The following is a 939,855-nucleotide window of genomic DNA, read 5'->3' as shown; positions in this document are numbered from 1 at the left end:
TCCATATAGAGCTGACACCTTTTTTTTTTAAAAAAGAATATTTATTCCAATTTTTCAATTACAAAAAAAAGAAAAAGTATATATAAAAAAAAAGAGACACAAACTACATACATCTTATAAAAAATAGACAATAAAAAAGAATAAGAAAAACAGAAAATCACAGTAAAAAAAGAAAAAAGGAAATAACAAAAAACATATTTGACCATTACAAACCATTTTCCCATTTGCTTATTTCCATGACTTCCTCTCACCTCCCTGCTTTGTATTCTAGTTTAAATCGTATCTCCAGCAAATCCTTCTAGCCTTCTTTTCTTTTACTTATTTTAACATTCGAAAGTATTTAATTCTCCTCTATCCTCATTTTACACTTCATATTTACTTATTCCATTATACCCTGTCTGCCAAGACGGTCTAGTATTCTTCTCCAACCTTTTTCTAACATTCTTTTATATTGCAGTGTTTCTGAAGATATATTTTAAATTTTTTCCAATCTTCTTCCATCAACCCTTCTTCCTGGTCTCGAATTCTGCCGGTCATCTCAGCCAGTTCCATATAGTCCATCACTTTCCTCTGCCATTCTTCTCGGGTAGGCAATTCTTGTGTCTTCCAGTATTTCCCAATGAGTATTCTTGCCGCTGCTGTCGCATGCATAAAAAAATTTCTGTCTTCCCTTCTCACCAATTGGCCGACCATGCCCAAGAGGAAAGCCTCTGGTTTCTTCACAAAAGTGTATTTCAATACCTTTTTTAATTCATTATATATTATTTCCCAGAAGGCCTTGATCTTTGGGCACGTCCACCAAAGGTGAAAAAACGTACCTTCATTTTCTTTACATTTCCAACATTTATTATCAGGCAAATGATAGATTTTTGCTAGCTTGACTGGGGTCAAGTACCACCTATATATCATTTTCATTATATTTTCTCTTAAGGCGTTACAAGCCGTAAATTTCATACCTGTGGTCCATAACCGTTCCCAGTCAGCAAACATAATATTATGCCCAACATCTTGTTGTTGGGAAAAAGCACCAAGGCAAAAGCCAGCTCCAGATGGCTGGAATGCAAAACAGTGCAGATGTACTGTTGGAGAAAAGGTGGAGCCTATTCTCTGTACTGAGCACCGGATGTTAGCTCAGTGTGTCATATGACCTGTGCTGGAAGTACAGGGGAGGAGTGTGTGACTCTTCTGATGGAGTCTGAAGGGAACAGTCACATTTCTATGTACTGTTGAATGACAGGAATAAAACATGTAGAGAGGACTCCTGTCTGTCTCATTTCCCCTCCCTGGGAGAATGCAGGGAGGGAGGAAGGAGGAGGGTGTGTCCTGCTCACGTTTGAGGAGGATCGCCGGTTTGTTTACCTAGCCTGCCGGGGGTCGCAGACGGACGGTAAACACACAGTATCTCGCTCAATTGCCTCGGGGGAGGCCAGGTACCTCTGCCTGTGGGCTGATGATACTGACATATGGTAGCAGAGGATGGTTGCGATTCATCGGACATCTGCATGAGAGGCTGGTGGATTGTCCTCCTCTGCTCCAAGGAGGAAGAGAAGTGTCTGAGAACAGCCAGAGGCTCAACAGACGGCTGGTGGAAAGAAGAGGTGTTTTCCAGAGCAACGGAGCTCAAGGTATGCTGCATTTCGGGCTAAAAGTGTGAACGCAGGAAGATTAATGCCCTGCAGCTTGAAGGCTGAAGCCTGCATTCCACAAATTTTTGTGGTAGATAAGATGTCCTATTGAAATGCATTGTTGCTAGGTAACGGTCCTGGAAAGTTACTGGCAAAGGGGCTGGCCTCTGCGTGTAAGCCTGGGAGAGCGAAACAAAACCAGAGAATGTTTTGGCTACAAGTTTACGTGCTCTTGGAAGGGACTTTTCAATAGCAGCCTGAGTTTAGCTGCCAGGTGCAAAGAGCGTAAACAATTTGCAGTTTGCTGCGTGAGAAAGGAAAAAGCAGCTGTTGGATTTTGCAGCTTGTTTGGAGGTGAGAGAGGCTTGGCTTCAAGATGGATGCCAAGAAAGGGGGAGGTTTGCCTTGCCCACCTCCCTTAACCAATGACAATTATTCATCTTGGTCTGTAAAGATGAAGGCCCTGCTGCAGAATCAGAGGCTTTTTGATGTAATTGAAAACCCCATCCCTGCAGCACCAACCAGAGGTTGGGCGTCACAGAATGTAAGGGCCAGGACTGCTATAATTCTGTGTGTCTCAGATGATCAGTTGGTGCATGTTCAGCATTTAGAAAATGCGAAAGAGGTATGGGACACGCTGCGTACAACGCATCAGAGAGATGCTGGTTCTTCAGCGTTGCTGTATTTTGAGAAATTGACCAATCTGAGACTTGCGCCTGATGGAGCTGTTCAAGCGCACCTGACAGAAATGAGGTTTCTGCGTCAACAGATGGTGGAACGCAATTTCCGTCTTCAGGAGGAAGTGTTTTGCTTCATGATGATAAACAGCCTTAGCCGCACCTACAAGGTTGTTGCCAGTCAGCTTGGTTCCCTACCGGCCGCGCAGCTGACCGCGGAGAGAGTTTGTGCTGTGGTCCTGAATGAACACGACAGACTTGCTGCACTGGAAGAAAAAGACAGGGGGAGGGAAGAACAGAGTTCTAATTCCCCCACTGCTGATGCTACTGGGGAGCATGGTGTAGCATTGAGTGCTGTCCGATGCTACAATTGTGGACAGACTGGGCATCTACAGCGAAACTGTAAGAAGCCGCGCCAGTCAAGAGGAGCAAAGAGCAGCTCTACGAAGCCTGAGGCGTCAGGCAAAAGCCGTACCAAGTGCCAGGTGAAACCTGCAATGGCTATGATGGCGAAAGGAACCACGCCAGATGTTGGGAACTCGTTCATAATTGACACGGGCGCAACGGTTCACATGTGCCCGCACAGAGGACTGTTTTCGACGTTGAAGAAGCAAAGCTTCACTGTGAAACAGGCCAACGGTCAGGAGTTGGAAGCGACTGGAATTGGGACTGTGTATCTTGAGAGTCTGAACTTGACTATAAGTGATGTTTACCTGGTTCCAGAACTGAGATTTAATCTGCTGAGCGTGTCGCAGATTGCAAAGAAAGGACTGAAACTGTCCTATGATGCTAAAAGCTGCAAGATCTACAAAGATGGAGAACTGTTTCTTACAGCCAAAGAGAAAGATGGACTGTATTTGTTGACTTTTGATCAAAGTGATTACATGAAATGTAATTCTTCTGTTTCTAACGAAATCTCTCTTGCAGGTGCGACCAGTGTGAGCACCAAGACCAAGAAGGTCGACAGAGCATTTCAGCGGGTGTATGCTGATGTGATTGGTCCTCTAGAACCATCTAGAGGCAGTGCAAAGTATTACCTTTTGTGTGTGGATTGTTTCACTAATTATTCTTGGGTTTATATGATGGAGAAACCGCAAGAAACTTTAGAAAAGTTTCAGGAATTTTGTGACAAGGTTAAAAGTATGCATGATGCTAACATTGATTGTCTTTTCACAGATGACAAACAAGTTTTTCTGTTACAGAAGTTTCAGAAGTTCCTGGATGGAAAAGGGATAGACCACAAAGTGGCAGTTTCGCAAGAAGCGTGGAACAGGGGGGTCTGTGTAAAAGTGAACAAAGAATTGCAAAAGGGAATGAATGCACAATTGCTGAGTTCACATTTGCCACATGAATATTGGGCGGAGTCTCTAGCGTCCTATCTTCATGTGTGGTTGAGAAAAGTCTCAACAGAGTTGGGATGTTCTCCTTTTGAGAAGCTGTTCAATAGAAAACCTTCTGTTGCCTATTTCAAGGTTTTCGGGTCTCATGTGAGAACAGAAGCTCCAGGTGGTGTAAAGAATGCCAGAGGCATTTTCGTAGGTTATGAAAAAGGTCTCTACAGAGTAATTTTGTCTGAATCTGGTCAGGTGATTCTCACAAAGTTTCTAGAGAGTGCTCCTGAACAGGAGAGGTTGATTGTTCACGCATTTCCCACAGAGGATTCTGATGATGAGTTTGATCTTATTGAGTTCAGTAGTACTGATGATGACAGCGATAGCTCAGACAGCTCAGTTGTCACAGTCATTGAGAGGAAATCTCACATAATGACTAGACCCTCAGAAGAGGAGGATGAACCATTGATTAAGCTTAGTACTGGTTCTCCAGAGAGTTCAGAGGCTGAACCAGAAAGCAGAGAAGAGCAGCAACTTTTACGTAGGTCTGAGAGAGCAACGAAGGGTGTACCACCCAAGAGGTATTCAAAGGAGTTTGCTAACTTAGCTGTTGCATGTGTTGCTATTGTTAACAACTCAAAGCAGGTTGAAGCAGTGTCTAAGTCAGAGACAAAGACACAACAGAGAGTAGCTAGCCAAGGTAATGCAGAAGCACTCATTCCTTGGAAGCCAGACAACCAGAGAGGTACACTGGTGAAACCAGTGGTGGGAAGTTCCAAGGGTGGAACTGAAACAACAGGGGACTGTTATATGTATAACAACTGTTTGTTTTCTTCTCTGGATCATGTTTTGCCAATTGATGCTTTTGGGGGAGGATGTTGGGAAAAAGCACCAAGGCAAAAGCCAGCTCCAGATGGCTGGAATGCAAAACAGTGCAGATGTACTGTTGGAGAAAAGGTGGAGCCTATTCTCTGTACTGAGCACCGGATGTTAGCTCAGTGTGTCATATGACCTGTGCTGGAAGTACAGGGGAGGAGTGTGTGACTCTTCTGATGGAGTCTGAAGGGAACAGTCACATTTCTATGTACTGTTGAATGACAGGAATAAAACATGTAGAGAGGACTCCTGTCTGTCTCATTTCCCCTCCCTGGGAGAATGCAGGGAGGGAGGAAGGAGGAGGGTGTGTCCTGCTCACGTTTGAGGAGGATCGCCGGTTTGTTTACCTAGCCTGCCGGGGGTCGCAGACGGACGGTAAACACACAGTATCTCGCTCAATTGCCTCGGGGGAGGCCAGGTACCTCTGCCTGTGGGCTGATGATACTGACACTTGTGCCCATTTAATCATCGCAGATTTAACCATTTCATCCTGTGTATTCCATTTCAACAGCAGATTATACATTCTTGACAGATTTTTAGTTTTAGGTTCTAACAATTCCGTTTCCAGTTTAGATTTTTCCTCCTGGAAACCAATCTTTTTGTCTAAGTTAAATACCTCCCTTATTTGATAGTAGTGAAGCCAGTCTCGAACTTTAGTTTTTAATTTATCAAAGCTCTGCAATTTTAATTTATCTCCAACTTGTTCTAAAATTTCACAATATTTTGGCCAGTTTGTCTCCATATTTGTTTTTTTCAATGCCGTTGCCTCCATTGGTGACAGCCACCTTGGTGTTTTACTTTCCAACAAATCCTTATATCTCACCCAGACATTAAACAATGCTTTCCTGACAATATGATTCTTAAAGGCCTTATGCGCTGACACCTTTTTGCCCAGCAAAAGCTCTGTGCCTTTTACATTTGCACAACAGGCCATAATCCAAGAAGTGTGAAGAAGAACAGCACAGTTTGAAGGTCTGCATTTTAGCACTCGAGCCTGCCTAGATGCTAAGACCAGCCTCTGCAGACCTGGTTTTAGGCCTCTCTGCTATTTGACAAAAGGCAGGCAGTAACTGCAGACCGGGTCTTCTCTATTCTGGTGCCTTGCTTCTGAAATTTGCACACACATCCCAAAAGGTTTGCCAGGCACCAACTTTCTCAGATGAAAAACTAATATTTTTTTGCCAAAGCCAGCATGCTTCTTGGGAAGCTCATAGAGAAACGGGTGAAAAAAAGCAGTTGGGATCACTGTGCAAATACACTTTATTGAGATACCCATACTAAGATGCAAAAATGTTTCCCCTCACCAGATTTCAGTTCACGCTACTTCAGTTACTCAAGGGAGAGGGGAGTAGTGGGAGAAACAAAAAACGAACTCTACTTGAGAACAATGACTCTAGAGAGCAGCCTTTCTCAACCTTCCTTAAAAGACAGCTGAAGGCAGCCCTGTTTAGGGAAGTTTTTAATATTTAATGCTGTATTGTTTTTAACACTCGATTGGGAGCCACCCAGAGTGGTTGGGGAAACTCAGCCAGATAGGTGGGGTATAAATAATAAATTATTATTATTACTATTCCATCCCCAGATGTTGTTGGACTACAACTCCCATCGTCCCCAACTATCAAGACCAGCGGTCAGGGATGATGGGAGTTGCAGTCCAACAACAGCTGGGGAGCCAAGGTTGAGAAAGGCTGCTATAAAGCAAGCCACGGTAGAAAGGATTTGGTTGACTTTTGGGGGGTAGTAGCATGTGCAACAGGGACGCGGGTGGCACTGTGGGTCAAACTTCAGAGCTTAGGACTTGCCGATCAGAAGGTTGGCGGTTCGAATCCCCGAGATGGAGTGAGCACCCGTTGCTCGGTCCCTGCTCCTGCCAACCTAGCACTTCGAAAGCACGTCAAAATGCAAGTAGATAAATAGGTACCGCTCCGGCGGGAAGGTAAACGGCATTTCCATGCGCTGCTCTGGTTCGCCAGAAGCAGCTTAGTCCTGCTGGCCACATGACCCGGAAGCTGTACGCCAGCTCCCTCGGCCAATAAAGCGAGATGAGCGCCGCAACCCCAGAGTCATCCGCGACTGGACCTAATGGTCAGGGGTCCCTTTACCTTTAGCATGTGCAACTGGGAGTGGACAAAATGTGTTTTTGAGCAAACATGCCCTTAGCAAACCTCTAGAAAGCATTGCGGCTGTACCCATGGAAATGTGCAAAGCTGTCTGGAAGTGAACCAACCCTAGGTTGTATCCAAACTAAATTCACGGTGCAAGGAAGGAAAGCAGAAGGCACTGTGGGGCACTGTATTGCAGACACATTCAGAGCTCCTCCTAAAACCACAACAGGATCAGAGAGTTGTACAGTTGGATGGGACTCAAACCCTTACAATGCAGAAATCACAGCTAAGCACAACAGCTTGCACAATACTGACAGAGGCAGCAAGTCAACACAATAGGACCATGTTGCCCATGCTATGCAAGTGTGGCTAGCCTGAGGCCCTCTAAAGCAGGCTTCCTCAAACTCAGCCCTCCAGATGGTTTTGGCCTTCAAATCCCATGACCCCTAGCTAGCAGGACCAGTGGTCAGCAATGATGGAAACTGTAGTCTCAAAACATCTGGATGGCAGAGTTGCATTACAACTCCCATCATTCCTACTATGCTGGTGAGAAGCCATGGGTGTTTAAAGTTGTGCATGCTCTGGTTATCTCCCGCTTGGACTACTGCAATGCACTCTACGTGGGGCTACCTTTGAAGGTGACCCGGAAACTGCAACTAATCCAGAATACGGCAGCTAGACTGGTGACTGGGAGCAGCCGCCGAGAGCATATAACACTGGTTTTGAAAGACCTACACTGGCTCCCAGTAAGTTTCCGGGCACAATTCAGTGTTGGTGATGCCCTTTAAAGCCCCAAACGGCCTCGGTCCAGTATATCTGAAAGAGCGTTTCCACCCCCATCGTTCTGCCCGGACACTGAGGTCCAGCGCCGAGGGCCTTCTGGCGGTTCCCTCCCTGCGAGAAGCAAAGCTACAGGGAACCAGGCAGAGGGCCTTCTCGGTAGTGGCGCCCGCCCTGTGGAACACCCTCCCACCAGATGTCAGAGAAAAACAACTACCATACTTTTAGAAGACATCTGAAGGCAGCCCTGTTTAGGGAAGCTTTTAATGTTTGATGCATTACTGTATTTTAATATTTTGTTGGAAGCTGCCCAGAGTGGCTGGGGAAGCCCAGCCATATGGGTGGGGTATAAATAATAATAAATAAGTTATTATTATTTCACGTGTCCCAGGCAGGTGCATACTTCTTATTGGGTTGTCTTTGTTTTATTTTTATTATGTATCTTTTATATTGTCATTTTATGTTGTGAACTGCCCTGAGATCTATAGGTACAGGGTGGTATGCAGATTTTAATAGTAAGAAGCTGTTCCAGCAGTGTAAAAGCCATGCTTAGTTTTGACCACCTCTACATACAAATTACCCACTCCAGCAACCTACTGTTTCTGTCACATGCAAACACAGGAAGCCGCCTGGTTAGACCATTGCTCTTTTTAGTTCAGGATTGTCCAGAGATTGACCGCAGCTCTCCAGGGCCTCAGACAGCAAAGTTTTCTCCAACCACACCTGGAGATATATCAGGGATTGAACTTGGGGACTCTTGCATGCATCACATGTGTTTTATCACTCAGCTACAGACCTTACTTTGGAAAGCACCAAACAGCCAGTTTAATGTGATCCTGGAAAACAAAGACTGACTGATATGGGGCATATTGTGCTTTCAAATATAGAAGGCAGCAGAAGCAATTCTGGCTTTATTAGTCATTAGTTTACCCCCATCCCACTCCACTCACTGCTTTAATGCAGCAACACTTCCAAGTCGTCTTCTGCGCATCCCATAGCATTGGTTCCTCATGCAGTCCACCGGCTTCCAAGAGGATTAAAAATGCAAACTGCATGCAATTTCAAATACGCAGTTTCCAAATTATATATTGTCAAGGGCTATTCTATTTTTTGTAACTGTGATGTTACCTCTCTCTCAAGCCTGCGTGTCAGTTCAAAGTCAGGTTTTTCCAGAAGCTTCTGAAAACTCTGCAAATCTCTCTCTCTCTGTGTGTGTGTGTCCATCACAGATGTACAGAGAAAGCTTTTGAGGAAATAAAAATACTTTGCTTTAGACTATCTGCCTAATAAACCATCTGTTTGGATTGAATAAGCATCTATTTGGACCCAAGCAGTGCAGTTTGCAAACCACCATCCGGAAATAAAGAGGTGCACCACCATCCCCTCAACAAGTTAAGCGTGGCAGCGGAAAAACTCGCACTTCAGACAAATCCACACATTTGATTTTATACACCACTCTTGAACATCAAATTAAAAAAGTTACAATTCACTGAACAGGTTGGTTGCAGCTTAGAACATTTCATTATCATTATATATATATGTATATTTTAGAAAAAGAGACAAAACAATATCCAGATGAAAGACTGTGACAAACAGCAAATCCTGTTGTAGGCAGCTTTGCAAAGATCAAGGTACCGTAGGAGAAAGGCACGTTAACCTCTGATTGGTCCTGTGTGCTGTCATTTGGATGAAAATTGTAGTGACATATAACCCTGAGACTGTGGGAGGCTATGAGCAAGAGTTGACCAGGTGCACAGGCCCATTTTTAAAAGTACAAGTTTAAGGAGGCTTAAGATCCAGCACCCAGATGACGACATTCATTTCACCTCAAGGGAATGGAAGGAAACGGCATTCTTTGTGAAAGGCTGGGAAGGACACTACAGTCTCCAAAGCTGCTGGGATTATGTCTCAGAGACACCCCACTCGGTTTGACTTACGAGCGGACTCACAATTTTCCCAGGGTATGTATCTAACAGTGTAGCTTACCTGACACTCAGGTATCCATCAGTGGAATTTAGGGGGCGGGGCCTCCCCTAAATCTGCTCTAGAGGAACCCTGACTGCTGTGCAACGGATTTAACAGGCATAGTGTAGGGTAGAAAGGGGAATTACAAAAACAAAACAAAACCCTGCTTCACTCCGTTCCACTGATAGATGTTTTACCACCAATTGAGCACCGCCACTGGACCCAACCCTATGTCTAAGATGTTGGAAGCAACTATGCCATACAGATGGCAGACCCTTTGCAAACTGGTATTATCGTATAGCTGTTAGCTGGGGGTCCAACCCTGGCTAAGACCTCCTATTGACCATGTTTCATTAGCAGGCCCATCTTTGCGACACATGATCTGTGAAACAGCCCTCAGTGTTTCCTGTGTGTCCAGGCACTTAAGAGTGGAAATGATTTTTTGGAAACTGTTTCATTTGGGGAAGGGGGGCAGTTATTCAACGAACTCTCATAAATGCATGAACAAAGGCCCTTGCAGCCATGTGCCTATAGAGAGTGTTTACATGTACACATGTAAAACTGTACCATTCATGTTTATGACGAAGGGACGCACGCCTAGGAGCTGGAGCTGACAGGCAGCACCACATTGTGTGTTGGGCTCACTGTGGGTTTTTGCTTTTCTTAAATTTTATTAATCTAGGTTTTCAAGATAGCCTGTGAAAGAGAACCACAAAACAAATATAAAACGGATCAAAAACATCGCTGTTAAAATGGCTGCCCTGGAATACATGATGCAGCCTCAATGTCTGGAGGCATAAGCTCTTCTTGCGGCCTCCGCTTTTCTCAATCGTAAGATGGAAGATGAAATAAGGACTTAACAAGGATCTCAACATTTGACACCACAGGTGCTTTTAGAAGTTCTCTCCCCCTTTTGTAGGAAAGAATCTCAGATCGTAAGTGGAATGAGAGAAGCTAATGTTACCATGAAATATGCTTTCTTCAGGATCCAGACCAAAGTCCAGGGGCAAATTGCATTTCCAAGGAACCCTTTAAGCTTGCACAGTACCAAAGCCGCAACTCAATGCCAGCTGCTGCCCCTTGCCAAAAAAGTATCACGGCAGTGGCTCTCTTTAGATCTCAGACCTCTGACAGCCAAAACCCATCATATAAATTAGAAATTGGAGGCATATTTCATCCATCTCTTTGCCCAACCCCAGAGGTAAAAGCAGGCTGACTTTTAGACTATGCCATTCAGAGAAAGGGCTTCCTTCAATGCTCAGAGGAGCACAGCTCCTTCTTCTGCATGAGTCTGTGTTCCACACAGGCCTCCATAACAAAGAAACCGAAGACACAGTTGACAACCACAGCCGAAGGCCAATACTCTTGCTCCTTCGTTACAATAGGAGAGGCAGAAAGCTCTGCACCAGGCCCAGTGCAGACATGGGGCTAACATTATACAGAATCAACAGAAGCTGCTTGGAAGAATGCCAGGCCAGAGCATTAAATCTCACAGAGGGACGCATCAGCCAGTCTCGCCTAAGATGTGGATTTCTTCAGCTGACTACTTATTTCCAGCACCACAAGTGCAGTTTCTTTGTGGCACAGCAGCAGCAGCATCCTTTGGCAAACTGGGCAGAAAACTGAACTCCAGCTGAGAAGAAGCAAAAGGGCTTAAAGCTCCGATTTTGTCTTGCGGTGTTGTTTCTTGTCTTGGCAGAGAGGAAGCAAACCAAGCATTTTGCCATAGCAACAAATGCCGAGCTGCAAGTGCATTTTCTTGGATGGTCCAATTTAGACGGGTTACGAATTACAGGGTGCAACTGCACCGGGGTCAGCAGCTGAACAGCCAGATGGGTCCCTGTGGGACTTCCATCGAGAAAGCCCCAAAGGCCAGGCACCGGCAAAAAGTCTCCGCTCGTGAGCAGTTAAGTCCAGAAAACCAGCCTATGACTCGTGCTGCTTCCTTGTGGGATCTTGGATTGCCTTGCTAATAAACCCAACGCAAGGCAGACATTGCCACTCCATGTCAAACAGAGCTATGTAGGGTTTAGGTTTTTAGTCACTATCCCTGCAGTGCTAAAAGACGTTTCAGTGTTTAATGAGCTGGGCCACACACAATTTTCAACGCTGGAGGCCATTAGGGGTAGTTATTTGGCAGATCTATGGGGCCAGTCTCAGAAAGCATCTCACCCAGCAGAACTAAAAATCTCACACAAGTGGACTGTGAAAACTGGCCATTTCTTCCTCCACCACCTCTTTCACAGAGCTCTCATGGACCACGAATTTCGCCCTGCAACCATCTATACACTCATATCCTTCCTGTGGATCTGTGGGAGGAGGAAAGGGGAAAAGAGAAGGCAAGACAGACCTAGAACACAGGTCACATGTTGGACCCAGTACAGCATCATTAAACTTGTACTTTTCAAAATAATGTGAAGCCAGGTGCAAGCTGGGCTCTGTGGATAAAGTATTAACGTATCTCATTATATAAATACTTTTTAATTTTTTTCCTTTTAATTACAAGAAGCTTTTATTCCAGGTAATGTGACTGACAAAGTACCAGCACGTACGTACATACACCCCAGCGCACACACACACTCGCACTCGTAGCCCCTGGGCTTTCACAGAAAGCTTGGCAGCAGCCGATCTAATGGAGGATTTCTACCTCACAGCAAAGTAAGGGGAGAAGGGGGCATGTAAGTTTGGTTAGCCTAAGCTCAGGGCAAAGACCCAGCCATTTTTAAGAAATGCAATAAAAAGAGAGGTTTATAAACCCCGTTGTAGAAAGATCAAAGGAGATTAAACCAAAACTAAAACTGTTCAAAAAATGTACAAAAAGTGTTGGGAGACGGGTGGAAGATGCTGCGCCCCTTCTGAAAAGAAAACAAAAGAAAAGGTTGACCCCAAGTTGCATCAAAACCAGAAGAGAACAGTGTAGTCGTCACACAATTCCTTTGTGTTTTAAAAAAGAAATGCAGAGGGGGAAATAATTTGCACGAAAGATATTTGTTTGGAAATTGTTCTTAGCTCCAGAGACCAGCATAATTCCCATGGAGTCCAGACGGAAGGGGACCTCCTGCCACAAAGAGTTTCGTGCCAGACGAGTCGTAGCAGTGGGTGTAAACAGCGTTTGGGAAGGAGCTGATGTCTGAAAAGTAATTCCGCCAGGTTTCATCATGATTCTGTCAAAGGAAAGGGCAACAACTGAGTCAGTCATGACCTTCCCCGCAACTGGCTGCAGCGCATCCCCAGAAGCACTCAAAGGGAACTGGGAAGCTGCCGACCAGCTCAGAAACCCAAGCTGTTTAACAAGATGGAGAACAGCAGCAAAATAAGAGCCACCAATTTAAGCTGAAGCTGGTTTTCAGCCTAATAATAATAATGATTACATTAATTATACCCCGCCCATCTGGCTGGGTTTCCCCAGCCACTCTGGGTGGCTTTCAACAGAATATTAAAATACATTAGTCTATTAAACATTAAAAGCTTCCCTAAACAGAGCTGCCTTCAGATGTCTTCTGAATGTCAGGTACTTGTTTTTCTCTTTGACATCTGGTGGGAGAGCGTTCCACAGGGCGGGCGCCACCACCGAGAATGCCCTCTGCCTGGTTCCCTGTAACTTGGCTTCTCGCAGCGAGGGAACCACCAGAAGGCCCTCGGAGCTGGACCTCAGTGTCCGGGCAGAACGATGGGGGTGGAGACGCTCCTTCAGGTATACTAGACCGAGGCCACCCCCACCCCCTTTTGATTAAGAGGCAAGTCCTTTTCATGAGGCAAGTGACTAAGGTGGCAGGTACAGGAAGGTGGCAAATTCACGCAGGCCTGCTGCCCACCAGGCGAGGCTTCCCCCATTCCTCCCTCTCCATCTAAGGAGAGCCTTTACACTTTGTACTGCAACTTTAAACGGCAGCAGCACTCTCACGTCCTCCTAGCACAGAATGCCTCACTGTGAGGAAGGACCTTCTTGGCCCTACCTAGACCAAGGCAGGATGGAGAGAGGAGGATGAAGAGCGCTGCCACCAGAAGGGAGAGGAAGGGATGGCAGCAGTGGAGGGAGAAGATGCAGAGAGGGCGTTGGCGCAATCTCTTGCGTCGGCTCTGCAGACCAAACTCTTACGGAAAGGAGAAGCAAGGGCGTCTAATAGCCTGGCATATCCATTCACTAGAAAGAGCAAACAACTTATTTCATCTGTATCTGGCAACACTGCCAGAAACAGAGCCCTCAGTCAGTGGAAGAGCCCTTAAAAAGTAGTCTTTGTGGCAAGGCTACCTCTCGTTCAAGCTGCAAGCTACTCACCAGCCAACCTTTGCCAGTCGACAACTTGAGAATTTCACTTCCTCCTAATTTTGTTCCGTAGCAACTGTGCGGCGGCTTCTCGTCCAGGAACCTCTGGGCTCGGATGTCATAGAACAGCAAGGAACCCTGCCCAGTCCCCACCGTGATAATGTGTTCGTAGAAGCTCACAGAGCGAATACCTGTCATGGAGGGAAGGTGATTAATGGCAAGAACTGTGCCCATGGTTTTCATCATCATCATCATCATCATCATCATCATTTCAGAATGCTGCCTTCATTTTTTCAAAAAATAAAAAAATCTTCAAAAGCATTTCACTCATTCTAAGAGAGAAAATATTGCCCAGGAGGATTTTCCTCCAGCATTTCTACAAATTTACAACTTTTACAAGGAAATGAGGCCTCAGCAAAAAAAAATGGGAAGAATATTTATTTCCTCCCATTTTGTTTGGTCCCCCCCCCCCAGCTCTACAGACAGCTGACTTGATGGCAGTTGGGCTGCTTATATCAAAGGACATGATGGAGTTGCTTCTCCCTCATTAATGCCAGTGTCAGTGTGGACAATTAGCCAGAACAGCTAGAAATGAAACCCCCACCTTTAGCAGCAGTGTACCTCTGCTTACTAGAAGGGACGCGGGTGGCGCTGTCGGTTAAACCACAGAGCCTAGGACTTGCCGATCAGAAGGTCGGCGGTTTGAATCCCCGCGACGGGGTGAGCTCCCGTTGCTCGGTCCCTGCTCCTGCCAACCTAGCAGTTCGAAAGCACGTCAAAGTGCAAGTAGATAAATAGGTACCGCTCTGGCGGGAAGGTAAACGGCGTTTCTGTGCACTGCTCTGGTTCGCCAGAAGCGGCTTAGTCATGCTGGCCACATGACCTGGAAGCTGTACGCCAGCTCCCTCGGCCAATAAAGCGAGATGAGTGCCGCGACCCCAATCGGTCACGACTGGACCTAATGGTCAGGGGCCCCATTACCATTACATTACCTCTGCTTACTAGGTGGTGGAGAAAGACAACATGGTGATCACCCTGCCAGGTTTGTGAGAAACCCACAGTTGGAGAAAAGGTCACAGACCCCCTTGATTTGTTCCAGTCTGTCACCGCCAATGTACTTTTCTTAACAGGAACCTGAATGTCAGCAACTGCTGTGGTTTATGTCTCATTAGTAGCAAAAAAATGCCCCTTTCCACATTACAAAATAAATGAAGGAGATAAACAATATGGCAATTAGCTGGGGCGGTGAAGGGGGGAGTATACCATTTTGAAATTTATGATACTTCAAAAACCAGTCTCAAAATTCTGAATGTTAAATGATTTAATGTCATGCACAGGCACAAATGGTACCTGGAGATAATGGGAAATCTTTTCTCGTGTGCACCCACTCTCTGAACTATTTTGGGCACGAACTTCTAGTCACAGAACCTTGCTGCTGCAGTTTAAGAACATGATGAATTACACTTCAATGCCGCAGTATACCAAACTGTGTTATTAAAAAAATCCAGACAGGAAAGAATTATTATCGCACAGCCCTGAGCCAGTGCAAGGTCTGCTTTGACTTCTTAACGTATATCAACCAACATGAGCAGCCAGATGACGTGGCCTATGCCATCAAGTGAGGCCCAAGATTTGGCTAAAAATAAGGCCTTGGCAATCATAAAAGATCAGCGAGGTTCTGGGAAGTATAACTGAACAAAGAGGAGAAAACCCAGGGATTTTGGACAAGTCAGCCTCATTTTGATGCCAGGAAAGATGTAGGAACGAAACAGAACAATTTCGATCCTTGAAAACATTAAAGTGGTGCTCAATAAAAGACACAGATTTAATGAATGCCGTGCCATATTTGATTTTTCTCTCTAAAAGTGTGGCACATCTTATTGATAAGCTAGAGCCAGTAGGTTAAGAGACCTACATTTTAAAAAGACCTTTAGACACGGTGTCTCACAAGACATGCTCATAAATCCAACCTGGAGTAGAGTTAGGAGGTTTATATAACTGCTTAGAAAACTGTGCAGAATCTGCCTGAGTAATAGAAGAACTGCAGTACTGATGTTCTATACTATCACAGCAATACAATAGTGACTTGGAGGCAAGAATTTCAAAAGACATCCAAATGGGAAACTGCAACTACTTCAGAAGATATGATCACAATTTAAAAATGAATTGATTATTGGGGAAAAGGGCAGAAATGGAGATGCTGGAATTAGTAATTGCAAAGACCTGTGCTTGGGCAACAAACGTCGCAAGAACCTGGGGAATGAAAGCAGTCGTAGCCGGCAAGTTGTTCATGAAAACAGAGCTCTCACCATATAACATTGTATTAAAAGGAATATTAAGAACAACCCATGGGGCAGGCTATTTCTATACTATTTGGCACAGAGGAGATCCTTGCAGGAGCACCAGTTTTCCTCCTTCCCACTTATAGAGGATGTACAACACCATCCCATTGCCAACATCATCCAGTGAAAGAACGCTGTAACAGAAAGAAAGAACAACTCCACTGCTCAGGTTTTCTCACGAAGAATCCTTACCACTGCCTCGCTCCCTGGAACAGACAGACTTGACATTGTGGGAAGGCTGCCTTGGGTCCAGAAAAGAGACATGTGCCTGAGATCCAACAGCGTACACAGACCACTCCTGACCATAGGTCAGACACACATTCTCCCTGCAGTACGGTAGCTTCGTTGACAGCAGCTGGGGGGGGGGGGAATGAAGACAGAAAACAACCCACATGAGAAGCAGTAGAGAGGACGATGAACAATAGGATGCAATGAAGTATCAAGAAAGTATACTTTCAAGAAAGCATACATTTTTCCCTACACTAGCAGGTTACCTTTGAAAGTGTGTATTCTGCTTTCCAGAGGTGGAAATATCCATCCAGGGACACTGCTCCCAGCTCCTAGAACAGAAAGAGCTTCATAATCCACTCGGCCACCGCAGAAGATCCATGTAGAGTACCAATCAGTATTAAAAGTCTGCCAATGTACAATGCTAAAACAACAGAGACCCCATCTCAGAATCTCAGCACTGACACAAACTCATCCGCCCGCCCCCATCTGCAATGTGGGGTCAACCACCATTGACCTAACATGGATGGTTTTTCCAAGGATTACCGAAGTAATTTAAAACAAAATGCTTTGGAAAAGGGATAGGGAAAGTGTAGCCCCCTCCAGGTGTTGCTGGACTCAAACTCCCTTCAGCCCCAGCCAGCACAGCACAGGCATGATGGGACTGCTTAGGGAAGTTTTTAATGTTTAAGGCTGTATTGTGTTTTTAATATTCGGTTGGGAGCCGCCAGGAGTGGATGGGGAAACCCAGCCAGATGGGCGGGGTATACTGTATTTTTTGCTCTATAAGACTCACTTTTTCCCTCCTAAAAAGTAAGGGGAAGTGTGTGTGCGTCTTATGGAGCGAATGCAGGCTGCGCAGCTATCCCAGAAGCCAGAACAGCAAGAGGGATTGCTGCTTTTGCTGCACAGCGATCCCTCTTGCTGTTCTGGCTTCTGGGATTCAGAATTTTTTTTTTCTTGTTTTCCTCCTCCAAAAACTAGGTGCGTCTTGTGGTCTGGTGCGTCTTATAGAGCGAAAAATATGGTAAATAAATACAACAACAACAACAATTATTATTAAGCAACATTAGCAGAACCACAGGTTGCGCACTATAATTTTTCAGTGGGTTCCTGCAAACCATTAAAACTCAGAAGCGTAGCATGAGAAGAAAGAACAGCACAAGCTTATATCCAAAAGTGGTCAAGAGAAGAACTGCATGCACCTCTAGGCTGCTGTGTGCAGCTCTTAAGAATCCAGAGTGCCCTAGTTTTTATTTTAAAATGAAGCACTCAGCAGTTTCTAGACCACAGAATCAAAGGCACAGGTTGCAAAAATCTGATGGCGAAAGCCAAGCAGGACTGGCAGATATCCCTTATTTTAAAAGCAAGTCCCTTATTTCACAACATCACTGCTCCACAGAGACCATGGGGCATGGCACCCTCAGTGCCTTTGCCATTTGCAGGACAAATAATTGCATCTGGCTTCCCCCCTTCAATTTCAGTGTCTGCGTCAGCAAACCAATGGGAAGCACAGCAGGCGCCTGCCTCAACGTCATCACAATTTTTAACATTTGTTTTATTTGCAACACCTGCAGAAATATGGGTGTTCTTCCGCCTCTCCCAGCATCAAGAATTTGCATTCTGGAGCAGGCCGGAATGATAGAATGGGTGAGAGGTGTTTAAGTAAAAATGCAAACGGGGGGGAGGGTATCCCAGCTGGGCGTTATTTGGGGAGGTATGTCCCACATGCGAATTCCTGGGAAACTCAAATATGCCTTTTTTTGTTTTGAGCTTTCAGCACACACTTTTTCAGTTACTTAATGTTTCAGCCAGAAAAGGAACCAAAGGATTGAGAGCTAGAAAGTGGGGGTGGGAGCAGAGTGCATAATAATAATAATAATAATAATAATAATAATAATAATTCCAACGCTGAAATTCTCAGGATCGTAGCTACTTTCAACATATTTCCAGCACTGGCAATGGGAAAGTTATGGTCAGATACCTTGAAACTTATTTATCTTACTGACCTTGTTCTTGTTGTTGAAAGCTAGTGCCCGAACCTTGCAGTTGTCCGGGTTGGTGTTCTCCTTGGGGATGTCCTTCAGAGCCCTGTGTGTTATGTGAGCATAGACGGGAACGCGAGACAAGTTGCGTCTTGCATCGCTCTTGGCTAGGACTTCATCCGTCACTTCCCAGAGCCCCATTGAACCATCTCGGGAGCCTGCATGGGACAGCAGACCCAAGGACACATTAAACACATGCCCTCCTAGTATTGTGCCGCTCTCTGGCTGCGATGGGGCACATGTCTAAATAGAGGCAAGCGCTACGTATTCAGTCACGCACCACTCATAACGCAGCTCTCTGCCTGCCACAGGCCAAGCCAGGAACACTGCACTGTCTATCTTGGCGCAGGATGTTCCAGGCAAGCAAGGAGAGCAGAACCCCCAGTTTACCGCAGAGAAAAGGTTGTGCACACAGAATGCATTCCAAAAGGGGCACACATCTGGAATTCTTTCAAGATTAATTGAACTCTGACAGCCTCCTGCAACCGTCTGTTTGGTTAGCACACTACAGAACAAACTGTGTAAACGCAGTCCTGCCGGGCAACCTGACAAAGGCACAACTGTAGTCTTTACAGAAGGTTGTAAACAAGAGCAAAAAATAAAGATCATGCCACAGCATCCTGGCAGTTCTCCACGGGATGTGTTACAGTGGGACAAAGTCCAGTCAGCGAGGGCTTTGGAGCTATGCTGAATGCTGTCAGCGTCACTCAGTACATCCTGTGGGCTGTTTCTCAGCTTGGCTGTAACACAGCGCAATTATAATCACTATGGAAGAGTGAAATCTGCCATGGTTCATTTGCTATTCTGAAGATATGCAAATGCTGCAACCATTATCACAGCATACGGTGACACAGGAAAAGCTCAGAAGCCCATTTTAGCTTCCAGGCGAGGAAGTGGCAATGCAGAACTGGGGCCAAGCATCCCAGCTTCTAAGAGCAGGTGTGTGGTTCAAGTATCAGTATTTCAGAACTTTAGGATACAATTGGAAGCAGTTTGGCAATTGGGGGGGGGGGGGTTATGAGATTTCCTCTGAAACCTCAAGCCTCTACCCTTTCTGGTTACAGAAAAAACACTATAATGTTCCATGTGTGGATCCACAATGAGGCTCAGAAACTAGAGGGAGCATGGTAGGTCTTTCAGAAGACTTCAGTGCTCTCTTCAGAGTTTCTTAGCCACTTTGCCATGGCTAAAAATTCACCTTTCTGCTAACTTGCAAGTGGCCACCTATCCTTCCATGCCTAAGTCCATGCCCTTTTGTTCTATGCCGAATTTTAGAATGGAATGCCAAAACTCTTGGGGGCAGGGAATCAGGCTCTTGGGTGCCAAAAATGTGAGATTCTATCATACAAGCCAAAACAAACTGCAAGGGGGTAGGAGGAACTGTGTGATATATACTTTGAGGAGGACACAGAGATGTTAGAGACATCTAACTCCTTGCAAAAAGTGCAATTTTCTTTTGGGTTGATGGGTAGGGGGAATATGGAAAAAGGAGCTGCCACAATCAGTTTAAGTACTTAAGACAGATATGATTAAAAATTCAAAAAGACACATTTGAAGCCTCAGGCATTCTACTCATGTGTAAAAGCAACGGGCATGCTAATCGCCATTGTCATAACACTCCACGACTTGGAAAGCAACTCCCTGAAGCAGGAATCTTCCCGGTTTTCACAGAGGCTTCCTAGGATGTGGAACCCTGGAAAAGGATGGAGACAGGGTGGGAGCTGAGTTTACCACTCACGTTCCCACTCCTGTTGGTTTTACACACGTGTACAATGCCTGAGGGGAGCTTGTGAGTTACAAGAGAAGCTACAGTCCGTTAGATGTTAGGGCGCACAGAAATAAAGCCATTAGCAGAAGTTACCAGAAACAGCCATGGTGTCACTGATCCATGCAATAGAAAATATCCAATCTTTGTGGCCATCCTAGAGAAAGAAAGGAAGAAAGAAATGAGGATGCGGGAGAATTCTTTCAAGGCAAAGGTTTCATATATCAAGGTAAAGGTTTCATGTATTTCCTTAAACATCAAATAAATGCAACTGCTTTTCTTGATAACAAGCATGCAAGGTTGTTCTCCAAAAAGGCAACCAGAGATGCCTGGTGAGAGGGGGCAGTTTTTGGATTTTTACACTAGAAGATTATAAACAAGTACACAAGACGTCAACCAAGTCCAATTCCCTGCAATCTCCCACTCAGCTTCACAATATTAAACATTCCAGTAATTTTTTTAAAAAATATTTTATTAAGGATTTTCTTGTTTTACAGAAGTAAGTGTAATGCCTCGTATTTTTTTCCCCCATGTAACATTTTTACAAATCCGTTTCATTTGTTGAGGCGTTAGGGGGAGAAGAAAAAAAGGAAAAAAGAAAGGGGGGGTGGAGAGAGGGAAGATGGATGGGGGTGGGGTCCGGTGGCGGTGTTTCTATTATGTTTAATGCATGTAGAGTTTGGTGTCAGCGTTGCTTGTGTTGTTCACTTGTGTTCCTTTGGTGGTGAGAGAGGTTGGGGTTGGCCTAGGGTGTGATTGTTTGCTTGTGATTGGCTGTGGTGATCTTTGTTTTTGTGTGTGAGTGAGGTGGGTGGGTGTTTTGGATCAGGTTAGCCATATTGATTTGTATGCTGTTGATGGATTATTGTCATTGTCCTGTTGGGCTGTGTATGTGATAAAGGGGAGCCATATCGGGGTGAAGGCGTCTTCTTCTGTTTGTCCCCATGTCAGTTTCAGTTTATTAGTTAATTTTTCTAGTAGGGCTGTTTCCCATACTATTTGGTACCATTGGTCCATGTTTACTCCTGACAGGTCTCTCCAGTGTCTGGTTATGGTGTTACTGGCTGCTGAAAGTAGGTGGGTTATGAGTTCTTTGTGGTGTAAATGGGCATTGTTGTCTTGGAAGATGTTAAACATTCCAGTTATGTAGAAATACATCAGCCCATCCAACTTCTGACAACATAAAGATGCCCTCTTTAATCTGCCCATCATCGAATGGACCCATCACTAGATTGAGACAGAATTTCCATGAAAATGAAATAAAACGTCTGAAGCATGTAGGGGCACTTACATCTCCCACGCAGACAGGATCAAGTGTAGGCAGGCGATAAATCGCAAGGCTGTTTGGGTTGTCACCTCCCGTAGCCAAGAGGGTCCTGGAAGGGTTCAGCTCAATGGCGTGAATTCCGCATCCCTGCTGGTTCACCATGTCTGGTTCTCGGTCCTTCAAAATTGGAATCTTGGTAATCTGACCCGTCTGGACATCGACCACAAACAACTGGAAGGAAGGAAGGAAGGAAGGAAGGAAGGATGACACACCTGTGGTCAGAAAGTGCCTGTGGCTCATTCCTAAACCTGAATCTGCACAGAGAACACTGTGATTATAGGACATTTTTAACCAAATGTGCTTTGCATGAAGAGAAGCAGCAGCCCATGCTTTTGTGGTAACATGCCCAAAAAAGGTGAACAAAGAACCAGGGAGTCACTGGTTCAATTCTTCTACCACCATTTACAATATAGGGACGGTGCTGGCCAACCACGCAGGGCTGTTGTCAGGATTTATGCAAGATAATGTGAAACAACGAACACTGAATTATTACTGTTAATAATATTTTTTTCTGCATCAGGTGAAGATGACTTTGGTGTTCCTTCCCCACAACAACTTTGGCACCACCAGCAGCTGGGATCTGACAGATCACTTGAGGGAATGCAATCCCACTATTGTCTCCATTCAAAGTGCAGGCTGGGAAGCTACTCAAGTATGCTCTAGCACAGGGGTCAGCAAACTTTTTCAGCAGGGGGCTGGTCCACTGTCCCTCAGACCTTGTGGGGGGCCGGACTATATTTTGGGGAGAAAAAAAAAAGATGAACGAATTCCTATGCCCCACAAATAACCCAGAGATGTATTTTAAATAAAAGCACATGTTCTATTCATGTAAAAACACCAGACAGGCCCCACAAATAACCCAGAGATGCATTTTTTAAAAAGGACACATTCTACTCATGTAAAAACACACTGATTCTCGGACCGTCCGCGGGCCAGATTCAGAAGGCGATTGGGCCGGATCCAGCCCCCAGGCCTTAGTTTACCTACCCATACTAGCACATGGGAGGCAGGAACCCAAGTAAGCACTTGTGTGCTCTGGAGACCCGAACGTAATAGAGAGAAGGGGAAATATGCAACCTACCAAACCACACTGCAGCACTGCTACCTTCACACAGATCTATCCTGCTTGGCTGCCTTTCCTCCAGATCTATTAAGGAAGAGTCAACAAGAGGTTGCTTGCAGAGCCTGGCGTGCTAACTTAGCAGGTTGCAGCTGCCTACAAAACAGATGCTTTGTTCTGCTCTAGGGGAACGCCGTGAAAAATACAATCAGGAAGCCAAATCACAGGGGCCCCTTTAAGACACCGCATTCAACCAACAAATATTTCTGCAAGGGAAAGGGCTGTAGCTCAGTCATTCCAGATTCGATCCCTGACCTCTCCGGACAGGTCTGGGAGAGGGGCTCCTGTCTGAAAACCTGGAGAGCCTCTGTCAGGCACTGACAACAATACTGAACTCTATCAATGGGCCCGGCTCTGTATATGGCAGCCTTCTATATACATATGGAGCATTTTTATGCTGCTTTTCAAACATACTGCTTTTCTGCACCCCTGAAGGCTAGAAATTCAGTTTAGACAATGAGGAGCTAGAGTTCTGAGGAGTAACAAAAGCCCATCAGCTACCCAGAACTCCCTCTGGGGTCTTCCACAGCCCAGCTCTGTCACAGGGCATGCAAGCCATTTTAAATCAAAGTTCCGTTTTTAGACTCAGGCAGAACAATCCAACAAATGCAGTATGTAGCACCACGGGCAGAAGCATAATATGCAAGTAATACTTTTTAAAAGGTCAAACAAGAAATCCTTAAACTGATGGCAAAGCAACTGTCCCCATTATGAAAACAAGAGGGAGCGTTTACATCATGGGGTGCAATTCTGCAGTAAACTACTGACTAATTTCAATTTAACCATGTAGTGTGCAGAAACCTGTATAAGCGGGGGAGAGGTTATCCAAGTCTTTCCAGGTTTGCTTTACTACTGGTCTTATTAGTGGATGAATGAACTCGTTTCATTATCCTAACTGTAGCTAGGAAGCCTAGCAAGTTGCTCACTCAAAGCCAAATCAATTCATGCATGAATCAGACACAGAATCCATTTTCAGATTTGATGTGCTCCTTGCAGAAAGGTTGGCAGCAGCAATACTGTAGACCTGGACTGGGAAATTTTCAGTCATCTGCTTCTTGCTCAGGCATGTAAAACGTTGCTCACCAGATACAAAACACTTTTCCACAAGGTCTCAAGGCCTATTTCGTGCTAGCTTAGGAACCCAAATTATACAGTTCAAATTTGAATTTAATCGAAACTGCTTAGTTTTGCTTCAGCTCATCTGTAAAACTCAAGCCAGCTGATGCAATTCCCCTACATATGCTAAGAAAACCTAAACACGTGTCTTCAAGACCATCTTCTGATACAATTCGTACCCTGACTTCTTCAATCAGCCTGACTATTCCAGTTCACCATGCATCTCTCCACTACATTACACAAACTAAAACCCAAATGAACCAAAAATGAACTTAGTCAAGAGTATCAAACAAGCAGGAAACCAATTTTTTGCATGTTCAATCGATGCGCAACCACTAAGCGCAGGTAGTTTTGAACCCAGAAGAGGACAGGCTTGTGCGTGCTCCGCCGACACGCACAAGGGCCAGGAACGCAACCCCATGATAATAGAGGGTTGCCTATATGTAAAAATTTCCCAATTAGAAGGATTGTCAGTGAAATGAAAACATGGATTTTAGTGCACCAAATTGAAGCTAACAGCTCAACAAAAGAACTGTGAGTCAAAAAGTGATCTGTGTGTGTTCTACAATGAAACTGGCATTCACACAATTTAAGAACACATGAAACAGTCCTATACGTAGCCAGATCAAGATTCTCTGCTCTGATTAAATGCAGCATTATTCCCCGCCTGATTAATTAAAACTGACAAATCACCAGGTCTGGAAGGCATCCACCCAAAAGTTTTTAAATGAGAAATGGCTGACCTCCTAACAAAAATAAGTAACTTGTCTCTATAATCAGCCTCCATAAATGAGGACTAGAAAATGACCAATGTAAAACCTATTTTGAAAAAATGGATCACATATAAGCTCATGGTATCAACTGGCAGCGATTGACCAGATCAAACAGACCTTGGGGTTGTAACTGGATTGTTCAATGATGCCAACACAGTGAGAGACAGCAGTGTAAAGGGTGAATTTTATGCTAGGAATCATTAGGAAAGGAAGTGAAAAAGAAACTTTCTTATCACGCTTTTATACAAAACTATGGTGCAACTGCGCTTCAAATACTGCCCACAGTACGGGTTGCCTCACCTCAAAAAGGGCAATGTACCACAGAGCATATACACAATAATGTAGCCTTAGATTTATGGTAGGTACAAGCAGGCTTGCAACAGGAAACCAGGAACTGCAGGCAGGCAAATAAATGGGCTGGCAGAGGAGGAAAGGTCTCTCGACCACACTAGTAAAAAGAAATTGCAGGCTAGGAGGTTCTAGCAGTTTATATACAAGGCTGAAATAATACAGTAATGAACTCACTTTCAATTAAAGACAAATGTTGCATAATAATTACTATACTGTATATTTATTCCTACCCAGTCTTTTCCCTTGAGAAGGACTCAAGGCAACTTATTACAGATAAAACTAAAAGGAAAAGTAGAAAGTGTGTATGAAAATGCAGCAAATGCTAAGAAAAAGCAGGCACGGTTTTAAATGGTCTCACCTTGGTCTTTTTCTGAACAGTTTGTGTAGCTACACAATATCCAGGAGTGGTTCTAGCTTAAGGAGATAGAGAGAGATTTGCACTTACTGTGTTGCATTTTGTCCCACACACCACTTGCCGGTGATTCAGCCACTGAGATGCAAACACTTTATTGAGGGTCCCAAGGTGAAACTCTCTTTCCTTCAGGAGACTGGGCAGTTGCTGGGCTGCATATCCATGCAGGAGTCGGTGGTAGCTGGACTCATCCTGCATCCGCACCTCTCTTCCTTTCAGGTAGCATACCAGTGACCTTTTAACTGGGGGGAACCGCTTCCTTTTGTGAGCTGAGTGGTCCCAGCCATACTGTGGGAAAAAACCAACAGTTCATGTAACTTATGACCTCGAAAGGATTCAGCCTTTCTGCCCCAGAGGGAAGATCCATTTCATGTAACATCAGAGACCCCTTAAGAATATGACACATCTTTCACTGGATCAGAGATATATTCTAGGATCTTGCTCTACTGAATAATAAATAATGATAATGACACGTCTTCATAAAGGAATCTGTCCGTTTCTCTTAAGACGTTCCCTGCCTTCAGAGGTTAGGTGAGTGGCAAACAAGTAAAGGACTTCATCTGTGGTGGCTCCCACTTTATGCAACACCCTCTTCTCCAGCAGTATTCACATGGCACTGATTTGTTTTACTTCAGGTGTCTTGTTAACACTTTTTATTGTCTTGTACATATGATATACATGCTTTTTGACAATCTATTGTAAAGTGATAAGCATTCGATTTTTAGCTCATTTTACATTTTATGGTTAATTCATTTCAAATTATGACCAGCCATTCCCTCACTTGTTTACCATCTAGCCCGAAGAGTTCTGGAGACCTGGAAAGGTTGCCCGTCATTTCGTGGCATATTGGTTTGCCTAATAAAGATATTGATTGCTCCAATGCGGATTTTGGAATTTTACTTACTAGCCAGTACAGCTACCTTTACTTTCTGAGGCATTATCGTGCCTAGACCTTGGGTTAAAATAGAAAATAATGAACCATCGGTACCATGAAGATGGACTACAATGTGGACGTTTGCAGAGGACCAAGATGTGTTCACATAAATTTACATTTTCAGCTCACCCAAACACCTAAAGTTTAATTTCCCCGAGACAATAAACTGCATCTAAATTGTAGGTTTTCGGGCAGCAGGGCCAACTCCTACTTACATCATAGAACGCTCCTCCAATACACAAAACTGAAAATGAAATCCCTGCACATGGGAAATTGGCAAGTCAGTCGGCTGCACCCAAGCTTCCAGATGGGCTGCTTTGTTGTTGTTGTTTTCACCTACAGGGATTTCCACTCCCTCCCTCTTTCTGTATGGAGAACTATTCAATCAGGCAAGTCTTAATAGTCTTTGCCAGCGGCTTCTGAAGGACTCTGCCCCAGCCAGCAAGTTCGTCGGGGCTACATTGGGAGCGAGGTTCGGGGAGATGGGGGCCTTGGCTTTTCGCTTACGCGGATGCCCAGCTTCCCTTTCTACTCCAGCCCCCGAAAACAAACCTGATGCGCCCTCCTCTGGCCAGCCAAGCCCCGCCTCCACCCCCTCCGTTTACACGCGGTCCGCAGCATCGGGAGCCCGGGCGGCGTTTGGGCGCTACTGGGTGCGGAGCAGCGGCCGGCGCGCCTGGTGCCCTCCTGGCGTTCGGGGCCGAGGCGGTTGCAAAGCTCCGAACGCCGAATCCGGGGCTCGGGCGCTCCCGAGAGCCGCTGGCTTCTCCTTCGGGCTGGAGGGAGAGAGGAGGGGAGCAGGTCTTTCCAGGGGGCGGCCGGGTAGCAGGCACCGATCAGCCCCCCCGGCGCTCTCCAGGGCGCAGCTGCGGTGCGCCCAGGCCCCCTCTCCAATTGGGCTCCGCGACCACCATCCCGGTCCAAGGACGCATCCAGCAACCCTCGCCACCGCCATTGCAGGTGGCAAGAAGGCTCCGGGGGTTGGGCAACCGGGAAGTGTCATCTGGCTGCGCCGGCACCGATCCGGGCGGATTCATCGCCCTTCCCAAACTCCACGCACCTGCCGCAGCTTGGAGAGATCAGAGCCAACCGGGAGGAGCGCGGTGGGAAGGAAATGGAGCCTGCATATTCAGGGGCAGCCTACCTCTGAACGCCGATAAAGCAAGCGGCGGGAGGAAAAAGGGTCCCCACGGCAGAAGAAGGGGATGGGGAGAAAAGGCGCTGCGACCCGCGGCTTGGAGCTAACGCGCGCAAACCCTCACTTGCTTTCTGGGGGTGGTGGGAGAGACGAGACTGGTTTTATTTGCCGATTTCATTGTTTGCGCTTTGAGGTGGGGGGCAGCTGCAAATAATGGAGACAATGGAACAGTCGGGCCCTCCGGCCTTTCTCTGTCATCCAAAGCAACACACTATCGTGTGGATCGATCGATCGGTTATAATATTAAAATTATTATGGGGGCGGTGTCGGGTACGGATCGAGGGAAGCGAAATATACAGTACTGCAAACTGCCTTAGGCACCTTGGCGGGAATCCGGTACCTACAGGAAATAGGTAACCCCACAGATCCGCGCAAACATGTATGCGCATTGTTTACTCCTTGCATTTACGCGCCGCCTTCCCGCTTTACCTTGTGTTTCGCTCCCGTCCGTTTCTCCCGCTCCCCGCCGCTGCCCCCACAATAACCTGCACGTTACCTTATATCATATATTGATTATGCACTGAACTATATTACTGATTGATCGGCAGGGAGCAGAGGACGCGCGTGTGTATTCACACGTATGTTTCACGTCTGCCTATAGCACATCTCCGTGTGTGTCCGGAGGCAGGCGGATGCCAACCCGACCTCGAAGCGCACGCCTATGTCCCCTGTTGTAAACAAAAATTGCCCTTTTCCCTTATGGGGTATCCAAGAGCCCATATAGAGTCCTTTGCAGGTTCTCCATCGGTCGGAGAAGATAACAGAGGCCAACCAGAGAATATTGAGAAGCAAAGCAGCTCGTAAGCCTGATCTTTATTGAACTGTTGCAACAGGGTGCTCCTCTTACACGCAGGAAAGGAGGAGGAAAATTCCTATCACACACCCCCCCCCGTACAAGAAAGAGCAGGCTCTGCCCATCTGGGGCGGAAGCCCCTCACCAGGCTGCTTGGTCCCGTCCTCCGACACGACCACCCCAAAACAAGCCCCCTCCTCCCCAACCAAGTCCCAAGGGCCAAATGCATTATTTGGGGGCCAGCCCCCCGCCTCCCCAAAACAAGCCCCCTCCTCGCCAACCAAGGGCCAAATGCATTATTTGGGGGCCAGCCCCCCACCTCCCCGCCTCCCCCAAACAAGCCCCCTCCTCCTCAACCAAGTCCCAAGGGCCAAATGCATTATTTGGGGGCCAGCCCCCCACCTCCCCAAAACAAGCCCCCTCCTCCCCAACCAAGGGCCAAATGCATTATTTGGGGGCCAGCCCCCCGCCTCCCCAAAACAAGCCCCCTCCTTCCCAACCAAGGGCCAAATGCATTATTTGGGGGCCAGCCCCCCACCTCCCCGCCTCCCCCAAACAAGCCCCCTCCTCCTCAACCAAGTCCCAAGGGCCAAATGCATTATTTGGGGGCCAGCCCCCCACCTCCCCGCCTGCCCCAAACAAGCCCCCTCCTCCTCAACCAAGTCCCAAGGGCCAAATGCATTATTTGGGGGCCAGCCCCCCGCCTCCCCAAAACAAGCCCCCTCCTTCCCAACCAAGGGCCAAATGCATTATTTGGGGGCCAGCCCCCCACCTCCCCAAAACAAGCCCCCTCCTCCCCAACCAAGTCCCAAGGGCCAAATGCATTATTTGGGGGCCAGCCCCCCACCTCCCCCTGGCCCCTCTCCGCCCTCCCCCCCCCGGCGGGCCTACCTGCTCTCCTCCGGGCCCCGCCGCGGGGGCCGCCGCCCTCCTCTTCCTGCTAACTGTCTTCCTGGCCATCTCCGGCGCGACCCCGGCCCGGGCCCCGCATGAAGGGGCAGGGGGAGGAAAGGGCCGCCCGCCGCCGACGGAGCATGGGACGGAGCCGGGTCGCCCCCTCCCCTTCCTCTCGGCCTGGCCTTGCCTCTCTCTTTCTCTCCCTCACCGAGCCAGCGAACGACCGACCGACCGACCGACCGCCCTCCACAGGCCCGCCCGCCCGCCCGGGCGCCGCTCACGGCATTTTGCGCCCGGGAAACGAGACGGGGAGGAGGGAGGGAGGGAAGCCGCTTTACGGCCCCGAGCGCGCTTTGCGGCGCGTCCGGCCAATGACGCGCCCGCCTGCGCAACAGCCGCGCGGGGTTGCCCGGCAACGGCAGCCTCGCCCCGCGGGAGCTTTTCCGAGGGGCGGTCCCTTCGGGGTGTTGCCGGGCAACTGGAGAGAGGGAGGGAGGCAGGCAGGCGGGCCAATGCCCTGCGTCGGGGACTCGCGTTGGATCCCACCCCCAGGGGCTCATTGGCCAAGGCGCGCGCTGAGGGTTGGTTATGGAGCCCCCTGGAGGGCAGCAGAGGAACGCGCGCCTGCTGCGTCCTCCCCCAACAACTTCCTTATTTAGTTTAAATTAAATACTGTAATAGGTTTAGTCGCCTTTTGTTATTTGTGGTTTTATATTTTGATTTGATTCTGTGAACCGCCCTGAGGCCTCCGGGTGTAGAGCGGAATATAAATTCTAATAATAATAATAATAATAATAATAATATATACAGTAGCTAGATATAGGCACTGGCTGGCGTGTTGTTTAGGGGGGGAGTTGTTAGGGTGGGTTGCTGATGTTAATTTTTGGTATTGTTATAGGAATTCTAAGGTCTTATATATAAAATAAATGTTCATAAATGTACAAGGCAAACACATACATAAGTATATAAACGACGTGTCTGAAATAGTACAGGAGAACAATCCTGAAGCCATTTTGACTCTCCCAAATGGACCTCAGATATTTCTCTGTAAGGGGGAAGGAAATGGGAAAAGCTTTCCAATGGTCTTTGGACTGTAGGGGTTTACACCTTCCTTTTCAAATACAGCCTGGCAAGTATCTGTTAAGCTGATCACACTATCAATATGCATAAGGGATTCAGGAACCAAGTATTTAGCATCTCAAAGGAATGGCCAGAAAAAGCAATCATTATCCGGTATCCTGGCAGACAAGAGAGAAGCTACTCTATAAGAGCTCTTGGATACCCTTGAGGGATAAAGGAGCAGTTTTATCTTATAATAGTATCTTTATTTTTATCTTATGAATGATGTGGACTTTATTCAATTTGTGCACGTTGTGATGCCTTGTTTATTACTACTTTTGATATGTTTGTTATAATCTATACATTGTAAGCCGCCTTATGCATAGTTTTAACTTTGAAAATGTGGCATATAAATAAAATAATTAAGATCATAATGTTGCAGGCCACCCCAATAGCTGCTGAGCCGTGCATGACATCCCAGGGGTCTTGGCCTTCAACCAGGGTCTGTGCTCCTTTGGAGAACTGAAGATAAGGCAAAAGCTTTAAAAATATTTATTCACATATTTAAACCTGAAATTAGATGGAGAGAGTCAGATCCTGCAGTACGGTCATCGCAAGAGGGGCTTCTTCCCCACAGCAGAGTGCAGTACTGGAGTCCAAGGCATCTCTCCCCACCCGCCACTAGCCAGCCAGCCAAGATCCTTCTGCCCCTTTCCCAAACTATTCCTTTGACATCACACCCCGTTACCCTGGAAACCTTTCAAATCCCTTGTCTCCATTCATACCTCAGGGCATGGGCAGAAGAACAGTTCTCTTGTACTGCTAATGTATGGCCCTCAATGGCCCTGTATTGTTTCTTAATGGTCCTAGTTTGGCCAGGTCATTTTGCATAGGCTAGCCCAGGAATTCCTCTGCAGGTGGTATTTTCACTTCCTATCACAAATAATGAAAATCCTACCATTTATTCATTTATAGGGTTTAGAGGGGACGCGGGTGGCGCTGTGGGTTAAACCACAGAGCCTAGGACTTGCCGATCAGAAGGTCAGCGGTTCCCCACCGGCAAATCCCCATGACGGGGTGAGCTCCCGTTACTCGGTCCCTGCTCCTGCCAACCTAGCAGTTCGAAAGCACATCAAAAGTGCAAGTAGATAAACAGGTACCGCTCCGGCGGGAAGGTAAACGGCGTTTCCGTGCACAGCTCTGGTTCGCCAGAAGCGGCTTAGTCATGCTGGCCACATGACCCGGAAGCTGTACGCAGGCTCCCTCGGCCAGTAAAGCAAGATGAGCGCCGCAACCCCAGAGTCAGCCACGACTGGACCTAATGGTCAGGGGTCCCTTTACCTTTACCTAGTGTTTAGGGAGATCCCTTCCTAAACCTATAGCAGTAATAAAAACCCTGCTAGATCAAGGTGGTCTAGTCCAGCATCCTGTTTTTGCAGTGACTGACCAGATGCCCCAAAGGGAAGGCCACAGGCAAGACCAGCATCCTTCATTATATATTTTATTAACAATGTCCCTTAACCCTGAAGCCATCCTCCATCCCATCCTTCTAATCCATGATACATGCATTTCCCTTCACATTATTCAGTGACCTACTCCCTCAAAGTTTGTTTTCCTGGAACATAAGCCTTAAAAACAGCCACCACTCTATTCTTTGTCTTTCTATTATGTATTTCAAGGCAGCAGCACTAAGCACACTTCAGGCTTTCCCCAAAGGGTGCTGAGAGCAGTTAGGAGACCCCTATTCCCCTTCCCAGAGCTACCATATTCCCAGGAGTGGGATTGATCCTTAAACCACCTTGGGAATTGTAGCTCTCTGAGGTAAAGATAAGAACTCTCAGCACTTATAAACTACAGTTCCCAGGATTCTTAGGGAGAAGCCATGACTGTTTAAAGTGGTATGATAGAAAGCACTGCTAATAACAAGGCCAGTGGAAGTGATGATATTCCAGCTGAACTATTTAAAATTTTAAAAGATGATGCTGTTAAGGTGCTACACTCAATATGCCAGCAAGTTTGGAAAACTCAGTGGCCAGAGGATTGGAGAAGATCAGTCTACATCCCAATCCCAAAGAAGCGCAGTGCCAAAGAATGCTCCAACTACCACACAATTGCGCTCATTTCACACACTAGCAAGGTTATGCTTAAAATTCTACAAGGCAGGCTTAAGCAGTATGTGGACCGAGAACTCCCAGAAGTGCAAGCTGGATTTCAAAGGGGCAGAGGAACCAGAGACCAAATTGCAAATGTGTGCTGGATTATGGAGAAAGCTAGAGAGTTCCAGAAAAACATCTACTTCTGCTTCATTGACTATGCAAAAGCATTTGACTGTGTCAACCACAGCAAACTATGGCAAGTTCTTAAAGAAATGGGAGTGTCGGATCACCTCTATGTGGGATAAGAAGCTGCAGCTAGTTCAAAATTGGGAAAGGAGTATGACAAAGCTTTATGTTGTCTTCCTGCTTATTTAACTTATATGCAGAATTCATCATGAGAAAGGCTGGGCTGGATGAATTCCAAGCCAGAATTAAGACTGCCGGAAGAAATATCAACAACCTCAGATATGCAGATGACCACAGAAAGTGAGGAGGAATTAAAGAACCTTTTAATGAGGGTGAAAGAGGAGAGCGCAAAATATGGTCTGAAGCTCAACATCAAAAAAACTAACATCATGGCCACTGGGCCCATCACCTCCTGGCAAATAGAAGGGGAAGAAATGGAGGCAGTGAGAGATTTTACTTTTTTGGGTTCCAGAATCACTGCAGATGGGGACAGCAGTCACGAAATTAAGACACACCTGCATCTTGGGAGAAAAGCAATGACAAACCTAGACAGCATCTTAAAAAGCAGAGACATCACGTTGCCGACAAAGGTCCGTATAGTTAAAGCTATGGTTTTCCCAGTAGTGATGTATGGAAGTGAGAGTATGGACCATAAAGAAGGCTGAATGCCAAAGAATTGATGCTTTTGAATTATGGTGCTGGAGGAGACTCTTGAGAGTCCCATGGACCGCAAGAAGATCAAATCTATCCATTCTTAAGGAAATCAGCCCTGAGTGCTCACTGGAAGGACAGATCCTGAAGCTGAGGCTCCAAGACTTTGGCCACCTCATGAGAAGAGAAGACTCCCTGGAAAAGACCCTGATGTTGGGAAAGATGGAGGGCACAAGGAGAAGGGGACGACAGAGGATGAGATGGTTGGACAGTGTTCTCGAAGCTACGAACATGAGTTTGACCAAACTGCGGGAGGCAGTAGAAGACAGGAGGGCCTGGCGTGCTCTGGTCCAGGGGGTCACGAAGAGTCGGACAGGACTAAACAACTAAACAACAACCACTTTACATGTAACATTATTATCATCAGCCATTATATCCCTTAACTCTTAGGTCCCAGGCTGGTTACAAGAATGAAAACACAACTTTAAAAACAACTTAAAACAACTTATAATCATGCAGTCTGGAGCTGGACTAATTCCTCTGAGCCAAACCTCCTACAGACCTTCTTCTTTTTTGGCAATCTTTGCCAGGATCTGATTACCTTACATTATCTTAATATATTGTCACTTGAGACAGTCGGATGCCAACAACTACTGGACATTAGCGACACCCCCAAGTTGGGTGGGGGGAGGAGTGTACTTTAATAAAAAGACTTGAGATCTCTGTATTGCAGGGGGTTGATGCTCGGGATCAGTTCCAAGTCTACAATTCTATGATTCTAGAACAGAAAAATGGTGGTGGGGCGAGTGTGCAGTGGAGTGTAAGGAAGTCTAACAAAGTTCTGTTCCCCCCCCCTTCCATGAGAAGTAGAGTACTTCACAAATATCAAATTATTGCTATGGTTATTTAAAATAAATTAGTAAATTGATGCCTGTGCTTTGCTGGTGCTTGATTGGGTAACTATTAATTAATAATAATAATGATACATAATAATCTATTCATTTCAAAAGAAACATCAAGGAGGTAACACAAGACAATAACCAGAACACAACAACAATCTTAATCCAGCACCAATGGCAGCACACACACCACTGGCAGGATTGACAACAACTAATGCATATGTATTATGCATATGTTAATATTTAACCTCTTCTTAATTGTGTTGCCTTACATGCCCATTCTATACTGGACTCCATGTAGCAATGTTTTATTTTCAAATCTCTAGTTTTCTGTTCATTGCTCTGAACGTGCACTTTATATTTGACTTTCTTCAGGAACATTTTGTTCTGGATTGTTTTATTTGAAGTTTTAATGTGCTGTAAACCGCTCTGAGATTTTTCTCCCTTTACAAATATAAAGCGGCGTATCTTGTGTTTGTTTAAAAAGCAATAAAAGTTTGTCTTTAAAAGGCAGTATGGAAATGAAATAATAATAATATGCTGTTGATGTAATGTTGTTGTTGTTGTTGTTGTTGTTGTTGTTATTATTTCCTCCCTTCCCGCTTATGGCAACGACAAGGGGCCGCATCCAGCAAACCGGAAGCGCCTCTCGAGCCCCTCGGCTCTCGCTCTCTTCCGCGTCGCGTCATCGGCGCCGTGACGCCACGCGTCGCTGCCGGCCGGAGAGGAGGGGGGGCGCGTGCGTGCGTGCGAGCTTGCGCGCGTGCGCGTTGGGCGGGGAGACAAGATGGCGTCGCGCTGTTGCCGAGGCGGGTACGGAGAGGGGAGGCGGCTCGTCGTCTTCGTCGTCGTGGTGGCCGCGGCCGGCGGGGACTTGTAGCTGGCAGAGCCGCGGGCGAGCGTGACGACTACGAGTAGCAGCCGCAGCAGCCGTTATCCGGGGTGAGTAGGCCGGAGGCGGCGTCGGAGGCCGCCCCTCAGGTAGGGGGCGAGTGTCGGTGGGGCGACGCGCCTCTCTCCTTGCCGCTAAGGGGTGTGTGCGCGCGCGCGCCCTTCTGCGCAGGCGCGCCTTGGCGGGCGGGGTTGGGGAAGGGAAAGACCCCCGCAGGTGGGGATGAGCCCAGGCTGCCTTCGCGGCGCCCCTCGGGCGAACCTCCGTCCCTGACAGGGACTCGGGGGCTTCGCTTCTCCGACCCCCTGGGAGGGAGGGAGGGCTCGGTGGTCGCGAGAGCCCCCCTGGTCTGGAAGGTCCCGAGTTCGAGTTCTGGTCGAAATCAAGATCGCTGCCCCCTCCCTCCCCGCCTCTGGGGTCTGAACGCCGGTGGCCCCAGCTCCACCCTCGCGGCCCGGTTGGTCATCCTCAGGTGGCCCTCACTGACGCTCAGTGTCTCTAACTAACTAACTATATAGGTATAGATTTAGATACTATATGTATATGTACACACACACACATATATATCTCTTTCTCTCTCTATATATATATACACACACAAACTCAGTACAGGGAAGAACTGTGTATATATATAAATATAATATGTGTGTATGTATGGGGGTACTCTCATTTTGACTCAAGGAAATCACCATTTTCTAGTTCAAATCAGGAAAAATAAATACAGGCAAAGGACAAAAGTACAAAGATTCACACAATGTTTAGGGTTATGCGTACCTCTGCAGCCTCCCAGAAAAAAGCACTGTGTGTGTCTGTGTATATGTGTGTATATATATATATATATTGTGTGTGTGTTTATGTCTTGCCTTTCTGGCCATTGTTGCCTCCGGTTGGCTAAAGAGGGAGAGACTGGGTCCTCTCCTGGCAACAGTGGTCGCAGAATTTGGTTGGTTTGTCTATTATTGTACTTGTACTCTTCATCTGTAGGTCTCAGGGCGGTTCACTGGAGGGATCAGTTATTCAAGGCCAAAGCAAAGTGGGGAGTTTTATGCATTTGTGTTCCGTTCCGTCCAGGCTGGCATTCCTTCTTGAATAGCAATAGGTGACTCATGTTCCTTTGGCTGACGGATGGGAATTGGATTCAATCGACTTCACAGGGCTGTTGTAAGGAATGAAATGCTCCTGATTAGTCAGAGGCCTTCATGTTGCACTATCCTGCTGTGATTAGAGCAGTCCTTGAGGTAAGCAGGACCTTCCAGCTCTTTGTTGTGTGAGCTGGAACAACTTGAGTGACAGTTGCTTCCCTAAGGTGCCCTAGTGTGTTTGTGGCAGAGGGATAGAAGCTAACTGGTGATTTCCTGATTTGTAGCTCAGACTCATCTTGGTGACTAGCATATTCCAGTTCTGGAAAAGATAGTGTGTTTTGAGTGCTTTGAACAGTGTAAGCTCTGTTTAAATGTGAGTCGTTGGCTGTTGCAGTACAAATAGCAACAGAAGTTCCCTGTTCTGAAATCTCACCCTTGTTGGTTCTTGATAAGTAGTTTAAAGGAAACAACTCATTGGCCTCTGACTTTCATTTTGAGGGAGATAATGAGGGTGTACTTTGTAAGGATATCGTAGAGATTACTGTTCTCAGAGCAGACCGTAGAACAGGTGATTAAGGCTGCTCAACAGAGGAGATGTTTATTTTATGGAGATATATTTGTCATATATATCCTGCCTTCTTCAAAATAGCTTAGAGCCTTAGACTAGTGTTTTAGCCCAACTACATTTCCTTGAGGTAGAGAGTTCAAGTCTCACTCCTTCTCTTTGCTGAGCTTAATGGCTGAATTGACTTGACTGTGTGGAACACAGCACTGTCACTGTTTAATGCAGAGTATCAGTATTTCAAAATGTACATTTCTCTTGAAGTGAGGAACTGCATCATTTGACAGGTAATAAATTTTTGGCTGGTTTGTTCAAAGCAAATATGTGTATTTAGTTAGCAGTATATGCTTCTGGCTGCTTGAAAGGGTAGAGGGATATCACTACTTAACTTGATTGGTGTTGGACTTAAAGAGCTTGTGTGTCTTGAGAAAAAAAAATCTCATTTTTGACTGGTAAGATCCCAAAGTATATAAGCATTCTGTCATTTTAATGTGGAGTCCTCTTCTCAAACATCCCATGTGGAGTAGCTTCCCATGTGAAAAATCTCTTGGGTCACATTATTTATTGGAAACCTTTATGAAAGGTTTGAAGAATAGGAGACTTTGTTTTGTATGTGATGTTCCCCAACTTTGATCCTCCAATGATCCCCTTATATCTTGAGTAGAGCCTAGCAGCACAGTTTTATTACGTGCGTGGGAATAAGCCCAGTTTAACATGAGGTCTCCATGTAAAACATGCATGGGATTGTGCAATACTAATACTACTATTTTCCACTCGCTTCCGAATTGGGAACATAGGTCACCACCTTTCTCAATACACTGTTGCAGGCTTTCATCCCAAAAGCCTTCCGTCTTGTCTTTGGAATAGAATAATGCTTTCACTGTTCTCTGTAGTAGTTTTGACAGTTGTGTTTACTAGGTATTCTGACTGGGAAGGGCAGCACAGAAAGGCCTTTTTCTGGCCTGGGGTGGATTCCAGTCAACTCAAAACACACACATACTGTAAGGGACATGGATCCCAGCGGAAGTAAATACCTTTTCTAATCAATGTCCATTATCAGTGAAACAGTGTAGTGGTTAAAGTGTTGGGCTAGAACAGGGGAAACCCAGTTTCAAATCCTTGTTCTGCCCTGAGCTCATCGAGAGGACCTGGCCAAGTCATACACTCTCAGCCATACCTACCACACATAGTTGTTGTGAGCATAACCTTTGGTGGGGGCACGTGTGCTATTGTGAGCTCCCTCAAAGAAGAGCAAGATTTAAAATTAAAAGACAAGAGAATTCAGGTGAGGAATGCTGTGCTCTGATTGGCTATAATAGGCTTTGTTCTTTTATTTCAATTTTTGAGTTTGCCTGAGGTGGGGAACTCTGTAGGTGATGACACCGTTAATTAGTGTGCAGTGCAACTTCCTTTTACTGAGTCACAGTTACTTCATTTGGCATGTTGTCTTCTCATGGGTTCCTTGCCAATCCTCCAGACATAACCTTTTAAAAAATTAGCAGAGGTGATGATGAATGGGACTTTGTTTGGCACAATTAACATATAATATTAAAAGGCTATATATCTACAGTATATTTAATTGATTGATTATTGCTGTTATATTCCATCTCTTACCAGAGGACCTCATGCTGACTTACATGGTACTTGCTCTCTCCATTTTATCCTCCCAACAACTCTGAGATAGATTAGGCAAAAAGTGACTTGCTTAAGGTCCCACAGTGAGCTGCAAGGCTGAATAGTGTTTTCAACCTTGTGCTCTGAATCCTAGCCCAACACTGTAAACACTAGAACACACTGGCTTTCCAAACTGTGGTTATTTGGAGCATAGTAAAGTCAGTGTTAGAAACTGGAATAGAAGAGGTAGGAGCTAAATGGCTTCTGGGACCTGGGTTGTGGGTACCAAAACAGGATATCTAGTCCCCACTGTGGGGGTCCGCAACACTTTTTATTTATTATTTTGATAAGCATGAGTTAATATGCAATTCACTTTTGCATTGACACAAAAGTGTCATTGGTAACATACTTCAGTTTTCAAAACACTCTACTCTTTATTGTTAAACTCCTTAACATATTGTCTATCCTTAACATATACTTTGAGGTTTCAAATCTCATGCATTTCAGTAATCCTTGAGTGTCAGCAAGGTTCCAATAAATGGCACCCAGACTTTTTGAAGTGTTCACAAATGGAGAATCTTTTGGCGCAAAATGTGCCTGGCTCCCTGCTAATTTCAAGCCCTGAGTAAAGTTGGAGAAATGAATCTTCTCTTAAAACTAAGGTAGCACTTAGACTTGATGATAATGTGTGCAGCAAGAATTAATTCATGGCCTGAATAACTTTTCACTTTACATTTATAGAAGTTAGCCGTGCAGCTGAAGGGGGATGAAACACACTTGGTGATTCCAGCTACCATATTTTTCGCCCCATAGGACGCACTTTTCCCCCTCCAAAAATGAAGGGGAAATGTGTGTGCGTCCTATGGGGCGAATGCAGGCTTTCGCTGAAGCCTGGAAAGCGAGAGGCATCGGTGCGCACCGACCCCTCTCGCTCTCCAGGCTTCAGGAAGCTATCTGCAAGCCTTGGAAGCCCGGCGGGAGTTCCCGCGGGCTCACAAGGCTTGCGGGCAGCAGCCTGCAGCCCCGACGAGTGTCCACAAGCCTTGCGCGCCCGGCGGGAGGTCCCGCCGGGCGCGCGAGGCTTGGGGCTGCAGCCTGCCGCCCGAAGCACATGGAGCCCTCCGGAGGGCTCCCCGTGCTTCGGCCGAGTGTCCGCAAGCCTTGCACGCCCGGCGGGAGGTCCCGCCGAGCGCGTGAGGCTTGGGGCGGCAGCCTGTCGCCCGAAGCACGGGGAGCCCTCTGGAGGGTGCCCCGTGCTTCGGGCAGGTGTGCGCAAGGCTTGGGGCGGCAGCTGCGGCGGGGGGGGAATAAATTTTTTAAATTCATTTCCCCCCCCAAAAAACGAGGTGCGTCCTATGGGCCGGTGCGCCCTATAGGACAAAAAATACGGTAAGTCACACCTAGAGTAGACACGTCTGTTGATTTCACTGGGTCTGTTCTGAGTATGACTGAGTTGAACATCACCCAATTTTATGCAAACATAAGATTCTTGCAAACTAAGCAATGTACACTGCTTGCTATGCTGTTGGAATTTGATCTTCTGTAGAAAGTTAGGGGAATGCCGAGTATTTTGGCTTCCATCCTAAGGCTGGCATAATAAATAGCAAGCAAAAAGTAATCTGAATCATGAGTGTTCTTTAACTTCAGATGTTAACATGTGTGCTGTCTTGTGACAGCTTTTAAAAGAAACATTTCGACTGAGGTTTTCAGATAGGCAAAATGCTCTCAGTGTTCTTCTGTGGGATGATACTTATTTTTAAAGATGTTGAGGAGCTTCAGGAATTAAAAGGATTCTGAACATTTTCAATCCTAACATTGTTTACCTGAAAGTAAGGTCTGTTGGTGTTCAGTACAGCTCACTTAATTCAAATGTGTTGAGAGTTGGAGATGTAAATCTCTGTGATACCCTGGCAGCTAAGGCCTTTCCAATTGTCCATGCGAGCAGTATTAAGTTGCATAGACATACAGCAGGACATTAGAAGCAGAGATGTAAAAATGTGTTCTTGTCGATGTTAAATCCTTGACCTGGTACAGAAAAAAACACATTGATTAAATGATTATTAAATGGCACAAGTCGCGCTCTGAAGTCAGTCGAACACTGGTAAGTACACATAAGAGTGTCTGCTATGTGGCATTGTGGGCTGCAAAAAGGTTCATTTTGCACCTCGCATTATGTTCTTTAGTAGCAGGCCAGTGGAGTTATCTTGGATAGTCTGGAGGTTACTGACTCCCCATGTAGGGGAGGGACCTCTGACGCCCCAGGAAAACCCACCGGATCCAACTAGCTACACATATTGAGGATGACTTCGGAGGAGCCTTGACTCTTTGCTTGTTGCAGCTCTGGTTGAAGTACCCAGTGCCACTATTGAGAACGGTTTGTGGTATCATTTTCACCTTAGGCCAGGGGTCGGCAAGGCTTACCAGGCATGGACCGGATCACTCCCGTTGGCCGGACCAGTGCAGTGCGACGCCAGAAATCGGGTCTGCGCATGTCCGCAGTGCTGGAAATTGCTTTTGCACATGCCCAGACGCCCAAAATTGCGCCTGTGCAGAAGCAATTTTTGGCGTCTGGGCATGCGCAGAAGTGATTTCCGGAGCCGCGGAAGAGAGTCCCTGTGCCCCGCTGCGCCAGTTTAGTGCAGCACGTGGGGATTCGCCGAGCGGGTGGCTCGGGTCAGAGGCAGCTCGTGGGCCGGCTAAACAGCCTCCGTGGACCACTTCCTGCATGACATAACAGACCCATAAATTTTATTCTTTGTTGAGAAAGAGCATGTCTTTGCAATAATTTTCACCATCAGAAACTTTTGATTCCATCGTGCCCTCACACTGAAAATTTAGGTTTTCTAAACCTCATTTTTCCACCAAAAACTACATTTATACATTTTTAAGGCATTTATAAAATCTTGTGAGTGCTGGTGTATTTTTTCCTGAAATCCTCATCATGTTATTGAGCGCTGTGTAAAATTTCAAAGAGATCTGATCATTGTTTATAGAGAAAAAATATAAAATGCACACAAGGCCGAGGATCTCAAGAGGAACAGAAACACAGATTTCATGAAACTTTGAAGTGCTATAAAATTAAAACCGCTTGAGATAGAGGGAAAAAATTTAAGGGGGTTTCTTTCAACCACAAGGGAAGGGTGTACACCAAGTTTCATTAAAATCCGAGACGGTGGGTGGCAAAACCCTTGTTTTTTGCATTGATTTGATGTGGAATGACCCCAGATGTTTAACTGATAATTGATGACAGTCAGTCCTAGTGATGTTAAATTCTCAAGAATAATCTTTTGGAGAATATTAATGAGAATATTAGAGATTTTCATTTAAAATAGGAGAATATTCATTTTAATGCATTGAAAATGATACCATTTTAATGCATTGAAAATGATATAATTAGTTAATATACATGTTTATTCATGGGTAAACTTGTTCAGATGGCAACCAAAAACTGTACAGATACTTTTATTCAATGGGGCAATGCCGCGAAGGTTTGATACAAGTAAATTCAGTAATAGGCTATCTTGTGCTTCTAATAGCTCTAACACTTAATAACTGTTTTGGTGACTAAAACACAGCTTGATAAACAAAACTATATGCATACATATAAAAAAGAAGCCATTAACATTAAATATATGATCATTATATGATCATATATTTCAGTATGTCAATCTCTGGCAAATGGCACCTTTTACCATTGAATGGCACTGCAAAACCCAGTTACTGGCATTAAATAAAAATATAGAAACTGTTTAAATCAAGGCCACCTCACATGCTGTTACACATAATTGTATAGGCCTAGGTAATTTAAGTGTATAAAGCATTAAAGTTACTTTCTGTAAAAAAATAAAAATAATCACAATGTATGTCCAAGGGTATAGAATTGCTAAGAATAAAATCACACCAAAATAGAAAAAAGGCTATTACATATAGTTGAAATACATACGAATCCAAATGTTCATCAAATTAAATGAATAACATTTTTAAAACTAAAAAAAAAAAAATGTTTTCTGTAGTTCACATTTCAGATCTGCCAGTGGTGAATGACACAATGCTCAGTAATGTAACTGGATCAAAAAAAAAAAAAAATCATTACTCATTACTTACACTGGCAATATCACAGCTTGACTTATTATTTACTAGATTTTTTTAATGTGGGTTGTAAAACTGGTTCTTACATTAGAATTTACAGTTTGTGGAGAACATTCTCCGGAGAATTTTCTAGCAGAGGATATTCTCACCTCACATCTCACCTCACTAGTCAGTCCATCAAAATGTCAACTAGACATTCCATTTTGGCGACTGTAACCTTGGTTCAAGTAGCTATAGGGTGCCTAGCTTATATATTTGAGTTTTCAACACTGGTTGTGGGATCAGTTTCAGCTTATTCTACCAGCTGAGCTTGATTCTTTCCTACATGGATTTTGTGCCATTTAGGTCATGACCCTTTGGGTGTAGCCTGTGTGTGTATTTTCTCAAGGTAATAATCTTGCACATACTTTGAGAATGAGTTACTGAACCCAATGACAGACAGCAGTTACTTATTATGGTAGAAGACTGTTCTACCCTGTAGCTGTGCTGTGTTAAAAATTGGACTTGCTTCAGCTGCCAGAAAATCAGCCTGGATGAAGGCTGCATGGTCCTCTGACCCTTGTCCTTGGGGGGTTTTTTTGTGCGGTGGGGAAGAAAGGCACAAATGTTCTTTGTGTACAGAGAGAAGGCAGTGGATTGATAGGCGAACATCCTGTCTGTTCAACACCATCCAATGAGTAATTTGTATGAATGGGCAAAACTACCTTTTAATGATCTGGAAAATCTTTGGATGAATGAGAAGATGGATATTATTGCAGACTATTTTGGAATAGTCTTAAGTGTGAAGTACCTTTTAATGTAACTCTTCGTTACAAGGGCAACACAAGAAGACCACAGCAGGGTTCGTTGTGCCTTTATTGCAAATCAAAATTCCAGCTGCCTTAAAAAAAGAGAGAGAAGCCTTTGCTGTTCTCATGTGTGGTCACTTCTTATCCTAAATTTTCTGTTCCAGATTTTTGTCGATCTTGGTTGGGTATGCTTGCAGTCACTATTAGACAGCAACAACTTTGACCAGAATCCCAAAAAAGGTCAACAAAAAAAAAAAAGCTCAACAACTTCCAACAACTGGGGTAGATCAGTTTTTGATTCTGTGAGTAGATCACAATCTCTTGGGAGTTGGACGTCCCTGTATTGACCATTCCAGTAAACTCTGGATATTATCATATTTGTCCAACAGGAGAATTGTTTTTTATTTAACAGATTTATAAACTGCTTCACAGCCAAAGCTATTGAAACACTGTACAATAAGATAAACTACAAGTAATTTAGATTTTTAAAACAATAAAAACCATTGGTTACAATTATAGAATTAATATTTCATTAAAAGACTCTTGTCACATTTCTGGGAAGGGCTTCTTAAACCAAAATATCTTCAGTAGGTGCCTAAACATCAAGATGTTAGGTGCTAGTCTAATTTTGGCTGGTAACTGATTCCAGAGGCCTGGAGCTGCAACAATAAAATCCCAGTTTATAGTGCAAACCAAGTGCACCCCTGAGGCATGTGGTATTCTCAGCAGTGCCCCATCTGACGATATAGGGGTCGAAGTCATTTAGGTAACCTGATGCCAAGTTCTTTGCCTTGCACCCTTCATTTATTTAGGAGTAGAAATCCACTTAGCCAAATGTCGTACTTGGTTACTCAGCCTTAAGGGAAATACTGTTATTATATCACTACTGAGAACTTTGGGGGCTTATCTACTATGTGAGAGGCAGCTGTGCCGCAGTGTTTTTTCTTATTCTGGTCACAAAATTCCTGTGGAGCAAACTTAAGAGTGGCTGGAACAGCACACCCCTTGGTTCTCTAAGAACTCCAGTTGTCTGCACGTGGCCATGAAGCATGGGATTTATTTTATGAAGTGAGCAGCCTTGGCTATGGCACACTGGGCGATTCAGTCAGATTGGAAATGTTCAGTGGACAGGGATGGGAAGGAGGTGGCATGCAAGAATGGGGAAAGTATTGGCATGCACTCATTGGCATCATTTTGGCTGTCAAAATGACCTTCCGCATGATGCCCACATCTTTTGTTTGTCCCTTTTGAAAAAAAGCTTATGCAAATTACTTTGTATAGCAATAATAAAAGAGCCCTATGTGTTGAGACCCAATGTTTATCTGGTCCTGCATTTTTTTTTTTTACAACACCAGTTACCCAGCTGTCATGCCTCTACGAAGCTTACAAGTCGGGCATGAAAGCCACAGATCTCCCATAGCATTTCTGTCTCCTGATATCTCCCTCTAGGTGGGTTACTGTTGCTTATTGGTGGATGAAATGTACCTAGGCCCAACTATCGAAAGTGTGATAAACAGGATCCTAGCCCTACTCAGCTCCATTTTGTAAATTGTTTGCATCTGATTTGTATTTCCATTGAAATACTAAGGGAAAGAGGGCTGGTTAATTTAAGGGAACCGAGCATTAGCTTGTGATGATGTGTGTTGTCTGCTTAATTCTTACTGATTTGCAAAAGCTACTATAGTATGAAAGATAAAGGCTGGCTTATTATATACACCTCATTGAGGCTGAAGGTGAAAGATGGTAATTAGTATGGAATTGCATAGTTGCATGAAGACAATAAAAATGTATGACTTAATGTTCCCTGAACGAAATCCAATTACAGGTTAAACGTATAACAGAGAAGCTGAAAATTAAATGCTCGATTTAATGTGCGAGAGAAATATGAGGCAAACCTATTTGGGACTGCATGTGAGCAGGGAGAGATATAGAAGTACTTAAGGGCAAAATGAGAACTTCAACAGCTGCAGGATTCCTCTCCCTGAATTTGCTTCCAGCATACAAAGCGGGGTGGGGGAAAGAGAAGTTGCAGACACATTACAGGTTAAAAGCCACTCTCTATCTGCCTCATTTCTCCCGGAGATCTCTTTCAGCCATTTAGGTCCACTTTGACCAGGAAACCAAGTACAGTGGTACCTCGGGTTACAGATGCTTCGGGTTACAGACTCCGCTAACCCAGAAATAGTATCTCGGGTTAAGAACTTTGATTCAGGATGAGAACAGAAACTGTGCGGTGGCGGCAGCGGCAGCGGGAGGCCCCATTAGCTAAAGTGGTACCTCAGGTTAAGAACAGTTTCAGGTTAAGAACGGACCTCCAGAATGAATTAAGTTCTTAACCCGAGGTACCACTGTATTGGAGCTATGCTAGAAGAATGCAACTGGGAGAAGAGTTACAGAAGGATACAGTAGTGGCAAGTGAGAAAAGGCTCAGAAGAAGGCTTCTCCTAATTAGGTTTAATGCTCTTTTTCATACAATAAAGCTACTTTTGCTTTATCTTTGTTGACCCAAGTCTTCAGTAGAAGTACCACCAGGTTGGCCACCCCTGATCTATTCATTAAAATTATATGGTTCATTTTCATTAGGTTTATCTTTATGAGATGAAGCCAGTTTACTCCCATGTACAGAACTGGGCTTTCCCATGGTCACGCAATGAGCTCATGGCAGAGGAAGGGCTTTTAAATCAGGGCTTGACCTGCTTTTAAGTCCTAACAAATCTACTTCAGGCATGCTGAAGTCACATTGTAGTCTAAAACATCTGGAGCAGGGGTAGGCAACCTAAGGCCCGGGGGCCAGATGTGGCCCAATCGCCTTCTCAATCCGGCTTGCAGACAGTCCAGGAATCAGCGTGTTTTTACATGAGTAGAATGTGTGCTTTTATTTAAAATGCATCTCTGGGTTATTTGTGGGGCATAGGAATTCATTCATACTTTTTTCCAAAATATAGTCTGGCCCCCCACAAGGTCTGCGGTTGCTGACCCCTGATCTGGAGAGCTGCAGATTGAGGAAGGCTGCTGTTCTTTCTAGACCATGCTGGCTGTCAAAAAATACTGTTTTGAATCAGGGTCCTAAGAGTAATGGTGAGGGATTTTGCATCATTAGGAAATGCTTCACAAAAGTTGCTTCTCTCCAACAGCATTATGTTCCATGTGACAAAGATAGAAAGATTTGCAAGCACTCCATTTTTATATACATGGATAGCTGCACCACTTGTCACAACAGATATATCAGTGTGTCTCTTCCAAGCTGCTTTTAAGAAACATTTCCCCCCCTCAACCTTCAGGTCAGTGGTCTATGAAGTACAGCAGTTGTGACAATAGTGTGGAATAACAGGTACAGTCAATGAAAGATCAGATCAGAAGAATCTTTATTTGCATCAGCTACTAGCCATAGCAGTAAAATTAAAAAAAAAAATGTACTGAAATAGTACAGAATATGTATACAAAATACATTTTGGAGGTTTACATCAATAATCAAATAATAGATCTTACTCTAATTGCCCCTGCTAATTTTTTTGCAGTTTTTGCTCTCACTTGAATGACAGTCAATGAAAGGTATTCTATAGTCCAAGTCCATGCTAAATTGGATCCGGTTTATAAGCAGTGCAGTTTGGGGGAAATGGGGAAACTTGCTCCCCACCCTGTCCTGATTCATTCAGAACTGCCCAATTTCAGAGGAGTCTCCTGTTGAATCACTGTATAAGAATAGGTGTGGACATACCTCTGTTTCAAACTTGAATCTGTTGAGTCCTTTATACCAGAGAGAGTACTGTGTGTAGATATGTTTGGGGTTTATCTGGTTTTTTAATCTTCATGTCCACTGTGGATTTATTTTAATTTATATTTATTAAATTTATATACCACCCTTTATCCAAAGATCAGAGGGCAGCTTACAGCATTAAAATTTCTTTTGATAAAAGTGAATGTCTTTTAAGTTTACATTTTTGTCACTTGGGATACCGTAGGATAAAAACTAAAGAGTATATTCTTCTTTGCGATAATACACAGAAAACAAAATGCCCAAAGGAATGCTGCGTCATTGTTCTGACACAGATTTCAATACAGTGATAATTTCACATGACTTCACGTTTTTCTTTCGGCTGAAGCCAAGTGGTTGTGCTTTGTTCAATATCCCCAAAGCCTTCATTTTTTTGAGGGAGAGACTCCTTTTTCATAATCCCTGTTCAGTTCTAGCCTGTGTCATGCCCCAGTAATGTCAGGGACTTAACTCATCCTTTGATTTATTTATGCCTCAAGTAATTGGGGGGAGGGTGTAGCCGTGTCCATGTCAAAAATACTCTTCAGAATACGGAACCTTGGATTGCCTTTAAGTGAAAGTGCCACCACCTCAGGTTTTCCGTTGCTGGTAAAGAATAGAAGCAGTTTTGTTGCAACAGAATCTCCTGCAGGTAAGGCCAGGCCTTGAGTTACACAGATGTGCATGTGTGGAAACACTTTTGGAATACCCAGCACATCTGTAAGATTAGATCAGTAGCATCCAGACTTGCAGATTTTGATCATACTGAAAGCAAAGCCTTTAGGCTTGAAGTTTCCTCCTGTCTGCCTAGTGTAAGCTGTGTTGTGGAACGAGTACATTTGTATCCCCTTGGACGTTAGATTGTTGAAGGGGCAACAGACAGACCCTTGCTTTGCTGATAATTGATACTGACATTTGACAGTTTATGGCGTAGAGGCTGTGCAGGGGAAAGGGCTGTTGGGTATAGATGGGGGGAGTCTTGATAAACTGACACTTCATGGTTTCTTGCAGTCATTTTTGCTGGAGAAGCTGTGGATTTCCTGATTGCACACTAAGAGTTGTGCTAACATGCATGCACAAATAGCATAATTGGGATCGCAATATTTTTGATGCAGAGTTTGGAGAGGACTGTAGTAAGGAATGGAGTAATAGCAATCTGAGCAGTCACAGTGGCAAGTTGTTTCACAAAACTTAGTGGCCAAAGGAGGCACATTCCCCGCTCCCCGCCCACATAAGGCCCTCTCCTCAGTTTTGTTTCTGATTCTCATAACCCTTCTGCACATTTTTAAAAAAAACAAAAACTATGATAAGTGGGATCTAAATTTTTGTGCCAGATCTCAGATGTGTAGAACACAGGGAACTCTGTTGATAAAGAAGGTTGTGTTACCTGTCACATTAAAAAAAGCTGAACTAATATTTATGGGATGACTCCACTGGATGGAGAGTATGTGTTGGAGGTGTGATGATGCAAGGTCACTAATGCTGTTTCAAAATGTCTTTCAGATTCTAAATGGCTGCTCCGAAGTCAAGGTCCGACTTTCATGGTAAGTGAAATGTGTGTCTTTTGTTTCAGGTGTGGCAAGGGGAGGCTGTCTTTTTAAAGATAGGTTAGGGTGTTCCTAAGCAATTGGATAGGGATGCAGGTGGCGCTGTGGGTTAAACCACAGAGCCTAGGGCTTGCCAATCCGAAGGTCACGGTTCGAATCCCTGCAACGGGGTGAGTTCCCATTGCTTGGTCCCTGCTCCTGTCAACCTAGCAGTTCGAAAGCATGAAGTGCAAGTAGATAAATAGGTACCGCTTCGGTGGGAAGGTAAATGGCATTTCCGTGCATTGCTCTGGTTCACCAGAAGTGGCTTAGTCATGCTAGCCACATGACCTGGAAACTGTACGCCGGCTCCCTCAGCCAGTAAAGCGAGATGAGCGCCGCAACCCCAGAGTCATCCGCAACTGGACCTAATGGTCAGGGGTCCCTTTACCTAAGCAATTGGATAAGAAATATTGTGAAGGTATTCATGGAAGAGCTGGCTTCATTGTTGTTTTTAAGCATTTACACACAACTTTTCAGGTACACGTTGTCTCAAAGTGGTGTACAGAATGTTGAAAATGAAACTGTGCCAGCAAATAGATTTATACAGCATTAAACAGAATAGCAGTGTGAAGCTAAGTAAAGCCATGTGTCAGAATGAAGCATCTTGAAAAGTAAAGTTTAACTGGGCACTGTAATGATAACTGATGGTGACAATTCAGCTTCACAGGGGGTGAGTTCCAGAGGTTTGGCACCACAGCAAACAAGGTCCTTTCCTGGGTCACCCCTACTTACAACAGAGTTGGGATCTGTAACCTGAGATGTGGTGAGGATCTCTGGTCCCAAAATAGTCGTATTGATTGGAAGGCATTCCCTTTTGACTAGTGACCTGACTATAGTAGGTTCCGTCTAGTGAGGGGTCAACCTAAAAATAAGCCATCTTCAGATAAGCAATTAGGCTAGCCTTTAATGGGCAGCCTTAACCTGGAAGAAGAAAATGCAGTAGGTTGGATGACAGAAGAGAAAAACATGCCGTGCTCCACTTTGTGGAGGAGGGGGGATGGTTGTGCATAGACACATAGCCCTTGTTGTGGTTTTCTATCCTGTGGCTCTTGCTGAACAGTGCCTTTCCCCCCCGATGTGATTTCAAGTTGACAATACAAAATTTCCACCTAAAGGAAGCTAATGATGACATAAGAGAGCTTTGCAGCAAGCACAGCTCTGGATAGTTCAAGCTGTGTCTCTGCATACAAAAGAAGAAGAGACTGCAAGCTGAACAGCACAGATATCTTCTTTCTTTTGTTCTGCTTGTACAACGTACTAAGCATTCGCTGAGATAAATATTTTCCCCTTCAGTCAAAACACACACCTCCCTCCCCGACTAATGTCTGTACTTTGCCTAATACCAGGTTTGAGTGACCGAATCTGCTAGCATTTTAGAACCACAAACCCATTCACTCTTCTTCCATAAATTGTTTGCTGTTTGATTTTAATCTGTTCGGTTACCCGAGACCCTTTTAAATTTCTGAGATTGAACATGGGGTCTTATTCTGCGAGCAGAGGACATGTTCTACCACTAATCTGTGCAAAAACTGGATTTATGAGCTGTAGGTCTCTTGTGATTGCCATCCAGTATCAGCTCTGTCAAGGGAAAAGTCATTGGTGGGGGATGACTGTAACTGGAAACACCCTGGGAAGAAGAAATACGGCACACGTGCCTTTTATTTCAGGGATTTCCTCACCAGTTGTGCATTGTCACCTAGATGCGTAATATTTGTGCAAGACTGTCTCAGCTGGCCTCTTTTGCACATAGAAAGAATCTGTACTAAGGTGATCACTATGTATAAAAGGGGTGTGGTGTAATTGACCAAGAAGAAGTAGAAAGGAGGAACTATTATTGTTCATTGTAGTGAAGTGCCTATAGTGCCAGATAGGTGTTTTGGGAAGTCTTTACACAAATGTTGCTCCTTTGTCCAAGAAGGTATTTCAGTTCTGAAGCGGGTTTTTTGTTTGTTTTGCAGCAATAAGCATTATTAGTTTGCACCTTTGAGACCTAGCTTTCTCCCTTTTTTGCATTCTCTTTGTTTTCTGTGCCTCCCTCCTCTGTTTTCCATAACTGACCAAGGCATACATTGTAAGTGCAGAGTACTGAGCAGTGCACGCTGGAGATATTGAGTGGCCGCATGGCTGTGGGGAAGCTGACTCTTGTGTTGGTTCTCCATCATGTGAGTTTATGCAGGATTACACTGGCCATTTAGATAGCAGCCGGTATGGGAGATTCCAAGATGCTCAGAGCAGTTCCCTCCTTGTTTTTCTTGTTTCAGACCTGGACTTTGAATTGGGAAGCAGCTGCTCTCAGAGAGTAGACAGGATAGTAGACAGGATGGGGGCCTAATGGACCAATGGTCTGGCTTGGTGCAAAGCAGCTTAATATATCCAACATTCATGCACCTTACAAGCTGCATAATAAGGCCTGCTGATCCCCTGAATCTGTTGCTCTCCCCTTTGGTTCCTGTTGGCTCTTCTTGCTTGCATAATACTATGAACTGTCCCTCCCCTGCCTGATAATATTGGACAGTGCAGCAATATGAAAAATAGACTTGGGATGCCAGCAGCTGTTGGAAGCAGGTGTGTGAGCTCAAGGTGCCTGGGAACCCCATTAAGCCCATCTCCCGTCTATGGAGGCTGTTTAACTGAAGACATCTGCTGCTGACTATTATATAGGTGCTGCTGACTATTATATAAGTTCATGTTTATATAAAACATGAACTTTCAAGCATAAAAATAGAAGGCGATTTCTAACTAAAACTGCTAGTGTGGTTATTTTTATCAGTGTTCGGGGAAATTGGGATGAAGCAGTTTTTGGAAGGCTTTTGCAGAGCCAGACACCGTGTCACATTTGAATTGAATATAAACCCCAACATTCATTTGCTTTTCTGTTGGTTTCAGACTTTTAAAGCCTTGCTGTTACTGGTGATTTGGCCTAGATGGGCGAAATGGGGTTGTATTGACTGACAAATGCAAAGTCACTGATGTGTTTCATTCCCTCTCCTTAGGGACCTTCAGTTACCTCGATGACGTCCCGTTCAAGATAGGAGACAAGTTCAGAGCACCAGCCAAAGTTGGCTTGCCCATTGGCTTTTGTTTGCCTGACTCTCCACAGCTTGTAAGGGAAGCCCAGGTGAGACTTACTTGTTTTGTACAGGGTTGCAATAGAAAGTCGTCTACAACTTGTGGAGGCTTCCTTCTGCATAAGCATACTCAGGACTGTGCCTTTAGGTAACAGATTATTCTGCATTAACCTACTATCCAAGATTAAAAGTGTTTCACTCTGAACAACTGAAGCAGGGCCCCTCTTTTGTTAACTGCACTGGAACGACTGCTTCTGGTCCCCTTAAAATAGATTTGGGTAGTTTGTCAACACCTGCCCTGTGCGTGCTTTAATCCATCTCAAAGCCAGATAAGGAGAAGTAGCTTCTGAAGCAAGCTCAAGTTATCAATGCAACATCCACCTTTGTTAACCAACAGCAGAAAATTCTTATTGAAGATAAGGAAAAAGAACCGCTTCCCTTGCTTGATTTAAGGGTGTTCTAAAAGTTGCTGGATAAAGGCTTTGTCTTCACAGCTGGTTGATATTGGCCTCACTTAACCTTTGCAAACTGTAAGATAATACATTTAAGGGTTTTAATCCTGTTCCAGGTGAATGTTATCCACTAACACAGGGGGAGTCTGCCTTATTATTTCTGTATAGTTTTTAAAAATAAATCCTTGCGTGCTCTCAAGAAGCAAACAGCAATTTCAGGTCATTTGGAACTGACAACTCTGAAAGACCCTCTAGGTTTTAAAAATAAATAAATCATGGAGTAGAAAAAGGTTTTTTAAAAAGGGAATTATTCCTATTTAATAACTTAATATTCGGTTAATATTTCATAAAAGAGAAGTATACAATATTGAGTATAATTCATGATGATTATAATAAATAAATCATTGCATTTACTGGCAACCAGACTACTGCAACATGGTCCTGCTTCATCTGGGCCTCACCTTTATCGTGTAAATGCACAAAGAAGAAAATCTGTGCTGATATCAGCAGCTCTTATTTTTTCTTTAATATATTTGACCACAAGGTTCCAATTACTTAGCACTTCTTTATCACCCTCCTCCTTTTCTCCTAACATTGCTGTAGTTTAATCATTCCCACTTGTCCCCATAATCTCATAATTAATTCTGTTTTAGTTGGGCTTTGGCTTTTCTTCCAGTACATGGCGTATAATATTCGGTTTGATTAGATTATTTAATTTCTGTGCCGTTCAATATATTAAAAATATATCTAAGCGATGAACAAACAGAAGCAACAACAAACAGCTTAACAAAATATTACAGAAATACAGTTGCATATAAAATAATACATTAATACAGTTACTAATACATATATAAATCAATATCAGTTCATTTTCCTTCTGACACACTCTTCCTCTCAGCCTCTGGGTTCTCACAAATTCTCAGCTCACCTATAAAAGTCTCACAACAAGAAGAGTTCCTGGAAACAGCAGTCATCACCCTAGTATCTGTTTGTTTGTTTGTTTGTTTGTTTTCTGTCCTTCACCCTAAGGCCATAGGGCAGGTTACAACATTAAAAGCACAACATTAAAAACAGTTTAAAACCATGTACAACCATTATTACTAGGCTATCTGTCAGTATACTATATATATATATATATATATGTATGTATTTATCATTCACTGATGTTCTGAAATTTGTTTTTAATGTTGTACACCCCCATGGGATATTTTTATATTTATTTGGTATATAAATGGAATGATGTAGGTCCTAAGAACCTAAACCTCAAGTGTAAAGAGGTGCCCTTTCAGCATTCTCCAAAAGCAGTATAATGAAGGCGCAGAAGCATCTCTGTATCTGGTAAACTTTCAGTCTTCTGTGCTTCATGTTGGCTCTTGGTTCTGTGCAGCGTATCTTGACATCTCACGGCCCCTAATAGGGATGGGCAACTGTGGTGATTCTTCTCTCCCACCCTGGCCAAGCTGCCATGTTAGCATAGGCTAAAAAATGTTTGGGACAAACTGGGGTGCTCATCCTCAGTTTGGTAGTAGGTCCCAAATTGCTTATACACTTAGCCATGTCATTAGAAGTACCCCCCCCCCCCACACACACATTCTTGAGAGAGTGTGACATTGCTAATTCTCCTTAGTGTCTCAGCAGCCTTTGGCATCATTGCTCACAGTATCCTTCTGAAAAGGTTCTTGAAATTGGAGGCATGGTTCCTCAGGAGTTCCATTCCTAATTTGGCAGGGGTTGATTTCCAAAGCAAGCTTTGGAAGAAGATGTGTTTGCCAGCATAGCTCCTGCAGCTCTTTCTTACCTTGTTGTCTTGCGTTTTCCTCTCCCCCCAGTATGACTTCTCCTTGGAAAAGAGGACTATTGAGTGGGCTGAGAACATTAAACGAATCCAGGCTGCCCAGCAAGAGGCTGAGCAGAGGGCTGAGGAGGCGCTAGCAAATAAAAAAGCAACCTTCGAGGAGCAGAGGCAAGCAGGCTTCCCGGACAGCGGCTGCCCAGAGAATGCCGTTCCGCCTCCCATCAACCCCATCATTGCTAGCCTGCATCACAACTACATCCTCATTCCTACCCCTGCCAACAGCAGCACCGCAAAGCAGAAAGTTCTGAGTCCGCCCCATGCAAAGGCTGATTTCAACCCAGCGGATTTCGAGTGCGAGGAAGACCCCTTTGACAAACTGGAATTAAAAACACTCGATGATAAAGAGGAGCTGAAGAACATTCTGCAGCTCCATGTTGGTACTCCGGGGCCAATCGTGGCCCAACTTCTAGACAGTAGCTTGCCCAAAGTAGCACCCGAGTCTGTATTACAAGACCAGGAGGTCTTGGCGTCCTTGGAAAGGGCCAGTTTGGACCTCAAGCCCCTTCACAAACCAAACGGTCTTATCGCTTTACCGCAGCTGGGGGGTTGTGAAAAGATGTCCCTGTCTTCCAAAGTGTCCCTCTCACCCGTGACGTCGGTGAGCAATATCAAGTCGCTCTCCTTCCCGAAGCTCGACTCGGACGAGGGCGACTTGCAGGCGGCAAAGCTGGCGAGCACGTTCCCCGGCACAGCCTGCCTTCGCAACGGCACTCTCCTCAGCTCGTTGCAGAGCAAAGCCAGCGAACTGAATGGGCACCACGTGGCTGGGCTCTCTGACCTCAGCGTGGACAGTGGCCCAGAGGCACAGACGTTGCCCCCCACGTCCAGACTGCCTTCCCTGCCCAGCTCAGTAGCATGTACAGATGAAATCCCAGCGCTCACCACAGCCACGGTGGTAAGTTCCTGCGCAACTGAAAACGTTGCTTTCGGATTGGAGACCTTGATGTGGACAGGGGAGGGAAAGGCTGGGTTGGGCTGCAGCTGGCTAAAATAACCCAAATCACATTTAGATGCCTTGCTGCCATGCTGTTGCTGTTGGGGTGATCTATGCGTTGTATTGCCTGGGGGTCTACGGCGAGTCTTCCTGCCTGCACCTAATGCCTACAGGTGCCCTTATGTTCAGTATTTTTGTGTTTTTATACTGTAAACTGCCCTGTGATCTTAGGATGAAGGGTGGTACAGTCATACCTCGGGTTACAGACGCTTCAGGTTGCACGTTTTCGGGTTGTGCACCGTGCCGAACCCAGAAGTACCAGAACGAGTTACTTCTGAGTTTCGGTGCATGCGCAGAAGCACCGAATTGTGACCTGCACGTGCGCAGACATGGCGCTGCGGGTTGCACGGATCATGTTTGCAACCTGGGTGTCCACTGTATATAAATACAATATACTGTATAATAAATTGATGAAAGCAAATGTTGGTTCTGCAGGGCATGCAAGTGTACACCCCTTCCCTCCATAGCAGCTATTCTGCCACTAATATTGCCTGGCTAGCTTAGTGTTTTTGCAGAACAAGCTAGTGAGGGTTGCTGTGGTTCAGATTTAGTTGGCATCGTGGCTGAATGTACAATCTGGTGCATTCCATGGCTTTCCCTGGGGATGGCTATGCAGTCTGTACCAGGGTGTGCAATGGAAACTAATTTCTAGAAAGCTGGGCACCTTTAAAGCCTTAAATACAGGCGTCACGTGGCCCCCAGTTATGCAGGGGTTACATTCCGGGCCCCCATATGCATAAGTGAAAATCGAGTCAGTGGGTAGCATCCTCTTAAAAGCCTCTAAACACCTGTTCCTGCTCTCCAGCTCTCTCACCATACAACTGTCCCTTAAACTAGAGTTGAAGCTCTGGGGCTGGTTGGAGGACATGCGGAAAAGCAGCTGCTGCTCCCATGCATGTGTCAGCTGCTAGCCAGGGAGGCTGAGCAGCCTTTAAAACGCCCCACTGCGCCTCAGGTTTCCTTGGGGGTTCCTCTGCCCTCACCGAAGTCCTCTTTGGGCTCTGGGGAGGGTGTCCTCACAAGCCACAAGGACTCTCTAGCTCTCGTATGCCATTTCCTGGTTTGAATCTATTTTTTATTCCCTGGCGTCGCACGTATACATGGTCATGCGTGATTCAATCATGCTGTTGTGGACTAGGGCCCTTTTCAATATGAGGTTGGTTCTAGCATACAAAAACTTATTATACCATAATAAAATTGGTTAGGCCTTAAGGTGCCACAAGACTTCTTTTCATGTAAAAACAAAAGCAACAAAACTCGGCCCCTTGGAGAGGGCGTTGTTAGCATTTGCCCAGCAAGCTGAAATGTTGCAGTGAGTTGAGTATATTTCCCAGTAGAGATTATCCTGATTCTTGGCCTGTGTGGATTAAGCATAATCCTATTGCGCATCCTGGAAGTTATTTTTACAAGGCTTCTTCCTATGACGAGTCTCTGAAATGTGAGTTCTGGCCGTGCAGGTATGAGAGTTCATTTGTAACTTTCCCTGCAGCAGAGTCTCTTGTTGGTTCTTGCCTTAGTTGTTACTTCTCCTCTGGGTTTTCTTGTTTTAGGAAATCCCTTTAAAGGGAATCCTCCTTTTTGCAGGACCTGCTTTTTCTCCAGCTGCTTATCTCCAGCGTGTAATTGATTCTGCCTGTCTTACTGATCTTGCTGGCATGGCAAAAGCTGGCAGTGTGCCTAGCTAAAGAGGGGCTTTGTCTAGTTTACACTGAACTGTGTTTGCCTTTAGGGAAATCTTGAAACAAGGCAGTCAGGTTGGGAGAGTACTTGGTCTCCATAAATGTATTCCCAGGCTAGTTCTTCTAGGTACGCTTACTACTTTTTTATGGGTTTCCTGGCAGGTAAATGGTAAACAGGCCAGCTCATTGGGTTTTTTGTTTTACATTGGCAGACTAAAGAGGGGCCCCGCTGCTCCCAAATGCTGTCATTCAAGGATGCATTGATTTCAAGAAAGCTGACTTTAATAGCTAAGGATTAAAAACAGCAATGCAATTTATTTATAGGTTCCCATTTTGAAAACTATATATTCCAACTAGTTGCTCTGCAACTAGAACATACTTGGAAACAGGGCTGGGCGATATATCAATATATCGTCCAAAACTGGTTTGAAGTTCACATTGTGATAACCGTTTTATAATATTTGACCTGGCAATATATCGTGAATTGCAATGTGTGTGAGGGCTGTTATCATCAGCTAAACATTGCAGTCTACCAGAATGTCTGAAATAAGGGTGGAACTATGCAGAGGCGAACAAGACAATGTCCTGGTAATTGCTACTACTTAGGGGTCTAAAACAGATAAATGATGATAGTATCAATCACCGTCACTGTAACTGTTGCCGCCTTCCGCCGCTGCCACGAGGCCTTGCAGACTGTCTCTCCTACTTTTTGTTTGTTTGTTTCTGTACTATCTGTCGCTCAATGTTTTAAATCCCCTGTCGCTTTAGTAACCCCCCCTTTCCCCCCCCTCTTTCTTTAAGTATTCGCCCAGGAAGATATCTACCTTTACCTCCCCACCCCCATTTCATGTTGTTATTTCAATGTATATCATGCTATGGCCACACGGCTAATGCAATAAAATCTATTGATTGACTGTCTCTCCTACTGCTGACACGTCCCATGGCAAGGCCTGCGAGGTCACCGCTGTTTCTGCCACCACCGCTTCTGCTGCCAAGCAGGCCTTCTGGTAGACCCAGATTATTTGTATTCACTATGACTCATCACTGTACTTTGGATTGTCCTGAATAACACAATTTGGTATCCAAGCCCAAAACCACGAGTCCTGTTTGGATGCATTTTGGCTTGCCTGCTGATGAAACTGTGTAGTGATTGATATCATCATTTATCCATTTTAGATCCCTAAGTAGTAGCAGTTGACAGGACATTATCCTGTTCGCCTCTGCGTAGTTCCTTCCTTATTCCAGATATCATGATATATCGCTGTATCACGATATTCAACTGGTGATTTATTGCGATACTGAAAACCAATATTGCACAGCCCTACTTGGAATTGGATTGTGTCTTAAAGTTAACACAAAGCAGCCTTGTATGCAAGTACTTGCCTGCTAGAGGCAGGTCACAAGGAATTCCATAGCAGCAAGCGAAGCCAACTCGCTTGGCTTCTGTGCTTGACATGGAAAAAAAGGAGCTTCCTTTCTCTGGCCTGCACGGAAATGCAACAGGCTTCTGTAGGGGGAAGGGGTAGGTGGCTTGATCCTTTATAGCAGCATATATCATTCTGTTCTAGTCACCACCAGGGACTTGTTTGCTATGCATTTGTCATTCTGGTTTGGCGAGGGTATGAAATCAAATGTTGCCGGGAGGGGCTGTCTTTCTTGGGCTCACCCCTTTCTGAAGTAATGAGTCTTGTTGTGACTTCCTGTCCAGTTATTAGCCAGGCCAAGATTAGCTTTAGACATGGAGGAACCTCTAGGGCTTTCATGTGGTTCTCGGAGGAGCTGTGCATGGAGCCCAAAAGTACTTACCTGTAACTCTCCACCTCCTGTTCTTGAGCTCTTTGCTATTATTTTGCCCACAGAGGAGGAGGGGATTGACCACAGATCAGTCACATTCTATTACAGTCATACCTTGGGTTACAGACGCTTCAGGTTGTGCGTTTTCGAGTTGCGCACTGTGCCGAACCTGGAAGTACTGGAACAAGTTACTTCTGGGTTTTGGTGCATGTGCAGAAACACTAAATCACACTTTGCGCATGCGCAGAAGCGGCACTGTGGGCTGCGAACGCTGCGGGTTGCAAACGTGCCTCCCGCACGGATCACATTCGCAACCCGAGCATCAACTGTATTGTCCAATGGCTATTAAGGGTTTATAGGAAGACTTTTGCACTGACTTACATTGAGACTGCAGCATCCCAATTTCTCTCTCTTCCTGAAAGAGGTTTGTTTCCCTCTTGTTCAACTAGGTAACTCACCAAAGTTTCCTGACGTCTCAAGTGCCCAATACCACCAGCTGTGCAAAACGGCCCAGCGGTTCCACGTATGTCAACATGCTGCAGGCCCTTTCCTCTAGTGAGCGGCAGTGCGTTGAAACTGTTGTCAACATGGGCTATTCCTACGAGGATGTCCTGAAAGCAATGAAGAAGAAGGGCCAGAACATAGAACAGGTAAGAGGAGCCTTTTCCCTGCTTAAGCAAGCCAGGAAAAGGAAGTGAGACTGGATGAAAGCCAACTTTGGCCTTAGTTTGGGTTTTGAATGGTAGATGCTCTACAATGTCTGAAAGGATGTGGGTTTTAGAGCCTTGCATCCTACACATCTCAGTAATGCTGGGCCCAAGAACCTATGGTGCTCCAGCAGGGGAAGGGGGTGCTTGGGGCAACAACTAGCCACAAAATATTTTCAGACCTTAAGATTATGGCCATATTAGTTTGCTTTCAATATGTCTGTGATAAGTGTTCCTTGTAGCCAATTGAACTTAAAACAATCTCTGAATTGTGGAGACTGTGAGAGGGCATTATAACTCGGTGGTAAAGCTCATGTTTTGCTTGTAGAAGGTCCCAGGTTTAGCATTTCAAGCCAAAGGAACGTGGGTGAAAGAGATTGGTAAAAAAACTATTATCTAAATCCTTGGGGAGCCGCTGTCAGCCAGAGTAGATTCTCCTGGGCTAGATGGAGCAGTGGTCTGACCTGGTATAGCTTCATCTCTTTGTACTCAAAAAATATCGATTTTGCATGGCCCAAGCAGGTTTGTTTGTGCAGCTTCTCCTTCCTCTTTAGCTTTTCATGTGGATAACCTGTCACTAAGATCCAGTGGCAGAAACACCCGATAAGCTTCAGATAATTGTTAGAAAAGGCTTGTTAGTGGGATCATGCTTGCGGAGCAACTGCCTCAGTTCCTCTCTGTCCTGTTCCTCCTTGTAGGTCCTTGACTACCTGTTTGTCCATGGGCAGCTCTGCGAGAAGGGCTTTGATCCACTCCTTGTAGAAGCTGCTCTTGAAATGTATCAGTGTTCAGAGGAGAAGGTGAGTTTTCAGCTGCTGGATGCGCAGTGGTGCTGTAGAACCACTCCCGTGATTCAGCTTAATCATGTGTGCTTGGCTTGCTAATCTTACTGGTGCTGCTCTTTGACTGTAGTGACTGTCAATTCTTCTGGCTTGTATTCTGAATATCAGGAGCAGTTGTCACAAATGTCTTGCACTTGTGACTCTTTCATTGTAATCAGCACCCCGCCAACTTCATCCCAGGCTCAGGGTGGAGCTAGGGTCTGGTGCCTTGCATGACAACATCTGAGGAAAGGAGCACCACAGTAGAAATCCTGTTCCCCATTTCAGAAACAGGTGTACCTTGTGCTCTAGGTGGAACTGAGAATAACCACTTCTCACCACCTGGGTCTTAAGTGTGACAGTGCTGGACCTACCTCTCTTTCAAATCTGAACCAGTGAAGGTCCTGTGTGTCTGGAGGCGGTTGGAGGATGGATGGCGGCCAACAGATTGAGGTTGAATCCTGACAAGACAGAAGTACTGTTCTTGGGGGACAGCGGGCGGGCGGGTGTGGGGGACTCCCTGGTCCTGAATGGGGTAACTGTGTCCCTGAAGGACCATGTGCGCAGCCTAAGAGTCATTCTGGACTCACAGCTGTCCATGGAGGCGCAGGTCAATTCTGTGTCCAGGGCAGCTGTCTGCCAGCTCCACCTGGTACACAGGCTGAGAACCTACCTGCCCGCGGACTGTCTCGCCAGAGTGGTGCATGCTCTAGTTATCTCTCGCTTGGACTACTGCAATGCGCTCTATGTGGGGCTACCTTTGAAGGTGACCCGGAAACTACAACTAATCCAGAATGAGGCAGCTAGACTAGTGACTGGGAACAGCCGCCGAGATCATATAACACTGGTCTTGAAAGACCTACACTGGCTCCCAGTAGGTTTCCGAGCACAATTCAAAGTGTTGGTGCTGGCCTTGAAAGTCCTAAACGGCCTCGGTCCAGTATACCTGAAGGAACGTCTCCACCTCCATTGTTCTGCCTGGACACTGAGGTCTAGCTCCGAGGGCCTTCTGGTGGTTCTCTCACTGCGAGAAGCCAAGTTACAGGGAACCAGGCAGAGGACCTTCTCGGTAGTGGCACCTGCCCTGTAGAACGCCCTCCCACCAGATGTCAAAGAGAAAAATAGCTACCAAACTTTTAGAAGACATCTGAAGGCAGCCCTGTTTAGGGAATCTTTTAATGTTTAATAGGTTATTGCATTTTAGCGTTCTTTTGGAAGCCGCCCAGAGTGGGTGGGGAAACCCAGCCAGGTGGGCAGGGTATAAATAAATTATTATTATTATTATTACCCCAGACCATAGTTCTGTTCCATATGAGGGAGTAAGACTCCATCAACAGGCATCACACCCCAATTCTTGGATATGAGAACCACCCACCAGGAGTTCTTCGGTCTTGTTAGGATGTAGCTTGAGTTTGTCCCCCTCATCCAGCCCATTGCTACCTCCAATCACTAGGTCATCTCCAATAGTGGTTTCATTTGGTTCAGATGGTATCCACTGGCTTCATATAATTTTATTTAGGTGTGTAATGCCCAGGTTGCTAAGAACTGACTAACTTAAGAGATCCGTCTGGCTCTTACTTAATGTAATTGTATTCTTAAGTGTCTTTTAATTGCTTGGATGCAAATTCTTAAATGTCATGTCTTGGAAGTTCTTGCATGGGGCTCTGTGCTTTTCCGTGGCTACTCCTTAATGATGGAAGACTGATCCAGAGATGCTCAGTAGGATATAAGTAATCTTCCTTCCAGATGGGGGTCTCTTCCTAGCATGCTCTTAAAGATGTCCTCTTCCTTTCCCCCCCTTTTTCATAGACAACAGAACTTCTCCAGCTAATGAGTAAATTTAAAGAAATGGGATTTGAATTGAAAGACATTAAAGAGGTTTTATTATTACACAACAATGACCAGAACAATGCACTGGAAGATCTAATGACCCGAGCAGGAGCCAGTTGAAGAATGCGGGACGGAGCACAGACATTGCCCTGCTCACCAGACCCTTTGCCGCCACCATCATGTGGCTCTCCCTGCAGGCATTGGAAGGAGGACAACACCGCAAGGATCCTGCCTTTCCCAGATGCCGAAGAGAGCTGGGGGAGCAGCTCCGTGGGCACGCATCACTCCAGGGTGCTATTCCCAGCGGAGAGACCCCAGCCCACGTTCTTCGATTAAAGTTTAAGTGTCCTTTCCTAAGTTTCCTTTTTTTGGCTCGGCCACGGAGAATCTTGACTGGAGTTGTACATAGTCAGACCAGGCTAGTTGTATTTCTCCCCATCCCCCTCCCACGTCTTGCACTGGACTCAGCCTGGCTCTGAAACGAACAATGCTTTGGCTCCTTGAAGCTGCTTTCATTTGTGCGTCTGCTTCTACTGAAAACATTTGACCCTTGGTCAAGATTAACACAAGTCCACCTTTAGTGCAATGGAATTTTGGTTTTATTTGGTGGAGGGGGGAGGCTTTGGTTGAAGGTTAGCGTGTAATTTAAGTGTGACACTGGTTCTGAAACTGCCTCTATGCATACAGAGAAGCTGCATTGCTTCCTTTTCTGGTGTTTTGGCCCTGGCTGTCTACACGCTCCGGCCAGTGTGTTTGAACAGATAAGTTCTCAGAACAGGTAAGCTGTGAAACCCCACCTGGACCCCTTGCCCACTGGCTGGTTTCTGAAGTCTGAGGAAGAGGCTTGAACCTCTTGGCTCTACTGTCCTCCCCAGACTGGTAGGTTTTATTATTATTATTATTATTTAAGCAGAGACCCATCTGGGAACTCGGCTACTCCATTAGTTTAAAATAAATACACAGTGTGAAATTGGAGGTCTGTCTTTCAAGCACTTTCTTTTTAATATTCACTGCATTGGTTCCTTTTTTTCCACACTGCTATAGTAATCATTAATCTATTAACATCTAGTAATAGAAATCAGACTTTTGATTTTGATAGTACAATAGTGTATTATGTTGTACATGGTTAAAAGATCTAAATACATAAAAAAATATAAGCAGTCTTGATATTTGGAGTAATTTGCTAAGTATTTTGGTTCTGCAGAAAGAGATACTAATAAAACCTTAAAATGTGGCTGGTGGTCTCCTGCTCTAGAGGTTTAGCGGTAGGGAAAAGAAACGGAATGAATCTGGAATGGTTATAAATCTCTGATATCTCTAGAACATCTTGTGTCTTGAGTTTGAGCTTTGGAAAAACGTTTCCAACTCTTCAGCGAACATCCCTGCAGTAATCTCTCTCTGCCCCCCTCCCCCCAGGTCACTACATAGACTTCAGCAAGTACAGTATGAAAACACTTTCAGCAACCTGGATCTTGGGGCCTGTCCCACATAACTGGGGCAACACCTCACTACCAAAGTTTTTCAATACCTGATTTGAGTTCAGTTAGGAGCCATTGATCTCGGTAGAAGCTGCCATCTCCACTACCATAAGGGATAATGGAAACAATAGTAGAATTTATCTGTGGAGCTCATAATTCAATATGGGGACATGCTGTATTGTCAGTGACCCAAACAGCAGTGACTCTGTGATTAGAATGTTGGAATTGGTTTTAGATGTATCAAGTCACTTTGAACAGAAAAGGAACTGTATCTCATGCATAAATTACCACCCCCAGGTATAGGTGGTGAGATCTGATAGTAAAGCCCTGATAGTGTGTCTGAATTTTTACTGTAAACAAGCGCTCGATGGATGAATCTGGAGCAGAGCCCTATGGCTGACACCTGAGTTATAATGTAAGCCCTTAATCTATCGCTTTCCTAATGACAGCAGCTTGGCTCTGGCTTTTCAAGGGAGGGAGCGAACAGCTTTCACAAGAGACGCTTCATTACTAAATGAGACACTGAAGGAAGAATGCTGCAACAGAATTTGAGGTGCAGGTTTTGGCGGCAGAACCAAAGCAAGTTGCTGCTGATCAAGTGCTCTGTCTGCATCTGTAAACTTAAAGAGTCATGTGTGGATCCTGCAGCCACCAACTGCTGCAATGGTCAGAGCACAGGGAAATGTGATTTGCTGCACTGTGTGTACTGGCAGAAAAGCCTTTCTACCATTTCCTCCCTTGAGGGAGACCTCTGCTGCTGGACAATTTACTTGAGTTGTGATCAGCATGTTGTCAGCCTCTCATATCTGCAGCCAAAAGCAGCTACTGATCCTGTTGCACATCAGTGTTTGTTTCTGAGCAGCACTATTTAGCACTTCTCCCATGCTGTGAATTACTTTTGCATTCAAACCAAATTACATTTATCAGAATACTGAATTTGACACAATTTAGACTTCTGTGCAAGTTTTGCTCAATTATCTTTTTACTTCAATTAAAAATTCAGTATAAAAGCAAAATGCATAATATTCTAAGTGAATTCACTTTAACCTACTGACTCTTAAAACAAAGAACTCTTAGAAACATGTCCATGTATTGTAGTACACAGCTCTCGTGTAATGTCACTCAGCTAGATTCTCGACCATTTTACTAATTGGTTAAGTTGTACCTGAAAAGCAGGAACTGTGTCCCTGCTGGGTTTATACCTGCCAAGGAACGTACCTGCACCAGGACTTAATGTGCACATGATTTCCTTTAGCAGTGGGAAAGGTCAGTCAAAGAGCTGCTTCTGCTGCTCTGAATGTGACGTGGTTAGTTGGTGCTTGGTATGTGGGAAAGGGAATGACCAATGTTGCTGTAAGGACAGTGCTGTGACCCCTGAACTGTTGTGTTGAAGTCACAAAGGTCAAGCCAGAATGGGGTGAGATGAGGTTGTGGCATCTATTGGCATGTGAATGCTGATGCTACTCTTGTGAAATAAGGGTACGCATGTAGTCTGGAGGCACCACCCAAGTGGAAAATATTGCTGCCTGACTGCTAAGCTTCCAACTTAGATGAACCTTGGGGTAGAACAACCCTGTTAATGGATACAAAGCCCATCTTTCATAAGCGATGGGCTTGACAGAGTAAATCTCAACTCCTGACTATGCTGTCTCCCTGACGCATGGAAAGAAACAAATTAAGAGCAGCTATTCTGATGTACAGCACTGTGTTCTCCAAGGCAGGCAAGGTTTTAAAGGATACTGGCTTTTGCTGCCCTATGCTCTTGTTTGGAGTTTCAAAACTTCCAGTTATCACTTTCTGTGAATCCTTTTAAATTTTGTTTCTCTCCACCATCTTGGAAAAGCCTCATTCACAAGATGAACTAGTATGCTGCAAAGCTATTGTCCATAATGCTTGCATCCTCTTTGGGGCTGCTGCCATAAAGCAAGTATTCACCTATTTTTGTACAAGTTGGATTGAGTTCTGTTCGTTCAGACTAGTGTTGATGGCTCGATAAAAGTGGCTTGGTTCTGTCAAAAGTTCCTGCTTAGAAATCCTGCCTAGCGAGACAAGAGAGCACCAATTTCACAGAGCTGTTAGGCACATTATGTTTATGACAGTCATGCAAAGGCTTCAGGCACCATGTCACTCTGCCTTCCCACTTGCAGTCTGACGGCTTGCTTCTTCTAACCCATCTTCACGAAGCTCTTGAAGGTCATGTGTGGAGCAAAGTGATGCCCACCCAGGCTTGACTGAAATCCGCTGTGGTTATTTAATTCAGTGCCTGCCCTTCACACTAAGGTCCCAGAATGGGTTACAACAATATAAAATACAACATCAAAAACAGTTTTAAAGCTTACAGTCAAAAAAAGATACAACCGTAAAAGAAAGTGAATCCTGAAAATAAAATGCAATTCTAAAAGGAAGGGCAAATCTGAAAATAAACCTTTTTAGTTAGCGTGGAAGCACCTGATGAGCAGATCGCCAAGGCACAAGTGTAGAATGCTTGGTAAATATGGCTGAGGGGAGAAGAGAGGGATAACTACAAGAATGTGAACTCTGCGTCTCTGATCTGTAATGCTGATAAGCAGGTCCACTGGCTCTCTTGATACTTAGCTGCCAAAGCAGCCTAGCCATACGGGGCTTTGGTAGTAACTAGTACCTCTTTTTCAAAGGCTACACTGCCTGAGAACAGGACTAGTTCTGATTGCCCATCTGGCTGGGTTTTCTATTGTTTTTTGTCAGTACGCAAAACTGCCATAAATGTAAAGTTGCCTGAGTGATGGCAGGAGAAAAGGGATCACTTTATCCACTTCTCAAAGTCTTGCCACAGTGGTCAAGTATTTAGATGAATGGCAGAGCACACAATCTGGACTTCCGCTGAGTTTATGCTGCTAAAGTTAAGCCTTAAGTCTTCAAGCACATGCCATGTAGAAGACCCAAACTTTTGGAAGTCCTCACTGTCTTGAGCTGCTGGTCACTGAAGGTCAAATGCCTCAGCGCAGTCCTCACCCATGCTGCTATTTCATAGGGAAGTTGTCTGGCGCCGTCCCACTTGCAGGAGCAGCTAGAATAGGCTGCAGCTGGCTTCGCAATCTTTGGATGCATTTGGATTTCAGCGCCAGGATTTCATCTAGCTGCGCCACAAAGTCCTCGAAATCCTAGCAGAGGGAAAATGTAAGGAATAAGGATGGGTGTGTTAAAAGATCTGATTTTAGAATCAGAGTTGCAAGTTGCTTGCCCTGTATTTTTCAATGTTTGCTGAAGGGGCTCGCCTTCACAACCCCAGCGGACGGCACACGGTATGCAGCGCATGCATCTCCAAATAACAAGAGATGATCCATGGAGAAATAAGCACGGCTGCGGGGGGGGGGGCACTTTAAAGAATATTCAAACACAACTCACCAGCTCTGACATCTTACTGATCAAGCCCTCTTCCTGGAAACACAGGGCTGCCATTTCATCCAGCTGTTCCTGATGGATTTGGAGCACAAACTGCCTATTGGGCACAATTAAAAATAAAAACCCTGGTAACAAAATCCTCAGTGTTGCCTCGCTGCAACGGTCAACTCTCAGATTTGGCCTGCGAAAGCTAAACCAGCTCGCCAGGCCCATTCTGCAGCCATCCTGACAAACCTTTTTCTGGAAAAGGGGAAAGCTGAGGATAGACAGTATGTAGCCTTTATTTAGTGTTTGAGCATTCAGAGCACGTCACTCCCATTCTCAGTAATTCTGACAGCCACCCAGAGTCTAATTGTCCCTCTACTGCAAATGACAGGTTGAGAGACCATGGTTTGCCTAATGCTGCCTGCAAGGTTTGAAGTGGGAGCTTCTCCCCAGCTCACTCATATTTTCATAGTTGTTGCACTAGAAACACGGGGTTATTGCTACAGAAATGGCCGTGGGTTTTGCTCTCTGCAAAGGACATAGCCCTCTGATCTACCCAGTGGCTAGGATGTTTTTCTACCAGCTGCCAACCACTGTAAATGGGGAGTGGGGTGGGGGATAGAATCCAGAAAACTCACCTTCCTAAAGCTTCCTTATACTGGAGTGAGCTTGGAGATAAATCCTGTGGGCTAGAAGAATTCAATGTGTTCTTGGAAGACCTGGTGTTCACCTCGTTGGAGACAACCCCTGAATCCTGTTCTGCATTGTCTGAAGGTGTGTGCATAAACACATTCTGAGAAAATTCGTTCTTAAGAAGCCCCATTTCGTCACTACTGAATGTCAATTTGAATGCTTCCTGCAAATGGCCAAGTTCCAGTTTCCCAAATGCCAAGCTGGGCTGTGGTGTGATGCTCTCCCCAGCGAATTCCTTCTTCCCTAAATCATTAGAGATGGAGAGTGCCTTTGAAATGGAGGTTTTCCTCCCTGTATCGGTATGTTTGAGCTGTGTCATGGACTTGGAGCCATCCTCTTCCCCCAGGCTGAATTGCCCTGAACAGCTCAACGAGGCAATCATGGTTGCTTCGGTGTCTGCATCATACTGTGGGCTGGTCACATACTCTCTGACCTGCAGGTTACTAAGGAGCAGGGTGCCCCCGCTGTCTCTGTGTGGGGAGAGTAGATCCACCAGGCCTCCATCTCTGGGCGAGTATCCACAAATACAACCATACAGTTCACTCAAGCCCAAGGGAGAAGAAACCTTTGGGCTCTGACAAGGCTGCGAAAGCCACTCAGTCTTGGCTTGCGGCGAAAGCACCAAGCCAACGTTTCTCCTCCAATTACCTGTTTCATATAGCCTGGGCGCAGGGGATGCTTTTTCCCCATGAAGGTGCCTGGTGCCCTCATCCAGTCTCTTTCTGGGGCCAAAGGGTTTCTTTTCGACCATCTCCTCCTCCTGTGGAGCCTTTCCTTGCTGCTGGTGGGAAGGGTTGTCTTCTGGATTGCGTGTTGTCAAAGCGTTGAGAAGGGTTACAGCCAAAGGGGTCATCTCTCTAGCAGCAACATCCACTGAAAAATCCAGAGTCCCACAAAGGCCTGTTCCTGTTTGGAGATGCTGTTTTCCTGTGGTTCCTGAAAGCGGACCATCTCTCCCTTTGAAAGAGTCTTCCATCAGGCCGCCTACATCACAGCTTGGGGATCCCAAGGTATGGGCCAAAGGTGGGCTTTGCATTGCCTTTTCTGGCCCAGGAAATTGTTCATCAGGGCAGCTTAGAGGTAGATCTGTGCATCTGAGCTCTTTTTGCCCCAGAAGCGATTCTTCGGTGCTTAGCCTGTCGCACACAGTGTTGTCTTGCGAGCAGTAAGGCTTCTCTGGCACGTCATTCTTTGGAGAATTGCCTGCCGAGGTGTCCTCTGTGCTCCAGTCCAGCAGACTGCTGTTGCCTTCCTCGCAGCTCATGCAGGCCTCCTCCGCCCCCGGCAAGGCTGTGCCTTTACTCTCAAGCTTGCATGGTTTGAAAAGCAGGTCTTGCCCACCCTGGACTTCCTGCCCTTCAGCGCATTCTCTCTGATGAAGGAAAAACGAACCCCCCTGGCTGCATTCCCTTCCGGCTTCTGCTTCTGGCTTCCTCCGGCTGGGACCGACGGAGAAGGAATCCTCGCTGAAGTCGCTGTCCTCCAGGTCCTCCAGCTGCATCGTCTCGTCCCGGCACTGGGGAGGAGATGCCAGAGCCTGGCAAGGGGGCTCCTGCTTCACCCGGATCTCCTGAGGCATGTACTGGGCCAAGAACTTCTCCAGGGGTTGGTAGTTCAGCTTCTGCTGCAGAATAGGAGGCTGCTGGAACTGCTGGTGGTAAAGGCGGAGGTGTTGCTCCCGGTCTTTCTGGTGGGGCGGGAGCCTTGTCCATGCTGCAGTGCACTGCTCTGCAAACACTCTCCCGCCTTCCTCTGTGCGGAAGGATGGTTGGTCCGTGTCAGCAAAGGAAAAATCAGCTCTGGAAATGAGCTGTTTCTGCACAGGTTGGGCTTTCAGGCACTTGGCTCGAGGTCTGTCTGCTTGGCCGCTTTCTCTCCTGGACCCAAAGTCCTTCCCAACGAGGCTGTTCCCAGGATGCAGCAGTGAGTCTTCCGTTGTCTTTTTGGCCGCTGGTCCTGCCCTCGGAACGCCTTTAACTGGGCTGGTGCGGCCGAGCCACAGGGCACCAAAATGACCTTTGCGGGCCTGTCCTTTCGGGGTGGAAGAGAAAGGAGGGTGCAGCGGGTGAAACCCCAAAGGTGAAGCCTTCACCTTGGAAGCTGTAGGTGTTGGGGGCTGCTGCAACCCCAGCTTCACTTTCTTAGGAGAGCTCTTTTCCCCGCCTTGCACGCAAAGAGAACTCTGAATGCGTTTGGGAGATACGCTGCCTGGCGTTCGCCGTCGCTGTGCAACAGGTGTACAAAATTTCATCCCTCTCTTCAACTCTTTCACCCTGGGAATGAAAAGATGGACATTAGGGAAAGAAAGGCTTTCAAGCCCAGATTTTATTATCACATAACGCCTAGAATGTCTCTAGTATTTACAAGTGTTCAGGGCCCTTCTGATACATTATCTCCTTGCAGGCCTTACAGCAACCATGCAATAAAGATCATAGCCCTCTCAACACAGCCACTTGCTCAGTTCTGAACTGGAGCCTCCCCAATTTGTAGTGGAGCCCATTAGCCACAGTACCAGATGAGCTCTTTCATAGAATCATAGAGTTGGAAGAGACCACAAGGGCCATCGAGTCCAACCCCCTGCCAAGCAGGAAACACCATCAGAGCACTCCTGACATATGGTTGTCTGTGGGCATATGGTTTCTGTGGGCAGTTTTAAGGAATACTTATCCTGCTGCAGTTCCATCAGAACCAATGGCTCTACGCTGGCAGGAGGGATTTCCACAAATCTTTCATATCAAGATACACGAAGGTGGAACCCAAATGCCCTTATTTAGTTTCTGCCCAATTTCTTCATCTGCTTATGAAACACATCTTCTGAGTTTCTTTCTTAGGGAGCTCTTCACAGGACGGAGAAAGAGTAGCAGGACCCGATATGGGGTAGAAGGGGGGATACTTTGCCAGGGGCTGGGGGTCTAGTCAGTGGGAGAGGGTCTCTTTGGTGGCAAGTCAGGGGGACAGGACAGAAATGAGACATAAGTTAGCAGTTGTGCTTGAGGATATTGATGCAAGTGTCCATTTCAGATGTTCAGATCTTGTAAGATCTGAGGCTGAGCAGAAACAGCAATCTTAATCTATACTGGTCCAGGCCCTCTGCTAGAGCAGGTCAAAAGCACATAGGAGAGGATTTCCATAGGTTTTGGGGTGAGGTAAAGTCACCCCTAATTGGACTCCCACACATTGGGGCTTGCAGGGTAAATGGAGATGTTGTCTTTGGTTGGGGCACAGATGCAGAGAGGAGGTAACAAGACTGACTTGCTAGGCACTTTCCACCTCGCTCCTGTCAAAAGTTATGTAAGGGAGAATATGCATATGCTTTGGGAAAATAAGAATCTGGGTGTGTGGTGAAGTTGTTTTAAAAAATAAACGCTGCTTCCCTCTGTTCCCAACTCTTCACTTGCCCTGAATATTGCCTCTCTTTGGGTCCTTTTGCTTCCTTCCCAGGTTCCAGTTCCCAGTTTTTGCTATGTGTTCCAAAGCCCTCTTAATTCACCAACCAACTCTTCTCTTTAAAATTCTTCAAGATCTAAGCTGCAGCAAAGCTTTTCCTGAATTCACCCAATTCTACTGCCACACTAGATCCCCACTGCTGACTGCACCTCATGTAAACCAGCCCCTTGCTACAGATTGTATCACTTCATTATTATTATTTTTTGGGGGGGTGTTGTCTTCTTTCTTTGGTGATCACTCGTAGCCGAGTAAGATGGTTTTCCATGAAAACAGTCTAAACAGTGAGTCCGTAAGTGACTGTGGAGGCCAGTGATCACAGTGAGGGTTTGCCAAACATGCCTTCCTCTTAGCACGTTCCTCCTTTTCATCCTGAGTTCGTGCTTCTTCAAAGTCCACAACACCTTTGGTAAAGGCTGTTCTCCAGTTGGAGCGCTCACAGGCCAGTGTTTCCCAATTATCAGTGTTTATGTTACATTTTTTTAGATTTGCCTTGGGAACATCTTTAAACTTATTTTGTTGTCCACTGGTATTTCACTTTCTATTCTTAAGTTGGGAATAGAGTAGTTGCTTTGGAAGACAATAATCAGGCATCCAAACAACATGATCTGTCCAACAAAGCTGATGCTGAAGAATCATTGCTTCAACACTGGTGATCTTTGCTTCTTCCAGTACACTGACATTTGTTCGCCTGTCTTCCCAAATGATGTGTAAAATTTTTCATAGACACTGTTGATGGAATCTTTCAAGGAGTTAAAGATGGCCTTTATAAGTGGTCCATGTTTCACAAGCATATCGTAAGGTTGGTAGTACAATAGCTTTGTAAACAAGCATTTTGGTTTCCCTGCGAATGTCCCCGTCCTCAAACACTCTGCACTTCAATCGGGAGAAAGCTGCACTAGCAGAGCTCAGGCGATGCTGGATTTTGGATCAATGTCAGCCGTTGTGGAAATATAACTGCCCAGGTAGGTAAAGTGGTTGACATTTTCTAATGTTAAACCATTAAGTTGGATTTGTGTTTCTTTGTATAGCAACCAGCACACTGTCTTTTGTCAACATAGGATTCTTCAGCTTTGCCCCCGCTGACACCCATTGCCAGTCTTGGGGGGGGGGGGGCAGGACGTAGACCTAGACAAGCATCCCCAATAGAATAGTGCCATTCAAGTAGGAACTCTGGAAGATTTCTAATAGTTATAGCCGGGAGGAATGGTGGGGTGCAAATTTAAACAAATGCATATACATTTATAACTATCTGTTAAAATCTCAAGAAATGTCTTTTCACTTGCTTCTTGCAATGGACCAAGCCACAGTTAAGCAAGTTAATTTGGCTAGAAATATTCACTCCACCAGTCATTTTAATCCACTAGCTAAATATAGATTCTAGCATCTAAAACAAGTTCAAGACACCAATAAATATCTGAGCTGCATTTCTGTTTATGTTTCTGGATGGCAGCCCAGCTTTACAGGAGTCTTTATCACTGTGCGATTCTTGGTAATTTCAGTGAAGCTTGCAGTGTAAAAAGTTCCCGATGGAATGTGCCATTCGTCTTGTTTCCCATAAAGAAAAGAAGCTGGCAGCGTAGCTCAGATCATGAACCAAGGCTGCTCATCAGTTTAAACCATGGATTGATGGTAAGGCCAGCAGCTTATTCCTTGGAACTGGAGGGACGGAAGAGCTCAATCTTCAACCCACTCTTGACAAGAAGTGACAGTTAAAGATAGGAACCAGCAACACATCACCTTATAAGTGAAGCTAGGCAACAAAAGGTAATATTTGCCTCACAACTGCACAATTTGGAATCTCACAGGGCCCAGGAGTGATTGCGGTGAGTCCATTTTGGTTCAGTGCCACCACTTACCTGTCTGCATAGCGCAAGGTGTTTAAGGTGTGCTCAGTCGCAATGTGGCTGGGGGAGACATTGGCTATCATGCAGGTCTTGGAATTGCCAACAAAAGAATCCTTCAGGACCTTGAAGGGAGAGGGACGGAAGGCACATCTTAAAGCGCTTTAGCCCAAACACATTTTCAAAGATTGTTGTTACCCACTCTGAACTAAATAAAACGGAACTAAATAAACAATGGTAACTGCTTTTCAAAAGTTTATATGCTTACATCCCACCCTTCCTCCAAGGACCTCAAGGTAGCATACGTTTATCTCCCTTTCCCATATTATTCTCACAGCAACCCTGTGAGGTAGGCTAGGCTGAGAGAACGTGCCATGAAGTGCACCTGAGTCTTAGCCTGATATGTACACTACTCCTGACCTCAACAGGATGCCTGGGATGTAAGCCAGCCAATCCAAGGTTTCCTCCCGCCATGGAAGTCCAAACTTTCTTGGGAAAACAGTTTAGATGGAATTTATTCCAGATATCCAAGGAAACTACATTGTATTTTGCAACTGTGGGGATCTGAGATTCTGTCAGGGACTGTACAGCATCCTCCCAAAACTACAATTCCCAGAGCTCACTGAGGAGGAAAAAGCCATTTGCAAGTTTAAAAACAAAGCAAGTTTAGAGCACAGAATGGTGCTGTTTTCCTGTAACTTAAACCCATTCGTTAACGTTGCTTTTCTTCCCATCGGCAAACCCTGGAGTAACGCTCGTTTAAAGCAGCCTTTGGGGAAAGTGTTCTGGTGTTGACCTGGGCCTTACCTGAGTGAGTTTGCTTTGCCTGAAGGGAGTGTGAGCATGTTCCTGATCCAGGGCGCGGATGCACTCTTTCAGCTAGAGAAAGACAACAACAGGTGGCCTCACACAGTGAGCGAGTATAAAAATGCCAGCACCCAGGGTTGTTTTTTCACAAGACCACACTTTGCTCTATAGCAGAGGCTCTCAAAGTACAGTCATACCTCGGGTTAAATATGCTTCAGGTTGAGCGTTTTCAGGTTACGCTCCGCGGCGACCCGGAAGTAACGGAGCACGTTACTTCCGGGTTTCGCGCTCACGCATGTGCAGACACTCAAAATGACATCTCATGCATGCGCGGAAGCGGCGAAACGCCACACGCACAGACACGTGTTACGTTCTACTCAGGATGCGAACGGGGCTCTGGAACGGATCCTGTTCGCATCCAGAGGTACCACTGTATTGGATGGGCCTTTGCAAGCAGAGGGATATTGTCAGTTCCTCCCTGGCTCTACTCAAGATTGCATTGCCTGGAGCAGGCATCAGAGTAGCAATCTTTAGGTTAGTCACCAGTGCTTGGGACCATGGAGCAACCATCTGTTGCTTTCCCCAGTGGTTTTTTTTGGGGGGGCAGCTTATGTTATACGCCCATTGCCCCTAAAAACCAAGGGCAAGAAGGAAGGTTGCAACCTTCCTTTTTCCGTGTTACATGCCTAGAGTGTCTTTCCTTGGCACAAAAAAGCCCACGAATACAGCATTTCAGGATTTCTGCTCTCTCTATAGACTATAGACCTCTGTTGGAATGAGGGCACTGCTTCATCTAGCCTAGTTTGGTCTCACTGACGGTGACTCTCTGAGGCAAAGGTTCCCCCCACCCATCTCCTCTTTCAGCAGGTTTATTTGCAGCTTCTAGGGCAAGACCCGGTTCATAATCAGGTTCTGAGTCTTCTTAGAAGGTTCAGGATTGGTCCTTTTGACTATGCAATGCAGCCAATGAGATTTGGTAAAGTGATAACACATTCTGAAGCCAAATCAACGTTAGGGCAATGCATTCTGTCCTCATTCTGGCACCACCTGTGTTATAAAAAAGGGAGAGAGAAAGTACCCAGCAGAAGCAAAGAGCATCACTACTTTATGTCCACGGTGGAGGATTTTTGCAAGCCGAAAACCGGATGTGAAGTTAGTGAGGGCCCGCTGTGGCTCAATCTTAATTGTCTCCTATTCCTGCACCAGCATCCAGATCTGGTACTCTATTAAACACAAGCAGCCCTGCGCAGAGTTCTCATCCCAGAGAAAATTCCATCTTCTAAAAAATCACTGTCAAATATTAGGAACTGTATTGCAAACTGTATTCAAATAATCTCAGAAAAAGCACAATTCACAGCAACTTACAGCCAGAAGACTTTGATTTATTTCTGCACCTTCCATTTTCGTCTGCCGGTCAGAGTCCCTGGCATCCGCAGCTCTCTCGCTGCCAGCCAGGTCAATGAAGGAGATCCTGGAAAACCAAAATCATTTTAGCACAACCTTATCCATCTTTTAGTTAATTACCGTATTTTTCACTCCATAAAACGCACCTTTTCCCTCCTAAAAAGTAAGGGGAAATGTGTGTGTGTCACTTATGGAGCGAATGCAGGCGGGAGGCTCTGCTTAGCGCTCCCAGAGCTCTTGGGGGCTTTTCCTCCTCGGGGAAAAGCCCCCAAGAGCCGCACACATGCTCCACGCGGCTCATGAAACGGAGCGCTACGCAGAGCCTGGGATGCATACAGGCTCAGCTCAGCGCTCCCTTTAAAGAATTTTTTTTTTCTTGCATTCCCCCTCTAAAACCTAGGTGCGTCTTATGGAGCGAAAAATTTTGTAATTCTTCCAGCAGGTCCAGAGTGAGGTTTTATCCTCAACACCTAGAGACGGGCTTGCTCGAAGCCATTTAAGCCAGCTTTTCCACCTTCACTGCTGCTGCCTTTGGGACTCCCTCCTATTGTCACTTAGCGACAGCCATTCCATCAGACTACCTGAGACATTTCCATCCCCAACCAGTCAACATAAGAACAGTAAGCCCTAAGTGGCTTATGCCCAAGAGAGCCTCCAGCACCAATCTGCCCAGTCAGCAGGATCTACGGTATGGGACCGAACCTTTTCCATGTTCCATCTGTAGCTGGGGGGTGACTACTCAGGAGAACAGAGGTCTTCCTGATGGCTGAACTTAAATGATGGAATACCTTGCCCACCGATCTGCATTCTGCTCCCTTGTTGTTCCTTTCTTTTTTGGCTGGCTGGTTGAAACTTTCCTACTTCGACAAGGAAATTGTCTTGCTAGGCTTAGAAGTAGACCCTCACCACCTCAGAACGTTTATGTTGTTTCATTTCTTTTATGGGATTTTCATTCTTGTTGTAAACCACCTTAAGTGATGCAAGTACACTGGAAGGGTTAAAGGGACCCCTGACCATTAGGTCCAGTCGTGACCGACTCTGGCGTTGCAGTGCTCATCTTGCTTTATTAGCCAAGGGAGCCGGCGTACAGCTTCCGGGTCATGTGGCCAGCATGACTAAGCCACTTCTGGTGAACCAGAGCAGCGCACGGAAATGCCATTTACCTTCCCGCCGGAGCAGTACCTATTTATCTACTTGCACTTGGAAGTGTTTTTGAACTGCTAGGTTGGCAGGAGCTGGGACCGAGCAACGGGAGCTCACCCCGTCGCGGGGATTCGAACCACCAACCTTCTGATCGGCAAGTCCTAGGCTCTGTGGTTTAACCCACAGCGCCACCCGCACCCCTACAGGAGGGGTTGGGTGTACATTTTTTAACAAGCTCTTCACCAGGAGTTTCCTATGAGCAGAGTACATACACTCTCCACATGGCAGCTGCATTCTGAGAAGAGGCCTGCAAGGCTCATTGCAAGGTCTTGGAGGCAGAATGGAACTTTTCCAGCTCTTTACTGCTCACCTTCCAAACACTCGGTTTGCTGGGTCCTTAATCTGAATCTGGATAATGGCATGGGAACGGGAGGAATCCGAGTTGACTCCAGTTGCCCCGGTACTGCGCTCTTTTCCTCCTTTCAAAATTACCTGGAATGAAGGAGCAAAACTAAGACTAGGACTCCCCACATAAACCCCACAGTGAAATTGCACATGTACTAGTACAGTCCAACCAGTCCCAGATGACTCAAGGGAGACCACGCCACTCATTCAGAGAGAGGCAAAACTCCAGCATCATTGGGCATTTGGGAACTTTATAGTCTTCACATTATATTAATTAGTCTTTTTCTTTTTATACTATAGGAACACAACATCTACTTATGCTATCTTTTGTAAATTACTTTATTTTGCTTATTATCTGTTTGATCCTTACTCTGTTTTGTTTTGTTTTGTTTTTTTGTTTTGTTATTCCATATTTGAGTTGTTTCATCTAGTGTTTTATGTTTTTACCTTTATATTAAAAAGCCCAATAAAAATTACTTTAAAAAAGAGAAATAGGAAATTCAATGTCCTTGCAACTTAAATGTCTGATGGCAGTTTGATGGCAGGTAATTCCCCCCCCCCCAAAAAAAAAAATTTCCTTCCATCATCACCAGAATTGCCACAAAATCAGGAGGCAGATATTTAAGCCCAGCAACTTGTGGAGTCCTCATCTCTGCCACAAGGTCCTTTCATATGGCCCATTTATCACTATCTGAAAAACTCATTGGAAATCCTACCCATGTGCAACAATCACTCACTGGAAATGAGCAAAGCAAAATGTATTTCGTTAAGGCTGGACATAAGCTGGACAGTTTCTCTTCTCACCCCCCTATCCAAAACTATACATTCCAAGCGTGCCAAAGGATTTAGTGAGCCAGAAAGTGAAGAGACACACAATCAGTTCAGTGCACTACGAAAGGCCAGCTTGCTCATCTGTCTCCATAGCCAACAGCAAAGAAATTACTGCCAAAGTAAACAGCTGGGCCACTGGTCCCATCACCTCCTGGCAAATAGAAGGGGAAGAAATGGAGGCAGTGAGAGATTTTACTTTCTTGGGCTCCATGATCACTGCAGATGGGGACAGCAGTCATGAAATTAAAAGACGCCTGCTTCTTGGGAGAAAAGCAATGACAAACCTAGACAGCATCTTAAAAAGCAGAGACATCACCTTGCCAACAAAGGTCCGTATAGTTAAAGCTATGGTTTTCCCAGTAGTGATGTATGGAAGTGAGAGCTGGACCATAAAGAAGGCTGATCGCCAAAGAATTGATGCTTTTGAATTATGGTACTGGAGGAGACTCTTGAGAGTCCCATGGACTGCAAGAAGATCAAACCGATCCATTCTGAAGGAAATCAGCCCTGAGTGCTCACGGGAAGGACAGATCCTAAAGCTGAGGCTCCAAGACTTTGGCCACCTCATGAGAAGACTCCCTGGAAAAGACCCTGATGTTGGGAAAGATGGAGGGCACAAGGAGAAGGGGATGACGGAGGACGAGATGGTGGGACAGTGTTCTCGAAGCTACCAGCATGAGTTTGACCAAACTGCGGGAGGCAGTGGAAGACAGGAGTGCATGGCATGCTCTGGTCCATGGGGTCACAAAGAATCGGACATGACTAAACAAAACAGCTGGGCAGGAGGGGGTGGGGGATGCACAGCAATTTCAATTTCTGGTCAATAGAACAAAAGAAGGAATTGGTGCCAGGGCTGAGACCCTCAGTGTTAAAATTTTGCAATATCATTTCTACATCTATTGCAATGCACAAAGTACTTTGAAGCTCCTATCAGCACAAAAATATTGGGGGGGTGGGAGGAGGGAGAGAACAACTGTGCGGTTTGAAAGCTGAAAGAACCAAGTTGTGGAAGTTGCTCAGCAATGAAAACTGTTTGTTGTTAGTTCAAGGCAGGATGGGAGGCACTGCAGAACAGGATGGCCCAAGTAAGTAAATAAAATCCTCAGAACTCTTAACCCCAAAGTGGAGAAAGAAATTCTTTAACGTCATTAACTGGGCTCAGAGGTGATGAGACCTAACTTTTGTTTTGGTTCCTTCTAGTACTTTTTTTTCAAGGGAAATCCGTTTTTTAAGAAAACCCGTGAGTCTTAAGAATCTAATGAGGAGAGAGAGAAGAAATAATCTAATGAGAGCCCAGGTATGTCCAGTATTTTCCTTAAGAAAACGCTTAATGAGAACAATTGGCCACATGCACTCTGTACACATCCTGAAACATCTAATGACCATTACGTGGGGCACAGTGGTATTTCCATGGTACCTGCACCCTCAAAGCTTAATAAAATATGCCCGTCTGGGTGGTCAGAATTACCTCTAGTAGCAGGCTGACGGTGTTCACTTGGACCTCACGCAACCCGACTATTTGCACAATATGCTTACTGTCTTCCCTTGCAAAAAGCCTGGAGAGGAAACCAAATAGATTAGTTGCAAAAGTGCTTGGGGAAAGGTTCAACAAATGCCCATTTTTAATTTTCAAAACATGAAATTTACTTTTAACCGCTACTTCCAAATAGAGCCGATTACAATAAGCACCCATTAAATAATTCAATGTAACAACAATCAGAAAAACAACAGAGTCCAAGGAAGGGACAGCGGAACAAAACTCAAACTACGGAAGACCATAATGCTAATTTTAACCATAAGCTGGCTCCTCAACAGTCACAGGATGGGTGCCATGTGAGTTCTCTTGGAAATCGTGTTTCAGAATCAAGCTGTCATTACAGGAAATACCCTATTCTAAAAGGCACAAGGAGCCTTGACCGATATTTGGACAATGATCTCTGTAAACGGACAGGTTCATATGACAGAAGTCATTGTCCTGGGCACAGGACATTTGGATCAGGGATGGGGAATCTGTGGCTCTCCAGATGTTGCTGAACCCCAACTCTGGCACAATGGCCGATTGTCAGAAATTATGGGAGTCATAGTCCAGCAGGTTCCCATCAATAACCTGGCTGTGATACTCCAAACCAGCTCCAGTTTCCAAGTAATCTTGAAAAGCGGAACCATGTTACCAAGTCCATCTCTTTCCAAGAAATGTTGCAACCATTGCACCAAAGTTGGTTAAAAGGTGCTTGATGCCACAGGCATCACTGTTCTATACACAATCAAAGAGAGCCAGTGCGGTGTAGTGATCAGTGTTGGACCTGGGAGCCCAGGGTTCAAATCCCCACTCAGCCATTAAGCTCCCTGGGTGACCCTAGGCCTGTCACTCACTCACAGCCTGATCGACCCCACAGGGTTTTCGTGGGGATAAAGCAGGGAGGAGGGGAACATCACCTTGAGCTCAGTGAAGGAAAAGTGGGATATAAATGCAATCAGTCAAGGCTGGATCTAACTGCAGGCTTTGAACTTGTCCCTCCATGAGTGCAACGCCATCAGTCACAGGATGAATACTTCCTTCCTGGCCAGCTGAGGCACCCACCAGCAGCACCTCCACCTTGCCTGGGTGGAGCTTCCATTTATTAGCTCTCACCCAACCCCTGACTAACTCCAGAAACTTGGGGCATCCCCTGAGACACTCAAATCAGACGAACACAAGAGCTGAGCGTCATCAGCATGCCGATAATTAAGATCCCAGCAAGATCGGACCAAAAGCCTATCTAGAGCAACATCCTGCTTCCTCAAGTGGCCTCAGCCAAAATTTATTGATGACCTCACTCACTGGTTGAAAAGCATGACCAAAGGACAGGAAGACACACAGCACCTGATCCAGCAACCCTTATGTGGAAATGGATCCCACCATGAACAATGGAAGGTAAGGCTCCACAATTTCACATCCGCATCCTCACGCAACCCTGCCAACAGTGGGATAGCACCAGCTGCCCTTGAAAGACACAGCCATTCACGGGAAATTGGTTTTATTTCAATGCACAGTCCACCCCATTCTGAAGCAGAATTGATAGCTGAAACTTCCCAGTGGGAGCTCCTCATTTCATTTCACACTTGAAATCGCAGGGGCAGCAGACACTGCTGAGTGTATCAGCTAGAACAATCAGGAGTGGGGGAATTAATTTATGTTGATATTTAAATTGTCATCTGCCTGTTGCAGAATTAATAACCCAGAGAGATGATTAAGTGTTTGCAGTCCTCCATCCCCACAGAGCCCCCACGAAACAGCGCTCTTGCCACCTCTCTGCTAGAAAGCACTCCCTGTGCCATGCAAACATCAACACATCCCTCAGGTCACCCTGTCAAAGGAAGGACAAAAGCTGACATGACTGAGCCACACGGGAGATGTCTCCATTCTGGAATTTACGGAAAAGATAAGATCGGGTTACAGCAGTTGCTAGAATGGTCACACACAAAAAGAGGGGTGGGCTTTTAATGCTTTTTACTGAACCAACTATATCAGCAACTAATTTTATGGGAAGGAGGGGTCAGGCTCCATCGCCCTTTCCCTCAGTATGGACTGACAGCAAGCCCTGCTGTGTAGCCCTGGCAACAGAAGGAGCAGTAGATACTTCTCTGGGGGCAGATTTGGCTCTGGGCATCTAGCTACCAACTCCTAAACTGCACACTTGTGAAACTACAAAATCAAAGCCTCCCTCCTCTTTTAGGCTGACTGAGCAAGCTGCACAGCTCTTGGGACAGGACTTTATTGTGCATCCCTTCACTAAAAAAACAACAATAATCCACTTGTCCCCAGATTTCTCTGTTCCAAGCAACTCTAATTCTGTTCAGCTATATGTGATTAACGGCCTTGGTTTCAAAAGCTGTACTCTCGGATTTTAAGCACCTCTTCCTTCCATTTAGCAGGTCATAAAGCTGTCCACAGTAGATCTCATAAAAGCTGATCCAGACTTGGAGGTCTTTTCTAGTCTGAGATGCTTCCAATTGCCTGAAGATATCGTTAGCAGCCAGGGCGTAGAGTCCTGGGTTTTGGTGAGTGCCAATCATAGTATAGGTCTTGCCAGCACCCGTCTGCCCATATGCAAAGCAGGTGGCGTTGCCGCTGTAACAAAAGAAAGAGAAGCATCTTTTAATATAACAGCTTCTATTAGCGTGTAAAAGACTATGGTAAAACACAGACACTGAATGCTTGCCCAAAACTACTTCTGTGGGATAATCAAATGTGGAGATATGGAAGCAGCCTCCAAGAGATCTCCTGATGTCCTCTCACATCCTGTTTAGATCTGTTGCACATAAGACATTCTCAAAAGGCTTGACTGTAGAGAAGGCAACAAAGCATATGGAAGAGGCATCAGTGGGGAACATCATGTACAGAGCTGCTACGTGAAGTTCAGTGGCTATACAAGAGAACCACCATAAGCTACAAGAGCTAAGCTTTTCTGCCTTCAATACTAATGCAGTCCTCCCCCTGGCGGGCTAACTGGGGCAAGGATGGCACCCTTTAAAACAGTCCCCTGGACCTGCTTGCCCTTCTTTTGATTCCTATCTTGCACGTTCCACAACACAATGGCTCCATTAGGAGCGGCTGTCACTCCAATAACAACCTTCCCAGCTGCCTCAAAAAGAACTCCTGCGTGATGCCTCTGTGGCTTGGGCACAGCATGGGGCACTCTCCATTAAGCTGGTGCCATAACTGATTATGTTCACATTATAATGTTGACAAAAATGTGGAGTTTAGTCTTTTGTGATATTCAGCTTGGCCCAATAGTCAGTTTAACTATTCAGAATAGCCAGGTGGAAGATGGAGTGAAGGTATTTGGTCTTTTTGCTTCCTTAAATATGAAAGCGTCTTGTGTCTGTGTGTATGTACAGTTGAATGGTAAAATATTGATATAGAAGTTGTGAGCAGTATTATATCTGACCTTTCTCAAGTTACACTCTGATTTAATATGGTTGCATCCTAAAAGTACCTTCATCTAGTTGACTTTGTCCCAAAAGTCACAAGGCTGAAAACAAAATGTAATTGTACTGGTGGGTTTTCCTTATGTAGCTGAATACCAGTTGTTGTTTTAAGTAGCAACATGAAAGATGCGAGGAGAGGGGACTACACTAAATTGGTATAGTTAAAGAAGCAGAGACCTATGGTACAAGACAATGACCTTGCAATAAATATTTCTTCTACTTACACCAAAGGAGATTGTCTCTGAAGTACCTTTATTTTATTTTGCAGTGCAATGCAGAGCAGCAAAAATCCAGATTTGAATCCCTGCTTAGTCATAATGGAGCCTTGCAAATCGGCACCATCAGTAGGGCACCATTTTTAATGTCCCTGGCCCAGCTTATCTATTGTAATCCACCCTGAACATTTGGGATATGGCAGGAAAGAAATTTTACGTGTGCCCCAGGTGCAATCCACAAAATGCTTATAACCCGGGTAGTATTACTCAAATCTCTGCTGACTTCTCTGGCATCAAAAATTAGTGGGCAGCGCCTCCAGCAGATGACACTCAAGTCTGACACTCCATACTGAGACTTAATTTGAAACAGCATCTGAAATCCTGAATGGCCACAAGAGGCTGCTCTTTTTCTAGCTGAGTGAGGTGGCATTAAAAGAAGCAAGCCTTAGTTTAACAAACAAATTGGGACCATCAGCACTGGTTTTCCAGCCCATGAGCTGATTTGATTCACAATAAAGCAGCAGTAACAACAACCACAAGTAGCTACTGGAATCTCTCAAAAGCAGAGTGGATATAGCCCATGAAAGTTCAGGCCATGATACAGAAAGGTAAAGGTAAAGGTACCCCTGACTGTTAAATCCAGTCGCAGACGACTCTGGGGTTGCACGCTCATCTCGGCCAAGGGAGCCAGCGTTTGTCCGCAGACAGCTTCCGGGTCATGTGGCCAGCATGACTAAGCCGCTTCTGACGAAACCAGAGCAGCGCACAGAAACGTCGTTTACCTTCCCAGCGGAGCGGTACCTATTTATCTACTTGCACTTGACGTGCTTTTGAACTGCTAGGTGGGCAGGAGCAGGGACCGAGCAACAGGAGCTCACCCCGTCGCGGGGATTCGAACCGCCGACCTTCTGATCGGCAAGCCCTAGGCTCTGTGGTTTAGACCACAGCATCACCCATATCCCTTGACACATACATTAGTGTTTAAAGCACCTTGGGACCCTGCTTTTTTTTTTAACTATTAAAATAAAAAAATTCTGATCGTTCATTGTTACAGAAGTAAATACAAGTCACCATTACTTTTCAAAAGCTACACATTTCCCTAGTGTGGTTGAGAACACTGGTGGGGAGGTGACACTCCTCCTAAGTCATGTGCCTGCTGCAGTGCTCCAAGATTTCTATACCGCCCTTCATCCAAGGAGCACAGTGTGGTTTACAATATAAAAACACAAAAATATGTAACATGGTAATGCAGAAGATCTGCGCTGCCAGCCTGAAAGTCAACCACCAACCCCATTATACTTTTGTGTGCTTATGCAGTTCCCCTTCATTCTGTGGGGCTTTGGCATGATGCCATTTTGGGTTTTATTGTTATTTACATTGTTAAGGAGATTTCTATTCCCCCCCCCCACACATGAAACACTTCATATGGGACTATCCTTGAAAGGGTGTTAAGAAGCAGCCCCTGGACTAGAATTGGTGCCTAGCTACTGGCTGCAAACAGTCACAGGATGTAAGAACATTCATAATGAAGAAGCACGGCTGGTTGCTGGTTGGTTTCCAGGCTCCATTCAAAGTACCAGTTTTGACCTTTAAAGTCCTAAGTCGTCCAGTGGAAAGCTTGCTTCTGCAGCTGCCAATGAAAACCCTACGTCAGACCCCCTTTACCACTGAATATCTGCTAGAATGGCATACCTTAGGTAATACTTTCCTAAATGGGTGCCCATCACAGCAATTCCATGGAAGTCTTCAAGACACCTATGAAAATGTTCTGGCTTTGGGGTTACGATGGTGGGAACAACTGAGTTATGCTACGCCTGTTGCTGATTTTATACCGGATGCCCTTTTTTACTACACATTTTGTTTTTCTTATTTGTTTTATGATTATTATATTTGATTATTCACCTTTTAAATTGTGAGCTACCTTGTCAAGTGGCAGGATATAAATCTAAATAAATAAAAAGGAAAACAATTTTTACTTTCCTTCTCTTATCTGCTCATTTATTTTAAAATGACACATAATTCAGATATAGGATAGTGTGTGTGTGTGTGTGTGCGCGCGCGTACCTTCACCAAAAGAAAAACAGAGGAAGAAAGGTGAGCACCATGAAAACTTCAATAAACATATATAAACAATGAAAATGTTCATAGGCACAGAGAGGGAAAGGATACAACAACACCCTACCCATTGAAAATGTGTTGAATGAGGGGGTGGGCAGTCTTCATGTACACATCCTGGTTGGAACAGGCCTCCCCAAAGACTTCATCAAAGTAAAACACATGCTGCAAAAAGAAAAGGGATATTTACACAAAAAGGAATTCCACTCCTTTCACCCACCCATGATGATAAGATACACAGCTGTGGATGTGAATCCCATTCAGAGTGAAACCAGGAAGCTCAGACCCCGCATAGCCAAATTCAGACATCATGCAATCACCATCAGCCAGAGCAAACTAATGGATTCAGCAACTGTACCAAGCAAGTGTCTCTGGAAACAAAGCTGTGAGCAGAGCTAAAATAAGAAAGGGAAGAGGGAGGGAGGGAGGCAGAAGAGAATACTTCATCTTGCCTTAAGCGAACAGGTATGCAATGATAACATGGAATGATGCAAAATAAAAGTTAAGGCCCAAAATCAAGCCGTGGATTCTTGCTGCTGAAAAGGAACTTCCACTACCAAATTCTGTTGTATTTTTGAGGCAAAGGAAACTAGAAACCTAGAAAGACATTTCACAGTTTCAGAAGTAAAACTTCCTGCACTTAAGGCGAATTCTTCCTCTTAAGCTGTTTGTGTCAGTAGGCACAATCTATGAGGACTTTATTTATTATTTGGCAAGAGCTCCACTGAACTGAAGCACCAGGGAGAGGAGGGGCATGTGTGTACATAACATGCTGCTCTGCAGACTGGTTACCTTCCTGCTGCTGTCAATCGGAATGAGAATTTGATCTAGGCAGCAGAAGGTACCTGGGACCAAGAGAGAGAAAAGATGCAAGACTATTAGCTGAAAAATCATTAACCACAGAGGGGAAGGAGGGTAGAGGAAGAGAGAGCATAGATCATTCAGCGAGAACTGGAGCACTGAAGGCCTGTGAGAACCTTGCTCTCTAGTACAATGGAAACCGGGGGAAAGGGAATTCACTAGGCTGGCAGCCCAGTTCTGTTGCCTTTGTTAAGCACAGGCGCCTCGGGCAGTAATTACAATATGCTCACTTTCCAACAGAAAAGAGACAAGACAATGCAAGGAAGAACATTTAATTGTTAGAAATACCCATTTCTCTTTTTGGTGGGAGAGTGTAAATCAGAGGCAAGTCCAACAAAATTACAGAAAACTTTCAAGCAAGAGATATTGTATGTTTATCACAGTCTAGATAAGTAAATGTTTGGATCATGTCATCCTTATAGCACCATTTGTAATGTTATTTGGGGAGTGTTCCAGTACTGGTCTGAGATGCCTCCCCTTGCCACCCGCCAATCACAGGTTGTGGCTCATATGTGGCAGGAATATCACCCTAGAGCACAATATGGCATCTGGAATATGGTCTTCTACTGTACCATAGGCATTCACACCAGAATGATTCGTGAAACACTGTCGTGCAATATGAGAATATAATACAGCAGCACTTAATTATTATGCAATCATTTTCTGGTAATGTCAAATTCCCTGCTGCTATAAATGTAACAGATATCTAAAAGGTAAAGGTAAAGTGCCCCTGGATGGTTAAGTCCAGTCAAAGGCGACTATGGGGTGCGGTGCTTTTCAGGCCGAGGGAGATAGCGTTTGTCCACAGACAGCTTTCCGGGTCATGTGGCCTGCATTACTAAACTGCTACTGGTGCACGGAGGACCATGACGAGTGCCAGAGTGCACGGAAACACCATTTACCTTCCTGCTGCGGCAGTACCTATTTATCTACTTGCACTGGTATGCTTTCAAACTGCTAGGTTGGCAGAAGCTGGGACAGAGCAATGGGAGCTCACCCCGTTGTGCGGATTCGAACTGCTGACCTTCCGATCGGCAAGCCCAAGAGGCTCAGTGGTTTAGACCACAGTGTCACTCATGTCCCAAAATATCTAAAATAAACAAAAGAGTATGGGGTCCATGGACCTTGGAGGACATCTGCCCCTTTGTTGGCCTACAATACACTGTAACATTCTCCTACAGTCTGCAGTGCTGTTGCAATGCTCCTTGCTTGCTGTCACTGCTGCAACTACGCTTGCTCCCTTTCACCTTCCAGGGGCAAATCAAGGTGTTGGCTTCAACTTTCAAATTCTAATTTCCTAGGCCCAAGAACAGTGTCATCCATTAAGAGAAGACCCCAGGGACTAAAGCAGTCCTTCAGATTTCTGGAGGAGATCCTTCTCCACCTGTCGGCAAGCCACTGCAAAAGCACAAAGATGCCCTCTCTCACAAGCAGCTTCCTCTCTCACCTTTCCTGTCTCTAAAGCCTTATCCACTGGGCCTATGGAAGTCCACGCAAAAGTTCTCATTTTCAAAAAAGGGCTTAATATTCAGTGGATAGGGTGTTGATGAATATTCTGGATTTAACCGTTTTTACTGTATTGTATGCTCAGATTTATTTTATTTTTTTACAAAATTTTAAGAATACAGATTAGTACTCCAAGTTCTGCTGTGGGAAGTTGTTGTTTTATCTCCTCTTTGATTGTAAATAGATCAGTTTGATACCATTACTTGAACACTTTAAGACATGATACAAGACGAAAGGAGCCAAAATACTGCAACCTGCAAAATGTACTGGCTGAGGTCAACAGCCTCCTTCTTCTCATGGAGCAGGAGGGTTTCTTTATCTTCTACTGTGATGATATTCACTTCCCCACGCCTCTCTTCTCTTAAGCCAAGGGGACGCTTTCGGACGCACACACGGATCTTGTCAGTCTCAGTCCACGGGGTCTCCTTCTCAGAAGCATTAGGTCTGCGAAACACAGGATGTCAAAAATGCTAAATTTGCAATTTCAAAGTCAGCCCACACTATAGAAATTTATACGTGCAAATTAAATGTATGCACAATGTATTCCTAAAAGAGTATGTAGGATAATTGGTTGCAGAATTTTATTTTATTTTGTAACTTTTAACTTCCCCCACATGTATGAAGGAGAAAATTACATTGTTCCATGTAAAGGAATATAGATAAATGGTTATTACCTGGTACAAGAATGAGGCACTCCATAATTATAACCTGAAATATGAGCTACTCTTTGTACAATGGGGGCTTCAGCATCCCCTAGGAGAGGAGCAATATCGTTAGATGAACTGATAGCTGGAATGCCCAGTTTATGTTCTGTCCATGTTGCAGCAGCATTCAAAGAGTCTTTCCTAGGTCTTTTGTATTCAGCTTCGTGGCTCAACACTGCAGCTAAATCATCTTTATCTTCATTTACAGAGCAATTGGATAAGGCACACGATTCAGGCTCAAGATGTTTTCTCCCTCCATCTCTTTCCTCCGAGAGGGAATCAAAGTGCAGTTGTCTTCGAGGGCCACATCTCGTTGCCTGAGGCCGGAGGTAGAGAGCACCTGTCTGAAAATGCTGTTTTTTCCTCATTGCTTCCTCTTCTGCCTGCAACATTTTGATTATTCGAATGAGCTGGAAGAGGCGCTTGCGGTCCTTCATGTTATGCACCCCCAGCTTGGTGTAATCTTTCATGGAGACCTTGGCAAGTTCATCAATCCTCTGAAAGCCAAGGGCACTAAAATGGGGAAAGTATTTCTCAAGCTCTGCTTCACAAAGGCAATCGTATAAACAGGAGGCCATCTTCTATTCAAGGTCTGCTAAATAAAGCAAAAAAGACAAAGCGAAACATGTCTGTATGAAACAGTAGCTTTTTTTAAAACATGGAAACTATCCATTAAGGGCAGCTGCAACAGAGCATCTGCTTCATGCTAAAGGGCTCACTGGGAACAGGGCAAAGATCCTGCAAAAAATGAATCGGGGTCTTGTAGCAGCAGCAGTGCTTACATGGCAGAGTTTATTGGTGGATAGTACCTCACCATTCAAAGTTTTATTCATATTTAAATTATTTCTAGACATGAAAATAAGACTGCCATTAGTACCAGCGGAAAAGGAAAACCCAAGTTCAGATCCCCATTCATCTGTGAAGCTGCCATTTCAGTAATCCTTACATCAGCTCTGTCAGGTAGGCCAGTAATATTACTATCCTATTACAGGAGGGAGCTGAAGAACAGTGGCTTAGCGAAACTCCCCAGTGAGCGAACAGCTGACGAGATTGGAAACAGAAGCCTTCTGGCTTGCATCTCATTTCCCTTTAGAAATGTGCACCTGCCAACGGGACAACAATTTGTGGTTCCAACAAAGTGGCCTCTACTCCACAAAAGCCGACACCACTGATATCTAGGAATCTACCTTATTCTAAGTGAGACTGCTAGTTCTAGTTCAGTATTGTCTGTACACTGACTGGGAGCAGGAGACATTCCCAGCCCTAACTGGAGGTGCCAGTAGCTCTGTTACTAAGCTACTGACACTTCCCATAAAAATTAGCATCTAAGGTCCCACAAGACTCTTTGCCATCTTACTCCAGCCCACTAAACATCAGCAGACACTCTGGAAATGGTACTGAACTGGCTACTTCAGTACATTTAACACATTAGGAATTACTAGGTTTGTTTCTGTTTGTTGTAAATGGGTTTGGTTCCCCTTTTTATTCTGATTGCTTATTAATTTTTAGATTTTTAATTGTTTTGTTGTTATTGCTGGATTACTGTTTTACCATATTATGATTTTTGTGTGTGCTTTGAGTAATTTAAAATAACAAATCAAAGGAAAATAAATTATTTTCTGGAGCTAAATAATACAGAAAACAGAGAAAGGAAACTCTGGATATCCAGGTATATCAGTGCTTTCATCAAAAGGTATTCAGCAATGCTTCTCATTGTGCTCACCTTGTCACTCTGACAAAATTAACAAACAAGTGACTTTAAAATCACAGCTGTAGAATACGAGTTTATGAGGAGAATGGAATCCTGAAGCCCCAAATCTACCCATTAAACTTATGAACCTAAGGCAGAACAGTGCCTACTTCAAACACAAATTGTATCATAATAAATATTGCTTCTTTTTCTCCAATGAACTGATAAGTAGATCTTCTTAAATTGTGACCCTCATTCAGGAGCCTTAAAAAGCACCTCTAACGAAGTATTGCAGTGTGTAAATGGAATCAGTCAATTAATCAAGTCAGACAGTTAGTCATACACAAATATTCACAGTATACAATAACACTACACTGAGAAGCACATACTAGAACATGCAATCACTTACTTGTGTCTCCCGGCTTCTTACACTTGCAAAGTATCTACAACTAATGCTACAAGCTGCAGAGATTGACTCTACCAGCTACAGAAAGCGATGTGCCTAAATTTAGATGTGCCTCTTCCAGGCCAACCATGTGTCCCAAAGGCTCCCCACAGCTAATGATCAAAAGGCAGTGAAATGGATATGGACAAATTCAAAAGGTCATCATGTCACAAAGACAAAGGGGTGCCTGCATGTATTAATATATATATAAGAGGTTCTGCTCCAATCTTAAGTGTGCTACTGCTGCTCTGGAAATCAAATAGTTTCACTCCAACCTAAGTGTATTTAAGATGAGCAACTATACACAATTTCAAGTTTATATTTCCTTTTTTTATTGCGCACCATTTGATTATTATTATTGAGAAAATCTTACAATCTTGATGCACTAAATAGGATTTTATTCATATTCATATTCACATTCAAGCTAATGACACTTCCCTCTACCTACATCCAGGATGCATTCTTATAAAATTATTTGATAGCAACTCACAAATCCCCAAACAAAACTTCCATTTGTTTCTTGGTGGAATTTCCCTTTTGATCAAACAAATGCTGAAAGCTTCATACGTGCTTTGTCAACCGATTATGATCTCAGTCACCAGCAATTCAGTGTTAAAGAAAGAAGACTTGCTGGAAGGAAAGCAAATTGTTAGCTGAATCTACTGAAATCAAATGCTCTATTGTTTATTTAAAATATTTTCAGGTCACCTTTCAGAGCAATCATTTTGAAGGCTTTTGGGGGGCAATTTTTACAATCAAGTGGTATATAAATTTTGTGCAATAAAAAAAGCCTCCTCAACGTGGGTTACAAGATAAAACAGAATACAGCAAAACATAATAAAAACAGCAACAATAAACAAAGCAACTAGCCCCAAAATGTCAAAATCCAATAACAAAGTAAGACTGAAGCAATTAAGCCAACAAGCGCACCTGAAAAGGTGCTTCTAATAATATCCTGTTCACTTGGGAGGCCAGAAACATGGGCAAAAGGATGATTAAACATTACTGGGGTGGTGGAACAAGTTATGAAGAATGAGGCTAAAACAACCACTGGCTCAACAACGTGTTTTAACTACCCAGAACCATTTGCTACATGGGAGGGATCTCTGGATAATGAGATGCAGAGAGCACTAGCCACATAATTTTTAGTTTGCATTTAGGAGAAATAAAAAATGCTAAGTAAGAAAATTCACCTGATCTACAAGAATACAGTGGTGCCCCGCAAGACGAATGCCTCGCAAGACGGAAAACCCGCTAGACGAAAGGGTTTTCCGTTTTGGAGGTGCTTCGCAAAACGAATTTCCTATGTGCTTGCTTCGCAAGACGAAAATGTCTTGCCAGTTCCTGCGGGGGTTTTTTTCCTTTTTCCCAAGCCGCTAAACCGCTTATCAGCTGCTGGCTAAGCCGCTTATCAGCTGATCTTTAAGCCGCTTAACAGCTGATGCTAAGCCGCTTATCAGCTGATCTTTAAGCCGCTTAACAGCTGATGCTAAGCCGCTTATCAGCTGATCGTTAAGCCGCTTATCAGCTCATCATTAAGCCTCTTATCAGCTGATCGTTAAGCCGCTTATCAGCTGATCTTTAAACCTAAGCCGCTAATACTGTAGCGCTAAGCCGCTAAACCTCTAATGGGCTTGCTTCGCAAGACGAAAAAACCCGCAAGACGAAGAGACTCGCGGAACGGATTCTTTTCGTCTTGCGAGGCACCACTGTACCAATTTTGGACGCACACAGTGGTTTTAAGACCTAGTACTAGGCATACAGAAATCAACGGGATCTGCTTCAAACAAAGCGTAAGAACAGGTTGTAAAAAAGGCTGTAAAAAAACAACCTTTTCCCATTCTCTACATGTTTATTTCACTTATTTATCTTGGTTATGCCCCGGTGCCTCGTGAAATAGACGTTTTAAAATGTTATGCTACATCTAGAAATTCAGCCGTTGAGTTTGAATGATCAAGCCACCACCTACCAGGGACATAGAGAATTAATTCTGAGCTACAAGCAGAATCAGGTCAATTTATTATGCAAAAAGCATGTTTAAGAAGCATTCTACCCTGAAGCCAATGGCAGGATTCCCATTGTTCACAATTCAGCTGGACTGCAGCCACTGGATTTTGTATTCTAGAGCAGCTAGCCATCATGGGTCAGGTTTACTCCAGCCTATTAATCCAAAGTGTTGCATTTTTATCCCACCCATCCTCCAGGGGCCCCAGAGCATTATACATGGGTCTCCTTCTCCCTCTATTCTATTCTATCTCCCATCTATTCTAACAACCACCCTGTAAGGTAGGCTAGGCACCACGGCCATTCAGCAAATTTCATGGCAGAAATGAATTACAATTTTTTGCCCAAACACTATCTGTTATACAGATAGTGTATAGTTTGAAAACATGGCCTGTGGCCTCATCTGTTTCCTAACTGTTGTGACCCCCACTTAAAAATGCAAAAAGCGTTTCTCAAAAGCAAGTATATATTTCCAGCTACACTGAGGAAAGAACAGGAGTTCTTTAAAATAATAATTGATAAAAGCTACATTCTTATCTTCAGTGCCACCTGCTGGTACAGAAGGGAAAAGCCACTTATCACATCACGTAAATACATTATTTGTCTACAGACCAGGGTCAGCAAACTTCTTCTGCAGGGGGCCGGTCCACTGTGCCTCAGACCTTGTGGGGGGCCGGACTATATTTTGGAAAAAAATAATAATGAATTCCTATGCCCCACAAATAACCCAGAGATGCATTTTAAATAAAAGCACACATTCTACTCATGTAAAAACACCAGGCAGGTCCCACGAATAACCCAGAGATGCAATTTAAATAAAAGGGCACAGTCTACTCATGTAAAAACACGCTGATTCCTGGACCGTCCACGGGCCAGATTTAGAAGGCGATTGGGCCGCATCCGGCCCCCAGGCCTTAGTTTGCCTACCCATGCTATAGACCCATGAGGCAATGATATCCACATAAGTACAAAAGAGAGAAAACCTTGGCCTCCAGAAAAAAATCACTTTAAATTTAATAATGCATGCTGAATATCATTTACACCTCCTGCCCTCATACATTTCCCACAGGAAATTCATTCACAGGAATAAATGGCACCAGGGTGAGGATCTGGGTTAGGGCGTGGGGAGGAATTTGCTGCTCAGATTTAAATTTCAGCTTCACAAGGGGCAGCTGTTGCTTTCTATTCTGCTCTATTTTACTCCAGTGCAAAGTGGCCACAGGGCACATAGTGGAACCACAAAGCCAAGCAGATTATTTTTCCTTGTTCAGACACAGTGAAATAGCTCCACCACATCCCCTTCATAAAGGAACTATATTTTGAATCTTCTGGTACTCTTGTCTAAATGACAGATTTGTAGACTGGGAGAGGGGGGAGGAAAAATGCCTGTGTACAAGTGGTATGCATGTGTGTGGACACCACTGGGCACAACCCTGGTTGACAGGAGCAGCCAAGAAGCTCTCCCTATATGAATTTTTCGTCTTGCGAAGCACGGTTTCCCATAGGAATGCATTGAAAATCCAAAAGGAAACAAACTTGCAAGACGTTTTCGTCTTGCGAAGCAAGCCCATAGGGAAATTCGTCTTGCGAAGCAACTCAAAAAACGAAAAACTCTTTCGTCTTGCGAGTTTTTCATCTTGCGAGGCATTCGTCTTGCGAGGTACCACTGTACTTAATTCGTTCCGGAGGTCTGTACTTAACCTGAAACTGTTCTTAACCTGAAGCACCACTTTAGCTAATGGTGCCTCCTGCTGCTGCTCCGCCGCCGGAGCACAATTTCTGTTCTCATCCTGAAGCAAAGTTCTTAACCTGAAGCACTATTTCTGGGTTAGCGGAGTCTGTAACCTGAAGCGTACGTAACCCGAGGTACCACTGTACAGTTTTATTGCCCATTTTCAACTGCACAGATGATCATAAACTGCTGCCCCTTGAAAGGTGGCAATGGAATCCACAAAGCAATATTGTTTGCTTACCCCTCCCTTAGCATATCAAATATTTTACACCCTTGGTGTGTGGATGTGTCTGCTTGTGCAAATCATAGCAACCCAGGATCTCTCTAATCCATTCATTTTTCATTTATTTTTAATCTCACAAACTCTAGTCTGTGCCTTTAAGTTCTTCATACTGCCGACATAAATAGTTCTGTAAAACTGAAAATGCTAATAAAAGTTTTATCAAATAAAAATGAAATCACTACCTACTTTGTAACTGTGGCTAAAAGCTAGCCAGTTAGCCTTACTCTTTCTCATCACTAATTTCAAATACAGCAGCCTGATCCATTTTCTGATCATTCTTTCACATTAATTTTAGCCTGATGACCTCAGTGAAAAAGCCTCTGCTCCACAGCCGATGTAGGACAACTGCTGTAGACAACAGCTGTTGTGGTTCCTGGAAACTTCTCATTTTCCTGGTACGTGAATAAAACAAGTCTGAGTTATAGTGGGCAGCTAATCATTTAAAAATTGCACGCGATTCTTTCCTGCAAGGAAAGCTTTCAGAAATCCAAGAATGCTTTCTTCATTATGTTTCTATATAAAAGGAAATCTGTCTTTACACAGTTGAAGCTATTATTGCTTCATTCCCTGTGCTTCAGTTGCCATGTTAATGGTTTCTGTTACATAGCAACCAGCTTCTTCCTTTCGAGTTATAGAAATGATAGGAGGGAGGAAAGCTGCCTATACTTTACTAAGTTCTTGTTTCAGCTCAGGGGGAAAAGACATTCCAAAGCTCTAACAGGGCTTTTAAGCTATGCTGCAATTTGTAGCTCATAACTAATGAACAACAGAGAGGGTACAAGGAACATTCTGCCTTTTACTGAGTTTTCCCACAGACAAAGGCAGCACTGAGTATTCAGCCTGTCGGGCAAGAGGTATGAAGGGCAAGCAAAATCCCCTCAGTGCACAAGTCTCACACAACATCCATTGGGATGAAAGGATTCATCTTATGGTCACTAGGTCCAAATCTCAGCACTGAAGCAGGATCCTCTCAAAGTTTGCCATATTTGTTGGCTGGGGACTCCTACTGCCACTCGCTCGGATCAATGTGGGTCTTCCCAACAATCAAGCTAAGGTGAAGGGAGGCCTGAATGCTTCAGGACAGAGAACGAGTCCTTTTGGCCTACAAAAAAGCATCCACTAAAGTAAACCTACTTGGGAGGATGTGTAGCAGTATACTGCTTGGAAGACTGAAGTGATGTGTTACTGTAATGCCAAAGGAAATTTAGAGGAGCACCGGGACACAATGTGAATCCCACCAGTGAACAAACAGAATGGGGAATTCATTCACCGCATACTGACCTTTCCTATTTCATGGAAAACACTGGTGGAGAAGCAGGGCACACCACACTCTGAAGCAGCACAGGGGTGGAGAGATCACTCCCTATCTTTCATTGGCTTTCCACCAAGGGTGCTATGATCCCACAGATTCTCTCCCTCTTATAGGGCAGCTCAGCACACTACAAAGCACAGCGATGGTGAGACTCCCAGCAAGAAGCAGGAATAGGCTTAGTATGGTATGCCAGTATAGCCAACTGTGCCACACAAAGAATTTGGCACTACAAAGTTTAACGCACATGTGCTTACAGCACTGCTTTCAAGTATCTGCAAGGCCCCTCCCCAAAGGCAGCTGCATTTCAGTAATTCCTGGGCATGTATAAGCACACAGAACCATAAACAGAATGACCCCAGCATAGAATCCACTCTCTATCTTTAGGCTGCAACACAGTACATAAGACTGCAGCCTAGAAGATGCTGAGGAGAAAGACTCAGCCTGTTTGCTTTTCCAAATAGGAATGCATTATCCGATACAAGCTGAGGTTACAAGAAGCAATGCCTCAGCCCTGTTCCTTTCCAATTATTGCACAAAGATTGCGTGCTCAAAATGAGGTCAGTCTCATAGAAGCAATGTCCCATCTACGACAAGGCAGCACCTGTTTACCCAGAATTCACGCATCTCCCCCACTAGCCCAATTTGCATAGTTGCAGTTGGTGCTAAGCAGCTGATGCTAGCAGAGCTTTCCCCATGCTAGAACCTTGCTCAGTGTTGAGAAATTCTGGAGGAAAAATGAATTGGGAAGAGACAAGGCAGTTATATCCTGCCATTTCTCTTAAAGGGTTGGTGAACCTATTGGCCAAGCCACACCCACCACATATGACATCAGGTGTGGGGCAGGTAAAGATGAAGAGTTTGGATTTGATATCCCGCTTTATCACTACCCGAAGGAGTCTCAAAGCGGCTAACATTCTCCTTTCCCTTCCTCCCCCCCAACAAACACTCTGTAAGGTGAGTGGGGCTGAGAGACTTCAAAGAAGTGTGACTAGCCCAAGGTCACCCAGCAGCTGCATGTGGAGGAGCGGAGATGCGATCCTGGTTCACGAGATTACGAGTCTACCGCTCTTACCCACTACACCACACCAAGCTGGGCTAAAGGGAATTTGCAGACCTGCGGGCACAGTGCTTTGCAAGCACCAACAACCAGCTGATCAGCAGAGCCTGGTGCTTTACAAACTCTGGTAATCAACTGATTATCTGCACGAGTGAAAACAGATTACCTGACATCATGGTGACTTTGCCCTGCCGGCCATATTCAGCTCCCTATCCCTGCTCCGGGTGGCAAAAGTGTTTCTCCCACGACTCAAATCCTGCTCTCAACAATGCTGTGTAGGTTAGAGAGGGAGTTGACCAGCTACAAAGTATACTTCATTGGGATCTGAACCTGGGTCTCTGTGACCCCTCTAACCACTCCCCACCACCACAAGGCAGATAATAGCTAAAGACCCAGGCATCATAAGGAGTGCTTTCTCCCACATGAACTTGCCCATGAATATAGGTTCTTTAAGACCTTATTTGTATCCAGTAGAAGCAGAGGTGACAAAGACAATGATAATGGCAGAGCCTTCTTTGTGGTGATGCTACCAGCTCTGCAATTCTTTCCCCATGGAGATCTGCCAGACAACAAGTTTGATACCTTTTTCTTCTTTTCTTTTTATATTCCCAGGTCTTTCAGAACTGCTGATTTTCATTCTCTTCCAAATTTTGTATTTTTCACACCATCCAGGCCAGACTCCACTTTCATCGTTATTTCAGATTTTCTGAGTTTATCGCTTTAGGCAAGCTCGGATTTCGCACAAACGGCTGCACAAAATCCTTCCTGAACTGAAGAGCGGGCTGCCAGACTCTAGGAATACAAGGAGACAAAAAACAAAAACAAACCTTAAATCAGGCTTTCACTGAAGATAAACGGCGGCACCAGAGATACGTGCAACGAGCATTACCTGCTGAAAATTGATGCCTCCAAAATCTTGCCAAACGTTATGTGAGGGGAAAAGCAAGGCGGCCTGTCAGTCCTTTCAGATCCGAGGTCGGTTCCTCCATGCCCCACTTTAAAAAATTTTAAACTGGTTTTAAAACAAGGCCTTTAAATAATGGCTCAAGGGCCAAGGAAATCCGAAAAGCGTATTATCCTAACAGGGTTGTACGAATATGCGGGTTCCGGCAGGTGCAGCGCAAAACCAGCGCCGGCCTCTCCTGACTTTCCTCAGAAACTTCTCACAAGCGGAGGCCCTGAACCGCCGCTAGGCCTCGTGAGGACGCTCCCGCTTCTAGGAGCCCGTCGCCATGGCAACAGGGCAGAGGTCGGAGCTAGCCGAGTGTGGGGCGGGGAACGGCTGCGGCTACTGGGCCTCTTTCTCCTCTGCCACGGCTCTCCCGCCGCGCGTCTCCCCCCCTCCCCAGATTTGTCCGACCACCGCTAAGGACTCCCTCAGGGTGCGCTAAGAGGGCTCCGTTCGCCCGGCTAGGCCGCGTCTCCATGGCGACGCCGCCAAGCCTACGTTTAAAGACTCGCGCCTATATGTCGCGCCGCAAGACGTCACCTCAAACCGCCCAATAGGACGTTGAGCAAAGGGGGGAAGCCTCGCTCTTCGCCAATTGGAGAGGCGACCAAAAAAAGGCGGGAAGCGGGTATCCTAGAGGCGGCACTCTTCCCGCGCGTCAGCATCTATTGGCTGTTCGCGCAGCATGAGACGGAAGCGGATGCTTCTTTGCTATTCGTCCGGCGCACGTCAATTGCGATAAAAAAAGTCCAATAGTGCTTCGACTTTGACGTATTGCACCGCCTCCCGATTTCTGATTGGATTCTGTGGTCACGGAGGCGGGCGCTGTTGCCAAGGGTCAGCACGTGACTTCCCTTCTGCCTCTACCTGCGTGTTGTGATTGGGCTGAGGCCGGCGGCGACTGAAAGATTGGCAGGCCTGTCGCCCAATGGGGAAGTCCATTTGAGTGCGCGCTCTGGTGAGGGAAATTTCCTTCCCATTCGGGCTGCCTCGAGGCGAGGGAAGCGGTCACGGTTGGGGCAGTTGGAGAAGCTCCAGTCAGCGCTCGCTAGGCCGGCCTGGAAGAGGCCGCGCGCCTGTCCCCGCTCCCCTGAGCTGCTCCTCTTCCTGCTTCACGTAATCAGAATATTCCTTCAATACCTTAAGAAATAATAATAACCTGATTTTTTAAGAATAAACAGTCCTAATAATTCTCCTCACAATCTGGTGAATTAATAGCAATAACTCATCAAGATCTCGTGCTTCATATCTCAATATCAACAACAGCACTGCATTCTCGTGTTTCATTAATTTGCAGTTATTCACCTAAAAGTCTGTTATTTGCTCACTATCTTAATAATAATCCTGTAAGGAGGTAATAGAAATCACTGGGTTAAAGTTAACCGAAAGTCCAGAGGTAGCATTATTATCAATTTACGATGGGGTGGAAGGTTCGCAGCCTATGAAGGACTTGCTCACAAATTTATTTCTAGCTAGGAAGAGGAAGGGGCAAGCAGAATATAAAATGAAAGAATGGTATAGAGAGGTATGGGATATAGCTGTTAATTATAGCTATTTAATTAATGTGCCATTAAGATAGGGAATATGCAGGAGAAAGGATTTTGAGGAGATATGGAGGGTGTTCATAGAATTTGTACTGTTAAAACGAAAAGGGGTCAAACCAATTGCAAGAGGTGTTGAAATTTTCGGAGGTTGGGTAGTTACAATGGAATGGTCTTGGGGTGGGGTGTACATTTTTATTCTTATTTATTTATGATTATCAAAATAATTCTGGTGCTGTACATAATTTGTTTACTTAGTTACTATTTGCTTCATATCTTAATGACTGCTTTTTTTGCTCCACACAATTTAGTTATATACTCAAATAATAGCAATGCTATTGTTAATGATGACAGCAATGTTGTTAATTGATATCTTAATTATGGTAATATTGTTGATCGTAGAATTATAGGGTTGGAAGGGACCACAAGGCCCTGGTCTTGGGAATAGTAATCAGTGATATCAGAGGTAAATGAAAATGCAGACCAGTGAAAAGTCAGTAAACAAATTAACAGTGAATGTCCAAGGTTAATAGTGCAATTATAATCCCCTGTACTTCTCTGGTTTTCATTTCCTTTTGACCCCACTTTGTAATTGCGCATACACAACCCTTCCAACAATGTAGATATGAATGCCTTCAACTCAGTATAACACTTCCTGGATCTGATTAAGTGAGCTGTTTATGCCATGTTAAAAGTTATTAATGTCTTCAAGGTGTCGCAAGACTGATGTTCTGGCTGCAGCAGACTCACTCGTCTACCCCTCTGATCTAATGTTATTCAGTAGTCATGATTTGCCATCATAGTTGTAATGCAGCTTGAGGTGGAAGCAGCATGGATTGATTGCGACCAAGGCAATTTAAAGCAGCAAAATGAAGGAGGGGGACCTACTTAAAATACATAAAAATACTGACTTTAAAAGACTATCTTTCCATTAGTACTTGGCCAGCCTGGTACCCAGAGAATGGTGCATGATATGCTAACTCACATGCTTGTTAGGGATAATACCTAAAAAACATTAATTGCAACTTTAAGACTGCCAATCTTGCCTAACATCCTATTTGCAGTTGGTATCTGTTCATTGTTGCTAATGAAGCCCAATCCAAATAAGACTGAGGCACTGTAAGTGGGTGGTTCCCTAGACTGGATTGATGGGAAATGGCCCATTCTTGAAGTAGTGGGTATGTAGCTTGGGGATGCTTCTGGATCCATTGCTGTCGCTTGAGGCTCATGACCTCAGTAGCAAGGAGTGCCTTCCATCAGCTTTGGCTAGTAGCCCAGCCGTGCCCCTACATGGACAGGGACAGCCTGTTATTTTTGCTCCGGTAATCTCTGGTTTAGATTACTGCAGCACGTTATAAGTGGGGCTGCCTCTGAAGATGGTTTGAAAATTTCAGTTCATTCAGATTTTGGCAACCAGGCTGTTCACCGGGACAAGATGGGTTTTTTTGCATCGATCCTGGCTCGGCTGCACTAGCTACCAATTAGCTGGTTTTGACACAAAGCCTTAAAACAGTTCAGGACTGTCTCTCGAGGACCGCCTCTCCCCATATGAACTGACCCAGACCCTGTGATCATCATCTGAGGCACTTCTTTGTGTGCCTCCCCCAAGAGAGGTGGAGGATGGCAACACTAGAATGGGGCTCCCCACTTGTGTAATGCTCTCCCCAAGATTATATATCTTTAGGCTCCAAGCAAAAACATTTCTCCATAACCAGGCCTTTGGCTGATTAACATTCTATGACCTATGTTTGTGAGAGGAGTGTTATTGGTTTGTTTTTCTTTTATAATGTATTTTGGGTTCTCATTTTGTATTTTTATGTTGTGAACCATCTATGGTACCCAAATATAATAAAAATCTTCCATGGAAACATAAAGCACTGGAAGGGTTTCCACCCCAGTGGAATAAATTATATTGGACTTGTGCGGGCACAACTGCCAACCACAGTGTCCCTGAGTACGCCAGATCCTCCTGCTCCAATCAGGACATTTCTGCATTTGAGCAGGAAGTTCTTTAGGAGGATTCTCAGAAGAACTTAGAAGCTCCCACCCCCAAATCAGGAACCCTGTGAAATTAGGAAGATTCTTAAGAACGATCAGCTAAACACTCAAAAGCAGACTTCCCCAACCTTGTGCCCTCCAGGTGTTTTGGACTACAACTCACATGGCTCATGGTCAGATATGGAGTTTCGCTGTGACCCACAGGTCTAGCCTCTCCAGTTCCGCCCAACCTTACTTTGGCCCACCACGAGTTTGCACTTACTAATACCTCTCATTTGTACTTGTTCTGGACAGGACAATCATGTCATTGAGAGCATGTGGCTTGATTATCTTCAGGAAGCTGCGTGAGACATCGTCTGCTTCTGCTGCTGGGAACAACATTGAGTACCTTCTCCTGCAGACATCCTATGGGTCTCATCACTGGACCCCTCCGAAAGGTGTGTCATAAGTTTTTATTGCATCTAGCAACTTCAGAGAGATTCTCAACAGGGCTGTCAACTGATCAAGGAATTAAATCAGGCATTGTCAAACTCGGCCCTCCAGATGTTTTGGGACTACAACTACCATGATCCGCACCTAACAAGACCAGTGGTCAGGGATGATGGGAATTGTAGTCCCCAAACATCTGGAGGACCGAGTTTGCCTATGGCTGAATTAAATCCATCTGTATTTTAAGACAAGTGCATGTTTTTCTTGTATTTTGCAAGTGAATAATAATAATGTTGACATAGTGTGATACATGCCGTTCTGCTGTGACTTCAGAAGTCCTTTCCCCTTGACTCTTGAGTCTTCTTTGGACTGTTGCTTCCTGGAAACTGCTCTTGGAGTCGCTGTGTTACAGATAAGACTCCTTGGCTGGCTGTTTATGATATTTCAGGGCAGGAGCTCTGGCCTAGGCTTTATTTATGTTGCCTTTGTTTTTCTTAGACCCCATGTGGCTTGCTGTGTTTATATTTCTGTCCGTAATATATCTGTGTGAAAGCAAAGGCTGACTTTTCTCAGGGAATGCTAAAGCTAGCTTGAAAACAGGCTATATTTATACCTGACTGAAAATGGGATCTTTGTGTTAGAAATAATGGTGTAGCTGGCAAGGATAGCCGCCTTCCCCAGATGTGCTTTTCCCCATGTTCAACTCACTTTTGGGGCCAGGCAATACTTAGTTTTCAACATCACGATATATCACAAGCTAAACATCACGACACCCCGATATATAACACTGTCTGAAATATGCATAAAGCTGTGCAGAGCCACTGGCTGACTTTACAGTTTCCCCCCATACAGTATTGTGATTTTTGCATAGCAATCCCACACATTCATGATATATCGCTAGGTAAAAAGTGATGAAACCAATATCATGATACGGACTTCAAACCAGTTTTGGATATATTGATAAATTGCCCAGCCCTACTCACTTTCCTCAAAATAACTTAAGTGTAGTATTTTCCTTTATTTTATGGCAGTGATACTCCTAGTTTTGCACTAGTGACCATTGCAAACCTTAAACTCAGGGGTGACTAATCTGTGGCCCTTCAGATGTTGCCAAATTACAACTCTCATCGTTCCTGACTCAAGATGGCTGCAGGTTGACCATCACTGCCTTACTATCTATCGATCTATCTAATCCATCAATCTCTCTATTTGTTAGTTGTTTTATCTTGCCCAGGGCAACCCAAAGTGACTTACAACCAAACAAGCAGACAAAGCATCCCACGTAAACACATTAAAACCAAGAGGAAAAGGAAATATATTAAAAACATCTCACCCACTTCTAAAAGGCCACAGCATATGTGCTGCTAGTTAATGTTTCAGTGAATAAATGGCTTAGATCTGACACACCTTAAATGCTGTCTCTTTACTTGTGACCCATTAGGCCTTTGCTGTGTCAGTTGCAGACAGCAAGCGTGTGAAAAGGAAATAGTGGGCCTGCAGAAAGCCCCTGTTCATCCTAGCCTCAATCCCAGAATCTCCCATTTCAAAAAAGCATCAGGTAACAAGTGCTGAGAAGGAGCCTGGAGAGCCATTTCTGACTATCAGGGTAGAAAAGAATTGAGCTGGATTTGCAGATAGTCTGGTTTGGCGCAAGGCAGCTTCCTCTGTTTAGACTGGCCTTTGGTGCTCAGATTTAAATCTGGAAAGTGTTGATTTAGAATGGTTCTGACTCGCTACCTGTCCAAAGCCCTGAGAATAAGGTGGTCTGTAAATATGTTGGAGACACATTAAATGCAGGCAGCTCTGCAGTAAAGCATGGTGATGTTTGGCGCCAACCACAAAAACACTTTCTTTTTCTGTGACAACATAAAAAGTACTCTAGAACCAAGTGTCAGGAGAAGATAAAAAGCAGAGCCCCTTGTTTTTGCTTTCCTGAAAATTCTGCTTTCCTTTCCTCGTGCCAGGCCATGTTGATCCTGGGGAAGATGACCTGCAGACCGCCCTCCGGGAGACGCAGGAGGAGGCTGGGCTGGACTCCACTCAGTTCACCATCATTGACGGGTTTAAAAAGGAGCTGAACTACACTGTGAATGGCAAAGCCAAAACCGTCATCTACTGGCTGGCTGAAATGAAGGACAACAACACGGAGGTCAAGCTCTCATCGGAGCACCAGGCCTTTTGCTGGCTGACCCTCAATGAGGCTTGCAGGCTTGCAGAGTTCAAGGACATGCAAGGCGCCTTTAGGGAAGCACACAACTTTCTCTGCTCCAAAGGCTGAATGCTCCAGGGGATGCAGGAATGGGGTTTTGTTTTGTTTTTTTTAGCTGAAAGTTTAACTGACGATTCCATAAAAATAAAAGCAGAGAATACTAGGGGGGAAATGCAAAAATCTTAAAGATGCACTTTAATTATGTCAAGCTACTTAAAGCATGGATGTTTCCCCCCCCCCCCCCGAATTCTTAGAGAGGGATGTTTAGCGCGAGCAGAATTCAAAACAGCCTCTATAAGTTATATGCTGAGCCTTTATACGGGGCATTGACAATTGGCGAAGCAGGGTGTGGATGCAACCTAAAGTTTGTGGCACTCAGTGATGTTCATGGAGGAGAGTTTTATCAAGGACTGTTAGCCACGCTAACCAAGTGGCAGGTTCAGAGGCAGGCAGCAAATAGTAGAGACAGACACACTCGTCGACGTTGTGGCTGCTTGTGAGCTTCCTAGAGGTATTTGTGTGTCATTGTTGGAAACAGAATGCTGGTCTAGATGGACCTTTGGTCTGATCCAGCAAGGCAGTGTCTTACGCATTTGTATAAACTTGTAGCAGCAGCGGGGACAAATTAGGCACATGTAAGAAACCCACCCTCTGCCCTCGCAGGCTGAAGTCCTGCAAGGGCCACAAGCAGTTTGCCCATATGTGATACAGAGGAGGTTCGCATAGACAAAGCCTAGTCATTCTCCTGACCCCAAAATCCTTGTCTTAACGCCTTTGTGGGCTTCCATCGTTGCCTTTGAGCCAGGACTGGTATCATGGCTGGAGTTTCCGGCTAGGGCCAGGGTTCAAATCATCACTCAGTCTTAAATCTTGCTGGGTGTGACGTTGGGCCACTCGCTGCATCTCAGCCTAACCTACCCTACAGGTATGTGGTGAGGATAAAATGGGAAAGGAGAGAACCGTGTACGTCACCTTGAGCTCCTTGGAGGGAAGAAGGCGGGATATAAAAATAATAAAATATGTGTCGACATGATCGCGCTGCTACACACACACCCCTTTCTGACAAAGCACAGAAGCTCAAGAGCTTGCTAATGTTCCTGTGTGTGGCACAGATGTCCTCTCTGCACCACTGCCGTCCCCAGTGCTACTGCAGTACTGCAATTTGGGCAGAAGTCCATCCATTCATCCCACAGGTCAAGTCAGGTCTTGCCTGTAGGCCACTGGACTCCACTTAGTTTACAGCGAGTTGAGGAAAATCCATGTCAGGAACAGGAAATCCCTTGTACAGTGATCGCACAAAACTAGCATGTCTCATGATCAATTCTCTGTGTGCGGATGTGTGCTTTTTGTTAAAAAATAAATAAATAATCCCCATTCAGGTTTAGTCCTTTATTTTGAGCCTGGTTTAAAACAAGCCGCTTGAGTGAAGGCAGAGGGTATCGGGCTGGAGTTAGTGACATCCAGAACAATCAAGCTGGGAGCAGCAGCATGCTCCAGTTAATATCTGCCAAGAGTGACTAGGAATGCGTGTCATGCACAGTAGAAGAATTCAGTTGCCTCTTCTTTTTTAAGGATGTCATTGTATCACTATGGTTTTAATACTGCACATTGCTTTCGGGAGCCACAGCTTGCCTTTGAAAACCGGACATGAGTAAAGCAAGCTACAGAGTCCTTAAGAACAGCTCACTCTCCCTTGTGCATCCTCTTGCCCAAGGGGCTGCTCATCACTCAGCTTTCCCTCAAACCTCTTTCTTTCTTGAGCAGTCTTCTCCAACCTGGTGCCCTCCTATAGGTTTTGAGCGCTATCTCCCAGCAGCCATGGCCAATAGTGAGTGATAATGGGAGGTGTGGCCCTAAGCATCAGGGTTAGAGAAGACCTGGAGAGTGAAAAACTTCCAAGCAAGGAACTAACATCTCTGCATCATTCTGTAATGCCTGGTATGTCCTTATTAGAAGCTAAGCCATAGCCAAGGAGACCGTATTTGTTAGCCTCCCAGAAAGGGCCGTGTTAGCTGAATGCAAATTTCTATATATAGCTGCATTCTAATGCTCCTTCACTGCTTACAAACAAGCCGCTCGCCCGGGGTGAGCAAAGATTGCCCCAAGGTGACCTTGCACAAAAAGCTGGTTCTTGTTTGTTGCTGCTGTCCTCCTCTTTTAGGTCTGACATGGGCACAGATATCCCAACCCTTTTCTCCGGTGTTGTCTCAGGCTCGCTACACCCAGTGTGGACTGGAAAAAACCCTTTGCAGTCATACAGTAAGAAGCACAAGGTCCTGAACTGCGACGCAAACAATCTCCATCGAGGTGGTCCTTTCAGAGGCTGATTTCATACTTGCATTTCTGAGGCTGACTGGTTCTAATGGGAGGACTGTACCACAGTAGCGTGAGATGGGAAGATGCCATCTTGACCTACCTGCCACCCGCATGGGGGTGGCAGATGTGCTTGACAACTAACCTGCCTGATCCAGAATTAGATATCATGCAAATACATCCCCTGTGCGAGGACTGTACCATCTCAGAGCAGCAAGCACAACCTAGCCTAGCCTCTCGGCTGTTTCTTAATGCAGGCAACCCTGGCTGTACATTTTGAGACAAAGCAAAGCTCTCTGCCTAGCTGCATAGCTGTGCAGTGCAGATATGATTGTTAAGAAAATTATCTTAAGTGACCTGCTTTCTTATCAGGACTGTTAATCTAATGAAATTGGCTGCATGGATCAAATGAACCCTACCAGAAACGCTTGCTTTGAGAGCAACAGAGTCAGCGCCCGTCACGTTCAGCATATTTGATAGTTCATGTTGTCGAAGAGCGGCGTGACTGTCCCATCTTTCCATTCAATCAGGATTTCGCCATGTTTCAGTGAAGGAGTGGGGGACGCTGGGATGATCTGCCCCTTGGGGCTGGGGCTAGGTGCCCTAGGTAAGGGTGGCCGCTCCTCGTGAACCACGCGGCAGCTCTTCAAAGGAGACAGCTTCTGCTTCCGCTTCTTCCTAAAGCAGGAAGCAGCAGCAGGTTATGCTTTGAAATTACTGAGAGACCCAGGATGGTATTTGCACAGTACCTGTGAGGCCTATTAGGCAAGTGGTGTCTTGAATATTCTGTGGGGCCAATTGAAGGCATCCACGAAGTTGAACTGATGAATCAGTTTTGATCCATTTGAAAGATGATAATAATTAAATTATTTGTACCCTGCCCATCTGACTGGGTTTCCCCAATCCTGATTATCAGGGCAGCAGGCTTGGTTATTTTCAAGGAAAGTACTTACTAAAAAATTAGAGCTCCTCTTAAACTCTTATGAAATGCCAGTAGAGAAGTGTCCTCACTGCAGTTACCACCAAACACTCAATTCTTTGCAACCTGGTGGTTTTGGTCACTAGAGTAAACTGCATTATTTTAATTTTATTCTATTTTCTAAAATGCATACACCGCTCGGCTGTTTTTAAAAGAAAAGCCCTCACAGCAGTTTGCAAAAAAAGAAAGAAAATTATCAAGAAGAATTAATAACGATTTAAGATTGTCAAATTGTTAAAAGAACAATAGTGTTAACTCGCATCTTACACAAGGGTTCAGTTCAGGGGGTCCACATGTATATGCAAAAATGTGTAGAGCCAGAGACCCTTGGAACTGGTCCCCCTGCGAGACTTTGGGAGGCAGCGTGAGGGCTCTGGGGTGAAACAAATAACAAGAGTGGGTTTCCTCCACTCTCCGTTTATTTATTCCCCCCACCTGCGCAAAACTGCGATCATGCAAGTAAAAAAGGTGAAAGATGTGAGTTACCTGTAGACTAAAGGCATTAAAACTTGCATCAACTTTCTGGGTAGTTTTGTCTAAACCATATTTTTAGCAGGTGCCGGAAAGAGTGCAGTGAAGGCGCCTGCCTGATGTCAAGAGGCAAGGAGTTCCAAAGTCCAACAGTAAGCGATCATTTTTCTTACAAATGCGGAATAGGTAATATGTGGCACATGTAATAGTGTCAGTTCCGCAGATCAAAGCGATCAAGCGGGCGCACCTAGAGTAAGGCGTTCTGGCTTGGTACTCCTATGGCGCTTTGGAGAGCTCAAGCACTCAACAGATAATATCTTCTTGCAATCTGTGCAACAGCCATGGGGGGTGGCTGGGTCAGCGTTATTTGCTCCCACATTGTAGCCTGAGGCCCCGGAAGAAGGGAGGGAACTTACAGCAGAGGAGGCAGAATCGGAAGCCAGGGCCTTTGTGATGGAGAGGAGAGAAAGCGGAGCAAAACAGAGACTTTGCTGGTGAGACAGTAACACTGTGGGATGAATGGGCCTCTTACCTGTTGTACCGGATATTGAGAATGAGGATTGTCACTCCCAGGATAAAGGCCAGCGGGCTCAGGACAAGTATGACCGTCTTCCAGTTGGTCCCTGAAAGTGCATTGCACCCTGTATGTTTAATTACATCATTCCTGTGCTCTGCCTACATCTCCTGTATTACCATCTTAAGGCGGTTTCCTCGTACATGTGGGTGGGTGGGGAATATTTGGGGAAACGGCCTGCCTCTCCTTCGCTGGAGGTTCTTAAAAAGAGGTTGGATTAGCCATCTTTAGCTGCGATTCCTGCATTGCATGGGGTTGGACTAGATGACCGCAGGGGGTCCTTCCAACAATTCTATGATCCTGTGAAATTGCCGCAGGGGTTGGGTAGTAGGGCTCCCAGACTGTTTCCCCTGCAAGCTGGATTGCTGGGATATGGGGAGGCAGGAGCGGAGAGTCAATGAATGGATGTGCATTACAGAGGAGAATGGGTGTATCTGAATGTGTGTGTAATTGAGACCCCGCCCACCACTGAAATACAGACCCCAGAAATTCAGCTATGAGGGCATGTGGCTCTTGCCACTGAACTCACTTTGTATTTCAGGGTACAATGCCTCTGCCCAGGGAGGCTCTACTAAGCTCCCTATTGAGTTCAGTTAATCCTAGCGCCATCCAGGCCAGTGGCTAATACCACATTTTGTGTTTGTGAATTTAACACAGGCTTTTATTTTTTATTTTTGTTTCAAAAGAATAATAATTACGGTGAATATTCCATTTTCCACTCGCTATCCATCATACCTGTCGATCGGGAAGCTGCACCCTTCCTCTGATGTTTCTTATGAGGCATGTGCCTTTCTGGCAAGGAGAGAAAGAGGGAGAATGAAACTAAAGGATTCTGAGCAAGAAGAGAAAATCTCGCGTTCTTCGCTCGCCTCTGCACCTTTGTTTCCAGGTCAGCTACACTCAGGATTTGTTGTCACTGCAGAGGTCAACCTCTGGGTGGGCTGCGGACCTGGCTTCTTCAGGGTGCTGCCAAAGGCATGCCCTCCTCCATAAAAAAATAAAAATATCCATGCACATAGAAAAACAGTGTGTCAGGGAAAAGTGTTCTTGGCATGCTAGTCTTCTGTGTGCAGGGATTTTTGTTTTGTTGTTGTTTTGTTTGGAGGAGTGTTCTCTCCTGTGAGATGCCACATGCAATTCACCGGGTGTAGATTGGCTATTTCAGCAAGAACAAGCCCGGGGAGCCCAGGCAGGTACTGTGAGGAGGAGGGCAAGAAATCACACTAGGGTGACCAGGACTCCTGCTCCTATAATAGTCTTCCTGAAGGAGGTTCAACTTTAATTGGCCCTGCAGTGAAAATAACCTACAAAAATGCATTATGTTAGGGGAAATCGCTTGCAGAAATATGTACGTCACTCAAAACTGCGTACAAAAATGTGCTTACTTGGAGAACTTTGCACTAAAACGCTGGTGAATTTTCACGAGGGTTTTTAAAATCACAGTTTGCTCCAGAAATGTGGAGAACTGAAATTAAAATTGGAAAGATAAGAAACGGAGAGAAATGCAAAGGGCAAGTTCTTCCATCCCTATTGCCTGCAAATGGCAATAATGTAGTAACTCTGAAGAAGCATTGCAGAGCAACGGAGAGAGCGAAATTATGTGTGGAAGGTCCAGTATAAATCCACAACGAATGCACTCTTGACGTGTTGGAGGACGCCCCTGTTAAAAAACATGATAGTCTAGGGCAGCCTACAGAACCCTATGTCCTGGTGCGCTAGGATTTTCACAAGCAGGGTGATATTGACAACACAATTGCACCTTAAATGCATGCAGCCTGCACGATTCCAACCATAGGTGGGTGAAGGCAGGCTGGTTGAAATTGGACATGTTAAATCCAAGCAAGGAGGACAGCTTAATAGCTCCTTTTCTGCCGGATTTTGTGCTGTGTACCTGAAAGAGCATCTCTACTCCCAGCATTTAGTCTGGAGACTGAGGTCTGGCTCCGAGGGCCTTCTGGAGGTTCCCTCACTGCAAGCAGTGAAGTTACAGAGGGCCTTCTCGGTGGTGGCGCCCTCCCTGTGGATTGCCCTCCCATCAAATGTCAAGGAGATGAATATTCAATATCTGAAGGCAGCCCTGTTTCGGGAAGCTTTTAATGTGTGAAGTTCTGCTGCGTTGTTTTATATTCTGTTGGAAGGCACCCAGAATTAATGCTTAATTCAGAAACATCTAATTCAGTGCTGGCCACTGGCTTGCATGGCTTTGAAAGAGGATTACACAAACCCATAGAAGAGCATGCGTCTATCCCTGGCAATTAACTGTGGTGGCTAAATAGAACCTCCAGGTTCAGAGGCAGTCTACCTCCGAATACCAGTTGCTGAGGAGAGCTGTTTCCTGCAAGCCCTGGAGGATAGTCCCCTGAGCCCTGCTGGAAACGGGAAGCTCTGGCTTGCTTGGGACCATTTGCTTTATCCTGCATGGGTAGCTCAGCTGACTAGAGCATGGTGCTGATGCCAAGACTGCAGGTTCGACAGCTGCATATTCCTGCATTGCAGGGGGTTAGACTAGATGACCCTCAGGTTCCCTCCCAACTCTGCAATCCTATGGCCCTTTGTGCTTCAGGCTGAAGTCCCCACCCTGCTTGTCGTACTCACCGTCATCTGCTTCCAGGATGACATCTTCGTTCTTTGGAAGATTGCTGGTGATATTAGGTTCATCAACGATGGCTGGAGATGTGAGTCTGGTGTCTATAGAGGAGGTACTGATCTCTGACAACGCAGTAGTTTTATCTGGAGGGGGGGGGGGAGAGAGGCATATGAGGGCAATCCATGTTCTTGGGGGACAGGAGGCGGGCAGATGCGGAGGACTCCCTGGTCCTGAATGGGGTAACTGTGCCCCTGAAGGTCCAGGTGCGCATCCTGGGAGCCATTTTGGACTTCCAGCTGTCCATGGAGGCGCAGGTCAAATCTGTGTCCAGGGCAGCTGTTTACCAGCTCCATCTGGTACGCAGGCTGAGACCCTACCTGCCTGTAGACTGTCTCACCAGAGTGGTGCATGCTCTGGTTATCTCCCGCTTAGACTACTGGAATGTGCTCTACGTGGGGCTACCTTTGAAGGTGACCCAGAAACTACAACTAATCCAGAATGCGGCGGCTAGACTGGTGACTGGGGCAGCCGGCGAGACCATATAACACCAGTCCTGAAAGACCTACATTGGCTCCTAGTACGTTTCTGAGCACAATTCAAAGTGTTGGTGCTGACCTTTAAAGCCCTAAACAGCCTTGGTCCAGTATACCTGAAGGAGCGTCTCCACCCCCATCGTTCTGCCCGGACACTGAGGTCCAGCACCGAGGGCCTTCTGGCGGTTCCCTCCCTGTGAGAAGCCAAGTTACAGGGAACCAGGCAGAGGGTCTTCTCGGTGGTGGCACCCGCCCTGTGAAATGTCCTCCCACCAGATGTCAAAGAGAAAAACAACTACCTGACATTTAGAAGACATCTGAAGACAGCCCTGTTCAGGGAAGTTTTTAATGTGTGACATTTTAATGTAGTTTTAATCTTTGTTGGAAGCCGCCCGGAGTGGCTGGAGAAACCCAGCCAGATGGGCGGGGTAAAAATAATATGTTGTTGTTGTTTATTAGGTGGAGCTGTCATATCACAAAACAATGCACATGCTTCCAACTCCTCCAGAGTTCTTTTTCAGGCCAGATAATAGGCAAAGCCAGGGGTGGGGGTTTCACGTGATATCCAAGGTTGTGCAAATGTGTCTCCCCTTCCTCTCTCCCCATGTAGCCCCTCTCAAATCTGCTTCAGGGGGTCCCCAAACCTCTGGAGCAAATTTGGTGGGTTTGCTGGCATTGGCGAGAGAGGAGGGTAATTTCATCCTCCTGCGAGGATTCTAACTGGAAATTTAATTACCTAATTAACTAAGTAAGTAATAATCATTGCTATCAAGCCACTTGCTTTAGAGATTAACAATCCTCTCCTCAGGGACTGGACTTTGTCAAATCCTGCCATATGAACATCATCATATGTGTTCTTCTACATGAAGCCTCTGGGAGAGATCATCAGGGGGTTTGGGCTGGGTATCCATCAATATGCGGATGATACCCAGCTCTAGGTAAAGGTACCCCTGCCCGTACGGGCCAGTCCTGACACAGACTCTAGGGTTGTGCGCTCATCTCATTCTAGAGGCCGGGAGCCGGCGCCGTCCGCAGACACTTCCGGGTCACGTGGTCAGCGTGACGAAGCTGCTCCGGCGAACCGGCACCACAGCAGCACACGGAACACCGTTTACCTTCCCACTATAAAGTGGTACCTATTTATCTACTTGCACTTAAGGGTGCTTTCGAACTGCTAGGTGGGCAGGAGCTGGGACCAAACGACAGGAGCTCACCCCGCCGCGGGGATTCGAACCGCCGACCATGCGATCGGCAAGTCCTAGGCGCTGAGGTTTTACCCACAGCGCCACCTGCGTCCCAGCTCTACCTCTCTTTTAAATCGGAACCATGAAGGCAGTGAAGGTCCTGTGTGAGTGTCTGGAGGCGGTTGGAGGATGGATGGCGGCTAACAGATTGAGGCTGAATCCTGACAAGACAGAAGTACTGTTTCTGGGGGACAGGGGGCAGGCAGGTGTGGAGGACTCCTTGGTCTTGAATGGGGTAACTGTGTCTCTAAAGGACCAGGTGCGCAGCCTGGGAGTCATTTTGGACTGACAGCTGTCCATGGAGGTGCAGGTCATATCTGTGTCCAGGGCAGCTGTTTACCAGCTCCATCTGGTACATAGGCTGAGACCCTACCTGCCCGTGGACTGTCTCACCAGAGTGGTGCATACTCTGGTTATCTCCCACTTGGACTTCTGTAAAGCGCTCTACATGCGCTCTACATGCACTTTCATGCGCCTTTGAAAGTGACCTGGAAACTACAACTAATCCAGAATGCAGCAGCTAGACTGGTGACTGGGAGCGGCCGCTGAGACCACATAACACCGGTTTTGAAAGACCTACATAGGCTCCCAGGACGTTTCCAAGCACAATTCAAAGTGCTGGTGTTGACCTTTAAAGCCCTAAACGCCCTCAGTCCTGTATACCTGAAGGAGCGTCTCCACCCCCATCATTCTGCCTGGACACTGAGGTCCAGCTCCAAGGGCCTACTGGCGGTTCCCTCACTGCAAGAAGTGAAGTTACAGGGAACCAGGCAGAGGGCCTTCTCGGTAGTGGCGCCTGCCCTGTGGAACACCCTCCCTTCAGATGTGAAGAAAATAAACAACAAACAGACTTTTAGAAGGCATCCGAAGGCAGTCCTGTTAGGGAAGCTTTTAACATTTGATGAACCATTGTATTTTAATATTCTGCTGGAAGCTGCCCAGAGTGGCTGGGGAAACCCAGCCAGATGGGTGGAGTATAAATAAATTATTATTATTATTATTATTATTATTATTATTATTATTATCATTCCTAGCTAGCTGCAGCAATGCAGCGCCGGTTCTAAGTGCAATAACCACATTCAGTGGCGAGGGGGAAAGAGAGCTCCTGGTTACGGATGGGAGCTGTTTTCTGCAAGCGAATCCTTTTTGCCTTACCTTCAGGGACCCACACCTGGGGTTCTACAAATTCCTCCACTGGGACGCTGAGCACAGGGGCCGCTGCCAGGTCTGCAGCGCAGATGATCTCCTCCATCTCCGTCTTCCACCTGCTGAACTTGTCCTTCTCTCGGGCCAAGAAGGCCTTGTGTCCCTCCTGCTTGGTGCTGAGGTGAAGCCCCAGGCCTTGCAACGTGAGGTGGCCTTTCCTGCTGCACACCCAGGCTTGGCGCGCCTTGTCTCCTCTGCAGGACTCCAGCTGAGCGGGTGCAAATGCCTGCGCCTCGGGGACCGTCAGGCACAGCCCGGTCTTCCAGTGGACGATGGCCCGGGTGGCGGCATCCCAGGTCCAGTGATATTGCACAGACTGGGGCTTGCAGTCGGCCAGACCAACCCTTCCGATTTCGTGGGACGAGGCGTGGATGCACTTTTGCAAACGGGCGTTCCTGATGAGGAAGCCATCACCTCCCGGCACTGGGGAAGAATACGATACGATACGATACGATAATCTTTATTGTCATTGTCCCATACAGAACAACGAAATTGAAAACATCTACATCAGACATTCAAAAACCAACAAACTCTGATACCCCATAACTGAATACACTATATTCCCACAGAGACTACCTTAAAGGTAATGGTAAAGGGACCCCTGACCATTAGGTCCAGTCGTGACCGACTCTGGGGTTGCGGCGCTCATCTCGCTTTACTGGCCAAGGGAGCCGGCGTACAGCTTCCGGGTCATGTGGCCAGCATGACTAAGCCGCTTCTGGCGAACCAGAGCAGCACACGGAAACACCATTTACCTTCCCGCCAGAGCGGTACCTATTTATCTACTTGCACTTTGACGTGGCTTTCGAACTGCTAGGTGGGCAGGAGCTGGGACCGAACAATAGGAGCTCACCCCGTCGCGGAGATTCGAACCGCCGACCTTCTGATCAGCAAGCCCTAGGCTCAGTGGTTTAACTCACAGCGCCACCCGCGTCCCAAAGACTACCTTACACTGCGTTTAAAACCAAAATCGCACTTGGATAGAAACTGTTTCTCAGGCGGCTAGTCCTAGTCTTAATAACCCTGTACCTTCTTCCAGAAGGCAGAAGCTGAAAGAGATCATTTCCGGGGTGCGCACTATCATGCGCTATCTCTGCATCTTTCTTGTGACACCTGGAAGCATAGATTTGATCCAAGGTGGGAAGAGTGCACCCAATTATTCTCTCCGTAGTCTTTACAACCCTGGACAGCATTGTTTTTTCCCTGACCGTGCAGCTCCCAAACCACACACACAGACCATAAATTAATACACTCTCAACAGTGCAATGGTAAAATGCCATCGACAGGTCGTTTGAGAGATAGTTTTTCCGGAGGATTCTCAGAAAATATAACCTCTGCTGTGCTCTCTTCATCAGGTCTTTACTGTTTTCTCCCCAGGTTAGGTCATCTCTCAACTCCATTCCCAGAAATCGAAACACCGAGACCTGTTCCACGCACTTCCCCTCAATAATAAGTGGCTGAATATTCAATTTACATTTCCTAAAGTCCACAATGATCTCTTTTGTTTTCTTTAAGTTAAGGAGTAAGTTGTTTTTCCTGTACCACTCCCCCAACTGCTCAGCTTCCTTCCCATAGGCCTCCTCCCCATCTCCAGCTGTGATTAAACCAACCACCGTTGTATCACCTGCAAACTTAATGATCTTATTACTGGGGTATTTGAGGGCACAGACAGCTGTATAGAGTATATATAAAAGCGGGCGCAACACGTACCCCTACGGCGTCCCCCTATTCATTATGAGATCCGCAGAGACGTGGGAACCCATCCTGACCCATTGGGAATGGTTTGATAGAAAATCTAATATCCACCTGCACAAACACGGTGGAAGTCCCAGGTCTAATAGTTTGGGCACCAATCTATGCGGAATAATTGTATTAAATGCAGAACTAAAGTCTACAAATAACAATATCGCAAAGTTCCCTTGCTTCTCCAAATGAGTACGGACAGCATGTAAAATCATAGAATCATTGAGTTGGAAGGGACTCCCAAAGGTCATCCAGCCGAACCCCCTGCAATGCAGGAATCTCAACTAAAGCATCCATGACAGATGGCCACCCAACCTCTGCTTAAAAACTTCCAGCGAAGCGAGAGTCCCGAGGGAGCCCGTTCCAAGCAACTGAATTGCATTTATACGCACTGCCACAGAATCGGGAGGATTGGAAGGGGTTCCCCAGTGGTCATCTAGTCCAACCCCCTGCCATGCGAGTCTGCTATATGTATTGGACTACAACTCCCATCAGCACAGCCGTGTTTGTTGAGGCTGATGGGAGTTGCACTCCAAAGCACCTGGAGGGCAGCAGGTTGGAAAAGGCTGCCGCCTGTGTTGTTTCTTAAACTTGAGTCCTGTCCCCCAGCTGTTGTTGGACTACAACTCCCAACTTCCCCTGCTAGCTAGGGATGATGGGGGGTGTAGTCCAACAACAGCTAGGGACCCAAGTTTGAGAAACCCTGTAGGCATATTGCATCAGTTGGAAGGGGATATTATTTGGCACAGCATCTTAGAAAGCAGAGACATCACCTTGCCGACAAAGGTCCGAATAGTTAAAGCTATGGTTTTCCCAGTAATGATATATGGAAGTGAGAGCTGGACCCTAAAGAAGGCTGATCGCCGAAGAATTGATGCTTTTGAATTATGGTGCTGGAGGAGACTCTTGAGAGTCCCATGGACTGCAAGAAGATCAAACCTATCCATTCTGAAGGAAATCAGCCCTGAGTGCTCACTGGAAGGACAGATCCTGAAGCTGAGGCTCCAGTACTTTGGCCATCTCATGAGAAGAGAAGACTCCCTGGAAAAGACCTTGATGTTGGGAAAGATGGAGGGCACAAGGAGAAGGGGACGACAGAGGACAAGATGGTTGGACAGTGTTCTCGAAGCTACCAGCATGAGTTTGACCAAACTGCAGGAGGCAGTGGAAGACAGGAGGGCCTGGCGTGCTCTGGTCCAGGGGGCCACGAAGAGTCGGACACGACTAAACAATTAAATGACAACAAATTTTTTGGCACCCTGCCCACTACCTCCAGGGGGGCACCCAGTGGGGGCAGGGCTGGGGTGGGGAGAAGTTTGCTACAGAGCAAACAGCAAGCCCTGCAGAATTTCCTGCCCTTTGCAAGAACAATCCCTTATGTGGAGATACCAGGGAAGGCCAAAACAACGGATCTGCAGTATAAACAGAATCCAGGTTGGGGAACAGCACACAATAGATTAAAGGATTGCTTTCTTAAAGGAAATCTGATGCGCCTGATATGCATTCCTCCCAGTTTTTGGATTTAGAAGGAAAAGAGGAGCTTTTTTTGCTGAGGGTTGACTGAGGTGATGTCTCAACCACCCACTGAAAATGGAGGAAGACCAGGCAGAGAAAGTGGTCCCATGTCATCTTCTAAAAATGTTTCCATACATTGGTGCCAGGAGCCTCTCCTGTTGGCCATCCTGTGAGGGCATGTCTAAAGCAGCCTTCCCCAAGCTTGTGCCCTCCAGATGTTTGGAATACACCTCCCCTCAGCTCCAGCCAGCAGCAGAATTGTGGTCCAAAACATCTGGAAGATGCCAGGGTTGGGAAGGTTGGCCTTAGGAATTTACAGCTGCTGATAGACAGCCCTGATAGCCCTGATTGCTGGCTAATATTTTGCTAATATTTCCTTGCTGAAGTACCGTATTTTTTGCTCTATAACACGCACCCGACCATAACACGCATGTAGTTTTTAGAGGAGGAAAATCCGTAGGCATGCCACCCGTAGGCATTCCCTCCATAACACGCACAGACATTTCCCCTTACTTTCTAGGAGGAAAAAAGTGAGTGTTATGGTGCAAAAAATACGGTATGTGCTTGCTAAAACGAGGGAAAGTAACCAAATGTAAGGCCAAACTGTTTGATGAGATTTGGGAGCGACAGGGGCATTAGTATAAAACTGGTTGCCTTGATGACACATTCACAAAAAATATTGCACAAGGAAATGAGATCCATCAGTAAGGTGTATGATAGGAAAGTTGAGATCAGATACCACAGAGAGCGCTGGGATACTATTGAAACATTGGAAGAAAATGAACATCTGCATCATCTAGCATGAAGAGATAATGCAATATATATATATATATGGTATACATATTTGTTTATAGATATACCATATATATGGTATATTTATGAGTGTTTTGTATGTTCTTAAATTAATTTTTGAATGATGATTGAACAGAACAAAATAAATAAATACATAAATTGCAGAAAAAGAGGGAGGATACTCCAGAAACATCTGAAGGGCTCCATCCATTGCAGATTCTGCTACATATTACGCCAACCTGGTATGCTCCAGATGTTTTGGATGACAACTTTTTCCAGCACCTTGTAGTTCAAAACATCTGGAGAACAGACTGCATCGCGGATTACTGTGCAGGATTGAAGCTAACACTAAGAATAAGCCAGCTCTCTCCTTGCCACCCAGAAAGCACCCAACATTTGTGCAATGCTTAAAACAGTTAAATATCCCAGATTCCCCCTTCCAAATTAGTAGAGCTAAAATATGCATTGGAGACAACCCGAAATATGAGTGCTTATTTATTATTTTATCACCTTCCTGCAAAGTCCTCGTGATTTCCCTAAGGCCACCCAGTGTTTCATGGAGGCTGAACTCACACAGATTTTAGGTGACCGCTCCCTGGTCCAGCTGCAACCTCCTATTGATTTTGTTGCGCAGGATCTCAAAAAATTAGGATGTGCGGTTTGCATATTCATGACTTGCCTAACAACATTTGTAGGTCCCAGAATTCCTGGAACAGTTTCGTTGCTCCTTTTCAAATAGCCTTCAATGGTCACCTAGCTGCACACACACAGAGAAGGGTACATTAAAAAAAAACCTCTCGTTGCCAGGAGAATCCGTTTCACAATCAAAACAAACACAGATCAGCCAGCGAAGGCGAACTGAAACACTGTCCATGCAGGGGAAGTATTTGTATGTAAAAATAATAATCTTACGGACAAGGAGAAAAAGGGGGTGCAAAGAGGGAGCAGCGAAAGCAAACTTACCCTGCAGCCAACGAAGGAAGAAAGTCCAACTCAAGCTCAGCTTGAAAAGCTTCATTGTCTCTCGGGAGAAAGAAATTGAGGGGGGTTATAGATGGGGAGAAGAGCCTTTGCAAAGGGCAAAGTGAATTGCGAAGTTGCTTTGCCTGCCTTTCATCCAAAGGGAGGAACAGGATGCGACAAAAGACGAAGATACAATTTAAGGCAGCAAGTTCTGTCTCTCCCGGCCAGCACCCTTTAGCACCCAAGATAGCAGCAGGGTGGTGATCCCAGGGGAAGTGCTGTGAGAAAGCCCATGTCCGAGGAAAATCACATCCTGGCTTTCCCAGGAAAAATTGCAAAAAGCACCGGCCTGCTTCTCAGCTAGCTCTTGCTGATGGAAGAGAAGGGAAGCTTTTGAGACGCGCAGAGTTCTTCTTCTTCTTCAAGCAGGGTGATGGCGGGTTTTGGGAAGAAGACCACCTTCCTGCCCGGGTGGGAAGTAGTGCCCTAAAAGGATATAAAAATCTATAGCGCAATAAATGCAGCAGCAATGTGGGGAGTGGGAAGGGAGAAGAAACAGAGCTGCTGGGCTCCGTTCTTTACAAGTTGTGATTCCTGAATAGGGACAGAGAATTCTAAAGAACTCGAGCTGTTGCTGGTGAGGTCGCTGCTGGGAACTGGAGGGGAGCCAGAACAGCCACTTCAGCCCACAAAGGCGAAGGGGAGGCCCCTGGGCTCCCAGATTAGGACGTTCCCTTTTGCTGCGGATCCTCTTTTCACACTTAGAAAGCCTGTGGCGTTTGCACGAGAACTTACGAAGCTGCCCGTATTGAAGTGTGGTGTGCTGGTCCCGGGGGGAGGTTACCGTGAGGCGTGGTCAGAGTCCGGTCCTGGGTCGAGTGTCTGGAGACTGTCCACCAAGGGTGAAGCGGGGTCCAAAGCAAGAAGCCGGGCGTGGTCAGGAACTCTGGAAGAGCAGGAGAGGGTGCTGGCAGAAACAGGTTTCCAGCGATGTTGCTCCCGCAACCTGGGACTGGGCTGACTGGCCTTTATCTCCTCTGGGGCCTAGGGCGGTCCTGGCCCACAGGTGACTCGCCTCTCCTGGCCTGGAGGCGAGCACTCCTCCTGTGAGAACTTAGTTCCCTCCGCCTCTCTGCCCTGAGCCTCTGCAGCTCAGGAGAGGCTGGAGGGTTACTGGACCCAGAGGCAGCCTCACCTTCCCCTGACTGGGCTGGAAGAGGAGCACCTGCAGAAAATGGGTCCTCAATCACCCCCGGAGCCAGAGTGGATTCATCTGGTGTCTGCTCCTGAGGATCTGGCACAGGTGTGGGCCCTTCAGATTCAAGGCCCTGCCCCGGCTCAGCCAGCCCTGGAGGCGGGGACTCCTGTGCAGGCTGGGATTCCTCCGGTTCAGCCTCTGAATCAGATTCCCAGGCCATCACATGTGGGTTCCCACGAGGCAAGACACAGTGATAACAGCAAGAACCTTTACTGAACTACAGTGGTACCTCTGGATGCAAACGGGATCCATTCCGGAGCCCCGTTTGCATCCAGAAGCGAACGCAACCTGCGTCCGCGTGTCTGCTCCTGCGCAGGTCGCGATTCACCGCTTCTGTGCATGCGCGTGACGTCATTTTGACCATCTGCACATGCGTGAGCGGTGAAACCCAGAAGTAACACACTCCGTTACTTCCGGGTCGCCGCAGCGCGCAACCCGAAAATACTTATTCCGAAGCTACTTCAACCCGAGGTATGACTGTACATAACTGGGAAAACAAGGGCAAAGCAACTGCTTATATACATTTCTGAAAGCCTGGGCCACTCCCACTCCCAGCATGATTGGTTGGCTAAACTTCCAAGCTGCGAATCACTACTCACGAGTTCAAGGGCCAATGGCAGAGGCCAAAATCCTGAAATGTTCTGGGATTGGACATCCTGTATCGAATCAGAACAAAGGAGCTTCAGACTCAAACTCAGGCAAACAGAGACCACTGAATACATAATGTGTATGCCAGGGGCCCATCCAGACTGGTCCTTAGGGCCATCGCTCAGCGGTAGAGAGCACCTGCTTTGCTGCAGAAGGTCCCTGGTGGCAGGGCTGGGAAGTCACCCTGCATGAAACCCCTGCTGTCGGCCATTGTAGACAATACTGAGCAGGATGGCTCTGTATGAGGCAGCTTCCTCCCCATGTTCCTATTGGAACCAGCATCTGTATTCAGAACAATGAGGACTAGAATCTTAGCTCATTTTTAAAGGAAAGGGCCATAGTGCAGGGGAAGAGCATAGCACAAATATGTACACACTTTCCACTTACAAATGCCTTTTCATATGCATCTTTTGGTTCACAAAACTCCAAGAAGTGCCATGTTTCAGTTTGTGTGTTGCAAATTAAGTAGGTTCACATTAAACCTCGAACCAAATATATCCTCCATCGCTAGCTGCAGCTGTAGGGAAATAGGAAATATACTGAGAAACCCTTTCCCCCAATGCAGAAAGCGAGACTTTTGAAAGATCCTTTGCTTTATTCCTCAGCGTCCTTGTATTGATCTCCCGCACCTGCCTTTGGCTAGCTGTGCTCTTTTTGCTGCAGAATGAAAGACGTTCTTTCCATTTATTAACTTTTTATATTAATATTCTGGTAGTGAATGCTGTAAATTAGATCAGAGCTGTGGCATCATGAGACCACAAGTGAGGATTCCAGGAGGAAACTTTGGGTCCTTCAAAACAGTCCATTTTCATGAGATCTGCCCTCCCCATGCATGCAAGTTTTGGGGTTTTTTTTTCCAGCTTTCACATACCATTATTGTCATCTGTAATGTATTTTTACCTCCCTCATTTAATCCAGATTTACCCTTTCCAGTAGAAATCCAGTAAGTTAAAAAAATAACAACTGTGTTGCCAACAACCCATTTGCAATATCTCAGCAACCCGCTTCTAGGAAGTATTCAGCCCCCTCCTGGAAGCATCCTTAAAAAGCACAAGGGGGGGGGGAAATAATCCTTCTCACAGGGGCTAATTAATTTGTACAGTGGTACCTTGGTTCTCGTAGGACGCGGGTGGCGCTGTGGGTTAAACCACAGAGCCTAGGACTTGCCGATCAGAAGGTTGGCGGTTCGAATCCCCGCGACGGGGTGAGCTCCTGTTGCTGGGTCCCTGCTCCTGCCAACCTACCAGTTTGAAAGCACGTCAAAGTGCAAGTAGATAAATAGGTCCCGCTCCTGCGGGAAGGTAAACGGCGTTTCTGTGCGCTGCTCTGGTTCGCCAGAAGCGGCTTAGTCATGCTGGCCACATGACCCGGAAGCTGTACGCAGGCTCCCTCGGCCAGTAAAGCAAGATGAGCGCCGCAACCCTAGAGTCGGCCACGACTGGACCTAATGGTCAGGGGTCACTTTACCTTTAACTTGGTTCTCAGACTTAATCCATTCTGGAAGTCCGTTCCAAAACCAAAGCGTTCCAAACCCAAGGTGCGCTTTCCCATAGAGAGTAATGCAAAACAAATGGAACCTCTACTCAAGACCACAATCGGTTCCAGAGGCCCGTCCTTATGGCGAAACAGGTCGCTGGGAGAGGTGCCATTGTGTGCAGGTACGGGTGGCGACTGACCACTTCTGCGCATGCGCAAACGGCGGCAAACCCGCCGGTTACTTCCAGGTTTGCCATGGTCGCAACTTGGAACGTCCACGAGTGGAGGTGGTTGTAAAGAGAGGCTCTACTGTAATCCATTCCAGACTTTTAAAAACCCCTAAAACAGCAATTTAACATGAATTTTACTCTCAATGACAAACCTAGACAGCATCTTAAAAAGTAGAGACATCACCTTGCCAACAAAGGTTCGTATTGTAAAAGCTATGGTTTTCCCAGTAGTGATGTATGGAAGTGAGAGCTGGACAGTAAAGAAGGCTGATCGCCAAAGAATTGATGCTTTTGAATTCTGGTGCTGGAGGAGACTCTTGAGAGTCCCATGGACTGCAAGAAGATCAAACCTCTCCATTCTTAAGGAAATCAGCCCTGAGTGCTCACTGGAAGGACAGATCCTGAAGCTGAGGCTCCAATCCTTTGGCCACCTCATGAGAAGAGAAGACTCCCTGGAAAAGACCCTGATGTTGGGAAAGATGGAGGGCACAAGGAGAAGGGGACGACAGAAGACGAGATGGTTGGATACTGTCTTCGAAGCTACCAGCATGAGTTTGACCAAACTGCGGGAGGCAGTGGAAGACAGGAGTGCCTGGCGTGCTCTGGTCCAGGGGGTTACAAAGAGTCGGACACGACTAAACAACAACAACGACGAGACTATTGATCCATAAAATGAAAGCAATAATCAATGTACTGTACTATAAAATAAATAAGATGGTATTGTAGATGATAAAGATTAAAATTATTTTTTCCCTCTTACCTGCACTGATGATAGTCATTGTTTGGATGGGGAGCTTTTATCCATTTCAGCAGTCGCACAATCAACCAATCAGCTTCCACACAGTCACAAAAACAAATTAACCGAAAAAGCTCAAAAACAAAAACGCTAAATAAATAGCAAAAGCAAAATTGCCAAACTTAATCCATTCCGGAAATCTGTTCGACTTCCGAAATGTTCAAAAACCAAGGTGCAGCTTCTGATTGGTGCAGGAAACAATAGCCGACAGTCACTTCGGACCTTCGGCTTCCGAAAAACGTTCGAAAACTGGAACACTTTCTTCCGGGTTTTTGGCGTTTGAGAACCAAGGCATTTGAGAACCAAGGTACCACTGTATAGGTTTCTTAGAACACAGTGGAGTCACAGAGCAGAGTTAAAAGGCAAGGGAGGACCTCTCCTCTCAAAAAACTATTGAATAAAAGAAGGGGTGAAATTAAACTGGATACAAATGATAAAACCAAAGATTAGCCTTTCTGGATCAGGGCAAAAGTGCATCCAGTCCCACTTTCTGCCCAAGATGATGAACTAGTTGGGCCATTGGCCGGATCCAGCAGGCAGTTCCTTAGGAGTGCTTCCTTTTGACTGACCTGTGTTATAAATTCAGCAGGCTGCCTTCAGACCAAGGCTGCAGCCCTATCCTATATACAATTATTAAGGACTTACACGCTTCAGCACAGTGGATTTTACCTGTGAGTAGATATGCCCAGGATTGCACCGAAACCTCATTGTGCTTGATTATCATTGAAATCAACGAGACTTGACTTTTCCGCACTGATTTATATGGGGCCAAATTCCAAGCCATTTCCTGGATCCAGCCCAATATATTTACACGCACAACTGCAAAGCAGCATTAACTATGCTGCATGCACTGTGGGTTAAACCACAGAGCCTAGGACTTGCCGATCAGAAGGTCGGCGGTTCAAATCCTCGCCACAGGGTGAGCTCCCGTTGCTCAGTCCCTGCTCCTGCCAACCTAGCAGTTCGAAAGCACGTCAAAGTGCCAGTAGATAAATAGGTACCGCTCCAGTGGGAAGGAAAACAGTGTTTCCGTGCGCTGCTCTGGTTCGCCAGAAGCGGCTTAGTTATGTTGGCCACATGACCCGGAAGCTGTACGCCGGCTCCCTCGGCCAGTAAAGCGAGATGAGCGCCACAACCCCAGAGTCGGCCACAACTGGACCTAATGGTCAGGGGTCCCTTTACTTTTACCTAGATATGCTCAGGATTGCACTCAAACTTCCTTGTGCTCGATTCTCATTGAAATCAACAGACGACTTTTCCACACTGATTTGTATGGGGCCAAATTCCAAGCCATTTCCTGGATCCAGCCCAATATATTTAAACGCACAACCGCAAAGCAGCATTAACTATGCTGCGTGTTGTGCAAGCAAGCAGACTCTTCCAAGAGTTTCAGGAAAATTCTGCGGTAGGAGATGGATTTCCACCCGGCTGCTCCAACCGTCAAGTCAGAACCTCCTTTGCAACACAGAATTTGCAGAAAGGTTCCAGCCTTTTATTCCCCTTGCAGAAAAATTAGATTGAAATGCATGGAGCTTAATAAACTTTAATCTTGTACATCAAGAGTTTCCTCTCTTGTTTTCGCCTTGGTGGCTTCATGCAGCCTTCACTCCCTTAATCTAAATTGCTTTTCCTCCGTTGCCACCTTCAGGAGCCAAGTTCAATTGCAGCCGGAAAACTTCAGAAACTTTTGTGACCGGGTGGTACAGTTTGTGCTCTGATTGTTATCCAAGGGCCCCTTCAGCCAATCTATTAATTGAGCATTCATCTCAATTTGCTCGCACAAAGTATACATGGAGGTTAGATTATATCTGGTCTTTATTTAGCGTTCATTCTTATCTGTTTTCAGGTCAGCAAGCATTCTTTCTGCATTCACCCTGATTTGCTTGTGGGGCGTTTACCAGACTTTGTGCAGCTTGAAATTTTTTAAAAATTTTATTAGGTAATTCAACAAAACATATTATCTTAAAACATACCATCCTTAATTTTCCCCCTCATTTCCCCCCTACCCCTTCCCTCCCATAAACAAACCCCCCTCCACACCCCACACCCTGACTTCCCTCAGTTCCAATCTCTGGTTTCTCTATAAATGCTATTCTCTGCATGTTACAGAATTGTATAAGTCCTTAATTTATCTAACTGATTATTATCAATAAAAAGTTTGTGAGTGTTTATTCAAAGCCTTGTAAAAGCTTCCCATTCCTCTTTAAAGTCACAGTTATCCTTGTCCCGTAGTTTATTTGTCAATTTTGCCAGTTCTGCATAGTCCATCAGTTTCTCTTGCCACAGTTCTTTAGTCGGGATTTCCTCAGTCTTCCATCCTTGTGCTATTAAGACTCTCACCACCGTTGTCGCATACATGAAGATGTTTTTCAACTTCTTTGGCAGGTCTTTTCCTACAATCCCTAACAAAAATGCTTCAGGTTTTTAAACAAATGTTAGATGGAACATTTTCTTCAATTGATTGTATATCATTTCTCAAAATTTCTTAATTTCATTACAATCCCATCACATGTGGTAAAATGTCCCCTCCTTTTTCTTACACTTCCAACATAAATTTGAGCTGGTTTTATACATTTTTCCTAACTGCACTGGTGTCATATACCCTCTATACATCATCTTCATATAATTTTCTTTCAGCAAAGAACAATCTGTAAATTTTAAATCAATTTTCCATAACCTTGGTTATGGAAAAGGTTATGGTAAGGTTAGGCAGCTTGGAAATTGACACGGTAACGCACTAAGAAATGTAAAATGCACAAATGACTAACAGGAAGGCAGGTAACCACTGTGCAGGCAAATCAGGATGAAGGCTCCTTAGGGTGAATGCTCAACCTAGCGGCCTCAAAAGTCTGTTTTTTAATAAATAAAAAAGTGGATTTGATGTGCTAGGGCAACAGAGCATTTTTATCATAGAATAATAGACTAGATTAGTTGCAAGGGCATCCAAGGGTCATCTAGTCCACCCCCTGCAATGCAGGAATCTCAACTAAAGCATCCATGACAGATGGCCATCCAACCTCTGATTAAAAACCTCCAAGGATCTTTTAATCAATTTTATTAAAGGTTTTCAACCTAATATAAAATTGAAACTAAAATATGGAGAATTTTTTTAAAAAATCAGAAAAGAAAAAAATATAAAAAATCTGAAAATACATTTATTGTTGTTGTTGTTGTTGTTGTTGTTGTTGTTGTTGTTGTTACTACCCCACCCATCTGGCTGGGCTTTCCATATAACAATCCTCATATGATCCTCATAAAACACAAAATTATAAATATATCTATGCCGCACTCAGTCAGCATTTTCTCTTAATCTTCACACATACAGAATAACAACAACAACAACAACAACAACAACAACAACAAATTATTTATATCCCGCCCTCCCCAGCCGAAGCCGGGCTCAGAGCGGCTAACAACAATAAAAGTGACACAGCATTCTAAAATCAATTCATTTTAAAAGTTTAATCTTCCCACCTCCCACCTGGGAGACCTTCCTCTTCCTCAGTCTCCCACCCTGAGAAAATCCACTCTGGCCTGGCTCTCATACCAGCTCCTTCCTCTTCTCTCTGTTAGCTCCTCGGACGTATCTCCATTTATCACAAATATAACTTTTCAGTGTGTTAAGGCATACATCTAGTAATATAACTAGAGAGCCATCAAAGGTCACACAAGAAACCCAATCCAAGAGAAAAGAAAGGGCGATCACTCCAAATCTTCAGAGTCATTCATGAAGCTGAACTGCCGCAGAGAAAATTATTGCCAGGGCAGGGAGCGGCGACGCTAAGACATCTCAAGGGCAGCTATCAAGATATGAGATGCAACCGCCAGAGGACTCCCCAGCCTTCAGAGAGGACGGCAGCCTGCTCCTGGGGCCTTTGCACACAGCTGTAGGTCTTTGTATCGCCTGGTTTCCTACTCCTGGGGCCTCTCATTCCGAAGCAATTTCTTTGCTCCCTCTCCCCATCCAGGAAAAAAAAAACCTGGCTGAGGCTTTGCAGGGAGTTGTGCCATCTCTCACTTGCGTAATAACCTTCCTCGGTCAGCTGATCGCCTCATCCAGTCGAGGAAAGCAGCAGGATGCTGGCTCCAGCAGAGGTTGCAGCGGCAGAGAAGTCTTGCTCCCGGTAACCAGGATTAATTTATTAGGCTCATTTATTAGCCTGGCTGAGATGTGTTTTGTCGCTGCATTCTGAAGGGTAGTGATCTGCGTTCCTGGATACAGCGAGTGAGAGAGAGGGCAGAGCTGTTTTTAAACACAGTCTTTATAAAGCTGAGAAAAACACTCGCCACCACGAGGGCCAAGCAACCACTGGCCACAGCTATTAGATCTCTGATATTATGGAAGCTCAGTTGTCCCGTCGCCAAGGAAAAGGAGAGAAGCGTCAGAGGGAAAATGGCTCCGGGACAAAACCAATTCTCCATTCCTCTCTGGAGTCTCAGACATCCCGGCAGAGTTATCTTGGAAGAGCTGCGCTACTGACAACAGGACTCATCATAGCTGTGGCCGTGTGCTGGCATTGCTACACGGTTCCTCCTATGAAGGCAGAGAGGGTAAAGATGAACCAGGCGGACCTGTGGCAGGGAGGCTTCACCATTGGAAACCGGGATGGAGAAGTGGTCTTCAGGATGGCCTTCCAATCAGGTGTCCTTGACCTGGAATCTTGTTCTAAGGAAGGGGGAGTTTTAAGCTGTACTGGTACAGAAAGGGGGATGTTCAGCTTCCTCATCCAGACTGTCAAACCCAACGAGGCGGTGACATGCTACATCATCCGCTGGGAAGAGTTTGAGGCAGACTCTGCAGTGGAACACAAAATGTTCTGGGGGGACGCCCACTGGTATGGAGGCTACGAGATGAGCAGACAGCAATGGCCAATCAGTCTACCTGGAAGCCAAGAACCTGCACCATTTGTGACTAGTGATGTCTATTCTTTCAGGAACAGCTTTGGGGGCATCTTGGAGAGGTATTGGTTGTCCTCCAAAGCAGCTGCCGTCAAGATAAGTGACTCTGTGCCCTTCCACCTTGGGTTCAACGCTTCAGAAAGGTCCCTCATATTCCAAGCCAGGTATAAAGATTCTCCATATGAGCCGTTGAACGAGCCCTTCCCACAGTTGAGTTACCATGTCTGCATAGGTTCAGACATTACCTCTGTCCACCGGTACATGGCCCAGGTCCATTTCAAGAAACCTTTGAAGATGCCTTCAGAAAGGATGTTCCAGTTTCCAATCTGGTCAACGTGGGCCATGTACAAGAAGGAAATTAACCAGGAGAAAGTTCTGGGATTTGCACAGATGATTAAAAAGCACGGTTTCAAATACAGCCACATTGAAATTGATGACATGTACACACAGAATTATGGTGATTTTGACTTTGACCCTTCGAAGTTCCCTCAGGCGACAGATATGTTCGAAAAGCTTAAGAAAGATGGCTTCAACGTCACCATCTGGATACACCCTTTTGTACATGAAAGTTCCCCAAACTTTGAGGTGGGAATAGAGAAGAAGCTTTTTGTCATGGAACCACAAGGGACACTCCCTGCCATGGTTGTGTGGTGGAACGGTGTGGGCGCCATATTGGATTTCACCAACCCTTCGGCTAGAAAATGGTTCCAGAGACACCTGAGGCAACTCCGCACTAAGTACGGTGTCTCGTCCTTCAAGTTTGATGCCGGTGAGACGTGCTACCTTCCCAAACAATTCCATACTTTCCACACCTTGGCAGATCCCAGCATTTGGTCCCGGCATTATGCGGAAATGGCCATTCCATTTCACGAGCTTGCAGAAGTCCGAGTCGGCTACCGATCCCAGCACATCTCTTGTTTTGTTCGTATCATTGACCGGGACTCAATTTGTGGGTATGAACTTGGGCTGAAGTCCTTGATACCAACGGTGCTGACCATTGGCCTCCTGGGATACCCTTTTGTACTGCCTGATATGATTGGCGGGAATTTTCTCCCTAACAAAACGGAAGGTGCTGTCGACATCCCAGATCGGGAGCTCTACATCCGATGGCTGGAGCTGTCGGCCTTCATGCCTTCCATGCAGTTCTCCATCCCACCGTGGCTTTACGACAGAGAGGTCATAGACATCGCCCTGAAGTTCACCAGGCTCCACGAGTCTTTGGTTGCCCCCCTCTTGCTGGAGCTGGCCGGGGAGATCACCGACACTGGGGACCCCATCATCCGGCCCATCTGGTGGATTTCTCCCCACGACGAGGCTGCACACAAGATCGATTCCCAGTTTCTGATTGGGGACACCCTGATGGTGGCTCCCGTCTTGGAGATGGGCAAGCAAGAGAGAGACATTTACATCCCAGCTGGCAAATGGCGCAGCTACAAAGGGGAGCTCTTTGAAAAAACACCCCTTCTTCTTAAGGACTACTCTGTCCCTTTGGACGAAGCGCCTTATTTTGTTTTGAATTCGTAAGCTGCCTTGGGGCCAGGGAAAGGCCTTGGAGCAACCTTGTCTCTAGCCCTCAAGGTGACTTTGACTTAATCAGTTTATCTTAAAAGAAAAGCTCTTTCTTCACAGAGGTTTTTTTTTTAATGCTAATGTATTCTCGTTACAGACCTCATCTGGCTTTTAGTTCTGCTGAATCTGTGCAGCTCGCAATCTTTTTATCTCACCCTTCCAGGATGGGGAAGGGCCGTTATCTCCCATGTTGCAGAAGGCGAAAGTCAGGACTAGGTTAACTCATTGATGTTTTGTGAGTATGGAGGGATGCTTTCGATATCACGGTCCAATTCCAACAGATGTGCGCGCACACACTGCAACAGGGGTCCTTTAGAATGATTCTCCACAGAGAACCATGCAGTGACAGCATCACGGAAAATAGATACGGGCATTGCAGAGAATGTTCTGTGAGCTGGACGCTTCTCGCTAGTCAAAGCAATTTCTGTTGTGAGCTGCAAAAGCGGGGGTTTCCTACGCCAAAAATTATCCAAATTATGCATCGTGGAATTTTTGTCTTTCAGAATAAATTAAGCATGCACTTTTGCACAATAATTAGCACCACTAGATGGAACTGAGGGCTCGTTCTGTTCTGCTTGTGCCATGAGGCTTTCCCCTTTCCTACTCTTTAGCAATAGATCAGAACAAATGTCAATCCAGGGAAAACCTGAACTGCCTTTCCTCCAGTTGAACTGCCTTTCCTCCACGCCCCCCACCAAGCCTGGTGGACGATGATGACGACGACGATGATGATGATGATAATTCATTATTTATACCCCACCCATCTGGCTGGGTTTCCCCAGCCACTCTGGGCGGCTCCCAACAGATTAAAAACAGAATAAAACTTCGAACATTAAAAACTTCCCTAAACAGGGCTGCCTTCAGATGTCTTCTAAAAGTCAGATAGTTATTTATTTCCTTGACATCTGCTGGGAGGGTTTCCACAGGGTGGGTGCCACTACCAAGAAGGCCCTCTGCCTGGTTCCCTGTAACCTTGCTTCTCACAGGGAGGGAACCACCAGAAGGCCCTCGGCGCTGGACCTCAGCGTCCGGGTAGTATGATGGAGGTGGCGACGCTCCTTCAGATATACTGGACAGAGGCCGTTTAGGGCTTTAAAGGTCAGCACCAACACTTTGAATTGTGCTCGGAAACGTCCTGGGAGCCAATGTAGGTCTTTCAGGACAAGAGAAAGAGTGATTTTCAGAATTCAGAAGAATCTAGCAAGGGCTGAGGTGGAGCCGAGCAATGGTTGTGGTTAAGTCTTGGGCTGGATAGTAGGCACAAGAGGCAGGAAGAGATGGGGCTTTGCATTACCTGCCGCTTGGCAAGAATAAATAAGGCTTTAGTAGTGTATGGTGAACCTGCAGCCCTCTAAGTATTGTTGGATTATGACTCCTGTCACCACCCCCTGACCATTGGGCATGCTGGCAGGGGCTGATGGATTTGAGTTCGACAAGGACTTTGCACGTTCTCCATCCTTGCCTTAAGTGTCCTTTGGCTGCTGAGACACCGGAAACCCTGCCTAGTTAATTGCAAAATGTTCTCAATGAGTTCTAGAAGCTTTCTCCTTTAAACTGAGCAAGACTGATGTTTTCCAAAAGCTACAGTCTGTGTTGTTATAAACAAAAAAACCCTGCCCTTTCCCCCTAATGGGGCATCCAAGAGTCCATATAGAGTCCTTATGTAGGTTCCCTATTGGTAGGAGAAAACAACAGAGGCCAACCAGAGAATGTTGAGAAGCAAAGCAGCTAGTAAGCCTGATGTTTATTGATCTGTTGCAACAGGGTCCTCACTCACCACACGCAGGAGAGAGGCCATACCTACATCACAGAAAGGGAGGTCTACAGCAGAAATCTGAGTGCGTTGTTTACCTCCTGTCTGCCAGGTTACCTGTTTAATGGTCACTTGATTGGATTGTCTGGGAAGCCTGGCCAGTCTTTTGTAATGATAAATACTTAATTCCTGAGCCAGGTCACAGCCTCACACCCTATTCATATTTTAAATGTGCCCTTAAGACAGGATTTGTGAAGGAAAAGACAGTGGGGAGGCTTTTCCATTTTCCTTTGACCTTGCAGAGAAAACATTTGCTCATTTTGGGAATCAAAATGGTTTCAGGTCGGTCTTCCTGTGCTGATCTATGTACGTGCTTGGTTGGTACACTTATGAACATTTAACATGTATCTAAGACCTCAACATTCCTATCACAATATCAGGGTCTGTATTTAATGGTCCAAGGGTGGGACAAATAGAGGTGTATCTACTAGAAAGAAAGGGAAAAAGGCCAACACAAATACAAAGTCGTTGCATGAGTGGCATGCTGACAGACATGTCTTGAAGGTAATGCTATTGCAAACAGTACAGAGGGCAGGGCCAGAAAAAGAGGTTTCTTGTTTTCCTGTGTGTAACAACCAAACCAAACCAGTCTGGCCTGCTGTGCAGTAGCTGCCTATGTTTCTGTTATCAGGGAATGTATCAAGATACAATAATAAAGTAAATAACTTACGGCGGAGTGGATTTCATTGCATAGTTTTAGCTACAACAAATTCATGTTACAAGTTTGACCAATTCATGGAGGAGAGGGCTACCAGCCAGGATGGAATATATATTAAAAAAAATTAAAAAATTGTCCTGTAGCACGTTAGAGACCAACTAAGTTTGTTCTTGGTATGAGCTTTCGTGTGCATGCACACTTCTTCAGATACACTGAAACAGAAGCCACCACACCCTTATATATAGTGAGAGGGTGGGGAGGGGGATTACTCAGAAGGGTGATGGGAATGGGTGATTGGCTGATAGGTGTGGTAAACCTGTTGACGACTGTTAACCACTGCAATTGGTCTTACAGGAAAAAGCAAGGGGTGAGATGGCCACAAATAGCTTTATCATGTATAATGAGATAAGAATCCAATGTCTCTATTCAGACCAGGTCTCTCCATGGTTTTAAGTCTGGTTGCTGTTGTTGTTGTTTAGGCGTTTAGTCGTGCCCGATGGAAGTGTTGGGGATGGAACTTCCAGATAGGTGGGAAACTCGACTTGCTCGATCTCATCATGAGGAAAATTCTCCCTTTTTCTCTGTACTAGAGATAGAGAGTAAGAACTCGATGCAAACACATCATTTTAAAAAGTGGTGGGTTGTTTTCTTAAATAACTGAAGACAGAGTGTTCTTTCTGCCATCTTCCCATTGGCTCTGAGGAGCTTCATTCTTCGTCTCAGAGGGTGAGAAGTGTGGGGTGTGTGTGCGGAAAGAACAGCGAAGTCTATTTCTAGTTTGAAGAGCAGATTGGAAGCACAACAAGACTTTCGCACAACGCCAGCCATCCTGGCTCCCCCATCTGGAAGTTTGTCTGCTCCATTCCCAGACTGCAAGCGGCAGCAAGATGATTGACGTAAATGTCAACTAAAGGCCCAGTCTCCTTGTTGCCAGCTTATTGCGTAAGCCCCACTGACATGAAGGGGGAGCTTTGCATTCGGGATAGATGCAGATATATGTTGTTGTTGTTTAGTCGTTTAGTCGTGTCCGACTCTTTGTGACCCCCTGGACCAGAGCACGCCAGGCACTCCTGTCTTCCACTGCCTCCCACAGTTTGGTCAAACTCATGCTGGTAGCTTGGAGAACACTGTCCCACCATCTCGTCCTCTGTCGTCCCCTTCTCCTTGTGCCCTCCATCTTTCCCAACATCAGGGTCTTTTCCAGGGAGTCTTCTTTTCTCATGAGGTGGCCAGAGTCTTGGAGCCTCAGCTTCACGATCTGTCCTTCCAGTGAGCACTCGGGGCTGATTTCCTTAAGAATGGATAGGTTTAATCTTCTTGCAGTCCATGGGACTCTCCAGAGTCTCCTCCAGCACCATAATTCAAAAGCATCAATTCTTCGGCGATCAGCCTTCTTTATGGTCCAGCTCTCACTTCCATACATCACTACTGGGAAAACCATGGTTTTAACTATACAGACCTTTGCTGGCAAGGTGATGTCTCTGCTTTTTAAGATGCTGTCTAGGTTTGTCATTGCCCTTCTCCCAAGAAGCAGGCGTCTTTTAATTTCGTGACTGCTGTCACCATCTGCAGTGATCATGGAGCCCAAGAAAGTAAAATCTCTCACTGCCTCCATTTCTTCCTCTTCTATTTGCCAGGAGGTGATGGGCCCAGTGACCATGATCTTAGTTTTTTTGATGTTGAGCTTCAGACCATAATGAAGATATATAGGCAATTCTTAAAGCTACCTTCACAGCTTGGGGCCTTCAGATGCACGCTATCCATTTAGAGCATATTCAATACAGATTTAAAGTGCATGACCACCTCTAAAGGATCCTGGGAGGTGTAGTTTATTCAGAGGCCTGAGATTTGCTAGGAGACTCCCATTCTCCTCAGAGAGCTACAGTTCCCAGAATTCCTGAGGAGGAAGGACTGCTTGGGAATTGTAGCTCTGTGAGGAGCATAGCAAATAGCAATAGCTGCTCCCTGTTTTTGAAAATGTAGTGCCTTGCTATTGTACCATAAGCTTTATATGTTTTAAATGTGGCGTAATGGTTAAAATAGGGACACGGGTGGTGCTGTGGGTTAAACCACAGAGCCTAGGACTTGCCAATCAGAAGGTCTGCGGTTTGAATCCCCGCAACGGGTTGAGCTCCTGTTGCTCGGTCCCTGCTCCTGCCAACCTAGCAGTTCGAAAGCACGTCCAAGTGCAAGTAGATACATAGGTACCACTCCGGCGGGAAGGTAAATGGCATTTCCGTGCGCTGCTCTGGTTCGTCAGAAGCAGCTTAGTCATGCTGGCCACATGACCCGGAAGCTGTATGCCGGCTCCCTCGGCCAATAAAGCGAGATGAGTGCCGCTACCCCAGTCGTCCATTACTGGACCTAATGGTCAGGGGTCCCTTTACCTTTACGAAATGGTTAAGGTGTCAGATTGTGACCTGGGAGAGACCAACCTACCTCACAGGGGTGTTGGGAGGATGAAATTGGGGGTGGGGAACCACTTTTAGCTGCTTGGAGGAGAGGTGATATATTGGTGTGTTGGTGTTGGGGTGTGTGTGTGTGTGTGTGTGTGTGTGTGTGTTTGACACCACTTAGGTGGAATCTGCCCACATATAAGAAACGCTGTGAAAATGTTTTTTTTTTTAAAAAGTTTTGAAAAAGCCATCAAATTTTGCATAGCTCACTATCGCCATCTTGTGTCACATGTGTACATTGCCCTTTACATTTAAAACATTTTATTTGCAGCTGTATAGCTGAGTCTTTAGTCATCGTTCCTGACTAGTATAGCAATGTTTGCACCAGAGCCTAGGAATTATTCAGGATTAAGATGAGGGTCCAGTTGGGTCCAGTCATCTCCCACATATCCTCCAACATGTCCCAGAGGAAAATGAGGGTGCACGTCTTTGGCGGGGGCCACAATCCTGTGCGAGTCATGTGAACCCCCAACGAGAGCATGGCCCCCCAAAACACGCGTCTTTCAGGGATCTCCTGATTAAATTGGGGCAGTTAAGGGGTCTGCTATCACATCTTGAAATGCTGTCTCTCTGTCAAAATTTGAACGCACTTTTACACAGTCAGTGTGAGGAGAGTTGAAATACCTATTCCTGCAACATTTTCTCCTTGGTCTGTTTCCCTTCTCTAGCCCAAAATAACCCCCAGAGATTTGGCCTTGGGTGTGTGTTGTAGCAGTAGGGCGGACGCTTGGGTAACTAGCTATATGTAAGGACCAGACTAGATTCAACATCAATTGTACAATTCCTTTGCTAACTCAATATATACAGAACTGTGATTCTTTGTGAGGATACAGAAGTAAATTATTAGCTTGCTGGTAGCTGCATGAGAAAAGAGAGCGAGTGAAACGAGAACCTTTTACTTGTCTAAACTTTTATTTGCTCTATAAAAATAACAATATTATTTAATTTAATAATAATTAAATTTAATTAAATTTAATAATAATTTTATTATTCTGTTCAAGTGCCAGTCCACTTGAACAGAATATTTTAAGATCGCTTTTTTCTAGACTACCCTTCACCCTCAGGCATCTGAGGGCAGTGCACAAAATACCATAAAAACAGCACATAAATACACAGAATCAGTAAAATCAATAGCTTTATTGGGACCAACAAATGCTCACAATGCCATGTGCAGACTTCTGAGCTATACAGAACTCAACCCCAGGCTGGATGCTGAAGATTTTGGTTTTTGTTTTTTTAAGGGAAAAGAGTTGCTTCTGAGAGAGGCTGTGGTGTTAACCGTTAAGCCACCCTCTGCAAATTGTTTCAGTCTTAAATTGTATTTTGCAGCCACGCAGCCTGATCCTTTGCATTTTTTACTTGGAAGTAAGTAGACCTGCTGGGTTCAATGGGACTCATACCCAAATAAGTATGCATAAGATGGCGGGTATTCATGGGTAGCAAACTCCTGTGAATTTGACTGCATTAATTCCAAGGAATCATGTGCAGATACTGGATCGATAAGATGGTAATGGAGGGGTGTCTGCAAGCCTTAACTTGGTTAAGAATAAGAAGCTGTTACTGAATTAACTTGGCCGCTGTGTCCAGATTACTTAACCCCAATAAAAAAGGCATTATTGCTCTTTGCTTAAGTTTGTAACCCCAGGCAACAGACCTCTTTAAGCCAGTTCTTTAAGTCTTGTTTACTACCTCCGATTTGCACGGCACTTTTGTGTATACACAGTACTTTACAGTTCATACCTCATTAATTAAAGAAACCCAAGGAATGAAAAGCTGAGCCTGAATGCAAAAAGCATGCTGCTCTTTTCCCATGATGCATTAAAAATAAATAAATTATTTTCTACAACAACCTGGCAGCAAAGATATGTTTTGCCGCTATCTGGGAGCAAGGAACACATTTTCGCATTCCGGATTAACGTTCCCCTTGGTGGTCTTCTATAATGAATGAGATGCAGATGACAAAAAGGCTTTGTGTGTGCAGAAATCCTGCGGGAATGCTAAATAATAAATACGGCTTTTAAGAGGACGGTTCCGGAAAGGCACACCCGTCGCTTTTGTCATCCTCGACCTTTTGCACCAAGTCAGTCTTTTGCACCAAGGCAACCTTTTGCACAAAGTCAGACATTGTTCCACCCAGCTCAGCATTAAGGTAAATGACCATTGGGTCCAGTCATGACCGACTTTGGGGTTGCGGCGCTCATCTCGCTTTACTGGCCGAGGGAGCCGGCGTACAGCTTCCGGGTCATGTGGCCAGCATGACTAAGCCGCTTCTGGCGAACCAGAGCAGCGCACAGAAATGACGTTTACCTTCTCGCCAGAGCAGTACCTATTTATCTACTTGCACTTTGACGTGCTTTTGAACTGCTAGGTTGACAGGAGCAGGGACCGAGCAAAGGGCGCTCACCCCGTCGTGGGGATTCAAACTGCCAACCTTCTGATAGGCAAGCCCTAGGCTCAGTGGTTTAGCCCACAGCGCCACCCGCATCCCATTGCCTGCACTGATTTCAGCAGATCGTGTCCTCCCTCAAAGAGGGCATGTGTTGCGGTGCGACCTGGCAACCAAACCTTGAGTTGTGGGTGGCTAAGATTGGATAGCCACAACACCCTATTGGTAGGTCCCTCGATGCTGGGTTTAATCAGGTCAATGGGACGCTAGCCAAATGGATCAAAGGACCTATATATGCCCATGCACGTGACCCAGAGCTTCCACTTTGGGCCAGTGCATCGGAACACCCACCCACCTCTCCCTATATTTAGGGCTTGTGCTTGACCTTGCTATGCCGTCGTCTGTCGTTGGGACAGGGGCACGGCAGGAATTTCCCCCACTTGGCTGAATGGCTGTTGCCATTTGGGTTAGCAAATTGTCACAACTTGTACAGTTGCAGATAGGCTCTGGTTCAGGTGATAGGGATGGGAGAACGCTCTCGCCATCCCTATGTGAAGGGTATTCCGTTAAGGGAATCCAGGGACTCAATGGTTTGGTCAACCCTGAGAGGGGTTCTGCCCGTGCCTGAGTCCAGGAGGACATCTGGGTGTTGGACTAGCCTGACCCCGGCTTTCCGCTGTTCCAGGTGTTCACCCTAGGCTGACCTATGCTGGTGCCCTGGGTCAGCGCTACCTGCCACAGTGCAGGGAGCTAGTCGAACCAGAGCCTATGCAACCACTCACTTGATGTAATCAATAAAGTTGTGGCTTAAATTCTGCCAAAAACCAAACCAAAATTTGAGTCTTGTCTGAATTTATTTAAGGGGGAGGTTAAAAGGTCTAAACACACAACTCTCCAGAATTTCAGACAGGACCTTTTCCTGCTTGGAGGTGCCTGGGATTTAGAGGAAAGGGCTGCAGCTCAGTGGTAGATTACAGGTCCCAAATTCAATCCCTGTGTTCTCTCAAGCTAGGGCTGGAAATGTACTGTGCCTGAAACTTCAGAGCCACTGCCAGTCAGTGCTTGACAGCTGCCCATTTCTTTCTCTTGAACTCAATGCCTGCTCTGCTGCTGAGCTATGGTAAAAGGTAAAGGTAAAGGATCCCTGGACGGTTAAGTCCAGTCAAAGGTGACTCTGGTGTTGCGGCGCTCATCTCACTTTCAGGCCGAGGGAGCCAGTGTTTGTCCACAGACAGCTTTCCGGGTCATCTGGCCAGCAGGACTAATAATAATAATAATAATAATAAAATTTATTTATATCCCGCCCTCCCCAGCCGAAGCCGGGCTCTCAGGGCGGCTAACAACAATAAAATAGTACAACATTGTAAAATCATTTCATTATAAAATTAATTCAAATCAAATTGATGGCAACTAAACCGCTTCTGGTGCAACGGAACACTGTGACGGAAACCAGAGTGCATGGAAACACTATTTACCTTCCCGCCGCAGCGGTACCTATTTATCTACTTGCGCTGGCGTGCTTTTGAACTGCTAGGTTGGCAGGAGCTGGGACAGAGCAATGGGAGTTCACCCCATTGCGGGGATTCGAACCTCTGATCTTCCAATCGGCAAGCCAAAGAGGCTCAGTGGTTTAAACCACAGCGCCACCTGCGTCCCTTGCTGAGCTGTGGAAAGCCCCCATATCCAGTAAAATTATATCCATGGAATGGGAGCAAGGAGGCTGAGAGAAATCTACCTTAAATTCAGTGCAAATCCTATTCCCATAGGATTTACAATGCTTGTAAGCGATGTGTAGGCTCAAGATGAGCAACCCCAACCCACTTAGAATGGAAAAACGAGCCTGGCCGCTGGATCAGGCCAAAGGGGTCTCATCTCTCCCAGCATCCTGTTCTTGTAGGCGCCAACCACATGCCTCTCTGGGAAGTCTGCAAGGAGCACCTGAGAGCCACAGGATTCTGCCCCCTTGTGCTCCTGGCAGTAGATGGTCAGAGTCAGACCAGTTGTGCCCACTACTGCTTTTGCCAAACCAGATGCCATGATGGGGATGAACGAGGCCACGTGGGTGTCTGATTTGGCCATCTTTTCCCCTTTGCGGACTTCCCACGTTAAGCACATTTTAAAAAAAAACTATTTTGTGCAGAACAGATTGTCAAACCAAATCTTAAAAAAATAAGACAAATAAAGAGCAAAGCAGAAAATCAACACTGCAGGAACATGATATGGAGCTACTGAAAACATTGAGTGCATTTGCCCATGGGGAACCTGCAAGCAGCGCCTGAGAACAAAAGCCCTCTCCCTATGGGACCACCTCTCCTGGTACGCCCTGCGGAGGATCTTAAGGTCCACAAATAACAACACTTTGGAGGTCCTGAGCCTCAACGAGGTTAGACAGGTCTCAACTAGAGCCAGGGCCTTTTCAGTACTGGCCCCGACTTGGTGGAATGCTCTGTCACAAGAGACGAGGGCCCTGCGGGACTTGACATCTTTCCGCAGGGCCTGCAAGATGGAGCTGTTCCGCCTGGCCTTTGGTTTGGACTCGGTCTGACCTTTATGTTTCCCTCCCCTTATGGTCTGGATTTATCGGCTCCTTTAAAATGAGGCTGCATTTTAAATTGCATTTTAACCTATATTTTAAATTGTTTCCCTCCCCTTTCCCTCCCCCCTTTCCCCCCTATTATGTTTTTACTGTGATTTTATTGGTGTTAGCCGCCCTGAGCCTGGCTCTGGCCGGGGAGGGCAGGGTATAAATAAATTTATTATTATTATTATTATTATTATTATTATTATTATTATTCCAGTGGTTTCAGGAAACTGTTATTCAGAAGCACATTGCCACCTCTGAACATGCAGGCAGAGCATCTTTGAAAGCCTTCTCCTCCATGAATTTGTCCTCTTTTAAAGCCATCTAGGTTGGTGGCCATCACTGCCTCCTGTGGCAATGAGTTCCGCAGTTTAACTCCGTGCCGCAGAGGACTTTCATCTGTCCTGAACTGTCCAACATTCAGCTTCATCAGATGACCATGTGTTCTAGTGTTAGGAGAGAGGGACAAAACCTTTTATCCTATCCCCTTGCGCCTTTTAAACTTTTGCATATTAATTTTAAAACTCCAGCACCGACTTCTTTCATGTATTCCTTAACGCATTCCCACTCTTTATTAATTTTTTTGGTTAGAGTAGCCTCTAATTGATGCTGTTAAGCATGCCATCTCTGTGATTTCAAGAAATTTAGTTCTCCATTCTAATAATTCTGGTACTGATAGTTTTCCAATTTTTTGCCACTACAATTCTGGCTGCTGCGTTTGCGTAAAGGAATACATTCCTTTTATCCTCAGGGATGTCACTTGATACCAAACCCAGCAAAAATGCCTCTGGTTTTTTTAAAGATTGAACTCCTAAATATCTTTTTAAGGTTCATGTATCATAATCTAGAATTGTTTCACCACTTTGCACCCCCAGCACATAGGATACATCATTTACACCTCTGTTTTACATCTTCCTGGGTCACTTTGTTCGCCCTTTGTGACCCTTTCCAAACTCTGCAAAATCCTTTTTGAGGTGAGGCAACTGCTGTTTTGCCTTTGCGCTGACTTTTAAAAAAATGCCCCTGAATAATTAATCTTGGCAGCACGTTATCCACAGCAGATCTGCTTATTAAAGCAGTTCAAATCTCTCCGCTAGGAAGGTGCTCCTTTTCGCAGTTCCCTTTCTGGAAATATATAGAGAAAAGCCTTGTCAGATGTTTCCCTGGGTACCTGAATCAGCAAGAGAGGCTTTTCCATGATAGCGAAACGTTGCATCATTATAGCTAGCAGAACCGTGGTGAAAATGGAGCCCTGAAATTCACCCCTTTGGCTTTCTTCTCTTCATAGAAGAGAAGAGCCAGTGTGGAGATGAGAGCCAGTGTGGTGTAGTGGTTAAGAGCGGTAGTCTTGTAATCTGGGGAACCGTGTTCGTGTTTCCGCTCCTCCACATGCAGCTGCTGGGTGACCTTGGGCTAGTCACACTTCTCTGAAGTCTCTCAGCCCCACTCACCTCACAGAGTGTTTGTTGTGGGGAAGGAAGGGAATGTTAGCCGCTTTGAGACTCCTTCGGGTAGTGATAAAGCGGGATATCAAATCCATACTCTTCTTCTTCTTCTTCTTCATCATAGCAACAGGCGGTTTAGCTGCCTTAGACCAAGCCAAACCATTTGTCTACATAGACCCAACATTGCCTGTTCTGGCTGGAAGTAGCTTTCATGGCAAACAGAGAGTAATCTACTGCCCAAGATCCTTCTTCGCCAGAGATGCAGGGGACAGGATGTGGGATCTTTGGGGGAAAAGATGCTCTGCCACTCGCTTCCAACCCAAATGTGGTGGTACCTTATGCTGGCAACTCATCAAGCCCCATATTTTCCACCAGGACTAGCAGAGGCACTTTGCTGTCTTAGTATTTCCCAAGCCTGCAATCAGACCCTCCAACTGTCTTGATTTTCCAGGGACAGTCCCAGAATTACAGAAGCCATTCCGGTTTCTGGTTTGATCCTGAAATGTCCCTCTTTTCCTTCACTGGAGAAATGCTGGAGGCAATGGAATTTCTTCTTGTTTAGTCGTTTAGTCGTGTCCGACTCTTCGTGACCCCATGGGCCAGACCACGCCAGGCACTCCTGTCTTCCACTGCCTCCCGCAGCTTGGTCAAACTCATGCTGGTAGCTTCGAGAACACTGTCCAACCACCTCGTCCTCTGTCGTCCCCTTCTCCTTGTGCCCTCCATCTTTCCCAACATCAGGGTCTTTTCCAGGGAGTCTTCTCTTCTCATGAGGTGGCCAAAGTATTGGAGCCTCGGCTTCAGGATCTGTCCTTCCAGTGCGCACTCAGGGCTGATTTCCTTCAGAATGGAGAGGTTTGTTCTTCTTGCAGTCCATGGGACTCTCAAGAGTCTCCTCCAGCACCATAATTCAAAAGCATCAATTTTTTTGTGCTCTGCCTTCTTTATGGTCCAGCTCTCACTTATAGGACGTTCCTATTTTCGTCGGAAAAATGCTGATGGTTGTGGAATAAGATGTGCCTATTTTCATTTGAGAAATGTTGGAGGGTATGCAATTTGAGAACCTTTGAAACCAGCCGTCCTTAACCTGCGTCAGCCCCAGCCAGGACTTCCTCCTTTGCCTTGCTCTGAACTTGACCTGCATTTGGAGGAGGCAGCTTTCATCTTAAAGGCACAATGAGATCGGGCAGAATCCTGTTTCCTGTAAGGAAAAAATGACAAGCCTTTTCTCCAGAGACGAGAGGGCAGTTCTCTGAGCAAAGGAGGCCTCTCACCTTGGCAGGGCGCAGAAGACACTGGAGAAATGATGGTGATCGTATGTGTTATGTACTGAAGTTCTCAACCTGGGCCAGCAGGGGGATACTGTAGATAGTTATGCAAATAAGGGATCGAAAGTGACGTTCAGGGATTGGATAGTTTTAGAAAATTGTTACAGTTACATTGTACTGGAGCTCGATATAAGCAGGCTGACTGAACCCTTCAGTTCAGTTCTGTTCTGGCCTGTGAATAAACAAGAGCTGTTTGAAGAATCGCTGTGTTGTCTGATATGTTCACCCACAACTTAACAGTGTGCAACTTTCAACAACAGGAGCCGGGAGCATTTTCCAGATCAGGGGCCACTTTCTTGTCTAGGCAACCTCCCAAGGGCCACATGGCAGTGGTGGGTGGAGCCAAAGGCAAGAGAGGGCAGAGCAATTGATGTAAATTTTTACCTACAGCAGACTGGTGTCCACGCACCTGCGCACGCCCCCTCCAGACAGCCAAGAGGCATGACCAGAGTTCAAGGCTAAAACCCAGGCAAAAACACTCAAGGAAGGTATGAAGTAAGAGCTGGAAAGGGCTGTGGCCTGAGAGGAGAGGGGTTGGCTGTGGAGAGTCCCAGGGCCAGATAAAGATCCGCATTTGGCCCCCAAGCCTGAGATCCCCTTCCCCTCTTCTGGAATCAACCACCTCCATTGTGAATCCAGGACCCTCTGGCTTGGTCGCAGCAGGTGGTGTGATGGGCCAGTCTGTGTGGCTGCTGACATGAAGGTTGGGGGTTCAAGCCCACCCAGGAGTAGCTGTGGGCAGGATTCCTGCAGTGCAGTGGGTGCTACTAGGTAACTGTTATGTACTGAGTTGAATAGGATCCAAAAGGCAGCAGTCTGATTGGTCCTAGAACAATAGGGTCCAGAATGCAGCAGTCTGATTGGTCCACAGGAGCTACCTAATCCAGCTCCAGGTGGAAGGGAATCCGCAACCAGATTGGCCTACAGGTGAATCCCGGAATTAGCCAATCACATGGGGCCCATTGTGTAAATAATGTATATAAAGCAGACATTCTGGGGGAACTTCCATTCCGCCTCACCACTATGAGCTGAATAAAGAGCGTGAAATCCACTCTCGACTCCGAGTATATTTCAGTAACCCTCTGGGTCCCTTCCAACTTACCATTCCGTGACTCGATGAAGGTTGTGTTTCCGATGGTTTGTGTGAAAAAGCTGTATCTCAAGCCTGTGAGTTGTGAAACAGCAGAAATGCAGACAACCACCCATACAGTTCAAACTCACTGCTTTAAACTGGATTGCCCTTATTTGGCAGTGACAGACTGTATGTTAACATGTTAATTTTTTTAAAAAATGAGCTCAGGTAAATCCCTTTTTGCCCTGGAGCTGAAATGAAACACAGTCGGGGCAGCCCAGGCAGCTTCCTAGCGACTCTGCAGTTCTGTTCGCAAAAGACACACATTTCTGTCCTTGGATGATCTATTGGGGTGGCGTAGGGGTTGAGGACATATATTCCAGCTCTGTGTGATTTATTTTTATTTTGAAGGGGCTGTCCTTCAACAGGGAAGTGTCAGCTACAGAGGCGTGTTTTGGGTGGGAACCTCTATGCAGCAAAGGCAAAACCATCACAATTGCAGAATTCGCAGAGCACTTTAAATGTTTGTGGCTTGCTTGCTTTCTTTAGGGGAAAAGCGAGCCATGACTCCATCAGCGAACATGTGTTGCTTTAAAACAAAATAACAGGCCACCTGCCCGACTTGCAAGAGATTGGGCTGAGATGCCTTTAAATGATGGCTCCTATAACTTCACAATCTGGCATCCTGTGGCTATCTGGTGGTCAGCATAAGATCAACCTATCACCTTCCCAGAACTGCATTATTCAGTTTTCAGAGACTGTCATCTGCAAATCAGTTGTTAGTTGATTCCTGCATTGCAGGGGGCTATGATTCCATACGACAATCATCTTTGGACCAACCCAGTCATGGTCACCATAATTTTGAATTATAGTGCTGGAGGAGACTCTTGAGAGTCCCATGGACTGCAAGAAGATCAAACCGATCCATTTTGAAGGAAATCAGCCCTGAGTGCTCACTGGAAGGACAGATCCTGAAGCTGAGACTCCAGTACTTTGGCCACCTCATGAGAAGAGAAGACTCCCTGGAAAAGACCCTGATGTTGGGAAAGATGGAGGGCACAAGGAGAAGGAGACGACAGAGGACGAGATGGTGGGACAGTGTTCTCGAAGTTACCAGCATGAGTTTGACCAAACTGCGGGAGACAGTGGAAGACAGGAGGGCCTGGCGTGCTCTGGTCCATGGGGTCACGAAGAGTCGGACACGACTAAACGACTAAACAACAACAAAGTCATGGTGGGAGAACAGGGAACACAGGAAGCTGGCTGATCCTGCGCCAGACCACTGGCCGACCTAGGGTCCAGTATTGCCCACTCAGACTGGCAGCAGCTCTTCAGGATTTCAGAGAGGCGACGATCCCAGCTGTACCGGGAGAGGCTGAAGTTCAAACCCGGGGCCTTCTACATGCAGAGTGGATGGTGCTCTGTCACTGAGCTACAGCTCTTAAGACACGGGACACTGCCTTATACAAAGGCAAAACCCTGGCCCATCTTGTTTAGTATTGTCTACACAGGCTGGCAGTGGCTCTCCGGGATTTCATGCAAGGGACATTTGCAGCCCAACCTGGAGACATCAGGCACTGAACTTGGGGCATTCAGATTCCAACGCAGATGCTCTTACAGCCCTTCCCCTAAACATGGACTCGCTATGTTTGCTTTTCATGTGTTCCCTATGTTCAAATCTTGGTCCTGAACAGGGTAACTGTGCCCCTGAAGGACCAGGTGCGCAGCCTGGGAGTCATTTTGGACTCACAGCTGACCATGAAGGTGCAGGTTAATTCTGTGTCCATGGTGGCTGTCTACCAGCTCCACCTGAGCTGAGACCCTACCTGCCTATGGACTGTCTTGCCAGAGTGGTGCCTGATCTAGTTATCTCCTGCTTGGACTACTGCCATGTGCTCTACGTGGGGCTACCTTTGAAGGTGACCCAGAAACTACAATTAATCCAGAATGCAGCAGCTAGACTGGTGACTGGGAGTGGCCGCCGGGACCACATAACACCGGTCCTGAAAGACCTAAATTGGCTCCCAGTACGTTTCTGAGCACAATTCAAAGTGTTGGTGCTGACCTTCAAAGCCCTAAATGGCCTCGGTCCTGTATACCTGAAGGAGCATCTCCACCCCCATCGTTCAGCCCAAACAGTGAGATCCAGCGCCGAGGGCCTTCTGGCGGTTCCCTGTGAGAAGTGAGGCTACAGGGAACCAGACAGAGGGCCTTCTCGGTGGTGGCGCCTGCCCTGTGGAATGCCCTCCCTTCAGATGAGAAGGAAATAAGCAGCTATCTTATCTTTAAAAGACATCTGAAGGCAGCCCTGTTTAGGGAGGTTTTAATATTTAATGCTGTATTGTTTTTAACACCCAATTTGAAGCCGCCCAGAGTGGCTGGGGAAACCCAGCCAGATGGGCGGGGTATAAATAATAAATTATGATGATGATGATGATGATTATCATCATCAACCGCTCCATCGATCAATCTATGAGATGGGGGATCTGTTTTTTTACCTGTGAAAGAGTGCTCAGGTGAGTGATCTGAGCCTCACCCCCTGCCTTCACCACGCACCTGCCCAGAAACGGAGTCAGAAACTGGGCAGAAACTTGCTGGAAGCAAAAGGCGTGAGGTGCAGGATCTGCTCCTCTCACCCACAAACACATCGTGTTGTAAATGTCAGGTTTCACCCCCTGCCTTGTATGCGAAGTGGGCAGCCCTGTGAATAAGCAAGCACAAGACCCAAAGACATCCAGGCTGGACCTTTAGCTTATGTCCGTTCTTCTTGTTGCATCAAGGAAGCTCCAAAGTTATCAGACCAAAGGGGACCCATCTAAGCCCAGCACCCTCTTTCTCACGTGTCCCAGGGGGAAGCCTGCAAGCAGAAAATGAGGATAACAGCCTTCCACCACACTGCTCATGTCCCAGCACCCGGAATTCAGAGGTACTCTGCCTGGACATAGAAGTTCCACTTAGCTGTCATGACTCATAGCCGCTGTTAGATCTGTCTGGCGTGAAAGTCTCATCTCTTTTAAAAGAGATCTAAGCTAGCGGTCAGCCCCTCCCCCCACCATGTGGCAGTGAGTTCCATAAACCAGAGCCAGGGCCTTTTCAACACTGGCCCCGGCCTCGTGGAACACTCTGTCTCATGAGACCAGGGCCCTGCCGGATCCGATTTCTTTCTGCAGGGCCTGTAAGACAGAGTTGTTCCGCCTGGCCTTTGGCTTGGGATCAACTTGATCCCTTCCCCCTCTTTCCTTTTTCCTTTCTCCTTCTGTGATGGAACTCCTATTTGGGGACTTCCCTGGCTTCTTTCTGGACCACATAGGACCAGTCTGGTAGTTGGCCTTGGTGAAGACTTGACGTTTTCATCCCCAAAAAAGTTTTTTATTTGAGTTCCTACTGAAATGAGGCTGCATTTTAATGCTGTATCTTAATCCTGTTTTTAAGCTGTATTTCAATCAATTGTTTTTATACTGGTGTTAGCCGCCCTGAGCCCAGTCTTGACTGGGGAGGGTGGGGTATAAATAAAATATAATAATAATAATAATAATAATAATAATAATAATAATAATAAACCCATACTTTCATAAGTGAAGGGTTTTCTTTACTGTTTATGCTGCCCTGAATACCCAGCTAATAGGTTCCCCTGCATTCTGTTTTGCTCCTGGGCGCCATTCCCCATGGTCCTCAGCAGCACAGAACATCTTTCCTCTTTTCAGGATTCTGAGCCCTTTTCCTTTTAAAAAGCAAAATACATAGCTTGGGAGGGCGTAAAAATGGGAGCGAAAGGTCCTTAAGATGTCTACCACTCAGGGAAGAGGGCACATCGTAATGTTGTTGTTGTTTAGTCATTTAGTCGTATCCACCTCTTTGTGACCCCATGGACCAGAGCACACCAGGCACTCCTGTCTTCCACTGCCTCCCGCAGTTTGGTCAAACTCATGTTCGTAGCTTCGAGAACACTGTCCAACCATCTCGTCCTCTGTCGTCCCCTTCTCCTTGTGCCCTCCATCTTTTGAATTCTGGTGCTGGAGGAGACTCTTGAGAGTCCCATGGACTGCAAGATCAAACCTCTCCATTCTGAAGGAAATCAGCCCTGAGTGCTCACTGGAAGGACAGATCCTGAAGCTGAGGCTCCAAGACTTTGGCCACCTCATGAGAAGAGAAGACTCCCTGGAAAAGACCCTGATGTTGGGAAAGATGGAGGGCACAAGGAGAAGGGGACAACAGAGGACGAGATGGTGGGACAGTGTTCTCAAGGCTACCAGCACATCGTAATACGGCCCGTCAATTTCCCCCCCATATTGGCAGTCACCATGATGCAACAGGGAGCTGAGTAGGAGCTTTTGGAGTGTAGATCTCCCACCCATTAAAAATTCCTTACTGCAGTTGACTATAAGTATAAGGATTCCCCTTCTCAAATCCTAATGAAAACAATGACACACCAGGTTGCATTAGCTTCAGTTTGCCTTCCAGAAGGAGAAACCACGAATCTGCCCATTTGGCGCAGCATCACTTGGGAGCAGGACGAACCATTTTTATTCCGGGTCCTATTAGTAAGTTAACAGTAGAGCTTTGATGCCCCTGCTCTCACCCTCCCCAGCTGCCTCTCTGAACACACAAGAGTCCCGTGGGCTGCCAACAAGAACTTGCCGTCTTGTCTGGAAGAGTCTGGCGATGCTCTTCTTCCTGGGAACCGTTGATGAGTTGAAAGTCAATCCTTTATTGGCAACACAGCTGCAAAGGCACCTTTGAAAATAACCCCAGAGGAGGCGCAGCAGCAACAACAGCAGCAGCAGCAGCAAGGAAGGGCTTTTGAGTCCCGATCCACACCTCTAAAACACACCTGTTTGCTGTGGGAGCAAGCATGCCACCCATATATCGGAGATTACCATCCTTTTTGCTAGCCAAAGATTGCCTTGGCAAGAAGGTGGCTGGCATCAGCGAGGGGAAAGCTGAGATGCCAGTCCTGTTCAAAAGCCCCAGAGCTGAGTAACCAGCCCAGCCTGGTAACTAAAGGCCTACACAACATGATAAGCCAGCCTCATCTAACACCAGACGAGGAATATATATATATGGGGGGGGGGTATCTGTGCCTGTAATAAACCGAAGTTATACTCTTTAGGAAAACCTCCCCAGTTATTTCAAATAATAGCTTACTGCACTGTAAAATGTAAGGCTAGTTGTGCTATAGCAACCCTGAACACCTCCCTACCTGGGGAAAGAACCCCTTTCCTAGAAGGGCAGGGATCTCTTGCTCATAGCTCAAGGTTTCCCCTTGGCTCATATTTGGAAAAGCTATAGGCAGGGAGCAGCTTCCCACAGCTTAAAAAAAGATCCATTCTGGACGGTCTGGCTAACAGCCTGCGACGTGCACCCAATCCGAGGCACCAGAGACACTACAGATGGGTTTGTAAATAATCGCAGCTGGCATTGCAAAGGCCCCCAAGACCCACATCGAAAAATGGAACAAATTTGCTTGGGGCTGAGATCCTGTGCAGTTATGGGCCTTGTGAGGGGAGACCGGAAAGACCGTTTCCTCGAATGTGCAAATCCCACACCACTGTGATCCAGCATTTTTCTAGATCACAAGAACGAAGCTAGATCTTTACAGCATATGCAAGGGACAAATATATAGCCATTTCCAGTCCCCACCCCCTTCTGCCTCCTTAACGGATTAGAATTATTTGTTGTTAATATTCCTAGAATAAGGCCTGGTTGACTTTCACTAAGCTTCAAAGCTGGTGGTGGCAGCAGTAGCTGAAGACGGTTAGGACACCCACACAAAATAAGCTACTTCATCCAAATCGACAGGATAATCCGTCACCAAGGTGGGTGTCTTTTCAAAGAGCTCCCCTTTGTAGCTGCGCCATTTGCCAGCTGGGATGTAAATGTCTCTCTCTTGCTTGCCCATCTCCAAGACGGGAGCCACCATCAGGGTGTCCCCAATCAGGAACTGGGAGTCGATCTTGTGTGCAGCCTCATCGTGGGGAGAAATCCACCAGATGGGCCGGATGATGGGGTCCCCAGTGTCGGTGATCTCCCCGGCCAGCTCCAGCAAGAGGGGGGCAACCAAAGACTCGTGGAGCCTGGTGAACTTCAGGGCGATGTCTATGACCTCTCTGTCGTAAAGCCACGGTGGGATGGAGAACTGCATGGAAGGCATGAAGGCCGACAGCTCCAGCCATCGGATGTAGAGCTCTTGGTCTGGGATTTCCACCGCCCCATCCGTCTTGTTGGGAAAGAAGTTCCCGCCAATCATGTCGGCCGATATGAAAGGGTATCCCAGCATACTGATGGTCAAGACAGTCGGTATCAACGACTTCAGCCCAAGCTCATAACCCCAGACAGAATCCCTGTCAATGATGCGGAAGAAGCAGGAGATGTTCTGAGACTGGTAGCCAACCCTGACTTCCGCTAGCTCGTAAAATGGGATGGCCATTTCCGTGTAGCGCCTGGACCAAATGCTGGGGTCCGACAAGGGGCGGAAGGTGCTGAACTGTTTGGGAAGATAGCTGGTCTCTCCAGCATCAAACTTGAAGGAAGAGATGCCATACTTACTCCGGAGTTGCCTCAGGTGGCTCTGGAACCAATCCCTGGCCGCAGGGTTGGTGAAATCCAATATGGCGCCAATTCCATTCCACCACTCGACCATAGCAGGAAGCCTCCCTGTCGGCTCCTTGATGAAAAGCTGTCTCTCTATTCCTACCCCAAAGTTGGAGGAATTGTAGTTTATGAATGGGTGCGTCCAGAGAGTGACCTGAAACCCGTCTTCTTTGAGTTTCTTGAACGTCTCCGTCACGTTCGGGAACTTGACCGGGTCGAAGTCGAAGTCCCCGTACGCTTGCGTGTAGGTGTCGTCTATCTCGATGTGGCTCCAGTTGAACTTGTACTTTTTGATCTTCTCAGCAAAGCGCAGCAGCTTGTCCTGGTCGATGTCATTTTTGTACAAGGCCCAGGTCGACCAGATCGGGTACTTGAAGGCGTTTTCCGAGGGAATCTTCGAAGGCTTGTAGAAATACTTCCTCACCATGTACTTGTGGATGGAGGTCACGTCGGAGCCGATACAGACACGGTAGCTCAGCTCTGGGAACGGCGGCTGCCCCAGCGGAGGCTTGTAGGGGGAATCTTTGTACCTGGCCTGGAAGACGAGGGACCTTTCGGAGGCGTTGAACCCGAGGTGGAAGGGCACAGAGTCGTTGATCTTGATGGCGGCTGCTTTGGAGGACAGCCAGTACCTCTCTAGGATGCCCCCAAAGCTGTTCCTGAAAGAGTACACGTCGCTGGTCACGAACGGCATGGGCTCCTGGTACCCAGGCAGCTTAATGGGCCAGTGCTGCACGCTCATCTCGCAGCCCCCATACCAGTGGGCGTCCCCCCAGAACATCTTGTGCTCCACCACGGTGTCTGCCACAAACTCCTCCCAGCGGACCCGGTAGCACATCACCGTGTCTTTTGGGGTGACAATCTTAATGAAGAAGTTGAGCTTCCCTTTGTCAGTCCTGGTGCAGGTTAGATTCGCACCCTCCCTGGAGCAAGACTCCAAGTCAAGGATACCTGACTGGAAGGCCAACCTGAAGACGATCTCCCCATCCTGGTTTTTGATGGTGAAGCCGTCCTGATGGAGGTCCATCTGCTCCGTCTTCAGCCTCTCCGCCTTCCGAAGGGATGACACGTAGTAGCACCAGGCCACCACGGCTGCGATGAGCAGGATGAGGCCGAGCACAATGGCCACTATCATGGGTTTCAACTCCTTGACCGGCTTCTGCTTCACGGGTGTGAAGTTCTCCGGCAGAAACGAGTACATGGCTGTGTCTTATCTGGAGGAGCTCTTTCCAAAACAGAGATCTTGTCACCTTATCTGCAAATATCTATCTTGTAGCAAAGGGCTCTCTGCCCTCCACTCCTTATGACCGGGTCTCTCTCATTGAAATAAGGGCATTTGTCTTCATTAGAATACACACCATTTTCTTTCCGGTCCAATTCAATGCCAGAATGCAATTATCTGGAAGGCAAAAAGGGAGAAAAGAGGGAGAATGAGGAAAGGAGGCCAGGAAAACGATGGAGCGAAAACAGGGGCCCCCAACCTTTAAGGACATATTTCAGAATCGAAGAACAAAATACAAATATCACTGAATTAAAACATGTTCAGAATCTCCCCCCACTCCCCACAACAGGCAAATCACATATATAAAAAAACAGAAAAACAGGCAATTCCCGAAACAACCCACCTCAAAAGTAAAAACAAAAAACATCCCTCAATTTACAACTAAATAAAAACTAAAAACTGGGAGGGGCCAGGAGCCTTGGTAGGTGCCAAGACCATGGTGCCCACGAGTGCCATGTTGGGGACCCCAGGCTTAAGAAGAAGAAGAAGAAGAAGAAGAGTTTGGATTTGATATCCCGCCTTTCACTCCCTTTAAGGAGTCTCAAAGCGGCTAACATTCTCCTTTCCCTTCCTCCCCCACAACAAACACTCTGTGAGGTGAGTGGGGCTGAGAGACTTCAGAGAAGTGTGACTGGCCCAAGGTCACCCAGCAGCTGCATGTGGAGGAGCGGAGACGCGAACCCGGTTCCCCAGATTACGAGTCCACCGCTCTTAACCACTACACCACACTGGCTTATAAACCTTAAAAGGTTTATATGTCCTTTACTTTAGTGTATCCGCTGGTGGCCTATTAAGTTGGCCTGGCTGTCTAACCACTGGGCTTTATGAATGCAAGGCCTCATAACCCAGTGGCTGCTTTTGCCAGCTGAAAATAGCTGGTGGTGCTTGGCGTGGGGGGGGGGGGGACACAACAGCAAGGGAGCCAATGGCACAGATTTGCTTCCATGTGGCTGGAATGCTATAACCCGCCCCCCCCCCCAGAACACACACACACACACACACACACACACACACACACACCCTGTGGTGGCAACTGTCCTGTTGCCTTTATGCCTGAATTTGGCACAACACATTGCCTTTCACGTAGGTACTGCAAATCCTAGAATGCCCTCCCCACCATATTTGCATTAGAGGACAAATACAGAATTGGGAAGTCTCCTGTTTGCCTGTATGAATGAGAACTGCTCCCTTGACTTTAGGAGACAGATTTCTTCCCGTCTCCAATAACAGGGATCCCGTAGTCCCTGGCCTTTAAATCCATTACAGGCCGTTCTGCACAAGGTTGCTTAAATGCACACACGCACAGCATTTAAATGGGGGCCCTCCAGGAACGCCCCCCCCCCTTTACTGTGCATTGCTGGTGATTTGTGGTCAGGATGGTGTCGGGGTGGTTACACACAAACCCACTTTCAATACTGTTTCAATACTGTTTGCTACAGGGATATAGTCAGTAGGTGGGAATTAGAGGGCGTCAGACTTCGGCTAAGCTCTAGGTAGAAGCTTGCCAATGGCAGCAAAGGAGCAGAGCTTTCTCAGGGAAAGAGGGCAGAGATATTGAAGCAGGGGTCGGATTGCACTGAGTTGGGGCTTGAACCTGGTGACTTCAGAGATCCCCCTCCCCTCTGCTCAGTGAAGTAAAAGGAGGTGGCCTTGAAACATCTGCTGCGATGAAGGCAGCTGCAGTGTTGTTTGTTAGCTCAGAGCCAAACCGCTGTTCTCAGCACCTCCATGAAGCCATGCTAATTAACATCTTACCAAGGGTGACGCTAAATAGGGATCACAAACCTGCAAAATCAGGTTTCACCTTTTGCTGGAAGAGGAACGCGTAACCCCGAGGGAAGTTTCAGGTTGCGGCTGGCATGGGGAGCGCCTCTCCCACTCCCGATGTTGTCATCGTATCCAAATGCCGCTGGTCAGAGAAGCAAGTTATTTTTTGCTAACAGACCCTGGGGCCTCTCTAGGGAATATTCCTAAGGGGCAGCCGTCCTCCTGCCTGCCTCCCCACACTTGCTGCTGCTGCTGCTGCTGCTTGGAATAGTAAAGGTAAAGGGACCCCTGACCATTAGGTCCAGTTGTGGCCGACTCTGGGGTTGCGGCACTCATCTCGCTTTCAGGCCGAGGGAGCCGGCGTACAGCTTCCGGGTCCTGTGGCCAGCATCACTAAGCCGCTTCTGGCGAACCAGAGCAGCGCACAGAAACGGAAACCTTCCCGCTGGAGTGGTACCTATTTATTTATTTAGTTATTTATTTATTTAAATGATATTTATTAAAGTTTCAAAGAATACAGAAACATAAAATAAAAATACAAGAAAATACAAAATACAGAAAAAAGAATAAAGTTTTTAAGATATAAAAAAAATAAAATAAAAGGAAACATACAAAATAGAAACAATTAAAAACACATCGTTAGTTTTCCATAACATATCTTCCTTTCACTTATTTCCCTGGACCTCCTCGTACCTCCCTTTTTTGTATTCCAGTTCAGTTTGTTAGTTCAGCAAGTCCTTACCATTAAGCTTTTACCCATTTATAAAACCTTTTTTCGTATCTCTTAAAGCATTACAGCTGGAAACCACTTAGTTTCTATCCAACATCCTTCTAAAATTCCTTAATTTTACAATATTTCTGTAAATAGTCTTTAAATTTCTTCCAGTCTTCTTTCACCGTCTCTTCTCCCTGGTCTCGGATTCTGCCAGTCATTTCCGCCAATTCCATGTAGTCAATCACCTTCATCTGCCATTCTTCCAGAGTGGGTAGATCTTGTGTCTTCCAATACTTTGCAATGAGTATTCTTGCTGCTGGTACCTATTTATCTACTTGCACTTTGACATGCTTTCGAACTGCTAGGTTGGCAGGAGCAGGGACCGAGCAATGGGAGCTCACCCCGTTGCGGGGATTTGAACCACCGACCTTCTGATCTGCAAGTCCTAGGCTCTGTGGTTTAACCCTTGGAACAGTATCAGCTGCCAAAAGATGGGCCTGCTAATCCCAGTTTCTGAGATGGCATATCCAGCCACAGCACATGGCTGTTTTTCCCTCGCTTTGGCCAAATGCAGATGGCATGGGACTAGGAAAGGGTCTACAATTCTGGCTCCAACGCAACATTTCTAGGCAGCAGGTGACTCACGAAGCAGGTCACTTGACTGGATACCTGAGTCAAAATGTAAGCCCCATCTACACTAAACATTTAAAGCAGTATTATCATCATAATCATCATCATTTTATTATTTATACCCCACCCATCTGGCTGGGTTTCCCCAGCCACTTTGGGTGGCTCCCAATAGAACACTAAAAACAGAATAAAACTTCAAACATTAAAAACTTTCCTAAACAGGGCTGCCTTCAGATGTCTTATAAAAGTCAGATAGTTGTTTATTTCCTTGACATCTGACGGGAGGGCGTTCCACAGGGTGGGCGCCACCACTGAGAAGGCCCTCTGCCTGGTTCCCTGTAACCTCACTTCTCGCAGGGAGGGAACCGCCAGAAGACCCTTGGAGCTGGATCTCAGTGCCCGGGCAGAACGATGGAGGTGGAGACGCTCCTTCAGGTATACTGGACTGAGGCCGTTTAGGGCTTTAAAGGTCAACACCAACACTTTGAATTGTGCTTGGAAACATCCTGGGAGCCAATGTAGGTCTTTCAAGACCGGTGTTATGTGGTCTCGGCGGCCGCTCCCAGTCCCCAGTCTAGCTACCGCATTCTGGATTAGTTGTAGTATCCGAATCACCTTCAAAGGTAGCCCCACGTGCAGCACATTGCAGTAGTCCAAGCAGAAGATAACTAGAGCGTGCACAACTTTAAACACTTGTGGCTTCCCCAAAGAACCCAGGAACTGTGGTTTGTTAAGCAGGCTGAGATTTGTTTGGAGACCCCCGTTCCCTGAACAGAGGTACAATTCCCCAGAGGGATGGGTTAATAGTCTGTTCCTCTCCCCAGGGAATTCTGGGAACTGTCCAGCAAAGTCACCAGTTAGCTGAAGCAGGGAGAGCAATCATAAATTTGGGAAAATGCAGGCTGGACCCGAAGATGATTTGATGAATGGCAGCCATACAAAAAAGTGCAGAAAAGTCGCTGCCCCATCAAGCTCACCCAGCAGCACAGACTAAATAAATCTTTTCATCCCTTTAACTCCTAGCTTTTCAGTTGTTTTCAATAATGGGATTATGGCGGCATTAGAAGAGATTAGCCACAGCAAGCGACAGATTTAACCAAAGGAAGCGTTCAGCTGCCAAGTCCCCGCACTAAGGGCGGGTTGAAGGCAGGAGGTCACTTTGCGACCCATTAAGGGCACTACCCAATTAAAGGCTTCAATTAATTATGTGAGAGTTTTCTCTCGGTTAAATATGCATAAATTGGCATAGGGCTATCTGGAGAAGCACTGGGCTGCATCCAAAGAACATGATGCTTCCGTAGTGGGATTTACTATTCTTACACGTTGGGACGTGGGTGGCGCTGTGGGTTAAACCACAGAGCCTAGGACTTGCCGATCAGAAGGTTGGCGGTTCAAATCCCCGCGACGGGGTGAGCTCCCGTTGCTCGGTCCCAGCTCCTGCAAACCTAGCAGTTCGAAAGCACGTCAAAGTGCAAGTAGATAAATAGGTACCTCTCCGGCGGGAAGGTAAACGGCGTTTCCGTGCGCTGCTCTGGTTCGCCAGAAGCGGCTTAGTCATGCTGGCCACATGACCCAGAAGCTGTACGCCGGCTCCCTCGGCCAGTAAAGCGAGATGAGTGCTGCAACCCCAGAGTCGGCCGTGACTGGACCTAATGGTCAGGGGTCCCTTTACCTTTACACGTTGTTCCAGCACAGGGTGTGAGTCTGGAAAGGCACCTTTGCATTCCACAAAACCACCCTGATGCTGCAGCTGGCCAGTGGTCCATTGAGTCCTCATCCTGTTCTCACAGTGGCCATCCAGACGCTGAAAGCAGATCCTACAAGCAGGATCTGGGCCCATCAGCACTTTCCCCTCCTGAGGTCTCCAGCCACTGGAATTCAGAAGCACACATCCCAAAACAGAGTTGTAACTCTTACTTGAAAGGCTGAAAAGCTCAGCAGATTATCATTCCAAGTCAAGATTCCAGGGTACACGAGGCAGGCAAGAGTTTCATGATCGAACGGAAGCTATAGAGATGTTCTGACGGTTGACACATCCCCTCCTATGAAGCTTTTAAAGACAGGGGAGAGTGAGCTCATTTGTGGGACTTTCTCACCCTTTGGGTTTGCTGCATTTGCTCACTCCATCTGGGTGGGCTCATTTAATCCCTGTGGGACATCCAGCCTCATATAACCAGCATGCTTAAATCTAATAAATGCATGAAGAGTAGAGGAAGCTGTCCTGCCAGGCTTAGCCAGGTCACTCCCCTTCACCTTGGCAGGAAGGGTTAATAATAATAATAATAATAATAATAATAATAATCTATTTCTTATACCCTGCCAATCTGACTTGGTTGCCCTTGCCTTTGTTCTTCCCATTCCACCATGTGGACCCCTACATCTTTGTGTTTCTATACAAATAATTTTGAAACATTTACCACTTTTGGAACCTAAGTTTCACCGCCTTTGTTTTTCTTGCTGCTGTATGGGAAAGCGCATGAATTTGATATTTGAAGGCTCTGTAAGTAAACCATTTTTTACGTATCAAATGTGCAACCGCAATCTGCCTATGCTAAGGGGAACGGGGAACTCTGGAAGCCGCTTAGAAGGGGCTATTTTAAAGGTCTGGCAGAAAATATTTCCAAGCTTTACTTTGCTGCATATTTTGTGACTTTAAGTATCTGCTGGGGCTCTCTCACCAAAGAGTACTACTACTACTACTACTACTACTACTAAAATAATAATAATAATAATAATAATAATAATAATAATAATAATAATTTATTTATACCCCACCCATTTGGCAGGGTCTCCCCAGCCACCCTGGGCGGCTTCCAACAAAGTATTAAAATACAGTGGTCTGTTAAACATTAAAAGCTTCTCTAAACAGGGCTGCCTTCAGATGTCTTCTAAAAGTCTGGTAGTTGTTTATCTCTTTGACAACTGATGGGAGGGCGTTCCACAGGGCGGGTGCCACCACCGAGAAGGCCCTCTGCCTGGTTCCCTGTAACTTGGCTTCTTGCAATGAGGGAACTGCCAGAAGGCCCTCGGCGCTGGACCTCAGTGTCCGGGCAGAACGATGGGGGTGGAGACGCTACTTCAGGTATACTGGACCAAGGCTGGACTTGCCCCAAACCTGGATCTAGGCATCCAGGGAATTCTCCTTTTCTATAGTCAAGTATTTTTCTTTTCACCAAATTACAGCAAAATACCAACAATCCTATCCACAAAGCTTGACAAGGAGTCCTTTGGCAATGAGACTGTGTCCTGCCCCTCTGCCTCCAGCTCCAATGACCCTCCTCCTGTTCAGCCTCACCTTCTGGCTGGTCCACATCCTTCCCCTCTCCCCGATGAGGCCAGAAGGCTTCCTTCCTCCTCTCTGACACCTAGAGACAGAAGGGAAGGCCTTCTTCCCCCCATCTCTGCTGGCTCCTCCATCTGTTCCTTCTGCTTCCTCCTCTAGAGTCTAGGGGTGCCAACTCACGCCAGTTTCTGCAGGAGCCAAAAGGCCCACGTCACATGCTGCCTTCGACAGTGGAGGCAGAACAGAGGCATCGTGGTTAGTGGCCACTGATAGACTTCTCCTTTCCCATCCATCGTATACTGTCTGGTGTGTGTGGTTTGGGAGCTGCACGGTCAGGGAAAAAACAATGCTGTCCAGGGTTGTAAAGACTGCGGAGAGAATAATTGGGGGTAATCTTCCCACCTTGGATCAAATCTACGCTTCCAGGTGCCATAAGAAAGCTGCAGAGATAGCGCAGGATAGTGCGCACCCCGGAAAATGATCTCTTTCAGCTTCTGCCTTCTGGAAGAAGGTACAGGGTTATAAAGAGTAGGACCAGCCACCTGGGAAACAGTTTCTATCCAAATGCGATTTTGGTTTTAAACGCAGTGTAAGGTAGCGGGTGGCGCTGTGGGTTAAACCACAGAGCCCAGGACTTGCCGAACAGAAGGTCGGCGGTTCGAATCCCCCCGACGGGGTGAGCTCCTGTTGCTCGGTCCCTGCTCCTGCCAACCTAGCAGTTCAAAAGCACATCAAAGTGCAAGTAGATAAATAGGTACTGCTCCGGCGGGAAGGTAAACGGCGTTTCCGTGCGCTGCTCTGGTTCGCCAGAAGCAGCTTAGTCATGCTGGCCACATGACCCGGAAGCTGTACGCCGGCTCTCAGCCGGCCCTCAGCCAATAAAGCGAGATGAGTGCCGCAACCCCAGAGTCGGCCACGACTGGACCTAATGGTCAGGGGTCCCTTTACCTTTATGGTAGTCTCTATGGGAGTATACTGTATTTAATTATGGGGTATCAGAGTTTTTAGGGGGCTCACCAGCTGGGATAACAGGCTTGTTAGTTTTTGAATGTCTGATGTAGATTTTTTCAATTTCGTTGTTCTGTATGGGACAATGACAATAAAGATTATCGTATCATATCGCATACTGGCCCATCAGCTGAACAACACAGAATTGCAGAGTTGGAAAAGACCCCCCGAAGGTCATTTATTCCAAACCCTGCAAAACATTGGATACGACCCAATTTTTTTCCAAAGCCAGCTGCCTGGTTAATAGGGAGCACCACTTTAAATGGACAAAAGATTCCACGGCTAATTAAAACCAGGGATGAAGAACCTTTAGATGTTGTTGGCCTCCCTGTTCAGATCAGTCCCAGCCAGCATGTCCAATGGTCAGAGAGGATGAGACTTGGTAGTCCAACGAGATCAGGGAGAGCCACAGATTCACACCCTCCCCTCCCCCGATTAAATGGATGGATCATCTAATATAGCATCCTCTTACTCATCGTCCTTGTCCCCCTCCACTCCTGTGCATCATTTCTCTTCTTCAGGAACGATAGATGCTTGAAAACAAATATGACAGCGATGCCCGGTGGGTTATTAATATATTTACGCCTCCACTGACAAAGTCTCTCACAGGCAGCTTCTTTTCAAGTCCATAAAAAAATTGCACATTCCCCCCCTTTCTTTTCTATGGCAGTGTATCCTGGGAGAAAAACAAGATTACTAAAAATATCATTTCCCTCCCGTTGCAGCCGAGCTTTTCCTGTTTCATCTAGAAATCGAAGTCACATTAAGCAAAAGAGGAAGGCTGGTTTTCTAGGGGGTGACACAAAAGCGTCGGTGCTGGGTCCTTGCAACCAGGGCAGGGAAGTCAAAACGTTTGGTTTTCATCCCATTGCAAGCAGTTCAAAAGGAGACGAGCTATGGAAGGTCTGAGCAGATGTAGGACAGGATTGAAGGTTAGAGAAAGGACACCAAACTTACCATATTTTTCACTCTATAGGATGCACCCGACCATAGGACACAACTTGTTTTAGAGGGGGAGAACAAGAACCCCCCCCCCGCTCAGCGCCCCTTCAGCGAAGCGGCAGGAGAAACGGAGCCCCTTCCATTTCTCCTCCCGCTTCACTGAAGGGGCGCTGCGCAGCTCTCGGCTTCAGAAAAGGAACCCAAAGCCTTCGGAGCGCAGCGCGAGGTCCCGCTGCACTCCAAAGGCTTCAGGCGGCTATCCCTGAAGCCTGGAGAGCGAGAGGGGTTGGTGCGCACCGACCCCTCTCACTCTCCAGGCTTCAGCGAAAGCAACGCGAAGCCTCCGGAGCACGGAGGGAGCGCTCCCTCTGCGCTTCGGAGGCTTTGCGTTACTATCGCTGAAGCCAAGGAGCCTGCATTCGCTTCATAGAACGCACACACATTTCCCCTTAATTTTTGGAGGGGGAAAAGTGCGTCCTATAGAGCGAAAAATCCAGTAAATCCAGCCCACTCTGCTCAAACTTATGAAAGCCAAAGTATAGGGTCTCCCCAGCAAGGAAGACCAGGCTCCATCGCCAGGCTGGACTATTCCTGTGGGCTTTTCAGAACTTTGTGTCTCTCTGGATTTGCCAAATATTGTTTTTAGTTTCTGGCCTCATTTAATACGGGTGCTTTACAGCGCCTGCTTGCTTCTACTGAATTTCTTGGGTGTATTTTTGTTTTTATCAAAGGCAGAAATATATTGCAATAATTAATAACCATAAGCAACAGCAATGATGATGCTGGCAAGAGAGTTGTCAGGCTGCAAGAATAGGGTTCCTAGCAAACTCACGGCCTGGGTAAGATTTCAAATATCAGAAGCGCTTCCCCATCAAAGAGGGAGCAAGCTTGTTTTCTGCCACCCCAGAGGGCAGGACCCAAACCAATAGATTCAAATTACGAGAAAGGAGATTCTGACTAAACATTAGGAAGAACACTCTGATGCTAAGAGCTGTTCAGCAGTGGAATGGACTCCCTTGGAAAGTGATGGACTCTCCTTCCTTGGAGGTTTTTAAACAGAGCGATTCTTTTGTGTCCCTTCCAACTCTACAGTTCTGTGATTTAATGAAGATTTGAATCCAGGACTTCTTCCCTGACACTCAAGCTACCATGTTACATTAACCCCCCCCCCCCGAGAAATGAGCTGTTATTCTGCACCTCTGGACTCAGTTAGATTGCTAATGAAAAAGCAATTTATATGTGTTGTATATGCGATATAACATTGTGCCACCAGATGGTGCTGTGGCGTCCTGTTTTTCTCTACCTGTTTTCCCTATTTAAATTTACCACACATTTCTCTGAAAATCTTTTTTGATATGTCTAGACCCAGCCTCTGGCTCGCTCTTCTCTCTCCACATTCTGCTCTGTTCGCATTGCTCAGAAATTAACTCCTCAAGTACTGTATGTTTGCAACAGTACATCAAGTCAGACAAGGAAGGCTGCAAAGGAGGCGGCAAGAGGATATTCCAGAATTTGTTTTGGGTGCAGACAGGTTTCTGGTCTGCCTCATCCTAGTCCTCAGGCCTCCAGCTACAAAGTTCCTTGCGCTGCCTTTGCCCTGTGCCAGCAACGCAACCGCCTCTGCCAGAAGCTCATGTGTTTCGTAACAAGAGCAACAAAGAATCTTGTGATTAGGAGAGGGAGCTGGAAGAATCCAAGAGGGACTTCTAACAGGCTGTAGCATCAGAAGCTGGCTGAGTTGGGCTGCAGGCTAGAATGCACTTAGGAGCAACTGAGTTTCCCGTATCCAAGGGCGAGAGACACAGTTTGACATGAGCTCTTGCCAGGGCTTTCCATACTAGTTTGCCACAATAAATGAGCTGTCATCAGAATCGGGCAGCTGCAGACAGACTGTGTTCTCTTGGCTGCATGAGATTCAGAAAATCCTCAACTCCATTTGCTGTCCATCATCCCCAGTGATAATACTGATCTTATAATTTATTTGTTTGCCGCCTTATAATTGATTTGCTCAACTAACTGTTGCCCAGGGATGGAGGACTAACTTGCCCTTTCCTCTTCATAATACCTGGTTCGAAGAAGGTCCTATTTATTGCAATATCCGAAAAACCCATTATTTACGAGTTTCCAAGTGCAAAGACAAACCTATGTAGCTACACGGTGGTCGTTCCAGATATATATCAAAAGACACGGTTGTCAGGTTCTTGCAAAGTATGGTTTTGCCTGGATTTGGCCGTATTCCAGGACTTATTATCGACTGCTCCATTGTGCTTCTGTGCAATCCCGATCTTACTATTCGTGGCATTGTTTTCAACCCCTCTGCTCTCCATCGTTTTCGTAAGTTGCGGCACAAATGATGTCAAACAGTCAAGCCCCTGTTCGTTTCTACATCTCTCAAACATTTGTATTCTTCTATATGTAATAAATTTTATATCTATATCTATACAGTGGTACCTCGGGTTAAGAACTTAATTCGTTCTGGAGGTCTGTTCTTAACCTGAAACTGTTCTTAACCTGAAGCACCACTTTAGATAATGGGGCCTCCCACTGCCACCGGAGCACAATTTCTGTTCTCATCCTGAAGCAAAGTTCTTCATCCGAGGTAATATTTCTGGGTTAGCAGAGTCTGTAACCTGAAGCGTCTGTAACCTGAAGTGTATGTAACCTGAGGTTCCTTTCCAGAACTGAAATTATACAGTCATACCTCGGGTTACAGATGCTTCGGGTTGTGTGATTTCGGGTTGTGCACCATGCCGAACCTGGAAGTACTGGAACAGTTACTTCTGGGTTTCCGTGCATGCGCAGAAGCGCTAAACCGCACTTTGCGCATGCACAGAAGTTCCGCAGGGCTTGCAAGACAGAGCTGTTCCACCAAGCCTTTGGCTAGGGCACAGCCTGACTCCCTCCTTTGGCAATCTTCACAGAACTCTAGCCCAATGGTTGCCATTAATTTGATTTGAATTAATTTTATAATGAAATGATTTTAGAATTTTGTATTATTTTATTGTTGTTAGCCGCCCTGAGCCCGGCTTCGGCTGGGGAGGGTGGGATATAAATAAAATTATTATTATTATTATTATTATTATTATTATTATTATTATTATTATATTGCAGTTTTAATAACAAAGCATTTATTTTCTATTGCACGGCAATTGTTGCCTGCTCAAATCTGGTTATCCGGGAAGGGGCCTTTGATTGGCTCTCCTTCTTGGTAGCTAATTATATGCTGTTTGGGGAAGCCGAGGCCTCATCCTGACCCCACTTGCATGTGCAGAGAGAGAGAGAGAGAGAGAGAGAGAGAGATCATCGCTCCTGCCTCCCAGCACGTCGATTTCAGTTAAAACAGCTGCAGGCAAATTTCTGCACCACGCTTGCCAGCTGGGCGATGTTTTCTTTGTGAGTGTGAAAGACCCAGAGCTCTGAAGGGAAGGCAACGGACAGGACAGGCTTTGCAAGCAAATTCAGCCTAAGACAGAGACTGGTGCCCCAGTGGAGTCTGGCATCGGCTGGCTTTGAAACTGCCAAGGATTTTGCTGTACAGAAGCCATTTCAGATTCCAGCAACAGGGAACATGCAGGGTGTCTGAGAAGGGGCTGGCTATTAAAATGATATATAATGAAAGCTGGACTATAAAGAAGGCTGATCGCCGAAGAATGGAAGCTTTTGAATTCTGGTGCTGGAGGAGACTCTTGAGAGTCCCATGGACTGCAAGAAGATCAAACCTCTCCATTCTGAAGGAAATCAGCCCTGAGCGCTCACTGGAAGGATAGATCCTGAAGCTGAGGCTCCAAGACTTTGGCCACCTCATGAGAAGAGAAGACTCCCTGGAAAAGACCCTGATGTTGGGAAAGATGGAGGGCACAAGGAGAAGGGGATGGCAGAGGATGAGATGGTTGGACAGTGTTCGTGAAGCTACCAGCATGAGTTTGACGAAACTGCGGGAGGCAGTGGAAGACAGGAGTGCCTGGCGTGCTCTGGTCCATGGGGTCATGAAGAGGCGGACACGACTAAACGACTAAACAACAACAACAACAACAACAACAACAACAACAACATTAAAACGAAGCCTATGGCAAGAAACATGCTTGCCCCAAACTGGAAATTGCAAGAAATTCCTACTATTGCGGAGTGCTAGACGAAAATGATGAGTTTGGCGGAGCTAGCGCCAAACTGATGGGAAGAATTCGGGATCAGGACGATCAGAGGTTTCAAGAAAGTTGGAGTAAATTTATGGTGTATATAAAGGATGATTGTAAAACTCTAAAAACACTGGCAGGATTGAAATAGCTCTTACAATGTACGACAGATATAAGGTTAAAAAGGAGAATACATGATATAAGAAAATAAGAGATACCCGCTGAAGGGATGGAGGGAAGTCGCCAGCTTGGCAGAGCTAAAAGTATTTATGTGATTTAATGTATTGTATTGTAAAAGTATGTATAAGGAAAATAATTTAAAAATTATTTATAAATAAATAAATAAAACGAAGCCTTTGGTGAATGGCTGCAACCACAGATCAAACACTTGTCAATATTCTGCATGGTGGCCAGTTTATACAACAATTCTAAACACTATTTTTTGCCCCTCTACGGAAACCCTGGCTCCATCTTTTGCAAACCCAGAATAGGAAGATGCCTTATATCACGTCCGACTGTTTGTCCATCTGCCCCAGGTTATTTTATCCTTTGACTGGGAGTGACTTTCCAGGGTTTTTCTCATTAGCAAATAGTGACAATCTAGAGTAATCTGTCTGTCTGTCTGTTTGTCTCTAAATTCAGGTAGGTAGCCGTGTTAGTCCGACGCAGTAAAAAATATATAAAAAATAATAATAAAAAAAATTGTCCAGTAGCACCTTATAGACCAACTAAGTCTGTCTGTCTGTCTGTCTGTCTGTCATCTCTGCCTTCGGCAGAGGGCAATAGCCAGGGCTGGGTGATATCTGGTTTTTCAACACTGTGATATAGCACCAGCTAAACATCACAATATCCTGATAAATCACAATGTCTGAAATAAGGATGGAACTATGCAGAGGAACTGGCTGGCTTCACAGTTTTCCCCATGTTGTGATTTTTGCATAGCACACATATACGATTTGTGATATATTTCCAGGTCAAAAGCTACAAAACCGATATACGATATGGACTTAAAACCAGTTTTGGACGATATATCAATATATATCATTCTGCCCGGACACTGAGGTCCAGCGCTGAGGGCCTTCTGGAGGTTCCCTCATTGCGAGAAGCAGAGCTACAGGGATCCGGGCAGAGGGCCTTCTTGGTAGTGGCGCCCACCCTGTGAAACACCCTCCCACCAGATGTCAAAGAGATAAACAACTACCTGACATTCAGAAGAAATCTGAAGGCAGCCCTGTTCAGGGAAGTTTTTAATGTGTGACATTTTAGTGTATTTTTGGTCTTTGTTGGAAGCTGCCCAGAGTGGCTGGGAAAACCCAGCCAGATGGGCAGGGTACAAATAATAAATTATTATTATTATTATTATTATTATTATTATTATTATTATTATATCACCCAGCCTTAGTAATGGCCTGGTGGCTGCCTCGGCCATGTTCCCATATCTGCCTCACTTTGCCTAACAGGATAGCTGGCCCTGCAGAACAGCTTGAAACTGGCGCACGGATCATGAAACTGGATCATGAAAAACTGTACCTGCATGAGTCAAGTTAATCTCCCTGCAGAGGCCCAACAGCCCCCAGTAAAGCTCTACAGGAGAGGAGGGGAAATGGGCAGAGGAGACACATGCCTATGTTATCCCCGAAGACTGCCAATGCGTTTGCTGTGCACAGACCGAATTTGTCTCCGCCAGTGCCCTTCCTTGCCCTTTTTGCTGCTGCCTTTGTCCAACATGTCCTGCAAAAAATAAACGTTATCAGAGCCTCGGCGGGCTATTTTTCACCTGACTTCTTTTCTGCTTTGTTTGGAGCGTTTGCTGGGTGTGCCGGCAGGTGCGGAAGAGAGAGACAGATAGACAAAGAGCCTGGAAACGAATTCATTGCGGCTTGACCTTTCCTAGGCGAGATGAGGCTCCTTCATCAGATTGCAAAGAGAGTCACCGGTAGCCACATCAGATTTAGCGCTGATTACCCAACGCCAGGGACAGGCATTTAGCACAGCAGATCCATCAGCAAGGTCAGGCATGACAACGCAAACCAATTTGGGCTATTATTTCCCCCTCAGATCCAGTTTCTTGCAAGTCCTTACTTCACCTCCAGCTGCAGCCCCCCAGATGTTGCGTAAAATAGCAAGACGGTACAGAACACAAATGGGACGCGGGTGGCGCTGTGGGTTAAACCACAGAGCCTAGGGCTTGCCCATCAGAAGGTCGGCAGTTCGAATCACCCCTCTCCATTTACCTTCCAATTAAACCTCAAGTGAGACAGGCAAGGCAGGTTAAGGTCTATCCAGGTGGAAGCATCTCTAGGTGTCCTGATCCTGCCGTGAAGTTCTGAGCGTGACACTGCAAATGTTTAATGAGAGATGTTTGCAGTGGGGCAGGGAGAGTCAGGGCTTTGCACAGAAGTGAGGATTTGACTCAGGTGGAGGGGCCTGTCCTGATGAGCACCTGTCCACCTCCTGGGAAAGCTCTAGGCCAGGAGTGGAGAACATTTGGCCTGATAGCTATTGCTGAATTACGACTCCCATCATTCCCATGCTGGTTTGGGCTGATGGGATTTGGAGTCCAGCAACATCGGGGGGGGGGTGTGTGTGTGTGTGTCACAGGTTTCCCATCCTGCTCTAAGCCCCAAGATCTGTGGGTCCTTGGCAGAGGGTGTGAAGGAAAACCCCGGAACGGGTTACTTCTGGGTTTTGGTGGCTGCGCATGCGCAGAAGTGCAGATGTGCCGCTGCGGGTTGCGAACGTGCATCTCGCACAGATCACATCTGCAACCTGAGTGCCCACTGTACATTATAACATGAAATAAGAATGCAAAAAGACTGGTGTATAAATTTTACGGAACGCAATAAAGGAAATAATTGACTTGGCTCTGCGCCTGCCCCTCTCAGCGCCACCCTGCCCCTCTCAGGCTTCTGGGTGTAACTTGGCTCGCAACTGCAGTCTGCTGCCTCTGCGTCTTTGAAACCACGTTTAAAAATACGCCTGGCTAACATTCCACTTGTGGGATCCAGATCCACAGAGCCTCTCATTTTCCCAGGCAGCTGCCAAGGGTGTGTGTGTGTGTGTTGAACTGCCACGAGTTGGCAGGACCCCAAGCAGGCCTGCAGCAGATAAACCTCGGTAGATCAGGTGTCAGGTGGCTTTAAACAAAGCCCAGCTGCACCTGACCGATGGCAAAGGCCTTTCTCACTCACAGATCCCCATGCTGGCCGCTCTCAGCACCAAGGAAACCAATGGCTCAGCACCAACATGAACCACGCGCTCGGGGTCAGGCAGCGATCTGCATCCTTTATCCCACCAGCGGGATTTGCATTCTGCAGCCTTTTAAAACATCTGGGCAAGAACTGACCCTCCATGTGTCCCTATTTTCCTGGGACAGTCCTGTATTTACAGAACTTGTCCCCCAGTTTCTGATGTGATCCAAGAATGTCCCGCTTTTCCTTAGGATCAGGACCGTAGATACAGGGTGGTGAGATGGGCCCCCGCCAGGGGGCAGGCGAGGGGTGTGTGTGCAAAATCGGCTAAAAATGTGTCCATAAATATGTCTATAAATAAAAATATTGATTATTGGCTCATAAGAAAAGGTTTTTAATTGAGGGTGAATTGAATGGAGGAGACGCAGAAAGAAGTGGCTAGGGGGCGCAATCTGGACAGTTCTGCCAGGGGCACAAGATCACCTACCTTCTGCTTAAAAGTAAAGGGACCCCTGACCATTAGGTCCAGTCGTGACCGACCCTGGGGTTGCAGCACTCATCTTGCTTTATTGGCCAAGGGAGCCGGCATACAGCTTCCGGGTCATGTGGCCAGCATGACTAAGCCGCTTTTGGCGAACCAGAGCAGCGCACAGAAACGCCATTTACCTTCCCACCGGAGCGGTACCTATTTATCTACTTGCACTTTGACGTGCTTTCGAACTGCTAGGTTTGCAGGAGCAGGGACCGAGCAACAGGAGCTCACCCCGTCATGGGGATTCGAACCGTGATGTCCCTATTTTCCGTGGAGAAATGATGGAGGGTATGGAGTTATGCAACTCCCGAGCCAAGGAGATACATAACTATACAACCTTTAGAATGCATCTGAAGGCAGCCCCGTAGAGGGAAATTCTTTAATGTTTATGTTTTATTATGTTTTTATATGTGTCAGAAACCGCCCAGAGTGGCTAGTGAGATGGGTGGGGTATAATAATAATAATAATAATAATAATAATAATAATAATAATAATAGAAGAATAGAATAAGACCCCTATTTTCATCAGAGAAATGTTGGAGGGTATGCTGTGTAGGCCATGGGGAAAGGAATGAAGGAAGATGCCTTGTACAGTCATACCTCAGGTTACAGCTGCTTCAGGTTGCGTTTTTTCCTGGTTACGGACTGCCGAAACCCAGAAGTACTAGAATGGGTTACTTCTGGGTTTCGGTGGTCACGCATGTGCAGAAGCGCTAAATCGCGCTTTGCGCATGCACAGAAGCGCCTAATCGCAACCTGCGCGTGCACAGATGCAACGCACATGGATCACGTTCGCAACCCGAGCGTCCACTGTACTGAGTCAGACTATTGAGCCATCTCGCTCAGGGTTGTCGGCGCTGACTGACAGCAGAGCTCCCGCGTTTCGAGCAGGGAAGTGAGGAGGGTGACCAAGATGATCAAGGGTCTGGAAACCAGGCCTTATGAGGAGCGGTTGAAGGAACTGGGTATATTAGCCTGGAAAAGGGGAGACTGAAAGGAGATATGAGAACCATCTTCAAATATCTGAAGGGCTGTCCCATGGAAGTTGGAGCCGGCTTGTTTTCTGCTGCTCTGAAGGGCAGGACCCAAACCAATGGATTCAAATGACAAGAAATGAGATTCTGACTAAGCACACGGAAAAAACTTTCTGGCAGTAAGAGCTGCCAGAACGGTCTCCCTTGGGAGCTGGTGGACTCTCCCTCCTTGGAGGTTTTAAAACAGAGGCTGGATGGCCAAAAGTCAGGGATGCTTAGCTGAGATTCCTGCATTGCAGCGGGTTGGACTAGATGACACTCGAGGTTCTTCCAACTACAGTGGTACCTCGGGTTAAGTACTTAATTTGTTCTGGAGGTCCATTCTTAACCTGAAACTGTTCTTAACCTCAAGCACCACTTTAGCTAATGGGGCCTCCTGCTGCTGCTCCGCCGCCGGAGCACAATTTCTGTTCTCGTCCTGAAGCAAAGTTCTTAACCTGAGGTAATATTTCTGGGTTAGCGGAGTCTGTAACCTGAAGCGTATGTAACCTGAAGTGTCTGTAACCCGAGGTAGCACTGTATATAAATCTACAATTCTGTGAAGAATAATAATAATAAATTTTTATTTATACCCTGTCCTTCCTGGTTCAGAAAACCGGACTCAGGGCGGCTAACAACAAATTTAAAACATTTAATTGATGCAACAAAAAAACAGCATAAAATACAGTATAAAATGTGCATAACAGTAAATTCAGAATTCAAAAATCAATTTAGGGGGGAAATCCGTCCAATAAACATTAGATGTTCACCAGGGCTAGCTGGCTAAATTAGTCCTACTTGGGCCAGCGAGGAGACCAGGGGAGAATTAGCTGTGGGATCCCAGAGCAGGTGATCTTCATAAAAAGGGGAGAGGGAGGGAACGAAGGGGAATAAAAGATCAGGCTAAGTTCAAATTGAAAGCCAGGCGGAATAGCTCTGTCTTACTGGCCCTACGGAAGGAAGTGAAATCCTGCAGGGCCCTGGTCTCATGGGATAGAGCTTTCCACCAGGTTGGAGCCATCACTGAGAAGGCCCTGGCCCTGGTGGAGGATAGTCTGACTTCCTTAGGGCCCGGGACCTCTAAACTATGATTATTCATGGACCTTAAGGTCCTCTGCAGGGCAGACCAGGAAGAAGGCAGGCAGGGAGGCACGACCAATTGAGGCTGGTGTGGTGGCCAGATCATCTTCTGGGTTCAGAACATGTTATACTCAAATATGTGTAACTGAAGGTCAAATTATTCATTACCTTAAGGATGTGCTTTAAAAATACATGCTTACCAAATAAACCCCTCTCTTTCTGCTCCCCCCTTCCCCAAAAAGATGCAGAGCTTCTGTAAGGAACAATAAATCGCGCCTGAATTATTATTTAGTTGTGATTATTGTGACTGTATGACCATTTGGGTCCCGTCCAGATCGACAGCTAGCTCCCGTCCAGATCGACAGCTAGCTCTACGATTTATGATTTGGGCAGACAACACAGCCAGGCGGTGTGTTCACACCACACGAACTCCGCAGCAAATGCTGTTCTATAACAAAGCAGGACAAAGCAGATTAGGAGGTCTCATTTGTCTCATTTGCACACTGTAAGAGGGAGAAGTAATCAGCACCCCTGCACTGAGAGAGAAGCAACCTCAGCAGCCAATATTCTGCGTTCCTAGCAGCAAGGTGACCGAATCAAAGATTTGAGGTGACCTTTCCTCCCATCGCCGAAGACAGAAACGCTTCCCATTTTCCAAGCTTGCTAATAAATAATAATAATAATAATAATAATAATAATAAATTTTATTTATACCCTACCCTCCCTGGCCAGAGCTGGGCTCAGGGCGGCTAACACCAATAAAATCACACTAAAAACACAATACGGGGAGGAAACCAATTTAATTACAGGTTAAAATGCAATTTAAAATGCAGCCTCATTTTAAAAGTAGCCGATAGATCAAGACCATAAGGGGAGGGAAACATAAGGGTCAGACTGAGTCCAAACCAAAGGCCAGGTGGAACAGCTCTGTCTTGCAGGCCCTGCGGAAAGATGTCAAGTCCCGCAGGGCCCTAGTCTCTTGTGACAGAGCGTTCCACCAAGTCGGGGCCAGTACTGAAAAGGCCCTGGCCCTGGTTGAGACCAATCTAACCACCTTGCGACTTGGGACCTCCAAAATGTTGTCATTTGTGGACCTTAAGGTCCTCTGCGGGGCGTACCAGGAGAGGCGGTCCCGTAGGTAGGTAGAAGAGTGACTAGTGGGGTGCCACAGGGTTCTGTCTTGGGCCCGGTCTTATTCAACATCTTTATCAACGACTTGGATGATGCACTCAAGGGCATCCTGATCAAATTTGCAGATGACACCAAACTGGGAGGGGTGGCTAACACCCCAGAGGACAGGATCACACTTCAAAACGACCTTGACAGATTAGAGAACTGGGCCAAAACAAACAAGATGAATTTTAACAGGGAGAAATGTAAAGTATTGCACTTGGGCAAAAAAAATGAGAGGCACAAATACAAGATGGGTGACACCTGGCTTGAGAGCAGTACATGTGAAAAGGATCTAGGAGTCTTGGTTGACCACAAACTTGACATGAGCCAACAGTGTGACGCGGCAGCTAAAAAAGCCAATGCAATTCTGGGCTGCATCAATAGGAGTATAGCATCTAGATCAAGGGAAGTAATAGTGCCACTGTATTCTGCTCTGGTCAGACCTCACCTGGAGTACTGTGTCCAGTTCTGGGCACCACAGTTCAAGAAGGACACTGACAAACTGGAACGTGTCCAGAGGAGGGCAACCAAAATGGTCAAAGGCCTGGAAACGATGCCTTATGAGGAATGGCTAAGGGAGCTGGGCATGTTTAGCCTGGAGAAGAGGAGGTTAAGGGGTGATATGATAGCCATGTTCAAATATATAAAAGGATGTCACATAGAGGAGGGAGAAAGGTTGTTTTCTGCTGCTCCAGAGAAGCGGACACGGAGCAATGGATCCAAACTACAAGAAAGAAGATTCCACCTAAACATTAGGAAGAACTTCCTGACAGTAAGAGCTGTTCGACAGTGGAATTTGCTGCCAAGGAGTGTGGTGGAGTCTCCTTCTTTGGAGGTCTTTAAGCAGAGGCTTGACAACCATATGTCAGGAGTGCTCTGAAGGTGTTTCCTGCTTGGCAGGGGGTTGGACTCAATGGCCCTTGTGGTCTCTTCCAACTCTATGGTTCTATGATTCTATGATTCTAGGTACATGGGTCCTAGGCTGCATTGGGCTTTAAAGGTCAAAACCAGCACCTTAAACCTGACCCTGTTAACACTTTCTGTGCCCATCTTGACAGAGTTGGGAGACCTGGACAACCCGTGACTCATCAAGCTGCTGGAGCAGTGAGGTGTAGCGGTTAGAGTGTTGGACTAGGACCCGGGAGTCCAGGGTTCGAATCCTCACTTAGCCCTGAAACTCACTGGGTGACCTTGGGCCAGTCTGACCTACCTCACAAGGTTGTTGTGGGGATTAAATGAGGAGGGAGAAAACCAGTTACATCACTTGGAGCTCCTTGGAGAAAAAGGATGGATATAAATGCAATAAATAAATACAATTAATATAATATAACCCAGCCCACAGGTGCCATGGCTAGCCAGATTTCTCCAGTGTTGCAGCCCAAGGCGGGTAGCAAAAATTAAACAAGAGGAAGCTCTTTGGTGCCCTTGGGGGGCTCCCCTACTTCAACGGTGAGGCTGTATTGAATTTACTAGGTCTGAAGACTTGTTCTAAGCACATAGCTAGAATGTCCTGCCCTGAAGGCTTCAGACATCAGCTGCCCCAAAATGATATACAGTGGTACCTCGGTTTACAAACTCAATCCGTTCCGGAAAGCCACTTCCGCCTTAAGGAGGAAGTGGGGTTGCGGGCTTCACATGGCGGGTGGAGGCCAGCCCCATGCAATTGGGGGGATTCCCAGCCGTGTCACCCCTGTGATTGGGGGGATTCCCAGACGTGTCACCCCCTGGCTGGCCAATCGGCTGGGTCGGGGGCGTGGCCTGCCCTATAAAGGCAGGATGTGGTGGGGATCTCCCTCTTTCCCCACCTGCCAGCTGTTCCTGTTTCCCACCCTCCCACCCTATAAGGTTTTTGTTCCCTGACCTTGCTATGGACCTTGGTTGGGGGGCCTGGTAGGAATTTTTCCACTTGGCAAATTGGCACCAGCCACTTGGTTTTCGCCCACCTCGTAGCAGATCGTCACAACTTTCTGGGTATTGGCGGTTAGGCCTTGGTATTGCTCTGTAGATGGAAGAGGGGAGGAAGCGCCACCACCTGCCCCACATATTGAAGGGTAGTCCAATAAAGGATTCTGGGGGGCGTGGCCCTGTCCGAAGCCTGGGGAGGTGAGGGCCTGAGGCACGCCCCCTAGCTGTGACCCCAGGGGGTTCCTAGTTGATGTGCATCAGCAGGACTCCCCCCACTGGTGGTTAACCTTTCCCGGACCTCAAGTGGACGGGCTGAAGTCAGATATAGTCGGTTAGGACCAATACCTAAGCCAATACCGCTCATCACCTGTAACCAATAAAGCCGTGGCCTTATTTAGCCCATTTAACCTTTATAATTGTGTCATGCGTCATTATTTCCACCTGGGGGGGGTGTCGGGAACTCGCCACACAAGTCCGTTCTTAAACCAAAGCGTTCTTAAACCAAGGTGTGCTTTCCCATGGCAGCGGGGAACTCAATTTACACTCAATAGGAAGCGCAACATGTTCTGCTTCCAAGGCAAATTCACAAACCAAAACACCTACTTCCGGGTTTGCAGCGTTCTTAATCCAAGTTGTTCATAAACTAAGCTGTTCTTAAACCAAGGTACCACAGTATATGATTCTTTAACTGTGTGAGTCCCGCACTGCAAGGGGGTTAAACTAGAACGACCTTTTGAGTCCCTTCCATCTCCACAATTCTATGATTCTATCAACAATCTGATAGTTTGCTTCCTGCACATCTTAAAAGAAAACCCTCTGCCTTAAATCACAACTGCTTAGCTTGATTGAAGAGGCAGCGGGAAATAGCTGTGCCCTGTGGGTCTCCTGCTGAGGAAGTGTTTTCAAACCAAGGGGCTAGTCCTCATGGTTGCTGTCAAATTGCTCAGAAATGCCAGGCTGATTCCTAGGGCAGCTCAGAGCCCAGAGCAGGTGTCAAACTGTTGGGGAGTCTTAGCAGCCCTGCATAGCTTCATTAACTTCCTGCAAAATCTCCATCTCCATTCGCAGTGATGGGCCTTGGACCCACATTTCCCTGATGATCCAAGTCTAATTCCTAATCCACACTGATCTGACCCTAACCTCTTTGGTAGAGGGCAGAACCAGAGCCAGAACAGGAGTCTTGAGGCTTCTGTTCCTGATCCAGAAAGAGACAGTCAAGTCTCGCCTATTCTTGCTTGGATCAAATGAGGTGCCGTATTTTTCGCTCCATAAGGCGCACTGGACCATAGGGCGCACCTAGTTTTTAGGGGGGGAAATAAAGGAAAAAAAATTACCCCCCCCAGCCCCAAAGAGCAAAGAAGCCAAGACAGCGAGCGGGATCCATCCTGCTGGCTGTCTTGGCTTCCTCTTTAGCCGCGCACAACCTCTCCAGCCGGAGAGGCTGCGTGCGCCTTTGGCAGAAGCCAAGACAGCGAGCGGAATGGATCCCGTGCGCTGTCTTGGCTTCGTTTTTAGCCGTGGGGCTGGGGCTGGGGCAGGAGAAGCCCAAGCTTCCCCCGACCCCAGCCCCCAGAACAGGTCCAGGAGCGGCGGCAAAGTTGTGTGCAGCCTTGCCGCCGCTCCCGCAGCTTGCGGGGCTGGGGGTGCGCTCCGAAGGTTTGCAGATAGCTGCCTGAAGCCTGGGGAGCGAGAGGGGTCAGTGCGCACCGACCCCTCTCGCTCTCCAGGCTTCAGTGAAAGCAACGCAAAGTCTCTGGAGCATGGAGGGAGCGCTCCCTCTGCGCTTCGGAGGCTTCGCATTGCTATCGCTGAAGCCAAGGAGCCTGCATTCGCTCCATAGGACGCACACACATTTCCCCTTAATTTTTGGAGGGGAAAAAGTACGTCCTATAGAGCGAAAAATACGGTAAATGCATTCTGCACATCAGCTTTCCCCAAGATGGTGCTCTGCAGAAGCACAAAATCTCTGGAGGGCACCAGCTTGTGGGAGGCTGATGTACACAAACCTTTGCTCACTTTGTTCCTTGAATTACAGACTTGGGAGATGGAGGGGAAGAGAGAACGGCAGATGGGGAAATTGGAGGGCTTCTTCTAAGCAACACAGCCCGCCTCTTAAAAAGCATTACAGTCATTTGACATTCAGGACGCCTAATTAGAAAAAAAAACAAGAGTCTGAAGAGAACCGCTCGCCCTAAGATCCTGCATAAAATGAGCATGTATTTCCATCCTACAGCACTGCCCCATTCATTTCGGTGAGCCTCGTGGAGCAGATGTTCCCAGCTGATCATACCTGTTTGTGTGTTATCCATTAAAAACATTTACCCACTTATAGACAGCCTATTCATTCTTAAGGAAATCAGCCCTGAGAGTTCACTGGAAAGACAGATCGTGAAGCTGAGGCTCCAATACTTTGGCCACCTCATGAGAAGGGAAGGTCTGTATAGTTAAAGCTCTGGTTTTCCCAGTAGTGATGTATGGAAGTGAGAGCTGGACCATAAAGAAGGCTGATCGCCGAAGAATTGATGCTTTTGGATTCTGGTGCTGGAGGAGACTCTTGAGAGTCGCATGGACTGCAAGAAGATCAAACCTCTCCATTCCGAAGGAAATCAGCCCTGAGTGCTCAGTGGAATGACAGATCCTGAAGCTGAGGCTCCAATACTTTGGCCACCTCAGGAGAAGAGAAGACTCCCTGGAAAAGACCCTGATGTTGGGAAAGATGGAGGGCACAAGGAGAAGGGGACGACAGAGGATGAGATGGTGGGACAGTGTTCTCGAAGCTACCAGCATGAGCTTGACCAAACTGTAGGAGGCAGTGGAAGACAGGAGGGCCTGGCGTGCTCTGGTCCAGGGGGTCACAAAGAGTTGGGCACGACTAAATAACAACAGACAGCCTGCAAAATTGGGCTGTCAGCGCAACCCTGGACATGTTTACATGGAAGAAAGTCTCGTTGAATTCAAAGGAGCTTACACCTCGGAAAGTGTGCACAGCCTCAAGGGTTCTCTTGTCAGAATCGCAGAACTGGTACGTGCGCAGGAGCCTGTGAATGAGGGCCACAAACAGCCAGAAGTCTCCGGGTGACTGTAGCAGCCCAGTTGGCCTGACAGCTGTCACAGACACATGCAATAACCCACTCCCATCCTGCCTTCTTTCAGTGCTGCCACTGCTCCCTTGGCTCAGTCATCCCCCCCACCCCCGTACTACCTCTGACTGTTTTCTTGGCAAAAACCAGCCAAAGGAATCGCGGTGCCTTTGACTGCCATATTCCTCTCCTGCAAGAACAGGCAGGCGCTACCAGAGCATGTGGCTGATGGAAAGACAGCAGAGGGAGAGGGTTGGAAGGGCGCTCTGTGTGGGTGGCTGCTGGAACCACTAGCTGCTACAGTCAAGCAGAGGCTTCTCACTTTGCAGAGGCACTTTTGGGAACGAGGGAACAGATTTAGGAAGGCCACTTAGCCCTGATGAGGCTTAAAATGAGAACCCCTCATTTTTTAGTACAGCAGCTGTTTATTTCCATTCATTATGGCAACTTTAAAAATAGTAATCTGAGTGTGCGTGTTTGTTTTAAGCGCACTATTAATATGCATTTACACTGTCAGTTTTATCTTGGTTGTACTTTTTCCTCTTCCCCAGAAAAGATGCATCTGAAAGGCAGCAAGGGGTAAAAACCACCCTGAACTGTTTAGAAAGGCAGGAACTGATATTTAAAAAATTAAGCCACCACAGGGACTGCTCAGCTTCCGCCCGGCTTTGCAACCGAAATTATAAACATTCATTTGCTGGGGCAAATCAGAGCCTTCTGTCAGTTTTGCTTCCTCTCTCATGATTCAGGCCAGCTGCCTATCTGCAGTTTCAGTTTTAAACTCTGCAGGAACATTAAGGCATTTGACTGTTCATGTGTATTTTTCAAAAGGAAGCTTTTTCAAACTGCGGAACTGCTCAGGGGAGGGAGCAGTTTCTTGATGATGTTACAGGCACTAGCCAGTCAGTGCTATGCATCAAACTTGCACCATCACCACCCCACGGCTGAGCCCTAAAGAAAGAGATACATTTAAATTGAACACAGTGCTGCTGTTTCCAGGGTGGCTCCACCACACACACACACAAGTTGTGTCTGTGTTCAGTCTCTCTCCACAATCCCGCCCCCTACAGACCCAGGGACAGGGGGAAAAGAAGGGGAGATGCTTTGTTCGTTGCATTTAAGCAAAAGCAGAGTTTTGCCTTGTGAAGCACCTGACAGATTCCTTCCCTACTTTTAGACTTTACTGCTAAGTTTGAAAAGCCAAAACTAGACCAGGACACTTTTCTTTTCCTGCTAGTTAGGGACTAGGAGAAAAATTGTGTGTGTGTGTGTGTGTGTGTGTGTTGCTTCTGCCTCTGATGGGGAGGGTGGGGCTGGTATTTCCCTGTCAAATCACTAGAAAGGAAAAGATAAACACTATAATATCCGTTCACCTTTCCTTAAGTAATCCAGAAATGAGACAGGCAGACAAGACATCACCTTCTGGGATGGCTCAGTTTGGAGAGCACGAGAATCTTAAATGCAGGGCCGTGGGTTCGAGTCCAACGTTGGGCAAAAGATTCCTGCACTGCAAGGGGTTGGAATAGATGACCCTCGTGGTCCCTTCCAACTCTACAATTCCATGATTTTAAAATATAAAGTGTCATTTCTTATTCAAGGGCAAATTTCACTGGCAGAACTGAACCTGCCTCCGGAATGGGAATTTTCCCCTTCTCCTCCTGCCCACTTCTACATTCACACCACCCCCCAGAGTGACTGTAGCTCTGTGGCTGCAGGCATACAGGTGAAGGGGCGTAGCTCAGCGGTAGAGCATCCGCTTAGCCTGTAGAAGGTCTCAGGTTCAAATCCCGGAAACTCCGGGTAGGGCTAGGAGAGGCTCCCTGCCTCACACCCTGGAGAGCTGTTGCCAGTCCGTGCAGACAGCACTGAGGTAGGTAAAGGTAAAGGGACCCCTGACCATTAGGTCCAGTCGTGACCGACTCTGGGGTTGCGGTGCTCATCTCGCTTTATTGGCCGAGGGAGCCGGCGTTCAGCTTCCGGGTCATGTGGCCAGCAGGACTAAGCCGCTTCTGGCGAACCAGAGCAGTGCATGGAAACGCCGTTTACCTTCCCGCTGGAGTGGTACCTATTTATCTACTTGCACTTTGACGTGCTTTCGAACTGCTAGGTGGGCAGGAGCTGGGACCGAGCAATGGGAGCTCACCCCATCACGGGGATTCGAACCACCGACCTTCTGATCGGCAAGTCCTAGGCTCTGTGGTTTAACCCACAGCGCCACCCGCGTCTCTACTGCGGTAGGTAGAGTAGATGAAAAGCCTGACTTGGCATAGGGCTACCGCTGGCATCTCTAGTCAAGAGGAACAAGTAGGAAGTGGAGACCCAGGAGAGCAGCCACCAGTCAGAGCACGAGGCAAACTGGGTTAGAATGACACATAATTTGACAGGTTCCCATGGCTCCCTGGCCGCTCTCCAAGGACGCAACAGATGCACGCTGCAGTGACAGGCAGAGGTGACTTGCTGTACACAAAAAACGCACACCAAAACTAACAGGAGGCAATATTAATCCCGGGATTCGTGAACCCACACGCAAGCAAGGAGCATCCAGCCTGCGTCGCTGGAGATCTGCCTTCGGGAACCAGTTTGGGGTTTGCCGGATAACGTGGCAGGGACCCCCCCCCCCGCCCGCGGCTGCAAGGAAACAAGAGTTTAATGTTCCACGAAGAACTTGGGCGTATTATCTATTAACTAGAGGATCAACAGCTTCTCCCTCGGCTCGACCAAAGTCAACAGCTAAGAAGGCGGGGAGGGAGGTGGAAGGAGCGAGGGAGAAGACTCAGGGAAGGGGCTGCGCGCTGGGAAACAGCTGATCCGGCACCCTTTGGCTACGCCCCCTCCCCCTTTCCTTCTCCGGCTCTGGGCAAGAGGGAAGGCACGCTATTTATGGGGGTCACAGAGTGCGCCTTCATCCGGGCAGGGGGTTTGTTGGTTGCAAACACTTCAGAGAAGGAACGGGGTGTGGGTGTGTTGTGGGTGCAACTTTCCAGGCAACCCCCCCACCGAATTGCAAAGAGGCAGAAAAGACCTCTCGCCCCCCACTCCCAAATCGGGCTGCCTCCAAACCTCCCTCCCTCCCTCTGGCTCTGCAAGAGCGACAACAACACCCCCCCCCCCAACTCTTGCAACAGGCCAGAAGTTTCAACTTCGACCTGCAGCCGCCGAGCGTTTTGCAAAGCGAGCCTGTCAGGCGGAGCGCTTGGAGATTCAGCACGCGCGCTGGCAACCGGGGAGAGAGAGGGCAGGACCCAGACCCGTGTCAGGATGTGGCCAGGGAGAGAGCAGCCCCCACCTCCCCCTGCACCCCCACCCGGGGTGGGGGAGGGCGCTGTCAGCCTTGCCAAGTGGGCCCGGGATGGGGAAGCTGGGAGGCGCTGCTCCTGCTTGTTTACGCGTCCCCTATCGGGCCATGGGAAGAAGGGAGGGCAGCCGAGGTCGGCCCAGCCGCCGCCCCGAGGCGCCTGCAAACCCGGAGCCGGCGGCCACCCCCCTGCACACGCGCGCGCCTTGCCCACCTCCGTCCGGGGTCCCCGGCGCAAGAGGTGCCTCTGCCGCGGGGCTGCTGACTTGGTGCTGCCGCTGCTCCTGCCGCCGCCGCCGGGCTGCTCTTCAGGTGTGAGGAGGAGGAGGGGGGAGAGAGAGGGAAGAGGGAGGGCAGAGGAGTCTGGGAGATGTAGTTTGCCAAGGGGAGGAGCAGCCCCCGAGGAGGATCCCGTGCGCGCCGCCGCTGCCGCCTCCGCGCCTCGCCTCTCCGCCGGCCCCAGCTGCAAGCAGGCGAGCGCCAAGAAAGCGCAGCGGCGGCTGCTTTGGAGTTGCTCTTGCAGGATCTCTTGCAGATCCAAGATCCCCTCCCGTTGCAAGCCAGCCTGGTCTCCGAGCGAGGCGAGAGTCCAGGGGATTCAAGCGCTCACGCTCAGGGTCCCCGTTGCTTTTTGGGAATGCGGTCCAGCAGAGACTCTATGAGTGGAGTTTTCTTCTTCTTGGGAGAAAAGCAACGACAAACCTAGACAGCATCTTAAAAAGCAGAGACATCACCTTGCCGTCAAAGGTCCGACTAGTAAAAGCTATGGTTTTCCCAGTAGTGATGTATGGAAGTGAGAGCTGGACCATAAAGAAGGCTGATCGCCGAAGAATGGATGCTTTTGAATTATGGTGCTGGAGGAGACTCTTGAGAGTCCCATGGACTGCAAGAAGATCAAACCTCTCCATTCTGAAGGAAATCAGCCCTGAGTGCTCACTGGAAGGACAGATCCTGAAGCTGAGGCTCCAAGACTTTGGCCACCTCAGGAGAAGAGAAGACTCCCTGGAAAAGACCCTGATGTTGGGAAAGATGGAGGGCACAAGGAGAAGGGGATGACGGAGGACGAGATGGTTGGACGGTGTTCTTGAAGCTACCAGCATGAGTTTGACCAAACTGTGGGAGGCAGTGGAAGACAGGAGTGCCTGATGTGCTCTGGTCCATGGGGTCACGAAAAGGTGGACACGACTAAATGACTAAACAACAACAAGTGAAAGGAGGAACTCTGTGAGGCCAAGGAAGGGACGGAGGCGCAGTTAGTCACCAGCGGCAATTTTAATGGCAGCCTGTCTCAACTCTCTACTACCAACACGGTGGATGGGGGAATGATTCCGAAACAAATTCAGGATGAATGATAAAGCTGTCCCTCTGTGCCCCTCCAGCCTTCTTAAAATGGCTTGTATCCCACCTGGCAGGGAGAGAGAAAGAATAAAAGATTTTACACGGAGCAGAACATGACTTTGATTTGCAGACTGCAATTTTGTGTGTGTCTTTTTGACCCATGGGTCCCATTGCTGGTCAGACACAACTCAATGGGCCACATATGAGATACACAACCCCATACAGCACACCTACAGACCACATGCACACTCACCACATGTAGAATCAGAATTGTAGAGAAGGGACCCCACAGGTCATCTAGTCCAACCCCCTGCAATGCAGGAAATATGCAGACATATTTCTCTCTCACACTATTTCAGTAAGGGGCCTCCCAAGCTGTCTCCATTGTACTTAGGTGGTAGTGATGCACACTTACTTATTTATTTAAAATATTTTATAACTAACTTTTTAAAAAAACTTTCTTTATTTGCCCGGAGAAGCACAAAATTTCATTATGAAAACTTGTATTCCCATATGTGCACCACGACTTATAACAGTAAACCTCTATAAACCTTCGAAACTGGTCTTTGGTTTTCTGGAGATTTTGGAAACCCAAAGAAGAGTCCCCCTTCTCCCGCAAAGGTATATTTGTGCTTTGTTCCTCTTGCGAGTCGTGATTTGTAAGCCCATTTTTCCATAAGAGCGATACGCCAAGCATGCTCTCATGTCCCAAGCATTCAAGTTTTCACCTATTAAATGTGTAATTTTACTTATATCATTAAGCACTTGGCCAAAAGTTACTACCTTTGGGCATGTCCACCACAACAGCCCATACAGCTGCCTCTTTCTCCCTTGCACCAGCACTTTGGTGAATTATTTTTTAATGTATACCGTTTGCAACCGCTTTGGATTACAACCGTTTTGGATTACAACCATGTCAAACCCGGAAGTGCGTGTCCCTTTTTTTGGACTACAACCCATTTTTTAAAAAAGTACAACCCATTTTTTTTGCGCCATTGGCGAAAGCGCGCCTTGGGTTACAACCTGCTTTGGTTTACAACCGGACCTCCGGAATGGATTATGGTTGTAAACCAAGGTACCACCAGATATGAAAGTTTAACTGAGGTTAAGCACTATTTCTGCGTTGTCTTCAACGTTATTTCCTTGATGCTGGCTGAGATAGTAGAAACAACCTAAAGAGCCAATTATGCCCATGACTCATTTCTGAAGGACCACTTTTCCTCCTTCCTTCCTTCCTTCCTTCCTTCCTTCCTTCCTTCCTTCCTGGCCCTTCTAGACTGTTCCCCTCTCCTTCTGGCACAGGATTCCAGATTCCAGACCGGTGTCGGCACACAAACGGAGCAATTTTGCACAAGACACTCCCTTTTTCCATAAGTAGGACTGATTTGCATCTGTGGGGGTGGAATCTGTGTTCCTCTCGAGCGCAGTTTGAACGTGCTTCTTTTGGCACATTCAGTTTTACTTCCATCGTTGAATCCAAGGAGGCATGGGGGCGGGGGGGGGGGGGGCTGTTAAGCAGACTTTATCTAACCAGGCAATTGCTCACACTTGGACCAGCTCAGCTTTCGCAAAGCTATGACATCACTTTCTTGACGCTCTACATTTCCACGCCCCTGGAGGTTTGTTATTTTACTGCTACACTTTTGGAAACGCAAATACTGAAATCAGACGTGCACTCAGAACTGCCAACCCAAGCTCAGAATTTACGCCACAATTGCGATCATCTCGCTGAAAGCTCTGCAAGACGTGGAAGGCAAACTGACTAGTACAGGGAAGTCACAGGGCAGAGCTCCAGGAGAGGATGAATAATAAGAAGGGCCTCTCAGAAGCGGGAACATTATGAGTGCAACAAGGAAAAAGCTTAAGGTGGAGCTCGACAAGATATATCTTCCCTCCTCTACCTTTTTCCTTGTGTGCTATGTCTTTGTGAGTGCAACCAAGGAAAAACTTAGGATGGAGACCCACAAGATACATGCAAGCATCTTCCTTCACCTCCCTTTCCCCTTTTTCGCCATGTCTTTTTAGAGTATGAGTTGGAGGAGAGGGACTACTTAGCACTGATTATTTCTGTAAGCTGCACTGAGAAACGTCTTTGGTTAAACGGGGTTAAAGTGTCAAGATGGCAATGTGAGCAGCAGCCTCTAGCCTCCTTCTCCCTGCTCTTTTCTTTTTAATTTTTAACTTTTGTTGCTGGCCTGTTTTATGCTTAAAGGGCAGGTTAGAAGTGCCTTCAGTAAACAAACCATCTATGGATCCTGTGAACTTTAGAATGAATCTTTATCCTAATCAAGGCCTTTATCCTAATCTGGCTTCTCTTGAGAGTGCTCCAACATCACAGGAATCCAAAACCTGGAAATGTCCAAGGCCTGGGGCTGAGAGTTGGTAGCTGTGCCCCTTTGCCCACCACCTGACTGCTGTTGTGGTCCTGCTATATCCATATAGGTGTTTTATCTGGAACCACCAAAACACCCCAATGGCCCTGGAGGAAAAAGGAAAGGTGGATATATACCGTATTGGCACAAATATAAGCCGCACCCACAAATAAGCCACACCTTTAAAATTCAAGGGGGGGGGGAGAAAAAAAGACAATACCCGACTATAAGCCGCTCCCTTAAAATTGGGTTACAGCAGGCATAGGAAAATTTCGGCCCTCCAGATGTTTGGGACTACAATTCCCATCACCCCGACCACTGGTCCAGTTAGCTAGGGATGATGGGAATTGTAGTCGCAAACATCTGGAGGGCCGGAGTTTGCCTATGCATGGGTTACAGGCTGAAAACCGCTGCGGTTGGTAGAATTGTAACTCCGAGCCTAATTAAGCCTTTGAACTTGCAAGCCCGCAACGTTACCGTACAATTGCTAAAATCACAAATCGGTATTCAGTTGCTTCAATCCTGCAGCCACCCACACCTGCAAATGGCCAATGAACAGTCTCAAGCTCGCAAATTGCCAATAAAACATTTTTTTGGTCCGTTTTGCCGTATGTCTATTTCAGCAGCGGTATCGTAAAAGCCAATTTTTGTAAGGTCGGGAATTTAAGCCGCACTTTAACTTTACACGGTTGGAATTTGGGGGGAAAGTGCGGCTTATATTCGGGCCAATACAGTATATATTTTTCCCCAGGTATTGAGAGACATGCCTGCTCAACACATACCTGTCAAATTGTTCATACTGCCTCCCCATTGCCTTCATGGTGGAGCTCCCAATTAAATGCCCTCCATGTAGGGATTTCGGAAAGCAAAAAACCAGATTTTATTTGTACTGGCAGAGAGAGGTAGCCTCCAACTGCCTGGCAAACAGAGAAATCCACCTCATTTCCAAGACACAGATGCACAGAAGCAATTGCTACGGCAGCCTTTGCCAGTCTGGTGCCCTCCAGATGTTTCGGATTACGATTCCCATCAGCCGCAGCCAGCTGGTGGGAGCAAAACATCTGGAAAGCACTAGGCTGCGGAAGAATGGCCTAGTCAGTCCCTGCAGTATATCTTCTGATATTCTTCAGATATACCTTATAGAGGGGTGTATGGGATGGGGGAGTGACGCGGGTGGCGCTGTGGTCTAAACCATGGAGCCTAGGGCTTGCAAATCAGAAGGTCGGCGGTTTGAATCCCCGCGACGGGGTGAGCTCCTGTTGTTCTGTCCCAGCTCCTGCTAACCTAGCAGTTCGAAAGCACGCCAGTGCAAGTAGATAAATAGGTACCGCTCCGGCGGGAAGGTAAACGCTGTTTCTGTGTGCTGCTCTGGTTCGCCAGAAGCGGCATAGTCATGCTGGCCACATGACCCGGAAGCTGTATGCCGGCTCCCTCGGCCAATAAAGCGAAATGAGCGCCACAACCCCAGAGTCGGTCACGACTGGACCTAACGGTCAGGGGTCCCTTTACCTTTACCTACGGGGTGAGGAAACACACGTTGTGCTACTTCTGGAATAGTCTGTCCACCTTTGGTCCTCGCCCTGCACTCAGCTCTTACCTGTGGCTCCTAGAAGCTGCCAGCACAAAACAGCGTCCATTTCCTAGGAGCAGCTTCGACTGGCTGGCTGAGCCAGGTGAGGGCAGCCGATGGGTCTCAAACCCTCATCAGCGAGGGTGAGAAGGGGGTCCTGTCGTCCGGGCAGCCTAGGACTGCCCTTACACACTGCAGGGGCGAACGAAGGCGTCATGACACCTGGGGCGGGGCGTCGCTACGTAGGGCGCACATCCATGCGGACGGTGCTGCGACCCTTCCGTCGCCGCTCCAGCCGCATGTGGAGGACCCTCCATTCACGGCCGCAGCTGGGAGCAGAGGATCCCGGCACCGTCCATACGGTGCTGGAGCGGCGCCGGCAGCACACCATTATGTACAGCGCATGTGCGTCGTTGTTACGTACAGCACATGCGTGCGACGCCGCACATGCGTTGTACATATCGGTTTGCCGCTGGCGCTGGGATCCTCTGCTCGCCGGCTGCGGGATCCTCCACATGTGGCTGCAGTGGTGCGATGGCTGCTCGCGCCTCCACGAGCCCCCGCAGGGTGACTTCTTGTCACCCCCCAGACATGGCACCCAGGGCGCACCGCCCCCCGTTGCGACGCCACTGACACACTGCCCAAGCTCGCACCCCGAGGAAGTCACTTTGGTGCTGCTGATGCAGTGGTTTGACTTCACCCCTGGAGGCGCACTCCACTTTCTCTCAAGGAAGACGCACTAGAGAGCCAGTGCTGAAAACATCGCCCAGAGGTCCGCTATGTGACTTTTGAAACCTCCCTTGTGTGACAGCCTCATTGCTCCTGCTGGAACAAGGCAGGGTTGCGCTCATCCCACAGCAGAAGGCGGCATCTGTGTTTCAGTTGTTCCAGTCAACCAAGGTTGATGGCTTAACCCTGTCTCCCTTTGCCTGATCCAACAGGCACTGATCCTATTATCCAGAACCCGCCTCTGGCTGCCTGCTAGAGGAGGCATAGATTGCAGCCACAGCAAAGGTGGCAATTTTTCATCTCTCGCCCTGATCTGGCCACAGTGATCCATGCAACGGTCACCTCCAGGCTTGATTATTGTAACTCGCTCTACGTGGGGCTGCCCTCGAAGCTGACCCAGAAACTCCAGAAGCTCCTTCCCGTCGCCAAACCTGTTTGGGTTCCTTACCTAAGGTTCATATACGGGAAACCAGGCGGCAGGTCGGGCATTCGTGCACAAAGAGTCATCTCGTGGTGGTGGTCGTAGTACGGGAAATTCCTGGAATGGCAGTGGGGGAAAGAGAGGTTGCCATTAAAGGGCTGCAGGAGATCTTGGCTGGCATCTCAGCGGGTGGATCAGAGCTAGTGCCATGGGGAAGAACTTGGAGGGGAAAGCAGGACACTAGAGAAGAGCTGCATTGAAGGATCAGACCAAGACCCAACCAGCCCAGTGTTCTGTGCCCGAGAGTGGTCAGCAGCTTCTCACAGCCAGGGCACAAAGTTGATGACCATTTCCTAATGTGTTGGGGGTGTGTGTTGTTTTTGGTTCCCAGTAGAGGTACTCTGCTTTTGCACATGGAGGTTCCACTTAACAATCATGGTTAATTAACAATCATGGCTAATTGACCCCTCCCTCCCTGGCTGCTGGCCACTTAAGACACTTAGGTCCTGAAAGACCTACATTGGCTCCCAGTACATTTCCGAGCACAATTCAAAGTGTTGGTGCTGACCTTTAAAGCCCTAAACGGCCTTAGTCCTGTATACCTGAAGGAGCATCTCCACCCCCATCGTTCAGCCAAGACACTGAGGTCCAGCTCTGAGGGCCTTCTGGCGGTTCCCTCGCTGTGAGAAGTGAGGTTACAGGGAACCAGGCAGAGGGACTTCTTGGTGGTGGTGCCTGCCCTGTGGAACTCTCTCCCATCAGATGTCAAAGAGATAAACAACTACCTGACATTTAGAAGACATCTGAAGGCAGCCCTGTTCAGGGAAGTTTTTAATGTGTGACATTTTAATGTATTTTTAATCTTTGTTGGAAGCCGCCCAGAGTGGCTGGGGAAACCCAGCAAGATGGGCAGGATACGAATAATAAATTATTATTATTATTATTATTATTATTATTATTAGGCAAAGAAGTGGAGGTGAAAGAACTAGGAAGTGGCTCCCACTATTGGGGTGTCAGAAGTGAAATTTAGGAGGATGGATCTTATCTTCTAAGCCAAAGGAAGAAAGTTGCTGAATTGCTTGACAGCCTGAAGCTGCGAGAAGCCAACACAGTAGCCACACCAATGACCGTCGATTTCGACAACGAGACCAGACATTGCAAATGCAGTGGGAATTCTAAGCAGGAAAGGAAGTGCTCCCACTGAGATGGATCGAGCCCTCATAAAAAGAGCACAGCGTATGAAGTTTACGGCATGTAATGCCTTAAGAGAGAATATTATGAAAATGATATACAGGTGGTACATGACCCCAGTCAAGCTTGCAAAAATCTATCATTTGCCCGATAATAAATGTTGGAAATGTAAAGAAACTGAAGGTACATTCTTTCACCTTTGGTGGACGTGCCCAAGGATTAAGGCTTTCTGGGAGATGATTTATAATGAAATGAAAAAGGTATTTAAATATACCTTTCTGAAGAAACCAGAGGCCTTTCTCCTGGGCATGGTTGGCCAATTGGTGTTAAAGAAGGATAGAACTTTCTTTATGTATGCTACAACAGCAGCAAGGATACTTATTGCAAAATATTGGAAGACACAAGATTTACCCACTTTGGAAGAATGGCAGATGAAGGTGATGGACTACATGGAACTGGCGGAAATGACTGAGACCAGGGAGAAGAGTCGGTGGAAGAAGATTGGAAGAAATTTAAAGACTATCTACAGAAATACTGCAAAATTAATGAATGTCAGAATGATGTTGGATTGAAGTTAAGTGGTTTTTAGCAGCAATATTATAAAGGAATATGTAAAAATGGATGTTAACAGGTGATAACCTAAAGTTATAATATATTAAGATAAAAGATTAAGATAAAATCAAAGAGGGAAAGGATTTGTTGAATTAACTAATTGAACTGGAATACAAAAAAGGGAGGTGCGAGGAGGTCAGGGAAACAAGCAAATGAAAGATAAGATATGGAAAGACTGATTTGTTTTTTACTGTTTTTATTTTGTATTTTCATTTATGTTTTTTTCTTTTCTTTTACTTTTTTCTCTTATTTTTGTAATATGCTGAAACTTTAATAAATATCTTTAAAAAAAAAGAAAAGAAAGAGGAGCACAGCGCTGTGGGTTAAACCACAGCTTGCTGATCAGAAGGTCAGCGGTTCGAATCCCCGCAATGGGGTGAGCTCCCGTTGCTCGGTCCCTGCTCCTGCCAACCTAGTAGTTCGAAAGCACTTCAAAGTGCAGGTAGATAAATAGGTACTGCTCTGGTGGGAGGGTAAACGGCGTTTCCGTGTGCTGCTCTGGTTCGCCAGAAGCGGCTTAGTCATGCTAGCCACATGACCCGGAAGCTGTACGCCGGCTCCCTCAGCCAATAAAGCGAGATGAGCGCCGCAACCCCAGAGTCGTCCACGACTGACCTAATGGTCAGCGGTCCCTTTACCTTGACTATGAACTGTTAGGCTGACCGGTTGCTGACCAGGCTGGAGGCGCTAAAGATTACAAGGGAACCAGGTGGGTATGTCTTTATGTTTGGAAATGGTCCCCTTTCTTACGGCAGTTATAAAGAAGGATGTGTAGCTTTGTCTTTCACAGAGTCAGTGTATGTAGCTGCGACTGAGCATGCAGAGAGCTGGCCTGGCGGACTATGGATTTGGGGTTGGCGCAGGAGAAACCTATTTGACAGATGAAAGACAAGCAGAGCTTTTCCAAAGGTATTGCAGAGCGAGAAGTTCAAGGGAAAACCAAGCACATCAGGGGGTCGGGGTCGGGGTCAGGGTGAGTACCGCTGCCTGCGCAATGGCCTAGTTGAATTGGCCTACAATCACACCTCGTGTTGCGTTTGCTTCAGGTTGCACGTTTTGAGGTTGCATCCCGTGGCAACCCAGAAGTACTGGAAAGGGTTACTTCCAGGTTTCGCGGCTCGCGCATGTGCAGATGCTCAAAATGACGTCACGTGCATGCACAGACGCGGCAAATCGCGACCCATGCACGCACAGACACGGGGTGCGTTCTGCTCATGTTGCGAGCGGGACTCCGGAACGGATCCCGTTTGCAACCAGAGGTACCACTGTATTGCCAAAGAGATGACCGCTGGCATCTTCACCAAACCTCGACCGAGAGATAGTTTTGAAAACCTTTGAATCAAAGATGGGACTTTGGGTGCTTTAATAAAAGTGTGCATGCAATTGCTGTATTTGCCCGAGAAGGGGTTTGTGGGAGATTAGCAGCCAAATCTAACAATGCATATTCTTGCCAGTTAGCATGAGGAAGAGTTAAGACCACAGAGCTGCGTTGCTGATAGGAAGACTCAAGCCATAGACATGTAATTGGTAGAGAGGGCTCTGTGTGAGGTCATTTCCCCCTCAGGACAGGAGGGGAAAGGAACATAATAGTATTTCCTGTTCCCCCTCCCTCCCTCTCTTCGACCAGTGCTTGGAGCAGACATATTCAGGGAAGTTTTTAATGTGTGGCATTTTAATGTATTTTTAATCTTTGTTGGAAGCTGCCCAGAGTGGCTGGAGAGACCCAGCCAGATGGGCGGGGTACAAATAATAAATTATTATTATTAGTCTAACTGCTCCAGCTCACACACATGCATGCCTGAGGCAATTCCTTCTGCAAATGCAAGTATTTTACCTGCAAATTTTTACTGCTGCGGTTGCTGACAACCCAGTACATAGCTAAACTCCATTTTAAACTTACTTCTCAGCCTGCTATCTGATTCTTTGTTAAGCGGCGCAAGAAAAGGGGGAACCAGCTTGCTCCGCAGTTGGACTTGTTCAAAAGAAGGTTTTGCAGCCTAATTCATATGCTTTTAATTTGCTGCTAAGGATGGGATTTTCAACTCAGCCTCGCATTTAAATGCAAGCAGTGAGCTGATGTTCTATCCATTCAACACAAACATGTGGGCACCTGGGGGGATGAATCGCAATTCATTTATCCTCTCCTACCTATTAAAACCCACCCCACATGAGGACACCTTGCAGTGTGCACCCTGTGTGTATGTCCCAATGAGGAGCTTATGGCGGAGTCTGTGCTGGCCTGGGACTTGGGCTCGAACTCGGAGCCGGAGGAGTCTCAGTCCGCACCAGATCCTTTGCCTCAGGCATCTTCTGAACCAAGTCTGGGGCCTGATCCTGAAGAGCCCCAGTCTGCACAGGTTCCCCTGCAACAAGCACCAGATGGGCCGAGTCAGGGGCCTGATCCTGCCCTGGCTCCAGATGTGGGGATGACCTTGTTGCCTCCAGCTGGGCCATCAATTACAGCTGCTCCACTACCGGTTGGGTCAGGGGAGGCTGAGGCGGCCCCTGGGTCGAGTAACCCACCGACGTCTCCCCAGCTGCAGAGACTCAGGTCTGAGAGAAGGAGAGACCTGAGTACTCGCAGGAGGAGTGCTCGCCTTTGGGCGAGACAGGGAGGTGAGTCGCCAGGGGACCAGGACTGGCCGCTACCCCTACAAAGATAAAAGGCTGTTGGACCCCGCCCCAGGTTGCGGGAGCAACGTTGCGGTTTGCCAAATCCTGCCTGTGATCCTGTGCCTGACCTTGCCTGGTTTCCTGCCTTGGCCCTGTCGTGGGACCCTTGGCTTTGGGACCAGACCTGGACCGTGTTGCTCAGGTTACCCCTGGGCCCAGCACAGAGTCTTTTCTATGCCCCCCTTTCCAAGCCCCCCCCCCACAAGAGCCCTGAGGGGGAGGAGTTGGGGTGTGGTCTGCAAAACCCTCCGAACCTTACAATCTTCTCAACTAGCTGGCTGATCTGTCGCTCGTTGGTGGGCGCCCCGTCGACGTAGTAGTCCATCCCTCGCAAGCAGTAATGGCGTCCCGTGCAGGGGCTGTAGTAGCCCTGATAAGGCATCCTTCCCGGGATGGTGTAACGGTGCTGTATGGATGGAAGCTGCTTCCGAGACAAGCTGTTCAACATGTTCACCACCACTTCCCGTTCTGAAGAAAATGGGAGGGGAAGAAAGAGAGAGGAGAGCTTGTGCCCCTGGAAAACTAGGAGGGAGTTTTATGTGTGAGTGTCTGGAGGCGGTTGGAGGATGGATGGTGGCTAATGGATTGAGGCTGAATCCTGACAAGACAGAAGGACTGTTCTTGGGGAACAGGGGCGGGATGGTGTGGAGGACTCCCTGGTCCTGAATGGGGCAGCTGTGCCCCTGAAGGACCAGGTGTGCGGCCTGGGAGTCATTCTGGACTCACAGCTGTCCATGGAGGCGCAGGTCAGTTCTGTGTCCAGGGCAGCTGTTTACCAGCTTCATCTGGTATGCAGGCTGAGACCCTACCTGCCCATAGACTGTCTTGCCAGAGTGGTGCATGCTCTAGTTATCTCCTGCTTGGACTACTGCAATGTGCTCTATGTGGGGCTACCTTTGAAGGTGACCCGGAAACTACAACTAATCCAGAATGCGGCAGCTAGACTGGTGACTGGGGGCAGCCGCTGAGACCACATAACACAGGTCTTGAAAGACCTCCATTGGCTCCCAGTATGTTTCTGAGCACAATTCAAAGTGTTAGTGTTGACCTTTAAAGCCCTAAACAGCCTCGGCCCAGTATACCTGAAGGAGCGTCTCCACCCCCATCATTCTGCCCGGACACTGAGGTCCAGCGCCGAGGGCCTTCTGGCGGTTCCCTCATTGCGAGAAGTGAGGTTACAGGGAACCAGGCAGAGGGCCTTCTCGGTGGTGGCGCCCGCCCTGTGGAACACACTCCCATCAGATGTCAAAGAGATAAACAACTACCTGACATTTAGAAGACATTTGAAGGCAGCCTTGTTCAGGGAAGTTTCTAATGTGTGACATTTTAATGTATTTTTCATCTTTGTTGGAAGCCGCCCAGAGTGACTGGGGAAACCCAACCAGGTGTGCGGGGTACAAATAACAAATTATGATGATGACAGTGAAGTGGACACTCGGATGCAGGATGCCAGCCAGCCAGCCAAGTAAATCAGTTGTTTCAGGGCAACAGAGAAAAGGAAGCCGCTTTTCTCGCAGTGCATAGAATTGCAGAATTGGAAGGGACCCCATGAGCCATCTAGACCAACCCCCCGCAATGTAGGAATCACAGCTCAATTTAAACTGAGGGCATTCCCAATAATTGCTTGTGATGATGATAGCTGCTAGCTAGGTGCCTTTAAAAGGGATTGTTATCCAAGCTGACAGATGATGAAACTCCCTGACGGCTGTTAGGCCAAGACAGTTAAACAGAATCTCCAGGTTGAGAGGCAGTATACTCTCAAAAGATGAGCTGCTGGTCTTTATGACCCCACTACCCAAAAGCATCTTGTGGCTGGACAGAGAATGATGGATCAGATGGGCTTTAAGGACAGTGATGGGTAACTAAGAGACCTGCAGGATGACGTGCGCAAACTAAGGGAAGGGCCATAGCTATTTAGACTATTTAGCTCTGTATGCAGAAGGTTGTGGGTTCAATACCCAGCCTTTCTGGGCAGGGCTAGGAAAGACATCCTGCCTGAAACCCTGGAGAACCTCTGTCCATCAGTGCAGACAGACAGCATTGGTTCAGTATAAAGCATGTTCCTATGTTCCTAAACAGGGACACGGGTGGTGCTGTGGGTTAAACCACAGAGCCTAGGGCTTGCCGATCAGAAGGTCAGCGGTTTGAATCCCCGCGACGGGGTGAGCTCCCATTGCTCGGTCCCTGCTCCTGCCAACCTAGCAGTTCGAAAGCACTTCAAAGTGCAAGTAGATAAATAGGTACCGCTCCGGCAGGAAGGTAAACGGCATTTCCGTGCTCTGCTCTGGTTCACCAGAAGCGGCTTAGTTATGCTGGCCACATGACCCGGAAGCTGTATGCCGGCTCCCTTGGCCAATAAAGCGAGATGAGCGCCACAACCCCAGAGTCGGCCACGACTGGACCTAATGGTCAGGGGTCCCTTTACCTTTACTATGTTCCTAAACCAGGCAGGACATGCAAGATCACAGAGGAGTTACCGTAATTGTTAAGACGCTCAGGTTTCGGAGGGTACTGCATGGGCATCCCGCGAAGGATCGACTCTAACCCAGCCTCCTGCAAGGAAAGATTGCACAGCGTGAGCCCATTTCTCTGGGATTTATGCAGGCACATGTGCATTTGGCATGATGCAGCGCAGTGCTCAAGTCTGGGACCCCGTCCCCCACCAATGCTCTGTGGAGGTGGGAGAACCGGGCCGAAACTGGGGAAAGGAATTTCACAAGGAACCGATGTAAGGTTCTACGCTTAGGCCGGAAGAACCAGCCGCACAAATTTAAGGTGGGGAAAGCTGTCTGACAGTGGGACAGACTCCTTTAGAAGGTGCTGGGCTCTCCTTCCTTGAAGGTTTTTAAGCCAAGGTTGGGTGGTCATCTGTCAGCGACGCTTTAGCGGAGCATTGCAGGAGACGGGTGGACTAGAGGACCTCTGGGGTACCTTCCAACTCTATAATTCCTCACCACAAGCAGCTGCCGCCCAAGGCTGCTGCCCGGCTCTGTCTGATGGTGGAACTGGCTTTGCTTAAGAGTAACCAAACTATTTAACCCCTGTGTTGCAAACAATAGTCAGTAATATCCAAGGCAACACGATGACCAAATACAATGATACGATATTGATATACACTCTTTATATAATATGAAATATATGAAATCACCTAAACAGAAAACTTCTGAATCTGTGGAAGTCGCAAAATATGCACTCTTTATGGATTCTCTAGAAAGCATAAAACCAAATAAACAAGTCTTATAAGGCTCTGAAAGTCTTTGAAGACTATGCAAGTCTCTGAAAGAAGCAATGTATCAGATTCTTATCTGGTGAAAACAGGCTGCAAAGCTTTGTTTATGGCGTCCAACGCTGCCGAAGTAGTTCAGAAACAGACGTTGTGAACAGTGATTCCGGATATAGCCCCTGTTTCGTGGAATTCTTCTTCAGCACAGCAGAAGGATACAGAATTGCTTCATAAACCCATCTATATGGTGAATGGAAAAGTACTGTATTTTTCGCTCCATAAGATGCACGTTTTCCCTCTTAAAAAGTAAAGGGAAATGTGTGTATGTCTTATGGAGCGAATACAGGCGGGAGGCTCTGCTCAGCGCTCCCTTTCACGAGCTGCGTGGAGCGTGTGTGCGGCTCTTAGGGGCTTTTCCCTGAGGAGGGGAAAAGCTTGCAAGCGCCACATACACACTCCACGTGGCTCGTGAAAGGGAGCGCTGAGCAGAGCCTGGGATGCATACAGGCTCAGCTCAGCGCTCCCTTTAAAAAAAATTTTCCCCTTGCATTCCCCCTCTAAAAACTAGGTGCGCCTTATGGTCAGGTGCGTCTTATGGAGCGAAAAATACGGTATAACAACAATTGCTATGGAGCAGTAGTCATAAGTCAGTGGTTATAAGACATATTTATTTGGTTTTATGCTTTCTAGAGAATCCATTAAGAGTGCATATTTTGTGACTTCCAGAGTTTCTGTTTATGTGATTGCCTTGGATATTACTTGCTAAAGAGTTGCCTTGCTTAAGAGCGACTTCGCTGCAGCCTGGCCCTCTGTCGCTCTGCTACCAGGTGCGCAGGGGCAGTTCCTGTCCACAGCAGGGGCCTCCTTTCACATCTGCACCCCACCCCGGATTTCCGCGGAGTCACGAGGCTTACCCGAGGGATCCGTGGAAGGTACGTGGTGTATCGATTCCATGCCGCGCTGTTGTAGGGCCCCGTTCTCCATGTTGCGTACCTGTTGTCACCGATGAAGACCGGGTTGAACCTCTCTGCGATTTAAAAAGGAGACGGGAGAGTTTTGCAACCAGGGTTGAGGATGGAAAGCCCAGAGGGGGCAAAAAAGAGGAAGGAACGCGCCACTGGGGACCAAAGCGTTTGCTATACAAATCTATGGCGCCACTGCGTTGGCCGTACCGTGAGCAGTTCTGGTCGCCTCGCCTAAGAACGGATGCTGTAGAATAGGAAAAGGGGCAGAAAAGAGCCACCAAAATGATCGAGTGGTTTCGGCAACTCCCCAAGGAGGAAATGTCACAACTTTTTGGACTTCTCTGTTTAGAGAAAAGAGGTGATAGGAGCGTGTAAAAATCCTGTATTGCATGGAGAGAGCAGATGGAGAAAAATTTCTCTCTCTCTCACGATACTGGAACTCACCAGGGACATCCAATGTAGGCGAATGATTTAGGACATGTGAAATTAAGTGTGTAAAAACTGCTGCCTCTCTCAGCAGGTACTTTTTCTTTTTTAAATGCCTCTTATAGAAAATTATGGGACGCGGGTGGCGCTGTGGGTTAAACCACGGAGCCTAGGACTTGCTGATCAGAAGGTCGGCGGTTCGGGGGACCACTAGGGGCGCATTGGAAGATGGCCGACAATACCATCTCTCCGGCCCACATGAGGTAATTAAGAGGCTGTTATGGGAGTAGGCAGCCTCCCTTGTTGCCCCAAGGGAATGGGGAACACTGCCCTTGCCTGCTGTGCCCATAAATCACCCCCGGATTCGAAAAAAGGGGGTGAGGGCATTAGGCAGAATGCCCTCGTGTGGACTCCGGCTCTCCTGGACGCTGTCTCTGATCGCACACTAGCTGCAGCAATTTGAAATAAACAATTAGAAAGAAGCAAATGGACATATTTCAAGTGAAGAAGGGGAGTGAAGACTGCTAATTGAAGGGACCTCTGTGAAAGAAGAGCGACGGGTTGGATCAACAGGAATATTTCATGGAGAAGATACATCAAAGGCTGGGTATGTCAGCAGCAGGACTGGATGGGGGGGGGACTTTTCTTCCTTTCTTCTATGTGATTAACCAAGAACCCCTCCTCATGCTGGAACCGTCGGTTAACTGATCTAAGCAGGATGTTTAAGGACTGTGTGGAAATGAACTTTAACCAAAAGTATGTTTTATGGAGATTGAGTAAAGAGCAAGAGCTTTTGGAATGACACAGCAATAAAAACAGTCGCCATGTTGGCAGGCTTTGTCGAAGGATTTACAACCAGGAGGAGGAATGGATTTGTTTTCGGACTGCATTCCTGGCGAACCTCCTCAGAGGTTGGAGAAAGGCAACAGACCTGTGAAGATTAACGACGGTAAGACTGTTTTTATTTATGGAAGTGATGATATACGGAAACCGTCTGAATATGGTTCTTGGATGAATAAAAATATCCACACAGGATTACAATTTGTCTTAACCCGCTTTGGAGAGCATCAGAGGTCACAAAGAGAAAGGAAAAATATATGAGAATAACAAGAAGAGATGTGGAAAACAGTAAGAAAGGACTGGATAGCATTGTGAACATCATATGGACAGATTTGTGGACATTAAAGCAGCAGCAAGAAGATGATTGGATCCCCTTCGGAACTTGAAATATGGGTACCCCCAACAAAAAATTAAAATTCGGCTTTGTAATTTGGAATTAATGTAATTTGGTTTGATTTGATGTGATTGGCCGGTTAATCAATTTTTTTTTTTTTTTAAAGAAGGTCGGCGGTTCGAATCCCCATGACATGGTGAGCTCCCGTTGCTCGGTCTCAGCTCCTGTCCACCTAGCAGTTCGAAAGCACTTCAAAGTGCAAGTAGATAAATAGGTACCGCTCCGGTGGGAAGGTAAACGGCGTTTCCGTGTGCTGCTCTGGTTTGCCAGAAGCGGCTTAGTCATGCTGGCCACATGACCCGGAAGCTGTACGCTGGCTCCCTCAGCCAATAAAGCGAGATGAGCGCCGCAACCCCAGAGTCAGCCACGACTGGACCTAATGGTCAGGGGTCCCTTTACCTTTACCTATAGAAAATTATGTTCCATCTCTACTGTCAGGGGCAGGAAATGCCTGGGAATAAGAGTCAATGGGGATCACAGGCTGGTTTACCAGCTCTGTCTGGTTCACCAACGATGGCCGTTCCTGGACAGGGATAGCCTGAGAGCACTGTAGTCCATGCCTTCCAAACCTCGAGGCTGGATTACCAATGGATTCAAGCTACAAGTCAGAATCTCTTTTCTGTTGACTTGTATACCTAATCAATGCCTGCTTTTAACCTTTTCAAATATGGTTTTCAGCTGTATGTTTTTATGCATACATAATTGTAAACTGCTTTGACATCTTTTAAAATGAAATTGTTGTCGTTTAGTCGTGTCTGACTCTTCGTGACCCCCTGGACCAGAGCACGCCAGGCACTCCTGTCTTCCACTGCCTCCTGCAGTTTGGTCAAACTCATGTTGCTCGCTTTGAGAACACTGTCCCACCATCTCGTCTTCCGTCGTCCCCTTCTCCTTGTGCCCTCCATCTTTCCCAACATCAGGGTCTTTTCCAGGGAGTCTTCTCATCTCATGAGGTGGCCCAAGTATTGGAGCCTCAGCTTCAGGATCTGTCCTTCCAGTGAGCACTCAGGGCTGATTTCCTTCAGAATGGAGAGGTTGGATCTTCTTGCAGTCCATGGGACTCTCAAGAGTTTCCTCCAGCACCAAAATTCAAAAGCATCAATAAATATTTTTTAATAAGTCATAGAATCATAGAATTGTGGAGCTGGAAGTGACCCCTAAAGGCTTCCCAGGTGTCAAAAAGGGTTATTTATGTATGCCATTACAGCTGCCCATGTTTTGTTAGCCCCAAAATAGAAAATGAGTGAGGTCCCAACCAAAGAAGAATGGCAACTTAAACTGATGGAATATGTGTAGCTTACAGATCTAACTTACAGAATAAGAAAACAAGAAGAACATTTGTTTAAAGATTGGAAAATGTTTCTTGAATATATGGGGGAAGGAATTGTGTACACTTGAAAACGTTGGCAGCATTAAGATAAATTCAACAGTGTAAATAAGTTTTGATGGAAGTAATAATGGAATACTGAACGGTTTAGTTAACATAAAATATGCAGGGATTTACGCTATGCAAAATGAACCATGGGAAGAGAAGAAGGGAAGTCATTGATATTTTAAGGTTATTTACATGTATATTCTAAATTGTAAAACAGAAAATTTAACAAATATATCTATAGAAGCAACCCCTTGTGCACATGTAAGTGAAACGTACCTTCCTCCCTGGTCACCCAATATTTGTACGGCCGGTAAGCTGTTGGGTCTATGCAGTTCTTATAGGTGTATTCCTGCACTGCCTTCTTCACCATATTCTCCAGGCGGTTTTGGTCTATCGGGTGGTCGATTCTGGGCACGGTCAAGCCCTACAAGGCAGAAAAAAGACTCATGAACCCTCGGTTGCCCTGTTTGGGGGGTGTTGGTGATCTGGTGGCCCTGGGCAACTCACTTCCTGCCGGGCTGAAGACCTCTCCGGGGGTTGTTGCTGGACTCGCAACCATCCTGGCCCATCAGCCAAGTTGGCTAGGGGCTATTAGGAGCCTGATAACCTTAAGGTCCATGAATAACCATAGTTTATAGGTCCTGGGCTCTAAGGAAGTCAGACTATCCTCCACCAGGGCCAGGGCCTTTTCAGTGATGGCTCCGACCTGGTGGAATGCTCTGTCCCAGGAGATCAGGGCCCTGCAGGATTTAACCTCTTTCCGTCGGGCCTGTAAGGCAGAGCTATTCCACCTGGCCTTTAATTTGAATTCAGCCTGATCTTTTATTTCCCTTCTCTTCCCTCCCCTCCCCTTTTATGAAGATCACCTGCTCTGCGACCCCACAGCTAATTCTCCCCTGGCCTCCTCGCTGGCCCAAATAGGACTAATTTAGCCAGCTAGCCCTGGGGATCATCTAATGCTTATTAGATGGATTTCCCCTAAATTGATTTCTGAACTTTGAATTTTATTGTTATTCATGTTTTTATACTGTATTTTATGCTGCTTTTACAATTAAGTGTTTTAAATTTGTTAGCTGCCCTGAGCCCGGTTTTTGAACCGGGAAGGGCGTGGTATAAATAATAAAAATTATTATTATTATTATTATTTGGCAACTCTAGCAGTGGCAGGTCAGCTGTGTTGGCTATTTGCAGACTAGTTGCACTGCAGAAGGCGTGCTGGGGAGACCACACATTACAAGGAACGCAAAACAACTTTAGCTAGGTTTTAATAACAAAAACAAAAACTCCTTTTACATTAATTATATCACTAAGCATGACCCAACCACCAGGGTATTGAGAGAGCTAGGTGCTGCTCTTTATATACTATACCCAATTGCTGACACAGCTTAATTAACACACCTTAACAGCACCTGCTATACTGCTTCACAGCTGTAAAACTGGGTCACGTTATTTACTCTAGCCCTTAAAGACATACACATCTTTCGGAACGATAATGAACCTTCAAATTTAAGGAGACCATTCAACAAGCTAATCAAATTGGTTGAACACATACGGATCTCCTCGGTAAACTGGTCCCCAGTTGTTCTTTAGGAAAGCAACTCTTCTTCGAAAAGTTCCTTTGTGTCCTCACCACCCCCTTGACTCCGGACATACGTCAAGATTTACCTTGGACACGCAGTGGCTCATGTCGCCCATGCTGAGATTGGGCTCCTTGTAGGAGTTGTCGGTGCGGCATGGCACGCGGTAGGAGTCCCTGTAGGTGCTGATGGGGGTGTCTGTCTTATGCGCAAAGATGAACATCTCGCCACAGGTTGACCTTCCCTGAAGATTTCCGCCTGGGGGCCTAAATTAAACTCTCCGCTACGTTTTCTAGCAAAAGGGCTTCTTTCCTCCCTGTACGCCACACTAAACTAAAGGGTCCACTAAACAGCTCGGTGCGAGTTTAAGGTAAGAAAATAGAAAGGGGACGCTTTGCACTCTAGTAACAAACTACAACCTGCTAATGGCTCTCTAAACTCACAGCCTCCCTCCCTGACACTGACCCTGTTTGCATCAGCTGTGATGTCACAGTCAGGGAGGGGGGCACAATACAGGTGAGCTAAAAAAATGGCGGGGGTGTCAGGCAGGGGTACTGTGTCAAAGGGCTCGAGAACAAGGAGAGACTTTCCCCTGGAGTGTAAATGCGTAACAAGAACCACCACTGTCCCCCTGCTTAGATTGGGCCAAGTGGCCATTGAGTCTTGCATCCCAGAACCATCAAATTGTAGGGTCCCCAAGAGGTGCCCAGTCCAACCCCTCCGGCTGTTTTATGCGAAATGTTCAGTTAATACAATACGCTTTTGCACCTCATTTTCACACAAAGCAGGTCCAACAAGCTATATCCAGCCCTTCCAATCTGTTTTAGGCTTCTGCCAGCTGACTTAATTGCACGTTGTTTATTTATATATAAACACTGCATGTCGTATGAAAAAGGTCCTACCGTGGCTTTCAGATCAATAATGCTAATAAAAAAACACCTTAGGTTTACAATCTAAAAGGCACGACACAGAAAGAACCATGAATGGGGAGGGAGGAGGAAAATACAAAACCCACACACCATTTCTTAGCTACAAGGGCCAGCTGGGTTGAGAAGTAGTTTTTTTTTTAAGCTGCTTTGCCTAGTATTTAAGTTGGATGCAATAGTATAGTTTCAAAGAGATATATTTAAGCTAGACTTTTTGAATTACTTCTCAGTGGAATAAGAGGCAAGGGTGAGGGGACACAACAGATTATAAACTCATGCATGGCATGGAGAAAGTGGATAGAGAAGACTTTTCCTCCCTCCTTCATAATGCTAGAACCCGTGGATATTCCGTGAAGCTGAATGTTGGAAGATTTAGGATGGATAAAAGAGAGTACTTCTTCACCCAGCGCAGAGTTCACCTATGGAACTCCCTCCCACTGGAAGCAGTGATGACAACCAAACTAGATAGCCTTAAATGAGGATTAGATGAATTCATGGGGGAAGAGAGAGCTAATCTTGGCTAGTAGCCTTGGTGGCTCTGTTCTGCATCCCCAGCAATGCTTCTGAATACCATTTGCTGGAAACCACAAGAGGGGAGAGTTGCCCTGGCGCTTGGATCCTGTGTATGAGTTTCCCACAGACGATTCTACACAAGTTGGCCATGGGTCTGATCCGGCAGGGTCATGTTCCTCTCCCTAAGATAACCTCGCAAAGCCACTTCCGCCCTGCAGAGGAGGTGGGATTGCGGGCATCACGGCCCAGCGCAATTGGGGGAATCCCCGGCCGCGTCATCCCCTGGCCAGCCAATCGGCCGGCTCTGGGGGCGTGGCCTGCCCTATTTAAGGCAGTCACGGCCAGGGATCTCCCTCTTTTCCCGCCTGCCAGCTGTTCCTGTTTCCCACCCTCCCCGTCCCTTAAGGTTTCCGTTCCTTGACCTTGCTATGGACCTTGGTTGGTCGCCATTGAGGGGCCTGGTAGGAATTTTTCCACTTGGCAAATTGGCACCAGCCACTTGGTTTTCGCCCACCTCATAGCAAATCGTCACAACTTTCTGGGTATTGGCGGTTAGGCATTGGTATTGCTCTGTAGATGGAAGAGGGGAGGAAGCGCCATCACCTGCCCCACATATTGAAGGGTAGTCCGATAAAGAATTCTGGGGGGCGTGGCCCTGTCCGAAGCCTGGGGAGGTGAGGGCCCAAGGCACACCCCCTATTGGTGACCCTGGGGGAGCTCCTAGTTGCTGTGCATCAGCAGGATTCCCCGTAAAGGTAAAGGTAAAGGGACCCCTGAACATTAGGTCCAGTCGTGGCCGTCTCTGGGGCTGTGGCGCTCATCTCGCTTTACTGGCCGAGGGAGCCGGCGTACAGCTTCCTGGTCCTGTGGCCAGCATGACTAAGCCGCTTCTGGCGAACCAGAGCAGCGCACGGAAACGCCTTTTACCTTCCCACCGGAGCGGTACCTTTTTTTTTTTTTTTTTAAATGATATTTATTAAAGTTTCAAAGAATACAAAAACAAAAAATAAAATACAAGAAAATACAAAATACAGAAAAAAAGAATAAAGTTTTTAAGATATAACAAAAAAATGAAAAATAAAGAGAAACATACAAAATAAAAACAGTTAAAAACACGTTAATTTTCCATAGCATATCTTCCTTACACTTATTTCCCCGGACCTCCTCGTACCTCCCTTTTTTGTATTCCAGTTCAGTTTGTTAGTTCAGCAAATCCTTACCATTAAGCTTTTACCCATTTGTAAACCTTTTTTCGTATCTCTTAAAGCATTACAGCTGGAAACCACTTAGTTTCTATCCAACATCCTTCTAAGATTCCTTAATTTTACAATATTTCTGTAAGTAGTCTTTAAATTTCTTCCAATCTTCTTTCACCGACTCTTCTCCCTGGTCTCGGATTCTGCTAGTCATTTCTGCCAATTCCATGTAGCTTCCAGGTCCTGTGGCCAGCATGACTAAGCCGCTTCTGGCGAACCAGAGCAGCGCACGGAAACGCCGTTTACCTTCCCGCCGGAGCGGTACCTATTTATCTACTTGCACTTTGACGTGCTTTCGAACTGCTAGGTTGGCAAGAGCAGGGACCGAGCAACGGGAGCTCACCCCGTCGCGGGGATTCGAACTGCCGACCTTCTGATCTGCAAGTCCTAGGCTCAGTGGTTTAACCCACAGTGCCGCCTGCGTCCCTAGGACTCCCCCTACTGGTGGTTAACCCTTCCCAGACTTCAAGTGGATGGGCTGAACCCGGATATAGACAGTTAGGACCAATGCCTAAGCCAATACCGCTCATTACCTGTAACCAATAAAGTTGTGGACCTTTTTAGCCCATTAACCTTAATAATTGTGTCATGTGTCTTTATTCCAATGGGGGGGGGGCCGCGGGAACTTGCCACGCAAGAGAGAGCCTTTATCTACGCTTCGCTTTCCCAAGCCGTCTGGGTGAAAGCCAGACCCAGCAGAATTAATTGGAGCCTTGAGAAGCACACAGAGCTGAGAAAGGAAGGAGCAAAGAGTGTAGTCCTTTTTCCAACTTGCTCCTTCAGCTCTACGGAGTAAAGGTGCTGATGATCTGGCAACCACCCTCAGCACTTGGGGACCTAAAGTTGGAAGGAGCGACTGGTCCGTGTGCGTCTCAGAGCGTTTGCAAGCGTCAGGGAGATAACTGAAGGGCACCCTGTTGGTGACACCTGCCCTATTAACAATGTCTCCCAAACTTCTGGTACTTGAAGCAGTGTCCCTGTCCACCCAGTTAAAATTGGAGGCGCACCTCCTTCTTCACTCAAAAAGATACAGAAATAATAATAATAATAATAATAATAATAATAATAATAATAATTTTATTTATACCCCAACCTTCCTGGTTAAAAAACTGGGCTCAGGGCGGCTAACAACAAATTTAAAACACTTTAAGACACTTAATTATGAAAACAGCATAAAATATGGTATAAAAACATGAATAACAATAAAATTCAAAATTCAAAAATCAATTAGATAATCCCAGGGCTAGCTGGCTGAATTGGTCCTACTTGGGCCAGCGAGGAGGCCAGGGGAGAATTAGCTGTGGGGTCTCAGAGCGGGTGATCTTCATAAAAGGGGAGGGGGGGGGAAAGAGAAGGGAAATAAAAGATCAGGCTGAATTCAAATTAAAGGCCAGGAGGAATAGCTCTGTCTTACAGGCCTGACGGAAGGAGGTTAAATCCTACAGGGCCCTGGTCTCCTGGGACAGAGCATTCCACCAGGTCGGAGCCATCACTGAGAAGGCCCTGGCCCTGGTGGAGGATAGTCTGACTTCCTTAGGGCCTGGGACCTCTAAACTATGGTTATTCATGGACCTTAAGGTCCTCTGCGGGGCAGACCAGAGAGGCAGTCCCGTAAGTACGAGGGCCCTAAGCCCTAAGCCTTACCCTGTGTATGCCTGCTATCACTTCGATTGGTGAAATAATTCCCATTTGGCATTTGGAAGAACTTGATCTTTTATTGGGCAGCATGTACCCTTTGGAACTCCCTGCCTCTTGATTTCAGCTAGTGACCTTCACTGAACTTTTACTTTTTCTTTTTTGCTGCCTGCTAAAAACAACCTTGCTTAGACGAGCCTCCCCAGAAGTTTAGGAAGTTGATGCGATTTTTAATCTGTTTTTAGCCTACTGTTGTTTTAGCTTTTTGAAAGTTTTCCATGATTGTTGTTAAGTTTTCTTATTTATAATTTTGTTGTTTCATTCTTTCTGTAGAATGTTTTGAGGGTTTTTTTGGTCTGTGTGTGTGTGTGTGTTTACAACCAAGGGGTAGTGTATAAATTTTATGAAACAAACAGTAAATAATTATATATTTTTATGGATCAGCCCCCAGAGCAGTCAAGCACAGCTCCTCCTATGAGACAGCCTTGCTAAAATGACCTATTAGCCTCCTGCCTGTGCTCTCAGTCACAGCTTTGGGACTGGTCTGGACTGTTATATTTATAGGCAGGAAACCTGCTGTGTGCAAAACCTACTAGACCACTGCTTCCCAAATTTGGGGGGTCGGAGAGGAGGACGCGAGCGTGCTTTTAAGGTCAAAGCGTTCCTTAAAAATTTAAACAGCTGTGGAAGTTACTTCCTTACTCTGCCCAACTGACTATATAGCACACAGTCACAAGAAAGTTCCGCAGCTAAGATAATTCAGCGCATCCGCCTTATTTGTCTGTGGACATCTGCTGATGAAGATAAGGAGTTCTGCTTGTTTTGTTGTGTTTTAAAACCGCAGCAGGGAGCTGGATTCAAGGCCAAGTCTGCAAGGCACGGGAGTCAGTTCACCACCCTTCCCAGTTACTGCTACACGGAGCAGTTGTTATTCATAGTTCTCTCCTCCCAGTTTTGAAGTACGTACAAACTTTAACCACATTAATGTATGCCCCTTCATCCACCCCATCTTCCTGGGCTTGTTTGACATCATAATGCATTCAGTAAACTAAAACGTGGACACGCAAATGTTATTTCTGCTGCATAATTTCGTGGCTGAGTGGAGTTTTGAGTTGTTTTACTGTTGTTTTTTTAATAGGTAAAGGGACCCCTGACCATTAGGTCCAGTCATGACTGACTCTGGGGTTGCGGCGCTCATCTTGCTTTAATGGCCGAGGGAGCCGGCGTACAGCTTCCGGGTCATGTGGCCAGCAGGACTAAGCTGCTTCTGGCAAACCAGAGCAGCGCACGGAAACGCCGTTTACCTTTCCGCCGGAGCGGTACCTATTGATCTACTTGCACTTTGACGTGCTTTTGAACTGCTAGGTTGGCAGGAGCAGGGACCGAGCAACGGGAGCTCACTCCGTCGTGGGGATTCGAACCGCCAACCTTCTGATCGGAAAGTCCTAGGCTCTGTGGTTTAACCCACAGTGCCCCTTAACAAATGAAAGGCAGTGTATAAACTTAGCAAATAAGCAAATGCCAACTCACACAAGCTATGAAAAATGCCCCCATAGTTGCTATTTTAAGCATAGCATGGTTGCAGTTTTTGAGGCATTTGGATCACGAAAGCTGCGCTCTTTGGGGCTAGTTTGTTAATTGCATTTATATCTTTGGGTCCTAGTCTGAAACTTTAACTACTGCACCACACTGGGGTTGCGGTTATGTGGGTTGTCGTTGACATTAATGGTTTTAAATTAATTGTGTGGTTTGAATGTGATACTTATCCGACAAGTTATAGTGCTTTGGTCTTTGTTTATGACATACTGCGCTCCTTTCAGCTGCTGTCAGCTGAATTTGGGAACTCCTGGGTGGGCCTGACTCTGGCAGCACAGATGGCATTGGGTAGCAGATTTAAACAGTGCAAAATTCAAGCTGGACTTGCAAAGGAAGAAGCATGAGGCTTTACCTGCAAGGAGGAGAGCATAGCTGGAAGGAAACAGCCCTGCATGTCAAATTGGGACCGCTATCAGGCCTAAGATGTCCTGAGGTTCCCCACCTGTGATTGATGCTCTGCCGCCCTGGGCTCGAGATTGGAGAAAGGGGAGGATATACAAAAATATATATATATAATATCTAGCTTGTTGGCTGCCCAGTACAAGGAACTCCTGCAATTCCCTTCCAACTCTTTGGTTCTGTGATTCTACGGCCTACCTTACAGGGTTGTTGTGAAATAACTGCATGCAATACAGTGGCACCTCAGGTTACATACACTTCAGCTTACAGACTCCGCTAACCCAGAAATAGAGCTTCAGGTTAAGAACTTTGCTTCAGGATGAGAACAGAAATCATGCTCCAGCGGCGCGGCAGCAGCAGGAGGCCCCATTAGCTAAAGTGGTGCTTCAGGTTAAGAACAGTTTCAGGTTAAGTACGGACCTCCGGAACGAACTAAGTACTTAACCCGAGGTACCACTGTACTGCCCAAGGCATCTACGAGTGAAGAATACACGCGCAATGGGTTTGGGAGGACCTAGTAAGCAAGACTGAAGCCAAGTGCACAGTTGCTGGAGCAGGATTGCTTGGCCTGGACCACCCCAGTGAGGCTAGCGGTGGAACTGGGAGGAACTGGGCAGGGTGGCCTGGCTCATGACTTCCTGGGTGCTGGCTCTGGGAGTAGGGCTCTGGCATGATCTAGAAAGCTGTGATATAAATGTAATAACTAAATAAATAAGTACTAGTGGAAAGGCAGGTCTTGCTCGATGGAAACCTAGCAAACATTGGGGGGGGGGGGGGAAGCAGTGCATAGTGTACCACCAGTTGGGGGGTGCGGTTTGGCAGCATGCAAGCTGGGAAACTTGCTTAGCAACAGAGCCTTGGACAGAAACCACTTTTCTGAATGAGCTTCGCCTCAGAGATCTACTCAGTTTTTACTGCCTGTGCACCATCTACACAGCAGAGGGCGCTGCCTTCCCAACGACAGACCAAAGCCCAGGAAGGTTTTGGTGTTTTTTAACACAACCATCTTCATCTTTTCCTGGGGAGCCAGCTCCCTCTCCCATTCCCAGACTTGCCATAGTGGGATCCCCAGGCCAAATGGCAAAAGCCCCCAAGCCCCCAGCCGCCAGATCTCCCTAAGCTGGCATGCGCATGGAAGCGACATCATGGGGTGAGTTTTTCCAGCCACCCCTTTGGAAACGTTACAAGAGGCTGTTTCAGGAGAAGGGCTCTGAGCATCGCCACGGCCAAGCTCCCTTGTTATTTTTGCTATTGCCAAGAGGCATGGAGCCACAGAACGTTGATAATGCAAGCTTGATACATTTATAGTACCAAAACGTTGAGGATTTTTAATGTTGTGATATTTTCTATTACGTTCTTATGAAATTCTTTTTCCAGTAGTTGGTGCACTCCTGTTATAAGCCATGTTGGTAAAGGTAAAGGGACCCCTGACCATTAGGTCGAGTCGTGGCCGACTCTGGGGTTGCGGCGTTCATCTCGCTTTATTGGCCGAGGGAGCCGGCGTACAGCTTCCGGGTCATGTGGCCAGCATGACTAAGCTGCTTCTGGCGAACCAGAGCAGCGCATGGAAACACCGTTTACCTTCCCGTCGGAGCAGTACCTATTTATCTACAGTGGTACCTCGGGTTACATACGCTTCAGGTTACATACGCTTCAGGTTACAGACTCCGCTAACCCAGAAATAGTGCTTCAGGTTAAGAACTTCGCTTCAGGATGAGAACAGAAATTGTGCTCTGGCGGCACAGCGGCAGCAGGAGGCCTCATTAGTTAAGAACGGACCTCTGGAACGAATTAAGTATTTAACCCGAGGTACCACTGTACTTGCACTTTGACGTGCTTTCGAACTGCTAGGTTGGCAGGAGCAGGGACCGAGCAACAGGAGCTCACCCCGTCGCAGGGATTCGAACTGCTGACCTTCTGATTGGCAAGTCCTAGGCTCTGTGGTTTAACCCACAGTGCCACCCGCGTCCCTTAAGCCATGTTGAGCACTATTCTTTTTGTGGAAAAGCAGGATACAAATAAAATTAATGATGAGTGCCTTATTCATAAGCTCAGGTTGGGTGTGGAGCCCACCTTGTCCCAAAACTCGGGGGGAAGCTTGCTCCTCTCAAAGCCTATTAATGCACAATTTCCCTTCCTTCTCATTATAACTCTCTTCAAAGCTCTTTTCCCCCCTGCAAGGCTTCTGGCTCCATCCCCTTAACCCCCCATTGCTAGCTGCAACTTCAAACTCACAAAATAAATTTAAATAGCGACAAAGGTAAGGAACCTGCTGTTCAAAGTTTCCCTGGGGCACCTGGCTGGACACGGTGGGAGACCCAGCAACTCTGTGTGGCTCCTGAATCTCTTGCAGCCAGGAAGCCTTGCTAGACCCCCTTTGTGCAGAGGCACTATTGCCACATGGAAGTTTTACCCAAGAGCCCTGCTGGATCAGGCCAGCATCCCTTCGGGTCCAGTGCGCTTTCTTCCAGCAGCCAAGCAGAGGCTCAGATGGGAAGCACGCAAGCAGAGCGGGAGCACAAGAGCACTCTCTCGTTCTGTAGTTTCCAGCAACTGGTATTCAGAGGTATCCTGCTAATAGCCAACAACGGAGCCTTCTCTGCCATGAACTTGTCCGATCCTCTTTCAAAGCCAACCAAGTTGGTGGCCATCTCTACTTTTAATCATGCACTGTGTGACAATCCCTTTTGTCTCTTTGGGATCTTGCAACACTCAGCTTCCTTGGAGAGATAAAGGACCCCTGGACAGTTAAGTCCAGCCAAAGGGGTGTGGCGCTCATCTCGCTTTCAGGCCAAGGGAGTTGGCGTTCGTCCACAGACAGCTTTCCGGGTCATGTGGCCAGCAGCACTAAACCGCTTCTGGCACAACGGGACACCGTGATGGAAGCCAAAGTGCATAGAAACATCATTTACTTTCCCGTCATAGTGGTACCTATTTATCTACTTGCGCTGACATGCTTTCAAACTGCTAGGTTGGCAGGAGCTGGGACAGAGCAACGGGAGCTCACCCCGTCACGGGGATTCGAACCAATGACCTTCCGATCAGCAAGCCCAAGAGGCTCAGTGGTTTAGACCACAGAGCCACCTGTGTCCCTCGTTCTTTGGAGAGCTGCTAGTGTTACAAGGGGATACGGACGATTTCCTTTGTGCCATGTATAATTTTACACACCTCTGTCATGCCTCCTCCTCCCCTTTCCTTTCCAGCAGTTCTCAACCTGTGGGTCCCCAGATGTTGTTGGACTACAACTCCCATCATCCCTGAGCTCTGGCCTTGCTAGCTAGGGGTGATGGGAGTTGTAGCTCAACAACATCTGGGGACCCACAGGTTGAGAAAGGCTGCTTTAGACCAAACCGCCCCCCCCAAGGGTTGTACCTGTGTCAGGAACTTGTTTTCACTCCACAGGGCCAACGGAGCCTCATCGTAGGCCTTCTTCATGGTATTCGGAGCCCTGTAGGAGTCCGTGTAGGTGCTGATGGGGGTCTTGGTTTTGTTGGCAAAGAGGAACATCTTGACTCAGGGACTGGCAGATCTTGAAGAACTTGGGAGTCACCACAACAGTCACTGGGACAACTGGTGGGGTACACTTCATCAGAAGGGACGTCTTGAGCCTCAACTTCATCGAGTTCACGGATCTCCCCCCCGCTGTTGCTGCCGTGAGTGGTCAGAAGGGGAGAGGGGCTCTTCATGCCGGTGGGGCAAAATTGGTGAGTGGTTTTTCTTGAGGGTCATAGCCCCTCCCAGCAGCCAGCCTCTTGCATCACATGTGATGTCACAGTTGGCAGGGTCAGTGCTGCAGAAGTGGGGGGAGAAGGCCCAGACAGGCATGATGGGGATAAGGGCCAAAGGCTTTGAGTAGGAGAAGTGGCTGTTTCTGTGGCAAGGGGTGCTGGCTGACTCGCTTTGAATCTGCGCCTTGCTGCACCCTAGAAGCAGCGGGAGGTCCCCTCTCCCACTGGAGGAGCCCTGCCTTGGAAATCCTCTCTCCCTCCCTAGCAAGTGATCTACTTCCTAGCTGCACACTGCATGCTCTCCTGTTTATTACTCTTTTTAAGCTCTGAAGTCACTGTCCTGATAGGCAGACAAGATGCTAGCAAAACCTGTAGCGGAATCTCTCCTATCCAAAAGCACTTGGGTCATGCAGACCTAGAAAAGTGAGGTCAAGGAGAAGACTGTGGCAGGTAATGGATGGGAGGAAGCTGCTCTGTGGCGTCCTCTTGCCTGAGGAAGGATCTGCACAGCCCTTCCTCTTCAGAGCACAGAGCCTGTGAGTTTGCAAAATGCTCCCTCTTGTGGGGACTAATGGGCTTTTGCATTTTTTTTTAAACTTCGCACATCAAGTCGTCTGCAAAAGAACCTCTTGAGAGCAGCTGCTACATTGCAAAGCGTAGAAGCATATCCTATGGTGTATACTTAAGCTGTCACGGGGTACAGACACCCCCACACCCGAGTGTATTCTGCAAGTGCACACTAGAGCACAACACACTCCCTTGCACTTTCTATCACAGATGATCAGTAATAGCAAACAATTTTTCTGGTAGGGAAATTTGTCAGCTATTGCTCATCTTCTGACTGAGAAGTCCCCAAAGTTCTTTAATGCACCATTTGAAATCATCTGCACAATGACACTAAGCATCACTTGGACGTCCACATCTGGATCAAAGCAAGTTTTTTGCTCCCTGCTGTGGAATCGGCGCACAAGTGACCCTCACTGGTGGAATATTCACGTAACAGCACTGCAAAAGGATCTTCTAAACCAGCCCTTAAGAGTGAGGACCAATGGTTTAAATCAAACCGCTAACTGGGGTGGGGAGGGAGGAAGAAGAGGAGAGTCCCTATTTCTACTCTCATCTCTGCTATGAGGCATGGATACATATTTTTACAGAAATATGTGCGTGAAAAAACAAGACACAATTGACTGGATCGGAAGCACAGAGAAGCCTGCTTTGGACATGATTCAAGAACTGGGCCTGTACAGAGTGCAGCAACAGCTTAACTAGATTTCATAGATCTGCTCAGGGCAGCTGCTTTGCAAATGGAATACAGTAGGTGCAGCTAGGAACTGCAAGGCTTGCCAGGAAGTAGGAAACTCCAGCCTTGCAAGTCCATTTTTGGTCTCTCTGTGTGGTGCATACAATGGGATGGAGTGGGGGTGTTTGTTTGTGGAAGGGCCAGGTTCCTGAAAATGCTCTGCCACACGGCATCCCTGGAGAACCTTCTGCCACCTAGCTTCCTTTAGAGACTATACACCTGTGTTGTGAGGTGGGTTAAAAGTGTGTCTGTAATGTACATCTGTCACGGGCTAAAAATTAGGCTGTTGCATGCAAGCCCCTCAAGCTCACAAGTTTCCTGGGGTTAACTACTGAAGGGTGCTAGTCATGGAATGTTCAAGATCAGGACAGCTTCTGTTAACAGATGTGCAAGGTCTACATTGCAATAAATATTACCTATTGCCAACAATATGGAGGTTGTATGTCCTGCAGAAAATGAACTTGATTGAAATGGGGCAGTTGAGAAAGTGGTGAGGGAGCTAAAAGGAGCAGGTCACACACCTGTTAGGTACTGGAGAAGTTGCACACTAACGACAGCAAGGGATGTGGAAGGGTAATTGGGCATCATGTTTTAGGCTCAAAAGCAAACAAAAGGTTTTTATATTATTTGCTGACAGATTTTTGGAATTACAGGGAGAAAGTCGTCCTCTTCTCTTCTTCTCCAGCGGTTGAGAGACACCCAATGAAGCTGCAGAGGCAGGTTTCATATCTATGCTTTTTTTTAATATTAATTCTGTTACACTACACACAACCAGTAACAATGATAAATACTGCAATGGAAATGTTAAAAAAATATTATACATGTTTCATGTCTTCCAAAAACCACATTTCAAAAATAAATTAATGCATAAACCTGTTGGTAAATCATAACAATAATAATAATAATAAAAATAAAATAATAATACACAACTGAACGGATCTGTTTAAGGCAGTATTCTACATGATGGGAAAATGAGGACTGTGCTACATCATTTGAATCAGAAAGCAAAAGTCAGGACAAACATTTGCTAGAAGACGGAGGCTGGCTTACTATGAGTGGGCATAAACCAATATGAGAGAGTCCCAACTCCACCAGCCTAAACCTGTTTCTGTGGCAAGGTTAAAAGGGCAGCGAGGCAATAGGTGTCTCCCAAAGCATTGCAGAATAGAGCCAAGCTTTAACACTCAACATGGTTTTCCAATCAATCAATAGTTTAGACCAGCTATGCCCAAGCTAGTGCCCTCCTGACGTTTTGTACTACAATTCCCCATCAGCTCCAGGCAGCTGAGATTGGGAAAGGCTGATTCAGACTGAGTACCCATCTCACTTTTGGTTGTCTGGCACACCCAAGAGCCAGACGTTGGTGGGAATTCAAAGCTTGGCTCGTGATCAGCAATGTATGTCAAGGGCTCCTCCTGCAGGAAGAGTCTCAGCAATTGATGCCCAGTCATCCAGGTTTTCTGGCCCTGCAGAACACAGTTCTGAGGAGGTGACACTCCTGAAAGGATTGGCATTTAAAGAGACGTTTTTCCAGTTTGGGAGCCAGTGGCATAGCATGGGGGGTGCAGGGGGGGCCGGCCGCACCGGGCGCAACATCGGGGGGGGGGGGCGCTCGCACTTGAGTCCTAAAATCCACGGGTTAGGGGGCGCAAATTACTTGCCTTGCCCCGGGTGCTGACAACCCATGCTACGCCACTGTTGGGAGCACAGACACACGTAAGACGCATTTCCTCTAAGACTGCTTTCTCTCGAAGACACCACTTCCTCTGCAAATACGTTTACACACAATCAGTCATGGCACATATTACAGGGAGAACACAGAAGTCATGCACTGGATCATGTCCGCTGTACCAGAACAGCATCACGTCCTGATGCAGCAGTCCTGATAACTTTGCCACGGAGTGGGGGAGCAGAGTGGAGGGCAGGCGCGGTTCAGCAGATAGTGCAAAAAGGTAAAAACGGAAAAACGAAGGTCGCCTCGCCCTCCACAAAATAAATAAAAAGGAAAACGGCTGCTTCCTGCGAGCTTCTTCCATGGGCAGGACCCCTCCACTTCTCCCAAATGAATTGTCGTGTGCGCAAAAAAAGGTCAGGGCAGATATTACCCATCCGCCGTTGGTAGGGAGGTGCGGGTTGCCCAAAAGCCACAGACAGATCAACTAAGACTTGCAAAAGAATTCCCAGTGTCCCGTTAAAGATAATTGCTACAACACAGGTTAAAAGAAACAACCATGAGTGAAGGATTGGCTGGAGTGAGGAGTGGAAAACAATTTGTAGCCACTTTTTATGTCCCACAGAGCCACTTGAAGCCACGGTAACCACCAAACGCACAAGATACCCAAGCAGCTGGTGTGGCTGCCATGTTTCTATGCGCACCCACGAAGGAACTGCGCTCCAGAATCCTCCAACACATCACTGCGCTGTGGCGTGCCTCTCTTGGAATGTGTGGGGCAGCTGTTTCAGGGTGTTCAGGGCAGGCCCTGCGTGCCAGAAATGTGGGGTTGGGAAAGGGCCATTTCAACAGAACAGACCTGGACTGTTGGGGTTTTTTTGGGGGTGGAGGAAGTGGGAAAGAAAACATTAACTGTGACAAATCAAGGTGTGAACGATGGATTTGTGCAATTTAACAAGGCTTGTGAGTCTAGAACTAACCACTGGACACGGATACCAAGGTTTACCTGTGACAACTAAATTACACTTGTACGGCTCTTGCGGCCATTCAACCACCCCCTATTTGCCTGCAACTCCTCTAGTTCTCTCTAAACGTTTGTTTAGAAACAGAGGGGAATATGTGGCATGGCGTCCTACGATTTTGTATTTTCACCTAACCCCCTCACTGCAGCACTTAAACAGAGGGACCCTGATCTTGCCTACGTACAACACAGAGCTTTACTCAAGGGTGCCGAGACATGTCACAGTATCTCCCAGTTTGCCAGAGCTGCTTCAAATGCCAGTTGGAACTGGTGGGCTCAGCCAGGCAGAGAAGAGACTCCTGGCTGTGCTCGTGACAGATCCAAGACTTTTCAGAGAACAGCTGCCATCACTGAACAAGAAGCCCAACGGGAGACAGTGCTCACACAGCCTGTCTCCTCGCCTGGCTAATAGCTGCAGAGTGTTCAGCAGTCACCTATCAGCACTTGCTCCCGGCTACAGAAGCAGTTGAGAAAAAGAGTTTGGTTCCTCCCTCCAATAGGACAGGAACACACAACAACACAGAGCGGAGACTGCAACCCAAAGGGAGACGGAAGCAGTCAGTAGTGTATAAGGGCAAGGATCCAAAGATCAACTAAGATGAGACAGAATCCCTTAAGCCAAGGGAAGACTGCATCCAGACTGCTTGTTTCGAAGTACAGTGGTAACTTGGTTCTCAAACTTAATCCGTTCCGGGAGTCGGTTTGACTCCCGAAACCGCTTGGAAACCAAGGCACGGCTTCTGATTGGCTGCAGGAGCTTCCTGCACCCAAGCGGAAGCCGCAGAAGCTGCGTCAGACGTCCGGCTTCTGAAAAACGTTCACAAACCTGAATGCTCATTTCTGGGTTTGTGGCGTTCAGGAGCTGATTTGTTTGGGAGTCAAGTCGTTTGAGTACCAAGGTACCACTGTACAACCATGTCAAGCCAGGAGGAAAGGGCAATGCTCTGATTGAATGCTCCCCCAGCGGTGAGGTTTGAAGAGGGCACAGACAAGATCAAGTACTTCTAAAAGCTTACATGGAATTCTCCAGCAATGCAGCAGAGGGGTGCCCCACTCCACAACAGTCAAGCGATCCTTAGTTTGGCATGACCAGATTACGTCCTTACTCATCTCCAAATGTACATCTATATAGTATCCTCTGTGCAATAGCAATGAACAAGAGATAGGATCTTTCCCGGCAGTTAACTGGCTCGCTTAGCTCTCAAGTTAAAAGCACCAAGCAGCTTTGGTGACTCTCAATGCCAGTTCAGCATTTTGGGTACTGCTGTAGCCCTCCCTCTTCCTGCGGGATCAGAAGCCTCCCTCACCGACCGACCCCTACTTATGCCATTGCTTTGCATTAGGTTTTCCTTGAGATGTTCACTCTTGTTCTGAGCACAGATCAGAGCAGTCCCCACAAGGTCATGTGTGCTACGGTTGTGATGAAAGGGGATGAAACTGATGCAGAAAGTGGTTCGGATTTCTTTTAAAAGTTTCAGGTGTGTGACAAATGGATAAAGTAATCTCAGTGCTTTTTTCACAAGGAGCCAAGGACCAAAAAGACCAGAGAGATTGGACTATTTAGAGTTTGCAGAGGCTCTAAAAGATGGCATCTTAAAGAAGGCATCAGATGTCTGGATGTGTAACATGGAAAGCACAGACATGTGAGACTGAGCATCCCTTCAGCATGTGAGATTTCTCCCAGAGCGTCAGCCTGTCTCCAGCATGAATTTTAATGAGTTGTATCATAATCTTGGTCTCCCTTGATGTCAGGCGACTTCTTAGATCATAATTTGTTGCTATGGAAACAGCTGTGTCACAGCCAAATCGTCTATCATGAAGTTGAAAAACTAAGCTCCGTTTTCCCTTAAAGATAACCGCTGGAAGAACCCTTGGGTCTCTCCTACAGGCACAAACAAGTGCGGGATTCGGAAAATAGCGGACGTCTACTTGATATGACGGATTAAAAGAATTGCAGTGCTGATGAAGAATGCAAAGAGGAAATTGTAAACTGCAATTCACAGACTCTGAAGCAGCCACCGACTCAGAGAAGTGGCTTGGTGAAAAACTACAGGTCCCAGAATGCAAGACAGGGCCACGGTTTGCTGACTTACTTGAATCTTGATGGAGGCAAATCTGCAAGAAGCTGCCTGCTATGCAGACGGAATCCTTCTGCATGAGACTCTAAGGTGATGGAATGCAGAAGAGCAAAACCTACAAAGTGGCTTCACTTTTCAGAAGCCACTTTTGACATATTTTGTGCAAGACAAAAACAATTACATGCTCCCAAATGACGTGTGTACATGTAACTTCATGTACATGAAGCAAACCCACAGGAATCCTCAGTACAGTCGTACCTTGAATCCCAAACACCTTGGTACTCAGATGTTTTGGCTCCCAAAGCTGCAAACCCGGAATTGAGTGTTCCAGTTTGCAAACGTTCTTTGGAACCAGAACGTCCGACGGGGCTTCCAATTGGCTGCAGGAGTTTCCTGCAGCCGATGAGAAGCCACGCTTTGGTTTCCGAATGTTTTGGAAGTCGAACGGACTTCCAGAACGGATTCCGTTAGACTTCCAAGGTACGACTGTATAAAGTGACTGCCAAGCCATGCTTTGGGTGTAACGGAGCAACTCTTCCAGTCCTGTTGTATGTATGAAAAGAGGCTGAGAGCAAAAAGGATCCAGGTATTACCAAGTTCTGAGCACAAAAATCAGAGAAAGTCACAGGCAGATGGAAAGAAAGAAAGAAAGAAAGAAAGAAAGAAAGAAAGAAAGAAAAAAAAGGGAAGGGGGTAAGCAAAGAACAGGAGACCTGAAAGGTATAGTGCCATGTCCAAAAATTAGTAACATGCAACAAGGCATATTTCATTCTCTATTAAGAGTAGCCACATTTCCGCAAGGTTTAGAAAATAATAACAACAGACTCAAGAAGGAGCTTGAAATACAAGAGAACTGAATATTGCAACTTAGTTTGTTGTGCGCACAAGAAAGGAGGAATTTTCATGTTCCTCATGTGCTGGCTACCCCAAGGATCCTGCTGGTTATTCTGTTCTCCTACTTCCTGTGCCCTGGGGGTTCACTGTCCCTCTTTGTCTTTCCCTCTAGCTGTTCAGGAGGCTGCACTGCTGGGAGGTCAAGAGCAGCATGGGCCGCAGGAATGCAGAGACGCCATTCCGGCCACCCACAGAAGACATTCTGGCCAAGCTACTTGCAGGGGCACATACTGCCTTCTCTCTTTTGTCTCTGTGCTGCAACCTGCCATTATGTATGCAATCAACTCCAATGTCGCTGCAGGAAGCTGGATTGCTGGGATTGTATCCAATGAAGTCGCTGCATGACTGCAATTGCTTCTGCTCATGTAACAGGAATTCCACTCCCTTTCCTTCTTGCATGTACCACTGCAATCACGTCCCCCCGGCCACAAAAAATGCTCTGGAGGATTGGGTGAACCCCCAGAGCATATTGGGGGGCGGCGGCATGGGGGAGATGAGAAGTTCCATTGTTTGAGCTAAAGTTGTTCAATTCTAGCAATGCCTTTCCTGTATACAATTCTTGGTGTCCTGGGATGGACTGTTTATATCAGAAATTCCTGCTTCTTGTACCCACCGACTGGGAACAACTTCTGTGGTCTCTTGATGAAAGCAGCTAACCACTCCTGCTGTTTTGATTAGAAGACTCATTGGTTTCCCTCCAGGTGGAGGGAATCTGGCTGCAAGCACAGTTGAGTTTTCTACCATAAGAAGCTTTTTGCTCCAGGAAGCACTCTGGAGCCCAAGAGGAGGATCCACAGCTCCACTGCAGGAAAAATATGGCCCTTAGACGTTATGCAGCAGGAAAAGTCAGCGCTTCCACCAGCTGTGGAGGCTGAGACTTTATATCGTGGGTGCGTAGGTAGAAATACACTCTGGGATGGAAGCCTGGTTAAAATCAGCCACTGCTTCAAAGTCTTCAGAATGTTTTGGGTTGGGGGGCGGGGAGGAAGGGAGATGACTGACAGGCAGAATATTGCCCACAGCAACTTGTGGGAAGGGATGCTCCATTTCACATATTTCCCCCCAGCAGCACCAGAAACAAGAAGCCAATGATCCAAGTGCATTCAAAAATGAGGACATAAGCTTACCATTAATTAAGACTGAATGACTAATGGGGGCTTGCAGGTTAAATGTACATTTGCAGCATTTAAGCTAGCAGATATTTGCATGGCCACAAGTGAAAACGGGCCCTTCCTTTATGCTATTTGATGCTCTAATGTAAATCAAGGCAGTCCAGAAAGGCTTTGAGATCAAAATATCTATAGACACCAAATCCTCTTCCTTCCAGAACACCATCCTGCTTATGGGGAGTGTGATCCAACTGGAACAAATTCTTCCCAAACAGAACTGTCTGGGGTGGGAAGCTCTTCCTGCTTCAGGATTTCCAAAAGGCAATTGAATCTTCCAGAGTATGTTCTCTTCCTTCCACCCCCACCTGAATTACAGAGCTAGGAAGCAGTTAAGTACACCCCCACAACCTATGGGTGTGGCTCTTCCCTTCTTTAAAATCTGAAGCTAAAATGCGAAAGATGGAAAGATGACTGCTCAGAGCCAAGGCCTGCATGTTGCAGAGACTGAGAGGCAGCCATAATGTAAACTCCTTAATTTTTATAAAGCTGCTTCAAGTTTCTTAGAAGGCCCCCTGCCACATCCGTTTTCAAGCATAACCTGGAGATGAAAAGCCTGAATGCAAACACAGAAAGCACGTGCTGCAGATACATCACCTTTCGCCAATCAGGTGCCCTCCAGCAGTTGGGCTATACAAAGATGTGCTGTTTAGAACTGATGGAGGCCTATAGTCCTGCAACATCTGGATGGCACCAGCTTGGCCGAGGCTGATAGGCCCATTGAGGTGCTGTGGTGGGCTGAACTGATGCCCAGCGTGGTCTCTGTGCAATGTGGGAAATGGCCCGAAGAAACTGCAATATAGCAGGATTGTTGGCAAGCTTTCTGTGGCAGCCGCATGGGCTTCAGTCAATACATTCAGCTTTCCTGATGGCAACACCGTGTCACTTATTCTCCCCCATTCTTATATCCACCCCCTCCTCAGAAAACATACAGACACAAAGCCTAGGAGCCAGGAGAAGCCAAAAGGTTTTTTTTTTTGTTTTGTTTTCCGTTTTATGTCTCTGCACTGACCTCACTAAAACTGTGCCACTACTGAGGATTTTGGTGAACAAGGAAAAGGGAACTGCTGTGGAATGCACAGACCAGGGGGAACAGCTCACAGGTAAGTAAAATAACGTGTAGGACAAATATTTTCAAACCTCATCTCTTCTATGCACGCACGAAAAAGGTTAAATTCAAAGCGCAGCCCTTCTTGTCACAATCCAAAAGGCTGGTGGAAAATAGAAAAAAAGGAGTAAGAAAATAAAAACTAGGGATTGCGCACTAACAACTTAAAATAACTGTGTGCAAATTAAATATGGATTAGTTAATCTCTGGGGAGAAGTTCTTAAAAGGAATTAAAATGTGTTTTCCAAATCAATCATCCTAGGCCTAGGTATTATTTCTGATAAGGTAGTTTCACTCCAAGTTCAGAGTTTTCAGTCTCTGCTGGGCTGCTATTCACCACTTGAAGCTCATTTGTTGCTGCGTTTAGGTCTTTGCAATCTCCCTTAATTTCAAACACCTAGCTCAGTACCCAAACTCCTGATGGCATTTCCCTACCCCCAAATCTCAATGAGGCAATCTTTGTTTTCATTTGCAACCCTTCCTGCTCCTTATTTCTCCTGTTCTGGAACAACAAATGGGAGTGACAGTGGCCTTTCAACCAATACTCTTCTGGAAAGAGCAGAGATCACTCTGCATATTGACACAAGGACGACCTGCATGGAATACTGGGATATGTAGTCTCCCCAGGTAACAATACTGCATTGGATGGGAGGAGACTGCAATCCACTTCTTTGTTCTCTAACAGATTTGTGGCAATTCACAAGCACAGCTCCAGTGGAAAGTCTACATGGGGCAAAAAACTTGGCATTCCGAGGAATGGGGCAAACCAATCTGTCGTGTGCTTATGGCGTTCGAAGCTTGGCCAATAGAGCCCTCTAAAGAGGTAGAGTATCAAATCATTTTTTTTAAAAAAAGGCAAAGAGCTCACCTGTTTTGTTACAAAGCTTGACACAACCTGAGTTAGCAAGCAGAGTAATATGGGAGTTAATCAAATCTGCCAATTTGCTTCTGCATGCCTCCATCACCACTGATGGTCTGTGGCCATACAAATGCTGGAGAAGTTTCCCAAGCACCAAACTGGCTAGCCATGCTGATAACTGATGGGACACATCTCCGGGCACCAGTCTGTTAATGATGGCAATGTGATGCTGGTGTCAAGACAGCAACACAGGCACTGTATGATGAGCAGCAGAAGCAAGGATGGTCCCTTTCCCTCCCTGGCTTAGAAGTTCCACTTTGTGGCAATCGAAACACCTGGCTCTTGGGAGCTGAAGAGCCACTCATGAGTTTGGGTGTGTGTTTGGGTGAGCCAACACCTTAAGATCAATCTCTTGCATGCGCAGAGTGCACACAGCCTTTGGGATTAGCTCTACACAACGCCAGGCCGTGATAGAAGCTTGACCAACACAGCCTGTGTGGTCCCTGGAGCCAGAAAAATCTCATTCCACTAATGCAGGCAGGGGCACACAGCCAACAGCAAAGCATCTCTTTCGTTGCCATTAAAAGGGTATGGGTACACGGACTTTGTCTCAAAAGTCATACAAATGCTTCTCAACTCCCATTCATGGGAACTTCAGGCAACACTTTAAACCTGATAAACTACATGGTGTTTTGCTTTGCTTTTTTACAATGACAGGCTGGTATTCAGGACTGCAAACACAAGCAAAGGACAAATAAGCGTAGACTTAATTTTTCAGTAAATGTTGTCTTATTAGGCTGTGCAATGCATTATTCTTTGCTTAATGCTTCTTATTTGGAAGCACGTTGCAAATGCAACTTTTCTTGCCATTTGCATCTTGTCTATAATCAGGTTTTTTTATGTTGGTTCTTCCTAGCTGACTAGATCTTCCCTTCCTGTACTTCACTCCTGATCCCACCTCCTTATTCAGGGCCAGTCCATCACAGAAGACGTAGGCTCCCCAAGATTGATTCCAGCTCGTTCTTTCATTTCTGGTAAGAGACTTTTGCGTTTCAAACTCTGATTTCAACTCTTGCCCGCTAGAGTGAACTTGGGGAGGGCTCACTGCAGCAGCCACATCTGATCTCCTCCACCCCCTCCAAACTCCTGTGTATGAATTTTACAAGCTGAGCCCAAGTCCAAAGGGATCCAATGGGCTTTCCAGACCAAGGAGCCATATCTGGTTCACTTACTGTGGTTTTAAAATAAAAATGAGAAGAGGATCATAAAATGAATAATATATATATATATTATTTTTTGGTTTCTCCTGGCTCCATGAACACAAAGAGGTGCACGTCCTACCATAGGAGGAAGCAATGGCTGTTAAGTTTTACAGTTATAGTGGAAAGCACTGATCAACCCTTGCCAGGCTTCCCTCATTACTGGATGTGGCAGGCAGTGGAGGAGGTGGCTTGACAGCACATGCAAGTGGGGTTGACCGACTTCGGAGGGATGAGGTCGAGGTCCTCGTCATCTGGGATCTCATCTAACCGGTAGCCATCCTTTAGCAGCTGGATGTTCAAGTCCTGGTTGATCTGCTGCAGACAAAGAGTCAACGAGTCAAGGAACTGACAGTCCAACATCATCTCCCATACCCAACATGGCTGAACGGCAATGGCCTGGTCCATTTTTAAAGAGACAAGTGCTAAGATGGAAGCCACAGCTCTGCCCAAGGTGTCAATTCACAGCTTCTCCAATTCGCAGGAGGAAATCCTCCTGCCTGAGACCCTAGAAATTAACCAGGTGAGGCTGAAATTACTGGGGCAAAGATTTTTCCCAGCTCTGCTACCAGAGAACCAAATGGATATGGAACATGACTTACGGATGTCCCTTCAGATGTCAAGGAAATAAACAACTTTCTGACTTTTAGAAGACATCTGAAGGCAGCTCTGTTTGGGGAAGTTTTTAATGTCTGATGTTTTATGGTGTTTTTACTATTCTTCTGGGAGCTGCCCAAAGTGGCTGGGGAAACCCAGCCAGATGGGCGGGGTATAAGTAACAAAATTATTATCATCATTACAGGCCTCCTAACTTACTTTTACTTGAAATTTAAGCATGGTTGCTGAAGTTTCGTTGACAGTTACTCATTTTTATTACCAACTCTGCTTTTGATTTGTGTGTGTAATCCAACTAACCTGCCCCATTAGCACAAGGATTTTCACTTATGCGGTGGGACACCCTCGCATCCAGCGTGCACCCTGAGTCTTCCTCAGAACTGCTCCAGAGGCCTGGAGGAATCCCTAGAGCAGATTTAGGGGGCACGTGGTGGTGGAATTCCCATTTGCAAGCGGAAAACATTGGGCTGATGTGTCACTTGTCTACTTTGGATACAAAGTACCGTATTTTTCGCTCTATAGGACGCACCAGACGATAAGATGCACTAGTTTTCTGGGGAGGAAAACAAGGAAAAAAGTATTCCGAATTCCGGAAGCCAGAACAGCAAGAGGGATCTGGCTTATGGGATAGCCTCTTGTTGTTCTGGTTTCTGGGATAGCTGCCGAAGCCTCTCCCAGGCAGCGGGATAAAGGCTCCCCCTGCCCAGAAGACGCTGCGGGGAGCTAAGCTGCCCTCTATCCCTTCCCACCTCCCGCAAAAGCCAACCAAGAGCCGTGCGCTCTTTAAAGGGAGCGTGGCTCTTGTGGGCTTTTCTACGAGGTGAGAGAAGGACAGCCTGTTAGTGACGAGCTGCCCTTCTCCCTCCTCAGGGAAAAGCCTGCAAGAGCCGCACTCCCTTTAAAGAGCACACGGAGGTGTTCTGGCTTCTGGGATAGCCCGCGAAGCCTCCGCAGGGCAGCGGGGTGCCTTCATCCCGCTGCCCTGTGGAGGCTTAGCCGAGCAGCCTGCATGCGCTCCATAAGATGCACACACATTTTCCCTTACTTTTTAGAAGGGAAAAAGTGCGTCTTTTAGAGCGAAAAATACAGTAGTCTGACAAGAACATTTTTGGTAACACCTAAGATTTGAATGAGCTACATAGGGGTCCTATCCCATCAAGGTGTTGGCCTTAGGCTTCTTTCACTTCTGTGATAAAACTCTATAAAAGGTCTTCTTAGGCCACTTTCTGGATTTGGGCTGCAGAAATACAGGGACGTCTGGTTGCTTCAGCAAAAGAAAACCACCACTAAGGGATGCTGCCTTTGTAAAAACAGCAGTCAGAAATTTGCGTCCCTTCGGGAAAGAGAAAAATATTTCTAAATCTTACTAAGGGGAATGAATTGAAGGCACAGGAACTCACCTCAGCTGAAGAATATCCCGAGGAGGAATATCTGGACATGTCAAAGTCGTCATCACTGCAGAGGAAGAAAAAGTGCAATGAGGAAAGAGAACCCAGTGAGTGAGAGGGATCCTCCAGAGCTCACTGGCCACATCACTCTTGTTCACAGAGTGAACATGCAGGCAGATTTGCAGGATCCATCAACAGCAGCACCTGCTTCCAAGAGTGGCCACCCAGATGCCTCCAGGTAGCACTCAAGCAAGGCATGCCAGGTGATGCCTTTCTTCTCTTGTTGTTCCTCACACCTGACGCTCATTCAGAAGGTACACTGTGCATGAGTCCAGGAGTGGCTACTGGTAGGCCTCCCCCAGAAATTTGGGCACCTCCAGAGGACCTGTTTATTGAGCATTCCTCCAGAGCTACTTGCACAAAGCTCATGTGGAAATTAGATTACAACCTGGTTTTTACTGACCACCCCCATTTCTTTTGCAGGGAGAATATACAACAATGAGCATGCATCCCAATTTACTTATGAGGTCTCCCCGTTAATCATTCTTTCATTCCACACTGTTCAATGCATTTTGACTTCAACTTTGCTATCCGCAAGAAGTCAGGCTCTTTTTGCAAATGGATTTGTTGTGTTAGGGAGACAAGCATTTTAACCCACTTAAACTGGATTTAATTTCCCAATAGGCAACTGAATCCCTCCTGTGAAATACAGACAATAAATAAAATTCCATGTTTTAGCTCTGGAGACTGAGAAACTTTGCCATGCTGACCGGGCAAATTTTATTTGATCACAGTGGTATGTAAAATAGGAAAAGGTTCTCAGGAGATTTCCAAGAGAACAACTGTATTTTACTGCAATCATCTGAATCTATACCTGTCTGTGTCCAGTGCTACCAATGGCTTTTCATCAGGACTCTGGTCTAATGAGGAATAGCCTTTATTGGGAACAACCAGCCTGAAATTAAAAAGAAAACATTATACATATCACCATGTAAACACTGAAAGCAGAAGTTAAGCAAGGAGAAAGGGGTGTGTGAAGCTGTTCCATATCAGAGGACCTAGTATGGCAGGATGTGGAGATTAGGTAGAAGCTGCTGAGAGAAATGGTAGCAATCTAGTTCTAGGGATGCTGTAAAAGGAAGCATGAAACATTTGGCAAATATGGTCAGCTCTAGTGAATCCAGATACCTTACAGAATACAGGGAAGACTGGTGTGAGTAGTACATAGCCCCCTATTTCCAACTACAATCTGAGTAACCCTCAAGGCATCAAGATTAGACTACTGTAATCTGGTAGTCTCTTAGGTTTGGAAGCTGAATATTTGAAGGACTCCCTCCTCTATGAACCTGAGTGATAAGATCTTCGTTTGCCCCCCACTTATGGAGTGTTCTCTCCAGAAGGCTCGCCTAGTGGAGCCTTCCAGGATTTATTTATTTTATTACATAAAATTCCAGGATTTATTTATTCCATAAAATTTATATACCACTTGACTGTAAAAAAACAAAACACCTTCAAAGCAGTTTACAAAAGGAATAATGTATCACATCAATATTTTTCTTAATACCTAGACATTTAAAATTAGTTAACTCCAATGGTGTTATCTGTTCATTTAATTTTTAAACATGGTATTTTAGTACTGTTTGGTTTTCTGAATTCTAAGCTATCTTTGACATTTTTGTAAAAAATTAAATAAAAAAATTAAATAAAATAAAAGCTACCACAAAGCAGCTTCCATGACTCAAGAAGATGCTCACACTTCAAAATTCTTCCCAAACCTTCACATTGTTGTAAACACTTTGGAACAAAAAGAGTACCTCAAAAAATGTATTATGGCATTAGCTTTCATGGACTATAATCCACGTCGTCAGGTACACAAAGTTGTTACCCACAGTGTGTGTGTGTGGGGGCTGTCTCCTCCCCCCCCCAAACACACAGTTGTGGGGTGTGGGTTGTGTAAAGAACAGTGGGGCCAAATGGCAATGAAATGAAATATCTGAAATTCAATGACAATCACAACAGCAGAATTGGAATTAACATTGCCCTTAAATTGCTAAATTAATTTGACCTTTGTAGTGGAACAGGAAACCCTTTTCGGTAAGATTTTTCCATCCTTGTGGAGCTGAAATGTGCTTCAAAAGGCTGGACATTTTGCAGCTTTCTCACTTGTAGCTCTTACCTATACTAGGGAAAAGCTACACAATTGATCTCTTTCCCAGGCAGACACAATTATATCAGCAGGTGCTGATTTACCTCTTAACTCAAGCAGAACTATGGAGTCGTTTAACCCATTTTCTAAGCTAGTGGCTATTGACAAAACTCTACTCCCAAAAGAGTTCTGCATGAACAACAGGGCATGCCTACCCAAACTGAAGTCCACTGGTATGGTTTACAAATTACCGTATTTTTCGCTCTATAGGGCGCACTTTTTCCCTCCTAAAAAGCAAGGGAAAATGTGTGTGCGTCCTATGGAGCGAATGCAGGGGGGAGGCAGTCGGGAAAAGCCCCCAAGAGCCGCACACAAGCTTCGTGTGCTCTTGCGGGCTTTTCCCCAGGAGGGAGAAGGGACTGACTGGCTGCATCAGTCCCTTCTCCCACCTCCCAGAAAAGCCAGGAGAAGCCACGCAGCCCCTTTAAAGAGCTGGCGGCTTCTGCCGGTCTTGCGGGAGGTGGGGGAATCCCCCCACCTCCCAGAAAAGCCAGGAGAAGCCGCGCTGCCCCTTTAAAGAGCTCACGGCTTCTATGGCTCTCTGGGAGGTGGGGGAAGCTGCAGCGGATTCCCTCCTCCCCGGCTCCCTTTGAAGCAGCAAAGTGGAGCAGCTTACACTCGTGTAAGCAGCTCCTCTCCCACCTTCCTGCTTCAAAGCAACCACGGAGGAGGGAAAGAAGGGGATCCATGGATCCTCTGCTTGCGGCTGCAGAGGATTCGCTCCTCCTGGGCTCCCTTTGAAGCAGGAAAGTGGGAGGGGAGCAGCTTACACTCTTGTAAGCAGCTCCTCTCCCACTTTCCTGCTTCAAAGTGGAGGGAATCCACTGCAGTTGCGAGCAGAGGATCCATGGCTCCGCTTCCTTCCCTGGAAGGAGGGTGCGGGGGTGCAGGGGGGAAAGAGGGCAGGAAATAGATGGCGGGCAGGAAGACACAACCACACTTTGACCACTGGAAAGTCCACCCCAGCCTCCCCAGATTTCCACTGAGACGGCTAGGCTAATCTCGATGGCCATAGGTCAGGCTCAGCATTATTAACTGGACTTAGATAAGCCATGGTTCCCCTTCCTTCCCTCCTCTGAGGCTCGATTTAAAGCAGCAAAGCGGACAGGAGCCACCCGCTTTGCTGCTTTAAATAGTTTAGTGCAACATTTGATTCAGAATATTTTTGTGTGTGTTTTCCTCCTCTAAAAACTAGGTGCGCCCTATGGTGCAAAAAATACGGCAAGCACTTGAATATTGTGAAGTGATCTACCTTGTTCGTGCCATCACATTGTTCTTCTTGGGCTGTTGGTTAACTGGGCTCCCCATGTTTCCATTTTTCAGGGACCCCTTACGAGCCAGCTCCCTCTGTTTCTCTGCAGAAGGAAGGCAGACATTAACATCCAAGTTAGTGAGGCTGCTTCTCCTTTGACGCTGATTAATTATAGCAAGGTTAGCCACAGACTATCAATCCCGTTCTCTGAAAATTATCCTACCACTTCCACATTCTTAGTGGGCTATGAAACAAAGGATGCTTGCAATCTCAAAGGAAAAGGGTCTTATGATTTTTGTTGCTTGGATGTGGGCTCCAGTGTGACCAAACAAAAGCTTTGCTTTGACACGCAGAACAGAAATGGTGCATTTCACTATTTGCGAAATACAGTAAACCTGCAACATATGCACATTTAATGTGTGCTCACTCAGCCTTACATGGGTGGCAAAAATATATATAAAAAACTTAGAAGGGGGGCGGAAAGGAACTGGGGACTTTGGCAACCCTGCCTGCCATTGAACCCAAAGTTTTGACTCGACACGATTCTGGCTTTAGGCGTAAGCTCCGGGACGTAACCCCCATGTAAGTTACGGGCTTACTTTAATAATTCCAAGGGTCATTTCAGAGGTGGTAGGATAATTTTCATAACCTCCATGAGAGGCTAGACATGCCCTGCTGGTCCTGGGCTGGAGGAAAATACCTGAAATTGATTTTACTTACACCTCCCCCCACATGTTGTTGCCGTCTATAGCAGGGGTGGCCAACTTCCAAGAGACTGCAATCTACTCACAGAATTAAAAATTGGCAAAGTTCTTCAGCTTTTTTTAGGGAGGGAAAAAGCCACCTTTTATTATTGGGGGTTAAGGTCACAGTTGTTGAGGTTTTTTTAGCGAAGGGGTTCGGGATGATGAAGTTGCAAGTTGCTTTGCTTATTTTAGGGAGCGGGAATGCCACATTTTTAAAGTATTTTGTGGAGAAAGAGAAACAGCAACTCACAAAAGGATCGCTGGGGGAAAAACAGCCTCGGTTTGTAAACTGCATCTTCTGTTCTCCAACAATGGAGTGCAGGGCCAGAAGGGGGAGGATGAAGTTTCTTTGCTTATTTTAGGGAGGGGAGCGCCACATTTTTAAAGTATTTTGGGGAGAAAGAGAAACAGCAACTCACAAAAGGATTGCTTGGGGGGGGGGGGGAAACAGCCTCGGTTTGTAAACTGCATCTTCTGTTCTCCAACAATGGAATGCAGGGCTGGAAGGGGACCAGGGATCGACCGCGATCGACAAAAACATTGCAGGAATCTACCAGTAAATCGCGATCAACCTGTTGGACATCCCTGGTCTATAGCAACAGGAACATAGAAATTGCTTAGAAGGTACCTGCACATTTTGCCCTATACCTTACTTTCTAGGAGGGCTAGAGACTTACTGTATTTTTTGCACTATAACACTCACTTTTTTCCTCCTAGAAAGTAAGGGGAAATGTCTGTGCGTGTTATGGAGGGAATGCCTACGGGTGGCATGCCTACGGATTTTCCTCCTCTAAAAACTACGTGTGTGTTATGGTCGGGTGCGTGGTATAGAGCGAAAAATACGGTACTTTAAAAAAAGAAAGGAGAAAAGAAAAGGTCAGTGACACCTGCCAAACAGCACTACTTCTACCGGTGTTGGTTGCTTTAGTGTATTATATTAATCTGTATTTGTGAGCTACATTATATTAAAAATACTTAAAAAGAGAAATAATTGTAAGGTCTCTATCTATCAAGGCTGTTTCCGTGTCGGTCTCAAGGAAGCGCCATCACATGCGACACATCCGACACAGAGTTAACACACCTTACAAAAGCAGCACGGATTCTTAGGTAATTTTCACACAGTAGAACATCATTTCATTTGACTGACAGCTCAACACACACAGAGCATTGTAAAGTTTTGCTCCAAACAAATGCGACATATGAAGAATTTTAAAGTGCCATGCAAGCAGATGAAAACGGAATGGTAACCCGAAAGAGAGGGTTGGTTGGAGAGAGACAGAGACGAGCATCCTGTTCTCACAGTTCTGCGTGGCTTGTTAATAGGGAGGTGAAAGGAAGGGCAATGCAAGGCCTTCAGGGAATTACAAAGCCTTGCGCTTGTCTGCAATTCAACATCAGGAAAAGGACGGCGAAAGGCCACGGTTGTTTCCTGACCTGCTACGCTCTTTTGTTGGCAGCTTAAAGCCTTTCACTCAGAGGAGAAGCACAGCGTTTAGTTTTTTTAGCATGATGCAGAATGCAGGAGGGTCAGCCCTGCGAGAAGAGTACCCTTCATTATGCCCTGCCACAAAAGGGATGGCAGTCAGTGAAGTAAAGTGATTTGTGTTGGCAAGAACTGCATCCAAATTGTGCTGCCAGTCATGCCTGTACCCCCTACCCCGGTTACATACTATGTGAGACAGTTTTCCCTTCTAGCTGAAGCAAGAGCAAACATGATGAGGAGGCAGCTTGCCAGACTTAATTTCTCACTGATCTACGTACCAACTAGGTTCAGAGCAACTTACTTGACTTATTTCTATTTAGGAAATGCTTTAATCGCTTCCTACAAAGCTATATTATATTATTTGCTTTTCATTCAAATGAATATCAAAGCAGTGTACAAAACAGAACTCAATTGCAATACAATATGTAGCCAAACAAAAAACTAATAATGCTATACTATTCAACCACAACTGAACACCCATCCACATCCCTCCATTCAGAATCCCAGCCAGTCACTTTGCCTAACAAAGACTAAATGAAAATAAATTTCAAATGGAAGCCATCTTCTACCTCATCTCCCGCCTGGAGCAGAACATTTGCTCCCTCCCTGCCTCACACCCAGGAGGCAGCCGGGTGCGTGTGTGTCTGAGCTCTGCACAGATAAGAAAGTTATCTCTTCAATATAGCTCAGCCTGGTTATAAGATTATCAGACCAACAATTATAACCTCCATGCCTTCCAAAGGAAAACAAATAGCAAACATAGCAGGGAAGGGGAAATTGGATTAAAAAACAACCACCTCACATGTTGTTTGGCCTGGTACTATGCCCATCATTATGACAATTTGGGGGGGGGGGAGTGCATGCACTGCGCCAAAACTCGCTTCAACAGCCCCTTCCTAAGTCATCCAGTGTTGGGGGATAGGGGGCCAGCAGGCTTTGCCCTTCCTATTGCAGTGGCTCCTAGATGACAGTTTCCTCTTTCCCATAGGTGAGGAGGACCATCTGTTGCTTAGGGATACTTAAAACTTGCATTTACACAAAACCAAGTCTCGCTCTCATCTGCATAGCTCCACCCTAAACCCCAAACCAGGCCTGCTCTCATTTGCATAATTCCACCCTAAACCCAAAACCAGGCCTGCTCTCATTTGCATAATTCCACCCTAAACTCAAAACCAGGCCTGCTCTCATTTGCATAGCCCCACCCTAAACTCTATTCTGGATATACTGGCATGATAGGACAAGACTGAGCCAACTAAGAATGACTCCTGCTCAGTCCCTTGTGTGGAGCACAGCATTACTACAACTGACTAAGGAACTGGTGTGTGACTGCACAAGTCAAGCTTGGGATGGAGGGGGTATTGTTTTTGTTTGTTACGATGCTATGTATTTTTTTGTGATCCCGGGTGAAGGGCGGTATAGAAATTTAATAAATAAATAAAAACACATGGGATCCAACATACAGCTGCTCTTTCTTGCCCAACAGCACAGAATTCTTAATGTTTCCCAACACGCTTCTCCAAAGTCACACCCAAGGCAGCACTCTGCCAACTGACTGCTGATGTTGTTGTGATGTGCAGCTGTTCTTATTGCTATGAGCTGCTTTGAGAATCATTTGTGGCGGAGAAACAAATGAAGGGAAGGGGATGGGGATGGGGATGAGGATGAGCTGCCTGCAGATTTTGTAGAGTCTGCTGTTGCATTCTGCTCCACCCCTCAATTAGCTAGGACCAAATGGGGGAATATTTTCCTTTTCAGGATATCCTATCCAAAAAAGTTGGAGACTGCAGCAGCAAAGTCACTTTCTGAAAAAGCCAATAAGGTTAAGTTTCCCAAGAAGAAATTAAAAAACTCTATTTGTGCACATCAGAGCAATCAGATCAATAGATTGGTATTTAGGGAAATTATGTTGTTCCATTTTTCTTCAAGGTTCTTATTGCTTTTTATCACTTCAGTTAACCTGCTGAAAGAAGCCAATTCTAAACAGCACCCATGAGGCTTCTTACTTTCTCTCCAAAACAATTAAGGGTTCCTAAAAGGGGTTAAAGCTGTTTATCAAGCTACACCACGCTCTTGATCTAGCAGTTTTAAGAAATCGATTTGGACACAACACTTTGGTCTCAGCATCTTCATTTCTACTCTGAATAAGGAGAGTCAACGCTTCTTTTATTCTCGGCATCAAAACAAGCATATCAAAAACAGAACTTTGAAAATGACATTTGTAAAGCCTATGTTGATAGATCACGGTTACAATTCAAAGAAAGTTTTGTGTTTAGACTGATGAGCCTTAAGCATTAATGCTTCTCTCCGAATTGTTCCCAGTGTATATAAAAGCAGGCTCTCAGCAGTGAAATGGCTACAAAACCCACCACTCAATGCCTCACCCCTTGCGCTGGCTCTCTTTAATTATATCCACAAATGCCTTACAAGCATGACTAAACTATATCCTGAATCTGCCAAGACCTCCATGGATGCAGCTTTTATCTCTGCCTGGGACAGCAGACATAGCCCTTGTGTGCTTATTTAAAGGGCACATGATGTCAAGAAAAACATGCTTTGTCCTCCCAGTTCAGAGAACATGTCCCATACTCAACCACTGTAGGCTACTGACATCATGGCTCTGATTTCACAGGAGCAAAAAGATGCACTGCCCTTTTGACAAATGCCCTCTGGAAAACAGGGGAGAAGTTCTTGGAGAACACTCCCTCTTAGGATACAGGAGGATACCAATTTGAGATTTCTCTTGATTTGCATGTGCTGAGTCTCCTGAGGGAAGTCGAATGGGACACCACCAAGCTGCTCCAGCAACTCTCTCTGCTTTCTCCAGCAGCAAGTGGTGAAGCAGCAGAGCAGGCCTAATCACCAGTCCCGTTGGGTTCCAGCTAGAGCACAGCTCTGCCCCTTCACACAAAAAGAAACAGTGCTGCCCCTCTGTTCTCCGGAAGGCAGTGCCAAATTAAGGGGGCAACTGCAGTCAGGCCACTGGCTCACCTGTAGCAGGTTCTAAGAGTCTGCCTAGAAAGAGATTGTGTCAGGCAGGCTACATCCTTAAAGGATCAGCTCTATCACGGGCACCCCTTCACCAGCTCCCCCTCCTGCCCAACTGCAGTAATAATAATAATAATAATAATAATAATAATAATAATAATTTATTATTTATACCCCGCCCATCTGGCTGGGCTTCCTCAGTCACTCTGGGCGGCTTTCAACAAAATATTAAAATACAGTACAGTGGTACCTCGGGTTAAGTACTTAATTCGTTCCGGAGGTCCATTCTTAACCTGAAACTGTTCTTAACCTGAAGCACCACTTTAGCTAATGGGGCGTCCTGCTGCCACCGCGCCGCCAGAGCCCGATTTCTGTTCTTATCCTGAAGCAAAGTTCTTAACCTGAAGCACTATTTCTGAGTTAGCGGAGTGTGTAACCTGAAGCGTATGTAACCCGAGGTACCACTGTAATCCATCAAACATTAAAAGCTTTCCTAAACAGTACTGGGTTTTGTGTGCATGCGTCTATTTGTACTGCAATAGAACCTTGGTGCAGTTCTTATATTAGGGGAAGGCTATCCCATCTGCAAGTGATGAGACTGTGTCCTCAGTTGTAAGCACCCAGTGAGTCTGCTGGCCATTAACATCCCTCTTCTTGGCTTGGTGGCTGGTGGCAGGTGGCCACACAACATGATGCCATCTCATCTTTTGAGATCCCAGGAAAGACGTTACTCTCTCTTCTCTTGTTAGATGCACAGAGCGGTTTATGAATCATTTATTCCAAAAGTATTGCAAGAACGTGACTCTAATTACATCCACTTCGATCAAAATGGACACAATTAGCACAACGATATTGTCAGGCACGCTGGGACACTTGGTCTTGTGCCCAACTTGATAGGAAGATGATTCTCCACAGAGAAGCTTGAGGCCGCTGCCGCCACCCTCCTTTTCCCGTCCTAGGTAGATTTGGGGGCCCTAGTGAAGGGGAAGGGGAATGAACATACACAAAGCATTGATCCTTTGCACACTCTTGCTTGTAGCACACATAAAATGATCCAGCCCCCCAGATGATATTTCTGAAGACTTTTCAAAGGCAGCAGTCCAACCCAGATATTACCGAAGGACGAATAACAGTGGCAAGATCAACCTGTCCAAGATCAAAAGCAGCTAGTACATCACAGCTGGTAAAAAGTGCTCTGTGCCACAGACTCCACCGGCATCCGGAACAGAAGCTGGGTCTTGAAGCAGCCATTAGCTCTGAACTTAATCCCGATGGGGGAATGCAACCCCAACCAGAACACTCCATTTACATGATCAGCTAAACCTCCTACCACCAGCGTCTTTGCTTTGTTTCAATTGTGTTTATGAACCCTTTTTCAAGGATGTGAAAGAGGGGAATCAGGCAGTAAGCAGCTTACGTTACAGAGTTCCTAGCATGCTCGCAGAAGATATGCTGCAGTTAAACCACACGCCATCAGGAATTAAGTACTGAAATTTCATGTGCTGTTAAAGCACTAGTATGAGACAGGGATATCCAGTGTATTATTGGGGGATATGTCACCCTGTAGGTGCCGTGCGTGGTGAGGATGCCAGAACTCTATGTCCTACTCTCTTTTCATAGATGGTAATGAAGTCAGAACCCATAAAAATAAGAGCTTGATGTGAATATGTCCTTGGGTGTCCTTGAGACACTACATGCAAAACTCACACCGATCTTTTTTGGGGAGGGGGTATCATTTGTAGCAATATTCCCACCAGTCTTTTCTTCTCACAATGCAGGCAATCACTCCCAAAGGAATGGGGTAGGGGAGAGGAGAAAGGTGGTGGCGAACACCACAAGCCACCCATTAACAAGAAGCCTGCTCCAGGCCTCCAGAGGTGAAAGACTAGGCATTAATCCAAAAGCTCATTCTCTCAGCCCAGGCTTTTGTAGGAAATGCAATCCAGGATCTAATTTTCAGTTTCACTTTCTAATGAAAGGAAAATGAATGTCAGCCCAGGGGATTCACAAGGGGGTCCTGAGGGAAAAGGCTAGGTTTGCCACGAAAATTAATCTTCTTTAGGGCAGGTGACCTTTTTAAAGAAGTGGAAGTGAAATCTTAACAAGTTTACCTGCTACTGGAGAATCCAAGATTACGGACCAAAATATCACCTTGGAAGAACAATATTCTCTCAGCACTTGGTACAAAATCAAATAACTTAGGCAGCTTTTCAAAAAGAATTAAGACGCATTCATGGAGCGTAAGGTTATCGATGACTACTAGTCATGACAGCTTTATGTTGTCTCTTGGATCAGAGGATGCACTTGAATGCCAGTCACTGAGGAACATGAACAGAAGGGGGCTATTAAGCTCCTGTCCTGCTTGTGGCCTTTCCCATTTGGGCAGCTGTTTTGTTACCGTGAGAATAGGATGCTGGAGTAGATGGGTCTCTGGTTGGATCCAGAAGGGCACTTCTTATGCCATTAACTACCATTTCAAACAGTATCATCTAGAAAACTATAGGATCACAAGAACTCTCGATATGTTATTTAAGAAACAGTGAACAAAATTATTGTTTCCCCCCATTAATATTGCTAAGAAATTAATTTTTGTTTATTCATGTACAGATCACATTTTACAAGAATTGACAGCTATTTGTGGAATAACTTGCTAGGCAGGAATTATAGTCCTCTTCAGGCTTTACCTGAACATGGTTAGAATCACCCTTCAGACCTCACCTTTCAATGCAAGAAGATCTAAAGCAGAGCCAGTGCAGAGGGTGAGGGAAGCATTGGGACAGAGATTGCATGTGTGACTCTTCCCACTTTAAGCTCACATGTGTTCACCCTGGCATGCCTGGAGGGGGCATATTACACATAGGGACCTGAAATATTGCTTATGATCACCCAGCATGTTCATATCTGGGGTGGTGTTAAAATCTAAAGAAAAAGCTAGCTTGCTCAGGTAGCGAAGGTGAATCTGAACTAGAGACTTCCCAGGTTCGAATTCATCATTCCACCCCACTAACTCTTGTTAATAGCACAAGATTTCTATATAAAATAAAATAGAGGGTTTGAACTGCAGATACTCCAAAGTCTCCCTGGCCGCTCACCTGCATAACCCAATAGCATCCAAACCAAACCAGTAAGAGCCCATTGCCAATCCCTGTTGGATCAGACTAAATGCCTTTATAGTTAAGCATCCTGTTCTCACAGAGGCCAACTAAATGCATTTGAGAAGTCCACAGGTAGGGTCTGAATGCAACAGTGCTCCCCGCCTCCTTGTGCTTCCTAGCAAATAGTATTCAGAGGCATATGGCCTCTGACGGTGGTGTTGGTACACAGCCATTATGGCCATGTCGCTCACAACTAGGATAGCAGAACTGATTAGCCAGCAGCACTGAGAATGTGAGAGGGAAGATGGAGAAAACAGAGGAGAGGGAGAGAAAGAGAAGACAGGAAGGGGTATGTCAAGCTGTTCAGGGAGGTTCCAAATGAGTTGGAAGAGGCTGCAGCACAACGTTAGAGCATAGATACTGAATGCAAAAGGTCGCAATTTCAGCCTCCAGCATCTCCAAGGAGGGCTAGGAAAGAATGCTGCCTGAAACCCTGGGAAGCCACTGTTAATCAGTACAGACAATACTGTGCAATGGACCTCTGGTCTGACCCTGACCATGGGCTTCATGGATTTTTCAATGGGAGCTGATTACGGTCACCTGAAACTTGTTCCTACAAAACGGCAGTGCTCATGGCCCAGCTGCTGCAAACAGTAGGATAACAAGAGCAAGCCCTCCCAGGACTACTGGAAGAGTGAGCAAGATAAGCTTGCAGTATTCCTGCCAATCATTTATTATGAATACACCTGTGTGCCACCCTCTCCTTTCCATTAAGGAGCGTTCAAGATGACTAACTATGTTTCCATTAAAGTGACAAACACAATAGAAAAAACCCAGACTGAAGGGTTTTTCATAAGGAAGGGAGAACACCATTACCAGCCCCACAATGCAACTCCACAGGAGCAGTTATCTCTTAACAATGCTCTGGGCGGGAAAAGGAACATTTATCACCCAGGAAAAGTGTGCATGGCATACTGCAACACTCTTTCACACAAGGAGTAGCATTTAAACACTATGATGATGGTGCTTGTAGGTCCACAAGAGCTGAGGCCTCCTCAGAAAGCCAGGCTCTCCCACAACCTCCCTTGGGTCAGGAAGGATTTGCTGCCTAAAAACCAAAATAAATGGAGATGCAGGAGAGTTAAAAGGCCTAAACTATGTCACATGAAGGCTGAACTGCGCACCAGAGTGCATGAACAAAAGACAACAGCACAAAGCGCAAGCTCGCAGGTGCCTGGGTTTTAGTATGAGCTCACGCCCGCTCACATAGACATCTTGCTTAAGCTGCTGTATTTTGAGATTTCCTGTGAGTCACTCTGTGAACAATTCACTGTGGAATATAAATTAAAGCAACAGGAGAACATTCTGGTGACCTAAGGTCAGGGGTGGGTGACCTTAAGCTCAAGGGTCCAATGTGGCCCTCCAGGTCTCCCTATATGGCCCTTGGAGCTTTTGTCAAGCCACATTGCATAACAGGGATGCAATGGAGGCAGAAAGGTTGGCTTTGTTGCCTTGCTTGGGAATATTTGGTAGCTGTGGGTGGTTACTCTTGTCATGAAGGCAAGGAGATACCAAGGAAATTGACTGTTGGATTGGGGGTGGGGAGAAGAGGAGCTCCGAGTAGGACAGAACGTTCCCATCTCTTTCTGACAGTACAATTAAACACAGATTGTTTCAGTGGCCTGGTTCATTCACCACAAAAACCATGATACAATTGGGAATGTGCCACTTGGGTCCCTGCACAACTCCCCGAGTCTGTGTGGTTCCTGTGTAGCTCAAACAAGCCATATTATGACATGCCACCTGGGTCCAAATATTTGCTCTTTGTTTCTTCTTCTGGCTTACTCCTTGTGGTTTGTTTGGAACAAAAGCAAACCATGGTCTGGGTTCAGTCCGGGGACCTGCGCAGTAAGGGAGACGCACATTATCATGATGTGCAAAGAAGGCCGGTAGGAGCATGTCAGAGGCTTCATATACAAGGGACAAGTTCCTGAGCCTTGTGAAACTTAAGCAATTGTGCCAGGTACGTTGTATTCAAAAAATAAAAAACAACAACCCACAGGAACCTCCGGGTATAGGGCGGTATATAAATTCAATAAATAAAATAAATAAAAAAATTTAAGGTTTTCCATAATTGCTATTCCACATGGAGCACCGCCACAGGTAAGTGCTTTCAGCATCTTGTATGCAAGCATGATTGATGTCTGAACAAGCCTATGGAGGTAATAAAGTAAGAAACAGGACAAAAGATGCTAAAATTGGATTTCTGCTTCACTGCTCAGGGCTGTGGGAACTGCTTCCAGGGACAGCACAGGCTCTTTTGAGGAGAAAGCAAGCAGGTTGCTTCTATGAACTGGAGCAGAGAAGCTGTAAGTTAGGGCCTCCAAATATCGTGGAAATTCAGCTCCCAGCATAACCAACAGTAAGGGATGCTGGACGTTGCAGTCTAGCAACATCAGGAGGGCCACAAATCCCCCACTTCTAATCTAAGAATGTACACAGTATAAAGCCCTAAGCAACATAGGGAACCCTAAATTTGTTCCTTTCACGTCTAGTCCACCCACGAGAGATAGAACTTTTCGTTGATGGGGTAGCATTCTGGCTTCTACAGATACTTATTCTCTGCCGTAAAGGAAGATAAAGGGTTAAAGGGGAATTAGAGTCCCTTAATGGAAGAGAACTGTCCCTGTTTAATTCTGAGGAGAAGGAGAGCTGCAGCTTTAGAGACAGGAGCTAGAAGCCAAGCAGGTAAATTATAGCATCCTTCAGAAAAATCCACCCAGAAAGCCTGATTCCAAAAATAGCTAATCAGCATTAATTGCCCCATTACGGAAGATGCTAGGGAAATTTCAGTACTCAAGAAATCAACAAGAGATGCCACACAAATGGCATTGATTTTTCCAGTCATTTATTTAGAAAAAGAAAAGTAGAAACCAAAACAGCCTAACAGGGATTGAGCACACTCAGTACTATGGAATGATGACCCACTGCTGGGCGGGGGGCGGGGAGGGCTGAAATCTGGGTCAGAGATGGGAGGGGGAGAGTGGGCTGGGGTGGAACTGGATGGAACGGCTGAGTTCTGAACACCAGCATTCTACACAGCAGTATTATGTGGCAGGTTCCACTTACACCAACTCTAAAACGTTCCATTTAGCTCTTGTGACTAATAGCTGCAGATATTGCCTATTCTCCACAAATATGTCTGACTCCTTCTGAAAGCTATTGAAGGCAGTGCTGATCACATGGCAGCAAATTCCATACCTTGTGCATTAATGTGAAGTAGAGGTGGCAAAGGGCACATAGCTCTGTCCTCCAACATGCCACTACCTGAGGCAGCTGCCTCACTATGCCTTATGGGGGACCTGACGCTGACCCTGGAAAACTGAATTTCATAAAAATTCTGAATATGTCCACAGCATATCCAGAAATTGTATGTACCGGTGTATTTTGCCCCCTTCTTTGTGTCTTTTCAAGGTTTTGGCATACTTAACAATTCATGCCAGCAAAAACTTTACTATTTTACTGCCCAATCTAACTCCAGATGATTTATAAGCAGAATGCAGCAATCCCAAAGGGGATGCAAATGGGTGGGTGTGTAATTGTTCACTTCCCACCACTGTGAAGGTAGTCTTCTTACCTTTCTTTGATTCCTGTTTAGACAGTTACTTATTCGTAAGGTGATCTGTAATCTAGCTTTACTAGTGCAATTCACTGAGCGCAGATATCATGCAGAGAGGCCTGCAATTCCCCAGTGTCATTTTTAAGTTTGGTGATACAGTGGTTGCCTAATCTTCAAATAGGGACGTGGGTGGCGCTGTGGGTTAAACCACAGAGCCTAGGACTTGCCGATCAGAAGGTCGGTGGTCCGAATCCCTGCAGCGGTGAGCTCCCGTTGCTTGGTCCCTGCTCCTGCCAACCTAGCAGTTCGAAAGCACGTCAAAGTGCACGTAGATAAATAGGTACTGCTCTGGCGGGAAGGTAAACGGCGTTTCTGTGCACTGCTCTGGTTCGCCAAAAGCGTCTTAGTCCTGCTGGCCACATGACCCTGAAGCTGTACGCCGGCTCCCTCGGCCAGTAAAGCGAGATGAGCACCGCAACCCCAGAGTCGGCCACGACTGGACCTAATGGTCAGGGGTCCCTTTACCTTTTGTAATCTTCAAATAAGCAGGCTGATTTTCCTGATGTTTCACATTTTTGTTACCAGATGGACCATAACAGGTTTCTTATGATATCAAATCCATTTCTGAAATTTACTCTGGCTGTTCAAAGGCATTATTTAACCACCAGCCTGAATGCCTTTGAAAAGGGATTAAACAAAATTTACGGAGTAACAATCAGTGCCTACTAGCCATGATGTCTATGCTCTGCCTCCATGTCTAAATCCCAGTTGCTTGGAATGTCTTGTGGGGAAAACGCTGTTGTAAAATCAGGTCCTGCTTGCTAGCTTCCCATAGGCACCTGGTTGGCCTATGTGAGCACAGGATGCTGGACTAGATGGGCCACTGGCCTGATCCAGAGGTTTTTCTTATGTTATTAGCATTTCATTGAGTTTTTCGGGGAGTGGGGTGGTGGTCGGTGGGTTCATAGCAATGCTCAAATACCTGCTCTTTGATACAGTTGTGGTGGTTATTCTATTTCCCATAAAGGCCAAACGCATAGGTACTCTTGAGGAAAAATAGCATTTGCTCTGGGAAACTGGGAGATGCAGGGAGGAGGGTGCACACTCCCTTTCCCAAGTCAGGGGTGCATCAATCAAGATTTCAAACTGTCAAGACATGAACATGAGGCCATTATCTTGAATGCTGGAACTGTGTCACCTTCTGAATGGACAATGATTAGTATTTCCTTCCCTTATTTCCTCTTCCAGTCAGCAGAGCAATTTAGTACCCCTGATGGATCAATACCATTCAATAGACAAGACCACCACATGACATGTGCAAGTCAGTCTCTGCCGCCTCCTTTCTACTTCCCCAAACATATCATTCCTTTGACATCCGCAAAGACAGCCTCTGAAAAGCAGAGACAATCCATTAACCTGAGGTCACTGAAGCCTAGAGTTAACACAACCACTTCATGGGAGGGAAGAGGAATTATGTGCCTACACAATTCTGAACCGGACAGCTCAGTGCACAACTATCTGCTTGAAATGTGTGAACTTTGGCTTTCATTTTGAAACAAATATGTTTCTAGACTGTATGGCTTTAAGGTTTTCACATGTTAACACAGCTCCTGGTGACACGTGGAAATGAAGGACACAGCAAACAGACCAGGGCTTTAGTAATATTAATTTCTTGCAATGTACATACACATTTAGTTACAGCTTTCCAGCTCATGTTCTGATATGACCATCACCACTAAAAGAGGTGCTTTACTCACACTGTGTAGACAATCAAAGCACTTTTAAAGTAGCTGTAGTGCAGATAACACAGTCAAGAGAAGGAATTTTGGTTTACAGTCCCTAATGCATAATACTTTAGTGTTCCAATATTAGCACAAGACAAGCTTGTTGCAATTCAGCACTGGAGGCCTCACAATTACTTGGGGTGACTCAACTCATCCTGCAGGATATAAAAAAAAATTCATGGTGTTGTTCCGTTGAAACCTCGGGGGTGGGGCATAGTGGCATTTCTTGATCTTCCATTAAACTATGGATTTCCCATACTTAAAGGAGTGAAAGTCATGCTCCACACTGGGAGGCGTGGGGGGGGGATCTAAATGCTACAAGAGACAGAGCTGCCAACCTGGAACCCTCAGTTCAAATCAAACTCATGTGGTAGCCTTAGGCAAATCACACTTTCCGCCTCAATCCCAGAGTTGCAACATACAAATAATGCTGAACCTTACACAGGATTGTGCTAAGGCAGGAATGAAGTATCTGTGGCTTTCCAGAAGCTGCTGGGCGACAACTCAACCTCTGGCCATGCTGGCTGGGGCTAATAGCAGCTGTAGTCCAACAACATCTGGAGGTTCCCTAAAGGTAAAGGGACCCCTGACCATTAGGTCCAGTCGTGGCCGACTCTGGGGTTGTGGCGCTCATCTCGCTTTATTGGCCGAGGGAGCCGGTGTACAGCTTTCCGGGTCATGTGGCCAGCATGACTAAGCCGCTTCTGGCGAACCAGAGCAGTGCACGGAAACGCCATTTACCTTCCCGCCAGAGCGGTACCTATTTATGCACTTGCACTTTGATGTGCTTTCGAACTGCTAGGTTGGCAGGAGCAGGGACAGAGCAATGGGAGCTCACCCCGTCGTGGGGATTCGAACTGCCGACCTTCTGATCGGCATGTGGTTCAACCCACAGCGCCCCCTACTCCCCGTCTAATGATTACTGAGGTAATGCATGTAAGTTAATATGCTGTGTAAATGCAAATTATTAAGCATAGTGAGTTGGTGGTACGTCTGAAAAATCTCACCTGCTTTCCCTTTCCCTTCTAGGACTAGATCTTCACTTTTTACAGGAGTTCTAATATGCATTTTACAAGTTAAGCACATGATATTCAGTAGAGGTGACCAGGAATCAACAGATTTCATTAGAAACCAGAAGGTCTACTTAAGATTGCATAAGCTTCATTAACAACAGTTTGTGCAGTTCTGGGAATTGCTCCCCGCCCCCAAGTCTGCCGCTCTACAAAATGGACTTTCAAAGACGTTTGTTATTATAGAAGGATTTTGATACCTTTTGTTCCCTCCCAGCTCTGACATGTTTTCATTGGCTTGCCATTATTAATTTCATGCCTTGCATCTGTTCAGATGAGCCCTCTTGCCTCTAACTCCCAAGGCTATGTCATTTACCATTTACCATATAACTTCCCAAACAAATGACAAGGTGCCTATCCTTAAAAATGACCTGTCACCCAAAATAAGCACAAATGCCAAAGCAAACAGACAACATAAAATTATCAGTCCCTAAGAGGGGAGGCCATTGGAAGGCCTGCAGAAGAGCAGAATAACAGTAGAAATAAATGGGGGCAGGGGTGATGACCAAACAGAAGCCACGAAGTGGCAACAGGGAAAATCCTACCAATATGGGTAACAAGAAGAAGGCATTCAAACAAGAAGGTGTCTTCAAGGTTGCAATATTATCAGTGACCCACAGCAACTAGAGACAAACATTTTCCGCCATATCTATTTATATGCCTTTTGCATGGTACATCAATTTCCAATAGGAGGTCATGGTTGCATTTGTAAGAACTCTATCGCTTAGTGTGGCAGCAGATGCACTTTGGAACTCCCTGCTTATCTGAGATCAAGCAAGCGCCTTAACTGTATTTTTTGGCACCTGCTTAAAACATTCTTGTTTTGACGAGTCTACCCAGATGCTTAGAAAGTTGAGGTAATTTTAATCTGTTTTAGTATTTCAATATTTGGGTGCCTTATAGTATGGCTGTGAATTCTTATCAATTTAAGTGTTTTGTCTTTTGGTAAACCGCGTTGAGGTTTGTTTGTTTTTTTCCAATCAAGCGGTGCATAACTTTTAGGAAATAAATAAATTAATAAAATGGTAAAACCTATGGTGGTTCCTATCAGTGGCACCACTTCCACTCCTATGATATTGGAATCTGGGGTAATTCAGTGAAGCTGAATGGTTGGTTGGTCAGTCAGTCAGTCAGTCAGACGGACAAAAGATAGTACTTCTTCTCATGGTATATAGTTTTATGGAATTCACCATGATATGAGGAGATGGAAAATATGAATGGTTTGAAAAGGGAACTAGACAGATTCATAGAGAATGTGTCAGGAGTTTGTCCTACACTTGAGTAGGACACTGGTAGAGACACATGCCCGACTGGCATGTTCTCTCCCTCCTGGTCGTTCGTTCGGGAGCTTCAAAAGCTTTCTTCAGCCCGAACATCACAGCAACCAATGGCAACCGACACCGGCACATTTAGGGATCTGCAGAGTTTGCACATCTTGCGTGACAGACCTCAGCGACTCAGCATTTTGGCTAAATTTTACTCCATATATACCAAGCTCCCTTTCATGCAAAAAGGTACCTGACTTGGCAGACTCTGATTGCAAGAGGATTATGAAAGAGGCAGAGTGCATAAGCAACAGATTCCCTGCCAACAATATGAGAAACGGAGTGAAATGGTTTTTCCAAAATGCCACAACCATAATACCAACCAACCCTTCTTCCAGCATCAAGCCCCTTAGCTGTGCACAGAATATGCTTGAAGAAAAGTGTGGTTATGACAGCAGAGCATTTTAAGCCACTCTGAAAAGTAACATCCTGTCTCCGTCACTTCCCACTCTGTGGAGTCAAAACATACACCATCATGTGAAAGACAACAATCCCATGACTGCAATCATGGAGCAGGAATTCCAACAGAATGTGTCTTTCAATGGCTACTGGGCATGATGGCTGGATTCCATCTTCAGGATCAAAGGCATTATCCCTTTGAATACAAGTTGCTGAGGATCAGCAGTAGGAGAAAGACTATTGTCCCCCTGTCCTGCTTGCTGGTTTCTAATCTGTGGGGGGAAAGGATACTGGACTAGGTCTTTGGTCCAACAGGGTTCTTATGTGGGAGAGGAGAAAGAATGTTGTATGTGTACACCATTAAATCATACTGGCTTCATACAAAGATGAATTGTCATGGATTCCTCTAGCCCAAATCCTGAGAACTGCAGCTTAGTGTGGGCACCAAGAGTTCTGTTCTTTACCCCTCCCCCCAACTCTCACATGCAGTTCCAAGGTTTCTTTAAAGGAAAGAGATGATGGCGAAACAAGTGTATGTTGCCAGTGTACATTTGCCCTGAGAGGTAGAGAGAGAAGGGGAAAACAAAATGGAGACAAGTTCTAGGAAATTAAGTACAGTGGTAGCTTGGTTCTCAAACGCCTTGGTACTAAAACAACTTGGAACCCAAACACTACAAACCCGGAAGTAAGTGTTCCGGTTTGTGAACATTTTTCAGAAGCCGAATGTGCTCCGTTTTGAGTCTTACGCTTCTGATTTGAGTGCCACAGTTCTGTTTTGAGCGTTATGCTGTTTTTGCTATTTACTTTGCGTTTTGGTAGCTCTTTCTTTTTTGTTTTTGCGACTGTGTGGAACCCAGTTAAGCTACTGATTGATTGTGTGACTGCAGCACATTGTTTATTGCTTTCATTTTATGGATCAATGGTCTTGCTTGAAAGTAAAATTCATGTTAAATTGCTGTTTTAGGAGTTGTTTTTAAAAGTCTGGAATGGATTAATCTGTTTTGCATTACCTTCTATGGGAAAGCGCGCCTTGGTTTTGGAACGGACTTCCGGAACGGATTAAGTTTGAGAACCAAGGTACCACTGTATGTGCAACTGCCATAGCCAAGTACCCAAACCACAGAGCTCCTTCAATATATGCCCAGATGCATAAAACCTACCTAGCTTCACTTGTAGGGGGGATGGTTTGTAATTCATAGCTACAGTTTCTCCCTCTCTCGTGTCACAGTCTCTGTCAGATATAGAGGCTGCTGTTGGATCCTGTTGGAAGAAAAGGAAAACCATCAGCTATGTTTGAACAAGGGAAGATATCACATCATTAATGTTTTGTACCTTCTAAATTAGAGTTGGGATAACATACTGGTTTTTGCGTTTGGCGAGGCAGGAAAAGCATACTTGATTTATATTCAAGAGGTTAGAGTCCAGATACTTTAAGTTCACTTTGAATTAAGGTTGCTATCTTTTAAAAATGTTGGCCTGTAGACTTCTATGATGGATCATCCAGGAGGCTGCAAACAGAATACTGGGAGTGGGGGCAGTTACATCTCAAGGTCACTAGATCAAATACACTCCACGCTGGTCATGTCCGAAACCCATTAAGCTGTGAAAGGTGGTAAACAGCCTGTACAAAATATTTTGGTTGATTCACCTTGATTCCTAGAAGATGTCAACACTTCACATAGAGTTGGCCCCAACGGACTGACATTACTGTTATGTCAAGGAGATGATGATTTAGTAACTAATTACTATTATTCTTCTACCTGCTCTTCATCTATACCTATGAAAACGACAGTATACCAAAAACAACAAAGCATATTCACCAAACATATGGAGACAGATAAAAGAATCAACGCAGACTAATTCCATCTTAACACTTTAAAATGCTTGCGCATATATATAGGTTTTGCCTGGGCACAATCCACCAAGAAGCTCTTCTATGTAGAACCCACAGAAACGAAGGGCACTGGATCTTGTGAGGTTCCCGATTATAATCACCAAAGACAGAATTTTCACTTCCTAACCCTTTGTTTGAGGCTTGTTTAGGTGCTTTTCTTATTGCTCTAAAGTTCTTTTCAAGAAAAAAAGACTGAAGACTCTTTCCTCCATGCAATCTGCACAATATCCATGAGACACTGCATTCTAGGATATATTATTCCATGGAATCCCCTAACACATGCTACCGAGAAACAGAATTCCACTGCTGATTCAAAATGTTCTAAACTGCATTCAGTGCCAACTTCAAAGCTATGAATGATCTTAATTCTTTTAAAAACATCTGAAAGAGTAAGCTGCTGCCCTGAAGCTCATGTCACAATAGGCCTGTCAGTTCCTAAGGAGCTGGAACACTTTTTATCTTTTCTTGCTACCAACAAACCATGGCTACTCCTCAGGAATTAAGCTGAGGTCCGAAATTAGAGCAGACTGACAAAACCTCTTCATTTCCCCCCACCAGAAACTAAACAGACAATCTTGTGTGTAGATGCATGATTTGTGGATTACAAATTCAAGGAATATTGCCAACGGAAGCACCACTCTTGACCTCAACGTGGAGGAAAATTAGAATATGTCTTTTTTGTAAGGGTGGCAACATTCAATCTCACCCCCCATTTTACTCCAAATATACCAAGCTCCCTTTCATGCAAAAAGGTACCTGACTTGGAAAACTCTGATTGCAAGAGGCTTATGAAAGAGGGAGAGTGCATAAGCAACAGATTCCCTGCCAACAATACGTATGAGAAATGGAGTGAAATGGTTTTTCCAGAATGCCACAACCATAACACCAACTAACCCTTCTTCCAGCATCAAGCCCCTGAGCTGTGCACAGAATATGCTTGAAGAAAAGTGTGATTATGACAGTAGAGCATTTTAAGCCACTCTGAAAAGCAACAGGACTACTCCAACACGCCTAACATTATTGGTACTTTAGCTTAGATTGTGTTCTGCAATTGTTGCTCTTCATCACATGCAGTTTTCTCACGTGCATTGTTCCCTTTTGTACGATTAAAGCAACACAGCCTCTTAATAGCTGGTAACTTGCCAGTTCTGCCTTTAAAAAAAGGGGGGGGCAGTCTTCACCAGCCAGGTGCCCTCCAAGTTTTGGATTGCAGCTCACATCAGCCACAGCCTGCGCAGGCTGCACTAAGGCTACATGTTTAACAAAAAGTGTATTTTCATTCACTTTCGACTTTTTGCGAGTAATCACAAATGCTATTCCCCCCAACTGCATGAAATATTTTTATTTCTGCATCTCTTCTGCCAGACTTGGCCAGACATTACTTCCCCAGCCCCTGTAGCCCATCTCTGCTGCCAGAACCAGACACCAACTAATGCAACAGCTTTTAACTCCTTTGTTTTCAGGAGTCTGTGGATGCTCTTCTGCTCCGATGATACTTCACTTGACCTGTGGGGTATGAACTACACAGGGGCAAATCAAGTGGAGACTTCATGTTTTTGTTACTTCCGCAGTGCTTAGCAAGAATGGACTGAAAACTCCAAGTGCAGCCCTATTAATTTTCCAAGCCACACACCCAGCTTTATTTATTTTCTGCCGACTGCCACTTCTCCAAGCTCCAGTAACTGCTCAGAAGTGGCTCTGAAATAATTCCAGTCACTGTGGTCCCTCTTAAATTGCGTTCAAGAGATGTCTATGGCTGCTGGTTTCCTGTTCTAGTAAATTTTGGGCTTGGCCCCAGAGTAAAAGCCCCCCCCCCCCAATTCCAGTGCAAGTTACCAAAAGCAGCTAGGAAAAGACAAAGCGGTGGAGGACAGGCATGTTTAGCCTCAGAACGTATCATCGCAAGTGGCCACAAAGCAGCTCTTTGGGGGCAGAAGGAATCCTTTCATCAACACACAGTCAATGCTGGGAACAGAAGCAAACAGCAGTGACGGCATCTTCTGTCTGCTCCTTTCTGCAGGGAAAATAAGGAACAACAACTGCCAGTGACTCAACCGACATGCACTCTGGCGGGTGGAAGATGCAGCATGCAGCTTTTCAGCAAGATGCCTCCCAGCCCATCCAGTACGTCTCAGCCTTGACATACCGTGGAAGGAATCACTTGGGAGGCACTACATGTGCTGTTGTACTGTCTAAAGCACGCATGTCTACGCTCGTGTCTGCAAGTGTGTCATCCTGGGGGCTGAGAGAGAGAAGCATCCACTCTTCCGTAAGGGGACAAATCTACTCTGTGCAATCCAAGCTCTTGACCCAGCCAGGATCACAGTACAATGTCAGGGAATTTGAATGTTGCAAGCACCTGAAATGGTCACACAAGGCTTTCTGAAAAGAACGTAAGAAGAGCCTGCTGGATCAGGCCAGTGGTCCATTAGTCCAGCACCTGGTTCTCACAGTGGCACCAGATGCCTATGGGAAACCCGAAAGCAGGATTCAAGCACAAGAGCACTCTTTCTGCCTGTGGTTTCGAAACTGGTATTGAGACGCATTGCTGACTCCGACTGTGGAGGCAGAGAACAGCCACCTTGGCTAGTAGCCATTGATAGCCCTCTTCTCCATGAATTTGCCTAATCCTGTTTTAAAGCCATCCAGGTTAGTGGCCATCACTGCCTCCTGTAGCAGGGAGTTCCATAGTTTAACTATGTGCTGTGTGGATAAGGGCTTCCTTTTCTCTGTCCTGAATCTTCCAACATTCGGTTTCCTTGGCTGTCCACAAGTTCCAGTGCTATGAGGGAGCAAAGCTGTTCTCTAGCCACTTTCTTCATGTGCTGCATAATTTTATAAACTTCTATCATGTCACCTCTTATCTTTTCTCCAAACTAAAATGTTCCACATGCTGCAATCTTTCTTCATAGGTGAGTTGCTCCACCCCCTTGATCATTTTTGATGCACTTTCCCGAATCTTTCTAATTATACAAATATCCTTTTTGAGGTGAAGTGACCAAAACTATACACCAGTATTTCAAGTGTGAACACAATTATTATACAGTGAAACCTCTACTTACGCACATAATTAGTTCCGGAGGTCCGTCCATAAGTCGATCTGGGTCGCTGGTAGAAGCGCCATTGTGCGCAGGCGCATTCGGCAGCAACACACCTCTGTATATGTGTAGGCGGCGGCAGCCGCTTCTGCGCATGTGCAAACCGCAGAAGCCGCTTCTGTGCATGCGCGAATTGCAGCAAACCTGGTATTTACTTCTGGGTTTGTTGCGGTTGCAACTTGGATCAGGCCCAAGTAGAGAAGGTTGTAAGTAGAGGTTCTACTGCATTGTCAGCTTTATTTTCCATTCCTTTCATAATGAGCCTTAGAATGGAATTCTCCTTATTCCTTCCATACACTTCCTGGAGCTATCCACTATGACCCCAGTGTTCTGCTTGTGAAATTATTTCACTGGATTCAACCCTAAATATTTATGGAGTACGAGCAACCCAAAATGTGCTCCAATTTTGGGGTGAGTTCCAATCGTAATGTTCCATTCTAGGGAATGAGCCCCATTGTGCATTGTGGAATACTTCTGTGAAAACCCATTCTGTTGTTTTCTGCCTGCATGAGTTCCCTCATAAATAATAAGGGGGTGCTTGTGCCCTTTCCATGGCATAAATCAGGTCATTAACACTGCAGATTGAGGAAACACCCAAGCCCTTGCCTTTGTTGCTTGTAGCTTTCCGAAAGCAGACCAAGAAGGATAGTGGGTAGCAAGAAATAAACTACTGAAAGCCAGCCATTGAAGACTCTGCCATAAAACCTTTAGTTATTTTTCTTTTTTTGAAAAGAAATAATTTAAACAGCAGACAATTTCTTTCCTCTTTAAGCTTTACAGGCAAGACCTTCATGAACTAAACCAATGGGTCTGAACAGCATATTCTGGCAAGGAAGAAGACCCTCTACTATTAGAAGAAATTGTCGCTACAACACCTGGTACCTATGAAGCACACAGATAAAGATAAGAAAAGATAAAGGTTCAGTTCAGCGGATTCTTTAAACTGTGGTTTGAATGATCCAGAACAAGCAGAGGCAAGTCTCTGGCTCATGCATACTCCTTTCCCCTTCTTCCAGGGAACCAAGGGGAGAAGACTAGAAATTTTGACTTCTACCTGACTTCCAGTTCTAGTCATGTTATCTCAAAAGGATACTGGAGTGTTGGGAAAGGGGTATAAAAGGGCAAACAAAAAGATAAAACATTTGCGACTTTCCATTTTAGGAAAAAAGTGAACAAGGGAGACATGACAGAGAATGCATGGTGCAGGAAACATAGATATCCACAAGTTATCTTCACTTACTCATGATACTAGGATCTGGGGTCCCAAGATGCTTAAAAGCAGGGATGAGTAATCTTTTTTTTTTTTTTTCCTCAAGTGACACATTCACCCTTGGGCAACCCACCAGGAGTCACACGACAATGGTGGGCTTGGCTGAAAGGTTGAGTGGCCATCCCACACACTCTTGTGTGCACACACAGCAAACAGTGTGTACCAGGGTTTAGTTCCTTGAAGTAAACTCATGGTTGTTGTTGTTTAGTCGTTTAGTCGTGTCCGACTCTTCGTGACCCCCTGGACCAGAGCACGCCAGGCACTCCTGTCTTCCACTGCCTCCCGCAGTTTGGTCAGGCTCATGTTTGCAGCTTCGAGAACACTGTCCCACCATCTCGTCATTTGTCGTCCCCTTCTCCTTGTGCCCTCCATCTTTCCCAACATCAGGGTCTTTTCCAGGGAGTCTTCTCTTCTCATGAGGTGGCCAAAGTACTGGAGCCTCAACTTCACAATCTGTCCTTCCAGTAAGCACTCAGGACTGATTTCCTTAAGAATGGCTACGTTTGATCTTCTTGCAGTCCATGGGACTCTCCAGAGTCTCCTCCAGCACCATAATTCAAAAGCATCAATTCTTCAGCGATCAGCCTTCTTTATGGTCCAGCTCTCACTTCCATACATCACTACTGGGAAAATCATGGCTTTAACTATACGGACCTTTCATGGATCACTGCCCCTTCATGGATCACTGCCTTGCCATGGCGAAGGGGCTTGAATAACTCAGAGAAGCTATGAGCTATGCCGTGCAGGGCCACCCAAGATGGACAGGTCATAGTGGAGAGTTTTGACCAAACGTGATCCACCTGGAGCAGGAACCGGCAAGCCACTCCAGTATCCCTGCCAAGAAAACTCCATGGACAAAGGCAACAGGCATATAAAAAACTCATGATACTCCTCTGAAATTTATAGAGCACTGCAATTCAGCTTCCAGATGCTGTGGGGAGTTGGGAAAATGACTAAACAGAAGCACATAAAGGTCCAAACGCTAGTTCCAGTGATTTGAGAGGAAGATCCAAAGAAAGAATGCAGAAGTTCTGTAACACAGCCAGTTCAGTCATTCAGAATTCACAGCATATCCCATGGTTCCTGCAGCAGAACTGCGACTGGAACACAGAAACCGCTGTGCTCAAAGAAAGCAAGTTTCAGGATAGCAGGATTTAACTAGGCCCTGTTCTATGGTTTACAGTACTAAAGGCACATTATTTCCCTAAAACTTATGTTGCACGTAAGAGTATGGAGTGCAAACTCATTTTGTTTGCAGGTCATTCTAGCATGGCATCATTAAAAATGGCTTGTGACTTTATTCTTCTTCTGTAAACCGCCCTTAGGGTCCCAGTGAGGCTACTGAGGCAGGCTTAACTCCAGTTTTAGTTGTCTGAGTATGTCTGCTGTTTCATTAGGACTACTGTGAATTTTTGTTCGTTCGTGGTTGTAGATTTTCATTATGTATTTTATTCTGAAACCTTGTAAGCTGACCGGGGAGCATGTTTGAAAGACAGGGTAAAAATGCAGAAACCAAAACCAACAAAATTTAAGCAGTTGTGCTCCAATAAGCTGGAACGCCATCATTGGTTATAATTTTGTGCTGAGCACCCACGATTATGCATAAAAGAATGAATCCAATAAAACCAGAGGAGCAGGGAGAGAAGTATTTGTGAAACATAACTCCCTTCTGGTTGCCAAGTAGGAAAACCATTATGCCCAATGGGGTAAATCTTAAAATCCTTTACTTTCTTTTCGGTGCTCATAAATTTCTGTTAGACCAAAAACTTGGTTACTGATCAAACAAGCCTGCATTACTGGAACAGGTAGGGCAACAAATTCCCTTTCAGTGAATAATTGGGTTGTGTTTCTTAAACCCTGTGCTTTCCTAATTCTCCATTTCCCAGACTCAGTCAGACATTTTCCTCACCCTTGTAAATGGTCTGTGTATTGCTGTACCTTATTCAGAGATATAGGTTTTGAACAACACTGGAATACAAGGCACCTCATACTCCACAACCAGGGCTTTTTTCCAGCCGGAACTCAGTTCTGGCACCTCTTTTTTGAGAAAAATGAGCACTGGCTATAACTATGTCATTTACTGTTGGGTGTTGGAAGTGTGGAGATATAAATAATAAAATTATTATTTAAATTATTATTAAGGACATCTAGTTTCATTATCTACCCTGGCAGGATACCCTACGATCGTTCAACAGAGAAAGAACTCCACAAGTTTGTTAGTGCGCATTTGTGGTAGGAGCGAAACCAGATGGACATGTTTTAACTTTGGGAGCCGAGGAGCAGAGCAGCAGAACTTTAAGAGAAGGCAGAGGCCACCTGCTGTGCCCAAGGAGAGCAGAGCCTGCGTGAAAACTTCAATAGTAGCTAATCAAAGCCAAGAGAGCCCCCTAAGAAGCACAGCAGTGTCTCGCTTTCAGAAGCGGAAAAATGGGAGACGCGTCAGAGAGCAAATGCAGAGTGGCTAAAAGGTTAGGTGAAGGAAGGTGCAGCTTGTTCCTGAAAGCCTCTATTTTATTGCTGTGCAGCAGAATGAGTCCAATGCAAAGAGGCTGGCTGTATACACATGGGATAGAAACTTAGCTGGTAAGGGTACAAGTACCCAGACACCAGAAGGAAACCCACACTTCAACAAAAATATTTCTGACATGCTCTAGGTGTATGCTTTTGGTCCCCAATGTGAACAGATACACAAGTATGGATAGCTTCTGATATATTGTCTAGGTCAACACCCACTCACCTGGGAAGTATTCATTTTACATTTTCTCCTCCCAGCTTCCAGCTAGCCTTCGGAGGTGGAGGTGGAAGGTAGATCGGGATTTACTGGTGTGTCTGGATGATTTACAGCAGATCATCAATAATTTCTGACTCTCAAATGTTTAATAAAAGGAATAACAAAATGACTCCATCTGCCTTAATTGTACTGTTGAAATGCGGGAAGCTTGGGGTAACTAGGAAGGGATTCTTGTGTGCCTTTGGGATTTAAAGCAAATTTCTGGGCTCAGAATTATTTAATCCAAAATGTATTTCTTTCATACCAAATAATGGCTACTAAGGTCCTAGAAAAAACACACAAACGACATCCCTCAAGCCTCAGGTCCGCCCTCCTCTGCTTTAGAAAATGCAATGGGTCAGGGCCAAATCAGCCATAATGATAGGAATATTACTGTTGTCGCAACTTTGGCTTTTTAATTGTTTTTAGCAATTAAACAGGAACATTTTTAATTAGCACCTTGGTGCAAGTGGAGGGTTTAAAACTCTTTTTTCTGCTCTTTTGTTTTTTTTTAAACAAAAACCAAAACATGATCCTGACCTGTACCTGCTATAAGCCCCAGGAGAAAAGCTTCCATGGAGGCAACTTGTTGGGATTGCAGTAGGGGAGAAAAAAGCTAACCCTCCCCTTCTGGTGAAAATCAGGGCCCCTGCCTCTACCATTAGCAATTTAAAAAGAAAGATACAACATGAAATGACATATCAGTTTTGGCCCTCAGTGGTTAACAGCATGTGATTTACATGCAGACTGTCTGAGGTTCAAGGTCAAGCTAGATGCAATGTTAACTGCATTACTGTAATGAATTTATCTAGTTTTAGAATTTTAAACATGGCCTCATGGGATTTGTGTGTGATCAGCACTGGGGTCACAGAATTCCTTTAATGGGAGATGCTTGGGACTGAGAGCTAAACTAGACATAATTTTCATTTCAGGACTGCAATTAGCATATCAGATGTGTGCTTATTTATTTATTTATTAACCCCATGGTGGTGGTGGGGAGACTTCCTAGCAGAGCTGAAATCATGGATGAGGATAACTATTTTCTTCATACTGCAATGGCAGTGAAAATCACCCTATCGCAATAAAACTCAGCTGGAGTGAGGTGGGAGAACCCTCCATTTCTGCCAATAGAACATTCCTTCCCAGGGCATACAGAACATTTTGGGAAGGGGTTATTGGGTTGGGGGACGCGGGTGGCGCTGTGGGTTAAACCACAGAGGCTAGGACTTGCCGATCAGAAGGTCGGCAGTTCGAATCCCTACGATGGGGTGAGCTCCCATTGCTCGGTCCCTGCTCCTGCCAACCTAGCAGTTCGAAAGCACGTCAAAATGCAAGTAGATAAATAGGTACCCCTCCGGCAGGAAGGTAAACAGCGTTTCCGTGCACTGCTCTGGTTCGCCAGAAGTGGCTTAGTCCTGCTGGCCACATGACCCGGAAGCTGTACGCCGGCTCCCTCAGCCAATAAAGCAAGGTGAGCACCACAACCCCCGAGTCGGCCATGACTGGACCTAATGGTCAGGAGGTCCCTTTACTTTTACCTTTATGGGGGGGGGGAGAGGTAAATCCACATTGTTCTCTACTCTGCTCAGCTTACCCTGTGGGCTGCTACTTAAAATAAATAAATGCAGAAATGCTAAATGCAATCATGCAATAAACATGCTATCAAGTTTGGTCCTTAGTCACAAACATCTCCAGTTAAAAGGAACCCTACTTACTTGAGCCGAGCAAATAGCCCTGCCTGAGAACTTGAAGAGTCACTGCCGGAATAAGCAACATTGGCCAAGATGGACCAAAGGCTCACCATAATGCAGCCCCAGAGGTACTTCTGCAGCCCAATTCATTACATTTCCAAGTGAAGGCCACAGTCAGTGCTAAGGTTGAACAGCATTAGATCTTACTCAATAGGAAGTTCCAAAGTACTCTTGCACATATCTCATACCAGGAACTTCTAATGCAAAATTGGCAGACACTATTTTCCTGTTTAGGCAAACAATTTAAACTGGTTTTGAGTGACAGATTAATATAGCCCTATGCTTTCAGCCCAGCCTCCGTTACTGCATCTGCTTCTTGCAACAACTGCCTGCAAAATAACTCTGATGTGTGAGCTCCTGCTTGTGTGTAGGGCCTCTCTGCAAGCAGGACACCTGCTTGTGATTTCACCACCAACAATGCTATGGGAAATATTCCAAGAAAGAGGGAGGTGAGGTGAAGAAGGCATCAGCAGCCTGCTCCAGTAGCACTCTTCTCCACCCCAAGATCATTTTACCATCAACAGCCCTGTGGAAAGGATTATGATATCATTTTATAGGTTGAAATTGTTTATCGTGGTTTTAAAAACATGTACTTTAGTGTTACTTGTAAGGATTTGTATCCTGAAGGCTGAGATACAAATAGTTGTAACAAAAATAAAGGGGGGGGGCATACTGCAAACAATGTACTTTACGTTATTGTTTGCCTCAAGGCTTCACAATTCTTCAATAAATATTCCAGTGCAGGTGATTATATAGAAATGTCACTCTAACCTCTCATAAACAAGTGTTGTTTCCAGCAGTCACAACTGAGCAACTTAACAGTGCAGACTGTTCACTGAACACTCAAACCAAAAAAGGCTTCAGTTTAGTCTCCGATTGCATGGGGGAGACTAAACTCCATACTACAGAGGAGTGCTGAAACACCTTAGAATTTGTTTGTCTTTAAAGTTCCATTTTATGGGCGACAGTCAGGGATCTTTTCATTGCCGCAAGATGTAGCCGCAAAGTTAGATGTCTTTAAAAGGGGATTATGGACAATAAGGCTATCAAATGGCTACTGGTCGTGGTGGCTATAGGCTACCTCCGGGATCAAAGGCAACATGCCAAGATCGCTTTTTCCTTCATGTTTTGCTTTGGGGCTTCTGCCTGGACACTGTAGGAAAAGACAATGGAATAGAGAGGCCTTTGGTGGTATCCAGCAAAGCTCTTTTTATGCTCTACGGCAGGCTTCCTCAACCTCGGCCCTCCAGATGTTTTTGGCCTACAACTCCCATGATCCCTAGCTAGCAGGACCAGTGGTCAGGGATGATGGGAATTGTAGTCTCAAAAACATCTGGAGGGCCGAGGTTGAGGAAGCCTGCTCTATGGGGTGTGCTGCAATTCTGGCGGGTAAAGAAAATCTTCAGCATTATTGAATGCAGAGCCCAGCGAAGTTAGAGAGTTTCCAACACTGTATTTTGTTGGAACTTCTTGGAAGTTTGCCTCATCCCATTTTTACAGGTTTTACTGTTAGATTAGTTGTCTCACAAGCAGCAACTGATTATTATTATTTTAATAACTGTTGATCTGTTTCAACTTGTGTTTTTGTTTTGTTTTTTACTGTTGTACTGAGAAGGGGAACAATGCCTGTTGACCTCCAAGAGGCCAGAGAAGTTGCAAAGCAAGTTTCAGTTGGATAAATATAGCTGCATTAGGAACACATCTTGGAATCTGCAGAAAGGCTTGTAGGAATCTGCCTTGAACATCATTTGACTCAACTGACACTCTCCAGATAATGGCTTCATAAAGAAATTGGAAAATTATTCTAGGATTAAAAACTCAACACAATTCTATGCATGTTTATTTTGAAGTGCGAACTGCGTCAGACTGCAAACTGTTAGGAGAATATTAGTTGTTGAAAATAACTATGCCTTTGTGGACAGCGGAAGAACAGGATCCTTTTATAGATAGATAAGGAATTATAGCTTAGCCACGTATGACCTGCTACCTATGACGAGTCGCAAAATTAACAAACTTCTCATGCCTGCAGAAACCTGGAAAGTTTAACCTGATGGGGAATATTTCCAGAAATTAAGGGACACGTGAAATGAGAAATCTCCTTCTTAGAGATCCTATGTTTTCATTCCACTACTGGAGGCTCCTATATTTATCCTGAAATAGCTACCGGGGTAAGAAAATAGAAGGAGCCGCAAAGCAGCTCCAAGTGGCAATCTGTAGAATGTAATTGGATGAACATTTCTTTCAAAATAACCAAAAGCTACTAACTTTCTTTTCTGGGAGTTCAGCAGCAAACACATCAGTAATGTCATGAACCTGCCTGTTCAGGCAGGGAGGACAAAGCTACGTAGAACAGAAAATTACCACTGTAGCTTTCCATTTAACACCAATGGTGGCAGAGATGGTTGCGACATGTTGCATACACCTGTGAAGGAAACTGTGTTCCATTCCAAAATACATAGTACTTTTTAGATATAGCAGAGGTTGGTGAGGTTTTTTTTGACACGTATAAAATCTTCCAATAATCCACGTGTGATAGAGCAAGTTGTCCAGGTATTTCAGCCTCACACCTTTAATACAGACCTGAATTAGTTCTCTTTTCCTATTTCCCTTGAGTGTTGCATTTTTACTAACAGCTCTCATTGGTAGATGACTAAATATGCTTAAAATATTAAGCCAATCAGCTGCCAGGAAAGCCTGCGATACGAGAACCTAATAAGAGCTTGCTGGATCAGGTCAATAGCCCATCTAGTCCAGCATCCTGTTCAGTGACCAACCAGCCTGCCTTCTATCTGTCATGAATCTTCCAACATTCAGCCTCACTGGGATGTCCACAAGTCCTAGTGTTATGAGAGAGGAAGAAAAACTTCCCTATCCACTTTCTCCATGCCAAGCATCATTTCATAATTTTTTATCACGTCATCTCTTAATCACCTTTTCTCTAAACAAAAAACCCTTCACAATCCTCCAACCTTTCTTTACAGGCAAGTCACTCAATTCCTCTGATCTTGTTTTCATTTTTCTGAACGTTTTCCAATTCTAAAATATCCCTTTTGCGTTATGATCAGAATTACAGTAGTTTCTTTTCCTCAGTGCATCACATAATTACCACTATTTCTCTCCTCCCCACTAAACATTAGGAAGAACTTCCTGACAGTAAGAGCTGTTCGACAGTGGAATTTGCTGCCAAGGAGTGTGGTGGAGTCTCCTTCTTTGGAGGTCTTTAAGCAGAGGCTTGACAACCATATGTCAGGAGTGCTCTGATGATGTTTCCTGCTTGGCAGGGGGTTGGACTCGATGGCCCTTGCGGTCTCTTCCAACTCTATGATTCTATGATTCACTACATACCCCCTGGGCTTGTCTATAACAATAACAACAATTTACTATGAATTTCTACTCTTGGAGAGTAGACTGGAGGACATTCTGTTAATAGGTGGACTCCTCCCAATCCAGTGGGAGGAATCATCCTATTAACTGAATGCCCTTCAGTCCACTCTGGCAAATGTGATTTTGCCTTCAACTGTTTCTGGCTACTCTGGCTTTGCAGCCCAGTTATCATCCAACCTGTTACGTTATGCCTATGAAAACATTGTGGAGCTAAGAAGGAGTTTTAAGCTCTCAGTCGTGCTGTTGAAAGGTTGAAGTGTACTCGGGTCTTTTCTACCAATACTGAAAAACAAAATATACAGAAATTTAGATGTGCATTTTGCTGCTACTGCTGGAATCACCAGCCCGTTTGACTCTTCCTTTTCCTGTGTGATTCCACCCTTTTAGACTGGGCACATTCTAATACACCATCAGCCTTAAGCCCACTTTTACATTACTGTGGTTGACAAGACAAAGAACAAATTATGTAAGTCTTGGCTCTGTCCCTTACATCTAAGAAAATTTATTCTAAGTGGATTTTGATTCCCAGATTGCAGTCTGAGATGTCTGCAGATTGATAGTGGCAGTGCCTTTATTCTGGTCTATATGGTAAAGCAGGATGGTCAAGAAAATCAGCTGGTTTTGGCTTCAGATGTCATGTCCTGAGATAAGCCAGTAGATGACTATGCTCTCTGTCATAACAAAACAGGAAGCCAACTACAGGAAGGCAAACTTATGCTGACGAGTTAAATTACCAACACTTCTAGCACATTTAAAATTGAAAAGTGATGTAGCTCACGCCAATTTTTTGGAAGATAGCACCAGGGACGTGGGTGGCGCTGTGGGTTAAACCACAGAGCCTAGGGCTTGCCGATTGGAAGGTCGGCGGTTCGAATCCCCGCGACGGGGTGAGCTCCTGTTGCTCAGTCCCTGCTCCTGCCAACCTAGCAGTTCAAAAGCACAAAGCGCAACTAGATAAATAGGTACCGCCCCGGTGGGAAGGTAAACGGCGTTTCGTGCGCTGCTGTGGTTCTGCTGGCCACATGACCTGGAAGCTATACGCCGGCTCCCTTGGCCAATAAAGTCAGATGAGCGGCGCAACCCCAGGGTCGTCCTCGACTGGATCTAATGGTCAGGGGGTACCTTTACCTTTACTAGTGTATACTGACTGCAAATTGATACACGACATGCTTGACAACATGTTTGCAACACACTTGATATGAGGAATGGAGTGAATAGGTATGTATGAGTTTCTTTCTAGGCAGCAGGCCAGAAGCTGTGAGAGACAGAAGACGTTGCCAAGGAGATGTGGCCAAGGCCACCTAGCCATGCTGGCACTGAAGCAACAGACACACAAAATGCCCAATGTGTGGCAAAATATGGCAGACACATGGCTGTAAGAGCACAGTACAGAAGCAAGTTGGATGAAACTTTTTTTTAAGCAGCAGTGTACTGCCAAGACTCCAGCTTCCAAATTTTTTTCTATGAGCAGTCTAGACAGCTGAGGTGACGTAAGTAAACAGCGTTATAATAGGAACTTAGATCAACTGCTGTTGATTTAATAAAGCTTTATTTCTGGAATCCTACTGTTTGGTGTGTCTTGGGGCTCCTTCTGCACAATCCCTCCCCAGGCGAGGTCTGATCAATCAAGAGTCGTAAGAAAGATACTTAGGGACGTTTACTGGTCAAAATATGAATAGACAAGCATACAGAATGGAGTGCTAGGGATGACTGTTCCAACACACATATAGGAAAAACAAAGCACAGTTATGGCAGGAATGGGCCACTTAGAAAATAGAATAGAAGGCTGGGATTCACTCTAGAAATGTAAATGGTTAATCATAGCACTGGAAAAGTGAACCTTAGAAATCTAATCATACAAAACTAATAGTCAACCGAAATAATTTTTTGAAGAAGACAAAGTGAGGCAAGATTAAAGCTTGTACCTTTAACACGTGAGGTGAATTCAGAAACCATCTTGTGAGGATATCAGGAGTGCACTGTATTTGAGAGACCATCAAGGGCATACTTTCATATAAGGCTCTAGTTACCAGATGCCCCCACAGTTCATCTGAGCATCTGTAGAAACTAGCCTACCATACACCACTGCTTCACCCACTTTTCCTTCTGGTTCTGCTCACCACTGGCATATGATGCCTAGAAGGTTGCCCAGATGAGAATGCAGTGCTCAGTCTGGAAAAGGTCCCCATCCCTCTCCTAAAGCATTTTCTGTGTGCCTAGTCTCTGCAACCCCAATAACATTTCTGCATGTGAAAGTGAGTTCTTTCTGTATGTGGGCTTTCAGGAACCATTCCCTAGGGTAGCATGGTTGTATTGACAAGACAACATCCATATATTTTACTGTGTGGCAATTATATCTGTGTGCATGACCACACATACAGTGTTTCACATATTCAAAGCTGAACAGCCAAGTAACATTCCCACCTTCAAACATCTATGTGAAAATAAATACCAACCAGCAGGAGCAATAGTATCTTTCTCAATAGAGAACTGGTGTAGTATGATCTGTTGCAGATGCTCAACCAGTAGAATAACTCAGTCAAGCACCTATGTTGTGCTGGTGAAATACTTATCAGAACCAAGTGTCCTCGAGACTCCTTTTTAAGTTTTGGAGTACCACTGCATCAACTGGTGTAACAAAAAGGCAGCAAAGGCATCTTCTTCTTCCCAAAGGAGCAAACATTCACACACTGTTTTAGCTTGGCCCCCAAGGGATGTGGGTGGTGCTGTGGTCTAAACCACAGTGCCTAGAGCTTGCCTATCAGAAGGTCGACAGTTCGAATCCCCGCGACAGGGTGAGCTCCCGTTTTTCGGTCCCAGCTCCTGCCAACCTAGCAGTTCGAAAGCACGCAGTGCAAATAGATAAATAGGTACCACTCCAGTGGGAAGGTAAACGGCATTTCCGTGCGCTGCTCTGGTTTGCCAGAAGTGGCTTAGTCATGCTGGCCACATGACCTGGAAGATGTCTGCGGACAAACGTCGGCTCCCTTGGCCAGTAAAGCGAGATGAGCGCTGCAACCCCAGAGTTGTCTGTGACTGGACTTAACGGTCAGGGGTCGCTTCACCTGCCCGCCAACCTGTGCCTCCTTAGAGTACATGGATCGTCCTCCTCCTCTTCCCTGACCCATTCAGTCCTATGGAGCTGCAAGAAACTATACTTTGTGATGGAGGAACCAAAAACAGATAAATAGGCACACACTGTTCTTCTTACAGCTTCAACATCAACCAAATTCTTCTCTCTCCAGACCGATAAAAAGTTTATGAGATCTCAAAAGCTTGCACCCTATTTGGTTGGCTTAATAAAAGTATTGTCCTAATATGGATTTCATAATATAACTAGGTAGGTCTCAAGTCAAATCTGTTAACTGAATTACAGTGGCCACAAAGAAGGACCAAAACTGTGTCCTCTGGATCCCCTCCCATTGCTTTTTGGATGTGGGAAAATGTGTCTTGCAAGCCACAACCAATGCAGTGTTTTCTCAGTAATTTGACAAGCACAGTTCTAGGATCAGAAAAACCAAACAGCATCAGATTCTTCAGCTGAAATTCCTGACCAATACCATTTTTCTTAGTATGGAACGGGAGAAATAATAAGATTTTCCTTGCGGCAGAAATCTCTATTTCTTGGCCTTCATAAATAACAAAGTCAGCAACTAAGAAGGCTTGTATCCCCCAAGAAGTCAAACCTTGAGCTATAAATTGACTTTCTGATACAGTGTCAAAAGAAGAGCTGTACTACAAGTAATACTGCAGCATTCCATTTAATATTTCTTCACACCACCAGGTTCCAATTTCTAATGAAAACACCCTAAAACTGAATTCTTAGCATTATTTAATATTTACGTTACACCCACCCCATTTTCTACAGGGAACACTGGGCGAGGGAGAAGGAGGATGTTGGAAATGCTTGTTGTCTATGGCAACACCATATAATTCAGACTGCAGCTGCAATCAACATTAATAACTCACGCCATCTAAAAAGCGCAGGTAGGCTGGCCGCAAGGAGAGGGCTAGATCCAGATATGTAATGAGCAAAGATCCACTTACACTGAAGGAAGGAAACATGGAGGCCTCCCCCCCCTTCCCCCTAAAAGCCGTTCAGGAAGGCTGGGGAACTCTCCAGAACAGCATGGAAACTGGTGCTGCTGGCTGCCAGGAGAAGGAGGAATCAGTAAGTATCACCTCCCAGCAGGTGTCTCCTGCTAATGAAAAGGCATTGAGTATTGAGGTGGAATCTGTCTTAATTAAGTGGCTTTCTTGGTGGCCAGAAGTGCCTTTTACCAACTGTGACAGGTTTGCCAGCTACAGCCACTCCCGGACCAGGAAAACCTTGTCACAGACTAGTTCAAGCATTGTTTACTTCAAGGCTGGATTACTGCAGTGGGTTCTCTGTGGAGCTTCCCTCGCACTAGATCCCGTAAGCTGCAGTTAGTACAAAATGCTTCAGCACAATTGCAGGCAAGCACAATTGAAGCCATGTCAGCATATATGGCATGGGTAGGCAAACTAAGGCCTGGGGGCCGGATGCGCCCCAATCACCTTCTAAATCCGGCCTGCGGATGGTCTGGGAATCAGCATGTTTTTACATGAGTAGAATGCATCCTTTTATTTAAAATGCATCTCTGGGTTATTTGTGGGGCAGAGGAATTCGTTCATTTTTTCTTCTTCGAAATATAGTCGCCCCCCCCCACAGGGTCTGAGGGATCGGGGACCGGCCCCCTACTAAAATTTTTTGCTGACCCCTGATACGGTAACACCTGTGCTCAGAGATTTGTACTGGATGCTGATCTGCTAGCAGGCCAGGTTCAAGGTGCTACTGTTCGTCTATAAAGCCCTTAACAACTTGGGACCAGTTTACCTACAAGATCGCCTTGCTCTACATGTGCTCACTTGACTACTTTGATCAGCAGAACTGGCACTGCTACAGGTGTCGTGTTGTACCTTTTCTGCATTTGTAAGAAACTCGGTCACTTAGTATAGTAGCACCTACACTTTTGAATTCCCTGCCTATTGATATCAAGCAGGTGCTTTTGCTGTACTCCTTTTGGTGCCTGCTTAAAAACATTTTTGTTTAGACAAGCCTACCCAGATGCTTGAAATGCAGTTTAATATCTCTGAGCTGGAATGTTTCTCAGGTAACAGATTAGAAACCATTAAATTACAACCTTTTTTCCCACTGAAAAAAATGGTATTTTGCCAAAATTCTGTTGACAGGGCAGAGTTTTGCCCTTGCTGCAATAGAGCCCTGTCGAACTATTTATTTTCCCCCATAAGGTGAATGTCAAACATTTATTTTATTTATACACATAATTAATTTCTATGCCACACTCGATCCAAGGATCACAAGGCAGTTTATAACAAAAACGCAAAAATACATAATGTATTAACAAACAAAAACAGCCCCCCCAATATACAGTTATGTATCTATATGGGATCAAGCAAAAGGTTGCAGTTCGAGATAGCATGCAGGTGTTTGTACCAAACCTTTGCCCGTCTTCCAGACACTGCGCTCAAGCCAGGGCTCACCTGCATGGTCTCACCCTGGATTGGTTAGATCAGAGTTTAATGGAATGCTGGGAAACTGCATTTTAAAGACTTAGCTGGAACCTGAAAAAAAATACTGCACTGTTTTCTGTTCACTTATCCAACCACGCTTTCTGTTCCTGGATAGTCCCTCCCATTCCCCAAGCCCACCTCAGCAAACAGGAGTTCCAAAAATATGTTCATTTGTTAATCAGGCTATTTTGGGATTTGGTCTCAGTGTTTTATACATCTGGAAGTCTTGGGTTCTCCCAACCCTGTACCCCACCCCTTCTGTACAAGGGTGGTGTGCTGTTTTGGTTACACCATGATCCACACTGGGAGAATGAGCTCACTACTAGTATATAGGCTTGCAATAAATACTTTCCATAGTCAATCAAAAAGGGAAACCCAAGCGAATAGCTTAGTCAATGCACATTACTGACAGGACACTTGATTTTGAAAGAGGTCTGCAAGATAGCGTTTTTAATAAAAAATCTCTCTGGAGGAAAAAGGATTGCAAAAGGAGAACCGTTTACATGGGGAAAATTACTGGCTGCTTCCTATTAAGCAACCAGCAGCAGTTTCCTGAACAGAGGAGAGAGAATCTTTTGAAGCTACTGTGCAAGCCAAATTGAATTTGCCCTTTTCCTTTTCTTATCTTCTGGCATTTCAGAGAGAAGGGTCAGCAGGCACTCTGAATGCCGAAATCTCCCTCCTGGCTTACCATCATCATTAGAAGGGATCAGCTGATCCAGTAATACATGCATATTTAGCAGTGTATCTGCATCCCAGCTGTCTATGGGGTAATGCAGACTTCAAAGTAAAAATAATAATAATAAACACATCCCAACTTGCTTTGCTGGCAGAACTACATCTTCACTTGGACAGCTACCTTTGTACTTGAGAAGCTACTTATTGCATAATAGAGGTACACCTCACACTCCAGAGTCACGGTTGGTCTCTTCCTCATCTCCCTACCCATGAAGCCAAAACAATGCCTATTTTTCACCAAGGATACATGGTTAATTGATCCAGAGAGATTATTTACATTTCAAGAGGGGCTATTTTTGCATTTCAAAAGAATGCTACTGGAAAGAAGCAGGCCGTTTAATTTTTAATTTTTTTAAGGAGCTCTTGCAAGTATATGCTAATAGTCAATCTGGTAATGCTATTCTCCCAACAATGAACTGTTTTAAGTCAATAGAAAAAAATAGTTGTCATCAGAAATGGTTAGCAGTACCCCACAAAAGTAACCTTCGGTTCTACTCTAACAAAATCAAGAGAGACAGATGTACAGCCCTTTTGAGCAGTAACCTTTTAAAAAAAATCAAATCTTTTACCATTTTATGTGTCCTAGAAAGGCTACTAACTGAAATGGTTGGTGGAAGTATGTAATGACCTGCTTATCCAATCACTTCACAGAGTTGTTACCGAGACCCAAGGCAACCAGTGTTTGGGGACTACAAGTAGGAGCAGTGATTCAAGAGTCTGAAGACATAAAGGCATATTTAGATTTGACAGGTCTCTTGTCCCCAAATGCCTTCAAAACCTATGATTCTGACTGGCAAGTCTGCAGGAAATTGGCATATATACTGAGATTTAGTATATCTACCAACAGGCCCTTTCAGAAAGGCTTTCAGTGCTGACTAATAAGGGGCTCCATCCTTCCAACAACATGAGTGCCTTTTAGCCAGGACAACAGCCAGGGTCTACAGTACAAAGCAAGGGAGATGGCTTTGGCAGGGAGGTGAGTTGTTATATTTGCCCACCTCCTCTGTGAGGCAACAAGGTCCTTTACTGGAGGGGATGAAGATTTTCCTCATGGATGTCGAGACCCAGAGACACTGGGATGGGTCTGGGACATGCTGGGATAGGTCAGAGCCACACCACGAGTTACACTTCCTCATCTTCTAAATGCAGTGAAATGCCACAATCATGCAAAGTCAAGTTCTCATTTCCCCATTCCTTGGCAGAGATCTTTCAAGAAAATGTGATTCAGTTGTTTGGCTTAATAGGTCTGCTTATAACTCATTCAGCATAGTGACTATAGCAAATAGACTGCCCCCTCCCTCTGCTTTCCAACAAAGGATGGCGTCATTAATAATGCACTCTGTATCTCGTCCCCTCTGCAGTGACTGAATTCTCGTCTGTGCTTTTCTGAGTCTTTCTTCCAGCCAGACGCATGTGGCAACCTGTTTCAAAGTACTGCAGTTGCCATCCAATACCCTGACATGCAGAACGCTCACCCCTTTCCAAGCCATTATGACAACCTTGCTCTTAGCCATCTCCCCAGGACAAACAGCACCTCCTTCTGGGAAGCTAACATGCCAGCCCAATCTCTAAGCAGCTCTATCATTCATAGTGACAGGGCAAAAAACTGTGGCTTCTTTTGGTGGGCTAGCAAATCATATACACTTGTAAGGATGTAGCAGGATTTATTTATTTTTAATCCCTCCATTGTAGGACTACAGATCCAGAGGATAGAACAGATGCGTTACTAGCACTACCAGTAAGATCACACCCCTATAATGCATGTCATTTAATTCACGAGTACAACCACACATCTCTTCTTAGGGCAAAGGGAGTAGCAGAGTTTAGATTTCCTTCCCCCAGAGGCTGCAGGTTGAAAGGGCAGAACAATCCATCTTTATTGAGAGTAAGAAATAGTTAAAGGGCATTACAGATAACTAATTGGTATTTAGTTACCCTGAGCACGCATCTCTACAAGCACAAGCTTCATGGAATTCCTTGTTGGTGTAATGTGAACAATGGGCTAAATTACAGTGCTGGGGCTCATGTCTTGAGGAGTACAACCCCCCCTACCAGGTCTGGATGTCCTGCAATAAGGATGTCAGGTGCACTGGGCTACCATGGCAACACTACTGAGGTCGAGGGTATGACTGGCTGAGTCATTCACATTCCCACGGGTTCAGAAAATAGGCCAATGTGTAGAGATGGGTATAATAGTCTCTAGGACTATTGCTGTCCTTATGTCTTGTTGTGTCCTGTCCAAGTCCTACTGTGCTTATGTGTGTCAGGGTCTGACTCTGAATCTGTGCGTGTCAGGAAGAGGCTGTGGGTTTTGCACAGCAACGTTAGGTAGCCTGGGGATGGTGTGAGCAGATCTCTCTGTACTTAGGTACCTTTACTTTAGAGACCAGAATAACTGCATAGAGAGTAGTGTTTAGCTTTTGTGTCTGGAGACAATAAACATATTGTTCCTTAGAACTGTGTGGGAGAGGCGTTTTCCCCTTAACTGGGGACTCTGGAAGAAGCTGTTCTGTTGGAAGCAGGAAATCTCTGGAGACCCTGCTGGGGCACTGCTTACTCTGCTGATACATCACATGGGTTGAGCTGTGGTGGACTACCAACTGTCTTCCACAAGTCACCAACAGTCCTGACTGATGTAAGAACATGTGTGAATCTGCAAACACAGAACTCCTTTCCAAATGAGCATTAAAGGCCTATTTAGGAAAGTTTTTAATGTTTGATGTTTTATTGTGCTTTTAATATTCTGTGGGAGCTGCCTAGAGTGGCTGGGGAACAAATAAATGAATTATTACCATTATTATTATTATTATTATTATTATTATGCCACATCATTTTCAGTTACTCAAAAGAATATAGATTTAGTTACTGAGATTCTACAAATTCCTATGCTGAGATTCTGCACGTTCCTATTTTAGACATAAGCAGAAGGTAATCTGTTGCAGTAAGAACACCTCATCTTCTTAGTTGTATCTGTGAAAGCAAAACTGATGGCTTATGTACAATAGCTAGAAAAAAAGAACTGTCAATGTAGTAGATAGGTATGTGACCTAAGAAGTTCAAGTATTACCTGATCCACATAGCTATTAGTCGGTCTTTAAAAAACTACAGTTAACCCTGTCCCTTGAACTTTACATGGGGATAGTACTGACCTACTTTTACAGAGCTACTATTAAGAATGACTGAGAATGTATGTGAGGCACTTTGGATACAAAAAGCTATTTTAGAGTACTCTGTGTATAGGAATGAATCTTTATTATTACAGCTAAACAGCCAGCATAGTAAAACCAGAATTTCAGCATAATTTTTATATAAACATTATGTATAAGGGATTGTAAATCTATTTTCTTTTGTTGACCAATTCACCCAAGTATTTTCATCTGATATGCATGATGGATTTAGAGACCCCTGCACTTTGCGGATAGTCCAAGAATGAACAGCCAGCATGATGTGTCTCTTTGCCTTGTAAACAGCATTCTGCCTTGGAATACATTTGCCACTGCACTGTTTTTCAACAATGCACAAGACTCTTGAATGCAGTCTTACAAGATAGTCAATAAAAGGGGAAATTCTACACTACTATTTATTTGCAATTCAAACTTTACCCTGTGTGTTGGGACAATAATTTGTTTTCTTAGAAGTTTAGCCTCTGGCCAGACATTGTTTTGAATTTTAGGATTTGACAGGTTTCATTTGCCAACAGCAATTCTTCCTTTATCAGTTCTAGTTTTATCTTCCCACAAGGTCCCTGAAGCAAGCTTCCTGGCCAGTGACTGATATCCAGCGATCAAAATCAATACCAACAAACAATAACCACTCTTTTTCTAAGATAAAAGGAGCTTGCTTCCTTACCTTCACTGACCACCTGAGGGCTAGAATCCATTTATTCAAGTCAGCCACATAGTTTGAAGTGTTCTCTTAAAAAATGGCATAGGAGTCTTGCTATGTCAAATGTTTTCTTTTCCAGAAAGGAAGACAAAGAAACCGTTCTTAGCAAGAAGCTTGCTTAGTGCAGACTGGACAACCTGAGGTCAATGCACCTCTTTACTCCAGCCTTTCACATCCGATATGCATATTTTAAAGGTCCACCATATTTTTGAAAATTGCATTCTTTGTCATTTTAAAAATTGTTTTTCAAGTTGAATTCATAGAATCATAGAATCATAGAGTTGGAAGAGACCACAAGGGCCATCGAGTCCAACCCCCTGCCAAGCAGGAAACACCATCAGAGCACTCCTGACATATGGTTGTCAAGCCTCTGCTTAAAGACCTCCAACGAAGGAGACTCCACCACACTCCTTGGCAGCAAATTCCACTGTTGAACAGCTCTTACTGTCAGGAAGTTCTTCCTAATGTTTAGGTGGAATCTTCTTTCTTGTAGTTTGGATCCATTGCTCCGTGTCCGCTTCTCTGGAGCAGCAGAAAACAACCTTTCTCCCTCCTCTAGGTGACATCCTTTTATATATTTGAACATGGCTATCATATCACCCCTTAACCTCCTCTTCTCCAGGCTAAACATGCCCAGCTCCCTTAGCCGTTCCTCATAAGGCATCGTTTCCAGGCCTTTGACCATTTTGGTTGCCCTCCTCTGGACACGTTCCAGTTTGTCAGTGTCCTTCTTGAACTGTGGTGCCCAGAACTGGACACAGTACTCCAGGTGAGGTCTGAGGTTGTTGCAACCTGCTCTGGGACCTCAGGGGGAAGAGCAGATAATGAATTACAACAACAATAGTAATTACTACAAATCACTACAGGAGATGGCATTGTGGGGACAGTTGCGTTTGACATGATGTACCCTAAGCTAAATGCTGACGTCTGAAGTTGAGCAAGTGGCAAATATATACAGTGGACGCTCGGGTTGCGAATGTGATTTGTGCACTCTAGGATGAACGTTTGTAAAACGCAGCAGCGCGTCTGTGCATGCACGGGTTGCGATTCGGTGCTTCTGCGCATGCGCAACTGCTGAAACCCGGAAGTAACCTGTTCTGGTACTTCCGGGTTTCGGCGGGTGCGTAACCCGAAAAAACGCAACCTGAAGTGGCTGTAACCCGAGATATGACTGAACATGGTACACAAGAGAATAAAACAAGTAATAATGAGAAACAGAAACACACAAGCTTACTGGAGAAGTAAGTATCTGAATATTCATTGAGACAGGAGAAAGCCAAAATAAGAGAGTCAATGTTGTGTAGAAGAGAGAATGGCTCCAGAAGAGCTGGGTTCAAAGCAGATCACCACTACGACACTAACAAGTTGGCCTTGGGCCAGTCTCTGTGACTCAGTCTAAGCTACCCTCTAATGAGGGCAATGTGCTGGTACATGTTCAACACCTTGAGCTCCCTGGAGGAAGGGTGGGATAAAAAAATGTGACATTCAACTATTTACTTCAGTATATCTGCAGTAGTCTGGGGGGAAGGCTCCTCTTAGTCTTGCAACTGTAGATCATGTGTGCATTCAAGCTCAAAAAAGAGGCTTTGCTTCCCGCTAACCTCACATATTTGTTTAAACACACCATCCTAAGTTGTTCAGTTCTCACATTCAAGACACATCTACATGGAAGGAAAGTCCCATTGATTTCTGCTCATGATCACAGCCCATGCAAGCAAGCAAAAGTACATTACAGTCTACTTCAGTAGAAGAAGCTTCTACCAATGAAGCCCAGAAGCACTGGTCCACTGCCAAGAGCATTGGCTGGCAACATATTACTGCAGCCAGGACCAAAGGAGGTTTTCTAGTGCTTACAGCAATATCAGAAAAGGGGGAAAGCACAATCAGCAAGCAGCCCTATTGTTCTGGTCACCAACAATACAGTACTTCAGATCTGAGTAGGTTAAACTGACCTGGGGAATAAATCAAAAAGCAGTTTCTTAGCAAGAGCACACAAAGCCCAATTTAAGCAAGCATGAGCACATACCTAGTTTTACAAAAGCAGCACACTGGCAGCTATACCTTCTGCATATGGATTTAGGACAGGAGTGGGCAACGCGTCCTCCAAACAGGTTTTGTATAGCTCAAGGAGTCATATTAATCCCACCTTTTTACTCTCAAGCATGTGCTTTAAGTCTTTGTAGCTATGCTGGCCCCAGAGGGCAAGAAAACAGAGAAGGTATATGCTGGAAGTGAGCTTCTGAGTTAAATACTCATTGGTGCATTGGTGTTCAGATAAGCACAGACTAGGAAAGGAAATGCTCTCATGAGTTGGAGTGGCTTCCCCAGTTAATTCTGATTTTAGCAATTTGGCTGTCAGAAGTAAAGCCACCACTAGCAAGGACTGGGGATGACAACGGAGTAACTTCACCCATATAGATCTCAAAAATAATGTCTTGCTGAGAATCTTCCTCTCTACATCCAAGCGAGCCCAACTCAAAAGGTATTTCACTCCAAGCAACAAATAGAACTGGGATGTTTCTCATCTCAATTCAGACTGTAAGAGGAGCTTACAGTCTGAATTACTTCCCCAGCTGTTTCGTACTTGTTTGGCTTACCAAAGGCTGTGAGTAGAGAATACTCATTTGAAACCAGCAGAGTCACAGAAGAAGCTTTGGAGGGAGCACAGGGCTCTTCTGTGTTCCACAGACTGGATGTGCCCACACCCTGAATGGATTCGCCTACACTGTTGGCAGCCAAGTTCATGGATGGCATCCTAAAACTGAATCTAGTTTCTCAGCATGAGGCAAGACAAAAAAAAGGAAAGCTAGAAGAATATGCAACAAAGGATGCCTACTGCATATCTAGGAGGAGTATTCTATGTTCCAGTAGTCCCTGGAGTGATCTCATATTGAATGGAATTACTTTAAGATTTGCGCCAACAGTGTTGCTTTTCCAACTGAGCATATATGGCCTCCTAAAGCTACAATCGCTTTATTTATTCTTGAACTTCTAACTACCTGCATGTGTAACCTCGGTTGAGTCATAAGTAGTTATTTCAGCTACTCACTCAAATAATTAGAAGGGTAGGACCTGCTCAGAAATGGAGCAGTCTTTCAAGTCTTGCTTTATTGCAGAAGAAAGTTACTGAAGAAAAAAAAGTAAGAGTTAAGTCTTCAATTCTTCAAAGTAATTGTCCAACCAGGTTACTAGATGGAGTAAGGTATCATGTGATACCACAGCTATTTACAGATAGCGAATCAATTAGCTTAACTGTCAGGTGGCTGGAGAGTTTAGGCCAAAAATGCTTCAGGTGAGTTTTTAAGCACAACTACAAAGGTTCACTCAGCTCTCAGTTCACACATCTGTAATTGCATTATCAAGCTACACAGGCCAGCCCAAACAAAGGTGAATTTACATTTAAGAAACCTCAGGCAGAAATCCTGGAGTTCAAAAGTGTTGCAGTTTGCTTCTCCAATGGCAGCTTTCTGAACTCCAAAAATAAGCACTTATCAGGAAAAACACACAGGAGGATTAATCATAGATTTCATGGAGTAGGGAAGCAAGGATCAGATGCTCTTAAGATATGGAAAACTAAATAGTCAGTTCCAAACATGATCAGCTGTAAATGACCTCCTTTTCACAAACTCTGGTAGAGAATTTCCCCATGTTCACCAAATTGCTATACAGGGAGAGGAGAGAAGAGACTGGATTTTAAAGGTACCCATGGCAGCCAAGCAACTGGGTATTTCTTCAACATTGACAGCTACTGTATATACCACCGTCACAGATGCATGGAAGCAAATCCACATCTATTGGTAAAACATCTACTGATTGCGGTTTTGCATCTCTTACTGTTGATTAAAGCAATTCTGTGAGCAATCATTCAGTGTCTGATTTTATTTATTTTATATTAAGCTACACATTTATTGTGGTACACCTTGAGCTTTTTAGAAAAGGTAACAGAAATGTAATAAATACTGTATATTAAGTCATCCTATAAATCAGCCTTGGAACAATATAAAATGTAAGGAACCACTTGAACCTATAATCTAGCTCTTCCTCCCTTTGAAGCATTAAAATACCAACTCCTGGCTTTCTCCTCTGTCCCGACAAAACAATCATTTTTTGTCTACTGAATGAAGCTAACCAGTACTGCTAAAACAGTGGAGGTGAACCAAAAACTAATAATGTATTCATGATTTATATTAATTTTTACTGCTGATATGAATAAATCCCGTGTTAGATTTACCCTATTCCAATATACCAACCTTTGAAAAGGAAATGTTTTACAATGGATCATAATCAATAAATACTTATTCAGGTCAAGATAAGACAGATTCCCAAATAATTAATTGGCTTACTGCTCATGGATTCTGAACTTGCAAATCATAATTTAGTTAATTTAAAAATGCAGAAGTTAAGTCTAATACGTATATGTGGAATCTACAATATTATTTAGTTTTATCAAAATGTTTTCTGAACAAATATGCCGACAGGAGATAATGTCATGTGTAACGAACACTCTTCCATCTCCTAAGACTACCTTAATTTGAGTGTTTTACTGCAGCATGCTATAGTTTCTACATCTAAAGCAAAAAGAACAGAGTAGCACTTGGCAGCTTTTCCTTGGTTTTCCAATAAGGCTGAAATTTAGGCACTATATTCATGTGCAAACAGCCTCTTCTCCAGAGTTACACTTTCACACAGTTCTTAATACCTCTAGTGGACTTTGCTTACTACAACAGTTAGAGGTACTGGCCCACACCATTTACGTCCAAGCTTAAATATACAGAAAACACAGTGGAAGCAACACAGAGGGGAAAATCTCACATACCAGCAGCCTAACTCTTTGCATGCTTACACAGGAATCCCACTGAAGGCAATTAGTCTTCCTTTCCAAGTGTGCATAGGATTGCCACCACCTGCCACTTCATTTGCAAGAGCACTTGTGCCTTGATTAAGAGGTGATCTTTCTCCTCCATCTTCTGGGAGGAGGAGGGGGAAGAGAGAGAGAAGAGCAAAGATGCTGAAGTGTTCTGCATGGATGGGACCAGAGAAGAGAACAAGCAATTAAGGCTTGTTACCAAAACAAGCAAGCACTATGGAGTGTGCTCCCAACAAAAGAGCAGACCTGATGCTGCTAAATCAAAGGGGCATAAAGATGCAAGCACAATACCTTTCCTTCTACGGGTCCCCCATGTGAGAAGGCAGACTCATAGAAAAATCAAGAGTAGCCTCTATCAACCTGCATTCTTCCCTCAGGACACCCCCAGTCCTTGGGGACTCCGACTTCTGCCAGCTCCTGCTTACAAAACTGGTAACTTCTGGAGGTTGTTCTTTTTTCCCTTAAAGTCATATTTGCTATAAGAGAAAATATGCACACTCACACTTTTATGCTTTTATGCACACAAAATGCTGTATCGATGAGAAGAGGTATTTATTGGCATGAAGACATTAAGGAAAGCTAAGACAGGCAACAGTGATTATATCTCATGCTTTATGAGCCACAACTAAGAGCTTCAGTTTTATCTGCTATTTGCACAAATATCTAAAATTCATTTCTGCCTGTACTCCAAATTTCCAAGGACTGCAGATGAGAGCACACAAGATGTTGTACACATTAGAGGTTCTTATCCAGGGGCTGAAAAGCCATTTTCCAATAGCCAAGTGAAAATGTAAGACAAAGTTCACGGAATATCAAGAGAAACTGACCACAAGGGCAGACAGCAGATTGAATAAATAACATGCTTCGCTGAATAGTTTGTGAATTTTGCAGCTACGGACTAGATCCTCTGCAAAAATCATGGCATAGTTTCTCTTAAGAAGTTTTATATTCTTGTAGCAGCAAAAATTCAAAATATGATAGTTATATTTGCTAAAGAAGCAAAATAAAGCAAACCCCAACAATGATTCCAAGGCAGGTACCAGTGTTTCTATGGGCTGCACAACACCTTATATTCTTTGACATCTCCATTGTCACTTTATTCTCTCCTTTTTTTAATGTTAAAGTGTAGAATTCAACCAAGCACTAGGGAGATTGTTCCATCACTGTTAGAGAAATGCTATCAGAACAATCTCCCATTTCTTCCTGCTGTACAATGTTCTGACCTTCCAGTGCAGTTTTGCAGGAGACATGGGGTTGGAGAGGGGGTGAAACCCTATTGTGCTAGCACGCGGCAGCTAAAAAAGCCAATGCAATTCTTGGCCTCATCAATAGGAGTATAGCATCTAGATCAAGGGAAGTAATAGTGCCACTGTATTCTGCTCTGGTCAGACCTCACCTGGAGTACTGTGTCCAGTTCTGGGCACCACAGTTCAAGAAGGACACTGACAAACTGGAACGTGTCCAGAGGAGGGCAACCAAAATGGTCAAAGGCCTGGAAACGATGCCTTATGAGGAATGGCTAAGGGAGCTGGGCATGTTTAGCCTGGAGAAGAGGAGGTTAAGGGGTGATATGATAGCCATGTTCAAATATATAAAAGGATGTCACATAGAGGGAGAAAGGTTGTTTTCTGCTGCTCCAGAGAAGCGGACACGGAGCAATGGATCCAAACTACAAGAAAGAAGATTCCACCTAAACATTAGGAAGAACTTCCTGACAGTAAGAGCTGTTTGACAGTGGAATTTGCTGCCAAGGAGTGTGGTGGAGTCTCCTTCTTTGGAGGTCTTTAAGCAGAGGCTTGACAACCATATGTCAGGAGTGCTCTGATGGTGTTTCCTGCTTGGCAGGGGGTTGGACTCGATGGCCCTTGTGGTCTCTTCCAACTCTATGATTCTATGATTCTATGAGTCCTTGCATTGGCTTCCACTAACAGAACAGGTTAGTTGAATTCAGCCAAATATGTCTACTACACGTTTCTTTATAAATAGATTCAAAGAACCTTACAAAAACATTAAAAGTAATTACAATCAGATCTTTTTTTAAAAAAAATAAAATGATAGAACAAGGGTGGGTTAACACAAGTTTTAAAGAAGGAAGATAAAAGCATCAAAGCACATTAAAACATGAAAAAAATAAAAGGTTTTAGCAGCATGCCTGAAGCTGAAAAGTGGAAGTGGGAAACTGCAGGACTGGCAGCTCAATGTGGTCATCCAGGCCTCTCTGCCTGCTCCTGGAAACACTCTCCAGACAATGCCCCCTCTCAACATCCCTGCTCCCCACAATCCTTGCGTATTTTTGCCTGACTGGAATGTGCCTTTAAACCTCATTAATGACTGGAATAAAAAAAGGAGTATAGAAAGAAACCAGCTTACTGCCCCAAGTGAAATTTACCTGTGCTGTTCTTCCCACTTTGCCTCTGGCCCTGCCCCCCCCATGTGGCCCCCAGAACATTGACCAGTAGGGAATGTGACTCTCAAGCTGAAAAGGGTTCCCCACTCCTGCTTAGAACAGAGGGATCCAGACACATTTCTCTAAGGAAAGAGTTGCATAACCTGGATACTAGAGTAGAAAAAAGATTCATCCCATGTCCCAACCAACCATACCTCTCAAAGTGATGCAATGTATAGCAAGGTCTCTGATGTTGAACCAGTAAGCTGGTTTCCCCCTCAAATAATGACAACTGAATAATTCAAGCCATAACATTTTCATAATGCAATCTCAAACTAAAATTCATGTTTAAGCAACACTTTTGCCACTATTTTCATGAACAAGGGTAGATTTTTGCAAGGATGACGAACTGCATATGGTTAATTGAGAAGGGGGGATAGACACAGTGCTTCAAGGCACTCGATCTGTATGGCTCCAGTTAATGTGACATTTTGCTGAACTGTTACTGCACCACTCAGTTCACAATCATGAGTCTTCAAGATCAGAGAGTGAAACATACCCTGATGCCAAGACATTACCGACCACCTTTACCTGTTATGGGGATACCAGGTACTGTATGGGAAGTTAAACATCTGAGCAAAGCATGAGCCTGCCAGAATAACCAATTAAAGGATTCCTCTACAATTAAAGGCTGGTCAGCAAATAGACAAATAATTAAAACTACTAGAAGAACTTCATAAGACTAATGCAGGCCAAAATAAGTCAAATCTCCATTTAGCATTTAACATTGCAGAGGAAAACAACACAGTATAACAGAAAACGGGAAGAAAGTTACATCCAAACTGGAGCACAGAAGGCTTGCCAATGAAGACACATGTTCAGACTAATGATTACTGATGAGAAAGTAGGAGACACTCCCTCTGATTCCCTAATATTCAAATGACTACTATGAGCTGTGTTTTAAACTACAAGATAGGAAATCCACACCCAATAGGTCATTAGCTTCTCTCTCTGTATCAAATTAGTGTTTACAAACTATCTGAGAGATGACAAAGAGCCCTTGATTGGAAAACGGGATAAAATCTCTTACTAATGATGTATGTACATGCAGAAAGAGAAAGTGAGTGTAGAGGATGGAACAAAATGGTTGGAAGTACTGCAGGTGCCCAGAAGCTGCAACACACGGCCTTGTAGTAATTTAAAATATAATGTAAACAATGTGAATGGCTTGGGTTTAAGAAGCATATACAAATCAGTAGGAATCAGAAGCGTGTGTGTGTGTCAGGGAGTGTGTGAAACAAGAAGTCTGGTAATCACTATATGGAACAGTCAGTGAGAAAGGAGAGGGAATGCAAAGAAACCAATTTTCACCTTCTGTAAAATGAACTCCATGACATGGTGGTGACATTTTATCACCCACACAATAAGGGAGTCAACCCCTGATTGGGAGGTGCACAGAAGTTGCTCTACATATGGAATCTTTGGGCGGGAGGCAGCATCTCTGAAAACTGTTTGCCTAAGCCCCTTTCAGAACCATTTTGAGGGACAGCAACCTACCACACAGCCCTATGCTTCTAATTTAACCCATCACATCTCGCAAGGAACACAGGCTTCGAAACAGCAACCTTTCCCTCCTAGACCAACTCTGGTCATGCAGCGAGGCTATTCTCTTAAAAGCAAAAATGACTAGTAGTGATTCTCGGCATGCAAAGATTCTGAACACAGATTTGAGCACGAAGGTACAGTCAAATGGTAACAAATCTGTTCTTTCTTTTGCTGCCAGTAGATGCTACCAACATGCAATATTTATCCCTCTCCCCTACATGCTTACAAAAGGATTACGTCATCAAGCCAGCCAGACATGGACCCAAAACATCCAGTCATGTTCCGGTCCCTTCCGTGCCTGCCAGCAGCAAGAGAGGCTTCCATAAGCCTCTTGATGAAAGGGGCCTGGAGCAACCAGATCCCTAGAGCACGAGATCATCATGTCATACCTAAGAGAACAAGCTAAGGTGGGGGATCCTTCAGGAAAAGGGAGGGTAAGCAGAGCTGCAGAGAAGAAACAGCTGAGCAAACAGGGGGTAAGCAGCTTCCCTGCAACAGAAAGAGTAGTTGATAGCAAAAGGGGCTTCCCGCCCCCCTTTCCTTCTACGGAGGGGTTTAAGAAACCTTAGCACAGGCAGATGTTGTTCCTCCTTATGCCAGCACAGCAATGTGCCTTAAAGTGAGACCAGTCTCACCACTGCTCAAGGACAAGATTTCCTTTGAATCCTGAGAAAAATATCCGTTTTGGATTTCTGCCTCTGTTGATCTTTTAAAAATAAAATTGCCTTGACCCTGACCTTGCGCACCTGAGAGGGGCACTGGGCTCCCAGGGCTCCATTGGGATCCTAACATCCACTGGAGTGAGATCTCTAAGCAATGCTTCATAACAGTCTCACCAAAAACCATAAAACACCCCCCCCCCAAAAAAAACCACTCCTGAAGAAAGCTTCACCAAAGACCCTTGGGACTACAGCTCCCCTTATGCCATACTTTTCACCTGGGCATTTTTTGGGGGGCGGGTTGGTGGGAGCAAAGGCAGGTCAATCACCCCACCATCAAAAAACGCAGTGGGGTGTCAGCTTCTCAAAACCTCCTTTTGAAGAGCGGGGTTGGGGTGGGGAGCAGGAGGAGAGGAGGGGCCACAGAGGAGAGACCTCAGTTCAAATCCTGGCCAAGTCAAAGCAACGGGGAAAGGGTGTTTCTCCACCCAAAGGTGCGCGGTGTCCAAGGCAGGAAGAGGAAGAATACACTTTATGACTATTGGGGGGGGGGGGAGGTGTTTGCTGCGTGCGGCTGGAGAAACAGCCCCCCCGCCCATAAACGATCTTCTCCCCTCCCGCCCATTTCCCCTGATCACTTTCTCCTCCTCCCCCATCCCCCCCAGCCGTGTCCTTTGCGAAGGAGGCCTGGAAGGGCGTCTCCCCTCCATCCATCCATCCACCCCCCCCCGCCAAGGCCGGGGCCGAGCCTGCCGCAGAGGTGCGGCCGCGCAACCCCGAGACCCCTTAAGGGGGGGGGTGAGGAGCCCCTTCCTCCCACCGGGGGGGCTATTCTCCCCCCCCCCAAATATTTCTCGTATTAAACCGCCCTGAGTCCTGCGGGGGTGTAGGAATAATAATAATAATGGGGGAGAGAAAGAGCAGCAGGTGCGTGTGGTCATGTCCCCCCCCCCTCAGAGGGAAGATGCTGAGGGGGGGGGTTGGAAAGAGGCGACTTAGGCCCCCCTCCCCCCATTATTCCCAACGGCGAGGGCTCCTGAGGGGACTCACCAGCGGCTGCATCTCGGCTCTCACGGCGGGCACTTGGAAGCGGTCGATCTCCTCCATCATGGTGCCGGCGGGAGAGGGAGCCGGGCCGGGAAGGCCGAGCGGGCGGAGGGCGGGCGAGAACCGGCAGCTGGAAGAGGACGAGGAGGAGGGAGAGGAGGAGGAGGCCCGGCCGCCGCCGCCTCAGTGTCGCTGGGGCTCGCCCTCCGCCACTGCCGCCGCCGCTGCCTGCCTCATGCCCTCAGAGACGCTCCTGGCGAGGAAGGAGAAGGAGACGCGCCTCAGAAAAACCCTCCACAGCCGGCCGCGGTGACTCCGCCCTCTCAGTGCGCACGCGCGAACTCGGGTGGGAGGGGGGGGAAGCGCCGCTCCGGTCCCGGGAGGCTCTCTGGCAGCCTCGTCACGCGCCCCGCCCACCACATCTGCATATTCATCAGAGGGGCGGGGGTTGCGTGACGAGGCCGTGCTCGCTCTCCCTGGGGCTGGACCCCGCCCTTCTCTCCGCCCATTGGCTCTTTGACCTTCCAACTGGGGAAGGTGGGAGACGGACGGTGGAGGCGGCCAATCTCAGGCGGGCGCGCCTTCTCGTCAATCTCTGTGGGCGAAAGGAGGAGCGGCGGCGGCGCGGCGGCGGCGGAACAACCTACTTCCGTTTGGTTGCCATGGATGCCGAGATCAACTTCCGGCAGCTGGCCGACGAAAGCCGGGCGTGAAAAGAAAGAGAGGAGGATTTGAAATAGTGAAGGAAGAGAGTCGGGCGACCACCGCCGGCCATTGACGCGGAGGGAGGAGAGCCGCAGATATGCCCCCGAAAGAGCCTTTCAAGCGCAGGCAGGTCAGAAAAGGGAAGGAGGGAGGGAAGGAGGGGGGTCGGGCGTGACGTCACCAGGTGCACTTGCCCCCCCCCCGTGATGGTTGTTGTTGTTGTTGTTGTTGACATACTCTCCAATGAAAATAGGGATGTTCCATTCCAGAATGATAATTTTGCTCTGGGCAGCTTCCAACATATAAAAAAAATAATTAAACATTATTATATTTAGTAATAATAGTATTAAATATTTTAATAATAATAATAATAATGATATTTAGTTATACCCCGCCATCCCCAGCCAAGGCCGGGCTCAGGGCGGCTAACAAGCAATAATAAAAACAAATTGAATGAATGCAACTTAAAAACAAAATTAAAATGCAACATTAAAATATTGAAACCTCATCGCAGGAGGAGAAAGGAAAAGAAAAAAGAAAGAGGGGGAGGGAATCAAATCGGCTCCAAGCCAAAGGCCAGGCGGAACAACTCTGTCTTACAGGTCCTGCGGAAAGAAATCAGATCCTGCAGGGCCCTGGTCTCATGAGGCAGAGCGTTCCACCAGGTCGGGGCCAGTGTTGAAAAGGCCCTGGCTCTGGTTGAGGCTAATCTGACTTCCTTAAGGGACAAAGGTGGCGCTGTGGGTTAAATCACAGAGCCTAGGACTTGCCAATTAGAAGGTCAGTGGTTCGAATCCCCGTGACGGGGTGAGCTCCCATTGTTCGGTCCCTGCTCCTGCCAACCTAGCAGTTCGAAAGCACGTCAAGGTGCAAGTAGATAAATAGGTACTGCTCTGGCGGGAAGGTAAACGGCGTTTCCATGCGCTGCTCTGGTTCGCCAGAAGCAGCTTAGTCATGCTGGCCACACGACCCGGAAGCTGTACGCCGGCTCCCTCGGCCAATATAGCAAGATGAGCGCCGCAACCCCAGAGTCATCCGCAACTGGACCTAATGGTCAGGGGTCCCTTTACCTTTAAGGAAGATTTGGACATCCCAGGATCAATTCAGAAACCAGGACGGCTTCTCTAAATCAGGGACGTCCCTGGGAAATAGGGACACTTGGAGGTCTGTGTTGTTGTTGTTAATTTATTCCATTTCTCTTATTTGATCTATTATTTAAATTTCTGCCCTTCATCTAAGGCTTACAGGGTGATTTGCAATATAAAAATGCAAAAAATACATACCATAATGACAAACAAAAACAATACCCCCCCCCCCCAGTTTAAAAGGCCATAGATTGCTTAGTTAGCTAAAGCCTGGGAGAAGAGGAATGTTTTTTGCCTGACACCTAAATATATGTAATGAAGGTGCTTGGCAAGCCTCTTTGGGGAGAGCATCGTGCAAGCAGGGAGCCACCACAGAAAAGGCCCGTTCTTGTTTCGTGCCCTCTGGACTTCTCATGGGACGAGGTAATTGTTGGGTGGATTTGTCACTGGTTTCTCATCATCCTGGGGAAAAGTTACAACAGAGGTGCTTCAGGGTTCTGTCCTGGGCCTGTTGTTGTTCAACGTATAAAAAGACTTTGATGAAGAAATTGAGGGGATGTGTATCCAATCTACAGATGATACCAAACTGGGGGTGGGAGTAGCTAATGCTGCAGAAGACAGCAACTGGATTCAAGATGACTTTAACAGATTGGAGAACTGGGCCGAAACTAACAAAATAAATTTCAATAGGGACAAATGTCTGCACTTAGGCACTTAGGCAGGAAAAACCAGTGGCACAATTATAGAATGGGGGACACCTGGCTTGACAGTGGTATGAGTTTCCTTGAGAAAAATCACATTTTGTGAGTCAGCACAACAACTGCACCACTTACTGACTACTAATATTTTGCCAGCTGATAAAAGGTCACAGATATGGTGATTTGCCTCCTACAGCACTTAAGATTCCCACATGCACCCTTTCCACCTTTCCCCTCAAGAATACGGGTGAGATGAACATCAGCAGCACCCCCATACTGTGTTGTTCCTCATCGTCTCATGAAGGGGACAGCCCATGGCCAGGGTGGCCTCTTAAAGGGGAGGGGTGTCATTAAAAAAGGGACAAAAAGTTATGCTGATCTGCATAAAATGTGCACGTATTTCAATTTATAAGCATTTATTATTTATTTATTCATTGCACTTACAGTCATACTTCGGGTTGAAGTAGCTTCAGGATGAGTATTTTTGGGTTGCGCTCCACGGCGACCCGGATGTAACGGAGTGCATTACTTTCGTGTTTCGCTGCTCGCACATGCGCAGATGGTCAAAATGACAACACGCGCATGTGCAGAAGCGGGGAATGGTGACCCGTGCAGACACGCGGACGCGGGTTGCGTTCGCTTCAGGATGCGAATGGGGCTCCGGAACGGATCCCGTTCACATCCAGAGGTACCACTGTATATCTCACCTTTTCCTCCAAGAAGCTCAAAGTGTCATGTGTAGTTCTCCCTCTTCTTCACTTAAACCCCAAAACAGCAACCCTGTGAGGTAGGTTAGTCTGAGAGAAGCAGATGCTATACCTCAATGCCACCAAGAGAGCTTCATGGATTTGAGCCCTAGTCTCGCCCAAGTCTTAGTTTGGCAGTCTAACCACTATGCTGCTCTGGCTAACTATAGAGAGATACATTTAGACGTAACTAAATTTAGATGGAAATGCAACCCACCTCACCCTAGTGACCTGTGTGTATGCTCACCCTGCTCCCCAGGTGATTTGATTTGATTTAATATTTGTATTCCGTTTTTCCAACAACAAAAATATTTTGTCTCTTGAGTGTTGGATTAGCATAGATGTACTTCACTTTCAGTTTTATTCAGTAGTTGCAGGTGTGGAGGGGTGTTTGTGTGTGCATGCGCACACGCGCAACGACCTTGTAATGTTCTCTATCATTATAAAGCACAACAGTTCTCTATTATCAATTGCCTTGCATCTGGGTTTGCGGTGGCCCCAAGGTAGACTCAGATTTGGACAACTCACAGGTCACCCCACTCCAAAGAGGGAAGGCCTCAACATCTCCTCTACTATGCCTTCCTGGTCTGGGGATGACTGCCTTATATCTTCTCCTGCTTCAAAGTCACGTAGGAGTATGTGACTCCAGAATCAGCTACAGGCCTTTTAAGGGTTGCAGACAGCTCTTCCAGGGGGCAGAGCCATCAGAATGGGGCAGCTTCTGGCTGGTCTTTTGCTGAGAACAACTGTAGCTCAGTCTGTAAGCCACACATGGAGCTGACCAGGGTCCTTAATTGGCAGATCAGAATCCTGGACAGCTCCGAGGAGACCCTGCGAGCTGAGATATGGAATGCTGTACAGTACATATTTCTCAAAGGACTTGCAACATCCAAAGAAAACATTTGGTTTTCTCTTGCTCTAATGTACTGGATTGCCTGGCAGTCCTTTTATGTCTGCCCCAGCAAAACTGAAGGCAAGAAGAATTTCTGGAATGACCTCAAATAATACATTCAACTGCTCTAATGGTTCATCTGCCAAAAGTCACATTTGCTTGAACATACAGTAAAGGATCAATTTAGATCGGTTTGTTGATGCTGCACATTGTCAAATGAATGGTGCCTTTCAAACAACCCTGGGTGATTGGTTTTGGGATCATGAAAACTAATGACTCGGGCAAACTTTGATTCAATGGTGTATGAATCATATCTGTGAAACATAAGGCAAAGTGTTGTAAGGAAGTTTTGCAGAAAATGTGAGCAGTCTCCCAAGACTATAGTCATAACCCAGCAGGTGGTTACAGAGATGCTTGCTATTTCTAGAGGTTTATAAAACTATCTTCCAAAAGTTCAATGGCAGCTCTGTGTGTCTCAGGCAGCAGATTTAAGCACACTGGTGAATAGGGGTGATTTAGCTGCTCTGCTAGTAGCCGCTGCAGGGAACACTAAGAACTGCATTTCTTCTGCTTGTTATAGTAGCCTTTCACTGGTATGTGTAGGCTTGCTGAAATTTAAAACAGGATTAGGAAATGGGCTACCTGCTGGGTTTAAGTACACATCAGCCTTTGCTTTTTCCAAAGACACAGCAATAAGGACAGAAAGATAAAGTGCTGTTACCAGGCAGGATGAGTCTAAGATTGTATCTGCATTCCCTGCTGCCACCACTGCTCTGACAGAACATGAGGTGGGATGAAGAGATTGCAAGTTGCAATACCCAGTTCTGAAATGGTGTGGAATGGAAGAACCTGGAGCTGGTATTGCTCCTGACCCATGTGTATACTGACATAGCAGTGGCAATTGCAACTCTCTTATTTGAAACCAGTGGCTCAGTTACACACTTGCATGAAGACCATTGATGGTCCCAGGGTGATTTGCAAACATATCACAGTTAAATCAATTTGCATTAAAACCACGAAAATAAAACAGCAAAACAACTCGTGACAAAAAATAAATCAGCAGCTCAGAACAGCAATTCAGAAGGAGGGAAGACACCCCCACACCCAAAGGCCTAACTGAAGAGGTGGTCTTAACGTGCAGTGCGGGTGCAGAACACACCATGGGGGAGGTCATTCCACAGCCTGGGGCTCACCAGAGAGAAGGCCCAAGAAAAACTTACATGGAGCTTAAGCCTGTCAGAATTCCCCTCCCCCAGACATGATTTCCTTAAGAAATGAAGTTTATTGATTAAAAGCAGAAAATAATATAGACATGTCATCAAAAAAATAAAATGCAAATTGCTGCTGCTGATTTAATATACAGTGGTGCCTCGCAAGACGAAATTAATTCGTTCCGCGAGTTTTTTCGTCTAGCGAATTTTTCGTCTTGCGAAGCACGGTGTCGGAAAAGTTTTGGAAAAGCTTCAAAAATCACCAAAAACCTCAAAAAAGGCTACCACACCGCGTTCTATGAGTTGCTCCTCGAAGTCAAGTCGCAACTGTATTAAGGGTGTTAAGAAAAAGGAAACAAACTTGCAAAAAACGCAAGACGTTTTCGTCTTGCGAAGCAAGCCCACAGGGAAATTCGTCTTGCGAAGCAGCTCAAAAACCGCAAAACCCTTTCGTCTAGCGAGTTTTTCGTCTTGCGAGGCATTCATCTTGCGGGGCACCACTGTAATAATAATAATTTATTATTTATACCCCGCCCATCTGGCTGGGCATCCCCAGCCACTCTGGGTAGCTTTCAACAAAATATTAAAATACAGTAATGCATCAAACATTAAAAGCTTCCCTAAACAGGGCTGCCTTCAGATGTCTTCTAAAAGTCTGGTAGTTGTTGTTCTCCTTGACATCTGGTGGGAGAGCATTCCACAGGGCGGGTGCCACTACCGAGAAGGCCCTCTGCCTGGATCCCTGTAACTTGGCTTCTCGCAGTGAGGGAACCGCCAGAAGGCCCTCAGCACTGGACCTCAGTGTCCGGGTAGAACGATGGGGGTGGAGACGCTCCTTCAGATATACTGGACCGAGGCCATTTAGGGCTTTAAAGGTCAACACCAGCACTTTGAATTGTGCTCGGAAATGTACTGGGAGCCAATGTAGGTTTTTCAAGACTGGTGTTATGTGGTCTCGGCGGCTGCTCCCAGTCACCAGTCTAGCTGCCACATTCTGGATTAGTTGTAGTTTCCGGGTCACCTTCAAAGTTAGCCTCACATAGAGTGCATTGCATTTGGTGATGATAGAGCAGGACTTTTGAACCTAGCTGGTTGCAGAAGGTTCCTAAGAAGGCTCAGACACACATTCTTCCTCTGCCTCATTGGTAAAAACACTGCTTGGTTTTTCCTTCTGTGTTGCCAGTAGGGAGTTCTCTCCAACTTACTCTGGCAACTGTTGGAATGCTGCCATGGAAGTGTCCCAGGGATACTGCATTGGGTATCAACCTCTCTCTCTCTCTCTCTATATATATATACCCTCTCCCCCCACTATGTAGCATCATTCTGGAGCAACACTTTGTCTGTGCTGATTGTAGGGGAACTCAAATGGCTACCAACCAGTACTCCTTTCAGCCGCACCCTGCCTTGTTGCTGGCCCATCCCATTCTCACCTCCACTGTACACCCCATCACCAAACCTGCTGACTGCTGGGCCACCCAATAGGCCCACCCAGAACCAGCTCAAACTTTGGGAAAGAAAAGAGCAGGAGAAATGAGTGCCTAATGACAGGTAAGAGAGAAGGAGAAAGGACCTGGTAATAGGGGAGGGATAAAGGGGGTTGCCCAGGGCCCCCACAAAACTGGAATTGGCCCTTCCCTGGGAAATGTAGTTTTCCTGGGGCATTTTAACTCTTCTGCATGGACATCGTGTCCTAGAAACCATATGGCCTTTAGCTCCATAGTTTCTAGAAATATTGGGATCCGTGTAATGATCCAGCTGGTGGCCCGGGAAACTGCAGTTCCCGCTGTCTCTGGCACCAGGTATGCTGCCACAGCAGTGTTCCAGCTGGTACCAGGGTGGAAGGTGGGTGAGGCCCTCCAGCTGCCACTGCTGCTTCTATAAAACCACCAGAATTCCCTGCTGCCTCTACCACAAAGCCAGCTACATGGGAAAGGTGTTTGTGTTGGAAAATTCTATTCCACCTTTAGCTGCAGACATGGAACTGTTGCATGTCACATGTCTGTTTACATACCAGCACAGCTTGCTGGGAACTTCCGTTGTGTGTATTGCTTTTGCTTTTCTCTGTCTCTCTGAGAAGACAAAGAGAGGCGACATGTTTCTTTGTCCTGATTTATGATTAATAAATCCGTAGTTGTAGTAGGCTTCCACAAGCCTCAGGCCTGTTCTGGGTGCGCAGTTTGCTCTGCTGATATAGCGTGCCTGGCTTTGAAGCCTGGGTCGCTGATTTACATCGGAGCAGAGGTCGATGGGTCTTTGCAGCGGGACGGCTGGAAGGAGACGACTCAGCTGGGGCTAGCCAGCTGGCCTTGCAACCCCCTGCATGCCGACAGTTTGGAGCAAGCTACAGAGTGCATGGATGTGGGCTCAGGAGGCTCACAGAGATTGAAGTAGGTGTTTGGATTGCATCGCATTCTCCGTAGTGTCACTGCAAGTGTGACCAGGTCCAAATTAGCCTTAGACTAAGCTGAGTTATTTCTCTCTCTCTTTTTAGAAGGAGCAGCGGCTTGGTTGGCTGAGCTCGGATCTGAACTGAGCCATGTGTATTTCACCTTTCACTCCTTCCCATTTTTCTCCTGTCCTCGTGGAAGCAGCTGCCTCTTTTTGTCCTAGGCACTTCCTTTCTGCCTCCTCTGCCCCTCTCTGGATTCTCTGGTTTTAATGGAGCTGCTTTTGCGGTGTTACTTTTTCTGTATTTGTCCTGTATTTAAGATTTTGGTTTACCGCATGGTTTATTTCTGGCCTCTTGACCATAATAAACACAGGATGACAATGGTTCTGAGCATCCCAGCCAGTGGCCACTCGTTCTGCCCAACCTTTCTTGACATAAGAGCCGCTCTCAGCTATAACTCCCAGAGGCTTTATTGTCCCTAAGTCTCTGTTCAAGGCATTTTGGTATAGAGAGCGATGCTAATATATTATTTATTCAGAACCTATAATTAGCTAACAAGTAAAACTTGGCAGTATATTCTCAAAAGTATGCTTTTATAGTCACGTTTTTATCTCTCAAAGCTATAAGTAATGCTTTATGTTACAACATTATGCATATTTTATGGATTGCCATATTCCCTGCTGCAACTGCTGTTATCTTCTCCAAGTCTTTGCAAATAAAACAAGTTATAAATATAAACAGATGAACTGAACAGGACTAAGCATGCAACTTCGCTGGGTTTAAAGCAGCTGACATTTATATGTCCTGAGGAGCGCTTTCTTTCAAGATGGAAGCCCAGGAAGATCGCAGGATGTATAGCTTTGTTGGCTGCGGCTCTGAAATTACTTCTTTTGACTTCAGTATACTTCAGGAAGAGTGCTCAGGATTTAAAAGCTTTCAGGATCACCTCTAGGTGTCTTCAAGCCCAAAGAGAACATATTTCATGCTTAATGGCCGCATCCTATCCCTGGCTTTAGCCAAGGCTGGTGCTTCAGCAAACACAGATATATTTAATATGAGGCAAGCTTTCTGCCTGCATGGCAGAGCTTTCCAAACTGTGTGTGGTGGCACATTAGTGTGTTGGCTGCAGTGTGTAGGTGTGTCGTGTGAACGCTCCTCCTGGGGCTAGAAAGTGGTTAGTTTATCACCTCCGGTTTGCTAGTAAAACTTAATTACTGTGTCAGGAAATGACGCATGTCCAAAAAGTGTGTCACCAACATGAAAAGTTTGGAAAGCTCTGCTGTATGGGTTTGCACTGGTTCCAGGCAAATGGAACGGGAAACTATGGCTTTTTTATTCTATGCGGCTGTCCACATGTGACCTTTCCCGTTTTGTGGTTGTTGCATTGCATGAATGGGCTTCTTCGGGGCACTGGGGATGAGCAACAGGGATTGGGGGCCAACTCCCAGCACCTAAACAAAGTGATGAGGGGCCCTGTGAGCTCGACAAACCTTGTGTAAACTTTCCTTATGATTTGAATTTTGGTTGGAGTAAAATTGAATTCTTTCTTCTTTTCAATGTCAGCATGTCATGAAACAGTTTCTGCTCATCCGACACTAAAATTACTCAGCCCCTTGATTGCTCATCATGAGAAAGAGATACAGTTTGCACAAAACAGCAGAAGAATCTGTAAACCTGTACCCGAGTTGTACCACTTTAGACTATGGCTACATACACATACATACAGGGACGCAGGTGGCGCTGTGGGTTAAACCACAGAGCCCAGGACTTGCTGATCAGAAGGTCGGCAGTTCGAATCCCCGTGACGGGGTGAGCTCCCATTGCTCGGTCCCTGCTCCTGCCAACCTAGCAGTTTGAAAGCACACCAGTGCAAGTAGATCAATAGGTACCGCTCTGGCGGGAAGGTAAACGGCGTGTCTGTGAGCTGCTCTGGTTTGCCAGAAGTGGCTTAGTCATACTGGCCATATGACCCGGAAGCTGTACGCCGGCTCCCTTGGCCAATAAAGCGAGATGTGCCACAACCCCAGAGTCGGCCACGACTGGACCTAATGGTCAGGGGTCCCTTTACCTTTACATACACACTATACCAGGGGCCTCTTGTTGTTGACTGCTGTGGGCTCTTTTCATTGGAAGGGCAGGATATCAATTTAATAAATAATACAAAGTTCAGCCCTCACAGAGCGACAATCTGCAGCAGCCTTAACAAATTATAGCTCCCAGGACTCTTTGGGGAAGGGATATGCTTGAAATGTTTGGAGGGATGAAGAGTTATTTCAGAAAGTGCTTGTTCAAATGAGAACAAAAAGACAAACTTTGGCAAAAGAAATGCAAGCAGACAAGAAGGGATGCAAAGGAAGAAAGAGAAGGAGAATTTGAGGAGCAGGTATGGGTTTATATGGCAGGGTTTAAAATTAAGTGCCCCCCCCCCCGTAATTTGAATTGGTACAGTCCAGGTACAAGTTTGCCATTTTATCTGGTGTTTGTGAGATGCGAACCAGACCAGAGATTTAGGGCTGAATTGCCTTTTGCTGCATGTCCAGTCTCTTCTTATGTGTAGCTTTGCTTTTGGGTCTTTCCCCCATATAGTTAAAACAAATTTACTGAAATTTACTTGATTGCATTTTATGTCAAGTTAATTGAAATATGTGTAACTGCCCAAAACAATTAGCTTCCAATTGTCTTGTCAATGCCTTTCCTGCCAGATAAATACTTTTATAGACTCATCTGTGGAGGCTAATGGCAGCCGGGCTTTGTTTCATGCTTTAAATTAGCAATTTGCTGGTTGAATTGGGTCTAAATTAATCTGTGCTTTGGAAATCTCTTATCAATTGTATTCCCTAAATCCCATTAAACTAGCATCCAGTAGGCTCATTGTACAAGAAAATGATCATAACCATTTCTCTCCCCCACGTGAACAGAGGGCCTTTTTTTTTTTATTTGGCACTCAGATCATTGTAGAATATTCTTTGCAGCTTGGTCTCGTGGATTATTGTGAGCCTTTCATGGGCCAAAATATCAGGCCTGCTTGATAATAATAATAATAATAATAATTTATTATTTATACCCCGCCCATCTGGCTGGGTTTCCCCAGCCACTCTGGGCGGCTTCCAAAAGAATATTAAAATACTATGATACATCAAACATTAAAAGCTTCCCTAAACAGGGCTGCCTTCAGATGTCTTCTAAAAGTCTGGTAGTTGTTGTTCTCTTTGACATCTGGTGGGAGGGCGTTCCACAGGGAGGGCGCCACTACCGAGAAGGCCCTCTGCCTGGTTCCCTGTAACTTGGCTTCTCGCAGTGAGGGAACCGCCAGAAGGCCCTCGGTGCTGGACCTCAGTGTCCGGGTAGAACGATGGAGGTGGAGACGCTCCTTCAGGTATACTGGACCGAGGCCGTTTGTCATCAGTGCTTTTTTCCTTAAAAAAATGGTTAGGGGTACTCTCATTTTCCTACTCATATTGAAATAAAGGTAAAGGGGACCCCTGACCATTAGTCCAGTCATGGCTGACTCTGGGGTTGCGGCGCTCATCTCACTTTACTGGCCGAGGGAGCCGGCGTACAGCTTCCGGGTCATGTGGCCAGCATGACTATGCTGCTTCTGCTGAACCAGAGCAGCGCACAGAAATGCCGTTTACCTTCCCGCTGGAGCGGTACCTATTTATCTACTTGCACTTTGACATGCTTTCAAACTGCTAAGTTGGCAGGAGCAGGGACCGAGCAACGGGAGCTCACCCCGTCACGGGGATTTGAACCGCCAGCCTTCTGATCGGCAAGTCCTAGGCTCTGTAGTTTAACCCACAGTGCCACCCGCGTCCCTTTCATATTGAAATACTGCCCCGCAATGAGGCCAAACTTAGATTCACAAAATGTTTAGGGGTATGCATCCCCCCCAGAAAAAAAGCACGGGTTGTCGTCCTCAATGTGCATATTACCATATTTACACGAATCTAATGCGCACCTCAGTTTTCAGAACCTTGAAACCAAAAAAGTATTTGGTGGTGAATGTTAATGAGCCATCAAATCTAATGCACACCCTAATTTTCACGTCGTAATGTGGCCCCCAAAAAGGTGTGCATTACATCCGAGTAAATACAATATATCTGGGCAATAACAGTGGGGTTTATCAGGCTGGAGGTGTGTCAGCTCTTTCTTCTCTGAAAGTTTCTGTTCCTTTCCAGAACTGAAATTATACAGTCATACCTCGGGTTGCGAACGCTGCGGGTTGCGTGTTTTTGGGTTGCGGACCGTGCTGAACCCGGAAGTACTGGAACGGGTTACTTCTGGGTTTTGGTGCTCAAGCATGCGCAGAAGCACAAAATGATGTGACGCGCATGCGGAGAAGCGCAGAAGTGCGTCATGCGCATGCGCAGACGCATAGCTGCAGGTTGAGAACTAGCCTCCCGCACAGATCACCTTCGCAACCCGAGGTATGACTGTAATGCCTAGTTCTCTTGGTAGCATTCTGCTTATTTCTATCAGCAAACATGCGCCACCATGGATTCAAGTGTTTCAGTAGATAATGAAAGACACAGAGAAGCTTTTTTGAATATTTTCTGTGGAACGAACTGGCATCTCTGGCTAAAGTAGCCATTCTTGACAACTGTTCCTAGTTCCTCTTTGATCATCAAAGGACCTTTTGTAAAATTTGACCATGTTTGACCCACATCTTTATGTCTTTTTCTAGAGCCAGCCTACACTTAAACCTTCCAAATCAACTATAAGGAGACGGGTAAGAGATTCAATTCTAAATTCATTTTCTTGCAACTCAGGGCAGCAATCTTAATGGATTTTTGTTTGTTTGTTTTGGAATATGAGAGTGTTTAAAATGGCAGACTTGGGAGAGAGCTGGATTAAATTTCTTTTGTGCCCTAGCACTACTAGGGAGTAGACCTCACTGATTTAAATGGAAATTCACAAAGGAAATAACAATAACAGTGTGTATTCAGAATGCGACCTTTAGATTGCAAGAGGCAAAAGTGGGCAGAGCCATGGATGTGACTCTTACTTTTGGAAGGAACGACATTCCAGTCGTGCAAAAGTCAGAGGCTTTTAGATCCCCACACAACATATGCCTCTCCAGCCTGAATCCAAGATGAAGGTTCAGCCAGCAGAGGCATTATCAGATTTCAGCCAGTGGGCAGCACTTGAGGACAGTGTGGGGCAGGGCCAGTGAGGGGTATGGGGTGGGAAGAGGGGCTGTGTGCTGGGGAGGCATCTCACATGCTTCTTAGTCATAGGCCCAAAGCATCCTTCACAGATCTGGCCACTTCTGTGCCTGGGAAAAGAAAGAAAATATGAAAAATCACAGAGGTGCAGGATTAATATTTTATGTTATCAAGCATAAAATATTTGATGTATGATAATCCCAGCACGTTTTGAGTATCAATCTTCTTCAAGGCATTGCCTACAACTATTATCCTGTTGAAATACACAATGAGGGAGGAGGCAAGCTTTCTCCCCAAAGATGTATAGGAAATATAATAAACAAAAGGTGAATTAATGGTCCAAATTTCAATCCTTTGAAGAAAAAAACGATTGCTGGCATACCTTGCAGGCAAGGAGAGAGAAAGAGGAAGGGCATTCTCAGGGCTTTTCTTCAGCTGGAGTAATAATAATAATAATAAATTTTATTTATATCCCACCCTCCCCAGCCGAAGCCGGGCTCAGGGCGGCTAACAACAATAAAACAGTACAAAAGTGCAGCACAAACAACACTCTAAAATCATTCATTATAAAATTAATTAATTCAAGCCACTGGCAACCATTGGGCCAGAGCTCCGCGAAGATTGCCGAGGGAGGGAGTCAGGCTGTGCCCTGGCCAAAGGCCTGGTGGAACAGCTCTGTCTTGCAGGCCCTGCGGAAAGATGTCAAGTCCCGCAGGGCCCTGGTCTCTTGTGACAGAGTGTTCCACCAGATCGGAGCCACGGCTGAAAAAGCCCTGGCTCTAGTTGAGGCCAGCCTAACCTCCCTGTGGCCTGGGACCTTCAAGATGTTTTTATTTGAAGACCGTAAGTTTCTCTGTGGGGCATACCAGGAGAGGCGGTCCCGTAGGTACGAGGGTCCTAGGCCGTATAGGGCTTTAAAGGTTAAAACCAGCACCTTAAACCTGATCCTGTACTCCACCGGGAGCCAGGGCAGCTGGTATAGCACCGGGTGAATGTGGTCTCGCTGCAGCATTCTGCACCCACTGGAGTTTCTGGGTCAGTCTCAAGGGCAGCCCCACGTAGAGCGAGTTACAATAATCCAGTCTGGAGGTGACCGTCGCGTGGATCACAGTGGCTAGGTCAGGGCGAGAGAGGTAAGGAGCCAACTGCTTAGCTTGGCGGAGATGGAAAAATGCCACCTTTGGTGTAGCTGCAATCTGCGCCTCCATGGAAAGGGAGGTGTCGAAGATTACACCCGAACTCTTAACAGACGGTGCTGGCACTAATTGCGCCCCCGCAAGAGATGGGAGTTGCCCCCCCAATCCCATATCGTCCCGTCCCAGCCACAGGACCTCTGTCTTCGAAGGATTTAGCTTCAACCGGCTCACACGTAACCATCCAGCCACAGCTTCCAAACATCTGGTCAGTGTGTCTGGGGCCGAGTCAGGATGGCCATCCATCAACAGATAGAGTTGGGTGTCATTGGCATACTGATGGTAACCCAGCCCAAAACTCCGGACAAGCTGGGCGAGGGGGCGCATAAAGATGTTAAAAAGCATCGGGGAGAGTATCGCACCCTGAGGTACTCCACACACCAAGGAGTGGCACGATGACAATTCCCCCCCAAGCGCCACCCTCTGTCCCCGACCAGAGAGAAACGAGCGCAGCCATTGAAGAACTGTGCCCTGGATCCCCACGTCGGCAAGGCGGTGGTCCAGAAGTTCGTGATCGACCATGTCAAAAGCTGCTGACAGATCTAGAAGAATCAGCAGCCCCGACCCACCTCGATCCAGCTGTCTACAAAGATCATCTGTTAGGGCAACCAGAGCCGTCTCAGTCCCATGACCAGCGCGGAAGCCGGACTGGAATGGATCCAGAGCCGATGTTTCATCCAGAAACCCACCAAGCTGTTCAGCAACCGCTCTCTCAATCACCTTACCCAGGAACGGAAGATTCGAAACCGGGCGGTAATTGGATAGATCTAAAGGATCTAATGATGTTTTCTTTAAGAGCGGGCGCACCACTGCCTCCTTCAGTTCCCCGGGAATGTCCCCGTGCCAAGGGACAAATTGATGATATCCCCCAGGAGGGCCCGCACCTCGTCTGGACACGCTCTAATCAGCCAAGACGGGCACGGGTCGAGAGGACAGGTGGTGGGCTTTCCAGCTTGGAGGAGTCTGTCCACATCGGCTGGGGATATCCGGTTGAAGTGGTCCAATACTGGACCCGAGGACAGTCGAGGGGCCTCCAGTTCCTTTATTGTATCCAAATTGGCAGGGAGGTCATGGCGGAGCAACAAGACCTTCTCCGCAAAAAAGCTCGCAAATGCCTCGCAGCTGTGTGTCAAATTGTTATTTAAATTTGGCTGTCCCTCAAGGGACGTTAAAGACCTAATTATACTAAATAATTGCGCCGGGCGAGAGCTAGAGGATGCAATGGAGGCCGAGAAGTAAGACTTCTTAGCAGCCTTCACCGCCATCTCGTAGGTTTTCATAAAAGCCCTATAAGATGTTCTTGAGGCTCCGTCATGGGCACCCCGCCATACTCGCTCACCTGAACTCAGTTCCGGAACTCACCTGAACTCAGTTCCGGCACCTCTTTTTCTAGAGAAATAGCACTGGGCATTTTTCTTCTTCCTCTTGTTCTTCCTGGAGCATTCCCATTTCAGAGGAACAAAGAAATCTTTCTACCCTGAGAGAGAACTAGCTAACTCTGGGGTGGAGAACCTGTCGTCCTCCATTTTGTTGATGGATTAAAACTCCTATCGCCCAGACTATCAGCCATGCTGCTAGGGCGAATGGGAAGTGCAGGGGGCGTGGAGCCACAGATTCTCCAGCTCTGAGTTAAATGAACAGCTCCCACCCTGTAAAAAAGAATGAAGAAAAACGGAATACGAAATAAAACGAAACTGAGACACGGTCTTGGCTTTCATCTAAGGTCATGGGAAGACAGACCCTACACTGGGCCATCAAAGAGGATAACCTAAAGCTCCATTTTACCCATTTTAACACCCCAAATTTGGAAAGAAATGTCCATCATGTTCTAAACTACATGAAAGAAAGTCGCATGCCCTTCTCCATGGACACAGGTTAAGGATCAGGCTGGTATAAAATGGTGTCTCTTGACCATTTTAAGGATGTAGTTTGAGTTCTTCAGAAAGCCTTACCTCTAGAATTCACTTTCTATAAGAATCTGCTGCATCAAAATTTCACACCCAGCTTTTAAAGGTGGCCTTGGTGTTACCTTGGTATCTAGCATATGCTAAAACTTTTTTTTTTTTTAAATCTGTTCATTAGCCTTTAGAGTTTTTCGTATTATTAGGCATATTTGTGTGTAGCTTTGCATTAAGCAAAAAGGATACTGTGGACGCAGCAGAATGCATAACGGTACAGCTGCTCCCAAGTGGAGTCACCGCTTTCTCCCCTGAAGTCTTTTCCTTGGTGTTTGGAGGGAGGGCTCCCCAGAGACCCACCCCCTGTTTTGTGTGCATGCTGGACAGTGAATGGAGCGCTCCTTTGATCAATATTCCATTCACCCTTGCTGAGAGCAGTCATGCATAGGAAGATCCAATTAGACCCTGGATTCCGTATCCGCTGCATTCATACAGGGCACAGGTCTGAGCGACGCTTCTAGGAAAACCGGATTGAAAAGGGAGGTTGACGTATTGAAATTCAGCTCATGGCAGCCTTTCAGAGCAAAGGGGAGAAATTGCCCCAAGCCCCTGAATTCATTTCAATCAACGGCTCTGTGCTGCACACCAGTAATGGATATAAATTTAAATTAATTTCTCCTGCAGTTGGTTTCTTGCTACCAGTGGGACAAAGCGCTCCCAGGAACTGCACACGCGGTGACACTGATTGGACCCATGTGTTGGGCATCAGGTGTGTGCAAGGCCTGACACCCCCAGCAGCAGTTGGTGGCAAGTATCTGGAGAAGAAGGGACAGCAGGCAGGGACAAGGGATAGCCTAGTGATTCATTGCCTCTCAGTACCATGTGTTGTCCAGATAGAGTACAGAGACCTTGGAGACATTTGTATCAGGGAGTAAGTGGCCCATAACTGCCTGCCTAGGATTACCTGACTCCAAGACTAGGAGGATTCTCCTCTGGAGTTTTACTGTTGTTGCTTAGTCGTGTCCGACTCCTCATGACCCCATGGACCAAAGCATGCCAGGCCCTCCTGTCTTCCACTGCCTCACACAGTTTGGTCAAACTCATGCTGGTAGCTTCAAGAACACTGTCCCACCATCTCATCCTCTGTCGTCCCCTTCTCCTTGTGCCCTCCATCTTTCCCAACATCAGGGTCTTTTCCAGGGAGTCTTCTCTTCTCACGAGGTGGCCAAAGTCTTGGAGCCTCAGCTTCAGGATCTGTCCTTCCAGTGAGCACTCAGGGCTGATTTCCTTCAGAATGGAGCGGTTTGATCTTCTTGCAGTCCATGGGACTCTCAAGAGTCTCCTCCAGCACCATAATTCAAAAGCATCAATTCTTCAGCGATCAGCCTTCCTTATGGTCTAGCTCTCACTTCCATACATCACTACTGGGAAAACCATAGCTTTAACTATACAGACCTTTGTTGGCAAGGTGATGTCTCTGCTTTTTAAGATGCTGTCTAGGAGTTTTACTATCCTGCTCTTCTTGCACTTTTCTCTTCCGACCAGCATTCCCAATTGCATGGGGAAAGGAGGCCTGGTTTGAGCCCTGGCTTGTGTCTGGTTACACCTGCTGGAACCTTACAAGTCAGTTGTATAGGAACTCTGCAATTCAGCAGAAGTTACTCTAGCACCCATTGGACATGACTGTGTGTGGGGCACAGCCAGCTTCCTAAGAGAGTCGCAGAGGAGGACACTGGGCAGAAAAGAGACTTTCTCTTAAGCAAAAATATGGAGAATTCTGTAGCATCATAAAGATGATCTCAGGGTTGGGGTGCTATCATCATCAAATTAAATTAATTTCTATATCGCCCTTCACCCGAAGATCACAGGGCTGCTTACAATATAAAAACACAAAATACACAATAACGAACAAAAACAATAACCTTCCCCCCGGTTTAAAATCCCATAGTTTAATTAGCCAAAGAAGAGGAATATTTTTGCCTGGTGCGTAACCACCCTAGCCTGAACACACCACGCTATATGGAACTCAAGCAGTAAACAATAACATTTTTTGAAAGTCCAGACAGTGGAGTTTGGAAACTGCTTATGTGTCTGAGAAAAGCTTGATGGTTCATGAAACTTTGAGGGGAGGCAATCACAATCTGCACTGCTTGTGCCCTGACCCATAGTTAAATATTTTATTCTGTTTGTTACAGAAGAGAATAGGTGTTTCTCTTGCTGTGCTGCACATCCAGCCAGCTTTGGAAGAACGTGGTTCTTAACATGTGCCATCTCTCTTATCTTCATATTTAAAACATCTCACAGAAGTGACACTTTGAAATTACTTTATTTTGTGAAGCCTTTGAGGAGCCACTGTCCAGAGATCATCAATGGAATACGCATTGAATTGTGACTAATTCAGGAATTGGACAGAAGATGATCAGAGGAGCTGGAAGTGTCATTCTTCAAACCTAGATGATTAAAAAGAAAAGAGAATTAAGATGGGGGGGGGGGGTGAATAAATGATCCACAGGAATGGTAATAACTTTGATAGTCACCCTAATCCAAGTGGGTTCAGTCAGCAGATGTTGATTAGAAGTTATCCACCAAATGACAAATTCTCCCTCAGCCCTTGGGACAAAAGTCTTCCCTCAAGATCTTCCACCCACATTATTTTCCATACCTGGTCAGGCTCTTTTGGCTCCTGAACTGCCAGATTGGAAATGCTGATTTTGAAATGCCCAAATGACAGTGAATATTATGGGACAGACAGAAAGGGTTTGGTCTACGTCCAGTCACTTAACAATGCCTTAAATGTTAGGTTGTTGCTTTTTAATTGACTACAAATAGATGCTCAAAATCTGCCTTGCCGTGGCAAAGGGGCTTGAATAACTCAGAGAAGCTATGAGCTTTGTCGTGCAGGTCCACCCAAGATGGACAGGTCATAGTGGAGAGTTTTGACCAAACGTGATCCACCTGGAGGAGGAACCGGCAAGCCACTCCAGTATCCCTATCAAGAAAACTCCATGGACAAAGACAATAGGCATATAAAAGTTATGACGCTGGAAGATGAGCCCCTCAGGTTGGAAGGTGTCCAACATGCTACTGAGAAAGAGCGGAGGACCAGTACAAGTAGATTCAGAGCTGATGAAGCGGCTGGGCCAAAGCCGAAAGGTCGCTCAGTTGCAGATATGCCTGGAAGTGAAAGGAAAGTCCAATGCTGTAAAGAAAAATATTGCATAGGAACCTGGAATGTAAGAACCATGAACCTTGGTAAGTTGGAAGTGGTCAAAAATGAGATGGCAAGAATAAATATTGACATCCTGGGCATCAGTGAACTAAAATGGACAGGAATGGGCGAATTCAGTTTGGATGACCATCATATCTACTACTGTGGGCAAGAATCCCATAAAAGAAATGGAGTGGCCCTCATAGTCTTTTATTGAGTGGCGAAAGCTGTACTGGGATACAATCTCAAAAATGATAGAATGATCTCGATACGAATCCAAGTCAGACCTTTTAACATCACAGTAATCCAAGTTTATGCACCAACTACTGGTGCTGAAGAAGCTGAAATTGACCAGTTCTATGAAGACTTGCAACACCTTCTAGAAATGACACCAAAGAAGGATGTTCTTCTCATCATAGGGGATTGGGATACTAAAGTAGGGAATCAAGGGATAAAAGGAACAACTGGCAAGTTTGGCCTTGGAGTTCAAAACGAAGCAGGGCAACGGCTAATAGAGTTCTGCCAAGAGAACAAGCTGGTCATCACAAACACTCTTTTCCAACAACACAATAGATGTCTCTACACATGGACGTCACCAGATGGCCAGCATCGAAATCAGATTGATTATAGTCTCTGCAGCCAAAGTTGGAAAAGCTCTATACAGTCAGCAAAAACAAGACCCAGAACTGACTGTGGCTCAGATCATCAGCTTCTTATAGCAAAATTCAAGCTTAAACTGAAGAAAGTAGGAAAAACCACTGGGCCAGTAAGATACAATCTAAATCAAATCCCTTATGAATACACAGTGGAAGCGAGGAACAGGTTTAAGGATTTAGACTTGGTGGACAGAGTGCCTGAAGAACTATGGATGGAGGCTCGCAACATTATACAGGAGGCAGCAACGAAAACCATCCCAATGAAAAGGAAATGCAAGAAAACAAAGTGACTGTCCAACGAGGCCTTACAGATAGCGGGGGAGAGAAGGCAAGGGAGGGAGGGAGATAGTGAAAGATACAGGAAATTGAATGCAGATTTCCAAAAAATAGCAAGGAGAGACAAGAAGGCCTTCTTAAACGAGCAATGCAAAGAAATAGAAGAAAACAATAGAATGGGAAAAACCAGAGATCTGTTCAAGAAAATTGGAGATATGAAAGGAACATTTCGTATAAAGATTACCATAATAAAGGACAAATGTGGTAAGGACCTAACAGAAGCAGAAGACATCAAGAAGAGGTGGCAAGAATACACAGAGGAATTCTATCAGAAAGATATGGATGTCTCGTACACCCCAGATAGTGTGGTTGCTGACCTTGAGCCAGACATCCTGGAGAGTGAAGTCAAATGGGCCTTAGAAAACACTGCAAATAACAAGGCCAGTGGAAGTGATGGTATTCCAGCTGAACTATTTAAAACTTTAAAAGATGATGCTCTTAAGGTGCTACACTCAATATGCCAGCAAGTTTGGAAAACTCAGCAGTGGCCAGAGGATTGGAGAAGATCAGTCTACATCCCAATCCCAAAGAAGGGCAGTGCCGAAGAATGCTCCAACTACCGCACAATTGCACTCATTTCACACGCTAGCAAGCTTATGCTTAAAATTCTACAAGGCAGGCTTAAGCAGTATGTGGACTGAGAACTCCCGGAAGTGCAAGCTGGATTTCAAAGGGGCAGAGGAACTAGAGACCAAATTGCAAACATGCGCTGGATTATGGAGAAAGCTAGAGAGTTCCAGAAAGACATCTACTTCTGCTTCATTGACTATGCAAAAGCCTTTGACTGTGTTGACCACAGCAAACTATGGCAAGTTCTTAAATGGGAGTGCCTAATTACCTCATCTGTCTCCTAAGAAATCTCTATGTGGGACAAGAAGCTACAGTTAGAACTGGATATGGAACAACTGATTGGTTCAAAATTGGGAAAGGAGTACGATAAGGCTCCCTGCTTATTTAACTTATATGCAGAATTCATCATGCGAAAGGCTGGGCTGGATGAATCCCAAGCCGGAATTAAGATTGCTGGAAGAAATATCAACAACCTCAGATATGCAGATGACACAACCTTGATGGCAGAAAGTGAGGAGGAATTAAAGAACCTTTTAATGAGGGTGAAAGAGGAGAGCGCAAAATATGGCCTGAAGCTCAACATCAAAAAAACAAAGATCATGGCCACTGGGCCCATCACCTCCTGGCAAATAGAAGGGGAAGAAATGGAGGCACTGAAAGATTTTACTTTCTTGGGCTCCATGATCACTGCAGATGGTGACAGCAGTCAAGAAATTAAAAGATGCCTGCTTCTTGGGAGAACCAATGACAAACCTAGACAGCATCATAAAAAGCAGAGACATCACCTTGCCAACAAAGGTCTGTATAATTAAAGCTATGGTTTTCCCAGTAGTGATGTATGGAAGTAAGAGCTGGACCATAAAAAAGGCTGATCGCCGAACAATTGATGCTTTTGAATTCTGGTGCTGGAGGAGACTCTTGAGAGTCCCGTGGACTGCAAGAAGATCAAACCTCTCCATTCTGAAGGAAATCAGCCCTGAGTGCTCCCTCAAAGGACAGATCGTGTAGCTGAAGCTCCAATACTTTGGCCACCATATGAGAAGAGAAAACTCCCTGGAAAAGACCCTGATGTTGGGAAAGATGGAGGGCACAAGGGGAAGGGGACGACAGAGAACGAGATGGTTGGACGGTGTTCTCGAAGCTACCAGCATGAGTTTGACCAAACTGCGGGAGGCAGTGGAAGACAGGAGTGCATGGTGTGGTCTGGTCCATGGGGTCACGAAGAGTCGGACACGACTAAATGACTAAACAACAACAGCAGAAGTTACTAATCCAGAAAGATGTGCAGACCAGAAAACAGCAGAGCAGAAAGTTATTCCTTCCTGCCCTCTCCTCTTCCCATTTGAGGCCAACCTTTCTATAGACACGGTTCCAAACAAGCTCCTGTTGCTTAACTTTGCATTCAGAAAACACCCATCGGACAAAGGCCAGAAACCTCTGCAGTGCTTAGACATACAATATGGGAGGTGATTTCTGCGAGCCCTTGCAGCTATAAAGGCTGTCACAATGCAGCATTTCCTGAGGCAAGTTGTTGAAATGGCAAGCTCATTTCACTGTTGAGATCACCGGCTTTCAGTGGATGAAGAGAGGCAAAACCACAGCCCACCTAGTCCAACATCTTGCTTCACAGTTGTGTATGCCTTAGCCAGCCTCCTACCAATTCCCAGCCACATCACAGGATTTGGATGAAAAGGACCAGCAGAGGTGGGGGTTACTGGTGGCGCTTCATCCCAGATCTCCAGAGGCTTGATGGAGACTCTAATAAAGACAGGTAGTGATGAAACAGGTCACTGTGGAAACCACCGCCTCAGTGCCATGGAGCTGAACTATAGACTCCAAGCATCATCTTCTGGATCTTCTTGTTACTATTAAATTAGATAACCCACGAGTCACCAACCTTTGTGGGTCCATGGATGCATTTGAAATTTAGTCATGGCCTTTCTGCTTCTCTCCCTTCTCCAGGTTCACATTTGTACACAAGATGATAAGAGCAAAACACAGAGTAGATCTGTGACCACAGCACTCCATTGTCTCTCCTGCTGTCCTCTGACTCCTGCAGCACCCTGCTTTCTCTGTGCCTCCAGTCTCTCTGTTTTGTCTCCACCCAGTCTCCCAGATCACTCCATTTCCCCTCCCACCTTCTTGTCCCTTTCCCTTCCTCCTTCCTTCCGTTCAACTGCTCGGGTGATTTCCAAGGCTCCGAGTGGCGACTCAGGCGCTGGTCTGGATGTTGAAAAGCACCTACTGCCAAAGGGAGAAGAGGGGGAAGAGTTTTACTCCTTTCCTCCTCCAGCAATGTGCACTTTGTGGGAGGGGAGGGATGTCATGAAGCGGAAGCTCACAAGGGTGCCATTGCGCCCACGGGCACCATGTTGGTAACCCCATATCTGCTAGGCAGGTAGGAACAGAATCACAAAAGAATGGTGCCTCCAGCCTGCTCCTTTGCAAACAATCCATAAAGACACCACAGTGGCATTTGTTCTTTTCTTTTCTTTTCTTTTCTCTTCTCTTTCTTTCTTTTTTCTTTCTTTCTTTAATTCATTATTTTATTTAAATTTTATACAATGATTTACATTTTATACATTCCTTTTATATTTTTTTGACAAAGTAATAATCTTAAATAAGGGACGCGGGTGGCGCTGTGGGTTAAACCACAGAGCCTAGGACTTGCCGATCAGAAGGTCGGCGGTTCGAATCCCCACGGCGGGGTGAGCTCCCGTTGCTCGGTCCCTGCTCCTGCCAACCTAGCAGTTGGAAAGCACGTCAAAGTGCAAGTAGATCAATAGGTACCGCTCCGGCGGGAAGGTAAATGGCGTTTCCGTGCGCTGCTCTGGTTCGCCAGAAGCGGCTTAGTCTTGCTGACCACATGACCCGGAAGCTGTATGCTGGCTCCCACGGCCAATAAAGCGAGATGAGCGCCGCAACCCGAGTTGGCCACGACTGGACCTAATGGTCAGGGGTCTCTTTACCTTTACCTTTAATAATCATAAATAAATAAGAATAAAAATGTGCACCCCATCACTGAGACCATTCCATTAGGCATTTGTTCATTTCTTGCTGCCCTGGCAAGATAGAATCCACCTCACCCTGTTGTTTAACTTTGTTGCTCTAGGATGACGAAGGTGGTGCTGAGGTGGAAGGGGGGGCAGATGAATGGGCGCAGGCCAAGACATTAATCAAGCCCCCAGACCAGCTGGAGCTGACAGATGCTGTAAGTATATTTTGGAGGGGAGTCACTACAGGGTCTTGTTCCAGCCAATCTGGTGGCCCCTACGGTACATGCATAATAACTCCGAGAACGGACGTGGGAACCCAGCCTCAAATCCCTGCTCTGCCCAGCTCAGGCAAGTCATGGTCCCCTGGGGATGAGGCATAGAAGAGGTTTAAGTAAGTGCTATAAAAATGAAAAATGATTGTCTTATTGATCTTATAGGAGAGCTATTATTTGTTTGCAGTGCTAATGTCATGGGCTGGCTGGATACAGCTGGGGAATCCTCAAGGAAAAGAAGACTTACCCTGCTTTCTCCAGAGCTTGATTGTCATTTGATGGTGTCTGCACTGGACTAGTACTTTCCCCAATACTCCATGTTTTTGTGTCTGTTGCTACACTTCCATTTGTGGAGGGCCACCAAACTCAATATTTTCTCTAACCTGACTGGCGGGAGCAGCAGCTCTTCAAGGTCTTATGCAAAAGTTTTTCCTACTTAAGAGACTTGAAGGAACAGGGATTGAACCCATGAGCATATTAATCCCATGTGCCCTGAGCAACAGGCCCTCCTTGTTGGAAGCAGCCCAAACTGTGATGGATTTTGGAACCCCGTGAAAAAAATTGCCCAACAGCTCTTCGAGTTGTGGGCCGTGGGTTAGTTTAATTGTACCCGACAAACAAATGAGCCTTTCCTTTTCCAGATCTTAAGAACGTGGAACTTGAAGCCAAAGGGATTCTGCTTGTTTGATTGCAAATGAGGTCATATAAGTCCCACAGGTTATCCTTTGTGTGTTTTCTCCCACAAAGGAGAACTGTTTTATCAAGAAGCATGCATGACTGGCTGAAGGGAATTACTCATTTTTGCACACAAAATGAAAGAACATTGAATCATAACATTTACTTTCCCCCCAAAAGAAAATAATACACCCTCCCTGAATATATCAAGAAAGTTCAGTTACTTCCTTCTCCATGCAATGTTCACTTGAATCTAACATTTTCATGAAATACATCAAATCAGTACTGTCATTATTTTTAATGGGGGGAAATCATTTTATGACGTCTCCTGCAGCTCTCAGCAAAAGTTCAGTGTGGCAATACAGCTCATGAAGAATTACAGGATGGTACAAATGTATCTGAATATTAACTTTATAAAGGGTGTATGTGTGTTTTAAGCCAGCTTTTCCCCTTTTGCAGGAATTGAAAGAAGAGATCACTCGCATCCTGACAGCCAATAATCCTCATGCTCCACAGAACATTGTCAGATACAGTTTTAAAGTGAGTAATTTACTCTTCAGTGAAATTCATATGAGATGTGGGCAATTGCTTCACTAATGTATGCTTTAAAAAAAACCCCTGCTATTTGAATTTGCATTTGGGATATTTAATTTTGGGAGCATAATGCTTGTTGGCAACTGTTGGCTGCTTTGACTTGGACAAACACCACATAGAAAATACCATTAGCTGCCAAATACAAAAGTACCATTGCATGTTGCTACCAAAGAGGGCTGATGCCATTGCATGTCAACTGTCAAATACAACTGTTTTTTTTTTAAATAATTTTTTATTAAGGTTTTAAACAAAGAAAAAAGAAAAACAACACACACACACAAAAAAATACAAAATTTAACAATAAAAACACAAAACATAACAATTAAAAACAAACTCTCTTTTCCATTCCCAATTTTAAATTACTTATTTTCTGGACTTCCTCATACCTCCCTCTTTTGTATTCCAATCTGCATTATTTGTCCAGCAGTTTCTTTTCCACTTTTTTAAACCCAATCTTTAATTTAATAAAATATTAAAATATATAGCTTCAACTTTTTTAAACATAATCCTTGTTCTTAATGTCATATACCTTTAAATTTTTCCCTTTTATTATCAAATTTCCATTTCTTTAAACATCTTTAATCTTGATCTTTAATCTTAATCTATCCTTAACTTTAACCTGTACAGCTGGAAACCACTTATTTTCAATCCAACATCACTCTAACATTCCTTAATTTTGCAGTGTTTCTGAAGATAGTCTTTGAATTTCTTCCAGTCTTCCTCCATCGACTCTTCTCCCTGGTCACGGATTCTGCCAGTCAACTGTCAAATACAACTGGAAGCAAAATATCATGATCCAAATATGAGATATTTGGAGGTCTTTCTCTAGAAGCCCTTGCCACAGAGGCTTGGTGGGTAGCAGAAGGAGAGAGAGCCTTCTCTTTCTTGACACTGCAGGGATGTTTTCTTGTCCCCTGATTCGTACGATTATAGGTGCCAGAGATAGATAGATAGATAGATAGATAGATAGATAGATAGATAGATAGATAGCTTGTCCAGATTTTTTATGAATAAGTGAGGTTGGTTTTAGGGTTGCTTTTGAGATTTTGTCATGCCTTTTTATGTTACATTCCATATTCTACTAATCTTGTTGAGTTTATGTTTTTCCCATTTCCTTGTGTTTTAATGATGTTTTCAAGTTTCTCCTTGGTAGCCATCCTGAAAATTTCTTAGAAGTTAAAAAGGCAGAATGCAAAGGCTTTAAACAAAAGAAAAATAGCATATCAAATACGCTTGAATTTAGCGAGCTTACTTTAAATATTGTTACACTGCCTTTCTTCGCTTTAAAGTGGTTTCATACATATGCAGTGAAACAGTGTGCCTGCATTCCTATACCTGCTTCCCTGGGAGAAAACTCCATTGAGCTCAGTGGGCCTTTAATAGGATTGTGTTATATAAGACAAGATTTGCTTTATTTTTTAATTTTTGCATAACTTTTATATTTAATTTTTTGACTTTACAAATTCTTTTAAACAACACTCAGGACAAATCTCAAATGTCCATTGATTTCCCATCCACCCTTCCATGGCATTTCCCCCCCTTACCCTAGAAAGCTGCTATTCTACTTATATTTTACCCATTAATAAGTTAAACCACCAGTTCTCACATCCGGAATTTCCTGGACATAGCTGGGATTCAGCCATCGGAACCAGCGTGCGGGTGGAAGTTGCTTAAACGTCTGGGAAAATCTGGACCTATGGCAACCCATTTATTTATTTTTTAGATTTTTCACTTTTTGTAATACTGCAGCTCTTTTTTAACATAACTGGGTTTTAACAAAAACCACTGAAGCAAAAGAGAGAAACCATCACATGTCTTTCGGTGCCCAGCAAAAACATTCCTCTTTACCTAGACTTTCGGCTATTAAATAATCTGTATTAAATGGGGGGGGGGGCTGTTATTTTTTTTTATTATTATTATGTTGTGTATTATTATTATTGTTATTCTGTGTAAATTATGTTCTTAATGTTGTACACAGTCCTGGGATTTTAGGATAAAAGCCGCTATATAAATTGAATAAATAAATAAAATAATAAATATATCAGATCTCCCCCGATTCTGAGAAGCCTTCCATCAAGCCAAGCTTCAAAAGCTACCAGATAAAGTCAGGCCTGTATATGTTTGAAATGAAAATTCACAAGGGAGAAATTGCAGAGGAGACAGCAAATTGGTTCTTCGTTTAATCCCCACTTAATGCCTTATCTCCTGGCAACCTAGCAGTTTGAAAGCACGTCAAAGTGCAAGTAGATACATAGGTACCACTCCAGCAGGAAGGTTTCCGTTTCCGTGCGCTGTTCCGGTTCGCCAGAAGCGGCTTAGTCTTGCTGGCCACATGACCTGGAAGCTGTACACCGGCTCCCTCGGCCAGTAAAGCGAGATGAGCGCCACAACCCCAGAGTCGGCCACGACTGGACCTAATGGTCAGGGGTCCCTTTACCTTTAAGCTCCTGAAGGTAATGGGGCCCTTTATATGTCCAGCTGTCCTTTGTCAACAACGACAAAAGTCGCTGTTTTTTGTGTTGAATACATGCTATATGGTGATTTATAGACCTAATAGATATCTAAAGCCATTTGCACATGTTGCCATGCGACCAGCCCATGCAGAATCTAGGCACCCTATATATAGAAATGAGCAAACCAGGGATATTTTAGGGAGTAGGCTAGCAGGCGGGGGCCCATTACTTACATCATTGGAGCCTACACAACACAAAACTGTTGTATGTAGGTTTTATTTTATTTGTTTTTTATCTTATATTTTGGAAATGTACATCCAGTATTTTTCCTTTAATTTTTTTGGGGGGGCCCCCAAGAGAGTGGGGCCCTAAGCTAGAGCTTGTTTAGCTTATATGTAAATCTGGCACCGGATGTGAGCTCCATCCCTGCCTTGGCCAACAACGCAGGGCCAGTTTTGCTTAGATTTTGCCCTTTCTTGTTAATAAGGGTTTCTTCCCCTTCCGTTCCTTCTTTCAAACTTTCTTCCTTGGTATTTTTTGTGTGCGTTTAAGCAGGGGAGGTAAATGAATAAATAAGTATATTACCGTAATTGATCACCCGGAAATTGTAGATAGAAGCCGCTCCAGATTGTTTTGAAGGTTAGCACTGCTGATTTGCCTGATGCTGGGTAGTAAATCCTTCCGTTCTGCCACGGTCGGCGAGAAGGCTGTGAACGATTCCCCTCATCCCTGGGATATTCATGGCTCAAAGGCTTTATGATCCAAACCAACCTGATAGAAAAGACAGGAGAGCTGTACAAGCAAGTGTATTTGAGCAATTAGGGACAGCGTTCTGCTAAATTAGGGGGATTAATGGCTCGCTGGAGTCATTTATTTATTTATTTGATTTATATACCACTTTTTCAAGGAGCTCTAGGTGATGGATGTGGCTCTCCCCATTTTATCCTCACAACATCCCTGTGAGGTAGGTGACTCCCATGAACTAAAACCTTCACCCTAGAATTCACCTTAGATAGTCCTGCAACTAACCGTTTTTACGGACCAGGCTTCGTGCGACATTCCTGGGATCTGTAGCTTTTCCCTCCCACTCTGGTGTGGTAATGTGAGGTAATCTGAGCTAGATTGAAAAGTAGTTGCTCCTTCATTCCTGCTGGGACTAGATCCAGCCAAAAATGGATGGGTTGTAAAAATAACTGAGCACCACTAAATTTAGATGATTTTAAGAAAATAAGTAAGATTGTGAAAATATAACCCTTTTTGAGAACTAGAAGATTATGAAACATAGAAGGGATATAAGAATGTAAATAAGATAATAAATTGCTGACAAAATGTTATAACGATGAAAGTGGGAGCGGGAGATGTGAGGAAGTCCAAAGAAAATGTGAAATTATGTTAAGATATATGTTACATTGTTTATTATGTTTATTTCTATTGTAAAACCCAATAAATTTCTTTAAAAAAAAAAAATGGATGGGTTGTAGATTCGAGCCCCAACCCCATGTTGGGTGAGAATCTTGCGTTGAATTGGGGTTGGACTAAAGGTAAAGGGACCCCTGACCATAAGGTTCAGTCGTGGCTGACTCTGGGGTTGCGGCGCTCATCCCACTTTACTGGCCGAGGGAGCCGGCGTTCAGCTTCCGGGTCATGTGGCCAGCATGACTAAGCCGCTTCTGGCGAACCAGAGCAGCGCACAGAAACGCCGTTTACCTTCCCGCCGGAGCGGTAACTATTTATCTACTTGCACTTTGACGTGCTTTTGAACTGCTAGGTTGGCAGGAGCAGGGACCGAGCAACGGGAGCTCACCCCGTCACAGGGATTCGAACCACTGATCGGCAAGTCCTTGGCTCTGTGGTTTAACCCACAGCGCCACCTGCGTCCCTTGGGGTTGGACTAGGGGTGCCATAAATCTGGAATTTCCTAGACGTAGCTGGAAATCGGGTGTCGAAAGCAGTTTCCGGGCAGAAATCGCTGAAATGTCCGGGATTTGCCAAACTTTGGACAAAAACACACACACACACTCAGAAGCTTTGGCAAAAAACAAAAACACCAACCCTACCTCCAGGCATTAGGCTATGATTCTATGAAGGGGGAGAGTTCTGTTGACCTCCTTGTGGGACTTAATGATGTTTATGTTTCATCACTGCACACCACTCTGATAATTTATGGAACAGCGGTACAGAAACCCTTTTATGAATGAAAGAGAAACGTGGCTGTGTGTCGTCATATCAATGCTGGTCTTTTATTTCTCCATAGGAGAGATCCTACAAGCAGACTAGTGTGGTGGAACAGATGGCCACGCACTTCACTCTCTATGGGAACCTGATATTCCGAGATTCGGATGAGGGTCGGAGGCAGAGCGTGAAGCAGAGCCTGACTATCGGTAGGCTTTGTGGGTCAGCAGACAGCGAGCGATTGAGCCATGCGCCCGCCACACCTATTCTGGGCGCCGGAGGAAATGTGTGCCTGTAGCCTTAGGTGGGGGAACACTGTCACATGGGGGCCTGTTTGTTAGCATGATTGAACAGGTAAACGTCAGTTTGTAGGAGGTCTCTTGCAGATATACCTTCTCTGGACATGGGGGTACGCAGCAGTTTGGCGGGAGGTATGAATAATGGGAAACTGGTGCTCAGGAGAGGAGCAGATATGTTTGACTTAGTATATATAGATCTGGCTAAGGCTGTGTCAGATCACTGGTGCATCTAGCCCCTGTGGAACGCCCTCCCATCAGATGTCAAGGAAATAAGCAACTATCTTACTTTTAAAAGACTTCTGAAGGCAGCCCTGTTTAGGGAAGTTTTTTAAGTTTAATGCTGTATTGTGTTTTTAATATTTAGTTGGGAGCTGCCCAGAGTGGCTGGGGAAACCCAGCCAGATGGGCAGGGTATAAATAATAAGTTGTTGTTGTTGCTGCTGCTGCTGCTGTTGTTGTTGTTGTTGTTGTCGTTGTCGTCGTCATCTATTTTGACTTGTTATGACTCCCTGTGGTCTCAGAGAGGGGATTTTCCTAGTTCTACTATCAGGAACATGTGGCGTATCCTTCTGGATTACAGTGGTACCTCGGATTACAGACGCTTCAGGTTACAGGCGCTTCAGGTTACAGACTCTGCTAACCCAGAAATAGTACCTCGGGTTAAGAACTTCGCTTCAGGATGAGAACAGAAATCACGTGGTGGTGGCGTGGCGGTAGCGGGAGGCCCCATTAGCTAAAGTGGTACCTCAGGTTAAGAACAGTTTCAGGTTAAGAACGGACCTCCAGAACGAATTAAGTTCTTAACCCGAGGTACCACTGTAGTCCAATGGGATACCTACAGTAGTCTAGCATCCTGCTTTCCTCAGTGGCTGACTAGGAAGCCCACAAGCAGGGCTGGAAGTCAACAGTCCTCTTCCACTGTTGCTTCTCAGTGACTGCCTCTAAACAAAGAGATCCTGTAAAGCCAATGATGGCCAACCTCTCCAGGAATTTGCCTAGTCTCCTTTTTAAGCTGCCTCTGTTAGTGGCCACCACCAACCCTTGTAGTAGTGAAATACATAAATGAATTGTGCACTGCATGGAGAACTTGCTTTGATGCACTCTGAAGCTGGGACATCTTTGAAGCTGTAGACGACGGGCCTTAAATGCTTGTCTTTCACCCAGTGCCATAGCTACTGCACCTATAGACACAAAACTGTCTCTCTCTCCCACCCCTTCCCGGTGTTTCTGATATGGGCTGCTGCAATAACTGCTGTGTTTGCCACACTGTCCTGTTCTATTCTCAGCCGAAATAGCTCAGTTGGTAGAGCACAAGACTCCTAATCTCAGGGTCGTGGGTTTGAGCCCCACATTGGGCAAAAGTTTCCTGAAGTGCAGGGGGTTGGACTAGATGACCCTCATGGTCCCTTCCAGCTTTACAGCTTTGTTTATGATTCTTTATGATTCTCAGCTGTGCTTCCTGTCCCATCTGCTGTGATGGACTTTGAGGCCCTGGACGAAGAGCTTAAGGAAGAAGAGCAGCCGGAAGGGGAAGCAGGAGAAGGAGAAGGAGAAAAAACAGATCAGCCGGTAAGGCTTCGTGGCAACGTGCAAGCAGCTAGCTTGTATTGCTTTCATTTTTTACTTTGCTTAAACTGTTCAGGGTTGGCCCAAGACATTTCACCACCTGAGGAAAAATCAGAAAATGTCTCTTCTCCCCCCACCCCGAGAATCATAGTTTGTTAAGGGTGCTTTTGATATACAGTGGTACCTCGGGTTACATACGCTTCAGGTTACAGACGCTTCAAGTTACAGACTCTGCTAACCCAGAAATAGTACCTCAGGTTAAGAACTTTGCTTCAGGAGAGAACAGAAATCGTGTGGTGGCAGCAGGAGGCCCCATTAGCTAAAGTGGTACCTCAGGTTAAGAATAGTTTCAGGTTAAGAATGGACCTCCAGAATGAATTAAGTTCTTAACCCGAGGTACCTCTGTATATTAAAAAAACACAAGGAAGAGTCATTCCCCTCCTTTTCCTCCTGCCCTCTCTGTAGCCCCACCAGCAATGAGCAGGGGCAGGGACAGGCAAGCCCCTCACCCGCCTCTGGGTGGGGACAATGCTGGGGGACTGGCATGGTTGACCCAGTGGCCAAGGGTGGCAGGAGGGGTGGTGGATAGGGCCCGCACACATTGGAACATAGGAAGCTTATACAGTGGTGCCTCACAAGACGAAAAGAATCCGTTCCACGAGTCTCTTCGTCTTGCGGTTTTTTCGTCTTGCGAAGCAAGCCCATTAGCGGTTTAGCGGATTAGCGCTATTAGCGGCTTAGCGGGCTTAGCGGATCAGCTGATAAGTGGCTTAGCGATCAGCTGTTAAGCAGCTTAACGGATCAGCTGTTAAGCGGCTTAGCGGATCAGCTGATAAGCGGCTTAGTGGCTTAACGGATCAGCTGTTAAGCGGCTTAGTGGCTTAACGGATCAGCTGATAAGCGGCTTAGTGGCTTAATGGATCAGCTGTTAAGCGGCTTAGCCGATCAGCTGATAAGCGGCTTAGCGATCAGCTGTTAAGCGGCTTAGCAGCTTAGCGGATCAGCTGATAAGCGGCTTAGGCTTGGGGAAAAGGGGGGGGAGGAAAAAACCCCCGCAGGAACTCGCAAGACATTTTCGTCTTGCGAAGCAAGCCCATAGGAAATTTGTTTTGCGAAGCACCTCCAAAACTGAAAACCCTTTCGTCTAGCGGGTTTTCCGTCTTGCGAGGCATTCGTCTTGTGGGGCACCACTGTACTGAATCGGACTGTGGGTCCATCGGGCTCACCAACAGGCAGCGATGGCCCTCCAGGGTTCCAGCACCCTGCTGCCACCGCTTCCTCTTCCCCTGCCCAGGTGGCTGACAGCAAGGGCCTCATGGAGCTGCATCCCCAGCCAAAGGAGGAGCACCAAAACGTGCCTGTGATGTCCCTCTCTTTCCTTTCTAGTTCTGCCCAGTCTGCCCCCCCCCCAAAAAAGAGATGGGTGGGTTGGACTAGATCCCTTCCAACTCTACAATTCTGTGGTCGTTTCCCCCTCTTTCAGGCTGCCACCCAGGAAGAGAAAGAAGAATACCGTCCCCGTCTGGTGGGTGAACGAAAACTCACCAACCAGTTCAACTTCAGCGAGAGAGCCTCCCAGACCTACAACAACCCTGTGAGGGTAGGCTGTCACTGCTGGTCTCTTCAGACCCTTGTCTGTTGGCTAAAGTTCCTCTCATATGCCTATGGGCATCTCTCTGCATCGAGTGCTAATTGCTGATGGACATAGAACACATCTTTTGCCTTTGGCAGCTAGAAGCAAAGTGGCAAGGAGGGATGCTTCTTCTATCAGAGGTTTCTGGCGCCCTGGAAATGGTGGAATTACGCATGTGCAGCATCCATGGTGGTCATCTCCAAGCTCTCTGTGGATGCGTGACACAAACTCTTCCTTGCCCACCTCAAAAACACCAGTTTTCAGGGTCTGTCCTCAACCGCTTGTTTGTCAGGCTGTTTTCTAGAAGGGAAGGGTTGTAGCACATCTGCCTTTCAAGCAGGAAGTCCTCCGTTCAATTCCTGGCATCTCCAGGTAGGGCTGGGGGTCTCCCCTGCCTCAAACCCTGGAGAGGCATTGCTGCCATTCAGTGTGGATGATACTGAACTAGATAGAGCAGCAGTCTGTCTCCTTCTGTCTCACTATTATATCAGCCCTTGATTCAGAATCATGAGGACTGGAGTCTGAAAACCTGGAGAACCCCTGCTAGTCAGGGTGGTTAAAACTGTACCTAGTCGGACCATGAGTTTGGCAGCACATAAAGCAGCTTCTTATGGTCCATGAAAGGTGATGAGCCAGGGAACGCTGATGTCTGAATATTTTTTAGCAGGCCTGTTCTGCTATCAGGGTACTTTCTCAGGCTGTGACAGAAGAAGAAGAAGAAAAAGAAGAAGAAGAAGAAGAAGAAGAAGAAGAGGAGGAGTTTGGATTTGATATCCCGTCTTTCACTCCCTTTAAGGAGTCTCAAAGCGGCTAACATTCTCCTTTCCCTTCCTTCCCCACAACAAACACTCTCTGAGGTGAGTGGGGCTAAGAGACTCCTAAGAAGTGTGACGAGCCCAAGGTCACCCAGCAGCTGCATGTGGAGGAGCGGAGATGCGATCCTGGTTCACGAGATTACGAGTCTACCGCTCTTACCCACTACACCACACTGGCTTTGACAGTTCAAAAGCAAGCTAAGTTGGAAGTCTCTCTCCAAATAACCTTTCTGCATCATGGAAACTGTTAAGAGGATGCAGGAACTGCCCTCCTGGATCCGGCTTGAAGATCCACCAGGTCCAGCGTTTCCCATATTGCCTTCTTTTGCCCTTGACTTTGATTTCAGGAACAGGGACGTGCCCTTTCTCATTTTTTGTTTCAAAGACCGAATGCCTGCTATCCACACAGAGGCCGTGGGGTTGGGTGGGCTTCAGATGCAGAGAAGCAAACAGATTTACTGGGCCATCTGCTCTGACGATGCAATTAAGACTCCTAAAGCACTTCAGACACTAGAAAGCAATATCGTAATGAATAATAATGTGATCCATAACAATAAAAATACCAGTGACTTCAGGATAATTGCAAACTCATTCCGGCGTTGTGTGTAACGGGACTGGTTGGTGGTAGCTCATCTGTTTTGCATGCGAAAACTCAAGTTCAATCCCAGGCATCTTCACGTGGGGCTTTTAATGTTTAATAGGTTATTGTATTTTAGTGTTTTGTTGGAAGCCGCCCAGAGTGGCTGGGGAAACCCAGCCAGATGAGTGGGGTATAAATAATAAATTATTATTATTATTAATTATTATAGTGCTGAGAGAGAAACCCCAGAGAGATGCTGCTAGTTGGTTAGCTAGGTACACCAGTGGTTTGACTTGGTGGAAGGCAGATTCCTATGTTCCTATAATAATAATATAATAGTAATTTATTATTTATACCCCGCCCATCTGGCTGGGTCTCCCCAGCCACTCTGGGTGGCTTCCAACAAAGTACTAAAATACAGTGGTCTGTTAAACATTAAAAGCTTCCCTAAACAGGGCTGCCTTCAGATGTCTTCTAAAAGTCTTTGAGTTCTTCTTCTCTTTGACATCTGGTGGGAGGGCGTTCCACAGGGCGGGTGCCACCACCGAGAAGGCCCTCTGCCTGGTTCCCTGTAGCTTTGCTTCTCGCAGCGAGGGAACCGCCAGAAGGCCCTCGGAGCTGTACCTCATTGTCCGGGCAGAACGATGGAGGTGGAGATGCTCCTTCAGGTATACTGGACCGAGGCCGTTTAGGGCTTTAAAGGTCAGCACCAACACTTTGAATTGTGCTCGGAAACATCCTATGACTATGCTGCATCTGAAGCACTCATTAGTGGCAATTTGAGATGTCCGTAGAACTACTATTACAAAGGAATAGCTCAGTCGGTAGAGCATGAGGCTCTTAATCTCAGGGTCCTGGGTTCAAAACCCACCTTGGGCAAAATATTCCTGCATTGCAGGGGGTGGACTAGATGACCCATGTGGTCCCTTCCAACTCTACAGTTCTATGATTCTATGTAATAGGTCCTGCCGTGCCGATGTGGAAAGCAGAAAATTGTTGCAGCATCTCCTCAAAGCTACCAGCTCTGCCCTCTCTGCTCCTTGGCCAGCTCCACACAAAGCCTTTATATCAGACCATCTGTGTCTCCCTCCAGATATTGCTGGTCTCCCATTTCGCCATTTCTGCCACAGCCTAACCCTCCCCAGAGGCCCTGTTTTCCTAGATCCCAGCTTCAGTTCCGCAACACCCTTCTAGTTCTAGTGGAGCTGAATCTGACTTGTGGGCAGCCAGCCAGTGGCCAGTTCTTCTGTCTCATTCTCTCACCCCAGAGTTCTCATGACTCCCTTGCTTACAGAGACTTCAGGTGCTAAGGAGAAAACTTAGATTGCTTTGAACATTTTCTTTAAAAGCCCCTTTCCCCAGAGAGAGGTAAGCCCAAGCTTTTTACATAGGCTGTTATAATTCTAGAATGCCATAAGTTAGCCCGTGTGTTGCACTGCGCCCGGAGGCAGAAGCAGTAAAACCTATCCACCTGCGGCAAACTTGCAGCAATTTCTGCCAAAACCAATGATCCTTCCATTTGTACATTCCTATCGAGGTGCTTTCTGTTTCCCTGGACGCACGTGAGCCCGGGGTCATCGCAGCAACAGGCCAGCTCTTGCCACAAATAAAATGTCACGTTGATAGTAAACACAGATCCATTTGCAATACCCTCGCAGCGCACAGACCTTTTGGATAAATGGTGGGGGGAAGTCACACTCCACTGGCGCTGCTCAAGTCTCAGGCGGTTTCTCAGCAGCTAAGCAAGAGCCGACTTTTATATATATCCTGCACTGACAACGGGATTAACTGTGTGCTACTTCAAATCCTTTCTTCCAGGACAGGGCATGTCAGATGGAGCCCCCGCCGAGAGCTACCTTCTCTGACACTGCCAACCAGGTAAATGCTATTTATTTATATATTAATTTAGAGCATCTGGGCTTTCAGAGCAGTTTACATACTGTCAGTACAAGACCTACAACCCTACAACACAGAAGGAGAAAGGGACATGGAGGGCAGAGGGGAAAACAGACAAACCAAAGCTCAGCCACCAGTTTCTAAGCGTTTGTTCCCATAATGACCAGCCGCCACAACTTTGGGTCAGGGGCTTCATGGTGGAGCTGAGCTGTGCTTCCTACTCTGCCACTGAGGTGACAGCTAAGGGAGAGAAAGTTGGATGGAGCCAGAATCTCATCCCTTTAATCTTCTGACTTAACACTGGACATGCCCAGGTGGTCTGCACATCTAATCCCTGCCAGTCCCTCGGTGCCTTTGCTCGTTCCTAATGGCCTGTGAGGATTACAGGGCCAAGAGAACACCCACATCCTTGACTGAAAGCATGGCATGCCCTACAGCACAATCCATGCCTCCTCAAATGTACCGTATTTTTCGCTCTATAAGACGCACCAGACCACAAGACGCACCTAGTTTTTGGAGGAGGAAAACAAGAGAAAAAAATCTGAATCTCAGAAGCCAGAACAGCAAGAGGGATCGCTGCGCAGGGAAAGCAGCAATCCCTCTTGCTGTTCTGGCTTCTGGGATAGCTGCGCAGCCTGCATTCGCTCCATAAGACGCACACACATTTCCCCTTACTTTTAGGAGGGGAAAAGTGAGTCTTATAGAGCAAAAAATACGGTACATCCCAGGTAAGTGACTTCAGGTAAGCAGCCTTCATTCTCTCCTGTGTGTGAGATAAAAGCATCTGCTTGCTTTTGGGTGTGTTTGAAGGTACCAGGGAAAGACCTGCAGGATGAAATGTGGAGGCCCATCTCTCTGGCTTGGTGTAGATGAAAACACATCTGTGGCAGGCTCTGAGATGATGCTGAAACATATCACCTCCCCAAAGTGTCCCCAGGGGTGTCTTTTTAATCTGCATCTTTGAAACAATAGTGCCATTAGGATAAGTGCATTTTTGCTGCTGAAGTGCATGGGATGGAATTCAACCAGTTTTTGTTTCTTTACGTTTTCTCTTTTTAAAATCTTACTGTTGCCTAGAAGTTGAATTGATCCACACGTATTTCTTGCGGTCCCTGTGACAATTGTCCCAATTACCACTGATTTTGTCTATTGTACTTGGTACACAGCAGTAGATAAGACAATGCACAGACTCAGCGGCTCTCCCTCGTAGGGGGACATGGAGAGATGGAGAAAGGGATGCATCTCTGTTATATCAAATTGGTCCTTTAAAGGGACACCCGTGTTTCTAATCAAAGTGCTGGAATAAATGCAAATCTCCAGCTCGCTCGCTAGTGGAATTCTCTTCAGGCTGAGCACAGCTTGAGTGGCTCAGAGTAACAACTTGCTAAATTTGTCAGAACACAGCTGAAGTTTTAGACAGAGGACAAAATCCCACATCTCTCTTCCCCATCTTGGGCCATTTTATGAATATAAAGTAATATTTCAAACTCTTCCTTTCTTCGTTCCCCAACTCCCTGCCAACAGTCCCTTTTCTATCCTGCTGAATTTGAGTCAAGAGCCTTTCCAGAATCTCATGTGGCAAAGGACCTGTGTCTGCAGGTGGGAGGAGGAAGGGGCAGAATTGTCACCCACCGCCCAGGAAAGGCCTTGTTTCTTCCTTGAGTTTTCTCTTCCTTCCTGCTTCCCTGCTCCCTCCCAGCTACCAGCTTCACCTCCTTCTTGCCTGCAACCTTCTTGCAGCTCCTTCTCCCTTATCTGGCTCATAACTGCCTCTGCCCATGGATGGATGGATGTGTGCACTGTTAGAATATTCTGTTCTACCTTAAGGGACAGGTATGAGACTGCTGTGTGTCACATGTCTGTTTACACTCCAGCACAGCTTGCCGGGGACTTCCGTTTGCATATAGCTTTTGCTGTCTTGCTTTGGACATGAAGGAGAGAATACATGTTTTCATTTTGTCCTGATGTATGCTGAATAAACTACTTGTAAATATGCTCAACACAACCCCTCCATGCCACTTCTGTTGCACAGTGTTTTACTCTGCTGAGTGCGCATGCCCAGCTTCTGAAGGCTTCTGAAGCTAGGGTTGCAGTTTCATGCTGATCCAAGGACTGGAGATCGCCTGGCACAGGCCAGCTGGGGGCCTGCCCATTGCCCCCGATTCCTTGGCTGCATCCCAACATGCACCTGTGGATCTGCCCCAGTCTTCCCTCCAGCTCTGGTCCTGTTCCTGCTGGAGTACTAGTTTTGCCTCTCTAGCATGGAGCCAGCATGGTGTAGTGGTTAAGAGTGGTGGACTCGTAATCTGGGGAACCGAGTTCGCTTCCTTGCTCCTCCACATGCAGCTGCTGGGTGACCTTGGGCCAGTCACACTTCTCTGAAGTCTCTCAGCCTCACTCACCTCACAGAGTGTTTGTTGTGGGGGAGGAAAGGAAAGGAGAATGTTAGCCGCTTTGAGACTCCTGAAGGGGAGTGAAAGGCGGGATATCAAGTCCAAACTCCTCCTCCTCTTCTTCTCCTCTATGTGCTCAGGGCCACAGCGCTCTAGGGTGACATTTCTCTTACGTTGTCATCACTCATCTTCTTTCTTGGTGGTTTGGGTGGAAGCCGGGTAGGGAATGTTTTCAAGAAGTACACTTGCCTTCTGCTACCTGTGACTAGTTCTGTGAAGTTCCTTGCTGTCTCACCATTCACTCTTTGTCTCTTTCAGTGGGAAATCTACGATGCCTATGTAGAGGAGCTCCAGAAACTGGAAAAGTCAAAAGAGAAAGAGAAACAAAAGGCCCCAGTTGCAAAGAAAGAAGACAAGATGCGGGGAAGAAAACTGACGTCGCTGGAATCTCAGGTGCTGTTCCTGCGTATAGTGGTGATAATACACGGCGATGCTTTGTGCCTTTTATATTTTCAACATCCCTTTCCCTTCATCCTAGGTGTTTTCTCCCCTATATCATTGGTGAAATACTTGCTGCCCCTGTGTTTTTGCCCTAGTCCATGTTCTCCAGTTCCTGGCTCAAATGTTTTCCTGTAAGGATTAAAGCCATCGGGCCCCATCCCAGATCTCCACGTGTTCAGGATGTGTGACTGTTTGGTGTGCAGGTGGAACCTTGCGAGGGTCTGCAGAGGCCGGGCTAAAGGAATCGGAGATCCCCTTGGGACTTCATCACCTGGAGGTCCTCCACAATCTGCTCCATGGCTTCTCAGGCCTGCGCCTCACAGCCCTTGGGGTACCTGGGATCCGGTAATCTGGCCACTGCAGTTTCCGCAGGCTGGAGCTTCTGAACCAGCCCCAAGGCCAGCCCCACATGGAGCGCATTGCAGAAATCTAGCCTCAAGGTTGCCAACACAGAGAATAAGAGAATCGTAGAGTTGGAAGGGACCCAAGGGTCATCTAGTCCAACCCCCTGCAATGCATGAATCTCAGCTAAAGCATCCCTGACAGATGGCCATCCAACCTCTCCTTAAAAGCCTCCAATGAAGGAGAGTCTACAACCTCCCAAGGGAGACCGTTCCACTGTCCAACAGCTCTTACTATCAGAAAATTCTTCCTGGTGTTGAGTTGGAATCTCCTTTCTTGTCACTTGAAGCCATTAGTTCGAGTCCTACCCTCCAGAGCAGGAGCAAACAAGCGTGCTCCCTCTTCCATTTTACAGCCCTTGAGATGTTAGAAGATGGCTAACATATCTCCTTTCCATCTCCTCCAGGCCCATAGCTGTCAACTTTTCCCTTTTCTTGCGAGGAATCCTATTCAGAATAAGGGAATTCCCCTTAAAAAAAGGGAAACGTTGACAGCTATGGGCTAAACAGACCCAGCTCCTTCAACCATTCCTCATAAGGCTTGGCTTCCAGACCCTTGATCTTCTTAGTTGCCCTCCTCTGCACACATGGCCTATAGTGGTCAAGCTCTCCCTGCACAGGAACAGCTGCACTTCGCCAACCAGACGAAGCTGGTAAAAGGCACTGCTTCTGCCCATGCAGTGTGAGCAAATAGCAATGTGGAGGATGCTTGCCCCTGACCTGGCCTGTTCCATGTGTACATGGTTCATCACATGCTGCCTGTTTTTTACCACCAGTGTTGTGTAGTGGTTAAGAGCGGTAGACTCGTAATCTGGTGAACTGGGTTCGCTTCCCCGCTCCTCCACATGCAGCTGCTTTGAGACTCCTTAGGGTAGTGATAAAGCGGGATATCAAATCCAAACTCCTCCTCTTCTTCTGTGTAAATTAACAGCACAAGAGCCTGCCCTCTGGATCAGGCCAAAGGACATCTTTTCCAGTATCCTGTCTATTGGGCCTGATTCTTTTTGTCTCAGCTGTCAGAACAGCAAGAGCAGCGTGTGGCATTGCAGCACCGCAGGGAGAAGGGAGGCTAGAATCATTCTGACCGAACTCCAACACATTTGGTTGCGATGTGTGTGGAAACCCAGTATTTATAGATGAACAGAAAAATTACATTGCCGGCGCTGGTGTTTTTGATAAATGATCCCTACAAATACTCCATTCCAGCTGTTGCTGGAGAAGAGGTGGAACGCGCACACACGTGTCCCCGTTTTCATCCCAGTTGTAGAGAGAGCAGGTGGAATCACCTGGTGCTGCGCAACAGTATTTTTAAAAATTTCCTTTCTTAAATTTCTACACCCCCCTCCTCCAGATCCCAACGGTGGGCGTGTCCTCCTGAGACCCCAGCCTGCCATCAACTTGGCTCCACGCTGCCCCCTCCTGCCAGGGTGGGGGAATCGCTGAGGGTTTGCAGTTGCAGACAATTAGAAAATGGAAAAAGCCCATTTGGCAGCTTCTCTCTTGGGTGTGGGGCTCAATGGGACCATGTTCGTGTGGGGAAGCCTCCTTTCACACGAGGATTGGGTCTTGTGTCAGCTTCATTATTATTGGCTCAGAAGAATGAGGCTGCCAGAAATAGATCATTAGGAGGAAATAGATATTGCCCCCACCGGGGGGGCGGGCTTCATTATTGCCTTGCCTTCTGCATGCTTCATTAATTCCAACTGCGAGCCTGAAATTGGCACTTGGACTGCCAATATCTGTCTCTTGCTTTTGCCTCTTGATTGTTTTCTGCTGCTAATTCTAGGAGAGCCACGGGATGGTGGTGGGCGCAGGGATGGGAACACGCTTGGCTCAGAGCTCCAGGTGGTTGAGTGGAGAATATTGGCCCAAACTTCCCCCGGTGATTTAATTGGGCAGCTGTGGAAGAAAGGGGGGAGATTTCTTCTTATCTCAACAGGTTAAGGACACCAGACTTATCTTGTGAATACACTGCCCCATGCCAGCCTTTCGTTTAGTTATTGTGGTTTCTATCTCGGGCAGAACTGAGATTGTAGTGATCGGCTGCGGCAACCTGATGAATCCAGGACTTGAAGTGGAGCTGAGGCAGAAAAAGGGTTTTCGCCTTTTCACCAAATGCGCTGCAAGTGATCTGGGAGAGCCCCCAAGTGACTGGGTGTGAACAAACACTGTCAAAATGGGGGAGGAGGTTTCAAAGTGGACCCCACAAAGTTATACAGCTTGTAAATACGTCTGGAATTTCCCAGACCTAGCTGGAATACTGTGAAAACTGTGGAATACTGTGAAAATTGCTTTAAAAATGGCTGGGAAAATCTAGGCATATGGCAACCCATGTCAGCAGTGTCGTTTTTGGGGATGTTCTTTTAAAATAGCTCAAAACTCTTTTTGAGATTTTGCAAAAAAGGAAGCTCAAAACTTTGGCCCCAAACCCACCAACGCTCAACAACTTTTCTGTCCGGATTGTCTCTTTTTGAAATATGGCAACCCTAGAACTAGCAATCTCAACCATTTGAACCAACCTCTGAGGGTGCCTTCCTGTGTCAGATAGAAGAGTCAAAGGCAGGCCCACTTGTCATTATGGGGAATGCAAAATTTTGATAAAAGACCCCACTGCCTCCCCTTATCTGCAGCAGGCTCAAATTAGCCAACCCAGAGAATTGCAGTAATTAACAGTTTAAGTGCTATTGCACTTTTATGGATGGGGGTGGCACTGTGGTCTAAACCACTGAGCCTCTTGGGCTTGCTGATCAAAAGGTTGATGGTTCGAATCCCCGCAACAGGGTGAGCTCCTGTTGCTCTGTCCCAGCTCCTGCCAACTTAGCAGTTCGAAAGCATGCCAGTGCAAGTAGATAAATAGGTACCACTGCAGTGGGAAGGCAAATGGCGTTTTTGTGCGCTCTGGTTTCCGTCATGGTGTTCCATTGCACCAGAAGCGGTTTAGTCCTGCTGGCCACATGACCCGGAAAGCTGTCTGTGAACAAACTCCGGCTTCCTCGGTCTGAAAGCAAGATGAGCGCCACAACCCCATAGTTGCCTTTACCTGGACTTAACCGTCCAGGAGTCCTTTACCTTTACCTTACCATCAGCTTTCTTTGATTCTGTTAGCTATGATTTCTGCATTGCAAGGGGCTGGACTAGAGCGCTCCTCTCCAACCCCGCCATTCTATGATTCTATGACTCTCCTGGCGCTGCCTTTATAACAGAAACCAGCCAGCTTTTGGATGTGAGCCAGTTCCTGCATGGGAAGCACCGAGGAGCCACAGCCAGCAGGGGCAAGGCGTGCACTGGCCAATTAGAGATGATAGATGTCATGGCTAGCTCAGCCGTAGATGAAAACTGAAATTAAGCATCCATTAAGTGCTGAGCAATCCAGCCATTTCCCGCCTGGTCTCGGAGCGCAGTCTGCCCGGATGTCAGATGTGCCTTTAAACTATTCAGACTGGTCACTCAGAGGAAGGAGGCAGAGCCTCTGAGACGCTTGGGAATTAATTAGCACCAGTGAGTAACAGGCTAGCAATGGGGAGGAAGGGAGGGTTTGTTTGCTGCTGGCTGGTGGACATGGCCGTGAGAAACGGCAGAGGGACAACGGGAACAGGGAGTGCCTGCCTTTCACTGAGTCAAACCTGATTTGAAGCTTGCTAGGCAAATGCAGGGATGTGGGTGGTGCTGTGGGTTAAACCAAAGAGCCTAGGACTTGCCGATCAGAAGGATCGCGGTTCGAATCCCCGCAACGGGGTGAGCTCGGTCCCTGCTCCTGCCAACCTAGCGGTTTGAAAGCACGTCAAAATGCAAGTAGATAAATAGGTACCGCTCTGGCGGGAAGGTAAACGGCGTTTCCGTGCGCTGCTCTGGTTCGCCAGAAGCGGCTTAGTCATGCTGGCCACATGACCCGGAAGCTGTATGCCGGCTCCCTCGGCCAATAAAGTGAGATGCAACCCCAGAGTCGGCCACGACTGGATCTAACAGTCAGGGGTCCCTTTACCTTTAGGCAAATGCAGATGACACAACCTTGATGGCAGAAAGTGAGGAGGAATTAAAGAACCTTTTAATGAGGGTGAAAGAGGAGAGCACAAAATATGGTCTGAAGCTCAACACCAAAAAAACAAAGATCATGGCCACTGGGCCCATCACCTCCTGGCAAATAGAAGGGGAAGAAATGGAGGCAGTGAGAGATTTTACTTTCTTGGGCTCCATGATCACTGCAGACGCTGACAGCAGTCACAAAATTAAAAGACGCCTGCTTCTTGGGAGAAAAGCAATGACAAACCTAGACAGCATCTTAAAAAGCAGAGACATCACCTTGCCAACAAAGGTCTGTATAGTTAAAGCTATGGTTTTCCCAGTAGTGATGTATGGAAGTGAGAACTGGACCATAAAGAAGGCTGATCGCTGAAGAATGGATGCTTTTGAATTATTGTGCTGGAGGAGACTCTTGAGAGTCCCATGGACTGCAAGAAGATCAAACCTCTCCATTCTGAAGGAAATCAGCCCTGAGTGCTCACTGGAAGGACAGATCCTGAAGCTGAGGCTCCAAGACTTTGGCCACCTCATGAGAAGAGAAGACTCCCTGGAAAAGACCCTGATGTTGGGCAAGATGGAGGGCACAAGGAGAAGGGGACGACAGAGGATGAGATGGTGGGACAGTGTTCTCAAAGCTACCAGCATGAGTTTGACCAAACTGTGGGAGGCAGTGGAAGACAGGAGTGCCTGGCGTACTCTGGTCCAGGGGGTTACTAAGAGTCGGACACGACCAAACAACTAAACAACAACAACAAGGCAAATGCTCCACAGCTGTGCTATGAGCCTTCCCATAGCCTCCTGGCATTAAAAACAGAGCTTTGTCATGTTATCTGACCACATGTTTTCTTTCTTTCTTTTTTTTTTAAAAAAGCAAGCTAGCTCATTTGCACTGGGGAAGAGTCAAAGTCCGTCAGTTATAGGGTGTCTTTCCAAGGATGGCAAACCCATTTCTCTGATGAAAATAAAAAGGTAAAGGGCCCCCAACAGTTATGTCCAGTCGCAGACAACTCTGGGGTTGCGGCGCTCATCTCGCTTTACAGGCCGAGGGAGCCGGCGTTTGACCGCAGACAGTTTTTCCGGGTCATGTGGCCAGCATGACTAAGCCACTTCTGGTGAACCAGAGCAGCGCACGGAAACGCCGTTTACCTTCCCGCCGAAGCGGTACCTATTTATCTACTTGCACTTTGACATATTTTTGAACTGCTAGATAGAGGCGCCCTATTCCATCATCATCATTTTATTATTTATTGCTCCAGCCACTCTGGGCAGCTTCCAATATACATAAAAACATAATAAAACATTAAAAAACTTCCCTAGACAGGGCTGCCTTCAGATGTCTTCTAAAGGTTTTATGGCTGATTATCTCCTTGGCTCGGGGGGTCACATAGCTCCATACCACCCAACATTTCTCCGATGAAAGCAGGGAGGTCCTAAGGAAAAGTGGGACATTTCGGGATCACATCAGAAACCAAGATGGCATCTGTAAATCCAGGACTATTCTTAGATAATAGCGAAACTTGGAGGGTCTAGGATGGCTAGCAGGGGTGTGTCCTGCCCTGACTTTGAATCTTAGGTCTTCTCAGAAGTAGAGCAGGGGGAGCAGGCTTCCCCATGCCCAGTGACTGCAAGGATCCATTGGATCAAAAAGAAAGCAACTAATACATGTAATAAATAATAGCAATATAGAACAATACTCCCTGCACACAGCAAACTAGCACTTCAGGATTCTTGCCTGCCCTTTTCCCTAGTCATTGACCTACTAGCTTTCTTTGGGCAGGGCACATTTTGTATGGCAGAATCCTCTGCTGTACAAGACTGTGAACTGTTGCTGTCTGTGGAATTCCAATGGGAGAAGTATCAGCCCTTCCAGAATCCTGCAGAAAACTAGATCTTTGTTCCATTTCTGGGCTGCATCACGTTTCTTCTTGGGCATGTGAGCTACTCCCCTACCAAATTCCCGGAGACCCCTGCACGGGGAGTATTACTCACGACAGCAGTTTGTTTGTTTCTAGGTAATTAAAAGGCCATGAAGGAAGAGTTATATGTTGTAGGCAGCCTGCTGCTCCAAGATAAACATACAGTTTTATCGAGGATGAATATCATGGCTGGCCCAGGCCGTTTGTTTTCCTAGCTCCAGACCATTACGCAGTCATAACGGATGCTTCCATTAATGTTATTGCCGTTGTATAAAATAATGCCGCTAAATATCCCCAGAAGGAAGGAATTAGTGTGCTGGTAAGCTGGCCCTGCCACTTCAGGACTTTGCTAGTCAGCAGCCGTTGCTGGGAAAATCAATTCCAAAAGGATCTTAAAAGGAGATAAATTAGGCATATCAGTTCCTCGGAAGATTCATTTCAATAAAATACAGCATAAATCACACCTGGAAACAGTGGGCAGCCCAATCAGAAGCGCTGGTGGCTTCAGCGAACCTTGCGCAGGGAGCGACTCGCTGCTGGAGAATCCTAATTATCTTAGGATATTTATTTGCCGACACACAAACTTGTAACAGTCCCTTTGCGCAGTGACACAGTGCTTCTCCGAAGAATCAGGGCCCACATAAAAACAGCTCTCTTCCTATAATCAGTTAAGTCTCTTGACTTACTGGAGGGCATTATTCATATTATTATTTCTTTGCATTTAAACACCACTTCCTTCCTCCAAGGAGATCAAGGTGCTGTCCATAGTTTTTCTCTCCCCTGTTTTGTCCTCACAACAAGCCTGGGAGGTAGGGCGAGGCTGAGAGCGAGGGACTGGCCCAAGATCACAGCACAGACAGTGTCCTTCACTCGCTAAGTTTTGGGAGAAAGAATTGAGATGTATAAACATGACTGAGTGGAAAAAGTTAAAATTTCCAGAGGAAAATATTCTTTTGAATTATGTACCTGTCATATGGAATTTGACAACTGGACAGCATAAATGGATTCTTTTGTGCCCTTACTATGGCCAAAAGACATATGGATGCACTAGAAGGATAAATCCTTGTCCCCCTTCAGTCAATGGATTGAAAATATGACAACCCTCGCAATTTATGAACAGATTGCTTGTAGGCTATGTACGGACAAGTATAACGATATTTGGAACGTGTTTATAAAAAAATATATCTGGGTATAAATAATGCTACAGTGGTACCTTGGGTTACAGACGCTTCAGGTTACAGATGCTTCAGGTTACAGACTCCGCTAACCCAGAAATATTACCTCAGGTTAAGAACTTTGCTTCAGGATGAGAACAGAAATCGTGCAGCGGTGGTGCAGTGGCAGCAGGAGGCCCCATTAACTAAAGTGGTGCTTCAGGTTAAGAACAGTTTCAGGATAAGAACAGACCTCCAGAACCAATTGAGTTATTAACCTGAGGTACCACTGTATCTATGTATTTGGATAATAATAACATTGATATACCTATATATGCGGGTGGCGCTGTGGGTTAAACCACAGAGCCTATGGCTTGCTGATCAGAAGGTCGGCAGTTCGAATCCCTGCGACGGGGTGAGTTCCCGTTGCTCAGTCCCAGCTCCTGCCAACCTAGCAGTTCGAAAGCATGTCAAAGTGCAAGTAGATAAATAGGTACCGCTCCAGCGGGAAGGTAAACGGCGTTTCCGTGCGCTGCTCTGGCTCGCCAGAAGCGGCTTAGTCATGCTGGCCACATGACCCGGAAGCTGTACACCGGCTCCCTTGGCCACTAAAGCGAGATGAGTGCCGCAACCCCAGAGTTGTCCGCGACTGGACCTAACAGTCAGGGGTCCCTTTACCTTTACCTATATACTAGACAAGCATATATAGAACTGTAGTTGTTTGCATATATAACACTATAATATACCTTCCCTCTTTAATTTCTTTTCTATTTCTATTTTATTTTGTTCAACTGAAATATTTATTAATAAAAAAGTGATTAGACAGTTCAGTGTGGGTGAATCTTCTCAAGTTGAGGAGCCCAGCAGAGTTGAGTTCCAAAAGCACAGTCAGGGACGGAGTAGAGCAGGCTTCCTCAACCTCTGCCCTCCAGATATTTTTGACCTACAACTCCCATGATCCCTAGCTAGCAGGACCAGTGGTCAGGGATGATGGGAATTGTAGTCTCAAAACATCTGGAGGGCCGAGGCTGAGGAAGCCTGGAGTATAGATGATGATGATGGTGGTGGTGGTGGTGATGATACTACTCTTGCAACTTTTCTGGTTGGCATCCGCACGTCTCAGAAGACAATGGAAGAGGATGATGTCAAACCTTCAACAATGATGTCAAATCGTTGGAGAGTTATAGCACTTGCTGTGGCTGTAGAAACTGATACTGGAGCAATGTTGAGCATTTTCAGCTCAGTCCATGATGGCTGGACAACCTAGGATACAAGGTCCTGACATTCCAGCTTGCTAGGTGCCAGAGGGTTTGTTTTTTGCCTTGTGCAGTAGTTCTGTCCGCTTGTCGAGTGATACTCTGAGCTAAATTTTAATGGATTAATGAGTTTTGATATCTTGATTTCAAATTTCCACAAGGGTAAAAATAATCTGGAGCAAGCATATATTCTTATTTTTTGATTATGCGTGTCTATATTTCATGGCAAGCATCATCCTGGAAGAGGCATTCATCTTTGAAATATTTGCCCTAGGATCATTTGGTATTAGGCACTCACACTTCAGTAAATTATAACAGGTTAGGGAGCTCCACTAAGGCTGCAGTCCTAACCTCCCTTTCCTCCTGGGAGTAAGGCCCATTGATTTAAATAAGGCTTACTTCTGTGTAGGTACGGTTAGGATTGTACTACAAGTCCGTGGCTTCTCTGGGCAATTCTGATTCCACAAAAATAACTCCAGAAGATGTTAAATGTGATAGGTTTCCAGACAGCAGCTGAGTCTGTCAGTCTTGTCTTGGAAGTGTTGTCATGGGTGACTGTCTGCCATGGGTTAGTTTGACAAGATTACAGAATTGCTTCTTATGGAAAAGATGCCTGCAGAGATCAAAGCCACCAGAACTTTAAAATGTGACATTCTTGAAAAAATGGTTTCCATTGATGAATTATGGAGCCTCGAGGACAGAAATATGGAGACAAACCAAGAAGATTATGCTTCAGGTTTTTTCCAGTATTGCTCCCAGTAGTGCTTAATCGTATAGAAGTCATAGTTTATGGAAGTTTGTACAAGCGCAAAGTTATCTCTGTTGCTCCAGATTCAAGATATAACACAGACGCCCAACTTAGAAACAGACTCACAGACTGAATCTCAGCACAAGACCCCGGGCTGCTGAACTGGTGTGCCTTAATCACTTTTATAGACGGAACTGTGTTGTTACCATAGCAACTGTCCTGGCTGACCTTGTACCTGTTAGCTTATCTAATCCATGGAGTGCTTTGTCCCCGTGAAAGAAACCAACCCCTTTCTTCATGAGACCAGGGCCCTGCAGGATCTGATTTCTTTCCACAGGGCCTGTAACACAGAGCCTTTGGCTGGGAATAAACTTGATCCCCTCCCCCTCTATCCTTTTCCCTTTCTCCTTCTGTGATGGAACTCCTATTTGGGGACTTCCCTGGCTTTTTTCTGGCCCATGTAGGACCAGTCTGGATAGTTGGCCTTGGTGAAGACTTGACGTTTTCATCCCCAAAAAGTTTTTGATTTGAGTTTCTACGGAAATGTTGTATTTTAATTTTGTTTTTAAGTTGTATTTTAATCAATTGTTTTATATCTGGTGTTAACTGCCGTGAGCCCAGTCTTGGCTGGGGAGGGTGGGGTATAAATAAAATTTATTATTATTTATTATTATTCATGTCCAGTTCCTCCAACAGAGAGGTATGCAAGGGAGTCCAGCGGCAGAGGTCTTCCGTCTAATTCCTCTTCTTTTAGCACGGCAGGGGTATGACCCTTCTCTCTGTTTTGTTTTTTCCTCCCAACAGAGTGATGACATCACCAAGGTGACGAAGGCAGCAAAGATCGTGGAGCGGATGGTCAACCAGAACACCTTTGACGACATTGCCCAAGGTGTGCGACACCTTTGGAGTAATCAGGAGTCTCGTTTTATTGTTCCCATATTTTGTTCAAATCACCGCAAATCCGCACTCTTCCAGTTTCTAGCTCCTACCCTTCCCTCCCTCCTTAACAGTTCACCGATGAGCACCAGTGAATGTGTGCAGTGATGTAGCAGGATTCTCCAGGTTCAAATGGATTCCCCTTTGTGCTGCGATTTAATTAAATGTGTGCATGTTCATCAGTAACAGAAGAGTGGTGGTGGTGGTGGAGTAGAGATTGCATATGCTCCCATTCTGAAATTAAATTTTAGAAATTATCCGAGTTAAACCGGAAAGCAGGCAGAGTGGAGTGCAGGACAGAACAAAACAAACCCATAGCACAATAATACTGGGATGAAGGAAGGGAGTATCTTCACCTGCCAGCTGGGTGACCTTTGGCCAGTGAGTGCCTCTCAGCTTAAGCCACCTCACAGAGTTGTTGTGGGGATTAAATGAGGAAGGGGAGAGAACCATGCCTGCCCCTTTGAGCTCGTTTGAGAAAACAGTGGAATGTAAATGGAATAAATAAATAAATTCAATTCATCCCTAATTTTGACATCGGGGGGAAATGGACTTCCCACATTGCAGCGGGTTGGGCTAGATGACCCTTGGGGTCCCTTCCGATTCTCTGATTCTTTGACTCTCAGCTGTCAGTGTCTGCTGCACAGTTCTGCTGGATCTCTCAGCGGCGTTTGACACCATCGACCATAACATCCTTCTGGACCGTCTTGAGGGGCTGGGAGCTGGGGGCACTGTCATACAGTGGTTCCGCTCCTTCCTCCTGGGCCGTGTTCAGAAAGTGGTGGTGGGGGATGAGTGTTCAGACCCCTGGGCCCTCACTTGTGGGGTGCCTCAGGGTTCTGTCCTCTCCCCCATGCTTTTCAACATCTACATGCAGCCACTGGGAGAGATCATCAGGGGGTTTAGGCTGTGTGTCAATCAATCTGCAGATGATACCCAGCTCTACCTCTCTTTTAAATTGGAACCAGTGAAGGCGGTGAAGGTCCTGTGTGAGTGTCTGGAGGTGATTGGAGGATGGATAGCAGCTAACGGATGGAGGTTGAATCCTGACAAGACAGAAGTTCTGTTTCTGGGGGACAGGAGGCAGGCAGGTGTGGAGGACTCCCTGGTCCTGAATGGGGCAACTGTGCCTCTGAAGGAGCAGGTGAGCAGCCTGGGAGTCATTTTGGACTCACTGCTGTCCATGGAGGCACAGGTCAATTCTGTGTCCAGGGCAGCTATTTACCAGCTCCATCTGGTACGCAGGCAGAGACCCTACCTGCCCGCGGATTGTCTCCTGCTTAGACTACTGCCATGAGCTCTGCGTGGGGCTACCTTTGAAGGTGACCCGGAAACTACAACTAATCCAGAAGGCGGCAGCTAGACTGGTGACTGGGAGGGGCCGCCGAGACCACATAACACCGGTCTTGAAAGAATTACATTGGCTTCAAATGCAGCATAGGCATAGAATGTCTCTGAGCTCAATTCAAGTGTTGGTGGTGACCTTTAAAGCCCTAAATGGCCTCGGTCCAGTATACCTGAAGGAGCGTCTCCACCTCCATCGTTCTGCCCGGACACTGAGGTCCAGCACCGAGGGCCTTCTGACGGTTCTCTTGCTGTGAGAAGCCAAGTTACAAGGAACCAGGCAGAGGGCCTTCTCGGTAGTGGCACCCGCCCTGTGGAACGCCCTCCCACCAGATGTCAAAGAGAACAATAACTCCCAGACTTTTAGAAGACATCTGAAGGCAGCCCTGTTTAGGGAAGCTTTTAATGTTTGATGCATTACAGTATTTTAATATTTTGTTGGAAGCCGCCCAGAGTGGCTGGGGAAACCCAGCCAGATGGGCCGGGTATAAATAATAAATTATTATTATTATTGTTATTATTATTATACCTGAGTCAAGTGAAAACTGGCGCTGACCGTAGATCACGTTGGCCCAGCCGTACATGGATCAAAAACCTATTTCTGAATGTGGTTGTTCCCCTTCCTAGATTTCAAATACTTCGAAGACACGTCTGATGAGTACAGAGATAACCTGGGGACCCTCCTTCCACTGTGGAAGTTTCAGTATGATAAAGCCAAGAGACTGGCAGTCACTGCCCTCTGCTGGTGAGTCGATTCCATGCAGCTTTCAATTGCTTCATTAAGAGCGCTTCGAAAGGAGGGCATGCCTTTGGTATCGCTTGGGTTGCTTTTGCTTCGTTGCTTGGGGATTCAAACAAAATTTTGTGCAGAAGTGGTGAAAGAGAACTGCTTAAGCTACCCAGTTAGTGCACAACCTCCAGTCTTCCTTTTTAATGTCACTGTAATACACACTCTCTCATGCGTTTGCCGGGCACAAATGGGCTTTTCTGGAATGCATTTCTGAAAGTTAGCGTAACATTCCACTAGCTCATATCCCTGGCTTGAAAACAGCTGCCTTCAGGTGACCACGCAAAGACATTTTTGCAAAAGTTAAAGGGACAATAAAGCAGAGGTGGCTTATTAAACGGCCTCGGCCCAGTAGACCTGAAGGAGTGTCTCCACCTCCATCGTTCAGCCCGGACATTGAGGTCCAGTGCCGAGGGCCTTCTGACGGTTCCCTCGCTGTGAGAAGTGAGGTTACAGGGAACCAGGCAGAGGGCCTTCTTGGTAGTGGCGCCTGCCCTGTGGAACACCCTCCCATCAGATGTCAAAGAAATAAAAAACTATAATAATAATTTATTATTTATACCCCGCCCATCTGACTGGGTCTCCCCAGCCACTCTGGGCAACTTCAAACCAAATATCAAGAACAATACAGCATCAGACATTAAAAACTTCCCTAAACAGGGCCGCCTTCAGGTGTCTTTTAAAAGTAAAATAGTTGTTTATTGCCTACCTGACATTTAGAAGACATCTGAAGGCAGCCCTGTTTGGGGAAGTTTTTAATGACTGATGTTTTAATGTAATTTTAATCTTTTGTTGGAAGCCGCCCAGAGTGGCTGGGGTATAAATATATTATTATTATTATTATTATTATTATTATTATTATTATTATATACCAGATGTTGCTGAACGAAATGCATACCGTGATTTGTTTAAATCACCAATTGGAATATGTAAATGTAATCTCTTAATTAATCAGTGTAGTTGTTTAGTTTAAAATCCAGCGAGATGTTCTAAAGATCTTCAGTTGGTTCAGAGTCTCAGTTATTATAAGCCCATTTAAACATATTTCTGACAATACGCGTCTTGCCCTTTCCCTCAGCTTCTTCTTGGCCTCCAATCAAAAGGGAGACATTCTTCTTGGCAGGGGGAAAGGGGGCACAGTCTTACGGTTTGGGGTCCTTCTGACAGCCTGTTCCATGGCCCTGGGATCCCACAGCTAATCCAGGGGGTGACAGAAACAGAGGAAATCATTCTTTGTGTTCATTCCAAAGAAAAAATACGAGCATAAGAAGTGCCTGCTGGACCAGCATCCTGTTCTCTGGGAAACTCAAAAGCAGGATTTGGGCACAAGAGCTCTCTTCCCTCCTTTGGTTTGGGCAAAAAAATCCTATTTGGTGTGTGGTTCAGAGACCATACCTTGCCACATTCTTCCTTGATTCTTCCCCCTGGTGTGCACAAATCAGCTTCACAGCAAAAATCACACATTGTTGTATTTAAATTAGCTAGTTAATTAATTTGGCTCTCTGAAAACTGTCAATCGACACAAGGAGCAACAGTCAGCAACTACGCTTGATTGGTTAACATATTCCTGAACAAGCAACAAGCACATTCCACATGGACAAAATCCTCTTTAAATTGAAGCAGAGTTCAGAATTTGAGAAACATCTTTCCTGAGTGTCCTTATTAGTTAATCCTGTCAACAATATTTCCTAAATTCAGTGGTTTTCCAGGAAATAGCCAGTCTCGTTGTTTTGCCACCTACCGCCAGGATCATAGCATTCCTGGAAATTGTAAGGTTATTTCTTTTAGGAGCATAGGTAAGATGTTTTATGCTGGGTTTGACTGTCCATGTGGCCTTGTGTTGTCTCCGCTGATGGCAAGTTCCTCTGTAGACTCTGTGGTGGAGGCCTTTCGGATCACATTATACCAGATCCTTTTAAGCTGGAGATATCAGGGATTGTACGTGGAACCTTTTGTATGCAAAACATTCATGCACTCTAAAGGAAAGGGTAAAGCGACCCCTGACCATTAGGTCCAGTCGTGGCCGACTCTGGGGTTGCGATGCTCATCTCGCTTTATTGGCCGAGGGAGCCGGCGTACAGCTTCCGGGTCATGTGGCCAGCATCACTAAGCCACTTCTGGTGAACCAGAGCAGCACGCGGAAACGCCGTTTACCTTCCTGCCGGAGTGGTACCTATTTATCTACTTGCACTTTGACGTGCTTTTGAACTGCTAGGTTGGCAGGAGCAGGGACCAAACAAGGGAGCTCTACTCAGTGCTTTTTTTCCTAAAAAAAATGTTTAGGGGTACTCTCATTTTCCTACTCATATTGAAATACTGCCCCTCAATGAGGCCAACCTTAGATTCACAAAATGTTTAGGGGAATGTGTATCCCCAGAAAAAAGCAGTGTCTCTACTACTGACCAGTGGACGCTGGCTTTAATGAACTGTGCCTCCATCTCAAAGCTTCTAGCAGCCGATAAATCTTCCTAACAAGCTGAACTCGAAGCTTAGGGAAGCCAAGTCAGGAGGTCATAGAGGCCTTTAATATCAAATATGAATGGGTGAAAAGGGATGTAAATTTGGATCTGTGCTCCACATCCATAAGCACTGGGCGAGGGTCCCCTATTTTTTCATTTGGCTTAAAATATTCTGGAGGAATTTTCCAAAGTGCCTAAGCTCACAAGGCCCACATTGACACACCGCTGTTCATAAGTGTCTCCAGGAACACAGTCCTCATCTGTAGACCCACAAAAGTCCATTCAGATGTGAAGGAAATAAGCAGCTATCCTATCTTTAAAAGACATCTGAAGGCAGCCCTGTTTAGGGAAGTTTTTAATATTTAATGCTGTATTGTTTTTAACACTCGATTGGAAGCCACCCAGAGTGGCTGGGGAAACTCAGCCAGATGGGCAGGGTGTAAATAATTATTATTATTATTATTATTATTATTATTATTATTAACATGCACAGTATAAGCATGTGTCGCTGCATACCATTTAGGTGGCTTAAATGCTAATGGCACCATTTTTCTTACAGGAACCCCAAGTACAAGGATTTATTTATCGTGGGACACGGCTCTTGTAAGTTAGTTTGAAAATGAAACGATGGAGATTCTTCTTAACTGATAGTGCGAGGAGAGCTTTTCAAATGGTGTACCTGCCAGGGCTGATGCGTTTCCTCCTGGACCCCTTCTGACACATAGGACACTTTGTCTCTTTCTTCTCTGTGCTGTCTGCCGAGTCCGGCTATTCTTACTGCTCCTTGCCTCTGGGCTTTTGGGGAAGGCATGGTCAATGCATATCAAAACAGTCATCTTTTTTCACTTGCTGAGCAAGCTGTGCTCACAGCTGTCAATACTGAGCCTTGCTGCCTGGACCAAGGAGGTGACGCTGGGTCTGGCTCGATCCCTGACAGCCACATATCTTCACCCTGGCACTTCCAAGGATCTGGAGCCAGGCTTGTTTTGCTTCCTTCTTATGCTACTCTAAAATGTCAGAGGGAAGAAGCAGAATAGCTTCGTGCTTCTCTTGGTGCGCAGCCTGGGAGTCACAGCTGTCCATGGAGGTGCAGGTCAATTCTGTGTCCAGAGCAGCAGTTTATCAGCTCCATCTGGTACGCAGGATGAGACCCTAACTGCCCGCAGACTCTCTTGCCTGAGTGGTGCATGCTCTGGTTATCTCTGGCTTGGACTACTGCAATGTGCTCTACGTCGGGCTACTTTTGAAGGCGACCCGGAAACTACAACTAATCCAGAATGCGGCAGCTAGACTGGTGACTGGGAGCGGCTGCCGAGACCACATAACACCAGTCTTGAAAGACCTACATCGGCTCCCAGTACATTTCCGAGCACAATTCAAAGTGTTGGTGCTGACCTTTACAGCCCTAAATGGCCTTGGTCCAGTATACCTGAAGGAGCATCTCCACCTACATCATTCTGCCCGGACATTGAGGTCCAGCACCAAGGGCCTTCTGGCGGTTCCCTCCCCTGTGAGAAGTGAGGTTACAGGGAACCAGGCAGAGGACCTTCCCAGTAGTGGCACCCGCCCTTTGGAACTCCCTCCCACCAGATGTCAAAGAGAAAAACAACCACCAGACTTTTAGGAGACATCTGAAGGCAGCCCTGTTTAGGGAAGCTTTTAATGTTTAATAGATTATTGTATTTTAATCTTTTGTTGGAAGCTGCCCAGAGTGGCTGGGGAAACCCAGCCAGATGGGTGGGGTATAAATATATTATTATTATTATTATTATTATTATTATTATTATTATTATTAATAATACTTTCTGCTGAAACCCGCCCAACTTTCCAGAGAAAACCTGCTTTCTTTCCTTTCTGACCATTGGCATTTGTTGTTATCGTAAGTCTTTATGTGCGTACACCTGTTTTGCTCACTTGGTGGCATGGACAGGCACACGTAGCGTAAGGAAGTTATGCCGCAGACCCCATCTATAACCCCTCCACACCCAACTCACAAATGGAACCAGAGCGCAAGGCATTAAGGTGCTTTCTGCTGATCCTGTCATTTCTCTTTGGGACAGTCAGGAGAAGCAGAGGAGCTGCGCTGCTACGCTGTTGAAAACTTGTCCGGATGAGCCCATAAGAACCACCACCTGCAAGATGAGGCCCATAGGCTGCTCAGTCCAGCATCCTGTTCTCACAGTGGCCAACCCAATGCCTGTGTCAAACCAGCAAGCAGGATTTGAGCACGAGAGCACTTTCCCCTCCTCTGGTTTTCAGCAACTAATACAGCCAGCAACCATTTTCTGCTGGGGTTCTGTTCCTGGCCCCCACTCACATTCCATTCTGCCCTCTTCCTGGTCCAGAACAAAAGCAACATGCAAACCAAAACACAGCCATCCTTGGAAATAGACGTTTACCCAGATTTTGAAGTGCTGTTCTGCAGCCAACTAATGTGTACCAAAAAAAATGCATATACTAGACTAAAGATATGCATATATGTATATGGGAAAGATACAAAACAAGCAGGCATAACGTACAAAAATGGGTTGTTATTAGGGGAAATTGTTTTCAGCAATGTGGGAAACCAGTGACTGCAAAAATGAGAAACAGAGAGAATCCGAAATGGACAGATTTCCCCATCCTTACCTGAGGCTTTGGTGAGCCACTGCCCATCAGACTAAAGCAGGCCTTGGCTTGATTGACAGACCATCTAACCCAATTACAAGGCAGTTTCATGGCTTGGCCACAAGACAGGTTTCCTCTGACAGCCATTTGGCTGTGTGGTGAGTTGCACTTTGAGTTGGATATTTGGCCAGGCATAGCTTCTGGTTGTGCGAAGGAGCTGGGAGATGCTTGGTTTGGGAAAGTGAAGGCATTGCCCACTGGCAGGGCGACCACCTTGATGGTGTCGTAAGGTCTTCTGAATCATCATTTGTTGTTGTTTAGTCGTTTAGTCGTGTCCGACTCTTTGTGACCCCCTGGACCAGAGCACGCCAGGCACTCCTGTCTTCCACTGCCTCCCGCAGTTTGGTCAAACTCATGTTGGTAGCTTTGAGAACACTGTCCCACCATCTCGCCCTCTGTCGTCCCCTTCTCCTTGTGCCCTCCATCTTTCCCAACATCAGGGTCTTTTCCAGGGAGTCTTCTCTTCTCATGAGGTGGCCAAAATATTGGAGCCTCAGCTTCAGGATCTGTCCTTCCAGTGAGCACTCAGGGCTGATTTCCTTAAGAATGGATAGGTTTGATCTTTTTGCAGTCCATGGGACTCTCAAGAGTCTCCTCCAGCACCATAATTCATAAAGCATCAATTCTTTGGTGATCAGCCTTCTTGATGGTCCAGCTCTCACTTCCATACATCACTACTGGGAAAACCATAGCTTTAACTATATGGACCTTTGTTGGCAAGGTGATGTCTCTGCTTTTGAAGATGCTGTCTAGGTTTGTCATCGCTTTTCTCCCAAGAAGCAGGCATCTTTTAATTTTGTGACTGCTGTCACCATCTGCAGTGATCATGGAGCCCAAGAAAGTAAAATCTCTCACTGCCTCCATTTCTTCCCCTTCTGTTTGCCAGGAGGTGATGGGCCCAGTGGCCATGATCTTAGTTTTTTTGATGTTGAGCTTCAGACCATATTTTGCACTCTCCTCTTTCACCCTTATTAAAAGCTTCTTTAATTCCTCCTCACTTTCTGCCATCAAGGTTGTGTCATCTGCATATCTGAGGTTGTTGATATTTCTTCCGGCAATCTTAATTCCGGCTAGGGATTCATCCAGCCCAGCCTTTCACATGATGAATTCTGCATATAAGTTAAATAAGCAGGGAGACCATATATAGCCTTGTCGTACTCCTTTCCCAATTTTGAACCAATCAGTTGTTCCATATCCAGGTCTAACTGTAGCTTCTTGTCCCACATAGAGATCATCATTAGAGCAGGCTAAAGACTCTCCTGCCTGATTGCTGGAGGTTGCAGATTAGCTTCTGCGAATCAGGCTGAACGAATTCTCTAATACAATCCCTTGTACTAATACATTTCCAAAGCATAAAGCATCGCTAGGCACGTGTGAAGCTAACGACCCTCATTAGACTGCACGGCCTCTGAACAAATATAGCACATGGAGAATAATGTCCTGAAGTGTGTCGTCAATCCTACCCGGAAGCTGGATTGCGGTTCAGTCATTTAAGTTCTTCAATACGTTGCCTAATTTCTTCCAGGCCAGCCGGTATATCAATTTCATTTTTAATTGGCCAGCAATGTAGCCCTATCCTGTGGCATTTATGAACAAGGAGGGAAATAAGCAGATGGAGCCTGAGAAAACTGCGCTGCAGCGAATTACAGGCAAGGAGCGTGGACTGGCATTGGATCTGCACCCTCCAGTTGGTGGCAGTAGATCACTATGGATCCCTCACCTGCCATCACTGATGCCTGTAGGACTGGTGGCCCCTCCTCAGTGCTGTGGGGCTGTGACTCTGCCTCTTCCCCCATCTTATTCCACACTGAGAGTGAGGAATAAGCTTACCTACCTGTCCATGAGGGCTAGGAACTTTTATTTTTTTGAGATTCCTGGGAGGCTGAATTCCCATGCCCAGTACCATGTTATAATTTTTCTTCCATCGTTGAAAATGCTACTCTTTGTTTTATAAACCAGTTCTTGTGGCAAAAATGGATTGCCTGTCTCACTCCCAATTCAAGTCCTGGGCGTATAACCTTTAAAATACATTTTGGGAATTCATGTTGCATTTCTTTGGGTGCCCTTTTACCCTCAAAAGAGCCTCATGCTTCTTTGTGCCCTCGTCATTCCTGGGATGATTTCCTTTTAATCATGAACTGCTTCACGAATGCAGACACAAGAATAAGGAAGAGTTCCATTCAGAACGTCTTCCAATGCTAAGCGTATTAGGCAGCCTGCAATTTAGTGAGTGGTTGTTCCCACTTCAAAGCAGGGGCTATTTTTGCTCTGAAAAGCACCCGTATTTCAGTCGTAAGGCTGCTGAGTGCTGGAGGAATCCCTAACAATGAGCCTTTAGAGTAGCAATAAGAACATAGGTTTGCAATGAAGTGCTATGGCCTTACAGCAAGAATGTGCTGTTCCAGTCACTGGCTGTTTGTGTTCAAATTAACCTGCAATTTCAAAGCAGTTTACTGCTCCCACACAAAGAGGAACCTTCCTGTTTATCTTTGCTTCTAACATGGGAAGACTCTTCGCAGATGGAACAAAAAATGGAGCTGAGCTGCTGGTTCCAGTGAACATGACATGGAGCTTATTTCATTTATTCATTTTTTATTTTGAACAGTTCCAACTTCCTTTTCATCACCGCCAGTCTCAGCGTATAGGGCAATTTAAACTCATCCAGAGTAAGCAATCCTAATTAAAAAGCCACTTGCATTTCTTGTTGTGTCTAGTTTGGCTCTGCTAATGTCGGACCACCAGTCAATCTATATTGCCTACTTTGGCGTTAACTAACCTGCTGCCCTCCAGATGTTTGGGACTGCAATTCCCATCAGCTCCAGCCATCACAGCTGATTGACATTGCAGCCCATCTGGATGGGTGAAGTCTGGCCCCCCTGACCTGTTAGCAGCAGACCTTTCCAAGGTCTCAGTCAGGTGTCTTTCCCAACCTGATACCTAAAGTCTTCTTCTTTTTTTTTAAAATGGAGGTGCCATTGATTGGATTTAGGACCTTCTGCTTGCAAAGGATGTGCTCTGCTACAGACCCTTCCTTATGGAAAGAGCAGCCTAGAGATGCCTGGAAAGAACATCAGTGGTGCCGGAACATCTGCCACAATGGCCCAACTGGTCCAGCCAGCCAGAGGCCCCAAAGGGAAACCCGCAAGCAGGATTCGAACACAAGAGCACTGCGTCGATCTGTTCTGTGGATCCTACTGTCTTGATACAAACTGATGGACAATCAAAGCACGACTGATCAGAGCCCCCATACAGATTGCGTAGGTCAAATGTGGCAACGCTGCAAAGCTCCCACGCTAATGGATGGATCTTATTATTGAAATTGAAATACTTTATTGTCACTTGTACAACTTGTATACAGTGAGATTACACGATCACCCCCCACTCAGCTCTCTTAGTCTTAATTCCCCTCATTTACTGATGCACACCCACCAAATCATGCTTCTATATCTTCTGCCTGAGGGCAGGAGATCAAGAAAGTGCTGGCCAGGGTGTGAATCATCCCTGAGAATTTTCCTCAACATTCTTCTGCTATTTCATCCAGCGGATTCACGGGACAGCCCATAATATCTTGTGCTGTATTCACCACCCTCTGTAGGCACTTCCTATCAGTTGATGACAAACCAGCGTACCACACCGTGATGCACTATGAAAGGACACTTTCTATTGTGGACTGGAAGAAGGAGATCATCAAATGTTGATTGACATCGTTCTTCCGCAATACTCTGAGGAGATGGAGTCTCTGTTGGGCTTTCTTAACCACCTGGGTTGTATTGATTTTCCAAGTAAGGTCTTGGAATAGAATCTCAAGATAGAATCTCAAGTGTCCACACTGGCCTGTGTGTTCACTGAAGACAAATGGAAAAGGTTGGTTTTTTTTGTGGGGGAGGGAATGACAAGGGCTGGAGGGGGGCGGATTCAAGCTTGGCAGCATGGAAGCTGCTCGAAGGAGATAATTTCATGCTCTGAATTAACCTAGATCAGTGGTTCCCAATTAGCATGTTGCTGATAATACCAAAGTTGCAGGTTCAACCCCTGTATGGGACAGCTGAATGTTCCTGCATTGGACTAGGTGATCCTCAGGCTCTCTCCCAACTCTACAATTCTATGATTCTATGATCAATAGTTCTTCCTAGTTATTTCCAAGCTACGAGGGGTGGAAACTTGCTTATCTTCTTTAAACAAAGGTTGGTTTTCCCGCAGCCATATTCCAATCAAGTGGTGAATCTGAGAACACAGAAAACTTCACTTGTCTCTGGCTAGAGAGAAAAAGAGAAGGAAGCAACTTCCTTTTTGGTCTGCCCCCAGACATTCCAAGTTTGTTGCACCCCAGGCTCTTTCCTCAGTGTGCAAAACTCACCTGTCAAATTTCATCAGCTCGCTCTGGAAAGAGCAATTTCTTTTCCTTCTTTAGAAGGCCTCCTTATCGCTTTTCACATGCTGCTCCCCAGCTGACGAGGATGCAATCCCAAGCCGACTAATTCAGTTCCTGGCCTTCACTGCTTTGCATCCAGAGTTTCGGCTTCAGCTAGGGCTCTGGGGCTTTGCAGAGATTGCTGCTAATCTCAGTTAATTTGTCGGGTGAAGTTCAGTTTACTGTTTGTGCAGATGCGTGCACATGTGTACATGGGTGCTCATGAGAAAGCATATTCCCAGTGAATGGCTGTGTTCACACTTCACTGTGCATTTGATGTGTTTCCAATGCTTGGCTTTTAATCTGTGCTCACACAATATTCTCCAAAATGCATATGCACCCTGTAGTTTGCACAAAATGCTACTGCCCAATGACTTGTCTCTCAAACTAGCTTCACATTGCTTGGATGCCTTAAACCACTCAATTTCTCTAGCCAAGCTGTGAACACCTTTGCATGGGATAAAGCCCCGTCCCATTCCCTTCAAAACCACCAAAAACACAGAAATGAATTTAAACACTAAAGAGGCCTTGCCGGGGTGAACAGTTAATGTGGAAAGCTGTGAAACAGCACTGGGGAAAAACTCCAGTAACTTCACTGTGCTCTAAGGCAGTCACATGAACACACCACCAATGTCAGGGGAAAGGTGGTTAAAAGCTGGCAATCTGCAATCAGCTCACTGTGGTGTTTGGCTGTGATTGCAATTATCAGTTTATCTAGCCTTACATAATCAGCACTCCAAGCCTGCCTCTTGATAGATGATGTATCGGGGGGGAGTGTTCCTAGCCCATCGTATTTTCCTTTATGATAATGCAATTATGCTGCTGTTTTTACATGTTGAAGCAATATTTCTCACACCTCTTGAACCCCCATCTTTCTAAACTTACTCAACGCCTTCTAGGGAGCCTAACCCTGTACCACCAGCTGTAGGGGGGTGGGCAGGTAGCCCTGGAGACTTCAGATCAGCCCTGGCAGTCTAGCAACCCTGCACCTGTCCATTTGGCAGAGAAGTGCGTAGTGATTTCTGCATGCAGGTGTTTGCGATAGCAGCCTGCAGTTGTGCATTTGAAGGTGTCTGGACAGGCAGACTGGACTGGCACTAGCGTTCAAAGAGGAGCAAAGCAAAGCATTCATTTAACTCCCACTTGAGAAACCTCACACCAAGGAAACAAGTCCAAAACATCTCAAGGGCACCAGGTTGAGGAAGGCTGACATGTACAAATTAAATGTTTTGCACCGAAGCTCCCCTCACTTGTCTGGTTGCTGCAAATCACAGAGTGCTTCTAAGAATCTGGAGCTAACAAAAGCTTTTGCCACTTGATGGCACTGTTAAATATTTAGTGAGCAGTAAGCTAGGGGGGGGGGAAACAGAATGTTAAAAATCCTCCTAAAAGATTGCATGTCCAGGAGGTTCAAACAAAACGAAGCACTAAAGTGATATACTCAGCTATCTAATTAGAGCCTGTCACTCTAAAGAACTTTCCCCCTGGATGCTATCTGCAACTAGGATTTCAGTAGTCCAGCCACGAAAATTTTTGAAAATCTAGATTTGTCTTTGTGGTATAAAAACTCATAGACTTTGGCTATTGCTGAAAAAATAACATACAAATTGTAGGTGTCCAGAGTGATGCAGAACCCAGCTTCTATATCATCTTATGCTTTATACTTAGATGATCAACATTCACCATTCGTGCCAGCTTGAGAAATATGGATATATTACTGTGTTTCTCCTTTTCCTCCTCTTTGGTATGATGTTATATCCCCACTACTATGCTTTTGGGTTGTTAGTAATTGTCGCTATGCTTCAATAAAACTTTTTTTAAAATTAAATTGAGAGGATGGAAATGCAAGGGCTAATTTACTTCATTGTCTTTCATTGTCTATCTGTTGAGTATGTGATAATGCTAGTTAATGCTCATTTGGTTCTACTTCCAGAATTGTGCTCATCTGTTTTCCTGGAAGGAGGCAGATTCCTGTGGCTTAACCATGTCATGGGGTTGTAGACATGCTGGCTAAGAGTGCTCTCTGCATAGGAAGAACATAGTAAATTGCCTAATATGAATCCAGACTATTGGTCCATTGTCTACATCAGGCACAGGCAAACTTGGCCCTCCAGATGTTTTGGGACTACATCTCCCATCATCCCTGACCACTGGTCCTGTTAGCTAGGGATGATGGAAGTTGTAGTTCCAAAACATCTGGAGGGCCAAGTTTGCCTATGCCTGGTCTACATGGACAGGGGCCTCTCCCTACCTGGGAATCACAGTTGAACCCACAGCGCCACTCACGTCCCTTTTGGCATTGAATGGAGGTGCGTAAAATGCTCCAGGATCATGGAAGAGTTTAAGATGGCCAACCAGCTTAAATTAGGCCCGAGCTTGCCAACTAAACAGCTACTAAATAGCTTAAACGTACCCTAAAGAGAACCTCTTTCCTTTCTCCTGTTGTTGAAGCAGACCGATAGTGATCCCTTCAGCCTAGTGTGTTTGGCTCAGCATGCCATCTGAAGCTGGGCTTATGGTTTAGCTCTCTCCAGGCCCATTTATGAGCAGTAGCCAAGCTTTCGCTTCTGGTTTACAGCTCATGGTTTATCGCGGAGAGCTAAGCCATGAGCCCGGGGTTCAGATAACACATCAAGCCAAACCATGGCATAGCTCAGGTTGCATATCAGCAAGATGACTGGGGTGGAGTAAAGGAACCTCAGTTCTTCCCTTCCAGAGCCCAGAGCCTGCACGCTTGCATGTTTGGCTTAGCGCGATGTGCGAACCAGGCTAGCATAAGGTGTCATGCAAAAAGAGGTGTCAGAGGACGGACCATCACCCTGGAGTGGAATGACTGATTGTACCATCCACTTGAATCTACTTTAAGTGTATGAAGCAGATTCAGTGCACATTTAAAGCGAACAGTTTCTGCACAGAGAATCCTGTAAACTACCGTATTTTTTGCTCTATAAGACTCACTTTTTCCCTCCTAAAAAGTAAGGGGAAATGTGTGTGCATCTTAAGGAGTGAATGCAGGCTGTGTAGCTATCCCAGAAGCCAGAACAGCAAGAGGGATCGCTGCTTTCGCTGCGCAGCAATCCCTCTTGTTGTTCTGGCTTCTGAGATTCAGAATTTTTTTTTTCTTGTTTTCCTCCTCCAAAAACTAGGTGCGTCTTATGGTCTGGTGCGTCTTATAGAGTGAAAAATACGGTGGTTTGTTTAGGGTTGCCATATTTCAAACAGTGAAAATCCAGACCCAAAGTTTGCCGACATGGGTTGCCATGCGTCCAGATTTTCCTGGACTTTTTTGGGCGAGGGGCTATTTCTGTCTGGACACTGCTACCAACCACAGTATTCTGGATATGTCTGGGAAATTCTGGATGTATGGCAACCCTAAGTTAATGGTGCCAGAAGCAGCCGTTTTAGGGGAGCGTGACGGGTATGGTTGCACTGGTCACTGCACAGCAGGGGGTGCCAAAATGCTCTATAACGGAGCATGAGAGGCGTGGAGGGGGAACATTTTAGCATTGCGCTAGGCGCAGCTGAAATTTGAAAGCCCAAGATCTGCCACTGGTGCTGGGAACTGTAGCTCTGTGATAAGAAACTACAGTTCTTGTGATTCTTTGGGGACATCGTGTGCTTTCAATGTTAGTTGAATATGTGTTGCACATTCTCTCTCTCTCTCTCTCTCTCTCTGTGTGTGTGTGTGTGTGTGTGTGTGTGTGTCCACATCTATTTAAAAGTTGTCAACTTTCATATGACTGGTTTGAATCAGTAACTTTCCACATTCAACCCTTTGGAAAATTTCTTCTATATTAGGGCTGCTTGCTTTTAAGGGAAGGGCTGATTCTGTGAGGCTTTTATTGTAATGATCTGTGAACTTTTATATGTATATTGTATATTTAATGATAATGATAATAGGCTGCAGAAAAAGGCACTGGAAGCTTCTCACCTGGGCTGGCTGTGTAATATGCTAATAAAATGTGGTAACAAATTACTCATTTGAGTTTTCCCAAACCTCTCGCATTTCATAGCTTCATACGGTGGACTTTAATAGAGTGCCTTTAAAAAACCCAAAAATACCACGAGCAAACTAAGGAGGAAACAAGTCAGAATGCAGCAAGTTAGCACCACACTCCAGCTTAGGGGTATCTCGATAAAAGTGTTGCAGTGCCAAAAATTAAAAACAAAACAAAAATTAAAAACAAAAACAAAACTTGCCAACTTAACTTCCCTAACTCAGACTAGTGAGCAAGTTGGGGAAGTCTGGCGGGAGATTTGCCCCCAAGAAGACTGGTTTTGCATCCTAAGACATATTCATAAAGCAGCTGAATTCACCCTGACTTCCTAAACTTGATAAATTTTTTTGCATCATGATCCACATGATTAACAATTGCAAATGCCAAAGACACAAACTAATGCAATCCCAGTTTGCAGTTTGCATGAAACAAACTGTTCCAAACAGAAGCCTATCTATCTGAAAAGCCTGAAAATGGGAGTCTGTGGTGCTTCTCAGCAGTCGATGCTTTTGTCCATCTGCTCTTGCAGCATCAAAAAGGGGCAGATGGTCTCAATCTCCTTAATGGCAATTTTACAATAGCCAGAGGCTGCTTTCATGCATCAGTCCCCATCACAGTACTTTCTCAAGGCTGAATGTACTAGTTCCTTTAATATTTCTTGGTATGCCTTTCATTCGCAAGTGTCCTTCTCCTGACAGAGGCATATACTAGGGTCTGATTCACCAGTAGTCATGGAAATTACTGCTTTCATGATGAGTAAGGGGTAACTTATGCGAATGAGAAATGTAGTAGCAGCCGTCCGGAAGATTAGATCTTGCTTAGAAAAGTATTTTCGAAAATGCAGTTGTGACCTCGGAGTTGTTCCTGCTTCCCTTGTGGTCCATATGTTCATGTTTTGGGTGGTCCTAATTAATTTATTCACTCCTGGTTCTCTCTGACTTCTCTTTGAAAGTTCTATAATTTGAAGGGAGTTGGGTGTATGGAAGCCCACTATAAAGTTAAAAAAAGGAAAAGGACCCTTGGACAGTTAAGTCCAGTCAAAGGTGACTATGGGGTTGTGGCACTCATCTCACTTTCAGGCCGAGGGAGCCAGCGTTTGTCCACAGACAGTTTCCAGGTCATGTGGCCAGCAGGACTAAACCACTACTTGTGCAAAGAGAACCGTGATGAGTGCCAAGAGAGCACAGAAACACCGTTTATCTTCCCGCCGCAGCGGTACCTATTTATCTACTTGCACTGGCATGCTTTTGAACTGCTAGGTTGGCAGGAGCTGGGAAAGAGCAATGGGAGCTCACCCCATTGTGGGGATTCGAACCGCCAACCTTCCAGTCAGCAAGCCCAAGAGCTTCAGTGGTTTAGACCACAGCGCCACCCGCGCCCACTATAACACACACTGGACAGGGTCATGTTACTGGGAGAAGACCAAAAGTTGCTGCCTAAGGCAGCACTTTTGTCGATGCAGCAGAAAACATACACAAATCTGGAGCAGAGTTCCCTAAGATGGTGGGATGGCATCTTGTACACCTCCTTCCGGCAACTCCTGCAGCCAAGCTGGTACCAAGTGTATTGCTCTGCATTCCTTTGTATGTGAGCAAGCTTGCCAGCCCAGTCCCTTTGTCTAGGTCATGGTTTTGACTGACGGGTTAAGCACCATTATTAGTATAACCAAGATGTGCTATGGATTAAATGGGTGTTCTCCCTCAGCTGCTAGGGAGGAGAACAATAACTAAGAGTGTTGTATGTGAACTGAGCTGGAAGCTGTTACGGTCCAGTTCATGGGCGATCAAAGTCCTGGCTGGGGACATTGGGACCAGGGGCAAGATGGCGGGGTGGGAGCAGGAACGGGAGTCCAGAAGCCCAGGAGTCAGAAAGCCAAGAGTCCGAGAGTCAAAGAGCCAGAAGTCAAGAAGCCAAGGGTCCGAGGGTCAGGAAGTAAGGAGTCACGAAGTCAGGGGTCGGAGGATCAAGAAGCAGGGAGTCAGGAAGTCAGGGGTCTGAGGATCAAGAAGCCAGGAGTCACGAAATCAGGGGTCTGAGGATCAAGAAGCAAGGAGTCAAATGCAGCAAGGCAGGGAATGTGTTGCTGTGGCCAAGAGCCGAAGGGAAAATGCTGCCCTTATATTCCTTCCCATCTCTTGCCACCAGGTGCTGTGAGTTACCAATCAGCCTCACCTGTGAGGCAGTGCCTTGCCTCTTCAGAACAAACTTAGGAAGGTCCCGTCCTGCAGAGTCCTATTGGTCACAGGGCCTGGCTCCTGCACGCACACCTGACAGAAGCTGGCTGGAAGCTGGAGATGCAGAGACCAGCTTGCTCAGTGCTGGATCCAACGCTGTGACTTATGGGGAAGCAGGATCTGTTGGGGTACAAATGCTGTGAGCCCCTCCCACCCTATTCTCAGGTTGTGCATATGTGTAAATAAAACCACATCTCCTAAAGCCATCTCAGTGTCTGCTGACCTTCATTCCTAGGAAACCAAATCTGGGCAAGTGCAGGAGTCCCTTGCTTCTCTCACCTCTCAGAGATTGGGGTGGTGTTTAAGAATAAAAATTTACAAAGCTGAGAATGAACGCAAGACAGAAACTGAGTTTGGTTTTTTTCCATGGCAGTGCATATGGGATGTGCCGGAGGGCTAAGAAATTTCTATCAAGGGATAAATGTGCTTCCTGCACGGTGAGTGCTAGAAGATGTTCTGTGCTGGTGACAGCAGCAGCAGCAGCAGCAGCAGCGAGTAAATTTCCCGTTATGGGTTGAGTCGCCTCCAGGATTTCCATTTGAGCTGTGGAGTTTAGCAACCCTCTGCCTTTGCTCCTGGTATCCCCATCTTGACCAACATTTTTTTCTTTTTTGTTGAGCGCTGGAATTATTCACTTAAATTGTTCACTTCATTGGCTCCCAGTACATTTCTGAGCACAATTCAAAATGTTGGTCCTGACCTTTAAAGCCCTAAATGACCTCAGTCCAGTATACCTGAAGGAGCGTCTCCACCCCCATTGTTCAGCCCGGACACTGAGATGCAGCTCTGAGGGCCTTCTGGCGGTTCCCTCAGTGTGAGAAGCCAAGTTACAGGGAACCAAGCAGAGGGCCTTCTCGGTAGTGGCACCCACCCTCTGGAACGCCCTCCCAGCAGATGTCAAAGCAATAAACAACTATTTTACTTTTAAAAGACACCTGAAACTTCCCTGTTTAGGGAAATTTTTAATGTCTGACGCTGTATTGTTTTTTATATTTTGTTGTAAGCTGTCCAGAGTGGCTGGGGAAACCCAGTCAGATGGGCAGGGTATAAATAATAACTTATTATTATTATTATTATTATTATTATTATTATTATTATTATTATATTAAATGCACAAGGAACTGGAAACGATAAGGGAGAAACCCCTGGAGGAGAAAGAGGAATAGATGCTGTGTGGGGTCTGGGTGGGTGGGAAGAGGGATGAGGAGAATTAAATTTGCTTCAAGACTTGTAATAGGCCTGTGTGTATAAGTGTGTGGGTGTGTGTGAGAGAGAAAGTATTGCTTCTTTACCAGCAAGGTGCAGCAAGGGCGTGGGGGCAGATTTAGCAAGAATATGGCTGAGTGCAGTATGATGGCCAAGATGTTTGACAGCTAGTGGCTCAGCTTCTGTGCATCTGATTTTTAATGACCCTGGGACTACAGAATGGAAGGGAAGCAGCCTCTGGTCTCTCCCACAAGCCAGGGTGCCAGGGGCCAAGAGGGAGGCCGTTTTGGCCCCATCTCTCGGCCAACAGAGGAGCAGCTGCAAGGAGCTTGCTTTTCTGCTCCCTGCCAGAAGAAGCACTTGGCTCCAATGACCAGATGCTCTGGGACTGAAGCAGCAAAGAGGAAGAAGACCCTATCCAGACCACGGGAAAGGCAATAGTAGAGCATCAGCTTCACATGTACAAGGTCACAGGTTGAATCCTCAGCATCTCTAGGTAGGGCTGGGAAAAGTCACTTGTGGGAAATGCTGGAGAGCTGTTTCTGGTCAGTGCAGAGGCAATGTTGAGCTGGATGGACCCAGTATTTGGACTCGGCACCACGTAGCTTCCTATTCATCAGCCTGGGGCCTGTTGGCTTGTGGGTATATGCATACTTAAAGGCAGGGAGATTTAAGGATGTTTATCTTAAAAGCATCACGTGATCTACAACTCTCTTGAAAGTTCTGGAAGTTTTAAACATCTGTGAAAAAAGTTGTTCTTATTAGATTTATAATAGTGGTCTTCTTTTTTGCTGCTTTTTAAAAGCTGTATCTCAAATTTTTGTTTTTGTGGTTTAACTTTTTACGTACTTTTCAAATGCGCTTTTTAATGTACTCTTACTTCTTGCTGCCCAGAAACTTTAGTTCTTGGGTAGCCTTTAAATAAATGTCCCCCAATCCCTTCAGACCATATGACACGGTTGAGATTAAGTACCTTCAAAAATTGGTACCTGCATTTCTGTGTTTTCCTCTTCCCTTCTCTTCTTTCCCCCTGTTACGCATCATGTCTTTTAGGTTGTGAGCTTATAGGTAACAAGTCTCTTCTCTTTTAATTTCTATACAGTGTGTAGAAAATTCCAGGTGCATCATGTTGTTGTTGTTGTTGTTGTTGTTGTTGTTGTTGTTGTTGTTGTTGTTTTACAGATCTAATATGGTGTAAGAGCCTTCATCTTTCATCAAGGCACCAAATCTGAGCCTTGACCTACCTTATGTTTAGGATTCTTCTTGTCCAATCCACCCAAATCCCTTAAAGCAAATATAAGCCTAAGGGGTTGGCAGTGTTTGTAAAAAAGGTTCTGACCTCCTTTGCCTGGTCCTCAGACCCTAGTTGGCACAAAGAGTCCTTAAGAAAGAGTACTTTGCAGAATGCTCCTTTTATTCTTAAAAGTCATCTTCTCCAACCACCACCAACAGCTTTATACATATCAAACTCAACCAGCTTTCTACCATCCAGCCAACCCACACCCAACACTAACATTGACCACTCTATATATACAGGTACAATTTGGTGAAAGGTTGCATGAGTCATTGTAGGCTGCTGACTCATGCCGACTTAGTTCTTTTAGCATTCAAGAAACAGCGGCCAATTTTTAGCTGTGACAAGGGTCTTGGTTGTCCCCCTGCTCCCCATCAGGGCTGCCTGTTGGGGCCATCCACACCAGCAACTTGCAGATTTCCCTGCCAGGAGCTGAGGGTGATGATGGCCGCTAGCTGAGATGAGCCTTTGAAGATGCAGTTCCTTACTGCTCCAGGCCAATTGACCCTTTCTCTCTCTCTCTTGCCCAGACGACTTTGTGAAGCAGAGCCGAGGGATGCTCCTGCTGTACACCCTGAAGAACCCCTCTTTCCCGGAGTACATCTTCAACAGTGAGAGTGGCATCATGTGCCTCGACATCCACGTGGACCACCCCTACCTGATTGTGGTGGGTTTCTATGATGGCAATGTGGCCATCTACAACCTCAAGAAGCCCGCCAGCTCCCAGCCTGGCTACAAGAGCACCACCAAGTCTGGCAAGCACACCGACCCCGTGTGGCAGGTGAGTGGTGTGGGCCCCTTGCTCTTTCTGAAAACTGGCTTGATCCCCGGATAAATCGCAGTGTCTCACCAAGGCGTTCCCAGCCAGTGTGGTGTAGTGGTTAAGAGCGGTAGTCTCATAATCTGGTGAACCGGGTTCGTGTCTCCGCTCCTCCACATGCAGCTGCTGGGTGACCTTGGGCCAGTCACACTTCTCTGAAGTCTCTCAGCCCCACTCACCTCACAGAGTGTTTGTTGTGGGGGAGGAAGGGAAAGGAGAATGTTAGCCGCTTTGAAACTCCTTTAAGGTAAAGGGACCCCTGACCATTAGGTCCAGTCATGACCGAGCGTGCAGCGCTCAACTCGCTTTATTGGCCAAGGGAGCCGGCGTTCAGCTTCTGGGTCATGTGGCCAGCATGACTAAGCCACTTCTGGCAAACCAGAGCAGCACACGGAAACACCGTTTACCTTCCCGCCGGAGCGGTACCTATTTATCTACTTGCACTTTGACGTGCTTTCGAACTGCTAGGTTGGCAGGAGCTGGGACCGAGCAACGGGAGCTCACCCCGTCACGGGGATTCGAACTGCCGACCTTCTGATCAGCAAGTCCTAGGCTCTTTGGTTTAACCCACAGCACCACCCCCGTCCCTTCTTTGAGACTCCTTACGGTAGTGATAAAGCGGGATATCAAATCTAAACTCTTCTTCTTCTTCTCTTCTTTAAAAGATGTCGGCACGTCATTAACATACATAAATCTTCCCAGCTATTGAATATTGTTCAGCATATATCTCTGTCCCTTTCCTTTCTTCCTTGCCCGCACCCTCTTTTCTGAAAACGAGTCTTCCTGATATGGTGCAGCAATAAGAGCGCTCTTTGAGGAGGGGGCAAGGAGTGCCATCAATAAGGCTTCTCCTCCTCCCAGAGGGGAAGGGTTGTGAGCAGGAGCAGCTTCCCGCTGGGGCAGGGGGGCGTATACGGCCAACCAATAGGGCCGGCTGGTGGGCGGGGCTAGCTGCATTTAAACAGCTGCGGCAGCGCTCAGCTCCCAGCCTGTTCCTGCTTTCTTCGGATCTCCCTCCCTTTTAGCTCAGCTTCTTTTTGCGTATTGACCTTCTTATGGACCTGTGGTTGCTTGCCTTGGTTGCTCAAGGGGCCTGGTAGGACTTTTTTAATCCATTTGGCAAATTGGCACCGGCCTCTTGGTTTTTCCGCTTACCTCTTAGCAATTCATCACAACTTTCTGGTGTTGGCGGTTAGGCATTGGAATATGTGTGCTGTGTCGGAGGATTGGGTATGGGCCATCATCTACCCCTCCTCTTTTGGGTATTCCGTTAAAGGAATCCGGTGGTCGTGGATCCTGTCCAATGCCCTGCTGGTGGCTAGGGCCATGGCATGATCCCCATGGGGGAGCTTCCAGTTGTATTTGCATCAACAAGCTCCTCCCATTGGTTGTTAACCCTGATATGACTTCCGTGGAGTCTTGTATTGCTGTTTCATCCAATGCCTAAGCCAATACTACTCACATGCTGTAACCAATAAAATAATTTTGCCCATTAACCTAAAATAATGTGTCTTTGTGTCTTTTTATACTCCTATGCGGGTGGCGGGTCCTTGACTCACAACCTGCCTCCAGTTGGGTAGCCGTTTCTCCTCTGATGCCTGGCATTTTAATGACCGCATTGAAACCCCCGGTCAGACAAAGGGCCTCTGTGGCTCGTCTTTGTTTCTGACAAAGCCAAACACGCAGGGCTTTGGCCCTGTTCACTTCAGGGGTAGAAGGGGATGTGATGGAGAAGCTAGGAGGAGAGGCCACACATTGTTGAAAAGTTCTGCAGGGGTAGAAAGTATCTCTGCTTCCCCTCTTTGCTTTTACAGAGCATCACAGGTCTGAAGCGTCACAGAAAACACGGGTCCCATAATCGTGATGCACAATGGCAGCTGCCTTAAAATAGCTACATTTAGCAATACAGTGGTACCTCTGGTTCAGAACTTAATTCGTTCTGAAGGTCTTTTCTTAACCTGAAACTGTTCTTAACCTGAGGTACTACTTTAGCTAATGGGGCCTCCTGCTGCTACCACGCAATTTCTGTTCTCATCCTGAAAGTTCTTAGCCTGAGGTACTATTTCTGGGTTAGCGGAGTCTGTAACCTGAAGTGTCCGTAACCAAGGTACCGCTGTAACTTACAGGAGAAATCCTAACCACCATGTAAGAAGTAAACTGTATTAAATGCTTTGGGTCTTATTCCCAGGTAAATGGGGCGAGGATTAGCCTAAAAACTTTCCCAGGGAGCACCAGGGGTGCAGGGTGAGCAGGACAGGTCACAACAGTGGTGGTTGTCTGGTTCTTCATGCTGATATCAACTACAGGAAAACACACACACACACACTCATTAGATATTGAAGAACAGTGTCTGTATGTATTTACATTCAAATATAGTATATAGAAATTCTACTGCTACTAATAATTTGCAACATACAAAAGGTTTAGAAAGAATAAAACTAAATATATATTAAGATACAAATACAATAAGTCATGCTATCGAACCGCCAGAATTACGACCGGCTTTAAAGTCCAACAGTGTTACGATGTTTAATCGGCTTACAGAATATGAAAACAGGAAATCAGTTCTGAGATACAGGGGTCCTGCACATGTTGAATTATTTGGATCACTTTAAAATGTGTGCTGTTTTCATGTGGTGGTCTTGTTGAGCCTGATCCACACAAATGCTGTTGCATGTTGGTGGGGTGGTAAAAAATCAACTTAAGGTTGACATTGCAGTTGATTTTTTCGTACACTTTGAAGTGCCCTATTCTGAATAAGCCAGCTGTGGAGTGTGCACTGGCAGGAGCGTGCCCTGGCAGGGGCTGATGGGAGTTGTAGTTCAGAGCACCTGGGAATCACCAGGTGGAGGAAGGCTGGGCTGCATCAGAGACCTTCCCCTGCCGCATTTGGGACATGCAAAGCACTGAACCAGACCTGCAAACCCTCCCAAACACTGGAGTTGCTTGGATATTCCCCCACAGTCTCTGAAACTCAGGGACAAAGCCATTGTGCAGCCGACGCTGCTTCTCCTGGGTCTTTTGTTTGCGTGTGATTAATGCTCTCGCTTATTTCTAAACTGCTCTCCAGGCACGGAGACCATCAGGTCTGCAGACGGCTTCTTGCCTGGCGCTGAACGTGTCCCCGGATTACTTGTCTAGAAGGAAAGCTGCTCTGTGACGGTGCTGCCTTCGCAAGCCCTGGGCTGGGCTCCGCAGGGTGGCTCAGGGTAATCTGAGGCAAGGCAGCGCCAGAGCTTGGCTTTCGAATCTGTTTTCTGTGCCATGGCTTAGCCTTCAAACACGAGAAACGATCAAGAGAAGGCGGCCTTGAGCATGTCACTGAGTGTCTCCGCACCACAACTTGAATATCCCCCACAAGCCCAGATGTTGCTGGTTTCATTGCTCCACCCCCCAAATAGTCTACACCACCAGGAGAAACAATCCTCAAGTACAGTCATACCTCATGTTACGTTTGCTTCATGTTATGTTCTTTCAGGTTACGTCCCGCGGCAACCCGGAAGTAACCCTTTCCGGTACTTCCGGGTTTTTGCCGCTCGCGCATGCACAGAAGCGCAAAATGATGTCAGGCACTGTGACGTTACCATATGAGAGTGCTGGAGGTGAAATAGTTAAACAGGTTACCCTATCAGAACCCAGGGGGTGGAGCCAGAGGGACTATAAAACCAGCTCTGGGAGGAGCGAAGGGAGGAGTTCATTGGGAGTTGGGTGGTTAGTTGGAGGGGGAGTGAATTGGGATAGAGTTTGTGGGCAGGTTGAGTTAGTATAGCGAAATAAGCTGAGCCAGGAACAGTTAGGGGCTAGGAAGACAAGTAAATATCTGAGAGGTGGTCTAGTGAGTGAGAGCAGGTAGCGGAAGTTATAGGTCTGGATAGGCACCCCATGATTGTAATTGACCGATACCGTTTATGAAACCACAATCTTGTTAAACTGCAATAAATAAACAGAAGTTTATGTTCCAATTTAACCCTGACTGGACTCAGTATTGTACCAGGTGGGGCCTGGGTGGTGGCAGCGAGAAATAAAGTGGTGGCACAGGGATCAATAGACGGTGAAACGTCTGGGGACCCTGTGTGATCGCCACAGCTTCATGTTACATTCTTTCAGGTTACGTCCCGCGGCAACCTGGAAGTACCGGAAAGGGTTACTTCTGGGTTTCGCCACTCGCGCATGCGCAGAAGCGCAAAATGACATCATGTGGTGAATCGCAACCTGCGTGTGCACAGACGCACCGCAGCAGGTTGTGCTCTTTTCATGTTGCGAAGGGGCCTCCGGAACGGATCCCGCTCGCAACCAGAGGTACCACTGTAAACACAACTGCTCACATTCCTCTCTTGGCTCACCTCTTCCCTTTCTCTTTTTTGCCCTCTCATCTTTCCTGTTGTCGAAATAGATGTTGGAATCCTCTTGGGCCAGGGACCTTTCTGTTGCTGCTGCTGTTGCTGCTTACGTTATTCTGCAACACACTGTGCATATTGATGGCACCATTCTGAATGAATAAATCCATTGTTGTTACTGCTTCGGTAATAGAAGCCGCAACATCTCTCGCATGTAACACTGTGATGGGGGAATCTGAAAGTATATGCATATAAACACATACCTCTCTCTCTCTCTCTCTCTCTCTCTCTCTCTCTCTCTCTCTCTCAAATGTCTGTGACACCTGTTGTGGGAAAGTAGCTGCACAATTAGGAATGCCGGTACAGTAAATGCAATTCTAAACAATGAATTAAAACCGCAAGCTAGCAACTGAAAAGATAACAGATAAAAGACCTCTCCTGGTATGTCCCACGGAGGACCTTACGGTCTTCAAATAAAAACATCTTGGAGGTCCCGGGCCACAGAGAGGTTAGGCTGGCCTCAACCAGAGCTGTGGCCCCGATCTGGTGGAACGCTCTGTCACAAGAGACTAGATGTATAACTTGCTGCTGAAATGGAATACTCAGGATGAAACGGTGAAATCTGCTATGATTAAATGGGCACAAGACGTTGGACATAACATTATGTTTGCTGACTGGGAACAGTTGTGGACCACAGGTATGAAATTTACGGCATGTAATGCCTTAAGAGAAAATATTATGAAAATGATATACAGGTGGTACATAACCCCAGTCAAGCTTGCAAAAATCTACCATGTGCCTGATAATAAATGTTGGAAATGTAAAGAAATTGAAGGTACATTTTTTCACCTTTGGTGGACGTGCCCAAGGATTAAGGCTTTCTGGGAGATGATTTATAATGAACTAAAAAAGGTATTTAAATATACCTTCTTGAAGAAACCAGAGGCCTTTCTCCTGGGCATAGTCGGCCAATCGGTGTTAAAAAGGGACAGAACTTTCTTTATGTATGCTACAACAGCAGCAAGAATACTTATTGCAAAGCATTGGAAGACACAAGACTTACCCACACTGGAGGAATGGCAGATGAAATTGATGGACTACATGGAATTGGCTGAAATGACTGGCAGAATCCGTGACCAGGGAGAAGAGTCGGTGGAAGAAGATTGGAAGAAATTTAAAGACTATTTACAGAAATATTGCAAAATTAATGAATGTTAGAATGATGTTGGATTGAAGTTAAGTGGTTTCTAGCTGTACTGGTATAAAAGAATATGGAAAAATTGGTTTTTAATATGTAAAAATTTAATGTTATAATATATCAAGATTAAAGATTAGGACTAAAAAGGAGGGAAAGGAATTGTTGGATTAACAAATTGAATTGGAATACAAAAGAGGGAGGTATGAGGAGGTCCGGGAAACAAGTAAACGTAAAAGAAGTGATGAAAAGATGGAATTGTTTTTAACTGTTTTTTCTTTTTTTGTACTTTGTATTTTTCCTTTTTATTGTTAATTTCTTATTAATGTGATTTTTCTTCTTTTGAAATTTTAATAAATATTATTTAAAAAAAAGAAAAAGAAAAAATATTAATGAATGGCACCCCGTGTAAATGGGTGACTGGAGAGCAAGTTAAGCTGATGGAAGGCCTTTTTTGCACATACACACACCAGTACCATTTTGCATCCAGCTGTGTGACCCACTTTGCTGCTCGGCCTTCCTGCGGACAGGTGGGTTAATCTGCCAAAGGGGAGGAATCAAAGGACTTTGTGTCCTGCCGGCAGCTCTGCCAGCCAGTCACCTTTGATATGTTCATGCAATCTACCACGTTTCAAAAGCAGGACTTTAATCCACACGCTCGCCGTTTTCTTCACAGGGGAGGTGCTCTCAGAATACCTTCCCATTAACTTTTGAAAGTTTTAGGGTTTTCTGTGCCAATGGTTCCCAATCTTTTTCAGACTCCTTCCCCTTGGTTCTATAAACTCATCCCCGACGCTCCCTACCCTATGAAAAATTATTATTCAAAATAGCACTTTGCACAACCCACTACGGAAGATAATCATCAAATTTGAAACAGTAACAACTGATTACACACTGATTCAAAATCCACTTTAAACTATTTAGCTTAATTAATTCAAAAAAATTGATGAACGTGATCTAGTGATACTGACTTTGCAAAGTAATAAAATAAATAAATAAATAAATAAATAAATAAATAAATAAATAAATAAATTTATATCCCAACCTCCCCAGCCGAAGCCGGGCTCAGAGCGGCTAACAACAATAAAAGTAACACAGTTTACATAAAATCACAATCAATGAATTGAAATACATTCTAAAATCAGTTCATTCTAAAATCAATTCTGAATCAAATTAATGGCAACCATTGGGCTAGAGTTCTGTGAGGATTACTGAAATAGTCATTTACACCTCCAGCTTCCCCCTGCCTCCCACTTGCCCTGTGGCAGCCCCCGAAGGTGAGCTCCCTGCCCCCCAGGGGCAGGACCACCAACTTGGTCAACCACAGTACCATACTAACCATCTTTTATGGAATCACACACCACCCCTTCTCCAGATTCTCAAGACTTCCCTGGAACATGGGAAGTTGCCTTCGACTAGAACAGACTATGCCAAGTCCATCTCGCCCAGGACATTCATTGCATGGGCAGTGCCTTCAGCTTCTCATGCCTTTCCATACCTCTTGCTACCCCAAGGGTGAACCCTGGGTCCCCAGGCATGAAATGGAGGTCCCTTGCATCTGAGCCTTGATCCTTCCCTGCACCTCCCTCTCCTCTTTGCTCAGTTCATTGGATCTCCCCAAGTTCTAACACTAACATAGACATCCAATGAAGTTGAACACTGGAAGATTCAGGATAGATAATTACGGTCAAAGACCAGTTCACATAACATAACACAATAAAAACAGCATTCATAAAGATAAAATATACAATCGGAGCAGATTGCAGCAATTGCTCATGAGTTAAAATTGAGATATATATATACACCCGCACAACTGAGATTTGGGCTACCGTAAAAAATTGACCCTGGGGCGCCCCAAAGGACAACTTCAGCATTTCCCTAGTAAGCTATTTTATTCTAGAGGATGATCTGTGCCTACAAATCTGGGCACAGAATCTGGCTACCAGCCAGGTCGTCTTGTGATCTTTGCCTAAGAGGAGAGAATTAAGTTTAGACTTGTCTGAAAGTTCGGTGAGCCTCTTCAGCAAAGGATCAGTGGTGTCTCTACAAATCTCAACATAAAAAGGACACCTAAAAAATATATGTTCAAGGCTTCCTATTTCCCCTAATGGGCAGGCACAAAGTCTCTGCAGGATAGAGAAGAGAAAGCGCCATTTTACATAGTTAAATTACAGAATTCGCTCCTTCGGGAGACAGTGATGACCCACTTGGAAGGCTTTAAAAGAGGATTAGGCAAATTCATGGAGGAGGAGACAGCTGTAGATGGCTACTAGCCAGGATGCCTTCACAGTTGGAGACAGCAATGCCCCCAAATGCTAGTTGCTGGAAACCACTGGAGGGGAGAGGGCTCTGGTGCTCGGATCCAACTTGCGGGTTTCCCTGCTTGCAGGGCATCTAGTTGGCCCCTGTGAGAACAGAATGCTGGACTAGATCCAGCAGAGCTCTTCTTGCATTCTTACGATAATCTTTATTGTCATTGTCCCATACAGAACAACGAAATTGAAAAAATCTACATAAGACATTCAAAAACCAACAAGCCTGCTATCCCAGCTATCCCAACCTGGTTAACCCCCTAAAAACTCTGATACCCCATAATTAAAGACAATATACTCCCACAGAGACTACCTTACACTGCGTTTAAAACCAAAATCACATTTGGATAGAAACTGTTTCTCAGGCGGCTAGTCCTTGTCTTTATAACCCTGTACCTTCTTCCAGAAGGCAGAAGCTGAAAGAGATCATTTCCGGGGTGCGCACTATCCTGCGCTATCTCTGCAGCTTTCTTAGGGCACCTGGAAGCGTAGATTGGATCCCAGGTGGGAAGAGTGCACCCAATTACTCATCTGCCTCTGGCTCTTCTGATCCTTGTTTACCTGCTGGTCACCAAACTGATCACATCTTACGAAGTACATTTTGCTGGCTGCTTTGAGCTCAGAGCAGTTTTTTTTCTATCCAGAAGAAGAATGTTAAAGAGTATTTCAGGAAAATAAAATAGCTTAAAACTGCCAGGTGAAATGGAGTTGAGTTACTTGGCCTGTCGTTCTTGTCTTCTTGGGGAATATCTCATCGCCTTCTGGGGCTTATATTCAGGGCTCCAGCTCCCCCTCCTGAGAGTGGCTGCCCTGGCCTCCTCATTGTGGCTGATATATCTGCGGCAGGGGGATGCTTGTCCCTTTCCCTCATTCATTCATTCATTCATACATAACCGTCTGCTAACCACCTTGCTGCTACAGAGACGTCAGGGGAGCGTGCAGTCAATAAAAGATAACACTGAACACTAGAACAATAAGAACAGCAATGAAACTCAAAAAACAAAAGGCAATGGGACATATTCTAAATCCATTTTGGAAGCACAGGTCCCACTGCATGCTAGCAAAGCAGGCTAATGGGACTTCATCTCTGAACCCTGAACTCCTGCAGGTGATGGCCGAGGACAGATCCTGCCCTACCTTTCCCTGCCCTGGAGCCGGGTAGGGTGTCACCTCATGTAGCAAAGCGACTCTTCCCACACTCATGACTCACTGATAACAGGCTTACGTTGGTGTAATTAGATGTATCATCTTTTTGTTCGCTGGTTACAAACGTCTCTGTTATTTTATTTATTCAAAATATTTATACATTGTCCTCCATCCAAATCGATTCTGGAGCTGCGTGCTACAGGCATCAATAGAAATTGTTCACATACAATACGCTAAAAACAACTTGAAGCCAAACAACAAAACTGAGAAGGAGGGGAACCAATGAAACAAATTACTGTAATAGGACTATTTAAAAGACCGGGGGAAATAAGAAAAAATGTATTTAACTGATGTTGAAAAGTTTGTAAATGCGGGTGCTAGTCAGAGCTCTTTACTGAGGGCATTCCAAAGTCAGGTGCCAACACCTCTGAGATGCAATTCCATCCAGCAGTATGATGATGATGATGATGATGATGATGATGATAATAATAATAATTTATTATTTCTACACCGCCCGGCTTCCCCAGCTACTCTGGGCGGCTTCCAACCAAATATTAAAATACAGTAATACACCAAACATTAAAAACATATGAAATTTTGTCTAGGTAGATCCCAAGGACCCCCTCCCCCTTTTTCCCCAAATCCATCCCATCCCAAAGTTTGGACCTGAAGCACAATATGTGCCAGAACCACCAAGAAGCTTGTTCACAGCTTCTTTTTCAAAAATGAACTCTCCTTCCTCTTCCAAATCTAGCTTTTCCTTGCTTGCTTTCTCTCAAGTGTAACCATACTGTGACTGTTTCATTCACGGCAACAGATTAGACTTCAATGGATTCCTTTTGAGAAATAAATAGGACTTGGGGCTGTGAATAAGGCTTGATGGAATGATACCGATAAATAGCTGTGGTTTATATTAAAAAGAAAACCTGAGATCTCTCCACTGTTATTTTTATTATTATTATTAAAAAAGCTATCAGGGCTTCCTTTTAAATGCAAATGTTTGAGTTCTGCCACTTATCAGAAGATAAAGGGTGTGATAATACCATCTCTTTGTAGTGAAATGGCATAGCATGATGGGATTGAGTCCCCATGTGCATTTCAATGGGAAGTAGAAGCCCCCCGCATATCATATCGCCTCTAAATGGGCCAAAATTGTGCAATATTGCATGCCAATGCATGCTATTCCTTGAAAAGAGGATTTACGTTCTGGCCTTTTCCCGTCCTTGAGCGGGGAAAGGTGGTTGCCCACTAGATCTCCCTATCCAGATTTGCCTGCAGGGTTCTCTGTGGGGCAGAAAACCTAGGGTCATCTAGTCCAATCCCTGCAATGCAGGAATCCGTCCGGGGACGGATTTTGTCTGGGGACAGATTTGTGAATCCAGGGACCATCCCCGGGAAACGGGGACATCTGGTAATCATAGGCTATTCTCACAATGAGCGTCTGTCGCTTACTCCTAATGTAGCTGTTCATCCAGGCTGATGGTGGATTGGAGCACATTTGCCACAACAGCCCTGTGAAGCAGGTTTGGCTGAGAGTGAGCCACAGGCTCAAGGTCACCCAGTGAGCTTCATGGCCAAGTGCATACCCTCCCGCATTTCTCTGATGAAAACAGAGACATCCTATTCCATACCCACCAACATTTTTCCAAAGAAAATAGGGCGCCCTAAGGAAAAGCATTTTGAATGATGGTGCTGGAGGAGACTCTTGAGAGTCCCATGGACTGCAAGAAGATCAAACCTCTCCATTCTGAAGGAAATCAGCCCTGATGGAGGGCACAAGGCGAAGGGGACGACAGAGGACAAGATGGTGGGACAGTGTTCTCGAAGAGACCAACATGAGTTTGACCAAACTGTGGAAGACAGGAGTGCCTGGTGTGCTCTGGTCCATGCAGTCACGAAGAGCCGGACACAACTAAATGACTAAACAACAACAACAAAAGTTGTGGCCTATTTGACCCAAGATATACTCTTCATCCTGACCCAAGATACAGTGGTGCCTCGCAAGACAAAATTAATCCGTTCCGCGAGTCTCTTCGTCTTGCGGTTTTTTCGTCTTGCAAAGCATGGCTATTAGCGGCTTAACGGCTATTAGTGGCTTAGCGGCTATTAACAGCTTAGCGGCTTAGCGGCTATTAACGGCTTAGCGGCTTTAAGAAAAAGGAAACAAACTCGCAAGAACTCGCAAGATGTTTTGTCTTGCGAAGCAAGCCCATAGGGAAATTCGTCTTGCAGAACGACTAAAAAAACGCAAAACCCTTTCGTCTAGCGAGTTTTTCGTCTTGCGAGGCATTCGTCTTGCGGGGCACCACTGTATACTCTTCGTTATTTCATTGCATCGGGGTCATGGGTCCTTGGCATGCAACCACTGCTTTAAGAGCAGAATCAGTGCAGAGAGGAGCCTAGTGCTCAGAAATCCACCATTCAGCCTGAGGTTTTATTTTGGGGGAGAGCTGATACGGTATGAATAGATTGTCACATAAGAAATATGCACTAGGCTCTCGGCTGATGGGGCTCATTTACATTAGGCGATGCTAACAGGGATCTATATCTACAGAACGGCTTTGACAGAGACAAATGCCACCTTCACGCAGCGCAGAATGTTATTGGGAAATGGCTGGTCTGGCTGATAGATGCATCGGGAGGTCCAGGCAGACAGTTTGCAAGCCGGGCCATCTTTTATTCTGCTGCCTGATTGAATTTCCACATCTGGAAATTGGATCAATTATGAGGCATTTGATTCAAGCTGAGATTTATCTTACAGACCTCCAAGTGTTTATCCTCCTCTAACTGCCCTCTTCTGAACTGTCAAAATCCGAAAGGCAAATCTCTCTGTTTTTCTACATGGGTGGCTAAAATACAGAGTGGATTTCCGTTCTCCTTGCAGAAGCAGCCAAAGAGTTATGCAAAATGAGGCAGTAACTTCTTGTCTGCCCTACTTTAGACGTAAGGTGGGAGAAAACGAGCATTTTGGAGGACTTGCTGCCAGGTAAATGAGTATATGGTTGCAACCTTAGACTATTGCCTTGATCTACATAATGTATAAAGTTAGCTTAAATGGAGAAAACATAATCCATTTTCCCGCAAGGAAGTTTGCCAACTGGTGTTAGAAACCCAAGCTCTGTGGTGGCTCTTGGTGGCATAATCCACCAAGTTTTTTTCCTGCGCAAATTCCTTCTAAATGGAGTGTTGGACTCACCCTGCACCCAACCGGCCTAGCAGAATAAGTCTGTCTAAGCAGAAAGGCAAACCAAGGTGAAATGTTAGGGCCTCTCTGGGGGGTGGGGGGTGGCGGCAATTGGACTGTGGATTAACTGGATGAATGGAGAGAGAACAGAGTTTAGCATCTTTTGGTAAATTCCAAATAAAACCTCTCATTTGCTGGAAAATCTTTGTGTTTCTCTTTCCCAGGTCAAGTGGCAGAAAGATGACATGGACAACAACTTGAACTTCTTCTCTGTCTCTTCCGATGGGCGCATTGTGTCCTGGACTCTGGTTAAGGTAAGCATGGTGTCAGCCCATCATTCCTGCCCCTGTTTAATATCCTGCCATGTGTGGTGTTTGGGGATGCTGCTGTTATGAAAGAAGGGACTTCGTCTTTCCCGCATTAGGCCTCACCATTCCTAATTGCACATACCTATTTAAAAACCAAAACAAGAGGAGTTGACAAAATTGAGAACATTAAGGCACTGAACCAGTCCCTGTCCCCTTTCAGGATTTACCCGGTAGCTGTGGTGAGATCCTGGCCTGTTGGATTATGCACTGCTAAGAGCTCTTTAATTCTTCCACTCTCAGCTGCTGCTGAATAGCCATGTGTAGCTCAAGCTCCACTGGGCTTCCATATTCTTGGCTGGGCCACGAGTATTTTTATTGTACTTCCTTCCTTCCATCCTTCCCTGCCTTTAACCATCGGGTCCCGGGATGGTTACAACAGTATTGTATTCAGTTATACAAAGAAATTAAAGAGTTACAATTAGAAAAGCAAGTCAATCCATTCCAGCCAGTACAGACCAGTATAAATACAAAATATTGTAACTGAAAAGGCCAGGTTTGTGTGCAAAGAGGTTCATCTTCAGCATGTCAAGGAAAAAACCAACCACCTGAGTTTTAGAAGACATCTGAAGGCAGCTTTCTTTAGGGAAGTTTTTAATGCTTGATGTTTTATCGTGTTTTTACTATTCTGCTGGGAGCTGCCCAGAGTGGCTAGGGAAACCCTGCCAGATGGGCGGGGTATAAATATAGATTTGTTTGTTTGTTGTGATGAAAGCTATACAGTGAAGAAGTTAGATGCACCTCTGTGGGTAGGAAGTTTCACAATTTTGGGGCTGCCACAGAGACTCCCCTCGCCTGGTCTCCCATTCCCAACAATTCTGAGGACGGCAGACCTAACAAGATTGCCTATCACCCTGCTGATCTTAATACCTGAGAGGTTCTGTAGGACAATAAGTGGTCTTTCAGATATTTGGGACCTAAGTTGTTCTGGGCTTCAAACTCTGCTGCGAGGCCCTTGAAATGGGCCTGGAAACAAACTGGCATGCAGTTCCTTGCTCGTTCATTGAACCTTGAGTCTACTCCCTTGTGACCCTTAGTCGGAGCAGCTGGTGACCCCAGATCTGGCTGTGCGCACAACCCCCATTCCAGATCTGCTTCATAAGTCCAAATGCTTCTCTGCAGGGCTATTCAGGTGTTTGATGTGGCTGCCCCCAAACTTTAGGGAGTCAGTTGCACTGTTAGCTGTGCTTGTAAGAACAAAAGAGGAGTCCAGTATTCTGTTCTCATGGTGGCCAAGCAGTTGCCCCAAATAGGAGAAGCAGGACCCAACCACAAGTACACTTTCCCCTCCAGTGGCTTCCAACAACTGGTATTCAGAGTCACTACTACCTCCAATTGCTCTCTTTGCAAAAGGCCACATGTTGTTGTTGTTTAGTCGTGTCCGACTCTTCGTGACCCCCTGGACCAGAGCACGCCAGGCACTCCTGTCTTCCACTGCCTCCCGCAGTTTGGTCAAACTCATGCTGGTCGCTTCGAGAACACTGTCCCACCCTCTCGTCCTCTGTCGTCCCCTTCTCCTTGCGCCCTCCATCTTTCCCAACATCAGGGTCTTTTGCAGGGAGTCTTCTCTTCTCACGAGGTGGCCAAAGTATTGGAGCCTCAGCTTCAGGATCTGTCCTTCCAGTGAGCACTCAGGGCTGATTTGCTTCAGAATGGATAGGTTTGATTTTCTTGCAGTCCATGGGACTCTCAAGAGTCTCCTCCAGCACCAGAATTCAAAAGCATCCATTCTTCGGCGATCAGCCTTCTTTATGGTCCAACTCTCACTTCCATACATCACTACTGGGAAAACCATAGCTTAAACTATACGGACCTTTGTTGGCAAGGTGATGTCTCTGCTTTTTAAGATGCTGTCTAGGTTTGTCATTGCTTTTCTCCCAAGAAGCAGGCGTCTTTTACCACCTTAATAAATCTGGGTGGCAAACCTTTCACTTGACTCTCCTGCCGCACTCCTTGACTAACCCTGTGGTCTCTGGTTTCAGTGAAAAGCCTCATCTTCTTTCCACGTCTCCATTGTGCAAAGGCATTCAGGTTTTTGAAACAGATTCCAAAAATAGAGATGCAGGCGCTTTTTTTTGGCTTTATTCCTGAGGTGAGACATCTCAGCTCTTTGGCAGTGCTTTGTTGAGAGTTTCTCGTGGGGTACAGACCAAGGATGTTAAGCTACTTTCCCCCATTCACTCCATTATTATTATTTTTTTAAGAAAGGAAGAACTTTCAAAGCACAATAGTCTAAAGCAGCAATTCTGGAGCTGAAAGGGCTGTGCAGGCATTGATTTTTCCAATTGTAGCACACCTCTCTAGGAAGAAGTGAAATCTAGCCCTTAAACGTTGATGTCTTTTTTGTGTATTACTTCTATTAACAGCGAAACCTTTGCTGGCTAAAAAGGGCTGTGACTTCCAAATTGTGGCTGGTACCCTAACTAAGGAGGACACCCAGCAAAGCTGAATGTGGGAAGACGCATAAAAGCAGGGGTCAGCAAACTTTTTCAGGAGGGGGCTGGTTCACTGTCCCCCAGACCATGTGGGGGACCGGACTCTCTCTCTCTCTCTATATATATATATATTTGGGGGGGGGGGGGATGAACGAATTCCTGTGCCCCACAAATAACCCAGAGGTGCATTTTAAATAAAAGCACACATTCTACTCATTTAAAAACACGCTGATTCCCGGACCGTCCATGGGCCAGATTGAGAAGACGATTGGGCCTTTAGTTTGCCTTGTTGTTTAGTCGTTTAGTCATGTCCAACTCTTTGTGACCCCATGGACCAGAGCACGCCAGGCCCTCCTGTCTTCCACTGCCTCCCACAGTTTGGTCAAACTCATGCTGGTAGCTTCGAGAACACTGTCCAACCATCTCATTGGCCACTGTGAGAATGGGATGCTGGGCTGAATGGGCCATTGCCCTTATCTAGAATGATCTTCTTATACAGTGGTACCTCAGGTTACATACGCTTCAGGTTACAGACTCCGCTAACCCAGAAATAGTACCTTGGGTTAAGAACTTTGCTTCAGGATGAGAACAGAAATCGTGCTCCAGCGGCACGGTGGCAGCAGGAGGCCCCATTAGCTTAAGTGGTGCTTCAGGTTAAGAACGGACCTTCAGAACGAATTAAGTACTTAACCTGAGGTACCACTGTATTCTAGGTTTCACTGGTGGAAGTGCCCTGTGAGCAGAGTTTTGCTAGCTGGGTGCTCCTGCCTTCAGAAGGTTCCTGGCAGCATTCTCGCCCATCACTCCTTCCCCCTGGGGCCCCTGGACTCCGAAAATATCTTCTCCAGAGGATTGCGGCCCTTGGAGCAGAACGAGGAGGTGGTACAGGGGGCTGCACAAAGAACACCAGCAAAGAACAACAACTAACCTGCTGCCCCCCCCCCCCCGTCCTCAAGGGGAATGCTCTGCTGTATCCCAGTTCCCCCATGAACGGAAGGAGTTCTTCTATTTGTGGAGAGCTAGTTGGAATCCAAGCCTCTGTTAGCTGAGATTTTTGCATTGCAGCGGGTTGGACTAGATGACCCCCAGAGGTCCCTTCCAACTCTCCAGTTCTATGATTCTGTGACCCTGTGTTCCCGAAGGCAAATGGAAAGAGCTTTCATCTTTTCTTTTCTTTGTCTTATCTGAGCGTCCCTGCTGGACACATCTGGAGCACCCACCCCCATCATGTTTCTGCGCAAGAGGAAAAGCTTTTCTGATGGGTGTGGAACTGCCCTCAGATTGATCCCAGAGAACAGCCCAGATGTGCTTATAATAGGATTCAAGGGCACATGCTAGACTCGCAAACTTCTCATTAAGACCCAGCTCCCGCAAACTGTCGGCCGCCGCCATGAAACATTCAGCAGTTTTGATTCCTCTCTCTCTTCTTTTCTTTCAAACCCCCTTGACAAAGTGTTCTGTTTCAAAGCGGTGCCTCATTGTTGTGACGCCAGCGCCAGCAATTGTTCTGATCTCTTTCTCCTTTCCCCAACAGAATGAGCTGGTTCATACAGACGTCATCAAGCTTCTCGTGGAAGGGACCACCGTGGAAGGGCCAGAGGGCCTGCAGCTGCAGACTTTTGGTACGGGCTGAAATCTCTCCTCCCTGCGCCCCCCACCAGACCCCTTTAGATGCTGGCACCGAGGGCTGGAGTCCCGGGCAAACTTACTTGGGAGCCAGTGCCACAGAGCTCGGTGGGACTTGCTCCCAAGTAACCACACCCAGAAAACTACAGCGAAGTAACCCGAGTGGGGTGTCCTCAGGAGAGGGTCTAGAAACCGAGCCTTATGAGGAACGGTTGAGGGAGCCAAGTGTGCTTATCCGGGAGAAGATGAAGAGGGCATGTGACAGCCATCTTGTACCCTGGATAGCTCAGTTGGTTAGAGCAGGGGTAGGCAACCTAAGGCCCGGGGGCTGGATGCGGCCCAATCGCCTTCTCAGTCTGGCCCGTGGACGGTCCAGGAATCAGTGTGTTTTTACATGAGTGTAATGTGTCCTTTTATTTAAAATGCATCTCTGAATTATTTGTGGGGCATAGGAATTCGTTCATTTTCCCCCTTCAAAATACAGTGGACGCTCAGGTTGCGAACATGATTCGTGTGGGATTCACGTTCGCAACCTGCAGTGGCACATTTGCGCATGCTGCAATTTGGTGCTTCTGTGCATGTGCAAAGTGCGATTTAGCGCTTCTGCGCATGCGTGACTGCCGAGACCCAGAAGTAACCCGTTCCGGTACTTCCGGGTTTTGGAGGTCTGTAACCCGAAAAAATGCAACCTGAAGTGTCTGTAACCCAAGGTATGACTGTTTGGTCCGCCCCACCACATGGTCTGAGGGACGGTGGACCAGCCCACAGCTGAAAAAGTTTGCTGACCCCTGGGTTAGAGCATGGTGCTGATAACGCCTAGGTTGCAGGTTGGATCCCTATATGGGACAGCGGCATATTCCTGCATTGCAGGGGGTTGGACTGGATGACCCTTGGGGTCCCTCCCAACTCCACAGTAATCCCATGAGAAGGCAAGGCCACCATTTGATCAGAAGGACTGTAGGCCTGCAGAGAAGAAGCTGCCCCATGTTGAGTTTCCGCCAGCAGTGGCTTCTGTTGATACCTCTTGGGGCCGGTCAGAGAGACCAGCAGGACATGGAGTGGCCAGAATCTCCAACTGCAACTACAAGGGGCGACACTGAGACTGAGGAAGCTAACTGGCAGGGTCCCCCATCCCCAGGGACCCGTTGTATGAAAGAAAGCTGGTGGGGGCTGGACCAGGGCAGGCTGAGGTTGATGGGGCAGTGGCTCAGCCGCCCTCGGGAGCCAGTCTCCATGGGCTTCCACCGTTCGTGTGATTACAGGCAGCTTCCTTCCAATAAGCCCTCTTAAAGGGACCCCCCTGACCATTAGGTCCAGTCGTGGCCGACTCTGGGGTTGCGGCACTCATCTCGCTTTATTGGCCAAGGGAGCCAGCGTACAGCTTCCAGGTCATGTGGCCAGCATGACTAAGCCGCTTCTGGCGAACCAGAGCAGTGCACGGAAACGCCGTTTACCTTCCCGCCAGAGCGGTACCTATTGATCTGCTTGCACTTTGACGTGCTTTCGAACTGCTAGGTTGGCAGGAGCAGGGACCGAGCAACGGGAGCTCACCCCGTCGCGGGGATTCGAACCGCCAACCTTCTGATCGGCAAGCCCTAGGCTCTGTGGTTTAACCCACAGTGCCACCCGCGTCCCTTACTCCTTAGCCCTTCCAAAAAGAAACCTGGTTCCACAGAGTTACGTTTCGCTCGCTTCCCTTTGGTCACTCAGACTTTCAGGATATTTCCGAGAGCAGTTTCCTCTGGAAGAAATAGATTATTAAAGGCTTACCGACGTCTTTGCAAAACCAGCCGTGTTGTCTTAGAGGTTGAAGGGAGTGGGGAGCTAGCAGAAACGCAGCTGTTTCCCATGCAGAATGGGTGCACACCTCAGGATCCAACAGCTCTCTTCTGCTTTGGCAAAGCCTCTCTTTTCAGCACAGCTAGATAAAAATGGCCATGTTTTCTTCCTGGGCCGAAAACTGCAGCCCCTTTGTTTCATTTTTTCGGAATTCCCATATAACTCCTGATCAGCCAAAGGGAGCTGTGATTGTTCCCTGCCCCAGTTAAACGGCTGGTGAATCTGGAGCTATTGCTCTTGTTAAACAACAGGTTGAATAGCTAGATCCTCCCAGGGAAAATGGAGCCCTAACAGAGTTCCATGACAAACTTTTATTTCTGTTATTTCTCTCTCCTTCCAAACAGGCTGCGGGACTTCGTTTGACTTTCACAAGAAGATTGATTATTTGTTCCTTGTGGGTACAGAAGAAGGCAAAATTTACAAAGTAAGGCCCTTCCCTCTGCAAGCTGTTGCTCTGCCTGTTTCTGCAGAATGATGTCTGGCGTTTCCAGTCCCAAAATATGCTCTGAAAGGCTTCTGTGTCTGCATGCGGCGATGCCTGCATGGCGTTTGCCAGAATCCTCTCAAGATGGGATGTTTAAGTAAAGCAAGTGAACAGATTGCACTGACTGAGTTTGAGGAGGATTTTCCCCCCTCCAGGAGAACCAGACTGTGAGTGACATTTTGGGGCAGGAAGGACTGCCCCAGTGAAGGAAATGAAATTGGCCTTGCCAAACTCCCTGCCATGCAAAAAATAATAATCTAGCTTTTTAAGACTGCGCAAGAATGAGGAGTGGCAAGCCCAGCCATCCTGCCTGTAGTGCTTGTTTGTGAAATGGTTATTGGAAGAGAATGCCGTTGCCTTTAACGCCTTCCGACAATCAGCCCAATAATGCTCTAATTTTTGGCTGCAGAACAATTATGGCAAATTTCAGAGAGTAGCTCTGTTAATAGCATTTCGGAAGCCAAGAAGTGATTATCTTAATTACAAACCCAGCCCTATCTGCTGCCCTTTTCTGCAGATAAATTGTTTCTGCATTAATGCAGACGTGCTGCCCTAAACGGCTGCCACGTACTCTGCGTGCATGCCCTGTTTATGAATCTGCCTGGCAAAAAAAAAAAACCCTCTCTTGACGGGAGCTGGGAGCAGGGATTTGAGAAGAAGAAACTAAGGGCATCAACTTTGTGGAAACTCTCCTTCTCCTTCTTAATCTATTAATTGCCTTCTATGCAATCATCCCAAGGTGATGGGCAGTAGAAACAGCGAAAAACAGTTGAAAACTCCCCAACCGGGAGGACGAAAACTAAACTAAAACAATATAAAATAGTCACTCACAGAAAGGACAAGTTTATCCAGCTGGGAACAAAAGTGTATCCCACTGTTTCCAGAAACCCAGTTTCCTGCCATAACTCCACAGGAATGCTGTTCCCTAAAAGAGGGGCAGCCACACCGAAAGCCCTGCTCCAAGTTTCTGCAGAGCAGGCTTCCGAGATATTTGCAGGAGGGACATTACCTCTAGCCGCAAGGATCTTTGGGTGTATAAGGAATAATAATAATAATAATAATAATAATAATAATAATAATAATTTTTTATACCCCGCCCTCCCCAGCCAGAGCCGAGCTCAGGGCGACTAACACCAGTAAAATTACAGTAAAAACATAATAGGAAAAAAACCAATTTAAAATACAGGTTAAAATGCAATTTAAAATGCAGCCTCATTTTAAAAGTAGCCGATAAATCAAAACCATAAGGGGGGAGGGAAACAGAAGTGTCAGACTGAGTCCAAACAAAGGGCCAGGCAGAACAGCTCCATCTTGCAGGCCCTGCGGAAAGATGTCAAGTCCCGCAGGGCCCTAGTCTCTTGTGACAGAGCGTTCCACCAAGTCGGGGCCAGTACTGAAAAGGCCCTGGCCCTGGCTGAGACCAATCTAACCAAGTAACCCGGTTCTGAGCTGTATAGGGCTTTTGATGTTAATGCATACTGAACCTGGCCCAGCAGGAGATTGGCAGCCAGTGAAAGCGCGGCAAGCAGAGGGTCCATATGCTACTGGTTGTTTGCCACCACCGCTGCCCCACAAGCAATCTAGCTGTCTTGTTCTGCATCAGCTGTAGCCTCCAACCAACCCCAAGGGTAGCCCCACGTAGAGTGCATTGCAGTAATCAAGCTGTGAGGCTACCAATGCTGGGACATCTGCTTTGTGGTGGGTGACCCTTGCTCTGAAAAACGTGGTCAAAATTAAAGGGTTCAGGCACTCAGACTAGACCCAATTTCATGAAATCGTGCACAGATTTTACTAAAATGAGAGAGAGAAACTCCCAATTTAAACTCACAGATTAAAATAGCCCAGAAGGTAAGAAAACAACAAACAGTAACTTATCCAGCTAATGAACATAAAGGCTTACACTTAAAGGCTGAGCAAAGGAGCAGGCTGCTGCCAAAAGCCCAAATAGACACTGACCTTGGCTGGCTGGCTGGGTGCTGAGAGCTCCCACCGGTCTAGGTTTTCTGGGGACTTAAGACCATAGGTGTTCAACTCTTCCACCCAATTACCTTGTGACACCGGCCTTGAGGCCTTAACGGGAGACAGCTGAATAGTAATAGTAGTAGTAGTAGTAATAATAATAATAATAATAATAATAATTTATTATTTATACCCCTCCCATCTGGCTGGGTTTCCCCAGCCACTCTGGGCGGCTTCCAACAAAATATTAAAATACAATAGTCTGTTAAACATTAAAAGCTTCCCTAAACAGGGCTGCCTTCAGGTGTCTTCTAAAAGTCTGGTAGTTGTTTTTCTCTTTGACATCTGGTGAGAGGGTATTCCACAGGGAGGGTGCCACCACCGAGAAGGCCCTCTGCCTGGTTCCCTATAACTTGGCTTCTCGCAATGAGGGAACCACCAGAAGGCCTCTCGGCGCTGGATCTCAGTGTCCGGGCAGAACGATGGGGGTCTTTTCCTTAGCGGTCTTTTCCTTAGCTGGAGCAGTTTTTTGCTTCTCCTTTTCTTCTAATTTCTCTCCTCATTGCTTTAGTCTTCCTGTCTCCTCTCCTTGCAAGTTTGCTATCTTTACCTCCCCCCTCCCAGGCAGCCTCCTTTATCTCTAGCGTCCCTTATCTCTCTCCCCAATCGGCAAACGATCAGTGGCTTTGTTTCAACACCCCCTTCCCTCTTTCAAAAAAAAAAGCACGATCTCCTTTTTGCCCCTGGGCAATTTGGCTCCAGGGACCACACATTCACTCCATAAGACGCACATACATTTCCCCTTACTTTTTAGGAAGAAAAGGTACGTCTTATGGAGCAAAAAAATATGGTAACTAACTGACCAATCACATCGGTTCTGCCCCCCCCAAAAAAGTCCTGCTCCTCCCAATAAAAATTCTGGCTACGCCCATAGAAGCAGGTGCAGTTCTGCCCTTAATGAGTTGGCCGTATAATTTTGCTTGGGTCATTCTCTGAGCCTGAACCTCATAGGTTTCTTGCCATATGTGGTTTGGGCTAAGGGGAGCCTTCCTGCCAAGATAACACCATCATCAACAGCCATCCGAATGTTAATATTTCCTGGCCCTCTAGCCCTGTAAAGCCTCTTCTGCATAAGAGACAAACATTGAGGCAAGGCAGCGTCTTCCTTCTTCTGTTAACTTGCCCGTGGCCTGATTGCCGGAAGGAAGGCGTTGGTGAGGAAACATACTGATCTTTGGTTTCAGGAATCATTAGCAATGATGGAGGGTTGCTGCTCTGCAGGTGCGCTTTCAGCAATATAATTATGTGCAGGACCAGCAACTCAGCCTCTCGGAAAGATTCCTGCACCTTAAACATTTATAAAAATTTCAGGGATGCTGGAACGTCCAACTCACCCAAAGAGGCAACTCTGTCGCCTGAACCAATGCAATTTAACAGGGAAGATCAGCTTATCTGGAAGGCCCTGGGATACCCCACGAGTCAGAAATTAATAACTTTGCTTTCAGGCAGAACTGGTCGACTGGAGATAACAACAACAACAACAACAACAACAACAATAATTTTATTTATATCCCGCCCTCCCCAGCCGAAGCCGGGCGCAGAGCGGCTAACAACAGTAAAATAATACAGCATTCTAAAATCAATTCAGTATAAAATCAGTTTAAATCAAATTAATGGCAGCCATGGGCTAGAGTTCTGTGAGGATTACCAAAGATAGTGACCTTCGGAAAAGGTGCAGCGGAGATTTGCATTTGGTCTTGCCAAGTTTGAATGCTGGAATTTAATCTCGTTCAACTCTGACATAAGCTTTAAAGTCGCCGACCAGCTGTGGCCAACTGACTCCATCTCAGCCTCTGTAAAATGGGTTTATTTTTTGATCTTGCAGGGTTTACTTGTTCGTGTGAGACTTAGAGGTGGGGTGGCCTATGGTACGAACTAGGAAGAACAATGCTCTCTGTTGAAATACAGTAATGCTCTCTGTGTGTTTTTAGCACATTTGTGCTAACTAGGGCCAGGGCCTTTTCAGTACTGGCCCCAACTTGGTGGAACGCTCTGTCACAAGCGACCAGGGCCCTGTGGGACTTGACATCTTTCCGCAGGGCCTGCAAGACAGAGCTGTTCTGCCTGGCCTTTGGTTTGGACTCAGTCTGACCTTTATGTTTCCCTCCCCTTAGGGTCTTGATCTGTCAGGTACTTTTAAAATGAGGCTGCATTTTAAATTGCATTTTAACCTGTATTTTAAATTGGGTCCCCCCCCCCCTTATGTTTTTACTGTGATTTTATTGGTGTTAGCTGCCCTGAGCCCGGCTCTGGTCGGGGAGGGCGGGGTATAAATAAATTATTTTTATTATTTTTATTATTAATTATTATTATTATTAAAATACAGCTGCAAGTAGTAAGAACATGAAGGCAAGCTCTGCTGCCTGTGGAGGCAGAACATACCCATTACGGCTAGTAGCCACTGATAGCCCCCTCCTCCATGAACTGGTCTAGTATTTAGTAAATATACGTGCGATTGGTTTTCCTTATTCTAAAATCAAATCCAGAACAGTAGCCTTGTTAGTCTGTGCAAAGCAATGTATTGGCAAGAATTGAAAGAAGCTGCATTTCAGGCGCGTTGGACTAGATGAGCCTCAGGGTCCCTTCCAGCCCTACTCTTCTATGATTCCAGACTATATCTTTCTGGGGAACTTGGCTTGTTCTAGTAGGTGGCTCCTAGGCATGATGGCTCTGGATCAAGACCAAATTAGCAGCCCCCAAGTTAGGCCATAGAATTCAGTATTCTGAGCAGGATCCTCACTGAGCTTGTTTCTGTTCCCTCAATGGATAGTGAAATATACTCGGAGTCGAGAGTAGATTTCATGCTCTTTATTCAGCTCATAGTGGTGAGGAGGAATGGAAGTTCCCCCAGAATGTCTGCCTTATATACATTATTTACACAATGGGCCCCACGTGATTGGCTAATTCCGGGATTCACCTGCAGGCCAATCAGGTTGCGGATTCCCTTCCACCTGGAGCTGGACTGGGTGGCTCCTGTGGACCAATCAGACTGCTGCATTCTGGATCCTATTGTTCTAGGACCAATCAGACTTCTGCATTCTGAATCCTATTGTTCTAGGACCAATCAGACTGCTGCATTCTGAATCCTATTGTTCTAGGACCAATCAGACTGCTGCCTTTTGGATCCTATTCAACTCAGTACATAACAGATAGCCATCAATTGCATGACTGGCTAGAATGAACCATGACTTCATGACCCCCCCTACCCCCGCTGCCCCAAGGGATCCCTCTGCATAGGACCCAAATTAGGGAAACTTCATAGGACCTGAATTGGACCAAAAGTGCTGTTCCCTTGGAATGATTTTGCAACGTGCAGAAATATCTCTTGGGAATGGTACCTTTCAGTACTTCCAGACTTCAGGGGGCATTTTACAAGCTCTTTAATATAACAAATTCTGGAAATGCCAATGATCAGAAGGCCTCTGGAAAATGCAGACTGACAATTCTTCTGCCCAGTTATTCATGGCACAGCCATTAGCTTTTCCCCCAACATCTCCCTTGTCTGGGTTTTCTAGTCCATGATGGCCTTACCCCTGTCGCTTGTGCAGCATCTAGCATGCTGTTTATGCTACACGTCTGTTAAATGAGAAGCAGAAGTTGCAGTCACCCGAATCTGACGTCCAAATCTGAACTCCGGGTTCTTTGCATTACTATACATTAGCTTGCGGCAGCGTCTCCCGAGGAGCGAGTAGGAATTCTTCATGGGGCTGGAAATGGATGCTTAATAAACAGCCCGGCTCTAAAAATACTTTCATTAAGCCCAATTTCACTGGCCGGATTCAGGATTGCAGAGCAGAGTGAGGAAATTACTGTGATGATCAGGGCTCCGCGCTGTGTGCCGAAGAGAGACAAAGCAGGTATCAGGTGTTAAGTGAAAACTCGTCTCCAGGGGGGGAGGAAATAATGCAGAGAGCTGAGCAGCAGAAAGTCACCGACTCCTTGTATTTTTGCAGTGTTCAAAGTCCTACTCGACGCAATTCCTGGACATCTTTCATGCCCACCATATGGCCGTCGATGCCGTGAGCTGGAACCCGTTCCACAGCAAGGTTTTCATTTCCTGCAGCTCAGACTGGACAGTGAAGATCTGGGACCACAACATAAAGTATGTCCAGCCACAGCCTGTGCATTGCCCTACCGTCACCTCCATGCACCAGGGGATGGAGGGCAGTTGGGATTTATGCTGATAAACTTTGGAACTCCCTGCCTATTGATCTCAAGCAGGCACCTTCACTGTACTCTTTCTGGCACCTGCTAAAAAACTATTTTTGTGTGTGTGTTTTGACATGCCTGCTCAGAGAGTTGATGCAGGTTTTAATCTATCTTTAGCCTGTGGTTATTTTTTCAGTGTCTTAAATTGTTGTTCTTAATGCTTCTTATTTATAATTTAGCAAACTGCTTTGGCGGGGTGGGGTGGGGAATAGTGGATGCTGTGTGTGTGTGTGTGTGTGTGTGTGTATACAGTCATACCTCAGGTTACAGACACTTCGGGTTGTGCGATTTTGGGTTGCGCACCGTGCCGAACCTGGAAGTACTGGAACAGGTTACTTCCGGGTTTCAGCGCTTGCACATGCACAGAAGCGCTAAATTGTGCTTCGCGCATGCGCAGAAGCGCCGAATCGCAACCCGCACATGTGCAGACGCGGCGCTGCGGGTTGCGAACGTGCTTCCCGCATGGGTCGCGTTCTCAACCCGAGTGTCCACTCTGTGTGTGTGTGTGTGTGTGTGTGTGTGTGTGTGTGTGTAATCATGCAGTATATAAAGTTTATGAAATAAAGAAAGAAAATAAATTATGCCCACATGGGCAGGAGTTCTCTGTGGCTGTTCTCCACGGCTATGGGATGGCCACAGCTTTCCTTCTGCAAAGGTGATGTGTCACTAGAGACAGCAAGGCTGGCACAAGAAGTAGCCTGTGCAGATGGGCAAGATGGGTTGGGAGGCCAGAGAAGCAGTCCCTAATGTAAAAGGTGCCCCCCAAAACCCCTTCTGGAGGATGGTGGCTGGAGCAAACAGCTGGATCACACTCAGCTGTGCACAGCAGGGGGGCTGCCTTGTCGGGGCGCAGCTTTGAGGTCACACAGTGCAGCCACTTGGGGGAGCAAAATGCCCCTGGCAGACTCTGGCCAAAAGATGCCCTTCCTTGGCCCACATGTGGGTGCCAACCTTCATCCTCGCCCTGCAGTAGGTCACACCAGAGAGGACTTATTCAGCTGCCCACTGGCCTCAATGGCCCTAAAAGCAAAAGGGGAGCAGAAAAAAGACCTTCTGGGCAGACTGGTTAAATTTTTCTGCCTCCAGGGAACTTTCCTTTACCTTCTATGGAACTGAACAGAACCTACCTTTTTTTGGAATATCCATGTCCGCTTTCTGTGTGCCATCTATAACCCTTTCCTTTAAACCAGTGGCCTGGCTCAAATTCCCCGCGCGGTTGCCTGCCTCTCTGCCTGGGCCTGTTCTTGGCTTGCTTCTGCCCAGAACGGATTATGCCCAGCCCTGACTCAGAAGGTGGCATCTCCTGACATCCAGGGTCTTTTGCTTGCAGGACACCCATGTTCATCTACGACCTCAATTCCGCCGTTGGAGATGTTGCTTGGGCTCCATATTCCTCCACCGTCTTTGCTGCGGTTACCACTGACGGGAAGGTAAGCTGATTGTCTGCCTGCCTGCCTATCTATCATCTGTTGCATGGATTGATGGGTCCTGCTGGTGTCTCAGGTGAGCTTGACTGTAGGCCCTGTTCAGGTAATCCCAGTTTGGCTTTGACATGCATATAACCAACCATTCAGAAGTGATGCTGATGCATCTTAAGGAAAAGATGGATATTCTGTGCCTATCCAGACATCCCACAGGTACTAGACCAGACTTCTCATGGCAGGAAGCCCTTGACCACCTGTAGGTGGTGCCTCTGCCATCTCCCCCCCCCCCCAAAAAAAGTTTATTCATTTTATAACACAAATAAAGAACACAAACAGAAAAACAAACAATACAAACCAATTCTTGTCATATCCTTATTTTTCTAAACATTGTTAAGTGGGCTTCCCCAAGTCCCACCTATCTGATTTTCATTTTACTTCATCTTTAGCAGTTTACATATATCATAGTTTCTAACCATCTCCCCCCCCCCTTAAAATAACTTCACATTATATCATTTACATATAATACTATTTTAAAATACCCTATCTTCTACTTCTAACCCTACAGCCTATATCCACTTCCAAGCTATTCTAGGATTTAAATATTAACATTGTCAAATATTCCTTAAACTTCTTCCAGTCTTCTTCCACCGTCTCTTCTATCTGGTCTTGGAGTCTCCCGGTCAGTTCGGCAAGTTCCATATAATCCTTCATCTTCATCTGCCAATCTTCAATAGTTGGTAAATCTTGTTTCTTCCAATTCTTTGCTAGCAATATTCTCGCAGCTCTTGTGGCATACAGAAAAAAAGTAACATCCTTTTTGGGGATTTCACCCCCCACTATACCAAGTAAAAAGGCTTCTGGTTTTTTAATAAATATGTTTTTCAACACTTTTTTCAGTTCATTATAAATCTTATCCCAGAAGTGTTTTACCTTGGGGCATGTCCACCACATGTGGTAAAAGGTTCCTTCTTTTTCTTTACATTTCCAGCATTTATTATCATGAGTATGATACATTTTTGCTAACTTCACTGGTGTTAAAGCCTCTGCCGTCTTTGGTTTGTTAGCTGGCCATTCCCCCCTGGGGAAAGTACCACTGGCAGATGTGGACACAGGGACTGCAGGTGGACAGGAAACAGGGGCAGCAAGTGGTGGATGTTGATGCTGGTGCAATGCACAGAAAAACCAAGCGAGAGCAATGAATCATAAAACGGTACAATTGGAAGGGACCTGAAGGGTCCTCTAGTCCAACGCCCTGCAATGAAGGATTCACAGCTAAAGCTTCCCTGACAGATGGCTATCCAAACTCTGTTTGAAAACCTCCAAGGAAGGAGAGGCCACCACCTTCCAAGGTCATCTGTAGGCCCAGTGTCGAACAGCCCTTACTGTTGGACATTTTGATTGGCAACCGTCTGCCTTGGGAGATAATGGACAAGTGCAACTTTGGAGCTGTTGGACGGTTGCAGTGCTTGCTGTGGTGAGACACATGTTTTGTTTCAGCTGGGGCAGGGGAAGGCATCCAGCTGTGTTGTTGCAGATACACCATGGCATTTCTTCTCTCTTTGCTCCTCCCAGCGGCCATTCCTCTCTGGTCACTGCTGTGGATGCACAACCTGACCGTCTGTCTCCTGGCACCGTGGTCATCTGCAAGGGATTGCCACACGGCAGGGTTGATGTTGCTAGTTCTTCCTAAAGTTTAGTCGGAACCTCCTTTCTTGCAATTTGAATCCATTGGTTCCAGTGGAGCGGCAGAAAGCAAGCTTGCTGACGTTTACTTAGTGGGGTATCAGGACGTGCAAGGCCTGCCTTTGAACATAAAGCAAAAGAATATTCAGCATAAAGCAGAAGAAGCGGTGAAGAAATGTCCTGCATTTTCTCTCGCTTCCTTGGATAAAATCCAGGGCCATGGAAGGGTGTTTCCTCCCATGCCCCCGACCTGGAAACATTTATCAGCTACAACCAAAGGCAGGGGAAAGAACAGTTTCCTTCTTCCCTTCCTGCCCCTCTCTTTGGAGGTTTAAACAATCTGTATCCATGCAATGGTCATGTTCACCATTTAAAAAAATAATTGGCAGGGGGAGAAACACAGCTTTCCCTTAGGAGCGACGGCAAGATCTCTCTCTTTAGCTGGAGATCAGATCTTTGGCAGAGTTATTCTTAAAGACGGTCCTTTCTCCATGGGAAAGGCTGCAGCAGTAGCTGAGCTCACCGGAGCAGAATAGGCTTTTTTGGTGATGCTTAAACAAGTGCCCAAGATTCATTTTTAATAAAGTCTTTCCTACCCCACATCAGGGGAGCTGAGAATCGCTCATAACCTTTTTGTCCCTCCTGTTCAAATGGCTCAGCTCAATTACTGCGGATAATTCAATCCCGTCCCCTAATGAAGTGCTGCTGGCATCAATTCCGGAAAGGAATATGCTTTAATAGGGATACATGAAGCTACACGAGGCACTGCCAGGGGAGGGTGGACTTTGGTATTCAGGAGCAGCCACCTATTTTGCCGTGGCAGAAAACTGTTCTCCTCTCTGCTGCAACCATAACCTAAAATAAAAGGAAGTAAAGAAAGGGAGGTGAGCTCTTTGAGAACCACAGGTTAAATAAAAGTTGCCCTCTGTAGTGATGCTGGCCAGAGTGAAGGCCCAGGGCTGCTTGGCTATTTCAGAGGGCTAACGAGTGATTGGTCAGCGTAAGTTTGTAATCTACACCCTTGTGCAAATTAATTGAAACAAACAATGTAGTTTATTGTGCAAAACTCACATGTTGTTGTTGTTTAGTCGTTTAGTCGTGTCCGACTCTTCATGACTCCCTGGACCAGAGCACACCAGGCACTCCTGTCTTCCACTGCCTCCCGCAGTTTGGTCAAACTCATGCTGGTAGCTTCAACAACACTGTCCCACCATCTCATCCTCTGTCGTCCCCTTCTCCTTGGGCCCTCCATCTTTCCCAACATCAGGGTCTTTTCCAGGGAGTCTTCTCTTCTCACAAGGTGGCCAAAGTCTTGGAGCCTCAGCTTCAGGATCTGTCCTTCCAGTGAGCACTCAGGGCTGATTTCCTTCAGAATGGAGAGGTTTGATCTCCATGGGACTCTCCAGAGTCTCCTCCAGCACCATAATTCAAAAGCATCAATTCTTCGGCGATCAGCTTTCTCTATGGTTCAGCTATCACTTCCATACATCACTACTTGGAAAACCATAGCTTTAACTATACGGACAAAACTCACATTTACACATACAAATCTCACATATATGTACATTAGTAACGGATATGACCTCCGCTATTTTTAAGCAGCATTTGAACACAGTTTGGCATGGAGTCTGCTAGTTTCAAACAGTCACTGTTAATTTTCGGATCCCTGTACCACACTCGAATCAGCGCCTGAATGAGCTTCTCCATAGTCATACAGTCTACAGCACAAAGGCGACTTTTGCATATAGCCCACAAATTCTCAATGGGATTTACGTCCGGGGAATTCCCTGGTCAATCAAGTACCTGTATCTGCTGCTCCGTCACGAATTTCTTCACTACTTTTGATATGTGACAGGGGGCTAGGTCCTGCTGCAATATCCCAGGACCGTCAGGATGCTTCTTTTCCAGCTCTGGAATAACTCTCTTTGAGGAACCTCAATATATTGTGGCAAGCGCATCATTCCTTCTATTGGCTGCAGGCTTCCGACACCGTAACGATCAATTGACTTTTCATGTTTGTTTTGAGTACAGTGGTACCTCGGGTTAAGTACTTAATTCGTTCCGGGGGTCTGTTCTTAACCTAAAACTGTTCTTAACCTGAAGCACCACTTTAGCTAATGGGGCCTCCTGCTGCTGCCGCGCCACCGGAGCACGATTTCTGTTCTCATCCTGAAGCAAAGTTCTTAACCTGAAGCACTATTTCTGGGTTAGCAGAGTCTGTAACCTGAAGCGTATGTAACCTGAAGCATATGTAACCCGAGGTACCACTGTATAAGATTATGAGTAAGATAGAAAACATGCTTTGTTTCAATTAATTTGCACATGGGTGTATTTGCCATCGGTATTTCGACAAAGGCGTGGAGTTGCACAAAAGCGCTTTCCCTTCTTCGCAGGGAGTGTAACTATGGAACTTGCAGGCACAAGAACGCAGAGGCAGCCACTGGTTTGGATGCCTTTTTCAGAAAGAGGATGACATAGATTCAAGGGAGAGCAGGACTACCATAGCGGAGCCTCCATGTTCAGAGGGAGCATACCTTAGCCATGCGCCCTCTTTCCACCAGCCCTCCTTTGAACCTCCCATGAGCATTTTTGCCTGCCTGGAATACGTGTTCGAACCCTGGCGATGCCTCTTGCTTCTCAGCATGGGGGCTGTGCAGAAGAAGCTAACCTACTGCACAAAGGTATTGCATGCATTGCTCCGCCCATTTTGGACTCTGGCCCCACCCACCACTCCCATGTGGCCCCCAGAAAATTTTCAAGAAAGGAACGTGCCCATTGCGTTAAACAAGCTTCCCCATCACTGCTTTAGAATCTCACGCAGTGTTGGGGAGAGTTTTCTAATGAACGGGATACCAGATTGGACTTTTGATCACTTCTCTCCCCAAAATAGGATGGTTCCTAGCAATGGATTGGACACAAATGCTGCCTGCTCTGGTTTTTTCCTCCCCAAGCTGCCTTATTTGGCAGACCCAGCAAAGTGATTCTCATCTTCGCACTCTTGATTTTCCTGAGCGTCTCTCTTGATAGACGAGGGCTGCTGGGGTTCGGTTACATGGATTTGCAGAACATATTGGTAGGCCCTTAATGGTGCGAGCTTGAAAATGCGAGTCATCAAGCGCATCCTTTTCTCAGAAAAGGTATCAAAGGCTAAATAATTTCTCTGCCATGTTGCAAAGGATTGAATTAAGCTGCTTCTTTTTCAAAAAGGAAAAGAAAAGAAAGGCATACAAATAAGCAAGACAGTTTAATGTATTGACCACGAAGACTGAGTAGTAATGAGATATTTTGAGATGGATAGATCCTTCGTCGGTGGTAATGGAGCTATTCTTGCCATGACAAATGACCTCAGGATAAATACCAGCCTGCCAAGTGCCTTCCTTGAGTGGCTCAAATGCTTCTTCGATGGATGCTCCTGGGGCCTTTAATTCCTCCTTGGTAAACGGAGCAACCTTTTGAGATTCAGAAGGCTGTAAACTCCGCAACGACCTTCTGGAAAGCTGCCAGTGTTTTTTTTGAACCACTTTCTGTCAGTCAGAAGAAGGAGGTTTGCCCTTTTCTGCAGGGTAACAACAAAACAGTACTGATCAGTTGCTTGTATAACAAATGGCAACCCAAATTGGCTTCCCATGTCAGTTTTTATCGAGGCTGCTCCCATTAGGAGTCTCCGCCATTAATCCTCAACTTAAAGGTAAAGGGACCCCTGACCATTAGGTCCAGTCGTGACCGACTCTGGGGTTGCAGTGCTCATCTCGCTTTAGTGGCTGAGGGAACCGGTGTACAGCTTCCGGGTCATGTGGCCAGCATGACTAAGCCGCTTCTGGCGAACCAGAGCAGCTCACGGAAACGCCGTTTACCTTCCCGCCGTAGCGGTACCTATTTATCCACTTGCACTATGACGTGCTTTCAAACTGCTAGGTCGGCAGGAGCAGGGACCGAGCAATGGGAGCTCACCCCGTCACGGGGATTCGAACCACCGAACTTCTGATTGGCAAGCCCTAGGCTCCATGGTTTAACCCACAGCGCCACCTGTGTCCCAATCCTCAACTTACGCATTCTGTATTTCACCACTTCTCTAATGTCCCATTTGGTGCCAAAGGCTGCAAACTGGTGCAACCTCTCCAGAACATTTGAACAAATGGCCATCCTTCTTGGATGCTTTAGTTGAGTTTCCTGCATTGCAGCAAATCTCAGCTACGGCCATGACCACAAGCATATATCTAGGACTGAGGGCAGTGCTTTGGAATCCAAGCATGTGACTTCCTGGACCCTGGAGTTAGGATCCTACCACCTTTTAGAAATGATCACCAACCATGTCCCATAACTAATAACAGGTAGGTAGCCATGTTGGTCTGCTGTAGTCGAAACAAAATAAAAAAATTCCTTCCAATAGCACCTTAGAGACAACTAAGTTTGTTATTGGTTTGAGCTTTCGTGTGCATGCACACGAAAGCTCAAACCAATAACAAACTTAGTTGGTCTCTAAAGTGCTATTGGAAGGAATTTCCATAATTAATAAAAGTGACTTTGCAACCCTGGCACAAGAGGTGCCTCAGTCATACTTGAAGCATTCCTTGTACAAGGGCACAAGGACACCATCGCAAGACAGAGTATCGACAACTTTTCTGCTGTAGGGTTATGTGAACACACACCACAATTGCCTCATTACGTAACTCATGTTCAGAATTCCACAACACACACGTAACTGCTTTATTGTTACTAAGTAGTTCAGTTTGTTGAAGGGATGCGGGTGGTGCTGTGGGTTAAACCACAGAGCCTAGGACTTGCCGATCAGAAGGTCGGCGGTTCAAACCTTTTAGTTCTGTTTGTTACACTCTCAAGACATAGGGCTATGCAGAGGGCAAGTTCGTTTGTTACACTTTTAAGACATAGGACGATGCAGAAGGAAGATATCAGTATGAAATGGCATTGCCAACAGTAACTGTACATTGTAATCGTTGGACTTGACAAGCTTTGGACTTGACTATCCTTGGACTTTACAACAATAAAAACGTATAGAAGGTTAATAGTAATATGATACATTATTGCCATCAGGAACTGTGCTTTGCAATTTTTTAATACTATTACAGTTTTATTATATATAATGTTGCGTTATTTTAGAGCCAGTTACATGTGTGTAGGGTTATGTAAGTCAGGAGACTCCAATTCACATTTCACCCTACCTGCAAACTCCCTTAAGCAAGCCTCCGTCTCCAATAATACGCATTTGGGCTACTTTGCTTGGCTGCTTATACGAATCGTTGTGATAATGAAGAAAAAACGCTCAAAAATCAGTGTGCCACGCAGCTTTCTCATTTCATTTCATTCCACGATCCAAAGAGCCTCTGTGGGGAAGGAAGGAAGGGTTGGGTGGTTCTTAATATGCAGCAAGGAAATGTCATCTCTTTTCTGACTGCTTTGCTCTTTCCAATATTTCTTTCCTCTCCTCTTGTTCGCTTGACAGCACTGTGCAAAGGAAGAGGACTTTTTCGGTTTTAATTTGGGCATATGTATATATATAAATAAAACAGATAAATCTTATATGCCACCTAGTCTGGATAGAGAGCAGCCTTTCAACAGAGCACAGGTTAAAAATCTAACCAGAGATTTCAGAGTCTTTTGCAAAGGTGGTTGACTTCACAGGATGCAGCTTCTATATTTAGGATATTGTTTTCTGTACTCTGCAGTGTTGATGGTTGTCTTCCATCACCTGCAACATAAAGAACCCTCAGGCTCTTTCATCACCCAGTTGGCAAATGATGTGTGTCTAGCCAGGGAGCACTTTGAATAAACGTGGCACTCATCCTGTCTTCCCAGGCATACAAAATTAGAAGATGGCATCCTGTTTGCATTGTATGTGTGAAACTGGCCTTCTACTAAGAGCTTGTTCACTTTCTCACTTTCCCCAATGCTTTGCCCTGGGAAAACCTGATCTTTGCTGCTGAATCAGAGCAAACGTCAATTGGGTTTTCTCTAGATTGATGTTTGCTCCAATTTAGCACTAAAGAGTGGGTTTTCTGGGAGAAAGCAGTGGGGCAGAGGCAAAACTACTGCTCTCTAGGCACAAGCCAAGCGGAAGTGTGGACAAGCCTTAAGTACAACCTGCTAGTTCAGTACTGGCTACCAGCTGCAAGATCACAAGTAAAGAAAGGTCTTTTCCAGTAGATTGGCTGAGTACTATTTCAACACCTCCTTAATGGAAAAGCGAGTCTGGGCACAGCCTCTCCACCTATTAATCAGTTGTCTGGCACAGGTCGCTAATGAAGGAGCTATGTGACAAACTTCTTGTTATGAACTTAGCCTCTTTTCCGTTCCTCTTTTGGCTCTGCAGATTTTCTAACCACCTTTTAATTTGTGCATCTAGCACAGGGATTGCTCTGTGCGGGGCTTTATTTGTGCTTGATCCAGAAGAACATGGTGTGTGGGATTTTAGAGAGAAGAATCTTAATACAGTGGTAACTCTGGATGCGAACGGGATCCGTTCTGGAGTCCTGTTCGAATTCTGAAGCAAATGCAAAACGGAACTGTGCGTCTGCACATGCGTGGGTCATGTTTAGCCGCTTCCGCACATGCGCATGACATCGTTTTGAGCGTCTGCGCATGCATGAGCGGGGGAACCCCGAAGTAATGCACTCCGTTACTTCCGGGTCACCGCAGAGTGCAACCTGAAAATATTCATCCCGAAGCTACTTCAACCCGGGGTATGACTGTAATCACCAGTCCTGAAAGACCTACACCTGCTCCCAGGACGTTTCCGAGCACAATTCAAAGTGTTGGTGTTGACCTTTAAAGTCCTAAACGGCCTCGGCCCAAGATACCTGAAGGAGCGTCTCCACCCCCATCGTTCTGCCCAGACACTGAAGTCCAGCTCCGAGAGCCTTCTGGCGGTTCCCTCCCTACGAGAAGTAAGGTTATAGGGAGCCAGGCAGAGGGCCTCCTCGGTAGTGGCGCCCGCCCTGTGGAATGCCCTTCCTTAAGGTATAAAGAAAAGAAATAACTACAGTGGTTCCTCGGGTTAAGTACTTAATTTGTTCTGGAGGTCCGTACTTAACCTGAAACTGTTCTTAACCTGAAGCACCACTTTAGCTAATGGGGCCTCCTTCTGCCGCTGCGCCATCGGAGCACGATTTCTGTTCTCATCCTGAAGCAAAGTTCTTAACCTGAAGCACTATTTCTGGGTTAGTGGAGTCTGTAACCTGAAGTGTATGTAACCTGAAACGTATGTAACCCGAGGTACCACTGTATCTGACTTTTAGAAGACGTCTGAAGGCAGCCCTGTTTAGGGAAGTTTTTAACGTTTGCTTTTTATTCTGTTTTTAGTGTTCTGTTGGTAGCCGCCCAGAGTGGCTGAGGAAACCTAGCCAGATGGGTGGGGTATTATTATTATTATTATTATTATTATTATTATTATTATTGGCACGTTGCTGGGAACGTGGTCTCTGGAGCGGGACAGGAGCATCCTTTGCTGGTTCTGTCCTCCTTACAACCACAGATGCTCCTGCACGCCAGAGAGCGACACCCCAAGCCTGTTGCTAAATTTATCGCCCCCTCTCCCCAAAGGACCTGCCAGCTTAAAACCCTGGCATGTTTGTGTCAGGGCACGCTGAGCTCTGCCTCAGCAGAGGGAGGCGAAAGGATCCGCCACGAGGCCAGTGGAAGCTGCATGTCAGAAAGATGCACGTCAGGATATAAAGGCCATGTTGGTATTTAATCATCCCTCACCTTTCTTTGCCGTATTGATTCCATCCGATGTTGCCAGGTTACCGGATCTTTTGCTTTGTAGCTGCTGCCTTTATTTCTGACTCATCCTGGATTCTTGCACTGATTAGAGGAGATCTGGTGACACAGAGTGGCCTTTCATTCGCTCGCAGATAAGACTTCCAGGCCGGCTTCATGCCATATCAAAGCTAGGGTGGTTTAAGACCGATTAATTGGAAGCACATGCACAACATAATTAAACACCTCGGATTGCTGAAATAAAAACCTCACTCTTGACTAACTTGAGAAAAACGCTGCAAAATCGTGACAAAGTGGCATATGAACTATAAAATCTATTAAACCCCATAAATTTAAAATTAAAGGTACTTATTATCCAACATGAAGGGAGGTACAACTTTTTAATCACTTAATGGTGGACTTTTCTAGTGGTGCAGAAATCTGTTTGTAATTATCTTAATACCACCGAGTGGAATGAAATCTCTGAGCTGTTTACATGTTGTCGTTTAGTCGTGTCTGACTCTTCGTGTCCCCGTGGACCAGAGCACACCAGGCACTCCTGTCTTTCACTGCCTCCCGCAGTTTGGTCAAACTCATGCTGATAGCTTCGAAAACACTGTCCAACCATCTCGTCCTCTGTCATCCCCTCCTCCTTGTGCCCTCCATCTTTCCCAACATCAGGGTCTTTTCCAGGGAGTCTTCTCTTCTCATGAGGTGGCCAAAGTATTGGAGCCTCAGCTTCAGGATCTGTCCTTCCAGTGAGCACTCAGGGCTAATTTCCTTAAGAATGGATGCGTTTGATCTTCTTGCAGTCCATGGGACTCTCCAGAGTCTCCTCCAGCACCAGAATTCAAAAGCATCAATTCTTTGGCGATCAGTCTTCTTTATGGTCCAGCTCTCACTTCCATACATCACTACTGGGAAAACCATAACTTTAACTATACGGACCTTTGTTGGCAAGGTGATGTCTCTGCTTTTTAAGATGCTGCCTAGGTTTGTCATTGCTTTTCTCCCAAGAAGCAGGTGTCTTTTAATTTCGTGATTTCTGTCACCATCTGCAGTGATCATGGAGCCCAAGAAAGTCTGGAGAAAGCTGTTTTCATATAAACAGAATAAAAACATGAACATAACATTTCTCGGAAACCAGATGAAAACAGAACAAATCTCTCTCCCCTCCCACAAAACAGAGAATTAAGAGGAATCAGAGAATTGGCGAATTGAAATGGCTCCCAGGGGTCATCTAGTCCAACCCCTGCAATGCAGGAATCACAGCTAAGTTTTAAAGCCATTGCTGTCTCCACTTCTCAAATTATCCAAGGGAAGATGTGCTCACTCGGCCTGTGCAGTTTTTGTTTCTTTGAATAAAGAGTTAATTTCACTGACACCCATAGCTGTCACCTTTTCCATTTTTTAAGGGAAATTCCCTTATTCCGATAGGATTCCTCGCAAGAAAAGGGAAAAGTTGACAGCTATGCTGACACCTTGTGAGTTATGCCAACCTGCTCCCGACTCCTGCTTTGACACTTAGGCCAATCACACAGTTTTATTTCAGTAGCGCCAATAAGTGCATTTCCGAACTCTCTTTCAGTGCCTTCTCTGCCTTCTGCCAGGGAAAAAAAGAGAGAGAGGGAGAAATGTAATTCTTTTCTGTAGCCGAGTCAATAAACAAATAATAAGCTTTTGTCTTTGGGAGTTCACGGAACCCAGAGTTTGTGGCTGGAAAGTTCAGGGACTTGATTATCTCTGACCTTCTGCCCGCTTGCGAGCTTCTCAGCCTCCGTCCCTGGTGCCTCCTGCCTGCGTGTGGCTGTCGTGTTTTGGAAAGCCTGAAGCCAGCATCCAAAGCAATTTGCATTTGTCAGCGCCTGCCTGTGCACTTCAAAACAACATCCTACAGATGGCTCTTTCTAACAGCGACTGGGGACCTCCCCGGACTGCTGCAGAAATGTGCCAAGCGGAGCCAGAATAGAGAAGGTCGGAGCAAGACAGAAATGCTGCTGGGAAGAAGGAGGAGGAGGAGGCAAATGCCCTCCCTCCTAGTTTCTTCCCCAGGACCCAGTCAGACAGAGGTAGTCTGCTCCTGCACGTGGAGGATCCATGCAACTCTCATGTCTAAGAACCCTAGAAAGACCTTTCCTAATAATAATAATAATAATAATAATAATAAATTAGGCCAGGTGGAACAGCTCTGTCTTGCAGGCCCTGTGGAAAGATGTCAAGTCCTGCAGGGCCCTGGTCTCTTGTGACAGAGCGTTCCACCATGTCAGGGACAGAGCTGAAAAGGCCCTAGCCCCAGTTGAGACCAATCTGACCACCTTGCGACTTGGGACCTCCAAAATGTTGTTATTCATGGACCTTAAGGTCCTCCGCGGGGCATACCAGGAGAGGCTGTCACATAGGTACGTGGGTCCTAGGCTGCACCCATGCATTTGTGAATTTATTATTATTATTATTATTATTATTATTATTATTATTATTATTATTCTATCTTAGCAAGCAGACATCACCACCTCCTGGGACAGAGGAAAAACAAGACTATGGCTTCAGTCGTCCCCCACATTGATAGTCATGGCTGGGGCATGTGTTGGCATCTGTCTGCCTCGAGGGATAATGGGGTGACCTTTGGTCAAACCTCTGCACGAGCAGCACTGAACTGGCTTCCCTGGGACGCAAACCTGGGCAGTGTGCATGAAGGTCCTGGGCGGTTCAGATGACAAGACCCCATCCCTCTCAGCCTTGCTGATGTAGTCCCAAGGAAAGCAGAGCAAGACGTTTAGCACCAGCCTGGCTGCAGGAGTTGGCAGGAGGAGGCGTACAAGGTGCCATCCAACCGCCTTAGGGAACTCACTCCAGATTTGTGTAGGGTTTTCTCCCTAGACTTTTCGTCTCCCAAAGATGTCTCATAAGGCAGCGGAGGTTGAGGATCAGGGTTTCCTTCTCCCAGATGGGCTCCCTTCCCAGGTGGACGAGCCCCATCTGCACCTCACTGCTGATTTCTTTCTTTCTTTTTGTGTGTGAATATTTTTTATTAGGAATTTCAACATAACAATTCATCAAAAACACATCAGCCTCATTTTTCCTCCCCATTTTCCCCTCCCCCCTCCCCAAGAAAGAACCCCCCATCCCACCCCCCCGGACTTCCCTCCGCTCCTCTCTCTGGTTTTTCCACACATGTTATTCTCTGCATATTATAAAATTGTAAAGATCCTTAATTCATCTATCTATATGTTACCAATAAAAAGTTTGTGAGTGTTTGTTCAAAACCTGCCAAGCAGTCCAATTCATTTTGTTGTTTCTTTAAGTACTTTGCGAAAGGTTCCCATTCTTCTTTAAAGTCACAGTTGTCCTTATCGCGTAGTTTTATGTGTCAGTTTTGCCAATTCTGCATGGTCCATCAGTTTCTCTTGCCACAGTTCTTTGGTCGGGATTCCTTCGTTCTTCCATCCTTGTGCTATTAAGACTCTTGCCGCCGTTGTCGTGTACATAAAGATGTTCTTGAATTTCCTTGGCAGGTCTGCTCACTGCTGATTTCAAGACACACACTGAAATATACTCGGAGTCGAGAGTGGATTTCATGGTCTTTATTCAGCTCATAGTGGTGAGGAGGAATGGAAGTTCCCCCAGAATGCCTGCTTTATATACATTATTTACACAATGGGCCCCACGTGATTGGCTAATTCCAGGATTCACCTGTAGGCCAATCAGGTTGCGGATTCCCTTCCACCTGGAGCTGGATTGGGTGGCTCCTGTGGACCAATCAGACTGCTGCATTCTGAATCCTATTGTTCTAGGTCCAATGAGACTGCTGCATTCTGGACGCTATTGTTCTAGGACCAACCAGAGTGCTGCATTCTGAATCCTATTGTTCTAGGACCAATCAGAGTGCTGCATTCTGAATCCTATTGTTCTAGGACCAATCAGACTGCTGCATTGTTCTAGGGCCAACCAGACTGCTGCATTCTGGATCCTATTCAACTCAGTACATAACACACACAGTGCCCACATTCTGGCTCTGAAGCTGAGCTGGGCATTGTGGAGGGAGGCAGGTTCCATCATGTTCAGTCCCCCCCCCCCACGTCCCCTCCCTGTTTAAATCCATTAGCTCAGCTTGCTTCTCTCCCACCCCTTGACTTCGTTCTCCATTAATTTTCTCCCTGGCCCTCTTGATTGTATCATCAAGGCCCTGAATAGCAGAGAGCTGTGGAGGCAGCAAGTCTGTGTGTCTGTGTGTGTGCTTTCTGCATTTGTCAGCCAGCGCAGGAATCCCTCCACTTAAGAGCTGATTGCCTGATTATTTTAGACATTAGCTTGGGCAGTTAAGAGTCGGTGATACTAATGGTGTTTCTGAATGATGTGCTTCCACCCGCCTTGGAGCTGTATTGGTGCCAGCCTCCTCCAGCCACAGATGCGTAGGGTCCTTGTTCCCGTGCAAATGTGGCAGCTGCCAGCAGCAGGAGGAACACAGAATCGCAGAGTTGGAAGAGACCCTGAGGGTCATCTAGTCCAACCCCCCCAAAGCCCAATGCAATGCAGGCGTCTCAGTGTCCATGGCAGATGGCCATCTGGTCCTATTCGCTCCTCTTTAATGCACTCCCTGTTTCAAAGGATAAATGCACACTGGAAAGAGAGCATCCCTTGGCCTTTGAAGAGATTTAATAAGAATAAGAATAAGAATAAGAATAAGAATTTTTATTTATACCCCGCCCTTCCCGGTTCAGAAAACCAGGCTCAGGGCAGCTAACAATAAATTTAAAACACTTAATTAATGCAACAAAAAACAGCATAAAATACAGTATAAAAAGTGAATAACAATAAATTCAGAATTAAAAAGTCAATTTACAGTAGGGGGTAAATCCGTCCAATAAACATTAGATGATCACCAGGGCTAGCTGGCTAAATATAGTCCTATTTGGGCCAGCGAGGAGACCAGGGGAGAATTAGCTGTGGGATCCCAGAGCGGGTAATCTTCATAAACAGGGGAGAGGGAGGGAAGGAAGGGGAATAAAAGATCAGGGTAAGTTCAGATTGAAAGCCAGGCAGAATAGCTCTGTCTTACAGGCCCTGCAGAAGGAAGTTAAATCCTGCAGGGCCCTGGTCTCATGGGACAGAGCATTCCACCAGGTCGGAGCCATCACTGAGAAGGCCCTGGCCCTGGCAGAGGATAATCTGACTTCCTTAGGGCCCGGGACCTCTAAACTAGGATTATTCATGGACCTTAGTACCATATATAAGGCCCTTAACAACTTGGGACCAGGTTACCTATGAGATTGCTTCACTCCACATCTGCCCACTCTGTCCACCGCTTCAATTGGTGGAATTGGCACTACTACAGGTGCCACGGAATACCTGTTCTGAATTTGTAAGAACTTAATCATTTCGTGTGGCAGCACCAACACTTTGGAACTCCCTGCCAATTGATACCAGGCAGGTGCCTTCACTGTACAGGCAATGGACATTTTATACTTGTCCAATATATGCACCGCAGCACACGGTCGCGTCGGTGCAACCCAGAAGTGGCCGAAAAAAGGGGCGGGGCATAATGGGGCGTAACAGGCTTATGTGCTCTCCACCGGTGCAACGTTAGGAACGTTGTTGAGCCATTTCCCATGGGAAATGATGTATAATGAAATGAAAAGGTTCTTTAAAATAACCTTTGTAAAGAAAAACTTTGTAAAAACAACAACCCAGAAGCTTTTCTTTTGGGAATTATAGGGACAGAACTACCTAAACCGTACAGAAACTTATTCATGTGTACAACTACAACGGAAAGAATGTTACTTACTCCAAAATGGAAAGAAGCAGAAGTCCCAGCAAAGGAAGAATGGATACAAAAACTTGTGGAACATGCAAAAATGGCAAAACTTACCGGAAGAATAAGGAATCAAGCTAACTATATATATATATATATATATATATATATATATATATATATATACTTATAAAAGAATGAAATGGTTTATTGAATATTTACTGATAAATTGTAAACAGATAAAAACATTGGCAGGATTGTTGTAATAACCTGCAGTTTCATAAGAGTATATATTTAAAGAAGATGAATAAATGAGCAAATTAAGTTCATTTGTGTCAGGGAACTGCCATCGGAAGGAAGGGAGGTGAAAGGGCTCACACAGGTTGGGAGAGACTCAGCAGCTGAAGAGGGAACCAGTAGGGGGAGAGGAGGTGAGCTGAGGGAAAGTGAGCTGGAGGGATGGCTCAGAGACACTTCCAGCGAAAACAGTGGGGAGGTTTCAGGACCTCCTGTAGGGACACCCACTCCTCGCCGGAAACTGTCACGCAGAGAGTCCAGAAGACGTGTTTCCGTTAAGGAGCTTTTATGTTGGAAGTGATTCCGAAAGCAACCACTGTCGGAATCTGCCAGCGACTGACGGAGCCATGTTTAAGGGGCTCCGTTACAGACAGAGGTTTGCAAACTTGACCAAACTCTGAGGGACTTGGATTTTACACACAAGCAGCTCATCGTCCCATCACAGCATTCCGACAGCCTCCGTGAGCAGCTTGTGCAGGAGAAGGCATCATGAGCAACCCAGCCGGAACCGGAGAAGCAGGAGCTGGAGCGGGTCCAAGCCTGGAAGAAAGGTACCGGGCGTTGGAGGTCCAGCTAGCGCTGCAGACGGCGAGGCTCGAGGAGAGGAGGGCTCAAGATGCAGAGAAGGGGAAAACCACCCCGCTCGCCAGAAAGTTGCCAGGATTGGTACAGAAGTTTGGGGGGGAGCTCAAGGACTATCATACCTTTAGGACAGAGATGCAATATGCCCTTAATCTGCAGTTTGATGACTTTCCCGACGAGGAATCGCGGGTGGCTTTTGTGATTGGGCATCTCGAAAAGGGGGCGAAAGACTGGGTGAGGCCCCTGATGGCAACGAATAATGACATCCTGAAGGACACGAGGAAGTTTTTTCGTGCCATGGATCTGATGTTTTCCAGCGATATTGAGCAGGGAGTGGTACGCAGACAGTTAATGGCGTGCAAACAGGGGAGCCGATCTGTTCGTGAGTACTGGACTGAGTTTACCATGTTGATCCATAAATTGGGGTGGGATCTATCGGCGGAACCCATTCAAATGCTCTTTGAAGAAGGGCTTTCTTCGGCTGTGAAAGACGAACTTTCCCGGGCGCCCAGGGCGGAGTCTATGGACCAGCTGACCAAATCAGCGCTGACCATAGGAGCGCGCCAAGAGGCGAGAGCCTTGGAGAGGCGGGAAGGGAAGGGGGAACGTTGGAGGGAGCTTCGCATTCCAGAGATTCCAGAGCCACCGTTCCCGCCGGGAGAGCCGATGGAAATTGGAACAGCGCGCGCGCAGTTTCAAAGCCCAGTGAAGAGCGGAAGAAGGAGGGGAAGGGCGCCAAGAAATGTTATCTCTGCCAACAGCCAGGTCATTTTGCCAGAGTCTGCCCCCAAAGAAAGGAATGGCAAGGAATGGCGGGAGCTGTTGGGGAGAGGGAGGAAAAGGTACCGGAGCAAGTAAAAGCCAACGCCTGGCTGCCACCGTCGGGGCACAGCAGCCAGGCCAAAGAGCAGTGAAAGTGCCCACGCCGGAACCTCCTAAACCCGCCCTAGTGATAGAGGTGTTACTAGAGCTGCCTAACGGACACCCACTAAAGATAAAGGCGCTATTGGACTCAGGCAGCTCCTGCAATTTCATGAGTAAGGAGTTTGCTGCTGAGCACCAGATACAGACTATCCCTTTAAGTAACCCTTTGCAGGTGACCACGATCGATGGAAGGGAGCTGCTGGGAGGAGAAGTCAGCCAGCAGACCGTCCCAATGATAATGAGGGTAGCAAGACACACTGAGCTAATAGCGTTTAATGTGGCTACCTTGGGAGGAGCTCCCATTATTTTGGGGATGAGCTGGCTAGCGTTACATGATCCGCTAGTGGGCTGGCATCAGAGAGTGGTCTCCTTTGGGTCAGCACATTGTCTAGAACACTGCAAAGAGCGGGAGGCTGAAGGAGGGGCCAGAGCCACTCTAGCAGGGATGGAAGTAACGGAGAAGGGGAAGGTTCCCCAACAATACGCCGACCTGAGCAACGTCTTCAGCGAGAGGGAGGCAGACAAACTACCCCCACATAGACCCTTTGACTGTCAAATCAATTTACTCCCTGGGGCACAGCTCCCTGTAGGCAAGCTGTACGCCATGTCAGACAGAGAGATGCAGGAGCTAAGGGAGTTCATTGACAAGAACCTGAAGAGAGGGTTCATCAGAGAGTCCAGGGCGGTGGGGGGCAGCCCAGTGTTTTTTGTGGATTAAAAAAACACGGACAAACCTAGACTTGTAGTGGACTTCAGGGCCTTAAATGCAGTGTCAGAACCAGTGACTTTCCCGATGCCCAGAATTGATGACATTTTGACAAGGGTCAGGAAGGGAAAGATTTTTACTAAACTGGACCTGAGGGGGGCGTACAACCTGATACGAATAAGGAAGGGGGATGAATGGAAAACCACCATGTTCACCCCTTTGGGGGCATTTGAATATTTAGTTATGCCCTTCGGCTTACAAGCAGACTCCGCGTGCTTTCAATCGTTTATGAACCACGTCCTGGGGCCTTTGCTTTACAAGAATTGTGTGGCCTTCTTAGATGACGTGTTAGTATATTCAGAGAATGAGGAGCAGCATGTAAAAGACGTCAGGGAAGTGTTGGGCAGACTGCAAGCCAATCAGCTGTGGGTGAAGCTAGAGAAGTGTCAGTTTCATGCCAAGGAGGTGGAATTCCTGGGGTACCGCTTGTCGGACAAGGGATTGGCCATGGATCCTGGCAAGGTCCAAGCGGTACTGGAATGGAAAACACCGAAACCAGGAAGGATGTGCAAAGATTCCTTGGATTTGGAAACTTCTATCGGAAGTTCATCAGAAATTTTGCCCACTTGACGGCGCCCATTACGGACTGTCTCAGCAGTAAGAGGAAATTCGTTTGGACGGCGGAGGCGGAGCGAGCTTTTGAGGAGCTGAAAAGGGCGTTCGCTTCGGAAGAACAGCTCCTGCATGTGGATTTACAAAAACTGATGCGAGTGGAAACGGACGCATCAGACCGGGCTGTGGGGGCGGTGCTTCTGCAGCCTGGCAAGGAGGAGTCGGAGTGGAGACCGTGTGCCTTTTTTTCGCGAAAGCTGAACAAATCTGAGAGGAACTACACGGTGTATGACCGAGAACTACTAGCCATTCATGAAGCGTTCAGGAGATGGAGGCATTTATTAATTGGGGCATAACATAAGGTGCAAGTGTGCACGGACCACAAGAACTTAGAGTATTGGAGAACGGCACGAGTGCTCAACCAACGGCAAGTGAGATGGGCCCAGGAGTTCTCCAAATTCCACTTTGAAATTTGTTATGTGCCAGGTCCAGAAAATGTTAGGGCGGACGCTCTCTCACGCAAACCTGAATATTTGGAAGGGGAGGGGGCACCCGAAGAGAGACATGTCATCCCAGAGGACCGCTGGGTGTGTGGGGCGGCATTGGTGGGGCAAAGAGAACTGGTAGAGGAAACAGAGAATGATGAATACGCCCAGAATAAGCTCAGAGGTCTTAGGGGTGAGGGAGAGGAACCAGGGGGTTTCGAGGAAAGAAATGGAGCTTTGTATTACAAAGGGGCACTGTATATCCCTGAAGGAGACTTAAGGGGGAGGGTACTCAAGCAGTTGCACGACAGCCCCACGGCGGGGCATTTTGGACAACACAAAACCATGTGGTTGGTCACCAGGGAATTTTGGTGGCCTAAGGTGAGGGAAGATGTACGGGAGTATGTAAGAGGGTGCGAGCAATGCCAGCGAGCCAAAGGGGAGAGGCGGGCGCCGGCGGGGCTATTAGAACCCTTACCAACCCCAGAACGACCTTGGGAGGCAGTGTCGATAGATTTTATGACTGATCTGCCGAAGTCCAAGGGGAAAACAGCCATCATGGTGGTGGTAGACCTACTAACAAAGATGTGCCACTTTGTAGCCTGCTCGCATGCAGTCACGGCGGAAGAGACAGCGAAGTTATTTGTAGAACACATTTTTAGGTTGCACGGGGTGCCATTGAGGGTGGTCTCAGACCGAGGAAAACAATTTACTTCCAGGTTCTGGAGGAAGCTCATGAGCTTACTGCAGGTGGAGGTCAACTTTTCGACTGCCCGGCACCCTGAAACCAACGGGCAGGCGGAAAGAGCAAACGGTGTCCTCCAGCAATACCTGAGGTGTTATGTCAATGACAGAGAGAATGACTGGGTAGAAAAGTTGGCGCTGGCGGAATTTGCCTACAACAATGCCGAGAATGTGTCCACAGGGATGAGCCCCTTCTTGGCTAATTATGGGTGTCATCCCAGGGCTTTCCCAGGGGGAGAAGGGGAGAGATGGAGCGTCCCGGCAGCCGAGCATTTTGTAGAAGAAATGGAAGCAATCCATCGTCAGCTCCAACTCAACTTAGAAAGGGCGAAGGAAGAATACAAGAGGCAGGCAGACAAGAACCGAAGGGAAGGTGAAACCATAAGGGTGGGAGATAGGGTGTGGCTGTCAACCCAAGGGTTGCCGTTCAAAGGAGGTTGTAAGAAATTAAGACCCAGGAGATTGGGTCCCTTTGAGGTCATTCAACAGGTCAACCCAGTGGCTTTCAGGCTCCGGTTACCCAACCACATGAAACTGCACCCGGTATTTCACAGGTCGTTACTGTCACCGTATGAGGGGGGACGAGAAGGGATGGCCACTCGGGGACCGGTCATAGAAGAAAGGGAATGCAGCAGCCATGTGGCAGAAATCCTCGACGCCAGGTGGAAGGGGGATCAGGTGGAGTATTTGGTAGCGTGGGAAGGAGAACCGGAGTCAGAAAACACTTGGGTAATGGCAGAAGATATCAATGACGAGGTATTGATAGAAACGTTCCATCAAAGGTTCCCAAGGAAACCTCAGCCTGTGGAGAGGTTCCGGAGGGAATACTTTGGGACCACCGATGAGGAGGAGGAGTTGGAAGGATTCCCGGACTCGGAAGGGGAAGGGGAGATGGACTCTGAGGAGGAGGAGTACTTCGAGACCAGGAACCGCAACAGGTGGAGAGAAGTGTTCGAGACATCGGAAGATGAAGGAAGTTCATTCCGGGGTTTTGCCTCCTCACCGCCCGTAGAGGAGGGGGTGAGAGGGGGTGAAGGGGGCCCTGGAGGGGAGGTGGATGTCAGGGAACTGCCATCGGAAGGAAGGGAGGTGAAAGGGCTCACACAGGTTGGGAGAGACTCAGCAGCTGAAGAGGGAACCAGTAGGGGGAGAGGAGGTGAGCTGAGGGAAAGTGAGCTGGAGGGATGGCTCAGAGACACTTCCAGCGAAAACAGTGGGGAGGTTTCAGGACCTCCTGTAGGGACACCCACTCCTCGCCGGAAACTGTCACGCAGAGAGTCCAGAAGACGTGTTTCCGTTAAGGAGCTTTTATGTTGGAAGCGATTCCGAAAGCAACCACTGTCGGAATCTGCCAGCGACTGACGGAGCCATGTTTAAGGGGCTCCGTTACAGACAGAGGTTTGCAAACTTGACCAAACTCTGAGGGACTTGGATTTTACACACAAGCAGCTCATCGTCCCATCACAATTTGGATATGCAGAAGATACTAAAAATAAATTTAAGGAATCTCAGAAAGAGGGGGAAGGAAGTCAAGTTTTTAAATGTCGAAAGGAAATTACATTCCAACTAAAGAAGAATGGCTGAATAAATTATGTGCATACTTGGAATTAGCAAAGTTGACTGATTTGATAAGACAAAAACCAAAAAATATAATCCAGAAACAATGGAAATGTTTGAATGATTATTTATGTAGACAAAGATTAAATGTAAGGTATTGGTTGTGTTTAGAATAGATTTATGAAAGATTTAGAAAATTTATGGATTAGAATATTTGTGTGAGATTGTATGGGAAAAATACGGAATAACAGATACAGTCTTGCTTAAAATGTATATAGGAAGTGCAGTGTAAGCGATGGAAGTCAATCAATGAAATTTTATTATTGAGATTTGTAGAATAAATTTGGAAGAAATTCTTCCAACTTTTCTTCTTCTTCTCTTTATTTTTTCTTTTTCTTTCTTCCTTTTTTCTCTTTTGTTCTTTTTTATATATGTGTGCTTATCTGAAATATATATGTATGTAAGTATTTGCAATATGTTGCTTATATTTTGTAATAAATATGTTAAATAAATTAAAATATTTTTAAAAATGAAATGTCAAAATGATTGTAAAATTAGTGAATGGTATAAACTTGAAAAGTATAAATAAAAAATAGAAATTCAGCCATCGCCTGGCTCCCCCACCCTCACCGTTAACCCCTTTGTGTGCCCCTCCCTGTGTCTCCCGCCAGGCCCACGTCTTTGACCTGAGCGTGAACAAATACGAGCCCATCTGCAACCAGCCGGTGGTGGCCAAGAAGAGGAACAAGATCACCCATGTCCAGTTCAACGCTATCTACCCCATCATCATCATCGGGGATGACCGTGGCCACGTCACCTGCCTGAAGCTGTCTCCCAACCTCCGCAAGATGCCAAAGGTAAGTCAGCTTATGGCTGGACCAGAGAGGGAGCATTTGCAGGCTGAAGCAGGTGATTTGCTCTACAGGATGTGGTTTAAAATACCTCCCCACTCCCCCCTTTGAGGTTTTCACATTGGCATGTTGTAGCTGCTAGTATGGAACCCGAGGGCCAAACTAGCCATGGTAATAAACAAAAATCTGCCCTTATTCCCTTATGGGGGACACAAGAGCCCTTATAGAGTCCTTTGCAGGTTCTCCATCGGTCGGAGAAAATAACAGAGGCCAACCAGAGAATATTGAGAAGCAAAGCAGCTCGTAAGCCTGATCTTTAGTAAACTGTTGCAACAGGGTGCTCCCCTCACACGCAGGAGGAGGAGGACCAAGAAACAGGTGTGCCCGCCCTTATATAGACATTTTAAATTGCCCGCCCTGGAGTCCAAGACCACCCCCAGAAACATCATACCTACATCACAGAAGGGGTGTAGCTCAAGACCACCCCCCCAGATACATCATACCTACATCACAGAAAGGGCGGTCTACAGCAGAAATCTGAGCGCGTTGTTTGCCAGAAATCTGAGTGCGTTGTTTACCTCCTGTCTGGCAGGTTACCTGTTTAATGGTCACTTCATTGGATTGCCTGGGGAGCCTGGCCAGTCTTTTGTAATGATAAATACTTAAAATAAAAAAATTCCTTCCTGTAGCACCTTAAAGACCAACTAAGTTAGTTCTTGGTATAAGCTTTCGTGTGCATGCACACTTCTTCAGATACACTTAGCTAAATACTTAGATAAATACTTAGTTCCTGAGCCAGGTCACAGGCTCACCCTATTCATACACAGACATACCCTTAAGACAGGATTTGTGAAGGAAAAGACAATGGGGAGGCTTTTCCATTTGACTTTGCAGAGAAAACACCTGGTCAGTTTGGGAGATAAAATGGCTTCATGGCTGTTCTCCTGTGCTGCTTCAGACATGTGGTTTATATATTTATGTACGTGTTTGCTTGCTACATTTATGAACCTTTATTATATACATAAGACCTTAATTTTTTTATTTCACCACCAAGCTTGGGGGCGGCTGTAGACAGAGAAGAAATTCCATTTGCACACTGAGGTCCAGCTCCGATGGCCTTCTGGCAGTTCCCTCCCTGCGAGAAGTGAGGTTACAGGGAACCAGGCAGAGGGCCTTCTCGGTGGTGGCGCCCGCCCTGTGGAACGCCCTCCCATCAAATGTCAAAGGGAAAAAACAACTATCTGGCTTTTAGAAGACATCTGAAGGCAGCCCTGTATAGCGAAGTTTTTAGTGACTGATATTTTAATGTATTTTTAATAATTTGTTGGAAGACGCTCAGTGCGGCTGGGGAAACCCATCCAGATGGATGGGGTATGAATAATAAAATTATTATTATTATTATTATTATTATTATTATTATTACAAGAAGAAAGTACCCAGTTTGCACTTTTCGAACCAATGCACAAACTGAAGCACAATTATCCTCTGAAACCTCAAAGTGATTTACAAAATGAATAAAACAATTAATATCAATTAAGCAATACAAATCTACTTAAAACGGCCAAGCAATTAAAATCAGCGATAAACTAAAAACAGGTTATAAAACTCATCAGCGTTCTCCATATCTGGGGAAGCTTGTTTGAACAGAAATGTTTTTAGCAGGTGTCGAAAAGGGTACAGCGAAGGCGCCTGCTTGCCTGCCTGACATCATCAGGGTTTTAGGCTTACCGAAAAGAAGTGACCACAAATGAGGTCTTGAAAAAGGCAGGAGTACAGAAAACATGGGAATGCAGGAGGCTGGCAGCGACATCTCTTTTTCCAAATTTTGTTTGTTTTGCTTTTCCTCGCAGGGACTCAAAAGTAGTTTGGACTAAATAATGCATCAGGACGCAAGTGGGGCTTCTGCCGTAAGCCCCGCCCTCAAAACACTGGCTGTTGTTGCTCATTGTAAATTCTTAATGATTTTCTGTTTTAAGCGAGAGCTGCTTCAAGTTTCAGCAGAGTTGGTCCTTGTGGTCCCACCACTGTGCAATCAAATTTTTTGGTACAATGGTTGGAAGGTGTCTGGGTCATGTCTAAAAGCAGCAGACAGAATGGCCAGGATTTCTTGCATATACCGTATTTTTCACTCTATAGGACGTACCGGACCATAGGACGCACCTTGTTTTAGAGGGGGAGAACAAGGGGGAAAAATTCTCCCCCTCTCTGCTCAGTGCCCCTTAAGCGAAGCGGCAGGAGAAACGGAGCCCCTTCCATTTCTCCTCCTGCTTCGTTGAAGGGGCGCTGCGCAGCTCTCCCTCTCTGCTGAAGCCAGGAGAGTCTTGCTTTCCCAGCTTCAGCAAAAGGAACTTGAAGCCTGTGGAGCGCAACGGGAACTTGCGCTGTGCTCCAAAGGCTTCAGGCAGCTATCCCTGAATCCTGGAGAGCGAGAGGGGTCAGTGCGCACTGACCCCTCTCGCTCTCCAGGCTTCAACAAAAGCAACGTGAAGCCTCTGCGCTTCGGAAGCTTCACGTTGCTATCGCTGAAGCCAAGGAGCCTGCTTTCGCTCCATAGGACGCACCCACATTTCCCCTTAATTTTTGGAGGGGGGAAAGTGCGTCCTATAGAGCGAAAAATACGGTATTTGCAAACCACTTAATACTGAAACAGTCTCCGAGCTGTTTACGAAAACAACAAATACGACATATATATCCTGACAGGCTTATCCTGACTTACTTTTTTGCTGTGCTTTCAAAGTACAGATCTGCGCTTTAAAGCTCTGTATCTGAGTGTTTCTCCATTTGTTTTTGTCCCAAAGCTTTCCCCACCAAAATCTGCAATTTACCTCTGCATCAGCAATCTGCAGAAAATCCTGCTGCTGTTTGCTCCATTTCAGTGGTAAAATGTGGGTTTTCCCAAGGAACGTGCTGAGACAAAAATAAAATCACTCCGACGTGGAGTTTTAAAGTTTGGACTTGTGGAAACGCAGCGCAGAAGGAAGTCCGGATGAGCCCTAAAACAATGAAGGGGGGGGGGTGTAATATTATTTATCAGTCGAAAAGCAAAAAAAACCACCCAAAACCTCAAAGCAACTCGACAAGATAAAATACAACAAAAACAATTTAAAATCAGAAATAAATTAAAATAATTAACAATACAAAATATTCATTCAGTAACATATTAATACATATCCTGCAATATTTCTCTGATGAAAATAGGGATGTCTCATTCCATTATGATAATTTTACTATTTATGCCCTACACATCTTACTGGGTTGCCCCAGTCGCTTTGGGCAGCTTCCAACATACCGTATTTTTCGCTTCATAAGATGCTCCTGACAATAAGACGCACCTAGTTTTTAGAGGAGGAAAACAAGAAAAAAAATATTCTGAATGAAACAGTGGATGTATGATCTTTGTGGTTCATGCTGTGGTCAAAGACATGATATGTGATTTGACGGTGAGTTTGGGGTAGCCCAATGCAAAAATCCTGAGGATCCATGTGGGTCCGTGCTTTGTAACCACATTTTTGTGCCATCGAGGCCCCACGAAACAGTGGATGTGTGATTTGGGGGGGGGGGGGCAGGCTGTAGCCATGGACATGCTATGTGATCTGATGGTGAATTTGGGGTGACCCAGTGCAAAAATCCTGAGGATCCATGGGCTTTTACCTCCCCCGTCCCAGGCAGCCTCCTTTATTGCTAGCCTCCCTTATCTCCCTCCCGATCGGTTGCTGATCAGCGGCTTTGTTTCAGCACCCACTTCCCTCTTTCTTAAAAAAAGAAAAGAAAAAAGCATGATCTGCTTTTTGCCCCTGGGCAATTCGGCTCCAGGGACCATGCATTCGCTCCATAAGACGCACAGACATTTCCCCTTACTTTTTAGGAGGAAAAAAGTGCATCTTATGGAGCGAAAAATACGGTATATAACAACATAATAAAACATGAAATATTAAAAAAAAATTCCCTATACAGGATTGCCTTCGGACGGCTCAAGGGTCAGATAACTCCTTACCCTCCAACATTTCTCCAATGAAAATAGGGACATCCAATCAGAAACCAGGCAGCTTATCTACATCAAGGACATCCCTGGAAAGTAGGGACAATTAGAGGGTCTGTTAATATGGTCAAGTCCTACCCACCCCACTAAAAGATGAGCACCACCATTGGAGGGAGGCAAGGCGATTCCCAAAGGAAAGAAAAATCCCAAAGGATGGCAAGGATGGCACCAGGCCTGTCTCTCTGGGGAAGGAATTCCACAGATGGGGAGCCACCACTGAAAAGACCTGTTGTGCTGGTCCCGGGGGCTAACTGAGAGGTAAGGTCTGAGTCCAGTCCGAGGTCGAGGGTGCGGTATGGAGGCAGTCCGTCAAAGCTGTAGCTGGGTCCAAGGCGGGGAGTCAGGTGGGGTCAAGAACTCTGGCAGAAGAGCAGGACAGGGTGCTGGCAGGCTAGCAACAACATTGCTCCCACAACCTGGGACTGGGGCTGGCCAGCTTTTATCTGCCCGGAGGCAAAGGGTGGCCCCGATCCTCTGGTGACTCGCCTCTCCTGGCCTGGAGGCGAGCACTCCTCCTGCATGAACTTAGTTCCCTCCGCCTCTCTGCCCTGAGCCTCTGCAGCTCAGGAGAGGCTGGAGGGTTACTGGATCCAGAGGCAACCTCAGCTTCCCCTGACAGGGCAGGGAGAGGAGCACCTGCAGGCAATGGGTCCTCGATCACTCCCGGAGCCAGAGTGGATTCATCTGGTATCTGCTCCTGAGGATCCAGCACAGGTGAAGACCCTTCAGGCTCATGCCCCAGCCCCAGCTCAGCTGGTTCTGGAGGCGGGGACTCGTGTGCAGGCTGGGATCCCTCAGGTTCAGCCTCTGAGTCTGAATCCCAGGCCATCACACCTGTTCTCGTGTGGCCACCCTCTGCACCTTTCTCAGGAGGGGCGCACAGGGAGGGGCCTCTGATTAAGACCACAGGGATGGGCTGGTTCCTAAGTGGAGAGGCACTGAGCAAGACGAACCAGCCATCTTGCAGGTGCGGAAACCATGCGATATCTGCCAGTGTTTGATATTAAGACAAATCTGGGTTCCGGCGCTTTTTAGGAACTGTCTGGCATCCGGCAGCTCTAAACCCCAACAAATTAAGCTCAGCACAGCCAGGAACCATCCCTCCCTGTCTTGTTTCAGTCCCGCTTTTCTCCCTTGCATACAGGTATTAATAGCCTGAGTGCTTTTTATAGACCCTTTCTCTGATTTCTCGATTGCCTCCAATGGTGAGGATAAACGTGACATTGTGCATCGCTAGCAAGGGCAGCTCAAGCTGGAGAGACGGACAGCTGGAGGGAGACAAAATTCGCTTCGCAGTTTGTCTCTGGTCTCGCTTGCCTGTTACACTTAAAGGGGCGTTTGCCGAGGATTTTCAGTGTTTCCCGCAGGGGAAGCAGCAGTTGTGATCTACAGGCTAATCTAAGGGGTGGGCTTGCGCATGGACCTTGTCTGACTGATCCCTTAATGAATGGGAGGGAATCTGTAATTACAAAGGAAGCGCACGCTCTCTGCCAGAGACATTCTCTGGGGATGAACGGCCTTGCCACCCACGGCGCCATGGCATTTTGAACCACTGTGTTACGCAGAAGCTCACCCCATGCTCGGTAAATGGCGTTTAGCGAAATGGTTCCCCGTGTGGGACTTTCCTTTTTTTAAAATTTTTTTTAAATTGATTTTAACATATAAATTATAAAATGTACACACAAAACTTATCACTTATACAATCTTTTTAGACTTCCATCAGCACCTCTGATGATCCACTGTTTTAACCACTTCTTATGCATTTCTTAACTTTATATTGCCTTTACATCTCTTAACAAATAATCCTTCCCCTTCTCCATTTTTGCAATACTTCCAATAATACTTCTCACAAAACTTCTTGCAAACCTACAAACGTCGTCTGATCTTCACAAATACTTTTCAAATGGTCCGTAAATTTACTCCAGTCTTCCGTGAATTTCTGGTCCCGCCGGTTTCGAATCCTTCCTGTTAGTTTATCTAGTTCTGCATAGTCCATTAACTTCATCCTCCATCGTGTGGGACTTTCCTAGTCTTTGTCTCCTTCAGCGCCAGACTGGAAGTTCGGTTCTTTAGGGAACTTCTCTCAGATAGGATGTGCATAGCATCCTGCCCTCCTCAGGCTGGACTCACAGCTGCCCCCTGCCTTCTGCCAGGCAGGTGGACGGGAGACCCGTGGGGATCTTTGCCCAGATCAAACACTGTGAGGGCCACATCTGTTGTTTCTGAAGACCTCTCGTCGTCCCAGAGAGGAGGGGTTGTGAGCGGGAGCAGCTTCCCGCTGGAGCAGGGGGCGTGTACGGCTCCCTGCTCCTGATTGCTTCAGCTGCCGCGGCCAAGCCTTCCAGCCAACCAATAGGGCTGGCTGGGGGCGGGGCTGGCCGCATTTAAACAGCCGCGGCAGCGCTCAGCTCCCAGTCTGCTCCTGCTATTGACAAATCCAGGAAACTTTTGAATGGTGTGGTGGCCTTCAAGCTGCTATATATGAATGGCCACGTGATCTCACAGCCTGACATCTGTTTCAGCAACGTGGTTCTTTTTCGTGATGATGGCGTCCATCTTTCCGATCAAGGGAATGATGTGTGGTTGGCAGACATCATCAGAAGTATTAGGAATTGGTTGCAGCAGTGAGGGTACTGGCGGCAAGCCCTTTGGCTCGGGTGGCGCTTAGGCATTGGAATATGTGTGCTGTGTTGGAGGATTGGGTATGGGCCATCATCCAGCCCTCCTCTTTGGGGTATTCCGTTAAAGGAATCCGGCGGTTGTGGATCCTGTCCGATGTCCTGCTGGTGGCTTGGGCCACGGCACGACCCCTGGTGACGTCATGGGGAAGCTTCCAGTTGTATTTGCATCAACAAGCTCCTCCCACTGTTTGTTAACCCTGATATGACTCCTGTGGAGTCTTGTATTGCTGTTTCATCCAATGCCTAAGCCAATACTACTCACATGCTGTAACCAATAAAAGTTGTGGCCTAATTTTGCCCATTAACCTAAAATAATGTGTCTTTGTGGCTTATTATACTCATATGCGGGTGGCGGGTCCTCGACTCACAAGAAGACGCCCTGTGAGAGTGTGAACTGGGATGGCAGAAAGATTGGAGCATCCTTCTCTCTAAGACCAATGAACTACAAAACAACAGCAGTAAACCGCTGTGCAAATCAACCTGGAATTCAGACCTGACTCTAGTTTGAGGGGCGCAAATTCAAGTCTGGCATGGGCCAGATTAGGGATGGGTGTATTTGCCAATGTCTTTTTCTCCAAGTTTCTCGTTTCCCACCCACCCCACCCCCAGTTTCAAGTTCATTTCTAAGTTTGCAATTTTTTTCCTTTTTTTGAGCCCTAGTGAAAATTTATCAGCATTCTAATGCAAATTTCTCACAATGTGCACATTTTTGTATGCCTTTTTTTTGCAAAGCAATTTCCGCATTTGGAAGAACTTGATTGTTTAAAGAGTGGCTGGGAAACCCAGCCAGATGGGCGGGTTATAAATAAATATATTATTATTATTATTATTATTATTATTATTATTATTATTATTAAGCTTCAAAACTCCCTGGCTACTGATATCAAGCAGGCACCTTCACTGTATTCATTTTGGCACCTGCTAAAAACATTCTTGTTTGGGTAAGCCTCCCCAGATGCTTAGAAATGCTGGTGTGAATTTTAATCTGTTTCAGTATTTTAACTTTTGATATGTGTTGCTGTTTTTTCCTGATTTTGTTTTTTTAAATCTTTTCGTAAACCGCTTTGATGTGTGTGTTTCGGGTTCTTTTGTTTTTTTCAATCAAGCAGTGTAATAATTTTACGAAATAATTAAGATTATGGTATGACATGCTTTCCCTAACCTGATGCCCTCCAGCCGCTGCAACTCCCACCCATCTCTGGGAGCCACCAGCCTCTGCGCCGAAATTCGAGCTGTAATCCTGCGCACACTCACTTGGGCCTTCCTTCCAAGTAAACACACACAGCATTGCAGGGCAAATGGTTCTGTTCTTTCTCAGGGCCCTCCCTCAAAAGCCTCTTCAGACTCCTGCATTCTTGAAAGTCACCCATCAGCCTGATTGAAGGCTCTCCTTCAGTTCTGCTAGGAGGCAGAGTCGGGTGCTTGGCAGATGCAACCTTCGCAGGGGCTCCTCCTGCCCCTTGTCCCTCTCCACTTTCCTTTGATAGTTGTTTGCATGCCTCCTGGGCGACAGGAAAGTCTTCCCTCTGGCGAAATTCTCTTTGTAGCTTTCCAGACTGCCTGGATGCCAGCTCCTTGCTGAGAACAGTTTAACAGCAGCCTCCGTCCCTGCTCCTGCCAACCTAGCAGTTTGAAAGCACGTCAAAGTACAAGTAGATAAATAGGTACTGCTCCGGCGGGAAGGTAAACGGCATTTCCGTGCGCTGCTCTGGTTCACCAGAAGCGGCTTAGTCATGCTGGCCACATGACCCGGAAGCTGTACGCTGGCTCCCTCGGCCAGTAAAGCGAGATGAGCGCCGCAACCCCAGAGTCGGTCACGACTGGACCTAATGGTCAGGGGTCCCTTTACCTTTACCTTTACCTTTACCTTTACCTTTACTGTTTCTTGCTGCTGAAAGTACGTGGGTTATGAGTTCTCTGTGGTGTAAATGGGCATTGTTGTCTTGGAAGATGTTTAGTGGAGAGACCTGTCAGGAGTAAGCATGGACCAATGGTACCAAATAGTATGGGAAACAGCCTTACTAAAAAAATTAACCGATAAACTGAAATTGACATGGGGACAAACAGAAGAAGATGCCTTCACCCTGGTATGGCTCCCTTTATCACATACACAGCCCAACAAGACAATGACAAAAATCCACCAACAGCATACAAATCAATATGGCTAACCTGATCCAAAACACCCACCCCACTCACACATAAAAACAAAGACCACCACAGCCAACCACAAATGAACAGTCACACCCTAGGCCAACCCCAACCTCTCTCACCACCAAAGGAAGACAAGTGAACAGCAGAGAACCTGCACAAGCGACGCTGACACCAAACCCTACATATAGTAAGTAAAACAGAAACATCGCCACCTGACCCCCCCCATCTCCACCCCTCCACTCCTCTCCCCCTTTTCTTCCTAATGTCTCAACAAATGAAACTGATTTGTAAAAATGTTACATGGAAAAAATACAAGAGAGAGACAGTACACATACTTTTGTAAATCAAGAAAATCTTTAATAAAAATACGAAAACAAAATCGAAACAGCAGCCTCTGTTTCTGGGCAGCTCTGCCACCCCCTCCCATCGCATCCTCTTCGTCCAGCAAAGAGACCGAGCATTTGATAGTTTCAACAGGTTTAACATGGCATGCGGAAGGCAGTGGAAGACAGGAGTGCCTGGCGTGCTCTGGTCCAGGGGGTCACGAAGAGGCGGACACGACTAAACGACTAAACAACAACAACAACAACATGGCAACAAAAGCCACAGACACGGCTGCTCTGGCTGGGAATCCTTTGATAATCGCTGCCTGTCAACTCTTGCCTGCAGTTTCGTGCCAGGAGCAACGCCGGAGGTTTATAACTCCATCCACTGTGATGACATGGACGCCACTGAAGAAACTCCTTCATGCGACACGTAGCTAAACTATGGAACTCCCTCCCACAAGAGGGAGGCTTTGAAAAGGGGTTGAACAAATTAATGGAGGAGATGACAGTCGATGGTGATGGTCTTTCTCCACAGCTGGAAGCAACGATACTTCTGAATACCAGTTGTGAGTCGAGGAACCGCCACCCGCATAGGAGTATAATAAGCCACAAAGGTTAATGGGCAAAATTAGGCCACAACTTTTATTGGTTACAGCATGTGAGTAGTATTGGCTTAGGCATTGGATGAAACAGCAATACCAGACTCCACAGGAGTCATATCAGGGTTAACAACCAATGGGAGGAGCTTGTTGATGCAAATACAACTGGAAGCTTCCCCATGATGTCACTGGGGGTCGTGCCGTGGCCCAAGCCACCAGCAGGCCATTGGACAGGATCCACGACCGCCGGATTCCTTTAACAGAATACCCAAAAGAGGAGGGGTAGATGATGGCGCTTACCCAATCCTCCAACACAACACACATATTCCAATGCCTAACCGCCAATTCCAGAAAGTTGTGACGAGTTGCTACAAGGTAGGCGAAAAAAACCAAGAGGCTGGTGCCAATTTGCCAAATGGATAAAAAATTCTACCAGGCGCCTTGGGCAACCAAGGCAACCAACCAAATTCCATAGCAAGGTCAATACGCAAAAGAAGCTGACCTAAGAGGGAGGGAGGGCAGGAGATCCGAAGAAAGCAGGAACAGACTGGGAGCAGAGCACTGCCGCGGCTGTTTAAATGTGGCTAGCCCTGCCCACCAGCCGGCCCTATTGGTTGGCCAGAAGGCTTGGCCGCGGCAGCTGAAGCAATCAGGAGCAGGGAGCTTGACACGCCCCCCCCCGCCCCTGCGGGAAGCTGCTCCCGCTCACAACCCCTCCTCTTCAGGGGGAGAGGCCATACTGGAAAACTCAGGGGGAGAGAGTTCTCTTGTGCTTTTGAGTTTCCTACAGGCGTCTGGTTGGCCACTGGGAAAACAGGATGCTGGACTAGATGAGCTATTGGCCTGATCCAGAAGCCTCTTCCTCTGTTCTTATGATAATCACAGGCTGGTTGTGTGCAGTGGGGAAACTTCAGTGGTGGAGGGGTAGACATTCAAGTCCACCCCAGCCTTAAAGCATATGTTTAATGGCAGTAATAAGAAATGCGGGTGGCGCTGTGGGTTAAACCACTGAGCCTCTTGGGCTTGCCAATCGGAAGGTCGGTGGTTCGAATCCCCGCGATGGGGTGAGCTCCCATTGCTCGGTCCAACCTAGCAACTGCCAACCTAGCAGTTCAAAAGCACGTCAAAGTGCAAGTAGAGAAATAGGTACTGCTCCGGCGGGAAGGAAATCGGCGTTTCCGTGCGCTGCTCTGGTTCGCCAGAAGCGGCTTAGCCTTGCTGGCCACATGACCTGGAAAAACTGTCTGCGGACAAACGTCGACTCCCTCGGCCAGTAAAGTGAGATGAGCGCCGCAACCCCAGAGTCATTCACAACTGGACTTAACTGTCAAGGGTCCTTTACCTTTACCTTTTAATGGCACTACAGTGGTACCTTGGGTTATAGACGCTTCAGGTTACAGACGCTTCAGGTTACAGACTCCGCTAACCCAGAAATAGTACCTCAGGTTAAGAACTTTGCTTCAGGATGAGAACAGAAATCGTGCTCCAGCAGCAGCGGGAGGCCCCATTAGCTAAAGTGGTACCTCAGGTTAAGAACAGTTTCAGGTTACGAACGGACCTCCAGAACGAATTAAGTTCTTAACCCGAGATACCACTGTAATACCCTTACAGTGTTATTTCTCTGAAGTTCTTGCTGTCTGGTGTGAGTGCTTTCTGACCAGTGTGACTGTTGTTGGGGCAGATGCCAGGCATGTCTGTCATTCTGTCTGTCTGTCTGTCTGTGTCACCTCAGGCGAGCTGTACTTCTGAGTATTTTCCTCAGAGGAAACACTAGCAGAACTGGTGTTTCCGATAAGGCGTTGCAGCCAGCAGGAGGCCATCTTGCAGTGTGATGAATATCCATGGAACTTGCTTTTAGAATACAGAGCAGGTGGTTAAGGCTTCGAGCCTCGATACTGGATTTCCCTAATGCATGGAAAACCCAGGGAATATTAACGGACCAGATGAGAATTCTGCACCCATCCATGTTCTCTTCAACTCCGCAGGGCTTTCCCCATGAGACTTGCCTGTGAAAACAGTTCTGCAATTTGTTTCCTGTGGCTATATCTTCCTTGTCAATTGTGCCTGGCAGATGTGGAAGGGTCATAGAAAAGGTTCGTTTTAACCCAAGAACAAATGAAGCAACCCCAGAGGCCATGTGAGCCTGGGATGAGAGGCTGAAGCAGGCCATAGGGCAGCTGGACCTAGGTTGCAATGGGGCTGTGTGAATGCAGCCTAATGTGTCTAGCCTTTGGTGGCCAGTTCACTGCTGCAGACGGGTTTCTCTCTGGAGAGGCAAAGTCAGGCTGCTCTGCCACTTCCTGGAGAGTTTCCCATTTCATTCTTTGCATATTCTCTCTTCCGGTTGAAAAGCCAGTTGAGCTGAAAGGGTTCCCAGCACAAGAGTTCCCAGCACAAATGAGAGAGAACAGGGTGAATGGCTCCATTTGTGGGGAAGATCTCCTGAGCTGGGCTGGTTATGCCCTGGACCCTTGACTCCTCCCCCTAAAAAAAGGGGGGGAGTCAGAGAAAGTGATTGACAAGTTGGCAGTATGGATGCCCACCTTCCCCCTCAATGGCAGAAGGGGATAGTACTAGAGAAAGGAAAGACCAGGGTGCTTAGTCTTCTGAACGCAACCCCTTGGCTCTGGCAGGCTTCTATTGAGCCATGAATATGCTCTCCGCCCTTGCCATTTTGTGATCTGCTGTGCGTTGCAGAAGGTTGCTTCTCTGCCCCAAACAGAAACATCTCAACAATCAATATTTTAATAGATAAGGGTTACTGTGACCGGCAACTCAAGGAACCTGGGGGTCAAGCATCAGAGAGGTCCACCACTGGGGGTTTGGCCCCACGGAGTAGTTGTCTACTCTGAGCAGACACCCATGTTTTTAGAAGATTCAGTGGGTTGGTTTGCAACGTCAGCCATTGGACAGACTTTCCCCCAGCACAAATGGAATGGAGACCTTGCAACCTTTTTTAAAAATAAATAAATAAATTCCGTAGAGTCAGTGTCTTGACTTGCTTTCTGGGAGCATCCGCGGCCACCTGGGCAGATCTCATGAGCAGACACTTTCCTAGGGTACGCCTGCTTTCTGTCATGTACTATGGCCTGGATATAGTAAGTGGATTACGGGCCTAAGGTTAGAGGCTTTCTGGCCTTAAACACACACACACACACACTGCAACTCCTGTATTCTAGATTCCCTCCTGTCCCTCCTTAAGGCTCTGAGCTCTTTTCTTCCTAGTGTTGTAAACAAAAATCTGCCCTTTTCCCTTATGGGGTATCCAAGAGCCCATATAGAGTCCTCACATAGGTTCCCTATTGGTAGGAGAAAATAGCAGAGACCAAGCAGGGAATATTGAGAAGCAAAGCAGCTAGTAAGCCTGATTTTTATTGATCTGTTGCAACAGGGTGCTTCCCTCACACACAGGAAAGGAGGAGGACCCAGAACCAAGGTGTGCCCGCCCTTATATAGACATTTTAAATTGCCCGTCCTGGAGTCCAAGACCACCCCCAGAAGCATCATACATACATCACAGAAGGGGTGTAGCTCAAGACCACCCCCCAGACACATCATACCTACATCACAGAAAGGGCGGTCTACAGCAGAAATATGAGTGCGTTGTTTATCTCCTGTTGTTGTTTATCTCCTGTCTGGCAGGTTACCTGTTACTGCTTACTTGATTGGATACCCTGGGGAGCCTGGTCAGTCTTTTGTAATGATAAATACTTAGTTCCTGAGCCAGGTCACAGGCTCACCCTATTCAAACACAGACATACCCTTAAGACAGGATTTGTGAAGGAAAAGACAATGGGGAGGCTTTTTCCATTTTCCTTAGACCTTGCAGAGAAAACGTTTGGTCAGTTTGGGAATCAAAAATGGTTTCAGGTCGGTCTTCCTGTGCTGATCTATGTATGTGCGTGGTTGGTACATTTATGAACATTTATTATACATCTAAGACCTTAAAATTCTTATAGCCCCTTCACATAACCCCCCCGCCTTAGCCCTCCCTGAACAAAGAAGTCCTGGAAAAAAAAGTGTGCTGACCTGGCTAAATTCTTCCATTTTTTGAAGCATCCTTACTCAGTGGTACTTATTCCCCTGTAAACAGGCTTAGGATGGTGATACTGAGAGTTTATCTTGCTTGTTCTCACAACTGTCTGAGGCTGATCTTTAATATTCCTATTTCACAGAAGGGTGGACTGAGGCTGAAAGGTAACTGGTGCTCCAGGAGGGGGGAAGGCATTGTTCCTGAACCAGCATTCACATCCCTTGACTTTTGGTAATCTTTTAGATATTGAAACCCTAGATGTGGAGTGCCTGGATGCTGATATCACTCAGCCTTGGGTTGGAAGAAGTTCTCTCAAGAGCAGGGGGCAGCTCTTGTTCCATTTTGCAAGATTCCCTAAAGAGAGATCTTCCACGCTTGCCTTCTTTTCTAACGATCGGGGCCTTGGAAGACACAGGGGCTCAACTCCTTCTGAACGAGAGGGATGGGAGTCCAAATGGCTTCATCTGCTAATTATTTTCTTCTGCACCAGTAACCAGAAATGGGGGTGTCTGTGCTATCAGATGCACACTGCCCCTCTGGATTCCCAAATGCACTTAAATATTCAATAGGATCATTTGGGAGAGAAAGATAAATTGGTAGGCATTTGCACTCAAACTGGAGAGGCTGTTCTCACCTGGGAGAAGGAATCCGGTTTCAACAGTGCTGTTTTTTAATTAGGAAATTTCATTTCATCTAAGAGGAAATAACAAACTTTTGTCTCCATAAATAGAAGAAAGGGCTTGTGCGTTGAAAAAATAATAATATCCCAGATGCCTGACACCCCCCTCCACCTGGAACTGAAAGAAAATGAGTGTGGAGAGGAGATGATGTGTTGTGCTTTTTTAAACACATACGCACAAAACAAAGTGAGAAAGCAAAACACTGGCAAGAAATAGTTCATTCTGGGCCAGAGCTGGAGAAAGGGAAGACGGCTGTAGCAGGACTTGACTCTGAGATGCCTCATTTTGATGATTCAGGGCCATTTGGAGCCTCCTTTCTCCAGCAGAGATTCACATCCCACACCAAGGGAGGGGGGAGAGAGACAGAGAAAGGCTAGCTAATCCATTGGCCCTAGGCTGTGCTAACTGTTCTGAGGAGCCAGGAGTAAAGGTTAGCTCTTAGCTCCAGGGCTATGGAAAGTTGGGTGAGGGGAGCTGAGCCTCTTTCTGCCCTGTTTCCTCCCAGTTTCCCACTGCGGCAGGCGCTTTTCTCTCCAGCCTGGCTCTGATACCTGGAGTGAACCAACCTTGGGAGAAATGTCCCTGGAGCAGCGCAAGAAAGTGCAGAGCACGTTTGGCCCCAGAATTGTGGGTCATAGAATCATAGAATCATAGAGCTGGAAGAGACCACAAGGGCCATCGAGTCCAACCCCCTGCCAAGCAGGAAATACCATCAGAGCACTCCTGACATATGGTTGTCAAGTCGGCCAGCCACCCCCACCTCCCTCCCAGCAATGTGATATCCATAATGTTATTCTGAAGTCTCAAAACTACTCCATAAACATTTCATGCACAATCAAAAGCAAGCATTAGCAGAGAGCATTTTAAAAGTTCAATTAAGAAGTGATTGGAAACGCGATCCAGTCAAGACAGTGATGTAAAAACGCTTTAAAAAACAAAAAACAAAATACCCTGATAGTTGGAGGAGCATATGGTGATGTGTGATTGCCCTTTAATTTTTTTTGCAGCTGGATGCGGCCAATGACTATATTTAGTCAAACCTGGTGAGTCTTGATTGCAATTCATTAGTTGAAGTCTGCAGGATCGCACTTCTCTGTGGGTGGAGATCTGAAAGCAGCTCTCTGTCGCTCAGATCTGAACGAAGGCTCTCTGCTGGCAGTGTGTGTGTGTGTGTGTGTGTGAGAGAGAGAGAGAGAGAGAGAGAGTGTGAGAGAGTGCAGTTATCCCACTTCTGCCATTTCTGATAAATGAGCTTGGCAGGGGTTTTTCCACCCCACCTCTTGCATTGTTTTAAAAACCTGGAAGCCCACTTGGAGCACAGGCAGTGGTGGACCAAAAAGAAATGAGTGTGTGTGCATAAAAGGAAGCAGAGCACATCTCACGCCACACAAAACTTCCGTAGAAGATGGAGCCAGCTTGTTTCCTACGGCTCTGAAGGGCAGGAACTGAACCAACGGATTCAAATGGCAAGAAAGAAGATTCCGTTGAAACACCAGGAATAACTCCTTCATTGGAGGTTTTCAGCAGAGCTTCGATGGCCACCTGTCATGAATCCTGCACAAGAGTTTATTACATATGTCTGGATTTATCTTGTTGCATTTCTATCCCAGCTTTTCTCTCAAGGAGCTCAAGTTGGCAGGCATGGATCTGCTCCTTCTCCTCACTTAGCCCTTGCAACCTTGCGAGGTAGGTTAGGCTGAGATTGAGTGAGTGGCCCAAGGTCACCCAGCGAGTATCCTGCCTGAGTGGGAGGATTTGAACCCTGCTCTTTCCCAGGTCCTGGTCTGACACAAACCACTAATCCACACTGGATCCTCCCACCAGATGGCAAAGAGAAAAATAACTACCAAACTTTTAGAAGACCTCTGAAGGCAGCCCTGTTTAGGGAAGCTTTTAATGTTTAATAGGCTATTGTATTTTAGTGTTCTGTTGGAAGCCGCCCAGAGTGGCTGGGGAAACCCAGCCAGATGGGCGGGGTATAAATAATAAATTATTATTATTATTATTATTATTATTATTATTATTATTACACTGGCTTTCAGGTTTCAGCTTGTTCCTTGCTGGAAGAACATCAGAACTCAAAACTCTGTCTTCCCCAGAGGAGCGTGGCCTGAATCCTGTATCCAGCCTGAACCCTGAGTTTCTCAGTGTCCTACCTGAACCTTGCTTTGTCTTACAGCCCAGCCGGGCTTTGGCCATGCTTTTCCGCACCACAGAGCAGGACAGTCTTGGGACCTCAGCCCTCTTCCCCTCTCCAGCAGATCCTGCTCCAGGTGGCTGCTTGGTTTGCCCTTGCCAAGTGCTCATCAGGGGAGGGAAGCCGCTGGGAGGGAGATGGGGAAGCCAGTGGACTCTCCCCTGTCCTCTTCTCTGCTCTTCATCCTCCCTGTCTGACTCGCAGCAGAGAAGCTTTGATTGCGCCTTGAGTTAAGCCCAGAGTCAGTGGCAGATCTCTCATTGATATAAATGGGACCTGGATCCTGACGTGTGAGGGCTGGAGAAGCAATTGGCAGGCAGAACCAGCCTGCAGCGTCTTCAGCCGCCCAGCCCAGAGCACCGTGTTTGGGCCTCAGGCAAAAATACCTGCTGCTCTCTGTGTGTGATGCCTTTTGAAAACCCGTGGCGTTTGCTGGGGCTGCTTGTGCCAAACCAGTCCTGAACTGCTCTCTCCTTGCTCCCTCTTTATGACTTTCCTAAGATTTCCTTCTGAAAACACAACTCAATAAGGGGATGAGATGGTTTTGTTTTGTTTTTTATTAAAATATTTTCTTGATTTACAAAAGTGTGTGTTATGTCTCTCTCTCTCGTATTCCCCCCCCCCCCGTAACATTTTTACAGATCAGTTTCATTTGTTGAGACATTCGGAAGAAGAAGGAGGAAAGGGGGGGAGATGGGGGGGTCGGGTGGCGATGTTTCTATTTTGCTTAATATATGTGGGGTTTTGCGTCAGCGTCGCTTGTGCAGGTTCTCTGCTGTTCACTTGTGTTCCTTTGGTGGTGAGAGAGGTTGGGGTTGGCCTAGGATGTGACTATTTATTTGTGGTTGGCTGTGGTGGTCTTTGTTTTCATGTGTGAGTGGGGTGGGTGGGTGTTTTGGATCAGGTTCGCCAAATTGATTTGTATACTGTTGGTGGATTATTGTCATTGTCTTGTTGGGCTGTGTATGTGATAAAGGGGAGCCATACTGGGGTGAAGGCATCTTCTTCTGTTTGTCCCCGTGTCAGTTTCAGTTTGTTGGTTAATTTTTCTAATAGGGCTGTTTCCTATACTATTTGGTACCAGTGGTCCATGCTTTACTCCTGACAGGTCTCAGGGTGAGATAGTTTTAAAAGCCACATCCGCTGCCACAGATATGTATTTGTTATGTATTGAAGTTCTCACCCTGGGCCAGCAGGGGGATACTGTAGATAGTTTTCATTCAGGTCCGCATATGCAAATAAGGGGTTGAAAGTGACGTTCAGTGATTGGATAGTTTTAGAAAATTGTTACTGTCGCGTTGTAGTGGAGCTCTATATAAGCAGGCTGGCTGAACCCTTCAGCTCAGTTCTGTTCTGGCCTGTGAATAAACAAGAGCTGTTTGAAGAATCGCTGTGTCTTCTGATATGTTCACCCACAACTTAACAGTATTCATATATCACTCTTCTTCCCAGAAGTTCAGGGTGATGCTCCTGTTATTGCTTGCTCCTTGTTTTATCTACACAACCACCCTGTGACGCAGGCACGGTCGGTGGAATGACTGGCCCAAGGTCACCTAGTGGGTGCTCTGCAAATACTGTTGAGATCTTAGCAACCTGCTGGTCTCAGAAGAGTCTATACATGTAAATTGGCACATGCAAATGTTATGCGATGCCCCAGGTGTGGAGATGAAAGGGAGACCCTGGAGCAGGAATAGCTGGTGAAAATCTATTGGCTGGTGACAAATTACAGATTCTAGTATCTACTGCCATATCATATCAAGTGTCCGCACTGTTACCAAAACCAGCAGAACAATATTCTGATCAGGTGCTCAGAGAACCACCTCAGTTCAAAGATGAATTAGATTCAGAGTGTTTAATTCTGCTGTGTCTTCAGCCTGCTCAGTGGATTTGACTCAACGTACTCTGACTTACTGATTAAGAATTTGGGTCTGCTGCACCAGTATTGCTAGACATACATCTTCTCTAACCTCTTGATCTCATGAAAAACGACAACCCATCCTTTTGGATCCCCGTCAAGTAGCATGTGACGGCCAGGCTTCTCAGGGCTGGCACCAGGGAAGTTTCCATAATTTTGCACAGCACTGTTCCATTTTCTGACGGGCTGCGATGCTTCTTTCTGTCTGGGAAAGCTGACAAACATTTTGCTGCCCTGGGCTAATTTCCTTTTGTGAGGGTTTCCTTTTGAGAGAGTGGCTGCTGATAGTCTCAGTTTCTGTGCTCATGGTTAGCAGAAAGAAGCAGCAGGACAATCTGGATTCTCATTCCCATTGCATAAGCTACAATATTTGTTTTTCATTCACCACATTGTGGAGGGGTCAGAGTGCAATGGTGGGCTACGGCTGATGCCTAGACTTCCTCCAACTCTCCCTTCCTGTGGTTTCCAGCAGCTGGTAGTCAGAAGCATTGCATAGCCACCAATAGCCCTCTCCTCTGTGAATTTGTCTCACCCTCTTCAAAAGCTATAGAGGATGGTGCCCATTGCTGCCTCCTGGGGGAGGGAATTCCAAAGTTTAACTCTGCGCTGTATAAAGAAGTGCTTTCTTTCTTTTCTTTTTTTTCTAAATATTTTTTATTAGAAATTTCCACATAACAACTTATCATACATCATCCTCGTCCCCCCCCCCATTTTTTCCCTCCCCGACAAAGGAAAACCCACCCTCTCACCCCGCCCCCCAGACTTCCCTCAGCTCGTCTCTCTGGTTTCTCAACACATATTATTCTCTGCATATTGTAACATTGTATGAATCCTTAATTTATCTATCTGTATATTACCAATAAAAAGTTTGTGAGTGTTTATTCAAAACCTGCCAAGGAATCCAGTTCATTTTGTTGTTTCTTTAAATACTTTCTAAAAGGTTCCCATTCTTCTTTGAAGTCACAGTTGTCCTTGTCATGTAGTTTGTGTGTCAGTTTTGCCAGTTCTGCATAGTCCACCAGTTTCTCTTGCCACAGTTCTTTGGTTGGGATTTCCTCATTCTTCCATCCTTGTGCTACTAAGACTCTTGCTGCCGTTGTCGCATACACGAAGATATTTAGTTTCCTTGGCAGGTCTTTTCCTACAATCCCTAACAGAAATGGTTCAGGGTCTTTTTTACAAATGTTAAATGGAACATTTTCTTCAACGCATTATATATCATTTCCCATTTTTTTAAATTTTTGCTGCAATCCCACCACATATGGTGAAAAAGAAGTGCTTTCTTTGATCTGTCCTGAATCTGCCAACAAAGCCAGACCCATCATGGAGCTGATGGGAATTGTAGTCCAGAGCGACTGGGGGACAACAGGTTGGGGGGAAACTGATGAAATTCATCTCCTGCACACTTTTCCTCCATCCTACCCCCTACCCAGTTGGTGCCTGAAACATCCGATCCTCCTCTTGTGATTCCTTTATTGCAGGGGGTTGGACTAATGAGCCTTGTACCTTCCAACTCTACAATCCTATGATTTTTCTTAAAGCACATTCTTGGTTCCCAGTGCTGGAATGCCCCACGATGGGCTGCGTCCGTGCAGAGCAAGGAAGGCAGTGAACCAGGGAGAGCAATTCAAGGCACCTACTCAAGCACACAGCCCAAACTGCTCATCTTTCTGTTTTTCTGCCAAAATTAATTTGATGGCCTCCCTGGGGAATTGTCTTAATGAGAGAAGAGAAGGATTCGCAGAGGAATTGGGTGTCTTGTCCATCACAGTGAGCAGAGCTGACGCAGAAGGATTATTTTTATCCCATGCAGGAAGCATAAAGTCTCGTGGGCTCCTGAGAAATGGTGGGCTCCTAAACCCAAGTCCTGGATCTCCTCTTTGTCCAGGCCTGAGACAAAACAGCATCATCATCATCATCATCATCATAGGTAAAGGGTAAAGGGACCCCTGACCATTAGGTCCAGTTGTGGCCGACTCTGGGGTTGTGGTGCTCATCTCGCTTTATTGGCCGAAGGAGCCGGCATACAGCTTCCGGGTCATGTGGCCAGCAGGACTAAGACTCTTCTGGTGAACCAGAGCAGCGCACGGAAACGCTGTTTACCTTCCCGCCGGAGTGGTACCTATTTATCTACTTGCACTTGATGTGCTTTCAAACTGCTAGGTTGGCAGGATCTGTTGCAACAGGGTTCTCCCCTCACACGCAGGAAAGGAGGAGGAACCAAGGTGTGCCAGCCCTTATATAGACGTTTTAAATTCCCTGCCCTGGAGCTCCAGGCCACCCCTCCATACATCATACATACCTCACAGAAGGGGTGTAACCCAAGACCACCACCCCCAGATACATCATACCTACATCACAGTAAAGGCGGTCTACAGGAGAAATCTGAGTGCGTTGTTTACCGTATCTTGTCTGACAGGTTTACCTGTTAATGCTCACTTGACCCTGGGGAGCCTGGCCAGTCTTTTGCAATGATAAATACTTAGTTCCTGAGCCAGGTCACAGGCTCACCCTATTCAAACACAGACATACCCTTAAGACAGGATTTGTGAAGGAAAAGACAATGGGGAGGCTTTTCCATTTTCCTTTGACCTTGCAGAGAAAACATTTGGTCAGTTTGGGAGCCAAAAATGGTTGGTCTTCCTGTGCTGATCTACGTACGTGCTTGGTTGGTACATTTATGAACATTTATTATACATCTAAGGCCTTAAAATTCTTATCACACAGCCATTGATAGTCCTTTTCTCCATGAATTTGCCTAATCTTATTTTAAAGCCATTCAGGTTGCTGGCCATCACTGCCTCCTGTAGCAGGGAGTTCCATAGTTTGCTCTGTGTGAAGAAGGACTTCCCTTTATCTGTCCCGAATCTTCCAACATTCAGATTCCTTGCATGTCCATGACTTCTAGTGTTACATGAGAGGGAGAATGACTTTTCTGTGTCCACTTTCCTCCATGCCGTGCAAAATTTCAGAAACTTCTGCTGTGTCGCCTCTTACTTGCCTTTTCTCTAAACTGAAAAGCCCAAAATACTGCAAGCATTCTTTATGGGGGAATCTCAGAGCTCCCCTCCGACTTGGGACAGGGCAGGGGAAGGCGGCAAGATAGACTCAGGCGCTGAGCAGCTGCAGGACAATTGGAGGGGCTGCCCTCGCAGGCGTGCGTGTGTTCTCCCCTTCTGAGTGATCTGAAACACTCAGCTATACTTTGGACGCTGTGTTATACCCAATTCTTTGGCTCTCCCCCAAGCCCTGTTATCCTCCCAAAATAGCAGGCAAGTTGGCAAGGGCTGAATGTCCTCCTGATGCTAAAGGTCTTTGTCCTTTTACCGAGACTCTCTTTCCTTTCACTCTGGAATTTTTGGACCCGGTTGTCGTGTATCTGGGCTGCCAGTGGCCTGTTGTTATATCGTACCATGATATACATGTTAAATGTGGGTTTGCATTTCCCAGGAGCAAACTTTCTGCTTTCCAACTTTATTTTCTCCTAACACTTACCTTCCAGTTTCGAGGCATGAGATGTCGAGAGAGGGGTGTGATATGAGAAGTTGTGCATTGTCTACTAATTACGACGGCTCTGCTTTGCCACCACCGTCAGAGGCAGAAATGCTTCCAAGTACCAGTTGCTGGAAACCGCAGGAAGCGAGAGGGCTCTGGTGCTCGCATCCTGCTTGCAGGTTTCCCAGAGGCATCTGGTTGAAATTGAAATTGAAATACTTTATTGTCACTTATGCAATTGAGATTGGGACGCGGGTGGCGCTGTGAGTTAAACCACAGAGCTTAGGACTTGCCGATCAGAAGGTCAGCGGTTTGATTCCCCACGACGGGATGAGCTCCCGTTACTCGGTCCCTGCTCCTGCCAACCTAGCAGCTCGAAAGCACGTCAAAGTGCAAGTAGATCAATAGGTACCGCTCTGGCAGGATGTAAATGGCGTTTCCGTGCACTGCTCTGGTTCGCCAGAAGCAGCTTAGTCATGCTGGCCACATGACCCGGAAGCTGTACGCCGGCTCCCTTGGCCAATAAAGTGAGATGAGCGCCGCAACCCCAGAGTCGGCCACGACTGGACCTAATGGCCAGGGGTACCTTTACCTTTACCTTTACCTTTACCTATACAATTGAGATTACAGGAGCACTCAGCTCTCTTATTCTTAATTCCCCTTGTTTGTTGACGCATACCCACCAAACCAAAAAGTCAGTTGCCCTGTTGTTATCTTTCTATTCAGCAGCTTAACAGCCCACGGATAGAAGCTGTTCTTTACCCTGTTGGCACGACTAATCATGCTTCTATATCTTCTGCCCGAGGGCAGGAGAGCAAGAAAGTGCCGGCCAGGGTGTGAATCATCCCTGAGAATTTTCCTCAACGTTATTCCGCTATTTCATCCAGTGGATTGACGGGACAGCCCATATTATCTTGTGCTGTATTCACCACCCTCTGTAGGCACTTCCTATCAGATGATGTCAAACCAGCGTCCCACACTGTGATGCAGTATGAAAGGACACTTTCTATTGTGGACCAGTAGAAGGAGATCATCAGATGTTGATTGACATTGTTCTTCCACAATACTCTGAGGAGATGGAGTCTCTGTTGGGTTTTCTTAACCACCTTTCTGTTGGCCACTGTGAGAACAGGATGCTGAGCTAGATGGACCACTGGCTTGATCCAGAATGCTCTCCTTGTGTTCTTGTGTTATGTTCTTAAAGGTAAAGGGACCCTGACTGTTAGGTCCAGTTGCGGATGACTCTGGGGTTGCAGCGCTCATCTTGCTTTATTGGCCGAGGGAGCCGGCGTACAGCTTCCGGGTCATGTGGCCAGCATGACTAAGCCACTTCTGGCGAACCAGAGCAGTGCATGGAAATGCCGTTTACCTTCCCGCTGGAGCGGTACCTATTTATCTACTTTCACTGCATGCTTTCAAACTGCAAGGTTGGCAGGAGCTGGGACCGAACAACGGGAGTTTACCCCGTCGCAGGGATTCAAACCGCCGACCTTCTGATCGGCAAGCCCTAGGCCAGGGGTCAGCAAGGTTTACCTTGCCTGGGCCGGTTCACTCCAGCAGAGATCCCTCTGTGGGCTGGATCGCGCGTACGTGTGAGCACACACGCCCGCGATATTCGGCACCTGCATCTGTGCAGACATGATTTCTGGTGTCTGCGCATGCACAGATGCAATTTCTGGCGCCGCGGAAGTGAGTCCCCGCACCGCGCTGCATCGGTTTAGCACAGTGAGCAGGCATGAGCCGAACGGGTGGCTCGGTTTGGGGGCGGCTCGTGGGCTGGTTAAATGCAGGCACTGAAACAAATGCTAAAAAATAAAGTGATTGCAAATAGAACCATTGATTTAGGAAAGCAACGTGTGGGGGTTTCGCTCAACCCTTCCTTCCCATGCTAAGCACTTCCCTCCGTTTGCCCCTGCTGAACCTTTTTTTTACCCTATCAGCTTAGCTCTGCAGTTTACTGAGATATTTTTAAGCGTGCTGCCTCTTTCGAAATGTTTGCAATTCATCTTACTTTAGCATCAGCCACACATTCGGCAGGTTTGCTGCCTGGTCCTTCATCCAGTCAGCAAATAATATACATCGAACAGCACCAGACCCAGCAAAAGGATTTTGCAGGAAGCTCCTGCCTGTTTTACTTCAGGGCAGAGAATAATTGCAGAAGGCGGATTTCAGTTTGCTGCCTAAAGTTTACAGTAATAAACACAAAAACTTTGAAAGGAGTTGTCTGTTTACCCAAGACGCCCAAATCAAAGTATCAGGGGTGCAGACTAGAAAATGATAGTCCTGCATTAGATTATAGCTTTGGCCCTTCCTGTGTTTCAAATTGGTATCAGATGGAAAGCATTATCAGAAAATGTTGGCTAACGTTGCCTAACATGATTAAATATTTAGTCTCTGCAAGCTCACAGTCCGGCCGAAACATATTGCAGCCTTTCGCACTGTAACAAGCAAAGATGAATCACAAAGTCGGCTAATAAGGCAGAATGCTTAGCCAAGACTTTTACTGAATGATATTTTATCATTAGTGTTAGTCCTTCATAAAATTTATACACCACTTCATTGAAAAAAATAAAAACTCAGAGCAGTTTACAAAAATAGATTTTTAAAAATTCGCACCCGGTACCACCTGACCTTTCTATGCCTCTGTAGTGGACGGCTCAGTACCAGCAGCAGGTCTGGCACAGGCACTGCTCAGTGTTTTCTGAATGACCGAGGTCTTGTGTCGAACATGGATTTTGTGGATGGAAGAGGGGTGAGGAGGAAGGAAGAACTAGCCTGTTTTGGCATTGTGAGAACATGACACCCCATTTTGCATATGGGTTATTATGGCCCTTTTGTCAACGCTCGGAAACTCAGTTTGGGAGAGCAAGTCGCATGCAGGTCAGCCATGGAATAGATTCCTTCTCTCTTCCCACAAGACTCAAAGGGAAATTGCATCCAAGTATACGGGGCAGAGGGACGCGGGTGGTGCTGTGGGTTAAACCACAGAGCCTAGGACTTGCCGATCAGAAGGTCGGCAGTTCGAATCCCTGCGACGGGGTGAGCTCCCGTTGCTCGGTCCCTGCTCCTGCCAACCCAGCAGTTCGAAAGCACGTCAAAGTGCAAGTAGATAAATAGGTACCACTCCGGCAGGAATGTAAACGGCCTTACTCCTCCGCCATGTATTCCCTTGAGATAGGAAAGTGGGGAGGAGACATTTCTCCCCAAAGAAATTGAGAACCGGCGAATGCCTTCACAATGGTCCTCTGGCTTTCTCTCTGCTCCTGACCAGCCTACCTGTGCTGGTCATTGTTACTCATCACGCCGTGTTGTGTGTACGTTTAATTCCACATTTGTCAAATGAAGCCTGGGCCGTTTGCTTCCAAAGCAGGTGGCTCCAGAAATCTCATTACTTTTCTCTCTTTCACCAACTAATCAAATTGCGCGCCTGAAAAAAACAGCCAGGCAAGGGCAGTGGGACTGGTTTAGACTGGGCCTGTTTTTTGCTTTCTGTTTGCCATAAATAACCACTTATTTTCATAAGCGTCAAGCAGTGGAACCAGGGAGTGTTTGTAGCATTCTTTAAAATGCAGAGTGAGTGAGCCTAAGGCAGGGGTCAGCAAACTTACCGCGCCTCGGGCCGGTGTCTCCAGCGCTGATCGCGTGGTGGGCCGGAGGGAAGGGGAGCGCGTGCCCATACGCGTGCGCACACACTATTTCTGGCGCACTTCCGGGTGGAGGAGCACCGGAAATAGCTTGTGCGCATGTGCACAGGCTTCCTCCGACCTGGATGTGCACCGTAAATAATGCTTGAGCATGCGCAAATAACGCTTGTGCATGCGCACAAGCTATTTCCAGTGCTCCTCTGACCCAGAAGTGAACAGCTGCACAGCGCAATGCCGGTAAGAGCGGGCGGTGGCAGCGGGGTTGCCACGGGCCAGATAAACGAGTCCCTCAGGCCTTATCCGGCCCGTGGGCCTTAGTTTGGGGACCCCTAACGTCATGTTTTCGGGACATGGGTGACGCTGTGGGTTAAACTGCAGAGCCTAAGGCTTGCTGATCAGAAGGTCGGTGGTTTGAATCCCTGCGATGGGGTGAGCTCCCATTGCTCGGTCCCAGCTCCTGCCAACCTAGCAGCTCGAAAGCACGTCAAAGTACAAGTAGATAAATAGGTACCACTGCAGCGGGAAGGTAAACGGCGTTTCCGTGCGCTGCTCTGGTTCGCCGGAAGCAGCTTAGTCATGCTGGCCACATGACCCGGAAGCTGTACACCGGCTCCCTCGGCCAGTAAAGCGAGATGAGTGCCGCAACCCCAGAGTCGGTCACAACTGGACCTAATGGTCAGGGGTCCCTTTACCTTTTATGAGGTCATGTTTTCAGAGAGGGAAACTGCTAGTCCCACCACCCCCACCTCTAGCTACAGCTGGAGCCTGCAATATCCCTATCCCTGTCCCTTCGGCAACTCATAAGGGTTTGATGGTTTACAGCAGGGGTGGGCAACTCAGGGACTTCCAGGGCTGGGGATTGAACCTTGGACCTGTTGCACTGCTGCTGAGCTTTGCCTGCCCTACGGATGTTTTGGACTCTGCTGGGGCTGCTGGGAGTTGTAGCTCCAAACCATCTGCAGGACACGATGGGTTTGCGAAGGCTGAGTGTTGGCCTCTCCCTCTCTCAGTACGTGGCCTCAATGAGAGAGAACAGAATGGTCTCTCGGTGGACCATTTTCCAATGCAATCGTCCCAAATTGTTTTCCCAAAATTTGTGCTGTGATTGTCCCATGTGGCTACCATTCTGTGCTTTCCACTGGAGTTTTCCATCAATTTTCTTATCGTGAAAGGACCATTTTGTGGGATAGCCAGCCTCTTATAACAAGCAAGTCTAATTAAAGCAAGAAAGGGTTAAGGTAAAAGGTAAATGACCCCAGGATGGTTAAATCCAGTCAAATTCGACTATGGGGTGTGGTGTTCATCTCCGCTTTCAGGCCGAGGGAGCCAGTGTTTGTCCACAGACAGCTTTCCACGTTATGTGGCCAGCGTGACTACACTGCTTCTGGTGCAATGGGACACCGTGACAAATGCCAGAATGCACGGAAATGCCATTTACCTTCCCACTGCAGTGGTACCTATTTATCTACTTGTGCTGGTGTGCTTTCAAACTGCTAGGTTGGCAGGAGCTGGCACAAACCAATGGGAGCTCACTCCGTTGAGCGGATTCGAACCGCTGACCTTCCGATCGGCAAGTCCTAGGCTCTGTGGTTTAACCCACAGCGCCACCTGCATCCCAAGAGGCTCGGTGGTTTAGACCATACCACCACTCGTGTCCCAAAAAGGTTAAGACCATAGAGGAAGCTGTCCTGCCAGGCTTAGCTAGGGACTAAGGTAATCAAGGCCTTTGTTCACCTCCAGCTTCTACCTGAGAAGCTCAGCGTGGTTGCTCCAAGCTCATACCACTTGGCTCTAACAAGCCTCTCTTGGGTTCCTATACCAATAATTTAGGAACTTTCACCATTGTAACTAAGCCAGGTTTTACTGCCTGTGCAACTTTGTCTGAATGCCGTATGGAAAAGCACATGAATCTGACCTTTGGAGAGTTTGTAAGTAAACCATATTTAGGTTTGTGTTGTCTTTTTCTACGCTGGAGAAGAGGGGAACTTTGTAAGGAACATAGAAGGGCATATTTTAAACGTCTAACAGCTTATATTTCCATGTTTTACTTTGCTGCATATTTTGTGATTTTAAAACTCTGCTGGGGTTCTCTTGCCCCAAACTTGGTTTTGGATCCAGGAATGATCCTTTCTATAGTTTATTTTTTCCTTGCCACCAACACGTTTTTGGGATTTGTCGCACAGCAGCATATTTGGCCTTTTTTATTTATCACAAAGAGTCTCTTGGCTTTTGAACGGATTATGAAGGTGCACTCTTATTGCACAAAGAACATTTACCTGAAGGTGTGACAGACCCACACAGAAATGTGACTGTCTAGAAGTGTCTGAGGACAGGCAGAAGACATAATTTGAGAAGCAGAACAGGAGGTACTCTCAGCCAAGCTTGCAAAAATCCTCCCATTCTTCCCAGCTCAGCTGAATTCAGGTCAAAATGCATAAACTGAAGCATGAATAAATTGCAGCAGATGTTTAATAGCTGTTCCATCAAGGGGAGAAGGCAGGAGTGTCATTGTTTTTATTTAATAGGAGTATTTATTAACTCTGTGGTTTATTATGTGGAGTAACTGAGAGAATACTGTGTGTGAGCAGTAAAAGTGAGTGGAAGTATCTGCAGTGAGTCTCATGTCATGGCAATTAATTTTGTCATTTTCCTGATTATGGGATGGTGAGAACATAAGATCGATGCCAGACAGAGAGGCAAAAGGCCAAGATTTGGGCAGCCCCGGTTCAGAAGTGAGTCAGCCTTTGACCTTAGGTGACGTTAATTGAACAGATTGTGCTAATAGCCCTGGATTTATGGGAAAGGGAGTCATGTTTGCTTCTCTCACAAATCTTTTGAATAAACTGCTGCACAGATTCACCCATCCCAACCTACGCTTATTTGGAGTTGCCTGCAATAAAAGAGACACGATTCGCCCCCCTTCCTCATTTCATATCTTGAATTCCCAAGGAAGTAAGTGTGTGCTTGTTAGGCGTTAGAGCACTGGCGTGCAGGTGCAGGTTATTGGTGGAAATTTATCAGCCATTTTCATAGCCAGGACCTGTTGATCCCAACCCTCTGCTTGAGCAAACATTGCATAATGAAAGTGGACATTGGACTTCTCTGTTCTTGACAAGTGTGAGTTCAAGTCCGGTCAGATCATGTTGGAGTATTGGTCCCTTAATTCCAGTTTCAATCCCCTCCTTTTAACACTTGGTTTCAATGCCACTTGAATCTTAGAAGTTCTTAGCGCTGCAGTGCACCTGCTCCCGGGTTGTGGCACATTGAGGGCTACTGGATTATGTAGGCTCGTTGGAGGGGTGGGTTGGTGCCCTGCCTTGTGTCGGGGTGTGTGTGTGTGTGTGCTCTGGGTCCTTTCTGGCTCTGTGACTCAAGTTTCCTAATGTCATACAATCATGAGTTGGAATGATCTAACCCGATTACAGTCATACCTCTTGTTACGTTTGCTTCAGGTTGAGCATTTTTCAGGTTGCGTCCCGCGGCGACCCGGAAGTACCAGAAAGGGTTACTTCTGGGTTTCGCAGCTCGCGCATGTGCAGACACGCAAACTGACGTCATGCGCATGCACAGAAGCAGAGAATCGCAACCCGCAGACGCGCAGACATGCGTTGCGTTCCTTTCATGTTGTGAACAGTGCTCCGGAACAGATCCTGTTCGCAACCAGAGGTACCACTGTACCTGCAAGGCAGAAATTATAGCTGAAGAATCCCACCCTCTGCTTAAAAACCTTCAATGAAGGAGAAGCCACACATTCTGAGGATCATTTAGTCCAGGGGTCAGCAAACTTTTTCAGCAGGGGGCCGGTCCACTGTCCCTCAGACCTTGTGGGGGGCCAGACTATATTTTGGGGAAAAAATATATGAATGAATTCCTATACCTCACAAATAACCCAGAGATGCATTTTAAATAAAAGCACACATTCTACTCATGTAAAAACACACTGATTCCTGGACCATCCGCAGGCTGGATTGAGAAGGCAATTGGGCCAGATCCAGCCCCCGGGCCATAGTTTTCCTACCCATGATTTAGTCCAGACCCCCTGCAATGCAGGACTGTCCCTTACAGGGACTAAACCTGCAACCTTGGCATTCCCATGCTCTAACCAGCTGAGCTATCCAGCTGAACAGCTGCTTCACAATTCAGGGCAGTTGCAAGCGAGTTTTGCTGCTGCCTCTGGGATGCCAGATGACATCAAAGCCCATTCACCCACACTCTCAGGGGTGAACCAACCCAATTGCTAAAAGAGAGAACGGAAGATTTGAGTTGCTCGGTTTCATCCAAGCTGCCGTATGTTCCCCCGCCGCCCCCCGCCCTGCCTTCTCTCACCAGAGAGTGAGCATCACCTGTATTGTTGTATTTTGCAAAGGTTAGTTTGGAGAGAGAGAAAATAACTGCAGTGGAATGAGTTCTCCTGGTGATAAGGAAATTACAGTTTTCATTTTCAGCTCCGCACATCCTCTCCAGTGACTTGGCATTAAATTACATGCTCTGGTAATCAGCATGGCGCATTATCGGTCCCCTTGTTATTCTGCACCAGAGTAGTGCATTGTAAAAAGCAGGGGGGAAAGGAAGAATTGGGTGTGACATTGGCTTGTCTCCCAAGGGATGGCCGAGTCTACTTTGGGGGGGCTTCTGTAACATAAAGCTAAGGAGTTAGAAGATACATCAGATAGGAGGGAGATCCCTGCTTCTGCATCAGGGGAAATACAAAGCCCAGATGAATCCAACAAATGGAGAATGCAGACAGCCCGTGCCACTTACTGTATTTTTCGCTCTATAGGACGCACTTTTCCCCCTCCAAAAATGAAGGGGGAAAGTGTGTGCGTCCTATGGAGAGAATGCAGGCTTCAGGCAGCTATCCGCAAGCCTGCGGAGCCCGGCGGGAACTCCATCTGCAAGCCTCCATCCGCCCGGCAGCTTGCGGATAGCTGCCTGCAGCCCAAAGCCCGGGGAGCGCGGCGCTGTGCACCCCGGGCTTCAGGCAGCTCTCCGGAAGCCTGCGGAGCCTGGCGGGAGTTCCCACCGGGCTCCCAAGGCTTTCGGATAGCAGCCTGCTGTCCCCAAAGCCAAAACAGTGAGATGGGGCACTGCGCAGCCCTCCGTCTCGCTGTTCCAGCTTTGGGAGGGCTGCGCAAAGCCTCCGCAGCCCTGCGGAGGCTACAAAGGATGTCCCCGAAGCCTCAAGCCTTTGGAGTGCAGCTGCGCTCCAAAGGCTTCAGGGATCTTTGAGGCTGGCGGTGGGGGAAAGTAGCGCTTCCCCCCAGCCCCACAAGCTCGGGGGGCAGCGACAAGGCCTGCTCTTGAACGCACCTTGTTTTTGAGGGGGAGAACAAGAAAAAAAATGTTTTTTCCCTATTCTCCCCCTCCTATGGTCCGGTGCATCCAATAGAGCAAAAAATACGGTAAATGTGCAATCCAAATTAATGGGAGAATGATTGTCCACTCAGATGTAAATCCCTCTGAGTTCACTGGGAGTGTACAGAGGGATGCAGCCTTGGGCATTTGTGCAAACGTGGAAGGGACTGGAATCTTAAACTCACTCACTAGGTTGTCTTCTTGCCCAGCCCCAAAGGCGCATGATGCAGAAACATGACAGGCAGGGAGGGCCCTGCTGTGGCCTTCGGGTTGTTCTTTAGGCTTCCGTTTGGGGCATCCGGTTGATACTGTGAGAGTTGGAGGCTGGACTAGATGGGCTGCTTCTGGTCTGATCCAGCAGCTGGCCTCTTTTGCAGGAGGGATCATGCAAGGGTAAAGGTAAAGGGACCCCTGACCGTTAGGTCCAGTCGCGGCCGACTCTGGAGTTGCAGTGCTCATCTCGCTTTATTGGCCGATGGAGCCGGCGTACAGCTTCCGGGTCATGCAGCCAGCAGGACTAAGCCGCTTCTGGCGAACCAGAGCAGTGCACGGAAATGCCGTTTACCTTCCTGCCAGAGTGGTACCTATTTATCTACTTGTACTTCATGCTTTCAAACTGCTAGGTTGGCAGGAGCTGGGACCGAGCAATGGGAGCTCACCCTGTCGCGGGGATTCGAACTGCCGACCTTCTGATCGGCAAGTCCTAGGCTCTGTGGTTTAACCCACAGTGCCACCCGCGTCCCTTTATGCAAGGGTAGACCAAGCCAAATTTAGGACTTTTCCACACCTCACCGCTTTCCCCCAGGAAAACCCACAGTTCAGCACTAACACGGAACCAATGGCAATTGGGATTTCTGCAGCTTGCTGCTTGTTCCAATTTGGCTCTAAAGTGCAGGTTGGTGAATACTGTTTAGGGTATAAAAGAACTGTGACAAAGTTGTTTGGCAATGTGTGCGCACCTCTGCACATGTGAACTTGTTCTTAGTGCCGAAGCATGAAGGGGAAGACAGCCAGACGATATAAGTGAAATGTCAGTCACGTATTAAAATACAAACATTGGCAAAGGTAGTTTAAAACATGATGCACAGCTGGTTGCTATCAGACTTTTAATTCCCAGAAAGATGTGCTGGTGGCGTTTTGGGAGTGAAATAAAACCAAGACAATTTTCTGAGTTTATTGTCGCATCAGGAGACGCTAGAGTTCTGGGGAGGAACTGCGCAGGCCGTCTGGCAGCCCTCGGAGCAAATTCCCTGAGACGATTGTCTCCAGTTACATCTCTGCATAGAAATGGGCTTTCCACTCGGCTGCGTGGCATGGCAGAGTGTTTCTGAGAATTTTGCTGCATCCATCCAAAGGGACCGTGAGGCATGAGCATCCTTTGAGGATCTTACTGTGCGGACAAAGAGATATGCTTGGAAGTGGCTCAGGAGCTTCTGCTGGGCTTGATGCTTGAAGACAGGTGAATCTGCCATGGTGGGGCAGCCTCCTTTTCCATGCTTGCCCGAGGAAGAACCTAGGCTAGCCTGTGGTCCTTATCCTTGGAGCCTGAGTGCTCCCACTCTCCTAGGCTGGAGGAGCACAACTGAGGAAGGACCGTAGCTCAGGACCAGTGCGTCTGCTCTGCAGGCAGAAGGTCCCTGGTTCAAACCTGCTTAGCATCTCTAGGTAGAACAGGGAGAGAACCTTGCCTGAAATCCAGGTGTGCTATTGCCAGTCAATGTAAACAATTCTGAGATAGATTTACCAAGGACCTATCTCAGTATAGAGGGACGCGGGTGGCACTGTGGGTTAAACCACAGAGCCTAGGACTTGCTGATCAGAAGGTCAGCGGTTCGAATCCCCACAACGGGGTGAGCTCCCGTTGCTCGGTCCCTGCTCCTGCCAACCTAGCAGTTCGAAAGCACGTCAAAGTGCAAGTAGATAAATAGGTACCGCTCCGGCGGGAAGGTAAACGGCATTTCCGTGCGCTGCTCTGGTTCGCCAGAAGCGGCTTAGTCATGCTGGCCACATGACCCGGAAGCTGTACACTGGCTCCCTCCCTCGGCCAATAAAGCGAGATGAGCGCCACAACCCCAGAGTCGGCCACGGCTGGACTTAATGGTCAGGGGTCCCTTTACCTTTACCTTTATCTCAGTATAAGGTGGCTTCCTAGCTTACTATCTTCCTGAAAAGTTTCTTAAGAAACCAGTGAGGGATGAGAAGCGAAGTGACTCCCTCTATAGAAAGGCTTGCTGCCATCAGTGGTTTTTGTTTTTCACCTTCAACAAGAACGTAAGAAGAGCCTAGCTTCTGGCTGGCTAAAGGCCGGTCTCATCCAGCACCCTGTTCTCCAAGTGCCCAGCCAGATGCCCAAATGAGAAGCCCACATTCTCCCCTCCTGAGGGCTCAGGCAACTGGTATTCAGGAGGTAAAACACAGCCACCGTGACTAATGGCTAATGAGAGCCTTATCTTCCGTGCATTTGCCCAATCCTTTTATGGGAGCAAATCCCAACTGTGCGCTGCGAGGAGTTCCTTTGGTTGGTCTCGAAGCTTCTAACATTCAGCTTCTTGGATAGCCTTCAGTTTGGGCATTACAAGAGAGGCAAAAGGGAATTTCCTTATCACTTTAAAAGCATTATCTGCCTCCTCCTAGCTCACAGCATGCTCTGTTTTTCATCAGCTCTTTTGAAAATGCAGGTTCTCTGAGAACAACTTGTCCCTTAACCCCAAGGACTGGCCTCAGTAGAAAGTTCTCACATTCCTTCCGCAAAGTCATCAGATCCAGGCCACCTCCGGGGGGCGGGGGGGGGGCGGGAAGTGTCCTAAGGATGGGGAGCCGCCTCTGTGCTCTTCACAGCCCTATTGCAGCAAAGTGATTCCCCTCCAAAGTGCATTCCTGACTGGAGGTGGCTGAGATGGATGACTTGACCCGGGCTGAGCAGTGAAATAAAGCTTTACTCACAACCTGTCATAAGAGAACTTTGAATCCACGCAGAGAGAGAGGCTTCTCCGGTTCATCTGCATTCATTCACTCATTGCTCTGTTGCTCCTCCACTAAGGAAACATGTGAAGGGAATCGAAGTTGCTATTTATATATATATATTTTTACATGACTAATCTGCTGCTGCACAGCACACTGCTTTAGGCAGAGCAAAGGAGGCTTCTAATTAAAACGCAGAAGCCCCTGAAATTGTGTACAGCATTTGAACATCGGATACGATTGCATTTAAATTAGGACTTGCCTGGAAATGGCATCTCCTGCAGACTGAGACTCTGAAAACAGAAATTAATAGGAAGAGCAAGGGTGTGTGTGTGTGTGTGTGTGTAAAATAAAGCACAGCACTTCTAGGTAAAACAAATGCCCAAACTGAGAAATCCTTCATTATTTGCATCTCACATTACATGACACAGACCTCACCTTTTCACGGCCACTGGCAATATGGGGATTATGGACTGTCATAGATGATTGTCATAAAGAGTTCTGAAAGAATATATGTGAAATGCTTTGAGCATCTTAGTCTGGGAAATCATCGTGGGAAAGCTGCTGTTCCTCCACAAATAACTCTTTCCACTGAGCCACCTCATGCAAATAAATGCCGGTCATCGTGGAGCGTACCATTTGTCTTTGGCTGTGTACACGCTGCGCCTTTAAATCGCCTTTGAAGCACAGTCTTCCCCTCATGGAATTTTGGGCACTGTGGTTTGCTAAGGTTGCTGGGAATTACAGCTCTGTGAGGAGAGGGGCTGTTTTTCAGCTGGCACTCACAGGAACTCTGTTCCAGCACCTCTCAGGTGGGCACTGTTGCCATTACAAGAGAACAAGGGAGTTCTGGCACCTCCTTTTCTAGAAAAATATTATTGGTGAGGAATAAACTACTTGATCATTTTGGTGGCGCTTTGCTTGAACCTTCCCCAGATCTACAGCAGCCTTTTTGAGCCCTGAAAGCAGACAGAGTGTTTGGAGAGAGGGTCAAAACAAAGCCATGGGTACAAGGGGGGCTCTTCCTTATGCTGCTAAGAGTGTGGACCTCAGGAGCAGGAGTGCCAACTTGAATAAAATATTGGGGGGCAGGTAAGCCCCACCCCCACATAAGTGATCACAGGACGGGCCTCACCCATACCATTTGAATGGCAATGCCCATCAACCTTGGGGGGGGCCCAGCCCCCTCAAATATTTTATCGGGAAGGGCAAAGGGACCTCAGCCTCTTAGAGCTGGCACCGAATTTCAGGCAAACTCCTCTCTTTGTCTGTCTGACTCTCCTCTCTTGGCCCTGCCATTTCCTTTCTTGCGCAGTCTGAACTGTTGTTGTTTAGTCGTTTAGTCATGTCCGACTCTTCGTGACCCCCTGGACCAGAGCACGCCAGGCACTCCTCTCTTCCACTGCCTCCCGCAGTTTGGTCAAACTCATGTCGGTATCTTTGAGAACACTGTCCCCACCATCTCGTCCTCTGTCGTCCCCTTCTCCTTGTGCCCTACATCTTTCCCAACATCAGGGTCTTTTCCAGGGAGTCTTCTCTTCTCATGAGGTGGCCAAAGTATTGGAGCCTCAGCTTCAGGATCTGTCCTTCCAGTGAGCACTCAGGGCTGATTTCCTTCAGAATGGAGAGGTTGGATCTTCTTGCAGTCCATGGGACTCTCAAGAGTCTCCTCCAGCACCATAATTCAAAAGCATCCATTCTTCAGCAATCAGCCTTCTTTATGGTCCAGCTCTCACTTCCATACATCACTACTGGGAAAATCATAGCTTTAACTATACAGACCTTAACTATACGGCCCAAGCTGAGCAGCTCCCGAAATGCTCATAGAAGTTAAAAGAAACCCATATGAGCAGCATTCATTCATTCAGGACAATGGCTGAAAGAGTAGCCGTCTGAAGAGGGAGGGAGGGGGGGTCTGCAGCAGTAAAATGTTCCCTTTGATAGCGAGACCTCCTCTGCAACTGAGAACTGACCCACTTCCATTTATCAGCCAGGCGCCTTTTAAAACAAAGAATGCAGAGAGTTTCAGGGCTCTGGAAGGGACTTTGCAGGTCTTCTTAGTCGCAGCCAAGTGTGGAGCGTGCTGGGTCCACTTGGGCACAGAATCTTTTAGAAAGTCGAGGACCCTGTGGAAATGGCACCCGAGCCTCAGCTCAGATTGCTACCAGAATTGTGGATGGGGAGAAAAGCCAGCTTCTCAGAGCCTCTTCTCCAGCCTCTGTTGCATCAACAGTGTGCAAGTCTGTAGGCTTCTCATTTGGAATTATTCCTTGGATCCAGGTGAAATGGCTCGCTTTGCCACACATCCCAGCCTTGCTTTGCTCCAGTCTTTGGCTCTCATTTGCCTGATTCCAAGGCTGATGTGAACTGAGTCCACACTCCACACCAGCACCGGGGCCTCTGGACCAGCACTGCAGGATAAGCAAGCGCATAAACAGCAGGCTGCCTGTTTGAGAGATTCAGAGGCAAGCCGGCCCAAGAATTCCCTGCTCACAAGTTGCCATAAACAATGAACGAGGCTGCCCGTCTCATTTTTGCATCTCTCTCTTAAGCGGCCTTTGGGCCTGAATCAAACTCCTTCTCATGTACAGGGATGCAGCAAAAAAGAAAAATAGAAGCACAGGCCCTGATGGGACAAAGCTTTACAGCTGGATTTGTGCGTGCATGCAAATTAAGGAGGACTGATTCCTACCAATGTGTTCAGCGTTCGTTGATTTGTATGTGATGACCAGCTTGTCTGAATGAGCCATTGCTGCCTCACCACAGATGGAGCTTTTATATTGCCTAGCATGCTCTTCAACAGGACGCTTTTTCAACAGAGACAGTTCCTACATTTAGCTGAGCCCTCCACCATTGAGGAACCAAGAGGTGACGCATCAAGTGGCATTATCTGCACAAGTGGACCATTGCTGAGGACCACGTCTCTACAAGGACCTCTCAGCTCAGGGACAAGGCTCTCAGGCTGCCTTCCCACACTGGCACCAGCACCAGCAGTTGGTCCCACCAGCCTTGATCAGAAACACTCTGATGAGGCATCTCACACAAGACCAAAGCCCATCTAGTCCAGCATCCTGTTCTTGCGGCACCCAACCAGATGTCCCAGTGTGAAGCCCTCAAACAGGACCCGAGCACAAGAACACTCTATCTACTTGCAGTTCCCAGTAACCAGTATCCAGAGGCATATGACCTCTGAGCCTGGAAACAGGACACAGGTGTGATGGCCTGGGACTTGTGCTCAGACTCAGAACCAGAGGAGTCTCAGTCTGCATTGGATCCTCTGCCTCAGGCATCACCTGAACCAAGTCTGGGGCCTGATCCTGAAGAGTCCCAGTCTGCACAGGTTCCCCTGCAACAAACACCAGCTGGGCCGAGTCAGGGGCCTGAGCCTGCCCTGGCTCCAGATGTGGGGATGACCTCCTTGCCTTCAGCTGGGCCATCACTTGCAGCTGCTCACTACCGGTTGGGTCAGGGGAGGCTGAGGCGGCCTCTGGGTCTAGTAACCCACCAACGTCTCCCGAGCTGCAGAGACTCAGGTCTGAGAGAAGGAGAGACCTGAGTACTCGCAGGAGGAGTGCTCGCCTTCGGGCGAAACAGGGAGGTGAGTCGCTGGGGGATCAGGACCGGCCGTTACCCCGGCAAAGATAATAGGCTGTCGGACCCCGCCCCAGGTTGTGGGAGCAACATTGCTGTATGCCAGGACCTGCCTGAGATCCTGTACCTGTCCTTGCCTGGTTTCCTGCCTTGTGTCCTGCCTTGGCCCTGTCGGACTGACTCCTAGCGGAACCTTTAGATTCTGGACCGGTCCTGGACCGCGTTTCGCGCCCTGGGCCCAGCACAACAGTGATCAATAGCAGTGGCCATTGACAGCATTATGCTCCATCAATTTGTTTGCTTTTTGCCTTTAAAAGTGCACACTTAAAATGTAAATGTAACAAACACGTTTGTAAATCCACACTCTCTAGGGAGCTACACTGTATAGCAATCTCCAGTTCATCTTATACCCAAATTTGCTTCCGTGTAAGTTGTGAAATGCCTCTGTCATTTTTGTCTACAAGAGAAGTCTACCAGCGCCACCTCCCTTGAAGCTTCCTTGCCTCTCCTGTGCTGGCCAGGTGGCCTCTCTTAATCCCCAAGGTCTCAAAAGGGAGGCTGCAGACGAGTAATCCAGCACTAATCCTATCAAATGCTATGAGAGCAAATGCAATCTGCCTTATCCGTTTGGGTGGGGTAGACAGGGACCACTTCCTCCCCAAAGGCACTGCCGCCATCCAGACTAACCTTTTAGCACCATTCCTCTCTGCTACCCCCATTCACTTTTCTCTCTCTCCGCTCAGAAGTGCTAATGCACAACCATCTGCCCCTTGCTTCAGTTACACTGCAGGCTCCTGCAGAACTGCCGTTGCAGAGAGTTGCTTGCAATGGTGTGCAGCCCTCATTTGTTCCGTGAGTCAGCTGGAATCCATGATGCTCGATTGGGTGGATTATGGAAAGGGACGGCAGATTAGCTGCACTCCTGGCCATGTGCCCTAGGCAAGCAAAACAAACCTCTCATAATTGAATTGCACTCTCCGCCATGCTTTACTGCCAGCTTTGTGCAAACTTGAGTATCGCCTCGCAAACCTTTGTAAATGCCAGAGCCCACACGGCTGCTGCTGATTCTGCCCCATTGCCGTAGATGCTGTGCCTTCCCGAAGGAACATGTAGGGACTGGACCATTAGATGGAAAAGTTGAGGTTTGGCTGTCTGGAGGCAAGGGGAAGGATAAGCACATCACCCTGATGCCCTGGCCCCTTCCCTGATTAGAGTCAGCTTCACATGCACCCTTGCCTGTCCCTGGGACAAGGTGGCCCAACTGCATAAGGTGTCCAGGAGAAATATTTGTAGGGGCCCCGCAGGTGCAAGGAACAACCTGGCTTGGGAGCCTGTGGCTGAGCAATGCTGGCAGACAGTTGCCCAGTTAAAGGTAAAGGGACCCCTGACCATTAGGTCCAGTCATGGCCGACTCTGGGGTTGAGGCGCTCATCTCGCTTTATTGGCCGAGGGTGCTGGCATACAGCTTCCGGGTCATGTGGCCAGCATGACTAAGCCGCTTCTGGCAAACCAGAGCAGCACATGGAAACGCCGTTTACCTTCCCACCAGAGTGGGACCTATTTATCTACTTTGACATGCTTTCAAACTGCTAGGCTGGCAGGAGCAGGGACTGAGCAACGGGAGCTCACCCCGTTGCGGGGATTCGAACCGCCGACCTTCTGATCGGCAAGCCCTAGGCGCTATGGTTTAACCCACAGCGCCAGCAGCCCAGAGTGGCTGGGGAAACCCAGCCAGATGGGTGGGGTGGAAATTCTACCCCAGCCACTCTGGGCGGCTCCCAGCAGAATATTATTAATAATAATAAAAAAGCAAGAAAACATCAAACATTAAAAACTTCTCTAAACTGGACTGCCTTCAGATGTCTTCCAAAAGTTGTGTAATTCTTTATCTCCTTGACATCTGAAGGGAGGGCGTTCCACAGGGTGGGCGCCACTACTGAGAAGGCCCTCTGCCTGGTTCCCTGTAACCTCACTTCTCGCAGGGAAGGAACCACCAGAAGGCCCTCGGAGCTGGACCTCAGTGTCCGGGCTAAACGATGGGGGTGGAGACGCTCCTTCAGGTATACTGGGCAGAGGCCGTTTAGGGTCAGCACCAACACTTTGAGTTGTGCTCAGAAACATACTGGGAGCCAAAGTAGGTCTTTCAGGACCGGTGTTATATGGTCTTGGTGGCCGCTCCCAGTCACCAGTATGCTACTGGGCTCCCTGCTATTTTGAGAAGTATGATTGCAAAGTGATGTTTGACTCTCGCACACCAGAGCAACCCTTCCCATTTCTGTCTTGCTCTGCTCAGTTATACCAGCTTAGCTTGGTGCACCAACTGCAACCACTCCAGGACCAGGAGAGCCTTGTGACCCACACATTGACAACCTCATGATTAGATTACTCCAATGCACTGTACGTAGGGCTGCCCTTGTAGCTAGCGCAAAAGACAGCTGCAAGGGCGCTTCCTGGGACAGCAAGCTCCCTCACGCTCAAGATCTTATTTTTGACATGTAAGGTCCTAAACTACTTGGAACCAGGATGTACCTAGCACACTGCCTTCCCCACAGCAGCCCAAACAGATCTTTCAGACCTTCTGAGACAGCCTAGCAGATTGTCACTTGGTGCCATCGCAGAAGCAGGACTTCTTGGTGATGCCACCAACCTTCCGGAATGCTCTCCCTCCGGAAATCTGTGGGGCAGAGACAGTAACGACCTTTAGACACCTCTAAAAATGTCTCTTCACCGATGCTTTCCTGGACCCGTGGCATCTTTCATTTTGTACGCTGCTTATTTTTATTTGACAAGTTTTCTCCCCACAGCCCACATTCCCAACTAGACTTTTAAGGAACTCTTAACAAAAGCTGTTGTATTTCTGTCGCTTTAAGGTAAAGCTATTTTTTATTATTATACTAAGCCACATGGAATAAGTAAGTGAATAAAGGGTCTACTTGAGAGGTTTTTAAATAGTTACAGAAGTGCTTTTAGCTCAACCCTTTCTGTGGCTGGCTGGCCTCCATCCCGCTGAGAGCCTCCTGGCTGGCCCACACCAGCTGCGCAGGCTGCATTAAACACCCCTCCCTTCCCTGTTGTAGTGGCAGAAAGGCACTCCTTGCTTTCTAGAGGAATCCTAAGTGGAGCAGACAGACAGGAGTCCAGATTCTCAGCAGGGACACAGCTGATGAACCCATTCAGAAAACATTTGATGAGGCTGGCAGGGGGCTCCTCTAGTGCTTCCCAGGCCAAAATCAACCCTTTCTTGTGAGCTTGGATGACAACAGAGCCAAAGTACTTGCATTACAGTCCCCTGTGCAGGCAGGCAGGCGGGCAGGCGGGCAAGCACCCCACATTTTGCACTGACTCGGGGTTTCAAACTGTGCACTAGGGGTGCCCCCTGAAGCAAGCAGGAAGGCAGCCTCTCCTCTGACCACTTGTCTCTCCTGTCTCCCTTAGGAGAAGAAAGGCCAGGAGGTCCAGAAAGGCCCAGAAGTGGAGATTGCAAAGCTGGACAAGCTGCTGAATCTGGTGAGGGAACCGGTGGCCAAAACCAGCAAGTGAAGCCTGGCCAGTGTGCCCCCCCCCCCGCTGCCTCCGCTCTCCCCCCCTGCGTGCAACTTGGAAGCTCTGCGCTCCAGGAACAAGCACCCCTTTGTAAGGGCCCTGGCCCCACACAGACAGCTGCACCGAAGACCTTTTTGTTCTGGCACTAAAGATGATTTGGGTTTGGTTTTGCATACAGAAAAATAAAAGCCGAGGCTCGACAGCTGCGCAGAGTGAGCATGCAGGACGACTCTCGTCCAGCCGCACATCAGGAGCGGGGGAGAAAGAGGGGGGTGTGTGTGTGTGTGTATGCAAAGCTGTCTCTGCAGCTGATCACGAGGAAGAGGCCCAATCCTGCCCTCTGCAGAAGATGCCACTTGCTGGCTTGGAGTGAGAAAATGTCTACCATCAAAAAAGATGATTCTCCAGAGAGACCCTACTGAGAATCCCACAAAGGGCCAAACGGGGATGTGTGATATCTGTCACACAGTTTGGTGCTGTCTAGCTGATCTTTGGGACACGGGTGGGGCTGTGGGTTAAACCACAGAGCCTAGGACTTGCCGATCAGAAGGTCGGCGGTTCGAATCCCCGTGACGGGGTGAGCTCCCGTTGCTCGGTCCCTGCTCCTGCCAACCTAGCAGTTCGAAAGCACGTCAAAGTGCAAGTAGATAAATAGGTACCGCTCCGGTGGGAAGGTAAACGGCATTTCCGTGCGCTGCTCTGGTTCACCAGAAGCAGCTTAGTCATGCTGGCCACATGACCCGGAAGCTGTACGCCAGCTCCCTCGGCCAGTAAAGCGAGATGAGTGCCGCTACCCCAGAGTCGGTCACGACTGGACCTAATGGTCAGGGGTCCCTTTACCTTTTAGCTGATCTTTGCAAAATGGCATGTGCCCCCCCCATGCCCCCCCAAGCCAAATTGGGACCCATAGCGCTGGGGCAGAGGGAGTTCTTTTTAACCCTTTGCCCACCGTGTCGATTATAATCTTCCTCTCCCAGGCCTGCTTTCAACAAGGGGAGGAAAGTCAAGATGCTCTCTGAGCACCAGCTTCAGCCTGTCCCTTCTGGTACAGACATGAGTTCAATAAAACTGGGTGCTTCCAGTCTAACCGTCACCCTCCTGTTGTTGTGCATGCCTCCATGCCCAGCCTAGGGCAGAGCAAAGGACCTTTGCTCCCCCACTGCCATGCGCTGACACAGAACTGTCTGGTGCAGTTAAGCTCCTGCGTGATGAAGGGCTGAGGCAGAAAGCCAAGCGGCGCTGTCCTCACGGCCAGGATGAGGAAGCCGGTTGCCTCGCAGCTGCTGCCATCAAACCCATCCAACTCTGGCCTCTCTCCCTCTGAAAGGGGGCTGAGCCCTTTTCAGGGGCGCATGGCCCCTTCACCACCCCCTCCCTGGAAGCCCAGCAGGTTCCTTTGGAGACAGGAAACAGAAGCGGAACACAAAAGGTTTTCTGTCTGCTAGAAACTAGGCAAGTTTTTTTTATTATCATTATTCCAGTAAAATCACAGTCAGGAAAGGACATGTTAAGCCCAGTGGAGAGTCATTAGCATGAGAAGGGAACAAGCAGCTCTCTGCCTCTTAGCAACACAAGGAAGCGGAGAGACCTCCAGAGACCCCCACCATATAAACATACACTCCCTGGGAATCCTGCTGAACCACACACCAAAACTCCCACTTTCCCTTTCTTTATTGCAACGGCTCCGCTTTGGGGTGCCAGGCCCACCCCAGTTCTGGCCCGACACACACTCTGCTTAGTTCGCCTGCCTTGCTCCTGCCTCTTGGGGCAAGACTGCTGGGAAATTGCTTCACTTAGAGAAGGTGACTGAGGTGGGACGGGGGAGAAAGGCTGAGACCCCCAGGAGGAGGAGGAGGAGGAGGCAGGTGCCCTCACAGACCCCGAGACTCGGCCACAAAGATGGGCGAACGCAGGAGGGCGTGCAACAGAACACTGTCTGCCTGACCAGATCCCCAAAGTTTCTGGATCATCAAAGCTCTCATCCTGTGGCCATGGGAGCAGGCGGCTCAGTTCCCAAGAGGCACTTCATCACGATCCACCTCACGTTCTCAACCCAGCCCCTTTCCTCCACTTCTACCAGTACTGCCATCTGTGGTACCAGCCTTTACCCAAACCCTGCACACTTGTCATAAGCCCAACCTGTCTCCCTTGGGGCCTAGATCCCTACTTCCATCACTGAGATGGTGGGTGGGGGGCCAAGCTCTGGAGAGTGGGCAGGAAAGAAACTACTTGACCCAGAACCAGACTCTCGCCCAACGGTACCCCAGTTGGCCAAAGCCTGCAAGCGCCCAGCAGGTTTGTCTGCCCCCTCAGGTTTCGACACCAGCTGCTGGAAAGAGGGAGCCCAGCTCATCCATTGGAGAAGGGGGTGCACTTCAGCACTGCCCCCCAAACCCTCACGCTTCGTCTGTGCCCAGCGGCCCGCGGGAGACGGCTTCCAAAAAGGCACTGATCTGTGAACATGGCTCGGTTGCTCCCCTTCCGCCGCTGGGCTGCCTTGAGGCCCCCGAAGAGACGGAGGGGAGGCCCCTCCACAAGAGGAAAACAGGAATCTCCCTCAAGGGGACCCTGAACCAACCAAGGTTTTACTGAAACCTGGCTGGCGGGGCAGAACGTTCCGGAAGATCCCGGGCAAGGCTGCCTTTGTGCTGCCACGCCGGCTGCCATCTTGACAGGGCTAGCCTCTGAGTTTGGCGCAGGCAAGTGCCCCGCAAGGCAATTCTGAATAAAATGGCGGAACCAAGCCCAGCTTGTTCGTCCGCCTGCTGCGCCTCAGCTGCGAACGCCACTTAGCCTCCTCCGGGCTCCCGCGAGGGGCTCCTTCCTCCATGGCCCAAAGACCCCTGCCCTCATCGTGGCCAGTGCCCCGTGTCCCTAAGCTGCCCGGCGATGAGGCCACAGTTCTCTCAGGACCTTTGGACCGAACTGGGTTCTAGACAGGGGAGGCTGAAATCCCCGTTCCGGGGGCTTTTGCCGGACAGACAGGGTCATGGATGCAGCAGGTACTTCTCCTCGTTCCCCCTGTCGTCCGTCTCAGAAGAAGGGCTCTGGTCGGGGCAAGATGGCGTCCGGCAGGCCTTGCAGAGGATCAGGAAGAGGATGAGGATGAGGAAAGCGATGACGCAGTTGAAGACAATAGCGACGACTGCCCCGGTGGAGAGGCCTGCCCCCATCCTGGGTCCCCAGAGGTGGCAGTCAGGGCACAGCTAAGAGAGGCAGGCCTTGCCGCTGCCTATGCGGCCGGCAGGCTCTCTCCGAAGACGGGCCTGTGCCGTCGCTTCTGCTTCTCTCCTTCTCCCTTCCTTGAACCATGAAACGCTCCTTGCTACCCCAGGGCTGCGCTGCCAGAGGCCCACATGGCTTCGCCCCCGGTGGAAAAACCGCAGCCCCACTTTCTAAGCGAGCACTATCAACGCGCCACATGCCGCTCCTCTTTGCGCGACGAGGCTGGCTTTGAATCTGCCGAGGTCATCCTGCGAAACGGTGGCAAGTCGCTCTCCCTGTTGGGCGGATTCTGCGGACGCTGTCCCGAACTCCAAAGGTCCTGTTTGATGGTGGTGCTCGAGACGAAGCCCCTGAGGCAGAAAGCAGGGGCCAAAGGAGGTCACGGCTGCTTCTGTGCCCTCACCAGTCTTCTGGGGTGAAAGTGCATCCCTGCAAGAACAGAAAAGGCCCATGGAATCATTAGGAAAGGATAGAGCTTCTTCCACACCAACACCGATCCCAGGAGCAGGCGCAGGTTTTCCCACACCATGTCAAAGAAGCTGCATTTGACAAAAATCTCACCTCCTGAGTCTCACACAGAACCCAGAATGGCTTGTGTCCCCATTGCACACTCTCGCCTGCCCCTCTGAGATCTCACACGCCTGCCGCCTCCCTGCCCCAAACACGCACCCTTGAGATGCATGTCTTCCTTGCTTCCCCCCTTGAAAACCCCACCACCCCTTCTAAGCCAGCGGTTCTCAACCTGTGGGTCCCCAGATGTTGTTGGACTACAACTCCCATCATCCCTGACCACTGCTAGGAATGATGGGAGTTGTAGTCCAACAACATCTGGGGACCCACAGGTTGAAAAACACTGCTCTAAGCAGTCTCCCTCAACCCTCTTTGTCTCCCGCCACATTTAAGCCATAGTGCGGCCCTCTACTTCCTCCTGTGGCCCCCAGGAGCCACCCACTTGCGCAGAGGCGGCTCTGGGATCCTGCTGCCCTTTCTCCACAACATCTCCCTTCTCAACGATTCACACAAGGCCAAAATGTGGGCCATTTGCAGCATGCTGACTTTCTTGCCTTGGGCAAATCCCTGCGGAACGCCCTCCCATCAGATGTCAAGGAGATAAAGAACAACACAACTTTCAGAAGACATCTGAAGGCAGCCCTGTATTGGGAAGTTTTCAATGACTGATGTCATGAAACATGAAATTTATTACGGTTAGAGACCAGCTTGAGAAACACAAATGGAACTACAATCCCAATAGCAAAACAAACATTTAAAACAATATACAACAATGGATTTTAAGTTTAAAAGTGTGATAGAAATATAAACACATAAAAACTTTAAGACAGACTACCTTTGAGAAATGTTATGGTTTTTATATGTGCTGGAAGCTGCTCACAGTGGCTGGGGCAACCCAGCCAGATGGGTGGGGTATTATTATTATTAATAATAATAATAATAATATCACATGGTTGAGGAGGAAATGCTTAGAGCCTCTGGGCAGCATTGGATGAATGCCTGAAACCCCAAGAGAGCCCTGAGTTCGAGTCAGGACGGGCGTAGGAGCTTCACCCCCTGATTGCTTCCACACTCTTGCCTCCCCACTGCCCAGTGGCTCCCAGTGGACAGACAAACTGGAAGCTCGCCTTTCCTCTTTCCCCAAACACCTGGAATCCATCAAACCTCAAAAATGCCAACTGAATTATGCAATTGAAACACCCATGGGAGTAACTTGGGGGGGGTGTCTCCTTGCTGCTGTTGCGGCCTCTTTTTAAGGGGCTAGATGCTGAGTTGCTGCTCACGTCAAGGCAGACGGGGCCTCAGCTGGCACAGAAGGCCAGAACTGCCAGATAGCTGAGAGCACAAAGCCATCTCCTAGGAAATATCACCCCCGGCTACTCAGAGGAGGCCATTCATTCGCCAGGGACAGCGCAGCCTTTGTTCTCCTTCAGATAGCCTGGGTCAGATTCTGCCAGGCGCTGAACCCCATCCCTACCTCCCTTCCCAGCCTCCCGCCAGCTGGAAAACTGGCACCCAGGAAACCCTCCAGCCGGGAGCTCCTGGGATTTAACAGAATCATCACACTGGGAAGGAGAGTGGGAAACACAAGCCTCACTGCCGCCAAACAAAACTCTCCTTTCGGCAAAGGCAAGGCACTGAACAGGAACGTCTCTGTTTCAAAGGAACTTGCAAAACAGCTGAGGAATCGCAAACTTCCAAGAAGTTACGACCATCTCCATGGAGCTGAGCATTGTCGGCTAAGCATCCAACAGTGAATTAAAAACAAAGGGCGGCTTCTGAGCAAATGCAGGTGCGCCCTGAATCCAGTTAGCAGAGCAGAATGTCCCTGCCAGGAGGGCCTTGTTATCTCCCGCTTGGACTACTGCCATGCGCTCTATGTGGGGCTACCTTTGAAGGTGAACTGGAAACTACAACTAATCCAGAATGCAGCAGCTAGACTGGGGACTGGAAGCGGCCGCCGAGACCACATAACACCGATCTTGAAAGACCTACACTTGCTCCCAGTACGTTTCCGAGCACAATTCAAAGTGTTGGTGCTGATCTTGAAAGCCCTAAACGGCTCGGCCCAGTATACCTGAAGGGGTGTCTCCACCCCCATCGTTCTGCCCGGACACTGAGGTCCAGCGCCGAGGGCCTTCTGGGGGTTCCCTCATTGAGAAAAGCAAAACCACAGGGAACCAGGCAGAGGGCCTTCTCGGTAGTGGCACCCACCCTGTGGAACGCCCTCCCACTAGATGTCAAAGAGAAAAATAACTACCAAACTTTTAGAAGACATCTGAAGGCAGCCCTGTTCAGGGAAGTTTTTAATGTGTGACATTTTAGTGTATTTTTGGTCTTTGTTGAAAGCTGCCCAGAATGGCTGGGGAAACCCAGCCAGATGGGCAGGCTACAAATAATAAATTATTATTATTATTATTATTATTATTATTATTATTATTAATATTATTGCCCTCCAGGGGCTTTGAGACTCCCTGCTCCGGTCAGTGTGGCCAATGCCCTCGGGGATGATGGGAGTTGTAGTCTAACAACATCCTTGCCAAAATGGGGCAGCCCCAGATGGAGGCAGGCTGCTCACGAGGCTCTTGCTACGCATTGGAAAGGCATATTAAACATTCCATGGGCACGCTACCCATTTTCCCTTTTGGGGACACTGTGGAGCAATGTCATGGGCTCAGCTCACCCTGGTCCCCACCAGGGACAGAGCACAGAGGGGGCCCCCCACTCTCATCTGAGTGCCCTGAAGCCTCGGTCCACAAGAACCGCACACCAGCCTCAGTTACATAAGCAGAAGCACGTCTCCAGGCTCACCGCGAAGAGGAGATCCCGCACATCTTTGGTGGCCGAATCCCTTCCGAGCGGCTGAGTCTGCTTTTTGGAGCGGCCGACACTTTGCTCCAGCCCCAGGGCTGCCACTGCAACAGAATCTTCCACCTCATTTCGTGTCTCGAGGGATCATTGCAGCGCCTGTGACCTTAAAGGAACCCAGCCACACACACACACCCCAACCCAAATGGAAATCACAGGGCCTCCCTCTCGCATCCTCCTCTCAACCCAGGAAGATGCTGCCTTAAGTGAGCAGTTTGCCTGCCTCTCTTGAAAGGGGGCAGCTCAGAAGCCTCCAGAAGAGACGGCTTCAGACCAAGCAACTCCCGTAGTGGTCTTGGAGGGCAGTTTCAAAAGGGATGCCAAAGGGAGCAGAAAAGCAGGAGCCGGGTAATCAGGGGGCTGGGACAGGGACCCCCAAGGATCATCCAGCCCAACCCCTGGAGAAACGCAAGAGTCACACAACAACAACAACAACTCTCACAAGGGAACGTGACAAAGCTGCGAGTGTTTTAGCTTAGGAAAGAGGAAACTAAAGGAGAGCATGATGGAGGGGCACAAAATTATGCACAGTGGGAGAAAGTGGAAAGAGAAACATTTTTCTCCCTCCTAATATATACAAGAAATAATAATCCAACTTGGATGGCTGCAAAGGGAGATTAGACAAACTTACGGAAGAGGAGGAAAAGACTTCCAGTGGCTACTAACTGTGATGGTTAAGCAATATGTCCAGCCACAGCAACAGTGTGCCTCTGAAATAGCAGTTTCTGGGGGATTTAAGCATTAGAGTAGGACCTCTCTCATGTCCAGCTGCTGGGCTAGATGCGCCTGATCCAGGGTTTTCCTTACATTTCTATGGCCTTCCTCCTTCCATCTCCTCCAACAGGAGGAGGTGGGCCAAGTTTGCAAAGCAGAGCAGGGGAATCTGGGCCTGGAGAAACGATTCCGTCACTCTGGAAAACATTCCTCCCTCTCCATTAAAATAAAACTCTCATTCCAGGCCCAAACTTAGCCTGACAAACACACCCGCCACCAGATCGCTGAAGCCAGAGGCCCTGCACCAGTTACAAAGTTTCCAAGAAAGATTTGGGCATTTTCTGGATTACGTTATCCGAGCCCAGCTGGGTGTTTGCAACAGAGCAGGCAAGGTTGGAGGAGCAGGCTGGCCAAGATCCACAGTCTTCTCGCCTCCATCCCATAATCCCCCTGGAGCCAGGGGCAGCAAGTGAGGCTCTTTACCGCAAGAGACAATTGTTGCTGTCCAAAGGGTACAAGCAGTTCCTTTGGTCCAAGGGAACAGACCTCAGGACTAGGGAAAGCTGTTTCCGAAGTCCGGCTCTGGAGCAAAACTCACTGTGTGGTCTCGGGTGCCAGAACATCTCAACCTCAACCCAGAAACAAGAGTTAGTAGGACCAAGACCCTCCCTAGTCTTAGTTCCCAACCTCCACAAAGACAATCCCAGAAAAAACAGCTGTGGCTTGTTAGGCTTTGAAACCGAAGCGTGAAAATCGTTTTTTGAAGCCTGCGCATGTGGAAGTTGAATGGGAAAATGTTTCCTGAACTAGCAGTTGTTTCGGTCTTACTTGCATGGTTGTGGGTGGAGATGCCTGCTCAGGGGTGGGGGTGTGTGTGCTGTTTTGGCACCCAAAACAATGGAAGGCTGGAAAATCCCCTGGAGCCGTTGCAAAATGATAGTAAGGAAAAGAGCCTGGCTGAAGTCCTTCTGCACAAAAGTGCAGCAACAACACCAGCAGGCAGTGCCTTAACCAGGCAGGAAACTCCCCAAGCAGAGCCGCAACATGCTCCCCGACATTAGTCTGTTCCTCTGCAGGTGCCGAGACCAGAGGACGGGGTTTCCCCAGGAAATTCTGAATTGGATAATTCCCTGGGGGGGACCCTATGCAAATGAGGGTTATTTGCATCACCCTCGAGATACACACATGTATAATTTTAGCACTTTATTTTGCTTGTATTTAGAAGGTCTAGCCCATTTTTTGTACACTAGGCTTGGCTTTGGTTACTCATGGCTGAGGAATACGGGGCAAGGACCTGCCTTGAACAACACCCAGAATTATTCTCGGTATTTGCAATCCCGGAGCCCCAGCCAGCCGTTCCCGCAGCAATTTCCGAGAGAGGTTCCTCACTGCTGTTGCAAAACTTCGGAGTGCAAAACGCCTTGGAAATTTGGGTGATGTTTTGCCCTCACAACAGCTTTGTGAGATCGATCACAACAACATCCGTTTTTACAGATATGACTGCCTTATAGAGAACTAAATCTGTTGACACATCTTTATCCCAAACTTCTCCAACTTTCCAGGATTTCCCCCAGGAAATTGATTGGGGTCCTCACACCTGCGTGACACAAACCCAGACTTCCATGATCCTACCTTCTGCAGGTGTGGGGGACCCTTTGGCTCCCCGATGCTGAGGTACTACAAATCCCACACCTGCCGATGGGAGTTGTAGTCCGAAACATCTGGAGAGTACCAGGCTGGGGAAACTGGGTATCTTCTGATGGACAGCTGCTTCCCAAATGCTCAGTCCAATGTAGGGAAATGCAAAGGGAGCCAGGCTGGCCCATGAGACGAAAGCATAAAACAAATTTCTACAGTTTGGCCGGCCTAATGAAGAGGTTGAGGAAGCCATAGATCAGGCTTCCTCAACCTCGGCCCTCCAGATGTTTTTGGCCTACAACTCCCATGATCCTTAGCTAGCAGGACCAGTGGTCAGGGATGATGGGAATTGTAGTCCCAAAACAGCTGGAGGGCCGAGGTTGAGGAAGGCTGCCATAGATTTTGTAGAGGTTTAATGGAACTTGGGACCTTTCACACGCTGAGCAAGGACCAGCACATCCCTGTCTGTCAATTCCAAGTGAAATATTGCTGCACCTCCACCCCACAATGCAAGCCTATTTGACGTACCCTGCTATTTCCCCCTCTCATTGGAAGGGGTCGGGTGCCATCATAGCGCACTGGCAGTGCCCCCGATTTGCTTTGCCCAGCCAGATCCCTAGGATCCTCAGGTTCTGTAGCGCATTTGCTCCCAAAGGATCGGGCCCACGGACAGACCTCTTCCTCCTGGGACCACTGCCAGGTGAGCTGATGGAGCAGGTGGGCACCTTTCCTGACTTGGGATTCCTAGGGGGATTCCTACATTCCTGAAGCCCCCCCCCCCCCAGTCCAGAAGAAGAAGTTCAGAATTCACCTGTGCAGAGCCGGGTGAAAATTGGCAGGTAAGGATCCCGGGAGGGCCGGTTGCCAGCGCCCCTCCCTTTCAGGAGCAAAGTCAAAAGGGCCAGGCGTGGAGGGGCAGAGCTTTGCACGTTAAGGGAGAGAGCCCCCCCCCCCAAAAAAAACTAAGAGTGGCCTCAGCCAAAAACTGCATCACTGATGGAGAGCCGTTTAGTGGGAGAAGCAGGAAAGCTTCGTGGAGACGGGGTCCATAAAGGGCTGCGTTCACACGATACCTTGGCAGCACCTTCCCGCCTCGGAGAATTCTGGGCACGCCCGTCGGTCCGGAGCGCCTGGGAAGCGGGGCAATGACGCGCGTCCAAAGTGCCGTGTGAACGCACTTCGAGTCGCGGTCCCGGCTCCGGGCAGAAGCGCGACCTGCAGGTCCAAGAGGCGCAGTCGACCCGCGAAGGCAAAAGCAGACTGGGGGGAAAGGCGGATCCGCGAGCTGCCTCTAGACCCGGTCTCGGATGGGGGCCACCCCGCTTTCCCCGACTCGGAACCCGCGGCGTCCCGATCCGCTTCCTCGCGAGGAAGCCCCGCCGCCCTTCCTCTCCGGGCGCTCTGCACGCGCTCAGAGGCGCTCTCGCCGCCTCCATTCACCCCCAGGCACTCACCGGGCAGAGAGCAGTCCCCGCGGATGCGACGCGGCTGGCGGGGCTCGTTGGCCGGCCGGCCGGCCCTCCTTCCTTCCCTCCGTCCGTCCGCGGACTCCGGCCCCCGCCTGCCTCGCGCTCTCCTCCGCGGGCCGGGAGGGCTGCAGGACGCCCCGCCCCCGCCCCGCCATTGGCTGCGCTCACGCTGGCGGGGAGCCCATTGGCCCTCCCAGGCCGCGCCCCCTCGGCCTCGCCGCACGTGAGCAGCAGCAGCAGCTGGGCGCGGGGAGGCGGAGTCCGCGCAGCGGGACGGGATCGCGGGACGGAGGCGAACCGCGGGAGGGTTCGCGCGGCGGCGTTTGGAGGAGGAAACCGAGGAGAAGCAGCCCCCAGGTGGCTGGAGCGGGGCTCCTGGTCGCCGCTCCCCGAGCTGAAAACACGGGCGCCCTTGGGCATGTGCAGAGTGGCTTCTTCATTTTTTATCGGAAAATAAAGTGAAGGGGGAAAGGGGGAGAGATGCTCGAAACCGTGATATAATACGATATGTGGATATATATACAGTGGTACCTCAGGTTACAGACTCCACTAACACAGAAATAGTGCTTCAGATTAAGAACTTTGCTTCAGGATGAGAACAGAAATCGGGCTCCTGCGGCGCGGCGGCAGTGGGAGGCCCCATTAGCTAAAGTGGTGCTTCAGGTTAAGAACGGACTTCCGGAACTAATTAAGTACTTAACCCAAGATACCACTGTGTGAGTGTGTGTGTGTGTGTGTGTGTGTATATATATATATATATATGGGACGTGGGTGGCGCTGTAGGTTAAACCATAGAGCCTAGGACTTGCCGATCAGAAGGTCTGCGGTTTGAATCCCCGCGACGGGGTGAGCTCCCGTTGCTCGGTCCCTGCTCCTGCCAACCTAGCAGTTCAAAAGCACGTCAAAGTGCAAGTAGAAAAATAGGTACTGCTCCGGCGGGAAGGTAAACGGCGTTTCCATGCGCTGCTCTGGTTCGCTAGAAGCGGCTTAGTCATGCTGGCCACATGACCCGGAAGCTGTACGCCGGCTCCCTTGGCCAATAAAGCAAGATGAGCGCCACAACCCCAGAGTCGGCCACAACTGGACCTAATGGTCAGGGGTCCGTTTACCATATATATATATATATATATATATATATATATACCAAACTGCGGGAGGCAGTGAAAGACAGGAGGGCCTGGCGTGCTCTGGTCCATGGGGTCACGAAGAGTTGGTATATATATATATATATAGATATGTAATATGGTTATTCCAACTAGTGGCTTCTTCTCTCCACAGTACGATCAAAGTGAGAAGGCTGCAGGTGTTTGGGAGGGGGGCAGGGGGAGCTTTCATTTATTTTATTAGATATAAAGGATTTGGATGCCATTTCAGTACAATTGTGTATAAACAGTCAAGAAGGATACAGTGGGGGAGGGGGAATCAGTTAAAGCTTCAGAATCGAACTGCTGGTTAAAATTCTTGCTGGAATGAAGAATATATAATAATGATAATATTTATACCCCACCCATCTGGCTGGGTTTCCCCAGCCACTCTGGGCAGCTCCCAGCACGTATAAAAACATAATAAAATGTCAAAACATTAAACACTTCCGTATACGGAGCTGCCTTCAGATGTCTTTAAAAAGTTGTGTACAGTAGTGGGTCGTGCAAACCGCCATTCTGGAAACTCAAGGCTAGGGAAGGGGCTGTAGCTCAGTCCATCCCATGGGAATCTCTAGAGAGGGCTGGGAGGGACCCCTGTCCGAAACCTTGGAGAGCCACTGCCAGTCCGCATAGTAGACGATGCTGAGCTAGATGGACCCACAGTTCCATTCTGCATAATTAACCTATGGAACTTTCTGCCACAGGAGGCAGTGATGGCTGTCATCCTGGATAGCTTTAAAAGAGGATTGGCTAAATTCACAGAAGAGAGGGCTACCAATCTTTACTACAGGCCTAAACGGCCTCGGTCCAGTATACCTGAAGGAGTGTCTCAACCCCCATCGTTCTGCCCAGACACTGAGGTCCAGCGCCGAGGGCCTTCTGGCAGTTCCCTCACTGTAAGAAGCCAAGTTACAGGGAACCAGGCAGAGGGCCTTCTCAGTAGTGGCATGTGCCCTGTGGAACGCCCTCCCGTCAGATGTCAAAGAGAAAAACAACTACCAGACTTTTAGAAGACATCTGAAGGCAGCCCTGTTTAGGGAAGCTTTTAATGTTTGATGCATTACTCTATTTTAATATTTTAATATTTTGTTGGAAGCCGCCCAGAGTGGCTAGGGAAACCCAGCCAGATGGGCGGGGTATAAATAATAAATTATTGTTATTGTTATTGTTATTGTTATTGTTAACCAGGAGGGCTCTGCTCTGCCTCCACAGCTGGAGCCAGCCATGCTTCTGAATCCCAGTTCCTGGAAACCGCAGGAAGGGAGAGGGCTCTTGTGCCCGGATCCTGCTTGCGGGTTTCCATTTGGGGCAGTTGGTTGGCCCATGTGAGAACAGGATGCCAAACTAGATCCAGGGTAACAGAGTGGCTAGAGTACCGGACTAGGACCTAGAAGACCAGAGTTCAAATCCTGCACTTGAGCTCAGTGAGTCAACTTGTCACTGCCTCTTCGCCTAACCTACCTCACAGGGATGTTGTGGGGGAATCAAATGAGGAGGGGGAGAACCATGTAGGCCACCTTTGAGCTCATTGGGAGTGAGGGATGGGACGTGAGATTTAAAAGCAGTAAATCAGACATGTCCAACTTCCAAGAGACTGTGATCCACTATCAAAAAACTAGCAGTGATCTACCCATTGGATTTTTAGGGAGGAAAAGTTGTTGAGCTTTATTATTTGGGGGGCGATTGACCACGATCTACCACGGACCCCCCACGATCGACCAGTAGATCACAACCGACCTGTTGGACTTCCCTGCAGTTAATGAATGCTATAGATGGGCTCTTCTTATGGTCTTAAGATGTGGCTGTATTTTTACGGCTTCTGGTGCTTCTTGCCACCTTTTCTGTGGACGGACTGGTTGGGCGAGGGACGCTGGCCTCGTCTGTGCAGGACTCAGACTGGGTGGGGGCACATGGAAAGTTAGGCCAGAGGAAGGGGCAGAGGTGGCCTAAGGACAGCCATGTGTGTGCTTCAACACCCAGAGAAAGTAAGAAGAGTTGGGGAAGGAGAGGTTCCGGTCGCTGTCTTAAGAGACGCCAGGAGCTTGCTTTTTCTTTCTAATTTAGGATAAACGACAAATTTGCACATGGGATTGATGGGGCCAATAATATGGGAAGCAGCCATTTTAATTGAAACAGCAGTACCAAGAAATGGGTAAAAAACATAAACAACAGGAGAGGCAGGTTTGATCGCACGGACTGGAACGCACAGAGGAAACAAGAGACAGAACCGTGCTGATTGCCATCTTCAGAGAAACGTGTGTCGCTTTTAAGATGTTTTTTTATTTATTTCAAAGCCTTCTGTGCTGCTTTTTCGGCAAGGCTTCTGCAAGCGAACAAACCATATAACAACGAAACCTTCAGAACGCTTAAAATATCCAGTTACATCCATATATATAAAACCAGCGTGAGATAAAATAAGCCATTTATCACCACAACAGGAGGCTCTGGCTGAGAGTCTTGATTTAGAACCCCAAGAAAAAGCCGTCAGTGGAAATGGCAAAGCATTGGCCAGAGCGGAAGCCTCTGCAGCCAGCAAGGCTTAAATCATGTGGCTTTTTCGTATTTCTCGCATGTGTTTGCAACTTTGAACCCCACATTGTTTCGATTCTTCTGTTGGCCGGAATGAACATTCAGCTTTAATAGATTTGACTTCTACACTCTGTCCTACATTAGCTAATTTGTAGAATCTTAAACTTGATGGGGACCCCAGAGGCCATCTAGTCCAGCCCCCGCAATGCAGAAATAACAGCTAAAGAATCCCCGGCAGATGGCCACCCAACCTCTGTTTAAAAACCTGCAATGGTGGAGAGAGCAACAGCTTCTACTGTTGAACGGTTCCTGCCCTCAGAAAGTGATTCTTAATGTTTAGTCAGAATCCAGCGTTTGAACAACCCAGCTGCTGCAACAGAACAGGCCAATAATATCTGCAGTGCTTTTCTCCTAAAAAAAATAGTTTAGGGGTACTCTCATTTTCCTACTCATATTGAAATACTGCCCCTCAATGGGCCCAAACTTAGATTCACAAAATGTGAATCCGTGACCAGGGAGAAGAGTCGGTGGAGGAAGACTGGAAGAAATACAAAGACTATCTTCAGAAACATTGCAAAATTAAAGAATGTTAGAGTGATGTTGGACTGAAAATAAGCGGTTTCCAGCTGTACAGGTTAAGGTTTATAACAGACTAAGACTAAAGATTAGGATTAAAGACGTTTAATGAAATGGAAATTTGACATTTAAGAGGTAAAATTTTAATGTTACATTACATTACATTAAGACTAAAGATTAGGTTTAAAGAAATTGAAGTTATATATTTTAATATTATATTAAAATTAAAGATTGGGATTAAAAAAGTGGAAAAGAAATTGCTGGACAAACAATTTGGATTGGAATACAAAAGAGGGAGGTATGAGGAAGTCCAGAAAATAAGTAAATTTAAAAACGGAAATGGAAAAGAGATATTGTTTTTAATTGTTATGTTGTTTTTTTTATTATGATTATTGTTGATTCTTGTTTTTTGTGTCTTTTTTATTTTCTCTTTGAGATTTGTATTGTGTATTTGCGTATCTTTTTTGATGTTTTTCTTTCTTTCTTTGTTGTTTAATTTCTGATTGAAACTTTAATAAAAATTATTAAAAAAAACAAAAAACAAACTTTGATTCTCAAAATGTTTAGGGGTATGCGTCTCCCCAGGAAAAAAAAGCACCAAATACCTGTGTACATTAGAATGCAGATTGTGCCTGACCATTGGCTCTCAGAGCCAGAGGGGTCCCACACCGCCTATGATTTCTCCTACTGACCCCTTTAAGGGACGCGGGCAGCGCTGTGGTCTAAACCACAGAGCCTAGGGCTTGCCGATCGGAAGGTCGGCGGTTCGAATCCCCGCGACGGGGTGAGCTCCTGTTACTCGGTCCCTGCTCCTGCCAACCTAGCAGTTCGAAAGCATGTCCAAGTGCAAGTAGATAAATAGGTACCGCTCCGGCGGGAAGGTAAATGGTGTTTCCGTGCACTGCGAAGCTGTACGCCAGCTCCCTTGGCCAATAAAGCAAGATGAGCCCCGCAACCCCAGAGTCATCCGCCACTGGACCTAAGGTTAGGGGTCCCTTTACCTTTTACTGAAACCCTTTGTGGATCGCTGTGGAACCCAGGAGGGGAGAACTTTGCAAAGCTCTCTATAACATTGTGTCGCTTCTGCCATCTTCTGGGTGGAACCAAAACTGCATGACGGACAAGGCTGACGGCGTTTCTGTTCAGTGGACTGTCACTAATTTGGACAGCACTGGCAAAAGGAGATTGACTTGTGTTGGCAGGGCTCTGGGAACATGGCAGTTCTGAAACAATGCCAGGTCCTTTGTGCTTGCGACTAACCTGCCTCTGGCTGACTCCGTTATGCCAGCTGCAAAATTTGGCATTTGCGTATTCATCTATTTTGTTTCGAATTTCGCAGGGATGCTGTAGCCATGGATTTCCTGCATCAGCAGGAGGCTGAATCTGGCGAGGTTCCTTCCATCTCCATGATTCTGTTGTTTCCTTGTCCTTAAACAGACAGCATTGTTTTCCATAATAAACTCAAATCTGGCTAGGTTTATTCCGGGGGGGAAAAAGAAGCAGCTAAAGATAGTGGCAGCTGCTCCAGGGCTTGCTTTCCTCTTCCCTCCTCATTCCTTTTTTCTTTTGTGCCATGTACTAAAAATTGTATTAATAAAACTGGTGTGTACTAAATTGTATTACCACACACTAATTGTACCATATTGTGCAGGAAGCTCTTTTAACACTGGGGGCTGCAGAAGTTGAATCGGGATCCAGTGGGGAGATCTCTGGCTGATCTGCTGTAGGATTTCTGACCTCAAAATTGTTTTAACAATGGCGAGAGCAAACCAACATTCCCGAGTGAATCGGGCGGCTGAAATGAAGAGAAATGAACCGTATTAAGATGTTTGTGTGGGAGAAATGCAAACTCAGTTCAGTTCTGGTACTGAAAATAAACCCCTAGGCTAAGAATGTGCTCTGAGGTGCCCTGGCCTTCAGTTCTAACTGTTAGGGCTTTTGCCGCTGGATCTCTCTGGTAGATCTTGGGTTCAAGTAAAAGAAACACACATAAAAAAGACAACATATTCCAGCTGTCTAGCCTGACAATCCCATAAAACCAGTTCTTGTGTTCAGCAACACTCCTGCCCTGCCTTCCCACGGTGGTCCTTTTGTGAGCTGTTCGCCTGTCCAGTCTGCAGGATCCTTCCCTCCAGGGCCTTCCCATTGCAGCAAAATTCCAGCAGCTTTTTTTTTTGCATTTTGAGCTCAAGTGAACTTCAAGGAAGCAAAGAACACTCATAATTGTTCAGTAGGAGCGTTCCAAGAGGCCTTGATCTCCCCTTAAAAGATTTTGATAACAGAGCGGGGAGATTGTTATCATGAAACGGCACGCCACGCTTTCATCTTTATTCATCAAGGGGCCTTTGAAAATGGGGCGGGACATGGAGTTAGATTAATAAAGCCGCTAAATGTGGGTGGGAACTTGAAAAGGCTGCCCACGGAGCCTGTCCCAACCTGCCACTCTCTGAGTGCTTCTCAGTACAACTCTCACTAGCCCCGGGCAGCACGTCCCAGCCTAAGAGTCTTGAACTTTAAGGCTTCTTCAAATGGGATAAATTTCCTACAGGCGGCATAGCTCACTAGGAAAAGCTCAGCTTGGAACACACTCCTGTCGTGCAGGGATTTCATTTTTCAGAATGGGGTAATTATTCCTCCTGTAGACACTGGTGATAGCTGGCCTGGAGCTGCAACAGCTACTTCGACTTCATCCAGCATGTCCAAGTAGTTTGTGTGGGTCTGTATATTATGCCTGTCTTCTGCTGCAGTTTTCTTACAATTCTTTAGTTTCACTGGTAATTTTTTTTGCAACCTTAAGAAATGGTTTTATCCACTCTGCACATTCTGCAATATTGTCCCACTCTAAGCCTGAGACTCTCGTAACTACATGTACTGAGGTATAGCGACAGAATGCAGCCACCGCCAATATTCTATACAGTGGTACCTCTGGTTATGTACTTAATTCGTTCCGGAGGTCCGTTCTTAACCTGAAACTGTTCTTAACCTGAAGCACCACTTTAGCTAATGGGGCCTCCTGCTGCTGCCACATCACCACCTCGCGATTTCTGTTCTCATCCTGAAGCAAAGTTCTTAACCCGAGGTACTATTTCTGGGTTAGTGGAGTCTGTAACCTGAAGTGTATGTAACCTGTAGCTGGAAATCCAAAGAACTGACATCTAGAATATCCTAGAATTGACATCTGAAAAATGAAATCCCTGCACAACAGGAGTGTGTGCCAACCTGAACAATATTGTAAGACTGTTGGAAAATACATCCTGGAATTTTTACACTAGGAAAAGCCGGCAAGCCAGTAAATTACCATGTGTGGCAATTGCATGCATCTTCATTTACTGTGTGCACTGGTGAATGCACATCCAGCAAAGCCTTAGACAACTGTGTTTCCTTGCAGCTTAGCTGATAGTGTAAGAACGTTAAGATCCCTGCAGGATCAGGCCCATGGCCCATCCACTCCAGCATCCTGTTCTCACAGTGGCTGACCGGATGCAAGCCGGATCCGAGCACAAAAGCCTTCTCTCTCCCCTCCTGCCGTTTCCAGTGATTGGTATTGAGAAACATTGCTGTCTCAAACTCTCAGCCATCGACTGCCCTCTCCTCCATGAATTGGTCTGGTCGTTTTTTAAAGCCATCCAGGTTGGTGGCCGTCGCTGCCTCCTGTGGCAGGGAGTTCTGCAGTTTAAATATGTACTGTGTGAAGGAGGGTCAGGGCTCGGAGGAATGTGAAGAAGAGCAAAACACAAAAAGGATGGTGCCACAACCAGCAGCTGCAGAGGCAAAGGCTGATGTTTGCATACCAATATGAAATGGATAGAGGAATCTTCGATTTACAGGCTCTAATAATGATGATGATGATAATAATAATAATAATAATAATAATAATAATAATAATAATAATTTATTATTTAAAACCCGCCCATCTGGCTGGTTCTCCCCAGCCACCCCGGGCAGCTTCCAACAAAGTATTAAAATACAGTGGTCTGTTAAACATTAAAAGCTTCCCTAAACAGAGCTGCCTTCAGATGTCTTCTAAAAGTCTAGTAGTTGTTTATCGCTTTGACATCTGGTGGGAGGGCGTTCCACAGGGCGGGCGCCACTACCGAGAAGGCCCTCTGCCTGGTTCCCTGTAACTTGGCTTCTCACAGGGAGGGAACCGCCAGAAGATTCTCGGCGCTGGACCTCAGTGTCTGGGCAGAACGATGGAGGTGGAGACGCTCCTTCAGGTCTACTGGACCAAGGCCGTTTAGGGCTTTAAAGGTCAGCACCAACACTTTGAATTGTGCTCGAAAATGTACTGGGAGCACATTTGAGTTAACATTTGAGAATTTCTCTCTATCACTCACACACACACACACACACACACACACACACACTCCAGAATAATGGTCCTGGTTCTCTCCTCCCAGGCTGTTTAATAAGATGCAGCAAGCAGAAAGCAGCTAATGCGATTTCACCGGGCTCTGTTGCTTTCTATTAGTGACTCTGACAGATGCACGCTCTGCCTGCCATCTGGATTCTATGTTCCATCCCTCTTTTTACGAGAGCAGTGCAAGAGACCCCGGCACGGGAACTGAAGGTGGAGAGGTGCAAATCAGCCCTGGAGAGCTCAGAGAACGGGGCCCCAATGTAACAAGACACTGCGAAGCAAGCCTGACTTTGCCTGGTGTTGCTTTGCCTGCAACAGCAGGGGCACCAAGTTGTGGGGTGCTGTTGTGGGTTCCAGCTCACTATTAACCTCTTGTGTTCTGCTGCTTCCTCTGTAAAGTGAGAAAGGGTGGGAAATAGCCTGGAGACCATTTTATCTTGCCGATCAAGAGGTTTTTAAAGTATTACGCAGAATATAAATGCTTTTAAATAAAGAAAAGGAACAAATCTGTTCTGTGCAATCTCGAGCATCTAGTCCTTACTGTTAAAGGTTTCCACGTCCATCTTAAGGTCCATAAATAGCAACACCCTAGAGATCCTGGGCCCTAAGGAAGTCAGATTAGCCTCAAGCAGAGCCAGGGCCTTTTCAACAGTGGCCCCAACTTGGTGGAACGCTCTGTCTCATGAGACCAGGGCCCTGCAGGATCTGATTTCTTTCCGCAGGGCCTGTAAGACAGAGTTGTTCCGCCTGGCCTTTGGCTTGGAATCAACTTGATCGCCTTCCCCTCTTTCCTCTCTCCTTATGTGATGGAACTCCTATTTGGGGACTTCCCTGGCTTTTTTCTGGCCCATGTAGGACCAGTCTGGATAGTTAGCTTTGGTGAAGACTTGACGTTTTCATCCCCAAGAAGTTTTTGATTTGAGTTTCTACTGAAATGAGGCTGCATTTTAATGTTGTATTTTAATCTTGTTTTTAAGTTGTCTTTTAATCAGTTGTCTTTATACCTGGTGTTAGCTGCCCTGAGCCCGTCTTGGCTGGGGAGGGCGGGGTATAAATAAAATTTATTATTCCAGCGTGTCCTCAAGGGACTCCCCACTGCACCTTCCAGATAACCAAAAACCAGAAACCAGTTGCTGCTCCAGGGCTTTCCTTTTTGGACCGTCCTTGAAAGTTAATAGGGCATGTTCTGTTGAGTTTGTGGAACCTGTTCCTTCTTGAGAGAGGTTAGCTCCAAGAGCGGCTGCTGAGCCATCCCATTAATCAGACTTTTAACCGCCAACATGCAATGGAATCTGCTTGGGTTTATATCAGGCCCATGATTGCTTAGGGAAAACAGGAGATATACGAGTTCAGTTCTGAATGCTGCTCTCCACTTTAGGAACTTGATGTGCATTGCAAAGCAGATTTACAAATCCCAATCAGACAAAACAAACAAATGAATAATGGATTAATTCCTTCCTATAAAAGGATTACAGGGCAGACTTGTACACAGGAGATTAAAGAGAAGTAATCTGGTTTCCTTTGGGGAGATGCCTCAGCATTTGAAGGAAGAAAAGCAATCAAGAATATGACAATCTTACGGTATGCATATATATATATATATATATATATATATATATATATATATATAGCTGCTGCAATTTTTTTGCAAACGCCTGAAATCTGCTGGCATCGTCTGGAAGAGGAGCTGCTACCAGATGTTCTTGAACACTCCCATAATCTTTGTCCACTGGCCCTTGTAGCTGCAGCTGGTGGGCGTTGTTAATTCCACATCCTCAAAGGGCACCAAGCTGACGACCTCTGTTCCAAAGCCTAATCCTGATCTTTTCTAACTTTTGGTCAGCATTTCTGAGCCCACCACGTTTGCAAAGCTTTCTGGATCCTTGTGGGCAAACCGCACCCCGTGCACAATCTCTCCCACCTCTCCCTCTTCGGCAACCTGCGTTAAAGAGACTACTTTAGAGGTAGGAAACTTATGGCCTCTGACCTCAGAGTCCAGAAATAGTTGGGGGCACAGGTCCTCCATTCCTCTCCTACCTGGGCCTTTCATAAGAAGAGCCCGCGGGATCAGGCCAATGGCCCATTCAGTCCAGCATCCTGTTCTCACAGGGGCCAACCAGATGCCCCAATGGGAAACTCGCAAGCAGGATTTGAACACAAGAGCCCTCTTTCCGCTTGAGTTTTACAGCAATAGGGATTCAGAAGTATTGTTGCCTCTGACTGAGGAGGCAGAGTATAGCCATCGATGATGATGATAATAATAATAATAATTTTTTTTATTTATACCCAGCCCTCCCCAGCCAAGACTGGCTCAGGGCAGCTAACACCCAATATAAAGCAATTGAAATACAACTTAAAAAACAAGATTAAAATACAACATTAAAACATTAAAATGCAGCTTCCTTTCGGTGGAAACTCAAATCAAAAACTTTTGGGGGGATAAAAACATCAAGTCTTCACCAAAGCTAACTATCCAGACTGGTCCTACATTGGCCAGCAAAAAGCCAGGGAAGTCCCCATATAGGAGTTCCATCACAGAAGGAGAAAGGAAAAAGGAAAGAGGGGAAGGGGATCAAATTGATTCCAAGCCAAAGGCCAGGCGCAGCAACTCTGTCTTACAGGCCCTGCAGAAAGAAATTAGATCCTGCAGGGCCCTGGTCTCATGAGACAGAGTGTTCCACCAGGCCGGGGCCAGTGTTGAAAAGACCCTTCCTCTGGCTGAGGCTAATCTGACTTCCTTAGGGCCCGGGACCTCTAGGGTGTTGCTATTGATGGACCTTAAGGTCCTCCGTGGGGCATACCAGGAGAGGCGGTCCCGTAGGTATGAGGGTCCTAGCCCTCTTCTCCTTGAATTTGACTAATCCTCTTGTAAAGAGATCCAGCTTGGGGACCATCTCTGCCTCCTGGATAAAGAAGTGGGTCGCCACAGGTTAATTAAAATTATTTCACCCATCTCCACACTTTTCAGCTAGAGCCAAACCTAGCCATTAGTGCTGTGGATGAAAACAGAGTGGTCCACTCTCCGGACTCATTTGAAGGTTCAGCATTTTAGCCTCCTTTGTGGAGTCTCCAGGGGGGAGAACCACGTCCAGAAGGGAGACAGGCCATTTCCAGCTTGGCCTGAGAGCTATTTGTTTTGTTTTGAATATACCAATCTCCACCTTGCCCCTCCTAAACCACCGGACACAGCCAAGCTCTGCCACCTGAACCACCAGGTGCCCATTGCCCACTTCCTCTGGGCCCTGCCAGTCTCAACGCTACTCCCCTGCCCCCCAAACTGCTTCCTAAACTGGTACACTTTAGGGGCTGCTTGTCCGATAGCAGATACCTCCTCCCTTATTCCACAGCCCAGCTGACATCTCTAACCTGTTCTAACCTGGGACTCATGCTGATTTCTGGCAGCACCTTTGACTCTGTAGGAAAATACTGTCCACAGATTATCTTCCTCTGCCCCAGGCCAAAGGATGAGGCTTACTTAAGATGCTGTCAAAAGACTGCTTTATTAAACCCATAGATCAGCCGTGTCAGTTTGCAAGGGAACTGGAGCAGAAATTAATCAAGGCTTACAGCCATTTTTTGCATGGAGAATGCCAGGCACCCCCTGGTGGGACATTTCAGCACAGCAAAGAGCTTCAGGTAAATCTCCATTTTCCTGGCAAATCTTCCTACAGCTATGGCTCTTTTAAAGTTATTCTAAGTGAACCCATCCACTGCCCCAGTGCTTAAGCATCTTTTAAAGCTCACTGTTTGTGCGTTCCATGCTGTGGTGGCTTGAAGGAAAGCGACTGAGGGCTAAACCCATCCAGAACATGCTACACTCCAATAACCAGTAATGTTCAAAGAGCTGCATTTAGTGTTTTAACCAGGCTTCCTCAACCTCGGCCCTCCAGATGTTTTTGGCCTTCAACTCCCATGACCCCTAGCTAGCAGGACCAGTGGTCAGGCATGCTGGGAATTGTAGTCTCAAAACATCTAGCGGGCCGAGGTTGAGGAAGCCTGGTTTTAAACCATTTACGATATGCAAGGCTCTCTCAGCTCCCCCTCTCTGGACTACAGTGGTACCTCGGGTTACATACGCTTCAGGTTACAGACTCCGCTAACCCAGAAATAGTACCTTGGGTTAAGAACTTTGCTTCAGGATGAGAACAGAAATCTTGCTCCGGCAGCGTGGCAGCAGCGGGAGGCCCCATTAGCTAAAGCGGTGCTTCAGGTTAAGAACAGTTTCAGGTTAAGAACAGACCTCCGGAACGAATTAAATACTTAACCCGAGGTACCACTGTACTGGGAGTGGGGATAATAACTCTGACCTTGGGCCCAATTATGAAGTCCACAGCAGAGGTGATTTTCAAGCCCGGGAGTGCCTGATGCGTGGCTTAATCTCTCGGCCATTATGACAAAATGGCGGTTTCTCTCATGCCAATGAGAAACAGTTGTCATTGAGGCATTTGAGAGCTGGCTTGGTTGCTGGGTCCTCAGGAGCTTCTGGGGTGATGCACCTTATTTGGGGAAGACCTTGTCTTGGGTCTCAGTGCCTGCTTCAGATCTGCTGCCCCTACTGCTCCTGAGCAGCCAAGAGGAAGTCTTTAATGGCACAGTAATGACGTCTAGGTAGAACGTCAGAGGCACAGACTCCTTCTCCAGGCTGGATTGCTGTCAGCAGGCAATCAACTGTCTAGCAGCAGCCAGAATGACCCAGAAGGAGAGTTCAGAGGCTGCCTTAGAAAATGGAACTCAGTTGCTTTGCCCCTCCTAACGTGGATAGGGACTTCTAGGTGGAAAAGCAAGCATCAGGAACAAAGCACATTCCAGGCAGACACAGAGGATTAATAACCCTTGATCCCAGCAGCTCATGCAAGCTGAAGGGATCCATCATCTCTTCATTCCAGCAGAAACTGACTAGGGGACCATGAGCAACATTCTGCCTTCCTCTGCTTTGGTTTCTAGAGGGAATCCAGGCTGACCACTCAGCCCATATAATTGGCCCATATACAATGCAACGTGGCAGTGCCAGCCTTCAGTATCAAAGGCAAGGTTTCCTTGGGCTTGAAGGGGGCTTTGTGAATATTTTAAGGGAACTGGCAGACACATCCCACCTCAAATTACACGCAGCAAACAGCATAAAAGATTAAGGAAAGCCACTTCAAAGGGAAAGATGAGTTTAGGAAACAGACCTGACAGGCAGACGGCAACATTCAGACACAGTCACAGTCTGGAAGAAAGTGTTTCAAAGAGGCAGAGGACAGAATGAAGCGAGGGTGAAAGCAATGATGGGCCCTGCAAAAGAGGAACAGCACCCAGATATTATCAGGGGCAACTCAGTTCAGGCAGCGGCTGCAACATCACAAGGCTGATAACTTCAAGGACTCCCAAAGTCGCTATCATGCAAACACCACTTGTTCTCCAAGGAGCAAGATCACAGGGTGTTTGGGACCAATACTTCTTGCTCACCCACAGGCAACGTTCAATTCTTAATTCCTTTTACCTTGCCTTATTAAAGAAAACATGGGATTTTCTCCTGGCAAAGGTAAATCAAGAGTCCTCAACTAACTAAGGGCTGGTAATCTCAATTTAGTCTTTGGACAGCCCTCCTGAATGAATAATCAGCTGTCAAGTTCGGAGATAACAATAAATTTGAATTATTACCTTTACTGGCTTAATTGTCAGCCCTTTCTAGCACTTTTTGAAGCGAGGAGGACAGAAGAACCAAGTCCTCAATCTCCACCCCTCACCCCAAGGGAGTTCCTTGGAGTACGAGCCCCTGACAGGTCCAGAGAAGAACTGAGCAAGGTGTATTAAGACCACAAGAGAGAGGAAGCAGTGCAGCAACTTAGATGGAATGGGAGTTGGGGGTTGATGTGTTCAGAGATGACAGAGCAATGTCAGGTATGTGGATGAGCAGTGAACCTTTTAATGGCCTGGTATCTTTTACTGGCAAGACTGCTTTGGAGACAAAAATAAAACTCGCTGAACAAAATTACATGGCGTCCAACTCCTAGCTCTTAAGTTACAAACACCTGATGAGATGCTGCGTTTTCATGTACAGGTACATCAGGAAGTCCCTTGGCACAATCACACACGAGGCACTCGCCTCTCACCTTTGTGCTGTATCCCTTCCTTTGAATGCCCAGGACCTTAATGCAAAAGCAAGAAAATCTAAAAGCATGGAGGCCCTCAGGCCACAAGGAAACCAGCAATGTTTTCCGATGACAATGTGAAAATATATCCCGGGGTTGCAGTAATCTGCTGATCTTGTTCATATGAACGGAAGAGGGTTAGATGGCGAAGGGCTAGGCCCTTGCAGCATCAGGAGAAGAGACAGGTAATGGGACTTCCTCCCTGTTTTCATTATCCTTCCCACGAAGAAAGATTCTGCACATTGCCATTTCAAGCACCCAAATTGTGAACATGCCGGGCACAACCCAGTGACGCATTTCCTGTTTGTCCCCTGTTCAAATGAGGGGGAAAGCCACAACACAAGACCCCGTCTCAGTCTGCCCAACGCCAGCTGACTTCTAAATTCAGACAGACTCTCCTTTCCTTTCCTCCAGATGCAGCCAGTGTTTCTAACGCCTCCCACTTTATTCTGATAACCAGCCGGCTTTCCTTGTCTCGGGGAGCAGTTGCTGCCGTTCTGAAGCTGGGCTTGCTCAGGGCTTTTTGTAAGAGTCCTCCCGTCTACCAGAGCGGGGAAGCTTCCGAGCGTGAGCGGCGCCTCTGCCTCCCCCCTGCTTCCTCTTGGCCTGGCCCTGGGACTCTGATGCTTTCAGCGTTTCTAACCAGAAGGCGTCAAAAGACCCAGGAGCCTGGTAGCCTGGCTCTTGAGCGTCCAGCGGATCTTTGCTCAGCAAGACACAAATGGCAGGAATATTCCGCTTCACAGTCAAAGAATCAAGGCCGGCCTCTGGCACGATGGGCTCCCAGATCTCCTCCGTTTGCCTAAAGAACACTTTGGTGATCTGGTGGAGGTTTTGGAGCCTTCTCTTCATGATCTCCACGCAGGTGATGGTCTTGCTGATGGCCTTGCCAGCGCCACTGAAGAGGACCTGCCGCACGGCCTCCGACTCCATCTTGCCAATGGCGTAGCCCATCAGGTTCCGGATTTTGCTGCCGTCCTTCACTTTCATTTCAATTATATCGGAGGGCAAGTTGGTGAAGGGAAGAGGCGACGGCTTCTCCACAGTCTTGGACTTCTGATAGTTCTCCATGATCCCCACTGCAGGCACCTGGGTTGAGCTGGCTGGACGGGGGCAAGGGAAAGACACAACAGTCACAAATAAATCCAGGGACTCAATTAATGCTAAGAAAATAAAATACTATGAATATGTAGCAAAGCAATTGCTTCACTGATCAGGGTTTCATGCACTCCACCCTTCCATCTCCTAACAGTGACCAAAAAGGGGAGGAAAGTGAGGGGAGCTAAACTCTAAATAGAAAGCCAAGAGGGGGTCATTGGTTGTTTCTTTCTTTGTACAGTAGTACCCCGGGTTACAGACGCTTCAGGTTATAGATGCTTCAGGTTACAGACTCTGCTAACCCAGAAATAGTACCTTGGGTTAAGAACTTTGCTTCAGGATGAGAACAGAAATTGTGCAGCAGCAGTGGGAGGCCCCATTAACTAAAGTGGTGCTTCAGGTTAAGAACAGTTTCAAGTTAAGAACGGACCTCCAGAATGAATTAAGTTCTTAACCCGAGGTACCACTGTACTTGTTAAATGTATTTTTTGTTTTTATCTTGTATTTTTATGCTGTGAACCGTCCCGAGATCTTCGGATGAAGCGTTGCTGCCGCGGACCGTGGAGTCAAAAAGCAGAGCCCCGCAACTTTTGAGCTGGTGTCAGAAAAAAGATTTGCCCCAAATGCCAACTCTGGACCGAATGCCATGTTACCCAACCACAGGCGGTTTATGCATTTCAGGGGGTCACGAGTCAGGCCTCTGCCTCTCAGCAGATTACAATGAAAGAGGAGGGAGGGAGACCTCAAAAAGGATGGAGGCAGATGCAGACATGCTTAAGGCTGGGGATCCGAAAGGGCAGCCTCCTTCAACTCTGTCGCTTCCAGAGGTCTCGGGGACTCCCCAATACTGTGCTGCCAGGATGGCTGAGATGAGCATGTGGTTCATAGGGGATGGATGGGGGGTTGAGTGCTCAGGGGCCACCCCCAAAGCTGAGTGCTGAGGGCGCTGGACTAGCACCTGGGGGGGGGGGAGACCAGGGCCCAGATCCTCCTACTCAGTTGTGGCCTTGGAAGACACTCACATGTGGCCTGCCTCGTCCCTGTCCTACCTCGCGGGGTGGTTGTGTGCATGCACGCAGGGAGGAGAGGGAGACAACGATGCAGTACAAGTATACAAAGAGGTACACATCTATCTATACACAAAAGACTGCATGCACACACACACACATATATAGTGGTACCTCGGGTTACATACGCTTCAGGTTACATACGCTTCAGGTTACAAACTCCGCTAACCCAGAAATAGTGTTTCAGGTTAAGAACTTTGCTTCAGGATAAGAACAGAAATCGTGCTCTGGCGGCGTGGCGGCAGCGGGAGGCCCCATTAGCTAAAGTGGTGCTTCAGGTTAAGAACAGTTTCAGGTTAAGAACGGACCTCCAGAACGAATTAAGTACTTAACCCGAGGTACCACTGTATATACATAAACAGACAGACAGACACACACACACATATATACACACACAAAAGACACACACATATATATATATATATGCGCACACACACAGACACACACATACACACACACACACACAGAGACATACACACATACATATATATATATATACACACACACACACACACAAAATACATATATATATATATATGCGCGCGCACACACACACACACACATATATACACACACACAAAATACAGATATATATATATGCGCACACAGACACACACACATATACATATATATATATACACACACACATACACACACACAGACACACACACACATACATATATATACACACACACAGAGACACACACACACACACACAATATATATATATATATATACACACACACAAAAAATACATACATACATATGTATATATATATGCGCACACACAGAACACCCCCCCCCACCTCGAGGTACCGCAGCTCTTTTAGGCAAAGCCGGCCGAGGGCGCCCCTGAGCATGCGCAGAGTGTTTTCCTGCCGGGGGGGGGAGGCGGCTCTCTGCACGCGCCCAGAGGCTCCCTCGTCTGCTGGGAGGGAGACAGACGCGCCGCCCCCGCCGACCTCCTCGTTCCACGCCCTCCTCTCCGGCATTCCAGGCGGAGGCAAAAGGGACATACCTGCCGGAGGACGGACAGACGGAGCGGCCGCCGCCTCGCTCCCTCGCTCGCCTTCTTCGCCTCTCAGGCAGCGGAAGCGACGAGAGGGCGGTACTCGTCCTCACTGCGCACGCGCGGCCGGGCGGCCATCTTGGGGCGAGCCGGAAGGAGGCGGGCCGAAAGCGAGAGACAGGCAGCGCAGCGAAGCCCCGCCTCTCCCGACGAGCGATTGGGCGAGGGCGCGGCGGGCCCCTCCCCCTGCCGCAGACGGGCGGGCCGCGCAGGGCGGGCGGGCCGCCTGCAGGGGGCGCTGCGGGAGATGGAGATCCCAGCCGCGGAAGATGCGCGGGGTCCTTGCGAATAAAATCCACCCCGGGGGGGGGGGTTCGGGGGGGGTTTCCGCGGGCGGAGCAGAAAAACTCTTTTTTTTTTTAATAATATTTATTAACGTTTCAAAAAATACAAAAAATACAGAATACAAAAAGAAAAAGAATAAAGTTTTTTTTAAAAAAATATATAACCAAAAAAAGTAAAAAAATAAAAAAAATAAAAAGAAACATACCAAATAAACAGTTAAAAAGACATTAATTTTCCATAACCTATCTTCCCTATACTTATTTCCCCGGACCTCCTCATACCTCCCTTTTTTGTATTCCAGTTCAATTTGTTAGTTCAGCAAATCCTTACCATTAAAATCACCCAGTTGCAAACCTTTTTTCATATCTCTTAAAGTATTACAGCTAAAAACCTCTTAGTTTCTATCCAACATCCTTCTAAAATTCCTTAATTTTACAATATTTCTGTAAATAGTCTTTAAATTTCTTCCAGTCTTCTTTCACCGACTCTTCTCTCTGGTCTCGGATTCTGCCACGGAGGAGAAAAACTCTCAGCGAGTCGCTCTTTTTCCAAAATGAAAATTCTTCATTTCAGAGTTTTTTCTTTAAAAAAAAAATAAAAATATTAGATTGTCCACAATAATAACAAAAACCACAAAGCAAAATGATACACAAGAACAGAAAAAAAGAAAAATACATGAATGAACGAAAAAAGGGGGGGAAAGGGGGAAAAAAAGGAACAATAAACAGATAAACAATAACAACAAACTTATTGTTGTTGTTTAGTCATATCCGCCTCTTCGTGACCCCCTGGACCAGAGCACGCCAGGCCCTCCTGTCTTCCGCTGCCTCCCGCAGGCCCTGTCTGCTTTTAGGGCCTTTTTGAGCCCTGAAAGCAGACAGAGACTTTGGAGAGAGGGTCAAAACAAAGCCATGGGTACAATGGGGGCTCTTCCTTAGGCTGCTAAGAGTGTGGACCTCAGGAGCAGGAGTGCCAACTTGAATAAAATATTGGGGGGCAGGTAAGCCCCACCCCCACATAAGTGATCACAGGACGGGCCTCACCCATACCGTTTTGTAGCAGGAACCCCCCACCCCAATCATTCAATTTGTACAAACTTCACACACTCACACTCACACACTACATATGCCACACTTCTGTTATAAATTCATAGAAAAATCAACCATACATCGGATTTGCACTGTTCCATTTTTATTTTACTCCATATGACAAGGACTATCAAAGGGGGGTGGCTTGGTTCTGGTCAGCCATAAACCCTTCACCATCCCAGCACATCCACAGGAGCCCTGCCCAGTTGCTATGCCAACCCTGATGGTCCTAGACAGAAGACCATCAAGATCACAAAGAATTTGCATATGGGAGTGGATTCAGCATGGACTGAAACAAAGGACAATGATCAGATCTTCCCTCTGGGGGCAGGAAACTGCCAACTCCCCTTTGTCTCCTGGAAGTGACTCATGGGCAGGGGGAAAGGAGGAACCAGCCAGGTGACAGGACACTCAAGTTACCACCACAACTCCTCCCTCAACCCCTCCTTTCTGTAATGTATGCATGATGTTTCTGGGGGTGGGCTTGACCTAGAGGATGGGAATTTCAAAAGTTTTTATCTCTTGCAAGTGAGGGGAACACCCTGTTGCAACAGTTCAATAAAGGCCAAGCCTACAGGCTGCTGTTTTGCTCCAGGTTATCCTGGTTGGTGTCTTTGTTTTTGTCCAAGGGAGCCCTCGGATTTTTCCGGTAACAGTTTGAATGGCAATGCCCATCAACCTTGGGGGGGGGGCCCAGCCCCCTCAAATATTTTATCGGGAAGGGCAAAGAAATGTAGCCTTATGAGGCTTTGCCCTTGGGTGGGAAAAATATTGCGCCTGGGAAAGGGAAGTGGGAGTCAGCAGACACTCAAGGAATAGTTTCGGAGAAAAGGCTTTTATTTCTACCATCCATGAACTGGTAGAAGGAGCAAGTGTGATAAGTCACAAAAAGCATGCACGACTTCACAATCATGTGCCCAAGCATATATACCCCTTTCCCATTCCCTCCCCCTTTCTCCTCCCTCAGGAGTTCCTCTGAGCATGAACAGAAAGCTGTCTTGGGACTATTGTGGACTCTTGGCACCCTTCCCAGGAAAGGGGTTTCAGAGTGTTCAAATATGTTTCAATCTCTTGTTCTAGCATGGTTCCTGGACAGAAAGTAAGTTGCAATGTGGTTCTTTAGCAAGGCTAGAAGGCATGAGAAAGGCTTGAGAAACAATGGACTGTTCTCTACCTTTTGTTACAGCAGAGCGGAATGTTTCTGATGCTTAGCTGCTGAGAAAATGATTTTGAAAAGCTTTGAGAAGCTTTGAGCCTGCTTTGGTGGGGGGTGACTTCGGGTCTAGGTGAGGTCACCTGTCCTCACCTTCCTTCAGGGACCTCAGCCTCTTAGAGCTGGCATCGGATTTCAGGCAAACTCCTCTCTTTGTCTGTCTGACTCTCCTCTCTTGGCCCTGCCATTTCCTTTCTTGCGCAGTCTGAACTGTTGTTGTTTAGTCGTTTAGTCGTGTCCGACTCTTCGTGACCCCCTGGACCAGAGCACGCCAGGCACTCCTGTCTTCCACTGCCTCCCGCAGTTTGGTCAAACTCATGTTCGTAGCTTCGAGAACAGTGTCCAACCATCTCGTCCTCTGCCGTCCCCTTCTCCTTGCACCCTCCATCTTTCCCAACATCAGGGTCTTTTCCAGGGAGTCTTCTCTTCTCATGAGGTGGCCAAAGTCTTGGAGCCTCAGCTTCAGGATCTGCCTACAGAGGGTGGTGAATACAGCACAAGAAATTATGGGCTGTCCCGTGAATCTGCTGGATGACATTGCGGAAGAACGTTGCCTCAGGAGAGTGAGGAAAATTATCAGGGATGATTCACACCCTGGCCGGCACTTTCTTGATCTCCTGCCCTCGGGCAGAAGATGTAGAATCATGATTAGTCGCACCAACAGGGTAAAGAACAGCTTCTATCCGTGGGCTGTTAGGCTGCTGAATGAAAAGATAACAACAGGGCAACGGACTTTCGGGTTAGGCCATAGTAGGACCAACTTGGCCAGTTAGCCCTGGTGATCATTTGATGTCTACTGACTGGGGTTTGTTTGTTTCCCCCCAAAGAATTACCGCTGAATTTTTGAATTTTATTGATACTGATGCTGCATTTTATGTTGTGTTTTATGCTGTTTTTAAGTCGTATTTTAATCAATGTTTTATATTTGCTGTTAGCCGCCCTGAGCCTGGTTTTTTAACCAGGAAGGGTGGGGTATAAATAAACATTTATTATTGTTGTTATTATTATTATTATTATTATTATTATTATTATTATTATTGGATTGGACAAATTCATGGTGGAGACAGTTATCGATGGCTGCTATCCCCAGTTGGACGCAGCAGTGCTTCTGCATCCCAGTTGCTAGATGGCTCTTGTGCTCCGATCCTGCTTGTGGGTTTTCCCACTGGGGCAAATAATAATAATAATAATAATAATAATAATAATAATAATTTGTATTTATACCCCGCCCTCCCCAGCCAAGGCCGGGCTCAGAGCGGCTTACAAGCAATAATAAAAACAAGTTAAATGATTACAACTTAAAAACAAAATTAAAAATACAACATTAAAATATTGAAACATTAAAATATTAAAACATAGCCTCATCGCAGGAGGAGAAGGAAAAGAAAAAAGAAAGAGAGGGAGGGAATCAAATTGGCTCCAAGCCAAAGGCCAGGCGGAACAACTCTGTCTTACAGGCCCTGCGGAAAGAAATCAGATCCTGCAGGGCCCTGGTCTCATGAGGCAGAGCGTTCCACCAGACCGGAGCCAGAGTTGAAAAGGCCCTGGCTCTGGTTGAAGCCAATCTAACTTCCTTAGGGCCCGGGACCACTAGGGTGTTGCTATTTATGGACCTTGAGGCTCTCCGTGGGGCATACCGGGAGAGGCGGTCCCATAGGTACGAGGGTCCTAGGCCATGAAGGGCTTTAAAGGTCAAAAGCAGCACCTTAAATCTGACCCTGTACTCCACCAGGAACCAGTGCAGCTTGAAAAGCACTGGGTGAATATGCTGCCATGGCAGGGACCCCGTGAGGAGCCTCGCTGCAGCATTCTGCACCCGCTGGAGTTTCTGGGACAGCTTCAAGGGCAGCCCCGCGTAGAGCGAATTACAGTAGTCAAGCCTGGATATTACCGTCGCATGGATCACTGTGGTCAGGTTGGGGCGGGAAAGGTAAGGGACCAACTGCTTGATGCGGTGAAGTTGGAAAAATGTCGCCTTGGCTGTTGCTGTAACTTGCGCCTCCATGGAAAGGGAGGCGTCAAGGATTACACCCAAACTCTTAACGGAAGGCAATGGCACTAATTGGGCCCCCGCAAGAGAAGGGAGTTGGTCCCTCATCCCCATGCCATCCCGACCCAGCCATAGGACCTCTGTCTTTGAAGGATTTAGTTTCAATCGGCTCCCACGAAACCATCCAGCCACAGCTTCCAAGCATCTGGTCAGTGTGTTCAGGGCCGAGTCGGTGTGGCCATCCATCAGCAGATAGAGCTGAGTGTCATCAGCATATTGGTGACAACACAGCCCAAAGCTCTGGATAATCTGGGCAAGGGGGCGCATAAAGATGTTAAAAAGCATTGGGGAGAGGACTGCGCCCTGCGGCACTCCACACACCAAGGAGTGGCGCGACGACATTTCCCTCCCTAGTGCCACCCTCTGTCCCCGACCAGAGATAAAAGAGCACAGCCAGTTACGGGCTATGCCCTGTATCCCCACGTCTGCGAGGCGGTGGTCCAGAAGATCATGATCGACCATGTCAAAGGCTGCTGACAAATCTAAAAGGATCACCAGTCCTGACCCGCCTCGATCCAGCTGTCTACGGAGATCGTCTGTTAGGGCAACTAGAGCCGTCTCGGTCCCAAAACCAGGACAGAAACCGGACTGAAATGGATCTAAAGCCGATGTTTCCTCCAGAAACCTACCAAGCTGTTCAGCAACTGCTCTCTCAATTACCTTACCCACATATGGAAGATTTGAAACTGGGCGGTAATTGGATAGGTCTAAGGGATCTAATGAAGTTTTCTTTAAGAGTGGACATACCACTGCTTCCTTCAGTTCCCCTGGGAATGTCCCCGTGTCAAGGGACAAATTGATAATTTCAACCAGGGGGGTCCGCGCAACATCTGAACACTTCCTAATCAGCCAAGACGGGCACGGATCAAGGAGGCAGGTGGTGGGCCTACCAACTTGGAGGAATCTATTCACATCAGCAGGGAGTATTCGATCAAAATGGTCCAACACTGGACCTGAAGTCAGTCGAGGGGCCTCCAGTTCAGTCACTGTATCTAAATTGGCAGGGAGGTCACAGCGGAGCAACAGGACTTTCTCCGCAAAAAAGCTCGTGAATGCCTCACAGCTGTGGGTCGAATTTGTGCTTAAATTTGGTTGTCCTCCTAAGGACATTATTGATCTAATTATTCTAAAAAGTTGTGCTGGGCGAGAGCTAGCGGATGCAATGGAAGCTGCAAAGTAAGATTTCTTAGCAGCTTTCATAGCCATCTCATAGGCTTTCATAAGCGTCCTATAAGATGTTCTTGAGGCTCCGTCACGAGTCTGTCGCCATACTCGCTCTAGCCGTCTGAGATCCCGCTTCATTTTCCGGAGCTCCTCAGTAAACCAAGGGGCCCGGTTTCGACAGGGTCGCAGAGGGCGCTTAGGCGCGATTTCTTCAATGGCTGCCAAGAGCCGGTTATTCCAGTCCTCAACAAGGTCATCTAATGAGTCGCCAGGAGGAGCAGGGTCCCGCAAGGCTTGTCGGAATCTATCAGGATCCATCAGTTCTCGCAGACGAGCCCCAAATAGGTTCGCCACCCGAGCAGGGGAGGAGCGGGAAGTCAATCTTGGCTTTCAGAGTGATCAGACCATGGCACTTTTAGTGATCAGACCATGGCACTTCCACAGGGGGGAGCATGATCACATCTATGCCAGCCCCAAAGATTAGATCCAGCGTGTGGCATGCTTGATGAGTGGGGCCCAAAACAAACTGGGAGAGCCCTAGTGTTGCCATGGAAGTCATTAGGTCCAGAGCCTGTGAGGAGGGAGCGGCATCGGCATGGACGTTGAAGTCTCCCAAAACCAGTAGGTTTGGGAACTCCAAGGCCCAGCCCGCCACCACCTCCAGCAGGTCTGACAGGGTGGCTGCAGGTGTGCTGGGTGGTCGGTACACCAGCCAGACAGCCAAGCTCTCCTTGGTGCCCCACACGAGACCAACACATTAAATGCCGGAGATCGCCGGTGATGGCAGAGCTCTGAAAGAGCAATCCTCCCGGATTAACAACGCTACTCCTTCCCCCCCGACCCACAGTCCGCGATTGATGGAGGACAGAGAAACCTGGTGGTGTTATCTCATGTAGGGAGACTACTTCGCCTTCCCGTACCCAGGTCTCCGTCACACGTCAAATGGTTGGCTGCCCTAGATGGGTTCCTTTTGGCTGGATCCAGCAGACCTTTCTTACGTTCAACGATGATGCAATAAAGGTGTTTTCCGCCTGCACGGAAACGTTTGTGATGCGCTCCAGAATGCTCCCGGCATCCGGCTCAGAAGCAACTCCAGCATTGGCCAGGAACGCAATGCCGTGGATTTTTGTTTCGACTTTGGAGATGGTTTCCTACAAAAGCATCGCTCTCCTTTGGAAATTGCTCTCCTCCCTGAGCAAGAATGCCGTCTTGGTGCTAGTCCTCTATTTCATGTGGAAACTTCTGGGAGGTTTCCCTATGTTGGCCAGCGCTTACTCCTGGCTGCGGAAAAACTGCAGACGTCCTTCGTTCTGCCCCGAAATTTCACCAAAGCTCCTTTCTCTCGCAGAACGGGTAAGTCAGTCTCCTTGGCTGGCCCACCGAGTCTTTGCCTGGGGAGCTTGGAGCCAGGGCTGCTGCAACAAACAGCTGTGCAAGCCTTTGGGATCAGAGATGCAAGAGGGCATCAGAGGAGAGAGGGAAGGGAAAGGAAGAGGGACTGAGGCCAGTGCTGCCCCTGACCACAATTCAAGGCCATGGCACCCTGCTTGAAAACCACTGATGTAGGTTAATAAGTCTTTTGGGTCTGGGAGGGCTGTGAGAAGAAACAAAGGCAAAGGCCTCCTGTTCCCTTGTTCCCTGCCAAGACAGACACCTCTCTCTGCTTGTGCTTCTTCCTTCGTTGCAGTTTTTTCGGAAGGTCACAGACTGGCGGAAGAAGATCGAGGAAGGTAAGAAGTCTCCTTCCAGGCCCCCAGCTCCTTCGCTGCAGCTCCTTTCCTCGGGTGCAGACCTTTGATAAGATAAACTTTATTCGCATTAGCCAACGGCCATAGCAACATAAAACAAGCGATATATACAAATAAAATATATACAAATAAAAAAGACTGCAATGGGTAAAAAGGGCAATCAAATGACCAAGATTATCGTTCAGATGGTGGCCCTTAATCTCATTGTACCCTCAATAAACCTAGCAACCTTTGCTGTTGTCTGATCATTTTGATCTGATAAAAGAAAGACCAATGTGGCCTCAGATGGGCGGCCTGGGATGGTGAGTAAGAGTGGGGTGATGATCTCATTCCTCGGATCTTCATAAAGGGGGCAGGACAGGAGAATATGAGCCGCTGTTTCCAGATTGCCATCTCCACAGGGGCAGAGTCGTTTCTCAGTTGGAATCTTTTGGTATCTGCCCTCAAGTATGGCAGAGGGCATCACATCCAGTCTGGCCAGTGTGAAGAAGGCACATCTGTATTTTGGGATAGTTAATTTATACAAATATGGTGCCAGGGAATCAAACTAAGAAGGGGGGGAAAGGCATACCAAGGACAGAATTTCTTTATAATGGCCAGATTGTTCTGTTGCTCTAAGTCCTTCAGACGCTGTCCAATTAGCCTTTTTGCTTTAATAAGGCCCCTCATGAGAAGCTGATGTGGGTGGAGTCCGCAGGAGATGAATTTTTGGTGCACAATTTTGGACCACACACTTTTATGGGGGTCTTGTGTCACTAAGGGCAGTAGACTGGGTGGATTTAGATTTAGACGGAGCCAATAATTAAGAGTTCTTTGCCAGGACTGAGCTTCTACAGAGGGAAGACTTGCCTCCAGTCGTAATTCTGCATTTGGGACATTGCCAAGCTGGTCGTGGGAAGAAGGGAGAATTTCGATTCCGTTTGCATTCCCAGGCGATCCTGCCTCATTCACCCTTGGCAAGAAGCGGCGGGAGAAGGAAAGCCCAGCCTCTCTTTGAGATTTGCGCTTCTCCCATTTTCTTTGGGATAAAAATTCTATCCGGCAAAATCACATACAAATGTGCATACCGGAAGAAATTCACACTTGAAATACAGGCTTTTCCATGGTGACTCGCCTGGTGCCCTTGTCACATATGCTTAGGCACCAGGCAAAAACATTCCTCTTTTAATCAGGCCTTTGGGGCTTTTAACTATCCATGGCCTTTTTGCCTGGATAGGGGGATTTAATTTTTATTTTTTTGGCAGGGGTGGCTTACAATATTGTAATTCCTGGTAATTTTTGCCATTTCGTCGTAGTCCATCAGAAACCAGGTAGAGAGGGACTTCACGTCCCAAGGTCATATTTAGCCATATCCTATGGATCTCTAACAGGAAGTTGCCACCTGTTTCTTTGCTTTGCTGTGAACTCTCTTGATTACTTATTAAAGTTCGAAAGAAAGAAGATAAATTCACCATGACAAAACTGCAGAAGGGCGCCATTAACTGGGAGCAGGAGCCCCAGGGTGGCGTAACGGTTAGAATTTTGGGCTTTGACCTGGGAGAGCAGGGTTTGAATCTCCACTCAGCCACAAAACTCACTGGGTGACCTTGGGCCAGTCACTATTTCTTAGCTTAACCTACCTCCAGAGCTGGGCGATATATCAATGTATCATCCAAAACCATTTTGAGGTCCATATCATGATATTGTTTTTTGACCTAGCAATATATTGCGAACCATGATGTGTGTGTGTGTTTGCTACGCAAAAAGGACAATGTGGGGGAAGCCATGAAGCGAACCATTGCTGCTCTCAATTCCTACAGCCTGTTAACTCTGCTGTCTCAGCACGATGCAAGGAAAACCGTCAAGCCGTCCTTATTTCAGATATAGTGATAAATCAGAATATCACTGATTTTTAGCTTGTCATCTATCACAATGTTGATCTATCACACTGGGTGGTGCTGTGGTCTAAACCACTGAGCCTCTTGGGCTTGCCGATCAGAAAATTGCGGTTCGAATCCCCACAACAGAGTGAGCTCCCGTTGCTCTGTCCCAGCTCCTGCCAACCTAGCAGTTCAAAAGCACACCAGTGCGAGTAGATAAGTAGGTACCACTGTGGCGGGAAGGTAAACGGCATTTCTGTGTGCTCTGGCTTCTGTCACGGTGTTCCATTGCTGCAGAAGCAGTTTAGTCCTGCTGGCCACATGACCCGGAAAGCAGCTTGTGGATAAATGCTGGCTCCCTCGGCCTGAAAGCGAGATGAGTGCCGCAACCCCATAGTCACCTTTGACTGGGCTTAATCATCCAGGGGTCCTTTACCTATCACAACGTTGGGAACCGGATATCCCCCAGCCTTACCTACCTCAGCGGGTTGTGGCGAGGATGAAATGGGGAGAAGGAGAATCATGAACATCACCTTGAGATCCTTGGAAGATAACGGTGGTCTAGAAATCTAATAAAGCCTTTTCTTCCCATCGCAGGTATCAAGCACAAGGTGTTTTGCAGGCTACCAGACGGCATCGCCCAGAGGGCTCCTGGGAGCTCTGTCCGCCAACTGCTGTGTGATGACGTGGCCTGCAAGGTGTGTGAGCAAGCAGCTCAGGAGGCCTCGCAGCTGATGAGCGGCGGCAGAGCAGGCGGCTACAATTTCCCCAGCATCCGGGCCCCGCTCTCCCATGGGCCTTGTGTGGGGCGCCCGCTCCAGCTTGACGCACCTGATTCCTTCCCACAGAGTGCCAGCGCTCCTGACCCCATCTCTAGAGATCCTCCCGTCACCCCGACAAGACCGGCCTCGTGCGGCAGGCCTCTACGTCCCTCCAACTTCCCGGCGGACAATAGGGAGCAAACCTTCTCCATCGCAGAGCGTGTTTCCGAGGGCTCAAGGGGAAGCAGCCACCGTTCTGGCGGCCTAATCGGACAGGAGGAAGAAGTCCTCTTCTCGTCCACTACGCAAGAGATGTCACAGATGAGCAGGACGGCGTCTGCTTCCGACCTGTCCGAGTTGTCTTTCAGCAGCTTGGAGGGCGGCAAATCTTGCAGGTGCGGCCAGGTTCCCTGTAAACCGCGCAAGCGCCGTAGGGACTCCGGCTGGGTCAAGAGCTCTGCGGAATCCCAGATGAGCGGCAGAGACACAGAGAGTTTCTTTCTCCGGATGAGAATGTACTCGCAGAGCTCGCCCAGTGAGGCCAGCCATGGCCGGGGACGCAAGACGACGTCACCTCAAGAGGGAAGGAGTGAAGCCCCCCGTAGCACGAGGGACCCATCTTCCAGCAGGGCCCAGGCGTTCGTGTTTACAGCAGCTGACATCTCCTTTCTGGACCAGGCCGTAGTAGCAAGCTTGGAATCGCACCTGCTGGGGAAGAGGGTGCAACACCTTCTGGGGCTGCCCTCAGCCCTCCTCAGGTCCCTCCAAGGCTTTGTGCCCTCTGCTCCGCGTCCTGTGCCCCAGCGGGGCCCTGTGGGTGTTACTGTGGTGACGGGTCCTCAAGCCCTCTCCTTTGTGGCTGAGAGAGCAAAGAAGAGGCTGGAGCACCACCTGAAGAAAATGGTCCAGATGAAGCATTGGCAGCTGCCCCAGAGGGTGCAGGAGGCCCTTAGGCAAATGAAGCCACCTTCACAGCCTAGAGAGACGCCTACATTCCCTCAGAAGAAGACGCCAAGCTCCTCCAAGAAGCTTGCAAAGGAGAGTTGCTCGGCGCTGAGCTGTGCCCGGAAGCAGCAGGTGTTGCAGAGGAATTTGGCCAAGAGAGCCCTTGAGACGCAGCTGGGTGTGTCCGCTCCTAAAATCCAGCAGTTTCGGAAAGCCTCCCCTCAAGCCCCGAAGCCTGCACTCCCCAAAGTCATCCCGCCCGGGTTGAGACCTCCAGAGCCGAGATCCCAGCAGATCCATTTTCTGGACCTGCAAGCTCTCAGTCACATCCAGCTCAACATTACCCACAAGAAGTTGACCTGTCGCTTGGGGCTGCCCTCGCTGTACCATAGGTCCCTTGCCCAGCTGTTCCCGGGTGCCGTGTTTCAAGCGCCCACCTTCCCCTTGCCCAGAAGATCTGCAGCGTTTGGCTTCACCTCTACACACATTCGGTTCATCTGTCCGAAGGCCCGAGAGGAGCTGGAGTGGCATGTCAGAAAGAAGACTCTGCAACACGCCTGGGGGATCCCGGGGCTCGTTCAAAGGTCCCTCCGGATCCTCCTATCAACCTGCCATCAGGTTCGCCCCAGGAACGCCAGGGCTGGTGCGGTGTCCATTTCCATACCCGAGCTCTCCTTCCTCAGCAGGGCCACCCAGAGGGAGCTGGAGAAGAATGTGCAGAAAAGGATTGTCAACCAGCGTTGGAGGCTGCCCCAGAGGGTCCTTGACTCCATGAAGCTCCTCTACCCACAGGGTCAGCTTGGCAACATAACGGGCTCCAAGCCGAGCTCCTCCAAGAAGCTTGCAAAGGAGAGTTGCTCGGCGCTGAGCTGTGCCCGGAAGCAGCAGGCGTTGCAGAAGAATTTGGCCAAGAGAGCCCTTGAGAAGCAGCTGGGTGCGTCTGCTCCTAAAATCCAGCAGTTTCGGAAAGCCTCCCCTCAAGCCCCGAAGCCTGCGCTCCCCAAAGTCATCCCACCCGGGTTGAGACCTCCAGAGCCGAGATCCCAGCAGATCCATTTTCTGGACCTGCAAGCTCTCAGTCACATCCAGCTCAACATTACCCACAAGAAGTTGACCTGTCGCTTGGGGCTGCCCTCGCTGTACCATAGGTCCCTTGCCCAGCTGTTCCCGGGTGCCGTGTTTCAAGCGCCCACCTTCCCCTTGCCCAGAAGATCTGCAGCGTTTGGCTTCACCTCTACACACATTCGGTTCATCTGTCCGAAGGCCCGAGAGGAGCTGGAGTGGCATGTCAGAAAGAAGACTCTGCAACACGCCTGGGGGATCCCGGGGCTCGTTCAAAGGTCCCTCCGGATCCTCCTATCAACCTGCCATCAGGTTCGCCCCAGGAACGCCAGGGCTGGTGCTGTGTCCATTTCCATACCCGAGCTCTCCTTCCTCAGCAGGGCCACCCAGAGGGAGCTGGAGAAGAATGTGCAGAAAAGGATTGTCAACCAGCGTTGGAGGCTGCCCCAGAGGGTCCTTGACTCCATGAAGCTCCTCTACCCACAGGGTCAGCTTGGCAACATAATGGGCCCCAAGCCCTATGCTGTCGATCGGCAGAGAAGGCAGAAGGCCCAGAGGATGGTTGCTCCAGCCCCACCGCTGCTCCTGCCCACTCAGCTGGCCAAGACTCAAGTGGTCCTGCGGCCCCACCTTGCAAAGAAGAGCCTGGAGATGAACTTGGAGGTCTTCCCTGCTGCCGTCAGAGTCTCCTGGAGATACAGGCTCCTCGTTCTGAGGAGGCCTCTCCCCAAGGTGATCCGCCCGGGCCACAAGCCGTTGCTGCCGCGCAGACCCTTGCCTCTCTCGGTGTTCGCAGAGCAGGTGAGCCGGATCGAAGTGTCGGTGAAATGCAACCACCTGGCATCCTTGTGGGGGCTGGGCACCCGCTATGCAGAGACGCTTAGGGCAATGAGGTCCCCTGGACCTTCCAGGCGGAGGAGGACAGCCTTCACCTTCAGCGGAGTGCAAGTGACGATCCTTCCACGAACAGAAGCAGCAGCTCTGGAGCGTCACGTCAGCAGGAAGAGGCTCCAGCATGAGTGGGGCTTCCCAGTCCTTGTCCAGAGGTCGCTCAGGTACCTCGTTTGTGAGCCGCCCCCTCTGCTTCCCCTGAGGCAGCCGGGGGTCTCTGCCCGTGTCCTGGTGCAGGACTTGTGCCTTCCGCAGAGCTTCCGCAACCGCCTCGAATTGCATGTGCAGAAGATGAAGCTGCAGCGCCTTTGGGGGCTGCCGAGGAGGGTGGTGGAGTCTCTGAGGTCGCTCTTCCCGGAGCTCAAGGCTGCTGCCCACCGGCAGAAATCACCTGCTGAACGGGGGGCGAAAAGCACGCTCAGGAAAGTTGGGCCTGAAAGCCTCCCTGTCACCCCCGTCGTGGGCACCCTCTGCGCCGTCTGCCGTAAAAGGAAAGTGGACGCAGTGTCCCGGGGGTTCCCCAGTGTGGGACGCCAGAACCTGGAGAAGATCAGGGTCCACTCGGCCAAGAAGTCCATGGAGGTGCATTGGGAGATTTTCCCGGCCGTTGCTGTGAGCTCTTGGAGACGGGTGGTTTTGATGTCCAGGCAGCCTCTGCCCAAGCGGATTCTCCGTGGCGTCAAGCCCTTGCAACCCCGGAAGCTCGTCCTGACCTTTGTGCTGGCCGAGGACTTCAAGAAGATTGAGGTGTCTGTGCAGTGTAAACACCTGAGCTCCCTCTGGGGGCTAGGCCAGCGGTACGTGGAGGCCCTGAGCGCAATGGCCCCTGCGCCACACCCACAACCTCCCAGGTCCAGGAAGGCTTCTCTCGGGTTCTCCCCGGCCCAGACTCTGTTTCTCCTGCAAGAGGACCGGGAGTCCTTGGAGCGGCACGTGAGAAAGAAGAAGCTCCAGCACGAGTGGGGCTTCCCCGTCTCTGTCCAGAGCTCTCTCAGGGCTTTCATGCAAGGTCCCCCCCTGCCAGGACAGGTGCCGCTTCCAGGGGCTTCCCGCAGAACCAAGATCTGGGTCCAGACACTGCACAGGGAGCTCTTGTTTCTTCCTCGCAGCACCCGCGTGCGCCTGGAGCACCACATCCAGCGGCTGAAGCTCCAGAGGCAGTGGGCATTGCCCAGGAGGATCCTCGAATCGATGCAGTTGCTGTTCCCGGGGGAGAAGATGCTGCCAGCAGGAAGCACTTCGCGGGAGTCCAGCTTTGGGGCTTGTGCCAAACCGTGGACAGCTGGTGCCAAGGGTGCTGAGCCGGTCAGGGAGAAGGGCAGAAGGATGGTGGGTGCGGCCGCGCATTCCGCCAAGCTGTGTCTCCCACTGGAGGGCATGTCTCTGGAGAAGCTGCAGCTTCACGTGACTAAGAAGAGTTTGGAGGTGCACCTAGGAGCCTTCCCTGCTGTGCCCAGACACTCTAGGCAAAGGGCATCGCTGTCCCTCAGCAAGACTCTCCCCAGGCTGATCCGTCCCGGCTTGGCGACCTTGAGACCCCGTAGCTCTTGCCTCTTGTTCAGTGTAGATCAAATGGGTCAGATTGAACTGGCCGTGCATCACAACTACCTGGCCTCCCTGTGGGGGCTGGGGACACGCTACGTGGAGGCGGTGGCTGCGATGGCCCCCCGGCCGCCCTTCCGAACTCCGGCCAGGCGCAGAGGGGCCGCCTTCGAGTTTTTGGCAGTGGAGACGCTGTTCTTCCAGAGGTTGTCCAGAGAGGAATTGGAGCTGCACGTCAGGAAGAAAAGGATGCAGCACATGTGGGAGTTTCCTGCCCTCGTGCAGAGGTCGCTCTGGGGCTTTATGCAGGGACCACCCAGGCTGCCCGGCCTTCCCAAGACCAGCATTCCGATCTGCGTCCTGCATCAAGAGCTGCTTTTCCTTCCTCGGCGCATGTGCCGCCTCCTGGAATTTCACATTCAGAGGAGGAAGCTGCAGCAGAGGTGGGGTTTGCCACGGAAGGTCCTGGACTCCCTGCAGCAATTTCTCCCCACTCCTCCCCCAGGAAGGGCTCCGCTTCCTCAGAGTGGCAAGGAAAAGAAATTGACAAAGGCCACGGGATCCCGGGCGGCTGATGCGAGGCTGAGGAAGACCTCCAATGTTCCCCCAGTGAAGAATCAATGCTTGGAGAGCTCCACCAAAGCTACTCTGGATACCCATCTCAAGAAGAAGGCTCTGGAGAGCAAATTCCAGTTGATGAAGGCACCTGCCGGCTCCATCAGGCGAGCCCCTCTCCCTAAACCTCCTTCCCTCCCCTCTGGGGTGAGACCCAGAAGGCCCCTCCTGCTTTTTGTTGAGCAAGAGGCTCTGTTGAAGATCCAGCTGAACATCAAGCAGAAGCATCTCACGTGTCTTTGGGGCCTACCTACTTTGCAAATCAAATCCTTGACCAAGATGTACGGGAAAGTTCCTGGGCAGCCACTGCCAGGAAAGGTCGCCACAGTCGGAAGCTCGGCAAAGGCCCTGGGGAGAGAAACACCCAAGGGCCCTGCAGCAGCAGGCCTTAAAGCCTGGAAGTGGGGGGCATCTTTCCTCACACTGGACGCCTCAAATCTTCTGGAGATGCACGTTCTGCGGAAGAAGCTGCAGCACACGTGGGGCCTGCCAGCCACAATTCAGAAATCCCTCTCTGCATTTCCCCGGCCCCCCTCTAAACTGCAAAGGTCTCCAACCCGTGCAGTAAAAGTGAGGGTCGTGACAACCCAGCGCCTGGTCTTCCTGGATCCCGTCACAGCGGGGAGCCTGGAGGCCCACTTGAAGAGCCGGATTGCGGCACACCGATGGGGCCTTCCCAAACTGGTCCAGGAGTCGGTCAAGGTGTTCCTGCCTCCTGGGTCTGCTCCCCAAGCTGATCAGGCACAAACCCCACTATGTACCTGCAGCAAAGACCTCCAAACCTCTCTGGGCACTCGTGGCCAGCGCCTCCGGGCAGCTACATCACCTTCCCAAGCTGACCAGACGCAAATCCCACTATGCACCTGCAGCAAAGACCTCCAAACCTCTCTGGGCACTCGTGGCCAGCGCCTCCGGGCAACTACATCCCCTTCCCATGCTGACCAGACGCAAATCCCACTATGCACCTGCAGCAAAGACCTCCAAACCTCTCTGGGCACTCGTGGCCAGCGCCTCCGGGCAGCTACATCGCCTTCCCATGCTGACCAGATGCAAATCCCACTATGCACCTGCAGCAAAGACCTCCAAACCCCTCTGGGCACTCATGGCCAGCGCCTCCAGGCAGCTGCATCGCCTTCCCATGCTGACCAAATTCCACTATACACCTGCAGCAAAGACCTCCAAATGCCACTGGGCACAGGTGGCCAGGGCCTCCAGGCAGCTGGAGGAGAAGCCCAGAGCCCGCTGGAGAAGCAGGTGGAAAGTGAACGGCAGCAACTACCCAGAACAGGAGGGCAACCTTCCGAGCTATCTCCAGGAGGGAGGCACGTGGAAACCTCACAGCATGGAAGAGAGACTCCAAAGAGAGAATTAGACCTGTTGCCAGTGGTAACAACATGCCTTACAGATGAGGCCAGGGAATATCTTGAATTCCATGTAAAGCGCAAGAGGGTCCAGCATGACTGGAGCCTGCCGTCCGCTGTGCAGAAATCCCTACGGGCCTTTGCCCCACCTCCCCCTGAGCTGCAAGGGCCTGCAAAGGCTAGAGCAGTAGTACTCCTCAGCCCTGAGAAATCGGGGGGCCAAGGGAAAGGGGGCGCAGCTGCCCACCCACCACAGTCTGTGACGAAGGCGATGATTCCTCGACGGATCCTGCGTTTTCTGTGTCCAAATGTAAAGGATTGCCTGGAAACCCACGTGAAGAGGTGGGCCACAGAGCACAGGTGGGGGCTGCCCCAGATGGTTTGGCGTTCAGTGAGGGCGGCTCTTCCTGCTCAACAGAAGTCCAGTGCGGGAGAAAAAAAGCACCCCGTGCGACTCTCAAAACGTCACCACGACTCGCCCCAGCGGCACGAAGTCCATTCCCATTCTGAGACAGAAGAGTCTAAAGGGGTTCTCCATGCTGGAGAAAGCAAGCGTCCTGTACAACTCTCAAAATATCACCGTGACTCCCCCCGGCAGCAGGAAATCCATTCCCATTCTGAGGGAGAAGAGTCACCAGGGCTTCTCCAGGCTGGAGAAAGGAGGTCTCCTGTACAAGTCTCCAAACATCATCGCGACTCCTATCAGCAGTGTGGAATCCATTCCCATTCTGAGGGAGAAGAGTCGATGGGGCTTCTCCATGGTGGAGAAATGAAGACTCCTGTACAAGTCTCCAAACACCTTCGCGACTCCTCTCAGCAGTGTGGAATCCATTCCCATTCTGAGGATGAAGAGTTGATGGGGCTTCTCCATGCTGGAGAAAGGAGATCTCCTGTACAAGTCTCCAAACACCATCGCGTCTCGTCGCAGCGGCAAGAAATCCATTCCTATTCTGAGGGCAAAGAGTCCCTGGCGCTGCAGCCGTCCAAAAAAGCATCCCCTCAAAAGCCAAAGGGTCATCAGAGGAAACAACGGCCGGCCAGAAACATGGGCACAACTGTCGAGATATCGCCCACGCTGCAGCCACCTTTCCTCACGGATGAGGCCTTTCAGCTGCTTGAGTTCCACATCATACACAAGAGAATCCAACATGCGTGGGCCGCTCCGTCTGTTTTGCAGAAGTCCCTCGATGCCCTGGCCCCGTTTGCCCTCCACTGGGGAGAGGATGCCCCCAAGACGCATCGTTGGGATGGAGAAGAAGTGAGGGTCATCGCCAATGACCTCTCGTTCCTTAAGCCAGACACCAAAGAGCGCCTGGAGGCCCACATTACGACCTTGACCACCAGACACAGGTGGGAGATCCCGAAACGCGTTCAGCAATCCCTGAAGACCTTTCTGGCCTCCAGGCCCCCCTCCCGATCTGAAGTGGGTCTCTTGCCTTGCCAGTGCAAATCCTGGCAGGCGGCCAGAGACGATTATCAGACGAGTGACGACGACAACAAAGGCTCTCCTCAAGGAACAGAGGGCAGGAGGAGGGCAACCAAGAAGCAAAAGGTCCTCTCGCAAGGCCAGCGGGGAACAGCGACACGTGTGGGGCATGAAGCGAGTGTTTTCTTATTTCCCGGGGTGAGGCTGCCGTTCCTCCAGCATGAGGCCCAGAATGTTCTGGAACTCCACATCCAACGCAAGAAGCTCCAGCATGCCTGGGGCCTGCCCTCCGCTGTGCTCAGGTCCCTGCAGGCATTCTCCCCTCCTCCCCTTGAGTCGCACAAGAAAAGGCCACCAAGAAAGATTGTGGCCCGTCAGATTCCTTGGGAGGAAGGAGACATGCAGAGTGTTAGTCGGAGCCTCTCCTTCCTCAGCCCAGAAAGGAAGGAGCATCTGAACGGCCACCTGAGGCGTATGATTGAGAAACGCAGGTGGGGCCTTCCAGAACGCGTCCAGCAGTCGCTGAGGGCCTTCATGACTTCCAGGCCTGCTTCCCAACCTGAACTGGGTCGGCCACGGCAGCCCTTGCCTCCTCCCTCAAAATCCCCCCAGGATGTGGCTGATTCAGAGACTGAAGGTGACAACCAGTTGGCTTCTGGGACAGAAGGAGACAATGAAGACGACTCCAGCAGAGAGGCAACGCAGAAGCTCGGGGGAAAACTCCACCACAAGAGAGAAGCAGCTGCTGCAGCTGCCCATGTTGATGTGTCAACTTTCTTATTTCCTGAGGTGGCGTCTCCTTTCCTGCCGCACGAGGCCCAGAATGCTCTGGAGTTCCACATCCAACGCAAGAGACTCCAGCATGCCTGGGGTCTGCCCTCCGCCGTGCTCAGGTCCCTGCAGGCATTCGCCCCTCTTCCCCTTGAGTCGCACAAGAAAAGGCCACCAAGAAAGATTGTGGCCCGTCAGATTCCATGGGAGGAAGGAGACATGCAGAGTGTTAGTCGGAGCCTCTCCTTCCTCAGCCCAGAAAGGAAGGAGCATCTGAACAGCCACCTGAGGCGTATGATTGAGAAACGCAGGTGGGGCCTTCCAGAACGCGTCCAGCAGTCGCTGAGGGCCTTCATGACTTCCAGGCCTGCTTCCCAACCTGAACTGGGTCGGCCACGGCAGCCCTTGCCTCCTCCCTCAAAATCCCCCCAGGATGTGGCTGATTCAGAGACTGAAGGCGACAACCAGTTGGCTTCTGGGACAGAAGGAGACAATGAAGACGACTCCAGCAGAGAGGCAACGCAGAAGCTCGGGGGAAAACTCCACCACAAGAGAGAAGCAGCTGCTGCAGCTGCCCATGTTGATGTGTCAACTTTCTTCTTTCCTGAGGTGACGTCTCCTTTCCTGCCGCACGAGGCCCAGAATGCTCTGGAGTTCCACATCCAACGCAAGAGACTCCAGCATTCCTGGGGCCTGCCTTCCGCCGTGCTGAAGTCCCTGCAGGCATTCGCCCCTCTTCCCCTTGAGTCGCACAAGAAAAGGCCACCAAGAAAGAGCGTAGCCCATCCGTTTCCTTGGGATGAGGGAAACGTCAAAATTACGACTCGGGGGCTCTTGTTCATCAACTCGGAGGTGAAGGAGCGTCTGGAAGCGCACGTGAGGAGTCTGACTGCAGGACACAGGTGGGACCTCCAAAAACACGCTCAAGAAGCCGTGAGAGCGTTTCGGCTTCCCAGGCCCCCTTCTGTTGTAGAAATGGGGCCGGAAACTCACCCCCGTGACTATCAAGAGGCCTTTCGTATCCGCTCCCCATTTGAGCTGGCAAGCTCTGTGGAGAAACGCCAGGACAGGCAGAACGTGTCAGGTGAGCTGGAGGAGGAAACGCTGTTGGCAGCGGCCCCGTCTGCCACTTCTGCGACAAGCATAAGCTGTGAGAGAGAGCTGCCTTTCCTTGCCGGCCATCTCCAGGACTTTCTGGAGTTCCACATTCAACGCAAGAAGATCCAGCATGACTGGGGCCTGCCAGTCACCGTCCAGAGGTCGCTGCGTGCATTTGCTCCAGTTCCCCGGGGACTACAGGAGAGTCCTTTGACCGGCACAGGAGCGAGAATCGCTGCAGCAAGAGCAAAGGGCGTTGCCGCAGGAACAAGAGCAGGCACCAAGAAAGGACGCAAGGCAAAGGAGGTCCAAGTTGGTGCCAAACAGCTGCATTTCTTGCATGTAGGCACAAAGGAACATCTGGAGAAGCACATCCGGGGCCTGAAAGTGGAGCACCGATGGCACGTTCCCAAAGTGGTCCAGGAGTCGGCGAGGGCGTTTATTTTTCATGCTCATGGACCAGAGGAGGAAGAACAGCCGTCCACGTATGAGCAGACCCTCGACACATCAGACACCCCATTTAAGACGGAAACGGAACAAGAATCCAGCTCAAGTTGGGAAGATCCACGCATCTACCACGCAGAGCTTTTTCCTGAACTAGGGCAAGACAGTGGAGAGGCGTCGTGGGTGGAAACAGAAGAGCCGTCCCTTTGCCTCTGTGGGAAAACGCGGAACCACACAGCTGCCCAGGAGGCAAGGGGTGGCTGGGAGGCCCCGAGAGAAGCTCCCCGCAGGAGCCGATTGCAGGAGAAACCTTTGCAGGGATCTTGGTTGAAGAAGGCCAGGCAAGTGCAGCGCTCAAGGATTCCTGACAGGATCCAGGATCCTGGGGTCCCCCCTCTCTCACAGCCCACTCGCAGACCCCCAAAGTACGTACACAATGCCAGCCGTCGGCCGGAGAGGAATCCCAGCTCCCAGAGGGTGAGATATACCTGCGGAAGAATCACTCACCTGGCAGCACGCTCTTCAAATACATCCCTTGGGAAGAGGAAGAAGAAGACGACGACGAGGGTTCCATGGCAGCCGGAGGGTAGCTTTGAAGAGATGGCAGACGACAGCCACCTTCCACCTGGGCAGCTTCCGCTGTTGCCAAAGGGCTCTGAAGCTGGCTGGGAGCACAGGAAGGTTTGCAAGCTACCCAACTGCTCTTCTCCGTCCCATTTTTCGAGGAAGGCCACTGCTGCCACCTCCTCCTCCTCACAGCTGGCAGTAGAGCAGAGATGGCAGCAGCAGGAGCAAGAGGAAGGTGCAGAAAATGGCAAAGAGGGAGGCTCCTCTTCTCTGCTCTCAGAGGATATTGAGCAAGTTCCTGGTCCATCGTCTGGAGATAGCATCAGGGATGCTTCTCTGCCAGAGCAAGAAGCCACTGAGGCAGACCTTAGGCCTCTGCAGGGGACAGAGAGTGCACAGCAAGCTAGCCTTTTTGCCCCCCAACAGGCCTTCCTGAAGCAGGCGTACGCCGTCGAACCCCAGTCGTCCTATGAGGAGGTAGTGGCCAGAACCTACAGGATGGCCGGCAGCATTCGCCAGGTGAAGTCAAGGAGCGTCCTGCGGACAGGAGGCAGGAAGGTGGGCTGGGGCAGGGAGAAGAGGATGGACTCGCCCAGCCAGACCATAAGAGATGCTGACTGGGCCACCGACACAGGGCGCCAGGCATCTTCTGCCACCAAGGAGCTGGGAAGATGGTCCTCAGAGTCCCTGTGCCAGGAATGCCTCAGCCTGAAATCTCCTTCCTGGAAGGAAGGGAGCGAGGAGGACTCTGTGGTGGCCCCGCTCCATCAAGGAGCCCGAGGCCTGGAGGAGGCCTCGAGCGACAGCCCCAAAGACTCCGAGTGGCAAGCGCTCCCTGCGTCTCCAAAGGAAGGCTTCCTGGGCGCAGAGGGAGGGTTCCAGAGGCACTCGGCCCCGGACAACGAAGCGGCGGTGGAAGGACAGGAGGAGCAGGGCACCTCCTCGGGCTCCGAGGAGCAACGCCCCGTGTCGGTGGGGAGCATGTCGCAGTTCAGCACCGAGTGGGAGTGGGAGCAGGTCGGGGACTGGGACAGCAAGGAGGAAGGGTTCGCAAGAAGCGACTGGATGGTAAAAGAGGAGGAGGAGGAGGAAGGAGGAGGCAGCAGTGGCGGCAAAGCAACGGGGAGCCGCAGGCATGAAAATTCCCCAAAAAACAGCCATTCCCTGGTGTCCCTGAAGAAGGCGAAACCTTCCCAAACGGCCTTGCTTTGGGAAGCAAGATTCGTCCTGAGTAATATGGCAACGGAATCAGCTTCTGGGCCACAGCAGGCAGTAGCAAAAGAGGTTACGGAAGGGAGGGTGCCCCTTGGTCAAACCGCTTCACCCGCCGCCAGCCAGGGATCTGGGGAGCGAAGCCGCTACTCGCAGTTCGTAGGCACGGCGCCTTCTGATGAGAAAGTGACCCTCCTTAGTAAGATCTTGGAGAGAAAACTGTCCTTGGATCAAGGGCTGCGGGTCCTCAGACATGGTGGCGAGAGGCGAAGCAAGCAGGAGAATTCTGGGTTTTAAACGGGAAGATTGCATATTGTAATATTCTCCAATAAATGCCTAGCTCATTAGCGCTGTGTTCTGGGGGCTCCCATGTTTGCAATGCACTGTTCTCGGCACGCCACTTTCTCAACAGTTAGTTCTGCATTTCTAAAAAATCAATCTCTTAGTGGCAGCGCTTACAGTTTGGAACTCCCTGCCAATTGATACCAGACAAGCACCTTTGCACTGCACTTTTCGGCGCCTGCTAAAAACATTTTTGTTCATACAAGCGTGCCCAGATGTTTAAAAAGTTGATGTGAGTTTTAATCTCTTTTTAGTTTGTTGTTAGTTTCAATTTTGGAACTCAACTCGAATAACTTGAGTTATTTTTTATTATTGAGAATTACCATTTTATTTGTTTTTTGTAAGCCGGTTTGAGCTTTCGGGTTGTTTTTTCTTTTTTTACAATCAAGGAGTGTATAAATTTTATGAAATAAATAAAAATGAACACTTCAGGGCTGCTGGCGGACACCAAGGTCGCAAGCCACTCACAGGTGACCCTACAGCAGCCTTCTCCAACCTAGTTGCCCCCAGATGTTTGGGATCACAATTCGCATCATGCCAGCTACCATCAACTCACTTCCTATCTCAGAGCCAGTGTTTTCCAGTGCAGCTGTGCTGAAAAACATGGATAAGTGGGGTTTTTTTATTTTTTACAAGGGCTCCTCTACCATCATAGGTAATCGTAGGTCACCTCTGTCTCCACAGGTGTGTTTTGATGGTGCTTTTATTCTCCTATGCAAGCACCATGCAGACCAATGCTTCTAGTGGTGCTGGCATTCAGCTGCCAAGGTTGCTCAATGGTGCAGGACGGTTTGAGCATGTTGCACTGATTCTGGCCCAACTGCATTGGCTGCCCATTAGTTTCTGGGCCCAGTTCAAAGTGCTGGTTTGGACCTCTAAAGCCTTAAATGGTTGAGCACTGCAATACCTCAAGGACCATCTCTCCCCATATGAAGCAACCCGGACTCTGCATTTATCGTCTGAGGCCCTTCATTGTGTGTCTCCTCCACGAGAAGTCCGGAGGGCAGCAACACAAGAGCAGTGGCTTCCTGCTCGTGACATGCTGTCCCCAGGGAGGTTCGGCTGAAGACTTCATTACATTGTTGGGATGCGTCCAAGGAAACGGGGGCAATTTGCAGGCCCCCAGCTGGCTTCAGCCCACCGGCTGGTAGCTGGGCGATCTCCGGTCCCTGGCATAGCATAAATCAGCGACCCGCAGCTTCAGAACTCTTCAGAAGCTGGAGCATGCTCTTATCAGCAGAGTAATTAACTCTTCACAACGGAAGGGCGGACAGAGGCATATGTAAGGCATATTTACAAGCAGTTTATTCAGCATAGATCAAGACAAAGAAAATATGTCTGCTCTCCTTCATGTCTAAGAGCAAGAAGCACTAAGCAAAAGCAATACACAAACAGAAGTTCCCAGCAAGCTGTGCTGGAATGTAAACAGACATGTGACATACAACAATCCACATATCTGTTCCTCTTAGGGTGGAACAGAACAGCAATATCCTAACATACATATCTTCAGGTGCCAGCCAAAAATATTCCCTTCTCCCAGGCATCCGGGCTAATTAAACAATCCATGGCCTTTTAAACTGTGTATTGGGGTCCTCAGATGAAGAGCTGTATGGAAATGTAGAGATAGTGCTGTCTTTAGGATATGGTTTTATTGGAACAACCTGAGCATAAGCTTTGAGGGGCTCGCAGCCTGAACTTCTTCTGTCTTAGTCGCAGCACAGAGCAAGCAGGTCTCTGTGTCTTCATCTTTCAGCCTGCTCCTAGCTCAGCGCTCTCACGTGATTCTTGGTTATTGTCCTACCTAGCACTTGGCTAATAAAAACCTCAACAACTTAACCCTAAAAAACCCTCAACAACTTAAAAAAAAAACTCAACAACTTTGGGGTAAAATCATAAAAGAAGCTCAACAACTTCAATCCTAAAAAAATGTTAACAATTTTGGTCAGCCCCCACGGCCCTTCACTTCATCAAATCTGGCCCTCTTTGAAAAAAGTTTGGACACCACTGACCTAGACAAAGGGACTGCATTGGAAAGGTTTCCCTTACACATTCCACCCCTTGCAATACAGGATCCCAAGAACTGGAAGGGACTTGGGGCATCATCCAGGCTGAGCCCCCAAATTCCTAACAATACTATGCTGTTGCCTTCAGAAGGGCTTCCCTTATAAATCACAAGTTTGAATGTAGCACTGACTTTAATAATAATAATAATAATAATAATAATAATAATAATTTATTTGTTTCCCAGCCACTCAGGCGGCTTCCAACAAAGATTAAAAATACATTAAAATGTCACACATTAAAAACTTCCCTGAACAGGGCTGCCTTCAGATGTCTTCTAAATGTCAGGGCGGGCGCCACCACCGAGAAGGCCCTCTGCCTGGTTCCCTGTAGCTTTGCTTCTCACAATGAGGGAACCGCCAGAAGGCCCTTGGTGCTGGACCTCAGCATCCAGGCAGAAAGCCCAAAGCCCGATAGCTGCCAAAAATAAGCCACGTTTGCCTCGCTCCCAGGAGGCACCACACCTGATTTTGGAAAATCCAGGTCATTGGGTAGCTTAGAAGGTTTTGTTTCTCGTCTGTGTAGGTCAGACATCTCAATGGCCTGCTGCTCTCCATTTCAGGCTAGAGGGGCTGTTACCTGGCAGGGTCACCAGCCACAATGAAGTACGGCTGAAGCCTTGGGCCAATTCACACATGCATGTAGGCAGTGCAATGTTCAAGTGGCTGTTTGCAGCTCAACACCTGGTGGGTGGCAATCATCGGTGGTGCTTGGCTCTGGTTTCACACAATCTGCAAGCAATCTGCTGGTGCTCGAGTGGTAAGTTGTGTGAATATCCCATTACTCGTCCCCTGGGAAGGCGGCACAGCCGGGTGGATAATAGGAGGTCAGGATCAGCTGAGGGCGTGCAGCCTGAGCTGCCTGCAGTTTTTTCTGGGTGATGCGATTTAGGGTCCACATTGTAAGTCTGGAAGGAGGAAGGAGGAGAAAAACCGCATCGTCAGAAAGGAGGCTCCCCCAAGAGGGAAAAGTCTGCTTGCAAATCTCTAGTGGGGTCATCCACTTGGCGAAGCTTTGAGGCAAAGAGGATCATGGCTGCCAAAGCTGATGCCATCTGGCTAGTTTGACTGAGACCTGGAAGCCTCTAAGCTGATGCCAGAAACTGCAGGGAACAGTTTCCTGGGAGCCCATTTTCTCTCCCCAGAACACAGCAGAGACCTAGTTTACGAACAGCCTAGAGTCCATCCATTCCAAGGCCTTCAGGTCCTAACCATAGCTGTCAACTTTTCCCTTTTCTTACGAAGAATCCTATTTGGAATAAGGGAATTTCCCTTTAAAAAGGGAAATGTTGACAGCTATGGTCCTAACTCTCTCTCATAACCACTCCAACTGTTTAGGACTTCTCTGTTTGGTGCTGAGGGATGCGGGTGGCGCTGTGGGTTAAACCACTGAGCCTAGGACTTGCCGATCAGAAGGTTGGCGATTCAAATCCCCACGACGAGGTGAGCTCCCATTGCTTGGTCCCTGCTCCTACCAACCTAGCAGTTCAAAAGCATGTCAAAGTGCAAGTAGATAAATAGGCACCGCTCCGGCGGGAAGGTAAACAGCGTTTCCGTGCGCTGCTCTGGTTCGCCAGAAGCGGCTTAGTCATGCTGGCCACATGACCCGGAAGCTGTCTGTGGACAAACGCCGGCTCCTCAGTGCGTTTCCCTGTCTCACAGTGCTTTAATCCACTTTAATTGTGCAGACCTAAATTTCTGATATGTGCTTGAAGACACGCTCCCCGCACCCTCCCCAATAATAATACTGACAACCTGGAGGTAACCAGGGTGTGCCGATGATAAGAAGGGCAGGAGAGACAACTGACTTGAGTGACATCACAAACTGAGGGGGAAATTTGGAGAACTTAAGATTGTCCTTTTGAGCATGAATGACTATGAACTCTAAAGGGAAAGGGAAAGGGACCCCTGACCTTTAGGTCCAGTCGCGGACAACTCTGGGGTTGGGTGCTCATCTCGCTCTATAGGCTGAGGGAGCTGGTGTTTGTCCACAGACAGCTTTCGGGTCATGTGGCCAGCATGACTAAGCCGCTTCCCGCCGGAGTGGTACCTATTTATCTACTTGCACTTTGATGTGCTTTCGAACTGCTAGGTTGGCAGGAGCAGGGACCGAGCAAAGGGAGCTCACCCCATCGTGGGGATTTGAACGGCCGACCTTCTGATTGGCAAGCCCTAGGCTCTGTGGTTTAACCCACAGCGCTACCCGCCTGCCTGATGAACTCTAAACAACATGCACAAAAGATTGGCGGGGGATTACTTACGCCAGCCTCTGGAGTCTGCAGTGCTGCTTCGCCAGTGAGACACACAGGTGCCTGACGCCCTCATCTCCCAGGCTGTTCCCCCCTAAGCCCAGCTCCGCCAGGCTCTCATGGGATTCCAGGACGGAGGCCAGATCCTCACATGCCCCGGCTGTGAGACCGCAAAGGTGCAACCTGCAAAGGAAGATGAAGGGCATTTGTGACACCTGGAAAGATGAAACTGAAGAGAGAATATGTCCCACAGGCAAAATAACAAACTTGGATCTGAACGTCCCAAATGCCACACACAAGAAGAGTTTGGTTTGGTTATATTTTGGCTGATCTTATTCAAATGTTTACATGAAGGTTACACCCATTTTCATTTGTTCAAATAGCTCAGTTGCTAGGGCATGAGACTTAATCTCAGGGTTGTGGGTTTGAGTCCCAGGTTGGGCAAACGATTCCTGCATTGCAGGGGGCTGGATCAGGCACGCCCAACACGTCGATCGCGATCGATCTGTCGATTGCAGGATTGGTTTTGGTCAATCAATTGATTGATCAATCTATCGAGAGAAGCCCAGCACACTCTAAATGGCTCCTCAGAGAGAGAAAGGGCTGGTTTAGGGAGAGAAAGAGAGAGAGAGAGAGAAGCCGGGTGCTCCAACTGGCTTCTCAGATCTGTGTAAATTAATATAAAAATATACAGTGGTACCTCGGGTTACATACGCTTCAGGTTATAGACTCCGCTATCCCAGAAATAGTGCTTCAGGTTAAGAACTTTGCTTCAGGATAAGAACAGAAATCATGCTCCAGCGGTGCGGCAGCAGCAGGAGGCCCCATTAGCTAAAGTGATGCTTCAGGTTAAGAACAGTTTCAGGTTAAGAACGGACCTCCGGAACGAATTAAGTACTTAACCTGAGGTACTACTGTAGTTTCTTTTCTCACTTGTTTAGTTACTTGTCCATCTAGTAACTATTTGGATCTGTCATGATTATATCCAAACAAAACTACTGTATCTGTGAAATAAATATCCCTTAATTAATTAATTAATTAATTAACTGATTAAACAAACTTAAATGACTTTGGAGGGGTGGGAGAAAGGAACACTTGCTGAATAATGAGAATGGGAGAGTGTGGTAGATCACTGCCAGTTTTTGATACTGGGTAGTAGATCACAACCTATTTGAAGTTGGACTTGACTTGCCTGCGCTAGATGGTCCTTGTGGTCCCTTAGGTTAAGGTAAAGGGACTCCTGACCGTTAGGTCCAGTTGTGGCCAACTCTGGGGTTGCGCAGCTCATCTCGCTTTACTGGCCGAAGGAGCCGGCGTACAGCTTCCGGGTCATGTGGCCAGCATGACTAAGCCGCTTCTGGTGAACCAGAGCAGAGCACAGAAATGCCGTTTACCTTCCCGCCGGAGCGGTACCTATTTATCTACTTGCACTTTGACATGCTTTCGAACTGCTAGGTCGGCAGGAGCAGAGACTGAGCAACGGGAGCTCACCCCGTCGTGGGGATTCGAACCACCGACTTTCTGATCCGCAAGCCCTAGGCTCTGTGGTTTAGACCACAGCGCCACCCGCGTCCCTTGTGGTCCCTTACAATTCTACAATTCTATGAAATTTGTTACGTGCAGATCGGATTTTTGCAGGGCACAGTTGTGGAATGGCAAGAAGAGCTCTTGGAGGAGGGGGAATTAGCAGAGATGAAGAAGCCACTTACGTGAGTCTTTGCAACCTGGATTGTGGGTGCTTCAGCCCCTCACACAGCTTCCTGATCCCCTCATCGCCCAGGTTGTTCTCTCCCAGATCCAGCTCAGAGAGAGACGGCTTGGATGCCAGGACCTCTGAAAGGGGCTCACATGCACCAGCTGTCAGGTTGCAGCAACGTAGCCTGCAGGAGATGGAGGTGGAAATGAGCTCCAGAAAGGGGCTTTGCAGCTGGGATAGGCGCTCACAGCGCCAGGCTGGGATGTGACCGTAACCTTTTCCTCCCATCTTTCAGGAAGCACAAAGCTGATGAGAGGCTTTGGTATGTGATCTCCTCTACCCTGAATACCCATGGGGAAGTTTTGGATATTGGCATTGAGTCTTCTGAAGACAGCCAGCCACGTGCCGCAGATAAATTCACAGGCAGCCATGTGATGCTAACATCCACATAACCATTGAAATTGTTTCTACATATGAAAGTGCTTTGGATGGTTTTTTTAAATAACAAATGATCATGGTTTTCATCAACGAAATGGTGTCATTGTTTTTATTGCTGGTTGTTTCTGTTGTGAAACTGCTTTGAGCTATTTTATGGGGAGCAATCATAAACGGAATAAAATAAATGAAATAAGATAACAGCGGGATGTGGATATCTCCATCACAGGACTACTTCCCCGACATCTGGTAGCCAGAGACATACCGTTTGCAGCAGCAGATGCTGCGATTTTGGTGATCAGAGCGATGTTCTCGTGAAAGCTACAAGTGGTTATGATCATTTGCTGCGAGCAGAGGAATCCTCAGTCCAAATTTCACTTCCAAGTGTGAACTTACTGAGTATCTTGGCAGAAACTGGCCTCAGTCCCTTCATCTATAATATGGGGGGGGGGGTAATCATATCAAGCTCCCTGTCAGGGAATGGTCTGAAGACAAGGACTGGGGAATACATTCCATGGGAGACCAGCTTCTATCTGACGGAGAGCTGGAGGGGGAATAGTCGCCCTCCCCTTTGTCCACAGCATGTTCAGAATCAGAGGGAGAGACAGGAGCTGAACAGCTTAGGAGGGAAGTTACCCACTTATGAGATAATGACAACAGAACCAGAAGGGAGGGGGCAGATAGTTGTCTTGTTCTAGTTTGTTAATTCTTGAGGTTTTTTTTTTATTTAAGGAATGCTTTCTCTTTTATGCAAGCTCCTCTGGTGACCACTTTCACTGCATCCCATAGGAGGGGGGGTTGTTATATTGTCGACATCATTTTCCTTGAAGTAGTTTTGTAGAGTTTTTGTGAGACTCTCTCTAATTTGTTTGTTTGTAGTTAGGATGGGGCTGAAGGGCCATGATGGGGTGATTTGTGTTCCCTCTCCTATTTCAACGGTGACTACTATTGGGGCGTGATCTGTGAATTTAATGTTACCTATGTTTGTTGATTCCGCTAAGGGGATAGGGGGCAGATAGTTGAGATGTCACTTGAGACTGTGAGGGACCCCCCTCCCCTCGGACTGGGAGGTCCAAATGTATCAGAGAGCAAAGGAGTCAGAGGGAGGGAGGAACGTCCTGTTGCTGCCTAAAATGCTGCGGAAGTTGGAAGGAAGATTAGACTGCACTCCTTGAAGAAAGCTGTGCATTTCTGCTTGCAACATGATGCTGTAATAAAAGTGCATAAACTTCCTCCAGTCTAAAGTTACAATACTAATTATACTATGTAAGTGAGAGCTGGACCATAAAGAAGGCTGATCGCCGAAGAATTGATGCTTTTGAATTATGGTGCTGGAGGAGACTCTTGAGAGTCCCATGGACTGCAAGAAGATCAAACGCAGCCATTCTGAAGGAAATCAGCCCTGAGTGCTCATTGGAAGGACAGATCCTGAAGCTGAGGCTCCAAGACTTTGGCCACCTCATGAGAAGAGAAGACTCCTTGGAAAAGACCCTGATGTTGGGAAAGATGGAGGACACAAGGAGAAGGGGACAACAGAGGACGAGATGGTGGGACAGTGTTCTCGAAGCTACCAGCATGAGTTTGACCAAACTGCGGGAGGCAGTGGAAGACAGGAGTGCCTGGCGTGCTCTGGTCCAGGGGGTCACGAAGAGTCGAAAATGACTAAATGACTAAACAACAACATGGTCTTTCCTTCATTGCATATTCATTAGGCAAGGAAACAAAGGACTCTCTTTCTAAGCAACCCCTGCCACACGTGATTTCTTTGCATTCCTTTCTACCTGAGAGGATTAGCACATTTGAAGGTACATCTCAGAACAGCAGGGCACTTCTCCTTTTCGAATGTAGACGCTTAGAAATGTGTTTGCAACCTTGGGAGTAAAGCTGCTCCTAAGATAAGGCACAAGGCCTCTAACCTGACTAGTTAGCTGAGCTTATAGGTCTCTATGTGCATCAAAAGGACTATAAATCTATCAACTGCTTGCTAATTCTTTTCTGTGAAGTTACCGAAGGGAGGGTCGGACTCTCCACGCCTGACACTCCCAATACTGACTGGTTCTAAGGATATTGAAATGGTGTGATGTGGTTTGAATGTTGGTGCTGACCTTTAAAGCCCTAAATGCCCAGTATACCTGAAGGAGCGTCCCCACCCCCATCGTTCAGCCCGGACACTGAGGTCCAGATCCAAGGGCCTTCTGGCGGTTCCCACAGTGTGAGAAGCCAAGTTACAGGGAACCAGGCAGAGGGCCTTCTCGGTAGTGGCGCCTGCCCTGTGGAACGCCCTCCCAGCAGATGTCAAGGCAATAAACAACAATTTTACTTTTAAAAGACACCTGAAGGCGGCCCTGTTTAGGGAAGTTTTTAATGTCTGATGATGTATTGTTTTTAATATTCAGTTGGAAGCTGCCCAGAGTGTCTGGGGAGACCTAGTCAGATGGGTGGGGTATAAATAATTAATTGTTATTATTAAATTATTATTGAGCACCTGCTAGAACTGTATCCCATGTATTTATAATACCACATGTTGTTGTTTAGTCGTGTCCGACTCTTCGTGACCCCATGGACCAGAGCACGCCAGGTTACACACGTTACACACATGTTACACACCCATATATACAAAGAGCCATATATATACAAAGAGCCATATATACAAAGAGCCACCACAAGATCCTGTGGCAATTAGTTCCATAGGACACACTGTAAGAGTGAGCACTTCCTTCTTGTTATTGGGGGTGAGGCAGGCAGAGGCACTGCAAAAACGTTCATGCTTCTGCGTTTCACGTTCATCGCTACCAGGAAGAGGTGCAACGATGGCCGCCAAGTTGGCTTTAAAAGGGGATGAAATAAATTCATAAAGCATAAAGCTATCCATGACTAGGAATGATGCTATGTGCAGCCTCCAGCATCAAAGGAAGGGCGTGTCTGGGGTGTCTCTATTTTAATGCTGGAGAAGAAGGAGCCACGTACCGGAGCCTCTGGAGTTGACAGTGTGGATCGAGAAGCCCATGGCATAAGTGGATCACACCCAAATCGCCCAGTGGATTTCCACCCAGATCCAGACCTGTCAGACACTGATTAGCCACCACGACAGAGGAAAGATCTTGGCCTGCAGCAGGTAGGAGCCCACAGCGGTTCAGCCTGGAGAAAACCGAAAGCAGGAGGATTAGGACAAAGGGCAAACGGTATCAGTATACATCCGTAAAATGTTCCCATTTAGTGATCCACAAGTCAATATAAACCTTTGGAAGTGGTCTTTGGTTGTCTGGTTTGATGGAGCAGGGAGCCTTCTCTCCTCGCAAGGGCCTCTGTTTTGGGGCAGCCAGCCATAGAATCATATGTTTGTAGAGCTGGAAGGGACCCTGAGGACCATCTAGCCGAGCCCCCTGTGATGCAGGAATATGCACCTGTCCCATACAGGGATCGAACCTACAACCTTGGCATTATCAGCACCACGCTCTAACCTAGGGTTACCAGGCGTCCCCGTTTCCTGGGGACAGTCCCCAGATTTGCAAATAAGTCCCTGGACAAATTCCATCCCCGGAATGTCCCCGGATTTCATCTAATGTCCCAGGGAAACGCAGCAGCGGCAGTCTCAGGAGCCCGGAGCAGTTGGCTCTGGCTGGCTTCAGGAGCAGCTCGGAAGTCCGCATATGATGGTGGTGCAGGGGCTCTAAGATGGAGCTTCCGGGCTGCCTCCACCTTCCCTGACCCCAGCAACTAAGCTGTGAAGGGAGGCTTCATGCTGCCTATCGGAGCAGCCTCCCAACTCCTAGTTGCGTGCAAGCAGGAGCGGGGTGGGGATCTCTCAGTTAGGCAACGGGAAGCCTCACTTCCCAGCTGAGAGATCCTTGCCTCCTCTGCTTGCACGCAAGTAGGAATGGGATTGGGGCTGCTCTGATGGGAAGGGAGGCATCGTGCTGCCTGAGCCTCTCTGCCACCGCCACTCTCGGCCCTCCTTCTCCGCCTTCCATGCCTGACCCACCGCGCACCACTTCCCCACCACCACCACCGAAGAACCAACAACTCAGGGGCTGCCCAGGTTCATGGAGAAAGGAGATAGAAGCCTCGGAGGAAGGGGAAACGTGGCGGTTGAGGTCAAGGCGGTGGCGTCCCTCTGCCACCGCCATCACTGCAGCATCAACATCCTGAACATGTAGATTGATTGATTGATTGATTGATTTATAGTGTCCGTGGATTTATTGAAAAAAATATGGTAACCTTACTCTAACCAACTGAACTATCCAGTCATAGTTCAGTTGTGAAGGGGAAAGGCTGCTAACGGAAACCACAAGCCCCATCTCTGACTCCCTGCAACTTCAGCCGAAATAGTGGCCCACTGTAGCCTTGTAAAACAGTAGCCGTTGCTTCCCATCTCCCAAGCTTCTGCCACCTGAAGCAGTTGCCTCACTCTGCTCAATGGTAGGGCCGTCCCTCTGATTTGAGCCCTGGGTGGCTAAACTCACTGAGCCACGAGGTGAGCCCCTATTCTGGACAGAGGGCCACCCTACTTAAGTCCCACTGACCCAACAAGGATCACTGGTGGGTCTTTCAGATGCACTTACCGGATCTCCGAGGGCTTCAGCAGTCCTGGCAAGAGCTGGCGGAATGCTGTGGGCCCCAGCTCGTAGCCAGAGAGCCGAAGCGAGCAGAGAGACGGAGAAGCTGTTAGGCAAAACGAAAGAGCAGCAAAATCCAGCATGGAGAAGAGCAAGTCTTGGAGGTCCAAATCATGGACGTGCCTCAGGATGCTCTCGGCAAACTGAGGGTCCTCCGTCTCGTATACGCAGTGGCAGAGCTCCAGGAGTTGCTCCCCTCTCCCAAAGGACTGGCGTGTTGCTTCCTGGTCCACCCATCTCAGCATCTCCTGCCAGAGCCTGGTCCTGGACATCTGGCAGCCCCATGCTTCTTGCAGGAGGTCCATCCTCTTTGCGTTGGAGAGGCCAAAGAGGAAACGCACCAGCGTGAAAGAGTTGCCTCTGCCCTCTTTCTTGTTTCCCAGTCCCTCGTTCAGGATCCTGAATGATGAGTCCCCATCTGTGTCCAGCAGGTAGAACAAGGCTGCAAATAATTCCTGGAAACTTAAGTGAACAAAGCTGTAAGTTATTGCCGCATGGACATCTTTCCGGAGGACGGAAAGGGTTTCCGAGTCCGAACAGCCCACACAATGTTCTTTCAACTCTTCTTCGCCAAAGCTCGCCTTCTTATGGAGAACACCATCCTTGGCTAAGGAGCAGAGACCTTTCAAGTTGCTCAGCTTTGGGTTGCAACCCAAGAAGCTAAAGAGGAGATGCAGGTGGATTTCCGTGACGGTCGCAGTCTCCGGGATAGCATTAAGGAGATCCTTTTGGGGTTTCCGCCTGAAGGCGGTGCAGAAAATCCAGCACAGAGCAGGGAGGAAGCATAAGCTGAACAGAGTTTCATTCCTTCTCACAATTTCAAAGGCACGAGTGGCGTCTTCCTTGGTCTCAAAGAAGCGTTGGAAATATTCCTCCCTCTGAGCCGGTCGAAATCCCAACACTTCCACCAACCATGGAGACCTCAGGCATGGCAGTAGTGCCCCCAAAGCCACGGGCCTCGTGGCCACAATGAGATGGCACTTGGGAAGGAGCCTCCTCCTGAGTAGACCCATCATCAAAGACACGGCGGCCTGCTTTTTGTGGGGGTCGCTACACGTAACGTCACCTGGAAGCCTGCTGGTCTCCAGCTCATCAAAGCCGTCGATGAGGATGAGGATGCTGTCTTGGTTCATGAAGGCATCCTCTGCTAGGAGAGTTCCTGGAGGGCAGCTGCTGAGTACCAGCTCAGCTATGGTCATGGGTCCCTTGCCATACTTCACTGCTTTGCAGGAGATGTAAAAGACATGCTCGAACCTCTCCTGCCAGAACTTGCCAGATGCCCAGTCCAGCATTATCTTCCGCAGGGCTGTGGTCTTCCCCACCCCAGAGGGACCAAGCAGCACAACGGTTCTGGAGCTTTCCCCCTGAGCGTCTGGACCAAACAAATTCTCCATGCTGACTTCTTCCGGCCCGTCTCCTTGGTGAACCTCCAACTCTCGTTGCTTCCTCTCCATGGATGCAACCTCCTGGGTTCTCTGTTGAGGATCCCGTTTCCTGCAGAAGAGCAACTCTGTATATCTTTGGGGGAGGCTCACCACTTGGCCGGAAGAAGGGGAGTCACATTCAGGAATTCCCCCGAAGCTCTCTTGGATACAGCTTTTATATTTCTTCCTGCGATCTAATGTAATCACACAATGAGAGCGGTGTCAGGGGAGGAGCCACAGCATGGGGAAATAAGTTGTTTTATTAGCAAGTGCCATCTTTTTCTATTTATTTATTTATTGGTTTTCACTTATTACATTACAATACAGATGTACCAAAGCCAACACCATTTCCTCCTCATCCCCCCATACATTTACATTTATATTTCCTCAATCCATTGTATTATTCTTTTTTCCTTCCTCCCACTTCCCTCCGCCCCCACTCAATTTCCTCCACATTATACAATTTACAATAACCTTTGCATTCTACAATCTTCTCAAATCATCTATATGTTCTTATTATCTTTCCTTGCTAATTTTTCTTCCATCCAGTACTTCACATTTTAAACTAGGCATACTAGCGTGTCTTTTTTTTTTTAGCAATATTTTGCCATATAGTCATCAAAACATTTCCACTCCTTTTTTAATTTTTGATTCAACTGGTTTCTTATTACAGCAGTTAATTTTGCCAAAATTAAATGTTCATTTAGTTTACAAATCCATTCCTCCTTTGTGGGTATAGTTTGTGATTTCCACCTAGGAGCAATCACTATTCTAGCGGCTGTACTTGCATATAGAAAAATCCCCACCCCCGTGGTATCTCTTCGTCTATCAATCCAAGGAGATATGTCTCTGGTTTCTTTGTTATTGATATTTTCAACATCTTCTTTAGTTCTTCATGTACTACTACCCAAAATTTCTTAATTTCCTCACACCTCCACCACATATGTATTGTTGTTCCTATTTCTCCACTCTTTCTCTATTTCTGTCTATAGGATGCTCTCATGTATAAGACCCCCCCCTATTTTGGGGGGCTCAATTTTAATAAAATGAGGGGAGATGGCCCAAAGTTGTTGAACGTTTCACCCCATGCAACTTTAGTAAGCAGAGTGCAAGTCTCTTACCGTTCCGTTTCCATTTCTGGAGCCTGGTAGCCGAATCCCGCAAGCTGACCGCCTTGAGGACGGCCACAGCCACTTCCCAGGCCCCATCCTGGCCATAGGCATCCAAGAGGAGCCAGACAGTATCCATTGTGTCTGCCCTTTCCAGCTTGTTCCGGGGGATTTTGGCTCTGCCCTCCATCTTCAGGAAGCAGAGCTTGTTCTTGAACCTCTTGAAGTTCTCCTCAGAGAGGTTGTCCAGGGCAAAGAGGAGGGCATCTTCCAGGGGTTCTCCTGCATCTTCCATTTCAAGTCAAGACGTGTCTGTAAATGGGAAGCGGGGGGGGGGGGGAGACTGGGTTAGACTGCCTCTGCTCCTGGGCTTGCTATCTCACTGCACAAACACAAAAAGCAAAAAGCTTACCCAGGAACGGAAACCTCCTTGTGGCAACTTTTGTTTTTCATTCTGGTAATCATCAACTAAAGGAACAGGCCACCGTTAAATATTAAAACAGCCACAAGAGGCTCCCGTAATGTAACTACGAATCGAGACCCAACACTGACCAAAGTACAAAAAAGGTTTTATCGATTAGCTTTTGAAGTTTCGGCTATATTTAACTTACTTATTCTTTTATTACATTTCTAACTTGCCTTTCCTGTGAAATAAAATATTTAAGGTCTTATATATATATATAATAAATGTTCATAACGGCATATATAAACCGCATGTCTGAAACCCCACAGAAAAATCCTGAAACCATTTTGTCCCTCCCAAATTGACCTTAAATATTTCTCTGCAAGGTCGAAGGAAAATGGAAAAGCCTTCACAAATCCTGTCTTAAGGGTATGTCTGTGTATGAATAGGGTGAGCCTGTGACCTGGCTCAGGAACTAAGAATTTGTCATTACAAAAGACTGGCCAGGCTCCCCAGGGTATCCAATCAAGTGAGAATTAACAGGTAACCTGTCAGATGAGATAAACAATGCACTCAGATTTCTGCTGTAGACCGCCCTTTCTGTGATGTAGGTATGATGTTTCTGGGGGTGGTCTTGGACTCCAGGGCGGGCAATTTAAAATGTCTATATAAGGGCGGGCACACCTTGGTTCTGGGTCCTCCTCCTTCTCCTGCATGTGAAGGGGGCACCCTGTTGCAACAGTTTAATAAAGATCAGGCTTACGAGCTGCTTTGCTTCTCAATATTCTCTGTTTGGCCTGTTATTTTCTCCGACCGATGGAGAACCTACAAAGGACTCTAGAAGGGCTCTTGTGTCCCCTATAAGGGAATAAGGGCAGATTTTTATTACACCTGCAAGGAGCTGAAGATACATGCACGGGTCTCCTCCCCCCAACCCTTATTTACCCTCCCTAAATTTTGTGAAGTAGGTCAGGATGAAAGGAGGTGAATGGCCTAAGATCACCCACTGGGCTTAATGGATGAGTGGAGATTTGAACCCATATCCACCAGGCCCTTGATTCCTTCCCACATATTAAAACCACCTGTGTACAGTTCTTAAGAAAATATATAATTTGTTGCCTTCAGATAATAATTTCAGCCCCCTGTTTATGTGAGCAGATGATGCAATTAACAGAGATCTCTGCAGGCTCTTTTGGGTTTTGAGTAAGTATCTGCAGGCTTATATGCAACCTGTATACAATCAGTTTAGTTTGTTTTCAAATGTTGAATATTCATACGATGTCTGGTCTTTGTTTTTATAGCTCCCAAAGAAGGCCTTTAAATAACAGTTGGACAAAATGTGTAAGTCTGTTTTGAAAATGAAATTTGTTTTTCTTTACGATTTAGTCTCAGAATAAAATCCACGAGAGGGTTGGGCTTAGAGGAAAACACCAAATAAAAACAAATGTATTCAAACCCAATTACAGTGGTGCCTCGCAAGACGAAAAGAATCCGTTCCGCGAGTCTCTTCGTCTTGCGGATTTTTCGTCTTGTGAAGCAAGCCCATTAGTGGTTTAGCGGATTAGCGCTATTAGCGGCTTAGTGGGCTTAGCGGATCAGCTGATAAGCGGCTTAGTGGCTTAACGGATCAGCTGTTAAGCGGCTTAGCGGATCAGCTGATAAGCGGCTTAGTGGCTTAACGGATCAGCTGTTAAGCGGCTTAGCCAATAAGCTGATAAGCGGCTTAGTGGCTTAACCAATCAGCTGTTAAGCGGCTTAGCGGATCAGCTGATAAGCGGCTTAGCAGCTTGGGGAAAAGGGGGGGGAAGGAAAAAAACCCGGCAGGAACTCGCAAGACATTTTCGTCTTGCGAAGCAAGCCCATAGGAAATTCGTTTTGCGAAGCACCTCCAAAACGGAAAACCCTTTCGTCTAGCGGGTTTTCCGTCTTGCGAGGCATTCGTCTTGCGGGGCACCACTGTACGATGTATTTAAAGGCATTTGATTCCAGAACTTTAAAGATCTGTGTTTTCTGGTATGTTTTGTATGGAATTGTTTCAACTGAGCTGTTTTTTCTGATCACCACCAATTGTGAAAACGGCAAAGTGGTGAAAAACGGCTGCCTGAGCCCATCTTATTTTTATATATTTCTGAAACCTGAAACCCACATTCTACTCATGTAAAAACACCAGGCAAGCCCCACAAATAACCCAGAGAGGCATTTTAAATAAAAGGGCACATTCTACTTATGTAAAAACACACAGATTCCCGGACTGTCCACAGGCCGGATTTAGGTGGCGATTGGGCCGGATCTGGCCCCCGGGCCTTAGTTTGCCTATCCATGGTGTAAAGGCTCTGAGGACTCAAGCTCCCTTGAGACAAGGAAGGCCTTGGTGATGGAGGAAGGTTTCTCCTCACTGATGGCACTGGATCCCACAAATCACTGGCCCCATTCCCCAAGTCATCTCCCTCTACCTCTGCTCACACCTCCCCACTCGCTCCTCAGGCTCCTTGATGCCTAGAAATCATCACCTCCTTTCCCCCACAGAAGCATTGCAGCGCAAAAACATGTGGTTTATTTCGGAGGCCAAACGGGGATTTCCCCTTAAAACAAGTCTGCATTCCTGTTCTCGTCGTTCCTCTCCTCTGCGCACTCTCTCTTCTGCCGTTATGAGCCGTCCCCAAAACATTTGCCAAGTCCAAAATGAGAAGCGCACTTGCCCACGGTTCACATGGCATGGCACACTCCTGGCTCAAGCCTCGCTAAGGTGAATGGGAGTTGCACCCCAAGGTGTCCTCGCACACCTCTGGGTGAGGGTTAAGCAGGGACAAAATAACCTCCTGTCACAGAGATCAGATCTTCTCCTGTGCCACCCTTAGCAGCACCCAAATCCACTGACTGATGAGTCACCTTTATGCAATACCATTAATAAGAAAGCCAGCCCGTCCCTTGTGGTTAAAAAAAGACCACACTGACCTTGTTTTTTGAGGAAGGAAGGCCACACAGAGTTTTAACAATGCACAGCGATGGAAGTTCCTCGTGGAGCTCAGAGCAGACTGTCTGGCAGCTCTCACTGGACGAAGCGAAAGCAAAATCCAACCCTCCGCTCCCCCTCCATGGCCCCAAGCTCTGGCAGCATCGCTTATGATGCAAGAGTCACGCGAAAGGCTTGCTGCAGAAAGACCCACATGCAACCCTTTCCCCTCCTCTGTCAGCAACGCCCCAATGTTTTTCCTTGGAGTTTTTTAAGGTTGGATAGCCATCTATTATGTAGGATATAGCTGAGATTCCTGCATTGCAGCGGGTTGGACTAGAGTGTCAGTACGCCTTTCAACCGATGTCAGCGACTGGGCTCAATAACTGGTTCTGCTCCGACTGGGCTAGGCGACTGGAGCAGGTTCAGAGACTTTCCAATCCTGGAACGCAGGTCTCAGCGCACTGGACTCACAACTGTGCATTGTGAGCGCCAGACTCAGCAGAGTATAAATAACGCGGAAGCTAGCCGTGAAGAATAAATTCTTTTATTTCTAATAGCTGCTACAAGCTGGCTTGCTTGAGTGTTACAGCTCCCACTCAGCCATCTAGTCACTACATAGATAAGACTCTCTCCACACACAGAGTCAGGAGCGGAAGAATAGAAGAGCAGTTTCCGCCCCCTCCTTTCTCAAAACATCAGATCAGGAGATTCTCGCAATGGGAGGGGGTGAAAATATCAACATAGAGGACCTTCGGGGTCCCTCTCAACCCAGCAATTCTAAGATTCTATGCAATGTTCCCATGAGGGGAAGTTGCAGTGTTTAGGATGGTTTAATTTAGAGGAAAGGCGAGGAAGGGGAGACGCGATAGAAGTTTCCAAGAGGATGTATGTCCTGGAGAAATGTTGGAGATCAGGAGAGATCAAAGCAAGGGCTTATTCACGCAGCACATAGTTGAACTTATGGAGCTCACACCCACAAGAGGCAGCAATGGCTACCAATGGCTTTAAAAGAGGATTAGACAAACGCAGGGAGAGTATCGATGGCTGTTAGCCAGGATGGCTGTGTTCTGTCTCCACTCTCAGAAACTTTATGCCTCTGAATACCAGTGGCTGGGAATCGCAACTGGGAAGAGTGCTGTTGCGCTCTAGTACAATTTGCAATTTCTCCCATCTGGTGGCCACTGTGAGAAAAGGATGCTGGACTCGAAGGTCCACTGGCCTGATCCAGCAGGTTCTTCTGATGTCAGAAGTTATCAAAGCTTTATGGAGGAGCCGGCAACACAGCAGAACCAGGGGACTGTGTTTTATTCTAAGCGCCTTTAGCAGCAGAACAAGAATACTATCATAAAAACGGCATACAGTGGTACCTCGGGTTAGGTACTTAATTCGTTCTGGAGGTCCATTCTTAACCTGAAACTGTTCTTCACCTGAAGCACTACTTTAGCTAATGGGGCCTCCCGCTGCCGCTGCGCCACCGGAGCACGATTTCTGTTCTCATCCTGAAGCAAAGTTCTTAACCTGAAGCACTATTTCTGGGTTAGCGGAGTCTGTAACCTGAAGCGTATGTAACCTGAGGTACCACTGTAGTCCAATTGTTGGGAAATCCCATCCCAATCCCTAGATGCCCCATCAGAGTCACAATTTTATTTGTAAAACAGCAACATTAAGAAAAAAATATTGCACCGAACAGCACTGAACCAACAATAAAATTACATTCAAAAAATTAATACAAAATACGTAACAAATCAGCAGATCAGATTAGTAAAGCAATGAGGACTGTGATCTTCCTCCACTGTTGTGAGGCAGTAATGCTTCTGAATACAGGTTGATGGGAATCATACTGGGACAAATTGCTGTCGAGTTTGCTCCCAGACTCTGAAAACTGGGTATGATTGACTTGCTCTTGGGCTCAGGCGCTGCCTTTTCCCCAGGAGTACATCGTAAGTAAACAAAGTGGGGGCATGGGGTCAGTTTTTGTTTTGAAGGAAAGCTAAGCTACTAACCCTCATTGTGGCTATTGCAAGTACGGAGACTGTTGGGGAGCGTCAGCTGTGAAACACCGTTGTTCTCCTCTAAAGAAACCCCTGACCATTAGGTCCCGCCGTGGCCGACTCTGGGGTTGCGGCGCTCATCTCGCTTTATTGGCTGAGGGAGCCGGCGTACATATGGATGAATCGATCAGAAGGCATTTCAAACCAACTTGAAAATTATGCCTGGCAAGTCTTGGGAGTTTGCAACACCATCCTCCTTCACAGGTCCCACACAACTCAGCTTATCTTGGTCAATGAGAGTTCCAACCTTGGGATACTGGTCACTCTCTTGCTGTGCCTAGAAATCTGAGCCAGGACCAACTCCGCCTGGAAAGAAGGCTGTTATGCCAGATCACAAGACCAGCATTCAGGCTTTCCTAGACTAAAGGCTCCTGAAAAGCACTGTGAGTGGGTTTTTTATTTATGTATTTATTCGTTAAATTTGTATGCCGCGCTTCATCCAAAGATCTCATGGTGGTTCGCAACATAAAAATACAGAAAGAGTTTACAAAACACATAATAAAAACAAACCCCGTTTTATGCTGCTCTTGAGCATTGTTCAAAAGCTTCGACCAGGGCATAGCAGAGAGGCCTCTTTGGCAAAAGAGCTGGTCACCGGAAACAGATTATGCCACAGTTCTACGTTCAAGCTGCTCCATCTGGACTCAAATTGAAGTGTCAGTTCTTAAAGGAAGTGGGCCCAACCCATCTGAGACCTGCAATCCCCACACATTCTCCAAGAACTACCAAGAGCTCCCTCTCCATCTTCTCGTGCATGTATCACATTTGCATGTAGAGAGTCAACCTTGCTGGCTCCCTCTTACTCACAGAATTCTCCCCTCTTGACAATTTCCAGAAGTGATGGGAACCACCTTCTAGAAGCTGTGGATAATATTTTGGGTAGCTCAGGATGCTGTGGGGTGGAGTTCCAACACACTAGGTTTTACTTTAATGAGGTTTTTTTAAATTTAACATATAACAGTGTGTTCCTTAATGTGATTGCCGTGTGCACTGAGAACAGTGAACTATTAATTTTTATAAACAAATACGAATGAAATACAAACGCTGAGCTGAATTGCCTCATTTCTCTACACAACAGCCACATCAGCACTGGGGGTTGTTAGGATTTTATTGTTGTCCACAGTGTGACAGAACATGCTCCTTCAACCTACTGGTTGAGTAAAATAAATAAAAGAGGAAATGATAAGCTGGAAAAGAAATATATACAGACATTGAGCCCCACAGTAAGGCCAGGAAAGGAGAAAATGTGGCTTACAGATGAATACCCATGATATCATTTCTAAGAACCACCAGCAGAGCCTCTGCGAGATTCAAGGAGAACATGAATGGAGGATGCTAGAAAGCCACAGGTGCCAGCTGATACCCAGCTGCCGCTTTGCCCTCACTCGGGCACAGGCTTGACTTGCTTTGCTGCTTCAAACTGGGTCAGCATTTCGTCCCACTGGACAAACTGTTTAGAAAGAAGAAGTGTCTGGGGCAATCTTTTAAGGAAAAGAAGTTGGGAGTCTGACAAACACAATCAGCAAAAGCAGAAGAGAGAGAGCACCAAAAGGGAAGGACTTTAAAGGGAAGACCGGAAACAGTCCGAGATGGAAGTATTGCGGCAGGTAGTGGAAAGCTGAGCTGACACAGCTGGGGCAGATGTCCCTCAACATGGCAGCCAGCAAAGGCACACCCTGCGGGATGATGTACACAGCGGCACTGCGGCAAAAAGGATACCATTTTGTTGTAATCTTCTAGGAGAAACCGGACATTCTCAGTCACTGCTTCGCATTGATCCTGCAACAGCGGAAGGGTTCAGTCAGACAGGGTTTCATGACGTTGCCAATTTGGTGTTTCAGTGCTAAGATGTAAGTCTAACAAGGGTTGTTTCTTCCCACAGAAGAGCTGCCACGTGGGCAGACATTCTTAAGTGTGGATGGCAACATTTCCTGACGCACTGCTAAAAGGGGGAAGGGAATCAATACAGCTGGGGACTTTGAGGCTCCTGCTGCGCTGGATCAGAACATCTGAGTCCAGATTTTAGAAAACTCAACTATGCAACTGTGTAAAAGAAGAGTTTGGATTTGATATCCCGCTTTATCACTACCCGAAGGAGTCTCAAAGCGGCTAACATTCTCCTTTCCCTTCCTCCCTCACAACAAACACTCTGTGAGGTGAGTGGGGCTGAGAGACTTCAAAGAAGTGTGACTAGCCCAAGGTTACCCAGCAGCTGCATGTGGAGGAGCAGGGAAGCGAACCCGGTTCACCAGATTACGAGTCCACCACGCTTAACCACTACACCACACTAGCTCTGGTCTAAGAAGGAGCACCTCAAAATACCAGAGTGCTTGCCCTAGAATGCCGAGTAAGCAGGGGGCCATTTGTCCAGGGCATATGGAGAATTTCTTCATATGCTTTGCTTATGAGTGACAGAAGATAAAGCTAGAGGATAACTGTGTCAGCTCCTGCCAAGTTTTTCGACTGAAGAGAAGAGCGGAGGAAACCAAACAATGATTCTCTGCTTTTGTTCAGCTTACCTGCTGCTGAATGTGGATCTGTGAAAGCCTCTGCAGCTTGGTAGCGTGGTCAGGAGCAGCTGCAAGAGACCACAGAATGAGTGTCGGGCTCTTGATTCTCAGGAATGGTACTCAATACTATTAGGTGTTCTGATGTAATGTCCTTGAAACAGGCTTCCATATGGGATATGTATAAAGACAACTAGGGGGCTAGTTTTAGGAGGAAAGGTGGCAAGTAGCTCAGCTATAAATGTCTATGAATATGTCCTCTCTTCTTGGTGGGAATAATAGCCTGCTGAATTAGGCCAATGATCCAGGCCCCCCCCCTTTAATGGCAGGGAGCAATTCTTCTGGGCTAGCTTGGCATTCTGTTTTTAAAGACATATAACCTGGGCTTGTACATAACAATATTACAAAACAAGAAGATGGAATTATTATGCAATGATTTTCACAAAAATGCCTGTAAATGCATAAAAACATAATGTGAGTCAGAATGAACCAGCCGCAACAGATGTGTATCTTAGCTCTTGGTACTTGGATCAGGGACAAGACTTGCCTTTGATATGTGCACTGTCCAAATATGGCTGCAGGTTGTTGACTTGCTCCAGAAGTGCTGCCTGAGCCAGGATGGACTGCTCTTCTGTTGGAGAAGTACAGAATGACATACATCAGTGGAGGGAAGAGTAGTCGACTTTGTCATTCAATGGCAACAGAGCAAATAGCACAGCAGATGAACGAATGAAAGGAGCTGGCTCTTTAGTTGGGCTGAAGCAAGACAGAATGCTTAAAGAACAGATTAACGCATCTAGAATATGACATTAAGAGTCCAAGTATTCTTCTTCAAGTATTCTAAGCAATAAAAAGGGATGCTGAAAAAATCCCCAGTAACAACATTAAATATCTAAGGCTGCAATCCTATACCCATTTACCCGGGAGTAAGTGCCACTGAATTCAGTGGGGCTTACTTCTAGAAAGACATGTTTAGGGATGCACTGCACATTGAATAACCCAAAACAAAACAACAACCCCCAAAACTATTTCATATTGTGAATTACCTGCTAAAATGAACTGCAGCTTCATAGCATCTGGAATAGCCATTCGATCAATGTACTGGGGATCTAAATATTTTATGACATCTTCAACTTGAATCAGAAAGAAGAGAGAATCAGAAATTTAGAACATAGCAATGACAGAAAAAGTATTGTCAGATTAGGCAGAATACTTGGAAACAGATCAGAGCCAGTTGTGGGAGTCATAAAGCCACGGTAAGGGCTTGTAATATTGCAGGGTGCCCCCTGACCTTGGCTGACCAGCACTCTGAGCTTTACAATGTATTGGAATGTATTGGAGCTGTGTTTCCTCTGGGCAGTGATTGACCCTATATGGTGAAAGGGGGCAATAAAAGCCTTGACCGGATGAGGTAACGTGAGACACTGGCAAACAGCCATGCGGCTGGAGAGAGACAAAGGAATAAAGAAGTTTGCAGGAGGAGGAGAGGGAAGTTCGAGAGGAGCTGCTCCTACCATCATGAAAATATTGCTGGCTCTCTGTGTCATAATTTTATGCTAAACTTCGCCATTTGTACGGCTGGCTCCGACAGCCAGTTATGACTTTCAATAATTTTTCTAGGACTTCTAACCATGAATTTGCCATGAGGGTCAAGGGACATTCACAATAAGCCCTGGTGCCATTCTTTAGAGTTCTGCAATCTCTGACAATCATGAGACCTCCTTTATTTCAGCTGCTCCTAAGCCTATTGCAGATTGATTTGTTTTGAAAAATATAAACGGTACTTACTTTTCTTGAAAAGAATTTTAACTCGCTCTCTTTTGCTTGCAATGTTCCCCAAAGCCACCTGGACTTTAACCAAGCCATCTGCTATCTACAAGAGAAAAGACATTGTTAACAACTTATAAGACAAATTACATACAGCAGGAGTGGCTAAGCACTGAGCTGGATCTGGTCCAGTAAACCAGAGACAGTGAGTGACCCGCCACACCTACAGCTTCATCTCCAGATGGGAAATAAAACCCCTCTTTGAGAGTAAAAGGCAGTGTTTCTGCCACCCTCACCCCAATGGAGAGGGGAGGGCTGCAAATACCGAATGTGTGCTTGGGTGTTTGTATGCAATAGTTTCTGTATGAAGGCATGACTGCATGCATGTGTGTGAGGGAGTGCTGTCCATGGTGGGAATACCTGGGAGGAGAGTGTTGTGCAAACAGCTATTCTGAACAATGCTTTTTAATAGGGTAGGGGCCACTGGGGATGATTGGCTAGGGATATGATTTGCTTGTGTACTTGAAGCCATTGCCAAAAAAAAAAGCATAAATGCATTGAAAAGCAGCAATTATATGACACAGTTTAAAAATAATTATTAAAACTGGGCATTCCGTCAGCTTGAGAGTTTTCTTCCTTGGAGAATGGGGGCAGGGCGAACCAGGAATGAGCTTAAGGAACCAAGGGGAACCACCAACACAGTCCATGCTGAGCTGGACAAGCCAAGGGTCTGAGACCTCTGGGTTTATAAATTAATCTTCTTCTTTAGCGATCCCTCCTAGCTGAGCAAGATTGTCTTCCATAAACACGGTTTTAACAATGAGTCTGTAAGTGACTGGGGAGGCCAGTTCTGGATCCACATGTCCTTCCACAGTGGGGACATTGGTTTCCGGGCGAGAGTTGATCACAGTGTGGATTTGCCAAGCGTGCCTTCCTCCTAGCACGTTTCTCCCTTGCGTCCTGAGTTCGAGTGTCTTCAAAGCCCACGACACCTTTGGCAAAGGCTTTTCTCCAACTGGAGAGCTGGCAGGCCAGTTTCCCAGTTGTTGGTGTTTATACTACATTTTTTAGATTCGCCTTGAAACAGTCTTTAAACCTCTTTTGTTGACCACCAGCATTACGCTTTCCATTTTTAAGCTCGGAATAGAGTAGTGTAGTTGCTTTGGAAGACGATAAATGAGGGTCTGGCTCTGTAGGAGGCGGCTGCTTCCGTCACCTGCAGCGCTTCCATGTAGGAACTGGGGAAACGCCCGGAGAGCGGCTGCCAGCCAGTTTTAGCCTCGAGGCCGGAGATATAGGCCTCGTCCAGGAGCCAGGCCCGAAGCAGACCCGCTTTCGGCTCTTCTGACTTTTAATCTGCAAGCCGCCTCGAGTCCCTGACAGGGGAAAAGGCGGCCTACGAATAAATAACTGTGGTTCTAGCTAGAAAGAAACACGGCCGCAGCAGCAGCGATACCTTTCGGGCCCCCGCCGCGCCTTCACTCCCCGCGGGCGCCCCGAAGACGCGCCCCTCCAAGGCGTCGAGCCGGCCCTGAAGCTGCTGCACCTCCACAGCCGCCGCCGCCGCCATCTTGGCAACACCCGAAGCGCCGGCGGATGCCGGGCGGGAAAGGAGCCAATCAGAAGCGACGCTCGCCGGAAGTTAGGGCGGCGCGAGGGCGGGGCCTCGGAGGGGGGACGTGATGGCGTCATATTCCTTAACGGGCGCCGGGCGGCGCTGCCCTATCTCGTCAAGCTTCTCTATGCGTAGCCCCGGAAGTTGGCCCTCTCGCGACCCGGAAGCAGATTTCAGCGTTGCCATGGAGACGTCGAGGCCTAGTTCTCCGCTGCGAGGCACCGGATAAAGGAACTTTAGCCAGGGCGGGGGAGGCCGGGTTGCTGCTCTGGGATTCCGGATCCGTCGCGGAAAGCCTTGCCGCCTCCCGAGGTCGAGGACTACAACTCCCATCAGCCGCGGCTGCAGCGGCGCTGGGAATGCTGGGAAATGGAGTCCGGAAGCGACGGAGGGCACCTAGTTGAGGGAGGCAAAGCATCTCTCTCGCCGCTTGTCAGTGCCATTTAAAATTTGGGAACTGAAGATAGAGCCCTGGGGTGGGATGAGGCCCTTAATAGGATAAGCCGGATCCGGAGGTTTTTCTGCCTCCATGAATTTGTCTAATCCTCTTTTAAAGCCATCCAGGTGGGTGGCCATCCCTGCCTCTTGTGGCAGGGAGTTCCGTAGTTTAACTGTGCGCTGCATGGGGAAAAAAGACTTTCCTTTTATCCGTCCTGAATCTCCCAACCTTCAGCTTCAGCGGTTGTCCATAAGCCCTAGTGTTTTGAGAGAGGGAGGAAAACTTTTCTCTATCCATTGCTGCCTCCAGCAAGGGAGAATGTAGCCACCGTGGCTAGGTAAAGGTAAAGGGACCCCTGACCATTAGGTCCAGTCGTGGCCGACTCTGGGGTTGCAGCGCTCATCGCGCTTTACTGGCCGAGGGAGCCGGCATACAGCTTCCGGGTCATGTGGCCAGCAGGACTAAGCCGCTTCTGGAGAACCAGAGCAGCGCATGGAGACGCCGTTTACCTTCCCACCGGAGCAGTACCTATTTATCTACTTGCACTTTGACGTGCTTTCGAACTGCTAGGTTGGCAGGAGCTGGGACCGAGCAACGGGAGCTCACCCCGTCGCGGGGATTCAAACCGCTGACCTTCTGATCGGCAAGTCCTAGGCTCTGTGGTTTAACCCACAGCACCACCCACGTCCCAGCCACAGTGGCTAGTAACCATTAATACCCTTGTTCTCCATGAATTTGCCCTTAGTGAGGTTACAGGTGGGTCTGGGTGGGGAATTAGATGGGTCACAAGTAGAACTCGCTGTGTATCAATTGGCACAGTTTTTCCTGTTGTGCGGTTTCTATATCCACTTGCACATCTCTGTTGTCGTCCTAAAGCTCTTCCTGCTAGCCTCCCCACGTTGTTCATTTATTCTCAGCAACTCTCGTAGATGTGCTTTCATTTCTGGTAAAAATAACTGTGCAGATTGCAGCTGTTGGGTGACTGGAGCCATAGCACAGAATAATATGGGTTTAGGATCACAATGCAAACAATAAAAAAATTATGTGCATAATGCACAGAGCAACCGGGAGTCATCTTGTCTCAATGCTGCTTGGTCCTGCTAGCTGTTCAAGTTGCAATACAATGCTTGGGTAATTATCCGCAAACACACAGATATTCTTGTATTTTATAGTCCACCATGTTTCACAGAACATTGGCATACTAGGTACTAGATGTTGTCTTCGGATGCTCACACAGAAAATTGATACCATGAACTCATCCCTCTCACCCCGTTTCTGAGAGCCAATTTTCTACTTTTCAAAACAGTGTTGCTTTTTAAAATAACCTAAAACCATTAAATTAGATAAGCTTAATTTCCTCTCACAGATTCACATTGCGGACATCTTCTTTTAAAAACATCAGATTCCCAAGTGTATGCTGGGAACAATGAAATTAATTATTGCAGAGCCATTTCTGTGAACAGAATCCTGCAGAAACTTCAGATCCTCAAAGATTAGGATTCAACTGAGAGACAGTTCATATACTTCAGGGGAGGGGAACATCTGGCCCTCCAGATGCTGCTGAACTATAACTCTAATCAGACCCAGCAAGCAAGCCTAGTGGATAACGGGAGTTCAGCAACATCTGGAAGGCCAAAGTTTTTAATTTTTACTATTATTATTATTATTATTATTAATTACATTTCTATACCGACCTTCACACTGTCTGGAAAAGTGTTTTTAAAGGTGTTGAAAATCATCTGTAATGGGCTTCCAGAAGGCATTACAGCATGTACAATAGTACAATACAGTACAATAAGTATTTTTTTAAAATCAATGCAGAATAGCAGTCTTTACTTGTTTACAAAGCATTTGAGCTTCACTTCGTGTTAGGAAAGGAAGGCTAGTATTGACTGAAAAAATCCACTAGTTTCTGAAAAGGTCAGCATTGGGGCTCATACCTAGAAGCCCCGATCCCACCCTCGGGGCAGAGAAGAGCCCTGTTGCCTGGTTTCACACCATCATCAACATTTATTACTTCTATCCCACCCATCTGGCTGGGTAGCCCAGTGATGGGTGCAGGATGTTTGCAAAGATTCAATGTGGAAAGACAATGGTGAGGCAAAGGCACTTGGCACCTCTCTTCTCAGGGGTCCACACTTCCGCTTGTCCCGTGCCTAGAAAGCATTGTCCTGCTACTTTCCCCCTGGGAAGACCACTCTTTAGCGCTCAGTTGGACCAAATGGCAATTTGTGGGTTTCCCCAGATTGCTGTTTGTTCTGATCTATCACTAAAGAGTGGGTCGTCCCATGGAAAGGAGCGGGAGAAGGGGGAAGCTGCTTTGTAGGCACGGCACAAGCAGGACTGTGGATGAGCCCTCAGCCTCTGCAGCCCTGGTTCACCTTAAATCCTCTAAGGGATCTGAGTGGAAGGCCTGAACTCTCAAGGGGTGCATGAGGAACCATTTCCCGCTCAAGGGCTACATTCCTTCATGGGCAACCATCCATGGGTTGTATGTCAGTGGCGGGCAAGGTCAGAGGCAGAAGGAAGCAGAGCAACAGAAGCAACACAAACTTTCCGCAGCATGCTGTATTCTAGCCGCATGAAAGTGTCTCCATATGTACATCTCTTAAGGGGTGTGGCCTGTGGAGGGTCTTGAGGACTGGAATCTTGAGGTTCTTGATTCCTGCAGTACCCCATCCAAGAACAGGTGGGCTCCTAGCCTTCTGTGTTGGTATTTCTACCAATGAAAAACATTTCTGTGTTGCCTGAGTAAAGCTTTGGTAACCCCATCAAGTCCATTCAGTCCATCAAGACACTGACTCACCAGTTTCTAGCTTGATGGCCTCCATATGTTGGGGACACCACAGTCATCATAAATGTCTGTTGTGGTCTTGTTCAGCATCCTGGGGACATTTGGATAGCTGCCATGGGGAACAGGAGGCAGATTGATTTACTCGCCATACTTCTGCTTTGCCGTCTTACAAAACTTACAACCAAAGTGGCTTATCAAATGAACACAACAGTGAATTTTAACACATTTAAAATGACTGCTAAACATATCACAGAGCAATTCTAGTCAAGCGCAAAACAATCCAACACAGCCATCAGCTGGGATTAAAATGGGAGAACCAAGTCTGTGGCAACCATTTTGGCTGTGCATTTCAAAGCAGATAGAGGAGGTCTGGTGGACTGTGCCAGGAAAAGCACCCTGCAGTCTAGGACACAGAAAGTCCTGCCTTTGATGCCCCTGTTCTGATGAAGTAAGGCAGTTGGATGGACCCTGAGTCTGATCCAACAAGGAAATTCTTGTTTATTCCTCCCCACAGCTCACAGACTCCCCCTTTCCCCAGTTTTCCTCCTTCTGCCACAGTTTATACTTGTTGCAGGAAACCCGCCCCCCCAATCATTGTACAAACACAACACTCACACACGACATACGCGATGTTTCTGTTATAAATTCATAGTAAATCAACCGTACATCGGATTTACACCGGTCCACTTTTAATTTGCTCCATGAAGGAAGGACTATCAAAGGGGGACGGTTTGATACAGGATGGCCATAACCATACTCATGGCAACTTTGATGGTCCCAGACAGAAGACCATCAAGGACACAACAGACTTGCATATGGGAGTGGATTCAACACTGACTGGAACAAAGGACAATGATCAGATCTTCCCCCTGGGGGCAGGAAACTGCCAACTCCCTTTTGTCCTCTGGAAATGACTCATGGGGAGGGGGAAAGGAGGAACCAGCCAGGTGACAAGATACTCAGGTTACTTCCACAACCCCTCCCTCAACCCCTCCTTTTTGTGATGTGTCAATGATGTTGTCATGATGTAGTTGTGATGTAGTTCTAGGGGTGTAGCTTGGGGGATTAGTAGCTAATAAAAGTTGGGGTCTCCTTTTGTTCAGGACTTCCATCTTGCTTCATCTTGTTGTGGGTGGGAGTCCTGTCGCGACAGTTTCCAATAAAGGCCAAGCCTACAGGCTGCTGTTTTGCTCCAAGTTGTCCTGGTTGGTGTCTTTGTTTCTTGTCCAAGGGAGCCCTCGGATTCCTCCGTTAACATACTGAACAAAGAATGTCGACCTCTAAGCAGGGTTCCTGCTACCCTGCTCAAATGCCTTCCTCTGTGCCCCATACACCCGGGTACTCATAACTAGAGCTCCACCTTAACATCCAAGGAAAGGTCTGTAGCTCAGAGGAAGAGCCTCTGCCTTGCAAGCAGAAGGTCCCATGTTCAAATCCTGGGATCTCCAGGTAGGGCTGAGAACCTGGGAAGACATTTCCAGTCAGCACAGACAGCCATGAGCTAGAGATGGAACAGTGGTCTGATGCAGTAAAAGGCTCTTTCCTATGCTCCTAAAAAGGCTTTCTCTTCAACATCATACAGGAAGCCATGGAAAACATGCCTGGTTCTGTGGGCTGGTGTACACACCCGTGACCATGTATGTTAAAAACTTTACGTGCTCCCAAATAACTGCACAACCATTACGTGCCCAGTCATTTAGCACACTGCCGTGTCACTGAATATGAGTAATTTTTAATTTGTGCCCTCGGGAAGCCAGCTGAAGTCAGCATCTCCTATCAATACCGGTCCACTTACAGCGCAAGCTGGTGTAATGAAAATCCGATCGGAGGGCTGGCGGGAGTAAATAAGTATGCCATTAAAATGAGAAAATCAAACCCCCAGACAGGTCTTTTCTCTCCCCCATTGATTCCTTTTATTACGGAAGTATTGCAGCTAAATAACATTAGTGTGAACCATCTCGATAGTGTTTTCCGCAGATTGTGTGTCAATAACCCAATTGCAGGCAGTCTCTCTGCGCGTTTGGGGGCCACTCTGCTCAACACGCCGTTAACGGGAAGGGTCGGTCCTTTGCGGTGACCTTCCCTGCCATCACGGTGACCCGCAGAAGCAAGATCATGTTGCCTCTCTCGGTCGGATTGCTGCTGGATGCGTTTTCTAACTCTTGGGAGCAGACATTGTGCCGTCCCTTTCGGGGTCAGGCCCAGCCAGCAGGGTAAAAGCAAAGTGGGAATACTGGCCGGGGGTCAACTCTTGAGAAGTCAGGTGATGCTTCAGCTGTCAAGGGTCAAACAATCCCATTCAAGGCTGTAAGAGGTCGTTCACACAGCCCAGAAGCTTCAAGCACAACTTCCTATCTGCAGGGAGACAGTTCCCGCTACTGCCGCTAACTCATGGCTTCATAGAGTTGCAGAGTTGGAAGGGACCAGAGGCTCGTCCATTCGAACCCCTGCCATGCTTCTTTCTGGAAGTGCAGAATCTGCGCTGGCTGGGAGTTGTAGTTCAAAACATCTGGAGGGCAGCAGTTTGGGGGAAGACTCTGTTGTGTTAACATAGTCTCCTACTTGCCTCTCTCTACTTGCACTGGAAAACGTGGGATAACACTTGCTTGACACAACACCGTCTAAACTACCTGCAGGGAAATCAGAATAAATAGTTGACATCGTCTAATCTCCCTGCAAATGCATCAGGATGAATGGCTCAATAAACAGGCCACCTCTGGCTTGATCTCTGAGCAGACCTCATGAGTGTAACATCCAGCCTAATTATTTCACTTCTTTCATTGCTATTTTTCCTCGTCCCGCTGTGAAACGTCTTGCTTGATGAAGAGCTCTGGTGAACTCAAAATGCTTGTCACATTTTGTGACTTTTGGGTTCCTCTAGTCGTGTTCTTACCCAGCTGTGGACTAGGGATGGAACTGGAGATATCATCTCGCTTCCTTCATTTTTCGTGACTTGTTCAGCCCATCCTGTTTCGCAGTTCTTTCCCTTTCGTAATTTTGACGCTCTTTCATCTCTGCATGCTTAACCTGTGTAAGATTTCGTAATCATTTCCGAAAACTTTGATGTTTGTTTTGTAACATGAATTGCAACCATGTAACCGATACTACATTTTGGTTTGCACAATTTTATTATGCCCCACTCCCTTCCAGAAAATCTAGGGCTATTTAACAGAAGGGGGAATGAGACCATTAATCATGAACACATGCCATACTCACAACCTGGAAAAAGAAGGAAATGGTGTGCAGACACTTCATTAGAGCTAGTCAATTATTGAAACGAGATTTCCTACGTAAAGTGAAACAAACATAGCTGGTTTTACTATTACGAAAAAGGTGTTTTGTATTTTTATTTTTTTTAAATATTAAGTTTTTAATTTTACAATTCCAAATAAATATTTTACAAACTTTAAAATATCCAGTGACTTCCCTTCTCTTTCCATGGTTCATTTTACATATCATATATTCCTGCATATTTTACTAAACCATTCAAATCAGTTTTAAAACTTTTACATCCATCAAAAATTATTTATTCTGTTGAATTTATCTTAATGCCTCCAGTGTTTTTAGCTGTATACAGTTATTTTCCATATATTCAATAAATGTTTTCCACTCTTCTTCAACTATATGTTCTTCTTGCTCTCTTATTCTTTGTGTTAAATCTGCAAGTTCTGGATATTCTGTCAACTTAAGTTGCCAATCCTCTTTAGTTGGGACCTCGCTCACTTTCCATTTTTGGGCTAACAAAACATGGGCTGCAGTTGTTACATACATAAATAATCTTTTTTGACACCTAGGAATTTCTGTCTGGGTTATTCCCAACAAAAAGGACTCTGGTTTTTGGGGGGAAAGTAGTTTTAAACACTTTTTTTTTTTATTCATTATAAATCATTTCAGTATACTTTTACCTTTTTACAAGTTTTTCAAAACAATTATTTTGAAAATATTTATTGAAATTTCAGGGACGGAAGTGCCAGCATATCGTAATCCCATGAATGTTCAATGATAGTACAATGGCATTTTGGTTTTCCTGTGAATGTCCCGGTCCTTAAACACTTCAATCAGGAGAAAGCCACACTTGCAGAGCTCAGGTGACGCTGGATTTTGGCATCGATGTTGGCCCTTGTGGAAAGATAACTGCCCGGGTAGGAAAAGCTGTCAACATTTTCCAACGTCACACCATTGAGTTGGATTTGTGGCGCTGCAGAGGGGTTATTTTGTGCTTGTTGGTGCAGCACCTTGGGTTTTGGGATATTGAGAGATAAGCTAAGGTTTCCGTAAGCTTCTGCAAAGATATTTAGGATGGTTTGGAGGTCATCCTCCGAGTGTGCACACACTATATTGTCATCAGCATACTGAAGCTCTATGATGGAAGTTACAGTAACCTTACTCTTTGGTTTCACCCTACTCAGATTGAAGAGCTTTCCATCTGTTCGATATATGATTTCTACTCCGGTGGGGAGTTTCCCTTCGACAAAGCGTGGGATTATGGCGATGAAGATAATAAATAGAGTTGGGGCGATAACTCATCACTGTTTAACGCCTGATCCCACTGTGAATGGTTCAGTATGAGAGCCACTGTTATCCGCAATTGTTGCTGCCATGTTACTGTGGAGGAGCCGAATTTACCTGGGCAGCCGATTTTCAAAAGGACAGTCCACAGGGCAGTGCAATTTAAAGTGTTGAAGGCCTTAGTCAGGTCAATAAATGCCATATACAGGGTTGGGTTTGCTCTCTGCATTTTTCTTAAAGCTGTCAAGCTCATTACTCACCTGATGATTGCTTTATATACGTAGCTTACTGTGGCAAGGTATTGGAAGGCTCTAAATGCCTTTGAGATCTGGATCTCACAACTTTGGGACCGAATAACAAGGGACAAACTGACGACCTATGTCCAAGAGAGCTGAATGGACCAAAAAACCACCACTTTTCCTGACCTAGTTTTATTACATACGCAATTTCTATAAAACAAGGTTATAGGCTTCTGAGAACACACAGCAACTTGTGGAATGAAACATTTGCTTAAAAACTGAACTGACTCTAAAACTAAGTGTAACTAGACATTGGGTGCTTCTGTGGGGTTGGCTGGGTTTGTTGAATATTGCTGGTTGTAGTGGAAACAATAAACTATATTTTTTTTCCAGGAGAGATTTCGCAAACTGCTGTAATTCTCCAGTATGAGATAGAACCCCCCTTCTAAAAAAGTAGCAAGACTTTGGAAGCCACCATAGTTCCAACCTGCTGAAGGGGAGATTTCAGGTCCACACTTTGCTGCTTCCAATCTGTGTGACATGTACAAATGTGGTCCCTTGCTCCTCAAAACCTATTCTTCCTGCCTCTTGCTTTGTCTTGCTGTCCTTCTGTGTACAGTAGCCATTGATTTGCTTACAGGGCTATCTGTCTAGCAGAGCTCTGCCCGGATTCTCCATGAAGTGTCTATATATCTCCTGTATCCCTTAGTCTACAGTTATCTGGATATCTGCTGCAGCTATCTGTCTGTCTGCAGCAGCTGTCTAGCAGTTTACCTCCTGCATCCATCAGCACGTAGGGTTGGCCCAGAATATTTATCGACAGCCTTCTCATTTGCTTCTCTCTTTACGGCGGCAGGTAGGGGAAGCAGCCCATATTTGGGGGGCTTTAAGTAAACAAATAAGAACAATCCCTCTGCATTTGTGGCCAGCTCAAAAGAATTCATCATTAAAACGCATGAGCAGTGTGTAAAAGGGATGAACCACCAGGTGAAAACCCGTGGAGTGGATTTATTTCTGCAACTGGGGAAGAGGGGTATGCATGGAAATGGAAGAGGAGATGTAATAATTAAAAGCTTTTCTTTTTTCTAGAAAAGAAAGCTAGAGGGCAAGAGCGCCTCTCTGGACAGAAATAATGCAGGAACATTGCAGGAACCTGCCGCACTGCCCCTTGCAGTCTGATCCTCTTTGCATCTTTCTTCAGAAGTAAAAACCCCACTAGGTTACACCCAGCTAAACTCTACAAAGAGCCCCTCAAAGCATCCTTTTTATGGCACGTACATGATGATTTGTGCCCACGATGCTATCAGAGCAGTCACATGTGGATCCCACTTTCAATACAGCTTGCACCTGTGAAAGTTTTGGGATGGGGACTTGATAAAGGGCAACAGAATATTGGGAAATGATATATAATAAATTGTAAAAAAAGTTTAAAAGTACCTTTCCAACACTGCTTATCTCCAGTCAGTACACACATTCCTGCCGAAATCCTGTAAATTTTTACGCCACAAATGTTCTCTTTTATTTTGTCTCGCTTTTGCTTCGCTGTTTCATTTATTTATTTTCCATTGCTTTTATATCCCGCTTTTTTCTCCATGGAGCTCCACGTGGAGTACATAGTTCTCCCCGCTGCTCATTTAATCGACACGACAACCCTCAGAGGTAGTTTAGGTTGAGAGGCAGTGACTTTCATGAGTGAGTCTGGATTCGAACCCTGGTCTCTCCCGGGTCCCAGCCCAACACTCCAACCACTGCACGACACTGGCTCTCAAAACCGCAGCTCAAAGCTCTCTCATGAAAACATTTATAGCCAGCTCAACGTTTAAAGGCACTGCGGCGGCATATGAGACTATAAAACAAAATTAGACAGAACAAATTAAGAAACTCATTTTGTATCGACTGAAGTTGTGCAGCCCAGTTTACTCAGATCTCCCACTGATGGGGCTTACTCCCAGGAAAGTACACCCACGGTATGAGACTTCTGGTTCTCATTTTGCAAATTCAGTCCAAATTGTAGTTAGCCCATCTGCTCACTAGATGGCATGTTTTCCTCTCTGTAGCCCCTGGAAATCTGCCTTGGAGATGGATAAAACCTGGAGGCTCTGGATTGGGCCCCTGATCGTTTCCATTCCTGCAACTGGGCACCGAGTTTTAGTTTTATTTAATCAACAGAGGCTTGGTCCTCCTCCTTCTCCTCCATGACAGAATGCCCATTTCAACAAATCTTTCTGGCGAGGTCAATGATGCCCTGCAGAAGATTACAACCAGGCAAGAAGGGAAATCACCCCACCTTTTTATTTCCCCTCTCTTTTGGCAAAGCAGGAGATCCATGACACCAGCAACACATAGGAGGTGAAGGAACACATCACATCACTTCTTTCTCCCACCTCCTTCAAGGTCCTATCCACAGCAAATATGCCAGCAAACAGGTGAGGAGGTGGGGACAGGGTGAAGACACAGAGGAAGCCAGCTCTGCCATCAGTTTTCTCCCTCACTCCCATTCAAAAGCCCTAGTTCACGACAGCAAAATATGTGACCTGCCACCATCACTCCTTTGCCCCCAATGCACCCTTCTCCTAACCCACAAAAGGCACGACAAGGACCGACCCGTGGCTGCCGAAAACTACCTGCCGCACAAGCTCTCGGAGATCCCTGCAAGAGAAGGGGAGAGGTTGACTTCACAACCAAACAGAGTTGTAGGACAGAGGTCCTTCCGATGTCTGGAGTTTCTCTGCAGGGCAATATGAATCCCGCATCCCTGACTTCAGGAAAACCTCATCTCCAGTCTGGTTGGTGCCCTGCACATTTTGATTCCTAACTTTCCTTCTTTGAAGAGCTAGAGACTTAGACCTCATCTGCACTTTCGCTTGCCAGGCATTTGGACCATATGGTGGACCAATTAATTTCCCTGGGTCCGTTGTTCCTTGCAAAAATCTGATATTAGCCACTGAATCAAAGCAAAATTCTTTTTTGGATTTTTCTGTGCATCTGATAAGTTCTGATTCAGTGGATAAGACCAGATTTTCACAAGGAACAGCCGCAGAATGACGAGCAAAAGTTCTCAGACCCTGGGGGATTAATCGGTACACAATATGTATAATAACTGAAAGCTCTCAAACTCTGGGGTCCCTTGCAAGCATGAGCCCTGATGCAATTGCTCCAAGGATTTGGCTTCAGAGTTCAGCATCCTGTTTTCATAGATGCCTATGGGAACTAGAATTCGTTACTCAGCCCACACTGCCTGCTTAACCACCACTGTGACCCACAATGGATATTGTTGGTGAGGCTCATTTAACAGCAACAAAAGACCGAGCCTTTAGCATCATCAACCCAGTTCTGTGGAACTCTTTGCCACTAGAGACCCAGTGTGTGCCTTCTTTAAACGAAAATTGGCAAAAATAACAGTGCTGACATGGGTTGCCATACGTCCAGGTTTTCCAGGGCATTTTTTTACAGATTTCTGCAGTCTGCTTCAGACTGCAGTATTCCGTGTATGTCTGGAGAATTGTTATCTGAATTTCTGATTTTAACATTTTTCAAATGGCTTTAAAAAAAAAAAAGTGCATGGATTTATGTGCAGTTGTTGTTAACCACTTTGCTGTTTTCTTTATTCATGAGCTGTATATAAATATTTCTTTAAAAATAAATATGCCTACCTGCTCTGTTTTGTGACTTTTTTTGATTAAGTGCTGATTGTATTTTATTGAGAATACAATGTAGCGTTTTAGCTTACATTGCAAACTGCCAGGAGGTAGAATAAAATATTTAAAACAAGTAACTTAAAAGCAAACAAGAGGTAGGAAAAAAACACGCTGGTTGACAGGGGGTGTCATGCTGTACTTGAGTCCTGGGTTCAAGTCTCGCTTCCACCTGGGACCCACTGTGTGATCTAGGGTAAGTTGGTTTCTCCACACTGTAGGTGCAAAATGGGAGAGGACCAGGCAGAATGCAAGCATTAATGGAGACTGCAGGGCAGTTTGCCAAATAACAGGTATCATGGTGGTTATTATTAGTCATTCATTTCAAGGATTTATAGCCGCCTTCAAATCTTGAGATAAAAGCTTAAATCTGGAATCCATAAAAAGTGATTGAAACAAACTGCATTAAAAATATGCATGCAAATAATAACCGAATCATAGCAATAAACAGATAAACCAGCAGTGTCACATGATAAAATGACAGATAAAATTGGAAATAGACAACTGCTGTAAAAAAAATAAAAAAATCAAGTTGAGATCAGTTTGCATTGCTCATTAAAAGTCTGGGAAGTTTAAAATCTCTTAACTTGGTGCTTAAAATAAAAAAAGGAAGGTGCTAAAAAGACGTCTCTGGGGGGCGTATTCTAAAAGTGGGTACCACTAGCAATAAGGGGGTCCTCTCTCTGGTCACCACCCACCTCACAGGGGCCCCCAGAAAATTACCTCTGATCAGGATCATAATCCCCCCTTTAAGATTGATAGACTGTCCATTAATTGCATCCTCTGGATGGTTCACAATTTTAAAAAGACCAAAAACAAAAAGATGTGATCTGTTAGACTTATTCAGCTATTCACATAAGACTAACTCCAAACAAAACCATTCTCAAACAGCACTAGAACCCTGTTCAAAATATATAGCCAGGCCCTTAATCCTTAGGCAGGTTTGCACGGGGGTAGCTGCAGGATTTATATAAATGATATAAACAAACAATAAATATCACTGTTAGGTGACAACATCCTAGCAACAGGCGCGATTGTTGCTGCAATGAACACTTCCCTGAGTTTCCCCAGAACACACATGGCAGGGTAATAATATTTACCTCTCGGATGTGCTTTAAACCAGCGCCTCTAATCCCAGAGCATCTATCCCTGGCATGTCCTAATGGCCTTCCTGGACAGGCCCAGTCATGCGCCGAATAACTTTAGTCAAATGCCTGGCCCTTTTCAAGGGGAGGGAAGGGGCCAGAATGAATCTCTCTCTCTCTTTCTCCTTTTCTCTCTCTCTTACCTTTTGCATTTCTAGGGCTGCAGAAACACATCAGCACCCATGCCAAGAGAAATGTGAAATAAACACACGTTTAGTCTAAGTGTTTAAAAACCGTTTCTGCTCAAAGGTGGGAAACATCACTTGGAGGGGGGAAATTCCAACAGCTTGTGACTGTCTCTCCTGGGATGCTTGATAGTAGAAGGCAGTTCTCCAGGCAGGAGCCAGATGACAACATTCCCCCCGCAGGCAAAACCAGCTAAAGAATATAAGAAGATCAGAAGAGCCTGTGGCTGGATCAGGCCAGTGACCCATCTAGTCCGGCATCCTCGTCTCACAGTGGCCAACCAGATGCCCCAATTGTAAGCCCCAAAGCAGGACTGTTACGATATGATAATCTTTATTATCATTGTCCCATACAGAACAACGAAATTGAAAATCTACATCAGACATTCAAAAACCCACAAGCCTGCTATCCCAGCCTGGTTAGCCCCTAAAAACTCTGATACCCCATAATTAAATACAATATACTCCCACAGAGACTCCTTACACTGCATTTAAAACCAATATTGCATTTGGATAGAAACTGTTTCTCAGGCGGCTAGTCCTAGACTTTATAACCCTGTACCTTCTTCCAGAAGGCAGAAGTTGAAAGAGATCATTTCCAGGGTGCGCTATCTCTGCCACTTTCTTATGGTACCTGGCAGCATAGATTTGATCCAAGGTGGGAAGAGTGCACCCAATTATTCTCTCCACAGTCTTTACAACCCTGGACAGCATTGTTTTTCCCCTGACCGTGCAGCTCCCAAACCACACACACAGACCATAAGTTAATACACTCTCCACAGTACAATGGTAAAATGCCATCAACAGGTCGTTTGAGAGATAGTTTTTCCGGAGGATTCTCAGAAGATATAACCTCTGCTGTGCTCTCTTCATCAGGTCTTTACTGTTTTCTCCCCAGGTTAGGTCATCTCTCAACTCCATTCCCAGAAATCGAAACACCGAGACCTGTTCCACGCACTTCCCCTCAATAATAAGTGGTTGAATATTCAGTTTACATTTCCTAAAGTCCACACTAATCTCTTTTGTCTTCAGAACAGCAGGCTCTCCAACCGTCCCTGTATTCCAGGGATGTCCTGGATTTAGAGAAGCCACCCCGGTTTCGGATTTGATCCCAGAATGTCCTACTTTTCTGTAAAGGTAAAGGGACCTCTGACTGTTAGATCCAGTCACGGACGACTCTGGGGTTGCGGTGCTCACCTCGCTTTACTGGCCGAGGGAGCCGGTGTACAGCTTCTGGGTCATGTGGCCACCATGACTAAACCTCTTCTGGCGAACCAGAGCAGCTCACATTTTCATCAAAGAAATGTTGGAGGGTCTGGAGTTATCCGACCCCCGAGCCATCTGAAGGCAATCCTGTACAGTGGTACCTCTGGTTGCAAACAGGATCCATTCCAGAGGCCCGTTTGCAACATGAAAAGAACGCAACCCACAGTGGCGCGTCTGTGCACGCGATGGTTGCAATTTGCCACTTCTGCGCATGCGTATTATGTCATTTTGCACTTCTGCGCATGCGCGAGTTGCAAAACCTGGAAGTAACAGTTTCCAGTACTTCTGGGTTGCCGCAGGACGTAACCTGAAAGAACGTAACATGAAGCGGACGTAACATGAGGTATGACTGTTATAGGGAAGTGTTTTTTAATGTTTTTATATGTGTCAGAAGCTTCCCAGAGTGGCTAGGGCAACCCAGTAAAAGATAAATAGTAAAATATTACCATTATGGAATTGGATGTCCCTATTTTCATTGGAGGAATGTTGGAGGGTATGGAAGAGTGCTGGATTTCAGTCAGCGTGGGCAGTTTACCCGCACTGGGTGGTGAGCTGAGGGGGCTCGAAATTATCATCATCAATCTATATTTATGCAGATACCTACCTAGAAGATACATTAAATCAACTGTACCAGAAAGGAATTATTGTAGCTATTAAGAGTTTACCTGGTTTCTCACCTGGGGCTGATGGGAGTTGTCATCCAAAACATCAGATGAGCGCCACATTGACAAATCCTGAACTATGGGATAGCCAGTACGTTTATCCAATTAGCAATGGGTTAGCAGTGGCCCGAGTAGAGAGGAACGGCAGAAATGTTCGCTGCAGTTCCAAGCATGTTTTCCCAGGAGTTAGCCTCACTTTTTCAATGGGCCATAGCCCCAGGAAAGTGTGCCAGAATACAGCCTTCATCAGTCACAGAAATGGCAGTGTGTAGTGAACCCTACAGAAGAGAGATGTTTATTTCTGAAGATATCCATCTGCTAGAACGGACATTTACCTCCTTAACAAATTAGAGGTTGAAGAGGGTTTGAGGGTTGTTTGGGGTTTAAGAAAATAAGAGAGAATTTCTCATAAAAATGAGATACTGCAAGGGCTTGTCCACACCAGAATTCACAGTGCATTCTTGCTTAATTTGCATACTGTACGTGGCATTACCCTCAAAAAACACTAGTCTTGATGCCTTCCCCCAGTAAATTCAAGTTTGCCCCATACAGGGACAATCCCAAAAATGGGAGAGCTCCGAATTGCTCCGTGTGGGGTTGCAAAGGATTTGTTTTGGTGTTGTTTGGTCTTGCCACTTCCTCCTGTTCCCCTTTCTGTGCCTGATGCTTCCTGGTGCTTTCATTTCTTCTCAGAAATGCCCTGAGTTTTTCTTTTCTTTTGATGCCTCAGATTCATCCAAACAGATAAACTGTAAAAGCAAACATTTTAAATTTCTACTCCAGGCTTATTGGGAAGCAATCTGAAAAGCATGTGCTGTTGAAAATTTACAATTGCTTTCTTTTCTTTTCCAGTAAAGGTGTGTCAGGAATTTAACCATCTCTCTCTCTCTCTCTCTCTCTCTCTCTCTCTCTCTCTCTCTTCATATGTGTGTGCATATCCATTTTTCTTTTGATGCCTGTGATTTGCACAAAACTGGAAAACTGCACGAGCAAAAAGCCCTAGCCATAGATATTCTTTCCAACCCCCAGATTTTCATAAAACCAGAAAATTGCACAAGCAAATTTACAGTTGTCCGACTCTGTGCTTTTGCACACTTCGTGGGTCGGGATATTTGGGGTTTTTTTTGGAAGGTGCAAGTGCACCTATCTGCACGCATGCTGTCTGAATTTTATTGGCAGAACAGACTCAACAAATCAGAAGGTGGGGAAACACAGAAGGGAGTGCCTACTGGCGTGAGTGGGGAAAACCTATGTTGCTCCTCATCTACAGTACAAATTCAAATACGTGCAGGTGTGGACTCCTCTGGACTGAATCAAATGGGGAAAGAGTGAATAAGAATGCTCAAGTGTGTGATCAAATTGATGCATTTAATTTTTTTATTTAAGATATTGGTCAGCTGCTCTTCCGTCAACGCTTCCAGAGAAAAGAATAAAGCAACCACACACATTTAATTGCTTTGTATTATTGTAACAGACCACTGCAGATAAAACGTGTTGTGCACAGACATGTGAGCTTTGGGGTAACACAGAACACTTGGACGAAATGTTGTGAGATGAACATAAGGAAATCAACTGCCCCATATGCTTTGCTCTGCTGTTACTCCTCCTCTCGCTGCAGTCCTGAGTATTTCTGTCCGAAATCGATGTCCCCTTTTGACCGCCTTTGGGCTGTTCCTACAGGGCAGGATTTCACCTTTGAGGATCAGGGTGGGAGTGCAGAGTGAGATTCCCAAGGATGCCTGGAGAGCAGCAATCCTACAAGGCTGTCCTGAGGTACTTCCAGGGCAAGACCACCTGCTCTGAAGCTCTCCCTGACTCTTTCTGCTTGCTTATCTCCCACATAAACATGCTGGTGGATGCTGGGATGTTAATGGAGTTTATTAGCCACCACCCGTCTTTGCAAGAGGCGAGCTCTCCTTTTGCAGCTTAACCCATAACAAAGTCAGCTGTGCGAAGGGGAGGAGGAAGAGGAAAGGGCAGGAGAAATATGTCCTGTTTATGTCTTGGGAACTCTGCGTTTCTCTTGACTGCCCAGTGCCACGGCATGCTCTCTCTCAAATACTGCTCAGTGTGAAATACAGTGGTACCTCGGGTTACAGACGCTTCAGGTTACAGACTCCGCTAACCCAGAAATAGTACCTCGGGTTAAGAACTTTGCTTCAAAATGAGAACAGAAATCAGCGGCAGTAGGAGGCCCCATTAGCTAAAGTGGTGCTTCAGGTTAAGAACAGTTTCAGGTTAAGAATGGACCTCCAGAACAAATTAAGTACTTAACCCGAGGTACCACAGTATCGTTTGAGGGCAACTCTCAAATGCAAACTGTACGTCTATCAGGCACTTTGAAGGACCAGCTATGGAGGAGGGTGAAGGAGCCTGCAGAAACACTTGTGGATATGGGCCAATATTTGAGCATTCAGTGAATAAATATCTAGACTAGCCTCCCCCAACATGGTATTTTGCAGATGCTCCAGACTACAATTCCCACTGGGAGTTGTCGTTCAAAACAACTGGAGGGTACTAGGTCAGGGAAAGGGAAAGGTAAAGGGACCCCTGACCATTAGGTCCAGTCATGGCCGACTCTGGGGTTGCGGCGCTCATCTCGCTTTATTGGCCAAGGGAGCCGGCGTATAGCTTCCGGGTCATGTGGCCAGCATGACTAAGCCGCTTCTGGCAAACCAGAGCTGTGCACGGAAACGCCGTTTACCTTCCCGCCGGAGCGGTACCTATTTATCTACTTGCACATTGACGTGCTTTCGAACTGCTAGGTTGGCAGGAGCAGGGACCGAGGAACGGGAGCTCACCCCTTCGTGGGGATCTGAACCGCTGACCTTCTGATCAGCAAATCCTAGGCTCTGTGGTTTAACCCACAGCGCCACCCGCGTCCTAGGAAACTTGACATCATAAGTCATGGAGAAGAATCTAGGGGAGCAAATTTCAGTTCAGCTGCAGCGCCCACCTTCCTTTGTGAGTAAACACTGAACAATCAGAAGCTGCAATGTGGTTTATTTACTCAGAAATATATCCTGTAGGACTTGCTTTCAGGGAAATATGCATAGGATTGGACCCAAAGGGAGTGAGGGAGCCTACAAAACGGAAATGCTCCTTTGACCATAGCCCACCTGAGTAACAGTGACCTAGAGCAGTGGCTAAAGGACTGTGCGCCTTTGAATAAGACGGTCCTGAGTTCAAAACTTAATTCTGCCATGAGCTCAGAGACAGACCATAGATAGGCTGCTCCTCTGTCAGTCTAAGTTCCCACCTACAAGATTGCAATGTTAATACCAGATTCCAAGCCAATAATGTGATTTCTTTAACGGGCATTTGGTATATAGTAAAGGTAAAGGGACCCCTAACCATTAGGTCCAGTCGTGGCCAACTCTGGGGTTGCGGCGCTCATCTCGCTTTACTGGCCGAGGGAGCCGGCGTACAGCTTCCGGGTCATGTGGCCAGCATGACTAAGCCACTTCTGGCAAACCAGAGCAGTGCACGGAAACGCCGTTTACCTTCCCGCCGGAGTGGTACCTATTTATCTACTTGCACTTTGACGTGTTTTCGAACTGCTAGGTTGGCAGGAGCAGGGACCGAACAACGGGAGCTCACCCCGTTGCGGGGATTCGAACTGCCGACCGTCTGATCAACAAGTCCTAGGCTCTGTGGTTTAACCCACAGCGCCACCTGCGTCCCTATTTGGTATATAATAGGGTGATAATTGGCTGGTTTGCTAGGATCACCCTTCTTAAAGATAGGAATGACTATGCTAATATTCCACTGAGAAAGAAAGTGACCAATATTTATGTAAATAGAGTTGCAAGGATAGATACCCATCAATTTCAGGCTGCCTTATACACTTCTCCAATGATTCCACCTTCCCATTTTTTAGAGTAGAGATTATTTCACAGGTTTCACTAGGAGTCATAGGGTCCCACACTGGAAGACTTCCCTCTATATTAATGGGGGGGGGGCTATTTGAATATTGTTTCATAACAGGATCTTAGGCAATGAGTTCATTGAACAGCTCTCAGAAATGTGTCTCCCAGGGACGTAAGGGGATAAAGTCTGTTAATACTGCCCTACCTTGCCAGGCTGTTGTGCGGATCATTGAACTAATGGCATAGGAAGTCCTTTAAAGGCTCTAACATATCATGCAAAGCCTGTGAAATGCTATGCTGTTGTTTCAACGAACGTCTGAGCCGCTTCCAAGCTACAGTTAAAGTGAAGTTTGTGATGAACGTCATCTATTACCCGTGTGGTTTTATTTCTCTGGGTTCCACACCCCCTGACGATGGACGTGCTACATATTCCTCGTGACAAACTGTGGCTTCACCGAAAACCTCCTGCTGCTTCCAGACCCTCTTCAGATTATTATTTGCTCACAACGAATGTCCATGTCAGTGCAAGTTAAATAATAGACTCCAGTTGCTGAGATCCTTGGACAACCGACACTCTATAAATATAGATTACCTTATAGATTATGTGCCACTGGATAAGAAGAGGCCCAGCCGTTTCCCTACAAAGTGTCAGAAGGGAGAATTATCCGCAGAAGGTGCTTTTAGGGTGGCTGGGTTAATCCACTGTCCCCTCTTTCCTTCCTTGCGACTCTTAACATCCAGTTTCTAAGGCTTTGCCGATACATTTCGAGTCCTGAATTTAGCTTCCAGCTAAAAAGATTGGCTTTATGCACAGGCGTAGCATGGGATGTGTTGGTTTAGGGCCTTAGGATCTTTAATTTTCATTTTTGGTAACTTTGCTGTGTTAAATGTGCATTCTATGGTCGTAATTCTCCTTTGTCATTTTTTTTTATTTGGGAAACTTTAAGAAAACATTTTAGTTTCCTGCTAATTTTGTTGCTTTGAATGTATACTTTATGTTTGACTTTCTTCAGTAATGTTTTATTCTGGATTGTTTCAATTGGATTTTGTGTATTATATACTATGATGTTAGCCGCCCTGAGCCTGGTTTGGCTGGGGAGGGCGGGATATAAATAAAATATTCTTATTCTTATTCTTATGGACAGGTAGTAAATGAGGTATGTTGAGAGGCATAATTTTATCCCAGCACGAGAGATGGTAGGAAGTCCTTCGTGCAGCACAAAGTTACACTGTGGAACTCCCTCCCACAGGAGGCCGCCAACCCAGATGGCTTTAAAAGAGGATGGGACAAATTTGTGGAGGACAAGAGGGCTATCAATGGCTACTAGCCAGGATAGCTCTGCTCTGTCTCCACAGCTGGAGGCAGCATAGCTTCTGAATACCCGTTGCTGGAAACCGCAGGAGGGAAAAGCGCACCTGTGTTCGAATCCTGCTCGCTGGTCTCACACAGGCATCTAGTTGGCCCCTGTGAGAACAGGACGCAAGACTCCGTGGGCCATGGGCCTCATCCAGCGGGCTCTTCCTTTCTTCTGCATGCCAAGCAGATGTTCCACCACCAAGCCAGGGCCCTCTACACACCGCCAGACTACAGCTCCCATCACCCTTGACCACTGACTCCGCCAGCCTGGGCTGATGGGGTTTGGAATGCAAGAGCTAAGTGCCACAGGTCCCCCACATGAAAAGGTAAAGGGACCCCTGACCATTAGGTCCAGTCGCGGCCGACTCTGGGGTTGCGGCGCTCATCTCACTTTACTGGCCGAGGGAGCCAGCGTACAGCTTCCGGGTCATGTGGCCAGCATGACTAAGCCGCTTCTGGCGAACCAGAGCAGTGCATGGAAACGCCGTTTACCTTCCCGCTGGAGTGGTACCTATTTATCTACTTGCACATTGACGTGCTTTTGAACTGCTAGGTTGACAGGAGCTGGGACTGAGCAACGGGAGCTCACCCCGTCGCGGGGATTCGAACCGCTGACCTTCTGATCGGTAAGTCCTAGGCTCTGTGGTTTAACCCACAGCGCCACCTGCATCCCTCCCCCACATGAACCAAGAGTTTAAAAAGTGGAGGGTAGAGGGCCTTTGCTACTGGACTCCACTTCACTTGGAAAGGGTTGCTTGTTGTTCCACCTTTCCAGGAGAAAATCAAACTCAAGTGGCTTATGATGCAAGTGACTGCTTTGAAATAAAATTAGGGGACTATCAGCTTTCACAGAGTTGGCTCTGGTTTTTTGGAAGAGTCAGAAAACCCACCCGGGATTGTCAGTCTTTGCATGTTGATGGAAGGAGGGAAGGAAGCTTCTTCCGCCCAGGTATTACTAGGTGCGCCCAGGGAGTCTCGGCCGGCTAGTCCGTCGGTGATCTTCTCTCTGGAGCAATTTCCCCCTCGGGCGATCCGCCAGCCCAGCCCAGCCGGCCCCCTGCCATTTATCACTCCCTTTGACGTGTTGTTAGCAAATGGGGATCTCTCGGCCGCTGGGGGTGGGGAAGAGGAGGAGGAGGAGGAAGGGGTCAGTCTTGTTTCTACTGCCACTTGTTGCAAGGGGGGGGGGAGGAGTAGGAGGAAGAGGAGGGCGAAAAACAGACCCCCCCTCCGCCCGCCCCTCCGATCTCGCCCACAAGGCGCAGGATCCGAATCCAGAGAAATATTTCGGACGCATCTGACACATGCCTCGAGGGGGGTGGGAGGAGGGGGAGGGGCAGACCCCCAACAACCCTCCCCGGACCAACCCCGAACGCCAGCGCGGAGGTCTCGATTAAAATTACATTCAGGCGGCCAGGCGGTCGCCCTCCCTCCCTCGCTTCCCATACACACGCCACCCCCCCCGTCGAGTTTGAGTCCATTTTTTCGCCCAGCGCGGCCAGGTGCGCAACGGAGAGGCGAAGGATGGGCGAAAACACCCGCGTCGCCACCAAATCCGCCCTGGTAAGCGGCGCCGGGCAGCACCCCTCGTACCCCCCCCCGGGGGGGCGGGCGGGCGGACGGCGATTCGGTCCCGGACTCCCCACCGCGCGGGTGGAGTTTGGAAGGAGTTTGTTTGCTTGTTTTAACGGGTGGGAGGGGGAAGTCAGCGTCGGGTTACTGGGACAGCCAACTTCTGGAGGGCTTCACGTGTGTGTGTCCCCCCCCACCCCGTCTCCAGCCTCTCCCGTCCAGTTTAATTCTTTTGATGGGGGGGGGAGGGAATGTTCTCCCCCGCTTTCCTTGTGAAGTTTCCGCGCGCGCTTCTCGACAGCACCGTGGGTGGGTCCCCAAGCGGACGCTCCCGGGCGGCTTCCTTCCTTCCTGACCCCCCCACCCCTCGGTCAGTCCCACGCCTTGGGCTCCTTCCCCTTCCCACCCCGGCGCCCTTCGGGGACCATCTTCCCTTTCCTCCGCCCTCCCTTCTCCCCTCCCGCCCCGTCTCCTTTTCTTCCTCCTCGGCTCCTTCGTCCTTTCTTCCTTCTGACGACCCCCGCTCCGTTTCTCTCTCTCTCTCTTTTTTCCAGGCTGCCGCCGCCTTCTCCTCGCCGTCGGCGTCGTCGGCTCCGTCGTGCTCGCCGGGGCGCGGCGCGGGCGCCGCCGGGGGGCTCCGGCTGGAGGCGGTGATGGAGAACCTGCAGCGGGCGCAGGCGGCGCGCCTCGAGGAGAAGCTGCGCCGCGCCCAGGCAGCCCCGGCCCGGAGCGGCGGCGGCCCCCACCCCCAGGCGCTCCCGGCCGGGCAGCCGCCTCCGTTGCGCGCCTCGCAGCCGCCGCCTCCGCACCCCGCCGCCGCCGGAGCCTGCCCGACGGCCACCCCGCTGGCGCTGCGCCCCTTCCCGGCCGCCGGGCGCTGCGCGGGGCTGCTGCCCTCGGGGCGAGCGCTCCCTCTCCCTCCGCCGCGCCCCGCGCCGGATCCGGCCGCCGCCCGCCGCCGCCCCGAGGAAGAGGAGGAGGAGGAGGAGGGCGGTGGCGGCGGCGAGGACGACGACGAGGAGGAGGAAGACGACGAGGAGGAAGCGGAGGACGACGAGCCGGACAACGAGGACCGAGGCGCCGCCGCCACCGCGCCCCGACACGCGCCGCGCCTCGCCTCGCCGCCGCTGCCCCCGGCGCCGCAGCAGCCCCACGAGTGGACCTACGAAGAGCAGTTCAAGCAGGTAGGCAGCAGGAACCCCAAATCTCGGTGTCATTAACCCCCCATGCAAGTGTGCGCCCCTCGACGGGACCCCCAAGGTGCTTTTATGCTGACTATAAAAAAGACGCCTCCCTCGCATCGCAATTGCGCCCCCAGATTTCCTCGTTGCCCAGCTGCGCCCTCGGAGCTGCCAGAGGGAAAACTTTGGCGCTGACATCTCATTCTCCAGTGGCTTGGAGATCTTTTGGATCCTCCGCAAAGGGGCAAATGAGCCCCAATTTCTTCCTCTCCCACTCTCAGGCCTGCCTCACGAACTGGCCATCAATCTCTCAGTTCTTTTTAATTCTTTCAAAGATACGTAATCTTTCCCCATTAGCTACTTCCCCCACCACACTCTGACAACAGTTCCCTTTATTTCCAGTGCTCCGGGTCATGTGGCCGGAAAAACAACGAATAATCCCCATGAGGACTAGCCTCCTTAGGGGCTGTGGTCTTGTGACAGTTGTAGGTGGGGTAGTGGAAATGGGGAAATTGGGTGGGTGGAAGGAATGCAATGGAGTATCCTGGAAAAGAGCTTGGCTGACAAGGACACTCTTAGGTTGTCAGTCCTGTTTGTATGTATTGTTACCAAATGATCGAGTGGGCAGGGTTTTCTAGGTCCTGGTGTGCAAGAATCCTGACCTCCCCTCCAGTTATTAAAGTTTGTAGGGCTGGAGAAATATTTTGAAATGTCGAGACAACAGCGCCACATTCTTAAGAGCCCGTGCTCTAATTCTGGGGTGCCAAAAGTTCAAGGCTGCTTCCAACCTGTATCTCAAACCCGTTAGGAAGGATCCAGCAGACCAATCTGCCAGTCTCTGAAAATATAGTTTGGTTCATTTGCAAGCCTCTTGAGAGCTGACCCCAAATTCCTCCTTTTGCCCCTGTTCATTCCATCTTCTTTCCAAACCTTTGCATTAGCTTCCCAAATAGCCCCCAGTGCCTGCCAGAATCCTGCAATATGCTGCCGATTTATTCTCAAATCAATTTTCTTTCCCCTCGGTATTCTACCCCCTGTATATACCCTCTCCATGGATGTTTCAAGTTTTGCAATGTCTCCTTGTTGCCTTAAATGTGCCAATTCTCATATATAGAACCAGGGCATCAAATAAAGTTCTCTTTGAGACAGGACCGCTTGTACCTCCGCAGGTAGCTGTTAGGGCCTTTTCCCTGAAAAAAACAATTCCTCTCACTGTTTTATGTCAAGGCTGAGCTACAGCTAAAGTTGTTTTTAGGGTGGTGGAATCTTGGATTTTTAACCAACTATTTCAGTTGGTGTGGTGTAGCGTTTAGAGTGTCTGACTAGAACCCTGGAGTCCAGGGTTCAAATTCCCAATCAGCCATAAAATTCACCAGGTAACTTTGGGGCAGTCCCTCACGCTCGGCCTAACCTACCTCACAGGGTTGTTGTGGAGATAAATTAGGAGGGAGGTAGAACCATGTACCATGAACCTTGAGCTCCTTGGAGGGGAAAAAGTGGAACAGAAATGCCATAAATGAATTTTGGGTAGTTTAAAACCACCGTATCCAATGCTGCTCATGGGGAGTTTTGCCTGTATAGCAAACTCCCCCCTCCTCTTCTTCCCTTGCGCACCCTCAAAATCTGTTTCGGAGGATCCCCCAAACCCCTGGAACAGATTTTGGGGGTGCACAAGAGGTTTCAGGAGAGAAGGAAGGAAAGTTCTGTTGGCCAAGTGAGTCTCCGGCACAAGTAGAACAGCAGCGTTCGTGATGACCCATCACTTCTAGTCTCTCCTTCTGCAGACAGTGGCGTGTGCGATTATTCATTTTCCTTCTTTGGGGATACATTCAGATATCTGAAAACAACTGCTGTTTCTACTCCCTCTTTGCACTTTTTCTCGGGTTCCTAGAGCTTCCTTTCAGGAGGGATGTTTTGCCCCCGAGAACGTCCCAATTCCCAAAGCGCTCTTGTTCTCCTTTACCCTTCCTCCGCCAGAATGATTGGGTACTATAACTGTTGAGTCGGAAGGGGTCTCCAGGGGTCATCCAGTCCAACCCCCTGCAATGCAGGAATTGCAGTGAAAGCATCCCTGACAGATGGCCACCCAACCTGTGTTTGAAAACCTCCGTCCCACGTGCTCCTTCCAGACTGGGTCCATGTTGCTCTGTCCGGACTGCTGCTAGAATTCTATAGCAGCCTCCAGATGTTTCCAGCTGCTGATGCATGCTGTACCCCAAAATCTCTGCAGGGCACCAGGTTGGGGAAGGCTGTCCTATAAAGTAGGGGAGATGAATTAACATGCAACAAGGGGAAGGGACATGGGACCTCCCCCATCACACTTTTCCCACTGCATAGGAAATTGCCTTCTGTTGGTCCATCTACCTCCATGCTGTCTGCGTCGACTTGGCAGCGGCTCTCTTCAGTTTTCCCCACTTCCTTCTTGGAGGTGCCCGGACTCGAACCTGGGACCTTCTGCATGCAAAGCAGATGCTCTTCCACTGAGCCAGGCAGCACTTGCCCACAATGGCAAGCTGGTTTCTCCTGGTTTCTTGCTGCCTCCATCTGTGGAGGGCAGAGCGTAGTGATTGTGGCTACTGGCCATTGAGAGTCCTCTCCTCCATGAATTTGCCCATTGCTGTTTAAAAGGACTGGGCAACTTTGCCTCTTGTGGCAGTGAGTTCCATAGTTTAACTATGAACTGTGTGAAGGTGCTTTTTTCTCAGCCAGGCTGGCTTGTGGCATTGGAGCTGTCTCGAGGGTGAAATGATGCCGGGGGGGGGGCAGAGTGCGTTTGTCACCATTCCTCTCCCCCACCCAAATGCTAAATTTATACTTTAAATCAGGTCCTCCCCATGGATGCATTTTATTTTTATTCTTTATTCTTTAAAAAAATTATTCCATTTTAACAATGTAACAATTTCATAATGTCTGGCATCTATCTATCTATCTATCTATCTATCTATCTAATCTCAATTTGGAAAATGCATAGCAAATAAGGAACATTTCTGACCGAGATACACATGCATTTTTATACATGGTTGCAACGTGCCTGTATTTAAAGAGTCAGCCCTGCCGCCATCACGCCTGGTTTTTTTGCCCCATCGTTTGGGATTGCCCAGAGGACCTCTACAGTCACTCAGGAGCTTTCCAGAGCATAGCTGTCAACTTTCCCCTTTTCTTGCGAGGAATCCTATTCGGAATAAGGGAATTTCCCTTAAAAAAAGGGAAACATTGACAGCTGTGTTCCAGAGTTAGAGCTGGAAGGTAGTTTATGCCAGGGATGAGCAGACTTCAGGCTTGAGGGGTCAACTTTGTTTTTCCCCCATTAGAACCCCTAAGTCTACCAGCCAGATCCTGCTGCAAATGTCTCACACTTAGAATGAAAGAATTCTGAACTTGGGGACTTGTTTTGTGCATGGGAACGGAACTGAGCTATCGGTTCTTTCATGCATAAATCCATTTCTGGTTATTTCAAGCGTCCTTCGTTTCACCAGCATAATTTGGTTGGGAGGTGGTCATTTCGTTGTTACTATTGTTGAACAGCTGGAAGTCAGAATTCCTTGCTGATCTACTGTATATCACTCGGAGAGCTACCAGTAGAGAGGGAGAGAGATTATCTTTTGCTCACCACTAAGCTGCACCCATTGCCTTCTTGCTCCTATCTGAATTCACGGAATGTGAATTTTAGACTTGCTTTGTTTGGGGAAGATTGCGCCCCTCCATATCCCGAATCTGCCAGACCTGTAATTACGATTACTTTTTCCTGGAGCTGCTTCCGCAGACCCCGCTCTCATGGTGGGATGGAGGAGGAAGGAGCTGGCTTTCGGTGATAATTTAGGATTTGTCAAAACCTGTGATGCGTCAAGAGGGAAGAAGCTGATTCCCGTGGCTTGATTCCTGGTTTGGGAGAGCTTGGGAAACAGTACTGGAATCGCTTGGTGGTTCTGCCAAATGATTGCGACTCCGCCCTTGGAAGAGACCTGTTTCAGATGATTCCGTTATCCTAGAAACACACACAAAAAAGCTTCCTTTTAGCTGGGTTGGCACCATGATCCGGGACACGCTCGAGAGAATCCACAGCACTTAACTTCCATTGCAATTCAGATCTTAAGGGTGGTAAAAAATTACAAACCACTTGGGTTTTCTATCCTTAGAACAGTGTGCAGGGATGGCTGTCCCAGGACATCACAGAGCTGGACTCCCTGGACCGATCTGGTTGAGTTCGTCCAGGCATGGGCAAGGATTATGGGCACATCCTTCATGTATAATAATAACAATAATAATAATTTCTCATTGGTGTTGCAAATTGTGTTCCCGGTATTTTCAGTGCTTTGTCCATCAAGGTGTGTGTGTCCTCCTTATATTTAGCTCTTCCTTCCCATGTTTAACGTTTGTTTTCGGGTGTAACTAAGCCCATTTGCGACTGCCTTCTTCTTCCTCCTCCCCACCGCATGCATCTGATGAAGTAGACTGTTGCCTGCGAAGAAGAAAGGAACCAGTTTGGGTTGCTTGAGATGTTGCATGTTCTCTTTGTCGGAAAGATGACGCGGTGTGCAGATTGTCTGTCGCTTGTTACAAAGCGTTGGTTTCCAGCTCCTTCATACGTGGCGGCGCATTAAACAAAGCGCATGCCAAAGGGCTCTTAGTTTCTAAGGGATCGGGGTGCTTTCTGTCCGCCTTGTATGAAATACTTAAAGATCAAGACACTGGGGAATTGCAGGGTTAGTTCTCTCTTGCTGCAAAATGAATCTGCGTGCCTGCTTAACTTTGCTGAGGATGTTCAACAGGGCCTTGCTTTGTGCTTCGCAGAATGTTTTGAGTGTAAATCTTTTCTGAACCAGCATGCTAGCATTTGTCAGATCAGCCCGGCAGCCAGCTGATTGATGGTCCAGCCCCAAAAGCCTTCTGCCTTCTTGTGCCAAGAATAGGTTGGACGTTCTCTTCCTGGAGGCAGCGACCGGACTTCAGAGCTCTGCGCATCTTTCTAGCCACGAGGAGCACAGTGTGTGGCCTCTTGTTGGGAGCTTCAGTTGGAGTAGGGAGAGGTTATTTATACAGCCTTTCTTAAATGGAAATTTGTGAAATGTTGGCACATTTATCCATAAATTTGTCTTAAGACACTAGCCGCTGTGCCTCAGTTTTCCTAACGTAAACACACCCCTGGGTGAGCACTTGGAGCCCCCTGAAATCTTGCTACCGCTCGGAAGAGGGACCAGTGTTAGAAACTCAGGTATCTAAGATAGGCGCCAGATGGCACCTTAAATCTAGGTTATGGGCGCCACAACAGAATGTTTGGGGGTCCCTTCCAATTCTGTGATCTCAACTACAGTCATACCTCGGGTTACACACGCTTCAGGTTGCATTTTTTTGGGTTAAAAGGTAAAGGGACCCCTGACCATTAGGTCCAGTCGTGACCGACTCTGGTGTTGCGGCGCTCATCTCGCTTTATTGGCCAAGAGAGCCGGCGTACAGCTTCCGGGTCATGTGGCCAGCAGGACCAAGCCGCTTCTGGCGAACCAGAGCAGCGCACGGAAACGCCGTTTACCTTCCTGCCGGAGCGGTACCTATTTATCTACTTGCACTTTGACGTGCTTTCAAACTGCTAGGTTGGCAGGAGCAGGGACCGAGCAGCGGGAGCTCACCCCGTCGTAGGGATTTGAACTGCCAACCTTCTGATCAGCAAGTCCTAGGCTCTGTAGTTTAACCCACAGCGCCATCCGCGTCCCTTTTTTGGGTTATGGACTGCCAAAACCCGGAAGTACGAGAACGGGTTACTTCCGGGTTTCGGTGGTTGTGCGTGCACAGAAGCGCTAAATTGCGCTTTGCACATCTGCAGAAGTGCCAAATCGCAACCTGTGCGTGCACGGACGCGCTGCTGCGGGTTGCGAACGCTGCAGGTTGCAAATGTGCATCCCGCACAGATCACGTTCGCAACCTGAGCTTCCACTGCACATCGCTTGACTGTAGCTTGCTTTCACAACAATTCACTTGCCCCAATATGCAAGGAGAAAAACACACAGTGGAAATGGAAAAAGGTATTAACTGTGGAGTAAAGCAGAGGATTTCAAACTGTGGTCATCAACCTGGTTCTCCGAACTCTCCATGTAGTCGCAACTGGACTCATGCCAGTAGCAAAATACGGCTGGGGAATTTTGAGCAACCTTTATAACAACAGGATTGCACAGATTCACAGAGTAGAGGGCTATCGATGGCTACCAGCCTCAATGGCTCTGCACTGCTCTCCACAGCTGGAGAGGCAGCATTTTCTGGAAACCACAGGAGGGGAGAGGACTCTTGTGCTCAAATCCTGCTTGCGGGTTTCTGACTGGGGCAGGAACAGGATGTTGGACTAGATGGGCCATTGGCCTGATCCAGCAGACACTTGTGTAGCTCAGTGGCAGAGCACTTTGCAAACGAAAGGACTTTGGTCCAATCCCCGATGTCTCCTCTGGGAAGCATCCCAGGGAGACACGAGAAACCAATGATCTACACCTGTCAGTATAGATCAGAGGTGGGCCATCCAGAGGCAGTGGTGAGAGATGATGGGAGCTGTAGTTCTGCAACATCTGGAGGACCACAGTTCTTTGTGCCAATGCAGGCAGAGCTCTGCTACATGAAACAGTGATGTGATTCAGTATAAGGTGGCTTCTGATGTCTGTAAGAGATCTTACAGCATCAGATCTGCTAGCAAAGCTTTAGCATTGGTTTATTACAGTACCTTCTCCATGCCAGCGTTAGAAATTAGCCAGGCGCGTTTTGCAACTGGTGCGGGTCCAATTGTGACCACGTGGAGATCTCTGGATGCCAGGATGGCGACTGGGGAAAGCAAAATGTCACGTAGAGAAGGATCTGAAATAGTTTCCTTGAAGCCTGAATTGGTTTTATTCTGGATTGTTTTATTTGATGTATTAATGTATTGTAAATGGCTGTGAGATTTATTTCTTTAAAATATAAAATGGTATAGGAATGGTAATAATAATAATAATAGTAGTACCTTGGATCTTGAACACTTTGGCTCCCGAATGATCGAAACCCAGAAGTGACTGTTCCGGTTTTTGAACAATTTTCGGAAGCTGAACGTCCGACAGGGCTTCCGATTGGATGCAGGAGTTTCCTGCAGCCAATCAGAAGCTGTGCTTTGGTTTCCGAAGGTTTTGTAAGTTGAACGGACTTCCAGAACGGATTCCATTCGACTTCCAAGGTACGACTGTAGTAGTAGTAGTAGTAGTAGTAGTAGTAGTAGTAATAAATCCTTTTTTTTTTAAAGTGCCTAGACATTCTATTGTAGTGACAGTAACCTAGGTTTAAGGAGCCATTTGGCAATTCGATTATATGAATTTCTTTTTTTATTATAAATTTTTATTGATTGTTTTCACATAATAAATTATTTCAACAATTGTATCCCCCCCCCATTTTTCCCCTCCCACCCCCACATATTCTCCCTCCCTCCCCCCTGCGACTTCCCTCAGTTCCTCCTTCTGGTTTATCAACACATATCGTTCTCTGCATATTATAAAAATCTCTGAATTATCCATCAGTTACGTTAACAAATAAATTTGTGTATGTTTATTCGAAACCTGCCAAGGAGTCCAACTCATTTGGTTGATTCTTTAAGTACTTTGTAAAAGGTTCCCATTCTTCTTTAAAGTCACAGTTGTCCTTATCACGTAATTTGTGCGTCAGTTTTGCCAGTTCTGCATAGTCCATCAATTTCTCTTGCCACTGTTCTTTTGTCGGGATTTCTTAATTCTTCCAGATTCTATGAGTTTCTAACACTGCTGCAAACAGGCAAATAATGCGGCTGTTGTTTGGCTTCAGTCATTCACAACACAGGAAGAACTCACAGTTAAAAGGTTGTAGTATCTGCTCCAGCTCCCCAATATGGATGCTGGGAGCTCAAGAAGCCTTCTAAGGATGTTAAGAGGCAGGGAAGGTGACAATTCCCAGACACCCCTTTTGCCTTCCACTAAAATTCCTGGTAGGAAACAAGTGCCCTTTGGAATTAGGGGATGGAGGCGGAAGATCCCTGCCTTGTTTATTCAAGGGAGAGAGAAGCTGAGCTGTTTGACGTGCTTGGGGGGAGATAAGGAGATGGAAGGGGCAGATAAGGGAATGGGGCTACCAGGCAGACACTGCCCCTTTCCACACCTCCCAGAACAAGCTACCATTCCCCCTTCTCTCTCTCCTCTCATCCCACCCACATATTTGGCGATTTGCATGTGCAGCAGGAAGCTGTTTGAGTAATCCCAGGTTGCGCCATTGGAGTTGGCAGGGCACCCACGGGGTCATCTAGTCCAACCCCCGGAAGTGCTAAACAATTTGGGATGAAACTTTGGGGTGCTGCCGCTCAGATGAATCGGAAGTGCTTTTGGCAGGTGGCAGCAGCGGGGGGCACACCTGTTGTGGCCCATTTTCAGGGGTAGAAGAATCGGCAGGCACAGGAGGGGTTAAGCACCCATTGACGTGGGCTGTGGCTGAAATTTCCTGGGTGCTTTGTTTAGGAAGGTGCTTCCGTTAGGAAGGGCCCTGGGTTGGGTTGCGGCAGGCCGGGTGTGCGCTTCATGTGCACCCCCAAAGGAAGCAAAGGTTTTGGAAGCCTTTCCCTGAAACAGCTGTCGTGAGGGGTAGTCCTGCCTGGACTACTGCAATGCGCTCTACGTGGGGCTACCTTTGAAGGTGACCCAGAAACTACAACTAATCCAGAATGCAGCAGCTAGACTGGTGACTGGGAGCGGCCGCTGAGACCACATAACACCGGTCCTGAGAGATCTGCATTGGCTCCCAGTACGTTTCCGAGCACAATTCAAAGTGTTGGTGTTGACATTTAAAGCCCTAAACGGCCTCGGTCCTGTATACCTGAAAGAGCGTCTCCACCCCCATCGTTCTGCCCGGACGCTGAGGTCCAGCTCCGAGGGCCTTCTGGCGGTTCCCTCTTTGCGAGAAGCCAAGTTACAGGGAACAGGGCCTTCTCGGTAGTGGCACCCGCCCTGTGGAATGCCCTCCCTTCAGATGTCAAGGAGATAAACAACTACCTGACATTTAGAATACACCTGAAGGCTGTTCAGGGAAGTTTTTAATGTGTGACATTTTAATGTATTTTTAATCTTTGTTGGAAGCCAAGGCAGCAGCTGAAAAGCCGCCAAAAAGGAACCAAGATATACGACAAAAGATCACCCATTGGTGACGATACATAGCTGGCTGCTTCAGTCTTGCAGATTGCTGGGAACAGGAAAAAAAAGTTTTTCCTCTCCTTTTAAATCCCTAGAAACGATCCTGGGTCATTTTTCCCCGCTAGGAAGGGAGGGCCTGTGGAATTGCATGCAAACAAATGTCTCTGTGAGATGGGCTGCTTGGGTGGCCGTTGCTGTCCCGGTTTACTGCATTATTTGTGGCTTCGAAGGAATTTTCTCCCAGATCGGATACTAACACACAGAGTGGCTGGCTGGCAGACTTGCTTGGGTTACCTGGGGCCATTTGCAGCAGTTTGTGGATCCTCTTGGATCCCGCGTAAGTCAGCAGATGGGGGTAGACCAGGGCCGGATTTTGGTTTGATGAGGTCCTCAGCTACTGAAGGACCAAGGCCCTTTATATGTCCAGCTGTCCTTGGTCAACAACAAATTGTCGCTGTTTTTTGTGTTGAATATATGCTACATGATAATTTAGGGACCTGTTGTTGTTGTTGTTTAGTCGTTTAGTCGTGTCCTCCTCTTCGTGACCCCCTGGACCAGAGCACTCCAGGCACTCCTGTCTTCCACTGCCTCCTGCAGTTTGGTCAAACTCATGCTGGTAGCTTCGAAAACACTGTCCCACCATCTTGTCTTCTGTCGTCCCCTTCTCCTTGTGCCCTCCATCTTTCCCTACATCAGGGTCTTTTCCAGGGAGTCTTCTCTTCTCATGAGGTGGCCAAAGTCTTGGAGCCTCAGCTTCAGGATCTGTCCTTCCAGTGAGCACTCAGGGCTGATTTCCTTCAGAATGGAGAGGTTTGTTCTTCTTGCAGTCCATGGGACTCTCTAGAGTCTCCTCCAGCACCAGAATTCAAAAGCATCGATTCTTTGGAGATCAGCCTTCTTTATGGTCCATACTCTCACTTCCATACATCGCTACTGGAAAACCATAGCTTTAACTATACGGACCTTGGTCGGCAAGGTGATGTCTCTGCTTTTTAAGATGCTTATGCGTAAATCCGGCACTGGGGTGGACCGTGCTATCTTCAGGTGCAGCGGCTGAAGATCACCTGCTCCCCAGATTTCCGCAGTCCAGGCTCTGTCCTAGCTCCTGCCTGCATCTGTCTGCATTGCAGAAAGTCTGGCTAGTAGTGGGTTTAGCACATTTTGCCTTGACCAGAGTTCCAGCGTTTGGGGTTGTTCCCCCCCCAGTCCAGTTGTCTCTTGGGCACCCAAAGATGTGGGGCGGCCTTGCTGCAACCTGATGACCTCCAGACATTTTGGACCACAACAGCATGGCTGGAGGGCTGATGGGAATTGTAGTCCAGAGCATTCGGAGGGCACCAGTTTGGGGAAAGCTGCGGTAGTGCATTATACCCCTTCACCTGTGCAGAACTTGCTTTTTTCCACTGTCCGACCTGAATTTGGCGCTTTTTACTGGAGTTGCCTAACCTGGGCAACGGATTTCGCAACGGGCCACTGTGCGAATTGAGTGTCAAAATTGTGAGTGGTTTTTTGTGCAGGAGAGGAAATAAAGAGTGACAAGGAGAAGCAGCTGCGTTGTGGACTTACAAAATTTGTAAAAAAATAAGAGAGGCAACACTCAAATTCATTGGGCCTCAATGGATACACAAGCAATTCAAAAAGATGTCTGTATCCCAAAATGGGATTGCTCATTTTGGTTGTAGAGAAATGTGTATTTGGAAGTCTACAGGGTTTCTTTATTGTAATTTTGGTTTGGTTTTAATAGCTTTTATGGTAATTGTAATTATGGTATAGTTTTAATAGATGTCATATATCCATATAGTTTAAAATCTGTCAGTGTTTAATTGTTTTTTAATGATTGCTTTTTTCTAGGTTTTTAATGGTCGTTATTTTTATCTTTAAGCTGCCTTGAGTCTTGACAGGGGAAAAGGCAGCATATAGAATAATTAATAATTAATAATATCATTATTAAATTTGCAATTGCATGAAAGCTATGTAGAACTGTATTAGGAAGCCCATATTTCAAAACAGGAAGTTTTACATAATTGTGAAATTGTATAATTTTGCCCTAACGCATACTTGCTTTGACGTTCATGTACCTTATTGTTCGCGTTAGTAATTACTAACTTCTGAGGTTATGTAAAAATCACCTGCCAGCATCATCACCCTGCCTTTTCTTGCAAGAGGTTCAGGGCGCCATATCTATGTGTGCATTTAGCGATCTTGTGGCATCCCGTGGATCTCAGCCCCATGGTGAGGACCACCCCCCTCGCTGAAAAGCAGTGTTGGGAAATGGGGAGATTTTCCGTGGAGATATTGCAGTCCTTTCCTTAACGCCACCTGCTGCGTCTCTTCTCAAAAGCCACCCTCCCCCTCAAGTCTGCTTTTTATCAATGAATCAGGGCCCGTGTGTGTGTGTGTGTGTGTGTGGTCACTTTCGCTCACCATTCGCTGTCGCTCATCATTTCTGCCTGTCATTCTCACCTCGGACCTCCTGGTTTTCGCCCCTGGGATTCGGCGCAGCCTGAATTTCTGGCTCAGTTGAAATAGCTCCTCGGGATCAGCCTTCGCAGCCCGGTGCCCTCTGGGTGTTCTGAACTGCAACCTGCGTTGGCTGTGGGGGGTGCTGGGAGTTGTAGCGCAGAGCGCCCGGTGGGCACAAGGTTGTGGATTGCCGCTTTGGACGATGGAGAAAATGTTGGCGCAATAAATTGGTGACAAAGGCTCAGAACTGTTGAGTGGACCCGAGTGGTGGGATCTGGGGGTGTTGTGGGGAGGGACCAGTAGTGGATCCCAGGGTGGGGTTTGGGCGGGTTGGCGCATGGATGGCGCCTCCAGAGCTCTCTCTTCACCTCATGTGCAGCTTGTGCCATGTTTCCGGGGGTGGGGAGGCTCTGGTTGATTTATGTCCCCCCCCCTTCTTCTTATTTTTTTTTAAACAACACAGGTTATTGCTAAATTGTAGTTCAAAGTTTAAAACTTTGCATTACAGTTCATTTCTCTTTTGCCATTTTTAAAACTGGTAAGCTGTGTTGAACACAGGCTTTTTCTCAGAAAAATGCCCATTATTATTATTATTAGCATTGTTTTATTTTTTGTTTGTTACACGCCTGTTGATTTTTTTTTAAAAAAAACAATCAAGCGCCGTGTAAATGTCTATGAAATTAAACAAACAAACAAGATAAACGAAACAGCGAAAGCGGTCAATTTCATTCTCTCGTTCCAGCAGGCAATGGAAAGCAGCGTTTGGTTTCAGGATAATTCAGGTGGTTTTGTTTTTTTTTGTCCCCATTTGTGTGGGTTGTTTTCGGGGGAAATCTTTTTCTGCTTCCGGCCTTTCGATTCTCTGCACGTGTCTTTTCCAATGCGATTTTATTTGGCTTCGAGGATGTTCCCGCGAGCGTTCTCCTCCTTGCAACCCACCCTGGGATTGAATTTAAGGAAAGAGCCAGCGAAAAGGGGCACAGACCGACTTAACAATCACCCCCCTCTCTGCCCCCCATCCCGTCCAGGTTTGATTTCCACCCCCCAGGTAAGGTGGCATCCTTAACCCAGCCATCTCCAGCTCCTTCGCCCTGGCTGGAATCAGGGCATTTGCCCCCTGGCTCTCCCCACCCCCACCCCCTTTGTTGCATCGGAGGCCTTCCAGCCCTCCAAGCTGGGTAAATATTTGATAAGGAGGGAAGTGGCTTTTCCATTTGCCTCCCCTTCCCCCTTTCTCTCCCCGACCTTTGACCCCCTGACCTCAGCACATAAATCAGCTCTCCACCCCCCCTTCCCTCCGGCCCACTCCTCTTTATCCAGATCTACTGTCAGGAAGTGTCTGATGGAGGCAGCCCCCCTTGGAATCTCGATGTGGGGCAGGGCGTGTTTGCATGTGGGTGCATTTGTAGCCTTGCACTTAGGAAGTGTCAGTCAGAGAGAGAAAGAGAGAGGAGGACAGCTGATCTTCTGGTTTCATTATGGGATATTCCACCCCCCCCAAAAGAAACCGTGGGCAGCCTTTGGAAAACTGAGCTTTGCAATGGAAAATTATAATTACGATTGTGCATTTATTTATACAGTGGTACCTCGGGTTAAGTATTTAATTCGTTCCGGAGGTCCGTTCTTAACCTGAAACTGTTCTTAACCTGAAGCACCACTTTGGCTAATGGGGCCTCCCGCTGCTGCCACGCCGCCGGAGCACGATTTCTGTTCTCATCCTGAAGCAAAGTTCTTAACCCAAGGTACTATTTCTGGGTTAGCAGAGTCTGTAAACTGAAGCGTATGTAACCTGAAGCGTATGTAACCCGAGGTACCACTGTACAGTGGTACTTTGGTTCTCCAACGCCTAGGTACTCAACAGCTTGAACCAAAACACTACAAGCCAGGAAGTTAAGTGTTCCGGGTTGTGAACTTTTTTTGGAAGCCGAATGTGCTCTGTTTTGAGTGCCACACTTCCGTTTTGAGTGTTACACTGAGGTCTGTCTGTTTTTGCTGTTTATTTTGTGTTTTTGCTTCTGTGGCTCGTGTGTGTGTGTGTGTGTGTGTGTGTGTGTGACTGTGTGGAACCCAGTTCAACTACTGATTGATTGATTGATTCTGTGACTGCAGTACACTGTTTATTGCTTTCATTTTATGGATCAGTGGTCTCATTAGATTGTAAAATTCATGTTCAATTTCTGTTTTGGAGGTTGTTTTTAAAAGTCTGGAACGGATTAATCCATTTTGCATTACTTCCTATGGGAAAGCGCGCCTTGGTTTTGGAACGCTTTGGTTTTGGAACGGACTTCCGGAACGGATGAAGTTTGAGAACCAAGGCACCACTGTAGCTGGATATATTGTGGAAAAGGCTGCAAAGTTACAATGGACAAATGTTGCGACAGACGACTCAGGCTGATGGAATGAGGTCTTAGCGTGGAGACCCTGCAATCTCAAAAGACCTAAGAGGACAAGTCTTTCCATTTGGTGGGTGGACGGCCTTAAAAGGAACAGCAGAGTTTGTGTGGATCAGGGGTCAGCAAACTTTTTCAGCAGGGGGCTGGTCCACTGTCCCACAGGCCTTGTGGGGGGGCCGGACTATATTTTGGGGGGGGGGAAATGAATGAATTCCTATACCCCACAAATAACCCAGAGATGCATTTTAAATAAAAGCACATATTCTATTCATGTAAAAACACCAGGCAGGCCCCACAAATAACCCAGAGGTGCATTTTAAATTAAAGGACACATTCTTCGCATGTAAAAACACGCTGATTCCTGGACCATCTGCTGGCTGGATTTAGAAGGCGATTGGGCCGGATCCAGCCCCCGGGCCTTAGTTTGCCTACCCCTGGTGTGGATGCACGAAGCAAACGAGAACTGTTTGAGAGAACTTGGAAGAGGCCGCTGTCCAAAGAGGGATTGGGAGGCGCTGTGGAAGGAAGGAAGAAAAGGAAAAGTCTCGCCCCAAGTCGGAATCCAGCCCAAGCTGCCCCTGGTCCTGTGGGGTGACAGGGTTTATACAGGTGAAATTCGAAAAATTAGAATATTGTGGAAAAGTTCATTTATTTCAGTAATTCAACTTCAGTAATCCCATGGCCATTGAACCAGGTTTTGATACTTTTGGCAGTGTGGGCAGGTGCCAAAGTCCTGCTGGAAAATGAAGTCAGCATCCCCATAAAGCTCGTCTGTGGAAGGAAGCATGAAGTGCTCCAAAATCTCTTGGTAGACGGCAGCGTTGACCCTGGACTTAATGAAGCACAGTGGACCAACACCAGCTGATGGCATGGCTCCCCAAATCTCTTTTCTGATGAGAGCAGCTTTTGCATCTCACTTGGAAACGAAGGACCCAGAGTCTGGAGGAAGAATGGGGAGGCACACAATGCCAGATGCTTGAAGTCCAGTGTGAAGTTTCCACAGTCTGTGTTGATATGGGGAGCCATGTCATCAGCTGGTGTTGGTCCACTGTGCTTCATTAAGTCCAGGGTTAATGCAGCCATCTACCAAGAGATTTTGGAGCACTTCATGCTTCCTTCCACAGATGAGCTTTATGGGGATGCTGACTTCATTTTCCAGCAGGACTTTGTCACCTGCCCACAGTACCAAAAGTACCAAAACCTGGTTCAATGCCCATGGGATTACTGTGCTTGATTGGCCAGCAAACTTGCCTGACCTGAACCCCATAGAGAATCTATGGGGCATTGCCAAGAGAAAGATGAGAGACATGAGACCGAGCAATGTAGAAGAGCTGAAGGCTGCTATTGAAGCTTCCTGGTCTTCCATAGCACCTCAGCAGTGCCACAAGCTGATAGCATCCATGCCAGGCCACACTGAGGCAGTAATTGATGCAAAAGGGGCCCAAACCAAGTACTGAGTACATGTGCATGCTTCTACTTCTCAGAAGTCCAATACTGCTCTATTTGCAGTCCTTGTTTTGCTGATTTCATGTAATACTCTTAATTTTCTGAGATTGTTAATTTGGGGTTTTCATCAGCTGTACACCATAAACATCACAATTGTAACAAATAAAGGCTTGACATATCTCGCTTTGCATGTCATGAGTCTATCTCATATATTAGTTTCACCTTTTAAGTTGAATTACTGAAATAAATGAACTTTTCCACAATATTCTAATTTTTCGAGTTTCACCTGTAACTTTTAAATAGGACCCCTGTGCCTGCCATCTTGGGGTGTGCAGTTGTGGGGGTGGGAGAAATGTATGGCTGGGTCCTCTGGCCATCCCCCTAACTGCCACCTATTAAACAGTACTGCCCATTGGCTGGGTCCTCTAATGTTGAAGGTTGGGCAAAGAGGGGCTGCAGATAGGGCTGGGAGAAGCAAGGCTGCTCTCCTTTCTGCAAGTAGATTGCACACTTGCACCTTCGCCGCATCAAGCAGTTGGTCCCTTACCTTTCCCGCCCCGACCAGGCCACAGAGATCCATGCCATGCGACGGTCACCTCCAGGCTTGACTACTGTAATTCGCTCTATGCGGGGCTGCCCTTGAAGCTGTCCCAGAAACTCCAGCGGGTGCAGAATGCTGCAGCGAGGATCCTCACGGGGTCCCTGCCATGGGAGCATATTCACCCAGTGCTTTACCAGTTGCACTGGCTCCCAGTGGAGTATCGGGTCAGGTTTAAGGTGCTGGTCTTGACCTTTAAAGCCCTTTGTGTCTTAGGGCCCTCGTATCTACGGGACCACCTCTCCTGGTCTGCCCCGCAGAGGACCTTAAGGTCCATGAATAATCATAGTTTAGGGCCCTAAGGAAGTCAACTATCCTCCACCAGGGCCAGGGCCTTTTCAGTGATGGCTCCGACCTGGTGGAATGCTCTGTCCCATGAGACTAGGGCTCTACAGGATTTAACCTTCTTCCGCAGGGCCTGTAAGACAAAGCTATTCCTCCTGGCCTTTAATTTGAATTCAGCCTGGTCTTTTATTCCCCTTCCTTCCCTCCCTCTCCCCTTTTTATGAAGATTACCTGCTCTGGGATCCCACAGCTAATTCTCCCCTGGTCTCCTCTCTGGCCCAAATAGGACTAATTTAGCCAGCTAGCCCTGGTGATCATCTAATGTTTATTGGATGGATTTCTCCCCTAAATTGATTTTTTAAATTCTGAATTTATTGTTATTCATGTTTTATACTGTATTTTATGCTGTTTTTCGTTGCATTAATTGTTTTAAATTTGTTGTTAGCCGCCCTGAGCCCGGTTTTCTGAACTGGGAAGAATGGGGTATAAATAAAAAAATATTATTTATTATTAAAACCACACTGGCTGTTAATTAAATTAAAATAATTCTGAGAGGCGCAGCTTCTTTCTGCAAAAAGAGAGAGCTAATTTCTGCAGCCTGTCTTAAGCAAGATATGCATATTATTTGCATATATTTGTTCTGCTTCTCCACCATGCTGCACGAGGCGTTACACACCCCTTGAGGTCATTTTAAATGACAGCTTGCTAGAATAGAATCGCAGAGTTGGCAGGGACCCTGAGGTCATCCAGTCCAACCCTCTGCAATGCAGGAACAGGCAGCTGTCCCTTACGGGGCTCGAACCTGCAACCTTGGCATTTCAGCACCATGCTCTATCCCGACGACCTTCCATTACACACTCCTTTTCGAGACTTTTCAGCCATAGGAACTAGGAACTTGTTTTTACTGGGAAGAAATTTAGAATATCGGGATGCAACATGCCATGCCCCACATGAAATTCAGCGTAAGTTGTGCATAAAATATTGTGGTTTCAGCCTCCAGTGGTTGAATGAGCAGTATGGCCTTTTCACTTCCACTGTTTATCTTCTAGTCTCTCCCCCCCCTTTTTTTAAAAAAACAGAGGAAGAGGAACATTCTTGTTTCATAGAGTTAACCCTTCCCTCCATAGCTGCACCCCTCCTGCAAATCTTCAACAAGGCATTAAAAAGTTTCCCGTGGGAGACTGTTTTCCAGCCTTATTGCTGCACAGGGTGGGGTGAACGGGGGCGACCACTCCTTGGGATAGCTCAGTCGGTAGAGTATGAGTTTCTGAATCTCAGGGCTGTGGGTTCGAACTCCACATTGGGCAAAAGATTCCTGTGTTGCAGGGTGTGGCGATCATATAGGGTCCCTGGAAGTTTAACGGTCTATTGATCCCTGTGCCACCACTATACTCACTTGCCCACTGCCACCAACCAGTTAAAAGGTAAAGGTAAATGGACCCCTGACCATTAGGTCCAGTCGTGGCCGACTCTGGGGTTGTGGCGCTCATCTCGCTTTATTGGCCGAGGGAGCCGGCGTACAGCTTCTGGGTCATGTGGCCAGCATGACTAAGCCGCTTCTGGTGAACCAGAGCAGCGCAGGGAAACGCCGTTTACCTTCCCGCCGAAGCGGTACCTATTTATCTACTTGCACTGGTGTGCTTTCGAACTGCTAGGTTGGCAGGAGCAGGGACCAAGCAATGGGAGCTCACCCTGTCGCGGGGATTCGAACTGCCAACCTTCTGATCGGCAAGTCCTAGGCTCAGGGGTCCCTTTACCTTTATCTTTTAGGAATACATCAAAATTTATGTGGAAAAAGTAGAATTTCTGACAGGTATTGAGTGAATCCAGAAAATGACGAGAGTGAAAGGAGAGTAAAGTCAAGATAGAAGAAGAGATTAAAGAAATAATGAAATGCATTTAAGCTAGTTGGTAAAATAAAGTAGCGTAACAAGAAAAGCTGGAAGTCAAGTCACTTGGTGTGGGGTAGGTGTGTAGGTGTGTTGATATGTAGAGTATAGGTAGGTATTATATAGAGTAATGTAGGTATGTTTTATGTTATGAAAATAAGGTAGTGTGTTGTGTATGTGTATTGTGTAAATTTATATGTGTTTTATATGTTAATAAAATTTAAATAATTTTTTTTTAAAAAAGGAAAACTTTGAAAATCTGGAGGGACAGGACTTGCAAAGCGACAAGAAAGATGTGTGGTTTTTTGCATGTGCAAGGCATATGTTTGGTTGTGCCTCTGAACCATTGTTTTACGTCCAAATATCCTTCCCCAACCGGGTTGGAGGTGTTCAAACGCCACGTCGCTGACCTTTCTGTTTGCGTCTTGCGCAAGGACCGGCTAGTTTGCCCAGATTGGGGCTTGATAACTGGCCAAACAAGAACTGGATTACCTCAGCAGGTACCTATCATGTGTGAAGCATGCAAGGGGAGGGGGGCATTCCCAGCCTCCAGCCTTGCTGCTCAACCAGCCCCCCCCTTCACTGCTTTTGGCCTGTGGCTATTTGTGGATGAAAGCTTATAATTACAGAGCAAGGAGTTCGGAGAATGGACTGGACTGGCAGGCGGGCCCTGGATTGCATTTGATTTCAGGAATGGAGGGTGGTTTGTGTGCAAAACTCCAAATCTCCTCATACGCTGCAAAGGACCAGCTCTCTGATTCACCCAGTGTGATATGCGTGTCAGAAACTTGTGTTTTATTTCTTGCTGCAACCCTTGTTAAGTTGTGGGTGAACATATCAGACGACACAGCGATTCTTCAGACAGCTCTTGTTTATTCGCAGGCCAGAACAGAACTGGACTGAAGGGTTCAGCCAGCCTGCTTATATAGAACTCAACTACAAAGCAACAGTAACAACTTTCTGTAACTATCCAATCACTGAACGTCACTTTCAATCCCTTATTTGCATATGCGGACCTGAGTGAAAACTATCTACAGTATCCCCCTGCTGGCCCAGGGTGAGAACTAGTATTCCACCTTTTATAGCCTCCAATGAGCTCAAGGTGGCGTACATTGTTCTCCTCATTTTATCCCCACAACAACCCTGTGAGGTAGGTTGGACCAAGAGGGAGTGGGGGCCCCAAATTCACCCAGGGAGCTTTATGGACAAGTGTGGATTTGAACCCTGGTTCTCCAAGGTGCTAAATTCGACACTTGAGTAACCTCAGAGTGTGTCTACTCAAAAGGAAATTCAATATGACGGTACTTCCAAGTAAGTGTGTGAGGGATTGCAATCGACAACATTTGAGGTTCCGCATTTGTAGGAGCATGTTTTCTTTACTGGACTTGAATTGTTTTTATTTCAGTTTATATAAGTGATTGGCCATTTCCAAAGCCTACGTGGAGAAGAGGTGGGTCTTCTCTTGCTATGCTGTTTGAGAGATGGAGGCCGGCACAGCCTCCCTCAACTTACGGGTGCCCTCCATAAGTTTTGGACTCCAATTCCCATCACAACAATTATGTCTGCTGGGAGTTGTAGCTCGCAGCTTCTGGAGGCAGCAGTGCTTTCGAATACCAATTCCTGGTGTTCTTGCGCTGGGATCCTGCTTCTGTGAGAACAGGATGCCTTTGGACTGATCCAGCAAACTCTTATTTGAGCTTGGGGAAGGCTGGGCTAGTAATCTGCCCCAAGCAGAAAGGCCCTTGAGATGTTGTTGTGCTGTTCAGCCTCAGCCACACCCATCCATTAAAAACTGAGATTTTCGTAGCTGCAATCCATGTGCATAGCAGCTCTAGCAACTCATTCACCTGCTGCGAGGTCTCTCTCTCCTGAACCCCAGAATATGATTTTTTAAAATAGAAATCATCATTTTATTATTTGTCCCCTCCCCATCTGACTTGGTTGCCCCAGCCAATCTGAGTGTCTTCTAACAATATAAAATAGCAGAACAAAACATGAGGCATTAAAAGCTTCCCCATGCAGGGCTGCTTTCAGATGTCTACAGAATATCGTATAATTATTTATCCCCCTAACTTCTGATGGGAGGGCATTCCACAGGGAGAGTGCCACTACCGAGAAGGCCCTCTGCCTGGTTCTCTGTAGCTTCACTTTTCGCAGTGAGGGAACTGCCAGAAGGCCCTGGGAGCTGGATTTTAGTGTCCAGGCTGGGCGATGAGGGTGGAGACGCTCCTTCAGATATATGGGGCCATTTAGGGCCTTAAAGGTCAGCACCAACACTTTGGATTGTGCTCGGAAACATACTAGGAGCCAATGTATATCCTTTAGGAGCAGTGTTATATGGTCCCACAATATGCAAGCCTGCATCCTCAGGCTTCCTAGCCCCTTCCACCCAGCCTTGTAAGATCTGATGGGAGTTGGAAACCCAGACAGAGAGGCAGAGGCGAGGCCCTTCTTTTCCTTTGCCCCACCTCTCACCTTTAAACCAGGTGCGCTGACCCATCTCCTCAGCTCTTAATGAAAGACTGGGGGCTGCATTCCAGGGCTGGGCAGCTGCCCCCTCCAGGTGGAAGAAGTCCCCCTGCAGGAAGCATTCCCTGCCTCACACCCCTGCCCCAAATTTCTTTAGACCCTCCCTGTTTGGGGGGCTTGCCGCAGCTAGAGGCAGAGGTGGGGTGCTGGGGCCATCCCATGGCATCCTCGAAGGGCGTTTGGGCCAGGTCAGTGGGGCAGCCATGTAATTTCAGGCCCTCGGTTTAATGCTCTGGCCTGGGGCATCCACCTCAGTTGTGAAGCACACAATTAACACAATTTGCTGTTCCGCCCTGCCATTCCATGCTTCACAAGGACTCCTTGGCTCCTGAAATTTTAGAGCAAGAAAAATGGGGGGGGGGGGAGAGGAGGAGCAAGGTATTTCTGCTGATTTAAAAAGAGCCTGTGCAGGCCTTGAGGGACTGGGAGCTGGGGGCACTGTTATACAGTGGTTCCGCTCCTTCCTCCTGTGCCGTGTTCAGAAAGGCTCTCACTTGTGGGGTGCCTCAGGGTTCTGTCCTCTCCCCCATGCTTTTCAACATCTACATGCAGCCACTGGGAGAGATCATCAGGGGATTTGGGCTGGGTGTTCATCAGTATGCAGATGATACCCAGTTCTCTCTCTCTTTCAAATCAGAACCAGTGAAGGTCCTGTGTGAGTGTCTGGAGGTGGTTGGAGGATGGATGGCGGCTAATGGATTGAGGTTGAATCCTGACAAGACAGAAGTACTGTTTTGGGGGGACAGCAGGCGGGCAGGTGTGGAGGACTCCCTGGTCCTGAATGGGGTAACTGTGCCGCTGAAGGACCAGGTGTGCAGCCTGGGAGTCATTCTGGACTCACAGTTGTCCATGGAGGCGCAGGTCAATTCTGTGTCCAGGGCAGCTGTCTACCAGCTCCATCTGGTACGCAGGCTGAGACCCTACCTGCCCACGGACTGTCTCACCAGAGTGATGCATGCTCTAGTTATCTCCCACTTGGACTACTGCCATGCGCTCTACGTGGGGCTACCTTTGAAGGTGACCCAGAAACTACAACTAATCCAGAATGCGGCAGCTAGACTGGTGACTGGGAGCAGCAGCCAAGACACAGAACACCAGTCTTGAAAGACCTACATTGGCTCCCAGTACGTTTCTGAACACAGTTCAAAGTGTTGGTGCTGACCTTGAAAGCCCTAAACGGACTCGGTCCAGTATACCTGAAGGAGCATCTCCACCCCCATCGTTCAGCCCGGACACTGAGGTCCAGCTCCGAGGGCCTTCTGGCGGTTCCCTCACTGCGAGAAGCCAAGTTACAGGGAACCAGGCAGAGGGCCTTCTTGGTGGTGGCGCCCGCCCTGTGGAACGCCCTCCCAGCAGATGTCAAAGAGAAAAACTACCAGACTTTTAGAAGACATCTGAAAGCAGCCCTGTTCAGGGAAGCTTTTAATGTTTGATGCATTACTGTATTTTAATATTTTGTTGGAAGCCGCCCAGAGTGGCTGGGGAAGCCCAGCCAGATGGGCGGGATATAAATAATAAATTATTATTATTATTATTATTATTATTATTATTATTATTATTATTATTATATTGTTGATTTTTGTAGCCAGATACAAGCAATATGCAACACAGAGCTAAGGCCCAAAACATAGCAGATGATTGTGATGAAAGGAAAGGGTCTTGCACTGCGTCCTTGTTGAAATCTATCTCCCACTTTGCATTTTAAATTCACATTTTAAAACAGAGCGCCATCACGACTTGATCCACCCAGCTCCATATTGTCAGCTCTGACTGGTAGCTGCTGTCCAGGAAAGGGGGATCTTCCCAGCCCTTACCTGGAGATACCATTGGGGACAGAACCTGGAACAAAAACTCTGGCCCCAAGCTGTGGTGCTCTATTCATGGCAGACTCCAACATACTAGATTTTCCAAATCGATTTCGTTTTCGGATTGATATGACGACAACGACTGATTTTCTGTATTTCACGAGAGTTACGCAGCACTTGACTGTGAAAAAGCGCCTCAATAGCAGTTTACAAAGAGGATGAAACAATTGGATGATCAGTAAAAACATTTGAAAGATAAATGTTTTTCAAATTAGAAACCACAGGAGCATCCCACATTTCTGGACAGGCTCATCTAACAACATTTTTGGCAGGTGCAGATGACACAACCTTTATGGCAGAAAGTGAGGAGCAATTAAAGAACCTTTTAATGAGGGTGCAAGAGGAGAGCGCAAAATATGGTCTGAAGCTCAACATCAAAAAAACGAAGATCATGGCCACTGGTCCCATCACCTCCTGGCAAATAGAAGGGGAAGAAATGGAGGCAGTGAGAGATTTTACTTTCTTGGGCTCCATGATCACTGCAGATGGTGACAGCAGCCACGAAATTAAAATACGCCTGCTTCTTGGGAGAAAAGCAATGACAAACCTAGACAGCATCTTAAAAAGCAGAGACATCAGCTTGCTGACAAAGGTCTGTATAGTAAAAGCCATGGTTTTCCCAGTAGTGATGTATGGAAGTGAGAGCTGGACCATAAAGAAGGCTGATCGCCGAAGAATTGATGCTTTTGAATTATGGTGCTGGAGGAGACTCTGGAGAGTCCCATGGACTGCAAGAAGATCAAACGTATCCATTCTGAAGGAAATCAGCCCTGAGTGCTCACTGGAAGGACAGACACTGAAGCTGAGGCTCCAATACTTTGGCCACCTCATGAGAAGAGAAGACTCCCTGGAAAAGACCCTGATGCTGGGAAAGATGGAGGGCGCAAGGAGAAGGGGACGACAGAGGACGAGATGGTGGGACAGTGTTCTGGAAGCTACAAACATGAGTTTGACCAACCTGCGGGAGGCAGTGGAAGACAGGAGTGCCTGGCGTGCTCTGGTCCAGGGGGTCACGAAGAGGCGGACACGACTAAATGACTAAACAACAACGACAACATTAATTAACATTATTTTTTAATATATTAGTGGCCATATGATAATTTTAGCTTATAAATTTTATTGTTTAATGTCTTCATTTGTATATTAAGGTACTTTTATAGCTCTGTTTAGAGTAGGTAATGTCTTGATAATATAAATGTTTGAAGTCTTTTGTATCAATCCAGTATATTTTCTTTTAAGCGTTGAATGATTCTGTGTACATTGCGGTAGCCTTTGGCTATGTGCAATAAATAAATTTTTCCGTGTATAAGACTAGGTTTTTTTTACAATTTTTTTTTTTTTAAAAAAATTGGGGCTCGTCTTATACACAGGCAGTGCTGAGGGGTGTTTTCTTAATTTGGAGTCCCCAAAAATAGGGGACGTCTTATACATGGGGGCATCTTATACACGGAATAATACGGTAATATGCCGTCTGTTTCCCAGACTCAAGGCGCCTTAACACGCAGATTCAAAGAACACAGATAAGATGCAAGAAGCTAGAAATGCAAACGAGATGGTTGTTGAAAAGCAACAAATAGAATTTTAAAAAAGAACCTTTTAAAAGACAGATAAGAAAAGCAGTTTCTCTGCCATCGATTCCAAACCATGTTATGGCACCTGGAGCTCTGTGGAGGAAAGGTGGATATTAATGTAATGAATAAACAAGTCATTCTGAAAGGTGCATCAGTTGACCTAAAGGCTCCTTCATGTTCAAAAGAAATTACCAGGCCAGACCAGAAGGCAAGAACCCTTCTACCTGACTGACAAGTTTCTTGTTTTGTTCTAAATGTACTGGAAATTTTTCTTCAATCTTGTGTTCCCCCGCTCCCCAGGCGCAATCTGAATGTTTTAACCTTTTGTTGGAAGCCACCCAGAGTGGCTGGGGAAACCCAGCCAGATGGGTGGGGTAGAAATAAGTGTTGTTGCTGTTCAGTCATTTAGTCATGTCCGACTCTTCATGACCCCCTGGACCAGAGCACGCCAGGCACTCCTGTCTTCCACTGCCTCCCGCAGTTGGGTCAAACTCATGCTGGTCGCTTCGAGAACACTGTCCCGCCATCTCGTCCTCTGTCGTCCCCTTCTCCTTGTGCCCTCCATCTTTCCCAGCATCAGGGTCTTTTCCTTTTTTTAAAAAAATTTTTATTTATAAAATTTTCAAATATAACAATAAAAGAAAAACATTCCATTTGAATTATACATCCAATTCTAATCTTTCCACTTTCAGACTTCCTTCAGTCTATCTGGGAATTTTCATATTTTCACAGTTATTCACATTTCTTGCATCTGTATTGTTTTGTTTTGTTTTTAACCAAATTAATCTTAGCAATTATTATAAAACAATATTTCTTTCCATTATTATCACAGAGCTTCTTGAAAACCTACAAACGTTAATTGACCTTCACATATATTTTTAATATACTCTGTAAATTTATTCCAGTCCTCGGTAAATCTCTGGTCTCGCCGGTTCCGAATTCTCCCCGTTAGCTTGTCTAATTCTGCGTATTCCATCAACTTCATTCTCCATTCTTCTTTCGTCGGGATTTCTTCCTGTTTCCATTTTTGTGCCACCAAAATTCTTGCCGCTGTTACTGCATATAAAAACAACTTCTCATCCTTCTTTTTTATGTCATTTCTTAGTATCCTAACAGAAAAGTTTCTGGTTTTTTAAGAAAGGTATATTTCAACATTTTTTTTCAATTCATTATAAATCATTTCCCAGAAACCTTTCATTTTTTTACATTCCCACCACATATGATAGAATGTTCCTTCTTTCTCCTGACATTTCCAACATTTATTACTCACTTTATACATCTTTCCAAGTTTTACTGGTGTAACATACCATCTCTATAACATTTTCATAACATTTTCTTTTACATGCAGTAAATTTCATTCCTTCTTTCCACAATCTTATCCACTCATCAAACTGAATATTATAACCAAAGTCTTTGGCCCACTGAATCATTGCAACTTTCACCTCTTCATCCTTAGTATGCCACTTAAGTAATAATTTATACATTTTTGATAAAATTTTAACATCATTATTCACAATTTCTTTTTGAAATCTAGATTTTTCATCTTGAAAACCTCTTTCCAACATCTCTTTTTTAAACATCGCATTCACTTGGAAGTAGTGTAACCAATCAAGCACATGTTCTTTAACTTCATCATATGGCTTCAATTTCCATTTATTTCCTTCTTTTATAATTAAATTCTCATATATAATCCAACTCCCCGTCATATTGATCTTCTTCACACTCATTACCTCCAATGGCGACAGCCAGAATGGAGTTTTAAACTCTAATAAATTTTTGTACCTATTCCATACTTCAATCAGCGGACCTTGGAAAATGTGATTTTCAAAACCTTTATGCACTCTTTTTTTCTCATACCATAAATATGCGTGCCAACCAAATCTATTGTCATATCCTTCTAAATCCAAAAGTTCTGAATTTTCCAACTTTATCCATTCTTTCACCCAGCAAAGACATGCAGCCTCGAAATATAACTTTAGGTCTGGCAGGGCAAAGCCTCCTCTATCTTTTGCATCCGTTAAAATCTTAAATTTTATTCTAGGCTTCTTGCCCTGCCAGACATACCTTGATAATACTCTTTGCCATTCTTTAAATATCGTAACACCTTTAATTATTTGTATTGATTGAAATAAAAAGAACATTTTTGGTAGCACATTCATTTTTACCGTTGCAATTCTTCCCCAAAATGACAACTTCATTCTTCCCCACACTTCCAGGTCCTTCCTAATCTTGTTCCAAACTGGTACATAATTATTTTGAAAAAGATCAATACACTTGGGAGTTAATATAATCCCAAGATATTTAACTTTCTTAACCACTTCCATATCTGTTTGTTGCTGAATTCTTTCTATTATCTCTTGGTCCATATTTTTAACCATTATTTTCGTTTTACTCTTATTTAATTTGAATCCGGCAACTTGTCCAAATTGCTCTATCTCTTCTAACACTTCCTTAACACTTTTAATAGGGTCCTCTATTGTTATAACCAAATCATCAGCAAAGGCTTTTACCTTATATTCCTTACAACCAACTGTCACACCTTTTATCAAATCATTACTTCTTAACGCTCTCAACAAGACTTCCAGGACCGATATGAATAACAATGGTGATAAGGGACACCCTTGTCTTGTACCCTTGGTTATAGCAATATCATCTGTCAGTACATTATTAACAATTAATTTTGCTCTTTGTTCAGAATATATTGCCTTTACACCATTCACAAATGAATGACCCATCTCCATAAATTCCAGATTCTTTAACATAAATTCCCAAGAAATATTATCAAATGCCTTTTCCGCATCAACAAATATCAACATCGCTTGCTTATCTTTCTTATTAGTCAGATATTCTATTATATTTATTATGTTTCTTATATTGTCTTTCATCTGCCTCCCTGGCAGGAATCCTGTTTGGTCCTTATGGATCAATTCCTTTAATATCTTTTTCATTCTATTTGCCAAGATGTTAGCAAATATTTTATAATCATTGTTCAATAGCGAAATTGGCCTATAGTTTTTAACTTGGGTTAAATCTGAGTCCTGCTTGGGAATTAATGTTATATATGCTTCTTTCCATGTCTCTGGTATTTGTCCTTCTTTCAGAATGTTGTTCATAACTTCTACCAACGGTACAAGTAGGGTGTCTTTCATTTCTTTATAATATCTTGCACCAAATCCATCTGGTCCCGGAGTCTTCCCACTTTTTAATTCTTTTATAGCTGTTTTAACTTCTTCTATTCCAATTGGTTCATTCAGTTTATTTTTATTTGTAAAAGGCGAAAGATTTATACGATCTGAAGAGAAACCAGTTTATTTTTATTTGTCACTGAAGAATTTCAAAAAACCCAACAACATCAGAGTCTTTTCCAGGGAGTCTTCTCTTCTCCTGAGGTGGCCAAAGTCTTGGAGCCTCAGCTTCAGGATCTGTCCTTCCAGTGAATGGAGAGGTTTGATCTTCTTGCAGTCCATGGGACTCTCCAGAGTCTCCTCCAGCACCATAATTCAAAAGCATCCATTCTTCGGTGATCAGCCTTCTTTATGGTCCAGCTCTCACTTCCATACATCACTACTGGGGAAACCATAGCTTTAACTATGCGGACCTTTGTTGGCAAGGTGATGTCTCTGCTTTATAATATATTGTTATATTATAAAGTAGAGACATAAATATAATATGTTATTGTCATTATTATTATTATTATTATTAGGGGTGTTCAGTCCAGGTGCAGGTTCAGCCGCTCGCTGTTTGCGAGAATTGGGCCATAAACTTCCCCACAACGATGTTCTGCCCAGGGAATTGCATTCTACCCATTTCATGGATGGCAAAACTGTGAAAGAGAGAGAGAGAGAGAGAATGAATTCGGGAAACTAGCCCTGTGCAAGGGGATGGATGGCCTGGGCTTGTGAGAGAGCCTTCCCCCCACCATTTCCCCCCTCCCCCAGAAAGTCAGGGACCTCAGCTGAGCCTCCCTTTCATCCCCCCCAGCAGGAAATGGGGGGAAGGTGATGTGGGAAGAGAAAGGTTCGATGGAAGCAGGAGCTGTCTTGCTCAGCCCTCACAGCTGCCCTTCATCATCATCATCATAATTTATTATTTGTACTCTGCCCATCTGGCTGGGTTTCTCCAGCCACTCTGGGCGGCTTCCAACAAAGACCAAAAATACACTAAAATGTCACACATTAAAAACTTCCCTGAACAGGGCTGCCTTCAGATGTCTTCTAAATGTCAGGTAGTTGTTCTCTTTGACATCTGCTGGGAGGGTGTTCCACAGGGTGGGTGCCACCACCAAAAAGGCCCTCTGCCTGGTTCCCTGTAGCTTTGCTTCTCGCAATGCGGGAACTGCCAGAAGGTTCTCGGCGCTGGACCTCAGTGTCCGGGCTGAACGATGGGGGTGGAGATGCTCCTTCAGGTATACTTTTCTGAGGCCATTTAGGGCTTTAAAGGTCAGCACCATTAATTGAATGCCTTGCAAGAACTAAGCTGGGGGGTGAATTCCTGACTATCTCCCCCCCCCCCCAATACAGTACAGTGGACCCTCGGGTTGCAAACGTGATCCGTGCGGGATGCACGTTCGCAACCCGCAGCGGCGCGTGTGCGCACGCGCATGTTGCAATTCGGCACTTTGGCGCATGTGCAAAGCACAATTTAGCGCTTCTCGGCATGCGTGACCACCAAAACCAGGAAGTAACCTGTTCAGGTACTTCCGGGTTTCAGCGGGTGCGTAACCCGAAAAAATGCAACCTGAAGCAGCTGTAACCCGAGGTATGATTGTACAGTGGTACCTCGGGTTAAGTACTTAATTCGTTCCGGAGGTCCGTACTTAACCTGAAACTGTTCTTAACCTGAAGCACCACTTTAGCTAATGGGGCCTCCTGCTGCCACCGCGCTGCCGGAGCACGATTTCTGTTCTTATCCTGGAGCAAAGTTCTTAACCTGAAGCACTGGGTTAGCGGAGTCTGTAACCTGAAGCGTATGTAACCTGAAGCGTATGTAACCCAAGGTACCACTATACTTGCTTTAATTATGAAAGGCCTGGTTTTTCTGCTGATAATGAGGGGGGGTGTGTCTCTTGACTGTTGTCCAGATGGGGGATTGGGGCGGGTAAGGGGGTTTTTTTTGGGGGGGGGAGCAGTTAATATACAAGCAGCCGTGAAGTGGTGGCTCAGAGGATCCACACCTCTAATTCTGGCCATTGAATTTCCTCTCCAGCAACTCTTGAGCCAATGAGGATGCAATGGATCGGCTGCCAGAGAGCCTCTCTTTCCAACTCCTTGGGGCTTAATTTCAGTCGCAACCCCTTTGCCCTAGGACAGTGTTGGCCAAACTTGGTCCTCCAGCTGTTTTGGGACTACAGTTCCCATCATCCCTGACTACTGGTCCTGTTAGCTAGGAATGATGGGAGTTGTAGTCCAAAAAACGGCTGGAGGGCCAAGTTTGGCCAACACTGCCCTAGAATATGCAGGGCAGTGACAGTGCAGATGCCTCTGAGCATGCACAGAGTGCCTTTCCGGGCTCAACCCGTAGAGGGGCAAAAAATGGGGTTCAACAGCTGTGCAAAAGTACTGGAGGAGGACAACAGGGATGATGATGATGATAATAATAATAATAATAATAATTTTTTATTTATATCCCATCCTCCCCAGCCGAAGCCGGGCTCAGGGCAGCTAACAACAATAAAATAATACAACATTCTAAAATCATTTCATTATAAAATTATAAAATTAATTCAAATCAAATTGATGGCAACCATTGGGCTAGAGTTCTGTGAAGATTGTCAAAGGAGGGAGTCAGGCTGTGCCCTGGCCAAAGGTCTGGTGGAACAGCTCTGTCTTGCAGGCCCTGCGGAAAGATGTCAAGTCCCGCAGGGCCCTAGTCTCTTGGGACAGAGCGTTCCACCAGATCGGAGCCACAGCCGAAAAAGCCCTGGCTCTGGTTGACGCCAGCCTAACCTCCCTGTGGCCCAGGACCTCCAAGATGTTTTTGTTTGAAGACCGTAAGGTCCTCCGTGGGACATACCAGGAGAGGCGGTCCCGTAGGTACAAGGGTCCTAGGCCGTATAGGACTTTAAAGGTTAAAACCAGCACCTTGAACCTGATCCTGTACGATGGCATGATTATGCTACTAATAATTGCCTTTTGAATCCTAGCCTTCTTCCTTGATGGAGAAATTGCTTCTCAAATAATATAGAAATTGGATTGGCTGGACTAGCTTCTGTCTGACTCTGAAGAAGAGACTTGGCACCTCTTAATCATCATTCTCTCCTCTCTTTTTTGGGACGGAGGATGCTATTATTTGGGATTGTCCACAGACTGGGCTACCACCAGGGTGGATTTGATTTGAATCAAATCGATTTAAATCACGATTTAAATCACTAGTCAATAAGACTTGATTTAAACCATTATTATTTCTTAACAGACAGACTCATTCTTGCTGGTATAATCTTAATATTTACAACCAGATGAAGGTTTCGTCTTTGGAATAATAAAATTTCATAGTTTTTACAGTTATATCAAACATTACTAATTTGGTTGCACTATTAGAAATACATAGACCGATAATTATGAAATTATTGTGAGGTTTAATAAGTTAACTGTTTATATTCAGACAACTTTTCTGCTATGCAGTCATACCTCGGGTTACAGACGCTTTGGGTTGTGCAATCTTGGGTTGTGCACCGCGCTGAACCCGGAAGTACTGGAACGGGTTACTTCCTGGTTTCGGCGCTTGCGCATGCGCCGAATCGCAACCTGCGCGTGTGCAGACGCGGCGCTGCGGGTTGCGAACGTTGCAGGTTGCGAATGCGCTTCCCGTACGGATCACGTTCGCAACCCAAGTGTCCGCTGTACTTTACTGGAAGGAGAAAAATAACAATTTCCTTAATAACAATTTAAACAATTTGTTTAACTAAAACAGTAACATTATAGCATATGTATCCTTGTTAACCAATGTGGTTAAACAATTAAAAACAAAACCTTAGACTGAGTTTTAGCACACATGAAAAACTTAAACAAATCCTTATTTCCTGATGGTATATAATGTAACTTAAATAGAAAACTATCTTTAGAAAAAAAATTACTCCAAAAGCATTTTATTTGAAAAATCCAATTAAAAAAAACTGATTTAAATTTTTAAAAATCCGATTTTTTTATTTATAATCATTGATTTTTAACCACCCTGGCCACCTCCCTTTCAAGTCCCTTTGGGCTCCTGTGGGAACTCCCAAATTGTTCTCAATCTAGTAGTCCTCTTGAAAAAGTCATCTGTGTTGGTGGCAGTCACTACATTTACGTAGATCCCATCTCACCCCACCACAAAAAGGTCTGTCGCTTCTATGAGAACCGAGCCTGAGCTGTTGGGAACTTTGCTCCCAATGGATCCTAATTTCTTATTTTTAAGTTCCAGCAGGGCAAGGAACCATCCTGGTAGTTAAAGTCTACTTTTTGCAATTGGTGCGCACTTAGTGTGTCCCGGATGTCTGCCTGCCCTGTAATCCATTTTTTTGCTTAGGGCCAAACTTGATTTTATGGCATGGAATGCAGAAAACATTTAAACTTTTCAAAAAACCAAATAGCAGCTGAGAGAGACAGTTAGGTGACCAGCTTTGTGGAAAGGGCAGAGGAAGAATGAAGACCTTCTTTCCTTCTCCATGTCACTGTCTTGTTAAAAATAGCTCCTTCCACCATAAAACTGCTTTTTGCCACAGGAGAGACATTTCTGTTGATACCACTAGAAGACTCTCCTGGGAGAAAAACCGGCTTTTCGGAAAGGTGATTTTAAAAAGTCTTTATTTAATCTTTGCACCCTGCTTTCCCAACAACAACCGTTCAGCTCAAAGTGGCTCAGAATACAACAACAGTACAGTGGTGCCTCGCAAGACGAAATTAATCCGTTCCGGGAGTCTCTTCGTCTTGCGGTTTTTTCGTCTTGCGAAGCACGGCTATTAGTGGCTTAGCGGCTATTAACCGCTTAGCGGCTTAGCGGCTATTAACGGCTTAGTGGCTTTAAGAAAAAGCAAACAAACTCGCAAGAACTCGCAAGACGTTTCGTCTTGCGAAGCAAGCCCATAGGGAAATTCGTCTTGCGGAATGACTCAAAAAACGGAAAACTCTTTCGTCTAGCGAGTTTTTCGTCTTGCGAGGCATTCGTCTTGCGGGGCACCACTGTAGCGTTAAAAACGAACAAACGTGACAACTGCTAATTGTAATGACTAACGACAGGTGGATAGTTCAGTTAGTTAGAGCGGGGTGCTGATAACTCCCACGGTTGTGGGTTCGATTCCCCATATGCGACGGCATTTTCCTGCATTGCAGGGGGTTGGACTAGATCATCAGGGTCCTTTACAACTTTACAATTCTACGCTTCCTTTTTTTAAAAGAAAAATCTTTATTAATTTTCACATAGACAAATATAAACGAGTTACATAACATATAAAACAGAAAACGATACAAATGAATAGAAACGATGAAATAAGAAAAGATAAAGAAACAAACATAAACAAATACAATATATTACACTTACATGACAGATTAAAATATATAACTTCCAATAATTCTCATTATACTACTTATATTATCTGTATTCCTTGCACAGATTCATATTATTTTTGTGTGTGTGTATATATATATATAATCCACTATTATATTTTATGTAATCCATGGTTACCAGTATCACTCTATTTCTGCAAGTATCTTTTTGTTCGTACAGTACGTTTTAAGGTATTCTTTAAATATTTTCCATTCCCTATATACCTTCCGGTTTGACACTCCTCCTCTAATTTTTCCAGTCAATTTTGCTAGCTGCAGGTATTCTATCATAAGAATTTTCCACTCTGTAATCGTTGGTTAAGATTTCATTCTTCCAATTTCTTGCCACTATTATTCTGGCTGCCGTAATTGCGTACATAAACAATGGTCTGATATATATATATTTATTTCCATTGGTAATATACCTATAATGATATATAAAAATGCAGTATTAATCAAATTCATGAAGTAAATAATACAATTCAATGCAAACTCTTTGGGTTTACTTTGTATGGTGTGGTCCTGATCCTGATTGGGCCTTTCTGGCTACATTCATGCACACCTGTTTTCGGTATATTTGGTTTGCATACCTGGGATGAAGTCCCATTGAATTTAGGGGGGCTGAGTTCTTGAGTAAGAGATTGTGCTTTGAGTTTGGCAACTGACCTGCTAATCCTATCTGCTCTGATGAAAAGGCACAGACTGCCTTTAACTGGCATTTGGATTGAAGAACATCGAGTCTAATGGGCCTGTTCTATCCTTAAATTCCATTTCGGTATGGCAGACAGGCAGATTTCAACTCGGGACATTGAACTCTGCAAAGAAAGTCCTGCTTGGAAAGAAGAATGCGTTTTGAAGTTGACTGTTTTCAAATCATGGCTGGGCATGCTTCTAGACCACATCGAGGAAGCACGGCTTCATTGCTGCGGGTCCGTTTTCATGGAGGAAAGTTGATGAAAGTTGTGCAGGAAATCACTGGAGTCGTGTGTGTGTGTGTGTGTGTACTTAAAGGTAAAGGGACCCCTGACCATTAGGTCCAGTCATGACTGACTCTGGGGTTGTGGCGCTCATCTCGCTTTATTGGCCGAAGGAGCCGGCATACAGCTTCTGGGTCATGCGGCCAGCATGACTAAGCCGCTTCTGGCGAAGCAGAGCAGCGCACGGAAACGCCATTTACTTTCCCACTGGAGAGGTACCTATTTATCTACTTGCACTTTGACGTGCTTTCGAACTGCTAGATTGGCAGGAGCAGGGACCGAGCAATGGGAGCTCACCCTGTCGCAAGGATTCGAACTGCCAACCTTCTGATCGGCAAGCCCAAGAGGCTTGGTGGTTTAACCCACAGCGCCACCCGCATCCCTGTGTGTGTACTTATTTACAGATGAAAACTTAAAACAGAGAAGAAAAGTTGCAGACCCAGATGGGCCCTGCTGGGCTGCATCTGTTGCAAGTGGGATTCAGCTGCACACCAGACAAACTCGGCTTGCACAATTAAAGTGGATTTAGTGCTCTTGCGCAACAAACCCGCTCCTCCCTCTGCCATTTGACTTTTGTGATAAGGAAATTGCCCCTGTTTGCATGATGCTAAGGCTGTGATTTAAACATTTTACTGGATGCATGCAAGTTAGAACAGAAGCAGAGCCTGCAGGATCAGGCCAGGGGCCCTTCTGGTCCAGCAATCCTGCTCTCACCGTGGCCGGCAAGAGCGACTCTCCCTTCTTATGGTTTCCAGAAACGGGCATTCAGAAGTATTTCTGCCTCCGAGTTTGGAGACAGAGAGGACATAGCCATCCTGGCTGGTAACAGTCTCTTCTTCCCTGAATATGTCCAAACCTCTTTTAAAACCATCCCTGCCTCCTGGGGGAGGGAGTGTCCTAGTTTAACCCTGTGTTGTGGGAAGAAGTTCTTTCTTTTATCTTTCTCGAATACAGTCATACCTCGGGTTACAGATGCTTCAGATTGCATTTTTTCGGGTTGCGGACGTGCCGAAGCCCAGAAGTAGCGGAACGGGTTGCTTCCAGGTTTCGGTGGTCACGCATGCGCAGAAGTGCTAAATCACGCTTTGCGCATGCGCAGAAGTGCCAAATTGCAACCCACACGTGCGCAGACGCGGGTTGCAAACACTGCGGGTTGCGAACGTGTATCCCGCACGGATCACGTTCGCAACCCGAGCGTCCACTGTACTCCAACATTCAGTTTCATGGGGTTTCCATGAGTTTGGGAAAAAACCCCAACGTTTCTCCATCCATTTTCTCCATGCCAGGCATACTTTTTTCATTTTTTCCCATTTTATTTTGGCAAAGTAATAATCACAAATAAATAAGAATAAAAACGTGCACCCCACCATCGAGACCATTCCATTGTAACCATCCAACCTCCCAAAATTTCAACACCTCTTGCGATGGTTTGACCCCTTTTCGTTTGAACAGTACAAATTCTACAAACATCTCCTGAAAATCATTTCTCCTGTATATTCCCCGTCTTACCTTAATGGCATGTGTTAATTTATCATTAATAGCTTATATCCCACACCTCTTCATACCACTCTTTCATTTTATATTCTGCTTGCCCCTTCCACTTCCTAGCTATCATAATTTGTGCGGCTGTCAATCAGTTTGTGAGCAAGTCCTTCAAAGCCTGCGAACCTTCCACCCCGTCGTAAATTGATAATGATGCTTCCTCTGGACTTTTGGTCAGCTTTAACCCCGTGGTTTCTGCTATCTCCTTAAACACCCTTTGCCAGAAAAAATGTACATATTTACACCCCCACCATGTTGTTGTTGTTTAGTCGTTTAGTCGTGTCCGACTCTTCGTGACCCCCTGGACCAGAGCACGCCAGGCACTTCTGTCTTCCACTGTCTCCCACAGTTTGGTCAGACTCATGTTTGTAGCTTCGAGAACACTGTCCAACCATCTCATCCTCTGTCGTCCCCTTCTTCTTGTGCCCTCCATCTTTCCCAACATCAGGGTCTTTTCCAGGGAGTCTTCTCTTCTCATGAGGTGGCCAAAGTATTGGAGCCTCATCTTCAGGATCTGTCCTTCCAGTGAGCACTCAGGGCTGATTTCCTTAAGAATGGAGAGGTTTGATCTTCTTGCAGTCCATGGGACTCTCCAGAGTCTCCTCCAGCACCACAATTCAAAAGCATCAATTCTTTGGCGATCAGCCTTCTTTATGGTCCAGCTCTCACTTCCATACATCACTACTGGGAAATACATCACCCCCACCATATGTGAACATAATTCCCGGTTTCCTGGCACCCCCTCCAACATAACGCCGAATATCCCTTGTTTATTCGATTTCATTTGACTGGTGTTATATACCAGGGGTGCTCAACAGGTCGATTGCGATCTACCTGTCTATCACAGGATCTACCTAGTTGCAGGACCTACCTAGAAGTAGATCCCAGTCTCTTGAAAGTTGGACACCCCTGTTATATACCATCTCCAAACTAATTTAGAACATTTTCTTTTATTCGTCTAGACAACATTTTCAACGTGCAATTCTCCCCTATTCCCCTTCCCCCCTGTTTTGACTATCTGTCTGGCCTGTTGTCTCCTTTCCCCACAACTCTTTTAATTGAGGCATAATTTTGGAAACATCTATCACAGGGGTAGGGAACCTAAGGCCCGGGGGCCGGATGCGGCCGAATCGCCTTCTCAGTCTGGCCCGTGGATGGTTCGGGAATCATCGTGTTTTTAAATAATAATAATAATAATAATAATAATAATTTATTATTTATACACCTCCCATCTGGCTGGGTTTCCCCAGCCACTCTGGGCGGCTTCCAACCAAATATTAAAAACAATACAGCGGCAGACATTAAAAACTTCCCTAAACAGGGCCGCCTTCTGTTGTCTTTTAAAAGTAAAATACTTGTTTATTGCCTTGAGTAATTCTACATGAGCAGAATGTGTGCTTTTATTTAAAATGCATCTCTGGGTTATTTGTGGGGCAGAGGAATTCGTTCATATTTTTTTTCCAAAATATAGTCTGGTCCCCCACAAGGTCTGAGGGACGGTGGACTGGCCCACGGCTGAAAAAGTTTGCTGACCCCTGATCTGTCAGGTCTCCTCTTCCTTGCCCTTTCTTTAAGCTGAAAAGCCCCCCACTGCTGCCACTTTCCCTGCTAGGCGATTCGCTCCATCCCCTCTATCATTTTGCTCGCCCTTTCCCGAACTGTTCAGTCAGCCTGAAACGGCGAGACGCTTTTCCCGCGCCCGATGGCCCCATTTTCCCTCCCGGCCAACCATTTTTTGCCTAGCCTTCTCTGCAAATTTCGCTGCGCTCATCATGCTGCCCTCCAAGGGATAAAAACTGAGCGTGGTTTGGGTTTTTTTGGCATCGCACAGGGGAGCCCCCAGCTGCACCCCGTCAGTCATGCCCTTGGAAAGGGGTGGGGGGGGGAGAGGAAGGTAACATATGCTGTGATCACACAGGAAGGAAACCCTAGAAGCTTGTTGTCGGAAGGGAGGTGGATGCTTTGACTGCTGGATTTATGGCTGCGAGGGAGAAGAGGCTCTGGGGAGAGGTGTTTCCTTGCCTCCCCCAAAGCATCACAGCAGGTCACTTCACTTGAGTGCCTGTTCTGGGACGGACTAGGACAATAAACCTCGTTAGCATCTTGTTAGAAGCTTGGAGGACGGAAGTCGTGGACCCTGAAGGTTTGAGGAGGACTCTGGCGACTTTAGCCCCACAGCAGGCTAAGGAGAAGGGTTATAGATTTGGGGAAGAGTCCCTGCTCGAAGGGGACGCGGGTGGCACTGGGTTAAACCACAGAGCCTAGGACTTGCCGATTAGAAGGTCGGCTGTTCGAATCCCCACGACGGGGTGAGCTCCCGTTGCTCGGTCCCTGCTCCTGCCAACATAGAAGTTCGAGAGTACATCAAAGTGCAAGTAGATAAATAGGTACCGCTCTGGCGGGAAGGTAAACAGCGTTTCCGTGCGCTGCTCTGGTTCACTAGAAGCGGCTTAGTCATGCTGGCCACATGACCTGGAAGCTGTACACCGGCTCCCTTGGCCAATAAAGTGAGATAAGCGCCGTCAAAGTGCAAGTAGATAAATAGGTACCACTTAATCGGGAAGGTAAACAGCGTTTCCGTGCACTGCTCTGGTTCGCCAAAAGCAGCTTAGTCCTGCTGGCCACATGACCCGGAAGCTGTACGCCGGCTCCCTCGGCCAATAAAGCGAGATGAGCGCCGCAACCCCAGAGTCGGCCACAACCGGACCTAATGGTCAGGGGTCCCTTTACCTTTACCCTGCTTGAAGTGCAGAAATCTCCACGTACGACTGGGAGAGACTTGTGTCCAAAACCCTGCAGAACAACTGCCAGCCAGTGTTGGCAGTGCGGAGGAAGCTAGGTGGACCAGGAGTTTCACTCAGCTTGGTGGGGACATGGGAGAGGGCCTTCTTGGTGGTGGCTCCCTCCCTAGAGAAGCTAGACCAGCTCCCCCCTTGCTGTCCTTCCTCCTGCAGGTGAAGTCTTCCATCTGGTATTTCCAGGTCTTTGGAAAGGCTAGCGTGGCAGCAATTGAGGAATTCCCATACTGTGGTCCTCAGTGCTGTAAAATGCAAAGCCCATCTAAGAGCGGTTCTGTGTGCAGGAGGGACTTTGCCCCAGATTTTATGTTGTGAACCATCCTGAGATCTTTTGATGAAGGGTGGTATAGAATAAGAATAAGAATAAGAATAAGAATAAGAATAGTAGTAGTAGTTCCAACAGGCTTTGGAAAACTGGCTGTTTGTAAGGACAACAGCCAGTTTTTCATTGGAATGATCTGTACGTTTTACTAGATCTTATATGTACCGTATTTTTCCTTGTGTAACATGTCCCTGTGTATAAGACGCCCCTCTTTTTGGGACTCCTGATTGAGAGAATGGGGGGGGGGGAGATTGCCCACAGTTGCTGAGCTTTTTTGGGGGGTTGTTGCCGAAAATCGCTCACCCGCAGGGCCGCAACAGCCAATTGCATGAACATTGAGGAAGCCACCAATCGCCTGCACGCTCGCCAAAACCAATCGCCCACCCAACTGCCACAGCACCCAATAGCCAGCGGACCTTGCTGCACCCACCAATCACCTGCAAAAACACTGCTGACAATCTCCTGCTCGCGGCAGCCAGCAATCACCCATCCCACCTTCCACTATCCGTGTATAAGACGACCCCCGATTTTTAGCATAATTTCTTAATAAAATTACCTCGTCTTATACACGGAAAATCCTCTTGATGTTTAATTGTTTTTAAAATTATTGCTTCTTCCCCCTTATGTTTTTAGCTGTTTCTATTGGATATGTAGGGACATGGGTGGCGCTGTGGGTTAAACCACAGAGCCTAGGACTTGCCGATCAGAAGGTCGGCAGTTCGAATCCCCGTGACGGGGTGAGCTTCCGTTGCTCAGTCCCTGCTCCTGCCAACCTAGCAGTTCGAAAGCACGTCAAAGTGCAAGTAGATAAATAGGTACCGCTCCGGCGGGAAGGTAAACGGCGTTTCCGTGCGCTGCTCTGGTTCGCCAGAAGTGGCTTAGTCCTGCTGGCCACATGACCCGGAAGCTGTACGCCGGCTCCCTCGGCCAATAAAGCGAGATGAGCGCCGCAACCCCAGAGTCTGCCACGACTGGACCTAATGGTCAGGGGTCCCTTTACCTTTACCTATTGGATATGTAAGCTACCTTGAGTCTTTGTCGGGGAAAAAGGTGGGATGTCAAATATAATACAGTGGTGCCCCGCAAGACGAATGCCTCGCAAGACGAAAAACTCGCTAGACGAAAGGGTTTTGCGTTTTTTGAGTCGTTCCGCAAGACGAATTTCCCTCTGGGCTTGCTTCGCAAGACGAAACGTCTTGCGAGTTCTTGCGAGTTTGTTTCCTTTTTCTTAAAGCCGCTAAGCCGCTAATAGCCGTGCTTCGCAAGACGAAAAAACCACAAGACGAAGAGACTTGCGGAACGGATTAATTTCGTCTTGCGAGGCACCACTGTAATGATAATAATGATGATAATTATACAAGGTAGCTTTCTGTGCTGCGATGCAAGGGCTTGACTGTCTGTTTGCACCCGTGGTGAGCAGGGAGGGGGGTCTTTTTGCTTCCTGGACTTCCTCCCTGATCTGCTGCTGCGGCTGCGGCTGCGCTTGCATGGCTTTGCAGCCCTGCCTCAGGCCCGCATCCCAGCTCTCGTGGCGCAGCAGCGAGTCAGCTGTTTGGGCCGCTCACATGTTAATGCCCTGTGGCTTTTATGGGCCCTGAAGCAGCCAGGAATGTTGACGCTGACCGTGGATGGACAGGATGGGGCCAGCTGGAGAAATTTTATCAGTCGGCCCTGGAGGCGGCCCCCAAATTCCCATCGAAGGCGCGGCAGCAACAGCAGAGGCCCTTTTCACGCACTCCTTTGGCACTGATTGATCCAGTACAGCATGGGATTTTTGGAGACCTTTACCCTGTAAAATGCTTTGGTCCCTTGCGGGGATCCAGATTAAGAATACAGGAGCCTGCTTCCCACCGGAGCGGTACCTATTTATCTACTTGCACTTTGACGTGCTTTCGAACCGCTAGGTTGGCAGGAGCTGGGACTGAGCAACGGGAGCTCACCCCGTCGCGGGGATTCGAACCGCCGACCTCCTGATGGGCAAGCCCTAGGCTCTGTGGTTTAACCCACAGCGCCAACTGCATCCAGAAACTGGTATTCAGAAACATAGCCTCTGATTGTGGATGCATAAGCGTAGCCATCGTGGTTAGTAGCCTTAGATAGCCCTCTCCTCCATGAATTTGTGAAATCGTCTTCTAAAGTCATTTACAATTATTATATTTATTTCTATCCCACCTTTTCCCGAGACTGGGACTCAAGGCGGCTTACAAAAATTAAAACACAGATGAAACAGAGAAAGCGTAGATTATATCAAAGATCATTTTAAAGTAATTAGACTCCAGTGGTATTAAAACCTTATCACAAACCATCTATTAAAATACAGTTAAAAGCAGCACAGCACTATTTAAAAGCCCTTTCCTTAAAAAAAACCCCAGTCAGTTCCCAAAGGCCTGTTGGAATGAAACAGTCTGTGGCTGCCAGTTGAAGGTCAAGGAGGGAGCTAGTCTGGCTTCTCTAGGGAGGGAGTTCTGAAGGCCGGGAGCCACCACCAAGCAGGCCCTCTCCCGCGTCCGCTACAAACTTGTCTGGGAAGGTGGCAGGACTGAAAGAAGGGCCTCCTCTGAAGATCTCGGAGCCCAGGCAGATCTCTCAGGGAGGATTAGCTGTGATAGTAGGAGGGGATCCTCCATGCGCAAGGCCAGCAAACAGTGCAACACACCTACACCTCTCACACCCTCACTATGCCCTGGTTCCTGAAGGCTTCTGACCGCATTTGGGGACAGGATACTGGACTCAGACGGTCCCCTCCTAGTCTGCTCTTAAACTCTTGCACTTGATTCCCTGTTGCTCAAACCATTGTCCGATTCTCTTTGTTGTTAAGACCCTTCCTGCATGAAGTCTGGGCTGAGCTATTTGCGACTCGGCTTGTTTTGCCCTCCCAGAATTAAGCTGTTTTGTTGCTGCCCCCTCCTCCTCCCATTTCCACCTGAAAGGGAGAGAGGGTGTTTGCTGGGTCTGAAAGCAACTTGCTTTTGTCGCTTGCAAAAAGCTCTTGTCGCCTGCCCCTTTTGCAGACTCCGCACTGGGGCTGTCCTGTCCGAGACTGGAGTTCCAAGCCTGCCAAGGCTGCGATCTCGATGGCCTGCTTGTCTGGGCTGCAGCTTCCCTGGAAGAAAAGCTTTCCCCGGCTTCTTGGCACTGCCTGCTGCGCTCAGCTGCAGAGAGATTTGGCTGCCGTTCAGCAGCAGAAGCTGGCAGGAGGAGAGCCAAAGATCCAGGACAGAGGTTCTCCTGTGAGGTCACCAGGACATGGCACAGCTTCTGACCTGCCATGTTTCCCATTTCAGCTGCAGCTTGGCAGAGAGCCGGGCGTAAATATAAAACCTTTGTGGGATTAGTGCCAGCCGTATGTAAGCACAGACAGACATCACACCCCCTGATAGGCTCTTGCCAAGTCTCTTGTTGATTTTGGACTGTTTGCACCAAGCCACGTGCTGAGTCCTGCCCAGAGCGTAATAACCCTCAATTATTGTGCTTTCCAAAGGGCCCAGTTCTCTTTGCAAGCCGGTAAGGTAGGCCAGTATTTTATTATTTAATTATCATTACAGTGGTACCTCTTGTTACGTACTTAATTCGTTCCGTAGGTCTGTTCTTAACCTGAAACTGTTCTTAACCTGAAGCACCATTTTAGCTAATGGGGCCTCCCAGTGCTGCCGTGCCATTGCTGCTCAATTTCTGGTCTCATCCTGAAGCAAAGTTCTTTACCCGAGGTACTATTTCTGGGTTAGCGGAGTCTGTAACCTGAAGCATATGTAACCTGAGGTACCACTGTAATTAAACTTACTAAACTACAACTAATCCAGAATGTGGCAGCTAGACTGGTGACTGGGGGCGGCTGCTGAGACCACATAACACCGGTCTTGAAAGACCTACATTGTCCCCCAGTACATTTCCGAGCACAATTCAAAGTGTTGGTGCTGACCTTTAAAGCCTTAAATGGCCTCAGTCCAGTATACCTGAAGGAGCGTCTCCACCCCCATCATTCTGCCCGGACGCTGAGGTCCAGCGCCGAGGGCCTTCTGGTGGTTCCCTCATTGTGAGAAGCCAAGTTACAGGGAACCAGGCAGAGGGTCTTCTCGGTAGTGGCGCACGCCCTATGGAACGCCCTCCCGTCAGATGTCAAAGAGAAAAACAACTACCTGACATTTAGAAGACATCTGAAGGCAGCCCTGTTTAGGGAAGTTTTTAATGTGTAACATTTTAATGTATTTTAAAACTTTATTGAAAGCTGCCCAGAGTGCCTGTGGAAAACCCAGCCAGAAGGGCGGGGTACATATAATAAATTATTATTATTATTATTATTATTATTATTATTATTATTATTATTATTATTATTATTTGTTGCCATAGCAACTCAAAGCAACTTGCAAGAAACAAAGCCACCAAAAAACTAGGTGCATATATTAAAACCAAGGAGCGAAATACATTTAAAAACACCCTACCCCCCTCTAAAAGACCATAGATATTTAAAAGCCCAAAGGCCTGTTCTTTGGACTCTGATAGGTTGATGGGGTCCACTCCTTCCTCCTGCCCTCCAGCCTCCCAGGAATTTGACCACTGGCTTCACGGACAAGAGTAGCCACTCAGCTTGGCCTCTGCAGTTGGAGTTGCTGAGAATTGCAGCATATCATATAATGCACACAGTATGTAAGAATCGATCCTATTTTTAGCAGCACCGATAAACAACTTGCTTGCCGTTGATATTAAGGAGAAAGAAGGGAATTGGGGAGGGGAAAAAACACTTTATGCAGATAAGCTCAGCATTGTGATGTTCAGAAAATTCTGTCCAGAGAATAATTGGGTGCACTCTTCCCACCTTGGATCAAATCTATGCTGTCAGGTGTCATAAGAAAGCTGCAGAGATAGCGCAGGATAGTGCGCACCCCGGAAATGATCTCTTTCAGCTTCTGCCTTCTGGAAGAAGGTACAGGGTTATAAAGACCAGGACTAGCCGCATGAGAAACAGTTTCTGTGCAAATGAAATTCTGGTTCTAAACGCAGCATAAGGAGTCTCTTTAGTATATTGTATTTTAAAATGGGGTTTCAGAGTTTTTAGGGGGTTTTGAATGTTTTATTGTATGGGACAATGACAATAAAGATATCGTATATATTGTATGAAAGAAAGAAGGCTGATCGCCGAAGAATTGATGCTTTTGAATTCTGGTGCTGGAGGAGACTCTTGAGAGTCCCATGGACTGCAAGAAGATCAAACCTCTCCATTCTGAAGGAAATCAGCCCTGAGTGCTCACTGGAAGGACAGATCCTGAAGCTGAAGGTCCCATACTTTGGCCACCTCATGAGAAGAGAAGACTCCCTGGAAAAGACCCTGATGTTAGGAAAGATGGAGGGCACAAGGAGAAGGGGACGGCAGAGGATGAGATGGTGGGACAGCGTTCTCAAAGCTACCAGCATGAGTTTGACCAAACTACGGGAGGCAGTGGAAGACAGGAGGGCCTGGCATGCTCTAGTCCAGGGGGTCACGAAGAGTCGGACACAGGACTAAACACCAACATGTAGATTTTCAATTTCATTGTTCTGTATGGGACAATGACAATAAAGATATCGTATATATTGTATGGGCATCTGTCAGGGATGCTTTAGCGGAGATTCCTGCAATTGCAAGGGACTGGACTAGATGACATTGGGGTCCCTTCCAACTCTACAGTTCTGTGATGTGAGCTAGCTAGGGTCAACCACTCCCTACGGCCAGCTGGCAACACTGAACTTCACCACTGAAAACACGTTTATTGCAGGTGTAACCTGTTCAAACTAGGACAGAATCAAGCTAGACAGAAGCATTTTTGCCCCTGGTATTGATGACTTGTGTGTTACATTCGGAGTTAGTTAGGAAAACCACCTCGAATCTCCCTTGCTTGTGTTTATGCAAGAATTCAGCTTTGCCTCGCTTCCCCTATTCTTGGCGTCGGCTCCCCCCCCCCCCCCCCGCAACCTCTAGGCTATAATTCATGTCCACACTCTCATTTCCTGTTGGCAAGACCCAGCTGTTTCTTGCATGGGGCGCTTTTTCCTTTGCAATATGGGGTGTTGGCTCTCCAAGCTGATTCATTGGGGTGGGGGAGGGAGACGCAGCCCTGTGACCCAGAGATGCTGATGGAAGGAAGAGTATCAAAATTTGGGCCAGCGAGACAGTGGCGAATCCATGAGTGGTTACATGAGACAGGAATTTAGGAAGCACAGGCAGGTCTTGTTTCAGTTCAGTAAGGATCAAGAAGGCTGGGGGTCAGGGAGAGAGAGAGAGGAGTTTGCTCTTACTGGGGTCTCAAAGTTTTGGCCCCTCTCAGCATCCAGCAAGGATGCAGAATATCCTGGGGAGATGCCGGGATGTGTGTTTGTGATCATGCCATTTTTGTCCGCAGCACTTTGAACTTGCAAAGTTTTTCCTCCTCGCAGCAACCTTTTGAGCTTGCTTGCTCTCGTTCCCATTTTTCAGGTGGGGGAATAGAAGTTCCCCCAGAATGTCTGCTTTATATACATTATTTACACAATGGGCCCCACGTGATTGGCTAATTCCGGGATTCTCCTGTAGGCCAATCAGGTTGCGGATTCACTTCCACCTGGAGTTGGATTGGGTGGCTCCTGCAGACCAATCAGACTGCTGCATTCTGGATCCTATTGTTCTAGGACCAATCAGACTGCTGCATTCTGAACCCTATTGTTCCAGGTCCAATCAGACTGCTGCAATTTGGGTCCTATTCAACTCAGTACATAGCACAGCTCAACAGACAATTCTGCTGGCATCTGCTAAGTATTTTGACAGTGGGAGCAGGCACCATCTCTTCCAAGAACAGAACCGAGCAGAATACTTCAGACACAGCCCCACACTCGACTCCATAAGTATATTTCAAGGTGGAAAGGATGACTTCTGTTTCTGTGAGATGAATGGGTGGCAAGGAAAGGGGACATATAGGAGGCCGGCAGGATGGGCAGGAGATGGGACGGGGACACAAAACCGGGGATCTGTGGCTGTGCACAGGTATTAATGGCTTCTATGGTGAGCCTAGCCTGGGTCCATACTCAGCCCTTTGGGCCGGATAGGACACTTGCCTCAGTTCTGTTGGTTTCCAGTAGAAGCCAGATGCGTTGAGTGCTGATTGGCCAGCTTTTGTGCCAGTCTGAAGCCCCCCCTCCCCTTTCCTAGCCAGCTATGCAAATGATGACTGGCTAGTCCAGGAACAGGCAAACTCAGCCCTCCAGATGTTTTAGGACTACAGTTCCCATCATCCCTGACCACTGGTCCTGTTAGCTAGGGATCATGGGAGTTGTAGTCCCAAAACTTCTGGAGGGCCGAGTTTGCCTATGCCTGGGCTACTCACTCCCAATCCCCTCCACTCACTTAAACACACAGAGACGGGATTGGCTTCAATTTGCTATAATTTGCAGTCAGCTTCTGCTAGGCTGAAGCTTGCAAACTGCACGCACAGTCTTCTTAAAAATATATCCTGGAAATTTCATGTCAGATCTGGAGGTCCAAAAACCCTGATCTCCCACGTCCCACACCCCTTTCATCTCCCCATCTTTCACCTCCGGTCTAGTAGCATTGGCAGGTTTTTGCATTGCTTCCAAACAGGGTTTGAAATTAGCAGGGTGCAAGGCGCATTTTGCGCCTAAAGATTCTCCATGTGTGAGCACCTCAAAAAGTCTGGGGGCCGTCTTTTTGCACCTGGCTGACACTCAAACGTATGTACTTTGAAGCCTCGACGTATACGTTAAGAACAGACAATATGTTAAAGAGTTTAACAATAAAGTGTACAGTGTTTTGAAAACTGAAGTATGGTACCAATATTTTTATTGTACAGTCATACCTCATGTTACGTTAGCTTCATGTTACGTTCTTTCAGGTCATGTCCCGTGGTGACCTGGAAGTACCGGAAAGGGTTACTTCCGGGTTTTGCCTCTCACACATGCGCAGAAGCGCAAAACGACATCACTCACATGCGCAGAAGCGGCGAATCGGAACCTGCGCGTGTGCAGATGCACCGCTGTGGGTTACACTCTTTTCATGTTGCGAACGGGCCTCCGGAACGGATCCCGTTCGCAACCAGAGGTACCACTATAAACACCAAATTAAGCATGTATTAACAATTTCTGCTGAAACTGTGATATCAACATTGTGTCACTTAGGTGAATGGAGTATCAAAATACAGTGGTACCTCGGGTTAAGTACTTAATTCGTTCCGGAGGTCCGTACTTAACCTGAAACTGTTCTTAACCTGAAGCACCACTTTAGCTAATGGGGCCTCCTACTGCTGCCGTGCCGCCGGAGCACGATTTCTGTTCTCATCCTGAAGCAAAGTTCTTAACCTGAGGCACTATTTCTGGGTTAGCGGAGTCTGTAAGCGTATGTAACCCGAGGTACCACTGTACAAGTAAATACATAAAACGAAACATACGCACGCATGGGCTGTACAGTGGTACCTCTGGTTACATACGCTTCAGGTGACAGACTCCGCTAACCCAGAAATAGTGCTTCAGGTTAAGAACTTTGCTTCAGGATAAGAACAGAAATCGTGCTCTGGCAGCGCGGCGGCGGCAGGAGGCCCCATTAGCTAAAGTGGTGCTTCAGGTTAAGTACAGTTTCAGGTTAAGAACAGACCTCCGGAACGAATTAAGTACTTAACCCGAGGTACCACTGTAATAAATAAAAAGTGTTTCTGACCCACCCAGGTGACTAGACATTCTGTTTTGGCGCCCACAACCCAGAAGCCATTTGGCTCCTAGCTTTTCTATCCCAGTTTCTAACTGCACCCGAAACCTGCAAAACCTACTAAATCTGAGGCAGAAAGAGTGTATGTGCACATCATAAACTTTTTTGGGTGTGGGAAGTGCTGTCTCCAATCATGCAATGATACACAGTGGAGGTTTCTGTCTGTACGTTCGTTCAGCTTTTGCGTCGAACATTCGTGTTCCGTAACGACAGGGTTTTATCTATCCCTTTGCAGCCACAAGAAAATGTCTTTTTTAAAAAAAGGAGAAAAAGTTCCGAAGGAAACCCGCAGCAGGGAGGCCAGTCCAGGCTGGGCAGGGAGGAGTGAGAGGAGGTCAAGGAGGTTAACTTGGACAAATCCCTTCATTGACTTCCTGTCGACTCTGGGCTGAGCTAATAGCAGGAGCCGGGCTCTTGTGTTTTGCGGAAGGGCGGGGGGAGACAGCCGCCCAGAGCAGACTCCCTTTGCAAGGGATTTCTCCTTGGATGGCGAGTTTGAGCAAAGGGCCAAGCGAGGGGAAACGAGGCTGTAGTTTAGGGAAAAGGCAAGTGAGCGGCGGGACGGCAGAAACTTAAAGAACAATCCATGGCCTGGATTGGGGAAAACGGTTTTCCTCCATCTCTCATAACGCTGGAACTCAATGGGGACACTCAGGGAATCTGAATGTTGGGGGCGATTCAGGACAGACCAATGGAAGGTCTTCTTCATGTAGCACATAGATAAACTGTGGAACTCCCTGCCACTGGCCTAAAGGTAAAGGTAAAGGGACCCCTGACCATTAGGTCCAGTCGTGGCTGACTCTGGGGTTGCGGCGCTCATCTCGCTTTATTGGCCGAGGAAGCTGGCGTACATGTGGCCAGCATGACTAAGCCGCTTCTGGCGAACCAGAGCAGCGCACAGAAACGCCGTTTACCTTCCTGCAGGAGCAGGACCTATTTATCTACTTGCACTTTGATGTGCTTTCAAACTGCTAGGTTGGCAGGAGCAGGGACCGAGCAACGGGAGCTCACCCCATCGCGGGGATTCGAACCGCCAACCTTCTGATCGGCAAGCCCTAGGCTCTGTGGTTTAACCCACAGCGCCACCTGCGTCCCCCAGCCACCGGCCTAGATGACTTTAAAAGAGGATTAGTCAAATTCATAGAGGGAGAGAGCTGCTAACCACAATGGCTTTGCTCTGCTTCCATGGTCATGGAATGATAGAATTGCAGAGTATGTATGTACCACATTTTTCCGTGCGTAAGACTAGGTCCCCCCCTCAAAACATAATGTCAAAGATTAGGGGGCATCTTATACACAGATACATCCCTCCATTTTCTTAAATCTGAATCCCCCCCAAATAGGGGGCGTCTTATACATGGGGACGTCTTATAGACGGAAAAATATGGTATGTATGTATGTTTTTATTTATTTAATTTATATACAACCCTGTACCCTCAGGTCTCAGGTGGTTACAACATAAAATCACCAACTTACAAGTAGGGGGTTATACTCTGAGCAACAGTCAATAATAACGAAGGAATTGAGGAGGAAGAAATACAGTGGAAAACATCAGGAAAAGGTTATTTAAGTATGCAACAACTGCAGCCTGTGTTTTGTTAGCCCTCAAATAGAAAACGAGCGAGGTCCCGACCAAACAAGAATGGCAACTTGAGTTGACAGAATATGCACAACTTGCAGACTTAGCATATAGAATGAGAGAACAAGAAGAACGTACGTTTAGAGACGATTGGAAAACGTTTATTGAATATATGGGAAATAATTGTGTACTGCTGAAAACGTTGGTAGCATTAAAATAAATTCAACAGTGTAAATAAGTTTTGATGGATGCAATAATGGAATACTGAATGGTATAGTTTTTGTAAAATATGCAGGGATTTGTGATATGTAAAATGAACCATGGAAAGAGAAGAAGGGAAGTCATTATATTTTAAGGATGTAAAAATGAGTATTTTAATTGTAAAACAGAAAATTTAATAAAAATTATATATATATATATATATATATATATATATATATGAAAATCTAATGGATATGCAGCAAAGCAAAGCTTATTGAGAATGTCACCGAGTAATAGGTTGGGAAGTCTGTAGAAAAACAGTGTATGATTAAAATAAGGTTATCCGAATTTTTCAATTAATCCGGGGACATTTTTTCAACTTCAGTGGATTTTGAATGGGGAATGATTTGCAAATCCGGGGACTGTCCCCAGGAAACAGGGACATCTGATAACCTTAGATTAAAAAAGCAACTCATAATGAGTAAACAGAAAACTGGAAAATGAATAAATAAACAACCAACCAACAGCATAAAATCACAATATGAAATCATAAAGTACATTATAAAAACAAAAACATAAACAACCCAATAAACACCTACAAGGGACCCCAAGGGTCATCTAGTCCAACCCCCTGTGATGCAGGAAACTTTGGCCCCATGTAGGGCTCAAACCCACAACCCTGTGATTAAATTTACTAAAAATTAAAATTAATGCACCCACAAGAGAAAGAGACATTGATGCATGTGAAGGCAGCGCCCAGTTTTGCCCAAAGGCCTCCAAGATCCCAGCAAAAAGCTCCTTTGAAATCCTTGCTCTGAGTTTCCCCAAAGGCTTCTGAGCCACCAAGTAAATCTCTGCAGACCTGGGCTTGATCTTGTGGGTCGCTCCCCCTGTTCCCCCACCCCCTAGATTGTTGGGGGCAAAGGGAGCTTGAGGGAGGAGGTTGATTCCAAGGTCAGACTCCCACCCCACATCCTTTCCAAAAGCTGGGTTAATGTTTGCAAGTGGAGGCCCTCGTTTTCTCTCCCACCCCCCACCCCCGGTTTAATGACCTGCCTGATTGGCTGCATTATCAGCGCTTATTAAACGGGCTGCCCTATAAAATGATGTTAAATATTAATCGCAGATTAAAGGTTCTGTTTGGATGCCGGAGGTCACCTTCAGTTTGGGAAAAGGCAAGGAGGGCTGGGAGGGAATGGCGGTGGGGCGAGAATTGGTGGGGTGTTTGTGTGCGAGGTGCATTTGTGGGAGAAAGGTCTCCCCAAAGGGAAGGGATTGGCAGCTCCCAGACTTCCCCCTCTCTTTTTGGCCATACCAGTACAGTGGTACCTCGGGTTACAGACGCTTCAAATTACATACGCTTCAGGTCACAGACTCCGCTAACCCAGAAATATTACCTCGGGTTAAGAACTTTGCTTCAGGATAAGAACAAAAATCGTGCTCCGGTGGCGCAGCAGCAGCAGGAGGCCCCATTAGCTAACGTGGTGCTTAGAGGAGGGAGAAAGGTTGTTTTCTGCTGCTCCAGAGAAGCGGACACGGAGCAATGGATCCAAACTACAAGAAAGAAGATTCCACCTAAACATTAGGAAGAACTTCCTGACAGTAAGAGCTGTTCGACAGTGGAATTTGCTGCCAAGGAGTGTGGTGGAGTCTCCTTCTTTGGAGGTCTTTAAGCAGAGGCTTGACAACCATATGTCAGGAGTGCTCTGATGGTGTTTCCTGCTTGGCAGGGGGTTGGACTCGATGGCCCTTGTGGTCTCTTCCAACTCTAGGATTCTATGATTCTAGGTTAAGAACAGTTTCAGGTTAAGAACAGACCTCCGGAATGAATTAAGTACTTAACCCGAGGTACCACTGTAGTTGATGTTTCAGCGCTCGAAGCCAGAACCGTGTTCACCCTTTATCAGTGTGCTTTGCTTTCTCCAAGTTGGGCTTTGTCTAAAACTTGCCATTTAGGTTTTCAAACCCCTTTTTGGTAAATTCAGTATTAGAAACTGTACCTTTGAGTCCTCGATCCTTTATTACTGCGCTTCGCTTCACCTAGGTCGAGCTATGATTATAATGCTTCAGAATTTTTGGGAGTTCTACCCCCTTTTTTGAATTTTTGAGCTTCGATAGCCAGGTGCAAAATGCGCCTGGCGCCTGGCTAATTTCAAACGCTGAGTAAACAAACAAACCCCCGTGTTGCAAAATATATGTTACAGTACAGTTTATAATTTCTACGCTATTTGAAGTTGTTGTTATGCATGCGCAGGTCATCGTTTGAATATTTTATTTTCAGTTAGTGAAGAAATTTCATATCTTTCTACTTATGAGTAGTGTTGAACTAATTGGCTGGTGAAGAATTCAGCGAAATGGTGGTAGTTATCTGGAAACACTGTTCAGCAGAGTTCAGAGTTGGACCTCAGAATTGGACATTTGCTGATTATACAAAGCTTCACAGCTTGCTCTCTGCCGGGTAATGTCTGGCACCGTGATTCATTTAAGGATATTCAGAGACTTCAGTTTGTTAGTTTTGATGTTTTGAATTATTCCATAAAGTTTTTCGCATTGTAATTGTTTCTGGCCACCGTGTTGCTTTTGATATTGCTGATTTCAAACGCTGCCAGGTTTCTACAGGTGCTCTTTGTGGGTGCAAGGAATCCCAAGCAAAACATTTTGCACTCTCCGCTGAGGCTTGCACTGTGTGATCCTAGACGTGCACCCATGATCCTTAATGAACCTGGAATTGCACCTCTGCAGTCAGCCGCTCTCTTTCATGGCCAGGCTAGAAAAATGTGTTTGCATGGCTGTTGTGCGACTCCCTGGGTGGGTCATGCTAGTGAGCCAGGCAGCCCCCCCCCTCCAAAGAGCTGAGCTCTCCCCACCTCTGTGCAAACTTCAATTCCACGAGTGTTAATAAAAATCAAGCTGTTTCATAAACATTAACTTATTAACGGCTCCATCTGGCCCTTTGGCCATTAAATGGTAATTGGGGGAGATTTGGATTTTGGCACTCGGCTTCGAGACCAGAGCCCCCACCCCCCCAGCAAAGGTCAGGCGGCGGGGGCTGCATCCTTGCTAGCTGGGCATGAAGCAGGAGTGTGTGTGTGTGCACGCGTGCGTGCGTGTGTGTGATTGTTTGTAGGGTTCGTCCACAAGCACATGGGGTCAGGAGGAAGGCGGTTTTAGGTCTATCCTACGCAGATGGCGCTTCAGGGAGCAAAGCTCAGCACCGACCCTCCCATGAGGCAAAATGGGACGACCGCCTCAGGTGGCAAGATCCGCAAGGGTTGCGGATCTTGGCCTGCAAGGAATCCACTGCTTGCCAGCCGGATCTGCTGCCTTCTTGGGAGCACCCCCAACAGGCCCAGATTTAGGTTTGATGAGGCCCTAAGCTCCTGAAGGTAATGGGGCCCTTTATATGTCCAGCTGTCCTTTGTCAACAACAAATTCTTGCTGTTTTTTGTGTTGAATATATGCTCTATGGTAATTTATGGACCTAATAGGTATCTCAAGCCATTTGCCCATGTTGCCATGCAACCAGTCCATGCAGAATGTAGGCACCCTATATATAGAAAGGAGCAAACCAGGGATATTCTAGGAGCAGGCTAGCAGGCGGGGCCCGTGACTTGCATCATAGGAGCCTACACAACACAAAACACTGTTGTTGTATGTAGGTTTTATTTCATTTGTGTTTTTATCTTATATTTTGGAAATGTACATCCAGGTTTTTTTTCCTTTAAATTTTTTTAGGGCCCCCAAGAGAGTGGGGCCCTAAGCTAGAGCTTGCTGAGCTTCTATGTAAATGGTGGGTCTGTTCTTTGGGGTCTCCTGGGCTTTGCACCTGCCTGGCATGATTCAGAGCAGGCTTTCCACCCCACCCCCCCAGCAGCTTTGGATTCGACTGTTGGGTGAGGTAGATTTGAGTCCCCCCCTCCGTATTCTTAATGTAGATCTTCACGCACTTCTTTCCTGGCTTGGGGGGCACCGTTTTGGGGGTCACCTCAGGTGCCCAAATGGCCCTGGCAACCCGCCTCCCATTGCCCCACTCAGCTGCTTCGATTGCCAGACCTGACACTGTTACAGGTACCACACCATATCATACCTGCATCTTAAGAACTCAGTATTTTAGTGTGGCAGCAGCTACACTTTGGAACTCCCTTCTGATTGACCTTCTCTGTACTCTTTTCGGTGCCTGCGAAAATCATTTTATTTTTTTGCTTAGACGGAGCTTACCAAGGTGTTCAGAAAGTTGATGTGGATTTTAATCTGATTTGAGTTTGTATTATGCTAACTTTTCGAACGTATTAAGTTATTGCTGTCGATTCTCCTTATTGATAAATTTATTGTTTTATCTTTGCCATAAACCACTTGGAGGGGTTTTGCTTTGTTTTTTCTTATAATCAAGCATTTCTTGAAAGCATCTCATAGAATCATAGCGTTGCAAGGGAGCCTGAGATCATCTAGTCCAACCCCCTGCGATGCAGGAATATGCAGCTGTTCCATACGGGGATTGAAATTGCAACCTTGGTGTTATCAGCACCATGTGCTAACCAACGGAGCTATCTAGCTATGGGGGAGTAATGATGATGATGATAACAACAACAAAAAAACAACAATTGTAATAAAAAGACAGGTCACTGCCCCTAGGAGCCTCCATTCTGACCCAGCTTTCCCTAACATGGTGCCCTCCAGATGTTTTGGACTGTACAGTGGTACCTCGGGTTAAGTACTTACCGTATTTTTCGCTCTATAACACGCACCCGACCATAACACACACATAGTTTTTAGAGGAGTAAAACAAGAAAAAAAATATTCTAAACGAAACAGTGGATGTATGATTTTTGTGGTTCATGCTGTGGCCACAGACATGTGATCTGATGGTGAGTTTGGGGTAGCCCAATGCAAAAATCCTGAGGATCCATGTGGATCCATGCTTTGTAACCACGTTTTTGCACCACTGCGGCCCCAGTCAACAGTGGGTGCGTGATTTTTTTGGTGCAAGCTGTAGCCATGGACATGCTATGTGATCTGATGGTGAATTTGGGGTGACCCAGTGCAAAAATCCTGAGGATCCATGTGGATCCATGCTTTGTAACCACGTTTTAAGTGGGGAGGGAAGGAAAAGCACTCAAGGGACAAGGAACACGCGTGGGGTGGGTGGAGAAGGATGCTGTTAATAATGCAGAAGAGGGGTATAAGAGGAGAAGCAAGCAGACCCTGGTTCCTGAACGGCTTAGCTGTCGAACAAATCGGCTCCCGGATGCCGCAAACCCGGAAGTGAGTGTTCTGGTTTGCGAACGTTTTTCGGAAGCCGAACGTCCAACGCAGCTTCCGATAGGAGTGCAGGAAGCTCCTGCAACCAATCGGTGGTTTTCGAACAGTTTCAGGAGTTGAAGGGACTCCCGGAACGGTTTACGTTCAAGAACCAAGGTACCACTGAACAATCATAGAATCGTACAGTTGGAAGGGACCCTAAGGGTCATCTAGCCCAACCCTCTGCAATGCAAGAATCTCAGCGAAAGCATCCCTGACAGATGGCCACCCATCCTTTAAAACAGGGGTCAGCAAACTTTTTCAGCAGGGGGCCGGTCCACTGTCCCTCAGAGCTTGTGGGGGGCCGGAGCATATTTGGAGGGGGGGTGGAAATGAACAAATTCCTATGTCCCACAAATAACCCATAGATGCATTTTAAATAAAAGGGCACATTCTACTCATGTAAAAACACGCTGATGCCCGGACTGTCAGCGGGCTGGATTTAGAAGGTGATTGGGCCAGATCTGGTCCCCGGGCCTTAGGCTGCCTAAAGGTAAAGGTAAAGGGACCCCTGACCATTAGGTCCAGTCGTGGCCGACTCTGGGGTTGCGGCGCTCATCTCACTTTATTGGCCAAGGGAGCCGGCGTACAGCTTCCGGGTCATGTGGCCAGCAAGACTAAGCCGCTTCTGGCGAACCAGAGCAGCGCATGGAAACGCCGTTTACCTTCCCGCCGGAGCGGTACCTATTTATCTACTTGCACTTTGACGTGCTTTCGAACTGCTAGGTTGGCAGGAGCAGGGACAGAGCAACGGGAGCTCACTCCGTCGCGGGGATTCGAACCGCCGACCTTCCGATCGGCAAGTCCTAGGCTCTGTGGTTTAACCCACAGCCCCACCCGCGTCCTACCCATGCTTTAAAACCTTCAAGGAAGGAGGAACTTGGTTGTGGAGCAGTTGACAACTTTTGCAGGAAATGGAAAAAAGCCTGTGTGTGTTTTTTTAAATGTGGGCCAGCAGTGGTCAAGTTTGGCTTGATAGTGCAGACAGGGCGCTGCTTCCCGTGAAGTGTGCAGCAGAGCCTTGCGGGGCAGGAGGTGTGAAGGGAAGGGGCTCGACCCATTTGCTTTTCTAGCTCATCAAGTGAGCCAGAGTCAATATTATTTTTCTCTAAGAAGTAATTGGAAGAGAGAAAGCTGCCGAACGAGTCTTCATACCGGGCCTTTAACAAACAGCGCCAACACGGTGACCTTTGCCCCCACCCCCTCAGGCTAAGCCCCAGTTAGCCACAGACCTGACCGAATAACATCTCCATGACAATAAGTGGGGTGGGGTGTTTGTTGGGCTACAACCCCCGCCCCAAGAGGGGCACGTCAGGAGAGAAAAGCAAGCCCTGAGCGAGGCAGAAGAGGACTCTTTGCCATGGGAAGCAAGGTTTCGGATAACACAGAATTCCTCTTCACACGCTGCCTAATAATAATAATAAAAATACACTTGTACCTTGGGTTACAGACGCTTCAGGTTACAGACTCCGCTAACCCAGAAATAGTGCCTCAGGTTAAGAACTTTGCTTCAGGATGAGAACAGAAATCGCGCTGCGGCAGTGGGAGGCCCCATTAGCTAAAGTGGTACCTCAGGTTAAGAACAGTTTCAGGTTAAGAATGGACCTCCAGACCGAATTAAGTTCTTAACCTGAGGTACCACTGTAATGGTGCAGGGCTAAGTAGATGGCAGCTCCTTCACTTTTGGTGCATTTTAGAACAATGAATCGGGAATTAATAGGATCAGGCGCTGAATTTAAAATGTTTTGGAGACTTCGTAAAGGGTAAAGTGACCCCTGACCATTAAGTCCAGTCACTCTGGGGTTGAGATGCTCATCTCACTTTATTGGCCGAGGGAGCCGGCGTACAGCTTCTGGGTCATGTGGCCAGCATGACTAAGCTGCTTCTGGCGAACCAGAGCAGTGCACGGCAACGCTGTTTACCTTCCCGCCAGAGCAGTACCTATTGATCTACTTGCACTTTGACGTGTTTTTGAACTGCTAGGTTGGCAGGAGCAGAGACTGAGCAACGGGAGCTCACCCTGTCACGGGAGTTCGAACCACCGACATTCAGATCGGCAAGCCCTAGGCTCTGTGGTTTAGACCACAGCGCCACCAGTGTCCCTTGGAGACTTAGGACACTTCATAATTCTGTTTACACCAGTCTCAGGGGTGATAGGAGGGTGGTCTTCAAATATCTGAAGGGTTGTCTCATGGATGATGGCCCAGGCTGATTTTCTGCAGCTCCAGAGGGCAGGATCCAAACCAATGGACTCAAATGGCAAGAAATAAGATTTCAACTAAACCTTAGGAAGAGCTTTCTGATGCTTCGACATCAGATTCCTGTTTCGGGAAGCTTTTAATGTTTGATGTATTATAGTATTTTAATATTCTTTTGGAAGCCGCCCAGAGTGGCCGGGGAAGCCCAGCCAGATGGGCGGGGTATAAATAATAAATTATTATTATTATTATTATTATTATTATTCGACAGGGGAACAGAGGACACCCTCGGAAGGCTCTCCTTTGTCGGTGATTTTGAGGTTGAGTGGCCACCTGTCAGGGATGCTTTCGCTGTGCTTCCTGCATGGCAGGGGGTTGGTCTGGAGGACCTTTGGGGACCCCTTACGACTCCGCAGTTCTGCAATTCCATGGCCCTCCTGTCAAACCATTTACAGTGGACGCTCGGGTTGCGAATGTGATCCATGCGAGAGGCACATTCGCAACCCGCAGAGTTCGCAACCCGTGTCTGCACATTTGCGCATGCGCGGGTTGCAATTTAGTTCTTCTGCACATGCGCAAAGTGCGATTTAGCACTTCTGCGCATGCGCGACTGCCGAAACCCGGAAGTAACCCGTTCCGGTACTTCTGGGTTTCGGCGGTCCGTAACCTGAAAAAACGCAACCGGAAGCAGCTGTAACCCGAGGTATGACAGTATTTTGAAGTTGGTATTGTGGAGGGGAGAATAACATGTGCTTCTGAGGCCAAAGTCAAGGAGACAGTGGAAAACCTGTGGCCTTTTTCTGGTTTAGTTCAAAACATCTCTTTGGGTGTATGTGGGGCGGGGGAGAGAATCAGATCAGGGGGCTGGAGAGGAAGTGAATAATCCTTTCTCTGTTTCTTCTGTCTATAAATGTTGCCCCCTCCCCCAGCTGCTATTTGTTTGTGAAGATTCAGGAAAGAGTGCTGTGTTGTCGCACAACCCGCCCCCATCCACCCCCCCCCGTGCCCTCTGGTTTGGGGAGGGAGGGCAGCCAAGACCTCATCTCAGCCGGCGTATCGATTCCAAGGCTTGACAGTTTAATTCTTCTGTTTATAGAGGAATATAGCTCTATTGATGGTGTTAAATGAGTTACTAATTATATCAATACAAACATGATTAAAAAAAAGGGGGCTTTTTTGCTCAGAGGTTGCTATCAAGGAAAGGGAATGGTGGGGTTGCACAATTGCTCTGTCGGCCGGGGGGGGGGTTGGTGCACATTCCATCTGAGCAAAGTGCAAAGTTGTGGATATTTGTTGTGGAGGAAGGGGAACCAAAATCTAAGGCACGGGATCCTCAGAATGGCAAATGCTTTTTTTTTTTTTTTTTTTTTTTTGCAAAATCCCAATTTGCAGCTGAGTTGCTCTTTGCTGTTTGAGTGATTGTCCCACCCCCCCACCCCCACTCCGCAATTGCTAATTCATCGATTACTTTTGACTTGTGAGCTACTAAACTGGAGGAAGGCATGGGAGCCAATAAAACATGGCTTCCTCATACCTGCGAAAGTCTCCCCTGGGTAGATTCCTTCTATGCAGAAGCGAAGGGCTTTGCTCCCCAAAGTAGGTGGGGCCATCTGTCAGGGAGCCTTGAGCTGAGATTCCTGCATTGCAGGGGGTTGGACTAGATGATCTCTGGGGGTCCCTTCCGACTCTACATTGCTGTGTTTCTGTGCTTCCCCCACAAGTTATGACAATTGCACGGGCCTCCGGTGATTAAGGATCCAGTTAATGTTCAAGTTAGCTGGAACATTAACATACCCAGTGGACCACAAACAACATACTCAGGGTCTCTTTATGGTATAGACAGTAAATGTTTTATGCAAATAATTAATCTGGGGTAAGAGCAGTCAGTGCTTTTTTCTGGGGGTACGCAGACCACTAAACATTTTGTGAATCTTAAGTTTGGCCTCATTGAGGGGCAGTATTTCAATATGAGTAGGAAAAGGAGAGTACCCCAAAACATTTTTTTAAAGAAAGAGGCACTGGGTAAGAGCCCCAGAATTAATTCCTGACCTGTATTTGTTTACATGCTCGTGGTTCAGGGGCTGGGGGCTGGGGGATGTCTTGTGAGATCACATTCTCCCTTTGCTTTTGAGCGTGGCTGGGAAGAGAAGAGGTGGGGTTTTATCCCTGTCAACATGTCCGCACTACGGATCCTTAACTAGCTTGACTGTTCCCTCTTCCCAGGGAATTGTGGGAATTGTAGTCCTGGGACAGGAGCTAGGGTTGGAGATTCTGCGTATCATCTTTGGTGGGAAATATCAGTCAAAGCGGTCTCTTTGAGAGACTTTGGAATATCCCAGAAGAGCCTTCCAGATGTTTTTGTCCAAATCACAACAGGAGGGAGTTGCTATTGGGCTCACGTCCTGCTTGGTGGGCTTCCCTTGGGGAAACCTGGTTGGCCAATGTGAAATTAGGATGCTGGGCTTAGGCGGGCCTTGGCCTGATCCACCTGCAGGGCTCTTGTGGCGGGGAGTCCCACAGGCCACTTGTGCCCCGATTAGAACAGACGACCCATTTGCAAGCCGAGACCTTTGATTCTCATTGGCAGCATGCCTGAGGGAGGTTAGGAGGTCTGCAATCTGCTATTTCTCATTATTTTATAGACCCCGGTCACATCCCGCCTTATCAGTCTCCTCTCCACAGCAAACAGTCCCCGTCTAATCTTGCCTGTCTGTCCAAGGACCTTGGCCTTCATGCCTTGAACCTTCCGCCACCGAAATCTGTGTCAGCTTTTGTGCTCCTGCCTCCTGGACAATTTCCAGCTCTGTTGGCTCACGCTTCGGCGTTATTCCTCTGGTAATCCTGCCAAGATGGGGCATTCCTCTCTCCCCGTTGCATCACAAGGAGCTTCTGTGTGGTCTTGGCAGGCTGCTCTGACACATCTTCATTCATCCCTGACAACTCCCGAAAAGCCCAATGCGAGAAAGGCAGGCCTCAGGTCTAGGGACACTTACACGGGAAAAAGCTGCATTGAAATCAAAGGGGCCGATGTCCGAGTAAATTGGTTTGTGTCAGGACTGCTACCTGCAAATCCCTGGTTGAATAATTATATGTTGCAAGGTTTCCGTGCTTCGTTTTGGAATTTCCATAATTTCATCTTTTGTTGGTAAAGGGACCCCTGACCATTAGGTCCAGTCGTGGCTGACTCGGGGGTTGCGGCGCTTATCTCGCTTTATTGGCCGAGGGAGCCGGCGTACAGCTTCTGGGTCATGTGGCCAGCATGACTAAGCCGCTTCTGGCGAACCAGAGCAGCGCACGGAAACGCCGTTTACATTCCCGCCAGAGCAGTACCTATTTATCTACTTGCACTTTGACGTGCTTTCAAACTGGGACCAAGCAACGGGAGCTCACCCTGTTGCGGGGATTCGAACCACCGACCTTCTGATCGGCAAGTCCTAGGCTCTGTGGTTTACAGATGCTTCAGGTTACAGACTCCGCTAACCCAGAAATAGTACCTCAGGTTAAGAACTTTGCTTCAGGATGAGAACAGAAATCATGCGGTGGCAGTGGGAGGCCCCATTAGCTAAAGTGGTACCTCAGGTTAAGAACAGTTTCAGGTTAAGAACGGACCTCCAGAACGAATTAAGTTCTTAACTGTAGTATTGTTGTTGTTTAGTCGTTTAGTCGTGTCCGACTCTTCGTGACCCCATGGACCAGAGCACGCCAGGCACTCCTGTCTTCCACTGCCTCCCGCAGTTTGGTCAGACTCATGTTTGTAGCTTCCAGAACACTGTCTAACCAAACTGTAGTATAAACACCAGCAATTGGGAAACACTGGCCTGTGAGCGCTCCAGTTGGAGAACAGCCTTTACCAAAGGTGTCATGGGCTTTGAAGACACTCAAACTCAGGACGAAAGGGAGAAATGGGACGAAAGAGGAAGGCACGCTTGGCAAATCCACACCATGATCAACTCCCGCCCGGAAACCAATGTCCCCACTGTGGAAGGATGCGTGGATCCAGAATTGGCCTCCACAGTCACTTATGGACTCATTGTTAAGACTGTGTTTATGGAAGATAACCTTACTCGGCTACGAGTGATCGCAGAAGAAGAAGGAGAAGAAGAAGAAGAAGAAGAAGAAGAAGAAGAAGAAGAAGAAGAAGAAGAAGAAAACAGATACTTCTGATTGGATTGAAAAATCGGTCTTTGAAACGGCACCCGAATTTGGTCCTGCAGCCCTGCTCCTGTTCCCACCTGTTCCTTTTGGAAGCAGAAGGAGAGGAATGGTTAATCCAGCCCACCCCGGCCCATCTGCTTGTGGCAACATGCAGGAAAGCCTCCTCCACCCCCCCCCCCAGGGAGGCCACCCCCTAACTTTCCCCCATTAAAGGCCGGGATGACATTATCAAAGGGGTTTGGGAGCCTGCTGATCAATGCATTTAATGAAGGCCTGAAACCCTCCACGCCCCAAACCCTCTGCCATTCCGCTCTGCAATTGTCTCCGCTTAAAAGGTGACCTTTGGCCCGGGTTTGATGAAACATGTTTATGCATCTCCAGGCGCCCCCCAGATAAAAGGTTAGAGGTTAATAAATGGTGGAAAAATAGATACCAAAGCTTTGAGGTCACACCTGTTTTCGCTTCTTCAAGTTCCACGGCTGCAAAAAAAAACCGGCAGGCGGGAGAGGAGGGTAATTGCGCCCGGTTGGAGTGCAGGATCATTCCTGCCTTTATGCGCCGTAATTGGGTTGGTGCGGCCCCCCGAGGGTGTGGAGAGACGAGAGAGGCCAGATGCCAGAGAGAGAGAGAGAGAGAGAGAGAGAGAGAGAGAGAGGTGCGTCTCCAGCTCACATTCGTCCAGAACACAGATCAGCTTATTAATATTATTTATTTCATTTCTATACAGCTTTACATTTTTAAGAAAAACCTCAAAGCAGTTTACAGAATATTAAAACATCAAGAAAACAATCTGAAGAAAGCCAAATGTAGCGTATACAATCAAAGCAACGTACTAAACCGAAAACCAAAATATTATCTTAAAGATTTCAAAATGAAACATTACAAAGGAGGTCAGCTGCAGAATACATATTTAACACAAAGTTAACAAAAAAAATATTAAACATTTTTTTAAAAAATTGCTAAGGGAAGTCAAATATAAAATGGAACATTTAAAACAAACAGCATAACTAACAAGAAAATAAACTATTGTCATAAGCACAACGTGGCTGTTTTTCAGGCACAAAAAGATGGGTGAAAAGAATCCGAGAGTTAGGGTTTGTTTTCAGGTATTAGTTGTTTACCTAAATTTTATCTTTTATCCCATGAAAATAAATAAAAACCAGAAATAAGTAAGTAAATAAGAAAGAGCTCTGCTGGCTCAGGACATTTGCCCTTCTAGTCCACTGTCCTGGGATACCAGCAAGCCATGTGCAGTTCTGGTTGCCTTGCCCCAAGAGAGGATATTGCGGAGGTCCAGAAATTGGGCAGCCAAAATGTCCAAGAGGATGGAAAGGCTCCTTGCAGCGTTTGGGACTTTTTCGTTTAGAGAAAAGGTCAGTAGGAAGAGACGCGATAGAGGTGCATAAAATCATTACTATGATTAATATTTCATATTCATTTTTGAAGAATAAAAAAGTAATTTTATGCCTAGTGTAAAATTGTCAGTGCACAAGGTAAAATAATAATAATAATATTAATATTAATAATAATAATAATAATAATAATAATTTATTTATTTACCGTAAATTTCGCTCTATAACACGCAGATTTTTTCTCCTAAAAAGTAAGGTGAAATGTCTGTGCGTGTTATTGAGCGAATGTGTGGTCCCTGGAGCTCACTTGCCGGAGCGCAGGGGCAAAATAGGCAAAAATCAAGCAAAAATAAGATCGGGCGGGCGGAGGGAAGGGGGAAGGCGGAAGCTTTCCTGCATTCTGCCTCAGGGTCTTACTGCCCACCGGCTTCTGTTGCTGCGTTTGCTCAAACTCAACAAAGAGCAGGGAATCCCCTGCCCTCCTGGCAAGCAGAGGGTTAAGGAAAGGATCGAGTCCTCCCTTCTAATTCTTTCCTAGTCACACTGCGTGCAGGCTCCAGCCCACCACTTCCTCCTCTCCGTGCTCTAGGGACTCGCAGGCAGCCGAAAAGCAAAAGCATGCAGGTGGGAGAGAGAGACAGAGAGAGGGCTGGCTTGGGTGGGTGGGGGGGGGGAACTTTTGCTTTACAATGGTAGGTTTCTCATTTCTTTTCCAAAAGCAGAGAGCCCTGCCCCCAGGCCCCCTCCAAATTACAGCTTCTCCAAGCAATGTACTGCTGGAGGGAGACAGTATGCTTGTTTGGAAGAGAAACCCTGCTTCCCTGCTCGTAAGTAACAGCAGGCTGGATTGCAGAGTGAGACATGGAAATCTCTGGATTTATATGCTGTATATCAAATATCTTAATCTATACTTTCTACACGCGGCTGGTAAATCAGAATCTCCTGAGCCAGGAGGATTACAGCATCTCTCCTCTCCCCTTCATTATTCTTTGAAGAAGTATAACGTGAGAATGTTTTTTATATATATTTTTTAAAGTTCTTTTCCTCATTGTGCGCTATACACTGATAATTGCTGCCACAATAACAATTGATTGAAAATGGAATTTAGTCTCCCCCCCCCCCCCATAGAGAGCTGTTCTTCAGACGTTTAGCCTTAATACAGTGGCTGATGTAATACCCTTCTGCTTCACTAGGCATTTTATATAGGGACATTAAAATTGATTTTCTACATCTTGGCAGATGAAAAAAAGTGTGTTACATGCCCTATTGCCCAAAAGTGTGCAAGCACAGAGCAAAGGTTGCAGTGACAGAGGTGGCCAAAAAAGAAATACCGTAAATAAAAAAGAAATCATACTTCGTATATCCTGTCTGGCTTGGGTGGGTGGGTGGGGTGGGGGCTTTTGCTTTCCTTCCCTCCCCATTTAAAACGTGGTGACAAAGCACGGATCCACATGGATCCTCAGGATTTTTGCATTGGGTCACCCCAAATTCACCATCAGATCACATTACATGTCCATGGCTACAGTCTGTACCAAAAAAATCACGCACCCACTGTTGCCTGGGGCTGCAATGGTGCAAAAACGTGGTTACAAAGCATGGATCCACATGGATCCTCAGGATTTTTGCATTGGGCTACTCCAAACTCACTGTCAGATCACATGTCTGCGGCCACAGCATGAACCACAAAAATCATACACCCACTGTTTCATTTAGAATATTTTTTTTCTTGTTTTCCTCCTCTAAAAACTACGTGCGTGTTATGGTCTGGTGCGTGTTATAGAGCGAAAAATACGGTATTTATTTGTTTATTCATTCATACCCCGCCCATCTGGCTGGGTTTCCCCAGCCCCTCTGGGTGGCTCCCAATCGAGTGTTAAAAACAATACAGCATTAAATATTAAAAACTTCCCTAAAATAAGACGTGAAAAGAATGACAATTGATACGATGCACCCAAGTAAAAGGGGAAAAAGCCAAAAGGAAAAAAACCCTTATAAACTTGTTAAGGTTGTTATTGTTCTTTTCCTAAACTTAACTGAATACAGCGTTTATGAAAATGATTTCCAACTATCATTAAATGTGCACATGGTGAGTCTACGTTTGTACGCAACTTGTTCATGTGTTGCAAGATTATACATATCTTCTGTCCATTTGTTGTTGTTGATTATTATATTTATTTATACCCCAGCTTTTCCCCTGGCAGGTCTCAGAGCTGCTTACTGAATAAAGTAACAATAATTAATGACACAGGAAAAAACTCTTTAGAAAACAATTCAACATTGATAGAAAATTACGCATGGAGATGGTGAGAGTGCAAACCTTTTCTGCCTCAATAGCACTAGAACTTGTGGACACCCAATAAGTTGAATGCTGGGAGATCCATGAAGGATAAAAGAAAGGCCTTCTTTAGGCAGCGCTTAGTTGAGCGGTGGAACTCACTGCCACAGGAGGCAGGGATGGTTTAAAAGTGGATTAGGCAAATTCCTGAAGGAGCAGAAGGCTAGGGATAGCTGCTAGTCTCAGTGGCTCTGCCCTCCCTCCAGGGTCGGAGGCAGCAGCAGTGCTTCTGAATACCATTTGCTAGAATTGCAGGAAGGGGGGAGGGTCTTGAGTTCGAGTTCTGCTTGTGGGTTTCTCACAGACATTTGGTTGGCCGTGTGTGTGTGTACACAGTGGTATCTTGGTTCTCAAACGCCTTGGTACTCAAAACAACCCAAACACTAACGCTCCATTTTGAGCGTTACGCTTCTGTTTTGAGTGCTGCACTTCCGTTTTGAGTGTTACGCTGAGGTCTGTTTTTGCGGCTTTTTTGTTTTGTTTTTGTGACTGTGTGGAACCCAGTTCAGCCACTGATTGATTGATTGTGTGGCTGCAGTACAGTACATTGTTTATTGCTTTCATTTTATGGATCAATGGTCTCCTTAGATGGTAAAATTCATGTTAAATTGCTGTTTTGGGGGTTGTTTTTAAAAGTCTGGCATGGATCGATCCATTTTGCATTACTTCCTATGGGAAAGCGCGCCTTGGTTTGGGAACACTTTGGTTTTGGAATGGACTTCTGGAATGGATTAAGTCTCCAGTGGCAGCCCCACATGCAGTACGTTGTAGTAAAGGTAAAGGGACCCCTGACCATGAGGTCCAGTCGTGGCCGACTCTGGGGTTGCGGCGCTCATCTCACTTTATTGGCCAAGGGAGCCGGCGTACAGCTTCCGGGTCATGTGGCCAGCATGACTTAGCCGCTTCTGGCGAACCAGAGCAGCGCACGGAAACGCCGTTTACCTTCCCGCCAGAGCGGTACCTATTTATCTACTTGCACTTTGTTCTACATTGTAGTAGTCTAGTCTTAACCATACAAGGGAGGTGGGGGTTGCCAAGGCTGGGCTAGACTACTACAAGGGGCTGTTTGCAGACCGCCCTTGAAGACTACCACCTTCCTCATTTACCATAGAAATGAAGGAAAAATAAAAATGTTGCACCTAAGCTGAAAGTAACCCCCCCACACCTATTAAACTCTTGTCTACCTTTGAGGGTCCCTCTTTCTTCCTAAGCCTGGGGTCCAGTCCTGTGGAGAGAATGGATTTTTGTGGGCTCCTTGTTCCCTTGAGTATATAGCTAGGAAGGGTGATGATCTGGAGATGGCCTCTCTGGGCCTGGGGGTTGCCCGGACCACTGGCCAGGATAGGAGACCTCCTGCGTTCCAGCCTTGGCTCCTTTAGAAGTGGTGAGAACCCAGAGTCAAGACTCCTCAGAAGGCTTTGCATCCGCAAGGTGGCTCACTCCCGACAGCACCCATCGCTTCGGCACTGCAGGGGATTGCTTGGCCAAGCAACACAAAGAACCTTGTGTGCGTCTGTGGCTCTTGAGCAGCGGTTCTCAAGCTGTGGGTCCCCAGAGGTTGTTGGACTACAACTCACATCATCCCTGAGCTCTGGCCTTGCTAGCTAGGGGTGATGGGAACTGTAGTTCAACAACATCTGGGGACCCACAGGTTGAGAAAGGCTGCTCTAGAGCAGTGTTTCTCAACCACTGTTCCGCGGCACACTAGTGTGCCGTGAGATGTTGCCTGGTGTGCCGTGGGAAAAATTGAAAAATTCGAAAGATTTAAAAAAAAATAAATTCAAATTTTCGCCTACTATGCGGGCACCGGACTGTGTCCTGGGTATGGGGGGGGGGTTGACCCCACCCTCGGCCAGCAGGGGCGCCGATTGGCGCTCCTCAGGGGGACACCCTCCACTTTTCTGATGTCCGGGCTGTGATTGGTCCAGACTCCAGCCTGGACCCATCACAGTAGGACATCATCTTCTGACTTCCTTCCCGCCCGAGCACAGTGTGCGCAGCAGCGGAGAGAAGAAGACGTTGCGACTCGAGTCACCAGGAGGACCGGAGAAGTTGTCATTTTATTTCTCTTCAGTCTCCACTGAATGCCTTGACTGGGTTAGGGACCCTTATAGCTCAGCATCAGTTGGTGGAAAGGACATGACTTTACAGGAGCAGGAGGAACTAACTGAACTGAGACAAAATCGTGGTTTCAAGCTAAGATTTGCTGATCTACCTTTGGACAGTTTTTGGTTGGATACTGCCAAGGAGTTCCCCCTTCTGGCAAACAAAGCTATTTTGACATTGCTCCCATTTTCCACTACATACCTGTGTGAGATGAGCTTTTCAAGCATTTCGATGGCCCTTGTGGTCTCTTCCAACTCTATGATTCTATGATTCTATGATTGCTATAAAAACTAAATACACAGAGAGACTGAGAGCTGTTGACGAAGAGCTACGTGTGTGTCTTTCTTCGATTCCAGCCAGAATATCAGCTTTGTGTTCAGTCAAACAGGCCCAGGTTGCGCACTGAATAAAGTATTGTATAATTTTTCATATTTCTGTTTACTTACTATTTCATAATAAAGTAATTATAAAATACTTTCTTTGTGTTTATTTGATTCCTATTCAAGAGAATTACTTTATATATAGTCAATATAGGCACAGAGTTAATTTTTTAAACATTTTCTAATGGTGGTGTGCCTCGTGATTTTTTTCATGAAACAAGTGTGCCTTTGGCCAAAAAAGATTGAAAAACACTGGTCTAGAGTATCTTGGTGGATCGTCAGCATGCAGGTATCCTGAGGCCTGGAGCTGTTTCCTTGGCCATTGTTGCAGACACAAAACTTGCTTAATTACTCCGACTGCCTATTAAAAACCAGAGAACCTTCCAGAGGAGTTTTGCCTAAATCACTCTGAGCCCGCCTGTCTCGGCTACTGTATATCACTAACACCCCCTCCGGTTGTTACTTCCTTGCACACTGGCCTTAACCGCCTCTCGGAGCGCAATTGTTTCTTTAAATGATTCTGTTTTGTCCTCGGCTCTGTTGTGGAGGCTGGATTCCTTTGTGTGCCTTTTGGAAATCCATTCTGGATTGCTGAGTTTTGTTTCTTTTCAGCCGGCTTTAAATTCTCGCCCCGGTTTCCTGGGAGGAATTGGTGTCTATAGTGCTTTCGATTAGCACTAATTTTTCCTTCATGTGCCCTGACTTTTATGGCGGGAGCATTGATCTCCCAGCCTGCAGTTTGTCACAGTCAACGGAGCATCGGTTAGCGGAAAAGGCGGCCTCTTCGGAGTTGCAAACTGGGAGCGCTGCCCTGCCTTTGGGGCACAGCCAGGGAACCTTTGGCCACCCCAGATGTTGCAAAACTACAACTCCCAACATCCTTGGCTACTGGCCATGCTGGTTGGGGCTGACAAGAGCCTCCCACCATCTTGGAGGGCCAAGGGCTCCCCCTTCCTCCATTAGGGGGTGACGCTAGCTTGCATATAGGCACCATGGTTACCCCGGGGGCACGGTGGCCAGTCTGATGCAAGCAGGGCAAGAAGGCAGGACAGACATTGCAGGTCCAGCTTGAGCAACAAGTTTCAGCTCAGTGAGAGCAGACTGAGCCTCCAGGCTGTCTCTCCCAGGCTCTGCCCCCTTGCCACTAACTCAAGAGCCCTGTCCCATTGCCTACCTTACAAACCCCTGTGTTGCAAAGAGAACGTCAGCAATGTCTAGGCAACATGATGACCATGTACATACGCCATAGACAATCTTTTATAGAATTCCTTCAAACCATAACAAGTCCAAAATGAAATACAGTGGTACCTCTGGATGTGAACGGGATCCGTTCTGGAGCCCTGTTCGCATCCAGAAGCGTCCGCAACCCACGTCCACGTGTCTGCGCGTGCACGGGTCGCGATTTGCCGCTTCTGCGCATGACGTCATTTTGACTGCGCATGCACGAGCGGTGAAACCCAGAAGTAACGCACTCCATTAATTCCGGATCGCCGCAGTGCGCAACCCGAAAATATTTGGGAAAATATTTGCGTGGTGGGAGGTTATAGAATTGCTTCATAAACCCATCTTATTTCGAATGAATGTATGTAAATGAAAATATCAAATGCTGTCGAACAGTGCTCACTGTTCCGTGTTGGACATCATATTTGCTGAATTCTATAAAAGATTGTCTATTGCGTATGTCCATGGTCATCGTGTTGCCTAGATATTGCTGACCATTGCCTACCTTGTTTGGGGTGTGCCTTTGGACCCGTGAGGTGCTATGGAGGCATTTAGTTCCTCGGGTTTGGGGGGTACGGTGGAGAAGGGCCGTAGCTCAATGACAGAGCATTTCCCTTACAAGCTGAAGGTCTAGCTTCAATCATGATTGGCATCCGTCTGTCTCGGGAGACAATGGAGGAATGCACTTTTGGGGGTGAAGTCAAACTGTTGGAGAGTTACAGCGCCTGCTGTGGCTGTAGAGACCAAATGCCGGAGAGACTTTATTATTATTTACATGTTTTGTTGCAGCTGGGCAGATGAAGGCGTCCAGTTGCGTTGCTGTGGCTGCACCAGGGTGTTTCTTCTCTCATTCCTCCTCTGGTCCCTGTTGTGAATACACAACCCGACCGTCTGTCTCCAGGCACGATCGGTCATCTGCAAGGGATTCCCTACGGCTGGGTTGGCGTTGGCAGCCTTCATGCCATATTTGCAGCGCAGAGTTGGTCTGCCAACTGGCCTGGTGCCTGAAACCAGCTCCCTGTAGGGCACATCCATCTTCCATTCTGTGGGCATGACCAAGCCAGCATAGACATCGCTGGCACAGCAGTGTGGACATACTGGGTTTGGGAGAGAACGTCTTTGTTTGAGACTCTGTCCTGCCATGCAATACCCAAAACTTTCCTGACACAGCTTATGTAGAAGGTGTTTAGGAGTCTCTCCTGGAGGTTTCCAGTTGCCCACCTCCAAGAAGCAGCATGCTTAACATACAAGTCTTGCAGATCCGGGTCTGGCTTCTTTCCTGGAGACTCCACAGCCTCCGACTTGCAAGTCTGAATTGCTTCTGGACTCTGAAGGAGCGTCTCCATCCCCATTGTTCAGCCCGGACACTGAGGTCCAGCTCCAAAGGCCTTCTGGCGGTTCCCTCACTGCGAGAAGTGAGGTCACGGGGAACCAGGCAGAGGGCCTTCTCAGTGGTGGCACCCGCCCTGTGGAATGCCCTCCCACCAGATGTCAAAGAGAACAACAACTACCAGACTTTTAGACAACATCTGAAGGCAGCCCTGTTTAGGGAAGCTTTTAATGTTTGATGCATTACTGTATTTTAATATTTTGTTGGAAGCTGCCCAGAGTGGCTGGGCAAGCCCCGCCAGATGGGCAGGGTATAAATAAATTATTATTATTATTATTATGATTATTATTATGCGATGCAAACCTACCATGAGGCAGGATGGAGCAGCAGGTGGAGGCAGCAGCTGGAAGCTAAGTGGATCTTGTGCAGGCATTCCTGCATTCCTGCACAAGCCCCATGGAAATGGGTGCAAGAAGGGTGGGTGGGTGTGCGTGCATGAAATGCTCTTGTGCAGCGCAGACTATGGAACTCACTGCCACAAGAAGCAGTGATGGCCATCACGCTAAATGACTTTTAACAGGGGATTAGACAAATTCAGGAATAAGAGGGCTATCGATGGCTATTACCTATGATGGCTGTGCTTTTCTTCCATGGTCAAAGGCAGCCATGCTTCTAAATACCAGTTGGCAGAATTGAAGAAGAAGAAGAGTTTGGATTTGATATCCCACCTTTCACTCCCTTTAAGGAGTCTCAAAGCGGCTAACATTCTCCTTTCCCTTCCTCCCCCACAACAAACACTCTGTGAGGTGAGTGAGGCTGAGAGACTTCAGAGAAGTGTGACCGGCCCAAGGTCACCCAGCAGCTGCATGTGGAGGAGCGGAGACGCGAACCCGGTCCCCCAGATTACGAGACTACCGCTCTTAACCACTACACCACACTGGCTCACAGTTGCAGGAGGGGAGAAGGCTCTGGAGTTCGGGTCCTGCTTGTTGGTTTTTCACAGACATCTGGTTTGCCACTATGAGGACAGGGTGCTAGATTAGGTGGGCCATTGGCCTGAACCATCTTAAATTGGTGGTCATCGCTGCCTCCTGTGGCAGGGAGTTCCACAGTTTAACTCTGTGCTGTGTGAAGAAGGATTTTCTGTTATGTTTTCTGAACCTGCCAACAGGTTGGAGGTGGTTGGAGGATGGATGGCGGCTAATGGATTGATGTTGAATCCTGACAAGACAGAAGTAGTTTTTGGAGGACAAGGGGCGGGTGGGTCTGGGGGACTCCCTGGTCCTGAATGGGGTAACTGTGCCCCTGAAGGACCAGGTGCGCAGCCTGGGAGTCATTCTGGACTCACAACTGTCCATGGAGGCGCAGGTCAATTCTGTGGCCAGGGCAGCTATCTCCCAGCTCCATCTGGTACGCAGGCTGAGACCCTACCTGCCCACGGACTGTCTCACCGGAGTGGTGCATGCTCTAGTTATCTCTCACTTGGACTACTGCCATGTTCTCTATGTGGGGCTACCTTTGAAGGTGACCCGGAAACTACAAGTAATCTAGAATGCGGCAGCTAGACTGGTGACTGGGAGCGGCCGCTGAAATCACATAACACTGGTCTTGAAAGACCTACCCTGGCTCCCAGTACGTTTCCAAGCACAATTCAAAGTGTTGGTGCTGACCTTGAAAGCCCTAAACGGCCTTGGTCCAGTAGATCTGAAGGAGCGTCTCCACCCCCATCGTTCTGCCCAGACACTGAGGTCCAGCTCTGAGGGCCTTCTGGCGGTTCCCTCGCTGTGAGAAGCCAAGTTACAGGGAACCAGGCAGAGGGCCTTCTCGGTAGTGGCACCCACCCTGTGGAACGCCCTCCCACCAGATGTCAAGGAGAAAAACTACCAGACTTTTAGAATACATTTGAAGAATACATTTAGAATACATTTGAAAAATACATTTAGAATACATTTGAAGTTCAGGGAAGTTTTTAATGTGTGACATTTCAATGTATTTTTAATGTTCGTTGGAAGCCACCCAGAGTGGCTGGGGAAACCCAGCCAGATGGGCAGGGTACAAATAAATAATATTATTATTCAGCTTCATGGGATGTGCACAAATTGTAGTGTCATGAGAGAGGGAAGAAAACGATTTCTCTATTCACTTTCTCCATGGCATGATGAGTTTTATAATCTCCCATCAGACCATCTCTTATTTTCCCTTTTCTCTAAACCGAAAAGTTCCATGTTTTGCAACCATCCTTCATGGGGGGGGGGGGCGGCTGCCCTGCTCCCTAGCTCATTTCTCCCACTTCTTTTTTGGGCACGCCTGTACAAACCCTTTATTTGCATTTCAGCGCTCCATCTTTCTTGTCATCACAACAGCCCTGTAAGGTCGGCCGCTGCTGTCCCTATTAGACTTGTTTGAGGCTTCTTCTTCCCAGGACACCTTCCGCTCGGCCAGCCTGTGAAGCTGACCCTCTGGGCCACCAGTCTGAATATACCGCCGGGTCTTTTTCGGCTTCTGTCTTGGCGCTGCCTCCGACCTCTCTGCTGGATTGCTTTGAGCCGCTTTGTCTCTGCCGTGTCCGTCTCCTTTGACAGCGCAGGCAGGCCACGCTTATCGTGTCATCAATAGGTCCTCTCTTGGGTCAAGGCCCCCACTCCGCCCCCCCCCAGCTTCCGGCTTGTGCTGCCTTGAAGATGCAAGACCGGCTACAAGGGACAAGCCCTGCCCTCTGACCTCCAGGGCACAGAGTGAACCTTCCCAGGGGACGGAGCCAATTCAGGCTTCAGGGACCTTGGCAAGAGGATAAGGAGCCATTTCCCATTCCCCGAAGTCTCCTTTGCTCCCCTCCCTGCACTGGCAGCAGCTAGGATGACCTTGTAGCCTTCACTGTTTTGCTTTTTTTTAAAAAAATTATTTAATCATTTTTTCAATACAAACAACAACCACAAAAAACACATACAACAAAAACCGCAATAACACTAATAGCACAATTTAACATTTCAGATTTGAGTACTGATATACCTTTTGATCAATATTTCCCCACCTCTCCTCCCCATACTTCCCACCACCGTCTTAAATATTCCTTCCAGATTTCTTCATATTTATCCATTCTTAATTTGCGTCGACTTGCAATTCGTTCGTATGTAGCTAGTCTGTCCATATTGTCAATCCATGTGCTCAATTGAATCTTTTTGCGGCTCTTCCAGTTCATCAGAACAAGTTTTTTTGCTTCTAATATGGCACGGTACATCCATATTTCTTTTGACCCCTTGTAATCTCCCAAGTTTCCGGTATATAATTTAGAATTCAATTCAATTCCCCTAAATAACAATTTCTTTTTATTACTCTTGCTATATATATCTTCACCTTGCACCAAAATGATCTTATCTTCGGGCAGTTAATCATCATATGTACTAAGTTTGCATTTTTATTTCCACATCTCCAGCAGTTGTCTGCACTTGTTATTTTCTTCTGGTAAAGTTTTGCTGGAGTCCAGTGGACTGTAGCCTTCACTATATCTATCTATCTATCTATCTATCTATCTATCTATCTATACACACACACACACACACACACACACACATTTTTATTGGTTTTTTTATCATATCATTTCCAACAGTCGTATAACATAACTTCTTATCTTATACAATATTTTGGACTTCCATCAATACCTCTGATGATTTTTCGTTCTTTACCACTTATTCTGCATTTCTTAATTTCTCTATTACTCTTTGTTGTCACTAACTAATAATTCTCCTCGTAGTCTTTCTAGCAATATTTCCAATAATCCTCCTTACAAAACTAGCGTAATCTGTGCATTACAATTACTCTTCAAATAGTTCATATATTTGCTCCAGTCTTCCAAGAATCTCTGATCCTGCCGGTTTCGAATCCTTCCTGTTAATTTGTCTAATTCTGCATAGTCCATCAACTTCACCCTCCATTCTTCTTTCGTTGGTAATTCTTCTCGCTTCCATTTTTGTGCCAATAATATTCTTGCCGTTGGGACGCGGGTGGCGCTGTGGGTTAAACCACAGAGCCTAGGACTTGTCGATCAGAAGGTCAGCGGTTTGAATCCCCGCGACGGGGTGAGCTCCCGTTGCTCGGTCCCTGCTCCTGCCAACCTAGCAGTTCAAAAGCACGTCAACGTGCAAGTAGATAAATAGGTACCTCTCCGGCAGGAAGGTAAACGGCGTTTCCGTGCGCTGCTCTGGTTCTCCAGAAGCGGCTTAGTCATGCTGGCCACATGACCCGGAAGCTGTACGCCGGCTCCCTCGGCCAATAAAGTGAGATGAGCGCCGCAACCCCAGAGTCGGCCACGACTGGACCTATCGGTCAGGGGTCCCTTTACCTAATATTCTTGCTGCTGTCATTGCATATGAAAACAACTCATTTATTAGCGGCTGTTGCTGTTGTTACCATGATGGCCCTGCAGCGCCGACGGGGATGGAGAACATGCAGCCCCCCCAGATGCTGCCCTGGAAGGGGCTGATGGGAGCTGTAGTCCAAAGCATCTGGAGGGCACCGGTTTGGCCAAGTCTGCTCATCACTTAGACAACAGTCGCCCTGTTGGCCCTGAAAGGCAAGCCATGTGAGTAGGTGAAACGAGAGCTGCAGAGATGGCTCCAACAAGTGAGCCCAGCCTTGTGCTACAGAATCAGGAGGGTATTTGTAGGCGTTTAATAATACGAGGAACCCCCAAATGAATTGGATGCCTTTGGCCCCAAAGCAGAGGGAGGTGGGAAATTCTGGCAGTTTCAAACATGCATCGTAGCCGCGATCTCCCTAAGAATCCGATGAAAATCTGTCTGGTTGCCAGGACAGAACTTAACTGCATCTCTCCCCCCCAAAAAACATCTAAGAAAAAGGCGAGGTGCTCATCCTTTGGGTTGTGGAGAATGCTCTGCCTTTCCTATCACACTTCCTGACAAATGGAAGCAAAAATCCTGCCTGCACCCCATTTCTTTAACTCTCTATTCTAGTGACCTAGTACAGTGGTGCCCCGCAAGACGAATGCCTCGCAAGACGGAAAACTCGCTAGACGAAAGGGTTTTTTGTTTTTTGAGCTGCTTCGCAAGACGATTTTCCCTATGGGCTTGCTTCGCAAGACGGAAACGTCTTGCAAGTTTGTTTCCTTTTTCTTAACACTGTTAATACAGTTGCGACTTGACTTCGAGGAGCAACTCATAGAACGCCGTGTGGTAGCCTTTTTTGAGGTTTTTAAAGACTTTGGTGATTTTTGAAGCTTTTCCAAAACTTTCCCGACACCGTGCTTCGCAAGACGAAAAAAATCGCAAGACGACAAAACTCGCGGAACGAATTAATTTCGTCTTGCGAGGCACCACTGTATGGCATACTATGTATGGGACGTGGGTGGCGCTGTGGGTTAAACCACAGAGCCTAGGTCTTGCCGATCAGAAGGTTAATGGTTCGAATCCCCGCGACGGGGTGAGCTCCCGTTGCTTGGTCCCTGCTTCTGCCAACCTACCAGTTCAAAAGCACGTCAAAGTGCAAGTAAATAAATAGGTACCGCTCCAGCGGGAAGGTAAACGGCGTTTCCGTGCGCTGCTCTGGTTCGCCAGAAGCGGCTTAGTCATGCTGGCCACAGGACCCGGAAGCTGTACACCGGCTCCCTCTGCGTCTGGACCTAATGGTCAGGGGTCCCTTTACCTTTTTATGGTATAACATCTGAGCTAAGAATCAGGAACCCACAAAGCCACACACTTTCAGACTCGGCAGATGCAATCGCCAATATCGGGGATATAATATTAATATTAAATTAATTGCCCTCCTTTCTCCAGTAGCTCCCAGGGTGGGTGACAACAAATTAAATGGGAGTTCTCAAGGAGTTATATACGGGCCCAGTGATGTTGGTTTCTGGGAGACCTCTCAGGTTTTTTTTATTTCAACCTCCTTTGCAATAATTCCTCTGTCCTGGTGCCGTTTTCCTGCTCATTTTAAGGCATGGATGGCAACCCCTACTGTTGAGACGTGCCACGTTCCAATTTCAGTTGCAGTCATTCTTCCTCAACGTGCACCGGCACTTCAAAATCAATGCAGGCAAATGTCTTGCAAACCTGGGCCTTTTGTTTTTGGCGCTGCGTCTTCACATCTTTGCCCTGCTTTCTGGGGCATTTCCTCTGCCTCCTCCCAGCTGATAAAACTGCATGCAAAGCAGCAATAACCGAATAATGCCAAACGGGGAAGTTAATCTGTATCCAGGGTCGTTTGATGAAGTTTGTGCTGAGGAGCAGGATTCCACTCGCTTGCCCTCCCTCTTTCTGGAATCCGGACTGATCCAGTTGCCTCTGCCTCGCTCTGCCTCGGAGGTCCAGGTGAACAGCCCTCACAGGTGCTTCGGCTCGGATCCTGCCTTGCACAGAGCCTGGCAGGGCTGCCACATCCAGACCCCAATGGGACACCTGTGCTTTTAGAAATATGCAGCCTGGCACCACTTTCCCCCATCTGGCTGCCCCGTGTGAGAACAGGATGCTGGACAATGCAGGCCCTTGGGCCTGATCCAGCACCCTCTTACTCATTGTTCATTGCAATACTGCAGAGAGCATGCGGCTCCTTCAAGCTGCAAGATCTCTCCCAGGATCCTGATATGAAGGCACCATGAATGTGTCTCTGAGACTTTGTCCTCCAGGCTTTTACCTAGGTCCCTTTGAGGGGTTTTAGTAGACCACAAAGAGACGACTCTACACAGCTGATGCTGTTAAGGTGCTACACTCAATATGCCAGAAAGTTTGGAAAACTCAGCAGTGGCCAGAGGATTGGAGAAGATCAGTCTACATCCCAATCCCAAAGAAGGGCAGTGCCAAAGAATGCTCCAACTACCGCACAATTGCACTCATTTCACACGCTAGCAAGGTTATGCTTAAAATTCTACAAGGCAGGCTTAAGCAGTATGTGGACCGAGAACTCCCAGAAGTGCAAGCTGGATTTTGAAGGGGCAAAGGAACCAGAGACCAAATTGCAAACATGCGCTGGATTATGGAGAAAGCTAGAGAGTTCCAGAAAGACATCTACTTCTCCTTCACTGACTATGCAAAAGCCTTTGACTGTGTCAACCACAGCAAACTATGGCAAGTTCTTAAAGAAATGGAGTGTCTGATCACCTCATCTGTCTCCTGAGAAATCTCTATGTGGGACAAGAAGCTACAGTTAGAACTGGATATGGAACAACTGATTGGTTCAAAATTGGGAAAGAGTACGGCAAGGCTGTATATTGTCTCCCTGGTTATTTAACTTATATGCAGAATTCATCATGCGAAAGGCTGGGCTGGATGAATCCCAAGCCGGAATTAAGATTGCCGGAAGAAATATCAACAACCTCAGATATGCAGATGACACAACCTTGATGGCAGAAAGTGAAGAGGAATTAAAGAACCTTTTAATGAGGGTGAAAGAGGAGAGCGCAAAATATGGTCTGAGGCTCAACCTCAAAAAAATGAAGATCATGGCCACTGGGCCCATCACCTCCTGGCAAATAGAAGGGGAAGAAATGGAGGCAGTGAGAGATTTTACTTTCTTGGGCTCCATGATCACTGCAGATGGTGACAGCAGCCACGAAATTAAAAGATGCCTGCTTCTTAGGAGAAAAGCAATGACAAACCTAGACAGCATCTTAAAAAGCAGAGACATTACCTTGTCAACAAAGGTCCTTATAGTTCAAGCTATGGTTTTCCCAGTAGTGAAGTATGGAAGTGAGAGCTGGACCATAAAGAAGGCTGATCGCCAAAGAATTTATGCTTTTGAATTATGGTGTTGGAGGAGACTCTTGAGAGTCCCATGGACTGCAAGAAGATCAAACCTATCCATTCTGGAGGAAATCAGCCCTGAGTGCTCACTGGAAGGACTGATCCTGAAGCTGAGGCTCCAATACTTTGGCCACCTCATGAGAAGAGAAGACTCCCTGGAAAAGACCCTGACGTTGGGAAAGATGGAGGGCACAAGGAGAAGGGGATGTCAGAGGACGAGATGGTTGGACAGTGTTCTCAAAGCTACAAACATGAGTTTGACCAAACAGCTGGAGGCAGTGGAAGACAGGAGTGCCTGGCGTGCTCTGGTCCAGGGGGTCATGAAGAGTCGGACACGACTAAACAACTAAACAACAGTAGACTACAAGCTTAACATGAGTCAACTGTGATACAGTAGGGGGTTGGGCTGGATGACCCCTGGGTGCCCTTCCAACTCTCCAGTTCTGTGATTCTATGAAATCGGACCAGAAGCTTTCACCAGGTGAATGGTCAGATGGATAAACAAAAGCCCATTTTGATCAATTGGCCGGGAGCCCATTTGGCTGAGCCACAGCACATTTTGACACTCCGTGGTGAATTTAGGAATGCACCGGTTTTCTTTATTAGTAGACCCTCTTTCAATTCTGGTGTGGTTTCCTGCTGCCAAATGGGACGGCGGAGAAAGCGCTTCAGATGGGTCTCCTTCTTTTACAAACACTTGCAGCTTCCATTTGTGAAGTAACACCATCCTTCGAAGGGCCATCGTTTTGGTTCCACCTGGATTGATGCCTTTTATCGGGCGGATGATTCAGCGACTAAAAATCCTATCTAATCAGCCTCTGAGGAAACTCTGTAGGGGTTTCTGTGGCTGAGAGTGTGTGTGGTTTTGTGGTGGTGGTGGGGGCCTCAAAACGGCCAGTCAGCATATCTAATATTGGGCAGAATGCCGGGAATCAGCAACGCCACGAGGGAAGTTGCAGGTTCTGCTTTCTCTGGGCAGTTCGGCGCCCCCTCCCTCCCCTCGCCTTCTCCTGGGTGCAGAGTCCGCAAAACCAGGTTGTTTTTTTTTTGGGGGGGGGGTTGTCATCGTGCAAGCGTCTGATGGGCTCGTGCTGCACAGTTGACCCCGGATTATGTAATCGCCTGGAATTGGCGAAGCGGCTTTCCCTCGCGGCTGGATCCCTCCGTTATCCTCCGTGGCGCAAAGTGGCTTTTACCAAATGCAACAGGTACAATAGGTGCAACCAGAGAAGCCTGCCTGCCATAGCTGGTTCCTCCTGCAATGCGCTTGATCCAGACACTGCAGTTGGCGCAGAATTCTGTAGCCTGATTGCTGACGTATGGCCTTGTCAACGCATCACCCCTGTGCTCAGAGGTCTGAACTGGTTGCCCGTCTGCGACCACACCTGGTGTTGCCATTAGTATATTATTATTTATTATTATTTCTTCGATTTGAATGCCGCCCCTTATTCAAAGATCCCAACCTTAAAAACACATCACAGAGCACCAATCATAGAAACATAATAAAAAGCGTAGTAGCCGAGAACATAATGGTAAAATAATCATAATATCAACGGTGGCCACCATCAAGCTTTAACAGGCCATGGATTCTTTAATGGCCAAAGGTGGAATATTTTTGCCTGGTGCCTAAAGGTAATAAGGCCTTTAACAACACAGGGCCGGTTTACCTACAAGATGTGCCCACGCAACCACTTTGATCAGCAAAACTTGCATTATGATAGGGGTCACGTTTTACCCGTTCTGTATTTATAAGAACTCAGTGGTTTAGTGTGCCAGCAGCTACCCTTTGGAACTCCCTGCCACTTGACACCAGCCAAGCTCCTTCACTGCACTGCACTTCACTGCTTCCTAAAAGCACCCTTGTTTAGATGAGTCTGCCCAGATGCTTAGAAAACTACTGTGAATTTTAATCTCCTTTTAGTGTTTTAACTTTTTTTGCTTGTCTTAAAAGTGCTGTGTTCCCCCCCTTGTTTTCTTGTTTCATCTTCACGTAAACTGCTTTGAGGGTGTCTTTCCCAATTAAATGTATATAGTCTTTCTGAACAAATAAGTAAATAATAAAATAATCTAGGAGCACAAGTCAAGAGTCCTGCGGATGGATCAAGCCAAAATAGCCCCTTCTAGTTCAGCATCCTGTTCTCACAGTAGCAAGCCAAATGCCTGTGGGAAACCTGAAAGCAGAACCTTGACAGGCAGTGCGGTGTAGTGGTTAGTGTGTTGGACCAGGACCTGGGAGACAAGGGTTCGAATCCCCACCTGGCCCTGAAGCTCACAGGGTGAGACCTTAGGAGCCAGTCCCTGCCTCTCAGCCTAACCTACCTCACAGGGCTGTTGTGGAGATTAAGTGGGAGAATCACGTGTGACACCTTGCATCTCCAGGTAGGGCTGGGATCCTACAGGGCTGCTGCCAGTCAGAGTGGACAGTACCAATCTAGATAGACTCTTAGTGCTGGGCCTTGCAAATCTTCCCTAGAACCACATTTGGGGGTGAGCGGGTTGCTGAGTCTGCAACCCAGAAGCTCACCTCTTCTTTCCTTTTTCCTTCCTGGAACTGACTCTAGAATAGTAGAGTTCGAAGGGATCTCCAAAGGTCCTGTAGTCCAGCCCCCTGCAATTCAGGAATCGCAGAATCCCTTTCTTTTGTGCATGCCGCCTGTGAATGCAGCCGTCGCGCAGGACATGCCAAGACCTTCCCTGCCCACTTCCGGATACCTGGCCATATGCTGCAAAACGCTAGTCCTATTTTCTCTGGCCACGCTACAAATTGCACCGGGGAGCCCGCTGTGCCAGCGGAAGGATTGCAACGGAGCTGTGGCCAAGCGAGCTCTAAGCACGCCGGCTGGGGCAGCTGCCAGCTCAATGCTTACGATACAATAATCTTTATTGTTATTGTCCCATGCAGAACAACGAAATTGAAAAAATCTACATCAGACATTCAAAAACCCACAAGCCTGCTATCCCAGCCTGGTTAGCCCCCTAAAAACTCCGATACCCCATAATTAAATACAATATACTCCCATAGAGACTACCTTAAAGGTAAAGGGACCCCTGACCATTAGGTGCAGTTGTGGCCGACTCTGGGGTTGCGGCGCTCATCTCGCTTTACTAGCCAAGGGAGCAGGCGTGCAGCTTCCAGGTCATGTGGCCAGCATGACTAAGCCACTTCTGGCGAACCAGAGCAGCGCATGGAAACGCTGTTTACCTTCCCGCTGGAGGGGTGCCTATTTATCTACTTGCACGTTGACGTGCTTTCAAACTGCTAGGTTGGCAGGAGCAGGGACCGAGCAACAGGAGCTCACCCTGTCACGGGGATTTGAACCACCAATCTTCTGATTGGCAAGTCCTAGGCTCTGTGGTTTAACCCACAGCGCCACCCACTACCTTACACTGCGTTTAAAACCAAAATCACATTTGGATAGAAACTGTTTCTCAGGCGGCTAGTCCTAGTCTTTATAACCCTGTACCTTCTTCCAGAAGGCAGAAGCTGAAAGTGCGCTTATCTGAACAGTGGCCATGGATTGACGGTGTCACAGTCTGCATTCTCGGGAAGGACAGAGGGGGCTGGCCTTGGGGGGAAGCCAAGAATGGGAGGGCAGGAGAGTTCGCGGCTGCCTACCAGTGTGAGCAGCTAGACTGGCAGAAGAGGTGGCTGGCTCCTGTATGCCCTCTAGCCCAGGGAGGTCTTGAAACCCAGAGCAGCAGGCTCAAGCCAGAGGCGGCCACGGAATCGGAGAGGGGAGCTGACGCCATATGTAGCATTATGGAAAGCCATGGGAGCTGTTCTCGGTTCTTGGGGGAGGCGGTTTGCAGTGTAATAATAATAATAATAATAATAATAATAATAATAATAATTTATTATTTATACCCCGCCCATCTGGCTGGGTTTCCCCAGCCACTCTGGCCGGCTTCCAGCAAAATATTAAAATACCGTAATACAGCAAAGATTAAAAGCTTCCCTAAACAGAGCTGCCTTCAGATGTCTTCTAAAAGTCTGGTAGTTGTTGTTCTCTTTGACATCTGGTGGGAGGGCGTTCCACAGGGCAGGCGCCACTACTGAGAAGGCCCTCTGCCTGGTTCCCTGTAGCTTTGCTTCTCGCAGTGAGGGAACTGCCAGAAGGCCCTCGGAGCTGGACCTCAGTGTCCGGGCAGAATGATGGGGGTGGAGATGCTTCTTCAGATATACAGTGGTACCTCAGGTTAAAAGTTCTCCTGAAGTTCTCATCCTGAAGCAAAGTTCTTAACCTGAAGCACTATTTCTGGGTTAGCGGAGTCTATAATCTGAAGCGTATGTAACCTGAAGCGTATGTAACCCGAGGTACCACTGTACTGGACCGTGCAAAGGTCTAAGCCTCCAGACAGCCGGGCAGCCCGAGGGTTAATCATGAAGCAGCAATCTGTGCAGATGGCCCTTCTCCAGCTGGCATGGTGCCCGTTCGCCACAAGGCGTGCCAAGCCACCGTGTGACAGCCTCCTCGCCGCAGATTCTGATCTAATGCGATGTGCTCAGTTAAAAGAGTGGCTGTCCCTCTTGGCTGTTTTCCTTGGAGCTCGGGAATGTGGCAGTTTCAATGGTCTGGGCCAGGAGAGGACTCGTGCCAGCCTAGACGTGCGATGAGCGCCCATCGCCCAGCAGGACACTCCTGGCTGAGCAAAGGGGTTTCCCCTTCGCTTTGGGGAAGAGTCCTAAGGTCTCCCTCCACACTGCATCTTACTTTGCTGTTTAGGAACATCAGAATCACCTCCTGGATTCAGGCCCGTGTGCTAATGGCGTACGTAGGTCACACTATAACTTCTGGCCAGAGGACATGTGGAGCAGAATTGATGGGGAAAGGGCTGGGGGTTATGAGAAGGTACTGGGCAAAGTTGCCTTGGAGTAGCAGGTGGGGGGGGTGCACAGGTGCACAAAGAGGTGCTGTGGCAACTAGCCAGTGTTGTTGTTTAGTCGTTTAGTCGTGTCTGACTCTTCGTGACCCCCTGGACCAGAGCACGCCGGGCACTCTTGTCTTCCACTGCCTCCCGCAGTTTGGTCAAACTCATGTTTGTAGCTTCTAGAACACTGTCCCACCATCTCGTCCTCTGTCGTCCCCTTCTCCTTGTGCCCTCCATCTTTCCCAGCATCAGGGTCTTTTCCAGGGAGTCTTCTCTTCTCATGAGGTGGCCAAAGTCTTGGAGCCTCAGCTTCAGGATCAGTCCTTCCAGTGAGCACTCAGGGCTGATTTCCTTCAGAATGGATAGGTTGGATCTTCTTGCAGTCCATGGGACTTTCAAGAGTCTCCTCCAGCACCATAATTCAAAAACTAGCCAGAGGTAATAATAATAATAATTTATTATTTATACCCCACCCATCTGGCTGGGATTCCCCAGCCACTCTCGGTGGCTTCCATCAAACATTAAAAGCTTCTCTAAACAGGGCTGCCTTCAGCTGTTTTCTAAAAGCCTGGTAGTTGCTGTTCTCTTTTACATCTGTTGGGAGGGCATTCCACAGGGCGGGTGCCACTACCAAGAAGGCCCTCTGCCTGGTTCCCTGTAACCTCACTTCTCGTAGTGAGGGAACTGCCAGAAGGCCCTCAGAGCTGGACCTCAGTGTCCGGGCAGAACAATGGGGGTGGAGACGCTCCCTCAGGTATACTGGACCGAGGCCATTTAGGGCTTTAAAGGTCAGCACCAACACTTTGAATTGTGCTCGGAAATGCACTGGTGCGAGGTGGATCCTTGGGAGAAGGTAATTGGTGCTTTTTGGGGGCTCCGCGGGAGATGCTCCCCCAAGACAAGCTCCCAGCAGTGTGGCCCCATCCTCCACATAAGGGTTGGGTGCAAATCCATGTAGGAATGTTGGGCAAATGGATGTTTGCTGAGCTGGGCATCTGTGCACTTTGCCTACCCAGTAATCACAAGGCAGATCTGTTTAGAGAGAAGGTATCTGAGGTGTAGAGAATCATATAACCAGAACCCTGTTTCTCATTTGAAAAGGGGGAAAAAAGAGAAAGCTCCTGTTCTGCGCCCGCTCAAATTCTGTGCCCCCAAAGCCTCAGTCTGGTTTTTAATGTGGACGTTATGTAGAGCCAGAAAATCCTTAATTCCTTTTCGTAATGCACTTCCCAGATTCTCGGGCACAGCCCACACATTTCCTAGGCTCCATTTGCAGTCTTAAGGACTAGAAACTTGGCTTTGGTTTAAAAACGAAACGTGGGCTTCTCCAGCTGCTCAACATCTGGGCTCACCTGGTGCAGTTGCAGCGGGTGTGCGATCACTGCCACATCGCAGCTGCTTCAGTTTGCGGCTACGAAACCACTAAACCGTACATGCAGAAAACAATTCTTTTTAAAGCCTTATCCTGGCAGCGGTCAGTTTTGATGCCTGTGTTTGCATGCGTGACCAAAAGAATGATTGTTTCTGGAATATTTGCAAAAAAGAAAAAGAAAAAAGGCAACCTTTTTAAAAAGCTACCGAGTCTCTAGTCTGGAATCAGAACGTCCCCAGATTTCATTGCGGGAAGAAGGCACAGGTACTCAGTGCAGGGGCCCCCCTCCCCTCCCCATCAATTTCACTCCGCTGGAGCCCAGATAATAGAGGTCAGAGGTCAGTAGGGGGCTGCCCCCATCCTGCTAATTGCCCTGATGTAAGGGAGGAGGTGGCCAGGGAGATGGAGGCAGTCCCTACAGGTGTCAAGGAAGGCTCAACAGCGATCGCCCGAGCACCATCAAATATTTATTTCTTCCACCCGCGCAAAGGTCAAAGGTCGTCACTGCGAAGGACCAGGAGGGGTGGTGATGGCTCCCTTGGGGGAGCTGCGGACGGCTCTCTTGGCTCTCGGCCTCTTCTCTGGTTGCAAAGAGGGAGAGGGGCCCTTTTGGCTCTCACCACCTTCTGGTATGGATGGGAGGAATTAGGTACCCATTTGGTGGCAGAAGCACAAGCTGTCCCCCCCAATCAGCTTTTGTGGGGAGCAGATTCATCCCCCCCCCCGCTCTCGGAGGAAGGGGAGGACCTGCATATGGGAAGAGTAGGACTTGCAGCATCTTCTCCTGGTTCATCCACAAAGTGAGGCAGCGTTGTGTAGTGGTTAGAGTGTCGCACCTGGGAGACCAGGGTTCAAATCTCCACTTGGCCGTAAAGCTTGCTGGCCTTGGGGGGCCAGTCCCTGCTTTTTGGCCAGGCCCACCTTACAGGGTGGTGGTTGTGGCGATTGTAGGGCAGAATAATAATAATAATAATAATAATAATAATAATAATAATAGATTTTATTTATACCCCGCCCTCTCCAGCCAAGACCGGGCTCAGGGCGGCTAACACCAAATATAAAAACAATTGATTGAAATACAGCTTAAAAAACAAGATTAAAATACAACATTATAACATTAAAATGCAACCTCATTTCAGTGGAAACTCAATCAAAAACTTTTTGGGGGATGAAAACGTCAAGTCTTCACCAAGGCCAACTATCCAGACTGGTCCTACATGGGCCAGAAGAAAGCCAGGGAAGTCCCTGAATAGGAGTTCCAACACAGAAGGAGAAAGGAAAAAGGAAAGAGGGGGAGGGAATCAAATTGAGGCAATAAACCAACGATTTGAATTTGCACGATGGGCAGAGGGGGCCAGAGCTTCATCATAAGAGAGCTTGCTGTGGCATAGTGGTTAGAGTGCCAGAGGAGGACCTGGGAGACCTGGGTTCGAATTCCCACTCGGCCGTGAAGCTCACTGCGTGTGACTTTGGGGGCCAGTCACTGCGTCTCAAGCTGACCCACCTCACAGGGTTGTTGTGGGGGTTCAATGAGGAGGGAGAGCAAAACCATGCACAGCACCTCCTTGAAGGAAAAGGTGGGAAATAAATGATGTCCTGGAGTCCACAGTACATTTTGGGGGAGACCTAATGGGGTTCAAGTTAGTGCAAATCTCTTCCCCTCCCCACGTCTATTCCCTGAAGACCTGCTGTTAATTGTCCTTGTTCTTGTTCAACGTTCAACCCGGACACTGAGGTCCAGCTCCGAGGGCCTTCTGGCGGTTCCCTCCCTGCGAGAAGCCAAGTTACAGGGAACCAGGCAGAGGGCCTTCTCTGTGGTGGCACCCACCCTGTGGAACGCCCTCCCATCTGCTGTCAAGGAAATAAACTACCTGACTTTGAGAAGACATCTGAAGGCAGCCCAGTTTAGGGAAGTTTTTAAGGACTGATATTTTAATGTATTTTTAATCTTTTGTTGGAAGCCACCCAGAGTGGATGGGGAAACCCAGCCAGATGGGCGGGGTATAAATAATAAATTATTACTACCTCTGGCTAGTTTTTGAATTATGGTGTTGGAGGAGACTCTTGAGAGTCCCATGGACTGCAAGAAGATCAAACCTCTCCATTCTGAAGGAAATCAGCCCTGAGTGCTCACTGGAAGGACAGATCCTGAAGCTGAGACTCCAGTACTTTGGCCACCTCAGGAGAAGAGAAGCCTCCCTGGAAAAGACCCTGATGCTGGGAAAGATGGAGGGCACAAGGAGAAGGGGACGACAGAGGACGAGATGGTGGGAAATAATAAATAATAGAAATAATAAATAATAATAGTTGTTGTTGTTGTTGACCTTTGTGGGGGCTCTGGCCTCTAGGGAAGGGGTCCCAAGCCCTTTCCTGCCCTGCCCTAATCTCTTGCCTTCCTTTCTCCCACATTTGCAGCTCTACGAACTAGACACCGACCCCAAACGCAAAGAGTTCTTGGACGATTTGTTTGGCTTCATGCAAAAGAGAGGTGAGTCGGACGTTCTCCGGGGTTCTGGAGAAGGGAGAAATTGGAATTAACGGCCGCCCCTAATGCACCGTTATTGCATCAACATAATAATATTGCTATCATTGTGGTTTTTAAATGAGAGGTTGGATAGCCAGCTTTAGCTGAGATTCCTGGGTTGGACTACATGGCCTTTGGGGGTCCCAACTCTGGCAGTTCTGTGATTCTGTTATCACGCTTCCTCCCCAGCCGAAAGGGGAACTTTCAGCCCATCCCAGCTGACGGGAACCAAGTGCCTCCCCCTTGCTCTTTGCTTTCAGAGCAGGGAAGTGGGGAGAGGAAATTTTGTCTGTCTCCTTCGTCTTCTTGTCCTGCCTAGCTGCAGCCTGGGCACCAGGCGGATGGTGCCCCCCATGAGCCCCACTCCTCCCAAATCGCCGGAGGCGGTTAGAGGATGGATGGCGGCTAACAGATTGAGGTTAAATCCTGACAAGAGAGAAGTACTGTTTTTGGGGGACAGGAGGCGGTTGGGTGTGGAGGACTCCCTGGTCCTGAATGGGGTAACTGTGCCCCTGAATGAGCAGATGCACAGCGGGGGAGTCATTTTGGACTCACAGCTGTCCATAGAGGTGCAGGTCAGTCCTGTGTCCAGGGCAGCTGTTTATCAGCTCCACCTGGTACGCAGGATGAGACCCTCCCTGCCCGCAGACTGTCTCGCCAGAGTGGTGCATGCTCTGGTTATCTCCCGCTTGGACTACTGCCTTTGTGGGGCTACCTTTGAAGGTGAACCGGAAACTACAACTAATCCAGAATGCGGCAGCTAGACTGGCAACTGGGAGCGACCGCCGAGACCACATAACACCGGTCTTGAAAGACCTACACTGGCTCCCAGTACATTTCTGAGCACATTTCAAAGTGTTGGTGCTGACCTTTAAAGCCCTAAACGGCCTCGGTCCAGTATACCTGAAGGAGTGTCTCCACCCCCATCGTTCTGCCTGGACACTGAGGTCCAGCTCCAAGGGCCTTCTCGGTGGTGGCACCCGCCCTGTGGAACGCCCTCCCACCAGATGTCAAAGAGAACAACAACTACCAGACTTTTAGAAGACATCTGAAGGCAGCCCTGTTTAGGGAAGCTTTTAATGTTTGATGTATTACGGTATTTTAATATTTCGTTGGAGGCCGCCCAGAGTGGCCGGGGAAGCCCAGCCAGATGGGAGGGGTATAAATAATACATTATTATTATTATTATTATTATTATTATTATTATTATTTTACTCTGCTATCACTTCAGGCCCGGGGCGGGGGGGAGCGGGACAGCAACAGCAAACAACACCAGCCGAGCAAGGATGCTTTGCAAGATGGGACCTGAGAGGGTCGTCTCACGTAAAAATATGCAGGGGTTTTTCGTCTGGTTTCCGCAAATTTGTATTTTGACATTGTACTGTTCCCCTTGCGCCCCAATGTGAAGTGAAATAGCTACCGCCTCATTCTGGAGACTTCCTGTGGACGTAGTGGGCTCTCCTTCGTTGGAGCTTTCTAAGCAGAGGTTGGACGGCCATCTGTCAGCGCTGCTTTAGTTGAGATTCCTGCATTGCAGGGGGTTGGACTGGATGACCCCCAGTGGTCCCTTCCAGCTCTACAATTCTAGATTTCAATAGGAAGCTATAGAAGGAAAAGTGAAGTTGCTGAAGGGTGCATATAGTATCCTGCTAGAATGGGGACCAAAAGATGAGGAGGTAAAATTAGCCATGATCAAATGGGCACAAGATATAGGACATAATATACAATTTGAGGATTGGGGAAAACTGTGGAAAACAGATTTAAAATTTACAGACTGTGCTCTTTTGAAAGAAAATTATATGAAAATGATGTGTAGATGATATATAACACCAGTACAGATAGCAAAAATGTATAAAACCAAGTCAAACATATGTTGGAAATGTAAAGAAAAGGAAGGGACTTTTTATCATATGTGGTGGGGATGTAGAGAAATTAATTTTTGGGGGGAAATGATATACAGTGAATTGAAGAAAATGTTTAAAATGACATTTGTTAAAAAGCATTTCTGTTAGGGATTGTTGGACAAGACCTGTTAAGGAAAATACCCTGCCACCTTACAATGGGAATAACACACACACACCTGAAGAAATAAAGATTAACGTCAACAATCTTTTTTTAAAAGAAAAAGCTTAAAAGAATAAAAAGGTGGTAAGAGCACAAAACAAGAAATAGAACTTTGGTTCTCAAACGCCTTGGTACTCGAACAAATTGGCTCCCGAATGCTGTAACCCTGAAAGTGAGTTTTCCGGTTTGTGAACGTTTTTGGGAAGTCGGACGCAGCTTCCGACTGAGTGCAGGAAGCTTTGGAATCTGCGCCTTGGTTTCCGAACGGTTTCGGGAGTCGAGGGGAACGGATTAAGTTTGAGAACCAAGGTACCACTGTATCATATAAAGGTCCACTTTCATGTACGAATGTGACCTGCAATGGTGTTGAGTCGCCAGTATAAATAAGATCAATGCAATATGGCCTGATCAGTGTTGTGAACTGCCCCGTGATCTTCGGATGGACGGTATACAAATTTAATAAAGAATAATAATAATAATCCAACACCTGCGGCGGAGACTCTGGCAACTACATTTTGAACCGACGGAAGCTTCCGGATTGTCTCCCAAGGGAGCCCCACAAAGAACACATAGAGAGGCAGAATGAAGTCCGGACAGCCACAGGGTCAAATCTCCATTCTGGCCTGGATTCCTTTGGTGACTGGGAGATAAATCCATCTTGCGCCTCCATCCCATGATTCTCTCTGGGATGCCAAGCCAAGCCTGCAAAACATCTTTCTCCAAAATCTTCTTTCTTTAAACAATTCCTGCCTTGTGTGCGTGTCCGTTTTTTCCTCTCTCCTCCCCCCCATTCCCAGCCTCCCCCTCCCAGTTAATTAGCGCAACATTAACCTCTGCCTGGGGTTTTATTTCCTATCGAGCGGCATGTTCATTAATCCAGATTCTGGCAAAGGGCTCTAATTGATGGCAGCCTCCGGATGGCGTGGGCTGCGGCCGGGGAGCCTTTTGAAAATGGCTCCGCGGCTCGATGGGGGATTGGGAGGACGGGGTCAGAGGTTAAAGCATTTATCGAATCGCCTCAATTGCTAGAGCTTCCTATTTATCCCGCCTGACCCCCATAACAAAACCCGGCACCGATTTCCAATGCGGGAGCCGCTGTCTGTCAAGCGCTGCCAGAACCCCGCGCTCGGCTCCACGGCTGGGGGAAACGCCGTGGTCTGAAGGCAGCCCTGTGTCCCACCCTCTTCTGCTTCCAGGGTCCTGCCCTGAAAATCGGGAATCGCCTTTAAAAGCAAGAGTGTTCCTGAGCATAAATAACTTGCTTGCCGTTGAGATCAAGGAGCAAGATGGAAAGATGAAAAACTTGGGCGGACAGATAAGCTGGACATTGCGATGCTCGGAAAATTCTATCCCTGCCATGAATGGCTTAGTTGAAGATTCCAGCATCTTCAGCTAAGATGACTCTTAGGTCTCTTCCAACTTTGCAATTCCATAATTCTATGGGCAGAGGGCTTGGAAACCAAGCCTGATGAGGAACGGTTGAAGGAGCTGGTTCTGTTTAGCCTGGAGAAGAGGAGACTGAGACAAGATTTGAAAGCTGTTTTCAAATATCTGAAGGGCTGTCCTATGGAAGAGGGAATAAACTTGTTTTCTCCTGCTTTGTGTGCTGGGCCCAGGGGTAACCCGAGTAACGCGGTCCAGGGCCTGTCCAGAATCTGAAGGTTCTGCTAGGAGTCAGTCCGACAGGGCCAAGGCAGGACACGAGGCAGGAAACCAGGCAAGGTCAGGCACAGGATCTCAGGCAGGATCTGGCAAACAGCAATGTTGATCTCCCAACCTGGGGTGGGGTCTGACAGCCTTTTATCTTTGCCGGGGTAATGGCTGGTCCTGATCCCCCGGCGACCCACCTCCCTGTCTCGCCCGAAGGCGAGCACTCCTCCTGTGAGTACTCAGGTCTCTCCTTCTCTCAGACCTCAGTCTCTGCAGCTCGGGAGACGTCGGTGGGTGACTAGACCCAGGGGCCGCCTCAGCCTCCCCTGACCCAACCGGTAGTGGAGCAGCTGTAAGCGATGGCCCAGCTGGAGGCAACGAGGTCATCCCCGCATCTGGAGCCAGGGCAGGCTCAGGCCCCTGACTCGGCCCAGCTGGTGCTTGTTGCAGGGGAACCTGTGCAGACTGGGACTCTTCAGGATCAGGCCCCAGACTTGGTTCAGATGATGCCTGAGGCAAAGGATCCAGTGCAGACTGAGACTCCTCTGGTTCCGAGTCTGAGCCCGAGTCCCATCACACTCTGGAAGGTAGGACTTGAACCCATGGCTTTCAGTTCCAAGGCAGGCGATTCCAACTCAACATCAGGAAGAACTTTCTGACAATAAGAGCTGTTTGACTGTGTGACGGAAGGTGGTGGAATCTCCTTCCTTGGAGGTTTTTAAGCAGAGGTTGGATGGCCACCTGTCAAGGATGCTTTAGTGAGATTCCTGCATTGCAGGGGGTCAGACTAGATGACCCTAGGGTCCCTTCCAGCTCTATAATTATATGAATACAGGGCAGCGCATACCTAGATGTTCTCCTGCCCATAGGATGCTGCCTTCACCTGAGTCAGAGCATTGATCCATCTCACTCAGCGCTGTCATAAGACAGTTTTGCCTCCATATTACAGCCTGTTCTCTCCACTCCTTCCATTCAAGGCAGTGACAGCAAGCCAGAGCTGGACTCATCCCTATTTGCATGGCTCCAGCTCCAACATTATCACAGTGGCCATGACTCTTTTCAATTCCTTTTTGGAGTCTGCAGGAAATCCAACCAGATTGCCTCCCTGCCCCCGTCTCAGGAGCGCCCCTCATCCCTGCCTTCCTGAGATCTCACACAGCTGCCAGCCCTCAATGGCGAGCACACAAAATTTCCTACAGGTGGCTCAAAGAAGCGAGCCATGTTGCGTGCTGCGAGGAAAAGAGGCTGCAACTTCCTCCCATTTAAAACACACACGACGAAAACAAGACGCAAATGAAAATCCTAGATGTTTCTCGACTTGGGGGTGGACGGGACTTTTTCCAAGCCTTAAATGGGATCAGTTAGACCCTAAGCGAGACCCACCTGCTGCCTCTTTCGAAGAAGGAAAGAGCTAGGAATGGAGGTGCTGCCAGCCCCCCCCCCCAGTGATGGTGACAAAGCCCCTACGCCCCGGTCCCCCCCTCCATCTGACACGAGATTCATGGCGCCTCTGCTGAGCGCCGGCCTCATTATTCTCTCCCAGCTAATTAACTGGCTCTCTCCTGGCTGAGATAAGGGTGCTAATTAACAGCCATTCTCCCCTGGCTGTACATCTGTATCAGGGTCCTTTGTGAGGCTCCTGCCATCGGGGCTGCGGAATCGAATCCCGCGGAGGGTGGCGGCTTCTCTAGGGCGGAGCGGTCGATGCCCATAAATCCACAGTGGGGAGATAAGAGCCCAGGAGTCTGAGCTCCCCCCGCTCTGCCCACACGGCATCGATCCCGGGGGTGTGGGGCATAAATAACGCGCGTCTTGTGGCTTCCCGGTTGGCATTAATCTGCCGGCCGGTCCCTTGGACGAGGGGGCTAATCTCCCCGAGCGATCTGCGTCTCCATTAGGGCCTCGCAAAAGGGGACAGAGGCAGGAGTGATGAGGACCATTGAGCCACCGGTTGCGCCTGCCAAAGGAGGAAGACTTGCAGTTGAATTTGGGATTAAGTACAGTGGACAGAGCCTAGGACTTGCCGATCAGAAGGTTGGCGGTTCGAATCCCCGTGATGGGGTGAGCTCCCATTGCTCTGTCCCTGCTCCTGCCCACCTAGCAGTTCGAAAGCACGTCAAAGTGCAAGTAGATCAATAGGTACCGCTCCAGCAGGAAGGTAAACGGCGTTTCCATGCGCTGCTCTGCTTCGCCAGAAGCGGGTCAGTCATGCTGGCCACATGACCCGGAAGCTGTACGCCGGCTACCTCGGCCAATAAAGTGAGATGAGTGCCGCAACCCCAGAGTTGGCCATGATTGGACCTAACGGTCAGGGGTCCCTTTACCTTTACCTTACAGTGGATGCTCGGGTTGCGAACGTGATCCATGCAGGAAGCACATTTGCAACCAGCAGCGCTGTGGCTGTGTACGCGCGGGTCGTGATTCGGCGCTTCTGCGCATGCGCAAAGCATGATTTAGCGCTTCTGTACATGCACATCCGTCGAAACCCGAAAATAACCCATTCCGGTACTTCCGGGTTCGGTGCGGTGCGTAACCTGAAATCGCGCAACCCGAAGCATCTGTAACCCGAGGTATGACTGTATGTCTATTTTGGCTTCTTCTTTGAGGGCAGTGCCCACGTGATGCCTTCAAGATGTCGTTGGACTCCAACCCCCATCAGCCCCAGGCAGCATGGAGAGCGCGGAGGGCTGATGGGAGCTGGAGTCTGAAGATCCAGAGAGCAGCAGTGTTGACTAAACCCTGCTCTGTGCAAGGAAATGCTGGCTAAAGGTCAGGAAGAACTTCAGAGCTGGGACAGTGGCATGGACTGGACAAGAGACTGAGAGCAGAAAGGAGAACCATCTTCAAATATCTCAAGGGGGGCCACATGAAAGAGGGAACAAGCTTGTTTTCTCCTGCTCTGGAGGGTAGGACTCGAACTCATGGCTTTGAGTCAGAAGCAAGGAGATTCCGACTCAACATCGGGAAGAACTTCCTGGCAAGAAGAGCTCGTTCAACAGTGGTGGACTCTCCTTCCTTGGAGATTTTAAAGCAGAGTTCGGGTGACCACCTGCAATGGATGGTTCTAAAAGAGAATTAGACGAATTCAAGGCTATCAGTGCCTACCAACCAGGATGGCTCTCCTATGCTCTCCACAGTTGGAGGCAGTGATGCTTCTGAATACAGTGGTGCCCCGCAAGACGAATGCCTCGCAAGACGAAAAACTCGCTAGACGAAAGGGTTTTGCGTTTTTTGAGTCGTTCCGCAAGACGAATTTCCCTATGGGCTTGCTTCGCAAGACGAAACGTCTTGCGAGTTCTTGCGAGTTTGTTTCCTTTTTCTTAAAGCTGCTAAGCCGTTAATAGCCGCTAAGCCACTAAGCCGTTAATAGCCGCTAAGCCGCTAATAGCCGCTAAGCCGCTAATAGCCGTGCTTCGCAAGACGAAAAAACCGCAAGACGAAGAGACTCGCGGAACGGATTAATTTCGTCTTGCGAGGCACCACTGTACCAGTTGCTGGAAACCACAAGAGAAGGGCTCTTGTGCTCAGATCCCCTGCTTGCTGGTTTCCCTTTGGGGCAACTGTTCAGCCACTGTGAGAACAGGATGCTGCGCCAGATGGGACCACTGGCCTGATCCAGCAGGATCTTCTTCTGCAGCTCAGGGCTCATCCACATTTTGCCTCGTGTTTTCTAGACACAGAAAGCGCATTGAGGCATGGCTCCCGGTGGTTGCCCATGACATAGGTTCCATAAATCAGCGAGCTCAACACACAAGCCTGGTAGACCTCTATCTTGGTATTGGCCATTAGCATCACCTTCTCCCGACCCTTTTGGAGAGGAGAGGCATTGCCGTAGCTGCCTTGCCAACACGCTTGTCCAGCTCAGGGTCGATGGAGAGGTTGCCGGTTAGGCTGGTACCCAGGTAGACAAAATTGTCTGTCACGTGGTCAGCCCTGCCAAAGCACAGCAAAAATGGGGGGGGGGGAACCCACTGAGTGCTTGTAGAGTGAAAAGTTTCAAGACTTCAGCAGGAAACGACAGGACTTAGAATGACTGGAAACGAAGCAGGATGGGGCCTTTGGGGGCTGATCTGGCAGGGCCTTCTAAAGTTGGCCTGTGATTTGCGTGTCCAGATACACTTGCCTCTTCCCCATCTGATTCTTCTGATGGATTCAGGAGGGAAGTTAAAAGGTGGTAGTGGTAGTAGTAGTAGTAGCAGTAGTAATAATTTATTACTTATACCCCCCCCCCCAACTGGCTGGGCCTCCCCAGCCATTCTGGGCGGCTCCCAACAGAATATTAAAAACACGATAAAACATCAATCATGAAAAACTTCCCTAGACAGGGCTGCTTTTGGATGTCTTCTAAAAGTCAGATAGTTGTTCATCTCTTTGACATCTGGCAGGAGGGCATTCCACAGGGCGGGTGCCACCACCAAGAAGGCCCTCTGCCTGGTTCCCTGTAACTTGGCTTCTCGCAGTGAGGGAACCGCCAGAAGGGCCTCGGAGCTGGACCTCAGTGTCCGGGCAGAACGACGGGGGTGGAGATGCTCTTTTGAGTATACTGGGCCGAGGCCGTGTAGGGCTTTCAAGGTCAGCACCATCGGAAGCTTGCCCTATTCATCATTGTATTCCCCCCCCCCTTTCCTTGTAATAATTTTTTTCTTAAACATATGTCCAAACTAACAAACAACCATGCAAACAATAACCGTACCAGGCTCTGTGCATATTCAGTATAAGAAAACAAATTACAGAGATGTTGTAGCATATAGCCAGGATTTTAAGCGGCGTCCGTATAGCCCATGGGTAGGCAAACTAAGGCCCAGGGGCTGGATCCAGCCCAGTCGCCTTCTAAATCTGGCCCACGGATGGTCCGGGAATCAGTGTGCTTTTACATGAGTAGAATGTGTGCTTTTATTTAAAATGTATCTCTGGGTTAATTGTGGGGCATAGGAATTCGTTCATTATTATTTTTCAAAATATAGTCCAGCCCCCGACAAGGTCTGAGGGACAGTGGACCGGCCCCCTGCTGAAAAAGTTTGCTGACCCCTGGTATAGCCCAACTAGAAGGAGAAGTGAGTCATGGGAGGAATGCTTAAATATAAGACTCTACCTATTCATAGAATCAAAAAATGGAGACCAGTTTGTCCATTTAGCTCAGCATTGTCTACCCTGACTTGCAGAAGCTCTCCTGCGTTTGAGATGCTTCTGGCTTTTCAGAAAGTTCCGGGAGTCGGATTATTGCACAGGGAGATAACTTGCCTTGCGGAAGGACCGAAGGCAGAAGGGAGAATTGCACCGCCCCAGAACACACACGCACTCCCTCCCCTCCTGATCAAGGAAAGATGAAACAAGTGAAATGAGCTGTTTGAAAAGAATGAAGGCGCCAGGCTTTTCAGGCTTATGAGGAGCAGCCCAGCCAATATCAGGGTCATAAATTAAGGGGGCGAGAAAGCAGTGCTGAGTGACGGACGCGTTTGAGTTGAGCGGCGATGCCTCTCGGCTGCAAATGGATGGCTTTTCGATAGCTCCCATTCACGGCCACCCAGAAGAAAGGAAGGGCATAAATAAAGAGCTTTTCTCTGCCTGTGTGTCAGGGGCTGGCAGCTGCTTCCATGGTGCCCTGCCCAGAGGACCCCACTGCCTGCGCAGGGAATGCCAGACGGATCTCTGCTTGTTGGGCTTATGGGGGGGGGGACTGATGCTGGGGGCAGAGGAGCCACCGCAGTCTCTCTCTCTCTCCCCCCTCCATCTTACCTCAAGTGCCATCAGGAGAAGGTAACTGATAAGCAAAGTATGCCCCATCGAATGCTTTTTTGAAGACATTTTTGCTTCTGCTTTTGGAACATCCTATAGTTAAAGCTATGGTTTTCCCAGTAGTGATGTATGGAACCATAAAGAAGGCTGATTGCCAAAGAATGGATGCTTTTGAATTATGGTGCTGGAGGAGACTCTTGAGAGTCCCATGGACTGCAAGAAGATCAAACCTCTCCATTCTGAAGGAAATCAGCCCTGAGTGCTCGCTGGAAGGACAGATCCTGAAGCTGAGGCTCCAAGACTTTGGCCTCCTCATGAGAAGAGAAGACTCCCTGGAAAAGACCCTGATGTTGGGAAAGATGGAGGGCACAAGGAGAAGGGGACCACAGAGGACGAGATGGTTGGATAGTGTTCTCGAAGCTACCATCATGAGTCTGACCAAACTGCGGGAGGCAGTGGAAGACAGGAGTGCCTGGTGTGCTCTGGTCCAGGGGGGTCACGAAGAGTCGGACACGACTAAACGACTAAACACCAACAACAACAGAATCTCAGAACTGTATGGTTGGGAGGGATCCCAAAGACCATCTAGTCCAACCCCTGCAATGCAGGAGAAATCCTGTGGCAATGAGTCCCACTGGCCAGATGGGGTTGTTATTCAAAGTGCCTCCTCCACCTCTCCTGTTTTCCTTTGTTCTGCTGCCTACTTGAGCCTCTCTTCCTGCTAACAGCCTGGGGGCTATGTGGCACCCCCTCCTGTGTGCAATGCCCTCCCTCACCCCCACTAAGGCTGCCCCACATTTCTGAGAGCGGATAGACTCTCCCCCATTGACCCTCACGTGCTCCAAAATTTCCAGGTGGGAGGAAGGCTCCCCCCCCCTCGTTCTAATCCAAAGGCATTGGACTGCAAAGACTTATTTTGAGCAAGTCCAGGTAATGAATTAAGCTGACTTCCTCTTCCTTACGCCTCTTAACAAAGAAGTAAGTTCAAAAATTAGATTTGCTTACTTTATAATCGTGCATTGGTTCGCAGCAGTGGCATCAGTAAAAACTATGCAGGCAAAATACTTACATTTATGGTAGCAACAGCTTCCATTATGTACCAGGAGCAACCCAAGGCATATGTCCCTTCATGGCTGGCCACAAGAAGATAAAGAGAGGAACAGGAAGTCGTCTATGCTCCTTCCTCTCCAGGAGAGGAGGGGAAATGACATCACACAAAGCCCTCTCTGCCAGTTGTGTTTCTATGGTCCGGATGTCAACAACAGAGCTCTGCAAACTTAATGCCTTCTCATGCTGATTTGCAAGAATATGCATTTGTTACGTTTGGCTGCCAATCTCCCACACTTACTGTGCCTCTAAAGGGGAGACATCAAAGGGCACTTGCTGCTTTTCCTTTGGAGTTGCCCACCTGCGATTGCCCAGCTGGCATCTGGTCTGTGGGCTGTGAGGTGGGTCAGTTGGCCACAGCTGTTTCCACTCTCCATCTCCTACTCTGGATTCGATTGACTCGGCCACAGTGTCCTGGCTGGACATGGTGAACAGAGTGGGCAGATAGAACGAGACTTTCCACCCATCTTGGTGCAATGGAGCTTTGCCTTGGTTTGTTCTCCTCTGCAGCCTGTTAGAAGCTCTTGGTTATTACCATGGCCCACCATCCTTTGGAACATGATGTAGAACCACAGAATTGTAGAGTTTCAGTGCAGAAGTTGCAATGCGAAAGATCCTTCAGATGCTAGGCGCTGTAATAATGATGATGGTGGTGGTGATGATGATGATGATGATAACAATAATAACAATAACAATAATAATTTATTACTGTATTTTTCCATGTATAAGATGCCCCCATGTATAAGAAGCCCCCTACTTTGGGGGACCCCAAATTTAGAAAATGGGCATATGCACTATCTGTGTATAAGACGCCCCCAGATTTTTAACCTCAATTTAAAGTAAAAAAACCCCAGTCTTATACATGGAAAAGTACAGTCATACCTCGTGTTGCATTTGCTTCATGATACGTTTTTCCAGGTTGCATCCCGCGGCGACCCAGAAGTAGCAGAAAGGGATATTTCTGGGTTTCACCGCTTGCGCATGTGCAGACGTGCAAAATGAAGTCATGTGCATGAGCAGACGTGGCAAATTGCGACCTGCTCATGCGCAGATGTGGGTTGCGTTCTGCTCATGTTGCGGACGGGACTCCGGAACGGATCCCGGAACGGACTCCGGACGGGACTCCGGAACGGAATGGACCAGAGGTACCATTGTACTTATACCCCACCCATCTGACTGGGTTTCCCCAGCTACTCTGAGCGGCTTCCAACAAAATATTAAAAATACAGTACAACATGGGACGGGCTGTCCCCCCCCCCCCCCCAGAAACCATTTCCTTAGGCCCTAGGTTCCTTTCCCCTTTTCTGCACCATGTCCTGTTTGAGATGCGTTTGCTAAATCTGCGGGACCCTGCGCTTCTTTGCAGCAGGGATACCTTGCTGTGCGTTCTTCCTCTAATACAGAGCCACACTGGGCACAGCCCCATATATAACACCGCCCCCCCAGTGACAGGGGTCGGGTTGCATTTCACTCAACCCTCCCAGTCTCTCGCCCACTCGGATCCTGAAGAGCCCCCAGACACTCGTTTCGGCGCTGGTCTCCCTCTGCAAACCACAGCAGCTGCGCAAAGCCTTAGAGGTCAGCGAGGGAAGGTCACGTCGAGGAGAGATTGCGGCCCATCGGCCAGCGATGGAGGAGCCCCTCCTGACCGTGGGGTTGGGGACTCTCTTGCTCTTTTGTGGGGGGCAACGGGAAGAAGTCATGGCAGGACTGCCTCGTCCTCAAGGTCCTGCGGAATGCCCCCCTCTCCACCCACCCTTCCCACTTTGCGGGCAGCAAGTGCTGGAAGGGACGATGTGCCGCCACGCCCTCTGGTCCGGGTGACCCAAAAGGCTGTTAATTAGACCTGGACGTGCTATGAAGGGCTGTCGATGCCTTGGGGTTATTGGAATTGATTTCAGTTTAGATGGTGAGCCAGGCCTGCGGGCAGGGAGCATGCTGGGAAACTCACACATGGATCACCGGCTGAAGCCGCTTACAGTCCTGCTTTCAGGACCCTGGGCAGGTTTGGGGAGCCTCCTCCGTTTTCTCTAGGGCAATGATGAACTCTTGGTGAGGACTCGCAGCTCAGTGGCAGAGCAGAAACCCTACCATAGGAAGGAAGGAAGGAAGGAGCCCGGTTCAATCCCTGACTCCCCACTTGGCAAAGGGCAAAGACCACTTTCGACTCAGCTGCCAACTTGAGGAGTCCATCCTGGCACCAGCCCCTTGTTCGGGAACTTGAAGCCCAATAAGAGCACAAGAAGGGAGCCCAATTTGCCCACCACCCTGTTGTCACGGTGGCTAGTTCATATAGTTTCTGTTCGACATATTTGCCATACCCTTCGTCTAAAGGCTGGTTTATGGTGCAGGATCATGAACAACTGAGTGCCCGTGCAAAATATGATGCCCATCCAATGCAAGAAGCTAAAGCAGGCCTATAAATGTGGTTCATTATAATAAGCAATGCATAATAAGGTAAAATCAAGGGATGCAGGTGGCACTGTGGTCTAAACCACAGAGCCTAGGACTTGCCAATCAGAAGGTCAGCAGTTCGAATCCCTGCGACGGGGTGAGCTCCCGTTGCTTAGTCCCTGCTCCTGCCAACCTAGCAGTTCGAAAGCACGTCAAAGTGCAAGTAGATAAATAGGTACCACCAGCAGGAAGGTAAATGGCGTTTCCGTGCGCTGCTCTGGTTCGCCAGAAGCGGCTTTGTCCTGCTGGCCACATGACCCGGAAGCTGTACGCCGGCTCCCTCGGCCAGTAAAGCGAGATGAGCGCCGCAACCCCAGAGTTGGCCATGATTGGACCTAATGGTCAGGGGTCCCTTTACCTTTAATAAGATTAAAAGGTAAAGGACCCTCCTGTCCAGAAGCTCCTTTCTCTGTCCGTGGTGCCCCCTTTTCCTCTGGGATGCTGGCCGCGTCTTGCCGCCGGTGCCCCTTAATAGAAACCGCTCTGTCAAGAATGGAAGCGATTATCGTAAAACATTTCCAGAGGGAGCCGGAATGAGATTAACAAGCTTTCTGACAAGCTGACAATTTTATAAGCTGATAATGCAGCATGTAGCTTGGGCCGCAGAGGGCAGGTGAGTAATTAGCAAAGTAGACCTGGAGGAGGAGGAGGAGGAGGAGGAGACGAAAGAAGCAGCCTTCATGCCAGAGCAAGAGAGCAAGTGCCCCTTTGTGGAGGAAAACTGGTGCAGTAGGCCCTGGGACATTTGTTTGGGCATGTACCCCCCATCTCTGCTTGGTCTATGTCTAGCTCTGCATTCAAATCCTGCCACGAAATCCCTGTTCTCTCAAGATAGCGGGCAGCCACCTAATCTAATCAGTGCACACCCGCACTGGAACGTGGGCACTCTTGCAGAAGTCATTTTCTGGGAATGTGGGGCATTCTTCCATCTCCGCCGTATGAAGCAGTTGGTCCCTTACCTTTCTCGCCCTGATCTGGCCACAGTGATCCACGTGACGGTCACCTCCAGGCTTGATCATTGTAACTCGCTCTATGCGGGGCTCCCCTTGAAGCTGACCCAGAAACTCCAGCGGGTGCAGAATGCCACGGTGAGGCTCCTTACGGGGTCCTTGCCGTGGGATCACATTCATCCAGTGCTATACCAGCTGCACTGGCTCCTGGTGGAGTACAGGATCAGGTTTAAGGGGCTGGTTTTGACCTTTAAAGCCCTATGCGACCTAGGACCCTCGTACCTACAGGACCACCTCTCCTGGTATGCCCCGCAGAGGACCTTAAGGTCCACAAATAACAACACCTTGGAGGTCCCAGGTCGCAAGGGGGTTAGATTGGTCTCAAATAGGGCCAGGGCCTTTTCAGTACTGGCCCCGACTTGGTGGAACGCTCTGTCACAAGAGACTAGGGCCCTGCGGGACTTGACATCATCATCATCATCATTATTATTATGTGAAGATACTTTCCATGGCTCAGTGGCAGAGCATGTGCCTTGTGGGTGAGAGGTCCTGAGTTCAAGTCCTGTCATCACTGTGGGTGATATGGGGCTAGGTCAGTGGTTTTTCAGGCCACCTTCCCCTTGATTCCTTAAATTCATGCCCTACCGTATCAAAAGCATTAATGAATGGATGAGCACAAGGACGCCACACTGCTAAATAAAGCATGCAAAATGATTTTTAAAAGGAGCAAAGTTAGGCGTATCAGCGGAAATTGTTGGGGAACAGAGCCCAGCTTTTCTTGCCACAGAATGCGTGGGAACAATTTTTTTGAAGAATCCTAGAATTGTGGCGTTGGAGGGTCACCAAAGGTCATCTAGCTCAACCCTCTTGCAATGCAGGAATCACGGCTAAAGAATTGCTGCTGTCCCTGTTGCAGACAGCCGTAAAAGCTGTCTAGATCCATAAGAATATTTTTTACATGTTTTCCTGAATGCAGGTAAAGAGTGGGACCACATGGAGGTAAATTTAGGGGGTGAGACTCTCTATTATATCCATCACAACTGGCTGCATGGAATGGTTACTCTGTTTTAATTCTTGCGCTCTGGGAAGGATCCGCGAAGTCCAGAGTCAAGTAATGGGTGTCGAAGCAGGAATAGGGCTCCACTCCAGGTTTTTGCTATTTCAGCCTCATCAATCTGTGTTTTATCTTCAGTTTTCCTTTGGAAGCGCCCTCATTCCTGACCAGCTGACCTCTGTGCTAGGCAGTTTATCTCAAAGGTTAATCTGCGTTTTTCTAAATCCTGCATTTCTAACCCGAACTCTGATGTTTTAAAAATTTTTTATAGCCGTTTCCCTCTGGTTTTGTCTCCCTCTGCTGGAGAGAATCAGTCCTATGTCACAAAAGATTTCTTTGCCACAGAACCAAGTGGGCTCAATAAAACAGGACAGCTTTTTCTAAGTTCTTAATTTATAGCGTGACCTTTATCTGGGGGTTTTACATTAACTTGGGCATATACCGCGATAGCCAAAATTATTTAAAAATAAATATTATGTTCTTCAGCCTGCATTGATCATGGAAAAGGAAGACATTTTTGCATGAGCCAAAACCTTGCCTCCGTCCATCATTCATAGATATAATCCTGCACAATTTATTCTGATTAGCCGAATGGGAAAAGGGTTGTGTTGAGCACTGAAGACCCAGTCCAAACCACTGATACCTTCATAAAACCATAGAATTGTAGAGTCAGAAGGGACCCTGATTGTGATCTAGTCCGACACCTTTAATGCCAAACTCACAGCTGAGCCATCCGGCCTCTGTTTAAAAAATCTCCAATGAAGGAGAGTAAAACCCCTTTCGAGGGAGTCGGTCCCACTCAGGGCCGGATTTAGGTTTGATGAGGCCCTCAGCTCCTGAAGGTAATGGGGTCCTTAATTGTAAGTGATTACTCAAAACCTGCAAATGAGTCCATTTCTTTGCATTGTTTCTTGTTATGTACTGAGTTGAATAGGATCCAAAAAGCAGCAGCCTGATCGGTCCTAGAACAATAGGATTCAGAATGCAGAACTCTGATTGGTCCTAGAACAATAGGGTCCGGAATGCAGTAGTCTGATTGGTCCTAGAACAATGCAGTAGTATGATTGGTCCGCAGGAGCCACCCAATCCAGCTCCAGGTGGAAGTGAATCCGCAACCTGATTGGCCTACAGGAGAATCCCGGAATTAGCCAATCACGTGGGGCCCATTGTGTAAATAATGTATATAAAGCAGATATTTCGGGGGAACTTTCATTCCTCACTACTATGAGCTGAATAAAGAGCATGAAATCCACACTCGACTCCGAGTATATTTTATTTCTGTAGGTAAGCCGTAAATGGTTCCCAATCTTCCTTGAAGGATTTTTTTTGTCCTTATGTCGAAGTTTTTCAGTTAGTTTTGCCATTTCGGCGTATTCCTTAAGCTTTTCTTTCCATTCTTCCTTGGTTGGTGTTTTATCGCTTTTCCATCTTTGTGCCAATAGCATCCTTGCCGTGGATGCATAGCTGTCAAAGTTTCCCTTTTTTAAAGGGAAATGCCCTTATTCCGAATAGGATTCCTTGCAAGAAAAGGGAAAAGTTGACAGCTATGCGTGGATGTAGCATACATAAAAAGTTTTTGTTTTCCCTTTGGCAGATCTTGACACATAAAATTCCTAACAAAAAAGCTTCTGGGCTTTTAACAAAGGTTATCTTAAACATTTTTTTCCATTTCATTATATATCATTTCCGAGTAATTTTAAACTATTTTACAGTTCCACTATTAACATTTGGCAACCTTGAATTTCCTCTCTCCCCAGGGACTCCCGTGAACCGGATCCCCATCATGGCCAAGCAGGTCTTGGACCTCTACACCCTCTACCGGCTGGTGACCGAGAAAGGGGGCCTGGTGGAAGTCATCAACAAGAAGATCTGGCGCGAAATCACCAAAGGCCTCAACCTGCCCACCTCCATCACCAGCGCTGCTTTCACCCTCCGTACGCAGTGAGTGGCTTGCTCTCCCGCGAAGAGGCGAGGGAGCACTGGAGGTGCAAATGGCTCTGAAAAGCTGGTATCGCTAAATCAAAATCCATCCGTTTGCTTGAGTTAATTAAACGGAACAGCTTTAATTGGATCTTGAACGTCTGCTTTGCATTCTATGGTGTTACTTAGCGTGTCATGCAAAGCGCTGTTCTGAACAATTCTGAATAGGGTAATAATAATAATAATAATAATAATAATAATAATTTTTTATTATTTATACCCCAGCCTTCCCGGTTCAGAAAACCGGGCTCAGGGCGGCTAACAACAAATTTAAAAGACTTAATTGATGCTACAAAAAAAACACCAGCATAAAATACGGTATAAAACGTGAATAACAATAAAATCAAAAATCGATTTAGGGGGGAAATCCATCCAATAAACATTAGATGATCACCAGGGCTAGCTGGCTAAATTAGTCCTATTTGGGCCAGCGAGGAGACCAGGGTAGAATTAGCTGTAGGATCCCAGAGAGGGAAATTTTCATAAAAGTAGGAAGGGGGAGGGAAGGAAAGGGAATAAAAGATCAGGCTAAGTTTAAATTAAAGGCCAGGTGGAATAGCTCTGTCTTACAGGCTCTGTGGAAGGAAGTTAAATCCTGCAGGGCCCTGGTCTCCTGGGACAGAGCATTCCACCAGGTGCTGTGGGTAAAACCTCAGTGCCTAGGACTTGCCGATCGTATGGTCGGCGGTTCAAATCCCTGCGGCAGGGTGAGCTCCCGTCTTCGGTCCCAGCTCCTGCCCACCTAGCAGTTCGAAAGCACCCCTAAGTCCAAGTAGATAAATAGGTACCGCTTTATAGCGGGAAGGTAAACGGCGTTTCCGTGCGCTGTGCTGGTGCTGGCTCGCCAGAGCAGCTTCATCCCGCTGGCCACGTGACCCAGAAGTGTCTCCGGACAGCGCTGGCCCTCGGCCTCTTAAGTGAGATGGGCGCACAACCCTAGAGTCGGACACGACTGGCCCGTACAGGCAGGGGTACCTTTACCTTTACCTTTAGTGGGTTGGGGGTGAGTTTATGAAACCGAGGAGAGGGGATTGCCCGAAGAAAGTTTGGGAACCTCTACCCTGGCACTCTAACCACTACCCCACGCTTCCTCTCTCCCTTTCTGCCTCCCTCCGCATGTCAGGTACATGAAATACCTCTACCCCTACGAGTGCGAGAAGCGGGCGCTCAGCTCCCCCGGCGAACTGCAGGCCGCCATTGACAGCAACCGGAGGGAAGGGAGACGGCAAGCCTTTGGGACCACACTCTTCAACTACTCTCCGGTGGGGACGCCGGGGGTCCTGGCCTCGCCCAAGATACCGCTGCCCTCCCTCACCATCTCTGCGCACAACCAGGTGCAAACCATCAAGAAAGGTGAGGCAGTTGGGGATAACTCCGACTGAAATTCCCAGGTGTCGAAAAAGGTTATTTACCGTATTTTTCCATCTATAAGATAATAATAATAATAATAATAATAATAATAATAATAATAATAATTTATTTATACCCCACCCATCTGGCCGGGCTTCCCCAGCCACTCTGGGCGGCTTCCAACAGAACACTAAAATACAATAACCTATTAAACATTAAAAGCTTCCCTAAATAGGGATGCCTTCAGATGTCTTCTAAAAGTCTGGTAGTTGTTTTTCTCTTTGACATCTGATGGGAGGGCGTTCCACAGGGCGGGTGCCACTACCGAGAAGGCCCTCTGCCTAGTTCCCTGTAACTTGGCTTCTTGTAGCGAGGGAACCGCCAGAAGGCGCTGGACCTCAGTGTCCTGGCGGAACAATGGAGGTGGAGACGCTCCTTCAGGTATACTGGACTGAGGCCGTTTAGGGCTTTCAAGGTCAGCACCAACACTTTTAATTGTGCTTGGAAATGTACTGGGAGCCAGTGTAGGTCTTTCAAGACCGGTGTTATGTGGTCTCAGTGGACACTCCCAGTCAGCAGTCTAGCTGCCGCATTCTAGCTGCATTCTACAGCAGCTGCATTCTACATTCTAGCCGCATTCTACAGCAGTCTAGCTGCCGTAGAGCAGTAGTCCAAGCACGAGATAACTAGAGCATGCACCACTCTGGCCACACAGTCCGTGGGCAGGGAGGGTCTCAGTCTGTGTACCAGATGGAGCTGGCAGACAACTGCCCTGGACACAGAATTAACCTGCGCCTCCATGGACAGCTGTGAGTCCAGAATGACTCCCAGGCTGCGCACCTGGTCCTTCAGGGGCACAATTGCCCCATTCAGGACCAAGGAGTCCTCCACACCCTCCCCCCGCCCCCCCAAAACAGTATTTCTGTCTTGTCAGGATTCAGCCTCAATCTGTTAGCCACCATCCATCCTCCAACCGCCTCCAGACATTCACACAGGACATTCACCGCCCTCACTGGTTCCGATTTGAAAGAGAGGTAGAGCTGGGTATCATCCGCATATTGATGGACATCCAGCCCAAACCCCCTGATGATCTCTCCCAGCAGCTGCATGTAGATGTTGAAAAGCATGGGGGAGAGGACAGAACCCTGAGGCACCCCACAAGTGAGAGCCCAAGGGTCTGAACACTCATCCCCCCCTACCACTTTCTGAACACGGCCCAGGAGGAAGGAGCGGAACCACTCTGGTACCCCATAATTAAATACAATATACTCCCATAGAGACTACCTTACACTGCGTTTAAAACCAAAATCGCATTTGGATAGAAACTGTTTCTCATGCGACTAGTCCTGGTTTTTATAACCCTGTACCTTCTTCCAGAAGGCAGAAGCTGAAAGAGATCATTTCCGGGGTGCGCACTATCCTGCGCTATCTCTGCCGCTTTCTTATGGCACCTGGAAGCGTAGATTTGATCCAAGGTGGGAAGAGTGTACCCAATTATTCTCTCTGCAGTCTTTACAACCCTGGGCAGCATTGTTTTTCCCCTGACCGTGCAGCTCCCAAACCACACACAGAGACCATAAGTTAATACACTCTCCAAAGTACAATGGTAAAATGCCATCAACAGGTCCTTTGAGAGATTATTTTTCCGGAGGATTCTCAGAAAATATAACCTCTGCTGTGCTCAGGTCTTGGCTGTTTTCTCCCCAGGTTAAGTCATCCTTGTATTGCAGGGGGTTGGACTAGATGGCCTTTGGGGGTCCCTCGCAATTCTGCCGCTCTGCAATTCCTCCCCCCTCTCTTTTCTCCTCCCCCTCCAGAGGAGAGCATCCTTTCCTCCGCGGTCCCCGGCCGCCTGGCCATCCCCGTCAGCTTAGCCGGCCACCACTTGGTGGCTGCGCAAGCGGCGGCGTCTCAGGCGGCCGCCCTGGAGCAGCTGCGGGAGAAGCTGGAGGGGGGCGAGCCCCCCGAGAAGAAGATGGCCCTGGTGGCCGAGGAGCAGCAGCGCCTGGTGCAACACGCCCTCCAGCAGAACCTCCTGGCCATGGCATCGCAGTTCCCGGTCAACATCAAGATCAACAACCGTGGAGGTGAGAGCCGTCCAGGTCGCAAAGGGTGTCCGCAAACCCCTGGTCTTCCCAGGGAACTCTGGGAAGTGTAGTTTTGTGCCAGGAGGATGACACGTCTAGGGAACCTCTCCCCAAACTACAGTTCCCAGGATTCTCTGGGGCAGCGCAGCCAGAGAGGGCAGTGTCCAGAGCATAGCTGTCAACTTTCAGATTTGAAAATAAGGGATCAGCAGCCTCACCTGTCCCAGGGACAGTCTAAGGGATATCTAACAATCCGGGATAGCAGCGGGAAGCAGCGGGAAATGGCGCTGGAATAAGGGAATTTCCCGCAAAAAAAGGGAAGTTTGACAGCTAAGGTCCAGAGGTGACTGGGATCTGTAGCTGTCGTCATCATCCATTGTATTACCTGCTCTCCAGCAGCACGTTCCGGGGACGGTTGCAAGAATTGGAAAATCAGATTGCTGTCACCAGAGCAAGCCCTGAATAATAATAATAATAATAATAATAATAATAATTTTATTTATACCCTGCCCTCCCCAGTCAAGACCGGGCTCAGGGCGGCTGACACCAGGTATAAAACAATTGATTGAAATACAACTTAAATACAAGATTAAGATACAGCATTAAAATGCAGCCTCGTTTCAGTAGGAACTCAAATCAAAAACTTTTTGGGGATGAAAATGTCAAATCTTCACCAACTCTGGAACAACTCTGTCTTACAGGCGGAAAGAAATCAGATCCCGCAGGGCCCTGGTCTCATGAGACAGAACGTTCCACCAAGTTGGGGCCAGTACTGAAAAGGCCCTGGCTCTGGTTGAGGCTTAGGGCCTGGGACCTCTAGGGTGTTGCTACGCAGGGCATACCGGGAGAGGTGATCCCGTAGGTACAAGGGTCCTAGGCCTGTACAGTTTTCCACACCTCTTGGGGGTCAAGGGTCAAGGCAGAGGGGTTGCATCTTCAGCATTTGTGGAAAACTGTACAGAAACACACGCCTCTGGTGTTCCACAGTTCCACAGCTTAGGGGCTGTCACAGAAAAGACCCCTCCACAAGCAAAAAAATAAAATTAAAAATACTTCGGCAGAACTACCAAGAAAGGCTTCTTCTTTCTGATCTTGCAGTATCATAGAGTTGTAGAGTTTAAAGGGACCCCGGGACATCTAGTTCTTGAGCTGAGATTCCTGCTTGAAGCGGGTTGGACTAGATGACCTTTGGGGGTTCCTCGCAACTCTGCAATTCTAGGATTCTTTGACTTTGGAGAAGCACCTTTGCACCCCAGTGAATGTGTCTGGGTAGGAAAGGGTGTGGAGAAATTAGTAAGTTAAGAAAGCAGGTGAAAGTGTGCAGGGAGGGAACTTGCACACTTTTTTTGCAAGTAATTTCGATAGCGGGGAAGTGAACTGTGCTTCCGGAGAGCAGGGCCATCACTGACAGTGCTGGGGAGGTTATTCTGGGGGTCTGTTCATCCAAGAAACAACTCCTTTCAGCAAGGATCTGTAAAACAGAGCACACACGCTAGAATCAACTTTGCAAAAATGATTCCGAGCGTTTCTCGGGGATTCACAGCTCCCGTTGTTAAGTTACCTTTTGCATTGCACTTCAAGCCTCTTCAAAGTGCTTCATAGCCATTACTGTGCAAGGTAGATCAGTATTACCCCTCATATGGTAGGTGAAGCAAGATTACATCCTTATTTACCTATATCACAAAATTTACCCACCGCTTGCTTGTGGAAACCTCCTGCCCAAAGCGGTTTACCAAAATGACAAAACTATAAAATTATTGCAGAGAAAAATGAACAACAACTATTTAAAACTTCTAAGATGAGGCAGGAACCTTTCTACATATGTGGTGGGAGTGCAAAGAGATAGTGGGATTCTGGGGAAATATCTACAACGAACTGAAAAAGATGTTTAGATTTTCATTTGGAAAAAACACCAGAATCCTTTCTCCTAAGTATCATGTCAGAGGAAATAAAAAGAACGTTCAGAGCAATATTTATGTATGCAACTACGGCGGCAAGGTTATTGATTGCCAAAAATTGGAAAATGCAGCTGCGTCCCAACTAAAACAGGCTGGTTATCTAAAATGATGGAATGCTTCCATATTGCCGAACTAACAGGGAGGATAAGAGGAGATATGGTACAAAAAGTGAATAAGGAGTGGGCTATCTTTAAGGATGCGGGTGGCGCTGTGGTCTAAACCACAGAGCCTAGGACTTGCCGATCAGAAGGTCGGCGGTTCGAATCCCCGCAACAGGGTGAGCTCCCGTTGCTCGGTCCCTGCTCCTGCCAACCTAGCAGTTCGAAAGCACGTCAAAGTGCAAGTAGATAAATAGGTACCGCTCCAGCGGGAAGGTAAACGGCGTTTCTGTGTGCTGCTCTGGTTCGCCAGAAGTGGCTTAGTCATGCTGGCCACATGACCCGGAAGCTGTACGCCGGCTCCCTCGGCCAGTAAAGCGAGATGAGCGCCGCAACCCCAGAGTCGGCCATGACTGGACCTAATGGTCAGGGGTCCCTTTACCTTTATCTTTAAGGAATACATCAAAATTTATGTGGAAAAAGTAGAATTTCTGACAGATACTGTCAGAGTGAATCCAGAAAATGACGAGAGTGAAAGGAGAGTAAAGTCAAGATAGAAGAAGAGATTAAAGAAATAATGAAATGCGTTTAAGCTAGCTGGAAAAATAAAGTAGCGTAACAAGAACGGCTGGAAGTCAAGTCACTTGGTGGGTGTCTATGTGGGGTAGGTGTGTAGGTACAGTAGTGCCTCGCAAGACGAAATTAATTCGTTCTGCGAGTTTTTTCGTCTTGTGAGTTTGTTCGTCTTGCGAAGCACGGTTTCCCATAGGGTATTAACGGTTTTAAGAAAAAGGAAACAAACTTGCAAGACGTTTTCGTTTTTCGTCTTGCAAAGCAAGCCCATAGGGAAATTCGTCTTGCGAAGCAACTCAAAAAACGAAAAACTCTTTCGTCTTGCGCGTTTTTCATCTTGCGAGGCATTCGTCTTGCGAGGTACCACTGTATGTTGATATGTACAGTATAGGTAGGTATTATATAGAGTAATGTAGGTATGTTTTATGTTATGAAACTAAGGTAGTGTGTTGTGTATGTGTACTGTGTAAATGTTTATGTATGTGTTTTATATGTTCATTAAAAAATTAAGGAAAACAACTTTGAGATGGGTGAGTGAGGCTGACTTACTGGCAGAGGTGAGATTTGAACCCAAGGCTTCTGGGTTTACAGAAGAGTCTCTGAGTCGCTTTGCCGCAGGGACTTGAGCTGTGAGCTGCTGGCCCATCTCACTTTGATGAGCAGCCGCCTATCAAACGGCGGGCTTGGGTTGTGCAAAGTGGTGCTGGACTGGCTCTGGGCTCCATCCTCCCTGCCTCTCCCTTCCGAAATCCCTCTATCGGCATTTTCTTCTCCCCTTCCAGATGACAGACAGGAGGCTGCATTGAACCTGTCCAGCAATGGCATTAGCAGTATCAACATGTCAATAGAAATAAATGGAGTTGTCTACACAGGTAAATAGAAAGGGGGGGCTGCTTCACCCGTGTAATTGCAGCCGGGAAATCCAATAAGTTATAGCTGCGGCCCGGCTGACGACCTTTCCCTCCGACCCTGATGTCTTTGCTACGATAAAATCCATCATCGTGAAGTCGCGGGGCCTGCAGTGTGCAAGAGACTGTCCTTTGCCCAGGTAGGGGTAAGAATGCATGCCAGGAATGCCAGGCAACCAGGTGGCAATTTTGGACAGCTTGTACCTGAATGTTCCTCTGATTCGGATGCCCTGGCATGCCTCTGTGTTACGCTCACCTGGCGTCCTCCTGTGCTCGCCTGCTTGTCCGGCCTCTCCGGCAGAAACCTGCCTTTCTCCGTTTTGTAAATAATATGAGAAGTCAAGTTTCTAGCCCTTATGGCTTGCAGAGACAAAGCTGAGGACGAGGGCAGCGCAGGAACCTTCTGGGCAGCGACTGGGCACCAATGTGCCCTAGATTCTTTATATAGATTCTCTTTTCTGCTGTGATCTCTTAGGTAGAAGCCTAATGTCGGCAGATTCAGGGCAGATAAAAGGGCTTTTTCGTGCAGCGTTTAAACTATGGAACTCACTGCCACAAGAGGCAATCATGGCCATCAACCCAGACAGCTTTAAAAGGCGATTAGGCAAATTTGTGGAGGAAAATGCTATCTATGGTTGCTAGCCAAGATGGCTATTCTCTGCCGTCTCCTCCTGTGGTTTCCAGCTGGTGGCATTCAGAAGCTTTGGCCTGCAGTTTCCCTCCTCTACGAATTTGCCTAAATCCTCTTTTAAAGCCATCTCAATTCCAGATCTGGAGTTAGCCAAATTGACGGACATAATAAGGCATAAATCTAAAACTATGGTACAGAAACAATCGGAATGCTCAAATGAATATTTACGCAAACAGGGCTCAAATACGAAAGTTTGGTTGTGCTTAGACTAACCTTGTGAAGAATATAGAGAACACAAATAATTGATGGATTACGAATGAACTTAAAGAAAGGAAGTGATGGAAGAACAGATGTTGAGGTGAACTAGATAACCAAGAGATGTGTGGTGAATGCTGTGGAAGTCTTTTATAATATTTCAACTAGGATTTATATATTGAAAATGTTTGAAATATGAATTTGGTATTATTTGATTGTGGAAAGTATTTTTTCTCTTCTTTCTTTTTCTTGTTTCTTTTCATCTATCTTTCATCTCCTTTCTTTTCTAATCTACATTTTGAAAAATGTGTAGATAAATGTTTTTATGTATTGTTCAGTATTGGCCCTATTTCTTGCTTTTCTTTTATTTTCTTGTAATATTTAATAAAATTTGATAATGATGTATAAAAAAAATTAAAATTGGTGGCCCTCGCTGCCTCATGTGGCAGTGGGTTCCATAGTCTATACGCTGCATTAAGAGGTATAAAGAGGCAGACTTTGGGCAGCCCCTGCAAGGGGTGAAAGAGGCCGGCCCTCTCAGAGCCGGAATTGGGCAGCCCTGGCCCTCTCCTGAATTGCCAGGGGAGAGCCAAGGACCTCCTCTGTGAAAAAAAGTCAGTCACGGAACCAAGAAATCACACAAAACAAAAGAATTGCCATGCAAATCCCTGAAACGAGAAGTACCGTATTTTTTGCACCATAACACTCACTTTTTTCCTCCTAGAAAGTAAGGGGAAATGTCTGTGTGTGTTATGGAGGGAATGCCTACGGGTGGCATGCCTACGGATTTTCCTCCTCTAAAAACTACGTGCGTGTTATGGTCGGGTGCGTGTTATAGAGCGAAAAATACGGTAATCGACTATAGAATTGAATTAAATAACAAAAATCAAAAAAATTAAGGAAAAATTAACCTAGAATTAAACAAAGACTTAACGAGATGCCACCTACAAAACTCGTTTCACTGAACTAATCAGTTTCCTCAGAAGAAAATAAAGAAATTATAAACCTTAAATGATTTTAAGTGATATCAAACAAATTCAAGAGCAGAGCTGAAACGCTTCCTTGAGTTTACAAAAAAGGTATAAAAACCTCAATGACAAGTTTTAAACATAGCCCTATTTAAGAGAAGATTATAAACCTTAAATGATTTTAAATGATTTCCAGCAAACTCAAAACGTTTTAGCCCTGCTTTTGAGTTTGCTGGAAATCATTTAAGGTTTATAATTTCTTTATTTCCTTCTGAGGAAACGAGTTTTGTAGCCGGCACCTCGTTAAGTCTTTGTTGAATTCTAGGTTACTTTTTCCTCACATTTTTTGATTTTTGTTATTTAATTCAGTTCTATAGTCGATGACTTCTTGTTTCAGGGATTTTCACGGCAAGTCTTTTGTTTTGTGTAAGGACCTCCTTTGTGGTAGATGGGAACCGCTGTAACCTTGGCCTCTCTTCTCCCGCCAGGTGTGCTGTTTGCCCGCAGGTCTGGCGTCGCCGGCAGCACCGCGAGTGTCCACAGCCACACCAGCCCCGTGACCTCGCAGAGCCAGCTGCTGTCCACGGCGCCACGGGGCCACACTCCGGGCAGCACTTCGCCGTGAGGGGACACGTCCCGGGAGCCTCCTGCCTCCACCCTCGACCTGGCGACCTCGGGCGGCGGAGACAACGCCACGGTTGCCCTGTGCCAGGGCCCAGCAGAGGGCACCCAGGGTTGCGGCTGAGTGGGGCTGGGTGCTTCAGCCCCATCCTTTCCTGGGGGGTGGGATTTCCGGGCAGGATGGAACGAGACGCTTGAGCAGAGAGCTTTGGAGAGGACTTGAGGGGACTTGGAGAAGGAGGAGGAGGTTGGGGAGACCTCGAGGCCGGACTCTGGACTCTGGAGAAGACTCAGCGGCGGGTACGGGTGCTTCCTGCATCCGCTCCCCTCCCCTGTCAAACACGCACAGTTGTATACCCAGCACAAGCATGCTGTTCGCACACACAACACCTCACATCTTCGACGGGACATTGCTCAGGGCTTGGCATCCCTCGTGGGACTGAGGCCTCGCTCTCGCCTGCCCCATGCCAGGCTGGGGGATGCCAGGGGCAGAGGTGGGTGGGGCCTCAGCGCTGGCAGGCGTCATTCCAGGCACACAGGTGCCAGAGGTCTCTGTGCCCACGTGCGGGCGAGAAAAGAGGCATCGCCAGGCACGCAAGGAGGGCATGGAGCAAAACTGGCAAGGGGAGAGTCTCAGGGGCCAGGGAGAGAGGCCCAGGAGGGTGGATTTGGCCCCCAAGGCCTGGCCCACCTCACCCCGGACATTCTCTCTCTCACACACAGTGGCCCTTCTCTCCCTTCCATTGACGGGGTCTCTTGTCCTTTGCAAACCGCAGCTGTGGGGCATCAAAAGCACTTGGGGGAGATGCGAGGTGCGCAGAACCCCAAGCCTGGCGTTGAGTTTAGAAGGGAAGAGGGTGGATGTGGGAAGGGAAGCCAAAGGGGAAAGATGGAGGCCGAGGTGGCAGGGAATCAAAGAACGGGCAGGCGAGGCGGGTGATGGAAGTGGTCCATTTTGGGAATAAGACAGCAGCTTCCGGGGTTGGGGCTGTAGATCAGTTGCACTTGATTGTAGAAATTGCTTTTTCTCACCCCCTGCCGCTGTGGTACCCAACGCCTCCCCAAATGCTGTACCCTCTGCAAGGTGCCTTGGCGATGCCTGCTGGTCCCTTCCATCCCTTCCCCTCCTTGCTTTGCCAGCCCAACACGGGTGCCTCTCCTTTCCCCTCGTGCAACGCGCCCTCGTGCAAGCGCACACGGGCCGACGGATAGCTGACCTTGGCGCACTTTCCTCATCGCCACCCTGGGGAGCCAGTGGGGGACAGGCTGGGTTTGCCTCTCCCCCTGGTTAGGCTGCCATCGGGGGTGGGGAGCAGGGGTGGGTTGGGTTGGGGGGGCAATCCTTTGGAATCACTGGAGGGGTGGGGGTACGGGTGGGGTGTCGGGGAATCTCTTTTTGCGACCGTGCAAGGTTTATAAAGACGTACCAAAGAAGGGATCGAGTTCATCTACCTCATGTTCTTTTGAAAAATGTGCCAACGGGGGGAAGTGGGGGTGGGTTTGGGGAGAGGCAGGCCAGACAAGCTGGTGACTCGGCCTGCTTCCGCTGCTGTTGATTCTGCAGCCGACGGGAGCTTGGCTTTTGGTTTGTTTTGAAACAATCCTGTGCTTTTGACCAAAGAAACTCTCCTCTTCCCTGCTGAGCCACTTGCTGCACGAGATTTCATCTTCCCAGGCGGATGCTGCCTCCGGAAAAGGACGTTTCAGGACTCTCTGGGAAATGCGGACATGGGCAGAGGATGGGACTGCGGGTGGCACGACTGTTTTTAAGCTCTTCTACCAAAGATGGGATGCATTTGGGCACTTGGTTCTTCCGCCGCGGGAATGGAGGCGGCCGGCGAGCTCATCTCTTGTCTCTAATTTTCTGTCCTGCTTTTCCTGGCAGCTCCAGACAACCCCTTTGCTCCTTGTGTCTAGGTGGTGCTTTCCCGGACCTTCCTGCTGCTACCGCCCCCTCCTGCTTCCCTCTCTCTCCCTTTCCCCCTTCCTTGTCTGTTTTGGAGTCGATCCAGCGCACTGAGTCGGGAGCTGGGTCCTGGCACTCAGGGGAATGAATGCAAGTACCGATGAGATGGAAATAAAAGCAGAAATACTTTTAAAAGATGCATCGGAGATGAGTGATGTTTCACAGCAACAACCGCGCCCTACTCCCCGGTTGCTCTGAGGGTCGCCCCCTCTCGGTCTGATCCCTTAAACTGTTGGGTGATCAAGAACCGAGAACCTGTAACCTTTGACCAGCAAAGGAGGTTCTCTACTGCCCAGCCCATGTTCAATCAATAAAAACATAAATGCTTATAATACCGTTTATTGATAGAATATGTCCCAACATTTCATGCCTGGGCACCTTGAGGCAGCTCAGAGTCAGGTAGCCACCGAACCTTAATGATGGGATGGAACAGGAGAGCACTTGGAAATAAAAAGGGGAGATATAAACAGCAGTGGAACTGCAGGGGCCGGCCCATGCTAGAAAAATGAGTCTTTCTGCACATTGACTATCACACACACTATGGAATTGCACGCCTTCCCCAAAAGCCATGAGCTTGGGTGACTTTGAAAGAGACTGTGGTGTAACAGAGTGTCAGACTAGGAACTGGGAGACCAGGATTCAAATATGAGGCTCACTAGGCCAGCCACAGTCTCTCAGACAAGCCTACCTCACAGGGTTGTTGCGGAGATTAGAGGAGGAAGAGGAGAACTGCTTGTGCCATCTTGAGCTTGGAGGAAAGGTGGGCTATACATGTGGTTTTAAAAAGGCTTGAGGCAAATTCATGGAGGCAGCCAAGGCTACTGGCCACAATGGATTTGCCCCCTTTCTTAGTGCCTGCTAGACTATCACAATTAAATGAATGCAAAGAAAAACACAATGATGCTTCCACACCATTGTCCTGGGGTGTCATTTTCATTTATGGGTTTCCCCATCTTGTCTTGAGCATCAGAGGTGATTTACAGCAACATCATTGCCTCCTTCCATGGCAAGTAAACGCAAAGAATACTATTTCTCTGTATTTCGGAGGTGGCGTATGATCACCCTGAGACTTTCGCTGCAATTCAATTCCAGGGCGGGGGGCAACCCAGAGAAAGGGCCCCTCTCCTTTTTATATTGTTCGTTCCTGATTATTTGTGCTCGCGATGGTATCAGGGCTGTTCTACACGATCCCCCGTTCCATTCTGTTTGCCCCTGCAAAATTTCAGGGTGAGGAAAAAACTCATTGCCAAGTCAAAAGCATTTCTCTGGGCAGCAATAATGCAACAAATTGGGGGAGAACCACAATGAAAACAGACTGGTGTGTGGATGGCTCAGTGTAAACCCACCACAAATACACAACGGTTGCATGGATGACATCTTGCACAATACACTTGCAGTAAAACACTGGTCTCTTCTGTTTGTCTTGCTGCGTTTTCCCACAGATTTAGGGTCTGTTCACATTGGCAGCTTGGAATCAGAGAATTGTAGAGTTGGAAGGGACCTTGAGGAGCATCTAATCCAACCCCCTGGAAAGGCAGGAATATGCAACTGTCCCTTACGAGGATCAAACTTGCAACCTTGGCATTATCAGCTGAGCTATTGCTGGAAGGCTCCTCTGATCCACATCAGGGTCAAACTAGACATTCTGAGAACTCAACAACAACACCACAAACTGGCTTATAAGTATTCAAACAACAAACATACTAAGGCAAATCCCGTGATTGATCCATGGATACAGCTTTGTGTTTCCAACTCAAGACCCATTGAAGAACATCTCCTCCAGTTCAATCTTTGAAATACAGCTTTGAAAAACTTTTTCATATTCTCCAGTGTGCTACCCATGCCATTGTGGTGGTACGGGGTTGCCGTCCTATGATTGGACTTACGCTACTTGTTGAATGGTTCATTTATCCAGTCTGTATAATGTTTACTGCACATGTACCGTATTTTTCGCTCTATAGGACGCACTTTTTCGCCTCCAAAAATGAAGGGGAAATGTGTGTGTGTCCTATGGAGCAAATGCAGGCTCCTTGGCTCCAGCGATAGCAACGGGAAGCTTCCGAAGTGCAGAGGGAGCGCTCCCTCCACGCTCCGGAGGCTTCGCGTTGCTTTCGCTGAAGGTTGGAGAGTGAGAAGGGTCAGTGCGCACCGACCCCTCTCGCTCTCCAGGCTTCAGGCAGCTATCCGCAAGCCTTTGGAGCACAGCAGGAGTCCCCCCGGCACTCTGAAGGCTTGTGGATAGCAGCCTGAAGCCTGGAGCCCGGGGAGCGCAGCGCCAACTCCCGCGGCACTCCCCGGGCTTCAGGCAGCTATCCGCAAGCCTTCGGAGTGTGCCCCCAGCCCCGCAAGCTCCGGGAGCGGCGGCAAGGCTGCGCGCAACCTTGCCGCCACTCTCGGACCTGTTCTGGGGGCTGGGGAAGCTTGGGCTTCCCCCGCCCCAGTCCCGCGGCTAAAAACGAAGCTGCGCACAGTCTCTCCCAGCTGGAGAGGTTGCACGCGGCTAAAGAGGAAGCCAAGACAGCCCGCGGGATGGATCCCGCTCGCTGTCTTGGCTTCTTTGCTCTTTGGGGCTGGGGGGGGGGAATAATTCCCCCCCTTTATTTCCCCCCCTAAAAACTAAGTGTGCCCTATAGTCCGGTGCGCCCTATGGGGCGAAAAATACGGTAACTTGCTAAGATAATGTTGTACTTTTATCCACTCCATGTTTACAGTATCTCTAGGCTTCGTCTTGCACAGGGCACCTTAGTATGTTTGTGGTTTGAATGGTTACAAGTCTATCTCTATTCTAGCTATTATTCTAGTAAATTTGGTTTTATACTTATAAGCCAGTTTGTGGTGTCGTTGTATTATTATTCTTACTGTCACCACATTTGAAACTTTGTGTATATATTCTGAGAACTCATACAAGATTTGGCTCTCTTGGTGTGACGCTGCTCTATAATCACAGCTGGGTGACCACACGACTTACTGCTCTATATACTGACTCTTGTACGTTCTGCATCTTGGGAAGAAAGGGAAAGCTGTCTTATGGGGGGGGGGGGCAGCCCAGCGTTTCACCAAGCTCAGTATTGTCAACACTGACTGACAGCGACTCTCCAGGGTTTCAGGAAGAGTTCTCTCCGCCCACAACCAAACCTGGAGATGCCAGTGGGATTTGAAATTGGGACTCTGAAACTGAGCTACGTCTAATAATACAAATTTTATTATTTCTACCCCACCCATCTGACTGGGTTGCCCCAGCCGTTCTGGGTGGCTTGCAACAAAAACATATAAGCATAATAAAACATTAAACTTTTTTTTTTAAAACAACACAACAACCACCCTGGGACTGCTGCTTATTGCACTGCCTCTCGGCCCAGTATCCCTGAAGGAGCGTCTCCACCCTCATTGTTCTGCCCGGACACAGGCCCAGCGCCAAGGGCCTTCTGGCGGTTCCCTCCCTGTGAGAAGCAAAGCTACAGGGAACCAGGCAGAGGGCCTTCTTGGTAGTGGCACCCACCCTGTGGAACTCCCTCCCACCAGATGCCAAAGAGAACTACCACCAGACTTTTAGAAGACATCTGGAGGCAGCCCTGTTTAGGGAAGCTTTTCATGTTTGATGCAATACTGTATTTTAACACTCTATTGAGAGCCGCCCAGAGTGGCTGGGGAAGCCCAGCCAGATGGGCGGGGTATAAATTTATTATTATTATTATTATTATTATTATTATTATTATTATTGCTAAGCACAGACGATCAGAGATGAGCAAGTGCTTGCTTTTAAAATAAACCAGGGGGTGAGTTACCTGCCTCCTCTCTGGTCTGCCCCCTTACCTTGTTCTAGCTGCATTTCTCTGTGCTGGGCCAGTCCTGCTCACTTTTTTGGGGTGGGGGCAGAAGAGCAGAAGCCCAGGCCTCCATTTCTCAAGTGGGAAAGCTCTGAAAGTGGGGAATCTGTGCATTGAAGCCGTACCATACGATGAAACGGCAGCAGAGACAGATTGCCCCATTTAGGGCCAGCTGTGGTGTTAGGGAGGGGGGGGGCAGGTGCTGGGGGGTGTCAGTGTCAGCAACACCCCCCCCCCCAAGTTTCCTCTTGAGCCATCCACATCCTCCTAGACAGGCAGCCTGCTGGCAGCAGAACTTGCCTATCGCTGCGAGGTCCACTCATCTCGCTTCATCACCTTCCATCATGTCCCTGGCAGCACTGCTGGGAACAAAGGGTGCAGCCTTAGAGACAGCCAGACCATTGGTCCACCTTTTATTAATTAATTTTATTAATTTTAATTAATTAATTATGATTTTACTATTTATATCCCACCCATCTGACTGGGGTGGAATCTAGACACGTATTATTATTTTTTTTAAAAAAAATGCAATGAAATTGCTTTAAAAAAAGTTTTGAAAAAATATATATTGAATTTGCCATAAGCTCACTATTGCCATCTAGTGTCACATTTGTATAATGCACTTAAAACATAATAATCATATTATAATTATGATAATATTCTCCCAACAGAGTATTAAAAACACGATAAAAGCTCAAACATTAAAAACTTCTCGAAACAGGACTGCCTTCAGCTGTCTTCTAAAAGTCAGATAGTTGTTTATTTCCTTGACATCTGAGGAGAGGGCTGGTGCCACCACTGAGAAGGCCCTCTATCTGGTTCCCTGTAACCTCACTTCTCGCAGTGAGGGAACCGCCAGAAGGCCCTTGGAGCTGGACCTCAGTGTCCAGGGTAGAGACGCTCCTTCAGGTATACTGGGCCGAGGCCGTTTAGGACTTTCAATATCAGCACCAACACTTTGAATTGTGGCCAGAAACGTGCTGGGAGCCAATGTAGGTCTTTCAGGACTGGTGTTATATGCTCTTGGCAGCCACGTTATATTTGCAGCTGTACAGCTGAGTCCTTGGTTGCCCCAGCCACTCTGGGTGGCTTGCAGTGTATGTAAGAACAAAATAAAATACCAAACATTAAAAGGCTTTCCTATCCAGCCACAGTCCTTGAAAACACTCACTCAACCCAAGATTTTTACCGTATGTGTAGAGCCCTCCTTGCATCTCACCTGGAGCTCTTTTTCACTCTAGCGGTCAGTTAGGTTCATCCATAACAGCTTCTTACCCATTTTTTGTGTGGTCAGGCTGCCGTCTTACGTACAGTGCGCTGGCCTTATTGATAATGAGTTTTGCAGAATTTCTACCTGAAAGCTTCCCACCTGTCTTACATGCAGAGAAGTGAGGGGAGGAAGCATGGTCAGGGACCAGAAGGAGACAGCGGTTTGCCAAACCTCTGTAGGGAGGATGGATGGCAGATGACAGATTGAGGTTGAATCCTTACAAGACAGAAGTACTGTTTTGGGGGGACAGGAGGCGGGCAGGTGTGGGTGACTCCCTGGTCCTGAATGGGGCAACTGTGCCCCTGAAGGAGCAGGTGCTCAGCCTGGGAGTCATTCTGGACTCACAGCTGTCCATGAAGGCACAGGTCAATTCTGTGTCCAGGGCAACTGTTTACCAGCTCCATCTGGTACGCAGGATGAGACCCTCCCTGCCCGCAGACTTTCTCGCCAGAGTGGTGCATGCTCTAGTTATCTCTCACTTGGACTACTGCAATGTGCTCTATGTGGGGCTGCCTTTGAAGGTGACTCGGAAACAACAACTAATCCAGAATGCGGCAGCTAGACTGGTGACTGGGAGCGGCCACCAAGACCACATAACACCGGTCTTGAAAGACCTACACTGGCTCCCAGTACGTTTCTGACTACAATTCAAAGTGTTGGTGCTGACCTTGAAAGCTCTAAATGGCCTCGGCCCAGTATACCTGAAGGAGCGTCTCCACCCCCATCATTCAACCCGGACACTGAGGTCCAGCGCTGAGGGCCTTCTGGCGGTTCCCTTGCTTTTAGAAGACATCTGAAGGCAGCCCTGTGTAGGGAAGCTTTTAATCTTTAATAGTTTTTGTATTTTAATATTATGTTGGAAGCCGCCCAGAGTGGCTGGGGAAACCCAACCAGATGGGCGGGGTATAAATAATAAATTATTATTATTATTAGGTCACACTCCAATGTTTCATGATCAGCAGCATTGAGGGTTGCAAGGTGGCTGTGTCAGGAGGCAGCAGGCCATGTCAATTCGAAGCAATCAATTGGAGAGCTGTGAGCAAGGATACAACATCCGTGCATTAGCCTGGTTCAAAGCTAACCTGGCGGAGGTCCGAGAAACCTGGTCCTGGCTAATAATAGCCCAATTGACAGGATGTGGCTGAAAGGGGAAAGGAACCAGCAGTTCAGTTTGCATAACCTTTGCTGGCTGCTGGTTCACGGGGTCTTGTCCATGTCCTGATTTATTGAGTGAGTCAACTCTCCGTCAATAAGAGCTGCTTGGGCTAGTAGATTGTAATATTGGAAGATGAGAGTTTGGAGAAAGGAGGGAAGCAGAGCTTTGGTGAATCTGGCTATCTCCTGATTAGAAAGAAGGCTGAGCCAGGAGTGAGGAGTTCACAGAGGAAGCATTTACTAACCAGTTGCCAGAAGACTTAAGAACTGCTGATGGCCAGCAACTAAACGTTATGGTTTATACAACATCTTATCAACAGATCTTTGGTGTTCAGCAAATTCAGTTCTCATGATTTGAAGACAGCTTTGGATTTGGGCATTTGAAAGAAATGGGCAAGGAAATGGGAATGCTGAGGACAACTTTGGTTTCAAATGGCTGGTGAAAAGAAAAATGTCACTTTGTATATATAATAGCTGTAATGTAGCTGCCTGAGGCTTGCTTTTCAACATCTTTATGCGCCCCCTCGCCCAGCTTGTCCGGAGTTTTGGGCTGGGTTGCCATCAGTATGCCGATGACACCCAACTCTATCTGTTGATGGATGGCCATCCTGACTCGGCCCCAGACACACTGACCAGATGTTTGGAAGCTGTGGCTGGATGGTTATGTGGGAGCCGGTTGAAGTTAAATCCTTTGAAGACAGAGGTCCTTCGGCTGGGTCGGGACGATATGGGATTGGGGGGGCAACTCCCATCTCTTGCGGGGGCGCAATTAGTGCCAGCACCGTCTGTTAAGAGTTTGGGTGTAAACTTCAACACCTCCCTTTCCATGGAGGCGCAGATTGCAGCTATAACAAAGGCGGCATTTTTCCATCTCCGCCAAGCTAAGCAGTTGGCTCCTTACCTCTCTTGCCCTGACCTAGCCACTGCGATCCACGCGACGGACACCTCCAGACTGGATTATTGTAACTCACTCTATGTGGGGCTGCCCTTGAGACTGACCCAGAAACTCCAGCAGGTGCAGAATGCGGCAGTGAGACTCCTTACGGGGTCCTCACCGCGAGATCACATTCACCCGGTGCTCTACCAGCTGCACTGGCTCCCGGCAGAGTACAGGGTCAGGTTTAAGGTGTTGGTTTTAACCTTCAAAGCCTTTAGTTTGTAGTCTTTAGTTACCTAGAATCATAGAATTGCAGAGTTGGAAGGTACGCAAAGGATCGTCTGGCACAACACTCTACAGTGCAAGCTAGTGCCCTCCAAGCTGTGCTGGATGGGACTGATGTGGGTTGTAGTTCGCAACAGTATAAAAGATAATAGTTAAAAAGCAACAAAACACTATTGGAACAAATATAAATATTATATTAGAATACAGATAATAAAACCAGCACAGAACTGTTTAAATACCGTTTCCTTAAAAAATAGGCCTGGTAGAATAAAAGAGGCTTTGTCTGCTGGTAGAGGGAGAACAAGGAGGGAGTCAGTCTGGCTTCTCTAAGGAGGGAGTTCCAAAGTTGCCTTGAAGTGGCCACCACCTCGAAGACCCTGTCCCACGTCCCCATGAAACATTCCTGAGAGAGTGGCAGGAACAAGAGAAGGGCTTCCCCCAAAGTTCTTGGAGCCTGGACAGGTCTGTATGGGAGGATACAGTCTTCAGATATCCTGGACCTAAGCCGTGTAGGGCTTTATAGGTCATAACCCTCATAATAACAGCATCTGTTCCTGCAGTTTCAGCTTGGCCAAGGCATTCTAATCTATAACAGCTGTCTGCCCTGCTGCTTTTGCTGTGTTTGCAGCATCAAAGAGACATCTCTGATGATACCCAGCTCTACCTCTCTTTTAAATCAGAACCAGTGAAGGCGGTGAAGGTCCTGTGTGAGTGCCTGGAGGCGGTTGGAGGAGTGGATGGCGGCTAACGGGTTGAGGTTGAATCCTGACAAGACAGAAGTACTGTTTTTGGAGGACAGGGGGCGGGCAGGTGTGGGGGACTCCCTGGTCCTGAATGGGGTCACTGTGCCCCTGAAGGACCAGGTGCACAGCCTGGGAGTCACTCACAGCTGTCCATGGAGGACAATTCTGTATCCAGGGCAGCTGTTTACCAGCTCCATCTGGTATGCAGGCTGAGACCCCACCTGCCCGTGGACTGTCTTGCCAGAGTGGTGCAGGCAGAGGGCCTTCTTGGTAGTGGCACCCTGCCTGTGGAACACCCTCCCTTCAGATGTCAAGGGGGGAAAATAACTATCTGACTTTTAGAAGACATCTGAAGGCAGCCATGTTTAGGGAAGTCTTTAATGTTTGATGTTCTATTGTGCTTTTAATTCTGTTGGGAACCACCCAGAGTGGCTGGGGAAACCCAGCCAGATGGGAGGGGGGGTATAAATAAATCACCATCATCATCATCAACATCATAATCTTTATTATTATTATTTTTATTTGTTTTTTTAACATAACATTTTCAACAATTATTAAACATACTTTTATATCTTACACAATTTTTTTTACTTCCATCAATCACATCTGAAAAGTTTCCAATTTTTCACCTAATTTCCATTTCTTACTTTCACTATTACATTTTAATATCATAACTAATATCTCTCTTCTTTCTCTTCTTTGCAATATCTCATATATATATTCCTCCTTACAAAGCTTCTTGTAGTCCTACTAGTGCAATTTGTTGATTACAGTTGCTCTTCAAATAATTCGTATATTTCTTCCAATCTTCTGTAAATCTCTGGTACCGCAGGTTTCGAATCCGTCCTGTCATTTTGTCCAATTCTGCGTAGTCCATTAATTTCATCTGCCATTCTTCTTTTGCATCATCATCATTATCATCATCATCATCATCCGGGGTGCAAGGCTGGGCAGCGTGTATGGAGGTCCTGGGCTGCTCAGATGTCAAGACCCTCCCTCCTAGTCTCACTGATGGGTCCAAAGGGAAGGAAATCAATACAGCAGACCACCAAATGTTTGGGGAACCTCTGGGCTTAGGCAAAACAGAAAAAAGGAAGGGGAGCAAGGGGCATTTTTATGCACAAATGCATAATGTATCCCGCAATCTGCACTTCTCCATGTGTGAGTGAGACAGGTGCTCACATCTGCCTGGGAAAAATATCTCCGTCTTACAAGCACTGGGTTGATCTTTTAAACAAGATATGGGGACCCTTTGCCCTCCAGCTGCTGTTGGGGTCTCACCTGCCCCAGTCAACACGGCCAAAGGCCAAACATGAGGCAGAAACAATTGCAAGCTTTAAAGCTGGTAAGAACACTGCCAGGGAAATTGAAAAACATCTTTATGTATGCAACAAAGGCCGCAAGAGTCTTAATAGCACAAGGATGGAAGAACGAAGAAATCCCGACCAAAGAACTGTGGCAAGAGAAACTGTTGGACTATGTGGAATTGGTGAAACTGACACATAAAACTACGCGATAAGGACAACTGTGACTTTAAAGAAGAATGGGAACCTTTCGCAAAGTAATTAAAGAAACAACAAAATGAATTGGACTGCTTGGCAGGTTTTGAACAAACACTCACAAACTTTTTATTGGTAACATATAGAGAGATAAATTAAGGATCTTTACAATTTTATAATATGCAGAGAATAACATGTGTGGAAAAACCAGAGAGGGGAACTGAGTGAAGTCAGGGCGGGGGTGTGGGGGTGTGGATTTTTCTTTCTTGGGGAGGGGGGAGGGGAAAATGGGGAGGAAAAATGAGAATGATGTGTTTTTGATGACTTGTTATGTTGAAATTTCTAATAAAAAACATTTAAAAAAATTTAGTTGGTAAGAACACGAGACTCTTAATCTCAAGGTTGTGGGTTCGAGCCCCATATTTGGGGAAATGATTCCTGCAATGCAGAGGGTTGGACAAGATGACCCTTGTGGTCCCTTCAAATCCATAGATTCTATGAATCGAAGACCTATCTATTTAAGCATCCATTTCTGGCCTCATAAGATTCACCACATTGGTCTGTTTTATTATTTACTGATATTTAACTGCATAAAACTGATAGCTTCTCTGTTTTTACTGATTTTTTTTTTGTTTGTTTAAATGCTGCATATACATTTCTTTTTCCTTTTCCTAATTATCTTACTGCATTTTACTTAAACTGCTTAGGGATTTTGAATATTAAGCAGTATATAAATATTACTGACGATCATGGTGATGATGACGCCTTGCCCTTCAGTACTGAATGATTGGAGGACGCGCTATTAACTGGTGAGAAAAGCACTCTGCACTTGGCTCAGAAACATGCTGGGGGGGGGGGCTCTGCTGGGTGACACCCCCTCCAGCTCCGTTTAAGCTCTGCTGTTTGTGCCTGATGCTCAATGATTTTGTTTGAGAGGAGGAGGAAGGAAAAAAGATGACTTAATTAAAGGCTGAGCAGTTGTTTTAATTAGGACTAACAGAGATTTGTAGCCTTGGCGATAAATGCACGAAGGTGTTTTCTTGCCACAATTTGCAGCTAATGGACTTATTATTGGGTTGCAGGAGAGGACTCATTAACACCAAGAATAAACACAAACGAATTAGCGGAAAAACCCACCAACCCACCATTTTGCCCTGTCAGGTTCTGATGGATAAGCCTGCGATGTGGGCCAGGGAGGGGGCAGGAGCAGACCCACTTTTTTGCTGCAGGGTTAATTTTACACCTCAGTGCCCCAGTTTGTGGGAGCTGGGGGGGGATGGTGTGGGGCTGGATCAACAAGGCTGGCAACTCAAGGACTGCGGAAGGAAGGAAGGAAGGAAGGAAGGAAGGAAGGAAGGAAGGGGGAAAAGGGAAAAGGAAAAGGAAAGGAAGGGAAGGGGGAGGGGAAAGGGAAAGGGAAGGGGAAGGGTGGCGCTGTGGGTTAAACCACAGAGCCTAGGACTTGCCAATCGGAAGGTCGGTGGTTCAAATCCCCGCGACGGGGTGAGCTCCCGTTGCTCGGTCCTTGCTCCTGCCAACCTAGCAGTTCAAAAGCACCTCAAAGTGCAAGTAGATAAATAGGTACCACTCTGGCGGGAAGGTGAATGGCGTTTCCGTGCGCTGCTCTGGTTCGCCAGAAGTGGTTTAGTCAAGCTGGCCACATGACCCGGAAGCTGTACGCCGGCTCCCTCGGCCAGTAAAGCGAGATGAGCGCCGCAACCCCAGAGTTGGCCATGACTGGACCTAATGGTCAGGGGTCCCTTTACCTATTTAAAGGTAAAGGACCCCTGGATGGTTATGCCCAGTCAAAGGGGAGTATGGGATGTGGTGCTCATCTCGCTTCAGGCCGAGGGAGCCGGTGTACAGCGTTCCAGGTCATGTGTCAGCAGGGTCTAAACCGCTTCTGGCGCAACAGGACACCATGACAGAAACCAGAGTGCACAGAAATGCTGTTTACCTTCCCACTGCAGTAGTACCTATCTATCTACCTGCACTGACGTGCTTTTGAACTGCCAGGTTCGCAGGAGCTGGGACTGAGAAACGGGAGCTAACCCTGTCACAGGGATTCAAACCGCTGACCTTCTGATCAGCAAGCCCTAGGCTCTGTGGTTTAGACCACAGCGCCATCCTTCCCCTTCCCCTTTTTCCTTTCCCCTTCTTTCCTTTCCCCTTTTCTTTTCTTTCCTTTTCCATTTTCCCCTTCCCCCCTTCCTTCCTTCCTTCCTTCCTTCCTTCCTTCCTTCCTTCCTTCCTTCCTTCCACAGTCCTTCCTTCCTTCCTTTCACAGAAAGGGGAAGGGGAAGGGGAAGGGGAAGGAAAGGAAAGGGGGAAAAGGAAAAGGAAAGGAAAGAAGGAAAAGGGCAAGGGCAAGGTAAGAGAAGAATACCGGTAATTTCTAGGTGAAATCTTTTGCAGAAGCCAGTCAAATTATGGCCCAAAAGATTACACCAAACAATACACCAAAGCATTATTTGCCAGTTTTGATGGGGAAGGTTTCTTTTTACATTGTACTCAATCATTCACTTTTATTTTCAATGCACTTTTGCTGACCATTGCTAAATTTCAGGAAACAACATCTCGACAAATGAATGCCAACAGCTTTGGCCTCTAGCTTTGATGGAGGGACTGTCTGCAGAACTCTTCCATAATCGTCAGAAAGGGGATTTTGATGGCACGGTTCCGCACATGCGCTGTCAAAAAGAGAACACAATTATCAGCACACCCCCCCCCCCCATCCTCACAAGCTCCTTTACAAATAGGATTGCAACTGGTTGGGCTCTGTGTTTATTTATTTTAATCGTTTCGTAAGATTTATATTCTGCTTGATTGTAAAAACAAAACAGAACCTTCAGAAAGAATATAAAAGTATCAGTAAAAAACAGTTATGTAAAACATTCAAAAATAATTAAAACCAATGATACGCTGATAACAGATTAAAACACATGCCAATATTGACTGAACCCATTAAGTTAAGAACAGATATTTTTAATAGGTGAATGAATGCAATATTAGAATTTCAAGAAATGAGTTTGATATCATATATGTGGGTGAAGGAAGTCAAATGGGTATTTGGGTATAGGGTTAGGTGTGGGGAATTTGTAATTAAATACATCATATGCTATGTATAAGGTTGAAACCTTATGGTAACTAACATGTAATATGAATTTGATGGCAAAGAAAGAAAGAAAGAAAGAAAGAAAGAAAGAGGCAAATGGCAAAAAAAAGTATCAGTAAAAAACAGTTATGTAAAACATTCAAAAATAATTAAAATCAATGATACGCTAATAACAGATTGAAACATGCCAATGTTCTACATGTCTGGGTAGGCCTGCCTATGGAAAAATGTTTTTAGCAGCTGCTCGAAAGAATACAGTGAAGGTGCTTCCATGATTTCAAGAGGCAAGGAGTTCCAAAGTGCAGGGGCTGCCACTCTAAAAGTTTGATTTCTTACACATGAAGCAGGCATGGCGTGGCAGCTGTAACAGAACCAGTTCTGCAGATTGATGTGGCCCAGTGGGTGTTTGTGGGGTAAGAAAATCCTGCAGGTAAACCGGTCTCAAGTGACAAAGGCTTTATATCTGTTCCTCCTGGCCTCTGGTTTGGACTCGGTCTGACTCTTATGTTTCCCTCCCCTTACGGTTTTGACCTATGGGCTACTTTTGAAATGAGGCTGCATTTTAAATTGCATTTTAACCTGTATTTTAAATTGCTTTATTTTATTTTTCCTGTTATGTTTTTATTGTAATTTTATTGGTGTTAGCCGCCCTGAGCCCGGCTATGGCCGGGGAGGGCGGGGTATAAATTATTATTATTATTATTATTATTATTATTATTATTATTATTTTCCTTAACTTGGCCTGGTAGAAAATGGGCAAGCAGTTCAGGTCTCTGGGCCCTGGTGTTCCATGCTGGCAGAGTCTCGCTCCTGTCAGTGTTGGGCTGGGATGCCACTGAAGAGAATGATGTGATCGTGTTTGCTAATTTTGTAACGCTTTCTTCTTTGATTCTGTAAAGCATGCAACTCAATAAAGGAATGAGCATGGTGCAAAGTCTGTTCAATTCTTGCATGCAGATGTGCACTAGCAAAGGCCGATGTCATGAGAGATCCGGTAAGGCCATCCTAGCCAGCAGTGCTTTTGGGGTCCACATCCACCCCACTGCAGGATTTTCCCCAGAGTCTCCCCTTCGCACATCAGCAACTTCACCCACACTTCCACTTGTCCTGTGACTTCTAGGCACAGGTCTGAGAGGTTTTTTTAATCTTGCCCCACTGTTTTCCCTGGGAAAACCCATGGTTGACTGCTGAATCAGAACAAACGTCAAACCCGGGTCTAATTGCTTATTATTATTATTATTATTATTATTAAAATTCTATTTTTAAAACTTTTAAGAGAAAATATTAATAAAAAACACAAAAAACAAAATAAGACAAACACTATCACAAACTTAAACAAAAAATACATATATACCCTACAATAGAAACATAAACCCTATACACACCCTCCCGTGACTTCCCTCCACCACAATTTGACTTCCTTGTTATAAAATAAATATTAGCATTGCATTCTTTGGATAGTACATCTCTTACCATTTCTAGTTATTATTATTTTCATTTATACTTTACAAACTTAATCCATGCATATCAACATACTCTCTTAAAATGAGGTGGCGTTTTCCCTGCATTAGAACAGTGTTTTCCCATATAGTCCTCGAAGCATTGCCATTCTAATCTTAATTTTTGATTTGTCTGAAGCCTTATGGCAGCTGTTAACTTTGCCAATTCTATAAATTTGCTTAATTTACATATCCAGTCTTCTTTTGTAGGTATTATATCACCTTTCGATTTACTGGCGAGGACTATTCTGGCGGCTGCCATAGCATATAGAAAGATTCTTTTCTTTTCCTGTGGGATATCCTTCCCTAATATACCTAATAAATATGCCTCTGGTCTCTGTTCTATAGAGATTTTAAGCATCTTTTTTTATTTCTGGTGTATGATACCCCAGAACCTCTTGGTCTTTCTGCAGCCCCACCAAACATGGATCATTGTACCTTCAACTTTATCACATTTCCACCATGGATTGGACTTTAATATTATTTATTAAATTTTTATACTGCCCTATACCTGCAGGGTCTCAGGGCGGTTACAACATAAAATCACAATATAAAAACATAAAATACATAATAAAAACAAAACCAGCCCAATAAACCCCCCCCAAATAGAGCTTTCCCTTCCTCTTTTCTCACTGTGTACCCTATAAACCTGCGCTGGAAATTCTCCCAGTTGCTCCAGAGCAGATTTAGGGATTGTGGCAACACACAAAGGGAGGAGAGAATCTTGTTCCATGAATGCAAACACTCATTTGAAACCCGCCCAGAGCCAACCTAAGTTAATCCCCTGGATGTTGTTGTTGTTTAGTTGTTTAGTCATGTCCACCTCTTCGTGACCCCCTGGACCAGAGCACGCCAGGCACTTCTGTCTTCCACTGCCTCCTACAGTTTGGTCAAACTCATGCTGGTAGCTTCAAGAACACTGTCCAACCATCTCGTCTTCTGTCGTCCCCTTCTCCTTGTGCCCTCCATCTTTCCCAACATCAGGGTCTTTTCCAGGGAGTCTTCTCTTCTCATGAGGTGGCCAAAGTCTTGGAGCCTCAGCTTCGGGCTCTGTGCTTCCAGTGAGCACTCAGGGCTGATTTCCTTAAGAATGGAGAGGTTTGATCTTCTTGCAGTTCATGGGACTCTCAAGAGTCTCCTCCAGCACCATAATTCAAAAGCATCCATTCTTCGGCGATCAGTCTTTTTTATGGTCCAGCTCTCACTTCCATACATCACTACTGGGAAAACCATAGCTTTAACTATACGGACCTTTGTTGGTAAGGTGATGTCTCTGCTTTTTAAGATGCTGTCTAGGTTTGTCATTGCTTTTCTCCCAAAAAGCAGGCGTCTTTTAATTTCATGACTGCTGTCCCCATCTGCAGTGATCATGGAGCCCAAGAAAGTATAATCTCTCACTGCCTCCATTTCTAATCCCCTGGATAGAAGATATCAAACTGGAAAGGACTGCATGGAAAACACTCTGTCCCGATTCAGACATAACACCTCTCTCTCTGCCTAGGTCTAATAACCATGAGACAAATGGAAGAAATTGTGGAACAAAGGAAGTTGTGGGTGAGCCATTATTTTTAGACATTTCATCCTTTCCCGTGAAAGAAAGGAGCCCGGCCGCTTCTTCTGTTCTTGCTCGCCATGTGGGGAGCTGTCCAGAGTGCTCAAGTTGGAGCGGAACAACAGATGTTTCCTAACTTTTCTGGGTTGACTCCAAAAACGTACTCAGAAACTGAAGCGTGCAAGAGGGCAAATGACGCTTTTGCTCCATTACAGTTCACTTTTTTTGGACAGACAGTTGACCTAACCTGGGGAGAAAACAGCAAGGATCTGATGAAGAGAGCACAGCAGAGGTTATATTTTCTGAGAATCCCCCAGAAAAACAATCTCTCAAAGGACCTGTTGATGGCATTGTACTGTTGAGAGTGTATTAACTTATGGTCTGAGTGTGTGGTTTGGGAGCTGCACGGTCAGGGGGAAAACAATGCTGTCCAGGGTTGTAAAGACTGCGGAGAGAATAATTGGGTGCACTCTTCCCACCTTGGATCAAATCTATGCTGCCAGGTGCCATAAGAAAGCGGCAGAGATAGCGCAGGATAGTGCGCACCCCGGAAATGATCTCTTTCAGCTTCTGCCTTCTGGAAGAAGGTCCAGGGTTATAAAGACTAGGACTAGCCGCCTGAGGAACAGTTTCTATCCAAATGCGATTTTGGTTTTAAACGCAGTGTAAGGTAGTCTCTACGGAAGTAAAGGTAAAGATAAAGGGACCCCTGACCATTAGGTCCAGTCGCAGACGACTCTGTGGTTGCGGCGCTCATCTCGCTTTATTGGCCGAGGGAGCCAGCGTACAGCTTCTGGGTCATGTGGCCAGCATGACTAAGCCGCTTCTGGCGAACCAGAGCAGCGCACGGAAACGCCGTTTACCTTCCCACCAGAGCGGTACCTATTTATCTACTTGCACTTTGAGGTGCTTTTGAACTGCTAGGTTGGCAGGAGCAGGGACTGAGCAACGGGAGCTCACCCTGTCATGGGGATTCGAACCGCCAACCTTCTGATCTGCAAGTCCTAGGCTCTGTGGTTTAACCCACAGCGCCATTGTATTTAATTATGGGGTATCAGAGTTTTTAGGGGGCTAACCAGGCTGGGATAGCAGATTTTTTGGGTTTTGAATGTCTGATGTAGATTCCCCCCCCCAATTTCTTTGTTCTGTATGGGACAATGACAATAAAGATTATTGTATTGTATCGCTTGTGGTTGCTATAGGGAGTCAGCATCTTTGCTACAGAGTGCAGTGGGATCAAGTCCTGATGCTTCCGGAAGAGGAGAAAGTGACTTAACTTCGCAAAAGTCAAAGAAAATGTGCCAATGCTCACCTGTTAAACCTCAAGCTGTCTGTAGAAGAACCGGCGTGTTATAGATCAAGCACTGCCATTTAGATCCTGTTTGTTTGTAGCGAGATGAGAGGGCTGTGATGTCTTGTTCTATTTTGCTAATTTTTTAGGAGGTTTGTTTTTTAAGGAATGCTTTCTCTTTTATGCAAGCTCCTCTGGTGACTGCTTTCATTGCGTCCAACCAGGAACTCTTACAAGTTACTAAAAATGCTTTAAAAAAAGGGGTCTCTACGACATTTGGGGTGAGCAAAACCCGGGAGACATCAGCCATACATTCCAATCTGGACGCCATGGTACAGTGTCCAGACTGGACAGCATTCTGCTCACACAGGGTCTGATCTCCTCAGTGGAATCAACGAACATAGGTGACATTAAAATCACAGATCATGCCACAGTAGAAGTCACCGTTAAAATAGGAGAAGGAACACAAACCACCCCATCATGGTCCTTCAGTCCCATCCTAACTACAAACAAACAAATTAGAGAGAGTCTCACAAAAACTCTCCAAAACTACTTCAAGGAAAACGATGTAGACAATTGCTCCCACAAGGTGGCCAATGACTTGGATGGCTCCAAATCACAATTAGAGAAATTCATGGAGGATCTGGCTATCGGTGGCTACTAGCCACAATGCCTATGTTTTGCTTCCACTTTTGGAGGCAGTTGCCAGGGAGTACAAATGAAGGGAGCATTTTTGCCCTCATGCCTTGCTTGTGGACTTCCCTTTGGGCATATGGTGCCCTTTGTACCTTCCCCCATCTCCCACAAGAACCGTGCACTCTTTAAAGGGAGCGTGGTTCTTGGGGGCCATTCTGGGAGGTGGGGGAAGGGACAGAGTCGCACGCTCTGTCCCTTCCCCCCACTTCCCGCAAGAGCTGTGCGAAGCCTCCGCAAGACAGCGGGAAGCCTTCATCCCCATGTCCTGCGGAGGCTTCTGGGACAGTCCCCGAAGCCTCTGGAGGGCAGCGGGATGAAGGCACCCCGCTGCCCTGCGGAGGCTTTGCGCAGCTAAGCCAGAAGCTAAAACAGCGAGACGGAGCGCTGCGCAGCGCTCCCTCTCCCTGTTCTGGCTTCTGGCTTAGCCGCGCAGCCTGCATTCACTCCATAAGATGCACACACATTTCCCCTTACTTTTTAGGAGGGAAAAAGTGAGTCTTATACTGTAGAGCGAAAAATACAGTAAATGGCTCTGCTCTGAATATGACTTAGTTGGATGTCATTGCATTTCAAGAAATAGTTTCAGTCTGCATTTGGTTCGATCCATACAACTCACCCCTTATTCAATCAGCAAGTGGAGGTCCTGTTGGGAGATAACCACATAAGTTTGTGTTTTCGAGCTATCCAAGTGGCTCCAGAGGGTTTGAAGATGCTTTTCAGACTCACACTATATGCGTGCAACACTTGCTCTCATTTTTTGTCGTGCTTCTTTACAAAGAAGCAACGCCAAAGGCTGGAGGTCTCTAGGCTCATCTCACAAGGAAATGATCCCTGCACCGGTTGCTCCTGGAGTTGTCTGACTCGTATGGCTGCCTTTGAGTTCTGTGCCTTTGAGTTCTGAACCCAGAGTTCATAGCATTGACCATGTTTTAGCTTGTTAATAAACAAAACAGATGGGGGAATTGCAGTGGTCTGGAGTTCACACACAAACAGCTAGTAAACCCACCCGATGAGGCAGTCTGGATCGGTGGGCAAAATGTTCAAGTACCACTTAGTCACCATCATTTTGACTCGACCTCAGTTCCCCCTTTGTAAGAAGGCTTCGCTGTTAGAACTGAACAAATAGCAAGGGGAATTTATCATAAGAATTGGCAGTGCGCTCCCTAAATCAAAAGCGTGATAGGAAAAACGAATTCATCATTGTGGCTCGGGAGACAATGCCCTATATACTCAATATCAAAGCACACCCTACGGGAATAATTGCTTTGGCTGTGAAGCCGAGTCCCTGAGAGTCTGAATCAATAAAGGCCATTTTGGTTTCCTGAATCTTCGCACTGGTCCATGAGCCCCTCTTCCAGTTTATAGACATTTTCCCACGGTTGGAAGAGATGGTCACTGTGATGGTCTGGGACTTGGGCTCGGACTCAGAACCAGAGGAGTCTCAGTCTGCACCAGATCCTTTGCCTCAGGCATCATCTGAACCAAGTCTGGGGCCTGATCCTGAAGAGCCCCAGTTTGCACAGGTTCCCCTGCAACAAGCGCCAGCTGGGCTGAGTTATGGGCCTGAGCCTGCCCTGGCTCCAGATGCGGGGATGACCTCGTTGCCTCCAGCTGGGCCATCACTTACAGCTGCTCCACTACTGGTTGGGTCAGGGGAGGCTGAGGCGGCCCCTGGGTCTAGCAACCCACCGACATCTCCCGAGCTGCAGAGACGAAGGTCTGAGAGAAGGAGAGACCTGAGTACTCGCAGGAGGAGTGCTCACCTTTGGGCAAAACAGGGAGGTGAGTTGCCGGGGGATCAGGACCAGCTGTTACCGCGTCAGAGATAAAAGGCTGTCGGACCGCACCCCAGGTTGCGGGAGCAACATTGCTGTATGCCAGATCCTGCCTGAGATCCTGTACCTGTCCTTGCCTGGTTTCCTGCCTCGTCTCCTGCCTTGGCCCCGTCAGACTGACTCCTAGAGGAACCTTCAGATTCTGGACCGGTCCTGGACTGCGTTTCATGGGTTACCCCCAGGCCCAGCACAGTCACCAACCAAGATGGCTTTAAAAGAGGACTAGACAAATTCATGGAAGAGGAAAAGGCTATCAGTGGCTAGAAGCCATCATGGCTCTGCTCTGCCTAAACAGCTGGAGGCAGCGGTGCTTCTGAACCCCAGTTGCTGGAAACCACAGGAGGGAGAGGGCTCTGGTGCTCGGATCCTGCTTCTTGGTTTCCTCCAGAGGCTTCTGGTTGGCCACTGTGAGAATAGGATGCTCCTCTTCCAAAGTTTTTAAGGACGATCCCATGCTTGCTTATTCAGAGGTCATGCCTCTCTCCTCTCTGCACTGAGGCTCTCAGCGGAGCTCAAATGTCACCCAGGTCTACCAGCTTTCCATATGTCAGGTGGCAGAGGATCCAACCCCCACGGCAGGTTGCCAGGAATGGATAAGACAAGGAAAAGCCCTTACCATCTGTTTTTTATCCAATATTTACAGAGAGAGGCTTGGAATGCAGCCTCTTGGAATAATGGCGTTGTCCCCGAGTGACTCTCCACAATCCTTTTCTCCCACTTCCTCATTCTGCTTTTTTTTATACTGTACAGCGCCCTGTGATCCTTGGAGGCAGGGTGTTGCATAAATTTAATAATAAAATAAATCTGTAATTTGCTCTACACGGGACTACCCTTGAAGCTGTCCTAGAAACTCCAGTGGGTGCAGAATGCTGCAGCGAGGCTCCTCACAGGGTCCCTGCCATGGGAGCATATTCACCCAGTGCTTTACCAGTTCCACTGGCTCCCGGTGGAGTATAGGGTCAGGTTCAAGGTGCTGGTTTTGACCTTTAAAGCCCTTCACGGTCTAGGACCCTTGTACCTACGGGACTGCCTCTCCCGGCATGCCCCACAGAGGACCTTTCCATAAATAGCAACACCCTAGAGGTCCCGGGCCCTAAGGAAGTCAGATTAGCCTCAATCAGAGGCAGGGCCTTTTCAGTACTGGCCCCAACTTGATGGAACGCTCTGTCTCATGAGACCAGGGCCCTGCAGGATCTGATTTCTTTCTGCAGGGCCTATAAGACAGAGTTGTTCCTCCTGGCTTTTGGCTTGGAATCAGCTTGATCCCTTTCCCCTCTTTCCTTTTTCCTTCTTCTGTGATGGAACTCCTATTTGGGGACTTCCCTGGCTTTTTTCTGGCCCACGTAGGACCAGTCTGGATAGTTAGCCTTGGTGAAGACTTGACGTTTTCATCCCCAAAAAAGTTTTTGAGTTTCTGCTGAAACGAGGCTGCATTTTAATCTTGTTTTTTAAGTTGTATTTCAATCAATTGTTTTATATCTGGTGTTAGCCGCCCTGAGCCTGGTCTTGGCTGGGGAGGGTGGGGTATAAATAAAATTTTTTATTATTATTATTAGTTAGAATTCGCTTATATCTGATGGATGGAACAAATGCCTGGAGGAACCTTCCCCGCCTTCCTTAAAACGAACCAGAACTCTCTCCCTCCTTTAGCGGTACGTGAGCCTTCCCTCAGTGTGACACATGGATCAATAACCCCGTAATAAGCCATTGCCGCCTTGCACAGAAGACGTGGCCTTTGCCTCTTGGGGTTCTGTGCCTTCAGATTCCTCCCTTCCCAGAGAGAATCTGGGGAGCTAAACTAGGATAACAAGCCAGAGCGTCTGAGATGGGCAGCCCTCTTGCCCGCAGGGGGTCCAAGGAGGCAGCCATTGATCCAGGGGGATAATTGGGGGTCTCACCTTGGCCTCTTGCCGCCAATCAACTCCCAGCAGGGGGGACCGGTGTGCCGAGGGTCGCGGGCTGGACTGGCAAGCGTCACATGGGTGCAAGTGAGACTCAGCCTCTGGAGCATTCATTAGCGGGCTGGGGGCAGCGGGACCCCCTGGCGAGCCAGGCTGGATGGGAAGGGGCACCCGCCATCTCCTGAGCATTAATCAATGGCAATCTATGGGGCTCCAGCAGAGATTGTAATTGTCCACAGCGCTGGTGTGGCAGGCAGGGGCAGGGGGAGGATGGAGTCCGGTTCAGGAGGGGAGGGGGCAGAATCTGTGGCTGCTCCAGGGAAAGGCCTTGACAGCTCAGTATTCCCCCCCCCCCCCATGCACCGGAGAAAGCAAAGAGGTATTTTACCCCCAAAACGGATCATCTTGTTGTGAGTTCTGGAAGACCTGCTCTCTGCCTTTTCCATCTGGCCTGGACTGACTCCAGCTGCAAAAGCTGAGGTTGCTGGACAGACTCTTGGGCTGGGGTATTGTTTAGGCGTTTGTGTGTTTCTGTTATTGTTGTTTAAAATGTTTTTAACTGCTTTAGAACTTGTATGTTTTTCAGTTTGGGGTTTATGTGGGATGTGCCTGGGAGAGAGAAGCCGGGGAGAGCAACAAGGGCCAGTCACAGTGGTTCAAGGCAGCGGGAGGTAAGGGGCACACTGTCATGGTCCGGTTCACAGGTGATCGAAGTCCCGGCAGGGGACGTCAGGACCGGGGGCAAGATGGCGGGGTGGGAGCAGGAAAGGGGGTCCAGAAGCCAGGAGTCAGGAAGCCAAGAGTCCGAGGGTCAGGAAGCAAGGAATCATGAAGTCAAGGGTCTTGAGGATCAAGAAGCAAGGTGTCACAAAGTCAGGGGTCCGGGGATCAAGAATCAAGGAGTCACGAAGTCAGGGGTCTGAGGATCAAGAAGCAAGTGGTCAAGAAGTCAAGGGTCCGAGGATCAAGAAGCAAGTGGTCACGAAGTCAGGGGTCCAAGGATCAAGAAGCAAGGAGTCACGAAGTCAGGGGTCCAAGGATCAAGAAGCAAGGAGTCACGAAGTCAGGGGTCCAAGGATCAAGAAGCAAGGAGTCACGAGGTCAGGGGTCCAAGAAGCAAGGAGACAAACCCAGCAAGGCAGGAAGCGTGTTGCTGTGGCAAAGAGCCAAAGGGAAAATGCTGACCTTATATCCCTTCCCAGCTCTTGCCACCAGGTGCTGTGAGTCACCAATCGGCCTCACCTGTGCGGCCACGCCTTGCCTCTTCAGAACAAACTTAGGAAGGCCCCAGTCCTGCGAAGCCCTACTGGTCACAGGGCCTGGCTCCTGCATGCACTCCTGACACACACAGCACAAGCAGTTAGTGACTGTGCCCTGTGCCAGCCCCTCTTTCAACCAGGGGAATTGCGGTTGTCCCGTCAGCCAGTGGATGCTGTTGTGAATGTCGGCTCAGTTCAGAGTACATCCTCCCTCATTCATGATCTGATTGTGAAGGCCAATCTGGTCTACAAACCTGGGTGGGTGAGGAGGGTGGAGCTGGTCTCACCCGGCTATGCCCACTGGGTGCTCAGTGGAGCACCCAGGACAGGGGGAGATGCAGCAGCGGGAGGCCCCATTAACTAAAGTGGTGCTTCAGGTTAAGAACAGTTTCAGGTTAAGAACGGACCTCAGGAACGAATTAAGTACTTAACCCGAGGTACCACTGTACTACTAAAATGAGGCTGCATTTTAAATTGTATTTTAACCCTTATTTTAACCCATATTTTAATTAACTGTTTCCCCCCCCCCCTTTCCTATTACTTTTTATTGTAATTTTATTGGTGTTAGCCATCCTGAGTCCGGTTCTGGCCGGGGAGGGTGGGGTATAAATAAAATCATCATCATCATCATCATCATCATCATTATTATCTTTGTCCCAACAGACTTTCCCAGCTGTATAAATGGGACTTGCCAGAACCAGCCACTCGTTCAGCTTTTATTCATGTTTTAAACGGTATTTGTTCTTCTTCTGCTTTTAACTGCTTTTAACTATCTTGTAAATTGCTTTGAGACAGTGGCTTGAAAGGCGATGAATAAATTAATTGCAACAATAATGCAAGAAAAGTGTGGTAACATTGGGGAAGCATCGCAGAACAACGGATAAAGAGGCAGACTGCTGGTCTAGGATGAGAGCCCATCCACACCTTGCCTTAACGTGGATCGGGACCCTTTGTGCCTGGGACTGATGGGAGTTGTAGTCCCAAACATCTTGATGTGCAGGCTGCCTCAGCCTCTCCGACACAACCTCCCATCTCCCGACCCTCTCGAACCCACAGCAGCCGCAGTCCTCTCTGATTAGACACAGATTAAGAGCCATTGATTTCCGTTGCTCATTAAATCTTCCGCTCGAGGCTTTGGAGGTCCCTGGCCCCAGGCACCGGCTAATCCCCCAAGGCCCGGCTCTTTTCTTCTCCTCCGCGTCGATAACTCCACTGACAATGTCAGTTTTCTCTTTTTGCTGCTTCCAGCAGTATAATTCGCCAAACACAGGGGAAGAGGCCTGGGCAGGGCGGGGGTCAAATTGGCACAGCCTGCTAGGGGCAGATGGCTTCCCTAGTGCCCAAGGGAGGTGATTTGAGAAAGAGAGGGCTATCGATGGACACCAGGCATGCTGGCTACGCTCTGCCCTCCATAGTTGGAGGCAGTGATGCTTCTCAATACCAGTTGCAGGAAACTACAGGAATGGAGATAGGGACACGGGTGGCGCTGTGGTCTAAACCAGAGCCTAGGGCTTGCCGATCAGAAGGTCGGCAGTTCGAATCCCCACGACAGGGTGAGCTACCTGCACTGTGGGGGGGGGGGGTTGGTGTAGATGGCCCCTGGGGGTCCCTTCCAATTCTATAATTCTATGATTCGACATGTGGAACGTCTTCCTTGTCGTTGCTCTTCAGGAGACGCGGGTGGCGCTGTGGTCCAAACCACTGAGCCCCTTGGGCTTCCCGATCAAAAGGTCGGCGGTTCGAATCCCCACGACGGGGTGAGCTCCCGTTGCTCTGTCCCTGCTCCTGGCAACCTTGCAGTTCGAAAGCACGTCAAAGTGCAAGCAGATAAATAGGTACCACTCTGGCGGAAAGGTAAACGGCGTTTCCATGCACTGCTCTGGTTCACCAGAAGCGGCTTAGTCATGCTGGCCACATGACCCGGAAGCTGTACACCGGCTCCCTCGGCCAATAAAGCAAGATGAGCGCCGCAACTCCAGAGCTGGCCACCACTGGACCTAATGGTCAGGGGTCTCTTTACCTTTACCTTTTTACAGGAATGGAGAGGCCTCCTGTGCTGACGTCCTGCTTGCGGGTTTCCCAGTAAAGGCATTTGGTTGGCCACTGCGAGAACAGGATGCTGGACAAGATGGGCCATTGGCCTCATCCAGCAGGCTCTTCCTACGTTCTTATGATTCAGGGAAGGAAACGGCAAGAATATCCATCGTATAAATGTTCCCCTTGTCAAGAGACTGTGTTAGTTTTGCCGATTATGGAGAGGGCAAATGCTCAGCTGAAGTCCCGACCTGTTTGGCAGGAGCAGCCCTGTTCTCCTGGCCTGGATGTTGTCAGCAGCTCTGCTTCTGGATAAGGAGGAGATTGGCAAGGTGTGCAGAGGAGAGCAGCCAAGATGATCAAGGATCTGGAAACCAAGACTTATGAGGAAAGCTTGAGGGAATAGGGGATGTTTAGCTTAGAGAAGAGGAAACTGAGATTTGATAGCCACCTTCAGATATCTGAAGGGTTGTCACATGGAAGATGGAGCTAGCTTGCTTTCTGCCGCTCCAGAGGTGGAGGGGAAATGGAACCAACAGATTCGAATTGCAAGAAAGGAGATTCCGACTAAATATCAGGAAGAACTTTCTGACAGTAAGAAGTGTTTAACAGTGGAACAGACTTGGAATGTGGTGGACTGTGCTGGGCTCAGGGGTAACCCGGGAAATGCAGTCCAGGTCCGGTCCAGAATCCGAAGGTTCCGCTAGGAGTCAGTCCGACAGGGCCAAGGCAGGACACGAGGCAGGAAACCAGGCAAGGTCAGGCACAGGATCACAGGCAGGATCTGGCAAACAGCAATGTTGCTCCCGCAACCTGGGGCAGGGTCCAACAGCCTTTTATCTTTGTTGGGGTAGTGGCCGGTCCTGATCCCCCAGTGACTCACCTCCCTGTTTTGCCTGAAGGCGAGCACTCCTCCTGTGAGTACTCAGGTCTCTCCTTCTCTCAAACCTCAGTCTCTGCAGCTCGGGAAACGTCGGTGGGTGACTAGACCCAGGGGCCGCCTCAGCCTCCCCTGACCCAACCGGTAGTGGAGCAGCTGTAAGTGATGGCCCAGCTGGAGGGAACGAGGTCATCCCTGCATCTGGAGCCCAGGCAGGCTCAGGCCCCTGACTTGGCCCAGCTGGGGTTTGTTGCAGGGGAACCTGTGCAGATTGGGACTCTTCAGGATCAGGCCCCAGACTCGGTCCAGGTGATGCCTGAGGCAGAGGATCCGGTGCAGACTGAGTCTCCTCTGGTTCCGAGTCCGAGCCTGCGTCCCAGGCCATCACAGCACCTGCCTGAGGGATTTATGCAGGGAATTGGACTAGATGACATTTGAAGGTCCCTTTGAACTCTACAAGTCTATGGTTCCATGACCAGAACTTTAAATGAGGCTCACTTCCAATCTGGTGGCCATCAGTGCCTCCTGCCTTTTATCTGTCCTGAATCTTCTTGAATAGATAGAGCTACAAAGGCCAAGCAACTTACAGGCATAGACTGGGAGAATCTGTTGTGTCAGACTTTGTTGCCCCATCCAATTTACTGGACGGTTGTCCTCAGAGTTGAAGGACATGGATGGTGTCCCCTGGAAACCTCTCCTAGTTTCAGACCTTTTTGATGGGGGATGTACCTGTCTTAAGAATCCCCTAACCCACCAACCCCCAAATATTACACCAGGCGCCTGCCTCGCCTATGCTATGGGTTGCCAGTGCTGCATTTTACGGCGCATAGAAACTGTGACAATTGATCCTCCCAAGGTTATTCCCCCCTTATATCACGGCTCCTTTTGCAAGCCTTGCCATTTTTAATTGTCACTCTTTGTTGAACAAAGCTTTTATTTATCCTTCCTTTCTTTTTTGTGGTGGCGTCTCTTTCAATAAAACTATCGACTCAACAGAACAAAGGCGGCACAGACTCTATGCTCCTTTATCTCCCTCCCCATCTGATACTTCCTCGCCTCTCCACGCCCCCCCCCCCCAACCAGAATGGAACTTCTTCTCCACTAATTACAGATGGGAGTTTTGGGAGGAGAGTTTGTCCAGTGCTCCAAACTTTAGGGTACTTCGAAGGCATCTTCTTTCCTTGCTCATTTCCTGCAAAACATGGAAGAAAGTAGAGAGAAGAAAGTTTTCCTCCCTCTCTGGTAACACCAGAACTCATGGGCATCCCCCGAAGCTGATGGCTAGAAGATTCAGGAGGAGATGAAAGATAGTCCTTTGTAACGCAGCACATAGTTAAACTGTGGAACTCATGCCCACAGGAGGCAGTGATGACCACCAACTTAGATAGCTTTAAAGGAGGATTAGACAAATTCATGGAGGAGGAGAGGGCTATTGATGGTGACTAGCTACAATGACCATGTTCTCCCACCACAATTGGAGGCAGCGATGCTTCTGAATATCAGTTGCTGGAATACACAGGAGGGAAAGACAGGGATCATTCCCAGAAGGTTCCACCAGCGTCCTAACTACCTGGGTGCCAGGAGTGCGTGCAGGAGCCAGGCCCTGTGATCGGTAAGACTTTGCAGGACTGGGGCCTTCCTAAGTTTGTTCTGGAGAGGCAAGGCACGGCCGCACAGGTGAGGCCGATTGGTAACTCACAGCACCTGGTGGCAAGAGCCGGGAAGGCATATAAGTTTCCCTTTGGCTCTTTCCTGCCTTGCTGCGTTTGGCTCCTTGACTCCTTGCTTCTTGATCCTTGATCCTCGGACCCCTGACTTCTTAATTCCTTGCTTCTTGACCCTTGGACCCTTGACTTCCTGACTCCTGGCTTCTGGACCCCCATTCCTGCTCCCACCCCGCCATCTTGTCCCTGGTCCCGACGTCCCCAGCTGGGACTTTGATCGCCCGTGAACCGGACCGTGAAACTGGACAAGTTCAGCAGGATGGCATGTTGCAGATGCAATAATGGCAGAAAAGCAAGACTGCAGATAGCCATCCAGCCTGTGTTCATTGGAGGTTTTTAAGCAGAGGTTGGGTGGCCATTTGTCTGAGATTCTTTAGCTGTGATTCTTGCATTCCGGGGACTCAACTAGATGACTCTTGGAGCCCCTTCCAATTTGATAATTCTATTATTCCACTTCACTACCAGCCCATCATGGAAGATATTCAAAACTGGCTGTCTTGTAGTCAGTGGGATTCCTCTTGCATCTTCTACTGCTTATGCTCTGTCATTCTAGTGGCTTCAACCCCATCAACTCCCTCAAAGACAAGAGGACAACTTAGTTGTAGACCAGTGTTTCCCAATGGGCTAAGTACTACAGACCCTCTGTTTTTCAAAAGCCAAGCCACAGACACCCAACAGTAGCTTTTGTTATGTGAATGGTGTCACAGATCCTCTGGGATCCACAGACCACCAGCTGGAAACTACTGCTGTAGACCATTTCCCTCCAAGATGGTGCCCTCTGCCATGGCTGGCTGGAGCTGATGGGAGTTGTGGTCTGAAAACATCTGGAGGTCAGAATAATAACAATAATAAATTTTATTTATACCCCGCCCTCCCTGGCCAGAGCTGGGCTCAGGGCAGCTAACACCAATAAAATCACAGTAAAAACATAATAGGGGAAAAAGAGAGGGGGGGAAACAAATTTAAAATACAGGTTAAAATGCAATTTAAAATGCAGCCTAATTTTAAAATAGCTGATAAATCATGACCATAAGGGGAGGGAAAATATAAGGGTCAGACCGAGTCCAAACCAAAGGCCAGGCGGAACAGCTCTGTCTTGCAGGCCCTGCGGAAAGATGTCAAGTCCCGCAGGGCCCTAGTCTCTTGTGACAGAGCGTTCCACCACGTCGGGGCCAGTGCTGAAAAGGCCCTGGCCCTAGTTGAAACCAATCTAACCTCCTTGAGGCTCAGGACCTCCAAAGTGGACAGAGCCTGGAGAGCCCAGATTTTCAAACTCCAGCAGGGTTTTGACAAGAGAGCCTGCCAAGTCAAACGGAATCCTGCTAATAGGTCCCTTGCGTCTGCAGAGGGATGCCTTTCTAGTTGATTAAAAGGCGCTTTAATCAATTGATCTAGCACACTAGTCAATGAAAGGTGGTAGCCCTGATTATTCCTCGGGCAAAGCAAAGTCAACAGGTCAAGAAATTAGGGATTTTATTGGGCAGAGTTAGACTAACAACATAAGAAGAGAACTGCTGGATCACGCCAATGGCTCATCTCATCCTCTTCTCACAGTGACCAACCAGACACCTATTATGGGAAGCCTGTAAAGGGGATTCGAGCACAAGAGCAACTCTCCCCACCTGCGGTTTCTAGCAATGGTTATTCAAAAGTATTTCGACCTCCAAATGTGGACACAGAGCACAGATCTCATGGCTAGGAGCCATTGATTGCCTCCTCCTCCCTGAATTTGTCTGATCCTTTTTAAAAGCCACCCAACTCGGTGGCTTTGTTGATTTTTCGCAGGCTGCTCTGCGATCTACTGGGAGACCTGTACATTCTGAGAAGCTCCACAGCCCATTTCTCTGCACCTGCCTATGTGATTCCTGCAGCGGGTAGGACTTAGATGACCCAACTCTGCGAGTCCACGATTCTATGAAGCTTGCTTCCGGGTGTGTGTGCATAGGGCTTCAGGCTAACTTTAGCATAACTTTAGCACTTCACCTCAGGCCGAGTGCTAATGTGGGACCGGACATGATCCAGTTTTCTGCTGTGCACTGCTCCACCTGTGGAGGGGAGATATCAGGGCATCCTATTAGCCCACCTTCCCCTGTGATACTAGCAGGGGGCTGGCCCTTATTCAGAGTGCTGGCTTTGACCTGTAAAGCCTTAGAAGGCTCAGGATTGCAGTACCTCAAGGACTTTCTCTCTCCATATGAACCTACCTGGACCCTGAGATCATCTTTTGAGGCCCTTCTTTGTGTGCCTCCTCCTTGAGAGGTCCAGAGGGTGGTAACACAAGAACGGGGTCTTTTCTGCAGTGGCTCCTCACTCTTCCCAGAGAGACTCACCAGGTGCCTTCATTGCATATATTTATGTACCAAGCAAAAAGGCAATTTATGGCATTTTAAACTGTGTGTGTGGTAGGTATGGTTTTTGTTTGTTATTATGGCATGTATTTTTGTGCTTGACGCCCGCTTCTTGGGAGAAAAGCAATGACAAACCTAGACAGCATCTTAAAAAGCAGAGACATCACCTTACCAACGAAGGTCCGTATAGTTAAAGCTATGGTTTTCCCAGTAGTGATGTATGGAAGTGAGAGCTGGACCATAAAGAAGGCTGATCGCCAAAAATGGATGCTTTTGAATTCTGGTGCTGGAGGAGACTCTGGAGAGTCCCATGGACTGCAAGAAGATCCAACCTCTCCATTCTGAAGGAAATCAGCCCTGAGTGTTCACTGGAAGGACAGATCCTGAAGCTGAGGCTCCAAGACTTTGGCCACCTCATGAGAAGAGAAGACTCCCTGGAAAAGACCCTGATGTTGAAGAAAGATGGAGGGCACAAGGAGAAGGGGACGACAGAGGATGAGATGGTTGGACAGTGTTCTCGAAGCAACCAGCATGAGTTTGACCAAACTGCGGGAGGCAGTGGAAGATAGAAATGCCTGGCGTGCTCTGGTCCAGGGGGTCACGAAGAGTCGGACACGACTAAACGACTAAACAACAACAACAACATTGTAAACATCCCTGTGATCCTCAGATGAAGGGTGATATAGAAATGTAAATAATAATACTAATAGAAAATAGTGTGAATTGAATTTCAGGGGGTGATGAGATCTCAAGTGCTGATGCACAGAAAGAAAAGAAGCAAGTCAAATCAACTGACCAATTTCAAAGAAGATGTTACGAATTCCACCACACTCCCTGCTGTCTCTCCAGAAACTCCCCATCTTTGTTTGAACTATGAACCCAACCACTTTTCAGTACAGCCCTAAACGGATCGCCGGAGGCCTCAAAGTCCTGGGAGCCGTCCTGGAAGTGTTTTTAATTAATCTAACTGGATTCCTTCCACCAAGAAAACTTTGTAATTATGAGATACCAGTTGGAAGCGCCAACGGATGGCAGGGCAGCTGTCACATTCATTAGCTTCTCTGTTTATTAATTAGTGTCACCTATTACAATCAATAGGATAGATCGGGGCTCGTGTGGGGGCCTTGGGAAGAGTTCCCAGCAGGCTCAGTGATGAGATTTCAAAAGCCGCCAGCTTCCAGTTACTTGCAATCGCTATATCTATTTTGTTTTAAACTATGTTTGAGCAACTCTTTGCTGAAGGAATGAAGAACCTATCGATCTATCGGGCAGTGCGAAAACCTCAGCACAGGAATGCAAATCAACATTGATTTGCTTTAACTTTTTAGTATTTCGCTTTGAGATGGGCTTCACATCTCGCACTGGGAAAGGGGAAAAGGAGGAGGAGGAGAAAAAGAAAGTCTGGGCTCAGTGCTGTCGCTCTTTGCTTGTTGCCTCAACATCTTCATTAGGCAGCTTCTGAAGCGAGGCTGGCAAGAGCTGGAGTTTGCTGAAACCCAAGTCAGAGGTTGCCACTTGTCCTTCAAAACCAAGGCACCCATGAAAGGTCAACGGACTTTAAGGGGTGAGAGGGGACTTCACAGACCTGGGAAGGCACACACAGCTGAATGGATGCTGAAATTGCCGAAATGCAGTGGCAGAGAGTAACACCCACCCATCAAAGTTCCTACGGGGCCGCCTCTCCCCGTCTGCTCCACGGAGGACCTTAAGGTCCATATATAGTAACACCCTAGAGGTCCCGGGCCCTAAGGGAGTCAGATTAGCCTCAATCAGAGCCAGGGCCTTTTCAGTACCGGCCCCAACTTGGTGGAACGCTCTGTCTCATGAGACCAGGGCCCTGCAGGATCTGATTTCTTTCCGCAGGGCCTGCAAGACAGAGTTGTTCTGCCTGGCCTTTGGCTTGGAATTAATTTGATTCCCTCCCCCTCCCCCTCTTCCCTTTTTCCTTTCTCCTTCTGTGATGGAACTCCTATTTGGGGACTTCCCTGGCTTTTTTCTGGCTCACGTAGGACCAGTCTGGATAGCTGGCCTTGGTGAAGATTTGACATTTTCATCCCCAAAAAGTTTTTTATTTGAGTTTCTACTGAAACAAGGCTGCATTTTAGTGTTGTATTTTAATCTTGTTTTAAAGTTGTATATGAATCAATTGTTTTTAGACCTAGTGTTAGCCGCCCTGAGCCCAGTCTTGGCTGGGGAGGATGGGGTATAATTAAAATTTATTACTATTATTTATTATTAAAGGTTGCCCTCGTTGGCTCAACTCCACTCACCAGTTTGCCAGAACGTTGCATCTCACAAGCAGTAAATATGCACGACAACCAGCTCCCAGGCTGTTCCCACACCTTAACATAAGAGAAGCCTACTGGATCAGACCAATGGCCCGCCTAGTCCAGCCTCCTGTTCTCACAGTGGCCGACCAGATGTCTGTGGGAAACCGCAAGCAGAATCGGAGCGCGAGAGCCCTCTCCCTTCCTGTAGTTTCCAGCAAGGCTTCCCCCGGGGCAACTGGTTAGCAACGGTGGAGTGGGAATTGGGGGGCACTGTGCGCCAGTACTTCCACTCCTACCAATGGAACCCAGTCCAGAGAGTAGCACTGCGCTGGGGTCCCTGGCAGTGATGCTGTGTGGAGCCCCAGGGAACTATGCTATTCCCAATGCTATTCAATATCTGCATGAAGCTGCTGGGAGGGGTTATTAGGAGTGTGGGGGCAAGTTGCCGACAGTATGACATATGTTTGTCCAGATGTTATGTCTCTCCATAACACCTGGATCAGAAGGGGTCATGTTGGCCCTGGAACAGTGCCTGGTTCTATTTTTATTTTTATTAATTTTTTGCTTTTTAATCATCTTTAACACACAGCCTTCTATTACCCTAATGGTAAAAAGGTACGGTAAAGGACCCCTGGATGGTTAAGTCCAGTCAAAGGCGACTATGGGGTTGTGGCGCTCATCTTGCTTTCGGGCCAAGGGAGCCAGCATTTGTCCACAGACAGCTTTCCGGGTCATGTGGCCAGCAGGACTAAACCACTTCTGGCACAACGGGACACTGTCAAGGAAACCAGAGCGCACGGAAACGCTGTTTACCTTCCTGCTGCAGCGGTACCTATTTATCTACTTGCACTGGTGTGCTTTTGAACTGCTAGGTTGGCAGGAGCTGGGACAGAGCAACGGGAGCTCACTCTGTTGCAGGGATTTGAACCGCCAACCTTATGCCATATACTAATCGCCAAAGAGGCTATTAGTATATGGCAACCTTAACGGATTTGGGCTGGTTTCCATGCAAGATTTCTTTAGCCCATACTAAGTTTATGCCCAGTCAGCTGCTTTAATCTGCAGAACTGGCCCTGTTACAGGTACCACAGAAGATTATTCCACACTTTATATTTCAGTGTAGGATCACCTACACTTTGGAACTCCTTGCCGTTTGACACGAGGCCGGCCCTTTTGCTGTATTCTTTTTGGCACCTACTTAAAATGTTTTTTAAGGCAAGCCAAAGCAGACATGTAGAAATTGCATGTGTTTTCTTTTTACTGCTAATTTTAACCATCCTTTGAATATTTTTAAATCCCTGTTTTATTTATCAATGATTTCAATGCTTTATTTTATATATTTTTTAAACTGCAGGATCAGGTGGCACCTAATTTTTGATAAACAATGGTTTGGGCTTATTTCCTTGTTTAAGTGGGGGAATTTCAGCAATTGATCTCCATGGATAAAATTTAAGGAGTCCTCGCAGGCAGCGAGACCGGCATTAAACTGGGCAATAGGGCCACCTGCTGGAGCTCAGAAACATTGAGCACTGGTGGTTTGATTCAAATCAAGGTACAGTGCAGGCAGTGAAGCAGTAGATATTACTCCCGTGATGTCTGGCGCATGTTGTAAGTTTTAGCAAGCAATAGTACTGTAGGAAGCCACATATAGCAAGGCATGCAAGTTCGCTCTGGGGAAGGTTGGTGGCAGGTCCAATGACTGGATATCGAAGCAACACCATCTATACCAATCACCTTTTAGACTAGAAGTCCCACAAGGCCCACTCAGCAAGCTGGGGGCTGATGGGACATGCAGTCCACCGGAGACCAGGTTGAAAAAGGTAAAGGTAAAGGGACCCCTGACCATTAGGTCCAGTCGTGACCGACTCTGGGGTTGCGGCGCTCATCTCGCTTTACTGGCCGAGGGAGCTGGCATACAGCTTCTGGGTTGTGTGGCCAGCATGACTAAGATGCTTCTGGCGAACCAGAGCAGCGCACGGAAACGCTGTTTACCTTTCCGCTGGAGCGGTACCTATTTATCTACTTGCACTTTGACGTGCTTTTGAACTGCTAGGTTGGCAGGAGCAGGGACCGAGCAACGGGAGCTTACCCCGTCACAGGGATTCAAACCGCCGACCTTCTGATCAGCAAGTCCTAGGCACTTTTGCCAGCAGCAGGTAGCAAGGAGGCAAAAGTGACCCACAGAACCACTTCCAGTGGGTGGGTTGTCACCCTCCCCAAAGTGGCCCTCCTTACCACTGTCACCTAGTGGTGGTTGCAGACCACATCTCACGAGGCATAGGGAGTAGACGAAGCACATATCGGATGCATTGCTTCTTTTGGTGCAGGGAAAAAGTCAAAGGAACTCTCAGTCGAAGGTCCATGCTGTCTTGTCCCCTAGAGGTTTCTGCATAGAACGGTTTCATGGATGAGCTGGGGTTCAGGCAGATCCATACCTTGCCCTCTAAAGTAACGTGTGTTTTGGGCATCATCATCATCATCATCATTTATTATTTGTACCCCGCCCATCTGGCTGGGTTTCCCCAGCCACTCTGGGCAGCTTCCAACAAAGACCAAAAATACACTAAAATGTCACACATTAAAAACTTCCCTGAACAGGGCTGCCTTCAGATGTCTTCTGTATGTCAGGTAGTTGTTTATCTCTTTAACATCTGATGGGAGGGCATTCCACAGGGCAGGGGCCACCACTGAGAAGGCCCTCTGCCTGGTTCCCTGTAACTTGGCTTCTCGCAGCGAGGGAACTGCCAGAAGGCCCTCGGCGCTGGACCTCAGCGTCCGGGCAGAACAATGGGGGTGAAAACACTCCTTCAGGTATACAGGACCGAGGCCGTTTAGGGCTTTAAAGGTCAACACCAACACTTTGAATTGGGCTCAGAAACGTGCTGGGAGCCAATGTAGGTCTTTCAAGACCGTTGTTACGTGGTCTTGGTGGCCGCTCCCAGTCACCAGTCTAGCTGCTGCTTTCTGGATTAGTTGTAGTTTCACAACTGGAAAAGCACCCAGTGAATAAAGCCCCAGCAACAGCTATCCCGTTTCTCCTGTAAACTCCAAATAATAAAAAGCAAGCATGGGATTTTCCTTTTGAGATAGGCACCAGCCTTTTCCTGCCTCCATTTAGGGAATGGGGAAAAGAGAGAACACTACAAGCCTGTTGACAGCCAAGAAGCCGAATGCGGGGCTGTGAGAAACAGGCAGGTATTCTGCAAAATGAGCCTTCACAGGGAAGAAAGGTCTGTTGCATTAGGAGTCAGAAGTGGTCGAGAGGCTAGATTTACATGGCGGATGTTCTGGTGTCGCTCGACTGCAGGAAACAAGGTAAGAAGAACCTTGGTCACTGGTTACTAACATTTTAATGCAGTGCCGTTCTTTAAAAAATGACTAAAAGCAGAAAAGGGCAAAATAAGAAATGTTCTGAGCATCAGACAAATCTGTTACATTCTCTGCAGAAAGTCCAACAATGAATTGGGCAGTGGGTGAGTGTAGTGTCCTCATGATCCAATCAGATCTGTTCAGGAAGATGTTATCTAGTAACTCCGCAAGCTAGGGATTTCCTTGACTTAGGACACTGTATTCCACTCTAGAAAGGCCAACTGGATGCAGGAGGGCAAAACAGCAATTAGGTAGACAGTGCACAGAACCAAGTAGCTTGCTCTTGACCCTCTAGGGCAAGAATCAATATTGAACTTCGATTATAAAACCCCATGAGGGGTTGTTTTGACCTATGGGGTTGCTCAGTTGTTAGAGCAGGAGATTTTTTATCTCAGGGTTATGGGTTTGACCCCACGTTGCGCAAGAAGATTCACACATTGCAGGTGGTTGGACTAGATGGCCCTTGTGGTCCCTTTGAATTCTACAATTCCATGATGTTTTATAAAATTTCTATACCATCTTTCATCCGAGGATCACAGGGCAGTTTACATTAGAAAAACACAAAAATACATACCATCTTAAAAAAAACATCACCCACCCAGTTTAAAAGGCCATTGATGGTTTAATCAAAGGCCTGGGAGAAGAGGACTGTTTTTGCCTGGCACCTAACGATATGTAATGAAGGTGTCAGGCAAATCTCCCTGGGGAAAGCCTTCCACAAGTGGGAAGCCACCACAGAAAAACCCCGTTCTTGTGTAGAGGAGGCACATGAAGAAAGGTCTCAGATGATAATCACAGGGTCCGAGTTGGTTCATATGGGGAGATGTGGTCCTTGAGACATTGCAGTCCTGAGCAATTTAGTTTTATAGGTCAAAACCAAAATAAATAAAAAAAATTGTCCATTAGCAAGTGTGCATGCACATGGAAGCTTATACCTAGAACACACTTAGTTGGCCTCTAAGGTGCTACTGGACAATTTATTTATTTCGACTGCATCAGATCAACACGGCTACCTACCTGAATCTAGGTCAAAACCAGCACTTTGAATTGGGCCCAGAGGATTGGCATTATATGCTCAAAACATTATATACTCAAAGGATGACCCTTTCAAAACTTAAGTGTCCTAAAGGCCTTTCAGTGACACCTGTGCTGTTGAACGATGGCACCTGTAAGTTCAGTGTCTGGAGACAGGCAAATCTAGTTCCTGCTGAGGGACAAGTTTTACAGTTTTTATTAATCAAAATTCCAAGGAGTACTCCTCTACTCCAGTGATCACCTTAATCCTGCAGACAGTTTACCCTTCACTCTCTCGTATTTCTTTCTCTCATCTTTAATCCTTGCTGGGAAAGTGTTAATTCTGCATGAGGCCCCCCCCCCCCCCCCTTAAAATCAATGTTAAGCCAACTAATAAGGCATCATTTTTTGTTTCTTCTAGTGGAAAAGACGCATGTCTTGGAAATGCATGAGTTGTGACAAATGAGCCTGAACATCTACCAAGGATCTGGAAAGAAAGTCACGCAGATCCACTTTCCAGCTCGCAGTTGCCCTACAAAGACCAATATGAAGCAAACATTCATTTTGCCACTGTTTTCAACAATCAATAACAAAAACAGACACACAACGGCGAGTTTAATCATGGTTCATTATATTATCTTTTTGTCGAAGTATAACAATCATACACACCAATTTATTCTCAAACACTGGTTGGCAAACAAAAGACCCAGGTCGGCTGTGCACGGAGGCACAGTTGCAGTAACTGAGACGGTAACCAGACACATGCTACATGTTTGGCTGGTGACAAGGATATTGTACTGGAAATGAATCTGATTCTCAGCCGCTGCTAATGCTAGCCCGTGGGACTCCTCTGACAGGAGCTAGCAGAAGCTGGGACAGAGGAAGCCTGCAAACAGGTCAGCTGCCGGCAACCATCACTGCATCCTGATTCAAATAAAGAAGTGTTCAGCCCCAGGGGAAGTTGGGGTGGGTAGAATAAAGAAGGGGAACTAGCTGCCCTTTCAGGTTCTAAGGCTTGCTAATCAGCTGGGACCATTAGGTAAGCTAGCACCTGGCTCCAGGGTTTTTAGACAAAAGCATACCAAGTACACAGATTTGAGCACCTGGGGTGACCTTTCTAAAGGCACACCTACGCAGCTGCTTCTTGCAGGAGGGGTTCGGGCATTTTAGCTGCACTTGTCACCTGCCACCAAAACAGCCAAAAGGAATAAACTGCAAGACCGGCTTGGATCATGCAGTCTGCACTGCAGCCTCCCCATGCAAGAACTGTGTTGTCATGGGTGGGGAGAAAGCCCAGGAAGGTTGTCAGCAACTGTGGGGAACGCCAGCACTCCAGCTGAGCTCTCTCTCTTTCCCTCTTGAACAGGAACTGCTGCAAACACGACCCAAGTCAAAAGAAGTCTCTATTTGCACACATAGGAACTAGATGGAATACCCAGGAAGAAAAGCGAAGGAACTGAGGGTAAATGATAGATAGGGGTGGAAGACAAACATCCTGCCCAGTTACAACAGCGTTTCAAGTGAAAAGACTGGAAAGAAGAAACTATGGTTTGGAAGGACAGAGGTGGGAACAAGGTCTGAGGGCTGGCAAGTACAGCTTCTGCAATCCTTAACTTTTTGAGGTGGCCCTGCCACCAAATAAGATTCCATTTGCAGGGGAAAGGAAGGTTTCTTCTGCAGTCGGTTATCTGAAGAACACGGTTATTAGGTGCTAAGAGGAAGTGGTTAGGGCAGAGATACATGATCTATCAAAACCTTTGGAACTACGGCTAGGGCAACCACGCCCCATTTCATAGTCCCATTTGCAGGCAACTTAAAGGCAGGCAGTTTGCACAATATGTGAGAGGGGTCCTTAAAAACTCTCCTCCTCTTGGGGCTTCCAGTTCTCTCCCCCTCCCAACCATCCAAATATCCTGGAACTTTACTATACCAGGGTGGGGGGTTGCAACTGACATTTGGTGAAGAAGAGTTCTGTCTTTGCTAAAGAAACAGTGGAAAGGAAAAGAGAGAAGAGCAAATGCTACCACTATGGCCACCCAACAGGAAGCCGAAGCAAGCTTTTCACCCAGTTTTGCCACCCCCATGAAATCATCCCTGGGTTTGGCCCTACACCTCCCCGCCCCCCCAAACCCAGTTGAATTTTGAGCCTAAAAATTCTACCTTTGGGCTCAAGCCCAATTAGGAACTGTGGAAGAAAAAAAGAAATAAGAGCAGTGTCTGGTCCAACCGAGATTCTCACCCCAGGGTTGAATCAAAAACCATCCCTGGGAACAGTGGCCATATGGCATCCTGCCACAGACATCAACACTAAGAGGTATACAAATATATATCTATATATCTACACATGCGTGCATAGCTGAAGAGGCCACCAGAGTAAGGCTCTAAGTTAAGGCGATGGACAGTGGCTCTCCGTATTAGTATTACAGGATAAAACTGGATGAGGTCCTCTTGAGAACGTGCAACCCATTTTGAGGATGGAAGGCAGCTCCCTCCCAGACATTGGCCCCGTGGGGATTAAGACATACAGGAAAAGTCATGTTACAAACACAGACCAAGAGCCAAGTGCCCCACACAGCAGGCCCCACAGAACCAACCACACCTACCGACAGAGGAACAGGAAAATGCCCATGTCAAATCAAGGGGGGTGGGTAGGAGAGGATCAAAATTTAGCAGGAAGTATTTTTTTTTTGGTCTGTGTTAAACAGTAGTGCAAATATACTGGGGGAGCTCAGAGACTCTCATTGTACTGCTGCTGCTCCAACACCATTCATTTCTAGAGATGGTGGTATGTGTATATATGTTTCAAGCACCCCCATCCCCCCAAAAAGAAAAGCAAAAGCAAAAGCCATGCACTGACATGAGCTCAGTAGGTTGCATCCTAAGGTGGCTCAATCACACCCAGAATGTAATGCAACAGCCTCTCTCTCGTCTATGCATGGCCAAAGAAACCCTGAATCTTGGCCGTCCACATTTCCATTAAAGCACCCATTAAATCACTTTGCAGAGCACAGCAGACTTACAGAAATACATGAAGGAAGCATTCAGGTATTGAAAGATAGGAAGATAGGATTCCCTCTTATTGCTGGTAGAGCCCTCTCTATGCCTGCTGAAACATGTATGATGCTCCCAGTATTGTGTGGGTATTTCTGAACACACGAGGTACACCACTGCTCTCTAGTACACAGCACAGCCAAGGGGAGGCAATGAGGGAGGAGAGCCTTCCATTTCAAGGGGGATGATGACTGACTTGGAGCCAAGGAGCAGCGAGCGCTCACTAGCCCGAGTCGCTGAAGTAGGCATTGAGCTCCAGGAGCAGCCCCTTGACATAAACACGCACAGTGTAGAAGAGGGTGAGGAAGTCCTGAGTGCTGAAGATTGTGTCAGCAAGGGCAAAGGGGAGCGTCGAAGGGATGAAACCGCGGCCGTACTCCACCATCCATGTGCCGGCACTCCACTGCACTGACGTGGCCTCTCCAGACCGGTGGATGATGGTATCTCCTGCACAAACAGGCAACAACACTTAAAGAGTTTCGTCCTGCTCCTCCCCCCACAGAAGCATCACCTTACAAGGAACACGCAACTCACCTGGGTAGTAGATCTCACTTTTGGTTGTTCCTTCTTTCCACTGCCGGAAGGTCCCCGAGATGATGGTATCGTAGATATCGGCCCAGTATCGACCTGCAAGGGAAGAAACAGCACCCAGTAGCAGTTAAGGACTAAGAGGCAACGCAACCCAGTAGACGAGATTTGATTACTCTTACTGTAACTGCTGGTTTGGAGGGAGGTGGAGAAAGCAATGCCAAAATCTCATCCTCCGCCAGCTGTAGAGGTCTTATCCTTTGGTGAGGAAGTGGGGGACGGAGAGACTAGCAGCAGGGTGGATTACACCAAAGGAAGAAGTGTGGAAAGGTGGCTCCTGCCTTCAAGAATTGAATAGCCAATCAGGTCTCGATGGAGCGGAAGACCAAATGGTGTCAGTGGGGCAGAGTGCCTATTACCAGCTCTGGTTGATTTGCCAGCTATTAACCTCCTGTTTCAATTAATGTAAAGCTCTCTACTTGAGGCCACCCTTGAAGATGATCCAAAAGCTGCAGTTGGTGCAAAATGTGGCAGCCTGTTTAAGCAGGTGAGCCAGCTGCAAACATATCACTCTGAATTCTACAGGATGTGCACTGAGACACAGCAGCTTGCCGACATCCACCCTTTATGGTTAATGCTCAAATATGCACTTGGGAACAAGCTCTACCATTTGTAAGAGGATCTACTTCTGGCTAAAAATGCATATGGATGCAGAACACGCGTATGAAGTAATGTTCCTTGTGCCCAAATCCAAATGGACTGCATAATCTGCACCAACACCACCAATGAAATTGCAGGTCAAACATAAAACCGCCTCTAAACTTAGGAGCCAATTCTATTCTCCTGATGCTTGAAGAGAGAAACCTTTGTCTCTGACCCTCTATATCAGCATCCTGTGTAGGTCAATCTAGCTTACCTGAGTGTCCCCCAGCGTCAACGGCTGTGCCAAAGAGCAGAACGTACTCAGAGAAGGAAGCATGAAGCAGGCACATGGAACCCATCCAGCCACCGGCATTGACAAACACCCACTGCAAGTCCTCATCTGGCAGGATGTGTCCTGGATGCTTCTTGCGCAGTTCCACAATGATCTTGGAAAAAGCCAACTCGTGGTCCAGGCCTGTAGGAAACAGGGGGGAAAGCAACACTGAGTCCTAGTGAGGACAGCCTCCCTTTCTTGTGAAAGTGGAAATGAAGCTTCTATCCCTTGTTGGGTAGAACAGATCAGATGACTCCCTCTTAGAATAAGCCGAGAGCCCATCCACACCATCAGCATTTGACTTTACAAGTCTGAGCGTGTAAGAGATCAGTAGCAAGTCTTAAAAACTAATTATTTAGTCCCTAAACTGTTTCGCTTGGCAAGACCTGTCTCTCTAAACACAATCCCTGACAGTGGCCAAGCAAGGGCCAGCAAGCTGGGCTTCAGACAGCTGCTCCCTGTTGATTTTTCCATTAACATCAAGAGGGTTAAGATGTTTTGTGTGTTCTGGGGCAGCCAGGAGTCAGCCTCCCAAAGGGAAGAACAGAGATGGAAGGGAAGGTGCTGCCTGAGGTAGACTGGAAAAGGGCAAGCAAATGCCGCCTCCTCCATAGATCTGAAAACATTTATGCATTTCAGTTCATCCAAAACCTTTCACGCCACACCTTTCCTTTAAAAAAGAAATGAGTTGAAGTTAAAACAAACGGCTGTTCCCCCTCAAAAGCCCATCGGGAGTCAAAGAAATGTACATTTGGAAGGGCACCTCAAAGGCTTGCTCTCTGCAATGCAGGAGCCACAACTAAAGCAGCCCTGGCAGACGGCTGCCCGGCCTCTGGGTTGAAGCAGGGCTGGACACCAGTGTTTAGAAAGTCACTCCAAATTTTGACCTATGGCTGTTTTAAATTTTTGAAAGCCTCAAAACACCACCAATGATTTTTTTTACCTTATTGGTAATTTCATTGGTTAGGGTTTGTTTGTTTTTAAGGCAAACCACACCACGTATTTTCAACAACCAAGAAGTGAGGTGTTTCCTTATCATCACATATTTATTTAAATTTATTATATTTGTATATATCTCAGGGCAGTTCACAGCATATACAGTGGTACCTCGGGTTAAGTACTTAATTCGTTCTGGAGGTCTGTTCTTAACCTGAAGCACCACTTTAGCTAATGGGGCCTCCCGCTGCCACCGCTGCACAATTTCTGTTCTCATCCTGAAGCAAAGTTCTTAATCTGAAGCACTATTTCTGGGTTAGCGGAGTCTGTAACCTGAAGCGTATGTAACCTGAAGCGTATGTAACCCGAGGTACCACTCTAAATATTTACACCCTGCCTTTTCCCCTGACAGGAACTCATGGTGCCTTCCGAATTAAAAGCAAGGGCAGCTGAAAAACCCCGTTGTTATTATTATTTCTGTTTACTACATTTCTGCCTGGCGGATCTCTCAGCCTAAGAACCCAAAGCCCCCCCCCCCCCCCGAGAGAGAGACCCCGACCAGCCCCTTCTCCCCCCCCCCAAGGTAGACTGCCCCTGCCCGGGGAGGCCGCCCTCCCCCCGCGACGCGCCTGCGTGGTGCTTGGCGAGGCGCGCGATCTCCTCGGGGTCGAACTCGAAGCGGCGCGACGAGGCCGAGAGGGCGACCCAGCAGCGCAGCGCCCCCACCAGCAGCGCCGCCGCCGCCGTCACGGCCACCGCCCCCCGCGCGAAGCGCCCGGCCCAGCGCGGCGCCGGCAGCCACCGCATCCCGAAGGCGCTGGAGAAGGAGAAGGAGACGAAGCGGCAGCAGCAGCAGGAGGAGGCGGATCGGGGCAACCGCGCCTGCGCCACGGGCAGCCGGACAACCCCGAGCAGAGCCAATGGCGAGCCTCGCCGCCTCAGGACGGCCGGCCAATCACGCCCCGCGCTGCGCCCGCCGGCCAATGGCGGCAGAAGGCGCCCGAGCGTCCCCGCCAATGGCGATCCGGGGCGACGCTCTTCGAAGGCCGCTTCGCGCGCGCGTCTGCTCGCTCCTCCCCCGCCAACCCCGGGCACCGCCCACCGCGCGTTCTGTCACGTGAGGCGGCTCGGCCAACCGCGTGCGTCCGGGCTGACCCGCGCGCCCTTCGGGGCAAGTTCACGTGACGGTGCGCTGATGGTCACGTGACGGACTGGCGGGGCCGGAGAGAAGGAAGCGGCGGAGGATGGCGGAGAAGTTCCAGCCCAGCGGTACCACCTGCAGGGAGAGCGCGATGGAGGGGGGGGCTTGGGAGTTGAGAGGCCTTTCTTAGCCCCGCCCCGTTCTTTGCTGTCACGGGGTGGGAGGGCGCTGTTGCCAAGGAGACGAGGGTTGATATGCAGAAGGGCGGGGCTTGCCTTGGAGGGGAGGGGCTTGTTGCGAGGGGAGGTGGGTGGAGCTTGCCTTAAATGGGAGGGGCCTGCTGCTGGGTGTGGCTTGCCTTGGAGGGGAGGGGCTTGTTGCGAGGGGAGGTGGGTGGAGCTTGCCTTAAATGGGAGGGGCCTGCTGCTGGGTGTGGCTTGCCTTGGAGGGGAGGGGCTTGTTCTTATGTGTGGGTGGAGCTTGCCTTGAATGGGAGGGGCCTGCTGCTGGGTGTGGCTTGCCTTGGAGGGGAGGGGCTTGTTCTTATGTGTGGGTGGAGCTTGCCTTGAATGGGAGGGGCCTGCTGCTGGGTGTGGCTTGCCTTGGAGGGGAGGGGCTTGTTCTTATGTGTGGGTGGAGCTTGCCTTGAATGGGAGGGGCCTGCTGCTGGGTGTGGCTTGCCTTGGAGGGGAGGGGCTTGTTCTTATGTGTGGGTGGAGCTTGCCTTGAATGGGAGGGGCCTGCTGCTGGGTGTGGCTTGCCTTGGAGGGGAGGGGCTTGTTCTTATGTGTGGGTGGAGCTTGCCTTGAATGGGAGGGGCCTGCTGCTGGGTGTGGCTTGCCTTGGAGGGGAGGGGCTTGTTCTTATGTGTGGGTGGAGCTTGCCTTGAATGGGAGGGGCCTGCTGCTGGGTGTGGCTTGCCTTGGAGGGGAGGGGCTTGTTCTTATGTGTGGGTGGAGCTTGCCTTGAATGGGAGGGGCCTGCTGCTGGGTGTGGCTTGCCTTGGAGGGGAGGGGCTTGTTCTTATGTGTGGGTGGAGCTTGCCTTAAATGGGAGGGGCCTGCTGCTGGGTGTGGTGGGTGTGGCTTGCCTTGGAGGGGAGGGGCTTGTTCTTATGTGTGGGTGGAGCTTGCCTTGAATGGGAGGGGCCTGCTGCTGGGTGTGGCTTGCCTTGGAGGGGTGGGGCTTGTTATGTGTGGGTGGAGCTTGCCTTAAATGGGAGGGGCCTGCTGCTGGGTGTGGCTTGCCTTGGAGGGGAGGGGCTTGTTCTTATGTGTGGGTGGAGCTTGCCTTAAATGGGAGGGGCCTGCTGCTGGGTGTGGCTTGCCTTGGAGGGGAGGGGCTTGTTCTTGTGTGTGGGTGGAGCTTGCCTTAAATGGGAGGGGCCTGCTGCTGATTGGTGTGGTGGGTGGGGCTTGCGTTGGAGGGGCGGGGCTTCTGTCATGACATGGAGGGGTCTGTGGTCAGGGAGACAGGCAGGGCTAAAGGGGACGGGGGTCCTAGGGGTCATGGTGGTGGTGGTGGTGCCCTAGCCGCCTGTCCCCCGCCTTGTGTTCCTGCGTCTCTAACTCTGCTCCCTTCCTCCGCAGAGCACCAGCACCTGCGCTACAACCCCTTGCGCGATGACTGGGTGCTGGTCTCTGCCCACCGCATGCGGCGCCCCTGGCAGGGGCAGGTGGAGAAGCCGCCCCAGGAGGACATCCCGCGCTGTGATCTGGGCAACCCTTTGTGCCCCGGAGCCAAGAGAGCCAATGGCCAGGTACTGCGTTGCCAGGGGCAGGGAGGGCGATACAGGCCCCTTTGGCTGCATGGGCCACCCTCAATCCTCAATGGAAGCCATAAACGGTAAAGGTAAAGAGACCCCTGACCATTAAGTCCAGTCATGGCCGACTCTGGGGTTGCGGCGCTCATCTCGCTTTATTGGCCGAGGGAGCCGCCGTACAGCTTCTGGATTATGTGGCCAGCAGGACTAAGCTGCTTCTGGCGAACCAGAGCAGCGCAAGGAAACGGAAACCTTCCCGCTGGAGCGGTACCTATTTATCTACTTGCACTTTGACGTGCTTTCAAACTGCTAGGTTGGCAGGAGCAGGGACTGAGCAACGGGAGCTCACCCTGTCACGGGGATTCGAACCGCCGACCTTCCGATCGGCAAGTCCTAGGCTCTGTGGTTTAACCCACAGCACCACCTGCATGGAGGCCATAAATCAGTTCATAACCATCAGTTGTGTTTATTTATCACTTTTACATCCCACCTTTTCTCCAAATACTTAAAGAGGAATGCCTGCCTCTGTTCCTCCCCAGTTTTAACCTCATAGTAACTCTATGAATTAGGCTAGGCTGAGAGACAGTGACTGGCCTAAATTCACCCAGGTAAGCTCATGGATACGAGGGGATTTTAACGTTGGTTTCCCAGGTCCGAGTCTAACACTCTAACCACTACACAACACTGGCTAATAGACCCCCTATATGTTGTGAAGCAGAAAGAGCCTGTTATCTTGTGCCTGTGATTTTTATTTTTTTAATATACTCTCCAGCAGTGTCTGCAGGACAGTCAAAAGCCAACATGAGGCTTTCCACAGAAACATCAGGAGTAGTGGGGTGGGTTAATTTTTTTTTACTGTCCAGCACAGCTCTCCGAAATCATTCTGCTCTCCACCATCACCCCCTGAGAACCATTTTCTAACAAGTTCCTCCAGAAAATAGCACATCCTGTCCAAATTGAAATATTGGAATCCCAGTAAAGCAGAATTTGGTTTTCATTGGATTTTATGGTTGCAGGTATGACTGACTCTCTCTTCCCTGTCCTCTCAATTCTTGGGGAATTTCCTCCCTGGTCCTAAAGACTAAAATCTTGGAAATATTTGGTAGAGAGTTGAAACTAAAGTTGCGGCCCTACGGTCTTGCAGCTCAGCAGCCTGTCTGCAATCTGTGTTTTGCTGTGTTTTTCCTCATGCAGGTGAATCCCCACTACGAGAGCACGTTTGTCTTTGACAACGACTTCCCTGCACTGCAGCCAGATGCCCCGGAGCCTGGTAAGAATTCGCCTGGTTTTTCTTATTAGCACTTAACCGTTTACCAAGGAAGATGAGGCTCAAGGAGAACCCATTTAATGAGTCCTCCTCCGCAGGGAATGAGCCAGGAACCTTTGTTAATATCGTGAATAGCTTCCAGTTAGGGTTGCTGTGTGTTTTTGTTTCTGGCAGGGCTACCTGTTCAGCCGTAAGGATTCCAGCAGTTAAAAGCAGAAGGGCCTTGTGAGAAAGGAAAAAAAAGGCACGTGGCAGTTCTGCTGCAGGTTGCAGCATTTTTTCAAAGTTGAGGGTCTGTGATATAGCTGTAAAATGTTAGCTGCCCATGGATGTCCTGGGGAATGTGGATGGAGGGAAAGGAGCTCATCTTGATTGGATTTGTTTCAAAGGCTCATCCTGATGTGACAAAAGTTGCTAAAGTACTCCGAGAGGGGATCTTGTCTTTTCTGACAGGCAGGATGCAATGTAACACGAGAGGAACCTTTTTTAAAAAAAATTATTTAACATAATTATTACAAAATACAAACAAAATACTGCAAATACATACATACATATTTCAGATAAGCACACACACATAAAAAAAGAACAAAAAAGAAAAAAGGAAGAAACGAAAAAATAAGGAGAAAAAGAAGAATAAGAAAAGTTGGAAGAATTTCTTCCAGACTTATTCTACAAATATCTCAATAATAAAATTTCACTGATTGGCTTCCATCGCTTCCATGCACTTCCTATATACATTTTAAGCAAAATTATATCTGTTATCCCGTATTTTCCCCATACAATCTCATACAAATATTCTAATCAATAAGTTTTCTAAATCTTTCATAAATCTATTCTAAACACAACCAATACAGTGGTGCCTTGCAAGACGAAATTAATCCGTTCCGCGAGTGTCTTCGTCTAGCAGTTTTTTCGTCTTGCGAAGCAACCCGATTAGCGGATTAGCGCTATTAGCGGTTTAGCGGCTATTAAAGGCTTAGCGGCTTAGCTGCTAAAAGGCTATTAGCGGCTTAGCGGCTTAGAAAAAGGGGGGGGGAAAGCGAAAAAAAATATCTCAAGACTCGCAAGACATTTTCGTCTTGCGAAGCAAGCCCATAGGGAAATTCGTCCTGCGAAGCAACTCAAAAACAGAAAACCCTTTCGTCTAGCAGGTTTTCCGTCTTGCGAGGCATTCGTCTTGCGGGGCACCACTGTACAATGCAAAGATTAAGTGTAAGGTATTGGCACGAGAAGAGCCTTGCTGGATGAGGCCAAGGGCCCATCCAGTCCAGCATTCCATTCCAGGGGTCGGTCGGGTTCTCTTGTGGAGCGCCCCAGTTGGCTTACTGCTTCTGTGCAAAACAGGCAAGGGCCTGGGACCACCTCATGCTGGATGCGCCTGCACTGTGGAGAGCCATGGTTGAAGTCTGCAGAATAATGGGATCTTCTTTATCCTGTTTGCTGCACTTAAAGATACCCCTCCATCCATGGAGATCCACTGGCAATTCCTGAGCTGTCAGCAGGCATCCATGCAGTGTGACATCTCTGTGTAGTCCAGGATTAGGAACAGTTTCCCCTTGTTGATTTACAATACAGTGGTACCTTGGGTTAAGAACATAATTCGTTCCGGAGGTCCGTTCTTAACCTGAAGCACCACTTTAGCTAATGGGGCCTCCCACTGCTGCCATGCCGCCGCTGCACAATTTCTGTTCTCATCCTGAAGCAAAGTTCTTAATATTTCGGAGGTAATATTTCTGAGTTAGTGGAGTCTGTAACCTGAAGCGTATGTAACCTGAAGCGTATGTAACCCAAAGTACCACTGTATGCTGAGGGGATGTTGCACCACCATGAACAGTGGTACCTCTGGTTGCAGACACGATCCGTTCTGGGATGGTGTTCGCACCCTGAAAAGTCCGTAACCAGAGTGGCACTTCTGCGCATGTGCAAAGCGCAATAGAGCACTTCTGCGCATCCATGAACCGCACAGAACACTTCTGCACGTGCAGCGCATGGCAAAACCCGGAAGTAAACACTTCCAGGTTTGCTGCATTTTTAACCTGAAAAAACGCAGCATGAAGCATTTGCAAGAGGAGGTATGAGTGTACAAACCTCTCGCTTGCCCTTCACAGTGTGCACCATATACATAAGGCCTGAAAGTCCCTCCTAAGTTGGGGGTAGCAGAGTTCACTGCAGGATGTGGCGGGCGGGATTGCAGTCGAGCAGTAGCACTGATGACAAGTCCCTGGCTGGGCTAGAAGATGAATTTGTGGGGTCTGGGGAGGCTGACGTCGCAGCTGTGCAGCCTCCTGGTACGCTGGCTTCTTCCTGGCTTTCTTGGACTGCACCCGTTGCCCACCTCCCTGCGTTTCTCACTGGATTTCCTCTCCTTCCCCAGATGCTGGCGACCACCCCTTGTTCCGTGCAGCGTCCGCTCGAGGCGTGTGGTAAATCCGGCACCTTGTGTTCCCCAGCCCTGCCCTCCTGCTGAGCTGAATGGCTGGCTTAGGGTTCCCTTGTGTTGCTTCTTTTTGCACTTTTCCCTTCTTGGCCCAGTCCTTCTCTCTGCCTTTTCCAGGAACTGCGAACAGTTTTTGCAGAGTAAGAATTCCTCGGCTTGTCTTGCCTTGCCTCCATCGTATCATGATTTGCCCAACAGTCTGGCTTTCTACTTCCATATGCATGACTTCTAGAAAATGCATGATTTCTAGTTCCAGGGATCGCAAGGCCACCTCTGCTATTTTACTCTTTTTTGTAAACTGCTTTGTGTTTAAATATATATATATACAGTGGACTCTTGGGTTGCGAACGTGATACGTGTGGGATGCACGTTTGCAACCCGCAGCGTTCACAACCCACAGCGGCGCGGCTGCGCATGTGCAGGTTGCAATTCAGTTCTTCTGTGCATGCGCAAAGCTTGATTTAGCGCTTCTGCGCATGCGTGACCGCTGAAACCCGGAAGTAACCCATCCAGTATTTCTGGGTTTCGGCGGTCCATGACCTGAAAAAACGCAACCTGAAACATCTGTAACCCGAGGTATGACTGTAATTAAGTAGTATACTTTCTATGAATTAAAATGTGGAGTTGTTTGCTCTGCAGCCACTTAAGAGTGGCATACCTCATTCAGACCTGTCCTGTACTTGGGATGCAGATGGTTTGGGGTTGGGCTGGATTGGATGACCTGGGTCCTTCCAGCCCCTTGACTCTAGGATTTCTGCTCCTTCTCCTTTTCCCTTTCCTCCCAGCAAAGTGATGTGCTTCCACCCCTGGTCTGACATGACTCTGCCCCTCATGTCACTTGCCGAGATCCGCAGCGTGATTGACAAGTGGTCAGAGATAGCTGTGGAGCTGGGTGCCTCTTACTCCTGGGTGCAGGTCAGTTGCTGAAAGGACCTACCTTGGCCAACCACCACAACCCCTCCTGCCCCAAGACTTCATTCTTACTAACCCTCATGTTATTGAAATTGAAATACTTTGTTGTCACTTGTACAATTGAGATTACAGGAGCACCCCCCACTCAGCTCTCTTAGTCTTAATTCCCCTCGTTTGCTGACGCACACCCACCAAACCCGAAAGTCCGTTGCCCTGTTGTTATCTTTTCATTCAGCAGCCTAACAGCCCATGGATAGAAGCTGTTCTTTACCCTGTTGGTGCGACTAATCCTGCTTCTATATCTTCTGCCTGAGGGCAGGAGAATAAGAAAGTACTGGCCAGGGTGTGAATCATCCCTGAGAATTTTCCTTACTCTCCTGAGGCAACGTTCTTCCGCTATTTCATCCAGCGGATTCATGGGACAGCCCATAATATCTTATGCTGTATTCACCACCCTCTGTAGGCACTTCCTATCAATTGATGTCAAACCAGCGTCCCACAGCGTGATGCAGTAGGAAAGGACACTTTCTATTGTTGACCGGTAGAAGGAGATCATCAAATGTTGATTGACATTGTTCTTTCGCAATATTCTGAGGAGATGGAGTCTCTGTTGGGCTTTCTTAACCACCTGGGTTGTATTGATTTTCCAAGTAAGGTCTTCACTGAGATAAACTCCTAGGAATTTAAAGGAAGATACTCCCCACACAGCCCTCCCTGGTGTACAGCGGGGCTAGTTCAATTAATGACCAAGAGCATAGTTAAACTACAGAACTTGCTGCTGCAGAAAGCCATGATGGCTCCTAGCCATGATGGCTACGCTCTGCCCCCATGGTTGGAAGCAGCAATGCTTCTGAATAGCAATTACTGGAACCATAGGAGAGGGGAGAGGGCTCTTGTGATCGGATCCTGCTCTGTGGGTCTCCCATAATGGCAGCTGCTTAGCCACTGTGAGAACAGGATGCTGGACTAGGTGGGTCTTGGGCCTGATCCAGCAGGCTCTTATGTTCTTACATTATCTCCTGCTCCATCCCTTCTTAGGCTGCCCGTTCTTCCTGGAGAGAAGCAACAGTTTCCCTTTTAGAAGGCAAAAATGGCGAGCGATCTGGAGCAGGAATGGGGAACCCTTAGCCTCTCTAACTGGCCCGTGGGGTTCTACCAAGGCCAGACACTCTCCTGAGCTGATCTGCCTAGGCGTCCTCTTCGTTTTTGCCTGGCTGCAATGCATCTTTCAACTCTGTCCCTGCTTCTTGTTAGCCTGGGGGTAGGCTAGAGAGGGACTTGTGGGTGTGTAGAAATCGGCTTACTGTACAAAAGCACAATTTCTCTTAAGAATCCAGAATAGGGAACCAGTTTCCCTGCCTTGGAACTTTGGCCACTGGTCAGTTCAAAGGGGGTTTGAGAGGTACCAGTCATGAGGTTGCATAAGATCGCTCCTTTTCCTCCTTGCAGATCTTTGAGAACAAAGGAGCCATGATGGGCTGTTCCAACCCCCACCCTCACTGCCAGGTAAGGAGGTTTTCTAAGAAGCTGCCTTCTTCTGAGCCAGTTAGCTCAGTGTTGCCTCCACTGACTGGTCGTGGCTCTTCAGAGGGTGGGACCCAAACCAGTGAGTTCAAATGGCACGGAAGGCGATTCCGACTAAACAGCAGGAAGAACATGCTGACAGTAAGAGCTGTTGGACAGTGGAACAGACTCCCTTGGAAGGTGGTGGACTCTCCTACCTTGGAGGTTTTCAAGCAGAAGTTGGATGGCCAAAAGTCAGGGATTCTTTAGTTGAGATTCCTGCACTGTGGGGGGCGGGGGGTTGGTGTAGATGGCCCCTGGGGGTCCCTTCCAATTCTATGATTCGACATGTGGAACGTCCTCCTTGTCGTTGCTTTTCAGGGGATGCGGGTGGTGCTGTGGTCTAAACCACTGAGCCTTTTGGGCGTGCCGATCAAAAGGTTGGCCGTTTAAATCCCCAGGATGGAGTGAGCTCCCGTTACTCTGTCCCTGCTCCTGCCAACCTAGCAGTTCGAAAGCACACCAGTGCAAGTAGATAAATAGGTACCGCTGCAGCAGGAAGGTAAATGGCGTTTCGGTGTGCTCTGGTTTCTGTCACAGTGTTGGGTTGCACCAAAAATGGTTTAGTCATGCTGGCCACATGACCCAGAAAGCTGTCTGTGGACAAATGCCGGCTCCCTCGGCCTGAAAGCGAGATGAGTGCCACAACCCCATAGTCACCTTTGACTGGACTTCACCGTCCAGGAGTCTTTTACCTTTTACCTTTATCTTAAAGATAAAGGTAAAGGGACCCCTGACCATTAGGTCCAGTCGTGTCTGACTCTGGGGTTGCAGCGCTCATCTCGCTTTATTGGCCGAGGGAGCCGGCGTACAGCTTCCGGGTCATGTGGCCAGCAGGACTAAGCCGCTTCTGGTGAACCAGAGCGGCACACGGAAACACTGTTTACCTTCCCGCCAGAGCGGTACCCTATTTATCTACTTGCACTTTGACGTGCTTTCGAACTGCTAGGTTGGCAGGAGCAGGGACCGAGCAACGGGAGCTCACCCCATCACGGGGATTCAAACCGCTGACCTTCTGATCGGCAAGTCCTAGGCTCTGTGGTTTAACCCACAGCGCCACCGGTGTCTCTACCTTTATCTTACTTGCTCTTAAAATGTTGTCCACATGGTGGCAATGTAAGCCTGCAAGTAGCCTACTGTAAATTGTGCCTGTGCTTTGAGGCACTGTGTTTTCCAGGGAAAGTTGCATTGGAAGCTGTCTTCCCCTGAGTCAGATGTACCCTGACTAGCAAGTGACTTCAGGGTTCCAAGCAGGGGACTTTCCCAGCCCTACCTGGAACCTTGTGCATTGAAAGCAGATGTTCTGCCGCTACACCTCAGTTGGTTAGACTTGAGCATGGAGGCTTTTGAATTGACCGGCTGCACTGATACATCCCTCCTCGTCCCCTCTCTAGGTCTGGGCCAGCAATTTCCTGCCCAACGAAGCCTCCCTGGAGGACCGGACGCAGCAGAAGCACCTTTGCGAGCGTGGCACCCCCATGCTACTCGAATACGCCCAGCTGGAAGCCGAGAGGAAGGTCGGGGATCCCTGGCGCGCGGGGAGGGTGGCAGTGGTGCTTGGACCTGTGGCTTAGCCCCTCTTTGTGATCCCTGGCAGGAGCGGATTGTGGTGGAGAACTCTGACTGGGTGGTGGTGGTGCCCTACTGGGCGGTGTGGCCTTTTCAGACCCTCCTGCTTCCTCGACGACGACACGTCCGTCGCTTTCAGGACCTCCAGGACGGGGAAAGAGACAGTGAGTGCCCGGGCGGAAGAGGGCGGGGTCATGGAACCGGCGCTGTCGCCTCCCTGAAATGTGGGGACAAGGGAAGCAGGGACAATCCAAGAAGAAGGAATAGAGGGGGCATTCCCAGAGGAACAGACTGCCCTTGGCATTGTATGAGTGGAGAACCTGCACACTTAGGTGTGGGGTATGTGTGTGCAAGGGAAGGTGGAGGCACGGATGTTGTCAAGCTGGCAACTGTTTAGGGCTACCCCGAGTTGCCCAACAACTTACTGTAACAAAATAATAATAATAATAATAATAATAATAATAATAATAATAATTTATGCCCCGCCCAATACAGGAATCCTAGAATCTTTTTTTCTTCCTGCTGCATCACACCATTGACTCAGGTGAAGTTTGTGGTCTGCTAAGACCTCTAGATAGAATAGAATAGAATAGAATAGAATTTATTATTTGTACCCCGCCCACCTGGCTGGGTTTCCCCAGGCACTCTGGGCGGTTTCCAACAAAGTATTAAAATACAGTGGTCTGTTAAACGTTAAAAGCTTCCCTAAACAGGGCCGCCTTCAGATGTCTTCTAAAAGTCTGGTAGTTGTTGTTCTCTTTGACATCTGGTGGGATGGTGTTCCACAGGGCATTCCACTACCGAGAAGGCCCTCTTCCTGGTTCCCTGTAACTTGGTTTCTTGCAGTGAGGGAACTGCCAGAAGGCCCTCGGAGTAATGGGGGTGGAGACACTCCTTCAGGTATACTGGGCCGAGGCCGTTTAGGGCTTTAAAGGTCAGCACCAACACTTTGAATTGTGCTCGGAAACGTACTGGGAGCCAATGTAGGTCTTTCAAGACCGGTGTTATGTGGTCTCGGCGGCCACTCCCAGTCACCATTCTAGCTGCCACATTCTGGATTAGTTGTAGTTTCTGGGTCACCTTCAAAGGTAGCCCCACGTAGAGCGCATTGCAGTAGTTCATAGTGCGTTCTGGCACCTATTTTTCTTGAAAACAAAAAGCCGTGGGGTGAACCACATACGCCGCCTCAATCTCCCTGTAGGAAAAGTGAAGACTGTAAGTGCAATTAAATAAACAAATATGTTGTGTGGAACGGTCACCTGCTGAAGGTCTTTGAGAGCAGGTGGGCCAGAGCACCTGGAGGGGTCTTTTAAGGTCAAGGATAGATGATTTGATCTATGGGGCCACATTCAAGCCATGAAGGGCCTCTTCCTGGTCCACCGAACTTTGTGATGATGCTTGAGAGCAGCTCCATCACTGTTGCCCTGTGCATGTTATCGGCCTTGTGTCTCAGGTGGGCTTGACTGATGGAGCCAGGTTGAGACTGGGCGGCCACAGCAGAATCAGTGCAATTGTTACCTGGGAAAGACGCCTCAGGTGGGATTCCTGCTGCTGGCCGGAGCTTGGGCTGTGAGCTTTATATGAAGGATCTTAATCCACGGAAGCTTTCTGAGCAAGATTCCGCACACAAGGCAAGCGGGCTGATGTTTCTGGGTCTCCTGCGTTTCAGGCCTGGCTTCCATCATGAAGAGGCTTCTCACCAAGTACGACAACCTCTTCCAGATCTCCTTCCCTTACTCCATGGGGTGGCATGGTAAGCGCGGGGCAGAGAAATTTCAGCTGCCCAAGGATTTTGATTCTGTGTCGAAGTTCTCTTGAAGCCCACTTGGTATGAATAGTTGGGCTGCCCCAATCTAGTCCAACCCCTTGTGATGCAAGGTTGCCTGGCAGCAAGGCCTGCCTTGCTCAACCTTTCCTTTTCTGTTAGGAGGACAGGAGTCTTTGTTTGCCCTGTCCTCTCTCCTTGACCAACTCTCGATAATAAATAAATAATATATATTTTTTTATTTATACCCTGCCCTTCCTGGTTCAAAAACTGGGCTCAGGGCTGCTAACAACAAATTTAAAACACTTAATTGTAAAAGCAGCATAAAATACAGTATAAAACCATGAATAACAATAAAATCCAAAGTTCAGAAATCAATTTAGGGGAAATCCATCTAATAAGCATTAGATAATCACCAGGGCTAGCTGGCTAAACTAGTCCTATTTGGGCCAGCGAGGAGACCAGGGGAGAATTAGCTGTGGGGTCTCAGAGCGGGTGATCTTCATAAAAAGGGGAGGGGGAGGGAAGAGAAGGGAAATAGAAGATCAGGCTGAATTAAGAAAGGCCAGGCAGAATAGCTCTGTCTTACAGGCCTGATGGAAGGAGGTTAAATCCTGAGGGGCCCTGGTCTCCTGGGACAGAGCGGAGCCATCACTGAGAAGGCCCTGGCCCTGGTGGAGGATAGTCTGGCTTCCTTAGGACCCGCGACCTCTAAACTATGGTTATTCATGGACCTTAAGTCCTCCGCGGGGCAGAATTCCTTCCCAGTCTTCCTTTCCTGATGGTGAGGGTCAGATTTACCCATTTGGCCCTGATCCTGCCAACGCATCTGCGTCCCCTGCACTAGCCAGCACCTGACTCTCTGCCTTGCGGTGCCCCAGCCTCACCCCTTTTCTCTCCTCCTCTAATAGGAGCCCCAACAGGACCCTACATTGACGCCGACTGCAGCCACTGGCAGCTGCATGCCCATTACTACCCCCCTTTGCTGCGTTCGGCCACCGTCCGCAAGTTCATGGTTGGCTACGAAATGCTGGCTCAGGCTCAGAGGGACTTGACGCCCGAGCAGGTGAGTGGAGCTTGGCAAGTAAAGAGGGGACAGGATAAGAGTTTGTAAAACGGTGCTTGGCCTGGAAAGAGGTAAGTTTTTCTCCCTCGCTCATTACACTGGGCCTCGTGGACATCCAGTGAAGCTGAACATTGGGAGATTCAGGGCAGAGGAAAGAAAACGCCATTTCTCAGCGCATAGTTAAACTGTGGAACTCCCTGCCACAAGATGGCAGTGATGGCCGCCAATCCTAGATGGCTTTACAAGCGGATTGGACCAGTTCATGGAGGAGAGGGCTTTCGATGGCTATTGGCCACGATGGCTCTGCTCTGTCTACGCAGCAATGCTTCCAAGTATCAGGTGTTGGAAACCACAGGAGAGGAGAGTCCTGCTGTTGTGCTTGAATCCTGCTTCTGGGTTTCCCACAACATCTGGTTGTCCACTGTGATGCTGGACCAGATGGGCCATTGGCCTGATCCAGCCGGCTGCTCTTACATTCTTAGATACACATTGTGAATGGGTTAAGAAGGCAATTTATGGCAGAAGTTTGTGGAAACAAGAAAGAAGGCGACAGGAGGGGCAGTGGTGAATATTGCTGGAATAGAGTTATTCTAAGTTCTTTATTCTTTAGCAAGTTTGAGGCCTGGTTGGATTGGGGCAGAGAGGCTCTCCTTTTCCTGGGCCTTCTCTTTGACTGTCAGGAGTTCAGCCTACACTCAAGTAGGACCCTGGCAGAGACACATGCCTGACTGGCATGTTCTCTCCCTCCTGGTCGATCGTTCGGGAGCTTCAAAAGCTTTCTTCAGCCCGAACATCACAGCGACCGATGCCAACCGACACCGGCACACTTAGAGATCCGCAGAGTTTGCACAAATTGTGTGACAGACCTCAACAACTCAGCATTTTGGCTAATCTACTTTATTTACATATAAACACACACGGAGCACTGCAACATGGCTCCCTCTTTCTCTCTCTAGCATCAGACAGTAAAGAGAAAAAGAACAAAGGACAATAGCCCCACTTCACGGAACACAGTAACACAAACATCCTGTCTCCGTCACTTCCCACTCTGTGGAGTCAAAACACACACCGTCATGTGACAGACAAAAATCCCATGACTGCAATCATAGACCAGGAATTCTAACAGTGCACACACCAATTCCCTTTTTCCCCACAGGCTGCCGAGCGCTTGAGAAACCTGCCTGAAGAGCATTATCAGCTGAAACGAAGAGAAACTTCATAGCACAGAAGCACAGCAGGGACCTTTTGGGTTTGGGACCCTTGGTTGATCACTGTGATTTTGGATAAAGGGGATCAGCATGAATCGTTCCTGTGGGGGAAGCTTCTGTAATTTGGGAGCTGTGCAGGGCACGTGGCGCGGGCTGTGTATAGCTTTGGCAGCCGGGGCCGAGCTGGAATCGTCTTTCTGCCCTGCTAAACCGAGGTCTTTTGAGGCCAATCGAGCTTTTCTGGGAGAAGCGTCCTCTCCTCTTGGTGAAAAGGCTCAGCAAAACCTTTTGGGTCCACTATTCCTGCAAAGGCTACATGATCTGTGGTTCCTGCACTACAGGGGTTGGACATCTCGGTGAACCCTGGGTCCTTTCCAGCTCCACAGTTCTATGATTCTATGACCCAAGCTGCTCTAATGCTGTATTGTTTTTAACACTCAATTGGGAGCAGCCCAGAGTGGCTGGGGAAACTCAGCCAGATGGGTGGGGTATAAATAATAAATTATTATTATTATTACTAAGAAATGGGCATTGGAAACAAACCCTTCCAACACCAAAATTTAAATGCTTCCACTGGTGGATCATTCTGTTCACTGTGTTCTCCTCCCTATTGCAGGGAGCTACAGGTATTAAGATGGACCTTATTTAGAAGATGTAGTAGATGTGTGGTAACTGGGTGATCCTTACCTTCCTCTCTTTATCTGTTCCTGCCCCCTCCCCGGCTGTCATAAGCCTTCAGTTGTTTTCACTGAGGTCTTGAACACAAGGAACATTTGCCACACATCTGTCCTGCTTGGGCAAAGACCCCCATGCGTCCGATCTTAAAAATGTAGCATAAACACCGACAAATGGGAAACACTGGCCTGCGAGTGCTCCAGTTGGAGAACAGGCTTTACCAAAGGTGTCGTGGGCTTTGAAGACTTTCGAACTCAGGACGCAAGGGAGAAACGTGCCAAGAGGAAGGCATGCTTGGCAAATCCACACCGTGATCAACTCCTGCCTGGAAACCTATGTCCCCACTGTGGAAGGACGTGTGGATCCAGAATTGGCCTCCAAAGTCACTTACGGACTCACTGTTAATTCCCCCCCCCCCATTTTTAATTCATTTTATAATTCAAATAAAGAACACAAACAGAAAAACAAACAATACAAACAAATTCTTGTCATAGCCTTATTTTTCTAAACATTGGGCTTCCCCAAGTCCCACCTATCTGATTTTCATTTTACTATGGACTCACTGTTAAGACCGTGTTCATGGAAGACAATCTTCCTCGGCTACGAGGGATTGCCAAAGAAAGAAAAAGAATATCCAATTTAGAGGAGTAGCCAGGAAATGGCTGGTCTGGGTTGTGGTGAAGAGACCCAAGTGCAAGTGGGAGACTGCTCCCAGAAGCTCTGCTAGATGTCAGCCCCATAGCTGTATCCCTACCTGAAGATGGGAAATTGGTCAGTGCCACGGCTAGAGGGCGCTGAAATGTCCTAGCCAGAGAGAGCAGATCAGAGCTCGGCTTGGCAGAGGCATCTGCTTCCTGCTGCTCTTTGCGGCCAAGGAGATAGTTCTTAAATGCCTCTGAATGCCTTCGGTTCCCCCTCTCCCCCGCCACTTCCAATCTTTGTGTGGGGCTGAATCAGCTCAGTGAATAGGCAACAGATAAATCTCAATGAAGGAGAAAGGGATTAGCAGGAGGAAGTTCCGCATGGAAGGCACTCGGTCGACTTTCTTTCTCCATCGTCTCCCGGAGCCTGAACAGGACAGGGTTAAGAAGCAGCATTTGGCGAGAGGCAGGGATGAATTTTGGCTCCATTATCGACCCCTCTTTTTTTAATCAAAATCCAAACCCTTTCAAATAAAAACGTAAAGGAAAATCTGTTCTACTGAACAGTCTGTTCTTTCAGTTTTCATCCGCTCAGTTCTAACAGAGGAATTTATAGTGCGTATCTCAGAGATACTAGAAAGGGTGGGATGTGTATGAGCTTATCCTGACATGTTCTGACTGCAGTGAGCCTCCTCCAGAGGGCTGATTTCTTTACAGGCTGCTCAGAGACCCTTTAGATGGCAAAGCCATGCAGGGTCCCTTAATGTGGGTGGTCTTCGAGCGGGTTTCATTTTGAAGCTCGTTTCTAGCTTTTCGTCGTTTCCTGGGAAGCTGAGCAGAGATGTGAGCAGAGAACATACTTCCTGGCGAGGGGCCTTGGAGTGATGGACTGGAGGGGCGGCCGGCCGGACTCTTCTTGCCTTCGTATGGTCCAGCAGTCCAGGGTGTGCTGGGCCCTGGGGTTAACCCGAGCAACGCGGTCCAGGTCTGGACCTGAATCCAAGGATTCCACAAGGAGTCAGTCCAACAGGGGCAAGGCAGGAAACCAGGCTAGGTCAGGCACAGGGTAACAGGCAGGCTCCAGCAAGCAGCAACGTTGCTCCCACAACCTGGGGCAGGGTCCGGCAGCCTTTTATCTCTGATGGGGTAACGGCCGGTCATGATCCCCCGGCGACTCACCTCCCTGTTTCGCCCGAAGGCGAGCACTCCTCCTGAAGAGTACTCAGGTCTCTCCTTCTCTCAGACCTGAGTCTCTGCAGCTTGGGAGACATCGGTGGGTTACTAGACCCAGGGGCCGCCTCAGCCTCCCCTGACCCAACCGGTAGTGGAGCAGCTGTAAGTGATGGCCCAGCTGGAGGCAACGAGATCATCCCTGCATCTGGAGCCAGGGCAGGCTCAGCCCCCTGACCCGGCCCAGCTGGTGTTTGTTGCAGGGGAACCTGTGCAGACTGAGACTCTTCAGAATCAGGCCCCAGACTAGGTTCAGGTGATGCCTGAGGCAAAGGATCCGGTGCGGCCTGAGACTCCTCCAGTTCCGAGCCCAAGTCCCAGGCCATCACACAGGGTCTGCTCAGACCTGTTGCGGCAGGTATTTCCTTAGGCTTCTGACTGAGCGAAGTTGGACAGGGCAGCTGAGAGGCAGCAGAATGTGCAAATGGTGTCTGCAGGATCAGCTGCGCAGCCATTGCACACCTTCCCTTGTTCTAGGCCTGGACATGCCGTTTGAGACGGCACCGGGCATTTAGCTCAGAAGCCAGTCCAGGGAGGCTTGCCCTGTTTCCCCTCCCACCTCGCCGGCAAAAGCCCTGGTGCCTAATTAATTTTCACACTCATCTGCCCTCCGCGCAACTCCAGCCGCTGCCTCCGGCCTCCTCCTGCTCACGCGCCCGAGGCAGCTGGCTGGAGGCCGACATTTCGGCTGCTTCTGAACGCTGTTAACACAGTGTATTTAGGAGTCATCTTGTTCCTAATGGGAGTCACAGCTTTATTTCCCTCTCTCCTCCTGCATCTAAATTGTCAAATTTATTTTTAAAGGCCCATTTGTAATTAATCTTTACGCCGCCTGGAGGAATTGAGATTCTGCACCCGCCTCCGACCTACTGCTTCCAAGCGGAAACAGATGCCTGGTGCGAAAACAGCCCCAGGGTGCAGAGAGGCATTTTGTGGCTTGAAACACTAGAGGGTGTGTGTGTGTGTGTGTGTGTGTGTGTGTGTGTGTGTGTAAGGCTGTGGGTCTTAGCTCAGCCACCAATTCCTTACTTGACCTTGGAGATGTCCTCAGAACCGCTGGGTGCAAGCCGAAGAAGAGCTCTGCCAGATGTGAGTCAAACTGCTGCAGTGAATCAAACTGCTTTTGATTTGATAAGCTGCTAAGAACATCAGAAGATCACCTGCTGGATCAGGCCAATGGCCCGTCTAGTCCAGTGTCCTGTTCTCACATTGCCCAATCCGCAAGCAGGATTTGAGCACCAGAGTCATCCTTCCCTCCACCGGTTTCCAGCAACTGGTGTCTTGCAACAGCCACCTGCCGCCACAACAACGCATCATTTGCCAAAAGCTCCAGAAGGGAGGAGAAAACCCACACCCTGCCCACCTGTGGGATGTGGCCCCTCAGAGGTTGCCTATAAGGAAATGCGGCCCTTGCGCTGAGAAAGGTTTCTACCATGCTTCCAGTAGGATTCCTAATTGCACGAGGTGAGCAGATCACTACATGATCTTCACTGGCCGCCTCCGAAGAAAGGCAGAGTCTGCTCTTAAGGTCTTTCCGTTCTCGCTGCCGTCACCAGATAGCAATGGAAGTGGGATCCAGGAGGCTCGCCAAAGTGTCCTGAAGGGAGGAAAAGGTGCTTTTCTAAGAAAAACAACAACTCCTCTCTGTTCTCTAGCTGCGAGCAGTGAAAATTCCACCAATCCCACAACGAGGATTTCATTATTGTGTTTAGTTTGTGTCCCGGAGGCAGGGAGGAAGGAAGCAAATGGCGTCTTAAAGGGTAAAGGGACCCCTGACCATTAGGTCCAGTCGTGACTGACTCTGGGGTTGCGCCGCTCATCTCGCTTTACTGGCTGAGGGAGCTGGTGTACAGCTTCCGGGTCATGTGGCCAGCATGACTAAGCCACTTCTGGCGAACCAGAGCAGCGCACGGAAATGCCGTTTACCTTCCCGCCAGAGCGGTACCTATTTATCTACTTGCACTGGTGTGCTTTCGAACTGCTAGGTTGGCAGGAGCAGGGACCGAGTAATGGGAGCTCACCCTGTCGCGGGGATTTGAACCGCCAACCTTCTGATTGGCAAGTCCTAGGCTCTGTGGTTTGACCCACAGCGCCACCCGCGTCCCTAAATGGTGTCTTAGTGCAATGCAATTTGCTCCCGACTGGAAACGATGAGTGTAAATAGTTCCTTTCCCTGTCTGCATCTCTTCACAATCACAGGTGGAGATTTGACTGCTTGAAATGAGTGGATTGGGCAAGGGGGCTTCTTCCATTTCAGCACCCAACCTTTGAAAGGACCCCTCAGCGTCCTCTCACTGTTAGCTTTTCAAAGGGCACGCAGAAGCGTGCTCTTTGTTTAACGGAACAGGGTTTCTGTTTGCTTTTAACATTTGAAGGTCCTTGGTGGGGGAGACGAGTCTTCTCTTTCCTCACCCTCTGCTGTTTTCCTGTTTATTTTGAATGCAGCTCTCTGGCCCTCTCTATCTGCCCCCTGGGACTCTCCCTAGGCCACACGTTCCTTGCGCGATTCAGATCCAGGTTGGCCTTGGAATGATAAAATTGTAGAGCTGGAAAAGGGACCCTTGGGTCATCTAGTCTGACCCCCTGCAATGCAGAAATCTCAGCTAAAGCTCCCATGACAGATGGCCATCCAACCTCTGCTTAAAAACCTCCAAGGAAGGTCCAAAGGAGCCCGTTTTGCTGTCGAACAGCTCTTTACCATCAGAAAGTTATTCCTGGTGTTTAGTCGGAATCTCCTTCCCTTTTAACTTGAAGCCATGGGTTCAGATCCTACCCTCTGCAGCAAGAGAGGCCCGGGTCATTTTGGGGCTCCTCCGAGCTGCTGAATTGGACCCAGGATCAGATCGAATTTAGGAGCGGGGGCAGCACTTCACAGCCTCGGTAGCTAAATACTGCCAACTCCATGACTACAAATTCCCTCGTTGGCAATAGACGAGGAAGGAAAATGCCAAGCAATATTCTCCATGGCAAAGTGAGTTCTGGATGTACATTCACAGTGGCACCGCTTGCCAGTTTCGGGAGGCGGCTGAATGTCAGTCATGGGGGGCTGCGGCTGCTGCTACTACTTTCTCCCTCTCCTGTGGCTCAGGCAAGTGAGCAAAAATTGAGGCTTGCAAATCCTCCTTTTCTCCTGTGCTGCGCTGGGAAGGGCCTCTAGGCAGTCCAGGCATGCTTCCTGCTGTTGCGTCCAAGTACCTCTCTCCTGTGTGGAGGAAACAAGCACAGGCCAGTTGGCACTGAAGCAAGGACCCTCGCCTCCCCAGCCACCACCTCTCCCTGGCAGATGTGCTCCCTGGAATAGGCTTGGCCCACCAGTTGCATCCTCTTTGGCCCACGGAGATGGTTTGCACCAGTCGCTCACCCTTCCAAATTTTGCTGCGCCAGGGCTGACCTCAGCAAAGTGGTTGGGCACCTGTGATGGCAGCTTCCTTTTTTGCTCTTCAGGTGGAAGGGAGACTGAATTCTCCTGGATGAAGGCTGGCAGGGACAATCACAAAATTTGCCTGTTTCTCATTCCTCCAAGTTCAGTTCACTTTTGCTCATCAGCTTGCAATTTTTCCAAAAAATAGAAACCCGGACGCTTATGCAAACCCATCAGCGAATTTCTCCTAATACACAAGTTTGCCTAATGTATACACTTTTTTGCAAAGCAATTTCCCCAAACGATAAGCAATTTCTGTAAGCTGTTTTCACTAATATTTGCATTTATTGGCATATGCACATTACTTGGCCGGAGAACAGCATTGTGAAATTCTGAGAAATGCAAATTTCAGAGGAGGGTTGGGTTTTGTGTCGTTTCGGAAAAGGGTAAATTAGGTAGGTTTGTCATTAAATGCAAACTGAATCGAATGTCTCCCCATCCCTACTTAGAAGCAATGGCTTTTCTTTTGGACTCGTCCCATATTGATCTACCCTAGCTGCAAACCGCCTTTAGAAGCATAGATTTGGAAGGGACTTTAAAGGATGTCCAGTCCCCACTTGTGTTCGTCTGAAGTCTGTTTTCTTGCCATTTTAAGTAATAAAAACTCAGAACTGCAGAGTTGGAAGGGTTCCCAAGGATCATGTAGTCCAGCCTCCTGCAACTCGGGAGTCTCAGCTAAAGCATCCATGACAGATGGCCAGCCAGCCTCTGCTTACAAACCTCCACTGAAGGAGAGCCTACCACCTTGGGAGAGAGTCTGTTCTGCTGTCAAACAGGTCTTACCATCAGAAAGTTCTTCCTGATGTTGAGTTGCAATCTTCTTTCTTGTAACTTGAAGTCTTTGATTTGGGTCCTCCCCTCCAGAGCAGGAGAAAACAAGCTCGCTCCATCTTCCATGTGACAGCCCTTCGGATATCTGAAGACGCCTATCACATCTCAGTCTCTGCTTTTCGAGGCTAAAGATACCCAACTCCCTCAACTGTTCCTCATCAGGCTTGGTGGTTTCCAGACCTTTGACCATCTCACTTCTACTTGTTCATTCTAGCCTTGGTGTGATGGCCTGGGACTGGGGCTCAGACTCGGAACCGGAGGAGTCTCAGTCCGCACCGGATCCTCTGCCTCAGGCGGCATCTGAACCTAGTCTGGGGCCAGATTCTGAAGAGCCCCAGTCTGCACAGGTTCCTCTGCAACAAGCACCAGCTGGGCCGAGTCAGGGGCCTGAGCCTGCCCTGGCTCTAGATGTGGAAATGACCTCGTTGCCTCCAGCTGGGCCATCACCTACAGCTGCTCCACTACCGGTTGGATCAGGGGAGGCTGAGACGGCCCCTGGGTCTAGTCACCCACCGACGTCTCCCGAGCTGCAGAGACTAAGGTCTGAGAGGAGGAGAGACCTGAGTACTTGCAGGAGGAGTGCTCACCTTCAGGTGAAACAGGGAGGTGAGTCACTGGGGGATCAGGACTAGCCACTACCCCGACAAAGATAAAAGGCTGTCGGACCCCACCCCAGGTTGCGGGAGCAACATTGCTGTATGCCAGATCCTGCCTGAGATCCTGTACCTGTCCTTGCCTGGTTTCCTGCCTCGTGTCCTGCCTTGGCCCCGTCAGACTGACTCCTAGCAGAACCTTTGGATTTAGGACCGGACTTGGACCGCGTTGCTCAGGTTAACCCCCAGGCCCAGCATACTTGTCCTCTGGAGCGATAGGACCCATGAACATTCAGTGAAGCTGAATGTTGGAAGATTTAGGATAGCTAAAAGAAAGCTCCGCCATACAGCACATAGTTAAACTATGGAACTTGCTCCCACTTTAAAAGAGGATTGGACAAGTTCCTGGAGGAGGAGAGGGCTATCAAAGGTTGCTAGCTAGGATAGCTCTGCTTGCCCTCCACAGTTCAGCAGCAGTGCTTCTGAATACCAGTTGCTCAGATCCTATGGTGGGTTTCTCCAATTGGCCACTGTAAGAACAGAATGCTGGACCAGATGGGCCATGGGTCTGATCCACTAGGCTCTACTTACATCGTTAGGCTTGTGCGTTGTGTTGAGACCAAGTGAGCATGATCTTTGTGTTGCCGAACAAAGTCAGATTGTGTTACCGATCAGAGAATGAGTCTTCCTTCATCAGTCCCTAGACCAGTCTGGTTTTGCCTGTGAGTTTTTGGACTGTGGCTTTTTCAGCCCAGGGCTTGCAAGTTCTGCCCCTTCCAGATGTCTCCAGGGCCAAGTAGTAATCCAACCTCCGCAGGCACCTGTGCCATGAGACTTCCCGGCATCATCCTGAAGTGCTCTGCCTTGTTTTCTTGTTAACAAATTACATGGTCATCAGAGAGCTTTGGAAATAAGTCTCTGAAGCTTACATACCACTGGACAGTAATTGAGTTCATCTCCTGGTGTGGCAGCTCGTTTTAATTAGGCTTTAGAAGATTGAAAAAAGACTGAATATATTATGGCTGAACTTATATTAAGCGGCAGATTAACATTGGCGTTCATAATACGAAGGCTTTTATGTGGTAGATGCAAATATCTCTTCCTCTCTAATAGAGTGGTCCAATTATTCCAGCTCTCTTTAATCCAAAGAGCCTTTTAAAACTCCCTAACACCAATCCGCCTTTCCTTTGCAACCTCAGTTACCTCTGCTCCGGCTAGTTGCATTTTCTGTTGACTTCCCCTGCTTAACGTTTTGTCTCTTGGGAAGACGGGGACTTTTCGATTGCCCCTCTTCATACATTCATCCAACTTGTGGAGCAGGGCACAGACAAAAATATTGTGTCATAGAACTGTAGATGTGATGGCCTGGGAATTGGATTCAGAGGCTGAACCTGAGGAATCCCAGCCTGCACAGGAGTCCCCGCCTCCAGGACCAGCTGAGCCAGGGCTGGGGCTTGAACCTGAAGAGCCCTCACCTGTGCTGGGTCCTCAGGTGCAGGCACCAGCTGAATCTGCTCTGGCTCCGCAGGTGATGGAGGACCCATTGCCTGCAGGTTCTCCACTCTCAGCCCCGTCAGAGGAAGCTGAGGTTGCCTCTGGGTCTGGTACCCTCCAGCCTCTCCTGAGCTGCAGAGGCTCAGGGCAGAGAGGCGGAGAGAACTAAGTTCCCGCAGGAGGAGTGCTCGCCTCCAGGCCAGGAGAGGCGAGTCACCTGTGGACCGGGGCCGCCCTATGCCTCGGGGCAGATAAAAGTCAGCCAGCCCAGTCCCAGGTTGCGGGAGCAACGTTGTTGGTAACCTGTTCCTGCCTGCACCCTGTCCTGCTCTTCTGCCAGAGTTTCTGATCCCACCCGGCTCCTTGCCTTGGACCCCGCTTCAGCCTTGACGGACAGCTTCCATACCGCACCCTTGACCTCGGACTGGACTCGGACCATGCCTCACGGAAACCCATGGGACCAGCACAGTAGAGTTGGAAGGGACCGTGAGTGCCATCTAGTCCAACCCCCTGCAATGCAGGAATCTTTTGCCCAACGTGGGTTTTGAACCTGCAGCCCTGTGATGAAGAGTCTCAGTAGACTGACCTATCCCAGATCCATGTCATGTTGAGTCAGCAGAACACAGGTCCATCTACCTTAAGGTTACCATATTTTTTTCAAAGAATCCAGGGACACTTTTTTTTCTTTTGCAAAGAGAAAAAAAAGTTATTAAAAGTTATTTTTTTAAATACTGGAGAGTATTTTTTTTAAACACTGGAGAGCCAGTGTGGTGTAGTGATTAAGAGCGGTAGACTTGTAATCTGGTGAACCGGGTTTGCGTCTCCACTCCTCCACATGCAGCTGCTGGGTGACCTTGGGCTAGTCACACTTCTCTGAAGTCTCTCAGCCCCACTCACCTTACAGAGTGTTTGTTGTGGGGGAGGAAGGGAAAGGAGATTGTTAGCCGCTTTGAGACTCCTTCGGGTAGTGATAAAGCGGGATATCAAATCCAAACTCTTCTTCAAATCCAAACTCTTTAAAAAATTAAGAGGTAATATCTTCTCTTCTGTGGTCTCCTCTGTCGTGCAGCCTTCCTCTGGGCCTGCTCTCTTGGAGTGCTAGCTGCCATGGAGTAGGCTCAGGTCAGGCCTGGGCTTGGCCACGTGTCCTTGCCCTCCCGGTGCTCTCCTACGTCTCTTCCTCAGTGGCGGCGGTGGCAGCGTGGCAAGGTCTTTTTTCTCCTTCCTCTTCCTCTCTCTTCCTTCTCCTTCTCCTCTTCTCGTTATCCCTGCATCAGCTCTGGGGTTTTCCTGGCCCTGGAGTGCCACCGGGCAGTCAGCCGGGTGGCCAGGCACTCTTGCTCCCGGCTCAATTTGGGTTGGGGGGGGTCAGCAGTTCCCCCAGTTGATGCACTGGGCATCCCTAGTTCCGCCTTGGCAGTGACAGTCCTAGCAGCCTGGAGCCAGCCTGGTAGCGCAGTTGGCTCTGGCTGGCTTCAGGAGCTGCTCTCTGCCGTGGTGCCCACCATTTTGCCTCGCCGGAAGTCCCCATATGATGTGTCTTGTGCCGTTGAACCAATGATGCAACATTCATTCCCCACTAATAAATCTACAACACTTAAAATATAAATCCGGGGACATTAAATGAGATCCGGGGACATTCTGAGGACGGATTGGTAAATCCAGGGATTGTCCCCGGGAAACGGGGACATCTGGTAACCATTATCTAGCTCAGTACTGTTCACACTGACTGGCAATAGCTCTCTAGGGTTTCAGACAGGGTCCCTCCCAGCCCCACTTAGAGGTGTTGGAGAATGAGCCTGGGACCTTCTGCATGCAAAACAGAACATGAGAAGAGCCCTGAGGTTGGATCAGACCAATGGCCCATCTAGTCCAGCAGCCTGTTCTCACAGTGGCAAACCGGATGCCACGCAAGCAGGATTCGAGTTCAAGAGCTATCACCTTGCCAACCAAGGTCCGTATAGTTCAAGCTCTGGTTTTCCCAGTAGTGATGTATGGAAGTGAGAGCTGGACCATAAAGAAGGCTGATCGCCGAAGAATTGATGCTTTTGAATTCTGGTGCTGGAGGAGACTCTTGAGAGTCCCATGGACTGCAAGAAGATCAAACCTCTCCATTCTGAAGGAAATCAGCCCTGAGTGCTCACTGGAAGGACAGATCCTGAAGCTGAGGCTCCAAGACTTTGGCCACCTCATGAGAAGAGAAGACTCCCTGGAAAAGACCCTGATGCTGGGAAAGATGGAGGGCACAAAGAGAAGGGGACGACAGAGGACAAGATGGTTGGACAGTGTTCTCGAAGCTACCAGCATGAGTTTGACCAAACTGGGGAAAGCAGTGGAAGACAGGAGTGCCTGGCATGCTCTGGTCCATGGGGTCACGAAGAGTCGGACATGACTAAATGACTAAACCATAACAACCCTCCTGTGGTTTCCAGTAACTTGGATTCAGAAGCTACAGAGGCAGAGCAGAGCCATCCTGACTAGTAGCTATCAATAGCCATCTTCTCCATGAATTTGTCTAATCTTTGAAAGCCTTCCATGTTGGCCATCACTGCCTCTATGGCACCATCTCTCACGAAAAGTTCCACCATGGGGGAACCTTTGGCCTTGCAGATGTTCCAGCCCTCCAACTCCCTTTCATCCCTGGCTGTTGAAGATCTTCAGCTTTCCCAGAACCACACATAACCTTGTTTCTAGGATGGGCACCTTGTCTAGGTAATTATATCTCGAGCTTTTTGAAAAAGAGCTGTCCACGATTTCGGAAGCGGAGCGTGAGAACTTTGCAGTGGTCTGCATGAAATGTTTTCTTCTCATGTTCCTCTCTCGCCTCTTTAATGGAGACCAGGAGAAGAAGTGTTGGATTTGCACGAGTGTGTAAATCCAGATCTCAATAATTGCCCAGCAAACCGGTTGTAATGAAGCTCATCATCTATTTCTGCACGCACAGTTAGCGTTGATTTAATAGGCCAGCGGCTCCTAGCTTTGGGTTGGGCCGGATTGGCATCTGGAGCGGTAAATGAAACTTGCAATAAGTCAAGCGGTATTAAACTTTATGGCTGCCGTATTTAAAAATGAGACATTTTCACCAATCAATCAGAGCGAGTGGAATTGTAAATATCAAGGCAGGATCCATATTGCTTAATTAAACAGCAGCTAACGAGCACTGTGGTTGTTGGGCTGTGATTTAGGACAAGGATTATGCAGATGGCGGCTGCTGGAGAATTCAGGAGGAAGGTGGTTGAATGCGGAGCTGACAAAGAGGTCTTGAGTCTGTGACTAACTCAATGGAGGAGCAAAAACTGGCAGAGCAGTGATGGAGACGGAATAGATGAATCAGAACAACATTGGAATTCAAATTTGCTGAATCTGGCGCTACCGACTCAGAATTCTGATCCTAGAGTTCCTCTTTGAGTTAACTTCTACCAGTTGTGTATCCTAGTGAGGCCTATCTGCAAGGCCTGATTCCCCTGATAATTGCAATATCAAGTGACAGCTGCAAAAGAGAATGTGCTTACTTTTTCACTAATTAAAACGGCAATGGTTTGGGTGGTGTTTGGGCATCTCAGCTGGCGGCTGGACTCCAACTCCCATCAGCCTTTTCAGGCAGCAGGGCCAATGGTCATGGGATTTGTAGTCCAGCAACATCTGGAAGATGTAGAGCCATGGAAAGATCAAGCATGGAAAGCATCACTGGATACGCCTGTCACCCTCCTTGCCCCATTAGGTCTCTGCAGAGCAGTTTATATGGAAAGGAAATAAAGATATTTGTGACCACATTGGAAAGTGTCGAATGCAGGGGCTTCTAGAGCTCCTCAGGCTTTCGGAAGAATGCACTGGCGTTTAAAGCAAGGCAGTGTTTGCACATGCAACACCCCCCCCCCCCGGCTCCTTTAATGAATTCATATTGAATCTCCTTGGACTACTGCAATGCGCTCCACGTGGGGCTACCTTTGAAGGTGACCCGGAAACTGCAACTAATCCAGAATGCGGCAGCTAGACTGGTGACTGGGAGTGGCCGCCAAGACCATGTAACACTGGTCTTGAAAGACCTACATTGGCTCCCAGTACGTTTCCGAGCACAATTCAAAGTGTTGGTGCTGACCTTGAAAGCCCTAAATGGCCTTGGCCCAGTATACCTGAAGGAGTGTCTCCATCCTCATCGTTTTGCCCGGACGCTGAGGTCCAGCCCAGACACTGAGGTCCAGCTCCGAGGGCCTTCTGGCGGTTCCCTCCCTGCGAGAAGCAGAGCTACAGGGAACTAGGCAGAGGGCCTTCTCGGGGGTGGCACCCGCCCTGTGGAACGCCCTCCCACCAGATGTCAAAGAGATAAACAACTACCTGGCATTTAGAAGACATCTGAAGGCAGCCCTGTTCAGGGAAGTTTTTAATGTGTGACATTTTAATGTATTTTTGATCTTTGTTGGAAGCCGCCCGAGTGGCTGGGGAAACCCAGCCAGATGGGCGGGGTACAAATAAATTATTATTATTATTATTATTATTATTATTATTATTATTATTTTATTTTATTTTATTTTATTTTATTTTATTATTATTTTATTAGAATGGAGATTCTTGCAGGACTCATAGAATCACAGAACTGTAGCTTTGGAAGAGACTTATCCAGCCCCCGTGAAATACAGGAACCACAAGCACAAGCCCTTCCCGCAGTCAGAATCCCTGACCCAAGGTGAATTCAAACCTCATTCGGCTGAATGTGGTGGATCGCACTGCGGGCCTTCATGCTGAACATGTGAGCGCTGGGGGTGGGGCCAGCAGGTACAGGTAAGTTGTGGGCGGGGCTGATGCACCCGACTTGGACCCTCACCTGTTCCCTTGAGCACCTGAAGCAGGAGAAGATTTGTGCTTGTTCCAGATGGCAATCAACGGCTGTTAAGTAAAGAGCAATTGGAGCGAAAGGCTCCTGAATTGCACATCCTTTGGTTTATTTATTTACAATGCAATCATTATCTCAGCTGGAGGTCCGTCACAACCCATAAATTTGATGCAATTTGAATTAATATGCCACTTCTGGGCTACGTGCGCCCGAGACTTGATTTCCTTTTTGTTCAGCTGCTCAGCAAGATGGGGATCCTCCAGACTGCTGCAGGTTTCTCCGTTTCCTTCCAATTTGTATTCTGCAATGACTCGTCGATGCAACAGGAGTACGCTAGCTGGGGATTTATACTGGGCCGTCCACACACTATTCCCCTTTGTTAGCTGTTCTGCACGCTTCAGGGATTATGATTATTTTATTTTTATTTATAACCTGCTTTCCCCCCCAGACTCAAGGTGGCTTATACAAATTGAAACAACACCTACAAAAATACAAAAAGCATAGAAAGGATAATGGTTAAAAATGATTAAACTCTAATGGAATTAAAGCTGCATAAAATACAAATCTATTCAAATGCAGATAGTAAAAACCGCATAGCGCTATTAAAAGCCATTTTCATAAAAAAAAAATAAAATCCCAGGAGCCGAAGAATTGGAAGGGTCTCAGGACAACTTCAAGGGCTCTCACATGGAAGAGGGAACAAGCTTGTCTTTTCCTGCTCTGGAAGGTCGGACCCAAACCAATAGATTCAAGTTACAGGAAAGGAGATTCCAACTAAACTTCATGAAGAACATTCTGACAGTAAGAGCCAATTGACAGTGGAATGGTCTCCCTTGGGAGGTTGTGGACTCCTTTCTTGGATGTTTTTAAGCAGAGGTTGGGTGGCCATCTGTCACGGATGCTTTAGTTGAGATTCCTGCATTGCAGGGGGTTGGACTAGATGACCCTCAGGGTCCCTTCTGATTCTGCAATTTTACGACACTATGATTCTACCTTGCCAACAAAGGCCCATATAGTTAAAGCTATGGTTTTCCCAGTAGTGATGTATGGAAGTGATAGCTGGACCATCAAGAAGGCTGATCGCCGAAGAATTGATGCTTTTGAATTCTGGTGCTGGAGGAGACTCTTGAGAGTCCCATGGACTGCAAGAAGATCAAACCTCTCCATTCTGAAGGAAATCAGCCCTGAGTGCTCACTGGAAGGACAGATCCTGAAGCTGAGGCTCCAAGACTTTGGCCGCCTCATGAGAAGAGAAGACTCCCTAGAAAAGACCCTGATGTTGGGAAAGATGGAGGGCACAAGGAGAAGGGGACGACAGAGGACGATATGGTTGGACAGTGTTCTCGAAGCTACCAGCATGAGTTTGACCAAGCTGCGGGAGGCAGTGGAAGACAGGAGTGCCTGGCGTGCTCTGGTCCAGGGGGTCACAAAGAGTCGGACACGACTAAACAACAACAACATGATTCTATCACAGAGTTAGAGCCAGGCTATAGCCCAGTACCTACCACCTTCCTCCATTTTACACCTAATGAGCATCTGAAAAGGGATTCTGATTTTCCAAAGAGGAGAACTTCGAGTTTTATATATCCACCATGGATTAGAGCCAGGTGTACTCATGCTCAAAGTAGACCCCTTGATTTCAGCAGGTTTATACCTCAAGCCCAACTGAGCCCGCAATCCTAACCATGTCTACTCGGAAGTAAGTCCTACTGAATTTGATGGGGCTCATTTGCAGGGAAGCAGGGTTAGGATTGCATGCCGCAGCCTGTCTCTGATGTTATGAGTTTATTTCACATTTTTTGACTTGTGCGCTTTAGAAATCATTAATGTGCAAGTCGTTTGGTTGAGGCTGTCTCTCTGTGCATTCTGCCCGTTGATATATTATCAGTGAAGCGGATTCCTCACTGATATGCAACATTTTGCTGTAGTGTAATAGTCTTTTTGAGAGAGCTGTAAAATATAATGGGAGGAACAGGAGTTTATTAGAATATAGAAAATCTGAAAAAATGAGCAGAGTAGAGGAAAAAGAACCAGAAGCATACACTCACTAGAAGCCCCTGGAGACTATTTCTGTGTTTTGCAACACCTTACCCAATAAATGCACACTCAGCCACCAACTGGCAGCGACCTAACAGGGAGTTCTGTGTTTGTGAGAACTCGATCTTTTAGTGTGGCACTTTGGAACTCCCTGCGTATTGATACCAGACACCTTCCCTGTACTCTTTTCCAGCATCTGCTAAAAACAGTTTTGTTTAGACAAGCCTACCCAGATGTTTAGGGACACGGGTGGCGCTGTGGGTTAAACCACAGAGCCTAGGACTTGCAGATCAGAAGGTTGGCGGTTCGAATCCCAGCGACGGGGTGAGCTCCCATTGCTCGGTCTCTGCTCCTGCCAACCTAGCAGTTCGAAAGCACGTCAAAGTGCAAGTAGATAAATAGGTACCGCTCCGGCGGGAAGGTAAACGGCATTTCCGTGCGCTGCTCTGGTTCGCCAGAAGCGGCTTAGTCATGCTGGCCACATGACCCGGAAGCTGTACGCCGGCTCCCTCGGCCTATAGAGCGAGATGAGCGCGCAACCCCAGAGTTGGCCACGACTGGACCTAATGGTCAGGGGTCCCTTTACCTTTACCTTACCCAGATGTTTAGAAGGTAGACATGAGCTTTAGTCTGTGGTTGTTTTAACTTTCTGGAAGCTTTAAATCATTGTTGCTAATTTTTCTTGTTGATCAATTCATTGCCTTAACCCACTTCGAGGGTTGGGTCCCCCTCCCCACCAATCAAACGGTGTATAACTGTTATGAAATACAAAAATAAAATAAAATAACTGCCCCTGTGTTCATGGGCGGCTGTCCTACAATCTCAGCTGTCCTGCTTCCTTACAATGCCACACATGTGCAGAAGGGAATGGATTGGCCAGTTCTGCGATTTAATCCGCCAGCTCTGCACTCTTCTTTATCCTTGCAAAATATAATTCATAATGTCCTGAAACAGTTCTAGCAAAGTCTCTCTCTCTCTCCCCCCCTCTCTCTCTCTCTCTCTCTCTCTCTCTCTCTCTCTCTCCACCCCGCCTCTCTCACACACTTTAATTCAAATGAATTTTAATACCTCCCTTTTAGTGATCCAAGGCTGAGCTCTGGCTCAGATCACCGTGTCCGTGCTCCACTAAATTCTGCTGTAGATTTTCTTTTAAAACTCTGCAATGAAATTGCATCAAGGCAGATTGCTAGCCCCCGCCTCCTGCCGCCCCTGCTGTTGAGAACTGGCTTTGGGCTTCACAAAAGGCGACCTCTTTTTTAAAAACTGCAGGTCCGAAAGTGCTGTTTCCCATTTGCGCAACCTCTCTGCCATTTCCCATTGTCACCAGCAGGTGATCTCCCTGCCTCTCCTCTCCTGCACCTGCCCCCTCGCAGCTCAGGGTTTTCCAGGAACACCCCCAGTTTCCCCCTCTACGGTTTTCACTGCTCTGCTGCCAGGACACCAGAGTTCCTGGAACCCCTACAATAATCTCTTTTAGCAAACCGTGTCTCCAATTTAAAGCAATTTTTATTGCAGCAGACAAAAGGCCCTCTTGTATTGACACAAACTCCGGCTTCCATCATCTCCTGTAAGCTCTTCTGACAGGCTAAACTAGAAACTTCTGGCATTAGGTCAGACTCAAGACAGCCAAGTCAGGGGTCATGTATCCTATGAATCAATGACAATATCTATCTATCTATATATCTGCTGTTCCACATTCTCCAGCTGTCTTATCCAGGGCTGTTTTACTTTAGAACTAAGCCCTTGGCTGCAGTGACACCAAGGCTTCAATGTCACCCATTGCCTTCACCCCCAACTTGCCCCCTTTCCAGCTGATTACCTTTGGCTAGGACTCTGATTGCCAGCTGAACAGAACCCCAAGGTCTGTTTGTTGCTGTGTCTTTCACAGCAGAAGTCCCCATGGACAGCTTTGAAGCAACACCTATTAATGTTGGTATGTTAAGAATCATGGAACTACAGAGATGGAAGGGACCCCAAGGGTCATTGGGGTCCAAATGCTTGCAATGCAGGAAAGAATCCCTCACAGATGGCCCCCCCAACCTCTGTTTAAAATCCTCTAAGGAAGGAGAGCCCCCCCACCTTCTCCACAGCCGTAAGAATATAAGCCAGGGGGCGGTAACCTAAGGCCCTGCGTCCGGATGCAGCCCAGTCGCCTTCTCTCTCTCTCTCTCTCTTTTTTTTTAAAAAAATTATTAGTTTTTTTTAACATATCATTTTCAACAATAATTAAACATACTTTTATATCTTATACAATTTTTTTTTTTTTACTTCCATCAATCACATCAGTCACATAGAGGAGGGAGAAAGGTTGTTTTCTGCTGCTCCAGAGAAGCGGACACGGAGCAATGGATCCAAACTACAAGAAAGAAGATTCCACCTAAACATTAGGAAGAACTTCCTGACAGTAAGAGCTGTTCGACAGTGGAATTTGCTGCCAAGGAGTGTGGTGGAGTCTCCTTCTTTGGAGGTCTTTAAGCAGAGGCTTGACAACCATATGTCAGGAGTGCTCTGATGGTGTTTCCTGCTTGGCAGGGGGTTGGACTCGATGGCCCTTGTGGTCTCTTCCAACTCTAGGATTCTATGATTCTACATCTGAAAATTTTCCAATCTGTTCACTCAATTTTTCTTACTTTCACTATTACATTTAAATCTCATAACTAATATCTCTATTCTTTCTCTACTTTGCAATTTTTCATATATTCCTCCTTACAAAACTTCTTGTAGTTCTATTAGCATAATTTGTTGATTACAGTTGCTCCTCAAATAGTTCGTATACCTCTTCCAATCTTCTGTGAATCTCTGGTCCCGCAGGTTTTGAATCCTTCCTGTCATTTTATCTAATTCTGCATAGTCCATTAATTTCGTCTGCCATTCTTCTTTTGTCGGGATTCCTTCTTGATTCCATTTCTGGGCTAACAATACTCTTGCTGCTGTTGTTTGGCCCAATCACCTTCTAAATCCAGCCGGCGGACGGTCCAGGAATCAGTGTGTTTTTACATGAGTAGAATGTGTCCTTTGATTTAAAATGCATCTCTGGGTTATTTGTGAGGCATAGGAATTCATTCTCTCTCCCCCCCCCCCCAATATAGTCCGGCCCCTCCACATGCTCTGAGGGACGGTGGATGGGCCCACGGCTGAAAGAGGTTGCTGACCCCTGATATAAGCAGAGAAAGCTTATATCCAGCATCCTGTTCTTGCAATAGCCAACCAGATGCCTCTTGTAGCTGTGGGAATGCTGAGGATATTAGGAGAGGGTATATTGATTATATATTATCCTTCCTCACACATGCTAGTGAGATTGTAGCAGAGCACATTCCCTTGCACATTGCTGGAAGCTAGTTGCTGGATTTGTTAGAACTATATAAGTTGAACGATCCAGTCTGGCTTGTCCAGATTGGATTGTTCCTGGCAAATCCCCTTTAAAGGTAAAGGTAAAGGTACCCCTGACCATTAGGTCCAGTCGTGACCGACTCTGGGGTTGCAGCGCTCATCTTGGTTTACTGGCCGAGGGAGCCGGCGTACAGCTTCCGGGTCATGTGGCCAGCATGACTAAGCCGCTTCTGGCGAACCAGAGCAGCGCACGGAAATGCCGTTTACCTTCCCGCCGGAGCGGTACCTATTTATCTACTTGGACTTTGACGTGCTTTTGAACTGCTGGGTTGGCAGGAGCAGGGACCGAGCAACGGGAGCTCACCCCGTCGCGGGGAGTCGAACCACTGACCTTCTGCTCGGCAAGTCCTAGGCTCTGTGGTTTAACCCACAGCGCCACCCGGGTCCCAAAATCCCCTTTAGTTCTCTCTTAAAAACAATAATGACACAACAGCCTTCTTTTAAAAGTAATGATGAGGTTTACATTCAGTTCACAGTATGATCCTGAAGGCAGGCTTTAGCCTGTAGTTAACAGTTGCAGAGAAAAGTGTGGCTTCATTCTCTGTGAGGGATGAGCCCATGTGCTGCTGGCTGAGAGCCAGCAGACAGCAAAAGGCATCAAGAGAGTCAAGAAGAGTGAGAGGAAGATGGCTGTGTGACTAGTCCTTTTATAGGGTCTGCCAGGGTCACGCCCATCTACCTGGTCACAAGCAGGAGGAAGATGCTCCAGACCAGGTGTGACAGGAAGTCCTCCTGGCTGGAGCAACATTCCCCTGCGTGTCCACTCTGGGCAAACAGGAAATGTTGTATTTGACTGCTTCATTGATGTTACATCCCACAGTCGCAAACCCACAAGCAGGATCCGGGCACAAGAGTACTCTCCCCACCTGTGTTTTCCAGCAACTGGTGTTCAGAAGCACTGCTGCCTCTGACCAAGGAAGACAAAGCGCATCTATTTGGGCTAATAGCCATTGATAGTCCTTTTCTCCATGAATTTGTCTAATTCTATTTTAAAGCCGTTGAGGTTGGTGGTCATCACAGCCTCCTGTATTAAGCTTCTGTCAAGGGTGTAGGTGTACAGTAACCAGCCTCATATCACCAACGTGCACAAGTCTAATTAATGCATGAAGGGGTTAAGACCATAGAGTAAGCTGTCCTGCCAGGTTTAGTTCACCTTGAGAGGGACTAGCCAATGAAGGCCTTTCTTCCCCTCAAGCTACTTGAGAAGCTCAGCATGCAAAGAGTTCTGAGCTGGTTGCTCCAGGCTCAGACCACATGACTCTTACAAGCCATTATTGTGTTTCTGTAACAATAATTTAGGAACTTCCACCACTGTAACTAAGTCAGGTTTTACTGCCTGTGCAACACTTTCTGAATGCTGTATGGAAAAGCACATGAATCTGACCTTTGGAGACTATGTAAGTAAACCATTTTAAACTTACCAAATGTGTGGTCTTTTTCTATGCTAGAGGAAGAGGGAAACTTTGGGAGGAAGTCACAAGGACATATTTTAAAGGTCAAACAGCCTCTCCTTCCATGCTTAACTTCACTGCATGTAGGAACAGGGGCTCCTAAAATTGACAAATTTGGTGATGGGAGATGGGACCTTGCCCACTGATTTTCACTACCTATCCAATCTGCTCCACAAATGACACTGGGGCAGAAAGGCTCAGGAATCAAAAGACAAACTCGCAAAACCATGTTTTCTTCCTACAGCCACAAACAGCATTTCCCTGAAGGAGATATGTGCATTTGTTTGAAGTGAACCAAAGAGTCTTCATGAGGTATGGCGGCATGCCTCGCCAGAGACTTGAAAAACAAAACAAAACAAAATCCCACCGCTCATTGAGATGGCTGCTCTTTTTGCTGCAAGCATTTTCCGGTCCATTTCTAATGTTTGAGAAAATGAAAGGAGGAGGAAAGAATAGAGATAAGGCCGTGCTAGAAAACAGTCCAACTTGCTTCATATCTCGCGTTCTTCAAGGTCCAAAGGCAAAAACCTCTCACTGAACTTCTAGTGCGGAATAAGCCTCCCTCTGCCCCTCAACATCACTTTCTTAGCTAACCCCTGGAGGAAAATGCAATTACTGGCCAGAAAATTGTGTGAGCTTATCAGAGTTAGTTAAAGCTCTCAGTAAATCAATCATTTAATTAACATTTGCAAGAAAAGATTACAACTATACCCAAAATGAGTCAGAGGCATTTCCCACTGGGGACCCATTTTTCAGAAAGAGATGCTGAGAGTTCACCCTTGTTTTTCCCCTAGAACTGGAGTGTTAATCAACACACGCACACACACACGCCAATATTTCAAAAGGGAGAATGCAGATAGCGGAGGTATATAGAAACCTTTGTCAACCAGGTACCCTCCAAATGTTTTCGACTACATGATGGGACTGATGGGACTTGTGGTCTGGAGAGCACTGGGTTGGAGAAGATTGCTATAGAGAGGCACTAGAACAATTGAATCGTAGAACTGTAGGGTTAAAAGGGACCCTAAGGGTCATCTAGTCCAGCCTCCTACAATGCAAGAATCACAGTGAAAGAATCCAGCTTCTCGTGAATCAGAGTCCAGTTTCCAAGGGAGTCAGTTCCACGGTCAAGCAGCTCTTACTCTCAGAAAGTTCTTCCTGATGTTTAGTCAGAATCTCCTTCCTTGTCACTTGAATCCATTGGATTGGGTCCTACCCTCCAGAACAGCAGAAAAAAAGCTTGCTCCCTCTTCCATGGGCCAACCCTTCAGGTATTTGAAGGTGACACTCATATCTCTTCTCAACCTCCTCTTCTCCAGACTAAACATCCCTAACTCCCTCAACCGTTCCTCATCAGGCTTGGCTTCCAGACCTTTGACCATCTTGGTTGCCCTCATCTGCACATGTTCCAGCTTGTCAACATCTTTCTTAAATTATGATGCCCAGAACTGGACACAGTATTCCAGGTGTGGTTTGACCAAGGCAGAATAGAGTGGTCCATATAGTTAAAGCTATGTTTTCCCCAGTAGTGATGTATGGAAGTGAGAACATAAAGGACCATAAAGAAGACTGATCGCCGAAGAATGGATGCTTTTGAATTCTGGTGCTGGAGAAGACTCTTGAGAGTCCCATGGACTGCAAGAAGAGCAAACCTCTCCATTCTGAAGGAAATCAGCCCTGAGTGCTCACTGGAAGGACAGATCCTGAAGCTGAGGCTCCAAGACTTTGGCCCCCTCATGAGAAGAGAAGACTCCCTGGAAAAGACCCTGATGTTGGGAAAGATGGAGGGCACAAGGAGAAAGGGACGGCAGAGAACAAGATGGTTGGACAGTGTTCTCGAAGCTACCAGCATGAGTTTGACCAAACTGCGGGAGGCAGCGGAAGACAGGAGGGCCTGGCATGCTCTGGTCCATGGGGTCACGAAGAGTCAGACACGACTAAACGACGACAATTACTTCCTTGATCTGGACACTTGACTTCTGTTGATGCAGCCTAGAATAGCATTACGGTGTTGTTGTTTTTTGCTACTGCATCACACTGTTGACTCATGTTAAGCTTGTGGTCTGCTAAGACCCCTAAATCCTTTTCACGTGGACTGCTGTACTTTTCACATTGCTGGCTGCCTGCAGTGATGAAATACCTTCCATATGGGAAACATCTTGCAAAAGGGCTTGATGCTTTGTTTTTCTGTAGGAGCAGCTGCGAGGCAAAGATACTTTGATATCCTTCCGCTTCCAGCTTCGATAAGCCACTTCTCTGCAGAGCGTCCAAAGTGGTGTCCAATGCAGTAGCAGAAAACCCACCATCAAACATGAATGGGTAAAAACCAAAGAGCTTCACAGGACAAAGTTGTCATTCTAGTGCGGATTGCAAAGAAGCCTTTACTGCGCAATTGAGTTAAGCAGTAAGTTGTTTTTCCTGAACCACTCCCCCAACTGCTCAACTTCCTTCCTATAGGCCGCCTCCCCCTCTCCAGCCCTGATTAAACCAACCACCGTTGTATCATCTGCAAACTTAATGATCTTATTACTGGGGGATTTGGGGGCACAGTCAGGAGAAGACAATGAAATTATCAGTAAGAAGAGTCAAAAAACATCCATTTAAAACACTCAAAAGAAAATGTAAAGTCAGCGATAAACTGAAAACAGATTAAAAGGCACACATCAACATTCTGCATATCTGGGTATAAATCTCTGTATGACTTTCATATCCTGCCTTTCACTCAGAATTCTAAACTTGCTGGCAAGTTGCAACCACCAGCGGAGGCCAGACTTGCCCATCTGTCTTGGTTTTGCTCTCCAAAGAGCTGGAGGGGTGATTTTTTGTTTGTTTGTTTGCTGCCTGCCGCTCTTGGCATCTCTCTGCCAGCGGAGCAGCTTTGGAGAGACAGGAGAACATTCAAGGCCCATCAGCCAAGGTGGCCGTGGCCCGCCAGCCCCTGGCGGTGAAGACCGAAATCTGGTCTGCTGCAAAGCAAGGAGCTGAGATTGCAGAATGAGATGGAGGCAGCACCACCCAGGAGGGGTCAGGGCGGAGGGCAGCAAGACAGCAACATCCATGCTGAGGCGACAGAGCCGTGGCCTAAAGTTTGTCTCTTTTTTTAAGATTGCCTCCCTTTCCCTTCAGTCGCAAGGCAGCTTACACACCTCCAAGAGGAAGCAGCAATATAAGAAAAGAGATTAAAAATGCTGCAGCAATATATAAAACAGCAAGTTAAGTGCACGGATTAAAGCAGCTGCACTAGAAGTTAGAAATCAAGAGCCTGAGGAAAGCAGAAAGGATATGCCTAGTGCTGCGAAGGCAGCAAAATTGACACCGGCTTTGAATCCAGCACAGAGCAAGCAGGTCTCTGTGTCTCCAGCTTCCAGCCTGCTTCCAGCTCAGCTCTCACACATTATTCTGGCTATCGTTCTCCTTTGTTTAGTTGTTTAGTCGTGTCCGACTCTTCGTGAACCCCTGGACCAGAGCACGCCAGGCACTCCTGTCTTCCACTGCCTCCCGCAGTTTGGTCAAACTCATGCTGGTAGCTTTGAGAACACTGTCCAACCATCTTGTCCTCTGCTGTCCCCTTCTCCTTGTGCCCTCCATCTTTCCCAACATCAGGGTCTTTTCTAAGGAGTCTTCCCTTCTCATGAGGAGGCCAAAGTACTGGAGCCTCAGCTTCAGGATCTGTCCTTCCAGTGAGCACTCAGGGCTGATTTCCTTCAGAAAGGATAGGTTTGATCTTCTTGCAGTCCATGGGACTCTCCAGAGTCTCCTCCAGCACCAGAATTCAAAAGCATCAATTCTTCGGTGATCAGCCTTCTTTATGGTCCAGCTCTCACTTCCATACATCACTACTGGGAAAACCACAGCTTGAACTATACCAACCTTTGTTGGCAAGGTGATGTCTCTGCTTTTTAAGACGATGTCTAGGTTTGTCATCACTTTTCTCCCAAGAAGCAGGCGTCTTTTAATTTCGTGGCTGCTGTCACCATCTGCAGTGATCATGGAGCTCAAGAGAGTAAAATCTCTCACTGCCTCCATTTCTTCCCCTTCTATTTGCCAGGAACTGATGGGACCAGTGGCCATGATCTTACCTATCAGCTAATGGAGTGGAAGGAAGCCCCTGCCTTTGTTCTATGACACTTTGCAACTTTTTTAGTGCTTAACTAGTCAGCGAAAGCCATCACCTAGAGACCACTGGCATCCCATACCATCTGCCCCCACAGATGCAGGATCCCAAGATTCGGAAGGCACTCAGGGCACCAGCCAAACTGAGCCTCCTAACTTGCAACAAGAGACATTTTGTGTGTGCAATTTCCCCCGTAATATATGTACTGCATTCTTGCATGTTATTTTCACAGGCGTGTGTGCATTTTGATTCACACTTTTGCCCCGACAGACACATTTGGGATCACATGTTTTGGTTGGAGAACCAGATATTGTCAAATCTTGAGAAGTGTGAATTTCGGAGGAGAACTGTGTTTCAGTTCATGGATTGTTTCAGGAAGTGCAAATGAGGGAGGTTGGCATTAAAATGCAAACTGAACGGAACATCTCCTCGTTGCAACATGCCCAACCCAGTTTTTGTCTTCTAAAAGCAAACACTCATCTCCCAAATGGAAGGAACGAGTTATCTAGTTTCCCAACCAAGAGCAGTATCTCCTTTTCAAACTGTTTTTTTTTAAGAGGTACAAAGTTCTTTGAAGCCAACAAGTTTGTTTTATTTATTCCATCGATCTGTGTCCCACTTTCTCTTCCTCCAGTATAAACCCCCTAAAGAGGCTTGCAGAGCAAACATCAAAACCACACAACAATGATTAATAAAGGTACAATTCAAAATGCCAGCAGGAATCCGAATGCTAACTCTCTTTCCGTCAGGAAAAGGCATAATTTGCTGAACTGCATATGAGAGTGCAATGAGATAAATGAGGACTGATTTTTTATTGGCATCTGTCTGTCTCAGGAGACAATGGAGGAGTGCACCTTTGGGGGTGACATCAAACTGTTGGAGAGTTACAGCACCTGCAGTGGCTGCAGAGACTGATAAGGGAGAGACATGTTTTGTTGCAGCTGGGGCAGAGGAAGGAGTCCAGTTTTGCTGTTCTGTGCTCCTCCCAGTCGTCATTCCTCCTCTGGTCACTGCTGTGGATACATGACTCAGAAACAAACCCCTTTGTTGCAATAAGAACCAATCACAACAATACAAACACAAGACGTGGGCTAAGGATCAGTGCTCATTACATATTCTTTTAAAAAAATGTATCTTTATTAATTTATAATAAATACATTTATGAAAAACAGATGTACAGACAAGTAAACAAACATACAAACAAACAAACAAACAAACAAACAAACAAACAACAGAAAAATCAAACAAACCACCACACTATAAGATATAAGAAGATTAATATAATTATCATCATATATACTCCTGGTATTGAACACAATTATAAAATTTATAGAAAAGAAATTTAAAACTGACCTCCAATTAATCTCACTGTACTTTTTCTATCCATTACTTTATACCACACCGTTATATATTTCATATATAATTTCTTTGTACCTCCCTACAAACTTATATTTATACAATACAGGGATCAGTCTAATTCTGCCAAGATGTTTCCTTTTATTCCATGGTTTTCTAAATATTCTTTAAAGATTCTCCAATCCTTATAGACTTTTTGTTTTGGTTGACCTCTTACTCTTCCTGTCATTTTTCCTAGCTGCAGATATTCTACCATTAGGATTTGCCAATCTTCCATGTTGGGTATTGTTGTGTTTTTCCAATTTCTTGCTCCTAAAATTCTGGCCTAGCCAGCCTAGATGACACTGAGACAGGAGTGTGAACATGCTGGGAATGTGGGTGTGGGAGACCACATCTTTGTTTGAGACTCTGTCCTGCCCTGTGGTGCTCAAAGTCTTCCTGACACAGCACATGTGGAAGGCTTGGATGTGTTGCTCCTGGAGGTTGTAAGCTGCCCACGACTCACTTCCATCAAGCAGCGAGCTCAAGACACAAGCCTAGTAGACCTTCATCTTGGTATTGGGGGCTTTTAAGCAGAGGCCAAATTGCCACCTGTCAGGGATTCTTTAGTGGCGATTTCTGCATTGCAGGGCATTGGAGCACATCAGTGTTTCCCAAACTTGGGCTCAATGATTTCAAGCTGCCTACTTGGTATATTGGGACACAGGTGGCGCTGTGGGTTAAACCACAGAGCCTAGGACTTGCCGACCAGAAGGTTGGCAGTTCGAATCCCTGTGACGGGGTGAGCTCCAGTTGCTCAGTCCCTGCTTCTGCCAACCTAGCAGTTCGAAAGCACGAAGTAATAATAATAATATAATAATAATTTATTATTTGTACCCCACCCATCTGGCTGGGTTTCCCCAGCCACTCTGGGCGGCTTCCATAGAAACAAAAAATACAGTAAAATATCACAGATTAAAAGCTTCCCTGAACAGGGAAGTACAAGTAGATAAATAGGTACCGCTCCAGCGGGAAGGTAAACGGTGTTTCTGTGCACTGCTCTGGTTCACCAGAAGCGGCTTAGTCATGCTGGCCACATGACCCAGAAGCTGTGCACCGGCTCCCTCGGCCAGTAAAGCAAGATGAGCACTGCAACCCCAGAGTTGGCCACGACTGGACCTAACGGTCAGGGGTCCCTTTACCTTTACCTTTTTACCTTGGTACAGGGATGCAGGTGGCACTGTGGGTTAAGCCACAGAGCCTCTTGGGCTTGCCAATCAGAAGGTCGGCAGTTCGAATCCCTGTGATGGGGTGAGGTCCCATTGCTCGGTCCCTGCTCCTGCCAACCTAGCAGTTCGAAAGCACGTCAAAGTGCAAGGAGATAAATAGGTACCGCTCAGGCGGGAAGGTAAACGGCATTTCCGTGCGCTGCTCTGGTTCGCCAGAAGTGGCTTAGTCATGCTGGCCAGATGACCTGGAAGCTGTATGCCGGCTCCCTTGGCCAATAAAGTGAGATGAGTGCCGCAACCCCAGAGTTGGCCACGACCGGACCTAATGGTCAGGGGTCCCTTTACCTTTACCTTCGCTATAGAGCTGCTTCCTGTTGCTCAGTGATACTGGACTAAGTGGGCTGCTAATGATCCCGCAAGACATTTCTTGATCTTAAGATCACAATGTCTTTTTCCCCAGGTGGAAGCGTGACTGGGAGCTGCTTTTCGTGGGGATTCATGGAAGCTTTAAAGAAAGTGCCAGGAGCCTGCGGACGCAAGAGATTTGGGAGATAACGCTGGCTCTCTCGCCTGCGATGCAAATGGCATTGAAATTCATAGGCACTGTCAGTGGCAGGCCTCCATAAAACCTCCATAACCTTTTAATATTGCAGCAGGTACAGCTCAGCGCAATTGGGAAAGCAATTTCGAGTAAGTGCTGAATAGGCACCCCACCAGATGGAAGGGCTGGGATCTGGCAGGAGGGGAGGAGAGGAGCAGCCCGAATCGTGGCCCAGAACCTTGCAAGGACAAGGCTCTCTTCTCAGATAGACTTGCCCAGTGGGGTGTGTGTGTGTGTGTGTGTGTGTGTCTGTGTGTGTGTGTGTGTGTGTTTGTTTGAGATCTACAGAAGAGGGATCCCCTGCTGGCAGTTCTGTGACCAGACCTACCCTTGAAGTGTAGCCTTATTGGAATTCACCGATTGGGTCTGCGTTGCTCTGGGAAGTTTTATTATTTAATAACAAACTGGGTACACAGGGCTGCAGGAACACCATAAATGCAGGATATCTTGTTCCAGTATGTTGTTGTTGTTGTTTTGTCGTTTAGTCGTGTCCGACTCTTCATGACCCCATGGACCAGAGCACGCCAGACACTCCTGTAATTAGCAGACTTGGAAATGAGGGGAAACCAAGGGCTAAATTATAAGGAAAGGAGTAAATCAGAAAGTTAACATCTTCTTCTCCTCTGTTTTCATCACCATCTTCATTGTCACCACAGCATTCTTCTTCTTCCTTCTTCTTCTTCTTCTTCTTCTTCTTCTTCTTCTTCTTCTTCTTCTTCTTCTTCTTCATTCTTATCATCATCATCTTCATTATCTCCTCCTCCTCCCTCTTCTGTCCATTTCAGAATTTGTGGACAGGGAGGACAATTCTTCTATTCTTACCTGTGAATTTTTACATTATAAAAAGTATGCTTTTTTCTTATTCTATTTACTTGTTTTGATTTAAACATTATCACACATGTTTCTGAAATACAGTCTTAATAAGATTTAGGCTACAGATCTATACTTACCGGGGAGTAAGGTCAATTGAGCTTCGTTGGGCTTCACTTCTGAGTTAACATTAATTGGACTGGAATCTTAAACTATTTAGCAAATTCATTAAGAACAAAGTTGCCTTGTGAGTGGCATAGGAGGGACACCACACTGGTATAATAGTAATAATTAGAATTTAAGATGTTGGATTGCTTTATGTAAGAAAACAACATGAAATTTATTTATATACTTCCCAGAAAATTACTCATGGTAAAAAAACACAACCCAAATCCACTCAGGATGCTTTTCTGAGGGTTGCATTGTCCAATAGAAGCAGGATCTTTCCATTAAGCATCCCATAAGCCAGGTGTGGGCAACCTCTGGCCCTCCAGATATTTCCTGAACTACGACTCCCATCATCCCTTGCCACTGGCCATCCTTGCGGTTGGGAGTTGTGTTTCATCAACCTGGTTCCCCATACCTGCCACAAACTGTCCATTTCAGAATAAGAGAAGGCTGCAAAGTGGCTGATATTTTCTCCTCGCATGCAACCCAACCTTTCACATGCTGCTCCAAAGAAAACTCCTCGGAGTTCAAAGCTATTTGCTCCTAAACAGGGCCAGATGGGATTGTAGCTTTAGGCAGCAATCCAGTGATGCTTGCCCAGGAGTCAGCCCCGGGGAATCATTAATTAGGATATCAGAACCTCCAGGCATTTCATTCAAACATGAAAAAAAAATGGGGCTGCTTCTAAATCAGGCTCAAGAACTCATATTGCTTTCACAGGGGATGGCAGGAACAGAACAGACAAGGCCCATTTCCAGCTGGTCAGCCTTCCATATAAATGAGACTTGTAGATGCAATGATAGGATTGCATTTATCACAGGCTCTGCAATACTACTCTGCCAACCCTTTGTAACAGAGGTTGAATTCCCTCCCTGCCAAGCGAGCAAGAGCAGCTTTGAGGTTGCCCTTTTTCTAACTGCTTGTTATGTACTGAGTTGAATAGGATCCAAACTGTAGCAGTCTGATTGGTCCTAGAACAATAGGATCCAAAAGGCAGCAGTCTGATTGGTCCTAGAACAATAGGATTCAGAATGCAGCAGTCTGATTGGTCCTAGAACAATGCAGCAGTATGATTGGTTGGCAGGAACCACCCAATCCTGCTCCAGATAGAAGTGAATCCACAACCTGATTGGCTTACAGTAGAATTCCAGAATTAGCCAATCATGTGCAGCCCATTGTGTAAATAATGTATATAAAGCAGATACTGTGAGGGGACATTTATTCATTCCTCCTCACCACTATGAGCTGAATAAAGAGCATGAAATCACCTTGCGACTCTGAGTATATTTCACTGGCGACGAAGGTGGGATCCCGCTGAGCTGACTGCCACACACAGCACCGCAGCACCGCCAACTGCCGCACCGCTGCCTCGCACCGTGTATCCAGGCTTCAGCTCCGGGGCACAAGGAACTCAGAATGGCAGCCAACAGCAGCTTCTCGCCATTCAACCCAGCATCTGGAGACTGGGAAGCGTACGCCTCCCGTTTCACCTTCCTCCTAGAAGCCAAAGGGGTCACCGACGAAGAAGACGCCAAGAAGAGGGCGATATTCTTCAGCGTCTGCGGAGAGGAGACGTTTGAAATCGCCCGGGCTCTCCTTGCGCCTGAAGACGTCGCTACTGTTCCATACAAAACAATAATGGAACAGCTGAAGGGGCACTTTTCGCCGCAGCCCTCAGTGGTGGCTCGTCGAAATGCCTTCTACGCAAAGCGGCAAGCCCCTGGGGAAACCATAACTGGGTTTGTGACCTCTCTCCGCCAAGCCGCCCGGTTCTGCAACTTCTCAGAGCTGGAGAACATGCTTCGTGACCGCCTCGTCGGTGGCCTGAAGGATGAGAAGCTGCAACGACGCCTCTACGCTAAGAAGGACCTAACGTTCCAGGTCGCTCTGGAGGAGGCCCTGGCAACAGAAGCTGCCGAGAGGTCGACCCAAGAGGCACGGCCGAGCCTGCCATCCCAACCGAGGGTCCACCATGAAGACCTCACCGACGACTCAGGATCCGACAGGGAGGAGGTGCACCGAGTACAGCAGCGCACTCAAGCAGCGCACAGACCACAGCTGCCTCGACGAGAAGGAGGGAACTGCGCAAGCTGCGGGGAGAGTCACGAGAGGAGGACCTGCCGTTTCCGCAACGCAGAGTGCAGGCAGTGCAGAAAATCGGGACACATCGCCCGGGTGTGTCGGGCTCGGCCCACCCGACACCAGGCATCAGATGACCAATCCAAGAGCCCCAGGTCCCGGGGCCCAACGCACCAAGGCAACTCGACGGAGCTCACGGACTTCCAGGTATACCAGTTGCCCCACCCCAACGTAGAGAAAATTTATGTAGAGGTACAGATAGAGGGGGCCCCATGCCGCATGGAGCTTGACACGGGTTCAACTCTATCCATAATCTCGGCAAGGACCTTAAGGAAACTGTGTCCCACTGGGGGTCCCAAACTCAGGCCGGCCCCATTCACCCTCCGGGACTTCCAGAAACGTAAGGTCCCCACAATGGGGGTGGGGACCTTCAGGGTGCAATACCGAGGGCGGACGCGGCAACTGGACTTGCTTGTGGTCAAGGGCCCCTACATTAGCTTACTGGGATTGTCATGGTTTGGACCACTGGGGCTAGCTGTCACCGGGGTGAACCACACTAGCTTACAAGTGGACGTGGACGCCATATGCAAGGAATTTCCAGGGGTTTTCGATGGGAAATTGGGACAGTATACGGGCCCCCCCATTGCGCTACAGCTTGACCCCGCAGTACGACCGGTCAGGCTCAAGGCCCGCCGGGTCCCGTTCGCCTTGAAACCCCGTATAGACGAGGAATTGGACCGACTCGTAGAGCAAGGAGTGCTGGAGCCGGTGCCTAATGCTCCCTGGGAAACCCCAATCGTCACACCCGTCAAGCCTAATGGTTCGGTCCGCATCTGCGCAGACTACAAATGTACCATAAACAAGGCCCTCACGGCCCACGCATACCCAGTGCCAGTGGTCAGCCATGTCCTTGCCACCCTGGCTGGGTCGAAAATTTTTGGCAAGCTGGACTTGGCCCAAGCATATCAACAGCTGCCAGTAGATGAGGCCACAGCAGAGGCACAGACGATTGTGACGCACAGAGGAGCGTTCAGGGTAAAGCGGCTGCAATTCGGTGTCAGCGTGGCACCAGGCATATTCCAGAATATAATGGACTCTCTCCTTAAAGGGATTCCTGGCGTCACCCCCTTCTTCGATGATGTGTTGATTGCCGGCCCCACACCAGAGGAGTTTGAGGACCGCCTCCGCACCGTTCTGCACCGTTTCCAGACGGCGGGTCTCAAGGTGAAGCGGGAAAAATGTCTACTAGGAGTGCCTCAGGTGGACTTTCTGGGATTTATGGTGGACGCAGAAGGGGTCCACCCGACTGGGGACAAGGTACGGGCCATTTGTGATGCCCCAGCGCCCAAGAGCAAGACTGAACTTCAGGCCTTCTTGGGGCTATTGAACTTTTACCATTCCTTCCTTCCCCACAAGGCGGCGGTAGCGGAGCCCCTACACAGACTCCTGGACAAGCGGGCCCCTTGGGTGTGGGGCCAGCGCCAGGAGGCCGCATTCCAGGCAGTCAAGGACTTGCTTGTCTCAAACTCGGTCTTGGCACACTTCGACGAGAGGCTGCCGGTGGTGCTAGCATGCGACGCCTCACCCTATGGCATTGGAGCTGTCCTGGGGCACCAACTCCCGGATGGAAGAGAGGTACCGGTGGCGTACTTTTCCCAGACACTCAACACAACCGAGCGGAACTACTCGCAAATCGACAAGGAGGGTCTGGCAATCGTAAAGGGAGTAAAAAAATTCCATGATTTCTTGTACGGGCGGCCCTTCACCGTGGTGACTGACCACAAGCCGTTGCTTGGCTTGTTTGCCCCCGAAAAGCAGACCCCCCAAGTGCTGTCTCCTCGCGTCCTCAGGTGGTCAATTTTCCTTGCCAGCTACCAGTATGCACTGATTCACCGACCTGGGAAGGCGATGGGCCATGCGGACGCCCTCAGCAGGCTACCACTACCGGAAACAGGCCCTGACCCAGCACCTGCACAAGAGGTTATGAGCCTGGAGCTGCTTCCCGACCGCCCCATTCAGGCACAAGAAGTTGCACACCATTCCAAGAAAGATAGGGTCATCTCCCGGGTCCTGGACTGGGTGTGGAGGGGATGGCCCAGCAGCAGCCCCGGGCCAGAATTCGCCGGCTACACAACCCGCAAACATGAACTGTCGGCCCACAAGGGGTGCCTGTTATGGGGAAGCAGAGTCGTTGTTCCCCAGCCCCTCCGCAAAAGGGTCCTCACAGCCCTACACGAGACACATCCAGGGGTAGTAAGAATGAAGGCCCTTGCCAGGAGTTATGTGTGGTGGCCGGGGATCGATGGAGAGATAGAGGCCTGGGTCAAACACTGCCAGGCCTGCCAAGAATCCCGCCCAGATCCCCCAAGGGCCCCAGTCCAGTCCTGGGAGTCCGCCCGAGCACCATGGTCACGCCTGCATGTGGATTTCGCTGGCCCCTTTCAGGGGAAAACATTCTTCATAGTGGTGGACTCCTACACCAAATGGCTGGAAGTCGCACTGGTACCGTCCACTTCCACGTCCGCAGCCATCCGGGTACTACGCAGGCTGTTTGCAACCCACGGGCTCCCTGACACTCTCGTCTCAGACAACGGGACTGCATTTACGTCAGGAGAATTCCAAACCTTCACAGCGCAGAACGCCATCCGCCACATCCGTTCGGCGCCGTTCCACCCTGCCACCAATGGCCAAGCAGAACGCATGGTGCGGACCACCAAGGACACCCTTCGCCGCATGACGCAAGGGGACTGGGAGTACCGCCTTGCCACATTCCTTCTAGCACAGCACAGCACCCCCAGCTCAACGACTGGCCGGAGCCCCGCTGAACTACTAATGGGTCGGCGCCTTGCAATCAGATTGGACCGCCTTCACCCCGATAGAGCTCAGGATGAGATAGTGGTGGGGGAAGGCAGGAACCCCCGGACCTTCGAGGCCCAGGACCCAGTGTACGCAAAGAATTTTGGGGCAGGCCCAGCATGGGTACCCGCCACAATCACCAGGGTCACTGGCCCCGTGTCGTACGAGGTGCTAACGGATGGGGGGCAATGCTGGCGCCGCCACTGCGACCAGATACGGCGACGATTCCCGGGAGAAAACCAGGAGGAGGACAGGTCAGAGGAGTCCCAAGGGAACAGCGGGGCAGTGAGGCCCATAGAGCAGGAGGGGCCAGCAGGAGAGGCAGAATCAGTAAATACAGAGAGGACCCGTGAGGCCGAAAGGACACCGGAACCAGAACCACGACTGAGCGAGCCGGTTGCACCAGACCAAACAGCCGCATCACAGCCAGCATCCTTGGAACACGAGCCAGAACCCGGAGCCCGGACCAGGGAACACCCCAGGCCACAACGCACACGTAGGCCGCCGGCATACCTTGAGGACTATGAATGCGACCTCCCGGGCAGGACTGGAACTTAGAGGGGAGGGGTGTTATGTACTGAGTTGAATAGGATCCAAACTGTAGCAGTCTGATTGGTCCTAGAACAATAGGATCCAAAAGGCAGCAGTCTGATTGGTCCTAGAACAATAGGATTCAGAATGCAGCAGTCTGATTGGTCCTAGAACAATGCAGCAGTATGATTGGTTGGCAGGAACCACCCAATCCTGCTCCAGATAGAAGTGAATCCACAACCTGATTGGCTTACAGTAGAATTCCAGAATTAGCCAATCATGTGCAGCCCATTGTGTAAATAATGTATATAAAGCAGATACTGTGAGGGGACATTTATTCATTCCTCCTCACCACTATGAGCTGAATAAAGAGCATGAAATCACCTTGCGACTCTGAGTATATTTCACTGCTCTTGCTCCTGAAAAGTCCCCTCAATCCTTCTGGGTGGGCACTGTTTGCGGGTCACCTTTCCATCCACACTCCACGATCTGACGGACGGGGCCCCTTGGGCTGCTTACCGGGCAGCAAAGGAAGTCCTTGGACTGAGCTTGCTGCCTGGGAAGCGGATCCTGCCCGATCGCTCAGCTGGCCAATTGTGAGCGGGACGAGGGGACAGGTCACTCCCAGGGGGTGGGCTCAGAAGTGGGAGAGGCTTCTGTCTGGACAGGGCTAGGGCCACAGCACTCCCTGCGGGAATGTTCAGGGAGGCAGGAGAGGATATATTGTTTATTCATATCCGTCCTAACTTGCTCTAGCAAGTTCTATAACTTAGCAGAGTTTTACTTCTTTAAAAACATTCCCCTTTTAAATGCACAGCAGATAACTGGTTGCAGGCTTATTTAAGCATCTCAATATTAGGTTCCTGGTAAAAGGTAAAGGTAAAGGGACCCCTGACCATTAGGTCCAGTTGTTGCCGACTCTGGGGTTGTGGCACTCATCTCGCTTTATTGGCCAAGGGAGCCAGTGTACAGCTTCCGGGTCATGTGGCCAGCATGACTAAGCCGCTTCTGGCGAACCAGAACAGTGCACGGAAACGCCGTTTACCTTCCCGCCAGAGCGGTACCTATTTATCTACTTGCACTTTGACGTGCTTTCAAACTGCTAGGTTGGCAGGAGCAGGGACCAAGCAATGGGAGCTCACCCCGTCGCGGGGATTCGAACCACTGACCTTCTGATCGGCAAGTCCTAGGCTCTGTGATTTAGACCACAGTGTCCCTAGGTTCCTGGTAAGTTCCCTTTTAATTCCTCTTAAAAGAATAAACAAGCCACAGTCTTGTGTAAAGTAGATATCAGGGTTCAGCAAACATTTTCAGCCGTGGGCCAGTCCACCGTGGGCTCAGACCATGTGGTGGGCTGAGCTATATTTTTGGGAAAAAATGAACGAATTCCTATGCCCTACAAATAACCCAGAGATGCATTTTAAATAAAAGGACATGTTCTACTCATGTAAAAACACACTGATTCTTCGACCATCCGTGGGCCGGATTGAGAAGGCGATTGGGCCGCATCTGGCCCCCAGGCCTTAGTTTGCTTACCTCTGGTATATATAAAAGAAGTTTACTCACATCATCAGTTCACAGTTGGATCCCTGAAGGCAGACTTAGCTACAAAGTATATACATGTGGATTTACCCCATATGGGGGGTTAATCCCAGTGACTGCAGACTGCCAGTCACTGTAGTTCACACAACGAAAGGAAGATGGGAAAGAGGAAGTCAAAGAGAGAGGGTTTGCTGCGTGCCTTGCCCTTTTGTTACCTGGGCAGGTAAGGTCACGCCCACCACTACTCACATGCAAAGGAAGTATGTCCCAGCCAGGAGGAAACAGGAAGTTTTCGACTGGCTGGACCAAACATTCCCCCGCATGTCCACTCTAGGAAAACAAGGAATATTGTACTTGACTGCTACTTATGTATCACATCCCACACTCCCCAGGTGCAATCCAGTGACTCCTTGATGTGGATCAAGGACTCCTTCACTTCCGGTTGACCCCAAATCTAAGACCTTCCGGCAGGCGGGCCAGAAGTGGTTGGTTCTACCCAACACCTATGCCAAACTTCTTACATCTGCACTCAATAAAGCTGTGGCTTGATTTTGACCTAAACATTAGTTGCCGTGTCTCATTATTCATGGATTTTGGGTGGTCCATAGGGCCAGGGTGGGGGGTGGGGATGTCTGGGCATGCAAATGTGGAGTGCCCCCCCCCATGTGGAAAAGTTGTAGCATTCAGAACCTTTTAGTTTAGGGAAAGGCAAAGAAGATTGAAGTGTACAAAATTATTGAAGTGGGAAGAAAGAGGATAGATTTCCATCCCCTCCAACATTTTTCTGACGTCCTAAGGAAAAGCGGGACATTCCAGGATAAAGTCAGAAACTGGGATGGCTTCTGTAAATCCAGGTTTTTTCCTTGGAAATAGGGACACTTGGAGGGTCTGAATTTCTCGCTCTCTCATAACACTAGAGTTTGTGAACACCCAACGATGCTGAAAGTTGGAAGATTAGGGTAAGATAGAAGGAAGTCCTTCTTCATGCAGTGTATGGTTAAACTGTGGAACTCGCTGCCTCAGGAAGCAATGATAGCCACCAACCTAGATGGATTTAATGGACCAATTCATGGAGAAGAGGGCTATCCAAGGCTGCTAGCCCTAATGGCTGTGCTCTGCCTCTGTCACGGTCTGGTTCACAGGCGATCAAAGTCCCGGCTGGGGATGTTGGGACCGGGGGCAAGATGGCGGGGTGGGAGCAGGAACGGGGGTCCAGAAGCCAGGAGTCAGGAAGCCAAGAGTCCGAGGATCAAGAAGCAAGGAGTCACAAAGTCAGGGGTCCAGGGATCAAGGAGTCAGGAGTCAGGGGTCCAAGGATCAAGAAGCAAGGAGTCACGAAGTCAGGAGTCCGAGGATCAAGAAGCAAGGAGTCATGAAGTCAGGGGTCCGAGGATCAAGAAGCAAGGAGTCATGAAGTCAGGGGTCCGAGGATCAAGAAGCAAGGAGTCATGAAGTCAGGGGTCTGAGGATCAAGAATCAAAGAGTCAGGGGTCCGAGGCTCAAGAAGCAAGGAGTTAAACGCAGCAAGGCAGGGAACATGTTGCTGTGGCAAAAAGCCGAAGGGAAATGCTGACCTTGTATCCCTTCCCGGCTCTTGCCACCAGGTGCTGTGAGTTACCAATCAGCCTCACCTGTGCGGCCGCGCCTTGCCTCTCCAGAACAAACTTAGGAAGGCCCCAGTCCTGCGAAGCCCTACTGGTCACAGGGCCTGGCTCCTGCACGCACACCTGACAGCCTCCGCAGCTGGAGAAAGCAATGCTTCTGAATACCAGTTGCTGTCAACCGCCGGAGCTGAGCGAACTCTTGCGCTTGAGTCCTGCTTGTGGGTTTCCTAGAGACATCTGGTTGGCCGTTGTAAAAAAAGGATGCTGGAGTAGATGGACCAGTGGCCTGATCTTGCAGGGCTCTGCTGATGCTCTCACACAGCAGAGGAACATTTCCCTGGTGTTTCAGGTCAAGGAAAGGGGCCCATGAAAACAAGGGCCACCATGTAGCAGTGATCCTTCCTTCCACTACAGAATCAAACATCACAACGGGGATGTGATGAGCTCTCAGGTTGCAGACAAGGAAGGGAAGGAGGTGGAGAGGCAGACTTGGGTCTGGGTGCAGCTATTCCTCATGGCGGCTGCCAGTCGTGGTGCTGACCCATTAGGAGCCCATTAAAATCCCATCAGCCTGTTTGCTTTTGCCACGGCATGCTAATAACCCTCCTCAGCGAGGGCTGTGGTGTTTCAGCAGGAGATTGGGTTGCTGGGTCAGCAAACGCAGCTCTCTGCACCATGAAAGCAGAAAGCTATTAACACACCGGGAGGCGAAGGAGATGAAAAGACATTTAGGGAGAAGAGGGGGCAGGCCCCAGCATTCGCGCTCATTTTCATCTCTTTTCTCTGCGCCGCTAAGTAAATGGAAGAGTTTAAAACCACCGTTAGAGCAAAATTATCTCTTTCGCTGGTAAAAAACAACTAAGCAGTTCTAATTTGTCGAGAAGGCGGCCATCTTGTTCCAGAGCTTTCAGGACTTGTGTGTGAGGCTGTCGGTTTTCTTGCCCACTAGCAAAGGACGAGTGGTCTTTACGACCATAGCTGTCAAATTTCAGATTTGAAAATAAGGCATCAGCAGCCTTGAAAATAAGGGATCAGCAGCCTCACCTGTCCCGGGGGCAGTCTAAGGGATATCTAACAATCCGGGATAGCAGCGGGAAGCAGTGGGAAACGGCACTGGAATAAGGGAATTTCCCGCAAAAAAAGGGAAGGTTGACAGCTATCTTTACGATGGATGGGTGGAGTGGGGTGGAAAAGCATGTACAGTGGTACCTCGGGATGTGAACGGGATCCGTTCCAGAGCCCCATTCGCATCCTGAACCCAACGCAAGACACAACGGTGCGTCTGTGCGTGTGCGGGTCGTGTTTTGCCGCTTCCGCGCATGCGCGTGATGTCATTTTGAGCGTCTGCACATGTGCGAGCGGCGAAACCCGGAAGTAACGCTCTCCGTTACTTCCGGGTTGCCGCAGAGAGCAACTCAAACACGCTCAACCCGAAGCATATTCAACTCAAGGTATGACTGTATCTTGCAAGGGCTGACCTTCAGGCAATTTTCAGAGAAGATTTTTGGAGTAAATCCTATAATGTGCCCTTGTTTTTCCTGTGGTATATGTGTATGGGTCAAAGTGGGGGGGTGGGGGTGGGAGGGTTGTGCTGCAAGCAATGCCAACCAGTTGACTGACAGCACCTGCCAAGCCCTGTGAAAAGCCTTGGGTTGCTGAAGCTTTGAAAGCCCGGTGAGCAGCTGCTTCCCGGGGCTTGCAAAGCTCTGGAAAAACAGGTCAGCTGATGTCATTGTGATGTCAGTTGACTGATGGGTACGCAGCTCTAATCACCTGCCAGACTTGCCCCGTGTGGGGTGAAGAAAGACAGGATCCAGCCCACCTGTCGGATCCAGGTCTGCACCCCCACAACAGAGGACGCCGTGGTGTGTGTGTGTTACCTTCCCTTGGCCTGACCTTGGCGCTCGTCTCGTGCCGCCTCCCTTCCAATGCCTGCCGATTGTGCGATCCAAATATGAAATTCACATCTGGAAAGCAGTGATGTCATTCTCCGCGCTCTACTAATAATTTTTCCTGGGGGGATGAAAGCCCAAGCGCTCCTGTCAGAATCGCCTTTGTTCTCTGCCCGTCGCCTTGCTGATCTGAACGTCGCTTTGTTCCCCTGGATTTATAGAACAGACATTGTCAGGCAGGGGGTAGCCGTCCCTTTTTAAAGGAAAGGAGGGGGGATGAAGAGCAATAACTTTTTAAAGAGAGATAGAGAGTGCAGAGGAGGGAGGGGAAAATAAAAAAGCGAGAGGCTTTAAAGTTTATGCCGGTTCTGTTTAAATGTCTCCTAGCCGAGATTCATTGCTGTATCTTATATCCATTTCATTGTAGATTTCGGAATCAAAGAGCGCTGTAAAAAGCCCAGCCTCCTTCTTAATGTAGGGTTAGTTATAACAAGGAAGTTTGGAGATGGTTTATGGGCAGGTTTTAGTGGCTTGCTGCAGATTGCAGTAGCCTGGAATCCATGCTGTGCGGCTTATAAAAATGTAGATTGCAATGGGCAGGAGGAGGGAGGCAGTGCGATGCAGTGGTTACAGCAGGGGCTCCAGTGCTGGAAGAGAAGAGAGGAACCATGCATATCCTCTCTGCTCCAGGAGAGGGCAAAGGGGGCAGTGCTGGCCTCCACACCACAAAGGGTTGGAAAATGTTCAGGATACGGCACCCAGAATGATCAAGGAGAAGCTACTCCCTGATGAGGAAATGTTGCCACATTTGGAACGTCTCAGTTTAGAGCCGTGGTTCCCACAGGGGGGCAATATGATTTTTAAGGGGGGCAATTCGGGAATGAGTTATTAACAGTGATTTTTTTTTTTTTTGCATTTCTTATGCTTCTAGGGACCTCACATACAGTATTAAATATATATTGTGACATGCACGTTTTTAAAATTAAAATCAGAATGTACACACGGTCAGCTGGGGACAATGGACAGTACTTCAACTGTCCTTTTGCTCTTTTCTTTTTGGTGGATGCCATGTTGTTTGGAAGCTTGTTTAGACTAAGTTAATGGCCTTTTAGGCTTCCTGCACATGAAAAGGAATTCACTTTTTGAATAATAAGAATTATATGTTGGTCAGAGGGTGGGGCATCAGGATTTTAGATATGTTTAGGTAAGGTAAAGGACCCCTGGATGGTTAAGTCTAGTCAAAGGCGACTATGGGGTTGTGCCGCGCATCTCGCTCTCAGGCCGAGGGAGCCGGAGTTTGTCCACAGACAGCTTTCCAGGTCATGTGGCCAGCATGACTAAACCGCTTCTGGTGCAACGGGACACTGTGACGGAAGCCAGAGCACACAGAAACGCTGTTTACCTTCCCACCACAGCAGTACCTATCTATCTACTTGCACTGGCGTGCTTTTGAACTACTAGGTTAGCAGGAGCAGGGACCGAGCAACGGGAGCTCACCCCGTCGTGGGGATTCAAACCACTGACCTTCTGATCGGCAATTCCAAGAGGCTCAGTGGTTTAGACCACAGCGCCACCTGCTGTCTTTAGGTGGGGCATGGCCAAAAAAAGGTTGGGAACCACTGGTTTAGAGAAAAGGCGAGTCAGAGGCAATGTGATAGAAGCTTATAAAAGTATGTGTGGCATGAATCCCTGCTCTGAGATCATCAACTGAGGGGAGGAATATACAGTGGTACCTCGGGTTACATACGCTTCAGGTTACAGAGTCTACTCACGGAGAAATAGTATCTCGGGTTAAGAACATTGCTTCAGGATGAGAACAGAAATCGTGCTCCGGCAGCGTGGCGGCAGCAGGAGGCCCCATTAGCTAAAGTGGTGCTTCAGGTTAAGAACAGTTTCAGGTTAAGAACGGACCTCTGGAACGAATTAAGTACATAACCAGAGGTACCACTGTAAATTAAATTTAACAACAACAACAACAGCAAAAACAATCATAGAGAAATTGAAGTTGAGTGCTGGAAGATTCAGGACAGATAACTCCGCTTACTTTTGACATCCACGTCACAATCCAACGTCACATGGTGGTAGGAAGTCTCTGGCCGGCGAGGGGCAATCTTTTGGCTCTGCTCTCCTCTAGGCTAGGGATCGTAGTTGAAGTGAAGGACATGAGGCAGGAGTCGTAATGCAGGTGAGCTGTGCTCAGGCAAGCTGGCGGCTAGCTCTGCAGAAGCTCCTTTTATTGGCACAATGTGCAAAACCAGTCAGATACATTTTGGACTGTGACCTTTACACATCTTCCAATCCTGAGATCGTGGGGTGGTACAAAGTTATAATGGCACCTGTTTCCACTGCGTCATTTCCCCCTTGCACAATGTGTGACGAAGGAGACTAAGGTCACAGACAGGGCACGGAAGACCACTAAGAGAGCAAAGGTTAGATAGAGGGCACGATGTTCAGACAGCTGTGGCTTTATCTCTGGGGGGGGGGGGAGTGTGCTCCACACCCCAAGGTCATGCACGCAGACAGCTGAGGCTGCCTGCGGGCGGAAGTGTGCTCCACAACCCAGCGATCATTCCTACAGGAGGCGGATGGGACCAACTAAACCAGGAGGCATCGCTTGGGTCTGCTCCCAGAGGGTAAATTGAGACTGGCACAGATGTCCTCACTGGTTTGTCGGAGGATCTTCACACAGCACATGGTGAGACTGGAACTCCCCGCCACAGGAAGCAGTGATGGCCACAAACCCGGATGGCTTTAAAAGAGGATTGGGGAATTTCACGGAGGAGGAGAAGGCTGCTAGTCAGACTGGCAACGCTCTTCACAACTGGAGGCCGCAATCCTTCTGAACAGCCAAATGCTTTTTTAATAGCTAAAAATCAAAAGAAAGAAAAAACAGTGCTTTTTCCTTTTAAAAAATGTTTAAAGGTAATATCACCATTTTATAGTTCAAATGGGGGAAAATAAATACAGAAATGGACAAAATTACAAAGATTCACAAAATGCTTAGGGGTATGCGTCTCTCCCCCCAGAAAAAAGCACTGGAAAAAACTGTATCTCCTACAATATCTAAATGGACTGAGAAAATTTGGTCCACAGCGACTATGATAAAGCTACGGAGAAAATTGGTGGGGTTTTTTTGTAATGCTTTGGAACAACAAATTCAGTGACAAGGCCCAACCTTACCCTGCTTCCAAACCTGCTGTAACAGTATTTCTTTATGCCTTTTGTCTTTGGTTTATTTTGTTTATTAAAGAAATAAAACCTTATTCATAGCAACCCCCTCCAAAAAAAGAATCCCTATGGAACTCACTGCCACAGGAGGCAGGCACCTGGCTGGGGGAATTATCTGGTCTGCCCTGGCTGTCAGTGGGCTTTCTGGGGTTTCAGAGAGGTGTGATTTCTTATCTGGAGACTCTTCAAGAGACTGAAACTGGGACCGTTTGCAAGCAAGGCAGATGCTGTACCACGTTCTTCATAGTTTGCAGATCCAGCTGCTGGCAACAAACGCCACTTAAAGGATCCCACCTCTCAGGGGCGCAGGAGATGTCTGGCACAGATTTTGGAATTCCACTTTCAGATATTATTGGACTCGATGGGCCCGTGGTGCAACTCCGTGTCTGCGTCTCCTTGCATCCAGAACTGAATTATACCACAGACACAGAGAAGGTGGGCGAGACTGGAAACTTTGACTCCTTAATGGAGCTGCCTGCCAAACCCCATTACTGTCATCTTTCGGGGTTCGGAACCTTTACAGCTTGCACATGTTAGGCATTTGGGGGTTTCCTCTCATCTCGCTGATTTCGGCAGCTTTTAAGACAAAACCGGAGCCCACATTTGGTGGTGATCAGCTGCCCCGGCGTTCTTTATTGTGTTAGCCTGCTATCACGTTAAAACAAAATACTCTTTGAGCACAGGCCAAATTTGGTCTCGTTATAGGTTTGTTTGTGATTGGTTGTGAGGGGGGGGGGGAATCTGAACGGCAAGTGAGGCACCAGTGGGGTAGGTGGGTGTGTTGGCACAATGGGGATTTGGGAGCTCTGGAATGCGCACTCCCCCCTCTTGCCAGAACATTTGGCAGGATTTTGGCCCAGACTGGGGTTTAACTTGGTGGTAAGCTGTGCATGGAGGAGAGCGCAAAATAGAGGAGAGGAGAGGAGAGCACAAAATATGGTCTGAAGCTCAACATCAAAAAAACGAAGATCATGGCCACTGGTCCCATCAGCTCCTGGCAAATAGAAGGGGAAGAAATGGAGGCAGTGAGAGATTTTACTTTCTTGGGTTCAGGATCACTGCAGATGGTGACAGCAGTCACAAAATTAAAAGACGTCTGCTTCTTGGGAGAAAAGCAATGACAAACCTAGACAGCATCTTAAAAAGCAGAGACATCACCTTGCCAACAAAGGTCCGTATAGTTAAAGCCATGGTTTTCCCAGTAGTGATGTATGGAAGTGAGAGCTGGGCTATAAAGAAGGCTGATGGCCGAAGAATGGATGCTTTTGAATTCTGGTGCTGGAGGAGACTCTTGAGAGTCCCATGGACTGCAAGAGGATCCAACCTCTCCATTCTGAAGGAAATCAGCCCTGAGTGCTCACTGGAAGGACAGGTCGTGAAGCTGAGGCTCCAATACTTTGGCCACGTCATGAGAAGAGAAGACTCCCTAGAAAAGACCCTGATGCTGAGAAAGATGGAGGGCACAAGGAGAAGGGGACGACAGAGGAGGAGATGGCTGGACAGTGTTCTCGAAGCTACCAGCATGCGTTTGACCAAACTGCGGGAGGCAGTGGAAGACAGGAGGGCCTGGCGTGCTCTGGTCCAGGGGGTCACGAAGAGGCAGACACGACTAAACAACAACAAGCTGTGCATGAGAACAGAAGGCACCTGAACTGGATCCCTAAAGATCTTCATGGTGAAGCAAAGAAGGAAGGGGGAGAGACTGGACTCACTTTGCATTTAAAAGTGAGGCTACCTCGTAATGCGAGACTTGAAGGACAGCTATCCTTTGAAATTCACCCAGCACAGCTCTCTAGCCAAGTTATAATAATAAATTTTATTTATACCCCGCCCTCCCCGGCCAGAGCCAGGCTCAGGGCAGCTAACACCAATAAAACCACAGTAAAAACTTAATGGGGGGGGGGAACCAATTTAAAATACAGGTTAAAATGCAATTTAAAATGCAGCCTCATTTTAAAAGTAGCCCATGGATCAAGACCATAAGGGGAGGGAAACATAAGGCTCAGACTGAGTCCAAACCAAAGGCCAGGCAGAACAGCTCTGTCTTGCAGGCCCTGCAGAAAGATGTCAAGTCCCGCAGGGCCCTAGTCTCTTGTGACAGAGCGTTCCAGCAAGTTGGGGCCAGTACTGAAAAGGCCCTGGCCTTTACCAAATTTGTTGAGCTTCCTTTGGGGAGGAAGACCCAAAGTTGTTGAACTTTTCTTTTTTTCTATTTTTTTGGGTGATCACTCAGGATCACGCAATTGATCGACAACGGACAACCCACGATCGACCGGTAGATCGCGATCGACCAGCTGGACATGCCTGATCCAGGTGAAACGGTCAAAGATTACCGTAGCGCATTCTTTGAAATGGAGATGCAGTTTACATGCAGGGACAGCTGTTTTGGTTTCTTGCTGTAATTTTAATTCTTTGTCAGCCACTCTGGCAGCCAGTTAAAGGCGGAGTACAAATCCCATAAACAAACAAATGTGCTTTATGTACATAATGCATGCGTATGCAAGGACACATGTGCACCGACGTTACAAACCGAGAGAGGCTTTTTGGTGCAGAAAATTGGAATTTTAAGGACATAAGAGGAGCCGTTCTGGATCAGGCCCAAGGCCGATCTAGTCCAGCATCCGATTCTCACTGTGGCCAACTCAATGCTCCAATAGGAAGCTGCAAAACAGACCTGAGCGCAACAGTCCAATTTCCCTACACTCAAACCTCGCTTGTCGAATGTAATCCGTTCCGGAAGCCCGTCTGGCTTCCGAAATGTTCGACAACAAAATCGCGGCTTCCAATTGGTTGCAAAAGATTTTCCACTCAGCGGAAGCTGCGTCGGACGTCCAGCTTCCGAAAAACATTAGAAAAAAGGAGCATTTACTTCCGGGTTTTTGGTGTTCGGGCGCCGAATCGTTCAAAAATGGAGCCGTTCGGGAGCCGAGGTTTGACTGTGCTAGCAAATGGTATTCAGAGAAAACCAGCCCCCAACAGTAAATGTGGGACATGGCAATTGTGGCTAACAGCCGCCAACTCTCCCTGAGAGTTCCCAATAAAGAAATCGCAGCAGGGCCCTGCCAATAACAAACTGTTTGCTCACCATCTACTTTGTCTGGTTGGGAGGCTACAGCTCTGCTTTGCATGCAGAAGTTTCCAGGATCAACCCCCTTGCATTCCCATGTGGGCTTCTCAGCCTGAAACCCTGGACAGCCCAACGTCATAAGGCAAGGCTACTAGATCAGGCCAATGGCCCAACTGGTCCAGCAACTTGTCCTCACAGTGGCCAACCAGATGCCCGTTATGGGAAACACACAAGCAGGATTTGATCAGTAGAGCTCTGTCTCCTCCTGTAGTTTCCAGGGACTGATAGTCAGAAGCATCGCGGCCTCCATCTGCAGGTGTAGAGCACAGCCATCCTGGCTAGTGAGCCATCAATAATCCCCTCCTCCACAAATTTGTCTAATTTTGAAGCCATCTGGGTTGGTGGATGTCATTGCCATAACACTCGATTGGAAGCCGCCCAGAGTGGCTGGGGAAACTCAGCCAGATGGGCAGGGTACAAATAGCAAATTATTATTATTATTATTATTATTATTATTATTATTATTATTATTGTTATTATTATTATTATTGCCTCCTAGGGGAGCAAGTGCCATAGTTTTACCATGTGCTGCCTAAAGAAGGACTTTCTGCATGGACAGTTCTGAGCTACGTGGTCACACTCAGTATAATCTGGCTTCAGGCACCAGGTCCAATGGCAGACCAACCCTGTCATTACAAAGATGTCTGCAGATTCAATGATATTTGGAATCCATTCCTACAAATACTGTAGCAGTAGTAAAAGGTAAAGGTAAAGGGACCCCTGACCATTAGGTCCAGTCGTGGCCCACTCTGGGGTTGCGGTGCTCATCTCGCTTTACTGGCCGAGGGAGCCGGCGTACAGCTTCCGGGTCATGTGGCCAGCATGTGCAAGCCGCTTCTGGTGAACCAGAGCAGCGCACGGAAACGCCATTGACCTTCCCGCCAGAGTGGTACCTATTCATCTACTTGCACTTTGATGTGCTTTCGAACTGCTAGGTTGGCAGGAACAGGGACCTAGCAACGGGAGCTCACCCCGTTGCGGGGATTCGAACCACTGACCTTCTGATTGGCAAGTCCTAGGCTCTGTGGTTTAACCCACAGTGCCACCCGCATCCCGTAGTAGTAATAGTAGTAGTAGTAGTAGTAGTAGTAGTAGTAGTAATAATAATAATAATAATAATAAATTATTTATACCCCGCCCATCTGCCTGGGTTTCCCCAGCCACTCTGGGCGGCTCCCAACAAAAGATTAAAAATACATTAAAACATCAGTCATTAAAAACTTCCCTGAACAGGGCTGCCTTCAAATGTCTTCTAAACGTCAGGTAGTTGTTTATTTCCTTGACATCTGGTGGAAATGTGTTCCACAGGGCGGGTGCCACCACTGAGAAGGCCCTCTGCCTGGTTCCCTGTAACCTTGCTTCTTGTAGTGAGGGAACCACCAGAAGGCCCTCAGAGCTGGACCTCAGTGTCCAGGCAGAACCATGGGGGTTAAGGTTTGGTGAAGTACAACCATAACCTTGTAAAGTATACAGTTTGGGGGTCCCCCCCTCTATTTTTCCTTCTACACGGTTCTGTTTCTCTCTCTTTTATTTACGTCTCACTATGTTTAGTGCACATGAAATTATGTGCTTTTTGAATTTTCAAGGAAGATGCTTTTAAAAAAAGGAAAAAATATGTCTGCAAATGTGACATGAATGCTGACAACATCAACCCTTCTGTGGGGTAATCGGTGTCAGGAGTTCAGCCTACACTCGAGTAGCACCCTGGCAGAGACACATGCCCGACTGCCATTTTTCCTCCCTCCTGGTCATTCGTTCAGGAGCTTCAAAAGCTTTCTTCAGCCCGAACATCACAGCGACTGATGCCAACAGACACCGGCACACTTAGGGATCCCCAGAGTTTGCGCATCATGCATGACAGACCTCAGCAACTCAGCATTTTGGCTAATCTACTTTATTTACATATAAACACACACGGAGCACTGCAACATGGCTCCCTCTCTCTCTCGTATCAGACAGCAAAGAGAAAAAGAACAAAGGACAATAGCCCCACTTCACGGAACACAGGAACACAAACATCCTGTCTCCGTCACTTCCCACTCTGTGGAGTCAAAACATATACCGTCATGTGAAAGACAACAATCCCATGACTGCAATCATGGAGCAGGAATTCCAACAATTGCTTGCAGAGGACCGCAGTGCCTTCATCTGCCCCAGCTGCAACAAAATATGTCTCTCCCACATTGGTATCTACAGCCACGGCAGGAGCTGTGACCTTCCAATGGTTTGGCTTAACCCCTGAAAGCACACTCCTCCATTGTCCTCCGAGACAGACGGGTGCCAACAACAGAAACCTACGTTCTTACGTTCTGTTGCTGTACAAGGCTCCCACTCTGAGCCGCTTCTAGGGAAAGCAAGCTGTACATTGATATTTTGGGAAGCCAAAATAGCTACAGGGATCGACACAATGCCTGGCAATAAAGCACCACATTGCGCCCTGAATGTGCTGGGAGGGAGTTGCTGGTTAGAGCACAGATAAAAAAAATCGCCGCAATGACAATAACATCCGTTATTGCTACGAGTTTTTCAAAGAAAGGATTTGAGAGCAGAGGATGCCAGTAACCTGTTCGGCACGTCTCAGAACTCGCGGGGCCAAAAGAGAACAATAAATCCAGAACAAGGATGGTTAACCTGTATCCGGAGTGCTTTAATAAAGGAGAAAGGAATCAGCCTGGCCTCCGCCAGCCCCTGCCAAGCTGTGGTTTTAGTATTGCTCACAGCGAGAAGTTTATTGTGCCATTTCCCTGCTTGGCTCTCTCTCTCTCTCTCTCCTTGCCTTGCCTTTGATTTAGCAGGACTTTCAGGGCCCAAAACTGCTGACTTATCCAGGTCAAAGTTGGTCCTTTGCGGAGCAGCAGCTGCCACAGACAGGAAGTTATTTCTCTCGAGGCCTCTTCCTGAGTTACGATGGTTGTGCAGGAGAAACCCATTGCCATGTGAACTAAGATGGTCACCAGTGGACATGCAGACTGGTGCGTTCTGGCAGATCCTGACATTTCTGAGCATCTTAACTACTCTCTTTATATTAAATGTCTTTGCTTGTCCCGAGCCTTTGGACAGGCGGACGATGTCAAAGAATAACACTGGCGCGCATGGTTGTGCTTAAAGACTCTTTGCAAGAGCATAAGAAAAATCAAAATTTCCTTTATCTACCTGCCCGCATACTGTCTGGCCAGAGTGGTGCATGCTCTAGTTATCTCTCACTTGGACTACTGCAATGCGCTCTACGTGGGGCTACCTTTGAAGATGACCTGGAAACTGCAATTAATCCAGAAGGCGGCAGCTAGACTGGTGACTGGGAGCGGCCGCTGGGACCACATAACACCTGTCCTGAGAGATCTGCATTGGCTCCCAGTATGTTTCCAAGCACAATTCAAAGTGTTGGTGCTGACCTTGAAAGCCCTAAACTGCCTCGGTCCAGTTTAGCTGAAGGAGCGTCTCCACCCCCATTGTTCTGCCCGGACACTGAGGTCCAGCTCCGAGGGCTTTCTGGCGGTTCCCTCATTGCGAGAAGTGAGGTTACAGGGAACCAGACAGAGGGCCTTCTTGGTAGTGACACCCGCCCTGTGGAATGCCCTCCCATCAGGTCAAAGAGATAAAAAACTACCTGACATTTAGAAGACATCTGAAGGCAGCCCTGTTCAGGGAGGTTTTTAATATTCAATGCTGTAATGTTTTAACACTCGTGGGGTATAAATAATAAATTATTATTATTATTGTTGTTTAGTCGTTTAGTCGTGTCCGACCCCCTGGACCAGAGCACGCCAGGCACTCCTGTCTTCCACTGCCTCCCGCAGTCTGGTCGAATTCATGCTGGTAGCTTCGACTACACTGTCCAGCCATCTCGTCCTCTGTCGTCCCCTTCTCCTTGTGCCCTCCATCTTTCCCAGCATCAGGGTCTTTTCCAAGGAGTCTTCGCTTCTCATGAGGTGGCCAAAGTATGGGACCCTCATCTTCAGGATCTGTCCTTCCAGTGAGCACTCAGGGCTGATTTCCTTAAGAATGGATAGGTTTGATCTTCTTGCAGTCCATGGGACTCTCAAGAGTCTCCTCCAGCACCATAATTCAAAAGCATCAATTCTTCGGCGATCAGCCTTCCTTATGGTCCAGCTCTCACTTCCATACATCAATTATTCCATAAATCAGTATTATAATATACCAGTTGCAGCCATTGATCTCTATGATTCCAGTGCGGTGTAGAGCTTCAGACTTAAGACGTGGGAGACCAGGGTTCAAATCCCCAGTCAGCTGTGATGCTCACTGGGGGGGGGGGGGGGCAAATCACTGCCTACTTCATGGGGTTGTTGTGGGGACTAAATGAAGAGAGCAGAGAACCATATATGCCACCTGGAATTCATTGGAGAAAAAAGTGGGATATAAATGTAAATAAATACATACATAAAAAAACCTTCTAGGATTATGGGAGTGGGTCAAACAGTACAGAAGTCACATGTCCTGTATTATTTGTTTGTTTAACTTTTCATTGGGGCTTGAACTTGGGGAGTCAAAAAGAGGTCAACTTCTTCTTTTAAAAAAGGCAAGAAAGGTGTTGCCTGTTTTGCAACAAGCTGCCTAGGATTCGGTTGGGAGAGCACTCTGTGCATGCCCAGAGAACACCACCACTACCACCAGCCTGGTCTTCAAGACAACTCCTACAGCTCCAGCCTTGCAAAATACATTTCCCTGAGAGAATGCAGGGATGGGATGCACTCTGTGCATGCTCAGAGACCATCCCCATCCCGGGCTATAAACCCACCCCGGCCTTGCAAGACGCTTTTTCACTGGCAGTGAACCCATGGCAACATCACGAGGGACTTCATGAGAGAGAAGGCTCTGACAGGCATATTTCAACTTTGAAACATGCTTGTGGATTTCCTATTTCCCCCCAGGATAAATGTGCAGAAGATTGGACGGGAATAGGGTAAAACTTAGATCCAGTCACCTGGAATTTTAGGATCCTGGCTTTTTCCAGAACGCTGATCTCACTTCTATTTCTGCAAATTTCTTTAGCCGATGTACCTATGATTGTGTGTTTCCTCCCCACAAAAGGTCATGCGCATGATGCCCTGAGCCCTGCCTGCCTCTCTTGTGCTGGCCTTTGCAACACCTGGCAGAAGCAGGTTTTGATTTTAACCTTGCATCAATATTCACCCTGCTCTTCTGATCATCCGATTTTCACCTGGGGGACTCGTAGCGGTGCAGAGGAGATAAATAATTCGTGCCTAGCAGCTGTCGAAGCGATTGGCAAGGGTTTGCGCCGCTTCAGCGTGGCATTGCTGCTGTGCTCTATTGCAAACAGCCGGTCACCTACAGTGTGTCTTTTGGTCTTTCCTGGAGACCTGGAGCAACCAGAAGCCAGACTTTCTCTTTTGCCCTTCCAATAAGCGCGATGGGGTTCCATGCAAAGGCATTGATCTGTTGGGCAGTTGAGCCATGCTCAAAGAAAGGAAGGGGGAGAGATGGCGGAAGAATGCAGAGTCAAAGTTGTTTGCTTGGAATTATAGAATCTTAGAGTTGGAAGGGACCCCTTGGGTCATCCAGTCCAACCCCCTACAATGCAGGAATCTCAGCTCAAGCATCCATGACAGACGGCCATCCAACCTCTGTTTTAAAATCACAGAGATTATGTGTGTGAAGGGAATCTGAATGCACAGAATAAGCAACACAGATGTGCTGGGGGAAAGGCCATAGCTCAGTGAGGAGAACATCTTCTTTGTAACCAGAGGGTCTCATGTTCAATCCCCAATGACATCTGCAGGTGGGGCTGGGGACCCTGAAAAGCTGATCCAGTATGCGGCTGTTGTAAACAAAATCACTCTGCCCTTTTTCCCCTTATGGGGTATCCAAGAGCCTCTATAGAGTCCTTATGTTGGTTCCCTATTGGTAGGAGAAAATAACAGAGGCCAACCAGAGAATATTGAGAAGCAAAGCAGCTAGTAAGCCTGATCTTTATTAAATTGTTGCAACAGAGTGCTCCCCTCACATGCAGGAAAGGAGGAGGATCTCGAACAATGGCATGCAAGGCCTTATATAGACATTTTAAATTCCCTGCCCTGGAGCTCCAGACCACCCTTCCATAAATCATACATACATAACAGAAGGGGTGTAACCCAAGACACCCCCCCCAGATACATCATACCTACATCACAGAAAAGGTAGTCTACAGCAGAAATCTGAGTGCATTGTTTATCTCGTCTGACAGGTTAACTGTTAATGCTCACTTGATTGGATAGCCTAGGAAGCCTGGTCAGTCTTTTGTAATGATAAATACCGTACTTAGTTCCTCAGCCAGGTCACAGGCTCACCCTATTCAAACACAGACATACCCTTAAGATAGGATTTGTGAAGGAAAAGACAATGGGGAGGCTTTTCCATTTTCCTTTGACCTTGCAGAGAAAACATTTGGTCAGTTTGGGAATAAAAAATGGTTTCAGGTTGGTTTTCCTGTGCTGATCTATGTACGTGCTTGGTTGGTACATTTAGGAACATTTATTATATATCTAAGACTTTAAAATTCTTATCACACAGCGGCTGTGAAAAAGCCAAATTCCATGCAGGGGAGCATTAGGAAAGGAATTGGAAATAAAACTGCCAATATTCTTTCTTCTCCTGAAGAGTCTTTCTGAACTCCCTTCTGACTGGCCTACTTACAGAAACGCCATCTTACCAATCTGCGGTGTGACTCTGTGTGGAGTGAAAGGGACTCTGACATTCTCTGAGGCAGGCAGATAACTGGGAACCGAGGCAGAATCATCTCTGCATCCTTGGAAACCTCATGGAAGACCATGAAACAATGTCATTTGCTTTCTTCTCCTGAAAAGTCTTTGCAGAATCCCCTCCTGACTGGCCTGCTTACAGAAATGCCATCTTACCAATCTGTGGTGTGACTAAATTTAGTCCTGGTTTAGGTTCTGGATGCCTCACTTCAAAAAGGATATTGTAGATGTTATGTACTGAGTTAAATAGGATCCAAAAGGCAGCAGTCTGATTGGTCCTAGAACAATAGGGTCCAGAATGCAGCAGTCTGATTGGTCCACAGGAGCCACCCAATCCAGCTCCAGGTGGAAGTGAATCCGTACCCAGATTGGCCTACAGGAATTAGCCAATCACGTGGGGCCCATTGTGTAAATAATGTATATAAAGCAGACATTCTGGGGGAACCATTCCTCGTCACCACTGTGAGCTGAATAAAGAGCATGAAATCCACTCTCAGCTCTGAGTATATTTCAGTAGAGTTGGAAGAGGTTCAGGAAAGGACCACCAAAATGATAAGGGGGTTGAAGTGATTCCCCAGTGAGGAAAGTTTGCAGTGTTTGGGCCTTTTTTGCTTAGAGAAAAGGCGAGGAAGAGGTGACATAATGCAAGTTCATACAGTTATGCATGGTATGAAGAAAATGGATAGAGAAAGGATTCCTTCCTCTCTCTTAACTGTAGAACTTGTGGACATCCAATGATGCAAACGATTGGAAGATTCAGGATTCCACATTCCAGCCGTGCTCTGAGAGTGGCTGACTCCACAGAGCCTGCATGTTCAAAAGCACTGTGCTGCTGAATACCAGGTGCTGGGCAGCCAAGGTTTGATCTGTCGCAATGCTCCCTGTGAGATTTTGATTGCCAAGCTTCTTTGCTGTGATTGTGGAAGGCGAAGGACTTAACTTCCCTTGGTGAGAGACGGGAAGCGGGTGCCTGTATCGCCCCAGGTGAGAGACAGGGAAGAAATGATTGACTTTTTGGGTTCCCACCTGTTGGGATTCTCCATGATTATTGGCTGCTGAATGTTTGAGTGTTGTGCCGAAGTGAGAATTGAGTGAATGGAGCCATGCGACAGGAGCAAGGAGATTTTGATTGTTGAGTGAGTGGCAATGACAGCACGGTGATTGAATTCCTGAGCTGTGTCAGTACTTGTGAAGATGCTTTTTTGTAATGTGCATGTGATTTTTTAAAGATATGTACATATATTGTAATTATGCTGTGTTCTGTTGCCGTTTTCTGATGAATTTTGTATTTCATACACGGTATTTAAAATGTACAATTATTGTACATCGTTAGCAGCTGGAGTGAAATTTGTATTTTCCATAGAATACTGTTTTTTCACTGCAAACTGTTTTGAGATTTCTTGATGTTTAAAGTGGCATACCAGTTAAACAAAGAAACAAATAATAAAAGTGTGTTCTTGGTTCATAGAGTCAGAAGGGACCCCAAGGGTCATCCAGCCCAACCCCCTGCAATGCAGGAATCTCAACTAAGGCATCCATCATTGAAGGCTACTGCCTTCATGCTCTGCTTGTGAGCTTCTTAGAAGCCACACGGGTTTTCCGATTGTTGCATTAAACCAGGCTTCCACAATCTGATGCCCTCTAGATTTTTGGCACTGCGACTCCCAACAGCCCCAACCATGGACTACAACTCCTAAACCAGGGGTCAGCAAGCTTACCGCGCCTCAGGACGGTGTCTCCAGCGCCGATCACATGGCGGGCTGGAGGGCGGGGGAGCGTGTGCCCATACATGTGCGCATACGCTATTTCCGGCGTACTTCCAGGTCGGAGGAGCACTGAAAATAGCTTATGCGCATGTGCATAGGCCTCCTCCGACCTGGATCTGCACTGGAAATGATGCTTGCGCATGCGCCCAAGCTATTTCCGGTGCTCCTCCGACCTGGAAGTGGACAGCTGCGCAGCACAGTGCCGGGAAGAGCGGGCGGCGGCAGCGGGTGGTGGGGCTTGCCGCGGACCGGATAGACGAGTCCCTCAGGCCTTATCCGGCCCGCAGACCTTAGTTTGGGGACCCCAGGAAATATTATTATTATTATTATTATTATTATTATTATTATTAATAATAATTATTATTTATTACTTATACCCTGGCCATCTGGGTGGCTTCCAACAAGAGATTAAAAATACATCAAAACATCAGTCATTAAAAACTTCCCTAGACAGAGCTGCCTTCAGATGTCTTCTAAACATCAGATAATTTTTTATTTCCTTGACATCTGATGGGAGGGCGTTCCACAGGGCAGGCACCACCAACAAGAAGGCCCTCTGCCTGGTTCCCTGTAACCTCACTTCTTGCAGGGAGGGAACTGCCAGAAGGCCCTTGGAGCTGGACTCTGGTGTCCGGGCAGAACGATGGGGGCTCTGTTCTGCAGCCACAGATAGCGGCAGCAATGCTTCTGAATTCCAGTTGCTGGAAAGCACAGGAGGGGAGAAGCCAGAGTGGTGCATGCTCTGGTTATCTCCCGCTTGGACTACTGCAATGCACTCTACCTGGGGCTACCTTTGAAGGTGACCCGGAAACTACAACTAATCCAGAATGCAGCAGCTAGACTGGTGACTGGGAGCAGCCACCAAGACCATATAACACTGGTCTTGAAAGACCTACACTGGCTCCCAGTACGTTTCCAAGCACAATTCAAAGTGTTGGTGCTGACTTTGAAAGCCGTAAATGGCCTCGGTCCTGTATACCTGAAGGAGCATCTCCACCCCCATCGTTCTGCCCGGACGCTGAGGTCCAGCCCTGAGGGCCTTCTGGTGGTTCCCTCACTGCAAGAAGTGAGGTTACAGAGAACCAGGCAGAGGGCCTTCTTGGTAGTGGCACCCGCCCTGTGGAACGCCCTCCCATCATGTGTCAAAGAGATTAAAAACTCTCTGACTTTTAGAAGACATCTGAAGGCAGCCCTGTTCAGGGAAGTTTTTAATGTGTGACATTTTAATGTATTTTTAATCTTTGTTGGAAGCCGCCCAGAGTGGCTGGGGAGACCCAGCCAGATGGGCAGGGTACAAATAATAAATTATTATATTATTATAATTCTGCTCAGATCCTGCTTGCAGACTTTCTACTGGCATCTGGCTAGCCACTGTGAGAACAGGACGCTGGGCTATCCAGATTGGTGGCCCTCACTGCCTGTCACTCTCCTGCACCGCCTTAGTGTCCGTGTTGCCATTGCAAAACTCAGGGAGGAGACAGAGGGTGAAACTGGAAGGTATTGGATGCACCTATCGTTGGCTCTCTAGCTCCCCCTACTGTCAGGCTCCCTGCTTCCTGCCCTACCAGTCTCAATGGGCACCAGCTGCCACCGCCGCGTAAATAGCCCCCTTCCTTTGGGGCAGAGGTGCTGCAGCAGAAATATTCGGGAAGTTGGTGTCCGCAGCTGCCTCTCTGAGGATTCGCACGGCGTCCGATGGGTTGGCAAGCTTTCCCGGTTGCCATGGTGAGCGTGGCTGTCAGACGCCTCTCCTTTGTGCGAGCTGTCAGGGTGCTCGTCACGAGAGCTGGCCTAGATAAATGCTACCTGTCTCGCTGAGGCCCAAATTGCAAGGCAGGAACGGCAACAAGCCTTCTCCAACAAAGGCGGTGTGTGGATGTGGTGTAATTGGTACAATTAGTTCCCTCGCTGGGCAGAAACACAGGCCAGGCGAGGGAAACGACTGGAGGAAAGAGTTAAGGTGGGCAGGAAAAGCACCTATCCGACAGACCCCGGGGGTTGCTCAGCGCTTGGCGCGGTAAACCGAGGGAAGAAGGACCAGCGTAGCATGTAATGGCTGCCCTCTTCCAAAAGCAAGGCCTCCCCTGTTTGCTTCCGAGAGCAATTTGGCAGTCGCTAATTACCCAGCGCTTGAATATCAGACAGCTGCTAACCCGTGGGGGAGACACTTAGCTGAGGTTGCTCGGAAGTGTTTGGTTTTGCTTCGCCGTCCGTATAAATATCATTAGCTCTGAATTACAAATCAGGAAACGTAGGCGTGGGGCGCGAGGCTGGGTTACTTGAGCAGGGGGAACAAACAGACAAAGAACGGGGAGAGTCAGAATAAAAGAATGGTAGAGTTCAAAGGGACCTCCAAAGCTCATCTAGTCCAACCCACAGCAATGCAGGATTTGCAGCTGAAGGATCCCTGACATGTGCCCATCCAACCTCTGTTTAAAAGCCCCCCAGTGAAGAAGAGCCCACCACCTTGCGAGGGAGCCCATCCCACTGTCGAACAGCTCTGACTGTCAAAAAGTTCTTCCTGGTGTTTAGTTGCTTCTTCAAGTTCCTTCGAAAGGTGCTTTCCTAGGACAGGAACTCTCAAATATTTTTTTCTGGTCACACCCCATGTGGTTCCATCAACTCATCTCTGGTACAGTCCAACCTCGGCTCCTGAACCATAGCTGTCAACCGTCCCTTATTTGGTGGGAAAGTCCCTTATCCCAGCGCTGTGTCCCGCTGCTGTCCCTTATTGATGATGTCCCTTAAATTTCCCAGGTTTCAAAGGAAGCAGCTCCTCTCCCTCCTTCCCTGCCGGCCAGGGAGGAGGGAGGCTCCAACTGTGTTGCTTGGCTGCGTTGCTCACCCAATAAGGAGTCTAAGAACGACTGGGGGGTGGAGCTTGCATGCCTTTTGCCGATCAAATTGGCCGAGTTGCCTGGGGACTCGCCTTTGCTCAGCGCTTCCCAGCGGAGAGGTGACGGTAGTTTTCCTTGCTGCATCCCCTTTGCCAGGTTGCTGCACTGTGGGAACCACTGTTTGAGTCTTTGTTTGGCTGCTGGCTGGGCTTTCTGCCTCTGGCTTGGAGGGGCTCAGAGGTTGAACATACCTGTGCTTGGAAAATCCCTTATTTTGGCTGCTGATCCCTTATTTTCGAGGCTGCTGGTCCCTTATTTTGAAATCTGTAAGTTGACAGCTATGTCCTGAATGCCTCCATTTCGGCTCCAGAACGCCGAAAACCCGGAAGTAACTGCTCCGGTTTTTGAACGATTTTCGGAAGCCGAATGGCTTCTGGGAAATTAATTTCTTTTTTCTCCATTGACTCTGCCGACTGCCCTTTGATCCCCGGAAGTTGAACTGTCCTCCGGAACGGATTACGTTTGACAGCCGAGGTTTGACTGTACCACCTTCCCTACCCAATAGAAAGCACAATTAAAGAAGACTGGAAACATTTAATGAATCTATGGGAAATAATTGTGTACAGCTGAAAACACTGGTGGCATTAAGACCAATTCAACAGCGTAAACAAGTTTTGGATGGATGCAAAATGGAATACTGAATGGTATAGTTTTTGTAAAATATGCAGGGATTTATGATATGTAGAATGAACCATGGAAAGAGAAGAATGGAAGTCATTGATATATTAAGTATGTAAAATGAGTATTTTAAATTGTAAAACAGAAAATTTAATAAAAATTTATATATATATATATATATATATATATATATATATATATGAAAGCATAATTCAGAATAGCAGTTTGCACAAGGAAGATAATATCACAGCAAAATTCAAAACAGTAACAATTAATGATGCATTTATTTCACAATCCAATCAAAACAAGTTAGCTTTATTAATTCAAGAAAATGGATGAACTTGATCTAGCGATACCACCTTTCCAAAGCCCAATAGTTTTTATTTGTTTTATTTCATAAAATTTGTATACCACTTGATTGCAACAAAGCCTCAAAGCTGTTTACAAAAAGCCACTGACAGCTCCCGTGCCCCCTGCTGCCCCCTTGGCTCTTAGTGCCCCCCAAGGAAATCCCAACCCCCCTAAGATGCTACCAAGGACTAGTGTAGAGTCAACAACTGCAACTCAAAATTGGTGCATATGTCTGTGTCTCCTTGCTGCCTATCAAGGCAACATGGATGGAGGGTTATTGAATCCTCGAACTGCAGACTTGGAAGGTACCCTCAGGGTCATCAAATCCTGGCACATCCAGCTCCCAAGAGACTGTGATCTACTCCCCGTATAAAAAAAAACTGGCAGTGATCTACCCATTGTCATTGGAGGGTGGATTGCCCAGAGTTGTTGAGCCCAGAGCTGTCAAGCTTTTTTTGGGTAGGATTGCCCAGAGTCCTTCAGTTTTTATTTGTTAACTTTCGGTAAACTTTATTTAATCCCACGATTGATAAGGGTCCCGTGATCTACCAGGATCAGCAGGGGATCTACCGGTAGATCGCCATCTACTGGTTGGACACGTCTGATTTCTAGTCCAATGCTCTGCAACACAGGATTGGCAACTAAAGAATCTCTGGCAAATGGACATCCAATCCCTGCTTAAAAACCACCAGTGAAGGAGAGTCCACCACCAAGGGAGTGTTGGAGCTTCCGTACGACCAAGCTGTAATAGCTCTCCTCCTCGTTGTATCTTTGGAATCCATCGACCTCTGCTCCGATGGTGATTAATGACCTAAGCCTTTAATGAGGCTTCAGGCATGCTCCCATTAAGCAGAGTATCCAAACAGCAGCAAAAGGAGCCGAAATATGTGCTACATCGCTACGTTTATTTCTATCTACGCAGGACAGAAAAGAATATGCATCTACTCTCTGTGAGAGTCAGTGAACAACAGGAACAAAGAAACAGGAAACCAGTAACATCAATATCCGTCTCCTGTCTTGTGACTCCAAAAACTGCACAGTGGCATAACAGAAGTCTAACAGGGAGTCTGGTCCAGTCTCAAATAGTTCTTACAGTCAGAAAGTTCTTCCTAACGTTCAATCAGAATCTCCTTTCTTGTTGCTTGAATCCACTGGTTCGAGTCCTACCCTCCAGAGCAGGAGAAAACAAGCTTGTTCCCTCTTTCATGGGAAAGCCCTTGAGATATTTAAGATGATGATCATATCTCCTTTCAGTCTCCCAGGCTAAACAGACCCAGCTTCTTCCACCATTCATCTCCAGGCCCTTGATCATCTTGGTCGCCCTCCTCTGCACACCTTCCAGCTTGTCAACATCCTCCTTAAATTGCGGTGCCCAGAATTGGACACGTTATTCCAGGTGTGGTGTGACCAAGGCAGAATAGAGTGGGACTATGACTTCCCTTGATCTGGACACTAGACTTCTGTTGATGCAGCCTAGCATTGCATTAACTTGTTGTTGTTGTTTGAAGAGAGAGAGAAGTGCCTGCCTGTGGCTACCTGAACTCTGAGGGCTGCCCATTGTCGATGCAGGGCATGTCAAGGCAGGCTCCTGCTCTGAGCCGCCATGAAATATACATGGGATGCAAAAAAGAGCTGTGTTCTGAGGCTCCACGCAGCATAACCTTTCTCAGACTCTGTGCTTCGTGATTTGTAGAGCAAGAAGCAGCGAGGGCAGCAGCTGCTGCCTGCCGATTGCAGGGCGTTAACCTTTCCACGCTTGGTCACGATCCATCAAATGGCAAGAAGCCTGCTGAGCGCATCGGATTGGGATCAAAGGCAGACAGGGCCCACTGTGACTGATAGATCAGTGGACCTTTGGCTTGGATGAGAAGCCCCCTTCTTCACAGCGGCTGCTATCAAGGGCCCTGAAGAGATGAGGTTGTGGATTTGATGGATGTATCAGGTTTACCACTCAGGTGCTCCAAAGGTGGTGAGGTTGAAACTACCTTTGCTCATGCATCATTCATGTAGCCCTGGGTGCAGGCGCTGACCATAGCTGTCAACTTTCCCCCCCTTTATAAGGGAAATTCCCTTATTCCGATTGGATTCCTCACAAGAAAAGGGAAAAGTTGACAGCTATGGCGCTGTCAACTGGGGTGCGGCCTTCATCTGTGAGCACCAGGAAGCCATTGCTTCCCTGCCTCTCTCCAGAACACTCTCTGCTTCTGGGTTGCCCAGTGATCACACAAAAGTGGCTCAGTCTATTTATTTTTTAGGGGCGGTAATCAATTAAATCGTCTTACCCCATACATGCCCACTCAACTTCTTCATCCTGTGGAACTGTCCCCGTTGCAGATGCCACGTAATACTCACCCCACATTTACAAGAAGCCTTATCTTTTAATGCAGCAGCACCTACACTTTGGAACTCCCTGCCAATTGATACCACTGCACTCTTTTCGGCAGCTGCTAAAAAAACATTTTGCTTAGGCGAGCCTGCCCAGACAGTTCAAAAATTGATGCTAGCTTTAATCTGTTTTTAAAAATCTATTGCCGTTTAATTTTTTTCCAAAACTCTTAAATCATGGTTAGTAATTTTTCTTATTGATATTTTTACTGTTTTACCATTTTTGGAAACTGCTTTTTTAAATAAAAACAACAACAACCAAGAGGAATGTAAATTTTATGAAATGAAATGAATAAATGAATAATTGTACTGGAGCAAGGCTTATCACTACAGAAGGGCAGGGCAGGAACCAGAATATGTACTCCAGCTGAGCTCTGCCTCTTTGCAGGTAGATAATGCAGTAATAGAACTGCAGAGGTGGAAGGGCCCTGAGGATCATCTAGTCCATGTCAGGAGTTCAGCTTACACTCGAGAAGGACCCTGACAGAGACACATGCCCAACAGGCATGTTCTCTCCCTCCTGGTCAATCGTTCAGGAACTTCATAAGCTTTCTTCTGCCCGAACATCACAGTGACCGATGCCAACAGACACCGGCACACTTAGGGATCCGCAGAGCGTTCACAGTTTGCATAACAGACCTCAGCAACTCAGCATTTTGGCTGTTCTACTTTATTTACATATAAACACACACGAAGCACTGCAACACGGCTCCCTCTCTCTCTAGCAGCAAGGAGAAAAAGAACAAAGGACAATAGTCCCACTTCATGGAACACAGCAACACAAACATTCTGTTTCTGTCACTTCCAACTCTGTGGAGTCAAAACAAACACCGTCATGTCATAGACAACAATCCCATGACTGCAATCATGGAGCAGGAATTCTAACAGTCCAACCCCCTGCAATGCAGGCATCTCAGCTGAAGCATCCATGACAGATGGCCATCCATCTTCTGCTGAAAAACCTCCAAGGGCGGACAGCCCACCACCTCTTGTGGGAGTCCACTGTTGAACGGCAGCTTCCATCAGAAAGTTCTCCCTGATGTTTAGTCAGAAACTCCTTCCTTGTCATTTGAATCCATTGGTTTGGGTCCTACCTTCCGGAGCTGCAGAAAAGCAGCTTGCTCCATCTTCCATGTGCATCTGGCTATCTTCCTGCATGGCCTCACCCGCAAAAATGCTCCTTGCTGGGACCTCTCCATGGCTGGGTGGAGGAAAGAGATGAAATCCAGAGGAGGCTGGACTAGTTGACCCTTGGAAACCCTTCCCACCTCTACAATCCTATGATTTTATGACTCCATGAGGTCATTTCAAGACACATTGGGGGTCTGTGGCCAGTTGAAATCCATTGTGGTCAGTGTCCCAACTAAAACAAGCCGGTTATCTAAAATGATGGAATGCTTCCATATTGCTGAACTAACAGGGAGGATAAGAGGAGATATGGTACAAAAAGTGAATAAGGAGTGGGCTATCTTTAAGGAATACATCAAAATTTATGTGGAAAAAGTAGAATTTTTGACAGATACTGAGTGAATCCAGAAAATATTTAGAGCGAAAGGAGAGTAAAGTCAAGATAGAAGAAGAGATTAAAGAAATAATGAAATGTGTTTAAGCTAGTTGGAAAAATAAAGTAGCATAACAAGAACAGCTGGAAGTCAAGTCTCTTGGTGGGTGTCGTGTGGGTGTGTAGGTATGTTGATATGTACAGTATAGGTAGGTATTATATAGAGTAATGTAGGTATGTTTTATGTTATGAAAACTAGGTAGTGTGTTGTGTATGTGTAATGTGTAAATGTATATGTATGTGTTTTATATGTTAATAAAATTAAAACTAAAAAAATTAAAAAAGGGGGAAAAAGAAATCCATTGAGGTCACAGGCAGCAATGTGGAAAAGAGCCGTTTCTAAATCACCGTGAACAAAACAGACCTCTGCTCAATTTCGCTTGCTAAATAAATGCTTGCTGAGATAAAAGGGTTTTTCTTTCTTTTGCAGCAGTTCCAAAATGTATTCAGGCTTGGCGTTTGACCTCTAAAAGAAAGGGAGCGCTGGAGCTCCAGAACAGAGAATGAATGGATTAATTAAATTTAAAAGGATACAGTTTAATCAGTCGAGTCCTCCGAGCTGCTTACTGCTGCCACTGCAGCCTTTGCCAGCTTGGAGTCTTCCAGATGTTTGCGACAATGGCTGCTGTCAGCCAGCCCAGCGATGCTGACTGAGGCTGATGGGATGTGTAGTCCAGAACAGCAGCAGCAAAACAAGAAGTGATTTAGAGCTGGCCTTTCGGAACCCTTTTATCTCCTCTGGGCCATTACAGCCTGCCTCTTCAGTCATATATACCAAAGGCAGGTGCTTAGAGTGACCCATAAAGGCTTTTACGAGTAAGAGTGCCGCTGACAACAGCCCACATCAATCCAGCGTTTTATCCATCCCCGAACAACCGCTCTCTTGCGACACAAACAATGTAGCAATTTCGGTTGGGAAACAGCCTTTTTGCCCGCCTTTTATTTATATGAACTACCCTAGAGTTTCATCAGCCCCACCAGCTGCATCCTTTGATCCTGCAGAGCGTACAACTGCAGACGGCGTCTCCTTCCTTATGTTCCACTGCAATCAAAAGAGCATTGTGCTACAAATGCCCGACATCCTTTCTCTCCCCCAAATCTCCATTTCCCCTGTTTTACTTCTGGTGAACTCAAAAGCTTCATCGCTGCTTCGTGGCTCCTCTGTCGGCCCTAATAAAATCAAGATATAATGATACTGTTGCTTTCGGCTTTTCTGTGCCCACGGAAACCGGCTTGCAATGCCTCTGTATCTCGGTTCCTGGGATGGAACGCTCTGTTCCAAAGGTGTGCTGTGATGTTGGGCTCATGTCCTGCATCCTGGCTTTCCATTGGGGCTTCTGGGAGGCCAGTCTGAGAACAGGATGCTAGATGGGCCCTTGGGTTGCACTTTGGTCTGGGAAGTGCAAATTGGGTGGGCTTAATTTATTTTATTTCACAAAACATATACAGGCATGAACCTGAAAAAGTTAACGCCAGCTATGTAGATGCCAGAAGTGTGCATGTGTGTATCTGGTGCACCTTAGGAGGCTGCTGTAACCGTGTGCTTTTGTCAATAAAGAATGAACTATCGGCTGTTTGTCTTCCTTGGCTGGGAGTCTGCAAGACACACCAGGCCTGGCTTTCAGGAAAAGAGCACATGCTTTTCCATGCAGAAGATGCCAGCCTCCATTTGATTTATTCAGTTTATAAGCTGATCCTTCCCCAGTGAACCAGGGTAGGCGGTGGGTTGGTTAGCACATTTCAAAGACAAGCCGATACATGCTGCCCTTGAAGCTGTCGCAGAAACTCCAGCGGGTGCAGAATGCTGCAGCGAGGCTCCTCACGGGGTCCCTGCCATGGGAGCATATTCACCTAGTGCTTTTCCAGCTGCATTGGTTCCCGGTGGAGTATAGGGTCAGGTTCAAGGTGCTGGTCTTGACCTTTAAAACCCTTTGTGTCTTAGGGCCCTCGTATCTATGGGACCGCCTCTCCTGGTCTGCCCCGCAGAGGACATTAAGGTCCATGAATAACCATAGTTTAGAGGTCCCAGGCCCTAAGGAAGTCAGACTATCCTCCCCCAGAGCCAGGGCCTTCTCAGTGATGGCTCCGACCTGGTGGAATGCTCTGTCCCACGAGACCAGGGTCCTTCAGGATTTAATCTCCTTCCACAGGGCCTGTAAGACAAAGCTATTCCACCTGGCCTTTAATTTGAATTCAGTCTGATCTTTTATTTCCCTTCTCTTCCCTCCCCCTCCCCTTTTATAAATATTACCCGCTCTGAGACCCCACAGCTAATTCTCCCCTGGCCTCCTCGCTGGCCCAAGTAGGACCAATTCAGCCAGCTAGCCCTGGTGATTATCTAATGCTTACTAGATGGATTTCCCCTAAATTTATTTCTGAACTTTGAATTTTATTGTTATTCATGTTTTTATACTGTATTTTATGCTGCTTTTACAATTAAATGTTTTAAATTTGTTGCCCTGAGCCCGGTTTTTGAACTGGGAAGGGTGGGGTATTTTTTTTAAAAAATATTATTATTATCAACTACACCAACAAATTACAAGACATCATAAAAAACCCAATAAAAATAATGCAGTAATAAAAACTGGAACTTTTTAAAAAGGATTGATCCCTGGCATCTCCATGCAGGACCTGCTTGAAGCCCCTGAGAGCTACTGCCAGTCCGTGTAGACAGCATTAAACTAGATGGGTTAACAGTATGACTTGTATCAAGGTGGCTTTCCATGCTCCCTTTTAAATTCAGGCTGCTACCCAAAATGCTTCTCTGATATTGTGGGCACAGAGTAAGTGCAATTGTGCATTGTGGCCATCTGTCCAGGGAAGGAGAGACACGGCTGTCTGTCTGGAATCCTGGAAAGCCACTGCCAGAAAGCACAGTAGACAAGATTAAGGAACATAACAGAAACATGAAGAGCCTGTTGGGTGACATCAATGACCCATCTAGTCCAGCATGCTGTTCTCACAGTGGCAAAACAGATTCCTATTGGAAAGTCATAAGCAAGATCTCAGCACAAAAGCACCCTCTCCTCCTATGGTTTCCACCACTGCCTCCAACTGTTGAGGTAGAGCATAGCCATTGTGGCTAATAGTGGCTGATAGCCCTATACATTTGTCCAACCCTCTTCTAAAGCCAGATTCATGGTGGACTACTGCAATGCGCTCTACGTAGGGCTACCTTTGAAGGTGACTCAGAGACTGCAATTAATCCAGAATGTGGCAGCTGGACTGGTGACTGGGAACAGTCACCGAGATCACACAACACCAGTCCTGAAAGACCTACATTGGCTCCCAGTATGTTTCCGAGCACAATTCAAAGTGTTGGTGCTGACCTTTAAAGCTCTAAATGGCCTTGGTTCAGTAGACCTGAAGGAGCATCTCCACCCCCGTCGTTCTGCCTGGACACTAAGGTCCACTTCCGGGGGTCTTCTAGCGGTTCCCTTGCTGCGACAAGTGAGGTTACAGGGAACCAGGCAGAGGGCCTTCTTGGTGGTGGTGCTTGCCCTGTAGAACGGCCTCCCATCAGATGTCAAGGCAATAAACAACTATTTTACTTTTAAAGGACAACTGACGGCGGCCCTGTTTAGGGAAGTTTTTAATGTCTGACGCTGTGCTGTTTTTAATATTCGGTTGGAAGCCGTCCAGAGTGGCTGGGGAAACCCAGCCAGATGGGCGGGGTATAAATAATAAATTATTATTATTATTATTATTATTATTATTATTATTATTATTATTAGCTACTAGCCACAATGACTGTGCTCTGCCACCCCAGATGGGGGCAGCAATACTTCTGAATACCTGTTCCTGGAAGCCACAGGTGGCGAGGGATGAGATTTCTGCTTGCCAGTTTCTGACGGGCATCTAGTTGGCCACTGTGAGAACAGGATGCTGGACTAGATGGGCCATTGGCCTGATCCAGCGGGCTCCTCTTATGTTCTTATGCCCAGATGGTTTGAACTAAACTCCCATAAGCCTCAGCCAGCACAGCCATGCTAGCTGGGGTTGATGGGAGCTGTAGCCCCAAACCTCTGAAGGCCACCAGATGTGAGATCTCTGGTCCAGCAGAACCAAGTAACTTATATTACGCTGTGATGAGTTAACATCATGCAGTTCTCTGATTCTGTGATGTCACAGCACAAGGTAAGTACTGTCTGGCATTTTGAAAGCAGCGTACTTACACCTAGTCTGTCCTTAAAGTACACCAGCAGGTGTTTTTCTGGTCTTAGAATAATCTGTCTGAGCCTTTGTGTAAAGCTTGCAGTGATACATCCCCACCCAGCTGTTCTGCTCAGGACTTGTAGGCATTAGACGCGGTTGCTTTCCATGGTGCTGAAATCTATGTCCTTCCTAGTCCCAGGAGAGGCCGGCAGCATCTCAGCCAGAAGGTGATATTCCCAAGATGATATACGGTGGTACCTCGGGTTAAGAACTTAAATTGTTCCGGAGGTCCGTTCTTAACCTGAAACTGTTCTTAACCTGAGGTACCACTTTAGCTAATGGGGCCTCCCGCTGCTGCCACCACTGCTGCACAATTTCTGTTCTCATCCTGAAGCAATTCTTAACCCGAGGTACTATTTCTGGGTTAGCGGAGTCTGTAACCTGAAGTGTATGTAACCTGAAGCATATGTAACCCGATGTACCACTGTACAGATAAGGAGGAGTTCTGGTAGGCACTGGGCTTCTTGGTTAAATCCCACATTTGCTTCTTTGCTGAGGCACAGAGTGCTATCCATTGTGAATGCTCTGAAAAGACGACTGAAAAGCTCAAGAACACCAGCTCTGTGGTTAAGGGCTCATTCACATGCATGGTCTCCAATGCAATATAGATGTTGTCCCCCACTTCCATCACCCTGTGTTAAGTAAGTAGGAGAGCTGCCATGCAAGAGAGTAATTTTTGTGTGTGGAGGGTAGCATGAAATGCCCAGGAAGATCAGCACTTGGAGGGTTAACCAGCCTCTCTCCTCCTTCAACAGGTGACGCTGTGGTCTAAACCACTGAGCCCCTTGGGCTTGCCGATCAGAGGGTTGATCCCTGTGATGGGATGGGCTCCCATTGCTTTGTCCCAGCTCCTGCCAACCTAGCAGTTTGAAAGCATGCCAGTGCAAGTAGATAAATAGGTACCACTGTGGCGAGAAGGTTTACATCACAGTGTTCTGTTGCACCAGAAGCGGTCTAGTCCTGCTTGCCACATGACCCAGAAAGCTGTCTGCAGACAAACGTCGGCTTCCTTGGCCAATAAAGCGAGATGAGTGCCGCAACCCCATAGTCACCTTTGACAGGACTTAACCGTCCAGGGGTCCTTTACCTTTTACCTTACTTGCTTCTAAGCAATCCACTGGGGTAGTCAGGAAGGGGAGTCTAAGGATCTTGCAGGAGGGTGTAATCTGGTGACCTCCAGATGTTCTGGACTGCATCACCTATCACCACCAGCCAGCAAGGTCAAGGGGATGGCTGATGTAGTCCAGGACATCTGGAGGACAACAGTTCCCCTACCCCTGATGTAAGGCTTAACACACACATACACCTCTGCCAAGCATAACTGGGCACCACTCAACATTAAAACAAAAGGAGCGAGACATTTCTTGCTCTGATTTACCGGTATGTGTGTACAATTTGGAATCAAAATATTTATTTATCTATTTTTTAAAAAGAAAAACACAGGGAACAAGGAGATGGTCACAGAGAACATCTTAAGTCTTCTTCGACAACCTATCCCTGACATGAGGGAAGCTTTAAAAAAAAAAGTCTCAAAGGAGGTGTAGAACTGAAATTTGTTAGCTGACTTAGCTGCCCCAAGTGGTGTTTCTGCACCAGAGAAGGACACAAATTAAATGTCTTAGTTAAATAAATAAGTATAAATGCAACCTCCTCATTCTCCCTCCCTTGCCCCTGCAAGGATCACTGGTGATTCTTGTGCTACAGAAAGCAATAGGTGCCTTTATGTGCTGTGTAACTCTAGGGAGGAGTTTTTCAAACTGGGTTCCTAGGACTCTCAACTGCCTTGGAAGCAGGAGGAGGAGTTGATCGCTGAAGGGACTAATGGTGGACTAGTTGCTTGAGAGCCTCCTGTCCCATTGCCAATCATTTCCTTTTACAAGGGCTGTGTACACACAATAAATACCTTTAAAACACATTTTAAGCACATACTTTCCCTCAAAGAATTCTGGGCCCTGTAGTTTACAGATATAAAATTCCCAGCAGATCTTAACAGGCGACTGTGCCCAGAATTCTTTGAGGTGAAAAATGTGATTCGAAGGTATTATGTGTACAGAGTCAATGTGCAGCCACAAGGGAGTGCTGGTTGCTTTAGGGTGGAAAGTGAAGTTCTGTTCCAGGATCTTTTGCAATGTACAGTCATGTGAGAGATGCTCAGCAGGCAAGTCTATAGGGAAAGGTCATCCTGATGATAACCCACTGGCCAGTGACTGTTTGGTTTAGTTACTGTATTACATCATATTTAGGCAAACTAATACCAGTGTCCTGGAAGAAGCAAAGTTCACCAGTGTTGAAGCAATGATTCTTCAACATCAACTTCGTTGGACTGGTCATGTTGTGTGGATGCCTGATTATCGTCTTCCAAAGCAACTACTCTATTCTGAACTTAAAAATGGAAAGCGTAATGCTTGGTCACCAAAAGAGGTTTAAAGACTCTCTCAAGGCAAATATTTTTAAAAAGTAGTATAAACACCAATAATTGGGAAACACTTTCCCGCGAGTGCTCTAACTAGAGAACAACCTTTACGAAAGGTATCATGGGCTTTGAAGACACTTGAACTCAGGACTCAAGGGAGAAACATGCTAAGAGGAAGGCACGCATGGCAAATCCACACTGTGATCAACTCCTGCCCAGAAATGAGTGTCCCCACTGTGGAAGGACGTGTGGATCCAGAATTGGCCTCCACAGTCACTTACAGACTCATTGTTAAAACCGTATTTATGGAAGACAATCTTACTTGACTATGAGTGATCGCCAAAGAAGAAGAAGAAGCATCATATTTAGTATCTCAGCTATCAGGATACAGGTTTTTTACTGTTCCAAATTCATTTTACATTCATTCTTGCCTTATTAGCATGGGCTTGTCATCCAGTGGACTTCAACAGGTACAGGTGTCCTTAGAGTTTTGTCGATCACCTTTATGCACCTGGAAAAAACATGCCTGTGTTACTCATGCCTCTCTCAACTCTATGGATCTACTAGATTGACCCTAAACCTGCTGAAGGGGTACAGACAGCATAGATGGCCCAATTGCAGCTTGTACGCTTGAATTGTTCTGGGTAATTCAAGAAGCAGGGCAATACACCAGTGTGTATTTGCAGGTTAAAGGCAGACGTCACTTTGCACATTTCCCCAGCTGGTGTCCATTGGGACTGACATTGACCCACTGCACCCCACAGCAGCCTCTGCGCTGGGGCCAAAAATATCACGGAGAAGGGAGAAATGGCAGAGTTTGATTATAACACCAGAAGCTGAGAGTTTTAAAGAAAAATGCATGTGGCCTTTTTATAGCAGGGATGTCAAAGGCAAGGCGTGCAAGGACACGAATGGGCGCCGCAGAGCTTTGATTCAGGACCATCAATCGGCATTCTGGGAGCACATTTGGAAACAAAACCCAGCTGCTCATTTTCCAGAGTTCTCTTTTAAGCAAGCAAGAAGTTACGATGCCCCGAGGTAATTTTTTGGGTGAGGAATGAATAATAAAATTATCACAGCCTCCCTCATAACAGGGTCAGGTTTTTTAAGAGTTCCCAATAAAATTACTGTGCAGCTCAGGGGCGGTTTAAAGAGAACCAAAATGCATTTCCTTGGACTAAACAGTCTGGAGAAGCAATCATTTTGTTCTTCTTTCTACCATCTAGGGTGACAAGGCTTTTTAATGCAACTTTAGTGCTCTGAAGACAGCTCTTTTAATGCAGGGGGGGGGGGGGGGCAGACGTCATGCTTGTCAGATCTACTTTGCGCTTTTGCTAGAACCTCAAGATCTACCAACCAGGACCAGGTGCAAAAAGCATGCTGTTAGAACCAGAGACCAGGGTGCCTCTGAGCATGTGCTGAGGCTTGGGACTTCCTTTCAGCACCAAAACCCAATGGGGTGCACAGTCCTTGCACACCAAAGTCCACTCCTGATGCAGCTTTCTTTTCCGCCACTTAAGGGTGCATTCACATGACCACCTTGCAGCGCAGTGAAGTTGCCCCATGCCCTTCCCACCTCTTTCCCACCAGTCGTTCACATCAGCATGGCTTCATGAGTGTCAGATTCATTTCTGTTTGTACACAGACTAGACAGGGTGTCTTTACCCTATGCAAACATGTTACACCTTGGCTAGAGAGGAATTAGGAATGGCTTAAGGACTCCAGATTCAGGGAGGTAGCCGTGTTGGTCTGACGCAGTAGAAATATATAAAAAAATATTAAAAAATTCCAGTACAGTGGTACCTCAGGTTAAGTACTTAATTCGTTCCGGAGGTCCGTACTTAACCTGAAACTGTTCTTAACCTGAAGCACCACTTTAGCTAATGGGGCCTCCTGCTGCTGCCGTGCCGCCGGAGCACGATTTCTGTTCTCATCCTGAAGCAAAGTTCTTAACCTGAAGCACTATTTCTGGGTTAGCAGAGTCTGTAACCTGAAGCGTATGTAACCTGAGGTACCACTGTAGCACCTTAAAGGTAAAGGGACCCCTGACCATTAGGTCCAGTCGTGGCTGACTCTGGGGTTGCAGCGCTCATCTCGCTTTATTGGCCGAGGGAGCCGGTGTACAGCTTCCGGGTCATGTGGCCAGCATGACTAAGCTGCTTCTGGCGAACCAGAGCAGCTCATGGAAACGCCGTTTACTTTCCTGCCAGAGCGGGACCTATTTATCTACTTGCACTTTGACATGCTTTTGAACTGCTAGGTTGGCAGGAGCAGGGACAGAGCAACGGGAGCTCACCTCATTGCGGGGATTTGAATCACCAACCTTATGATAGGCAAGTCCTAGGCTCTAAGTTTGTTCTTGGTATAAGCTTTCATGTGCATGCAGACTTCTTCAGAACTTCAGGACTCCAATTGGTGTGAAGCTGGAAACAACGTATCATGCAGTAGTATTATATGACAAGGCGCATGATGTACATGCAAACTGGATTACATTGTGTGGATGTTTCTCCATGCCATGTATAATTTTATAAACTTCTGTCATGCTTCCTCTTGCTTGCCTTTTCTCTAAACTAAAACATTCCAAATGCTGCAAGCTTTCTTCCTGGAGGAGTCGCTCCATGCCTTTTGATCAGTCTGGTGGCTCTTTTCAGAACTTTCTCCATTGCTATGATATCCTTTTTCACGCGAGGCAACCGGAACTGTACATAGCACTCCAAATGTGGTCGCACCGTAGATTTGTATAACAGCATCATGACATCGGCAGTTTTATTTTCAATTCCTTCCCTAATGATCGCTTGCATGGAATTTGTCTGCATAACCACCTCGCAAACAAATGCTCAAGAAGGACTAGGAAAAGTCTAACAACTGCATAAGCTTTTTGCAAGCCAGTCAGGGTGAATGCTAAATAAACGGTTCATCTGGAGCAGCAGTGAAGCTAATGGGAGTCAGAAACTCTTTGCAAATCTGCTGCTGAATCGCTTGGGAATCTACCCAGTAGATCCCAGCCTACTTTCTGCCTACTCCTGGTTGAACATGTGACACGGGAGTTTAATATGTAGGATTGTGAGAACATGTGTATACAATATGTCCTCCCCCAACACACACTTTAAGTGTGTTTCCTTCCCCCCCAGTCTGTCTCTGAAGGCTATCACAACATCGCTTCCCCCACTTTAACCACAAAAGCCACTTGCAATTAGAAGCAGATCCCGAATCGTTCTTTCCTCTTCATCCAACCGCAGCAACATTGAAATTGCCAGAGATTTGTTATTACAAGAGGGAACTGGAAACAAAAAAGAGGGAGAAACCAACAGGAAAGCAGTGGACGGCGAGAGGCCTCTGTGCAACACGGCAGAGAATGAGTTTGGTCCCCACAGATGGCAGAATGACTCTCCAACAGGCCTCTTATGGTCAGGGCTACACTGGCTGGGGCTGATGGGAGTTGTAGTCCCACTCCTCTCCCCTCAGCTGTCACTAGAGGCAGCCATTGCATCCAACTGCCTCAGCCAAAGAGACAGGAAACAGCACTCATTTTTTTTATTCATTTTTCTTTTTCATTTATTACATACATCTCAAATTCTTAACGTTTCTTAACCTGCGTTTCTGGTTTTTTTCTATTTTCATCCGCTTTGCTATCTCTCAACAGAAAAGGTTGTTGATAACATAACATCTAACCTATAAACATAAAAATAAAATTACCGTATTTTTTGCACCATAACACTCACTTTTTTCCTCCTAGAAAGTAAGGGGGTTTGAAACAGCAAAGCGGGAGAAGAGCCGCTGAGTGGGGAGGAGAGAGGGACAGAGAGTCTGCTTCTTTAAAGGAGCAAAGCGGGAGAGGAGAGGAGTGTAAGCGGCTCCTGTCCGGTTGGCTCCTTAAAAGCAAGCAGGCTCTCTGTCCCTCTCTCCTTCCCACTCAGCTCGCTACATAGCAGCAAAGTTTTTCAGCTCGCTAAGCCGGGGATGAGCGGGGAGGAGGGAGAAAAGCAGAGCCTGCTTGATTTAAAGGAGCAAAGCGGGAGAGGAGAGGAGCCTTCCCCCCTTATACCCCTCTTCTTCATTATTAGCAGCATCCTTCTCCACACACCCCACGCATGCTCCTTGTCCCTTGAGTGCTTTTCCTTCCCTCCCCACTTAAAACGTGGTTACAAAGCACGGATCCACATGGATCCTCAGGATTTTTGCATTGGACTACTCCAAACTCACTGTCAGATCACATGTCTGTGGCCACAGCATGAACCACAAAAATCATACATCCACTGTTTCGTTTAGAATATTTTTTTTCTTGTTTTCCTCCTCTAAAAACTACGTGTGTGTTATGGTCGGGTGCGTGTTATAGAGCGAAAAATACGGTAACTTCATCATCTTATTTCACTATCTTCTAAACATCTTCTGATACTAATAATGTGAATGTTCATTTAAATCCTGCCGTCAAGTCTATTGCCTTTCTTTGTTTCTGCAAATCTAGTATGAATGGTTCCCAATCTTTTTCAAAGTCTCTGTTGTCTTTTTCTCTTAGTCTTTCTGTCATTTTTGCCACTTCTGCATAGTTCATCAGCTTCTCTTGCCATTGTTCTTTAGTTGGTGGAAGCAGCACTCACTGCATCAGCTTTACTGAAGGCCCAGATCCATCAAGCACCTCCTTGCCTCTGAACTGGACCAGCTGGTCATTACAGGAACAAAAGTTTAGAAACGAGTATCTGAGCTTTGATTTTTTCTCTTTCCTTCCTGCTCCTCTTTCCTTGTGTGCCATGCTTTAAATGATTGCAAGCCTTATTTTGATAGTACATAAGCTGCTCTGGGAGCCCTTTTTGGCTGAAGAGAAGGCTCCAAATAAATAACTTCTAGAAGACAACAGGTTGGGAGAGGCTGTTCTAGTGAGACTCGATCTTCCTAGGCTCCTCTGGTCTAGCCTTCCTTCCATTCTCCCTCATTCATTCCGCTCTTTCTGCATTGCTTGAGATAAAAATAGAGATGTTCCCTGTCTTTGATATTAAAATTACTTGCTGAGCCAATAGACGTTAAAGCTTTAAAATTATTCAAAATAAAAACAAATCAAAACTAGAACAGACTGTGGAGCTCAAGGGCAAGTAGGCCTTGACCCGAAAGTCCCCTTGCCTGAGATGAAGGTATCATTAGACTGCTTAAGAAGATAAGAAAACAAGAGGCTGCTGGATCAGGCCCACCTAGTCCAGCATCCTGTTCTTGCAGTGGCCAGAGAAGTGCCCCAGTGGGAAACTTGTAAGTAGGTGTGATGGCCTGGGACTCAGAACCAGAGGAGTCTCAGTCTCCACCGGATCCTTTGCCTCAGCCATTATCTGAACCAAGTCTGGGGCCTGATCCTGAAGAGTCCCAGTCTGCACAGGTTCCCCTGCATCAAGCACCAGCGGGGCCGAGTCAGGGGCCTGAGCCTGCCCTGGCTCCAGATGTGGGGATGACCTCGTTGCCTCCAGCTGGGCCATCGCTTACAGCTGCTCCACTACCGGTTGGGTCAGGGGAGGCTGAGGCGGCCCCTGGGTCTAGTAACCCACCTACGTCTCCTGAGCTGCAGAGACTGAGGTCTGAGAGAAGGAGAGACCTGAGCCAAGCTTCTCTTTCCGTCTTTCAGGGGTAGGAGAGAGTGACGAGAGGCGATTGTGCCAACAAGTGTCTCTCAGAAACATGCCATGCACCCACAAGCCCAAATTGGCTGGCACCCCCCGATGTCCACTGTGTGCGTTATGTTCAAAGACCACACAGATGTGCAGCTTCAATAACGAAAGGAAACTTCTCCCCCTGCGACTCTCCTCTAGAACTCCTTTCTCAGGCTAGCCTGCCTGGCATCCTCTCTCTCAAATGTTCCCCAGCAGGCAAAAGCATTTCTGCAGTGAAAAACTTCCCCTCGCTATTGACTGATTTATTATTATGACTGCTGAGGTTTCGATTATGCCGCAGCTTTCTGCAGCCCAATTGAAGCCTCCCTGGCAGGGTTATTTTAAACTATTTCAAGTGTATTATTTTTGATTGATTTTATTTGACACTGTTTTTATTTTTGCCTCGGCAAAGTGTAACCTTCGGGTCAGCACTCAGGGCGAGGCTCAGCAATCTATGGATTATTTTCCTTTTGTATTCGGCTCTAACTTCCCGCAACTGAAAGGAAATAAACCCTTTAGGACCCCAATTTGGAGTTCGAGGTAGCACTCTTCCCATCCCTCACGGCACACCTGAGATCCAGCTGAACAGCTGCATTTATCCATGTTAACAAACAAGAGTAGCATTAACAGGGCAGTCGTAGCAGACAAAATCACAAAGTTGTCTCTAATTTCAACCAAGTGCCATAGAAGGCCGAAATGTGCTAGTGGAAGTCTGCCTTTCCACTGGAAAAGCGCAACCAAACTGATCAAGGGGCTGGAGCAGTTTCCCAAAGAGGAAAGCTTACAATAATAATAATAATCTCAGAGTTTGAAGGTACCCTAAGGAACATCTAGTCCAACCCCTTGCAATACAGGAATATGCAGCTGCTCAGGGCCGGATTTAGGTTTGATGAGGTAATGGGGCCCTTTCTATGTCCAGCTGTCCTTTGTCAACAACAAATGGTCGCTGGTTTTGTGTGTGTTGAATATATGCTCTATGGTAATTTATGGACCTAATAGGTATCTCAAGCCATTTGCACATAACACAATATGTATTTTATCAAAGTAATTGATATAGAAATGAGCAAACCAGTGGTATTTTATGGAGTAGGCTAGCAGGCAGGGCCCGTTGCTTACATCATAGGAGCCTACACAACACAAAACACTGTTGCTGTATGTAGGTTTTATTTTATTTTATTTTGGAAATGTACATCCAGTTTTTTCCCCTTTAAATTTTTTGGGGGCCCCCAAGAGAGTGGGGCCCTAAGCTAGAGCTTGTTTAGCTTATATACATTAATCCGGCACTGCAGCTCTTCCATACAGGGATCAAATTTGCAACCTTGGTGCTATAAGCACCAGCCTCTAACCAGCTGAGCTATAATTAGTTTAAAGAAAAGGCAAGTAAGAGGAGACATGAAAGAGGTGTGTAAATTTATGCGTGGGGGTAGAGAAAGTGGATAGAGTATTTTCTCTCTCTCTCCATCTCTTGTAACACTATAATTTCTGAACTTCCAAGAAGCATCTCACCATGGTGAGAACATGATGCTGTGCTAGATGGGTCTTTGGCTTCTATTATGCTCTTCTTATGCTATTTGGGCTTTATTCACAAGTGATTCAAAGATGAACCTGTGAGATAAGGTCCCTTGTGTGTTCCACAAAAATGCAAACCCTTTGAGAGCATAAACTCTCCACCAGGTGGCAGCAACAAATTTGGGTGCGGTGCTTCAGTCAACCATTTGACCTAGCAGATTTGTACTCCAACCAGCAACTGGCAGCAAAGAGTCTCCTATTATAGCTCACTTTGGTGCCTGCGACGCACGCCAATCAGAAGTCCAAACGAGATCCCAGCTTCTTAGGGTGGCGCACAACCCTCCCCTCCTAGCAATGACTTCAGCCAATCACAGCCTGGGCAAAAGTTGGCAAATACCTTCTTCAAGTATGTAGGACAGCAACAGATCAATTATTATACAGTGGTACCTTGGTTCTCAAACTTAATCTGTTCCGGAAGTCTGTTCCAAAACCAAAGCGTTCCAAAACCTAAGGCATGCTTTCCCATAGGAAGTAATGCAAAACGGGTTAATCTGTTCCAGACTTTTAAAAACAAACCCCTGAAACAGCAATTTAACATGAATTTTACTATCTAATGAGACCATTGATCCATAAAATGAAAGCAATAAACAATGTAATGCAGTCACAGAATCAATCAATCAATCAGTAGCTGAACTGGGTTCCACACAGTCACACACACACACACAAAAGAGCCACAAAAATGCAAAATAAATAGCAAAAACAGACCACAGTGTAACTCTCAAAATGGAAGTGTGGCACTCAAATCGGAAGCGTAACACTCAAAACAGAGCATGTTCAGCTTCCGGAAAAAGTTCGCAAACTTTTTTTGCGAACTTACTTCTGGGTTTGCGGTTTTTGGGTTCCAAGTTTTTTGAGTACCAAGGTGTTTGAGAACCAAGGTACCCCTGTAGATGCAGATCTGAATAAATCCATCTGCTCTTCCATCCATACCCTCCAACATTTCTCCATTGATCTCTTGCACACATAAATGTCATATGCACATCTACATCTGTCACCTTGAGCCAGTTATAGCCTCTCCACCGAACCCACCTCGCAAGATTGTTGTAAAGAAAAAAATGTGCCAGGAATCATGTACAACACCTTCGGATGGAATGAAATAAAATTTTAGCCATAAAGTGCTTTGAGTCCCTGTCAGGGAAAGAAGGCAGGTAATAATAATAATAATAATAATAATAATAATAATAATAATAGGAACTGTGAGAATGATCAGGAAGATGCCAGAGAGGAAATCCTATTGAATTCAGTGGTACTTACGTCTGAGTAAAATGTTTAGGATTGCAGTTAAGGCTGCCCAGATAACTACTCACTTACCAGGGAGTAAGCTGCATTAAATATAGTGGGACTTACTTCTGAGTAGACAGTGTAAGGCTCAATTTACAATAAAGGAATAAACACTCCATGTGTTTCCTAAAAAATGGCTGGCTGCTGAAGCATTGCAATGAAAGAATTTAAAGTGGATTGGTGACATTGCCCTTTGAAATTATAGAAAGGGGTTCATACACCCACTTCACCATTTCCTTCATTTGGCACAGGTAGTTTAGTTCCCAGTTTCCCCAGTTTTCCCAGTAGTGATTTATGGAAGTGAGAGCTGGACCATAAAGAAGGCTGATTGCTGAAGAATTGATGCTTTTGAATTCTGGTGCTGGAGTAGACTCTGGAGAGTCCCATGGACTGCAAGAAGATCAAACCTCTCCATTCTGAAGGAAATCAGCCCTGAGTGCTCACTGGAAGGACAGATCCTGAAGCTGAGGCTCCAATACTTTGGCCACCTCATGAGAAGAGAAGACTCCCTGGAAAAGACCCTGATGTTGGGAAAGATGGAGGGCACAAGGAGAAGGGGACGACGGAGGACGAGATGGTGGAACAGTGTTCTCGAAGCTACCAGCATGAGTCTGACCAAACTGCGGGAGGCAGTGGAAGACAGGAGTGCCTGGCCTGCTCTGGTCCAGGGGGTCACGAAGAGTCGGACACGACTAAACGACTAAACAACAACAACAAGTTTAGTTCCAGTGTCAACATGACTCTGTTTTTGCACATACACATGCACACCACTTTAAATTGTTCTCCAGGATGTGGAGGGGAGGAAAAGGAAAACTGGGTCATTTGGGGAATTCAGAAACTGGGATGGCTTCTGTAATTCTGGGACTGTCCCTGGAAAACCGGGACAGTTGGAGGGTATGTTCCATCTTCACACCCAAAGACAGAGACCGGTCCAAGTCTGACTCCCTTTTCCTGACCCCACAATTCCCAGCACCCCTGGAATGGGGTGGAACCGGTTCCTGTCCAGGGCCCCAAGCAGCCAGATGCTGGTGAACTTAGTACCAGACCTATGGTGAAGCAGACTTTTGTTAACGGAGAAATCCGTGGGCTCCCTTGGACAAAAAACAAGGACACCAGCCAGAAATATCAAAGCAAAACAGCAGCCAGTAGGCTTGGTCTTTATTGAAGACTGTCGCGACAGGACTCCCACCTGTCACCAGGTGGAACAAAATGGAAGCCCCCGAACAGACTTCCGGGGTGGCGCCATCGGCAATGGCGGACTCCCTATGATCTGGAGGGACTAGCTCCGCGCGAAACGGGTCTTTACTGCTACGGCGAAGCGGGGACCCTTTTAAAAATCACAGGCGGATGAAGCCTGTGACCATGGGACTCGGCGGGCACCCTTAGCGCCCCCCCAACCCGCAAAGGAACCCACTAACGGGCTCCGAAGCGAAGAGGGGGAAGTGGCGTGGTGCTGAGAGTCAACTGCTTTTTCCGTGGAGCGAAGCCGCATAGCCGTTGTCGGAGAGCGCTGCCTTTTTCCTGGGACAATTTGGCTTCTAAAATAATCACCCGTGAGTACTTAAATTTCGGACAATTGGACTTTAAATAAGGACTTGCGAGCAGAAAGGAATTGGACTTAAAAATTTACTTCAATTTGGCACTGAAACGGGAAGGTCTAAACAGGAAGTCAGCCTTCCGTTTCTTTGTAGACAGAATAAAGCAAAGGCAACGTAAACTAGAGCTCAGAAAATCGCTTCTAAAAGATTAACTTTCATCATTTTAAATTGCTGAACCCCCCTTCGGAAGCAGGAGAAGAAGGGGGATCTTTTTCGGACTGTTTAAACCTGCAGAAGTGAGTTTAAAGTAAAGTAATTTTCCACCGTCCTGATCCTGGAGCGGGGTGTCAGGACTGACGTTTGAAGCTCATTGACCAGAGACAAACGCTTTTGACAGATAGCTAAAAGAAGAGAAACATAGTGATTCCACTATTCCCTTTCGCATTTTAAAGGAACAAATATTGACAAAATATCTCAAAAAGGAAACTTTGTTGTTAGATTCGTCCTTAAAAGAAAGAACAAATAGAAGTTTTCCCCCTAGAGGGAGACTGTGAAACTGTAACTAATTCCAGGGAGCTTGCAGCTGTTACAGATTACAATCGTGGGAAAGAGACTTGCGACCTTGTAGGACAATGTATTCAGAAGCTCTGTTGTGTGCTCTCTGTAAAACAAATGCCCTACTGGAACAGTTAAATGAGAATACGGATTTGATGACTACTGCGGTCAGAATTTTTGAACAGGCAGTGGGAAACTATATGGAGCCCACCCAGGAATTAAATCAGGAGTGTGCCCTGACAGAACAGATGAGAGAAGAGGATGTTGCTGAATCTTGGGCGCCAGAGATGGAGGGAGCTGTGGCCCTGCAGGAACAGGAGCTTTTGGATTTGACAAATGAACTTGGAAAAAGCCAGATTTGGAAAGATAAGGTTTGGACTGGTTTGGAAATGGGGGGTTGGATAGACCCCCCTATGCAGGGATGTTTGGACTTTCCAAGTCTGGCAATGGGCCGTGAGATGTTTGGGGCTGTGGGGGCTCTTAATCTTGGAGGGATTCTGAAACATGTCTTTAAATACCACATGGAGTTTAGTCTGGACTTTGGAAAAGGGGCTGATTTGTTGAAAAGGGTCAAAAACATTACCAAGCTGGAGTTCCCACGTGTGAAAGGAGAATATGAAGAAGAGCTGCGGAAGGGACATGGAAGAGACTTAAGGGCCTCGGATATAAGGTTACCAGGTTAATGCGCTAGATCAATGGGATAAAGAGGACTGACAAAACCCGGGACCAGGAGGAAGGGACGCTGGATGAAGATTGGATTGTTTTTATTTCTTTCTTTTTATTACTAGGATTGTTTTATAAAATTGATGAATGTTAGAAAAATGTTGGAACGAAATTACTTGGCTCTAGCAAAAATGTCTAAAGAATTAGGTAAGAATATTATGGTTATGAGAAGTTGGTAAAAATAAGAGTTAAGTTTTAAGTTTTAAGGTTTTCTATAAGATAAGATGAAAATAGATTAAGGTAATGTAATGACAGAATATTATGAAATATGGAAAGGATTTGCTGTGATAATTAATAACTAGGATACAAAAAAAGGGAGGAGGAGGAGGTCAAAGAAAGAAGGTAATGAAAGTTGAGGATTCGAGAATGATGGATTTGTTTTTATCTGTTTGTGGTGTATTTTTGTTTTTTTGAATCTACATTGTTTGATGTGGTTTGTTTTCTCTTTGTTTTCTTTTTTTTCTTTTTCTGCTGTGTTCTTTTCTGCAATTCTAAAATTTTTTCAATAAATACCATTTTAAAAAAACAAAACAAAATGGAAGCCCCTGAACAAAAGAGAACCCAAACTTTTATTAGCTGCTAATCCCCGTGTTTTGGACGCGGGTGGCGCTGTGGGTAAAACCTCAGCGCCTAGGACTTGCCGATCGCATGATCGGCGGTTCGAATCCCCGCGGCGGGGTGCGCTCCCGCTGCTCGGTCCCAGCGCCTGCCAACCTAGCAGTTCAAAAGCACCCCCAGGTGCAAGTAGATAAATAGGGACCGCTTACTAGCAGGAAGGTAAACGGCGTTTCCGTGTGCGGCTCTGGCTCGCCAGAGTAGCTTCGTCACGCTGGCCACGTGACCTGGAAGTGTCTGCGGACAGCGCTGGCTCCCGGCCTCTAGAGTGAGATGAGCGCACAACCCTAGAGTCTGTCAAGACTGGCCCGTACGGGCAGGGGTACCTTTACCTTTACTAATCCCCGTGTTACACCCCCCCAAACTACATCACTGATACATCACAGTTACATCATGAAAGGGGAGGTCTGGTGGCCGTAATCTGAGCATCCTGGACCCTGCCCCATGGTTCCCCTTGCCCTCCACCAAACACCCATCAAGTGACAGGAAAGAGATATTTACATTTCCCTCTTTCCCAGCCAAGTTAATCCCACCCTTTTGTCTTCATCTGGGTTTGGTATTTCTGGAATGGCTACCTGTCTGGCACTCAGGTATCAGGATGCCAGGGATTATCACTCAGGCAGAGGGGCTGCTGAGTAGCTGAGCTCACATGTCTATATGAATTTCTGAAGTTTTCCCAGTGAGGCAGTACATAGATAACGTTTATCAGTGAATTGTTACATTTGGTATCATGTAGCAAAGGCCCTTTGAATAGATAGAAAGAAACTGTGATGAAGTGTTTTGTGGGGACAAATCACAAAAGTCACAAAAACGATTGTGCTGATTTTGGTAGTGGGCTGCATGTGCATGATATCTGCTGGAGGGGCAACCCCCCCCCTCCATACATAAATTCCTGCAACACTTTGAAGCTCCACCTGACATCCAAATCAGGCTCCTTTGTGGCAACGCACTGTGAGTTTCTTGCAACAATCCTGAATTTCCAACCCCCACCACTTGGCAGCATCTGGTTTTCTCTACAGCTTTACAAAAGTGACTGCAAATGATAATTAATAACACTGAAAAATGCCAGTTCACATGGAGTTTTTGAACTTTTCACAGCAGAAGCAGTGAGTTTTCCGTGTAGAAATTCAACCTGTGCACGAAGGAACTGACTAACAAGAGTTCAGGTTGACCCTGTATTTATTTCTGCAATGTGTGCTATGCAAAGTTGTCCTTTAAAAAAGCTTTGCTGGGAATTGGAAGAAGTCATCCCAGGCGTGTTGACTTTGACATCTCTTCCCCTGTGTGCCATTGGGCTTACTCGGAAGTAAGCGGGGAATAGGATAGCAGCTTTTCTGCTCTGTTTGGATGCTGCCTTCGCACAGGATCTTTCCTTGAAGTCCGGGTCCTACGCATCTTGCCTCCAAGCAAGACTCCCAGTCCTTTCATCCAGGGGGCCAAATGCAATTTCATGGGTTTGATCGAATAGTTCCTAGAGGAAATTAAATTGGCTGGAGTTAAATGGGTTGAAACCAGTGATCCTTTCCCTTCTTCAAAATCTATGAATCTTGGTTCCTGGAGCTCCTCCATTGTTTATACTACCGTTGGCAGACTCCAAAGGCAGACAAAATGCATCTGCAAAAAGCAATTAATGTGCTTTCGATGGCTTATAATATTTGAACTTGGATAAAAATGAGGACAGTGTAAAAGGAGAGGTAGTCAAGTTCATATTGGATGAGTTTAAAAATATATGTATAAAAAGTTTACTTTGGTTGGTGGCTGACACTTTGATAATTTCCCACTTTATCTTTCTTTGTTTCTTTCTTTTCTTTCTTTCTTTCTTTCTTTCTTTCTTTCTTTTTGGTACATTTTTAATAATTCTTTGCAATACATACTATACATATCTATCTATCATCTATCATCTATCTATCATCTATCTATCTATCTATCTATCTATCTATCTATCTATATCTAATCTATCATCTATATCTATCTATCTTTTTTTTAAATGATATTTATTAAGGTTTCCCAAAAAAAGGTTACATATATAAAAAAAGAAAAATAGAGAAAAAAGAAAATACAAAATACATAAAAAATAAAAGAGACTTAAAAAACAAATCAATCTTTCCATACCTTACATTTCATTTACTTGTTTCCCTGACCTCTCGCCTCCCTTTTTTGTATTCCAGTTCAGTTGATTAATTCAGCAATTCCTTTCCCTCTTTATTTTTATCTTAATCCTTTAACTTAATATATTATAGCTTTAGATTCTCACCTGTTAACAATCCATTTTTACATACACCTTTATAACATTGCTACTAAAACCACTTAACTTCATTCTGACATCATTCTAACATTCATTAATTTTGCAGTATTTCTGTAAACAGTCTTTAAATTTCTTCCAATCTTCTTCCACCGACTCTTCTCCCTGGTCTCGGATTCTGCCAGTTATTTCTGCCAGTTCCATATAGTCCATCACCTTCATCTGCCATTCTTCCAGAGTGGGTAGATCTTGTGTCTTCCAATACTTTGCAATAAGTATTCTTGCTGCTGTTGTGGCATACATAAAGAAAGTTCTGTCCTTTGGCACCATTTGGCCGACCATGCCCAGGAGAAAGGCCTCTGGTTTCTTCAAGAAGGTATATTTAAATACCTTTTTTAATTCATTATATATCATTTCCCAGAAAGCCTTAATCCTTGGGCACGTCCACCAAAGGTGAAAGAATGTACCTTCAGTTTCTTTACATTTCCAACATTTATTATCGGGCAAATGGTAGATTTTTGCAAGCTTGACTGGGGTTATGTACCACCTGTATATCATTTTCAGAATATTCTCTCTTAAGGCATTGCATGCCGTAAACTTCATACCTGTGGTCCACAACTGTTCCCAGTCAGCCATCATTATGTTATATCCAACATCTTGTGCCCATTTAATCATAGCAGATTTCACCATTTCATCCTGAGTATTCCATTTCAACAGCAAGTTATACATCTTTGACAAAATCTTGGTTTTGGGTTCTAACAATTCTGTTTCCAATTTTGATTTTTCCACCTGGAAGCCAATTTTCTTGTCCAAATTATATGCCTCCATTATCTGATAATAATGAAGCCAATCTCGCACTTTATTTTTTAGTTTTTCAAAACTGCAATTTCAATCTGTTTCCCTCTTGTTCCAAAATTTCCCAATATTTCAGCCATTTGGCCTCCATATTGAGCTTTTTCAAAGCTTTCGCTTCCATCGGTGACAACCACCTTGGGGTTTTATTTTCAAGTAGGTCCTTGTATCTTATCCAGACATTAAACAATGCTTTCCTGACAATATGATTTTTAAATGCTTTATGTGCTTTGACCTTATCATACCACAAATATGCATGCCATCCAAATACATTATTAAAGCCTTCTAAATCCAAAATGTCAGTGTTTTCAAGAAGCAGCCATTCTTTCAGCCAGCAAAAAGCTGCTGATTCATAATAAAGTTTAAGGTCTGGCAGGGCAAATCCACCTCTTTCCTTTGCATCCGTTAGTATTTTAAATTTTATTCTGGGCTTCTTGCCCTGCCAGACAAATCTAGAAATATCTCTCTGCCACTTCTTGAAGCAATCCATTTTGTCCAAGATTTGCAATGTTTGAAACAAAAACAACATTCTAGGCAATACATTCATTTTTATATCTTATCTATATCTATCTATCTATCTATCTATCTATCTATCTATCTATCATCTATATCTATTTTCCATATTTGTGCCATTGTGACTTCCCTCCACTCGTGCTCAGCTTCCATTGTTTTTCATTCCTCTTATATTGTGTTAAAGAAAGTTATTTACATATTCCCCATTAATGCCTTCTCATCTTTTAACCTTAACTTTCCGAACTTCGGTCAATGCATATCAACAAGTTTGTTCTGGAACAATGTTTTGTCATGTCTTCTTCCACATGTTCCAAGGGTAAAGGGATCCCTGACCATTAGGTCCAGTTGCTGATGACTCTGGGGTTGCGGCGCTCATCTCGCTTTATTGGCCAGCATGACTAAGCCGCTTCTTGTGAACCAGAGCAGCGCACGGAAATACCGTTTACCTTCCCACCGGAACGGTACCTATTTATCTACTTGCACTTTGATGTGCTTTCGAACTGCTAGGTTGGCAGGAGCAGGGACGGAGCAACGGGAGCTCACTCCGTTGTGGGGATTCGAACCGCCGACCTTCTGATTGGCAAGTCCTAGGCTGTGTGGTTTAACCCACAGCGCCACCCGCATCCCACTTCATGCTTCTGACTTCCTCATAAAAGAGCTCTGCTGGACCAAGGCAAAGGCACATCAGCATCCTGTTCTCAGAATTGCCAGCAGATGTTTTCGGGAAGCAGGATCTGAATGCAAAGTTGCTTCCACCCTCCACCGAGTGATTGCCCAACGTGCTAACTTGCAGGACAAATGCCTTTCTCCCACTTCCTCTTGGCACCGACCGTAAGCAGACACCCCACATAAATAAATAGCGCTGAGTGAGGCCCCAAAAGCGATGCATGAGAAAGTCTCTCGCAGTCTTCGGAAGTGTGCGAAGTCATTTAAACTTCTGCATCTGAAAGCATTAAGAATACCCAGGGTGATCAAAGGCTGGGAGGAAGGCGGGGGACACAAATCTACACAATGCATTTCCTTGCACATCCCTTCCCAATTGCCATGTTAGCAAAGCATTCCAGGGCTAATTTGGAGATATTTATCCTACATATCGGCACCGAGCCCAGGAAAACTCCATATGTGCGCCGATTCCCTTCTTTCCCTGCCCCCCAGCACCCGCCTTCCAAATCAGTAATTATCTGCGGAAGGGAAGATCGAAATCCTAATGCCATATGTTCATTACAGATTCCACTAATGAATATATATCTTCCTGTCAGGCCCGTGATGAATGGGGCTCGCTGCCTGACGAGCTTTTGAAACCCTCCAGATGAAACAAACAGACTTCGCAAATGTACCTTTTCCCGGTTCCCAACAATGCAGTCAGACAGACTCCCCACAGACGGGAAAAGGCGCAGAGAGAAAAGGTTTCTGCTTGGTCTCACAGGCAGAGAAGTCTGATTCCCTCCCAGTGTGTGAAGGTCTAGGGGAGTGGGGTTTCTCTGCCCAATGGCACCCCAAGTAAAGCACAGATTAACTTGGGGGTATGGGGTGGGAGACTGGGATGCGGGTGGTGCTGTGGGTTAAACCACAGAGCCTAGGACTTGCTGATCAGAAGGTTGGTGGTTCGAATCCCCGCGACGGGGTGAGCTCCCGTTGCTCGGTCCCTGCTCCTGCCAACCTAGCAGTTTGAAAGCACGTCAAAGTGCAAGTAGATAAATAGGTACCACTCTGGTGGGAAGGTAAACGGCGTTTCCGTGTGCTGCTCTGGTTCGCCAGAAGCAGCTTAGTCATGCTGGCCACATGACCCGGAAGCTGTACGCCGGCTCCCTCAGCCAGTAAAGTGAGATGAGCGCTGCAACCCCAGAGTCGTCCGTGACTGGACCTAATGCTCAGGGGTCCCTTTACCTTTACCTTTATGGGGTGGGAGATAAGTTTCACCGGATCGCCACACCCAAGAATCCACAAATGTGCTCACCAGCGACAATAACCTTTTCTACATATGAGAGCCATATTCAAATATCTGCCCCATGGAAGAATGGAGCAAGCTTGTATTCTGCTGCTCCTGAGGGGAGCACCTAAGCCAGTGGATTCAAAAGACAAGAAAGGAGATTCCGACTCAGCTTTAGGAAGAACTTTCAGATGGCAAGAGCTGTTTGACATTGAAACAGTCTCCCTTGGAAGGTGGTGGACTCTCCTTCCTTGGAGGTTTCTATGCAGAGTTTGGACGGCCATCTGTCGGAGATTCTTCAGCTGTGATTCTTGATGACTTGGGGTGCCTTCCAACTCAACGAGTCTACCATTTCATTTCCTGGGCTCTGTGCATGGCTAAATAAATAAATAAATAGATAGATAGATAATTTTATTTATACCCCGCCCTCCCCAGCCAAGACTGGGCTCAGGGCTGCTAACACCAGATATAAAAACAATTGATTAAAATACAACTTAAAAACAAGATTAAAATACAACATTAAATACAACTCTGTCTTATAGGCCCTGCAGAAAGAAATCAGATCCTGCAGGGCCTTGGTTTCTTGAGACAGAGCCTTCCACCAGGCCGGAGCCAGCACTGAGAAAGGCCCTGGCTCTGACTGAGGCTAATCTGACTTCCTTAGGGCCCGGGACCTCTAGGGTGTTGCTATTTATGGATCTTAAGGGGTGGAACATACTGGGAGAGGCGGTCCCATAGGTACGAGGGTCCTAGGCCGTGAAGGGCTTTAAAGGTCAAAACCAGCACCATAAATCTGACCCTGTACTCCACATGGACTGATGGACTCATCTGCCAGGCTCTGCTGGTTGGCTCCTCCTCTCTCGCCTTGTGTCATGTAGCCGGATGGCAATTTGCTGTACACTCTTATTGCTCTTTATCTTAAAGACCCAACACGGGTCTGTGGCTTGAAGGCAGAGAGGCATCCGGCCAGCATTGTTTGCGAACACAATCACCTTTGCAGAAAGCTAATCTATAGATGAACAGTCCCTTCAGTCCTTGAGAAGCTGGACTCGAGCCAGCCGTGGATTAAGTTGTTTTCTCACCTCCCGAAACTCTGCCGGAAAGAGCTGCCACTCAAGGGCTCGATGCTGCTATTTGCTCTAAAGCAGAAAGTGAACCACTGGGCTGGTTTGAAGAACTCGGCCATAAACAGTAATGATGAAAGGTGAACCAAGGACACATCGCACCCACAAAAAATCTCCTGCACCGCCTGGACATTGGGGGTTGTATCCAACTAACTAATCGTGCGTGTGGAATTTCTGTGAGCACAATGGAAGCTTTCTTCCCTCCCTCCTCATGCACGCCCTCAAAATCAACTCTGGGGTTCCTCCCAAAGTAGTGTTACAAAAGTTGGGTGCCTCCCTCCCTCTGCTGAGTGGTGGCAAGAGCCCATGGGGATCCAGGCACTCACCCTGGGTCTGTGTTCCTTTGTAGAATTGAGATACGGCGGAGACTGCCGTAGCTTTATGAAATATGTTTTTTTCACCCATTTACACCTTCAATCTGCATGGAGGGAGTCAAAATCTTACAGCACAGTTATTTCAAGAGGGGTTTGGACCCCACAGTAATGCAGCCATGGAGTCCGGCATCTCTCCCAGCCAGCCAGCCAGCCTTCAGCCATCCTGCCCAAGATGGATCCAAGTTTCTTCTTCCTTCTTCCCAGAACACTCTGTTAAAAACTTTCTTTTCCAGTCCCCTCACACCCAGTTAGCCTGTCCTGTCTGTTCACACCTCAGGGCAAGGAGGTTAGGACAGTTCTCTTGCATTGCCAATGGCCCTCAATGGCACTCTATTTTTTCTTAATTGCCCTAGCTTGGGCAGGTTGTTTTTTGCATGGGCTAGCTCAGGAATTCCTCTGCAGCTTGCATTTTTTCCTTCAAATCCCAAATAATAAAAAATCCTTCCATTTTTTAATTTATAGGGTTCAGGGGTCCCCCCAATCCATAACAGCAGGTTAGGGGTGGTGGAGGGAGGTAAATCTCAATTTTTCTGTCTGAAGTCATTCTGCACACACAATTCTTTAGCTGCATGCAACCCCTAGACTGCACTTTTGTGGCCACTAAACTTGGAGGGAGCCCCACTGAGCTTCATGGCATTTACTTCTGTGTCAACTGCACTGCAAGACAATATATCTCTTCTGCATGAACGGAGGATGACAGCAGCACTGGTCTAATCAGAGCTGCTAACAGATACTAGAATGTACAACAGGCATGTATTGAAAGTGTGCAAAAGGATAACGACCACAACACATTTTCCCCATCCTCCTGATAAATGCAACAAGATGGTTAATTCCTGCTGGATCGGGGCCATGTGGTCCACGTAATCCAGCATCCTGCTTCCCACGATGGCGAGCCAGATTGCCCCAGGGATCTTTTCAGCAAGGCGTGAGGGCTCCAGTGTTCCCACCGGCTGCAGAGAAAATGTGGTGTCTTTGTTTGACCTCCAATCTCCTCCTGCGACCTCCTGCGCGCTGCAAAAATCTGCTCCAGTTTACTACCCCCCTGAAGCCAACCAAGGCTGTACCTGAACATCTGGTTTGCAGGGAAGGCGGAATGGGAGCAAGGCCAGCCTGGCTATTCTCTGCCAGGGCCTTGTTTGATATAGGAACATAGGAAGTTGCTTTCATCTGAGTAAGACCCTTTCCCCATCTAAGGCAATATAGTCTAGACCAGGGGTCAGCAAACTTACCGCACCTCAGGCCGGTGTCTCTAGTGCCAACCACGCGGTGGGCAAGAGGGCGGAGGAGCGCGTGCCCATACGCGTGCGCACACGCTATTTCTGGCACACTTCCGGGTCGGAGGAGCACCGGAAAGAGCTTGTGTGCATGTGAACAGGCCTCCTCCGACCCGGATGTTAGGTTTCTGTTATGTGTTAGGTTTCTGTTATGCCACTGTGCAGTTCTTGGAGTCACAAGACTCTGTTGACATTCCAGACTGTTGGAAGTCTCACGGGAGACGGATGTTGAAGTTACTGGTTTCCTGTTTCTGTTTTTTTTCTGTCTCTCACAGAAAGCAGATGCATATTCTTTCTGTCTTGCATAGTTAGAAATAAAGTAGCAATGTAGCTCATATTTCTGGCTCCTTCTGCTGCTGTCTGAGTATTCTGCGCAATGGAGAGCATGCCTGAAGTCTCATTCAAAGGCTTAGGTCGTTAATCACCGTCACAGGAGAGCCTGGATGGGGTTCTGAAGATACGGCCGGAGAAGTAGCCATTACAGCTCGGTCATATGGAGGCTCTGACAAACTTACTGTGCCTCGGGCTGGTGTCTCCAGCGCCGATTACGCGATGGGCCAGAGGGTGGGGGAGCGCGTGCCCATACGTGTGCGCACACGCTATTTCTGGCGCACGTCCGGGTCGGAGGAGCACCGGAAAGAGCTTGTGTGCATGTGCATGGGCCTCCTCCGACCCGGATGTGCATAGGAAATAACGCTTGCACATGCGCACAAGCTATTTCCAGTGCTCCTCCGACCTGGAAGTGGGCAGCCGTGCAGCACAGCGCCGGTAAGAGCGGGTGGTGGCAGTGGGCGGCAGGGGTCGCTGAGGGCCGGATGGGCCTTATCTGGCCTGCGGGCCTTAGTTTGGGGACCCCGGTATACACTAACTGGCAGAGGCTCCTCCAGGGTTTCAGGCAGAGGGGCCTGCGGGATACCTTAGTGGGGAGAGCATGTGACTCTTAAACTCAGGGTCGTGGGTTGGAGCCCCATGTTGGGCAAAAAGAGTCTCATGGTCCCTTCCGACTCTACAATTTTAAGATTTTTCTACTTGGAAATGGCATTGGTGGTTGAGCCTGGGATCTTTGGGAGACATTTTGGAGATGTTGATTTTGGTGTTCTTGGTATTAATTTTTTGTATATTATTTTTTAGATCTTATTATGACTTACATGGGGATAGCTTAATTTTGCTGTGTGCTATGCACTCTACGTGGGGCTACCTGTGCGGGTGACCCGGAAACTACAATTAATCCAAAATGTGACAGCCAGACTGGTGACTGGGAATGACCGTCGGGACCACATAACACTGGTCCTGAAAGACCTACATTGGCTCCCAGTACATTTCCGAGCATAACTCAAAGTGTTGGTGCTGACCTTGAAGGCCCCAAATGGCCTTGGTCCAGTAGACCTGAAGGAGCGTCTCCACCCTCATCATTCTGCCCGGACACTGAGGTCCAGCGCTGAGGGCCTTCTGGCGATTCCCTCATTGCGAGAATGAAGTTACAGGGAACCAGGCAGAGGGCCTTCTTGGTGGTGATGCCCACCCTGTGAAACACCCTCCCATCAGATGTCAAAGGAAATAAACAACTATCTGACTTTTAGAAGACATCTGAAGGCAGCCCTGTTTAGGGAAGCTTTTAATGTTTGATGTTTTATTGTGCTTTTAATTCTGTTGGGAGCTGCCCAGAGTGGCTGGGGAAACCCAGCCAGATGGCGGGGTATAAATATATTATTATTATTATTATTATTATTATTATTATTATTATTATTAGTTTTTATTTGTTCCTTATTACTACTGCTTTGGTAATTGTGTGAATCTTTTCATGTTGTAAGCTACCTTGAGAACGGTTTTAACTGTGTAAAGGAGGCAAGCCAACCTAGTTGACTTTAAAAGAGGTTTGGGTACTTACTAGTAGAATAAGCAGAACTTGAGTGATACTTGTAAACACAACAAATACCATTTGTGGAGTAGATGGGAACAATATTAAAGAATATAAAACTGTGTGAAAAATACAACAACAGTATAAACAGTACAATGAGAATGACTGGAAGACTTGTTTTGTCAGAAGTCTTTTTTATTTAAGTGTTCCTTTAAGTATTAATTAGGAAGATTAAGGTTTTTTTATGCACGTAAATCTGATTTTTCTTCTTTCTTTTCCCCCTGTATTTTCTTTTTTTTCATTTTTCTTAATAGTTTCTTCTTTAATTTTCTTTTTGTAGTATGAGATTGTAAATTCTTTGTAAGGTAAAGGGGACCCCTGACCATTAGGTCCAGTTGCGTACGACTCTGGGGTTGCAGCGCTCATCTCGCTTTACTGGCCGAGGGAGACGGCGTACAGCTTCCGGGTCATGTGGCCAGCAGGACTAAGCCGCTTCCGGCAAACCAGAGCAGCGCATGGAAATGCCGTTTACCTTCCCGCCAGAGCGGTACCTATTTATCTACTTGCACTTGACATGCTTTCAAACTGCTAGGTGGGCAGGAGCAGGGACCAAGCAACGGGAGCTCACCCCGTCGCGGGGATTCGAACCGCTGACCTTCTGATCGGCAAGCCCTAGGTTCTGTGGTTTAACCCACAGCGCCACCCGTGTCCCAAATTCTTTGTATATGTGTGTAATTTAAATTAATAAAGATTATTTAAAAAAAAATAAAATAAAAAAATAAAATAAAAGAGGTTTGGGCAAATTCATTGAAGTCTATTAGCCAAGATGGCTCTGCTCTGCCTTCACAGTTGGAGGCAGCAATGTTTGTGAATACCAGCTGCTGGGAACCATGAGAGGGAGGGAGGGCTCTTCTGCTCGGATCCTGTTTGTGTATTTCCCATAATGAACATCAGGTCGGCCCATTTGAGTAATAATAATAATAATAATAATAATAATAATAATAATTTATTATTTGTACCCCGCCCATCTGGCTGGGTTTCCCCAGCCACTCTGGGCGGCTTCTGACAAAGACAAAAATACACTAAAATGTCACATTAAAAACTTCCCTGAACAGGGCTGCCTTCAGATGTCTTCTAAATGCCAGGTAGTTGGTTATCTCTTTGACATCTGATGGGAGGGAGTTCCACAGGGCGGGCGCCACTACCGAGAAGACCCTCTGCCTGGTTCCCTGTAACTTGGCTTCTCACAGGGAGGGAACCGCCTGAAGGCCCTTGGCTCTGGACCTCAGTGTCCGGGCAGAATGATGGGGGTGGAGACACTCCTTCAGGTATACTGGACCGAGGCCATTTAGGGCTTTCAAGGTCAACACCAACACTTTGAATTGTGCTCGGAAACGTACTGGGAGCCAATGTAGGTCTTTCAAGACCGGTGTTATGTGGTACAGAATGCTGCACTAGATGAGGCCCTGGCTCTCCTTACATTCTGATGTTAGAAATGGCTCCTTGTCAAGTTTTCTTTCCCTTCTCTCGGAAACTTGGGCGAGAAGCTCGGCTCTGATTCATTTGCTTTGTTCACAATTTCATTAAAGCCAGACTTCACTGCCAATTAGTTCAACCAGTTCATTTTAGGCCGAACTAATGAAACGACAGTAATTGAAGCTGATGTTTGGGGCCCTGATTAAAATGTGAGCTTGGCGGATTAATTTGCACCAAATTCAAGCAAAAGTCGCTCTGGTTTGAAGGGACTCTGGCTCTGCTCCTTTCCGACCACAGTGCCGCAGTGGCAGGGGTACCTTCTGGTTCTCAGGATTGTGGGTGCCCGCCATCGCAATAGGGATATGCGACGTAATACACACGTGTGCATGTGACGTTGCATGTCTGCATTGTGGCGGCCGGCGGTGGCAAATCCTCTTTCTCCTCCTATCTGCAGGCAGGGTCTTTTTCCGTGAGGAGGGTCTTGGACTTGGAGGCAGAGAGACTCCCCAGAAAAGGAAAACGGTGCCTCGCTTGCTGGCTGCAGAGGGCAGTGCTGAAATGCGGCCTAGGACCCACGTACCTACGGGACCGCTTCTCCTGGTATGCCCTGTGGAGGACCTTAAGGTCCACAAATGACAATATTTTGGAGGTCCCAGGTCGCAAGGTGGTTAGATTGGTCTCAACTAGGGCCAGGGCCTTTTCAGTACTGGCCCCGACTTGGCGGAACGCTCTGTCCCAAGAGACTAGGGCCCTGCGGGACTTGACATTTTTTCCACAGGGCCTGCAAGACAGAGCTGTTCCACCTGGCCTTTGGTTTGGACTCAGTCTGACCGTTATGTTTCCCTCCCCTTATGGTCTTGATCTATGGGCTACATTTAAAATGAGGCTGCATTTTAAATTGTATTTTAACCTGTATTTTAAATTGTCCCCCCCCATTATGTTTTTATTGTAATTTTACTGGTGTTAGCTGCCCTGAGCCTGGCTTTGGCCGGAGTATAAATAAAATTTCTTCTTCTTCTTCTTCTCCTCCTCCTCCTCCTCCTCCTCCTCCTCCTCCTCCTCCTTCTTCTTCTTCTTCTCTCCTCCTCCTCCTCCTCCTCCTCCTCTCTCGGAGGCAGTGCCACTTGGCACCTGCCAGCTTTTCTCATTGACTTTGTGGGTTCCTGACCCCCACAATTATATTATTGTGGCTACCCAAGCACCCATGGCCCCCTGGAGTTGGCTCCTATGTCCAATAGAGAGAAAAAATCTCTGGCTCCTGTTGCTGAAGGAGAGAACTCTTTCACTGAACATTTCCTGAAATGTCGAAACAGCAACAAATTACTAGTGTTTGCATCCATGACTGAAAGCCACTGTGTGAGAAGCGATTAAGCAATTGCTTCCATGACCAGGTCATCCTGAATTTGCAAGGAGGCAGGGAACTGTCCATTGCTTGCTTGTCAGGATGCTTATCAAATCCACAGGACTTAAAAAAAAGGATGCTAGAGTCAAAAACTGTGGTGTTCTGCTCTTGAGAGTGCAGGGCTCATCTTGACCACGGATGAGGAACTCAGTGGCCCAGGGATAGCTGAGGGTGAGGGGAACTGCAGCCCAAAATATGTGGAGTGTTAGCAGGAGGCTGGCCTAGGCTTTTTGCGGGAGAAGTTTGGATAAGCACATCTTCTTATGGGATTAAGCAAGTTCACGAAGGGTAGAAATGACCTCAAATGGTTGAGGGAGTTGGGTACTTTTAGCCTGGATAAGAGGAGACTGAGAGGTGATAGGATACCTATCTTCAGAAATCAAAAGGGCTGCCATGTTGCCACATGGAAGATGGAGCAAAATTGTTTTCTCCTTGTGGGAATGTTCAGGGATGCAAGAGAGGATATATTGTTTGATTATAGCCTTTCCAACTTGTGTAAACAAGTTCACAATTTTAGCAGAGTAACATTCCCCTTTTTAAACTCGCAACGGATGTGTTAGCTCAGGCTCCCTAAAGCCTCTATAATAACTGTTCTGGTATTTCCCCCTTATTCCCTCATAAAAGATAAGACACGACACAGTCTTCCATAAAAGTATAAAAAGAGTTTACTCACATTCTGTTCACAATCGGATCCCTGAAGGCAGACTTAGCTTAGAAAAGTTACATACACTCCTGGAAACTATCTCATAAGAAGACAGTCCCTTTGTCCTCTTTTGCCAAGAGAGCATCTTTGGCTAAGCAGATGTTGCTTCTTCGTTGCATGTAGTAAAAAAAAGAGAGATGGCTGCCCTGCCCTGTGCTTTTGCCGTTACCTGCACAGGTGAGGCCACGCCCACCTCTAGTCACATGCAGAGGAAGTCTGTCTCAGCCCAGAAGGAAACAGGAAGTTGACCTGCTGGCTGGACAAACATTCCTCCCCATGTGTAAACATGTTCACTCTAGGAATGTTGTACTTGACTGCTCTTGTGTTTCACGTCCCACAGGGTAGGACCTGAACCACTGGATTCAAGGAGATTCCGACTCAACATCAGGAAGAACTTTCTGGTGGTAAGAGCTGTTCAACAGTGGAACGGTCTCCCTCAGAAGGTTGTGGACCCTCCTTCCTTGCAGGTTTTAAAGCCGAGGTTGGATGGCCATTTGTCATGGATTCTTTATCTGAGATTCCTGCAACACAGAGGGTTGGACTAGATGACCCTCAGGATCCCTTCCAACTCTACAATTCCATGATGACTAAATGCAGGCTTCCTGTAAAGAGGTAAGTGCTGGTTGCTGTGGAGATACAATAATGGGCAACCCTAGTTTGGAGGCTCTCGGGGGCATCTGGTTCCCTTCTGTCAGGAGACAGATTGCTGCCCGCGATGGCTTTCTCTCTGCTCCAGGAAGCCCAGTCCAATTTGTTTACACACGGAGGGCTTAATCAGAGGCTAGAAAAATGAAAGAGAGAACAAAGCGCCTGTGGCAGATAATTAGGAGCTTTTGAAATCCTCTTTGGAAGACAAAGCCTGGCCGTTGTCTCAGGAGCCCCTTCAGACTGATGTGTTATTGTGGGTTTTTTTGCAGGTGTATTCTGTAGAGTTGCATGGATGCAATAGCAGTGGCTTAGCAGCGTGCTTGTACTCGACTGTCCACATATTATTCCTTTTTATTAGTTGTCCTGTGATGTTCCCCCCGTGTGACTCCATGATTGCCTTATGGAGGGGCACACTAGCATTACACACACACACACACACACACACACACACACACACACACCAGTGCCACAATGAAGAGGAACATAAGGAGAGGCTGCTGGATCAGGCCAAGGGGGTCTCATCTAGTGCAGCCTCCTGTTCTCATACTGGCCAGGAAACACAGAAGCAGGATTTGAGCAGGAGAGCACCTCTCCTTTCTTGTGCATTGCAGCAACTGATAGCCATTGCTGTCTCTGACCGAGGAGGCCAAGAAAGCCATCAAGGAGATACTGCCCAACTGTCCTGTTTTGAGTGGCACATCCTGGATTGACGGAAGTCTCCCTGGCTTCTGATCCCAATCCCAGATTTCGCTGAGACCACATAACACCGGTCTTGAAAGATCTACACTGGCTCCCAGTATGTTTCCAAGCACAATTCAAAGTGTCAGTGCTGACCTTCAAAGCCCTAAATGACCTTGGCCCAGTGTACCTGAAGGGTCTCCACCCCCATCATTCAGCCCGGAGACTGAGGTCCAGCGCCAAGGGCCTTCTGGCGGTTCCCTCACTGCGAGAAGCCAAGTTACAGGGAACCAGGCAGAGGGCCTTCTTGGTGGTGGCACCTGCCCTGTGGAACGCCCTCCCACCAGATGTCAAGGAGAACAACAACTACCAGACTTTTGGAAGACATCTGAAAGCAGCCCTGCTTAGGGAAGTTTTTAATGTCTGAGGCTGCCTCAGAGGGAAGGAAGGGGCATTGCCCAGAGGTTTTCACAGCTTCAGATTGGCTGCAGGAGCTGCACCGGTTTAGTGTGGGGCCTGACAGCAGGGTCCGCAGAATTCGTGGGCTGGATGCTGCCCACCAGGCTCGTAAATCCGGCTGATTTACGAGCCCGGTGGGCTGCATCCAGCCCCCGGCCCGTAGTTTGCTGACCCCTGATCTAGCCTGAGCGACTTCCTGGGCCATCAAACACCTAGGTTTGGGCCTTGGCAACATAATCTCACCCCCCTCCAGAAGCCCCAGCCCTGGGAGTTTACGTGATGGATATTGGTCACAGAGTTTGGAGCTCTCCTCTGAGAAACGGTGAGTAAGAGGTGCCATGACAGAAGTTTATGAAATGATGAATGGCACGGACAGCTCCTGATGGTGAGAGCTGTTCAACTGTGGAACGGACTTCCTTGGAAGGTGGTGGACTCTCCTTCTTCGGAGGTTTTTAAGCAGAGCTTGGATGGCCACCAATCAGGGTTTATTCAGCTGAGATTGCTGCAGTGTAGGGGGTTGGATGAGATGCGCCTCAGGATCCCTTCCAACTCTACCATTCTATGATTCTGAACATCCCTAGACTGGACCTGCGCAACGTGTGATCTCCCAAGCCTCTTCTGCACAATCCTGATACAATCTGGACAAAGCAACGCCCCTGCCCTTGCAGGAGAAGCCGCTGGGAGATTGTGCCCCACAATCTGGTTTGAAGGAAGGGTTGTGCACGCCATACCTGCCCCAAATCCACACCTTACTCCCTTGCTTATCCTGGGATCCTCAGGGGCCCAGAACCTCCCATTTGTACAAAGTGGAATGGAGCCAGCGCAGCCTCTCACCCCCCTATCGTCTCCTTGAGCAAATCTCATTACAGGCAGCCGCTAATTGAATCCAAGCTAATGGGGATGCGGCTGATTAGGAGCCTGGTGGTGTCCTCTGTTTTCCCTGGGATCTTGGGATGGCTGTTATCCCTTCACTCACTGACAATCGAAACCAGGGCCGGGGGCCAGGCAGCGCTTTCCGTTTTCATTGTTGATGCATTAGTGCCCCCCCTCCAGCCCCCCCTCCTGAGTTTGCAGAGAAAACCTCGCAAGTCCTGGTGCCAGGCGTCATTTCTCCCTGGCGCGCCGCCACCAGGGAAGCTTTTTGCACATAAACACACACACACACACACACACACACACACACACACAGACCTAAGTGCAAAATTGCTTGCTTCCCAAATAGCCTTAGTCCAGCGGGCAGCTGGAACGGAGGAGAAAGGGAAGGTTTCACCAAAGGGGAACTTGTGGGTTTAAAGCAAATGCCCCCAAAGGACTCAGGTCCCTTAGGAACATCTGTGGAAGCAGGGGCGTATGAAGGGGGGCAGGGGGACAGTCAGCCCCAGATGCCACCCTGGGCGGGGGGTGACAAGATGGCCCGCTGCCTCCCTTGAGAGCCAGTGTGGTGTAGTGGTTAAGAGCGGTAGATTCGTAATCTGGAGAACTGGGTTCGCGTCTCCGCTCCTCCACATGCAGCTGCTGGGTGACCTTGGGCCAGTCACACTTCTCTGAAGTCTCTCAGCCCCACTCACCTCACAGAGTGTTTGTTGTCGAGGAGGAAGGGAAAGGAGAATGTTAGCCACTTTGAGACTGCTTCGGGTAGTGATAAAGTGAGATATCAAATCCAAACTACTACTACTACTACTCTCCTCCTCCTCCTCCTCCTCCTCTTCTTCTTCTTCTTCTTCTTCTTCTCCCCCAGCTGTAGATCGGCTGAGGGTACGGGCTGACGCTTGTGCGCAGTCTCTACGGACACTGCACATGTGCCTCTGGGTGGTTCGTCCCACCCCGGGGGCCAGAGAGGCTTCCTCTGCCACTGTGTGGAAGATGTGCTGGGATGAGACGAAGGGAAGTTTTGGAAGGAGAGCAACCACTTTGCAAAGGACTTATGGGCCGGTGCACACCGCACCCCCCCGCACCCACCTTCCTCTGCCAGTGCTGCTAGGGATCATCTAGTCCAACCCTCTGCAATGCAGGAAACTCAGCTAAAGCTCCCATGGCAGAATGCCATTCAACTTCTGCTTGAGCCAGTGTGGTGTAGTGGTTAAGAGCGGTGGACTCGTAATCTGGTGAACTGGGTTCGCTTCCTCGCTCCTCCACATGCAGCTGCTGGGTGACCTTGGGCTAGTCACACTTCTCTGAAGTCTCTCAGCCCCACTCACCTCACAGAGTGTTTGTTGTCGGGGAGGAAGGGAAAGGAGAATGTGAGCTGCTTTGAGACTCCTTCGGGTAGTGATAAAGCGGGATATCAAATCCAAACTCTTCTTCTTCTTAAAATACAAACAGTATAATAACTAAAATCAAATTCAAAATGAGGGATAATAAGACACCATAGAGGAATTTCTGCATATGAATGAAACCCACTTTGTATTTGAACCCGCCCACTTTTGCCACTGGCCCCACCCACCAATGGCTGGTAGCCTGTGGAAGCTTGCCAGGAAAGGAATGCAGTCCCCTAGCCATGATCTGTGCAGAAAGTGTGGATCTGCTGGATCTGTTTCATCCTTGCCAGCTTCTTGAGGTTTTCTGGGCTTCTGGGAGGCAGAGAGAAAGGCAGAGGTGGATGTGGGCAAGTGTGACCGGTTCTCCTGCGCTGGGTGCCGATCTGAGAGGGCGTCACAATGATGACTCAGAACAGTAGATGAGAGGTGGGGAGAGGCTGGATTTTGGCATTGCACCAGGTGCTGCTGAAATCTGAAAGCCCAAAGTCCTCCGTTGAGGAGGGCCAAAGTAAGAGAGACTGGAGGCTGCCCAACAGATCTGATTGCCTTGCTGGAAGGAATTATGAGCCAGAAGAGAATGTGAGTCCTGTCACATTGCTGGACTTTTATTAAAATCTTGTCAAAATAGCAATCTCCAAATGAATTCAGATTGGCTCAGGCAGGAGCACTCGTTGGGTGGGGAAATAAATGGCTGAGGCGGCTCTTATTGCGAAGCTGCTTTTGGAGCGGAGAGCTATTCTTGTGCCTCGCCGTAGGATGAGTTCATGGGTGCACCAACGTGTGAATCACCTACATGTAGATGGATTGACCCGATGGGGACTTCTTCCAGGTGTCTGCACATTCTGGGAGGAAAGGAGATTAAGGCAGGTTTAGAACTGGATCAGGAAAACCGCCATGACTACGAGAACAAATCAGCAGTAACTGCTCAGTTAATTGCTGGTGTGGGACTCCATTCTTTCAAAGAACATTGGGGCAGTATTTTGGGGAATTGTCCAGGCCTTAAGAACATAAGAAGAGCCTAATGGATCAGGCCAGCGGCCGATCTAGTCCAGTATCCTGTTCTCATAGTGGTTGAGCAGATGGCCCATTGAGAAACCAGCAAGCAGGATTCAAGCACAAAATCATTCTTTCCTCCTGTGGTTTCCAGCAACTGGGATTCAGAAGTATTTTTGCCGCCAACTGTGGTGGCAGAATTATTATTATTATTATTATTATTATTATTATTATTACTCACCCTCCCTGGCCAGAGCCGGGCTCAGGGCCACTAACACCAGTAAAATTACAGTAAAAACATAATAGGGGAAAAAACCAATTGAAAATACAGGTTAAAATGCAATTTAAAATGCAGCCTCATTTTAAAAGTAGCCCATAGATCAAAACCATAAGGGGAGGGAAACATAAGGGTCAGATTGAGTCCAAACCAAAGACCAGGCGGAACAACTCTGTCTTGCAGGCCCTGCGGAAAGATGTCAAGTCCCGCAGGGCCCTAGTCTCTTGTGACAGAGTGTTCCACCATGTCGGGGCCAGTATTGAAAAGGCCCTGGCCCTAGTTGAGACCAATCTAACCACCTTGCGACCTGGGACCTCCAAAATGTTGTTATTCATGGACCTTAAGGTCCTGCACCGGGCATACCAGGAGAGGCGGTCCCGTAGTTACGTGGGTCCTAGGCTGCAAAGACATCCTGGCTAGTAACCATCAATAGCCCTCTCCTCCATGAATTTCTCTAGTCATTTCTCTAGTCTAGGTTGGCAGCCACCCCTGCCTCCATACTTGTACTACGTGCTGTGAGAATAAGTCCTTTTATTTCATCTGCCCTGAATCTTCCAGCGTTCAGCTTCATTCAGATTTTTCTTTGGGCATTCCAGCTGCCTCAGACTCTGCGGCTTGTGAAGAAAAAAATCACGAAAACATGAAACTGCCTTGTTCCATCGGTCTTTGTTGTGACAGCTTGGCTGTGTGCATGGAAGCCCTGACAATCAGCTGATCATCTGGGCTTGCAAGGCACTATTAAAAAAACGGGTCGCCTGACACTGTGGTGATGTAATCTGACTGACAGGTAGGCAGCCCTGCTCACCTGTCCAACTTAGTCCTAGGTGGTGCGGGAGATAAGAATCCACTTCACCAACCCTGGCATCGTTCCAAACTGCTTTGAGGTTGTTGTTGGGGTGTTGTTGCCTCTTTTCCCAATGAAGCAGAACCTGACCTTTGAAGGTGACCCGGAAAATACAACTAATCCAGAATGTGGCAGCTAGCCTGGTGACTGGGAGCGGCCGCCGAGACCACATAACACCGGTCTTGAAAGACCTACACTGGCTCCCAGTCCGTTTCCGAGCACAATTCAAAGTGTTGGTGCTGACCTTTAAAGCCCTAAACGGCCTCAGTCCAGTATACCTGAAGGAGCATCTCCACCCCCATCGTTCTGCCCGGATACTGAGGTCCAGCTCCGAGGGCCTTCTGGCGGTTCCCTCCCTGTGAGAAGCAAGGTTACATGGAACCAGGCAGAGGGCCTTCTTGGTAGTGGCACCCGCCCTGTGGAACGCCCTCCCACCAGATGTTAAAGAGAAAAACAACTATCAGACTTTTAGAAGACATCTGAAGGCAGCCCTGATTAGGGAAGCTTTTAATGTTTAATAGGTTATTGTATTTTAATATTCTGTTGGAAGCTGCCCAGAGTGGCTGGGGAAGCCCAGCCAGATGGGCGGGGTATAAATAATATTTATTATTATTAGTATTATTTTAATGAAATAAATAAATGGATAAAGTAAGCATCCCATATCTACTGTGTTTAGGGAAGCTGTTGGCCACATATACCCACACACTTGCTTACCTCTCACACTCTCCGGGAGAAGACATGACAGCCCCCTTCAAAGATCTGACGGGCCATCACAGAGAGGATGGAGCAAGCGTATTTTCTCCTGTTCCTGAGTGGAGAACCCAAACCAATGGATTCAAATTGCAAGAATGGAGATTCCAACTAAACATTAGGAAGTACTTTCTGATGGTAGGAGCTGTTCGAAAGCAGAATGGACTCATTCAGCAAGTGGTAGACTCTCCTTCCTTGGCTGTTTTCAAACAGCAGTTGACTGGGAATCTGTATGGTATTCTTCAGGTGTGATTCATGCATTGTCTAGATGACACCCTGTTCCCTTTTAAAATGTGGCTCTTTTTGGGGGGGGTGTGTCAGTGGGTTGTTGTTTTTATTCTGAATATATATGTTGTGATCTTTTCTGTGAACCGCCCTGAAACCTCTGGATATAGGGCGGTATATAAACTCAAATAATAATAATAATAATAATAATAACCCTTGGGATCTTCTCTAACTCACCAATTCTAGGATTCTATCATTCCTGTTTCGCTCAGGATGCAAAGCAACCCTTTCCTTGGCTGCAGCAACACCTGTGAGTATCTGCTGGGATATGATGCAAGGAGGAGCAATCCGCCTCCTTTTCCTTGTGGCTGCCCACAGCTTCAAGAATTTAAAATTGGTTAATCACTTGCCTATTAACTAACAGATTAATTAAGCAATTAATGTTAACTTGTGTGCATGCCACAAAACCTAATTAAGCTTAATTACACTTGTACGTATTCATCCCTTGCTACCCTGTACCTCTCCATCCCCTTCCTGTCTCCCTCTGTCAAGGCTTAGATTGTAAACTCTTTGCAGGCAGAAACCATGTATTTTGCTCATGTAACTGCGCAAAGCACCATTTGCATGGATGTCCATTGTGATGATTAAGAAAAGTAACCCCAGAATGCAAATGAACGTGACTTAAAAGGTGACTTAGAAGCTACAACTAATCCAGAATGGGGCAGCTAGTGCTGGGATCATATAACACTGGTCCTGAAAGACCTATATTGGCTCCCAGTATGTTTCTGAGCACAATTCAAAGTGTTGGTGCTGACCTTCAAAGCCCTAAATGACCTTGGCCCAGTGTACCTGAAGGAGCATCTCCACCCCATCATTCAGTCCAGACACTGAGGTCCAGATCCAAGGGCTTTCTGGCAGTTCCCTCCCTGCCAGAAGTGAGGTTACAGGGAACCAGGCAGAGGGCCTTCTCGGTGGTGGCGCCCTCCCTGTGGAATACCCTCCCATCAGATATCAATGAGATAAATAACTACAGTCGTACATTGGCTCTCGAACAGAATGCATTCTGGGAGTTCGTTCGACTCCTGGAACCGTTCGCAAACCAAGCCGCGGAAACTGTGCCAGATGTTCAGCTTCTGAAAATCATTCAAAAACCGGAACCCTCACTTCCGGTTTTCAATTGTCCGGGAGCAGAAATGTAGAAGTTCCAAGGCGTTCAGCAACCAAGGTACGACTGTATACTACTTTTTAGAAGACATCTGTAATAGGGAGGTTTATAATGTTTGGTGTTTTATTATGTTTTTATATGTTTTGGAAGCCACCCAGATGGGTGGGGAATGATAATAATAATAATAATAATAATAATAATAATAATAATAATAATACAATAGCAGCCTGGATTATTCTGAGACTGGAACTGGAGGGGAGAAAGAGGGTGTCACACAAGCAGATAAACAGAACAGGTAAAGGGGGGCAGGGGTGGCTCAGGAAACAAGGCTTATGGCATCACACACATAATAGACTTCCCAGAATCAATTTGATGATTTGTATGGACCTGGGAAGTAGAAGAAAGGAGCTGAATTTGCAGCCACAGGTCACAGACAAACACATAACTGACGTCACTTGGGAGATAATGATCCTGAGGACCCGGGACTAATGGGATGAGGGGGTTTTGGTGAAAATGTAGACATTAGGGAGTAAAATAATCCATATTTATGAATAGCAGAGGGAAACGGGAGCCTGGTGGAGACCCTGCTGATAAGCGAGACGATGGAGAGAGCATCAATCAAGGCGGAATGAGGAGTCCTGGTGGAAAGAGACAATGAAGGCCGCTCAGAGCTTTGTCAGGAGGATGTAAGGGAGGGCTGGAGCGGAGGCTGAGAGGAGCGATAAGGAAATCAGACACCAGACAAATGGATGTATCAATGTGTCTGAGTGTTGTCATGTTATGACTGCTATTGTTATCCGCAGGAGATCAAATCCATCAAAAGCAGGAGCCCGTTTGGGATTAGGACCAGCCTCGGCAGAGCTGGCCCAAGATGTTTTGCTGCCTGAGGCAGAGGGTGAGATGGGCTCCCCGATTACGTGTTAGAATAGGGTTACCAGATGTCCCCGCTTCCCAGGGACAGTCCCCAGATTTGCAAATCTGTCCCTGGAAAAATTCCGTCCCTGGAATGTCCCCAGATTTGCAAATCTGTCCCCGGGAAACATTGCAGCGGCAGTCAGCAGCCCGGAACCAGCTTGGTAGCGCAGTTGGCTCTGGCTGGCTTCAGGAGCTGCCCGCCATTTTTCCTCTCCAGAAGTCCCCATATGATGTGTCTTGTGCACATAGGATGTGTCTTGTGCAATCTCCTGCCCGCTTCCCCCTTTGTTTTGACAGATCGGGGGAGGCTCGGGAGTTGCGGCTGGCCGGCTGTTGCCCAGTTTTTTTAAAAACTCTGCACATTTATGATTCACAGGGTGCGAAAGAAGGGCTTTGCACCTTTATACAATATGTATGTGTGCTTGGGCCCAGGGTCTCTTGCCTCACCATCTGCACTACTGACTCCCTGTTGCTACTCAGCTTCAAAAAAAAAAAAAAAAGTGTCCCTGGATTCATTGAAAAACATCTGGTAACCATATGTTAGAACATAGAAGAGCCCCCTGGATCAGGCCATTGGCCCATCCAGTCCAGCATCCTGTTCTCGCAGTGGCCAAACAGATGCCTTTGGAAGACCCACAAGCAGGATTTGAGCAGAAGAGGTCTCTCTCCATCTGTGGTTTCCAGCAGCAACTGGTAGTCCGTGTTGCCTCCCAACTGTGGAGGGCAGAGCAGAGCCATCCTGGCTTGTATTCATCCTCCATGAATGAGGCTGAGAACTTACCCAAATTCCAATTCTGGAATGGACTACCACAGGAGGTTGTGGATTCTCCTTCCTTGGAGGTTTCTAAGCAGAGGTTAGGTGGCCATCTGTCATGGATGCTTTAGCTGAGGTTCCTTCATCGCAGGGGGTCGTACTAGATGACCCTCAGGGTCCCTTCCAACTCTATGATAGGCAGGCAGCATCCCCCAGCACACTTGAGGTCTGCAAGCTTGTTTAGGGGGTGAGCGTCTCTGCCCACCTCTGCCCTCTGCTTCTTCCCTCCAACAGAGAGAAATGGCCAATACAGTAGTACCTGTTGGGAATTCCATTCCATCCTTGCTGCAGATATGTGGGATTGCTACATGTCACATGTCTGTTTATGTTCCAGCGCAGATTGCTGGAGTCCTGTGAGCAGAACATCTGCTCTGTATTGCTTTTGTTTTCTCCCTCTCCGAGAAGAACGACAAGGAGAGAAGCCATGTTTTCTTTCTCCTGATTTATGTTCAATAAACGTAGCCTAGTATCCACGCCTTGAGCCTGCTCTGTTGTGTGTTTACGCTGCTGAGTAATGTGTGCCCTTGCATGCACAGCAGCATGAGTCGTGGACACACGTCGGAGGAGGATAACTGATGGATCTCCGAAGCGGCAAGGCTGAGAAGGGAGACGCTCCGGCTGCGACCAAGCCAGCTGGCTTTCCATCCCATGGTTCCGACAGTATCTCGTTGTGAGTCCGCCCCGTTTAGCGTCCATTTTGTGGAACGTCCACGGCAAACCCAGAAGTACTGGAACGGGTTACTTCCGGGTTTGCCGCTTGCGCATGTGCACTTCGCACATGCACAGAAGCGCAAAAACGCTCACGCGCGTGTGCAAAGCAGTGCTTTGTTGAGCATCCCTTTCGTTGAGAGTCTGGGGCTCCAGAACGGATCCCGGACTCAAAACAAGGTACCTGTGATGGTCTGGGACTCGGGCTCGGACTCGGAACCAGAGGAGACTCGGTCTGCACTGGATGCTTTGCCTCAGGCATCACCTGAACCAAGTCTGGGGCCTGATCCTGAAGAGCCCCAGTCTGCACAGGTTCCACCGGTTGGGCCGAGTCAGGGGCCTGAGCCTGCCCTGGCTCCAGATGCGGGGATGACCTCGTTGCCTCCAGCGGCCATCACTTACAGCTGGTCAGGGAAGGCTGAGGCAGCCCCTGGGTCTAGTAACCCACCGATGTCTCCTGAACTGCAGAGACTCAGGTCTGAGAGAAGGAGAGACCTGAGTACTCGCAGGAGGAGTGCTCACCTTCGGGCAAAACAGGGAGGTGAGTCGCCAGGCGATCAGGACCGGCCGCTACCCCAACAAAGATAAAAGGCTGTTGGACCTTGCCCCAGGTTGCGGGAGCAACGTTGCTGTTTGCCAGAACCTGTCTGAGATCCTGCACCTGTCCTTGTCTGGTTTCCTGCCTTGGCCCTGTCGGACTGACTCCTAGGGGAACCTTCAGATTCTGGAGCGGACCTGGACCACATTTCACGGGTTACCCCCGGGCCCAGCACAGAACCACTGCAACTGCCACCCGAGGCACTTGCCTCCTTCTGCCCAATAGTCACACTGGCCCTGAGTCTTGGGAGGTCTAGAGCCCCCTTCGCTCTGCATATATGCTTACCACAGCCCCTGCAGCATTTTTAGGTTGCAAAGCATTTTGGAGGGGGAGATGATCAACCCTTTCGCCAGCTCTCATTCCCCTGCCCCAAGTTATTTCCCCCTGCCTCAAAAGCTGCTTCCACCCCACACCTTCCTACTTTGGGGGTACTGTGGGGCAGCTGTCATTGGCGCCTTCCCTTCCTTTCTCAAGCAAAGCCTGGAAACAATGTCAGCCTTATGGAGCATTGGTTAATTCACTTATAGAAAAACCATTGCTGCAAGATGCAATGTCATTCGCTGGTTTGCCTGAATTTAAATGGCTGGGGGGAATTTGATTGGTCAGAAGTCTCAATGGAACTTCCATATTCTGAGGCAGTGTACCTGTAATTTGCTGGTGGCAAACAACACCAATGGATGCTGATTAGGAGCTTCACAGATGGTCCTGGTTGACCCCTGCAGGACACAGAATACTGGATTAGATTAACCTTCAGCTTTATTCAGGAGGGGAATTATTGTTTTCTTGGCAGCCTATCTTACTTAGGTGAGTCATGCATTGTTAATCTCAAAACTTGATGACTGCAATATTCCTGTATGTGGGGCTACCCTGGTCAGAAGCTCCAACTGTTGCAAATTACTGAGACTAGATTGTTGATGGGGACAGATCACGGCTGGCACATAACTCGAGTGCTCAAAAGCTTGCATTATCTGCTCATAAGTTACAGGAAGAGGTTCATGATCCTTGTGTTAGTTCGCAAGGCCCTGAACAACATGGGTCCAGGACTTTATGGAGGGGGCAATTGTCCTGTTTTGGGAATTCCCATTGGCCTCTAGTTGGGGACTGTGGGAGATATAAGATGCTGGTTGAGAGACCTAGCAGGCCTCCTCTCCGGTTATTTTTTATTCTTAGGGTAACAAGAATTGAGTTTGACTAGATGCAGCTACATGTCCTTGAGCTTTGTTTCAATTGGGGATGAAGACTGATGAGTCGTGCCAAAAGTGTTCTGGGTTTAGAGGAAGGATTTGAAGAGGGAGGGAGCTCCCTGAAAGGGAATTGGTTGTGGGGAAGAAGGGCCGACTCTTTCAAGAAGACAAGAGACAGATCTTTGCTGAGCAGAGCTAGAAAAAACAAGGTCAAAGGACAGGGAGCTACTAAGCTAGGAGGATGGATCCTCATCTCGCTTTATCGGCCGAGGGAGCCGGCGTACAGCTTCCGGGTCATGTGGCCAGCATGACTAAGCCACTTCTGGCAAACCAGAGCAGCGCATGGAAACGCCGTTTACCTTTCCGCCTGAGCGGTACCTATTTATCTACTTGCATTTTGACATGCTTTTGAACTGCTAGGTTGGCAGGAGCTGCGACAGAGGAACGGGAGCTCACCCCGTCGCGGGGATTTGAACCGCCGACCTTCTGATCGGCAAGTCCTAGGCTCAGTGGTTTTACCCGCAGCACCACCCACGTCCCTAACCTATACATAAATTCCTGCAACCCCACCTTGCAATTATCTGGACAATGCATTGCCTTGCGTTGGAAAAGCCACCTGTCTGTTCACAGGCTCCTTCTGACGCAGAACGCCTTGGCCCCTAGTCCACACGATTATGATCGCCCTTCCAAAACCGGCTGCAATCTTTCCTTGGGAGAGATCCTCCCCCCCTCCTCTCGTGGTGACCTATTGCCACCCAAAGAAAACCCCCCAGGGGAGCAGCTCAAGTATGGAAAGCAAATGATGAAGTTGAGGCTCACGAGACACCTGGGGCGTTGCTGTAATTTGGGCTGTCTAAATGTTAATCAGAATAATGACGCCTGTTGAGACAGCTGTTTTAAAGAAGGCTGTGATGTCGGAGTAAAAATTGCAATAAAAGTCTATTAGAGCTTCCCCATTAGGCTAATGGCATTCGCTGCTGAAAGCCCCCTCCTGCAGACATCCGTATTAATGGACTTATTACAGGAAATAAAATCCACGGATGAGCATTACAGCATGGGCTGATTAATTCGGCAAGGTAATTCTCTCTCTTTTTCTTGTTGTTTTTTTTAAAAAATAAAAAATATTTAATGAGTGCACTTTTTTGAAGCGCCACCTCTTTTCCTTGCTCAGGTGGTGTCGTGGCACTCAAACAATTTGTACGCCTGTGACAATTGCCAGGTTATTTAATTAACAAATGTAAATTTCTGCCTCGGATTTTATATTGAAATAAGAATGCAAATCTGCATGGAAGGAAAGATAAGAAGGAGACACTCAAAACACACCCATCCCATCTGAAGAAGTGTGCATGCACACGAAAGCTTATACCCAGAACAAACTTAGTTGGTCTCTAAGGTGCTACTGGACAATTTTTATATAGATTTCGACTGCGACAGATCAACACGAATACCTACCTGAATCTCATTCCATCACGGTTTGCTATCAGCTGTGCGGTCCGGGAGTCAGCCCTTTAGGTCATCAAAGCTCTTCAAAGACATCATTTTATATATGTGTGTATTTATTTTTATTTATTGACAAATATTTAACAAAGTGCTTAATATTTTTATGGGGGGAGGAAATCCAGAGCAATGTACGAATTTCACAAAGCATACAACAGCCCTGTAGGTAGGTTAATATTATTGCAGATGACTCTGAAGCTGAGAGAGCGTCTTGCTGAAACTTGCTGGCTGAGTTCCCATGAGATTCAAACTCAGGGCTTCCTGATTCAGAGCTCAAACATTTTGGCCACCATGTTCCACCAGCACTCAGGTGTGTGCAAGGAACATGGTCGTGCACACATGCAGATCCAAAGCAGCTTTTGAAATAAACAAGTCATCTGATTCAGGTGGATGAAAAATGATAAAACTGTAGACCTTAGTGGATGTGGGGGAGCATGACTGGTTCAGCTGCACTGCAACAGGTGCCACAACTATGAAATTCCATGGAAGGTGAGATGTGGGGTCAGGTGGGCGGGTGCTGGATTTTGGCATTGCCCAGACTTCCACTGAAATCTGAGATGCCACGGACATTAGAACAGTTGGAGGATGGATGGCAGCTAACAGATCGAGGTTAAATCTTGACAAGACAGAAGTACTGTTTAGGGGGGACAGGAGGCGGGTGGGTGTAGAGGAATCCCTGGTCCTGAATGGGGTAACTGTGCCCCTGAACGAGCAGGTGCGCAGCCTGGGAGTCATTTTGGACTCACAGCTGTTCATGGAGGTGCAGGTCAAATCTGTGTCCAGGGAAGCTGTTTATCAGCTCCATCTGGTACGCAGGATGAGACCCTATCTGCCCGCAGAGTGCCTTGCCAGAGTGGTGCATGCTCTAGTTATCTCCCGCTTGGACTACTGCAATGCGCTCTATGTGGGGCTACCTTTGAAGGTGACCTGGAAACTACAACTAATCCAGAATGCGGCAGCTAGACTGGTGACTGGGAGCGGCTGCCGAGACCATATAACACTGGTCTTGAAAGACCTACATTGGCTCCTAGTACTTTTCCGAGCACAATGCAAAGTGTTGGTGCTGACCTTGAAAGCCCTAAATGGCCTTGGTCCAGTATACCTGAAGGAGCGTCCCCAACTCCATCATTCTGCCCGGACACTGAGGTCCAGCGCTGAGGGCCTTCTGGCGGTTCCCTCGCTACAAGAAGCCAAGTTACAGGGAACCAGGCAGAGGGCCTTCTTGGTAGTGGCACCTGCCCTGTGGAACACCCTCCCACCAGATGTCAAAGAGAAAAACAACTACCAGACTTTTAGAAGACATCTGAAGGCAGCCCTGTTTAGGGAAGCTTTTAATGTTTAATAGGTTATTGTATTTTAGTGTTCTGTGGGAAGCTGCCCAGAGTGGCTGGGGAAGCCCAGCCAGATGGGCGGGGTATAAATAATAAATTATTATTATTTATTCTTCTTATTATTATTACATCACACTTATGGATGGCATGGAGAAAGAAGGTTGAGAAAAGTTTCTCTCTCTCTCCCATAACAGTAGAACTTATGGACATCCAGTGAAGGTGAATGCTGGAAGAATCGGGATGGATAAAATAAAGTCCTTCTCCACGCACAGTGCTTAGTTAAACTATGGAACTCCCTCCTGCAGTGATGACACCCAACCTAGATGGCTTTAAGAGAGGACTGAATCCTAGAATCATGGGATTATCTCTTCCTGTTCTTAAGCCCATGGGAAAATTGGGAAGGGTTGGTAGATAGGAAAAGAAGGAAGCAACCCTTCTCCATCATCTTGACCACCACAATTGTCCCACCACAACAACCACAGGGTTAAAGCTATGTTTTTCCCAGTAGTGATGTATGGAAGTGAGAGCTGGACCATAAAGAAGGCTGATCGCCAAGAATTGATGCTTTTGAATTCTGGTGCTGGAGGAGACTCTGGTGAGTCCCATGGACAGCAAGGAGATCAAACATATCCATTCTGAAGGAAATCAGCCCTGAGTGCTCACTGGAAGGACAGATCCTGAAGCTGAGGCTCCAAGACTTTGGCCAGCTCATGAGAAGAGAAGACTCCCTGGAAAAGACCCTGATGTTGGGAAAGATGGAGGGCACAAGGAGAAGGGGACGACAGAGGACCAGATGGTTGGACAGTGTTCTCGAAGCTACCAGCATGAGTTTGACCAAACTGCGGGAGGCAGTGGAAGACAGGAGTGCCTGGCGTGCTCTGGTCCAGGGGGTCACGAAGAGTCGGACACGACTAAACGACTAAACAACAACAACAAGAGATGACCCATGGGTCCCTTCCAACTCTACCTTAATATCATTCTATAATTCTATGAACTTTGCATATAGACATGTGTTTTTTAAAGGTTTCTTTTAATGTGATTCATGATTTTATATTCTTTCAGTTTCTAGTATATCCAGTGAGCCACTTTGGAGATCCTGCAGGTAGCTAGATATAGACAGACAGACAGAGTTACTTATTTATTTGTTTGTTTGTTGCATTCATATCCTACTTTTTCCTGCAAGGAGCTCCAGGTAGCGTACATGGTTCTCCCCTTCCTCATTTAACCCCCGGGACACAGGTGGCGCTGTGATCTAAACCACTGAACCTCTTGTGCTTGCTGATCAGAAGGTCAGTGGTTCGAATCCCCGTGACGGGGTGAGCTCCCATTGCTCTGTCCCAGCTCCTGCCAACCTAGCAGTTTGAAAGCACGCCAGTGACAGTAGATAAATAGGTACCACTGTGGTGGGAAGGTAAATGGTGTTTCTGTGCGCTCTGGCTTCCGTCACGTGTCCCGTTGCACCAGAAGTGGTTTAGTCCTGCTGGCCACGTGACCCAGAAAGCTGTCTGTGGACAAACACCAACTCACTCGGCCTGAAAGCAAGATGAGCGCCGCACCCCTTTGACTGGACTTAACCGTCCAGGGGTCCTTTACCTTTTACCATTTAACTCCCACAACAACCCCATGAGGGAGGTTAGGTTGAGTGGTCATGACTGGCCCCCAAGGCTTCCTCATGGCCAAGTGGGGATTTGAAGCCATATCTTTCCTAGGTCCTAATCCAATACTCTAACCACTACACCGCTTTGCCTTTCTGGGATTGCCATACTTTGGGGGCCGGTGGGCACCTGTGGAATCCTAAGGAAGTGTTGTGGGTGCCAGTCACAAAAAAGCTGTGGAGGGAGCGTGGCAGAACACAAAATGGCCCTTGTGGGCATGGCATAATGCAGAAACGGCTGCCACATCCGAAAAGAGACAGGACCACAAAATGATGTGCACTCCCACCCCCTGAATGGGGAAAAGCAGCGTACGTTTTTGTTTCTTTCTTTATTACATAAAATTTATATGCCGCTTTATTGTTTTTTAAGAAACAAACAAACCTTCAAAGAATTTTACAAAACGGTAAAGCCGTAAAATCAAGAAAATTTTAATTTTTAAAATGCTTAAAAAAAAAAAAATGCTTTAAAACATACACCAAGTTAAAATACTAAAACCAGATGAAAATTCACACCAGCTTTGTAAGCATCTTAGCAAGCTCAATTGCCATGCCTAATTGTATGATGACTTCTGTTTCAGTGTATCTGAAGAAGTGTGCATGCTCACAAAAGCTCATACCAATAAGAAACTTAGTTGGTCTCTAAGGTGCTACTGGAAGGAATTTTTGTTTGTTTGCTTGTTTTGACTATGGCAGACCAACATGGCTACCTATCTGTATAAACTTCAATCATGTTGCACCTTTTCTTCAACCTATTAGTTGTAGTCCCAACTTTGAATCGTTCAGCCCTTTGCTGAATCATTCCCCCAACCCTACAATATTATTTTTGATGCAAGTTTGATGAAGAGGCTCAGCATTCCCTGGTCTCTCTCGTCCACTCCCAGACCCACCACCAGCCACACCGATTGCAAGGCCTCCTGGGGATCTGGAGTGACGCGTGAGCCAATTCGAGTTCCCTGCCTTCCTAGAAACTGACTGCCCTCTTTGGCCAATGTCAGCGAACAAAGGGCATTGTTGCCAGGAGATGGCAGAGCACCAAACAGCAGCTGGTCAGCTGGGCCCTCGATAGAATGTCTGGTGCTTTTTGGTTCCTACACACCTGTTGAGACCCACACCCCTCTTCAAACAGACCCCAATCGCTGCACAATCCTATGGAAAGTTAGCAAGGTTAATGTTATGTACTGAGTTGAATAGGATCCAAAATGCAGCAGTCTGATTGGGCCACAGGAGCCACCCAATCCAGCTCCAGGTGGAAGTGAATCCGCAACCTGATTGGCCTACAGGAGAATCCCGGAATTAGCCAATCACGTGGGGCCCATTGTGTAAATAATGTATATAAAGCATACATTCTGGGGGAACATTCATTCCTCCTCACCACTATGAGCTGAAGATAGAGCATGAAATCCACTCTCGACTCCGAGTATATTTCAGTTAAAAACTTCAGTGCCAATGGAAGCAGGTCCGAAAGGTGATAAAACGATGTTTGCATCATGGATCATCATGAGAAGAACCAAGGTGCCACGTCAAGAGGCAGCGAAGGTGGCAATTCCTCTCCCCTGGCATTTTTCCACCATGGCAGAACTTCAGTTGGAGATTGAATTTGGCTTGTGAGTCCAGGCCTCCCACACCAGCTGCCTCCTGGCCCTCTGACCTTGGCAGGAGGTTACTCAAGAGCACAGCCCCGTCCTGGGAGCTTCCCATTCAAGATCCTGAAGATCAAGCCACAGCTTGAAGCCACCATCGCGGGAAGCGTGGAGGTCTCCTCCTGCCCCTGCAGCTAGTTAATATTTATTCTCTCTTCCCTCCTGCGCCACAGATTTTTTTACGATGATGGATCTCTTGGCTGCTTCTTCTTCTTTTCAGACAACGGGAGCGGAGTGGTAATTAAAATCTGCCAAGAGAGAAGTAAATCAAAGGAGTATTTAAGGAAGAAAAGGGATGAGGACACCTGGGGAGCCACAATGGTCCGAAACATGCAGAGCTGGTTTCCAGCGGCTTGTAAAAGAAAAGTCACCTGCTTCTCCACAGACATCAGATCAGGGCGAGGGAAGGTTTTTAAAAACTGCATTTCAATGTGCCTTTTAGAACTACCTTGAGCATCAACGGTGCAATCGCTAAATTCATTCCATTTGCAGCTGTTGGATAAAATGTGTCCTGTGGTTGTTGTTGTTGTTTAGTCATTTAGTCGTGTCCGAAGGACAGGCGCCCAACCCGTTGCTGATCTGCGGCTCTGATCCTTTGCTGGAGCGCACGCCCTTTCCCGCAACCTGCAGCCCGCGGGGGTCCCGAGCGACGGGGATCCTGACTTTCCTGCAAACGATCTTTTTCTTCTCTTTGCACTTTCGTTTGATCTGACAACGGGCTCAGTGGGGGGAATCCCCCAGCCCCTGAACAAGGAGGGCGAGATAAAAGGGAATCCAGGCCCAGCCAGCACATTTTTTCCACTGCTCTCCCCCCCCCCTGCAGCCCCCGGAACCCCGCATCCCATTTTCTTGGCAAAGGAGAAGAAAAGAGCAGGAACACATTTCTCTTTTCAAAGCCTGATTCTTTAAATATTGAACTCAATTCCCTGATTGTTGGCATGCTCAGCCCATCTCTCCCTCCTTCCTTCCTGCAGCCTGAGTAATGCCTAAACATTTACAGCTGAGGGCTCTTAGGATTTTTTTGGGGGGGGGGATGGGAAACAATGGGGTGCTGTGTGTGGCGAGGGCAGGGAAATCACCCTTATTCTTTGCAAAGTTAGCTCTCTTCGGAGCCCTGCAGGATCAGGCCAGTGGCCCAACCAGTCCTGCGTCCTGGTCTCACTGCGGCCAAGTAGATGCCCCCAAGGAGAAACCCACCAGGAGGATTTTAGCTGGGCCAGGGAGGTGATCAATGCCTCCTCGCGAGAGCGCATGGCCCTGCCTACTTGAAAGAGGTAACTGTAAAACTGCTCCTCAAGAAACTCTCCATGAACTTGAAAATCTGAGCAGCTACTGGCCAGTTGCTAATTCCCTCTTCTTGGGCAAGGTCCATGAGTGAGTGATCATGGAGCAGATTCAGGCACTCTTGAGGAAACTGATTTTCTAGATCCATTTCAATTAGGGTTTACATCTGGTTTCAGCACAGAAATTTCATTGTTCTGCATGGGACAATGACAATTAAGATATCGTATATCCTATATATCGTATAATGACCTCTGTCAGGAGAGAGACAGGGGAAATGAGTCCCTGTTAATTCTCCTTAACCTCTCAGTGGCTTTTGATACCATCGACCATGGTATCCTTCTGGAGCTACTGTTTGAGTTGGAGGTAGCTTCTGGTCCTATTTGGATGGTTGTTGTTTAGTCATTTGGTCGTGTCTGACTCTTCGTGACCCCATGGACCAGAGCACGCCAGGCACTCCTGTTTTCCACTGCCTCCCGCAGTTTGGTCAAACTCACGCTGGTTGCTTCGAGAACACTGTCCAACCATCTCGTCCTCTGTCGTCCCCTTCTCCTTGTGCCCTCCATCTTTCCCAACATCAGGGTCTTTTCCAGGGAGTCTTCTCTTCTCATGAGGTGGCCAAAGTATTGGAGCTTCAGCTTCAGGATCTGTCCTTCCAGTGAGCACTCAGGATGTTACCAGAGGGTAATTCTTGGGGAGTGCTCTTCAGCCCATGGAACCTTCAATGTGGGGTTCGCCAGGGTTCTGTTTTGTCCCCCATGCTGTTTAACATCTACATGAAACGACTGAATGGGGTTATCCAGCATTTTGGAGTACACTGTCAGCAATATGCTGATGACGCACAGCTCTACTTCTCCTTTCCATCTGCAGGTGAGGCAGTGGAAGTCTTGCCTCAGTAATGGACTGGATGAGAGCCATAAACTGAAGCTCAATCCAGATAAGGCTGAGACACTATTAATGGGTAGTTCACTAGACCAGATGGGTGGGAGGTTGCCTGCTCGTGATGGAGATACGCACCTTTTGAAGGAGAAGGTACGCAGCTTCTGAATCCAGTGCTGTTGCTTGAGGCTTGTGATGGCCTGGGACTCGGGCTCGGACTCAGAGCCAGAGGAGTCTCAGTCTGCACCGGATCCTTTGCCTCAGGCGGCATCTGAACCGAGTCTAGGGCCTGATCCTGAAGAGTCCCAGTCTGCACAGGTTCCCCTGCAACAAGCACCAGCTGGGCCAAGTCAGGGGCCTGAGCCTGCCCTGGCTCCAGATGCAGAGATGACCTCGTTGCCTCCAACTGGGCCAACACTTACAGCTGCTCCACTACCGGTTTGGTCAGGGGAGGCTGAGGCGGCCCCTGGGTCTAGTAACCCACCGACGTCTCCCGAGCTGCAGAGACTGAGGTCTGAGAGAAGGAGAGACCCGAGTACTCGCAGGAGGAGTGCTCGCCTTTGGGCGAAACAGGGAGGTGAATTGCCGGGGGATCAGGACCGGCCGCTACCCTGACAAAGATAAAAGGCTGCTGGACCCCACCCCAGGTTGCAGGAGCAATGTTGCTGTTTGCCAGAACCTGCCCGTGATCCTGTGCCTGACCTTGCCTGCTTTCCTGCCTTGGACCTGTTGGACTGACTCCTCGTAGAACCCTTGGATTCAGGACCGGACCTGGACCGCGTTTCACGGGTTACCCCCAGGCCCAGCACAAGGCTCAGGTGGCCTCAGTGACATGAGGAGCCTTCCATGACCTTCGGCTGGTGGCCCAGCTGTGCCACCCTATCTGGACAGGGATTCTGTTCTCTATGCTCTGGTAACATCTAGGTTAGATCACCGCAACACGTTATACATAGGGCTACCTCTGCAGATGGTTCAGAAACTTCTCTGGTTCAGCACCTTCTCTGTGTACCTTCCACACCAGAGCTCCAGAGCGTGGCAACACATAAAGGGCCTTTTCTGCAGTGGCTCCCTGTTTGCAGAGGTAGGTTCATCTGCCACCTTCATTATACATCATTACTCATCAGGCAAAAACATTCCCTTCAACAAGGCCTTTGGCTGATTAATATTCTACAGCCCTTTATATGTGTTGGGAGGGTATTGGTTTTGTTTTGTATTTCTTCTTGCTTTCATCAAAATAAAAAAAATCCTTCCAGTAGCACCTTTAAGACCAACTAAGTTAGTTCTTGGTATGAGCTTTCGTGTGCAAGCACACTTCTTCAGATACACTGAAACAGAAGTTGCCAGATCCTTCTATATAGTGAGAAGGTGGGGAGGGGTATTACTCAGAAGGGTGGTGGGAATGGGAGATTGGCAGATAGCTGAGATGAGCCTGCTGACGACTCTTAACGACTGTAATAGGTCTTACAGGAAAAGGCAAGGGGTGAGAAGGTGAGAAATGGCTTAGTCATGTATAATGGGATAAGAATCCAATGTCTTTGTTCAAACCAGGTCTCTCCATGGTTTCAAGCCTGGCAATGAGTTGCAATTCAGCAGCTTCTCCCTCCAGTCTACCTCCGAAATTCCCCTGCAGCAAAACAGCTACTCCGAGATCCCGCATAGAATGTCCTGGGAGACTGGCATTGTGTGTGGCATCGGGTGCCAGCAGTGTCCTTCAACTCTCTGTGTTGGACGGACAGGCCAAACCTTACGCCAAAGAATAAATGGACATGGGTCTGACATCGGGAATCACAGGACAGAGAGACCGGTGGGAGAACGCTTCAGTCTCCCAGGACATTCTATGCGGGATCTCGGAGTAGCTGTTTTGCTGCAGGGGAATTTCGGAGGTAGACTGGAGGGAGAAGCTGCTGAATTGCAACTCATTGCCAGGCTTGAAACCATGGAGAGACCTGGTTTGAACAAAGACATTGGATTCTTATCCCATTATACATGACTAAGCCATTTCTCACCTTCTCACCCCTTGCCTTTTCCTGTAAGACCTATTACAGTCGTTAAGAGTCGTCAGCAGGCTCATCTCAGCTATCTGCCAATCTCCCATTCCCACCACCCTTCTGAGTAATACCCCTCCCCACCTTCTCACTATATAGAAGGATCTGGCAACTTCTGTTTCAGTGTATCTGAAGAAGTGTGCTTGCACACGAAAGCTCATACCAAGAACTAACTTAGTTGGTCTTAAAGCTACTGGAAGGATTTTTTTTATTTTGACTATGGCAGACCAACACGGCTACCTATCTGTTCTTGCTTTCATGTTCTCAAATTGTATTTTTCTGTTGCAAACCACCCTATGATCTTCAGATGGCGGTGTACAAATTTAACAACAGAAGCAACACCACCACAAAAACTTTGCTTCCCCCTCTCCGAATCTATCCCAACGCTCGTCTCTCTTGTCTCCTTCGCTGGTTCTGCTTCGACCACCTGCGGCTGAATCAATAGCTGAAGGTCCCACATTTCTTGCTCGTCACATTCCTAATGAAGGTTTTTCCTCCAGAATGCAACATCGTTCGGAAATCTGCAATATTACCCTCGCGTCAGGCACACTGCTAGGTTCTTGATGGGCAGGTTCACACCTGTCAGTTCTGATGTTCCCCACCTGCGGCGTCAGATAATGAGAAAATTTCTCCGGAGGAAACCAATAGAGAGGCGGCTGGGTCTTAACCTATGACACAGGATGACGGGCGCTTCATTCTTTGTGGCGTAGCAGATGGACATAGGAATATAAGAAGAGCCTGTGCTGGAACAGGGCAGTGGCCCATCTAGTCCAGCATCCACAGTGGCCAAACAGATATCTGTGGGAAACCAGGGAGCAGAATATGAGCACATGAGCACAAAACCTTCCCATGGTTTCCAGCAACTGGCATTCAGGAGTATCGCTGCCTCCCAACTTTGGAGGCAGAACATAGTCATCCTGGCTGGTAACCCATCAATAGCCCCCTCCTCCTCCATGAATTTGTCTGATCCTCTTTTAAAGCCATCTAGGTTGGTGGCCATTGCTGCCTCCTGTGGCAATGAGTTCTGTAGTTTAACTATGCACCGCATTAAGAAGGACTTGGCTGCACTGGCTGCCCGCCTGCTTCAGTCAAGTTCACAGCCCTTGCATTAATTCACAAAGCCCTGAGGACACCTCAGGCATCGCCTGAACCCTTATATCCCAGCTCGATCATCAGCAGGAGCCTCATTGGTCATTCCCCAAGTTGGCGAGGCTTGTTTGACAACAACAGGAAACCAAGTTTTTTGTGTCATCAGCCCAGTCCTGTAGAACTCTCTGCCACTGGAGATTCAGCCACCACCTTCCGTGCCAACTCTTAAATGCCCGCTGAAAACTTTTCTATTCCCCTGGACCAGGGGTCAGCAACCTTTTTGAGCCGTGGGCCGGTCCACCGTCCCTCAGACCATGTGGTGGGCCGGACTATATTTTGAAAAATAAATAAATGAACGAATTCCTATGTCCCACAAATAACCCAGAGATGCATTTTAAATAAAAGCGCACATTCTACTCATGCAAAAACACGCTGATTCCCGGACCGTCCATGGGCTGGATTGAGAAGGCGATTGGGCCGGATCCTGCCCCCGGGCCTTAGTTTGCCTACCCCTTCCCTAGGCATAAGCAAGCCCATGCAACTTCCTTTCACAATGGTTAACTGCTGTTCTGCTTTTAACTTTTTGCATGGTTTTTATTATACGGTTCTGTGTTTTTACTGCTGTAAACGGCTTTGATGTATTTTCTGTGACACGGCAGTATACAAATATTTTTCTAAATAAACAGATTCATCTTAATCCTCTTCGGAAGCCGCACAAGTCCAAAGACTTTTGCTTGGGCAGTGGGACGCCTCTTCCTTCCCTTTACTTTGCAGCTGTGCTCCTGCAAAAATCTTTTGGGAGGAGAAGTTCTGCTGCACAAGAAGAAGTCCTTGTGTGAAGGGGTTAGACTTGGTTGGAGGCAAACCGCCGCCCCCCATGTTTTCTGTTTGTTTCTGTTTTATATTGCCAAATGTCTTGACCTTTTCTTGGCAAAAGACGGGATATGCATCACCACAAGGCAATGCAACGAATCTCTCAAAGTAAGGAGCCTGTAGTTCTAGTCTGTTGGCTGCTGCGTGCAGCCAGGATCACAGGTATTATTCCAGGGCATCCCACATCTTCGGATAATCCTGAAGACGAGAGGACTATTTGGGGGCTGTCATGATATTGAAGTCGCCTCCGAGGTAATGCACATCTCAAAAGAGTCTTCCATGGCATATTGGATGCTTGATACATAGACATGCCACTGCGAGGCCAGGCAGTGGATCTGATTTAAACCCTCTCCTTTCACAGAATCTGAATGAGGCTTTCCCTGCAATGCCTGCTTGCAAATTGGTAGTTTCTTCTGAGCTATGTAGCAGTTCAGGTGTAGCAAAAGCTATTTTCAAAGGAAGCCGGGATGCTTTGTAAAGGGTTTTGCTTTTTACCGATCACATCAGGTTCTGCAAGACGTCTCCAGCAGAGCTTGCAAGTTTTAAAAGCAAACGGTTTGCAAAATTCAGATTCAAAATTCACCCCCCATGACCTTTGTGCAACAAAACAGGCATGTCATTTGCATGCTAATTAGCAAAGCGGCTAATTCTGTTGGGGAAGGTCAACTCGTCCAGATTATTGTACTCTGGCTTGCAGGAGCATGTGAATAAAGGAGGGTCCATGAAGATTTGGGTATTCGAAAAGATCTTGCTGACATGTGAGGCTAAAGCGTAAGCAGTAGCCAGTCTCCCAAGGGGAGTCCATACCCTCCAACATTTCTCTGATGACAATAGGGATGTCCCATTCTGAGGCATCTGAGCCTGCATTATAATCAAGGCTTATATTTTGATCAGGTTCCTATAATTCTAAAAATGGGCTTAAATTCACAAATGTTTCATGCCAGGCAGGAACTAGGCTGGCTAAGATTTTGGCAGATGTTCATCCTCTTAGGCAGAGGGCCCCTTTGGTTTATTGGTTTATTGCGGTCATAAAAAGGCTGGGAAGCGAGGTCACTGACCTTACAAATAATCAAGTTGCAAAAACACAATGGTAAGCTGGTAAATAGTAAGAATATTGTGCCACAAATAGGACAAACGGCAAGAGCTAATGGAAACAGCAGCTGGCTAGGGAAAGGGGGGCTTCTCTCTGAAGAAAGTGTTTTTAAGTTTTTTCTTACTGTGAACGTCTTTGCTTATAAAAAAACTATATATGTTATGTATTAAATATATTGGCTTAAATGTAATTATGCAAAGGATTTAGAAATTTAGATTCTTATGTTAGATTCTTATTTCATAGAATCATAGAATCCTAGAGTTGGAATAGACCACAAGGGCCATTGAGCCCAGCCCCCTGCCAGGCAGGAAACCATCAGAGCACTCCTGACATATGGCTCCAAAGAAGGCGATCTTTCATAGCTGGTGAACCCAAGATCTCTGTTCAGATAAAAATAGAACCATTAGCCACCATCTGTTCTGGAGTGAATAGGGCAATAGGGCAAAAGGTGAAATGTTAGTTAAGGCGCCTTGTCTAGGGCAAAGGGTTATCTGGTAATTAAGGTGCCTTGTAGAGGTTAATGGCTACTTGTTTGCCAATTATAAATAGAAGGAAATATAGCTCTTTGTCTCCCATAAAAGGTAATAGGAAATGGGAGTATCTTATATGATTGGTTCTAGCAATCAGCCAATAGGAAATTCAACCAGGCTGATTGGACAGAGGCAGCCAAAGGAGGAGCAAGGGGGCTGGGCTGAGGGAATATAAGTGCTGGCCATAATGGCAGGAGACCAGGCCAGAGCTTGGTAACCATATACCACTGTGCCTCTCATTTATTTGTCTGACAAATAAATTATTATTTTAATTTCTCTATTGCTGCGTTGAATATTTCATTCCAGCTAAGCGTTAACCACAAGCAGGGTGCTACATTTTATGGTGCCTGTGACTCGGATAAGTGGTCTGCTGGAACGCAGCCCCTTCGCCTTACTGGGCAGGGTACAAGAGAGAGGACCACTCACTGCTTACCCAGCGCGCACTGGAAAGTTTTTTTCCAGGGGAACGCAGAAGTCTCGTCTGTCTGATACCCTGCCCACCGACGGCGACGGACCGGGGGGAACCAGAGAAATAAACAGGCAACCAACTAAGGGTAAGTGCACTAAGGGGTTTTTGGCCCTCCAATTAATTGGGAGGAAGAGAAGTCTTGATCAAACTTCTGCGTCTCAGTAAAGGGGAACTGAGTATGCTAGGTGGTTGGGTACATCAGATGGTGATCTGGTGTAGGGAAAGGGAAAGGTTGGGAGGTAGAGTATGGTGAAGTATCCAGCGCATTGTATGTGTGAGAAAGTACAATTTGTAGCTGACCTGAGTGTGGAGTGGGTAGTACTTCGGTTCCCGGTAAGGCGACTTCACCCGGGCAAGGAATCTCACGAAGCGTGTGTGTGAGTGACTGAGTGGATACTTCACAGGGCCATACAATGGGAGTTGGGGGTTCAAAGGGGGAAAATACACCTCTTGAATTTATGTTAAATAATTTTAAGAAAGCCTTCTCAGGGGCATATGGAGTCAAAATGACGCCAGAGCGCTTGAGAACGTTATGTGAATTAGAGTGGCCGAAACAAAATACTGAATGGCCATCTCAGGGAACCTTTGATATAAATTTAGTAAGCAAACTTTGGTCTAATATCGCCAAAGAAACTGGAGGGTGCCCAGAACAATTTTCATATATAGATTCTTGGCTGAGCACATTAAATAAAAATCCTCCATGGATAAGGGAATGCAAAGTCAAACGATGCAAATTATTGGCTGTAAAAGCCGAAGCTAGGAAAGGAATATTGCCAAATAAACTCAAACCCATTTTTGAGGGACCAGAGGAAGAGGTGCTTCCACCTCCACCCTATGCTCCACATCGAAGGGAGCCTAATCCAAACACTCCACCAGTTGTAACCCCAAGGCAAGAAAGTGGAATGAATAATGGGGCTGGAGTCACAGAACTTGATTCCTTGATAGATTATGATAAATATCTTCAGGAGGCATTGGAGGCCTATAATAAAGCCCAAGCAGAAGTGGTTATTCCACCTGTGAGTCCCAGTAGAACTCCATCTACAGTCTCTTTTAGTGGAACAACTGATTGCCTACCCCAAACCCCTGTACATCCAAGTCCTAGAGAATTATTACAGAAGTTACAGGGAGACCTTAATCGGTCAGCAAGCAATACAGCCAGGCGTATAAAGCTGCTAAAAGAACGCCTTGGGACAGATACAATCCCCTATGATTTGAGGCCCCTAGAGCAAAGCGAAGAGAAAGATCACGTAGTAGCCCCTCTCAGAAGAGTATTTGATGCACTTGAGGAGCCTGTGCTGGTTAACGGGCAACTCGGACCACGGCCACCTCGAACTTCAACCCTCCAGTACATTCCATTCACAACTACGGATCTGATGAATTGGAAAACACACACCCCATCTTTTGCAGAAAAACCTCAGGCTATGATGGACTTGGTGACTTCAATAATAAATACTCATAGTCCTACTTGGACAGATTGCCGCCAGCTCCTGAATACTCTGTTCACCACTGAGGAAAGGAGAGACATAATTGAAAAGGCACAGATATATTTGCGTGAGCAGGCCAGAGTGGGAAATATTTTAAATGTTGACCGTCATCTCCGGGACAACTTTCCCTTGGAAGATCCTAATTGGGATCCAAACAATGTAATTCACCTGGCCAGGCTTACCACCTACCGCCAAACGCTTGTGCAAGGTATCCGCAGGGCATGCCAGAAGCCCACTAATATGTCTAAAGTCTCAGAAGTAGAACAGAAACCAAATGAGAGTCCAGGAGACTTTTTAGAGAGGCTGCAGGAAGCCTATCGTATATGGACTCCTTTTGACCCTGAAGCCCCTGAAAACAGCAGAATGATTACTGCTACATTTGTGGCCCAGTGCGCTTCTGACATTCGTAAGAAAATTCAGAAATCAGAAGGATGGGAAGGGATGCTGATGAGCCAAATTATGGCCATTGCACGCCGAGTTTATCGGAATAGGGATGAGGCTGAGAAGCAAGAGAAGAAGAAGTGGCAGAAGGAAAAGATGGTGATGTTAGCCACAGCAGTGAAGCAAGACTACCGCCCCTTAAATGGAGGGAGAGGGCGGGGAAGGAATCCACCACTGGGAAGGAATCAATGTGCAAATTGCAAGAAGGAGGGTCATTGGAAGCGGGAGTGTCCTGAACCCCTGAGGTTGGAAGAAGTACGCCCAGGCCCAGGCCCAGGCCCAGGCTCCGGCCCAAGAAACCAGGGACGGGGAATGATCCGAGATGGAAGATATCAGAGACCTGGACAAGGACGGAGTAGGGACAATTTCATTGGACTGGCAGAGGAGGATTTTACCCAAGACTAGGAACGACCGGACTCCATAAAGTTAGGCTTCCAGGAGCCCACGGTCACGATTCAATTAGGGAGCCATTTAATAGACTTTATGATTGATACTGGGGCTGAATACTCAGTACTCCCAGAACTATTGCAGAAAAAGGCATCCAAAAGTGTAGTCATTAAAAGTGCCACTGGTCAGTCAGCTAAGAGGTCTTTCCTCCAACCTTTGGAATGCCAGATTGGGGGACATCGTTTAACCCATCAGTTTTTGTATATACCTGAGTGTCCAATACCTCTCTTAGGTAGAGATATGTTGTCCAAATTGCAGGCCCAAATCACCTTCACTCCTCGAGGTCCAGAAATGAAACTGCCATCAAAGGCAGCAGGAATAATTTCCCTCTCAGTACCTAAGGAACAATCATGGCGCCTAATGTCAGCCCTGCAAGTCCAACCCACATTGGATACAGAGTTAAACAAGCTCCTCCGAACCCTACGGGTGCCACCAGGAGTATGGGCCGAAAATAGCCCACCAGGAATGGCTAAGAATATAGCTCCAATTGTAGTAACCCTAAAACCTATGGCTACCCCTGTATCTGTAAAGCAATATCCTTTACCCCGGCGAGCAGCAGAGGGCATCCAGAAACATTTGGACCACTTATTAAAATATGGTCTGCTTAAGCCCTGCCAGTCAGAATGGAACACACCTCTATTGCCTGTTCGGAAACCTGGGACAGATGAATACAGGCCAGTACAGGACTTGAGGCTCGTAAACCAGGCTATCGAGACCTTGCACCCAAATGTACCAAACCCATATACCCTGCTGAGTTTGATCCCACCAGAAGCAACATTTTTTACTGTATTGGACTTGAAAGATGCATTCTTCTGTTGCCGGCTGGCACCACAGAGCCAACCTATATTTGCCTTCCAGTGGGAAGACCCTTTAACAGGAACAAAAGGCCAGCTAACCTGGACGAGATTGCCCCAGGGATTCAAAAATTCCCCAACTTTATTTGGCACTGCCTTGGCGAAGGATCTAACAAGTTACCCCTCAATACCTGGAGAAAAGGTGGTTCTGCAATATGTAGATGACCTTATATTAGCAGCAAAGGATTTTGATACTTGTAAAGAAGGGACAGAGGAACTGCTCCACTTGCTCTGGGAAGCTGGCTACCGAGTTTCCCAGAAAAAGGCACAGTTATGTTTAGAAAAGGTCAAATATTTGGGCTTTGACATCTCACACCAACAACGAGCATTGAGACCAGAGAGGAAAGAAGCTATTTGCCTTATCAAGGAACCTACCACAAGGAAACAACTCAGAGGATTCCTGGGAACAGCAGGGTTTTGTAGACTATGGATACCTGATTTCAGCAGTCTGGCCAAGCCCTTACATGAAAGCACTCGAGGTGCAGAAAAGGACCCATTCGTATGGGGACCTGAGCAGCAACAAGCCTTTTTAGTTATCAAACAACGACTTATGGAGGCCCCAGCCCTTGGACTGCCTAATTCGGAAAAACCCTTTCAGCTGTATGTACATGAACAGAATGGGATTGCAGCAGCAGTCCTGACCCAGAGATTAGGAAGTTGGAATCGTCCAGTAGCTTATTTGTCAAAACAATTGGACTCAGTAGCAAAAGGATGGCCTCCATGCCTAAGGGCAGTAGCGGCCACTGCAAGCCTTGTCAAAGAAGCTGATAAATTTACCTTCGGCCAGACGATGTATGTGAATGTACCTCATGCTGTTCTGACACTCATGGAATATAAGGGTAGTTATTGGCTAACGAACCCAAGGATGGCTAGATACCAAGGCCTATTGTGTGAAAATCCCAGGATTCATCTACGAGTAGTGAATATGCTCAATCCAGCAACTTTGCTGCCCCTACCAGAGGTAGATGATGAAGAATCACATGATTGTCTCCAAATAATGGATGAAGTTTATTCCAGTAGACCCGATCTGAAAGATGAACCATTGAAAAATCCAGATGTTGTATATTATACTGATGGTAGCAGTTACCTGCATGAAGGTGCCAGACGAGCAGGATATGCTGTGGTCACCAATGAGGAAGTTGTGGAAGCTGAAGCTTTGCCTGCTGGCACCTCAGCACAAAAAGCTGAACTTATAGGTTTAACTAGAGCTCTGCAATTGGCAGCCGGATGTAAGGCAAACATCTATACTGATTCTAAATATGCCTTCTTAACCCTGCATGCACATGGAGCTCTATGGAAAGAAAGAGGTCTAATAGGAGCCCACGGGAAGGCCTTGAAATATGGACCTGAAGTAGAAATCCTGTTGGAAGCAGTATGGGCTCCAGAACAGATTGCTGTAATGCACTGCAAAGGTCATGGACGAGGAAGGGATCCAATAACCAGAGGAAATCATGCTGCTGATAAAGCAGCCCGAGAGGCAGCCCAAAAGCCTGTGGGAGGATTTATAGCAGCCCTCATACCAGAGGTAGTTCCAGGAGAAGTTAAACCTCACTATACCCCAGAAGAGAGGAAGTGGGCTGAACAGGAAGGAGCGGTTGTGAAGGATGGTTGGATGATCCTGCCGGACAATAGGATTTATGTACCTCATCACCTAGCAGGCACAATTGTAAGAAATTATCATGAATCTACTCACCTTGGCGGTACTGCAACCAGAGAGAGTCTCAGTCGGAAGTTGTATATTATTAACCTATCACAATTAGCAACTTGCATTTCACAGAAATGTGTTCTTTGTGCTAAAAACAATCCCAGGCAGGGACCGGTACAACCTCCTGGAATCCAACATGTGGGATATGTCCCCATGGAAAGCCTAATTGTGGACTTCACAGAGCTGGTCCCTTCTAAGGGATTCAAGTATCTCCTTGTGTTTGTAGATACTCTTACCGGATGGGTTGAAGCTTTTCCCACCCGAACTGAAAAGGCACGAGAGGTAACTAAGAGACTCCTCACTGAATTGATCCCGAGGTTTGGGTTACCTAGATGCATTGGAAGTGATAATGGGCCAGCGTTCATTGATCAAGTAGTACAAGAAGTATGTCGAGTCCTACAAGTGAAATGGAGACTGCATGCAGCATATAGGCCTCAGAGTTCAGGGAAAACTGAAAGAATGAATCGGACTCTGAAAACCCAATTGGCAAAATTAACCCAGGAAACGGGATTGGGATGGGTAGATGTGTTACCCATAACACTGTTTCGTGTTCGGTGTGCACCGACAAAAAGACTTAAGTTGTCACCTTTTGAGCTCCTGTATGGGAGGCCGCCCTCCTTTGTTCAGGATATTCTAGCTGACCTCAAACAAATAGGAGACTATGTGACACAGGGACAAGTGCAATCTCTCTCCCGTGTTTTTGTTTCTCTTAACAGGTGGGCCCTCGAGCGCACGCCGTGCAGCATTGCCGAGCCGATTCATCAGTTCCAGGCTGGCGATAGCGTATGGGTGAAAGAGTGGAAACGTGATCCACTTGCACCTAAGTGGCGTGGACCTTACACCGTCTTGCTCTCTACTCCAACAGCGGTGAAGGTAGCTGAGGTGACCCCCTGGATTCATCACTCCCGTTTGAAGAAGTCTGAAGGCAGTTGGACATGCAAAGGTGACCCCTCTAATCCTTTAAAACTGACTCTCTCCAAAAACCCCTGTATCTAGCCCTACGGGGAACGGGCTAGGTCACGGGCAACATTAGACGACCGGCCTGCTGCAGCCACAACCTGGAAGCTGGCTGACCTGCGCACGCCTGAAGCTTGAGGAGCGTCTAAACCAGCGATTGTGAACGGGAAGATTCTCTAATACAATTAATTGACTGCCCCCCCTTGTGGAACAATTATCAAGGATATTACTCATTGGGGATCCTTGGGATATATGTTTTGGTCTTGGTGGTTCCCCATTTCTGTCACTGGGGGAATTATATTGGGGCTAATATTTTTATGCTATCACAATAAGGTAATCTTTTGTGGAAGGAATGCATATACTACACATCAACATGATTTTATTATTAATCCTGATCCCTTGGGAAGGGGAAGGGTCCTTGAATCTGACCAAATTTGCTAAATATGGATTCCGCCATGACCACAATATGTGGGTAGGCTTAGCTGAGATGGTAGCCAATGTTACAAATAGGACCAATTGTCTTGTTTGCTCTCTTGGGCCAGATGATTCAGAGGGAGGTATGCCTTTATTACCGATACCATTAAATGCCATTGGTATGGTAAGCGAAATGCCACACCAAACAGAAGTACAGAATTTCCCCGGATGGAACTCAACTAAACCAATACGAGTTATACCTGTACAAGGGGAATTCTGTGTACATAAATCATCAGAGGCAGCTGATCCTACCATGGTAGGCTCTTCTCATTGTCACTATACTTGGGATTATATTAAGAATAGTCAAACCTGGGTAAACGGTACTACCTATCGAACTCGGAATACCTTGCCCTGTGCACCTCCTTTTATTGATGCATGGAAAGTGGTATGGAACATAACTGTGACAGAAAAAGGCAATCTAACATACTGCACTGTGAACTCTCTACCCCTTTTGATATTTCGCCTTCTGCACTCCACGTACCAAAAACCTCAGACCCGATGGTTGTGGTGGATATGTGGAGAATGGGCATACAAGCAACTCCCTTCCAAATGGAGTGGGACTTGTTTCCTGGGATGGGTATTACCACCAATGTGGATTATGCCCACTAATTCGGCCAAGCGTACACGAAGAAACGCTGATATTTCTCATATAGCAGGAGGAAGTACCCAAAGTTGGAGCGATACTGATGATTGGCCACCAGAGCGCATTATAGCCTATTATGATCCTGCCTCCTGGAATCCTGGTGAGCTCATACAAGGGGCACGGGATCCTATTTATAATCTAAACAGAATAATTCGATTGCAAGCAGTAGTGGAACTTGTAACCAATGCAACAGCCCAGAGTTTGAGACTTATTGCACAACAGCTGGATGAAAGTAGAGCCGCCATTTTGCAGCTGAAAATGGGAATGGATTATGTACTTGCCAGGCAGGGAGGCCTATGTGGAGTCTTGAACTTGACAGGGAATGCCTGTTGCTTTAACATTTCTGATAATGGTGAGGCAATCCGTGTGTTGGCCACAAAGATGGAGAGTATAGCACATGTCCCAGTACAAACATGGGAAGGATGGGATATGGGATGGCTCACCAACTGGTTACCTAATGTTGCGGGACTCAAAGGGATACTATTGTCTTGTTTGTTTTTCTTGACGGTAGTAATAATGGTTTTATGTATTGTGCCATGTATCATTTCATGTTTTAGAAGTACAATTAGCAAGATGATTTCGAATGAAACTCTACCTCATATCATGGCCCTATATAGAGCTTTACCTCAGGAATATGATGAAGGTCAAGCTATCAAGGACACTTGGGATGAAGGTCCTTGAGCTTGAAAGGGGGGAATGAGGCATCTGAGCCTGCATTATAATCAAGGCTTATATTTTGATCAGGTTCCTATAATTCTAAAAATGGGCTTAAATTCACAAATGTTTCATGCCAGGCAGGAACTAGGCTGGCTAAGATTTTGGCAGATGTTCATCCTCTTAGGCAGAGGGCCCCTTTGGTTTATTGGTTTATTGCGGTCATAAAAAGGCTGGGAAGCGAGGTCACTGACCTTACAAATAATCAAGTTGCAAAAACACAATGGTAAGCTGGTAAATAGTAAGAATATTGTGCCACAAATAGGACAAACGGCAAGAGCTAATGGAAACAGCAGCTGGCTAGGGAAAGGGGGGCTTCTCTCTGAAGAAAGTGTTTTTAAGTTTTTTCTTACTGTGAACGTCTTTGCTTATAAAAAAACTATATATGTTATGTATTAAATATATTGGCTTAAATGTAATTATGCAAAGGATTTAGAAATTTAGATTCTTATGTTAGATTCTTATTTCATAGAATCATAGAATCCTAGAGTTGGAATAGACCACAAGGGCCATTGAGCCCAGCCCCCTGCCAGGCAGGAAACCATCAGAGCACTCCTGACATATGGCTCCAAAGAAGGCGATCTTTCATAGCTGGTGAACCCAAGATCTCTGTTCAGATAAAAATAGAACCATTAGCCACCATCTGTTCTGGAGTGAATAGGGCAATAGGGCAAAAGGTGAAATGTTAGTTAAGGCGCCTTGTCTAGGGCAAAGGGTTATCTGGTAATTAAGGTGCCTTGTAGAGGTTAATGGCTACTTGTTTGCCAATTATAAATAGAAGGAAATATAGCTCTTTGTCTCCCATAAAAGGTAATAGGAAATGGGAGTATCTTATATGATTGGTTCTAGCAATCAGCCAATAGGAAATTCAACCAGGCTGATTGGACAGAGGCAGCCAAAGGAGGAGCAAGGGGGCTGGGCTGAGGGAATATAAGTGCTGGCCATAATGGCAGGAGACCAGGCCAGAGCTTGGTAACCATATACCACTGTGCCTCTCATTTATTTGTCTGACAAATAAATTATTATTTTAATTTCTCTATTGCTGCGTTGAATATTTCATTCCAGCTAAGCGTTAACCACAAGCAGGGTGCTACAATTCCACAACGATAATTTTACTATTTATACCCCACACATCTTACTGGGTTCTCCCAGCCACTCTGCGCTGCTTTCAATCTATATAAAACCGTAAGAAAACTTCCCTATACAGGATTGCCTTCAGATGGCACAGGGGTCGGATAACTCCATACCCTCCAACATTTCTCCAGTTAAAATAGGGACAACATGAGGAAAAGTGGGACACTTGGTTTGGGAGTCCAGTCAGATAAAGCTGGCACGAACTAGAAATGGGGAGAGAAATTGAGTTCTCTCTGCAATTTGTTGCAAACCTGCCTCATTTGCACTTCCTGAAATAATATGTGAATCGAAACTCAGCTTTCCTTCAAAACCTGCATATCTCTAAACTTTGCAGTGCAGTTTGCCAAGCAAAAAAAGTGTACAAAAATGAAAAATCAGGGGAAAATGTGCAATAAAAGGAGCATATTAGTGAAAATAGCCTACAGAAACAAACTGTATTAGGGTAAATTGCTTGCACACATGCATATAACAAAAATGTTGAGTTAAAAGTTGAGAAGTTTTGGTGGAGACTTTAAATATAAACATCACACGAATGTAGCAAACTCAGTGTAGGAGCTTCAATTTCCTGAGTGGTTTAACCACCAATCTCTGTTCCTGGCGATCTCTGGGAATTGTAACTGCGAGAGGAGAAAACAGGGGTCTCCTAACAACTCTCGTCACTCTTAATGAACTACAGCTCCCAGAATTCTTTGGGGGAATGTGGCCTAAGTCACTCTGACCCATGTCACTGGAGTGCTCCGATTTTAGAAAACCGCCGTGTCTTGTGATGTATGCTTCTGTGAGAATCTCCCTCCTCAGCCCACATTTCAGGAAGGATGTTGCAATGGTGAACTCTCACATCTGAGCAAGAGGGATTGCCAATGATCACAATCCACTTAGCCTTTCAGGGCAAAAGGTGAAGAGGTGACTTGGCCAGTGCCTCCATCCCTGGCCTGGTGTCCTCCATGGTCCTTGACATCTGACCCAGTCAGCTTGTTTGACTTGCAGATCTCGTTGCAAATAAGGTTGGCATTCTCAGTAGTGGAAGCGCTTGGTTGAGGAACAGATGGCAGATGGGGGCACAGGAGAGAGATGTTCCCCACCACGCCAAGGGTTTTTGGCCAAGACAGATGACTTCCTGTAAGGCACAGAAAAGGTATACAGTAGCTGAGAAGAAATTTCCCAAGCAAATCTGGCCAAATTTAAAGTGAAACTCACTTCTGTTGTGACGAGCCTCCTGTGAATGGGTTTGGTTCTTTCTAAAAGAGACTTACCCAGTTTGGGGGCCTCCAGATATTTTGGACTCCAACTCCTGTCAACCTCAAACAGCACAGCTGGGGAAGGCTGATCTGAGTTGCTTCATAGAATCATAGATCTGTAGAGTTGGAAGGGACCCTCAACGTCATCTCTCCCAACCCCCTGAAATGTGGAAATCATAGCTAAAGAATTCCTCACATACGGCCTTAGTGACACAAGACCCCCATAAAAGTGTGTGGCTTAAAATTGTGCACCAAAAACTCCTCTCCTGGGGACTCCAACCACATCAGCTTCTTGTGACTGGCTTCATTAAAGCAAAAAGGCTAATTGGACAGCGTCTGAAGGACCTAGAGCATCAGAACAATCTAGCCATTATAAAGAAATTCTGTCCTTGGCATGCCTCCCCCCACCTTCTCAGTTTGATTTCCTGGCACCATATTTGTATAAATTAACTATCCCCAAATCCAGAGGTGCCTTCACACTGGCCAGATTGGATGTGATGCCCTCTGCCGTACTTGAGGGCAGATACCAAAAGATTCCAACTGAGAAACGACTCTGCCCCTGTGGAGATGGCAATCTGGAAACAGCGGCTCATATTCTCCTGTCCTGCCCCCTTTATGAAGATCTGAGGAATGAGATCATCACTCCTCTCTTACTCACCATCCCAGGCCGCCCATCTGAGGCCACATTGGTCTTTCTTTTATCAGATCAAAATGAGCAGACAACAGCAAAGGTTGCTAGGTTCATCGAGGGTGCAGTGAGATCAAGGGCCACTATCTGAACAATATCTTGGTCATTTGATTGCCCTTTTTACCCATTGCTGTCTTTTTTATTTGTATATATTGCTTGTTTTATGTTGCCATGGCCGTTGGCTAATGCAAATAAAATTTTATCTATCTATCTATGGCCAATCAACCTTGGTTTAAAAACCTCCAGTGAAGGAGAGTCCTTCACCTTCCAGGGGACTCTGTTCCAGTGTTGAACAGCTCGTAGCATCCAAAAGCTCTTCCAATGTTTAGTCAGAATCTCCTTCCTTGCCATTTGAGTTTGTGGGTTTGGATCCTACCATCTGGAGCAGTGGGAAACAAACTTGCTCCATGTGGCAGCCCTTCAGATATTTGATGTGGTTCAGGACTTGATGAAAGGGCAATGACGTTTCTTGATGAGATAATGTTGATCACGGCCACTCAGGGCGAGACAAACATAGACACAAACCCCTATCCTCACCTCAGCAACCCTGGTGCCGAGTTTGGAGACAATATCTGAAGAGGTGGCCAAACCTACGCTGAAAAAAACAGGTGAAGGAGCACCAAAGTCCTGTTCCAGTCTGCCATTTTGATTTATAATGCTTGTCCAACTATTGATCAGGACAGCTGCACCCACCTCAGGAACCCTTCTGTCACTCTTGGTGACGATATATTGAGAGGCATCCAAACACCTAGAGAACAAATGGACAGACAGACAGACCACTTTCAAAAATATATAGTAGGTGGTATTGCATTTGATTTCTATTTTGTACACCACAGGAACAGGTCCTGTGTTTCCCTGCCTCCCTCCCTCTCCCAGGACAGATGAAGGCTAACTTGCCCATCCTTTGAAAAGTGCCAGCTTGCGAAGGCGACAGAAAGGACAAGAGGCCATCCAAAACAAAAAGTCTATAAGGAGTGGAGAATCTTTAAAGAATACTTAAAAAAAACTATGGTATAAAAGGAAACATCTTGGCAGAACTAGACTGATCCTTGTATTGCATAAATATAAGTTAGTGGGGAGATAAAAAGAGACTATATAAGAAATATGCAACTGGGCGGTATAAGGTAATTGATAGATAAAGTACAGTGAGATTAATTGGAAGTCATTTTTAATTTCTTTCTTTATAAGTTTTATAATTAATTTCAGTATTGGGAGTATAAATGATGTTAGTTATACTAATTTTGTTGTTTCTTATATTGTGGTTGTTTGTTTGACTTCTTCATTATTTATTTGTCTGATTGTATGTCTGATGGTATGTTTGTTTATTTGTTCATTTGTCTGTTTTCCCATAAATGTATTTATTTTAAATCAATAAAGATATACTTAAAAAAAAAAAGTGTCAGGCTGAATACGAACTATACCTTTGAAGTTCATCCCTCCCAGAATTCTGTGCTCTGTAGTTCAGCCCTCCCAAAGTTACCATTCCCAGAACAAACTACGGTGCAGAAAATGTGCTTTTAAGGTATAGTGGGATTTGAGCCCCATGTTGGGCAGAAGATTCCTGCATTGCAGAGGGTTGGACTAGATGATCCTCGTGGTCCCTTCAAACTCTACAACCCTATGATTTATATGACCACTGATTTCCCTACTTGACCTTTACAGTACCATTACCAATAATTCACACATTCTGCACACCATCATTTCTAGCCTTCAGATCCCATCAGTGCTGAGCAGCTGGTCTTTCCAAAGGTAGGCCAAGTAAGCAGAGTCATTGACTTTCTCCATGACCTGCGAATGGGAAAAACTGCTTCTTTTCTCTTGTGGGGGGCCATTCCTCCCAAGGAATGGAATTTGTTTTAACCAGGTGCTTAATTCTGGCCTCGAATCGATTTATCTCCTTTGAAGCAATTCATTTTCCCCCTATGAAGGGGACATGGTATGATGAAGAATTGACACCATGTAATAGCTCAGAAATGCCTCCGACTGCCAGCCTCCCCCTCCCACGGCGCAGAATGAAATGGTTTGACTGCCGCCGCCGAATTCTCCAGCAGATCCAATATCCTTCCGCAGATTTGTAATTTGCCCATTAACATTCTCCTCTGATTTCATTGCGCCGTCTGGCCTTCGGAAATATGGCCGGAGGCTAATGGGAGCCAAACTGTTTTTTATTTGTCTTGGCTATAAAATTGATATCTCCGTATTAACTTTGCAGGGCAATATCTGTTTATGTAGCGTCATAAACCTGATGGTGGGTTTCACAATCTTGTTAAGCATTTCTCTTTTCGACTGTAGGAACACCTTCCCAGAAAGGCAAACAAGGAACCCAAACGTACAGCAGACAGCAGAAATGGCAAACCTCCTGGAATAAGGGGAGTCGACACTCTTGCTTCCATGGAATTGCAAAGTTGAGATTTGCAGATCCCTTATTGGATATGCACACAATGAGCAGCAGCACATAGCAAATGTCTGTCTTATTAGGATCAGCAGGACTGCAATCCTTTGTGCATGTTTCCTGGGAGTAAACTCCATTGACTGTGTTGGCACTGACTTCTGACCCCATGGCTTGCACTTGTAAAATGCATGGAGCTTTAACAAAAGGCTGAAATGCAAATCATCTTGCGAAGCAGTTACCATTGGTGTGAAGAAGGCACCCCATCAAAATAAAGGAAAGAAGTATCTAGCCTCTGCTTGATTCATCATTCTCTAACTTCCTACCTGCTAATTGGCCACAGCGTAGCTCACTGTAACCTGCACTGACGGACAATGAGTCCCTGAGGCTTCTTTTTCCAATCTTACCTGGAGATGCTGGCACTGAATTTGGCTCTTCTGCATATTCAGCACATTTTCTATCACTGAGTTATAGACATCCTGCAAAGGTATTTCTACCCTAAGTGGTTTATGAAACTATTTTTGGACATCACTGCAAATTCTTTGCCTTCCCCCCACCTTTATTTCAACATTTCACCCATGGGCAAAAATGGACAGAATAAAAATGGGACCGTCAGTATTTTGAACACTGCTTTATTTTTGAAATTCAGCTGTGAAAGGGAGTTTCAAAAAAGCAAAAACCTACGGCTTCCTGGTGATTGGTTAGGCAATAATAAATAATGGTGCAAATAAACAGCCCTTTAGAGAGTATTGATCAGTACTAACTGTGAGCATCACGTTGTAATTGATTGGGCAAAAATAGGTTATTCAGAGGCATGACTTGCAATAATGAAGTCTGGTTGCGTAAGAGCATGCAATATGTTGACAGCGCAAGGATGGGCCTAGGTATTATCCCCCCCAATCTAACACCAGGGAGATTGGTCCACCCATAGCTTCAATTTAATTAGGTCTTCACACTCCGTTGTGAAGCTGTTGTGTTGTGATGCTGAAGCAAGCTGTTGCAAAATGGAAGTCCCAGATCAAGATTTCTTGAATTGAAATAGTGTGAAGAAACCATATCCCTATGTCCCCATGCCTTATTTGTGCGCAACTCAACTTGCAGAAGTGGTCTTTGCTAAATGTAAAGAAATATACAATAATAAGAGTACATTCATTTGTAAAAAAGGAATATACAACGGGATAGACAGGAAGTTCAAAGTATTGGTACATATACAGTGGTACCTCGGGTTAAGAACTTAATTCATTCTGGAGGTCCGTTCTTAACCTGAAACTGTTCTTAACCTGAGGTACCACTTTAGCTAATGGGGCCTCCCGCCGCTGCCGCACGATTTCTGTTCTCATCCTGAAGCAAAGATCTTAACCCGAGGTACTATTTCTGGGTTAGCGGAGTCTGTAACCTGAAGCGTCTGTAACCTGAAGCATCTGTAATCCAATGTACCACTGTATAATTAGCCTTGTGATGTAATATGATAATGTTTACTGATGTAACATAAGAACTTTAATAAATAAATAAAAAGAAAAAAAGAAAAAAAGGAGGTCTTTGCTTGAGATCAAGTCAGATAAAACGAGGGAAGAAGTCCACCAGCTTCTGTGGTCATCCATTTCACTGTGAAGCAGTCTTACCACCAGAAAGTTCTTCCTAATGTTTTGTCAGAATCTCATTTCTTCCAGTTTGAATACTTTGGCTCAGGTGGTCCCCTGTGGAGCCACAGAAAGCAAGCTTTCTCCATCTGCCTTGTGACAGGCCTCCGAGTATTTGAAACGTCCCTCGCATCAACATGACAAAATAAATAGTTTTTACTGCTAATTCTCTTCTCTCCCCCCCCAAACTCCTAAAACACAATTCATCTCAGTACCTGTTTGCAGAATCAAAGTTGATTTTGTGTCATTTCTTTTAAACAAACCTACACAAATCAACATGGAACCCATCTATTCTGTGTTTGTTATTTATCTGTTTAAGGAGTTTGTTTGCTGCCCTTCACATGCATTTAACCTAGGGAGATGGCAATAAAAAATTGCAATCAAACACAATTTCCTCCTAAGTGCAAATACTGAAAAGGGAAAAAGAAAAAAGAAAACTCACAAGGAATCCAAAAGTGCTTTTCCCCAGTTCAGCTTCAGAATCAATTCAGATGGCAGATGGATGACTCAATTAACAATGCTTAAAACAGAGCCACCTTTCCGTCAGATCTAAAAAGTTTTTCTCGTTTTAAATGCCCAGTTCTGGAGAATAAAAAACAACAATGTAGAAGCCAGGTGATCTTCCCAAGGGATGGCGTTCCATAACCACCTGGGTGTCACATGGTTGAAATGGCCTCCCTCTTGAAAGGGGAGAAGGGGGTTGTTGTTTAGTTGTTTAGTCGTGTCCGCCTATTTGTGACCCCCTGGACCAGAGCATGCCAGGCCCTCCTGTCTTCCACTGCCTCCCGCAGTTTGGTCAGACTCATGTTTGTAGCTTCGAGAACACTGTCCCACCATCTCGTCCTCTGTTGTCCCCTTCTCCTTGTGCCCTCCATCTTTCCCAGCATCAGGGTCTTTTCCAGGGAGTCTTCTCTTCTCATGAGATGGCCAAAGTCTTGGAGCCTCAGCTTCACGATCTGTCCTTCCAGTGAGCACTCAGGGCTGATTTCCTTCAGAATGGAGAGGTCACGAAGAGTCGGACAGGACTAAATGACTAAACAACAACAACAATACATAAGATGAGCCTGCGGGATCAGGCCAATGGCCCATCTACTCCAGAATCCTGTTCTCACAGTGGCTGAGCAGATGTCTGTGGGAAACTCATAAGCAGGATTCAAATGCAAGAGCAACTCTCCCCTCCTGTGGCTTCCAGCAACTGGAAGCCAGAAGCATTGCTTGATGGCAGAGCATGGCCATCAATAGCCCTCTCCTCTGTCAGCTTTACCTTTGAGCCAGTGCCAGCGACTGGGCTCCACCTATTCGGCCCTGACTGGGCTAGGCGAACTCAGAAGCACTTCCAGAGACCTTCCACTGCGGGAGAGCAGGTCGAGTAAGTGCAACAGACCCACAACTTTGAGCTGTGAGACCAAACTCAGCACCAAAGTCAAAGTATGAATTACACAAACGAAAACTCTGAAGCATAACTTCTTTATTCTCTTACAGCTACTGCAAGCTAAAAATAAACTATAAACTAAAGGAGGGTACTGGACTGCATGAGTGTTACAGTTTCTTATGCAGTCATCTTATCTCTACATCTGAAGGAGCGTCTCCACCGCCATCGTTGTGCCTGGACCCTGAGATCCAGCTCCAAGGGCCTTCTGGTGGTTTCCTCGCTGTGAGAAGCAAAGCTACAGGGAACCAGGCAGAGGGCCTTCTCGGTGGTGGCGCCTGCCCTGTGGAACACCCTCCCACCAGATGTCAAAGAGAAAAACAACTACCAGACTTTCAGAAGACATCTGAAGGCAGCCCTGTTTAGGGAAGCTTTTAATGTTTGATGTATTACGGTATTTTAATATTTTGTTGGAAGCCGCCCAGAGTGGCTGGGGAAGCCCAGCCAGATGGGCGGGGTATAAATAATAAATTATTATTATTATTATTATTATTATTATTATTATTATTATCTACACAGATAACACTCAGACTCCCACAGAGTCAAGCAGGAGCGGAAGAAGCGATGAGCAGATTCCGCCCCTCCTTTCTGAAAACATCATGAGATTCTTGCAATGGGAAGGGGTGAAAATATCCACATCCTCATCCATGAATTTCCCTAATCCTCTTTTTAATCCATCTAGGTTGATAGCCATCACTGTCTCCAGTGGCAGGGAGTTCCACAGTTTAACGATGAGCCGCACGAAGAAAGACTTTCTTGTCAGATGGATTCGGATGGATTAATAGAACAGTCTCCAGGAATGAAAGCCACAGTGCCAAGAAAGCTCTTTCCCTCTCCGCTTGATATTTTAGTTTATTACCAAAGAGAGTGAAATACATATTTTGGACTCCCTTGCAAAGATTCTCTGACGGCAGAGAATCTCCCGGAGGAGGAGGATGCACTGCCAGGTTCCTCCGCTTGCCAGACTTTCGAACGGGCGGCCAAAAAGTCACAGGTGTGGACCACATGAGCAGGTGATGGTGATGGAATATCTGCCACCCCCAACCTCCGAAATGTGCTGGAGAGTTGAAACTGAGACAGCTCTCTTCTTGAGATTCGGTTGCTAGATGCTGTGCAGGTAAATAAATATTGTGGGAAGCACAGATGTTGCTGCTGATCTCACTGGAAACATGTAGGAATAATCTTGTCTGCTGCAGATGTTCTCCAGAGAACCAGGAGATACATCGGTTTTGACCTGTAGTTGGATAATTTCACCAAGAAAGAACAACAGCCCTCTGCACCTGAGCCCCTGAAGCCTGCACAGAATTTGTTTTACTTATTTATTATTAAATTTATATCCTGCCCTTCGTCCCAAAGGAGCGCAGGGTGGCAGGCTAATATCTTCAGTTAAAAAGAGGAGCTCTCTGCAAGCCGCCAGACTTTCCTTGAAGCCTGACCCTCTAACCTGCTGAGCTTTTCTCCTGAGCCTCCGAGATGGTTAAAATGAAGCTCAACAGGAATCGATACACCAGGCCTTGCAGTGATGCACCGAGGCAAAACTCAGAACCACAGAGCTGCCCGTGACATGAAACAGATCAAAGGAGGATGGAGCCAACATCCAAGCGCATGATGCGCCAGCCTTTTAAAACTGCAGACGGAAACAGGAGGACATAGGAACTCAAGAAGAATGTGCTGGATCAGGCCAGTGGCCCGACGAGCCCAGCATCGTCTTCTCACAGTGGCCAAGCAAAGGCCCCAAATGGGGAACCCGCAAACACCAAAGCACTCCTCCTTTCTGTGGATTCTAGCAACTGCTATTCAGAAGCATTGCTGCCTTCAACTGTGGGGGCAGAGCAAAGCCATTGTGGCTAATAATAATAATAATAATAATAATAATAATATATTTCTACCCTGCCCATTTGGCTGGGTTTCCCCAGCCACTCTGGGCAGCTTCCAACAAAATATTAAAAATACATTAAAACATCAGTCATTAAAAACTTCCCTAAACAGGGCTGCCTTCAGATGTCTTCTAAACGTCAGATGATTGCTTATTTCTTTGACATCTGGTGGGAGGGTGTTCCACAGGGTGGGTGCCACCACTGAGAAAGCCCTCTGCCCGGTTCCCTGTAAGTTCACTTGAGGGCACAAGGAGAAGGGGACGACAGAGAATGAGATGGTTGGACAGTGTTCTCGAAGCGACCAGCATGAGTTTGACCAAACTGCGGGAGGCAGTGGAAGACAGGAGTGCCTGGTGTGCTCTGGTCCATGGGGTCACGAAGTGTCGGATACGACTAAACGACTAAACAACAACAACAAATCTTATATTTTGGAAATGTACATCCAGTTTTTTTCCTTTAATTTTTTTGGGGGCCTCCAAGAAAGTGGGGCCCTAAGCTATCACTTGTTTAGTTTATACATAAACCTGGCACTGTGACCTGCCTTTTCCTAAGTCAGACCATTGCTCCAGTGCCAGAGCCAAGGATGGGTGGAACCAACTAATTCTAGGTTGTGTATTTACAGCCTCTATCCCAAGCAGGGACACGGGTGGCGCTGTGGGTTAAACCACAGAGCCTAGGACTTGCTGATCAGAAGGTCGGCGGTTCGAATCCCCGCGACGGGGTGAGCTCCCGTTGCTCGGTCCCTGCTCCTGCCAACCTAGCAGTTCAAAAGTACATCAAAAAAGTGCAAGTAGATAAATAATTACCGCTCCAGCGGGATGGTAAATGGCATTTCTGTGCGCTGCTCTGGTTCACCAGAAGCGGCTAAGTCATGCTGGCTACATGACCTGGAAGCTGTACGCCGGCTCCCTCCGGCCAGTAAAGCAAAATGGGCTCCGCAACCCCAGAGTCAGCCACAACTCGACCTAATGGTCAGGGGTCCCTTTACCTTTTTACCCCAAGCAGAGACATCACCTTGCTGAGAAAGGTCCATATAGTTAAAGCTATGGTTTTCCCAGTAGTGATGTATGTTATGGAAGTGAGAGCTGGACCATAAAGAAGGCTGATCATCGAAGAATTGCTGCTTTTGAATTCTGGTGCTGGAGGAGACTCTTGAGAGTCCCATGGACTGCAAGAAGATCAAACCTCTCCATTCTGAAGGAAATCAGCCCTGAGTGCTCACTGGAAGGACAGATCCTGAAGCAGAGGCTCCAATCCTTTGGCCACCTCATGAGAAGAGAAGACTCCCTGGAAAAGACCCTGATGTTGGGAAAGATGGAGGGCACAAGGAGAAGGGGCGACAGAGGACGAGATAGTTGGACAGTGTTCTCGAAGCTATAAACATGAGTTTGACTATACTGCGGGGGGCAGTGGAAGACAGAAGTGCCTGGCGTGCTCTGGTTCAGGGGATCACGAAGAGTTGGACATGACTAAATGACTGAACAACAACAAGAGAAAAAGCTAATCACACTGAACAGTAGCCTCACAAAAAATGAGTAGCAGATTGAATTCAAGTGTGCCAAGCTTTGTGTGGGGGGGGGGGGGGTTGCTGGGGGGGGTGGAATGAGGGGCGGAGCAGCTTTGCACCCGTAGCTTCTCCCCTCTCCGCCGAAGCAACTTCCCTTATCTCCTGGAACACCCGGACCCAGACTCAGTGGCAGGTGAGCAAACAGAAGTGGCTTTTCGCTTCTCTTCTCCCCGTTCTTTATTTTGGAGATTCTCCACGGCAATTTCTGCCAAGTACCCGTAAAACTCCTGGCCAAACAAGCCAGCGGGCAGGAGAGGGCCAGCGAGCCGGTGGGATGCTATTTATAACCCAGATGCCATTTAAGAGATAAGCTGAGGGAATTTAAGCAGGATTTAAGCTAAGCAGTTATCTGTGACCGGCGGACACAGTGTGCATTACGTTAGATTTACCGGAGAATGAGACGGGGAGGGAATTTGAAAAAATTAAATAAAAAGGGACACCTGTTGCCAAAGCAACCATCTAGAAACACGATGGCATTTTGGCTGCCATTAGCGCTGTGGCGAACAGCTGCGATTCTCCCCCAGCCTCTCCACCAAGGTCCCAGGAGTGACAGCAGCATAAATTTGTCTTCCATCTCCATTTGGAAGAGGGAAAGTGTTCAAGAGCCACTGTTTATCTGTGTGGATTCTTTCAACATGTGCTCTATGCTCCCTCCATCCTAAGTCTTCAGTGTGAACTACTGCAGCCTCCAGTAAACAGCAGCAGTGACACCTGAGTTCATCTCTTCCTTCCACCTCTTTCCAGGTGCATACCAGGACCGCTTCTCCTGGTATGTCCCACGGAGGACCTTACGGTCTTCAAACAAAAACATCTTGAAGGTCCCAGGCCACAGAGAGGTTAGGCTGGCCTCAACCAGAGCCAGGGCTTTTTCAGCTGTGTCCCCGATCTGGTGGAACACTCTGTCCCAAGAGACTAGGGCCCTGCGGGACTTGACATCTTTCCGCAGGGCCTGCAAGACAGAGCTGTTCCACCAGGCCTTTGGCCAAGGCACAGTCTGACCCCCCTCCTTTGGCAATATTCACAGAACTCTAGCCCAGTGGTTGCCATTAATCTTTTTTGAACTGATTTTATAATGAATTGATTTTAGAATGTTGTATCATTTTACTGTTGTTAGCTGCTCTGAGCTCGGCTTCGGCTGGGGAGGGCGGGATATAAATAAATTATTATTATTATTATTATTATTATTATTATTATTATTCAGTTTGGAGAGAGCTTGGAACGGCACCACTTTTCCAACCAACCCCATACACCGCTGCAAGCTCAGAGTATGGTTGGTTGGACTTGTGATGTGGTTGAAGTGGTTGGCATCTGTCTGTCTTGGGAGACAATGGAAGAGTACGCCTTTGGGGGTGAAGTTAATAATAATAATAATAATAATAATAATAATAATAATAATAATTTATTATTTATACCCCACCCATCTAGCTGGGCTTCCCCAGCCACTCTGGGCGGCTTCCAACAAAGTATTAAAATACAGTGGTCTGTTAAACATTAAAAGCTTCCCTAAACAGGGCTGCCTTCAGATGTCTTCTAAAAGTCCGGTACTTGTTTTTCTCTTTGACATCTGATGGGAGGGCGTTCCACAGGGCGGGTGCCACCACCGAGAAGGCCCTCTGCTTGGTTCCCTGTAACTTGGCTTCTCGCAGGGAGGGAACCGCCAGAAGGCCCTCAGCGCTGGACCTCAGTGTCCAGGCTGAACGATGGGGGTGGAGACGCTCCTTCAGGTATACTGGGCCTTTGAGGCCATTTAGGGCTTTAAAGGTCAGCACCAACACTTTGAATTGTGCTCGTAAACGTACTGGGAGCCAATGTAGATCTTTCAAGACCGGTGTTATGTGGTCTTGACGGCCGCTCCCAGTCACCAGTCTAGCTGCCGCATTCTGGATTAGTTGTAGTTTCTGAGGAGAAACCATCCATTGGAGAGTTACAGAGACTGATATGGGAGAGACATGTTTCATTGCAGCTGTAGTCTTGTGGAGGGGGAAGGAAATACTGAAAGTCTTACACGTTTTGCCCATCAGTGTGACCAGATCGGGAAGTCTGCAGTCTGGGGCTATGGACAAGCTGAGACCTTTCCACTCCACAAAGCAAATTGAAATGGATTGGCAGCTAAATCTCACTTCAGCATTAGTAACAGGGTAGTACCCTTCTCTAAACCTGGGAGCAACAGGATTCATGGAAGAAAAGGCCTGCAATGGCTATTGGCCATGATGGCTATTTTCTATTGTCACTGTTGGAGGCAGTATGTCTCTGAATGGGAGTCAGAAGGGCGAAGAGTAGTGCTGTGCTCAGGCTTTGCATCTGGGCTTCCCACTGGGGCATCTGGCTGGCCACAGTGGGTACAGGATACTGGGCTTCTGGGATTGGGCTGTTATAATTCCTGCTCCATGATTGCAGTCATGGGATTGTTGTCTTTCACATGACGGTGTATGTTTTGACTCCACAAAGTGGGAAGTGATGGAGACAGGATGTTTGTGTTACTGTGTTCCATGAAGTGGGAATATTGTCCTTTGTTCTTACTCTCTTTGCTGTCTGATGCTGTCAACTTTTCCCTTTTCTTGCGAGGAATCCTATTTGGAATAAGGGAATTTCCCTTTAAATAGGGAAAAGTTGACAGCTATGTGTTAGAGAGAGAGGGAGCCATGTTGCAGTGCTCCGTGTGTGTTCATATGTAAATAAAGTAGATTAGCCAAAATGCTGAGTTGCTGAGGTCTGTCACGCATGATGTGCAAACTCCGCGGATCCCTAAGTGTGTCGGTGTCTGTTGGCATCGGTCGCTGTGATGTTCCGGCAGAAGAAAGCTTGTGAAGCTCCCGAACGATTGACCAGGAGGGAGAGAACATCAGGCATGTGTCTCTGCCAGGGTCCTACTCAAGTGTAGGCTGAACTCCTGACATGAACAAGATGAGCCTTGGTTTCCTTTCCCACTCCACAGTTCTGTGATTCAATGATCTCTTGCAGTCATTTTGGCAATGCCTCCAGATGGGATGGAGCGAAACAGGCCTTGCTCCAAATCTGGCCGGCAAAAGACTTTGCTCCAACAGTGAGCGCATTGTCCCTCACGGGTGATTTGAACTCGGCGCTCTTGCCAAAAGCACCAGGTGGGAGACGCCCCCTGCTGGCCCAGGACAGGGGCAGTTTGAGCTCCTCCAACAAGGGAAGGTCACCTTGGTCTCCAGGCTGCGCTCTTGCCTGGCTATGGCACCAGGGGGAAATGTAACTCTGGATGTGAAAAGACCGAACATTCTTTGCAATGTCAAAGCACACCCTCCTCCCATCCAGAAGCCTTGAGGGATGGAGCCCAGAGCTGTGACTTTTGAAAGAGGGTGTTAAATGAGATGCACAAGCAACAGCAAGCTGGAGAAAGCCAACAGTTCTTCGCTGATAGCTTTGTTGGCTTGAGGGGGGGACGAGTGCATTCTCACCCCCGCTTGCTCTTTATTTACTGAACTGCTCTGCCTCCAGATTAACTCCGCTCTCATCCTCCTTTATTTGTTTCAGACCACATACTAAATCCCAAGCAGGCTCAGTAGGGAGCTTCGTGCAAAAACAAAATAAAATAAAAATAAAGACTCCGCGTGGTGGTAGGGGAGGGCAGGGGGGAGAAGGGGCTTGACGAATGGTTGCAGCATTTGGGATGCTTTCGCTTTTAAGCGCAGGGAAAAATATAGCCCAGGAAAGTCAGTTAATTGCAAAAGTGCTCGCTCTCTCTCTCTCTCTCTCTCTCTCTCTCTCTCTCTCTCTCTCTCTCTCTATCACAGGGCAGCAATTTGCTTTGAGAGCAGCCGCTCCCCAGAACAGCCATGGAGGGAAACTGCCAGTTTATAAGCACAACATCAGAGTGGTTGACTAGCACAGCCGGGACCCAGCCCTTTAGGATTTGCTGGGCAGGAGGTGTCCTGCCAGGTATCACAGCAAGACCATCCGTTTTGGGGCAGGGCAGGTGAAGGCAAGTTTGGTGCCTGAATAGTTGCTCAGCAGCAGAACTTTAGAATCACACAATTCTAGAGCTGGTACACGCAAAAGTCCTCTAGTCCAACCCTCTGCAATGCAGGGACCACAGTGAAAGAATCCTTTTCACATGGCCACCCAAGGGGCTGGCCTCTTCTTCAATGAAGTGTTATAAGAAAAAATTGCTCCTTTTCCCTTATGGGGTATTCAAGAGCCCGTATAGAGTCCTTAAGTGGGTTCCCTATCAGTAGGAGAAAATAACAGAGGCCAACCAGAGAATATTAAGAAGCAAAGCGGCTAGTAAGCCTGATCTTTATTGCAATAGAAAAGTACTGTTGCAACAGGGTCCCCACTCCCTACACACAGGAGGGAGGAGAGAACCCCGAACCATGATGTGCAAGCCCTAATATAGACTTTTGAAACTGCCTACCCTATAGCTCAAGTACCCCCCCCCCATCATACATACATCACAGGAGGGGGCGGTCTGCAGCAGAAATCCTGTCTGCCAGGATACCTGATAATGGTCACTGATTTTGAAATACTTTATTGTCACTTGTATAACTTGTATACAGTGAGATTACATGAGCACCCCCCACTCAGCTCTCTTAGTCCTAATTCCCCTCGTTTACTGACGCTCACCCACCAAACCCAAAAGTCAGTTGCCCTGTTGTTATCTTTTCATTCAGCAGCCTAACAGCCCACAGATAGAAGCTCTTCTTTATCCTGTTGGTGCGACTAATCCTGCTTCTATATCTTCTCCCCGAGGGCAGGAGATCAAGAAAGCGCCGGCCAGGGTGTGAATCATCCCTGATAATTTTCCTCGCTCTCCTGAGGCAACGTTCTTTACCTGGGCAGCCTGGCCATTCTTTGGTGATGGTAAATACTTTAATTCCTGAATCCAGGTCACAGCCTTGCCCTATTCATACACAAAGATGCCCTAAAGACAGGTAAGCAAAAGACAATGGAGAGGCTTTCCCCTTCTCCTTCCTCCTTGCAGAGAAACATTTGAGGTCCATTTGGGAGAGTCAAAATGGCTTCGGGATTGCTCTCCTGTACTATTTCAGACACGTGGTTTATATACTTATGTATGCGTTTGCCTTGTACATTTATGAACATTTATTTTATATTTGAGACCTTAGAATTTTTGTAACAGAAGGTTTATAATGAGAGATTAGATGTTCATCTGTCAGGGATTCTTTGCAGAGGGTTCATACCTTGAGGTACTTTCCAAACCTCTAGTTCTGTGCTTCAACTTTTGATTTAAAACCCCAGATGAATTGATAGCACAGCTCTCCAGAATTTGTCTGATCCTCAGATTTAGCTGGCAACCCAAAATCTGCAGTGATGCAAGGTGGAGTTAGCCGTCCAATCAGGAAAACATCTGTCACATCTGGAAGAGCATGCCCACTGTCTCCAGGATGATTCCAAAATCACTGTTACTGCAAGAGTGACAAGAAACCAAAGCTATTGTATGTTTTGTTCCTGGTGACCCCGGGAATGCCCAAATTCAAACTATCACCAACCTTGTATCCACCAGATGTTTTGGACTACAACACACATCAGCATCTGAGTTACAGCCCCAGACATCTGGAGGGGCCTGACGGACAAAGGCTGCCTTGATATTTCTCTGTGCTTTTCCCGTGTTGTCCTTGGAACTGGTTTTCAAAAAGACAACTGAACAAATGGCGTGAACCTGCCAGATTATTTAACAGGATCTTGCAATGATTCATTTTTTCTCCCGCTTGAAATGAAGGCTGCTTAGTAGCCTTTAGTGCTGGAATGTCAAAAGGATTCTTTCCCTCTGTTAAGAACTGGAGCGGTTGCTGCAAAACTGGCATCCGTGCCGTGTGCATGCCCAGGAACAACCGCAAGGGGGAGAGATCGCTGGGCGAAAGCAGCTCCATCCAGGAGGGATGGAAGGCTTGAACGCCACTGGAAAAATTTCTCGAACAGTGCAAAGTTCCTGTGCCAAGCAAAGCCTGACAGTGGATGGGGAAAGTTCTATATCTTGGGGGTGGAACAGCTGCAATGCGTGCAGAAGGTTCCTGAGTTAATTTAGTGTTACTTTAGTGTATACCCAGTCCTGTGGAATACACTGCCACTACACATTGACGTGGGTGGCGCTGTGATTTAAACCACAGAACTTAGGGCTTGCCAATCAGAAGGTCGGCGGTTCGAATCCCCGTGACGGGGTGAACTCCCGTTTCTTGGTCCCTGCTCCTGCCAACCTAGCAGTTCAAAAGCACGTCAAAGTGCAAGTAGATAAATAGGTACCGCTCTGGCGGGAAGGTAAATGGCATTTCCGTGCGCTGCTCTGGTTCATCAGAAGCGGCTTAGACATGCTGGCCACATGACCTGGAAGCTGTACGCCAGCTCCCTCGGCCAGTAAAGCGAGATGAGCGCCACAACCCCAAAGTCGGCCACGACTGGACCTAATGGTCAGGGGCCCCTTTACCTTTACCTTTAGCAACAGGGAGTCAGTAGTGGGGATGGTGAGGCAAAAGACCCTGGGCCCAAGCGCACATGCATATTGTATAAAGGTGCAAAGCTCTTCTTTAGCAAACTGCGAAACATAAATGCGCAGAGTCTTTTAAAAAACTGGGCAACAGCATTCCGCACACCCATCACGCCCACCCATGACCCCCGAGCCTCCCCCGATCTCCTTCCCCCTTCCCCCTTTGTTTTGACTGATCAGGGGAGGCTTGGGGGTCATGGGTGGGCAGCTGTTGCTCAGGAGGGGCCAGCCTGTAGTGCAGTTGGCTCAGGGTGGCTTCAGGAGCTGCTCGCTGCTCACTGCTGTGGCGCAGGAAAAATGGCGGGCGCCACAACAGCGAGCAGCTCCTGAAGCCAGCCCGAGCCAACTGCTGCCGCCACATTTCCCGGGGACAGATTTGCAAATCCGGGGACTGTCCCCTGGAACCAAGGACATCTGATAACCCTAGGCCAAAGCCCCCCCCCCCAGTCTAGCATCCTGTTCTCACAGCAGCCAACCAGATGCCCGACCAGATGACTGTCATCTCCTCCACAAGGTTGTCCAATCCAAGTTGGTGGCCCTATCTGTCTCCCATGGGAGCGAGTTCCATCCTTTGACCATGTGCCACAGGAATTACGGAGGGATAAAAACTTTCCCTTCTCCATTTTCTCCATCCTATACATAATAGTATAGACTTCTATCATGCTGCTGCTAGCTCTCCTTCGCTGTAAACTGATCAGTCCCAAACGCTGCAACTTTTCCTCCTAGAGAAGTCGTTTTATCCTCATGATCATTTTGACTGCCCATCTCTGAACCTTTCCTAACTCTACAGTATTTGGACTTAGGGCACCAATGGCTGTAGCCTTTCTGCAAGAATCCGCATTACTTTGTAACCTTATTAGCAACCAATATATAAAGTCATACCTTGGGTTGAATATGCTTCAGGTTGAGCATTTTCAGGTTATGCTCCGCGGCGACCTGGAAGTAACGGAATGCGCTACTTCTGGGTTTCGCTGCTCGCGCATGCGCAAACGCTCAAGATGATGGCATGTGCATGTGCAGAAGCGGTGAATCGTGACCTGCGCACGTTCAGACATGGGTTGCGTTCACTTCTGGATGTGAACGGGGCTCCAGAACGGATCCCGTTCACATCCAGAGGTACCACTGTAGTTTTCTGTAAATGAGGTGCTGTTTGCTTTTACTTCTAAGGCTTCAGCAGGACTGAGGAGGGTGAGTGATCAAACTCCTTGTAAGTCTTCATCCAAGGGGCTTTGTAGATGTCGCTGCAAAACTGCAAACAGCTTTCCCCCTCCTGTTATCAAAGCTCCAGCATCTCCCAGTTTCTCAGAAGACAAGAAAGTCATCAAACCACAGGAATATTCCCAAAGCCCTAGGACCATCTGGCAGTCTCCAAACACATCTGCTGCTGATCTCATTAATGCAGGTGTGGGAAGAAGGAATCCCTCAGCCATCCGCTCGGAGAATGATGCCCACCCCAAGCAACAGGAGAAGAGAGAGGGACGTGGCTAACTTTGCTAATGACATGGGTGTTGCGCTGCGGAGAAACCTCCGAGGCTTTGTGATATCAAAAGAGGAACATCCCTTTGATTTGCAAATCCTTCGGATTAGCAACAAATTCCAAAGCAACTGTAGGCTAACAGAACATGAATCATCCTGGGCTCTTGTTTGTGCCACGAAAGCTGAAAGCCCCGTGCCCAAGAGAGAGGAATTGGCAAGCTCAGGTGGGCACAGGTACAAAACATCTGCACAGGAAAAACCCTAAAGAGGCCAGAATGGGAGGATGTGGAAGAAATTCTGTAACTATGCAAGAATGAAGCCTGGGGATCAAACAGGTAAGGACCAGTTTAGGAGAAAGGCAACGCTGCCTGTTGCAGTGAAAAACAGCTCCAGGTAAGGTGCAAGGAGGACTCTGCCTGTGCAGTAAAGAAAAAACGGGTTGAGTAAGTGTTTTCAAGATAGAATGAGAGATAGTGGAGTAACATAGAATCATAGAGTTGGAAGAGACCACAAGGGCCACCGAGTCCAACCCCCTGCCAAGCAGGAAACACCATCAGAGCACTCCTGACATATGGTTGTCAAGCCTCTGCTTAAAGACCTCCAAAGAAGGAGACTCCACCACACTCCTTGGCAGCAAATTCCACTGTCCAACAGCTCTTACTGTCAGGAAGTTCTTCCTAATGTTTAGGTGGAATCTTCTTTCTTGTAGTTTGGATCCATTGCTCCGTGTCCGCTTCTCTGGAGCAGCAGAAAACAACCTTTCTCCCTCCTCTATGTGACATCCTTTTATATATTTGAACATGGCTATCATATCACCCCTTAACCTCCTCTTCTCCAGGCTAAACATGCCCAGCTCCCTTAGCCGTTCCTCATAAGGCATCGTTTCCAGGCCTTTCACCATTTTGGTTGCCCTCCTCTGGACACGTTCCAGTTTGTCAGTGTCCTTCTTGAACTGTGGTGCCCAGAACTGGACACAGTACTCCAGGTGAGGTCTGACCAGAGCAGAATACAGTGGCACTATTACTTCCCTTGATCTAGATGCTATACTCCTATTGATGCAGCCCAGAATTGCATTGGCTTTTTTAGCTGCCGCGTCACACTGTTGGCTCATGTCAAGTTTGTGGTCAACCAAGACTCCTAGATCCTTTTCACACGTACTGCTCTCAACAGGGTGGCAAAAGCTGGTTGGAGAGAGGATGAAACAGCCAAGACAATGCATTTCCCCACTATATGGCAAGTATCATTATGAAAAGCTCTCGCAGGCTCTTTGGACTGTCTCCTGTAATGCATTATGGAATAAAGCCTGAAATATTGGGGATTTAGTGTGAGCCTCCCGACTGAATCTCCAAAGGGAATTTCCCCCACAGGGAACCATCCTAGACAGGTTAAAAAAAAAAAAGGCAAAGGACCCCTGGACAGATAAGTCCAGTCAAAGGTGACTATGGGATTGCGGCACTCATCTCGCTTTCAGGCCGAGGGAGGCAGCGTTTGTCCACAGGCGGCTTTCCGGGTCATGTGATCAGCATGACTAAACTGATTCTGGCACAACGGAACACTGTGATGGAAACCAGAGCGCATGGAAATGCCATTTACCTTCCCGCCACGGTGGTACCTATTTATCTATTAGCACTGGTGTGCTTTCGAACTGCTAGGTTGGCAGGAGCTGCGACAGAGGAACGGGAGCTCACCCCGCCACGGGGATTCGAACCGCCATCCTTCTGATCAGCAAGCCCAAGAGGCTCAGTGGTTTAGACCACAGGGAAGCATCCTAGACAACTCCTGGCTAACTCAGCGGCATGGGATGCTGAGAGCTGGAAGCCCTCTTTGCACATGACTTGCACACATGAATAGGGGTGCTGTGGGTCCGTGCTTCTGGTCCTGCCCCAATGTGCATGGCTCTCTGCCTCCCCAGTCCTGCTCTTGACATCCATGCATCAAGTCCCAGACATTCTGCAGGTTTCCAGAATCTAGGGGGGCTCCGTGTGAAGAGGCAAACTTAACCCTGCTCCAAATGTCCACTTAACACAAGAGAGGAGCCAGACCTGAAGCCAGCAGTCATATCACATTAATTTTGTTTCTCTCAAAATCTCTGCTCTGGAATGGTTGTTCTGATTATTTTTTTCAAGTTGTTTTATTTGATGCATTATTGATCTGTGTTTTATTGGGACTTTTAATCTTTCTTCTTTATTTTTGTGCATTGCACAGGGGCTAATAGTATTGGGTAGCTGAAAATGGAATAAAAGGATCCCTGGGCAGTTGCTGCTGCTTGGGGTAGCAGTACTCTCATCTGGCGTTGCAAATTATTGACACTGGAGTGTGCGTCTTTTGGACCTCCAAGAGCAGTCAGTATTAGAGAGGTAGGATCTGTGGAGAAGCATTGTCCCTGGAAAGAGTGGTTTTGTGTGCCTGGGTGTGTTCTGGAGCTATATCTGTAATCTAAGCTGTAAAGCGTGGCCCTTTAGCAATCCAAAAAATTGATCCCACTATCTGCTTTAAGGACTCTGTATCAGGAAATTTTCACGTGTCCATGTAGCTCAATATTGTCTACACTGACTGGCAGAAGCTCTCCAGGGTTTCAGGCAGAGGACAATCCCAGCCCCATCTGGAGATGCTGGGGACTTATTTATTTATATGTATATATAAAAAGTATATTGCTGTATCGTAAAAATAGATCCAAGCAGTTTACAGCAAGAAGAATATCAACCATGCAATAAAAACCTTTTTTTTTAAAAAAAGTTAAAAACAGACATCAATTAACCATCGGGAAGGATATCTGCTAAATGACCTGCGTAGACCTGGCAGAATAGAAAAGTTTTTGGTAGACATTTCAAAATTGGTGCAGAAGGCGCTTGATGAATCTGTTGTTGTTGACATCCATCTGTCTCAAGAGACAATGGAGTCTGCCTCCAGGGGGAGAAGTCAAACTGCAATGTTAGCAGCACCAAAGTAACTCCTTGGGATGCAAGCCTGGGCAGTGTGTCTGGAGGTCCTGGGCTGCCCAGTTGACAAGACCCCCTCTTGGCCTCTCCGACGGGGTCCAAAAGGAAAGTCGAGTTAGATGTTTGGCATTAGCTGGGCTGCAGGAGTTGTGGGAAAGAGGCGTACAAGGCGCCATCCAACCATCTTAGGAACTCCACTCCAGATTTGTGTAGGGTTTACTCCTGAGCCTAATCTTCTCCCAAAGATGTCCTGCAAAGCAGTGAATGTTTAGGATCAGAGTTTTCCTTCCCAACTTGACAAGCCCCTCACTTGCCTCACTACGGAATGTGCAGAAACCAATTTTGTCCGCTCAATCCACCAGAGGCTGTCAATCTGTTGTGGCGTGCTTTCGAAATGCTAGGTTGGCAGGAGCTGGGACCGAGCAACAGGAGCTCACCCCGTCGCAGGGATTCGAACTGCCGACCTTCTGATCGGCAAGCCCTAGGCTCTGTGGTTTAACCCACAGCATCACCCGCGGCCCTTGTGACTCCCTGTTGCTACTCAGCTTCAAAAAATAAAGGGGAGGAAGTGTCCCCGGATTCATTGAAAAAAAAATCTGTTAACCATACTTTGGCCTGATTCTGAAGGTTCTTCTAACATTCTTATGACTCTCTCTGCTCAGCATTCCTCTGCTATGAATCCTACAAACCAACTCAGGATGAGGATTTTGGCTTTAAAAACAAAAACACGGCAGAAGGAAGTAAGGATAGAACTCTGCTCAACGTGCGGCATGAGCCTCACCTTCTCTAACAAGTGGATACTATATATATTTTGTCACTCGACAATTCCAGCATCAAGCAGTGACTGGCTTATGTGAATGAATTGAGGTCAGTTTCACCCATGTTCTCATTCCCCAAGTTAAACACCGTGCAAAACTCAATTGCTCACTTTTATAATTAGAGATCTAGTATCGCCATTCTGGACAAACAGCCAAATGACGATCTTGTTACTCCGTTGACCTTGTGCACCGCTGGAGCGATGATGAAAAGGCAGCGCTTGTCAATGCACCCATTATGTTGATGAGTCTCAGCCCCACGGCAGGTCCTAGCGGGAGGAAGAAGAGACACACAACCCAATACCTATGAATAGCTCACAATCAGCAATGCCTGCTTGGGGCGTGTGGGATGGAGGCCCTCTCTGGCCTTTGCACAGAGCAACATGTGAGGAAGGGAGGAGAGGGTGGTGCTCAGGAGCCAATTCTGAGAATGATCTGCGCTGGGTCAGGCAGAAGGTTGACTGTGGAGAATAAAAGGAGAGAGACAGAACCATCAAAAGTATTCTGAATTAGTGTGATTATTCGTCAATGGATACACTCAGCTCCGACTCCGGTGTTGTTAAATATGTTTCTGGGTAGAAATTTAGTTCTCACTCACAAAGAGCTGTCAAGACATTTATTCAGTTGTAGCTCAGAGTGGGAAGACACTTCAGACTGTAAATATTGAGTGGTGGCACCAGAAAGTTTGTCGCTGTGAATGTGGGAAAATAAGCAGAGCCTGCAGGATCAGGCCAATGGCCGATCAAAGGCAGCAGCATCTTCTCACAGTGGCTGATCAGATACCTGGGGGAAACCTGCAAGCGGGAGCTGAGCACAAGACCAACATCTATCCCAGCATCCTGTCCTTACAGTGGCCAAGCAGATGCCCATGGGGAAAACCCAAAAGCAGGACATGAGCGCCAGAACTCTCCTTCCTCCTGTGGCTTCTAGAGACTGGTATTCAGAAGCATTGCTGCCTCCAAATGTGGATGAAGGGCACAGGGATCCTGGCTAGCAGCCATCGATAGCCATCTCCTCCATGAACTTGTCTACTTCTCTTATTTTGTTGGTGTTTAGTCATTTAGTCATGTCTGAATCTTCGTGACCCCCTGGACCAGAGCATGCCAGGCCCTCCTGTCTTCCACTGCCTCCCGCAGTTTGGTCAAACTCATGCTGGTAGCTTCGAGAACACTGTCCAACCATCTCATCCTCTGTCGTCCCCTTCTCCTTGTGCCCGCCATCTTTCCCAACATCGGGGTCTTTTCCAGGGAGTCTTCTCTTCTCGTGAGGTGGCCAAAGCCTTGGAGCCTCAGCTTCAGGATCTGTCCTTCCAGTGAGCACTCAGGGCTGATTTCATTCAGAATGGATAGGTTGGATCTTCTTGCAGTCCATGGGACTCTCAAGAGTCTCCTCCTGCACCATAATTCAAAAGCATCCATTCTTTGGCGATCAGCCTTCTTTATGGTCCAGCTCTCACTTCCATACATCACTACTGGGAAAACCATAGCTTTAACTATACGGGCCTTTGTTGGCAAGGTGATGTCTCTGCTTTTTAAGATGCTTTCTAGGTTTGTCATCGCTTTTCTCCCAAGAAGCATCCAAGTCCATGGCCATCCCCACCTCCTGTGGGAGGGAGTTCCATAGTTTGACTATGCGTTGCGTGGAGGTGTGCCTTTCTTTTATCTGTCTTGGCAGTGATGTAGCAAGGGGGGGCACAGGGATGGTTGCCCTGGGCACAAAATTGTTAGGGGTGCAAATCTCAACACCAGCTTCTCTATGAGAACCAGGAAGTGACCTCTTCACCTCTTCTGTTCTTCTCTCTGTGGCTGCAATGTCCTGGATGATGCAGACGTTGTTAGGCCATTGAATGCGCATGCGTACTCCATCGGTTTCCCTCCCTCCCACCCCGGATACTGGCAAGCCACGCTACGCCACTGTGCCCCGGATCGACCAACGTGCAGCTTCACTGGATGTTCACCTGTTCCATTCTTACGAGAGAGGAAGGGAAACCTTTCTCCACCCACTCTCTCTATGCCATGCATCATTTTACAAGCTTCTACCCTGTTGCTTCTTACTTGCCTTTTATGTGAGCTAAAAAGTCCCAGATGCTGCAACTGTCAGATGGCAAAGGTGGTTGCTCGTGAGTAACCAGGCAGGACTCCGACCTGTCTTTTACAGGTTTTATTTAGATGCAAAAATATTTACAGTGCAGAACCCCAAAGTTCATGTCTGCCTCAATTGCTAGCAGAACCCGGGAGTGCTTGTTCCGTGGACCTCCCCCAGCATAAAAGTCTGGTTACGCCCAGCCTTTTCCTTCCCTCTTTGCGCTTTAGACCTCTGCTCAGGGTGGGTGACGGAAGGGGCGTGCTTCCCTCCTGGCCAGCTTTACCAGGAGCGGTGTTGAGGCTCCTACCAGCGTCCTCTGGTCCTTTCACCTCTTCTCCACTGGAGGTGGGGTTTTTCACATCACCGGAAGAACCGCAAGATTTTCGGAGGCCCCCTGTAACACAACTGCCCCTCTGTTTCCCACCCCTGTTCTGATGGCAGTTCCCTGACAGCAACCATCCCTCATAGGGCAGTCGCTCCACCCCCAGATCATTTGAATTGCCTTTTTCTGAACCATTTCACTTCCAGGCCGTGATCTGTGGTGGGGCAGGGATATGAACAGGCCGTCTCCCAGAGTGCTTGAAGCCCCTGCAGCTCTTAGGTTGACTGTCTAGTGACCCCGTGGTCTTGCCCTACAAACCCCAGAGCAAATAAACAAGCAAAGCACAATCTAAGCCCAAAAAGAAATTGGGGGGGGGGGGATGCCGTCAGGAAGGGGAGAGACAGCACAGGAAATTGCCACTTAAGTACATGCCGCTTTGCGGATTAACAAGCCGGGTTTGGAAGAAGCAAGAGGCAGTGGGAATGAGAGGCAGGAGGCTTTGCGAGAAGCTTACGGCAAGCAGGGGGCATGCAGACACTTTCGCTGAGGATCAAAGCCCTTCCAGAGGAAACACAACCTGATGTTATTTTTCTTGGCAGGAGACTCTCCCAGAGCTGTTCAAATCGCAGTTCTCTCTGGGGATCAAGGGTACCTTGTCACGGCCTCGTGGGAAATCTCCCAATCTCCTCTTAGGCGTAAACAACATGCTCCCTTATGGATCCAACAGTTGTGTAACATAAGAACGGATCAACGTGGTGGTGGGGTCTCATCCTATTTCAGGCCCCCTTTTTTACATGGTGGGAACACAGCCTCTCCCCACAGCCCAAATGCCATTGCTGCCTTCAAGGTCTTGATAATGCAACTGTGAAGGAATCAAAAGAATCATGGCGGCAGCAGGGGTGGTGTGTGGGTCAGAGTTAGGGTGGTGTCTGGAGGTGGCTGGTACATGGATGGTGGCTAACAGATTGAGGTTGAATCCTGGCAAGACAGAAGTACTGTTTTTGGGGACAGGGGGCGGGTATCTAAGAGAAGCCCAAACAAGCTTCCCTAAAACCTCAGCGAAGCCACAGAGAAGGTCCTTTCCTGCCTCCCAAGTGTCAGAGACCAGGCTGAGGAGTGATGCTCTGATGAGGATCCTGACCAGGATCCTAAAGCTGCTCAGGAGCAGTGGGGCAGGATAGATTTAGAACAGTGGTTTGCAGAGGGGCATAGTTCTGAAGACAAAAGTTGGGAAGAACTTGGGGGGGGTGAACAACGAGGTGAAGAAGAACTGGAATAGAGAGAGCTAACAGCCTATCAGTCCAAGGTCATGTAGAGCAGATAAGGTGGCTACACAAAAAGCACGGTGGTTGCGAGATCAGGTGACTAGGGGGGAAGTGGATGGGAACCTTAATGGGGAGCACCTTCATTCCGAGAATGGATGCTTTGTTCTATTGCTGTCATCATTAAAAACTATTTAAATGGTAAGAGACTCTTTTCGCTTTGTCCTGCTTATCTACGGGCAAAGGCAGGGAGCAAGTTGAGTCCCCAAAGCCTGACACCAAGCAAACACTGCTCAGATGTCGGCAGGAGACAAAGGAGAGACCCTCCACAAGATCTTAGTCAGTGGGCAATTATGTAGGTTTGTATGGGAGAAGATTGTCGTTTAGGAATCCTGGTCCCAGGTGAGCAGGATCCTGCCAGAGGGATGTGCTGCATTGCGCACCATCTCTATTAGGGGCCATAGCTAACCCCTCTAGAACAAAGCTGAAGTCCCTGATCTTCCTTTGGGCTCTTCATCCAAGGCAGACCAATGACAGACAGGGTGTGGGTGTGTGTTTAATTTCCACCGGGGTGGGGGGGTGGGGAGAGAGATGAAGCTACGGGGGCGAATTGGGTTGGGGGCGAGGCAGTTGTTTTTCAGATGGCAGCTCCTGGCTTGGAATCACCCCCTGAGTGGAGATTCTGAGATTGAACAAATAAAACCTGAGGATGATTGCCTTGTTGCCGCTGGCCCATTGAAAGAGGAACGGCTCTCGGATCAATAAGAGACTCATCCATGGTAGTTTTGTGGGAGAAAAAAAAACGAGTCTCCTGACGTGGCGAGGAAGGTTGGATGGGCTTGGTGGGAATCATACGTCAGCCTCGTTCTAATTGTCTCACTATCGACCACAGATGGTGCTGCAGCCAGAGTGCTCAATTCACGGCAGCCTCAGCACTTTGCTGCCAGGGCCATCTTAAGCAATCCGGCGCCGTGGTGCAAAGCTCCACCCCCCTTTCCCAGAGTTGTTGACTTTTTTTAGGGCAGGAGGAGGCGGGCAGCTGCTGGAGGGCAGCTCCTCCAGCAGGGAAGAGGCGGAGGCTAAACATGGCACCTCCCGGCTCAGCTGGCCGCATTGTGCCACGGTGGCCTCGGCAGGCAGCACACCGAGCGAGCGGGTCTTTGCTGAGCGAGCGAGGGCGCTGCTCCCGCTGAGCGTTGACTCGTTTTTTCCCTTTAACCTTCTGGCACCCCGCAGAATTCGGCGCCTGCAGGCTAAAAGGGAAAAACTGAGTCAACGCTTGGTGGGAGTGGCGCACGCACCCTCGCTCACTCAGTGCGCTTGTTTGGTGTTCCCAGGTGTGCTGGTCGCGAGGGTTAACCGCGCGGCAAGGTCCAGGTCCAGTCCGAGGTCGAGGGTGCGGTATGGATACTGTCCGTCAAAGCTGAAGCTGGGTCCAAGGCAGGGAGTCGGGTGAGGTCAGGAACTCTGGCAGAAGAGCAGGACAGGGTGCAGGCAGGAACAGGTTACCAACAATGTTGCTCCCGCAACCTGGGGCTGGGGCTGGCTGGCTTCTATCTGCCCTGAGGCATAGGGCAGCCCTGGTCCACAGGTGGCTCGCCTCTCCTGACCTGGAGGCGAGCACTCCTCCTGCGGGAACTTAGTTCCCTCCGCCTCTCTGCCCTGAGCCTCTGCAGCTCAGGAGAGGCTGCAGGGTTACCGGACCCAGAGGCAACCTCAGCTTCCCCTGACGGGGCTGAGAGTGGAGCACCTGCAGGCAATGGGTCCTCCATCCCCTCAGGAGCCAGAGCAGACTCAGCTGATGCCTGCACCTGAGGACCCAGCCCCGGCTCAGCCCCTTCAGGCTCATGCCCCAGCCCCGGCTCAGTGGGTTCTGGAGGTGGGGACTCCTGTGCAGGCTGGGATTCCTCAGGTTCAGCCTCCGAGTCCGAATCCCAGGCCATTACACCAGGACTCTTGCCCTCCAGAACTTGGCGCCCCGGCGTCCCACGCCACTAGCCTCTGTGGGTAAGATGGGCCTTTTTGCCGCCTGCAGACATGTGATTTTTGTGTGTGTGGTCTCTGCCCCGCCTGCCTCCCCTGCGACCTGGCACAAAAGGGCTTCTGTCTACACAGGTGTCTTTTGTAACCGACACATTGTCACATTGTTGAAGCTTTCAGAGGCATCAAGTTTGAATGGCACGTCTCGGCTTCATGATTGCCAGCGCCTTGGCTAAGCAACCTCACCTCTTGGCCGGCAGTGAGAGTGTGCCCCTTCGCGGTTTTATCAGATGACAAGATATTGATGGATGGAGGGCTCTGAATGGCAAAGAGAGAGAGAGAAATCTCTGGAACCTGAAATGGTAGTGAGGCAAGGAAGAAGGGCTACCCCTATGCAATTCATATAATCAGTTATCAGTAATCAATATATTCATATATGCTCACACATAATCAGGGCTTACAGTATTTTATAATCCATTTTGAATCAAAGGGAAGCTGTGCCTTAGCTAACTGCAAACTGCTTGAAACAGCAAAATTAGGAGCCGACCTTTCCCCTACAAACATCCGTGTACCCTGGACAAGGGGAAGACGTGAATCAGAGATACTGGTACAAAATCCCCTCAGATACAGGCTAAATTAATCCACAGAACAGGAAGAGCAAACCACAAAATCTCCAAAACTCCCTGTCCTGTCACAACTAGGGGAGAGGTTAGACAGAGCGTCACTGCAAGCAGCGGAAAGCAGAACTGGAACTCCGTGCTTGACCAGTGCTTGACCAGGAGCTGGAAGCATGGCAAGAAGCTTGCTAATTGGCTAATTTTCGCTGGCGATATCGTGACTGCCTCATGGTTGTCTCATGATCTATGATTTGCTGTGATCTGCTCAGGTATAAAGACCTCTGGATTTCTGTCAATCGGGGTCCCAGTTCCTTTTGGAAGAGATTCCAAACTGGGTCCTTATTGCCTGGCAATAAACTTCACCTTCTTATTCTCCATTGCTGCGTCTGCCTGATCCTTATTAACACCAAGCGAGTACCTGCTTGCGTTCACGTGCTTCAGTAGGAATGAATCCTGCAAAGGGTTAAACCAACATTTGTCAGACCTTTTGAACTTGCCCTCCTTTTTAAACTTATCTTGGTTCCTGCCATCATCCTCAAACCCCCACATCCTGACCAAAACAGCACCAGGGAGGGGTGAAATCTGTCATTTTTTTGGTTTCCCCAAGTTTCTCACCCCCCCATCTTCAGTGCAGATAATCACATTTGTGCACTGACGTGCAATTCTTCAAAGTAAAAGTCCTTACGAAAAATTGTCAGCCTTTTATTCTACATTTCTCCTGAATAGGGGACTGACAACCACAGAGGTTGTGGACTCTCCTTCTTCAGAGGTTTGTCAACAGAGGTTGGATGGTTGTCTGTCAGGGATTCTTTAGTTGTGCATTCCTGCATTGCAGGGGGTTGGACTAGATGACCCTTGGGACCCCTTCCAACTCTACAGTTCTGCAATTCTAATGCACACAAATGTGTGCGTAATTGTCTCTAATATGCACATTCCCCCAAGCCATTTCCCCTAATTGTATAATGCATTTCTTTGCATATTATTGTGACTGGTATAAGCTCGCTTTCCTGTAATATGCCCTTTTTTGTAGACATTTTGGGGTTTGGGGGTTTGGAGCGCTGCATCACAAAATTCAGAGAAGTGGGGATTTTGAAGGATTGCTGCGTTTCGGTTTGCGTATTGTTTGGGGGAAGTGCAGATTGGGCAGCTTAGCATTAAAACGCGAAACCGAAATGAATTCCTCCCCGCTTGTTCCCCAGCGCTGAAAATCTGTTTTCCGCAATCAATCATGCAAAAGTTCCTTGCATGCAGCTGGATGCATACAGTTTACTGCTGCACGGCCTGGGGGGGGGCAATATTTCTTCTATAGTGGCATCACACAGGGAAATTGAATCTCTCATCCTTCCTAAAAGCAGAGACTAGAACGAAGCATCAACTCTCCACCAAATCAGGTGGGAATCGTGAGGAAAGTGTGATGCGATTCAAATCTACCCGTGCCTCGGCTAATCTCCCTCCCCAGACTTTTGCATGCACTCCTTCCATATTTCCATGTCCTGCTCCACCGTTTGAGCACCATGAGCCCATGATGTAATACTGCAGCAAACAGGATCAATCTAATCCCCAAATGTATTTTCATCATCACCATCACCTTCATTCTGTTCAGCACCAACCACTGCGTTGTGAAACGTGCAGAGAACCCAGGTGCTCCCAAAATACCTTTGCAATGTCCCAAAGGTTCAAAAATTATAAATGTGGTTGGAAGAGTGTATATCATTCAGAAGAAATTTGGAGGGAGGGAATTATTGAAATGGCAGGTCAATAAAGTCGAGAAAAGGGAGCATAGCTAAAGTGGAGGAGCCTTTTAAGAGGGGTGTACACCATATTGGGGGCGGGCAGAAGCTGAAACAGGGTGATTCTTTTTTCAAAATAATTTTTTATTCGTTTTTCATAAAAGTTATATATACAGAAAAGAAAAAAACAGAAAGCAAAAAAGGTTCTCTTGAGCCTTTTGACTTCCCTCCATCCCTCCATGGATTCCATTTCTAAATCTTGTTCCTGCATCTTTTACTGCAATCTATCTGTTATGTATCCATAGTGTCCAAAGTTCGTGTTACTTTTCAATTGTCATTGTTTTCCTGCCAATGATTTCAACTGTTTACAGTGGTCTCTCAAATATGTTAAGAAGTTATTCCAGTCTTTCACAAATATTTGGTCTTCCTGGTTTCTGATCTACCCCGTCAGTCTTGCCATTTTGGCATATTCTGCCACTCTATTCTGGTCGGCACTTTTCTTCTTCTTTCCATCCCTGGGTTAAGAGCATCTGTGCTGCTGTTGTTGAATACATAAACAGTCTTTTCTTTTGGTGGTTCCGTACCTATAATTCCTAACAAAGAAAGCCTCTGTTTTTTTCACAAAAGTTATCTTAAACGTTTTTTTCAGTTCAATATATATCATTTCCCAGAATGCTTTGAAGGAAACAGGGTGATTCTTTGGTCTCATCTCTCCCCAAAGTGTGATGTCACTATTTCCCCACCGTAAGTGGGGTCTGCACGAGTTCTCGTGCCACCCTGCTACCGTGCTTTTCAGTGCCAGATTTCCCATCTGTGGTGGTTCCCAAAGTGGTGGGATCAGAGGTGGATCTTTCAATTTTCAGCAGTGCTCCATGCATGGTCAAAATTCGGCACCCCCTACCTCTTGCTTTCTGTCCTGCTCAATTCACTATGTCATAACTCCTGCAGCGCCCCCTAGACTCGACACCCAGTGCGGCAGAACAGCTCGGGTTGCCCTAAATCTGCCTCTGGTGGGATCCCCTGTCAGTAGTTCATTCTCTCGTTGCTGGATCATGTGATCCTTATTTACATTCCACACTGCTGGAGTGTGGGACCGGAAACTCAGATAACAGAACTTCCGTTCTTTGTGTTTTTGTTTTTCTGCTCTTTGTTCTCTGCTTTCGGATGAAGAAGATGTCTGTCAGACACTGCTCACACCAGCCATGTTTTGTTGTTTTAGGTAAAGGGATCCCTGACCATTAGGTCCAGTCGTGACTGACTCCGGGGTTGCGGCGCTCATCTCACTTTATTGGCCGAGGGAGCCAGCGTACAGCTTCCGGGTCATGTGGCCAGCATGACTATGCCGCTTCTGGCAAACCAGAGCAGCGCATGGAAACGCCGTTTACCTTCCCACCGGAGTGGTACCTATTTATCTACTTGCACTTTGGCATGCTTCCGAACTGCTAGGTTGGCAGGAGCAGAGACCAAGCAACGGGAGCTCACCCCGTCGCGGGGATTTGAACCGCCAACCTTCTGATTGGCAAGTCCTAGGCTCTGTGGTTTAACTCACAGCGCCACCCGTGTCCCCTTTGTTGTTTTAATTTGCTGTAAATTAATAAATTTCATGATGCCACATGCCTACACAGCCTCGCTTCCTGCATATCTCTGCTAAGCATGCATACAGCTCCACTGGATGTATGTCGCAGTTCTCCTGCATACAGGCCATTGCACGCACATCCCCATGGGTATGTGGGCTGCAGGGGGCACTGGAGATATAAATGTTTATCAGACTTTGAAAAACTGGTGTCCCTGGAACAATCTAGTGGGAATGTTGAGGATAGTAGGAGAGGATGTATTGATTAAATATTATCCTTCCTCACTCACGCTAGTGAGCTAGTAGCAGAGCACATCCCTTGCACATGGCTGGAAGCTAGTTGATGGATTCGTTAGAATCATTTGAGTTAAGCAATCCAGTCTGGCTTGTCCAGATTGGATTGTTCCTGGTAAATCCCCTTTAGTTCCCTCTTAAAAACAATAATGACACAACAGTCTTCTATTAAATGTAATGATAAGGTTTACTTACATTCAGTTCACAGTATGATTCCGAAGGCAGGCTTTAGCTTGTAGTTACAGTAGCAGAGAAAAGTGTGGCTTCATCCTCTGTGAGGGATGAGCCCATGTGCTGCTGGCTGAGAGCCAGCAGACAGCAAAAGGCATCGAGAGAGTCAAGAAGAGTGAGAGGAAGATGGCTGCGTGACTAGTCCTTTTATAGGGTCTGCCAGGGTCACGCCCATCTACCTGGTCACAAGCAGGAGGAAGATGCTCCAGACCAGGTGTGACAGGAAGTCCTCCTGGCTGGAGCAACATTCCCCTGCGTGTCCACTCTGGGCAAACAGGAAATGTTGCATTTGACTGCTTCATTGATGTTACATCCCACAAATCTCAACAATTTCATCCAATTAATTAAACCAATACAGTGGTACCTTCGGTTGTGCACGGGATCCATTCCAGAGCTCCGGTCGGATCCCGAGGAATTCGCAACTGGAGGTGCCTGTTCTGTGCATGAACGCGGCAGAGTAGAGTGCTAGCATAGAGTGCTTCTGCACATGTGCACTCAGCAAAACCCGGAAAAATACTTCCAGGTTTGCCGCGTGCGTAACCAGAAGGATACGCAACCAGAGGAGTGCCTGTCCAGAGGTACCACTGTAGCTTTTGAATAAATGTGTAATTTGACGTAAGTGTTTTAAACTCTATCATGTTAAAGTCTTCCGTAGTGGGTCATGCAAATTGCTATTCTGAATGATGCTTTTTATAGGGTAAAGGGCACCTGGGATGAATTTCTGGACCTCCCAGAAGTTTGGGAACCGCTGCTCTAGATCCGTGGGCTTTGCAAAACACGAAACTGTCCGAAATGTTGACTGTGGAGCGCTGAAGCGATCTGGATTTTTTGCTTGCTGGTTGGTTCATGCAAAGCAGCAGGTGATTTTGTTTTGAAGCTAAATGATTAATAATAATAATTATGAGATCCTCTGCTTTAAAAACAAATAAAAATCCAGATCACTTCGGAACTTTACAAGAAGCATCTTAGAAACCCTTATATTACAATGTCTCTTAGAAACCCCCAAAAAGCCTATTATTTGGAGGTCTGTAAAGCCCCAGGCTCGTCAGAGGTTCCCAGAAAGAAAAGCTCGCTTGAAGCTGCAAAGATTTTAAAGATGTACAGGCAAGAATACACATAGCTTGGCTGCCTCTTAATTATTTTAAGATAAGAAAGGGACAACCCCCACGTCTCTCCTCCCCACTCAAGGGATTATGGAAGAAAGTGAATCCCTTTTAATTTTCACATATAAAGATCCAAGACTTATCTGCAATTTGGCAAGCTTAATCCATTCTGGGTCCTATGTCTAATTTGACAAAAAGTGGAAAATATGATCACTGTTTTTAGATTTGTCATTATAGCAATGAATTGGGGAGCATAGCTTATTTTCATACAGAGCAGCTCAGAACCTGAATTATGGATCATAGCGAAGAGACCATAGAGCAAGTCTTCAAATCTTCAAATATCTGAAGGGCTGTCACATGAAAAATGGAGCAAGCTTATTTTCTCCTGCTCCGGAGGGCCGGATCTGAACCAATGGATTCAAATAGCAAGAAGGGAGATTCTGACTAAACATTAGGAAGAACTTTCTGACAGTAAGAGCTGTTTGAAAGTTGAATGGACTCCCTTGGGAGGTTGTGGACTCTCTGTCAGGAGTGCGTGCAGGAGCCAGGCCCTGTGACCGGTAGGACTTTGCAGGACTGGAGACTTCCTAAGTTTGTTCTGTAGAGGCAAGGTGCGGCCGCACAGGTGAGGCCGATTGGTAATTCACAGCACCTGGTGGCAAGAGCCGGGAAGGGATATAAGGTCAGCATTTTCCCTTCGGCTCTTTGCCACAGCAACACAATTCCTGCCTTGCTGGGTTTGACTCCTTGCTTCTTGGACCCCTGACCTCATGACTCCTTGCTTCTTGATCCTTGGACCCCTGACTTCGTGACTCCTTGCTTCTTGATCCTTGGACCCCTGACTCCTTGACTCCTTGCTTCTTGATCCTCGGACCCTTGACTTCGTGACTCCTTGCTTCCTGACCCTCGGACTCTTGGCTTCCTGACTCCTGGCTTCTGGACTCCCATTCCTGCTCCCACCCCGCCATCTTGCCCCCGGTCCCGACGTCCCCTGCCAGGACTTCGATCGCCCATGAACTGGACCGTGACACTCTCCTTCCTCAGGTTTTAAGCAGAGGTTGGATGGTCGTCTGTTAGGGATGCTTTAGTTGTGCATTCAGGGTTGGACTAGATGACCATTGAGTCCCCTTCTGACTCAATGAATCAATAATTCTAATATTGTTATTAATACATACATTTAATATCACCCTTCATCCGTAGAGCTCCAGGCAGGTCACAACATGCAAGATAAAAGTCATAAAATGCAAGATAAAAACACAAAATACATAACCCAACCCCCAACCCCTAAACAACTGTAGCTGGAAGCTTCAGTATTCAAAGCGAGAACTGGAAGGCAAGAGCTAGAGTCAAGGAGCAATATATTCTACCCCCCCCCCCTTTTTATTAAGGTGATTTCAGTTAAAAGTGATACAGAAAAAAGGGAAAGTGAGAGGGAGAAAAACAACAAAGATACAAGCAAAAATGTGCGAGAGAGAGAGAGAGAGAGAGAGAGAGAGAGAGAGAGAGCAATATATGCTATCGTATTTTATCATATTGAGGCAAGGAGCAAACATTTCAACAGGAGAGCATCTGTACGCTTTCATGCACATAATTCCAATCAGTCGTTTATGTTGTTGATTTTATCTGGTTGAAAGAAAGAAATCTTTCCGACTGCAAGAGCAAGTTGCCCGAGGAAACGGTGCATAATTCAAGGTTCCGGGTTGGAGCGAGGGGCGTCGGACTCAGACGAGGCGATCTTTGAAGTGACTTTCAACACCGATGACGCCAGATACTTTTAAGAGGGATTTCAAGTTAAAAAGAAGAACCTTCCCCCCCCCCTCTGCGAAATAAAGATTGGCAGCGATGCAGAGAGGGGTTACATGAATAATTGTCACAAAGCAAGAGGCTTAATGAGCACGGCCTGCTCAGCTTATCAAAGAACGCAAAAAGTGTCAGTGTGTAATTACCTTGATATGAGGGAAGGGGCCAGGGCGCAGGAGCAGAGCATGCTGCTTGCATGCAAAAGGGGCCCCGTCAGAGTCAGTGGCTTCTCCTCCTAAAAGGGATCTCAGGATGGAGAGATGGAGGAACTCCACTCTGAAAATAGGAAGGGCTGCTGCTGGACAGAACTGACCACAGGGTTTAGGGCCCTCGTATCTACGGGACCGCCTCTCCTGGTCTGCCCCACAGAGGACCTTAAGGTCCATGAATAACCATCGTTTAGAGGTCCCGGGCCCTAAGGAAGTCAGACTATCCTCCACCAGGGCCAGGGCCTTCTTAGTGGTGGCTCCAACCTGGTGGAATGCTCTGTCCCAGGAGACCAGGGCCCTTCAGGATTTAACTTCCTTCCGCAGGGCCTGTAAGACAGAGCTATTCCGCCTGGCCTTAATTTGAATTCAGCCTGATCTTTTATTTCCCTTCTCTTCCCTCCCCCTCCCCTTTTATGAAGATTACCTGCTTTGAGACCCCACAGCTAATTCTCCCCTGGCCTCCTCGCTGGCCCAAGTAGGACCAATTCAGCCAGCTAGCCCTGGGGATTATCTAATGCTTATTTCCCCTAAAATGATTTCTGAACTTTGAATTTTATTCTTATTCATGTTTTTATACTGTATTTTGAGACTCCGTTGGGTAGTGATAAAGCAGGATATCAAATCCAAACTCCTCCTCCTCCTTCTTCTTCTTCTTCTGGCCATATCAGGGCCCTGTGGGGCAACCCTCTGTCCCACCAGGTCCTGTTGCTGCCCCCAGACGAAGCAAGCTAGCCTCTTTTCCTGACAGATGAACAGAGGTGGCTCCACATTAATCAAACATCTGGAGAGCCTGGCAAATGGCCATCTTCATTACGCCTGGTGCTCAAAGCCCGCCACCCCCTTCCTTGTGTCATGGTCTCTGTGTGGAGACTCCTCTCTGTCTTCAAGGTCAAGCAAGTTCTCAGTTTCCCAGGCTCCTTGAAAGGGCAAGGAGGGAGTCCCTGAGCTGCAGAGAGGAGACCTACAGTAGATCATGCAGAGATTCGGGTTTCTTGGTCGTTGCTGAGGGCCAGCCCTAGCCCTAGGTGCTGGTACTCAGTTGCTACAGTCAGTGCCACACTTTTAAAATTGAAGAAAGGTACCCCAGCATCTTTAAGAGCACCAAAGGTGGTTGGGGTGGACACCTCTGGGAAAGAGCTGGAAGAGGCTTCTCTGGCTCCAGGTGTCAGGAGTGTGTGCAGGAGCCGGGCCCTGTGACCAGTAGGGCTTTGCAGGACTGGGGCCTTCCCAAGTTTGTTCTGAAGAGGCAAGGTGCGGCCTCACAGGTGAGGTCGATTGGTAACTCACAGCACCTGGTGGCAAGAGCCGGGAAGGGATGTAAGGTCAGCATTTCCCTTTGGCTCTTTGCCAAAGCAACACGTTTCCTGCCTTGCTTCCTGATCCTCAGACCTCAGCTTTGTGACTCCTTGCTTCTCGACCCTCGGACCCCTGGCTTCTGGACTCTCATTCCTGCTCCCACCCCGCCATCTTGCCCCCGGTCCCAACGTCCTCAGCCAGGACTTTGATTGCCCGTAGTCCAGACCGTGGCACCAGGCATGGATGAGGCTGGGCCCAGCTTAGCCTTGAAAACATCGCAACCTAGTCACCTTCATTAATGCTTCCCTTTCCTATCCTTTACATTTGTCTCTGCCAAATTTCATTCCCCAGCTGTCCTGTTTATGGAGGTTGTTCGGTGTTTTTAGGCTGGCTTTCAAAGCCAGGCTGGCCAAATGTGGGGGTTCTCCTCCCTCTAAAACTGAGGGGGTCTCTGGTGGGGGGGCGGCGGCAGTTGTGTGATGGCTATACTGTTCCCCAGCTCCTTAAGCTTCAACGATGCCAGCAAGATATGGGAAACAATTAGATTGCAATTAATACACGGGAGGTACGTCAAGATAATTAGCCATGAGTTTAACGGGATGGATGTGACGACCACATTCCCTGCTAATTGATGTTTAGTTAATTTGCCAGCGGCTGCCTTGTTAAGCAGTTATGAATTGTGTAAGAAACCCACTGCAACTTGCAACATGCAGAAGGGGCCGCAATTATATCCGGCTGGCTTTGCAGTCGTCGGGTTCATCATGGAATGCGGCAATTCTACAACTCTCTCATTTATGTGAAGTTTCAAATCCATCCTTTCATGTACAGTGATACCTGTGGTTGTGAACGGGATCCGTTCCAGAGGCCCGTTCGCAATGTGAAAAGCCCGCAACCTGAAGCACCGTATCTGCGCAGGTGTGCGGTGCAATTTGGTGCTTGTGCACATGCGTGAAGTGCAATTTAGCACTACTGCGCATGCACGAGCAGCAAAACCCGGAAGTAACCCTTTCTGGTACTTGCGGGTCACCGTGGGAAGCAACCTGAAAGAATGTAAAATGAGTTATGACTGTATTTATTTAATTCATGGCATTCTAGTCCCACCAAGCAGTTTTGGGAAACAGTGTTCCATGCCACCCTAGTCTCTGAGCGGTGAGAGACTCCAAGGATTCCAAGCTCTCGCCCAGAATTTGGTTTCATTGGCATCAAGGTCAGTGAAGACTGTGATGTCTTCAGGATCAGAATCTTAGAGTTGGAAGGGACCCTGGGGGTCATCTAGGGCTTTCAAGGTCAGCACCAACACTTTGAATTGTGCTCAGAAACGTACTGGGAGCCAATGCAGGTCTTTCAAGACCGGTGTTATGTGGTCTCGGAGGCCGCTCCCATTCACCAGTCTAGCTGATGCATTCTGGATTAGTTGCAGTTTCCGGGTCACCTTCAAAGGTAGCCCCACGTAGAGCGCATTGCAGTAGTCCATGCGGGAGATAACTAGAGCATGCACCACTCTGGTGAGACAAGTCTGCGGGCAGGAAGGGTCTCATCCTGCGTACCAGATGGAGCTGATAGACAGCTGCCCTGGACACAGAACTGACCTGCACCTCCATGGACAGCTGTGAGTCCAAAATGACTCCCAGGCTGCGCACCTGTTCCTTCGGGGGCACAGTTGCCCCATTCAGGACCAGGGAGTCCTCCACACCTGCACACCCCCTGTTCCCCCAAAACAGTACTTCTGTCTTGTCAGGATTCAACCTTGATCCATTAGCTGCCATCCATCCTCCAGACACTCCAGAATTCCTAGTTTACACCCCAGCACAGTTTCCTGTTGCCACTCCACTTCTGCAGGCCACCCAGGGGCATGTTCTAGTTCCCAAAGACCCCTGGGTCATTGTGTCCTGGTGCCAGAGAAGAGTGGAAAGAAAACCCCTCATTCCTCGCCTCTCTCTGTGGCTGCAGTCATGATCACCAAAATGCCACCACTGCTGTTTCCACCCCTACCCAGATGGTGGCAGGTGGAAGTTAAAGAGAAGGGAGGAGGGGGCTGGTGCTGTCTGGAAGCAGGTATTGGGGCGAAGCATGTCAAACTGGCAGGGAAAATAAGCAGAGCTATTTCGGAATTGTTCGGAAATGGCTTGGTTTATTTTCCAAGTCAGCCCGGTTAGAGCCCAGGAGAAATCGCCCATTTTTAAGCAGTGATTTTGCTTGCGGAAGAATCCATGAAAAGCTTCCTAGGAACCCCAAGATCACAAAGGACACTGTTTCGGACCCCCCCCCCCCGGCTTCTAGCGATATCACCAAGCTTATTTCAGCTAACCACCCCGGAGCAAAGTTCTGCTTTTCTGCCCTGTACGGAAAGCAGGCTTCATAGTCAGTCCGGCCCCCGACTCTTCTTTTCTTCTGTTTATCGTAATAAGAAAGTGCTGTTGGAAAAAAAAGCTTTGGGTTTTTTGCAGTATTCCCCATTGTGGGATCTCTGGGGGCGCAAGACAGCTTTGACGGCCGATTGCGGCGGTTTTGTTGCTTGTTAGATGAAAAGTGAAGGGTGAAGACAAGCCCATGAATCATTCCTGTTTGGTTTGGCTCGGGAGAAGGGATGTGTTTAGAAATGTTTGATTCCCTTCCTCCTCTGAAAGCCTTTCTTCTTCCACCCCGTTTGCTTTCTTAAACTCGTTTCTCTCCCTCTCCTAGATTACCCTGAATTATTCCAAGATGGTAAAACAGGCAAACTCATCTTTTTCTTGACTTGGCTTCCTTCGCAGCAGATGTCGAATGAAAAAGTCTGGCTTTGAGAAAGGGACTTCTCCACAACGGCTGGGGAGAAGAGGGCCTGGTTGCTCTGCGGGCAGAGGGAGAGAGCTGGGAACTGCAGCTCCTTATCCTTGTCTCTATCCCAGGAAGAAAAGAATGTCTTCTCCTTGCCCTTTCTAGGAGACGTTTTCTGAGTCCTCATTTCCTTCCAGGGACATCTGCTCTGAGTTTGCCAAGGCTGAGCTCCCGCTGTTCGATTTGTCTCTGCCTTTCTCGCCAGAGAAGCTGCAAGCAGGGAAGGAAGGAAACATTATCTTTTTGTGCCATGCTGTGTTGAGCTAGGGGGTGTGCTGGGGCTTTGGAAAGCAAAGGGGCTCGGAGTCGAGAGTGGATTTCATGCTCTTTATTCAGCTCATAGTGGTGAGGAGGAATGGAAGTTTCCCCAGAATGTCTGCTTTATATACATTATTTGCACAATGGGCCCCACGTGATTGGCTAATTCTGGGATTCACCTGTAGGCCAATCAGGTTGCGGATTCATTTCCACCTGGAGCTGGATTGGGTGGCTCCTGTGGACCAATCAGACTGCTGCATTCTGGATCCTATTATTCTAGGACCAATCAGACTGCTGCATTCTGAATCCTATTGTTCTAGGACCAATCAGACTTCTGCATTCTGAATCCTATTGTTCTAGGACCAATCAGACTGCTGCATTCTGAATCCTATTGTTCTAGGACCAATCAGACTGCTGCATTCTGAATCCTATTGTTCTAGGACCAATCAGACTTCTGCATTCTGAATCCTATTGTTCTAGGACCAATCAGACTGCTGCATTCTGAATCCTATTGTTCTAGGACCAATCAGACTGCTGCCTTTTGGATCCTATTCAACTCAGTACATAACAGAATGCAAACTCAGGGGTTCATTGCCCTAAGCCCCTTATGAGCTGAGCCAAAGGCTGGCCCAGTTCCTAATGAACCCACGGCCACTATCTTGTTTTCTAGCATAAATACCAACAAGAACATCAGAACACCAGAGGAGCTCCCTGGATTGGACCAATGGCCCTTCTGTTCTCATAGTGGCCAACCAGATGCCTGCTGGAAAGTGGCAAGCAGGATTTAAGCACAGGAGCGCTCTGCCCTCCTGTGGTTCCCGGCAACTGATATTCAGAAACTGTGCTGGGCCCAGGGGTAACCCGTGACAGAAGGTCCAGGATCTGTCCAGAATCCGAAGGTCCTGCTAGGAATCCGTCCGACAGGGCCAAGGCAGGACACAAGGCAGGAAACCAGGCAAGGACAGGTACAGGATCTCAGGCAGGATCTAGCATACAGCAATACTGCTCCCGCAACCTGGGGCGGGGTCCGACAGCCTTTTATCTTTGTCAGGGTAATGGCCGGTCCTGATCCCCCGACGACTCACCTCCCTGTCTCACCAGAAGTCGAGCACTCCTCCTGTGAGGGCGGGGTATAAATAATTTTTTTATCATCATCATTATGTGTCTTTTTGTGCTGCTTTATCATCATCAAATTTTAGAATTGGAAGGGCCCATAACGGTCATATGCCAACCTCCTGCAATGCAAGAATTATAGGTGGCTAGCACCCACCCGGAAGCGATTTTGTGTCAGGCACCCACAGGACTTTCTCAAAATTCCAGATCTCTGAGAGTCTTTGTTTTAAGCTTTATAATGGCTGCAATGATTGTTGGGGCAAGGAAACAGATGGACCAAAATTCACTATATCTTCAGGAAAGGCTAATGAAACATGTGGAGCCAGCAGTGATGGATAAACTGACAAATACAATCCAGAAAAGAGAAAGCATGAGATGGAATATAATGTATGCAGAGAGACGGGACTGTTTTGTGGACTGCTTGAAAGCACTGTGCGGAAATGAGAGGCTAGGAAGATATTTGTTTACCTAGATTGGGTATTTGTTTTCCCTCTCTCTCTCTCTTCTGTTTATCATTGTATTATAATGCAGTTCTTTTCCCTTTCTGTAGTTTAATGAAGAAGAAAATTTATTTCTTAAAGGAATTCCAAATGCGCCCACTGTCTGGTGATCCCTGCTCTGCTAAGATAGCCGCCACAGCTCCATACAAGAAAAGGAATGAGGAGCAAACATGCAATAATGCATGTTGCAATGGTTGTATAACCCAACTGTGCTATCTGCTGAATGGTTGACTCATGTCTTGAGATGATTTATTTGATCGCTATTGCAATAATGTATTGATTTTCAATCAGTGGCGTAGCGTGGGGGGTGCCAGGGGGGCCGGCCGCACCGGGTGCAACATCTGGGGGGGCGCGCTCGCTGCCTCCGGAGTCGCCGAAGAGCCTCGGGCGCAGGCTGTAGCAGAGCCCCATGTCTCGTGGAACCGACGAGCTGTGCGCGCGCCCAGGCTGAAGGCGTCCGGCAGGCAGCGGCTCTCAGCCCCGCGCGTCAGGGCCGCGGAGGACGTGCCAGGCAGCCCCTCCTCACAGCCCCGCCTCCGCTGCTGCTGCTGCAGCTGCTGGGCCATGTTGCATTTTCCTCGCCTCTCTGCCCCCCTCCTCCTCCGGGCAAGCGGCGTGGTTTGGGCGGCAGCGCCAGCAGCAACTCGACTCAAATCGGCAGGTTAGGGGTTGGGGGGGGCGCAAATTACTTGCCTTGCCCCGGGTTAGGGGGCGCAAATTACTTGCCTTGCCCCGGGTGCTGACAACTCACGCTACGCCGCTGTTTTCAATTTCCATGTCCTCTTGGGAGCTGCTTTGAGTATGCTATAATAAGAAAGCATGGGACCAAATAATAAGAAAGAGTAGAAAAAGGATGCAGCCCTGTGTTGTAACTGTTGCGAGTATTGCTGGCCCCTTAGCCCAACCCCTTCCTCCTTTAACCACGCCCACTTTAGCACCACTTCTGCTCAGCTTTGGCTGCACATCTTCTCTAAAGCAACTGCCTATTTAAATCCAATATAATATATCATGGGATGCCTGGAGAATGGGAATCATGAGGACACAAAGACTGGCTGTAGTTCAGTGGCCAGCATTTGGAAAGCCTGCCCTACAATGTGAAGGCATTTGGTGTTTATGAGATTTGGCTTTAAAGGGTAATTAAGACAAGTTAATGGAGAAGGGGAGGTCTTTCAGTACCTAATTCATAAAGATCATATCACCCTTTATATATTGAATCCATAGCTCAGTTGGTACAGCATGAGACTCTTAACTACAGGGTCATGGTTTGAGCCCCATGTTGGGTGAAAGAGTCTTCATTATAGGGAGTTATAGAATTGTAGAGTTGGGACCCCAAGGGTCATCTAGTCCAACTCCCCCCCCCCCCAATACAGGAATCTCAGCTAAAGCATCCATTATGGCAATTGAAATTGACTCCAGATGGGGGGATTCCTTCGTTACCTCCAGCTGGGCCATCGCTTACAGCTGCTCCACTACCGGTTGGGTCAGGGGAGGCTGAGGCGGCCCCTGGGTCTAGTAACCCACCGACGTCTCCCGAGCAGCAGAGACAAAGGTCTGAGAGAAGGAGAGACCTGAGTACTCCCAGGAGGAGTGCTCACCTTTGGGCAAGACAGGGAAGTGAGTCACCGGGGGATCATGACCGGCCGTTACCCTGTCAGAGATAAAAGGCTGTCGGACCCTGCCCAAGGATGCGGGAGCAACATTGCTGTTTGCTAGAAGCTGCCTGAGACCCTGTGCCTGACCTAGCATGGTTTCCTGCCTTGGCCCTGTTGGACTGACTCCTCGTGAATCCTTGGATTCGGGACCGGACCTGGACCGCGTTGCTCGGGTTAACCCCCGGGCCCAGCACAGTTGTGGATTTTTGAAGGAATGTTTAGTGAGACCTTTCATAGTGATCTACTGACAGACACACTGATGGCAGTGAATTCTTTCTAGTTGGACCATTTCTGCACGTGAAAGTCATAGTCTTAGAGTCAGAATGGACCCAACGTTGCTTCTAGTCCAACCTCTTGCAGTGCAGGAATCACAGCTACAGAACTTTTCTGGCCCCTTTCGGGCTGGGTAGAAATATTCTGTGCCTGCACAGAAGGCAACAGACCTTTGCCCATGTGCAGTTGCATTGCAGGCTCCAAGTCTCACCCCAGCTACTTTCTCCCATCTCTTCAGCGACTCTGCGATGAGCAAATCTCCCTCTTTTGCATTTCTCCCCGTTGTGCATATATTAAAGGCCTCTGCCAGGGAATGTGATATGAACTGTAAAGCTCATTACTTAGTAAAACTCCTATGGAGTTAAAATAATGAAGTTAGTAATGAGATGATAATAATGAGGATAAGAAGGGAACAAAGGAGGGGGTTTAGCGCAGCTGAAAAGTGGCCCTGTCAGGCGGCGAGGCAAGGCTGCTTCCTCACGCGGTAGATTTTGGGTGCTGCTAAGGTTGGCCAAGTGGAAGGCGGCCAGCAGCCTCTGCAAGAAGAGCTCGGATTTGCCTGTCAGCTCCACATGTGACTCCCCTACAAGGAAGATAGCAGCGGGAGAATCTGTGAATTCCAGCTTGCCTTCCTTTTTACCAATCTGAAGTTCAGTTTGCTTCATTTGTGCACCGGTTTGCATTTTTTGTCGCCTTTCTTTTCCTTTTTTAAACGTTTTCCTGAAATTTCACCAGCGGTCTGTGCGTGTTTCTCCTGATGAAGAGATGAGTTTGGATTTGATATCCCGCTTTATCACTACCCGAAGGAGTCTCGAAGCGGCTAACATTCTCCTTTCCCTTCCTCCCCGACAACAAACACTCTGTGAGGTGAGTGAGGCTGAGAGACTTCAGAGAAGTGTGACTGGCCCAAGGTCACCCAGCAGCTGCATGTGGAGGAGTGGAGACGCAAACCTGGTTCCCCAGATTACGAGTCCACTGCTCTTAACCACTACACCATGCTGGCTCACTGGTGATACAGACACCGACTGATTTGCATGTGTCCAATTGATGCGTGCATGCATCACGGCAACCCGGAAGTGACAGGAAAAGAGGGCGGAATGGGGGTGGGTGGAATAGGGCGTAATGGGGTGTAACGGCACACATGATAACCCAGAGAAGCGGACACGGAGCAATGGATCCAAACTACAAGAAAGAAGATTCCACCTAAACATTGGGAAGAACTTCCTGACAGTAAGAGCTGTTCGACAGTGGAATTTGCTGCCAAGGAGTGTGGTGGAGTCTCCTTCTTTGGAGGTCTTTAAGCAGAGGCTTGACAACCATATGTCAGGAGTGCTCTGATGGTGTTTCCTGCTTGGAGGGGGTTGGACTCGATGGCCCTTGTGGTCTCTTCCAACTCTATGATTCTATGATTCTATGAATACAAGGCCCACAGAAATCAGTGGTTGCTTGTACAGTGTTACCTCTGGTTGCGAACAGGATCTGTTCCAGGGGCCCGTTCGCAACCTGAAAAGAACGCAACTCATGTCTGTGCATGCGCTGGTCGCGATTCGCCCCTTCTGCACATGCACGTGACGTCATTTTGCGCATCCGCGCATGCACGAGTGGCGAAACCCGGAAGTAACCCTTTCCAGTACTTCCGGGTTGCCTGAAAACACGCAACCTGTAGCAAACGTGACATGAGGTATGACTGTATACAGGTTTTGTGTGTGTGTGCAATTTTGCCCATTTTGCCAGCCACTTCCTCCTAACACTTTTTATTTATTTAAATGTATTTCATAGAATCATAGAATTGTGGAGTTGGAAGCACTGCTAGGCAGGGATGGAGCTACCTGCCCCGGCACCCGGAGCAGCGCGGGGGCAGGGCTAGCTGACTGCACGGCGAGCGTCGGGGGGGCACCACTAACGACCTGCGGCAGCATCGTCCCTAGTGGCCCGCCGCCTGTGCAGTGAGCGTCCAGGGTGCTGCCCGCACAGCGAGTGTGACCCTCATGGCTGACACCTGGTGCGCACCGCACCCCCTGTACGAAACACGCCCAGGAAGGCCGCCAACTTCCAAAGACTTCAGGGCGTCTCTCCGGTGGTCCTCCCTGGCTATAAATCTCCCTCAGTCCAGAGAGACTGGTGATAAGCGACCCCTCCCTCCTGAGAGGAGCACGCTCATTTTCTGGCGTCTCATCGCAGAAGAAAGAGTCAATCAGTAGCTCTAAACTACTTTATTTTACAGCCTATATACAGAGAATCCATCAGCATGGATTCATCCATGGAGCTATTAAGAAAGCTGCAGAGATAGCGCAGGGTATTGCAAATGAAGTTGGGGGGCAGGAACGCCATCACCTCCCCCAAATCTTGAACGGTAGTTCGTTAAAGGACTCCGGGGGGGCGTCGCCTCGTCCGAAACCTACGGAGGCTAGGGCCTAAAGCGCGCTCCCGAGCGGTAACCCCTTGGGGAGCGCCTAGGGATGTGCATCTCGGGGGCTCCCCCTGTTGGTGCTTAACCCTTCCCGGTTAGACCGGATAGTCTGTTAGGGCCAATGCCTAAAGCCAATACCACTCTTACCTGTAATCAATAAAGTTGTGGCCATTTTCGCCCATTAACCTAAATTCTGGTGTCCGGTGTCTTTATTTATTCCATCCGTGGGAGGGGGCGGGAATTGCCACGCAAGACAAAAAACTTGCTAGACAAAAGGGTTTTTTGTTTTTTGAGCTGCTTCGCAAGACGATTTTCCCTATGGGCTTGCTTCGCAAGACGGAAACGTCTTGCAAGTTTGTTTCCTTTTTCTTAAGACCGTTAATACAGTTGCGACTTGACTTCGAGGAGCAACTCATAAAACGTGGTGTGGTAGCCTTTTTTGAGGTTTTTAAAGACTTTGGTGATTTTTGAAGCTTTTCCAAAACTTTCCCGACACCGTGCTTCGCAAGACGAAAAAAATCGCAAGACGACAAAACTCGCGGAACAAATTAATTTCGTCTTGCGAGGCACCACTGTAGTGGGTCATGCCCATACTTATTGGCACATATTTCTGGGGAATTCCTTTGGATTTTATACCTCAGGCTCCCAGACGCCTCTGGCCAACCCTGGCCGTCTCGCGTTGAGTTTCATGCCTTCCCTTGCTTTCCAACTCATTCAATATGACAGAGACTGCTTTAAACGGAAACCCATCTTGCTTGAGCACAGTGCAAATAGACAGATCCCCACACTACACATTTTACAGGAGGACTTTTAACTCGGCATAATTAAAACCAAACAACAGTAGCCCCCAAAGCTGAGGAGGTATTTATACAGACTAATAGCTCTCAGGTAGAGTTACACACGGACGTCTGGCTGGAGAATGATATGGAGGACTCTTTCGTATTGCGACTTAATCCGGGTTGAGGAGCAAGAGGAAGGGGGGTGTTTTGATTTGGGGGGGGGGATAGGGAGCAACAGGCACCTGTACAGCTCTTGAAAAGTGAGCTCTGATGCCCAGGCACTGCTTCTCTCTCTATGAGAAAGATATATACAGTGGTACCTTGGTTCTCAAACGCCTTGGTACTCAAGCAACTTGGAACCCAAACTCTGCAAACCCAGAAGTAAGTATTCTGGTTTGCAAACTTTTTTCAGAAGCCGAACGTGCTCCGTTTTGAGTGCCACACTTCCGTTTTGAGTGTTAATCTGAGGTCTGTCTGTTTTTGCTATTTATTTTGCATTTTTGTGTCTCCTTTTGTTTTTGTGGCTGTGTGAAACCCAGTTCAGCTACTGATGGATTGATTTTGTGACTGCAGTACACTGTTTATTGCTTTCATTTTATGGATCAATGGTCTCGTTAGATAGTAACATTCATGTTAAATTGCTGTTTTAGGGGTTGTTTTAATTTAAAAGTCTGGAATGGATTAATCCCTTTTGCATTACTTTCTATGGGAAAGCCCCCCTTGGTTTTGGAATGCTTTGGTTTTGGAACGGACTTCCAGAACGGATTACGTTTGAGAACCAAGGTACCACTGTGTATCTATATTTGCACTTTAGGGGAGAATTCCAGTTTCTAGGACAGTGCTCCACCTCAGTTCTTCTGATGGGGTGCCTTTTTAAAATAGATTTCTTTTAGATTGATGTTAAATATAGAAACAAACATACTTTCAATTGCAGTTCCCTCCTGGTCCCCCTTGACAACCCCAACTATGTCTAGTAGGATTAGTAATAATAAAGCAAAACATCAGTTGAATAGCTGCCAATTTAAAAAGTGTCGTTTCACAGGTTCCTGTGGGTCTTTATAAGCATGTTCTTCCTTTGTTGCAAATGACATAATAAAAGTGGACACTTTGCAAAGTATCCTAGACTCTTCAGTTGTCTTCTTTCACATACCTTCTTTCCCATCAAGTCCCAAACTTCATATAAGTTCACATTCAGTGTCCTCCAGGGCCCAGCAACAGCAAGGCATAAGGTGCACAATTAAGTCTCTGTCCCAAAAATCTTGTGTCGATGAGTCCCTCATGCCCCTGAAATTTCATTGGCCTTTATCAGGGACAGAGACTTTCCCAACAGATGTTCTGATAATGAACAACTGCCCCAGTTCAGCGACAGGATGTGCCCAATGGATCTGGGCCCCCAACAAAGCTGATAAATCTCTCCTATCTCTCCCACTGAGGGTAATAATAATAATAATAATAATAATAATAATAATAATAATATGTCATTATGCACCGTGGGGAGAAATGTTGTTTAGAAATATTCATATTTGTGCTTTGAAAGAGAAAATATTCTGTGGCTGTGAATGTTCGAGGCCTCATGCTGTTGCAACACTGGGAGCCTCTATAGCAGTAGTCCTTGGTGGCAGGTTATGGCGCTGGAGAAACTACTGCTTTTACGTTTTATTTGCTGGGGCCTGGATCAGGCCAGTTCAGTCTGTTTGGCCTGAGTGACATCAGACTCTGATGCGCCTGAGGTTCCCGTCAGTTGGCAGTTAACCATGGCTTAGGGATTTTGGCAATTGAGGAGAAAGGCGTGTGAGGAAGAAAACCAGAGAATAGTGGAGAGGGCAGAAAAATCGCGTCTTATACATTTATACTCAGTTTCTTATTAATACTTGTCTGGTGAAGATTTATTGAGGAAATTTGAATACCATTTCAGCTGTGTTAAAAGGAAAACTGAAAGTGGTATGGCTGTAGAGACTGATACAGGAGAGACATATTATTATTATTATTATTATTATTATTATTATTATTTATACCCCACCTTCCCTGGCCATAACCGGGCTCAGGACGACTAACACCAATAAAATTACAATAAAACATAATGGGGGGGGGGGACAAAAACAAAAAAACAGTTAATTAAAACATGGGTTAAAATACAATTTAAAATTTTAAATGCAGCCTCATTTTAATAGTAGCCCATAAATCAAAACCATAAGGGCAAGGCAGTGGTCCAAAAGTTTGTGATCGACCACTGCCTTGCCCTTATGGTTTTGATCGACCCTATCGAAGGCTGCTGACAAATCTGAAAGAATCAGCAATCCCGACCCGCCTCGATCCAGCTGTCTACGGAGATCATCTGTTAGGGCAACCAAAGCCATCTTGGTCCCGTAACCAGGGCGAATGCCGAACTGAAATGGATCCAGAGCTGATGTTTCATCCAGAAACCTACCAAGCTGTTCGGCAAATGCTCTCTCTCAATTACCTTACCCAGGTACAGAAGATTCAAAACCGGGCGGTAATTGGATAGATCTAAAGGATCTAGAGATGTTTTCTTTAAGAGCAGATGCACCACTGCTTCCTTCAACTCCCCTGGAAATGTCATAAGGAAAGGTAAAAAGATGTAGAGCTAGATATGATCTGCAGAATGATTAGATAACACCTTGTGTCTTCTTCGAGACTTGGTGATGAGTGCAAATTGCAGATGTCTTTGTGATGCCTGGGAACGATGAATGGGAAGAGATTGGGACCTACTTCCTCAAGTATTTTGCAAAATAAAAAAACCATGATTCGCCTACTTAAAGCCCATGACTCATCCACAAAGATTTTCTTTGAAAGGGCTGAGGAGATTATGTATTTGAGAGTTAGTTCCCCGAGTACAAAATGTGATGTATAAAGTATGCCTATTGAAATGGCTAATCAGCAAATGAACAAATTAGCCACCAAAAAAAAACCAGCTAAAAACTCTCCTTACTTATCAAGCAAAATTGGCTTGGGGTACATATGTCACAATCCCAGGGTGCACTGAATTCATTGCGGCAGAGTTTTACAGTAAACTGGATGGGGAAAACAATTTCCTCCCCAGAGGCCACATTCTCTGATGGGCAGCCTTTGGAATGAGGCACAGTGGAGACTGCAGTGTCATTATGAAATGGAGGCAGTGAGAGATTTAACTTTCTTGGGCTCCATGATCACTGCAGATGGTGACAGCAGTCACGAAATTAAAAGACGCCTGCTCCTTGGGAGAAAGGCGATGGCAAACCTAGACAGCGTCTTAAAAAGCAGAGACATCACCTTGCCAACAAAGATCCATATAGTTCAAGCTCTGGTTTTCCCAGTAGTGATGTATGAAAGTGAGAGCTGGACCATAAAGAAGGACCATTCACCGAAGAATGGATGCTTTTGGATTGTGGTGCTGGAGGAGACTCTTGAGAGTCCCATGGACTGCAAGAAGATCAAACCTCTCCATTCTGAAGGAAATCAGCCCTGAGTGCTCACTGGAAGGACAGATCCTGAAGCTGAGACTCCAAGACTTAGGCCACCTCATGAGAAGAGAAGACTCCCTGGAAGAGACCCTGATGTTGGGAAAGATGGAGGGTGCAAGGAGAAGGGGACGACAGAGGACGAGATGGTGGAACAGTGTTGTCGGAGCTACCAGCATGAGTTTGACCAAACTGCGGGAGGCAGTGGAAGACAGGAGTGCCCGGCATGCTCTGGTCCAGGGGGTCACGAAGAGTCGGACATGACTAAACGACTAAACAACAACAACAACCTGAGCCTTTGCTGGAGGGGCTCAAAGCAAAACACACTAAGAGGGTCCTACTTCTCCCATAGCCACAGCCTTGGATTCAAGCAGAAATCAGGCATGGCTCCTTTTCTCAGTCTTACCAGCCTGCTGGCCTTTGTCTTTCTAACTACCAGGCAGTTGAGAGAAAGGGGGACACACATTTGCTGTCTTGCACAACTACCGCTGCCATATGTCCCTTTTTCCAGGCCACACCCTCTTATTCAGGTCTGGTTGCCACTTGTCCTCTCTTTCCTGGACACGTCCTCTTTTTCAGGATTTAAATTTATGTCTGGGCAGATTTTTTAAATGTGGCAAAATGTCTGGGGTTTTGTTTTTGTTTATTTTGTTTACAGTAATCCAAGAATTTTTTAAAAATAAAAACAATGCAAAAAGCCCAATGTGTCGCTCTCCCACCCCTCGCCATTTTTCATGACTGGAACAGGAGCACATGGCCTCTTCCCAGGGGTCAATGAGGAGTGGGCGCTGTAAGCCAGTGTTGTGCCCACGTGAGCACATCAGGCTTCAAGGAATCAGCTTCCTCCCCCACGGCAGTAGATAAACAGAACAAAGGAAAAGGAGTCTTCTTACCAGTTAGAAACTTTAATAATCACAGCGAGAGAACAAAGAACACACCTCCTAGAAATGGCGGTGCTCCCAATTAAGGTTTCCACCCCCTTAAAAGTAAAGGTAAAGGGACCCCTGACCATTAGGTCCAGTCGTGGCTGACTCTGGGGTTGTGGCGCTCATCTCGCTTTACTGGCCAAGGGAGCCTGCGTACAGCTTCCGGGTCATGTGACCAGCATGACTAAGCCGCTTCTGGCGAACCAAAGCAGCACACAGAAACACTGTTTACCTTCCCGCCGGAGCGGTACCTATTTATCTACTTGCACTTTGGCCTGCTTTCGAACTGCTCGGTTGGCAGGAGCAGGGACCAAGCAATGGGAGCTCACTCTGTCGTGGGGATTCGAACCGCCAACCTTCTGATTGGCAAGTCCTAGGCTCTGTGGTTTAACCCACAGTGCCACCCGTGTCCCTCCACCCCCTTACGTTCCTATTAATCTACATCACGTCTACGTCTTGTAATCTGAGTTTGTACCCTCTTGTGACTTGTGTGCTTTCTGTTCTGCCACTTTCTGAGCTCTTCTCAACCTTGGGGAGGTCGGAGGAATGCTGTCCAGAGACTGTGAATCTGTTAACCCTCTCTCTTCCAGTGTTTCGTCTCCTAGTTGTTTCCCACCCAGTATTTCCCAACTTCTGCCTTATGTTTTTTTTTTTTAATAATTTTTTATTAAGGTTTTAAACAAAAAAAGAAAAGAAAAACAACCCACAAAAAAACAATACAAAATTTAACAATAATAATTTAACACAAAACATAACAATTAAAAACAAACTCTCTTTTCCATTCCCAATTTTAAATTACTTATTTTCTGGACTTCCTCATACCTCCCTCTTTTGTATTCCAATCTACATTATTTGTCCAGCAGTTTCTTTTCCACTTTTTTAAACCCAATCTTTAGTTTAATAAGATATTAAAATATATAACTTCAACTTTTTTAAGCCTAATCCTTGTTCTTAATGTCATATACCTTTACATTTTTCCCTTTTATTATCAAATTTCCATTTCTTTAAACATCTTTAATCTTGATCTTTAATCTTAATCTATCCTTAACTTTAACCTGTAACAGCTGGAAACCACTTATTTTCAATCCAACATCATTCTAACATTCCTTAATTTTGCAGTGTTTCTGAAGATAGTCTTTGAATTTCTTCCAGTCCTCCTCCACCGACTCTTCTCCCTGGTCACGGATTCTGCCAGTCATTTCCGCCAATTCCATATAGTCCATAAGTTTCATCTGCCATTCCTCCAACGTGGGAAGTTCTTGTGTCTTCCAATACTTTGCGATGAGTATTCTTGCTGCTGTTGTTGCATACATAAAGAAAGTTCTATCCTTTTTTAACACCATTTGGCCCACTATGCCCAGGAGAAAGGCCTCTGGTTTCTTAGGAAAGGTATACTTAAATACCTTTTTTAATTCATTATATATCTTTTCCCAGAAAGCCTTAATCTTTGGGCACGTCCACCAAAGGTGAAAAAATTTACCTTCAGTTTCTTTACATTTCCAACATTTGTTATCGGGCAAGTGATAGATTTTCGCAAGCTTGACTGGGGTTATGTACCACCTGTATATCATTTTCATAATATTCTCTCTTAAGGCATTACATGCCGTAAATTTCATACCTGTGGTCCATAACTGTTCCCAGTCAGCAAACATAATGTTATGTCCAACGTCCTGTGCCCATTTAATCATAGCCGATTTTACCGTTTCATCTTGAGTATTCCATTTCAGCAGCAAGTTATACATTCTTGACAAATTCTTAGTTTTGGGTTCTAACAATTCTGTTTCTAATTTGGATCTTTCCACCTGGAAGCCAATTTTCCTGTCCAATTTAAATGCCTCCATTATCTGATAATAATGAAGCCAGTCTCGCACTTTGTTTTTTAGTTTTTCAAAGCTCTGCAATTTCAGTCTATCTCCCAACTTCTGCCTTATGAACTACGTCCCTCTGCAAACCACTGTTCCAAATCTATACTGTCCTCTACTCCTGGGATGATTCAGGATCCAGATCCGGAACAGGGGGAGGGGAGGCTCCCACCATTCCTCCTCAGTGCAGCCCTCCTGAGCACGGTCCCCGACAGAGCATTTGTTGCAGCACCCACACCTCTACTCCAGCGGGCTCTTTAAAACTAAAAACATTGCAATACATCACAGCTCCTAAAGCCTACTTATAGTAAAGGTAAAGGGACCCCTGACCATTAGGTCCAGTCATGACCGACTTTGGGGTTGCGGCGCTCATCTCGCTTTATTGGCTGAGGGAGCCGGTGTACAGCTTCCGGGTCATGTGGCCAGCATGACTAAGCCGCTTCTGGTGAACCAGAGCAGCGCACGGAAACACCGTTTACCTTCCCACTGGAGTGGCACCTATTTATCTACTTGCACTTTGACATGCTTTTGAACTGCTAGGTTGGCAGGAGCAGGGACCGAGCAACGGGAGCTCACCCCGTCGCGGGGATTCTTCCAGCGGTGGGAAAAGCCACACCTCCAGCGGAGAAGAGAGGGAAGGGGTCAGCCGAGCGAGGAAAGGGCTTGAGGATGCTGCTGAGAGCCCCAGCACCTCACCTAGCCAGGCTGGCCAGGAGGGACCCACGCCCCTTCCGTCACCCAGATTGCGCAGAGGGGTGAAACGCAAGGAGGGGAGGAGGAGGCTTGGGGTGCCGAAGTTCTTATGTTGGGGGAGAAACCGGAAGGGGCCACTCCCGGATTCTGCAAGTGACTGAGACGGACATGAACTTGGTAGATCTGTACTGTAAATAGTTTGCACAATAAAACCTGTAAAAGACAGGTCAGAGTCCTGCCTGGCAACCACCACACAGCGTCTGACACTTAGATTTTGAACACTTGCTGGGTCCAGGAATTCGAAGGGTTTCAGCATGCAGCCTATCCCCCCCCCCCAACTCATAGCACTCTATTCTATTCTCTGTGGGGTGCCTGCAGCCTCACAGGACCCTTGGCTTTCCTGCTGCATTCATGTGCTGAGGGTGGGCCCAGAAGCAGAGTGGTCAGCACATGGCACTGCCTAGCACTGCCACTGGGGGCCGCAAAGGAATGTGCAGCGTGAATTTCCGGGAGTTGGCTCACCCAAGGTGCATTTCACTGAGCCTGTCTCTCCTGTGGGCCTCTCTTGGTTCCTTCACACCAAGCAAACCTCAAGAAAGAGTGCTGACGTATTGAATTAGTCACGAGCGGCATAATTTGCCCTGGCACCTCCATTGGCTCAACTCCGCCCCCCTCTCCCTCCCCGAGTGACAATAGGCATATCCTGTCCTGATTGAATGCGAAGACTTCAAACAAAACTCCGCGGTGAAAGCTAAGATCCTGGGAGCTTTTCTGCTCTCCCCACCACCCTCGATTCCTCGCCCGGCTTCACCGCAATGAAAACATGTTTCATTAATTTTGTGCGCGCACACAGACACAAAAGGATGTAAGAAAATTGTGGTTACATTGCCATCTCGCTCCCTGTTGAGTAAGAGGAAGGGATGAAATATGCTGACAAGCACCACATGTTTTCTGAGCGCAGCGCTGGGCTCCTTTCAACACCCCCTCTCGCACATGGGATGCTCAGGGGACTGCGGAGCTGGGAGGTTTCCAGAAGCCATCTAGACTGTCCTTGAAAAGACGGCAAGGAGACAGGGGCCCAGGAATGTAGACAGAAACACTGTTCACATGTGTTGCTCATGTGCCAAGCTTTCGTTTCTTCATTGCTTCCTCTAGGAAATCTACGCTCGCTGCATCGATTAGCAGGTTTCATGACCTCTGGATGGCCTCAAGATGACCTGAATGTCCCTCATTGTTGATTACAGAAAGGGGAAGAGGTATGTGTGGTCGTGGGCTGCCATTCAGAGCCCCACACATACTCCAACTTGCACTGAAGCTCCTGCACAAATGAGGTTTCTCGTTCACTTCTATGGAAGAGGCTGCTCTGCATGAGCATCTCTTAGTAAACATGGAGCTACTTCCTTTATTGTAGTGCTTGGGGACATCCTTGATGGTTTTTGTGGGGGGGATACCTGTGTGCATCAGAATCCCATGCAACTACCGTACTTTTCCGTGTATAACACACCCTCTTGTATAAGACACCCCCTATTTTAAAGGTAAAGGTAAAGGGACCCCTGACTAGTTAGGTCCAGTTGTGGCCGACTCTGGGGTTGTGGCGCTCATCTCGCTATATTGTGGCGCTCATCTCGCAGGCATACAGCTCCCAGGTTCTGTGGCCAGCATGACTAAGCCACTTCTGGCGAACCAGAGAAGTGCACGGAAACGCCATTTACCTTCCCGCCGGAGTGGTACCTATTTGTCTACTTGCACTTTGACGTGATTTCGAACAGCTAGGTTGGCAGGAGCAGGGACCGAGCAACGGGAGCTCACCCTGTCGCGGGGATTCAAACCGCCAACCTTCTGATCGGCAAGCCATAGGCCTTGTGGTTAACCCAAGCACCACCCGCATCCCTCCCCCCTATTTTGGGGGACTAAAAATTAAGAAAATGGAGCAAGATTGCCCAGAGTTACAGTGGTACCTCAGGTTAATAACTTAATTCGTTCTGGAGGTCCGTTCTTAACCTGAAACTGTTCTTAACCTGAGGCACCAGTTTAGCTAATGGGGCCTCCTGCTGCTGCCACGCCGCCAGAGCACGATTTCTGTTCTCATCCTGAAGCAAAGTTCTTAACCCGAGGTACTATTTCTGGGTTAGCGGGTCTGTAACCTGAAGCGTATGTAACCTGAAGTGTATGTAACCCGAGGTACCACTGTATTGAGCTTTTTTGGGAGGATTGCTCAATGTCATTGAGCTTTTTTGGGGGGGTTGCCAAAATTCACTCACCTGTCTGACCTACACACACGAGCATCGAAACAGCTTCCTAATGTCTGTCCCCTTGCCAATTGCCCGCCCAATGGCCGCAGAGACAGCCAATCAACACTTCCCTTTGCCACAGCCACCAATAACACGCTTCTGACAAACTCTGGCTCATGGCATCAGCCAATCCCACGTCCCCCCTATGCACTATCCATGTATAAGACGACCCCCTATTTTAAACTTAATTTTCCAGTAAAAAAACCCTAGCCTTGTACACGGAAAAGTATGGTACATTTGTGATAGAGAGAAGACGGTGCAAAAGGTAGAAACCTGCATGCATTTGTGACCTGTGGGGGAATCAAGATTCTGGAAGTATTTCAAGGGTTCAGGTTGACCGAGAAATTGTGTTGCTTGAGAAAATGCTTGAGCTGAAATTAATCCCTTTCTGATCCATAAGACCGTGCCATTAAATTCAACGTGTGCCGCCTCTGGATTCTGAAATTTCAAGGACAACACTACATTTTCTGTGGCGAAGCCCATTTGCTGGCTGTGAAGGCTTATAAATAAACGTGGACAAGGTGCAGATGAAATTCTAGATGCTGAGAGAGTAATGCAACCGTTCTGGGGGTTCTTCCAACCCCACGGAGCTGATATTGAGGTGTCCGGGGGGAGGGGGGATGGAGGAAAATCCTGTTGTGCTAGCAGACATCTTATCAGCACTAGTGAGCTGAATCCCACCCTGAAAACTTCATTTTGCTCTCAAGAATTTGAGTCCTGTCCTCGTGACATCTTTCCACAGGGCCTGCAAGACAGAGCTGTTCCACCAGGCCTTTGGCCAAGGCACAGCCTGACCCCCTCCTTTGGTAATTCTTCACAGAACTCTAGCCCAATGGTTGCCATCAATTTGATTTGAACTGATTTTATAATGAATTGATATGAATTGATTTTAGAATGCTGTATTATTTTGCTGTTGTTGACCGCTCTGAGCCCGGCTTTGGCTGGGGAGGACGGGATATAAATAAATAATTATTATTATTATTATTATTATTATTATTATTATTATTATCATCACTACTACTACTACTACTACTACTACTATTTTGAGACTTTGCTGAACCCTGGACTTGAGAATTTCATAGGTGCCTAAATTTCGAATTTATTTGAGGTTTTGTTCCAGGATAAGAAGAAAACAGGGAAGCCTCTTTGCCTCTGCATTTCAGGGGGAAAGCAGGGGAGATATCAGGTGCAGGTGGCACTATCCTTGCACCAAGGAACTGGAAGAGTTCGATCAATTTAGTCTGGGAGTTTGTTTGCTTTTAGGAAACCACTTCCCTTCCGTTTCTAGACCAGTATGGATGCCCTGTCAGGGCTGATGGGAATTGCGGTCCAAAAACATCTGGGTGACACCTAGTCATGAAAGGCTGTTTCAGCCTTTTAGTAGAACTAGAACCAGTGGTGGACCGTATGCCCAAGCTGCCCAGGGCGGGCATGCTCACGATGGGGGTGTGGTGCGGACGGTGCCCTCCCAGGCATGGGACAGCCGCTCGGCTGCAACCGGGGGCAGAGTGAGCCGCCCATGGCGGACTTTTGGTGCACTACCCGCCCATGACTCCCAAGCCTCCCCCAAGCTGTCAAAACAAAGGGGTAAGGGTGGAATGCCACTGGCAAAGCGGTGTAGCTCCTGCCCGTTCCCTGACGGCTTGAGGTTGGCTTGGGAGTTGTGGGCGGGCGGCCCGCCGAATCTCACCTCCCTCAGTAAGGGCACCTGGGGCATCCTGCCCTTGCCGCCCCCCTTCCTACGCCCCTGACTAGAACCACCTTATAGAGTTTGGAAACAGCCTGATCTACTTCAGATCCACTCTTCCTTAATGGGCTCAGTCTGATTCAGTAACTTGCCTTCCTTTGGATTTCCTCCAGCTTTTCTGCACACACTTTGCCGTGATCAATCTCGCTCCTGTCTTCTGCATCCTCCCTAGTTTGTCCACAAGCCGCCTCTCATTTGGGATGGAATCATTTAACATGCAGCAGTTGTAGGGCACCTGAAACTAGGACTGCCTGATGCAGGTGGACAAATGATTTCTTTCTTTCTTATATACACACATACGTAATTTTATTTCTATGCCCCTTTCCCACAATTCCTGCACAAGGCTATTGTTGTTGTTGTTGGCATCTGTCTGCCTCGGGAGACAAAGGAAGAACGTGCCTTTGGAGGTGAAGTCAAACTGTCGAAGAGCTCCTCCCGTGGCTGTGGAGGGCGACAGGGGAGAGAGACATGTTTTATTGCAGGTGGGGCAGATGGAGGCATCCTGTTTTGCTGCGATATACCGTATTTTCCTGTGTATAAGACTGTATTTCCCCCCAGATTTTTTAAGTTTAAAATTGGGGGTCATCTTATACACGGAATGTTTAAAATATTTATTTCTTCATTTTCTGCTCAAAAATAATTTTGGGCTCAAAAAATAAAATAAAAATAAAATAGGGGTCGTCTTATACATGGGGGCATCTTATACACGGAAAAATACGGTACACACACAAACACACACACACACAACTACAAGATAACAAAAGTAGTAACAAACTATACATTCGACATTAAAAATACCGAACTGAACAATTTCCACATAAATCCAGTGCTTTTCTTTTCTTAAAAAATGTTTAGGGGTACTCTCATTTTGACTCAAGAAAACCACCATCTTATAGTTCAAATCAGGAAAAATAAATGCAGTAAATGAACAAAAGTACAAAGATTCACAAAATGTTTCGTGGTATGCGTCCCCCTACGCCCCTCCAGAAAAATGGCGGGCATGCAGGGAAAGGGGAGGCTGCCAGCAAAGCCGTGCAGCTCCCCCACTGGCTGGGGCACCCCTGAGAGGCCGGCACCCTGGCACAACGCACCACTAATCCCTATGGGAAAGACGGCTCTGTGCTTGGTCCTTCTGGAAAATGCTTTGCCAGCTTTGAATTCTTGTCAGAGACATCATAGAAGCTTCTTGGATCAAAGCAAAGGCCTTTTGTATCCCTGAAATCTCCCCACATGCTTTCTATATTTCACCTGCCATGTCTTCCTTCTCTCTCTTTCTCTCTCTCTCCTTCGCTGTCTCTGTCTTGCAGATTTTATGGGCATTGTAAAGAGTGCACCTGCCTGCCTCGCAACATTACCTTTTCAAAGTGCTGACACTCATCTCCTCAGGATGGAAACTCCTTTGGCCTTTCCTAGAAGTGCTTCAGAGGGCAGTATGGAGGTGCAGGATCCTTCTTGCTGGCATTTATGAGCTCGGTCCCACCATTAAATAGGGGGAATTTGCTCCGCATTTGAAAGTGAACTGACCTAATCTGCCGGTCCTGGCCTTATAAATGGATTTGAGCATAGCTATCAACCATATACGGGATGCGGGTGGCACTGTGGGTTAAACCACAGAGCCTAGGGCTTGCCGATCAGACGTTTGGTGGTTTGAATCCCCGCGACGGGGTGAGCTCCCGTTGCTCAGTCCCTGCTCCTGCCAACCTAGCAGTTTGAAAGCACGTCAAAGTGCAAGTAGATAAATAGGTACCGCTCTGGCGGGAAGGTAAATGGCGTTTCTGTGTGCTGCTCTGGTTCGCCAGAAGTGGCTTAGTCCTGCTGGCCACATGACCCAGAAGCTGTACGCCGGCTCCCACGGCCAATAAAACGAGATGAGCGCCGCAACCCCAGAGTCGTCCGCGACTGGACCTAATGGTCAGGGGTCCCTTTACGTGATTATCAACCAGATTAGACAGTGTTCTCTAAGCTACCAACATGAGTTTGGCCAAACTGCAGGAGGCAGTGACAGGAGTGCCTGGTGTGCTCTGGTCCATGGGGTCACGAAAAGTCGGACACGACTAAACGACTAAACAACAATCATCAACCAGATTATGCACTTTCTGGAATTTTGGGGTGCAGTTTGACCTCGAAAAAATGTGAAATTCACATCTGAAAAGGCCTGTCTAATACTATTTTTAGAGGACATTGTAAAGAAAGCAATTTCTGCTGAGCATCTTCTGGCAGGGAGCACACCCTCCAACATGCCACAGAGGAAAACTGGGATGTGCATTTTGGGGGGACCGCGCTCGTGCACAAGTCATGTGACTTCCATGACAGCACGGCACCCAAAATGAGTGTCTTTGGGGGTCACACTCTTATGGGAGCCAATACAGGATCCAGTTGGAATCCAGGATGGCTTCTGTATTTCTTCCATGATGTCCTGGGCTATGCAAGGAGTTCCACAGGGCAGGGTTTTCCCCACCAAAGGCTTGGTCCCTAATAAAGGCTGACTGAATCTCAGAGGCTGTGCGGCAAAGTCCCAGAATGTCTGGGTGTAAATGATCAAATGGTGAAAAGGGGGAATCAAATACCTGTGAGCCTTTCTGGTTGAAGAGTTAAGTAAAGAAATGTTTTAGATAAATAGATAGGCAGATATTTATAGAATATCAAATATAGACACTGGCTGTCAAATACCAAATTATGTGTCTGGTGCTGTCATATATCAAACATCAAGTATCAAATAGCAAGTGACTTTGGCTTTCGGTTTATCAAACACTCTTAGACTTCCAACAGCACTAGGCAAATGCTAAATGCCATTGCATGACAGCTGTCAAATATACTTAAATACCAATGGTCAAATATTGAAATCCAATACTGGGGGAAATACCAAATATTGTAGAACATTGTATATACTTCTTGATCTCACTTTGACTTTTGATATCATGGTGTCTCCCAGGACCAGATCCAGAGAATTACAATTGGGGACACTGTGTTGTGGTCACGCCTATGGGACTGAGTCCAGATAGTACCATTGGGAGAGGGCGTTTCGCCCCGCCCCCGGCAACTACATTATGGGAGGCTGCTTCTAGAGACTAGCAATCAGAGACTATTACTTTAAGCCATTGGAATTATCTTGTGGGGTTCTATAGAAATCCACCTTGACCCCTGTCAGGATTTACGATGTCTCCCTCACACCAAGGAGCAACAGGCTGAGCAAGAAGAATTACCAACAATGGAAGAATGGAGGATGAAATTAATGGACTATGCGGAACTTGACAAACTAACGGGAAGGATCCGAAACCGGCAGGACCAGAAGTTTACCGAGGACTGGAGTAAATTTACGGATTATTTGAAAAGTATTTGTGACGACCAGACGACGTTTGTAGGTTTGCAAGAAGTTCTGTGAGGAATAATATTAGAAATGTTGCAAAAATGGAGAAGGAGATGTGATATGTTAAGAATGTAAAGGCAATATCAAGTTAGGAAATGCGTAAGAAGTGATTAAGACGGAGGATTATCAGAAGTGCTGATGGGAGTCCAATAAGAATGTATTTGTGATAAATTGTGTGGTATGTTTTATAACTTTGTATGTTAAAAACCAATATATATATATATATATATATATATATATATATATATATATAAGAAGCAACAGGCTGGCAGTTTTAGAACATTCAGATTTATTTTTATTTCTACAGTAGCTCAGTCAGAGCACACGGCTCAATCGTCCTATCTAGAAATGGCAGTTGAGCCTACTGGAGGGTGGAATATTCTCCAACAGGGAATACGCCATTGGCTGCTCCTCTTGTGGGCTTGACGCCAATCCTGAATTCTGCTCAATCTCCGGGAGTGAGGGGATTCCGGAACTGACTGTCCCACTTGCCCCTCCTCCCCTGAGAGCATGTCTGAAAGTTGAGGCTGCTCTGCCTGACTTACGTCTCTCTGGGAATTTACGACCTGCATTCCAGGGGAGGAGGGGCTCACTTCACTCTCTGCCTGTGAAGAAAGCAAACCTCCCTCTCTTTCTGCCTCCCCACTTCCTTGGTCCTTGGACTCCTCGCTTTCACTCTGGAAAGGAACATTCCTGACAACCTCCATGCTATTTAACATCTATATGAAGCTGTTGGGAGATGTCATCAGGAGTTTGGCTGAGAGGTGTCACCAATGTCTGCTGACACCTATCCCTGAATCTAGAGAGATGGTTCAGGTGCTGGATGGGTGCTTGGAGGTAGTGATTGGCACTGTGATGGCCTGGGACTTGTGCTCAGACTCGGAACCAGAGGAGACTCAGTCTGCACCAGATCCTTTGCCTCAGGCATCACCTGAACCAAGTCTGGGGCCTGATCCTGAAGAGCCCCAGTCTGCACAGGTTCCCGTGCAACAAGCACCAGCTGGGCCGAGTCAGGCGCCTGAGCCTGCCCTGGCTCCAGATGCGGGGATGACCTCCTTGCCTCCAGCTGCGCCATCACTTACAGCTGCTCCACTACCGGTTGGGTCAGGGGAGGCTGAGGCGGCCCCTGGGTCTAGTCACCCACCAACGTCTCCCAAGCTGCAGAGACTGAAGTCTGAGAGAAGGAGAGACCTGAGTACTCGCAGGAGGAGTGCTCGCCTTCGGGCGAAACAGGGAGGTGAGTCGCTGGGGGATCAGGACCGGCCTCTACCCCGACAAAGATAAAAGGCTGTTGAACCCCTCCCCAGGTTGCAGGAGCAACATTGCTGTATGCTAGATCCTGCCTGAGATCCTGTGCCTGTCCTTGCCTGGTTTCCTACCTCATGTCCTGCCTTGGCCCTGTCGGACTGACTCATAGCGGGACCTTTGGATTCTGGGCTGGACCTGGACCGCAGTTCTCAGTTTACCCCCAGGCCCAGCACAGGCACACAGAATCAAGGCAAGATGGAGGTGTCATATGTTCCAAGTTCTTAGGTCCATGAGGTTGGGGAGATGGCCTCCTTGATGTGTGTGGGAAGGTGCAGGCACATAGTTTAGGGCTGCATACCCCCCAAGAGTCCCATTTTAAGTGAGACATCCCGGATCACAGAAACCAATCCCAGCTTCTGCTTGTATCCGGGGATGTCCCATTTTTGGGGGTACGGTGCTCACTTTGCCACAAGTCAGCAGCACATCTGGTCTGAAGAGTGCCAGAGCGACAGACCAGAAGGCGATTGGTGCAACCCTGCTGATGACTGCCAGAGCCCCAGCTTCACTCATCAGCAGGGACACGCCAAAGCGCTTTCTGGTTCACTGCTCTGGGATGACCCTGCTGAAGATCGCCACAGCGTTGGACCAGAAGGTGCGCCCCTCCTGAAGTCCCAATTTTGGGGACAGAAATCTTGGAGGGTCTGGGGCTGCTGCTAGATACGGCATTGTGGGACCACAGCGCTAATACCTAAAATGGTCCTCTTGCTTGCTTTCTGATGGTAAAAGGCACCTGGACAGTGTTCCTCTAGTCTGTGGTCCCACAGCACTAAGATCAGAGTCAATATGAAAAGCATTGTCAAACCATTAAAGAGACTGGCTTTTGGAAGTCGGGATTAAGCTGGGAGATTGCAAATGCAGCATATCTCTAATGTTTCTAAGCGCCCTTGTTTCCGGATACACCTTGTTGCTCAGGGTCTGGTGGCAGACTCTAAGCTGGAATGATGATGAGATCTTTTATAGACTTTTTTAAGGTTAGCATTATCCACCCTGAACCTTGAGGATGGGTCACAATTACGGATTCAGAGTCTTGTGTTGTTGTTGCTGTTAATGCAAAATGGCAGCAGGGAGCATCTTTTCAAGACATTCTGGAGAGGGAGCAAAAGTGAGTGTAATGCTTCAGACTACTTAACAATGATTCCCTCACATTAGTTTCTTTTGACTTGTTTCCCCACGCCCCAAGGCTACAAAGAAACAATCGAAAATGTGCAGGTAATATTGAGTGCGGGGAAAGCATATTTTAATGTGCCAAGTTGAGTTTCACTGAACTGCTGGAACTTTCTGGACAGGCAGCAACTATTGTTTAGACAAGCCTACCTACCCATACGCTCAGAAAGTTTGCCTGAGTTTTAATTTGTTTTCGTGTATTTTAATTTAACTTTCTGTATGTTTTAAATCATGGTTGCGATTTGTTAACGATAATTTTGTTTTCTCTATTCTGTAAGCCGCTTTCTGAGCATCTAAATTTTATGAAATAAAAGAAATGAATGAATTACAGCTCTAAAGAGAGAGAAGAGAAATTTGCAGAGAACAAGTTCCCTTATAACCCTCTTAAAAGAATAAACACGCCACAATCTTGTTTAAAGTCAATAAAAGAAGTTTACTCACATCATCAGTTCACAGTTGGATCCCTGAAGGCAGACTTAGTTACAAAGTATTTACATGTGGGTCTATCCCATATTGGGATAATCCAAGTGTCCTCTGTTGGCTGTAAGCTGAAAGCCAACAGAGCATTTCTAGCTAAAAAGCTGCTCCAGTGATGGAGGAAGTCAAAAAGAGAGTGTGTGGCAGCATGCCTTGCCCCTTTGTTACCTGGACAGGTAAGGTCACGCCCACCTCTAGTCACATGCAAAGGAAGTTTGTCCCAGCCAGGAGGTTACAGGAAGTTTTTGACTGGCTGGACCAAACATTCTCCCACATGTCCTCTCTAGGAAAACTTGACTGCTTCTTATGTATCACATCCCACAATATGGACTTCTGTGTTGGAGTTAGCTGTGCTTCTGAATCCCAGTTGCTGACAACCGCAGGGGGATAGAGTGATCTTGTGTTCGAATCCTGCTTGTGGATTTCCATACAGGCATCTGGTTGGCTACTGGGAGAGGATGCTGCTGGATGAGACGGGTCATGGGCCTGATCCTGCAGACTCTTCTGACGTTCTGTATCCTATAGAACTCCTTATGTCTCCCCATTCCCACTTCACCCATCTGAACCTCTCCCACGCACTCGTTGCTTTATACAACCCCGCAATCCCTTGCCAAAACTAGTTTGTGCTTTGCTAGATGCTTACTTCTAACATTCAGACTTAACGGCGCCAATTAAGTAAATTTGTACAAAATTGCATAATTCGCATCGGATGGCAGCATTCGCTGGGGAATTGCCACGGGCTCATTTAGACAACATTTAACAGGGCTGCAATAAGATGGGTTTGCTCTGAGGATTAATTCTGAAAGGTAAAGAAATAATATGGGTTTTGTGTTTCTTAAATGTATGCATAAACAGAACCTCCTAGTTCCTTGGGGGCCAAGACTCCTCCCTTCTACATGGGCTCCCTTCTTCAAGTTCTCCTCCCCCCTTTCTTAATTATCATTATTCAGTATTAGATCACAAGCTCTTCTGCCTCTCCTCTCCCCATCCTTCCTCACACTATGGCCATTGCATCATTTGCTAGTTCCACCTTGGTAAAAACACCGGGGGGGGGGGCGAGGATTTCCCTTGAAGGTTCAGGTATGAAGGCTCATCCCCAATTCCCAGCTGGCCAGACTTTACTCCGTAATGCATTCCTGGACAGAGTTTCAGGAGCCTGTTAGGATAGACACTAAATAGGCTGCTCATCCTCTACACAACCTCAGCATCTCACCATCTTTCACCCAACCATAGTCCACGAAATGCAGCTTATTCAACCCATTTTGTCCCTGTCCATGCAGAACCCTCCTTGTACCTTATATGGAGTTCCCCCCACTTTACCATTTAACCATTGGGTTCCTCTTCAACTGGTTTTTACTGGTCTTGTGGTCAAGTTGCATTCTTGCGTACAGGACACTGGCCCTACAGCTAATGGGTCTAACAACAATTCCACCTCACTCTGTTGTTGTTGAGTCGTTTAGTCGTGTCCGACTCTTTGTGACCCCCTGGACCAGAGCACGCCAGGCCCTCCTGTCTTCCACTGCCTCCCGCAGTTTGGTCAGACTCATGTTTGTAACTTCGAGAACACTGTTCCACCATCTCGTCCTCTGTCGTCCCCTTCTCCTTGTGCCCTCCATCTTTCCCAGCACCAGGGTCTTTTCCAGGGAGTCTTCTCTTCCCCTGAGGTGGCCAAAGTATTGGAGCCTCAGCTTCAGGATCTGTCCTTCCAGTGATTACCCAGGGCTGATTTCCTAAAGAATGGATCGGTTTGATCTTCTTGCAGTCCATGGGACTCTCCAGAGTCTCCTCCAGCACCAGAATTCAAAAGCATCAATTCTTTGGCGATCAGCCTTCTTTATGGTCCAGCTCTCACTTCCATACATCACTACTGGGAAAACCATAGCTTTGACTATACAGACCTTTGTCGGAAAGGTGATGTTGGCATGTTTCTTGGTGGCTGAGACATGGCATGACAGTGATGTGGGACATGGTCACAGTATGGGGCCGGGCCAGGACCCAGACTGATGGATTCAAGTTACAAGAAAGGAGATTCTGACTCAACACCAGGAAGAACTTTCTGGCGGCAAGAGTTGTTCGACAGGGGAATGGACACCCTCAGGAAGTTGTGGACCCTCCTTCCTTGGAGGTTTCAAAGCAGAGCTTGGATGGCCACTTGCCAAGGATTCTTCAGCTGTGATTGCTGCATTGCAGGTGTTGGACTAGATGGACTCTACAATCCCATGGTTCTCTGAATTTCACCTGCTCCGCCAGACCCACATTTTAAAACCGCTGTTTTCAATAGGATAGGATAGGCGCTCGCAGTACTTTACTTTGAACCATTTTGTCTCTCCTCTTGGGAAGACGACTCAGCTGCAGAATAAATTGCCGTGTCATAAAGCTTCCTCTGGATATTTTGTCTGCATTTCCCCTCTCCTCATTTCAGCTTATTTACATTCATTCCCCGGCTCCTCGTGGCAATGGGTAGCGAACTACAGTGAGTCAGGCAGAGACGGAACAGCCCGAGAGGGTAGAAAAATGAAGCCAAGTGCGTTCTCAGAGAGCCCTGAAGACGGGAGCCTTGACCCTGAAGGAAGCCTTCTGAGTGGTTCAAGATACAAACAGAGCAGCACATTTAGCATTGTGGCTGCCTGGAATACAAATAGGCCACCTCCCCACAAAGGAAGAGAACTACCTGGTGCACCCCTAGATGTTTTGGACTAAACTCCCATCAACCCCAGCCAGGACAGCCATAGGATGCTGAGCAGTGAGGTAGCTTAGGGGGTGCAGGGCAGATGGAGGTCCTCCCAGGACTGTCAAACAGTTAAAGGGTTCAGGAGGACAGAAGAGTCCTGCTGGATCAGGCCCAAATCTTGGGGTGGATTTTGGCTTTGCGAACTGCCAGAGAGGAATATCCCAGAAGCTGGAACATAAGAGTATAAGAAAAGCCTGCTGGATCAGGCCAGTGGTCCATCTAGCCTGGCATCCTATTCTCATCATGGCCAAGAAGATGCCTGTAGGAAGCCAGATCAAGGGCAGTGATTTGTTGTTTAGTCGTTTAGTCGTTTAGTCGTGTCCGACTCTTCGTGACCCCCTGGACCAGAGCACACCAGGCACTCCTGTCTTCCACTGCCTCCTGCAGTTTGGTCAAACTCATGCTGATAGCTTCGAGAACACTGTCCAACCATCTCGTCCTCTGTCGTCCCCTTCTCCTTATGCCCTCCATGTTTCCCAACATCAGGGTCTTTTCCAGGGAGTCTTCTCTTCTCATGAGGTGGCCAAAGTATTGGAGCCTCAGCTTCACGATCTGTCCTTCCAGTGAGCACTCAGGGCTGATTTCCTTCAGAATGGAGAGGTTTGATCTTCTTGCAGTCCATGGGACTCTCAAGAGTCTCCTCCAGCACCAGAATTCAAAAGCATCCATTCTTTGGCGATCAGCCTTCTTTATGGTCCAGCTCTCACTTCCATACATCACTACTGGGAAAACCATAGCTTTAACTATACGGACCTTTGTTGGCAAGGTGATGTCTCTGCTTTTTAAGATGCTGTCTAGGTTTGTCATTGCTTTTCTCCGAAGGAGCAGGGCAGTGATAGTGCCATTCTATTCTGCCTTGGACAGACTAAACCTAGAAGACTGTGTCTAATTCTGGGCACTGCAATTTAAGAAGAATGTTGACAAACTGGAAGGTGTGCAGAGGAGAGCAACCAAGTTGATCAAGGGTCTGGAAACCAAGCCTTATGAGGCGCGGCTGAAGGAGCTGGAGAAGAGGAGACTGAGATACCATCTTCAAATATCTCAAGGGCTGTCACATGGAAGAGGGTGCAAGCTAGTTTTCTCCTGCTCTAGAGGGTAGGACTTGAATCAATGGCTTTGAGTTACAAGAAAAGAGATTCCAACTCAACATCAGGAAGAATTTTCTGATGGTAAGAGCTGTTTGACAGTGGAACAGACACCCATGGCAGGTTGTGGACTCTCTTTCCTTGAAGGTTTTTAAGGAGAGCTTTGAGATTTGAAGCAGAGATTGGATTGCATGTTCTGAAAGATACTGCCCGTGTGGTCAAATCAAAACATATTTTATTTTATTGCCCATTTTATGCAAAAACATATGATAAGCGTTTGGACCCCTCATTGTAGGAGGGGATCCATCGCACCAACTCTTCCAGGGTGTCCTTTCTGTTGAATAACTGTAGGAATGACATTACTATATCATCAAAGGTCCTAAGAGCCACCTTTATATCTCACAACATCCGGACAGTTTTATCCTAAAATATCTCCTCCTACTACTATTATTATTATTATTATTATTAATAATTTTTTATTTATACCCCGCCCTTCCCGGTTTAAAAACCAGACTCAGGGCAACTAACAGCAAATATAAAACAATGATTAAAAATGCAACTTAAAAACAGCATGAAAGAAGAAGAGAAGAAGAAGAGTTTGGATTTGATATCCTGCCTTTCACTCCCCTTCAGGAGTCTCAAAGCGGCTAACATTCTCCTTTCCCTTCCTCCCCCACAACAAACACTCTGTGAGGTGAGTGGGGCTGAGAGACTTCAGAGAAGTGTGACTGGCCCAAGGTCACCCAGCAGCTGCATGTGGAGGAGCGGAGACGCGAACCCGGTTCCCCAGATTACGAGACTACCGCTCTTAACCACTACACCACACTGGCTCTCTAGTGTGGAACACAATCAATCAATCAATCAATCAATCAATCAATCAATCTTTATTACGGTCCAGAGACCCAACAAATCGTTACAAAGGAATACACAATTCATACAGCCTACCTCCAGGTTAAACAAGCATTTTGTTGCATAAAATACAACACAAATAAATACAACAGCATAAATACAACATATCATGAAACATCTTATGCTCCGTGTATATAGGCACCTTCTTAAAACTCTTGAACGGATTAAAAATCAAAAGCACCCAACCAGTATGGTCCTCGGTGCTAGCGTAGTTTCACTGAAGGCTCCTCCAGGGACATGTGAATGGGCAATGCCAGTCCCCTCTCGTTCACTAGTGCCTCTTAAATAACTCAGTTTCTCCAAATGGCCTGCTTATCCAGGACTGATCCTGATTTGCTCGCACGGTTAGAGTATGCCTGGTCTTTATTGAATTTTTGTTCCGATACGCTTCTGACAATAAGCATTCATCCAAATTTGCTTGCAGAGTGTTGACATGACTTCCTATCCATCATACATTCATTCAGTACTTTTCGATGACTCATTGCCAGTGTTGTGTTTGGATCCGTGTGTACAATGCACTCTTTTTATGCCAGTAAAGGAGATTGCATTGAAGCAGAGGATGGATGGACATCTGTCATGGGCACTTTAGCTGAGAGCCTGCATTGCAGGGGTTGGACTAGATGACTCTTCCAACTCTGTGGTTCTTTGATTCTATAAGCCTGCAAACAAAATCTGATTACAACAGCCATTCTCCCCACTTCTGGTTCCCAGCGACTGTCACTGGAAGCCATACTTCCTCTGACAGGGAGGGGCTGCCATCACTGCACCTCCCCATGTCCTTGGGCATCCGTCAGAGGCAGCTGCTCCACTCTGCCCAATGACAGAGCCGGCTCTGATTCCATGGGTCCTGATGCAAGTTTGTGCTGGAGACACCTCCTTCCCCACTCAAAGCTGCTGTTTGGCAGCTGCTGTGCCATAATCTGTTTGCTTGGCTGGGGTCATGGCATCTGCTTATTTGTCAGCTTTTCCAATCGTTAAAATGTGCATTATTGTTTGGCACATGGTATCTTTTAATTCCTTTTAGAGGCTTTATCCCATCCACCTGCAGGCATTTGTCCAAATGCATTGCTTGGCAACGGCTGGATTTGCAGTCTCTTCCTCCTGCAGTGTGAAAGGATCAGGCCAGGCCCTGAGGCTCTAGACCTGCCTTGGTTTGGCTCTCCTCCTGCACAAACTCACAAGGTGGAGGTGAGGGTGGAGGATGAAGCCAGGCAGACGTCACAGTTGTCCAACACTGGACCATAAAAAAGGCTGATCGCCAAAGAATTGATGCTTTTGAATTATGGTGCTGGAAGAGACTGTTGAGAGTCCCATGGACTGCAAGAAGATCAAACCGATCCATTCTGAAGGAAATCAGCCCTGAGTGCTCACTGGAAGGACAGATCCTGAAGCTGAGGCTCCAAGACTTTGGCCGCCTCATGAGAAGAGAAGACTCCCTGGAAAAGACCCTGATGCTGGGAAAGATGGAGGGCACAAGGAGAAGGGGAAAACAGAGGACGAGATGGTTGGACAGTGTTCTCGAAGCTACCAGTGTGAGTTTGACCAAACTGCGGGAGGCAGTGGAAGACAGGAGTGCCTGGCGTGCTCTGGTCCAGGGGGTCACGAAGAGTCGGACACGACTAAACGACTCAACAACAACAGCATGGTGAACCTCAGAGATCTGCCTGCCATTCAAGGAGAGAGTTTGAAGTTTGAACATCCCAGATTCTTGCTAGGCTAAATGTTTCCCAAAGGCTGGTTGGATCACATAAGGACCTAAGAAAAGCATGCAGGATCAGGCCAATGGCCCATCTTGCTCAGCATCCTGTCCCCATGACCAGATGCCTATGGAACCTGATGCCTGGAGATCTCCCCTCCTGAGCTTTCCAGGAGCTGGTGTTCAGAATTGGTATTGCTGCCGGCAAACGTGAACGCAGAGCTGAGCTATCGAAACTAGTAGCCATCTTTTTCGGACTGGGTATCTTCTATGACATTTGATTTTGGGTGGCTCTCAAGTAGCTTTAACTAAATGCATGTCTGAACATCTGAAAATTTATATTTGTGATAAATGAAGATACATACAGTGAACTGAAAGGGAAAGGGTCTGTATGAGAGCTAGGTCAGAGTGATTTCTGTCAAGGTGGGAGACTGAGGAAGAGGAAGCTCTCCCAGGTGGGAGGTGGGAAGATTCAACTCTCTCTGTGTGTGAAGATTAAAGTAAAATAGTGACTGAGTGTGACATAGATATAATTTTGTGCCTTATGAGGATCATATGAGGATTATTAATGTGTTTTATATTCTTTTTCATTTTTTCCCTGTTTGATATATCACTTTTTTATTATTCTCCTTGGTTTAGTTGGAATTTTATGGTACATTGGGTTGAAAACCTTTAATAAAATTGATTTAAAAAAGAAACTAGTAGCCAGCCATGGCCTTCTCCATGGATTTGTCAAATCCTCTTTTAAAGTCCCCCAGCTTGGTGCCCGTCACTTCCTTCTGTGAAAGAAAGATCCATGTGTGAGAGAGCCAGTGTGGTGTGAGAACCAGTGTGGTGTAGTGGTTAAGAGCGGTAGACTCCTAATCTGGGGAACCGGGTTCGTGTCTCCGCTCCTCCACATGCAGCTGCTGGGTGACCTTGGGCCAGTCACACTTCTTTGAAGTCTCTCAGCCCCACTCACCTCACAGAGTGTTTGTTGTGGGGGAGGAAGGGAAAGGAGATTGTTAGCCGCTTTGAGACTCCTTAAAGGGAGTGAAAGGTGGGATATCAAATCCAAACTCCTCCTTCTCCTCCCCTTCTTCTTCTTCTTCTTCTTCTTCTTCTTCTTCTTCTTCTTGGTTTAACTCTGTACAGTGGCACCACTTTAGCTGATGGGGCCTCCTGCTGCGCCGCCGGAGCACGATTTCTGTTCTTATCCTGAAACAAAGTTCTTAACCTGAAGCACTATTTCTGGGTTAGCGGAGTCTGTAACCTGAAGAGTATGTAACCTGAAGCATATGTAACCCGAGGTACCACTGTACTACATGAAGAAATATTTTCTCTTACCTGTCCTGGATCTTTCAACATTCAGCTTTAATGGATGTCCACAAGTTCTCCTGTTATGAGAGAACTTATTTTTTCCCTTTTGTTTGTTTGTTTGTTTGCTTGTTTACTTACTTACTTATGCACTTCATTAATTTCATACATTTCACTAGTTTTACCATCATTTTGACATTTCAAAACTTGACTTCCTTCCTCCTCTTTCTGCGGTTCCTTGAATTTGTTTTTAATATATTCTGTATATCCAAACTAACTTAATTTGCTCATTTAGTCATCTTCTTTAAATACTCTTATAAAACTGCAGATTGTTACAATAATCCTGCCAATGTTTTTATCTGTTTATAATTTATATGTAAATATTTAATAAACCATTTCCATTCTTTTATTAAAAAAATGTTTTATTGATTTCTTATTCTTCCAGTAAGTTTTGCCATTTCTGCATATTCCATAAGTGTTTGTATCCATTCTTCCTTTGCTGGGACTTCTTCTTCTTTCCATATTTGAGGAAGTAACATTCTTGCCGCTGTAGTCGCATACATTTTAGGTAGTTCTGTCCCTATAATTCCCCAAAGAAAAACTTCTGCTTTTTTTTGACAAAGGTTAGTTTAAACATCCTTTTCATTTCATTATATATCATTTCCCAGTAAGATTTAGCCTTACTGCAAGACCACCACATATGATAAAAAAGAACCTTCTTTCTCTCATGTTGTGAGAGAAAGAAGGAAACTTGTCTCTATCCCCTTTCTTCAAGCCATGCATAATTTTACAAACTTCTATCATTACTTGCTTTCCCCCTAAAATAAAAAGTCCCGAATGCTGCAACCTTTCCTCATAGGAGAACTGCTCCAACCACATCACAGGAGGCAGGAATGACCACCAAGCTAGATGGCTTGAAAAGTGGATAAGTCAAATTCATGGAGAAGAGGGCTATTGATGGCTACCAGCAATGCTTTTGAATTGCAGCTGTTAGAAACCACAGGAAAGGAGAAGTCATATATATATATATATATATATATATATATATATATATATGTATGTATATATGAGTTTCCATATTTTTACTTTACATACATAAAAAGGTAAAGTAAATGTAAAGTTGCAGATGACTCTGGGTTTGCGGTGCTTCTGGGTCATGTGGCCAGCAGGACTAAGCCGCTTCTGGCGAACCAGAGCAGCGCACGGAAACGCCGTTTACCTTCCCACCGGAGCAGTACCTGTTTATCTACTTGCACTTTGACGTGCTTTCGAACTGCTAGGTTGGCAGGAGCAGGGACCGAGCAACGGGAGCTCACTCCGTCGCGGGGATTCGAACCACCAACCTTCTGATCGGCAAGTCCTAGGCTCTGTGGTTTAGATCACAGCGCCACCAGCATCCCTTTTTACATACATACATTGTTGTTATTTACTTAGCATTTGCTCCACTGAGCATCGATATCCCTCTCGCCCGTCTCGTGGTTTCCAAACTGCCATACAATTTCACAGCATTTCTACCTTTTCCAATTTACTATTCATTCATTCCCATTGTCACTAAATTTAAGTATATGTAAATCAGTCATAATCATTCACATTGCAAGTTTTGTTAAATCAACCCTGCTAGTGTCAGTAGCTGTTTACAACTATCCTTCAAGTATGTTACAAATTTACTACAATCTTTTTGGAAAGACCGGTCTTGCTGGTTTTGGATTTTCCTGGTCAGCTTCACCAGTTCTGCATACTCCTGCCAACCTAGCAATTCAAAAGTACGCCGGTGCCAGCAGATAAATAGGTACCGCTGTGGCGGGAAAGTAAACAGCATTTCCGTGGTTGTGGCTTCCTTCACAGTGTTCTGTTGCACCAGAAGCAGTTTAGTCCTGCTGGCCACATGACCCGGAAAGCTGTCTGTGGACAAACGTCAGCTCCCTCGGCCTGAAAGCGAGATGAGCGCTGCAACACCATAGTCACCTTTGACTGGACTTAACCATCCAGGGGTCCTATGCCTTAACCTGGTTGAAATCCACCAAGATAGGTCATTGGCCTCACCCAGCAGGATCATCTGAAGCTCTCATGGCCTGCTGTCACTCTCCCATGGCAATGTCTGGGCCTCATGAGAATGAAAAGGGACCCACGGTTGTGATTAGAGAAGCCGCTGTTTCCCGCGAAGATGAAAACCAGAGCTGGTGGTGAATCCTCTAACCGCAGCAGCTCCCTTGATGGCAAGCTGCTCCCAATGTGCCTTCTTGCCCCAACATCTGGTGTGCAGGGAGAGCCCTCATGGCTCACAGGAAGACCCGGGGTGATGACAGGCCCATCTCAGCGGCAGCAGCTGACGTCAGCATCAATCTGCTCTTGTTCCAAGGAGCTAGGATTCTACGCATGTCGAATACTGGTGCTAGGACATGTTGCAACAAGCCACACACATGCCCAAGTGGGGGAATGTAGCTCTTTGCAAGCTTTTCACTTAGAGGAAGTGCTTCTGCAAATAGGATATTTGCAAAAAAAAACCTCCAGAAGGCAGTATGTGTGCATAATGCATAGGTTTATAATGCAGAACCCAGGCCCCACCTTGTTTGAAAAAGGCAAAAAACAACAACCCACTTGTTCCAAGCCTTAGGTGTGAATGCACATCCATGTGCTAGCAGGCCATGTTTATGTGGTTGTGGCCTGCGTGTGGCACTCATGACAGTTCCTCCACTCTGCAAATGTGCTCATGGACCCAAAGAGTTTGGCCACCCCTGGAGCCAGTCTCTGGGTGGGTTCGAGTCTGTTGGGAGAATCTTTCCCTCTTAAATTGATAACATCCTTCCCAGCTGGGTACTAATTGCGTGAGAAAGACTGGCCCCTCCCACAAGGTCATATGTGGTACATTCTTTTTATTTTTTAAAAAAACACTTGTACATGTGCCATGCCAGCGTACAGTCACATCAGCGCCGCATTTATGTATAAGCTCAACAAGCTATAGCTCAGGGCCCCAATCTCTTAGGGCCCCCCCCCCAAAAAAAAGTTAAAGGAAATAAATAACTGGATGTACCTTTTGAAAATATAAGATAAAAAACAAATGAAATAAAACCTACATACAGCAACAGTGTTTTGTGTTGTGTAGGCTTCTATGATGTAAGTCATGGGACCTGCCTGCTAGCCTGCTCCCTAAAATATCACTGGTTTGCTCCTTTCTATATATAGGGTGCCTACATTCTGCTGCCAAGGAGTGTGGTGGAGTCTCCTTCTTTGGAGGTCTTTAAGCAGAGGCTTGACAACCCTATGTCAGGAGTGCTCTGATGGTGTTTCCTGCTTGGCAGGGGGTTGGACTCGATGGCCCTTGTGGTCTCTTCCAACTCTATGATTCTATGATTCTATGACTGGTTGCAGGGCAACATGCAGCTGCAGACTGCCTCACAAGTCTCCTTGTGCCCTCCATCTTTCTCAACATCAGGGTCTTTTCCAGGGAGTCTTCTCTTCTCATGAGATGGCCCAAGTATTGGAGCCTCAGCTTCACGATCTGACATATATATATCTGGAAGCAAAGGTGATCTTGAACAGGAGCAGAAAATAAAAGCATCCTCAGGTGTAGAGCGGTGTTGACTGCACTTATCGCTCCCGTTGTTATAAAGAACAAGGGATGGGATGGAAGGCGCTGGTAGCTCTTCCACAGGACGCGCGAAGCATCGTCTTCCTTCTCACACCTCACACACACAGCGAGCATAACGTCACCATGCCACATGTTGCAAGCATTCCAGGAAACCAGATCCGTATCCTCAGAGTGGCTCTGGTTCCAGAAGTCATAAATCATCCTGTCACAGAGCCTTAGATCTCAGGGAGCTGCTGGGCTTCTCCAGTACAGAAGACAGCTGGGACTCCGCTGCCAAGAATGGTGGGAGAGTTGCTTCTGAGGAGGTCAGAGCCTGGAGCGTGTCCCTTGGAGCCAGCTGATGACATCACTGAAGAGCAAGCCTTTGAAATGGGAGGTGCGATTTGGGGACACATAAGGAAGAGGCTGTTGGATGAGGCCAATGGCTCCTGTGTCTGTGTCTGTCCTGAATCTCTAAACATTTGACTTCATTAGATGTCCACGAGTTCTAGTGTTAAGAAAGAGGGAGGAGAGAAAATTGCTATCCACTTTCTTCCTGCCAGGGGACGCGGGTGGCACTGTGGGTTAAACCACAGAGCCTAGGACTTGCCGATCGGAAGGCTGGTGGTTTGAATCCCCGTGACGGGGTGAGCTCCCGTTGCTCGGTCCCTGCTCCTGCCAACCTAGCAGTTCGAAAGCACAAAGTGCAAGTAGATAAATAGGTACCGCTCTGGCGGGAAGGTAAATGGCGTTTCCGTGTGCTGCTCTGGTTCGCCAGAAGCGGCTTAGTCATGCTGGCCACGTGACCCGGAAGCTGTACGCCGGCTCCCTCGGCCAATAAAGCGAGATGAGCATCGCAACCCCAGAGTCGGTCATGACTGGACCTAATAGTCAGGGGTCCCTTTACCTTTTACCTTTTTCTTCATGCCATGCATCATTGTCTAAACTTATCTTGCCTTTAAGTCACGTTTTCTCTAAATACTGTGACCTTTCTTCATCTTTACACTTACTTCTCAACTTTACACTGGAAAATTCAGGGCAGGTATAAAGGACTTCTTCACGCAGCACATAGCATACCCTGCAACATTCTTTTAGGAAAATTTGAGGCAGTCCCACCAATCTCGTCACTCGCCCCCTCTCTGCTGCCGACTCCTTCCTTGCTCACCTGCTTGCAGAAGCAACCTGCTCGCTCCCCTTTCTCTCCCTCCCCTCTCTTCCTTTGCTTGCTGTCTTTGTGTCAGGAATGAGACAGCTTCAAGCAAAGGTTTGCAGCCAACAGCAGAAAGCAGCCAGGAACAGAGAGGCTTTGATGTTAGTCAGGCAGGGGAGAGCTGGCAGCTGCAGTCTTTGGCTCTTCTTGACCTTGATGGGCAGGCTGATAAGGGAGTAGCTGAGAGCAGGCTAGAACACAGCCAAAGCTCACAGGAAGCACAAACAGGCACAAACAAACTCAGAGACAGCCTCTCAGAAAAGGAAGAGGTTGGAGCTGATCCACTAAGTCCAAAGAGTCAGTGAATGGGAAGGCTGCAAGATAGGAAGCAAAACAAGGGACATAAGGGTCGTAAGTTCTTCTGTTGATGCCAGAAGGAGTCTTCAGAAGGGTCATCCTGAGTAATGATGCAGGAGGCTTTGTTAGAGCTGTCCAGAGCTATCTGTTTTTGAAATAAATCCTCCTTTTTAATTACCTGCACTTACTGTGTTTTCAAGCTGGGAAGCTGGATTCCTGACACTTCACCTCCTGCTCTGCAGCATCCAGTGGCACTGCACAGCTCAGAGCAGCCTGCTGGAAGGTCGCCCCAGCCTGCGAAGCATCAGGAGATGCTGCAGGGACCAGACCAACCTCCTCCTCTGGCGCCGCAGATGTACTTCCTTCCTGAAGTGCTGCATCGGAAGGAGGAAGTGAAGTGGTGACACTCAGGGCGAAGGTAAATTTTCCTTCCTTTTTTGGGGTCCTGTGCTCTCGTGTGAGCCATTTGACTCACACCACAGCATGGAACCAAAAACAGTCTGTCTTTGGGTCCCAAGCTCTGGTACGGCCAGACTATGGGAGCCAAAACTGGGACATCCAGGACTAGGATCATAAGCAGGGGCGGGTTCTGCCAATTTGGGATGTCCCGGTTAAATCGGGACACTTGTGGGTTATGAAATAGATCAACTATGAAACGTGCTCCTGCAGGAGGCCGTGGTGGCCAGCAAATGGCTTTAATAGACGATTAGACAAGTTCATGGGTTACTGATGGCTATCAGCCATGATGGCTCTGCTCTGTGTCCACAGATGGAGGCAGCCATGCTTCTGAATACCAGTTTCTGGAAACTGCAGGAGGGGAAAGTTGCTCTTGTGCTCAGATCCTGCTTTGGGGTCTCCCATTGGGGCATCTGGTTGGTGCGATGGCCTGGGACTCGGACTCGGAACCAGAGGAGTCTCAGTTTGCACTGGATCCTTTGCCTCAGGCAGCACCTGAACCAAGTCTGGGGCCTGATCCTGAAGAGTCCCAGTCTGCACAGGTTCCCCTGCAACAAATACCAGCTGGGCCGAGTCAGGGGCCTGAGCCTGCCCTGGCTTCAGATGCGGGGATGACCTCCTTGCCTCCAGCTGGGCCATCGCTTACAGCTGCTCCACTACCGGTTGGGTCAGGGGAGGCTGAGGCGGCCCCTGGGTCTAGTCACCCACCGACGTCTCCCGAGCTGCAGAGACTCAGGTCTGAGAGAAGGAGAGACTTGAGTACTTGCAGGTGGAGTGCTCGCCTTCGGGTGAAACAGGGAGGTGAGTCGCCAGGGGATCAGGACCAGCCGCTACCCCAACAAAGACCCCACCCCAGGTTGCGGGAGCAACGTTGCTCTTTGCCAGAACCTGCCTGAGACCCTGTGCCTGACCTAGCCTGGTTTCCCACCTTTGTGTCCTGCCTTGGCCCTGTCGGACTGACTCCTCACGGAATCCTTGGATTTGGGACCAGACCTGGACCGCGTTGCTCGGGTTAACCCATGGGCCCAGCACAGTTAGCTACTGTGAGAGCAGGATGCTGGACTAGATGGGCCACTGGCCAGATCCAGCGGGCTCTTCTTGTTGGGTTGAGATCTGGCACTGGAAATCCATTTGGAAGCTGGATCCCCAACTCTGCTAAAGTCCCATTTGAGGGGAGAAGCTGGCAAAATATCCCAGGGATGTTGTTATTCCCCCTCCCGGGTGGCCAGCGTTACACTGCACACGAGGCCATCGTCCGCAGCCCAGAAACTCATTACTAGGCTGTGCTGTTCTCCGGCTAAGCTGCCGTTGAGAAGCAGGCCTCCACTCTGACTCTTAAGCCAAAAGCTCTTTTCTGTGATTCAGAGATCTGAGTTTTAATTAACGGGGAGCGGTGCCCATTCTGCTCAACGCAGCACTCTTAAAAGTTCAATTGTTGATTGAGGCGAGAGCCATTTCTCACCAGGTAGAGAAAATGAGACGCGGATCGGAACATAAAAGATTGTTTTAATTAAACCTGGCATTTCCAAGGCTTCTGCTGACAGGAGGATAATAGCGTAACTGGGGTTCAAAAAACGGATTAGACAAATTTATGGGGAATAGAGACATCACTGGCAATTAGCCAAGACGGGCTGCCGACGGATGCTGAAATTGCCCTCCTCCCCCTTGAAAACAGACTTTGAAAAAGAAGAAAAATACCCTTTTCACAAGGCTCAGTGCCATTCAAATGCAAGACACTGGGTCTCCATGATGTGGTAATATAATGGATTCTGATCATGGGCCATCATGGGTCATGAAGCCACATCACCAAGCAATATGTGGAGGTTTTTAAGCACAGGTTGGATGGCCACTGGGCTGGGATTCCATGTCGGGATCACATGGGGTTGGGGGGCCAATCCCATCTCTTTAAAAAGGTAAAGGTAAAGGGACCCCTGACCATTAGGTCCAGTCGTGACCGACTCTGGGGTTGCAGCGCTCATCTCGCTTTATTGGCCAAGGGAGCCGGCGTACAGCTTCCGGGTCATGTGGCCAGCATGACTAAGCCGCTTCTGGTGAACTAGAGCAGCGCACGGAAACGCCGTTTACCTTCCCACTGTAGCGGTACCTATTTATCTCCTTGCACTTTGACGTGCTTTTGAACTGCTAGGCGGGCAGGAGCAGGGACTGAGCAATGGGAGCTCACCCCGTCGCAGAGATTCGAACCGCCAACCTTCTGATCGGCAAGCCCTAGGCTCTGTAGTTTAACCCACAGCGCACCCGCTTCCACCCTTTTCCTTAGGACGTCCCTATTTTCATCAAAGAAATATTGGTGTGTATGGAGTTATCTGTCCCCCAAGCCATCTGAAAACAATCCTGTATAGCGAAGGGGTTTTTTATGTTTAATGTTTTATTATGCTTTTATATATGTTGGAAGCTGCCCAGTGTGGCTGGGGCAACCCAGTAAGATGTATGGGGTATAAATAGTAAAATTATCCTTCTGGAATGGGACGTCCCTATTTTCATCGGAGAAGTGTTGGAGGGTGTGGGTGTCCCTTCCAACTCCAGAGTCCTATGTTCTATAGACTCAGGCGCGGCACCTAGGCCTTGACAGGAAAGGTCCTTTTAATCACTTTGAAGGCACCTTGGCATGCCAAGGAGAACCCTTTCCCCCCGCCGCCTCTCTCCTTTTCTTAATGCCTGATTGAAATGAGACAAAGACCACGGCGAGTCTGGATATTAAAGGGCTCCTGCACATTTGCGTCAAAGTCAAGGCTACGGGGGCTTCGACATGCGAGGAAAAACGAAGCAGAAACCCGAGACCTGAGCCGGAATATTAAACCAAGCTATCAAAACGAGCCGTCCATCTCCCACTTGCAGCCATTACGCCTCCAGCAGAGACAATCAGAGGAAATAAAAAGGGTTTTAATCAATGCAAAGGCTATTATTACATTGTTATGGCTAACAATGTGTGCCGGCAGGAAGGCCGCAAAACAGCCTGTCTCCTCTGGAAGAAAAGCGCTGCAAATCTTGAGCCCCGTCGGATGGCATTCAAGGCACCTTTTCTGGCAGGTGTGGATCAATCGCGAGGCCAGACCTGGTCCCAAATCCCACTTCCAGTTACTCTGGAGTTGCACTTTGAACCCGTGCACTGCTGAAATCTGCCTTCCGGTTTCTTAGAAGTCTTCGCCCCCCTCTATGAAAGAGGCTTCAGTTTTTCTGCCTCTCTCTTAGGACACACAATAATTTCTTCAGAACGTTATCCTGTGCGGGGATTTACACTTGAGTTATTGCTGTGGTGGAGCCAAGAGTGGTCTGCGTATGTTTTTCTCCTCAATTATATTTCTCTAGCATTTTTGGCACCTCCCCTGGTTGCCCACATTACATGTTCTGAAAAATGCTCAAGAGAGGAGCTACAGCAACATCGGAGAGCTTAACTGGTTATTGATTTGCTACTGGGCCAAGGTCCAGGGATTACTATTAGCAGTGCTTTTTTCCTGGGGGGACGCAGGGGGACGCATACCTCTAAACATTTTGTGAATCTAGGTTTGGCCTCATTGAGGGGCAGTATTTCAATAAAGCAGAGACATCACCTTGCCAACAAAGGTCCGTATAGTTCAAGCTATGGTTTTCCCAGTAGTGATGTATGGAAGGGAGAGCTGGACCATAAAGAAGGCTGATCACTGAAGAATTGATGCTTTTGAATTCTGGTGCTGGAGGAGACTCTTGAAAGTCCCATGGACTGCAAGAAGATCAAACTCTCCATTCTGAAAGAAATCAGCCCTGAGTGCTCACTGGAAGGACAGATCCTGAAGCTGAGGCTCCAATACTTTGGCCACCTCGTGAGAAGAGAAGACTTCCTGGAAAAGACCCTGATGCTGGGAAAGATGGAGGACACAAGGAGAAGGGGACGACAGAGGACGAGATGGCTGGACAGTGTTCTTGAAGCTATCAGCATGAGTTTGACCAAACTGCGGGAGGCAGTGGAAAACAGGAGTGACTGGTGTGCTCTGGTCCATGGGATCATGAAGAGGTGGACACGACTAAACAACAACAACAAATTTCAATATGAGCAGGAAAATGAGAGTACCCCTAAACATTATTTATTTTTTAGAAAAAAAGCACTGATTATCAGTATACTATTTATTATTATTTAAATTTGTATACCATCCTTCATCCGAAGCTCACAGGGCTGTTCACAACATAAGAATACAAAATGAGACCACAAAATATGTCATAAAACAAAAACAAACCAATACCACCCCTCCCAAAAACACATTTTAAAGGCCATATACAAAGCTCTTTACAGCTCGGGACCAGTTTACCTGCAAGATCACCTAACCCTACACATGCCTGCTTGACCACTTCGATTGAGACAACTGGCACTGCTACAGGTGCCACCAAATCCCCATTCCACATTTGTAAAAACTTGATCGTTTAGTACGGCAGCACCTGTACATTGCACTCCCTGCTTATTGCATATCCTCTAACATTTCTCCGATGAAAATAGGGATGTCTCATTCCATAATGGAAGACAGGAGTGCTCTGGTCCAGGGGGTCACGAAGAGTCAGAACAACAACAACTTGTTGGTGCAGCACTTTGGTTTTTTGGATGTTGAGCGATAGGTCAAGCTTTTTGTAAGCTTCTGCGAAGATATTTAGGATGGTTTGGAGGTCGTATCAGAATATGTAAGACCATTGGAAGACCCACCTACTCTAACCTCCTGCTGTCAAAGGGGTTGGTCAAATGCCCCAGCAGGAAGCTTGTAGGCAGGTCCTGAGTGCAGCAGAGACTCTCTTCTAGCAACTGGCCTTCAGAAAGCTTCTAGCAACTGGCCTTCAGAAAGCTTAAGAAAGCTGACTTCATAAAACTTAGGGAAGTGCTGGGTGAGATCCCATGGACAGTAATACTAAAAGGAAAGGGAGTTCATGATGGCTGGGAGTTTGTTAAGAGGGAGATAGTAAAAGCACAACGTCAGGCAATACCAATGAGACGGAAACATGGAAGGTGCCTAAAGAAGCCAGGGTGGCTATCTAAAGAACTTTTAACTGAGTTAAGATTAAAAAAGGATGTGTACAAAAAATGGAAAAGGGGGGAAACCACCAAAGAGGAATTCAAACAAATAGCCAGCACGTGTAGACACAAAGTCAGAAAAGCTAAAGCACAGAATGAACTCAGGCTTGCTAGAGAGGTTAAAAGCAACAAAAAAGGCTTTTATGGGTATGTCCGTAGCAAAAGGAAGAACAAAGAAACAGTGGGGTCACTCAGAGGAGAAGATGGTGAAATGTAAACAGGGGACACAGAAAGGGCTGAACTCCTCAATGCCTTCTTTGCCTCAGTCTTCTCCGATAAAGAAAACAATGCCCGACCTGAAGAATTTGGAGCAAATGATTCAGCAAAGGAAACACAGCCCAGAATAACTAAGGACATAGTACAAGAATACTTGGCTAGTTTAGATGTATTCAAGTCTCAAGGGCCAGATGAACTGCATCCAAGAGTATTAAAAGAACTGGCAGATGTGATCTCAGAACCACTGGCAGTCATCTTTGAGAATTCCTGGAGAACAGGCGAAGTCCCGGCAGACTGGAGGAGGGCAAATGTTGTCCCTATTTTCAAAAAGGGGAAAAGAGAGGACCCAAATAATTACCGCCCAGTCAGTCTGACATCAATACCAGGGAAGATTCTGGAGCAGATCATTAAGCAAACAGTCTGTGAGCACCTAGAAAGGAATGCTGTGATCACCAACAGTCAGCATGGATTTCTGAAAAATAAGTCATGTCAGACTAACCTGATCTCATTTTTTGACAGAATTACAAGCCTGGTAGATGAAGGGAACGCAGTGGATGTAGCCTACCTTGATTTCAGCAAGGCATTTGACAAGGTGCCTCATGATATTCTTGTAAAGAAGCTGGTAAAATGCGGTCTTGACTATGCTACCACTCAGTGGATTTGTAACTGGCTGACTGACCGAACCCAAAGGGTGCTCATCAGTGGTTCCTCTTCATCCTGGAGAAGAGTGACTAGTGGGGTGCCACAGGGTTCTGTCTTGGGCCCGGTCTGATCAGATATGGATTTCTAGCGAACTAACCTCAAGAATGATAAAGATTGAGATTCAACCAAAAGTTTTATTGGACCACAATGAGGTTAAAGCTATTTTAAAAGGATATGAAGAAAAATCTTTTAGGTGGAGACTAAATGAAAATCTTTTTGACGATCAGAAGATTGTGGATAGGGCTCAGAAATGTTTAACGGACTATTTTGTAAATAATGTCAACAAAGGAACAAAGATGAGTACGGTCTGGGATGCAAGTAAAGCTGTTATGAGAGGTTTCTTCATTCAACAAAATGCAATAAAAAATAGAATGAGAGAAAAAGGGAAAAAAGAAATTTTAAGACAAATAATGGAGAATGAAAAAAAATTAACTATAAGACCCAAAGATGAAAAAGTTAATCAAAGTATAAAAATGCTCCAGACACAATTTGCAATGATAATTAATAAAGAAGTAGAATAGAATATAAGAAGATTGAAACAAAAGAATTTTGAATTCGCAAATAAATCAGGGAAATGGTTAGCGTGGCAAATCAAACTCATATTGAAATACTGCCCCTCAATGAGGCCAAACTTAGATTCACAAAATGTTTAGGGGTATGCGTACCACTGCATCGAAAAAGCACTGGTTTTAATAGATTTTATATATGTATGTAGTTTTCCTTCTGTCAGGGTTGAATTGCTTTTTAATAATCTCCTCCCTATATTTTTAGTGGTTCTCATTTTTATATGTAAGCTCCCTTGAGTCCACTCAGGAGAAAAAAGTGGGGTATAAATAAATATATAATATTTTTTTTATTATCCCCCTGGCAATGGAGGTACAACCTTGCCATCTTAGCTTGTAGCCATTGACAGAGCCTTTTCCAATGTGAACATGCCGGATTTTCTTCTAAAACCTTCCAAGTTGGTGGCGATCGCTGCCTCTTGTGGGAGGGAGTTCCAGAGGTTAGACTAGATAGCCGCAGCGGGAAGAAAAACTTTCTTTTGTCTATGCTAAATCTTCCAACATTTGGTTTCGTTTCATGTCCCTGACTTTTAGTATTAAGAGAGGAGAGAGGAAAAAATCTTCTTCCTATTCACTTTCTCCTTACCTTGCAGAATTCTATGTCCCACGATCATGTCCCCTCTTTCCTCTAAATTAAAAAGCCTGAAATGTTGTAATCTTTCCCATAGAGGAGCTGCTCCATCCCCTTGATCATTTCGGGTGACCTTTCCTGATCCCATTAGCTCATTCTTTCCCATTTCCACGTTAGAAAACCCAGCGGAAATTTGCATTTAAATACCTATCTTAAAATGTATTTTTCCACCCAAAACACATTTAAAATGGAACTTGTTGCATTTTTTGAACCAAGAATTACGCCAATAGGTTTGGGGAATGCCCAAGCTGGTGGCTAACTAAGGCTGTGATCCAAATCTCATTTACCTGGGAGTAAGCTCCACTGAATTCGTTAGGAATGTGATTATCTCCTGGCAGATATCAAATGAGTTGTGATATAAGGATCTGCTTAAAAAAAAAATTAAAACTAAGATAAAGAAAAATATCAATAAGAAACTGTTTAAAAATTTTTTTGAATGCAAAATAGTACAATGGGTTTAGTTGGAAGTGTCTTTTCTTTTGCTGATTCTTATTCTAAATGTAACTATGTTCTTTTTCCTTATAGAATGTTCGTATTGTATGTTTGCTTTGTGTATTTTTCTTGTTTAATAAAGTTTAAAATAAATTAATAATAAAAAAGGAATGCGATGATCAGAATTAAGGTTGCAATCCTGGCCACACCTACTCAGTCAATAGCAGCCTTAATTCTGATCCGCAGATTACTCTGGGAGGTATAGATCAAGTCAGTTCACACCTGAATTTTGCAGAGATCAAATTCTTCAAAGATCCCATGGAATATTTATCTAGAGCTAGACCAACGTTGCCTCACCAAAAGGCGACCCGTTTAAAGATCAAATGGCCTTTTGTGTGATCTAGAAAAATACGTCTGCAAAATCGGTGATGGAAGAAAAATCACCAGAGTGAAAATTTGGGTCCCCAAATGCGGGTGAACGAAAGAAAGATCTTGCTTGCTATTAGAACACCTGGGGACTCCCAGTGCTTTACAAAATGACCCCCTGAATTTATTCTGATTATAGTTTATGTTTTGTTTAGATTGCATCATTGTAATAATCAAAACCTCGCCGGATATTTACAGGTTCATTTACATGCACTTCCATTTCACACTTTCTGGGGTCTGATGCTCAAAAAGGCTTGCGTAGATATTGCATAAGGTCTGAATTAGCCTCCCCAAAGCCTGGACCAGGGGGAAAGTGCCCACAAATAAAATAAAATAAGTAAGTTTTTGGGCTCAGCCATAGTATCCACAAAAGTGCCAAGCTCAAATTCAAGCTCAGCATCATATCTCACATTAGGGCTTTTGTTCCTCTTTCGAACCCCAAAATCCCCTTTCTTCCACCTCCTTGCCATTTTCTTTAGAGTTACTGGCATTGAAAGGAGTCAGAAAGAGGATCCCAAATGAGGCCTCTCAGCAAGCAAAAGTCAAACTCCCAGGGCAACGCAAACCAGCTGCAGGAATGACAGCTGTCATTTATCTTTGGTGACTGACAGCCTGATTGTGACACTCTCATCGCTGGGAAGACTCTAACACGCTTCTGTGGGATGGAAGGGAAAATGTTTTCCATAACCAATGTGAGAGCAATAGAGGGCAACATTTGGGGGGTGTTTTTACAGGATTGCCTTCAGGACTGCCTTTTATAGGATTTACAGGATTGCCTTTACAGGGGGCAGATAACTCCATACCCTCCAACATTTCTCCAATGAAAATAGGGACTTCCTAAGGAAAAGCGGGACATTCCAGGATTAAACCAGAAACCGGGATGGCTTCTGTGAATCCGGGACTGTCCCTGATACTTGGAGGGTCTGGAGTTCCATAGTTTAACAGGGCACTAGGGGAAGAAGTTCTTCCTATTATCTGTCCTGGTATAAGATCAAGTTATGATTTCATGCCGACGCAGCAGCCTTCATCAATGAGCTAGGCCCAGATGTGCCCAAGTTTGCCGAGAGAGATTGAGAGAGAGAGAGGGGAGGGGAGAGAGCAGGTAAGAAGATAGCCCAGTCCAGGAGCAGAACTGCAGAGTCTTCCTTTATAGGCTAAGCATGTGCAATGGGAAAGACAAAGCGTTGTCGGCACCTGGGGGAATCAGCTTATGCATGAATTGTTTTCAGCAAGGTTGCCCTTGGAGGCAGCGGTGGTTTTGCATACTCATTTTGCAAAAATGCAAACACGCTGGTGCTATCCCAACAAAGCTAATTCCGACCTCTGGGGCAATGCCTTCGAGGCTTGCGATGATATTCCTGCTCTTTTCTTAAGTGGCAGAGGTGTTTTCGGAGGTCAGGCCCCAAATGTATCAAAGCAGACATTTAAGGATGCCTTTGCGCTTGGCCTGCACTGCCCAGAAGCTTCTGAGCTCTGGTTTTGCTGTTGCAGCTGAGAATCGCAGGGATGGCAGATGGGCTTGTGCCAGCTGAGATCCAGCACTGGGTAGGGGTGGGGGTGGGGCACCTGCGTTCTGCAAGGCCAAAGCCCCGTTTTTCATCATGATTGACAGAAAGCTAAAGGAAGATGGGAACAATATGTTAATGGTGGTCAAATTTTGCTGCAAGCAAACAAAACATGAAATATGAAATAATATTCTTAGCGCCCTTAAAGCATCTGTAAGAACTCAATCTTAGTTGCACGGGCACTTTGGAACTCCCTGCCTATTGATACCATCCAGCTGCCTTCACTATTATACTCTTTTCGGTGCCTCCTAAAAGCTCCCTTGAGTCCACTCAGGAGTTTTCTTTAGCTAAGCCTACCCAGATGTTTAGAAATTTGATGTGAGTTTTAATCTGTGTTTAAGGTAATGGGACCCCTGACCATTAGGTCCAGTTGTGGCCGACTCTGGGGTTGCGGCGCTCATCTCGCTTTATTGGCCAAGGGAGCCGCCATACAGCTTCCGGGTCATGTGGCCAGCATGACTAAGCCGCTTCTGGCGAACCAGAGCAGCGCACGGAAACGCCGTTTACCTTCCCGCCAGAGCGGTACCTATTTATCTACTTTAACTTTGATGTGCTTTCAAACTGTTGGCTTGGCAGGAGCAGTGACTGAGCAACAGGAGCTCACCCCGTCGCGGGGATTTGAACTGCCAACCTTCTGATCGGCAAGTCCTAGGCCCTGTGGTTTAACCTACAGCGCCACCCGCGTCCCTAATCTGTGTTTAGTCTATTGCTATTTTAACTTTGTTAAAGTCTTAAATTAGTGTTGCTCGTTTTTCTAATGGATAATCTTTTTCTGTAAACCACTTTGAGGGGTTTTTTTTTTTGTAACAATCATAGAATCATACAGTTGGAAGGGACCCATGGGTCATCTAGACCAACCCCCAGCAATGCAGGAATCTCAGCTAAAGCATCCATGACCAAGGAAGGAGAGCCCACAACCTCTTGTGGGAGTCTGTTCCACTGTTGAACAGCTCTTACTGTCAGAAAGCTTTTCCTGATGTTTAGTTGGAATCTCTTGTAACATGAAGCCATGGGTTCGAGTCCTACCCTCCAGAGCAGGAGAAAACAAGCTTGCTCCCTCTTCCATGTGACAGCCCTTAAGATATTTGAAGATGACTATTGTGTCTCCTCTCAGTCTCCTCTTTTCCAGGCTAAACACCCCCAGCTCCTTCAACCGTTCCTCATCAGGCTTGGTTTCTAGGCTCTTGATCATCTTGGTTGCCCTCCTCTGCACACCTCCCAGCTCGCCAACAGCCTTTGTAAATTGTAGTTTATCAAGTGGTGTATAATTTCTTTTTGAAACGAATAAATAAAAGTAGTATAAGATGCAGGGACCCAGTGTGTGATGGGCAGCATGCTGGACCGGGACTAGAGAGATTTGGGTTCTAATCCCATTCAGTCACAGTTATGGTAGGTGAGTTTAGGTCTGTCACTATCTCTTGGTCTGACCTTTCAACGATAGGATATCAGCCTTGCCATACAAAGCGACACCACCTCCACAAGGTCGAATTCTGTCCTTCCTATTTTTTTATATTGTTATAGGGGTTTTTTTGCTGGGGCGGGGACCCTAGAAATGAATAAATTGTAGGGTTTTGATTACCTGGGGTGTGAAAATACCAGCTGCAGGAAATTCCTGGGCTAGCCTGTGCAAAACGAGCTGGCCAAGCTGGGGCCATTAAGAAACAAGAGAGGGCCACTGACGGTCATTCAATGCAAGAAAACCGTCCTTCCCTCCTTGCCCTGAGATGTGAACAGGGACTGGGGGCTTGGAAGGTTGCCAGGCTAACTGGGTGTGAGGTAACAAGAAAAGACAGTCTTTTAGCAAGGTGTTCTGGGAGGAAGAAGAAAGACTGGGATCCATCTTGGGCAGGTTGGCTGAAGGCTGGCTGCACGCTGTGGAAGAGAAACCCCTCCTGAAATGACCATGCCATAAGATCTGGACTCCCTCCATGCAGAGCGAAGGTGTAAAAAGGGGAATAAACCATATTTCTTAAAGCTTTGACCATCTCCTTCATGTCTCAATTCTCCAAAGGACCACAGACTCTGGGTGAGTGCCTGGGACCCCATGGGCTCTTGCCACCGCTCAGCAAAGAGATGGGGAGGCACCCAACTTTTGTGACAATATCCAGGGCCGTCTTAAGCATATCCGGCACTGTGGTGCAAAGATCCCTCCAGCGGCCCCCTGGCAAGTCCAAAACAAGGGAGGGGGCGGTGGAAAATGTCCTCTGCCTCCCTCACTGCGCTGGTTCCCAGCATGGTGGCAGCGATCAAGCAGGAAAACGTGCTGGCGGACATGCTCTCCGGTGTCGGGGCGCCCGGAAAGGCTGTGCGCTGCCTTTTGCCAGGAAGCAGGAGGAGGACAACGAACGGGAGCAGGGCCGTCTTTAGCAGATGCAGAGGCTTGGGAGGGAAGCTTCCATCCTAAACCTCTGTGGGGATCGCTCTCCTCCTGTGGAGGCTTGGGAAGGAAGCTGCATGCCGGCCAGCCATATAGTTGGTGGGGCGCAGCTGGCCGGCGTGCAGGGAAAGGGGAGGCTGCCAGTATACCTGCCTCGGTCCAGTATACCTGAATAAGCGTCTCCACCCCCATCATTCTGCCCGGACACTGAGGTTCAGCACCGAGGGCCTTCTGGTGGTTCCCTCGCTGCGAGAAGCCAAGTTACAGGAAACCAGGCAGAGGGCTTTCTCGGTAGTGGCACCCGCCCTGTGGAATGCCCTCCCACCAGATGTCAAAGAGAAAAATACCAAACTTTTAGAAGACATCTGAAGGAAGCCCTGTATAGGCAAGCTTTTAATGTTTAATAGGTTATTGTATTTTAGTGTTTTGTTGGAAGCTGCCCAGAGTGGCTGGGGAAACCCAGCCAGATGGGCAGGGTATAAATAATAAATTATTATTATTATTATATGCCAGCAAAGCCGTGCAGCTCCCCCACTCGCTAGGGCGCCCTTGAGAGGCCGGCGCCCTGGCGCAACGCACCACTAAGACCAATGGGAAAGAGGGCTCTGACAATATCTAGAGATAATCTTTGGCTCGCTCCATTCCGGTAGATTTCTATATCAGCACCTTCCTTTAAGACCAGGCACCCCGGTTCATCCATCTTGGCTTGGAGGCTCCTAGCATTAGTCTATAAACACATGCCTACAGTCTCTCTCTCTCTCCAAGCGCCTCTGACATTTGCGCTTTGACATACAAGAGTGCCTTATACTAGGGGAAATTGCTTTGCAAAAATGTGTATATTAGGCAAGATTAGGCATACGAACGTGTGGATATTGGAATCAATTAGCACTTAAAATGCTGATGCATTTTCATGAGGTCTTCTTTTGAATAGCAAACTAATGTGGGGTATTGAACTTCAGACTGGGAAAATGGGAAAGGGAGAGAAGGCAAAACAGATAGATTCACCCGTCCCATGTAAAGTGGCTTCCTGTGTTTTAATACCTCCGGTCTGCATTTAAGTAGGTGCCAATCTGTGTTGGCTCCCATTAGAATGAATTACTGGACCATTTGTAAACAGCGTCATTCCAGTGCCTGGCAAGATAATTTTATTAGTGCAGGATCCAAAGTCATTATATGATACTTCGCCAGCATATTACACTCGGAGTGGCATCTATTTAGATGCAAGGCCGGAGTCCTCAGGGGACAGCAGCAAACAAGGACTCAAAGCTTCTTCTAAGATGAAGTTTTAAAAGAAGCAAGGAGGGGGAAGTCAGAAAGATGGTTAGAGGATGCTTTAAATTGGAAATGAACCCCAATTATGGTGGGAGGGTTGGGGGATGTGAAATTAGACAGATCTATTGAAGAGGGAGGAGGAGTGAACCCACTGGTTCACCTAAGTCAGGAGTCTACCAACCTTGGAATATGTTTTAGCCAAATTGGGATATATACTACAAGACCGAGTATTTTGAGCATGGGGCAAAAAACGGTGAAGGCCAACTTCAGATGGATGCTTGTAGGCTGGTGGTGCAGAGTGATGACCCGGCATGCATTCTGAGAGTTTTATATTCACATTTATTTGCTTTCATATCTTGCCCTTCCTTCTGAAGGAGCCCAGGTCAGCAGCTACAGCAATGATAAAACCAACCAACCAAAATATTCCAAAAACATTGTAAAAAACCCAGTTCATATCAGTCAGTGTCTCCTGATCGGTCATCTGCTATGTCACCTGACTTCTTGTGCTAAAATTCAGAGCATAGTTAAACTGTGGAACTCCCATAATTAAACTGTGGAACTCCTTCCCACTAGAGCAAAAATAGCCACCAACTTGGATGGCTTTAAAAGAGGATTAGATGAATTCCTATAGAGGAAGGCTATCGGTGGCTACCAGCCATGGTGGCTAAATACACATGTAGGGCCCTTGTATCTACAGGACCGCCTCTCCTGGTCTGCCCTGCAGAGGACCTTAAAGTCCATGAATAACCATAGTTTAGAGGTCCCGGGCCCTAAGGAAGTCAAACTATCCTCCACCAGGGCCAGGGCCTTCTCAGTGATGGCTCTGACCTGGTGGAATGCTCTGTCCCAGGAGACCAGGGCCCTGCAGGATTTAACCTCTTTCCGTCAGGCCTGTAAGACAGAGCTATTCCGCCTTCCCTTTAATTTGAATTCAGCCTGATCTTTTATTTCCCTTCTCTTCCCTCCCTCTCCCCTTTTATGAAGATTACCTGCTCTGAGACCCCACAGCTAATTCTCCCCTGGCCTCCTCGCTGGCCCAAGTAGGACCAATTCAGCCAGCTACCCCTGGGGATTATCTAATTGATTTTTGATTTTTATTGTTATTCATGTTTTTATACTGTATTTTATGCTGCTTTTATAATTAAGTGTTTTAAAGTGTTTTAAATTTGTTGTTAGCCGCCCTGAGCCCAGTTGCAGATTCCTTGCGTGTTAAACATTCTCCCAAGTCAACCCTAAAACTTGATACCCAAATGGGGCTTTTAGCTAGAATCAAACCAAATCCCAGTCTCTCTCTGTGTGTGCATCTGAATCCCCTGAAAACTAGATAGAAGAGGGAGGAATTAAAACAAGAAAAAAAAGAAGAAGAAGAGGGAGGAATTTATTTTAAAGTATTAAAGGTAATCTTAATGACAAAGTGCAGCAGCATACATTTAAAACATGAACAATGAAATAATGTTCCAACACAACCACCCTTCAAACTCAATGAGGGCTCCAAACCAAAAGGAGGAATTAGCAATTAAGACCTAGACAGTTCCAAAGTTACTTCTCTTAGTGCTTGGCTAAAAGGATTGCTGGAATTGTGTGTGGTTAGAAGTGATGGGAGCCAGGCGTTGGGAGACTTTAACTGAAGTTATTTCAGATCTTTGTTAGTGAAGCGGGATCGAAGGCATGGACCTTTCGCCAAGCCTTTGGTTCGAAGTCCAGCAGGAAGGTCAAAGAAGCTCCTGGGATGCACAGAGACGTTGCTTGGGCTGATCTCCAAAAAGATGACACACACACAGAGCCAGGTTAAAATCTGGTGCGAAATAGGTTTTGCAGGTGGTCCAAAAGTACGCCTAGGTGAGTTGGCATGATGACGAATGAGAAGAGGTCAAAATGAGGGGATGGAAGAAGATCAGGTAGGATCCAGGCTAGGGAGCTGAAACATACAAGTTCCAAGGCGTTCGGCAACCAAGGTATGACTGTACAGTGGTACCTTGGTTTTCGAACGTAATCCATTCAAGTTCTGAAACGTTCAAAAACTGAGGTGTGGTTTCCTAGCCGACAGGACTCAACAGGCGACAGGATCTTGCACTCAGCAGAAGGGTTTGAAAACCGAAGCATTTTCTTTTGGGAAAACCGAAACGTTTGTCAACGGAGACGTTCAGAAACTGAGGGACCACTGTATTTATGAAGGAGAGGACTGTTGATGGCTACTAGCTCTGCTCTGTCTCCACAACTGAAGGCAGCACTGCTTCTGAATATGCCAGTTCCTGGAAAATGCAGGAGGGGAGAGGGCTCCAAGGTCTACTGTCGAGCAGCTCTTGCTGCCAGAAAATTATTTCTTGTTGTTTATGTGGAATCTCCTTTCTTGCCCTTCAAATCCTTTATTTCAAGTCCTACCCTCCAGAGCAGAAGAACACAAGCTTGCCCCATCTTTCACAGGGCAGCCCTTCAAATATTTGAAGGTGGCTCTCATATCCTCTCTCCGTCTCCTCTTCTCCAGGCTAAACATACCCAACTTTCTCAACCCTTTCTCCTCAGGCTTGGCTTGCAGACCCTTGATCATCTTGGTCACCATTCTCTGAACATGTTCCACCTTGCCAATATCCTTCTTGATGCTTCTTCCCCTTTGCTTTGCTGTTACCTTGAATACTAAGCCAATAATAATAATAATAATAATAATAATAATAATAATAATAATAATTTTTCTTTATACCCCGCCCTCCCCAGCCAAGACCGGGCTCAGGGCGGCTAACACCAGGTATACAACAATAGATTAAAATACAACTTAAAAACAAGATTAAAATACAACATTAAAATGCAGCCTCATTTCAGTAGAAACTCAAATCAAAAACTTTTTGGGGGTGAAAACGTCAATTCTTCACCAAGGCCAACTATCCAGACTGATCTTACGTGGGCCAGAAAAAAGCCAGGGAAGTCCCCAAGTAGGAGTTCCATCACAGAAGGAGAAAGGAAAAAGGAAAGAGGGGGAGGGGATCAAGTTGATTCCAAGCCAAAGGCCAGGCGGAACAACTCTGTCTTACAGGCCCTGCGGAAAGAAAGCAGATCCCGCAGGGCCCTGGTCTCATGAGACAGAGCGTTCCACCAGGCTGGAGCCAGTGCTGAAAAGGCCCTGGCTCTGGCTGAGGCTAATCTGACTTCCTTAGGGCCCGGGACCTCTAGGGTGTTGCTATTTATGGACCTTAAGGTCCTCCGTGGGGTGTACCAAGAGAGACGGTGTTGAGAGTCATTCTGCAAAGAAACAGTAAAGATGTTTGTACCTTTAAGAACTGTTTCTGTGAGCTTTAGGCAGATTGGGTACAGCTGGTCATGACTACAAAAGGAGGAAAAGTTGCAGTTTGGATTTGCCTGCAAGGAAAAACACCCACAAGCTTTGTTGTTTTGTAATAAAACCTTAGCAGGGACCCAGGTGGTGCTGTGGGTTAAAGCACAGAGCCTAGGACTTGCCGATCAGAAGGTCAGCAGTTCAAATCCCTGCAACAGGGTGAGCTCCCGTTGCTCGGTCCCTGCTCCTGCCAACCTAGCAGTTCGAAAGCATGCCAGTGCAAGTAGATGAATAGGTACCGCTCCGGCAGGAAGGTAAACGGCGTTTCTGTGCGCTGCTCTGATTTGCCAGAAGCGGCTTAGTCCTGCTAGCCACGTGACCCGGAAGCTGTACGCAGGCTCCCTCAGCCAGTGAAGCGAGATGAACGCCATAACCCCAGAGTCGGCCATGACTGGACCTAATGGTCAGGGGTCCCTTTACCTTTAATAAAACCTTTATTTGATTTGGTTTTACACCGGTCTCGTGGTGTCATAGCTTCTGTCATCTGCCACCAGAGGAAAAAACCCCTCTAACAGACGGTCCCGTAGGTACGAGGGTCCATGCACCCCTGTACCTTCCCTCAGTAAAGCCACTGGGTGCTTTGCAAAAGGAACATGCGCCAAAGTGGTTAAAATTTAACACGTAGAAGGATGTAAGGCGCTGCCTCTCTGAGGATCTGCCATTCAGCTGTTCCTGCCCAAATGCTATCAGATTAGGAATTAATTATAAATGTGAATAGGAATGGAAAAACACGTCTTTTGTTTAAGGTTTTCATTTCTTTTTCGGGAAGTATATCAGTGCGCCGCACATGAAAAGCAAATCCTGCTCGCCAGGCAGGTGAGGCTCAACCCAGGAGGGTGGGTGGGTAGGAAAGCATCGCATGCAGGCAGTAATTGAAAATGTATGGGGTGAGAGAGTTCCTTCAATTTTGCCCTCATATTAACTACCTCGGCGTGTGAAGTGAAAGCGCCGCACAGTCAGGGATGGGGAGGCAGCAGTACGGCGGAGGAATTGACTCGTTCACACTTGCTTGCCTGCCTTTGTCTAAGATCGGTGGCTGCTTTGAATTCATGTCGGGGATGGCAAGGTTGATGAGCTGCAATCAAGGCCCCATCGGATCCATTCATCAGGTGCAACGAGGCTGTTCCTATTTTAGGTTATTTATTAAATTTGTAGCCTGCCCTTCCTCTGAAGATCACAGGGTAGTTTGCAACATAAAAACACAAAATACACAACACCCAATAATTCCTCTGCCGCAAACGTATTTAAAAGGCGATATAATGCTCTGTAAACAGCCAAAGGTCTGGCTATAGAGAAATGGTTTTGCCTGGAGCATTAAAATATGCAGTGAAAGCACCAGGCCACTGCAGAAAAGTCATGTTCTCATGTTGCCACTCTCCAGACCCCTCATGGAAGAGGTATAAAAGGGAGGGCCCCAGATGATGATTGCAGAGTTTGGGTCTGTTCATATGGGGAGAGGTGGTCCTTGAGGATTTGATATCCCGCTTTATCACTACCCGAAGGAGTCTCAAAGCGGCTAACATTCTCCTTTCCCTTCCTCCCCCACAACAAACACTCTGTAAGGTGAGTGGGGCTGAGAGACTTCAAAGAAGTGTGACTAGCCCAAGGTCACCCAGCAGCTGCATGTGGAGGAGCGGAGACGCGAACCCGGTTCCCCAGATTGCAAGACTACCGCTCTTAACCACTACACCACACTACACCACACAACTTCCCTAAACAGGGCTGCCTTCAGATGTCTTCTAAAAGTCTGGTAGTTGTTCTTCTCTTTGACATCTGGTGGGAGGGCGTTCCACAGGGTGGGTGCCACTACCGAGAAGGCCCTCTGCCTGGTTTCCTGTAGCTTTGCTTCTCACAGTGAGGGAACCATCAGAAGGCCCTCGGAGCTGGACCTCAGTGTCTGGGCAGAACGATGGGGGTGGAGATGCTCCTTCAGGTATACTGAGGACTGAGGCCATTTAGGGCTTTAAAGGCTGTGCAGGTGGGGTCGGATATGGGTTGTTTGATCCAATGCCTAAGCCAATACCGCTCACATGCTGTAACCAATAAAAGCTGTGGCCTTTTTCAGCCCATTAACCTAAAATACTTGTGTCCTTGTTTCTTATTTCACCACTACGCGGGTTCAGGTCCTCGACTCACAACTGAACTTGGAAAAAGAAACCCAAACTGACAGATTCCCTCTTGTCTGGTAAGCGTGTTTAGGATCGCTGCCTTTCTCTGTCCTTGTTTTAAACTGAATGCGATAATCACCTGCCTCCTGACTTAGATATGATGCTTACTTTAAAAACACACACACAAAAAGCAACCTCAGATGAACAGCATCTTTAAAAGAAAGAGCCAAGAGAAGCCCTCAGCCAACGTCTTTCGCTTTCGCAGCTGGCGATGTGGGGAAAGGGGTCAGATCCCCATAAGGAATCTGACGCCAGAAGGCCGAGCCGCCGCCTTGTCGGGCAGGAGGAGTGTTAAAAACAAGGCAAACTAAACAGAGCTGGCATAAAATCCATGCAGTACATTGAACTGTAATGATTCTGACAATAAAGCAAGCCAATAAATATTATGAAATGAAAACAGCCCAGCGGGAGCGTCATATCGATTGGCCGAGGCGGGGGCTGGAGGGAAGCAGTTTGCACACTGCTCCGCGATGCGCGAGATGCTGAGTCTCTTGGCTTTGTCTCCTGCCTTTTGGAGGCTGCCTGGGAAAGAGATTGGCTTGGAAATGAGCAGGCGTGCTGAGCTGCCTTGGCCTGAAGGGCAGCCGGAGAAAGGCAGGGCTGCAGGGCATTAGTAGAAGGCAGCTGAGCCCCTGTGGGGCAGAACCCACAAGGGGGTTCTCCTCCATGTCCCATTAGGAACAGCCAAGTAACCTTGCCAGGTGAAAATCTACATGCCAGTCTAGCCCAGCAACCTGTTTCAAAACAGCAAAGGACACTGGGAGATGCCTGGCAGCAGCAGCAGCTCCAATTTTTTTTTGTCTACCAGACTCTATATTGTCTGCTCTGACTGGCAACAGCTTGCCCAGAGCCCTGAAAACGGGTTCTCCCCATATAGCAGATCCTTTTCACTGGGGCCACCACAGATTGAACCCAGCAGGACCTTCTGCATGTGCTCAGTGTCCAAGGAGAAGAAAGCATGACATGGATCCTAGGGGGGGGTGTGTCACGCCCAGGCCAGCCCAGGAGTTGACTCTGGGCCTGTTTGCCACTGCTGCAACCATTTGCCAATCACTGGGCAGTTTTTTTTGAGAGGGTGGCTGGGATCTGGGGCCCTGGACTTTAGCCCTGAGCTCCACACCATCACCCCACCATTCACTTACATCATGGGTAGGCAAACTAAGGCCCGGGGGCCGGATGCGGCCCAATTGCCTTCTAAATCCGGCCCACGGATGGTCTGGGAATCAGCGTGTTTTTACATGAGTAGAATGTGTGATTTCATTTAAAATGCATCTCTGGGTTATTTGTGGGGCATAGGAATTCGTTCATTTTTTTTTTTTCAAAATATAGTCCGGCCCCCCACAAGGTCTGAGGGACAGTGGACTGGCCCCCTGCTGAAAAAGTTTGCTGATCCCTGACTTACATCCTGAGAGCTCAGACTCTTGATTTCAATGAGCTCCAAACTGAATTGTCCTGCTTTGCAGAGACCCACAAAGTCTCCTGATTGTTTTGAAGGACATTGATCCAGAACCCGACCATTATTTCACTTTGTGGTCATTTCCATTCTCATTGCCACCAGCAAAACCTGTGCCTGCACTATGTAGGATGATGATGATGGTGACTATTATTTTATTGAATTTATTTCCCGCCCTGTAGCCGGAGGTCTCAGAGTGGGCTGTACATTACAGAAGGTTGTATTATATGACGCTCGGGTTCCCTTCCAACTCTATGATTCTATGAGCCTATAAAATTTAAGAGGAGCACATTCTCAGCAAAGCACCTTCAACAACACTCAGCAATCCAGCAAGCCCTCTTCATCCCTATGTAGGACCAGAAGACTGGGCTGCAATAGCCCGGCCCATGGTGGAGTGAAAAATCCTGCTACATCCTTTTATTCTTCTCCATGAACCCCAGTGCAAGGCTGGTTCGGTGTGAATGCAGCCTCCTCCACAACCCACTTGGTGCCCTCTAAATGTGCAGGCTCATGGGAGCTGGAGCCCAGAACTTCTGGCTGGCACCAAGCGGAGGAAGTCTGCTCTGATGGAAATCATTCGATTCTCCTTGAAATGGGAGAACCATCAGATCCACTTTCCCAGTCCCTAAGCAAAGCTCTAAAGGTCACCGCATGAAGACTGACATTTCAGCCATCAGACCTAATGTGCCTTGCAGAAGCCCAGAGGACTCTTGTGCCAGGATCTCTCTCCCTTCCCTTAAGGGATTTGACACATAGCAAATTTTCAGCCCTGATCGCCTCCATTCTTGTCCTCCCTCCTCCTGAAGGCAACCGCCAAACATTTCCTGCCTTTCTGCCTGATGAAACTGCCGATTCAAGAGCCTCTTAGGTGAGCCATTTCACATCTTGGCAGATTGATTTTCGGACTGCAGCAAGCTGGTGTTGGGAGCTGACTAATGCCACACAGGGCAAAGGCGACGGAGGGGAAGAAAGATGCTCTTCGGAAGTGTTGGAGGAGGAATTTCTGGGTTCCGTGGTGCTGAGTCCACACTCCCAATCCTTGCAAGGCTGCGCTGATTTCCTGGCTGTCCACTTGGCAGACTCGGAAGTGCACAGAGAACATACATATTTATATACAATCCCCTTGACTGAGCATGAGGGAGGCCTCATTAGTGTGCATGGAGCATTATGCAGCACACACTTGATGTAGAGTTTTTCTGAGTTGTTTTTCCTGTTTCACTGCTTGTAAGCTGCCTTGATCATTTCAAAGAGAAAGATGAGTTGGAGGAAGGAAGGAAGGAAGGAAGGAAGGAAGGAAGGAAGGAAGGAAGGAAGGAGACAGGGCCCTGCCTCAACAGACGTTGTGGTCAATGGGGGGAGAATATGCATTTATTTCAGTTGCTCATAATTAGGCTTAGTTACAGTAGATTTATGGGGACTTACAATATGAAAAGGGACACAGGTGGCGCTGTGGGGTAAACCACTGTGCCACTTGGGCTTCCCGATCAGAAGGTCGGCGGTTCGAATCCCCGCGATGGGGTGAGCTCCCGTTGCTCGGTCCCTGGTCCTGCCAACCTAGCAGTTTGAAAGCACGTCAAAGTGCAAGTAGATAAATAGGTACCACTCTGGCGGGAAGGTAAACAGTGTTTCCATGCGCTGCTCTGGTTTGCCAGAAACGGCTTAGTCCTGCTGGCCACATGACCCAGAAGCTGTACGCCGGCTCCCTTGGCCAGTAAAGCGAGATGAGCGCCACAACCCCAGAGTCGTCCGCAACTGGACCTAATGGTCAGGGGTCCCTTTACCTTAACCTTTACAATATGAAAAGTGGACTTTTAAAATTTATTTTGCATTTCCGGAAGAACCAGAGGGTGTCTCTGTGAAAATGGTCTTACAGTTGAAATTGGAGGGCTACTGGGATCACTCTTAGAAGGCTACTGCTATCTATTGATCAGTCAATCAATCTATTGGTCCATCCATCCATCCATCCATCCATTGGTCTATCTTACCTTTTCACCCCAAGTAAATCTTTAAAGGTGGCTAATAATGGAAGAAATATTGATGAGGGAGGATACATTCAGCTAGTATGTTACAAATACAGCTTTCAAACCAATAATAATCACACAAACATAGTTTTCAAATCCCCAAGAACCTTAAGAAACTGCAAAGGAAATGAACCACTGAAGCAGCCTTGCTCATTTCAGTTTTCCTGGCATATTGCTGGAAAGGAAATTCCACAGTTGTTGAAACAGAGGCAGTAGATGAATTTAGAATTTTGGAGAAAGTCCCCACTCCCCAAGAGATCGTGGTTCCAGTAAGTTTGGGAGGGTGGTGAAAAAAGAGAGCTCTCAGGCAGATTTCTAGATGCACCTAATCTAAGATGTGTCGGGGCCAGTGATAGGTGTATTTATGCTTTACAATGTCTGTGGGAATTAGGTGGCACTCGAAGGAAGATTGGAGAGTTTCATCCAAAGCGACATGGTCATGACCCACATTCAGGCAGGATGCAGTTGGGATTTGCAGGGGGGCTCTATTGAGTCTCTGGTGAAACGAGGGGGCTGCCTTGATTCCAGGAGTGCGAGCCTGGCAGAGATGCCACGTTCATTGTCCCAGAACATTCCTTCTGCAGAAAGGCAAGTTTTGCACAATTTTCTCATTAGCCAATGGACAGGCACCATTGCGCTTTATGTTTCTGCGTGCCAGCAAATCAGGTGTGCCAGTCCTCCCAGCCCACAAGCATGCAGCCAATTGGGTTTTGCTCATGCTCAGTGAACAACCACCATGCATCACCCCTGACAGCATCAAGCAACAAGATGAATGAGGCTGAGCTGACCAGAAACAAATGGTGATGTTCTTGTCCGAAACAACATGGAGTACAAACAACAAGCAGAGCTCCCGTTCGGGTGCTTTATTACAAGACAGCTCTAGGTTTTGTTGTCATAGATTGGCATGAGGTATGGATGTTCTAACTGAAACCATCCTGGTGAAAATAAGCTGCCTTCAGCACCTAGCCTTAAAGGACCCATGTTGATCAGGCCCAAAGCCTTGACTGCTCCCTCTTTGTTGCTCCCCATATTCGGTCTAACCATTGCATAAGAACATAAGAGGGGTTGCGGCACTCATCTTGCTTTCAGACTGAGGGAGCCGGCGTTTGTCCACAGACAGCTTTCCAGGTCATGTGGCCAGCAGGACTAAACTGCTTTTGGCACAACTGGACACCGTGATGGAAACCAGAGTGCATGGAAACACTGTTTACCTTCCTGCCGCAGCGGTACCTATTTATCTACTTGCACTGGCGTGCTTTCGAAGCTGGGCCAGAGCAACGGGAGCTCAACCCGTTGCGGGGATTCGAATATCCGACCTTCTGATCGGCAACCCCAAGAGGCTCAGTGGTTTAGACCACAGCGCCACCTGTGTTATATAAATCTAAAACAAACAAATACTTTTAGAATCTGTTCTGAATCTCCCAACCTTCAGTTTCACTGGATGCCCACGAGTTCCAGGGTTATGAGAGAAAGAGGGAAACTTTTCTCTCCTGTTTTTCTCCTGCATCCAGTATATCAACTCTTTCTCAACTTTTCTCCTAATCGTTGTTGTTTAGTCGTTCAGTCGTGTCCGACTCTTCGTGACGCCCTGGACCAGAGCACGCCAGGCACTCCTGTCTTCCACTGCCTCCTGCAGTTTGGTCAAACTCATGCTGGTAGCTTTGAGAACACTGTCCCACCATCTCGTCCTCTGTCGTCCCTTTCTCCTTGTGCCCTCCATCTTTCCCAGCATCAGGGTCTTTTCCGGGGAGTCTTCTCTTCTCATGAGGTGGCCAAAGTCTTGGAGCCTCAGCTTCACGATCTGTCCTTCCAGTGAGCACTCAGGGCTGATTTCCTTCAGAATGGATAGGTTTGATCTTCTTGCAGTCCATGGGACTCTCAAGAGTCTCCTCCAGCAACAGAATTCAAAAGCATCAATTCTTCGGCAATCAACCTTCTTTATGGTCCAGCTCTCACTGCCATACATCACTACTGGGAAAACCATAGCTTTAATTATACGGATCTAAGAAGTCCCAAACATCCCAATCTCTCTTCACAGGGGAGTGACTGCATTCCTGTGGTCATCTTGGCTGAGCTTTTCTGAATGCTTTCCCAACGCTGCAATTTCCTTTTGGAGCCACCAACTTGGCTGGGCAGAGGAATCCCAGGACCCTCAGGCTCATCTCCTGCACAACCTGTGCCTGGGGAGGTGTCCCATGTTTTGTGCAGGGGGGGCATCTCAGCCTCCCATGCTCATCACCTCCATTTCCTTTCCAACTATATGAGCTCTACTTTATTCTTTACAGTCCCTCTTCCGAACAGGAAGCCAGGTGTTATTATCTTCCAGGATTACCGGCTTATATGCTCCCCGGCACAAAAATCCCGCATTAAAAAGGAATGAAATGTAAAAGTGATTGCAGCATCAAGGCGGATGTGGCAGAACATGGATTGGCACAGCTTTTACTCAAAAGATGTTTCTCCCTCGGAACAAGAAACTGATTGCAATTTACCAAGCTGTGCCTTGGGATGGCAGGCAGCCTCACTTGTCAGTCTCCACTCGGAAATTGCTCCGGCAAACACCTCGGCCAGGAAAGTGGTGCCCCTGAGCACCGAAGGAACAACACAGAGACTGGGAAATGGGATGGAAAACTCAGCAGGCAGCGTCCGACAGGCATCGCCAGGCGACAGAGCCGGGCCTGGATGAGGAGTGGCGCTGGAGGGAAACTTTGGAGATTTATACTCGCCCCGCTGCGTTGCGCATTTCATGAGCAATCAAGCGGCAGGCCGGCTGCTTACTCAACCCCCCTTGCGAGAGAGACGGCTTCATAAAGCGCAACTCAGAAATGGATTTTTAGAGAACAAACAAGCAGGCGTGAGCTCGTGGCTGGAGGCTGTGGCCAAAAGGGGGTGATGTGACCTTTGGAAGAGCAGAAGGAATTGTTATTTGGACCAGGCATTGCTCAGAAGCTGCTGGCGGGGGCAAGGGGGGGGAGGAATGGGCCTTTTCTTCAGCTCTTGAAGGGAGCAGGAAGGCAATCCATCTTACAAACTCCGACCGGTGTTAGAGCTTTCTTCACTTCAGAGGATAAACCCCGCTATTACAGGCAGTGAGGTTTTCTCAGTGCAACCAATTCAGCCCTCTCCTTTTGGGTTCTGCTGCTGTTGGGTCTTCCGTCCTGAGCATGCAGAGAACCCTCAATGAGAAAATATGTCACAGAACCGTAGAACTGCCAAGTTGGAAGGGACTCCCCAAGAATCATCCTGTCCTATCTCTTGCCATACATCCCTGACAGATGTCCACCCAACCTCTGTTTAAAAATCTCCCAGGAAAGAGAGTCCATCACCTTCTGAGGGAGTCTATTCCACTGCCAAGCAGTTCTTTCGCTCAGAAAGTTCTTCCAAATGTTTCATTGGAATCTCCTTTCTTGTCATTTGAGTTCACTGGTTCATGTCCTATCCTCCAGAACAAGTTTTCTCCATCTTCCACGTGGCAGCCCTTCGGATATTTGAAGATGGCTATCTCCTCTCAGTTAAAGCTCTGGTTTTCCCAGTAGTGATGTATGGAAGTGAGAGCTGGACCATAAAGAAGGCTGATCGCCGAAGAATAGATGCTTTTGAATTATGGTGCTGGAGGAGACTCTTGAGAGTCCCCTGCACTGCAAGAAGATGAAACTTCTCCATTCTGAAGGAAATCAGATCCTGAAGCTGAGGCTCCAAGACTTTGGCCACCTCATGAGAAGAGAAGACTCCCTGGAAAAGACCCTGATGTTGGGAAAGATGGAGGGCACAAGAAGAAGGGGACGGCAGAGGATGAGATGGTGGGACACTGTTCTCAAAGCTACCAACATGAGTCTGACCAAACTGTGGGAGGCAGTGGAAGACAGGAGTGCCTGGTGTGCTCTGGTCCATGGGGTCACCAAGAGTCGGACAC

At 47.3% G+C, this 939,855-nt stretch overlaps 17 protein-coding genes, 8 long non-coding RNA genes and 1 pseudogene across 42 annotated transcripts in view; 10 read left to right on the top strand and 16 right to left on the bottom strand.

Moving 5' to 3' along the window:
• Nucleotides 1-9,521, top strand: part of LOC308458821 — a 17,489-nt gene extending 7,968 nt beyond the window's left edge. The window contains exon 2 of the long non-coding RNA XR_013977700.1: nucleotides 8,624-9,521. This is a non-coding gene — a long non-coding RNA (uncharacterized lncRNA). The remainder of the gene's footprint in view (nucleotides 1-8,623) is intronic.
• Nucleotides 9,522-12,328: 2,807 nt separating this feature from the next.
• Nucleotides 12,329-29,277, bottom strand: DCAF12 (DDB1 and CUL4 associated factor 12). Of its 2 annotated transcripts, none has more exons than XM_080973564.1 (9): nucleotides 28,922-29,277; nucleotides 25,139-25,393; nucleotides 21,298-21,504; nucleotides 20,103-20,163; nucleotides 18,206-18,399; nucleotides 16,463-16,528; nucleotides 16,161-16,323; nucleotides 13,639-13,817; nucleotides 12,329-12,523 (listed from the first exon to the last, which is right to left on the bottom strand). In XM_080973564.1, the coding sequence occupies exons 1-9, from the start codon at nucleotides 28,988-28,990 to the stop codon at nucleotides 12,365-12,367; spliced, it is 1,353 nt and encodes a 450-aa protein (XP_080829690.1). In that variant the 5' UTR covers nucleotides 28,991-29,277; the 3' UTR covers nucleotides 12,329-12,364. The 2 variants fall into 2 exon arrangements, with proteins under 2 accessions (XP_080829690.1, XP_080829691.1); XM_080973565.1 differs by lacking the exon at nucleotides 28,922-29,277 and adding an exon at nucleotides 26,592-27,019.
• Nucleotides 29,278-34,597: 5,320 nt separating this feature from the next.
• UBAP1 (ubiquitin associated protein 1) lies at nucleotides 34,598-62,622 on the top strand. Its single transcript, XM_080973544.1, has 7 exons — nucleotides 34,598-34,760; nucleotides 48,103-48,143; nucleotides 51,182-51,306; nucleotides 53,538-54,458; nucleotides 58,480-58,680; nucleotides 59,436-59,537; nucleotides 61,368-62,622. The coding sequence occupies exons 2-7, from the start codon at nucleotides 48,110-48,112 to the stop codon at nucleotides 61,506-61,508; spliced, it is 1,524 nt and encodes a 507-aa protein (XP_080829670.1). The 5' UTR covers nucleotides 34,598-34,760; nucleotides 48,103-48,109; the 3' UTR covers nucleotides 61,509-62,622.
• Nucleotides 35,718-53,529, bottom strand: LOC308458816. Its single transcript, XR_013977695.1, has 3 exons — nucleotides 51,638-53,529; nucleotides 39,792-39,993; nucleotides 35,718-37,838 (listed from the first exon to the last, which is right to left on the bottom strand). It is a non-coding gene; the product is annotated as an uncharacterized lncRNA (long non-coding RNA).
• A 643-nt stretch (nucleotides 62,623-63,265) lies between the features above and the next one.
• Nucleotides 63,266-97,227, bottom strand: KIF24 (kinesin family member 24). Of its 7 annotated transcripts, none has more exons than XM_080973394.1 (14): nucleotides 96,588-97,227; nucleotides 96,281-96,490; nucleotides 87,146-87,767; nucleotides 86,726-86,915; nucleotides 84,172-84,269; nucleotides 80,699-80,914; nucleotides 78,272-78,359; nucleotides 75,938-76,059; nucleotides 74,386-74,491; nucleotides 73,021-73,092; nucleotides 72,229-72,338; nucleotides 66,871-69,198; nucleotides 66,251-66,344; nucleotides 63,266-66,006 (listed from the first exon to the last, which is right to left on the bottom strand). In XM_080973394.1, exons 3-14 carry the CDS (start codon nucleotides 87,751-87,753, stop codon nucleotides 65,866-65,868), a joined length of 4,173 nt encoding a protein of 1,390 aa, XP_080829520.1. In that variant the 5' UTR covers nucleotides 87,754-87,767; nucleotides 96,281-96,490; nucleotides 96,588-97,227; the 3' UTR covers nucleotides 63,266-65,865. The 7 variants fall into 7 exon arrangements, with proteins under 7 accessions (XP_080829520.1, XP_080829516.1, XP_080829517.1 ...); XM_080973390.1 differs by having other exon boundaries at nucleotides 87,146-87,770; nucleotides 96,588-97,225; XM_080973391.1 differs by having other exon boundaries at nucleotides 87,146-87,770; nucleotides 96,281-96,468; nucleotides 96,588-97,225.
• A 385-nt stretch (nucleotides 97,228-97,612) lies between these two features.
• NUDT2 (nudix hydrolase 2) lies at nucleotides 97,613-104,202 on the top strand. The gene is made up of 3 exons (XM_080973701.1): nucleotides 97,613-97,763; nucleotides 100,481-100,623; nucleotides 102,580-104,202. Exons 2-3 carry the CDS (start codon nucleotides 100,488-100,490, stop codon nucleotides 102,891-102,893), a joined length of 450 nt encoding a protein of 149 aa, XP_080829827.1. The 5' UTR covers nucleotides 97,613-97,763; nucleotides 100,481-100,487; the 3' UTR covers nucleotides 102,894-104,202.
• Nucleotides 104,199-118,909, bottom strand: LOC308458719 (uncharacterized protein). Of its 2 annotated transcripts, XM_080973634.1 has the most exons (6): nucleotides 117,745-118,909; nucleotides 112,681-113,154; nucleotides 109,757-109,891; nucleotides 107,897-107,953; nucleotides 107,120-107,210; nucleotides 104,199-105,815 (listed from the first exon to the last, which is right to left on the bottom strand). In XM_080973634.1, the coding sequence occupies exons 1-6, from the start codon at nucleotides 117,797-117,799 to the stop codon at nucleotides 105,602-105,604; spliced, it is 1,026 nt and encodes a 341-aa protein (XP_080829760.1). In that variant the 5' UTR covers nucleotides 117,800-118,909; the 3' UTR covers nucleotides 104,199-105,601. The 2 variants fall into 2 exon arrangements, with proteins under 2 accessions (XP_080829760.1, XP_080829761.1); XM_080973635.1 differs by lacking the exon at nucleotides 107,897-107,953 and having other exon boundaries at nucleotides 117,745-118,845.
• Nucleotides 105,835-108,138, top strand: LOC308458822. Its single transcript, XR_013977701.1, has 2 exons — nucleotides 105,835-106,739; nucleotides 107,848-108,138. It is a non-coding gene; the product is annotated as an uncharacterized lncRNA (long non-coding RNA).
• A 6,595-nt stretch (nucleotides 118,910-125,504) lies between the features above and the next one.
• Nucleotides 125,505-131,109, top strand: LOC308458872 (myogenesis-regulating glycosidase pseudogene; annotated as a pseudogene). Of its 3 annotated transcripts, none has more exons than XR_013991482.1 (2): nucleotides 125,505-128,629; nucleotides 128,784-131,109. The product of XR_013991482.1 is annotated as a myogenesis-regulating glycosidase pseudogene (transcript). The 3 variants fall into 3 exon arrangements; XR_013991483.1 differs by having other exon boundaries at nucleotides 128,718-131,109; XR_013991484.1 differs by having other exon boundaries at nucleotides 125,505-128,855; nucleotides 129,238-131,109.
• A 3,556-nt stretch (nucleotides 131,110-134,665) lies between these two features.
• On the bottom strand, nucleotides 134,666-155,009 carry LOC308458831. The gene is made up of 2 exons (XR_013977711.1): nucleotides 154,751-155,009; nucleotides 134,666-135,651 (listed from the first exon to the last, which is right to left on the bottom strand). It is a non-coding gene; the product is annotated as an uncharacterized lncRNA (long non-coding RNA).
• MYORG (myogenesis regulating glycosidase) lies at nucleotides 146,861-178,334 on the bottom strand. 3 transcript variants are annotated; one of them, XM_080973487.1, is made up of 2 exons: nucleotides 178,194-178,334; nucleotides 146,861-150,349 (listed from the first exon to the last, which is right to left on the bottom strand). In XM_080973487.1, exon 2 carries the CDS (start codon nucleotides 150,149-150,151, stop codon nucleotides 148,115-148,117), a length of 2,037 nt encoding a protein of 678 aa, XP_080829613.1. In that variant the 5' UTR covers nucleotides 150,152-150,349; nucleotides 178,194-178,334; the 3' UTR covers nucleotides 146,861-148,114. The 3 variants fall into 3 exon arrangements, with proteins under 3 accessions (XP_080829613.1, XP_080829615.1, XP_080829614.1); XM_080973489.1 differs by lacking the exon at nucleotides 178,194-178,334 and adding an exon at nucleotides 155,262-155,367; XM_080973488.1 differs by lacking the exon at nucleotides 178,194-178,334 and adding an exon at nucleotides 155,017-155,158.
• Nucleotides 178,335-179,232: 898 nt separating this feature from the next.
• Nucleotides 179,233-207,714, bottom strand: SPMIP6 (sperm microtubule inner protein 6). 3 transcript variants are annotated; one of them, XM_080973656.1, is made up of 7 exons: nucleotides 207,383-207,714; nucleotides 196,385-196,532; nucleotides 193,023-193,135; nucleotides 191,363-191,438; nucleotides 189,140-189,353; nucleotides 184,437-184,526; nucleotides 179,233-179,384 (listed from the first exon to the last, which is right to left on the bottom strand). In XM_080973656.1, the coding sequence occupies exons 1-7, from the start codon at nucleotides 207,515-207,517 to the stop codon at nucleotides 179,279-179,281; spliced, it is 882 nt and encodes a 293-aa protein (XP_080829782.1). In that variant the 5' UTR covers nucleotides 207,518-207,714; the 3' UTR covers nucleotides 179,233-179,278. The 3 variants fall into 3 exon arrangements, with proteins under 3 accessions (XP_080829782.1, XP_080829784.1, XP_080829783.1); XM_080973658.1 differs by having other exon boundaries at nucleotides 189,145-189,353; nucleotides 207,383-207,712; XM_080973657.1 differs by lacking the exon at nucleotides 207,383-207,714 and adding an exon at nucleotides 197,774-198,104.
• A 2,053-nt stretch (nucleotides 207,715-209,767) lies between these two features.
• Nucleotides 209,768-218,303, top strand: LOC308458794. The gene is made up of 2 exons (XR_013977669.1): nucleotides 209,768-212,849; nucleotides 212,892-218,303. It is a non-coding gene; the product is annotated as an uncharacterized lncRNA (long non-coding RNA).
• On the bottom strand, nucleotides 217,829-276,300 carry FAM219A (family with sequence similarity 219 member A). 2 transcript variants are annotated; one of them, XM_080973698.1, is made up of 6 exons: nucleotides 275,976-276,300; nucleotides 242,223-242,322; nucleotides 224,557-224,659; nucleotides 221,973-222,053; nucleotides 221,111-221,165; nucleotides 217,829-219,410 (listed from the first exon to the last, which is right to left on the bottom strand). In XM_080973698.1, the coding sequence occupies exons 1-6, from the start codon at nucleotides 276,033-276,035 to the stop codon at nucleotides 219,255-219,257; spliced, it is 555 nt and encodes a 184-aa protein (XP_080829824.1). In that variant the 5' UTR covers nucleotides 276,036-276,300; the 3' UTR covers nucleotides 217,829-219,254. The 2 variants fall into 2 exon arrangements, with proteins under 2 accessions (XP_080829824.1, XP_080829823.1); XM_080973697.1 differs by having other exon boundaries at nucleotides 217,829-219,413; nucleotides 275,976-276,298.
• Nucleotides 276,301-276,603: 303 nt separating this feature from the next.
• Nucleotides 276,604-437,108, top strand: DNAI1 (dynein axonemal intermediate chain 1). The gene is made up of 20 exons (XM_080973468.1): nucleotides 276,604-276,807; nucleotides 288,383-288,427; nucleotides 299,837-299,935; nucleotides 301,127-301,207; nucleotides 305,969-306,095; nucleotides 307,636-307,754; nucleotides 309,235-309,351; nucleotides 312,598-312,657; nucleotides 315,387-315,521; nucleotides 325,869-325,953; nucleotides 327,972-328,089; nucleotides 331,150-331,193; nucleotides 346,931-347,181; nucleotides 359,619-359,708; nucleotides 363,729-363,816; nucleotides 366,004-366,083; nucleotides 372,116-372,264; nucleotides 373,702-373,801; nucleotides 395,519-395,704; nucleotides 436,801-437,108. Exons 1-20 carry the CDS (start codon nucleotides 276,775-276,777, stop codon nucleotides 436,903-436,905), a joined length of 2,112 nt encoding a protein of 703 aa, XP_080829594.1. The 5' UTR covers nucleotides 276,604-276,774; the 3' UTR covers nucleotides 436,906-437,108.
• On the bottom strand, nucleotides 374,082-709,015 carry LOC308458829. Its single transcript, XR_013977709.1, has 2 exons — nucleotides 707,539-709,015; nucleotides 374,082-374,210 (listed from the first exon to the last, which is right to left on the bottom strand). It is a non-coding gene; the product is annotated as an uncharacterized lncRNA (long non-coding RNA).
• On the bottom strand, nucleotides 380,556-385,261 carry LOC308458832. The gene is made up of 3 exons (XR_013977712.1): nucleotides 384,940-385,261; nucleotides 383,198-384,284; nucleotides 380,556-380,820 (listed from the first exon to the last, which is right to left on the bottom strand). It is a non-coding gene; the product is annotated as an uncharacterized lncRNA (long non-coding RNA).
• Nucleotides 438,339-447,456, bottom strand: ENHO (energy homeostasis associated). The gene is made up of 2 exons (XM_080973712.1): nucleotides 447,318-447,456; nucleotides 438,339-440,562 (listed from the first exon to the last, which is right to left on the bottom strand). Exon 2 carries the CDS (start codon nucleotides 440,079-440,081, stop codon nucleotides 439,896-439,898), a length of 186 nt encoding a protein of 61 aa, XP_080829838.1. The 5' UTR covers nucleotides 440,082-440,562; nucleotides 447,318-447,456; the 3' UTR covers nucleotides 438,339-439,895.
• Nucleotides 461,829-465,388, bottom strand: RPP25L (ribonuclease P/MRP subunit p25 like). The gene is made up of 2 exons (XM_080973720.1): nucleotides 465,260-465,388; nucleotides 461,829-463,175 (listed from the first exon to the last, which is right to left on the bottom strand). The coding sequence occupies exon 2, from the start codon at nucleotides 463,145-463,147 to the stop codon at nucleotides 462,590-462,592; it is 558 nt and encodes a 185-aa protein (XP_080829846.1). The 5' UTR covers nucleotides 463,148-463,175; nucleotides 465,260-465,388; the 3' UTR covers nucleotides 461,829-462,589.
• Nucleotides 472,201-487,759, top strand: LOC308458949 (uncharacterized protein). 2 transcript variants are annotated; one of them, XM_080973827.1, is made up of 4 exons: nucleotides 472,201-472,463; nucleotides 472,798-472,840; nucleotides 475,315-475,415; nucleotides 475,566-487,759. In XM_080973827.1, the coding sequence occupies exons 1-4, from the start codon at nucleotides 472,224-472,226 to the stop codon at nucleotides 487,707-487,709; spliced, it is 12,528 nt and encodes a 4,175-aa protein (XP_080829953.1). In that variant the 5' UTR covers nucleotides 472,201-472,223; the 3' UTR covers nucleotides 487,710-487,759. The 2 variants fall into 2 exon arrangements, with proteins under 2 accessions (XP_080829953.1, XP_080829952.1); XM_080973826.1 differs by having other exon boundaries at nucleotides 475,315-487,759.
• LOC308458631 (NACHT, LRR and PYD domains-containing protein 3-like) lies at nucleotides 490,107-504,867 on the bottom strand. The gene is made up of 7 exons (XM_080973449.1): nucleotides 504,702-504,867; nucleotides 501,356-501,655; nucleotides 498,757-500,428; nucleotides 497,162-497,332; nucleotides 493,773-493,943; nucleotides 492,076-492,246; nucleotides 490,107-490,722 (listed from the first exon to the last, which is right to left on the bottom strand). Exons 2-7 carry the CDS (start codon nucleotides 501,636-501,638, stop codon nucleotides 490,596-490,598), a joined length of 2,595 nt encoding a protein of 864 aa, XP_080829575.1. The 5' UTR covers nucleotides 501,639-501,655; nucleotides 504,702-504,867; the 3' UTR covers nucleotides 490,107-490,595.
• DCTN3 (dynactin subunit 3) lies at nucleotides 507,844-512,648 on the bottom strand. The gene is made up of 7 exons (XM_080973696.1): nucleotides 512,484-512,648; nucleotides 511,049-511,133; nucleotides 510,307-510,393; nucleotides 509,808-509,891; nucleotides 509,273-509,331; nucleotides 508,473-508,532; nucleotides 507,844-508,224 (listed from the first exon to the last, which is right to left on the bottom strand). The coding sequence occupies exons 1-7, from the start codon at nucleotides 512,595-512,597 to the stop codon at nucleotides 508,135-508,137; spliced, it is 579 nt and encodes a 192-aa protein (XP_080829822.1). The 5' UTR covers nucleotides 512,598-512,648; the 3' UTR covers nucleotides 507,844-508,134.
• Nucleotides 534,043-649,040, top strand: ARID3C (AT-rich interaction domain 3C). Its single transcript, XM_080973514.1, has 8 exons — nucleotides 534,043-534,365; nucleotides 534,929-535,558; nucleotides 621,189-621,261; nucleotides 638,070-638,253; nucleotides 639,416-639,645; nucleotides 641,460-641,729; nucleotides 645,141-645,230; nucleotides 647,609-649,040. Exons 1-8 carry the CDS (start codon nucleotides 534,327-534,329, stop codon nucleotides 647,743-647,745), a joined length of 1,653 nt encoding a protein of 550 aa, XP_080829640.1. The 5' UTR covers nucleotides 534,043-534,326; the 3' UTR covers nucleotides 647,746-649,040.
• Nucleotides 686,765-692,463, bottom strand: SIGMAR1 (sigma non-opioid intracellular receptor 1). The gene is made up of 4 exons (XM_080973680.1): nucleotides 692,271-692,463; nucleotides 690,646-690,846; nucleotides 689,736-689,828; nucleotides 686,765-689,648 (listed from the first exon to the last, which is right to left on the bottom strand). The coding sequence occupies exons 1-4, from the start codon at nucleotides 692,446-692,448 to the stop codon at nucleotides 689,425-689,427; spliced, it is 696 nt and encodes a 231-aa protein (XP_080829806.1). The 5' UTR covers nucleotides 692,449-692,463; the 3' UTR covers nucleotides 686,765-689,424.
• On the top strand, nucleotides 692,769-708,211 carry GALT (galactose-1-phosphate uridylyltransferase). Its single transcript, XM_080973622.1, has 11 exons — nucleotides 692,769-692,910; nucleotides 694,372-694,541; nucleotides 695,739-695,814; nucleotides 698,186-698,234; nucleotides 699,034-699,163; nucleotides 700,610-700,666; nucleotides 702,118-702,240; nucleotides 702,321-702,456; nucleotides 703,962-704,045; nucleotides 704,969-705,123; nucleotides 706,280-708,211. Exons 1-11 carry the CDS (start codon nucleotides 692,886-692,888, stop codon nucleotides 706,343-706,345), a joined length of 1,071 nt encoding a protein of 356 aa, XP_080829748.1. The 5' UTR covers nucleotides 692,769-692,885; the 3' UTR covers nucleotides 706,346-708,211.
• Nucleotides 709,016-870,613: 161,598 nt separating the features above from the next.
• LOC308458830 overlaps nucleotides 870,614-939,855 on the bottom strand; it is a 241,964-nt gene continuing 172,722 nt past the window's right edge. The window contains exons 2-3 of the long non-coding RNA XR_013977710.1: nucleotides 873,529-873,554; nucleotides 870,614-871,004 (exon numbers count right to left, since the gene is read on the bottom strand). This is a non-coding gene — a long non-coding RNA (uncharacterized lncRNA). The remainder of the gene's footprint in view (nucleotides 871,005-873,528; nucleotides 873,555-939,855) is intronic.

Source organism: Podarcis pityusensis (assembly GCF_964106645.2).
Source record: "Podarcis pityusensis genome assembly, chromosome: 11".
Taxonomy (NCBI): Eukaryota; Metazoa; Chordata; class Lepidosauria; order Squamata; family Lacertidae; genus Podarcis; species Podarcis pityusensis.
Note: the sequence above shows the minus strand (reverse complement) of the source record. Positions and strands in the feature narration are given on the sequence as shown.

Bases quoted from the DNA above. Each gene is read 5' to 3' on its own strand.
- FAM219A (XM_080973697.1), bottom strand. From the start codon at position 276,035: ATGATGGAGGAGATCGACCGCTTCCAAGTGCCCGCCGTGAGAGCCGAG. The intron at 224,660-242,222 runs GTAGGTTTTATG...TTCCTTCTGCAG, and splicing joins CCCCCTACAAGTGAAGCTAG to AGAAACAGAGGGAGCTGGCT. The intron at 222,054-224,556 runs GTAGATCACTTC...TTTTAATTTCAG, and splicing joins AATGTGATGGCACGAACAAG to GCTGGTTGTTCCCAATAAAG.
- LOC308458631 (XM_080973449.1), bottom strand. From the start codon at position 501,638: ATGGAAGATGCAGGAGAACCCCTGGAAGATGCCCTCCTCTTTGCCCTG. The intron at 493,944-497,161 runs GTACGTGGCTCC...CATCTCCTGCAG, and splicing joins TGTCAACTCCAGAGGCTCCG to GCTACGTTGCTGCAACCTGA. The intron at 492,247-493,772 runs GTAAGTGGCTTC...CTTCCTTTGCAG, and splicing joins TCCAGGTTGCAAAGACTCAC to GTTGCACCTTTGCGGTCTCA.
- DCAF12 (XM_080973564.1), bottom strand. From the start codon at position 28,990: ATGGCCAGGAAGACAGTTAGCAGGAAGAGGAGGGCGGCGGCCCCCGCG. The intron at 21,505-25,138 runs GTAAGTGCAAAT...CCTTCCTTCCAG, and splicing joins GTGGGACAAAATGCAACACA to TTGTTTGTGGTCGATGTCCA. The intron at 12,524-13,638 runs GTGAGTAGCTTG...TTCCTTTGACAG, and splicing joins CGACTGGCAAAGGTTGGCTG to AATCATGATGAAACCTGGCG.
- ENHO (XM_080973712.1), bottom strand. From the start codon at position 440,081: ATGGGGGCAGGCCTCTCCACCGGGGCAGTCGTCGCTATTGTCTTCAAC.
- DNAI1 (XM_080973468.1), top strand. From the start codon at position 276,775: ATGCCCCCGAAAGAGCCTTTCAAGCGCAGGCAG. The intron at 312,658-315,386 runs GTAAATGCTATT...TGTCTCTTTCAG, and splicing joins TCTCTGACACTGCCAACCAG to TGGGAAATCTACGATGCCTA. The intron at 363,817-366,003 runs GTACGGGCTGAA...CCTTCCAAACAG, and splicing joins CCTGCAGCTGCAGACTTTTG to GCTGCGGGACTTCGTTTGAC.
- GALT (XM_080973622.1), top strand. From the start codon at position 692,886: ATGGCGGAGAAGTTCCAGCCCAGCG. The intron at 699,164-700,609 runs GTCAGTTGCTGA...TCCTCCTTGCAG, and splicing joins CCTCTTACTCCTGGGTGCAG to ATCTTTGAGAACAAAGGAGC. The intron at 704,046-704,968 runs GTAAGCGCGGGG...CTCCTCTAATAG, and splicing joins TTACTCCATGGGGTGGCATG to GAGCCCCAACAGGACCCTAC.
- RPP25L (XM_080973720.1), bottom strand. From the start codon at position 463,147: ATGGAGAACTATCAGAAGTCCAAGACTGTGGAGAAGCCGTCGCCTCTT.
- KIF24 (XM_080973394.1), bottom strand. From the start codon at position 87,753: ATGGCCTCCTGTTTATACGATTGCCTTTGTGAAGCAGAGCTTGAGAAA. The intron at 84,270-86,725 runs GTTGCAGTATTT...TTCTTTTTGCAG, and splicing joins TCAGCCAGTACATTTTGCAG to CATGTGTTTTACTTTGATGA. The intron at 73,093-74,385 runs GTAAGTTGCTGT...GTCTTTCTCTAG, and splicing joins TAAATCAAAGTCTTCTGGCT to CTGAAAGAGTGCATCCGCGC.
- SIGMAR1 (XM_080973680.1), bottom strand. From the start codon at position 692,448: ATGCGGTGGCTGCCGGCGCCGCGCTGGGCCGGGCGCTTCGCGCGGGGG. The intron at 690,847-692,270 runs GCGCGTCGCGGG...TGTTTCCTACAG, and splicing joins CCTCGCCAAGCACCACGCAG to GCCTGGACCACGAGTTGGCT. The intron at 689,829-690,645 runs GTAAGCTAGATT...CTTCCCTTGCAG, and splicing joins TGACGCTGGGGGACACTCAG to GTCGATACTGGGCCGATATC.
- UBAP1 (XM_080973544.1), top strand. From the start codon at position 48,110: ATGGCTGCTCCGAAGTCAAGGTCCGACTTTCATG. The intron at 54,459-58,479 runs GTAAGTTCCTGC...TTGTTCAACTAG, and splicing joins CGCTCACCACAGCCACGGTG to GTAACTCACCAAAGTTTCCT. The intron at 58,681-59,435 runs GTAAGAGGAGCC...TCCTCCTTGTAG, and splicing joins AGGGCCAGAACATAGAACAG to GTCCTTGACTACCTGTTTGT.
- NUDT2 (XM_080973701.1), top strand. From the start codon at position 100,488: ATGTCATTGAGAGCATGTGGCTTGATTATCTTCAGGAAGCTGCGTGAG. The intron at 100,624-102,579 runs GTGTGTCATAAG...TCCTCGTGCCAG, and splicing joins TCACTGGACCCCTCCGAAAG to GCCATGTTGATCCTGGGGAA.
- ARID3C (XM_080973514.1), top strand. From the start codon at position 534,327: ATGGGCGAAAACACCCGCGTCGCCACCAAATCCGCCCTG. The intron at 535,559-621,188 runs GTAGGCAGCAGG...CCACATTTGCAG, and splicing joins ACGAAGAGCAGTTCAAGCAG to CTCTACGAACTAGACACCGA. The intron at 639,646-641,459 runs GTGAGGCAGTTG...CTCCCCCTCCAG, and splicing joins GGTGCAAACCATCAAGAAAG to AGGAGAGCATCCTTTCCTCC.
- DCTN3 (XM_080973696.1), bottom strand. From the start codon at position 512,597: ATGGCGGCGGCGGCGGCTGTGGAGGTGCAGCAGCTTCAGGGCCGGCTC. The intron at 509,332-509,807 runs GCAAGTCTTGTC...GGTCTCTTGCAG, and splicing joins GGACAGTGCACATATCAAAG to CTGCTCCTGACCACGCTACC. The intron at 508,225-508,472 runs GTATCCTTTTTG...AGATTGCCCCAG, and splicing joins TAGAAGATTACAACAAAATG to ACACTTCTTCTTTCTAAACA.
- LOC308458949 (XM_080973826.1), top strand. From the start codon at position 472,224: ATGCCGTGGATTTTTGTTTCGACTTTGGAGATGGTTTCCTACAAAAGC. The intron at 472,464-472,797 runs GTAAGTCAGTCT...CCTTCGTTGCAG, and splicing joins TCCTTTCTCTCGCAGAACGG to TTTTTTCGGAAGGTCACAGA. The intron at 472,841-475,314 runs GTAAGAAGTCTC...TTCCCATCGCAG, and splicing joins GCGGAAGAAGATCGAGGAAG to GTATCAAGCACAAGGTGTTT.
- LOC308458719 (XM_080973634.1), bottom strand. From the start codon at position 117,799: ATGAAGCTTTTCAAGCTGAGCTTGAGTTGGACTTTCTTCCTTCGTTGG. The intron at 107,954-109,756 runs GTGAGTACGACA...TCTCCTTGCCAG, and splicing joins CATCCTGGAAGCAGATGACG to AAAGGCACATGCCTCATAAG. The intron at 105,816-107,119 runs GTAAGAGGCCCA...TTCCTGCTTTAG, and splicing joins CTCAATATCCGGTACAACAG to GAAGAAGCGGAAGCAGAAGC.
- MYORG (XM_080973487.1), bottom strand. From the start codon at position 150,151: ATGTACTCGTTTCTGCCGGAGAACTTCACACCCGTGAAGCAGAAGCCG.
- SPMIP6 (XM_080973656.1), bottom strand. From the start codon at position 207,517: ATGTTCCTCTTTGCCAACAAAACCAAGACCCCCATCAGCACCTACACG. The intron at 193,136-196,384 runs GTACGTTTCACT...TTTAAATCGCAG, and splicing joins TTGGGTGACCAGGGAGGAAG to AGAGGTTCAACCCGGTCTTC. The intron at 184,527-189,139 runs GTTCGGAGGGTT...CTGCCATTCCAG, and splicing joins CTAGTTGAGAAGATTGTAAG to GAATTTCCCGTACTACGACC.